Source organism: Amyelois transitella, chromosome 14 (assembly GCF_032362555.1).
Source record: "Amyelois transitella isolate CPQ chromosome 14, ilAmyTran1.1, whole genome shotgun sequence".
NCBI lineage: Eukaryota > Metazoa > Arthropoda > Insecta > Lepidoptera > Pyralidae > Amyelois > Amyelois transitella.
In genome coordinates, this window is record NC_083517.1 from 7936861 (window position 1) to 9090293 (window position 1153433).

The window sequence follows — 1153433 nt, forward strand, 5'->3', positions numbered from 1 at the left end:
GTTGATATGCCTTTTCAGTAGTGAATACTTCTTTGGCGGTGTTGTGCACTTATTGTAGTGGGTAAAAAAATTTAGAATCGTGTCAGGCGACCTGATCGAAAATTCGTATCCGTAAGCATAAAAAAAATATGTTGATGTGTATCAGTTTCTTGGCTTTTATTTAATATTCAAATGTTCACTTCTACCAGTAGATACTGTCGTAGCGCATATTGGCTTTTTTCGTAGCGCATATTGGCTTTTTTATTTTAAATTCTCTGTTAATAAAATAGTGGGTACCGATAGCACATCTTGGCAGAAGCAGTAATTCGAAAATCTTCTATCTTCATTTCAACTGGAAATGCCAACAACAGGCACCCGCTAATCTCCCAAATGGTGGAACTACACGACGTTTAAATTAAATTTATAGCTGGGAATGAATTGAAGCTGCAACGAAGAACCAAGCTCAAGCATTATCTACATAGCGATATTAATTGTACGCCAAGATATGCCATGTCACATATTTATATGTTCAGCATGTGCAAACTAATTTCATACTGCAAACATACTACGTATCATATTTTCATACTCACTTACCTGTCACATCATTCGATTATTTTTTAAATAAGGTCTTTATAATTGTAATTTTAATAGAATTTCGTGTGAATTCTATTAAAATTACAATTATAAAGTCTATATGTATCTTAATTTAAAAGCATCAAAAAATTAAAAAAAAAATGTAATTAATTTTCACAAATTATGATTAGATTATGCATGTATTCATTTGATGGTCCACTTGGGTTAAAGGTTACATGACTTACTTGACTTAAGGTCCTTTGTCCCCTAGCTGGGGCAGAGGGCATCCACAGTGCGTCGCCATCCCGCTCGGTCTTAAAGGTTACATACATACATAATAATCTCGTCTAAGTATATCCCTTGCGGGGTAGACACAGCCAACAGTTTTGAAAAGACTGATTAGCCACATTGAGCTATTTGGCTTAATGATAGAATAGAGATAAAGGTTGTTAACCATAACCACACAATGATAATGACAGTATCCGTCCGAGAATTAATTATTTTATATTTTAGTTATAGACATTTTTCTATAATCTTTCCCTTAAATTAGGGTTAAAAAACATCAAAAGAGCTCCAATAGAGTTTAAAATCGATCGTAGGGTGTAAGAATAACAGCCAGTGTAGGTGTTAGTATCGTAATAGACACGGTTCGAGTAGCAGACGAGAGCCCTTCATAGGACGCTGGCCTGGGCTCCGCACTCGACCTAATGAAATAGGAGGATGATAGTTAATACTACTTGTAGCTCAAGGCATATTCTTAGTTGCTGTTTTTTGTAGTGTTGTGAAAAGGTTTAATGAATAAATTTAATTAATAATGTCATTTTTTTCATAACGTAAAAAAATATTTAAAGAAAAATTAATATGTACCTATTGGTACATTACATCACGTCGATATCATTGTGATTATATTTAAGTACTCCTAAGGAATATCCCGGGAGTAGACAGACACAGTCCGGAAAAAGCTAAAGTTAATTGCAACTTTCAATAAAATGAGAGGTTTCTCGCCCTTTCGCATAGGATGACTTCATATTTTTTCCTTTGGAGACTTGTAGAAATTGGAAACATTCGAGAGTATGACTGAGGGTAAGATCTTACAACAAGCTGGGTTGTTAAGCACCCGCATTCCGTGAATGAAAAATATATTATCTTCAGGGCTCTCCATCGCTAGCCCATAGACTGAATATAAAATATAGGTAAAGCTATCTATCTTTATAAGCCTTTCCTATTATAAGCTTATACAATCTGCACGATAAAAAAACTGTGGTATCCGGTACCTACTAGACCAGCATAAAAGCAAAGTCCACCAAAACAGCGTGTTAGTAAGTTCTAATCTTACGTGATATGGTAAGGTTCTATCTTACCATATCACGTAAGATTAGAACCACATAAATATAATGCTTTGTTGAGAGCTGTATACCACAACATGAGATGTATATTCCCAGCGATATTTGTTATTATTTTCGCACCTGAATGTTGTGTGTTTGTTTGCTTCTTTAATTAATGCCAATGAATTATACTATATACCTATCCAGTCTAACTTTGATTTTATAGCGTGCCGTAATATGTGGCTTAAACTTGCAATAGACTAATATTTTCAATGTCCTTTTCCCTAAGCTATTGTGAAATGTAATTTATAAAAAATAATGTAGTATAAAAAAAAAATGACGTCACCAAACGTCAACTTCAGCTGCACTCAGCTGTTGATTGACAGGTGTGACAAATTATTGTCAGAATGACAGAGCAAGGTACAATAACATAGGACGATAATCTTGTTGTTGAAAAATTATACAAATTAATTTCAAATAACGACACAAGTACATATTGTTTTATTTATTGTGAATTTTAAAACAAAAATAATGTCGTGCGAAATAGAACAATTCGCTGATTGTGGTGATATTTTAAGTATCGGACGTGCGCTCTTTGTTCCTGAAAAAGAAGGTAAAATTTACGATTACCTTCAGATAACAGTATTACTCTTCTTAAAAATATTCTTATTCTTTGTTCATTGTTTTGTTTTCAGATACAAATTGGTTAACCCAATGTCCCATGTCGTTATCATCCTGCGGAAACTTACTAGCTGTCGGGTATAAAAATCGCTTATGCTTGCTAACATCACAGTGGATTAGTTCGACAGACAGCAACACATATATAATATCGTGGAGTGGCACACTTCCTGCTGAGATATCAGTTATACTAGCCTTACCTATTTGCCCAACTAAACACTCTTCACAGGTATTTTCATAATTTATCTTTTTTATATTATTTCATTTTAATAAGAAGACAGCTACTTACAAATAGACAAATAGAAATACAGTAAGCTAGCAAAAAGCCAACTATGGGTCCTCGCAAGTAAAAAAAACCGAATAGGTTATTAGTTACCTATTATATATCCTGAGTCGCCATTTACAACATCCACAAAGATATGCAGTGGTTCTAAAGTGATGGAAACTACACAGCGCACAAGACAATTTAGATTGATTTTATTTCTATAGCCATCCGCTAATCCTCACTTGTTGTTTTAAATTTTATTGCAAATGAAATTGTGTCCTATAAAGCCTTTTTTATTTTTCTATAAGTATGTGAATGAAAACTTTCACTGAAATTGATTTATTTTTCTTTTTAGAATGTACCAGATTGGTTTTGTATCATTGTTGGATTTAAAAATGGAAGTATTGGATTTTACACCAACACTGGCCACTTGTTACTACTTGAGAAGCTGGAAGACAAACCAGTCATGAAGATTACATGTCACACAGGCACATACGGAACTTTAAGTGATGATGTTATCATTCTGTTTCCTAATTCAGAGTGCATTGTCTCTGGACCCAGCTTATTTCAAACTCTCAAAAATGCAAAAGCCCAATTAGCCCGAGGTAAGAATTCATACTGTTGTTTAACCCTGAAAATATTAAATGTGTAGTATGTACTGAATTTAGAATTTAAGAAATTATGTAAAAAAGTTTTCAAAACACTAAGTGCGGTTTACTTCCACATTTTAATTTAAATTTATCAATAAATAATTGTTTATAAGACCAAGATATACAAAACTTGGGAATGATTAATCCTCTCTTGGAAAAATAGTTTAAAATGGAAGATAAAATGCACATAACATTGTTATTTGCTTTAATGGTCTACTGCCTGAATATTTCTCTTCTTTTAAAAATATTATTTAACTTACAGTTCAAGCAGGTGTTCTGGATGAATATTCAGTCGACAGTCGTAACATCAACATCAGGAGGTGGACATTTACAGCTGATCAAGATACACTGAATGATGCTGAGATGGTGGGGATAGAGCTTAAGAACACATATGACCACCTATTAGCTGCATCTACATATGGTGGATATGACACATGGTAAGATATTACTGGATGTACTAGTATGTAGTCTGACAAAAAGTTCTTGTTTAATTTTGGAAAGACAAGCAAGAAATTGAGATTTAAATAATATTATATAACTGAATATTATTGATGTAAATTTTACTGTCATAATAATTTTCAGGTATCGCTCCGTACCAGCTATAAATTATCTAATATTGGGAGCGGGGGTGAAGCCTTACGTCGGCTTCCACAACGCGCTTGAAGGCGGAACCACGCCGCCGCTTCAGGACGTGGCAAGAGCTGTGGCACACAAAATAAAATCCGCTTTGCCGTTAGTTCATTTCTTTTGTTTTTTCACTTTTTTTACTTAGTTAATAAAGTTAATTTAGTCTGAGATTTCCTAAGTAATCTATGATACTATTCTACAATGCAGAAGCAATAGTTTATAAGACGATATACTGCCATATTCTTGCAGGGCTGGCAAGGAACACGCACCGACGTTTTTAACGCGCGATAAGCTATTGCTGTCCCGTTCCACGTCATAATAAAAAGCGAAACAGCGATAGTTAATCGCGCGATAAACTACCGCTGTTAATGTAAAATACTTTTTTAAGCTAGTATGTATTTGTAGCAGTGAATTTAGTTGCTTATTCTTATCTTACTCCCCTTTATTGACAGAGGCTGGCTTGGAGGCAGTAACACAGAGACTGCCCCCACCAACACTGAACCTCTAATCCGATCAGAGAGTTTGTACATGCGTTATGGTTTATACGATAGCCAGAGACAGGGCACATCAGTCGTAGTCTCTCCAGACAGGAGGCTTGCAGCCATCACCGATAATTTTGGACGCATCGCCGTGCTTGATGTTAAGAAAGGTTATTTGATTCGCTTGTTTAAAGGATATAGAGATGCTCAATGTGGTTTTGTACAGGTAAGTCTGAACAAGTAAAAAAAAACAAATCGATTCTTGCTTGTATTATGACGTTTTTATTCCTATTCATTTCATTTCGCATATCGGAGTTTTAATAAACTAATTGCATTATTTTTTCAGCTATTTGACGTAGAAAACAATAAACCTCAAGTATGTGTAGCTATGGATATCAAAAGAGCTATATTTCTTATTATCTATAATCCCAAGAAAGGTTTAATAGATATTAGACTAATGCAGAGCGGTACTCGTGTGGGAGTTTTCACAGCAACGAAAAATGGAAAGCTACTTTACAATACCTGTGGCTTTGTTGGGACTGAAAAAAAATTTACTCATAAGAAAGTAAATTTACCCGAATTCCAATGCGTGCTCATTGATCCGGACGGCAAACTAAAGCAGTTTAATATTCCATTTTTTTACGCTTTGGAAGGTGAAAATTCTCAAAGATCTAAGGATTTACACCTGTTGCGAGAATTAAAAGAACATATTAAAAAAGGACCCGAAAACACAGAAGAATATCTCAAGGAAATTATTGAAAGGGCTACAGAACTGCAAACTTTAGAATTAAAAAAATACTGCATTGATTTGCTGCTAAGAAAGTACAATATTCCACCAAAAGTTATCATGTCTTGCTTGGATGTTTATTGGAATTCAGTTTCTGAAGATTCTGATACTGAAGCGCAAGATATCAAAAACTATTTCAATAACGTTGCGTTAATAACACTTTTCTACCGACGTATAAATAATGAAGATCATGGCGATGTTCAAGAGTTTATTGATAAAATCACTGATAAACACCATGATGAACTTGCTGCTGATTTGAGCGATGAAAAAGATGAAACCCCAGAATTTCATCTTTTGGACGATGATAATTGCGTTTTAGAGAAAATGTTAAATATGGCGCAAGAAAATTATTACAAAGAGCATCAACACGCTAAAGTTAAGTTCGCTGAACAGAATGACAGTGATTTTAAAGAACTTGTATCTTGTTTTGTTTTAGATGGTAAATCTCATTTGATCTCCTTAAAGGCTAATATTACAGATGATAAACTCAACAGTTTGGCATCAAGCATTTTCAAAAAAATATTTGCTGTGAATGATTTGAAATTGTTAACCCAATTTGTAAAAGAGAGTAACATTGATCCGAAAGATGTCGTAAAGTTAATAATTATACATATAATGAATATGCCATTGGATCAAATACAAATGGAAATGATCGAGAAACTAATTGCAGTTATTTATTATCTTTGTCGAGTATCAGAAGATGCTGTAAATGTGTCATATAATGAAATTTCTCCATGGTGGGATGAAATTCGCGATATGTTGGTAGATATGCCTTGCCCTTTGAGAACTATGATCGTTGCGATGGTATGTAAAGCAGTAGACAGATTGTTTGAAATGAATTCCTCTGAAGATGAGGCTTGGGAGTCTGTCACTAAGGAAAATGCCAAATGGGGACTATTAATCGGAAAACTTGAAGATATATCAATTCTGAGTATTGTCCTAATGTATAAAGATGATTTCAAAGGCAATGCTTTACCAAAACTGACATTTGATGAATTTAATATAAATTTAAAGTTCATTTATAACAGAGGCAAAGGATCTATTACAGAATTAATAGCGAAATGGCTTTGTAGCATGGGAGTATCGCCTGAAGCGGTGATAGCTAATGAATTGATGGAACAATTCTTGGATATCGACGAGTCTACATTAGATGATTCAGACGAATACGAATATTCTTATTTGTATTGGTTAAACAATCGAGTATATGTTGATGATAATCCGGTTATATTTAAATGGCTGTCACTACTTCGTCGGCAATTCCCGTTGAGTACTTTGGCGACTTATATAATTGCTAATATGTGTTGGGAGTATGCTAAGGCGTGGCAAAATAATATGCAGAAAACAATGGAGCTAAAGGCTATTACTTCATGTATTACTAAGATAAGAGACGTTCACATAAAGCTAGGCCTATATACAATAATATGGTCTACGTATATAAAAAACATATTCGAGGCGACTTGCAAGTTGGTGAATAAAGTAGGGAGATTGCCCAAAGATCCTCTTTGCCAACAAGATTTAGGTTTCGACAGCACCACCATGTTGAGTTTCCTCGAGTTTACAACAGATTATTTAGAGCGCTTTTTTATCCTAAGGACAGAACCTATTAACCAAGAGAAAAGTGAAATACGGTACGAAAAAATATGGCATGAAAGCATGCCATCTTTAGTGGAAGTCGCGCAAGAGACAAAACTCGTCAACGTTGACATTTTAAATTTAAACATTCAAGTATCGTGTTCTACTTACTATCATTGCCACTTCAACTTCAAATTTTCAAAGCCTCTTGACATCCTTTACGATGTAGACTACCAATACATCTTCGATGCGCTCACGGGCAACGTTGTGTTAAGAGACATAAGCCTAAAACCGTCGGATAAATTGAGGGTTCCAAGAAAGAAGTTTCTTACCAAGCTCATCCGATCAGCCATAGACACTATTACTGTGGTGGACTCAGAAGCTAGATACAAAGAATACAAAAATAGAGAATGCATGGAGTGGGCTCAAAAGATCAATCGGTTAGCTAAATTATGGTACATCGGTACTGCATTTGTCAAACGACAAGAGGTAATACTAAAATCATACACAATCTGCATGCGTATCATATATTTTTTGCCTCACGTAAGGCCTGTGGACATTGTACTTACATAAATACATTACTCTTACTTAAAATATTAGTCTAATATTTCTGTGCTCTCTGCGCTTGAATAATGCACCACCAATCCACCTACTGAATAATGCTTATTAATTAGAGATGTCTTGTCTATAAGCACACGTGTCCACATTTCACAAACCGCGGGAAACGAAATTAAGGGGTTTCTCGCTTTACTCTTATTAATCGTTTATTGTAATACTTTATTTACACAATAGACGAACGTATCTAGATCAAATTAAGGACGTCCTGGTAAAGGGTCAGGTCAAAAGTAACCGAAACCGCCGAGCTTGCATGAAGAGAGTTATGAATGTGGATGAAGCGAAGGAAGTATGCAGAGATCGTGGCAAGTGGAAAGAGGTAGTCTCTGCCTACTCCTCCGGGAAAGAGGCGTGATTTTATGTATGTATGTATTTACACAGTAAATAAAGTATTACAATATTATTAGTATTTTACCTTACATTCTCCACAGGTCATGCACCCAAAGGTTAACCAGAAGAGATTGCTTTCTCTCCATCTATGTCTCTTTTTGGGCTGTAATGTATGTTTGTTTGCAAACTCTTAATTGCAAAAAAAACCTAATACAATTTACTTACTGGAATTAAAAAATATGTGGAATGACGGAATTATAAATAGTTATATAATTTTTAATGGTCTCAATAAATCTTTTATGAATATCTTACAGGCCATTGGACTATATCACTTGGGCTACGACACATTAGCAGAAAAGGCCGTAATGAATGTAGCCGAGCCCGAAGAAGTACAGCCAGCTTTGCTCGCAATTTCTATACAACGCATGAAGCGCAGCCTGGAATGCGCTAGCAACCCTAGAGAGTGGATTGTGAACCTGACACCGAATTTGTACCGCCGCGTTAGGGACACTGTAAGTATTGTTGTTTTAAGCCAACTCTTTTATTTTTTTTAATAAAGGGGTTTCCAACGCCACCGGACTTTTAGTGGCGGGGCCGCAGTGGCTTCTCAAATCGTTTTATTAATTAAACGCCACGTATTTTTAATTAACGTATTCGTAACTAAAGCTGAGTTGGATGATTCAGTCAGACAGAAGTTATGTTGACCCGTGAACCCGCCACAACCGGCACAATGGCAGGAGGTTAATGACAGTCCGTGAGGTCAAAACAATACAAAATAGTGTGTCGAAATACTGTCGACAGATTTTCAGTGGCAACATCTTGTCATTCAATTGTCTCCTCTTATCTTGCGTTTTCCCAGTTGCACCCACCGCCACAATGCTTCAGAGCATGGGTTCCACATTCCAACACTATACTTTCCACTTTGTCCTATTTACAGCGTTTTTAGTTTTAAAATCAATGGCACGCGCCATTTGTAGTCTGTGTCTATACTACGTAGTAATTGAATACAAAATGAAAAAAATCCACTGAGGCTATATCGACACATCATTCCTAGGTACCTTATTTTTTTTTTACTTGACAGATCATGTGATTAATAATTGTTTCAGGAACTGGATACATCGATACCTGCTCATCCGTCGCTAGAAACCACAGTTTCCGTTTTAGATAGATTGCTGTATAAAATTAGTGAGAGGCCTGAAGAATGCCAAGACATACAGAATAATAAATTAACTGAACTAATTATAGAGAACTGCGAGGTTTTATATAAAAAGAAACTTAGCATATAGAAAATCAATTGATTAGGAAGGGGTAAAGTATATAACAGCGTCAAAATCGTTATACAAGGCTGTATAAAAAGAACAGACACGTTGAATGTATTTTGCCGAAAATGAACCTTGTGAACAAAACTATAAGGTGCATGTGCTGTCGGATAATTAGCGTCTTTTCGGATGAACCTTATGGTTCTCGCGATGGGTACGGCGGCGTGGTCAACTCGTCATAGAAGTGTGAATGTCTTATGGAGATGTGTATCATTGATTGCAAGAGATTACAATTAAGCTAAGCTCCCGAACATACAAGAACATCCCTTAAGCAACTTAACAAAATAAGTGATAACGCCACGTACAAACGTGGAGGAAGTGCAATAAATACAAAATTTTATAAAAAGTGCAAGTGCAAGCAATGTGGTGATTGTTGTAAAGAAATGTTTTATGCAAGTTTATTACTATTCAAGACAATTTTATTATTGGCTTTGTGCATTTTATATACATGTGCCTAATATTTAAAGTGTGCATGTTACTCTAAATTTTATTATTATCGCATTAATGTACATTCTGACAATTATTAAACTGTTACGGAGAAAATTATGGTCGTTAATAATTTTATTTCCTTCCTTTCCTCCGCCCGTACCGAAAATCCCAAACAAATTATAATCCTCTTGGCATTAACTTGCGGATCGTCCTCACTTCTAGAGAGGAAACCCGAAGATCGCCTATGCCGACGAATCATCAGATAAAATAAGTTGTTGCACGAAGTAGTGATTACCCTCTTTGCTACTCCCAAACTAAAGAGTAATGGAGAATATCGGATATAAAACGCAACAAGTAGGTACCTACTTCCAACATTAGAACAATCAGTTGTACTTGACCTGGGAGAATGATAACTTTATCTAACCCGTAATGGATAAAAGACGCGACAAAAAAAATACTTGAATATTTCTTGATTGCTGTAAAATTCTGGTTCACATACCAACCGATGAAAATTCAAAAAAGAACATCAGCTGACACCACTAGGCATGGTCATCATACTAAGAAGAAAAATACATCACTGTCATAACAAGTTTGTGCTGTCATTGTCAATCGCATTTTCTTATCGCTCGTCTCGGACGGTGGTTAAGGTGGTTCCTTAATAAAGGACGCTAAAGAAGACGATAAATTATTGAAAGATCACTTTAATTGGGTACCTTTTCATAGATAAAATAGTCATTGATACATAAGTCTCACGTATTTCATTGCTTTGTTTTGACAAAGCTTGAATATACAATAAAAAAAATATTACTTATTTGATATAAACATGATGACTATGAACATGAATATGCAACAAAGAGAGGAGAAACAACTCGAAGCGACTATCCAAGCAATTTTGACCAGGGTAAATGATTTGAAGGTTGCCATACAAGCGCTTCTAAATAAATTGGAGAATGAACATGAAACAATCAACTGGCCAACCTTCTTGGATAACTATGCCATCTTATCAGGTCATGTAAGTATGTTTTCATTATGATTGTAATAAAGTTATAGTTTAATAAAGTACTTCATTAAAAATTTATGAAATATTTCCAGACATTCATTTGCTGCCAGAAATAATGTTAAAACAGTTATATCTTCAAGATGTATCACATGCAGCGCAAAAGTTCATATGAACTTAAGGGATGCTTTAGGTCCTTTCTACGCCCTGGCATCATAAAAATAGGTCTTAATAGGACATAAAAATTTGGCATAATTTTTCCAAGTCCCTATAAGCGCACACCCTTTCGTATACCCTAACCAAGATAAGTTTTGGTAATGCATTATTGTTTGTAATCGTCCTTTAACATAATGTTAAGAGTATACCAAATTTTTATCTTTTGGTGAAAAAATTGCTATCAATTATATAATTTTTTTTATCATTTTAGCTTACTGGTCTGAGCAAGATCCTGCAGGCAGAAGTGGCAGCATCACTCAGGTCTCGCATAGTGCTACCATTGCAATTGAGTTGTGAACGTGATGAATCCCTGGTCAGGTTGACTGAGGGGAGAGTGCCTGCATGTACTCATGACCTGGTACCTGACTTGTTGCGGACTAAGCCGGAGCCTCAAGCTGAACAGCGATTGCAACAGTTCAATCATAAAGCTAGCACTTTAAGTTATGATACTGCTCAGGTAAATTACTTATTATCCAATTGATAATGAATTATCCTTAGGTATTCATTTTTAATGGAAGATGAATGAAACACACACAATGACTAAGCAATACAAGGAAAGTTTAGATGGAAAGGTAGAAGTGGAAAGGGCTAGAAAAATGTACCTTGATGAAATTAAAAACAACCTAGCAAAAGGTCAGGTACAAAGTACTTGAAACTGTCAAGTTTACATGAATAAAGGTATAGAAGTATGCAGAGATTGTGGCAAGTGCAAAAATGTATTCTCTGCATACATTTTTGCACTTGCCAATAACCCTCCAGGAATAAGGCATGATTTTATATATGTATGTATGTTTTTCTACATCAGAGTAATGTAACACTAAATCTATCATGTCTTTATTCCATTAAAAGCCAATTATCTCTTACAGAAACAAGTGGCACAATTTGCGAAAGTTGTAAGTCATGTGTGGGAAATTATTTCAAAAGGACGTGAGGAATGGGAAGGTGAATCAATGAGATCAGCTGGTAAATATATATTTTACTTTCTCATAACATGTTTCTTTTAGCCTTCTACCATAGATCATCGATGAGGATGATATTTCAAGTGTAAATTTGGTTACATAAGGTGCTTGGTAGTCTTATGGGAGTAGTTTACAGTGACAGCACATATGTTGAACAAAATTCTACTTTTAAGATGCTGCTCAGAATATGGGCACTTGTAATTTTTTAACAAAATTACAAGTGCCCATCCTGGAAGTGTTAAATTCATGGGTCTACTTATTTGCCAGGTACTAATCAGACTGATAAGACAGTATCTGTATATTTTTATTGATTGCATTTAGGGCATGCAATCAATAAAAATATGCAGATTTTCTTCTTGGGTTTAATCCTTTTTGCATCCTAACCTCTGGTGTGGAGTGCAGTTTGCGCCTTTTGACCATGATCCAGGGTTGATGCAGATGTCATTCAAAGTGGGATGATGGCTATTTAAAAATGTGATATAATGAACATGAATTATTTTTTACAGGTATGCAACCCACACATATAATATCAGATACACACGCTTTAGTGACAGCTGTTGGGACAGGGAAAGGCCTTCGTCCGGGAATGCCTCCGATGGGACCTGGAGGAGTCGGTCCAGGAGCCATGGGGCCCGCAAGAGGTCCGGCCCCCCAGATGGGACCCGTGCCACCAACCATGCCTAAAGCGCCTTCCGCTATTAAAACTAACATCAAGGCAGCCAATCAAATACACCCATATCAGAGATAGATCTAATTAAATAAATATAATAATGTTCTTAATTAATTTTATTAGTTTTTTTCAGTTGCATTAAGTGACATATTATTCAATAAAGCATTGGTCAGCAATTTACAAACTATTTTGAAGTATTTAAGAAATTTTTATAATTTCTACTAAATTATACTGACCAAAAATATTAGTCTCGAAAGAAACTTAAATACATAAAATTGTGAAACATAAATTAATACTTTATTGTAGTACAATTCAGCATCCTCATCAGTTTACTGTGTTTACCTGCAAAAAAAAATAAGAAGTTACTACATGATAGAAAAACAGGCAGTTTGGCAAAGAAATCAATCATTCATAGTCAATACTAATTATAGATAAGTTTTTTTTTATGAAAGGATGCCTTCCTAATACTCTAAACTAAACCAACGAGCTTGTATGAAGAGATTTGTGAATGTGGTTAAAGTGTAAGAATTTTGTGTAAGGGATTTTAGTAACTAGCAAGAATGTTGATGGTAGTCTCTGCCTAACACTCCAGGAAGGAGGCGTGATTTTGATTATGCTTTCCTTTCTTGGGAAGTAGTTTTCAATAACAGAATGGCTAAATAAGATATGTACAATGGGTCTAGAATTTTGAAATCGGGAACGGTAACGGTAATAAATTTCGTATTACGCGCGCGGTACTGCCGGAGTTTATATAGATTTCCAGTTCTGCTCACACGGAGCTCTGTCACTATATACCACACTCACAATGTCATCGATCTTGAGTATGGCCCGCACGGTCTCTGTGGCGAGCGCGAGCGCCGAGGCGGTCACGTGTAGCGGCTGCAGCACGTGCTCCTGCCGCATGTCGGTGACACGCCCGCGCCGCACGTTCACACCGGCGCCGCTGGCACCGGCGGCGTGCGCAGCGCGGAGCTCTGTCACAGTCTCGATCGGGTTCAAGCCTGAAAACATTGATAAAAATATTATGAGCAAAATTCACACACATTGACCTAGCCCCATCCAAAGTAAGTTAGAGACTTGTGACATGAAATACTAACTCAACAATACAGTCTTCATTCTCCTGCCGCCAGTCCTGATGCCTCCTCACCTTCACCTCTCTGAAGAGTAGCTTGGCATACACCTACGACTATGAAAGATTAGGTAACTCAACTCATCATTTCTGCTTTGTGCGCGTCTTGACTAATGTCCTGGTTTGGATATAAGGTTTACACAAGTCACTAGCCTAACCCTAAGCACTCATAATTTATAAAATGTCATGAAACTCACCGGCATTCTCGGCTAGTGTGGACGGCACGACCTCTAACGCGTCGGCGTAGGCTCTCAGGCAGTAATGATCAGCGCCGGGCGCGGCGATAGACGCTCGTGCTAACGCCGAGGCGGCGGCGGCCTCGGGCGCTCCGCCCCCGGGCAGCAGCGCCGGCCTGCGCGCCACACAGCGCACCGCGCACAGCGCGTCGTGGAGCGAACGCCCCGCCTCGGCGACCACAGCCCCGCTGGAACCTCGCACGACCACGGAGACGGTGCGACCGCCTTGGTTGCAGCCTGTCATCTGTATACACAAATACATGTCACAGTCTTTATGTCAGGTATGTAAGTAAGGGGGTAGACAAATGACTTTTTGTAAGCTGACAGAATTTGTAAATTTTTCCTTTATATGTTCCAGAGTACAGACTCAATTAGTACATATGTAATTGTGACGGTATTTGGCGTGCTAACAAATTGGCGGTGTAAGAACATTCTGCCGCACGAGCAGTAGCCCGCTGGTTTTAAGGCGCCACTGAGCGCCTGACAACAGATCATTGTAACATGATTTGAAGCGTCCGAGATAAAATACAGGTACATTATGTGCAATTTTTAATATGTGTATTATTTATTATATATATATATTTATTATATATTAATAGTATAGTGTGACACGAACATTTAAAATCAGTTTAACTGACTTAATTGAGTTACAATTCGACAAACAAGTATTCGAAATTTATAATCCTATACAACTAAAATAAGTCTTCAGAACCATTAAGAAGATTTAGCTAAAGCCTTGAAAATTTAAGCTCCATTAAAAACAATGTATAACACCAAAGATGTTATTTAGTCAGTCGCCTAACTACAAACCTTTATTTATTTCATGAAAATCACAAGTAAACTTACCTTAACATATTTGCCTCCAGATTCACTGACTTCTTCCACTAAATCAACATTAACCAAGTTTTCAGCAGTGAAGTGATCAAGAGAAGCAATGGGTCTGCAACCAAGTGTTTTGCAAACAAACTCAATATCTTCACGCTCAATGTCCTTAATGACCATGGTCTTAATTTTGTCCAAGAAGTGTACAGCCAAGTCACTGAGTGCATCTCTGTAAAAAAAAGAATAAACTTATTTTTTAATCTATCAAAATCAGCATATCACCAACATGTTTTCAGTTTTAGTCCTAACTATTCATTTACCCTACTTTAATATATGTACATACATACATACATAAAATCACGCCTCTTTCCCGGAGGGGTAGGCAGAGACTACCTCTTTCCACTTGCCACGATCTCTGCATATTTCCTTCGCTTCATCCACATTCATAACTCTCTTGATGCAAGCTCGGCGGTTTCGGCACTACTTTAATATTAAATATATACAGGACAAATAAAATAAATACATATGTGTAATACGTATTGAGTTAGCCTTGAAGTAAGTTCGAGACTTGTGTTGTATTAATTATACAAAGAGTGATAAAATTGGTTACAATAAAAAATTTAATCTTTGTATGTTGTTAATGGTACCATATCGAACTATAAAGAATGATATGGTCTGGTTCAATATTCTTAATTAGCTTTAATTAATTACATTACCTATTGGAACTAGAGGTCACTGGCGACAAGACAAGCTGGACCATAGAGTGGAGGCATTTCAATAAGACTTCTGTTTGCTTACCTCAATATAGACTTCTGTACTAAAAGCACATTACAGCCAGCCTTCTTGATTTGTTTCACAATATTCAAGATGTATTGGCGTTCCTCTTTCAAAACGCGGTCCATAGCAGCATAGTCTGAGACAATCACGTTGTGATCCATCTGCAAAAAAATATTTCTTTTTATACCCCCATAACATAATGTCAGTCATATACAAGGAACTAAATTTTTTTTATTTGTTGTCTATTTTTTGCAATTACACATTATTTGCTAAATAGCCCAAACTCCGAATATTATTGAAAATATGCCAAATATATAGAGAGAAGAGATATTACTGGTCAGTTTTTTTTTATAAGATCTTGTGATAAGTATAAAATACTATTATTAAATGTAAATAAAAACTTACATCAGTCTTTGGTGGTGAAATGCAGAACTGGATGAGGCCGACTTTAGCCTTCTCAATGCGATGTGGTCCATTGACATTGGCCGGGCGGTGTGGTATCACCAAGCCTTGGACAAGTTGCGTTTCTTCAACGGTCCCGCCGACTCGCTCGATCACTTTCACATCACGGAGATCCACACGGGAACCTACTCCTCCAGGGATAGGCTCCATAACTTAAAACAATGACAATAAAAGTTACAGTTCTATAAAATAGTTAACCTCAGATATCATTACAATATCACTAGGCCTATCGATAATATTAATAACTCAGTTTGATACAATAGCATCAAACTTACAATACTATTGCTGTTACTTAACTTTTGATTGCTATTGAAAAATTTCAGCTTTCTAGCTATCAAGGTGTACACATTGTTTTTACCCATCCCAGTTTTCTAAAAATATTATTTAACTGTCAAAAACTGTTAAAATATATATAGGTATTTTAATAAATTCCACACATAACTAGATATATTTAAAATTAGTGCTGTAAACAACTTAAAATCTAAAAAAAAACATGTTAAACTCACCTGCACGAATTGCCTGCACTGCAATTGGAGCCAGAATGGTTGAATGCTGTGAAACTACTTTTGAGTTGAGTGAAGTGGCAGCCGCCTTCAGGAGCACATCTTCATTGTTTAGGTCAACTGGTGTTGACATGCCTTCTACAACCTTCAATGAAATTACATACTTACATAGGCATTATAAAAAAATATTTTTATAAGGGTAACCTCCTTAAGAGACCATCAAAGTGATGACACAAATTTCTTATTTGCAAACACAAGTATGCTATGTAACAAATTTCTAATTTGCAAACATTAATTTAATTGCTAAACCATGCTCTTTCGGTGAACAACATCCATGGAAAAAAGATGGAGTGGTCCTTTCTTTTTTGTATTGGTGCTGGGAACCACACGACACTGATTATTATAGAAATTAGATTTGTACTGGAACTTTAGATAAAGCAAATAGAAATTATTGACCTTGAAGAAAAAAGGTTTTTCTAAACTTAAGGAAAAAGGGTTCTTTTAAACTTCTACATACATTTTCTTAGTTTGAATCATCATCATCCGTGGTTAGTTAATGTCAATTTGACTTAACCATTAACCATAACTGATACATATTAATTGAAGTCAACTTACCTGCAATGCAATTTGCAAAGCCTTATGGAAACCATCAGAAATCACAGTTGGATGGATACCCTTCTGCAAAAGCTTCTCAGAGGCATCAAGCAGAGCACCAGCTATAACTACCACTGATGTGGTGCCATCCCCGGCCTCCACATCCTGAGCTCGAGATAACTCCACAAGCTACAAAAATATGAATATAGAAATGTTGGCTGGAACAACTTTGGAAATAAATTTTTTGTTCTTAAGTGTTTTAGCAGCACATTATTTCATTACAAATAACTTGAGAAATTATGAAATTTACTGAATTGGAATGGAAGACCCTAAAATATAACTTTAGTAGTCAGTAGTATTGACAAAAAAAGCACTAAAACACTACATAACTAAAATGAGAAAAAACAATTACCATTTTAGCTGCAGGATGAATAACACTCATTTGTTTCAAGATTGTAGCACCATCATTAGTAATCGTTACTTCTCCATTTGAGGCTTGGATCTGGAAATATTAAAATGATTACCATAAAAAAATTAGGAACAAAAATTATTATACATACATATATATGCCATGTCTATACCCCTTGCGGGGTGAACAGAGCCAACAGTCTTGAAAAAACTGATAGGTTACATTCAGCTGTTTGGCTAAAAATAGAATTGAGTTTCAAATAGTAATATATTTAAATTGAGATCTTAATAAAATAAATAAAATTTGAAATAAAGAAAATTTTTATTTACCATTTTGTCCATCCCCCGGGGCCCTAAGCTTGTACGAATCGCATCAGAAACAGCTGAAATAATTAAAAATAACAATATATTACTGCCACTGCGTACACACTGAATGTCATTTAAATATTGTTTTTATGTATTAGACATATATATAAATAAAGATGACAAAACAAAGATTTATTCCTTGGAAATATCAAGTAGCCGGTGTACTTAGAAATCTCGACTTAATTTTTACCTTTAGGTTAATTTTAATTAACAATATAATTGAAACAAAGAATAATTTCCAAGTAAATAAATATTTTTTATCAAGAACATATACAAATAAGTCATTTATTGACGAAATAAATTCATTTACAAAAACAGTTGTACCTTTTGCAGCATTTATATTGCTCAAACGAATATCCGTAGGTTTACTTTTATCCTTATAAACTGATGAATTAACTTTAGCAGAATCGCCACCAGCTTTCGGAGCCATAATTTTGGTAATATTTATACCACTTTAATAAACAAATATTATGATTAAACTGGATTCAAAATCCAAAAAATTATATTTCTTTTCCTTCACTTCGAATCGAAAATCTAAATAATTAGAACTGTCACTGTCAATGTACTAATGTCAAAGCTGATTCCCGTTCGAATTTCAATGTCATTGTCACATGTTAAAGTGTTGCCCATTAAATAAACCATTATAAAATAAAACAATTGATAGTAAAAATAGTAAAAACCATGTAGAAATTGTTAAAAGTTGTATATATTTGCTTGTTTTTCGAAATTGTTCTCAAGGCTTCGGGCGCCGGGCGGCCGGCTTACTTTGATATCCGTCTCGATTTTGGACCATGTAGAAATTAATTAATGTATATTTATAATGTAATTAATGTATACCTTTTTTAGAACGATAGATAGTATGCGATCGATTGATAGTATCGTATCAATAGTAGCATTAGGTCAAATCGAGTCAATACTTTCTTGTTACTTTTATATAGATAACTATGTAGCGTTACGCATACGCTAAGTTGGACCACATTCGCCCGCGTAAAACGAAATATCACCATAATCCATGTTTCCGCGAGAATACATGACTATCACACACCACAACCTGACATTGGTACGTGTAGTAATGGGTTTCGAACCCGTTCATCGTTTGCGTGTCCCTATATACCTACAAAAATATAGTCACGTCTATTCCCTTACAGGATAGGCAGAGCCGAAAGACCTGAAATTACGGAAGGGCCATGCCATGTTCAACTGCATGCAACATATACACAGCGACTACATCTTTTCACTTGCCACGATATCTGCAAACTTCTTTCGTTTCATCAACATTCATAACTCTCTTCACGCAAATTCGTCGGTTTCGGGTACTCTTGACCTGACCTTTTGCCACGACGTCCTTAATTTTATCAAGGTACGTTCGTCTAGGCGTTCACACTCTCCACACAATCCTTGTTTTTTGCTTAGTCAACCTGCTTTCATTCTTAGGTTAATATTGAAATAAATTCCTAAGAATGTGCTAATAAGCACTCACCTGCTTAAAAAATAAAGTAAGATTGTAAAGTAAGTAGTAATTTAATCTTGATTATAAAAATACAGCAAATGCAATTAAATCAATCGAAATACATTTAAATAATAAAGCATAGGAATTCAGTGACATATTAGGCTAGGCTTGATAAAACATTAGTTCTTAAATTATAATTTTGTGATTAACTTTCTCAAGGCAAATCTTTATGTTACTACGAGCCACAGCTCATACACTCATCTTTGTTTTGCAAAGAACATGTAATAGCCGCCATATTTGCGTCATCGGCTTCTGATTTTCCATTTGTCACTTTTCCCCTAACCTTGCTCTTATCCACTGTAAATTGAATAGCATTGGCGGCAGGCTTTGTTCGTAGATAATACATTCCAGTTTTGAGACCCATTTTCCAAGCATAAAAGTGTATAGAAGTTAGTTTTCCATAATTTGGCTCAGCTACATGTATATTAAATGACTGGCTTTGATCTATGAATGCACCTCTGTCTGCCGCCATTTGAATGGTAGTTTTGACTGAAATCTCCCAAACAGTTTTGTACAAGTCTCTTATATCTTTGGGAATGGTTTCAATATTTTGAATTGATCCATTATTATGAATAATGAGATTTTTCATATCTTCATCCCATAGCTCAGCTTCTGTTAAATCACGCAATAAGTGATGATTGACAACTTGGAATTCTCCTGATAATACACGTCTTTGGTAAATATTAGATGTGAAAGGCTCAAAAGATTCATTGTTTCCAAGTATTTGTGCTGTTGAAGCAGTAGGCATAGGAGCTACTAGTAGTGAATTGCGAAGTCCATGTTTTGCAATTTTGTCTTTCAATGCCTGCCAGTCCCAGAGGTCTGTTGGAGTTTTGTTCCACATCTCATATTGTAATATCCCCTGACTGACAGGACTACCATGATATGTCTCATACACCCCATATTTTTCTGCCAATTCACAACTTGCCTCTAAAGCTCCGTAATAAATAGTTTCAAATATTTGTTGGTTCAGTTTGATAGCAGTTTCACTTTCATATGGTATGCGCATTAATACAAATGTATCTGCTAATCCTTGTACACCGATTCCAATAGGTCTGTGCCTCATATTTGATTTTTGGGCTTCAGGCACTGGATAGTAATTGACATCAATAATTTTATTTAGATTCTGGGTAACTATCTTTGTGACCTCTTTAAGTTTGGTAAAGTTGTAAGTTTTGTCATCATTCACAAACATGTTCAAAGCAATAGATGCTAAGTTACAAACTGCTGTTTCATCTGCAGATGTATACTCAACAATTTCTGTGCACAAGTTGCTACATTTAATTGTGCCTAGATTTTTCTGATTACTCTTCCTATTACAGGCATCCTTGTATAACATATATGGTGTTCCAGTTTCTACTTGTGCTTCAATAATAGCTTTCCACAGTATCTGTGCTTTGACTTGTTTCACATAACGTTTTTCCTGTTCATATTTTTCATACAAAGCCTCAAACTCTTCACCCCAGCAATCGGCTAAACCTGGAGAATCATGAGGGCACATAATACTCCAATCTTCATTTTTTTCAACACGTTTCATAAATAAATCTGGAATCCACAGTGCATAAAAGAGTTCTCTTGCACGTACTTCCTCTTTACCATGATTCTTTTTTAAATCTAGAAACTCGAATATATCAGCATGCCAGGGTTCTAAATACACTGCGAAAGCGCCCGGCCGTTTATTGCCGCCTTGGTCCACATATCTGGCAGTGTTATTGTAAACACGCAACATAGGCACTATACCATTTGAGACACCATTTGTTCCAGCAATGTAGGTGCCTTTGGCTCTAATGCAGTGCACATGAACACCAATACCACCAGCTGATTTAGAGATCAAAGCACACTGTTTCAAAGTGTCATATATCCCCTCAATGCTGTCATCTCTCATAGCAACAAGAAAACATGAAGACAACTGTGGTCTAGGGGTGGCAGCAGCAAAAAGAGTTGGACTCGCATGAGTGAAATATTTCTCAGATAATAAATTGTATGTCTGAATGGCGGCATCAACATCTTCACCATGTATTCCGATAGAAACTCTCATTAACATATGCTGCGGTCTCTCGGCAACCTAAAATAATAGGAAAATTAGTAAAAAAAAAAAAACATTGTGGTTCGAATCTCTTTAAATGCAAAATTGATAAAATGTATCAAATCTTCTTTCCTTTGGGGGCAGACAGAACCAATAGTCTCGGAAGAACTCTAAAGCCATAATCAGATGAATGGAATTGAAATTCCGAATATAGTTGGTAGTTGCTAGCCCTGTACCCTGCACCCTTTCTGTTTGTTTAGTGGAGTTTTAAAATTATTGTTTTAGATACCAATAAAAGTGATATTCTTACCTTATTATTGATTTTCAGCAAATATGATCTTTCAAGAGTTTTGAATCCAAAGTAATTATATTTGAAATCCCTATCATATACTATTGCAGAGTCCAATCTTTCCTTGTGCTTCATAACTACATTATAATGGAATTCAGAAATCATAGGGGATCTCTTCTTAGTATGCGGATTAATAATATTGTACAGATCTGTTATTACATCTGGAAATTAAAAGCACAAATAAAGGTAAGCAAATAATTTCTTTCAAAAACATTAACATACATATGAAAAGTTCTAATTTTATTATAAAGATGTAGTCTCTGCCAGATCACCACCTGGAACAGATGGCATTTTAAATGAATCAATCAAACTAAATCTGCCAGAGACTGCCAGATTAATAAAATTGTAGACTCAGAATATATACCAACTCAATGGACACCAAGCAAGCAATAACCTTAGTCCACAAGAAGGGAGATAGAGATGACATCATTAACTATCTTCCCATTAGCATAATGTCAAACATCTACAAGATTTTTTCCAACATTATGCTGAATGTTAGATGAACAGCAGCCCAAGGAACAAGCAGGTTTCAGAGCTGGTAATTGCACTGTTGACTACATACATGCAATAAGACAACTGATTGAGAAATGCCAAGAATATAGAGCAGTGGCCCTGAGAACGAATACTAAACTAAAGTGGAGATGGACAGGCCATGTGATGCATGACAAAGTACAGAAGTGGGCACAACTGATCATGGACTGGACCCCAAGATGTGGAACAGTAAGGGGAGGTTGACAGAGAAAATGGGCAGATAGTATAGACACGAGGCAGGTGCCTTGTTGGTGAAACTCAAAAGGGACCAGAAAAAGTGGAAAGATATGAAGGAGGTCTTTGGGTCTAAATGATATGCTGATGGAGACTGGTGTGTTTTAATTTAACAGTTGTACATGTGTATTTGTAAATCTGTAAATCAGCAATAAAGGCAATTGAATTTGAGTCTCTGCCTATTGCGCCAAGATCTGGGAAAAAAGCCTAATTTTGTGTATAATTATATGTTTATTATTATTTTGTTTTTCAATAGCCTTATATATTAGCTCTTCATCTTACCTGAGAAATGCTTTTTGGTTTCTTTGTGCAAGTTTGAGATAGCCAGTCTAGCTGCTAAAATAGCATAATCCGGATGATCAGTTGTCATTGTAGCTGCTGTTTCAGCAGCTAAATTATCCAGTTCTACAGTGGTCACCCCTGAGTAGATTCCACTTATCACTTTCAGAGTTATTGACACCTAAAGATACAAATAATACATATGTCAGTTTGATAACTAATGGGAATCCCCCACTCTCTTTTTATGTATTTCTGCTATTAAAAAATATAGTGATAACTCACTGGATCCACAAAGTCCATATTTAGTCCGTAGCAAAGTTTTTTGATCCTCGATGTAATTTTATCAATGTGAACTTCCTCCATTCTGCCACCTGAAACAGAATAAAACCACATCAACTAACACAATAAACCTTACTGTGCCTTAAATAGATTTCTGGGAATTCAAATGATAAGACTTTGTACTAACAATGTTAATTATTTGAATTCCAAGAAATTCTGTCAGTTTAATAACTGTTATTCCAGAATTTCATTAATGAGATTGGTATTTTATATTTTTAATTCCCTAGGCAAACCTTTTTAAAAAATTTATCAAAACTGGCACTTAGTTTGTAGATAGGTAGGAGCACTTATTACTCTATACAGCTACAGTGATGTGCTCCAAATTTATAAGATTATTTTAAAAATCAACATTAATAACATTTTAAAACACAAGTGCAGTGATATACACACGCAGCAGCTTTAAGTGTGTTGATAATAAATAATAATAAAAATATGAGAAGAAAGAAATGTTTTAATTTGTAACAAATCAACTTAAACAACTAGCTTTATTTTAATAACATAATATTAATAAAGGCTCCATAGATAGGTTCTACTATCTTGTTTCAACTATATTCCTCCAGAGACAATGCTCCGGATAACAATAATAAATTTCAGGAAATACAAGTAAGGCTATGATTTATCCTGCGTAAGTTGTAAAAATAAAGCAGCTTAACACGGCTAAGGTTAATTATAACAGCCAACACAGTAGGACTTTGGATTTCCTCAGCCGACGTTCATCTCTTAGTGTCTCTTAGAGATGAACGTCATAGGATTCCTCATTTGAGCGAGACCTCGGCCTGAAAATACTGATATACAAGTTATCAGTTAAGACGGGAAATACCATAGTACATTCTATGAGTACTTACATTAAGAAAATAATTGCAAAAAATCTACTAGACAGGTAACACGAGATCTTTGAAGTTGCAAAGCGTTAAATGATCACTCACCTCTTTTGTGAACAAATAGCTTGTTCATTTTCCCCACCATTGTTATTATAACTTGTTGTTTTCTATTCGGTAATAAAAATAACAAACAAGATATATTATCTGGGGACAGTACCGCAAATGTATAAAACTTTATTTTATTTTCAAAATTAAAATGAAACACCGAACAAGTAGATTCACCAAAAGTTGACGTTGACAATCAAAATACGCGGGAAAGGCGGCAGTTGGCGCGCGTTCGGATTTCGCAAAGACATGTATATTCAATCATATTTCAATGCGGCAATATACAAATATACAAAATACCAAGCCACAGCTTCGCTTCGTGTGTCTGTCACCCACCAACTAAGCATGAAATTCTATCCAACTATAAATAATTTAGTGGATAAGCACCAACCGACAAAGGAACCACTCAAAAGATTTATCGTCATGCTAAATGAGTGTGTTATTGTCTAAGACTATCAACTTAATTATATAATGTTATTGTAGGACAACGTATTGAGGTAGGTAATATTATTATCATCCTGGCGACATAATTATTTATAATCACGTTATTCAATCGATACTTTGATCGATTGTTACTCGTATGGATACAAACGGATGGATGGGTTATGACCAGAGATGGGTTATGACTCATAATCCATCCATCCGTATGACCAGAGAATCTCTGGAGGCTTACCACGACGTCTTATAGCAAGACCTAAATTGAACTGCACTGCTTTTTCGTACCATGACATCAATTATAACTCATAACTAGTGTCCGACCGAAGGTCTATTTTTGGCCGAAGCCGAAGCCGAAGCCGATTAATCGGCTATCGCCACAACCTTCGGCCGAAGCCGAAGCCGAAGCCGAAGGTTTATATTCTCTCAGCACTCAGTAATTAATTTTGTTCAATATTGTCTACAAGCTACAATTAATATTAAAATCATTTCAAAACCTCAATATTGAAGGTTTATATATTGACTGTCTCATATAGAAGTTGATGATATATCATAGAGGTGGTTGGTTTAGAGATAAACTAGCTGTTGCCCGCGACTTCGTCCGCGTAAATTTCGAGTTGAATTTTAATCATACAGTCAGATACAGACAGACAAAAAAATGTAAAAAAAAATTCTCTATCCGTTTCAGTCAAAATATTAAATGTACAGAAAAAATATTTTTACCGTTTTATTATACGTAGTATTTTGATTTTCAGTTTTTTTACATAAAATACTCAAACAATACAAAAAAATATATTTTTAATAATAAAAAATATCTTGTAATTGTTGGGATTCGAACTTGGACCGCCAACTTCACAGTCTCACGGGCTAACCACTGGACCATCGAAGCCGTTGCGTTGGTGTCGAAATTAAAGTAGACTACATACATATGGTCACGTCTTTATCCCTTGCGGGGTAGACAGAGCCAACAGACTTGAAAAGACTGAATGGCCACGTTCAGCTATTTGACTTAATGATAGAATTGAGATTCAAACAGTGATAGGTTGCTCGCCCATCGCCTAAAAAAGAATCCCAAGTTTGTAAGCCCATCCCTTAGTCGCCTTTCACTTATATTTATATGTTATAGGTATAATGCCGTCGTATAATGATAAATGTCTTTGAATTTTTAATTTCGTAACTTATTTGCCGGCATACTGATGCCTTGAGTTCATTCAAATGTCGATAACTTTTTTTTTTGTGAACCGATTTTGATGAAACAAACTTTAAATGTTATTCTGAGTTAAAACAAAGCAATTGGTGAAAGTTTGAAGTAAATCGGTTTAGTACTTTCGGAGATAATAGTATAAAGTGATCATACATACAGACAGACAGACAAGAAATGAAAAAAAAATATTTTTGCTTTCTATTATTCATTCTAAGTGTCCCTCTATCCATTTCAGTCGAAAATACTAAATGTACAGACAAAATATTTTTACTGTTTTATTATATGTATAGATAAAAGTTTGTGATTTACCTACTAGTAAAAATAATGATTTGATTTCTTACAAAAACACTCGTTTAAATACACGTACGGACTTGTTTTGATGCTATCAGCAATGTGATATTTTGACAGTGACTCCCCGCCGCCTCATGACTTTCGTAACAGTTCGTTCAATCTCGACGGTCGCTCGGACCTTCGGCGAAACCTTCGGCTTCGGCCGGATTTTGGGCCGAAGCCGAATGTTTCGCCGAAGGTGGATTTTTTGGCCGAAGGTGGCCGAAGCCGAAGCCGAAGCCGAAGCTTCGGTCGGACACTACTCATAACCCATCCATCCGTTTGGCAGAGATCGGAATAGGTAGATTGATTTTATGTACTTGCATCATGAATTACCATAGAAAGCGTAACATAGATAAGCCTCTTTTCCGGAATTCCATTTCAGTGCAACACATGAAATGATTGATATGACATAAAATGAAAGGATGAAATTTCAAAAATTCTTACACTTACACTAAACTACATTGTCCGCGAGTAACATAGGACTAAAATTTACGTGAACGAAGTCGGGGGAAAACTGCTACCACTAATATATTCTTCATCCCACTTGTAAAAATTCCGGAAAAAATCTTAATAATTTACAAATCCCGCAATCCCGGAGGCGTGTCCATATTTTATTCGTTTCAGTTCATCGACTCCAATTAAATCTACCTATTCCGATCTCTGGTAATGTTATGACAAATGTCACTGTCATATGTCGTTTATTGTTTTGTTTTTTACTTCTGTTTAGATTTTACTGTATTTAATATTAATCAGAATAGAAAAATAAATGTTTATTACATTAGAATATCAAAATGATAAACGGGACGTTTTGAAAAGTGGACTTTTTGGGTCGAAGGAATCAAAACCTTCATCGTATGACTCATTTCACAAAAGTAAATAATGATAAGAAGATATATAGGTACTTACTTTAAAGCTTTAGCCATTTGTATACTACAATGTGAAAGTTCTATGAACGTTGTTCTATAAATAAAAAAATATTGATCTTGAGCAAATATTGAAAATGAAGACTTCAAGTTTAGTAATTGATGGCCAAGAATATGACAATCTATCGTTTACCATTGGGTTAGGTCTTGCTGTTGCATCAAGTGTGTTTATTGGATCTAGTTTCATCATTAAGAAGCTAGCATTAAGGAAACAAATCTCTTCTGGTAACATAAGAGCTTCAGCTGGAGGATATGCATATTTGAAGCAATGGATGTGGTGGTTGGGCCTAATTACAAGTAAGTTAACTACATAATGCTTCCATCAAACTAAATCATCTATTACAGTGATATTGTATGAAGTGACTTAAGGATCAAGCTCTCTCTTTTTCCAGGCTTTAGTTTTAGTTGCATCGCCACCACTCTAGAGAAGAGCCTGGGGTATGCCTTTGACCATGGGCCCTGGATTGTGTAAGTCAGGTTTTTACATGAAGCGAGTAAAAAACCTAAAACCGTAACCTCAATAACCTTTGCAAGTACACCTCACTCATATTATATCAATCAGTTTCCTGGATGTGCACGTTTTCTCACTATGTTTTCCCTCACCATTAAGCTATTAGCCATTTCTTAAAATTTATGCTGAATATTATATCATCTGTCATAACTTCTTTGACAATTAACATATTCTGTGAAAAACCTAGGTAGGTTTATAACAACATAACTAAATTATGTTCCAAATAACATAACCATGACTTGTTTTCATTCCAGTGGGGGTTGGAGAGGGGGCAAATCTTCTAGCATATGCATTTGCACCTGCAGCCCTGGTCACACCTCTGGGGGCTCTCAGTGTCCTCGTCTCAGCTGTTTTGTCATCAAAATTTCTTGATGAGAAACTTAACTTCCTCGGAAAGGTAAAATATTTATCCATCCTATCTTTTTATAACAGACCTATTTGCTCAAGAAAAATAATATAAGTAAGTTAAGTAAGATAAAATAATAATTATCTTTTACAGATATCATGCTTTCTCTGCATTGTTGGATCTGTCATAATAGTCATTCATTCACCAAAATCAGAAGAAATCAAGACTTTCAAGGAGCTTACACAGAAGCTTACAGACTATGTGTTTGTTACATATGTTTCAATTATCATTTTTATGACAATAATAATAAAATTAATGTTTGTGCCTAGATTTGGTAATTCAAATATATTAGTTTATTTGTTTATATGTTCTGCCATAGGTAGTCTAACTGTTGCATTTTGTAAAGCTGTGGCATTAGGTGTCAAAGAATCCATTGTTGGCAATAATGTTAACAATATTTCCAATTATATGTTTTGGTTAATTCTTTTAAGTTGCATCGTTTGTATTATGATACAGATGAATTACTTGAACAAGTCCCTAGATATATTTAATACAAGTATTGTCACTCCTGTGTATTATGTTATGTTTACAGTATTAGTTATAATTGCCTCTGGTATTCTGTTTAGGGAGTGGGAGCACATGAAATTTGGGGACATTTTAGGGTGTGCATGTGGATTTCTTGTTGTTATAACTGCCATCTTCATGTTAAATGCTTTCAAAGATTTACAATTTACTTTAAGAGATCTCAATATTAATGCAAGACATTCAAGGAATAGTAATGATGAGTTTGTAGTCAGTTTGTCAAGAAGTAGAAGTAGGTAGAAGGGTTCATGACATAACAGATTCAATTGGCAGTGCCAGTATTAACCTTAATTTACATTAATTAGGTAGAGTATTTCTTTTTAGTTTAAGATTGAATTAATAAGAACAAGAAGTACATTGATAGCTTAAAGCTTAATAATGCCTATTTATATTTGTTATAAAGGTTAGTGAATTTGTATAACAAAGGATAAACCATATTTTTTAATAAAAATAATATCATTTTTGTATTCTTTATGCATTTTATTTTTTCCCCCTAGACCAAATACAGCATAAGTTCTACTTATAAAAGCATTCTGGCAGTCTCCTTACTTTTAACGGTTAATGGTAATAGCACCACAAGATAATGAAATGGCAGATCTTAATACAATGACTATTCAATATTCACTTTCATATTTAATTTAGAATCATCACTCAAATAATTCTCATCTTTGCAATAACTACAGATTTTGTATTGTATGTACCTGACTACACCAATGAAAATAAACATATTTGGTATTATCTGTAGAAATTTCAAACATGATTTCTTAAGGAATAAAACAATAACAAGAAACTGATTTGGTAAAACTAAAAGCCAAACAGCTAAATGTGGCCTATCAGTCTTTTCAAGACTGTTGTTGATCCATACATCACTGTTCAATAATGAGCTTCGCTTAATCCAAATTTAATATCAAAAGAAGCTATAACAAATTTTAGCACATTTTTAAGTTACAAATATATAGTCACGGAATGATAAATAAATGTTCTACAAATAGGACAAGTGCGCTGGTAGCCATACAGGCGTCGGCAGCACTCTGTGCACAGACACACATGCCGGCATGGCAGGGTCAAAACACACTTCTGACGGTCTTGGCAAATAACACATAGAGCATCCGCACCATTCCCACTCTCGTCAACATCATTTATGTCATAAGTCTCATCTCCTGTAGTAATCTCCTGGCCACTGGCCATGTGTGCTATGACTCTCACCTCAGGATCAGTAAAATAATTATAAACTGTGTAATAGAAATACATCAATTGTCTCACCACAGACCAATAGCATGAGATGAGTTGAGCAAGAACAGCTTCTCTGTAATGTATTGTTAACCGGACAATCAATATGGCACTTATTAGTCCTATGAATGATTCCAAAGGCACATCAGTCAGAAAATTTGTTATCTTCAATAATCTCATGTAAGCATACACTATTATGTCAATGACAAAGTCTTTCACAGCCTGAATTCCTGCTTTGAGCAATTGTGGTAAATGAATAGGAATAAATGTTATTATGAACCATAATGCTTGTCCCAGTAAAACTATACTGCTTTTTAATATGATTGTCACTTGCTTAACAATAATAATAAAACCAGTAAACAAATAATTTACGGTAGTTAATATTTCCCTGGTTCTGTATTCCACTCCATTAAAAATACAGGCTATACCATTCTGGAAATTGCCAATCTGTTCACACAAGACATGCAGAATGCTGGTAAAAAAGTTTGGAATGTCTTCAGTAAATATCGTTATATTGTCTTCATAAACAATCTGGAGAAATAACATAATATAATGCGTGAAATCATAAACAGCACTGAAAATTCCCGATATCAAAGTTACAATGACTCTTCCCACAAATGAGGCTCCGAATAAAATTTTGTGAAGTGCTAAGGCACATAAGTTCAACACTTTTACAACAAGGAAAATCATTTTTGTTTAACATTGTTTATCAGTCAAAACTGCCTTATTCAGCTAAACTTTTACTTCATTCTAAAGCTTAAATGCGTGATAGACAACTATTCCGAAATATTATGTACAATATTATTCACTAGAACCAGTAGGTACGCAGCACAAACTAAATAGAGATAGGTACAACAGCAAAGTTTAGCAGTTTGCTCAGAAAATGTAGGTGTAGTGTCACTAGTGTTGCAATCAATCGATAGGTAATTGCATGTAAGCGACACTATCGATAGTTTTGCTGCTGACTGTATTATGGGCGCTCCACACTCTGGCGAGACTTCTCACAAAAAATTAGGCGAGAAGCTTTTTGGATACACACTCTCAACTGAAATAACTACTGCGACTAGTTTATTACTATGCATAAAGTTGTTTGCAAATAATTGTGTTAGTAGACCACATAACACAAATTTACAATGTCTTTGAAGCAATCCCGCGCTCACTTCCTTGCTTTAAACGAATGAATATGAATTTGTGACAAATACTTTTAAAGAAGTTTGATCGAAAATAAATAAAATGTTAAATATGTTTTACATGGACTTTACAAATACTTAAAGACTTAGCTAATTTTAATGATTAATTCTATAATCTTTCAACACAACTGTAATCGTACAGTACCGACGCGACGCGATTAGAAGTGTTCACAGTGAACCCGTCATTTGATCAACGAGTAACGTTACATGAATTTACTGGTTAATACAAAAAAAATACGTTAAATAATCTTAACGATGCCTTTTAACATAATTTTTTTTACATGAGTATAACGATAAATGAAGTCAAAAATATCTTAAACCCGCATAACGGTGGAGTATTTTTAACCGGTAACCTTTTTGACAGAAATAAATAAGGATACCAATTTTTTAACGATTATTCAAGCCCTTCTTTTGGACACGGTTCGCAACTTAGGGGTTTTCCCCCAAAATTTTGGGGGTAGATGAGTGGGATGGTATTTTTGTTTAGGGTTATTTTTAGGGGTTTTCTGAATATATATTATTCTGCAATTCTGAATATAATAGAACTATTCAATCCAATTGAGTAATAAAAGATGGACTTATACTTTTAGTTCAGTCGATTTTTATTAAGAAGTGTATAACAATATGGACGCAGCTGGAAACTTCGAAAATATCGCAAAATTCTGATTAGCGTTTGTTACGATTTCCATTTCAAACGCAAGCGTTGAACGTGTTTTCTCTATCTATAATATAATCAAAAATAAGCTACGGAATAGATTATCGATTGGAATGTTGCAAAGTATAATGATGGTTCGTTTCAAATTAATTCGGAATGGATCATGCTCTACGTTTAATCTATCTTCAAAAATGTTGAGTTTATGTAATGTCAATCTATGATTATAAAAATGCGGACTCTTCATAAGAAATTGATATAATTAATTGCGTATTAGATAATTTATAAATAAAGAAAATTGATAAATATTACTACATATCATTTTTATAAATTTATTTGAGGCAAATATATCAATATGTTTGAGGCAATTTTTTTTTTGTGTTGGTGACACTGCTTTTGTACTCACGTATGTACGTCAGTGGCCAATCCAAAGAAAAGCGTCTGTTTTCTTTTGTAAAATCAAGTAGATTTTTGGATCGTGGTTTGAACTAGAAGTATAGTGATTGTATTTATTCTAACCCAGTAATTTTGACCTCTAAGTAGATTAGTTTAATTATTATATACTTTACAATAATCATGTCGAGTACATCGCAAAAGCACAGAAACTTTGTCGCGGAACCTATGGGCGAGAAATCCGTAACGGATCTCGCAGGTGTTGGAGAAGTTCTTGGGAAAAGATTAGAAGTGGCAGGATTTGACAAGGTTGGTGCTTATTTTCTTTCTTGAATGTATCTGAGGCGTGGTTTCTCACAAAGGGCATATTATAAAATAGCCACTGGGAACACCTGTCTCCATGTCTACCCTTTCAAACTTATTAGTCACAGGTAGCTGGAAGTTGAATTATAAATATAATCACTTCTTTCTACCTCATAGACAGAGCCAACAGTCGTGAAAATAAATTTATGGCTTAATGATAGAATTGACATTCAATTATTGACAGTTTCGCAACCCATCTTAAAGATAATCCCAAATTTCTTAACCTTTACCTTGATTGTCTTTTACAATAAGGGAATGTTGTGATTTAAAACGAGATGTAGTGACAGGTATATAAAAGAGAATGTTTAGATAGTTTGGTCATGTCGAGAGGACGGATCAAATATACCAAGGAAGTGTGAATGGCACTGTTGGAGTGGAAAGACAAATACCCTGATCAAATCAGATATATTCTAGTGAAAGGTCAGGTCAAGAGTATGTATGTTTTATCATTGCTACCAGGCCAGCATGGAAACTTGCATTGATGAATTTGTGCCTATTCCCTTAGTCACCTTTGCCAACATTCATTGGAAAGACATGGTTTGGTTCTATTCTAAAGTGCCACATGACACCTTATAGTTATGAAAAACATCAAAATTCAATTCAGCAGTTATATTGTATTTAATTAACAATTTTTTATTTCACTATGTAATGTCAATAATATAAAGGAATTAGATTATCTTATGATTGCAAAATGTCATGTTATAAAGTTTACTACATTTTTGCCCTTAGCTGTTGATATTAATTTATTATGCTAATAATATGAATTTATAATTGTGTGTTGTTGTAGGCTTACGTGGTTTTAGGCCAATTTTTGGTTTTGAAGAAAGACAAAGAGCTCTTCCAAGAATGGATGAAAGAAACATGCAGTGCTAATTCCAAACAATCCGCAGACTGTTATCAATGTTTGAAGGACTGGTGTGATGAATTTTTGTAAACACATGCATTTTTTATACATATATAATGTAAATAAGTGTAATAAGTACATAAGTCTGGATTTGGTAATTTTTATGTGCATTCTTTTCTATTCCACAATGATCCATATTCATAGAATAAATAATCCTATAATGTTAAATAAAATATGTAATAGGTAATTTTTGTGAAGTGTGAACCAAATATATTAAACAATAATAATATTATTTTCTTTACTCAGTTGTTTTATTCCTTCTCTTATGTTCACAAATTCTATGAATGAAAAGAAGCCTCTTATTAATATTTGGACTTTAAAAACACCATTGCAAGATACCCTTAATATGCATTGCAATCTAAGATTCTAAGATTGTGATTTGTGGTCATTGGTGGATTCTTTTGGCCCCTCCCCAGGTAGTGATCAACAATCTGCAGTAACTGCTCTGGTGGTCCTAACATTCAATATTATATTCTTTTTGTCGGAAAATGGCTAACATGAAGCTGTCTTGGCTGGAACATTTTAGGATCATACATCCAGTTGAATTTGCAGGGTCCTGTTTTGTGTGTTAATTTTAAGGTATTTTTCTTTCTGACTTCAAAACAATGTATACGAAAATTAATAACTTGCATCCAAATTGGCAGCAACTCCTCATTTTTCTAAATAAGACCTGGAGTACACATTTAACCAGGCAGGTTTTTACATGCAGCAACTATTCCACGTGATGTAGATAGCTTCAGTCTGACTTCCCCAATCTTTGCCTGGTTGCATATAAGTTACAAGGTTTAAGTGTAAAATATAGATATTGTTGAGCTTCCTAATGTTGGTACATAGGGAAAGGGAAAGGCTTCAGTGGTTTTACACAGCTGCAACAATAGGGTACGGGAAAAGTATATACATTTAATCATTTTAAAAATATTTGTAATATATTCATTTACATTCTATTAATTACATGTTTAAGTATGTATAATAATGAAATATTTGCTAATATAATATACATACAATAAGTGGGCACCCAGTAATAAGATAAGATGTCGTAAGAGAGTTTAAACCCTTTTATGAAGATATTGCTTTGACGAATTTGTGGATGCTCCTTATTGGACCCTAGCTAGCCTTCTTATTGGTAAATTCCACAGCTGTGACCAGTCATATCACCCATGAACTATTTTATAGATGAAAGCTTAAGCCATTACAACAACAAAAAATATGAAGAAAAATATCAATACCCCAAAAACTTTAAACATAAGTGCTCTATTGCCAGTAACATTTTGAAAATACTTCAATATCTCCCTATGCCCAGCCTCTACATTCATTTCTGCGTCATGAATGTTTGCATCTATCCGTCCGATGGCCTCATCTTGTTCCTTCACCATATGTGCTAACTGTTGGAAAATGCCACCAAGTTCAACAATAGTGCTTTCTATGTTGTGCATAGTCTCCGCTCTCTGCTGCACATATGAATCTGAATCATCACGTAGAGCAAACTGTTGTGTTTGGACAAGTGATGATTCACCAAAGTCTATGCTCACATCATCTTGCTGCAATAGAGATGGAACCTCTGATACTATTGGTGTTACTCTTGAAAATTGTTCTCTTCTACTATTTTGTTGCTTCAAGTTTTCGGATCGCACTTCCAGAACCTGCAAAAGTGATAAGTTTAATCATTTTGTTGATCTACACAGAGCCAAGGTTTACCATATTTTTTTTTATAATTCCAAGTCTGTCTGTCTGTTATGCTTTCTGCTATACTGTTGAGACTTGACTTGACTTTTGATGACATTTACATATAATAAACACCAATAATTAGCTAGTTGCATTTCTGAAAATTCCCAAAAGAATAAAGCTCACATGGAGATGCAGGCAAAAGCTTTTTAATAAAATAATAAACATGGAATAATATAAATATTTCACGACATCTATAATTTTTATTTGCATTATTGGATTTTTTTTAAAGTGCTTGTCTATGCCACACGTCCTGCAGCATGTGTTAAACTCCAGACAGCATGTACTCATTATTACAGTAATATCCCGCCAAGTTGAGCAAAAAAAAAGCTGTACCATCATTTTCTTGAAGCAATTGTGAATAAAACAAGAAGCCTGACTTTTCAGTAACCCATCTTACCTGTTTGAATTGATTGCTCATTGACGCCAAACGGGACTGCAAGGCAACAACGACACTAGATGAATGACTGTGCATACTCTTGCGGCCTCTCGGCATCTCTCCCAGTTTTGCAATCTGCTGATTCAAGGAACTTAAATCTCCTTTAATAATATATGTGAGTTCTTGGATCTCTGTAGGTCGATCATCAAATAAAGATTTTTTCTTTGCCACTGGAATAAAGAAATACTTTTTTAGACCTAAGACCACCAGTAAGATGATGGGAAGCTATTTCTTTGGGATATTTAAATACCAAAAGCGTAAATATATCATAAAATGAACTTACACAAAGCTAATTTTTCCAGCTTAGCGTATGTGCTTGTGATATTTTTACTAATTACTTTCGCCATACTCATAAATTGTGAATAAGTTTCCAATACAGCAGCTTTCCTTTCATCTCTGACAACGGGCCTTGCTAATGTCCTGCCCTGAAGACTTCGTACAGCTGTTATAAATTCATTAGTTCTGTCTCGGGCAGCCATCACCGCTTCAAACACAAACTCTTGTAGGAAATCGAATTCAAATTCTTCTTCCACGTACGATCTATCAGATAATTGATTATTATGATGGTTTTCAACTGACTTATAAGGTTTTGAATTGGAGGAACCCTTTTTATCTAATTTATCGTAATTATCGAATTCTAGCAAAGAAGTTCGATCTGTTACACTCCCACTTGTAAGGTTCCGACGACGAGGTAGCATCGCATTCTAATTAACAACGATGGTGGAAAAAAAACACTAAACAGTTGAAAGTAACAAATTTTGTGCATTAATACGTAGGTGTTAGAAATAAATAATTAAACTTTCCTTTGTACATAATTCCATGTTCTATAATTTGTTTGTCAGTCATTGCAATGACATAATGATGATGTGACACGTCGACCCACTCACTGTTGCCATTTATAATATCATTCTCTTTGGTTGCATCCCATTTACCTCCTACATATAAATAAATCGGTCTTAAAAAGCGCTGCAATAGCCAAAAACAAGCCCAAAAAAATATCTTCAGAAAAATTACGAGCAAAAAAAGCTCAATAGTAAAAGTTCATTCATATAATCACGTCTTTATCCCTTGAATTTTATGATGAAAGGCAACGTTTGGCTGTTAAGCTTAATGATAGAATTAAGATATAAAGTATTGATAGAAATAGAATAATTAAATTTAAAAAAAGAAATAGTAATTTTACGAGTTGTTCTCCGCGAACTTGTATTTGTGCAAATTATTTTAAGATTGCGAAGGTTTGAAGAACGGTCGCGTCCCGCACCGCACGTGCCTACTGGTTTTGGTCACTCAAAGGTTGTCCGAGTCGATTTGGTGCAACCGAGTCGAGGTACGAAGTCGTTTTTTTTTTTTACATTACATTCAGTTAGCGCCTTACTCCATCCAGTGATTGTTTGATTAAATGAATCGTCTAAACTGTTTTAAAAGCACAGAAAGAATGCACAGATGGCGTTAATGTAATATTATGGAGCTATGTTAGTATTCTTTCGCAGTTGGCGTTCCGGGCTCCAAGCCAGAACTACCAAACGTAATGTCGGAGTGCATTTATTGCATGATTATAAAAAATCGATTTAAATAATATAAGCTAATATTAATAATTTAATAATAAAAAATACTATTCTAAATTTACAAACTATAAACATTACTATTTAAATTTTGGCCCCTAGGAAGGGTTCTCATCACGCAGGCAGCATTCCCGCGCAGTATTGTAATAGCAATACGCTGCGCAAGAAAGCTGCCCGCGCAAGGGTCACCTGTTGCCTCTCTCAGACGTTTGTTGAGCGCCTTGTGAAGCTCCTGCGCGCCCTTGCCCCAAGGACCAAGTGTCTCGACACCAAATGGTACGAACTCGTACTGGGTGCCGAGACAACTGTATTTATTGGTCTTGAAGCGCTCCCGGGCGTCCGCCGCCGCACCAGCCTGTTAACTGGTCGCAGGGAGGTAGGACGCCGCCAGCGTATCTGCGCAAGTGGCGTCCCAGACCAGCGCGCGACCCATGCGCCAGGGTATCAATGACATCCCGTCGGGGCGTTTGTCTGAAAATAACAGTAGAAGAAATGGAATCCCAGGCCCTTTAGCTTTGTAGTTTGGAGGCAGATTTGGACTCGGTCCGGTTAACCAGGCATTTGTGGCCAAATCTAAGCACGCAATCTCGTAGTTTGTAGTCGGAGGGACCTTAAGAATATTACCTACGAGACTAGATGTGCTGTGGATAGAGGACAAAAAAGCCGGCAGAGCTACACAGGAAATTTTTCGGATTCCTAAGCCTCCATTCCTAATTGGAAGGGAGGCTTGGGTCCATGCCTCTTCGCTAAAACTTATGTTGAGTATTGTTTCAATTTTATTTTTTAAAAGTTGATCAATAGGTTGGACCAAAGTGGGGTATTTCCAAAAAGGGCAACAACGGAGCAGCTAAGCTAATTTTGGTATGAATAAACAGAATTTTAGAACGAATAACGCAGAGTGACTACTAATTTTGGTGTGGTCCGAATAGTCAGTGAATTTTGAAACTTATGTTATGGAATCGTTTGCCCGATAGACCCGCAGCTCTCCTTGTTCCCAAAGATGATAATTAGCGGCAGGAATAAATAAAATACAGAAGATTGCAAAATTCGGTCGTTACTTTCCAATGACAAAAGAGAACACATTAATCGATAATAAGTTACAAAAAATTCACGTATAAAAATCGATTTTTACTTTAAAACAATCGATTTATTTTCGAAACGAAATTGATAAACCATCGATTATTTTTTCACATTCCTAGTGATAATATCGGCTTACTTTGCTTTTCTTTGTTGTCTGTGTCAATTCCAACAAAAACACTTCTTTTCTATTAAAAATGTGGTCCTATATTATTTTTCATAACTAATTAATGAACTGTTAATATTATTGGAACAACAGTTCCCGTGTGTGCAGTGATAAATGCTGTATCGAAACATAACCTAAATAATCAATTGAAAAATGGTAAGTAAAATTGTAAAATTTATTAAAGATTATTTCGTATTCTTATTGGTGACAGCAAGATCTGAAGCTAAATAGATTTTATATAGATAAAAAGAGACCTTTAATAAAACTATATATTAGGATCAGCTTATTAGAAGATTCCCAGTTGCATCTACAGCTTTGGCTTCAAAGCTTTGTCAGTCAACAACTGCTTTTTCTGTTCTATCTGTTATTGAATAAACAGAAAGAGAAGTACAGTAGTTTTTTTCTGCTCTGGCAACTTATAATTAGTATATAGTTAAAAATAATTAAAAAAACAATTCAATTCAAAGTAGTTGTAGTGTAAGAACCATTGAAAAAAAAAATTAAAATATTTCAGGAACCACCCAATGCAGGGTCTCCGAACCTGATTACCTCAGCACCTCTTTTGCCCCCACCCATGATGGGTGGTATGCCACCATCTTTACCCCAAGGAGTGGCAATGCCTCCAGTGCCTGGGCTACCACCGAATTTGGCCACACTGCCACCACCTATGGGCTTCCCTCCAATGTTGCCACCGTTTTCAATGCCACCTCCAGGATTTCCATCATTTAAACCACCGGTAATGTAACTATAATTTTAAATTTTCTTTAGTTAAGAGGTTGCGAACACTTAAACTTGAAGAAAGCAATATAACATTATAAATAAGGACAGAAAAATAGTAAGAGAAAATTGAAATTTTAACATGGTAATAATTATAAGGGGCTTATAATTTATAATTAGACATTTAAAAGTGCTAGCTGTTAATTTATTTATTTGTGAAGGGGTTAACTCTTGTAAATGAATGTTCTGGGTGGAAACATGATACAAGTAGCTAGGCCCTCCCCGGAATACCGGTTTGGATAGCAAGGTCATCGTAAGCTAGCTTAATGACAAACTACAGGTAGGAGTACCTGAATTTTTCTACGGTACAAGACATTCCTGAAAAAAAAAGAAAATTAAATTTGATGCCTCTAGCGCAAAACTGCTGAACTGACCTCTAATGGTTTCAGGACTTGAACGCGCCAGCTCCTGATGTTGCTCCGACTGCTAACCAAAGCAGCCCCTGGTCAGAACACAAAGCTCCTGATGGACGTATTTATTATTACAACTCCGTCACTAAACAGAGCCTTTGGGAGAAACCTGATGATTTGAAGACACCAGCCGAGGTATGCTAAACCCTGCCTAACAATGAAATGACCATTAAAGGAGTAATAAAATTATTTGCATTTTTTTACGCCTACAATCATAATTATTCAAAAATCCATATGGATCCTCAAACATTTGTATGATTTATATAATCACACCTCTGTCTCAGAGAGAGGCATCTTTCTTCTTGTAATAATCCCTGTATTCATTGTCATCTTTCTTTTAAAGAGCTCTTATTTTACTTTCACAATATTTTTTTTACTACAGTTAGTCTACACTAAATAAGGCCTTGCAGGTGCATTATCCTCTTGAACCTTTTTTGTTTGATCACACACTAAGCACCCGCTGCCTCCATTTCCCTCAGTCCCCTATTTCATCATACCTGTGGCTCTAAAATTAAATTAAAATGGTCTCAGTATAGCACATAATGTGTATTAAATTTCAGAAACTGTTATCTTCATGTGTGTGGAAGGAGTACACAACAGATGCAGGACGAGTGTACTATCACAATATTGAAACAAAGGAGTCTAGTTGGGTGATACCCAAAGAGCTGCAAGAAATCAAAGATAAAATAGCAGCAGAAGAAGCTGCACAGTAAGTTTCTTTTTTATGTTATTTAATGCCATGTGATTCTCTGCAATTTAGAATAGGACCACTTCACATGTTATCCATTGATGTCGTATAAGGCGACTAAGATCTCAATTTCATCATTAAGCCATTACAGCTGAATGTATGTGGCCTTTCAGTCTTGTCAAGACTGTTGGCTCTGTCTACACTGTAGGGGTGTAGACGTGAGTAATATGTATGTATGTTATTTAATGTATATAAAAAAATTGTGTTCCTTTGTTAAGAACAGAAAGAAACATGCAGAATATATTTGAATTTAGGATATCCTTTCTTGGGAATAAAGGTAGCCTATGTTACTTACTTAAAAGTCAGGTTCATTCAATACAGCTTCATTACAAACTAAAATTAAAATCTTTTCTATGGAAAAAAAATTCATCAATTTGAATGTTTCATGCAAATAATTGATACATTCACTTGTGTAGTACTTACAAAAAAATAATTTCAGGTCTATGATCGCCGACGTCCCTCCGCCGGGGGAAGTTCCCCTTCCGGGATCCCCCGCCGTGGGGTCCGGGGGAAGTTCAGCACTGGATGAGGCGATGGCTAAAACCCTGGCGGCCATTGACCCCACTCTAGCCAATTCTATTCCTATACCTGAAGAAAGTAAGTTTAATCATTAGTCCACATCTAACCACACAATTAGTTTGATTGTTTGTGAACTCTTTATTGCACATAAAATAAATATAACAAATTACAAAAAAGAAATCCCATTGGGAAGATTTAGAAGAATATTCCCAATGGGATTTCCTCCAGTCAACCAAATAAGTATAATAATAGTACTAATTAGTATTATTAATTTTAACCAACTAAAAGAATAGGAGGTTATTTTTCATGTTAAATGTGAATTTTGACATAGTTCTGCAGTTAATTAATTATCTATTATTATTAAAACTTGCATAATTATTACTCTTAAATTTTACATTAAAATGTAAAAATAATTGATTATTCCGAATCTTTTTCTTTAATTTCTTGTGTAAAAGAAGACATTGCTTTTATGGTAAACCCTCTTATTCACAAACATTGACAAAGCTTAAGTCTTAGCTTCCCTCTCTTTCTATCTTTGAGTTTAACTGCAGAGTAAGAGAAAGAAGTAAGACAAAATTTCCCACCAATATTTGTAAATGGACCTCAGATGCCTTTGCACATATAATGTTATATATCTGTAGGTTTTATGTCTGTGTTAGGTGAAATGCGACATGTTTTTGTTTTCAGTAAAACCAGAAGAAATTACGGCCCCTCCCCAAATAGCGGGAGGTGACGACGCAGAGAAGGCGCCCGAAACGCAGTATAAAGACAAGAAAGAAGCCATTGAAGCTTTCAAGGAACTACTGAAAGACAGGGTAAGACGCACAGTTATCTGGTAAAAAAGTAATATTATAAGTATGAAATGTGTTTGTTTGTGCGGCTTTCACTTTAAAATCAACCAAACTGTAAAAAAATTTGCATAGATATATATTATATTATGTAGTATTTAGAAGGACAAGGGGCACCTTTAACGGAGGCCGAACTGCGGGCGAAAGCTAGCGGCCAAAATTCACTTTGCATAAAATTAATTGTTGTTCTAGCACTGTTTATACTGTTAATGTAAAATAGATATTGAAATTTAGAAATATACTTTTTATCCAGAATGTACCATCGAATGCGACTTGGGAGCAATGTGTCAAGATAATATCTAAAGATCCCCGCTATGCCACTTTCAAGAAACTCAATGAAAAGAAGCAGGCCTTCAATGCTTATAAAACACAGAAATTGAAAGACGAGAGAGAAGAACAAAGGTAAGAGTTGATTGAGTTTTCAATGTAAATTTTTTATTTCTATATTTTAACTACATATATATTTTTGAATTTTTAAATTGTGCATTTTCAAATCTATTACAGGCTGAAAACAAAAAAGAACCGTGAAAATTTAGAAGAATTTTTGTTGAGTTGCGACCGTGTGACGTCCATTACAAAATACTACAAATGCGAAGAAATGTTTAGCAATCTCGAGGTATGAGCATAAGCAATCTATATTTTTTTGTCTTACACTAAAATATGACATTTTATATCACTACTTCCTCTATGTGTTTTATGAATTGTTCACCCGCTCACTGTACATTACGTATTTGCGAGAAAAAGATTTAATTTAAAAAAACCGTTTTTGTTTATTATAACTAGCAGATTGTAAACATCAATCAAAGGAAATGCTAATTAACTGAGGTTTATTCTTGGTGGTGATGGGCTTGCAACTTGTCACTATTTGAATCTTAATGTCCATCACCAATCCGTACAGCTGCATGTGGCCTTTCAGTCGTTTCAAGACTGTTGGCTCTGTCAACAACAAGGGACGTAGACTTATACAAATTATAAATAAGTTGAAGTCCTTTTTGTTCTGATTTGAATTTGTAATACCTTGATCTTTCTAAGATGTCCGAATGATTTAGATATGGCGATGCGTCCCTGAATCGGATCGTAGGGATATATTCGAGGACTGCATCTTCACGATCACCAAGCGGGAGAAAGAGGAGGCTAAGGCGTTGAAAAAACGGAACATGAAAATGTTAGCGCAGGTAAGATTTGGAACATGTATTAATCTGACTTTTATAACTGCCTATTATAAACAAAAAGTATCTGTGTGTATTAAAATACCACTAGTATTATAATACACACAGATACTTTTTTTTTCAAACATTACACATTTTGACGAATCATACTCTGTCATTGTGGCAAAAGATTTGATGCTCACTAAAATTAACATACCACAGAGATAGAATCTATAGACGTAAGACTACATTTAGCTGGATAGCATCAACATGCCATTTTTTTTTAAATCAAAATTATTAGTGCAAAATAAACTATGTTTGTGTATATATATTTCATATGGATGTTTTAGGTACTAGAGAATATGAGTGAAATTACATACAGCAGTACATGGAGCGAGGCGCAGGTTTTACTATTAGAGAATTCTGCGTTCAAAAACGACGTAAGCCTGTTGGGTATGGACAAAGAGGACGCGTTAATCGGTACGTGTTTAATTATAAGCTAGCTATTTAAAACGAACGGAGGTTCTCAATTCATACATACATACATACATAAAATCACGCCTCTTTCCCGGAGGGGTAGGCAGAGACTACCTCTTTCCACTTGTTCTCAATTCGTTGTTAGTTTTTAGAACGTCATAGAAAATAGTTTTAACTAGTCTATTATTTATGATTTAATTTTTAGCATTTCACGTAGTTTTGTGCGTGAAGTGGATAAATATAAACTTTTGTTTCAGTGTTCGAACAACACATCAAGAATTTGGAAACAGAATATTTGCAGGAGCGAGAACAGATTAAAAAGAAGAATAAGCGTTTGCAACGAAAGAATAGGGACAACTTTTTGGTAAGGATAATGTTATACTGTTGCTAGAATTAATGAAGATTCAAATGAAGCAAAAGATGTATGCAGGAATTGTGGCAAATCAATAGATGTAGCCTCTGTCGGGTAAGAGACGGGGTGTATGTATGTGAAATTATAAGACATTCGAGTTATTATAATTAATTATTTATGTATATTACGCGTTATTGTAATTTAATGCTTGTTAAATTACATAGTAAAATTTTGTTGTTTGTATTTGTTAAATTTTTATGTAATTTTTGCAGGCTCTACTCGATAGTCTTCACGAAGAAGGCAAACTGACATCAATGTCCTTGTGGGTGGAATTATATCCTGTGATTTCGGCCGACACGAGGTTTTCTGCTATGCTCGGTATGACTGAGTTTGCGTTTATTCGAAAAAATAGTAATAAGTTTCTTAACCTGATATTTACTGAAATACTAAAAATATATGATTGAACTATTCCTCTATCATGATAGCTTTTTTCCGATGTCTGTCATGACTTTTAGGTTCTAAAAAGGCGTGGTGGAAATGTGTAAATAGTTGAACAATCGGCTTATTCGATATGAGCCCGATTTGGGAATTTCGTATTTTTAATTTAAACTCGGGATTTAGGACAGTGGTTGGTGTTGGTTCTAATTTCTTGAAAACAATTGCCAAATTGATAGACAGAAAATGATGAAAAATTTCTATAAAAACATTAAGATTTTGCTACTAACATTAATAATTCGTTTTGTACAGGTCAAAGCGGATCCACGCCTCTGGACTTGTTCAAGTTTTACGTTGAGAATCTGAAGGCTCGCTTCCACGACGAGAAGAAGGTCATCAAGGAGATATTGAGGGAGAAGGAGTTTGAAGTACGACCTGACACCACCTTCGAGGAGTTCGCCACCGTGGTCTGCGAGGACAGCAAGTCTGCCTCGCTGGACGCCGGCAACGTCAAGCTGACTTATAATTCTCTGCTGGAGAAGGTATATTTTTTGTCGTATATGTTAGTGGATAATACTGGTTACAGTTCTTCAAGCCGCCCTCAGGCTCATGACAAAGATTTTCGACTGCCATTTAGCGAATAACGGAGCACAGAGGAGGTCGACGGAATTCCAAGTGGGGACTGCTTCTGGGGTCGCTCAAACGCTCACTCAGATTGGGACTTAGAGCTACAGTAAAATGATTTATTTTTACTGTAGCTCTAAGTCCCAATTTCGAATGCTTTTAACATTTTGGCTAAAGGCAATCAATCTGTTTTATCGATAGGCGGAAACAAAGAATAAGGAGAAACTGAAAGAAGAATCGAAGGCTCAGAAGAAAGTGGAGAGCGCTTTCAAATGGGCGCTGAGTGACGCCAACATCGACCACCAGTTGTCGTGGAGCGAGGTGAAGGAGAAGCTGGATCTCACCGCGCCGGAGTTCGAGGCGGTGCCCAATGAGGAAGACCGCATCAGAATATACAAGGTAGGTACTATTTCTTAATTCAGAATAAATAAGATACTTCTACAAGTAGGTACTACTTTTTTAAATACAACTTGATTAGAAAGACAACAGGGCAGATATATGTATGACTATGAATTAGGAGCGACAAAGATAGAACATAAAAATTAATGAATTTGATAGTTGACTTTTTATCGCTTTGTAAGTGGCTGTATACTATGTACCTATGTACCTACCTATATATATTGTTCGATGTTTACTTTATATGGTGTAAAGATCATAGACAAACTGATGTTTTCAGGACTTCCAACACGAGCAAGAGGAGAGTTGCATGCACTACCACCATCCGAAGCCACGGAAGTCGAAGCGCTCCAAGAAGAAGAAGCGGTCACACTCCGCCTCATTGGTAAGTTTTTATTATTTTATCTTCAAATAAGTAATTTTTATATCTGAGAATTAATGTAAGTTACGAAGTAAATTTTGGCCGAATTCAAACTGCATTTACTTAAATGGTACATATTTAACGAATTTTACTTATGAAGTTGTTCTTCTCCTTAGAATGCAATAAATACCAGAAGGTATTTACATAAAAATTCCTAAATTCTTATTTTGTAATTTTTCTTCAAAATTTTATGTACTTTCTTAGTCACAATGAATAAATTTGTCACAATTCCAGTCGCGATCTCGCTCGCCGTCGCCGGTGTCCCGGTCGGCGACGCCGCAGTCGTGGTCGTCGGAGGACCGCAAGCACAAGAAGGCCAAGAAGAAACATCGCAAACACGAGCCAGCGCCGGTAATATATACGTTTTTTTTTATTGATAAAGTACATTGAAAAAGAATTTTTATTTTTTTCTAACTAAGACACTATTTGCCTGTTGTTATAATCATTTTCCACTACACTTCATATTTAATTTCTAGTTCTTTTTGCTATATAAAATTTTGAATCTAGTACTAAGCGATTCTAACCATATTTTTGTATCGGCTGCATGTAGAAGTGACATTGCTATTAATTCTTGCTTCTCTCCAATTGTTAACTTCCAGTCCTTCTATCGATTTTTGTACTCAGTGCGTTAAGGATTTTATCTTCGGAGTATACATCGAATCAAGTTATGTTTTCTCATAAATAAATAAATTTGGCAGAAATCTCCGACGCCAGAAGAAGGTGGTATAACAGACGACTCGCCCGAGCCGGTGCGCCACAAGAGTAAGAAATCTAAGAGGAGTGCGCCTAGCAGCCCCGACAATGACACTGGCGACTCACACAAACCCAAGAAGAAGAAGGACAAGAAGGAAAAGAAAGAAAAAGAAAGGTCAGTATAATAATAAATCTTAAGTTCTATAATAATCAATGTTAAGTTTTGTTATTAAGCGAGTCATTGCGGCCCAAGAGGAATTTCTTTGGACCATTTTAGAGAGAAATAAAGAATTATTTGTTCATCTACATTAACAGGTCTACAGCGTGGTCGGACGCCGAGCTGGAGTCCCGGCGCGCCGCCCTGCTGGCGCAGCTCCACGAGCACGAGGCCGACTGACGCTGCGTCACCCACGTGCGCATCTTCAACGACTACCCGCGGCTGCACTCACCGGCTAAATCTCCTCCGTCCCCTCCTCTGGATACCGCTTCGGTGAACTCCTCGCCGGTGTCGGAGGCCAAAAGTGATTCTAATAGCCAGAATAAATCGGATTAAGTGCATCAGTTCTTTCAAGTCCCGGTGAGTCGCTCTACGAGACTGAATGGTGTGACGTCACGTGCGCATGTTTAACAAGTACCCGCGTGGAGGGGTTTATTGCCAGGGATGTTTACTCGCTTGACTCTCCGCCCGTATCGGAGGGTTTAAATTATTCCATAAGCCAGAAATCGGATTAAGTGTATCAACTATTGTCAGTCCCGGCGTGTCTATCTTCAAGAATGAATGATGAATGATCTCCTGCGCATCTTCAACGGCTACCCACGTCTACTGGTTAAATGTCCACTAAAAACCACTTCCGTAAACTCATCGCCGGTATCGGAGGGCAAAAGTGATTAATTAAGTACATTTTAAAAACTCTCATCTGTGTACATGAGGCGCTTCGATACTTGTCTTTATATAGTGACATAACTATTACCAAAAGTGATTTCGCCTTACGTTAAGCACTATACTAAATTTTTGTATATGTAAGAAGATTCTAATAAAATGGTGAGAATTCCTTTGTCTTGGTTAATATATTTCGAGTCTTTCATGTCAGCTTTATAACACTGTGTATATATGAAGTATATTCGCATATATAGGCAATATCTGAAGTGTAATTTAAGATGTGTAGCATAGTATACTGTTGTACTTTTAATAACTACTAAACACTAAAGATAAATAATACTTGGATTATCTGTCTCAAAACAGTAGTTTGATTTTGTAGTTGGAGAGTGACGTGAGAAATATTATCTTGTGTAAATGAGAAAGACTTTGAATCACATCGTCCTAAGTTTGTTTATTGTCATCTTTCTATGATGACTCTGCCTCTATGTTAATTTTGTATTTAGTGATTTTAAGTGATATGTTCGTATATAAGTGCTAGATATTATATCTCTTCATAGCAACTGTTTTGGTTAGTATAGAATATGCAACTTGTTTCATAAGAAGCAAGGGTATGACCCTTGAGATAATTAATAGAACTATGAATGTTTAGATAATTTGGATAAATTCGCTTACTTAATACATATTAGTAGCAATTGACTGTAGTTTCTTATTGCATTAATTTTAAGAATCTTAATTATTACACAATATATAGCTGTAAGTAATAAAAGGACTACCATCAATGTTTTGGATTTTTTTTTACTTCATAATATTACAAATGCGAAAGTTCGTTACCTCTTCACAGCCAACTCACTGAAAAAATCTCCATTAGAGTATGGAATAGGACATGGTGTATTATACACGCGGGCGAAGTCGCGGTGAATGATAGTATAAACAGAGTCAAAATTAAGTGATATTTATAGAATAAGATATATTAAATTTATTTCTTTTTATACTCTTAGTGCAATATACAATAAGTATTTTAAAAATATATTTTGCGTAATATTTTCGTTATATATACAACAAGATAATCAGTACTAATATCTATCTAAAGAATATTCTGGCACTAGTCAAGCTAAAGTACAGAAGTTTGAATTCTTCCTCGACAGTTTTGATTTTCTTCTCCGTCAGGGCTAGGGCTTGTTGTAGCTGTACAGATCCTTTGCTCTTCTGTACTTCGACTGCTTTCCGTTCATCTCTTATGTGTTTCCAGACAGAATCGAACCAGTGAAGAGATTCAAAATCGGAGCCCTGAAATTTAATATTTGTTTAAAATTTGCTAGTCTACATAAATCGTGATTGTGGAATTCAAGCTTTTAAAAACGAACTAGATTTTTGCCTCTATATATTATGTTTAGGTATGCCAAACAGCAAAATCGGTTCTGTGTGCGTGTCTGGGGGCCACCGCCACGCAGCCCATAAGGTTCTTTTTTAGAGGAAATATGCCGGGGACCTCGTCCTAGAGGAGCATAGACTACTAAAAAAAAATATGCATTGTTTACCTGATCAAGTAGCTTCAGTATGTAAGCGACACCCATCGCAAACCCATCATCAGTGAACGCAGCGCCCACTTTGTTCTTCTTCGTCATTTTGTCTTTCGATAAGATCATGTGTTCAACAAAATTCAACGTAAGCGGCGGAACGATGACGAAAAAGTTTTTGAGGTGAACATTTTTAGGATTCCTGAACACTGGAGCAAACACGTCCACCAGCAATTTAAAATATTCCGTACCTTGAATGAAATTTGTTATCAACAGGTTAATGTTATGATCTAGGTTTTCTGCTGCATCGATAGTTTTTGGCCCGAAATTACTTTCTGTGCTAATCTCCTTAAAAGATTCGTTTATATCTAAAGTGGGCAAAAATACAGTGGCATCAGAACAGCAGTGTCTGCCTCCAGATCGGATCATTCTCACGTAACCCATTGCGTTTCCAATTTGGCTTATCAAATCTCTGAATAAATCCAAATAACTCTGACCATCATCAGCTAAGCCCAAAACTTTTATGCCCTTGTTAAATTTTTCTGCATTTTTGTACGCGTACATGTTATTGTTAGCTAGAGCGTTTTCTTTAAAGTTTCTTAAATCTTTCACTAGCCTCGATTTTATATGTTCATCGTACATGAACTGAGAAAAAGTGAAAAATTTCTTTTTCAAAAACTGGTATGTGAAATTAACTGTCGTGTTCATAATTCCGGTGCCATGAGTTCGTATGGAGTTAGCAACGTGTTGGATATTTATAGAGTTCAGGTGCTTGTTGTTGCTGCTCTTTTCAATAAATATTTGATTATTCAGATTATAAAGATATTTAGAGACAAAAATATGAATATTCCTCATTATTTCTAAAACATCTAACCCTTGTTCCAGTGTCTGTGTAGGAAGATTGTCATGTACCGTTTTTAGATTAAATTTGAATTTAGCCATTTGTCGCATTTCCCCGTATGTTTTCCAGTCTGATAAGACGACTGTTGTCAAGTTGTAGTACATTGTGGAGAGGTAGTGTTCTACTGATGGCACTACTGACATGTATACGGATAAAATGCGGAATGTGTCGGCAGCCAGCAGGACCTTCTTGGTCATATCACATGAAAACGGATCAGTGGCGTCTAACTGTAGGTGGGAATGAATGTGCAGTCTTAAATTTGTTTCGATGTTTTGACTAGTAGACTGAATAACTTTGTCGTCAATTAACTTTTGAATCATATTGACAAATTGTTTCGATTTTTGTGTTTTGTATTGCTTGTCTGTGTGATGCAAAAAGACAGCACAATCTTCTAAGACCATAAGAAAATATTTCAATTTGAGTGCATTTAACTGAGTATTGAAATTTTGTTCAAAATAAATTGGAATGATATGTTCATGCCACAACAACCATGAACAATTACAATAGCTCTCAAATGATTGGGTGAAATTAGATAGAGTTTGTATTTTTTCTAGAATAGTTGCAAGTCTGGCATAGCCGTCTTCCAGATACGTGGTATTGGGGACGAAGCTGAGTGCGATATAGGCGGCAACATTCCTCTCCATGGTGGCAGCACCCTTTAGAGCTTGTTCCGCAATCACAATGCAGGTGAGTTCATCTAGCCGTTTACTCGCAAACATTTTGTCCGTCATAACAGTTTTCTTCAAATCCTGAACACTTGCTATAGCTTGGAATACCAGATGCTGTATAGTCATATTAATTGAATTCATAATTTGCGTGTAGTTACGTGTAACTGCATTTTGTAATGATTTCAATATGTCTATGATTTCGAAAAGGGATAAAAGAATATTCTTTGATAAAGGCATGCCAAGTGATAGATGTAGGTTGATCATGGTCAGTACTGAGCAATTAATGCTTGATGCAAGATCTAAACCAGTTAACAGGGATTTGACATGTAAGCTCATTTCTGCTGCATTCAATCTGTTATGTTTTATGGAGAAAATTTCTTCCATATTTAAAATCCACTGGGTGCATGTTGATTGAAGACTGGCAATATCGCGAGCGAGAGTTGCCTTTTTGTTACTGATAAAAGTTTGTCGAGCTTTTAGCATGATTTGTGGTAGTTTGCCAAAACTGGCACAGAGTGAAGGTACATGCCTTTGCAGGAACTGCTCAGGAAACCATATAGATGTGCCAGTCAGATTGATGCTGTGAGCCTGAAAACAAATAATAGAAAATTCCTAAAATATTCTGAAATACTTATTCAAGTAACCTTTTTTATTCTTTCTGACTCAAACATTACATAGATGTAAGACTTAAATAAGTAAATAGTATTATATTGTTTTCTCACATACCTTCGTGTTCAATTCCACCAAACTCTTAAACATTTTTTTGTCACCAATTCCAAACAAGTGTGAGTTAAGCACAAATAGAGTGTTGACTTTGATACATTTGTACATATTGTCTGAAGTAGGTTTCTCAACCGTGAGTTTCTCCAAGTTGCAAATGGCTTGTTTGACATACTGGGTTAGTTCTGTTGCCAAAAATGAACAATTCTTGTCCACCAGCTTCCCTCTGAGTGTAAGCAGATTTTGTAGACATGTTTGTGCTATGTCATCATTCATAAGTTTATTTGTAATATTATCCACGGCCCCAATCATAGAAGCTAGTCTATCTTCATACATGTCCAGTTTGTCTGATGAATATGATTTCAATGCTTTCTGGTATTTCCTCCATTTCGCTGGCAGTGTTGAATTGGAAATAAGCAATTCAATAAGTATTATAACAGTGAAGATTTCACCAACATGTTTTATCAAATGGTCCATCTGGATCCCATCTGAAATAAAATTTTTACATTATCCACATTCCTTATTTAAATCTCACAATCTGTTATTAAATGCTGACAAAATTCAAATGATAATTAAATAAAAAAACATAGGTTTATTGGATATAAACTTTTAGGTATTATTTCATTATTATCACACAATTGGCCCATTTATTAATAACATGAAAATTTCTGTGGAATTAAATTATACATACTTAGATTAATGAAGCTTTCTGTGCAGAGCGCAAACATTTGATTACAGAGGTTGCGGAGTGTGTCTTCACATCGGGAGATAAAGGCACTTAACGAGCATATTTCTGCCATGTGGGAGCTAACAGAACTTTCATTATACTCATCATAAACAGCCAAAAATGGAAAGTATCTGAAACAAACGGTGGAATTAATTTTAAAGGAAAACAAAAATCTAATTGGTGGTGTTAGAAGGATAAAACAAAAGAAAGCCAGATGATTTCTTACAGGAGTAACAGGAATCAGTTAAAATAATAAGAATTACACTGTCTGATGATATGGATGAAGTGAAAGAAGTATGTTGGGATATGAAAAAGAAGTATAGTAGTATCGCCTCCGGAAAGAAAGTTAATTTTATGTATGTATGTGTAAACCTTGTAAAAGCCTCTTCTTTTAATTTAGTGATCTCTATACACAAGGAAGATAGCACACTTAATATTTTCGTCATCATCATATTATCAGATGAAACCAAATCTGTAATTGAGAGTGATTCCTTTGGGTTCATAATGGTTTTAACAGCTAAAAAGGTTTTATTCTCCTCCCACTTGGAGTCATCTGTAAGTGATAAAAGATCTTGATGTTGTTTTTTGAAGAATTGTCCATAACTTTTAAGGATTTGAGTCCCAATTTCTTTTTCTGTGTCGGTCTTCATATTTTATTATGTATTCGCGATTGTAATAACGTTGGGTAATTTTCTAAAGTTGCAACTTGCCGCAACTAAATCATAATATTGACAGTATTCCAATTCCAACTCAAACTTTGAAGAGATAGGTAATATTGAGCAAAATAAAATAGAAACTTAGATCTATTCCCGAGGAAATCCAATCATAATAAATACAAATTGGTTTGACAGTGACATATGTCTAACAGTGATGTATTTTTAAATAGGTTAAGTAATATATTTTTTTTCGGTCTTGATATAAAATGTGACGTCATGTCGCTGCGGTCTTCAATGCCTCTTCACATTATTTCGGGGGCATACATAATTTAAAGAACTTGTGTTTTCTGTGGTAATAAATGTATTACTTGACTGTGAGGCGATATAGCTCGACATGTAAGTTCTACGCACGCTCTACAATTTACTCTGAGCTCTGTACTCATTATCTTGTCTTCACAACAATTTTGTTCTACAAACTAAAGATTACCAGCATAGTTTTCTTAAATTGATTTAAAAAAATACCAACATATATATTTGGTTTCATAAGTCTTTATTTATAAAATTCTTTACAGGTGTAACAATAAATATAAAATATTTTTGTAATAATAATGGACGGTATTTATTTCAATCAGTCTAATATTTTGGGAAGAACACTATTTCACACCATACCAAAATGTACAACTTTGATCTTGAGTGGTTTTTGAGCTGGTGTATCTGAAAAAATAAATAGGTGAAGTTAAAAACAAAAACAGTCGATGCAATATTTATATACTTATAAGTAACATGCAAATTAAAGTACTGAATGCTTGCTGCTGAGAAACCGTGTAAAGACATCACAAAAAACAATATATTTAATTAATAATTTCAATATAATAATGCCACCACAGAAAGCCACAACAACACAAAACGAGCAACACAAAAAACAAATGAACGTGTAATGGAGCATGCGTGGTAAATGTGCAATGACAAACATGTACGTGCTGGCATGCGTGCGTGCGTCACACTTCGACGTAGTCGAGAGTACCGGCGGCGGGCGCGGGGGCCGGCGCGGGCGGTGCGGGGGGCGCGGCGGGCGCGGGCAGCGGCGCGAACGCCGACAGGTACGCGTGCGGCGCGCACAGCGGCAGGCTGTCTGCCAGCTCGCGCTCCGTCTCCGGACATACTCTCGGCTCCTGGTATTTAAAGTGAGATCACGGCACGGTTTGTGTAATCAGACAATGATGTCGTGTAGCGTTAAGTAAAGAGTATGTTTAGTATTATACTAAATGTCTAAAATTGATCGTCGTATTATTTAGTCGATTCGTTGTATGGCATGCGAATATAAAATATTGAGTTCATGTTACATTTCCAAACTAAAAGGAGTTAATTAATAGAGAAAGATAAATCAAAGTAAGAATAACCAAGCTGTGAGGGAGTCCTTAATTGAGGTTAGACGAAAATCTTTTGTCTTTCCTTCCGTATTATGATCATAAGTACATTTCGAATCCTTCTTTACGCCTTTTCGAGACAACAACGCCAGGAGGTTCATGAGCATAGTTATTATTGTACAGATTATTACTGAAAATTAAAAGATAAAAAAATACGGGTTGATTTGAAAAAGTATCTTACCGATACGACAGCTACGGTGACAGTATTTGAAAATTTAACTTTATTTTTCTCCACAGATTTATGGCCATTCCTCTCCATTCCATTATCCGATCTACCAAGTGCATTCAAACTTGAGTTTGAACTATCAGTTATTTGGTACCTGTATCTATTAGGAAATTCTTCTCTCAACTCTGTTTTGAACATATTCATAAAATGCCCAGAATTTAATCTATCTTCATGTACTCTAGGAATATCGACTGTTGTATTTGATGGTACTTCATTTATCACCATGAGTTTAGAGCTGCCTGGCTTATTAATATTCATGCTTTTCATGTTATTTGTTAACACAGTTTTGTACATATCATATCCGTTTGTCTCTTTCACATTGGTGTTCCAGATAGTGTTGTCTCTTTCTAGGTACTGGTGTAAATTGGGTCGGATGCTGTTGGTTGAGGTTGGTTCAGTTGGCGTGATGAGTACTGGCATGACGGTAGGGTAGGATGGGAGCGAGACCCTTGGTAGTGGCGGAGGTTCGGTTTTGGTCGTGTCTTCGTTGGTGTCCGCTTCGGATGTGGAGTACGAACGCGAGCTACATTGCGAACAGGAGTCTGAACAATCGGAATCTGAAAACGAAATGAACATATTAAATTTTTGATTTTGACAGATATGAATCTGTTATTTTGAATTGAAACATGCAAAGATGAAAAAGTTTTTTCCGACGTATTGTCTGGTCAAACAAAGACTCGTTTGTATTTTACAAACCATGAAATATGTGCTTTTTTTTACTTTTTTATTAGAGATCGGCCAACTCCGATTATGAAGATTATTAAGATGTAGGAGTAGGTCTTCATTTCCACCAAGAAATGGGTCTTAGTGGGTTCCTATTTATAACCAATAATTTTGGCGGAAAATGGAGTAAGTCTATTTGGTTTCCAGTAGAATCTTGAGCCGCGTGGTTCCCGGCACCAATAGAATAAAAGAAAAGGACCACTCCATCTCGTTCCCATAAACGTCGTAAAAAGCGACTAAGGGATAATCTTATAACCTTGGGATTCATCTTAAAGGCGACAGGCTAGCAACTTGTCACTATTTAAATCAATTCAATCATCAAGCCGACCAGCTGAACGTGGCCTATTGGTCTGTTGGCACTGTTGCCTCCGTCTACCTCGCAAGGGATATACGTGATTATGTGTATGTATGTGCCGTGTGGTTCTCGGCACCAATACAAAAAAGAATAGGACCACTCCATTTCTTTCCCATGGATGTCGTAAAAGGCGACTAAGGGATAGGCTTACATACTTGTGATTCTTTTTTTAGGCGATGGGCTAGCAACCGGTCACTATTTTAATCTCAATTCCATCATTAAGCCGAGCAGCTGAACGTGGCCATTCAGTCTTCGACACTGTTGCCTCCGTCTACCTCGCAAGGGATATACGTGATTATATGTATCTGTAATAATCATAATCATTTATTCCTCGAATATGGTTACAATGTTGGTCTTAGTATTTAGGTACAGCTTCTGTGAACACATATTCTACCTCTTAAGGCGTCGGAATAACATATATTTTAAATGAGTAGCATATAAAGCTCTGTCTAATTATGATCATGTAGTGTCACCTTGCGCGTGTAGCGCGGCGTAGCGCGCGGCGAGCGCGGCGGCCTCGCGGCGCAGCTCCGGCCGGGCGTGGCGCGCCGCCCACCAGCGCACGTCGCAGCACACGTCCCACGCTTGTAGGTCCACGGCTAGGCTCAGCACTTTCTCCGCTCCGCCGCGCCTGTGGAATATAACTTTATATATAAGGAATATAGTTTATATATATGTATATATAATTATCGTTAAGCCAAATAGCTGAACGTGGCCATTCAGTCTTTTCAAGACTGTTGGCTCTGTCTACCCCGCAAGGGATATAGACGTGACCATATGTATGTATGTATAAGGAATATAAATTTAGAAATCTAGATTGTGCGTTGTCTGGGTGGACGTAATACAGAATTAAAGGGACTCTTTGAGAGATTTTGTAGAAGGCCAAGAAGGGCACGTTGTTAGGGAAAGGTGCGAGAGCAGCGTACTCTTCTCATGATTTGTCGAGGAAAACCAGAAGTTTGGTAGAACCATTTCATAGATTCATACTCTTTTTCAACAATAACTAGATAGTCCATCCACCCTTGCGGAATAGACAGAGCCATCAGTTTCGAAAAACCTTAAAAGGCCACGTTCAGTTGTATGTACGCTTCTTCAAGTTATATCCAATTTGTCCAACGGCCCACTCTTTAGCGTACACGCGTGTTGTAAGCCACACGACCATTATTGCATGAATGTTGCTGTAGCGGCCGTTCAGCCTCCATGGTCAGACAGATACTTTGACTTGACATTTTAGATGAACAAAACTGACTGACGTCAATCAAAATTTGACTAGACGACAATAACACACGACGCCTTGAACAGCCAAATAAGTGGTTTTATTCAGACACCTTCCAGACCCTCGGGCCGTTCAGTCGCGGTCAAGTACCTGAGTAGGTGGTGCGCGAACTTCCTGGCGAGGTCGTGCACGGGCGCGGCGAACCGCGCGGCGGCGGCGGGCGGCGCGCCGCGCGGCGCCAGGAACGCGCCCAGCGCCGCCTGCGCAGCGCCTTCCTCCGCCAGCCACGCTGCCGCACATATAGAGAATATCAAGTAGTCTAATCGGGGCTTAATACCGGTGGTTTGACTACAACTGCAGAGGACTAAACTTTCACCGTAGTAATTTTGAAACCATCTCAGACCATTTTATCGAAGGCGTTTAGAATCACGAATTGTTGGACGAGGAGTGTCGTTACTGCGGTATGCCGCTCAATTAATATCTCGATAAAAAATTACTAAGTACATGCTACTACAATAAAATCAAAATTAATAAAAAGAAATATATATATTGGGAATTCACATGTAACGGAAGTGTGAATTGTGTTTCTGAAAATGTTTGCTGGTCTGAAAAGGCTTCCCATTACAAGCACTAATTATAATACATGTAATTTCACCTGGTCCGCTCCGCAACGCCTGGCAGACCAGTTTGTTGACGGCCCACAAGCATTCCGTGCCTTCTTCGTCCCAGTCCATGGCGCGCAGCAGCGACACCGCGTTAGAGCTGCGACCGGCTTGTAGCCACGCCTGAATAATAGCAATATAAAAAGTTTTCTTTTTATATATTTACTTAAACTTTTCCTTATTTGAAGTCGGTAATGGTTTTGTGGCAACATCTCTGCGCCACAAGTCACAACAGCCAATGTACATTTGTTGCCATCCTTGAAGAATCCCAAGTATAGCAATAAATGTACGTATAATAGGTGGACTTAATGCCATATGTTATTCTCTGTATGGATTAGGGTAACCTAAAACAAAATTTACGTAATTTGATCGCATACTCTCATGAAAATACAAATTTACTAATTTATGTTCCACAATTTAATTACTTAATGTTTCATAGCAAAAAGGTTTAGTATTGCAATATGTCGCCGAAGCGGTGTTCAGGCATTTTTTTTTACATGGGGTGATATTAAAAAGTTTTATACCGTCAACAATCGGCCATGTGTTATTCGCAACAGGGCCAGTGGTCCACAGTTGAACGTTGCCAGGATACAGGACCCGCCGATGGTTTTCCGAGTGGCCAGTATTTGTAGGCGGCCATCGCTGAAAAAAAAAAACTCTAAACTCAAAATTCGAATGAGAAGCCTGAAATCATTCAAAACTTAGATATTTATCTACATACATAGTATACTGAAATGCCCCCGTAGTATAGCACGTGTGACGCGCTTTTATAGCACAAAAAACTATCGCTTTCCCAGTTCCCATCAAAGCAAAAAGCAAATTGCAAAAGATTTTTTCTATTTCGCTTTGATGATTTGCCATGCTACGGAGGCGGTAGAGGAGGTGGAGAACGCAACCAGGACTAATCCTTTCTTGGCTCTTGTTAAGATCTTGAAGTTGGCAAGTCAGGTTTCAACACGAAGCGACTCCCGTCTGATCTCCGCATCCTTTACGAGCAAATCTCCTCCTTATAGGATCCTAATATCGCATTCGCTAAATATAGCTCACCGTATGTACGCGGTGAGGTCCCGCCACTTGGCGTGGTGCTGCAGCGCCGACAGCGCGCGGTCGAAGCACTGCAGCCGGCCGCTCTCCTCCGCCGCTACTATTAATTCTCCGCACCATCGCACGTCTGTGGCTATCTGTATGAACATTAACCAGGAATTATAATCCCTTTCCACGATAAGGATTTTTTTTATAATGATCGCCAAATACTAAAACTAGTATGTGAGTGTATTCGTAAAATATAATTGGATTGAAAGGGTTTTTGGTTTCGTTTAGAAAAGGTGGATAAGAAAATCAAATTTTTTGTAAGACGCAAGATAATTTGACTTTCACAGAGGTAACTAGTAACGAGAAATTAAGTGCTACATGTTTTTTCTGCAGAGGGTCATTCTCATCATGAGTATCTTTGGATTTCTCACTGGGAAGTTCAAGCATCTAATTGTAATCAAGATTACTAAAAATAAATGATGATTTTTTTTTCTTTATACTACTATAATCAAATTACAAAAAAATCTTACAAAACTAGCTCTAGTGGAGTGCGTGATCCCCGCAATGCTGTGTACTACATGCAACGTGCCGTCTATACACGCGACCAGCAACTTTTGGTCGCACGGTGATCGCCTTACTGTGCGCGCGGGCGACGGTAGTGTGGCGCGAGTGTCGCCATCTCGCAGCGCCGACAACTTTGTCACTCTATCGGTTGCGCCCGCGCAGTCGAAGCGGCTCCATTCTAAACTAACGCCAGCCTGTTGATCGAAGGGCGATTTTAATTGTTTAGCAGTTTCTTCATTCCGTATATAATATACATAGTAAAAACTACGACACAGCATTAAAATGCAGTGCGTAATAGTACATAATAGAATGACGAAAGGCCTAAAAAAAATTGATAATTTGCATTTTTTTAATATTGCGCGTCAAAAGGCATTTTCCAAGAACTCAATCGAAATTCTCGATCATTTAATTTTTGAAATTACATTCAATGATAATTTTTATTCAAGTATAGTAATTAAATAAAGTATAATAATTCAAGTAGTTTTATTTACAAAATTCAAATTTCATTTGTTTTTAATGTAATAAATATTTACATATATTATACAAAGAATTTACCTTATGACAATTTATTTGTTCAACAATATGCACCACATGGTCGTGTTTGTGTGACAGTTCAGCTAATAATGTTTCATTCTCTGTTTGATGGAATGCTCTTAGAAACATTTGTTGCCTGAAAAAATATGTATTATTTATTATTAGTAGAAAACAGTCACTCTCACTCACATCTTCGCACCACAAAGATTAGTCAAAGGTGTGTTGCAAATTTAAATATGTTTATAGCAAAAATAGTTATGTAGCAGGTGTATGCAAATATTATATGTGTTTATATAAATGTTTCAATTTACTCAAATGTCGATCTTCCCAAAATTTTCTCAGTGATTAATAAATTAATAATTTAATACCTATCAATGTCATACAGGTGTAGATTGGCATGGTCCTCTAGGACGGGGCTCCAGGGGGCTGGCTCGGCGGTGGCAGTGCTCCATATCAACACCTGCAGCCTGTTGCCACTTTGTGACCATGACAAGCGACGTTCAGTGCGTCGTGGACCTCCCCCAAGCTCTATAGTCTGAGAAAAATTATGAATCTTTTGCATTGTGTTTAAACTTCTATGAATCTGAAAGAAAGAGAAGTCTTTGTACTGCATATGTGTTACTGGCCAGTAATAAAAAGATGTTTATTTTTTATCAAGAGTCAAAGATACATTTGCGAAAATATTCAAATTTTAACATTATTATTCCTAAGTATATAAATGTATAGTATATACTAACATATACTTTTTATAATTCTTATGTTAATACTTATTTACCTCTAAGATTCTTCTTTTAGGCTATGGACTAGCAATCTGTCCTTATTTGAATCTCAATTCTACCATAAGCAAATCAGCTGAATTTTGCTGGCCTACCTATATTTTGAAGACTATTGGATCTGTCTACCCCACAAGGGATATACACGTGAATATATGTATGTATGTATTTTATATTACTACACAGTTCATTGTAAGATAATTATTATTTCTTTTGTTGTAAAAGTCAGTGTAATAATACAGTCTTAGTATCCAGTATAGTTTTAATTTTAACCACCTTCAAAACAAAGGTGGTTCTCAGTTGTCCCTGTTTTTATGTATGTATTGTTGTTAGTGTTTTTAAACATATGGATGACTCTGTTAGCAGGGTTAATATAAATTCTTTTTAACCTTTTCAGCGCCAAAGTCTGATATATCAGACGTTTAAGTTTCGTGCCCTCGCCGCCAAAGTCTGATATATCAGTCAAATAAATCTTACCAATTTAGCTGTATTTTTTCTTATCTTTATAGTACCTGACGACATATGCATAACATTTTTAGACAGTTCATACTTTAGTTAATCAAAAATAACAATTTCACGATTTATTATAATGTTATTTGAATAATAAATTATCGAAAACAAAACCATGTTTATCAGAGATTCTGACTTTTTTTTTTATTTGAACCCTCAGCGCCAATGTCTTATATATCAGACATTAGTGATGTTACATTACAATGTTACTACTTAAACCAGAAATCTGGAACTCTCAAAAGAAACGTCTAAGAAATTAAAAATATTACAGGTTTTTGTTTTGGCCATAAAACTTTTTAGTGTGTCGTAATTTTACCAAGTTTTAGCACAGAAAATGCATTTATTTTCAAATGATGTTTTGCATCGAACTCAGTAAATTGCATGGTATGTCACAACACTATAGCGACACGATCATGCATCTGTCTCGTACGCCAACGACTGATATATAAGACGCGGAAGTGACGTCAGAGGCGTTAGATGTTTCTAGAACTATTTATTTCGTGCTGTACAATGAGGGTAGGAGGTATCGATAAATTATGGAAGTACCCTGTCATGTTATTTTCTGGGTTATCATCTCTGCGTTGCTGTGTAGATTTATTATAATTGCAAATTAATATTTATTGAAATATGACCACTGCAAAGGAGTTGATTAGGATTTACCTTTAGCCATGGCAATTGTAAGTAAAACAAAATTGAGACGACGAAACGAAAAATTACACTTTCAGATGATTCAAGTTAGTCATGTAGGGTAGGTAAAATTTTTACAACATTCAATCGGTTTTTGTCTTTAAAATAAAAATAACCTGATTGAAGGATTTTTAAATAATAATAATACGATCATCAATATTAGTAAAATAATAATTGTCTCCATCATTTAATTAATTAAATCAATAAGTTAAAAGTATATCTTTCGTAAGGTATCGAAGTTTATGACCGGAAGTTGACACATCACTAACACTCGTTAAAAATTCATATTAAGCGTACGCCACTGTCTGATTTATCAGACACGTAGTGATGCAATTAATTATCATGATTACTTGTGCGTTTTTTCGCTGTATTAATACGCCACTGAGATTTCAATACATTTTAAAATGTTTCAAGGAGTAACAATAATAAAATAAAACCCATGAACTTAAAATATAACTGTTTTATAATGATTTATTTAATACAAATTAATAATATCGATACTCAATATTGTCAACACTAGTAAATCAACCACGTTTATTGCCGTGGCGTGTGGTGAACGTTTTTGACGAAAACTCTTGGCGTGGAAAGGGTTAAACTTACTTGTATATGCGGATCTCTGTCAGATATTCGACATGGAGAAAAATTAGCAGCTTTGCTGAAGGTAATTAATGTTGCAACTCTATCTGCGTGAGCAAACATAATGTGTGAACTGCTCAAAACAACTGAAAAGAACAAATAACATACATATTTAATACAGACTAATATTTTTGATAATTTTATTTGCATAACAGAGGTACGTAAAATTCTTTAATTATATGAAATTCAAAGCACCAAGTTAGTTTATTTAATAATACATAAACTGAGAGTTATTAAGTTTTGGAGTGTAATAATATCATATTGATAAATTCTGTTGAGTGGCTGACCATTTTTTTAATATAATTACACAGTAAGTAATTCACCCTTAGTTATAATTATTGCAATATCAACTTTGGCTTTGAATAAAACAACTTAGATTGCAATTGGATTTAGTCATATAACAGTATACTGAAAAACAAAATGTGATATTTCCTTTCAGGCTTACACTCAAAAAACGTTAGAGAATTTAATCACCTCCCGTTATAGTTGTTGATGCCAGTTTCCCAACACAGTATCTATCAAAAAGTATTTGGGTTACATCTAATGTGCTTGGTTTGACAGTGAGGTAGGCTATGGCTCCTGATGAAAAAACTATGGTGATGAGAGAGTCGTTCGTCCATTCTGAGGTAATTATGCTTTTATCGCGTAGTTTGGACTCTAGTTTCCGAATCTGTCGGGGCCTTGGAGCCCGCCAGTTACCACCTCTTGATTCACAGTAACTACGCTTAGCGGAGTCTTGCACAGTTTCATCAAGCCGCTTTTTGGTCTCATATCTGTAATAAATAACGATAAATTAAAGTTAAAAAGTTTTTGAGAGAATTGTTCCACTTAACTCTGAAGTTACACTTACTTGAAACTTTTGAAGTCAACATTCGACAATTGAAGTGACTCTTCGCTAGTTATAAATTTCACATCAAAGTTAAACATATTGTATTACATTACGTTATGAGTTTCTTATCAAATAAATGCATGCAATATTACTTATGACTACAATTATAAATTAGGCATTTTTCATTCACCAAAAGTAAACTTGCAAGAAAGCAAACAAAAAAATATTTATTTAAACGAAGTGACATTGAAGTGACATGACACGACATGACAGCGAGTGTTGCCGTTGCCAGAAACTTAACATGCCACATGTTGTTCTAACTTTACCAAATCAGATAAAAATGACAAACTGTAGATAGGATTGTAAGTGGGTTGTAATCGTTGAGAGTCGCATGCAAATACATTCAAATGGGCTTCAAATTCAAACTACCTGCAATATAAGTTAGTATCACGTTAGTATCGGTTGCTTTGCAAAACGTTGTAGATTCCTAATTGAATTTTCACCTACTTCAAAATAGGAGGTCGTCAATTTTGTTTTAAACCGACTTCAAGAAAGAAAAAGTAAGTATAGTTGAAAGTTTATACTCAACCTAATGTCAATCTACGTGCTTTTATATACAGTGCAGCCAATTTCGTGTTTTCTATCATTTTGGAGAAAGAAACACATGAGCAACTTTCGAAATTTCGTTTAAAACCAGTCTAAGATTAAAGATATTAAAAAACTGTTTAGGTACCTAGATATTTTTTAAAGAGTTAGCCAGTGTCACTATATTATTTAACACGGATTTTACGTTTGAAAAAAATAGGACATTGCGGTCCATAGAAAAAATGACCATGAAAGAATTTTTGTCGCAGAGGTAAAAAAATTGATCCCGCAACTTGCATTTTCGCATACCTAAGCATACGTACAGACTTTTAGCTATAATTACGCGATTTTTTGCAAGAAGGTTGGTTTACGAGCTGCGCGCCGGAGCTTCGCTCCAGTGTGCGTATATTACCTATAGTTAAACAAATTCCATCCAAGAGAGATCTTGGTCATTGGTGGACTACACTCCTCTCAAGACAAGTGAGAATGCAATTGGGACTAACACCAGGAATATAATGATAATATAAACTTAAAAAGTATTTAAGAAACGTTTTAATTATTTCAGGTTTTCGCTAAGACGTAGATGTAGCTTAAGGAAAATGACGATAAATGATGAACTAAATTATCTAATGGAGGCAAAATGGAAGCATTTTAACTGACAGGAATCTCGATAAAATGAAATAATAGCCGCCATCTGGCACAGAATTCGTACTTATTAAAATGTGCGGCGGAGAGTTGTACTACCCCACATTCAGATAAGCCCAGGAACATACTGGATGAATATCAAATACATTAATTATTAAATTCGTGAAATGATTGATAGGGACACAAGATGTAGTCTATCCTACTATTCCCATTGAGTTGTCTCATGGAATAACTTTATTTGTGAGTTAACCACTCACTCCTTAGGTATACCTCATAGTTATTATTGGTGAAATTGGCAATCTTATCTTATATTTTGGTATAATAGGTATTAACTAGGACTAACTAGAACTGGGGTATAAATAGGACAGAGGCATGATTGCATGTATTTATGCATGTTATTTGATCCATTACGTAACCATGGTTATGATAGAAACTCTTAACGTTATACTTCTTATCCATAGAAAGTAACAATGTATACAACCCTTTGTATGTAGGGTTTTTCAGTTTGATGGGTTTCATTATCATTAAATAAAATGATCTTTGCATGGCATTTACCTTGACAATCATAATTTTCTTTTATGACGAAAAATTCAAAAGTTTATTTTTCAGATATGTATGTTCAACGTACTTTACCATTGTTTATTCGGAAACTTATTTCGTTTCTTGTTCTAATTAGAATCAAAATCGGTTTACTCATTCGTCTGCTAGGTGACTACTCGCAGAAGTCGTTGGGAGTAAAACAGGCAATTCAAACTTTTATTATCTATCAGTTTCGCGAACTAAAATTATAAAAATTACATAGAAGAAATATTTATAATAAATGGCTGAATACGAACGTTGACTTTTATTTATGTACATATTTGAGTTAAACCTATGTGGTTTGTATCCTGTAAAAATAGTACTTATTATTTTTGTCATGACCGGAGAGTGTCAAAGCCACATAGGAAAACTATGAAAGTTACGGACGTCCTTAAAATTCAGTTGAGTATTTGACTGTAAGCCATCATAATACCCGGTTGATGTGTATACGTGTACTTATGTTTAAGCTTCAACCTGCTTAAACTATAGTATTTTGAGTCCCCGTGAACAATACAGTAAAGCCCACAGAATGTAAAGCCTTCCAGTGGAGAGATGGACAAGCGCGGACCATTTGTCAAGTAATTTATTTGCGGTCTCATTGCACAGTGTTTGGCAAAGTTCCCGAAATACTTACTTGTTGTTTCTATGCGGACATTAGTTTCTAATTAAAATACGATATAACAAAATGAACGTGACTTTGAATATGAGACAGTCCTGGCAAGTTTCAACTGCAATGTACCCGTTTCGTAACGATAGAGTTAGTCATATTTACAGTCATGCACGTATAAAAGAAATTTTGGTTATTGTTGAGTTGGTAAGAGTATTATTTTTGACATTGGGAAAATATCACAATAAGAGAGGAACTTATTGTCGGTTGCGTAAATGTCATCATATAAAATAGGTCAAACCGGTCGCATTCTCTTTATGGACGAGCCAGAAGTCCGCTTATGACCAATCACTGAACTGGACAAGTCTGGTAATAACATGGAGCGTGGAGCCACCTGAGTCCCGTGACCCAGGGGATCTTACATAGCTGCGCTCAAGTTTGTTGCGTTAGGTGGGCTAGCAACCTGTCAAATACTGACAGGTTGCTAGCCCATCGCTTAAAAGAAGAATCCCAACAATCCAATAAGCCTAACCCTTAGTCGCCTTTTACGACATCTATGGGAGAGAGATGGCGTGGTCCTATTTTTTTTTCTATTAGTGCCGGGAACCACACGGCGATTAAGTGACGCTTTTATCAATTATCTACTTCTTACTTACACTGCAGTCTCTGCTTCCTATATACTCCGTATATCTATGCGTATTTATAAACAGTCTCAACTGGTGACGTTGTGATCTACATAAGTCATGCAAATGGATCCCTCGCTTGTTACAGGATTACAACTCGCGTACTTATGTTTTACGTAGGGTTTTATGATTCTTAAAGTTTATGGGAGAAATTTATAATGAACAGCGTTCGCGTCCCACTCGTGATCTCTATCTCAAGTTACAATATCATTCTACAAAACACAATATTTTTAGTTATATGCTTTTTTATTTGTTTAGGTATTTACTAAAATCAAGCAACATGTTAACGGAGTTTTAATAATTCTAAAGCAGGTTATTTTCTAGGGAGTTGAACAATCCAAAAATATACAGGGTGACTTTTAATTCAACTGCATAAATTTAACTGTTAAGTGTACTCATCTAAAGGATATTTAAAAACGTTAAAAGAAAAATATCGGTTCATATTTCAGAAAGTATGAAAAAAAATAAAAGTATCAAAATCCACGATCCTAAATACGTCATATCACCCCGGCCGGCGGAAAAACGACGCGTAAGATTCAGAGGTCAACGACACAATTCATTCAGCTGAGCGATCTCGACAACTCTGCACTTTACTTGATCTTGATACTAGAAAAATAATTTATTTTTCAGACATTTATTTACATGTTTAGTTTTAATTTCTTTTTGTTGTATTGGTCTTTAATAAAGCGTGTGACGGTAGTTTTTGAGGGTTTTTTTAATGTGAAAATGATGACATTTAATTTAAATAAAAATAGGCTCAAACAGCTCAGAAGCATGGGTTTAGTCTATGTTTAAAAGGATGCAGTTGTTTTAAATGTCACCCTGTATATTTATTTGCCAGGAACTGCTCGCATTGCAAATTTTTGCCAGGACAAAAAGTATGAAGCGAGTCCCGCAGGCCGCGTAGCATAGGTAGTAACAGAGGTTGAAAATTGGAACACGCAAAGATGAGAAAGAGATGACGAAGCATTTTAATAAACTGTATAATCTTTACATTTTAAGTCTCAAATTTTGCAATAAAGTGCTAACTTAGGCGGGTTGGTGTCAAGCAGGCAGCCGGCCATAAAAACTTTTTCAAATCATGTTAACCACCGGCTCGGGAATTTTTAATGCACTAGTTTTTTGTGCTACGGTCGACTTTAAAATTCACAGGAAGAGTAAATATGCCGGTCGAGGAAGTAAACTTCGATTTTTGTATTTATAATACGGAAAGATAAAATAGCAATCACATTTTCTTCTATGAAATAAACAAAATATATAATGACCATATGTATGTAAATGAAAAAAGGCATAATGCGAAACATTCCATAATCCTCCCAATTTCACTAGAATCGTAGACTGGCTACGATCTTCGCGGATTACTGCGTAGTTGGCTACGTCGTAGAGGGGTTTTTTTCTGAGAAAGACAAGTCAGCATAGTTATCTTTTATTGACAAAGTTCTTTGCACAGTTCTACATTATACAGATTTATTTTAGGGTGTTTTATTGGCCCAGAATTATAACTATGTAATTTACCCCTAAGATTTGATTTACTTAGGTACAATAATTAAAAATGAATTAAAACTGAAACGAAATTTCGACTTTCTCTGAAAAGTTGTTTGTCTTCACATAGTAAAATGTAAGCTAGATGGGATGTTGTCAATATGTAATATGAGAAATTCAAATTTTAAATGTCGTGAACTTTTCCGGCACTTTAAAATAGGATTGAAATATAGACGTAACTATATGTATGTACATATATCCCTTGCGGGGTTGACAGAGTCCAACAGTCTTGAAAACGAATAAATGGCTACGTTCAGCTGTTTGATTTAAGGTGGAATTAACATTCAAATAGTGAGAAGTTGCTAGCCCATCGCCTACAAGAATCCCAAGTTTATTAGCCTTTCCCTTAGTCGCCTTTTACGACATCCATGAGAAAGAGATGGCGTAGTCCTATTCTGTTTTGTATTGGTGCCGGGAACCACACGGCCAGATTGATTGACGTGATTGTATGTATGAAATTCAAATTGTCACCATACAAAAGCCACTACATAGTTGTATCAACAAATCAACAAAATATCTGGTATAGAACACAAAATATCTAGTAATAATGACACGGGTTGAATAAGGAATAGAAATAGGTCTTGATATTTCCTCTTACCATGTATGACGAGATTTATAGGCAAGTATTTCCGTAAATCTTTCTATGTGGGGTCTATTTCTTCTGGTTGCGTGTGTAAATATCACTCAGTAGACTCGAATATTTTACTTACTAATTGATTATTTACGACTTGACTATTGTAATGAATGTGGTAAGTGTGCTAAATAAACATATCTACATATAACACGTCTATATCTCTTGCGGGGTAGAAATAAATTTTATTATATATTCAATATACCTATTAGATTAAAAATTCTAATTAATAAAATTGTCTTAAAAAATGATATACATAAATATATAAAATATTAGTCAAAAAGTCCGTCCGAATCGTACGGAAAGGTACCCATCACACTGGTGGCATTCCCCCGCTGTATCGCGAAGGAATTAATTAACTCAATCATATTGCTTTGTATTTTTTATATTCCCATGATGATAACGAAATAACTGATCATCGCTCTGCTCTCATGGTAAGGGAACTGCACATTCAGGCAAGTGGATGTGTATATCATTCGCCTTGCAAGACGGGAGTCGCTTCGTGTAAAATCTGATTTACCCAGTCCAGGATCATGGTTATCACCACTGGCTCCTCCCCAGGGAGGTGAGGACTCAACAGGAAATAACGATAATGACGATGAACGATAGCTGGAGAATGCAAATGCAAAGAGAAATGCAAATAAAACTGACAAACGTCTTTAAAGACGTTTCATTTACTCCATGTAAAGATATGGAGTAAATGACGTCTGTAAATAAAATGGGAAGCCCATGACGTAAAAGCGCGATTAAAGGATAGGACGGGGAAAACTATTCATCCTTGAGGGCTTCATTGATGCCCAAAATAACTATTCCACGCGGATGAAGTCGCGGGCACAGCTAGTAGATAATAAAATTAGCATGTTTTTTAGGAATTAACTTATCACTTCATAATATAAAGCAAAGTCGCTGCCCGCGCCTGGCCCTATGTTTATATGTACGCTTAGATCTTAAAAACTACACACCGGATTTTAATGCAATTTTTCGATAGTAATGCAAGCGGGAGGTTTATATGTATAAATGCTACCCGTGCAAAACGGGGGCGGGTCGCTAGTTATATATTCTCCGCGTCACACACTGCATGGGTTTTTACTACAAATTTTATCAAAATGTTTACATAGACCGTTGAACATGCGCTAAATTGCATTATTTTTTATTAGTTTTTAGAAGTGCGAGTGCAAATAAGAATTGTGTGTAAAACAATAGATATTATTGTTTTACGACGTATTGTTTCGATGCTATAAATTGTTTTCTTATAGATACTTACGTAAGATTTTGTCTATGTATTTCCTGTTTCTATGTAACGGGATCTTAAATAAATCTAGATATACATATAATACCGACGTCATAAGTGATACAATTAGTGGCAGTGCAACGCCTAAACTAAATGTGAGCAAGGTGCCTTTCTGGAGGTCCTCTGATGGTGTACAAAGAAGGGTTAAAAAATGTATTAATTTTATTCGTAGTTAAGTATTTATAGTAGTTACCCTTTACATTTTTAATGTACAATAACAAAAGATCTTAGAAAAAAATTGTAAACAAAAAATGAAACATCTGTTCTGGTTAGAATGGCGTACATTGGAGGAGGCCTACGCCCTGCGGTGGATCAATTAGGTTGTAAAAAAAGAAAAAGAAAATAGTTCCATAAGTGTAGGTACTCTAGTTTTAAATATTAACATAAAAGCAATATTTTATGAGTAAGGAATTCGATTTCAATTCGAGTCATCCGCGTGTTTACAGCAAAAAACTGTGCATAATCAGTTCAGCGATACGATTTAACACACCAGCGTTCGTAGTAAATCACTACCACGTCACTCGCAGTAACACTGGTTTCCAAATAAAATAAATCGTTGTGATAAAGAGTGTTGTTTCATTTTCACACAACTTTGTAATATAATCTCAGGGAAGGGAGAACAGGGCTAAACGAGCAGTTGTTTGCGTGACTCAGAAGGTTTTCGTTGTCTCCACAGTCCATATACAATTTATTGACAATTCCCGAGATATGGGGATTAGGGTTGCGCCGAAGGTTGTGTCTATTTCGAATACCCTTCTTATTTTGTGAAGGTATTATTGACATTCGGTTAGTAGTATTTCGTTTTTTTCAGTATATGGATGAACTAAACATTGCTAGGTTTTTAGTCTAGCTCATGTGGCCCCGCTAGACTTTTGTAAGAGTATTGGATGTGTTTTTTGACAGAGAGAGGAAAACTTAGTTGATTATAACAAACAAAAAGCTGTATTATGTATTAAAATAATAAGTAGGATTTTGCAGTACTTAATAAGTCATAAGCATAAGTCATGTAGAAGTCGTCATCAAAATCAGACCAGCCTTTCAGAAGTTACCTCATTCGCTAAGACTGAAAGGCCACGTTTAACTGTTAGCCTAGGCTTAGGATTCTATTGTACCAATAAAAAAGAAACTCTTAGTGACAATTCGACTTCACGCGAGCGGAGCCGCGGGCCGAATAAATAAACAGGAGATATATTCAAAATTCCCCAAAGTGTTTCTCGTAAGTAAATAAAATTGTAATAGCAATCTAGGGCAAGACCTAGAGGTTACGTACCGTACAGTACGTGGTTAGTACGTTGTTGAAACTTTTTACTCTATTTACCCCGTAAGGAATAAATATGGCATTATGTACGAATGTAAACTAATTGATTCCGCATTTGGACGATAGGCAAGTAACATGTTACTGTTTGAATCTCAATTCCATCATTATGCTAGGGCATAACTGTAGGCAGTTGAACGTCAAAGCCTTTCAGTCTCTGCGACACTGTTGGCTCTGTCTGCCCCGTAAGGGATTGAGACGTGATTAAGTGTGTAAATATGTAAACTAACATTAAAATACATAACATGCGCAGTTAGTTCAAGTTATCGATACGGTATGTCGCATAAGTAGGTGAATGTTTGTTGAACGATGTAGAGAATGAAAACATATTTCGAGTTTAAGAAATTTTATATTTTAGTAAAATATATGGCCATCCAATTTTATTAAAAGTACTTAAACATTTTCTCGGAAAATGTAAACCATACACCACTTAATACATTGTCGAAGAGGTTATTTTGAGCTACACAGGCCAAAGTTTGATCATAAATGATGATAGGTAATTAACATAGAGGAATCATAGTACGTAATTTGTATATTTATGAACCATAAATTTTTGCGTACTTAACATATTAAAAGAAATATATTTTGAAGTAAATTTAAAACGGTACCTATATGTGCTGATACGCTCTAGGAACCATAAGTCACGTCTATATCCCCTGCGGGGTAGACAGAGACCAACCAGAATACAACTGATTTAAATGGGGAATTATTACACTGGTCTATGTTTAGCCGTTTTGTGCCGTGGGGTTCCCGGCACCAATACAAAAAAGAATAGGACCACTCCATCTCCTTTCCATGGATGTCGTTAAAGGCGACTAAGGGATAGGCTTACAAACTTGGGATTCTTTTTTAGGCGATGGGTTAGCAACCTGTCCCTATTTGTATCTCAATTCTATTATTAAGTCAAATAGCTGAACGTGGCCATTCAGTCTTTTCAGGACTGTTGGCTCTGTCTACCCCGCAAGGGATATAGATGTGACCATATGTATGTAGTATGTATGTATGTCTATGTTTAGAATTGAGATTTATTACTGGCAAATTGTGGGTTGAATGCGTAATAAGTTTTTAGAGTTATTGGCCTCTTACGAAATCATAGCTGCGAGAGAATGAACGTCAGTGTTCATCGAAATAGACTAAATGCATTATTTCGATTGATTTGATACACTTTCAGTCGTAAGGAGTCTTACGTTGGAAGCTGTTACGTTTTACGCTAAGGAAATTTTCACAGCACGTTCGGACTGTGAAACTGAGTAGGTTTCCATAAAAAAAGCAAAAAGTGAATGATAACGAAAATGACTCTCCCATACAAATTGGATGATCAACAAATAAAAAATATATATTTGACGCTGAATTCTTCAAAACTGCCTAAAATACATAAATATTAATAGGAATTATTTTTACAAAAGCCGCATTTTTATTCTTTTGACCACCTGATCTATATCTGAGTAAATAAATCTTTTGATTAATTTAGGTATAAATATTCGACTTCAATCGAAAAGTAGATTGCATTTGCGATAAAGCAGCAATATTTAATTAAATTTTATACAAGCTTACGATAAGAAAAAGTATAAAAACATCTTACGATTGAACAGATTTTCTTGAATCTTAGCTAAGAGCAATCACCTTCTTAAAACCTTAATGAATACTCGTTTATTCATAGGGGTTGGACGAATATTTAGTACATGTTAATCAATTATATCGGGTGTTATGTAGTTTCTTAATATTAACAATCATAGTGGACCTATGTCCACTCTTAGGTACTCTGCAGGACTATAAAACATAGATATATAAATAACAACAAAATCAAAAACCCATAGTGAATTATTAGGCATTGGAGAAAAAAATATCATGGGCATAGGTTAAGCGGCTTTGACTTGAAAGACGGACAAACAAACACACTTTCACATTCATAATATATGTATGGATAGCTAATGACGATTATGCAACAAAAATAAGTAGTCTCTGTCGAAATACTAGCAAAAATTGTATAAAGAAAAGATTTAAAAATATTTAACATTATTAGTTGTTCGTATCCTTTGGTTATTTACTTATGGTAAGTCTGATACTCTAATAGAATAGCGCGTATGATGTTCGTTTAGTATATTGATTATACATTAAGTAAATAAATAAAATAAAAGTAAAGCGCTTTTTTCCATTTATCATTCTTTTTTATATAGAGTCAATAGAGTTTTATTGAATTCTGTGTTAATGTAGTTTATCATTTTTAATGAAATGTTAATAATTTTAATGTAGTTTTTTATGTAAATAAATATATTTTAACCTAAATCTTGCCCGCGGTGTTGCCCACAATGTTTCGTATGTCCTTTTCCGTTGACGTTACTTTAAGATTATAATAGCGGGGGAATATAATAAGAAATGTGACCACCATTTTGTATTATATAGTGGTTTACTTGGTTACCTTTATCTAACCCCGACTATGTAAAATTTCATGGAGATCGATTTAGTGGTTTGACGGTTAAGAGCTATAAAACAAAGAAACATATTAATAAGTTTTCCGATAGGATTGATAAAATATCGCTCGCCATACATATTTGTAAAAACCCTGTATTTTATTGGTCATTAAAAAGAAAATGTACGGCATTACTAGTTTGTTTGTATACTTAGCTTATGTAAGTAATTAAGACCACTTTCAGTAACTGAATGCACAGTGGAATAAGAAAACTTCTTTCAATATATTTTTTGCTTGCATCCGATTGTTGGAGTTAATGAATTTTTTTGTCTATAATCACTTAGAGGTCAACATTTCAGGTTGCTTTAAAGTTTTAATGACCTGTTCTCGAACTGGTTAATAAAGATTTTTTTTTATTTTGTCCTAATTGATTTTTAGTTTAACGAAAAATTCAGATTTTTCAAAGAAAAGGTTCGTAATTATCTGTAAAATAATTTTATAATTAGAAAAAATAACAAAGGAAAAAATATACCTGTAGCTTCCGCATCGCCGACACGGCTTAGTACCGGGCGTCCAATTAACTAATTCGTGAAAGGTTTATTAATATTCTAATTTCGCAGAAGTAAAAAACATTTTTCTGGGAAGCAATTAGAAGCGTTGAATATATCTAAGGGAACACTTTGTAACAATTACGCCCACGATATCCTGTTTCCTACTTTGTTCTTATCATAAACACGAAAATTTGTGAAGGTGTCTCTTTCAGTACAGTTTCATATTCCTAACTTTGAAATAAAATAACATGCGGTTTGAGCACAGGACATACAAACAAATATTCTTGTATACTTTCGAATATATATGTACATAATTCCGACGCCTTCAAAGGTAGAATATGTGTTAACAGAAACTGTAATTAAATACTTAAGACCTATATTGCAACCATATTCAAGGAATAAATGTTTATGATCTATACTAATATTATAAAGCTGAAAAGTTTTTTTGTTTGAACGCGCTAAACTAAGGAGCTACTGGTTCGAATTGAAAAATCTTTTTGCGTTGAATAGACAATTAATCGAGGAAGGCTTTAGGCTATAAAACATCACGCTGCAACTATAAGGAGCAAAAAAATTATGGAAAATGTAAAAAAAAACGGGGAAAATTATTCATCCTTGAGGGCTTCAATGATGCGCAAAAAACTATTCCACGCGGACGAAGTTGCGGGCACAGCTAGTTATGAATATTAGCAGTGATATAATAAGTTATTCGGCCAGTTTCATACGCACACATTGGCGCACCATGTCCTCATGCTTAAAGGAGTAGACAGAGTCATATGATTTCATGAAGACAATATAAGTTTAGCTAATTAAAAATGGATGAAGCGAAAGAAGTGTGCAGGGATTGTGGCAGGCAATTGAAATGTAGATTTTGTCGCTACCTACTTCTAAAGGAAAGAGTCACGATTTCATATTGTATGCAGTATGTTTTCCGCTATAAAGAAAAGAAACATAATTATGTCTCATAACTTAATCAATTTCAGAGTAATGGTCGAATAAAAAAACCCACTGACGCATACATGCTATGAATACTGAAAACATTACACTCCACTTTAGGGCCTATGTAGGAAAAAATATGTCAAATAAACTTCCTTATCTTACTAGTGTGAAAAGAAAACCTAATAAATCGTTATTCGTAATTAATTACGGTTCATTTGGTATAGCCTTAAAAAGTTAGAACAAAAAAGTTTGGTAGGTATAAGGAAACAGTTGATACGATAGACAAGTTTTTTAACTGAATCTGTAAGAGAATATTCCTTGACGCACTTCGTTCATTGTGTATACGCGCCCATTGCGGCTTTGCTCGCCTGAAAATTGTTGCTTATGTGTTTACTTAATGTATATTCTTAGCCATTAGTTAGGTTAGAAACACAAGTCTCGAACTTATTTCGAGGCTAAGTCAATCTGTGTAATTTTCACAAAAATATGGTAGTGTCTTTACAAAAAAATTGTGAATGATATTGGACATTGCGATTTTGTTTTGATGTTAAAATAAGAATGATCATCTTTACCGAGGGTACGAATTTGCGATGTTGATGCAAGTTCCTAAACTGGCTCACATTAAAACGTAATCATCTCTATACAGGCCCGTCACGTTAAAAACTCGTAGTGATGTTTATTTTTTACTCATCGCTTTTTGCCGGCCAGTATTAGGGATGCGCGTATGATAAAGGTTACCATTGACCTTTATGGTGCGTGGTCATGGCAGCACAGCAGAGGGCAAGGTGAACCAAACAGATTCAGTAGCGGGTCGGTTGCGCTGAGCAACACTCGTCCACCGTGCGCCATGATGGAGGCTGCTGCGTGAAAACTACGCGTACGGAAAATACGTAGAACTGAATGAAACTCTTGTGTAATGTTGATATAAAAAAAATAATTAAATCATTCATGTAAGGAGAAGTGCAATAAGACTAAAGATGAAAACATTTTATAGGAAACAGTGAATTGACATTGCAAAAACTTTTTGGATGTTTTTTAATGGATTTTGTGTAAGTATAAAAAAGAGTAAGCTTAAAGGTATATCTAATGTTTATGGATCATGTAGTCAGTATCAAATAAACAAGTTAAACTTGCTTCAACATAAACTTTAACTTACCTAACTGAAAAAAACAAAAAAATAATAAAATATTACAACAAATATTTAATTATTGATTAGTAGAGATGGTTACAAATATTATTTAAAATTAATTTACCGACTTTCGTTTAAACACACGTTCCAAAAATGTCAAGAATTTAACTAATAAGTCGCAGCCGCCCGCAGTTTCGCTGTACCATTAGTTTTATTCTGCAATCTATATAAATAAAGTTTCGGTCAAATCTATTCAGTAGTTTTTGCGTGAAAGAGAAACAAATATAAACATGATATTGAAGTATAATTATTAGGTATAAGGGAAAAGGAAGGATTTAAAGGAAAAAAATATCACAACCGATTTCTAAAAGCTCACATATAATCATTTAGTTAGCTGCTATTTTTATTCCTAATTTTTAATGTCTCAGATTGTTAATCATAGAGTTTAATTACAGTAAAGGTTATTTCGATAGTTGACATGTGGTAAATGTATGTATTGATTTGTTTCAACGTTCTTCGCAAAGTTTTCGCCCTTTTGGTTATATTACTATACCAAGTGTTTAATTAACGGAAAATTCCTTCAACGAAAAAAGCAACCAACACGATGTGTCGATATTGATTGACGTACCATAATCATTTTTAAATCATACTTCTTTGGTTTGTAGTCATTTTTGTATACGGATTCCCCTCATTCTTTGTTTACCATTTGGTATTCGTAAACAAATGGAATACTTAATATTTTTCCTTGAACCCTGTAACCGAATAAACTCGGGTGATGATGTGTATGGTTCGTAATTCCTAGATTTATATGAGGGAGATTTGCATAACTTTGAGAAAACAATCTCTTAATTTTTTTATCATTCGATCCAAAACACCAAAAAATTGTAGTTTGATATTTTCTAAAAAAACAACAACAATTTTTTACCACCCTTAGGTTGGACCATTTAGTTAACTGATGGTATAAATTTAAAAACCAATTTACTTGCCATTACAAAATTGAGTGTTAACTCACTTTTGAAGAATTAATTAGACCCCGTTTGGACTAACTAGGACTTTATTTCGTGTTTTCAAAATCTCAAATCCTGGTACTTTATTACCACCCGTAAGAATTTGGAGGAATCTGTTCTTAGTGTTTGTCTATCCTTCTATATCCTTTATCTATGCCAAAATTTTTGATGTCTTTGCCCAGTAGTTTGGACTGTGCCTTGTCTCTTGGGCCCTCACTTCGGAACTGAAGAGTATTATCATAGTATTATACAAGTTCATTGATTACAAACCTTGAACGGGTGTATGGGATAAAGATGCGGATTTTAGCATTGTTATAATATTGACGCATTTCTACATCGAATTCAAACCAACAGAAAATATCAGTTATCATATCAGATTCCTACACTTATGCACGAACACTTATCGATCAATCCTAATCACATAAATCAACAATACACTATATTTTAGTAAAATAACGCAATTCGACTTCACCAAAGATGACGCAATGGCGTTTCCGCCAATAACTCGCAAATCGACTTCAATGATATCGAATATCTCCCACCGAGATGCAAATTGATTTTAAAAATAATTTCTTTTTTGCGAAAAAGCAACTAATATATGTTTATTAGTAAGTACCTATATGTGCATAAGTATAGCTCATGCAGTGTTGTACAATTAGATTCTAAAAATAATTAATCATTTTTGGAAAACGCAATTTAAGCATTAAGGATTTAAATAAATCAATTAGTCTTTTGCCTTTGACACAATTTGGAAAAAGCGACCTTACATAATACAGTGAATACTTTATCGTATTGCGCATATCAACACAAAAAGGAAAGATTTATTGAATTTTTATTGCACCCGTACCAAAAGGTTTTACCCGCAGCTTCGCCCGCGTCTTTCGCAAATTTCACGTGAACTACCTTTAGTCTGAGATTACAGTATCTGATGTCTTTTTCCAGTCTCTTGATTATATATATAAGAAAAATTTTAAAAATGGTTGGAATCAATCATATAAACTCACTTTCGCATTTATAATATTATTCGGAATATTACTGAATCAGTATAAAAAAACTTGATAGAGTATATTTATCTCCGTTCGCTTTTTATATAACCCGAAAAAAAAAGGGATCTGACCAGTTAGAGTACATACATACTTTATCGTATGAAGAAAAACTATGTACTTACAGAAAATGCGATGGTCAGTTTTCATTGTTCTGGACTGTACGTGAATCTCCTTTATTTGAAGTGAGTGTACTCACTAAATCAGATTTACGTCTTAATCTTGTATATCATGTGTTATGTCTGTAGAGACCGTAGACCCGGCTTTTCATGAGATGTTATCTCTTAGGTACGTTTATTTCAGAAACGTATTTTACCCAAACATTGAAAAGCAGACATATATCTTAAACTATCGATGATTTGCCAATTTAGATAATGGAAAAGGGTTTAACCTTTACATGGAGACGGATAGGATGTAGGTACAGGTATTATAAAAGTTTTATATTAAAGATTTGCTTTTATTCATAACTTCTTCCTGGCTTTAGTCACGGTTGCATCCTCACCACTCTGGAGAGGAGCCCGAGGTATGCCTTTGATCATGGATCCTGGATTGGCTTTTATTCATAACCGTTGAAGGGTATTAGTTTGGAAATTAAAATATTTTTTTCAGAATAACTTAATTTAATTCAATTGAAGACTTCTTTAGGTAGGTACTAAGCAAAGACTAGGCAATAAGTATTAAATGTGTCGGGTTATGACTGAAGACAACATAATCTTAGGAGTTTTTGATGCAATAGTTATTGTTTGTGTTTTGGTCCTTTGATCGTCTTCTGCGACATCAAAAAGAATAACTATGAAAGTTCTATACTATTCACTCAGCTATCACTCTCATACATATCAAAACCGAAACTTTATGATTTACAGGATACATACACACATACATACATATGGTCACGTTTATATTCCCTTGCGGGGTAGATAGAGCCAACAGTCTTGAAAAGACTGATAGGCCACGCTCAGCTATTTGGCTTAATGATAGAATTGAGATTCAAATAGTGACAAGTTGCTAGCCCGTCGCCTAAAAAAGAATCCCAAGTTTGTAAGCCTATCCCTTAGTCGCCTTTTACGACATCCACGGGAAAGAGATGGAGTGGTCCTATTCTTTTTTGTATTGGTGCCGGGAACCACACGGCATGCTTTACAGGATAGAAAGAGTGAAAAGTCACAAGACCCATAGGCCACGTTAAAATAAATGGCTTCTAAAATAAGGGAATCTCATGTTTACTTAACTTTAATTTTAACAATCTGAGCTGGAAGAAAAGAAGTGGAAGAGAAGAAGCGGGAACCCACTAGTTGGCTCATGGTTCAACAAAAAAAACTTACTCATACTTCCGCATTTTATATCTAGCTACGCGAGAACTTTTTATAATACGAGAATAATGACGTAGGTATGGATATATGATTTATCCAGAACAGTCCTGATTTTACTTACCACAGTATACAGCTCTCAATAGTGCCACAATTTAGCTATTTAACTAGAAGAAGATAGATCTTCCGTTCTTTAGCTGTCGTTTTTATATTCAACCAATTCGTTGTAATCGAATACTTACATTCATCGAATTTTTTGCCCTTTAAAATTGTTTCCCAATCCCAAGGCAACAGTTTATTGCCAATAAAATGGGCAATCATTATAAAACCAGATCACTTTTTTGAAACCGCACAATGCTACTAGTATTTCCTATATTGTCGCTTTTACTTTCAAAAAGGTAATTAAAAAAATATTGTTAATTTTAAATGTAGTGTTTAATGTGTAAAATAATTTTTATTTTATTACTTATATTATATTTTCATCAGTGTGACGCCGATTGTCTTCTTCCACGCTGGTACGCGAAAAATATAAATAATAAACTAATAAATATTAACCAAGAAAAAAATAAAAGTAACGAATGTAATAGAATTGTGTCCTAGTGCACCAATATAACTGCGCACGTGACTATTTATGATTTGAAAAAACCGAGTTTATTCATGAGTAAGTTTTTCAAAAGGCCAGAGTTTTATTCAGTTGAAATTGACGTGGGCCGTTCCAAGTCGTTAATTTTGAATAAAAGCTCAAAAATGGTCACACCTCTTTCAAAAAATATTCTCGCAACTGTCTCACTTTAACCACGTACTAAGATTAAGCGTTCTGACCATAGAAACGTAAGGTTACCATAGGAATCGTAATGTAAGGTTATTTCGATCTCAATTGTTCTTACGTATTGCGGGTGTTACGCAATTATGTATCATATCTGCGATAAAGGTAGTTTTAAAAAACATAAATTGGCACGCAAAAAATCTGATAATTTGCAGTCGAAATTGTTCGGGTTTTCCAAGGACAAGTTTTGGCCACGGGACTTCCATCAGCTCTCGAACCGGCTTGCCGATTTAATAGCGAATAAGCGTGGGTTATTAACATTCCTTGGTAAATTTGCATACTTATTGATGCTGCGGCGGGTGCACCGAATCTATCGAATTGTTTCTCTGTTAGAACGACACTATTATACAAATAGATAAAATTATCTTAGACGAAGTCTCTCAAACTGCCACAGTTTAACATCCGTAACGTATGCTTCTCTTTATCTACTCGGTTTTTATGAGTCTGGTAAGACACAAAATTCAAAATTTTTATTAATTACTATAGGATACTATATATCGCTTAATAATTGTCAAAACGTATGGTTTAACAACATTGGTTGACGTCAAATAAATTACTTAAAAACTAAGTTTACTGCCGCTTCCAAGGCGTCAGTGCAGAAGAAGCGGTAACAAACTGCACTGCAGTATTTTATTCACACAACTGAACTGTGTGGCTGTAGCATCTCGTTTCTTCTCATCCTTAGAAAATTCTTGTATTGAATCTTTTGGTAAAGTTCGCCCATTTCCATTCATGAACAAGTTTTCTCTTGAAAGATAAAGGTAGATGCGAGAGCGAGTAAAGAGATATGAAAAGTTTTTTCTACATAAAACGAGCACCAGGCTGACTACCTCTTCTATATGTTTATTGTAATAAAAACTCGTCGTTCATCACAGCATAATCGCGGACTCCTACTGCCTGGTGTAGCTATATTCCTCCCTTTGAGCTTGAAACCAGCTTGAAGTCAAACCAAGAATAGTTTGACGCCTGGTCGGATCGTATATTCTTTTTCAAAGGAACTATTATTTTATATGTGTCACTTATGTTATTAACGTATCTTTCACATTGGAAGGTAATATTAGCGTAGCTCTTTGAAAACAAAGTAATGTAACTTAATTGAACAAAGGAATGTTTGCATGACACGAAATAAAGTTTGTTTCGCAACAACTCTAGAATCAGCATAATTATTAGACGCGTTGAACATAATCCCAGAATAACATTAAATTATAAAGTTTGTATCAATACTTCCATATGTATAATTGAGAAAATATTTTTTATATATACAATACGATGAATAAATGAGCAATGCAGTAAAACTTTACATATAAATCAAAGCTGAATGTATTAATGTTGTCGCTCAAGCTGTTACTGAAGGCATAAAATCGAAAACTTAAATCTTTTACTTATTTTTGTCACTGCATTGGAAACATGTAGTCTCTGCCTACCACGTATGTGTCTGCCTTTGCATTGGAAGCTTACTCATATATATAATATAAGTAACAATATCAGCTTGTTAAGAGCGAAGCTTCCTGACATAGGTTTTATAACTTGAACATGGGAAGAGTAGCATTATCAAATTAATTTACAACTTTTATTTACATTGTTCCTAATCATAGATTATAATCATCTTAATTACGGTCCCGGTCGCATCCTCTTCTCAAGGAGGAGCCCAAGGTCCGTCTAAAACCACGATCCTGGAATAGGTAGGACAGAAAACTAGGGACTAGTTGGATAGACGTCTTTGTATTAGGCGACTCCCGTCAGACCTCTGCAACCTTGCAGGGGAACTTTTCCTATTAGATCATTTTTCCACAAGTCGCCTGAATTTGAAGATTTCCCCCACGATTTCTTACGTTACCGCAAGAAGATTTAATTACATATTTTAACAAATTTTATGGTATATCTACGTCTATACAATGATAACTAGGAAATATCCGTCATTATGTTTACGAGTAGATTACAACTGGCACAAACAACAAAATAGTTAAGATTGTATTAATTTTCGGCGGTCTGACGATGCGAACCGGTTACAATACATGACCATTCAACATGAATAGCCTTGTTCAAGTTCATTTCGAAATAATTACTTGTCAGAAACATGAGGAATGTCAGTAAATATGTACAATTATTATGTATGTACATATTATCAAGTATATCTTTACGGAATGAACAGAGCCCCAAAGTGCTTTAGAGTAGAAAATAACTAGTTTCAGACAAATAGAATGAGTAGTAAGTAAGAAAATAATGAACTTATCACAGGTAATAAATTAATAAAAGTATATCACATTCGTGAATAAATTAATAAAAGTTTTATTTATTTCTAATAAAAATAAAATATATTTTCATGCGATGGGCCAGCAACCTCACTACTTGAACTCTATTCCATCTTTATGCCGTACCTACAGTTGAACGTCGCTTTTTATTCTTTGCGAAACTGTTGGCTTTGTCTGCTCCGTAAGGGATGCAGACGTTATTCTATATATGTAAATATTTGTATTCATAAACAAAAATGAAAATAGCAGCAAGTAATGCAGCGCTACCGATTATAAAAAGAAAAACATTTGTCAAAGAACATTTTAAAAGCTTTTCCACGCTTAATTTTTCCTCGACATTGATTTGTCACTTACATGCAGCCCTCATGCTTTGTTTGAACCCAATAGCCGAGAATGCAGGGAATACGCGACATAGATAGAAACCAATTGAATTATTCCACTTTGCCCCATTATGCCATTGTGGAGAGGAACGATTATTAAATTAAAATATTTTTCGTATGTAAATGTTCTTATCGGAGTAAAATATTAAGTATCGAGTCATTCGGTTTCGTGTTCGCTGTTGCGTACTTTAGCCGTAATGCTTCAGAGCCCGCGGTTCGCGTTTCGGCACTTCTTACCGCCTTCGGTACAGAATACAGAGATTACTGATATACCTATACATTTCTGTATTCTGTGGTTTTTGGCATACAAGGTTCGCATAATTATCTTTTTCTGGCGAAGCTATTGCAGGGTTTCTTTAGGTTTGATTCCCATCTTTCTGTATCTGGGGTTTCCGCAACATGTGAAATTGAGATTCTTGTATTTTTTAGACAATGGTTTAACAACCTGTCACGATCTGAATCTAAGTTCCTGCTAACCATGGCCTCAGAATCTTTTTGAAACTATTGGCTGTGTCGAAGTATAAATACATGTTATAAGTATGAATGTCCAGTCAAGTAAACTCTCTTTGTTATAATAAAAAATCTGTGGACATATTTTTCCACGTCACGGATATGAAGACTGTTGGAATTCTTCATATGGTTTCTAAGATACACCATACATTGAGGGCAGCAATAAAATACAGGTAATCCATATTTTTAAATAATACTATACAAATAATAATCTGATAATATCTAAATAGTTGACGTAGTATCTCCTAACACAGTAAGTTTTAAACTTACTTCGAAACTAACTCAATCTGTGTAATTTGTGTATTTATTTAATGGCTCTGAAAATGATTACTATTTGATAGTTTTCCAATGACCTGCATAACACTTATAAGTAATGCAATTGTGCTGGCTAAATGATTAATAGTTAATGTATCTTTTATAGAGTCGTCATGAAAACAAAGCGCAATCACTTTGTTTTACGACTCCACCTCTGTAGCCTGTTGTAGACAAGTTATGTATGTAACGTGGATATAAACACAATATAATTTACACTATAGGTGTAACTAAAAAGAATTTATCTCTCTCGTTTGAACGGAATTGGGACTAGTCACTAGTCCTTATCATTCCGGAGAGGAGCCCGGAAATCACCTGTGACCACGATCCTGCGGATGTGGCAACATTGTAGGTATATAGAAAAGAAACAATTATATGTATCTAATTATTTACTAGATTTTTTTGTAGATTCCTTTTTTTTCATGTTAGGGGCAAATGGTAGTAGTAGTAAGTAAGCAATAATTAACCGATTCCTTGGATGAATAAAGTTACTACGTTTTTGGGGTTCATACATTTATTTTAGAGGCATGGAATAAAGCAAATATGTTATATTGATAAGAATGCTGTGGTGGCCACTACTTTTTAACCGAGGCACTAACGCAAAGATCTGAGCACTTAATCAACCCGCAATAAAACCTACCTTCCTTCATTTCAAAACAAAGGGCATAAAACGAAATGGAACGTTTTTACGGTTTGGTGCCTAAAGGGGACACTATTTATTAGGCCAGTGGTTCCCAACTGGTGGGTCGCGACCTTCTACGGAGTGCAGAACTGCCGCTCCCTGCGGTCACATTCCTTGCGTATTTTTCATCCCATTAGGTAGCCTTAGAAATGTGAAATTGTAATTGAAAATGAATACTCGGAATTAAGAAATAAAATTGGCTATTATTCATAAAAAATCTGGCGTTTGAAATTGCTGAGTTATGTTCATACTTACCGACATCGAAATCGCTTCTAAGACAAATCGACGGAACGAAGCGAGCTCTCAGAGGTGAGACGGGCTTGCGGACGTATTTTATTTATGTAAGTAGAAAATAAAAGTAGCGTTTGTAATATATGCGACTTAAACTTTGTACCATTAAAGTCAAACAATATTTTCTTACACACCCAAATTTAAAAAGCCATCTGTTTGTTTGTCGCCTAATAATCGAAGAACATTCTTATTTTGAAATACCTTGCTTTCTTTGATATACTTAATATGCATAATCTCTCTTTTATTGATATTTCTCGGTATTTTTTATGTATTGCATTAATTGGAATCATTTAATACAAGATGTTAAAGATATATATAGCGATTTGTAGCCAGTTTTTAGAAAAAACGGTGAAGCAAAGCATTGGGAATTACTACTTGTTAGTTAGTATTTATGCCGTTTTTACATCTTTAACGTCATTCCATATGAAGATTTTTGATGTCGGATGTTAAAGGACGTTTAATTTCGGAACAGACTAGGTCCTTTGTTACTCTTACATCCCATGGTAAAGATTGAACACCACTGCCCAGCCTATAATACTAACGAGACGCTTCTACGCTACTCGTTACCGTTCGTCCTTATAAGTCCATCTATTACGGTTACAGGACTCTTAACCGTCTCGTAAATCTTTGTGAGGTATAGACTATGAAATTTACACTTGTTCTATTAATAGACCACCTTTCTTAATAGGTGTGTAGATTTTTTCTTTAATGCATTCTTTATCTGCGTTGTGACAACATTAACCTAAAGCCCTATTGTCATTAAACACGTTCACTGCCGAAATTGCGCTTGGCGTGTGTTGGCTAAGCATCACTTTGCTTAGACTCCTACAATTGTTTAGTCTTACAATTTATCTATTTCCAATAATCTTATTTTCAGCTATGTTGTCGTGGTAAAAAAATTAAACATTCAATAATACTACGCGTATCACGCTTTCCCCATATTTGGTAATAAGACTGGCGGTTTTTCAATTACTATTAAAATTTTATTTCACTTCGAAATATGTAAAGTCAAGCTCAACTCTCTTGGGAATCAATTATTAACAATACATCTTCACAAAATGCTTTTTGTAAATTAACTTCATGAATATTTATCTAACTTATAGTTTATTTGTTGTCTATAATTTCACCTGTGTCAGCATGACAGGACAGATTCTTTTCATTAAAATTTTATGTTTCAAACGCCCGACTATTTTGAGCTATTTTTGCGTCCTAACCACGCCGCGCGGTGATAAAAACATGTCTTTCTTCACCAATCGTAATTGGGAAACTAACACGCTAATTACTTATGTGACCTGAGACAGACATCGTAGGTGCCAAAGTACTTCATTATGTTAATTAATATGTATAGGTATATAATGTGTAAGTACATACATACAAAAGGTGAATGACACTGAAGAAGAATGTTTTTAAATTTACCATCGGAGCAGGATAAGGTTGGTTCTTTAAAATGATCTAAAAATAAATTTGTACTTTTAAACTTTGTATGATTATTAATGTACGCCAACGAGAATATCCTTTTCCTGACGTTATAGTCATCCTGTGACCACGCTTGGTGCAACTCGGTCGAAACGTCTGGAAAAACGGTATGATCGCATTAATTCCAGTTAGCATACATTAATAATCTAAAAAAAATATGTGGAAATGAGGGATTAACGGACATGATAAATATGAGTGTTAGATTAAGCGTGGATTAGCTACAAGATACAATAAATGCATTTATTAAAAAAATATATTCTGTATTTAACTATATGCAGGATTTAATCGACCGACTAAAGAATCTTCGGGTTATAGAAGATATACTGTTATTGACATCAAGTTCAATCGGAATAGTGATAAAATGCAGGAACCTGCTCATTACAGACAAACACTTCCGGGTTGCAACCAGTTTGAGGAAAGTGTACTGTGCAATGTAGCAGGAGAAGTTGTAATACTATGTTGCTGGATACTGTACTTTAAAAGAGGAATAAGATTCCGAAGAAATTATATTTTTTTTAAATAAAAGACACAGACAAAATCTTTTAAAAAAACAACTTCAGAATGTAGTGAATTTTCCATCAAAATCCACCGATATTTCAGCCTATTCAGGGCTATACTTTAGTTTGACTTACTAAATTTGCCTTTGACTACTCCACAATGGATATCTCAATGGAGTCGTGATATTATGTAAGTATGTAGATTTATTTAATTATTTAAACGTTATGCACATAAAATGTACAACAGGTGGACTTTGGAGTAAATGGGTGGTGCGATAACTGTAAAAGATATACTTAATAATATAAATATAAATATAAATAAAAGGTAAAGTATAGGTAAGTATTTAAGTATATTTTCTATTTATATATTTCTCTACAACGGGTTTAGGCTTTAATAAGAGAATAACTGGTCAAGGTTAATTAGCTGATTATTTTAATAAAATGGGAAGATTACGGGCGACCCTAGACGGGTGAAGCAATTTCCTTCAGTGCCTTCATACAGGCAATAGTATACGTGTAATATGATGTTACAAATTGGATTTATAACAATACATAGCTGCCCTTTGTATTTCATTTTAAACATACATTCATATAGTCACGTCTGCCCCACGTCTATCCCTTGCGGGGTGGACAGAGCCGACAGCCTTGATAAGACTGACGGGCAACGAAGATTTTAATAGTGACTGGTTGGTAGCGCATCGCCTACAAGAAGAATCCCACGTTTATTAGCCTTTCTCTTAGTCGCCTTTTACGACATCCAGGGGAAGATATGGGATGGTCCTTTTCTAAAATGTCAGGAACCATACGGAATTTAATTACATACGTTCACTATTTAACACAACTATTATTCTATTATTGTACGTGTTATTTATAAAATGAGTTTGTTCATATTTAGATTTAGGTATGATAGGCTAATAGAACGAGTATACATATTCAGATGGGTAAAAAAGATGCTAATTAAGTATAATATTTCAAAGATTCAGGTAACAGTAGTTCGTGGTGATAAAATCTGAAGAATAAATGAATTTAGCCATGAATCCAGGTCCCTGTTTTACCCTTGCGATCTTATGCAACCTCAACGGCGCAAGAACTTTCCGTATAAATCTCAAGGCTGGAATTAGCATCTTAAATCCCGTTTTTCAGCAGGGACGAACTTTGGATAAAACAGTGATGTCTGAACGCTGGGTAGCCATGTCTAGGGTCCGGTAACACGGGGCTAATCACACTTATTACAACAAGATTGATTAAAAAGGATAAAGTTAATTAACGGGGCGATTTATAACCGAACGCTGGCCCAATAAGCAATTTTCTCGACCCTATAAAGTATTTAAGTTCCATATATCGGCATCCAGATACTTGTTTTAAAACCAGTAATTTTACTGACAAAAACTTTAATGAAATGTACATACATACATATGATCACGTCTATATCCCATGCGGGGTAGACAGAGCCAAAAGTCTTGAAAAGACTGAATTGCCACGTTCAGCTATTTGGCTTTACAATAGAATTGAGATTCAACTAGGTTGCTAGCCCATCGCCTAAAAAAGAATCCCAAGTTTGTAAGCCTATCCCTTAGTCGCTTTTTACGACATCTATGAGAAAGATATGGAGTGGTCCCTTTCTAAAATGCCGGGAACCACACGGATCTTTAGAATAGAAATAAATGTTCTTTGTTGCTATATCATTACGTTTGAGATCACTCATAATATCTATGTACATCTCTTCATCTTCACATGAAAATTTAGGTTTGGCAACGACCTATCTTTTAGATTGGTATCCTGTGGTGAAACGAATTTCACTTGCCATAAGTACTTCGGACCTTGAGACACCAAATTATAGGTTAATATTTACTTATTGTTAGTAATTTGTTTCAATATCCCAGTCGTAATAAAATTGCTTATGTATACATATAGTTATGAAGAGAAATATATTTATAGATAAGGTATTAAATTAACATATATACTCGTAATGATGAAAGAAATTTTACTTTCGTTGTAGGTAGATATTGAGTATAAATAATGTACACAAAGAAATTATGACGTGTCTAATTTACTAAAATAAAAATATCTTGTTTGGTTTTGTGTCTGTAAGTACCTACTTAGAGCTTTGGGTTGAATAGGTCACGATATTCGCTTTGTGTGAGTTAGCAATTACCTCGTGAACAGCTAACAAAGTTAGGCACCATTCACACGAATGCGCAGCAGGCCGCAGCGTCAGCGTGTCACCGCTAGCTAGTAGTAGACTTTTGGTCGTCTCACGTGTCGACGCGAAATTGATGCTGTCTTTAGAATCCACTTAATTATAAACGCTGCCGCTGAAACGCAATTCGCAAAACATTTGCGGACAGCTGCTGCTCTGGTATAACTAAAATGCCGTTATCTGCTAAATCCTTGTTTTAAGCTATAGTCTTTTGGGAATGGTTCCATAGTTTGTAGATCCTGGGCACTTAAGAGGCTAAGGAAATGGGGAAATCCTGAGACGATGTTGACAGTTACAAGAAATGATAAATTTGCATATTATTCCATTTAATACTACATAATATAACAAAATGCGAAAGTGAGTTTATTTGGTATCTCACACATATCTTCACAATAAAACCACTCGACCGACCCCCATGAAATGTTCTACATGTAGTGTGTACAGAGAAGGACCTACGAGTATCATGCGGAGCGAAGGCGAATACTATTAGTAAATAAGAAAAGGGAAATGCATTTGACCCGCATTCATATTTTATCATTTCCCATCGAATAATTTCATGTACACGTTCATTTATATTACATCACATTTATTAAGGCAATATTTCCCGTAGCATTGGGTAATTAAAAGTTATCCCACGGGACAGAGGTGTTTTCGAAATGAAAGAAAATATTATTGCGTAATTTTGTTTATCACAGTGTGCCTTGGGGGATGCCTTCATTTTATTGTCATTGATTTTCAAGTTTTTGTTTTGTTTACTCGATAGCAGGGGCCTTGGGGATGAATGGACAATTGGAAATTTGTTTATGTGTTTATGAGTTTTTTTATATTATTTTTTGTCATATAAATACGTGGAAGGATTTTTTTCATTCAAACAAGTAACTAAAAGCGACGTCGTCGCCCAGGTACTTTTTACTCTAATAAAAAACTGCCAATCGATCGCCTGTTAGATTTGATAATAAAATGTGCGTAATCTTTATCCTTATATTTAATTCAGTAAAAAATATACCAGTTCTTTTAGGAAGCGTTTTTGGGAAGTCCAATATTATAATTAACAAGTACCAACGTTTCTTTGAAGCCCTTGCAATGTGTTGTCATAGTATGCGACAAATAAAATCAGAATTTCTGTTCTGTTGTCGCGTATATTATAAAGAGTTTATCAGACAACTTATCAGGTCAATTTGCAGCGGAGATGAAAACTAAAATTGCGTTATCTACATGATTTTCAAAAAGAAATGGGTTCCGGTAGCAAACTTTTTTATTCTTTCCGTTTTGTATACCTACTCGCCTGAAGAAAATGGAAGCTACCTACTATATTTTCTACATTTATGTTTTATAGTACATATAGCCGTTGTACCTAGTTGTTACCCATCGAACGATTTGTATGTTGAACGGTTATTTTTCGGTATTTGTAAAATACGTGTAATATTTTTAGGTTTCTATTTAAAATGCAAAAAAATGTGCAAGCGAAATTAGTTTGAAACAGTCATAAAAATTAACCTTTAATAATTGTTTCACTTTTTAGTCAACAGCTCATATTTATTTTTTAACTTAATTCCGAGTATTGTTGTTTTAAGGTGGATTGGAAACCAGGTACGAACTCATCACAACCAACCTTTCCTATTAATTATATATTATTTGTGTATAAATAGCTATGGTACAGAAAATAAAATACTTATAGAATACCGCTTATTGACGTCAATTTGTATCTAAATTTATTTATATCAAGTTTACAGTATAAAAGCGGCGCAATTAACTCCATTCCATTTCCAACACGTCAATATTATAAAAAATATGTGATATACCTACACATAATATCAATATGCCTAATTTAATAATTTTTTGACAAAATAATTCAGTCCTTTAGAACAGCATTTTGTTTGAGTAATAAGTATCACTCGGCTAGACAAGACTTTTTCCGAAAAAAATTTTAAAATTTCATTTTTTTACGTAGTAAAAAAACCTTTACTTAACCAAGTGCATTATAAACTAATTTGAATTTTCAATTAAATATCAAATTATAATAATTACCCAATAACTCAAGAGAGGCCAATTATCAGATGTGACAATCCAGATAAAGGTGGCGTAAATTAGGCGACCCGACCCCAAATAAAAGGGAACAGGGCTGGTTAAGGTAAGACAGATCAAATTTTAATATATATGTTTTATTAAAGGAATTTACATGACGTGAAATAGTTGTATCTGTGGTGTCTGAAACGAAAAATCCCGCTTAATATCGATACCTGACGTTATCCTTTTACGCGAGCGCAGCTGCGGGCTTAAATAATTGTTGTTGTTTTAAACTTTTATTTGGTCTAAAACGTCTCTTATGATGTGTACAGACAGTTTTGGAGTGGTACGATCGGATTTTATACTATTTAAATTAGTCTCTACATTATTTCCTATTTATATTAGATTATTTAAATTTCGGATGTTAATTCATAACAACAATGTATTCTCTCGTCCACATTTATATTCTAAGTTTGGATAATTGTAATGTTGACGTTGTTGAAAAAAATGCTGCAGTGCAGTTTGTTACCGCTTCTTCTGCACTGACGGTTTGGAAGCGGCAGTAAACTCTTAGTTTTAAGTAATTTATTTGACGTCAACCAATGTTGTGAAACCATAAAATATGACAATAATTAATTGATGATGAAGTGTCCCATTTTAATTTTTTAATTTTTTGAGATCTAAATCGAATATACGGGTATTATTTATTAGTTTTTATAGTTAAAACAAAATATAAAGTAAGTTAATTATTCACGGCGGTAGTGCAGCGGGTAAAAGCTGTAGCCAATAATTCGATTTCCTGCGTGTTTCATTTCTCGGTAAGCTCCGTCCCTGTGTACATACAATTTCTCCAATTTAATTCTACGGGGAAACCACGTTTCATCTGTAACAGGAGGAAACACGAACAAGGTCCATGGAACATCAAAGTACTTATCTGATAAATCATTAATTGAAATAAATAATCCTATGCAAACACACTCGACCCAATGTAAATGTGAAAGATTCAGTAGTTTTCGAATTTTTTTCATTTGGATTTTCTTGGAAGCAGTCACATAACAGAATAATAAATAAATATACGGGTATAATCATACATATTGAGTTAGTCCCTAAGTACGAGTTAGTTTTGGACTTGTGTTATGAGATACTAACTGTACGATACTACTATATATTTTATAATATACTTATACCTGAATAGACAAAATTAATGAATTATGCCAATAAGTACGGTGCATTATTGAAGTAGAAATGATGTATTCAATGATATGGAACCCTCCTCTATTATATATCCCCTTGGAACTTCGAAAGTAGTAATCATAGCAATACGATTCACAAAACAAATAGCAAACTTAGCGACGCCAATGACTTTGTTAATAAGTTGCGCCATGTTCCATAAATAGGGCAGTGTAGCGGACCGTAAAATAAAACAATCATAAATGCGTGCTTTCAGTGGAATTATAAATGTGGAATAATTGCTTTGTCGCCCGGATTTGTACAGCGAAATTTGGATATTACTTTGATGAGGAATAATTAAAACGTCATCAGTACTTTATAAATACTTGTTCAGATTGTCTACTTAATGTGTCGTACAGATTTGTTTCTCTTTTCTTGATTTTGCGTTTAACCAATCGCACCTAAACCTCCAGTTTCACATCTACTTACCTGCATTGGTCGTATAATAACATAATGATCCTTTATTGGTATTCGTGTAAAGTTATAGCAGTCTTGAGTTTAGTCCGATAAAAAAGTACGTATCTTTTGGCAAAAAAATCAAAATATTGAATTTAAAGATATAGTCCAGGAAGAGAATATCGTACGCCAATGATCACAAAGTATTTTTATCTTGGGATTAAAGGCGAAATTCTTTGGGAATGTTTTGTTTTCAATCTCAGGAAATATCAATCTTTCAGCAGATTATAGATTTTTGCTTATGAGCAATTAACCTTAGTTTAGTTTTACGTTTGTGCGTTGGCGAAGAATTCATAGTGCAAAAGTGGATCAGTAATAAATATTTTATTTAAAAAATTAGACATTTGGCCTCCTTTATAAAGATAATCTATGGATTTGCAATTATATTTTATTTATTTTATTTCGATGTTGATAAATCTACAATAACAAGTGATTGAGAATTGATAATAATAAGTGAATGTTATGTAATATGTATCAAAATATTATATAATACAAGAAAGTACAGAATTTTTAAAAGAATAATAAAATTGCTTTTCTTATATAAATCCACTCGACTTCTCGATTAATACTGTCGAATATCAAAATAGTTAAAATCTCTTTTAATCGCAATTTGAACTTTTAGATTTTATATTGTTTACATCATATCTCTTGAAAGAACTAATTCATTCGTTTAGAACTTTTTCAGTAAATTCATCGATATCATCTCATCATTAACATAGAAATGGACTTATATGTATTTTTGTGTTATCACTTTCTAGTACGTATAATTGTTGGGTAAAGAAATTTGAATAATAAATTATGCTACTCCTTCAATGTGTCTATGCCTTTCAACATACATACATACATATGGTCACGTCTATATCCCTTGCAGGGTAGACAGAGCCAACAGTCTTGAAAAGACTGAATGGCCACGTTCAGCTATTTGGCTTAATGATAGAATTGAGATTCAACTAGTGACAGGTTGCTAGCCCATCGCCTAAAAAAGAATCCCAACTTTGTCAGCCTATCCCTTAGTCGCCTTTTACGACATCCATGGGAAAGAGATGGAGTGATCTTATTCTTTTTTGTATTGGTGCCGGGAACCTTTCAAATTCTCTAAATTCATTCGAAGCATTGGGTTACAGCCTATTATCGAGGTCGTTCCACCCCTAAAAGAAAGGTCGCACGGTATGTGATATACGAGTATCTGTCGACCCTGGCTTCTACAGCTTTGAGCTCGGGTGCTGCGACTTGATCGTGTCTATAAATCTATTTTGGTAACTGAAATCTTTATTATTGAGCTGATTAGTTATTTAAACAACACAGAATATTTTTAAGTCTCCATTTTAGCTGTCCATCAGTAATAAATCATCACACAAAATTCCTTTTGAGTTGATATTACAAAAAAAAACCATCGACACTGAACACAAACATCTATTTTAATACTGATATAAATACATGATGATTAGTTTCTATATAATCAAGGAAATATTGCGTGGATTTGTTTATCACTCTGTTTAATGACTGTAGTATAGTAAGTAGTATCCGAATCTCGAGTTAATTTAGGGTCAGTAGTATGTGTTTATTAAAACAGGTTTTTCTTGTTTACAGGTAATGTGAAGTCCGGCGGCCATCATGGATAACTATTCGGAAGATATATCTTTAGAAGACATGTTGAACTCGTCGGCGGTTGCCATGCCCGAGCCGGAGTCTCTGAACCTTATAATTCCCGTCAGCTTGGCCTATATTTTAATATTCATAGCGGGTGTACTAGGGAATATTAGCACTTGCGTAGTGATTGCCCGAAATAGATCGATGCACACGGCGACCAATTTTTATTTGTTTTCGCTTGCTATATCAGATCTTATTTTGTTGATTTGTGGTCTGCCGCTAGAGATACACAGAATGTGGAACCCTCCGGATTACCCGCTAGGGGAAGGACACTGTATAGCGCTAGGGCTCGCCTCGGAGACGGCGGCCAACGCCACCGTGCTAACTATCACAGCCTTCACGGTTGAGAGATACATCGCAATTTGCCGTCCGTTCATGTCACATACGATGACAAATCTATCAAGAATAATACGGTTCATTATAGCAATTTGGATCGCCGCCGTGATCACGGCCGTGCCGCAGGCCTTGCAGTTCGGGCTTGAAATAACTTACGTGAACGACACCCAAAAGACAATTACGTGTACTGTGAAGGGTGAGGGAGTTCACCATGTTTTTATAATGTCCAGTTTATTTTTCTTTGTACTACCTATGACGATTATATCTGTGTTATATGCTTTGATAGCAGTAAAATTAAGAACGTCTTCGGTGTTAAAAGGGAAAAAGCCGTCCGTGGATAGTCAAGAACGGAATAATGCGACTGGGACTCCTAGCAGATACAGAAACGCAAGAGCGCAGAGAAGGGTCATACGAATGTTAGGTGAGTACCGTACCTAGTCATGGTAGTCATAGACATCACACGTCATTACATAAGATAACTACGTACACTTAGGCACAAATAATTCAAGGTTAGTTTCATGTTATTAAATTCTGCGATTGGAAGAGTGAAGAAAATAAAATAAGACTAAACTCATTCTTATTTGACACACCCTAATGTTCTTTTTTGCGGCAAGAAGCATTCATAAAGTACAGTGTTGTATTTCTCAAATGATCTACACGCAGTGAATAGTAATAGGTAAATTTGTGTTGATTTGTATTGATTTAACGTTAGACGTACCACTTTACCAGTCATAAACTGACTCAGATCTAATTTTATGGCATCATTAAATCACTGACCTGGTTTATGGTCTGTTTTTTCATGAGTAATTCAGCGACGACAGACTTGTACAACTTTTGTCGTATGTATAATCGGATAAACCCATACTTGGAACCATACCAGGATACTCGGGTTCGAATCTCTCTGTGGCCATGTAGCCAATGATTCTTCTATCAGTTCCTTATATTGTTTTCAAAAAATACTGACTGGTGCTTTTATAGTGAAAGAAAACATGGAAATGTGAACATTCAGTAAAATAAATGTATAACTATGTTATAGCTGCGTTCGGTTTTCCTATCAAACTAGTCACGTAGATAATCATTTGGGAAGTATACTTTATACAACATATTATTACAGTTTTGTGTCTTAATGTGCCAATGCTAAACATTACATAGATTTGTTACTTGTGATAAGGCCTTGCTTGTGAAGTTCCCCCGTCTATAATATGACGAATAGCATGAATGGGTAGCAATAAACCTAAATATTAGTAATTTATGGCGCAATATTATGTACTAGCTGTGCCTGCGACTTCGTCCGCGTGTAATAGTTATTTTGGGCATCATTGAAGCCCTCAAGGATGCTCCTTCAACGATTTTTTTCACATTTTCCATTATTTCTTCGCTCCTAATAGTTTAATAGGTGCATCTAGACGTTATATAGCCTAAAGCCTTCCTCGATTAATGGTCTATTCAATACAAAAATAATCTTTCAAATCGAACCAGTAGTTCTTGAGATTAGCACATTAAAAAAAACAAACAAACTCTTCAGTTTTATAATATTAGTATAGATAAATCTAAGTGCCTATTTAAACTAAAAAAAAATATTCTAATAGAATTATAACCAGAAATATGTACCTACAACTACAAAAGAAAAAGAAATGAAAATAAAGTTGAAACGCCTGTGCAATACTGTCTTGCCGTCGTCGGGTCTTCCCATACTCCCTTAGTGGAGTCGGAGTAGATTGGTCAGGGCTTTTGGCCCTCTTCAATGGCATCATCGCTGCCTACGACTGTAGGCAGGTCGATGGGGCGGCCGTGACGGCCTGGGTCTTCACGTCTTCATACACTGGGAGTTCCCGAGGGGAGAGGACCCGACGGCCCGGAGGGAGCGGAGTGGAGCGGCGCGATGCCGCGCAGGTGGCTGTGTGATGACGCGTCCGCCCTCTCGAATATCTAGGTTCTCCTACTTCAAGTCCCTGAGCATCGTCGAGTTCCTCACGTAGCGCGGGGCTCCGACGACTGCTCTGAGACTTTGGTTCTCTTGGGCTCTGAGTCTTCTCCTGTTGGTCTCAGAGCAGAATGCGTACCACGCCGGGGCCGCGTACGTGAGGCGGGATCTGACGTACGTTTGGTAGATCCCGAGCTTCGTCCTCAGGGCGAGGCTGGAGGAGAGAACTGCGTGACGTCTCCCCCTGGCTGCCTTGGTCATGAAGCATGCGCTCGCCTCCTGCCCCTTTTATACCCTGCCTCCGCTAGCCGCGTCGAGCGCGGCAACCGTTACGCAAAAATAATCCTTATAGCATGATTCAGTATTTACGCGCGATGGCTTGTTAGGGTATTTTATTTCATGTATAAGTTTGGTGTTCCTATATCGATTTCGATGATTCTTTTTTTATTGAATAGGTACTTATATTAATTTTTATTAATTATGAATGAGTGTGAGTGTTATTGGTATTATAAACATCAGAGTAAAGAAATATAATCAGAAATCTCCGAACTGCTAAGCTATTAGGAATTACACGTGTTATTGTGAGTCAACCATAAAAGATAGACTTATGCTGTCTTGGGATATTTTTTAATAATTTTATGAAGTATATTTCCGTTATACATGGTTTTGCTGTATCTTTAACCATTAAGGCTGCACACGCGACGGAAGCTTAAAATATCAAGTAACTTCTCCCGTTTTCCCAACATTTCCTTTCACTGCTCTTCTCCTAGTGATTGTAGCGTAATAAAAAGTATACTATAACCTGCTCAGGAGTATGAAGAATAACTGTACCAAGTTTCGTTAAAATCCGTCAAGTAGTTTTTGTTTCTATAAAGAACATACAGACAGACAGACAGACAGACAGACAAAAATTTAACTGATTGCATTTTTGGCATCAGTATCGATCACTAATCACCCCCTGATAGTTATTTTGAAAATATATTCCATGTACAGAATTGACCTCTCTACAGATTTATTATAAGTATAGATGACATTATTGGCAAGGAGTGTATAATTTCCATTTCTTACATACATACATACATAAAATCACGCCTCTTTTCCGGAGGGGTAGGCAGAGACTACATCTTTCGACTTGCCACGATCTCTGCATATTTCCATATCTTGTCGTATACTTTCCTTCTAACTAACTGTTCATAGAGCTGTAGTGACTTTGATCCAATGTTTTCTTGTTTCTACGTCCGTTTATGATGAGATTAATATTCTTACTATAGCCAGGATATTCTATATAAACCGTTCTTAACTTGATATTTGTTGCGCCTGCCTATCCCCCGGGAAATAATTATATTTGTTTTCCACCCTAAGAATGACTGGAAGGGATTGCTCTGGTTATCGCTGGAGCAATCTCTTTCATGGACGGAATTATCAGTTTGCTTTTGCACAGTTATTTCTCCTTGCGGTGATCATTGTATTTTCTGGGCGCGATAAAGTCAAAGAAATTAAGTAAAAATACATCGTTTGGGGACCATTCTCCTTATTATCTTTGGTTCTACCATCATAACATCAAACTACAAAAGACGACGGAGTTGATTTTTTTTATTTGACGTAAGAAGATTATGCTTCTCTTTCCGCGCAGATTCTAAATGTTGATTAAAAGAAGAAGACCTGCCCTTTTTTTGGGACAGGTATAGATAAGCCACTTACTATCTCTGAATGATACAACCATTACACGAAAAGCTCAACTCCAGTGTACGAAGTAGCTAATGTTTGTTTTATTTTCAGTTGCTGTCGCGCTGTCGTTCTTCATCTGCTGGGCACCTTTCCATGTCCAGAGGCTACTGGCCATGCTGGGCAAGAAACTGAATCCTACGCCTCCGAACTTCTATTTGGTCAGTATCATACAGTTTGTATTACAGTTTAGATCGGGACGGTATGGGTACGGGATTTAACGTTAGGCAGAAGAAGAAGAGTTAAGAAAAAATAGTAGGTATAGTAGAAATGCTACTTGTATTGGTAATCTGCCCAATGGTTCCTGGGGAATAATATTTATTGAAATATGCTAGTAGTTTCAGAAAGAAGTTTTATAGAAGTAAATTCAATACCACCTTGTGTCATTATGTGCACCCTATTAAAATAATTGCTGTGTGGTTAAATACCTATGATTCATGAGCAATTTGGGGACACATTCGAATTACCTTACCTATTCAATGTTGTCAGCTCACTATCAGTTACCTGTTCTTAATTAAATGCCAAACATACATTATTTAATGGGTACCTGCCTGCTTATTAAACTGTATATTTTTATATATAGAAAGTAGAATTACGGAAGGCCGAGTTTTTGTACAGGTATTTACGTACATAAATTACTGATAAAGTTATTGAAAATGCAAGGTAATATAAAAGTATTTTAACTATGCGGTATATCTACTATATTTTTTTGGAGATCTTCATAGATCAAAAATACTCGTACTTATTGAAAAAAAAACCAAGCATTTTCTTCCTTTAAAAGATCTATTCACATTACAAAATAGTTCTTGAAATGCCGTGAATGTACGGACCTGCTATTAGAGTGTAATTAATACAAAATCATTTCTTTTAAACAAAAAAATGTGTTTATGTTTCTTAATCTATAATTACTAATAAATTATGAAGTTCCTCATTTATAGAAAACTTAATTTGGAAAAATAAATGTTTATAAGTATTTTAAGATAAAACAAAAATTGATGTTATGAAAGTTAAAAAAGTGAATTTATATGTCGGTCCCACGGAAGTGATTTTAAGGAATTAACATAGGAATAAGGGAAGAGGTTGGGCGATATCTGATAAAAATGGGATTAGGAGATAGCATCTAGGCCTGTTCTAGGTTCAAGAAAAATGTGTGATTTTCTTTTACGGCGCGGCGCTACTTTCGTAGTAATTAGCACCGGCGCGACAGCCATAAACGACGTAGTTTGGGAGGTGATTATGAGGTCGGCAAGTACATGGCGGTGATAAAATCTATTGATTTGATACCCAGGATAAGCCCGTACACGATGCTAGGGATAGGTACAGGTTTTGTATTTGTAGCGGGAGCGATGATTCGGCTCGACCGCCACCAAAGGGAAGATCTTCCGCCAGGCTAGGTGTTATGCTTGGGGAACCGCAGCTCCGACGATGTTGTGTCGGAGGTTGTATACTCGTATCCGTGAAATCTCTGAAATCGCGATTTAGATTCTTCGCTGCTATTGGTAGAGCGCGTCAATTTCTTCGTGATGATTGACAGTAGTTGTTTGATTGGATATTGTGACGAGTGGCGTAGAGATGTCGCCACATATTTATACAAAACATCGCGGTTCTTTCCCGGGAAGGTAGAGACATCTTTCCACCTTGTTATCCCTGCATAGTTCTTTCTCTTTATACAAGACTTTTACCTGTCGCTCCGTCCGTGCGTTACCTACAATAGAATACATGTCAGCCCGCGAGAATTTAGCGCTACCTACAAAATAATACAGGTTTTTCGCAAATTCCACGGGAAATGTAGTATACTTTACCGGGACGAAAGTTACGCTAAGTCCTTCTCCAGACTCTTATACGCGAAATTTCAGAAAAATTGATTCGTATGATAGATAACATGTGAAGAGATTACAAACAAACAAACTTATTTTCGCATTTATAATATTAGTTCGTCAGCTTGGGCTTGACTGACTTGATGTCTAAAAAACCTGTGACAAATGTCAGGCACAAGTTTTATGTGGTAGTACATATAGTGCAAGAATTTAAAAGAAAATTATTATGTAATATAATACAATGTGCTCAAAGTATAAAAATTTTAGTGTGAGAAAATTTAATTTGAAGATTAAACTAGGTAAATGCAATGTTGCATAGTGTCGCACAATACTTAGTTGACGCGCAAAAAGCATACTTACCAGTATGAGTACCTACCGGTATTGTAAAGGTTTCGCTCCTCCCGCCTAGCCCGGAATTCCAGCAATGAAAACAAACTCCACTTATCTAAAACGATTCCGAATTGTACGCATTCATTTCCCCGTCTTCCCGCCATTTTCTCCGCCGCAATCATGCCGCAATGCAAAAGGAATAATAATCACTTTCCACTCTTATTTTAAAGTAAATCTGTAGACTAATTCACTAAATAATATCCTTATTTTGAATATAAATTACTTTAATTTTATAATAAAATAATTTCATTGCCTAAGTAAACGATTATTAATTCTGTGGTTAAGATTCACCAAAATCTTTTTTGATATTTCGGGGAACTCGGTTAAGGACAATAAAATAATATACATACATATATGTATATTATTTAATTTATGGCTCTAGTAACTTTATAAAAACTTTAAGGGATTGCTTCATTTTGTTTTTGTATTTTCTTGAGGTATAAATTTAATGTATAGTGTTAACATTAAATGTTTTTTAGGTGATAAATTTCTGTAGTCTGTTTGAGTAGAACGTTAACATGGAGGTAGAAATCTTAGAGAACATATTTGAAAGGAGTTTCAAGGAATACGCTACTGACATTATTTCTTATGAATGCAATAACAATAGAATGAGAGAGTGAGATTAACGCTTGGACAAAAAGAGTAACTATTTTTCTGATTGTTACAGGCATACGTGATCCTAACCTGGATGTCCGGGATCCTCTACTACTTGTCGACAGCTATCAACCCGTTTCTCTACAGTATTATGTCCAATAAATTTAGAAACGCCTTCAAGGTAAGACCCATACATGTGCCGTTATGTTTGTCAGGCCGAGAATCTTGCAGTAACTAGTACAGGCAACAACATAAATAAGTATGCAGAACCGAAAATATTTTTTTTTTTGGGTGAGATTATCCAATGTTAATAAACGAGCAATTATTGTGTAGATACATATGTACATATATTTTTACTCGCGTTCATCTAAAACGGCTCGTTGTAATTTGAAATTGGTAAAAAACGGAGGTAAAAATCTCTACCCACATCTACAAAAATTCGTTTTTCAAATATTTTCACCCGGAAACATATTTTTATGGTTTTGGGACGTCCACCGAGCACTGCTCGCTCACCTAGGTACTAATATACTTATAACATATGCGTATTTATGTTTTTGTCTGTACAAGATTTTTTTTGTAAACCGTTTCAAGAGCTCTGATTAAACTGCCAGATAGAATAAGTAACAAAAATAAGTAAAAACAATTTTCATTAAAGTACCTGATTTTGTTGATAAACATATCATGCGACCGATGAGATTAAATATATGTCGTGGCTGTGGTACTAGGGGCCATACTTTATATCCGGCTCGAAGGTCCATGTTGTAAATGGAGCAATAAAATAGGTCTTGGGTAAATAAATGGTCTTGGTGTGAAAGATCCGGTCTTCCCCTAAAACGTGTATTCTGCAATAAGATCGAAGGATAAATAGATTATACGTCTAATATTCTGTTTTTATTTAAAGGGAAAAATCTGATAATACTTCAAAAGATATAGTTAATATTTATTATTTTTCAATTATTTGTTTTAAGGAAACCCTATATTTGGGGGAAGAAATTTGGTTTGATCATTAAACCATATTTCTCTACGATATCAAAGAATTTATAATTTGATGTGTTGTCTATTAAACATACCTTTTTTTATAATACGAAACGTCAAACGTGATGTTGTCAATGTAGTTTTCGTAAAGATTGAATCAGTCACAATACTGTTTTTGCACCTTTCCACAATTTGTTTGACCCAATATTCCTAACAATTACCCAAGGAACCTCATCATCTTTCCAATGATTATTTGCTTTTCAACTTTAGTCGCAGTACCTATAGACCATAATTTTAAATTAACTAATGTATGGGACATTTCTTAAAAAACATGTTTTTGTTCTAATTGTTATTGTTCCTAAATTAGTTACTTAAATAATTGAATCAGAGAGTACAACTGTATTACAATTATTGGACAGAGTAGCATCGTCATCTGATGTAAATCCAGTTTGAGAAATAAGCTTATAAGTCATACAGTTTAACCATGCAAAGCCGGGTCCAGACATTACTGTCAAATAAGTTTAGGAAGTGCTCCAAAGAAACTCCCTTGCACCACATAACGTAGAATAAATTTCAGAAAGCTTTCCGAGCCTCCACACTCGCGATTTCATAATCATATTGCTTTCACTTTATTACTGGGTTTTATTTCTTTCATGGTTTTGTGAAAACTAAAGTGATATTAACTATAAATAATATATTATGTATTTACCTACATACAATGTGATTTCTTTTTTACGCAAAATGAAGATCTTTAAGTTGGGTGCCGAGTGTGGACCCAAATTCCAGACAAGTATCTCACTAGCGGCCCACGACGGCCTTATGATAGGTACATAGATAATGTAAACTTTCTAACGGTTAAAGAATTTTCATGATCGGCTTAGTATTTCTGAAGATAAGCCCTTACAAACAAACAATCAAAGTAAGTTATTTTTAACTATATAATATTAAGATAGATTATAACTTAACGTTATAAAATAATCTAAAGGGGTTTTTCGTAATACACTAAATTGTTTTTAGTCAGCGAACACAAACAAACGCTTCAGTTATGAAACAACTCGTTAGTGTAAAATTGTCAGAGGCCACAACATCGGGCTGGTGTTTACATTTCCCGGAAACTTGACAAGCTTAGTTGTTTATTTTAGCTCCTAATTTTCTTGGAGCCTAAATATTTTATGACACCACGACACCGATAGTACCTACAAGGAAATTGATTCAATTTCCATTATTGAAATTCCGGTAATTAATAACGGCTTAATTTGTTTAAAATGTATTTTATAAAGCATTAAAAACTTATGTCGTTTAGACTTCACTTTATTATAATGAACATAGAACTGATCTGCAATTTCAGCGGCAGAATTATTTGTTTAAAAGATTAGAAAGTATTTAAAAGTAGCTGTCGTCCGCCACTACATCCGCATTGAATCTTTATAAATTTTATATAATTATGTAATGTATAAGCTATAACTGCAAAGTTTCATGAAAATCGGTTCGTGGTAAAAGAATAACAAACAGACATACATACATTCTTACAAACTTTCACATTGATTTAAGTAGGTAGTAAGCTTGAACTATTTTTCAGTTTGATAAACACTAACAACTCCCATAGGTTCAGGGTAATCTACAAATCACTGAAAACTGTATCAAAATCCCCACCGTTATTTCTGAGATAAGCCGTCGCAGATGGACGCGACGAGGGACTTTAATTTATGTAAGGATTTTCATACTGTTTGAGATTCGTAAGTATTAATCATGGGATCGTTCAGCCGAGTTTTCCTGTTCGGACTTTGAGATAACATTACAAGTATATTCCCTTAGCTTTGGGCACTGTAAGTACTCAAAGGGATGTTTAACCCTTTGAGTACTTACGAACGAACTTCAATTCCGAAATAAAGCTACAAGACAGAGCAAGGTCATTATTATAATGATTAGGTAAACTACTAGCTATTAAGCTTGGTAAAGTTGTGTTAAGCCGGCTTCCAACGGGATGTTTTCGTATTTGCAAATCTACCCACACAAATAACAAAGAGAAAATAATGTATTTTTTGTAACGAGCACAACCCAAATCACGGGGATATGAACTTTAGTATGTTAGTAGTTAGTCATGTAGGTTTCTCAGGGGTATGCAGGTGCACTAAGAAAGGATTTCTTAAAATACAATATTCTTGCGAAAACGTTTTTTTTTGCGAGCGACGCCGCACTTTTTTCCTATAGTTAGTATATAATATATTTGCTGTTAAAAAATTGGGTTAATTCTGATTAGCAATCAATATTGTCATGTTTCTAAACAGAAAAATTCAGCGTTGCTGTCCCTCTTAATAAAAAGGTACTTTACTTTTAGGTTTTGTATTTGTACATCATTTTTATTTTATGATATAATGTCAAAATAAATTAAAAAGTTTCTTTTTCTTCACAAATAATAATATAAAAGTTTCCTCTTTATACATATTTAGTATGGATCGTCTGCACAATTGCCATACAAGAATAAGTCGTGGGTGGTCTATTCTGTAGAAACACGATGATGGATGGGAAAATATTACGCTTCCTGAACCTATACATAAACCAGCCACTTCATTCGCCCTGTGAAGGGCCAGCCATGACTACTTAAGAACCCTTTTACTGCTTTAAGAACACTTCATTAATTCCAATATTTTCTACCAAACTTTTGTGTTTGGTATTATTAAATTACATACATGACATGAAAATACTATTAAATAATAATTTCAATATTTAAACAAAAAATTAAGCTTGATTATTTTTATATTTAACTGTATAAAATCTGTGTTTATATTGGTTTAGTTACAATGTTATTCTAAAATTAATTTAAAAGATGAAAAAAAAGATTTAGAAGTTTGGTACCTATTTCTTTGCAGTTACATGAATAATAATGTGTGATTTTACAGTGTCAAAATTGACAGATATTAACAGAGGTTCGTTCTTTGTGATGAAAAATACTATAAAGCACCTAACTGTACAAGCTAAGCAATGCAAAAATCAACCAAAACATGGCGCATATCTATTAATTTCCGACATACACATTCTTTTTTCATCACGATCTTTCACGACCAATTAAATTATTCATGAAGTCTCGTTCGCTGTGTGGGTGAAGTGAGATCGCCTCGGCTGGCGCTAGGCCCGGCCCTAACGCCATCCAAATTTGCCCAATATTTTATGTAAATGTTCTTTCTTCTAAGTTTGGCCTCCAACTTCACTAACTGTGACACTTTTATTGGGAAAATAGTTTATTTATTGTATAAAAGATTTGTTATAAAGGGTAATCTGTTAGGATTGTAAATGGTAAACAAGTTAATTTTATTTTTAAAAACAATACAATTGAGAGTGCTATTGAACCGAAAAGATTTTTTATACTTGCACAATATGTTCCGTACCTCAATAAAAATTAGATAGATACATCGATAAAACATTTATTTCCACAGTGCTACAGACACAAAAGAAATATAACAATAACAAATCCTTAAATCAAACACAGGTTTCCTGTAGCAAGTCGAAATGGTCATAACTCAGTGATCTGAAATCTAAAATTAAACTTAAATCAAATATAGTGTTTTTGAATAACGGAATGTTATTTTATTTAAAAATTTGATTGGTTTAATATGGAATTTCCGTTCATCAGTGTTTTGTCGACTTTTCGTTCCTGGGTACGAATTTGATTGCACACAAAGTTTAATTTTACTGAATTTTTAAACAGTGGACAAAAATTCTTCGTTCTTCATAAAAATAATTCGTCTTAACGTAGGTATGTTTACATTGGAAATTTTTAGATTGATTAAAATATTATCCGTGTTCTTCTGAGAAGTAATCTTAAAATATCCAAGATTTTCCTGGTAAAATCTTCAAGCCGAAACAATACCTAATTGAAAGGTTCCCATACAAACATAACTGCGATGTGCCAAGATAAATAGCCATTCATTTAACGCGTTTTACTACGTAATATTAAATGTCTAAGTTTTGGTTTACGACAATCTCAACATATTTTTTTTATTTACGCGGGCAAAGTTACACGCGCTCTCTAGTTTATAGTATATTTTGTACTAAAGCTGTAACAAACTGTATGTATTCGGTACTGAGTAACGGGTATGCGCTCTGGTACCGAGTAACGAAACGTTACTCTCGAATGCATTTCGTTAATCGCACGATTTCGTAACTCGCATTTATTGTATAATGGGTTCATTTCACGCATGCGCACATTGCGCACGCTTATTCAAAACCGTACGTTACAATAACAAAATACAAAAGAACAATGACTGTTAATGATTGTTGCTAAGGGAACGATATTATACATACATACATACATATACCTAGTCACGTCTATATCCCTTGCGGGGCAGACAGAGCCAATAGTCCCGAAAAGACTGAATGGCCACATTCAGCTGCTCTGCTTAATGATGGAATTGAGATCCAAATAGTGACAGGTTGCAAGCCCATCGCCTAAAAAAAAGGATCGCAATTTTATAAGCCTATCCCTTAGTCGCCTTTTACGACATCTATGGGAAAGAGATGGAGTGGTCCTATTCTTTTTCGTATTGGTGCCGGGAACCACACGATATTATAATTAGGGATGAAGCTTACAAAATAGTTTTTGATTTGTTTAACGTTATGTTTTTATTTAATACGTCTAATTTTAGTTCAAGAACAAAAGATTCTGTTATTTAAAACATGGTTTTATTTAATATGTCTAAATTCAGTTTAAGAACAAATGATTCTGTTGTTTAGAATATGTCTAATTTCAGTTTAAAAATAAAAGATTTTTGTTCTCGAAATGTTTTTGTCATTAAATAAGTTTGACAGTGTTGCTTTTTCATTATAATTTAGAGATTCTGTCAATACTATTTACTCAATACTTCATTTGCAGTTCGACACCCGTATCAAACTATACAAAATACGAATCGATTCGTTTTGTTGGGTTATACTGAGGTATCAAAAGTAACGAGTAACGTAACGATACGATAGTAACGAGTACTCATTTTAAAACTAACGAATACATACGGGTTTGCTTTTTCTCGTTACTTTTACACCTCTATTTTGTACATATCTTAATTGTGTACAGGTAACATTCTCGGGGTGGTGCAACGGTCGGAGCGGGCGTCGCAACTACAGCGCGGTGCAGAGTTTCCGCGCCCAGCGCGCCGCCTGCCTCTCCGAGCAGCACCCGCGCCGGCTGCACCGCCTCAACACGGCCACCACGCAACTCGGCGATGCGCCTTCCAGAGCGCAGGTGAGGTCAGGCACAACCACTATTACTTGCGCTTGTGGCTGCGGGATTTTCACTAAAAACACCACGCTTGCCGTGTAATAAATGCTGAGCAAGTTCAGAAGTGTACCTTAACCGTTATCGGAAGTCCACCTTAATTGTTATACGAAGCGTTTACTAATCTTTATGGTGGGTACGCGTCTGTGTTACATTGGTTATGAGTTTTAAGGTTGTTTAGAATAATAATTGAGACTTATTGTTACCAAATTAACCAAAAAACGTTAACGCGTATCCATCTTTATGGTTTTGTAATAACACGTGTTTCTCGTTTACAATATTGGTACTAATGAAAAGATTGAGTTTTATAGATAAGATATATATATAGATGGGTACGAAAGTAATATTTTGTACAGAATGAGAAATGTTGTTATTCTTTTTGACTTTGCCACATCTATGTAAAGTTTTCGCGGTCACAATAACTATTGCTATCACAACAGGACTTATTGCGTTCATTTTGTTTCGTCTTTGATATTTTTGGCGATGTTTCAGCAGTCAAGGTCATGGTTACCATTCTACTATATCTTCTAGTTAAGAAATCACGGACGGAATGAATTTTTTCTAAGTTCTTTATAGGTACTTTGATTATTACTTTTTTTTGTTATTTTGATTGAATTAAATTATTTTAAGCGACATCTTATATGTTCAATGAAACTCCCGCGGAACTGGGGAAAAGTGTGAAATAATGGAGTGGAAAATTTTTATATACTTACCTTAAAATTTTAAAGTTCTATTTGAGGAAGTAACTTCTTTATGAAATTTTCTTTGAGATTGACTTTCAAAAAGGTGGTAACATTTTCTTTTTCAAAATTACAATTTTCTCGTTATCCCGACAGTGCCGTATGGTTCCCGGCACAAATAAAAAAGAATAGGACCACTCCCAACTCTTTCCTCCATAGATGTCGTAGGCTTATAAACTTGGGATTCTTCTTTTAGGCGATGAGCTAGCAAACTGTCACTATTTCAATTCTATAATTAAGAACTAACAGCTGAACGCGGCCTGTCAGTCTTTTAAGACTGCTGGCTCTGTCTACCTCACAAGGAACATAGACAGGATTGTATAAAGGAATGGATTAATTTCTCGTAGTATTATTGCAAACGAACAAACAATTGATATATTTGCTTTTGCTTTTCAAATAAAATGCTTTCTCTTTTATCGTGGAATACTTATTTATTAATATGTATTTAAGCTGAAACTATGAAAAAAAATGTTTAATCTTTCGGAATGGTCAGTTCTGATAATTTCTGTTGTGATACTACTACTAATAGCCAAATTTAAAATTAAAATCATCTAATACCGGTTAGAAAAAGAATCATTCCTAGTGCCAATATACGACTAATACTTATCAAACAAGTAGCGATATAATTTAAATACATACCTAGCTTTAATTGAAAACATCAAACATTGATTTGGAAATGAATAGTGGAAATATACTGATTTTATAACCGATGTCTGTATTTGTATCATAGTTTTTATGTAAATAAACCAAAACCGCAAAATTATACTGTTCATAATTTGATAAATGTGTCTATTTACTCTGATCCAAGGCAACCAAGGAGATTAAATTGTTAAAAAACCCCTCTTTTTTATTTTTCTGTTTATTTTCACGCTTGTTTATAAATAATGTAGGTAAAGTAGATTAACATATGAAACAATCTCTGTACTATAAAGCTGAAATTTTTAAACAATTTCTTAAATTTGTAAATTTCAAATTGGAATGATTTGAGATGTACGTCAATTCAATTGATATGGGTCTATTTAATTTGGTTTAACACTCTAGTCACTCGAATTTATTTGAAAAGGGTTCTTGGGTGGTTATAGTAACATGCAATTAGCTATTGCGTGGGGCTTCGCTCCTTTGGGCATTTCCAGAAAAAAGTAGCCTGTATTGCTAAAGATATACTTTATCAGTGTGCCAAATTGCCTCAAATTCGGTTCAGTAGTTTTTGAGTTTCTTCGTTACAAATAAACAAATCTTATCTCTTTATAAGTGTGGGTTAGTGCAGGTAAACGAACCAATCTTTATATAATTATTTAATGCCATGAATAAATATTGCGATGTTGACTCTTATCAGAAGGTAAGGTTGGCAATCCTCCTTTAGATATTACTACTTAGCTATAAGCTCTTAATTATGTAAGTTAAAGACTGATGATGATGAATTTCTTATTTTTATTAATTGATCAAATGAGACAAATAAACGCACCATCTCTTTGATTTCATCGTCTTTTTAATCAATACATTTCAACCCTTAAAATTACCACAGTCATTTAAACATGCTATGGAGTGTACTTATAATTTAAGGAATTTATGAAATAAACGTACATTTCTGCAGAACGCTTGATTTAATGAAAGATATAATTTTAAAACTATATTGTGATATATTTTTATTAAAAAGAGATTTCTAATAGCTAGCTTAGGCACTTATTACAAACAACAAAATTCGTTTTTCATATTTTGTATACACACAACTATAGCATGACCAAGCACTTATTTAATAGGTATTCATCTTTTTGGTAAAAATATACCGGTTTGATAATACAATCAAGCTACGATAATCGTAATGTACCTTGTAGGACCAGTTTTTTTTAACGTTTGGCTCAATGCCAGATACTGCATTCATTTTATTATTTTATACAAGAACTGGAATAAATTGGCATTAATTACGAAGTTTAATAAGCTATCAAACATTCCGATACCATCCGGGTACTCGTATTTTAAAGAAATCTAGATAAAACTGGCTCTCTAACTTTGAATGAATAATATTCGCTTGGAAAGTAAAATACGAGGTAGTGAAGAGTTAAGGAAAAGAAAAGAGGAAAGAGTTCTCGATTGGTAAACTTTTCTGTCTTGTTCATTTAGTTTTAGTTTCCAATTAAATTTATATCGTATGAAGTACTGGTATCAACCTATTTATTTTATAAAGTTTTTTTTTAAATCTCTAAGACTTTATTTTAATGGTCTTTAATATTTCATATAGGTAGGTTAATAACAATGTACGAAATTATATATTATTATATAATAAGCAGTGATAGGTAAAAAATATAAGTCTTAAATTATGGAAGATGTTAATTAGGTGACCCGACAGTGAGAACCTTGGCCTTCTATCAATAATAGCTCGTTGATCCGCTATTTAATATAAAGAGTAGACAAGACAAGGGCCGAATCAATTACCATTTAAGGTACGAAGGCGCAAGCGAATAAAGGCTTTGTAGTCCGAGAAGTAATTAAAGACTTTTCCTCGTGTTAAAAATAATCTACTTTTCATTTAAACTATAGTAATCTAATTAATTATTCCGATTCCTAAAAGTTTTAACTGGTTAGGAAGTAATAAATATGTTTCTTCAATAATATTTTCTTAAAACACATAACGCAATAACGCATTATTGAGAAGGAAAAAAAGCAATTGACACACAAATTGTGAACTAGGGACCTGATTTTTTTGAAGTCGGTTGATTATATAACATTAAAATAAAAATACACAATTTTAAATCACCTTTCGCTAAATTCCTCATTCTGGGAACCCAAGCCAAGCAACATTTTGATTGTATTTACATATTTACGTTTTACTCTCGTACCTTATATGTATGTACTCTGGTCTAACAAATATTACTTACAGAGTATGAGAAACGCAAAATAAAAGCCCTCCATTAATATTAGTTACAAGTAAACCTACAAGATTTTTCTTGAAAATGTGATGAAATAAATATTGATGTCTCTAAGCATTTTGTGTTACTGAGACAAGAAAATGAAAAATGTCTAAAAGTAAGACTAACGGTTTCTGTGGCGCAGCGGTAGTACGCTTGTCTGCTACACCGGGGGTCCCGGGTTCAGTTTTCATAATTGGTCTAGGTCTTGGATGTTCGTTTAATATATTTCTCGTCGAAGATTCGAATTTACTTTTGACGCTAACACAATCTGTGTAATTTGTATATATAATAAATATATATATATATATATTTTATTTAAGGAACTGACATTCTCACGTAAATCTTCCTCCTGTAGTTTATCCCGGCGTACACTTTAGACCACGATCCGGGTTTGGGTGAGTCAGGTTTTTGAACCAAGCGATCCCCATCTGCCCTTCGCAACCTTTGCAGTGAAACCTACCCATATTGGATCATGGTTAAAGATGCACTAGATGAATGTGCATATTCCTTTTGTTACATTTCTTTAGAACCACACGGCACCGCCGAAATCGAACAACCCTCTCAAAATGAAGGGTGTTAATTCAGCTGTTGTAGAAAATAATATTTCATATAAACTCGTAAAATCTGCATAATACTAGGCGTCGGGATGGGATTGTAGGCCGTAGGCTGTTTGGAGTCGGAATTTATAGCGGCGAGCGCTGCAATTTACCCGGCCTCGCGTATAACAACGAATAAGTTTTAGGTAAGATGAATATTTCATACTAATGCCCTTTTTCATTGTGGGTGTAAATCTTTTTAACTATCAGCCACATAAAATATATCATGTGACAATCTATTCTGTATTTCCATTCGCGTCCTAACTCGAGTCCTACTAACACATAGTGGTGTAACTTTTTTCGTACACCATCTAGGCAATTTTACAATAACATATATACATATAATACCGTTTATATCACTTGCGTGGTAGGCAAACCCAACAGTCTTGAAAGGACTGAAAGGCCATACATTCAGCTGTTTGGCTTCCATTATGGAATTGAGTTGTGGAATTCAAATAATGACAGGTTGCTAGCCTATCGCTTACAAGAAGAATATCAAATAAAAAAAATCACTAAGTACTCAGAATCGTTTTCTGAAATGGCAAAACTGGATATTATTAGTAAACATTTTTTTATTTTATTCTATTAAAGTTACTACAATCACATTTTTACTTAATCATAATTTATTGCCATAGTGAGTTTGGTATGTGTTTAATTTAACAAATTGACGCCGACGCGACGAGAGCTAATCAATCAGTCAAGTCGGCCGCGTTTAGCTAAAACTCTTTGTAAAAACGCTTCCAATAAGTAAACACTTTTACAACTTAGGCGCTTAGAAACATCTGCAAAAAAGAGCATGTCACGTAAGAAATAAAAAGTTTAAAATACCTTTAGTTAAACGAACGAAGATTGGCTTACACTGTGTCCCTATAGAAATTTTATTAGAAATTTTTTATATGCTTACCTAATAATAAACTGTTATTTATCAAAAAGTTCAATTAATAGTAAATAAGTCTTCTTCCTCATGGCTTTATTCCCATTTGCATCCTCAAATCTACGGAGGCAGCTTGGAGTGAGGCAGCCGGCCGGACCGGGCGTAATTTCTTTGCCATATTAAATCTACACGTTAAATTTTCAGTAACATCTTTCTTAAAAGCAGACTGGTGTTTTGAAATCAGCAACTGAAATATATAGGTACTGTCAGGGGTAGATAAAACTAACCCCCTCTCCCTATTCAACTGAACCTGCTGTATATAACTGAATACGCTGTATGACAAAGATATTGAAATATTAGAGAGCCTGGAATAATGTCTGATTGATTTACACTATATTCACTGAACATTTCTCTATACGAGATGGCTTTTATGAATGGGGATTTCGAGCTGATTCACGGGGGATAAACAGGTCGTAGCTTAAGATAATGCTCTGAATCTTTTCTTCGGAATTCCTTAAGGACATATATTTTCACGCTATTTATAATTTCAATATTTTTACTAGAAAAATGATGATCCTCGTTAGCGACGAAGAAAGAAAACAGCGGCACTGGTTTTGGTGTATTTGATTTTGTAAATGTCATGTTACGTGCCTGAAGTTCAAAGCTACTTTTCAATAGAAGTTTAAAAAAATGGGACTACTTTTAGATATGCAAATAAACCTATTAGTCATACTGTATTTGTACCCATCGCCCTGTTCAGAATTTGTTTACAGTGATATATTATGATAAATTATTGTACAATTTTTAGATGTGTTTTAGTTATCCCTGCGCAAGTTTGCATTGCATTGAGTTCGAATTTTAAAGGTCTTCTCTTATTTGAATTTTATAACAAAATTGCGATTTTTTATATACAAAGTATAACCCCGTGCTATATTGCAAGACATCGACATTGCGTTGTGCGTGGATGTGTGAATGAGTAAGTATGTTTGTTACTTTTATTTTATGTAGAGCTTTGAATGTGGTTGCTTTCTACGTATGTAATTTTAAGAAACAGAAAATATTATTATTATTTGTAATTAGAAAATTTAATTCGAGAGATTCGTATAAGTACGTAAGTACTTTAAAAATTATATCGCTACTTCATGCTTGTGTATATTTTAAATACTACAACAAAGACGGACAGGTGCATTAACTTTATCTGGTGTGAAACTTTTAAATATTAAAAGAATAATATTTTTGTTTAAAAACTTTTTGTTTTACACGAACGTAGAAAGAAATCAATAAGCGTGTATTTAAACGTTTCACTTCCCTTTATCAAATAACTTTTGTACTTTTTAATGTTTTAACGAAAACGCAATAATATTGTAATTATATTATTTAAAGGGAATGACTCTCATGGAAATAATATTGATTGCAGATCTAATCATCACTGCGCCTGTTGTTATTATCAATTATGGCTTGTAGGGTTAATTCAAAAGTCGAAGAATAAACTGTGTTTATCACCGTTATAGAGGCGAGCGAATATAAAACATATTTCTTATCAATGTGTCGGCAACATAAGAGGCAGCTGCCCTCGAAACAGAGGAAAATATAAAACAACAAATTTTGTCGAAACATCTAGATTAGGTAAACTCATTTACTAAGTCGAACACCTTGACATCTTTACTAAGTGTCCCAACTCGCATAGAAACAATCCAATTACATTGTGTTTTTGTATATTTAATCAGTTTAACAAAATTATTTTCATCCAGCAACCGGTTAGAATCAGACAGGCTTGTTTGTCGTCGGACTTACTAAATGGCTGGTCATGATATTTATTTCAGTTCTTCAACGGAGAGGAACATAACAGTGTAGAGGATCCGTCCTCCTTGTTTAACACGTGGAGTTGGAGCCAGCGCCACCGGCCCTCCTCGGAGACCGGCTCACCGGCCACCATCTCCAACAGCAGCCTGCGCGAAATTAATGAGGAAATGTCCGGAGCAGAGATGGTAGTGTTTATGCACGAAGTGAATCGGGAACTGGGGCTGACCTGAATCGCTTTTGCATAAAATTGAACTGGAGTTGAAAGCCCAGTTCAATAAGAATTCGTTTGTACTTAACTTCCAGGTTATTTTGCCGTTTTGGTGTTTATCGACCGATGTTTGATGATATCAATGTTTGATGTGTCCGACGTATATTTTGAAATGTATCATTTGAACAAAGTTTATTGCTGAAATTAGAATACTTATATGTGGAATTGGTACCACATAATTTTTTAACTACTATTTATGTGCAACACAACGTATTATTAGACGACAACTTACTCGTATTGTGACAAAATAGGAGGACCTAAAATTATTTTTACGTTTTTGTTTAATCTTGTTATTTTCATATAATTATCTTTATAATAGTTCTACAGCAAAACGTTGATGTAACTTTAGAAAATATTCCATTCTTCAAAGATATTTCAGTCAACCCTCTTGCCCAGTTCAAAACATTTTATGAGTATAGAAGTAAGGCGAAAAAATCACAAATTAACATAGTGTGCTCGTTAATCATATTGTATCACACCACATATAATCGAATAGGTATAACAGAGGAAACTGATTGATTGACTATATGACTGATATCAACGTGTCGACTCGTCTTAGCTTGACTGGGTCTTAAGGATTGAATTTAAGCATGTGGGTTCCGTGGTGTAGGGTTGCACCAAAAGAGGTTCGTTTTTCCCGAAGAAGCGGAAATTAACGAGAGTTTTCGCTTCATGAGTAGAGCCACGGGCGTACTCTAGTACAAGTAGGTATACGTGTGCCATATTGTTAGCATTAAGAACTGAATAAATATTTCAGTATATGACAAAACTATGTGTTAATACTTAACTAAGCTACATATGTGTCTGTCACTGTCACAGCAATTCCAGTTGCGCATAGGTATGTCCTTGTAGCAAACTTTACAAAGATAAACGAGTATCGGAGTATCAATCTATGTGCTAGCACGCCTTAAGGTTGACGGGAAGACATTCTTTAGCGATAAGTGCGCCTTTTTACCATTTTTGCATTTTTTGTTGCTCTGGGGGCGTATCAACGTTGAGAATAATTAGGTATATGCTAGTACATTTGTCTTTCAGTTACATTGAAGGAGAAGAAACGGAGAAGTTCCCCACACGACTTTATAATATGTTATGTAAACCACTCGTGGCAAAACCGTGCTAAATCTCTTCGGCAGACAATTTTTTTAAACCAATTTCACGAAAACATCAGAGATACACGACGAACGCAAAAAAATTTATTGTTTCTTACATCGGTGTGTTCAAAAGAAATTATTTCAATTTGAAACAGGAAAGGGCACGATATCTTCAGTAGGTAGGTACATCAATGTATTTCTTATAAAAAGCGTTTTTACACTCGATATAATACACTGAAGTTTTGAGACGGAATTAATGACTTGCGAAATAATGCCCGTGGACCGAGTCAAACAAACTTGGAGACATTAGGACGGGTGATTTAATTTCTAAAATTAGAGAGTAGCGGATTGTCAACAAATATAGAGCTGCGTTAAACCAGTTTTAATCACGCGGTCATTACTAGTTTAAATCAATTATTTGCCATTTTTATTTTAGTACAACTTCTTTTTTTGGAATTTTTGAAATTAGAGTCACATATTTTACTTTTAAATCGGCAAAAGTAACCTTATGTAAAACTATGATTTGTTGTCGTTGGTTCTGGCAACGTTATTTTTTTTTAATTTATTTCGAACCCGGTACGCCTTCATATTTCTTCATACAGACCAACAAGTTTGAAATTTCCGATGAACAACATTGTCGAGGAGAAACCAGACATATACCCTATAAACAGGCGACCTTCTTATAAAAAAATATCCTCGTTTCGTTGTAGTTGTGTAAAAATAAATAAGTGACATTGTTCGCAAGCTTATCTGAGATAGCGTCGTCCTCTAAAGTTTTCTTATCCTGTTTGTGTAGTCCGTGCTCCGTAACACGAATATGATCTGAGAAGTTTCCCAGGAGAGCTTTTAAATATAAAGTTGGGACAAAGTTACCGTTGCAATCTCTTTAGTCATGTTTTGTAAATAAATAATTTAGTTTGGGATGAGTCGGTGAACTCTAGTTATGTGGCGATTAAATTTAGTCTGCAATAAAATTAGTAAAGTTTGATTTTTTTATTAAGTATTTTTTGCAAATTTGACTTTGAATCTACTTTCAGTTCACTTGTTCTTTTGATGTAAATTGTGAAAATCTTATATACAGCTCATAAAATGAAAGTAGGCTGTGAAATTTGTTTCTTTTACTATTTATCAAAGATGCAAAAAAATTTTTGTCTGTCATTATAGCATTACTGGTTGCAATTTTCCAGCGATTGAATTCAAAGGCCGGCTAAAGACGGCAATTTCTACGTTTCACTGCCGGCCTGTCCTATATTATTTATGGCCATTTTTTTCCTGGAAAATTTTTAATTCACTTATCCTCAGTGATATTCTTATTCTTATATTTATAACGCTTTAATGGAACTATCTGAGCATATTTTAAAGTCGTTCAAGGGATTTTTACGAGGATTTGTTAAGTTTGGGAAATTATATTGACATAGCTTGACAGAAAAGCAATTTTAATGGAGCACTTGACCTATTCTTAAATATTCGACAAATTGTTGCGATTCGGTAAAAATAAAAGAGAATAAGTGTGCTTTTTTTTAAAGAATTGTATGCAATTGCCTTAAAATATTATTGTTTGGTTTATTACTAGAATTTCATTAAAAACATTTATTTCTGCATGTGATAGCAAAAAATACTCACAATTTGCTAAACTCGTATCAAAAGTCTTAATTAGAGGTAATTTTTTAAAATCTATTATAGAAAATATGAAGATGAATAATTTAGTGTGCTTAATATGTTATGAAGGTATAGTAAAACTTTATAAATGAACTTTTAGTAATTCCTTAATTGCCTAAAGAAAATATAATGTGTCATATTTTCTTTCTGCCGTAAGAATTGTACAATTGTAAGTATCTGTACGTATTTAAATTTAAAATAGTGAAGAGTTTAAGAAATGTACATTTTACCTTTGCTTAACTTTAAACCGGTATGATATCTTTGACCAGTAAAGTTTCACAGTACACTCTACCTGGCTAGTGCACGCTTCTTCAAGGAATACTTTACTACAAAAGAATTTCTCTCTTCATCTACATTTTGCTATGTATGTACATATATAAGTATGTATATTGTTGCGTAAGCCGTTGCAAAGCGAGACTGGAAAGTGTCTTTTATAGATCAAAAATGTTATTAAAAGTGTAAGTGAATTATTATATACCAATAACAGCATATTATATTATCCCAAATGCCACTTTTTTTTTCAAATAACATCTTCATGGTAATACTGTTTTTGTACTTAAAATATTGAATGAGAAGTTTATTCGCTTCTTTTTATGTTTTTCTACTTTGGGTTACTTGATGTGCTGTTACATGATAAGAGTGCTGTGATTGTGTGATAAGTATATAATAAATGTTATTATACGATGGATGGACGACTTGAATATTGCATTTTATAACTTATGAATTGTTGTTAATTTGCACAAAATATGAACTAATTACAAATTGAGAGATTGTGATTTTTTTTATTGTGACACGCGGATTCTATTATATATAATTGTAATGTTATTATTTTCGATATTTAGATGAAATATTTAATGAATGAATAATTGAAATTATGTGAAAATGATACACGACTCTAATCCCATGTTATTGCTATTCATTCAGTATTCTATTAATAAAATTGTAATGTTACTCGGTTTAAACATTTTTTCGTTTAAAAATGTAAATAACCTTGTTGACCCCGAGATACTTCTACTTCATGGTACAACAAGGTTGCGCCCATAGTTTTGCCCGCATGGCAAGTCCTTTTCCGTACTTCATATTATGTGTATGCAAAATTTTATTGAGATTGGTCCAGTAGTTTAACATTAAAAAGGTAACAAACCTACTTTCAATTTATATTACTAAGGATTGCTCCTTTTCAATTGTACCATGAGGCAGAAGTAGTGTTGGCGTGTAAATTGCCAGTTCATGATAACAGACATTAATATTTGTTTGCGTAATATATAGAGCCCTTCTGTCGCGGCAGACAGTTACGTCAGTGCTGTTTAATGACTTTACTTTAGCGTTTACTCTCAACAGTGGTCGTTTTCCTACCATTAGACACTGTCTGTAGTTGCAGTGATTTTGTTACGAAATTAAGTTTAAAAAGATGAAAAAGGACCGCCATTTTCGAATGTAGAAACATTGTGTAAGATTAATGGAGTAAATTCAGTTACAAAAGAAATTCTAATCATTAATTGTGGCTTTTTACTATTATCAAAGACATTTTATATGCTTTTATTTATAATATTTTAAAATACAGACGTGTGTAAATGAAATGTGTGTGTGTGTGTAAATGAACTTTTGATTTATTAAGTCACATTTTTGTTAAACTGTTTATAAAGGCCGTCACAAAGTGACAGTGATTTCACGTTTCGAATATAATCCGAATGTTGAATGAAAAATGTTGTGAAGAAAATACCTGTGTACTTCGATCATACATTTCTGCCTATGCATGCGTACTTAGTATGCCCAGTCGTAGATAGATAAGGGAATACATTAGCAGTAAAAGAGATTGTTTCTATATATCTCGTTCCATGTCTCATTCTAATTCTAACTACTAATAGATACGAATGTATAACTGATTTATGTATGCGGTTAAGTAAATCGGCACCCTGTTTTACTTTATTAAGCAGTAAAGTCCGCAAATACCTATTATCTTAGATTTATCATTCAAACTTCCAGATGTTGTCTATAAATGTATGTTTGCAGTGCCTAGTGGAATACAGTCCAGATCAAGTCAAGAAAGTGTAAAATAAAAGAAATATACATGTTTAAATGTGGTTTTGCAATTTCTTTTTGTTACTTTCTTTATGTACACTTACTTCATTAAAGTTTGGGATGAGCCCGCAGCTCCGCCGGTGTGAAATAAAAAATCCGTTCTTCGCAGTTTCGTGAGAAATTCTGAATAAGAAGCAAATGAAAATTTAAGTAAAAAAAATTGTACTTACCTATCTATTTAATTTTTTATCTGGTAAAAAGTACAAAATTTATTAATTATATTCAGAATTCAGAAGATATTCTTTCTTGTGGGAACAAATTTCGAAACTTATATGAGTTCCATAAGGAAAATTGATCAGTTTCATGAAATATTGATGTATCGCACAAATTGAACAATCGAGAGAAAATAAATGGCAAATAAAAAAATGAGTTTCCTCTTCTACTCCTGCGGGACAATCGTTCAAGTTATTAATTTCATTTGTAACTTTAGGCTGCGACTTTGCACGTGTGAGTGAGTCTTTTACATGTAACTTGCGTCTTTCAATATGACCTGTTAGGTTAAAATGTAAAAGTATCACTCATACGAGATTCCATGCCAGTATGAAATAGGTACTGTAACGTTATTAAATTTCCTCATACCGAGCAAAAATTTTGTGTCAAAATACTGAAGGAAAATTTTTTGAATACATATATAACATGGGGTCAGTGAGTAATAAAATTGCGAAACAGACTAACCTAAGTTACATGTTTCCATGTCCATTCCCGTCACGGATATGAAGGAAATCACATTTAATTGAAAACCGATAGTAATGTTTGTACAAAGGATGTTTGCCTGCAGAATAACCTTCGTCCCTCACTACGCAATGGATTAAGTAATCAGAATCTTTTCGCATAAGCTTCCAATTATCTTCCAGAAGTCCCTATTGATTTTCATTATACAACTCACGACCTTCACAAGGTATCTATAAAAATTTATGAAGGAGCCGGTCGCAGCGATGAAAAATAATACTGTCTAATTAGGTAAGTATGGAAGAAGTAAAATTAGAAGTTGTTTGACGCAACCGAATAAAAGTAACATCAAAAAAAGCTACGTTAGGTACGTTCCTAACTTAATTTAAAAATGTTTCAGTACATTATTCAAATATTACATATTATATGAGTATATTCTTTATTATATAAAAATAGAGAATAATTTCAAAAGTTTAAAAGTAAACTATCAAATCTTTAGAATTAAGTGATTGCTATTATTCTAATAAACTCCTTAAAAACTATTTCAAAATTAAAATTTAAACAGTCGAATCAGTTAGATATATCGATTCAATTTAAGGAATTTGCAACCCACGTATTTTCCCTGATGCGTATTTGTAATGCGGATCTTCTAGTAAGCTGATTTAATTTATTAAGAAGACGTGGATGCTTAGAATGCTGTCATGTTTGGCGATATTGTGTGGTTACACAATTCCGAGCGAGCAATAAATTTTCATTGTAAAATCCACCCGATATACGCATAAATATGTACTACCAACTCGTATAAGTACTAGAGTACTGTAATGTACGGTTCATTAACATTTTGAACGGATTTTTAAATGATCTTTTTGAGATTCTCAAAAATTTTTTCAATAGGTAAACAATAAAAAAAGTTAAAAATGCATACCCCAGGCTCTTCTCCAAAGTGATAAAGCTAAAAGAAAAAAAAGTTAAAATTAAAAACATGCTGTTCCACTCGGTACATACAAGGAATTTCAACAAAAGCCCGGGTTTAGACATCTTAAGGAAGAACAGTTAAAAAAGTAATATTATAAATGCGAAGGTTAGTGAGTTATGTCCGTAAAACCTTAAAAAGTGGTTACCACCGATTTAAAGGGAAGTTTAGTGTATTACAGCTTACATCAGAATAACGCACAGGTAGGTAAACACATGATTACATATGGGGTAAATTACATGACACTCCTTTTTTGTTGTTGAAAACCCATTTTCAGGAGGTACCAGCAAATCAACACGACGCAATCAAAGCCATCCAAGTGCAAAATTGTTTATTACATCAGAAGTACGCAGACACTTACACCTAATTATGTTGTTCTTCCTTCGTAACTTTTGCACAAAGGCTTTAATCAAAACTTTCTTTTGTTAGTGACATACTTATAAATAGTAGTACCTAAGAGGTAACCATGTGAATTTCATGGCTGATATCGTGCATGGAGAACCATGATTTCATAATGTTATTTAGTGCGCTTGTCTGTGGCACAGTAGGTCCCGGATTCGAATCCCGGCCAGAGCATGATGAGAAAGGATCTTCCTCTAATTGACTTGGGTCTTGGTAAAAAATAAAAATAAATGCAATAAAGATATACTATCCGAATACAAACCCACAATATGAAGGTGATTACGTCAATGTGATGCCCTGTACTGTAATTTTAGATATAATAAATAGTTTCTCGCTTTGTCGTTTGAAATTTGGAGTTCTGCCAACAAGCCTAAAGTCTTATGGTTGTTTAATTGTTTAGAATAATTAAAACAAACTACATGTCATTATGATAGTAAAGTACCGAAACAAAAATTCGTACGGGAAAGCTTTAACTCGTCACTTCGGCTGCTGCCTCTCCTCTCTGCAGAGGAGTGACCCCGACCTTGAACTAAGGTTAAGAGTAAGTAAGGTTAACATACGAATTGACTCTCATACAACCTCGGCAATCTTGCAGAAGAACCTAACCGATACGGTTACACACGACACGTTGATGAAATTTCCAGGTTTTCTTACGCTGTTCTCGCTCACCGTAAAGGAGTTAGCAATCAAACTAATGTACGTAAGTCAGAAGAGTATTTGGTTTGTATTAATCCGACTTGTCGGACACTGTTACCATACAAACAGTTATAACATTGAAATTTTTTGTATCAGTCATTGCCGGCTAGTAACCGGTCGCTATCTCTGAATTCAATATCAATTCTTCATATAGCCATCCCGCTCAATGTAGCCTTCAAAACATGTGACTATTTGTCTCTATCTATCCATCGGGAATGGAGGCGTGTTATGTGTGTGTGCATTTGTATTTGATGTGCACGAATAGGAGTTGAGAGTACTAAAGGGAATATGCTGTAATGACAGTGCGATAGTTTTAAATAAATAAAAGGCTATTTGCAATAGAGTTATAGCCCGGCCATTATATGGAAAAGAAAGAAAAACAAAAGGTCAGGAAGATAATTGCAATGGCGGGCCGAGCTAGTTCGGCAATAAAGCGATCTTCATTAATTTGTTTTCGGTTGTTTTCGGATACGCTTCATATAAACTATTTAAAAGGATATATGGTGCATCTCCTTTATGGATACAATAAAGGTGATCCTGAAATTACCCTTGAATTAAATTAATTTGAAAAAAAATTTGTTATATTTTAAGGCCCAAAAATATGCTTTTGTTATAGACCATAATGTAATTTATTTTCGGATTTTTCAGCTTAGAATCGGATAATTTGGTTTTTAAGGATTTTGCTTTTCAGTTGGCAGGTCATATTTCAGGTTATACATACATGTTCTTCGCCTATATCCCGGCAGCCTTGATAAGACTAAAAAGTCCACCATGCCTTATAAGTAAGACAGAGTCTTTATAATATGGATGGTTTATGATTAATTTGAGATTCAGTGAAAGGTTAGCTAGCCCATCATCGCATAAAAGAAGAATAACAAAATATGCTATCCCTCAAAAGCAAAACCGTAGGCAATCGTTTGTAGTCAGTCAGGTAATGTGGCAGACTGGATAACATGAATGTATTCATGATATAAAAGGGAATAAACACATTTCATATTGTTTACTTGCTGTGGATGGAGATTTCATATCATTGTACTTATTGATGTGCGGTTATCAATATTTTCTGCATCATGCACTGTTGAACACTGATAAGTATTGAGAAAAATCTTTTGTGGCAAAGATTTTTATTATTTCGTGACATAAAGTTGAGCGACGTACCTATAAGTATAAATAATATAGTATAAATCTATTAAAAATAACGGATAAAAATGATTTGGTGCCGCCTGGTTCCCGGCACTCCATCTCTTATGACGTCGGACGTTGTTTAAGACGACTAAGGGAATATGCACATTCATCAAGTGCAACTTTTACCATAATACAATATGGGTAAGGTTCTTTAAAGACTGCTGAGATCAGACGGAAGTCACTTCGTGTAAAAAGTCAGATTACCTAACGGGAGTTAATCCGCATCTCTAGTTCACATTTTGATCATAATCGTTAATTAATTTCGGAAGAAGAAAAACCCAAAAAACAGAACAGTTAGAAAAAGCCATTCATTATTTTCAATGAAACAATAATTTATAAAAAAAAAACAATTCACGTTTTTATTTATTAAACAATTCTTGTACATAGAAATTACAAAGTAATGAATAACACATGAAACTTACATATGTACCTGCTTATTTCTATAGAAATCACTGCCAGCAGACCTGCAACAGGAGTTTTTTTATTTAAGGGTCTATTAAGGTCTAAGGTAACTTTTTCATATAAAGTTCTGCCTAATCTCAAGTCAAATATTTTCTCAGGACAGAAACCAACAATCGTTGCTCACCTCTGTTCGTATTTCGTTACATAACATTACGGTTATTGCTTGTACCTGTTTTGGCTTGGTTTCGCAAATCGTACATTATTTTTATCTTGTTGGTTATTATAAAATGATTTAGTGTTATTTATAGACTTACCGTAACAATTTAAATTCCATAATTCGCCAGATAAAGGGGATGTAATTGTAATATTATTTTCATGTCCATATTGAGTTATTTGTTAAAGCTACGTCATTTTAGGAGAATAGGACGTAGGAGGAGAATAAAGCGCAGAGTTATTAACGACTGGTATATATACATATGTTACGTCTTTTTTCCTTAAGGTTTCGACAGAGACAATAGTCTCGAATAGACGTGAAGACTTCGTTTAGTTGAATGGAATTGCGATTCATATAGGTTCCTACCTCATGGCTTACAATGCCTAAACCTTCTCCAATATATCATCTAGCTATTTGTCGAAGATTCGCTCGCGTGAGAATTTCCAGAATCTCGAAGCCTACCCCTGAAAGTGCTTATCTCCGTGCCAAATAAATACCTATCATAAAAATCAGTCTGGAAGTTTTTGTGTTTATTTGACTCCCATGACAATTAAAATACAAATCTTTTACCTTTATAATATTACAAGATTTTCCCGCGACTTTGTTCAACTCCATATCAAATTTCATCGAAATTGGTTTAGTGGTATTGGCGTGAAAGCGTACTAGATAAAAAAAACAGTTACTTTCGCATTTATAAAATTAGTCCCTACTAATCCATCAATCAATGATTAACATTTTTCAAATCAGAAAGTTATGTCATTCGTTGCGTTGTTGCAAATTGTACAAGCTACAGTTTACCACGCAGTTTGACAATAAGGTTAAGCGCCTCACAAATCAAAGTTGTGTCATACTAACTTATGCCGTCGCACGAATACCCAGCGTGATGCGGAAACAGTGATGTTTGGCTGACAGTGATTGTGATTGCGGGATTCCAAATCACTCCCATTAGTTTTATTTAAGTAAGTACTAACTGAACCAATTCACTGAAAATTACAATACAATACAAAACTTGAAAAACTTGACTTCTCGCTGAGCAATCTCTTCCAGCCAACCTAAGGGTAGTGAAAGTTTATTTCCCGTTCCCGCAAGAATTTTCAAAAATCCTGTGTCAGCCTGCAACATAGTTACTATCTGTACCTATACCAAATTTCAGCTTTATCGGTCCAGTAGTTTGGGCTGTGTATTGATAAATCAGTCAGTCAATCAATAAATAACCTTTGCGTTTTAAATATATATAGATTACTTCCATAATGTTATATTTCTTTTATGTCCATGTCTTAGTAGGCTCTCGGGTAATTATAAATGATTTCAGCTGCAAGCCTATAAGCTAGCATTCATCCCCAAGGAATTACCGGTCTGCCAGCGTTAAGGTTAATTCATCCTCTTTAATATTCTCGAAGTTGGCGTGAATTTCCATGAATCGGAAATTTTCGAATGCTTATAAATTAATGTTTTATTGGCGAGTTTCTTACGTGGATTAACTGCAGATGAACTCATAACATATCAACTCAAAAGATGTCAATATTTGAAAAGCTAACAAAATGCAATCATAATTCGCATCAGCTTCTGTGCTTATTTGGTAACGAAGGAAAAACATAATGTGTATCAGCTGTTTCTGGTATCAATCAGATTGTAAAAATCAATCAAGGAAAAGGTTAAAATAAACTTGGTCTAAAGTCTCGTCTTTTGGGCGATTAGCTAGGAGCTACCTGTCTGGCTAGCAACATGTTACTATTAGAATCTCAATTCAATAATTAAGTCATACAGGTGCACATGGTGTCTTTACAAGATCGCTGGTTTTATCTACCCCTTAAGTGATAAAGACGTGATATATTGTGTTTTTGTCTATATAAACATACATACATACATACATACATAAAATCACGCCTCTTTCCCGGAGGGGTAGGCAGAGACTACCTCTTTCCACTTGCCACGATCTCTGCATACTTCTTTCGCTTCGTCCACATTCATAACTCTATATAAACTGTGTCTAATAATATAATACGTTTGAATATTCAAGATGATGACGACGTTTTATTTCATCTAATGATTACTTACTTAAATCATTGTTCGAATAATTTGGCCACCTTCATAAATTGTAGTCGAGAAAGCTTACTGTAAACAAACCCGTAAGTATATATTGGAACTTAGCAACAGGCGTGGGCGTGACTCGAATCAGGAAAATAATTAGGATCGTCCTATCTTTCCGTTTAATCTACAATTTTGATTACGAATGTCATCTCACAGGGTTTTAGTGGATAAAAATAGTTATTGTATCAGGATTTACTGAGCGGACGGGAATAATTTCGCCGTATAAAAACATTGCTCTATTGTGTATTTTACGGCGTATACGAGAGAGACGCATGCAAATGTAAAAGTATTCTACTAGTATATTTTTTATTAAAAGAAATCAAATGTTAAAGATTATTTAATAGGTATGTACTTGAGGTGATGATTATCAGATGCCAATGTCTGAACTCTTTAGAAATTATATGAAAACGCTGCAATGATAACTAAAGATTTTCCTTGACTGAAGTTCCCGACATAAGATCTCGATATGATGAACATATGACAGACATCACGCCGGGCTTAATCTTTTAAAAAAATATTTATTAAAAATCTGTCTAACATATAAAACACTGCTTGGCGATTTAATCGGGCGGTAGGATTAAGGTTTAATTTTTGTTATTTACTTATTATATAATTAGTAATTATGTTAAATACGTATCAGTATATGTACCGGAAGTTTAGAAAAGGACGCTTCCATCTCTTATGCCATGGATGTCGTAGAAGGCGACTAAGGAAATATACAGTTAAAGACACATTCTTCTAGTGCAAGTTTCTATGTTTGTCTGAAAGCAAAGAAAAACAAAGCTTGTGCGAGCTGGCTTGGAAATATTCAAATAGTGACCGGTGGCTAGCTTATCACCTTTAAAACTTTTAAGGCAATGAGCTAGTTATGTACATAAGTACACACATATAGCAAAGCCTATGGATACAATTCGTAAATAAATATATATTTTATTCTGTAATGCTATTTCTCATGTACAATAGTAAAATATCTTACGTAGACCAGCTGAACATACCCTTTAATAATTCACTAGTCATACCTAGAATGTGTCCTGGGACTGTAACTGATTGAGGTAGTCCTAAATATTTAACAAGAGTAGGTACACTAAGAAGCCAAGTATGTTGACAATAAGACTTCTTATAATTTTCTTTGAGTAGGTAACTATTAGTTTTAGAGTTCTATGAATTTCATGAAGTTGATATACAAAATCTTCCGTTACCGAGTACCGTTTACTTAAACGTAACGGTAACGGAAAAGTTAAAAACTTTCCGAGTGGCTGACTAAATGACGGGTAATGCACAACAAAAACTCGTGTCTAGAGACTTGAAATTTGTCATGTAGCTTCCGTACACGACCTATGGGTGCACAAAGAGAGGATTTCCCGCCACGTGGGCGGAGCTGCGGGCTTAAAGTTTATCTTATAAACCAAACATTTCCATAGTGAACAGAGTTTCGAAAAGACTGAAAAGGCCGCGTTCAGCTGTATGGCCTTGTGTATCTTATAAACCAAATTTAGGAAATTTCACAAAGTACTTTTGAGGTAAACTAGGTCTCGCTAATTACAGTCACGCCGTAGTGTGGCTCAGTGTCTATTAAGTATATACTCATAATTTTCTCCATGCAAGATCGCCGGTTGGGAGCACTTTTCGCCTGTCATAAATGACTATGACACGAGATTTTTTTTACAATGTTTATCTGAGAATTTTTCTTAACATGTTCGTATATTGAAATACACACCCAATCCAATACAGAAAGAAATTTACGATATGATTGTGTCCAAATATTGACTCACACATAAATCTCTCATGAAGAATGATATAAAACAGTCGACGCAGGCTTTATCGACAGGAACCCTGGTTAGTTATGAAAACAAAACTGATAAAACATGCTTCCCGGTCCAGTCCAGACCCTGCAAACATTGATTTATGATGTACAGTATAACTCCATTTTTACTTAAAAACGGTTACGTAAAACTTGATAAGAGCATGTCGGGTTATTTTTGTGAGGTTGAATATAACGTAAGAATAAATTATGTAATTTTTATTCATAGCAAATTATCATGATAATCCATGCATGTATCCCAAGTGCGCAAAAATTTGCCTTATAAAATTACCTATCGGAAAACTGCAGGCGAAAAGGATCACGGTAAATTTTACTGACACAATTTTCGCTCTATCCCGAAATGTCATTGAGAGGATTTCTACAAAATCAAAGCGCCCTTTTTTTGTTTCATGAATATATACGAATTACATAGATAAGAGTTCTTGTACGAGATTTTATAATTAATAGTCTTCTACTTCATATCTAAAGAATAATGTACAAATCTGTTAATGTATATACTATTGAAAAGATTCCAATAAAATTTGGTAAGTATACAAAATGTTTCTCACCTTACATAAATCACGCCTCTTTCAATTTTGTCATTGTGGAGAATAAATAAAATATTTAGTTTCACCATAGAAAATAAATTTTGCATTTGAACTTACTTATTAACTAAAATATGGACTTTATGGATCTATTCAAGATGAAACTTAATGTAAACATTTAAAAAAAAAGATAATTACATACTTTTATAGGTCAAATCAATTTTCAAGCACGTCAAGGTAGCAAAGTAGGTAGGTATTTCAAGTAAAAATTCAGATGCGAATAAATGTTATGAAAATATGAAATAAAACCGCTTTAGCGCTTTTGTCATATCTCCCAAACAAACGGCGCTGTAAATGTCGTTTTCATAAAAATGTACTTTGGAAAAACGGAGCGGCGCATTTTGTGACACCAATTAAATTTTAGCCTTTAGTTATCGCTCGCTGTTGCAATATCTCGATACGCGAATATCGCCATCGGTTGAACACGGCTGTGCTTTTTGGCATAAAGCCAAACTACCAAAACTTAGGCTTATTACCATTTTTACGGTACCGGACCGGAACTAAAAAAACGGAAATCTTGTGATTTAATTTTACCACAGCTACACTGAACTAACCTAACCTAGTTCATGTGGTTGCAACTAGGATTGTATAACACTAATATCTTAAACTATGGCTTACGTGAGAACGGATCCATGGATGCTTAAACTCATGAAGCTTCCTTTAAGTGTGAATCAAATAATACATCGATTTATTTATTTATTTAAACTTCATGCACGTAAAATGTTCAACAGGGGGACTTATGGTGGATCGATTCTTGTTAAATACTGTCCTTTTTATACTATTGCTATGAACTACAGATTACTACTACTTACTAAGATTCATGTTAAATCTACTCTATAAAGAAGTTGTATTGCAATACAGGGACTATACAGGGTACGATAACGATGTTCAACTGACAAACATTATATTCGACATGTAGGTGAACTCTTCCTATTTATTTTAACTCATTTTCTAGCTCTTTAAATAATTAAGGTATTTTTTCTATTAATAACAGTCAGTAGTCAGCTAGATGAGAGAAGTCTACGTGTAAATGGCAGATAAAGGCCTGCCCAGCGCCCATCTGTCATTGTAATGGTCACTTACATTACCTGCGTAACATTCATCCTCTTACGCACATTTATTATTTTCACGCTTGTAATAATGAAACACGTTAAAAGAAAAATCCTGTTGGAATGAGGAATAGTTAGAATAAGACTGCTTTATACATTTTATCCATAGTTTTAGTTTATGCATGTCTACCTTCAGTAGACGTAGTTTGAGATCGTTAAATATAAAAGTCTAGGTTTTATGAACATTCACAAAGCAAGAACATGAGGTTATCATACATTACAATTTTTTACTCACATTAGAAACCTAGTGAGTATGTCTATTATAATTTTTATTATTTGTGAATGATGGCACGATTTAAAAAAAAATTCTTTGATCGTATGAATAGGAGACGATCAAATGAATTCATGTGGAATTGACAAGGAATATACCATCAAAGACTGGCGGTAAAAATATTTCTGATACCTGTCCTATATTGTTGGTCACATATTTTTAAATACGCGGAATTTTGGATGTCCCAAAATGTTTCTTTTGTTTTGTCGATAGGTACTAGAATTTACCGAAGTTGAAGCATGAAGAAGACACATAAAAATTAATACTCATCAGAAAATTATTACTGGACAAGTTAAGTGAGTGAGGGATTAATAATCCTGATGTGAATTTCAAATTAACAAACCATTTAGGAGTTGCAACCAAAACATCCTTTTGCCTAAGTACATAGGATTATTTGTAAACCCTTTCTCAGAATCAAATTCGCAGCGTTTTCTAACGTGGGTGTAAAATTGATGTTACATTACAATGTTGAAGTGAACAATTTGAAAGCAGTCACGTATGTTTCTTGCAATAAAGAGTTTTATCTCTTTACCTCTCTAAGGCGTTACCCACACAGAAATTACGTTATTAATTTTGCATATAGATATAGATCTGAATAATAATATTTAACATAAATAAATCTATTCTATTTTATTCTATTCTTATTTAACTGATATTTTTGTGACGAAAAAATGAAAACAAAATAAAAGTACCAATATATTTTCTCATTATGCAAGTAGATTTCCAGAACTGTAAGAATAGTGTCAGTTTTCGCTCCAGTTTATTTTACAATAGTGTTGGGCCACCCTGTAGAGTTGGTTATCCTGGAACTGCTCGTGTTCCGAGTGCGCTGCCCTTTGAAGAAGTCCTGAAAGGATAGGAATGGAACTAATTTTACATTGATAAAAGATTATTTGCAACTTATTTAAAAACAAAATTTGATACTTGAGAATTGTTATCTGTTCTAGGTAATGCACTATCGTAGTATTTGTTAGTAGGGATTTGTTTCGAAGAGATAGTTCTCAATCTTCTGTATTATTATTTCTTAAACTGTAAGCAAAGCTCTATAAAGCTATTGTTTAAGCTTAAAGCTATCTTTTCGCTTTTAAGTCTTTAAAAAGACGTCATATGGTCTTTAAAATATTCATTCTATCTCTTATAAATAAATATCTATAGTTTTCAACTTACTTTAAAAGCTTGTCGAAATTTCCTTGACATCAAACTGTATAAAATTGGATTGATAGCGGTTGACACGTAGCCGTTGTAACACAGAAAGTTCATAATTCGCCAAAACTGAAAGAAATGAAATTTATTATTTACATAAGTATATGAATTTTCAATTTACTTTGAAAGAAAAATACGATTGTATTTGTGTGTTGCATTTGCTTTTCTTCCATTGACTGGACATATCCTTACTGGCCACATTTTTATCTATTTATTTAAAACTCTATCAAGCTGTAAAAAAGCTACACTGTTTTACAACATTAGCTACCAGTCATCCTTTAGAAATTGTCAAAATATAATAAAAGATCTCAATTTAAAATTTATAAAGTAAAAAAATATAGAGAAAAGTTGCTCCACGTGATTTCTATAGCTGCGTAATCATCACCTCAGAAATATGATTTCTTCAATTTTCTTTGCTCTACGAACTCCTTTACAACTCCTTAAATCCTCAAATTGACGGGCTGGGCTGGAGGACAATTGACCTAATTTCCCCTCTAGCGTCAGCAGCCGTATCTACTTAATCGTAGGGACTCTTATTTGATTGAATCATTAAATCCTTCTCAGTTATTAAGTAGATTAATTTATATTAAGAAATAATTAAGTAATTACTTAAAAGCAATATTATGGGTTACACCGAGTGCTTTTGTTTAATGGGATGTCGTTGGAAATACTGCTTATGAAAAGGTCTGTTTTAGACATTTTGAGAATTAAAAAACCATTACGGTGACGGTGAAGTTTTTTTACAGTTCTACCGTACAGAGCTCTTATCTGTACATAAAAAGCAACTTTATCGTTATTCTGTTGTAAGTAAAGATAATGAGAGCTTCGATGGTTTAAAAAAGCATCCAAGATAGCCAGGTTCAAATACCACTGCAGCCATGTGCATAATAACATACATATTTCAAACTTTCGCGTTGCATTATACTATTTATAAATAATACAGGTATTAAACGCGCACGTGATGTACCCTTATATAGCAGAAACACGCTAGTTTTCAGTTTCTCAGTGACCACGGAAGATTGTAACATGATTCCAAACGTCCAAGATAAAGGTACTTAAGTCACGTGCGCATTTAATACCTGTATTATTTATAAATAACACAAGGACTCTTTCGAATACTTTATGTAGGATATTAGTTTGAACGCTATTCTCTTTCGGTGAGAAAAAGACCGTTAGAAAACCACATTTTTAGGCATATTGATCATGATCCAAGTTGAGTTAGGTTTCTGGTCATTTGTTTTATTACGAGTATTTTACTTGCTGACATTTAACTTGATATCATAGGCGGTTTATTTTGTTAGGAATTTTTTTTCCGTATATGTTATACTTACATTGTAATAGTCTTCGTATTTAAACTCGGGTAGAAGGAACATGATTCGCAAAATACAGTAAGGGAACCAGCAGAAGAAGAACGATGCTGCTACAGCCGCTGAAACGTAAAAATAAAAAATATTTCATATGATTAACCATTTTATTTAAATAGTTATAGTTGATATTATAACTTTTTAATTAATATTACATTTAGTGCAAGCTGCCATGCAGGTCTGTTGAAGAACAAAAAATTGTGTGAGGTGCTTTTCTTCTTGCACAGACTGTAAGAGTCAGTCAAGGGAAAGACTTCAAATCTTGAGATAATTATTTCAATGGGCTTGCATCCGTAATCTCGCTATACCGGAATATCAATTTAATTATTATATTATATAATTTGATTATCAAACGAAATGTGGCTACCAAATCTTGTTAATAATGGCTCTTTCTCTAGCTTTACTATAACATTTTTTTTAATTCATCTACACTTTTCTTGTGTTATACAGCACGAAACGCTTAAATTGTTTTGATACAGTATGTCTCTCCGACTGCACGCAGTGAGAACGCCACTTAACCCAGATCCTACCCATACAACTATTAATTTTATTATTACTTTCACAAATTGATATCTGCGTTATAACCTCATAACTTTCAAATGTCTGAGAAGTTAAAGTCTGGTTGTAAAACAAATATTAACGGGGTAAATGAGGTACACAGATTGACCTAGCCTCAAATTAAGTTTTTTAGACGAGTTTTATGAGATACTAACTCAACGATAGTATATTTTGTTATTAAATGTTATCTCATTTAGTCGTTAGATCTAGGTGTAGCAGCACTTCTAGATGAATAGAATGTATTATATTTTGATAAACAGCCCGGGCCAATCAGAGCAAGCACTTTTGTCATTATGATCCGACCGGGTTCGAAACCAGGACAGTGGCAAAAATACAACCATTGCGCCAAACTGAAAACGAGTTAATATAATAAAATGAGACCATCAAGAAAAAACGCAATGGTATAAGGATGTGTGTAGCACAAAGTGGAAATGTCTCGGAAATAAGGTAACAATTTTACTCACCTACCATTTTGACTGCCTTGTGTCTGTTTTGGCTTCCATTAAAAGGGCTGCTCCTTAGGTTTGAAGATTTTAATTTAACAGCAATATATAAATATAGCATCAAAATAGCGGTCAAGGGCATCAAGAAGAATATTACCAATTCGAACACAACTAAAATTTTTAAAGGGTCAGGGATATTGAAGTAGCAAATAATGAACTGCTTTCGATCTGATAAATCTATAAAAAATATATCAGGGATGCAGAATGCAAAGGAGATAATCCATATAGCTGCGACTATTTTGTAAACGCGCGATTTTAATGCGAGCTTCTGACGAAGAAATGGTTTGGAAACCACTAAGTATCTCTCTACTGTAAGAGCAGAAATCGTGAGGACGCTGCAGTTGCTCAGGCAATCCCACATGATGAAATGTGTCCGGCATGCTTCCTCCCCGAGAGGGTAGAAATCTGGTATCCAAATGAAGTAAATTTCCATAGGCACAAAAAAGCACATGAGGAGGTCAGTGACCGCCAGGTTGAACAAGTAACAGTTGGTCGGGGTCCTCATAGACCGGTCGCGCACTATGACCGCACAAGTGCACACGTTTCCCACGATACTTAGCACCATACAAATCCCCAACATGACACTCAATGTTATTTTGAACTCTTCCGTTTCATCTAAGACATTTTCGTCCGAGAAAGCCATGCCGACTGGACCGAAAAATGTGTAGGAGTGGTTCGAAAAATCAGTATCTGTGTCTAGAATTGACTCCGACATCGCGCAAATGCCTGTCTTAAAAATTCAATAAGATTTTGAAATGTATTTACTCTTTGACCGAAAATTATTTTTTAAAACTCTGTGCGGGTGTGACCATCAAGAGCGGCAATGAAACTAATCTAAGTGGATTGTTCCATCCCTTGGAATTTTATATAAGGGATGTCAATATTCTATACAAAGGTTATTTGAAATGAATTTTATAAAAAAAAATGACAAAATTAGTGAACAACGTAAACATATGTTGAATCTGAGACTTTGAGAAAATATGGGAAATGAATAATTCGTAAAAAGTAAGACTTGAATTGTTAATAAACAAACAACAACAACCCGAAGAAATTCTCTGACGTTGGTTAAACCAGAGCCAAAGCAAAAATTATTTAAACTTATTTTGTCATTAAAGTCGAACAATGAGAAAATCTAATTTTAAACTTCAAAACGTTTCAATCTTACAAAAGTCCTGCAGAGTGACAGAAACACGGAAACAACCATGGTTAAGAAATATAAAATAACCTTGATTATAAAAATATTCATTAACCTTCAAGCTTTGTCGTATACTTTTCCTCGCTCAACTTTAATGAGTTAAGGTCTTAATGAAATTGTGCGTTTTTAACACCTTCTTGTTAGATTGACGTATTATTACTTACAAACTTAAAATAGCAATGTTATCAAATCATGTTTATAAATTTGAACTATTATAAGATATAAGAAATTAAATATTATGGTTTTTTAATCATTATCATAAATTAATTTATAAGTACAGTCCCTTGACTGTGTATGCCTCCTTAGGCATGAGGGGAAACTACAATAGGCAAAGTTATTTGAACATATCCTGCTTAACCAGAATCATTTATATTATATCGAAAAAGTTCGGCTAAGGAGTATAACGACTGATTCACATGCAACTACCTCAAAAACTTTTCTTTATAAAAATCTTCAAATTACGAGTAGTTTGAAATCTCCAAAAGTTAAATGTCATCAAAGAAACTTCTGCATATCATCACAACACCCTGGATATGAAAGTAATTGGCGTACCCACACAAGCGGCCAAATGACGGCAACCATACAGCGGCATGTGGACCGCCCTAATTGAAATTACTACTCGTGTAGTCCTACCGCGCAACAAGTGGGTACTATTGAAGAGAGTTCATATGTGAGGGTTTTTTAAACTATAACATACCGTCTCTGTTCAGTCGTGGGTAAAAAGTAGAAGTTAAAGTGTAAAAGGAATATATAACCACTTTTCATTTATTAAATTAGTTAGTTATAGACAGAGATATTTTATGGAAATTCTTACTTAAATATCGAAAGTTATTTACTTTTTTTAATGTCCAAAATCGGTGATGACTTTATTAAACTTAATCTGTGGGAAATAAAATAAATTTTCCACTAAATTCGACTCAGTTAAATAAGAAACATGATAGCTTACAGAAATACAGGGTAATAATAAAAATACAACTTTGTCTACTACTTTCCAACTGATTTTTAAATTAACTTGCAAGTCTTCAAGTGCAAGCTTTCATGATGATATAGTGGCCAGCTACTTCCGCTTCCTCTCAGATAAAAAGTCAATCAAGAGAAAGGCTAAACTAATCTGCCACAATAAACCTGACCTTTAAACAAGAATCGCTAAGAGAAACATTATAATCTCATCAATACTAAATACCAATCACTAAAACGAATTCTCTTGTATACTCGTTTAATTAGCCATTAACGTAGAGGATAAATAAAGGCGTGGCGATACGGCGACGTTTACTACGAGTTAATTTTTTATGTATGGGAAAGGTAGTTTGAATGACGTATCTAAAGTTATGTATGGAGTGTTGTGTTAAAGGCGACGACAAGGCAAGAGAACTGAGAAATAGTAAGAAGCCGGTAAAATCTTTGCCTAATCATTCCACGGTAAGTTTATTTGTTTGTTTTTAATATCTTTACTGCATAGAAATTTACACAGTAACAAGAAAATAGTACATAGTTATAAAAGAAACAAGTCACTTGCAATGGAGGATTTATCCCATGAAGGGATCTCTTCCAGTCAACCGAAGTATAAGTATACGATAAAACTCAAAAAGTTGCATCTAGATCTACCTAGTTGTTGTTCATCGCAAATGTAGACCTCGCGAACAGCCTGCTAGCGGCTGCGGCTAGCAACCTGTCACTATATTTATGAATATCAATTCCATCTTTAAGCTATACAGCTGGACGTAGCCTATCAATATTTTCAAGACTGTTGGTTCTGTCTACCCCGCACGGCATATAGACGTGATTATATGTATGTATGCATACAAGAAAGAGAAAATAAACCCGCATTTATGTATGAAATAGGATGATTTTACCTTTATATATGAATGAGTAGACATTTTCTCTTCCCCACACGTGCGTTTAAAAATGGTGAATAAGATTGCGCTATTCCCAGCCCTGACCCCACATTTATGTTACTATGTCTTGGCGAAAGTGTGTTGTATGAAGTTTCTTGATGCAATTTTGCTTTGCCACCTGGGAGTATAAAGTGGGAAGAAATATGAAATGTGTCAGGTACTGCGGTGCATCTCTGAGTGAACACACTTTTAAGAATGAAATAATGTTATTTGCCAAAAAATCTACTAAATCAATTAAAAAAATATTTACATATCGTAGTTTAATTACCTATTACAACTTTTTATTACAAACATATGGTCATCCCTTGCGGGGTAGACAGAGCCAACAGTCTTGCAAAGACTTAATGGCCACGTTCAGCCATTTGGCTTAATGATAGAATTGAGATTCAAATACCTTTTGATAGGTCGCTAACCCATCGCCTAAAAAAGAATCCCAAGTTTGTAAGCCTATTCCTACAACTTTTTATTGTTGTTTAAAAAGACTATTTATTTATGTATCCAAATGCAATATGGACATTTATAATAAGAGAAATCAATTTAGATGTATCTCCCGTACATTAGTTCGTAGCTTGCGAGCTACAGACTTCGTAGCTCGTAGCACAGGGTTACGGCGTAGTCGACTTTTCTCTATCGAATGGTGCAATTGCTAAGATAAATTCATCATTTTTTTTAATCGAATTTCTTTTAATGAAAAGTTATATATGAATACAGTAATTGGTACATGACCTAGGAACCACTTTAACCTGTGCGCATCTTTATGCGCATCACGCATTTTAACCGAGAACTTTACCGATTCGACCACGAGCACTCTCATTGTTGGTATAAAATAATGGATCAAATAGTTCAGACACACATATCACGTCTTTATCGTTTACGGGAAAGATTGAGCCAGAAGCCTCAAGACGGCATCAAGGTTTTAGAGATAGGTAGTGTAAAAGACGTTTTTACTTATATTGTGGATCTGTCATCCTACCTAATATTCAAAATGCGAAAGTTTGTATGTAGGTATGGATGTTTAATTACTCTTTAACGCAAATACAACCGACCCGATTACGATGAAATTTGGTATGTAGGTAGCTGAAGACCCAGAATAACATACAGGCTACTTTTTATCCCGGACTTCCCGCGGGATTGATTCCTAGTTGAAAATAGATACATTTATCGCAGATGAAGTCACAGCGGCGGGTCTAGTTATATATCTATTTTATTTTGTTCCCTAAATCATTGAAGAGACTTGCCTAAATAAGCCAAAATGCGATAACGGGGTAACAAAGCATGGTGCCATAGAAAACGGAAAATGAAATATTACGAACAACATCAACACTTTACACAATGGCGCCAAAAATGTGATGTTATGTCAACGTTCGCTCGGGTATTATTACCGAAAAGAAGTCTAAAATATAAGCTCTTCCTCTTCTTCATCATTAGAGTCATATTCATCATCCTTCTGTCGTTTGCCCGTTTACGTCGAAACGTTTAAGTCCTTATCCTGGGGATCCCCACCTATGATCATGGTTATCTTGGCCTGAGTATGTCACGTCAGAAAGCAACTCCAATGTTATCTTCGCCAACGAGTGGGTTCTTTATATATAGTTATTAAATAAAATTATCGATATCTGAGTACACCAATAACCTTTATTGATATTACATTCAATAATTGGATTGGATATAATGAAAAGTAATTCATTTTTTTTAAACTAATCTAAATTATCACGTTCTTTGAGATGTTCAATGTCTTCGTCTTGTTAAATGCATTATACTTTGAATTGTTTTACAGATTCTTAGTGTAGTTTACTTACTCAAAATGGTTAGTATCTAGACATTAACTTACAAGAAATAAATGTGTAACCTCTTAAGCTTCACCCAAAATTAAAAAAAAATGTAAAACAAATTTAATTATAACAAATAATTAAAATAAATACGCGGAGGAGAAGGAGATGACAATCTCCTGCAGAACTTATTTTTAGCAAGGACATTTCTTTAATAAATAAATAAATACAAGCCAACCAATCATAATTTCTGTGGTATATTAAAATTGGAACAGCGTTTCTAACTAAATAATATTAGTCCCAAATCACTAGGTTATTCATCTTTCGAAGGGTTAAAGATGGTGGCTTCTTCTTTTTCTTCAACCGGGACGTCTTTGTCGTCCCAGCCCCAGACGTGGTGACTGCCGTCTCCCGTCCTCTTCACACGCTTCTCGATCACATCAGGAGAGACCGTTTTCAGGTCATAAGCCCAACCTATTTTTGCCATAGCATCGATGAATAATTTGGAGAAGTTTAAAGAGTAATCTCCTAATTCGGCAGTCTTGTAATCCCACGGGAAAGTGTGGTGGTAATTGTGGAAGCCTTCTCCAAGGACCACCAAGGATACAGGCTTGGTTTCCACAGGGTTGATGTTTTTGTCGTACGGTTTGCTTCCCCAAGCGTGCGCAGCTGAGTTTACGAGCCAAGTGACGTTTAGAACATATATGTATCTGAAGATAGCGCATACGAAATACGCGTTCCATAGAGATTCACCCCAGAGTGTAGGTACTAATGTGGGCATGACGAAACATGCCAAGGGCATAAGGTATAAATAGTATCTGAAAGAAAAAATACATTATTAAGCACTCCACCAAAAGTCTCGTTATATTATATGGAATCTAAACATAAACTTCTTGTGGCAATTGAAGTGTATTCCCCAATGGACTCCCCACGATTTTTGCCTCAATGTTCGAGGAACATCCAGTAACGACAATATGTACTATCATAATGATAGGTACTAATATTCGTTGAAAAGATTTTAAGAATGAAAAGGAAAATTACTGTGTTTAAGGACTTAGTTATAAAAAAATTAATGATACATACTTCTTCTGGAAGTGGAGTACGGGATCGGCCCTCAAGTCGTTCAGGTCGATGGTGGGCCCTTTCTCCTTGATTTGTGGGTGTTTCCTGACGAGCAACCAGCCAATGTGGGAGAAGAAGAACCCCCTTGTTGCGTTGTGGGGATCGGCGTCCGTCTCCGAGTACTTATGGTGCAGGCGGTGGTCGCGAGCCCAGTCGATCACGGCATCCTGAAGTCAATCAATCATCAAAATAAATAAAACTCTTGCGAAACTGCCCTCCAGACAATGCACAGATTTTTGAGTATAAGAAGTTGAATTAAAGCAGGTTTTGTATATGCCTCTGGAGTACAGGAGAACACCAAGAGAGGAAACACCACACATTGTAACGAAAATAATAGGAATTTACAATTTATACTTATTTACGAAAGCTATATCAATTGATTTACAATTCTGTGTTTTGTAAGTAACGAATTTAGAAATGGTGCTCCATAACGCTGCATTCCTCATGCAGAGAACACTTTGTCTTTTTGAGTGGTTAATATGAGAGCTATCAAGACGCCTTTCAGATTACAAGAATCTGAACAATATTACTTTTTGTAGTTGAAATATGTAAATGTAGACCTCATTCATGACTCTGAGATCGCGTATCGCTTTGATTTATGTTACAATACAATAACGCTTTATGGCATAACGAGTAAAACGACAATATTTTTTACTTTCAGTACTGAAGAATAACCTTATCACTGAAAGCGATCACTCCAGACTACCATTTAACATTATGTAAAATTAATCGACTATACTTATTTCCGGTAAACCAAGCGTAAAATGGATTCATGAATAGGTAAAAAGTTCAAGGAGAAGTCAAGTTCAGAAACCCCAATTTAATTGCAGTAAAGATATCAAATGGAAACATTACTTTTTATAGCTCGTTTGACTTTGTAATTAATTATTATATCTGTTGTTCAAATCTCAAAAACACTTTTTGTGTACATTGACAAACAACAAGTAAAAAATCTGATCTTCGTCAGTCATCGTCGCTGTTGATACGCTGTTAATTTAATAATCGCTGTAAAAAGGGAACTTGTCTCTCTCCCTCTTTTGATAAATGCTTATTTTTCTATTATTTTATTCTAAGCTGTTAACTTGAATTCAAAATTGCGTAAACTAACCTAGAACTATAAAGATAGTTATGGGAAAGTTTGGGCAAATATTCTGAAGTTAAACCTTTGCCGCGTAAAAAGAAGTTAATGCAAATGAACTTTGTCTTTAATAAATTTAAATGTCTTCATACAGCACAGCGCCTTTGTGTTAATTTTATGAAATAGGAAAGCTTAGAGTAATAACATGTTTAATTGTGAACTAGTCTTTGCCAGAGGCCTCAGTCTCGTGGGAATTACTAAACAACATTTTGTGAAATTTTTAACGAAGTCCTGTGTTTTAACTGTTCGTCTGTGTAAAGAATGGACATGCTACCTTTTTGTATGAACTTTTAAGCCCTGTTAGGTGAAACCTGGAAAACCAGGTTCTCGTCTTCTACTTTGGTACCCTTTGATTGACAGCTTGTGCCCTAAGGGCAACTTGTATAAAAAATATTGCTTGTAAGTTATTGGGGAGTTTAACATTTGCCTAGTATTTTTTTTTGTACATATCTCTATTTCCTACTTACAGTTTTACCGTATACGAACGTATACGAGTATTAGTTCGAAATTGTACTAATGTACACAATTCAGAAAATAGTCATTGATACATGGTCACAGTAGGATTTGAACTGTATTAATTATATTTCCACACAAGCCAATGTTAGGCACTTGTTAGTGCTGGGGCGGTGCAAATAAGAAAATATTCTGACATATGGAAAAGTGTCACATCATCTTTCTTAACTTTCCCCATTTATTCGTCTGCCAGACGTCAACCCTACTCAGAAATAAGCAGAATAAATACTACAGCGCAGTTATAATAACTAACAATGAACAATACGATTTTCCACTTCCCATGTGGGAAATAAATTATATGCACATTCAACGATTCCCGATAAATTATTGTGAACCCGAGGGCAACAACTGTGTTAGTAAATAAAAAATAAATCGAACCCGTTTTGCAAAGTTTTTAGATCTAATTGATCTGGATGGTCGATGGATTTATATAACAAACATCAAACAAAAATAAATAGGTAACTTTAACAAAAGCCTTACTTAAGCCTAGGTCGAGAAAAAATCATACAAGTTTAAAAACCAAAGAGCACTATAATATAATTAATATTTAGAGTTTAAAATATTGGTGTGTAACGGGGACTAGCGTAAAGTAATATCACAGCGAGAATTTCATATGTCTGTGATAGACGTCATGTCAACACGCCAGAGTTAGACTGACATTCCCGGAAAATGGGCTATTTCAAGAATTTCAATTATTTTGATGGTAACTTTAGAAAAAAAAAATTTTACTTTATTCATCATTAAAAAAAACAAGATCTTATTCTTGTTTTTTTAGACTCAAATATATTTTTTATAACACTGAATGGCGTTTAAGCTCTCAGCTTAGAATATGTCCGACGGCATCTGCGGGTGCGGGGTTTAACCTATTGCACTACATAGTTCAATTCAATCCTGAGCAAAACATACATTCAGGGACACAGTTCAAGTGACAAGTCTGCTTTAATAAAATAGTAAAACATTTTTAACGAGTGCGTCCGGTGCATGCTCTTGATGTCAAAGAGTTTGTTAGCAGGCTTTCTATTGCCATTGGAGAAGGAAATACAATTAGCAAGGCCGGATATTAAACAAGATGCCACTAACTGGTTAGACCTGTTCAAGGGTAATTTCTTTGACCTAGGAAAGGCGGTGTCCCATAGTGCAAGGTCGGGTCGATTGGAGCATCGTTGGTCGAAAGGATAAGGTGCCCGAATAAAAAAAAACACGATGTTTTTTATTCGGGCACCTTAACCTGGTGGCACAGGATGGTACAAATTCAAATTAAACTAAGTAATGACTGTTTTCTGAATTAAAAAGATAATTTTGATTGCTAATTGAAGATCTTACGGTTATACAAAACATTATGGGACTGCCATCATATTTAGGCAACTAAAAGTGAATTCATGATCCAATATGGGTTCCCCTGCAAAATCGCTTATCAGAAATCCAGAATCATGATCCGTAAACCCACCCCAGGGATTAAAAACGCTCTCGTGATGCCAAAAACATGACGATATCGCAAGGTCGGGGTTAATACGATGACGATGATAAAAAAGTCGTGCGTGTTCGCATCATGCTCACGTTCCGCCGGCCGGCTGCGCGCTGCCGTCGTGATGGACACTATCGCTCATCACATGTTGGAGGGTACGTCATAATCAATCGTAAACAATTGAATTTATAATTGCTTGGAATATTATTGACGTGGGATAATTATTTATAGTCAAATTACGCATTTCAGCTGCTAATTCATTGCTCATTGACTTCTAAAATTATATCAATTTATTTTATTTTCCTTTGGTATGAATTGCTAAGCGTGTGTTATTTATTGAATTGTGCTAAACAAGTTCAACATTAAAACAGATAATTTCTTGGTTGGTATATGTAAACTGCGACATACATATGTATCTATTGAGGGAAATAGAAGATTTTTCTTATTCTTTGCTCTACTTGATACATTGGTGATACCGCGTCTAGCATTACGTAATAAATTAAATTTAAACTTATATTTTGTAGCAATACGGAGACTATGAGTTAGATCTTTTCCCTAAACTGTGGGGCTACTCACAAACTTTGATGAGGTGTGTGCTTTTGGCTCCGACGTTGGCAAGATTAAGATAGGCTAACAGGACTAGGATGATTAATACGAGATCTAGTGTTAATAGCAAGGTGATGAAAATCGAAAATTACACGAGCGATCGTTATTTGTAAAGTATTTATCATCACAGCATACATAACAGCTCCTATTAGGAATTATGATCTTACAACATGTAATCAAATATACATATTGTAAATTATATCTATACTAATAATACAAAGCTGAAGAGTTTGTTTGTTTGTCTGAACGCGCTAATCTCAGAAACTAGTGGTTCGAATTAAAAAAAATCTTTTTGCGTTGAATAGACCATTTTTCGAGGAAGTCTTTAGACTACCTATATAACATCACGCTGTAACTATTAGAAGCGAATAAATAAAAGATAATATGAAAAAACGGGGAAAATTATTCATCGTTGAGGGCTTCCGTTGCGTGCGCTGCGAAAACGGTTCAAGATACCAAAAATATATGTATGAAAGAATTATTCCTCTTGAAATAATCTAAAAAAATGTTCACGACAGTATAAGTCTATCTTTTAAGATTAACTCACTAGAACCGTTTTATGGTAATCAAATTTGGTCGAAATTAATGCATTATTTGGTAAGAGTTGTATCAACTAAAATAATAATCTTTATCCAAATAAATATGTTGTTAATTAAGAATGTTTAATTGTGAACAAAATTGTCTTTGACATCACTTAATTTCAATGAACATCTTAGAAGATACCTATAACAATTTAAAAATAACACCGATATAAAATTCACCCGCGCCGCATAATGTGCAAAACATGACGCTGCAAGGAAGAGAGGCGTGGCTTGCGAGGTACGAGTACCATGCCGCGCGGTTCAGATATGGTTTTCCGTTATGGTTATTCTACTTTTTTTTTTGTTTTGTGAAACCCTACTAATATTATAAATGCAAAAGTTTGTTTGTTTGTTGTCTCTTCAAGCGTTATCTACTGAAGCAATATTCTTGAAATTTTATGTATAGATATATAACTTGCTGTAGGGCGGGGCTTCATTTCCGTGAAAATTCTAGAATAAATGCCTATGTTACTTCCGAAGGTCTATTCTTTATATGCGCAAAATTTCGTGAAAATAAGTCCAGTAGCTTTTGAGTATATTCGTTACAAACATACAAAAATACAAATATTTTCTCTTTATTATTTACGTAGACTAAGAATAGTCTGAAGAATAACGGCGGGTACTTTTCATAAATGCCATAAAGACTATAACTCCTGTGGGATTTGCGACTCTACCACGCGTACGAAGTCGCGGGCAACAACTAGTTATTAGTATATTTGATTACAATATTTACTTCTATAACGGAGAACTGAGAGGCGTGCGAGGGGCGGTACTGTTTTTTTTTTCTCACCCAATGCCGCTTTGACCTTTGTACTCAATCAATATCAATTTTAATAAATAAAAGGTAGGTACTGACACTTACATAGAATTCGAAATAATGTGTTATTTGCGGAATAAAAATATTTATAGACATAGTAAGTACATAGTACAGGTACACGTGTCGTATAAACTCATGGCCTTCACCACCATCAGTCACCAAGTTAATAATATTTTGTTGAGCTTGTTCCCGTAGTCGGTTTTTACGACAACTACGGGAAGGGATAGAGGATAAGTAATAAAAAAAGGAACATAATAATAACGTATTGTTGAGCTCGTTCTCTTAGTTACCTTTTACATGTAAGAGTAGGAATAATTATTAAAATAATATTTACCTGAAAAGCTATGGTGTTGAAGACAGTAAGCAACAGGCGGAGAGGCAGCCGCGCCTTGTACGACTTGTGTGCCCACAGCCGGTGCGCGCCCGCAGTGACGCCCAGGCCGGAGCACAGGTACAGAAATACCGCTACAAACATATTAAAATAAATATATAAAAGAATAACAGATTCATTTAGCCCTAAGTTTAAGACCTGCGTTATGGGTTAACAAGGCAACATGTGTTTAATTAGCAAGCTGGCTGAATGGACTGTACCATTTATAAATTTAGTTAGTCATTTTTAATAATATAGTTTTAGTTAGTTGTTATTGATTTAAGGTTTTCAAGGTATATATCAGGAAATTATACATGTCTCAGGTTTTAACGTAAACGTTTTAGAAAACTGGCGTAGAACTGGACTAAAATGAAAAAACCTGTTATCGAATGGCAAGACTCAATTTGCGTTGCGGCGCCACCCTAGATAGAACCAACACTTAAACAAACATCATTTAAAAATAAATCTATGACAGCTCACTAGAGGTTTTATTTCGCAAATAAAGTTTTAAATGAAAACGATCTTTGAACTAGGTATCTATTTTTGAAAAACCTATTCAACAACACTGCATGCAGCTTGCGACAAAAATAAAATACAATACATGACCTAAGCGTTGTACCTAATCATACAAATTTACTACGTACGAATTTCATTAATAAATTTCTTTAATTCAAGATCGTAATTCATCAAAACACAAATGAAGCGAAATAAGTATGCAGGGATCGTGGCAAATATCAACATGTAGTCTCTGGCTTCCCCTCCGGGAAGTGTGAATCAAAACAAACAATACCTTTTTATCTTTTACAGTCTATTTTTAAAAACACATGCTATACCACATTTCGTTAGACGGATATCCTTCTAAGATAAATATATTCTTACTTTATCTGTGTAAGGACGTCACTCTAATATCACTTTACCGTGAGTTCCGTGGCACTCATGTTTACTTTCAAAATGGTTCCTTTGCTCTGCAATTTTACCTCAAAAAGCGTAATACCATACAACTTTCTTCCTTCCTTCCACAGCTTTGTGCCATATATTTCGCTAACTCAATTGTAAATATTGACACTTCTAGACATTTTATCCCGACTAATAATATAAATGCGAAAGTATGTTTGTTTTCTGTTCAAGCGTTATGTACTGAACCAATCTTCTTGAAATTCTACATGTATATAATTAAAGGTCAGGAGAAGGACTATGGTACTTATCATTCCAGTAAAAACTAAAGTTCTCGTGAAATTTGCGCTAAAAGTAAAAGCCAGTACTCTATATTTTATGAGATTCTCGACTTCGACAAATTATTGCTTCAAACCTAATATCTAAAAGATGTTGTTAATTTTTTTATAATCATAACACCGATATCAGTCTCTCTTTAGTTTTTATAAATACAGATATATACCGGACCAAGCATATGGCTTGAGACAACGCCAAATAAGCTCGACACTTGTGTTTTGGGATACTAAATATTTGAATAATTTTATAATAAACATCCAAGACCTAGGCCAAAGAGAAAAAGTTCATTGTGCATAATGATCTGAACCTGACCGGGGATCGAACCCGGACATTTATAGCCGTGGCAGAACAATGCGCCAACAAGCCATTAGTCTCTTTTTTCGGTTATTACACATGAACAAATAAAATTTTTACGTTCTACGCAACGCCGACGCCTCATTACGCATGCCATTTATATATTCTTTTTATTGTTATTAAAAGGAAATTTAAAAATAAAACCAAAATCTCCCTCTCACACGCGTTCGTTTAGACAGCTTTACATTTTAATAAGTAGGTAAGTAAGTTCCGAATGTATTTTCAATAAGGGGTGCTATCATTAAAATTTAAAATTAAAATGTAGGTAATGCCTTTTCGTATCTCCATAAAAGCGCCAATTACTAAAGTAAATTTACATGAGCCTTATTTTATTTAAATTTGGGAATTTGACGGGGTTTCGCGATTAAAAAAAATATTCATTTCACAAGTATAGAGCTGGCAAAGATGGGCAGATCATTATTCCTCGATCTACTTAGTATTTATTTGGTAGTAAAGTTAGTGCTAAATTCATTAGGAGGCTGACTACCGCTGAAGATACTTTAACTTAGGAAGCTGATCAGCTTATAAAGTTTGTAGAATTAGTGTAACTACTTGAGAACACAATACTCCAGTGGAGATTCTCGGACAGGATGGATTTTCACCCAACTGTACCAGAAAAAAAAATGGTTTTTATTACTACTTCTGACTTAAACAAAAATCACCACAGAAATCAGAATCATTTTCAGACAGATCTGGGTTTACACCCATCCACCTAAAGGGTAGCTATGTACCTACATGGGTGTACAATATTGTATAAGTATTCAACCATATTTAGCCTGCACGGGTAGATTAAATTTCGAATCCGAAAAAGACCAGGTATTTTAAAAAAATATTTTCGCCGGCTTCTCATTACCCACTTATTTTAATCATATTTCTACGTTAGTAACTTACCAAACAAATCGGTCAGCCACATAGCTTTGAAGAGGAACAAATAAGCGCCGTAAACGCCTCCGATGTGGAGCAGAGCAAATGCGATGACATTCCTCCAGACGATTTTCCACACTCTTTTCTCGGCGGAGGGAGGCACCACGTGAGTGCCACCATCTTGCGTCTTGTCGTCGGTCTCGTACAGAACCCAGGACTCGCGATCTTGACCCTGAGGCGGCATTTTGCTGTAAATAAGAGAAAAACAATATGTAGTACCTGTAAATTAATAAGCGTTAGTAAACGTTTTGGTACCTATAACTAACTAAGTAAAATTGCTTCGTATTACCTACGAATAGTATGAGATTAATGTCGGACATAGGCAAATTGTATTTTATATTTCTTTCAATGTATTAAAAGACAGCAAAATATATACTAAGAATCACGAAAACGAAAAATACTCATATCTAGGTACTGCTTACAAAAAAGCTACTGCTGGGCAGAGGTATCCAATTTTGTTCGCAGGTGATCTTAATTGATTGATTGACAGGTAGGGGTGATCTTAATTGATATTATAGACTAGGTAGATGAAATAGGTCGATGTAACATAATTTAATTATTTCTCTCGCCCAGGGCTACGTTTTTCTAATTGCTTCTTTACCGGATGCTTATCTCATTACAACAACCTGTAGATACCAAATTACAGTTGAATTCAGTAGTGTTGGTTGGCGTTGTTAAATAGGATCTCAATAATTGACGTTTTGCATAAACATAATATTATATAACTAAAAACGCTATCTTGAAATGAAAAAAAATAATAAGAAAAAAAAAACACTTTATTTACCTACCCGGACAAGACCTGAACTGATATTAGTTATCAAAGAGTCAATAAACAAATCTTACCTAGGCATTCACAACAGGAAACATAGCTCTTAATGCGGGAGACAACAAAAATAAAACCTACCACACATCTCGTTCCCTTGCGTCATGAATGCCTTACATGTAACACGTTATGGACACTCACTGACCTTTCCTTCCGTAGCCCAATGCAGTTATTTATCGCGGAGTTATCACTAAAAACAATATCACGTTTGTCCCAAGCTGATCGCCTGAACTTGCGCGTCCGCATGGGCCGTGTTCGACCGCGGAGGAGCCAAAGTGGCGTGATCTTCGAGTGATATTCTCGGCAATCAAATCGCTATCACGAGATGTAACTATCGCTCACAATGACTCCAATTCGAGGGACAATTTGATATCGCAAATCGCATATCCATGTCCATTATTATCAACGCCTTTATTTGCAACTTTATGCATGGGTTGTGTGCCTCTTATCAAACATGTAGGTTTACTATTATTTTATTGTTAGTTTTTATGACCCAGGCACTTAAATAATAATGAAGTGACATATAAACATGCCTACAAAGTTGATTAAATGTATGCTAATGAAATATTATGTTGTTTTTTTATTCAAGAGAGCGAATTTCTTGTTGTTAAAGTAAAGTTAAGTAATTTAACCATTTCACCATAACAGTGCTCATTATGTAAGTAGCCGTAACCTGTTACTTAATGATGACTGTGGTCGTGTAATGCTGATATTAGTCATTGTCAGCTTTACTAGATATATAGGTACAGCATCTAAGACCTAATGTTTCGCATTACATATTGACTAATTAGTATCCGATCATTATACATACGTACAAATAGTAAATATCTTTAGATGGGATCGATTAGGAGAGAGACCTTAAAATAAATAGTGACATTTATCCTTGACATCTCTCAGCGTTCAATAGTATTTAGCGTTCAATAACTATTCCTATGACCTACGAAAAGGTGTTTTCATATATGTATATATGAAAACAAGCCTTTACCCGCAGCTTTGCCCGCGCGAATTTGGCGTCACCTTCAAACGAATACAGTTTTTTGCAAATCCCACGAGAACTTTAGTTACTACCGGGATGAAAGGTACCTTTCATGTCCTTCTCCAGACTCTTAATTATATATACGCGAAATTTCAAGAAGGTTGGTTCATTAGATAACGTGTGAAGAGACAACAAACAAACAAACTATGTATTTATAATATTATTAGTTAGGATTAATTGAGATTAGTTGGGATATGATAGGATGGGTAAAGACAAGTCATAGTCACGCGAACAAGAAAAGAATGGGATGCGGACCAATTTGCACGGCAGAACCGTTCATAGTAAAATTTTAAAAGTAATTATCGTGAGTTTATTTTCTATACAGTTACATACATCCTATTACTCAATTTTTTATTAAGTGCTCAGAACTGACGTTACACAATATTAAATATAAAAAGATACAATATACATAAGAACTTGCGAAAGTACCTACACATCATCTCGATGTGAACACAACATATTAAATTCAGTCATTCCCATGGAAGTCGTAAAAGGCTAGTAAAGGATAGTCTAATATACTTGGGAAACTAAATCTCAATTCCATCTTTAAGCCGTACAACTGAACTTTGCCTTTCATTCTTTGTGAGTCTGTTGATTCTGTCTACCACGGGAAAATACGTGATTATATGTATATACATATGTTGTTTTTAGTTTAGGTACTTCCACTTCATGTTCAAACGTCATATGTGGCTAGAATATTGTTCAGTTATAATAATAACCAAATTATTACTTATAATTATTATTTTCATAAAAATAAATGATGGCCGTTGTATTCAAAGCATTTACGGTTGAAATTTGAACAGTTTATCAATCGCAGAATCTCTGAAAACTTTACTCATGTGCTTAAAAGGTTTTTCCTTGTTTACTAATGGCAAGTGTTACTCGTACGTACCCTTCTAATCCATTATCCCAAATATCACATTTCTTTCTACATACATAAATACAGTAGTCACGTCTATATTCTTTGTGGGATTGACAGAGTCAACAGTTTTGAAAAGACTAAAAGGCCACGTTCAGCTGTATGGATTTATGATGGAATAAATATTCAAATAGTCACGGGTTGCTAGCCCATCGCCTAGAGACGAATCTCAAGTTTATAAGCTTATCCCTGAGTCGCATTTTACGACATCCATGGAAAAGATATGGAGTTGTTCTATTCCAAAGTGCTGAAAAACACACGGTCATATTTTTATCTCTTTGGAAAATAGTGCGTAAGTACTTTGATTTGCTTTTCAAATCAAGTACAAATTTAAATTTAAAAAAATACTGTTGGGCAAATTGTTGACTATTTAAACTAATTAACAGGAAACAGTAACTACTTAAATTAATACTTATCTAACAATTTTTTACATGCAATAAATAATATATATTGAAGTTTGTAGATAGATATAATATTTTTAGCGAACGAAATTTAACTCTAAAATTAAGGTAAATTAATTAAAATACATAGAACGCGGCAAATTGATATCCCTTTTTAATCCCGATAAAATAAGTTATTGTAATCAAATTTAAAAAAATTATACTTATTAATATTTTAATATGAAAAAAAAATTGATACTACTAATACTAAATATAAAATAAAAAAAATCTTTAAAATTATGTACGAAATGCTAATAAATAAAACTTCACACTTACATAAATCGGCAAAAAATCCAATAGTCACTGTGTAGGTCCAATGAAACCTAGTACGTTAATGTTCTATCTGTACGATTTCACAAGCATTTCGAATAAAATTCGAAGGCAGACTGCAAGCGCTAATTTAAATACAACTACTTTTATACAATTAGTATTTCGTTGTAATTGTATATATATTTAAGTACCGGCCGCGTGCATGTTATTTATCTATGATAATAATAAGACTACGAAAATGACCCCTAACGACACGCGGCTAAGAGGTGTCACGAGATGAAAATGATGTCACATCACGCAGGAATAGTTACGGGTATTAAATACCTATACTTTCCAGTGAATAGTCCTATGTTAGTCCGATTTATATGACACATTCACGTATTATTGCAATGCGATTCTACCTATTTTCGCGTAAAAATCAAAGATCACGAAATATTATTTTATATTGGAAAATAGTTTCAGATACAAAACTGAAATTAAGCATGGGCTTCCTTGTATATTGTGCTAATTAATTATATCTTCCGAAAATTTCGCGGTGACAAACAAATTGAAATTTCAAATGTTTTACGCTGGTAATCACACAGACATGGAATGTAGCTGTACGAAGCGTATTACATTTTTATTTGATACTTATATGGCAGGCCATTCAGAATATTTGCTGATAAAAGTTTTTTTTTGTGTATGAGATTGGCCAGTTTAATGGATACTTACTCTAAGATTCTAAGATGTTTTTAGTATTTTATGTAATAAAACTCTTCTGACTTATTGACAGAAAACTCAAATCCCAAACCGCCGGATATAGAAATTTGAAATTTGGCGAACAGGTTTCTTATGTGGTCTACGGATTCAGATTTCCCGAAATTTCCATGGGAATTAAAGTTTTTTTCGTTTTACGCCAGCGGAGTCGCGGTGGGCGCTCTCTAGTTCTTTACAATTTATGTAAAAATATGATTGTACTTTAAGTAAAGATAGGCACATTAAATTAAAAAATTGATTATTTAGATACGATTTATACGAAAGCAGTAAAAGTTTTCGTACTATAATCACGTCCCTTTACTTAAAGAGAGCTAACAGTTTATTGTGTATACTGGCAATAATTTCAACTATCTTGTACCAAATAGATTATCACATAACAACTTTAAAACTAAGATAATTGTAGACAATTGATTTAAGCATGGTGCAAGTTACAAATAAAGTAATAATTAACGATAAAGATATCTGGCTTTCAACAAGATATACTTACAATTCCTGCAGCGGCCATCCAACGACTCCATCCTAAGTTACATACATTACTTTGATTGCTAACTGATGGTCCAACATTTTGAGAACCATCGTTAGGAGACCTGCACAGGGCAACTGGAAAACGCTAATCGCCCGAAAAGATCTGACTAACCAACCCACTCCAGGATAAGGTCAGGAGGATGATGTAATTTATAATTTAATAGATATAGACAAAATACTAAATACAGGTTGCATACTTTCATACTAATTAATCAAGCAATTAGCGTTAAGAATTTTCTGGTGTAACTACAGTGCTGGCTAAATACAAGTATACTTAATGAAATCAGATGCATGGGCTATTAGGCGTGTTGTTTAATTATTATTTTCAAATTAACTGATTAATTTTCTACTGTGAATTGCAGTGGCTACGTGCCAAACTGCACGCGCATTGGAAACTAAAGTTAACCCGCGGGTCCGCTCGCCTAAGAGGAACCAGGCCTCCTCTCCAGGGTAGACCCGACCAAGGTATATATATACGGGACAAATAATACAGATTGAGTTAGCCTCGAAGTAAGTTCGAGACTTGTGTTACGAGATACTAACTCAACGATACTATATTTTATATATAAATACTTATATAGATAAACATCCAAGACCCAGGCCAATCAGAAAAAGTTCTTCTCTCATCATGCCCTGGCCGGGATTCGAACCCGGGACCTCCGGTGTCACAGACAAGCGTACTACCGCTGCGCCACAGAGGCCGTCAAAGGTAAACGATAATCAATCAAAGAAATAAATGAAACTGGCTTCAGCAGATAACATAATTGGAGGATGATTGTTGCAAAAACGAGGTAGATGATACTTTAAACCTGCCGATAAAAATAAATAAACATAAGTGATTCGGACTTTAACTTGTGATGGGTATGTTTATCCCACATTATAATCGGTTGAATCATATTTTTTTATGTTTAGTCGGGGACAGATGGGCCTGACCTGTGTGTACCAACATACATCTTTACGGAGTCTACCCGAAAGACGTCGTCAAAAGTATAATGGATTATAGATTGTCTTATAATTATTCCATTCTCAATTATCAAAAAGGGGACCCAGCGGACCCAGATTAAAACCTAGACGGGCGCTAAAAAGGCATTCGAAAGATTCTTATTATATTTTTTAAGTAGATACGTACATATATGTTTTTTTAAATATTATCTTCTGCCAGACTTTTTTCGAGAGTTGAGAAATAAAATTAACTTTAGAGTGGTCATATGCAATGAACTTTTCTCTCTCTCTCTCTTTGGGAGGGAATGTTTTCTACAAAATAAAGAGTGTACCACATTCGTATCGTAGTTAATTTCAAGGCCGGGTAGTTTTTTCAATGCTCGAATTTATGCAAACAAGTCATTTAATCAAGTCTCTTTCCCATAAAGAGAGGCCGATATCACATTTTTCCCACTTGCCACAGTCCCATAATTTTTCCCTAACAGCCACGACACTGATTCGCTGATTTTTCCTTCAATCTTCAATGACGACCACAGTAGGTACAATCAATGTAAGTTGCACTTCTCCTATATAAAAAAGTGATATACGTACGACTATATGAGTGCGATATTTCAAAGCAGCTAAGGTTACCTACTTACAATGTTCTCAGTGATGGCAGAAACACATCCATCGACATCCCAGTTCTTACTATTACTCTACCACAGTAGATTGTTGTAAATATATTTTCCACACGTTTAAAAACGCCTTCACACAAACGAGAAAACTACTCGATACTCTGAAACGGAAAGATAGATGAAGTCAACCTGACTCAGCAATTAACAGGGCGATTTTACGCCATATTAAGTAATAGTTCGTTTATAGATCCACTAGCTGCGCCTAGGAGCTTTGCTCACGTGGGAAATTCTGGGATAAAGAGTACTTACAATGTTATTCCAGTTATATAAGCGTGCGGAACTGCGGACAAAAATTAGTAACATATTTATTGAGGAATTCAATAAAAAAGAATCTTGAATACAAATTCATTTATTCAGTAACAAATTTGATTATTTAAACATTTAACATTTTTACACGTATCTTATGTAAAATTTATTTATTTGCATAAAGTAATTTCATAATGCATGTATGATTTATTAAAATATACTTGGAGCAACTTTGTAGAAAAATATATGGTTAAAACGCTGCACATATTTTCATTCTTCTCTTATTTTATAACATACCTATATAAATTGCAAATAACGTAAATATTTCTATAAACATATTCCACTTACAAATAATTATTGCTTTATCTCTTATAGTACATATTTTATGAAACGTGCAGACTTCAATATTCCTTGCTTGATAAATCTTTCTACAATTATTAACTCTTCGAATTAATATCTTATTTTTAAACCCTATTTCACCTATATTTTATAACAAGGCAAAAACAAGTTTGGTCGCAACTATGACATGAATACAAAAGGAATGCTTTAAACGAAAAAGATATAATTATTCTTAATGTTAAATAATTTAAAAGATATGTTTTACATATAAATGAGACACCCTGTAACATTACATCAGTTCATGGATATGTAGTCTTTATTTCAATCGCTTAGTTTAAGCTAATTACGGTATATACCGCCATCTCATAATAACCATATGAGTGAGTAAAGGATGAGGATAAGACGCTTTGCGACCAATCACTTTATTACACAAGTCTGGAAGCACTTTACAAGTTAGGCGATTTTGATTCAATCCTTACTAATTAACCGCACTCTCGTAGCAAAGCAACACATACATAAAATCTTGCGTCTTTCCTGGCGGGATGGGCAGAGACTACATCTTTTCATTTACGCAATCCTTGCCTACTTCATTCCCTTCATACGCATTCATAACTCTCTTCATGCAAACTGGTTGGTTTAGAGTACTCTAGAAGTAATCTTTCGCCAGGACTTCTTATAAATTTAGATATTAACTAGAATATTTTCAACTTTTAACAACTCTGTTTGGATTAAGATTCAGTGATAGTGAAAGAAATTGTTTTGAAAAAAAAATTTAGAATTGGAAATTTAGTTATTGAGAAGAATAGAAAAAATAAGTTTTTGTAAAAGCGGTATACATAAATTTATGACAAAGTGATCAAATATTATCATGTACTCCATAATCCTAATAGATTAGACGTAGTCTTATTTCATGCTTGAATTATATAAGTTATAAGTTTAATAACTTTTCACAAACACAAAGTTACGAAAATTTTGAACTATATATTAACAGTGTGATATTGAAAGTGTGGCTCTATATACATACGGCCTCCTTCTAGCTGCCTCTTCTTGTATCGTAATCTTTGTTACTAAGACCGTGTTAATATCAGCATCGTAATCCCTGTATTATGTAACGCCAGCCGTAAGTCGCAAGCGGCAATGCTTGGGTCAGATAATAATAAGTTTTGGGATGTACAGTGTATGGTTCTACAGGTCCCAGGCCCACATACTACTTTTCACTTTAATCTTGTTATATCGTAGTCATTGCATTACTAAGACCGTTTTACTATAATTTTAATGGTAGTCTATGTGTTACTGTATCAAGTAGTATACACCTTAGCTCTTACATTTTGCTTCGTTTATATCTGATGTACCTTAATTATTCTTACTCACTTTATGGACTCGTTTAAAGATAGACATCTTTGTGTTTTTTCATTATGTCACATCAGCCTCCAAGTCGCAAGTGGCACGGTTTAATCACAAACATTGATTTCCTATTTTCTATCGTCGAAGCTAACCGAACAAACAAAGACGATCAAACCGTTCATACAACCCATCAGGTGAAACAATATCTCCTGTGTCATCTGGTCTGGCGGCCCCCGCGTCAGAGCGCGGCGAGCGCGGGCAGCAGGCGCGCGGAGCCGCCGGCGCAGTCCCACGCCGCGCCCGTGCCGTCCGCGTAGCACCCGAACAGGACTTGGCTGTCCGGGCTGTATGCGATACTGCAATATTCATTATTTCATTTAATTTTAAAGAGTCTGCCGTGTGGTTCCCGGCACCAATACAAAAAAAGAATAGGACCACTCCATTTCTTTCCCATGGACGTCGTAAAAGGCGACTAAGGGAATAGGCTAAAAAACTTGTGATTCTTTTTTTTAGGCGATGGGCTAGCAACCTGTCACTATTTGAATCTCAATCTTATCATTAAGCCAAATAGCTGAACGTGGCCATTCAGTCTTTTCAAGCCTGTTGGCTCCGCAAGGGATATAGACGTGACCATATGTATGTATGTAATTTAAAGAGTTTTAGTAGCTTTTCATCATATTAAACAAACAATGAAGTCAATCAGTTTAGAATTGTTTTTGTAGTTTTCGAAGGTGCATTAAATAATTGAAATGTCTGCTTGGTACACCAGATAACAGCATCATCATTCTTCTGGCGTGTTTTATCATTACGTTCTCTACACCTAGATAGTGAAGCCCGAGGTGTGACTATGACCGCGATCCGATAGTGGATACTGATCGGCTTGCCGAAAATCAACAAAGAGTTTAACAAAATATTTTTATTAGTATTCCTCTTCCTCCCTTTCTATCAATTTTTCTTTCTACTATTATTTTGCGAAATTCCTCATTAAATGGCCCATCATTCACTTATTTTCAATCAAGTTATCTTCACTGTTACCTCAACAAAGGAGCGGACAGTCCCCTGGGCGCGGGTATGGTGGCGAGGCGCGTGAGATCCCAGCTGGAGTACAGCACCACGGCGCCCGTCTCCAGGGCACAGGCCACGCTGTTCACGCTCACTCCCTCCGCCGCTGAGCTGTAACACACGCTGTATATCCGCTCGGGAACTTTAACACTGCCTGTGGAAAAACAAATAATGAGCTTGATAAAACAGTAAACAAAAAAATCTAGTTACAGGGCGTTTAGAAATGAAGGGAGGATACAAGTAAATCCGTTCTTCTAAATAGTTTTATGCTGCATTCCTTGCAAATCAAATTGCATAATGGAATTGGTTTCAAAGGGAGTAAATTAATATAGACCTTATTAAAAAAGCTAGCGTCGTAGTGGTAATTTATACATACGTGTCCTCATCGTCACTCAACATGGCACTGATCGTCACTTACCGTCCAATCACGAGGAGAAGTTTAAGGAGTGTTTGAGCTTACAAAACTTACCAACAAAGCTAGCGTTGACCGTATGCACTCGCAGCAGAGACTTGTACTTGTCCGCGTCGTGTTCGTACGCGTCGTCGTCGTGGCCGCTGCGGCGCGGCGGCCGGCTGCGGGGGTCGTGCGCCGTCGCCACGTCGCCCAGGGTGGCGCTGATGGTCGCGTGCGTCACGGGCAACATGTGCCGATTCGGCAACGTGCGAATGTATGTCAGCCTGCAACGAAAATTAATGTTTATTATTACTTGTATGGGAAACTCTGTCAGATATGTAAAAATTGAATTCAAAACTTTTATTCATTATTATGGGACATTTCAATATCACTTAATAATTGTATTATTTTTTAGTTTCACAACATTGGTTGACGTCAAATAAATTACTTAAAACTAAGTTTACTGCCGCTTCCAACGCGCCAGTGCAGAAGAAGCGGTAATAAGCTGCACTGCAGCATTTTCTTCTTTAACATAAAAAGTGTGAGCGTTGATTCAATTTAATGACGTTGTAACTGCTCAATAATTTTGTTAATAGAATAATATGTGGTACAGTGAGAGGAACACAACACCAATGATATAACGCACGTGTTGAGGTCCCACAGCACAATGCTCCCGTCAGAGCTGGCGGTGACGAGCAGCGCGGCCCGCGGGCAGGCGTGCAGCGCGGCCACGGGCTGCGAGTGCGCCAGCAGCGGCCGCCCGCGCAGCGCTTCACTCGCCGCGGCGCTGGTCCGCGCTAGTCTCAACGCGGTAACACGGCCCGACGCGTATCCGACGAACACCGGGTAAGGGCAGGCGGTGGCGGTGCATATTGTGGTCACGCAGGTTATCTGTATCAAAACACTCATTATTACATATTTAAAGTATTTAACAAAATAAAATTAACGTGCCGAATTGTTTCTGAAAGGCTTAAGTCTAAAATGAATTGAGTATCTTGCGCTCGTAAAGTGGCAATGCGCAGTTTTATTATTACAATAGGCTATTTGACAAAGTTCTAAAAACTATCTAAGGGTATTTATTTGTTTATAAGGAGCCCTACAAAAATACTTTTCTGCCTTTATTACAGCTATTTTATTAAAAAATCGAAAAAGAAAATGAAATATTCAAATATGCCGCCAAAACGCGACTTTTAGCAATATGGCGGCCATAGCATGCAGTGACGTAAATTTCGTGTAAATATCATACAAAGCTTGTTGGTGTTTCGAAAAGTTTTGATTTCCTCTTGTTTTATTTAACTTGTGCCACGTCATATGTGTGAAAATTATTAAAATGAGTTCCTATAAATGTTGTGCAGTGCCTCAATGCACTAATACAACAATAAAATCTCCTACGAAACTGTTTTTTTCTATGCCGATGGATTTGAATATTCGTAAGAAGTGGTTTCAGATCATGATCTCAGATCAGTGGTTACCAAGATATACTTACATTGATGTTTTCACATTCCTCAGTTCGGCAGCATAGAAATCTGGATTGTCTTTGAAGAAGACAATCCAGATTTCTTCTTCCAACCATTATTGCGTCCACTTTTGGTAGGTTTCAACTGTCAGCTTTCGCGGAATTGGTTTCCATTATTAAATACCTATGTTATCTGAGTAAACCTGAGCGATCAAACACTTATAAAATCTGGAAAAATAATAGCGAACACTAAGGAACGGTACGATCCACAGTCTGTTTATGGATAATTGACGTCATAATAGAAATAGCCAATCACGTTCGTTTTTAGTCACGTGACAGCTGCATATAAAAACCTAATTTTCTGAGACGGATTTTGTTTAAATAATGCAATATTTTTATCTCGCGTTATTACAAATCGCTCCAAAAAAATAATATTAAGACTGATGACATAAAAGAAATGTATATTTTTAATACAGTCAAATAGCCTATTGAGTCGTAATCGATCAAGTATGCTCTTATTACAAAATATATGAATAAAACACTGACCCGGTCATAGTCAGGAACATGGAACAGCATTTCCGGAGCCGCGTCGCGTCGTGTCTTCAGCCGCACCACGTCGTCCGGGTGTGCCCACGACAGCAATGCCATCGATCCGAACGACTGGCTGTTTTGATATCCGTGTGTATCTGTTGTAAATAACATTCTATTTACATTATAACAGCTCCATTGGTACTTAAGAGTACCTTATGACCTTCTTCTCACTCCACATAATACAGGGTGACATTTAAAACAACAACTTATTTTTATTTAAATTAAACATCATCATTTTCACATTTAAAAAACCCTCAAAAACTACGTCACACGCTTTATTAAAGACCAATACTACAAAAATAAATAAAAATTAAACATGTAAATAAATGTCTGAAAAATAAATTATTTTTCTAGTATCAAGATCAAGTAAAGTACAGAGTTGTTGAGATCGCTCAGCTGAATGAATTGTGTCGTTGACCTCTGAATCTTTCGCGTCGCTTTTCCGCCGGCCGGGGTGATATGACGTATTTAGGATCGTGGATTTTGATACTTTTATTTTTTTTCGTACTTTGTGAAATATGAAGCGATATTTTTCTTTTAACGTTTTTAAATATCCTTAAGATGAGTACACTTAACAGTTAAATTTATGAAGTTGAATTAAAAGTCACCCTGTATATAAGTTTAGTGGTTTTAAATTAAAAGACGGATAAGCAAACACACTTCCAAATTTTTAATCCTATGCATATCAATGGAAAAAATGAAGGGACAGCTCCTCGCATTACCTGACAACGCGAACAACGCGGAATTCGGCGGCAGCAGCGCCGCCGTCCTCGCCATCGGCAGCGCTTGCACGGCGGCGGGCGCGCGCGCGGGCGGCTGCGGCGGGCGGCGCGCGCACAGCGCCGGCGCGGGCAACGCGGGCGAGCCGCAGTAGCGCCCCCACCTCAACCCTGATACGCCGCCGCTTACCCCTGCCTGGTGATGGGAGCAGAACGTGACAGACACTTCATAGTGAATACTAAGATGGGAGGGACTGGGCGCGACGCGTCTGGCCAGTGACAGATTAGATAGGGCGTAATTAGGTTCTCCTGACAATAGCAACAAAGATATTTGCCATCTTCAGCGATTCCTATATTTCAATAAAATGGGACAAATCCAATTAAGCAGTTGTTGAAACGACGCGGCTTCTTCCCGTACTTTTGTACTCTAGTGGCGCCGTGAGCTGTTTAACCGAAATATCTGTAGTAAAAGCGCATGCGCAGACCTGTGAGAGCGGGCGCGCCAACAAGTCGGGCGCGCGGTGCGGGTGCGGCGTGCGCAGCAGCTGGCGCGGCGCCTGCCCGTACATGCGCACCATGTCCGCGGCCGCCGTGCGGTCCACCGCGTCTTCCAATGCCGTCGGGTCGAAGCCGTAGTACGTCTGTAATGAGACATTCTTATTTCACCATTATAATGTAAAACTTAACATTATATTAAACTTCACTCCTAGCTGTCTTAGTACTCAAGCTCATCAAGTGATTCATGTCGTTTCATCATTTGCGTACCGATTGCATTGTCTTCCTGACGGTTTCCTATGATAGCTGAACTGGATAAGTCAAGTTTTTAAACGTAGCAAATCGCATCTTACCACCGCAACCTTACAGGTGTAACTTAACAAGCTTGAACAATAACTTGAATACTAATAAAAAAACACTTCAACAAGGCGTTGACAATTGGCTCTCTCTGCGGCTGTAGAGATTGCAGCAAGCAGCGAGACTCACACAGGCCGGGAACACGTTGATGGCGTCAATGGCGGCCTGCCCGGTCTGCTTGTAGCCGAACACGAGGTCCACCCACTGCGGCAGGCGCTCCGTCACGTGGGCGGCCTCCAGGGCCTGGCGGTGGGCGAGCGTGAACATCCTGGCGTCCGCCGCCCACGCCGGTAGTTCTACGTTGTCTATTGCCGCGCCGCACTGACGCACACCCAGCTGCAAACCTGTAGGCGCAACAGCTTTTTCTATTAAAGTCACACAGATCTAGTGGAACAGCTTACTCAATGTAAGGAAATCTTCGCAATAAGACGAATCTTTATAGTGATACAAACTAAGTTTAGGGATTCCTGTCAACTTTTAAAAGACAATACGTCTTCTGAGCGCTTCACGAAATCACCTGACTGATTACACTCTTGATGGGTACACATATGCCAACGCCGAATTCCTCTTTCAGGATGAATCCACTAGATTTAAAAAAGTCTTCAGAATTTTCTTCAACTTACCCTCGTTGTTATAAAAAAGCTCCGGCAGATAAAAAAGCTCTGGTATGAGTTCCTTCACGTCTGTGGGCGAATCGTTAGTGATGAGCCGCCACGTAGTTATCATGGAGTGAAACGTGCGGTCTGGCATGTCAAAATTGTTGTCTAGAAAAAAAATGAAATCAAATATCGTGATAAACGACCAAGCAAAAATACGAAGTAAAACCGTGCGGGACCATGTAGGTCTATCTCATTTGTAAAACGACCAAGAATCTAAATAAATCTATTCGAACACACAATGTTATAGATGAGAATGCCATATATCCGGATACGACCTTCAAAACTCGACACTGACAAGTAATATCTACCTAATATGACGGTATCTAACATACAGTGGGTTGCCAAATTAATAGGGACAGTCACATTTTTTATCATATTTTTTCTTCAGGCGCGTTTGACTGCTATTTCAAGTGGTGTAAGTGGTCCTGGAATGTATTTTTATGTTCACAGCACCTCTACAGATCAACTTGAAAGTAAATTTCAAGTGTTATGGGATTTGTTTATTTTGTAAAAATATTTTATTATCGGGAGAGACGCGCAGTCCTTCACACGTGTAAAAGTAAAATAAGTAACTAATTATTTTAAAAAGTTATTTTGTGATTTTGTGAAATTATTATTGACTGCAAGTAAGTATTACTTTATTTTTATTAAATCTTAAGTATTTTGGGGCTGATTTTAGGACGAAATTAATTAATTTTTTATTTTTACAGCTTTCACTATGGGTCGAGGGGTAGATTTGTCTCCAAGAAAAAAATCTGAGGTTAAAACCCTTCTTTTGCACACAAGTCATTCTCAGAGGAAGATAGCAGAACTGGCTGGTGTTTCTAAGTCGGTAGTAAATAAAATAAAAATAAATCTGGATCAAGATCAGCCACTTTTGCCCAAAAGAAAAGGCAAATGCGGAAGAAAACGGATTACGACACCACGGTCCGATAGGAAAATCAGGGATATGTGTTTGCAAAACAGGAAGAAAAGTGCTGGATTGTTAACCCAGATGGTACAGGAGTCTGGAATACAAGTTTCGAAGAGAACTGTACAGCGTAGGTTGGCAGAGGAAGGCCTGACCGGACATCGCCCAGCTAAAAAACCGCGACTGACAGAGGCGATGAAGAAGAAACGACTTGCTTGGGCTCGTGAACACCGTCTGATGAGTGTTGAAGACTGGAGCAAGGTCAGTTTTAATGTCAATTGATAATTTATATTAATATTATGGTATATTATCTAAAAAGATTTTCATATAAGTTATAAATATTTTTTTTCAGGTGTGTTTCTCAGACGAATCAACATTTGAGATTCTTGCCGACAAAAGCAACTTTGTCAGGCGGCGCCCAGGCGAGAAATTTCACCCTGACTGCATTGTGGAACGCGTTAAACACCCTGTTAAAATAATGGTATGGTCTGTCATAAGTGCTAAAGGGGTTGGGCGTCTCTACATTGTCCAGGGAACCATGAGACAGGACCAATACAGGCAGGTCCTAGAAACTCGCTTGTTGCCGCAACTCCGGGAATGGTTCTCAGAGGGGGAGGAATTCATGTTCATGCATGACTCAGCACCATGCCATAAAGCAAGGAGTGTAACAAAATTTTTAGCAGACCACAATATACCAGTTTTACCTTGGCCTGGCAATTCTCCAGACATGAACCCCATCGAAAACTTATGGGAAATTACCAAGGCGGAAATTGCCAAGGAAGTGATAACCACCAAGGTAAAACTGATCGAAAAATTAATAAATGTGTGGCACCACAACCCTAAAATAAAGGAAAGTGCCAAACAGTGCATAGAAAGTATGCCGAGGCGGATCGAAGCACTCATTCAGGCTAAAGGAAATGTGACAAAATATTAGCAATATCTCATTGCCATTTTCGTAATACCTGCTAATATTTTCTAATTACCCAAAGACTGTTATTTTTTTGTTTAAACTACTTGTAAGATGTGTGTCTAATATTATTAAATATAATTATAACTCAAAACAACGTTTTTAATTAGTTATGGACCAATAAAGTGTAAAAAAACAATATTTTTCGACTGTCCCTATTAATTTGGCAACCCACTGTACCTTGGTAGTTAAGGAACAGTTCGGTGAAGGGCGGCAGCCGCACGAGGTAGTGCAGCACGCCGCCGGAGTTGGAGTACAGCGAAGCGTAGTGATGCGGCGACTGCGCCACCACCGGGCTGCAACCTTCGCGACGCGCCGCTGCCAAATCCTACGGCATTGTAGTAGTGAGATGAATGAAAAATATGAATAAGTAAAAATAAACATTCCAATTAACTTTCCTTTTAATCTTAATAAATTATCACAAGGTAATAATAATGAGAGATCATTAAAATCTGTCATTATAAATTCTCGGTCTTCTAAGGTCCCGGGTTGTTCCGAGACCTCATTTAGATTTAGAAATTTACTGCTGGATTCCTGAAACATCCAAGTAGTTGTTGACCACAAACTGTAACATCAGGTATTAACATTTATAAACAAAAGGGGTATTGGCCCCAAAACGGAACATTGGCAAGCAAAGTGGACTCACATTATAAGTTTTAATATAATGTTGCTCCCTGTTCTTGTTCTGTATCGCCATAGGTTTGGCCAGGTCCCTGAACGAAGCCGGTTCATTGAGGTCCAGGATCCTGGAGCAGTAGTCGGCGACCACAAACGGGAAGACCGGGTATTGCATCAAGTCGTTGTAGGAGCGACCACCGAGGCCGTTCAGACGCATGAGGTACTCCCAGTTGGTGATGCTTCCGTTACGCCAGGCAGACATCGCATCGGCTAAGGTGTCCGGTTCGATTCTGTGGCCAAAAATTTATAATGTTTAGTCCTCTTTATACTTAAGTTTGTACAATCTAGAATTCGATTTATGCCGTTTTCGGCCGACTAGACTCAATAAATAGACCATTCCATCTTTTCGTCAAAATATCGGGTTAAAAGGATAAAAAGGCTGTTCCCGCCGAACAGCCTTTTGGTTTTCACCTCCGACACACAGGTCCCGGTTTCGGTCACCGATTAGGTCATAATGGGAAATGTATATTCCATTCAATAATGTTTGACATAAAACCTGCCTGCTTAAATGTCATAAAAACACTAGCAGAGAACATTACTTGGCAGGGAGATGACAAAGGGCCAGCGCTCGCACGAAGGCGTCCCTCTCGCTGGTGTCGGCGAAGGCCAGCAGCTGGGCGTGGCCGGAGTTGAGGAACAGCTCCACGGCCCGCTCCTGGAGGCACCAGCGCCGCGTCACCACTCGCTCCAGCCGCTCCAACGGCCACGAGTGGGCGGGGCCGTCTTCCTCCGTCTGTGCCAACACAACTTCTCATTAGAACGGAATCTCAATCACCTTACTAAGCCAACAATGTGCCTTTAGAGATTTGTGCCTATTGGTTCTCTTTATTCCCACCCCCTCCGGGCACCCCCGGAAGATCAGCGCTGGCCGTGTAGCATATTGTTTACAGCCAGCATTATGCTGAGGGGGTACCCTTTCGGGAGCACCATACTACATGTTTATTTTTGTACATATTTTTGTTTCCTTTTTTGTCTTTTTGTTATGGTGTTCTTTGAATAAATTCTTTTTACTTTTTACTTTACTTTTTACTTACTCCTTATGTGTACGGTGTGGTAAGGACGCGTACGTGTGGGCGAGAGCAATAACTCTCCCAAAACTGGTTTTCTAATATAATGAAAAAAAAATTGGTGTCTAAACACCGACCTTGCATGAAATGAGCTATAAATGTGGATGAAGCGAAGGAATTGTGCAGAGATCGTGGCAAGTGGAAAGATGTAGTCTCTGCCTACCCCTCCGGGAAAGAGGCGTGATTTTATGTATGTATGTCTAAACACGAAGCGCTAAGGCAAGGAGCGCTTAGAATAGGGTAAGCTGGCTACCTCGGGCACGAAGTGCACGCTGCGCTCGCTGAGCAGCAGCTCGCCGGGCGCGTCGCGCTGCACGCTGACGCGCGTGACGCGCGCCATGTGCGCCACGGCCTCGCGCGGGTGCAGCCGCGGGCCGTCGCCGCGCGCCCCGCCGCTCTCGCTCAGCACGCTGTGCAGAGGCGGCGGCCGTTCGCATATCTCTGAAATATACCGAATTAGGACAGTTATAGAATATATCGAATATTGATTAAACGAGTTGAGGTGTGAACGAAATTAAATGTTATGATAACCGCATTGTGTTGCTATTTCCTTGTTTCGAAAAACAAGAAAAAACTTAACATGGCGGCTCACTGACAGCGTGGCTCGGCGTGTCGTGCGCACGTTCCAATCGAACTGCAACGGACCGGAACCGCGTTTCAATCTTATATTAATTAGTTTAGCAATTATAATTCTTCAACACAAAGTAACCCGTACGTTTTGCGGGATGCGATGACGCACCACGGCAAACCGTGAAATGAAAGGAACGACGACGCCGTGGTATCGTGATATACTTTATCACGTGAATGCTTAACGCGTTGAAATAACATTTAAAATAAATTGAAAAGAAATAAAAACCTTTGTCATAACTTGCCGTGCCATGTCGGCTGTTAGCCCCTTAGACCCCATCAAGATCATCATAAGATAAAAATCGAACGCACTCAAAACTACAATAAAAAATTTGCCCAAAAAGTGCTGACAAGACACAAAACACCACTTACCAGCCTTATATTGTTGTTCAGGTTTAAGAAACTTAGGCGGAATGCGAAGATGTGCCCGGCGAAGACGCACGCGCACTCGACCGGGACCTTCTGTTGGGTCCAGCTGCCACGATTGTGGGTAGCTGTGAGGTTCGTAGAACACCCCTGCAATATCAATACGAAGTAGTTGACAGGCAAGATCTTAGGTTCTGCTCAAATAATATAGTAAAATAGCTTGATAATAAAACCATGGGATGGGAGCAAATCCCCTTATCGTATATTTTTTACTGACTTCGGATGTATCTTAAATTCTAGAGATTTTTTCATTGACTCTTGTCGAGTACGCTAAAAGTCTTTACTCTCAGTCACCTCGCTCGTGAGTATAATCATCAACGGCGCGGTGCCAGCGTTGCGCGGCGGTACTTCGCTGCGCGTGCGCACGTCGCAAGTGCTCCATGAAGATCTTCCGCTGCGAGTTCTGCAGCTCGACCACGCGCCGCGTCACGCTCATGGCGGATTCCGTCAGCTTGGCGGCGAGGGCGTCACGAGACCAGACAGCCCTGAAACATAAATTCGTTATATTAGCCCATTACCGCCCTCTGTACCGGCTCAGGTACGGAATTAGCCATTAACTTTTAACTTGGGCGTTAACGGGTTAGAGTACTCCTGTCCTGAGACATTTGACAATTCACTTTTTATATATTTATTTAATTATTTAAATAAATACATAGCGTGTATTAACATCTATTTTGCGAGGCTAAAAATTTTCATCGATTTTAATTGACTGGTATTTTTCTTATGCAATACTCACTTGATTCTCTGTGAAGCATTTCGTTCAGTCGTTCTCCGCCACCGTTCCATATCTTGGCGTAACAACGCGGCCGCTTCGGGCAGTAAAGCGTCGCTTGGCCGTCTCTCTGGCAACCCAGCCTGGGTACCTACCGCCCAGCCGCGAGCCCAGTCCGTTATGGGTAACTCTACTAGCGGCTCGTTTGACCCTGATAGGTGGATGTGTTTCAGCATTGTCAGCAGGTATACGGCTAACTGGAAGTATAATGAAATTTATATAACAAATAAATGATTGGATTTGACACTATTATTTGAACCGTACAAAAGGTAGTTAAACATTTGTACATGATAAGCTCTGGCATTGTCGCATAATGCCGTAGAGTATTCAGTAATCGTGGCAAGTGGAAAGATGTATTCCGTGCTGACTATGGAAATAAGTCATGTTCTAAAGTACAATATTTATATATTTTTTTAATAAACAATCATATGAACGTACTCGTATAGAGTCGGTACCAGATTTCAAGCGAACCAAATTTTACGTATCTCGAGAACTTACAGATTTTGGTCAAAAATAATCTTCGCACTAACCTTGCGCACTTTCCCCGGCTCAGATACAGTCAGCGGCTGCAGCGCTTGTGGCGGCGCGCGGTATAGCGCCCGTAGCAGCGCTGGCTGAAGCGCTCTCGTACCAATACCTGGAGCAGCGACCCACCAAAACAATTCTTGTAGCGGTGTCACCCAATCAGCGCTGCTCACCCACCATTTGGGACGTTGCGCGGTAGATCCGCTAACCGCTGGTAGAAAAAATAAAATATTTAGTTGCCTCACATCAGTTCACTTTAATTCACTAGGACAAAGCTGCAACCGAAAACATTTTAGCTGCGTTATCAGACAATGGGACGATAAATAAAAATAAATAAATATATACGGGACAAATTACACAGATTGAGTTAGCCTCGATGTAAGTTCGAGACTTGTGTTACGAGATGCTAACTCAACGATACTATATTTTATAATAAATACTTATATAGATAAACATCCAAGACCCAGGCCAAACAGAAAAAGTTCTTTTCTCATTATGCTCTGGCCGGGATTCGAACCCGGGACCACCGGTTACACAAACAAGCGTACTGCCGCTGCGCCACAGAGGTCGTCAAAAATGGTGGACAGACATATATATTATGATGACTCACCCAGCAGCAGAGTGGCCAGCAGGCGGTCGGCGAGCGCGGCGTGCGCGGGGCTGGGCAGCGGCGCGGTGGGCGGGCGCGACAGCAGGAAGCTGACGGCGCGCCACAGCGTGGCCGCGTGCCGCCCGCCCAGCTCCGCGCGCTCCGCCCGCCCCGCGCCCTCCGCCCCCAGCGACACGGCCGACGATAGCACTGCGGACAAACCGATATCATCGTCCTCCGCCTCCTGGCGTTTGGCTTAGAAGCCCAGGGCCGGTATCCACCTATGACCAAATTCAGGGGGACAGCAGAATATGATCTTTTAGGGGCGAGCGCGGTTCAATTCACGATTGATCAATACATGATGATGATTACAAAATCATTAAGAACAATCTTAATCATAAAATACTCGTAGGTTAATAGTCAAACATTCGCGACATATCGTCGGTGATACTGCAATACCGCGTAAGCAACGATTGCTAATACCGCGTAACTAGTGGATGATAAACTTTACAGGAGAGCAAAAAAACTGAATATATTCTATATTATGACAGCTTTGGCTGACTGAACTTTATACGAACTGTAAATGTATGTGCCTTAGCTATTAGTAAAGTCCATTGGTAAAATAACTCCATAGATGATATAAAAAATCACTTTCGCGGTATTGAATCATCAAAAATTAACACTTATTTAGCCTTTTCATTATTTACGCGTAATTGTAAGAGGGATGAAATAAAACATTGTATATTCAATATTATTATTATATTATGTTATACAACACCTTATCAGTCTTACTTTTAAATTAAGTCTTTGCAAGTACCTACTATATTATTAATTTAAGACATGGAAGTAGATGAACAGCTACCTACCAATGCGAATATCAACATCTAACACATACAAATAAACATTAAGAAACAAAAACCGTACTTAGTACTTACAATTCTTCCAAAACAAAAACAAAATTCTAACAGAACTTACAACATAATTTATGTAATACTAGTAGTAGTAAGAAGGTAATGCGACCTAAACATTTTGATGAGCAATCCCACGTTTTGCAATTTCTTTATCTTTACTCTTTTCAGCTCGAGGCAAATTTTTCAATTCGATGTGACGCTGATAATCCTCTTCAGAAACATTAACTACTGCATAAGATCAACAATAGTCACAGGCATCTTTTTTTGGCTGAAAAAGACCTACGTTTTCCTCATTTAATATGTCAAAAAATAATTTTCTCGAAACTACTGGCTTGCATTCTGACGACGAATATTCGACGTATATATTGTATAATTGTGATAATTGTGATTGTATTATCGGTTCAACATACTGCTTTGTGGTTGATTGGGGACAATAATGTAAGGGCAACTTGGGCAATAAAGATAAGTAGCATTCAACAGAGTCTCGTTTAAAACTGTGCAAAATCAGAGTAAGGTTCGGATTTACTGAATTCACAAGTGTTCTATCACCAAGCTAGTAGCGGATAGTCTACTCTTTTATGCCTGATGTCGCCAGAAATGTCTTCAAACGAACTCTTTCATTTTTACCGTCTATTTGTAAATAATATAGTTTAGTATCTGATCGTCTAGAATAACCTTCAGTTGTCTTCCTTTTAACATGTTCCGTATCAATCATTGATCGTACATACATCTTTTTCTCAGCCCATGTCGTGCTCCAAAAACGATTAAAAATGTCTGTTCTAATGTCCTCAGCCAGATTTGAAAAAAATAAGATTTTATTTACTTCGACCACAAAATGCTAACATACACTTCGGGCCGTAGATCTTTCCGGTTTCGGTTGTTTTTAATGGTACTTATTGTCTCCTTTTTCATACCTAAGATAAGCTTTTCCTAACATTCTGTCCTTCTTATTTAGTTATCTTTTCCAGGTTTCACAGTCAGCTTTACGTTTTCTTTTTCTTGAGTCTCTTACAGCTTCTGGCTTCAAATTTCTTTCAGGAAAACTTTCAGAATCATAAGGTTCTGTAGGTTCTATGTTGGTAATATCAGATAAAGGTACGCAGTCATGATCGGTGGTAGAGTCATTGGGAGAAGGATGTACGAGATTTGTTGGGCAACATGCGGGACTGGGTGTTAGGATTATCCAGACAAAATTGTACAACAGTTTCTTCTGCTATGTTTGGGATGACAGTACATAAACAGTTGAAATCATTTTGAGTAAATTCAGTAACCATTTCTTCTACGACTACCGGTACTTGAAGTACTCGGATAGTCTGAAGTCATTTCTAAAATTGTTATTTCTTTAATATCTGAGACAGCAGTGGAAAAAGAGGGATCATCACGAGAAAAATCACCGTGGAAGTATTGGGAGTTTGGAGTAAAAGTTACAAGTGTTTGATCAATAATATCTGGGATATCAGTAAATGAACTCTGGCTGGGACAAATGGGGAAAATTGCTGTTAAAGTATCGCTATTAGCTATTTCATAACCAATATCTGTTATGTTCATCGGTGAGTCATTAATTTTTTGAGGTATGTTCATTATGGATTGTTTTTGTCAAAGTTTTTTATCTGAAATATTCTGCCTTTTCAGAAGAAGTTCCTGTCGTTGTCTTTGAAGATCTGGTAATATTGGATTCTATTTTATTTTCTTTAAACTTCAATGACTGTTCACTGCTTATCTCTTCCATAATTATTTTATTAGTTACCTGAAATATAATATAAAGAAAATTTAATTCATAATTGCATCCACTAAGCTATTCCAACAACATTAGAGTGTAAATACCGCGTAAGTGCACGAATCATTATGTAAAGAGAATGTTAAAATACTGCATAACTACAATAGAAAAGTTATTTATCTTTTTAGTATTAATTATGCTAATTTAAAATAAATAAATAATTTAACGTAGTGCCAAATGTAATAATATATAAAAATAAAACATGTACTTACCGTTTAATTGAATAAACTCTGCTTAAATCACTAATATTACGGAGACACTTACCAAACCACCAAACTCTCGTAGTAATTCTGTGTAGATTCGCGGTTTTGAAGCAAAATTCGTCAGTTCGCTATTCGCGCGGTTTTGAAAAGCTTGATTTGAACCGTTTTGATTGGATAAAGCGCTCGTGTGATCGCACAGGACGATGCCAATCGCTATCAAGAATATGTAGGCGCGAAATCTCAATTTTGATTTTTTCGTACTTCCGCGGTTTTTGCAACAGTTGGTTACGCGGTATTGCAGTATCACCGACGATATGTTAAAAGGACTCTCTAAAAATTAAGTAGGGATTCAAAAAAAGAAAAGAAAATGCAAATCTCAAGGCGCGTACAAAAGTTATATCAAATTAATACAAAAGCAACTTCACTCACCGGTAGTAAAATAATTGGCGTACTTCGTATGCGCAGTGTAAGTAGAATGCAGCTTCTGTTCCAAATGGTCCAATTGCGCGTGGAACAGCGCTATTTGTGCGTCACGCGCGGCTCGCACTACGCCATGTGCGTCCTCCGCGTCAGATTGTAACGCACATTGCTCCACGTGCGTTAACATGTGGTGCAAGTCGTTTATCACCTGTACAAAAAAGTTACTGGTCGGTACGAAATTAGTTTTTCAGTAAAAAAAAACTACGTGATTTTTCTAGCCTGAAAGGCGATTATCAGGCTAAAAGGTGATCGTTTGAATTTCATAACTGACTACATCAATAGCCAGAGCAACATCATCCTTTCATTGTTCCTAATATCTATAAGTACAAATTGGGTTATTTCTGTTCGGGTGACAATGTTATTATTAGAAACTTTTTTCCCCAAAATCAAGAGTTCTTAGCGCAATTGAAATATTCTTCTTAAGTCTCGAAGCCGCCTAACAATCTCATATTCTTACCAGCACAGCACAGCAGCGACGGTCAATAGAACAGACCAGAACAAGCAAAGAGAATGATGTGCATAATGACCGTGGCAGTGTAGTGGTGTCGCAGCACGAGCGCGGCCAGCAGGCGGTGCAGGTCCTCCTGCAGCAGCTGCTCGCCGTCGCGCGCCGGGAGGCGGCCGGACGCCCGCACGCACCGCACCAGGACTTCGGCTACTGCTATCTCGTGAAGGGCCTTCACTGGAGCCTGGGAAATAAGTTTTCAAATATTTTATACTCTTGACTAGCTTTCATGAATGTTTCTGAATAGAAATATATACAACGAAGTAAAGATTGTTCTTCCAAAATTGCACTCTTAAATCTATTCCATACTGTAGCGGGAGCGATGATTCGGCTCGACCGCCACCAAAGGGAAGATCTTCCGACAAGCTGGGGAACCGCGGCTACGACGATGTTGTGTCGGAGGTTGTATATATGCTCAAATCCGTAAAATCTTTGCTTGCGCGATTTAGGTTTTTCGCTGTTTTTGACTGATAGCGTCGCGTGATTTTATTTTTTATTTTTGTGACTTGTGGTACAATACAATCTTTACCTAATATAAAGGCTAATTCTGTGAAGGGTGAAACTATTAAGAAGTATGTAGTACTATATGAAAATGAGCGTCACCTTATCGATCACCCTTCGTATGATGAGCGTGATGTTGTGAGCGAGCGGCACGTCACTCAAGCACCGCGGCAGAAGCGCCAGCAGTGGAGCCGCTCGCGGGGTCCAATCATCATTCCGTTCGGACCAAACTTCATCCTGGTTCAATACAATACAATGAGAACATTATTAATTACTAACCGATGATTTTATGGAGACGGAAAACATCAAACAAACGTGAAACAACGAGAAAACAGATGTGTAAACATGATGCAAAATGGGTTACCCAATCTAAGATCATGGTTATATGCGCGAGAGTATGAACCCGGATCTAAAATTATTATGATGACTAAGAAAACATACAATGCAAAGAGAAATAGATTAGCTTTGATTATACATAGCATCAGATGTATCGCGGGTCGCAATTCTGCCAAAATACGAGTACATTCACTTGTTTGCAATTAGACGCCAACGTAACTACACTATATCATTCAACTAACGGTTAGTCGCCACCTTTCCATCGAACTTGCACAACGTGTACAACAAAGTATAATTTTGTAGCATAGCGTTCCTTTACTTACGTCAAGTTGATCCTCCAATGGTACGTCACATTTAGTCAATAATTCGGCGCAGGCGGTTGCGAGTTCCCACGATCCTTCATACGCTGATATCTAAAGAAAAATAACAAGCGTTAGTTATTTTTATCTTTTATATTTATTTGATCGATACACCATGGGTAAACAAGTTAACGCAGTGTACGTGTACCCGCATCAGCCAGTCTTACCTTTGAATGGGCATATAACATGTTTGTGTCAAATATTTGTGTGAACGTGGCCTATCATTCTTTTCAAGACTGTTGGCTCTGTCGCAAGGGATATAGACGTGATTATACGTATGTATGTATGTGTCTAAAAACTAATAATTCAGGATTAGGCGCCATGGGGATCTTTTAAAAAAAAATCTGTTATTTCCACAATGAATTGGAATTCACTCGCCTGATTGGCCAGGTGCATGTAGTGGTGCAGCGGCGTGGCGGCCAGCGCGCGCGCCCGCAGCGCGGAGAACGCGCGCACGGCGGCCGCGCGCACGCTCGCCGCGCGGTGGTTGCCCAGCACTATCAGCGTCTCCGCCGATACCGCGGACACGCCCCACTGGGATACACAAAACGGACACGTATGAAGCGGAATCTCTTTCGGCTAGCCAACTCACAGGTACGTTTAAGTACAGCATTACCACTTTTATATTAAGTCACATCAACTCACAGGTACGTTTAAGTACAGCATTACCACTTTAAAAGTCGCATCACATCGGTGATGTTAGACGGCGCAGATTACCGCAACCTACAGACAAATCACACAAAAAGAAAACTCAATGTAATAACGACTTTATTACAAGCACATGAAATCTGTCTGCTATCTTGCTAATAATAGTGGATAGTTCTGGTCACGGGTTTAGGGTTAAAATTTTTCGTGACATACAGAAATTCTGCGCAAGTATAACAGTTTAATTTATAATATAGGCAATATAGTATCTCATTCACACATCTTTTCCCATCACCAATTGAACCCGTCATAACAAGTAGCGTATCCAACCTGCGCGGCCGCGTGGTCGGGCAGCGCCCGCAGGCAGTCCCGCAGCAGCAGCAGCAGGCCCTCGCACGCCGTCCAGCCCGGCGACGCCCCCGCGCGCACTCGCTTCTGCCAAACGTTGTCAAGTTATTCAATAAGCTAGCGGCTCGCCACGGCTGTTATAAGCCATGAATGTTCCACGGACGAAGTGGTTCAGACGCCGGGGAGACGCACAGGTAAGAAAGCAATGGCAAAATATATGTCACACATCTGATCTTCAGTAGTTTGGTTCATAAATGATTCATAAAAGTTCCATTCGTAAAGGAAAATCATGTGAAGATAAACTTTAAGATGAACAACCAAAAATAAATAAAACTACCTGTATACCCGTTTAAAAAAAAACCAAAACTGCTAAAAATTCAATATAAAATTACGAGTATTTATCAAATCCCACCTGCTGATAAAGAGTGCCAGTGTACACGTCAACAGTTTCATGATTGACCTCGTCCACGTCCACAACAATGTAGTCAGTCAAGTCATCTTCGGCACCCGTCACTGCCTCACCGGCGGCTTTTGAACGCGGGCTTGTTTCCTTCTGCCCGTCGAGTTGTTCAGATGTTTCCTTGATGACGTCACTATCTTGCTTGTGTTCTGATAGCCTCTCTTCGCCCCCGCCTTCGTCTGAGCGTTCTGTAATCAAAAATAGCATGGACATATTTGTTTAATAAAAATCAGAGTACAGCCAGTAAATTTTAAAAAAAAGTTATATTATATACAAACCCATTGTTACATCAGAGTTTTCCGAAGTCGACGATATTTTATGTTTTCTGAAATAAATAAAAGAACAAGATTATTAAAAGACCCACATTATTCAAGCGAACACAGCCAACACAATGTTGGTGTAATTTCATCTATGTAAGCAATATTCGAAATTATCTTCTCCTCAACCTTCTCTCGTAACTACCACAACATACCTGCTCTCTTTGATCTGCATATTGATAATTCCCTTCATCTCCTTAGAATGCGAGGCGTGTTCCTTCGCAAACTCCTCCCCCTCCGCGCCCCTCCCACTTGCACCCGCAGAGCTGCCCACACTATCGGCTTCACTGCTCTCGCTAACTTTGTTTGAACGCCCGCGTGACGTGCCTCGGCGCCGACTTCGCCTTGATGGCTTGCGACCGAATTCGCTCTTTTCTAGAGGTTCAGGCGTAAGCAAAAAGTAGAAGTTGGCGCGCGAGTGCGTCACGAATGTATCGCTGGCCTGGAATAACATGTAAACATGCTAACAAGGGAAAGTATGACTTAAAAAACACTTTTAAATAAAAAATACCATTTGTAAATTTTGCCTTGTAGACTCCAGAAAAAAATAAAGTCACCGGTTCAAATCTTACTTCGGCCATTTACCATGCAATGAATGCTAACAAAAGCTTTAACGGTGAGACAAACATCGTGAGAAAACCTGCATATTCAGGCAACAAGATGTGTACCTAACCATTATCCAATATGGGTTCGGTTCCCTGCGCCAAAATTGCAGGGGGTTAGATGGAAGTTGCTTCATGTAAAAACCTGACCACCCAATCGCCCGTGCTATACTACGGGGGCTGGATCTTGGTCAAAGAAAACATCCAAGCTCCTCTCCAGAGAGGTGTGAATGAAACCGGGAAGAAGAAGGTGGTAGATGAATCTACCTGGTGCATGAGCAGCAGGAAGTCGGCGAGCGTGGTGAGGCGCTGCAGCGCGGGCGCGGGGTGCAGCAGCCCGCGGGCCGCCCGCACCAGGAACGAACTGCACGACTGCTCCATGGGCTCGCACTCTGTGCTTAGGTAGCGTTCCTGGCATCATGAGTGTGAGGAGAAGAAAAGTTATTATGAGTACTTGTTGCGTTACATGTTTTTGTGGGAACACTTTTGAGGAACAAGAAGGGACTACTGCATGAGGAAACTATTTTACTCTCTCTCTCTCTCTCAACCTCTCATGTTGCATCTTCAACCCCTGCATTTGAGAGCCTCAAGTGCAACGGTTGAGATCATTGACGCGTTTCGCCGCAGGCAAAAAGCAAGGGTTGTGATTTACGAAAGGGATTAAAGCCTTGAGAACATGAATGCTATATTAATTCAAAGGAACATCCACCTTGCAAGCCAGCAGCAAAGCACCAAGCAGATCCACTCGGTTCATCTGATAGTGGTTGAAGGCCCGTCGAGGATGTTCATCGCGTAATAATAGACAAATACAGTGTAATGTCAAAGCCCAAGCCGACCCGCTTGAGCGGACACCTGTGCCTTCCGCTTCCCATGTGATTTCCTGAATAAGAGATTACAAAAATCAAGGTTTTATTGATAAAAATTCAACTAAATATAAGTAGTGCTACCTTGGCGATGACAACAGTCTTCTACCTCTTTTTTAGGTCTGCCAAAGTAATAACAACCATGGTTTCCAAGAACCCGCCCTCGGATTGTGCGCAAACCGTCACAATGCATTGTTCAACAATGCTCTTATCATCAACACAAGAATACTGCATGCCAGATTGCAACGCTATAAAATGAGTGAGTAATATAGAACTAAAGAGGCAATGAAGATATTTTGTAGGAAGTCAAGACAGGGTTAGCACTGTTAGAGAGAAAACGCGAGAGCACCACACGCTTCCTATGATTCGGCGAGGATAATTGGTTTTTAGAGCTATGGGTGATGACCATATACGCAATTTTCCTGAATTATGAGGTTTTCATTTTGTATGTACCTGTCCCTGTGGAGACTCCAAGTGCCGCCAAGCCCTAGTCAGCAACAACAACAGCCGCGGCTCCAACAACACGGCCTCGGTTCGCTCGCAAACCGTCACTTTGCATTGTTTGTCAGTGCCGTTGATCGTCAATAGAGGAGTGCTGCACGCCGCATCTAGTATTGCCTGTAGGAAAAAGTTGAATTAAATCACAACCAAAATTATGGAAAAATGTTAATAAGCAACAGCAACACTATTCTCTGTTCGTTCAAAAAAAAAATTGATTTAGGGCGCATCAATTCGCTTCTGGCGGTTGTGGTGTATTGTTGCCTATAAACGGGCGTCGATGATATGAACTTAATCAAATAAATTTATTACCTTTAGAATGTGTTCCGTGACTTTACAGCGGCTCGCAGCGAATATTGTCAGCAACATAGCAAGCATTTCGCCGTGCTCGTCGTACATGGACGCGTACAAACGGGAGTCGATGCGAGCGCTTCGTAAAGCTATAGAGAGCGCAGTCGCTTGTTCTTCGGCTGAACCTTCTAATTCGACCACCTGTTTTAAAAAATTGCTTATATAAAAAAATGCTTCTTTTAGCGTTAGTTAGAAGAAAGTATGTTTAATTCCATTTAAAAACTGTGATTTTCCCTGGTGTTGTCGGAGCGATTGACGCAAACATATTGACGGGGTGGTTAACTGTATTAAGTCACTAATTCTGTCTTTCCTTTAAGAAAAACCTAGGACAGCGTGAATCTGTAGCGATTCGCAATGAATATCTCGCAAGATCTACAAGAGTGTGACAATCACATCGCTCAGAGCAGTCAGATTGTGTATAAGCCACTACACCGCCCCTTATAAGAAGATCATCGTTTTGTTGCGATGGAAGCTGGAAGTTCTGTCGCCCTAGAGCCACTGACCCTGGCGGTGAGGTAGAGCAGCAGCTGCGCGCCGCCCAGCAGCAGCAGCGCGGGCGCCAGGCCGGCGTGGCGCGCGGCGCTCGCGGCGCCCGCCCAGCGCGCCCGCAGCGCGCCCGCCGCGCGCCCGCCCGCCGCCGCGCCCGCCCCGCCCGCCGCCCCGCGACCGCCGAACACTGACCACACAGAAACAACAATTACTCTCCTTAATCTTCTCCCTTCAAAACTAAAATGTTACAAGATTTTGACAACAACAAATATACAAACATCTTCAACAGCAAAAATCCGTCGCTCATTCGGATATGTATGGCAACGAGAGGCGGAACGTGTGTCGACAGCCTCCTTTGAAATAGACACTTATAATACAAAACTAAAGGAATACAAATAAAGAAATAGTAGACTTTCAATAATAACAACATTTTTGTCAAATATTAAAGAAAACATTATGTTGGTACCTGTTGGCGCCGAGGTTGGGTAATAAATGTTGAATATGTGCGGAGAGCGCGCCGAAAACGTCAATAACAAATGGTCGTGTAGATCTCTTAGTGTACTTTTTGACATTTCGTAAACCTTAAAAGAAAACAGTTATGAAACAACAACATTTTATAAAGACATATTGTACCTACATGACATTTTCATGTTAAGTTTTTACCTGATCCCAGTCCATTTTTGTATCCAAAAGATTAGGCGTCAACAACAATGAGTAGTTAGGTGATTCACATTTAACCTGTAAGAAAGAAGACCTAATTGAAGGTTGTTTTAAAAAGATTTCAGTCTTTGGCTTTAAGTACTTACTTTATGTTAAATAAACATTACTTTTGGGTTTCTGAATTTTAATTCCATCACTAAATTTTCGGGCCCAAAGGGGAAATACGCACCTGTACTGCGTCCTAAGAGGGGTCGACTTAAATTAGGGTTTCAGTGAATAATTCTAGTACATTAATCTTCACTTATAACTACTCACATGGCAGGAGTGGCTGACTGGGTGCGCGGCGAGGTGCATGGCGAACGCGGCCGACATCACGCTCGAGCGGTACACGTGCGCGCGGCTCAAGTGGAACACGCCCGCTACAGACTCGCCTAAGAGCACGGTGCTCGTTGCTGACTTGCGGACTATTACACCTGTTTTTTTTTTATAAAAAACCATACTATGGTTAAATGGAGCGTAATAAAGAAAACACAAATTGTAAAATCCTGTTACTTAGTATAGTTAAGTTTGTGATATCAAATAAAATATTTTTGTTTCTTTCTCTCTTTCTTTCACTTTCACCGGCAAATTATACTTATGATTGTAAAAAACGTACCTAACATATATTTGACTGAATTTTCACTTTTTTGAACGAGAATACTTTATCGATGATCTTAATAATATACTACTGTATATGATAATATGAGTATCAAGTTTCTTACCTTGCATTGGAAGTAATATAGTCTCCCATTCGCAGCCGTTTACGTACATCGTGACCTTAAAAACAAAACTGTACATTATTAACATGATTTTCCTGACATTAGTTCCGGTTCTGTCCTCTCAGGAGAAGAGCGCAGTCTTAACGAATTTGTTTGTTTAAGATACTTCAGCGAGACTGCGTAGTACTACATTTGTGGAGAAGCCCTGAAGTGTCCATATTAAAAGCAGGTTCAGAAGTTGCAAAATCCAGCTACAAAATCACAAACCTGGACGTGCATACGTCTTGCAGTCAGTCTCTCCTGCACATTGACGGCCAGCTGCAACCAATCGCGAGCGGGCAGGGCGTGCGTCACGCGTTCCTCTGCGACAACACGCTGCCCGCCTAGCTCCGGCCTTGTCAAGCGGAATCGAATTATTCCTGAAATAGTGTAAAGTGCAGTAGTAAACAGTTTTTTGACGGCCTCTGTGGCTCAGCGGTAGTACGCTTGTCTGTGACAACAGAGGTCCCGGGTTCGAATCTCGGCCAGGGCATGATGAGAAAAGAACTTTTTCTGATTGGCCTGGGTCTTGGATGTTTATCTATATAAGTATTTATTATAAAATATAGTATCGTTGAGTTAGTATCTCGTAACACAAGTTTCGAACTTACTTCGAGGCTAAATCAATCAGTGTAATTTGTCCCGTATATATTTATTTATTTATTTATTTTATTAATACGATTACTGTCAGGTAGGTATAATAATAAAATAATTGTTGTTAAAAATGTCTTACACCATTCGTCATTTGATTTGAACCCTTTTACATGACTACCCTGCTAAATAAACTTAAATGAGAAACAAGAAAAGGACTGGTCATAGAGCAAAATTTCAGAAGAATCAATAAATAACACTAATTTTCAGGACACATACAAACATAAATCACGTTTTCCCCTGAGGGGTAGGCAGAGACTATATCTTTCTTCATGCCACGATCCCTGCGTACTTCTTTCGCTTCATCCACATAACGTTTCGTTTCAGGACACAAAATCAAATATGTTTCTTTATATTAAATTGACAAACCTGTAGCAACTTCAAGCCAAATTTCAAACATGAGCGACTCATGTCCTACCGAGATGATGTGCGCGCACACATCCGCCCTGACTGGAGACTCGCGGCGGGAACCAGGCTGTTTTGTCGTCTCCGAACAGGTAGATTCATCGTGACATTCACTTGTATCATCTGTAAAGAGAAACAAGTTTTGAAAATCGAAAAGTTCTAAGTCATTGATCGGTTGTGATTTTGAAGTAACCTTGACCGATTTTTTCCCCAGAATAGTTATGGAGGTCAGACGGGAGTCGCTTTGCATAAAAACTTGACTTACTCATACAGAATCGTGGCCAATTGACCACTGGCTAATTCTAGCACATCCTCAGAGGTGAGAACTTAACCTGGGACTCAGATCACTATTCTCACTACCACCCATGACTTTACCTATCTTTTTCATGGCTGGAGTGTGCTGCGCTCGCGTTTGCTAACTCTAACAACGCACCCTCGACACCCTACAATATCTTTTAAATATTCCTTTATTTAGTTCTCTATTCAGGGTGACTTTCAATTCAACTGCATAAATTTAACTGTTAAGTGTACTCATCTAAAGAATATTTAAAAACGTTAAAAGAAAAATATCGGTTCATATATCAGAAAGTACGAAAAAAAATAAAAGTATCAAAATCCACGATCCTAAATACATCATATCACAACGGCCGGCGGAAAAGCGACGGGTAAGGTTCAGAGTTCAACGACACAATTCATTCAGCTGAGCGATCTCGACAACTCTGTACTTTACTTGATCTTGATACTAGAAAAATAACTTATTTTTCAGACATTTATTTACATGTTTAGTTTTAATTTCTTTTTGTAGTATTGGTCTTTAATAAAGTGTGTGACGTAGTTTTTGAGGGATTTTTAAATGTGAAAATGATGACGTTTTATTTAAATAAAAATAGGCTCAAACGGCTCAGAAGCATGGGTATAGTCTATGTTTAGAAGGATGCAGTTGTTTTAAATGTCACCCTGTATAACACCCACTATTTTAAGAGACATAAAGATCAGAAGGATGATTATAAGTATAAAATGTAAATGAAGTGTGACCCCTGTGGCCGGGCCGCATGAGCTGCAGCAGCAGCGAGAAGCCGGCCAGCCACGGCGCCCAGCCCGCCTCGCCGCCCGCCGCGCCCAGCGTGGCGCGCGCCGCGTGCCGCGACCACGCTGACTGCACGCCTGGAAATGCATACGATTCAAAAAATTCTCCAGCGAAGGCTAAACTTTTATTGTATAGAAAATTCTATAGCGATAAAGTACTACTTATACGTTTCTCTTCTTTGAATTTTTAATTTCATATTATATTGTATTTATAATTATAACTTATAATTAAAACGAAACTTCTTAACAAAAGAAACTTACCCGCAGCAAGATGTGCATCTCGAAGTTTCTTGGCAAGAACATCGGCCTGTTGATTAAACATAGCGTGTTGAGCTTCTTCCGGTATAGGAGGCTCGCTATCTGTTACAAATTTAAATTTTTAAATTAGTTGCTAATTAAAATAGACGTTAAATGATAGATAGATAAAACTCTTTATCATTTTTTTCATTTGGTGCACAAATGAAAAAGAAAATCAGAAAAAACACAGGAGGTACAAAGGCGGACTTATCACTGAAGCAACCTCTTCAAGTAAACCAGTTAATAGATTAAGTTTGACTTGATTTTATGTACATCAACACGACAAAAATAGACCTACCTGAAGTATAAGGCTGCACAGGGAATGTCAAAGCATAGTCTGGCACATCACATGGAGCGGCCATTACTAGCCGCTCTAACGCGGTAAGTAGCGCACGCAGTGGAGGTTTTTCTACTCCGAACAAACGAAGTAGCGCGCTCAGTTCTCGCGCTGATATGTGACGCGATGCTAGTACGTGGATCAGCTCTAGGATGCAGGTTTGTAGCTCTGAAATTAGAACGAAAGATCAAGTCTTTTTTATTTGATTATCTATACCAGGCGCGTGGTTGTCTATTGTGAAGAACATCGTTAGTAATGGGTGGCGGCACGAAAACCTTCTTACAAAGATCTTGGATTGGGTGAATCAGGTTTTTACACGCAGCGACTCCCGTCTGATCTTCGCAACCCCCTAGTAGTGGGGGGAAGACAAGAAGCACGGCTGAGAAAACTAACTTAGTATTGCTATAATATTACCCGGCGCGTGATCGTCCCGTGTGGAGAGCAAGGCGGCGGTGGCGGGGGACAGCAGCCGCGCCAGCAGCGGGGGCGCGGCGGCGGGCGGCGGGGCCCGCGCGCACGGCGACAGGCGCGAGCAGCACGCCCGCGCCGCGCTCAGGCACGCGGCGGTCAGGCGGGCGCGCTCGGCTGGCTCTCTGTCAGGGGACACTAGCCTGCAAGAACCGCAACACACTTACTTGTACCAACGAAAAAATATCTTTGACTTTTATATACAACCTTTTTTTATTGTACAAAAAGACATAAATCTGACCTTGAATACACAAAACGTAATAAGAATCAGGTTTGAGCATATTCCTCTAGTCCATAGCTTTTCAGTATCCAGTATGGGTTAAGTTCCCTTTAAGGATGGAGGGGATCAGATGGAGGTCGTTTCGATTAAAAACCTGACCGATCATGGTCAAAAGTGCATCCTGAGCTCCTCTCCGCCAGCCCCAGGAAGAATATTTAGCATCAAAAAGCGCCGAATATATAAGCGAACTAATCGCAGTAAAAGTCAACAGAAATTGACGATGGTACATTTGAATCCGATCGTCAAATCTACATCTTACAATTCGGAGGCCTTGTACCAATCAAAAACGCTAGTACAAAAGAAATCACAACGTAAAAATGAACGAATGAAACATACTTTTCTATAAGCTGCGTCAGAACATCGAATACGACCAAGCAAAGTTCGGGATGCGCCAGCTCAGCGCCACGCTCGTACGCGCCGCACTCTACCAGCGAGGTAGTCTTCTTCTCCGGACTGTTTCCTGCCGAAGACATGGATTCCGCTAACTTGCCCATCTTGTATGATGTGAGGTCTAGTTTGCCAATCTCTACGTCCGCCTAGAAATAAATGTTCCGTAAAAGTAAAAGGAAAGGGTGTATGATGTATGACATTTCCATGAACGGCCGGATATCTATTATTCTGGCTAGTTTATTAGATTAATAATTAAGATAAATAAGAGTATTCAGTAAAATCGCAAATAAAGATTTATTTTAAATATTTAAGTTACTGAGTGGACGCAACTTAATAAAAATCTATGACGTGAATGACGTTGACGCATCTCGTAACAATAATATAAAATAAATTGTGGGATTGCATGTTTACAGTTTGAAGACGAATATTTAATTTTGTAATTGCCGGCCGTATGATTTTAGCCAGCTTTTACCATGATCAGATATGAGTAGATTTTACTGAAAAGGTTGCGGAGGTCAGACGAGAGTCGCTTCCTATTTAGAATTAGTTCTTTTAAGTAGTATTCTGGCACAAAATTATATCTTATTTCTGATTGTTCATGTTCACATGTTACCTCATAGCCGTCGTCTGGCCTGGAATGATCCCGGTCGCTGTGTTCGCTCGCGTACACGGCCGGGAGGCTCTCTTCACTCGACGAGCTGCCCGGGGAACTACCGCCGGAGGGGCACAACAGCGGCGGGACCTGACACCACGAAATAGAAACTAACTAGTTATAACAAACTAAAATTATATAAATCCATTTTTTCTGTTATATAATAAAATATTGATATTATTAAAAAATATTTTGCACATTAATATATTATATTCGTATACAATTACGCAATACATAAATAGCGTCTGCTTACCTTAATTCATATACGAGTAAGAACTAAGTCCAATTCAATAACCTGTCAAAGTTCTCATACCATGACCATGACCTATCCTAATGAATTGAAGCATAAACTGATTGATTGATTGACTCAATACGCAAGACGTCACATAATATACGCTACAATAATCCCTTCCTGTTTATGTTCTTAAATAGGAAGTGGGGAAGAAGACTTATAATTACGCTACAAAGACTGTTTATCTTGTTTGAGCAAAAGTTTAATCCCTTTAACACGTCGATCATCCGATCAATGCCTTTTTTTCGTGAAAAGTATAAATCCTAATTTTCTTCAGGGATTGTAATAGAAATAGTTCAATTAATTTGATACATACATTTAAAGTGTTCCATGAATATCCTTAACCAAAAAAAAAAAATAACAGAATTAGTTACATGTCTTTTTTTATTAAATCATAAAAAACGTCGCCTTTAAGTTCATCAAAAACATAAAAGTATTTATTATTGTGCAATAACTAACGCTGCAATTAAATATCACTTAGAAAACTCATAACTACGAACGATTTCAAAAATCACAAGTACCATTTTTTTATGAAAAAACCATAAACATGCACTCACATTCCCATTGAGTGTCTCCATAAACCATCACAGTCCAACAAAAATAAAAAAAACACTGGCGTCTCACACTAAAAAAAATGTATCACCATCTAACATCCGAATCGTAGAAACCACGAAATATCGATAAACAACTAGAAGTGATTAGTGATACGAGTATGTCACATATACTGTTATACAGTCACGTGTGGCCACTAGCCACGAGCGGAGTCACTGAATAAAATCATAGGTAATGACCGGCGACCTCCGCATGCGGCGACCCGCGGGATTATGTGGTATGTAGTCGCAGCGGCAAGCCCCCACGAAGTTATGAGATTTGATTGTTTACTACGCTTTATTTAGCGTTACACCGTCACGCTTGTTTACATACAAAGGGTGTTACAAAAAAATATCTAATCTTACGCAAATAGCATCCCACTAGGATATATTAAAATACTTTTTTTACCCTTAGAAATTTAACCGAAATACTTAACATGTTAAGACGACCTGCAGAGCAAGGGGAAAGTTGTTCGTATTGATAAAGTACATTGACATCATAGTCATCTACATTTTTTTATAATTTTTTTTACACGCTATAGACATAGAACGTGACTGACTTTATCCAGAATTTCAGACAATAGAATTTTTACAATATATAAGAAGATACCAAATGACTGATTAACTGAATATCTATACTTAAAAGAGGATTAGTGGAAAATGCCACGGGAATGGTATAATTACGTGGGCTTACTGTAGTATTAGGTACATATAAGCAAAACAGTAACTTCGGAAATATTTTAACTAAGGCATGTAATTAAATCTGTGTCATCAAGTTAGGGCGGCCGGTCGGACCGCAACGAGTCTAATGCGGTACCCAAACCGGTTTCAGTTGTTTTTTTCTATAAATTGATAACGATCCTTTCTTCCGTATTGAAATTTACGCCGTTCTACGAAAGTATGCCAAGGAATTTACGTCGTTTTTTTTGTTTTTGATATAGAAGTTATTCAAGTCCATGTAGTTCCTATTAGGTTTCGTTCATTTACAAAACAAACTTGTTAACTTCCATCCCCGTGGCAACTTCGGGAAACTGTTTCTTAGTAAGACCAGGATGGACCCTAATGCTAAAATATATAAATTATAAAAACAAAAATAAATTTCAAATCGCGAGCAATGTGTGCCGTCCACTTTTATTTCTTTACATTCTACTCTATGGGTATTATACATTTATAAATTTTGTATGATATTTATAAATTTTCTAGCAACATAAAGTTGTCTTTTAGGCCCTGACACATTAACGTAAAATGGTTTAGATAGCCAGAGCCTGGTTGAGATGAGATAACAGGAATGTAGGCGTAAAAATATTTACCCAAGAAAGGAAATATTTGCCGCACCACAGATGAACGCTGAAGAACGATAGATGAAGACCAAGGACTGGCCGCCGCAGTGTGAGTTAACCACTTATCAGATGGATGTAGGATCTAGTCAGGACCTGTTCTGATCTGATGCTGGTAGGAGATGGATGAGGAAAACCCAAGACCGAAAAGTATGGCGTGCGTTGCTAGAGATCTACATTCAGCATTGGACGAAAGCGGGCTGAAGAAGAAGAAGGAAAATCTTGGGCAGACGCTAGTCAAATGCAAGTGCGATCATGTATGGATAGATTACCCATGTTGCGGTTTTGCGTTACCTTGATTATCAACAGTGGCACAAAACAGAGAGAGTACAGATATAATGCAACTTAACAAATACGAATAAATTTTACCCCGATTTTAAGGAATCCATTTTTAAAATTTCAAACAATATTCTTATTACAGCAATTAATTAATCTCAGTGCCGGCCTTTTACGAAAAAAATATTAAATGAAAATCAAATAACAGTACCTTTTAAAAAAATCTTATTAGAAAGAAATCAAAATTTCAATAATGTTTTTAAAACATTCAGGTAACATAAGTTGTAGAATGAACTTCCGAGTTTCAGTTCCGAACTTTCCGTGTTTTTATAAGACCAAGTTACGTAAGCTAGGATCTATAATAATCTATATCGACGTACATATTCACCACTTAAAGAAATTACTCGTGTTCAGTCGTACGGAAGCTTAGTCGGGCACTCGAGTCTTATTCGTAACGGTTTTCCACATCAATGAATTACAAATATTATTAAAACGTATCGTATCACCGATGCATTGTGGTCCCGGTATTAAGTACCACCTTAGCATGAGTCAGGATGGACATAGTGTGTTTTGAGCTAGATTGCGCAGTAGCTAGACGAATGTGATTTGCACAAAGGCCGAAAGGCACCACCTTGACTCCTAAACGACGCCTGCGCCGCGGCCGAAGCGAGAGCCTTGCGAAGAGACACTCATCTGTGTTAGGTACATCGTGAAAAAAATATTTGAAAGAAATTTAAAACTCACCTTAGCATGAGTCAAGACAGGCATAGTGTGTTTTGTACTAGGGCGCGCAGTAGCTACACGAATGAGAGCTTCGCACAAAGGCCGCAGGGCGCCACCTTCGCTTCCCGACGACGCTAGTGCCGCGGGCGAAGCAAGACCCTTGCGAATTACATCACAACTCAGCTCTTTGGAGCGCCCGTGTGTCACATCTATCCAAAAAAATTTAAAGTCAACCAAGGGAAAGGCTTATTAACTTGGGATTCCTCTTAAATTTTTTTTTATTGTTCTTTGGTAATTCCTTTAAGGTCATAAATATGTCATTGTCATTATATAACATTTTAATTTTGTAAACACTTTTACGCGTCTTCAGTGAGTAAACCACAGAATGTTGCAAGTAGTCAACAACAATAAACTAAAAACAACGGTAATCCGAACAAACAGTAAACAAGTCGCATATAATGTTATTGGTTCATGATTTATCACTGCAAAAGCAAATTTATGTATTTGAAACTTTTGACACATTAATATCGAAAGTCACATTTAATACAAACGGATTATTATAGTTATTCTATGCAGGGTAAGGGTAAAACTGTAAACATTCAATAAAATTGTGATCATAATTTTTCGGAGTTTCCTTACTTTGTAACATTATTAGTTTAATGCATCTAAATTAAAAGAAGTTTTAGAAACCAACAACCAAAGGCAAATAAAACTGGGATCCTTCTTTCAGACGATTGGCTGGCAACCCGTAACTATCTGATTCTCAATTTCATTAAGCGATCCAGCAGTGAGAAGCAGTTGTCTTTTCGAGACTGGTGATGGGTATTTGTATGAAAAAACGAATTGTATAAAACCCCTATATTTATTTAAAAAAAAACGGTTACTTAAATATGCAATAAAGAAAACTAACCAGCAACAGCAAAGTGCACAGTGATCAACGCTTCAATGATCCGCACATGCACTCTCAGCTCGGTGGCGGACACGTGGTCGACCGCAGCCAACCGCAGCAGCATCCGCAACAGCGAGACACTGCGCGGCAGGGCCGCCTGCGACGCCGCGTGACACCGGAACAGCGGGCTGCAAAGACATAATTCCGCGCAAGCCCGCCACAGACGACACGCCTTCTTCAGCAACTCAACATGACCCTCGATACACCGCTCCGACACCACCGAACGATCAGAACTACCACACTTAACCCCCTCCACAAACACCACCCCGAACGCTTCGTAATCCGCACGCTCTTCACTCAACTCCTCATACTCTTCCGCCGATAACTTCAATTCGAATATTTTAAAACAATCATCAGTCGCGTTCGATAGAGATTCGAATAACATCTGCACGGATGCCAGCGAACCGACTTCGCGCGTTTGGTTCGGCTCCTTCGCGAGTTTCAATATCTCCACCGCTATGGCTATTTCCAAAATTGAACAGCATTGATTCGAAAATTCAGACAGAGATACGAGTTCCAGGACGTAACTGAGACCTCCCTTTTGGATGAACTGTTCGGCGAACGATACCGTATTGAGGAGACTCGCAAAGATATTGAGACAAGACACTGTCAAGAAGTAGGCTGATTCTTCTGTTCTTAAAATATATCTATGCTTCGCGACGATGAACGTAGGGTATATGACGCTAAAAAGTAATTCATATTTCATTTCCGTACGGCATTTCGGGGTTATCCGAAGCAGATGACTGACTGTGGCGTGCAGCACGTTATTGTGATTGTCTAGCTGCAGCAACGAGTTGTAATGTATAAGAAATGCCCACAAGTTTTTCTTTTCAATGGGTGCTATACCGTACGGACAATACTTCCGAATGAAATCTCGTTTCTCATCGGACGGTTCGCAAATAGAACACGGAAGCTGATCGGTCACTTTCGGCAGAAGTATACTTGCGCCTAGTTCTCCGTAGACCGTGTGTTCCAAGAGTTGGAGACATAACGTTGCGACTCCGTTATGAGAGAGCATAAGTCGTACAATCCTCTCCATCAGAGTGGTGGGAGAGAAACAGCAACACACTCCGGAGTTCAACATGACCTTGAGCAGCTTATTCCTTAGTGCTGGCTCCGCAGTGATTTCGTCGTCAGTTACGAGGGACGTCAGAGTTCCGTATAAGAGTGCGATGCAGCAGGCGGAGGATCCTGGCAGCGGCGCGCTGGGTTCCCCCAGGATGTCGTGGTGGTGGTGCATGCCGGCCAGCACGCGGGCGCGGCACGCCTTGTGCCTGCCGCGAGGACACGCCGCGGAGTGTATCACCTCACTGCGCACGCGCTTCATCCCACACACTAATCTTCCGATCGCTTCTATCAATTTCTTTATAAGCGTCGTACTCTCGTCGCGGTCCAACGCGGGTATCCTTATCATGAGCTCGATACACTCCTTCAGAAGTCCACCTTTGAGACATTCGCCGTACAATTTGAACTGATCAGTGAACTCCCTCAATTTATCTACAGTGCGACACTGCATTAATAAGCAATGGAAGAACGCGGTTATCGCATAAGCTATACCGAATACGAATTTGAGCAAATTTTCCGATTCAGTCTTATTTGGAATATACACGTCTACACTGCGGCTTTGGCTGTCATCTTTACGATATTTGGCACTGGATTTGGAAATGACATCCTCAAGTATCCTGAGCAGCATAGGTAGAATACCGTTATTGATCAATTTGGCACACAAGTCTGAATGTATGAGAACTTTGTCTAATGAAACTATTAGTAACTCAGTCAGTGCCATTTTAAGTTTAGCGACTTCCTCGACTTGTGGATTTTCTGTTGGAACTGACCCAAACTGCAAAGAACAAAGATTTCTTAGGGAAAAATTTATACATTGCATAGATATTTGAGATCCTTCCGATCCCGACAAACTGCTCTCCGTTTTGCACAGCTCTTGTAATAAATCTATGATGATGAGTGTGAACTCGAAGGGAGTTATTTCGGAGTTAATAATCTTTCTGTGTTCATCATTCATATAGTTATCTGGCTTTGGTTTCGACTTCTTTGGTGTGACAAATGGGTCACTGTACAAGGTCTCGCTGGGGAGTTCGCTCGGCGACCGTAAAGGGGAGTTGAAATATTGGAAATCATCATTAGGAGAACTGATCTTAATTGTGAGCGATCTGTTCAGAATTTGAAGGTCGTCATTGGATGCTGCTGAATCAGATGAATGCTCGCTGTGTTTCGCAATCTTCCTCCTTGATTTACTATCAGCAGATTCTGATTTTATGTGAACAGCTAGTCTCGACCTGTTAAAACATAAGGAAACTTTTAAAGGTACACTTTCTTTGGTCTTAAAATGACAATTTTTCGACGTATTAGTTACCTGCCAATAGTGGAGCCTCTTTCGGACGAACCAGGAGAATTTCCCTTGGAACCCGCATTTGTCGCATGTTTCTGTTTGGACCATATTCTGAAATAAAGTTTAAGGTGTTTACACAATATATTAACTTTCATAAAAAAAATACCTAGAAAAATATGATTTACTGTGAGAAAACGAATCAGTCGATGCAGTACTCGGCAATCTGCGGCGACATCTCTACGCCACTTTACGTAGGTAGGATATAGCGAAAATACCAAATCGCTCTAACATATTTTCTAAGCTGCGATTCCCCAGAAGAACACCCAACCTAGCGAATGATCTTCTCTCTAATGGTGGTTGAGCTCAAAACAAACAACTCCCTCTACAAAAGTATATTCACTTCTAAATTAAGTACTTACTTGTGCGAGAACAGAAGATGAATAGGCGTACGGGGTGTAAGGGGGCGCGCCGGGGAGTCGAACCCGGCAACCGTGGGGGTCGCTCCGCTCACCTCTCCGAACAGCCAGATCAGCACCGAGCTCAACTGACGGCAGCACGAGAGACCCTACACGAAAAGTTTGAGCTTGTATTTTTACAGGGAAGACAAACCTCCGTAGTTCTTGGTGAATGACAAATACCAAGGCCGAGACTGGATTTGTCGGGCTCAAAGTCGAGGCGAGTGAAAGCATGAAAAGTAAAAACGCTTTATCCAAAATAGATTTTTTGAAAAGCTACCATGATGACCATCGATGAGATACACGTGAACATTAAGTCTTTATCTCTTACAGGGTAGGCAAAGCGCTGTCTTGTTAATTTTACATTGTTTAGAAAATGTCAGGGCGGACATTATCGTCGTCACACGTCCAAAATCAAATATAAATCTAACAAACATCATAAGTACATGTCTTACTCGTACCATACTACTTCTACTATTACGTAGGTACAGCGTTACTGTGAAATCATATCTAGCAGATGTATCCACACTTCATATAACAGAGTTATAATTAGACGTATAGATAATTATTTTCGTAACATATTATCGCTGCATTTGACCCAGAGAACAATCAGCGTAATGGCGTCAATTTGGTACTTCTAAAATTATATTTAGAAACTGGCCTTTGCCCACAAAAGGAACACCCATACAGATTTATATAATTTTCAACAATTCATGATGTAATGGAATCAGAAACCAACTCGCTCATATATATTTTAGTGGAAACTTAAAAACAGTTGCATTAATGTAACCTGATATCCCCTCTGATATACATAATTAGGGTAGATGAATAATGGTATTCGGTGGTCGAACGCTTAAAACGCCCGAATAAATGAGCGTGATGGATCAGATTGAATCTGAATCTTTTCTGTGATTTGTACATAAGTTGGATTGATAGCCTACGCTCTCCATGAGAGCGTAAGGCTCTAAACATCGCGAGGAATCTTGCACATTCAGGCAACTGGATGTGTATCTATGATTCAATATTAGTTACCCTATAAATTTTTATGGAGGTCAGACTTAGCCAATCAAGGAAAATAGTTGAAGACTCAACCTTGCTCCTCCTGAGAATGTACCCGGAACTAACACGAGGTGGAAGACGATAAATCTTTCTAAACAACCCGGCAGTCAGTTCCTTACCTCGACTCCCAACGCCCTGAGCAGCACCAGACATCGCCAAGCCACGCCGCCCAATAGGTATCGTCGCAGGATCTCAGCCGACGACTGAGCGTTCGTTTTGCTGAACAAACTGGTGAATTGAGTCTTCTCTGACGGCTTATTGTCGCCATCTTGAAAATAAAAAGTTTTACTGTCAAATTAGATTAGATTACAAATTCACTGGGACTTGCAAAAATGGATGGCATCACCCGATCAACGATCATTGATGATAATAAGTCCTGTCGGAAAACTTGCAAGTCATTCAGCACATCTGCCCACGGCTCCTTGTCGAAACACGTCAAGTCTCAAGGTGGAGGGAGAGGCACCGGCATTAAACAGTGCTTGTTGATAGATAACATAACATGATATTGGCGGCCTGATTGCCTACCTATAGACGTAGAAGATACAGCTAAGTTACTTGAAGTGTCTGCCGACGTCTCCTTGCCAGAACAAGTCAGGTCACGAGGCTGAGGGGGAGGCACCGGCATAGAACAGTGACTGTTGATGGATGACGTCACACGGTGAATGCCGCATAGTAGTTCGCAACCTACTAGAGTCACCACACCACTGACAGGGCTGGAAAGATAATCATATATTTAAACCCTTGTATCTCTACATAGTCAAAAATAATTTCAACGGCGAACCACCACTGATAGCACTCGATGGTGTTAATTAAATATTAACAATTCGAATTGATACTGAGTTTATTAAACAAAACACAAGTCTGTTAGACATCTGAGAGGAAAGAGAACGCAAGCAACTCTAGCAAATTCAATCTAAACTTAATGTTTCAGTTATTAATAAAACTTTATTCCAACAAGTATTATAAATGCGAAAGTAAGTGTATTTGTTTGTTGTCTGTTCACGCGTTATCTAGTGAAGGAATCATCTAAAAATTTTACATGTATTTAATATTTAGTACTTTTTAAACCTATAAAAGTTATAGTTCCCGTGGGATTTGCGAAATACCTGTAATTTTTTGTTGGTAGCACTAAATTACCATGAGTGAAAAGCTCGTGTTTGATATTAAATGAACTTACCAAAATTTTATTAGTTCCTTAGGATCAGCGCCTTCATTGAGGCGTATTAAAAATTCAGCCAAGAAAAGATCCAGCCATGTCGATTTCTGTAACATAACATTAGAGTTTGTAGAATATATGCATACACTATATCATATTCCTTACGAGGTAGGCAGTTCCAACAGTCCAGAAAAGACTTGGAGGCCACATTTAGCTAGTTGGATTAGTGGTTGAATTGAGATTCAATAAGTGAGAGATTGCTAGCCGATCGCCTAAAAGAAAAAGGGTCTAGTTTAGAATCCACTTCTTTGAATGCCTACTCGAAACTGTGTGAAAAGAGAAGCACTGTATAAAAAGCACTGTTTTTCGTGTCGTATGTTCCTTCTCAAGATTTCTGAGAATCAGGGTGCCAAATAAATACCTAAATTGGGTTTATGCCTAATGAGTAAATTTTTTTCTTGTAGTGGATTTATTAAAAGACCACCAGGTGTGATAGTCAGGTTACTCAAACACGGAATTTAGGTATAATAGAGTTACCTCATAAGTGCCGGTCTCTGCTTTGAAGAAATGATCCCAGTATATCTTCAGCGTGTCCGTTTGTTCTTCAGTACTCATCTTCTTCAGTCACCCTATTAGAAATGAAAAAAATACACTGAGAGGGGCAATGAGTCATACCTTACAGGCCAACATCTATACTAATATATAAAGCTGAAGAGTTTGTTTGTTTGTTTAAAAGCGCTAATCTCAGGAATTACCGGTTAAAATTGAAAAATTCTTTTTGCGTTGAATAGACCAAAATCGACGAGATAAAGCGACGAATGGCAATCACAAGATCGGCAATGGACAGAATGAGAAAAGTATGGAGGAATCGTAGCATCACTAAGACCACAAAGACCAGACTGGTGCGCACGCTTATTTTCCCCATATTTTTGTACGCTGCTGAAACGTGGACATTGCGAGAAGTGGAAAGAAAAAAGATAGACGCCCTAGAGATGTGGTGCTGGAGGAGAATGCTTGGTGTGTCTTGGACAGAGTTCCGCACTAACGTCTCGATACTCCAAGAACTCGGTATTAAGCAGCGACTATTTCCCTTAGTACAATCTCGCATTTTGTCATTCTTTGGACACGTTACAAGGAGAGGCAACCGATCCATAGAACGGCTTGTTGTCCAGGGTAAAGTGGAAGGCTCTCGACCGCGCGGGAGGTCACCCATGCGATGGACCGACCAAATAAAGTCTGTGATTGGCGGTTCACTTAACGAGTGCAGCAGGATGACTTCCAGCAGGGAGAAATGGCGGGACATCGTAAGGCGCACATTGGCGCCCGCCTCCAACACTACATGATGACCACGACCACTCTGTCAAGAGTGACACGACTAAGAAGAAGACCAAAATAACTATTCCACGCGGACTAAGTCGCGGGCACAGCTAGTATAGTATAAACTCAAAAGTACAACTGGACCAATGACTTATAATGAAATTTGGCACAGGTAAATTGAAACTTGTAAGATCGTTTAGGCTTAATAAAGGTTTCTTTAACTTTAGCCAAATATCGATTAGATTTGAGCAAAAACTACTTGATAGAAAAATCGCCAGGCGATTCAACGTTTTGTCGATGCGCTTCCATTCAACACAATCGACTGCTTGTATTGCGATATCTTTCGGTAAATAAATACTAAATACCTATTCACAAACATTTCAAAATATTTAAAAAACATGTGCAATACGTTGAATGCATATTATATTTTACCACTAGTTGATGTACCTACCTACCTACCAATGACTTGTGTCAATCAGGTTCACCAGTTACATACTGAGGTCATGGAGGTCAAACAAAACGACTCCCGTCTGACCTCCGAAACCTTTGCACGGGAACCTAACCATTGGACAACTATTGGATCGTGGTCAATAGCGTTTAAAATAGGGTAATTACGAAGATATTGTTACACATTGATTATTCATTGAGCAGATCAGACACAGAGCACAATGCTTACTAGATGCAAACACGCAGTTACCGCGGACGAGCGCCGAGCGAACGCTCACGCTAACCCGCCCATTCAACTAGATAGATTTTGAATAGAGTTGAATGATGATGGTCATCACTAATTGTAATGTTATTAGGATTAGTAGGAACGTTAATATCTTGCCTTTACCTAGAAATTGATTCTACTCTATATCTAACACAATCCGGCTTAAAAAGCCGGCATGTGTATGCCAGCTCTTTACACAATAAACATAGTTTAACTGAGATACTGAATCTAACACACATACCTACAAACGATATAATCCATCACAGGAGAGTAGAATTTGCTGCACTTATGAAAAAAGGAGTTTATAGAAATATAAGTTTAATGATGGATGCCTATTGATCAATAATCCATAAAACTTGCAATAGTTATTCCTGTAATATTTTCGATATAATAAGTAGGTATTATACTAAGTTGCACAGGCAAAGCGTCGCTTCGCCACTCCCGGCGACCGACGACTGTCGGAAGCCTTATCTCTTCGGAGTTGTTTATTGGATAGCGAGAATAAACAGATACAAATACATTTAATAATTGGTATTATCTTATAGTGTTCGGACGATTTTTCGTATGTCTAAGTGATTAGTTGTGCTTTGGATTGATTATCCATGAGGACATTGACCTTAAAGCAGTTAACATGTGGATTCTGCATTTAAATCCACTGAAAAGACCACATATTTATATAAGAAGAATATTAATTCATTCAACTTGGGGATATTCAAGGCAAGAGTGAATAGGTTTATATTACATTATAAGAGCTTGCTTGAATCGCCTTCCTCTTTGATCTTCCTAATCACGAGGCAGATTGAGAACGAACACAATCAAATCTTGTAAAAAAAAATTATATTAGAAAATTTATGGAAACAGTATGAGCAGGAAATAATCATTGCAGTTTCAAGAAAATTTGGTGTTTTCTGTTAAAGGTACTGAAGAACCATTGGTCAGGCAGACAGAGAACAAAAATAAAATAACATTTATTACACAGTCCAGTTAAATGCAACTTTAAGCTAAGAATAGTAATGAAAATATGTTGACAGCTAGTTATTAGGTACCTAAATATAGAATAGTAAGCAGTCAAACCAATGCAAAATTGGGTTCACTTATTAATATATTTACAAATTGTGCAATGCATTTTTGAAATATATCTGTAATGTAATGACAACTATTGACAATTACCCATATCTTTACTTTTACCTAGAAGACATTATAAAAATGATTCTAAACTATTAATATTTAATTTATGGACACTTGAGCAACATAGACATCAATAATATCATCAAGACAAAAACTCGAAACAATTGTGTCACCTTAATTACTGAGGTACTACAGCCATCTTCCAGCTCAACAGACCTTGGTTAACATATAGCACCAAAGTACTTGTTAAAATGGATTGTAAGTATAAATCTAAATTTTAATAGTGTCATGCAAGTACAAAATTTCTATGTCCACGTTCTGTTTCTATTAAGAGATCAGCTCCATAGCATAATAATTTTGTATTTTCATTTAATTCAAAAATGTGTGTATAATTTCAGCCCAATCAGCTAACCTCACGCATGTAATTTCAGAAAGATGTCAGTGATTACAGACAGAAACTGGGACAGGTGAAATAAAAAGCTTGTGAAAATAAATAAAAGGTTATAAACACACAGAAAACTATTTTTTTTAAGTGTCTTGTAAATATCTGAGAGCAAATGTACATAGAAGAATCTAATAAGAATGTAAATCAAATTTTATGGAATTAATGACAAACGAATTCCAACTATATGTTTATTATTCACAAAAATAAAAATTCTAATGTGTAAAAATAGAAAACTATTTTTAAATGCAACAGACTGGCCATACTTAACTAGCGAATGGAACTTATCTACCTAACAGGCTTTAAAATTTCTCAACTGTGGTTTCAAAACTCCACCAGGTTTTCTAAATTTAATTGTCTTTATAGTCTAAGTACCACCTTTAGTCAAAGACTACCTAAAACCCCAGTATTAGATATAATATATCATCAATTAACATCAGTGGGTACCTACTTGCATAAATCCCTTAATTTTCATATGCACTTTTATTTAATATATGAAACGTGCAATGCAATTCACTTGAAGAGAATTGAAGATAGTAGAATCATAGATAACAATAAACTTTGAGTAAATGCTTTTAGGCATGTGAGGTTCTTGAGTAAAAGAAACATTTAATGGTAATAATTTCTTTTTCTAAATAAAAAATTAAGAAACGTGTCGGAGGTAATGTTTTGACTTTTGTTGTTTGTTTTCATTTTAACGTTCGACGTATGGCAATTTGTCAGAATTGTCACTGCCAAATCAATATCTGTAAATTCAAACATCTTTTTTTATAATTTGCGGCTATAGCAAGATCATAACCGGATCCGGACTACGAAAGATTAGGGGATAGTTTCCAATTTATAGAAATTAAGATTGAAGAGGATGATAGAAAGGGAGGCAATTCCAGATGGCTGAGAGAGATTTTTTTTGAGAAAGAATTTAACATGAAGATAATTTTACAGGATTTTTCTTTGAAAGACTAAGGAAGAGTTAAAAGCGCGTTGATGGAGTGGTCCTTGAAAGAGTTTTGGTGTACCAAGTAAAAACTGGTTTGAAAGGCTAAGAGAAAACTTTAGAAGACTGAAAAGAGCTAGAGTCATCCGGAGGCCTTAGAAAAAGTTTCAAAGAAATGGGCAAATTTCTAAGAACTAGGAGGACATTTCGATCTAAGAAGAGCTCCCTGAGAGATTTCAGACAACGCTGTGCCCATCGTGGCCTTTTTATATTTGGTGACCGTAAAAAGCCTATAAAAGATAAGAATGTCAATGTCATATTTCTTCAGCTGACAGCACAGTGCAGTGGCTTTTGAAGTGGCAAAAATGCAAAATACGAAGTTTTTGTTTTGTAGTTTTCTTGCGAAATTCTAACTTCTATTCTGACAAAAAATCATCAATCAAATCAATTTAATTATACTCTAAAATACTTAATTTGTGATGTATTTGTAAATATAAAAGAAGCAATCATGGCTTTGATGAGATCTAGAAATAAAATACCTAAAGGTGCCGTAGTATTGAATGAAGAAGAAGCAGTAAATTATTCCTGGAAGGTCGTTACTGAATGGGAATCACTCTGGGATACGTATGTATTATTTATACAAATAATATATTTAGCTTAAAAGGTCTTAAAAAGTTGGGTTATTTTTCAGGTTACAGACAGGTTAAGTAACCTTTATTTATTAATGAACCCTTTTCTTATTAAATTGTTTCTTCTAGTCTATACTGCGCTAGTCCTCCAGTCTATTTGTACATTATTCAAATATAGTTTTCATTCATTCATTGGTTTGAATCAGTACTTTCTTTTTTTCTACAATTTCAAAAATCATCTAGTAAATAATTATTACTTTGTTGAATACTTAATCTTATTAAATTAACAGATGGGCACTGCGTTATGGACCACCTATCCTTGGTGGAATCAATGCTATTTCCGGCATTATAATAAACAATCATTATAGGACCAAATTGAAATTGGGATCATTTGGGTTCTACTCATCTGTTATACCTGTTACTGTTATGCCTGGACTTATGACTATACTTTTTCATAGGCATGTAAGTACACAATTACATTTTATAACTCAACATTGTTATTGATGTTAAACATTACTCAATAAAAGTTATTATTGCTTCCAATGTATTGTTATGTATTAAATACCCACATCGTCGGGGATAGTGCAAATCCGCGAATCTACCATACGTAAAAGGTGCGTATCTGCAATAGATCCAGTTTTACAGGGGAAGGTTAAAACTTAATAACTTTATTAATTCAATTAATTTAAAGCTCATTTTTACACAAAAAGTAATTAGTAATGTGTTCTATCTCTTGGTAGAAAATATATTAATTTAAGTAAATAATTAAGGCCCTACGACAATTACGCGGATTTGCTTTGACCATAAACTTATAACAATGGAACTGATGGGGAAAGTACGCGGTTTTGATATGAAACAAATATCATTATTTTAACAAAAAAATTTGTCAATGTAGAAAATAAAACTATACAAAATTATTGAAAAATCTTTGCCTCTTATAAAAGTTAGATAAAATGAATAAATGTTAGATAAATCACTACATAGTATAAAACAAATATATGCTATTTTAGTCTGCTTGTCTGTATGCTTAAATCTTTAAAATTACGCAACGGATTTTGATGCGGTTTTTTGTAATAGGTAGAGTGATTCAAGAGGAAGGTTTTTATGTATAATTTTTTCCGAATTTTGCACCCGTGCGAAGCCGGGGCGGGTCGCTAGTGTAACATAAATGTAACAAATGTAGGTAATAATTAAAATCAAATTATAAAAATCAACAAAGTAACTAAACAAAAAGTAATAATATGTTACCTAGAGCTATATATAGTAATAATTTCTAACAAAAAAAGACTAACCAAATTGTTCATTTATAAGGTGTAAACAGTTATAGATTACTATTAATTAATAAGAGGCAGGTTCGAATTAGGTATTTCACTGCAGCATTTTCTTCAACAATGTCAACTTCATTATATCAATTAAACTTAGAATAGAATGTGGACGAGAGAATACATTGTTCCGATTAATATATTTATATGAGATTTTATTATTATTAAAATATATATATATTTTATGGATTGCCAATTTTAAAAAGATTTATGTACAGAGTGTACTGAATTTTGATTTAAGTTCAAATCAAACTACAATGCATTACGAGGTTCCTGTGCCAAGCTCAAGCCAGATGTTTTTATCATTAAGGTAATCATCAGTCCTATAATAAGCCTTCTCACAGAGTACTTTCTTTACATACTCTTTGAATTTTCGGTTGGGCATATCAAGAACAGACTCAGGCATCCTATTATAAAATCGTATACAGTTCTCCATAAATGATTTACTGACTTTGCTAAGCCTATGATACGGCATGACTAATTTATGTTTATTACGTAAATTTCTATCAGATGTGGCACTAACTTTTTGAAAAAAGAGAGGTATTTTTCCTAACATAATGTATAGATAAGATCAAAAATGTACTGGGACGCTACTGTAGGTATGTTTATTTTCTTAAAGAGTTGTCTTAACGAGTCTCTTGGTCCTAAAATTTCGCGATATATTAATGCGGTGGGTAAATTGCGCGAACGGCCCTTTTCTGAATTATAAAAATAGTTTGTATATCAGCCGCGCTACCCCATAAAAGTAAACCATAAGATAACAAACTATGAAAATAGCTGAAATAAACAAGCCTAGCTGTAGCTACATCTGTCAATTGTCGGATCCTCCTAACAGCATAAGCGGCAGAGCTAAGTCTGTTGGAAAGTTTAGAAATATGAGATTTAAAAGTTTAGAAATTGATAATTTAAAATATACGAAAAGAAACATAACATTTACACTTACCTGATGTTGGCAATGATAATTTTTAAGTATATACACAGTTTTATTGCAAAATTAAACAACATTTGTACCGTGTGGTTCCCGGCACCAATACAAAAAGAATAGGACCACTCCATCTCTTTCTCATGGATGTCGTAAAAGACGACTAAGGGATAGGCTTACAAACTTGGGATTCTTAGTTAGGCGATGGGCTAGCAACCTGTCACTATTTGAATCTCAATTCTATCATTAAGCCAAATAGCTGAACGTGGCCATTCAGTCTTTTCAAGCCTGTTGGCTACCCCGCAAGGTATATAGACGTGACCATATGTATGTATTAAACAACAAACTCGGTGCCGGTGTCACCAAATCACATACGCGGTGTCGACACTTGCTCGCGAAAGATACGCAGTGTTGTTATTTTTGGCGATTTCTGGCTTCCGGCTGGTCGAACTGAACTCGTTTCAAGTCGGTGGCAGCCTATCAAGATTTTGCGTGAATTGCTCGCGAAAACTTAAAATGGCTACATTTGTCATATACGCGGAATTATCCAATGCTAGTTACGCGGATTTGAACTATCCCCGACGACATAACATACCATTATTTTATTTTGGACATTTCACTGAGTAACACAATCATTAAAAAATTGTGTTAATTTCAGCTTGTTACAACAAACATGCTGATGTTGAAAACTGATACCTGTCCAATATGCTATGAAATACGGTCAGCTGCAATTCAACTGGGATTAGGAGTAGGATATCCTATGCTATTAGCTCCTACGTCAGCAATAATGGTATGTATTGGCTTAAAACTATGAGAAATATTCATAGAAATAATGAAAACTGATTTTCTGGAAGAAATCACTTACCAACCAATGTACTTTTACTATTATTTACTAGTTATTGTACATTACTTTAAGAGTGAGCCTTAAAGTAATGTACATAAGTACAATGGTTGGTAAGTGATTTCTTCCCGAAAATCAGTGGATGGAGAGAAAATAAAACTTAAAAGTAACATCTTAATAATCACCTTTATCTTGATCCTGAGAGTGGTTTGTTGATAGTGCCGATATTTTTAATTGTGCCTTTTGTCTCTTTTCAGTATGCAAATAGATTCGCAACATACAGAATACCATATTTGACTGATGGGCCAAAGAAAGTTTTTCAATTATTAAGCAAAATTACTAAACCATTGAGTGGAACCTTAGCCATTATTACTGTTGTTCAGCTGGTTGCTTCTTCTGTTGTGTCATATTTTGAGATGAAAAATAACTTCACAGTCAGAACAAAATTAATGGAAATAGAAAATAAAATTCTGGCAGAGACTGAAGAATCAATGTGATGTAAATACACATGACTGTAAATAAATATAGTTCATTTATGTATTAAAATAGTTTTAGATTAGTTTTGTTTTTTATTTAGTATTGTAGAACAAGTAAAAACAAAATATGTTTTACATAATCTATATTAATTAATATAGGTAAGAATTAATTACGATATTACAAAAAACAGACAACAAACTATGCACACAACACAACTGTTATCAGAAAGTACACATTTCTTTATGAACACACAAATACACAACTGCCAATACCTTATATGTAAATCTTCCTTGGACCATCCCATACTATTCAAAGTAAAAAAAATACATAAAGTAAATATTTGTATGATACATATTTACTGCTGATAATGCCCCCAGCGTTTTTTGCCAAGGAAAGTTACTATAAAAACGTTATTTCAGCAGTGAATGTGTTAAGGCATAATATACTATAGAGGCAAGGTGAATATTAAAAATATTACCTTTTCAGCAATTCTGCATAGTATTTTTTTAGATTTATAAATAAAACCTACTATAGTGTACTTCCATATTATCGGATCATACTGTGCAGAGGAAGCACACAAATTATCAGTATGGGATATAATCAAAATAGAACTGAAACCTGATTTCTCAAACAAAATAAATCAATTTGTTCAATGAATATGAAAACAAGTATAGAAAATATTCGTCTCTCTATTTATTTGCTATAATATATTCTATTTACTAGCCTCACTAACTATAGGGTTTTCTAGCGTGCCAGGCAATATTTGATATTATATTAATTTGAGTTGTGAAGGCATAGCAGTGCAAATCTGTGTTGAAGTTGAATTTTATAGGGGACAAAATGTATAAATTGTACATGTTGCAAAACAGCGTACAAGTATAATCCATGGAAAACTCTGTAAATGTTACCTTATTCTGGATTGGTGGATTTGGGAAGGTTTATATGCTGTTGACTGTACATACAATGTACATATTACAGTTTTTACTGCATACAAATGATTATATTATAATTTACAGATAACGAAAAACATTAAACTAAGCTTCAAATCAAGACAGCACTATCTATGCCTCCTTGTCAAGCTGTTATAGACTATCGAATCTTAAAATTTAATGTTACATAATTATCTCTAATTAAACATACAACCGATATACGAGATACCTATAGATTTTACCACGCAAAAAACCACAAATTACATAAGAGTAATAACAATTTTTAAATTCAAAAAATATAATCTTATATACTATGTACTAATAACAAATGAACCTTTATGTTGATTATTTAAAGAATTTAAAATGAACAAATTCTTACATAATATTCATTAGGTAGGTACCTACTACCTATATAAATTTCGTAAGTACGTCTATTTATTAGGGTTGTAACGGACTTTAGGTCTAACCGAAACTTGCGATCTAGGCTTGCGTTGCGACAAAAGTATACAAAAGAAATTTTGTAAACTACTTCGAATTCGAGAACGTGAGGGGCATTATTTTGTTCGGCCGTGTAAGTGATTTGGTGACTCATTTAAATAGCAACACGGAAACAAAACAAAAGAAGGATTTGTCATCAAGCTTTCACTCAATCTCCGCCTACAGTGTAGGCGGTTGGTGGTAGGCCCCACACGAAGCCGTTGCCCATCACCGCCTTCACATTCACTAACCATTACAACCCTACTATTTACGGACAGGCAAATAAGACATGCAGGGAACACTTGGTAACAAAACTGCTGCCACCTTCAGCACTGATATTCTACCTCCTGCTGTTCTAAACCTATTTCGAATTATATGATAAATCTATGAACTTCTTAGCATAAGTGTACCCAATGATGACGGCCGCCGCTGCCTTTGTAGCGATGAAGAGCGCCTTTATTCGAGTTATTGATGCCCCAAAACACTTTTATGTCACGCAATATTGAAGATGAGAATGAGGAACTTTCTACCGAAGTTAATTAAACTCAGTTTCTCTACGTTGTTATCCACACTTCCTCTAGGTTACGCAAACATCAAAGCGGCCCATACGATGACATCTTACCGTCATTATGCCTGGCTTTGTTGGCTTCCTTGAAGTTGAACTATCTTCATGTCACGATCGAAAATATTTTGACTAGACGTTCTTATAGTCACCAACTGCGCATTATTTGTTACAACATCGCCACAAAATTCACGGCAGTCTATCTATCTAATATTAACAATAACAATACTTATTACAGCTACAGAATCAAGTCTTTATCCCTTGGGTAGACAAAGCCTCGGATCGATGGACGCAAGAATTATTGCTTTGTGAGATTTCAACAGTAAGACACAATACGCAACAACAAAGGGAATTATGATGATCGCGCGTCGTTGTTGGAACATGCCATCTCCTATTTCACCCATCTGCCCCAAATTTATTCTAATCTGACATATTTTATGACTTTTCACGTGATCGCACTATGGGCCTATTATATTCATGTGTTTAACTATTGTTGTGAAATGGTTTTGATCAAGAATTAAGCGTTGTATGTTGAATGAGAACAATCATAAAAAATGGAGCAAGCGGGTACCGAAATGTACACGTATTTGCGATTATGTCATACTTTCAATCAAAGTAAGTTTGTATGAAAATAATCTGGCCAAAATAGGGCTCAATACTTATAGTAATCGAAATAGACCACCATATTATGAGCGCTTTTTAAGCATAGAGATTAATATGTATGTATGTATTTATATATATGTAAAACTATGTTTCCACTTTGCATTGAATTGAAAGTCAATTTATAGCAAAATGCAAACAAAGTTTTCAGTCAAAATTTTGATCAAAGCACTTGCGGATCTAAAGTGCTCTCAATCACTTATTATAAATAACAAGTTCCCTTTTTGTGAAATAAGTACCTACACAATCTTAAGAACTATTGCCTGATACAATTTACGATACTTCTTTTACCTTACGAATTCATAAGTTTATTCAATGTTTTGATTGCACCATTGTTGTCACGAGGGAATGTACATAGTTGGCAGTGTTCATAACCCTAAATAATTTGAATATAACACGTTTCGCACCTATGAGAGCCTGACGAATTACTTTGAGCATAATTATGACTGTCAGTTGTACTTCCGAGCGCCAAGTAAACTGAAGGGTTATCTAAACAAGTTGTACACGAAGTATGATTCTGGACACTATTCTTACACTTAACATCTAAGTTATTACTAACACAGTATGTGTGACCACTTAGCTCGTATGCATCCGAGCAGGAGTATGTTTTATATTCATATGAAAGGTCACAAATACTCGGATGGCGAACCCCGCCAGAGGATAGCTGCCGCTAGCATCGCTGGTTGATGTAATCGTTGTACGTGGCAGAGATCTCTTCACTTTGGTAGCGCGTGAGTTTGATGCTCCTGCGCAGGTCGGCCGTGATGGCCGCTTTGTAACCGCCCTTTCTGAGGAGCGAGTCAATAGTTTGGATTTGGTCCCAACCTGAAAACACATAGAAAATGATGATTTTTATTTTTCATTTTGTTTTTCTTTTCTGCTCACAATCCTCCTGCAGTACATGAGAGTTATAAATATAAATAGTCACGTTGATATCCCTTTTGGGGGAGACAGAGCCAACAGTCTTGAAAAGACTGGAAAGCTGCTATGTTCAAATATGGCATTTTGAAGTATATTTTATAATGAAGTATATATAACTTACATACATTAGTTTTAGAATATGAGAAAAAAATAATAATATACCCTCTTTCAAACCCTGTTTTCTTTCAACACACATCTGATATTCTTCCTCTCCAAGATGAGTTTTTTTGCTAAAAAATGCATCAATCACTAAAAAGGTCACTTAATTAAAGCCTTAAGTTTATTTTTGAGGATAATCTACCTTGTTCAGTGGCAACTTGAGGTAAGTAGGTTGCAGTACGCTTAGTGCCGCGTTCACTAAGAAATTCGATGCGGATGCCGTGTTTGCCCAGCTTCCAGTCCAAGTAGTGCTCTGCCTCTTCGAAATTCTGCAGAATTGACACCGAGACGGTAAGCCGCGGTACCTCCTCCCGTGTGATGGGAGTGAAACGGGAATCCTTCAATGCACTAGTAATTGCATACTCACGAAGACCTGCCAAACAGTTTTCAACTGCAAGTCGCTGCTGAGACAATTATAAAAGAAACTTTAAAGCCTAGTGATCGGCAAAAAATAAGTGATTCATTTCCAGGATTGTTATAGAAAAAAGAGAGATCTTTTTTTATTAAAACTATTTGAAGTACATATACATTGCATATATTCAGGAATCACTATTTTTTGCCAAGTACCAAACTGTATATTTACAAAGTGTGCAATCAGTTTCTTTTACCTATTATAGAAATAGAACAAATTTAGGGAAAGATAGGAATGTAATGAAAAAAGAAGTAATAGGATTTATTTTTACTGTCAACTGTTTTTAATTTTTCTTTTATCTAGTAGGTTATGGTAAGTACTATATGAACACATTACTTTATTTCAAGATAGCATAGTTCAGACTGCATTATTGCTAATCACTAATAATATCATAGATGATAATTTGTCATCTGTTAAAAGATTTACATTTTTTTTGAAGTCACCCTTTCTGTTCCAAATTGTGTAAGGGATATTAGAATTCTTGTATTTACCTGAATGCAAATGCATTGCATTGAAAGTTCCAATGCATCCTCTTAGACGATGCTCCTTCCCTATTTTCCAAGTCACAAACAAGGGGCTGAGGAAATCAATATTATTATTATTTAATATGGTACATTATCAAAACTTATTTTAGGTAAGTACCTGAGCAAAAAAGAACTAATGACTTAATGGAAGTAGTCATGACACTATATAAACAGAACTTGAAATTATGTAGGTGTCTTCGTAAGTACTATTCTCGTGCAAACAAAGAAACTGTACGAAGTTTGACAAAGCATTTCTCCTTAGGAAGGTTTCTTAGAGTAAGCACAGATATAATTACAAAAATCAATCCCACTACTTACTAGGCATCATTGGTAAAATTTGGCGTCTGTGGAGGGTCCATGCTATGCAGCTGACAATACAAAACATCGAAACAAAAGTAACACATATCAGGTATAGCTACAGACTCTTGGTAACCGTTTAAAGGTCGCTCTAAGTTATTACTATATGAGTTATTCAATTTTTGTTTTTTAGTTCCACAACAAACTGAAGACATGTTGGTTGGTTATAACTCTAAAAATTATTAAAACCAATTTATGCAATGCACAAAAGGAAATGAAACCAAACACACTTGTCCCCAAAAAGAAGAGTTTTTGTTCGACTTTTTACTGACGTTTGATTGATGTTCTGTCATTTGACATCTACTGTCACATAACTGACATTGACAGAAAGCCAGAAACAACGTTTATTTTGGTGATCACAGGGCGTGAATATTTTACGAAGAAAATATGTCATTGAATTAAAAAACTAAAGCTAAAACTACAATTTGTGAATTAAATTTTAGTTTGTAATCTTTTTTTTTTTCATTTTTATAAGTAGATTTAAAAATATATATTTAGTCTATGGTAGTACGATGGCTGTCTGTCATGTCATTTTAGTTTTGTAGAAAATAATGAAAAGAAGTTATTATTGTGTGTAATAAAATTATTTTCTTGAAACATGTACAAGAAGAATAGTTTTCCAATAGATTTAAGTGAAAAACCTGTTAGCTATAGTTAAAATTATCTACGTGTAATGATAAACCAAAAGCATAGTTAGACGATGGCGTCCGATAGTGAAATATCGTGTACGAATGATCCTAATTTTGCTGTTATTTATTCCTTTTTAAAAGTTTTTGGCAAATTGTATGGTTTAGATGTGCCGACCATAGCAAAATTTCAGGAATTTATAGAAAACACTCAAGAGGGTAAGGTTTGATAAACCGTATTGTCACGTAGTTTTGGTAAACAAACATCATAAATTAATTTCTCTTGTTTTAGTTTTGGATCCGCTAAAAGAAATACATGTGAGATTACTTCGGCGTGCATTAAAATCCGTACAAAGCAATAAATGGGAGCGAAGCCTGATAAAGTTTTGTCATCAACATGGACACCATCAAGAGGCTTGGGAAATGGAAAGGTTTTCATACAAGAAGGCCAGTGCTCAAGTGAAATTGAAAGTTCTAAAGGTAATATTTGAATCATTTGCCACAAATTTATTAGTTTTGTAACAATTTACAATGAAGACATAGATTATAGTATAATTTAATTTATATTCATAAGTTCATTGACGTCTTTCACAATTTATGATATGTTTTCAATTGAGCCTTTAGTCACGAATGGTTAAGAATAAGTTTTCATATTTCTGCAGTCTTGAAAATTAAGTTGATATTTGTTTTATAACTTACTCACTTTAAAGTATTTCATAAAGGCATTGCACACAAAAAAAAGTTGATTCTGTGACATACATTCAGGCTTATTCAATTACCCAATTAGTTTATTGACATATTTTTTTAGCTTCTTTTGGAATATCAGTTTACTTGTCATCCAAAATTCAAGTCGGCTGTGAATGCTCTATCATGCAAAGACCTTCGATTAGATCCCATCGGGAGGGATAAAAATGGTTGTGTATACTGGTACCAAGTGGATGATGATGCTAATTTGTGTCTGTATAAGGAGGACCAGGATGAAGAAACTTGGCAAATAGTGGCTAGGTATGTTAAGTATGGATAAATTTTAAAGTAAACAAATATTTTCTGCCGTATACCAAAAAAAACATACTGAAAATTTTAGGTCAGTTTTTATCCTTATTTATTAAATATATTATACTTTTTTATTCAGAAATCGTGAAGAGCTAGTGAAAGTAATAACACAGTTGAAAAATGGTGAAGAAGTTTGTCCATTAGTATCCTCTAATGCAAATGAAGACTCAAGTAGTGCCGATTTACCAGCACAGGCAGAGGTAGCAGAGGTAAACAGAGTAGTGACTACTAATAATAATAATGTCTAAAGAAACCAAAAAATATTAATAATACTTTGTAACTTTTCAGATTCCCAAACCTGAAGAAGATGAAGATGCTGAAGAGGAATTCTTAAGTCCTGAGTCTGAATCAGAACAAGAGGCCGAAACACAAAATGAAAAGGAAAAAACTCCTGTAAGAGATAAACAAGATGAATTAAAGCCAAAAGAATTAATAGAAGAAAGTAAAGAGGAATCTCAAGAAACAAAAGATGTTGAAAGTAAAGATAATGTAAAGGAGTCTGATGAAAGTTTAAATTCAGTATCAGAAAGTATTAATTCAGATAAAAGTCCTAAGCAAGAAGAGAATGTTGATGATAATAAGAATGAAGAAAATGAATCCTTAAGCAAAGCAATTGAAGAACCTGTTATGATTGTAACTGGAGAAGGTAATGGAGCAGATTGTGAAAGTCAGTTTGTAAAAAGAGCGGAAGGCAGAGATAATATGTATTTTTATGATTATAACATTAGAAATTTAGCATCATTTGAACAAGAAATTAGTGTAAGTGAAACTGTTAGTGAAGAAATAGTAGAACCTCTTATGTTTATAACTGGCGAAGGCAATGGAGCAGAATGTGATAGCACTTACATTATTGGTGACGAAATTGCAGAGGAAATAATGTATTTTTTTGGTGAAGGAAGTGGGTATGAGAATGATACAGGAAATCCAGAGGTTATTGAACAACAACATAGTGCTGAAGAAAACACAGATGCTGAAAATGGTAACGAAGAAGGTGTGAATGGTGAACATGATGTTCCTAACTTAACAAACAGTGCTAAAGTAGTTAAAAATATCAAATTAAAAAGCAATACTGTAAATAAAAGAACACTTAAAAAACCTAATAATGATAATAATGATACAGAAGTGATAAAATCAGAACCTAAAAAACCCTGTGTTCGTAATGTAGATCCTTCTGATTGTCCTAATTCAAACAAGTTGACAGAAAGTACCACTGATAGTAGAGAGAGCAGTGTTAATGATAAAAATAACACAGAAAATGACAATCAAAGAAAAAACAATGTCAAGAAAGGTAAAGTAAAGAAAAGAAGAGATTCAGGTAATAAATTAAAATTAAATGATGGGACAGAAGTTTCAAATTCTGTAACAGAAAGTGATAATTGTCACGACAGTAAAGCTAGTTCTATAGAAAAAAGGAAAAGTAGTGTTTCGTCAGTAGACCATGATGAGAATGATCATGCTGAAAGTGAAAAGGAGAAAAGCCCAGATAATGAAGTTAAAGTTGAGGATCCCTTACCTCCAAAGAAACTTCGCCTAGACACTCCCGAAAGCGATGTTACGTATTCTTATACTAATGAAACTCTGAATAGTAATAACAAAAGTGTAAATGAAATAAATTCTGATAGCAAGGTCAAAGCTAAAACCGAGGATTTGGAAAACTCAGTATCACTACGTAAGAAGATCAAAGCTAATAAAGGTAAATTCAAACGAAAAAGAATTTTAAAGGTGAAAACAGAGAATGACGCTGAAAAGGACGAAAGTGATAATAATACTAGTATCAAGGAGACAAAATTGAACAAATCACTAAAACGGACTCTACTTGATGCCACTTTGAGTGACAAGAACAAATCAGAATCTCAGAGTGAGAGCGAAGAAGATGAGCCTATAACTCGAGGGAAACGCCTAAAGTTTAAACCTAAGAAAATCATTACATCATCCAGGTAGATAACTTTTTTAAAATTAAACTTTTTTTATACTTTATTCCATGTAAATTTTATTATATCTATAATTATTTATAGGAAAAAAGTGGAAGCCAAACTGCAAGAAAAGCAGTCTAGTGACGAATCAGAGGAAGAAACACTTTATAGTATAGGTAAGAAATCTAAACAGCTACAAGAGCATTGTGTAAAGCCCCATATAAGTTAGTATATTAATTCTGTTTTTTTCTTATAGCTGGCAAAAAGTCGACAAAGAAAGTTTTAAAACGGAAACCAAAGGGTAAAGAGAAGGGCAAAGATAAAAAGAAAGAGAAAGTAGAAAAAGGCGAGAGTGGGGCGAAGTCTGAGGATTCCGACGCGGCGCCGGTGCGGCAGTCGCGTCGTATCGCGCAAATGAAGATCAAGGAAGAGGCGGAGAGAAGGCATCTGGAGGAGGTGGCGTTGCGAGAGATGAAAATGATACACAAGAAAAAGGTCAGTTGTTTTTTTGGGAAAGGTAATAAAGGTCTTAAATTTTTCTGAAGAAAGGAAAAACAATGATAATTTCCAGCACACAAAAATATATCTGGCCATTTTCAGGAACAAATCTATGGGTCAATGCTGGTCTGGTAGTCAAAAACTTAGTTCTCTACCCAAGCTGATTGTAGAAGTCAAAAGACAGCCTTTAACTTGGGCCAAACTGTCACTACAACTGAATACCAATTCCATCTTACAGCCAAACAGTTAAATGTGACATTTGCATCTAGTGTGTGCTTCCAGCAAAGTATGTGTATAAATCTAATTTTATTCTATAAATTTACAGAACAAAGACGATGAAGAAGAATGGCAGGCCAGTGGTAGCAGTTCCGAGGGAGAAAAGGGGAGAGGTGTTACACGGCGTAAGGACAAGTGGCGCGGCGGAGACTCCACTGGCCCTGACCAGGAGTCTGAGTCTGACGAGCCTCTGTTCGAGCTGCATGAGGAGCCCGACCGTGAGTTTACTTTATAACACTGGAAGACGTCTATTGGAGACGTCCTGGCGAAAGATCAGGTTAAGAGTACTCTAAACTGGTGAGCGTCCATGAAGAGACGTGGATTAAGTGATAGAAGTATTCAGAGATTGCGGTTTGTCTAAAGATGTAAGTCTCTGCCTTACTCCTCCGGGAAAGAAGAGTAATTTTATGTATGTAACTTAAACAGGTTGATCAGACGTTTAGAAATCAGTGAAAATTAAGCTCAAAGATTCCGTTACATACATACATACATACATACCTACATACATACATACATACATACCTACATACATACATACATACATACAACCCAAGCTAATAAAAGCGTAGTAAAAACACCCGGTATACTTGATTTTGTAACAAGGAAGCAAATACTCTTTGTTATGACAGTATAAAAAATTTAAATGCTTTCTCAAATTGCAAAACAAGAGCTGTGATTACTTTTTGAATGGGAGATAGACTATTTTATCTTATTATTCCATAGTAATCTATTCTATCTAATTATTCAATAGAAGACATTTCTATCTAATTATTAAATAGCAGACTATTCTATCTAATTTAATTAATGTGCATTCAAATGGTTTATTACGTAAAAATGTAGTAAATTACAAGCAGTGTACAATTTGCTACCTTCATATATTTTGTTTACCACTGTTAAGCTTAGATTGCTTTGATTGGTCTTTAAACAACTTTACTGTTCAGAAACTTATACATAACAGAATATATCAAAAAATATTTTTTTCAACCTTTTTCAGCTGTTGATACCACAAAATCCGACCACGAATTTTCTCCAGAGTCAGACTTGGAAAGTGGAGAACCAATTGAACCAGTAAAGAGAGTGAGGACACTGCAAGAAGGTATGTTAAACTTTTTAAAAATAAACAATTTGTGCTTTGCTAATTTAAGGTTTACTTACTTCATATATTTTGTATTTAATTCTATAGGAAAAGAAGATGGCGTTTGTGCGCGTTGCGGCAGCGGTGAGCAACCCGAATGGATTCTTTTATGTGATCAATGCGACGCCGGCTATCATGCCAGCTGTCTCAAGCCAATGCTGTTTCTTGTCCCTGAAGGAGATTGGTACTGCCCACCTTGCAATCATGTAAGTATACACTTCTATTACAAAAACTTAAAAAATCCAATGAAAAATTACTGCAATATTAGTGGTCGATCTGGATTACAAGTTTTTGTCAATTATTAATAAAAAAAAAGTAAGTTTCCCGGCTAAATGCATAAAAATACTGGCATAATAAAAAACAAATTATAAACAAAGAACATGGTTCGATTTTTAAACGTATGTATTTTAGCGTCATGTTCTCGTTCTTTCTCATAATATGCTTCGTTCAAATCAACGATGTAGGTTAGATAGTGTATTAATTTATTCTTTGCCAATACCAAAGTTCAAGTATTTTTTTCGAATATCGCCATTATTTCTACGAAAATAGTTTTCACTGTTGTCAATTAAGTACACGTGTCAAAATGTGAAGTGGATAATAACAGTTATTTAAACTTAATATTAACGAAGCTTATAGCACAAACAAACATCTAATAATCCAATAATGTAATTTTTTCAAGCATTGTTAAATAATTTCAAGTTATAAATTGACTGTTTCTGTTCGAAATAAGTGAAACTTGCTTGTTATTTTATGGGAACTGTATTGAAATCGTGATTTTTCAGAATATGTTAATAGCGTCTTTAGAAAAAGAACTGACTAAATACGACGAACTAGTGGTACAAGTGGAGGCGGAGAGAGTCCGGCGGAAACAGGAAGAACCAGAAAAGCAGAGCGAAGACGAAAACATAGAAAAGGAAAAGAGCGAGGAAAAATCTCAGTCAGGTGCGTTTTGTACTTTTTATACTAAGACGCATATGTGTTTTAACTTATTTATGTGTTGACTTGCAATGCATTTTATAATAAAATGTTCTATTTAACTATCTTCTTCCATTTACACTGCCTATCGCGATGTGTTTGTTCTAGGAAAATAATTATTTTTCATTGGGCGTGCATAATATTCGAAAGATTTCATGGTTATAGACGAAATGGTTGGGTTTTAAAGCTAATATCATATAATGTAACTACGTTTACGAGTTACGTTTAATTCAGATCATTACCGCTCCCGCGAGAATTCTCGGAAATCTTCTCTAAGTACCAAATTAACCTACATGCTTAATTTCAAAACTTTAGACCGAGCCGTTTGAACTGTACTTTGTTATTCTGTGGAATAGTCAGTGTTCTCTTTTTTTACATTAGATAGAAAATATATAATATTGATGAGGAAGAGGTATAATGTAGTGTTTCCCCACAGAGGGCGAGAGCAGCAGCAGCGGCTGGTCGTCGTCGTCGTCGTCGGGCGCGGTGTACCGGCTGCGCGCGCGCAAGCAGCTGCCCGTGTCCTACCGCAGCCAGGAGTACGACCGCCTCATCTCCTCCGCTATCAAGGTACGTGGCTTACGAGTACCTTATTATTGTCCATCTAGCTTCTGTAGTGGTTGAGTCCTCGGGAGTGGGGCGAATGTTACCTCATGATCATCCTTCTGGCATTAGTACCGATAACGTCTTCCCAGGGTCCGCATATGACCAAGAAATCACAAATGGGAAAGTTATGGGAATATCACGTAGCATCTCTCATCGCACCACCATCAACCACTTAAGATCAAGGTTACAAGTTCAAATGCCTGAATGTGCACTCAAGAGAATTAGTTAACAATAGAAAAAAAGAAGAATATTACTTTACATGACAAACTAAGTACGTATTTACAACATTAAGACAATTATTCCATCTCGTTTGCAGGAAGAATACGTAGAACCTACGACCAGTGCGGGCAACCAAGGGCGCGGCAAAGACATCTCAACAATCATTGAGGCGGCAGAGGAGGAGAAAATGAAGGCTGAGAGGGAAGCGGTTGAACAGGTAAATAATTAATTATTAATTGCTTAGTATTTTTATAGTTTCAATAATTATTTTATTAATTTAGTTAGTTTAGGTTAATTTTTATACTTATTATTCTTTCTAAAAATAATTGGGAGTTTTGCGTACATGTCAAAATAGCATCATGATGTGTAATCGCGTCATGTCAGAGCAATGATTATCTAGAAAACGTGGATACCTCTGAAAGACAAATTCTAATTTAAAATTTTTATTTATTATTGTGACTTATTTTAAATATCACTTAATAATTGTTATATCTTTTGGTGTCACAACTTTGAGGATGCTAAAGGAATGAGCTGTCTATACTCTCAATTTATCATTACCTAGGTTTTATTAAATCTAAATTAAAAGAAAAAAAATAAAATAAAAATGTATTAGGTTATTTATACAAAATACAGGTAAAGTACCTTTATTTTATCTCGGACGTTGCGAACCATGTATAATGCAGCGCAAAAGTTAAAAATCATTTAAATGAATCATTGTACTGTAGAACACAGAGGTAACTTCGTTTTATGATACATCAGGGTAAACCTCTCGAAGCGAAGAAGCTGCGCAAGAAGACCCGCCGCAAGCCGCGGAAGCTCAACTCGCTGGAGGTGCCTTCCGAAGACGATGACGAGACCGACGAGGACTTCAAGGAGACCGGGTGAGTTGGGACAATCACAAAACCCTTCGCGAAGTTAGCTAGTGCGCTTTTTTGGGTCGTCTTGGCGGGGGCACTCCTGTGTCTTCAGATGTATTTTATGGTATACTAGCGACCCGCCCCGGCTTCGCACGGGTGCAAAATTCGGAAAAAATTATACATAAAAACCTTCCTCTTGAATCACTCTACCTGTTACAAAAAACCGCATCAAAATCCGTTGCGTAATTTTTAAGATTTAAGCATACAGACAAACAGACTAAAATAGCGACTTTGTTTTATACTATGTAGTGATAGGTAGTACCTATTATGGAAATGCCTGGGATAATCTGTCTAAGTGAAGTAGTTGCCCAAGAAGACACGTCGCAAGTCTCGGAAGCTCAACTCATTGGTGGTGCCTTCATACCAAATACATGACGGAATTACTTACAGGATCGAATCGTCATCGGAGGACATTTCGTCATCAGCAGAGCGAGACAGTACCAGCGACTCCCAGTCCTCAGACAATCTGCCCATCAGGCGCACTGGGAGAACTGATAAGAAAGGTGACGATATTTTATTCTTTTTGGCAGTTACAATTTATTATTATTGATGTACCTATGGATTATTTTTTTTATTCTTTGTAAATCTTCAAACAATCTATACAGCTTAATCATTTTAAATTTCAATTTTAAATTGTCAAATCCTTTGTTAAATAGATCGTCCAAAACTAGCCGAGTCGTCACCAGAAGTAAAGAAGAAAAAGAAAGGCGTATTCGAAGACAGTTCCAGCGAGTCTGCCGGGGCCCAGGAGTGGTCAAAAGAAGAAGGGAAGAAATCCAAATCCAAGTATGTCATAACACTAACAACTATATACTTATATACGGGACAAATTACACAGACTGAGTTAGCCTCGAAGTAAGTTTGAAATTTTTGTTACGAGATATTAACTCAACAATCCTTACTTATATTTTTATATAATAGATAAACATCCAAGTCCCAGAACAATCAGAAAAAGTTTGTTTCTCACTGAATAGATTTTTTATTTTTAAAATAATTTTTGGTGATCCCTTGGTTACATTTTCATTATCAAATTATTGTAACTAGAAGTTATTATTTATATGATGAACTGTATTTTCAAATAGCCTTGGTTCCCCGCACTTTAGAACAGAACCACTTTAATCTTTCCCATGGATGTCGTAAAAGGCGAAGAAAAGGCCAATAATTTTAGGTAGCCCTTCTACCCATGCTACCAACCTGTGAATATTTGAATTTCAATTTCATCATTGAGCTTTACAGCTGAACGTGGCCCTTTCGTGGTCTTTACAAGACTGTTAGCCTGCGGGGTTGGTCTACCCCGCAAGGGATAGATGTTATTATATGTATGTACTCTCCAGATCAAAACCGCCACGGCCGAAGCGAGACAAATCGTCGAAGAAGTCTCGAAAGCGCAGCGGTCTGACGCAGTACGACGCGGCCGGGAACGTAGTGCGAGCGCGAGTCACGTATGGCGGCCTCAGCGACGAGGGGCCCAACGACTGGTCGCCCAAACACCGCACCAGGCAGAAGAAGATCAACTACACGGAGATGCCCAACACGGAGTCTGAGGACGTGAGTATCCGACAATAGGCATATCGAATAGGTCTGAAAACAATATATATTAGTGATGTGATATTGTGTGTGGTTCCAATGGTGGCACCAATACAAAAAAGAATAGGATCACTCCATTTCTTTCCAATGGACGTCGTAAAAGGCGACTAAGGGATAGGCTTACATACTTGTGATTCTTTTTTAGGCGATGGGCTAGCAACCTGTCACTATTTAGATCTCAATTCCATCATTAAGCCGAGGAGCTGAACGTGGCCATTCAGTCTTTTCGGGACTATTGGCTCTGTCTACCCCGTAAGGGATATAGACGTGACTATATGTATGTATGTATGTGATAGAATATACGCATTTAAATAAATTAAGTGAATTGATATTTACTCATTAAAAATATGATGGGAAAGTCACCAAAACAAAAGTTAGTCATTATGCCTATTATAAACTAGGCAGCTCTCGTTTTCAAACATGTTTTACATGTAAATTTCGTATAAGTAAATTTATCACAACAATGTATTCTCTCGTCCACATTTCGTGTTTCTCTTTCGTTCGTCCGTGCTGTGTTTTTCGTGTTAAAAAAATATATATAATTACCTATTCTTTCACATCAGGAGATGCACAAGTCGAGCGGCAAGCACATGCCGGACAGCTCGGACGAGTTCAAAGTGGACGACTCCGACCTCACGTCGGACTCGGACGGCGGCGCGCGGCGCAAGTCGGTGGACGAGGAGAAACAGAAGGCGCTCAACGATCTCATTTGCAAGACCGCCGTCGTGCCGCTGGAGAAACTACCCGAGGATATAACTAAAGCCAAGACTGAACAGTTGGAGGAGCATCTCAGTAAGTTTTGTTCTTTTTACATACATAAATCACACCTTTTTCCCGGAGCTGTAGGCAGAGACTACATCTTTCCACTTGCCACGATCTCTGCGTACTTGCTTCGTTTCATCCACATTCATAACTCTCTTCAAGCAAGCTCGGCGGTTTTGTTCGTTTTTTAAGAGAAAGTATTTTTCTCTCACCTTTGCCTGTTCGTTGTTGCCCCCTCCGGTTTGTTAATAAATTAAAGAACCTCTAGTTTAAATGTAATTTGTCGCAGATATGGATTAAACTTCTATTTTAAAAGTTTTCACAGATGTGGAAACCCAGGGCAAATTTGTTGAATATGTGTGAAAAATATGCTTAGGATTTAGTGAATATTTTTTGAAGTGTACCCCTTTTTGTTCAGGGGTACTAAAGCTCGCTTATTTTCACATTGAAGTGGTTGTATGGGGCATATTTCGTTAAACCTCTGTGCGGTGCAGTGGTAATGCGCTTGTCTGTGACACCGGATTCGAGTACCGACCCGGGCACGATGAAAAACGAATTTTTTTATTGTGCTGGGTCGTGAATGTTAATTTTTATGAGTATATATTGTAAGATATAGTATTATTGATTTAGTATGTCGTAATTCAATTTTCGAACTTACTTCGTTGTTAATTCAATCTGTGTAAATTGTCAAAATAAAATGTATCAAATTTGTAACTGGACAGAAGCGCAACAAGACGCGCTAGAAGCCAGCAGCGTGCCGTGGTCGGAGGGCAGCGTGCGCGGCGCGCGGGGCGGCGGGCGGGGCGGCGCGCGGGGCGCGGGGCGGGGCGGGGGGCGCGGCCGCGGCCGGGGGCGCCCCGCCGCCACTGACGACGCGCTCGCCAAGCTCGTCGGCGTCAAGATCAAAGGTGACCGACATAGTGAGGAAGCGAAGTAGCATTGCCAACGCCGATTGGTAATACTGTATTCTCGGCTGTCAAACAAGAATTTGTTACTGGAATGTTGTTGTTCAGAAAAAAGAAACATTAATCATGTAGTGTATATTTGTATGCAACATCTCTTTGTTGATTGCAAGGAAATATAAAAGAAAAATTAGTAATTAATGTGATACATTTTTGTATCCATCATCTTTATGTTCGTGAATGTTTGCGTGAAAGAAACAAAAATGTAACAATCCATACTTGCATAAATTTAAAGTTATATAATAGCGTGGAGTATGGAGAAGAATTTATGATGCAGGCCTCTCGCCTAGTGTTTATAAAGAAGGACCAAAGTAGTCGGAGAAGCTGCATTGACGAAACTGTATTGATGCATTTCCGCGCGCTAATAGGCTATTTTACACCATGTAAAAAAAAATATAAAAATGCACGTATCTTATAGATTTTGTAAAAAATAAAAGAAAAACATCGATCATTATTCATAAAAGTGCAATATGGATTTTATAATTCAATTTAAAAAATCCTCTTTTTTAATCTGTTCTTCAAAAGTCGAAAACGCTATCCGCCATGTTGGGTACTGACGTGACGTCATACTTTTAGTAAACAAATATCGAATCGAAAACATATTGATGATGTCAGGCTCTGTTTATTTTGAAATTTTAAAATTTCTATCACGTTTTTGGGTTTTTACTCTTTAATAATTTAATAGAATCATGGAAGACGGTTTTGTGAAAGCAGACAATATAAATCTACCGAGGATTAATACGTTGATGGTGGCGAAATTTTTTGCGTCCAATCCCGATTTCTGTTCTGCTGAGTTAAGAAATGTTAAAACAGCGATGTAAGTACATTCAGTCAGAAAAGTATCGGGAATGGATTATTTATTTATGGTTCCAAATTAAAATCTTTGTTTTTTTTGTTGTTGTTAGATTGGCACAACTGTTTTCCATTTTGGCGCGGAGTTTGAGTTGCATCTGTTGTTTACATTAAATACAGTGCTATTTTTAGTTATATCATATCTAGTGTGTATTGCTAATTTCATAATGGATAAAAACATCGAACAAAGAGTTTGTCTTAAATTTTGCATTGCCAATGGAATATCGTGTTCGGAGTCACTGAAAATGTTACAGAAGGCTTACGGTGAATCGACTTTATCAAAAACTCGTGCTTATGAGTGGTACAAAGCGTTCAAAAGCGGTCGAGATGTGATGGAAGATTTGCCTCGCTCTGGTAGGCCATCAACGTCTGCAACTGAAGTTAACATCGCAAAAGTGAAGGAAATAGTGACTGAAAATCCTCATTCAACTTTGAGAGAGATAGCCACCGAACTTTCTGTATCTCACGAGTCGATCCGTACCATTTTAACTAATAATTTGGGTATGAAACATGTTGCCGCTCGGCTAGTCCCAAAAGACCTGAATTTTTTTCAAAAACTCAATCGCATGAGAGTCGCTGAGGACATGCTAGAACGAGTCAATTCCGACCCAACATTCATGAAACGCATTGTTACTGGTGACGAGACGTGGGTTTACGAGTTTGACATGCAAACTAGTCAACAAGCTTCGGAGTGGCGCCTTCCAACTGAACCGAAACCGAAAAAACCACGTCAAAGTCGTTCAAAAGTCAAAGTCATGTTGACTGTTTTCTTTGACTATCGCGGTGTTGTGCACTCGGAATTCTTGCCGGAAGGTCAAACGATAAATAAGGAATATTATTTGAGTGTTATGCGGCGTTTAAGAGAGCAAATCCTACGAAAAAGGCCAGATTTGTGGAAAGAAAATTCTTGGATTTTGCACCATGATAATGCACCTTCGCACAAGGCCATCATTGTGAACGAATTTTTAACCAAACACTCAACAAATACCATCGAGCAACCACCATATTCACCAGATATGGCTCCAGCCGACTTTTTTCTTTTTCCTAAACTCAAATTACCACTTCGTGGCACCCGTTTTCAATCGGTAGAAGACATAAAAGAGAATTCGCGGCGAGAACTGACCTCAATTCCGGAAACAGCGTTTAAAAAATGTTTTGATGATTGGATTATTCGTTGGCGTAAGTGTATCGTTTCTAAAAGAGGATATTTTGAAGGTGATAAAATAAATTTGGATGAATAACAAACAGTTTGTGTATTATTGATCTTTTCCTGCTACTTTCTTGACAGAGTAGTATTTATTGAATTAAACATTCTCTTACAATACACAATTATAATAGGTAAATTATTACACAACCAATCCAACATAACCTATATATATTCATATCGTTTTCGAGCTAAAACATGAAATAAGTATATAATATGAAATCAACTCGCATCATAGGTTCATAACATAACCTAAAAGTACTCAAAGGTTGTTTGGTGTTATATTAACATGACTTGTGGTTACTTTACTATTTACAATGAATGCTAACTTACATCAAAGTGGTCTTCACAGAAATACAATCTTGATTTTGTAGACAATGCCTTTGGATCTCTTCTTGCTAATTTCAACCAAGTGTTTCTCATTTTAATATCACTTGGCAGTGGAATCCACAATTTTTCTGGTGTTTTTATACTTGTATTCTTGCATTCAGGAACAAGACACCAACAATATATATTGTAATTCATTATTACAAAAATCTTTTTACTTTAGTCTTACGTAGAGCCGTATTGTTTACTAAAAGTATGACGTCACGAGTCAAAACAGCATGGCGGATGGCGTTTTCGCGCGAAAATACAAAATCATAAATAATAAATCGTTTTTAGAGCACTTTTCGGCTTCAAAAAATTTTAATAAAAATTCTATAGGTATAACACAGTCTCAGGATTGATTTAAAACAGTTTTCAAAAAAGAGTGTAATAGCCTATTGATTTGCCGAACGTAAAGCAATCGAAACATTATTTTAAACGCGGACTAGTTTGCGCGATAAATGTTATCCCGGAAGGAGTTATATGCTATGAATACTATGAAATTGCATTATCTTTATAATATTTGACTTTCTGTTACAAATAACAACTTATTGTCAACAGATCTCAAGACTGACGGCACTCCACTAAAACCCAATGATGTGAGTATTTTAATTACATGACTATTTATGATTATAAAATAAATAAAAACAATTATTTTTTAATTATTAATTATTAAAAAAAAATAATTTTTATAAAGTTGAAAAATTCAAAAATATGTTCTCATATAAATCACGAAACCTGAAACTCTGTTGGCAATTTCTCGGAATTGACTTTCTAATAGAATAAAACAAATAGGTTGAACGTGCGAAGAAACGTCAGGAACGCGAAGCGAAGCAAGCGGAGAAGGAAGCGAGAAGGGCCGAGCGACTACAGAAGAAGGAAGAGAAGGAGAAACTCAAGGAGCAGAAAGCGAAAGAGCGGGAGGAGAAGAAGATGGCGCGACTGGCGTTGCAGGTTAGATTTAACTCATACCAATCTGAATAATACAAAATTAAAGAAATGTCGTATTGTACTTAAAGATATATGAATGTGTTTTTTTTTTGCGTTTTTATTGCAATGTTTCAGTTTTCAGTGCCAACAGTTGTAAAGTTGTCAAAAAATTCTGAAATTTAAAAAATGTTTTGCCATTTAGTCTTGTAATTAAACATAATACCTAATTATACTTCTTTACTAAAATTATAGGAGTGAAATTTTTGATTTTGACTGTTCTTTCTTTGTAAGGATGAATATAAATATTAAATACTGAACTGGTCATGAACATTCTTTCGCCCTTAAAGAGGTACATTATCTGCGATGTATGATGTACCAGTGTTTCAGAACGATAATTAAATATTGATTGTTGAGGAAAAGCAATAGTACCGATAGGACTGTCAATAGTATCGATATTGTAGATGATTTCCGAAGTCAAGTATCGATAGTTCGACAACGCGAGTACGACGACGGACGTCATGGCGGGCTGCCAGCATAACATACAGCTATAATACAGATGGTATGGTATACATTCTCAGGAGAGCAAGCGCATGAAGAAGGAGAAGGTGGAGTTCCCGGCGGCGGGCGCCGCGCCTGCGCACTTCCACGCGCACGAACAACAACGCTACCCGCAGCAGCCGCGGTTGCAGGTCAATTTGATATTTTATATACATTCCTTTTAAATAATCATCATCAATTATCTTGCGGGGTAGACAGAGCCTTTAGTCTTAAAAGGCTGTCTGTTAGGCTTAATGATAGAATTGAGATTCAAATAGTGACAGGTTGCTAGCCCATCGACCAAAAGAAGAATCCCATGTTTATAAACCAATACCTAAGTCGCCTTTAGGACGTCCATGGAAAAGAGATTGATTTGCCTATTCTTTTTTATATTGGTGCTGAGGGATCACACGGCATTTTAAACATTTATATACCTTATAAAATAACCTTCAGAAATAGATTCACAGATGGGAAGAAAAAAGAGAATAAACTTTTATCAAATTATTTTAAACTATCGCATTAAATTACAGTAAATATTTATAAATGCATGTATTTAACGCGCACGTAATTATTTTTATGTAGGTGCGACCGGAACTGCGCGGTGTTGCGGGCCCCGAGGAGCGTTTGCACGTACTACGAGAAGGTAAGAAATCGTTATCTTTATGAATAAATAAATTATTTATAAAATACAGGACAAATTACACAGATTCGAGTTAGCCTCGTAGTAAGTTCGAGACTTGTGTTACGAGATTCTCACACCGCTACTATATTTTACAATAAATACATATAAAAATTAACATCCAAGACCGAAGCCAATCAGAAAAGGAACCACAGATGCCGTCTATAATGTATTAAAATTATAATACGACATTGGGCGAGAAGAATTTAAGAATAAGATATAGCTTTTGGATCCCTGTAGGCTCAAGGGGATACAATTCCGCCATTGATGTATATAGTAAGCCCTCTACTTCAAAGATGGTCACCACACAAGCCACTCTCAGTTCTTGAAATTATCGAGGACCTAATATTTTTTTGATTTCAAAGTAATTAATATGTATCTTCTCAACTAAAGAAACTTTATTTCAAGTCAAGAGTGTCACTTGACAAGGACGTGTACTATGTTTGAAGATCGAATAAAATGATGCCATAGGCTTTTGTACGGTGTTGTTTATAGCGTTTTAGTAATGTCTAACTTGTTGTTATTGTTGCAAGGTACCCTGTCGGTAGCGGGATCGCCGCAACCTTTCAAACCAGTGACGGAAGAACCCAGTATTATCACGCGAATGCCGCACATGATCAACCAGCAATATCGGTATGTTATTTGTTAAGATTTTATCTTGTTCATGAATATGTGATATATCTAAGACAAATCGTGAAGTTTTTAGTAGGATGGACCTTTTAAAAGCCTTTGTGCGAGTAAAGCAAAATCGACTCAAATTAATATAACTCAAATAATTATCACCTCTTGAGTAGGAAGAGATTATGAATTTAATTCAATATTTCAGGGGGCCTATGATGTATCCACAAGGCAACTCTCCGTACGGTCCGCGCGGGCAGAACATGATGTACTCCATGCATCACCCGGGCATGAACCCCGCCGCCAGGCATCAGTACCCGCCCGGGTACTACCCGCCGCAGATGCGGGCCTTACCTCCTGCCTACCCCCCCACGTCCAGCCCCGGGCCCGGGCCACACGGGTCACACTTACCGCCCGGACATCCCTCGCAGCGGCCACTCGGGCCTGCCGGGCATCCCGGCCCACGGCCTCCACCCGGACATCAGCACGGACCACACGGACCGCCAGGACACCCGCCTGGCGGACCACACGGACAGCCGGTTCATTCACCCGGCGGACTACATGGGCCACCGGGACATCCACCTGGCGGACCACATGGACCTCCCGGCGCATCACACGGACCCCCCGGCGGGCCACATGGCCCTCCCGGCGGCCCGCACGGTCCACCCGGACATTCGTTTGGTGGCCATCCTGGTCACTCGCCGGGCGGCCCGCACGGTCCCCTCGGGCCGAATTCTCACGGGCCGCCCACCCATCCGCTCCACGGGCAACTGAGAGCCACCATGGGCGCGCACGGGCCTCACGGTCCCCACGGCCCGCTCAGGCCGCACTCGCGCGGCTCCCCGGGGCTGGTGGGCGGGCCGCCCCACCCGCCGTCCCCGCTGGCTGCCGCGCCGCGCCCCGCCGCGCCCACGCCGCCCGCCGCCGACGGAGAGCCTCCGATCAAGATAAAAGCGGAAGTGAAGACCGAGCCCGAGTATCGCACGCCGCCCTCCTCGCCGCGGCCGCCGTCGCCGCGCGAGGACCCGCCGCGGAACCACCCCAAGATCAAGCACACCGAGAACAAGGACCGGCGGCCGCGCTTCCCGCTCGGGCCGTACGCGCCGCAGTACGGGCCGTACGGGCCCTACGCGCCGCCGCAGGAGCCGCCGATGCCGCGCCCGCCGCCCGGCGCGCACCCGCTGCAGCGCATGCAGCAGCTGCACCGCCTGCTGCCCGCCGCCAGCCCGCCCGCAGACCCTCCCTATCTGAGCGCACACATCCGCTCTTCGCGCCCGCCCTACTTCGCCCCGCCCATGCGGCCGCCCCCCGACCGCTCCAGCCCGCACTACCCCCAATCGCCCTACGATCCGCAGAGATCCGCGCTCAGCAAACAGTTAGCGGCGCCGCCGACGATGCCGCTGTTATCGCGGGAGCGTCTCGAACGACTGTCTTCTCCGCCGGGGCCGGCTCCGCCGGGGCCGGCTCCGCCAACTCCGCCGGGACCGGGAATGTCATCTTCGCCGGGACCGGGAGCACCTTCCCCGCTGGGATTGGGACCACCTGCTCCACTAGGATCAAGAGTGCCTCCTCCATTAGGGTCGGAAGCGCCTTCTCCGCTGGGACCGGGAGCACCTCATCCGCTGGGATCGGGAGCGCCTCATTCGCTATTACCGGGAGCGCCTCCTGCACTAGGATCGGGAGCACCTTCCCCTCTTGGACCGGGAGGGCCTCATCCGCTGAGACCGGGAGCACCTCATCCGCTAGGACCAGGAGCGCCTCCACTAGGCTCGGGAGCACCTTCTCCGCTGGGCCCGGAAGCGCCTCCTCCACTAGGATCGGGAGCACCTTCCCCGCTGGGACCGGGAGCGCCTCATCCGCTGGGCTCAGGAGCGCCTCCTCCACAAGGATCGGGAGCACCTTCCCCGCTGGGACCGCGAGCGGCTCATCTACTGGGCCCGGGAGCGCCTTCTCTAAGATCGGGAGCACCTTCCCCGCTGGGCCCGGGAGCGCCTCCTCCACTAGGATCGGGAGCGCCTTCCCCGCTGGGCCCAGGAGCGCCTTCCCCGCTGGGCCCAGGAGCGCCTTCTCCACTAGGATCAGGAGCGCCTTCCCCGCTGAGACCGGGAGCGCCTCCGCTATTAGGATCGAGAGCGCCTTCCCCGCTTGGACCGAGAGCGTCGCACGGACCGGGAATTTCCCCTCTGACAAGACCGGGGGCACCTCCGACCTTCGGACAAGGAGCGTCTACTTCTCCGGGACCGAGGCTACCTCCTTCGATGGGACCGATATTACCTCCCCCTACGGCATCAGAGATCCCTCCATCAATAGGACCGGGTATACCGCCGTCGGGGTCGGAGATAGGTCCTGCGTTGGGACCGAGAATTCCTACTCCACCGGCGCCGAGAATTCTCCCGCCAGAAACGGAGTTACCTCTCACAATGAGACCGGGATTGCCTGCCCCGCCAGCAGCAGCCCCGGCCGCGGCCGAGCCCCCGGCGGGGCCGGCGGCGGGGCAGGCGGCGGGGCCGGAGGAGCGCGAGGAGGGCAGCGTGTTCGGCGGCCTCGTCAGCTACTTCTCGAGCCAGCGCGAGGACGACATAGACGCCTAGAGTGCGCCTAGCGTGCGTTGTAAATAATATCGTATTAGATAATTTTATTTATGCGATGACCGTACTTGTATGTATGATATTATATTATTGTAAAACTTAGAAATCTAGCGGAGATGACTACGAGTCTTTTTGGTCTCGAATAAGCGATGTATTATTATTTTGGTTTTGATTAAGTGAGATTTATTTATATACGACAGATAAGTACTTACAGTATACTCTGATACGAATTTTATTAAAAGATCGAAGTTATTTCTTTTGCAATATAAATGTTTTGTCCTACAAATCTTTGTTTCAATTTAACTAAGAAATCACAAACACATCTTTAAATAAAATTGATTTATTATTTTCGCGGTCTTCCAGCCACTTTCTTGCTGCCTGCTGCTTGCTTGTTTTTTCCGCCGAAAGACAACGGTTGTTCTGAAAAATAATAAATGATTCAAATAAATAACTTAAATATATAAAATGAAAACTACTTCTTACAGTTCTCAAATGCAATAATATTAATGACTACAACCGATATCTGTGGACCAGACATAGTCATTCCTTTTAGTCTAAAGCAAAGTCCAAGGACTTCAGAACCAAACAAGTAAAAGATATTTGAGGTCAAAATACTGAAGACTAAACTTTATCATTAATAGCTTTCTTTTAGGTAAAAATTAGTGAATGTGTCTTACCAGGCGGCGCTATTTTTAGAGGGATATCGTAGGTCTTGCATTTAGACCTCTTGGCCGCCGGCTCCAACTTCTCAGGCGTCTCGGTTGGTGTCACGGTTTCTTGCGTGGCAGCCCAGCCATCCTATCGCAATATAACACTCTTAGAGCTCTTAACATTAGCCTAATCAATCGATGAACATATGCGAAGTACAAGCGAAAAAAGTGGGTCTACTGGAAGAGATTTCTATTGAAATAAGTAGCACCTTTGTACTAGAAAGACTATTAAATGCTCCTGCATATAATTTTGTGTACATAAATAAATATGCTGGAAAATCCGTGACACCGCTCTGAAGACTGGCAAAGTAGGGTCTTATTCTATAGTAAACCAACAAGACTTAATCCTCGCCTTATTATGTAAATCCGTAAACCACGATGAGTAGTCAGGAACATCTAGGTTTATCTTAATTTTGTAATCTTTTACACCACCAGATGGTGCTCATGACTTTTTAAGCTTATGTTATTCCGATGTTTAAATAATATTTCTGTAAGTGTCATATAAATCCTTTCAGTAGTTTTTACGTGAAAGAACACACACATACTGGGACTCTAGTAAGGTCTTGAGGTAAATTGTAAGCATACCTCAGGGTCCTCAATTTCGGGCGCTATTGGCAGGAACGACAACACGTTCTCATCCTCTCCTTCCTCGTCGGAGCTGCAGAAAGCTGCCACTGGCTCGCACGTCGTCACGTCAACCTGTAATACAATATTGAGGCTTATATGGACTTTCAAATTTCATGTGTCTTTCTTTATGCACTATTATTATATATTCACTTCCCAATGAAGAATTAAAATTTCAGCTTCGTAATTTTAGTTTTGGCTATCAGCCTCATCATCAAAATTTATTATTATTATTTATTACTGCATCCAAGACTTCATAGCTGTAGAGGTACCTCGACTTCCTCATCGTCGTGGCTCTCCCCAGCCTGGTCTACGGAGCGGTCTTCATCTTCTACGTCAAACTCACTCTCTCTTTCCTCATATTCTACATTCTCGTCCAATTCCTTGAAATCTGGGGCGAAAGCTGACCAGTTCTCTACTTGGTTCTGGGCCCAGATGGACACTACACCTGTAAAACATGGGTTTATTAGTTGTTTGGAATGGCTTGATGGAAATAAGGATTCACGAAAAAAATTCATTCTAGTAGGTAAGAAAAAGGTCAGTATTGACATTTGATATAAATTATAATTCTAAACAACTTCTTTGAACTCACTTACCCAGGCACGTCATGAATTACTCATGCACGAAATTATGTGATATATGTTCACTTCAATTATTTAACAAGTTTGACATTATCCAAAGTAAAAGCACCGTAACATACCAGCACTTATACTAGCGATGATCGGCCTGATGGGATGCCAAACAACATCCAGCAACAGTTCACCCTTAGTCCCGTGCAGGATCTTCACAATGTTCCCGATGGACTTCTCCCAAATGTAGAGTGCATGCTGTCGAGCTGAGCCCGCGCAGATGTACTCCCCGTCACCAGAGAAACAACACTTCTTCCATGTTGTTCTAGAAATAGGGAGAAAATCTGCTAGCCATTCTATTTTGTGTATTTGAAAAAGTTAGATGCAAGACTTGTCTGTCAAAAGTCCTGATTCCATAAATAAACTTGGTTGGGAATTTTTATAATTTGGGCCATAAACCTAAACATTAATTCATCATCAAAACTGGGTGACCTTACGAAAGAACCTACCAAATGGAAGGAACTGTGGAAATGGTGTCTTAGCAATATTCTCTTGACGTGAATACACACACAATTTCTTGACTCAAAAAAAAAATTAAGGTCACTGGCAACATATTTAATTTTCATTTCGCATACTTACTTGTTCACAAGATCCTGTAGTTTCTGTATAGGTTCTGGTTCCCCATTGATACCGCATTTGAGAACTGTCTTTGTGTCATAAACTCTGATTACTCTGTCTGATGTATTTACTAGAAAACAACTGAAATTTATAATTGAAAAATATTAGTTATCATAAAAAAGTATGCTAATAAATGCTAAAAGTATAACAATGCTATTCCTCATGTCTACAATAGGAACTGAATCATTTTGAGTCAAGTGTAAAATATATAAGTATAAATCATCCAAAATAGCTGGTAAATATCTTCTTTATCCAGCTTAAATTGGCATTGATTGTAAAAGTTTTGTCACACTACCAGATAACATTTCATCAAGTTTTAACTAATTTGTCCCATATATATTGTTTAACCTGCACATTCAAGCAACTGGATGTGTAACCATGATTCAACATGGGTTAGGTTCATCAAATAAGAGTTACTAATTCTAAAAACTTAATTTATATAATCCAGAAACAAGGTCAAAAGAGGCACACCAGACTCGTCCAGAGAAGTGAGGATACAAGGAGGATGATCACACAAAGGGAAGACACTATCTGAGAAGTCTACTATAATAAATACTTACTCTCCTCTTCTGGCAAATTCAATACTTTTGATGCTTGTGGTGCTGGAAGTACCAACAGTTATTTTAAAACTAGCCTTTATTGTCAAAGTCTGAGAGTCCAAAATTAATATTTTGCCTTTGGCATTTCCTGTATAAACATGGTCTCCTCTGCGGTCAAATGAAGCTATTACATTTACATCACCCTGTAATAAGAAACACAATCAGTAAACTTTATCAAATTTATAGTGTTTGTATGTCACCGTAAGAAAAAAATAACATCACCATATTTTGCTTTGGGCATGATAAGAAAAATTATGATTTCAAATACTTACATCTTCATCAATTGGTAAAATTTTATGTTCTCCCTCATAGTCAACTAATAAAGCTGCGTGTCTAGTAGGACAGACTAGAAATCTTTTGTCTCGTCTTGGATCAAACTGGACCCGCAGTATAGGTGTAGGAAACCTGTATCGCTGTTCACATTCACCAGATAGAACATCCCAAATACACACATTGTGGTCTGTAGAGGCAGATAGAAGCTGGAATTAAAACAATTACCCATTCATACATAAAAAAATTTGAGAGAATAATTGATGCACAAATATATATATTATGGCAAGCAATCTGTCACTCTTTGAATCTCAATTCTACCATAAAGCCAAACAGCTGAACATGGCCTATCAGACTCTTTGGGACTGTGGGCGCTGTCTGCCCCGCAAGGTATATAGATGTGACTATATGAATGAATGAACATACATATATTTCTTTAACCATTTATTACACAGTAACTTAAATACAGTGACAAAATATAAAAAAATATATATTTTTTTTTATAATTCTTTTACTTTTTTAATTTGGTATCAGTTTGGCATCTGTGTTTTTGGGTTAAAAATACTGAAGCTTCAGTTTTATTAATTTGTAGTAAGAGTAAATTCTTAAACATAATGGACTTCAATTTGACATAAGAAAAGCAAATAGAAAAAGACACTTTACCTTTTTACAATTTCTAGACCAACTAAGACTGCAGACAGGATAAACATGAGCAGATATGGACTTAGCGATACCCCGAGTCAAGAAATCCCATATAAATACTCTGCCATCATTGCAGCCCACAGCCAGTAGCGTTCCACGTCTATTGAAGGCGCAAGTAGACGCCAAGGATATTGAGTCCAATGTTCCATCGAATTCCTTGTTTTAAAAGTATTATTATTTTAAAGTTGTACAGAAAAAAAATATATAAACAAAAAGTAAGCAATAACTACTTATATTTACCTCAGGATAGTTTTGACCGAAAGATTCTGAAAATGTAAACAAAAGTGTTTGAAATAAATGTAAACAAATTGCCATTGCATGTAGGAAACCACGAATTACTTACCAAGCAACTCTAAGTTCATTATAAATGTTCAGGATGAGAATTATAATATAAATTTATTTTACTTTCATTAAATTATTAATTTCCAATGAAATATAATTACTAATTACAAACGGCATCGAAACTTGATCGAAACCTGCAACAGTGAATTATTTTCACGGTCCGAAATATGTCAAATCAATGTCAAATGTCAAAAACTGAAGATAAAAAATTCAAATTCATTACATGAAGACAGAAGAAGTACAATATATATACATACAAACATACATATGATCACGTCTTTATCCCTTACGGGGTAGACAGAACCAACAGCCTTGAAAAGACTGATAGGCCACGTTCAGCTGTTTCGCCTTATAAATCTAACACAGTTTCTTTTGTTAATTGATTTCACAGATTTAACTTGAATTTTCTATTAGATTTCAATTTACACAGACATTAGAAATTCCATTAACAATTCTTCATTTACTCACTACATTTTATTTTTTATTGAATCCTTTGATGTTGTATCATAAAGTCCCGTTAAAGGGCGTAGTAAAATGCAACCACAGCTGTATTCTATCATTGTAAAGTTTACCAGTCATTCGCCACGAACAAACTTTATTAAACTTCTACAAATTAATTGTTTATGTAGATCCGATCAACGGTTCCAAGTTTCAACGGTTTGAAAGTTATCGCGTTACAAACAAACATACATACCAAAATGTTTTGAAATTGATGAAATTTTAAATATCAATTCTTGCACACAAGCTATATAAGCTTGCAGGAATGGATATTTTACTACTGCGATCCCAGAATGTAGTATGTATCTGTCAATAGATTTTTAAGTTCGTGGAGCAATAAAATTGGTTAATTTTAAATATGTGTGCGCGATGTCTAAGTTTGCTGCAAAAGATTAGTATTTTAGCATTTATTTGCAATTGCAATTTTGCGTATGCATGTAATATAATGCACCAGACGCTATGAAAATAAATGTCGAGCCGCATTGTCGTGTCGGATCTTAGAGTATCTTTGTATCTAATTACAAGTTAGAGCTAAAAACGAGGCTTTGATGTGTGCCACCATCCTTATTGCCTAGGCTTCGTGGCTTTTGTCCTTTGCTTTTGTCATGCTCATTTCAAAGTCAAAGTCCCTTTACGCTTTGCCCTTTACAGTTTCTATGGTCATTGATTGCGCCAAATGCTTGCTCCTCAATGTTGTCACTCAAATATCACATTGATATTTCAACTGTCCACGAAGTAACCAAATTACTAGGCACTATTTATTTAGTTTATGTCAGCTAAATGCTAACGGAGCATTTTGATTTGATAAAAACAGTACACATACTTCTAAACGTATTTAATTATTAGATAAATAAGCTTTTATAAAATATAAATATATACAGATGTTACCATGTTAGGAATTAGATATAAAAAAAGAATATAAATATTTTAATGAATTTATTTCGGAAATTCCCTTCGCGCTCTTCTGTAAAATTGCGTGAGTATACATATATTGCCTTTTATTGCCATTGAGGATTTTCTGTAAGTATATGATGTACATTACATTTGTTTTCAGTTATTTATGATACATTGATTCATAGTGCTAACATTATGGAGTCAAGCTCGTCTACAATGGCTTCAGAATCTTGGAGAGGCGTTCCGATTACAGAAATTTTGGGTGCACGGTCCCCTTGGACCACCCCAGAGTTCCCAATGGTGTCACCATCCTATAACCACTCTGTGCTTTATCATGTGCCCTGTAATGGTAGCATATCAACAGATAAACCTCCGATACCACAGAAAGGGCAAGAAAAATGGGACCATGATTTTGTGAGAATGCCTTTCTCGAATAAAAGTTTGTACCCAGTTATAGATGTAAGTACTCTTCCTATGAACGTTATTCTCTCATAAGCATACTAAAAGTCTTGACCTTCTGTCCATTTATACATTATAATAAAGGGACTGTAATGATTTATTTGGAAAGATACTTGGCTGTAGATGATGAAGTTTTAAACATGTAATACTAAAACTATAAATTGGTATATGATTTCCAGAAATATATTGGCACTAAACACACATTGATATACTTTTTCCTTGTAGCCAAATGGAGAGACCCATTTAAAGAGAAGATGGCCTTTGATTCAAGAGGCCCTTCAGAAGCCTATCCGTAACAGTCATGATTTGGGTGAAGCCATCTTGTCATACAACAGTAGAAATAGATGGACATTCCCAGCACTGCATAGACTGTTTGAAGATGTAAGTATTCATGTTGGTTAACTAAGTTTGCTTAAATTTATTAAAGTAATTTTAATGGCTTGCTGGTTTAAATATTTATTTTAACATTAAGTGGAAGAAAAAAGTATCATTGTTACTAACCTGCCAGACACCAAATTTTTGGTAATCTATTTAATCCAATTCACACTAATATTTAAAAGAAAAGAGTTTCGTATTTTTGTTTGCAAAAAAATAAACTTATAAAACTATTGAAACAATTTTTATGAGTTTGCTATAGAAACAGAAGAACTAGTATTATAATAAGTAATGTATGAATTTTTAGTATGTAGATGAGGAGGAATCACAGATGTTCTTTGATGTGATTCTGCCAGGAATAATAAAATTGGCCCTGGCATTACCAACATTGATCCAGTCACCCATACCATTGCTTAGGTAAGCTATTTATTTTATCAGTTTGTTACCAGATGAATGAACCTCAAATGTCTTTTTCTCATTATGGTTCTGGAAAATTATCTCTTCGATTTTACTTGCACTCCCAGAGAAACATGATATTTACAATTTATTAAATCCAATAATTTTGTTATTTTGTTCACTCATTCAAAAGTAACAAAAAGTTTTACAAATTATGTAAGGTTTTGAGGAATATGATATAAAAAATTTTTTGGGTGTTAATTTTCAGGCATCACAAGAATCATTCAATATCGTTATCACAGCAGCAGATTGCCAGCCTCCTGGCGAATGCATTTTTGTGCACATTCCCCAGACGAAACAGCTACAAGAAAGCTTCAAAGGAATACTATGGCTATCCAAATATAAATTTCAGTTCGTGAGTTTGTTCCTTAGTTGTAACTTATATTTATTAAAGTTTATTAGGGAAGGGAAAATAAGATAAAGACTTGTGTCAAAATATCAATTATTCTTTTTCTTGATTTTGTAAAAGGTGGTATTTATTTGCCCAGCCGTGGAGTGATAATATACTTATATATTGAGTATGAAAAATAAAACAAAATTGTATGATATTTAATATTTTTCAGGTTATATGAGGCAACACCAATAGATTCTGTCTTAGAGAAGTTGAAGTGCATTTGCCATTACTTCCGGAGAGTTTGTTCCAAAGGTGATACTCAAGATTTTATTTGATCTGATTATGTTTTTTACAGTAGTTATAACTATAAACCCACTACTATCAATGGTGCGTAACTTGCAACAAGGAATGTGGTATACAGTTTGTAAAATTTCCTTAATAAACTAATGAAAGTGGAAAATTTAATAAGTTTTTGAATTTATTGATTATATTTTGTAGACGAGTTTGTGGTTATTAATAAATTGTTCGCAGTAAAACCAAGACCTACATATTCTTAATATTACTTCGTTAATAATAAGGAAATATGCAGAGATCGTGGCAAGTGGACAGAGGTAGTCTCTGCCTACCCCTCCGGGAAAGAGGCGTGATTTTATGTATGTATGTAATAATACACTGGTGTTTGCAGTACAGTCCCTCTCGGCGTGATGACGTTCACGCGCCGCCACGTGCCGCAGGACAGGCGTCCGCGCTGGGCGGCGTCCGACCGCCAACTGGCCGCCGTGCCCATACACGTGGACAGCGCCACCGCTATTGAAGACGCTCACGGGTTAATTCAGCTCGACTTTGCTAACAAGTATGTTAACATTTGTACCTAACATTTTAAGGAGATGGAAGATATTGGTGGTGTGGAAGAAACAAGAGTGGGCTGAGGTGAAATCTTTGGTGATTTTGCTTTGAAGAAGAGGTTCCTTATACTCACACTAAACCTTATTACTGTATCAGTCTTTAAGTAACAGTTGTCAAAAGTAACTGTTTCAAATGTATTTTTTTTACATTTTGGTATCATGTATATGCTGTGTGCAGTGCAATGAAGTTGCGAGCGTTTATGAAGAGACTGAGAAATACAATGGAATTATATGTATATCGCAAATATAATTATAACTTCTGTGAATATTGCAGATATCTCGGTGGCGGCGTGTTGGGTCATGGTTGTGTACAAGAGGAGATCCGTTTCGTGATTTGTCCAGAGCTGATGATTTCCATGCTGTTCACTGAGATGCTACAGCCCGATGAAGCGTTGATAATGATTGGTGAGTATCCTTATAATTGTCTAGTTCCATATTTTCTGATGTAAATTTTAGACGATAAAGCTATACAAACATGTGAAGTAAAAATAACAAAGACAGACAAGACAGACAGAAAGGTAGAAAAGATGGACTGGGCGCTCCTATATACGACAACAAGGCCTTTTAACACAGTCGTACTAAAATGTTTGAACCTGTTAGTTCAATCACCATTCAAGTGAATATGGTAAAAACGAGTTTTCTGTTTCTCTTTAATCTGATATTCAATTGTAGGTTGCGAGCGTTATAGCAACTACTCCGGCTACGGCGACAGCTTCCAATTCTCGGGCGACCACCGAGACGAGACCCCCAGCGACTCCAGCGGCCGGCGGCGCTGCGCTGTGCTCGCTGTGGACGCCTTGCCTTTCAGGAGTCAGAGGGCGGAGTTCCAGCCGCAGATGATAACAAGAGAACTCGATAAGGTCAGCTTTATCTTATAATAGTTTTACTCTTAGTAGTAGCTTCTAATTAGCAGGAGGCTCAGAGAAGACCCCTTGCAACTCAAGACTGTAGACATTGTGACATTCAGCTGCCAGAACTGGACAAGGTCAGCTATGTCCTATTATAGTTATCAGTTAAAAAAAACTATGAGATCCCTTATAACATATGGTAAGGTTGGTGTTACAGCGCCATCTATGTAATGCGCTAATTGTAGGTTGCGAAAGAATGAAGCATCAGTTAGAAGTCAACTAGTGTGTTTACTCAGAAAAGCAGTCAAATATCTTAACAAATCTGCCACTAAAGCTCATACAGCTCTTCTCTATATTTCCTAATTCTGTACAATAATTTCAGGCGTGGGTAGGCGTTTCATTCGACACGGAACCAGATCCTACCTCGACTCAATACCCGGGTATAGCTACAGGGAACTGGGGCTGCGGCGCATTTGGCGGTACTCCTAGACTGAAAGCTCTCTTACAACTGATGGCGTGTGCGCAGGCGAGAAGACCAATGGCGTACTTCACTTTCGGGGATTTAGCCTTGAGGGATGATATAGTGGATGTGTATAATGTGTTGTCCAGGCATAATGTTACAGTCGGTAAGTTTTACACAAATAGGCAAAAGTTAGGTTAAAATTATAATTTTTATTTTATTCCTAATGTTTCTTTTTCGTCTGAAAGAAAATGCTGCATGTAGTGAAGCGGAAGTTGAGATCTGATTGTTGAGACATAATATAGTTGAGATTGTTGAAGCAGTGTGACAGCATGTCTCATGTATGCCCATCGGCCCAGCAGAGACGACTAAACAAACTGTATGCCCTGTAATACCTCTATGTCTGACATGAATAAATAATTTGTGAAAATTATAGAAAAAATAAAACATAAATGAAAGAGTTTTTATTTTTAGGCCATTTGTTATTAGCGCACGTGATGTATATCCAATATTCTATTTCACCTTCTTTTTGAGTTTAACTATTAATATCGAAATTTCGACCACTTTATACTAAATTCACAGATAAGAGAAAATCGTCATTCCAGGGATATCTTTTAAGGCGACTAAGGGCTTATAAAATTAGGATTCCTCTTGCAACCGATGGGCCAGACACCTGTCACTATTTGATTCTCAATTTCATCATTATACCATACAGCTGAACGTGGCCTTTCAGTCTTTTCGAGACTGTTGGCTCTGTCTACCCCACAAGTTGAAAAGACGTGATTATATTTATGTATGTACATCTATGTATCCGAACAAAAGTGGGCCATTGATCGTTTAACTTTCTATATTATTTCATTTTAGGAAAGCTGTTTGAATACATCGTGCAGTACACGCAGCCTTCTGAAGGAAAGCGTGTAGACTTGTACACGTATCTACCTCAATTGTTGCTAGAGTTGAATAGACCGCCCCCACAAACAAAACCAGAGTCGTGTTCCACTGAAATTATGGATACTGTAAGTTGTCAATTATACAGTAGTTATAGCTTGACTAGAAACTTAGCAGACCTGTCAACGAGGGCGCTAGTTTCGCGTTTCATAAAACAACATTGAATAGTATGTCATTTCAGTACCTAATAGTGTGGTGATTTGACAATAGTGCCCTGTTGTCAAATATGAACAGCCTTGTTTTAGAATTTTAAAAAAATACAATCCTACTGACCATTAAATATTGTTGAGTTGGAACTTTTTTTGTAATTATTGCCAGCATAATATTAAATTTACTTTTTAAGCCGAGATGGCGAGGTTTGCTATTTTTTGGTCAAGTTTTAGTTTTGTATGAACAAAGACATAGATCTAATTAGATACTGTCAGTTTATGCATCCTTTTTCAATTGAATTTAATGTCAAATATGTTAGCTTTTTGTGTAAAGTAACCAGTTTCTTGCATTGTCAGTTATTGACTTAAGCGAATGAATTTTTTTTTCTTTTGATAGTAAGTGTACACTTTACACCAATAAACATATTGAATTTGGCAAAAATATGTAATTTGATTTAATATGCTTACATTTATTTACATTATAACTATTGCTTCATTGCAGAGTTTGGAAGAACAGATGATAACGAGCTCCATAGAGAAAGATTTCTTGAACGACTCGCCCGATTTGTTTTCACAAGACGAGTTCCAACAAGTTGTAACAAAATCCGAACAAATTACAAATACCGCCCAATCAATGTCTAGTAAAGAGGCTGAGAAAACTTCTAAATCCTTGTTTGAAACTATGCAAGAATTAGACGAAGATAGTTCTAAATTGAATTTAAATAATTCCCGTAATGCAGTAAAAAGGGAATCAGTACGCGCCGAGGACGTATCTATGGATTGCACAGATTCACCCAAGCTTGTCAAAAAGAAAGCATGCAATCCGAAAATTACGGATTATTTTAACAAAAAATCTAGTTGATGAACTTTTGTGAATAAAGCTTGTTTTTATTTATTGCAATGTTTTCTTTCAAGAAATAGCTAAATTTACACTAAAAACACATTCTTACTTAAAATAAAAAAAAAGATGTAGGAAGGAATAGTACGAGGTATTTTTCAGGTTAAAAGAAACAACCACCTAATATAATTAAAATTATTTATTATCCTTCATCATATTTCTAGCATACTAAACGTAATAAGTGTATAAATAATTGAATAGTAATTTAGTTTTGAAATATTTCAGCAATTTACATATTAATAACTCGATAATAAGTTTAAACGTTCATTAACTAAATTAGACATGCAAAGTAGGCGAATTATTTATTGTATTAGTTCCATAATAATGTGTGGTCTACAAACGCAGTCCATCTTTGGCTAATTACAATCAGATTATTCTATTCAATAAATATAAATAAATAAAACTGAACAATTAACTAGCGACGTTCCAAAGTGACCGCATAACTCTCTTATTTTACAAATCTTTGGCGAACTATAACAATATACGAGAATAAACATTTCAATAGCTAGCTATCAAATGCACTGAAGTTAAACTCTGGTTGCTCATTGTACAGTGTACATGCCAAACAAATGACGCTAATCAATTTGTACCTTATCCTAGCTCATACAGTTTGCGGACATTACTTCAATTCGGATACTCGGCCGCCATTGCTGCCACGTCATCAGTACAAGTTACACGAGCTAACTATTGGGTGAAGCAAATTTCCGGTGGACCGAAAATATCTCATATTAACTTTTGCTAACTACGGACTAATTGTTTAAAGAGGATAAAATATTAACAAGTGCGCTACATCACACATGAGGTATTGGCGGACTTTAGTCCTCTGAAGTCAAATCCGTCGCTTGTGCCGTGCAAATCTATGACTCCGAACGTCGCCCTCGTATCCGATTGAGGAAATGGGGTTAGGAAGTTGAATCGCTATGATTGCCAAACTAAACTTTATTGTCATTTAAACCTATTTGAAATAAACATGGAATATGATATCTTTATAAACGAGCCAGTTTGTCAATCATAGTTGTATTAATATTAGCGTGCAGAGTTAGTCTGCAAGTTCAATATAATATCATAACTTAATCTTTATACATTGTAACTTGTGCCAAACGCATATGCTGCGTAGGACGCCTAGAAACAAAACGCAACGTGAAGAAGTCGCGATAACATACAGTAGGTCAATGGACGATCATTACAAGCGTATATCACAGACGCCGCGCGGCGTCCCTTTGCTACACTGTCGCCCTTTGTTCCGAATCATTCGATTCGCTAAACGTATCTATCCTTATTCAAAATCTGCAATTAAAAATCGATACGAATAATTCCGAATAAAGGTGCCATTTGTATAGGTTGTATTCTTAAACTATTCCAATATAAGTTATCCAGAACAATGTGTACTAGGTTGCAGTTCCTTGCTGGGTCGCGCTATTGTTTTCAAAGTGGCTTGGACGACTGGCCGGGCCGAGGTTTCTAGCCCTATCTATATGAAACTTGTTAAGAACATCGCGACTAATTGCTATTCTAACTCCAGTCCGAAGCTCTCATGTCGTAAATATCAAGATTTACTATCTGATTGAAACGAGAATAGAATTTGCAGCGTATCTACTATGAACACTACGGACTTGCATCTCTTCAGTGCTGGGACACAATATGAAAGGTTAATAAAACCATCATATTGATACAATCACATTTTTTTATCTGTTGGTAAATATTTTATGAGCTTACGATCCTATTCTCATTTCATACAGACACACGCGCCCCCAACACGCGCCCCTCCAAGTTGAGTACACCTATGTCGCCCATCGTAATATTAGCCTTACGTTATAAAATTCGGGCTGTTTATCTAAAACGGTTAATGATTATGATTTTCACTTAGCATTAACAGCGACACCCTGTCACCCGCCCGAGACTCTCGGGGCAAAAGGCTAGTAAGCTCCTAAAGATATGACGTCACATTATGTATGTACATCGAGTATGGAACTAATTTATACATCCAACCGGATGACGTCTATGGGTCACATTTGACTAAGACACTGTAAGTACTAGAAATTTCTGTTTCTACGACAGAATCATACTGTCTCCAAAGCGTCCAAAACTATTGCAAACATAATCGAGTTACGAGTTAATAAGCAGTTGTTTAGAGATCTGTACGGACGGCGCGAATTTCCAAATCTCCATTGGAGTTACACTTCTAACTTATCAGTGGTCGCAATGTTAGTACAACGGTCAACAATCGTTTGCAGAACTACTTGTTATGAGTTAATTCATATACTTTCAATAACTCGCCTTACTTTAACTTTATAACTCCTAACTTAACCAAACGGTTATACCATTCATAACTCGTTCTACAATCCTATACCAATAAATTATCTCATTAAATCTTATTCTAGGGAATAACTATGAATGAAATAAGACAATATTCTGGATAACTTATCAAAAACTGTGATACAGCAAACGTATGTACGTATAACATTGTCGGAATATCTTTAAAATATATCTATATAAGTAATGAAGGTAGTTACATAGTTGCAGACAATAATTCTGTAGGATCTTCTCTTGCGGGCGATTTTCAGAATAGAAAATCGACAAATATTCATCTAAACGAATGTTTACATTATCAATAAAGTAGTTAAGATTCATACCGAGGTGTATACATAGAGAATTAAATAGATAAAAGTGTGCTTGAAGCTAAACTATGCTAAGCGATAGAAAAAATAAATAACAGAAAGAGATATGACTAGACGTTTTGTTTCATTACTAAGACCTACGATTCAATAAAAGCACTATGCGCCTCTCTCCATATTTTTATTATATAAATAGATATAATATGATTAGTTATTCCGAATCCTAGGTTTTGTTTTTTTGATTAAAATATTGGCATTCATCTTACTGACTAGTATCGAACGGTGATACGTGGCGAGTACTCGAGTAGTTGCGCGTGCGCAGCCGCGACCACCATTCGACGATGAGACTACCTATTTGTCTAAATAACGATTCGCCTTCGACCAAAACTTTACAAACGATTCAAACGTCCTTGAGTGCGTGGAAAATGTTACGTCTACGCGAGCGCTACGACCAATTGAAAATGCGAACGATATAAATATTTTTATAAAATTTTAGAAGTTAAATAGTTCATAGAAATTCGATTTCGTAATACTAATGTTGCCGATCAGTGTTCGCCAGTGACGGCATGGAGACCTCACATTGCTCTTCAGCACAAGCAGTTTGGATATGAATTAACAACTTCCAGGATTCTATTGTAACAAACAGAGGTATTTTTAAAATTTTAAATGAGTGTCAGTTCCTGTACGGAAAAGCATTTGGAAATTGTATCTTGAAGCTGTCTGCTCGCCCTGAAGAGCTACAGCGACAGTCGTAGTCACTGATATAATACATGTAATGACAAGTGAATGAGGATACTTCAGTAATACAAAGTCGCTAATTTGAAATGGAAGTGCTCGCAGGTGCGCTTCAACAAAAACAGCAAAGCGTGAGTCAGTTACCGTCGCAGATGGACAGGATGAAGTGAGGATGAGTCGGTTACGCTACCATAGTACGAGAAGTATAAAAAGTCGCGACAGACTATTAGTGGACCCGGAAGAGAGGCGACGCGAGAGTCGCCTGCGGGCGTACGATCGAGCCGTAGTCTAATCAGAGATTCGGCAAAATCTGCCTACATGAAAAATATTTAGATACATTTAAATAATTGCAAAGCATACCCTGTATCCTAGAATCACTTTTATGGGCGATTGTTTTTTTTTTTACATTCAGAGAGGACTCATTAATATCTATTTAAACGTTCGCGATTACAAACGTTCGCGTCACCGCAATATATCTTTAGGGAATTTAATTTTAATCAGTATAAAGATATAAGTACATAATATTATTAAGGCCCGGGCGCGGTCCCACCGTCCGCCGCGCCCGGGCGTTTAATTCTACGTTACCCACGACGTGATATTATCGATAATCGATATACTAAGTATACGTGTTTCGGTTTTGGCATCGATTTATCTGTAACCTAACTAGCACGCGGCGCGGTCGCCGCCGCTCCGCTGCACTCCCCGCTCCCGCTCGACCGAGCGCGGCGCACAATGCAAAACACACTCCTGCGATGCTGACGAGGGTTATGTGGACTTTGATCTATGTAACCGGAGTGAGAAGTTTGCAATACCACGTTTTCATTGATAGAGGTGCCAATGTTCACGTGTTTCAATTCCCGTTCCATACTAACTGTCCCTGTACAGTAATGCATCATGAGGCCGGCTCTACAGTCGGTTAACGAAACGAGACCACTTCGACGAATTATCTAAACTGTAACATAACATAAACGAATAAATAAAAAATGCTTCAACACAAAAACGACTCTAAAACAATTAAAAAGCGTAACGATATTGCACAGTTGTGAGTTTAAAGGAAATACTAGACTAAACGACAACTTTTGTGTATCGTATAATGCACTCAGCCTACTCATAAATCAAACGCCTAAAACTAGAATACTTTATTAATATAATATAATTATATTTGTGTAAATATAAAATTCTATGTCTTGTGGTGAGTGTAATATTTGACTAGAGGCGGGCGGCGTGCGTCCGGCGGCCGGTCTCCGGACCGGCGCTCAGACGCGACCGCGCGGGGGAGCGGGCGCGCCCGGGCCGGCCGGGGCGGCGAGGCGACACCACGCTCTACTTGTTACCATTGCTCTGAGGTTACAAATTTAAATTGACTCAAATCGAGTCGCAATTAAGTTATATCTTATTATCTATCATTATTTCTAAGATGACCCTTGAAGTTTGTGTTATATATTTGTGCAAGGAAAGTTTAACTCGAAGGATCTATTTAGATACTCAGTTTATGTTACCTGATGAAAAGCGCAATACTGTGAACCATCCACCATGGGTCATAAGTATAGGATATTGACGGTAACTCATAAAGCGTGGTTTGGTTTTTTCAATCCGATGTCGGATGTTGAATTGTGCGATTTATCCGTGTCAGGTTATATGTTTAGAGTATGGCAAAAGCAAATAAGTAGGAGGTTGAAGCGAAGGAAGAAGAGGCCGCCCTGGCCCGCCCGGCGGGGCCCGCGTCGCCCGCCATCAACACTACTCCGGCGCACCGGGTGAATACCCGCCCGCGCGCACACTATATATCTAAGGTATCTCATTGTTATTTTATATTTATATTGGTACTTTTTGATTATGAATCTATTTTTGTCTGTATAGAAATTACACTAGTTTTGTATTCAGATCGCGTTTAAGCACTGTTGCCTCCCCGGGCGCGGTTTGCCACATTTATTGTATTTAATACCTTATCACGAATAAATAGTTTATAATATGAATAGACACACACACACGAATGCACAAAATAAATTTGGGGAAGCACGCTCTTGAGAATTGACTTCGCGTTGCAGCGAGAGCTGCGCCCGCGCCGACACGTCAGCTTTTGAAATTGAATCAGGTGAGATTTTAAGTTTTTGTAAAATATGTGATATTTCCTGAAACTTTCTAGTTTTTGTATAAAAATAGTGTTTTTTTTTTCTTTGTATAGAACAACTTCAGAAAGTATCGCAAATTTTGATTATTGAATTTTGTACTTTACTTTGTCAATTTATAGACGTTAGTTTCTTAGATATTCATATACTATTTGTACAAAACTGACAATAAGTTAAATCTTTGGGATCGCTTAACGTTATTCCAATTTGTAAGAACGACTTGACGCGGCGGCGCGGGCACAAAGAGCGCAACATATATGCAATAGAGACGAACGGCCTGTACAGTCCATTATGTTGATATTATACATTTTATATCACAGCCCATTTGGAATTTACAACACATAATAACACGTTCTTTCGAAACGAAGGCCAAGTATTCGGTCTTGTTGAAGTGCACTTTGATTTGTACACAGCGTTAAATACAAACATTTAATTTGGACAACATCCTTCACTAACATGTAGTTTGTGAGGTGCCGGGCGTACCAGGCAGAGAGGCTGCGGGCGGCGTGTGCTAGTAGCGGGTATCGTAGGTGTCGGCGGCGGAGCTTCGATTGAGGCGGGAATCCGGCCCACTCGCAACACAAACATCTACGTCATCTAGTCTGAATTCAGACAGCAAAGGCTGGATCTCGCCTCATTCAAACATTAGGATCCAAGGATTACACTAACAAGGCAGCTTGTTACGGGAGTCGGAGGCGGCTGCCGTGTGGTACACCCCAGCTTACAATACAGACACACACATAATAGAATATAACAAAATATAGGACATATTTATATTCTCAAATTTCCATAGTGATCTATACCGAGCACTTATATTAGTGTATCAGTAGCCGCGGGAGCCAACAGTGCCCGAGGCGAGGCGCCAGCGCGCGCCCGGACGCCGCCGCGCCGGCGCGAGCGCACACGGACGCTACAATTTGTTGCAATATACAATAATTAAAATACATTCTTTCTTACATTTTCAACTTACTTAATAAATTCAGTTTGGCTTAGTTCAAGCAAATAACTAGTATAATAAATTTATGTTAAAGTTTCAGTTAAACGTTAAGTACTTAGAAGTAGAAGTATGATTACGAATGACAAAATTTTTAATAACGTGTCATTTTAATAATAATAATAATTTAATCAAAGTTAATAAATTGTATATATAATAATATAATAGAGTAATTTAATGATTAATCGATAATGATAAGAATGAAGCATTCCTACGCGCTGATTTTTAAAATTACTTTAACTAATTTAGTATACTCGCCGAGTGGGCTTGCATAATTCTTTAGGTAAGTATGTATGGTAATGATATTTACTATACAATAAATGTGTAAATTCCTTAGAATGGTTGATAATGCGCGATCACGCGCGTCGCTGGCTGGTGGTAATAGGATACACCGACCACCATCTGAAAAAAAAGTGTGCGTTTTGGGAAAAAGAATGTTACTTCTCAAGAAATAAAGATTTTCTTTCAAAACACAAAACCACATTATTTAGGCAAATGCCAGACATTAAACATCATAGTTCTATTAGGCCATCTTAAAATCTGTGGGTACTAGACAACGAGCTAAAAAATTAAAACCTTTTTCTTATTCGATTGGATTTTAACTATCTCAATTTCAATTGTGTATCTAAGTCATCCAGCTGCACGTGGTCTTCGTGCCTTTTCTAGACAGTTGGCTCTGTGAACTCTGAAAAGCATAAAGTCGTCTTAACTAAAAGACGTGGTTCCCGGCACCAATACAATAAAGAACAGGACCACTCCATCTCTTTCACATGGATGTCGTAAAAGGCGACTAAGGGATAGGCTTATAAAATTGCGATCCTTTTTTTAGGCGATGGGCTAGCAACCTGTCACTATTTGGATCTCAATTCCATTATTAAGCCGAGCAGCTGAACGTGGCCATTCAGTTTTTTCGAGACTATTGGCTCCGTCTACCCCGTAAGGGATATGGACGTGACTATATGTATGTATGTATATATGTATGTATGTACGTGATACTTACGTAAGACGCGTAGTGAACGCGCAGGGACGGCGTCTATGGTTAGTAAGGCCGGTTGGCGTCCTTGGGCCGCTTCAGCTGGACCTTCAGCCGCTTCATGCCGATCTGGAAGCCGTTCATCGCCTGGATCGCGGCCTGGGCCGATGTCGGGTTGTCGAACGATACAAAGCCTGAAATTCAATTAAGTCGCATCGTATAAAACAGCTCTAGGACTGCAAACTAGTTAGTAATATTAGCTGGGAAAATGTATTTAATTTAATTCAAGTCAAACTTTATGATCAGAATTATTTGAAAGTAGATGGCAGAACTGTAGAACAATAAGGCTCTAATAACTTATCGAAACATTTGCTCTAGTTGGTGGCAACTCCAAAGAACAAAGACGTTTTTTTAAAGGGGTGATTTTGAATTCCGCATCAAAAAGTCTTGCGCTAGGTGGTAGAAGTAACACCAAAGAGGTTTAAAAACTTATCGGAACCCAGCTTTGGTAAATGAAGAATTTGTTTCAGATGACGTTACCAAATAGGAATCATTTGCAGGAGCCCATCGTTGGAAGGTAGGTGTTAGAATTTACGCTAAAAGTCTCAATAACTCTGTTTGGTAGCGTGGTCAATGAAGGCTTTACTGCTGATGACGTTTTCAAAGAGCAGAAACATCTGCATCAGCTCAGCATCACCGAACCCTTGCAGTTCATCGTAGTACTTGCACCAAAGAGGCTATATAACTTACCAAAACATTTGCTTTGGTTGGCAGCGCGCTCAACGAAGACTGCCGCTGACGACGTTTCCAAAGGGCTCATGAGTTTAAAAGCACTGAATTCTATAATAGATGATAGAACTCATACCAAGGAGGCTCAATAACTTAAAGAAATATATGTTTTGGTTAAAGGCACGGACAATGAAAACTTTACTACTGACGACGCTACCAAAGAAGAGAAACATTAGCATGAGCTCATATTAAATTAAACTCTTGAAGTAGTTAGTAGAACTTACGCCAAAGAAGCTTCACTTACCAAAACATTTGCTCTGGTTGGTAGCGCGGTCTATGAAGACTTTGCTGCTGATCACGTTGCCAAAGGGCAGAAACATCTGCATCAGTTCAGCATCACCGAACTCCTGGGGCAGGTGGTAGATGAAAAGGTTGCAGCCCTCGGGGCCGGAGATCGAGCAGCCTGGGAACATCAGAAAATCTTTAAAGAACTCACAAATCTGCCCTTTAACACCACGATTCAGTTGTTTAAACAATTTAGAACCTATTGTTTTGTTGGGATTGTGGACCTTGAATTGAAGACATTTTTTTTACTTAATTTATATTTCGTAAAGTTATATCTTCATAACATTAATGATTTTAATTTATAAAAATAAACGGAGTTGTAACTACATAATAATAATTTAAGGTTTTAAAGATGATTTTGTCCTAAAAATCTTTCACTCGAACGCAGCAAGTGAAATATACATTTCACCATGATACCACAGGGCATTGTATTTAAATAGCAAAACGTTTAAAAAAAAATTAAAAAAACCTTTATTTAAAGTTAATCTCTTCTATTCTTCCACTGCCTCGATCTAGATTTTGGTATTAAAAACTATAATTCTGTAATAACATACAACAAGAAAATAAATACAGACAAACAGTACATAGACGAACATTAAACAGGAAACATGGTGCAACAGATGGACATACACATCGAAGAGACAGACCGTAGAATGAAGCTGAGATGATATCGTTCATGGGTGTGTCACTGTACATGTAATACACATTTATACATTTACTACCTACACATGTAATGCAATGTTATTATCTACATTGCCGCTTTCCAGGTTCTACTGTATTGTAAAAAATAATTAATAATTATGGAAATATTTTCACAATCAGTTCATGAGAGTCTAATTTTTTTATATTAAGGTAGTGATACATATTTTTGATCATTATTTCAAAGTAACTGGTAACAGTTTATGGTTTTCTGAAATTTATGTTACAAAGAATAATTTAGTGTATCATTCAAATAAGATAAGGTATTAAATGTTTGTGTTTATGTTGTTTGGTATGAGAAATGATACAAAAATGAGAACTGGAAAGCGGGTGAGGTATGCACAGAAACATTTATGTTGTTTACAAATAAACCAGGTTTAAGATAGAGGGTAGAAGAGGGTTCAACGGCTCTGGAACGACGATCAGTTTTATGTTAGAGAAGCGAAAATATTATAAAAAAAATAAAGGCAATGTTTATTGTCAATATAGGTTAGGTGGGTATTGATATTATGTCGCATTTTTTAAACCGACTTCAAAAAAAGGAGAAGCACAGCCTCAGTGCGAGTCCGAAACTGCATAGAAATATTAATATATCTTTTTATTAAAATTATTGACTATACATGAAGCATCGCAAAAGATTAGCTTTCCGGTCTACATATTAACCAATCACGATTTAATATTAAAAACTTTTATGTGTTCATTCTTCGCTTCCCCCACACTCCGCTGACCTAAGAGTTTGGTCCCAGAGCCCCACTTACCTTCTCTCTGCGCTGGGGCTATAGTGGACATCGGTGGTGGTATCGGCTGCGGGAACTGCCCGTATACCGCCGGGTAGGCTGTTGAACATTAATTGGCACGTTTTCACAAGGAACACCTAGTCATTGCACACTTGCATGCAAACGTATTACATTGATATGAAGCTACACATAAGATAATAAGTAGTGTTTTAAATTAAGTAATTTTTATCTATGTAGTATTTATTATATTCATACATATATTTTAAACTAGCTGTGCCCGCGACTTCGTCCGCGTGGAATAGTTATTTTGTGCATCATTGAAGCCCTCAAGGAGGAATAATTTTCCCCGTTTTTTTTCACATTTTTCATTATTTCTTCGCTCCTAATAGTTGCAGCGTGATAATAAGTAGCCTAAAGCCTTTTTCGATAAATGGTCTATTAGACACAAAAAGAATTTTTAAACTCGAACCAGTACCTAATTCCTGAGATTGGCGCGTTCAAACAAACAAACAAATTCTTCAGCTTTATAATATTAGTATAGATTATGCAAAAAAATTGATGTACCTACGTGAGTGCGTGTTTAAGGATGCTATTCAATCACGAAAATTCTACTGGATGGATTTTGATGAAACTTACGTACACGGGAAGAATAATGCCTGGAATAGAACATAGTTTATTTTTCTTACAAAAGCAAAGTCCCGGGGGCGCAGCTGTTAAAAAATAAATAAATTCTAAAGACAAAAAAAGGAAATTATAATAATGGAAAGTTAAAGTATCTCTTTGTATACAACATTTGCTGTCTTGCCCATTGGAGACATCACAAATAAACTGTCACAGCTGGTGACCCGCGGAAAGCGACGTAGAGCTGTCCGTGTGAGAAGCAATTCGTCCTGAGGTCGACTCCGGCTGCTCCAAGCGTTTGACCTTGCAATTTGTTAATGGTCATCGCGAAACATATAGCCACTGGAAACTGAACACGCTTAAATTGAAATGGAAAGTTGTTGGGAATGAGGGGAATGCGTGGTATAAAAACAATTGCACCAGCTGCACAACCAGTAAGAATTTTAGCTTCTATAATATTGTTATGAAGCGAAAATGTATTGTGAGGGCAATGTTAAAATATTAAGGGTTTTGAAAAAATCTCTAAGTGAATCTATTTCTTTTAAGCCGTAGATAGCTCGAATTGCCCTTTTTTTTTGTAAACTATAATAATACTTTTAATTCTCATGTGGCGCCATCTCGTATCGGGTAGTCAAAAAATAAATATCTAAACCACGGGAACTAAATCAATGGTGAAACGGTAAGTACTGGCGTTACTACATTGTGTGTTATTCCTGCTAATCTTGAGCGATGCATTGTCGCCGATGCGGGGCGCGTCAAACTACCTACATAAAAAAAATCTTCTCAAAGATGTTGTGCAACGGTAAGTACTGGCGAAACTAAATCAATGAAAAAAAGAATTTCTAATAAATTGAAAATTTTGCCAACGGCTACAATCGTGTTATTTCTTAAATTCTCATGAGGCGCCATCTCGTATCGGGTGGGAAAAAAAATAAATATCTAAACCACGGGAACTTAATCAAAGAACAAAGCATAATGAATTAAATCAATAAAATGCTATTTTTTTAATCATCATTATAAATATGATAATTAATTAATTATAGCTTTTTATATCGATTCATAAATGACGAAGTTCCATACAAACTTGCACCCCCTATTTCATCCCCTTGGGATAGAATTTCAGGATAAAAAGTAGCCTATATTCTAATCCAGGTTAATAGCTATATCTGTGCCGAATTTCGTTCAAATCCGTTGGGTAGATTTTGCGTGATGCGCGTACAAACATACAGACAGACAGACGGACAGACAGACAGACAGACAGACAAAAATTCTAAAAAAAATTGTTTTGGCTTCTATTGACCCTAAAAAGGCCCCTTATAATTTTTTTTCTTAAATATCTTCAATGTACAGACAAAGTTCAGTTACAGTTTTATTATATGTATGGATAAATGACATGAGAAACTTGGTCATATTTCTCGAGGGTTATTGTAGTAATTGGAAAGTTGCATCAATTAAAGTTCATATTTAACAAAATGGATTTCGTACTGAGGGTCAACATAATAAACTATGCCTAAATGAGGTGTATTTAATTTTCTATTCAAATTCATAACAGTAACAAAACGCTGTCAAAGTAAATAATGTGTCGTCAATGTTTTGTTTGCGAGTAATATAATATAGTCATTATGTATAAATATCAATAAGGTTTAAGGTACAACAGACATCGAACATAAACTACCATGACTGTGAATAAATCAAAACCAAACAGCGTGAATAGCATTGAGCTTATTTGTACGATGTCAGATAACAATTGATTGATATTTTTTTATAAAATATTCAGGAAATAACATTGAATGTGGCCTAAACTAATAGTATTTCTATTTGAATCCGATATCGTAGCGGGACCAATATATTTGGTTTGACCACGGAAGCACATATGTCAGTGTCACTTAAAAAATCAGAAAGGAAAATTGACCTTATAATTTTTTGTAACTCTCCGTCTTTTTTTATATTAACCTTAAGTATAAATGACAGGAAAATCGATAAAAAACAATTCTATTTTTAATAGGCACAATATTAATTAGAACGTCTTGTTCTGCTCTTAATGAAAAAAGGTAATTTTTTCATTATGATGTAAGTAATTATATTTGAGAGTTTGGCTCCCAGGTAATTTCATGGGTTCATTAACCACAGAATATCAACTTTGTTACCTGACAATATTTTTTAACAAGGTATTTTCTATGAATTCTACGTCATAATCATACACTTAATTAAAAATATAGACATTATAATAAAGACATTGCGGTTTTACAATAAGTAACTACCAACTTAACAACGTAACGTGATTACGTGACTAGCAATAAGTATTTGTTGCCAAACGTTTCGTACATTTTTATTATAATAAATAAGTACAACGATATATTATTATATAGTGTCTTACACTCATATTTGGCAACAAATTACGACAATAAAATATTATACAAATACGGGTTTAGCACGAGATCTTATTTTATTTTTCTTTTATTTTTATTCAAGACCTCATGATAACCGAGCAAGCCACGAGTTCTACGTAAGCAATCCACAGATAATCAAGACAAAATGTATTTTTTTTAATATAATCTGACATCCATTTGTGATGTCTTTTTTTTAAACATAGAATGACGTAACAATCTGTGGGGGCTAAGAACTTGTAGCTATGAAGCGTGGAAAAGCGGTATTTGGAAGGTGGGTCAGAGCGTGCGCCACTCACCGACTCCGGGGAAGGGCTGCATGCCCGGGTACGCCGCGTGCTGGAGGGCTGCTGCCTCCCCGTTTGGCAGGCCCTGTGCGGTCACTGGCACCGCTGGAAGTAAAACAATATTATATTTAATATCTCCTCCTGGTGTTAGACCCAATTGTGTTCTATCTGTAAGAGAAGTCTGGGATCCGACAGTGACTATGATCCCGGATTGACCAGGTCAGGTTTTTAAACGAAGCGTGTCCCATATATTCTGCGCGACATTTCGGAGTAAGCTAGTCCTAATGGCTCTTTAGTTGCTTGAATGTGCAGGTTTCCTCACGATATATTTCTTAGCATAAGAACATCGGAAAAGAATTAAACTTATGTCCGGTAGTATATTTTTATTATTTTTGTCTAACTGGAATAGAGTACCTAATAATCAAAATGACAATTGCTTCAATATTTGAATATGGAAGTAACCTAATTTAATGCTTCCTTTTTTACATGATTACTCCATTTTATCGCTTAATATTAAAATATGGAATCTAAAGTCTCTGTTTTAGGTATTTAAATATGGAACTCTAATCTTTAAACTAAATGTTTTATTCGCTAATTTGAAAATGGAATACTCACGTCCAGTAAACGTCTGGTGGATGCCATTGGTGTAGACCGCCTCTTGCGGCGGGGGCTGCCCGTTGGCGGTTTGCGCGGCCATGTTGAAGCCGGGCATGGTGGGGGACGGCAGCGACGGCAGCGCGCCGTTCAGCGGCTGCGCACCTCCAGTGCCTATCGCCAGACCAGTGTAGTTATCTGTGAACGCGTCTATAAACGTTTTTATTTAAGAAATGTTGATATAAGACTAAGAAAAATCTTAAATTATTCACATACACATCTTAATGTAAGTAAAATTTATATATTTTATTATATTAAATTATGACATTTTTAAACATTCGTAACGATGCGCCTGATTCTCTACGGCTCTACGCGCTCGTAGCTACGGCGTAGCAGGTCTACGAAAGGCGTAGATCGGTTACGCTGTAGCTAGTTGTTAGCAACTTCTACGTATCAGAAGACATCCTTTAATCAACTTTATTTTATAAATAAATAAGATATGATATAGCTCCAAAACATTTTTTATATATAAATTTTCTATTCTCGCACAAACAGCTCAGTAAGTTAATAAAGTCCTCCGTACGAAACTCTACACGTTAAATTATTATTAGGTTTTTATTGGCCGCCGTCGGAGCAGCTGGGACGCGATAAAATGAGTGTTACGATAGAAACGCAATTTATCGTCGATACGACCGCGTTTACGAATGCAATTGTAAGCGGAGGAAGATGTATTGTGATCGAAAAAGGAAGATGTGAGAAGTCGTGTGGTTTCCTGCTGAGAAGAATCACTCTTTATGTTATGAAGTAATTATGACTATTGGTTATATATATTTTTTATATGTGTGTTTATCAATTTCGGAATACAATCCATAAGCTCTAAAATATGGCTTTTAGGTTGTAATCGAGAACATGCATAGATGATAGGGATAATTGTTATAAGAACTTGCAAGACGGATTAAACTAAAGATAATAGGTAAGAATGAAGATTTAACCAAATGCCATAAGGTATTGACGAGTGAGAAACTAGGTCCATAACTGAAGTACCTAATGTTAAGGGTTACGACCATTTCCAAAATGATTGACCTTTTCCAAACTAGCCTGGTGCATTAAATGTACTTGTACGTACATGTTACCTATTATTTCCTCATTCATTTGTTTTCTTTACTTTAAATTTAAAAAAAAGACAATAATTATTATTTTCCGTATTTTGTAATAGTCTATTCATGGACATATCGTCTATTGATATGCCCGGGAACGGGTTTTGGCGGGAGAACAACATAACATCAACTTCTCCAAAGGGCCTCTACGTGTTTGATTAATATCCCCACGCAAGCCTCTCAAAAATCCGGGGTGTTATAGACCACATTATATGTAATAACGTGGTTAAAAACCCAGAACTGTCATAATATAGAATCATTATTCGAATTTATAGTATAAATATACATTTTCACACCTATATAACCTTATTATACTATGTATCTTCATAATATATTCACTATCACACTCTGTTATCATCTGAAGAAAGAAAGAAAGAAAGAAAGAAAAATATTTTATTTGATATCACAAACTTAACTATACTAAGTAACAGATTTTACAATTTGGATATATAAATAATATTAATTTTTACATCTGGATAAGATTATTTCTTTAGATTGTAATTAAGTTATGTTTTAGTATAAGTAACTTACGATCTGTACCCTTGGAAGAGCGGAGTCTCCTAACACAGGTATTACATACTTAACAGGAGAGTTCAAACACTTTTGTTATTTACCATATTGTAAGTTAAAGAATAAATATTTTTTCATTTTTCATTTTCATTATAATAAAACACTTACCGGAGGTGGGGGGTACGACGGAGTTAGCCATGCCGTTGAGCGCGTGCGACGCCAGGGCCGTCATCGGACTGATATAGCCCTGCGCAGTGGCAGCCACCATAAGCGCGGCTTGTTGCTAGAAATAGGATATAGTTTTGGTCAAGGGCGATCGGTGATTTTTATGGCGCTACAAGTGTTACAATTTATCATCAAATCTGGTAAATAGTGGTGGATCTTTATAGAAGAATTTAGGTCAGCAGTGGTAGGTTACGACATGAAGCGACTGCTTTTGACTTCCCAGACCGTGTAATTAGATCTTAAGTAATTCCTGCTTGGACCTGATGATCCATCGTAATCTTCTCTGATACTTCGATACATATCGTAACGGCAAAATCGTTGTAGCGCCTAGATAAACCATTGCATAGTTTTTTAAGCATGAAACAAATGACTGACTGACTACCTGCTCCGTGATGACTTGTGCGTAGGTGCCGTAAGCTCCGAACTGGTTGAACACGAACGGGTTGAGCAGGCTCATGTTGCCGGCCATCTGCTGCATGCGCCGGAGTTGCCGCTCCTTCTCCGTGTCCGCGAACTTCACCACCAAGCTGGAGGACGCGCCCTGAAACAATCATTTAAGCTTATTGCATTTTAAAATGAATATAATTATAGGTGGACTTAAAGTGCCGTGTGGTTTGCGGCACCAATAGTAAAATGAATAGGACCAGTCTATCTCTTTACCATGAATGGTAAAGAGAATCTCTTTACCGTAAAAGGCGACTAAGGCTCATAAACTTAGGATTCTTCTTTTAGGCGACGGGCTAGCAACCTGTCACTATATGAATCTCAATTTTATCATTAAGCCAAAAAGCTGAACGTGGCCTGTCAGTTTTTTCAAGACTGTTGGTTCGGTCTAACCCACAAGGGATATATACGTGATTGTATGTATGTATGGGCTTAAATACATATGGTACTTTCTGTTAGTCGAATTATATTTTCGCTGAGCCACATGGACAACTGAGCGGATATACATATATCACGTCTATATCCCCTACAGTCAAAACAGAGCCGACCGCCTTCTTTCCCTTGATTGTCTTTTACAATCTTGAATCCGAAAGAGAAGCAGCTGGCTCACACTTCACTGCCTGACCAACTCTGAACAATAACAAGAAGAATATAAAACAATTAACGACAATGCTTTTTACCTAATAAACCTTTGTGAAACAGTCCAATTGTATGGCATTTGGAAAAAAATACCAATACAAAAAGAAACAACATCACACAAACACAGCATCATTTATTTACAAGAACTTTAGCAGCAGTATCTTTTATTTTGGTAAACTCTATTCTAATTGAATTTAACAAATTAAAGTATTGCAGCAATAAATTCTAAACGAGTAGTTGGTTTTCTAATTAAATTGAGTATACCTGGAAAGTAATAAGCATTTCCGAGTAAATTCTAGTTCACAAACAAATTTCACTTTGAAAGCTCCAGTCGAAATCCCATACGCGTATAGGATTCCGTTACATTGTAATAGAATTCCTAAGAGCGGAATAATTTAATACCGAGCTGTACCAGCGCCAACGATACGCTCGTAACAGGGAAAAGCCACTTAAACTCCGAAGACTGTTACAATTCACCACAAACTACATAGCAACAAAACTCGGCAATGGAACTAAACGGTGTATGCGAACGGCATTCATTATGTATTTACAGGCAAGAGGCAAAAATGACGAGGCACATAGGCCGGCCGGCGAGCAACAGGTCGCAGCCCGCAGTGCAACAAGTTATTTGGGCTCGCATCCAAAAATGCATCGGCCGAGACGCAGGCCTGCAAACGCTCTTGCGGAAAACTGGCTTCCTTCCCAATTCGAAGTAATAGTTCCGCCATTACGCTCCCACTTTCGCTAATTGAGTCGAATGTTGAACTGAGTGTTAAGTAGGCGTTAATTGCGGCCTGCTACCGCGCTTTGTATGGTTGCACCGCGCGCGTGATTATGCATATTATTTCACTCGAATTATTCCCCTGATAACGCATTTATTCATGCCACGATTGCAATGTTTGCGTCGTGAAATTGGTAAGTTTCAGTAAACACGGCGGTTTCGCCACTCGAAACATTTACATATTTCAATTTATTCCGCTTTTCGATTTGTTTGGAGATATGAAGTTCGAATGATGACAGGTGATGAATAAATTAGTTGAATGGGATTTTATGTGTACCTATGTTGTAATTGAAAGCGGTAGTCAAATGCGTAAAAGGTTCCAAAATTACTGTAAATGATAATTAAAGAAGACTCGGGTTAAGTCATAGACGGAGAGAGAAATAGAAAAGTAATGTTACTATATTAACTAAATTATGGGTATTTAGTTAAATTATGGGTTTTCTATGTTACAGTTGATGCCAACGCTACAACTTAAAATCCAGTAGTCTGAATGTGCAGGTTTTCTCACAATGTTTTTCCTTATCGTAAGAGATTCGGTTAGTCTTGAATCTAATGTGCATAAATTCGAAAACAGTCATTGGTACATGGCCGCGGTGGGATTTGAACCTATGCCTTTATACGCAACACGCATTTTAACCGGACACCTTACCGATTCGACTATCGACGCTCTACATACAAATATGCAAGACGCATCAAATATATACCTTGACAATAATCAATCATCTACTGATGATCTGATAAATAGCTAGATTCACCAACCAACAAAGTTAGACCGGTCCATTTGCAGATTAGCCGTAAAGATTGCTTCCAACATGCGCCGGGTTTACGCGCCATAACCCACCATGCTCGTCCATGACACTTAAGAGCATGTACTCCGTGCTCCGGAATGTTAATAAACTCACGTTTGCGAAAATCCAATGTACTTGTATAAAGAGTTATCGCATGAAATTTGGGTCATAATATATTTCTTTATTGGCAGTAAATTTTATATGTGCGTGAAAGAAAGTTTCTGCAAAGAATGTTTATAATCAAAGATGACAAAGAATCGTTGACTAGTTGCGTAATTTTAGATTTAGACATAAAATAACTAATAAAAATGTGTTTTGTTAACATTCGTTTGTATCTGTGTTTACTGACTGTTAAAATATTGCAAGTCTTCGCGATTGGTCAAATTAGCTATTAGTCCAATTTACGCTGTTGGTATAAAATGGCCATTATTTACTTTCGACTTAAACTTACGTCGGTCACTTTACACAAGGTTACACAATGACTTTGTCTCCGAGCAATCTACATATATGCCGCATAACCACAAAAAATTAATCGAAATTCTATGCGAAAGATAATTTTTATTTGAACATTGCCTTGTTCAAAATCTTCTTTTAAAAGCCAACCGTTGAAAACACTAATAAAAAGCTATCCGCTGATTTAACCATAATATAAAAGCGAAAATATTGCTGTTCAATTAATCGTTTCACAATAGGTAGTTTTATCGTGGGCTAAGAGTGAGCACTTGTGTCAGCTAGAGCCCGGGGCGGCTTTCCGTAAGGCTATCCGGCCGCCACGCGCACGCTATAGCCTTTGAAGATGAGAGCCTTTTGCTTTGTTTCAATAAACCTTTGGTAAATTACCACTCACATTTATATAATTACAGTAAGAAATAAAATACTTTTATAAGTAACGCAATTTTGTATAGTTTTTTTTAACGCAATATTATATAGTTGTTTTACGTATTCTATGGAGATTTAAAATAAAACTTTTGCGTTTTAGTGTTTGTTTGTGTTTTAGTGACTGAAATAGTCCTAAAATTCCCAGAACAACCGAAAATAATTGTCTTAATCTAGTAATAAAATATCACTTTCAAATAACAATAAATAAATAAATACCCTTTTCATTATGTCTCCTGTCACGGGTCTGCTGGAAGAGATTTCTTCAGAAATAAGCAGAATCTATGTTCCTATTTTTTATTTTGTTTTTTTTGTGTACATGTAATGTAATTGGTAAATAAATAATATGGAATATGTTGAGATTTTTTGATAAGATTCAAGTGAATAAACAAGCAATGTTAATTTTACGTACCTACCATTAGGAGCACGCAAACTATTCATCGGACGATGATGTGATTTATTTGATAACTGTTATTATGTAGTCAAGTGTTTACAAGTACTAATATAAATTATTGATACATAATAAAAGTGATTTCCGTACCTTGAACGAAATCCTAAAATATATAATTGTTTTGTTTGTAGTTTATTCAAGTATCACGCAAAAACTAATTACCTACTGGTTCTAAAAAGCACTATAAAATTTGGCACAACTTTAACATCTGGGCAGGCCTAGACGAGCGTATCTATATCAAATAAGAGACGTTCTTGCAAAAGGTCAGGTCAATGTATCCGAAACTGACGAGCCTGCCTTAAAGAAGTATTTAGGGATCGTGGCAAGTAAAATAAGGTTGTCTCTGCCTACCCCTCCGGGAAAGAGTCGTGATTCTATGTATGTATGTATTGCTTTGTTTACTACACAGGTCTTAAGAAAATAAACATTTTGTTTAAGATTTTCATGATGTTCAAGAGTCATATGAAATGACTTTCATTTTGTGGTTAGTTAAACACACCGTCTTTCAGTCTAGCAAACAGAATAATTAAGGAAATGTCTCACATCGTTATCTGTCAAGTATATAATGCAATATTATATGAAGGGATGTATGTGTGGGTGTATAGTTGCGTTAATATATTCGAACCCCCATTGCTCTAACGACAACCTCTTGGAATAAATCACGGAGAGTCTAGAAGAGAGTCCCGAAATTTATAAGTAAATAATCCATACTTGTATTATAAAGACGAGAGTAAGTTTGTTTTTTGTTTGCTTACAAATACTTCTGAATTGATCTCTATGAATTTTGCATATAAGCGGAGCAAGGAAAAATACGAAAGTTAAGACATTACCACATTATTAAATGAAATGAATTGAATACTTCTTTTGAAAAAACAGAGAGACCTTAAAATATCGCTCCATGTCTTCGTGGGGATTTAACAAATAATAGGTAAAGAAAGAAGATTTTGGCAAACAAAATTCACAACATAAATATTGCTCCTCTTCTGTACTCTCAATATTCTGCAACCCGAGAAGGTTTCGCGTAAGCTTGCGTTTATTACAATACTTTATTACGCAATCGCAGGGTCGCGTCGTGTCGCAGGCTCCGAGCCGGGCTGGGGGACCATTCGTTACAATGTTTCGTCCAATTAACGGGATATTATTAGTCTCTTAATTGTTGTTGCACAACTCTACTGTCGAGCAATATCTGTTAATTTACGTGTTCGTTGAACTGAGAGAACTCTTGCCTTGGGATTTACAACTGGCAACTGTAGCGGAATGGATAGGAATATAATTCATAGTAATAATTCATAATATTAGCCACAGGTTAATTATTTGAAGGCGGTAGTTGGTGAGTGTGTTAAGTTTTCGTTCGAGAAAGAGGATTATAATTATAAAAATTTGTTGTTTTTAAGTATAACTCACCTAAGCTAGATAGCTTAATTACGATAAGATTATCGTAGATTAAATATAAACAGCTGAGAAGTTACGAGAAAAGAGGTAAAGTTTGAAATGGTTATATATTAGATAATTGAAGGCTTTTTGTGCTTCCAGTATGCCGATCACATCATGTGTTCTACCCATTGTTTGTAAGTGAGATTCCTCATTTTAATGGATCCGTCAGATTTGAACGCGAATAAGCTAACTGAGCCCACACAGATCGGGATCAACTGTAACTAACGGCCCCAGGACTTCCTGCCAAACTGGCACTTAATGGCCTTACTAGGGCTGACACGAATTAGATACTTAGTACTAATTATTATAAAAGGATTAATATTTTTGTTCGTATTGTCATATACCGCTGAATCAATTTTGACAAACATTTAACTAGATATCAGAAGTTACACATGCCACTATTGTTTAGACAGTATTACGGGCGCCAAAGACCGGATAATTTGTGTCTATATCTGTACAAGTATATACAAATGAAAGGTTAATAATATTGGTTGTTTTTAAATAGTAATGGACCGATTTTGGCGGACATTGTTATACATACATCCTCTTTCGGGTTTGATAAAGAGATTTCTTTAAAATAAGCACCACCGTTGCATGCGCTACAGTTTCTCGTAGATATTCATCATTTCAACATTTTCAGTGTACATGAATTGGTAAATACGACTCAATTCCGTGTTTCTCATAACACGCCACTTCATTCATCAAACGAGTAATCAATAATTGATTGTCTATGCTGCAATCGGGAATTAATTAAACGTAAATCAATTAATCTTTCGGGCAGCCCTAGTGGCGGAAGTGGAGGGGGGTGGGGCGGAAGCGGCGGCGGGGGGAGGGCACACAGCCATGCACAATGGCGCCGGTGCTCTGATGAGTCCACTGGATGACACTGTGATGATGACATGGCTATGATTTTATTACTGTGTACGATGCAGAAATTAAGGAGCTATGAGAGAAGCTTCAAATCACATCAAAAATGTTTTATTTTCCTTACAGTCGTATGTATGTTGCAGAGATCGTGGCAAGTGGAAAGATGTAGTCTCTGCCTACCCCTACAGGAAAGAGGCGTGATTTTATGTATGTATATTGGTACAATCATATGTATATTGGTGTTTTGAAGAGATAAACAATATGTAATCTGCGGCCTGTTTGAGTAGTGGTAATGTTTTCTGCCTTTGAATCACAGTTCCCGGGTTCGATCCGTCCATGATGAAAAATGAACTTTTATGATTGGCTCTGGGTCTGACGTGTGATTTTTGCAATTGAAATTTCCAAATTTTATGAAATAAATTATATAATACAGTTTGAACTTAGTAATAAAATGGTAATTCTAAACTAAAATTAATAAAAACGTGATAAAAACGTAAAAATACAACAATATGAAAAAGAAATAAATGCCATATTTGATGTTAATAACCTATTCAAATGTAACTCATTTATAACATACAGTCACACCAAAAGTAAGGAACTTACCTAATGCTTAAGTGAATAAATAAATTAATCAGAATGTGTGAATTCTGTTCTCGGCTCAATTATAAACTACGTACTATTCCGATTTAAATTAAATACAAAGTCACCTTGTACGACATTGGTTACAGTTGTACTTGTCAATACCAAGTAACGATGCCCGTATTAAATAGACGAATATTAAATTACATATTCCCTAATTCGCATAGACAGGAACAACAATGTTCCACACTTACTATTCCAGGAACGCAAAACCCTCTTCGCTTGATAGCAGAATCACTTAGCTCAAAATGAAATAGAATTCGCAGTGGTTCGGTTCAATATGGCTGAACTAAAATGTGACACAATTGAAATTTGAAATTCAATGTCCGCGACACCCACAATACGGTGCTGCCATCTACAGTTGGCTACGTTTGACCTCTATTTTCATAATGTCACGTCTTTAGCGTTTGCTGGGTAGACAGTGTCAATAGTTTAGACAGGACTCAAGTGTAAAGTAGGGTAGGTAAGAAGTCAAATACAAAAATGATTTAAGTTTGAAACCTCGTCTGAAACTGAACTTTTTCTGGGATGTACCTTGTTCTTCTCGGTCAGTAGGTACTCCTAAAATTATGTCTGTCTATGAAATTTCACGATGAGAGGAAAATAAATAAACACTTGATATTCTTTTCCATTTATTATACAAGTAACGAATTTTTGACGAATTTAAAGCTAGTTAATTTAAAAAAAAAAACAATTTTCATGTAAAAAAATTGTACGAATTGACTTTTTAAGATAATGACTTACATGTTTGAGGGGCTAATTCAGTTGTTCAAATGAAGTAATCATTAAAAATTATAACTAATTATTAACTAACGGCTATACTCTATCAGAGAATTGTCCTGCCTTATCTGCCGCGTCTCAGTTGACTGTCAAGAGCTTCTCAAACTACCCTTTTAAACCTTATGTCACGGCAATAGGTGGTAAATTACAATGAATGTGTAGGCATTGCCTTCGACTGTACTATGACTCTATGATTTAGCGCCTTCCGACGTGGCTCTCACTTAAATGTATAGCTCCCGAAATTGTGGATTAAAGCGAGTAGACGTGAGCACATTTATTTGGGGCCGAGTTTACTTTTACTTGGATGTCGAGGCGCGGGAAGAAAATATACTTAACTTCTTTTTAGTAATCAAAAGACCTTTTTGCACTTGATTATGTTATGTTAAGTTAAATAAGTGTTTGACGATATATAAATGTAACGCTAGTGCTTTATGTGTGAGTATTTAAAATTAATATTTTGTGACATGAACAGTTTTAGTCCGGCCTTGTTTTTGTAGAAAATCTAATACGAAACCAACTCTATTCCTTATGATAAGTAATTAAAAATTACTATGCCCACCACTGGGACAAATATATAAAATAAAATAAAACTTTATTTCACGTTACCCTAAACCGTAATGATTATCAAAATGTCATTCTGAGAAGGGGTAACATCTGCGTTAAAAGTAAATCGCCTTAAAGCCGGTCATCAATTTTGCGCGTTATAAACATCCCTACTTAAAGTTATAACGCCGATTAATCATAGCACGACCGCAGAATCGGGTTTCACTTAATTGAAACACAAATAGCTAGGTGTGATCCGAGTAATGGCGAGATTTAACTAGTTCGAACTGGTTCAAACCACTTTAGATCTCAAATAAAGGGCGTGAAAATTAAAGTTAAGAGCAAGGTTCTGATCAGTATTTTAGTAAATTAAAATTTCTTATTTTGTATTAATTTTAGGTACTAACGCGAAAAGATGGTTGCACTAAGAATGTTAAATCTTGAAGGCACAAAAATATACCTAGTATTTATCTTTATTCGTGAAGATTTTTTTAAATAATTATGAATAGGAAAGAAGATAATGGTCACAGTACACTTCGGGCTCCTCCTCAGAGCCGGAACCTAACCGGAACTAGCTCCAGGAGAGTGATAATTTCCTCCTAATATCAATTGCGATTGTGTTGTAATTGAAACTGCTTACAAAATTTTCGGACCGCAAACTTGTCTACTGGACCTGCCCTACGTTAATTATCTTAAAATTAGTCTCTCCAAATTTGGCGCCACCTACGTCCCAACTTTACTCCGAAACCGTGGTCGAAACACTGGGTCACTCTTGTTTTATTATCGCTATTGGTCGGGTCTAATTCCCTCATATAAACGGTGGTGGAAGTGCCGACGGCTCGCAAGCCATTGTGCCGTAAGAGGGTTGGGTATAAAAGCGGCCTTACGTCTAACTTAATTGGAATCTTTTAAAGTTTACTCAGCCAATAAAGGAGGCCGGGGATTGCTCAACTATATCGCCTCGCAGGATTCGCCGGAATGAACTTGTTGGCAACAGATGTTCGACATGGCACGCTCTTGTTTGTGTCTTAGGGATTAAGTTTAATCGCTCATTTGCATGACGCTAACTTTGGGAATCGTAGTTTTGAGAGCAATTTTCACTTATATATCTTGGGTTACTAATCATGTTTTTGGGAATAGAAAGAAAATAATTTATTGTGACAATCACATCAGTAGAAATACACAAAAGAGTACTTAATCTAATATGTGAATGTCATAAGAGGTCCCGAACGAGATTTTTTTAAGAACATTAATTTTTTTTCTGAAACGACCTTGGTGCATTACGATGTCGCGGTTTCTTTAAGATTTCCTTGTGTTTCGCTTATGGGTGACGAATATCTATTCACCACCAATAAGCCTTTATGAAATATTAAAAAAAATCTTAATCAATAGCTATAATAATAAAAATATTCGTAAGCCCACTTTCCACTCAATATGATTCAACAAACGCCTTGAGTGTATAAATAAAATATAAGGCCTCATCGAATTCAACCCACTTATTTATTTTGGAGTTCCGTAGGTACTGTAATAACGTTCTCTTGTATTATTCATCGTCCAATTATTGTAAAAGGAGTTTTTTGTTCAGGTAAGGGCGCTTGTTTGGTCTAACAATCGGCGACCGTGTTTTCATTACTGAATATTAGATCAAACGAGACGAAGCTATTTAGCGTTCGAGTATCTAAGAGTATTGGTCGACTCGCTTTGTTTTCAATTACTTTTGTTTCAAGGTCCTCGTATCGAAAACAATGAGAAACAAAGTCACTTTTGTGTGAAATTTTCAATCGATTTGATAATTTATTGCCTTTGTGAATGTTTCAAATGAAGGTACAATTGGTACGAGTACAATTCCGATCACAAGTACAAATAAGGCGTTCTAAAAAGTACTTAGGTAGGATTAAATTTAATAGTGTTTTGTCAAATAATAGGACCAGTTTATCTCTCTCGTAAATGTCGTAAAAGGTGATTAGGCACCTTTATCTAGTGCAGCTTTTACCATGATCCAATATGGGTAAGATTCCCTTGCAAACTGTACGAAAGTCAGATGGGATCCGCTTTGTGTAAAAACCTGACACAATCCAGGATTAGGCAAAGATGTATTCTTGTTTCAAATCGCAGGTATAGGTTTCTTTTAAGTCGCGAGGGTCATCAATATCTATGTCTTCTCACTAATTTCAGTAATCGCTGCATCCCACCCAAAGTTCTCTGTCAGACCCAATGGTTGACTGGTAGATTATGTTTCAACATTAAGTCCGCTAATTGTGCTATACATTTGTATTTTGTGCAATAAAGTTTAAAAAAATAAATCGCCGACTATGTAAAATATACCATAATTCCGAGTCTATATCTCGGTTCAGTAACCCGGCACGAGTTGGATTACGAAGGCTTCTTTTTTCAGCGAACACGTAATAAGCAGAATTAATCCAGCGCTGTTACAGCCAGCTCGGGGATTATTTATAGGCTTTAATGAATCATAACAAGTAATTCTTGTTCAATTTATAGATAAAAATCGCGATAAAGAAATTTAGAAAACGTTAAAACAATTAGTTTTACATGAAGTTCAAGTAGAAAAAGAATAGAAAAGATCTAAAATTTATATTAAAATAGTTTTTTCGAACGTAGTCGTCCGCCATCATTGTCATTTGACACAATTCCCACAAAGGAATTACTTTTTTCAGAATTAAAGGTAGGTACTCTATGCCCTTTACAGTAATGTGTGTGAAATTTCATGAAGATTGGTCTGGCAGATTGCTTGACAGGAATAATTTTGGCTAGTTCTTTTTGCTTTGATCGTCTCCTACATATCTATAAAAAGAGGTAGAACAAGTATCTACTTTGCTGAACATAAATCATAACATACCATAATTGAGTTATGATGAACATCACTGGATTTCACAAACCGAATTCGTAATAATCGTTGATTCAATTATATCCGCTGCTGCAATGGTCATTTCAAAGCCGATTAGAGGCGAAATTGAAGGTGGCACGTGTAAATCACTGCAGATTTAGCGATGCATCTATAAATATGTGCAGTGAATTCCCTAAAACCATTCGTGCCTAGTATTGGATTAATATACCAATTATTCTAATATAAATGCAAAAGTCAGTTAAATCACAGAATTTTTCTCCATGAGGTTTTGCACACATATAGTTTGGAGTGTGGAATAACATAAAAAGGGTATTTTTCACGTGGGCGACGTTGCTGGTGTACTGAAGTAGGTAATAAAAGAGGCTTTGCATCAAAATTCTAAAATTATTTATCTTGTTTTAAAAGTTTGTATTAAATTAAGTTTCTTTTAGTACTGCATATCCATCTTTTTTTGAAGCCAACAACCCTTTTATAAATATAAGATAAATTTTTAACACAGACTGTCTATAAAACTGAAATACTGGCGGCAGGTGATCGAGAGATTACAGCTTTTTATGTAAATCCATCTTGGAAAATCCCTCATTTGTTAAGATTATACCGCTAAGGAGTTGTTTTTATAAACAACTAATTAAACAATTTTAGGGGAAAATAATAATTCCCGTAAAAGGTGTAAGCAGCTTTTTAAAATTTCTTTGTTGTTAAGTAATTTTACATTAAACAGAGGATACGGTAACTATGTTTATCTGCACATCATAAACTACAAGCTATAAGGGCATAAACCACAGAGTATGAATGTTGCATATTTGATTACTATAAATAAATTTACCTCCTCCACCACATTCCCACCTCTACGTTATGGACCACGGTCGTACAGCTACGAACGACAGCAAATAACATTCCGAATAATATTGTCGATGCGTATTTGTATAGAAAAGCGGTAATATAACAGGAGCGTCTATATTCGGAGCGTAAAAGTCGTCGCAAAAAAGAGATATAAGGAGCGCATTACTTCCAGTAGGCCGCAATCAGGGTAAAAGTGTAATCTCACTCGTCGATTGTACAAAAATATGGTGGATACCCGACTTGATGTATCACGCTTCGAGAACCGTCGATTTCCACTATTTGTGACTGATGGACGGTGACCGGTGTTGAAATTGTCATGTACGCGATTGGATGCCTTTGTGAAAAAAAGTCTATTTGGGATCTTATTAAAAATACGTACATACATATATAGCTATAAGTCTTGAATAAACTGAAAGAATTCAGATTTATGGCTAAGTGCATAATTTTGTGTTGACGATTATTGATGCTTTTTTTTTAATTTCAGTAAACTATACCATTGAGTAAGTATATCAGCGTTACTTACATCATCGTTATACAACTGAGCCAAACCGGCCGACTAATGTAATATAAGGTTTTACTCGTATCAAAGAACTTCAATCTGTAGTGTTATTTATTGCACCCAAACAACACGTCGACGCCTCTATTTATAGCTAATGTATTTCCCGAGCTCAGTCATTAGGAGCCCGTCACCGCTTCAGGTTCTGTGTACTTTAAGCTTTACCGTTTCTTTTCAGACGTAAGCCGGCAAATTGGATCCGTCGGACCAATCAATAACAGTCCGTGTTCCGCGGCTCGCAACACTTTTCTATATTCCAGCAGAAATTCCTCTCTGAAACCTGCGAGCGTCCGCCGTCTCCGGCAAATTGAGTTCCTCCTTCATTAGCCCCTGAAACTCTCTAGGCGGGATTTAAAAAAACTTTTTCATAAGGAGTTTAAGGCGAGTCAAGTTTTCCATCAACAAAATTAAGGTACGTGCCTAATATCAAAACTTTGGCGTAATGGATTTGGAATTTTACATTTATTACCTTGAAGTACGCCGGGGTAATCAATTTGTGTTAAGCACGACGTCGCAGGGTCGCTGTTATTGTACTTACAATGGCGGTTTATTATGAGGCTGATTTTTGAATGAGGTGTTCTGAGGGCGCTGAAGAGGGTTGGGACGTCGGGACGTGTGATCGACGGCGCAGCCCGCGTCATCGCAACTAATTTTGATCGAAGGTTTCTATAGATTTAGTATAATGTACACGTGTGGCGATGGTGAGCTATTGTGTTTATTTACAATGCATGTCAGTCAGCAGCTTGTTTTGGTCTTAAGGTCTTTTGAAATAATAGACGTAAGTATAATTATAAGCAGACATAATTATTTCTTGATAACATACTAGGATATGCTCTAGAAACAAACAAAAATAGACTAAACTCTATATTGTTAATAATAGTTTGCCGAAATTATTTAATTGAATGAACACTACATATATATCTGGTATGTTATATATATCTGATTGTATAGTTAATTTATTGTGTAAGTATCATTTAGCTAAGATCATAATTCATTTTGCACACACCCATATACATACATATAATCAAGGCTATATCCCTTGCTAGGTAGACGGAGCGAACAGTCTTGAAGAGACTGATAGGCCACGTTTAGTTTAGTTAAGTATGTAAATAAATTGGATAAAAATTATGTCAAGCATCAAGCGAACTAACTTTAAGCTGGTACTTCACAGATTGCACGTATTCGTATTTAAATCACAAAGAAACCGCACAATAAATTCAAATTAAAAACAATGTAGCCGTCGAATGCATTTAGCGGGACATTATCAAGTCTAAAGCTGGGTAAACGAGCGGCCATTATTCAGGAGCGCCGCTGAAAAACTAAAACGAATCAAACAGCATTAAACGCTTAAGTTTCGCCGTCCGCGCCGCCGCAAGAACTCACTTTTAGCTCATTAATTTTCATCTTTCGTGGTAAGTACCGACATAATTTATCCTTGAACGCTCCCATACTCAGATAAACCGCCACGCCGGGCAGCAGACAGACAGAAGTGCACAGTTTTTATTAAATGTTCTCGTCAAAGCCGGTGGAGTGTCGACGACTGATAACTGGCTGTTTATTTACAAAACACCGCTTTTTCCGCTCAAAGAGATCCAATTTTTTCCCGACAGAACCCGGGTACGCGTATTGTGCTCCTTTGGAAGGCACGGAGGCGTAAAAACCCTGTTGTTTAGAGCACTGTAAATGTTAATTCGTTTACCCTAGAGCTTTGAGTGAATCCACGCATTCAATCCATAATTCATTTACGACATAGATATTCATCATGTGCCTATTTTGAATCAGTGTGACGTTGAAACATTCGTGAATATAATCACGTCTTTTTCCGTTACTGGCTAGACAGAGCCAACAGTCCTGAAGAGACTGAAAGGCCACGCTTAATTATAGTGAAATTACGATTCAGATACTGACAGATTGCTAGCCCATCGCATAAAAGATGACGTCCCAATCTTGACGTTTAAAAAAGATAAATTAATAAAATATTAACATTTTCTACTCAAAGAACAGTTGAAGAGTCTTATAACATTTAAAAAACATTACGCACATAGTACTTCATTGAGTCCGGAGTGCCCTTAAAATAATTAGCGGGGTCTGCTGCCGCTAAAAATATCCAGAAAAGCATAAGGCCTAGGACATAACATTTTACAGGCAGTTATACACTGAAAATTTATGCGAGCTTCTTTAATATTACCTTTCCTGAATTACGTAAATGTAAAGGTCACTGCACACTCAATTATTGAATGGATTTCGCTTATGAATATTGGGATACCGATACCAAGTTCACATAGTTCAGTGCGCGTTATCAACTTAGGCTTGTATAATTTTAAATGATTACTATTGTTGTAACTTGTATCGTAATGAAATATTGATTGGTTGAAGTGAAAGATAACGTAGATTGGTTTTTACTTTCAAACATATCTTCAAAAAGATAGCTCTATTAATTAATTGTCAATGCTTTATTAATACTTTCAAAAGAATAACCCTTAAAGAGTTTCATCTAAAAACTAATTAACCAGGACGACTCATAAAAGAAACTTCCCATCTCACGGGGTAAGTTTTAAAAGAAATCCTACATTATAACACACTACATTAAACCCGAATGGGCTCTCCAGTAATGTACGTATATTTCTTGTGTAAAAACTTGACATACAAAGTTAGTACCTACTCTATGATTGTGCAGGAGCGGATTTCACCGGAGGGCTCTTTACCAGGGCCGGAGTTTGCTCTTGTTATTGTATGCAAATTACGCCGACTGTTCCTAAACGGGCAATTCGGGGATTCCAGTTTTTATGCAAACAATCCTAAGTTATTCGGGGGAGCCTTTGCATGGAGCCGCACACAGAGGCAATGGATGCACCGCCTTGTTGGTCGCTCGAAATATGCAGGGTACAGAGAATAGAATAGAATAGATTTATTTTCAAAATTGGGTACAAGGTATCACTTATTGACGTCACATCACTTAAATCTTATTATAACTACTACCGCTTCCAAAGCGCATGTGTAGAAGAAGCGGGGGAATAAACTAGACTGCAGCATTTTCATTCGACGTCAATATACAAATATAGATCTCTTAAATCTAAATCATGGACGAATGGACATTGTCTACATTAAAGAACATGAATGAATGTAGAGATAGATGTCGTAGGGATAAATTGTATAGTGATGTACCTACAATGAGATATTCAGTTACTGCGAGTATACATACACTGTATTAGTGTCAATTCGATACGATACGAAGTTCTGATATGTAAATGAGAAAATGATGCAAATTTGTGATGGTATGACAATTTTAATACAGGCAGACAAGGAAGTGATACTTAAACTTGTTTAAAAAAATACTAGAAAATCAGCGAGTTTTGTAGTTTGACAAAATCTAAAACATATCACGTTTTATAATTTACTAGCTGCGCCCTGGTGCTTCGTCCCCTGGAATTTCGAGATTCTAAAAAGTCAATCGAGTTACTTTCGCAGGGATATCATTTTGCGTGTGTATAATTTGTAAAGGGCGTTATATCTGTACGTTACTCTTATTTTGACCGTGGTTTTAGCATTTGACGGCGGAGTGCCGCTGCTCCTCGGAACTAAGTGCGCTTAGCGACAAAGGTGGGCCATTTTTAACCCCACAGCGTTTGTTGAGCTCGGATTCCTTTTTGAGGTTGTTTCCAAATTGTATATTTAAGCTGCAACTTTTATATTTTCCGTCTGGGTTTTGAATAATCTGATTTGATTTAATTTTATACTATGTAAAGCAGATATTTAACACTTGCCAATCAAAGCGAATACGAATCACCTTGTGACAATAATGAGAAATGTGTATGTAAGTTATTTTTTAAATCTTATTTCATAGTATATTTGGAGGAAATTCTAAATATGTTATTTTAAAAATATAATTAAAAAGTATGGAGTGTATTTAGAGTAAAGTAGCAAAAAAGGTGTAATTTCTCTTGTTAAAATTATTTATTTAACTACAAGATTTCGGAGCCAACGTTATTATTTTATTGTAACTTTGTAAATTGTACAAAAATCTTTAGTACAAAATAAACCAACCTTCGAAACCCCACTCGGCGTACCTCTAAAACAATAAGCCACCAACAGAGACGTTACTCTTTGTTTACTTAGTTATCAATAAGTTAAATACCAGAGGTAATACCGCCGGTCACGTACTGAACTCGCAAGTTACGTGACTATGTTTTCGTGTAACGCCTCGCCTGGCCGCTCGCCAGCACCCACCTTGATTAAATCAGAACCAACAAACAAACATAAAGCGAAAATTGTAAGGGTGTAGAAGGATAACGTATAAGGTTTAGTTCGCAAAGTGTTGGACGCCAAGCTGCACTGCACACATACTTCCTAATAGAGCGTCTCGAAATATTAAATGGATAATGTTATACTACAAAAAAGGTACCTATATATATTTGCGAGTGAAGTAAAAAAAAAATGGGACAAATAACATTTAATGCATGAAAAACTGATTTGTTGATTGATAAATTGTCTGCTTTGAAGTTCAAAGATTGAGGGAGTTAGTGAAACATAGTTGGTAATCTGCTGGGAAAGAATGTGAGTGGACAATAATAATATAAAGTACACAAATTAGTTTAAAATGCCACTGTCATCAGTTAATTGCTGACTAAACCGTCACTTTCATGGGTAATACCATTTGACTGACAAATTTTTGTGTGCAAAATATTCTTGTTAAACCTCCTTTGTATAATTTGTATATTCTATACCCTAATTATTTTTTGCAAAGATATTCCAATAGATTCACTACTTTAGGGAATTTCATTATTTACATATGCTTCATTTGACAAAGTTTATAATGTTGACCTTCCCTCCCAAATAATTGAAGAGGCTTCATGGTTTATTTAGTCTTAAGATATATGCGTTCGTATCAAACGTGATTTTCCCAATTCAGTATCATATTGAAAGGCGCGATATGGGCTCCAAAGAGGTGAGTATCGGAACTATCGCCCGGAAGAAGATGACGTACGTATGTATGTAACAAGAATAGGATATGAATCGACGTAAATGTAACTTTGTCAAAGACTTAAAGGCAATTAAAGAAATAATTACGTTCAGAGTAAAAAAAGTCTGAATCATGATTATTGGTAGAACCCCGCCCACTTTCCAAAACGCCACGGGAAAAAACGCCACATAGATAATGAATATGAATTTGATAGCAATTCATAACGCGCCTAAAGATTTCATTATAAAAGTAGATTTATTTCCATAGTCTCCGAAGACAATCTCCAAGGCGACGTTCTGCATTCGAAATCGACGCGCGACGCCCGCGCCGGTCCCGATAGATCGGTTCGTACTAACGAGTGAATAATTACACAATGATCCCTATTACAAATGCAAAAATGGGGGTTCCTGATGCATACGTAATGGCTGCCGGAAGATGGTGCAAGTCATGAGATGATAGCTATTTTGGTTTTCGAATTGAATTGACATCGTGATAAAAATTTGTTTATTTTTTTATCGCTTTACAAAGTTTGAATATTTTCTTTTTAGACTTTAAACTTAAAATTTGCTGATTAATGTTTTTGTCACAATACAAAAACAAAAATTAAGACAATTTATTTTTAATTTAACTTATTTGGCTCACAAGATCATGTTGTAACCTTCATTCATATATTATTACCAAATAATAGTTAGTGACATTGTTAGGATATCTTAGCCAACAAAAGGACTCCTTTTATAGTTCCACCACGTCTAGCTATTTTTTAAAACATACAAATCATAGGAACAAAAAAATCGCCAATTTATTATAACCTGGGCCACGAGTCTTCTTTGCGAACGGCGGCTTCGGCAAACATCCCGGCGGTAATGACTGGACAAACACCACATCTGCATACGGCCTCTGTCGGGACTCTGCGACCCGCTACGACCCACCTCGACCCACAACCCACAAGCCACCCACCCTTCCAGTTTTAGCGAATTCATTAACCACTTTACATAGACAAAAAGGATTTTTTTTAAATCCGTTCCTGTTTTATTTAAATGAAAATATATACGAAATTTAAAATTTTCTCCCGAGATAGAGGGACTATTACGAGTACTTAAATGTCTGATAGAACCGAGAATAAAAGTTAAATTTTGAAAAACCAATCGCAGTTCCAAAAAAAAAATCACGAAATCAAACTACAGCAAAATAAATGTGTTAAATATTATTTTGTATCTATAAGCACACAGAAGTTTCAAACATTGATCTTTAAATACAATCGATTAAATGTAATATCTCTGTTATATTACATTGTAAAGTCTTCCTTGTCCAAGGTCGGTTCTATTTTCACCCTTTATTGGGTCAGACTGGTGATGAAAGTGGGACGCCCAGGTTTACCTATGTTTGTGGTCTTTTATGACTCAACCCCGAAGTTTACGGCCGCCCTAATCGCCTTTTCCGACTCATAAAAATACAAGGAATGATTTACTAAATAATATAAAACATCCGAGATTCGAATATAGTTTTGCAATTGAAATATAATTTTCACCTAATTTAATTATATAATGTACTCGATTTTGCAAAATGGAGTTTCTACCTTCATCATTTGTGTAGTAATTACTTTGTTAGGCTCAGTCGCTTATAAATGAAAATTAGATTTTTAGATTATTGTAACTAATAGCAATGTCTACTGCTTAATGATAAAGTTGTGATCTGTATGTGTGTTACTCTATCAACTCTTCATATAATTGTGGCTTTTGAAAACCTAAGCTTTGTTTATAAAAAAAGTTAAAAGAACTAGAAACTACCTGTAAAAATGCTCATAATATTTTTAAATAATTGTAATTTTTATTTCCATTTTTTTTTCTGTAGACCAAATCAAACTTACAAAGTATAAGGTAAGCATCAAACCATTGAGAATTAGGTCCTTAAAAAAGAAACTCGTCTAATAATAACTTAAAAATATTACTATATCATCATAATAATCATATAAAATATTTTACTGCACGTATTACTCTATAAAGTCCCAAACCATGATCCGATAGAGAGCATAAAACAATCATAACCCAAATCCAAACTTCGGATTACAGAGCAAAGAACCGGAGCAGCATTAAAGCAACTTTAATTTGTCTGTTTGCCCGGATCAATCTCAAAAACTATTGAAGCAATCACGACGCGCCGAAAGTTTGTCGAGTGTTCCGGGACATGATCCCAGTTTCACAGCACATCGATATTGGCACAGAGCAACGAACGAGACTCTTTGGAGGCTCACTGCTCTGTGCACATCTCAGACGATTCAAAGTTGAGCCTCTCCGCTCCGCCGGCTCAGTAAATGTACCCGACTGTACTTTGACAACTTTACCAACAGCTATTAATAAGAGCGATTGAAATTATTGATACATTTATTTGTTTTCCGAATTGTTTTGCGAAGTTTTCATTGTGACTGTACTTTGTGAGATTATTATCGGCGATAAGATATTAGGGAACACATAAATATATGATAGCTCTTTTCCAGACGGGTAGGCAGAGATTATAAAGTATTTCAACTTGCCACGATCCTTGCGTCACGATCTTTTTGGGCTCCTCATACATCTCTTTTTATAGAAAATGTTTGTAAAGAATCGTCCTAATCTTAATATATATATTCGTTCATATTGGGAGAAATAAGTTTAGATGATATCAGTTTTCTATTAAAAAGGCTGAATCATTCTACGTAACGTAACGTATTCTACTGATATACAAAAAAAATATTAACGTTATCATCTCATTATAGCAACTTTAGTTGGCAGAAGTTAAATAACGCTGATCACATACGAAGCTGAAAAATGGGCAGTAAAGGAGATTGGCCCGGATATGAGAATCTCGTATCATGAAGATGATGGCCACATACTTGAATGAATTCGCTTATTTTTCCTACACAATTTTGCAGATATTTAGATGTATAGTTAAAAAAGCAGTCATATTGATGCGAAGAGTAAGTTCATTTTACTGATATTGATACAATTTTGTGTAACCATAACTTTCTCTTTGTATATCACCTAGTTTATTGACTAAAGAAAAAGCACTGAATTTCAGACCATCGTTTGTGTATATACGGGACAAAGTTATGAGATCAAATTTTTTAATTCAATACGAGTAGCTCGTATGGGATCAGAATAAGGAAATGAATATCTAATTGTTTTGTATGTATTACCTGATTTTATATCAAGTCTGCCTTGTTTGACTGTATTTAATGCTAGATAATGAATGAACAGTATACATTAATGTTGAGAATGTATTATATACGAACTAGTACTAAACAATTCCTAATGACACTCGATACGTTAATTAACTCAAAATCTTAACCGGCATGTTGCAAATGTTGAGATGTCTTCATTAAATATATTCATGCACAGACAGATGTGAAGTTTGATAACTTATTAAACTTATTTCTTACTAGCATATACGCGCGGTTTCGTTACCATGGGAATTTCTAGAAACAAAATAGTCTACGTAACTCTTGAAGGTCTTTCCTGTCTCCGTCTCTTATATCTTTAGTTCAGTAGTTATTGAGTTTATTTACAACAATAATAACATAAATAATTTATAATGCTAGTATGGTTGTAGATACTCTCTAATTTTCCCAGGGATTAAATTTGTTTTTCTTTAGTGCCTATATTTGTAAACAACAAAGTGATGACAAATAATGCATGTCTATAACAACAATTTCAACCAAATATTCAATAAAATTGTGCGGTAATGTTTCAAATCAAAGTACCCTCCGACTTAAAATTTTAGTTACCTACTTCGTTATTTTAATAGTGTGTAATTATCATAAAATTACTTACCCCATGTTGGTAATAAAATCAATAATTCTACAATGAAAGCAAATTATAAACCTACATATACCCCCTACCTTGATACCTACCTATTAAAGTTAACTATATTTGTCAATCATCTCAGCTTTGTGCTGACCATTTTCATATTTGATAATATGTTGATATTTTTGACAATTCTTATGCAAAATTATCGTTAATACTTGATTTAGTTCTTTTTTCATTCACTTTTAATAAAACAAATCAACAATACGTAACATACAATACAAAACCTGTCCATATTCCCACATTGGTTTCGTGCATTTTGTTTTCAAAATATAAGTTAGCAGCCTGATTTTTTCTTAACCATTATCAAAACCGAATTAAATTGAAAACGGCTTATTCAGACAGGCAATCGGAGACCCAACTAGAGCAGACAGCCATTGTTACCTCGGTAATCGGGTAGAAAGTATATTAACATAAAATAACAAAGCTAATTAGTGCCGACTGAACAGTGGGTTTGCATAACATTAGCCCGCGCCTTCTCCTATTAATTGAGAGGAATTCAATAGGTAGATCCAAATAAGGATTATATGGAATTGTCAATGTATAAGATAACAGAAAAAAAAACTTGTTAACGGAGGAATTATAGGTGAGAAAAGGTAATAAGCGCAAATCAAAATTAGTTTTTATTGTGCTAACTTAACAATGCTTTTTCAATCAAAAGAATTGGGATACTACCATTTTTTTTCATTTCAGGCCTTTACATTTTTGGAATATGGTATCTCTCAATTTTTTTTCGAGTTTTAAGTTGCCTTTTCCGCCAATGAACAACATATAACGGTATAAATACAAAATCAATAAACATGAAACCGTCCGATTTTAACCGAACACGCGCCAAACTCCATCACGTGTTTATTGATGTAAATTACCAACTAAACACTAAGCTCACACGAAGTTCAGCGACTCCCGGTAAACTTGTTCCCACCTACCGGGAATAGAGTGTATGTACCTACTCGGGAATAACAATATGTACCCGGGAATAGCGTCGATGTGGCCGTGATGTGCTAAATTATCATGTGTGTAGTCGACATATTGAAAACCAAATTATTCTATAACATCCGCAGATGACGCAGAGCCGTATTTAGGTCGACAAGTGAGGGAGATTTATTAATCTTAATTAAAAGCGAAATATTAAATTACTTTTTTTCAAACGTACGCAATAGTTATTAACACATGTTTGCCTTTTTAAGAGCCTCTTATAGGACAATTAGGACAAGATAACACATGATAATTTTGGAAAGCATTTAAGTCGCATTTTCTTATCTGAAAAATCTGAAAATTGTCTTCACTCTGTTCTCTCGATATAGCCCGCTACAGTTGCTACAACCAAAATTATAGTGCTTTATTTCTAAACGATTTCATTAAATGATGATTCAATTTCAATGATAAAAACACTAAACTGACAAGAACTTCAGGAGCGCCCCAGGAAACTTGTTCCCGACCTACCGGGACCAACGTCTATGTGCCCCTGATGTGCCAAATTATCATGTGTATAGTCGACGACGGCCCGCGCGGCGCCTTATTGAAAACATTTACATATCCATGTTCTATCAGATCTACGGCGATGATGCGGGGCCGTACTCAGGCCGACAAGCGAAGGACGCTTTAGATATTGAAAAAGAAAGTATTTTTAATAATCGAAAAATTAATTTTGAAGGATCGCTTTTGGATAGAACCTCAATTAAGTAATTTTTGTCTGTTAGGCCACGAATCAATAAAAACGTCGACATTTTTTTTGATGATAGTATTGATAATAGTCAAACCCATTTCCCAAACATTCTTTCCTACCTAACTTCTCAAAAGCTTCCTACCTACGTCCCTGCCGAAGACGTCTCAATATTGTCAAAGATGGCTATGAAAACCGAAAACGATTTACAGCTGCCTTAAGGTAATGACGGAATATTCTCCATCGAGTTTTATAAGACTTTCATAAGATTTCCGAACGTTTGGCAAATTGTATTACAGGGCTCTATAAGATTTTCCAGACGCTGCGATGTACGCTGCCTTCATAACTTCGCTAGAACAATAGCTTCCAGATAGGTTCTTGAAGTGTATTACCTGATTATATTTACAGTAAAAGAGCGCTGAAGATCGGGGACGGGTAGCGGAAAATGTCAATTATCTTCATATACTACTTCAAGTTTGGATCGCTGAATTTCGTGCCTTTGAAGATGTGGGATTTTTTCTTTGCTTTGGTTAATTTGTATTTTAAAAGTATTTTGAAATGTCAAAAGGATGAGATAGAATGATCCAATCCAATTCTGTTAAGTGCAGATTAAATTTGTGGGCTTGATCTTGGCGTCGTTATGTAAGATTTTTTTTTATTTGTCTTATTAGGTTTAAATAAAGGACTAAACTGAACATAAATCTGGCGAGTATATATAAAATATATATCATGTAACTGCTATGGCTCTAAGTAATCCCTAAAATATTACTGTATAATCAGAAAACGAAAAAGAATCACTTATAAATCTTTCGGGCGTATTTAATATGCGATAGTGAAATTAGTCTTAGTTTAAAAAATCCAGAATACGTACATTAGTACGTCTATATCCTTTGTGGGGCAAACAAAGCCAACAGCCTTGAACAGACCAGAAGGCCACGCACACGTAATCGAATGGAGATTCAAGTAGTGACAGGTTGCTATTCCATCGCCTACAAGAAGAATCAATGCGAAAGAGATGGAGTGGTCCTATTCTATAGTGCCGGAAACCGTACGGCAAAAATACACAATATCTGCTTAAACCATTGAAAATGGGTGTGACAATATACATAACATAAAATGATACTATAATACTTGTATCTTTATACATTCTCTCGAGACTATCCCAGCATAGCGTCTCTATTTTGCTGATCATACCCATATATTCTAATTTCTATAACATTACATAAAACATTTGATATGCAAAACATATTACGTGAAAGCAGTAAAGCGGTCGTAGCATCTCGTAACGTTTCGTAGCACTCGTAGCGTTTCGTAGCACTCGAAGAGTTTCTTAGCATCACCATATTATTTACTTTGATTAAATGAGAAAAGGGTTTGCGGTGTGTATGAGATCTTGTAAACGTGCGAAAATAACTGTAAATACCTACTTTGTTATAGTGATATATGTTTTTATAAACAGTATTGCGAAGGTGATATAGTTTTTTTTGTCGCTCAATTTACGTTTCACAGTATTTATGGTACGAGTACAAGGTACCAATTTGATAACTTTGGTGAAAAATGTCGCATAATTTTCGATTTTCACCCTCAATTCTGAAGTCCTAAAAAGCCAATACTATGATACAACCGTACAAAAGCACCATTTACAAAAGTTAAACTCAAATAAAAAAAAAGTAGAACAAAACAGATATTCCCCGCGCCAATTTTACCGCTCGTTGGGCGTACTTTAGAACAATATTATATTAAATTCCCGTAAGATGCCGACACGATATGGAAGTTGTAACTTAAGAAGACTATCAAGAGACAGTTGAGTGTAATTACGGGTAAAGTTTTGAGACGGCAGCCGTCAGCGCGCCGGTTGGTCGCGGGCGGCTGCGATTCCACGCAACTTCGCGTTTTACAACCCTTTAATCTTGTTATGTGCCAGTTCATAGGGAGGCACTTTGTGATTAGTGCCACTGATGCGTGAGAGAAGTTGTGGGTGAAAAAAAATCGGTAGACATAATTTTTATAAATTCAAATTTTGAGAAAAAATAATGGATAATTGGGAGGCTTAAAAGCGCTGCTTGATCGCGGTGTCTCTTCGTTACTCCTCGTTTTATAACCCTTTAATCTTATGTGCCAGTTTATAGGGAGACTCCCTTTGTGATTAGTGCCACTGTAGCGTGATAGTAGTTGTAAAAGAAAAAAATATTCGGGATATATTTTTTACAAACTCCCATTTTACATAGAAATAAATTACAATGTTAAGGTACAATTAGTATGTATGTATAATTTCACATTACACGAAACTTATTATATAGCTTAATGATTAGTAATAAAATGGTTTAGTTGATCGATTATCGATAGAAATATTTTTAATAGGACGTGTGGAACTTTTGTTTTGCCTTCTTTGAAGGTTCTGCAAACGTTATTGTGTAAACTGTAGTTCATATTATTTAACCTTTTCACAGCAAACATAAATATCATTAAAAGCACTTATGGCAGACACCAAACTTTAGATTAACCAATAAAAATGTGATTATGAATTTTTTTATCAAGAGGGAACATTATTAAATTAGATCGAAAAAACTTCACTTAAGCTAAAAAATAAAAATTTCTTTAGAATTTCTCTAAAACACTCTGTAAATTCTAGTTTGCTTAAAGAAAATACGTTCCTTCACATATGTTTAAGTGAGTGGAGCACAGTGGCACCTGCGCAAAGTATACGGCTTCGATTCCCATCGGGCTGCCGGAGCGAACCTATTTTTGTAAAAAATGTTTTGTGTTTGTGAGATATTGTACTCCTTATGTAATACGAGTACTACTCAGTATGGTATTGAGCGTCTAAGGAGAGATGATTTTTCAGTAGGAATAGTACAGTTTCTGGACTGCAAAATGTATTACATATAATGCTTTCTTAAATAACAACGTTCAAGAAGTTGTTTATTTTGTTAATGCACACAAAAGCACGAGATTTTGGTTCTTCACTTTCTATATAAATATTTACAAAGGTTCTAATTTTTATGGATATTCCGGAATAAAAAGTAGAAATCCATTTTGGAATTTATTTTCATAGTAGGTAATTATAAGGCAACATTTTGTCACTCGTCAATTGTGTAATGATTGAAAAAATCACATGAGACAAATATTTATACGCATTTATTAAAAAGATAAAAAGAAGAATGCACTTTCATGTCTTTTAACTGACTTCAGAAAAGGCTGTTTTTACTCTTTATTTGTAAACAGAGAAGACGCACGGCTAACCAGCAATCTCTACATTCGCCCATAAACTCACATTTCCCTCGACATGGCTCGTATTACTATATAATCCAGTGTCGCCGTCCGTCCATTCGTCATTGTTAAGGGGAGACGAATTTGCCTATATAACCGAGATTTCGTGTTGGCTTAAGAGGGAATGGCAAATACAAACATGCTCCCTTGGTTTTGTTCAAAATGAAATTTTAATCAAACAAAATGAATTAGTTAATAGTACATAATTTTAACGTTATTTCTCCTATATGTCATAGAAATCAGAATAATAAGATTACTCTAGTCGCACCAGATTTAGGTAAGACAGTGACAGGTAATGTTCAAGATGGAAAAAAGGTAAAAATAATTGTACAATTGTACCTATTCAGCAATAACATTGCCGTCAACTTAAAAGTCATTGTTCCTTCGGTCCATTTAAAGTACTATCGCAAACAATTTTGTACGAAATGATCAAGGTATGATGTACCTTGTAACCTGTGTTTAATTTCTGATTTTCTTTTTCTTTTGGTGCGATAAATAGTTTATCTATATATATATATTGGCTTCAGTCTTGACACCTCGTCATTCAAACGGCCTTAACAAACAATGAGCACCCAGCAAATTCGACGAACCGCTCCGACTATACATATACGCGTATTCCATGTATTTAATAACACTCATAAGCCCGTAATTCTCCAGTCTACGAAATCGTCTCGACACACATCACAGCATGATTACGAGGGGCAAACGCTGATTCCTAAACAAATATGGCGCCTTATCACGCCGTCTTCATTTTAAAATGGGTGGGTTCATTTTAATAAGGGTCGTTCCACACTGTTTGTGCCGCCGCGGAGAATCTCTTAATTTCGCTCGCCTCGTCCATAAGCTCTGTAAATAGTGCGCAGCGCCCTCTAACGGTGTTCATCGTCAGGGCTCGAGGCAGGAGCGACGGGCGTGTTTGCATTGAAACTAATTAATTGTATAGCTTAAGAATTAATTTTCTTTTGGTCTCATCGACAAGTGTATTATTTTTTTTTGACAACAGCATCTTGTGTTATTTAATGCCCAGAGTCTGTTTTTTATATAAAAAAAAGTACAGAAGAATTTTTTTTTACTAAGTATTTTGTTCTTGCTTGACGCTTTAAATATCACGATGAACTAATAAACTTCTCTCGGTTGGAACTCCTTCCAGTCCAGTTACCCATTAATTGTAAGCATTTTCTCCATAAGTGAGGCTTCCTTACCTCAGTAAGTTTTGAAATTCCTGTGGTTGAGGAGTTCCGGTCACCAGCTAGTTAATAATAAATTTCTAGTCAAACAGATAATGACAAGTATCTAACTAATTAATAGACAGTAATTTGTTTCTAACATTTAATTAGTTTCCAATTGTTTAATAGAGGCGAAGTTACCAAATCAACAAGAAAAACAAAGTTTGAGACTTCGATTATTAATTTGGAATTGAGCTGTAAGTTGCGGTAGACATTTTTAGAACTAAAATTTGGTGTCTTAAAGATTGGGTTATGAAGATCAAAGCAGAAACGCAAGTGCGATCTTACGACCGAGTTATATCACGATTATTGGTTAATTTTAACTGCATTGGATATATAACTGCAAGGTAAGGGAAGGTAATACATATAGATTTTTAAGTATTAAGTAGAGTGCCATGCCGTGTGGTTGCCGGCGCCAATAAAAAAAGAATAAGACTAGGTACTCTATCTCGCTTCTTCTTTTCTCGGATTCTTCTTTAAGGTGATGGACTAGTAACCTGTCACTATGTGAATGTCAAACAAAGTCCTCACGCAGACGTGATTATACGTTTATATTAAGTAGAGCGACACTTTTCACATGAATTGGCCAATGAGCTCTTGTCACAGAGATTTCTTTATAATTTTTATAATTTCTTTATAACTTAAAATCACATCATGAAATGTATGAAATGCAAGAAACGACAGACCTAATCGTATTACATAATATCATTACTTTAATATTATTACTCATCTCAAACTTCAAAACAACGCTTGCGTGCGGAAGACTCTGTGAGTGCACCTCAAGGAATTAGTTCTTTATTTATCGTTATGTCGCCATTATCTCCTCCCCAGTTCTCAACACTTGCGCCATGCATAACGACCTTTATAACTGGTTCCCGGAGGATGTGTATTTGTCATTTAATACAGGCTTATTGCCTCGTCTCGCCTTGGGACGGACGCAACCCGGCCGCGTTAGAAGGCCTGCTACCAACCTACGCTTGTTTATGTCGGATGAAAACATAAAATACCTGGGTTATACTGTATACCCCGCTTTATTGCAAGCGATGTGAATTGGACGAGTATAAAGTTGGGAATGTCATAATTTGTCGAGTCAGTTCACGGTTATTGGTAACGACTGGTTTATTTTATGAAGTCGTAAGACTGAATACATAACAAGAATATATCTGTACGGTGTGTGTTTGACAGAGTTCCGATAGGTTTTCCGAACTTCCACGTAGCATACATAATAATTTCATGTTTTAACACAGTAAGAAGAATTCAAAACTGCAATTGCCTATTTAGGAACCTATTTAGCTTGGGCAGATATATAATGCTTTGTTAACGTGATTATGAAGTTATTTTCTCAAGTTGTAAATAAAATCTAGTTCCAGTGTGTATGATGTTGTACGGCTCTGATAAATCCATCCAATGTAAGATCATATGGGCAGTTGATGGTTGCCTACCCATAAAAAATGACATTTTATCATATAGTAGGTCTTAAAAGGGCACAATCTTTCATTACACTAAACGATGTTTCACTTACATTTTTGAATAGCAAAAATTGAACGCGGTCCATGAAAATATTCTCTTAAAACATTATAAATAAATAAAACCCTACCGTCGCCGCGGGCTGGGAACAGAACACTTGAAAATTCCTAATAAGACCCGCAAAAGGCTTCACGGGCCCCAATTATCAAAAATAACAACCGGAGCTGTGCGCCTCAGCCTCTTTACCTGTCTTTGCTCTGTTTATACGTTTTACATTTCCTTTTAAGAGTTTGACTGTCGTTCTGTGAGGATGGAGCTCTGTGGGTCCTTTTTAAAAACAGAAATATACTGCTAAAAGAGGAAATTATTTATTCACACGATTTTGGATAGAAAAACAACAAAAGACAAGGACCGATCTTTAAATTGAATTGAAAATAGTTTTATATAAATTTAAAATGCTTTTGCATCAATTGCTATATATCAATTATGAATACAGTTCTTGGATTATCTCACTGTAAAATGCATTTCGTTTTACTTATTGAAACGTGCAAATGCAAAACTCTTTACAACCTGGGAGTCTTCATTTATAAAAAGTATTGTATAATAACCAATGGCTGATAACAATAAGGCGTTAGGAAAGTGCTTCAAAAAGGAAGTAATTTAGAAACAGCTAACAATAAAAAAATAGAAATTTTGCTGAAGTTAAAAATAGGTATCCCGAGGAAAAGAAAGTTAATATTCTCTGTGATATTTTTAATTAAAACTTGGAGATTATGTCATCAAACAATAGAATTACAACGTCCCTTCTGACGACTTTCGATTTATTAAGATTGGTTTTTCTTTTCGGGTTAATATAAAAATACTGTGTGTACCTTTTAAAATTAGTGCAATTGTATTGGTAATACAACCATATTTTTAAGCTTTCTACCTGTAATTTGAGGCTAGCTTTAACCATGTACAATGTACATCACTCGCAGGTTCTTTCATGTGAATATTGAAAAGATATCATACAAAATGTAAACTTCCACTTCAAATCGATTACGTTAAATTTTCAAACAAGCCTAAATCCTACAAATATGATATTATGTATGAAATATAAATAGAATTGAATACTAAATCTCAACCAATATTATAAATGCGAAAGTAGGTTTTTTGTTTGTTTTTGTGTCTTCGAGGTTATTTACTAAACAAATCTTCTTTAAATTTTGCTTTTAATTAATAAGGAGTCTGAACAAAGAAGATTAGCGCATGTAGATGGCGCTAAATTCACGCGGGAGAAGTTGCGGGTTAAAGCTTGTATTTCATAAAATCAAGCTTAATATTAAAAAAAACAAATCTTTATCGATAAAAAAATGTCGCTAACTAATTTGGAGCTATATAGTTCTGTCCTTTTTTATTTATCGAGAGGAGACAGATAAAACCGATAGATATCTCGTTGTGAATTTATTGTGTGACGCAAGGCACCTATCTTTTATGCCGGGGGTCAGCCCAAGCGTAGGGTCCGACAAAAGAAAAGATAAGAGGAATGTAGAACTCTTCCGATTCGGTGCAATTTGAATTATTTATGTTTCTGCAACCGCCATTATAGATGTAACGATGCGAGATGATAGCGAGAGGTCACAAATAAAACTTCTCGTAATGCATACTTATCGCTGATTCTGTTATCTTTTGCACTTTTGTGGAGTCCGCTAAGAATAGCACGTAAGTAACACCTTATACGCCATGAACAGTTTCTAGAAAGGCTTTTGTACAGTATAACAATAAAAATATGATAGATATGAAATTTGTGTAGGTTTGATTAAATGCTATTCCCCTTTGTTTTTAAGCATGATCGCTATGCCCCTCTAGTTTGCTATAAAGTATCGTTGGAGATCACTTATACTGTATTTACACATGTGTTTTCTTAAACTCAGTCAAATCACCTCCTTTATCAATTAAAAAACTTGTATTGTTTAATTAAATCAAGTCCGTTCCAAAAATAAACCTCTTAAAAGTTAAACAATAGGCCGTATTTATAACAATTGACGTATTAAATAGTATTAATTAATCAAACAATAGGGCGACTAAATCCGTCACAACTCAATCAATATTTTAAACAATAACACGAGAGCGGCGAGCAAAAAGGTCATTAGAGGGACAAAATCCGTAGGGCGGGGGCTGACGGGGCTTTGTGCCGGCACTGAAAGGAATCGGCACCGGGCGCTGCTGCCGAAATTCCGTGACAAAACGGACCTGACTCTCAATTGGCTAAGTAAAGTTTTCCTAACATATATTGTATTGATTGAGAGTATTCTACATACATTAGTTAGCGACATTTTTATAAACAGGTATTTGTTGTTTCAATATCTGGCTTGATTTTATGAAATTCTTCTAGCTTTTATAGCTTCGCTCGCGTGAAATTAGCGCCACCTAAACGCGCAAATTTAGCGCCGCCACCAACAAAGCAATATAGGTTTATCGTAAGAAAACACCGTAACGAAAATCTGCTCGGAGTATGAAGTAACACATTTATTTTTGAATAAAAACTTCTTAAATCACTGAGAAAAAAAACTGTAGGACCAGTTTAATAAGAGCTATTTCTTTAAAATAAAATAAAAGTGGTTTGTCAAAAAAAATTTTTACTTAGCCAATTTCGTGACAAAGCGGACCTGACTCAATTCCGTGACAACTCGGACTAGTTTACACTTGATTACGGAGTAAGCTTCACTGAATTGGAGATCATCCTATCGGAGATAAGTGAGGCACCCTTAATTTTTTGCACGACTCCCTGTAAGTGTACGTGTCTTAATTTGTTTGGGTTTGACTGTGTGTTCATTTTCCTCACCCAAAAGAACGAGTTATAGAAGTCAACCTTTTTATTACATTATATTTTGTCTTTTGTCTGAGCGAACAACTAGAAAAGTTAGCTAAGTATATAGTTTTTTTGGTTGTAATTCGTATAAACATATGTACAATTACTCCATGTAGAGAAAATCTCGTGAATTCATCCAGTTGACGGCAAAAACTGCCTGATTTTGCGGTATTTTAGAGTGGTACTTTTATTAATTGACTTAGAAAATGATTTCCTAAACCCGACTAAGAGTATTTCCAGGTAGTCAACAAAAAGCTTTCATTGCGATTATTTTCAATAGGATATCTGATTTAACGATAGTATTCAAACGAACTTGAACGACTAAGTATTCAAGCTACCACTATTACTAAGTAAACAGCGTGGCTTTGCTTTTATTTGGCGTCCTGAGAAACCGTTCCGACTTTGCATTTCTTATAAATGTCTATTCGTGCGCAGAGGAGATTTTATACCTGGAATTAAATGCGACAAGCATTTGCATGAAGAATATCGAAGGTACTCGGCCATTATCATAACAGAACGGGCCGAGTGGCTTCCTTTTAGTTTGGTCCGTGGGCCGCGATTACACTGAATTAACTTTTATTAGAATGAATAAAGAGGATTTTAGGAGAATTGAGATTAGGCTTGGTGAGCTAACCGGGATGGAGATTATATTGAGACAGTGTATTTTTTACCGATAGAGTTAAATAATTTATTAAAGAAATTTAATTTGTGGTTTGACGTCTAGTTAGAGCTTCGTCAAATTATTATTTAATTTGAAAAATGTTCAATGTTACCAAAAAATCGAACATACATTCGTATGTACATCTTGAAAATAGAAATAATGTTTGTTTGGTATACTTAGAAAAACAATGAAAAATAAAAACAAAATAACCTCTATAATATATTCTGATCCAAAATAGCATAAGTATAATTTATTAGTGAATCATTTACCGATGATTTTCCTCAATATAACGTACCATCATCTTGTTCTATACATATACTCGTAATCTTTATCAATTCCTGTACCATAAGTGGCACATAAAGTACCAGACGCGCGGATCATTTCTCCTTTCAGCCAAATAACAGTGAATGGATTTTCGCTGAACCCAGAAAATGAGTATCAGCGGATTTCCGCAACACGCCGATGTAAGCCTACGCTCCGGACCCACTAATTAAAAAGTTAAGCGTCTGCGCTGGACAGGTGATTTTAGTACTTTTGTCGACTGAATTCGGGCTAACAGCTTTTCGGAGCATGCATTTTTGAAGACAAAACCGTTCGGGTATAATGGACTTAAGTGTACTTACGAGGATTAAACTAGGAAGTTAACTGTCACAAAGGGTTTTAATAAGCTGTTGCTAACGACTGGTTATATGTAGATCCGAGCATGTGTTTCATGCGATAAGAGAAAGAAGGTTTCTAAAGATATTGTGCTTATTAATATTTGAATCGGTAAGGGTGTGCTGTAACGGACAGCTAGCTCAGTCAAGCTATACGACTCTTGGTCGAATTGGAATTCGATATTTACGCTTTTAAATGAATTAAGTAAACATTAATAATAACAAAGGCATGACAAATTAAAAGAAAAAATGTTTTCTTAGAGAGTAAAGTAAGACGAGACTAGAATGTAAAATTTATCGAAATAGCATCATGTTGCACAAGTAGAAACTATCAGTAGAAATCTCAAAAACAAAAAAGGTTTCAATACCTTACGGCATAATTAGAGACCTATACACGTGAACTCTTTAGACGAAATTGCATTATATAAAAACAAAAAGATACTAAACCGTAAGTCTCTCTTTACAAAAAGGTATCTAATTACTGCCTCTTATCTTGCTAAGAAGATTGAGTGATATTCTTTACGTGAAACGCTGCAGATTCTGCTTACACGGTCGATATAAGCCTACGTTATTGAACCACTAATTAAAAAGTTGGGCGTCTGGCCCAGACCGTCAATTCCCATACTTTTTGTTTCCGATCAGCGTGGGAGTCGATAGCACCTGGGGCTACAAGATTGACCAAAAGACACTTGCAAACCGTCGCTTGTTATGAAAAAGTTGGCATGTTTCGTAAATGCTAACTTTTGAACAAATTAAAAATGAGCCGTTGTTTTTGTTTGCTTAGATTGAATATGGTTGACGTTGGACTACGTTTAGGTTTGGGATAATTTATAAGAAATCTGTTTTTTTATATGACATTAATTTCAAATAATTTATAATGACATAATGCACTTGTTTACATAATAACCCTATTCTTTGACGATTACTATTGAAATAAACGAAATGTATCAAAATAATTATTGTCAATCGATGCAAGTAATGACAAATATTAGATTAAACCTCACACGTAAGCAACCAAACAAAAATCATACACGTAATAGGACTCTCGATTCGCAAGACGTGTTAATACATCGATCGCTTCATTTGAGCGTTCGGCAAACATTTACGAAGCTATCGACACGGGCGCGGCGATGTATCGCGATTGTTTTACTATCGCTCTTAAAATATTTGCTGGCACACACAAACACTTCGCCAGCGATGTCCCGTCACCCACTCCAATGATGGATGCGTTTAATCAGCGGTTAACAACGTTTTATTGATGAATTCCAGTGTTTTTGTGTTTTATTTTCGGCTGTAGTTGTTTTGATTTTTATGGACGATTTTATAGTTATAGATATATTTTTTTTTAAAGGCAGTACTGTCGGTTACAAATATTCTTTAGAGTTAGTGCCTATCTGACATTGTTCTTTAATATTAATCTTAATCTAATCTAAAACCTAATCTAACTTATCTGCTTCGCATTGTAGCTACTAATAAATATATGATTATAATAATATAAACCTAATAAAAAAACAACTATAATATGCTTTTTATAATTTTTTTATTCACAACATTTCAGAGTGAAAGACTTAAAAATTTAAAAATGTTTGCTGATAATAAAATTTTATGACAGGCCATTATTCTTTTATAGGGTTAAGATAAATCTGAATATGTGTAAAATCTACGTTGTAAGACTAGACGTTCCCCCTAAACCCTGTATAAATTTAAAATCGGAATGGGAATGGAACCCGGGTAAACATTGTCATAAACTTGCGATTGTCATTTGTTTGCCGTAAATTCGTACACTTCTCTAGTGAACATAGACGGAGGTTATTGCGGGATATTGATACGAGTACGTATAAAATGTTAACATGAAATAATTTATCTCATATCATCATCATATGGGTATAGCTTGATACATACATACATAAAATCATGCCTTTTCCCGAAGGCTTGGAAAGATACTACATCTTTCCACTTCTCACGATCTCTGCATCTCTCTTCTCTCTTTCGCCTCGTCCACATATATTACTGATATAAGCTCGCCGATTTAGATAAATCTTGACTTGACCTTTCGTCAGGACGTCCCCGGCTACTATTTTACACTCAATACAAACTTTTTAAAACATTTTAATCGCAACAATTATTCTTAATCAAAAAACTGTTGTTGATCTATCTAGTTTTTACCTAATTTTATTCACTAACTATTATCTCTGTTACGTCTATACCCTACCCTGCAAGGGATATATACCTGACTATATTTGTGTATGTGTGTTTATTCGCCGAATTACTTCCCTTATCACGTGAGCCAATCGTGATCACATAGTTGGGTGGTGAGTGGTGACATTACATTCTGAACATGCAAGTGGAAGCCGATGAGTTCTAACTATTCTATCATCGTACACATAGATACGCAAATAACTCAATGGTACGCCGACAACGGTCGGGCATGGTGCAAGTCTAAATTTTTGCTTATAAAAAGCCTATTGTATTTCGACTATTATGTGAATCAGATTAAGGGTTATTTTACAATGAATAAGTGATGCTCTGAATGTATCATGGGACCCTTTAATACAAATAATATTAAGAAGTAAGATAACTTCTTTTTGTAATTAGAACAATAAATTACAGGAAAAATATAGCAAAGGAAAATGATAAATGAAATTGATTGTTGACTGAATGATTATTGAATTATTGATGAAAAATTGCATAAAGGGATATGTATAGCTTTTAATAACTATAAGATATACATTTTGCATTCAAATGTTTTTGCTTTAGTAATATCAAATACTTGACATACTTTATCGTAGTGAGCAAGTTGGTCGAGTATGCAGCTACCCATTAAAGATAAGGAAGCAAAACTTTTGTACCATTGTTTCTTGAATTCAACATTCCCATCTATAAACACAAATTGGCTAATAATTAAATAAGAAATGCAGGAATATTGCTAACATTTTCGTTCAAAATAATCGTTGTATTATCCGCTTGATGCTATGGCTTGGACGCGAGATAATTTATAAGGTAGCGTGCTTACCGGCATAGTTTGACTTCCGTGCAGGCTCGTGATCGCTGCTTGCGCCTCCTGGTGTGAACTGAACTTTACGAACGCACAGCCTGGAACAAACATATCACATGTTAGATTACGTTCTTCATCGGCTCATATGTTTTGCATTAATATGAGTATTTTTTTTTATTTATACGTTCTTATGTTTTTAACTAGGTTTTACCTGTGTGTATAGTACTCTATGTCCTTCTCCGTATTCGACAAATGCAAAAAATTATGAAGATCGGTTTAGTGGTTAACAAATGAAAGACAGAAAATAATAAATTCACTTTCAAATTTAAAATATTAGTATGGATTAGGTAGTTGCCTCTATTGGTTGTTGCAGGAGTACACGGTCAGCTGCCAAAAAGTTAGTTGGGTAAACATCAATTTATCAAATTACCTACATATTAGTATTACATCATTACTTAAGTTGAGTGGGCATAAGAACACAGTCACTATTACTAGCATAAAGAATTTACTACAACGAAGATGAATTTACGTGCAGAGATATATTTAATATATCAGTTGTTTATCTCAGAAACGTGAAAGAATCATTTGTTCACCAAAGAATTAAGAAATCAAATTAGAAGCGAACGAAAATGTCGGAACGAAGTAAAATAAAAGGCGAAAATAAAAATGGGAAAGGTGAAATGAAAGTATTTTGAATTTGGAAGAAATATTCGCGGGCAAAAGCGGAATCTTAAACAAGGACGTGGGGGATTATCGCTCAATTTTTCAATAACAAGCTGTCAAGCCGCAGTGGTACGTCGGTATCAATCTTAGTTCCCGCAGGTGCGAGGGAACATGGAAATGGCCAGGGCTGCCATCTTTTTAATTCAATATTATAGTTAAAAAAATACTTGAATAAAATAGATAGAAAGGGACAGGCTTTTAAATTTGGGATTCTTCTATTAGGCGGTAGTATTTGAATCTCAATTCTCTCTTTAAGCCAAATAGCTAAACGTGGTCTTTCTGGCCAGTCTTTTCTAGACTGTTGGCTTTGTCTCCCCTGCAAGAGATAAGGACGATAATATGTAGGTATCTATTTCCAAAAATAAACGTTGTCACATATAGGTATCACACTTAAATAATCTGCGCAGAAGACCTGGTAAAGAGTTGTATTTTGCAGTAATATAGCGTAATTAGATAAATTTTTTTTGCGGATGAAGTCGCGGGCTACCTAATTTCATTTTCATAAACCGGCAACCCTGTCTGTGGAACAATGCGGTCGGCGCCTATCCGCGTCATGTCCGCTTAATGACGACTGATGGATCACGGCTGATGCGGATTATACGAGAGGCTCCCGGCGGCTACATCACTCAATTATTTTTACAATATTTTTCCAACCAGATGTTTTTCCAACTTTCAATCCGTGTCGGCTACTGAAGGATGATACGTAAAACTTCACGTTTATGTTCAATAAAGTATAACATCGTTGTAACAAATTTCTTTAAATATATATTTTTAAATTAATTGTTAGTCGTGCTTACTGATTAGAGTTGTACTCAAACTTAATTATTACATCCCGTTTAGAGATATAAGTTACTTATACTTGAGATAAGTTAAATATTCTCAAAAGATATATTAATATTGATAAGTAGATAATAAATACAACATCATTTCATTTCCCAATAGCTAAAGGCGAGAAAATTTCTCAAAAGCGTAGCACGTAAAGGTAAACAATTTGTTCACTACTCAACTCCACATTGATTATGCATAATCTGCGAGCACTCCAGAGATTAGGCAGAAGCCGGTCGGAGCTCCTTTAAAACCGGTCCGGCGGTTTTTGAGGTAATCGAATATAAACAATCAAGATTCAGCAACCCTCTCCATGATATCAGATATTTGATGCGGGCTGCGCGGATCTAATATAAATACCGAGCACACGGGTATTCTATTTGCTAAGTACACTCGTAACTTCTTATTGAATCAGCTTTGAATTCACCAAAAAAGTGCCGGCGAAGGTAGAACCGGGAGAAAACGTGGCGACTATTTTATCTTGCGCGGAGTTCTCGGCTAAAGTACGATTATGCTCGACTGGCTTTTATTCGTATTATCCTTTGTTCAACTGGATGAAAGACCATAGCTGAAACGTTTTCCAAAATGGCGATTCAAATAAATTAGGGCGCGATTTTAAGCTTCGCACCGTGTTTACACTGTTCTGTTTCTCGCGAAAATGGAGACGAGGCGTAGGCCGAAAACAATTTGTCGGTGATCGGCGGGCGGCCGTACCGGCGGCGCAGGAGGTGTAATAACGTGGATTGTGAGGCGCACAATTTAAAAGCGACAATTGGCAAAAAGGCGGACGGACCGCGGCGCCGCGGGCGGGCGACGGGCTCCTACAATGCCCGTTCGTAGCTCCGGGAAAGCCATTATGAGAACGTCAGTTGGCAAGTGAGAAAGAAGTCAAAACTTCGCCGGCAAACATGGAACTATTTACTGCTTCCACATTCGGCGACGTGTGCTGGGAACTTGGATGCAATTTGTTAACCCTTTATCACGAAGTGCAGACGCGGGTCTCGGGTAGCGGGGGGTGGGGGTGCGTCGCTGCAACTGAGCAGGTAAGTTGGCCGTCGGCCAAAGATCTGTTTTCGTGTTGTTGCCGAACAAACTCACAGATCAGTTTTTATCGCGCGAAAGGCCTTTATAGCCGACCGATAGCGGGCGCCTCCCGCCGAAATGTTTTCGCGTTGCCGCCGAACACAAATATTATTGGATGGTTTTATGTATCGGAAGCATTATACGTTAAAAACTTTGGCACTCGTCGCTGATACAGCGACACTTCAGATTTCATGTTATTGTTACTTAAAATATATGTGCCGTGTTTATATTTGTTTATTATTTAACAGTACAGTCGTTTTTGAATGTTCCGTCATTTGTTTTTGAACTCTGTTTGGCAGCGTTTAAACAAGAGCGTGTCAGTATTTGCTTTAATTACAAGAAATAACTAACATGTCTAATTGGGTTTCTCTTCACATAGCGTGCCTAAATATTCGTCTTCTAAATTGGTAAAATAATGCCATGATATACTATAGTCAAAATACTTATGTGTTGAAATATTTTCAAATATTAATTGGCTCGTTTTCCGGGTTTCGATTAACTGTCTCTAAAATAAACAAGGATAAGTGTAATCTGCGATCAGCGAACAGATGCCATTGACATAAAAAAAAAAACTAGAGTTCTGAACGTAACAAACAATTATTGCGTACAGTCAAACAGCTATAGATAGAATCCTCAAAGAATGGCAATTCAATACGAAATGAAGCGTTTGCGAGGGCGCGTTCCGGGATGTTTACTTGTCAACTTAACAGGATAATTTGTCAAAGGCCTTTTGAGGGCATTTTTTGTGTTCGTCGCGAGCCACGTTTATTATTTGACAGACGTCATCTTGAGTAAACATACGGGCACATCTCAACATCTCGAGCCTCTACATCATCGCGAGACGTTGTTGAGACGAATTTGCAAACATTTTTGCATTTGTTTTCATCTTTTGTCTTTTATTTTCCTTGAAATGTTTGGTAAATTACGCTTTTGAGATATACGATGGCGGTGAAGGATGTTATTGATTGTCGGTGGTTGAGTGGTTACGATGTCTGACTCGTAATTTTCCCGTTCTAAGGCTGAATCCGCATCTCTTTAATTTCTAGTAGTCTACTAGTATGAATACTATCAGATCCTTTTATGATGAGGCAAAACGTTATGACGGGACCTTTATACTGCCGTGGTATAACTAAAATGCCGTTATCTGACATCAGGATTTACACCTTTTTTACCAGTAAAATAAGAAAAAAAATCTCTTTCGATCTGTATGTACGACTTTTTGGTACCTTTAAGTCATATAGGCGTTCTCATTGATGAATGGCATCAGTTTAAATTTTACCGCAGTTTTTGACGTTTTACTTAAAACAAGGATTTGGCAGATAACGGCATTTTAGTTATACCAGGGCAGTATATTTCAGGCTACTGAATTTTACAAGTTTCAATTGGAGAAAAGGTGGACGAAAATACCCCAACTATGATTTAAACTGGCTTAGAGTAGGGGCGATAATTTCGATTCGAATCTCTTTAACGAATTAAAACATTTTATTTTAAATATTTAGGTTCATTAGTATCAATACCCACCTACTACTTCAATGGTGATGCGAAACATACTGACTAGACTAACACATTAAGAGATCTATATTTGAAAATTGACGTCCGATGAAAATGCTGCAGTGTAGTTTGTTCCGCCGCTTCTTATACACATGCGCTTTGGAAGAGGTAGTAGTTATAATTAGATTTAAGTTATGTGTCAATAAGTGATACCTTGTTTCCAATTTTGAAAATAAATCTATTCTATTCTGTATATCTAGTAATGATTCAAACAAGCTTAGGTAACTGTACCCCAGGGTCAAACAGTAGTCACTTCGTGTAAATACCCAAACGATACCCCGGAGGGAACTCTTCGACAAACAATTAAATCAAGGCTGTTACACTTTCAAAACGAATTTTAACTTCAATTTGAGTATTTTTTCAGACAATAGGCCCACGAAATTATTTTAACATTGAAAGTTTCGGGGCTCCAAGGGTCGGTTGCTAGGTAACGCAGTAATCAATGTCTTTTCAGTCGCGGCTCGAGTTTGGCGGGACAAGAGGATCCAATATGATTTATGTAGAAACATGTACCTGCCAATTTTGGTGTCTTAACAGCCTTGAAAATAGGAAGTTCCCAATTAAGTCAGTACAAACGGTTCTTTTCTTTTACGGGGTAGACAGAACCAGTCTGAAAAAGACTCGAAGCATATGTTGAACTGAATGGTTTAGTGATGGAATTGAAATTAGGTAAGGCGACATGTTGCTATTCCATTGTCTAAGGCTCCCAAGTATGTATGTATATACGTAAGCATTTTTCTTTGTTGTCTTTTACCATATTCAAGTAAAGGATCTCCCAATTCGATTGCATACTATTTACATTTTTGAACCTTGAGCTTAAAGTCAATAGTTAGGGATGCAATAGCAATATGGTCAGAAAGAAACGTGATGAACCTCCAACATCAAAGTCATTACACACACCAGTGACCAAAGAGATACGCGTCAAAACAAGATCACGAGAGGAAAGTGCAACAAAATTAATAAAACATACATGAAAAATGTGAAGTTACTAAACTGAGTTTTACTTCAGTGCGCTCATCTTTCATTTTAAAGTTTCCCCGGCGAGTTTGGAGCCAGTAAGATAGGATATGAATTTGTGAGCATTGTAAACACGACCCCGCTTGCCGAGTAATCACTGACTATTATTGATAGAAGCACGCTCGGGTAACACTCCCAATATGAGATGACTGAATAATGAAAAGAATAAAATTGATTTGGCCACAATATTTGTTATAAGAATGTTTATTAGAATAATTGTACATTCTTAATGGTGCTTAACTTGTATTAAATGGCGTTTAAATCTTTAAAAAAATTATAAAATTGTTTTTCTAGCTATTATTGCCTTATTGCTGACTTTAACATATCTAAAAATCATATTAATAAAACCAACTTAGTTTTACTAACTTAATGGATCAATTACATATCTTTCCTATTTCTCATTTTTAAATGAAGGAAGCAAGGTTTGTTAATTTCATTCGGTAAAATGAAATTCGAAATATATGTAAAACAAAGTACAAAATATTTGTCATCCTTGTCACTCACCTGTCTGCTGGATCTTTATATATCCCTGCTCAGGTGTTCCAATCCTAATTTAAAAAAATACCATATCGCTCATCTCAACAGCTTATCGGTTCGCAAGTTCGTGAGTTGTGAAAAATCTTATCCTACCGAGCGATCGAGACTCAACCCAAGTCCTGGCTCAGTTCATCTGGTTATTTTTCATCGGTACCTCGCGGCTGCAGGTCCCGACCCGCCAACTGATAACAACTCCAATGAAATACCCGCCCAACTTCTGTGACGCTCTTATCGCCTCAAATTTGTTCTCACTTTGAAATATCGTCCGATTTTTGACATTTGAAAACACGGTTAAAAATAATAATCGAGTGCGCTTTGTGGTAACTTTGTTGTAGGAAAATAGCTAGAAATAACGTTGTTTTTATGTTGGTTAACGTTGGAACTAGTTAGTATCATACTTTCATTCTACACTATGTTGTTTACCTTTTCACGTGGGGTTGCCGCAGTATTTAAATAAATAAGGGGTGACTTAATTATTTCTTTATAATATTATACATATTACATGTAAAAATGACGTTTAAAATTTTTTTATAAGTAGCAGATGAATTGTGTAGAGAAATAGGCACAGAATTATTAAGTCCTAAATAATCATAGTGGTAAAATCCCCATGGAAAATGTAAATATCGAACTAATATTGAGTCTAGCATTTATTCTACCTATTGTGCTTACAGTTAAGGTCAAATAAAAGTCCTGAAATAAGTTAAATTCTTCATCTTAAGTATATACCTCTGAAAGTAGGTATCTAATACAAAAGTAATTAACGAATGTGCCAACAAGCAGTAACTTAGGGAACTTATTCAATTACTCCCCAATTCATCACATTTCGCTAAGTAAATCAATCAATGTTGCCAACTTATATAAATGTTTCTATATTTGTAAATAATTGTATTGTTATTTGTAATACATACATAGATCTCGAAATAAGTTATTTTTACCAAGAAAAATACTTAAATTAATATATTTAACTATCAATAAGTTAATCTACCGATCAAGACTTATTTAAAAAACATTGATGGTCGAACCTTCATTTTCCATAAAACCATTCATGGAAAATGAAGGTTCCACCATCCCATTCCATGAGTACATATTGAGCGAAAATTAAATTAATAAAATTGCTCCTTCTCCGGTCATCTTTGAACTTTCAATTAAGTAAGTGGAGAAACATGTCTGTTCTGCCGACCGTTAAGGAGTTCTTTCGTCAAACCCCAAAAGAATTAGGTATGTAACAAAACATCGTCTGATTTTATAGTAGCCTTTATTTAATGTATCTTTTTTAACTTATTAAAATATTTTTATAGATATGCTTTAAAATATCATGTGTTGTGTTTCATAAATTTTTATGTTACTATATATGTATATAAAGCAATAGTAGTTTTCGTTCGTGCGTTAAAGAGTATAAAATGTACATACACACTTAAAAACTTTCGCATTTGTTATACTGAGTGTCTAATAAATTGCGTTGCATATTGAGACCCCATTTCAATATGCAACGCAATTTTTTCGGATCTGATTTTCGTTCCACATAATTAGAAAAAGTTAGCGCACGGCGTCCAAAATTACGACTTGTGCACTATTATTATCTTTTTAACTACTTAGTGACTATTTTGTGGGTTTTATATTTTATAAAGTTAGGCCTGTTCATGATTTACTTTGTCCTTAAATATGAAACGCCAGACCACTGTATAGTAATGGTATACATAAATTGTTTTACCTCTCAACATTTTAAACTTCATTTTCAAACAGCAGTTCAGAAACATCACACCATTGCCCCTAAACTCCCAACCTATAGCTACCGCAATGATATCCCGTTTAATATTTAACTCTCTGCCATAGAGTATCACTTACAGTAATAAGGATTTCGCGAGATTACGGCCAACCCTTCAGGGCATAATTAATGTTATACCTTGAATATTAGCTTTTCAATTAGCCATCTTTTATTATCTGAAAATGGCTCTCAAGTTACGGGTTGGAATAAGGGTTAATTCTTTCCCCGCTACACCTTGTAGGTAAGACGATAGTTAATTAAAACGGGACAGAAAGATTTATACCGTAAGGTGCGAGACTAGGGTAAGGCGGCAATTTAAATATCCGCCATTTTGTTGGGTAAGATGCAATTCTTATTCTTTATGGACTAGGTGCTAAATGTAATTTTAACCGTCTCAAAAGCGCCGAATTACAAAAGTGACCATTACGTGTTAGACAAATTACGGCATGGCCAACTTTTTGTTTGTATTATTTTTTAAACTTAATTAATCCTTCAATTATAATGGTTCGGTCTTATAAATAGCAAATATACAAAATATAAAAAAAAATGTAAATGTCTAAATTCATCAGAGAGCCAATTGGCTCTCTGCATCTTGTTATAAATTTTGTATAACAACGCAATTTGTATTTTTTTATTGTTTACAAACATGAAGAAAACTCACAAATTCAGTGGTAAGGCCTGATTTAGATGTGGGTAAAATATTGTGAGACGTGGGCGGCCGTGGCACGCCTCCCACTCCTTTTGCCATTGGTCGTAAATAAACCTTTTTTTGTTATGTACATTTAATATACTTAGTGGGATAATAATCAGTTCTAATTAATCCTGTATATTACAAGAGATAATAGGTGTTCGAAGCTCTTTTTACAGTGCATGTAAGAGCTTCAGCTGAGTTAGGTTTTCATATTAATCAAGTCACGGAGTTTAGACAGCAGTTGCTCCGTGTAATTAAGGTTTCTGACCTTCTCATATTAGATCGTGGTAACAGGATCGCGGGAAATTCTTCAGAGACAAAGCAACTAAGATATACGTTAAAAGGATGATCACATTCGATAATGCTGTTGTACCATTTAATTTTGTTTCATTATAGATTTTATCTCTGCCTGAGAAAGATATTTGTGTATAATCATTAATATATTGTAGTTAACAAACAGAACGTTTAAACTGATATTATTTGTGAAGTTTTCCACAAATACTAATTGAACGTGCGCGTTTACAAATTGGCTTGTTTCAGACAAAAGACTGTCGCAATGGTGAAGTTTGGAGGGGGCTCCGCCTTTTGTTTCACAATCAAGTTAGAAGAACGACGCAGTAAAGAACAATGGATTTAAACATTCTGCTTGCAAGCCCTAGTTGTTAACGCACGATTGACGCGAACCGAGTCGAGATGGCGCTCGATTCTCGATGCTCGATCGAACGTGTCATAATCGGTTTCAAGTTTTATGATTTTTATATGACAATTCACAGGGTATGAAGAAAATAAAAGGACTATTTATTAAATGAAACAAGAATTTCTTATTTGTTCTATGCACATTTACACACAAAAATGATGTTGTAATTTACTATAGTGTGTTCACAATCAAAATCAATGGTTTTAAACGTTAACGCACGATTAACACAAATCGTTTCGAGATGGCACTCGATTCTTGATGCTCGATTGGATGTGTTATAATCTGTTTTGTGATTTGAATATAACTTTTCACAGAGCATGAAGGAAACGGTCGCACTTTTTCTTGTGTCAAAGTAGCTAACTTTTTATTTTTTCCACCTTTAACAAAAAAAAAACAAAACACACACACCGGTACTTACAAAAACTATGTTTGGGATCGCTACTTTACATTTTCTTTGCTTTAAGTTTTTTTAAACTAATTTGTACTGTTTGTTTTCATCAAGCTATTCACGCCTTGATACAAATCTTTTCGGAAAAAAAATACCGCATGAAAATCTACTAAGCTTAGAAAAAATAACCCTTCCTAATACCTTTGATGGACGTAAATAGACATGGTTTAACTCTTGCGTTTAATAGCTGAAGAACGATGTCTGATAGAGGCGTCAGTGCAAGACAGGCGATGTGATAACGGGAGGTCACGCGAAGTCACAGTTAGGCTGTGAACAGACATCGGCATTCTGTTTTTTGGTTTATTTGTACTTACATATTATTACGTCTTTGTCCTTTGCGGGAAAGAAAGACTTAACAGTCTCGAAAAGAATGAACGGCCATGTTCAGTTGTGTATGTGCAATGATGGAATTGTTATTATAAAAGTGACAGGTAACTAGCTATTACCTATTCCCTTAGTCGTCTTTTACAATCTGCACAGGTATTGCAGCAGCAGGTACACACTAGGTACGAAATTTATTGAATCTAATCATAAATGTAAAATTATTGAATGTAATGAAAAATATTCATTAAAAGAGCAAATATCGCCTCTTTATCATTGGTTTATTTTATGTGAAGATAAAAAAAAATTCTTAACTCCGTTAAAATTCTTAACATAGTTCAAAAATATGTTCTGTTATTGGAACACATTTTATATTCTCACAATAACAACTATGTACCGATTAAAGTTAACAAGTAAAATCTGTACTAACATGTGACAATGTGCCACCGCACAATAAAACTCGATCGTTAGCCCGTGACCCACATAGCCGGCGTTAGTTTGATCACAGCTTAAAGCCGATTATGTAGAGCGTGTTAACGTTATGATTATCGTAAAATTTTAATTGTCATCGCGTCGTATGAAATGTAAGTGTGGCACTTTCGTTATTGTTACAATGTTACAGAGGCAGCTTTTGTCTGATGTGAGCTTTCAAACATGTTTTGGTTCAAATCCTGTCGCAGTAATGTACCAATAACTAGTTTGTTATATTAGTTTGATTATTAACCGATGCTTTTAAGGTGAGGAAAATATTGTTAGGAAGCTACAAAGTCGGCCAACTTGACGTGTAATCATGATCTAATACGGGTTAGGTGTGTTTTTTAGTTTCTGACCAAAGCTGGGCCACGCCTAAACACAATTTTCCACTTTACTACAACTTGAAGCAAATGAACACTTTTAAAAAGGCATCTCTATTTATAATATTAGTTTATATTTCAGGTACAATGTTTCTCATACAAAAACATTTTGAGGTTTTAACTATAAAGCCAACGTCATATTTCTTTACTGAGAAAATATAGTGTGTGTATATTTGATAAAATTTTGTGTTCTTTACTACGAAATAAAAGTTTTATGAAACTTATTACGGTGTCATATAGCTATATCAGCTTAAATAATGTTTTTAAATTAAGATAGCTGTGTTTAAAGGGGTGCAACGCTAAATAGCTAAAATGAGCTTTTATTTATAAACTAATTTTACATTCAGTATTGTGATAACGTTTTATTTTTCTAAAGTTGGGAAGAAAATATTCAAAATTATGTTACATACGAGTACGTTGTGTGAAATTCGCTTCGTCAATTTGAGTCACAATTTTGGAAATAGTTTACTAATTGTGATGTTTATTATTTTCATTTCTCTCTCATATCTTTACGTGCTTCCAATTGCACCCTCCGCTATATAATTTCGTGCTTCCGCACATTTTCACTTTACATAGGTATTCCTGGCGGTTCCATGCTCTGCTTGCTTCATTTTTGATAAGAGAAACTTCCAAACTTTATTTTCATCAGAACTCTTCGGTTTAAGAAGGAAGTATACAAAAGTATTGTGAATTCTACACATTTTTAAAAAAGCGTTCTCATGCTCAATATTTCGGTACTTAAGCTATTTTTTTTTGTTTCAATTAGTAGGTTGACTGGTAGATTCTATAGTAGTTTCTGGCAAATTCTTCTACCATTAAGTCCGCTAATTGTGTTTTGTATTTTGTACAATAGAATTTAAATAAATAAAAAAAAATTATATTTAGCCCACTAGCGTCTTTACACACTAGTGATTTTACAGGATTACTTTCCTATTTTTAAGCTAACGTTAAGTTCAACTTGAACTTGCCTCATAAAAGCTTGATTAGAAAATATCTCCTGTTCTACCACTACAATGTAAATACTTCAGTTAAACAAACACACAGTAAGGTAAGTACAAATCCTAATGTGCAGTATTCCAGGTTATTGTGAGAACTGAAAGCGCCTATATCTTTAATCGCGTCGTCATATGAAATGACTGTATGGAATCACACGTACTCGTCTAAGTGTCTTATGTTACTTTTACTTTGTTGCTGTTGTAAGGGTTGACTGAAGACGCATTTTAAACACTTAATAAGTAAATCATGAGGTCACAATAAGTGTCTTATACTTACTTGAGCGTATGGGATTCCATTAATTTCAAACAATTTGACTTCATAACTTAAATTGTTAATTATCATAAGAGTTGATTCGTGAATGTTATTGAACGCATGAAAATTTAATTAGTTTTTAAGTAATAATATATGAAGCAAAATAAGTATTCCCTGAATACTAATTAAATTTTCATTCGTGACAAGTGGAAAGATGTACTATGTATGTATTTGTACTGCTCATTTACAAAATGAGAATAAAATGAAGTGGTCATATCAAACAATTCCTTGAAGGAATCATACGTACTCCCCTTATGTTAGCGCTAACATTGTTGCTTTTTGTAAGGGCTGTCAACAGACACATTTTAAGCAAATTAAAATATTAAAACAAATAACATATTACATAATAATAATCAACATTAATAATACATTAATTTTTAATTGTTATTTTTATATATTTGACTTATATTTTTACGTCATTGTGAGTATCTCAAACATTGCTTAACCGATTTTGATGCCCTACGACCTTAAAAATTGTGATGACATCATACTTAACTTTTAAATTTGATCAAAATCAGATCAATGGTTCGAAAGTTGTCGCGTTACAAACATACATACAAAAATGTGTTATTGCTACCTACAAGTTAATCGGTGGACCACAGTCGCTTCGCTCACTTGGTCAACTAGCTTTGGGATTATTTTCTTTGTTTTTGTGAATACTTTCATATTACTAAGAAAACTTGCTAAGAAATAGGGTTTTGAGCACGTAGTTTCTTAATTTCAATTCTATCATTAAGCCAAACAGCTGAAGGAGTCTTTCAAGACTTTTGGCCCTGTCTACCCCGCAAGGATTAAAGACGTGATCATATATATATGTATGTATGTAACTACAAGGAACTCCTTAATAATAAATATGATAAAATTTTATAAAGTCACGGACGTGTTGAGTACAAAGAAATGCCTTAGAAATCATAGCTTAATATTAATGCTCAAATGTCTATTCATGGTAAACACAGCAAAAGCTTCAGTAATTAATTTGATTACTTCAAATATTTCGGCACAAATTCAAAGTAAAACGTAAAGATTTCTAGTCTTTGTGACTAATAAAGTGAAATTTAAATTCTGTTTTTGGCATTAGCGAAGAGTGTTCTTATATTTGAGTAAGAGGCGTAGATAAGAAATTATGACACTCTAGTATGAAGTACGATTATTATTAATCTTGTTCACATTTGTCTAATGATTCTTCATTCATTCGCATTCGAACGTGAGACGTGAAATAATTTAATAAAATTATTTTTTTCGCCAAATAAGTTTACACAAATATTTTTTTTTTTTTGGGATATTCCTATATAAGTTTCGTTGATTGAAAGAAAGCCCAATTGGGATAAGTCAGCCATTACATATTTTTTTACACTTCAAGAATTTAGTTTTTTTTTTGTGCAATAAAGTGTTTACAAACAAACAAACAAAATCATTAAATTATCACGTTATAAATAAAAAAAAGTCTAACCACGCCTAACACATCCCATTTGAAAAAAAAAAACAAATCCAAAAAACAGCTTGGTTGTCAACCCTAGCACTTTAGGAGCGTTTTATAACCACTTTGCAACCACGCCAGGCCCGTGGCGCCCTTTACTGAGCCGTCAAAAGATATAGCGGCTATATGGTGGCTATATAGCCGTGCGGGCTGAATACGAATACCCCGGAATGTTCCGTTTACGCGGACACCACCCACGGGGTTTTTAATATCGACAGTTTATAGCGAAATGATAGCATTGGTGATTCGCTAGTTGGGAAAGTGAGGAGGCTAATAGAACTATGAGACGTTTTTAAAACGGAAATAAGTATGAAATACTAGTAGAACTACATATGAGTCGCTTTTAAAATGAAATTTCACTAGTTGCATTTATATTGTTTAAAATAAATAAAATTTCAATTAAGCCAAACAGTGGAAACTGGCCTGTTAATTTGTTTGTTGGTCCTATCTACTCAGCAAGGGATAAAGACGTGATATACATATGTACTAAAAATATAATTTTAACTTTTCTTTTAGTTGTTTTTATTTGGTGTGACCTTGAATTTATATTTATATTTGATAGATCGTACTTTTTTGTACAATCTTGTTTAGACATTCAAATAACTGAATATTCAAGTTCAATTCTCATTTTAAGGTAGTATACATAACAAAGAAGCCAGTCCATCGCATGATCCATTCCATACAATTAATCGTTTGACTGGCCACCTTATCTCGCGAACCAGTCCATCTTAATACGCCATCGACCCCCAATACCCAGAAATGGGTCAGCCCGTCCTTATTAACGCTTATTGTGCTTGTTAGGGCTCCTTATTGATTATTGATCGGTTCTCTTTACCGTTTTTCGTGAATCCGAGACGCCCGTAGGAACTATGTATGACTTAAATACATATAATCAAGTCTGTATATATTCAAGTGTGTGTGAATCAAGTAAGAATTTACAATACTGCGAAGCTATTGAATTATTATTGAACAAATTCAACACAAAGTTTATTAAAGTAATGATACACATCCATACGTAAAACATTTGCTACCTAACTCAATATGTAATTACACCTCTATCATTATCCAAAATGACTATGCAATCTACCAGGCAAGTTAATTAAGTAGAGGCACTTTTAATTGCGAAGTCGGCTTATTAATAGCATTCAGTAGAAACATCAGTCAGATAGCACGACGCACCGTCATAGATAACACCAACGCGCGTATACTAACCAGTTAATTGCTCACGATAAATGGTAATCGGGGGCGCAAGGCATAGGCGAAGTTACCTTTGGTACGTTCGGAACTTTGTCTAAATTGACCTGTTTGCATGAAGAAAGTTAAGAATGTGGATGAAGCGAAAGAAATAAGAAATCACTTCGTGATGAGAAAAAAAGCACTTGACACAAAAAGAAAAAAAAACCATTCATTTGCACCAATCATACCACTGCTGTATACCTATAGATCTCTTACGTCATCCGCCTAGTTTGACGTTTGAGAGGTGTTGCCATAATCACCGCGCTGGCATGAGGGTGGAAAGTTTCAGTGCCAAGAAGTTTATAGGAGAGTTTGCAGTTGGGGAGCAATTATAAACTAAATAGCATTAGTCCTGGGCTTGGCTCCCGTGAGAATCGCCAGAAACCCTTTCTTAGTGGGTGCTACGTAATAACTATAATTATGTTTGTCAAATTGTATAATGATCTATTTAGTAAACTACTGCAAATCTGTAACTTGATAGATTTGTCGGATAAGATTCTTGCTATTATGCCACTATTTTCTTTATCTATATTGGGTTCGACAAACAATGGCATTGTATGACAATTGCGTCATAAAATACGAGACCATATTTACGATGAAAAAAAAGTTTTTAGTCTTCCAGTCATGACATAAAATATCAAACCCATCATGAACTATGGCTGTTCCGAAGAAAGTTTGTAAGAGATTAAAATCAAGATTAAGATCATAATATGTTTTAAGAAATTAATGTTCTTTGTTTCCTAAAAATTTGGCAAAAACTTGATAAAGTAAGCTTTTCCCTTATAACTTGTGCCATCGCCAACGTCGCCCTCACGGCACGCAATTCTACTATTTTTCAGCTTCTCTCGACTGTTATTTGCAACTAGGGGCCTTAAATTTTGATATAAAAAAGAATTAAGTCCAGTAAAAGCATCACAATTTAAGACCTCAGTTAAAATAGCCAGTGACATGAATTGTAATAACGTTGACTGGTATACATTAATGTTTTAACGTCTCTTTAGTTACTATTTACGTATACAAAGGGTGATACCACGTACAGAACATAGGTACGTAAGTTTTAAGCTACAATCTGAGCCTGTTTAACTTAGGTCATCACAAAGCTAAAACAACATAATGCTATCTATTTTTTTTATCATGGCACGACCTAAATTGTATACTGATAAATAATAGGACGTGCATTGATCACATCTTTATCTAGACGACAAAAATTCTCTTTTTGAAGTTGGTAAGAACATGGACCAAAGGGGCAGAACTAATAGTCAAAGACGTTTAGCCCAACAGTCTGTTAGGTATTCTATATTTTTTCCTAGTTAGTGTTAAACTGTTCTATTTTCAAATTACTCGTGCAAACATAACACGATAAGTTAGTGAGTATATTTACATTTGTAATATTATTACCAGTATTTAATATGAGAACACAGATTTAGCGGCAGCAATGTCTGCGGCCATTATTTTTCCGGTCGGCTACTGCCTCTCATCGCGGTGCAGCGCCACGTGACCTGCCGCGTACACTGCTGTGGAGGTATCATTGTGCATTTTTATAAAATTTATAATCAAAAGAACAGATTGTTTTTTATAGATGATTTTAAGTACTGATTATATTACTGTTAGTTTTATATGGTCTGGTCTGGTCATAGAATTGACAGAATGGAGGATGCTCCGCTTGAGTCTACGACAATGTGAAGTCGACGTTATTGAAAAAAATGGTGCAGCGCAGTTTGTTGCCGCTTCTTCTGCACCGACGTTCTGGAAGCGGCAGTAAATCTAGTTTAAAAAAATTAACGACGTCAACCAATGCTGTGAAACCTAAAGATATGACAATTATTTATTAAGTGATGTTGAAATGTCCCATAATAATGAATAGGAATATTGAATTTGAATTTGACCTCGCTCTTAAATATGAGAATATCTAGTGTTATATTTCTTTCCTTTTTTAATCTTCACAAAAGATGATCCCTGACCTCGGTACAAATGCAACTTGGAACTCGTGTGTGAGACAACCAAACAATGTATACAAAGAAAAAAATCCTAGAAGCATGCGAGATCGACAAATAATGTTCTTGCACTCGTGAGCACCGTACGCCAACATTCTAGATCCCCGTCACTAGCCTTTTCTCCGACTCTAATGATCAGCGCTCACTCACCGTTGGCGGGTGCACCAACCGTTATAAATATCGGCCAGGAACGCTCATGGAATTATTTCTATAGTACTCGTAGGTATAGGTATGAAAATAACAGAAGAATCAAGAGAAACTTCAACAAAGAAGAAACAAGGTTAAACTGTCCGAATAAAAAGCGTGATTCGTCGAATCATAGATATGTAACAAAATTGTTACAATATCTGCTGTTAGTGTAATATAAATCATTCATTCATATAATCACGTGTATATCCTTTGCGCATAGACAGCGCTAGCAGTCTTGAAAGACTGAAAGGCCACGTTCAGCTGTTAGGCTCAATGATTGAATTGAGATTCAAATAGTGACAGGTTGCTAGCCCATCACCTAAAAGAAGAATCCCAAGTTTAGTTTAGCCTATCCCTTTGTCTTCTTTTACGGCATCCATGGTAAAGAGATGGAGTGATCCAATTCTTTTTCTATTAGCGCTGAGAACCACACGGCAATATCATCCTCGATAAAAAATATATTTGTGAGGCAATAAAAAATTACCTTTGATAGTTAGAGACTGTATTTTACTGATATTTTATTTTTAATGCCGTGTGATCTAAGCAGTGTGTTTGTATAGTATTTTATCATCGAATGTGTCGAAAATTGAAGTTGCTAATTATACATACACTACATAGACTGCTTATTTCATCGTCTATAATTATATTAACTAGTAGTTCGGCGCTCCTACCACATACACAAACATTTCCCAAAGTATTATACGGCTCAGCTGGCAACCTCATAATTTCCAATTCACCAATAAATAAACAGACAGCTGCTATTGAAGCACGAAATTATAATAACCAAAAATTATACGTTTTATATTTAACGTCAAATTTAAATAGCTCTTTGTACGCCCTTTTGAAAGTATTTTCTGTATCTGTTAAAAAATATGAAAACAACAAATGATCTCTTTGATCACATATCAATTGCGAGCGATTTCAATCTTTTAAACATCATTCTCCCGCGTATTATTAAAATAAGTCAATAACAAACATACGAGTAGCAAACGAAAAAGCCTGTCTGTCAAAATATTTTTTTTCGCATAAAATATATATTTTGGAACATACACCGAGAGAAACATTTGAAGTGACGCAATAAAGGCGGCGAAACCCTCTGTTTAAATAAGCCAACATCAAAGGTAGTACAAAATATTGGTTTGCATCGGACGAAAAACACTTTCAATGAAACAATTTTCTGCTGATGACGTCACGGAGACAGGCTCCGACGGCAATGTTTTTAAAGCCGCCATTCCAGGTGATCGAGAAGTGATAGGTGCTTCATCTAATCTCGAGCGGGGTCCAATCTTGCTCTAAATCGAATCTTCATGATTGCGCCGAGCGACGATATGTAGGGAAATTTTATCGAGACGTTGTAACACGAGCTGTGATCGCAGCGAAAAATGTACATTTTAAACAATGGCGAGCAGACGGCTACATGAGAGTTCACTTTATTACTTCGTTTGCTAGACTTTAATTAATTAGTGTAAGTGCCGGTGAGTCTCGGGAGATTGGTCATTAATTAAACGGCTCTTTGGCTATCGATCTCGAAGCAAACAATACACTTTATTACTTTTATTACCCATTTCATTCGCTGTCTCAGCCGGTCCGGCGTGCGGTCGCTTTTTACTATTAATGAGAGCCACCGCTCCATAGGAAATATGTTTCCTTATTGTAGTCAGTGTGATTTATAAACCTGACGCCGATACTACTATTTATGAGGTAATGGTAGTGCTTAGAGCTACTATACTGAGTATTAATGGAGCTATAAAAAATGTGTCGTCACTAAATATTATTATGACAGATATAAATAAACATTAACAATTAGTTGTTAATGTTTTGAGTTAGTTTTGCTTTGTTAAAACTTAATGTAAAACCATGTTGCATTTTGCATAAAATAACATAAAAGAAATTAAAGAATACAAAAAAAAGAATATACAACGATTGAGGTGGCCCTTAGTAAGTAGATCTGAACTTGTGACTTAAGTTCAAAAAATATGGGATGCTAACTCGGCAATCCCACACTTCACTTGATCAGTCTGAAAAAGATAATTTTCCATGTTGATCCTGCCCGGGATTGAACCTGAGGCCTTCTGACTCAGAGGAAGGAAAGCTCTTTACCTCTAAGTTATATTATAATTAAGTTTAATGTGTTAACATAATTGTATAAAATAATAGGTAAGTCTGTATAGATATGTATTTCAAATACCAAATTTAAACAGAAATCCTTAATTTTAAAAATTAATATATATTCCAAAAGCTGAAGTTAAATCTGCCAATATTTTGTGCATGTCCACATTATTTCACATTAATAACATCTGAATTTATAACAATTTCGGTTAAACTCCCAACCAGGGTAGACGAGATATTAATTTTATTTCATTTTAATTTGCATCATTTTGATTAAATATTCATCGCGCCATTAAAGCGGCCATTAGGATTAACCGACAGTGTTCCCGACTCCTGGCAGAAATTAAAATTGTCCCAGATAACGTTATTTAAAAGGCTTTCATTGTGTGTCATTTCCGAACGACCTATACACATTTGAAACCGTCGTGTTTATACTCGTACATACATAATTTAATTACGTCTTTATTCATGTCTAATAATGACAGTTTCCGTCACTTAAAATAATAATCCCAAATTTATACATACTCGTAGTTTATTTATACTTTCCCTTTATCGTGTTAATTTCTTGACAAGTTTATATGAATATGCATTAATTTATAATAGTTGTGGTGTAAAAATCATACATACATATTTTACGTCTTTATTGGTTACGGGGGAGATAGACTAATGATTATTATCTAAGTTATGTACTTAGTATGAATACTAACCGATGCTCTTACGGTGAGGGAAAACATCGTGAGAAAATCTGTATATTCAGGCAAACGGATGTATGGAGTTCAGATGAGAGTCGCTTCGTGTAAACACCTGATTCACTTAATCCAGGATTCATGGGCATAGCCAAGGCCTACCCAAGGCACTTCAGAGTGATGTGGTTGCATCCGGGACCAAAGCCAGGAGGAAGAAAATGTTGCACTTTATTTATTTAACTAGATAAATTGTAAAGGCTTCCTCATACGAGTAAGTTAACCCTAAAGTTTGTGTTAGGGTGTCATATCCCTGCGTTTTACGGTAGTGTCGTGGATTTCATGTAACTGTCGTGGTCGTGAATACCTTTATGGCTGAAGCTAGGTCAGAGTTTTTTTTACTGCTTACCATAAATGTTAAGTGGATTAGTCGGCCGCCTAATTCTGCGTATTCGAATTTAGATTTTTCGATTTAGTTAAAATATATTTTCTTCTTTATATTGTACTAAGCATATCTGGAATTTAGTTTTCCATAAAGAGGATACATTCGGAATAAAATGCCAAAAGAATCTTAAAAGTTGTCATAAAATGTTATCTTAAAAGTTAACGAAAATTTGTTGAGATTATTTTTCTTAAACCTTAGTTGGATCACAGCATTTTGGTAGTTAGACTCAAGAAAAATAACAACAAAACACAGGTTAATACATATAAACCCACATATTGCAATACTTATTAAGTACCAAATAGAAGTGCTTTAAAACGAAACGTTTGCTCTCAATAAAAAAAGCCTTCCATTTTAAAATGATTGCTTCCGCAAAGGTAAGACCGAGGGTGCTCTAAAGAGGGATATTTTACGTTCGAAAGCAGGCGAGTTCTTAAAACGATTACTGCATAAATAGGCCCTAAGACGCGCCCATGTTTTTCTCTTACAAATTTTGAGTGCTGGTTACCATATGCGATTACATTTGGGTTTTTGTTTATTTTACATAAGAAAAATTGCCACAAAAAATTTGTTAATGTAACAAGCAAATAAAAAATATCTATCAGCGGTTACTGTAATTTTTGCCGTGTGGTTCCCGGCACCAATACGAAAAAGAATAGGACCGCTCCATATTTTTCCAATGGATGTCGTTAAAGGCGACTAAGAAGTAGGCTTATAAACTTGGGATTCTTCTTTTAGGTGATGGGCTAGCAACCTGTCTCTATTTGAAACCAATTCTATTATTAAGCGTAACAGCTGAACGTGACCTATCAGTGTTTCAAGGCTGCTTACTCTGTCTACCCTGCAAATGATAAAGATGTGATTATATTAGTGAATGAAAAATATATTTTTAATTTGGTATTCAAAAACGACATTTACGTTACTAATTATACAACTTAATTTAATGTATTATTTTCTTATTAGTATTAACTAAACACGGCTTGCGAGTCTCATGACTATCTCTGTCTACGCCGTAAGGGGGTGAAATGTGTGTCTAAGTACTGTAGATATAGCACAAACCATTTGCATTGTTACGAAAACCTTTAATTAACGTCGGACCTTTAACAAACAGACCACAGTAACAATAAGTGAAATTACAACTGTACACTCACCCGCAGACCACGACAGACGACATAGATCTCTGCGTCCTCGTTACAGCGGCTCGATTTCAATGAGTTTGCTGTACAATAAAGAGGCTTTCAGTATAGTTGGGATTCGTGCCCTAATCTCTCCGGATAATCCCGAACCAATGAGACGGGAGAGGCAAGTCCCGGTTATATTGGCGAGTGATCGATACCTGGGCTATAGCTGGAGCAGGAGTTATGTGGGTTTTGTGGTCATAATCTGCATTTGTTTGTTGTTTTTTCTAAATTTGAATATTTTAATTCTGATAGGACTTAATTGAAATATAAGTAGTAAGTAAACGGTAGAATTTTGTGACTCAAATGGTGTCGTACAAGTCACACATAAACTTAATAGTTCAAGTATGATGAAAATGAGCTGGGGTTTGCATCATTTTGTCTTATGATCTGCTTATGACTACGATTAAGTAGAACGAACTTGTCATTCTTCTTGCGTGGAAAACTAAATGTTAGGACTGATTTATAGTAAAAATTGTCAAACGTCATCAGAAAATACTTAAAATATTTTTCAAACCACTTTATTTATTCTAGAGATAAAGAAAATACCAATAGTAACATGGCTCTATTTTATTTAATTTTAGCCAGAGCTAACAAAAACGGAAACATTATGGAATAACTCGTAAAAATGCAATATTTGGCAAAACAAGATTTTTTATGTCCACTTACGAATTCGCCTACAAAATAGAGATAAAACGGAGCAATAATCTCGGCGATTAATTGCCGTTCCAAAAATACGCTGCCCCTAAAAAAAAAACGCATAAATTGCGCAAAATACCCAGCGTTGAAAACGGAGAGATTTTAATTACAGAAATATTATTAAGTCGTCGAATGAAAGCAATTTGGGACAAAAAACGCGCGGTCGCCGCGTCGCACAAAAGCTGAGATTTCCATATATAAAAAAGCATAAATAATTTTGATTGTGGTCACCGGACGTAAATAAAATAGTACATTTTGTCACCCGGGCGCTCACGCGGGTCCCTTGGACAAATAATGCGACGCAGGGGTCCGGCGGGGTGCAGGGTGCGGGGGGCGGTGGAGCGAAAAATAAATACCCACAATAGGCACACAATCTCCACCACACAAATATATGTTCTGGCCGGTAATGTTTACTTCTTGCGGACTATATAAACCTTCAAAGTCTATTTTAGCTTTGCTGTGATCGCATTTAATTAGCGTACTTTTGGTAGAGCTTAATCGTAATACCTAATCTCAATCTCAATAACGCAATATGGAGACCACCATATTGCGTTATTTAGATTAGGTCCTAAAAATTTTATGTTAATCCAATCAATTTTTTTTAATATTTCCTTTATAGTTGACATTAAGAAAAATTATAAACATCATAATATTATTTTCATGTAAGTATTCATGAACCGTGAAATACAGAATTAAATCGATTTCATGGATTCAATTGGTGTTCCAATGTAAATAAATAAGATTTTAACTATACCAACAACTAACATAGCGTGTTTTTTCAAAGCGGCAACACCCTGAGTTTAAATAAATCATGTGGTAAGTACAAAGTAAATAACAGGAAAATATAGATGGAAAAAAAGAAATTGTTCGTAAAAAAGACTTGGAAAATGGCAAATTGGAAGAAACTAAGTTAGTTTAATAGTTAAACCCGATTTACATCTCTCTCTAAATTAACGGCGTCGCGCATGTCATGCTAAAGACACAGACACAGAGAGTTATTAATGTAACCAGGACTAAGGTCAGGTGGAATGATGACTATAAAAATAATAATGAAAGAAGTTCATCGATTTTATCCAAGTTTTAATCAGTGTACAAAAATTATAAAATATATATCCAAGTTTAAGAAGAAGTAGTGTCCAATGTTGGGCGGATTTCAAGGCACGCCTACGTTCACGCCCACCGGCTCGATGTTTATAAACTAACAGATAAATTTAGACATTCTCCGTTGTTACCTTGTTCTGTTTATTTGAAGATTATTGAGCCTTAAAGCTATACTAGCTTTAGAAGATAATAGCGAACAGAAACTCATGTTTAAATTGATTAGTCAACAAGATTTTGTTTAAACTAAGTAAACTAAAATATTTCTTATTACTCATTGTAAATATTTCATCGTAACCTAACGGAGGATTAAACCGGGTCTATCAATATGACTTAGAAGTAAAGACGTAACCACTGCACCAGAGAGAATGACTACATACAACTTATTCTAAATTCTTACTTTTGTTTTCCTCTCCAATTATAACGTATTAATAAAACATCATGTTAAATTCAAAGCAGTATTAATCTTTACTCGGCCGACTAGCCGGGTTTCGGCGCCAAATTTACATACAACCAAATTCTGTTTGTTTTGTCCGTCAGTCCGTCACGCGCCCGGCCATACGAATCGTAATTAACTTTACACTTTCAGTTAAGTATACTTTGCTTAATCGGGTTAGGCCGTGCGGGCACTTTGATCAAAGAGTTTTATTGCGAAATAGCTGAATTTTAGACCAATCTGATAAGTTTGTTTGTGTTGTTCATTTATATTTAGCCATTTCAAAACATAAACATAGTCGAGGACTAAAATTTAGTTTGATATAAATTTACGGGTGGAATCATTATTTGATATTATACCTATTCAAAAATATTATTTCAGTCTATTATTCAACAGAACGTAATTTTTTTATATGCTCTTAATGGCCGTACTATAACAATACTATAATTTTTCAAACATCGAGCAATTACGCAGTTCGTCTAGATTACTCAAATTGTGTATCCAGTCATATGAAAGGCATCTATTTAAAAAGAAATACGTTCAAATTCAGAACTTCTACTATTTTATTTACGATTTGCAAAAATAGGTCAACTTTAACACCCACAAGGTGCGGTGATGCTAAAAAATTACACAGCAAGGCGTTTGCACATCACTTTATAGGGGCATAAACAGTCGTTTCCTCTTTACCTGCATATCTCCATTAGTCACGCCGTAAGTCTTGGTTAGAAAGGGCATGGCACTATAGGATAATTCATGGATGTCACTTGCCCTTTGTCCCGAAATGTCTCATTGTGCTGGGCGACTGCCACTCGGTAATCGTTGTGGATGTCTTAACTAAAGGATTACTTATGAGTTATTGTTATGCAAACCATTATCTTGTTGACCCGGTTAAAGGTTGTTTTTGGGGTCTTGGAGGTTTAGATGGTCATTTGGTATTATGAACAGACACGTTTTTATCTCACATGAGGTAAATAAAGCATTGGCTCAGGCCCTTCAGTTTTTCACAAGTTATGATTTTATTTGCTAAAGCGTTCAACAAATGAATAAATGGACAAAACATTACTGTCCATAATATGTACATATATCTTTTTTGTAATAATATGTTTTTATCTTGCCATGAATTTCAAATGATCTAGTATATTTTTTTTACCTCTCCACATGACTGAACCATCTAAACATTATCTTTTCTATTCCTGTTACTATATCTTCTTCTACAATACAAATAAATATGATGGTAATTATCTCAGTCGCATAAAAATAAATAGGTATCCGTTATCCTTATAAGGCTACATTCTAGAACTAGTTCGGCGATCGAAGCTTACTACACAGAGCTTAGTCTGCGCTTGCTGCACAGAGTCGGCAGAGTATTAGCCAGCATCGGCATTGAGTTGGCTTCTTGTTCCAAATCGGCGGAAGGTACGGAACACGAGGGATTACACGATTGTAATGAGATTTTGAATCTGTGTGTGATATGAAATCGAAGGGATGGAAGATAGAATTGATTAGGGTTCTTGACTTTATATTGTCATGTTACTTATAAGGCTATATTTGACTTAATAGTTTAAAAAGCGTTTAGTAGTTAAGTACGCAAAATGGTTATTTTTTCTGGTATGTGTAAGATATTTGCTAGAGGAGGACAAAAGACGAACATAAAAACACGAATACAAAAATAAACTGCAACGATTCCGTATTTATAGAGGCACCCTATGCATTGACAACATTAATTTCTTTTACAATACCTACCTTTCCAATCAATATTTGTTTTATAATATCCAATCAATACCAAAAGTTGGCACAAATAAAAATTAAACTACGATACATGAAGTTTGGAATCCTTTTTTTGCCCCAGGACCCGTGACCGAAACTCGATTCATTCGCAGTTAGAAACAGTGTAGCCCGCTGTAAATTTCACAGGCGGGGTCGGCGATTCGAATTGATGGCAGCCAGTTCGTTACCCAGATTTCAATAGACCGAATCCGATACTGTTTTCCGAATACAAATTAACTAGTGTTCGTAGGGATTCAATTTAATTACTGCTATTTTTATGGTCAGCTCAAGAGTGCCTTAAACTGGCGAGCTAGTACAAAAAGGGTTATGAATGAAAAAAAATAATGGAACATGATATGGAATAAAACCACACGGCACTATTAATATGTGGTGTGGTGTATAGTGGTGGTGGCCATTATTTATTATTTAATTGAAGATTTTATGATAAGCAAAAACATTGCAAGAAAAATTACATATTTATGCAAGCATGAAAATATTTTTTATTTTAGCATAGGTCTTAAGGGTGGTCGATAGTTTATTAAGCTAAAATCTATCGAGTCGGCTACTAAGTCAAATAAATATGCTTGCTTAAGCAATCCTTGATGAGTACACACAAACCAGTGAGATCAAGTCGGCCTTAAAGAAATATAGAAACTGAGGTAACAAGATTACTAAATATCAACAATCTGAAAAAGAGCTATAATTTATTTCAAACATTCCGTCGGTATCAAATTATTGTTTGATACATAAGTAAAGTGATCATACTAGTTACTTTAGTATTTAATTTATAATATAATAAGATAATAGAATCTATAATAAACTAACTTGACTAAATTGATGTATCAAACACTATATAAAATAAAACTCTCTTCTGAAAAACACCATTGACCACCTTGACGAGACCGAATATCAAACTCGGGTACTCTTATCTGAGAGGCACACACTTCACTACTGTGCCACCGAAGCTGATATTCGAAAACCTATCTGATTCGGTTGAAAAGGAACGTTAGCAGCAAAGTGTTTTGTCCCACATTGAATGGCCAGTACACAGATATAAATATATGTAGATAGATATTGCATCTCCAGCGCATTTTTTGTGACGGTAGCTTTATCATTATTTCAACGAATTCTTTTGGCAAATTTTACAGACACAGCTCAACCAACCCAAAAAGAAATTTATATACCTCAGATTTTATTTTATACCTGGCTTATGACAATCATCGTTAACAAAACAGTTCCGAAAATTTAATAATAAATTTAATAGTCGCTCTTTGGCTAAGCGAAGTATAAACATTCAATGGCGGGTTCTAGCCATATCTATGTCTGTGGGTCAATCCATTCATTCGGTCGCGCGTCCCACATAAAATTTCGACCACGTCCCCGCAATGTTTACATTTACGGTTCCCCCTCGTTTTTGGCTCAGGAACAGGTCGACCCTTGCCAGGAGACTGTGTATAAACAAAATTCCATAGGCCAATGTCTTGTAAACTTTCACTTGTTGGCTCCACGCCAGCCTCCTCTGCCAAATCGGCGGTGAGTTTAGGAGAAAACACTGAATAAAATATATTTATATGACGTCCGATAGCTTTTGGCGCGGTACGTTCGGATTCACTTTTTGTACGTTGACTTTCGGTAGTGATTATTTTTCTAGCGTTATCATAGATGTTGTTAGCAGATATGAAAAAATAATTTTTTGTAAATAATTATAGGTTTTATATACATACATACATACATAAAATCACGCCTCTTTCCCGGAGGGGTAGGCAGAGACTACCTCTTTCCACTTGCCACGATCTCTGCGTACTTCCTTCGCTTCATCCACATAGGTTTTATATTTAGGCTTATTTATAGTTTTATCTTTTAGTTTTCATAAATTAGTTTTATTTAGATTTATTAAAGTTTTATTAAGGTAACTTACATTGTGTTATTAACTGAAAAATATAAAGTGAAATAAATAACGCTAAGGCTTAACTTTATTATTTAACCTATTTCTTCTTTAAGGCGTTGGGCTAGCAACTTGTCACTTTTAGAATCTGAATTCTATCACTAGGCCAAACAACTAAATCTTAAAGCCCAATAGCTGAACGTGGCCTATTAGTCTTTACAAGACTGTTGGTCTTTATAGACGTGATTATATGTATGTATCTCTTTTAAATTTGATCTTGGAGATTAATTATGATTCCTTGGAACAGCTAGACGTTATAAAGAAAATTCCAAATCGCCGATAACACTTTGTACGAGACATGTATAATACAGATAGAAAAAGTGAAAAAGTTATTTAACATTTTGTTATTACATGATCAAAAGAATTATCCCAATATCCATTTCATCAGACTAATTGAAAATATTTGAATGTATTTACATGAGCTTGAATATGATAAAAAATTGTTTCGCGAAATAAAATATCAATTGAGATATGGTATTTCCCAGCGATCATCAAAAGCTATTGTGAATTATCAGGCATTGTATATAATGTCTGGATTTTACAATTGAAAATCAGCTTTTTGTGACTGACATAATAATGTATACAAAACTACAGATCTTCTTTTGTTAAAAATAATGTTTCAAGCATTGTAAGATAATGTACGATAAAAGTGCCTTTTTCTTGAAATTCATAACGTCTGTATCCTTTGCGGGGTTGACAGAGCCAGCAGTGTTGAAAGACTGACAGACCACGTTTAGCTGTTAGGCTTAACGATAGAATTGAGATTCGAATAGTGACAGGTTGCTAGTCCATCGCCTAAAAGAAGAATCCCAAATTTATAAGTCTATCCCTTAGTCGCCTTTTACTACATCTATGAAATTAACAAATAAGTTATTTTATAAATATTAGCCCGTTACTTTGTATTCTATTAAACAGCCATGAAGCATAACTGTCCTTTCAGGTATTTTTAAGACTCGGCTCTGTCCACCCTGTAGTGCGTAATAATAAAGGCGTTACATATGTATAGGTATATATTTATATATAGGTAAATTTGCAATTTTTTTTCGAAAGTTACAATATATGTGTCATCAACTACCTCTATTTTCTTATTATTTCATCTGAGCTATTTGTAAAAAGAGCTCCTAATCATTTGTCAGTCAATAGCGTTACTATGTTGTATGTTCGCAGTTATCAGTTTAGATCAGAAACTATTGGACTCCTCGCTCTAATCTAGCACAACCTCCCAAGTATTAAGTCCTCACGTACACAGTATATCTTTATCTAACTCCGTTTTATGGTATCCTTAAGTTGTTGAGCGACGGCACAAAATTACACTATGTTTTGGGTAGATACAAGTTTCGCTGAGAACTTTACCCATCATTGTTTCATTTACCCTACTATTCGGGTATTTGAAGAGACGGAACTATAGTGTTGTGGTCAATATTAATTTTTTATTTGACAATGCTAGAGTTTTGTAGGACTGTAGCTAAAACAATTGAAGATCTGGCGTACACCCTATTATAAAGGATATTTCACGCCTATATAATATTATACAAATATTATATAAGCATGAATTTAATTAACAAATTGGTCAAGGAGGCAGTGATCCCTTCAAAATATAAGTAAGTACGAAAAAGTAGTTGCAATACTTTATTAGTATGTTAATTATTGCGACGCGATCTTTCCTCATTGCATTTCGAAAAAATTAAGTTACTCGAGAAATATTTAAGGATAAAAAATTCTTGTTCGCGTAACTGTTAAATGAAATAAATTAAATTTATCTCTTTTTTTCCTGGAGTTTGCACCGATTGCGTCCTTCAAGCAAATATTCCGTCTATCAGGAATACCATGATCTAGGAGTAGGCGAGTCAAGTAATTGCACGAACCGACTCTCTATAAATAAATATATCCAGGCGTATTGTCCGCGTGCCCCGGTATATTTACCGTACTGCGATATTAGGTACGTGCCTTCGGGAACTCGCGACGTGTTCCTGATACGATTATTTACTCCATGCTTTATCTGGATCGCACTGTAAAGAGTTTGATGTTTGGTTTCGCTTCAAATTAGAAATATTAAAAATTATATGAAGTAAAATACAATTGATTTCATTAAGATACGACTTTAATACTGAAGTATGGAAAATTGGTAAAGGGAGACTGTATAATTGTAACTATAAATTTAATACCTAGAATTTCACCTAGTTCTAGAAACCTCATAATTACAATATCAAATTCATCGTCACTCTTCGCCTACCAAAATTGCTGATGACAGCCTCTGTTTTCGATCAAATTATACGGCACACCCGCATTCGGGCTAAAATGTCAAGCGAGACGGAATTATATTTACGAGGCGAAAAGGAATGAGACCGAATTGTGACGTGAAATTCGTTTTTCGCGGAATGTTAAGTGAGTTAAATCTCCAAATAAAAGGTAGCGAACTCAGCGCTGAGCTGCTGACTCCATAGCAATGTTGAGAGCCACCCTAAGGGCGTATCTATTAGGCGTAGGCTCGGGGAGAGAGGAATTTGGGGCGCATATCTGAATGCGTCACTTTGATATTTTCCCAAGTGGTGACGGTGTGGAATAGGATATTGACTACCATAGAAATGGTCAGTGATTTTGAATAAATATCGATGATGGTGGAAAAGTAAAACAGCAAACAAAATATCCAAAGAACACTAACCAAAGTATTTTATGAACAAGCATGGATAATGAAGGTGTGAACAGGTTTTTAATTTTTAATTTAACATTATCTGAATACTTGATATAATTTTTCCATAGCAACATATTACACCATATCTTGGCATTGTCTGACGCATTTGTTTTATTCTATCGTCACGCTCATTGAAGGCCCAGTGCACCTGCCCTACGTAGCTACGCCACTCCGCCCCCAGCCTTACAAAACACTCGTTATCTCCGCGATGATCTAAATGTAAGGGTCTTGTTACAGTCCTGATTACGGACGCCTCCGGACATTCGATTGTTTACTCTGATAACAACTCCAAGTTGTTTTAAACTAATAAATGTTTAATCTACACTCGTGCGAGACGTGTTTCAATTTGAAGGCTGGTACTGTTGATTTGTTGGGCATTATTTATGTGAAGAACTTTTGTCGTGCAAATTTGTTGGTCGTATGTTTCCAGCAAAATAATAAGGATAACTCTACCTCTGTGGGTATTATAGGGGGTTACTCAGGAATTAAACAAAGTGCATTCAATTGTTGCCAAGTTCGATTGGTAAGGCGAGCAGCCTGTTAACAAAAACAAGGCTTTTACTTTATACATAGTAAAGAAAACTAAATAACATTCTAACTTCAGCGGGCTTTTTCTTTTTACATTACGAATTTTACAGCAGAAAGCGAAATAAAGAATTAACCGAGAAAAAGACAATATGACAGTGTAATAAAATTAAAATTGATGCAGCTATTAAGGATACAAATTTAAAAATAATCTTCTTTCATAAGAGTAGTTGCTTAAAACTTTGCGAAAGAATTGTAAAGTTAATAGCACTGGTTCTAAAGTGGCTTCGCTTTTAAAATTTGTGTGAACTCATTACACAGACGATATAGTTCTTAGTAAAGAGTTCGTTGAAGTTTTCAACGATTTTATCTTTACTATTGTGGAGCCGATTAATTTCAATTTTGATTGCAACGTGAGTAGCCTTGTTTTTATACAGGTCTGAGAGCAATGCGGGCTATGACCAAATAACTAAGCTGTCCTACAACAGCAGTCAGATTTGTACTCTTAATTCACAGAACTTCGTAGAGAAAGCAGAAGAGAAAGGTTTGTTACTTGCCACTGAAACAATTCGAACGCCAATATACCTGAAACAAAAGATATCAATAAAAACCTGACTTTATGCTTAAAGTTTATATAAATTTTGTATTTCTTGGTCAACACTTTTGAGTTTCAAATAATGTGAGTATGTGTACCTTTCAAAAGATAATTAATTGAGTTATTGATCTCGAACAGCTTCGCTTCTTACCAATTCTATCTATTTTTATTTATTTATATATTTATGTACATCATGAAAGAAATATTTGTCATATTTCTAATGTATTCTTTGTATTTTTGCCAAATAAACAATTTTTCTTTCATTCTTTCTTTCAAATACAACTAGAACTTAGACGTAGGAGAAACTTAGAATAACTAGATATATTTAAAAAAGTTGCTGACTGACTGAAGCACAGCCCAATCTCAGCAGTTTGGACTAGACAAGAACCGAAATCAACATTATATAATAAGAGCCGCGAGATTACTCTAGTAATCTTGTATTAATCAAAGTTATATGAAATAATCTATGATTTTTTAACCTCCTTAAAAATGAGGAGGTTCTCAATTCGCATTTTTTCACTTGTTCACTTGTACTTAACTGAGTTTACACAGTTTTGTAAGCCGGAATATACCATGAGGCTTGGAGTCATGGTCACCAGTAACATCAAATCATGCCTCTTTCCCGGAGGGGAATGCAGAGACTAACACATTTTCACTTGCAACGATCCCTGCATACGAGTATTTCCTTCTCTTCAAGCTAGTCAGTTTGGGGTAATCTCTCGTACATACATACATACATATAATCACGTCTATATCCCTTGCGGGGTAGACAGAGCCTACAGTCTTGTAAAGACTGATAGGCCACGTTCAGCTATTTGGCTTTAAGATATGATTGAGATTCAAATAGTGACAGGTTGCTAGCCCATCGCCTTAAAGAAGAATCCCAAGTTTATAAGCCTACCCCTTAGTCGGCTTTTACGACATCCATGGGAAAGAGATGGAGTGGTCCTATTCTTTTTTGTATTGGTGCCGGGAACCACACAACAATCTCTCGTAGGATGCCCGATTTGATCAAGGTGAATTACTTTGAGTGAAATGACTGTACAGTTTCTGTCAGAATACAAACACTATATTATGGAGCAATCCTGAAGCCTGAAGTGGACCATTGGGTGGTCGTGTTTCTCCTCAGATAAGCGAGACAGTTTCGTAAGCCGGACTGTACCCTGAGGCTCGGAGACACGGTCACCATTAAGTTAGAGGCTAATTAAGCTGCTCTGGAACTTGCTTGTCTCGGTGCTAACTTTGCTGTGTGGCCTGTATTAAAAGCTGAAGCGGGAGACTATAAACCGGTGTGGGTTCCTAAGTTATAATGTATTGCTTGGGTTTCTTCTGTTTGTGCTGCTGCAACACACGTACTTATAGTCATGTCTATATTCTTTATGGGTTATATAGAGCCAGCAGTCTCAAAAAGACTGAAAGGCCTCGTTCAGGAGCTCACATAAGTAATAATATGTAATGTATCATTCTCCATATTTTCGTGTTAAATGTTTATTTTTAAGTCTTACGAATAAACATACATACATACATACATACATATGTTCACGTTTGCCTTGCGCGGTAGACAGAGCCAACAGTCTTGAAAGGACTGAATGGCCACGATCAGCTACTTGGCTTAATGATAGAATTGAGATTCAAATAGTGACAGGTTGCTAGCCCATCGCATAAAAAAGAATCCCAAGTTTGTAAGCCTATCCCTTAGTCGCCTTTTACGACATCCATGGGAAAGAGATGGAGTGGTCCTATTCCTTTTTTGTATTGGTGCCGGGAACCACACGGCACAAATGCACGAATATACGTGTGTGTGTATTCTTAGCTTAATAATAGTTTTAAATGCACCATAAATATATTGACATAACAAAGACCTTGTGAAGGAATACCTGGTGATATCCAAGGGCTACGTTAATGTAGAAAGTCACTTTCATTAGTCGTTATTCAACATCACAGTAAAAGCGTAATTAAGTTGCGAGAAATTGACCAATCAGGTAAATTTTCCAGGAAATGAAGGGCTCTGATTGGTTGGTTCGAATTTCTCCGTATCTCTAAAACCGTTAAGTATTAGCCACGTTTCGCTCATCTATTGCGTCTGTTGACTCGACTATAGTGTTTTTGCTGGCGAATTGCCCCCAGTCGTGTCGATTCCTAGAATATCTAGCGTCGCTGGCATTGCAAACTTCCGCAAATTAATCCGTTTTCCTACATAGAGGTAAACATCAGTGTAGAAATTTCGGATACACAAATAAAACTACCTACTTACCAGAGATTAGTATTAACTTTAAAAGATCTTTTTAGTTATTAATAATAGCAAACAATTGTTATTGCTGAATCAGTTTGGCATCTATTAAAATGTTTGTCTGTGTTCATAATTCTGAAGCAACCGAAATATATCATACGCCAGCACACGAGCTCAGCTCCAAAATGAGTCTCACAAACATATAAAATCAGTCAAATGAAAGACTGGAAAATATCAAAGGAGCGCCTTATTATGAGACATGTACCTCCAGCTATCTTATTTCAATTCCAACGGTCCATTGATTGCAGATGCCGGGAGTTCCGTTTGCACTCACCTAGAAAAAACGAGACGGCCATACCTAAAACAAGCTAAGACGAAAAGGGACAAGGTATATTTTTGTACGAGGAGACGAAAAATATCGAAAAAAGTTATCGCATCAAAGTCTTGGCATTCGTAGAGGTCTCATTAAAAGTGCTTTGTGAAGAATTCGCTCCAATTTATAAGGCAGTCGGCGGTAGATGGCGCGGAAGGTAAATAACGACTGTCTATTGTTTAAAAATGTACACCGCTTGTTTTTTAATACGTTTGCTGTTGATTTATTAACCACTGAATACCACGTTTTCCGGGATTAAATGGGCGATTCTTGGAGTTTTATGGTTGATAAATGGTTGAAACGTGATCTATCATGCTCATTTATTCATTAGCTGTAAAACAACATGGTTAATGTATCTATTAATCGTATGCTTTTTCGCACAAATCTAGTGGTAAGTGGTAAAGACGCAATCGGGACTTTACTGCTGGATTAGGAGGTCTATGATAAGAAAAACAAGTGGAAAAAAATCTGAAAAAGAAATCCTAAAAATTTTTAAGATTAAAAAAAAAATTGTTTACGTTTAACAAGTTTTGAGCATAAAATTCTTTTATAATATTCTTCTTTATTAAATCGTTTTGCATAATTATATTCCTATCAGTAGCAGTACAAAGGTTAGTTTTAAAAGCATTACTGTGAAAAGCCTCACGTTTTAAGTTATTTTTCCCTCGGGATTCCTCGTTCCGTGGATTCAATTAACTTCCTTTTAGTCTGGTCGGTCCGAACTTCACTAGACATGTTAACCCTTTCAATTCAATATAGTCTAAAGTACTTACACGGAAAGCTATACAAAACAACAGAATTTAAATTAAATTCACGTAAAAGTTATTAACGATAAACATTTATTATGTACTTAGTGAGGACAACGTTAAATTCTCCGTTAAGTTCAGTTAAAGTAAACATTTTTTCTAACATATTTAAAAAAGTTTTTCTTTCAAAAATAAATATTTTGTGTCGTCATTGGCGTGACGTCATATTCCGAGGATATTTTCGTAATAGCATTTTCATACGACTTCTGATTGATAAAAAAAATAAGAAAGAAACTTTAATGAGCACATAAACCACTCGGTCAAACTACTCGTACCACCCGTCAATGACGTGCCAGACTTTACCTATCATTATTTTTTATTACATCGCCACCGACCACTTTTCAAGCTACTCGTATCATCTGTCGATGAAGTACCTAACCAGTCTTTTTTTTAAACTGTCATTATTTTTTTATTACGTCGCCGAGCAAAAATGTACTTATTTCGCGCTCCGTTGATCTGAGAATGTGACATCAGCGAGTGTGAGGCGTGTGTCGGGTATATTGCGGAATTTACGAGGTGCCATACTCGATATCGAGGCCTTTTAACTTACGGTCACTGATTTTTATTCGGGTTTTTGATCGGGATATTGATGTAATTGATTGTAGATGTTTATTATATTGGAACTTTACATAGATTGAGATAAACTTACACTGTTTCCTTATTTAAAAATGCCGTCATCATTCGGATCTTCACTTATTTCGCACTACTAACCATTTGAACCGCAATTTAAATCGTACAAGAGCCTTTGAATGGGTTTTTCGCACTGCAGCAGTTCGAAAGAGTGAATGGCCCAATGTTACCTTTTAGAATTGGTCCATTGAGACTACGATGCGAAGCAAAAAGTAAGGATTTGAATGAATCAGCTTCATAAATAAGAATAAAAATGGATAATGACAAAACACATGGAGAGATGCCATGGGTAAGTCAAATACAACAACTTGGAGATTTTAAAGGCAAGAGTGAATAAGCATTATTTAATGCACCACCTTAGGCCTCATATTGCTCAGCACTAAGCAGGTCTAAAGCACTCAAATCTATTATAAAAAAGGTAATTAGATAAAGCTATCGCTGCTTCTGATATCTTCGACCGAGATAAAAGTGAAACGTTGCTCATACCCAGCTAAGTTCACAGATACACAATAAGTCTGTTTATGTAGATTAGCTGTCTCCTTAAGAATATTGGTTACCATTCATTATGTACGTAATTCAGGGAAGTACCTGGCATTGGTACATTGGACCATATAAAGAGATATATCATAGGAGGTCTATTTTCCAAGTGTTCTACTCCATGGCAGTGTGATTCAAAGCAGTATCTCTCTCATTTGTTTCGGATAGCTTAGCACTCATCTTACCTATTCAAATGAACTCTTTTAGTTTAGTAAATATTTTATTTCCACCCTTCCGAGAAAACCCGTGATCTACAATGCTCCATTTTGTTAGGTTTGTTTTGGCTAAACTCATTCAACCATTTATATGAGCCCTTTCCTATAAAGATTTATAAGGCCGTCCTTTAGGTTCGATGAGTAAGAAAATAACGACTATTATACACTCATGAATTTTAACTATTCACGTAAAATTTTATAGTTTTCTCATCAAGTGGGTGTCGGATTGATACGCGCACATCCTAGTGTTTCAAATATAAATTACCTCATAGCATTTGATGTGAGATAGGAATCAGTGACTTTAAGTGCTTTTCGAAGTAAAAGAACAAAGCAAATAATAGAATTTATAAATACATCCGAATGAAGTCTAGTAGTAATCAAACTTATTTATAATCTATGTTCGCTTTGTTTTATGATTCGTATGAATTTTCTTTACATAACCATCTGAAAATCTATTAGTGAATAGCCTGTAAAATATGGAATATTACATTTAATTAAACGACATTTCGCACCTTCCTAGCTCCTATTATCCCACCAAATTACAAAGTCGACAGTGTTAGTGGGCCCGAAGCGAAGGCTGTGTATTCTTGATTGTGTAGTATAACAAGTTGACAGTCTCCGATGTCAAAAGGCCTTAATGATGCGTTACACGGAACCACAGTGTAACGTAGGAAGTCTGTTAGCTACTAATAAACCTTGGTAATTGGTACACGCGAGTAATGACGTGATATTATTTCTGGGAATTTTCGGTATTGATATTTTGATAAAATAAGGAACGCACCCTTATAAGCCAAAGTTTTAGAAATATTACATTTTACATTTGATTTGCTGATGGTAAACTGGGAAACACACGCAAAGATGCAAGAGAGTGAGAGTGAACTGAGATTATGGTAGAGATTATTTGGGAGTTGATAATTTCAATGACGCTTAACTATATCGTGTTATATTTTCCTAAGAGCAACGCGAGCAACCAATATTTTAAATCTTATTAAAGAATTATCTACAGCTTGATTTATCAAAAACCCAATAAATTCATCAGCAACATGTTCAGTCGAAATTAAATCCACTTTCAAAACGTGGTTTTTAGCGTATTGCTGGCAATCTTGAAAGTCGATCACCTGAGTTTCGGCTATATCTAAACCTCCCCCTCGGACCCCAGGCCCCACCCCCGCACGGGGGCTTGTTGGGTCTCAAGTCGTGCATGAAAAGGTCGGGATGTTCTCTGCTCACATCTTGGAGTATAGAATACTAAGAATGGAGTTATCATTTTATATGTCAAATAAATTGAAATATTTCAAATGTTAAAATACAAAAAAAGTTCGCTCGAAATTAGGATAGTAGTTGAAATAAAAATTTAGTAGCTATAATTTAAAGAAGAAACTTTGCTCCATAAAATAATAAACTTGAAAATATTAAATTACAGAAAGTGTAGTGCAAAGTGGTCGTCTGATAATAACAAAAGAGGTTGAGGTTGGATCTGGTCACACATAAAAAAATATGATACCTAAATTATATTTCAGTAATGAGATGAAAAAAATTATAAGTTTCTGAGCCCGAGCGACCTTGGAGAAAGCTTGAGACAGACTCACATATCTTTGTTTTACGCCCGCTAGCTATAAGCATTTTCTGAACCTTCTTCCCCACACTAGATTGGCTTAATTGTAATACTATGGTAAATGTCACTTTTCTTGCGTAACTCTATAAGTTTTAACCTCCTTGGTCCATATTACGAAGGCAGACGTGCCGCGCTTGCCCGCAACTTATAAATAGATTTCGACAAGGCATTGAGTGCTTCCTTTTGACGAGATGCCCATGTCCGAAGCATCTTCCGTCCCTTTCCCGGGAATCATGAAGTTAATATATACCAGACTAGGTGTTGCCCGCGGCTTTGAACTGTGCTTAATTTGGGCGGATTTTAATGCTGATTTTTATAGCTGATTCGACGACCTTTATGTGTTAAATTATTTCACAAATTTTTGTTTGTAAAACATACATAAAACAAAATTAAAGTAAAATGTCAGTTTAAACTGTTTTATATATAATAAACTAAATCGTTCGTTCGCTTCGTTCGTTTCACTCGCCACGATTCTTGCATATTACTTTTGCTTAATCCACATTTGCCTATATTTAGGGTAATCTTGACTTGACCTTTCAATACACACTTAAATCATAAATATTGGTCGAATTTCAGTGAAATCACTTAAGTGGCTTCGGCTTTGCATTTATATTTCACTTTGATATGTCACTTCAGTTTCTCTTTTTATTTGTATAGATATATATAAAAATCCGTCAGCCATTTGTCTTTAAAGGTGGGCCTTAAGTACGGTTAAGGCTTTCCCAGATTTTTCGTTTGATCTGATTGGACTTTTATCTTTAACGGGGAAATCAGGTTTGTGTGCATCACAAAAAACGTTTTTGCCTTTCCCTGTCTCAAATTTACATATTTACGAAAGCTTAAGTAAATAAGGCAGTATATACTAGCTGTTGCTTGGCATTCTTTTCTATTGAGTATCCTATAAAGTAAATGGCGTGATGGTATGGTAAAGTTTAAGTGTATTTTTTTTTGAGTATTTGAATTCATGTTATTATGGTCTTTTTTATGAGTGTTCTCTACTTATTCTTAGTTTATTATAAGGCATAATATTATGAGGATTGTTTAATTCAAACAATAACCTTAATGAGTTTTAATGAAAAAAAAAATGTCCAAAAAAATGTCCAATGATTTATGTAAAATATGTAAAAACATAAATAGACATGATATTTATGAAAAAAAACACTGACCTTTTAGTAAAAAAACAATAAAGAGTCTTTTAACCTTTTCACTTAGAAATACACTACCACTAGACCAGTGGTTGATGATAATAAATTAAAAATGTTAACCTTTCACCTGTAATACCACATAACCCACAGATCTAAAAAAAACCATAACACTTTATCAATCCAAGAGTTCCACGCGCAAATTTATTCGCGCCAAAGTAAAATAATAAAAAAGAATGTTCGCTCACAATAAGCCACCTAATATATTATGTAGAGGTGTATGATAGTATTCGTCACATAATCGAATGCACGTTGTTCCCCTAGGGTTGCCTCTGTTGAGGCAATTTGCATGGCACCGAGGGCCCAGACCTCCTGTTCAATATTTTACGTGAATGAGGATTCGCGAAAGTAGCAATGCAGGTGTGTTTCGGAAAAATGTGGAAGAAATAGCCGAAAATGAGGACAGAGAGGCCCGTTTTTTTTGTCTGTACGTGTTTCTGTAGTTTTGTTTTTATGTTTGAGTAATGGTATTGATAGTTTTGTTTTTACTATGTTAAGCTTGAAGGTTGGAAGGCAGTCCCGTGTGGTTTCCAATATTTTTCAAAAGAACCACTAAATCTCTTCTCCATGGATGTCGTAAAAGTCGACTAAGGGATAGGCAAATAAACTTGGGATTCTTCTTGTAGGTGATGGGCTGGCAATCTGTCACTATTTGAATCTCAATTTAATTCCATCATCATTAAGTCATACAGCTGAACGTAGTTTTTCAATCTTTGTGAAACCGACTGCGGCTTTGTCTAACCCGTAAGGGATATAGGCGTAATTATATGTATGTATACTAGAAGGTTAGTGTAGTGTGATATGTGTTGTAGTTCACAATGGGGTCTAAAGTTCTTCAATATTTTTTATAATGTATGTATAAGTTAGGTAGCTTAACCTTCCTCTTTAATATTTCGTGAATGTGAATTCGCGAGTAGCAATAGAGGTGTTTCGGAGAAAATGTGATAGAAATAGCCGAAAATGTGTGCAAAGAAGCTCTTACTGTGCCTCTTTTTTTGCAAGAAATACGCTTTTCAAGTTTTATTTTGTGTTTTAGTAATGTTATTGCTATTTTTATTCTATGGCGCTAGAAGTTTAGTGTGTAATATACTTATATGTTGTGTGGATTAATAAATTAAGTCTTAAGTTCTTCAATAAAAGTAAGAATGTAATTACACAGGTCTTCTTACTTTAGGTTATAAAAAAGGGCGCCCTTAGACCTAAAGGTATGTCGTAAAAGATTCTAGACCCAGTGCTGCTGTGAGTTGTCAGTCACTCAGTAATTGAAGAGTATTATATACATAAAACTCATATTTTCATCAAATATTTACATACTTATATAGCCTTAAATATATGATGTATAACGGAAGCGTTTACCCAAGACTGCCTACGGTCAAATAAACAAAATATCTACAATATTAGATCCGGCATGAGCCATGAAAAAGGAAAATGTAGATAAGCATGTTTACAAAACACTTTATTATCCATCCTTCATTTTATCACTCAAAGTATCAAGAATGTTATTTATGGGATTGCTCATGTTTTAGCTATAAAAACTAGTTTTGATCATTCTTCGATGTACCCATTTCGACACTATTAATCTATGTACAATTGTACACATTGAGGTATTTCAAAGTGGAAATTAAAGATGTTTGTTTTCTATGCCTCAATTAACATAGATAAATAAAACCAAATATAGTAGAGAGTTTAATTACGAGTACGTGGTGCATTTAAGTACAGATAAGAACTTGGAAAAGTTCCCGAATCGGAATCCCGTCAGTTTTGGAAATATCATGAAAACAACGAAATTATGTAAAACTTTATTCAACTGGTTTGCAGAAAAAAAAAGTAAAAAGTAATTAAATTTATACTAATAAAATCTGTCATAAACCCTAAAAACTGGCAGCTAAAAAATATTATTCAATCTTCCATTATTTAAAAAAAAATATCATTTTTATCGCGTCCACTTATTCGTAAATCTGCCTCAAGTGAGTCGATCGTTGCCTGCGGCGGCCGGAGTCGGAGGATCAAATATCAATCTGCGAGCCCGGCCCCTTGCGGATGTGATCGGGGATCCACCGCGGAACTACAAACTAACGAGGGTATATAACTAATCTATCTATATTTATAAAAAGAGAATACTTACTAACTGTTTGTATTGACGAATCAATGCATAGCCCAAATCGCTGGCTCAAAAGATTTGAAATTAGCGAACAGAAATTTATGGTATTTTTGGGTGAACTGATGGGGTACCGCAGTATAAAAATAAAAATATACGACAACTCTGTCAATTAATGCGACAGGTAAATTGATGTCACGACACTAGGTTTCAAAGTTTGGGGGCCTACTTATAAAATAAACATCTACAATCTCCATATTTTATAACACGGAATACTGAACGGGAGAAAACTTATATAACCTGCTTTGCGAGCGGCCAGCGAGCGTGAAATGCCTGCTCCAAAGGTGGCGCATATGACATCATATTTAATGTGACGTCATATTTTAATATCAAAACTGTATGGCGTTATAAAATTGTAGCAGTTATTTTTTTCTAACACAGACAACAAAGACTTTTTAGGAAATTCACTAATACTATTTATTAAGATTTCAAATTGAAATTGGGAATTTCAAGTCAAAAAGGCCCACATTTTATTGATGATAATACAATGCTTATTTACTTGTAAATCCTCCTATGTCTCTAATTAAACCTATAATTACAAGTGAAAATTGTAGGTTGTATTTCTTATTGTGTTTTGAAATTTAATGAAGAAATCAAACTATTAGGTGTTGCGACAAAGATTTAAAGAGCCGTTTTTCCTCATGTTGTTTGCAACGCATGCTTGCAAGTCAGAAACACAGCGTTACACAAATAACTAATTATTAACTAGCAAAAGTGTCTAATGCACTTTTTCTAATATTCGTCTCTTAAAACATGTTACAAGAAAAAATGTATTAGTCCCATTTTTTCATCCAACAGCAACGAGATTTTTATTCTTTTACTCTGCTTTTACGTAACCATACATGTATTTCGACATAACGATCGAAATCACAAATAACAATAAACGAAGTAAATGAATTTAATTAAACAGTCTGTTTACGTTGACACCGTTGAGCCGTTGTCACACAATATTTTAATTATGCACGATGATCGCGTACAGCGTTTTTTAATTGCTCGCAATTATTTCCGAAGCTATTGAACGGTGAATTACAGGGAAACATACAATCGATGTTTTAATGAGTTCAATTATAAGACATCACATAAAATTTAATTATGTACGTACTAATAAGGTGGCTTTCAGTAGGGAAAAGAAGAAAGAGTACTCTTATTAACTTTCTTTAGATTTTCTGAGAGAGAGTCTAGTAAGTTCGTATTGACATAATTAGTCCTACATTCAATTATGCTTTTTAATGTAGACAATGTGCATTCGTCCACGATTTAGATTTAAGAGATCTATATTTGTAAATTGACGTCCGATGAAAATGCTGCAGTGTAGTTTGTTCCGCCGCTTCTTCTACACATGCGCTTTGGAAGCGGTAGTAGTTATAGTTAGATTAAAGTTATGTGACGTCAATAAGTGATGCCTTGTATCCAATTTTGAAAATAATTCTATTCTATTCTAAGATTTCTTTGGAGAAGAAAAACGCTTGTATTGAGCATAAATATCAACGTATGGAAAATACCACTTAACCAACTTCAAAAAACATATGCTACAAATTTTAAAGTAACGGTTAGACTGGCAGAGATTGCCTTATAGTTCACCTGCCGAACATTTTATGTGCATAAATTTTAAATAAATAAAGTATTTTGCAAATTCTTACGAGAATGAAAGCTTAGACCAAAGCCATCCAAATTAGTTCGAAACAGACAAAGCAACGGCCAAATGCTATACTTATATACCATAACCGATACAGTTGAGTACACTTCAACACTGAAAATAAAATCTATTCGTAGAAAAGGGAAAGTAAGATTGATCGCTCAAGTTGAGCAAAGTTAAGGAGTATATACTATGCTATCGTTGTTAAAAGTTGTAAGGGTTCTGTTATAAGCCGAGTGAGGCGAACCAAAGGTCCGTGTATGACATGGTATTTGGTTTCTGGTATAGTAATGTAAGGGTATACACACACATACCTAGCCTACCTACCTATACCTATATATCAAGATTTACCCACTGATATGAATATAGTGATAGATTTCACAACATGACAAGATTTATAATTAGATCTAGCATTAATTTATTGATAAAATTTTATTTTTAAGGTCGTCTTGTATTGTATGCATTTTTGTGGTCCATTATAGAATTATTGTATATGTAAACACATTACGCAAGAACTACAGTTTGAAATAAACGACTGATGATGAATGACTACGTGTAGCAGTAATATCCTCGTAGTCATTCTCGGTATGACAAAGTGGTATGATCAAACGGAAACAGCGAAGAATCAGTAATTTTCTTAACAAAAGTTATCCTTATAAGATTCGTGGACGATATAAATAAATACATAACATAGAAACTTGACGTAATAACATTTGTGAATAACGAATTGAAGATTGGATCATCCCAAATATAACTTTGTTGACATTGGTCAGGAAACTAATTAAATACGATAATATAAAGATGACGTCGTCTGGGGAGCGATCTTAGATAGTTGAAGGGAGAAAGTTATAATTAGTTTTTTGTTGCAACTCGCCAAATATTACACTTTGACTGTCGCTCGGCTTCGTTGAAGTTCAAACAAAAACAAGTTTGCAGTAAGGGTTGGTAAAGATCTGAAACTGACTTGTTAGTGGCGACTTTTCTGCAATATAGTCTCTGTGTACACCGTAAATAAATTCACACCCGTGAATTTGTTTATTATATTTATTTATTGATTTACATACATACATACATATGGTCACGTCTATATCCCTTGTGGGGTAGACAGAGCCAACAGCCTTGAAAAGACTGATCGGCCACGTTCAGCTATTTGGCTTAATGATAGAATTGAGATCCAAATAGTGACAGGTTGCTAACCCACCCCTAAAAAAAGAATCCCAAGTTTGTAAGCCTATCCCTTAGTCGCCTTTTCCGACATCCATGGGAAAGAGATAGAGTGGTCCTATTCTTTTTTGTTACCACACGGCACTTATTGATTTATGTACACAAAATTATATACAGGAGCATTTTATACAATAATTCTAGTATAAAGGTGCTACTGAAGGTATGCTTAGGTGTGAATTTAAGGTATGCTTTTTTAACCTAAGACTATTCATTTTTCAATATTTTTTTAAAATTAATGTACATTTTCGCATCAACCGATGCTCTTACAAAATCAAAAATATCTCGAAGAAACCTTTATACATTAGGACATCTGAATATGTAACTAAGTTTTAGCAAAAATAGTAAAAATTTAAAGCGATAGCTTGCTTGATTAAATTTAGGAAAGATGTGAGCTTAGTTTATGATTGCGACCTAAGTATGGTAAATACGTACTTACGAGAAAAGATATGAGAGCATAATAAGTGATCGTCGTTTTACCTTCATGACCTTGCTAAGCCTAGATTGAAAGTTGACTGAACATGCACTTAAATAAAGTAAATGTCATTAGAGATATTTACAAGGAAACCGTAATAAAAATGAATTATTACTTTACAAACCTACAGAGCCTAGCTGACCATTAACCCGCCCCAACATAGAACACATTAAAAAAGCCATCAAAACGACGATAATGCACAATTTTACAAACACAATTATGAGCGATAACATTCAAAGGTAACACAAAACATAATTCCGGAAAGAAACAGTCATAATATTACACCGACAAAAACAATTTACACGGAAACAAATTAAGCATTATGATATAACATGGCTGGCTCTATAATGGTATAAACATATTGTATTGGACAAAACTCCGTCAACGTTATTCTGTTGTTAATGTATTTAAAAAACATTCTTAGATATATACATATAGTCATGTCTATATCCCTTGCGGGATACACAGAGCATAAAATCTCGAAAAGACTGAAAGACCATGTTCAGCTGTATGGCTTCAATTAAATTTGAATCTCAATTCCACCATGACGATGGAATTGAGATTCAAATAGAGACAGGCTGCTTGCCCATCGTCTACCACTGGAATCCCAAGTTTTTTAGCCTATTCTTTAGTCGCCTTTTAAGACATCCATGGGGAAGATATGAAGAGAGGAAAGGAAACCACACGGTAACAAAAAAAAAAAAAAATTTCTAAGAACTCATTCCAGATTATCCAAGAATTTTCAATGTTTCCTCCCACCGCCAAGGCATGGGTTAGCATTCAAACTGTTTTACTTCACTTATAAATAATCATTGGTACATGTTGATTGGACATACTCGTAGTTGGATTTAAACAATTGAATTCTAGGAACGGTAATGCTTATTTAATAAAAATATATTACGAGAAGGAGATGAAATCATTGATAGGATGAATAAAGGCAAGTTAACTTAGCAAACAACAGAGTATCCTTAACTTTCTTGAAAAGACCGATGAATGTGGGTTAAGAAAGTGAGCATGCATGGATCGTGGTAAAAGATGTTGTCTTTTTCTGTGCCTCTGGAAAAGAGGCGTGATTATATTTAATTATTATATTTACCGTTATTAATTTGGAGCTTGTCTTATCAATTGCAATTTGTCCCTTATATCTTTATCATTTTTGTATGTTTTCATTAAAATAATAATATGTTCGCATAAAAAGTGATATAAACAGTGAAATGTACTTATATGAAACAAGGGCGGCAAAGGCGACCCGGGCAAATCAAACAACGTTTAATGACTATTGGGCCGCGCTAGTGATCACATCACAGCCGCTTTGACGTAGCTTTTTGTGCTACCTGTAGCTATAGATATATAGCATTTCAGGTCACTGGATGGATAGGCTTTGAGCCGTGCGTGTGACATAGGTGAATTGCAAAATAGGTTTTGGTAAAATAGCGGGTGTGCGCGTTGGTCAACTATACATTTATGTAAGCTGTAGACGATCGAAAATCAGTTTTAGCCGTTAAATTAATAAAATAAGATTAAAAAAATTGGATTAATGATATAGAAAAATGAAAAAAAGGTGTTACCCTAAGATATAGGGTGAAATTAGGATAACGCAAAGATAAGAAAAGAAGATTAGTGTGAGAAAGGGAAAAAGAATAGATATGCTTGTAGCACCCTAACTGATACTATAAATTTTTGTCATGTAACCTGCTGGTGAACCTATATAAATAATAACAATTTATATAAGATGTAATTAACATTACCGTACCCTAAAAACCCAACCTTAACATTTTCATTACATTTCTTAACAATTTCACTTTATTTCCTAACCATTTTGCATCGCATGACTTCATTAACATATGCTTTGACTTTAAGTGCATGAAGTTGTCGATCATAATCTGGAGTACATGCACACCCATCCCTGAGGGGCCATGCTCACGGAATCCCTATCATGGCAAAGTAACTATTCTAATTAAAATTCTATCATATTTTGTCCATTTATAAAAAAATAAAACCTGATATGACAAAGCGTGTGGGTGAGGTGAAGAAAGGGCGTTTTAGAAATAAACTTTCGTAATTATTTTTTTTTGGTATGAATTATGAAACTAATATACGAAATATACGTGAAAACAACAAATAGCTGAATTTTCTTGTATTTGCAAGAAACTATTTCGCTTAAATTGGGCACATTTGTATAGATAGTTATAATGAATTGCAAGTATTATCGAAATTTGTAAAGGAAAAAATTATCTGTTGAGAGCCTGTGCGTGTTGACTCGTGTTGATAATACGTTTTTGGAGTAAATGACGTCACAGACATTATAGTTATAACCATTCTGTAATTTACGACTGCACGTGATCTTTCGGTCATTTCAAGAGTGTTGGCTTTGTCTACTCCGCAAGGGATATAGACGTGATAATATGTATGTATGTATCCTGCAATTTCTTTATTGCGCAGGTAGAACAGGATAGTACTAAAGAAAACACAAAGAGTAAATGATTAAAAAATGATGACAAAATCATGTGTACAGTTAATAATGTTAATTATGCACCCTGTGATATCTAGATGTTTGCGTGTTATTTCCACGTTGTCAGACAAACTAATTAAAAATGTTCTAACTATCGAGGTCCAGTGTTTTGTTGTAGCAACCACTAGTATATCGCGTCTTTATTCTTACGAGTTGTACAGAGCTTATACTCACAAGACCCTCGAGAAAGGACATTAAATCTAATATCTTTTTATAGAATTCCGCCTTTGCTACGATATTGTCTCACGTCACCTTTATTATTTTGACTACTATATAAGATATCTTGCTATTTTGGAGACTAGAATCTGCGGATTCCAAAAATGAGTCATTGATGAGGGACTTTTTTAATTGGACATCATCACCAGGCAGTTAGACCAGCGACGCTCTTCACAGTCATTGCCTACATAGAGAGAAATTTATTATTTATAACACACAAAACTCATATCGAGTGTCAGCCCTCCCTATTGTGCTGCTAGCTTATTAAACATCATAGTTGTCGAAGCGTTGGATCGCTACGGCGCATCAATTACTGGTGACTGGCTTTATGTCACGTTCACCGACCGCGGTTCCAAATTCAAACGGAGTTTGTTCCAAAATCGATTTTCGGGTGTTCTTTGTGACCGATTGACGGAAATTAACAGCATTTTTTTAAATGCATAATTTATAATAATTAAATTGCATAAAAACAATTTTGTGTATGCTGTTTATATATTGAAAGTAATAAAAAGATAGAACAAAATTATTCTTTATAAAAAAAAAAACAATCTAGCTTATGACATATGACTGTTCCACGGTAATAGGAACTAAGTAATTGCACAATTTGCATATTTCGTGTTTGCAATTAAGGAATTCCAATAGGACGGTATAACTATAAAATAAAGTTTAATTTGACGTAACTGTGGTCGCGTAAGTTCAAATTACATTTTTATCGCTTAGCTCCATCGCTAATTGCTGGACAAACGGCTTTACATGAAGTGCTGCGATCGTAAACTGAAATAGTTAAAAGTTCGTAATGAACCCGAATGAATGCGCGAAGTGACATAAAGTTACTCAGTTGATTGGCTATTGTGAGACCTAGTTTATGGACGTATAGTGAAACCAGGTCTTTTTGTAAGGTTTTTTAAGTAAAAGATAACTATCTGTTTTATATTATGCACTTTTGTATGTATCACTCAGGTAATTAGGGTGATTTTTGTAAAGGCCACATATATTTTATGATTCCTATTTCAAACGTAAATGAACCCTACGCAGCATAACTTTCTCTCTTTTAGTGTTGATGGCTTTAAAGCATCGCTTAAGTCACCGCCATTTAATTTGGTAAAAATCATTTGACTTATTTTGTATTTCATAGTCAAATTATTATTCTTATAGGAAAATATAATAGAAACGGTCTCTGTGATGCAGCGGTAGTGCGCTTGACTGTGACACCGGAGGTCCCGGGTTCGAATCCCTGCCAGGACATGATGGGAAACGAACTAGGCCCTGGGTCTTTGATATTTATCTATATAAGTATTTAGGATTATAAAATATAGTATAGTTGGTATCTCGTTACACAAGTTTCGAACTTTCTACGAGACTAACTTAATCTGTTTAATTTGTCCTGTATTTATTTAATTAATTTAATAGAAGATCTATTCTACACTGCTAGATACCACACGACAATCAAACAATAACCTAACCGTAATAAAATTTAGTTCTACAATCCAACCCTACAGTCGCCAGTAACTAAACACATTACATCGTTAGTGAGTTAGACATTCCAAAACTTTTATCTGACATAATTCCTTATTACATTACCCGGCCTACATACATGGCTCAATAAATAAGCTAGGGAGAGCATTAATCCGACTTAAATGAGCTGAAGCTAAGAATTCCCCGGGTACTAATATTAATCAACGCAGGTCTCACAGAGAACTAGTTTGGCATTTAAAATATCACTAGGGAATGATACGTCTCACTTTTGAATAGTGTGATTGGATGGATTACTAGTAGGTAAGTTAAAGTCTGAGTGACATGAGTGAGTCCTTTAGCCATACATAACTATTATTAAATCCGGCATTGCCATATGGTTTACGGCACTATGCCATATGGTTAATGGAACCACTCTATATACATATCTTTTCCATGGATGTCGTAAAGGGCGACTGACGGATAGGCTTATAAACTTGCGATTCGTCTTGTAGGCGATGCGCTAGCAACCTGTCACTATTTGAGTCTCAGTTCCATCATAAAGCCATACAGCTGAACGTCAGTCAGTCTGTTTCAGTCTTTTCAAGACTGTTGACTCTGCTCAGCCCGTAAGGAATATATATACTACTATGGACTACAAAAAGAGTTCTCTTTTACGAGTATATACTCGTCCTTATAAAATATTAGCGTGGTATTTAACCAATCAAATCATCTCATATATGAAACTTCAATATTCGAATTTGTTTTAATTTTGATCAAAAAAAATAAAATATTTTCATTCACGTCGCCAATTCTTTCATACGTGAAAAGAGTGTTTGTTGAATGGGCTGCATCGAGACCGTATGAATCGAATGCGGTCCGATATTGAATATAAATACGAAATTTAAAGTTTTTCCAGGCGCTCAATGTCGGGTTACGTTGCCGGGAACAAAACGGATCAGCCGGGATCCGGGATCCGCCCGAGATCCGGAATTCGGGCGAGCGATACACAATAGTTTGCTGGATGAGAACGTGCTGTTGAGAATAAATTCGTTCGAATACTCTTTGTCTGGGTCACCGTATTACATCACTAAATATAGATAGTATTTTTTTGTTACTATTTTAAGTGCTTTGCGAGAAGCTAAATTGTCAGCAGCTGTGTCGCTTCAGTCTTTTCGAGACTGCTGGCTCTATCTACCTCGTAAGGAATAAAAACGTGAAATATGTATGTAGGTGTAAAATTTATGTTCTTAAGGAAGTAAATAGCTTCTAGAAATTCTCTTTTTACTCAAACTTTTGTGTATAAAAGTAATGGTGTAATGGAAAGGTCATTGACTTTTACTTGCCTACAAACTGATTTCGACGCCCACATACCTGAAACAGACAAAAATGAATTAAAATCTGTATTCATATGAAGAATGTTCTAGAATCTCTGTCAACGTGAAATTTATATTACAAAGAAAGATGATGATAAAAAAGCTTTATTCCTAGTTAAATATGAATTATATTTTATTACTAACACGTCAACGTGTTAAGGTAATATACATATATACTATTATTATTAATCTGAAAGTGTATTTGTTTGTTTGTCTTTCACGTCAAAACACTCAACCGATACCCATGAAATTTCGCATACAAATAACGTGAAGTATGGGAAAGCACATAAGGTACTTTTTACAAAGATGGGTCGAAAGTTTATATAAATATATACAATATTCATTCAGTATCTTCTTAAAAAAATTGTAACGGTGATTTGGTTCGAAATGGAGTGTGATCCAATATTTTTCTTTTTCCTACAAACTACTTTCAAATATTTTATTTATTTACTAATTAATGTACATAGAAAACATATAGGAAAAAAATAATAATAAAATCGGTGCTTGGCTTCATGATAGAATTGAGATTCAAATAGGGACATCCATGGGAACAAGATGGAGTTGTCCATTTTTTTTTGGTGCTGAAAACCAAACGGCACTGCCTATACATACCAAAAGTTTTCCATACAAAATATTGTAGGTAAGTTATTTCTTTGATCATTAAATTTCCGCATTTCCTTCGCGTCTCGACACTCGACGGCGCTCACTCGCGATATGAGCACCTTATTTTTCGCGCATTACACTTCGAAATTGTTCGAAATATGTTTTATCTGTCATCGGAGGAAGTTGGCTAACAATCTCTTTGAAAATTCCCGACTTCGGTGCACTTTGAGATGTAAAAAGTTGGTGATATCTAGGTAACTTGAAATTAATGCTGTGGTTTTTTGCAATTAAAAATGATGTTTTATTTATTAGGATGCTAATAGAAAAATGATACAGTAATAATAATAGTACCCTTGTCTGTGACACTGGAGGTCCCAGGTTCAAATCCTCGCCAGGGCATGATGAGGAAATGAAATGAAATGAAATGAAAATTATTTATTACCTGCAAGTACATAACACAGTATAAACATTTCTTATAGCTATTTACATTAATTAAGTACATGTATTGCAGACATTTCTTAGCAAAAATAACCTAACATTGGTTTCCTCACTAGGCAAGCCTGTATCGAGGAGACCAGAAACAACTAAGTATTAAAGAAATTATTTACACCAGAATTCTCAGTCAAATATAAGTTACATTATTCGGTGCTTTTTATAATAAAAACATTTGTTATCTTAAAGAACAACTATTTTCTCTGTTTCTTCGTACGATAATGTTGTTAACCATTTAAAAATAACTTTGCGAGCCTGAAATGCAGTTCTGGTCTTAATGTCACACAACTTAACTATATGATTATAAATATGTATTCCAATGTAATTTCCCAATCTTTTTGCAAATTTAGTGTTGACCACAGGAGTAGGAACACGAAAAACTCTACGAGTTAACAAAAAATCATAATTGCTGGATATTAAAACTGCTTTGTGCATTAGTAATGAAGTATTTAATATAAAGAGTTGACGCACGTTAAGGACCCTAGCCTCTTTGTAAAGTGTTGATGTCGGGTATCTGTAAGGCTTGAAAAGCATTGTCTTCAGGACAGCGCGTTGAGCCCTTTCTGCTCGAATAAGGAAAGTTTTAGCAGCACTTCCCCAACATGAGATACAATACACAATAATAGACTGACAGAGCGCATAGTATATTGTCTTTAAGGTGTCGATATCAGCAACATTTCTTAATTTTCGCATCACACTAACCACTTTCCTTATTCTAGCCGAAAGAGCTTCGATCTGATTTTTATATGAAAGTTTCTCATCAATGTGGACACCCAGATATTTCAGGACTTTAGTGTGAGTAAGCGTATCACACTGACATATATTTGCACTGCATGATGGGTTATGAATTTGTATTTTCACTCCTGCCGCTCTGGGTGCCGATGTAGCAGTTTTATGAAAGCACAAGTACATGGTTTTTTTGGTGTTTAAAGTCAGTAAGTTTCCTTGGAGCCACTGAGATATTAATGCCATGCCATTTTCGGCAGTAAAACGAACTTCCGACCATGTCGAACCATAAAATATAAGTGCAGTATCATCTGCATAACACAATACGTCAGAATTTGGGATGTTTATTTCAAAAATATCATTGATGTATAAGAGGAACAATGTTGGTCCAAGTATACTGCCTTGCGGCACTCCAAAATTAATGGGCATAATGCCACTAGTGTTTTGACCAATCCTAACACACTGTCTCCGATCCATCAAATAACTTTTAAACCATGCCAATGTAGTGCCACGGATACCCATTGACTCAAGTTTCCTAAGCAGAATATGAACAGAAACGGTATCGAAGGCCTTGGTCAAATCCAAAAACATCCCTATACACTTTTGATCTTTATCAAGGTGTGATGCTACAGTATTTGTCAATAATGCAACAGCATCTTCTGTATTTTTGCCTTTCCGAAACCCAAATTGCTTGTCAGATAACAAATTATGTATATCTATAAAGTTAAGTAAACGCCTATTTACTAGTTTTTCTAATAATTTTGAGAAGGTTATTAAAAGTGATATAGGTCTGTAGTTGTCCAGTAACTCCCTTGCTCCATTTTTGTAAATAGGAGATACACAAGCAACTTTCCAAGCACTTGGGAAAATGCCGCTTTGGAGGCTTAGGTTGTATATATGGACAAGGGGACACACAATTTCATTTTTGATATATTTAACCAGATAATTGCCAAAGCCATCGATACCGGGGGCCTTATAATTTTTCAAATTGATTATAATGCGATCAACTTCGTCACAATCTGTCGGACTTAAGAAAAAAGAATTTAACGGAGAATTTTTTAATTTTACATTTGCGGCAAGTTCGGCTTCAGTCTTGTTCATATTCAAAAGAATTTTGTTAGCTAATTGTAGGCCTATCGAAGAGAAATGTGCATTTATTTTATCCAGAGATTGCTGAATATTTAAACAACCCGGTTGTTTTAGTAACTCTGTGGGCTCTTTGTTTGGGTGCGTTAGACTGCATATGTCCCTAATAGTACGCCATAATCCTTTAGGATTGTTTTTATTTTCCTTTATCTTTTTATTTTCATATTCAGTTTTAACCTTTCTTAAAAGATCTACAAAGAAATTTTGATAACGTGTATATGTGATTTTCAAAATAACATTTTCCGGGTCACTTTCAGAGCGTAAATGCAGTCGGTCGCGATGTCTCATGCAACGCATGAGACCAGGCGTTATCCACGGTTTGAGATTGTACTTAGTTCTACTGATTTTTACTTCTTTTGAATGTTTCTGGAATATCTCGGTTAGACGTTTCATAAACACGTCGTTAGCAATATCAACATCAGTTACATCAGTTACACAGGACCAATCAGTTTCTTTTAGTTCTTGTCTTATCGCTTCATAGTCGCGTTTTACTTTAAGACGACTTTGTCTGGCAGGTATTTGTTTTTGTAAGTTCATGCCAATCATAGCTATATTGTGGTCCGTTATGACACACTTCCAAACGATACCCAAAGCACTTTCATAGTTGTCTATATTTTTAACGTATATGTGATCAATACATCGGCTACCCCTAGTTGGTTTCGTGATTGCTGGAAGAAAACCATGTTCTGCCATGAAAAACAAATACTCTGTACTTTTCGGTGTACTAAAAATATCTATTATGTTAACATTAATATCTCCCGCAATCAAAAATGGAACATTTTTACCGTCGATATAACTTTCGAGTGAAGTTAAGAAGTTTTCTAATTGACGGAAAGAAGGGGAGCGATAAATGGCAAGTATATCAATGACGTTTGGGATATGAATGCTCAGAGAATCACATTCTGTTATGGATGGTTCACATACCAAAGCACTCCATACATCTCTGACGTAAACTACGACACCACTATTTTTATTATGATATTTTTCCGTTCTATAATTGTTATACCCAGAGATATGAGGAATTAATGTTGCATTAGAGAGTTGACATTCAGTTAGAACCAGAATATCAAATGTCACATTTAGGCGCTGAAGCGCTACATGAAATGCATCGGAATTTTTGCCAATACCTCTAACATTGAAACACAGAAGTTTAAAATCATGATTGGGTTTAAAAGATTCCCTACAATCGACTTCGTCAGAAAAAAGTTCACATTTAATTATAATCGAATCTAATCCACTCAATATTTCTTCATCAACCAGGCCTTTTAACCATATTTTTCTTTAATCCAGTTAAAGAAAAATATGGTTAAAAGGCCTTTTTCTTAAAAGAACTTTTTCTTATTGGGCTTGGGTCTAGGATGGTTATCTATTATTATAATAGTATCATTGAATTAGTATCTCGTAACACAAGTCTCGAATTTACTTCGAGGCTAACTCAATCTGTGTAATTTCTGTTATATTTATTTATTTTATAGTTCTAATCAAGTCTAAATTAGGATCTTATGTGAAACATAAATTATCAATTACACTTAAACAATTTTATTAAGCTGTTAAATTTAGATAAAGCGAAAATAATCACGTACAATGAACAGAAATGAATTGTTGTGCAAATTTAAAAAAAAATAACAAACTTAACTCACTCCCTTAGAAGTATATGGGAACATCATAATATTTTAATTAAGGCAATTTTCAATACCAAGTTGAGTCTGTGGCGCATTTTCGTAGAGGTGCTACGAAATTTCGTAGAAGTTCTACGACACCTACGCTGCAACACAACACATAATTGACTTCTACAAACTTTGACTAAATTTAATTGTGTACTTTTTTAAGGTTATATATATACATATATATTACTTACGTTACTTTTTACGGGTGTCGAGTTGTTCCTGATACTTATATAAAAAAGAATAGAACCACTTCATCTCTTTCCCATGGATGTCGTAAAAGGCGACTAAGGGATAGGCTTGTAAGCATTTTCTTTATTGCTGCCGGAAAACACACGGGACTTATAAAAAATAAAGTATGTAATAAATATATAACTTGGGATTCTTCTTTTAGGCAATGGGCTACCAACCTGTCACTATTTGCATCTCAATTCTATGATTAAGCCTAAAGCTTTGTCTACCTCGCATGGGATATAGACGTGATTAGTTGAATGAAGTAATGTATATACGTATATTTAGTGCAACATGTCAAGCAAGCTGTTTCGGATTGCTACGAAATTCCGTAGAGGCTCTACGACAGCTACGACATAATCGTAGACGTTGTACACGATTAACCTCTTATGTAACAACCTTGTTACTTGTATAATAAATATCTAGAGGCTTAAGAGGATTAGGACTCCTCTGGGTTCTTGCATCAAGTAATAAAAGTTAATTCTTATTAAGTTATTTCAATATCAATTTATTTTCTTTGTACTAATTTTTGGTTACTTTCTAGATAGGGGTACCGTACCCTTTTTTATATACATAACATACTAAGCTGATCTTTTAAATCTTTAGAAGATTTTTAAAATCTTGAAATAGATAATTGAAGAACTTGGCGAAGATTAATCGATATTTTTTCATCTTGGCGTTACGCAGACGTGTAATTTTTCTTTTTAGTGAAATAATTTTATTTTAAATCAAAAATATACCAAGACTTTATTTTTAAACGAGATAAAATAACAATTTCTTTTTCGTGATGTTAGGAACTTAAAGAAACACAAAATAAATAAACATGAGCAGAGAAAATACCGAACGAAATCTTATAGCGGAGTTAAAAAGACTCCGAAGTATTTGTGTACAAAGATGTTGTACTCGCCTCGTGTCAGTGACTCCTTCCTGACGGTTCGTGTCATAAGCGGTAGCGTTTTTACAGTATTATTATTTGAGTACCTTGATCAAATAAAGGGCGTTCTCAGACGGACGAAATTTCAGGTCAAAAGTACCCAAAAACGCCGAGCTCGTGTGAAGAGTTACGAATATGGATTAAGTTAAAGAAGTATGTAGGGATTGTGGAAAGTGGAAAGATGTATCTACCTACCCCTTCCGGTAAAATGCGTGATTTGAATATGTATAAATAAAGAGGGATAAAGATTAATTTTAGATATTTCAGGTAATCGATACTTTATTAAAATTTAATTATAAAATATACTGAATACTGATCACACAAATATATATATAAAACAATTGAGCAATCGAGCCGAGTACTGTCTCAACTAGTAGTAGTCTGCAGATCTTATGGAATCAAACTAATGATTAAAAATACAAGTACTAAAACTATTGATGAATCTAGAATCATTTTGACTTAAATTTTCACTACTAAAAACTTTAATACGTTTTACGTTTCATCATAAAAGTCAATGATCCAAAAATGACACGCCAATTGAGAACCGCTATCAGCTTGTCACTTCACCCACAAATTTAAAGAGTGTCATTTTATTAAGTCCCAGATACGATCTCGATAGAATCGGAAGACATGTGCTGCGGACGTGTCGCGACAAGTTTCCTAATGCCCTTTTTAAAGAACAATGCCTTTACGGCTTGGTTAAAAGGCTTCGGAGGAATGTTTCTTGTTAGGTTTGACTTATTTCTTCGTTCTTTTTCGTACGCCTCTAATGTGGAATTGGATTTGCTTTGAAACTTTAGAGTTGTGTTAAACGGTATTAATATTATGTTTGTTTTTTCTTTATATTAGTGCCGTGTGGTTGGCCGCGCTAATATAAAAAAGAGTAGGATGACACCATCTCATTCGCATGAATGTCGTAAAAAGTGGCTAAGGGATAAACTTGGGATTCTTATTTTAGGTGATGGGCTAGCAACCTGTCACTATTAATCTCAATTCTATCATTAAGCCTAACAGCAGAACGTGGCCTGTCAGTCTTTCAAGACTTCTGGATCTGTCTATTCCGCAAGGGATTTAGACGTGATTATATGAATGAATTAATGATTGATTATTTTACTAGCGTTTTGTTTACTTGATGACTTTATTATTTTGATTAAATTTAACAGCGTTTAAATAAGGTTTCGCTTGTATTTTTAGATAGTTTATCTTTTACTTTCTAGTTAACACTAGAAACTGCTGAGGGTGGAACACACGTTAGTGTGTTCCACCCTCAGCAGTTCTACTTCAAAGAGCGATGCTCGCATTTCGAGAGTTTTCTGTCATTTTAACTGACCTTATGTATCTTTCGAATCCTATTTATTGGGACACCAGCCCTAATTATCAAGCCAGGTCTCCTGTTATTTGATGGCAACTCATATATAAGACTAAGGCATCCCGTCAACAAATCATCATTAGAAATGGTTTCAAGATATTAGAGAACATAACATTTCCAGAATGTGCAATTTTGAGAATATCCTGTCATGTTCGTATGACGTTTTGAGAATAGCATTTATCGCGACTGAGCATTTAAAATCTTTCTACATTTTCCAATAAAGACTTTAAATGTATTATAATAAATGTATTAATTGCACTTACGGGTGTACAATAAGTACAATAAGAATTTCAACGAGTCCTAATTTGCATCCGCCAATGTTTGATATTTCTATTCCTTCTCCGGGTGTTTACGACCTCATCCCGAACATTTCCCGGGTTCCGCACACGGCTGGCAGGAAACGCGATTGCCATAAGCCTATAAAATAGGACGCATAAATATGTTAGAAACTCCTTATTCGGCATATGTGGGGATGATAATATGAAATCGTTTTAGAATTACGTACTGCGTGCGGGTTGGAATAGAGATGCGGCGAGAAATCAATTGAATTTTTTGGAGTTTCATAAAGAACTTGGCAACTTTGTAACTAACTAGCTGTGCCCGCAACTTCGTCCGCGTGGAATAGTTATTTTGGGCATCATTGAAGAATTATTGTCCCCGTTTTTTTTCACATTTTCCATTATTTCTTTACTCCTTATAGTTGCAACGTGATGTTATATATAGGCTTATAAACTTGACATTTCTCTTGTAGGCGATGGGCTAGTATCCTGTCACTATTTAAATCTGAATTTCATCATAAAGCTGATGGTGACTTTTCACTCTTTTAAGGGACTGAAGACTGTTACTTCTGTCTACCCCGCAAGGAATATAGACATGACTGTAAGAATATATGACATTTGAAATTTTTACTTGATCACTTTCGCCTTTTCCACAGATTTTAATCTCTAAATTGTTACTTAAAATTTGTATTTCAAAATCAATGTTCACCTCGCCTAGTTGAGATTGCACGCTCGTTTGTATTCAGGGCTCGCCCGCAGTCGACGCCTCTCCAGCCCGCCTTAAATACCGGAGATTTTATTACGACCACCCACTACGTTCAGGTCGACATTCACCAGGTTGGCTTTTAAGTGATGTTAAATAGTTATTTCTTAGGCAATCCATCCAGGCGGCGAAATGTTGCCAGTGTTTTGGAAACTGTGTGGCGCTTGGGAAGCAATTTATGTATGTTTTTATTGTAATATTTTTGCGCTTAAAGAGTTTATTATGTCTTTTTATTTGCATTTTTTCATTTTCATTTTTTTTAACGGCTAATTTACGTTGGTGCTGTTTATTTTTTAAATATTTATGTATGGTACTTATAATATGCGAACTTAACGCTAAAGCATTATGACGCTGTTTATAGTTTCGTTGCCTTATCGTAAGTACGTTTGAGAATAGTAAAAAATCCCAGAACGCTAAATAGCAGACACAAAGAAATAAATTTTGAAAGTTGTCAGATATTACTATCACTTTCTAATGTGTGGCATAATCGTTTTCACCCTAACTAAAGAAAAAAAAAAAATAAGATAAGATTTCATATCCAAGAAAAAAAAGAACAATATTAACTGCGAGAAATATCTGGTTATTAAAACATAAATTGGCAATAAACATCAACGCTATATGGAGCCATCAAACGTATAACAAAGTAGGAAAGAATCCAAGTTAGCGTACGGCTCACCTCGCAAGTTCGGCGGAGGCGGCAAATAAAAAGGAACTTTTTACATCTAAACTTTTTTTCGCGTACGTTGTGATTCGTACGTGAGTTGGACTATATTTTGTTGATGACTGTACGAGTATACTTTCAGTTTTTGTTCGCGCGTGCTGCCGAGTTGGTTTTACGAGTTCGGAGAATCAGAATGGTCGAATAGATATCTTGATTGGCGGCCCTTAATCAGACTTTTATCATTTTTCTGCAACTTTATATCTTTTTCTTTTATAATGAATATATTTTTTGTCATTTATCAATAAGATTATAAGTTTGGTATTAAAGAGTTGCTGGTAGATATTATATTTAAAGAATTATTATTGTCATTATTTATATGCTAAGAGTAGGAAGTTAAAATTTAGCATGTTTCATGTGTAATGAGTTTGCTTTACATGGACAGAGTCGAGAGCATACTCTAGTGTTTATTACTGAAAACTGGTAAACAAACTTTGATAAAATATAAAACGAAAATAAATCGAATCCAAAACAATTTCGGAAGCTAGTCTGTGTGTTCTGTATTCAACGCCCGAGGACTCATCACTTCTGGCTTGGCCCAGTCCGACTCAGATTTCATGAAATTGGAATTTCATTTTGGCGTCAGAATGAATTTCATGTTACAATACATTTTCAAGCTTTGATTTGTTTTTCTTTTAGTAACGAAATATCTACTGAAGCAGTCATTATAATATCTTATTTATTACGTAACTTGTAATGATTATATGCTAGAGCCATAAAGTAATTATATGGAACCGAAATAAAATATATACTTTAAAAATGTGGCACAATTTATTTAAATAATCTACGTTATAGTCTCAATTTCATCATTATACTATAGAGTTATATCTTTCAGCATTTTCGTGACTGTTACCTCTGTATTAAAACGCGATAAAATTATTTTCATTACGAGTATTTTTCTTATAATTAAAAAAAATGAATAAAGATCGTATATGTATAATTTTAAATTATACACTTTGTTAGGAATGTATGCATCCATAATTTAAGAAATTTATGAACATATGAATATTGCCATGGAATGATTCCCGTTTGACAACATTTAAAAGTAGAACATACATGTTTTAAAAATAAAACCAGAACGAGGTTGATCCAAAGGAGGTTAGATCGGAGTAATGTGAGACGCAACCGCCAAAAACAGACCAGGAAATTGTCCCGGAGACAAAGGTCTTTGTGCACGAAATTCGTATGCTCCTACGCTGATTGGTTTCACAATGTTCCCTACAAAGGGAGTGTACTCGGTCCTTTTTGCAAAAAATATTAGTATTCCAATGCTATTATCGTATGCCGCAATGTGTGTTGCTTTGTTTTTGTAATTTTTGACAAAGAATCAAAATAACTTTTCGATCTTATTTTATGATAAAATTTTGAAGGCTTTCTAATGGTGTAGAGGTCTCGAGAATACTCGTAAGGTCTCGATTTAAATAAATATATATATTTTAATTATTATCTGGTCCCTTATTGATTAGTCAGTTAAGTTTTGCAACAAAATAAAGTATTACCGCGTTATTATTCCCTAAAACATGTTTTCATTATCTTTAACTATTTTTAGATTGCCCCTAAATATGTTCACTACCAGTTCTCAAAAATTTCAGTTTTTTTAAAGTTATATTTCATATACGAACCGTGTTTTTCGGTCACGTGTTTGCCCCAAAGACATCTTTGTCATTAAGCCACTGCGATTATCCGCAACAAATACAATTTAAAATTAACCTCGACAGATGTACATACATCGACACAGTGTAGATTAAATCCCAGTTTACTCGTCTTTGTAAACGCGACGTCTTACAATGTTTGCTGAACATACACTAGTCTCGCGCTAATGAATTTTCGATAGTTTTACGCGAGTTAAGTAAATAAAAACAAATTCTATATTTGAAATTAGAGAGGGTTCTTGATTTAAATTGTTTGAAGTTGTTGAGTGATTTTTATTATGCGTTATTGGAGGGGCGAGGTGGACGCTCCAACAATTCTACCGAAAGAGCTCTTTAATATGAGAAGAAGATAACTGGGAGAGACTTAACGCAACTGGTGAAAAGTCAAGTCAAAATTACCCTTAATCTTAAGACTTTACATGAAAAAAAGGGGAAGAGAGAACTAACAATTTTGAAAAGACTGAGAGTCCCCGTTCAGCTTGCAAAAGAAGAATTCCAAACTTTTCCTTAGTCGCCTTTCTCGACGTCCATCGAAAAGGGATAGATTGGTCCTTCTTAGGTGCTGGGAACCACACGGGCACAATTAAAACAAATATAAAATAACTAAAATAATTTTGATTCAATCAAAATGATTACTTTGCTGGTCAATCGGATTTCGGATGTTATCGGACGGGAGATGCGAGTTTGGATACAGATCGCGGTGTTGCCATTGTGTGCGAGTCACATCACTAATGGATTAGTGGTCGGCGATGGACGACTGAACTTTGTAACTGGATGGCGCGAAGTATGTAAGGTCAGCAGAAATAATAAATAATTATCCAAATTATGTATAATGAAAATAAAATATATATTAAACAATCTTAAAATCACCACTCTGTCCTGGGTAGGGTAGGCAGAGAATAAATCTTTCCACTTGCAACGATATCTGTACATCTTTAGCTTCGTCCATATTCATGACGCTCGTGATGCAAGCCCATCGGTTTAGGTTACTCTTGAGATGAAGGTTTGATATGTCGTTTCCACAAAAGTCCAAATTTTGATGATACAAAAATAGAATAGTCCATTAGACGTGTAGCTGTAGATCCAGACTGCATGAGAAACAAGGAATAAATATACTAATGGTAAGCAACATAGACATAATATCGGTTATAGGTGTTATGGACTACTGCCCTTATTATTGGATATGACTACATCATTAGCGGGAAACACTTTGCTTATTGTAGCGGGTGTGGGAAGCGAGTTCAATAGCGATTTATAGCTCCGTTTTACTATTATTTTAAAGAGCACTTTAATAAAAAGGGTAACTATTGACTGTTCAAGAGACTTTCAACGTTTTTTTTCTGAACTTGAATGGAACTTGATGCAAACTTGATACATACATACATAAAGTCACGTCTATATGCCTTGTGGGAAAGACAGAGTCGACAGTCCTGAAAAGCTTTTTGGCTTGATGATAGAATGGCCTAAAAGAAGAATTTGTGGAGCTCGAGTTGAGTTCTGGTTTTACTACTATTTAATTGTAATTATCAATAGTACTTGTCTCAAAAATGATTAAAGCAAAAATATGATGCTTGTAAAGGTTGCAAAGGCCCTGACATTTGTCTTAACCGACACAAGTTTTAAATTAAAGTCCGGCTCACGCTTGGCGGCGCGGCGAGCGAGCGGAACAGTTAATATATGCCGCCTGGTACCGTTCACTCGGCCCCGCTTTACGGCTCGGTACACTTCCATGAACCAAGGGCGGGCTCCCACGGAGCTGTGTGAAATCAACCAATCAGAGCGCACAATTCTTTCCAACCACCGATAATTTCTTCACGTCTCTGCTTCCTTGCAAATCAAATCTGAATATTATAAGACAATAGAACTATAATTTACTTGAAACTTAAGGAATTATATGTCGTCGACTTACACGCAATTTCAGCGCAGCTGTGAGTTGAGTTGCAATATGAAAACATTATGGAGTCACAACCATATGTTACGATGTCACAAAGAGCAGTACTTACTCCTTCTAAAGTCTTATTATTATTTTTCCCAATTCAGTACGCAAATACACTTTAACTCTTCTTAGAAAAAAGTATGATCGTATAGTCAATAAAATACTGCTCTTCACACTCATTTCACCGAAAGGAAAAAATCTCCAATTTGTGTACTACCAAATGGATATACCCCGGTTTTTAGTGTCATACTTAATAAGAAGTAACAGCCACCCTCACCCGCTTATAGCGACGTCTTTTAACCAAATGCCCCAAATTTTCGTTCAGGCTGACGGCAAAAATTAAAAATACGGGATCCCAACCGGTATGATGACAGAGGGGGATGATAATTATGAAAAGTAGGGTACCGCCCCACCCGCGGTCAAAGATGAGCTTGCCGGTAAAAATGTTTAATATAATATGGTGTTGCCACGTTAAACGCTATCAGAGTTGATAATCGCTGTCGAGCCTCTTTGAGTGTCTTAATGAAGTGCTTCATGGAAGAGAGGGATTATTATACTTTTATTAAAAGAGCTCTGAAGCTCGAGCGCTGACGAGGAAATTGATATTACTCAGTCTACGCGCCTGGAATATTTATTTTTACGCTAGCAACATTCGAAAGAAAAACAATTAGGGCCATTACAAAAACAAAACAAAGGGTGTAACAACAATAAAAAGCGTTCGGCGAGTCAATCTTGTACAACGGTCGCCGCGTGGAAACGATCCGGTCGACATCCGAAACATCCGTTCGGATATTTCAATACGAGTCATTAACATAAAAAGGAAACAATAACCGTTTAAAATTCGAACCGGTATTGCCCGGTTTTATTGTTGAAAAATCGCAATTTGCGAGCGGCGAACGTACGAAATTTAAATTTGAATTTCCTCTAGCGGCGGGTTCGTAATTAGGGGCTAATGAGAGCAACTGTACGTCTTTCAGCCGCGCGGCGCTCATTTTTCCAAGCGTATTTTGTTGCTTTCCCGTTTTTATTATGTGACGACCGGTTGTCATAACATCGCGGGGCGTATATGAAGAACATCATTTTATATGTGTCCTCGTTAACTTTTGAATGTAATTGCCAAGAATGTTATGAGCGGTGTTATGAATATTCGTAAAATTATACTGCGTGCGTAGTTACGAGCAAGTTGCATTGTAACGGGTGATAACTACAGCTGTTGTTAGGATTCCTGATTATTGTTACGACTATTGGAATGGCTTTGCTGACATTATTTGTTTAAAGGAATAAAATTTTCATAACTTGAACATAATGTTTATTTTCATTAAGAAAACTCATTTGTTTTCTTAATGATCAATTAATTAGGAAAACTAATGCGTTTTCTTTAGATTTGTTATAATGACGTGGATATATTCAGTTCACTGCAAAATACCTGAAGATCAAATGAATCCAATAATAGCCTATCAGTTTTATATTGTGACTAATGGATCCGTTATTTTTAGAACTGATCATTCGCCACGTTTCTAATAGGTACAAAGAAAAAAGAAACATCCCACTCAATCAATACACGGAAAACCAACAATGAAGAACCACAATAGATATATTTAGTAATCCGGTTGAAAACCTTTAAGATCCGCGCTGTAATGAATGGGACGAATCGGAAGGACCGTAGGGAGGGGGACACATTTCTCATGAGAATTTTTGAGTAATTACACCTTCACTGTCTCGGCTCTCTGTGATCGTTCACTCGTTCATCCGTTCCTTCGTTCATTCATTTGTTCCGTAGTTTTCGGGGTGGAACTTTTCACAATTAGGAAAAGGGATAACAACATTAAAACTTTTATGGGTCTGTTGTTCCTGTAATCGCGACACATTTGTACTTGTATATGAATTATATTTTAAAACTGTATTTCATTTAGAGTATTTGGCATTGTTTGAAAGGATTAATTAACACCAATTATGTAGGTAGATTATGTAAATAATGTAATATATCGACAAAAGTAATATTACGAGGTTAACAGCAAATTGGACGAAGATCAAAGCAAAGTAAAAAAAGATCCAATAAAGTATTTTGTAGGTTCTCAAAGAAAGATCTTTCTATAATTCAATTCAGTTGTAGAAGTATACAAAAATCGTTTCAAATTAAGACGTACGATGACATGCGTACTTAGGTACATAAAATCACGCCTCTTTCCCGGAGGGGTAAGCAGAGGCTATATCTTTCCACGTGCCACGATCTCTGCATACTTCTTTTGCTTTATCTAAATGAAAATATATAATTAATTGGTCATACGCCAACAGTTAAAGTCCATGATGCGTTAAAAATACCAGCAATGCAAAGTAAAAAGGTCGGCAGCGACGTATGTCATATCACAACACTTCCATACAATTTGCTCTGTGCAAACACCGCCACCGTTATTTTTAATGGCATCGCTGATTTACAAAACGCTGTCTGCCGTTAAGGGAAATGTACAATTTTATTATTTTCATATTTTTGGTTTTAAATCTACATACATACATATGGTCACGTCTATATTCTTGCGGGGTAGACAGAGCCAACAGTCTTGAAAGGATTGAATGGCCACATTTTTAAATCTACGCGAAATTAAATAATGTCATGAGTGAGCGATACAGATGAACGTGGCCTGTAAGTTTTTTTTTTACTGTTGGCTCTGTCTACCTAGTAGGAAATAGAGGCGTGATTATGGGTATGTATGTATTTTAATGAAAAATAGCATTTTTACTAATATTTGCCATAAGTTTTTTCTCAGACTGACTGACTGACCATGTATTGTCGAAAGTAATTTTTTATTCTACCTACCTACATATACCCAAGTCTACGCCTACGTGACTATTTCGAAGTATAAAAACAACGGCCTAAGTTTAACATTATCGGCTCGTGTCGACTTTAAACGACAATTTTATACAATATGATAATTAGGCGAACCGTTATGCTTAGGATATATTGCAATACACCAACTTGTGAATTATAAATCTTCGCTTAACTTTCCTTAGAGTTTGTATCTGATAACTTTGGGCAAATTACTGTTTTGTTTGCTTACGATCATTATTTTAATCAGGCGTGGTTTACATAAGAAAGGAATAAATGTCAAAGTGGAGAAGTTATTGGCTTGAAGATTGTGGAAAGTTTTAGGAAACATTAAGGTTATGTTGCCACTCGCGACAATTCTACCACATAATTGTTACCAGTACTACTGCGAAAGATATAAAATTCATAATTATACGTTTTAGCCCTAATAGAGTAGCCTAAAGTCTAGGGTTATTGAGAACAACAGAACACTTATAGGTTTTCGTGAGCTTGGTAAGAAAAAGTTGATTTCATCATCCTAGAAGGCCATTTCATTGCTTTCAATTCACAAACTACTTTTTGACTATTTTTATATAGGCTTCATTTAATTTTTTCTGTCCCTTAATATTTGTGTTGTGAAAAAGTACCCAATTATAGTCGAAATATTACTTCACAAAATATAATATAAATTGAAATGAAATCTATGATTAAAACATTCATAAATCACAAAAGTTAATGGGGTTCTCAGAAAAAATAAATGTTATGTACGTAATAGTTAAAAAAATTAACAAAACGTATGGTTACGGTAGGTACGTACGATTTTCACATCAAAAAGTTGAAAATCCATAAAAAAACACAATTACCATTGAACTTATGTGTTCACATTGCGAACAAAATCGTATTCAGGCAGGCATAGACATGAAAGTAGCGGAAGTTCCGGCGGACAGCCCTCTGTTCGGGGCGGGCGAGTGACAGCCACAGAGCATTAGTGATGTGCCTGTTGCAACTCAAAGTCAAAGGCTGCTTCGCTTGATCTGAGTTTGATCTCACGCAGACAATTCACTGTGATCATGGTTTCCTGAGGGAATAATATGTATGTAAGGTTTCACCTCCGTTTTTGACATACATTTTTAACAAAATAGGAGACACGATTTGGATTATTACTCAATGGGTTTCTCTATGCCGTGTGGTTCCCGGCACCAATACAAAAAAGAATAGGACCACTCCATCTCTTTCCCATGGATGTCGTAAAAGGCGACTAAGGGATAGGCTTATAAACTTGGGATTCTTTTTTAGGCGATGGGCTAGCAACCTGTCACTATTTGAATCTCAATTCTATCATTAAGCCAAATAGCTGAACGTAGCCATTCAGTCTATTCGAGACTATTAGCTCTGTCTACCCCGCAAGGGATATAGACGTGACCATATGTATGTATGTATGGGTTTCTCTGTTCCAAAGGGACCGGGGACGGACGAATGACAGCTAAAGAGCTAGTGATGTGCATGTTCTTATTTGTAAAGCTGAGTAACGAAGTCAAAGAGCAAACGAAGCGCAAGGCTATTTCGCTCCATCTGAGTTTGATCTCAGGCAGACAATTCAATTTGATCGTGGTTTCCTGGGCTAATAATATACATATAAGATGGAGGTGTAATTCTTTGTATCTTTATAAAACATAACCAAAATTACATAACAGATTCTAATTTCATATAAGGTTAATATGAAACATATATTCTTTCATACATAATCGGCACCATTGACGCAGTCATCGGCTTAAGACTTCAAAACAGTATAATTTTTTATACAGTATATCTATACTTGAAGTCGTAAGCCGATGACTGCTTCAATGGTGTCGATTATGTATGAAAGAGTAAATGTTTCATATTAACCTTATATGAAATTAGAATCTGTTATATATTTTTATGGTGTAGTGATGGAATTAAGATACAAAATGACAGCTCATCTCCTTAGTGAAGAGGAATCTTTTTTATGAATGTGAAGCATGATTTCTATGCTGCAATCAGCTAAGAATGCAATAAATGTACAGCAATAAGATCACTAGGTATTATTCGCTTTTTATTAAAAACAAAGGATCCCTTATTTTTAACTTTAATAAAGCAATTCCTAGCTTGTTTATAGGCAGCAGTCGACAACTTGGACATAAAAACAAATAAATACGACCAGGGCGTGATTTTTTTTGCTATTTTCCGACTGTGCTGAAAATAATGATGGTACAGAAGTTACGTTACGTAAGTTACCTAAGATATTTCTACATGTATACGTTACGGTTCAAATGAAAGGCAACTTTACGCCTCGGTATTTTGAAAATCATCAGAATAATAAGAGAGTTTAGAATTAGAGATTCGCAAAAAAAAGGAAGAAGAATTTAGTCAAAAGATATAATCTTTAAATAGTACACAGCTGAACATAAATACAACTAAAATATATATTTATTATTATTATAACTTAAAAAAAGCGCAAGATTTTTGAAAATGATTTTCGTCTGACTGTCATTTCTGGGACCATACATACATGTTTATAATCACGCCGCTTAGGAAGGGAGGCAGAGACAAAATTTTTCCACTTGCCATGATTAAGTAGAAAGAATCACTTCTGTAGCCTCATTGTTTTGAAGTCAGGGTGTCCGCTATCAGTGTTTACGTGACCTCGCTTTATTAAAATTCCTACTTTGGACCAATCTTATTCCGCTTTCGTACGATTTTTATTTATTCCCAACTCTATGGACAACTTAATTAATTTCTACGCCTGACTCCATTCAATATTGCTGAAACAAGTCTATGGTTTTGTATTTATAGTTTATGTTATCGTCTGACAATTTTTTTTATTTATCACGGTTTTAGTTACTTTTCACGCAAAATAGGTTACAATATACATACAAGCAATACAAACTGCGGGGAATTCTATTAAGTTCACACTTAAAATTGTGTAATGAAATGAAAATCAATAGCATAGCTGCTGTTCCATGGTTTGGAACAGAATTCAACAAATTCGCTCGTTAACATTGTTGAAAATGAGGTTATTGATTTCAGTCAAAATTTGGCCAATTTCTAAATGGAATGCTTTTAATATCTACATAATTCTGATAGTAATTTATATGCTGAATTTCATTGGACCAAAATTCGATATAACGCTCCCATTTAAAGTAAAATCGTACAGTCACGTCTATATCCCTTGCGGAGTAGACAGAGCCAATCTTAGCCAATCTTAGTCGACTTTAATGACATCCACGGAAAAGATATGGAAGGATGGAGAAAAGTTTCAATTATAGAGTGTACATATTATATATATATATATTATACTAGCTGTCTCAGCAAACGTTTTGCCATATAAATAATATTTGAGTAATTTCTAGTTAAAAAAAATGTTAAAGGTGGACACCCCTTATTACTTAGGGGTATGAAAAATAGATGTTGGCTGATTCTCAGACCTACTCAATATGCTCACAAAATTTCATGAGAATCGGTCAAACCGTTTCGGAGGAGTACGGGAACGATCATTGTGACACGAGAATATTAATTTTATTATATTATATTATATGTGTACAGTTACAATCTGACAATATAGGTCTAAATTTGTTATAATGTGTACGCAAAATAACTTAATTGTTCATCATGTACCTAATACCTACTATATATAGAGTAAAAGAGACAGTGTTAGCTTCGTCAGGTGGGTCGCGGAGTCAAATGTCACGCCCACGAGTTATAAGTTCTAAGTCAAAAAAATATTGCGATTTATATATGAACGCAGTTTCTCCCGCGCAGAATAAAAATCCCGTTTTTTAACGATAACCTCATAATTCCGGAGAATCTTCTATTACTTTTACACGGCAAAATATCCAAAATATAATGATAAAAATCATTACTAGAATGTAAAGCTGAAAAACAACATTATGAACGAGTGATTACTTTAATAATCTTATCGTGTGTTGGAATGTACGAGGCATTTAAGAACACTTGAATTGCATTAAAATAAAAAAAAATAATAATAAAAAGGTTGAGTTAGTCCAAAAGTAAATTCGGCTCTGCATTATGGAGTTCTAATCTTATTAGATTACGAGCGATTAAAATCTTTTTTAATTTACTTATTAATGAATTAAAAAAGATTTAAATCGCTCGTCGCTCCTCGCTTGCCCCTCATCATGACACGTCATGATTCCGCCTCGTTGTCGTCACATTGTCGTTCGGTTAATGAGCACAAATACCGTTTCGCACGCTCCTGCCTGACATTATAATGTCAGTGAGCTGTAATCAAGTAGGGCTCTGGCACTAGTTACGTTTTAGACGGCTGAGTTATTGGTTCTTCATTGTTTAATAAGCGTGATTTTGGGTAAAGTAAATTTATTTGTGTATGGAATATAAAAAAAATTACGTTTTTAGTAGTCTAGGTACTACGCACTACTTGATGATTCAGTTGATGAAATTAAGAGTGCTTTGAAATTACTTGTCTTTAATAAGATTTGGAGCATTTCAAGAAAATGACATTAAATCCCTGATGTGAAAAAGATACAATTATGATAATGTTATATTATTTGTGCATGGTTTCTGCTATTGAGAAGGCGAGACGTAATAAACTGTATACCCTGCAAGATCTTTTGTCCAAGAGGCTAACCATCTTGTACTTAATCTTAATCTTCAACAAAGCAGTTCATTATGCCACGATGTGCCACCAGAGTTGAAACAACACAATATTCTGCACCATTTAACCGCTGAGTAAACAAACTAACAATATCAATAGTCTTTAATAAACATCAATGTATCGGTATTTGCGTTCATCAATTTTAAACACACCGGCTTAGCCTCGTCACGATGACGCCGCAATCCCGTCACGATGACGCAGCGATCCCGTCGCGATCCCGCTGATGTTCCGACGGGACGGAACTAATCGCCACTCTGGCCGCCCTTTGTTGGAAGTACCGGCACAATTGCCTTGTTTTGTGCTTAAGGAAGCAGGACTTAATTTGAATTATTTCTCTTCGAGCGTTTATTGTTGATGCCTCTGTAATATCAACGTATTTAATTTAGTCCCCGTTTCACCTTGATGTTTGTATTTTGCGTTTTCGCGACCCGTAAAAGATGGTTGACTTTTAAGGAAATGTCAGTCTACATTTCAAACGTCGCTAGCTAACAAAATCACAAAGTGCTGCCACGAGAGAAGCGAAAATAAAGGAGTTGATATTACTCGTAGTAAACTTAACATATAAAAGAGGACTATCACTGACTAACTTTATAACAAATCAATGCCTCATCTAAACCGCTTGGTATAGAGATTTGAAATTTGGCAGGTTTATTTTGAAATTACGTTATATAAGGTCGTATACGGAAATATAAGGTCGTATTAAAGTGTTTCATAATTGATCAAATCTGATATTTTGGCGAAAGGTCAGGTTAAAAGTACCACTAAATACTCTATCATAAAAGATTGAAAGGGATCATGACAAGTGGAAAGACCTAGTAGCCTTTCTGAATGTCTCTGTCTACCCCTTCGGAAACCAGATGTTATTATCTATAAATGGGTTACTATGATCATATTCTTATCTAAAATCTTATCTTCCGCACTCTCCTTGGCTTGAGATCGCGTCATTACCGAGATATTGGAGTAATGACTGACGATAAATTGCTAGACGATGACACGGATCTCGAGTTCACTAGATATTACTTTGGTTATGATGTTATTAACATTATTAACATAACATTATTAATAATAACAGTGATGTTGCAACATTAACAGAAAAAAGAATTAATTTATAAAGAAAGAATAGTTAATATGATTATATGTTTTTTAATAACTGTATTGGGCCTTAAAATACAACCGTGTGGTTTCTGGCTAATAGAAAAACGAATAGGACCACTTCATCATTTTTTAATGGATGTCGTAAAATGCGACTAAGGGATAGGCTTAAACTTGGAATTCTTTTTTTAGGCGAAGGACTAGCAAACTGTCACTATTTGAATCTCAATTCTATCAGTAAGCCAAACAGCTGAATGTGGCCTATCAGTCTTTTCAAGACTATTCGCTAGACGTAACTATATATATATGTCTAAGTATGAAAGTACATAAAAGTATGATATATTTATTATAATAGAAATCTTCCAGTAAAATCTATCCCGAGAAGCGTTAGCTCCACTAATAGCTTCATTGTTCATACCGACTTTTTTCTATTACTATAAGCGGCAAATTAAGTCATCATTACGAGGCTTTGGCTATCTCCGGCGATTCACCTTAATGACGTCGCTTATGACGTAATGATTGCCGTGTATGAGAATCTTGATTGGCAATGATTGTTTGGAGTCTTTATGGCTGGAAATGTTTTCTGTCCATCTTTGAGTTAAATTGAGATAAGATTTTGGATAGTAATAAAGTGATATGTGTATGTATGTAAGTAAGATTATCACTCTCTTTCTCTTATAAGTATTGTGTGTTTCCTGGCACTTTGGAAAAGGTCAACTCATCTCTTTCCCATGGATGTCGTTAAAAGCGACTAAGGAATAAGCTAATCAACTTGGCGTTCTTATTTAAGGCGATGGGCAAACAGCCTTATATTATTAAGATCTCTATTCCATCTTCAAGATAAACAACTGAAAGAGGTCAATAAGTCTTTGACAGACTGTTGGCTCTGTCTACTCCGTAAGGGACAAAGACGTGATTATATGTATGTATGTTTCTCTTATTTGGTTAAATTTAACGCTCAGGTTAAATCAATGGTCTGCTCAAGCATCATTCCCTTGGGGTTTCTTTGTGTTGAAAATATTCTTTTTCTAATATTTGTATATTCCCATTTACGCTCTCATGTGTAATTAAAATAATTAAAATTAATTTTCCGTCCTTTGCCAATAACACACAATTGTAACTAGTTCTTCGTTTAAAGTTGAAGTAATATAAAATCAGAACAACCAGATTAAAAATGGACGTCTAGCTCGAAAAAACAGGCGTAAATATAAAAGCGAACGTCCAATACTAATAAAAACTCTATAGTACATTAAGTACGTAAAAAAAATCGCAAAATATTCCCGTCCGTCGTTCAGTATCCAGCTGAAACTTAATTAATTTCGTATTTCATATCTGCGCATCTCATATAAAGCAGAAAATTCTTTTTTCCACATTGTTGGGTATCAGCGTAGCCCTGGGGCAGTCGGTAGGGCTTCACATGCCTCCATATTTGTCGTGGAAAACGCGACGAGATAAAAAGAAATTTAGTAATCAAAAATGCTGATGTTATTTCGATACACATTTTTGTTACAAATACGTACATATTTTATGATGAGAACGATGGATTATAATTTATAAATAAAAAAAGAAAATAAAGGCGTTACTTGGTAGTTTTATTTTAAATTTGGATCAGAATAAGTTACAGTTTCATGAAACAAGTTATGAATATGATTGAAGCGAAAGTAGTATGTAGGCATTGTGGCAAGTGAAGTGTAGCTAGTCTCTGTTATTTCTCTAGGAAATAGGCATGATTTTGTGTATGTTTTTAGAGTTTCCTCCTACATCAGTATTACTATGAGAGTTGTTAGCTATACTCCGGCGTCTTATGGCAAGTAAGAAATGATGCTAACTATCTCAGGAACTAAGTTCTACGGACTACTACGGATATTATCTTGATTTTATTGAGCTAGGCCTAATAAAATCAAGATAATATCCGGATAAATAACGGATTAATGAACTAATAATAATACATACATTTAAATATGTACACAACCAAGACTCAGGGCAATCTGAAAGAGACATTTATTTGGGATCTACGCGGTAGAGCAACTCAATACGCTTAAATATACTAGATAAGCCACTCTTATAAAATTTGTTCTATTAGCAAAGAAGCGTTATAATATATGTAGATACGGCTTTAGTGTAACAGAGGCCGCGGTTTCGCGTGTGTGGCCGCGGGTTAACTGCCTGTCAGAGTGACGGGCAAAAACCGAGTGCGACGCCGTAATTACTGCTCACCACTCAATACCAGCTATTATTTGGTTATTCGATATAATTGAGATCGTGTTGTAACAAGGTATAGGATCGCCATTTAATAGTTAAAAAAAACACTGTATGCAATGCTAAGAGAGATTTTTAAGGGGAGGACATGTTGTTAAGATTGAAGAAGACTAGTTTTACGTCCGCTTCCTCGCGCCGACACTTCTTACTGGAGACAACTATGCAATCAATATGATTGTATGCTGCAGATGATGATAAATATCATAATCAAACTTTATACAATCAAGAACAACTTATTTATCATGATTACACACAACCTGATTCGAGTAGTTTGTACCCAAAGTCTTCCAACATCAATTAACAACATTCGCTACTCAAATCGATAGCACCACCCGAAATAAACAGAGTTCAAAACAAGATTTGTTAGAACAACTTCCAACTTCACATCCAAAATGCCGCAACTTATGAATGAAAATAACAATATCAGAAACGTAAAACTGAACTAACCGCCTCACGAGTGACAAATTAAACGGTGGTAAGTTTCCGCTACAAGATGTTAGTAGAGGACGCAATTCCCCGGCTGTCACGTCACGTCACGTCGACGCAACGCGCCCGTCACGCGGCTGCGGCGGCGTCACGCGTGACGGCTGTGGCCGCCCGCCGCAAATCAACCGCGGGGTAATAACGGACACGATTTTCCCTTTGAACAGGTAAATGTATGTGACGCGATGGAATTTCGGTGACGTCATTTTCATTCTGATTATGCGGTTTTGGAGAACGTTATACGGGTGATGTAAATTTTGCTAAAGGTTGTTTCTCTATTATGGTTCTTTGAGGTCCAAAATAATTACTATGAGAAATAAGTACATATATAAATTACGTTTGTTTTAAGGTAGATAGAGCCAACAGAGCCACGTTCAACTGAATAGCTTAATAATGCAACTGAGACTGAAAGCGAAAGTTGCTAGCTCGTTACCTGAAAAATAATCCCTTGATCGACTTTAACAATCTGCACGGGAAAAGAGAAAAAGCTGGTTCATATTGTTTTTTTCTCTCTACCAGACCGCCTCATGGAAACTACACCATTAAAATGATTTGGTGTAATGATTTGAGAAAAGATTGGGTTTACATGAATGCAAACTCTTTACAGGTAAATGTACTGGTATGTGCAATGGAATTTCAGGGATTTCATTTTAATTCTGATTGCGATTTTGGAGAAATATTATTGGACGATGAAAAGGTACTTATTTAATTTCTTAATTATACACTTATCGGTCATTTGAGGTCTCTTGGCTCCTGAAATAATACTATTGGAAATAATAGTTTTGAAAACAAAGTTAGACATGAATGCAAAGTTAAGTTTGAATAAGAAATAATTTATAGTTACGCATGAAGTTATACATAGAGAAAATAATAACAATAAATGTGATTCAAATATTTATTAGCTTATAATTCGTAAAACAAGGCAACCGGCATAATTTAATATCAGTTATAAAACTCGGAGGAACGCAAAATTAGTGGTAATTTTGAAGAAATCCGCAAGGGCGTGAAAAAATCGGTAATTTCCCGTATTTCCGAAAATTACTGTCAATTAGTCCGTCGTCTTAGTTTAAAATTTGCATTCATTTACACAAATCACCCGGTTTCTTCAGGCTTCGTAAATTCATTATGTCCCTGTGAAATTGTCGACTTAGTAAGTTGGCTGAAATTTGCCAAGTCGTTGTTAAGTCGACCCGAAACTTGCAACCATACATAACTAACGTAAGACTTAACTCGGTTTTGGAGATAAACGCATTTTGACATTTACATTTCGACAAATACTCCATTGAAGTTTTAATGACATTGTATTATGTAATGAAAAATATTGATGTTTTGGATATTTTTAGCTGTTGTGTTGAAGACCATTATTTAAAAATGTACTACTTCACATGATGGGCATTCCAGAATTTTAACGGGAACGGAATAGTACCAAAAATATATTTAAATTACTTATATATTACTAATTCAAAAATATTTTGTTACCGTTCAGTTAACTGACTTCACTATAAAATTGGAAATCCATAAAAAATACCAACAATTTGAACACTAGAATAAAATCTTTATATATCCACACCCTTAGTCTAAAACTTTATTTTATCTGTGAAGTGGCACCACAAATAAGTCACCTCGAAAATTATGGCCGACCCCAGGTAGATAAGGTGCTTGTAATAAATACCGAAATCACCGTTCCATTGAGACCCTCGTCTGGGCCAATGAGATTTCAATTTCACCACTCCACATATTCCGTTTTTTGACTTTGCAAGTGATTCACAAAGAATTACGAATTTACGAATATGGGTTTGAAATTGTTGAATGTTTGGTTCACCACAGAAAATTTTAGGCATTATTAAAAAAAAAAAAAATATTGCTAGGTGTCAGATTTTGTGATAGTGTTTCGATTAATACAATTTGGTGATTTAATACCATTAAATTGCATAGGTACTTATAATTTTCAATTTTATTTTATAATGTAGTTACTCCTTTCTATAAGTATGTCATAAAATGTAGGGCCCGTTTGTACCTCACAAAGGACGCAGTAACAAATGTGGGTTCTTTAGCAACATCGTTGCGTCACGCACCGCGGTCCACGGACTTCGGATCTCGGAGTCATGTGCCGTAAAGCATTTGGGAGCGGATGGAGCAATTAAAAAAAACTCATTTAGAAAGAGATTTATTTAAAATATACCTATATTTAAAATTTAAATTTTAGTTTGTTATTAATGTTGATAGAAGTTTGATTAGAAATTCAAACGGTTTATAAATAAATATAAATAAATACGGGACAAATTACACTGATTGAGTTAGCCTCGAAGTAACTTCTTTTGAGACTTGTGTTACGAGATACTAACTCAACGATTCTATATTTTATAATAAATACTTAATATAGATAAACATCTTGATAAAATATAGTTTCTTAGCTTATTTCGTAAAAACAAAAAAAATCTCATAAAACCAGGAAATGCAATGGAATTTTACAGTCATAAATTATGTAAATATTTATCCTGCCACGATACAGGAAAGTATTGAGTTTCCGAATTTCCCACTGAGATATCCTATATTTTGTTTGGGAGTGCGTACAATAGGATTATTTGCGCTCAAAGCGTGTTGGGCGAAATTTTGTTAGCAAAGCGAAAAGGTTCGCGGGTATTACGAGATTATATCGAATTTCTCTTGTTAATAACGAATCCTACGATCGGCGCCGACGATTCGGATTAGTGGACTTTGATAACAAAAATTATAAGGATGTTTTTGGAAACGTAATGCGTAAGAGTGTCAACTTTTAGAGAAATATTTCTTTTTCTATCAAACTTTTGACTAATATGTGTTAATAACACACATTTTGAGCAGAATCTGTTGTTTTGTTCATTTAGATAGGTGTACTCTGGGTTCCTTTCCAGAGCGGGGCTGGCGCTAACGCCAGAAAGATGATGACTTTAAGTCTAAAGTCTTGGTCCTTTTAATAGTCTGGTATGACTGTCGTAAGAAAGCTTTTTGGTGGCATTGATATTAAAAGTAACAGGTTCCTAGCCTATCGTCTTAAATAAGAAATGAAAAGGTAAACCTACATTACTATTTTTTTTAAATAACCTTAACTTTTTTAAGCATGTGACAAAAAGGACGAATTTCCGCCCATTCCTACTAAAGATCCGAAATGTGTTTAGCATGTTCCGCACAAAAACTCCATGGACCCATATAAAAGGGGAATTTATTAGACAAAAGACCACAGAAAATGTTTAAAATTCCTTAAGGAGTCTTGAAGGGATCCCGTTCAATAATGTATAGCAAATATCAAGCGAGGGTTTCGTACTGAAACGCTTATAGATCTCGGGGCGCCTATAGGGCGTTTCTGAAATGCCACGCGAAAGTAGCCCATTGCAAACACGAAAATGGGCAGTGTTATGTTTAATTTTAAAACTTTTTGGTACTTTTATTGTGACTATCATTGGAGATACCTCAAAACTTAGAACTAGTGAGTGTATTGCATAAGCCAGTAAAAAATTATCTTTATAACTTTTGTGTAGGAAACCTTCCGGGTTAACAGAGCGTTGTTAAAACTCGGCTAAAACTTTTAATATAATTTGAAAAAGCCAAAAAGACAGATTATTAAATCAATAGTCTATTTATATTTAGTCATTTACTGAGTTCGAAGTAAAACAACTTCAACATTTTGTTTTTTTCCCGGCTTTCAGACCAGCCTGAAAATGGCCAAGTCGCAATTACGACTACACTTTTTGTTTCAAAATAATCCAAATTTGCGCGGTAAAACCGACTCGCCTTTTACCCTTTTATAAGCTTGTTCACATAACAAAATCCTTCGAAGTAGAGATCTACATATGAATGAAAACAAGATTTCTTCTCAGAGCTTCCGGGATATTATTTTATTTGTAGTCGTTTTTTTTTCTGCTGGTATTTTATTATGTTTTATATGAAACTATAGAGCGCCGGCGGCTCCGCTCGCGTAAAACTAAAGAACCCGTTAATTTCCGTTCCCGTGGGAATTTCGGAAAATTATCTCTTATTAATCCCTTATACTTTTTAAGGAACTCCAAATTTCAACAATAGGCTGTGCGTTGTTCGTCAGTAACTCACGAAACGAAAATGTTTTATATTTGATATATTTATATAAATAAAAGTTCATCTTAAGGAGTCTAGTGAATTTTTAAGCATTATTTTATATCTTACTGTTTATAAGGTATTTTACAATACTTTAATTTAGTTTAGTTTACTTGGAAGTAATACTTTAGTCTGCTCATTGGTGAAGGACTGACTTAATGGAATAGCAAAACTCTGCTTCTTACATACATTTTTAGGAGGATAATAGTTACGACTGTGTACTACAGGGGGATAAAAACGGGGTAATTAATATTAAAATCATATTAAAATTACAAACAGAGTCTTGGTTAAAAAAACTGGGTAAGATACAGATATGATGACACTATCAAGGTCGGTTTACACCATTCGATTACGGGATCCTAAAGTAGTCGCAACATGTAAAGGTGCGGTAAGATATACAGCGATAAACGCGACCTCGTGAGTCGCGTCGCTAAGTGTGAACTAAATTGGCGATATTTTACGATCCGGTCATTACCGGCGCCGTAAACCGGGCGTACGGCATTTTACGATGGATATTCCGTGACCGGCGCCCTTATTACGGCGTCGTACGGGGCCAAACGGCTGAGTAACAAGACCTCGAGATGGGTGGCTGCGGCTGTACGTGTTTTTTTATAACTAATACTAATTTGGAGAGACAATATATGTATCATATTATCTTCTCTCACTTCTCCGAGTAAGGTCACGTTCAGCTACATGGCTTCATAAAGGTACGGAAGTTCAAATAGTGACGGGTTGCTAGCCCATCGCCAACAAGAGGAATCCCAAGTTTGTAAGCCTATCCCTCAGTCGCATTTTACGACATCCATGTGTAAGATATCGAGTGGTTCTTTTCTAAAGAAAAGACACGGCACAACGACCAATAATTTACAGTAGAAATCATCACCGTTGCGGAAATATTGACGAAGTAAATTAAAATATATTTCAACATATCATTTGAGTAAATCCCAGTGGGGGCGTAATGCTTTGTTAACATGTTCAATTAAATACGACCCTAAATACGCCTACATTTTTCCTGTCTCATGAGGCTTTTAGATGTATACAAAATGCAACAGTTGTATTTTTATGTCCGTTTTTAGTACGTTATAAAATTTAATATGAAATTTTCTGTACACCGTATGAAAATACGATTTTATTTCTTATGCGCTAATTTAGAAACATTGGTGAAAAAAGTGCACTTACATTCATATAGTCACGTCTATATCCCTTGCGGAGTGGACAGAGCCAACAGTTTTGAAAATACTGAAAGGCCACGTTTAGATGTATGGCTAAATGATGGAATTGAGATTCAAATAGTGACAGGGTCACTAGTCCATCGCCTTCAAGAAGAATCCTAAGTTTATAAGCCTTTCCCTTAATCTCCTTTTACCGCATCCATGGGAAAGATATGACCCTGTTCTAAATTGCCCCACGGAAATGCACATAAAAAGAGCAATTTTGTTTAATAACTATCTAAAAGTACTCGTATTAATAACAATTATTAAAAATTCAAGTGGTCTTGTTCGATGTTAAAGTTTTCTTGTATAAGTATTTTGCATTTTATTTATTAAAATGAAAAATAATGAATCATATTTTATTGTCTCATTTAAGTACGAGTATATATTAAAACTATAAAACCTGAGTCATTTTCAAAGACCCCATTAAAAATTAACTCCAAAGAAATCTGTGTTACTCGTAGAATATTATACAGTAATAACTAGTTTACAGATACTAAAACTTGTCGCAATATAGGATTAGTGTTGCCATACTAGTATATTTCGAAGCAACGCCACCTCGAGATTGGCGTGAGTTCTGCTGATAATGCTGAAATTGCAAATTAAACGACTTTTATTGACCGTTAGCAGATTTTGTTACCGTCGGGAGTGATTCGGCGCTTTTCAGAAAATAGCGCTTTTTATGTGCTCGTTGCGGTTTGAAATATCGCGTGGTTTAGTTATGGAGGTTGGTCATGACAGGGGCAGGTTTTTTGTTCAAGTGTGGAGGGAAGAAGTAGGGGGAGCTAATGAAGTATGCAGGGATCGTGGTACGTGGAAACGTGTTAATAGGAGTTGAGTTCTCTCTGTCTTCACCTCCAGGGAAAAGGCGTGATTATATATGTATGTATGGATTAAGTTTGTTGTTTGTAATATTTTTATGGCACAGAAATGTACACAGTTACAAGTAGTACATAGTTATAAAATAAATAAAATGCTTGCAATGGCGGACTTATCCCATATAGGGATTTCTTCCAGTCAACCGGTAAACAATAGTTTGATGGTCTTTCATATTATCCTCTACAAATTAACACATGATTTCCTATTTGTTTGTCATTTTCTGCAATACTTCCTCCACCATCATCTGGGCATGCCAGACTTTGCGACTTAGAATATATGTATGTTGACCTGAACTTTCATCAGAATTTTCTCCCATTCGATTTGATGCTGTTTCAATGAGAGTAAAAAGACTAAATGGAACAATGTAGGTATGAGATTTCTCATTAAAGGGTGATGATGAAGATCATGCAAGAATCGCTTAAAGTAACTTGACTTTAACACGCCTAAGTCGTAGTCATAGTCGGTTTTATACATATACTTAATATTTCTTAATGTAAGTTTTTTTAAGTAATATTATAATTATTACGACATGTCATTTTGCAAAAATTGTCCTGATTCCAATCCGAAAGTACTTGGTACTCACTCACTTTTTGTAAGGCGCTATTATAATATTCAGTTTCAAATATTTCGTTAGGGTGCTGCGGTGAAAGTCATTATCTCTGTAACGTGGTTTCCGTTTTCCACTTCATAAGTACAATCCTGCGATAATAAGCTAATTATCTACGTAATTAACAGGGTCATAGACTAACGACCCTTTTTTCATAATTTGTTAAGTACTTACAGTTGCGGGTTTATTAAGGTCTAATTTAAAATTACGATTTTGTTCAGCCGCCCTTTTTTAAGGTTTGAATTAGTTAATTAATAAGTTGCCGAGAGGTGTTCATAAAAGGTATTTATGTTTAAGAACTGGAGCACGTACTACCTACTAAGTAGTTTTAATGATGAAATATATTTGAGTTTATATTTTTAGGGGCCAGGAATGCAATTGATCGTGTAAACTATGTAATAATATTGCCTCATTTTTTGATAAAAAATACTTTACAGTAGAAATATAATAAATAATAACGTTTCTCTTTTATGGAAAAGCAGAACTGGAAAAATGTAGCAAGTTTTTAGTATCAAAGCATAAACTTTATGTAGAAGACAATTTCACTGTATGTACTACTAGAATACTATAAAATCAAAAGCATTAGTAAGCCAAAATAATGTTTAAACTCATAAATTCTGGGATATAGCTATTCGTTTTCATTGTCATATTATATCTCTACAGTAAAAGATACGACTTAATTTAATCTGTTAATAAAATGCCAACAATTATAATAATTCATTTCCAACATGCATTCAAATCTGAAGAGTCGCGTAAAATGTTTATCATCTACCGCAGCGCGCGGATTACTCAAATTAACATTTCGCTGTTAAGTACATCTGCACTTAATAACTTTATCGTCCAATAATGAGTTGGCGGGCGTAAAAAGCTTAATGAGTACATAAAAACAGCCGCTTAGACGGCCAACAGTCCGCTTAGCAATGTCGGCTTTACGGCTGGAACTCAATTAAAACCGACGATTCCGAGATGGGTAGGAATTGACGAAATTAAATTAAAGTTGCGTGTGGCGACGCCATGTTGTGCGATAGACGAACACGCTTGAATGACTGTTTTATGCGATGTTCACAATTGACCTATTTTTGTGTGAACCTCACTTGGCTAGAGTTAATTGATTTTTGCAGCTATTCAAATTAAATTATATGAAGAGGACATAATTAGAGTTTGTTCCTTTAATTGTACTAAAAGATTAGGTCAATGAAATAATAAATAAACAGGCAATCTCGTCATTGTATTCACTTTCTTCTTAACGTGTTACAATCGCCCCTCAGCGGTCACGCTTCAAAACTGAAAAACAGCTTTTGAAAAACAAAAAAAAATCTCCCACTTAGACTGTTCTGGTATCCTCAGCTTTAAGTCATAACGAAACAATTTTTGTATGTCAAATGACGTGTCGTGGCGTCGTCTTATATATTTGCGATTGTAATAGGAAGAATCTTATCATAGCTCTAGAGTAAGGTTAAGACGTAACCGAGACTTAATATAGAATAATGGATAGAAAACTTGTATTGATAAGTGACGTACCTTTACTCGCCCCGTCGGGACCTCGCAGTATGGAGCACTCTTCTATAGTTCCGAACGGTGTGAACAACTGCCGAACATCCTCTTCTGTCTGTTGTTTGCTCAGCATGCCAACGAACAGCTTTCGATCTGTGGCGAAATAATATCAAATTATTCCATTGTTTTCTGAACGACAATTGGGGAGGTAAAGGTTTTTACCTATGTTTTTGGCGTTTAGTTTATTCCGTAATTAAGAATTCAGTATAAGTGATTTTATAAAGATTTTCTTTGATAATTAATGGATTTTGTAGCATGATTAGTTTAAGATACATTATCAGAAGTCTAACGTTGGTTTTAAGAGATTTTTGAGTTGTTGATGCATTACAAATATCACGTCTTTTCTAATTGGGAAAGTCAGTAAACTCGGAGACTACACACAGCAAGATGGATGCTGAATAAAATGAAAAAAATGGCATTCAAGGGCACTAACAAAATGCTCTCTCATTACAAAAATGCCAATGTTTATAAGTTTATGTCATTTTTAAATTATTATATTTTAACAAGTAATTATCTTCATGGCTATTTACGTTTCAGATATAAAATTTAAATTCAAATTGTATCACGAATTCCTCCTACTATGTAAATTTTGGTTATCGTCCACTTCTTTCAAAGAAAATCTCAATAAACTTACGAAAGATTCTTGAGTTTTCTTGATCAAGATTTTTTATAAAAACATAGGTAATTAAACTTTACCATTTTTAATAACACCACCACATAAGCCCAGGTGGTGCGTGGAGCGACGGACCAGAAGACACGGAGCTCCGGAGGTTAACCCTGGAAGCGACAGGGCGCTGTGGCGCATAACGGAACACGCACGCGTACACAACGCCACTTTTTGTGGCGCCACAGTTGCTACAATGGACGCCACGTTAGTATGAGCAACGGCTTACAATTGTCGTTTACAAAATTTATTTGAGAAATTTTGTTTGTTCATAATTAATTAGTGACACATCTAGCTAGATACCTTAAGAGAAAATGTATGATTGCAGTCTATTTTAGATCATATCAGGATATGTGATGTTCTCAACGAGCTTTCATATTTATTAAATGTTATGAACATATTAACAAAAGAGTGTTAGACTCGAGTAAATAACATAATGTTACTAATAACACATTTCATTTTTATTTTAAAAGAAAGATGTTCTCATCTTTCTGTAAAAAAACAGGTCTAGCAAGATGTAATCTGTGTAGTAGGATCTCAATCATATTGTCTTAAAAGTGCAAGCCATCTTTCATAATTTTATGACAGGTAACGTAATCGCGCATACTACATCAACGTTTATTCTTTTCAAATTACAAAAAAATATAAAAAAGTATACAAAGATTACGTCAATAAAAATTCAGACAGTAACTTTTTACTTTTTAATGTTAATATTTAACAGATAGTATTGGCAGCATTTAGTAGTATGCGTAATCACATAAGCAGCGTCGTGTGCGCTCGCTCTAAGTTGCTACTGTTGTCAATGTTGGAAAGAAGATAGAGGGAAATCGATTTGATTAAAATTTAGAACGCCCATTTGAGGATAAGCTTGCCATTTTAAACGTTCCTTTCAATATCGGAACATTTATTTTTAAAGTGAAATAGCTAATAATATTAAACATAAATATTTTTTATATGCGTAGCCATCATAATATTTCATGTTTTTAGTAAATTTGAAAACAGTACGAAATTGATTTTCAAATAGTATTATTTTACCTCCATCCCAAACAAGCTTATCACCAATCTCTGGGCATGTTTACACCCAATTTGTAGAATCAACAGCGCCCTATCTGTTTGAGGGGCGCTCGAATTGGCAACCCTGCGACCCCACGACCCCACTCTCACCACTTATCACCATGAGAACATACAACCATAGCTCGCTATAACACAAATAACACACAGTTTTAGTTAATGAGACAACGAACAAAATCCAAACCCATTTCAACACATAAAAAATTAGCACATTACACTAATGTTGCAATGGTGATAACTTAGAGGGTTCAGTAGGAAACTTTTCACATAAATCAAAAGGATGATCACACATAAAGGAGCTAGGGATTCGCTAGTGGACTACTGAACCCTCGGGGGTCAAACTTTCGATTAGTTCAACTTCAAAAGACTTCTGTTCGAGCTTTGTGGTTCGCGTCACCAGATCATGTTCCAATCATCACGATGCTTACAAATTTTGGGCGTATCGGTTGGGGCTCTTTACAGAAATCAGAGTGATTTTAATAAATTAATGACAGAATAACATAAATCCACACTAAGTACCGAAATTAAGAGGAAAATAAAAATATTTTTACAGCACGACGATAACTAAGTGCAGAGTGAGTGTGTTTATGTTCGATGTCGAATCTACCTCGTGTATTTTGTGCGCCTTGGAAACTAATACATTACAAGTACAATACCTAAAATGTCGATAAATAAAATAATTGATAAAATAAACAAAAAAAAAAAACAAGTACTCAAAATTAAAAGCGAAAACATTACAGTCATACAACACAGTACAAGGATCAAGGTGAACAAAAAATATGGAGTAAGCAAGGCGCACTAGGTAGATTCAACGTGGAACTAGCTCACTTCGCGCTCTATTGACAAACAGTGACAACAGTACAGCCTAGGGCACGCACAACAAACGCTACCTGGCTCCGCCTACGCGCGTCGTCTTCCGTCGCCCCCTGTAACACAAAAATAAGCTACACACGTTTACTCCATCGCACCATTTAGTAGCTCTGTGATTGGGAGACATAGGATTTGTGAGTCTTAAATTCTGAACGTTTTTTCAATAGGAGCTGTAGAAAAAAAAAATTGAATTTCATTGACCTTTCATTAAAAAAATTTTTACCAAATATGAATTGGACTGGTGCACGAAGGGTTGCGTATGCGTATTACCTTTTTTGTACGTAATAAGCTTCAATTTTTACAACATTCCGTCCATTATTAGAAATATTGTTCTAAATATCCAAATAAGTAGGATTTTTAATGATAAGAAATTCCTAAAGATAAGAATACATCAAGATACCTTTACTCTTTGAAATGGATATTACTAAAATGTGTATCTGTATCTCAATTCTACCATTAAGCCAAACAGCTGAACGTGGCCAATCTGTCTTTTAAGACTGTTGGCTCTGACTACCCCGCATGGGATATAGACGTGAGTACATGTATGTATGTATCTGTATATTATTAAAAGTTTAAGTAAACTAAAAAAGCTGCCTAAACCAGAACTGTTGTCTTTTCCGCTAACTTTGTTTTATGAGATAATTTACAAAAGCATTTGCGATTACTTTGCACGAGTACTTTGATGCTGTGCAAGTCTGCGAACGTGGAAACTGCAAATAGTGATGTAGATTAGTTGTAAAATTTTGAGCTTATTAACGTCTGTATATTTATTTTTCAAAGCGCATTTCTAGTCACATTACATACATACATACATATGATTACGTCTATATCACTAGCGGGGTAGACAGAGCCACCAGTCTTGAAAAGACTGATAGGCCACGCTCAGCTGTTTGGCTTTGTGATAGAATTGAGATTCAAATAGTGACAGGTTGCTAGCCCATCGCCGAAAAGAGGAATCCCAAGTTTATAAGCCTATCCCTTAGTCGCCTTTTACGACATCCGTGGGAAAGAGATGGAGTGGTCCTATTCTTTTTTGTAATGGTGCCGGGAACCACACGGCACAGTGTCCAGTCACATTATCAGCTTCTTATTTGATTTGATTCTCTTGATGTTCAGTTATTTCGTTTAACGCATGTGGAAATAATAAATGTAAATGTAACAAACGATATGAAAGTGCTGTAACATAACATATAATCACGTCTGTATCTCTTGCGGGGTAGACAGAGCAAACAGTATTGAAAAGTCTGATAGCTCCAAGTACAGCTGTTTGGCTTAATGATAAAATTTTGATTGAAATAGTGACAGGTTGCTAAAAGAAAAATCCAGAGTTTATAAGCCTTTCCCTTAGTCGACTTTTACGACATCCACGGGAAAGAGATGGAGTGGTCTTATTATTTTTTTCTATTAGCTAGAAACCACACGGTTGTTTCTTAAGGCTCAATAAAGTTATTAAAAACACATATAAACATATATTACAATATAAAAATAATAAAGTTATCATGAACCTACAATCTAGTAACAGATCACAAAATGTAATTTACTAACATCATTATCATTGAATTGTCAATAGAAAATTACTATCGTACCGAAGTAGACGTATGTGATAGGTTGTTAAAAATAACCATTGGATGTGTAGTGTGTTAAAGGTCGGAGTTATTATGGTAGTCTAGGTCGTGTTTATTTGATGAGCCAGCTCTTATATAGTACATTGTAATTGGAATAACCTTTAGTTAATTTTGGTTCGAATACTTGATGCTATTTTGAGATTTTAGATAGTTGGCGCCGTGTGGTTCTAGGTACCAATAAGAAAAGGTAAAGAACCTCTCCATCTCACTTTATCACTTGTTTTGTGGAGAGAAATAAATGATTATTATTATATTATTATTATTATACATATATCTCGTTCATGGATGTCGTAAAAGGCGATTGGAAGGGATTGGCTTATAAACATCGAATATAAGATTCTTATTTTAGGCGATGGGCTAGCAAACTGTCACTATTTGAATCTCAGTTATATCATTAAGCCAAACAGTTGAATGTGGCCTATCAGTATTTTCAAGACTGATAAGGCTTTGTCTACTTTGCAAGGAAAATAGGTGTGATTTATATATTTACGATATTAAGGTGAACTTTTTAATATTGACCAATTTACTACTTATATACATAAGTAATTCGCATAATCGCGTGTATGTTTTTTTGTCCTTTTAAGTATAAATAAATAAAACATTAGAAAATTAATCTATAACTTAGTCTATGCACAATTAGACATCCTTAAGAAAATTTGAATATAGAGTAGTGATGTCCAACACACTAACGTATCTGTATTTGCGAAATTATCTATAGCTGTAACGTGTATACAATCTTTATTTAAAATCTGAATAATTCCAGTACACAAAGGGCCATCCACACGTTCGGATACGTGTCTTAAAACATTCGGATATATTAACGGCTATTAAATTCGGATTTATGCCGGTCGGCGGTATCTCTCCCGTGCGACGCCACTAATGACCATCTAAATTGAGATAATTTCGCAGCGGATAATAAGGCCGCGGCCACAGGTCACTGCATTGTAGATTAGATGTTAAATTATTAGTATTTGGGCGGTTAATATTAATAAGCGTTATGAAAGGTGTTTAGTTAGTCGTGTGGTTTTCGGCATGACGGGACTAGTCTTTTGTTTTCTTTGGTTTTTGATGGAACAACGATCTTTGGCACTAAATCGTTGATAGTCACAACGAAACGTTACATCGGGATTTAGAAATCTAAATGGAAATTCCTATTAAATTAAAACAGAATGATATCACGTGAACCTCATGAAAATAAAAAGAAAGACCTTCTGCAGTGTACTTTTTTATCTTTCGTTCAGACCATGCAAATAATTTTAGTCATTGGTCAGTGTTGACTAAAAACAGTGAGAGCTCTACGAGTATTTTGACTCATGTACAACATGAGAAACACTTTATTGAAGTTTTCATATCCCTTCTAATGTTATTTATGGCTCGAAAACTTAAGTCTCAATAAATCCGTTACATGTATTTATGAGTTTAAAGTTCGAACGTGAAGGAAATACAAAATGAGCATTTTAAAAGGAACGAGCAAAGGAATTAAATTTATCGGTCGCCATCGAAACGGAATGGGTACCGTCAATTTGAAACCCAAGCTATTGTTATGACTATGAGCTATTTGAGTTCCAGCCACTCTTCTTTGCTTGTTGACTGACTCCGGACTCCATCGCAAATAAATGTTAATGCACTCATATTTGAGTTTTGCAATCGACGTTCGGATATAGCCGTAATCGTTTAGGTAACCGTTATGATATTATTATATGGAGTTGCTAAAGAAGAGAAATTGAGGAAACGTTTGATAGCAATTTTACAGCAAACATGTTGTTAAACGTAGGTACATTAAACTGAAAGTCTTTGTGAATAAAAAAAGAATTGTAAAAATGCGCTTACACTAAACAGCTTGGATCATGTTTACCTACACATTCAGTTGTTTAAATGTACAGGTTTCTTTATAATCTTATAATAAGATTATATTCAAATACAGAATACAAAATAATATAATTATATATTAATCAGAAAAAAATAATTGATAAGATTTGCATCTGGAACGAGAAATAGTACTCATACTCACGTTCCATTCCGAAAAATATCTCCAAAATTATTACCAAACAGGTAAAAATGGAATACATAAAATATTCAGAAAACAAGGTTCGCTTGCACCTTCGTATCAGAACCGTGATCCATCATATGTACATATTGTTTGCGCGGAGGGATACCATTGGCTGTAACGCAAATTTATGAGGGTTTGCCAGATTATTGATAGGTTTCATGGTACATTAGCAGTGGATCGACCCGAATCCTGTTTTATTTTGCACATCGGATACAGCAATCGGCACTGGGATGAGTTTTATAAGCTCAGCTCGCTTGTAAATCGGGATTTGGACGGTATCATTCAATTTAAGTACGCGCGTAACAGTCCTATGCGAACTGAAATGTAGATTGTATGACAATGTAACAACTCTGTTTATAGCAAATAAATTATTGATACAAATGATGTAAAAAAGAGATCTGGATTTCGATTTTTCTGTTTGGTTTTATTGTGTTTTATACTTTATATCTTGTAAGGTTAAGTTTCTTTTTTATTGTTTTAAAACTATTGTTACTTTGATGTTATTTGAATCTTGTACGTATACTTGTGTGTACTTAACCTCAGTTTTAGCAGGTATATTATTGAGGGAATGATTTTAAACGCCTACATTTACAACTTCATCGTCACGATTAACATCATCACTGGGTTCTTTATGTGTAAAATAAACATTTTAAATCATATCCGGTTAAAAGTCCGATAATTTAATCTCATCCATATCCTCACTTCTATATCAGATGCGTAGCTCAAAGCCCAATTAGTATAACTCAAAATTCCCCCGAGTATAATACACAACTCGATGCTAAGCACAATTAAGGTCATTCCTTACAACGCGAACTCTCGTAATTGCTTGTAGGTTTAACGAAGAAATTTTCAATGTTCAGTTGATTCCATTAATTAGCGATGCCATGCCCGCTCCATCGCACCAACTTGAATAGCCAATTACACTGATAATTGGAGGTCGCACAGGTGTCTTGGGACAAAGACGAGGGACTCGGGCGCAAGTGGGAGAGTTCAGCGGATCGCCAAATGAATTTACTTGATAGAATACCGTTCTTCCTATAGCGTTTATGTCTAGTCTGGTGCGGTCTATTGTTCGACGACGTATTGTCATTGGGAACAATATTTGAGGTTAACAAATGATTCTGTAACTACACAGTTGGTAATTGAATAGGGAAGGACGAAGTGAATGTGTGGCGTGATATAGGGAAAAAGGTGGTTATAGATTCTTGTCCTATTAACGAAGTAAGAAACGTAAGTTAAAAAAGAAACTAATCTAAACAAAATGAATCAAAGTACAAGTAAATATATTTCATTGAATTTTTCCTTTCAGGTCTTTTTTGAAGTCGAGTGCAGTTTTTTTACTTAAAAATAGCGATTGACATTCTTCATAGCGGTGCTCTTAAGTTGGAACCAATGGCGGATGTCGGAAATTACAGTTTACTTCTCCAACTTGACCTCTTTTAGTTAGTCATGGTAGTTGAAATTACTAAGCTATCTACGAAAGAATTAAGAAAACTTTCCAAAAAAAAAATTGTTCCATGTATCAATTAGTTTTAATATAAAATTTAGATTCGTTAAATAAAAAGCGTACAACCTTTAGACTGAACTCGATCATTTCAAATTCTCACTACTGTTCAATACCGAACGCGTATTATTTTGTATTTCGATCTGTCCCGAGTCCCGAGTCGTTTCGTAAATCGAGATTTATTTTATTCGATGTCTCGATATCGCTCGTACATCTTTCGGTAAAAGCAATCGAACTGACGTCTCTATAACATGTCGCCAACACAGGTGACTCGGATTTGCAGTATCAACTTACAATATAATGTTGTATGTCTACTCGTACATTCTCCATTTATATGGTGTACTATTGATTTTCTGCGGGATATATTTTAGTTTTGTGTTTTTGTTAGCTGGTTGTCTTATAAAATAAGTAGTTTTTGTTGTAAATTTCATTAATTTTAGGCACATCTCACAACAAGGAATAAATGGTACTCGAATTGCAATATGAAATGTATCATCGTGAATTTGATACTAATTGGACAGTTAGCGACCCAAACAAAGAAAAAAAAAACAATGTTCTATAATATTTCAAATAGATACCGAAATACCTCAATTCCGTTAAATCCTACGCGAGCGTTCTCATGAATTTTGACGGATACCCACGCAGAATGTCGTTGAACCGTTAAATTCCGGTGTCTAATATCATTGTAAGTTGCGAGGCCCCTCCCTAGCTCGGTTATTTACCGCAACGCCCCCCACTAATCTGATAAGCGCTTGATGAGAACCGAAAATCATTTAAATTCACCGAAACTAAGAGGTGTTGTCTCATGACTACCTTTTATACCGGTGTTTTATAAATAAAGCTAAATTTTAAGACTTGTTTTTGTACAGGGTTATGTTTCCGTGGGAATTTCCCACGTGGATAAATAATATATTAAAACTTATAATAATATATTAAAATTGGTGAAGCGATTAAGACATAAAGCGGAACAAATAAGCAGACTTTCGTATTTCGAGATATAATAATATAATTATTTTTTTTTAAATACCGCTGAGAATGTACGCATGACATAGTTTCGCTTTCATTACCAAATAATACATTTTATGTTTATCATATTTTGCCAGGAAAGAGATATGAAAGTCTTTTTTTATAATTGATTTCCATAGTCAAATTCTTAACAATAAGATTTCTAGATCCTTTTCTGTAGGTGTGCAGATCTTTAGTTTTTTTCTTGTAAATACATTTATTTCATGTTTAATCGATAAAATCGCCTGTGTCAAAATACCAAATTATATCCGTTAATTTCCATTTATGATACAACTTCAACCCGTCAAATGACCAAATATGCGTTCAAACAGGGTTTAAGCTTCGAAATACATAGTTCAGAGTAGTGAAGCGTGGTTACACTTAATTGGGACGTTTGATCTACTGTGGCACGAATTATCTAAATTTATGGATATTATTGGCTTTTCCCGCGACATTACCTGCGTGCTTTTCTGCAAATACCACAGAAAACTCTTAAGCAACATGAAATAAATAAATATATAGGGGACAAATTAAACAGATTGAGTTAGCCTCGAAGTAAGTTCGAAACTTGTGTTACGAAATACTAACTCAACGATACATCTTAAAATTAATACTAACATATAAGGCCTAGGCCAATAAGAAAAAGTTCGTTTGTTATCATGCCCGGGATTCGAATCCGGGACCTCCGTGGTCACACACAAACGCACTACTAGTGCGCCACAGAGGCCGTCGAAATGTATAAATGATATGATATAATAGAAAGATTCGTACAAACATATTATAGACCTTTCCCTTGATTGACTTTTACAATATATACGGGAAAAGAAGCAGCCGGTGCACGCTATGTTTACCCAGCATGGAAGCTTTTTTGTAATAGACGACTTAAGTACTAAGTTCAAGACATTTTCTTTAATAAAAATAATATGTTTGTAATTATTACACGTTGTAATTTTTCCGGTTTTGATCATTCTTGATCTACAGATTGTCTTTTGAATCAGTTTTTTAATACTGTTGGCTCTGTCTACCATGCAAGGGATGTAGACGTCATAATATGTATGTATCATAACAAAGTGATAGAACAAAGCAAAACGATTGGCATATTTCGCCCACTCGTACACAAAACAACTAAAAGTGAATTGTTACATACGTTACATCCTACACCCTCGCGTTTTAATTGTTCGCGATAAAAACTTTTGTAGGCCATGTCCAAAATTATGAGTTGCAATTATTGTACGAACGCTGTACAGCGGGAAAACATTTTGGCAACACTTTAAGCCAATGGACATGAGCTTCGTATGGGGGAGAAGGTTTACTTTTACTCCAATTGTGTTTACTGAATTAGTGGCATTTTCGTTTAATTTATATTTCGATATATACTCCAAATGAGTCTTACATATATACCTAAAGAGCTTGCATGAATATACATGGTGAAGCAAAATAAAAATTTAGGGATCATGGCAAGTGAAATAATGCAGCCTAGCTGCTTACCACTCAGGGAAAGAGATTGTATGTACGAGTATGTAGTTTAAATTCCCAGCTCTTGGCGTTCAAACTATTATATAGCATGTGCACGCCTTGAAATGATTTGGCAAAATTTTAACGTTCAACTATCTTGCCTGTAAACTTTATATGGGCATAGTAATTTTGACGCCCAAATTGTTGGTGCCTAAATTGAAAATTAATAAAAAAAAGACACCAGAAAATATGGAGAGCTATTTTAACATTCTACTGCCTAAAAGGGCAAGCTCATAGCATACTATTAATGGTCTCCCCCAAATAGACGGGCAATAAATTAAACGGAGCGAACGAAGATAACCAAAACAAACATTGACGAATGGTCGTGTCACGGCGTCTGGCGTGACACCTTCTGTCACGTGGCCACGTTTAAACACGCCTCCGAGAAACACGCCTTCGTCTGCGGGACGGTGGAACACGCTACTGGAAATGACATTTTTTGAGATTAGGAAAGGAAAGAATAAAACTTTACAATAGTGGAATGAATGATATTCACGGATAATACGAGTATAAGTACGGTACCTAAAACCGAGAAAATTAGCTTTTTTTCTGGATTTGGGTATAAATCGTCTTTTCATAGATATAATAAAAACATCCAATGTCTCTCAGGTGTTGAATGAACCCTGAATAACAGACTAACTTTCAAACGATGTCGATTTACCTAGGATCAAAAATCAAATTGACCTTTAAAACTCATCTAACTAACTTCGGTACACTCGCACCTGTGTCTACAAAAAAATAATTCATCACACATGCCAAGACCTCATCTTTCATCACATACGACTTATCAAACGTCAGGGAAAATAATCTTTCATGGCACATCACTCTTCTAGGCTACAATGGGTTGTGCAGCGAAGGTAAGCCACGTAAATTAATCAACCGGGACAGGGGTTCCGTCCAACGGGATAAGAGGCATACTCCAAAAGTTTCCAGCACTCCTTAATGATGCCTTAATGAAAATTGCTCAGGCAGAATAGAACGATGACGGTTAATCACGGCCGGGCAAAAATTTGTTTGAAGATGTCACGCTCAGTTTGAAGTGGAGCCATTTTATTCTCTGTTGTCATCTAAAATATTTTTTTTAATAAGTATATTATATTTTTATTTTTAATAAGTCATCATTTCAGTGCATACGACTCAGTAGTCATCTTTGGGAGTCAGTTTACGAAGGAGTAACTTCTGCTTTGTATGTTTTTTTGTGTTATTAAAATAAATTTCATTTTAGTAATTCAAATTGTTACGAACCTTAGTACTAAGATACACGTAACTCATTTTGTTGTTTTTTTTTTATAGAATTAGTTTAATAATGTGTTAACCAATTACCAAATAATAACTTGTACGAATTTCTACTATAATATTCTGGCAGCGGTTAAGAACGGAGCGGGAATCAAACCGGGGACTTTTATGAAGTCACAAGACCATTACACCACAAAATCTGAAGTTGAAGTCACTGGCAAACATGATTACGTAACCAAATTCAAATCGCCAATCCAAGTAGATAATAAACCCATATATCAAGGTTTATAATCTCAACTCCCATTAAATTTAATAATGAATTTACGGGGTCCCCGTTAATGGCACAGTCGCCGGGGTGTGGGCACACAACAATAACGTTCCGGGTTCGATCCCGGCCGATTACATTGTGCCATTGATTGTTCAATAACACCGATACTATCTGTTTAGGGTTTAATTAATTTATTTGCTGATAATGAAATATGATGTTGAAATTATAGGGAGCGATGACAATGAATCTGTTGGGAGTTACGAGTATGATCTAAAGTATAGATGTCACGACGACATATTAATTTTTGATAATATTAATTTAAACATCTTTTATTCACCTCCTGGGTTCCTTCCAAGGATGCGACAGAGAAAAATAACTGAGTTGTCGATGGAAAAAGTACAGGTAAAACCGAGTTTTGGACGAAGCTAAAATTTGAATGATCTGAAAGTGGTTACTGTTCTATAGGGACTTGAAATAAAACGTTTTTTTTACGGGTTAAACGCCTACAATTTAGAGATACAGGCGAGTGTGAATAAGTATTATTTTGAGCTTGCGTGAACCCTAACTACATCTTGCTCACCGTCAGTCAGATTGAGGTCAAACGCGCTCGAATTTTCAATAAATAAAAATATAATTCCGAGCCACATCTTAAGAGTGCTACCACTCATATTCCATTATTAATGCATTTCAAATGCACGAAGTTGACGAAGGTCACCTTACATTTCAAATTACGTACTACATCATTTATTATTTGTGCTGCCTGAATAACTTATCAGTTGTATGAATTTGGAAGAACATTTTCTACTTTGAGAGCACTTGACGTTTATAACTTTTCAATTAGGTAGTTTCTCGATGTCTGTGCTGTAAAGTTTGTATTACATAATGTACACGGCTTAAGTGGGGGATTGGTGTGTACGTGGAGTGGATTAAATTTATGGCATTTGCGAATTAAGATGAAAGATGCATCGGCAAATAAGTTAAGCGTCGGTGGCCGAATAGGTAAGATTAAACTTCTGTAAGCTTAACAGACCTCCTCTGCTTTCTTAACACTCATTACTATTTTGATACATATTCGACGATTACGGATATCTCCATCATAAACAGTAACTGCGATAATGATGTAGTGTTTCAACTAATATATTATTTACCACGTCTTTATCCCTCACGGGCCACACAGAGCTTCAGATTGCACGTGTAAAAGCACCATCAAAACAGTTATATTCACACCAGTAACTGAACATCTAGAGATTGAATTATTTATCAAACGGGCTGATATTAAAATGTTTTATAGACGATAAACCGGGGAATTATTATTTCCATGTTAATAGCTCCAATAAATCGCAAGTATAACGTTAAAATGGCCGTCACAATGTTGCGAATACCGCCGCCCTTAAATTGTGAAGCCACATATTGAACGGGGACTGTTTAATAGAATTTTAATTTTATCAGGTTAGATGACTGTCATCTGTCATCATCTTCCTGGTTCCTGGTGCTAGTTCCAGATGCGTCCCGACCTCTCTATAGAGGAGCACGCACCATGTTCTGACTATGACTATGATTGTGTACCTAGTGGTCATGTTTGGTTTTTACATAGAGTGACTCCTGTCTGACCTACGCAAAGAAAAGAACTTTATGTCTATAGTGCCGAGACACACATGTAAACCAAATTATAAAAAAATCAAGACTATTTATATTTATTTATTTTGCACTGATTTATCTCAAAATAAAAACAAAATGATGAATTTCTTTATATTTTGTTTTACATTGACACAATAAATATTATGTTAAAAAGAATGCTTCCCTTTTATACAATGTAGAAACAAAATATAATTTTCAACCTTTTCCATATAAATAAATGCCATTTTATGAGAACAAATCGTCCAGCAAAATCTGAAACGAGTGGATTTTGTAATACATTTCTCGAAGCCGGCATGCAAAGCCTGCCCGGGACATATTAATCTCAAAATGAGTTCCAAGGCCCATCATATTACTTTCTTTACATACTGTACGTGCTCAAAGTATGGTTGCAATCGGGGTCCTATTATGTCGCGATGAAAGAATGTATTATTATAGTATTAGCGATATTCAATGCATGAAGAAGGCTATTGGTGAATTCATTCATGAAAATTTTCAGTCTTTTGTTAATAATAAATCCTTATGGGCTGTAATATTTCTAATCTTTTCTGGAGGTGTAGGCAAAGGCTATATCTATCTTTTCACTATCAAGAGCTCTGCAGTCTGCATTGTTTTTTCCCTTCGTGTCTTCAATGTTTATTAAATACTATTGCTATGTATAAAAATATATTTTAAACTGGTCTGTAGACAATTCGGACCACAAGTCATTCACCGCGGTATGAATTCAAGTCAAGTCTTGTGATTATAATGCTCACCTTGTAAGCTAGCCGTGATATTTGTATGCATACAATAAACAACTTAAGGTGATATATATATATATATATCTGATGCTTTCTACAGCAGCATTTTCTTAAAGTGCTAATAGCAGTTATTCGCGCAACTCACGATACTTACAGGAAAATTGTTTTTGTTAGTCTCCATCATCGCGTTCTTGCTTCGTTTCTTTTTCAAGTCCAACTTGCCGCGGGAGAAATGTGGAAACGTTTTTGATATTTTTTTTTCTCAGGTTTAGTCCATAGAAAACGGTCTTGCAGTTTCAAAGCGAGAATACGTTCCATTTTTTTAAATCGCGAGCATTTTGGAGTAGACTCCTTTATTAAATTGTTGGAAATACATTTTTAATGCTGGCAGCTCTGTGTTGCATATTTTTTGAAATATTTTAATCGTTCCGAAATATGAAAACTTTAAAATTCCTTTTAAGAATGGTGGCGTCATGATGGCGTTTGATGCAGTATATTTAAGAAGGTGAAATCAAACTTTTGATTAAATCGGGAACGTTCTGCTAAAAGATCAAGTCAAAATGACTCTTACACTATAAGCAGAAAAAGGGGCAATATATTTTTTATAATAAGCATAACTAAGCTAAATGTGGCCTCTCAGTGGCAAACTTAGTTAATTAACATAATTATTTGTGTTAAACAAATAATTTAATTTTGTGATATAACCATTGCTTGGATAGAAGTACAAGAGATTTCCTTTGGCGACCTAACAATACTTATTCGTCCATTTTTGTCCTTAACTTATTTACTAAGGAAAATCCACCGGGTCCAATCCCGGACTAAGTAAAGACAGAAAATGATCTTTATTCTAACTCAAACTGGGTACAAAATAAATAATAGTCTGGAAAGCATTCGGTGAATTTTCCATTTAATTTAGAAAAAACAAATATGAATTAGAAAAAAATATAATTTACCATTGTTAAACTTAGTCAAGTCTGAAAAAAATTAATAGTGTATTGACACTTTGTGGGATAGTTATTATTTTGTGAGTGATAGCTGTTTAACTGAATTCATTCAACTGAACACACTCAATTGGCACACGCCCTCAAGTTGATGTTATGTAGGGGCTGTATAGTTTGTTAATTTTATTTTAGTTTGTTATCATCTTTTTTTCTTTTTTATAAGAAGTTTAAGTTTTAATTTTGCTTATTCCAAAATGATATATGTATGCCATACAGCTGAACGTGCCTTTCATTCTCTTCAAGACTGTTGACCTTGTCTACCCCGCAATGGATATAGTCGTGACCATATGTATGTATGGTGGTACTAATATAAAATAATAATAATATATAGAGCGATGATTTTTAACTTCTATGTATATCGTGAGCAGTTCGAATCATTCTGTAATTAGACCTTCGAGAAAACGGTTGAACTAAGCCGCAGAAGGGTGCACACGTTATATAACCTTATGGGACTTTTTTGTAACTAAAAAGTATATTTCTTTGACAATTTTTCTGCACCGTGCGATAGCATGATATAAATGAGAAGCAACTGGCACACACTACCTTTGTCTTTTTTCATACATGAGTTGTAAATAAAGGCAGCTTAATTTTTTTTTTAAATTTGAACCTATCTAAACAAGAGTGAATAAGAACAGTTCAAATTTATTCCAATAATGAAAAAAACATGTTTACGATAACTTGGTAATTCGCACCAAGTAAATCCTAAATCAAGCCATCACACGGTATAGAAACTGTGCAATTCAAAATTAATATATCCCGTTTTTTCTTTATCACTTGGGTGTACTACGTAGAAGGCTTCCGTGACGCGGGCCATCACGAGAGAATCTCACTTATAATTTATTAAAGGGTCATAAGTGCTAAAATGCGTTCATTTATAAGTCCCGAACGTGTGTACGGAACCCAACACATAAATAATTCACCCGCCCGCCGCCCATGTCCAAGGGAATTCGATTCTATTTTTATTTTTCTGCAGATGAAAAATAATTGGCGTATCGTATCTTATTTTTTTTATTATTTATCATTCTGTTACTTTTTCATTCTATATCCGGGGGAGAATATGTGCGCGTATTTTTGGTTGTCGGCCTTCTATTATCATATAAAAAGAATACCAGACGTAGTTGCTAAAGTGTGTTGGAATGAAACAACACTGTAAGGATTGTAGTCATCGGTTGGTGTCTTAACTTTAAACCCCAAAATCGCATTCAAGGATGAGTTGGGTAATAAAACACCTCCATCGTATCTTAGACTACCTGTGCCCGCGACTTCGGCCGCGTGGAATAGTTATTTTGGGCATCATTGAAGCAGTCAAGGATGAATAATTTCCCTGATTTTTGTTCACATTTTGCATTATTTCTTCGCTCCTAATAGTTGCAGCGTGATGCTATATAGCCTAAAGCCTTCCTCGAAAAATGGTCTATTCAACACAAAAATAATTTTTTCATTCGAACCAGTAGTTCCTGAGATTAGCGCGTTCAAACAAACAAACAAACTCTTCAGCTTTACAATATTAGTAAAGATTATGGTATAACAGCGTGAATGTGCACGTTTCTCATCGACATTATGTCACCACGAGCATTGGATAAAATGAATATGAATACTAATGAAAGTTATTTAGTTATCGTTAATTTGTTTTACTTCAACAAAATCAAAAGAAACCTATGTACCTAATAATTATTCAAACAATTTACATATTCGTAAATTCGACTCGGGCACTCAATCCCAATAAAACTTTTAGACTTACGCCAAAAGCTGCCCCGGCTAAGGACGGCATTAAGAGACGTTCAAAATTGAATTACGGTACGAAACCTGCCCTCAAAGCCATTTGCGAGTGGATAACAAGAGGTTGGATCCGGGTAAAGTCGTAATTGGTGAAATAATAGATAAAAACACGCGAATTTGTACTGTCAAGAGGAATACCGAACATATTTGTGTGTATGTACGAGTATAATGAATGAGTTTGTTTAAACCAATAATTGCTACTTATATCAAATATTGATACCAAGCTGATAAGCGTTAATCTTAAATGAAATGCATGTACAAGTATTATATCATTATATATTATATAATACGGATATTTCGTGCCGTGCGATTCCCGGCACTAATAAAAAATAATTGGACCTCTTCGTCACTTTCCCATTGATGTCGTAAAAGGCAACTAAGGTATAATAGGCTTTTAAACTTGGGAGGGCTAGCAACCTGTAACCTACTAATTTAATTACTATTTCAATTCAATCATAAAGCTATACTGCTGAACGTGGCATTTCATTCTTTTCAAGACTGTTGGCTCTATCTACCCCGCAAAGGGATGTAGATGTACTTATTATATGTATGTATATATTTCCAAATAAAGGAACGGAAACAATCAAATAATATTACTTTGGGAAGATGAACTATTCTGTCATCTGTCGAAAAAAATTGGAAAACTTCCTCAGACTCCTGAATTTCGAGCTCGGACTGCGGGGACAGTAGAACAAACACTACATTGAGGGTTCAAACTTTTATAACCCAAGTTACGCTGGGTATCCGCGACCACCTCCGCCGACAGTCCTTGTCACTATCCTACGTAGGTACGTAACTTTAAAATATTTACGACGTAGAGTTGGGAAAATTCCGACATTCGGAAATTTATAGTTTGCGAGTGGCCATATTCCATGCCCATAACGATTTATGTACGAGTTATGTCATAGATTGGCTTATTATTGCGTTCTTTTGTTTATTTGCTGATGTGTTGTCTGGAAAATTGTATTTAACTGTCTGAAATGTATTTGGCAAATACTAAGCTGTGTATACAACACCGGCACAGATAGAAAAAGAATAGGACCACTTCATCTCTTTCCCGTGGATGTCTGTTGGCTCTGTCTAACCTGCAAGAGATGTAGACGTGATTATATGTATATATATAATGTTTTTTACTGACGATGCCCATCAACTATTTGAGGAATATAAAAAGTGGGCTTTAGCAGATACAGGTCTTTCACTATAAATATGTATTGTCGCCTGAAAACATGACTTGTCAATAATCGCCTCTACAGCAAAATTTCCAGACATCAAAGTTTAACCTGAAAATGAAACATAAGATTTGCATAAAACATTACAAAAAAAAAAAAAATTATCGAATCTTATACGAAAAATAGGATTTAAAATATGTTTTAACAACATTAATAATTATCACTCACTATAAATTTTATGTGCAGATTATTATTTGTTGTATCGTTAGGTTATTGCTCCCGGCATCGCTCGATTTGTCAGTGTCCCAGCAGTCCACACCGTTGGAAGATAACGGAACACGCGAATAATACTACTAGACTTCATGTCATGCTTTAACCGATTACAGATAAAATATTGGAAATGTTTTTGCTTTTTTTAACTTGTTGTTGTTGAGAGTATCTACTTCGCCACCGACTTATATTCCACTAGACTTTCTTTATGTTTAACAAAATAAGTTATTGGGTGAAGTTTAGGTAACTAATCTATAATGAGCATAATTTATGAAAAAGAAGAGAATACAATTTTTTCACTAAAAACCTTAAAAAAATATATGTATGTAATGTGGTTATTGTGAAAATTTGAACACAATTTAAAAAGTATGCGAAATTAACGAATTTGTTATTTTTGATTGAAAGCTAACGAAATAGAACATAACGTTTTTCTATCACACTTAAAAGTTAAGTAACACAACCACTTTCCATTTCTGATTGTTGAAGAAGCGGTGAAATAAAACTGAGGCTTTTAACATCACACTGATATATTGTTTTTCAACCAGCCCCAACTTGCTACATATTATTTTTTGTAACAAACACGCGCGACTTAGTAGTAGTATATGTTAAATTTACGATTCCCACCCCCGACGCTCATCGCCGTTTTCATCGCGAAAAACTATCGCTTCACATCATATTCAAAAGCGAAACAGCGGTAGTTTTTCGCGCGATAAAAACCGCGTCGCGCATCCATAATGCGGGGGCAATAAGGATAAAATTAACATAATACTGACTACATACTTAAATGCGTCCAAACATACCTCTTTAAACTCGGCAAAGTAACCACAGAGCTCAACACGCAAAAGCGCCCCATTCTAAATAATTCACCGAAATGAATCAAGAAATGGCGTGAATAAATGATGTGACGTGTTACAAACGACGTTATAATGACAACTATCTGTCGGAGTGAAGCCCCCCATTATTTTGTTCTGCATTAGCCAACTGCACACCTGTTAGACCACATTTAAGTGTAGCTACACGGGGAGGATTAAAAAGTAGAAAAAAAAGTAATTCTGCCATAAAAATGCATATACTATAAATACTAGTGCCGTGTGGTTCCCAGCACCAATACAAAAAAGAATAGGACCACTCCATTTCTTTCCCATGGACGTCGTAAAAGGCGACTAAGGGATAGGCTTACAAACTTGTGCTTCTTTTTTTTGATTGCGATGGGCTAGCAACCTGTCACTATTTGAATCTCAATTTTATCTTAAAGCCAAAAAGCTGAACATGGCCTATTAGCCTTTGCAAGACTGTTGGATCTGTCTACCTCGCAAGGGATATAGACGTGATTATATGTATGTAACACTTATGGTTATGCTCATTTAAGCTTCTCTGTGATGCCTTAGAAGTAAAACTCATATAAACATACTTGTGTTTGTATGTGTGTTTATCTGTTTTTCACATCAGAATTAGTGAACCGTGTCCAATATAAAAAAGGTATGCGCCATATCAGGTCGTAGCTAAGTGTAACATGTTCAGCTGATTATCAGTTTAGACCTTATTGATGAATCACAGGCACTATAACGCATAAGTAAGTATCAGACGGGGAGAGAGAGTGAGATAAAAGAATTACTGTGTAATAATTTTTCTTCCAAGTGTGTGTATGTTAAATAGAGTATAGATCATATTTTAACATACATAAATACATTAAGTTACATCTATACTCCTTGCGGGATAGACAGAGCCAATAGTCTTGAAACGACTGAATGGCCACGTTGAGCTGTATAGCTTAATAATGGAACTGAAGTTCAAATAGTGACAAATCCCAAATTCGTTGCCTTTCCCTAAGTCACCATTTACGACATCCATGGGAAAGATATTGAATGGTTCAATTCTTAAGTATCGGGAAACACACGTTCAATAATATCACGTTTATTTCCTATTCCCGTGGGAATTCTCTGTTAGTCAATTGATATATATTTTTTAGTCTCAGTCACACAAAAATTTCATCATTTTATTAATAATTTAAATACAAAATTGTCAGGTCTTCATTATCTAATCAAAACTTAGTTCGAAATTGTTATCAAATATTTAGTAAATTATTCAATACAAACTTTAGCGTTAGTTTCAGTGATTTTCGCTTGCCACGAGCGTTGTTCTCAGACTTCGTCAATACGCAATCCATTCATATCTCTTAATATTATAAATGTGAAAGTGTGTTTTTTGTTTGTCTTTCACGGCCTCCATGAAATTTTGCAAACAATTTTCTCCATGTTTGCAAATATGGACATAAAGTTCAATGCGTGCGAAGCCGCGGGCGAAAGCTAGTATTTATTAAAAAAATATTAATCTCTTTTTGCGTCCTTTATCCACTTATATTTTTAAAGAAAGAAAATGTCTGGAAATAGTGTGGTGTGGATCAAGAAATCATCAAGATAGGTACGGTAAAGAGTACGACCAACAAAAAGGTAAAACGAATAGTTAAAAATTAGTTCATAAATAATATAACGTTTTATTCTCTGATAGAAGATAGTTTCAGGGAGACTTGGGAGCCTTGATCAGCTCTTGACCTGCTACTGCTGATAGGATTGAGATTAAGGCAGATTGCTAATCCACTGCCTAAATAAAAAAGGCCCATATAGTTATGCCTATTACATAATTACGTCTGTGCGGCAAGAGAATCATTAAAAAATTCAAACTAAATCTTATCCAGGTCAGTAGGTCATACCATTACAAAAATACATTTTCCCAAAAAGCAAAACAATTCCCCAAAAAACGAAAATTGCTAATGAGATTAAAGAAAAATCAGGCTCAAATCTTATACTCTTAAGGGCTTCTAATATTCGAATCACTCCCTCCCAATCCGTTTGAACTACTGTCATTAAGAAGGGCCCACCCTGAATTTAAATAACTATTTAGCTGGTAATAACGGCCAAGGGACGTGCAGCAGATGTTAATAGCGTGCAGTTATTTAATAATGCCTATGTTAGGTCAGCGCGCGTTGACGCCATGTATAATTTCTTAGTAGTTTAGTGGGCTTCATTAGAACGATATTGCGTTTTGGGTCAGTTTGGCATGTCTTTTCTATCGTCACTTCTCGTATTTATTACTAGAAATTTTCGTTCCTGTGGGAATTTTTGTAAAGAATTTTTTAGATGCACTTATTGATATGAAGTCTAGGTGGCAAAATCTTAATATCTTGGACTCAGCTACATATTTGGTCTGTGCGTTGATATGTCTGTCAGTCAATTAGCCAATAATTACAAGACACCAAAGGCCATGTTTAGCTGCATGGCTTAATGATAAAATAAAGATATATAGTGGCAAATTGCTAGACTTAGGATGAATCCCGAGATTATATAAGGCTTCTACACTCTGCTTGTAAAAAGAATCAGCACATTTCTTTTCCAAAAATAAAGCAATATTAGAATATATTTTAAATAATAATTATTTAAAAAATTTATATCAAATCATTGTCGGTATTTAAGTCATGTTACATATTAAAGACTTTAATGTAGTTTTATAATTGATTGTGACTTTACGCATAAATCCGTTCAAACACCAGTTTTACGCGCGTTAAATTCAACCGGGAAAGTTTGAAGTACCTTCCGAATCATTCGTGTGGCGTTTCGTTTCACACAAACTTTACGGCGCCCATTTACTAAAGAATTGTTCGCGTGTTGCTATTTACAACGTAATTTTAATGAGTGCCAACATCAATTAGTTTATTTGTTGAGTAATTCGTTTGTTTGTGGCTGGCTTAGAGTTCACGTTGTGCTTAGAGCGTGAATTAGAACTATATGAAAATGTAGAAAATTATTTATTTGAGTTAATAGATCTCGGGTCGAATTTCAAGTCGGGATAAAAAAAGTTTTTTGGGTTTTGGATCTTTATTATCAATATAAGTTTTAAAAATAAAATATCTTATTTACTTATTTCCAGAATGGGCTTTTGACGTTCGAGCTAGTTTCACATAAAAAACAGGTATGACGAAATCTACGCCACAAGTCACAAAAATAAAATCACGCGACACTTTCAGTCAAAAAACAGCGAAAAGTCTAAATCGCGCAAGCAAAGATTTCACGGATTGGAGCATATATACAACCTCCGTCACAACATTGTCCGAGCCGCGGTTTCTCAGGCTTAATACCTAGCCTGGTGGAAGATATTCCCTTTGGTGGCAGTCGAGCCGAATCATCGCTCCAGCTATAGGTACACAGATTTTTTGAATTTATTATAAAATATAATCAAATGAAATTAATAAATTTCTACTTGTAAGAAAACTTGAAGCCAAAATATTCATTTTTTCAAGTCACTGCTCAAGTAAATATTTTAGAACTTACCGTTAACTTTTTTTTTACAAATTTCGAGACTGCGCGCTCTCACTGAAAAGACGTTCTGTACTCTATATTGCCCGTCGTATATTTAAGTAGTGTACTGGAAATTAAATTGTGCGATTGCCATCGAGTGTGAGGTTTTAGGGAAATTAGGGTTACACCTTTTTGTAATTTATATTTTCACGTGAACAGGCATGTTGTTTGTATTAAGGCGATTTCTTTGCTTTTGTTTATAGAGCGGTGAAACTTATCAACAACGACTTTACAAGTAGTTAATTTGATGTGGCAATTAGTGAAAAAAAGTCTTTATTACTTACTTGTGAATTTAGTTACATAATGCAAATCCCATTTGATGGGATTTTTTTTTAATTTAAACTCTTGTGGCCCATTCTTTTTGCCTCCTAGCTTTACGTGTCAATTTATTTTTGAATGTGTACGTTAATTGAGTGTTATATAAATATACTAATATTAAATTTTTGCGTTTATAACATTGGTTGAGATATCCTCTCCTAGTCTTCTGTTACATTTGTCAAGGAGCATACTTACATGTCAATTTTCGTCTACGCTGTCTGTCAGTCCCTTCGTAACCCAAAAGTATTATAACATTTATCGATTGATATTATAAATTTTCTATCAACTCATTCAATATTACGTTCTTCGTGAGTGTTCCAGTCACTATATATAGAGATGGGAAATTTAACTGTCTGTAGGAAGCCCCGAGCTCATCAATATACATCGCTTATAGACATCGAATCCAATCATCGACACCGCCGTCAAACGTCATCGTAGTACCTCGCTGTATTATTCAAAATATCGATACGTTCTCATCAATTAGTCACAACACTATTACATAGCGTGCCGTTTGAGTCGTGTAATTTAGTTTAAGTCTAAGTGAGAGCCAGCTATCATGTAATCATGTCTTTAGTCATGAATAGAACTGCCGTGTGGTTCTCGGCACTTAAGAATCCATTTCTTAAAAGGCAAAAGGATTAGGCATATATAATAAAATAAACTAAATAATCTAATGCAGCGTGTAATATATAGTGAAATATGTTAAATATAGTAAAATATGATATATATATATATATATATCTATAGAAGTGGACCGTAATTTTATATGGACTAAGTATAATGGTTACGGAGGTCAGACGGGAGTTGTTTCGTGTAAAAACCTTACCCAACCCAGAATCATGGTCAAAAGCGTACCCCGGGCTTCTTTCCAGAGAGGTCGTAAGAGTAATTTTTTTCTAACGAAATAGAAGAAACTTTAGGATTATCTGATTCGAATTGCGAATACCTACCTCTCTAACAGTAACAACATCTAAACTAAAATATGACAACTGACGTAGGTCATTTTGAAATTCCTACAGAAACAAACCCGCGGGCAGCAGCTAACGTAAAATAGGATAGCCTCAAATAAGAGAATATTTACACTACCTATTCGGAAAACGTCATATTGAAATGAAATATTAAATAGTTAATCCATTAGCCCGGTATCGATAAAGGAATTGGTTTGTACCGTGAGTTACTCATATTAGTGTGAATCGATACCCATTCGAGTTGAATAATCGGTACATTTGAAGTTTAATCACTCAGAACTAAGTTTTAGTTATTCCTTGTTTAAGTTTACATTTCCATTGGGACTTGGGTTGTGTTTGATGATGGTTGGGGAGGTGGAATTTTGATTCTTCCATGCTGGTCCTGACCTTCTTTTTTCTCTCTTGCTTCTTCTTCTTCTTTGTTTCTTCTCTTCCCGCGCACATTGTAAAACTCAATCAAGGAAAAGGCTCATAAGTTTGAGATTTTTCTTATTAGTATTAACATACTTACATATAATCACATCTAAGTACCTTGCGGGGTAGACAAAGCCAACAGTCTTGAAATACTGAAAGGCCACGTTTAGTTATTTGATAGTATTGAGATTCAAATAGGGACAGGTTGCTAGCAAATTGCCTAAAAGAAGAATACCAAGTTTATAAGCTTATCCCATAGTCACCTTTTACGGGTACGAGATGGAGTGGTCCTGTTCTTTCTTTCATTGGTGCCTTTTTTATTTCTTCATATTAACTTATCTTTTTAACCAATCCTGCGCAGTCTCACTACTTCTTTTATTAATTTTAAAGTATATTGCTACCTACATGTACTGAATTTCAAATGAAAATATGCTTTCAACCCTGAAAGATAATGTTTGTTAATTTAATATTGTAACGTTAAACGTAGTTGAAATTTTATTTAAACATTATACTGATTCATAAGACGGAAAGCCTATTATGACAGGGATCATAGTAGCCTCTTAAAAAGAGGGGTGAATTAAAAGGAGGCTAAAGGGCCGACGATCAAAGGGAGTCTCATAAATTATGAGTTCGCATCTCATAAAGTTAATCATCGGTGAAACAAAGACGTCACGGTCCCGAATAGGCTAAGCTGATTTAACTTTTGTATGACTTTCTAAGAAGGTTATGCTTTTCGGATTTATTATTAAAGTGCCGTGTGGTTCCCGGGACCAATAAAAAAAGAATAGGACCACTCCCTGTCTTTCCCATGGATGTCGTAAATACGACTAAGGGATAGGCTTGAGCAAGCTGTCACTTTTTGAATCTCGATTCTATTATCAAGCCAAAAAGCTAAACGTGGTCTGTCAGTCTTTTCAAGACTGTTGGCTCTGTCTACCCCGCAAGGGATAAAGACGTGACTATATGTATGTATTAAATAGTAAACCCAGAATAAAAACAGGGCTGTTAATTATTTATGCACACGTTAATGTTGCAAGGATGTAAATATGTTTTTTTTATAGAATAGTTCTTTCTTGATTTAGGCAGTACAACGTAGGTGTAGAGAAAGGAAAAGATTTGTTTGAAAATATAGTACACCTACGCATCAGTTTAATAAAACAAATACATGAAAAATGAATCATAAATGATGCTTTTAATGTACTTAAACGATCATTCAAGCAAGTTTATAATGCAAAAGGGAATGCACTTAAAATGTTTCACACATAATAAAATATTATTTAAAACAGGTATATATTCTTACTTGATACTATTAAACGTGTGTTCTCTAATTACAACATTTTGTAAATTGACACGAGTTCAAATTGAAAAAACAAATATCAAGGAACTCGATTCTCTACCTAATAAATAACGCGTAAATCCCACTACAATCTAAATGAAATCTTAGGGAAAGCCTACACCGACCATTACGAAAGCAACAAGTTGCATTAACATAATACGCTACTCCAAGTGGGTATAAAATTGTTGACGCCCGACTACTTAGCTGAATTATAGCTTGAATTTCCTTGACGACGTCAGTCAATTATCTGAGTTAACATTTTTTGGAAAGAAATATTTTTTTTTTAAGAAAAATAAAGCCTGTCCCATAATTTCAACAGTGATTTAGATAGTGTTTGTTTATTCATAAATAAATAATTTGTGTCACCGTCTATGTGACGTCAAATTTCGAGTAGACTATTGTTTTTGCGTTTTACTAAGAAAATACCTGTTAAGAAACTGACTTCACGATATGAAAACTGAAAGATTGTATCATAAACGATAATCTTTGAATACACTGAAAAAGATGAAAGGTCTCGTTCAAATTTAGTTTAACTTAAAAAAATATAGAAACTATGTAGGTTTTGTAAACTTTACTTAGCCAATTACCACAGAGCAGGGAAAATTAGGAGTGCTGTGCTCTGTGGCCGTCATTAAAACGTGGAAGTGATGAAACTGATCGATTTACCTCCTCTATTCTCGCTATCTGCTGGTTTCACTTGTATTGCTCGGTTCATCTGAAAAGGAAAGAAATATTTTTATTACAATATTTCTATAGTATAGACTTATATACTTGCGATTCCTCTTTTTGGCGATGAGCTAGCAACATGTCACTATTTGAATCTCAATTCTATCATTAAGCCAAGCTGGGCGTGGCCTGTTAGTATTTGTGAGACTGTTGGCTCTGTCTACCCTGTAAACGAAATATACGTAATCGTGAAAAAACTACTATGTATGTATGTAGTAGCTTTTTTTTTATTCAGGCAGCCTTAAGGCATTTGACGTGACTTTTCGATTGCCATTTAGTGATGACAGCCGGGAACAAAGGCTTAGCGCTTAACGTGCCAGTGATGATGATTGATGATTGCTTAACGTGCCAATGATGATGAGGTATAGATGATAATGTACTTCTTATTAATTTATCCTTAATTTGTATTTTAACTGCATTTGAATCTAAAATATGAGAACAAACACCGTGGAGAACTAAGTAATGTGAAAATTCAATGTTTCGGTATGGGAGTAGGCTGCCTACTGATTTTACGTCTCCAAGTATGATATACGCATCAATTAACTCGAAGATGAAGTCTTAATGGAAAAAAGCGGCTCCCTTCTTACTAAAGTGGAAACACGTTAAAATAAGAGAGAAACAGTTAAAGCTAGTCTTAATGTATTACGAGTACACCTTTCAGAAACTTTAACCAAACAAATATAAAGTTAAAACAATCAACGCTGAATAAAGATACCTATTGACAATTTAATCCAACTTTAGTATTTCCGTCGCGACATTTAGTCGGGAAGACGCAATGATTTTACCTTAAGTCTCACTCTAGACTAACAGCTGAAAGTTTGCTTGGCTCATGTCCAAACACGTTATTTTGCTACGTGTGCTGCAAATGGCTTAATCAGAACCGTGTGTAGTTGACCTAAAACGAGTCTGGGAGCTAAACTATTGGTGATACGAGTATATATTAGGGTTTATTTATTCGTCGAACGTAAAAATACTACTTTATTGAAAAAATCCTGAATAAGTAAGAGAAATGTTAACATACTATTCATTAGTTCTTAGTAAAATAATTTTTTATATGCAAACATCACTTCTTTATACGTTCAGCTGGATGGCTTATAATGAATTTCAACTTTGTTAACCTTTTTTTCTTTTACAATCTGCGCAGTAGATCAGAGCATACTTGGATTGTTAAATTAGAGATCATTTGAAAATTGCTAAAATAAAAACTGAAAAAAAATTAACAATTTTTTGCAACAATTCTGTTTTCTATTTCCAAATAGATTTAAAATGTACATTCCCAACCTGTGTATAAACAGGCTTTTTGTTCAAAATTCGCGTTTCAATCCGCAGTAGTCAATCTCCACTCGCAAAATGATAAGCAATGACAATACACATTTACATAAATTCTATTCCGGCCTACTGAAGTTTAATAACAGTTAATTTTGGCGTTAATGTATTCCGAAATAAACGAGTTGTTGACGGTTTGAATAATTAACTCAATGGCGAATGCAGCTTAGGGCGAGAAAACATAGACATGTATTAAGATAGATTAAATATTACAGGTATTTGCAATGTTCGATAAATTAAAAAGAATTTAGCTTGGCAAAATTAGAGAAGTAAAAAAAACATAGATTATATTTATTGAGATAAAAAACTTATCTCGCTTTTGTATGTGAAAGTGCGTATACAATCATTTTTTAATTATGATTATTACAGGTTCATTATGAGTATATCATTTTTGACGTAACTATTGTTTATGATTTAGATATATTTTAATATAAAACGGCCTCTGTGGCGCAGCGGTAGTACCCTTGTCTGTGACACTGGAGGTCCCGGGTTCGAATCCCGGCCAGGGCATGATGGGAAAAGAACTTTTTCTGATTGGCCTGGGTCTTGGATGTTTATCAATGTATGTATTTATTATAAAATATAGTATCGTTGACTAACTCAACGTCAAATCTCGTAACACAAGTCTCGAACTTACGTCGAGGCTAACTCAATCTGTGTAATTTGTCCCGTATATATTTATTTATTTAAAATTGTGGAAAAGGTTGCATATTCAGGCATGATTCAACACGGGTTTAGGTTTCCCTGAATGGTTACGGAGTATAGATTGAGTCGCTCGTGTAAAAACTTGACTCACCTTATCACTTATCCAATATAGTATCGTGATTCTAGGCAAAGCCCAAACATTAGAGTTGAGGATGCGGTTGAGACATACGCCAGGAATAATATGCTGATATGAGTCAACGTTGAGATGAAATGCGTGAAAGTTTACATACTAAAATGGAGAAACATAGGTAACATTTTAACCAGTCTATTTAAATGTTTGTCTGTGGGCAGGAATGTTGATTATTTTCTAAAGGTGCGAGTCAGGTGTTGATTCAACCATTTTATTTCGCATGGTTGCGTCACAACCAGCCAATTTTATTTTATTTTTGGCCAATTTCAATGACTCGTTTTATAAAAATGAAAGAATAATATTTTATGTTGATGTAATGTGGTATATAAATACGCTTATAATCACGTTTCTTTCTTTAAAACCTATATTTAATACTTTGTTATATACTTTACCTATACTTAATAAATTGCTGGCTTTTGCCTGGGAGTTTGCTCTCTTGAAAATACTCCAAAATTCTTTTCAAATAACATTGATTTGATTGATAAGATCTCAAATCGTATGATGGCAAAACTACTTTGCATGTTTAACTTCAAATTAAGTATTTCATATATCTTAACATACTATTATAATGAATAATCATTACTATTTACCAACAGAGCTCACACAAGTCCACCGCATCCGGATTATCGAATAATTGCAGTCGCTCATAATTTCATAGCGATTTCTAATTTGCGCTAATGTCGCTTAATGCGATTGCGCTGTCTGTACTATCATTTATCATCTTGTAGCGAGTGCTCACCGCGAGCGGTAATCCAATTGTGCCTTGGACTAATTGCTCCACGGCTGCAGTTGAACTAACTTTGCAATGGAATCGGACATATTTGTAAACCACTGGGAGTTCTGCTTTGTCTTGTTTATCATAGTGAAGGTATTCGATGTTTGAAAGTTGTATGAGAGAAAATAAATTTATTTAGTATTATTGTTTTGTTCGAATTTTTTTTCTTTTAGTACAGGCGTTTCTTTGTCATTCGGATTAATTAGCACAATGATTAAAAACTAATATTATTAACTATAACTTATGAACTAAATTCCTAAAGTACAAACCAAAAAGAATATTGTTATCGAATAGTCAAAAAAGCAATGAATGAAATCCCAGTACTATTTATTTGTCTTCCAGATCAGGCTTCTCTCTGTCATTCAGATTTACGAGTGTCAGATTGGACCGAATAGATTCAGGTGCTAAATGATTACGTAAGTACCGCCCCGCTCCGAATAAGAATGAGGTGCCCAAGTCTTTCAGACAGTCGTTTTCGTAACATTGAAAGTGTCGCAGGGGAGGAATACGTCCATTATTTATCGACTAGCGGTCCGACCTGACGTTGTTTATTTAAAAAGACTTTTTAGTAGCCATTTTGGTTGGGCATACAAAATATTTTCAATTTTTTTTCTTTCTTCTTCATACATACATATTTTTATGTCTCTCCCTTGCAGGGTAGACAGAGCCAACAGTCTTGAAGAGACTGAAAGGCCACGTTTAGCTGTATGGCATTATAATAGAATTGAGATTCAAATAGTGACAGGTTGCTAGATCAACGCCTATAAGAAGAATCCTAAGTTTCTTAGCCTATTCTTTACTCGCCTTTTATATCCATGGAAGAGATATGTCTTTTTTTGAAACGTTCTCCATTTACAAAGTTTTATTTTTGGAACAATAATGAGTGAAACTACTAAACTAATCACACTGATGAGTTTTTAGAAGAAGCTTTTCATTTGGTTCCCGGCCAAAAGTTCACATTGTTCGCTGAAGAGAAAAAAGTTGGTTTAACAATCAGTATTCTTCCAGAGGAGTGTTTTTCTCAGTCAAGAAATGAGTATAACATCGTAAAGGAATTACCGGCCATTTTAAATCCCAAACCGCAGAACGCAAGTAATGCGATCCAGAAGTCAAGATTGAAAAAAGCCCCCATGGGCTTAATTATACAATAGAAAAGACGCGCGGAGCATGGCAATACTGAGAGAGAAAGATGTTTTATTTTTTGTTGGTGTTTAAATAATGACTTGTACTTTTTGTTACACTGTGGAAATATCATTGTTTATTTACCCCTCTTTTGGTAAAGCTGTCTTTTTGGTTCAGAGGAGAGTAGAATCTCGCTAAATTTATCCATGGACTTCTTTATAGGTGAGTAAGAAATTATGAGCTAAAATAGCGCAAATAATTAACTATCAAACTATTTTAACAAAGAAAATCAATGTTATTATTATACGAAAATAATGTTTCGTAGCACTACCAGTAGCTTCGTAGCACTTTCGTAGCGAATCTCGTAGCAAGTTTGGTTTGGATGCAAATATCTACTACATTCTCACTCAATGTTGATAATTTTACGGCTTTAAAGAGTAATATATTATTATACGCTCTTGCAAATAAAACTAATGTACAATATTTTCATTATTCACATGTTACGTCAGACCCAGCTTTTTACAGACATATTTCAATACAAAATTCATATTTGTGTCATATATTTTGAAACGAAAAATACTTGTGCATTTTCATAATAAAATATTTCATTAATTGCACAGGGAAATTAACTGAAACTGAGTGGGAAAGAGACAAAAATATATGCGCGATGCATTGTGGGCGGGGCGCTGAAAATAGTCCACCTACAAACTTTAGGTATTCAGCCTACTTGGGAGTAACTGGCAGAATAGTAAAATATTTTTTTTAAAAGTATTTATTAAAAATAATTGCTAAAAATTGCCGTGTACCGTGTGGTTACAGGAATCAGTGACTATAAGAAGTTAGGAATAGTGCTTAGATCAGGTCATCTCTATTTCCAATGGGTGTCTTGAAGGCTACTAAAAGTTTAAGTGTGAAATGGAGTGAATTTTTTTAAAGCTGCTTTCAATTATCCAATATTGCTGAAAATACTTAGAATACTATTTATCTATGGGTTATTAAATAAGCAATAAGCTTCAAAGCTCGAAGGCGTAGCGAGAAAAGAATTCCCGAAATTCCCACGATGTAGTCAATTATTACACAATACATATAGCTCGTCATTATCATTATAAATTTAATCACTAAATAATTAAAAAAAAAAGAAACTTATATCACGATAACGTTTAAATTATTGCATAAAAACTAATTGAACAATCGAATGTAGTTATACTAGCAACACGCGACTAGATGTTTATCTGTGGGACGAATAATTTATCACTATTACTGGCAACACTAAAGGCTAACGAGCGCTTTTATGTTATTTTCGTGTGTTTCAGTTCGATGCGACCGTGTTCACAAAAGACTCTTAATGACTTCTCTTAAACATGCCTGAGTTGTCTTTTAATGCGGCAAAAAAGGAGTGTTATGTGTTTAGGGTTTGAAGTAAAATTAATATTAATTATTGGCAATAACAGTCTTAGTGGCGCAGCGGTAGTGCGCTTGTATGTGACACAGTAGGTCCGGGTTAGGATGCCGGCTAGGGCATGACGATAAATGGACTTTTTCTGAATAGTCCGAGTCTTGGATGTTTATCGATATATCGATCAATATCGATTAGTCCTATGCCAAAGTGTCGGGAACCACACGGCACATCCTCTTAATATACATCTAGAAGATATCACACTTAAGGCAAAAACCCACTTTTATATTATGTTCAAAATTTTTTATATAGACCTTTTTGTGTTGGTGAAATAAATTTTACAATTTTAATTTAATTAAGTATTTATTTAATTATTTAAAGAAATTGTTTAAAAAGCTTGAGATTCTTATTTTAGGTCATGGGCTAGCAACCTATCACATGTCTTTCTAAGAGTTTTTGCTCGTCTACACCGTAAGTAATAAACGTGACTATATACATATTTGTTTTAACTAGCTTTGCCCGCGACTTCGTCCGCGTGGAATAGTTATTTTGGGCATCATTGAAGCCCTCAAGGATGAATAATTTTCCCTGTTTTTTTCACATTTTCAATTATTTCGCTTCGCTTCTAATTCCTCGATAAATGGTCAATTCAACACAAAAATATTTTTTTAATTCGTACCAGTAGTTCCTGAGATAAGCGTATTCAAACAAACAAACTCTTCAGCTTTCTAATATTAGTATAGATAAACTATTATACAATTCAAACAAAAGTTCTTTGTTGTCTGTCGTTTCATTAATAATTACAGAAATTTTAATACGCATTACGCAAATCGAAGTTACATTAATGGGAAACTTAACCGCCTATTGACAACTTGGACAGGTATTGTCTCTAGTTATGAAAGAGGGTAATTCTCAAATTAAATTTATGGATTTTCTGTTATAACTTTGTGAAACTTATTAACGTTAACGGTTACTAAATTTAGTTTTAAGTTACGTCTACAGTTGTTTTGAGTTAATGTAATTTACATTTAGGATAAGCGTAGATGCACAAGTAAATTTTATAACAAAGATAGGAATAGAAGTGGAAAGGCCTAGACGAACGTATTTTGATCAAATTGAGGACGTCCTTGTGAAGGGAGGGATGAATGTGGATGAAGCGAAGGAAGTATGCAGAGATCGTGGAAAGATGTAGTCGCTGCCTACCCTTCCGGGAAAAAGGCGTGATTTTATGTATGTTTAAATAGAAATGGATACGTTATGATGATTAAGTTAATCAGACAAATTTTGCGTGGTACATAGTTATGTTGACAATTTAATGAAAAATTCCAATGGTGGTATACGAATTTTGTTAAACCGGAGGTTTGACAGATTGTAACGGTTTTCATTGTTAGAGTTGTTGTAACACGTTTCGTCGAGTTCTTCAGGCTTGGTGTATTCTTCTGCAATCTCAATACTTATTCCAGTACCACAACAAACAAAACTCGTTAATTTATCATATTCTATATAATTAAAAAAAAAACAAAATTCAAATTCAGAAAACGTGCGACGGCGCTTTAAAATAACATTTATTCATTCGAACTGAACATTTCAGACAGGGTTGTCATCTTGGATAAATCGTAAGGCCCACGACATACTGACACCGCGATGACACCGGTTGCCAGGCTACGGGCCGACAACAATACCCAAATGTATTGAGTCATTTCGGACAAATGGACATCGCCACAAAAGCCATTTACGGCGTGAAGGCGACACGCCTGGAAGATAGATAGGTTACGTTTATCTATAGTTGCATGAGCGTTTCTTGAATTTTTAATGGGATTTAGTTAGAACGGTTATGTATAAATACATACAATCATGTTTATATCCCTCGAGGGGTAGACAGAGCCAATAGTCTCGAAAAGGCTGATGTGTAATGGTAAATATATATCTATGAAGTTTATGAAGTTTCGTATCTCGATATGTTTTATAGCGTTGTTGAAATTTACTACTGAAAGAATTTTATCAAACTTCACCTGTGTCTGTTATTTGGTCTAACTTAGAAGATAGTATAGTTTTAACTTAATCATTTCTCGCTTAGATAGCGTGTAAATCTATTACAATTACTGAGCAACAGCAACGCGTTCGCCTATTTATGCATAAGAAATTACTCAGAACCATTGAAATTTATGTCAAATATCACAACAAACAAGTAAAAGCCGACTAGATTTTACCAGTTTTTGCTATCGCCGGAATTATACATGCACAACTTCAACATCGAAACTCAAAACAAAATTTCGTTCGTACTACACGAAATGAAACGTCCCCCGTTCCCCTTTTAATCGAATACAAAGCGAACCGGACAAAAGTTAAACGTACATTATTTTAACACGTAAAATTGGCAAAGTTGTGCCCGATGTGGTACGAACAAGAAAATTCCGTAACAAATTATTAGCTTTTGTTGGGAAGTAAAACCGATCATAAATTTGAAATCCGTTATCCACGCCTTGAACTCAACCAGAATTTATTAAGTAGGTAATTTAATAAAATATCTGCCCTTGGGTTAGAGAGAAATTCCGCGAAAGAATTTCGAAAGGGCCCATTTAATTTTATTAAAAGACATTGTATGATGAATATGTAATGCGGCCATTCGTTTTATTGTCCTTCAGCTAACAAAGTGGCGCGGAGGATTGTAATTTTAAAGAATTCTTGCCGTATTTCACGAGTTACTTTCTACGGTTTTGTATGATACATAAACCTTTGAAAGTAAAGGGAAAAAAAGATTTACAACAATAGTTATTACATAACGATTTCATATTTTGCTCCCTTGTGTTGCATTATGATTATGCAAGTCTATCCCAGTAGACGAATTAGGTAGGTATAACCGAAAATCAAATTCTGTTCTTAATAAATTTTAATTAGTTCACCACTAGGTCATCCAAAGGTCACATTCAAAATTTCTTACAATCTCTAAAATATTGGCAAAAAGTTAACCGAACAAAAAAAAGAGTTTACCCAACACTACGGCCTGGGAAATGGGGCATACGAGGGATATTCTTTTACAAGTTTCACCCTTACTGGCGGGGGCGAGATAAAACTTTTTATGTGGTTCTGTACACGGCCCGGTCCAGTTTGGGAATCCATAACGCATTATGTCCCAATAGAGTGTAATGGGACGATGTGGCAATAGCAGCCGCAGGGTTGGACTCATAATGTTTCTTGTTAAATGGATTGGTGAAAGGGGTTAAGTTTTTCTGCGATAAATTCGTATTCGTTTCTTTATGGCATTTAAAGTTTTTGCTGTGGTTAAGTTTTTATTTTTAGCAGGTACTTCACTTTTTAGTTTGAATACCTAAAGCAGCAGCAGAATGGGATATCTGATACAAGTAATGAGTATGTAAATCAGAAATTTCTTACTTTTTATCTGATTTTAATTCGGTAAATAGATGATTTATACTCGTATTATTCATATTATTTGTGAAATCATATAATAATCATACCAACTTTGTGTTTTAATTAATTTGGATAATAATGAAATTTATAAACCGCAGGCAATCTTAGCATCAATTATAAAGTTACAAATGAAAGATTTATTTATTTTTAAAAGAATGGCTTATATGCATTTGAAATTAGTTTCACTAATTAAAACTTCTTCCATACATTAATAACGATATATGCTTTGAAATAATATAATAATTATAAAAGGCCAAATATAATGTGCATAAAATGTGCATGGGAGAAATAAAAGAAAATTGCAAAAAATAAACATTTATTGTTGTAAAAATATTACATAATTGTTGCATTAAATTAAAGTTCAAAATGTAAATGGGATCTTAGATGAACTTCAACAAACAATTCGCAAGCACAAACATAAATAAACAATGATCAGAATGTGCTTGACACGAGAGATTTGAAGTTGTCAACAATTCAGAACAAACGGTTGAATTAATCTGAAAAGAAGAGAAGTGAAAAAATAATAACAACAACAAAACAGGAACAAACAAAACAAAAGTCACTTTCAAAACTTTTTAAAACGTTATTCAATGTTTACTTACAATAATAGGCGGTGGATATTCAACTTTCGCTGAACGCAAAATATCTACGAGATGAACCATATGGACAGATAAATTAGTCTCAGCTCTAAAGAAAACTTGAATGAGGTTCTATTGACGGGCGGGAGCGGACGCGTTCGTACGTTACTCACAGCGCGACACGGTACGTCTAGCTCGTGCGGCGGTTGGATCGCGACTGACGCTCGCGACGCGATACGCACGCGGGAGGTACGCACTCACGCAGGCTTGACAGCCAATAGCGTGCGTGCGCCGCGCGCACCCCCGCACCCCAGTCCCCGCCCCGCTCCCTCCCGTCACCTCACAATCGATGCCCTATATTGCATTAATTATTTAGGAAACACGCAATAAGATAACGCGAGGTGGCAGATAAGGGATCCGTACGTCTGTACGGTACTTTAAATAAATCATCATCGGTTCATAGTTACGTTTTTAGTTCCGCGAGGATTGTGGATGACCGCGTGTTACGTTTGAAGGGCACTATTTATTTTCATTTACTTTAGCTACACATGTCATACAGTGTTTGTATATTAATTTGTAACGGCGATATAATAAGGCTAATATTATCAAGTTTTATCTCCTGTAGGTATTTAGAAGGAATTAAAGTATTTTACATAATAATAGTTTTATGGTAACTTTTACTGACCTTTTCTCTAAACGATATTTAAGTGAAAAAGCTATAATAACCGCTATATTATAGGTCACCTTACTGTCTCGAACATCAAGATTCCACCTCCAGTCTGGGTTATTCCATCATATGTGTCCACCTTCGCACGTGAGCTGACTACCAACATAATGTTATACGAATCGCTATTTCATTGCCTCAGACGACCGAGTGCTATCTCAATAAAAATATCTATATTCCGAACATTAGCAATTTGAGAGCCTATTTTCGAAAAGTTTATATAAAATATGACGGTGGACTGCTTTTTAAATATAACCTTAGTTTCATAAAGTAAATGCTGACTGATTGACAGTTTCAACGCGCAGCTCAAACCTAAACAGAAATTACACTGGTCTACAAAATGTAACTTTTTGTATGCCTTTCAATTGAATACTTTATTTTTATATTGTTTAGAGGTTACTGAATAGGAAAACAAGAATATGTTTTTTCAATTAGCTCTTATTTTGGAAATATAGGTACCTACCTAATATACAAAATTTGGCTTTTAGTAACACTGTTAAGCACAAAACATTTTATTAAAAAAAACTATAATAATTATTTACGAGTACTATTATTTTTTTCTTTTTACTTATATAAAATTGGAAATATTACAATTAAAAAAAAATAACGTATTTAATTAAGATTTTCTCTTCTTTTTCGTTTGTCTTTTGTAATCACTGCTAGGGGTACATCTCTTTTCAAATTCCAGAGTAGTCCGCTAACATTGACGCTTTCCATCGGCCCTGGTATCTCTTCCACTGTCGAGATATCTTAATAGAATCGTTCACCATGTTCGTCACTTACAGCACCGCAGTGAGAAGGGAAAAAAATCAAGATGAGAGTGAAGAAAATGAATTTTTAGGGACATTGCAATATGTTGTTACTTTCGAAGGAGATTGTTCACAAGTTCAACATAATTTTCATTTCTCTTATTGCCCAAAAACCCATGAACGACTGCTCTAAAAGATTCCCATGCTTCTTTTTCAAAGCCCTGTAAAACTGAATCAAAGTTTTGGTCCTTTAGAATCTCTCTCATTTGAGGCCCGATAAAGATTCCTTCTTTAATTTTGGTGTCGCTAATACGTGGAAATTTACTTCGCAGGTATTTGAATGCTGGTCCATCCTTGTTGAGAGCCTTCACAAAGTTTTTTATTTGTCCCAATTTGATAAGTAAAGGTGGTAAAAGATGGCACTCATATAAAGAAAGATAAAAGTCTTGTATTAGGTACTATCAATTCAATAATGTTACTACATAACATACGCGATCACCTCTTCATCCATTACGGTGTAAACAGAGCTAACAGTTTAGTTTAATTCGTATTTTGAAAAGCTTCGATACAATTCCATAAAATCTATAATATTTTTTATATTATATTTTATAAGATATATTTTATAAATGTCCTTCATTTGGAATGATCGAATAGTAATCGGATGACGTTTTCCGTCCCCGAATAAATCGACTCCGGCCACGTCACTACTCGATATTTATTCATGAGTTGATCAGATGAAAAGGTACGCGGTCCAGTTTGAATCGAAAACTAAGTTAATTGGAATTTTGTTAATAATTTATAACGGTCTATTATATCAGCTGTATTTACATTGAAAGGTTGAACGTGTGGTTTTTCGAAGTAATAGAAGTTAACTATTTATGATAGTAATACTCGATGGGCTAGCAATTGTCTCTATTTGAGTCTCAGTTTCATCATTAAGCCTTACAGCTGAACGTGGTCATGCAATATTTTAAGACTGTGTTCTCTGTTTTTCACGCAAAGGATATAGACGTAGACTATATACATGAATGTATGTATAACACTTATCTAACTCTTCTTATCAAGGTATAGGTACTTGGATTAATGTGTGATTGGAGTGCATTAATACAAATTAAAAGAGTGCTTTTTATTTTATTTTATAACAGATTTTTATTACATTTGAAACTTTAATCAAAATCTATCCTTCAGTAGTTAGACCCGGTTACGTCCTCACGTAAGTCAGGTTTATACACGAAGCGACTCTCGTCTGACCTCCGCAAACTTTGACTTACTATTTAAACAAACTTTCTCACAAAAATTCCAATAGACATATGTATATATATAGAAACATATATATAAATTGTTGCTAGTATATGTAATATTTGATTTGATAGGCGAAAGTTTAAAAGTAAGTATTCAGATTATAACATCGATTTCTTCATCTTTCTCTAAAATAATATGTTGTTTCATTCCAACTAATATTATAAATGCGAAAGTAAGTTTGTTCGTTTGTTTGTTACTTCCTCACTGTCTACTGAATTTATCTTTAAATATCATGTACTTATATGTATTTTTAAGAGTCTGGATAAGGCCATAGGCTACCTCTTATTCTGGTAAAAGCGAGTCAACAATAAATAACATATTAAAACGCATGAACACACACTTGTCTGAACAAGGGGGCGTTTAGTTATTGATAGCGCATTATGTGTTTATAAATTTTAATAAAGGAGCCCTCATAAAACGTAGGAAGCAAAAAAATGATACGCATTATTCAGAGAGTGGAAGCTTAATACAGTAACTGGGGTCGTAAATTAACGAAGGTACAGAAATACATCGCATATATCGTTACCTAGTTGACATTGTTTCATTGTGATAAAGAATTGGACCGAAATTGTTGGGTTGTTGCACGTACCATATTAAGAAAATAACTAAGATTTTGCAAGTTGTTTATTTGTTCAGATTACAGATTAATGGACCAACTTATTTCGGCATTTTTACTTTAATATATACATATACTTAAATAAAATACGCTTTTATTTATACAAGGAGTAGTAATCACGCTTTAATTTTATCAAAAAACATTCATCTACGTTCTTCAGTCTCTTCATGCAAGCTCAAGACTGTCACAACTGTCACAACTCACCCAAATCAAGATCCATGGTCAAAGGCATACCTAGGGCTCTTCTCCAGAGTGGTGAAGATGCCACTTGGCCTAAAATCCAGGAGGAAGATTCATGACATATATTTTTTAGCTATTTTTCTACACTCTCTTTAATTTGGTTCGGGTTTTCTTAATATTGGTATAAGAAAAAGGGCGTAATTCAAAGCTCTCTAATTTGGTAGGGTCACAACTCCCCTCGCAATTTGATTGGAGTGAAGCTTTTGCATACAAGGTTTCGGCCCGCAATCAGCTGTTGTCTTTATTTCATTTCAGTTTTGAGGTTTTACGATTTTTTTTATTATCTCCACGCATCTATCTGTCCCTGCATACTAAGCTCTTCGGTAATTTAGTTGATTTCATTACTTTCTCTGTAACTGAATATTTTTATTCTTTTGTAATATAAAAATATGTCACCATACTATCTAAACTTCGCCTAATATTAATATATTGAAAAGAAAAAAAAAAAGCTTCGTATTTTTGTTCGTAACGAATAAAGTCAAATAAATTTCTGGAACGATTTAGGTATTTAGTACGGCGGTAGATGAAACCTCCTTATTCCTTCTGGTTTTAGTCCCGGTTGCATCCTTACCACTCTAGAGAGGAGCCTGGGGTACGCCTTTGACCATGGACCCTGGATTAAGTGAGTAAGGTTTTTAGACGAAGCGACTCCCGTCTGACCTCCGTAACCATTGCAGGGGAACCCATATTGGATCGATCATGGTCACACATCCAGTTGCCTGATTGTGTAGGTTTACTCACGATGTTTTCTCTCACCGTAAGAGCATCTATTAGTATTCAAACTGATGTACCTAACTTCGAAAGTAATCATTGGTACATGGCCGAGGTGGGATTTGAACCTATGCTTTTTATGCGCATCACGAATTTCATCCGGGCACCTTAACAATCAATCACACACAGATAAGCAATACCTTAAACATTTTTTTTAATATAGTAATGTTGTGTACTTAGATTTGTCGTGCAACAGCACGGATATGTAACGATGAAGTATGTAGTTTTTTTTAAACCGTTTCAAGTGATGATATTATGCAATCTTTGCCTACTGGGAGAGAGGTATGATTTTTTTGTATGTAGTATGTATCTAATATATTAGATTACAACGACAAAATTTTAAGCTTAAGGTAACCATAAGAATATGATGTTAAAAAAATTTTTTTGCTTAAGTGAGGTTGAATAATTAATTGACCTGAATTTAAAGGGAAACGTTGAGTTTTTATACCTACGTGTTTCGGATTATTTTTGATGTGCTGTTTTTGGCGATAGGAACCTTGCAATTCAAAAAATAGTGAAGAGAGAGAGAGAGATAGAGTTAATCCTTTGCTTATGATTTTCCATCTTCTTCTTAGCTTTATTCCTTTAATCTTCGAGTGTTAGAGATGTGGCATTAAGTCCACTTGTTGTACAGTTGTTAAGCGCATTATAGTTAACATAAAGAAAAAAAAAACTAAGTGACGATTTTTGAATTTGACTTTTTAATGTCAAACGTTCATTTTTCCATAACAATAATTTCAAATTTAAACAAACCACGAGAAGGTTTATGTAAGAATTTTTATTTTCTGCTTACTCGCAAAGACAGTCACATTTGAAATAACATCATATTCTTTTTCCTTATTCACGAATACACTTCATTCAAAAATCGAAACAGCTTAAATTTAATCCTCATTCAAGAACGAACACATTCAAATATCGAATCATTTTCAACGTGAACGCATCGGATCTTCTCCCCAAACGTCTCGCCTTTGATCATGTTTACCTATCTGCGGGTCATTAAAACTTTTTTTCTGGCATACAACTTTTTCTAACGCACAACTTTTAACAAGCTCCGTGATCGACGGATTTTTTCGTATAACGAGACCCTGTCACAAGTTCCGTCCGTGTGTGAATTTGACGCATATCCAGTTTTACTTTTGGCAAAACGCGTAGTTACAGTTTAGTTGGGAGCGCTCATGTTTACAAGTTTATCGGAATAATCGTCACTGGTTTATCAATGGAAACGTAGATAAAAATGGGTGCCAATAAAATTGTTGTTACTTCAACAGCGATACAATATTTCACAAAATTTATCACTAAAGATTCAGCCAGACAACAAGTTCAGTAGTAAAGAACATAACCGAAATTCAATACTGAAAAGCCTGTTTTTCTTGTCGTAACGATTTTACGTCTAAAGCGTTGGAGGGATTAGTTAATAGTTAAATTCTAAAAATTGTGAGATTATCGTTCATCATCATCATAGCTGCAATGCCTAGACTTAAACATAAGCCCATTAAGATATCTATTACTGGGCGAGAGACAAGACCTAACAAATAGTTAAACTCAAAGAAGTTTAATTAAGATTTAATGACTATAATATAAAACTGAGTAACCAAAGAGCAACTATAAAATCTAATTACAAGTTCGCTTATCGTGATAAAAACTGTGTCAACACAACTGCAGATCTCGTTTCGCTCATAATAAAATTAAAAGTGGCGGCATTTGCGCTGTCATTAGGCTTTCATTCCATAGCAATGCACGATTTGTTAAAACTACATAAATATATATTTTACGATACCATACTCACAGATAAGGTTTATGTAATGTAATTATTTATTACTGTATTTCTAAAAAGTTGCGGAGGTCAGACGGAAGTCGGGTCATGTAAAAAAAGGCTTACTTTACTATCCAGGATCGTGGCTCCGGATATCGGTCCCCGGGGTTATTCCCACAGGAGCCAGTAGGATAATGACAAATGCACAAAATTAAGGTATTGAAAATATAATTTTGACATCATGTAAAAATGCACTGGAATGCTTTACGAAGAAGTTTACAAATGAGTATATTTAATAAGAAATGTTACGTAATGTTATTTTTATTTTTCCATAAGTTAGAAAAAAATATCTTAATATACTGTTCTCAAATAGAGTACTTGCTTAAATATTTTACTATAAAACGCACTACACTTATACTCACTATCGCACGAATGAACACCATTATCGCACGTATAGCGTACACACAAGTGGAATCACGGCCTAAAATTAAACGTGGCGGCATTTTCACTGCCATTATAAATAAGCTTAATGAGATTGGATCCGCTTAAATTTTATTTCTGCTAAGCTCAGATTTTAATGGAAACTCCCATGGATTTTTGTGCTTACTCAACTTGTAATTTGAAGAGTGACTTTTGATAGGGTAGGGTTTAATTACATTTGATATTGGGATTGGATCGCGATATCTTGTTTGAATAATCTCTGCAACTTGTGGATTCTATTGTAAGGCTCTGTTGATTTAATGGGACTACAGATATAGATTATATCTTTGGCTTAGTAACATTTGTACATCTTATAAAGATAAAGAAGGGAATATATTATTCGTATGAGATTTAATATTATGTTTGCAAATAATGTTTAAGAATATTTTTTTTTGTAATTTTTCAAAATTAATTCTTAACAATGTCTTATGCGAAATGAAGATGTTTGTCATCATTAGAGATGTCAAACATCCTTTAATGTACGGAAGATAGGTATAATATACAAACAAACAAATACATCTGCAGGAAAGCACCCTTAGGATCACGTTGCTAAGGAAATTCAAATAAAGCTGTAGTCACGTTTTGGAGACTGCTCCAACGATTTTGAAACGTGAATGAAACCATAAGTGTAGGGTAGGATATTATATCATGTTTATTTCAAAATAAAACTTTTATGTTATTTTATAGATGAGATTTAAAAAATGCAAATACAATAAAATTTATTGCACTTGAAAATATAAATATATACGGGACAAATAACACTGATTGAGTTAGCCTCGAAGTAAGTTCGAGACTTGTGTTACGAGATACTAACTCAACGATACTATATTTTATAATAAATACTTATATAGATAAACATCCAAGACCCAGGCCAATCAGAAAAAGTTCTTTTCTCATCATGCCCTGGCCGGGATTCGAACCCGGGACCTCCGGTGTCACAGACAAGCGTACTACCGCTGAGCCACAGAGGCCGTCAATATGTACAGCAAGTGAACTTAATACAAAAACTAATAATGTATACGGTTGGAGAGAACAGTAAAAAGATGATATGTCACATTGATACAATATATATACGTTTAATGCTGGGTTTATTTATGTATGTATAATGCTAGGTACTGATTTTATATACAACATTATCTTTGAATTTAATAGTCGGAAATAACCCTGTGTTCTCGGATTAGAAGAACCTAGATAATATCTTCTTATTGTTCACGCTGGCATAAGCCCCAGTTATATCCCCACCTCTCTGTAGCCTCTCTGGAGCCCGGGGTGCGCCTTTGACCATTATCCAAGATCACGAGACAGTCTGACATTTTGCAACGCTAAAGTTTAAAAGCAGATTTCCGAAATATATTTTTAATATACATACGAAGCTCACTCGAGAATAACAATAGCGACGTCGCTCGAAACCCTTCACCTCTATATTCTGGCACTAAAATTTCCTTGTGACTGTATAAAATATGGCACTAAAGTACCTCGACGTTTCATTTTGTCTCAAAGTAATAATATTGCGTCTAAAATTTTCACCTACTGTCATATATGCGCTGTCTGACATCAAATTCGCGACAGTTATTTTGAAGGCTCTTGTATACTCGACTGTGCAAAAGGAAGTTAGGTTTTCAGGGTGAATTTATATATGCTTGTTTTTCTTTCCATTTTTAACAAAAGATAACAATATATTAGTTATTTCCTTCTAAGCATAATTGCCGTAAAGGTAATGCTTATTTAAATGATTTCTCATTACTAGTTTATGTATATTGCACAAATTCCTATCTTTTCTACATTCACTTCGATTGTATCCATAACGAGTATAATGCACTTAAATTTAAAAACAAGTCCCGACTATGGAGTTGATTTAGGAGTGTTAAAGTCTGGTAACAATATCGTAAATTCTCAACAATATCAATGCTCATTTAATAAAAAACTGTATAAAAAGTACTTACTTTTACAGCATTTTATTACACACCAGCACATAATATTAACCGCACTACACTTGGGCCAAGGGCTTAATTGGTTTCATTTTCGATTGGGCAGGTTTAGTCCGGCTTGACACGGCGGACTTCCGACTAACGCGAACGACTTTCAAACCGAAAATACACCCTTTTCCAAGCAAAATAAGAATCAAAATCCCTAGAATGGAGTCTAGAATTTTTTTTAACAAATTATATGAACTTGTTTACACGCTTTCAGCAACAAATCGTTCGGTAATATATTATTGTAATCGGAACTAAATGCGTGTTTTATTTCAGGGCCCATTATGAAATGATTTGACTTTGGTGAATTGGAATGTTATTTTCGTAAAGTTTTTCGAAGTGAGGTACGTATTAATAGAGCCATTAATAGGACACTAGTATGTAGAAATAGTCTATGACAGAGATTGACCACTTCATCAGGACAGAGATAGGACTGAATAAGTTCGGACTTATGAAGTATCCAAAAGGACTTACTTGCCTACATACATTAAAATTGCCTGAAAATATTTAAGCGTATGAAAAGGAGTTTCTAGTGAAATTTTCATTTTAAATTACTGGTTTTTATGATAGGCATTAATTTGGACGTAGTTTACCTATAATTTGAGATACTATTCATTTTAAAAAATGGGCTGATCTATGACTATTTATTTATTGATTTAAACTTTATTGCACAAAAACAAAAATGTACAAAGGGCGGACTTAATGCCGTTTGGCATTCTCTACCAGTCAACCAGCTGACCAAACAGAAAAAACTTTAAATTAGTGGTGCGATAAAGTGCACATGCATACTGACAAAATACATTATGACTATGACTCATTCACAACTCATCCAGCTTACCCTAGCCTTTGATGTTTATAAATTTTGGCTCAAAAGGATACCGAGCAAAAAATTACTTTGTACATAATGTGACATATACATATGTATAGTAACAAGTAGGTATGAATATATTTAATCTTGCAGCAACTATAATTCAACAGACAGCGCTGTCCATACAATTTCCCGCTATTGTTTGCTGTCAATCCGTTTACGGCAGGTCGTCACAGATTTAAAACATTCAACAATATTCACACGGCGGCCCAGACAATGGCGGGGAACGAAAATCGCATTTCCTCACGTATAAAAGCGAACTTTTCGCATTTTATTCTATTGCATGGAATGAAGTTAACTGGTACAATACAATGCACTCATCACGGCGACTTTTTGCGGTGTCCATAGAGTGGTGATGGAAAAAGCATAGACAAAAACTTTATATAAGTATGACGTAAGGGATGTAGTAAAAAAGCATAAAAACATCGTATTGTATGAGATAAAGATTCGACATTTATTATGAAGACGAGACATTCATTTACTCCTTTTCATCATTTATACTTTAAAACAGCTATACACACAATAGATGACGTTAAAATTGGTATTTTTATAAGATGGTGGCAATGCATTGACGCTTCTACATTTTACTTTGGTAAATTATGTTACGAGTATTTTCAAGTTGAAATCTATATTTTTAGAAGTAGATACCTTTTGAGTGAAATCGTAGGTTAGATTATAGGTATATTATGTGTGTGTGGTTGTGTGTGTGTATGTCTAGCTAGGTAGAATATCTTCGGCGGTATCCTATTAAAATAAGCCCAGTCCAAGGATGGCTGGGATCGTAATTTTATATTTCAACAGAAATTTCTACGAATACTAATATGATTTACTATACAAGCTTACCTTAGCGAATAAAATGACTAATTTGGGCTATGAATACCTACCCAAAAAATAAGTGAAATTGAAAATTCAGACCTGCCTTAGCGAATCTTTTTTACAACCTTGGAAATTCTGAAAACATAAATATAGACCAGGTGATTAATTAATCCTGTTAACAGGATAAAATTACCTGATCATGACTCAAATTCGGTTGCTTGAAAGTATACTTCCACTCACGATGTTTTCCTCCATCATAAGTAATAATAATTTAATACTCGTACATATGTTTTATTCTGATACATTAACTAAATAAACATAATTCATACCTTCACACATACACTACAACTTTCACATTTAAATTTTTTGATAACTATGACCACGGCATTTTTTTTACTGAATACCTACAATGAATTTTTTGTTTGTCATATCTTTATTGCATAGAAATTTACACAGTTACAAGAAATAGTGCATAGTTATAAAAGAAATCAATCAGTAGCAATGGCGGACTTATCCCATGAAGGGATCTCTTCCAGTCAACCGGCAAACAATATATCTTATACCTATATAAAATTCTCGTGTTCGTCCCCCTACTCCTCCGAAACGGCTCAACCGATTCTCATGAAATTTTGTGAGCATATGGGTAGGTCGGAGAATCGGCCAACATCTATTTTTCAAACCCCTTAGTGATAAGGGTTGTCCACCCATAACATTTTTTTAACTAGAAATTACTTAAAAATTATTTATATGGCAAAACAAGGTTTGCCGGGACAGCTAGTAAAATATACGGGACAGATTACACAGATTGAGTTAACCTCGAAGTAAGTTCGAAACTTATGTTACGAGATACTAACTCAAGAATGTGGATGAAGCAAAGGAAGTATGCAGGGATCGTGGCAAGTGGAAAGAGGTAGTCTCTGCCTACCCCTCCGGGAAAGAGGCGCGATTTTATGTATGTATGTATGTATACTAACTCAATGATACTATATTTTATAAAAATATAAATAAAAATATAAAAAATATATAGATAAACATCAAATACCCAGGCCAATCAGAGAAAGTTCTTTTCTCATCATGCTCTGGCCGGGATTCGAACCCGGGACCTCCGGTGTCACAGACAAGGGCACTACCGCTGTGGCACTGAGGCCCACAATAATGCATTAGTGGTTATTGCGGAGTAATAAAGCTTAGACAACCTCGGGTCCCTCAAACTTCCAAGATATAGCAGATTTGCTCATAACTCTAGAATCTATTCGCATAGCAAACACGGACCTGCAAGCCTAAAAGCGTAAGCGTTTGCCCGCACGTGACCGTAAGCAGAGAGTAGGGATTAGGACCGAGCCTTCAGCCTTGGTTGGTTTTAGTACTACGTATATCAACAATTTAGTCATGCTACGAAAATACAATTTGAAACTATGGAATAAGTTTCACTTCGCCGAAACGTCGTGAAAGTTATGTGCGCGTTAAATTCCGTGTTAACTATCTGTCGGATTTTAGAATTAAAAATAATATGATTTGTTTGTGTGTTAAAATATACATTATTGTAATAGAATGATAGAAAAAATAGAATAATAGTAACAATAAGGATTAAAACGAAGCGATTACTTAACGGCCTCTGTGGCGCAGCGGTAGTACGCTTGTCTGTGACACCAGAGCTCCCGGGTTCGAATCCCTGTCAGGGCATGATGAAAAAAGAACTTTTTCTGATTGGCCTGGGTCTTGGATGTTTATCTATACATATAAGTATTTATTGTTTAATAAAGTATCATTCAGTTAGTTTCTCGTAACATAAGTCTTGAACTTACTTCGAGGCTAACCCAATCTGTGTAATTTGTCCCGTATATATTTATTTATCTTACATTGGTTTTGTTTTTGTAAGACCTTCAAGACCTGGACTGATCAATAGGCACACCTGACCTGAAAAAAATTATAAGTATAATGACAAATTTCCTAACACACTATGAGGAAGACAACATAAAATTTGTGCCATAACCTCAAAATGCACAGAGTAACAACCAAAACAGATCCATCGGCGAGTTAGCATTATAATGAGCGGCTATTGGCTATCTATATTCATGGCCTTAAAACTAACGTGTAGGCACGCGTTTGTCACGCCGCGCCCAAGCAATCAATTAGAACAGGCGCGGCTGTTACGTTATATGTTTGCTGGGCTTTCCCTCATTACTTACTGCCCATGCTCCTTACCGACTTTATTTATTCGACCGCTTCTTATTGACACGGGTGTTAAAAATAGGTTTCCGTGGCGCTGCACTCGATTTAACCTCAACTTTGGCTCTTAAAGTGTGAAATATGAGAATTGAGCTTGTGTAAGCCGAAACTTTTATTTCGGTGATTGGTTTGTTTTCTTCAAAAATGTATTGGGTTTATTTTTTAGATTAACTGAAGGTGTTCAGGGCTGAATAAAAATTCTTGGCTGTTTTTTTGGAGGAAATATAATATTTTATGCCAATTTAGGATTAATGTGTTAGAAGCAAATTATATCCGTAATAAAATTTTGAAGTCGTCGCGGTTTGTAAGTCATATTCTGATGTACAAAATTATTTTAAAGCAATTGATTAATATATCCAGTTCTTCCATTAATATAGATTAAGTTTTTATTGATTAAGTTAACTTTTTTGAGTAAAAATGCATACGTTAATTAAAAACCATCAATGAAGTAATTTAAAACCAGACAACGTAAAATATCACAAAATCTCGGGCAGCGTAAAGCGTGCATTAGGTCTCTGGCAGCATTTTTAATTTTGTCGAAAATAATAGTTTCATACGAGAGAGAGCACAGTCCGTTGCAGCGGCTGCAATGAATAAATTTCCAAGATTAAGACATTAATATCATTAGGTACTCTAAAGCGGTAGGTATGAATACTCTGTCGCTGATATTAATCTATGTAACTTCCCGTTCTTATTCTTGAGTAGTCGAGAGGTTTTGACTTGATAGGCTCTTGGAAGAACTAATAAAGTTAATTGAAAAAATCTCATTTCCTTCTTATATTTAAAAGTATTTGGGTAGATTGAAAATGGCGATGCGAATTTGATGTAAAATCCGCGGTAAATTTAATTATGAAAAATTACTATAACTTATACAATTATATTTCGATATTCTTATTAGTATAAATAACTAGCTTACTTTTTGCGATTGTTTATAATTAACAGCAAATTATTTAGCCTAACAAGGAATAATACTGCTAAGCCATAACAGTTAATTTATGTAGCTAACGAATAAATTTATATTCCTTACAAAGAAAAACTGTGCTTGTTATTTGTAATTAACCGTAAACGATAACCTAGACTTTACGTTATACCTAGACAAAAATTATTCTTCAATAGGTAAGTAGGTATGTGTGTAATTTACAAAGATATAATATTGTAAGCGGTAGAATGCCAACACAGTAGATGCCAAAGCTGTTGTGTGATCATACATACATACATACAATAATCACGTCTTTATCCCTTGCGGGGTAGGCAGAACCAACAGTATTGAAAAGACTGATGACACGTTTAGCTGTTTAGCGTAATGATATAATTGATGTTCAAATAGTGACAGGTTAGCCCATCCCCTAAAAAAGAATCTCAAGTTTATAATCTTATCACTTTGTCGCCTTTTACGACATCCATGTGCAAGAGATGGAGTGGTCCTATTCTTTTTTTATTAGTTCCGGGAACCTCACGGCATTATCCGGTAATAAGAAAGTTAAAGAAGTTGAAGAAGTCATAGTATACTTATACAGACAAAAAACGAAATAGAAATGGCCGTCTTTAGCCTCCCTCTCTCGTAATTACCAAGTTAAATGCAAATCAGTTGATTATGAACTTCAAAAATATTTCCTTCTAAAAACACACAATTGCTTCCATCAAAGCGGGCAACGGAAAGTTGAAAGGCGTTTGTTTTAAAGTTAAATGATTAAGATTTTTCTAAGGCCCCGTCAAATGATGTCGAAATTCCGTGAACTTGTTTAGGATTCTAATTGCTTGAATAATTAGTACCTCACAGACGGAATTACTAATTTTTTTTTTAACTGGATGTAGGTACTCATTACTTTAAGCTTGATAAAAATATTTTAGATATATACGGGACAAATTACACTGATTGAGTTAGCCTCGAAGTAAGTTCGAGACATGTGTTACGAGATACTAACTCAACGATACTATATTTTACAATAAATACTTATATAGATAAACATCCAAGACTCAGGCCAATCAGAAAAAGTTCTTTTCTCATCATGCCCTGGCCGGGATTCGAACCCGGGACCTCCGGTGTCACAGACAAGCGTACTACCGCTGCACCACAGAGGCCGTCAAATTTATTTAGATGCTTATGAAGATCAAATGGTAAAATAAGATAAGAAGACTTCTTCGCAAAATTTGGATGGCCACCAGCGGGGCTAGCATGGCACGCGGGACGCCATTTTCATTAGAGCAGTAGTTTTATTGCGCGATAAAAATTGAAAAATTACTCTGTGGTTCCCGGTACCAATACAAATGTGTGTATGTATGTATGATATTTACGGATGATACGAGTATAAGTAAGGTACCTAAATTTACCGAGAATTTTATCTTTTTTTTTTGGATTTTGGTATAAATCGTCGTTTCATAGATATAGTGCCGTGTGGTTCCCGGCATCAATACAAAAAAGAATAGGACCACTCCATTTTTTTCCCATGGATGTCGTAAAATGTGACTAAGGGATAGGCTTACAAACTTGGGATTCTTTTTTAGGCGATGGGCTAGCAACCTGTCACTATTTGAATCTCAATTCTATCATTATGCCAAATAGCTGAACGTGGCCATTCAGTCTTTTCAAGCCTGTTGGCTCTGTCTACCCTGCAAGGGATATAGACGTGATCATATGTAAAAATTTAAAACCGAAAATTCAGGTTGCATTGTATGAGAAATGTCGTATCTTGAACAGTTAAAATGAAATGCGGTTTTCTAAGTGGTAAATGTAGACTTATGTCTGCAAGTTAAAGTTAAGTAAGTGTTCTCAGTTTTAATGGAATTTATCTTAGATTTGTCAAGGAAAAGCAAACTTTAAACTTTGAGACAATATTCTTCTCTTTGAGGCGATTAATGCCGTTTTATGGAATACCAGAGATTTGAGATAGAAATAATACATACCATACTGTATGACATCCTTATCGCTTATTGGATAGACAAAGGCAACAGTCTTGAAAAGGCCACGTTCAGCTGTAAGGCTTCATGATGGAATAAATATTCAAATAGTGACAGGTTATTAGTCTATCGTCTACGATTGTACTGATTTAAGTTTGCAATACAACGTTTAAATTTGGAACTAATAAATCGTTATAACTACGCATCACACAAAAAAGGGTGTACAAACAGAAAAAAAAATATTCTGCATTTTGAACGCCACGAATTTCATCTGACAAATGTTTGTATGTGTGTATTAGCGAGAGCTACAGTTACAAATGTATCAGATTTAGGGTTGGCACTATAAAATGCAATTCGGAATGTTATATTCATACTAAATTCATGTCCTTTCTTCTAATATTTTAAATATTACAGTTTGTAGGGATGTATGTGTGCCGTGTGGTTCGCGGTAACAATAGAAAAAAAAACATAGGACCATTCCATCTCTTTCTCATGGAAGTCGTAAAAGGCGACAAGGGGATGGGCTCATAAACTTGTAGACGATGGGCTAATAACCTGTCACTATTTGAATCTCAATTCTATCAAGTTAAGACGTAGAGAACAATTTTATTGAACCTAGTAGTTAAGACTATTATTGAACTAGGTAAAATTAATTTACCCAAGCACATTTAGAACTAACCGTTGTAAATGTTCCGTCATTTTCACAACGCGTGCGTAACCGCCGCCCGCCACAGCGAGGACCGTCATCAAGCCTAACCAGACACGACATATTTGATAAATAACATACAACATTCGAATACCTACCTTTAAAGCAAATATAGCGCGTCTTGTTATTGTTACAGTCTCATCATTATCACGTATATTTCAATTTATAACAGACTAACAAGTCAAGAGACTTGAAGGCCACGTTTAGCTGGATGACTTAAATTGGAGAAAGTGTTATAAGTTACTAGTCTATGGCCTAAATTAAACATTCCATGTTTATACGCTTGTATTTGCGAAGAGTAAAGAAGCTGTTTTACACTTTATTATTTCTTCGCACACTTCGTTACAAAATTATGGAACATACTGAGATGAGAAGATCAAGAAACAAAAAAAAATGTAGGTACAAAAAAAAAAAAACAAACCTGCAAAAAAATTACAGAAAAAGAAGAATGTATATATTGTTATTCCTTTATTTAAAAATTAAAGATTAATTTGCTTAGAATAAATTGCGGACGAATTTCATCGAAAAAAGCTAGCTGTTAAATACAAATTCATAAAATTACCACCGGTTCTCGAATCGCCACCCCTACCGCACATGCGGCTCCCGATCTCGTCCGCTGTTTGCCGAGCGCTCGTCGCGGCGTGCGAACGATACGTCCCCGATACCCCGACAATACACGTGTGTAGGTATTTACCGTTTTTTATCCAGCAAAATAATGTTGCTACGATAATCTTGGTACAGTGGGCTTGAGGCAGCTATGGAACCTCACCTTGGTGTTTGGAAGGTGGCCCCGTTTTATCATGAGCTGTGTACAACTGAAAGTTGGATAAATTACGTAACAGGAAAAAAATATTTATGATACCCATCAGCACAGAAACAGATTGTAATAAAGTGTAGATTGTAGAGAAGAATAAAAAATATAATTTTTAGTTAATTATTTACCACCGGTTCCCGAAGCTTCACCCCTACCACACGGGGCACCCGATCTCGTCCGCTGTTTGCCGAGCGCTCGTCGCGGCGTGCGAACGACACGTCCCCGATACCCCGACAATACACGTGTGTATTTACCGGTTCTTATCTAGACATACTTGCGTTGTAACGATAATCTTGGCACAACTAGAAGTTTGGGAAATAAGGTAACGGTATATGATGTTCAATGAACATGTATTTGTTACAGATTTCTACCAATTATTGGTAGCTACCGATTCTTGAAGCTCTCGATCTCCTCCGCTGTTTACCAAGTGCTCGTCGAGCGTGCGAACGACACGTCCCCGGTACCCCGACAATACACGAATGTACGAGTAATTCTCGGTTTTTATCCGTAAACACTTGTGTTGCTATGATAATACTGGTACAACTGAAAGTTTAGCAAATTACGTACCTAAAACAAGTCAATCGAGGTTTAAAATTAATGTTGTCCCGTTTTCACCCAGGAGCATTTTTATTGCTCTCATTTTCATAATAAAATTATAAAGAGAAGTGATTTGTTATTTATGTTTGTAAGGAATTAACTTAAAGACCTAGGTTTTGATGATATTTAATACAGAAATAAGCAAAACCTTCAGAAGAAATATACTACTTTTCAAAGCAAAAGTTAAACATACAAATAAATTTGGAATTTTACCTATGTAAATGTAAATAATAATCGTGGAAATATCGTACAAATTCTGCATCTGTAAACCCAGACAAGTACCCGTGAACGTTCAAAAGTAGAATAAAAATCTCTTATGGAATAGGCATGTAAAATCTTCGTCTTCATCGTCACTTACCATCAAGTGAGCTGTAAGATAATTGTCTTATCCAATATTGGATAAAAAAATAGTGGATAGAAAAGGCGCACCTCGGTCTACTCTCCACAGAGGTGAGTATGTAACAGGGAATGACAGGCAAAAACATTGAGAGAGAGGGAAGAAGTAAGGTAGGTGAAAAATCGTTTAATTTTTAAAACAGAAAATGAATCACTATTCTGCAACTTTTAGCCAAATTTAACAACGCCGTTCCTTATTCCGTACACGTACCGTAAATAGTAAGTAGTAGTTTTACGGATCATGTTGCAAACAAGGTCGGAACGCAGTCAACCGAATATAATCCGGCGTAATTACTGAAAGACTGTACTCATCTCAAGTTTGCTAATAAAGAGGATGCTTAACTTGCGAAACTGTAAGGAGGAGTACACAATATATCCTCTTCAGTTAGTAGGTAAGAATCTGAAGGATCGAATATGAGAAAAATATGTTTGCCTGAGCTTTTCCTTATATACAAAAATGTTGAGATATCGCATTATCGTCCAACTGCTTCTGAATTTTACTAAATCAAGTTTATTTAATATTAATTAAAATTGGCTGGGACTTATTGCTTAGCGATATGTCCGCCTTTGCTCAATATATTCTTTATGTTTATTTCTACTATATTTATTTTTATGGACAATAGAGATAATTTTTGTACTGTGTTGTATTGTGATTAGATTAAAGGCTAACATCGTGGTGGTTAATGATATTAAAATTTTAAAAACAATGATACCATGGAACGCATGACATCGGTTGGTTAAACGAGACATTAAAAAAATATTTTGACAGTAATTTTGAAAATGGCTCTTTCTTCGTTTTATTTTATATCTTTAAAAAGACTACATTTAACAATGACTTTACAGAAGGATTTAAAAAAAAAGGATGTCTATCTGTATATAAAAGATAATCTCAAATACGGAGGTAAGTCCAGTAAAAGGTTGTTAATTAAAATAGGTTAATATCAACTCTAGTTAAAGCGAGTTCACTTTTAAACTTTCCCAATACAGAAAATCCTTTACCAAGTTCTGGAAATAAGGCAGGTTACATACAAGGTTGAGACAGTTTTTTAAATGTCCATCATTATCACGTAATCGTTGTATGTAATGAAATCTGGTTTGGCTTATAAAGTGAAATTCTCACTGAAGCGAAGCCCCGGGTCACGCCTAGTTGTTAAATAATTCCAACAAAACTTTTATTCCCTTTGCCAAAACAAAAACTACAAATTGATGCAAAATGATTCGCGGGTAGTTTGCAGAAGTGTAACAGTGTGAATGGTTATAATTGAAAAACGTCAGACGCAGCGTGACGCCCCGCGGAGCGGTCCGGATTAGGGTCCGCTGTCGAAATAGCGCTGCTGACATCTAGCGGTGGCTTTGGGAAGAGCGGTAGCGGGTAATCTTCTTATATATAAAATTATCATGTCACAATGTTCGTTCCTGTACTCCTCCGAAACGGTTTGAGCGATTCTCATGAAATTTTGTGAGCATATCGAGTAGGTCTGAGAATCGGCCACCATCTATTTTTCATACCACTTAGTGATACGGGTTGTCCACCCTTGACATTTATTTTTAACTGGAAATTACTTAAAAATATTTAGATGGCAAAACAACGTTGGACGACAGCTACTGATTGTATGACAATAATACATCATACATCATTCATACATACATATGATCACGTCTATATCCCTTGCGAGGTAGACAGAGCCAACAGTCTTGAAAATACTAAAAGACCACGTTTAGCTTTTTGTATGTTTAATGATTGAACTGAGATTATTGCTAGCCTATCGCCTACAAGAAGAATACCTAGCTTATTAGCCTTTCTCTTAGTCGCCTTTTACGATAGCCATAAAGCTCGAGGCTCAAGCAAATATAAGCGAAGATCGCGCCACTTATTGTTAAGACCTAAATAATACTTTACATGTGAGTTAATTTACATTAATCATGCCTTATACCATTTTGCTGTTTTTGAAGTTTAAGAGAATATATTTATATATGGAATAAACCCGCTTATCTTATACGCTCCTGCTACACATACATCTATGAATAGTCGATAACCCTCATTAAAGTAAATATGGTAGCTATTTCTAAGAATATATCTTCTTTACATGTCGTTAAAAGAAATTCCTTTAGATAGGAAAAAAAAATTGTTGTAGAGCTCTAAGTCACAACTCAATACAATCAAAATATTATTGACAGTATGAAAATAAAATATGGTATATGGCTTAATAAAATATGGCTTATGTACATACATACATACGGTCACGTCTATATCCCTTGCGGGGTAGACAGAGCCAACAGTCTAGAAAAGACTGAATGGCCCGTTCAGCTATTTGGCTTAACGATAGAATTGAGATTTAACTAGTGACAGGTTGCTAGCCCATCGCCTAAAAAAGAATCCCAAGTTTGTAAGCCTATCCCTCAGTCGCCTTTTACGACATCGATGGGAAAGAGTTGGAGTGGTCCTATTCTTTTTTGTACTGGTGCCGGGAACCACACGGCACTATAAATAAAATTTGTAATTAATATATTTCCTTTCCGAAATTACACCAATCACCATAGGAAATTATTAGGCAGCTTTCGTCCTTTACTTTGCAGTCCTTTGGTACTAGATCACAAAATTATTTTTAATCATAAATGTCTAACGCATAAAGCCGGCTGGTAAATTAAAAGCTATAATAATGTTGTCATTGCCAGGTTGAGAGGATATTATCGTGTGATGCGGAAGGCCCATAATGTTAGCTTGTGATATAAATATTTTGAACAAATATAATATTTATTACGTGTGTGAGATATGCCCGAGATCTCTTTGATGGTCGTTTATTTTAGAAATTTAGATTTACTTGTCTTTTGCATTAGTTTTATAGCTAATTGTATCATTCCTTTCGCTTTTCTGGTAATCATTGAAAATCTTTAAATTAAAAGTGAAGTTAAAACTATTGTTAGTTACTTACATACCCCGCATGGTATATAATCTTGATAATACTCGCATGTATGTATATAACTTCCCGAATAATAATCTTTAATAGAAATTTCCAGAACGGCAGTGCCGTGTGGTTTCCTGCACCAATAGTAAAAATAATAGGACTACTCTTTCCTATGGATGTTGTAAAAGGCGACTAGGAGATATTCTTATAACTCAAACTCAACTCAAGATTCTTCTTTAAGGCTATGGGCTAGCAATCTGTCACTATTTGGATCTCAACTCTATCATAAAGCCAAACAGCTGAATGTGGCATATCAGTATTTTCAAGATTGTTGGCTCTGCCTACCACGCAACGGATATAGACATGATTATGTGTATGTTACATACATACACATACAACTTCAAAAACAAAGAAAACTAACGCAGTTCCTCCAGGTTCATAACTTATTCAATTTCAATAGCCCGTGTCTCGACTAGACTGCAAGCCCAACAAATACCAAAACAGTAATTGCTTGTTAAGGACGGGCCCGGGAAATAATAAAGTCTGCTCCGAGGGGCTTCCACTCCGCCGATTTTATTGCTTGCCGGTGTACACTCACCATTACAACTTGTACATTGAAAAAGATAGTGATGCCTATCATTTCATACACCTGTATTTATTGTCAACTGGCTATCTTCTATCTAGATCTTTTTCCTCCTTGCCCCGGGTGCATTCTAACCACTCGTTTTTATACGAAACGACTCCCGTCTGACCTCCGCAACCTTTGTAGAACCTAACCCGTATGCGGTCGATCATGGTTACACATCCAGTTGCCTGAATGTGCAGGTTGCTTCGCGATATTTTCCTTAACAGTAAGAGCATCGGTTAGTATTCAAACTAATGCAATTAACTTCGAATAGTCATTGGTACAATACCGAGGTGGGATTTGAACATGTGCCCTTTTTGTGCCACATGCATTTACCGATTCGACCATCGACGTTATTGTTATTGTCAACTAGCTTTGCTCCGTACTTTCGCCTGAGAGTATTTAGATTCACCTACAAAAAAATTGAGTGTAATAAAAATCATTAGAAAACTGTAGTTTTCACAAGGATGAATGATATCGTTGTCCAGAGTCTCAAATCGTGAAATTTCAAAAAGGTATAGCAGATAACGCGTAAAGAGGTAACAAACAAATTAATAAATTTTATTTTCGTATTTATAATACAAAGTTACCATCTGACTTTCGCAACCTGTACATTCAGACAGAGTTTCTCCGAGGTTCACTCGCCATAACTCCACATTGATATTACTGGGAACATGATTAGATTAGGAGAGATGGAACTTTATTTAACGGTCACTATGATAAGGGAAAAAAAATATTTTCATCGCGTCTGTAGGCTGTGATTCCTCAAGAATTAAGAAATAATAATAATACACTACGTACTCTGTTTCTTGTATTTATCATTTCTATAAATTATCTTTATAAAGACATAAATCGGAAACCAAATAAAAAAAAACATAACCAATTATTTATAACATAAAATATTCACAAACGACAGGACAGTCAGTTCCTTAACGACATAAACCATCTTATAACCCAAATTAATTTAAAGGTATCTTGTCCCGGCCAAGGCCCCGCGCAGCCTCATTAGCCCCGCCCCCGGGGACGTACCCTGTAGTTACCCTCTAGTAACTTTAAATAGCCGATTTACCCATCGTTGGACATTACGGGTAATTACCAATTATTACTTAATGAAACTCGATTTAGGTCCACCGTTTGAAATGATACTGGCCATTTTTTTTTGATACAAAAAAGATAAGGTGAGCTTGAAGATGATGCCATAAATATTATATTTTGCTGTTTACTTAAAAATTAACACTATTGTGCAGTATGCGAGTTAACATATTAATAAGTCTGAAGTATGAAGTTGAGACGAAAATGTAATTCGGTATCGCAATCAATTCTATATGAAATTAGAAATTAAATTGAATTATTTAGGAAAATAACAATTGAACATTCGTCCCTTTTAATAAATTTAAAAGCAAAGTAAAAATGGTTTGATTCCGGGGGCCTGTGGTCGATTTTTGACCAAGTTCCTGACCCGCAGCATAGCACGCGCGACGCCGTTTTCATCGCGCGAAAACTATCGTTGTCCTGTTATTCGTTATAATAAAAAGCGAAACGTGCCATGGTACGGAAGCAGGAGTAAGTTGTAGCAAAAAATAAAATCTGACGAGCGCAGTACGCAGACTAAATCTCCTATCGAATAAGATTTTGTTAGATAGCAGATTGAGTGAATTCACAGGGGCAACATTATGGATAATATGTTATAATTGATTATACACTATCGCATTAGGTTAAGTTTGTAATGGTAGATGTAAGAAAGTAAATAAATAAATTAATATAATAACAAGAGCGAAACAGAATTATTCTTACATTTAAAGTAATGAAAAAAAGGGACACACGAATGACATTAAGTTGAAATATAAACTGAAATAAAAAAATAAAAATAAAAGCATCGTAACAAACGCGAGTAAAAACATCAATTACTATGAGACTCACTACATGTTAATTTGTTGAATTGCTAGTGCCCTGTTACCTTTGAAGTTGCGTGCTCGCAACACACGAATACTTTAATATCACTTGACACCGAATAAAATTAACATATACATGCGATGTGTTTAAGTAATGATTAATTATTACTATATTGTGAACGCCAAATTTTCTAACACCTCCAATGAATATTCATTCGATAATTCCGAACCGATTTTGATACAAACATATAGTCACGTATATATCCTCTAATGGACGGAGCCAACAGTCTCGAAGAGACTGAAAGGCCGCGTTCGGCTGTATAGCTTCATGATGTAATTGAGATTCTAGTGATAGGTTGTTAGCCCATCGCCTAGAAGTGGAATTACAAGTTTATAAGCCTATCCCTTAGTCCCTTAGTAGAAAGATATAAAGTGGTTCTATTCTAAATGCCGGAAACCACACGGCACCTGTATGGATTAGTATGTTTATAAAAAATGAGTTATTTTAAAAAGTTTCTCGTGATAAAGCTGCTTTGTTTTTTCACGATTGAACTTTTATCTTGTAAAAATACTCACAAGTGGCAAAATTACGACAATTTAGCGTCAAATTCGAGTCAAGATAAAAAAAAAAAATTACTGTCATAAAGGATTTGGTTCAAAATTGATCACGATAAAAGCCTGTTCCTTTAATAATAGTCCTGGCCGAAAATTAAAAAAAGAACCACCTAATAGCCAGCACTTTCAACTAGGGCCGGCAAAAGCCCAAAAACTGGGGCGTATGAAATTGACAGGTAATCAAGTTAGCACCGTAAGAGCCTTAATGTTGAATGCCGACTTTGGCCGGTCAAAGGGCGCGCGATGGACGCACAAATCCAATTTTCCTGTTTCGACTTTTACTTTCATATTAGACTTGCTAGCGCCAATTAATTCACGCATAAAGTGCGAAAAGGGTCTCCGAAAAAAACGATTTTAATACCGTCTGTCAATCTTTGATCGTGACAAATAAGCTGGTAAAAAGGGTCTGCTGGAAGTGATTTCAAAGAAATAAGTAGCACCTTCGTACTTAAATTTGCTGTATAAATGCTCCTGTATGTTTTTGTGTCTATAAATAGTTTTTTTTGAGAAGGCCGGCAGAACATGCCGTGTGGTTCCCGGAATTTTGGCATAGAACCAATCCATATCTTCCCTTGGATGTCGTAATAGGCGAACACGAATGTGATAGGCAGGACTAAGGAAAGGCTAATAGCGTTAAAACTTAGGATTCTTCTTGTAGCGACCTGTCACTATTTGTGTGTGTTTTTATCCTAATTTTATCCTTTAGACATACAGAAGAAACGTCTTTCAGTCTTTCCAAGACTGTTGGCTCTGTCTTCACCACAACATCGGTTTGAATTCAATTTTCGTTGATAAAATCTTCATTCAGGTCAAGAGGACGCTAAACCAACGAGCTTTAATGAAAAGATAAATAAATATGAAGCAAAAAAGTATACAAGGATCGAAAGAAGAGAAAGTGAATGTAGTCTATACCTACCCCTCCAAGAAAGAGGCGTGATGATACGTAAATGTACACTACCACTATAAAAGTTCAATGACTCAGATCAAAGTTATAACATTAATTACTTTCACGCTAATTTAATATTTGTTTGGACCGGTTGGATCGTGGTTAATCGGCCTATAACATGTGTATTAATAGCCTAACCTTTTGCAAATATTTGTGTGAACCTAATGTAAAATTAAGCGGAAATGTCCGAAATATCGTAACTATGGTCATATGTTATTCACGAGTTATTGGGTTTCTAGTTAACCCGGCACTAATAAAAAAAAGAATAGGACCACTCTATCTCATTCCATGGATAAAGGCGACTAAGGGATAGGCTTATAAACATGGAATTCTTGTTTTAGGCGATGGGCTAGCAACCTGGCACTGTTTGAATCTTAATTCTATCTTAAAGATAAACAGCTGAACGTGGCCTATCAGTCTTTTCAAGACTGTTGGCTCTGTCTACCCCGCAAGGGATATAGATGGGACTATATGTTTGAATGACGTTAACCCAAATATAAATTTTTAAAAAGCTTGATTTATATGTATATATATGCAAAGGTTTGTAAAAAAATCCGCATCATAGCCGCATTAAGACCCAAAGATAAAGCATGCAAGGGCATTTCGGTGCAAAACCTTTTGATATAAAATTAAAAATTATAAATAATTAAAATTAAATTAAAAAGACGCATATATATATATATATATATATATATACCTTACCGAATAAGTAGGTACTTAATTTCATTGAAATTTGGTACCGAAATATATAAGTGTATTTCGGTACCGTACAAGTTAAGACCTGTACATAAATTAAATGTAGAGGTATTTAAACTCACGGATGCTTATAGCCAACCTTTCACAGAGCATAAGTGTGGCATCAAACGTGTCGTCTATAGAAGATTACTCAGGAAACGCATAAATTAACTTCCGCTATGAACTTCTTTGGCTCGCACTAAGATGGCTAAGCCCCGCCTTGCCTTAGGGCTCCGTTTTAATTACGTCACGTACCGCGGCTTCCACTAACTTTCAACTAAGCCCAGTACAGCGACAAAACCATAAGTCAACAAACAAAAAACAACCGTAACACCGAAGCATAAAATATATTTTAGAGGATGTGACATGACCAAATGAGACGCTAAATATGGACCACGAAAACATCAACGTTTCTTTTGACGATACGCGATCAGCCTTTAACGAGTGTTCGTAATCCGAATTTAAGTTGTTGTGTAACTATATTAATATATATATATATATGTATATATATACACACATATATTAATATAGTATATACATATATACATATATTAATATATATGTATACATTAATATATATATAAAAAAAGAAAAAAACTGATCTAGTGCAAGTCGCGCAACGTAGTATTTCGTTCAGTTAAAATCATAAGAGTTGGAGAAAGAAAGAGAATTACACAGATTGAGTTAGCCTCGAAGTAAGTTCGAGACTTGTGTTACGAAATAATGACTCAATGAGTCAACTATATTTTATCATAAATACTTATATAAATAAACATCTAAGATTCATGCCAATCGGAAAATGTTCATTTCCCATACCCTGACCGGGATTTCGAACCCGGGAACTCCGGTGTCACAAACACCGTCAAAAATCCTTGTTATTATAAAAAAAAAAACAACATTTATTGACAAGTAAATATTTTAAACATAAAGAAAAAACACATACCCCTAATATGAACTTTGGAGACAAAGACTTTATACAAAAACACAAAAGCTTTCAAGACCATCACATGTTCCCCAAAAAACTTTGTTGTCTGGCCTTTATAGCTCTTTCATAGTATGAAACACTTTTGTACTAAAAATATACTGTGTAAAAGTCTAAAAGGTGATTTAAATATATGAATTTTTAATTCTCTTACAAAGAGACTGATCAAGGTGTCACTTCAGCCTAAGAAACTTATTGGAGCAAATAATAAGCATAAGCTTAAAGTGATTATATATTGTATTGAGATTTTAGGGGCTTTAATTGCAATAAAATATGGGATAAAACGTTTATTAGCCTACCCTTTAGTTGCCTTTCATGAAATGCATGAAAGAGAGGGAGTAGTCCTTATCTAATGTCAGCAACTTGACAGTATTTGAATCTCAATTCAGTCTTTGCGACACTGTTGGCTCTGTCTACCCCGTAATGGAAAAAGACGTTATTATAATGTATGTATGTAAATTTTAGAGCCTTTATTGGCCAGTAATTTTAAACGAATCTCTGTCTACAGAGCCTAGAAATATGAACTAACATAACCTTCAAGACAGGATAACTCGACGGGGGGTTATAAGAATATATAACGTGTCATTTGTTTCCATCATACCTCCGCACAGACGCGGTGTACAGGAGATATGAAAATGTGAGAAAATCGCAACTTACTAGTATTACCTTCCATTTTGGCCCCAATTTTGATTTAATCCAATACAATTTTGTTTTTATACAATACAGTTTTGTAAATCGCTCCGATGATACTTACCTGTAACAAGAAAATGAAAATAAATTTCACATTTTTGGATAAGAACAATCCATTTCGAAAGAAAAAAAAAATACCACAACAAATTATTTATGATAATAATAAAATCTAGGATCTCCCTTATCGGTTGTCTTTGTCATTGAACAGTCTGTACGTCTATCCCTTAGTTGCCTTTACGACATCCACGGGAAAGAAATGGAGTGGCCCTATTCTTTTTCTATTTGGTGCCGGGAACTACACGGCATATGTTTTAAAATACTAATAAAACCAATTGATATACAGCGATAGGTCCAATAACCTTAACTTTATATACTCCACATATTTGCACATTAAGGAGTGTATTGCTCTCGCACTCAGCTTGCAAAGAGGGTTAATAAAAAGAAGTTCCACCCTATGTGAGAAACAACAAACTAACGAACCCAAAGATAAGAATAAAACTTTGTGTTCTTTTAAATGGATAACAGAAAAGTGAATATCAAAAACATTACGTGTCGCAATACGTATTTCTATTAGTAATTTGAATATTATACGATATTCACTTTGAGGTTTTTTTAGTTTTTTTTTTTGTTAAAAATTTTCGTTATTTCAGAATCTTGTAAAATTAACTATAAGCAAATAAATACTATCGATAGGCCAATACTATCAGTATCGGTAGTATTGGCTTATCGATAGTGTTGTAGTCTACGATATTGTTATACTAAACTGAACTATCGATTCGATCTGGATATCGATATAGATACTATCGATATCTATACTATCGATAGTACAGATAATTTTTGAGGATAATGCTACTTTTGATCTATATATGTGTATTAGGCATAAATACGTTATAAAAGTAAACGAATTACAAAATCATATTTTTTAACTCCCGATTAATGGAAATTAATTGGCAGTAAAAAAAATATTTCCTGTACTATTATCAATCTCCCTGACAAAATCCCTGACCAAGTTAATCCCCTTTTTTGCTCTCATACTATGTTGTTTTGTTGTTGTTGTTGCCTGCCAGTTGTCTATTTGTCTGCACAGCAATTTGCAGATGCACAGACCCCACTTTACAAATCAGCTTCGTAAAAACACCCAGATATCGGGGTAACGAAGATTCTCGTTAAACCCGCTCACGGGACTTTGCTTGTTTCGAAGATTTTTCATTTTATTTATGTATAAAAATCAAATTTTAAACATATGTTTCAATTATATTGAAGAACCAATTAAGGTCAAATTTTGCAAAATACTGTATTGACTTAATCCTACTACTATTATAAAGGCGAAAGTTTGTATGGATGTATGGATGTTTGTTACTCTTTCACGCAAAAACTACTGAACCGATTACCATGAAATTTGGTATGTAGGTAGCTGAAGACCCAGAATAACACATAGGCTACTTTTTATCCCAGAGTTCCCGCGGGATTGATAGGGTTTCCATGCGGACGAAGTCGCGGGCGGCCTCTAGTGTTTACATAATTCAAGTTGAGAAAGTGGATGTATTCAAAGTTTTCCATCGTAGCTTTTCGGACCACCGCTCTCTTTTTAAAATGCGCCCACTACTTTACTTTTTCTATCTCCTGGCATTTTTAGTTCCGGTTGCATCCTCACAACTCTGTGGAGGAGCTCTACGCCTTTGACCACGAATCCTGGATTGGGTGAGTCAGTTTTTTACACAATACGACTCCCATCTGACCTCCGCAACCTTTGCAGGTAAACCTAACTCATATTGGATCGATCATGGTTACACAGTTTGAACTACTAATGAAATTTGAAGAACTAACATCCTGAATGTGCAGGTTTCCTCACGATATTGACGCCTACTATATTATAACTATTCTAGAACCTTTCAGATCTCACCATAAAATTGAACCTCTTTATAAAGAATTGAGAGAAGTGGCTTCATCTTAGAAAACAACTTGAAGATTATGTAAGTGTTCATTGGAAGGAACAGCGTCACAAAATTCATTAGGAACCGTTTGTTGTTGCCACTCCGACATTTTGAATAAAATATAAGGAAAATATAGCGAGCTTTTTATCTATTAAACGCATTTGCTGTTACAAATCTCCTCTCTCTTGGAGAGCGTGCATAAATGTGGGCAAGTGTGGTATAAGTGACAAGATGAAGCGGTAGCGGTTTGGAGAACCTATGAAATTACTGCAATATCTTGATTTCAAGGCGTAGTAGTAAGTAACGATAGTAAGATAAGGGTGGTCACGGAGGTCGCTCATAACTTAGCCAATTATTTTTATAGCATGTTCACTTGGAGTTGGAATCTCAATTCCTTTATTAAGCGTCTCAGTCTTGTCGAAACTATTGGCTCTGTCTATCCCTTAAGTAATAAAGACGTTATTATATATATGTATGTATACGATACTATGATATGCGGCTATTATTCCCGTCTGAACGGACTTCAAAATAATGCGCGATCCGAGCGCATGAGTCTGAAAATTCAGCCAAAAAAACATGTAACTTGTTTGTTGTATTGGACCTAATCTTACATACCGTGTAAGTATCAATGCCATTTTTATAGTCAATGTAACTTTTAATCATTTTGAAATGCTTCAAAAATTAGTTTCTTAAACGTAATTTTTTTAAGAAAAAATATTGATCAACAATTACAAATTCAGATAACAATAACAGCTACATTATGTATTAACGAGGCCGGTTTAATTAATGCTTTATATATCTATGTTTCTGTACTCATAAGCCACAATGTAAATTACAGGTTTATTTCACACAAACTCGCTTCTCCTTTGCAAGGGCCCTATCTCTTAGAGATAGCTGGCGGTTGCATTACGGGAACTACACTGTTTTATTTTGTACTTCCTTGTTGAGAAACCTCTGCTCAGTCTTGTCACTTATGATTTTTAAGATTTATACCCACTTGTGTTGCGCAGACAAGTTTTATTTCTCTTAAAATTAATTTACTTGGCTCTAAAATATGAATTTCAACATAATATATGTGTATGCAATGTATGTGTGAGTCAGGTTTACACGGAGGGACTCCCGTCTGACCTCCGCAACCTTAGCAGGGGAACCTTACCGTATTGGATCTATCATGGTTACACATCCAGTTGCCTGAATGTGCAGGTTTCCTCATGATGTTTTCCCTCGCCGTAAAAGCATTAATTATTCAAAGGTTATTATTCAAACTTGTGTACCTACATAAATTCAAAAATAGTCATCGGTACATCGCCGGGGTGGGATTTGAACAGAGTTTTAGCGCCACACGCTTTTTAACCGGGCGATTCGACCAACGACGCTCTTATATTCAGATTGCATTATCTGATGTTATTTTCAAGGCTTTGGGTGTACGAAAGCGTATAAATAAAACTAAAATTTAAACATTGTAAATGTGAATCTGTATATCATACAAGCGACGACATGAAAAATTAAATTCACAAGTCTTACTACACACACATGTTTAAAAGAACAGTTTAAACACAGGTTTCAGCTCTCTGTAATCCTAACTGTAAGTTCAACGGTGTTTGAATGTGTCGTGTTTTGTTATACGTAATTATGTGTATGTAACAAGAGTTAGGTTTCTAGAAGAGTTATCTAGATGAGGTTCATATTTAAAAATTAAACAGTAAAAACTAAATTAAATAAAATTTACTCTGTGGTATCATGATGATTACATTTGACATCATGCGGAGAACTTTTTTTCTTATTACACCCGTCTCTTCTAGCAGAGGTTTCAAAATAAGTGATTTATATAACAAAATTTATAGTTTTGTTTCTGATAAAAAAGGATTTTTGGAATTATTTTCTATTACTGTATAGTCTATAAGATTTCTCATAATTCCGCGGTAACGGAAATTATTGTAATTTTTCGTTTTATGCGGGCTGACTTTCCACATAAATACTGCTGCAATCACAATCTTCAAAACAAAAGAATGCATCCCCATTAAATGAGAAACTGATTCTTGCATATCTTTTATTTCCAGTAAGACTTATTTCTTGTTCCGCCGTCGTCTCGGAGGCAAAAGACTCATTCTTTTGACAAACACGCGGCAATGCTCCTTGGAGGATACAATTTGCGCTAAAGGTGTGGTTTTTGGGGTTCCCCGGGCGAATGGGAAGCCACAACCCTTTGTCGTGACCTGCCTTTACGACTTCACGAGACATAATTATCTTTTTTATGGAAACTTGCAATTGACGATAAAAATTTACACACTTAAAAGTAAAAATATTATCGCACCAGCCCATAATCTCATATAAATTTTAGTTTTGTCAGAAATTTTCACTAAATATATCCTCTATCGCAAGGGGGTTCTTTACTACGCGAGTCCAACTCAGTTGCACCTTTTTGTTATGACAACTGAATCGTACAAATGTCATGTTGGATTGGATAGGTACACTAAAGTAGTATTTAAGGAATCACCGTGAATTGGATTTAATAGTAAGTACCCAATTTTTTTCTAGACAATTAAGTACATAAAAAAAAATGTATCTGTAGATAACGCGTGAAGAGCTAACAAACAAACTTACTTTCGAATTTATAATATTAGTTGCTATATATGTACATTTGTTACAGTGCATATATTTGAAATACGGAACCTGTGATTTGCAAGTTGATTCTGCCTTTCCTATTTTTTCTCCCACCAAGAACTGTGTATTTCTAATGCAAATGTACTACGTGGATCATTATGCCCTGATTTCAGAGCAGTTAGAGTATGCTGTGGGGAGTTCAAACATTTTCGTTTCTTTGTCGCCAAAGACGCCAGAATTTAAAACGAAGGTATGTAAGAGAAATGTTTTCTGATATTTACGGCCATTATGTAAACGTTTAGAAATGGAGATTTAATTTTGCTTGTGTGAATTTTATTTTACTGAAAAATTTACCAAGAAATCTCAGAGTTGTACTTCATGGTAATTAGAAGCAGACAAATCACACTTAAAAATATTATATTATATATTCATACAAAATCATATTGTCCGAGAACACCTGGGAAGTATATATATATATATATATTTATTTATTAGAGTGTATTACCATTCACTTATAACAAAGAAAGCCAAAATCAATTTCCAAAGGATTTCTTTACTACATGAATATCTAAATACATACATATGAACATTTATCACATCATTCATATGAGACATCTTTATAAATAGTTTTACAAAATGTAAAAAGTAAGTGATCCATCCTAACAAACATCAGCTATATCTACAAATTTACACAAGAACAAATGAAATGAAAGTGCTAATAAAATTGCTCATTCACATTGTACTGTCTCACTCGCAAAGCTACTTGTAATAAATCAAAATAGGCAATCGTGCCCTCCCCAAGTGCTGAATTAAACACTGCAGTCGGCGGTTTGCATTTTAATTAATTAGGAGTGGGGGGTGGTGGGGGGAGAGCGCAACAGTCACTGTTTACGCACTAAGACACCTAGAGACTTACAGGACGTAGACTATATATTGAATAGAGTTCTTGAAATCAAAAATGCATATATTTTTTTAATTTAACACGTGATAATGGTGAACCAAAGCCCTACAAAAATTTAGAGACGCGTTTTGCTGTAAAAATTTATGATCAGATTGTTTTTATATTATGTTTATTTTTATTTTAATACGTTCTAAATTTTCCAGACAAACGTAACTTTGGATGCGTAAAATGTGACTAAGGGAACTTGGGATTTTTCAAACCTCAAACCTGCAATTTGAATCTCGTTTAAGCCAAACAGCTGAACGACTACTATTGGCTATGTCTACCCCGCAAGGGATAAGACATGATGATATGTATGTATGTCTGTTTTAATATTCTCTTGTATTTCTTTTTTATGGGCAACAAAGATAATTTGTATTGTTTTCTTATTATTGTCAAATAATCGTTGTTTCTATAAACAAAAGATTTCATTTGTGTTCTCTATTCCAATTTGCGTGTAAGGTCCAGTCTGTCGCACAGAGCCTGTAGGAAATTTTATTCCATTAGCAAAATTAATATTCTGTCCCCGGTCAGGTGTTGGGTAGGCTTATTTTCTATTTTCATCGCAGGTAAATTAGTACATAGCGGTTATACACTTTCGTTGTCATTAAAATTTTAAACCTTTTAAATCTGCAAGCCTTTTATTTAATCCTAGATTGTTGCTAAATAGTTTAGAGTCAAGCTAATGAGAAAATGTTAAAACTGATGTTGGGCTTGATTCATCAATATAGTTTTTAAATTAGGCTATGAACGGCCATCTCGCCAAAAAGTGGAATTTCTTGCGCTTATTTATTTGTTTGCAAATACTTTGTCTGTGGAACGGAAGGGCCTGGGTTCGAATTCTGGCCAGGGCATGATGGAAAACGAACACTTTCTATTGGTCTTGGTTGTTAAATTTGTCCCCTACCTATAAATTTATTTACTTCTGGTAACAGATATGCGACTAATTGCTGACGTAACAACCAATAGTACAAATAAATATATTTTTTTCGAAATGACCACAGACGCAAAGGACTTAGCAAGAACTAGTACAGATCTAGGTACTGAAAGAGATTACAATTAAAGTAAGTAGCGTCTTTGTCGTACAATATTCATTGTTTTAAATTTACATTGTATAATGGGTGAAAAATAAATAAAACAATTAGTCTTGAGAATAGAAAGTAGATGGACTTAAACATACATATATACATACATATAGTTACATATACATCCCTTGAGGGGTAGTCAGAGCCAATAGTCTTGAAAAGACTGAAAGGCCATGTTCAGTTGTATGACTTGATGGAATTGAGATTCAAAAAGTGACAAGTTGCTAGCCCATTACTACATGACGAAACCCAAGTTTATAAACCTATCCCTAAGTCGCCTTTTACGACATCCATGGAAAAGATTGGTCATATAGTAAAGTGCACTGAACCACACGGCACGTTCAAGACTAAACCGATTGATTGTCAAAACATTCGTGGCAGCCTGGAGTTTTATAGGGGCGAGTGGCGAAATGAAATCATGTGAACGGTCCCAGCGGACCAGTTACAGGCCCCAGGTTGTTGCATAAGTAATAGTGCGCTGCTGTAACCTTTTAAGGGAATTCTCCTTTGCCGAAAAGCATTATGGGGATTCGCCAGGGCTCCAATGCAATTACATTAGCATCGGCAATGCTGTAGATGAACGCTGTTAGGTTAATTTGCGAGACGCCGCACTACTGTCAATTGAAAGTTAAGATGTTTAGATTTTCATGTCTTTACTGAAAATGCTGATTTGTTTGTCGATGTTTTGAGTGAATTTACAATGTTTTTACATTAAAAAGATTTGTGTTTTTTTGTATAATAATGTTAGCAAAGTAATGGCATATCTAATGAGAACTTTTGATAGTAATATGTATTTCAGTATATACTTTTATTATTTAAAATATTCTAGGTATCTTAATAAGGATATCAGCGAGATAAAAAGTACCCTAAGTATTTTTCCGTATACTATACGTTTGCAATTTTATCCATATCGGTTTAGTGCTTTAACTGATAAGAGGTAACAAAAATAAACTAACATCTTCTTTTTATTTAAAATACTCGTAAGGATTTTTTAATGAAATTTAGTACACGGATAAAATATAACTAATAAACTAAATAACTAATATGTGGCACTTTTAATCCCCAAATTCTACGAGAGCGAATCCCCAGGGTGCAGCTAGTAACTATAATAAAATTTAACTTATTCAAAACAAAACAAACAAGTTTACATCAACTACCACACATCACAGTCGGCGGGTCTGTGACATGCCATTATAAATCTCATTGAAGACACTCATCATCGATCACTGAAAGGAAATGAAGTCGTGACAACAGCCGAGGTTGGGGTCCGATTTACACCATACGACACGACGCGGATTCAACGAAATCGAATTGAACATACCATACCGAACGATGGGAATTTCAAAATCAAATTAAATACATCAGTAAAGTATATTTTGCTCTGATTTTCGAAACAGAAATATCTCTGACGTTTGTGGAAATCTGACAAAAATAATCTGTAACATTAAATGTATCAATTGAAAGTCAACCATAAAATACTGAAATTGAAAAATGTTTCTGAATATGTGAACAAAAAGTAGTACGGTAGCAGATATTTGTAGGCAATGTAAAAAATGCAAACACAAATATTGGAGCATGAAAATATAACAATAATACTGTTGTTTTATAAACCAATACCGTCTGTCCATTCAATTTAGTAATTAATATTACGTATGGTTCCATTGTAAAATACAGGAATCCAATTGCATTTCGATCCAGCCAATTTATTAAGATTATCCGTATGCGTTGGTCTTTGTTATGATGAAAATGGTTATACATACAGACAGCAGTATTGTTAATTTTGTACTTGTGCTAAGGCTTCGGTCAGATTGATGGAATGATGACAAATATGTAAAAAAATTATATTATTTTAGCTAGAATTATTTTTATATTTTTTTTTCTTTCATTCGTTTTATTTAAGTTTAATTTATAGTTTTAATTTTACTAATAATTTATTGAAAACATGATTATTTGTTGAATTAGACTGACGAAAAATAAAATCATTTTTTTAAACATGCGAGTATGTAATATTTTTAGTACACTAGGTAGAAAGCAAGACGCTTAAAATTTTATTTATTACTGAAATGTAAAATTTTGCTTTTTATTTCAATAAAAATCTCATTTGGGAGATTTATTTGCTTTTGTTACCATTTACTAGTTTTTGATTTTATTAAAATATCGAAGCACAGCTGAATGTATCAAACTAATTACACAAAAATTTCGTACCAATTTACTGTATTTTTGTGTTCTTTCGCGTTCATATTTGCAGTCATAGTTCTCACAACATTATAGCTTGCGGTCACCGCTGTCACTCACACATTTACACAAATAACACAATATACAACAATTTTGGTTATAGCCACTAGTTGTGTAATTTCACCAAGTCCATTATATTACAATAATTTAATAATATAATAAGATGTTAATTATATTACTCAATCGTTTTAATAATACTTTGTTTTTGAATTTTTTAATTTAAATATATAGGTTTATATGTATTTCATACTTATTTATTTGTTTTAGTGGGTTACCGTGAAGCGTTGGGTAACGCGCCATCAAGAAGAGGGTAGCGTAAAAAGTCTTATGCAAATAATGAGAGACGATGATATCTTGATCGACAATTATCGGGCCCAGTTCTCTCTGATTTGTTATGTTATACATATGTCATAGAATATAAATTGTTTTACTTAGTAATCATTGGTATTAAAGACCGTATTCATTTGATGGAATATTTATTCTTTTTAAATATGCATGTGTGTGTGAATTTAGTGGAACCACAGTGCACACTATTTCAATCCGCAAGAGTTTTAAAACTATGACTGCAGATATGAACGCGATCGTACATAAAAGATATTACAAACTAATTTGACTCATTTCTTTATGATTTTTTTTGAATGAAACTAAATAATTTGCCGGAATCAAGTCTAATTCTTTAAGAAGACCAAATTTTGTTTAGTATTTATACGTACATACATAAAATCGCCTTACATAAACCGCCTTTTTCAGTCAGATGGGAGCCGCTCTGTGTAACCTGACTCACCCAATTCACGGTCCATGGTCAAATGCATACCCCGGCCCCCCTCTGGATTGGTGAGGATGCAACCGGGACTAAAGCCAGGAGCAAGGAGACCATTTATTGAAATTTTTTTTTACCTTCAGCAACAAGAAAGGCACAGAAATCGCATAAGCACACGGCGGCGACGCAATTTCCTGCTATCTCAAAGATTTCCACGATTTCGTTTCCTTCACATCAAGAAACTGCGAGTTTACCCAATATAAAAGGAATTCATACAAATATGTTGACGGTAAAAGACTGGCCAAATGCAAGTATCACTGTTTAAATTTAACGTTCAGCTTGTATATATCTTCAAGTTTTAACTTATTAAGCACCAACTTAAAAAGGTGATAACTGAAAATAACATACATACAAGTCAGACACGTCTTTATCCCTTGCGGGGTAAACAGAGCCAACAGTCTTGAAAAGACGTTCAGCTTTATGCATAAATAACGGAATGGAGATTCAAATATTGACAGGTTGTTTGCCTATCGCCTACAAGAAGAATCCCAAGTTTAATAGCCTTTCTCTTAATAGATATGGAGTGGTCCTATTCCAAAGTGCTGAGAACCACACGGCACTATAACAACTGAAAATCAGCGTTTTTGTATTATTTTGTGAAAAATGTGGATATGACCCTTAGTTATGACCCTTTCGACTTGCTGCAGCACACCTGAGTTAGTTTTAAAAGATTGTCATTGTATTACCAGTTCACGTTAAAAAGGGCATATCGCTTAAATACACACCCCATTTTGTAGACTTTCATACTTGCTTATATTAATTGCCATCTCACATGAGTAAAGCTATGTAGATATCTGATTTTGTATCACTCGTAAGAATTGCAGGAAATATAAAGAATCTGTGATACTAAAATAGATTCTTAGTGCAAGCAAAACTTTATACGATTTGTCTTAGACATTTGTTAGAGGTTCAAGTAAACAAAAGAAAATAATTTGAATCCCCATCAAAAAAAAAAAAATTGGGCTTCTCATCTTTGATTAACAGTCCAACAAGCTGACTCTTGAAACGATCATTTACTGAACGGACATCAACATTATCAGATAACAGAGTCCTTTGCAAAGTATTTAACTGAAAATTATTTATTATTCAAAAAGTTTTTATTAAAAACTAACAAGCCAGAAAATCAAGAAGCACTTTCCAGCTTATATCATTGTTTGCGAGCTTTCGCGGCACTGAACAACAAACTGAATTAGGAGTTGGAACTTTCTTTTTATCCAACACAAGTTTCAAAGAAGGCTGTTAAAATTTCACTGAATAATACTTTAGTGATAAAGATATTGAATTCATATGAACGGATAAAGTAGAAATTTTGTTCAGAATTTACTTAAATCCCAATGTTATGTTAATTGTGAATAAATGAAAAAAAAAGGTTTTAAAGATTATTGTTAAGTCGTTATAAATATATGTATGTATTTCTATGACACAGTCTGTAACCGTATATTAAGTAACCTTACATAGAACTCTATGACGCAGTAGTAAAGCCGAATTTGAAAGTTTTTAAATAAAATAAAATTTAGGTACGTTTATGTGCTGTTCACTTAACAGTATTAAAATATACGTTAAATCATTGGTAAATAATTATACAATGCTTTCAGTATTAAGCCGCCTATTGTTTAAACTATATTGTACTTTGTAAAAAAAATACTTTTAAAAATGAACCTATACGACTATTGGTTTATGTATACTACTTCTATACTTCTACTTCGATACAGAGACTACATACATACGTATACATATTATCACGTCAATACCTTGCGGGGTAGACAGAACCAACAGTTTTCAAAGACAAACATGTTCAGCTGTACGGCTTTATAATGGAATTGACTAGCTTATAGTGACAGGTTGCTAGCCCATCGCCTACCAGAGGAATTCTAAAAACAAAGAACATATGTTTATTAAATACATATAATTACGTCTATATCCCTTGCGGGGTAGACAGAGCCAACAGTCTTGACAAGACTGATAGGCCACGTTCACCTTTTTGGCTTGATGATAGAATTGAGATTCAAATAGAGACAAGTTGCTGGCCCATCGCCTGAAAAAAAGAATCTCAAGTTTGTAAGCCTATCCCTTAGTCGCCTTTTACGTCATCCATGGGAAAGAGATGGAGTGGTCCTATTCTTTTTTGTATTGGTGCCGGGAACCACACGGCACATAATCACGTTGCTAAAAATATAATAACATTCTATTTTTACACACTACCCTTGAACGATTTTTGTGTGCGCATGAAATCATTAAAATGTCTCTATAACACTGCGTATGGGCCGTAACATTTCGGATACACGTTTTTGTACTCATATCTCCTGATAGTAATGGGGTTCAGTTTTATGACGATGGCAAAAAGCCAGGAAAAAAGTTCATTAGTCACTTAATAAGGAAAATTCTGGAGTTATGTTGCCTGCACGTAAGAATTATACTGATGAGATGTGTAAGGTTTTCCGTTTTGATTAGATACAGAGGTAATATTATAGGGTAACCTTTGTAGTGTGTCTGTCTATAATAACTTATCCAATATAAATTATACTTACATACATACATAACATTTCGTCTTTAACTCTTAAGTGGCAGAGCCAGTAGTTAAGATAAAACTGAAAGGCCACTTTCATCTGTATGGCTTACTGACGGAAGGTTGCTAGCCCATCGCCTAAAAAAAGAATCTCAAGTTTGTAAGCCTATCCCTTAGTCGCCTTTTACGGCATCCATAGGAAAGAGATGGAGTGGTCCTATTCTTTTTTGTATTGGTGCCGGGAACCACACAGCACGTAATCAGGTTGCTAGCCCATTGCCTAAAAGAAGAATATCAAGTTTATTAGCCCTTTCCTCTTGATTGTCTTTTTAAATCTTGAACAGCAGCACATAAGGTTTTCACTTGGCTACCAGGCCAGTGACTAACACTAGATAATTGTGTACTTAGTCGCCTTTTACATCATCCATGGGAAAGAAATAGAAAAATAATTATAACTAAGAACATCTAAGGGGACATATCTCCTACAATTCCCTTCGTAAACAAACAGGTAATCCGACAAATATAAAAGGCCGCCGGGGACGTGAGGAACCCTCAGAATAGTGCTCCTACTGAATTTACGAGTGCTACCTACAGCCTTTGTTCGGTTTAATTAAAGCTTTGTCGGTACATTTATATCAATTATGGTAATCCAAGTGAGAGTGGATTCAACTGCCGACCTTCTTCGGCGACCCGGGGCATAAGTTTGAAACTATAGGACTATATAATGTAACGGTTTCAGCAGTTTAAGCCTTTTTGTTTTGGTTTAAAGTTTATTTTTAAATATATATATATATTTTCATTTTCAAGAATTTCAGTATAGCGAAGTGAATTTAACTTTTTTATTTTGTTTCAAATTCAATTTTTTACCTTTTAAAAAGGTAAAGAATATTTATTATATACTAAATAATTCTTAAAAAGGACAAGACGAAAAAAAACTAAAAGTCAAACGTTCGATACGTCAAAACTTTTATTTTAATTATTGTATTTTTCTAACGGTGCAATTATCGTGTCTAAATCCTTTATCACTCTATCTGTTGAGTGAACGAGTAACGTAATCTCACAGGAGGAGTAATGAGTTTAATTATTGTTCAAGGATTATGTCTTACAACGTTATATAAATACCCGGAGGGCGCAAGAAATAATTAGTTTTTGAAGCCTTACGCAGTAGGCTAGCGGAGACCATGAATATTAACTTATATTCCAATGTAGATTACTATAACAATTTACCCTATCGCCATGTGGGAATATGTCATAGAGTTAATAAGGTTTCGAAAGGAAATTTGACAAAATGAAAATTTGAATTTTAGAAAAAAATTATAATGATATGGCAGTTTGAAAGATTTAATGCCTCCTAGCCAAAATGCTGGTCTGATTTCTTCTCGCGCACATTGTAAGTCTATAGTGGAAAGGCTTTATTATACTAGAGATTCATCTTGTAGGTGAGAAATAAACAACCTGTCACTATCTCGGTGGCGTTCGATGCTTTTAACTTATTGACTCTGTTAATCCAGTTAGTTAAAAATACTTGATATATATTTGTAAGAAAGTTAAACATCGGGTCGGATACTTTTAATCATTATGCTAAAAGAAGAGATCCATTTCTTTGCCACTAATTCCATCAACAAACTCGCATTACAAATTTACAGAAGTACATATAAAACACTTTTACGGCGGTAATGAAAAGCGGTAAGATTTAATGGCGCCGAGGCAGTTTCTCATCTCGCACGCAGTTATAGGCGGCTAATATTAATTTACTAGAAAAGTTTACCCGTCTATGGTTTTAATGTCGTCATATGTAACTTGGATGAAGGGAAGCAAGTGAACCAAATATAAAGACGAGTGAGAGCTGCTTCTTCTGCACTGACGCTTTGGAAGCGGCAGTAAACTTGGTAATTTATTCGACGTCAACCAATGATTGTGTAACCAAAAGATATGACGATTTGTAAGTAATGTTTAAAATGTCCTTTAAATTTTGAATAAAAATTTTGAATTTGAATTTGAAATGAGAACAATAGAATAGGATGGTCTCGGCGATCGTATGAGATGATCAAATCAAAGAGGTTTTGGTAAAAGTGAGGTTCTTAACAGACAATCTCGTGATAAATTTAATAAGTGGTAGATGAAGCGAAACAGTCATAAGACGTCGAACAAAATCAGAGGTTCTAACTTTTTTAAGTCTTTTCTTTTTCCTCCTGGTTGCATTCTCATCACTCTGGAGAGGAGCCTGGGGTATGCTTTTGAATATGCATCCGGGATTTCGGTTTTTACACGAAGCGACTCTCCGACCTCCGCAACCTTTGCACGGGAACCTAACCAGTATTGGATCGATTATGTTTTCTCTCACCTTAAGAGCATCAGTTAGTATTCAAACTAATGTATGTATTCCAAAATAGTCATTGTAATATTCCATTCCTTACCATCAAGACAAGCCAACAGTCAGACAGAGCCAACCGTCTCGAACTGAAAAGCAGGGTTAATTCGTATGGCTTACTGAAATTAGTAGAATTGCGATTCAAATAATGTCAGGTTGCTAGCCTAAAAGAAGAATCACAAGATTAATTAACCCTCATCGTTTCTAAGGTGTCTGTTGAATACCTTGTAATCTTCATAAGCTATCCAACAGATGACAGAGAAATGCAGGAATGCATTAACTACTTAGACTAAGCCTAAAACTATTTCATTCTCATTAAGTTGATAATTACGAGTTTTAACTATAATTCTGTGAATCAAGTAGTAAAGTGCCGTGTGGTTCCCGGCACCAGTACAAAAAAGAATAGGACCACTCCACCTTTTTCCGATGGATGTCGTAAAAGGCGTCTAAGGGGTAGGCTTACAAACTTGGGATTCTTTTTTTAGGCGATGGGCTAGCAACCTGTCACTATTTGAATCTCAATTCTATCATTAAGCCAAATAGCTGAACGTGGCCATTCAGTCTTTTCAAGACTGTTGGCTCTGTCTACCCCGTAATTGATATAGACGTGACCATATGTATGTATGTAATGATTAAGTAGTAGAGGTTGGAACTTGGAAAATTCCCTAATTAGAGAGACATATGTTGTGCAGAATATTGCTCACTCACTTTTAATGTATTTATTGTCCGTATTTGGCCGGCACAAACATGGCGGTCCAAAATAAACGTTTGTTTTCAGTGCGGTGACTGTGTGTAATCAAAGTCTGCCGGTTTCGAGAGAAAGTGCTGGTATATCGTGCTGTCTAGGGGTTTTTGGTTAATTAGTAGTAGTAATTGTTAATATGTTTGATCCAATCCCGAAACCGCCGAGCTTGTATGAAGAGAGTTATGAATGTGGATGAAGCGAAGGAAGTATGCAGAGATCGTGGCAAGTGGAAAGAGGTAGTCTCTGCCTACCCCTCCGGGAAAGAGGCGTGATTTTATGTATGTATGTATGTTTGATCCTAGATGCAGTCTCAGTATGCTTCGAACCTTGGGTTCCGTTTCTCATCGTCTTTTATCTTGAGATCATAAGATACTTACATACACTCATATAATGACGACTATAGCCCTTGCGGGGTAGACTGAGCTAACAGTCTTGAAATACTGATAGGCCACGTTCAGCTGTTTGGCTTAATGATAGAATTGAGATTCAAATAGTTATTGCTAGCCCGTACATTAGATACATGAGTAATTTTTCTTTTTAACAAGTCGATAGAAGGAACACAAGTTTATAAGTCTATTCTTAAGTCGCCTTATTCGACATTCATGGGAAGGAGATGGAATGGTACCATTCTTTTTTCTATTGGTGCCGGGAACCACACGGTATACGGCACACTTTCATGTTGCGCCATCTTTGTTTTTAATGTTTCAGTAAATTTTTCAAAAACAGAACAGTACAAAAAGAAAGTACTGTGACAAGATCCTCTCACTTATCCCACCATGCGAGAACTCAATAGGACTACTGTGATCGACCGAAGCTTTTAATTTTAGTGCAATTATATTAAGACTACTCGTTAATTACACACCCCTTCACAGCACTCCGGTTTAGAAGTCATAATTATAACACACCGCGTAATAAACCCTAAAATGTTTTCACCGAAAATTATTTTACGAGAGGTGTATTTAAAAAATGGGGCTTCGCCCGCCCCGAGCGACAGGAATAAAAAAGTCGTCAACGCAAAGCTCGAATGCCGGCTAATAAAGGGAGAATCAGGCTGTAGCGGCTCAAAAAGAACATTTTTATTATTATGTAGCTAATGTCCCGCCTGTATTACGGATTTTTCCGTCATGTTATTGTTTTCGCTATGTTACGAACTGTTATATTCATAATTAATATGCAACAATTGATAGCATAAGCATTTTAAATTTATATAAAACTGTTTTCCAATAGCGTGACGAGTCAGTCAGCCGCAAACCTCCCTTTAGATCGGTCCGTGTAATTTATCAATTTTCTTAATAACATCGTGTGTGTGTAGTGAATAAATAATTTTCTTTTCTAGCAGTATAATTGTGTTTTTTTAAAAAGGACCCACGGAGCGCCATCCTTACAATTTTGGTGTCAGAAGCGGTACGTGTACATGATCTTGGGAACCGTAAGTACTAAGATCATTTGGTGTTAAACCCGTCGTTAACGGACTTTCGCCTAACAACTCTTGTGCCTCCGTGAACTCTTTAATTGTGACAGTGTTAGTGGTCGACGATAAGATTTAGGCAACCGCCTAAACCCGCGCTGCTACGTCACGAGGTCGACGATAAGTCTCAGCTGTTGAGCTCGAGCCCGCATCTCACAAGATCGACGGTAAGCCTCCGCTGTTGAGCGTGAGCCCGCATCCCAACAATACTGCCCTGGTCGACTGTCAGCCTCCACTCTCGAGTGTGAGCCAGCACCGCTATTCCTACACACCCACACATCATCTTCTTGGACCTGCTGACTCATTCATCATCAGCTCACCCCGTTGGTTTCCCACGAGAAAACCAACTCACGGACAACGCAACGTGACTTCGTGGTATTCCGCAATACGACTCTTTGAGTCGCCGGACACCCGACGCTGCCGTTGACGTCATCATCGCGCTATACCCTGGGAATCAAGGGTTTTCTCCAAAATGTTCGTGATCTACTTTCTGTGAGTTATTTTCTATATTTAAAATAAAAAAATAAAAAGTTTTAAGTGATTTCTAAAAAGTAAAAAAAAAAAGTGTAAAGTGCAAGTGCAATTTTAAAATAATTTTTATTCATATTATACATTTATACAAGTTTTATACAAGTTTACAAATTCTTATAATTTTTAAATTTTTAATCTTTATACATTTTGTGTGTATTTTTGATGCTCTGTACTTAACCTTTTAATGTCGGATAGACGTAAAATAAAATCTGAGGAAGCTGAACTAACATCTGATAGCTCCTCATCTTCTGAAGAAAGTCCCGAAAAGCCCTTACCAAAACTCAAATTAAAGATGGCTGATAAAATTACACTATCCGTCCTAACTAAATTTATTAAACCTTACAATGGGGACCGCGAGTCATTGCCCGCGTTTTTAACTAATTGCGAAAACGCAATTTCTTTAGCAAGTACAGACCAACAAAAATTTATGGTTAAATATATTGTCTCGCAACTCGAAGGCAAGGCACAGCTAGCATGTTGTTTGAAGAAATTTGAAAGCTGGGCTGAAATAAAACAATTTCTTAAAGATACTTTTGGGGAGAAAAAGCACTCGACCCACTTATTAATTGACCTTCAAGGTTGTAAACAAATGCCTACCGAGGATGTGACGCAATATTCTCTACGTTTAGAAGCATGTCTTACGCGAATTCAATCTGAAATTCATTACAGCTGTGAAAATGAAAAAGAATTATTAGGCAGATTAGCTGCAATGGTATGAATTCAAATTTCTCACATATAGTGCGTTGTCGCAATCCTAAAAATCTGGCAGATGCCATAACTCATGCTATTGAAGAAGAAAAGCTCTATAAGGCCTCTAAGTTATCACAGCGTCCTTTAAAGCAATGCACTTTTTGCCATAAATCTGGTCACACGGCCAACGAATGTTTCAAAAATAAATCAAAAAATTCGAGCTCAAATCTTCATCACGTAAATTCCTCTAATAATAATAATATTTCGCGTTCCTATAATAATCAAGGTCGTTCAAATTATTCTGATAAATCTTGCGCTTATTGTAAAAAACGAGGACATTTAATTAATGAATGCCGCAAGTTAAAATATAAAAATAAACATAACTCGACCTTTGATAACAACAACGTATCAGGTGCGCATGCACCTGGTCCTAGTAAAGTGTCACACAATAATCAAACTAATGTGCATACCGTCTGCACTCAAAATACTGACACTTATGATTCAGAAAATTTAAACTAAATAGTGTTTCGGTTCCGTGTCTATCGAAACATAACTTAAATTTTAATGACACGCGAAATCGTATAACACCTAATTTTTATAAACCCCGTGTTTCTAATTTTTCTATTGCACGGATGAATAATAAAAATAATAATTTTAAAAGGTCTTTACCCACTGAGTTTTTAAATAAAGGTAGCACCTGTGGTCAATTCAAGGTTGCACAGGATTGTTTTGCGCCTACTCAGTCTCAAATTTTTAGTAAAGAACCTCGTATGCCTAGTGTTCCTAAATTTTATTCAACACAGGTTTCTAATTACTTAAATAAAAATAAATTAGATAATTTTTCAATTCCCAAAGAGGATTCTAAATGTAACCTACTATCTCGTAAAAACTCGAGTTCTTTTTCTGGGGGTTACTCTCGTGAGGTTCACACGATGAATAATATAAACTATCGAATTTCATTGCCTCACGTTATCTTAAAAACTAATCTTAATGAGAAGCCATTATGCTTCCTAGTGGACACTGGATCTTCAGTTTCTATTATTAAGTTATCTAGCTTAAAAAACCCAGTGTTACAACCAGAGATAGTCACACTAAAAGGTTTAAGTGACAATGATTCATCTTGTGAGTCTCTTGGTACTATAAACATAAACTTTGATTATAGAATTTCACCTAAAAATAAAATTGTATTTAATTTCAAGTTTCATGCAATTAGTGACTCTATTAACCTACAATATGATGGTATTATAGGTAACGATTTTATTCAACATTTTAAAATTGATATTCAGTACTCAACAAGTACTTTAAACCTACAAGGTCATGTTTTGCCTATTAATTTTAGTAAACCATCTTACATTATTCCTGCAAGGTCAGAAATGGTTATAGAATGCTCAATTTCGAATCTTTCGGATTTTAAAGGGAAAAGTGAAGCCCTAATATTAGATCAAAAAATTAATAACGGTGTATTTTTAGCTAATTGTATAGTAAAAATTAAATCTAATAATAGAGTAAACGTCTCTGTTTTGAATACCACTGAGTCAAATATTGAACTTAGTAATTTTCAAGTAAAGTTATATCCTTTTGAGCATCAATTGTCTAATCGTGATAACAAACAAAATGAGCTAATTCATCAAATTAATGACTTAAATATTAATCGCTCACAAAAAGTCTTACAGCAAATAAGATGCTCACATTTAAATCCTGAAGAAAAAAAAGCTCTACTTAATTGTATATCAAATTACACCGACATATTTCACCTTGATGGTGAACACTTAACTTTTACTAGAACAATTCAACATTCTATAAATACAGGGGATGCCCCCCCTATTCATGTAAAATCATATAGATTTCCTGAAGTCCATAAAGATGAAGTCGAGAAACAAATAAAGAAAATGCTTGATCAAAATATTATTCGTCCATCAACTTCGCCTTGGAATGCCCCGGTCTGGGTTGTCCCAAAAAAGCTAGATGCTTCTGGTAAACAGAAATGGCGAATTGTTATTGACTACCGTCGTCTTAATGACGTCACTGTCTCAGAGGTTTACCCTCTTCCTCTTATTACAGATATCCTTGATCAACTAGGTCACTCTAAGTACTTCAGTACCTTAGATTTAGTTTCCGGATTTCATCAATTATTGTTAGACCCCAAGGACACTGCCAAAACTGGCTTCAGTGTTACTACTAACGGTATATCAGGACACTTCGAATTTACACGAATGCCCTTCGGCTTAAAAAACGCCCCTTCAACTTTCCAGCGACTTATGAATACAGTCCTCTCAGGATTACAAGGTCTTCACTGCTTTATCTATTTAGATGATTGTATATGCTACTCATTCGACCTTGAATCTCATATTAAAAAACTCGATCTTATCTTCTCCAAATTTAGGGAAGCAAACCTCAAGTTACAACCCGATAAATGCGAGTTCTTACGTCGCGAAGTCGCTTACTTAGGACATGTTATAACTGATAAAGGTGTTTCGCCTAACCCTGAAAAGGTCAAAGCCATTATTCAGTTTCCCACACCTAAATGCGCTAAAGACATTAAGTCTTTCCTTGGTCTAACCGGCTACTATCGCCGTTTTATTGAGAATTTCTCACATATTACTAAGCCATTAACGTCATTATTAAAAAAGGATGTTATTTTTAATTGGAGTCAAGAACAGACTCATGCTTTTAACCTACTAAAAGAAAAACTTACATCAGCTCCCTTATTACAGTACCCTAACTTTAGTGAACCATTCCTTGTTACTACAGACTCATCAAACTACGCCGTAGGCGCATTCTTATCACAAGGCGAGATCGGAAAAGATAAGCCTATTGCCTTTGCGTCCAGAACCTTAAATAAATGCGAAGGGAATTACTCAACCACGGAAAAGGAGCTACTTGCAATTTTATTTGGTGTTAATACCTTTAGGCCTTACTTATTTGGCTATAAGTTTAAAATTATAACAGACCATCGACCATTAACGTGGCTTTTTAACGCTAAAGACCCAGGTGGTCGTTTATTGAGATGGCGTCTTAAACTGGAAGAGTACGACTACGAGATTGTGTATAAACCAGGCCGTATCAATTCTAACGCTGATGCGTTATCTCGTAACCCAGTAAACGCTATTACTCATTCGAATTTAAATAATACAACTTATGAGATATTTTTCAAGAAACAATTTACTAATTCTATTTCTAATGATACCCAAATTGAAGAGCATAATCAAAGCCTTATTTCAGCAAAACAAAGGTCAATTGCCTGTCCTACGTCATTAGATTTTGATAGTTCAATGCCACACTGCGAACAGCTGTTGTCATTTATACCTAACAGTAATGAGCTGTTATCGTCGGAACGTGAACCCGACACCGTTCAATTATTTCATGCAAATAATAAAAAACTCTATTTCCTATACACTAAGATCCATAATTTTGATGAGACTAATTATAAAACTATTTACAACTTATTATTAAAACTGAGAGACCTAATAATATCTACAAATGATTATGATAAAGAATTAGCTATATCAGATTTTTCAGAACCATTTACTAAATTAGTGTATGTAAAGATTTATAATATAATATCTTACATCTTTCATGGTACTGATATTAAAATTCATTTATATAAAAACCAAATTAAATATCCTTCACCTACTGAAATTCCTAAAATACTTAAAGAAAACCACGGGTCTACTATAGCTGGTCACCCGGGTATTACGCGTATGTTAAATAGAATTAAAGAATCATATTATTGGAAAAACATGCGTGCAGATATAGAACGTTTTGTAAGAGATTGTAAATTATGCCAATTAAATAAACCCTTAAGAGCTTCTAATAAAGCACCTATGATTATTACATCGTCCAGTACAAAGCCTTTCGAAAGATTAGCTGTCGACATAGTAGGTACACTTCCCGAAGCTGGCCTACAAAAGTTTAAATATATTTTAACCCTTCAGGACGATCTCACTAAGTTCTCAAGTGCTTATCCTATGATAACGTCAACTACTGACGAGATAGCAAGAAACCTTATACATTTCTTTTCACTATTCGGATTTCCTAAAATGATCCTTACGGATCAAGGTACTAGTTTTACATCTGAGTTATTTAAACAATTAACTGAAATTCTTAAAATTAAAAATCTTTTCTCAACTCCTTATCATCCCCAAACAAATGGCGCATTGGAGCGTAGCCACGCAACCCTTAAAGAGTATTTAAAATCATTCGTAAATGATAATCAAGATGATTGGCACTGTTATTTAGCCACTGCAATTCTATCTTACAATACGACTCCTCATTGTACTACTAATTACACCCCTTATGAATTATTATATGGTCATAAACCTATTATACCTAGTAGCCTATACGGTTCTAACAACGATACTACTTATCAAGAGTATATAAGAGCTTTGCAGTATCGAATGAGGTACTCCCGTGAGAGAGCCTTAGAATATATAAATAAAAGTAAAGAATCTTCCAAACGTTATTATGATGTATCTTCTAGGTCAAAAAATTATAAAACTGGAGATTTAGTATACGTTAAGCAACATCATAGATTACGTAAAGCACTTTCCCCAATATGGAAAGGACCTTATAAAATAATTAAAGTTAACGAAAAAAATAATGTTACTCTTTCTATTAATAGAAAACACGTAAAGTACCATATAAACGAAATTAAACCAGCATAAACAAATTGTTACAGATTATTCATGGGATCCAGCCGTTCTGAAAATATTCAACCAATTACTCACAGTTCAGGTCTTTATTTTGACCCGACATCTACGGTTTATTTTTATGATGATTTTTGGAATGTAGTTACTCATGTAGAAATACTCCCGATAGAACCTTATCTTCTTAAAATTAAGGATTCAATTACCCATGTTTCTAACTATTGTGAAAAAGCCCAAAATATTGGTATTGATATAAACTGTCAGGATGTTATTAACCCTTTACAGATTTTAGTTAACTCAAATCAACTCAAATTGGACTCTCTTTCTCATCTAGTTTCTGAAACGGATAGTAAAAACCGTCATAAGCGAGCTATTGAGTTTATTGGAGAAATTATGAAATTCTTTTTTGGAACCTTAGATGCTGACGATGCTAGAAAATACGACGAAGCTATTAACTCTTGTCAGCAGAACGAACATGAAGTTTTCTCTTTAATGAAAGATAACATTCATGTTGTCCAATCTACTATTAAGAATTTTAATATATCTATTAAGCAATTAAATGATAATGAATTTAGAATTAATAAACAACTATCTAAGTTAGAATACATTGTGCAGCAAAATACAAAGTTAACTACTAATAGTATAAACTTGTCAAAAATAAATTCACTTCTCAACATAATAGAAGGATCACTAATATCTGTCTCCGATATATTAGATACTACTCTTAATTCAATTTTATTTGCTAAAGCAAACATTTTACACCCTTACGTTTTAACCCCTACCAATTTATATAATGAACTTAATTCTAATAAGGTAATTAAGAGAAACTTAGAATTTCCTGTCTCCTTATCTCTGGAGAATATACATTATATTATAGATTTATCTAAGTTAGCTTCTTATTATTACAATAATAAGATAATATTCGTTATTCGTATACCTTTAATTAATTCAATTAAATTTAATTTGTATAAGATATTACCCCTTCCTACACCACGTGATAATTATAATTTTAAAACTTATGTTCTTATTCACCCTTCAAAGCTGTATTTAGCATTAACCGACGACAGATTGAATTACGCAATGTTTGATAACCTAAGTGAATGTAAAGATGTCAATTATAACTATATGATTTGTCCTTTGCCATCTATATTATCTACTATTAATAATCCTACTTGTGAAACTAAATTAATAACTGAAGTAACGCTATCTCTGCCTGAAATTTGTGATTTTAAAGTAATTTATGGTAATTTGAATATATGGCAGAAATTAAATGATGGAAAATATTTATATGTCCAGTCAAAAGCAAATAAATTAACTGTTAAATGTACTCATGAAATTAAAGATTATACATTACAGGGTACAGGAATGTTATCATTAAAAAATGATTGTATTGCATATTTTCAAACTTTACAGTTTCGCTCATCTCATGTATACAAAACAGAGCTGCCTAGCCAACTTTTAATTGACTTTAATATAATTGAAGATGATTGTTGTTCATATAACCTTATAAATAATACAATGCAACCATTGTCTCCGCTCTCATTAACAAATATCGATTTAGAGTCATTAAATATAGCAGCTCATAAATTGAATAATATAGAAGCCCAAATTCGCCAAGCTGAAGGTCAGTCTCACATTGTTAAATATGGACACTATTATTCCGCTCTCACTTATTTTTGTGTAACTTTAATTATACTTTATATATTATATAAGATTTATAAAAAATGGTTAAATTCCTATTGTAACAATTCAGCTTGTTGTATTCAGATATACAATCAATGTTATAATAAAAAACTTAAAAGACATGATACTAAAGTAAGTTCATCTATAGAATTAACTGATATTTCTGATAGTTCTTCCAAATCAACAGAATATGATAACAAGTCTATAAAAAGTCTCCCTGAAATAGAAATTCATAAACATAAAAGAAAGGTCGCTTTCAGAACCTCAGCTAACTTTCCTTCCAACAGGAACTTAACTAATTTTTAAATTTATTTTCATATTGATAAATTTCCATTTCAGGACATACATTTGTGTTTATATTTATCTTAAGTTTTATTCTAATTTTGATCCTTCAGATCCTTCGCTTTTACTTTTGTTTTGTATAAAGCTCAGTCTTATGGGGGGAGATGTTATATTCATAATTAATATGCAACAATTGATAGCATAAGCATTTTAAATTTATATAAAACTGTTTTCCAATAGCGTGACGAGTCAGTCAGCCGCAAACCTCCCTTTAGATCGGTCCGTGTAATTTATCAATTTTCTTAATAACATCGTGTGTGTGTAGTGAATAAATAATTTTCTTTTCTAGCAGTATAATTGTGTTTTTTTAAAAAGGACCCACGGAGCGCCATCCTTACATGTTACATGTTACATGATATGCTTTTTTTAAATCAATATAATATAAAAGAATAGATTTATTTTCAAAATTGGATACAAGGTATCATTTATTGATGTCACATCACTTAAATCTAATTATAACTACTACCGCTTCAAAAGCGCATGTGTAGAAGAAGCGACGGAACAAACTACACTTTCACCGGACGTCAATTTACAAATATAGATCTCTTAAATCTTAGTCGTGGACGAATGCACATTGTCTACATTAAAACACATGGATGAAACGTAATCAGGTTGTTGTTATAAATGGACATATTCGCCTTAGACCATGATGGAGGAGTGAGGTAGTCACATACACGACTCGCGCGATGCCGGTTTTATCGCGCGATACAAACGTCCCACTTGCCTTAAGTCTGGAAGAAGTAGAAACGTTGATGGTATACCGCAAGCAGTTGGTATGATCGGACGACATTAGAAAGGCATTGCCGATCTGAACTAAAGCCGCCGCATCTAAGTCACATAGGAAATGTATTGAAAAGACATAATCCACGATTTGGATGTATGGATGAAGATAATATGCTGAGAAAAAATTTTTATTACAGCTATAATCGTTCACAACAATTCCACTAAGATGTACATCCATATACTCACGACTATATCAGTTGCGTAGTAGGCATAGCCAACAGCCTTGAAAAGGCTGAAAGGCCACGTTTAGTTTTATGGCGTTATGTTGGAATTGAGATTCAAATAGTGTCAGATTGCTAGCCCATCGCCTACAAAAGGTATTTCAAGTTTGAAAGTCTATCTCTTAGTCGCCTTTTACTACATCCATGGGAAAGGACACGTCACTGAGACTATCGACTATCGAAAATATATTCATTATTTTTACAGAAATAACTCTGTTATAGAAAAATCTGATTCAAATTCATTCATTCAATTCATAAAGTACATCAGATCATTTGCAATTACTGCTTATAAAGTTGGACGCTGGTTACTCATTCAGCCTAAGTACATTTCCACACCAAAAACGCATCACTCAGCATCAAACTGACCATACATACATATAATCACGTCTAAATCCCATGCGGGGTAGATAGAGCCAACAGTCTTACATAACACTGATAGGCGACGTTCAGCTGTTTAGCTTAATGATAGAATTGGGAATTCAAACAAGACACCATTGAGAATAAGTGACATTAAACAAGTCCCATGTGGAATCGCCATTATTTCAACTTCTTAGTGCTAACACTGCATGCGCTTATCCCAACTTTCTGAATCGAATTTCAAACTGAAACGGAAGTCACCTGTCTCTTGTATTTCGACACTTGTGCTTTGAATCAAAACTCGTGAGCGCACGTTGCAACACAAGACCTTAACACCTGTGAATACGAACCACGATTCAAAGTTGAAACGTCTCAAGTACATTTTGTGTAGACGAAAACTTTTGACATTAGAATGTACAAGTTAAGATAGTAACAAGAGGCTGGAGTGTTAAATTGGATGAGCGAGTTGATGTTACTTTAACTTTGGTTTAGTTGAACGCTTGTTAAACGTTTTGGTGTGCGTGCAGAATTAGTCGTTTTTTTTTTATGGAAGCGGGTTCGATCTCTGGTCTGCTTTTGAAAAATCATATATTCACGTTTATATACCTTGCGGGGTAGACTGAGCCCACAGTCTTGAGAAGACTGAAAGGCCACGTTCAGCTGTATGGCTCTATGATGGAATTGAGATTCAAATAGTAACAGGTTGCTAGTACATCACCTACAAGAGAAATCTCAAGTTTATAAGCCTAAACCTTAGTCGTCTTTTACAACATCTATGGGAAAGATATGAATAAGTTCTATTCTAAAGTGCCTACCTTTTTCTAATACCCTGTGTGTTAGAATTTCATATAGCAAAACCTAAACTTATAGTTTTTTAGAGTATGTCTGGCTATGTCTATATAATTTTTATATGACATGTCGTATATTTATTTTTATTTCCCAATAAGATTAACCGTTAACAAAACTCTGTGTATACGATTAACACATAGAATTTGATCAAGCTCCATGGTAACTGGTTTATACCGAATAGGGACCACGTCATGCAATATTGTCTAGGTCCTTTCATCCACACCCATATACATACGAGTATCTATACGATGACATACTCGTAGTACGTAACACTGTCGTGTTGAGTCTGAAATTTCAGATTATGCAACGCCCTTTACTGTGAATACTAGGTTATGACAGGGTTTCACTTTACATGTTAGTACATGAATATATCTTATCCAGAACGTCGTTGGACGAATGGTATAATCCTTTTCTCTAAGTTGCCTAACCTACATTAGTTTTAATGTTAATAGATGCTCTTACTTACGGTGATGGAAAACATTGTGTTTTAACCTGTAATTCTGGCAACTTTATATAATCTGTATACATACATATAGTCACATCTATACCTTGCGGGGAAGATAGAGCCAACTGTCTTGAAAAGACTGATAGGCCGCGTTAAGCTGTTTGGCTTAATATTAGAATTGAGATTCAAATTTTGACAGGTTTCTAGCCCATCGCCTAAAAAAAGAATCGCAAGTTTATAATCCTATTCCCTAGTGGCCTTTTATAACATACATTGGAAAGAGATGGAATGGTCCTTTTCTTTTTTTCATGGGTACCGGGAACCACACGGCACGTAACTATCTATATAATCTGTATATCTATGATTAAATCTAGGGTGGAGAATTGCCTATCAGAGACATACCTTATTTAGTAGATAGCAAACCCGACTATATATAAAACAGACTAACACACACCTCTTTTAGAGTAGATAGAGCCGGCCCCAAGATTCGAACCCGAAGAAGACCAAAAGGACAGATCCAATACTACATAACTCAAACCTAGTCTATAAACATTAACTGTAATTACAGGAAATACCATACCCGGCTTCAAAATATCATCGATAAACCGAAATTCGCTCTGAAAATATGGGAGTTCTAGAACGAAGAACACACGTAGTACCGATGACCGCACCTTAATGAAGACGAACGTTGTTAGCACAAACTATGTAGTTCACAGAAGAATTCCTCTACCACCTACAAATGTCACGCTTGTATCTCTTACGTAGAAAGTAGGGGTCGGCCAGAAGTCTCAAGGCTACAGCGTACTGCTAGACACATAAAGAATAAATAAAGATTCAATAACAGGAACATCTTGCTATCCAACCGCCTAAAAGAAGAATACCGAGTTTTTTTTTATTGATTTTGATTTAATAGTCTTCCCATGATTACTGACAAGCATTTTTTTTTTCACAATTAGAAAAAGAGATTAAATTTTTATCATAGTAAAGCCTCTTGTGCTGTGCCGTGTGGTTCTAGGCACCAATATAAAACGAATAGGACCACTCCATCTCTTTCCAATGGTTGACGTAAAAGGCGACTTAGGGAAAGACTTATGAATTTGGGCTTCTCCTTTAAGTCGATTTTAGAATCTTACATTTTCTCGGACTACGATCCCTCATTTTTGCTTCTTCCATCATAATTATCCTTCTTATTTCGACCGTAACTACTATCCTTAATAGGTAAAATTAGACATTTATGTATAAATAACAAGTGATTCTCCTGCAAAAACCACATTTTGCGTTGTTAGTGAGTACGCCACCCGTAACAATTGCATCTTGCACCCTCGGCAGATGACACGGTATACAGGCTTCACTGGAAATTAGACGGGCCGTCGGGGCTCCTGCACGCATCAAATGCTGCCGGTACAAAATTAGGTATACAACACGGATATTTGAAACGTATATTGATAAGCGTGTGTGTTTTAGAAGTTCATAATTTTGTTTAAATAGTGGAACAAGATACATACATACATACATACGGTCACGTCTATATCCCTTGCGGGGTAGACAGAGCCAACAGTCTTGTAAAGACTGATAGGCCACGTTCAGCTATTTGGCTTTAAGATAGAATTGAGATTCAAATAGTGACAGGTTGCTAGCCCATCGCCTTAAAAAGAATCCCAAGTATGTAAGCCTATCCCTTTATATATATTTTTGTTTAATAGTGGAACAAGATGTAACTATTATTACTATCTTACACACAAAGGTTCTCTGCTTAACCCAATGGTAGACTGTTAGATAGTGCTATTAGCATTAATTCCGCCTGTTGTACTTCACAAATTGTAATTGTTACAATGAAAAATAAATTAATAAATAACATCGAACTTAAGAAAAATTTTAGTGAAGGTCATTTTACATTCACCCAGAAATAAAATTACACTTAGTTTAATAGTTAGGTTCCCGTAAGACGAATGGCGAGGGCATTATTTTATGTTATTACCCGACTCCAGGATCATATGATTGGCGTCACTGACGCCATCTCAAAAGCCGACACTTGCCTTTATATCGCTACATGATGCCAGAACTAATGCCGAGAGAATGAATTTTATACCTTTTATAACAAGGGTAATCATTAATTCCACGTGAGTTTATTATAACACTGCAACATTTCACAATAAAACACAAAACTGTTGAAATTACTTCACCTAACCTTTAGTCGCTTACATCCAGCAGACTTAGCCTAAAACCCTAACGTTAACTAATTTCGCACCTCGGAAATTTCGTAGCGTATTTGGAAACCGCTGTATACGATTAAGTCCAGTCTACGCCACTATTACTACAAACTGCCCGGAGCTAGCGCCAACCAGCTCGAACCGGTTCAAACCGGTTTCGTCCGGAAATGTTCTTTAGTATTCGTTAATGAAATCGGATGTCCCGCAAACACGAATTGGTGTTTATTTAAAGGATTTAATGCCATGGCTATTTTGTTATGTAGTACATTAAGTTTTTGGACATTTTCAAAATGCCTGACGTTTTGGTTTATGAATACATATATAATAAATAAAAAAAATAAATATCATATATATACCTAAATGGCCCGTGCTTAATCCGATTAAACGGATGAGCTTGCATGAAGAAAATTATGATTATTGTTGAAGAGAATAAAGTTTGTTTGTTTGTAAACTATTACACGTGAAAGAAATATAACAAATTACAACAGTCATAAGATTTAGAAGAATATGTATAATGACGGACTTATCATAAATGGGATTTCTTCCAGTCAGTCAAAATATATAGGAAAATTCATAAACAAAAAGTAATTAATTAAGTTCTTTAATAAATACATTACATAATGCACAACAGTTAGCTTTCAATTGATTAAGATACAAAATTATATTACATTTTGTTATGTCTTTGTCCAAATTAAACATATCATGTTTGGCGTTTAATTCACATTAATCTAATTACAGCACAAAATTCCTCTAACCTTACTCCATAAAGAAATTGAAAGCACGTCTCGCCTGTAAACGAGTATTACAATTTCGAAATTATTCGCATGTCAAAAGAGTATATTTAAAATGTAATAAAGGGCCATTACAGGGCAACATGATTAAAATTTTCATAATTCCCCGTGAACACTTCGCTGAGTGACGTGGAGCGCCGTGGATTAGTATTACATTGCTCAAACATATAACCCAGTACGTGTTGTGAATATTATATCGTTCCTGTTTTTTCTTCTTCATATTTAAGGCGAAATATTGAGAGCACTTTGTTTTGTTCCTCTTTTCATTTTAGGCGAAAGGTCAGGTCAAGAGTAGCTATAAACCGATGAGGTTGTATAAAAAGAGTAATTAATGTGGGTGAAGCGAAAGAATGTAAGCAAGGATCGTGGCAAGTCGAAAGATACATGATCTGTCTACTCCTAAGTATGTTATTTTAACTGCTCACTTGGAGCTTTTTCTAAACAATAGAATTAATATTAATAAAATCTCAAGAAAAAGCTATTATCAAGTAAACTGTTGTTATTTCAGAAATATTCTTTACAAAAAAAAAACACCCTACATAAAAAGACTAGTATTTTGCATCATGAGAATTCATTCGAATACCTGAGAAATCTTACTTTCTAAGACATTAATATAAAATATCACGTTTACTGTAAAATTTATTTAAATAGCGATGTGTACCAACACTGAAATATAAAAAGAAACAAATTTAAGTTAATGTGCACTGATTAAGTGCATACATACATAAAATCACGCCTGTTTCCCAGATGGGTAGGCAGAGACTATCTCTTTCCACTTTCCACGATCTCTGCATGATTCCTTCGCTTTATCCACATTCATAACTCTGCAAGTTCGGCTGTTTCGGGTAGTCTTGACCTGACCCTTTACCATTAAGTACTTGCTTATAAATACTGATATTCAATAAAATCACTTACTTTGTTATTATACCGAAGCAAGAATTCACGTCGAGTACTCCCATTTAATTGCTTGTTAGTGACGATTATACCTTATACCCATTGCTTATACCGTTTAAATTACGTTCACAAAAATGAATCATATTTATAAATACATCTTCATATTCTGAATTCAATGGGAAAATCTGTGTTTTTATTGCTGTTCGGATTTTTGAATCCATGCGTAAAATTACTGACATGCACATAAATACATATAATGACTATATCCCTAGCGGGGTAGACAGAGAAAACAGTCAACTCGAAAAGACTAAAAGGCCACGATTAGCTGTATGGCTTTATGATGCAATTGAGATCTAAATAGGGACAGTTTTTTTTACACGACAAAAATAATTCCTTTCCATCCGGGCCTATTCTAAAATGCCGTAATATAAATAGCAAAGACTTCTGATCTATTTGGCGTAGTGGTTGTTTCTTTGCATTCAAACCACAAGTCCCGGGTTCAATCCTGCACAGGACCAAATCCACTACCGCTATAGTTGCTACATAACTACTACACCACGATCACTTCTTGAAATTTACTGCTGGTGTTCCTACTTTTAAATTTCGAACGATTTTATATGAAAGCAGCATTAAGACCGAATTCAAATTAAAAGCGGGAATGGAAATGAAAACACTGAAAAGCCATTAAGCCATTGAACGTTCAAATTTGAAGAGTCGACGGCCTTTACTAGAACTTTCCTTAATACTTAAAACGACCTTCAAAATGAAGTCTTCAGGAATCATTTTAATTAGTGTTAAGTGTCATTTTAAGTCTTAATTCCCGTGAGTGTATCGTGTTGCAAAGTTTAGAGTGTATTTACGTACATACAAACATACCATCACGTTTTTATCCCTTGCGGGGTAGACAGAGCCAACGCGAGACAGCGTGCTCGTCCCATGATTCAGTGAGGATAACTGGAAGGTTGTAGAGACATGGGTGGTGGTGGGGTTGTGGTCCCCTGCGTACTTCTTTTGCGTCATTCTGATAAATTTCTTCATACTAGCTCGTCTGTTTCGGGTACGGTCGACCTGAATTTTTACCAACGTTGACAATTATGGATAGTTCTTTTCAAACACTTATATGATTGTAGTAAGTGTTGAATTTACTTATCACTCATTTAAATACTTAAATGTTAAGAAAGTAAAAGTTGAGGATCTAATGTTGGTAGTAATGTAGTAAAAATAGGTTATTACACAGTTATTTTCTAAAAATATTACTTGCCACTTTGCAGTAGGACAAAAATGGGGTAACTACATAATACGTCACTTTTGACTCCAATATAACAGCGTGACGTAAGCTAAAATCGTAGCATATGCGTGCCCATACGAAGGCGCATATTTTCTTTGTTCGAATATCATAATAGAATGACTTGTGTTATTTCCCCTGCCGAGAATGAGATGTGTAGTGGATGTGAAATCTCGTTCGGTGTAGTGCTAGTGATGTGACATGTTTTTGTCGATAAATCAATATGATTATGCCATTAATTGAATTAAAAAGGTTTATTTTGAATATAGAATGTAATACCAAATATCGAACGTAGGTATAACAATACAGATACAATTGAAATTAAACTGCGGCAAGGTGTCTTATTACTGGGTAACATAAAATCCGACAATTTGTAATAGACACTTTGCAATATTTTAAATTCAGTTCAGGTTTGTTATCTCAATTTTAGTCCTATATTATACTGCTTTATGAAAAGAAAATACAAAACACAAAAAGAACTAGACCTTTTAGACGTTACCTTTTTCAATTTTAACGTCCAAAAGCGTTTTCGCAATTCAACAAAAAAGAATCCATAAATCAACCAATTGTACCTATTAATACCATTAAAACTGAAAGGTGGCTGACCAATAAAATCCCCATATCGACCGGTGACACGAGACATAAATCGTTCGAATTTGAAATATCGAGTGAGACCGGGCTTTAATCGATATCGAGATGGCACAAATTGCCGCATTTCAAGACTAGCTCTAGTGATACATTACTGGGATAAAAATATTTCCCCGGAAACCTGTTGCTTGGTATCGGCACGAGCGAGTGGCAGGCTTAGGCCGTATTTTCAGTGGCCAAACGGGCGGCTTCTCTTGCTGTCCCACCCTCACTGATAACATTTACTTAAGAGTGAATGAGGCGGAAAATTGGTGAAAGATGCTGACGTGAGCGGCTTGTGGAACTGGCCCCTCTCATTTTTAATTTATTGCAATACTTGGCCTCGGCTTTGGGAGGCGTATCTGGAACTTACGATGCGTTCTTGTTTCCGATTGGCGACTTACCTGTAAAGAGAAATGAAATGTTACAACATTGATGATGTTGTGAAATACTTTTGTATTACTGTGATGCGTCAAGTTATTTCTAAGTTAGTGGGATAACCTAAATAACTGGCTAGTAAGAAAATAAGTACTTTGTAGTGTACCGAGAGGCGTCTCACAACATCTATGTAAAGGAGTGGACATTAAAAGTACTTAAAATCACGCGGCACAAGCATTAAATGATTAAAATTTTAAAAAATACTCCTTTTGTATAAATAGGTTAGTTATTGGGCAATTAACCGTTTTATACAAAAGGAGTTTTGGTTACCTATTTTTTACCAGATAATCTGACTGATGCGAAGTCTAAAGAAGTCAGATGTAAAAATGTAATTATTATAAATTAATATTATGAAAAAAATAATTGAAAAGATAGACTCCTAAATGTGTATAAAAAAGAATAAATAAATTGAACAAATAACCCAACAATTTCTTATGCAGCACACCACGACACGAGTTCAGTAATTCAACGCTTCCTTGCACTTCCCGCGCCTCCCGGAAATGAACCCGCTACCGCGAAATGGCAAGCTAATTTGTTGTTCATGTAAATATTGTCTCATATAAGTTAGCTCATGTTTACACAGGAAATTTTATTACACGGTTATTGAGATGTACCTTAAGAATTTGTAATAAAATAGCGTTAAAATTATAGTCTTCTTAAATATTGTTCTTAATATTATATTTGGTACAAGTATTGGCCCGAGGCACCGCCCGCATAAAACGAAAAATCTCGATAATTTCCGCTCCCCGGGGAATTTTGGAAATTCTCCCTTATTCAACTTACATGTTATTTTCAATTTCAGATCCAGCTGTTTGGGCGTTGGGTGTTGTCTGTCTGTCGGGCACTCAGCAACAGAAGAGTACTTATATAATTGAGAATGTGTAACTGTGGCCGATATAATTACGTAAAATACATCGATCGATATAAATCATGTATAGTAAACAAAAAAGTCTTAGCCGCGCATTGGAATCTTATAGGTAAAACCACTAATTTGAGTTTAAAACATACTATGATACTTGTTTAGTATCATTTTTCAGATGAACAGACTAGATCTAAGTTGAAAAAAAAAGAACGAATTATTACCTCACGTTTATTACTGTACAAACACAGCCAGGTATTAAATAACCATAAAAATCCCATCCAGCCAATAGGTAATGTTCCACGGAATAATATCCGATACCAAACGCAAATCATATTCGCAAGAGTAACACAAATAACAAAAAACCCACTGAAGCCAGACAAGAAAACCGATGCTGCATTCGCAAAACGCAAAATTTAAGCCGCAGTCTCGTGCAAAATGAGAAAATGTATAAAATTACCGATTGCCTGGTTATTCTCTATAATCGACCGCCGTCAAGCGGCAGGTGAAATTCTGGCGTGCGCCGTAATCCTATCGCGAGAGGCGTCGCGCTGCCACAAACATTAAAAAAAGGGCGAAAATGACATTTCCAATTTTCTACTATCGCCCCCGGCAAATTCATTTTATTTGTAGGCTCGGATTCGGCCGTCAGCCCGCCTCTCTAGTTGGCAATATTTCATTGCCATCAAAGGAATTTCAGGCGGAGCCGACGCGACTTTATTAACGAATAATTTGAACTTCCTTTAAAAGGAATTTCTTAAGAAAATTGTGGAATTTGCCCCGCTTTTTGATAGCCTGCATTTTTATGTTTTTCGCTACACGATGGATATAATAAATAAAATATGAGCCGAGTGCTGTGGAGATTTGTTTCAACTTTAATGGAAGGTGATGGGCGAGAAATTTTGATTGTAAATTGTTTATTGGAATTTTCGCAGGAAAAATACCTTCAAAGAATTTTAAATTTGATATTGACTAATTAACATACCACACGCTATCGCTGCTTCTTTGATCTTAGACCGTAAAATATTACTTATTAAGTACTTTTCTTTTATAATGATTGAATTAAAATATTTCTTTATACCTTTGACAGTTCGTTCACGTTTCCTAACCTACTAAGCTACACACATTTTTACTGTCACTGCTTTTCCAAACAAATTCACCTATACAGTAACCAAAATCATCATCAGAACTCAATTCATCATATTCGTCACAACAAACAGATTTACTAGCGCCCAAAATGAATGACGAAGCATGTGACAGAATAGAGTCATGTAAAATTCATGTCGATTCCGTACCCAGCCCGGGGCGCGAATTTGAGACGAAATTACACCCATCTAATCGCGTTATGGGGGGAGAAATCGGTGCAAACAAATTTCAACCGGGACGCTACATATTTAATGCTGGATTTTGGAGTTCAAATTATCACTAAGATAGGTAAAAAATATGGAACATACGTTAGAAAAATAAATGGAGTTGACAAAAAATGTAATATTCTGATTCGTTTCTATATCATTTTAGGTTTCATTTATGTGAGAATTTTTATGTATAAATTACATATTACATGGAAGGCTTTTCTCAAATCAATAATTACTATGTATTTAAAATTACATAAAGAATTGACGACAAAAATTGGCACATTTTATTTCATATTGGTATATAAGAAATATAGATGAAATTTTCAATTTATTGCATAATTATAAATTTATGAAAAGATTAGTTTGTACTTTAAACAAAACTTATAATGTTGTAAATATTATTTCGGTTCCTATCTAAACAAGTGTTAGATCTATATCGCTCTTATATGCAACTAATGTTTCAGCTCTGAGTGTGTTTAATGCTATGTTCACCCGTTGACATGAACTGGGCACTAATTGGCAATTAATTACAAGACTTGCCATTGGTTGTAATATTACATATACTAGTCACCACGTGGTAATTAACAACGATTACCAAGCTTCATTATTCCATGAAATCATCTGTAATTTTACGTTTGATAACAGTATTTACATCCGAAACAAATGTGATGCAAACATATTGAAATGTTTGATGTTTCGGATAATTAAAATTTGATTAGTTAGTAATTGTTATTGACATTGTTTAGGAAGTTGTTGTATGTTGAAAATGCAAAATTTTGATGTTAATAAATAGTTAATGCCTTTGATGCATTTAAATTTAAATTTAGTATATTCAATCCAGTTATGTGCCGTGTGGTGTCCGGCACTAATCAATTCCTCCATTAAGCCATACAGCTGAACGTGGCCTTTCATGCTTTTCAATACTGTTAACCCGCAAGGGATATAGATATGACTATATGTATATATGTTTACTATACTACTAAGGGTCAGGTCAAATGTACCCGAAACCGCCGAGCTTACATGAAGTGAGTTATGAACGTGGACGAAGCGAAGGAAGTATGCAGAGATCGTGGCAAGTGTAGAGAGGTAGTCTCTGCCTACCCCTCCGGGAAAGAGGCGTGATTTTTATGTATGTATGTATGTACTTCTAAGTCTCAAGCCATTGTGCAATACTCTACTTTCTTATCCTTTATTATTCCATGCAGTTGCTTTGCATAGTGGGCTTAAGAAGTGGGCCGTGCGGATTTGTATAATGTAAGCCTGGGTCACTTCGCAGAGGCCGAGGCGGGCTGGGTCGCATACCTAAAGGATTTTGCATTTGGGACAAGCAAATGTTGGCTCAGTTATGTGCTAAAATTTGGAATAGAAAATACAATAGAATAGATTTATTTTCAAATTTGGATACAAGATATCACTTATTGACGTCACGTCACTTAAATTTAATTATAACTACTACCGCTTCCAAAGCGCATGTGTAGAAAAAGCGGCGGAACAAACTACACTGCAGCATTTTCATCGGACGTCTACATTAAAAACCATGAATGAATGTAGAACTAATTATATCAATACGAATATTTCGTCAAATAAATAAAGATAAAGATAAAATGAAATATGTACACACTGTACAAATTATGTCAACACCATATCAAAAATGCAAAAGCATTTAAGAGGCCATTATGTCAAGCTCGGGCCACACATGTTTATCCGTACTGTAATAAGCTTTTCTACAAAGCTCATTTGGGTGTTGGTTCCCATCCAGTTGCCTGGATCTCCTGATTTTACCTCACCATTAGAGCATCAATTAGCAATCAAATTAAAAACGTTTTTTCATAAAAGCTTGATTTAAAAGTACAATCATCGTGATAGGATATGAACCTGTATGATAAGATGAATGGGACAAAATTGTTGAGTCACATACCTTACCCGCTAGACCAGCGATGATTATAAGTTGATTTTAATCAGAATCATGTAGAGAATATAAACAATACTAGATTGTCTGCCAAGTTGCATAAAGAGAATTATAAATTATGAAGCCAATATAGTATGCAAATATGGTGGCAAGTGGAAAGATGTGATCCTGCCTCCCTCTCCAGGAAAGAGGCGATTGATCTACGTATTCATGACTCTCTTCGTGCAAGCTCATTAGTTAAGGATACTCCTGATCTGAACTTTCGCCAAAATATCACGTTAATATACCAACCATCCATCTTTAGTGACATGTGGTTCCCTGCACCACTACAAAAAAGAATAGGACCACTCCATCTCTTTTCCATGGATGTCGTAAAAGGCGATGGGCTAGCAACCTGTCACTATTTGAATCTCAATTCTATCATTAAGCCAAATAGCTGAACGTGGCCATTCAGTCTTTTCAAGATTGTTGACCCTGTCTACCCCGCAAGGGATATAGACGTGACCATATATATGTATGTATGTTACCTTTAAAATACTTACTAACAATTAGGGAAGCTCGGTTCTGTCCTGTTATTACTGTACCTTGATTGATTTGCCTTGTGTGTGGATTACCAATTAGCGATTAATTAGCATGTAACTGGATTGTTAATGCAAGTTATATCTCATGGGTTTGTTTGCTGTGGCCAATGTAATAAGGTAATACGTGAATTGCTGAACGAAAGAGTTTTGTTTTCGATTGGATTTTCGATGGATTTACTCCTTGTTAATGCAGAGAGTACCTAAATTGACTCGCATGAAAATATTGATGGATGTGGATGAAGCAAAAGAAGTATGCAGCGATCGTGGCAAGTGGGAGTTCTTACCTTCCCGTCTTAGAAAGAGGCAGGTATTTAAGTGCTCATGCGTATAAGTTTGTATTGAATCTTTTTTTAGGTGACGGACTAGCAACCTGTCACTATTTAAATCTCAATTCTGTCATTAAGCCTAACAGCTGAACGTGGCCTATCAGTCTTTCTGACACTGTTTACTCTGTCTACCACGCAAGGGATATTGACGTGATTATATGTATGTATAAATAAACTCAAATCTGAGTAAATTCCAAATACGTACAGTCGCTCACAACGTATGTAGCAATTCTATGAATAAATTCATCTTTCGCTGCAGCCTTAGTGAGGCTCTGTGACTTTGTTACGTCACAAATTTGTAACGAAACTTAATATATTGTATTCAGTATGTTAGTACCATTTTATCTATCAGATTTTTTTACTTTTGAATGGAATTTCCGGTTTTATTTTTCTTATAATCGAACTTCACTTCATGGCCTCTTAAATATATTTTATAAAGGAAAACGTTTTGATAATTTACGGGAATCCTACATAATCTTTATGTCTACACCTTAGGAGATAGAACCTTGACTTATGTGTATGTAAAGTACCTAAATACATATAATCTCGTCTATTACAGTGTTAGCGGAGCCAACTGTCATGGACAGACTGAAATAGGCCATTTTCAGATATGAGACTTAAATATTCATATAAGTAGTAACAGGTTGCTAGCCTACCGCCTAAGAAAATAACCTAAACTAAGTTTTTTATTAGGCATTTCCTTTATAGTCAACTTAGAGCGATAGATAAATATTTTTTTATTTGTAGCTATAAAAAACCAATACATTAATAACAGAAAACAAAATACACATTTTTTTCTATGTAAGTATGTTTCTAACGCTATAACGTTCGAGCTGTGAGTCTGATTGATGAAATTTGAAATGCATGTATAATCTGTCAATGGAATTTTTAAGTTTGTTATTCATCAATATCGGTTAAGTCATTATTGATATATTCACAAATTTGTAAAAAAATATAAACTCGTGAGGTCAAAGTTGACAGTGAAAAACAAGACAAATAATCTTGTTAAGAATCAGTATAATCAATATTGTACAGTTGAATGATTCAGACAGGTATCGGTTGAAAGCCTCTGGAGCGGAACATTGGCTAATTGCAATGTCTAAATGCAGATCTAATTTGTGGTGTCGTGCAAGACTGGCTGCTACGAGTAGTATGGCTGCGTCTAGCTGACGAATTTCGGCCTTCAAACACAAACATGCACGTATACCTCACTAGTTCTTTATACTGCGATACGTGATTCCCGGCAATTTTGAATTGGATAACTCTATATCTTTACCAAGGATAACATAAATGGCGACTGAGGGTAAAGGTTAATGAACTTGGTATTCTTCTAGGCGATGGGCTAGAAAATGTTATTTAAATCTCAACTCCGATATTAAGCTATATAGTTGAACGTGGCCTTATAGTCTTTTGAAAACTGTTAGCTCTGACTACCTCGCAAGGGATAGGTATTAAGTCGCAATTATATGTTTGTTAGAAATAAATATGAGACACATATCACGTCTTTATCTCAGTCCTACTAATAGTGACAAGACTGGAAGTCTGTGTTTATCTGCAAACTCCATGTAACAACGATTTAAACAATGTAACAGTTACACTTAAAAAAAAAAGAGTATAGAGACAATTCAATATAGTGCACGTTGCATAAAGATGATAAAAATTAAATTAAATTATACGCAAAATACTTGAGGTAAAGCTTCATTTATTCACGAGAAAACCAGGTGTGTTTTTTACCAAAAGATTCTAAAATCCTACTTAATAATGAAATATGTTTATTAAATTTAATGAAATACACAAACACACGTCCTGAACCAAAAATTTACCTTTTGTCAAATTTTGAATAACATTTCGTGATCTCGCCATACAAAAGTTTAACAACAAACAATAGAATTATTTATAAAATGGTATTAGTCCCCTCACACCCATACGCGTCTATTGTGACACATTTCCACGATAAACCCATAACAATAAGACAGCCTGCACATTTCCCACGGTTTTTATAAGACCCGAAACATGGAACAGATACGAACAAAAAATATTTTTTCGTTCCAATACCGGAAATTCGTCCACAGGTCATTTTGTGTAGCTGACATACATATTTCTCTCACTTATCATAAAGTATTCATTGGGCTGATGGTTTCAAAGCTTGAGGTATGGTAAGGTACATACATACATTTGGTCACGTCTATATCCCTTGCGGGGTAGACAGAGCCAACAGTTTTGAAAAGACTGAATGGCCACGTTCAGCTATTTGGCTTAATGATAGAATTGAGATTCAAATAGTGAAAGGTTGCTAGCCCATCGCCTCAAGAAGAATCCCAAGTTTGTAAGCCTAACCCTTGGTCGCCTTTTACAACATCCATGGGATGAGATGGAGTGGTCCTGTTCTTTTTTCATTGGTGCCGGGAACCACACGGCACGGTGGTATGGTAGCATGATAAAATATGGAATTTTAGAATTTTTTACGGTCCGCAGACTGAATCTGATAATTTAGAATTTTAACTAACCTACATACTTTACCGTCTTTGTATAGATGTTGTTGCCTTTATAGGTAAAACTTTATTGATTGGCAGTGCCGCTACGGTTTCTTATCTCGGGTATTTTTTGGTCCTATGAGAATTTTACTTTTTTAAATAAAAAACTACTAATAAAAACATTCCCTTTTTCAAGGAAGTAATTAAAAGACTGTATTTTGATGTAATTCTTAAGTGAACTATGTATTTGTGTAAGTTTATGTATATTTTATTTATAAATGTTTATTATCATTTAATACGAAATAATTGATTATTAAAACGCATCCTCGATGCTTTTTATGTTTTACCTTTTTATTTGTTTGACTGGAAAAATCCCAATTGGGATAAGTCCACTAGTATTGCACTAATTCATTAAAATCCGATGATTATTTTGCGATTGCAAAAACAAAGAGCTTACAAACAATAAATATAATTTCATTTACTTTATATTACACCCACCAACATCCAAAATTACGAGCAAGATGCAAGAAGGAAACAGAACGAACCAGCGAGCCGCGGCGAAATCGCAAAGTTTTTTAATACTCACACAAACAATGTTAGAATAATACTATTCTCATTTCCATCTGTGAATATGCTTCGAGAGCGGAGTTACTAACATGTTTTTAAAGTAAACAAAGTGTTCCCTGCTCTTAGCGCTGAAATACAAACGAATTGTCGTTCTAGACTTTTCGGGTACGTTGTTATGTGTTCGTGAAGAGTTTGTTGAAATTATTTAGTACTGTGGAATATCGAACTTTATTTAGAAGCAACTACAGACTAACAATGATAAAAACAAATATTTAGACCAAACTGAAGTCGGAAATGTTAATTAACTAGTACTGATACTTAAAGCAATTATTTTTTTTTCTGGTTTTCTAGAAATTGCAATATGATCTAATCATAATAAAAACACTGGAAAAACGATATCAAACTCAAACTTTCTCGATATCACTCTGCAACGGGCTACACATTGTAAATAATAAATAACCGTGACAAAAAGACGGTTTCGGGATCGTAAGAGACTAAACAAAACGCTAATGTGGGGTGTATTATCATGAATAATAAAAAAAGCACAGTACGCTATCATAAAGTGATGTTATAGAAGTAATGGGGGGGAAAGTCTCCCAGGAGCATGGCGGCCTAACGCTAATACCTTAAAATTACGACTGGAAGAGCCATTGAATGCATGCATTTTTAACCTGTTTATTTATCTACGAATTAGATTGTGTGCATGATTTCGAGTCCTGTGATTATTAGCTCTGGTGTAACTTAAAAATAGAGATATACACCATTATTTATTTATTTATTTAAAACTTTATTGTACAATAAAAAAATTGTACTAAAGGTGGACATAATGCAGTTTGGAATTCTCTACCAGTCAACCAGCTGACCAAACAGAAAAATGTTAAGTTGCTGGTGCGATAAAGTGCACATGCATACTGCAAAATACATACATTAAAAAAAATGCATAAATACAAGATGCATAAAATACATCATAAAATATGTGACCTAAGTTTTAGAATAAGCAACTTGAGGCAAATATATACTTTTTTTTATGTTAAGTATGTACATATATTAATCATGCGATAACATTCGAACCATTGTTCAGATTTCGTTAAAATTTTTAAATATATGTATATGACGATCAGTAATGGTATTTTTTAGTTTGTGGAACAAAAATCGGTTAAGTGAATGTAAAAATATTCCCAATTTCGTTAAAACTGAAAGTGTTCGAGGTCTATGTTTAGGGCAAACAACTTGTGATTGGGTATATTTTACGAGTAGAAAGTGTGGTATAGTGGTTATATAGAAATAGAAGCTTTAACAAATATCAAGCTTTCTAGACAAACCAAGACCTTTACACACGGTTTACCATTGATTCAGTGGATCGTGGTTTTCGGCACTTTAGAAACCAGTCCATATTTTTCCTATGAATGTCGAAAAATGCGACAAAGGGATAGGCTTATCAATTGGGATTCCTCTTGTAGGCGATGGGCTAGCAACATGTCACTATTTGAATCTCAATTCCATCACGAAGCCATGCAGCTGGCGTGGCCTTTCAGTGTTTTTGAGACTGCTAGCTCTGTCTACCCCGCAAGGGATATAGACGTGTACGTATGTATGTATATCAGTGCACCGTAGATGTTGCAGGATATCGATCCCTAAAATCTAGTATAATTTATTTTTAATACAGACAGTATTTGTCACATCCAGTTTCTCTGATTCCGAAACGTGCTGTATCCGTTTCTTGGGAGCGGCAAATTCAATCCGTTGGCCGCATTCCCAAATCACCTGAACACTTTCTGCCTGTATTAAATTCGGGCCAAATCTAATTCTGCTGTATTTCCATGTTTCAAAAGTTACGGAGAAACGCTCTTAATACAGAAAGTATATTCGAATAAACACAAAATTGGGTCACACAAATTACACAGGTAAAACCCTTTTAAGAAATGTTATTTTGTTATTGGATCGTTAAGCCCATTGATTTCCTCTTATTTAGATCAGAACCGTATGGGGAACGTAATTTGTATTTACATAAAAATTACAATTTGCTCGCAATTTATTCGAATTAACCAATATGCTGTAAATCAAAATTCTTGTACCAAAGGTGATTGACATATTAATGCTTGTACCACTGAATGGTTTTCAATAAAGAGTTTTACCTATTATGGGGTTTTAATGGGTCTTAAAGAGAAGTCCCTGGTAAAAATTTATAATAAAATTAATACGTATACAAATGCTTTCTCTCTTCCTTACTCCTCTCCCATCTCCGCATTATCTTATAGTTACGAAATCAAACTATTCTGTTCAAGGGCTCAGATATTACTCTTACAAGAAATTTTAAGGCTGTATTAGGATTTAGTCACTTTGATTTTTAGAATACTGTGCTTGATATTTACGCTTCACTTATTTTTATGGAGAGCTCTATGAAATTTCAACCATTTGTTACAAGTTCAAACTCTCATTGAACATGTCATTACGATTATGTCAAAAATGTTATAACAATTTTCGTGGAAACAATTTTATGTTTTTCATCGTTGTAAATAACAGCATCTTTTTTTGAATAAAATAAATATTTAATACTATGAAGTGAACGAACTCTTTCGTGCTGATGCAATAAAAAAGAAATGGATTATTATCGTGTTCGTAAGGTAACACACACACCAAGCGTTAATTTTAAAAATCTCACACGCATATTCCAAACTCAGTTTCGACGGAATCACATGACTCATAATATTTTTACATTCGCCAATATTTTCAAAGAGCGTGATCATAAAATAGAATGAACTATAATCGCAACTCAACAATAACGTGAGGCTATAAGTTGGACGCGACGCGACGCAGGAACACCCGACTAGCGCGCCATTTGTAAACTATTTGTATGCGGGGAGGAGTGCAAAGCTCACTTTTCTTACTTCGCCCTGACGACCGACGGTGCTATCTCGACGGCGATTCCATCTATCCTACTATTCTTCTACCACCAATATAGAAAAATATAGTTAGATGGGAAGTTTTTAAGAAATTCCTGCGACCTTTTTAAGAATTTAGATATAGTAATTGTGTTAGTTCTATTAAACTGAGAACGTTTTGGTCAAGTCAAAACACAATAAGTATATAAGAATAAACACAAAAAGTAGAAAACCGATTTTGATGAAATTTGGTACACAGATGGAAGAGAACTTTAGAAATGAGATAGGCCATTTTATATGAATTCCCTATGCGCTAAATCTATTTTTTTATATTTATAGTAAAGATCACCAGCAAAGTCCAGTTGACAATCACTCATTTTGATAAATGTGATCGCGCCACTGTTATTACGTCTCAAAAGTATAACTCGTTTGACTACACACCAAGAGGCATATCCGTTTCCAATTCAAGCTTTACCAGATATAATTTCATCACAATCTTCAAGGAGTTTCTATCTTAATTTAAAGCATTTCCAAATAAATTGCTGTTATAAGTAGCAATACTCTCCAATAAAATAAGTGATCTGTATCTGCAGTCTGAATCTGATTTTGATAGTAATTTAGCCTACGAATGATTCAATTTCAAAATATGAAAAAAATTACCTGTTACACATTAAATGTTTTAGTATCGAGAGATTTGGTGAAGCTACCTCTCATATTTAAACAACTCATCAATATGAAAGTCCATTCCGTCGTAGACTAAAAGTTAGAGAGTTAATTTCTGCACAAACGGTTATTTGTACCAATATTTCCTTCAAATTCCTTCGCAGTGTCTCCGTCTTGCGCCGCCGGGAAAGCGAGTGTGTTGTCTACATTAGTATTTATGTGTCGTTCGATATCGTGCATGCCATCGGAATTAAATTCGTTCAAGATGCTGAATGTTGATTGAAAGTGTTTGTACGTGTTCCAATGATAATATTTTACTGTTGAAAACTTAAATATACTATAGGATTCTAAAGTTCTTTTGTATTATTTGATTGGATTGGTTGCAGAATTTAAAAAATGTTGAGGGCCACTGCTTCACTTTTTTTTCCAGTATTGGATTAGGCATTTGACTTCCAACATATGAAGACGAAGATGTTACGAGCCTATCCAAAAGAATCGAAATTATTCTTCTTTCGAATCTTTGCGCACAGTACTTGTCTGGCAATATAGACGCAAGCAGTTCTTACCTTAACTACTCGAACCAAAAAGGTACTATTCGGTACTTTCCGATCTGAACTGGAACCAAAAAGGTACCTTAAGTTCTTTCCGATCTGATTGTAAAAATATAATCTTATACATTTGGGAGATTCTAAATGAGATGGGCTAGAAACCTGATTCCTGAATCTGAATTTCATCAGTTCTATCCAGTCTTTGAAAAATAAACTAAAGTGTACAGTGAGTCAAAATATCGTTAGCGTAGGTACTTAAAGACGTTTTTACTTCTTTGATTTTATCACTTATTCAGCAGTTTTGTAAAAGCGTTAATCCTAAAAGTAGACCAGCCTAAACAATGTTACCAATAGGATATGATGTACCATTTACGAGGGTCTTAAGTGCACTATTGTCGTTTTCGTCTCCAGCGTCCTGTGGTTTATTGCTGGTCCATAAAAATGCATCGAACACAGCTACGGTTTCGGTAGATACCGCTTTATGACAACATAGCTCATGTTTTGCGTAAGCGACAACGATAAATTTTAAAAATGCATTCAAACTGGTCTACCGTCTTGGAGTGGTCTTTGAAAATGTCCAACTCATTAAAATATATTGGTACTTCAAGATGTTGATTTGAGTAAAAATCTTATTGACTTTTCCCCGTGGCATTATTTGTGAGGAGTTGTGAAAACCTGTTTTACGAGGTGTAATCAATATTCGATGGGATGTTCATCCTAATTGGTAGATAAACTGAAAACATTTTTGACTTTTCGAACAAGCCTGGTCCAAAAGTTGATGGATAAAATAATATTTAATGTATTTTATATTTCATACTTCTAGAATATTATATCTCGGTAAATATCATCATAAAAGGAAAGGGATTTGCTATATAAAAAGTTATTTGTTCTATGGTTATTCTGGGCCAGGTAGAAGGCAAGAGAACACGCGGCCGATCACCAACTCGCTGGACTGACCTGATCAAAAAAGCTACTGAGTCTATGATAAGAGTGTTCGACAAAGAAGAAGTATTTGTTTCTGTCTTTAAATACATATATTGACAGTGTTTCGATACGTATGTAAAATGTGTAAACGTATAACGCCGAAACTTTATTTCTTTCCATACAAAAATAACTCCTGTAATATTTTTACCACAGTAACCAATCAAAATATCAACTGGATGAACATAACAGTTAATTCGTACAATTTATGTCCCACTACTATACCTGTGTGCTTCATAACGAATATATATGTTTGCAAACAGTGCACAGACGCATCACCCTCTTAGTTTGATTACCAAGAGACCACATGTGTCTCAGAGGACGGTCTAAACATTACTATACCTATGAACTATAAACTCTCCTCAACATAGCATGTTCTCCTTCTAGATTTACATCATAAAAGAGTCTCTAAGATATGTTTTTAGTATAGCTTCATGCGATTTAATCGAGAAAATCTTATACTATTAACTTCTGAATCTCCTGCTTACCATCACCCTAATTGAGGGCAAGCGTAATCAAAGCATACTCGTAATGTCATCATTTACAATATCAATCCTGGCGTTTTTCACATTCGATAAAATCTTTGGGAGAATCCTGGAGAAGCTGTTGCAATGAACAGTCAGGACCATGTATGATTTTTCCCTCCATATCTTAAGAAAGCTTAAATAGTAATCGTAGCTAGTGGAATGTAGTTGCATATCTCCTTCCGAAAAGAGGCGTAGTTTATCTAAATATCAACAATTTTCCACTCAAATAAACAAACTTAATTTAGGACCATGTATAAATTTTCCCTCCATATCTTAAGAAAGCTTAAACAGTAATCGTAGCTAGTGGAATGTAGTTGCATATCTCCTTCCGAAAAGAGGCGTAGTTTATCTAAATATCAACAATTTTCCACTCAAATAAACAAACTTAATTCGACCAGGTTTATACAAGGTCTGGAATTCGCCGAGCGCTGTTATTGAAATCAATCGAACCGGCGACTCTATGAATTGAGAGTAAATTAATAATCGTATTACTTTTTCAGGGGAATGCAAATATTGAATGATTGCGGTGAGTGGACGACGCCGATACTGTGTTATCATGATATACAGTTGTAATACTAGACGTGGCTTTACAAACGAATGATTGAATTCTAAAAAAATTTACAAACTAGTTTTTAACATAACGTCTTTACTTCTTAAAGGGCACAGAGAGAAAACAGTTAATGAAAATCTAAAGCCGTGTTTAGCTGAATGGTTTACTGATATAATTGAAGTTCTAGCCCATCGCCTTATAAAGAAGCTCAATTTTTATGCAATTCTTCTGTCTCGTCTTGTGTAAAAACTTTATTTGAATATCTTTCTGTCTTCTTTATTTCTCTCTATCTAAATATTCCCAGTAACATTATCTGCCGCATTGATTTGCCGTTCAAATTAGTCCAGGCTTTGAACTTTGGCATAGCCTAAAAATAAAAGGAAATTTGATAATCGAATTTAAACGGTTTTAAAAGTTTCAGTAACCTTGGAAAGACTTAAATTAAGATACCAACAATATATTCAAGGAATGTTGAAGGAATATATGTCTGTATAATTATTGTCATTAAAAAACAGTTTAGGCGATTACGTGTGTTGGGGCGGCCATGCAAAAAGGAACCTGGAGGCGGCGGCAGTGTAAGTTGACGAGTGCACAGAAAATGAAACTGTTTGATTAATATCACGTATTCTACGCAATACTTGTAGTATCAAAGTCAGATGAAAAAAACATGAAGATCCGATAAAAATATTCTTTTAAAATGTTGTTTTACAAACTAATTTAGAAGGTCAAACTGAATACCTAGTATGTTCATACATGGTCTAAACCTAATTATATGATTCTGTTGCACTGTAGCAGACACTTTCCTTAAGGGGCAACCATAGATACATCTTTCTTCTTACAAAAAAGTATGCAGGCAAAAGGTAAATACGTTCATGTATCATGTACATGTATTTAACTAGTTGTAACATCAGGAACGGTCTAACATTTCATTTATTTTTTGCTTTTTGGCAAAAAAAATTAAAATAATGTTAGCCAAAAACGCCAAAAGAAGGTACTTCGCGTATGTCTAAGGTATTTTCAACATCAAATATAACAGCTATGCTATTTTTATTTTATGGCGAGCGTGAATAGCACTGAATTATTGCAAAGCGGACGCTTTAATGAATTTTTAATCAAATTACGCGCCCCGTGAGAAATTTTACGGATAAATCTCTCAGCCGGTCCGACGCTTCCAGAATTAGTGTGTTTGGAGTTATGATAATACAAGAATGGTAATATAATGACGTACAATAAACACAGTTATTTACTTTGAATGATTTTTTTTTAAGAATTCATTAAAGTCAAAATATGTTCCAAATTCAATATGTGTAAGCTTCTGATAAGGATTTTTCTTTTAGGCGACGGGCATAACGAAGCATCTTGTCACTATTTGAATTTAGTCTTTCAGTATTTTCTATGCGTATTTATTATAGTGGGCTTCATGAAAAGCCAATGCCAAACTCAAGTATTCAGGCCCATTTTAAAGTTATATTTTCAAATCTTATATATATTAAAAGTAAATTATTAACAGTGATAACTGTTTTCTCACCTAACCTAGTTATAATTTATTCTTAAATTGATTCTTGAATTTATTTTTAAGCTTATAAAACCCGGACAATAGTTCATAATAAAATATTGAAGCCACAACAATTCCTCGCCTGCATATTCAGTCTCCAAAGATATATATCCGCTTAACTGCTGACTGGAAGTGGACACGACACTCAAAGACGCGGGCACATTATTTATAATATAATATGCATGAGCATTGCACGAGAGAACCGCCATGCTGAGAGCGCCCTCTTCAAAATATAAAGCAAATAACGACGGCTGCAAACAGAACTACGGCTCAAAAGACAGAGGCGTAGGTAATTATATTTGTACGATTTGATTTATAATTGAGTTTTAAATGCTCATTATATTGGATAACGTGAGTATGAAAACAAATGGGTAAGAATTATTTTGTACTTCTTCATGAATTCTATTAAAACGAGATAAACAGATAAATTTAAAAATTGATTAAATCTGCGTAAAGGGTTCTGTACAAACAAATTTTGACCAGTTTCAGAATTTCTTCTAGGCTAGGTTATAAGTTCGTCTGTTTTACTTGAAATTTCAAATTAGCAGGAACTTACTTCGCTGTAGCTTAAATGGGGTTAAAATTTAGTTTTTTTTATTTATCGGTAAATAAAGAAAAAACAAAGTTATAAAACAAAGACACATTTTATTCTACCATTTTGAATTATCTACCATTACGACGTTAAAAAGATCTTTGTCTTCCCTTCAAAGTCTCAGTGTAAACGCAGCCTAACCCAAGCACATGTATCACAAAAACGGTGTTGGCGCGCGGCTTTGAGCAAACCTTGTCAGATTGAAATGTTTGTGCAAACACTAAAGGCGTAATGAGACTATACCTCTAAAGAAATTGTTAGCGTATTCCATTTGCATTGCTTTGCTTGAAACTCGTTTTCGATAAGACGATGAACTTTTTAAATATTGTTTGTTTGAATAGTATGTCATAATAAATGCAATGAAAAAAAAAAAAATTTATTCATGTAATGAGTGTGACATTTTTCTTCTTAATCTATGATGTACGATGTCGTTAGATAGGACTTTTAATGGCCTTTTAGTTAAAATATGTAAATTTAATAAAATCTTTTGCTTATTTACATAAATGGCAAGAAAAATAATGATATATAAAAAAAATTAACTCGAGTTTTTATCATTTTCAAAATGCGAGAGATTTATCATTTTCAAAATGCGACAACTTTTGAAATAAAACTCAAATCTGGTTAATCCAATCGCAAAATTCCTTCTTAACCTCAATAATTAATTCCAAAAGTTCATCGGCCAAGTAAGTAAGGTATCGAAAAAAGGCTCCATCGTGTTTTTATAGCCCATAAGCTGGTCTATTATTCTCGTCACTTTAGTGAGAGCTTACAGAAAAATTCTCATAGCCGGCATAATATTTTTAGCCGTAACACTAAAGCAAAAATAATCATAAAAGTAAATGTACCTACAAAATAATGAAATGGAAGGCCGTTAGCTACATATACCGTGTTTTAGTTTTGATATAAAGTAAAGAATGTGTAGAAAAGGATTTCGGTAGGTTGAGTGAATAAGTTATTTAGAGAGTTATATGAACTGTTCTGTCAGTTAAAAATAACCATCTTCGCCAAACAGTGGGCTCGAATAGTCTCCATTTGAATGAATTAATGAAATAGTTACATACAACATATTTAATATTTTCAAGTAAGCTTGTCGGTTTTAGGGTAGTCTTGACCAACCCAAAAACCCTTGATTAGACTAAGGTATCTTCCGACATTTCTATAAATTATTTCATAATTACAGTCATGATTAATTTTGGTTCTGTTTACCCCGCAAGGGATAAAAACGGAATAGGAATATATACATAAATATGTATGTACGTGTGTATTATAATGACTGAAGATAATAAATAGTATTTAAATTTAATTTTAAGTGGCGATAAACCATTATAGAATGTTTTCAACCTTGTCTTCCGACCTTTAGAAATTTCGTTTTATACTTTTTGAAAGCAAGAGAGATAATACCTCTGTTCTCTTGTTAAATTCCAGGTTTGTTCTGGACGAGTAATCAAACTCTGCTCAAACACTGGACATGCGACATTATGGGTGCACTTTAGAACTAAATTATTATGAGCTCACTAGTATTTCTCACAAACGAAACTATTTCAATATGGTTGAGTTTATTTAATTTTTGAAATATGAAATTTCATGGTGGTAAATATCCTTTACTAATATTATAAATGCGAAAGACTGTTTGTCTGTCTGTTGTTCGCTGAATTGATTCGAATGAAATTTGGTATTGGTAAAGTTTAAAACCCACGTTCATAAGATATTTTTTTTCTAAAAACATATCCTAAAATACTGAAACGGGGGTGAAAATTTGTATGAAAATCAATAATTCTACCCGAGCGAAGCCGGGCCGGGTCGCTAGTACTGACTTAATTATCGGGATTTTTCTGTTTACACGGGCGGAGCCGGTGGCGCCCTCTAGCTATTATAAAAAATAAAATTTCATCATAAACTTTACAAATTTGTTTCACAGACAATTAGTTTCACCCAAATCCTTTGCATCGAGATACCGATTGTTTTTGCCTTTATCAAGTCCATCGATTTACAGTTAATCTCAATTCGTGTCCAAAGAAACGATTAAGCTATTTGGACTGCGGAAAATAAACGTCTAAGCAAAGATCATTACTTTTGGCTTCAGGGATATTTAGTCGAACAATAGTCTGTTAGTAATTAGTTGCGAGTTTCTATTTTCGATCGGCTGCCAAAAATACTTACTTAATTTTTTATCCTAATAAGCTAGCAAAATTATTAACATCATCTGTAGCCATAATAACAAAAAAAAAAACATTCAAAATTAGCAAGACTAAAAGATATATCATAGGTACTATTGAGCTTCTTTTTATGACATTGTTTCATAATATATGTATAACAACACCTCTTTAAGGGGGCAATAAAGGGGAACAGTGTTTTTTTATTGAGATTTTCGGTTAACTATTACGTTGATTTCGTTTCACGGTGGACGAAGTTTTATGCAAAAACTAGTAAATAAATAGAAACCTTTTTTTTAAGTCACTAAATACTTTGTAGTCTCCATCTGACTGCACCAGAATCATTTGGTCGCACAAAATCGCAGACAATTTAACTTGACAGAAGTGAGTTCGTGTACACATATATCGATAACCCTCGGTTAATTGAACCGGGTGGTAAATTATACGAAGTTCGACGGAAACATTAACGCTGGTAGACATTTTGCGCCAGTCCCATCCCATGTTGAAGAGTCAATATTAATTGAGGACCTGTCAATTATCAATGTTTAGTGATGCTTAAAATCGTAAGATAAGGGTCGTTTTACAAGTAAGCGATTATTGTTGGAGTTTATCACTCTTGTATGATCGGTGAGGTTTGAGAAGTTAAATATTTGGCTGACGTTTGGAATGCTAGTGAAATAATCGGAGAATTTTATCCATTCTCTTTTTTTTTGTTTGTAAACTAAGAATTTTAAACAGAAATTTTAGAAATTACCAAGAAAACTGTAAAACGGGATTATGATTATATAAAAGAAAGAAGAAAATGAGCAAAAATTCTGAAAATTTGAAATTATTCAATCTATTTCAATATATTTATCCGACGTTTCGTATAAAGGCGAGCGTGGCCTCTCAGTCTATTCAAATCCCTTCTACTCTGTCTACACCGCAAGGGATATAGACGTGACTGTATGAATGTATATACATTAAACATATTTATCCGCGTAAACACGAATGTGCTCTATGCCTTACAAAGTATTGCTTTATTAATCTGAGCTAAGTTAGTGTTTGTACTAAATTGAACTGACGTGAAATACAAATATGAGTTTGATGATCTTACGTTAGTTATCATTAGTTTTAGCGAGGGTAAGCAGGGATTAGGTACCTAAGTAAATATTTCAAAATGTCTTACTATTCCTAAATTAACACAAAAGTGTAATGTTAGCTCGAATTGTGAGCTTTTGGTGTTTAACAAAATAATTAATACGTTTATAGAATAGAATAGAATAGAATAGAATATTTATTTGCTTTTGACTAGGGTTTACAAAAGGTATAAAACAAAACATATTTCCTCCTGGTCAGCCATGAATTATAGCATGCAAATATTATAAAATTATACACAAGTCACTTAAGTCAATTAATTAATTCTTAATAAAATGATGAAAATAGAATGTCAATTTGTTACAATAAATTAAAATTAAAAAAATAAATAAATTACTTCATATTTGTCAATATTTGATTTCAAGAAAATAAAATAATTATAAATAAATTTAATTTTTATCTAAAATTGAGAAATTCATGGACTGTATAAAAAGAATTTTCAATAAGCCAGCAAAACAATTTCTTTTTGAATAAATTATAATTCAAACACTTTATGTCTTCCGGTATTTTATTAAATATGGATATGCACATAAAGTAACAGTTCCTTTTAAATCTTTCGCTTTTCGGTATTACATCTAACACTAGTCTATGTACATTTCTTGTGCTTCTTGGGTATACCTCTTCAGCCTTTTTGAACAATTTGTAATTAAGTTTTACAAATTTGCCAATTTCAAATACGTACAGACAAGGAAGTGGAAGAATGTTTAATAATTTAAAGAGAGGCTTACATGATACGTCTGGTGCGACTCCATAAATGGCTCGGATGCATTTTTTTTGCACAATAAATGCTTGTTGAAACTTCATACTATTTCCCCATATTACAAGACCATAGCGCAGGACGGACTCCACATAGGCATGGTAAGCTATGACAGCTGCATCTGTGGTCGCAGTTCTGGCAAGTTTGTATAATGCAAAAGAGAATCTGCTGATTTTATTGCAAACATTTTCAACCTGTTTTTTCCAATCTAAATTTTCGTCAATACTTATACCTAGAAATTGTCCATTTTTTACCCTATTCAATTTTTTTCCGTCGTGTTTTATATTTAGATCAGTCAAATTATTAAAATTTATATAATATGTCTTGTCAATATTGATTACTAAATTATTATTTATAAGCCAGTCAATTATCACATTTAAAGTCTTATCGATTTCTGCTCGATGAATATTTAAATTATTATTGGTATTAGTAACCGAGTTATTATTTGGATTATTAGGGGTTGTGACAATTACTGAAATATCATCAGCAAACAATATACTTTTATGCGCGGTGATATTTGGCAAGTCATTTATATAAACCAAAAACAGTAATGGCCCAAGAACACTTCCTTGTGGAACACCGAATGTGTTTTCTTTATAGGAAGATCTATATTTTTTGCAAAATTTGTTATTTTCTAATGTTATTATTTCTACACTTTGCTTCCTATTATTGAGGTATGATTTTATCCATTTAAATGCATTGCCTCTAATACCGTAACGCTCTAATTTTTCCAGAAGTAATGGATGCGAGACTAGGTCAAATGCTTTCGACATATCAAAGAAGAGTACGGTTGTACACTTTTTATTATTCATACTTCTCAAGATGGAATTTACTATGTCAAATGCAGCCAGTGTAGTCGATTTCGTTTTTTGAAATCCATACTGACTGGCATTCAATATATTGTACTTATTAAAAAAGGAAGTTAGCTTTTCGTGTAAAACTTTTTCATAAATTTTTGAAAAAATTGATATAAATGTAATGGGCCGGTAATTATTAAAGTCACTTTTGTTGCCTTTTTTATGTAACGGTTTTATTATGGATAATTTTAGCTTTTCGGGGAAAGTGCCAGTTTTCAATGACAGATTTATGAGGTATGCTAATACTCCACAGATTTCTTCTTTGCATGCTTTAATCACTTTTGTACATATGTCATCATACCCCTCCGAGCTTGTGTCATTTAGTGATGTAATTATCTTTTTAATGTCATAGTCATCTATAGGAGATAAATAAATAGAATTGTATATAGAATTGGGTAGGTGCTTATTATTTTTATTATTATTGATTGTATTACTAGGTAAATTAATAAAATGTTCATTAAATTTATTGGCGATTAATTCAGGGTTATCTATAATTTGTTTATTACATTCCATTTTATTTGTCAAGTGAGCGTAGTTTATGGAAGTTTGTATCTCATTTTTAATAACTTTCCAAGTGGCTCGACATACATTATTTTTTTTACTTTTCATTATATATTTTGTATTTAATATTCTTTTTGCTTTGAAAATACATTTTTTTAATAATTTTGTGTATTGTTTATACATTATTTTGTCTTTTTTTTTCTTATTTTTATAGTACATAAGTCTTAAATATCTAGCTTTTTTGCAACTACTTTTGATACCTGGTGATATCCAATTTTGTTTCAATTTAGAGCTTATTTTCATTTTAATTACAGGAAAACATAGTTTGTATAGTAAGCAAAACCATTCGTAAAATTTGTTGAATGCATTGTTAGCATCAGTTTCATTGTAAATTTCTTGGTATGAAATGCTTGTAAAATAGTCTTTGAACTTTTTTATATTTTCATCCGAATAACATCTTTTAAAAACAAAGGTAAATTTTGGAGTAATGTTTTTTGATTTAACATCGAATTCTATTAATTGTGCTGTGTTGTGATCAGATAAACAAAGAGGTAAGATTGACCCTGATGCATTTTGAATATTGCTTATCATGTGGTCTAAGCATGCTTTATCCCTAGTAGGTACATTTATAAGATGTTCTAGGTTATAATTTTTTAATAAGTTCCCATATTGTGTAGAAATATTATTATCTTTAAGAATATTTATATTTATATCTCCTGTGATAATAATTTTTTGTTTCCCAAACTTACGTAGATATGTATGCAGTACTATCTCAAGTTTCTCAAAAAAACAGTCAAAGTGCCGTTTCTTTGTAGCCGTTGATGATCTGTATACACAAACAACTATCAGACCATGTTTTGGGATAGATATAGCACATAATTCAAAATGAAAATCTAATCCCATTTGACCCAAGTCAATTTTTGAATAGGCTATACCTTTTTTCACCATTATGCAAGTCCCTCCCCTATTACTACGTCTTGTATAATAGGCTGCCAACTCATATTGAGATAGGATAATATTTTTTTCATCCCCACATTTTACAAAGATTTCCGAGAAACAAAGAACCTCTGGTTGAGTATCAAGCTCTGTTAAAGTTATTTCAATGATGTCTGTTTTTGATAATAATCCTTGTATATTTTGGTGTAATATCGAAAATTTGCTTGTTAATTTAGGGGCGAAAACATTTCGTTTCTTGCATTGTTTGTGAACTTAATGATGGATCAGACGATTCAGATTTAGATTTGTTTACTACTGGAAAATAATATAAAATTGAGTTTTTATTTTTTTTTTCCGAGTCCACTTTTTTAATAACTGTGTTATTAAAATTACGTATAGTCCAATTTCTCATTTTTAGATAGTTCTGAGTAAAGTCTTTTTCATATCTAATTGCATCAATTTCAATATTCAACTTAAAACTTATTAACCTATTTAATGGAATATGAGATTTAAAATTATAAAATGTCAAAAGATGATATAAATCTATAAAAGTACAATTATTGTAGTTTTTCATTATAAGTTGTAATTTATAATTAAGTTTACCAACATTTAAATTATTATTGAATTGTATACTTAGTACAAATATTTTACAGTCTTTAAATTTGTATAAAATATTAGATAAGTTCGCTAAAACATTATATGGATTTTTGTCGTGAGAACCAAGAGACAAAACTAATATATCATCTTTTGTTACAGAATCTCTTAACTCGTTACAACTATTTAAAATATGTACACTCGACGCGAATGGCTTGACTACACCTCGAACCTTATAATTGTCATTCCATTTTCCTAGGCGCGATTTTATTATTTCTTCAGTAAGACCCTTTACTTGTTCATCGCCTACTACATATATTTTTGAAGTAGACATTTCGTTTGTTGGCTCTTCGTTTTCATTATTCCTGATAGATGTTGCGTTAGTATTATTTGTTTGTTTTTCCTTTGGTGTTGATTCTCTTTTTGTAGAAAAATTATTTGATATTGTTTCGTCTAAAAATTCTAGTTCTGTGCATTTCATATTCTTTGTATTTCTACGTAATGTAATATTTTTTTTTGAACTCGAACTACATATATTTGTGAGAATTTTAGTTTTTGCTTCATGCTTTGCAAGTTTATGTTTTAATTCGGTATTTTCCAATGAAAGATTTTCTATTTCATTTTCTGATATTTGTAGTTTTTCTTCTAGAATTTTATATTTCCTCTCTAATTCTTCTAGTTTTTCCTCTAAATTAATATTTAAATTAGGACAGCTATTATTCATTCTGTTATCATTTATAGGTGATGTCAAAATATTTTCAAATGGTTCGTCGTCAGATAATGATTGAAATGAATTTTGTGTCTCAATATTTATGCTTAAATTATGTGTAGGAGTTGTACTTTGTGATGATGTCAAACATAGATTACATTTCCAATTATTTTTATGTTGCTTAGTCATTAGGTAAAACCTTTTTAAAGATATACTCATACAGTCCAAATGATACCGAAAATTGCAGATATAGCATGTCAAATAATCTTTGTTTATTATTGATTTCAAACATTTCTTGCATCTAAGTTCCGTCTTACGGTTCTCAGAGGCTGTTTTTGCCGTACCTTTATTCATAATGTAAGAAAGTTCGAACTAGGCTGTATACAATCTTTTCTTGGTTTAAGTTTTTGTTATGTCAATGTCTATTTTAATAGATCAATATGTCAATGTCTCAAATTACAATAGTGTCAAAATTAATTAAATTAATTAACTGACGTGCCTGACTGACAATATTTGACAGCTGATTTTGTTTAGATGTCATTCGTTTCGATTTGTGATGTAGGTACGCCTTTTAATATTCTCTAATTGGTTAATATATTCTTAAAATAATAAAAGTAAATTCAAAAAACTTCGGTTATTCTTCCTCAACAAATTTCTTGATCAAATTAAAGTGAAAGTGCAGTGATTATATGTTTTAAATATAAGAGCATACCTTGCTGCTGGTTTTGAAGTTTAGAATTCAGTGTATGTTCACGTTATAAACTTTCTAATTAGCCATGTAAACTTAAAAATAACCGAGAGCAAAATTATTAGGTTTATGTTGTTTGACACTTGGTTTGACACTTATGTATTACAAGGACAAAAAAATATATTTTTTTAAAACGGCTTGTTATTCATTTATTGGGATCCACACTTTTTTCAGACCTATTGACAGTAAAGTGGATCGACATCAAATTATGATCGTAACACTTAATTCTGTTCATCTTTTAAGAGTACCATATTTGTCGTAAGTAAGTAAGTAATCATATGCAAATAAATGCTAGGCCACGGAGGCAATTGAAGACAAAAGTTATCAAGACCTTTGAAACGCTCGATACTAAAAGCTCACATACAAGTACAAAACAACATTCCATGCCTTTCTAATATTATTGACAACATATTTATTTCAGAGGAATACAGTTCCCCACCTCCCACTCGCTTTGATGTTCACAGCAAATTCTGTTTCGAATGCGGCTCCATACGATGCTATTTTGTATAATTAAGTACACAGACTGGCAATGAACTATGTCGCTCATAATTGAATTTGGAATGTGATTAATATGGAAATAATTACTCGTATATGCGCGAGATTAGTTTATTTTGAGTTTGTCTTTCGAACGTGGTGACGATGTGCGCGGAAGCAATCATTATCGTTTGCCTTTTGTAATGATTATTACTGAAATTTTCAAGAACTATATTGTTAGGTGTTGCGACCGTTCAGCCTCCATAGACTTTCCTCCTCCTCCAGACGTATAATGCTGACTGACAGATTAGGGAAAAAAGGAATATCGATTTGATGGGAAGACGACGACTAGACAAGATACGCCTTGAACGAAGATCTGAAAATCTGGTGTTAATTGTGACTGACCCACCAGACCCTCAGCCTGTTCATTAGGTTCTAAAACAAAACATTGTATTAAACTTACAAAGAGTTGACCTACCCAACCTGAAAATTAAGTAATAAATAAATATAAATATTATACGGGACAAATTACACAGATTGAGTTAGCCTCGAAGTTCGAACTTATGTTACGAGATACCAACTCAACGATACTATATTTTATAATTAATAATTATATAGATAAACATCCAAGACCCAGACAAATCAGAGAAAGTTCGTTTCTTATCATGCCTTGACCGAGATTCGAACCCGGGACCTCCGATGTCACAGAAAAGCGTATTACCGCTGCGCCACAGAGGCCGTTAAATAATGTGCGTAAACAAAATTGTTTTAGATTTTTTTGTTCTGCTTTGTCTGTCTACACTGGCTGACTCTTTAATGAAAGTTGAAAAACCACCAACGACATTTCTGATTATTGACTTAATTACATACGAGTATATGTTAGAGAAATTAATTAAGTGGATAAAGATTCCACCGCTCCGATGGAGCCATAACACCGGTACACCACTCATCCTGTGACCACGATCATTGCAACTCTGTCTAAAAGTCAGGAAAAAAAGGTATGATCGCGTTAATTCCAATTTGTATACATTGATAGACATGCAACGCGAAAGTTTAATAATAAGTTATCATTTTTGTTCTCAGTTAAATCCAAAGTTTCAAACTTCGAATTTTCGATATATATTAAAAAATAAAATGCACCAATTCCGTTTTCCTTAAAAACCTGCATATCAGTAAACACCAATATCGCATATTCCTTTGAGTGTGAAGTTCGGCAAATGTTTGCGTTTGGATTGGAACGGAAAATCCTCGTGTTCGATGCGGGGGCACGCGCTGCGTGTCGACGATTGCGACCGCCTGTTTTATGAACCATACGCTTTTACAGCCTTTTTGTGTTTTTGAATTTAGAACGTCTTTAGTTTTCATTGGGTCTCTTCCTTCATTTGCTTAAAATGTATTTTGTTAGGGATATTCTTTTTCAAATTTAGAACAATATTTAGAAGCATTCTATTGACAAAGTATTTTAACAACATTTTTGTGTTGTTGAATTTGGAAGGAACAATTTTTTGGTTTGTTTTTTTTTTTATTTTCAGGCTGCCTATTTAAACAATTTAACGGCAGCATTTTTGTGTTTTTGAATTAAGAATATTTTTAACCTTTTTTTTCGTTAGACTCATTTAAATTAATGCACATTGACTAAGAGACAAAGAAGAAAACAAATATAAACCGTTTTTCTGAAATTAGTGTAAGTGGCCAGTCCATAGTAAAATTTGTATTTTTTATTCATTAAACTTAATACCAGGTTTTCAATTTTACATTATTATCATCTAAAGTTTCTAACACATTATATCCAATGAAAATGTAAAAAAAAAAAATCAAAAAGAAACCTTTTTCGTTTGTAAGTTCAACTGTCCATTTGCTATGCATTCTTATTGCAAACGGAATATTCTTGTGTTCGATGCGAGGGCGCGCTTCGTGTCAATATGAACCGTTTACTTTTACAACCTTTTCGATTTCGAATATAGAACTTACTTTTCACTTTTAAGGGTAAAAAAAGGAACGAAATCGTTCTCATGGTTTAAGTGATATTGGGATGATTTAGCGCACTAAAGATTATCTATAATAATTTGATTGAAAATATAATTGAACAAAACCTTTAGTACGCCTGTTCAACTTGCGCTTGACCGATTTCGTTTTGGTAAAACTTGTTTAGAATTATGAATGATTTTTTATAAATATATCTTGTTTTGTAATAGTTTCAGGTATTACAAAACGAAGATATTTGTAGTGGTGTAAAATTGTTGTTTTTTTTTATGAGTCACTCAAATGCATTAGACGTCTTCATTCTTTTAGGGGTAGACATAGCCTACGGTCACAGATTATATGGTTATATGGTGGCAAAGAGATTCAGACATTGTGATGGATTGCTATCACATTGCCAATTTTTTTTTTATAGAAACTTAAATTGGTTTTATTGTGAGGTACTCATAGGCTACAGAAACGATATTCATGCTATCATACTTTAAGCAGATTTTATTTATAAACACAACTTTTGTGCGTAGATGTATCAACATATTGCAATATTACTGCTGAGAATGTTCAATACTTCTTATTCTTCTTATAGTCTCCACTTCGTCTTTAGTTCGAGTCGTCGGCCCCATTGACCCCGCTTGCATCCAGTCACTTTCCATCTCATGTTACAAGATGTAGCGATAAATATCAATTTAAAAAAAAAAAACATTTGTGGGATAAGATTAAATAAAAAACCGCATATTTCCTAGAAGGGCAGGGAGAGACTACTTTTTTCCAATGATTCCAATAACCACATACATAACCATGTACCTTAAACCGATGAGTTGCCATGAAGAGGTTTCTTCATGGAAACTTGTCGGTTTAAGGTAAACAAAGAACGGAAGCTGCGCGTGCCGCCATTAGTATTCATAAAAAATACCTGATGGCTTATGGGCACATATAATAGTTATTGTTTTTAATAAATCCTGTCAAACGCAGATATCTATTAAAGAACATTCAGCTGTTTTTCTGTCTGACCATCTGGATTATTGGCTTTAAGTTGTGAGCTCATTGACTTTTTCCACTATCAGTTAACAAATTTATTTTGGTAATCTATAACGTTGTTCCTCTTTAATCTGTTAAATTGAATACTTCTAGAGCCCAACAGACTTGCAGCTGGACAGGACATTTGCGTGCTTTATGAGATTTTCTTGATAGTTTTGAGCTCAATGTGAAATAACATATGCTACACAGTAAGTATTGATCGCACAGGTCATCTTACGTGCTAAGCAAGACGATACGGAAAAAAGCCAGCGATCAAACATCTAAGAACTTGACCTTCGCATGGGCGTCCACGATTTGATCAAGTTTTTTAAAAACCATGATAAAGTTGTGTTTTTAAAAACCTAAAAATTTTATGAGACTTATGCTTGATGTGGACGGTACTTTTATGTTCAGGTAATAAATCTAGTTTATGTAATGTTACAGGGATATGTTTTTCCAAGTTCGTCGTTCGTTCGTCAAAGAATGAAACTACGAGTATTATATAAGACAAAACATATAAAATAACTGACACAAAAAGATATTCTCTTTCAACTTATTCGTGTGCTCAAATGTAACGCGCTGTGTTCAAATCTGCAGATACCGACCCCCGACCTACAGAATACAACTAAGGACCTTAATCTCCGAACTTGCTTCGTCTGCTTAATTGAATACTTGCAGCGAACTGTCCGCTTTGTTACGCTACTATTTTAAGTGGATTAGCAAACATTGTCAAACTCCTAATAGGAATATCCTTGTGTTATTTTGTCGCATAATCTCGGGAAAACATGTTTACGCCGTCGCCCCCACAAAAACAAATAGGCTAACCATAAAACGTACGAATCGGCGTAAACTTCAATTAGAGCTATAAAAAGTGGTCAATTACCCGCGTTTTACTCAAGTATTACCAACGTTTATGGTTTAGAGTATGTTCTTTTGAAAAATGTAATGCCTCTGTGTCAAAGCACCATAAAGATAACGTCTCCTCTCTATATTGAAATTATGATGCCGCACTCGGTCCTTGGTAAAAACAAGGCCTAAAGTTAATCAAACGCGCAACGCTATATGCAACAAAATTACTATTACAATTTCCAAACAATTTTATGTTTCTCTTCTTAGTTAATGATTAATACATACCTGCGTGCAATAACCGAATATCGAAACGGAAAGAAACGTCTCTTGGGCTACAAACTTATCAATATTTCAGTAATTTTTTTATCAATAAGCCATACATTTGAACGTGGCTTTTCAGACTTTTCACGACTGATGGCACTGACTGCTCCGCGAGGTTTATAGACGTGATTTTATGAATATATATATGTAAAAGGTTTCCTGAACATTTCCTGCGACGCATAAAAACTTATCATACTTATTAACATCAATTCTCTTGTACCTACGAAGTCGTAAGCACCAACTAGTGAAACGATAATATAATGATAACAATGGTAGCAACGTCTGATCTCAAAATGTTCACCACTCGCACAAAGTCTCATGCACTAACTAGAGAAATAAAAATAGAATAATAACAATGGTAGCAAAGTAACATCTCAAAGTATTCATTAGTACGCAGTCGCATACACCAGCTAGTAAAACAATAAAACAAATGTCTGATCTCAAAATATTCACTCCTAAGAAGTCATATACACTAGCTAGTGAAACAATAAAATAATAGGAACAATGGTAGCAATGCCTGATCTCACAATATATTTAGTCGTACGAAGTCACATACACCAGGTAGTGAAACAATAATATAATAGTGAAAATGGTAGCAATATCATAGGAACAATGGTAATGGTATCTCACAATATATTACTCGTACGAAGTCGCATGCACCAGCTAGTGAAGCAATAGTATAATAATAACAATGGTAGCAGTGTCCGATCCGGCTGTGGGCTGTCGCCCGCGGCCGCAGCCTATTTCCAATTTGCGCCTATCAATCAAGTGCAATCTCGTTGAGTGGATTAAGCGAAAATGAAATTTGCATGGACCCCTGGCAGCAAATTAAAAACGCACAGAGTTCACACGTGATTACGCGTCATCATTCACTCATGTACTTACTAGCTGTTGCCCGCGCCGTCAAAGTTCACTGACAATCTTTCAGCCCCTCTTTTGACCCTTTTGCTTCCTCTTTCTCAATCAGTAGTATGCCTATGTTCTTCCTAAGGGTCAACTCTTTCTCCGTACTAAATTGAATCAAAATCGGTTTAGTGATTTGGCCGTGACAGCGTAACAGGCAGACAGAAAGACAGAGTTCCATTCATAATGTTTATTTTGGTTTCTGCAATTTCCCTCGTTATCAATGTTTATTTTTTGCAATAAAGATTTTAAGTGTGAATGGAAAGGACTAGACGAACGCACCTTATTTAAATCGACAACGCATTAGCGAAAGGTCAGGTCACGTACCCTAAACCTACCTACCCTACGAGCTTGCTTGAAGAGAGTTATTAATTAATGTGGCAAGTAGGAAGATGTGGTCTGTGTCTTTTCCCCCAAAAATGAGACTTGATTTTATATACCAAGTTATGTATTTATCTGATCTGATGGGATGATCTGGTTGTTATCTCAATTCTGAGACTTATAGACTAGAAGTAAGCACTAATAGTGACAAGTGGAAAGATATAGTCCCTGCTGGTTGCTCCGCGTGAAAATAAACGTGATTCTATTATAGGTTCTGTACGTAAGAACGTAAACATGAATTATTTTGTTGACGATAATTAGAGAAATCTCTCCGAGGATTACACCAAGAGGAAACAGACGATCTAACATAAAACCAATTTGTTGCCAAATTATGATCTCTTTAGTTCATTTTGCACCTGAGCAGACATCAAAACTTGTAATCAGACGTAATTACGCTGTAATTACAGGGGATTTGCCAATTTCGCCGTGTTTATTTGAAATATATACTCTGTTTGATGAAATTGGTTGTAATTATAAACTTGGAGAATAAACAATCTTATAATTTAGAAATGACGACGGTGAAAATCGGATAAAAAGATTTGAATTTGCTTTATTAAAATATAAAAATTATTTAAAATATGAACATCAGAACGATGACATTAATCTGAACATCATGATTCTGTTCAATATCGTATATAAACAGCGCCATCTTTTAAACGTTTTGTTTCGAAGCGCAAATCTTTACCATCAATTGTGATTGCAGACTTCTTTGTGCTCAGTATAAAGGGTGCAGCCTCTAAAGTCCATTCTGAACGCTCCTCACTCCGTATTGTTAGCAGACTTTTAATTTGAAGTATTTATTTAAGGTTTTGAACGCTCGCTAAGAGTGATAATACCTGTTTAGCTAAGATTATTGGATAAAACTGTTCTAGTCTTACATATTATATAGTAACATATTATTGCCCACTTACCTGGTTTTCGCAGGATTGAATTGAAAATAGAAGTGTTTCACAATATTTGAGATTTAAATCTCTTCTATTGTTACTTACCTGAAACAAGAAAAATGCGATAGTAAATAATTTAAAAATTAAGTCAATTGATCTAAAAAATACGATGACAGAGCTCGTGTCAGATTAAAAACGAATGACCTATCTAAATAAAGACAAGAATTAGATTTTGACAAAAAGAATACGTACCGACTAAAACTGTATCTGTAATCTATCTGTAAAAAGTAGCCTTTAGTTTCGAGGTCAGTAATAAGTTTTCTTACATCATAAGTAATGTCATCTAACGAAACTCAACTATCGAACTAAATATAGAAACGTAGTAGTAGTTTTGTAGAAATAAAGCATTTAGATTTTGTTGCTAACATTTTATTACTGTCTAATCCCATACTACATCTCACGGACGATTTCCTCAATATAAACGGAATTTATCGAAGAATCTAAGCTCGTAAGAAATTCAAATACTTACTCGGCGATGGCGTCCGTATTTGTTGAACTATAAATACTCACAAGAATTCTATTCGATGTTAGTAAATAAAATTTTGTTGAGGTCCTTCGCATAAAATTTTATATTTCAATTTGTTTAATGAGCTATGCAGTCGTTTTGCTACGGTCAATAAATCCAGTCTCTTGTGTTACAAACAGGTGAAATAATAAAACGGAAAAGAGGAAGATTATGTGAATTGAATAATGTTAGGAATATATACTGTTAAATGCTATATAGTCTGAACAATAACTGTAAGGTATTATGGGTGTGTAGTATATATCGATAGTTTTAAACTTTATTATTATTAATTTACCTACACACATGATAGATCATTGCCAGGACAGGTTTTTTTGCATCATAATTATAAAAGTAACTCTTAGGATAGTGACTGTTCGTACCAAGATCTAATCACGATAAAATCACGTTCCTCGTAGTGTTAAAAAATGGACAGAGTTCTGGGAAAAAGATACGTGTTTTTGGCATATCCCGACCTCTGCTTTGAAGAAGAATTTGCGATTGAAATAGGGAAGACCGAAAGTGAGATTACGAGAAGACATTAGCAGAAAAGAAGTGACTTAAGATAGATAAAAACCCTATATTGCACATAAATTACTACTAATCCTAAACTTATGCTAAGGTAAAAGTAACTCAAGGCTAGGTAAGATTAAAAATTTGAGTATTAATTAGATGAAACTAAAATACTGTGCCAACTCCGTGTATGTATGGAAAAGTTACCGAAGAAGAACACTGTTATACTTTCTGGCAACGCTACAAAAGCGGTGTGACTGAACTTCGGCGAAGTAATAATTTGTCCTTTTAAAAGTGTAATCATAATATATCAAGTAAAAATTTACATCGAGAACTAAAGTAACTAGATCCGACTCCATCACAAACTCGCCTTTAGATTACGTGTACCAGACCAATTGTAAAACCTTCTAAGAAAACTGTTTAGCTGCAGCTGCGGATATTGTCCCGCTGTCTTTTATGTGCACAGTCACAAACATTTAACACTGACTCTAGACAATCGAGGAGATAGTACCTAGACACCGGGGGACTCCTTAAATGAGATTCTAAATGGACTGAGATAGCAGTTGGAAAAATAAGTCGTAATAATTTTAAGCTCAACAAGGAACATTTTGATTTTGTCGAGAGCAGAAGAAACTCATAATCCGAACGCTTTGGTTGGGAGTAAGAATTTATTGTCTCTTCAGATGATTCTTGTATTTTCATTCTTTTATTTTGGAAATATTTCATGATATTAAGAGTATTATGTCAAATATTTAAGTATTATGACGTAAACATGATAAAAAAGTGATGCGTGCGTGACGTGAGTGTTTAAAATAATCAAATAGAAGAAGCTTTCTTTACAACCCTATTAAATTCTTTTGTACCTCCGGCTGCTCACCCATTGACTGAATGAAGACGAAATTCTGTCATCGTCTTTATTCTCAGATAATATTAGCTAGCACGAACCGTACAAGTCTAATCTAATATCTGTCTGTGAAATCCAACTTGCCAGATTACCTGGATGGTCAGAAACAGAACGTAAACCAACTGCGAGCATTATCTAAACTAATTATGGACTGTTGACAAATTCAATTTGGATACGCGTCAAAATGTGGAGGTGCAGTAATCGGTTTTCGCGTTCGCTTTAATGGAAATTTTCTTATTAGCATGAACAAGTTTCGGCGGCAGTTAAAAATTTTGAAGTTTCGAGCGATGTTGAAGCGGCTTGTTATTGTTTTTAGATTCGTTAAAGGTTTCAAGTTTATTGGACATGATTCCGCTTTTCTTTAAAAAATGTGAGATAAAATATATATTAGACTCACATATATAGAATTAATAAGTGATGATTAGTCTATACTAATATTATTATTGACATGACATAACGACACCTAGTACACAAAATCACGTAATTTTTAAGCACCTTGCTTATTTCTTTAACGTCTATCATTAATATTTTGACAGGATGTTTTCGGAAAATTTCATTAATATTGCAAAAGGATAATGCTGAAAATATTATATGATCTATATATTTTGCACATCTTGGTTTCAGAATTTCTAACACCACTTCTCAGGTTTTTTCTTTAATTTACAACTAAATATATTTTAATGGCAATCTTTTTGGTATTTTGTTGAGAGCTGATTCAACTTGTATTAAAGCCCTTTCATTTTATAAATACCCACTTTAAGAAACTGGATGTAATCGAAATGTCAGGATCCGCTGACCTATTCTGAGATAATAAAAAAGTTGAAAGATACTACGGCCGTCCTATCGGAAAATAGAAGTGGATCTTTAGTTCTTCGACGTAACAATGTCGTGTACCGTCGGCAACAAAAGTTCTTATGTACGTGCAATGCTCTTATACACATCAACAAGGTTTGAAGTAATTTTGTATAAAATTTTTCGATACTTATTTCATTAATTGCAACTAAAATTTGGCAAATATTGCCAAGTTGTTATGCTTATTTTAAGGAAATACTTCATATACTAGATAATATTTCGGGAATTAAATAAAAGTGAGTTAGTCTAAGAGAATAAAGTCTGCTCTTGCTTCATTGAGCGTTGAATAATAAATATAATCTTTTCGTTTACTATTGTAATTGCATGGTGAAAAATAAAAGTCATCTATTCGTAGTTTAAACTTAATTAGTATTATAAGAATCCAAAGTTCATATTTAATCCGAGGTAAGAAAAGAAAATGTAAGTCAACTACAAAATAAAAAAAATGTAATGAAAAATGTTTTACGTGGTAACACCTTTTGACTTGTAATCTTAAAATGACGCAAATGTGATCCAACTTTAATTGCATCTGTGACATGACAAGTTTCTCCGATACCAATTCTATCGGTGACTGTACACTGAAGGGTCCACGCTCGGAAATCCAAACTAGGTTCCCGCGAGAATTCGTCGAGTTTCGGCGGAGTTCGACAAATGTAACGAGGGATTATGTATTTTATACGGACTCTCACCGATGTCTCTGCGTAATTGTGGATTACTGTGGCTCATGTTTTCATTTGCCCCGCATTCGGGGAACTTTTACAGCTGTTTTATTGGCGGATAAGCAGATAAATGGTTTTGTATTGCATCAGTGAAAGAATGGGGTTCCAATCGATTCGAGATTTTGTATTTTGATAGAAATGGACAAAATTGTTTGTTTGTTTTGTACAAACAAACTCTTTATTGCACATTAAAATTTATATAACAAATTACAAAACAGTTATGGGATTTAGAATTTTTTCATTGTTTTGACGTTGTCTGTTATAAACAAAAATGTAATTTTAATAATGTCTGTCTCTAGAAAAAAATAAAGTTTCATGACATAAGTTACCCACAAAGCGTGAAAACTGTAGATGATTTTTTAACTCAACAAACTATATTAACTATTTAAATATGTCATTTACAAGAAACTTATCTAAGCAAGTAAATGGGATTAATTTCTAAGTAAATTAATTATATGTCGTATAAAAATTTAACATAGTTTTATACCATCAACGGCTTATTAACAACTCTCCTTCAGAATAATTAATTGAAATTGTTATTTGAATTTAATTATACTAATACCAGATCCTGATACTCCATACTAGCTATCGGAATTTTATCGATACCAATTAACTCCCACAGTTAATTAATGGTACTATTAATAACTTGGTGTAAACACGTGGAATTTCACTAATTTAACATATTTGTAGTAATTTTTAGACTTTATCAAGATAATGTTTCGGCAATTTCTGTATTTTCTGTTTTCGTATAACCAAGATGGCGATGGTTGAATTAAGATAAATATGTATTGATTGAGTTAGTAGAAATCCATAGTCATTTCCTTTATTCTGGAAAGAAATGAGATGTAGGTTTTCAATTATACAATTCATATACCACAACTTCCCTTGATTGTTTTTCCAATTCGCAGTCAATAAATAAGTCAAGTCAGTTGTTTTCCCAATAGTCTTTCCAATTCAAAGTTAATAAGTCTTTCTTTATATGCATTTTACATTTGCAGAAAATGAAGTAGACACGCAATATTTTTTTCCGCAGCACGTACTGTAACGGTGATCATTGGTATTTTCTATAAATCATATATTCTTTATTTTAAATGAATAAATATTACACAAAATATCTGAGGAATTTATATATTTGGACAGGACATTCCTAGTTCATCTTTCACTAAAATCATACGTTCCCATTTTCAAATCTATGACATGATATACATATATATTATTTCTAAATCCTTCCCCTCTTTGTCTCTAAACTAATCTGTAACATTTTAAGTATATATTTCATCTTTTACCACAGACGTACACTTAAATAATTCTCTTTTAGAGTGCAGTAAGTTGGTTTACAAGCTCAACTCTAAGTAACCAGGACACGTTTGAAGGCTGTTTAATTATTTGTGTGTTGATTTTGTAGAATTACATTTTGTGGTTACATTTACTTAGGTTTTATATATGTGGACTCGACACGAAATTGGCAAAGGTACCAAAGGTTAAGTAAGAAGAACGTTTTTAATTTGTGTCTTCTTGTCAAAATAAAAATTTTATTTAAGAAGTATAGTTAATTTACCGAGTTCAAATTAAAAAAAAAGTAAAACTAAAAAAAACACAAATTTTACGCGGCTGAAGTCGCGGGCATAATTTATCAAAGAAGTCTCTAGGGTTGATGTTTTAGTGCCGTGCTAGCACCGCTGGTGTAGATAATTCAAGTTACCAAAGAAGAGCTTGAAATTACTAAGAAATGTATAAGTATAGTATATAGATAGTATTATGCAGTGCAGTGCTTACGATAGTAAGTATGCAGTGATCCTAGCAAGTGGAAAGATGTAGTCTACCCACTTCTGTATGAAAGATGTGTGTGATAATATTATGTATGCTTCGAATACAATCCCAAATTTCTAAACAATCGAGCGTCCATGAATATTATTGGATTAAGTCTTCAGCTGGAGCGGAAAACTTGATACGTGTCGACGTGTTATTAGCGAAATGGATTAATGTTACCCTTTGTTCGGGGTTGAAGGGAGATGGTAAGTCAGATGAAAGAAGGGTCGTCACATTTTTGGAATATCAAGTAAGTATCACATAAAAATATGGCTAATAACACATATCAGTAAAATAAGTACTTTAAGTCCCAAGCAGCAGCTACTTTAATGTTTACATACCTTCTTAATTCTTCTCAAATTGAAGACCCTACTCTTGGCGGCGGAGTTAAGTAGAGCTTCCTCCATTCATCTCTTTTTTTGTTAATTTAATATGTTGTTACGTCTTTATAGTAAAAGATAGACCAAGAATAAAATATTTGGATCAAATAAAGCAGTTTTAAATTTTGATATACATATAAATACGAAATTTAAATACTAAACTGTTAAAATTTGAAGAACAGTTATATATATAGATCAATTTTAATTCCGGATAAATTACTATAATCAAGATGAATACAGCTTTTCATTTCTATTTATTATTTTTATTACAAAGAATAATAGTTTGAACAACATTTTACAGTAAGTGTTATTACAATATATTATGAGACAACTAATTCGTAATTTTATAAAACTTACACAGTAAAAGCGTCTACTAACAAACTAAATAGTAAAACTAATATCATCATCGATTAGTTCCTGTTTTAATTAATATTGTGCCGGACAAAAAGGGGCCATACGGAAGATTGATCAAAGTATATTGTGGAATGGGACTTTTTGAATGTAGTCCGTATTATATGACGTTCTTTGCTTATGGGACACGATCAGTCAAAGGCCCTTTGATATGTACGTCTATACAGTCCGTGTTAATTACATATGACTACCGCATAGTGAAGAGAAATGGAATTCGGTATTCGGTATTTCCGTCTGAATGAAACTCTGGTTGGTGAGTGGTTATTAGTTTTGTAAAACAAGTTATTTTTGCTATGTTTTTATCGAATACTATGTCTATTTTTGGTAGTGTCTGTTTTGACAGTGTTGTAGTATAATATACCTATCTGTCTCTTATGAGATAGATAACAATTTCGAAAAGATTGATAGGCTAGGCCTAACTAACTAGACAGCATGAACTAATTACATCATTAGGCTATATATTTAGTTAAGTCCACCGAGTAACAGAAGAATGCCAAATTTTTTAAAACTTGAATTGAGATTTGAATACTTACCGATGTTCTTACGGTGACTAAAGTCAGTATAAAGAATACAAAGTTTCTTAAAGCATTTCCCTTGACCGACATCTTTCAAATCTACGTGACGAAATGTATTCTTTGATAAACTTGATATGAAAACTTTATCGAAATGTTCAAATTTAAAAAACTAGATCGTCACTACTACTACTTGTGTATCATTCAAAATCACTGAGGAATTATTATATTACACATATGTTTCTCCCTTACGGGGAAGACACAGCCAACAGTCTCGGAAAACAATTTAATGAAATAGAGCTAGAGAATTTTGCTTGCTAATTTCAAAAAGCACTTGCACCTTAAAACCTTCTTTTGACAGCCACAAAATCTTGTATCTGAAACCCAACAATTTGCCTCCAACGAAGACCAACTTCCCACAAAGTGGGGTTCGCCGGAAATGAGCCGGCGTATTGTCAAGTGACGTAGAACTCGGCTATCAGTAGCAAAGGCTTGTTATTTGCCGTTTTTCACAAACACCGCCTTGCGAACAAGAGTAGGTGAGCCTTAGGCGTGAGACACACTGACGGATCGAATCGGAATCGATAAAAATGAAATTTGAACGAAAAATGTATTTTGTATACATTGATAAGTTAATATAATGACATTTGTTGCTGTAAAAGGGTAGAAAGAGCAAACAACTTACCACTTTTAATGAACCACCCAAGCTTCTTCGGGTCTTGTGTCGGGAATTGTTTAGATTTCTATTGACTTTCATGGGCTCGCAAAACGTAAGGTACTTATAATATAGAATAACAAAATATAAATAGTTTAATTACCTGGCCTTTGTACAATGACATCAAATGATTTATAAAAATTTTTGTTTTTTATTTGCGTAAGTACCTTTTAAATACCATTTATCGTTATGGTTATGTATTTATTATACTCGAATCAAAATGCATTTATTTCTCGTGATATTTTTTTAATTTAAATTTTCTGTAAAATTATCGGTACCTACTTACACAAAAAACAATTTATGTGTATACTGCGCCTTATCAACCAACTTGGGACTTTGAAGGCCTCTGAGTAAATAAAGGGAGACAGAAATAGGGAGGCAGTCACGGGCACAGCTTCAAGCTTTCAAAAACTATTTAAAGAGGCTTTGTAGGCAATCGGTAGGGATACGTGTTCTAATAAATGTGACGACGTCATTTTTATATATCTATTTTTTTTATAATAAGACTGAATATCTCAGTCAGGGAGCCTAAATTATTCACCTCTGATGGGACATCATGGAGTTGGGAATTCCGTTTTTTCTTTGAATAAGTATTATTTGTAAGCCAAAACAAAACAATATTTAGAGGATGAAAGATTCGGGTGACCATTCGGCCTATGGATACTATGGATACGCGAGGCATAACACGTATAGTCAACCTTTGGTAAGTAAACCGAACTAAAATATCACAAAAGATATTTTCGATGGTCAAAAATGTTCGATCGGCTCTTTTATTGTAAGGTTGGTTGTGACATGAGTTAGTGGGAGACAGTAATACAACACACGCAAATTCTAATCATTTTAAGTGTAGTTACAGACTTTTTATAAAAAAGTAAAAAAATACACGAACATCAGTCTATTTGTTTTGGCGCTGCAATACCACACTTTCTGCACCCCTTTTTTTCAGATAGGGGTAAATTAACTAAACCAGTCGATACGTAAGGAGTTCCTTTTGATAAAGAACTAAAAGTATGTTCCACCGGAAGTTGATCGCCATATTGAAAATAATAACTCTGCGCGAGTGCGACCGGTACTTCCTGTTTGTAGCCAGCTACGGAAATTCAATTACTCGCCGATAAAAGTACCGGCTTTGGCTGCAAAATAATGATAGTACACATCGGTAGATACTTATTAAGCATTTTTAAAGGTTCCCTTTTTACAGCAGTTTTTCGCCTTTTTTTATTTTTTTTTTGATTAATTAACAAACGCTCTTAGATTCACTACCGTGTAAATAGCAGTCCTTGTTTTATTTTGATAAATTTTGTGATGAGTTTTATATAAAACAGCACATTTTCCTTAATAGCCTAACCGGTAAATAAATATAGCTATATATATTTATTCGCTATATATATATTCTGTGCGAAACAGGCCGTTTATAGGGGTTTACGGATATTACTTCAGTTTTATGTTTAATTTATTTTAAACTGATTATAAAATAAGTGTGAAAATTTTCTAACGTAACTATTAGTTTTAAATTGTAAGTGTTAAACGGGTGGTTTATATGTGTAAGCTTTTTATTTTTTCATGGGTACTTCACAGCGGCGGACAGACGGGAAAGGACTTGAGCAAGGAGCATTTTTGGTCACTATGGTTGTTATATACATAAATATATCACCATAAACCCTCACGAGGTAGACAGATCCAACATCTTCGAGGAGAATTCGAGGCGTAATCAGAATTATGATTATTTCAGCTTGCTAGTGCTTATTCTTACTATTTTCTCTTTTTTCATATCACAGCATTTCCCTTATCCTGTCACATTATATGTTGCCTTCGTAACTCGAAGCTTATTCCGGTAACATACCTACAACGGTATACATAAAATGGAGTGAAATCTTATTCACCGTTTACCTGAATCCAAAGCAATACAATTTAATAGCACAATACGAAACGGTAAATAGGAAAATATTGCTCATCTTATTAATACTTGAAACGTTATATTGAGCGAGTTGGCAATGTTGGCACAATAAACTGCGGTATGAAAACTTTCATAACCCGCTATCTGTGATGTCGCGTAAAAGCATTTCAATAAATATTATTCACTAACATCTGCCCGCGATTTTGCTTCTTTGATAATTTATAATAAATACATACATACATATGATCACGTCCATATCCCTTGCGGGTTACACAGAGCCATCAGTCTTACAAAGACTGATGACCCACGTTCAGCTATTTGGCTTTAAGATAGAATTGAGATTCAAATAGTGACAGGTTGCTAGCCCATCGCCTAAAACAAGAATCCCAAATTTATAAGCCTACCCCTTAGTCACCTTTTACGACATCCATGGGAGAGAGATGGAGTGATCCTATTCTTTTTTCTATAGGTGCCGGTAATGATACGGTAATAAATGGGTGACTAAAAACGTTTGCGCACGGATTATCTTACTTTCGCATTTATAAATACGACTTAAAAGTATGTATATGTATACATACATACATACATAAACTCACGCCTCTTTCCCGGAGGGGTAGGCAGAGACTACCTCTTTCCACTTGCCACGATCCCTGCATACTTCCTTTGCTTCCTCCACATTCATAACTCTCTTCATGCAAGCTCGGCGGTTTCGGGCACTTTTGACCTGACCCTTCACCAGGACGTCCTTAATTTGATCAAGATATGTTCGTCTAGGTCTTCCCACCCCGACCTTTCCCTCCACACTCTCCTTGTATATCTGCTTAGTCAACCTGTTTTCATTCATCCTCTCCACATGACCGAACCATCTCAACATACCCTTTTCTATTCCTGTAACTACATCTTCTTTCACATCACAACATTCCCTTATCACGCTGTTCCTTATCCGGTCACTCAATTTCACACCCAACATACTCCTTAACGCTCTCATTTCCACTGCATTTATTCTGCTTTCGTGCTTCTTTTGCCATACCCAACTTTCACTCCCATACATTAATGTCGGGACCAACACGCCCCTGTGCACAGCCAGTCGAGCCTTTTTGGATAGTTTCTGACTGCTCATAAAGGCATGCAAAGCTCCATTCACCATGTTCCCCGCGTTCACTCTCCTTTCAATATCACTATCGCACTTGCCATCTGATGTAAACTTTGATCCTAGATATACAAACTCTTTCACTTGCTCAACTTTTTCTCCTCCAATCAAAATATTACATGCTGTCATTTCTTTCTCCATTTCAAAAACCAGTGTTTTAGTTTTACTTACGTTCACTTTCATTCCTTTCTCTTTTAAAGCTTCATGCATACAGTTTACCATCTCCTGTAACTCCTCCGCTGATGACGCCAGTATAACCTGATCGTCGGCATAGAGCAGACATTTGACGAGTAATTCATTCATCCTTAATCCACTTTCAGACTCTTTCAAATCTGTCAAACAACTATCCATAAATAGGTTGAACAGCCACGGTGACGCAACACATCCCTGCCTAACACCTTTCTCAATCTTAAACCACTCAGTGTGCGCTCCGTTTATCCTGACACAAGCACTCGAATCCTCATATAAGGATTTCAGTGCTCGTATCAAGAGACTGCTCACCCCATGCATAGAGAGTGCTGACCACAATTCATTCCTCTCAACTCTGTCATAGGCCTTTTCCAAATCCACGAAAGTGCAATAGACTTTTTGACTCTTGGCCAAAAACTTTTCGGCTATGCACCGCAAAGAAAAGACCTGATCAGTACATCCCATTCCCTTTCGAAATCCCGCTTGAGCATCCCATATTTTGTCATCAGTTTCATTCCTGACTCTATTAATCAATACCTTAGCATACAATTTGCCGACGACGCTAAGCAGGCTTATACCACGATAATTTTTGCAGTCCAGTTGTGACCCTTTTCCTTTGTAAAGTGGCACAATAACAGCCTTACACCAATCTTTTGGTACTCGGCCGCTTCTCCAACACAAATTGAAAAGGCAGTACAACTGTCTAGCTACGACGCCTTTTCCTGCTTTAAGCATCTCGACCGACACTCTATCATACCCGGCAGCCTTACCCGCTTTCATACTCTTAAGTGCTTCCACAATTTCAAACATTTCAATTTCGCCTTCCATCTCATTCTCTTTTTCTTCGCTATAGCAGAACTCTTTCTTATTTTCTTCCTTTTTTTTCAAATAAACTCTCAAAATAGTCCTTCCATATCTTTAGCACACATTCTTCTCCTTTCACAACGCTACCATCCTGGCATCTGATCCTAGTCAGCTCTCTGGTTATAGTTTTTCCTCGGGCTGACCTTACGGATTTCCAGAATACTTTCAGATTTGACTGAAAGTCTTCTGATAGCCTTTTATCAAAATCCTCTTTATACTCTTCTTTCTTTCTAATCACAGCTTTCTTAACCAAATCTTTCATTTTTTTATATTCCTTACGTGCTTCATTCACATCCTCATCTATAACCTCTTGCATTCTTAAGTTAGCTTTTGCTGCTAACAAATCCAGCCATGCTTTCTTCTTTAATCGCACAAGTTCTTGCACATCTTTACTCATCCACGCATTTTTGTGATTTTTCCCTTTCCTTCTTCTACTTACACCACACACTTCAACAGCTACTTTCACAATTCTTTCTTTAAATTCCTTCCATCCATCTTCAATATTGCTCCTCTCATCTAAATCTTCAATTTCATCCTTCAGTCTATTAATATACTTCTTACCTACATCCATATCTTGCAAATTTTCTACTTTCACTCTTTCCAAAGCGCTGGTTTGCTCCCTTACCCTGTGCCGCCAGCGATTGAAGATACCCCTTATCCGGGATATCACCAGTAAATGGTCCGAGTCAATGCCAGCACCGCGATATGCACGGGTATCCAGCACTTTGTTCTTCAATCTTTCATCTACAATCACAAAGTCTATCATACTTTTTAAAATACCTTCCACTCTTGTATAGGTGTGGATCTCTTTATGTTGAAACATTGAGTTCGACACAAAAAGATCCCACTCTAGACAAATTTCTAATACACTTCTTCCATTATCATTCACCTTTTCGTCACCAAACGCACCAAGCACCTTTTCATATCCATCACGCTTTACACCCACCCATCCATTAAAATCACCTAACATAATAATCTTCTCATTTGGCTTGGTAACTTTCAATACTTCTCTTACACTATTCCAGAACTCCTCGTTTTCGCTTTTTGCTGATGTTGTACCCCTCGAACCCACATCCCACGGTGCATAAACACCTAAAACGAAGATCCGAGTGATTCCAACTTTCAGCCTAATCCATAGAAGACGAGGGCTGACACAGTCATACTCATTCACACACTCAGCCATTCGTGCAGAAAGGATTAGACCGACCCCTTGACAGCCTCGGCTGGTACTGGAAATTCCAGACCAATACGCCGTGTAAGGGCCGTGCTGCGTCGCGTCGCATCCTTTCCGCTTCGTTTCATTCACGCACAACACATCCAACCGTCTTTCACCCATCATCTGACATACTTCCTCAATTTTATCCTTCATTCCTCCTCTTACATTCATCGTCGCAAAGCGGCTTTCAGCAGACCGCATACCGCTCCCGCCGGGAACGAGACGTGATGGGGTGCGGACACCATCGCCGCCATTTAGGTGCTCTTTCAAAAAATTTGCATCCATGCGATTCCCACGAGACGCAAGGGAATAATTTTGTCCGCCCCAGCAGAGCCCCGCATGCCAGGGTAAGGCTAGCCATTACCTGGGGGTCGCCCAACCCCATGGCGGAAGTGGCACGCTCGAGACTAGGCTCGCCCCTAGCCATGCATCCATCGGCGCGGCAGACCTTAGATTGGCATATATGGCCTAAAAGTTAATCCCAAGTATATAAGCCTATCCCTTAGTCGCCTTTTACGACATCCATGGGAAAGAGATGGAGTGGTCCTATTCTTTTTTCTATTGGAGCCGGGAACCACACGGCATTGTATATATACGTGTATTTATTTATACGCGAAGGTAAGTTTGTTTATGTTTGATCTGTTCACAGTAAACCATTAAACCGATCTCCATTTAATTATACTTTAATATGTGAAAACGTAACACAGGTAAAAAAACGAACATTTTATTTGGGCTTCTCTTCTGTAGAATTTACACAAAACTTTTCCATGGCGGACCTGCCCTTAGTAAAGAAATTCAAATCGTAGCTCGTTTTTTGATTTTGGTTGTGATGTTTGCTACAAATGAACATTTATTATAAGTTAATCACAGTCAACAAAGTGACTCGACGAAATTAACTATTGTTTACTTCTCAAATTCCTTAAAATGTCCATGTAGACGCGTTTCATATTCAAAGTTATCTAAAAATTAAATTTGAAACATTAAAATTCTATCCTGCTTAGATTTTTCAAAACAATTGTATCCAATTTACGGTCGATATATTTCACTGAGCTCGGCCGTCACAAGCACGATGCATAGTAAGAGGCACTCGACTGTCGAGCCTCCGCCAAATTGGGCATACTGTGAAGGTGCCACTCCTGCTACGACTGCTTCGCTACTCTATGTCACGGCCATTTGTTTTGTCGCACGTTATATTGCAATTTCATAGCTGAAATCGTACATTTTAAGCATCTTTTGGAAAAATTTATGTCTTTTGTGTAATTTGCACTAGATAAAAGAGAATTTTCTTACTATTTATTATTATATCACAAATTGGGCACACTGTGAAGGTGCCACTCCTGCTACGACTGCTTCGCTACTCTTTGTCACGGCCATTTGTTTTGTCGCACGTTATATTGTGATTTTACGGCAAACCTTTTCATTTATTAAAAAAGAAGAATAATTTACAAAATCTATTAATATAATTAGCTTTGATTACTTTATTCTTATACAACCGGCAAAAGGTTGGGTCTCGAGTTCTCTGAACCAACAAATTAATATAAAAGGATTTATGAATGTGGATGAAAGCGGTAAGTAAAAATAATTTTATCAATTTGTTTCGTCATAGTTGCGTTGCAATTTGACAGCTGAAATCTTAAAATCTTGATCTAATTACAGTTGAAATGTTTTATCTGCTAACTCAGCTAACAGCGGGTTCAACATGGACATACAACCCGGAAAAATATATTATGGTACTTACAGGGTTCAGCGTTAGTCAGTGCTACTAATTAAAGAACAATTAAAAACGAGACATTCCGCGCCTCCAAAAACAGCCATTAAAATGACTACAGCAGTTAAACAATATGAACAAAACGTTTTAAAACTCGGAAGTGCATCACGTATTTGCACTTTTAAATGTGCAAACTGAGTTAGGAATGCATTCAGCACACTCTCCTATGTTCGCCGCAGTTAAACGCAATTATCCGTAATACGGCGAATGATGTCTGTCTTCGCCGCCCTTGTGCATTGTAAAATGACGTATATTGTATTAGCAGTAAGAGTTATAATTGCGTCCGGTGGTTGGTAGCAGGGTTATAACTTTGGCAGTCCATGTCACGATGCTCTGAGGGTTGTGAACAAGCCAATTAGGTACTGTTGCGACCTTGTATCTGTTATATGCCGTTTTGTATGTAACTTTATGTCCTTTCTTATACTTCCCGATAGAATTTTCTATTTCAGATATTTTATGTAACTGTAAGAGACATTGTTTTGCGTCAACAGAAAATATACTATGAGTTTGAAAAACTTCGTGTTACCTGTATAATAATATTATAATAATCATGTTGCTTTGATTTAATCGAAGAAAATAATACTTATAATAGCTACCGATTACCACAGTTTTTAGTCGAGAGACATGACTAAAAAAATTGGTTTCTATATTAGTTTTATTAACTTAGTCATATATAATATAACATAGTACGTATCCCTACTATGTAATATATAACTAAGTAAATGTTTGAATCCTTCGTCTACTATGTAATATATCGATATGATACATAGTAGATAAAGGAATTCCAAATTGTACATCTTATATATTTTTTTAGTTTTTTCTATTGTTACCTGATATTTCTCTTGCTTATATTTAAATATTAACTACTAGCACTTTTTGGATGTAAAAATTACATTAAAATAATAATAATAAACATTTTGAATAGGATATCATATTTTTAAGTATCATATCAATGATCCAAGTAAATATAACTTCATTTCAGTAGCTTGCACATAATGCGAAAAATAGTATTAAATCCAAAAGTGATCTTCACAAAATTAATTTATTCCGGTTATTCGTTACATTGGATATTGGCAAGTTTGATTGAACGCACAAATTACATTACGGGATTGGTCGGTTGTGGCCGAAGTAATTAAATATTGACGAAAATGTATTACGAAAAGGTTTATCATCATTTTGATATACTGACTACGTGGAATTTCAATTTGCAGTCATCATTTCACGCTAAATTGAAATTTCATGAGTTCGCAACTTTATTAACATTTAATGGACGGCTTTTTTTAAAATTCACTATCGTACCGTTCCGTGTGGTTCCCGGCGTTCTTGAATTGGATCACTCTGGATCTTTCCTATGGATGTCATAGAAGGTGTTCGAGGGAAAGGCTAATAAACTTGGGATTCTTCTTGTAGGCAATGGGCTGGCAAATTGTCACTATTTGAATCCCAATTCCATCTTTTCTCATCTCTCTCTCTCTTCAGTCTTTTCAAGACTATCGGCTCTCTGTACCTCGCAAGGAATAAGGTCGTGATTATATGTATGTTTGTATGTACTATCAGTTACTAACAGATTATTGTGTGCAAATTTACAGGAAATGTGACTTTCGAGTCTTGGGAGTATCGGCTTTGTCTACCCCGTTAGGGATAAAGACGTGACTTTGTATAAACGCCACAGTATTCACCAATTGATAAACACAAATGGATATTTTGTAAAAGGCAAAGGTGAATGACACATCTATAAATGCGCAGTGAAAATATTTGAATTGATTTCCATGAAATTACCTACAAAGATAGCTGTAGCGATATTAATTATACGCTGATGAAAGATTCTTGGAAATTCTTACGGCAGAACATTCAGTTTGTATTTGCAAAATACAAATAAATACCAAATTAATTGTTTATTTCCTTTATATTTCAGAACTCTACACTACAAAGTGATAAAATAAAAAATCCTTGTAAAAAAACGTTGAACTGTAATTTATCACTTTTGAGGTGCTTCATATATTTTTTAAGAAAATAATTATATTTGTACGTATCAGTACATGGAAAGGCTACAATGTAGGTACGAAATAAATTAAAAACTTACACTATTACGATAACTAAAATAATAATCAAATAAAGTACCGTTTGTTTGTTTGTTTGTAATATCTTTATTGCATAGAAATTTACACAGTAAAAATAAATCGGATGTGCATCATGCATCCAATACGGGTCAGATTTACCTGCAAAGGTTGCGGAGGACAGATAGGAGTCTCTTGGTGTAAAAACCTGACTCACCCATAAATACTATATTTCCTGTTAGTACATATAAACATACATATAATCACGTCTTTCTTCCTTACGGGGTAGACAGAGCCAGCAGTTTCACAAAGACTGACAGGCCACCTTTAGCTACACGGATTAAAGATGAAATTGAGATTCAAAGTGACAAGTTGTTAGCCCGTCGCCTAAAAGAAGAATCCCAAGATAATAACTGTTTCCCTTAGTCGCCTTTCACGACATCCATGGGAAAAAGACGTGGCGGTCCTATCCTAAAATGCACGGTAATTGTGTTATTTGCGAAAAACCTGTATTCTCTTGTCCTCTTCTTCATCCATACACTCTTTACAGAGTTACCGTAGTCTTTTGTAGGTGGAGCTAAATAAGCGCGGGCGAAGCTGCGGGTAAACGCTAATAACATAAAACACATGTCTAAAGGCGAGTTCGCTCGCAGAAATAGCTTCATTCTTTCCGAATTTCAACTTCAGTTCGTAACAGGCAAGGGTTATTTATCTTTCCGTCGTATAATAGAATTTAATTAAGTTAGGCGCGACATGCTTTTCGCGCGCGGAATTCCGTGAACTCTCTTCAACTCGATACAACATATGTATGTACATATTTACCTTTGTATGTCAGTACTTCTATATGGAGTTTCCGTTAGGGCGAAATGAGTTGCTTTCCGTGTGTGAAATATTTCCAGTTTTGAGTTAGTTGAACTTCTTAAAGACCGATAAAGCTTTATATACGCTATATGGCTTTATATAAACCACAGATGGCGTTATTTGATAGAAAATTTCTCGGTGTGATTTTATGCTGAAGACATGCATACATCTAATCACGTCTTTATCCCTTACAGGGTAGACAACAAAAAGATTGAAAGGCCAATCGGCTGACTGATGCTGATGACTCCTTACAAAATATGTAAATCATCACTTTAAGATAGACCATTTCTAGAAGATTATGTGAAAAAAATAAGAAAAGTGTTTTTGAAGCCGTGTGTCGTGTGGTTTCTGGCATTTTAGAATAGGACCACTCTATATCTAGATAGGCTTATCAACATGGGATACTTTTTTTGGGCGACGGGCTAGCAACCCCTCACTAATTGAATCTCAATTCCATCATTGCACTCGGCCTTTCAGTCTTTTTAACACTATTGGCTCAGTCTACCCCGCAAACGATATAAATGTGATTATATGAACGTATGTTTATAAAAAGGTTATTACATATTAAAAAGGAATTAAGTAAAAAAAAAATAACTTCCATAGCCAAGAGAAACGATGTGAATAATATAAGGTAGCCTTATCACCAACACAATCTCTTCAACTGCTCATTGTACAGTAAGAAATTAAATTTAAGTTAATGTTAATTTATACCAAACCTAACTAATATTATAAAGCTGAAGAGTTTGTTTGTTTGGTTCGAATTAACTGTTGGTTCGAATTGAAATATTCTTTTTGTGTTGAATAGACCATTTATTGAGGGGAAAACGGGTAAAATTATTCACCCTTAAGGGCTTCAGTGATGCCATGATGAAAAAACTATTCCACGCGGACGGAGTCGCGGGCACAGCTAGTCTTACATACATAAAAACGCCTCTTTCCCAGAGGGGCAGACAGAGACTACATCTTTGTACTTGCGACGATCCTTACATACTTCTTTTCTTCATCCACATTCATAACTTCATGCAAGCTCGGGTACTCTTGACCTGACCTATCGCTAACACGTTCCAGATATATCTTGATTGTTATTTATTTATTTATTTAAAACTTTATTGCACAAAACAAAAATGTACAAAAGGCGGACTTCATGCCGTTTGGCATTCTCTACCAGTCAACCAGCTGACCAAACAGAAGTTATCTAGTAGGTACAGGAAATATTAAAGGTGATTATAAGTAGGTACCTAAATAATATAACAATATCATAAACTTAGCCATATTTACCTATCATTACAGCGTTACTATTGATTATTCGTGATATTAACCTTACCATATAAACACACATGTCAAAGGCATACAAAACCACAAGTTATACAACAAATCAGCCATGTTTGATCTTACGATTAAATTGAATCGTAACCAATTAGAGTTATGTCATATGATATATAGTACGTACCTCATGGATTTGACTATGTGTAGGATAAACAGAGCTGGTAATTTAGATGCCGTGTGGTTCCCGTCACCAATACAAAAAAGAATAGGACCACTCCATGTCTTTCCCATGGATGTCGTAAAAGGCGACTAAGGGATAGACTTACAAACTTGGGATTCTTTTTTAGACGATGGGCTAGCAACCTGTCACTATTCGAATCTCAATTCTATCATTAAGCCAAATAGCTGAATCCATTTAGTCTTTTCAACACTGTTGGCTCTGTCTACCCCGCAAAGGATATAGACGTCATTATATGTATGTAATTTAGATTGTTGAGGTAAAGGGGTGAAAAGTCAGGTCAATAGTATACAAACAAAATAAATAAACAAACATTGTTCATAGTAAATAGAAAAATTGCCTATCCCACTGGATACACATACATTCATACACATATGTTTCATCATTAAGTCATACACATCGCATTTACTTATCCACTATTAAGCTATACATACATCTAATAAATGTTTCCTTCCTTTTGACCCTTGACCCAATCCAGGATCCAATGCCACAGGCCAAGGTATGCCTCCGGCCTAGGATTCTTCTGGATTCAGTTCTACATTCAGTTGTCTATAAATTTGCAGATTTCCTCACGATGGTTTATCTCATCACAAGCGCATTCAAACTAATGTACATAGCTTTGAATATAGTCATTGTGACTGAGGTGAGATTCGAACCTGCGCTTTTAACCGGGTATCACGCATTTTACCAATTAGACCACTGACGCCCTCCGGAAGCAATATATAATATTGTGATTCATTAAAAAGAATTGGCACTATTGTATTTGCGTGTATAGGAACCCCAGAAAAATGGCCATGGTTATTAAAATAATCTATCATATCCCCTCAAGACAAGATTATCCATTTAGTATTTTTTAAAGATCCTTTTTAATCGCGCTCCTGATCAAATTTCCTCCGCAAAGTTTCAGCCGGAACCGGAAATTATTACGGTTGGCATCCGTGTTTGCTTGGGATACTTTACACTGCGAGTTGGAGCGGATGTTCCCTCGGGACCTTCGCAAATACGTCTATTCACGTTCTGTCTTAATTCCGCATAAAATTAGCTTCATATGCTCCAAATCAAATATTTATTTGGTCTGGTACAAAATATTGTTTTTTTTTTTCTGGTGTATTATATATGATATATAATATATGTATGTATGTATGTATGTACATACATATATTATCAGTACATCTACATCATGTCTTGTGTGGTAGACAGGGGCAACCAAAAAAGGGAAGTAAAAAGGACTCATTAGGTTGTATGACTTCATGATGGAATTGGTGACAGTTTCCTAGCCTATCGCTAATAAGACGAATCCCAAGTCTATCCCTTTTTCGTCTTTTACGACATTCGTGGGAAGGATATGGAGTAATTCTATCCTAAAGTACTGGAAACCACCAAACGCAGCATCATTTCGTTTGGCTTTAGTTGCTTTTCTTGAGAGAACACAAAGTGCTTATTTCTTTACAAAATTCAGAGATGTATGTAGATAGAGTGGTCCTATTCTTTAGTACTAAAAACTGCACCACAAAAATGGTTACAAAATGCTTTTTCTATTTAAAAAAGAAGTTCTTGCAGATTATAAACATATGTCATGGAGACTCGCAGTGGACTCGCATAATAATTGGTCAGTTTTAATACAAAATACTTCGCACTAACTTCAAAAAGCAGTTATTGAAAATTAAATTTGACTTCTTAGTTACTTTATGAACAACAAGCAACCGTCTTAATTTCTAGTTATACATATTTATTGATTCCCAATAAAAATGATTAACGTGATCAAGACAGACATATACATCGAACTTCAGAAGTTATAGGAGCAGACACAAATTATACTACTTCAGATGTTTTACTAATAAAGCTGCTTTTTGTTGCCACCTGTCCCAATCATCAGGATACAATGTTAAAGAAGTAAATAAAATGCCGATTAAGGTACTCATTGAAACTTACTGTGAACTATATCTAAGAAATAATCGAGAATAGGCCGAACTGAAGGCGTATACGAAGTCAATTCTTACGATTTGAGCCTATAGTGACTCTCGTCACGTGCCGACTTAACGCACGACCCATAAACGATTATTGCCATAGTGAAAACGGCCAGTTGCCAAACCAAAACCTTAGGACCTACCTGGAGGCAGTAATAGATATGGATATAGGTTGACTAGATGTGTCTTAGTTCTTTTGAGATGTTTCGAATAGAGATTTAAATTTAATATTCTTAATTAACGTAATCACGTTGTGAACTTGTTTTAAATGTATGGTATTTGTCACGTTATTCTTATTATGCAAAGGTGTTGATTATAGAATGATGAAAGCAAATGTGATGAAGCTAGTGGGATAAAGTTAATGAAGCTTATGACAAAATATGTTAAGCTCTGGCGGGATTTCGACAGAGAAAGGGATGTACGGATCAGGTCTATACTTTGCGATGCATAGCTGAAAATTGTTTGGCTAAGGGCCAGAAAGATTGCTCAATTTGCTAATAAGTGGATCTTGAAGAGGCCTAGCAAGGTCTACAGCATAGAGTGAGCAGTACCTTGATGCTAGCAATGAAATCCTTAGGTATAAATGACAGTTCGAGTGCTTGTGTCAAAATAAACGTTGAGTTCTTTTGTTTTTTGCAATTAAACTATGAGTATAGAAGCTATGCAATTGGTTTTCAAATAAAAATACACACATCCAGGCAAGTATGAATGAGAAATGCAAATAAGAATATAACTTGGGGACTTTCAAGGCAACAGGCACTATTTTAGCTTGCGTGCACCACCTAAGGCCTCATCTTGCTTACCACCAGGCATATCAAAGGTCAAATTTATGATAAAAATAGAATGCCACATCTAGATTTGTGAATGGACAAAGATGCATGCCAATATGAGGCAAAAGTAATCGACACGTACTGACGCGGGCATTTCCATGTAAATATCCTGTGGGCATGCAAAATAACAAATTTTACTTCACACACTTTGCTTCTATATGAACAGTTTTTCGCAATATGTTTAGTACACGTATAGAAATATACATAGATACCGTTCCCTTTGATTTTAGGATTGGAATAACTTACTAAGTTGTAACAATCTAAAAACAAATTAAGGAAAAATTCTATTCTAAGTGTCGTTGACGTTATTAAAAAAAATGCTACAGTGCGGTTTGTTGCCGCTTCTTCTTCACTGACGCAGATAATTTTATTTCGTGAATCCAAAAGTTATGGAAACTATTTAGTGATGTTGAAATGTCCCGTAATTAAGAATAAATTTTTTTTTAATTTATGATTGAAAATATGTACATACACTGATATTTTTCTCTATTATCGGAATGTAACAATTTACAAAATCGAAATTCCATTATGTACAACCGTACGAATTTAAAAACCTTTAATTTATTTTGAAACCAATATTCCAGAGTACCATTCAGAACTTCCGATAGCATATTTCGATTCGCAACAAACAAAAACAAGCCAATGGCGGCAGACTAATAATTACTTTGTAGCAATGAACGTTTGGAACAAAATTCGGGTTATTACATCGAAATAACATACTAGAGGAACGAAATTGTGAGTCCCGGTAGTGGTTCATTTTTTATTTAATAAAATACAAGATTTTCGCTTGTAATATTAAATAATTTTATATGGAACGTTTATAATTTATGTTTCTGTTTTAGATAAAATTATTTATTTCAAATGAGGGCAGCACTGCCCCGTCAATAAATGTGAAATGATCAAAAATCATTCCAATATTTCTTAGATCAACTTAACTTTTTGTTAAAATTATAAAGTATTTTGAAATGTTTCGAATAAGTAAGTGAATACGGGATTTTAAGAATTTATTTGTTGTGTCACTGTAAATAGGGTTGTGACTCGAAAAGCGGCAAAATATGTTTATGACGGCCCCAATTCTATACTTAATAGTTAAATTTTATTTAGTTTGTTACTGTTACATTAAAGCGGCAGCCCTGGCCGAACTAGCGGAGTTTTATCAGCTGTGAATTTTCACTCATAAATATTCGATTGGGCCAACCCTAGGGCGCCCTCTTTGTTATATTGAGATTCATAATTTGACCTCAACTAAGTTGCTACTGAATTTGTGACAGACTAATTCAGCGGAATACTAAGATCCGTTGGAAATATGAAACGTACGTGGTTAACTTTACTAAGTTTTATAAAACAGGAAATGTAATGCCAAATACATTCTGAACGATTTCTCATTGGCATTCAAAGCAACAAATACTAATTATAATTTATTCATCATCCTCTTAATTTGATGATGATTGATGATTGTGGTTATAGCAAAAGAAGTATGAAGGGATCGTGGTAAGTGGATGAACGTAGTCTCTGCCTAATCCTCCGGGAGAGTGGCGTTACGTTTGGATGTATCTTGGTCAAAGGCGGACAAAGGGTTTCTTTAAAGAGGTCGGAAATTGGCAAATTAAGTTTTGACAAAAATATACCTAATATATCGCAGAGGGGTAGGCAAAGACTACATCTTTCCACTTGCCACAATCTTGAAAAAGTATGCAGGAATCGAAGCATAACTCTCTTACAAATTAGTCGGTTTTGAATACAATAGACTATCTGACCGTTTGCCAGAACGTTTCGGATTTGATCAAGGCACATCCGTCTAGGACTTCCTACTCTAAAGATTCTTTACGAAATATCTAATACTGGTATCAAAACTAATGTGAGTCATGTTGTATACAAATCGTTTATGATTGTATCTCTGTAACAAGTTAATTGCGCTGTCTGTTTGCCGAAGTAACGCAATTGCCCTTTGACGTCCGCCATCCAATCGGAAGCTAATTATTACCATATTCGGAGTCATGAATTGCATCTAATTACAATTTTGATCTTAAATTAGCCTGTTTTACTATTTGAGCTACTTTCGTGCTCTGGTAGTAAAGACAAAATATAAATGGTTTTATTCTTTAGTACTGGTCCTAGCCTTATTATTGCATAGGCTAGCAACCTGTCACTATTTGAATTTCAATTCCATTATTAAGCCATATAACTGAACGAACGTGGCCAGTTTTTTCAAAACTGTTGGATCTGTCTACTCCGCGAGGTATATAGACGTGATAGTATTTTATGTACGAAATAAGCTTTTTTGCTTGCAAATTGTAAAAGTCATTCTTTTAGGCGATGGAGTACCAAACTTGTATAATCTTGAAAAGAATAAAGGGCTGCGTTCAGCTATATGGCTTTATCATAGAATTGAGATTCAAATAGTGACAAGTTGCTAGCCCATCCTTCTCCTTTTTTGCAAGTTGGTTAAAAAAAGGTTCTTGATAAATCTCTATTGAAAAACAAGATTTGCAGGGAACTTTTATTATGAACCAAGGCGAAACTTCTGAGTAAAAACTGCAACGGCTTCGGTGATCCGCCCGTAGAAGTCCTTTGAGCACAAGTTTTATTTCAAAGTCATCTTTCAATACTTCCAAGTTCGGAAGTGGCAAATGAAAAATATTTTTCCACGAAACCAACTTCTTGGTCTAGCGGTGTAGAATTTACTGTTATATTAAGAAGAATTTACTACGATCAAGATATTGTGGGCTAAAATTTCATCGTGAAATGGTCAAATATCGTCATTTTTTTTTAAGAAAGGCGTTGAAAATCTTGAGATTCTATTTTCAAAATCATCATTCTCTAGTTGTCATCACTACATAGTATAAAACAAAGTCGCTATTTTAGTCTGTTTGTCTGTATGCTTAAATCTTTAAAATTACGCAACGGATTTTGATGCGATTTTTTGTAACAGGTAGAGTGATTCAAGAGGAAGGTTTTTTTGTATAATAACATTTATAATTTTGCACCCGTGCGAAGCCGGGGCGGGTCGCTAGTTAGATAATGTTTTACTCACTGGCAGGGTCCTGCTTTGGACACCCCTATAGCATGGCACGCCGTTATTATCGCCCAAAAACTATATCTGTTCCACTTTTTGTTATGACACGAAACGGGACAGCGGTAGTTTTTCGCGCGATAAAAACGGCGTCGCGCATGCCAGGCTGCGGGGACTGGAATTTATAAACGAAACAACCTCGTAGGGCTATAACGTAGGTAACGTACAAAGTTAAAAAATTGTCTCGACTTTTTAAATGGCAATTATTGTTCTTTTAGAAGTGTAGAGGAACATTAACACATGACCTCTCAAAATGCTGGTTGAAATAAAAAAAAATAAAGCATATTCCACATATGAAGTCATAGGCATTTTTTTTATTAAAACTTTTTATTGAGTTTTGTAAACATACAATCAAATTTTTTTACACAACACCAGACAACGTTTCAGATTACAAATCAATCAATAGAAAACACTGGCAGTCACGATGATAATAGAAGTTAAAAAAAAAATACAACAACAACGAAAGCTTTCGCCAATAGTTACTATCCGCTGCATAATCGAGTTGAACAAAACCTTTCAATGACTTGTTAGTGTGCAATAACTCCATTTTCCTGGTTAATGGAAGCTGGTTGAGGCGCGTTGTTCCGCCCGAAGCCAGATGAAAGGGTCTCGAGTTACTTAGTGCTCGTAACGTCTAGTTACAGCAGTTTAGTGTTAAGTTATCGCCTACGATGGTGTCTTGAGTGTCCGATGTGGAGATGCACTTCAAAATATGGGACCTATTACCAAATAAACCGTGAATCAAATAAAAAAGAACGTCGTTTTAAATTTATGATTAAAAAAATTAACTAATAAAAACAGAGACATTGAAAGATGAAGAATGAAAGACGAAAGAATGGCCTTTTTCCCTGAGGCAAGGTTATACTAAATGTTTCATTCTCAACGAAGGGTTCCTTTCGAGGGATTGTGAGTGAAAAATCTATCTATTCATTAACATTCATAACTCTATTCATGAAAACTTATCGGGTATTCTTCACCTGGCCATTCATTAGAACGACTCTGATTTAAGGACGATCGCCCTGGCCATATCCTTCATTCAAACATTCTATATTTGACTACCTGTGCCCCTCGACTTCGTCCGCATGGAATAGTTATTTTGGGCATCCTTGAAGCCCTCAAAGATGAATGATTTTCCCCATTTTTTCCCATTTTCTATTATTTCTTCGCTGCTAAAAGTTGCAGCGTGATGTGATATAGCCGAAAGCCTTCCTCGATAAATGGTCTATTCAACATAAAAATAATTTTTCAATTTGAGCCACAAACTCTTCAGCTTTATAAAATTAGTATAGATTATTTACAAAAAAAAAAAAACTGCACATAATTCAGCAATAGCTTATTTAAATCATCAAAACGCATAAGAATACAGGACAATGGCACAGGGACTAATGCTGAGAAACGAATCGACTGCGGGACGGGTTCATTGTAGCTCCAACATAAATAAGCATTTGCTTGAAGCCTTATCGTGTGGTTCAATTGACAAGAGGTAGCGTTGAGCAGTGGTCGAACGGTTGAGGTTCCGAAATTCTACTGCAACTATGTACCAATATAAATTATTATTATATAATTATATTATTATAATAAAATAAATACCAATGACTAGTGTGACGTCGTGCAGTCACCCCTGCGTCCCTCTTTACAGCCTGGGAGCCCCACAGAAACGTGCGCACGCTTTTTGACTACTACAGCGCTTACCAAGTTAAGTAGTTCGCTTTCCTCTGGCGGCTACTTGCTAGATCCCGTGTCTATAGTATCACGCGCTCTTAAACATTGTTAAACTAGTCCGGTAATAAAGGTAATAAACATGGGATTCCCCTTTAAGGCGATGGGCTAGCAACCTGTCACTATTTGTATCTCAATTCTATTATTAACTCAAACAGCCTAACGTGGCCAATCAGACTGTTCGCTCTGTCTACCCCACAAGGGATATAGACATAATGATATATATCAAACCAACGTCGGCGCCCTGGCGTACAATGCAAGTCATTATAATCGCTTCAGCTCATACCTTGAGCGACACACAGGACATCGGGGGGGCGTCCCGAGAATTAAGATCGCAGCGTCAGTGATATATTGAAACGGGTGAACGCATAATAAATCATAAGCAATTATTTTAAACAACGCGTTTGTTTTAGTTAATGACTATTGTCTGTTCCCGCGAGTTGAATTGTTGCGTGTGGATTATGTCTCATTACCGGGCCGCGGCACTTCAAATTATTGTTTTGAGTAAGCTAGTTGTGTTATAAAGGCATCTTAATAGGCTTAAACTACCTGCGCACAATTTATATACCTCAATGAAGTAATTTACTTTGTCTATGAGCCTATCCAAGTGGTTCATAATTCCATCGACATAGACATCAGAATATTGTTTTATATTATACAGATTTCAAAGGTCGCTGCATGTATTTAAACTCGTATGAAAAAGATGGGATTCTTAATTTGTACGCATATTTTAAGAAGTTAGGAAATCATGATCTTATATGTAAAACTCTCGTGTAACAATGTTCGTTTCCGTACTCCTCCGAAACGGCTTGACCGATTCTCATGAAATTTTGTGAGCATATTGAGTAGGTCTGAGAATCGACCTACATTTTTATACACCTTAATGATAAGGGTTGTCCACCATAACATAATTTTTTAACTAAAAATTACTTAAAAATGATTTATATGGCACAACAACGTTTGCCGGGACAGCTAGTAAAACCATAAAACACAAATTAAAATAACGTTTCACATTAACACAAAAGGTAATACATTAGACTGTAAGCGTACGTAACAGATACATATTTCATGAAGATTGAATAACCTGGGACACCCGCGTCTATACTGACACATATTAAAGTGGACTCCAGGTTTAAGTGTATTACCATTTTATTTCATGAGCTAAGTGGAATTTGAGTGTTATATTTTTAAATTTGTACTATTTTGTACCTATGTTTTCATGTTTAGTTATCGATTTTAATGTTAAGTAGCTGTGAATTGGCATGCATTTTCTCTGGGGAGTGACGGTGACCGTTGAGAGAGTATTTACAGGAATTTCGCGGAAACGGAAGTTAACGAGATTTTAAGATTTACGCGGGTGTAGCCAAGGGCGTATTCTAGTTTCTCATACAATTGTTCTTATTATTAGGGAGCAATATCCCTATTGATGTCATCATTTATTGGGATCATATTATTGGAGTGGTCTTTGAAAATAATATCCTGGTAACGTTCAGTTCTAAAATAGTAATAAGTCTGCCCTCCTCTTCTGTAAGTTTAAAATCAAAATTTGGGTACCAACGCGAAATTCAATAAAACTTCAAATGAAAAACAAAATTGATTAATTACTTAATTAATGAGAGATATTTCAAATAGATGAATAATAAATACATTTGAGTGAAAATTAACTGGTTTGTTATCCTTTTAAGGTTACTCTATACTTGTTTTACAAAATTTCCCATTTTGTTGAGTTAGCAAAAACGTGCCTCCAATAAAGCCTTCATACAGTTTCTTGAATTATTATTGGCTATACGCAACCAATTTCGTTTGTTTCATACGTTGCCATAAAAAGTAAGTTATTGTGCAGGTATACGAGTATGTATAGCGAAATACTGTAGGCTGTGCGTCTTTGTGTTGACAGTGGAAATGTTTTACTGGGCTATATACAGTAGACAACAAAAACTTATGTATATTGGACCCATAGAAGTCAGGATGATAAAATACTATATTCCGTTTCGTATGATAGGAACAAAAGAATTTCAATGAAATGGTAAGTACTGATGAATGTGAAGTAAGCGGTGACTGTTATTGTAATTAACATCTCAATTTTGAGATTAATTTGACAGGATTACAACTGTTCTATTTTAAGTATAATTTAATATTGTGAAGTTGACGTTATTGAAGAAAATGCTGCAGTGCAGTTTGTTACCGCTTCTTCTGCACTGACGCCTTGGAAGCGGCAGTAAACTTAGTTTTTAAGTAATTTATTTGACGTCAACCAATGTTGTTAAACCATACGACAATTATTAAGCGATATATAGTATCCTATAATCTATACATATAATAAATCTGTAGAAGGGTCAATTCTGTACATTGAAAATATTGAAAAACTAAATAGCAGGGGGTGTTACTGGATCGATACCAAACACAAATATGTGATTAAAAAAATTTTTGTCTGTCTGTCTGTATGTTCAGGCATCACGTGAAAACTAACGGTTCGATTTTGATGAAACTTGGTATAATTATACCTTATTATCCTGGGCATAAAATAGGATACTTTTTATCCTGGAAAAATACGAAGAAAAAAAAATCTTAATTTTTTAGTTTATCCATAGACGTTGTTCTGTAGAACCGCGAACACACGTTACGTTACCCGCAGTAGATTCAGCGTCGTAACGTATAGCGCCGAAAGTCGGATTTAGCTTGAACCGTTTGCGGCACACGCGGGCCGCTACTAATTTCTATGAAAAAATACTTTAGTCCGGTCAATCTAGACATTCTAAGCTACATTAATTCCAATCAAGCTAAAAATTTGTATAATTGTTTAAAACACAATCAAAAGCATTATTTCAAAATTCCCCATGATTCCGGTTTAAGGAAAAAAAATTACCCAAGGTCAAAGGTAAAAAATGGGTGTTTCGCAATTTTCTTCAAAACGGTAAGTTTTTCAAATCGGAAAATTACCTCAGACATAAATTGTAGATCATAAAGTTATCTATAAAAATAGTATCAATATTTTTTTGTTCAATAATGCTACCGTTTCTGAGATATAACGATGCAAAAAGTTGCAAGCGTCATAATATGCACACGTTTCCACGCCACCTCTGAGGTAGTGTACTATTAGCGCGTTTTTTTTAACATTTTTATTATTAAACTTGAAAAAGTCTGAAATAGGTTAGAATAAACACGTGTTTTCACTACGCAGTGGCACCCAAGACTAACTTTCGCATTTATTATTTAAAAAAATTAGAATAACCCTAAGTGCAGAAAATCATCTTAGGACAATAATAGAGATTACAATTAAATCAAATTAAAACTAAAACTACTTATAAAAAGAAAGAAAAAAAGATGACTACAAACTAAAATTTAATTTATAAATTGTACAGTCCCTGCATAGCATCAACATGCGGGAGTGTGCCCAGAAGGCTGACAGCATTGCCAATTTGAATGGCAATGCTGATTCTCTGAGCGAGATAATTTCCAGCCCTCCGGTCAAGAGATACCTCAATCAGCTTTTTCGATAATTGTCAGAAAAGCTGATGGGCAGATAGGCCCCCCGGTCCCAGAGTTTCTACCCCAAAAGGTTCAAAAGTATAGGTATTACCGATACCTACATATTTGCGCCTATTGAGGTTTTTTGCCTCATTTGAAGTAGAACCGGCCTAAGATTTAGTAACCTGAAGATGAGACGGCGCAAGTGTGTCGACACAAGTAGCATCCCACACCAAAGGCCGCCCCAATCTCCAGGGTACCAAAGTCAGACCATCCGGTCTCTTGGCATCATCCCGAGCCAGACCGTTTGGTTCTAGAACGGCTGGAACATGGATGGTGGCAAGAGCACGGAGGATTATATTATTTAGGGCGGCATGGCGCCCTAAACGGACGGCACTCCTAGGGCATGAGAGGCCGTGGTGTCCATAGCCGTCAACAGTATCCCCGCAAGGACTACTATTATTAAAGACTAACGGTATTTCATGTGTTGAGCATTCTGAGATAAAGCAGGTATACGACCCTAGCCACGTACACAATTAAACAGAGAGACAGATGTTGTCTCAAGGTTTCACTACAGTATAAATGAAGGGACTGGGTTTCATTATACTCATGTATATTTTATATTTTGAATTCAAGTTAAAATTACCGACAGAACAATATTTTAACTTAAATTACTGCTACACTGCGTATACATGCATACGTGTGCATATTATGACGCTTGCAACTTTTTGCATCGTTATATCTCAGAAACGGTAGCTTTATTGAAAAAAAATATTGATTCCTTTTTATAGATAACTTTATGATCTACAATCTAGGTCTGAGGTAATTTTTCGATAAAACTTACCATTTTGAAGAAAATCGCGAAACACCCATTTTTTTCCTTTGACCTTGGGTACTTTTTTTTCCTTAAACCGGAATCATGGGGAATTTTGAAGTAATGATTTTGGTTGTGTTTTAACAATTATAATCATTTTCAGCTTGATGGGATTTAATGTAGCTTCATTCTTATTTTTTGGTCTAAATTGGCCGGACTACTAAGATGTCATTATCAGAGTTACTCAAAATGGAGAAATAAACCATCCACTCGATGACCGACATCCGCGCGGACGGAGTCGCGGGGGGAAGCTAGTAATGAATAAAAATTTTGAATTTGAATTTGAATTTGTTAAAGTAAGACTGTTGGCTCTGTCTATTCCACAAGGGATATTAACGTGGCCATAAGTATGTATATATGTATTACAACTACTAATAATGCAATCGACGACTTTTCGTGGTTTTTTTTAGGACTAAGGCAAATTTGAATAGTAATTGAATATGTATGTACCTTATTTTAAGCCCCCATCGGAAAAAGAGGGATGTAATAAGTTTCACGTGTCTGTCTGTGGCATCATAAACAGACACGTGGAACTTATTACATTCACAAACGAACGAAGCAATTTCAATTTTGTTTTTTTTTTTTATTAAAGGTTTATCGGCGAGTATTCTTAGATATATTTGATCAAAATCGGGTGATCCGTTCAAAGTGGTGAAGGAAGACCGAATGTCGGCGAATATACATTAGTGAAAACGGACTAATAGAGAATTTTGATGATTTAATCTAGAGTCATCTTAGCTTAACCCCCGATCCAAAAGAGCGATGATGAGATGAGATTTTTTTGTAATGTTATATTTAATTTTATGCTTTCAATCGTATCAAATATAGAAATAAAAAGCCATATCGTGCGTCGGCCGTTACGTTTTTTGCAACATAAAAACTATTCGTAACTGTTGTTAGTTAAACAAATAAACATACAACGGTTTATTTTCTATTTACAGTAAACATACCAATGGGAGAGTGTGCTGTGTCATTTTGCCCGTGTGTCTGACGCTGGTCGCGGGATTAGAGCCAGTTTGTTCTTAAACTTATCTTATATCCGTCACTAATGTTAGTTTCAGCAAAATGGTGTTAAGCCTGAGGGGCTTGGTTGTGGTTATTTAAGCTCTTATTCTTAACCGACTTCGTGATAAGGATTTTGTTTTGAAAGTCAAAAATAATAATAATAATGTGCTTTTTATATATCATGATTATTAATGAATGAGTTATGAATGTGGATGAAGCGAAGGAAGTATGCAGAGATCGTGGCAAGTGGAAAGAGGTAGTCTCTGCCTACCCCTCCGGGTAAGAGGCGTGATTTTATGTATGTATGTATGATTATTAATAAGACTTTTATTTTTTCTAAATTATTTTGAAATCCTGTCGTAAACAAATATATAACTGAAATAAAGCATAAAATAACTTACCCAAGGGAGTATAGATTTGAAGTGAAACAACTAAAAATTCAATTAAAAACATCTAAGAATTAAAGCTTCTGTTATAGTGTTTGTGTCATTCTGTCTGATTTTCATTCATTCATTCATATAATCACGTATTTATACCTTGCGGGGTAGACAGAGCCAACAGTCTTGAAATACTAAGAGGCCACGATTAGCTGTTAGGCTTAGTAATAGAATTGTTATTCAAATAATGACAGCTTGCTATATTATTTCTATATATTATTATTTCTTTATATTCTTCTTATATCGTCTATAAGAAGAATACCACGTTTATTATTGCTATTGTCATATTTAGCATATCCCTTAGTCGCCTTTAACGATATCCACGTGAAAGAGATGAAGTGTTCCTATTCTTTTTTATATTGGTGCCGAGAACCACACGGCACTGACGTATATGATATGTTGACAATTGGTACTGTGAACTTGCTCCTCACGAAATATTGTCATATAGTTGAATTAATAGTGATTTAATAAAGTTCTACTTACTCAGTTATCGCCCGTGTTATAATTTCCTAACAGATAGTTCATTTACTATAAAAAAAACTACTTCAAATAAGTAGAAAAAGATTTTGGGTGAAATAGATAAAAACATAAACTTTCACTTTTATAATTAACTTGGAAGTTAAACTCGACTTACTCCGCTCATAAACAGGACAGATAAATATATTCAAAAGCCTATTAAAAACCTATTAAACTGCAGTCAAGCCACAAACGGGGGAGGCGACGAACATAAGTTCCAAGTCGACCGAATTCGACGTTTCCCGCTCGGCAAACTTGTAGTGTCCAAGTTAGATTTCCGATATCAGATGGATGTTGGACTATTGTGTCTTTGGTACATGAGTAATTGAAACTCATCGCATACACCGTCACGACCATGTAGTGGTTTAGATTTATTTATTGTTGGAATCTAAATAGCAATGACGTTTGTTTTTCTCAAATACATCATCATACTGACGTGAACTTTTGATCGAGATACATACAAACAAATATCGTCTATAAGTATCCCTTGCAGGGTAGATAGGGCCAACAGTCCCGAAAAGTCTAATAGGCCGCGTTCAGCAGCTTGGCTTAATGATAAAATTGAGATTCAAATAGTAGCAGGTAGTCAGCCCATAGCCTAAAAGAATAATCCCAAGTTTATAAGCCTATCCAACGAAGACGAGATGGATTGGTGCTATTCTTTTTTGATTCGTACCGGGAACCACAGTGTATCGGTGATATGATCGAGATGTAAGAGTTAAAACACGATTTATTATCTTATGATTATTAAATTATTCTTTTATTTTGTCAGACAACTATGTGGTGTCAAAGATACTGATTTTAGTACCTCTGGTGTGAAACAGCTGACTTACTCGTGACTTATGCCTGAACGCGACCTATACCTTTATTAAGTATATTTATTTCTACACAAAAGTAAACCTATTGAAATTGCCACAACTGATCAAAATGCAAGCCACGAGACTTATTCGGTGTCAAAGTTGAAATTAATTCAAAACAGGAACGAGATCTCCCGGAGTGGTTTTAATAAAGGCGTTTGTTCCTTCTGTCAGGGCGCCCTTATTACACTGCCTTATGAACAAATTCCTTAGAGTTCAAAGCAAGTCGCTATAACTATTTCCTTAGTTATTTCATAGAGCTTGTTACAGTTGCAATCGTTTATTTGTTAGGCATCTGCCTTATGCGGCCGCGAACGGAATATTTTGAAACTACGTACACGCATGATTTCACTTTAAACTCTTAAAATACTTCCTTAACTTGTCTCATTCTTACTGGCTTTTTGTTATATGGAAAATTTAGAGAAAGAAGAATGAGTACAAAAATACATCCTTTTCTCACACAGTCAATCAAGGGAAATGCATATAAACAAGGAATTATTTTAAGCAATTATCTAGCTACCTGTCACTTAAAATCCAAATTCCATTATTGTGCCTTTAGCTCAACGTAGCCTTTCAATTACAAGACAACATCGTAGCCTTTCAAATACAAGACTCTTGACTTTACCTACTCTGTAAAAGCTAGAGACGTTACATATATTTGTAAGAAATGCACCAAAACTACTGCGGCGTAATTTTTGTAATGCTCTGCTAAAGAATATATGTACGAGTATAAAAACCAGTCAAAGCAAAACAAAATTACAAGATCAAACAAGTGAAGCCAGTAACTCTGAAGCGGCGACTCCAGTTGACAGAACTTTTCCTGTTAAAATAACATTAATAACCATAGTTGTGCAAATAAATCATAACTTTAGATTAGCCGGCGATGTTGGAGAAACCCCTCGGATGGCGGACGTCGTGTGCAAATTACCTCAAAACATTCAAGCAACAAATCATTCGGGATTTTTCCAAAATAAAACCACCAATTGTTAGGGCCGTAAATAAAAATTGTTGCGAACACCTCAGCAGTTTTAATATTTTAATCCTCGCCGGTTGAGAGCATAAATTTTGTTTGATCGCTCGGTTGGGCGCCGATTCTCTGCAACAATTGAATTTTACTCGTGACAACGAAATTTGGCACAATGTTTTTGCGGTTTTATCGCGACCATTGTATAGCTGTCTAAGCATTTCAGCCTTAATCTGGACAGGCGTTTGAACTTACATTGGATCAAATAATGCCTATTCACTCTAATTTTGAAAACTTACTATCATGGAATAAAGACGTGAGAGGTAAGCTGCTTTGTAGTTTTTTTTTGTTTTTCTCATCAATCAGCAAGTCTTCATTCCTTACAGAGCCAATAATTACAATACTCGGCTGCATTTAGTTGGGGGACTCTTTAATAAAATTCTGATACTAATATTTTGCTAGCCCTTCGGCAAGAAGGTTCATCCCTAATTGGATTTTTAGCCATTTATTTATATTTTAACCAAACCTAATATTAGACCATCGAGGCATATTCAAATGAGGTTGTTCATAGTAACCTCAAAGAATTAACTGGAATGCTCATTAAGCTATCAAATGTGATTATTGCTATCAGTTTCAGAATTGTCCATTCGAATCGGCTGAATGCGGATTATTCATTCGGGGGAATGCTTCGTCGATGGTTATAAATCATCTACGTTTTGTCAACTTACTGGCTACGTAACCTATGAATAATTGAGCGGCCATTTTTCAATCCACAGACAATTTACCTTTGGTTTCTTTTTTCTATTTCAAAGATGAGATTTCAGTTTGACAAAATCTGTTCGTTGTATAACTAGTAAAAGATTTTGACAATTTCTCTTCTTTGCATTCCATCTCAGTTGAATCTTCAATTTGAACCCAAGTTGCTCCCTAGGACCTCGGTATAACTTTAATCCAGGAGTGGACAAGTCGGAATATCATACTGATTGCCATCTTATCTCGTCGAAATCCTGTCAACAACGTCTTTGTCGCTTTTGGGGAAGACATAGCCAACACTCTCAAAAAGACTGGAAGGCCACGTTCAACTATATGGCTTTTTGATGAAATTGTATGATCTTGTTTACAAGGGAAACAGACAATTAATACAGGCTGTCTAAGAAAGCTTATCGTTGATAATTATTCAATAAAAAATAAAAATAAATCTAAGGATTTTTATAAGAAATTCTATTAATTTCCGATTTCTCTACATAATTCTTAGACCTTATTTGGTTTATTGATATGAATGTGTTTTAAGAGAAAATTACATGTCAAATACCTACTTAATGTTTAATTTCAATTAACCTATCCTGTTAAGTTCAAAGTGACTAAAGTGTATAACAATGGCAAGACGAGCATACACCGTGTGAAGTCAGAGTGCAGATGTGTAAAATATCTAACCAATAGATGTGAGTGTTCCTAATAATTTAGGGGTCGATACACAAACATTGATTACAATGTGTCTGATCTTCGCTCTTTTTCTTACTCTAACTTAAAAGATAAGAGAGAGACGGATGTTAAGAGATATGCGTTGCAATGTTCTGGATCATTTATATTTTGACGAAGCATGTTGCGATTGCTTTTAGAGTTAAATATCATCATAATATAAGTGTAATAATGACATATTTATTATCAGGAGAGCCTAGCGGGCATAGACCATGGTTATTGTGCTATGAAATATTTAGGTCTTCCAAGTTATTTGGAACTATAAATACTTTTAAACTTTCGCGTTGCATCAATATTAACGTATGCAAGCGGGAATTAACGTGAAAATGTAGTTTTTTCTGTGTACGGTGTCTGAAACTATACGACATAAGTGTAGTCCCGGTTGCATCCTCACCACTTCTGGAGAGGAGCCGGGGTATGCCTTTGACCATGGATCCTATATTAGGCGAGTCAGGTTTTACACGAAGCGACTCCCATTTAACCTCCGCAACCTTTGCAGGTAAATCTAACCAGAGTAGGATCGATCATGGTTACACATCCAGTTGCCTGAAGTGCATGTTTCCTCACGATTTTTTCCCTCACCGTAAGAGCATTGGTAGTAGTACTAACTAATGTACACAACTTTGAAAATAGTCATTGGGACATGGCCTAGCCAAACTATGAGTTTTTGCGCATCACTCATTTTACCGAGCGCCTTACCCATTCGACCACGGACGCTCTTAGTTAAGAGTGTAGTATCTGTGTATGACTTTAATTTACAACAGCACCGTGTATTTGCTCGGCGGCAGACATGCAAACATTTAAAGTGAGATAGAAAACGAGTGTTTACAAACCCGCGGCAAACAGACCTAACAATGTAATTAATTTAATGTTTTTTCTGTGAAATAAAAAAGCCTTTTCTAAGTGGAAAAGAGTAAGTCGCATTGTAAATTATTAGACTTACGACCGTTTTATTTATATATCCGTATGAAAGTGAATGTCCGGCCTGTTTATTTTTATTTTTAATTATTAAAAAAAAACAGCTATGCGTAAGTAGCATGTGCCACCTGCTTCTTTTGCTGCTTCTTTCCGTGCAATTTAAACGTAAAAGTAAATCAAGGGAAAGAGAAAATAAAATTATTTTCCTTTATAAGGCGATGGGCTAGCAACCTGTCACTATTTGAATCTCTATTCTGTTTTTGCCATACAGCCGAACCGGGTCTTTTCGAGATTGTCGGCTTTGTCTACTCCGTAAGGGATACAGATGTGATTTTATGTATGTATTTCAAAGAGTACGTTTATTAAATTTCTGTAAAAGTCTCGCTAACCTCTCAATTTTTTAATTTAACATCTGTTTTTTATTCTGTTTAAGTTTATTGTTTTCTAATTAGTAATAAGCTTTTTATGTCTATGCGAGTGAGACTTGCGAAGGATTCCTTCCATTATCGAATTTATCTGTCATAATATCTATTAATCTCACTCGATTTATTTACCTAATACATACGACAGACCAGTTAAACTAAAAGCAAACGTGTTACTAAAGACTAAGTTGTACTATATTTTGTAAACTATTTCACGCGCACGAATTCGCAAGCAACAGCTAGTATGAAGTTCGAAAATATTTCTTGTATGAAACGAACCAATTGGGAACATAAGTGGGTATACTTATAAAGGAATCAATGAAATCCTTCGGCCGGAAGTGTGTTCTATAGAGCAAATACAGACTATTTCCGGTGGCCAATATTACGTTTTTTCCCCCTAGAGTTTGTACAAGTATATATAATTTTTGAAAAAAGTCTGAAATGGGAAGGTGGCTTATTTTGAAAGCATGTTACTTACATGCTTTTTTTGAAACTAAAACTAACAGTAATGGATGGTGAGCTAAATCATATAATATGAAGCTGAACATTAAATACATATATTTGGGATATAAAAGTATTGACGAGTATCTCTCTGACATTTTATAAATTGGTATTTTTATTTTTTGTAATTGAAATTGACATAAATTATTAAAATGAATTTTATAACTGAATTGGAATAGAATGTGCACGTATTCGACTTATTATCTATCACTTTAAATTTAAATCTATTTTTTTATTTATTTTGTATTTCAGTAATGCATGCCGAAAGATAAAATGTAGTAACTATTTATACATGTAAAAAATTCCTGTGTTACCAACATGACATAATCATATTGAATTATGTCATCTAATTAAATATGTAAACGTATATAATTTGGCAATCATTCGATTTGCCTTTGAAATTATCAACGTCATATGCACGGCAAAGCCACCGCACTGAATAGTGACGTTACCGCTAGTTTCGACGTACTGAACCGCACTAGTGCATTTGTAACCTCACATATTAATTGGTTATGTTTGACATCCACATCACGTCTTTATATCTTACGGGGAGACAGAGGAAAAAGATGCAAGACTCGAAGGTTAAATTTAGCTTGGCTTATTGAAATTGAGACTAAAATAGGGTCAGTTTGCTAATGCATACATCCAAAAGAAGAATCAGAACTTCATGAGTGTTTCTCAATCTGCGAAGGAAGAACGCTTACTCGCACTGTTTTTTTTTTGCTATCAGACTCTGAGCTAAATTTGACGGCAGGAATTTGAATTTGATCCAAATTGGATCAGATGAGAGTCACGATTCTAATCCATGAGGACTTTTCAATTTTGACCGGAATTGATTTCCTAAGTCAATAAATATTAATCGTTCTACCTATAACGATAGTTTAAGCATCAGAAAGAACTTCTATAAGAAGTTCTTTATTCCAGACAATCACACAATCTGTCTGCGAATAAACTTTAATCTGAAATACAAACTCTAATACAATTCAGACAAACAGTCACAATCTGCGTTTTGCACCCAAATCAAATCCAAAACAAGGAACGCTAAGAAAGCACTTCTAATTTTAATTAAACGCCCGTCCGTTCTGTACAATTTCGAGTTCTATTCGCTTTTACGTTTCAGCCTTCATTTGTTGCTGGGAATTTAAATATTTTACACTTGAACAGAGCCTTTTCGATCGTTACCTTAGGCGTTTTAATGGGCCGGTGCCACCTCTTAGCCATTACTTGCCTTCAATTAGATGATATCAGACATTTATAGTTCTTTATGCATTGAAGGAGTCAGATTATGCTTTCCAGTGTCAGATAATGCCATTTAATGGCAGTCCGATCATTATACCAGTTTCACGGTGTAATGAAATGTTCAGGTTTACGATAGCCGTAAAAAGCTCGCTTTAATGAGCAATCAGTTTTTTTAAGGTTGTTAATAATGATATGGCGGTTTTGTACGTTTATAGGGTTTTGGATATCAAAACATCATTAAATGTGATAACGAACATATTTAATTACATGGCTGGAGCATTTTATATTTTAAAATAGGACGACGAAGAAACGTAAAAAACTCGCAGTTTTGATATTAGATATTATTCTGAAAACGTGTAAATTTTGCGTTTGGTTACTTTTAAAATGTTAATTTAAAAATTCCGCGTGTTTTCTAGCACTTATAGGACCACTCCAGTCATAGAAAACGACTAAGGAAAAGGCTAACTTGGGATTCCTCTTATAGGCGATGGGCTAGTAACCTGTCACTATTTGAATCTCAATTCGATCTTAAGCCACACATCACCAAACACCTGAACGAGGTCTTTCAGCATTTTCAAGACTGTTAGCTCTGTCTATTCCGCAAGGGGTTTAGACGTGATTATATGTATATCTGTATGTTTAAGATGTTTTTTGAAAAAACAACTCTCGCCATAAAAATCGATTTAAGTAAATCAACTTACATAAACTAGAATCTACCATTATTTTTAGGCACCATGGTCTATGTTAATCATTAATATATGGTCACAATATGGTGTCAGTGGCAGGCAGGCAGCACACAAACGCATTACGGTATGCATAGCTCGCATCCTATTTATGATTAGGCTCTGATTGCTCGCCGCATACCAATGAGTTCACTCCGTATTTACTCACTATCCATCATCCCCCACTCATCGGAAGTCGCAACGAACAAAATTACCAAGAGTTTACCCCGATACTCCCCGAATTCCTTGGAGTTTATTAAGTGACTCGCAATTTTCATAAATGCACTAATATTTTACAGCCTTTGAGCGTTTCAGCCGTAAAGACCGCGGCGAGTGTCAGGACACTTCGAGGGCGTTTAGTGTTTTATATGCCAAAGGGATTTATGTTATTACCGTCCATATTTCTGCGGACTGAAGCCGCTGAGAGGTCACGAAATCTTGCTCGAAGGTCGTCCCTTTCGCTCGTATTGCGGCGTCCTTTGCTCGCTCATCTGGTTGCTTTAAAGCGATGAATATTATGCTGGCGATATTCGAAGCACGTACGAGGGAGCGCAGCGTGCGCCGCTCATGAACTCTGATCCCTAACCAGAGAAGATATAACGTTAACAATGAAAAAATTTCGCCCGCGGGCGAAGGTGGAAGAGTTGTGATGACAAGTTCTCAGAAACTTCGTAATCAAACGTAACAAATTTATGTCATGTGCGTGCGTACAAGTTCTCGTTACGCTTTTCGCGCAGAAATTATTTATTAAGTGAACGCGATGTTTAATAAAAGTTGTTTTTGATGCTTGAGGGTTAATTGACGGTCGGGTATCAAGGTTTTCAGGTTCGGAATATTATTTTGGCGTAATTTAATTACGTGAAAGCACGTGGGCCGGGGATGGCCCATCGGCGATCCGAGCAGCGCAAATGAGTGTATTTATTACGGTCTCTTGTTACTTCGTAGGTATAAAATTAACGAACATCATTTTGATACAAAAATAGATATCAACATTTTTATTTTTTATTGTGGTAATAAATTGGCTTTAATTTTGAGCCTTATTATTTAAAGTATTACTTTTTTAATGATGGCAAGAACCTAATTAATTGTAAAAAAAATTATTTTGATTTTATACAATTTGTTCTGGTGTCAATACTAAAATTCTTATGTACATCTCTTCTTTTATTTATCATGTTTTTTTTTTACTTTATCGCACAAACACTTACACGGCGTGAGAATCTCGAAATCGCCAAACACCGAGGAAACTCATGCAAAACAAAGTTCCGATGCAGGAGTCTTTAGAATGCCATTCTGCTTAGTTTTCGTATTTCTTAATACAACCTAATGCTTGGACACAAGTTCAAGGCGAGAGCGAATGGTTTCTCTTTAAATATATTATAAACTTGGTTAATTTTTACCAAGTTTATAATATCGCTGAGATCTTTTTTTGTTTCTACGAAGGCCTAATATTTCTCTTTCATGAAGAGAATTTTCCTATTTAGACACTGACTTAAAATAACTGTGTACTATAATGAAAATAAAAGTTAAATTGCTTAAAATACATGACTGAATGATGTAATTATAACCGATGATATAAAAAAATATTTAATTAAAAAAAAACCTAAAAATACTTACCTGCTACTCTCCTAAAATTCGAAAATTAAGTTGAATGACAATATTAGAATACCTAACTAATAAACAGCATGCACGTAATTACCAAACATATACCACATTGAAAGATTCACGAGGAATTATGTTTCAATTAAAAGAACATACATACATACATATAGTCACGTCTACATCCCTTGCGGGGTTGACAGAGTAAACAGCCGAAAAGACTGATAAGCCAAGTTCAGCTATTCGATTTAATGATAGAATTGAGATTCAAATAGTGACAGGTTGCTAGCCCATCGCCTAAAAAAAAGAATCCCAAGTTTATAAGCCTATCCCTTAGTCGCCTTTTACGACATCCATGGGAAAGAGATGGAGTGGTCCTATTTTTATTAAAAGAAATAAGAAATAAACCCGCTGTCGCTCATACATTGCGGCGTCGCACAAGAGCTGAACGGGGATGAAAGAAACTGCACTTTTAGCGAATACGCGGAGTCAATTTGCGAGCGAAGTTCTGCGTCGATTTGGCACTACGGCAGACTTCTTTACTGGCTAAACATAGTAGTTAGTGTTTGTTTGCAAAGTCGCCAAGTATTTTTTCCTTAACTCCATTTTATATGGGATAACGAACGGATTCAAACAATGTAGGTACAAAATTTGCAATATTGTCAACTATTTCTTTGAATGTTTACTGTCTAGTCCCTAGCTGTACGTATACTGGATCTCGAGTCACTATGGTGGTTTTTATTTTCATTCTTAACATACATATATATCTATGTATATATATATATGTATAATCATGCCCATATCTCTTGTGTGGTAAACAGAACCAATTGTCTTAAACAGACTCTAAGGCTACGTTCAGCTTACATACATACATACACTATCACGCCTCTTTCCCGGAGGGGTAGGCAGAGACTATATCTATCTACGTTCAGCTTCATGGCTCAATAATGGAATCATAATTGACAGGGTGCCAGCCCTTCGGTTACAAGAAAGATCCCAAGTCCATTAGCCGTTCCCTAATCGCCTTTATCGGAAAATATATGGTTTTGTTCTATAGTGCTGGAAACTACATGACATAGCATTATGCCAAAATGATGAAAAAAAATACATTACCAAAAAAAAAAGATAACGTTGGGAATTCTAAGACTTCAAATGACAAAGAAGTCCAACAAAAAACCATACCAACCTCTCAACAGGTAATGTGTGCGTAAAAATAAGCAACAAATGACACGCATATAAATATTCTTGACATTGCCAACCCATCACGCCATCTGTCTTCGTTACCAATACACGGGGGCCGGTGTATTTTTCCCTGCTTATGGGGAAAATCAATTTGCCTCCCTACACGAACTTCTTGGAAGTTTTGAAAGGTGAACGCGAATGAGGTGTTTAGCTGAGATATGAGTACTTAAAAGTTAGTTTAGTTAAAAATTGTTCGTGTATTTTCTATCTCTTTCGTAATCGTCATCCTTCTTGTTTGCATATCTCTTGGAAGGTCCCTAGGTCTGCTTTCAAAATTTAATTTTTCTTTGGTTAATTTGACTTTGATCTTAAAGTCTTAGAGATAACTAATTTCACGGAGCGACTTTCGCCTCATCTTCGTAACACACACACACAGACCTAACTCAAAAATAAACTCTTAATCCAGCGACAAATTTGACTATAGAGGTTAGTTATAATGACATTAAATTCAATTGTGCTCCATAAATTTAATTTAACGAAGTATTGAAAAAGTTGCAAAGCCTAGTAGTTGATAAGTTAATAGATTTTACATTAGAGTTATAAAATGAGCATCCAGCTGAACGTAACCTTCGAGCGTTTACGACACTTTTGGAAGAGATAAAGATTTGATGTGCGTGTGTATAAAATTGTTGAAAAATACAGATTAAAGGGTGCCTAAATATAGTCAAAGACTTGGTAAACTCCTCAAAGCGTCATATCCAGAGCGAAGCGCATGAGACACGTACAACGTAATACGCCTATGAATATTAATGGCGACTTTATTTGCTTATGTATTAGCTCCTTCGATAATAACTCCTCTGTATATGATGAACTAGCTCATGCCTGAACATTCGTTTCCGTGGGAATTATGAAGTGGGTGATGATCTTTATAAATAAAGATTATAATTTTGGTTTGTAACAAAAACAAACTCAAACATGATTTTGATGACAATCGGAACTGATATAAATTACAGTTTAAGCAGTAATTTTCAGTGATCGCAGCTTAAGTAAATCATATTAATGACATTTGACACGAAAGCATAGGAGTATTTACTGTAATAATGTATACAACCTCTATGAACTAAACTATCAATCTTCTTTTTATTAACAAAATTATTGTGTAGTATGATAGGCTATCTACACAAAAATTGCAAGTTTATAAAAACTAAGATACACAGGTGATATATATTTTTAGCGAAAGTAAAAAAGTTAGTGATAAAACAAAACAAAAACTCCATACAGCTGACGAGATTAGTTCGACAGGGAGATAAGATACCAAGCAACTGTACGTGTAAGTTTATCTATTTCGAAAACTTTGCGAAAAATATTATAAAGTATTTTGGAGGGTTTACGAGACCCATAGCGACATTGATGTGGTTTGAACTAGATGCGCCTTGTAGAGTGTTTGTATTTATGCTTTAAGCATTCACCAGACAGAAAGTTCCAGATTTGATTTAAATAGGATTCCATCCATAAGAAACCGTAAGGCAAGATAATTATGTATCATTTGCTACGTATATAATATATAGCCAGGCCATAAATTAAAAAAAAAACTTTTGAATTTAGATGTATCGATCACTTTTTACAGCAATATTTTTTTATTTTGAAATTTCGCCTTTCGTCATTTCTAGTTAAATCACCATATTTATCTCAATGCCAGACCTTAGTACGAGCATATTGATTCAGTATCTTTGAAAACACCTGTGTCAGCAAAGTTTGATAAACCAGATTTTAGCATAATGGGTTCCCAACAAGACTAAGTAACTTGAGTTTTAGAGTAAAAAGTCATGTTTTTTTAAAGATAAATTCTTGCAACAATCTTGTTGTAATGATATATCTTTATGTGGTTTTGTCACCCTGGACAGAAAATTGACATTTAATTTGGTTTGCAGCAGGTAATAATTGATGCGATACTTTTTCATTGTACTAAAGTTAAAAAATGTCATAATGTAATTTAATTGTAAGGTTAAGATACTAAAAAGATTTTGAAATAAAATCCATATTGTAGTGGATTTAATTGTATGTTAACTATAATCATAATTATAATGTGAATATTGTTTAAGACGATCGAATATGTATCGAAAAACACAGCACAAATAGAACTTGTTGAATAAAACGTACATATTTCCATTTTAATCTTTTTGATGGTATCCATGTTCAGAGTGAGTCAATATTCGATTTTTAAACAGATGACAAAATAACAATCGTCAAACAATACCTATAGGTTAATTGCAACCTCATTTATATCGGGGTATCACGCAACAGTACACTTCTGAACGAGTCAAACAACCAATGAAAACAGCTGGAATTCCGAAAAACAAACTTGAAATTCAAACATAGAACAGCAAATTACAGCTATCCGCGCTAAATCGGAGGTCCGGAACGGTATTTGTTTGGATGCAATCTCTTCCAGTCTCGTATATGATTAAAACAGTGCATAGGACACGCATCCGCTGGGAAATCACCGGGCAAACGCACTGCATAATTAGCCCTTGCAAAGGAATTCTGATACGAGCGCATTTCCATGAGTCCAATATTTATGTTTATAGGATTAAGCTTGCTCACGGCTTTGTCATCTATATCCTTATTTGATAGCAATTTTATATTTATACAAACTTTATTATAAATTACATTGTTTTCATCATTTCAGAAATCTGTCGTAGCGGGAAAAATCAAATGTGTGGAAGTACTGTACGGGTAAGTTAATTATTACTAGCTTTTGGTCAGTTTTTGGTTTTCGTGAAAATTTTCAACATTTTCCTTATGGAGGATTTTTCTGTCTCTGTGTTGTTTTTATCATCAATTCTTTCCACAAGTTTTTCTATTAATTGATATGGATGATTATCAAAAAGTGATTTAAAAAATAATTTCAAGTTTTTGTTTTGCTTTCGAAGAAACTTGTATTAATAAATTGCTGTTCTTCTTAACGATGCATGAATTTAAAAAACGACGTCATGCATCTCCACTCAAATGCTCCAGAAATCATTTCATAATAACCGAAATAGTTCCACCAATTTGCTTAGCGACCGCCGCCAGTAACGTTCGTTTCGCATGCCCCTAACAGATTCCACGCAAAGTCTATGCAAAGGGAACTAAAATAAAACCGAGACAACTTTACATATTCCTCATGCGAGCAGTCTTCAATTATATCGCAGATGCAAATACGGCCACCAGTTTCTACAATTTGAAATTAATTTTGCATTTTAAGAGCGGTTTTACTGTGAAATAGAATGTGGAAATAGGAGGAGCACGCTCCATAGAACACCAGGAAAGGAAAGTAGTGTGAGTAATCCGATTTGGGAATTATGGTCGGTGGACTTGTTTGTTTCAGTGCTTATATTGTTTATTGCGTACTGTATTTTCAAAGCACAATTTGGGAGGTGATGGGGAATGGGTAATTACGATCATATTCGCGTAAAACATATGAACGAAACAAAACGGTGTTAGTAATAAAAAGCTTGGCACTTGCTACAGTAGGTTTTTAATTTTCAATGTTGTATTAGAAGATTCGTACTCGTATGATACTAAAACTGACAGCGAAATTTTAACTTTTTTTTTTCAGTGGTGTAGTTTGAGTCTTATGTTTGTATGTTGTATGTTTAAAGGTTCATTGAACATCAATTTTTTCTTGATAAAGTTTAGATTTTATATTATGTAACCTATTCATGTTTACAAGAAAAAATAAGATTGCTCAATGCATTGCCTCAGTGCATTGCTACTTTAAGTATAAGGTAAGTGTTAAAGACACATTTTTATGAGTGATTACGATTACGAACTAGGATTCTAACCAGCTAATGTATCATACATTAGAATCGTAGTTAATTTTCTGTGATAATATATTGAGTTAAACAGAAAATAAAGAAAAAAAAAAGAAAATAAAAAAGCGAATATGAAAGTAGACTGGAATAACAAAATTATATCATTTCGCCGATGAAAAGTAACTTGGAGAAAAAAAAATACACAAATAGTAGAATTTTATGACACTGGCGATTCCAAAAATGGATGTACCGACACACCCACTTCTTCCAATGAAAGGGCTCCCAATTTAGCGAGTGTCAGTGAAGATGATTAAAAACCATCCCTTATCACAATAACAATGCCATTAGCGGCAGACATTTAGCTGAAGACATTTATATTACGAGATAAAGCAATACTTATTTCAGTCACATTAACTTTTTATCGTTGAGGCAGATGCCAAAAATATATCCTACATAAAGCATAGTATATTAATATGCTGATTACAATGAAACATTCTGTAAAAATTGCAAAACTGAACATGATGGCTTATTTTACTAAATTTGATGTTATTTCAACTTTACTTGTATTGAAACAGGCAGAAATTGTGCTAAAATTTGTTTTGTAGATTCTTCGCTTACTGGTTTTTATTTTTAAACATGCAGAAAAAAGTGGAGTCTTTCTAAAAAACAAAACTTTGACAATCCGTTCCAATTATTGTACTAATAAAGAAAGTGAAATTTTTGCATTTCCAAATGAGTCAGAGATTGACAGACAAGCAAACTCGAAACTTCTGGGCAAAAGAAGACAATGAAATTCGGCATTTACGTTCCTTAGAGGGCGTAGAAGTGTACTGAGGATGGATTTCCTGAAATTTCTACGGGAAGAAGAACTAACTGGGTTTTTCTTTTTACGCTGGCATTAGAAGTTGGAACATTAATCGTAACGATATCGTGTCGTCCCTATAAAGGCGCTCCTTTCAAACTAACTTCGTGATTAATGATAGTAGACAATTTTTCCATTCATCATACTTAATTTTATAGAGGTGTCGTATGTGGCCAATTCCAGGTGTGTCTGCTGAACACGTCGTGTTAATTTGCTTTTGCTTAATAAGTGCATTGATAGAAATCGTTCTAATTTGTTCTTAATTACTTCCAACACGACATATCGAAATTTTAAGGCTGTTACAAATTATGTTTAACAAAATTGAAGGTTTACTTGTGTCATGTGTTATTGTTAATTACCTATACAATATTACGCTTGAAACCTTATCCGAAGAAATTAGAAATTTTTGATCAACTGACAAAAAGAAGTAAATTTCTAAAAAAAATGCTCTTATTCCGCTTCACTTAGAACAAAAGGAGCGAATCTTATAAATGTCTGGTAAACTAGTAACGTGTATGAAAGTAATGGAACTCTATTTAATACTAAATCATTAAGTCTACTACATTACTGCTAGTCTAGTCTCATTCAAAGACGATTTTGTAGTTCGACAAATGCATCCGAAATTCCGTTTGGAAATTCAGAGTCCAACAATCGCCATTTAATACCAGATTCTCCGGTTTAAGGTGCAAGAAGCTAACCTAGGCCTGATTTATTCCTGACATATGCAGTCGCAAGCAGATTTGCTCGTCTCTGTTCAGCTTTGATGCAGTTTAATGAAGATCTAGTGTTCAGCCGTCTTGCACTGTCTTGACCCATATGGATTTGGCGTTAAATTTGCATGAATGTTTTCTGAGACCTGCTGGGTGTTTGAAGCAAGTTACTACTGTTGTTTTTCAATTAAAATAATAATGCATTGGTTGACGCTGCTATCTATATTCCTTGCGGAGTAGACATAGTCAATAGTCTCGAAAAGGCTTGGCTTCGTGATGGAATTGAGATTCAAAGTAATAGTAGTAGCTTGCTATCTCATCGGGTACAAGAGGAAACTCATGTTTCTAAGCCTATCCCTTGGTCGACTTTTATGATATCTATAGAAAAGATATGATTGTTATTGTATTAAGCAAATAATTTATTATGCTCCATATTTTTAAACTATGTTTTCCCCTAGCACATCTCTTTTTCCAACTTGACGCACACTATTTTAATCCGTTCTTTTCAAAAACACGGTCGAATTAAGAATCTAATACTTTTTTTTGAAATCGGTTAATAAGATCCAAAATATGATGAACTCAATAAAATACAAGCTAAATAGCGCATAATTGCACCACTTCACAAAATTATACTAATCCATTGGTTAAGAAAGCTGTGATTAGAAAGAAAGAAGAGTATAAAGAGGATTTTGATAAAAGGCTATCAGAATACTTTCAGTCAAATCTGAAAGTATTCTGGAAATCCGTAAGGTCAGCCCGAGGAAATACTATAACCAGAGAGCTGACTAGGATCAGATGCCAGGATGGTAGCGTTGTGAAAGGAGAAGAATGTGTATTAAAGATATGGAAGGACTATTTTGAAAGTTTATTTGAAAAAAAGGAAGGAAATAAGAAAGATTTCTGCTATAGCGAAGAAAAAGAGAATGAGATGGAAGGCGAAATTGAAATGTTCGAAATTGTGGAAGCACTTAAGAGTATGAAAGCGGGAAAGGCTGCTGGGTGTGATAGAGTGTCGGTCGAGATGCTTAAAGCAGGAAAAGGCGTAGTAGCTAGTCAGTTGTACTGCCTTTTCAATTTGTGTTGGAGAAGCGGCCGAGTACCAAAAGATTGGTGTAAGGCTGTTATCGTGCCACTTTACAAAGGAAAAGGGTCACAGCTGGACTGCAAAAATTATCGTGGTATAAGCCTGCTTAGCGTCGTCGGCAAATTGTATGCTAAGGTATTGATTAATAGAGTCAGGAATGAAACTGATGACAAAATATGGGATGCTCAAGCGGGATTTCGAAAGGGAATGGGATGTACTGATCACGTCTTTTCCTTGCGGTGCATAGCCGAAAAGTTTTTGGCCAAGAGTCAAAAAGTCTATTGCACATTCGTAGATCTGGAAAAGGCCTATGACAGAGTTGAGAGGAATGAATTGTGGTCAGCACTTTCTATGCATGGGGTGAGCAGTCTCTTAATACGAGCACTGAAATCCTTATATGAGGATTCGAGTGCTTGTGTCAGGATAAACGGAGCGCACACTGAGTGGTTTAAGATTGAGAAAGGCGTTAGGCAAGGATGTGTTGCGTCACCGTGGCTGTTCAACCTATTTATGGATAGCTGTTTGACAGATTTGCAAGAGTCTAAAAGTGGATTAAGGATGAATGAGTTACTCGTCAAATGTCTGCTCTATGCCGACGATCAGGTTATACTGGCGTCATCAGCGGAGGAGTTACAGGAGATGGTAAACTGTATGCATGAAGCTTTAAAAGAGAAAGGAATGAAAGTGAACGTAAGTAAAACTAAAACACTGGTTTTTGAAATGGAGAAAGAAATGACAGCATGTAATATTTTGATTGGAGGAGAAAAAGTGGAGCAAGTGAAAGAGTTTGTATATCTAGGATCAAAGTTTACATCAGATGACAAGTATGATAGTGATATTGAAAGGAGAGTGAACGCGGGGAACATGGTGAATGGAGCTTTGCATGCCTTTATGAGCAGTCAGAAACTATCCAAAAAGGCTCGACTGGCTGTGCACAGGGGCGTGTTGGTCCCGACATTAATGTATGGGAGTGAAAGTTGGGTATGGCAAAAGAAGCATGAAAGCAGAATAAATGCAGTGGAAATGAGAGCGTTAAGGAGTATGATGGGTGTGAAATTGAGTGACAGGATAAGGAACAGCGTGATAAGGGAATGTTGTGATGTGAAAGAAGATGTAGTTACAGGAATAGAAAAGGGTATGTTAAGATGGTTCGGTCATGTGGAGAGGATGAATGAAAGCAGGTTGACTAAGCAGATATACAAGGAGAGTGTGGAGGGAAAGGTCGGAGTGGGAAGACCTAGACGAACGTATCTTGATCAAATTAAGGACGTCCTGGTAAAGGGTCAGGTCAAAAGTACCCGAAACCGCCGAGCTTGTATGAAGAGAGTTATGAATGTGGACGAAGCGAAAGAAGTATGCAGAGATCGTGGCAAGTGGAAAGAGGTAGTCTCTGCCTACCCCTCCGGGAAAGAGGCGTGATTTTATGTATGTATGTATGTATACTAATCCAGAACACACATGCTCCAACCGAGACATTGCCAAGCATTTGCAAGAAAGACTCAGTAATAAAGACGCGGTGTACTCAAACCTCCTTTTGTTTACAGCGTTCCTGTGTTTTAGAGCTCATTAAATTAAAGGATGAGATTTACACTCGCTAAAGAGCTACGGAATTCGTCAGTGGAGTTTTTGTATTCCCGTTGTCAGCTTGCCCTTGTTTTTTCTTTGTTGTCTCTTGGTAAACGACTTGTAGACTGTGTGTTTTATGTATAGGAGAGAATACACTAGCGGATACGTTTTCGTGAAACGAAAAATATAATTTTATCTAGTTGACGTTACAAATTTTGGATATTCCAAAATTATAGCATAGTACTCCTTATTTTTACTTTAAAAAAAAAATTTAATTAAAAAATTTCATCTTTCTGAGCACAGTTATTCTTTGAATATTGTCTATTGGTAAGAGTAAGGTAAGAGTTTTATACCTTTAGGTAGTGTATGCATTGATTTAAAAAAAATATATATGTGCTTCATTTCTAGTCGAATAGTTCAGAAATGTAAATGAGTTTAAAAATTCGATTCATAGAACCTATATACAACATACAAACATTCTATATGTACAAAGTGAGTACGTGAATATAGTGTAATTTATTAAAGCAAATTTAAGGCTTTTTTACGTACGTAATTACGTGGAATAACCACCAATTACCCAATCAAACATGATTTCGTAGCTGCAACTTACCTGCAACAAAAACAAATACAATTAAGTTAAATTCTATGAAGAAAACAAAAATTGATTAAATTATTTTACCTTAATAATCATGCAGAAATTATACCCATCACGCGATAAAACTTCAATAAAATTTAATTTTAATCAACAAATCTATAACTTAAGTATTAGTTTACATTTCATCCGGTCAAAAAATGTTTTAGTTCCTGTAACTAACTCCATTCGAGTAAAACCATACTTAAAAGTAGATGCATTAATGCTTTACGCGTTTAACCACAACCAATGTCAGTTTTGAATTCTACGGTAACAATTTCAACGGACGAGGCTTAAAACCCCCTTATTATTTATGTAGTGTCACTCGTAATGCTCTTAGCACCTACAGTGTGATAATAGTGGCGAATCTGCGGTTTAGGAGATTATTTGGCTACCACGGGGTGTTGAAGAATTTGTTTAGGTTGATATATATTTAATACCTAGCTTTCTTGAAATATCAAGTACAGGGGTTAACTTAAAAACATAAGAAGTATAGCTCCAATTTTGAACCGAAGTGTCCAAAATTTTGTGTGAAATGAATGATTGAAAAAATTTGAAGTAAATATCTTGATGAACTTACTTTACAAGTAGGTTAAATAAGGTTTTAGGATGAAAAAAATTGGAAAACGAAATAGTGACAAATGATTGCTTTTGAAGAGGAATTAATGAAAATAATGTTAAAAGTAGATTTGATTTAAAATACGTATTGGTAAATTCTTAATTATAATATGAAAATAAATACATGGAACTATGTTATCATGTCTGTGTTGAGAAACCTCCCCGTGAGGGATACAATTGAGACAAAATGAAATAAACATTACAATTTCACAGCAAATTAAACATGCAGTACTAACATTCTAGATCAAATTATTGCAAGAACAGTTCTTTATTACAAATTCAAATCCACCTTTTTCTGTCTGGAGCCACATTATTATGCCGTCGACATCCATAATGATATTTTCTGCGGCGACTTAAGATTTTCTTATGCATCTTAAAAATATGCAACTTGAGCTTTCGACGCTCGAGGTTCATAGTTTCACCCTCGCTATGAAAAGGAGGGGTGTTGTTTTTGCTAACAATATAATAGCAGAAATGTCAAAGATTAATATCAAGTCTGACAAAAATCTTAATCAAATTTAATAAATAATCAAATTTCTTTACTATTGAATTCTTTTTCATATGGATAATAATCCAAAGATTGAATTCCACTGGTATGCACAGAGTCTCTTTTGTAATAAGTATAAATGATCTAAGGTGTGAAAATCATTTAATAACCGGCCGTATGCCATCAAAAATCTTCATCGATCTCATCGGAAAACCTTTTTGAATTTCATCAGCGTCAAAAGGGACTACGCCATACATCTTTCAGGGTGTGAAGCCGGCAAGCTCTGCTACCCTGTCGTTATTCAATTTACATGCAAATCGAGGCGGGAAACCGTGCCAATAGTACACTGATGTATCGAGTCAGAACGTGTCGTCGATAGGCTGTGGTGCGAGTTACAAGTTCTATCGATTTGATGAATTTCATCAATTTTGGGTTGAAATATTTTAGGTATTTGAATGTTATTATGGATGTCCTTAAATAAAACTAAGGGATATGCTCATAAGCTGGGGATTATTCTTGTAGGATTCGATGGACAAGCAACCTGTCACTATTTGAATCTCAATTCAATCATAAAGCCATACAGCTGCACGGTTTTATGTAGGTATGTATGTTTGTTTGTTATATATGTTTAAGTTATTTAATGTGTACGAAATCAAATCGACTTGAATAACACTAAGTATTCCTTCATTACCTATGAAATAGTGTATGGTTTTATAATTGTTTAACTTCTCGAAAACATGAAAAATTAAAAAAAAATATATTTGTCGTAATAAATTTATTTGTTTACCATGTTGTAAAAAATCACCTCATGGGATAATTAAACATTGTTTTTATTATTGAGACCAATAATATGATAATAATGTTTGTGAATTACTCCAAAACTTACTTTTGGTTATCAATAATTCACCTAATACTACTAGACTACACGTATAATTGCCTAGGTACTCGGTGAGGGTAACAGGTACGTGTTCTCGTTAACTATTTTTAATAAAGTATTGTAATTGTAGAATTCAAAAAGTAATAATTATCGTGTCTCATTATTACTTTGAAATAAAAAACTGATATTAAAAATACATTATATATTCACGAATGGTCATTCCATTTATGACTTGGACCATAATGTCACGCGTGCAAAATATGACTCTATGGTAGGTGTTGCGGATATTTGATAGGTCACATCAGACAGGTCAGCGAAACCGCTGGGGATTTTTAATAATGTCTAAATGTAGCCGTGGATTTATTGCTACGATCCTTGCGACGTGTATATACATATGTATGACAGAGGGTATTTTTAACATATGGGTGTTATAGACACATCAGGGTTTTTTTATTGATAAACTGCTTTGAAGATGAAAGATTTCGCTGACATTGTAAAAATAATAAAGTGCAAAGAATCGCCGAAACATGAATTTATTTTTTAATAGTGAACAGTAGATACAGCTTTCGATGGCATAATACGGAGGATAGTGTCACTTGATTGTCACTAAAATTCTCCCTGCCTGGTTAAGTTATCTCCAGAACATTGTGAACGAGTAGGTTACAATCTTCTTCTTGTAGAGTAGTTCTTCTCTTTCTTGTAGGTTTTAGTACCAGTTGCGTCCTCACCACTCTGGAGAGGAGCCTGGGGTATGCCTTTGACCATGGATCCTGGATTAGGTGAGTCAGGTTTTTACACAAAGCGACTTCCATCTGAACTCCGCAACTTTTGCAGGGTTACCTAGCCCGTATTGGATCGATCATGGTTACACCTCCAGTTGCCCGATTATGCAGGTTTCCTCACGATGTTATCCCTCAACATAAGGGCATCGGTTAGCATTCAAACTAATGTACATAACTTCAAAATTAGTAATTGGTACATTGCTGATGTTGGATTCGAACCTGTGCCTTTTTGTGCCACACGCATTTTTAACCGAGCACCTTACCGCTTCGACCGACACTCTCTCATTGCAAACCACTATTATAGTAATTTCGAGAGTCTTGGTTTAATTGCAGCTGTGTTTTTGTAGAGCAGCTCATGTTTTGATGACAAATGGTCATGATATTATAGATCTATTTGTATGGAGCGTCTGTGGTTTAAGGGCAATTTATGTTGGTCACCTATGCCTTGGACGCTGTGGCATTGAGACGGAAATAACGTGGTATGCATCCGTTGATTACCGTTTAATTTCTATTACTAAGCCTATTTGAATAAGTTGTAAATAGTTAAGTATAAAATTGATTCACAGTCATTTCATCATGTTTTTTAAAATGTTGATTAACAACGTCTTTTAGTAAGCTTGTATAGCTATACATAAAAATAATAACAGGATATTATGTACATAACATACATAGTTTTGAATAAATTTTTATTTATTCACTCTTATATATGTAACAGATTATTTTGGATGAATTTTCGACGAGCCAGGAGGAAGAAGAATCCAATTTACAAAATTAAACATAATTTTATTGACGTACTTCATAACGTTGAAACCTTTGAAAGAATCAATTGAACAAATAAGGCTTTTGATAAAAATCAATCAACTTCAATGGAATATGTCAAGGCTGTTAATAGACACAAACCTACGTAAATAATTACATTTATAATATCTTCAGGAAAAAAATTACGAAAACATTAAATTTTTTTATATCAAAAACTCTGATTAAACTCATTTTGATGAAGTTTGGTACAGAGGTTAACTTGACCTTCAGGATTGATATCAGTTTAACTAATCAGTAATTTTACGGAAGAAAATTACTGGTTCAACTCTAGTTCATAATGAGCCAGTTATTAATAGTTTTTATATTTGGTGTATTATTTTTCACTGTGTGGCTCCCGGCACCAATAAAAATAGGACCAATCCATCTCGTTCCCATGGATGTCGTAAAAGGTGAGCTAACCTAACCTATCCCTTATAGGCTTATGAACTTATGATTCCTCTGTTACGAAATATGATCAACTTGTGATCACTATTTGAATCTATCTGAATTCTATCATTGAGCCAAACAGCCGAACGTGGCAACTCTGTCTACCCCGCAAGGCATAAAGACGTGATTATATAATATACATGTATGTATTGCTTTACCAGCAACAATTTTATTCTTTTGTTTACATAAAGATACTATTTATGCTATCGGAGCATAACCTGTCAACTGAATGAATACGTTATTCAGTCCACATCACGGCTTTTACAAAACATATCATGTGAGTAAATATCCCTTTGTTATAATCAAACACCTTCGTCATAAGTTGATTAATTTTCTTCTCTACAAAGGAAATATATTATCCTAAGACCCATACAAATGTAACTGGACACCGTTTGTGATGTGCACAGGATATTTTCTATAGAAAATATCAGCCAGGTCAAAGATAAGGTTTCTTTTCGCGTGAAGCGCGGATTCTAGCAAAAGATTTTGCTAATGGTGTGTGAACTGATTTAATCCAGCTTTATGTCTGGCTAGAACTGCTTCTATTTCTCGTCTTTATGGGTTTTTACTAAATGGATATAGTTATGAGACTTATCGTTATCGTCTAATGTAGCTTGTTAGTAAACTGTCATTTTGACATTTATTTCATAACGAGTAAGTTCTTTCCATATGGCATGCAGTTTAAGCACAAAATATAGATTATGAATTGGAATAGTGCATCGCTGACCCCTGAAATGTCTTAAAAGGCGACTAAGGCAATATACCAAACCATAGAGCAGGTGGGCTATGTTTTCTTGATAGAATTTTTATCAAAATTAGACAGGAGTCGCTCATTAACTCGCGCATGTATAATACAAAGACTTCGAACATAGGTTAAATCTAAAAATAACGCCTATATGCTGAGAGTGCATGAACAAATAAGCCAGTAATGTCAATTCTGACGGAACAAATTTGATAAAACGCCGCAATACTTGCGACACGACGAGCCTAATCTACCTCAAACTTCCTATTAACTAGTTGGAAAGAATTTCCACTGTCGAGTCGCCCGCATTCTTAATTTAAAAATGGCCGGTTCAATTTAGAGGGCGCCCTAATTAATTGATCTTGAAGATTCGCGGGAATTGCGAACAACTCCCTTCTCCCTTCACCCCACCAGTGTATCTTTGGCTTTAATTTAGAATTGTTAGCGCAAAGGGAATGCAATTTACGTAAAATAATTGTTTGATTTCGGATACTCTGACGCTTACCCTTGCTAGGTTTAATTTGGTTTATGAAAAAGGTCATGCGATGTGTTCTGGTAAACGACACGGGTTGTGGTTTCAGAGTAATGAGATCAGCCTGGGTGACTTCGGGAGTGGGTTCTAGAATAGGACATTTTACTAGCTCAATTGTAAAGTTATGTTTATACATGAGGTTCGCTAATTTCGTAGGTCAAGTGTTTAGGTAAGACAATCGGGTTAGGTCTAAAACCAACTGGTCTTAAACCCAACTAGGTGTTATTACTATTTTTAGGTAAATGATTTCAATTTTTTTTATTTAATTTAACCACAAGTTTTTACCACATTTTGAAGATACTCTTAGCCAGAGGAAAAATAGAACTCTTTTCCTTTTCTTTTGTGACAAGACATGTGATGAAATTTTTTAAGATATACCAATAAAATTTACTGCAATATATTAGATCAATGATTTCATTTCGACGAAATGTGTTCGGTGCATAGAAAATATAGAATTCCTAATTTATTTGGGCATCACCATCCATTCATAAGTTTAACAAAAATTAATACCATAAAAAATATGTAATTTATCGCGATGTTTACGGCGAACTTCTAGTGTCAACTTAAAACACACAAATAACAAGTTTGATACACCACAGTCTCTGGGAGTTAAGAGTAATTTGCATACATTATCATCTCAGGTGAGCGCGCAACTCGCCTCAAACTACACGCTCACTGAAACTTTACATCGTTCCTTCATTTGTACAAATAATCTGCTAATTACTGTAAGTGTAATTATAGTTGCGTGGTTTTTTGCTGATAGATATATTCTTCTCACCTGTCTGCAGCGGAGCCTTTGTGAACATGATCTAAGTTTGGATGAGTCAGGTTTAGGTGAATCCAGCCATTTAACCTTCACAACCTTTGCAGGGGAATGTGACCCCCACTGGACCATGGTAACACATTAAGTTGTCCGATTGTGCAGGTTTCCTCAAAATCCTTAATATCACATTAGCAGTGTAAAATGATCTTAATATTTCGCGTTGCAATATACTTATCACTACATAGTTTAAAACAAACTCGCTATTTTAGTCTGTTTGTCTGTATGCTTAAATCTTTAAAATTACGCAACGGATTTTGATGCGGTTTTTTGTAACAGGTAGAGTGATTCAAGAGGAAGGTTTTTATGTATAATAACATTTATAATTTTGCACCCGTGCGAAGCCGGGGCGGGTCGCTAGTTATTTATAAATAATACAGGTATTAAACGCGGACGTTACGTACTTTTATTATACGTCGAAGGCCGAAATAAAATAAAGGGACGTTACTTTACGTGCGTGATAAATACCTGTATTAATTTGTAAATACGAGTAATATCAGCTGTTTTATTTTGTGCCTTTCTTTTCCTAACTTGATCTTATTTGAAAAGCCGAATTCATAGGCACGGATAAAATTTTAGCAACATCTGCGAATGAATGGAAAGATTATAATCTGAAAAGGCTACCATTACAAAACATTTGGTTCCAGTTGACGGCGACGTGACAAATGAAAGAAAAATAATAAAACAATAATTTTATCAAAACGGCTTATCTAAAGTGACTCTTGGGCTAAGTGACTTCTTGACGTTCTGTAGAAAGAGGCTTTAATGTCGGCATTAATATTTTTTTGACCGACATTCAGCATGGGGAAAATGTAAGATGTTATTCAGCGATGATTTGCCGTATGTTTTCCGTTCGTGAAAAATAATATACTACGTAATAATAAATCTACAATGAATTTAAGTTTATTCTTTACAAAACATTGATGGAAATTTCAAAAGCAGATTTGAATTCGCATTAGAATATTAAAAACTATGAATTAGGATTCTTAATAAAAAAAAGTATGTGTATTATGTTTTACAGCCAAAAATATAAGTGTGAAACTTAGGTAAATGTATCTTAGCTCAATGGTTGGCTCCGGATATGAATGCTGTTAAAAATCAACAGACGATGTAAAGAGATCATCCGTTTTTACTAAAAAAATATATATAATACATATGTACATATTTTACACACATGCAGTGCCGTGTGGTTCCCGGCACCAATAAGCCTAACAGCTAAACGTTAGCTCTCTATACCTCGCAAGGGAGATATACGTGATCATATGTATGTATGTATACATAACACATGCACGACTTTTCTTGGAAGAGTAGGCAGAGGCTAAGATATTAATGACAACATGACAATCAGCACTTTTTTATTCACGTTATTGATAAAATCTTAATAATTCGTGCGAAGCCGGGTCTGTCGTTTGTTTTTTAATAAATAATTACGCTCGTTAGAGCAAATCAAATTTTGTGGACATTGTGTGTTGATTGTTTTGTGATTGTTGGTTATTTGTAGATTTAAGGCAAACTAAACATTTTGAATCATAATGAGTTTTGTAAAGGTAAATTTTTATGGGATTTGTGTTATGAAAAGAATTACGTAATGGTACATTTATTTGGCAAGAAATATACATAAAGTCAGAACAGCCTCAAAAAGTCTAAAAGACAACGGTTAGGTTAGGTTATGCTACGCTATATGGCTTAAAGATGAAACTGAGATTAAAAAAGTCCTTCATTTATTAGCCTTTCCTTCGCTACCATACTAGCACGGAAGCTTGCACTAGAAATTTTACTCCTATTCCTTTAGTCATCTTTCACGAAACACAACACTACAAAGTCCGATACAAAAGAGCCCCTCAAACAGAAAAATGTCGGTGACCGTACATTTGAACTTAGAATTTCAGATTGTAACAGTGAAATTTTTCTGACAAAAATTCTTGTAACTTTATTATCCAAGGAAGATGGTACAATGCACAATGCTATGCTATATAGTTACACTACGTAGGTACAGTGGAGTGAAGCGATGCACTACATTCAGGCAGTCTGGAGAGCCGTCTCCTTGACCGGTCTGCTCTAACTTAATAATAAAACCTCTACGGTCCCGTGATGTCTACTTTTAGGGTTCCCTAAAATATTTTATTTAATTATTCACAGACTTCATGAGGTGAAGGTTAAAAATAGGTTGAGGAGAAGGGAGTCGCTTTAATAAATAAAAATAAATATATACGGAACAGATTAAACAGATTGAGTTAGCCTCGAAGTAAGTTCGAGACTTGTAATGAGTGTTTATAACCCAACGATACTATAAATATTTATATAGGTAAACAGACAAAACCCAGGCCAATCAAAGAAAGTGGCAGGGACCTGACTATCATAAGCCTGGATCATGGTCATATGAACACCTCTCTCAAGAAAGGTGACGATGCAACGGAAACTGCTTCCAACACCCAGTTTAATTATTATCGCCCAATCAAATCTTTGTCCCTTGCAAAAATGTACAATTTTACATACATAGGTTTCATTATTACAAAAGTTTTTATTGCGTACCATACACCCATTAGCGAAATTCCGTGTCCGAAATAAAACAGATTAAAAGTATTAAAACGTACTGAACCCTTCGTTTCGTGGTAGCGGCATATTTTTAGGATTCCGTAGGTACTCAAAGGGTAATGTCCTGAATCTTATTAATAAGGTTTTGCTGTCCGTCTGTCTGTCACCGGGTTCTAGTATACCAGATATAGTTTATATAGTATACATATTACAAGTATACTATATTTATAATTTTTCAAAGATGGTATATTTCTGTGGCCAGTACAACAACACGTACTAAAAACTAGGATTATTCATATTTATATATGTATATTCATATTAAACCCGTATATCATATTTATTTTTTATAAATTAAAATTAAAAAAGACTACATTATTTTTTTCCTTATTTTTACTCCATAAACGAATACGTAAATGAGTGGTACTGCAGAACTCTAGGTGCACGATTCCGACTCGCACTTGACCAGTTTTTTTCGCTACTTTTCGAACGGGAAATGTTCTTTCCTTCCTTATTTGTCTAAAACTGACGTGGACTCGGGAGAGGGTATTGGAGTTACTTTATTTGGTTTAGTTTTCTATTTCGTTCTGTGTACATCGTGTAAATGAAAAAGGGTCGGCGGAGTGCATTTGTCATACGGTTTTGGGTCGGGTAATTTATCGCCAAGTGGGGCCCAAAAGCGGTCGCCTGGAGGTGCTTACGATGATTTTCCGGAGATATCTCAATTCATTTATTTAATCAACTCGTTTCTTAGAGTTTTGGTATACTTTTAAGATCCTACGTCTATAATATATGCAAAAGTATTTAAGGATATGTGGATGTATGTTTGTTAATCGTCTACGCAAAATCTGATGGATTTTGATTAAATTTAATATAACCTGGTCACTAAATACTTGTAGTTTCAAAAATACACTAAAGTAACAACATGTTGACAAGACATTGAACTAAAGATATCTAAAACTGAATAAATGTCAACGTTTCAATTCCTACCTACACTTGATACAGTCGGCTACAAGACAAAAAACAATAATCTGGTTTTCGTTTTCGAGATTTCAGTCTTCACGAACTACTTTCTAGGTTATGAAATAGGTGATGAATATTTGTTTTATGATTGTGAAATCCAGCAAGAAAAATAGTAATTGTAGATGGTTCAAGGAAGATAAACTTCTAATCGGGTTATTTGCAATCAAATTGTCATTCACCGTGAATTTAGACCTCGAGAACCATTTTTTTACGAAATTATAAATATCTCAAAAACTATCTCTCTACATACATACATACATACATAAAATCACGCCTCTTTCCCGGAGGGGTAGGCAGAGACTACCTCTTTCCACTTGCCACGATCTCTGCATACTTCTTTCGCTTCGTCCACATTCATAACTCTCTTCATACAAGCTCGGCGGTTTCGGGTACTTTTGACCTGACCCTTTACCAGGACGTCCTTAATTTGATCAAGATACGTTCGTCTAGGTTTACTATCTCTCTAATATTGATATATTTTAAATTTCATCAAAATCAAACAAACGGTTCGAAAGTTATCGGTGAACAAACATCATTCTTGCAAGCGCTTACCAATCGGAACTGGAGAGAAGATAAAGTAAATAATTATGACTAATTATAGTGATAAATACTGATCTAAATTGGACCAGATTAGAAACGCCTATCTAGGGATAAGTTTGGGAAGAAATTGGTATCTGTGCTGCTACTATATCTAAATTTTAATTCCATCCTAAGTCATTTAGCTATAAGTAATAATAAGTATGTATGGGACAAATCACACAGAATAAGCGCTAATGCGTTTTAATGTGCTTTGGAAGTGTTAGTAGATACAATTAGAATTAAGTAATAAGTGATACTTTGTATCCAATTTTAAAAATAAATCTAAACTATTAAAAAGAATTGGCATCCGAGTTTTGCGATGATTGGCTCTATAAACCCTTGTAACTTACAGTGTAAATATATGTGGGAATGAAAGTAAAACAGTGCGGAATTATATCGTAAATATTCTTATTTTATTGGACTTCTTAAAAACACATCTTATAACGTCTTACATCGTACCACAGACTCACTATTCTATCTCTTAATGTTACCAACGTAAAAAAAAGTAAGAGGTCAGCTAACAAAAAGGAATTAAATAAAAACAAAAAACAAAACTTCTATCACATATATAGGTAAAGAAGTGATACGTATACGTGTGAGAGCATAAATTCTTATAACACGATCCAAAATAAATTTTATTTCGAAAATACGCGGTTGACAGTACAAATCCCGGCTTTGCTACATCTGTCGCAAATGCACATTTAATCTCGGGACCACTCGAAAACCTACCAAAATGCTTTATTGCCTTCGTGAAGAAGTTTTCAAGCCGCTGCTAAAGATAAAACTTTACAGGCATAATGAATCTTAATCGCCCCGCCAATTTCCAAAATTGTTCGAGACTTCTGTTTAAAATAAAACTTGAATTTATCTCGTTTGTTAGAATTAATTTCGCCTTTTGTTGTTTTCTAATCGGTTACCTGTCGACGTTTTAATTTCTCAACTTTTTTCAGTTGCTTCGAATGTTGAAGAAGAATTCAATATAATTTGTTAATGGCAAATAAGAGACTTCTTTGTGAAAATACTTTTTCTAGAAGTTTTGATATAAGAAAGTGGTAAAAACTTTTTACCTTAAATTATTACTTGTTGTGGGCTTATGAACGTTTAGATAACATGGTAGACAGGTAAGTGCCTGTAATTTAATATACTTTGAAACCTAAAACCCTGCTAGCAGTAGATGACATATTACGAACAGATTAACAAAACTCCTAATATGTAAACTGTACGTATATATTAGCTTACACTACATACAGGAATTTATTCTTGTTTGAAATATTTTTCTGAGGATTTTTAATATCTTTAAATACTACCCGTGCGAAGATGGGGTTGCAAGTATAGAAATACATGTAAGTGCACAAAAACATTATCCCTTTTATTCACATACTTTATACCCCCGTCATGATACTTGCGAAAGCTTCAAACATTTTAAAGCTCATTTAGCTTAACGTTTTTAATTAGCGTATCTCGGATTCCCGAGGGATGGACTTTGTCATAGCAGGACAAGGGTGCAGATTGTTGCAATCAAAGTAATGAGCCAGAGTTGACGCCAAATCCCTCTTACGATCCCAGTCGACCGCCCGGGGCCGGAAAGGGTTATTCTATAACTGGACATGAGGAACTTGACCTGATTTTTATTTATTGATTTCAAAATCGGAAATTAACCTGAGAATTTTTGATTTGCTGATTCTAATGGAGAGAAAGTTTAAGGGGAAAAGAGCAAGGCGAAGATTGCAATGTTTTCACGATAAAAAAATGAGCCAGAATTGACACCTATTCCTCTTACGATCCCAGTCGACTTACTTGAATTGAGAAATTTTTACTAAATAATTTAAATGTCAAGAGTGAAAAGAAAGTTTGAAGGAAAGAGACATGATGATGATTGAGTAGTTTGACTATATAAAAACTTGCAAGAATGATAATTAATTATGAGCATTGATAGAAAATCAGAAATCAAGGAAATTCTACATAAATTCACCAACCTGAGCTTGCTCTTAAACAAAAAGATTAGAATTCACAGAAATAAGAAGTCAAAATAATGTTGTAATAATACCTATACTGACTTACAAGGTCCGGTCCAGTTCGTGAATAACCCTCCAAAACTTCGGCTTACGAGCTTCAGAGGGTCGATATTTCGTTTGCTACTAACGATTTGTTCATTTGTATGGATTAATTCACTAATTAATGCTTGAGGCTGTATCGGTACTAAGATTAGTGCGTATATTGGTTTTGCTGTACTGAGCTTTATATAGACGAAGTAATACCCTTAAATTAATCATTATAAATTAATAATATTCGATTGTTGTCCACTCGTCTAGGTTACTGTAATAGTTGGCGCTTATCGCAATACAAACCTACCATAAACATCTTTAGTTTCAGTCTTTTTAAGACTACTGGCTTGTTTGTTCCATATTTAAGACGATATGTTTCATAAAACGTCCTTAGCTGGATATCAGTAATGTAAGCTCTGCACATTGCAAAAAATTAGACAATTGGTATTACGAAGATTCTGTTTAAACTGTCACAGGAGACAGACAAATATTACAACACATAAAACATAGCAGTTATTCAAGTACAAGTCAGCGTAAAAGCGGCTTGGTCCGTGCAATGCGAAATGGCAAAAGTTGGCCTGTTTATATCCACTTTGTAGCCGTGAAGGCACGCAAATGGTAGGTGTGAAAACGCTGACTTATTGCTTTACCTTTCATTACGTTTATAAGAGTTTTAAGTGAAATGCCGTGTGGTTGTTTCGCAAGGGTTTGAATGACCACACTCTAATCCTGACCGTAGATGGCTAAGAATGACTTAAAAACAAACAACTCTCCTAATGTTAAATAAAACATCATAAGGAACCAAGCATAGATGTACAGATAGCAAGCATGTCGTAAGAGGCCACTAAGGGATAGGCTTATAAACTTGGGATTCTTATTTTAGGCGATAGGCTAGCAACTCACTATTTGAATCTCAATTTCTCAATCATAAAGCCAAACAGCTGAACGTGGCCTATCAATCTTTTTAAGACTGTTGGCTCTGTCTACCCCGCAAGGGATATAGACGTGACTATATGATGAATGAGGAACCAAGCATTCAGGCAACTGGGAATGTAATCATGATTCAATTCGTTCCCACTGCAAATGTTGCGGTAGTCAGTTGCTTGGTGTAAAATGACTTGCCCAATACAGGAACACAGTCTCTTTTCCAAAGACGTGAGAATGTAAAAGGGATGAAGGCATGAATTATAATAAATAAATTGGAGTTTTAAGCAAAAGTTCTTTGTTAATGTGAGAGTTTCAACGTTTTCAAATTACAGTTGAAAATTCCTTACGCTCTTTTTACATCTATTACTTCGTTTGCTTATTCTTTTTGATCTGAAATCTTTTTTACATGATATTATCCTCTGACTTTGAAATGAGAGTAAAATATTAAAGTACATCATAATTTAAGTATTAAAAGTAATCGTAACTTTTTGTTTTTGCTGACTGACCTTTTTTTTTAACTTTAGTGCATATTTTCAGATATAAAAGTACTCTTGTTGTGCTAGAAATTCAATATTTTAGATGTGCTAAATTTCAAAGCAAAGCTGGTTAATTATGCAATAGGTTTTTCTTAAACGTCAGTTTTATTTTCATTATAAGAGAATGAACTAAAGGCAGATGGCTGTGGAATTAAGACTTGTCTAACTTTTAATCCGTAATGTCCCTTCCTAGGAAATGAAGTTTGAAGTCTGAACACACTTGTGTCTAATACGAGTACGGGGTTTAAACTGGGAAAATCAAATCCTTTGGTTTAAAAGGCATCAATGGACGAATTTGATATAATTTAATGGAGGATCTCTTATTATCATTACTCTTTCATCATTGTATTCTCAACTTTGTGGAAAAGAATCCAGGGCTAGGTCAAGATTTTACACGAAGTAATTACCGTTTGGCATTCGCAACCTTTGCAGGAAATTTTAACCCAGTTCTAATTATTGATATTAGCAGATCTAATTTAATTAGCATTAAAATTAGAATCTGCTAATTATTTTATGCATTCAAGTTAAAAAAAAAAAAAAAAGAAGATATAGAACCTTGAGACCTTTTTTATTCCGAAAAGTATTTATATTCCTATACGGGAAAGAGAAAGGGTATTCCTATTTTAAAATTTAGGGATCCGGGAACCACACGACTCATGTACCTAATAGCAAAGAGCGATAGATATTGATAGTAAAAACTTTAAACTTGTACTTCCAGATCCCTATAAATTCTATACGCCTTGGATACCTTCCACGAAAGGCCATTAAAAGTGCTGTAAACAACTTTAAATTAGTTTCCTTTGTTCTTCTATTTAAAATTAAAACAAAAATTACCCATCTACGTTAGTAATTTCACGTTTTTATTTATAAAAGGGTAGACAGAGTCAAGAGCGAGCCAGAGCAAAGATATCTCAGTTCATTGTTTTCTAAAAACTAGTGTGATTGTATGGTTCATTTCGTAGAACCTGGAATTACATTAAGAAGGAAATTATAACTTACTGCCCTTATCTGCAATATGCATCAATTGCCCTGTCCGATTCGCAAAGGTCATGTTAAAAACCATATCATATGACTAAAAAATAAAAAGTAATAACCGTTGTTAAAAAATATCAAATAAAAGTTAAAGCGGTAAGTTACATTGCAACACTTACACGTGTCGATATTTATTTGTCGGTCGGCTAATAAACCGCTGCCGAGACGGTGTTGCCACTTTCATTGAATTATCTAAATAATGGGGAAATTAAAATAAATTTTAAAGTTGTTTTCAGTATTTGACTGAATAAGACGTGGATTTTTGGTATAAAACTCTTCTATTACTGAGTTTATAACACACAGATCAAGCAGATTTATAATTTGGTTTGTAGGTTCCTAAAGTTGTAAAAGGGTGAACTAATACAGAGTTTCCCGAAATGTTTGCAGGAAACGGCAATTAATGGCATATTTTGTATTATAATGGGACTGCGAACATCATAACATTTTTGTCGCAAAAGCTTTAAGAAAGTACGTATAATATGTTATATTATACATTATTTAATATCACTTACTTTAATTCTGTCTTAACCCAATGGTAAAATGATAATGCTATTCTTATAAGCATTATGTCTGCCTATTGTGCTTTACTAATTGTAATTGTTACAATAAAGAATAAAAAAATGTATAACAAAAGTAGTTAAAAGCGTAAAACAAATCGATTTCAGAAGATTTGACTTAAATTTCCTCCGACCAATGTGGGGTGAGTCAATACTGATTCTATTGTACCTACTTTATTACAGGCCCATTCAGGTTTTAATTAATTGTCAGAAACTGAAGACCGTTTGATTGAAACACTTTGAGAGTTTATGTATTGTTTGGGCAGGTTTCTCGAGCGAACCTTGTCTCTATTGAGATTACAAGTCTCTTCGAAGTATTTTCCATTAATCCAAATTTACTTTGTAGCTGATTTAGAGTATTTTTTGATTTTCACTTTCTCGAATGAGAGACACGGATTTCGGATTTTGCGACTTAAATATTAATGAGAAAGTGGTTGACAATATTTTTTATTAAATAATAAAGCCAATTTTTGTTTGATGAAAAAATAAAAGGTATTAAAATGCTGACATGGAAAAAGATACGTCAAAAATACTTAGATGAATTATGTGAATGCTACAAACAAAATTATTAGAAGTTCAAAGTTTCGATAAGGCTTTATTTCACTATCTACATATATGTAAACTTTAATATTTTTGCATGAAAAGGTGTTAAGCAATATAGACTATTTCGGAACTATGGTATTTTAATATCAAGACATGTTAGTGATAATGTCATTTTAACATGTATGTATTCTGATAGACGCACAAATAGAGAATGTGGAGAAAGCAGAATAAGTAAGTAATATTATTTTGTGTATCTACAATTACGCCTCTTTTCCGGAGAGGTAGGCAGAGACTACATCTTTTCATCTCCCACTATCCTCGCACACATCTCATTAACATATGGAAAGTTGTTTTCATTAGTAGATAAAACCACACGGTTACACTGTAGATATAAATAAAATTAAAAAAAGATTTTTGTTTAAAATAGGAATTCACGGCTATTTAATAATTATTCGGGACCAGAATTATTAAATTAAGAAAACTGTGAGCTCTGTCTAGTCCTTAAGGGATACATAAATACATTACGCCTCTTTCCCGGAAGGGGAGGCAGAGACCACATCTTTCCACTTGCCACGATCCCAACATACTTTTTTCGCTTTATTCACATAATATCCTTAAGAGATAAAGAATTATTATATGTATGTACTAGAGGCCACCCGCGATTTCGTCCGCATGGAAATCCGATCAATCCCGCGGGAACTCTGTGATAAAAAGTAGCCTATGTGTTATTCTGGGTCTTCAGGTACCCACATACCAAACATCGTAATCGGTTCAGTAGTTTTTGCGTAAAGAGTAACAAACAACCATACTGATATCCTGACATACTCAAAAACTTTCGCATTTATAATATTAGTAGGATATATTTGGGGCCAAAATAAACCCACTACTAATATAACATCAAAAACATATCGCTGGTTCCTTTGACCGATTTTAGTATAGTCTTCAATGGCTCCCGAAGTAGGTCATATCCAAGGGGAGCTCCGACAGGATGAGTGACGTTGAGATGTACCCGTTTTTTGGGGAACATAAAAAAATATACACCTTCGAATGTTGTTAGATAATGAGTAATGTTTTATTAATGTGATGATATTTTGTACACCGTACGTAACTCTATTATTTTTCTATAACTGTGTTATTGGCGCATACGTTCCGCCTTTTGTCCGAAGGGTTAGACAGAAGGCATCTTAAACTTTCTTTCAATCCCTACATGCTTTATTTGTTTCTTCCAATCATTCATTTCATGCAAGCTCAGAGTACTCTTGACCTGACCTAGCTTTATTCTATATATCCATGTACACTAACCATAATATTAAATTGTAATAATTAGGGCTACTTTTTCTTTTAATTTTTATGAGCTTTTATATAACACGATTTATAACCCGATTTTCTTGACAATGTGAATTAATCTTTAGAAATAGAGATACTATAGTAACTTCAATTGTCTGAATTCAGCAAAATCTATTAATTAGTTTTGATTGTGCGATTTGGTACTTGGTTAACATTACTTAGGAAATTCAATGATTTCTAACAAATAATATTAATTTAAAATAGTACACCGCTTACTAAGGTACCAAATAAGTTACCATCCAAGTTATTTCTGATAAATGAACCTCTAAATTAACTTTATCACCTCGCTAACTATCAGGTGCCTGAACGCGAGTAATTTCGCGAAATTTATGTATGTCTGAGCGCTGTATAAACTATGGTTTAGGGTAATCCTTCATCAAGTGAATGAGCAATTTGCAATGTACACAAAATGTAATTTAGTTTGTACTGCGCAGATGTCTTAGAGACACTAATTGTGATACTCCATCCATCATAAGATTCTCTCAAGCTCATCATCTTTCTTGGCATATTGATGCCCTTACCACACTCAGAGGAAAAGATAGAATAGGCCTAATAACTAAACTAATACATATTTGACAAATTACACATATTAACCCTTAACCACTGACGTGTATTTACTTGCACTAAGGCTGACGTACGTCTCAGGGACGTACTCTTTTTTAAAATAGCTCTAAGTCAGTAATTACTTACGATAACATGGTTATTTATTTATATATCGTTACCCCAGTTTATATTTTACTAGGAAATAACAGAACTGTTTTTTTATTTTGCATTTATTTATACTTTTCATAACAAAACGAAAACTTAGAAAAAATTAACTGAAACAAAGAACCTTCTTTCTTTTGGCGCAAAAACTTAACTTATCAGTCTAAAATGATCACAGAACTGATAATATCTTTGCACCTAAATTATATTCTATGAAATAAAAACAAAATAATGGCACTTTATAAAGAATTAAATTTCTATCTATCTCTGACAATACGTCTCACAGACGTAGCGAAGTGTATATTTACCTATTAGAGGTGCACCGCACATCTGCTCACGCCCCCTGCGTGTGCGTCACTGGAAGGTAGGAAGGTACAGGAAAGGAAAAGTTCATGTGGGTACACTGTAAAAAGTTATTGTTATTCTTGTCATGCGCCTACGTCTCACAGACGTACGTCAGTGGTTAAGGGTTAAGCAAGTATAGATGGAATTTCGAGACTTGTGTCACGAGATACTATCTCAACGATACTACTATTATAAAGTGTGCTGTGACGTCATAAAAAGCGCGGCAAGATGGCGAATTAGTAGGGTTTCCAAAAAAGGTAATTTAACTTTAAAATGAATTAAGACAAAAACAATAATAACTGGAATTGTTCCCAAGGATAGCCGTCTCAGAAATATGCTGACTGTAAAACAGGTCATGTGATAAGCTCCTTTTTGATTAACACGGGTGCAAGTTGTTAGATAAATGAGAGACAAGACATTAATTAAAGGCATTGTAACTATTTTTCTTAAATATTTTAGAACAAATTACTAAATTCAGGAAGAGTGATGATTTAAATTGTCTGATTTTTTAATACAATTTCATTATGACCGAGTTCGTGTGAAGAACAAAAAAATCGCTATCGCTTATGAATTGTAACCACAGACCGCGCCACGTGGCAAACTAATATCAACCAAAAAAATACATTAGGGTTTTATATTTTAATTTTAAAACAATTCTAAAACGATGTTGATGATGATAACGCCGTAAAAGCATGCCTTGGTGATGATGATCTGATGATTGTAAGTACCTGATAACGCTGAACTTCATAAATCGCAAGACGCGTAAACTCTGAGGAACACGAGAGTTCATACAATTAACACTTGTTTACTAAACATTTATATTGACACGTTTCCAATGTAGGTCTATGGAGGCTGGTAGTTGACTGAAGTTGGTGGAATCAACAGGCGGTTTCGAAGGCGGGGTCCGCGGCGCGGCTGCGCGGTACTATCGCCGTTGTCATGGTAACGCCGTTCAGAATGTTTGTGATTACCGTTCGGTGAAGTTGTGATTGAGGAATGTCCAATTATGCTGGATGTACTTACATACGTACATATAATCACGATCAAAATCCCTTGCGGGTAGACAGAGCCCGCAGTCTTGAAAAGACTGATAGGCCACGTTCAGCTGTTTGGCTTAATGATGTAATTAAGAATTTTCAAATATCATCTAAAAGAAAAATACCAAGTTTATAAACCTATCCCTTAGTCGCCTTTTACGATTAGATTTTTCTACAGTGTTTTTTGGAAATTGGAAAGAATTTACTACGTTTAAAAACCTGGCTTACTTATTAACATACATACATATAATCACGTCTTTATTCCTTGCGGAGAAGACAGAGCCATAAGTCTCCGAAAGACTACTAAGAAGGCCACGTTCGGCTGTTTGACTTAATGATAGATATGAGAATCAAATAGTGACAACTTTTACGACATCCATAAGAAAGTGATAGAGTGGTTCTATACTTTTTTTTTCTTTTGGTGCCGGGAACCACACGGCACTTACTTCTTAGAATAGTGAGGACGTAACCAGAAGTAAAAGATAATACTTATTTCATTTTAGTTAAAACTACTGGTCAAGTACGTAAGTATAATTGCTGTTAAAAGTTTATTAAAATGAGTAACTTCGAGATTGAGTTAAATTTATAGAGTTATAAATCTAATTTGACCTTTTATAGGTACAAACTAAATCTGATATCGCGGCTGTTTTAGATACCTATTATGCTCTAAAAACTAATTCAACCGAATATTACTACGCATAGACTGTAACAGCACTCTGTCCTAAATAAATTTGGATAAAGTTAAAACAATATCAGCAAAGAGGTGGTTCATAGTTGTAAAATTAAACAACTCTTGTCACTTTTAAATTGAACATGGTAAAGTTCTATATTCGATTTTTAAAAAAAATATGTGAGGTTTTGACACAGCATTGGATCTATTGATATTTAATCAAATTTACTTATACTACTCTGTCAAGAAAGTAGCAGGAAAAGATCAATAATACACAAACTGTTTGTTAATTATCCAAATTTATTTTATCACCTTCAAAATATGCTCCTTTAGAAACGATACACTTACGCCAACGAATAATCCAATCATCAAAACATTTTTTAAACGCTGTTTCCGGAATTGAGTTCTCGCCGCGAATTCTCTTTTATTTCTTCTACCGATTGAAAACGGGTGCCACGAAGTGGTAATTTGAGTTTAGGAAAAAGAAAAAAGTCGGCTGGAGCCATATCTGGTGAATATGGTGGTTGCTCGATGGTATTTGTTGAGTGTTTGGTTAAAAATTCGTTCACAATGATGGCCTTGTGCGAAGGTGCATTATCATGGTGCAAAATCCAAGAATTTTCTTTCCACAAATCTGGCCTTTTTCGTCGGATTTGCTCTCTTAAACGCCGCATAACACTCAAATAATATTCCTTATTTACCGTTTGACCTTCCGGCAAGAATTCCGAGTGCACAACACCGCGATAGTCAAAGAAAACAGTCAACATGACTTTGACTTTTGAACGACTTTGGCGTGGTTTTTTCGGTTTCGGTTCAGTTGGAAGGCGCCACTCCGAAGCTTGTTAACTAGTTTGCATGTCAAACTCGTAAACCCACGTCTCGACACCAGTAACAATGCGTTTCATGAATGTTGGGTCGGAATTGACTCGTTCTAGCATGTCCTCAGCGACTCTCATGCGATTGAGTTTTTGAAAAAAATTCAGGTCTTTTGGGACTAGCCGAGCGGCAACATGTTTCATACCCAAATTATTTGTTAAAATGGTACGGATCGACTCGTGAGATACAGAAAGTTCGGTGGCTATCTCTCTCAAAGTTGAATGAGGATTTCACTATTTCCTTCACTTTTGCGATGTTAACTTCAGTTGCAGACGTTGATGGCCTACCAGAGCGAGGCAAATCTTCCATCACATCTCGACCGCTTTTGAACGCTTTGCACTAATACCTACCACTCATAAGCACGAGTTTTTGATAAAGTCGATTCACCGTAAGCCTTCTGTAACATTTTCAGTGACTCCGAACACGATATTCCATTGGCAATGCAAAATTTAAGACAAACTCTTTGTTCGATGTTTTTATCCATTATGAAATTAGCAATACACACTAGATATGATATAACTAAAAATAGCACTGTATTTAATGTAAACAACAGATGCAACTCAAACTCCGCGCCAAAATGGAAAACAGTTGTGCCAATCTAACAACAACGAAAAAAACAAAAATTTGAATTTGGAACCATAAATAAATAATCCATTCCCGATACTTTTCTGACTGAATGTACTAAACAGTAATTTTAGACGACAAAAAATACTTAGAAATTTATCTATTTACAAGGAGTAAATAGTTCATTTTTATACTGATGTGATTAGAAAGAGACAAAAGAGAACAAAAAACTTGATGCAAAACCGTCATATAAATTATATAGATAAATGCTTTGTGGAAGGTACTGAAATAGCCACGCATCTCTGTGAGTGCAGACTGCAGTGCTCTGTGGAAATAGCCGCCTCAGTGTGAAACAAAACTTTATGGGCTGAAGCTCTTACCGTCGAGTGTTAGTCGATATGCTGTAAACTACCTTGGACCTAATAAGGGCCGTTACACACTATATCGATTCGATGCCGACGCCATAATAATTTTATGTATATAGCGAAGACGCGACGCGACGTTGCAACAGCCAACCGGCGCAGCAGATTTTTTTCAAGAAAGATAAATATAGAGTAAGTTTAGGTCGCATAGAGAGAGACATTAGTATTTGTTAGCGAATCGAGAGTGCAGCATAACGATTTGCTGCGTGGCACTGTAGAAATTGTGTTTGTTAAGTGCCTACATAGATTATTTATAATAATTCACGTCGTACTTCCTCTTGGTTTCAACTGACTTTAAGTCGTTATGCCGTTTGCTAAAAGGGCTAAGGCCCTAAAAACGCCGCACATTACTGTAACTCGACGCTTACGCCACAATTTTCTAAATTATAATGTACTCAGAATTTTCTTAAAATTTATTTTTAACCAAAAAAAAATTGTACATACGAAATAAAATGGATAACATTCCTATGTTTAAAATTTATTTATTGCTCATGAAAATACATGAAAAAAAAATTCACAGCCTTATAATTTATTTCTAAAGAATAGCTTAATACGAAGTAAGTACTATCAAGAAATTTTAATAGTATTACCAAAGCTCTCAACCGCTTTAATCTACCGATCATTCAAATCCCAACTTGGGCAATAACGATCATGAAACTTTACCATTTTAGCGGGATTCATTTAAACCTCATATAAAACTGGCTGAAGAATCCTGGCGAAACCATTACCGGTAAAATGATAGTTGTTTCAGCAGGGTTAAGGTGAGATTGTGGCCCATCGGGTGAAGTTTCTCATGGCCGATAAATTACCCAGTCACTTTTACAACTCGGAACATACGACTAAAGTTTGAGGGGTCCCTGTCGAGTCGTAAACCTGGAGCGGTTATCCCTGTATTTGTTGGTTTAATAGTTCGTTTTTTAAATGAAGAAACCTGATTTGTTTTCTATTGAAATAATGGCGGACATGTTACGAGACAACATACATATACATATAATGTAGTCGCGTCTTTATCCCTTGCGAGGTAGATAAAGTCAACAGTCTCGAAAATACTGATAGGCCACGTTTAGCTTTGTAGCTTTACGATGGTCACGAGACCAAGTGAGCGAAAAAGTACTTATATTCATGAAAACTGTCTGCGGAAAAAGACAGACAGCTCAAACCACTCAGCTAATGAGGGTTTAGATAAATAAAAAAGTTCTTGGTCTTAGAATACCTGGTGACGAATGCTAGCAATTTATTTTAATTCGACGCATTATAAGTAATTTTCACTTAAGATAATATTTAATTATTTCTGAAAGGTACTTATACCTTTATCCTTCTTATTTTTCTTCTGATCGGAATATGAAAATCTACTTCTGCACATGTTTCTTCCAAGCCTTTCTAATTTACCCTAGATGTTTAGTTCGGCAGTTCTAGTTCAGATCAGCTCTGTCCTCTTTTTAATTTCATCTGAGCTTTTCCTGCTCCGAGGTGCTGATTGGCCCACGCTTCTTCTTCCTTACCGTGTGGTTCCCGGCACCAATACAAAAAAGAATAGGCCCACTCCATCTCTTTCCCATGGATGTCGTAAAGGGCGACTAAGGGATAGGCTTACAAACTTAGGATTCTTTTTTGGGCGATGGGCTAGCAACCTGTCACTATTTGAATCTCAATTCTATCATTGAGCCAAATAGCTGAACGTGGCCATTCAGACTTTTCAAGACTGTTGGCTCTGTCTATACCGCAGGGGATGTAGACGTGACCATATGTATGTATGTATTCTTATTCCTTTCAGGAGTCACCAAAATTTTGTGGCTTCTTTTCTCGTCATCTTTGCAGCAGATGTATCCAGCTCATATCAATATATACAATTAATTCAGTATTTTGAAAATTGTAAGAGTCATCATCAAGATTTCATTTTAGTGTAGGAACAGCATTACCTTCCGTTCATGCGACTTTATGACCAGAGCATAATCACATTATCTTACTAGATCACTCAGATAATACTACCCAGTAGACCAAAGTGGAATAATCTGATTAATTCTAGATACCTCATACTCTACTAAACTTGACTGAAAACTTAAAAAAAAAAAATTGTATAGATGAACAAATTTTATAGTCGCTCCATCGACGGATTTATTAATTGAAATTGAAGTGCTGAAAGGCCTGATATCGACAAATGATTATAATCTTTTGGGCCATCGGTTTCCAGTGTTATGGCGAAACTACCAATATCGTAATGGATTGGTATTTTAATCCCTTCACTATTCCGAGTTTTTTTAATTATATAAACCAGTTTCAATTATACGCTACTTAGATTATACGCTACTACGCTTTACTCTGTTTTATGTTATTATAAAGAACTTGAGAGAGATAACAAATTACGAAAATTATTATTATTTAAAGTTAGTTTAAAAAATTTAAAGTCTCTTTCGCTTCCAACCTTTTAATCATTATATCATTATGCCAAACTCTTCTTTTTGATTCTTTATTCAGTTATATTAACATACTTAAAGTTGTTCCTATAGAAAATTCTTAAACCACTGACCAGATTCCCACTGAAAATAGTAAAACACTGCTCAAACGAGCGTTTCATTATATTAGTTGATTCGATGGTAAAGACAAGTCGGACTTTCACTTTTGATCAAATATTTCATCAAAGGTTGCGCACTAAACCTACTAAGTAACTTACAACAGTAAATCACTAATTCAGATACGGTTTTTAAAGCAACAATTTAGTCTTCCAGTTACAGAAACTTGCTTCAAAAGGCGAGCTGTTTGCTTTGCAGCCAATTTATCAACTAGTTGCAACATCAACAGTGTAGATAACTAACAAGTAAACAGACTAACCAAAATATAACCGTTGGTCAAACTGAGTTCTAAAGAATTTGTAACTTTAAGATTTATACGGTTAATACCGCAGCGTCGAGGTAAAAGCATTGAGATATAAAGTAACATCTCTTTTTAAATAACATAAATCTGAAAGTAGGTGTGTACAACTGATACTGAAACCATTAACATCATGTTCTTTTAAAATTGGCACGTATACAGAATGTGTGGTTCTCGGGACTTTAGAACAGGATCACTCTATCTCTTTTCCATGGATATCTCTATCTCTTCTTGTAGGCGACGGGCTAGCAACTTGTCATTATTTAAATATCAATTCCACATTAAAGCCATACAGCTGAACGTGGTCTTTCAGTCTTTGCAAAACTACTGCCTCTGTTTTCCCCGAAACGGATAAAGACGTGATTTTATGTGTTTACGAGTATGTATAACAATCACTTTCCTGTAAACCGCAACAAAATCGATCCAGCGGAACAGGAGATAATCGCGGAGTAACTGAGAGCCACTTTTTTTTTGAGGCGGTCAAAAAGTAGTATGTTAACATTATCAAGAAGTTGTTAGTGAAGAGCCTATTTAATCCACGAGAAAGAAATAACGTGATAACAATTCTACACTAGTTCTCCATTCATTCATGTTTTTTAATGTAGACTAGACAACGTGCATTCGTCCATGATTAAGATTTAAGAGATCTTTATTTGTAAATAGACGTCCGAAGAAAGTGCTGCAGTGTAGTTTGTTCCGCCGTTTCTTATACACATGCGCTTTGGAAGCGGTAGTAGTTATAATAAGATTTAAGTGATGTGACGTCAATTGTAATTGTGTAAAATAGTATCCAATTTTGAAAATAAATTTATTCCATTCTATTCTAAACACCACACGCAGTCACCTAAAGATATATTGTAAGAAATAGCCGAAGACATTATACAACATTTACCATACTACAACATGACATAATATAATATAAATGTACTAAAAACCAAAAAATAATAAAATAGATACAGTCGTGGGAATTATAAACATATGCATAGACTAGACTAAAATAAAACCGTGGGGCACGTCAATTGTCTACAATCGTTGATTAAAATGTTTGTTTTGTAATGTTACACTATAATTAGGCAGTTGTTCAACCGACAACGATGGACGTGTGATAAGTAGGGCTAGAATGTGGAAACAAGTTAGCAAGCTCGATTAAGCGAGTTTTAGGGTTTCATAATGTTGAGCGAGTAGTACTTTTATCATAAGTTTTGTCGATGAAAGACAAACTACGAGCAGTGAAACAATTCCTCGCTAGCCAGCAAAATAGTAAGTAATTTGCGCACCGTCTGCGGGCCAACTGCCTAACGACGAATTAAACGATTCTTCTATCGCACATTAAGTCTATAATTTGTAGACAATTGACGTGCCCCACGGTTTTATTTTAGTCTAGTCTATGCATATGTTTATAATTCCCACGACTGTATCTATTTTATTATTTTTTGGTTTTTAGTACATTTATATTAAACATTGCAATGTATGTTTAACATAAAACCGTTTAACTTAAAAAGTTTTTTTACCTATTTTTATTTTCTAGTTTTTAGTTTTTATTTCGCATTCTGTTTAATTCATTTAGTGCTTCATTATTGCAAGGTTTCTTGCCCGTTAGTTTATTGCAGTCCAACTCCTCTATACGTAGTCCCTGCAAAGATCTTACTCTACTAAGTTACAGATTCAATTTCTAAATTTAAATCTTATTATTATACGCCATTTAGTGGCTGCGCCCATCCATACTAATATTATAAAGAGGAAAGACTTGTTTTTTGTTTTTGTAACGAATAAACTCAAAAACTACTGGACCGATTTGAATGAAATTTGGCACAGGGATAGACTTAACCTTCAGGAGTAACATAGGCTACATTTTGTCCCACTGCTTAGATTTTAATTTTGAATAGTAAATTGTATTCTACTTGTTGAGACCTTTCATTTGATACCCATGTTGATGGGATTGATAAAACCTAAGTTATCCGCCATTTTGTAGAGGCCGCCATCTTGGATTTCAATTTTTTATAGTATATTGTATTCTGCTTGTTGAGCCCTTTCATTTGATACCCATATTGATGGGATTAATGAAACCTAAATTATCCGCCATTTTGTAACGGCGGCCATCTTGAATTTATAATGATAATGAATAAACATAATTATATTGTCACCAAAATCCAAAGTGTATACAAAATTTCAGATTAATCGGTTGACAGGAAGAGGGTGAAATTTGAATTACTAAATTTGACCCAAGAATAAAAAAACAAACGGGGTGAGCTAAATAAAACCGTTTAACAAATGAACCAGGCTTCGCTCGTATGCAGTTTGCGACATAATGTCCGAATTTGCGATGCACCACAATCTATCATGTTGCATGTCGGTAGATCCTCGCCTGTCATTTGTAACTGGATCTAGTTGTAATATAACTATGATATATGGGTATGAAAGGCAGACTGTCCGCTTATTAGATGAGGAATGTGTATTGCTCATAAAAATCTAAATTATATATAAGACTTGTGACCCGCCCCGGCTTCGCACGGGTGCAAAATTATAAATGTTATTATACATAAAAACCTTCCTCTTGAATCACTCTACCTGTTACAAAAAACCGCATCAAAATCCGTTGCGTAATTTTAAAGATTTAAGCATACAGACAAACAGACTAAAATAGCGACTTTGTTTTATACTATGTAGTGAAAAACCACGGAAATGCTTTGTAAAGGGGCGTACAGATTATGGTACAATGTTGTATAACTTTATTGTGTTTGAGGGTCAATAGTCAAATTGGTAAGGTGCCCGGTTAAAATGAGTGGTGCGCAGAAAGGCACAGGTTCGAATTCCACCTCGGCCATGTACCAATGACAATTTTCGAAGTTATGTACATTAGTTTGAATCCTAACTAATACTCTTACGGTGAGGGAAAACATCGTGAGGAAACCATTCAGGTACCTGGATATGTAACCATGAAAGATCCAATACGGCTTAGGTTTACCTGCAAAGGTTGCGGAAGTTAGATGGGAGACGGTTAGTGTAAGAACATAATATATTAAATCACTACATAGTATAAAACAAAGGCGCTATTTTAGTCTGTTTGTCTTTATGCTTAAATCTTTAAAATTACGCAACGGATTTTGATGCGGTTTTTTGTAACAGGTAGAGTGATTCAAGAAGAAGGTTTTTATATAATAACATTTATAATTTTGCACCCGTGCGAAGCCGGGGCGGGTCGCTAGTACATAAGTTACAAATTATAATGAACTGAACATTCAAATAACACTAAGGAAACACTAGCAAGTATATATTATCATATTAAAATTATTTAAAACCAGCGTAGTGAATTCATGAACAAGTCATTTATTACAAGCTTATTAGCGGAGTCCTGTGGGAGCCGGCACGTTGTCTAGGGAACCTGTGTAAAGTTACTGGATGTGTCCATAAATTGAAGTTATTAAAAAAACGGCTTTGCAAGAGAACGTTTTTCTAAAAGACAGATTTTTCAATTAAGTAACTCCAGTTAATTGTAACGAAGTCTTGGAAATTAATTATGGAAAATGTGGTTCGAAGTTTAAATGAAAAAAAGAAGAAGATTTTATTATTTTAATTTTACTTCTTAAACACAATCCATCAAACGTTCACATAAAGATAAAGACAAACGGCAGAAAAGCCAGCAGACCAGCATAATTTCTACTGAAACACAATACATATAATCATGTCCAATTCCTTTGCTGGGCAGACAGAGCCAACAATCTTGAAAACACCACATTCAACTGTACGGCGTACTGATAGAATTGTGATTCAAATAGTGACAGGTAGCTAGCCCATCGCCCAAAATAAGAATCCCAAGTTTACAAGCCCATCCCTTAGTCGCCTATTACGACATCCATAGGAAATAGATGTAGTGGTTCTATTCTTTTTTTCTATTGGTGCCGGGAACCACATGACACTGAAACACAATTAATTGGTAAAAGATTTTTTTTACGTGTAGAGTCATTTCCAGTGGATGAATGTGGTTTTAAATCACGCTCTCGTGATTGTGAGCAGTTTGCATACAGTTATAATTGGCGGAGATAGATTCCGGGAAGAAACAAATGAAAGTTTGAATTCCGGGAAGATCTCCAATTAGTTCTCCCTCGCACGATGAATGGATACGTCGACCTGCTACTGCACTTACAGCGTACAGCACTTATGCTGTAACTCATGCCCTTTAGTACACACATACATACATAAAATCACGCCTCTTTCCTGAAGGGGTAGGCAGAGACTACATATTTCCACTTGCCACGATGCCACTTGCCATCTGCATACTTCCTTTGCCCTTTAGTAACCTCTTCTTTATACATACATACAAGCATTAAGTCACGTTTATATCTCTTTATGGTTAGATAGATTTAACAGTCTTGAATAAATTGAAAGGCCACGTTCATCTGTATGTTTTAATTGTGTTGAATGTAGATCAAGTAGTGACAGACCTTTCTGTCTTTTCCAGACTGTTGACGCTGTCTATCCCGCAAGGGATATAGACGTGACTATATGTATGTATATATATTCTTGCAGCGTCTCGTAGAACATCAATACTTAGCGACCGAGATCCATAGTGTATCGCGTTTTATTTTTAACGGTCGTTGGAGCTAGAATCTGGTTTATGGTCGGAGCGTGCGACCGGACTAAGTACTTAGACGCTCGTAAATTTAGTCATACGACTTATGTACTGTACATGTATATAGTTATATCTATCTACAGTTTTATGTTTGGCTATACTGCATGCTATAAAGTGACTAAACTTTTTATTTATCATTTATATGTTTCATGAACTTGCTGCTATAGCGTGTGAGTGAAGTGAGTAATCTTGCAGTGAAAGAAAAAAGAAAGATTGTGAGAAAACAGTACTAAGTTAAAGTGTAACCATGATCAAAGCTGAATAAAATTTCCAATTAAAGAGGCATAAGTAGGCAGTTATGTACAATACACTATAATTAACAATATTTTCATTTATTTGTATAATTTTCCGTCAATAAGATACCGCAATACCAACTGAGACGGTTCACCATTAAATGTGTGACATTAACTTTTAACCCCGAAAAACGCCAATCGTCAAAACCTACTACTACTGCCATTGCCAAAAAGAAAATGGCGTCAACAATATTTCTCTCTCATCAACATTTTCACATATGACATCGTTAAAACTCCAATAACCTATACGCGGAATCCGGTGAGCCATTGCACAAAAACGAATTTCAAATTGTGCCGCAACCGTGCGCCGTGAATGAAAAAGGAATGTAAAAGGAGAAATTTCTGTATCGTCCAAAGCCGACAGTTCCGTTCCATGCACTTTTTTTCGGGTGCGCCCTGCGATGTTAGCTACATTTAAAGTTGGATATTTGATTTATACTTTCGTCAAAAGGAATGAGTTGAATGGGGAACGGAACGTATTTGGTATTTAAGTGACTGTCCGTTTGTTGGGAAACGTATGCGATGCGTGTTGATCAAAAAGAGATGAATAAGTGTCGCTGGATGTAAAAGTTCTTTAACTCTTCGGTACGCCGTCAGGGATCGGGGATTGTGTTCGTCTGTTTAACTGATCCAGTTGGACATTGAGGTTCTTTTTAAGCTTAATAAAACTAACATATCGTAGGGCTATTAAGAAAATAGACTAAGACTAGGGCGTGAAGTACAAATTAGTTAGATGCAGATACATTTTTATTATATATAAATATGGAAAGACTCAAATCTCTATCCATTGGTAACATGACGACAATCGATTAAATCCATTTTTTTTTTTGTGAATAACACGATGTCATATGTCACTGATATGGCTTATTGATTTCGGGACTTTCAATGTAGGACTGTAGATGTAGCGATCCATCGATGCATTATTGTCGATATCGCCATGCGGTTCCCGGCACCAATAGAAAAAGAATAGGACCACTCCATCTCTTAACTCCACGTAACCAAACCATAAATTGTATGTGTCTGATTATTCTCTTACAGACGAAGTGTCATTACATAATACACAGGTTAGACTTCCTACGGCAGATATGACAAAGCTGTTTTTCTACAAATATTTGATACTATTTCTACAATTTTTTAATATTTTGGTCGCCAGCATTATGAACAGTGCTGAAATCCAAAGGGTAGGTTTTAGGCGGTCAGTCACACGTAAATATTTCACTAAATTCCCAACATGTCTACAAAAAGCGGATATTTAATATTGGATATCATAAATGCAAAGGCATATTGATGAGAGAGATAGCAAGAGTTTCATAGCTCTGTTGATGATGTGACGGTAAAACATAAAAATAATATATCACAAAAGACTCTTTCGCGGTGCACGGTGGGGGCAATATAAAAATTTTCATAATGCTAGTGGCAGCTGATGCAATATTATATTTTAAATATCGAACGTAGCCAGCCGACTTTCAATTTCGCCGCAAAATTTCATATACGTAGTGACGTTCACTAATCGACAAAATAAAATTATCGATAAAAATTTCAAATTGCGTTTTCAAATAATAAATTACACTAGATTTAATGCTAACTCGTTTACACAAACAATAGAAAATGTACAGATTTCAAATTTATATTTATTTAGAAATATTTTTCTAGTTATCTAGAAAATTAGATTTCAACTACGCAATCTAGAAAACGAAATTTATGAATCAAATCAAAAGGATAAAATAATTGGCCAACACTATGCCAACTGAAACTCTTCGGTCATACTAGAGAGGAGAGATACGCGGGGATTCTCATCTACATACATACATACATAAAATCACGCCTCTTTCCCGGAGGGGTAGGCAGAGACTACCTCTTTCCACTTGCCACGATCTCTGCATACTTCTTAATTCTCTGGATTCTCATCTATGGGCGCTAATATAACTTTATTTGTTTAATATTGAGATGCCATTTAAGTCATTAAACCAAAATTACTCACGTGCATACATAAAATCACATCCCCAGAGTGGTGGTACCCAGAGACTACAACTTTGCACTAATTATTACGTATATACATATAATATAATAAGTAATAAAATAATAATATTACTATTTATTAATACTATTATATACATTCTTTATAAGATTTTAATACTTTTTATGAACAGGTTTGATAAAAATTTATATTCTACCGAAAAATTTTTCTTATATAATACTTTCGCGGAATCTGCGCAATAATTTCCATCAACCGCCGTTTCCGTGAATCCATAGAGTTTCCCCCCGAAACCTACGAAACTTATAAAAGAACATTTTTTACGTGTTGTACATAAAAAGAAGTCGCCTACGACCGAATTTTGACGAGTTATTCAGGATACCCGCGTTATATTAAAATGTAATAAAACTCTTCGATGCTAATATAATTTTCCAATGTCTAACCGGGCGTAAAGATGTGGCTACATTGGTAATTGTTTTTTGATATAATTATGCTGTTGAGGTCTGGTTCATAAAACAAGTTAGTTAGTTACCTTTCACGAACCTAGCTGTAAATATTATAATATAGAGATTAAATTTATACTACAAAAATGTACATTTAATTTATGAACTCGTAATATAAAATAACAGGGCAATAAACAGAAGTCGATGTAGGTAATAAAAGGCTTTCTTCCTGGATGGGATTATTCTTTTAGGCATTGGGCTTGCATAGCCTGTCACTAGGTATAAGAATCTCCAATATATTATAAACCGCTAAACGTAGTCTCCTCAATACTATTGGCTCTATCTACCCTGCGAGGGCAAAGGCAATATGTATGTAACTGTGAGTGAGGGTACTGAGTTCTGCCAGGTAGCATCACATAAAAAATATCTGGGGCCCAACAATTATAGTGCCATTGTGTCCGCAGCCTAACCCCGCCCGAAGCCGTAGCGCTACCGTTGATCAATCGATACCGCCCGGTTGCTTAGCAACGATCAAGTTGCAAAATAAACAATCAGCAGCAAGCCCAGCCGAAAGCAAATTTACTTTCTTATTTTATTACTTGTGTAAACATTTTAGATCGTTATTATTGGATTATTTATCCTGTGTATCATGTTTTTTTGAAGACTGTTTGGTTTGGTGTACTACGACATGGTTGTACTGCCGCCGTGTACGCCCGATTTGTGCGGGAAGGATTTCAGGCATTCTTTGAAGAAATCTAGCCCGAATTATCCATATGGGAACAAGACTCGGAAACCGCGGATTGTTCCCGCGTTTACAATCCAAGGTGAGTGTTTGTGTCCTATTTCTAATAAAGTGACAGAAAGTTTAGTGACAGGAATAGAAAAGGGAATGCTAAGATAGTTTTACTATGTCGAGAGGATGAGTGAAATTTAAGGTAGTGTGAATGGGAACTTTGAAGTGTGAACGCTAACACTAATTTGATAAAAATCTAGGACTTTGTGTAAAAGATCAGGTTTTTCAATGTAGTGACGAATACTTCTATACACCATTTTCTACTCCTTTCTTTTATTGATCTGGAGAAAAAGAAATGGAATGTTTGGACTGTGTTTTCTGCCAAATATGATGCGTTGATGAAAGAGTTAAGGCTTATGTAGGTACTTAGAGGTTTAAATCCCTACACGACCGCTTACCAATCTTAGTTCTGTGTCACAAGTCCTTTTGCAGTCTTTGATCAAAACACCTCAAAATTGTTATTTTTTTTTAAGCTATGCAACGAAACACCAAGGTGTTGCCTCCTCCGAGAAGTGGGGTGTTCAACCCTTTGCCAGTTAAACCGACCATGTTCAGGAAATGTTATCAACGTGGGGAGTTCCCTATATCCATTGAATTCACTAGCGCTGGGAAGAAACTGGCTTGGAGGGTAATTCCTTTTCTATTTAGCCGTAATCTTCTCCATTTTATTTATAAATACACTAGCTTTTACCCGCAGCTGCGCCCGAGCGAATTCAGCGCCACTTACAAAAAAATACAGTTTTTCGCAAATACCACGGGAACTGTCGTTTTTGACGGGATGAAAAGTTTTTATTTTCTTATGTCCTTCACCAGACTCAAAAATTTATTAGTACCATCGCGATACTCTGATTTGATAATATACAAATTCGGTTAAGAGCGATTACTTGTTCGACTCGTATGTTCTTATAACTCTCGCTAACTAACCTACAGGTTTATCTGGCTCCGACTGTACTAGAATCACATAAACATAGGTGCATATAAAGGCAGTTATACATCGCCACAATGACCTCGAAGCACTTACTTGTTGCATTGTTTTCCCCTGAGTTATGGGCGAATGCAGCCCGGGAAATCTCATTGATGCTTGTATTTTATTAGCATTGCGTTTCATGACGAATACTTAAATAACATTTTATGCGAATAATTTTTTCGTATTGAGAACGTTGTGCTTTTTTTCGAAGTCGGTTAACTATTGATTACTTTTACCTTACTAGTACGAATTTATTTCATTCCGAAATTTCCTACATTTTCCTTGTAATATAGTTAACTATTATCATTTGTTTCTAGGAAGTAGGTATGGCAAGATAATTTTTACGCGAATATACCTAAGCACAATACAATATTTTAACAATATAGTACACCCTTTTCTTCCCATCTTCAGGTCCCTATAGAAAAATTGGATTTTCATCATTATTTACCAATGTTTTTTGACGGGCTGGCCGAGGGAGCGTATCCGTTCAATTTCATCGTGGAGCAAGGCATACATGACCTGGTCACCAAGGGTGGCTACAAAATACTCCCGGTTGTTCCGCAACTTATCATTCCGATCAAAAGTAAGTTTGACTTTCATTAGTATGTCTTTTCCTTATGATTGAAGGTCGTGACCACCATAAACTTCTTTTTTCACGAAGCCGGTTGTGGTAAAACGTCGCAGGTAAGAGCGATGAGAGATAATTTAGAAATTATAATAAATCTGTAGAGTGGTCAATTCTGTACATGGAATATATTTTCAAAATAACTATCAGGGGGTGATTAGTGATCGATAGTGATGCCAAAAATCCAATCAGTAAAATTTTTGTCTGTCTGTCTGTCTGTCTGTCTGTCTGTCTGTCTGTCTGTCTGTATGTTCTTTATAGAAACAAAAACTACTTGACGGATTTTAACGAAACTTGGTACAGTTATTCTTCATACTCCTGAGCAGGTTATAGTATACTTTTCATTACGCTACAATCACTAGGAGAAGAGCAGTAAAAGGAAATGTTGGGAAAACGAGAGAAGTTACTTGATTTTTTAAGCTTCCGTCGCGTGTGCAGCCTTAATGGTTAAAGATACAGCGAAACCATGTATAACGGAAATATTCTACATAAAATTATTAAAAAAATATTCCAAGACAGCATAAGTCTATCTTTTATGGTTGACTCAGAATAACACGTGTAATTCCTAATAGCTTAGCAGTTCGGAGATTTCTGATTATATTTCTTTACTCTGATGTTTATAATACCAATAACACTCACACTCATTCATAATTCTTAAAAATTAATATAAGTACCTATTCAGTAAAAAAAGAATCATCGAAATCGGTATAGAAACACCAAACTTATACATGAAATAAAATACCCTAACAAGCCATCGCGCGTAAATACTGAATCATGCTATAAGGATTATTTTTGCGTAACGGTTGCCGCGCTCGACGCGGCTAGCGGAGGCAGGGTATAAAAGGGGCAGGAGGCGAGCGCAAGCTTCATGACCAAGGCAGCCAGGGGGAGACTTCACGCAGTTCTCTCTTCCAGCCTCCCCCTGAGGACGAAGCTCGGGATCTACCAAACGTACGTTAGATCCCGCCTCACGTTCGCGGCCCCGGCGTGGTACGCATTCTGCTCTGAGACCAACAAGAGAAGACTCAGAGCCCAAGGAAACCAAAGTCTCAGAGCAGTCGTCGGAGCCCCGCGCTACGTGAGGAACTCGACGATGCTCAGGGACTTGAAGTGGGAGAACCTAGATATTCGAGAGGGCGGACGCGTCATCACACAGCCACCTGCGCGGCATCGCGCCGCTGCACTCCGCTCCCTCCGGGCCGTCGGGTGAAACCCTCTACTCGCTGCCTTGCGGCTGACGTCGTCGACCAGTGACGACGCCGCCGCTGATGGGAACTCCCAGTGTATGAAGACGTGACGACCCAGGCCGTCACGGCCGTCCCATCGACCTGCCTACAGTCGTAGGCAGCGATGATGCCATTGAAGAGGGCCAAAAGCCCTGACCAATCTACTCCGACTCCACTAAGGGAGTATGGGAAGACCCGACGACGCGACGGCAAGACAGTATTGCACAGGCGTTTCAACTTTATTTTCATTTCTTTTTCTTTTGTAAGTTGTAGGTACATATTTCTGGTTATAATTCTATTAGAATATATTTTTTAGTTTAAATAGGCACTTAGATTTATCTATAATAATATTATAAAACTGAAGAGTTTGTTTGTTTTTTTTTAATGTGCTAATCTCAAGAACTACTGGGTCGATTTGAAAGATTATTTTTGTATTGAATAGAACATTTATCGAGGACGGCTTTAGGCTTCCTCGATAAATGGTCGTTACATTATATAACGTCTAGATGCAACTATTAAACTATTAGGAGCGAAGAAATAATGGAAAATGTGAAAAAAATCGTGGAAGGAGCATCCTTGACGGCTTCAAAGATGCACAAAATAACTATTCCACGCGGACGAAGTCGCAGGCACAGCTAGTTTAGAAATAAAAAGAATAACCACGACCTTAACCTAGGACTAGTTGTACTATTCTTAAGAGGGTGTGGGTTCAGTTATATGCACGAGATACAGCAAGTAGCCCCGGGCGGTGAAGAAGAGTGCAGAAGAGACCGCAGTGGCACGAATTCACACTCTCCAGACATCGTGGTCTTCATAATCCTTCTGGGGATTGTTACTCATGATAGTCCTGATCATGCAAGTCTATATTCTTGGTGCTTTAAGCTTAGAACTAAAATTTAGACAGAGACACGATAAAAGAAGATTAACAAGTTACTGGCTCTGAAAAGATAGTGAGCTGTCTGACATATATACGAGACTAGAGGCCGCCCGCGGCTTCGTCCGCGTGGAATCAATACCGCGGGAACTCCGGGATAAAAAGTAGCCTTTATGTTATTGTAGGTCTTCAGCTACATACATACCAAATTTCATTGTAATCAGTTCAATAGATTTTGCGTAAAAGAGTAACATCCGTACTGACATCCTGACATACTCACGAACTATTATTATTTAACGCATTTATAATATTAGTAGGATAATACAGATGTTGTATTTGTTTGTATTTTTCCAACAACACGGCGCCGACGTGATCACTATTCACGCCAGTGGATAAAAACTCCACCGCGCGTCATTCGGTGCGGATGCACTGAATAATATTCGTGCCTAACACCGCTGTAATCTGGTTAGGGAGTGCGTCAATCGTGCGCCACCATGTGTGTGAGTGACAAAGCCTGTTATAAAATGTCCGGCCGTATTCACTGCACGTCAGCACTCCTCCAATTTAATTACGAGTGTAATTCAGACAGAGGACGACGGCTGGAAAATTGATTTAGTTTTATTTCACTTGAATATACCTAGGAAGAAGTTAGTTGCATGTTTCATTAAGCATTAGGATTTGAATTAAAAAATATTGATTCAAACGCCAGTGCCGGCAATCGTGTTTAATTGATAAACTCTTTTACTTGTCTTAAACAATTTGAAGAAAATAAATAAAATCTCTCATTTTACAATATAAAAATATGTATTATCAAAACAGTAAGGTTTCTATAAGAGAACTTTTTTCCGGTTTTCGATCTTGTGAGAACTCCCAAGAACTCTACTGTGAATAAGTGTTTAATTATCTGTTCAATTGTTGTAGATTTAGTAATTCTTGAACCAGAATTGCCGAATTAAAATTGCTGGTTATTTTTTTTTCTCAGATGCCCTCGCGACTAAACGCCCGTCGGTGCTCTGTCATGCCCTGAAATGCATACAGATGTTGGTGTCTGGATGTGACAAGGTCGGCGAGGCTCTTGTGCCCTACTACAGGCAGATATTACCAACACTCAACCTTTTCAAAGATAAGAACCGTATGTATTTCAATCACGTTTCATTCCTTGTTGTAAATTTGGGATTTAAAGCTTATTAGTTTTGATTTAGCAGCTACTTACCAATAGCGTACGTCATATTAGTGTTTTTTTTTGTTTATGTAATTTCTGTGCCAAATAGAAAAATTACATATGACAAAAAAAGTAAATAAAACATACTGACATACTGAATTTTTTTACATATATTCACAAAAAATTACACATACAATTATATGTATACATGTACTATATGTCGAAGCAAATTGTATATCATTAACTAAAGTAGTCTGTATATTTTAGGCAAAAGAAAAAATTAACATATGTATGTAATATAAAATTATAGCCACGGGATACTAACGAACTATTGAGATGAATTTCACGTGGACTCAAATCATAAGAAATTACCTATTTTCCTGTAGGTACTTTTAGCGTTCTGTAATCAGCTTAAAGCCCCTATAGCTGTTTTTCTTACCATTTGTTTATCTTGTTTATTAGTTTTTGTATCCATTCAAAGCTTAACATTAAGGCCATTGACATTAAAAACCAAAAAATTTACTTGAATTTCCAAATCAAGTACTTCTATAGTGGTCGGTGTTTTTTATACATTTATTTATTCACTTCGCTGTGATTTATCATTCACAGTATTTCGTTTCATGAGCATTTAAGCAAAATCGACTCATTTACGACAATTTGTGTTCCTTCATACTTTAAAACATGTTTCAAAACCAGTGACTTGTCATTTTCTTGAAAAGCGACGCGGTGCCAAAACCCAAAACCGCGTAGAATTTCTGCCGGCGTCAAATCGCGGTGCTGCGTGACGTCTGACGCGCCTGAAATTTGCCGCGCGACACATAGTCTAACAAAATAGCGAGAAGACAGAATTAATAATAATAATATAATAAATAATCGTTTATTTTTCTCTCAACTTATTAATAGTAAGTATACATAGTTCAGCTTATGGCAATATCATCTATTAATCATTTTTCTATTCGTTTTTATTTGGTGTATCTCTATAGACAGAGACTACATTAATTATTTTTTAATTTTGCCACAATCCTTCGTTTTTCTTTGGCTTCAACTACATTCGTTCGTCCGTCGTAGGATGTCCCCGATGCGAAATTATCTTTTTGGAATATGAGTTATTTCAATTTCCACATCTCTTTCTTCCTAGCCTTAGCCCCGATCACAGCTGTATCTCTTACATAGCAGCCCGGATTGCACCTTTGACCATCATACTGCGTAGTGTCAGTTTTTTACATGAAGGGAAACTCCTTTCTAGCCTTTAGGTTATGGTTACACATCCAGTTGTCTAAATGCGCAGGTATCAACTTCTACACGCTCGTCACTTTGTGTCAGGACCGTGTCACGTGTAATTAATCTGCTCGGCAGGCTGACAAGTTTATTACGATGAAAACAATATCTCGTCCGCCACTTGTCAATTATTTCGCCGCGGTGAGAATGATTGATTGATTGATGAATGGCCAATCATGCGTAAATTATAATTTTGGTTGTTATTTCGTCCCAATGCTGTTTTCCTTGTCGAATATTTTGTTACTTTGTTTTTATGTGCAAAATTAGTTGATTACATATTTATAGCCGTCTTAAAATTACGCTTACTTATGTTTATTATTTGAAATACAATTTACTTTCTGTTACCACTTTATTGTGTTTTACTTGCAGGTTTGAACATTGCCAATTCATTTTAAGCTTTTATAATGATACTGTTTATCAATAGCTATTTCAGTTAAGACTTTCTAACAGAATTGATCTGTTTTTAATTCATAATTCATAGTTTTTAATACATCTGCTAAATAACTAATTCATTGGATAGCTAAAATGAAATTTGAGTGTATTTTTTTTCTGATTATGGAAAATTTGAACTGTTTATCCGAAATATATGATAACTTGTTTCAATATGTTATCTTATTTTTCTAAACAGGTAATATAGGATCGGGTATAGATCACACGACAACCAGAGGTGAGAATGTAGCTGACCTCATAGAGGACACACTCCAAATTCTTGAACGTCACGGCGGGCCGGACGCTTTCATCAACATAAAGTATATGGTACCTACATATGAATCTTGTGTGCTGAACTAAAATGTTGTAATGCATAATTGGGTGTTTGCAAAATTTTCGTCGAAGTTAGATACGTTACAGTATTATATTATCTTAATTTTGTAGTCAAACGCACTAAGCTCAGGTCAGTGCAGGAAGTAAAGAACAGGCGTTGTGAGAGAAGTAATGTTCTGTCTTTTTGTTTAGATATCTGATCAGAAATATCACTGAAAGTAATTAATTAACATTGTGTTAATATAATAACTGTATTAGTCTTAATCTAAGCATTTTCAGGTCAGCTTTCAAATCAGATCCTTTTTAAAGATACATTACACATACGTCTTTTTATACGTAAAATTAGATCTTAAACAAAATTTACTCGTTTAAAGAAACGTCGTTTTTCTTTTGTATTTTGTATGTTTTGTTGCTTGTGGTATTTCTTTTAATAATTCCCGAAAGTACATATAAAATATCAGGCACAAAATAATACTAAATATGTTCAAACTACAATAGCAAAATTAAAAATAGTTTGTTCTTAATTCAAATGAACACACATTAGAGCATCTACGATAAAGTCGATTGCACCAACGCGTGGCTTAAAGACAAAGTGGCGCAAAGCCGCGAATAAATTTAAATGCCTTCGCGTATTCCAATCGTGTTTTTAATCGATTCCATTTAGTTGAATGTATACTGGTTGTTCGATTTATCAAGCGATTTGTCTGCGTTTAACTCAAAATAGTGTTTTTTTTTAATAATTTTATTTATTAACGTTTTTGTTTAGATCAAATCTTAAAATTTTTTGTATCAAAATATGAAATTGTCAATATTTTATCAGTGCATGTAAGACTTTGATTGATCTGGTTAGACTAGATGATGATGCAGTATAAAACATTACCTTATCGTTCAACATATCGTGCAATTTATCTATGTAAAAGTCCTAATCACCAAAATTTTAGTAATAATTCTATTTATAATCAATGTAAAATTGTACAATACTCTCTTGTATCAAATGTATTTAGCACGATATTATTTTAGGTTATTGTAGAAATGTTCATCATGTACTTTGTGATAATTACGGTAGGTTATTATATTTCAATGTTATCTATTACTTTTTGTTGTTGATTATCATTAATATTAAATTTTGATATTTTATTTCCGTGTTATTTGAAACTCCTATGTAATTCGCGTGAGTTTTAATTGTATGATCTCAGTGCTTCGGAATAAATTTGGTGTGACTATTTTTCTTTTTTATTTAACAATATATTCCTTTGGTATTTATCAATGCATGTATCCTGATGCTTGGTCTTGTCTGAAGAAACTTTTGTTAAAATGTCACCTTACTTGCTGTAAGTAGGTCTAGTACCTGGGTGACCGACCGATGTTCGGTGGACATCAGAAAATCCATAACAAGTAGTGAAAACTTAAAATACAAGAAAAAATACATCCAAAAAACGCAAGTACGAATAGATACAAATATTGCTCATTTATTAGTATAGGATTAGGTATTAATGAGAATTTGTGTATTACGTATAATAATCTCTACATTCCTGTTTGTTGCCATAAATAAAATAAAAATTCAACGTTCCCGAAGAAAAAAATAAATCGAAAACTAGTGAATGGCCTTGTTTAGCTAGATGGCAGCTGAGATTGAGATAGTGAGAGGTTGCTTGATCATCGCCATAGAAGTAACCTAAATGTATTTGCCTATACAAGGTAAATATAAATAGCTTTTGCGCGGGGCTTCGCTCACGTGAGATTAAAAAAGCCAATGTTAATAAGTGGACATTTAATATTAAAAATTAAATAGGAAATTTATTTTCATAGAAATAAATATTCATATTACAAGGTCTATATCTGTGCCTAATTAAGTGTGAATCAGTCCAGCTGTTTTTTTAAGTTGATTCTTTAAAACATACAGAAATACAAATATTGTGTCTCTATTTTTAGTATGTGATAGATATCTGTTAAATAATTTTTTTACAGCAATTCTTACGTGACGCTCCAAATTAAAGTAAGTTAAGCTACGACCAGAAACTAGTTATTATCGTCACCAATATTCATATTGCAATCTTGTAAGCTGTTATACAAGAGTGACGCAATATGGCGGCAGTGCATCCAATCTTCATCTTAAATGTCAATTATGCAAGTGCCTCAGAGGCCAAAATGCAAATAGGGATATAGCATATGATCGTCATAGTCATGTCAACAAGGCTTTTGAGATGGTATACGATGTTGTGAGTTAAGTGAGCATGATTGGGTTAAACATTTTATAGCATACTAGAGGCCGCCCGCGACTTCGTCCGCGTGGAATCAATCCCGCGGGAACTTCGGGACAAAAGTAGCCTAAATATTATTCTGGGTCTTCAGCTTTCATCGTAATTGGTTCAGTAGTTTTTGCGTGGAAGAGTAACAAACATCCATTCTGACATCCTGAAATACTCACAAACTTTCGCATTTATAATATTAATAGGATGTTATTCATAGTCATGTTAAAATAGGCTCCGGACTTTTGAGACTCTATTCGATGTTGAGTTAAGTGAGAGATTGAGTAAAACAAATAATAATTTACGAGTAGCATATTATCTTTATAGTCGTGACAACAGGGTTTTAGGCTTTTGAGATGGTATTCGATGTTGTGAGTTAACAGAGCATGATTGGGTTAAAAAAATTATAGCATATTGATCTTCATGGTTATGTTAATATAGGCTTTGGGCTTTTAAGACGGTATTCGATGTTGTGAGTTAAGTGAGCATGATTGGGTTAACATTTTTATAGCATATGTTATTCATAGTCATGTCAACATATGTCATTAGCTTTTGGGACGGTGTTCGATGATTTAAGTGAGCTTGATTGGGTTAAATTTTTAATAACTTTTTATTTTTTTAATTTCATAAACACAATATTCATATGGAACATAACATTATTCCGCAAATCTGTTTACACAGTTTGACTGTGGTCAGTCTCATTATAACAATAACATACAATATTAAAACTGTGATAAATTATATTAACTTGTATTTCGACAAGTTTTTATAAATAAATAAACTCTATATTTTATATGGGTACAATATAATTTCTCATTGACATATATTTTTTTAAATTGAGCAATATTTTTTACTGTACTCTTCAATAGTAAAAATTACCTCAGTAAAAGTGGAAAATATTTATTCAACGAACACCAAACAAAAAAAAACGAAAAAAAATAAAGTACTATAATAAAATGGCGTCCCCGAATGGGCCTCAGAATAATACTGGCTGTAAACACACAAACACTTGCTCGCCTTCTACAGCACACGCAACTTTTCCCTCACTATAGTGACACACATTGAAAAGAGATTTTCAAATTTTAAGCAATACCTACTAAAACACTCTCATGTCACATCTATCTTAAACATAAAAAAATCCCTTTCAAATCCCATGAAACAACTTGCAACAAATAATCTTACGAGTTCCAAGCACCGAACTCACCTAAAACAAGTGCTTTATAAATATTAATACAAATTGAGCTAACGGCTTAGGGGTACATTTATCAGCTCCTTGCAGACTCCGTGTGGATTCGAGGAGACACCTTTTTAGTCGCCAAGCATTTATAACACCAGATATATAGCTGGAAAATATGACCAAGCATTAAATCTGGAATTAGAGTTGGTTTTACTTATATTAAGCTTTCTATTTTATGTTAAGACAAAATTATATGTTATATTTTAAAATTTGCCGTGTGGGTACCCGGCACCAATACAAAAAAGAATAGGACCACTCCATCTCTTTCCCATGGATGTCGTAAAAGGCGACTAAGAGATAGGCTTACAAACTTTGGGTTCTTTTTTAGGCGATTGGCTAGCAACCTGTCACTATTTTAATCTCATTCTATCACTAAGCCAAATAGCTGAACGTAGCCATGCAGTCTTTTCAAGACTGTTGGCTCTGTCTACCCCGCAAGGGATATAGACGTGACCATATGTATATTTAAATTCTACCTTCTAACCAAAAAATATACCTACTCAATGACAATTTATTGGATTTAAATATGAATACACCAAAAATAACTACTTACATACAATAGGGATTAACATTATAAATTAAATAACATTATAAGTTATTGTGGTATTGTGTTAAAGCCTTAACTTTTTTAACTTATTTTTGTAACTATTTAAATTTTTCGTACAACCTTCACGAGTCTTCTTTTCTCTGTAGTCAATTAAGCGTTCAGGTAAAAAGGTGACTGATATTTTTATAATTTTTTTAGAATGATAATTACCCTTTTGTATATCCGTTAAGGATTATCACAAACATTCGACCAGTTAAAGTCTTATTATATTATATCATATAGAAATTTATTCAGAATATACAATATTTATCCTTAAAATTTTATATCATAAATTACAGTTGTCGCTTCAAAATTCTGTAATTCCAAGGCAAAATGACTTCAGACTCGAATAATTTGTCTTGGGAGCAATCAAGTCTGTAATTTTCGTGAGTTCTCCAAAACTATTTCAGTCCTGTCCAGTGCGAAGTTTCGTTATTGTTGAAATGAGTTTTTTGTTGTATTGTATTTTTGTTATATTTCATAAGTAGATAGTTTTATCTTTCGCTAGATGTTTTTGGTGGCGTTGCTGATTTTTGATAGGCTCCCGACTTAATTATAGCAATTCTGTCTCTTTTTAAGATTATTGGAGATCTGTATGGTAAAAATTTTCATACATCATAATTTTATTTTCATTTTGTATAATAAATAAAATTTCGATGGAATTTTGGTAACGTCATGAAAAAATCTCCAACCAAAGCAATAGTTTTGAAATAGAAGGGACACTACATTGTATAAATATTACAATGCAGGCGATTTGTATACCAAAATACACTTAGAAACTAGTGTATTTATGCAAGTTTGGTAAAAAATAATAGTAGTACAGTGAGTAGTGAAGTGTTGAGCATTTCAGGTGTAGGTATATTTATTATGTCTTCATTACAAAAAATAACTTGATTTTAGCTTTTAAATTTCTCAAGCAAAATTAGGATAATTATCGCTTTCTTGAACTCAAACTAAAACATCCTCTTTATCACGAAACAAATAAAAATACTCCTTCAATCTTTGTCGAGTAAAATGAAACTCAATTTTAACTGAAGCCATCTACTAATATCTTCCAAGTTCTTTTTTGCGTTTCAATCCTGGACTCCTTTAATGAGGGCACAATGATGAAAAATATGGCGTTACCTCCCCCTTGATATTAATCGCAGCGATTTTTCTGCTAACATTTATTGCACAGGGCTCTTAGTGCTTTTCGTTGTCCAGGGAATGAGCTTTTAGGTTCATCCTTGGTAGTGATACGTCAGGAGATAACAGTATCATGTCTGCAGCGTCACGTCAGGCTGAGATTATTAGCAGGGTAAATTTTGGGGTCAGTGGTCATGAAGATTATAACGTACAGAAGATTATTTGACGTTATACACACACACTCACACACACACACATAAATCACACCTCTTTCCCGGAGGAGCAGGCAGAGCCACATTTTTCCACTTGCCACGATCTCTGTAAATTATTTTTTTTTTTTTTTGGAACACAGAAATGCGTTCCAGAAATAAGTTTTCATATAATTCTGAATAAATAACTTTAGATGTTAATATGTTACACATTGATACTATATACATAATTAAATTAATATTATTAATGCAAAAGTTTGTCTGTTATACTTTCACGGCTATACCGCGAGACCAATATTGGTGAATTTAAATAACGTGGTCAAAAATTTAAAGCGAATGAGACTGCGGGAAAATGCTAGTCCTTAGAATGATAGATCGAGTTCGCGAAGAAACCTATGTCTGCGTCATTTTCATTATGACGATGTAACGATAAATAAGATTATAATACTACTTACAATATTTCTAGAGACTTGTGTGTTACACAAAGAAGAACAAAATATTTATCCTTGGGAACCCTAAAATGGAATCCAGGCTTAACAAGCAACAATAAAGGTTAGTGCAACTAAAATAAATTGTGCCTGAGAGCATCCCGCTTGTAGGTATCTGCCACTTAGGCTGGCTGCCTATTACATAGTCTAGTAGTTTACCGGCGTAGATTCAAAACTAATGTGACAGCAAGAATTGCTTTCTTATTTTTTGATTTATTTTTGCGTTTCAAAATATTTATTGAATTTGAAAACTACAAAAGTTTTAAGTAATACAAAATTCAATCATTCAGTCAATATAAAAAATTAACATAAATTGACATGTAAATACCTCTTAATTGATATCCACACGCAAAGCAAGAATATGGAATAGAAATGTAGAAAAAGAACGTTAACATAAAAACGATTCATGAAATTAATATATAGGTATTTGTAAAGGACATAATTTCTCCCTAAGATATTTAGGTAGACGTTTTAGAAGCAGACAATGATTAAAAAGGTGTAATAACTATTATATTAATTAAATAAAAGTTTAATAATAATTACATTTTATAATCTCTAAAACCTTTTCTATCATAAAATTTCTAAATGTGAGCGACTATGTTCACATAGTTAAGGTGAGTAAAATATTTATTGTTTTAATTTAAAATAATACAAGCATTATCAAACTTGTTCGGTGTAACTGGCGGCCTGTTTTAGACAATTTTACAGCATCGCCTAGACAAATTTTGCCGGAGATAAGAAAGAAACAGTGTCGTGTGCCGGCTTCCCATTAATGCGGATTACGAGACCGATGGGGGCGATGCCCTGTTCTGGAACATTCTTCACTCTCATTTTACCTTAATAAAGGGGGTATCAAACATGCAGAGAATAAACACGTTTAAAATTGTGTCAAGCTAAAATACGATTAAAGGCAAAAACCATTGGAATTTGAAAAAAAATTTGTAAATTGATTTAATTTTGATATATATTTGAATGTGAAATATGATCATGCCTGTTTTTAGAGAAAAAATTAGATATATCATTCCATTTGCCACCATCCTTACCTTCTTCTTACGCTTCATCCGAATTCCTCATCTAATGTCGTAAAATGAAGGTTCTCTAAATTGGATGTACGCAATTTGACTCTTGAATAAATATAACGAAATAAATTTTTGAATAATGTAAAAAGTGATTGCACCTCCTTATAATAGTGTGCCTCAGCTCAATAGTTCGTCAACATCCTTCTCAGAGTGAATTGGTTTATTTTGTCCACTTCTACATGTGTTTTTGATATACAGTTATGAATATCCATTTATTATTACAATAACAGAGCGAAAGTCTATCTAAAAATAAATACTCCTATATCTATGTAATAACAAAATACAGTCTCCACAATTACAATCCCCATCAACATACCTCCATCGCTGGCTATAATCAACGCGATTATGAGTACAATGTCCGCTTCAAACACGCCATGCCCCACGGTTGTAGCAAACAATACGACAATTAATATCGCACCGGCGACCCGGACTTGCAACTGACAGCAAATCAATAGCATTGATGCGCCACGGACATTACTTTGATTAAGCCGAGATCGACAGGCTGAAATGGTCACTATTGGTCGCGCAGGTGAAATTCAATTTCATTTTAACAACGATACAAAATAAATTGTTGAAATGAAATACGGTTTTAAATTTTGGTGATGGTTTGTGTGAGTGTATACTAGTATATTTTTTTAATTATATTAATAAGAGGCTAGAGAAATTAAGCAAAGGATAAAGGAGATTGGATTAATTTTTTTCACCATTTCAATCGCTACCCGAGAGCTACACCTTAGTAAGGGTCTATTCACACCAGAGGCAATATTCAAGACAAATTTTAATAAAGAAAGATACATCTCGTACTAAGCTTTTCTTCCGAGTAGCACAGTGTGCGAAAAAGAAGCAGCTTGCACGCTCTTTTTCCTCTAGGCCAGTATGGCAGTAAATAAAATGTAATTTATGTTTTTCCTGGCATAAGACCCTGAAAGTGAGAAAGTCTCTGTGAAAAGGAGCCCAGGGTGCACATTTTACCACCATCCTGTATAAGTTAAAATTTTTACACGAAGCGAATCGATTCTGATCTCCGTAACCTATACATACAGGGAAACCTAACTTTAATCATAATTAATGATGCGCTTGATGAATGGGCATCCGTAGTTGGGTAAAAATACACCAAAATTGTTAAAATATTTATTTGCATTACCTACTTCATGACATCTAAAAGACGGATTTTGTGCGGTGCATTGTAAATAAGTATACCTACCAATTATAGATGTAAGCAAAGTAGATGTTACCAATCAATATTTTCCAAGTTATAACGATGGAATGCGTTGATCCGTGCCAATTGTTGGAGGATTCCAGACTTGTTAGCGTAGCTATTGACGTGTTAGAACTTCTTCGCATTTAAATTTTATTTCTCACTATTCATTGCCTTGGGCTTGGCTCGCGTATATTTCTAGAAAACATTTCTGTTATTGCAAAATCGATTGAGAAGAAATTTCTGAGAAATAAATCGGTTAAATGTTTTGTAATTTATTCATTAATAGAATTAAGCAGTCATTCCTTTGATACATTTTATTATTCCGGGAGGCACATGCAGAAGCTATTTAGTTTCTTACTTCTCACTTCCGTATACATCCCTCTCATTCATTTCAGTCAAATGTAGCCATACCACAACGTAGTTGTTTTAGGAATCAATTTTATAATCTCTAATCTGATAGGTAAGTTTGGGCGCAGAAAAATGACATAACTACAAGACATATATGTGACCTGACATAAATGTTAGGAATAATAAAAAGTCTTATTCAAAAGGTTAAAAAGAACACCAAATTAATGGGTGCAGAGACTTTTTTAGTTCCGAAAATATTACCTACTAAATACCCATACTAAATACCCTGTGATATTTATATATTTTTTAATGCGTTAGTAGTTCTTATAGCATAGACCTCACACCGTAGCCGATACAAGTATCCATTTGATAGCTATTTTTCCGTGGCGAGGATAGTTAAGGCTTTCCTTTGAGAATTACTTGTTTATTGGGGCGGAATACTAGTTGCGACATCTGCTGGTTCTCATACAAACAGAGTGGGAGGCTGAGACCACTCATCGGTGTAAATAAACATATATTATTGTAGCATCTTAATTAGATTTCAATGAGGTGTATAACTAAACACATGTAAATATATAATATATCTATAGTTCAAACTAATAAATTTCAATACTTTGCGACTTAAGTTCAAGATCACCATTTTTAAGTCAACATTCCACATAGACCCATTCCGCTAAATGTCTTGATCGAGTCTTATGACGGGCTCTATCTACCCCATATGAGCGTGTGTGATACCTACGTGTGACCAAACCAAGCCAATTCATACAGTTTTATTCAGTGGCAATTCCCTCTGACGTGGTACATATGTCCCATTTGTCAAAGAGGCCTGTTCCGCCTCATGTTTTCATACTGGCAAATCAATATTGCATGCCCAAGGTCATTGCAACACCCACTGACCTGAATCCAGGTAGCCAATCAGAGGTGGCGACTGTCAATTGGTTGATATATATAACCAATGGTGGCCCTAGGCGTGGCGTGGCAGAGAGCCAAACTGGTGCATCTTAGCACTTGTTGATTTTAACGTGGGCGTATTACTGGTTGGTTAGGCGTTTCTTTTAAATCAATTTTAATAGGCCTTTTTGTGTTTTTGAGGCTGTTGGTTGTATATACTGGGTTAGGGATAAAGATGTAATGTGGTTTTTGTGTGTGTATGAATTGAAGTTTCGCCTAACTAGTGAGAGTCCTCATGTCTGCTTTGGTGGGAATTTTGGTATTCAAAACCACAAGATACACATTTTACTATTATGAAACTCCATAATAATTAATCCAACTGTACAAAATGTTTTTGTATCACGGAAATACTGTAATTAGTCCACAAAAGATTGTTGATGTAATATCAAAGAGCTTATAAGTACTTAATATAAATTTCTCAATAGTAAATATCATAAACTTTTCAAGAAACCCCAGTAGGTACAACTCTACCGAAGTTAATAGAAAATTTTAAATTACGGGTAATTCAATATACAAAAGCTCTATTGAAATGCGAAGATTGCAGAAAGCCTTCGCCAATTTAATTTAAAACGTAATACGAGACGTAACGCCCCACAAAGTCAACAGAGATGATAGATGTTTTTTAACCCCTGACGTAAAAAAGGGTGCTACAAATTAAGCTCGAGTACCTATCCCGTTTTAGCTATATAGTACATTTTAGTCTGTGAGAGGGAATGATAAGGGAAAATATCGCGAGGAAACCTGTACTTTCAGGAAACTGGATGTGTTACCTTAATACGTAAAACCATGACCCAGTATGGGCTAGTTCTTCCTATAAGAGCTTGAAGTCTAGACAAGAGTCGCTTCTAGTAAAATCTGACTTACTCATTCCATGATTATAATCACGGGCGGACCTCGGGCTCCTCACTAGTGTGGTGAGTATGCAATGAGTGAGAAAATAGATGGAGTCGCCTTATACTTTCCTCTCTAAAAAATATGGTTGATTTTTTTTTTGTTTAAGTTAAAAATAATTGCAACTTTCAAAAGGTCACCTTAGAAAAATTGCTTAATACGATAAGGCTGCCTTTTCAGTTTATTAATTTTATATAATTGTTTTTTGATAAAGTCATTATGTAACTAAATGGAATTCCATTAATGTTTGTAACCGGAATTTAATGACTATTGAACGACCAAAAATACCAATACAATTTATCAAGCACTCCACATAACATTTCAATTGAGTTTAGCAGTTCAATAAAATCATATTACGTTTGGTTGCGTTTTGAAGTACCTACCTACATCCATAGAAATAGATTTACCGAATAAATTTGGTCGACAGTTTAAAGTTAAAATTCAATTTTTATGGATCATTTCAGGCTATTTGAAAATGTTGTTTTTTTTTTTTGTTTTATAGTTTTAAGAACTTCCAGGAAAATAGAATCAGGGGCTTAAAACTAAATTCCCGATTTTCGCGTAGGTACCCGTGGTAATTTCCAAGAAAATTAATATCCTTTTCTAAGTTCCTAACTATATTGTTACCATCAACATAAACATAATGGTTTAACTGTGAAGAGGTAGGTACCTTATAAAAAGAACTTACTTTTTCATTTATAAATTAAGTAGCACCTACTACTTACTTAGTTTTAATTAGGATACAATAATGTTCAATTGTAAACTTTAATAATTTATCATTATAATATGCCGTGTGGTTCCCGGCACCAATACAAAAAAGAATAGGACCACACCATCTCTTTCCCATGGATGTCGTAAAAGGCGACTAAGGGATAGGCTTACAAACTTGGGATTCTTTTTTAGGCGACAGGCTAGCAACCTGTCACTATTTGAATCTCAATTCTATCATTAAGCCAAATAGCTGAACGTGGCCTTTCAGTCTTTTCAAGACTGTTGGCTCTGTCTACCCCGTCAGGGATATAGACGTGATGATATGTATGTATGTATAATAATATAATTTTATAAACCATTATATGATTTATCTCCTTTTGGTACAGTTTCATTTACCTACCTGACTTAAAATTTTATATTGCTTTAAAGTAGTTGTACGGAAAATTTTGCATGTATACGGTATGTAAAAGTAATACAAATTAAAAGAAATTCAACCACACACACTTTCAGTGCGACAAATATTGCCATGTAATTTCACACATTCATTAAACATTCTAATCCCCAGTTACATAAACAAATGTCTATACGAGTATTACACCATAGACATATATGTTTGTAGATACTACGTTGATGACACGGTATTGTGGTGGCTCTAATCATATCTACGGCTCATTAATAGCACACAATCTAACTGTAATGAATGGCATGTAAGGATAAGGAAGATAAGCTTACATCAAACAGGAAATTTAAAACAACATACGCGTATTAATTAATTTGTTTATGAATATATACCTGACAAATTATATAGTTTGAGCCCTTAAAGTAATTTATAGATTTGTGTAATGAGATACAAGTTTTAATCTAATATTATAAATGTAATATAATTTGCGCTAAATCTATATTTTCTTGTCGGTGGCGCTAAATTCTCGCGGGTGAAGCTGCGAGTATCGCATCATCGTGAATAAAGTCCCTTTATCGTGAAAAATTTACCAAGCCAATTCAAAATTACATTTTTGAATTGGCTTGGTAAATTTTTCTTCTTGGTAAATTAATCTAGATCTAATTGATAGTGAATTAAATTAGTAAAAGTAATTTCAACATTGTTTTTCAAGTTTAGTGCAAATGTACCAATGACTACTTTCGTAGTTATATACATTTGAAGTATGAATACTAACCGATGCTCTTACGGTAAGGGAAAATATCGTGAGGAAACCTGCAGATTCAGGCAACTAGATGTGTAACCATGTTCTATCCAATACTAGTAAGATTTACCTGTAAAGGTTGCAGAGGTCAGATGGGAGTCGCTTCGTGTAAAAACCTGACTCACCCAATCCAGGATCCATGGTCAAAGGCATACCCCGGTCTCCTCTCCAGAGCGGTGAGGATGCAACTGGGACTTAAGCCAGGAGTGATGAGGAAGAAGATGTGCTACTGAAAACAATCAGTACGTTTCGCTTACTTACGAATATAGTTTTACATCGCCCGAAGATGTCAGGATACTTACCTGAAACAAAAATTCATGTAATGTTAAAACAAATGATGAAGTAAAAGTAGGCAGAGATCGTGGCAAGTGGAAAGATGTAGTCTTTGCCTACCCCTCCGGGAAAAAGGCGTGATTTTATGTATGTATATTAAAACAAAAACACAAGTAATGTTGAAAATTGTCATAAGATCGAAGATGCTTTAGCGGAACGGTAATAAACTAGATTATTGACTGCGTAGTACGCTCGACGCCATTTTTATCGCGCGAAAAACTATCGCTGTCCCGTTTCACGTCATAATAATTAAGCGAAACGGCAATAGTTTTTCGCGCGATGAAAACGGCGTCCCTCGTGCCATGCTGCGTGGCCTGGATTAACTTTTTGTCGAGTAGAAAGGACATCATTAATCAATACTTACCTATATTAAAAACATTAAGATTTGAATTTGGGTTTATGACAAATAGGTACAAAGAAATACTATTAATTATTAAAGCAATTATATTTCATAATAATCGTCATAATCGATTCCTTGTTTTTATCTGGAGAGAACATCTGTATCTACAGTAACAGCTAAAAAAAAACCAGTTTACAATAAATAATGCTACTTGTGATAGCGTCTTAGTTATAGGACTGTGTATAATCGCCTTACCTTGTCTGTCCATACGAATAGTACGTAATATGAGTAAACATGTCAATATTCGGAAAAGTGTAAAACAATAAAAGTGTAAAGATAAAGCTGAATGTTTGTTATTGTTAGTTACTGGCTATAATAATATGTTATTTTATGTATTCCGACAGATTTTTGAAGGTTTATATACGAGGTTTGACGGCCTCTGTGGCGCATATGTTGTACGCTTGTCTGTGAAACCGGCAATCCCGGGTTCGAATCCCGGCCCGGCCGGGCATGATAAGAAAAGATATTTTTCTGATTGCAATCAGAATATATAAGTATATAAATATTTAGTATAAAATATAGTATCATTGAGTTAGTATTTCGTGACACAAGTGTCGAACTTACTTCGAGGCTAACTCAATCTGAGTATTTTCTCCCGTTTACATTTATAAATTAAAAAAAACAACAGGTACGTGAATGCGCTGCGCTATGTCTCCACGCGAGGGCTTTTTCCCCTATCGGCCATCAGCCCTTCGAGAAACGCCTGCCCATTGCCACATAGCTTCATATCTGTAATTTCCATGTTTTAACCCGGGCTCGTCTATGAGCACTTACATCGGCCGAATAAATATAGTCTACTGGAATTATAGTTCGGCCCGTTGAACAAACAACGTAAATTGGTGCGCGACGGCGCGTTGTAAAGGTGAAACCAATTCGAGGTTGTTATTCTGGTTATCGTTTTTTTTCGTATTGCGATGGAGAGATTAAGTACTGTGCTGCAGTGTAGTTTGTTCCACCTATTCTTGTACACATGCGCTTTGGAAGCGGTAGTAGTTGTAATTAGATTTAAGTGATGTGACGTCAATAAGTGCTACCTTCTCTCTATCCAATTTTAAAAATAAATCTATTCTATTCTATTCTACACGTACAGCAAGTTAATTTACACACACATATACTATATATATAGCCTCATTTATATTCCTTGCGGGGTAGACGGAGCCAACAGTCTCGAAAAAACTGTAAGGTCACGTTCAGCTGTATGGCTTTACGATAGAATTACGATTGAATTGGAATTCAAATAGTGACAGGTTGCTAGCCCATCGCCTATAAGAAGTATGCTAAGTTTATAAGCCTATCCCTTAGTCGCCTTATACGGCATCTATGGGAAAGTGCCGGAATCCACACGGCAAGCAATAACTAGTAAAAATTTCAGAAGTTAGTGGATATGAATACACATAGTAACTAATGTTATGATCTCTTACAGGATAGACAGAATCGCAAAATTCAAAGGTATCGTGAAGCTAGCAGAAGGCCCTAAGTACATATTACCTATTCCGAGATAAAACCATAGTGACAGGTTATTAACGTATCCCACATAACAAAAATCTAAATTAATTCACATGATAATTTCCCTTTATAAATTAATTCATATTACAGTTTTTCAAAAACTCAAATCAAAAGTGTCGTAATACGTAGGCATAGCCCTTCATTATCCCAAACGGGGTAGACAGAGCCAACAGTCTCGAAAAACTGAAAAGCCACATTCAGTTCGATTTATTCAACCAGTTCAGCTATTTTAATGATGGAATTGTATAGAAAGTAGGTCACTTAATATTAGACCTCCCCTTTTGAAACTTTGAATAACAAACCAAGTGCTTAACTAAATTCATTTTTGGCGGGCGAAGGAGGTTATAAAGTGTCATCTTGACGTAACAAATGATGCTTCAACTAAGGTGTCGTATGCCCAGGGCGATCAGAAAGGTGAAACCCAGTCCGTACAATTACAGTTAAGACAAGAACTGACTTTCTTTGTTATAAATTCAGTAATTTTTTTTTAATTATTTGATTCACTATTTGATTCTTTATTCTATCATTGCGCCTATCAGCTGAACGTGGCCTATCAATCTTTCAAGACTGCTGGCCTGTCTACCCCGCAAGGAATTAAGACGTAATTAAATGAATAAATAAATGAAAAAACATTTGCCTTTCGTTACTCATATAAACATCCACCATAACAATTTTTCGTCAATATATTTCAATTAAAGACATCGATCAGTTAAAGTTTTATAATACGAGTATATGACATAATATGGGGGCTGGTATTACATTCGTTCATATATACATTCATATTATCACGTCTATATTCCTTACGGGGTAGACAGTCTAACGGTCTTGAAAATAGCCATAAGTACGTAGTGCTGTCAATAGAATTGAGATTCAAATAGTGACAGGTTGCTAGCCCATCGCCTACAAGAAGAATCCCAAGTTTATTACCCTATCCCTTAGTCGCTCTTTTACGACATCCATGAAATGGAGTGGTCCTATTATTTAGAGCCGGAAACCACACGGCATATTGCATTAATTTCGAAAAGTATTCAAACAAAATCGCGCGAGTTTACATTGCGACTGTCAACGAAAAACAAAAATACATTTTTTTTTTGCCAATAAATAAACAACAAAATGCAAAATCCGAACTCGCCAACACGGATGGCGTTTTCTCAAATATCTCATTAACTTGAATACAGCGTCCGCAGTAAGTTAGATTGGGGCCCAGGTTTGATTACTACCAGGGCCAGATAGGCAATTTCCTGCTCTTTGTCCCCGCTTCCTGCCGTGTGGTATTACGAATAGATTTTAACATTTCACAGCCATTTCTGTTTTTGAAGTTTTCCGTTTGTTTTCTAGTTTGTCACGGATGCGAATCTGCGTTGACTTTCAGAAAGGAGTTTAATTTAAACTTGCAGTGAGGTGCTCTTTTTGCGTGCCGTGTGGTTCCCGACAGTTCAGAATAGGACTTCATTTCTTTCCTTTAGTTTAGAGAATGAGGGAATTGGCACATTCATCTAAAGTTTTTGCCATTATTCAATAGGTGTCGGTTAGGTCTTTAAATAATAAATAAATATATATATAGGACAAATTACACAGATTGAGTTAGCCTGGAAGTAAGTTCGAAACTCGTAACACATTACGAGATAGTTACTCAACGATACCTACTATATTTTATAATAAATACTTATAAAAATAAACATCCAAGACCCAGACCAATCAAATAAAGTACGTTCCCTATCATGCCTTGACCGGGATTCGAACCCAGGATCTTTAGTGTCACAGAGAAGCGTATTACCAATGCGCCACAGAGGCCGTCTGTGTGACGTCAGTTTGATAATACCTGAAACCGACAAGCTTACATGGAGAGAGTTATGAACATGGATTAAGTGAAAGAAGTAGAAAGAAGAAAAGAAGCGTAATTATATGTATCCCAAATAATATTAATAATGCGAAAGGAAGTTTGTTTGTATGTTTGTTACCTTTTCACGACTTATCTACTGAATTAATCATCTTGAAATATCATGTATGTGTAATTAAGAGCCTGGAGAAGAATAAAGGTTGTAACAAATAAACTTTGTAGGTACCTAGTGCTTAATTCATCGCTTCTTGTAGTGGTAGCGTTGAATTCGTTGCTATTTGTAGCGCTAAATTCACGCGGACTAAGCTTCGGATAAAAGCTGGTTTACCAACTAAGCAATTTATATCTACGTACCCAATAACAATTTTTCATCAGACATGCATTTCATAACGCAGACTCATAACAAATTTTGGCATGCTTTGTATAAAAATACCGGATAGTTCTATCAAATATTACTGGTTTAATGGTAAAGAATGCTTTTGTGCCGGGAAGCCTGGTATGACATATTGGTTTGCCTGATACTTTGTTATAGGTAGGTGGGTAAATTTGTATTGGTATTACCATGATGTTATTGGAATTTTGTCGAAATTATATTAATAAAAAAAGAATAAAGTGAGTTGTTATTGCGTATTATGTACAGTCGTCGGCAAAGAAACGTGACCTCCTAATCATTAAACTAAAAGCATTTGACTTTTCTTTGACGTCGACTGTACTTACAAAGCGTGTCATGGATTACCGTTGCTCCAACGGTGATGAGTTAGGTTGAACACAAAGTCACGTCTCTTTCCCGGACGGATAGGGAGAGACTACATCTTTTCACTTGCCACGATCCCTGCATTAATACTTCTTTTGTTTCAAGCACATTCCTAAAACATGCGTCTATTATAGATTCTTCTAAATATTTAACCAATTCTATACATACTTTTTTTGGCGATTTTATTACTTAGATTAGAATAATGTGGACAAGATTCCTAGGTAAGCTAAATTGCAGAGAGGCGTGATAAAAATTGAGTCAAAAGATTAGTTTCCCAAAAAAAGGAAGTTTTATATTTGGTTTTACATAAACTTGATCAGGTCATTTTTTTATGGAAATAAAAAATATATTAACTCATGACAGTATGACTGGAATGTGTCATATTATCAGCTATTTTTGAAATTACAGCTAGAGTATTTGTTTATTTTTGTAACAGAACTAAGTACCTATCGCTCGAACGAGACTTTTTAACAGCGAGTGATCAATGTCTATTGATAGCAAATCTCTAATTACTTAACCCAATTTAACTTATTTCACGCTAAACTCGAACGTGTCTCGAAAACGGAACTGAATCGAGTAGGTACCAAGTGTCCAAACCCGACCCTGCGGTTTCGAATATTCAAATTCTCCGCCATATCCGATAATACGCTCTCATGTAAAATGCATACAATATCATTCTTTACTTGGTACGCGAATGCTTTCCGGGCGTAATTCATGTAAAACTGGCATTATTTGAATTTTATGCGTCCAAATTTTTCGTGTATTTCAAATTTAATACTCTAAGGTTTATTAGTTAGTTTTCTTTGTACTTTTGCTAAGTCGGTTTTCGTAGGAATTTAGGAAAATCGTTTGTTAACTTACGTTTATGTTAATTATGAGTCAGCTGTTGGTCAGTTACTCTGTCAGTAAACATTAAAAAACGAACAGATAATTCACATTTAGCTGTACGGCTTTTAAGATTGAATTGAGATTTAAATAGAGACAGGTTGCTAGCCAATCGTATCTACAAGAGGAATTCCATAGTCGACTTTACCACATCCATGAGAAAGATATGGAGTGGTTTTATTATAAAGTGACGACACCCACACGGCACAATGTTTTGTAATGTTACAAAATCCACTATTTGTACGCCACTTTGGCAAAATACAGAGCACCTTAATTGTATTGACATCTTTGTATTTACCTGTATTTACAAATAAATTATTATGATTTGATTTGATTTGATTTGACATTCGGCAACAGTACAAAATAATGCTATCTAAAACAATAAAATTGTAATTTCGTAATGATACCTGACCACACAAGCCTTCCACATTTAATTTATTAAGTGCTTCAATAACTTCAACTTTACAAATGCTATATTCATTTTGGAAAATGTAGGAAAGTTTCAAGTACAAAGAAGGGTTTGTGGTTCCATTTAAATTTTATTAACGGGCCTAAACTATGCGAGATTAGGTAAATGGGATCCTTAATGGAGGCTCGCGGATTCTCTAGTATGAGGGCTTCTGAGCATATAGATAGATACGGTACTGCTGAAGTTAGAAACTTTATTTTGTTTTAAGTGACTATCTAGTTTGGTAATATGCATTTTCTTATTTTAAACGCATTTTGACTTGAAGGTTTTTTCAATTTGAATCTTTTTTGTATGTACGGCAATAAAGAGTTTAAGAAAAAAACAACGAATTAAATCCATATTCGAATTCAAACTTTTATTCACTATTATGGGACACTTAATATTAATAAGTAAAAATTAAATTTAAAAAAGTGTCGCTACTATAGATATGTTAAAGCTATCGATACAACGATAGTTTTGTAGTGTACGATGTTATTGTACCAAACTGAGCTATCGATAGGGTAGTTGATTTTCATGGTCAATTATCGATAGTTTTACTATCGATAGTTCGGCAACGCTAGTCTAAAAACGACATCACTAACAAGATCGATCTGTGCAACGGAATCAATTCCACCGAACTGAAAGAGGAATATTTCTATCAAAACCCATTGAACTAGCAGTTCAATAGGCAATCACAAATTACAACATAGTTGCTTATTTACAGCTATTCAATTTATTCGTTACTGGTTACTGCCTTGACTTCTTACGACGAAAAAGTTCACTGACAATCTGAAAACAAAAAATTTGACATCCAGGTATATATTTGAGGGGTGGGGGAACTTTTACATACCGAATTTAAGTTAGACATCACACATATATACATATGGTCACGTCTATATCCTTTGCGGGGTAGACAGAGCCAACAGTGTTGAAAAGACTAAATGGATTCAGCTATTTGGCTTAATGATAGAATTGAGATTCGAATAGTGACAGGTTGCTAGCCCATCGCCTATAAAAGAATCCCAAGTTTGTAAGCATATCCCTTAGTCGCCTTTTACGATATCCATGGGAAATAGATGGAGTGGTCCTATTCTTTTTTGTATTGGTGCCGGGAACCACACGGCAAAGTTAGACTATGCTTAATATTGAAATCGTAGCAATAGTTTTCGCGTGATGCGAGTACAAACATACAGACGGAAATTCTAAAAATGACATTTCTGGCTATTTTTGATCTTAAAAATCTATTTTTTCCAATATCAAATTTACGTACAAACATCGGACAGTTACTATTTTATTATATGTATAGAAAATCTCTTATAATATGCATATATATAGATATGTATAGATACGGCCGCGATTCATAAAGAGCGGGGGATGGTTACCATAGCTACAGGGGGGGGGGCAAAGCGTTGCTACGAACGTTTCCTTGGTATCGGCCGTAGCCAAAGTCTGCGTAATTAATTTTCGGTTGTGTACTTGTAGCTAATGTATTTAATATTTTGCTTACCTGCTTTTTAGAGAGTTACAAATGGCAACTTTTGTTTTGCTCTGTGCTAATTAGACGGCCTCTGTGGCGCAGCGGTAATACGCTTGTCTGTGACATCGGAGGTCCCGGGTTCGAATCCTGGCCAGGGCATGATCAGAAAAGAACTTTTTCTGATTGGCCTGGGTCTTGGATGTTTATCTATATTAAGTATTCATTATAAAATATAGTATCGTTGAGTTAGTATCTCGTAACACAAGTCTCAAAGAACTTACTTCGAGGCTAACTCAATCAGTGTAATTTGTCCCGTATATATTTATGTATTTATGTAATTTTAGATGTTGTTCTCGTTCATGTTTATAAGTCAAGTGTATACCGCAAAGTACAGTGGTTGAAAATTATACCTATCACCTACGAATTGTGGAATGAATCTGGTAGGTACACTTTTGATATAGGCCACTATACACAAGTAGGTTGCAGTGACCAAACATACATACATACATATAAACACATATATATATATTCTTTGCGGGGTAGACAGAGCCAACAGTCTTGAAAAGACTGGAAGAGTTGATATTCAAATAGTGATAGGTTGCTAGCCCATCGACTAATGGAATAATCCCAAATTTATTATGACTATCCCTTAGTCGCCTTTTACGACTTCCATGGGAAAGAGATGGAGTGGTCTTATTCTTTTTTCTATTGGTGCTGGGGACCACACGGTATAAAGGCTGAAATGACCAAATTAATGCTAGCTAATGTAGATTATTTAGATTTATATCAATAATAGTTGACCTTTTTTATGGAAACTATATTAATATTATGAACGTTCGCGAATAAATATTCTGCTCAGCGCCATCTGTGCAAATTTAAGAGAATTTCTTCCTGGGCTTGCGTTTGGGCGGGCGGAACCCGAACATCGTGAAATTCAGAACCGAAGCAGATGTCGCTACTTGCAATGCTTACGTCAAGCTTAAGCAAGCTGGCAGTTTTGCAGAGATGGCGTTAAAAACATTACCTGTGAGAATTTTAAATTCGGAATATAAAAATACTGTTTAGTCAAACATTATATGAACGCTATTGAATACCTTAATTTTAAAGGTATATAATTAAAAAAGGTCATTTTAATGAAAGGATGGTTCAATAATATTCTGAAATAAGCTCAAATATAATATTTTGATCTATCAAAAGATATTTATGAAACGTGTTACATACTGAAAAACAAAATTGACTTGCTTTCTCCTCTTTCATAACGTTAAACAGAAAGAGATCTGCTAACAAATTTAATTTTTATTTCCCCTTAAGACTACCAGGCCTTACTTAATAGCATTTTGTTAGCAAAAATATATATACCTATGTATATCCCAGATTTCGTATATAAAAATATGACGCTGAAGGACGCGTGTCGTTTTCGAAGGTAAATATAAGTACCTACCTATATTCACACCTACAATATGGGTAAGTTTCCCCTGCAAAGCGGAGGTCAGATGGAATTACTCGTAGTTTTAGGTGTAAAAACATGATTCACCCAATTTAGGATGATTAAAGTCATACCACGGGCGGGGTGGTTGCATCTGGTTGCATCCTCACCACTCTGGAGGGGACTCCAGAGTGGTGAGGATGCAACCGGGACTAAAGCCAGAAGGAAACAGATATTTGTGCCACGTCTATTTGTGTTAAAGGGTAGAGACGTAATAATGGCAATACATTTCTTTTGAATTGTCAAAAATTTACCGTTCTTTTTATAATAAATAAAACCATTCACAAATCAGAGTTCCAGAAAATTGCACAGAAAATCACTCGTCCTAACAGCATGCCACGTCTATCCCCTGGGGCCTTGTCCAATGTAATTTGCCCGCGTGCGGTGTCAGCGGTGTCCGACACTATCAGCGACACCTACCGCGTTCCCGACGGCGATTTCACGTGCAATCTACGGTAGGTTCCGCTTTGACGGCTTTGATAACACCCAGGTGAAAAAACACAATCACATTTATATGTGAGATGGTGCCGTGTGGTTTCCAGAACTATAAAGAACACTATGTGTTTCCTATAGTTGTGGTTAAAAGCAACTAAAGTAATGGGCACATTCATCTAGTGTTATTACCATGAATCAATGGATTAGGTTCCTTACAAAGGTGGCGAATGTCAGTAAAATCCTGACTTACCTGATCGAGGGGCATTTCAGCCTCCTCTCCAGAGAACTAAGGATGCACACGGATTAACGCCAAAAATAAAAGAGACACATTGTTGAGATACATTTTAAAGGACTCAAAACGATGTAGTCTTCAAAGTTGTAATTCAGTAGTAGGTAGGTCGACAAAGCCGGCAGGATCGAAAACAAAATACTAAACTAACACATGTTGCAACAAACTAATTCACATTTAGAATACACAAAACTTGTACTAGCGTCCTGGATTGGGGTAATATCAAATTGACAGGGGTGGTATCAAAGAGGACAAAGTGGAACATACCAGAAGCTTCGGGTGCCCGAAGCTCGTCTAGTGTTTATTTTGTAGTGTCGCGATTGGTCGAGCCGTATGTAAATTTGTATTTACATTGGATACTGTTGTTTTTTTTTATTTCCAATTTCACTTGTGTTTGTAATCGATGTAGAACCGTGGAATGTCATTGGCATTCGTTGGCTGTTTTAAATTTTTAGACCAAAGGTTTTAGGGATCCGTATCGAAAATCATTTGATTGTTAGTTTGAATAATCTATGCCAATGAAGTTAGAGCATTCTGACTAATGTTTTGTTTTCATTTACATACATACATGTCGTCACGTCTATTTCCCTTAAAACGTAGATGGAGCCAATAGTCTTGGAGAGACTGAAAGGCTACGTTCAGCTGTACGGCTTTATGGTGGAAGTAAGATTAAGATGATTTCATTTGCTACTAGAGAAATGATATATCACTGCGTGTTTTCAAATATTCAAGTTCTTACATGGCGATCCTACCAGAACTTAAGTAGGTTAATATATTGCTGAGAAAGTAGAGGAAGATGTTACACATGTTTTGTTAATTATAACAAACGCAATACAACATTATTCCCCTTTCTCGCTTCAACTCTTAATTGCGCTCACAATTCCGTGTCTCTTTACAAAACCAACGAAATTTAACTCGAGTGCAGCAAAAAACTAATCACGCCACATTTCCAGGGCCTCCACAACCTCATTCAGACGCGGATTTATACCCGGTATGTGGGGAATTTCGGTCGAACCGGACGCCGGAAAAACCTCGCCGATAAAGTAGCTTGTTTTGCATAAGTTTCGGGTTTTTATTTCTTTACGGCCGCCTGTCATGGAACATTAGTGTTTGCATCGATTTTCTGAAGCTATCTAGTTTGTTTGCGGTTACTTGTTTTAGCTAGGATTACTGTCTTAAGTTTTTTTTTTGATAGAGAGCTTTGGTGGTTGGTGATTGAAATGCGTGGTGCTCATGGGAGTGCACTTTCAAATCTTAGCTCATCTCGGCCATGCACCAATGACTGAGTTATTACAGATGAGTTATTACTGAGTTAAACAGAGATGTTTTTAATTTTTATTTATTTATTTTTCAAACTTCATTGCACAAAATACAAATGTATAGCGCAATTGGCGGACTCAATGCTGGAAGCATTATCTACCAGTCAACCAATCCATAAATTAATCATTTTTACCGTAAGCACAGTGAGAAAACCAATAAATTCAGGATCACAAGGCAGTGACTTGGTGTGAAAATCTGATTTACCTAATCCAGAATCAAAGTTAATGGCGCACATAGTGGTCCTTTCCAGAGGAAATCCTATACCGGAAGAAGATGTTTTTTGACTTGAATAACATAATTACGTCACTAAGAGTAAGTTTGTGGATGAAGCGAAGGAAGTATGCAGAGATCGTGGCAAGTGGAAAGAGGTAGTCTCTGCCTACCCCTCCGGGAAAGAGGCGTGATTTTATGTATGTTATTCATGAATTTATGTATGTAAGAGTAAGCCTATCCAGATAACGCGGCATTCAAGACTTACGACTAATAAATCTATCTGAAAAAAATCCCTAAAGGTTAATAATTATATATACACACGTATATTTCTATGTATAGCTGTATAATTAAAGGTCGTGCTCACAGCCGGTGATTAACACCTGGCATTTAGTTCCAATTACGACACGCCTATGTTTGTACGAAGTTCACTGCTAATGTGTTTACCTTATGAGCGATCCGGGTGAATTAGCACTAGAATATTTATTAATTTAAATCAACTAGGTACATACCAAATAGGTTAAAAGCGTATTGATTAAGCCCGCTTGTTTCCCGGCACCAATACGATAAAGAATAGACTCACTCCATCTCTTTCCCATGGATGTCGTAAAGGGCAACTAAGGGATAGGCTTATAAACTTGAGAATATTTTTTAAGCAACCTGTCACTAGTTAAATCTTAATTCAATTATTAAGCCAAACTGATGAACGTGGCCGATCAGTCTTTTTATGACGGTTGGCACTGTCTATTGTTAGCTAAAAGAGGAATCACAAGTTTTAAAAATCCCAAGTGTATCCTATACCTTTTTATGTGCATGTGCATATAAAGCATGCGTGTGTTAACGCGTCTTTTTCAAATGTCATTTCTTTCGTAAACTAGAAATGACATAAATAGAAATCGCTACGTAAAATACACTAATAAGTCACTTCAATTCTAAGTGTTATGTAATAGAACTGTATTAGAATTATAGCTAAACTGTGCCAGCGACGATGGCTCGATGATTGAATAAAGGAAATTGCACCGTCAGGAGCCACCTTCTCAACAAAGGCCAACAAAGGGGCATGGGAACGCGGGCAAATGTTTGCCTCACATACACTCTGGCATTTTCTGGCTTTTAGCATTTCGTTACTAGTGGTTCTCGATTATCGATCTAAGAAAATACGGTAGAGTTGGGCACCTCCTTCTTTTGAAGTCGGTTAAAAATAGAGTCACTTACAAATATAGATGTAGTCACGTCTATATCCCTTGCGAGAAGAGAGCCAAAGCAGGTCGTCATTCAGAAATGTCGTAAAGACTTAAGGAAAGTCTAATAAAACTATAACTAAACTTTTGACTTTTCTTGAAGTCGATGGGCTAGCAACCTGTCTCTATTTGAATCTCAATACCAGCACTTAGCCACAGCTGAACGTGACATTTCAGTATTTTCGAGACTATTGGACTCTGTCTTCCTCGCAAGGGATGTAGCCGTGATTATATTTCAGGGGTAGATAGAGACTATAATCTTTCTACCTGCTACGGTCCATGCATATTTCTTTTGGTCCATTTATTTTGATCATATGTTTAATGCCAGCTAATCCGTATAGGGTACTCTTGAACTGAATTCTCATTAGAGCATCCTCGATTTGTTGAAAGTACGTCTCTCTAAACCATCATCTTCCAACAAACACTTGTCTTGTATATTCACTTAGTTAATCTGCTTTCATTTATCGTCAACCTGACCAGAAAATATAAATACGTTCGCGTAAGAAATTGACAGTGAATTCCATTAGTAGCACCTCCAAGGTTAGGTAGAAATTGGTTCACTAGTTTTAAGAGTACCTTCTACTAGGCTATCAAAGGTTGTTTGCTGAGAATTTCGGGTACAATGCCGCCATATTGCGTGCAAACCCGACCCAGAATCTTCAATGGAAATTTTGATTATACAATATCAATTCAAGAGGCTACGTTAATAGCAATGATAGCTAAATATACTGGGGTTGTATTCACAACGCGGAGTATATTGTGTTCTACCAAAAACTGGCCTAGTTTGCTTTGGGCCATGTGGAATAAATGATTTCGTAGGGCCCATTAAAATATTTTATGAATTACACAAAGATCACAATTCTAATGCCGAGTGCCGTGTGGTTCCCGGCACCAATAGAAAAAAAAATAACCACTCCATTTCTTTCCCATGGATTATCGTAAAAGGCGATTAAGGGACAGGCTTATTAGCTTGAGATTCTTCTTTTAAGCGATGGGCTAGCAACCTGTCACTATTTAAATCTTAATTCTACCAATAAGCCAAAAGGCTGAACGCAGCGTATCTACCTTTAGAAGGTTGTTGACTCTGTCAACCCGAAGGGATACAGACGTAACTAAATGTATGTATACATATTCTTGTTCATGTAATGAAAAACATAAGTACGTATTCCTCTGTTCTCTTCTTTGAATTTCAGTTTAGTACAACCCGGTGTTAAAGCGGAATCATAATAGTAATAAAATTAAGGGCGCCTTATTAAGATGTATGATGATCGTTATATCTTTGCTGAAATTTATTAAACTTTTAATTACCTTACAGTTTTATTTAAAAATTGAAAAACATACAATTTCAAGATAACGGAAAAATAACCTGAGTACCAAAATCTCTCATCTCATGTCATAGCACATGCAAGCTACAACTTATTCACGAGTGCTAAACAGCTGCAAAAATAACACTTCTTTACGCTTCCTGATATTCTAGTAATAACTCGTATCCGCCTGGGATATCAAGCTCAATAAAATACATTTCAAATTTGGAATTTTCAAACGCAGAATAGAACACGTTACTCAAACGCTGTCGCACAATCAGAATAAAAATATGGCAATCCGCATCTCATTGTCTCGCACAATTTGCGAGTCTGCCGGCATTATAGCCGATTGGAGCATTCGCAGCTCGCCTCCGGAGTTATTGTGCCTCTTAAATTCGAGCGATTTCAGTCGCTTAAGTGTCAGAAATTGTCGACGGTTTCTTATTGGTTCACTTTTAAGGCATTAACGATAAGATATAAGAAGAAGATAAAGTAACAGAAATAGAAAATGGATAAGTTGGTTTGGTCTTGTGGAGAGGATGAATGAAAGAAGTTGACTAAGCAAATTTACAAGGAGAGTGAGGATGGAAAGGTTGAAGTGGGAATGCCTGGATGAACGTACCTTGAGGTCGTCTTGGCAAAAGGTCAGGTCAAGAGTGCCCGAAAGCGCCGAGCTTGCACAATGAGAGTTATGAATTTGGATGAAGTGAAAGAAGTATATAGAAATCGATAAGAAATATTACCATAGAATTATATGTTATGTTGTTGATTTGAACAAATTTGTACGCTTCACAGCAATTATCTTCTTTGACCTTTTTTAACCGACTTCAATAAAGGAGGAGGTTCTCAATTCGACCGTATTTTTTTATTCTCCTACTTAGCACAGACAATTTACACATATACCTAACTTTCATTATTCGTTTGATATAGACTCTAATAGATCTTTGTTTAATATATGACTCATAAAAGATGGTCAAAAGCGCAAATACCAATAAATATATGTAAAACGGGAGTATTTAAATGGAAATATTTACACAGTTCGGAAAATAGCCGTCGAATTCTGTACTTGACGTGAAACATGCTTTGCTATTATTTGGCCATATTGATCGATACAGATAAAAGTGTAAATAACGCAGATTATATAAGTAATGTAGTAGCCTTTTCCTGAGGAGATGCTTACAAGATACACCTAAATGATAGGATGTCATGATAGCACGTAGAAAATTTTACTGACGCAATGAAGTCACGACCTTATTTGTATTACATAGAGGTGAATGTTCTTCTTATTAATATCTATCATTAAAAGTGCCGTGTGGTTTCCGGCACCAATAGTTAATGAGTAGAACCACAAAATTTCTTTCTCATGGCTATCGTAATATGAGACTTAGGGATAGGCTTAAAAACATGGGATTCTTCTTAAAGGCGTTGTGCTAGTCACCTGTCACTGTTTGAACCTCAATTCTGTTATCAAGCCAAACAGCTGAACGTGGTCTATCAGTCTTTTCAAGACCATTAGCTCTGACTACCCCGCAAGGAATACAGACGTGATTATATGTATGTTTTCATAGAAGACATTTCATAATGTCGTTCATTAAGCCATAAAATGGTCGTAAAATGTTTAGTGTGCCGTTTACAGTTGGAACATTGTTAGTTAACCAAGTCATAACTTATGTCTTGGTTATGAACTTTGTAAGGCCTTGTTCACAATTGAAGATGGTTGTTTTAATAAAATACAAATGAGATTCATTCATTTCGAAAGGGGATCCATTATCAAAAATTTTCTAGAAAAAAAATTAATTCAAGTAAAATACATTTAGAATTCGGCATTCAGGCGATGGGCTTGCTACCTATCACTATATAAATCTGACTTCGATCGCTAAGCCATTGAGCTGAACGTGCCATGTCTGGTCTTGTCTACCCTGTAAGGGAAAAAGACGTTGATGTGTTTGTGTTGACCAGATCATTTGAAAACCAATCGGTAGAACCCTTATGATGACATTTCTTCGAATTTCAGTATTACCATTTGCCCATATTTATAATATTTCGAACAAAAAATTGAACTAGAACTCTGTGAAGGGAATAGATTATTACGGAAATACTAACTGAATCCTCTTAAATTTTGCGGGTTGAGTGAAAATGAACACCACAACGTTTAATAACATTTTAATAAGACACATGCCGTTACATTTTAATTTGAGACGAGAATGGGAGCGAGGTGGTTTGAAGCGGGCAAATTACTGCGATCAATTTCATGACGGCTCCCGAGGGATTCCCGGGCGTACGCTGCAATCTTCAACTTGTCGTTGTCACGGAGAAAATGGACGATGACGAATTTATTTTTAAGCTTAATTTTTAAACTGATAATAATTGTGAATTAGTAAAGTGGATATGCTTATAAACTTGGAATTCTTCTTTTAGGCGATGGGCTAGCAACCTGTCACTATTTGGATCTCGATTCTTTTATTAAGCCGAACAGCTGAACATGACCTATCAGTCTTTTCAAGACGGTTGGCACTATTAATCCCGCAAGGAATAAAGGCGTGATTATGTATGTATGTATGTAAAAAAGTCAAAAGTAGATGCAACACAGATCTAAAGAAAGATTTGTACACACCTTACATTAACTAATACTTTCCTTAGACCTGCGTTGTATCTACTTTTGAGATATAACCGAGATAACAATTGAGATGGATCAATTTGTTGAAGATCCTGAGGGATTCGCAACAGTGGAATGCAATCTTCAACTTGTCATTGTCAGAAGTGGGATGGACAATGTGGTTGGTGAGAACGGTCGTGCGTTAGCTTTGATGGCGGATACAACGCAGTGATATATGATACCTGACATTCCGATAAAAGGGGTTTTTCGATTTGTTGTGGATTTATTTTGAAACCGTATTGTTTTGTCTTAGCGAAGAAAATATTGCAGAGTTTTTTGTGAGTGTATTGACTTGCACTTAATACAAAAATATAATCATGAATGCGTATAATTTAATCTGGCGCATGTAGTTTGAAACGCTATAAAATATATTCAGTAAAATTCAACTCAGTCAAATTTATATTAAGAGTATTGTGAAGTTTTGGCGTTGGTTAGCCCATTAGAAGTCACTGTATTCATTTAATTAACGCTATTACATCATCAGACTAATTGATAGACCACGCACAAGCGAATCGCTAATTAAGAAAGGAAACTAGGTGATCGATTTAGTTGGTAAAATTTCACAATTCACTATTATAAAAAAACACAAGTATTTTGAGTTTAGGTGGATAACGGAAAATAGCTACAATTCCGAGACACTAGCTCACAAGCACTCTCGCAGCATGCAACAATAACGTCCACGTACAGTTCGCGCGCTGCATGAAAATTTGTTGGAATTCTAATAAATTCGTAAATCGACGCGGCTCGTTCCGTATTCAGTCCCACGGTGGGATTTCTGAACACAATAAGATCATGTTACAAAGGACGACGCTTTGCATATCTACAGAGATCGCTCGCAACGATGTTTGTTGTCGTGGACGTTTTGCGCCCGCCGGTGCAGTTTTTTCCCTCTGTTTCTTCGCTGTGTGGTCCTACTGCTGGCGGGTGGTCATGAGAGATTCGATGTTACTGTCCACTGCACTGTAGTAACATCATTTCGGCTTATTAGTGTTAAATTGGTAACAAATAGTATATATTATAGTGTTTTTGCCATTGTACCTAGCTGTAGCTACTATCCCTTAACATAATATGTTTCTTTGAATTACCTGGTTGACTGGAAGAAATCCCTCACAGGGATAAGTCCGCCCTTGTGAATCGTGATTTTTAATGTATTTTTATGTACTACTTAAAATTTGTTATGTACAATAAAGTATTTACAAACAAACAAATATTCACTATCCACTTGTAAGACTGTCAGCGATGTTCCTTGACTTCGACAAACAGGTGGCAGGGCACGCGCGACGACGTTTTTATCGCGCGAAAAATTATCGCTGTTTCCCTTTTTATTATGACGACAAATGGGACAGCAATAGGTATTCGTGAAAAAGGCGTGTCTTGCGTGTCATGTTACGGGGGAGTAAGTAGTTCGTTGGCGGATTAGCGGATTAATTTAGTTATATTTAGAAACATTTACTGTTAGGTATTTGATGTAAGACACAGTCCAATAAGTAACTTAATCCACAAATTAACTAGGTACTTATTCACTCTGTTCTTGCTCTGCACTCACGGTAATTGTTCTTATAATAAGTCTTTGTAAAAATTCAAATAAAATGATGATTTAAACCATACTCGTATCAACGTAATAAATCAATTGCACTATTAGCTTTGTACCACTTTTAGCTTCATCTTTTATTGATAAATTAAATATATGGTCTTTTATTGATACCATGAAGATATGGTCTTCAAGTAATCAATAAAATATGGAGATGTCTATAATATAATCACGTCTAATCCCTTGCGAGGTAGACAGAGCCCGCACTCTTGAAAAGACTGATAGGCCACGTTCAGGTGTGTTTGGTATAATGATGGAATTGAGATTCAAATAGTGACAGGTTGCTACTTCATCGCTTAAAAGAAGAATGCCACGTTTATAAGCCTATTCCTTGGTCACCTTTTACGATATCCATGGGAACGATATACATTGATCCTATTCATTTTTTTTGTTGGTGCCGGGAACCACTCTGCATATGCAACATGTTTCAATTGTACCTAAATAGGTATTTTTTCAACTAAAGCAAGTTCTACATATTTCAGTAAGTTTAAAAAGTCTAGCATAATTTCGCTGTTACCAAGACCCTATAAAAATGTACCAAGTAAACGCCCTCAGTACGACACTACGCCGAAGTTGTTCCATAAAAGCTCTTTTGCCTCTCCACCTTTCCTTTGGCATTTTGTAGAACGTATATTTTTTTTCCTTTTTTGGGAGTTTTCGCTTGTTATTTATGAAATATTGTCGCCTTGTTTTGCGGGAATCTCGTTGGAAGTTTCAGATTCTATGAATAATTAATTTTGATAAGTATGAGCAGACTTATTCCATGACACTCGGCATACTCTTAACTCATTATACAACGTTGTAAATCAGTCATTATTTTAATGCGTAAATAAATTAATCAATGAAGTACACATTATCAGAAAATATCAATTAGATTAGATTCGCACCTCTGTGGTTATATGGTGTCATTATTGTATGGCTTATTTATTATTAAAAGTTTTAAAACTTCGTTCGACTTGTTTCAAGCTAGATTAACTTAATTCCAAGTACTTTTTTTGGGCTGGTGAATGAAATATTTTTCTTATTAGCTGACAATGAACATACATGGAAAATTTCAAAAAAAGTATTATGAAAACAAAAATCCTTTTTTAACAGTTAGTCAAAGGTGACTTAGGGGTTGGCTAATAAACTTGGGATTCTTCTTTTAGGCGTTGGGCTAGCAACATGTCACTATTTGAATCTCAATTCTATCATTAAGTCAAACAGCTGAACGTGGCCTATCTTTTCAAGACTGTTGGCTCTGTCTGCCCCAAAAGGGATATAGACGTTAAATACATGATATGTAACAGTTACCTACGCTTATACTACTCAGCTTAAAAGTTTCGGTCTTTAAAAATTTACAGTCCCTGTATCGGCAATAGTTGTATAATACATGGAGAGTGGAAAAGTCTTCGCTAATCCGCCCTAAGCTTCGTGATAGCGTCGCGTCGGTCCAACGCCTTTGTTGACAGTATTGAGAGAAGGGCCTGCGGTGAACAGGGCTTAGTCTGTGCAGCTAAATCCATGAGATATTGTTCATTCAGGCTCTACTTATTTATGTTCTTAACGTCTGCTGATGTTATTGTATGCATTACGTCGGATGTATTGGTAGTGTGAAGTGTTTTTAGATTAAACTTGGTTGGATTTATCGAAAATAATTGTGGAAAATTACAGTGACACCACTTAATATGATATCAATAAATAGGCTGAGAGGTACCCATTGTACTGTAATAATAGGCGTATTTTCAAAGTGTCTAACTGAAACTTACTTTTTTTTGGTCGGTTTAAAAGTGTTGAAGGAAGTTATTGAGAATATGGTTATTGGCCAAATTAAATAAAGGAGTTAACGTAGATTTTTTAATGTTCTTCCAAGTTCATATAAATTTTTTAATGTTATATGAACTTGGAAGGCTATATTATGTCCGTCTCCTAGCACAGTGTACAAATGAATGAACGAGACAAGATGGCGGTTGAATTGCATTATGAATTAGTCAATTTAATGATTGATTTTCGTAATCTTAATTATATAATTCAACAGAAGAATAAGAATGTATATAGTATGTGCATAAGGTGGTTAGTGTCTTGATTATTGGAAATTATTATACATAACAAAAGAAAAACGGAGATAAATAGAGATTACTTTCATACCTACAGTCATAACAAAGTAGACAAAACCTAACGTTTTAAAATTACCAAGTTCCAAGGTTAAATTCTTCAGTTGCTTTTAAACATAATTATAACCTGTACCTACGTAAGGAAAATAAAAACCTTGAGTTTTCTTTATAAGCGTTTGCTTCAAATACCTACGTATAGTTCTATACTAAGCCACCATTGTATGAGAAACGTCCGTAAAATTGACGCGTCTTCCCTCCCTCATTCAGCACGTCTCGCCGGAGCGCCGTTGAATTGAAAATTTTTAAAGACTCCGCGATTTTGAGACGGTCTGATTTTGAACGCAATATGAGAGATAAAAATGGGCTTGGATTTTGCTATTTAATAAAATCGTATGTATTTTTTTGTGTAGAGGAGAAAATGAAAGTGTCACTTTAGGTATCTTTATGATTCTAAGCTTCATATGTACATTTTTTCACATATTAAAAACAAATCCTAGTTGGCATCATGGGTGAAGTTAAAGTTTAAAATTACGAAAAAGAAAAGAAGCTAGCGTAAAAAAATATCTGTAAAAAAGAAGACTAGCATTATTTTTTATCAATTAATTATTAGCTTAATGAACTTTGATCTTAGCCTGTTCCACGTGAAACAAATTGAAACAAATTGAAACAAATTGAAACAAAAACATATCAATATAAAAATTCCTTTCTTCCTTTTTCAAATTCTTTAAACCCATATAATCTAGATGTCTGTGGCAACCGAACAAAAGGAGTTCCAAAATCAAAAGATAATGTCGCATTGGTTCTTACTCGCCGTGTTCGTTGGCCTATCAAACACTCGTTTGCACAAAGTATAGACTCGAAGTATATATGTAGCCCCGAACATCGCCTCCAACGGTGTTCGGAACACTTTTTCCCTATTTTCGTACGAATAAAAAAGATTCAAAGAGAGACTCTATGACTTTTGTTACACCGTATCGCCAATGCACGTCTGGAGGCAAATTTTCTAAAACCTTTTGTTAGTGAGTTCTTTGTAAGTGTTGTATGTTGAATTTTTAATAGGCGTACTTAGGTAAAGGCCGCATAACTTGTATGCACGTACATAGTTCGTATTTTCAGAAAGGTTTTAGTTTTAATATCCTCATGAAAAATAAGGCACGCCTTTCATAATCATAATGTGAATTATTTAGGCGTAGTATACCTACATGGTGTCTTGAAATGCTATGTGTTTTAGTTAAGTTTTATTAAAAAATCAAATTATCGAAAAGAAAGGCTTTTTACTATAGATTTGAGTCAGCAAGATGAAGCTTAATGTAGTGCACGCAATCTCAAATAGTGCCCATTCACTCTTGCCTTGAAAACCCACAAGTAATATGCGGAAACGGAAAACCAAATCACAGCGGTTCACATGATAAAAGATTTGGCGAATCACAGGTGCGAAGGGTAGTCTATAAATATAAAAGTATTTTAGATAGGGAAATATGACTAGTTATCGAATTCTTCTAATATTTTTGATCCAGAGATACGAACATTACCACTAGCATACAAAGAATGATAACAACACAAAGATAGAGAAACAACGTCTGATACTGACCCAGAAAACATCCTTAGAATTTTATCGTCAGCAAATTTGCCGTAGCCGTAGCATCATAGGGTTATTTACGCCTCTAAGCTACTAGGCACATTGGCCATACTACTGGCATAAGCATCAAGCCAGTATATTTTATCAGGATATGATTTGGGTAACATAACCCCGTAGAAATTGTCGAAAATATTTTTGACGATAAAATTGTAAGTGATATCTAATATATTTAAACGAGCAATTCTTGTATATATATAATCAGGATCTCGGAAACGGCTCCAACGATTTTCATGAAAGTTACAGATTAGGGGCTTTTCGGCTCAAGGAATCGATTTATCAAGGTCCTAGGTTCGAGAAAAGCTCGGTTCCCAAGATATATAAACATTTTAAAAACCGCGTTTTAAGAAACTATATCAGCGCCATCTCTGTTAGACCGAGCAAAGCTCGGTCAACCGGGTACTATTCTTTATTTACTCTAATAAAACAGAAACGCATTATTTGAACATTACACAAATTTTATTTTGATTGAATTCTGAAAACTTAGTGTCTACTAAAACAGAATAAAAATATTATCCAAAAATTTTAATAATTCTTCGGTATCCAAGTTGTTACTTCTATGTAATTGAATTGTCCCCTCTCCACTCACAAATTACACATGAAAAGCAGTGGTTCTATTTTTTTTATTTTCCGGATATGAATCGGACAAATGACAAAGTATATAACAGTGTAATAAATAATTATGACAACCTCTTCGTTTTTTTTTTCATAATAAGTACTTTTTCAATTATGAGATTTTTACATACAAATACAGCCTTAAAACCAGATGTGCTGGCAACGCTGGCCGTTCGCTCATAAGAGGATATATCCAGTTACTGGCCTAGTGTATACCTCTGACTTCTGACATTGTGAGGACGAGTAGGAGTGACCTTGTGATGGTTCCAGACGCAATGCAGATTGTAAGGTAGTATAGAATATAAAGGGTATAGACAAACAGCTGTGAGGCAACGTAGGAATGTGTATCTTCATTAGATGTATGCAATATAATGAAAATCTTTCTACATTTATATTGCAAGTAAAGTCTGATTGTTTAATTTTTTTTAAATTAATCTTTTGGATTATTTCGATGAAATTATGTTACTTACGCAGGAGTAAAGCCTCGTCTTAAAGTAAGTTAAATTATATGTACATGTATAAATTTTTTTCTGTGTGTACCATGTTTTGAAATAGATGAGACGTCATAAAGTGAACGACCTACATTACTTTCGTGAATCAAATCTTGTCGGAATCTAACTTAGTTGTTAAATATTATTTGAAAGCATTTGTACTGATGAAAATGTATAGAAATTGATATTTTATGTCAGGTAAAAGGGACAGGCCGAAAAGATCATGGTTGGACGTTGCAAAAGATAATAAGCGAGTCAATAGACTGAAATCCGAGGAAAGTAGAGAGAGAAAAGCCAGAATGCGGACCTTCGGGCCCAAAACACTTCTCTGGAGGGTGCGCGCAGAGATGGAAAATGAGAGAGAGAGCAAGAGATTGATATTTTATGTCAGAGATTTAAAATTGGAAGAAAATTGAAATTAAATTGGCAATTTTTGGTTTAATTTACGTTATGAGCCATTTAAAGTAGGTACTTGACAAATATTGTGATAAAGGGCCGGCCAGTTTGAAAGCTATATAATTAACATCCAATACAATATTTATAAGATTGATCTATTAATCAAACTAAAACTGGCTACATCACATAGAACAAGCCCAATAAATAAAAAAAATATTTTAAGTCTTAAATTATTACCTGTGCTTGAATTTAATATTATTGAGTTGATGTTCCTCTTACAATTAAAACTGATACTAGAGTTTTAAATCTAACATTATCACTACAAACTTTTGTAAATTTCCATACCGAAAAGTCGATAAAGCGTCAAATTACACAAGCATCAAACCGAGGCATTATATATAAAGATAGCATATGGACAAGCTGCTTGAGCTAATAATTTTCAACGAGAATTAATCCTTAGATCCTGATGAGATCATTAACCATCGACCAGGGATTATCCCGACAAATTGTCGTACCAGGTAATTGATTAAAAGCTGGAGCTTAGGTGCTCAATTTGCACCGCTGAATATTTATTGAAATTAATGTTTAAGAGATCAGATAGTAGGTTTTGCAGTAGAACTGGTATGATATTTGGAAAGCATCAGATTTTTTACTTACCATATAGTATGGTATAGATTATATGGTATATAGTGACGTGCGGTTCCCGACACCAGTTAGTTCTGTCTAAACCCGCAAGGGATATAGACGTGATTATATGTATGTATATATTACTTTTACCAAGTTGAAAGAGAAAAGTCGAAAGGCGGACCTGGGCCCCGAAACACTTCTGTAAAAGGTTATTGGAATATTCATTAATTTTATTCATAAAAGCATAAATCGACTCCATGTTTGTCTTTAATTTTGTCGTTCAATTGGACTGTTTCACAGATTTACAGAATAAATCAGACACACACATTTAATCACGTCTTTGTCCTTTATGGAATAAAAAGAGCCAAGTATCACGAATAGAAGAGTACTCGTAAAATACACAAGAACAAAAAAATAATAGTTTTATAAGAATTTCTGGAAACTTTACGGATGTGAAAACCGGGAAAATGCCTATTTAGTTTAGACTAGTTCTGAAGCTTTGCTATCGTAAAGTTTTCAGAAAGATAATTAGCTTTTTTCATTTACCGAGGTCTCGGACGGTAAAATTGGTCTTGTTGTTTTTATGTTTATTAGTACGAGTATGTATGCATTTGACGGCCTCTGTGGCGCAGCGGTAGTGCGCTTGTCTGTGACACCGGAGGTTCGAATCCCGGCCAAGGCATGATGAGAAACGAACTTTTTCTAAATGGCCTGGGTGTTGGATGTTTATCTATATAAGAAATTATTATTAAATATATTGTCGTTGGGTTAGTATCTCGTATATAAATATTTTTTTTATTTATAAAAAAAAAAGTCAACAACACATAAGCCAATTCCGTCTATAATAATGAAGCAATAGTATTTATCGATGAAGTCTTTATTTCAAAGGGCAATAGTAAAAGAGTTATCAGCCATTTCATAATAAATGTAGACCGCCAGTCACGAACAGTTACACGAAAACCTCTTTGTTACATACATACATACATATAATCACGTCTATATCCCCTGCATGTTAGACAGAGCCAACAGTCTTGAAAAGACTGGTAGGTTACGTTCAGTTGTGAAATATAAAAAAAAGAAAATATTATAAAAAGAATAAAGAATAGGACCACTCCATCTCTTTTCCATGAATGTCGTAAAGGGCAACTAAGGGAATGGCGAATATAGGTACTAGGGATTCTTCATGTAGGCGATGAGCTAGCAACCTGTCACCATTTGAATCTCAATTGTATCATTAAGCCAAACAGCTGTACGTGGCCTTTGACTCTATCTACCCCGCAAAGGTAATGTGAATAATTTTAGTAGGTACTAACTACTTAAAAAATCATAGCCTAGTTAATAAAAAGTAAACTCAGTAATGATGCCTAAACTTGCCAGTTAATAACTAAAAAAATAATGAACTTTTTCGAAATATTTTTTCATTTTGCATCGCTTAATATAAAGCTTATGTTCCTTCATTTAATCTGCTTGCAAAAATACTTCATTACTCCGAAACAAAATGTTTTTCCTCGAAAAAGGTAACCTACCATCCCTAGTATAATCCACTCGCACTTACAGATTTACTACGGGCCTAAATCAACCCACGGGATGGCACAATTTAAGCGCCCTAATCAAATAAGTGTAAAGGGAAATTTTAAATTCCCAGACGAAATTTACATAATCACCCTTTGCAACGGCTCAATCTGAGTGGGATACATTTTATTATTGTACTCGCCTTATGAAAGGTCGGGAAATTACCGTGAATTATGTATTTTTTTACTGCGGACATTTAGTACTTTTCTTTACTTTGCAGAGCTGGGTGTTTATAATGTACTGGCTTTAGTCAGTGTCTTCGCAATGGATGCATAAATAATAAATTTGAATTAAAAAGAAAATTATATGAAATTTTCAGACTGCAACGAATTTATGGCCGTGGTAATGTAACCACATTATGTGTTAACGAATTGATTTGTAATTCCAATTATTGTTCTGAATGCCGATGTATTCAGTCAGAAAAATCGTTTTCCACCAACGTTGTAAAGTTATTTTAAAAATTGTTACTTGTTCGATTTGATATCATATGCACGATTCTTCATAGTTTTTTTTCTAGTTTACATACACACATAAAATCACGTCTTTATCCCTTGCGGGGTAGACAGAACTAACAGTCCCGAAAAGACTCGTACAGATGTTTGGTTTTTTAATAGAATTGAGATTTAAATAGTGACAGGTTTGCTAAGACATCGTCTAAAAGAAGAATCCCAAGTTCATAGCCCTTAGTCGATTATTACGAGTATAACTTTACCTCGGAAAAAACATTATGCATTACATTTTTATTTATTTCGGCCCATAACCGTTATACCGACTTTGCACTTTGTTCACCTCGCAGGAGGCTCACAACTTCTCTATGATACGAGACAACATTTTAAAAAATATACCTGCCAAAGTAACTAGAGGTGATACTTAGTTCCGCGCATTGTATGTAAATAAGTAATGAAGTTGAAAACCTGTGGAGCAAATTTGCCTAAGTGGCCAACGGAATTATTTAAACAGCGAACTGATGGGAAGTTTGCTGGGGTTGGGAAAAGTTTCACCACTCCCTGTTAAGCTAATATAAACTTAACGAAAAATCTTTTAATTACCTTCCTTGTTTTGAGAAGGTTACTTATTTATGCAAGGAGACGGCAAATATTAATTGAAAAATTAAAAAAACATGACGGCTTGTGTATATTTCCATGTTTCATTTTCACCATGGTATGTAGAAATTGGCTGACTAACATATAAAGAGTGTCTTTATATAGTTGCTTTAGAATACGGCCACTCCATCTTTTTTTCATTGATGTATTAAAAGGCGACTAAGGTATAGGTTTATGAATTTGGGATTCTTCTTTTAGGCGATAGGCTAGCAATCTGTCACTATTTCAATCTCAATTCCATCTATAAGTCATACAGCTGTACGTTGCCTTTCAGTCTTTATAAGACTTGGCTCTTTCCACACAGGAATCAAGACGTGATTATATGTATTTATGAAGTTGTTGGGCCAAGGGATAAAAAAAATTGTAGTTCCTTATATAAGTGCTGGTCTAGGGGTGCAAAAAGAGACGATTTCACTTCGGATCTGCGAGCGTATCGTATTTAGAATATTTTAATGAAAATACAGTTTATAGCCAAAGACATGAAACTTATTGCCGAATTTCTCTCCCATTGCTGATTACTGAATAATGTTTAAATTAAATAAAGGTTAATTATAATTGTAAGTACACCAAGAACCTACAGATCCCGTAAAGTAATCTTTCTTCACCAGTAAAAAAACAGTAGACAGTCTAAAAACAATTCTTCACAAAAACAAAAAAAACAAACTTTCGCCTTGCATAATATGACATTTCCACCGGCTACATCCTCATCTCACTGGAGAGGAGCCCGGGGTGCGCCTAAATATGCTATTACATAAATATAAAGGTAAATATAAAATGTTGAAGGTCTATAATTACAATACAATTAGAAAATATAAATTGCAAAGCTGTTTAGTCACGTTTTGATTTAGTCTACAGCCAAATACTTTAGTCTCCATCTAACTAAATATAATTTTGTTAAATTGAATCTATGAAATGTACTTGTAGAACATCTTCTGTATGATGGTTCTTATTGTGGATTTCATCATGGCAAGATCACTACTGATGCGATACAAAATGTATTACTAACCTAACTTTGTCGACGAAAGTGAAGTACAGTCGCCTTCAGAAATTCACCTACATGGTATTGGTTTGCGTGAACTGGGGAGCATTTTCCCCGAAAGGTGACTGTACATTGGGCCACATAGAAAAATATAGGTACTATATGCGCATATAATACCTAGTAATATTTTACAATGCGCATTGTAAAATATATAAAGTGGTATATTTAATTTATTATATACATATATTTTTCTATATAGCTTGGCCTACTATACACGCGAGCTTCATTGTTTTCACAGAAATTTGAATAATAATTATTAATATCTTTATCTTTTTTCAATTACATTGTTACATCAGCAGAAAACTTAAATACTTTCCCTGTTACTTATTCTTCAAATTCCTGACTAAGATGTCGTGCCACAGTGCAGTTACTTACCTGAAACAAAAAAGAGGTATTTAGCTACTTCTGTTAGACTTCTAAGTGTTAAACATAGTCCAAGCTCTTGAAATAATATTAATGGACTTACTAAAGTAAAATTTTAAAACGATTTAAATAAGGAGCTTTACAAGCAAATGCCTCCATACTATATTTATTTAAAAAATATATATATGAATTTGGATGAAGCATTAGAATATTGCAGACATCGTGACATTTAAAGATATAGTCTCTGCCTATCCTCAGGCAAAAAGTTGTGATGTATGCATTTATGTCTAACAAAAACATTGACATATCTGTTTTAGGAGCTAGCGAAAATGTATCGACTGCTTTACTTTCCGTGCAAATGATTACTCACGGTTTTTTTACTGGACCTTTTAATAGCTCTCTATCTAATCCTGGTGTATTCCCATTGCACCCTCTGCCATTAAGCTTCGGGACCTGGGTTCCGCTTTCCTACTTCTCTTTAACCACTTCTTCCAGTCTACCGTGTCTTTTGTTCTCAGACTTCCCTTTTTATATCCTAACTTAGATGTTAAAGTTTTAATTCAAACGAATTTTCTCAACTATGGAATAGATCAAAAAAGTTTGCGATAAATTAAAAAATATTCTAAATTTTTTAAAACAATCCAACTATGAATGTAAACACCCCTTTACACCGCAAACATTGAAAAACAAATGCAATTTACGAGGGAACTAAATTGGCGGGTTGGTATTATAGGTTAGAGAACAATTACCCGTAATTGAAAACAGGCTGTGCCATGTGACGGCAAGGCGACTATGTGGCCGATCGGAAAATGTAATTAAGAAAAACAAAGCGGATGTTGGACTTTTATTAGTTTTAGGTTCGTTATGTTTTGAATTATTTTATAGTTTTAACTAAACTGACACAAAACTATAAACCAGTTATATTTTTCATGATAATGACCATGAAATGCGCATTCAGGCAACTGAATGTATAGTCCATTTAGACAGCAAGATTGAAACAGATAAGAATTTTCTAAATTGGCAAAAAATACTAATACAGCATATCTTTAAGGGTAAGCAGATTTTATATTTTATTTATATTTAAATTTGCCACGATTCTTGCATACTTCTATTACTTTATAAACAATGATTGATGTTGGAAAGGATACTCTATATGTATACCAAATACGTTCAAAAATAAAATTAGCCATAATTATCGTAGTATAAAAGTTGGGGTATACGAGAAAGTAGCAATTTAACGCATCTTACTAGTTGGTATGACTTAACTGACCACTTAGATACAAAAGAGACGGAAGCAGGCGTCCCCGCAAACTTTCCGCGAACAAGCGAAGAGTTTAATTGTTTTCCTCTACCGCTGAGAAAACGCAGCTAAAACGCAGCTATGCAGATTGATACAGAGATAAAGTTTCGTATAGTTTTCACTGGTTTGAAAACAGATGGCGCTATGAGTTAATCGAATTGCGCGTGGGTGTTAAATCAATATCATTGCATTGTCTTACAAACACCTTGCTAGTGATTTGTTTATTTTATAACTTTGTACTATTTTCTTGTTACTGTGTAAATTTCTATGCAATAAAGATATTACAAACAAACAAACAAACAAACACCACGTAGGTATCACGCGGCTTTGTCTCTTACAGATTAGGGTAAGAAAAACAGTCGTAAAACGAAGAAGCGTAGAGTTAATGCTTGGCCGGGCCAAATGATAACAATGAGTAAAAGATATTGTATAGTTATAGGTATGACTAATTGATCAGAGACAAATATGAGCAATGAAGTAGGTAAATCATACATCATAAATATAGTGACCGCGGGCTATGAAGCACAATAGCTGGGAAACAAGCAGATGAGAAAGAAGATATATTTATAGGTAGAATGACGTAAAATAAACGCATATTTGATAAATTCCGAATTTCTTATTTGTTCTCATCCTCTTGGCATTAGTCTCGTTGCCAACTCCACTATTCGTTACAAGGAAATTAATTTGTATGCAAAATATTGTGAGTATATTTGGTAGTACTTCTGTCTTGTCGATGTTTTGTTCACTAAAACGGTAGAAGGTGGAACGCAACGCAGAGTGCTCCACTTTCCAGGCCTTTTGTTTGAAGGGCTCTAATTTTTAATTGAATGTTGTACAGAAGTTGTTCGGCGCCATTGTTAGCCCTATAATTGGTGAAATAAAAGTTCATAACAGAACATTAATTTGGAAATATATTAGGTACTTGCTTTTGCATTTACTTTTCTGGAAATCTAGAACTACAAAGATATTCATTTTCAGCAATTTATTAATTAGCATAAATCTTGCCGCTTGCATATTTAAGTACTTTTTCTGTGATAAAAGTGCTTTAAGTCTTTTCAATAGTCTTATGTTAAACTTTAAGAAAATTGGCCACATGATATATTAGTTATGTAACCCGTGAAGAGATAAACAAAATTAGTAACACATTTATAATTTGAAAGGTATAATAATCTAAATTTGATGTTATTAAGTGATATAGGGTCCACACATATATCACACTCACAAACTAATTTTGTCCCAAACTATAAATCCAAAAGATGCAAGTATAGAATTTTTCAAATACCTACAACCTTTAAGCATGCTTTCTGTAGGGGTTTCTTCTCGTTTATTGGCCCTATAATTTACAACAAAATAAATAAAAAACTCTCCTTGCAGGACTTAAATAAGTACATAATATTGCCGAACTGGTTCCTGAAATTAAGTTATTGCGATACAGAAGACATTTTAATCTAGCTCAATATAAATATATTAAATCTAAATTTAATACACATCCTCTCACACACACTCAATCACACACATTCTACACAAAGAGAGGTTCACTTCTCACTTCTTATTACTTAAATTATCATGTCCATTTTACATGATTTTAACTCGTAAGATTTTATGTAGCACATACTTAATTTGGTTTTTGTATTAGAAGAAGGAGCTCTGAGGTCTGAAATACAGGTTTTACCTAGTTCAGACGCAGTCGCAGATTACTGTACTTTAATGTTAAGTATTCACTGTTTTTCTGGTTGGTTAATAAATTATTATTAGATATTATATTATATATAGGTCTCACGGTAGCTGCACTAAATGAATAGTTCCCTTAGTGGACTATTACAACCTCCACTTAGTTATTTAGTTCACTATTCAACACGACTCAACCTCTGGACCTAATCAAAGCCAACGTCTATAATTCACGAGCATTTCGTATAACTTTTCCTATCCGAGACTTTATCTTTTTATCGAAAGCAAAACCCGAGACTCGACGCTCAAGATAGACGAAAGTAATAAATTTCCACGAACACTTTCTTGAAATTACGTCGCGAAGTGACTTCTAGAGGTCAACGCCCTGTCGACGCCCTTAAGAGAATATATTTGACGCGGTTGGCCCATTTTCTGCGAGTTTTATTTGGAGACTCCACTCGACTTTGCGTGTATAGTAAGTATTTTGGATGAACCTTGACCTTAGGTAGTAAATATGTCGGTTAATAGTTGAAATGAAAAACATTTTTGATTATATGCGATTAGGGTCATTGCCGTGTGGTGTCTAGGTATTTTTGAATATAATTTCTTCCCAACAGATCGTAAAAAGTGACTATAGGAATAAGCAAATTAATTTTGTGCAAGCTTCCATGCTGGAGGATTCGTGACTTATAGAAGTGCTGCAATTATATCCTCCTGGGATAGAAAGTGCTCAATGGGAAGAGTACAGGCAACTGAAGGAAGAGAAGAACTTGATTTTGCCAGAAATTAGCTCCCGTGTTAATCTTCTAACAAATGCTTTGACTTCCTATATCATAACTTAAACCCTTTTTTTGAAGTGGTACATATCTAATAATATTCATTCTGTAAATCACTTTTTTCTTTTTAAATGCGACAGAAAAGATCAGGTCAGCCGCACAAGAAGCTGAGCTTGCATGAAGAGAGTTATGAATAAGGATGAAGCGAAAAAAGTATGCGAGAATCGTCGCTAGTGGAAAGATTAAGTCTCTTAGTCCCTACCTGCCCCTCCGGGAAAGAGGCGAGATTTATTTATGTAATGCGACAAATACAACCGATATTCGCGTGAATAACAATGGTGATCTTAATATTGACATTGGTTTATCTCTTCAAATATTTACTTATCAACCATATCACGTTCATTTAAATAAATATTCGTCCCTACAATTTGTCGGGATTGAGAATCAAAATACTCCAGTTATTGACACTGAGCACAAACTAGCAAATAAACCTACGCACGCACATAATTCAATTTTGTGGAGGCTCGCTGTATTAAATTAATAAAGTTTTACAATAAATCACTGTTATACCAACACAAGGGCCTTTACTATGCAAATAAGTTAGTATACTAAATCCCGAAACTGCCGAGCTTGCATGAAGAGAGTTATGAATGTGGATGAAGCAAAGGAAGTATGCAGAGATCGTGGCAAGTGGAATGAGGTAGTCTCTGCCTACCCCTCCGGGAAAGAGGCGTGATTTTATTTATGTATGTACTAAATCTGCGGACAGGTCCTTGTATTGTTACACAATTTTAAATAATGAAATCTTAAACTATAGTAACAGGAATAGATAAGGGGTATATAAAGATGGTTAGGTCATATGGAATTGCAGCTGAAGCGGAAGAAGTTTGCAGAGATCGTAGCATGTGGAAAAATGTAGTCTCTGCCTATTCCTCTTAAATATAATATGTAGACATCGAGCTTTGCATTAATATATCAGTCAATTAGTTAGTCATTGTCTTCGTTTATGTAAAATTAGAAATGAATGTATCATTCATGATAATTTGTAATTTCCAGGTGATTGTTTCAATTCTGTACATTCATAGCAGCTACTCTGGCATTCTTGTCACTTCTACTATTATTTAAGTACATATTCTTGTACAAGTTGTACTAACTTAAAATAGAGTTACACTTTCGCATGTCACGTTTGTAGTCAGAGTGTAGACAGAGCCAATAGTTACAAGATTCAAGACTACGATCAGCTAGATGGTTGAACAATGTAATTAAGATTGTAATTAAGATTCAGAGATAGTTACAAGCCTAATAGCATGAGAATCTCAAATTTTATCGAGTTTCACATTCGGTTCCGGAAGAGAAGCATCTGAGATAGTTAAAAGCTCTATATAAAATCTCATTGACATATCTATTAAACTATATATCTACATTTATTGAACACAAAACGCCCCAATGTTCCGCCAACAAATGAAATTTTCGATCGAGATGGATGACTGTACATTACTCTCTTTGTACGGTGTGACAACAATGCCGCTTTTGAAAGGCGAGTATTGTATTATGAACATTTCGGGCACTTACCTGTTAAGTACTTCAATTATGTATAATATGATTTCAGTTTTATTAAACAGATCTCTTAATTCGTATTTTTTTAATTTTTTCCTGAAGCAAATGAGCATATTTTTAAGAATTTTTGATTTTAGTCTAGAGATATAAATTGCTCAAGGTGCGTTATTTGTAACATTATGTCCTTTCTCATCGTCATCTGACTGTTTCCCTGGTTTAATATTTAGCAGTGTTCGTTCAATTTCAGAATTCACTACCTAAGATATAACGATATTTTTTTATTCAAGTTAAAATTTACAAAATTACAAACACACTAAATTTGACTATTAATTATTATTTAAATTTGACAAACTAAATTACATATCATATTTAAAATTTTAAGGAACAAATATACCTATATCTTAGTTTGCTGGTCTTCTCCAATGGCTTTAAATCTGGATGACAGCTCTGTTCCGAACGCGGTTGCGCATTTAGGGAGGTACCTTATTCTTATTTTAATATCGATATTGAACTAACCACACAGACATTCGCTAACTTTTTTTAGTATTAGTCACTAAAAGAAAAACTTACTTTCTGACGCTCACGAAGTTGCAAGAGATATTATTATCAATCATAAATATCGATATTGACTTTATCGTTTAACGGATAAGTACATACGAGTATTATAATCCTACTAATATTATAAATGCGAATTTTGTGAGTATGTCACTATGGATGTTTGTTACTCTTTCACACAAAAACTACTGAACCGATTACGATGAAATTTGGTATGTAGGTAGCTGAAGACCCAGAATAACACATAGGCTACTTTTTATCACAGAGTTCCCGCGGGATTGATAGGGTTTCCATGCGGACGAAGTCGCGGGCGGCCTCTAGTATTAAATAAACTTATTTTTTTTTTATTTTTTCCTGAAGCAAATGAGCATATTCTTAAGAATTTTTGATTTTAGTCTAGAGATCTAAATTGCTTGAGGTGCGTAATTTGTAACATTATGTCCTTTCACATCCTCATCTAACTATTTCCCTGGTTTAATCTTTAGCAGTGTTGGTTCAGTTTCAGCATTCACTACCTAAGGTATTTCGATCTTATTTATTCAAGTTAAAATTTATTGACAAATTAAATTGATCGAAATTTGGTATATACCTATATACCAAATTTCGATACCTAGCTACCTAGCTGAAGACCCACAATAATATATAGGCTACTTTTTATCCCGTATTAACCGCGGGATTGATAGGATTTCCATGCGGACGAAGTCGCGGGCGGCCTCTAGTATGTAATAAACTCATAAGCCTTACAGATTAAATAGACCTATCTTACTTTTTTTTTCAAAAATTAAACATTTTATTTCGAGAAGCGTGTGTCGGCGTGATGAAATTTGCATTCATTAGTAGAGTGGCCCGACGTCCGTGAACATAATGTCAACTGGTTTTTCTTTCAAAGCCCTCATAATATTAATGTGCCGGCCTTTTTGTTAAACGGATTTTTACTTTAGTACGACAGAGCGACAGTCTGTGCTGTTAGTTAATTAATATTATAAGTTGATATTATAATTATTGTTATTCAAAGTTCGTAAATACATATGTGGCAGATATTAAAATTATAAACGTGTTAGTATACTAACGGCATTTAGCTGACAATCTAATACTATGTATTAATCTACCATCACTGAAAAATAACTCACCAAGTACTCCCGCGAATATTATTTTTTCACTTCGAAATCTGTGTTATTATTTATGTGTGTTTGTTTGTTCGTCTTTCATGCCAGAACTACTGAATCGATCTCTATGAAATTTGTCCAATTAAAAAAATAGATTGCGAAGTACGGAAAAGGACAAAAGGTAATTTTTAGCGAAAGTTATTCCTCGATAAGCTATTTAATTGACACAAATTTGAATACCATAAGGCGTCTCTGACTTTTCAGGGAAATTTCTGACAGACACAATGTATCCATTGCGATCAAAAGGTTATGTCATTAGATTTAAAGTATTATTATTCTCTCATACCATGTGGCCAACGACAGATAAATAAGTTTAGCAATAAGATATACATATGCGCTACATATAGGGTAAGAAAACTGGATGCACTTGCCTCTCCATAATCAAGTTTCCAAGTTCGTCCAAGATGTCGCCTCGCCCGACAATATTCAGACTGTGTCCCTTCAGAATATCTCAAAATGGCGGACCGGATTAACATATAATTCACTAAGGTTCTCAGTTGACTTTTAAAGTTTTAGAATTGATTGTGTTCGAGGTAATAGGATGCTGTTAGAATTGTAGAAAGAATGAACCAGGACAATTTTTTTTTTAATTTTATATTTGATTTGCTCATGATCATAAGGGAAGAACGATTAGGAATTTAAACAATATTATAAAGGTATTTGTAATTTTGATTCCCAGACAACAATTTCAAAGATATTAAGGTGACTATCATGTTAAAAAAACATAATATGATAAATAGTTTAAGCAGAATCTGCTTATGTTGTTTTTGGCATTTTGGTTATTGCAGTTAAGCTCATGTTTATATTTTCTATTTTTTAATGTAAAATAAATAAATATCCTGTTGAATGTAGCCTTCAAATCTTCGACATTTTTCACTCTGATTATCCTGTAAAGGGTTACTAGTAACGTCAAACAAAATGGAATATAGGGTCACACCTAAACTATAAAAAAATAAAAAGACTTAAGAAAAATCGTGAAAAGGTAATAAAAAGTGAAAGTCACGAAATCAGTTTACGAAATCCAATTGCAAAATAGAGCAACAGTTCATTTCGTTTGAAACTCTGGGGCATTCGCAATATTATTAGCTGAAGTACGTTAATTATTCGGTAAACGGTTAGAGGTTGTTAGTGTATCATCATGGAGTTTGATTGTAAGTTATTATGTTTCTAATATTAATTGGAAACACGTGATATGTTCTGTATAGACTGTAATATATAAGCTGATAGATATGCGGATCACAATTCCAACATGAAGCCATACAGCTGAACGTGGCCTTTCAGTTCTTTCGAGACGGTTGGCTCTGTTTACCCCGCATGGGATATAGATGTGATAATATGTATGTATATAAGCTGAATATAAGTGCTAAGTTATTTTGTAGATTTTTGGAGAAAATGTGTTATTATTTTGTAGATTGAATTATGTTCCTGTTGTAGCGAAGAGAAAAAACATTTAAAGCTACTTACAAGGAAAGGTCTCGAGATCATCATCATGATCGGGATATGACTTAGGCTATTAATTACTTGTCACTTTAATCTGAGTCTCATCTGAACTTCTTCATTATATATCCAACTACCGTTTCGTTTCTATTGGCCTCGCCATATATTTTAGGTGAAGACAGATCTAATAATCAAAAAACTCGACGAGCCTATTTGAACCAATATTATAAAGTCTAACCTCTCTTTTATTACACCCCAATTTTAAGCATCGTTTCATCATCATCATCGGCTAGTAACATAGCTGTACGTGTCCTATCAGTCCTTACAAAACATTTGGCTCTGTCTACCCCAAATATGTATGTATACTACTTACATGGAAAAGTCTTGGGATCATCATTTGAGTTGGACTATGAAGCTGTAACTTTAATCTGAGTCTTATCTGATTTTTTTCATTTAGATATCTAACTACCTTTTCGTAGACAGATCTTATAATTAAATAGTGGAACCTAGTGGAACCAATATAATAAAGTCTACCTCTCTTTTATTACACCCCAATTTTAAGCATCGTTTCAAAGTCGAGACGCAGTCCATTGTGACCGCGCCGAATAGAACACCCGGCGTTGAAAGTCTCTCGTACATATTCAGAGTTTAATCCGAATCAGCTTTCGTCTTGCGAGGCTTCAGCGACTGTCGCAGCGCTGAGTCTTCGACACACTGTTTTGTGGAACGTATAACATTTTATACTAGGCGCTAAAGGTCGCCAAAATGGCTAAATTTTGATCGATTCAATATATTCGTTACAAAATATAGAAAATACAAAATATTTGTATCCATACTGCGGATAAATAAACTCAAAACTACTCGTTCATTTATGTAAGATAATTAACACAAATATTAATTTATACCTTTGGAAAAAAGACATGGCTACTTTTCTTCCTGGAAACTCAAAACAGATCGAAGATCTGGGAAAAAATCAAAATTTCCTAACGGATCGAAGATCAAGGAAAGCGCAAGTTACTAGCTTATTCCTCATAATTCAAAAGGTCACTGGTTTCCTCACTATGTAGTCTTCAACGGTAAAGCATCGGTTAACAATCAAACTAATGTAAGATTACATTAATTAAGTTAAATTTGGTTCTAGACGCATATGGATTTCAAACTTATGAGTGCATCACGCTTTTTAGCCGAGCTCCTCCCAGAGGAGAAGTAACTGTGATTAATTTTAGGCAGAAGAAGATTCTACGCTAAAGATTAAATTCCGTTACTCTTAGCAACATACATACATACATACATACATAAAATCACGCCTCTTTCCCGGAGGGGTAGGACTTAGCAACATCAAATTCAAATTAAATTTTTTTATTCATTATTATAGGATACTACATATCGCTTAGTAATAAAACTTTTGGTTTCACAACATTGGTTGACGTCAAATAAACTAAGTTTACTGCCGCTTCCAAGGCGTCAGTGCAGAAGAAGCGGGGAAAAACTGCGCTAAGTTCCATCCTCAATCATAGAGGATGAAAAACTAATATTGAGATAAAACATGATATAATTCCTCACATGTACCGCCTACAAGCATACACAGCCGGTCGCTAATGAGTTTCGGCTGTATACTCGCGAGTTCTCTAATTAATTAACTTGCTCATCGCTTGTTTCTATGCATTCTACGAACTAACTAACTAACTAGTCTGATTGCAACTTAGTTTAGTTAAGCTTCTTAATGAGAATTTATCAATAATAATCACGACTTTGTTGAATTAATAATACTAACTTGGTCTGGTTCGGCGTAGTTGCATAGTCCTTTAACATATCAAAACTTAATCTCAATTAATTATATATGCGAAAGTAAGTTTATTTGTTAGTTTGTTGTCTCTTTACGCGTTATCTGCTAAAACAATATTCTTGAAATTTTGCGTATATATAATTAAGTCTGGAGAAGTATTATTCCTGTAAAAATAATGGTTCCCTTGGGATTTGCGAAAAACATTTATTATTTTGTAGGTGGCGCTAAATTCGCGCGAGCGAAGCTTTAAAGTTAGTATTGATTATAGATACGCATTCTGCCCATATTTTTCTATCGTCAAACTATATAAATAGAATTAACGAAAACAATACATTAATTTGTACTCAATAGCAAAGATCGGATAAAATTAACCGTTCTGTTCGACTAGTGGAAATTAATGTATCAATTACTCTTTTTTTAATTTTTTACATTACAGAAAGCATAGTGCGAAAACTTACACATTCAGGTAACTGAATGTAATATCGTTATACATGATCCAATATGGTTTAGATTCCAACGAAGGGTTGCAGAGGTCAGGCGGATTCGTGTAAAAGCATGACCTAATCGAGGATCGTGGTCAAAAGCAGACCCTGGGCACTAATCAAGAGAGCTAAGAACACAACTAGAACTAACGCCAGGATGAACAATATAAACCGAAAAAATGACATATTCAAAGAAAAAAAAATTGTGTTTGTCTGCGGAACCAAACAATTCGATATTTGGCCCCGGTCTATAAATTCTGGCAAATCTATCCGAAAACAATTCAGTTATCAAAAGCGAGAAACTTCACCATATGTCAGGGAAAATAAATAATGTATTGAATTTTTGAACATGCATCCGGTTAGCGTAGGTTCCCTGTCCAATTCAGTTTTCGCTGAAGTGTTTTATTATTTCGAGTATCGAAACTTTGGTTTTTGTTGGACTTGCGATGTGGTTTTTTGATTAATTGCTTTCTGTTTGATAAGTTTGAGGAGAAACAGTATATGCTATTTTTTCTTTGTATTATGTCCTAGCTTTTAATCGCAGCTTCGCCTGCGTGAATTTAATGCTACCTACGAAAAACGACGAATTTAGCTTCACCTGCTGCCCTAAACGAGGAATTTAGCGCCCCATACAAAAGAATAAAGGTTTTCCGCAAATGACACGGGAACTACTATTTTATAGGGATGAAATTTACCATATATGTCCTTCTCCTGACATTTTATTATATATAGGCAAAATTTCAAGAATATTGGTTCTGGAGATAACGCGTGAAGATTCAACAAACAAATTAACTTACTTTTGTATTTATAATATTTGGTTGGGATTTATATAAGGTACTTAATGAGCAAAGTGTAACTGTGGTTCATTCACGGTATAAAATAATTTTTCACTCAATAATAAGAGTTATAAAGTCTGTTCTTTCTTATTGTAAAATTTTATTAAAAGCAGTTATAAATATCAACTTGTGTCTGCATCAGGACCATTCTGGAAATATTTTAAAATTTAAATATAATTAAATATGTTTTTTCATTTCTATAAAGGCTACTTGATATTGTTCACATTATCCAGATTATATCTATGATAGGTCAGCTGGTGCCTTATTCTGCCTTACTTACGGTCAAAAATCTCAATCTATATATTTAAGCAAAACTGTTGTATGAAACACCAAAAGATCATGATAACTAAGTTCACACTCCTATAATTTAATAACGCTTTTACCGTAGCGTTAGCATCCACCCTTCATCAAGTTTTGAATTCTGAAGTATTTAAAATTAATGGAAACGTTTAAGCTATAATTTGAAGATTCACATTAATCCACAGAGAGTAATTAAATGGGGCTTTCAATGTTTCAAATGCAATTATATTCAGTGGATACATGAATAGATTTCGTATTGTTTGATCATGGTCGTAAAGGTGCACCCTGAGATCCTGCTCTTTAGAAATGCGAAGATGAAACCGGGACTAATGCCAGAAAGAAGAAGATTTTTTTCATGTCAAGTGTATGTGTCAGATCAACAGGTTTTTTTTAGATAGTGATAGATTTTAACTGTTTTGAACTTCTATTTGACCTCTTCTCATCGTCATGCCGTTGCCTATTATGGAATAGGCAACGGCAAGCTCCTACCGCTCCTACCAAGTTAGTTGTGATCGGAGGCAAACAATTACCTTAGCGCTAGAAAAATACTATTAACTACTACTTACTCTATCGCAATCCCTCAAGGTATTACATTATATCCACCTTATACCAAAAAAATCAACCTATTTAATTAAACCAACCCTCATTTTTACTGGTATTCAGACCAAGTGACCCATTTCCCTCCGACTTGAAGGAAACCCGAACTGGCAGTCAACACAGAAAGCACCAATTACATGGCATTTAGCTCACAATTCTATTACGTCGTTACGTATTCACACAGTCATGCAGTCGCGGAAGAGGGGGAACATCAAACGGGGTATTTCGATCAGTAATGCGTATTTTTTTGGTTCATTTACCTTACGCTGAATTTGGCGGGGTCCAAAGAGTGGGTGACAAGCGGTTTCTTGAGAAAATTTGCAGCTGTAATATGACTTATATTACAGCTGCAATAATGGATCTTCAATATCTTAGTCGTATGAAGTCCTTAAGTTTTGTGATTACCAACAGTTTATTTGAGCAAAAAAAAGTTTTGAGCTTTATTTAACTACTAGCTGTGCCCGCGACTCCGTCCGCGTGGAATAGTTATTTTGGGCATCATTGCAGCCCTCAAGGGTGAATAATTTTCGCCGTGTTTTTTTCACATTTTCCATTATTTCTTCGCTTCTTACAGTTGCAGCATGATGTTATATAGCCTAAAGCCTTCCTCGATAATTGTTCTATTCAACACAAAAAGATTATTTCAATTCGAACCAGCACTTCCTGAGATTAGCGCGTTCAAACAAACAAACTCTTCAGCTTTATAATATTAGTATAGATTTTGACTACAGTTTTGTCGATCAGTCTATGTATTATAATTATTTATAGCTTTTTATATCAATTTAAAAATGACGAAGTTCCATACAAACTTGCACCCCCTTTTTCATCCCCTTGGAATAGAATTTCAGGATAAAAAGTAGCCTATATTCTAATCCAGGTTACTAACTATATCTGTGCCGAATTTCGTTCAGATCCGTTCGGTAGATTTTGCGTGATGCGCGTACAAACATACAGACAGACAGACAAAAATTCTAAAAAAAATTGTTTTGGCTTCTATTGACCCTAAAAAGACTCCTTATATTTTTTTTCATAAATATCTTCAATGTACAGCCAAAGTTCAGTTACAGTTTTATTATATGTTTGGATTTGGATTGTCAAATGTCCAGCGACTGAGTTTTAAGTTTACTAACATTAACATATAACTGCACATATGGATGTTAGGTTTTTAAAACACAAAACAGCATCGTATGCAACACGCCTTAAGTCGAGCCTAAATTACAATTACGTTTTAAAATAATACACAAACAGAAAAAAGCATAAACTATTTGTTTGTTTGTTATATCTTTATTGCAAAGAAATATACACAGTTACAAGATATATGCAGTACAAAGTTATAAAATAAATAAATCACTTGCAATGGAGGACTTATACCACTGACTAACTGATGAGCAAACGATACAGCTTCTCTTTATTTAGATGCATCACGTAAATATCAAGAATTCAGGCTTAATTATTCGCTAAGCCTATAACTTGAACCAACCCGTTAATGTTCGGTTTATGTAAATATTACGAGAGTTTAACTATTCAGTTATTCACTTAGCGTCAGACTCGCTGTCTTTTTGTATCGCAAGTCGAAATATTTACGTAGTGAGTTTAAACTGTTTTTTGTCGTGTCGTCCAACTTTCCTAAGTCGATTTAAAATGTACTTAAACGATTAATTTAATTCGCGCCTCGAGATTCTTGTAATAATTGAATTAAAGAAAATGTGTGCACTTTTTGGCGCTCTTTTTTCCAGATTGTTTTAACTTCACTGAAGATTTACATATTATTTTGTTTGACAAAATAAGCATCTTCAACTGAATGTAATAAGTGCGATATTTTGATTAAGACTTCGTAAATATTATTAATGTTTATTACCATTATTTCGTATGGTCAAATAAAAAGTTGATCAAGAGTTTCATAAAATTTAATTCAATACGCATACGCTAGTTTCCTATTGTAAATTACATAGAAAAATATATAGATTAATGCGGCTTTTTCTCCCAAAATTTAAAACGAACGAACAACAATTTTCGAACAAGTGAAAAAGCATATTCTTCTATTAATAATAACTGCAACTGACGGATTACAAAAAGCAAAGAAAATCGTCGCTAAGATGGAGTTCATTTTTCTAACCAAAGGTACCTTAAACTGAATTTCCTTACTTACGTTACGCTCTCAAAAGTGAACGTTTTTATTTCTAGAAACATCCAAACCTCGGCGAGAGGCTTTTAAACAAAGGCAGTTGGAACAAGAAGGCGGTGCCGGATACCGAACACGCGCTAAGTACATAGCTGACTACAGACAGACCGAATTAAGATACACTAAAGCTAAGGCTTGGGCTTAATCCGCTTAATTTTATTCAACTTTTTAATTCTTTTCAATATTGGATACAAAGTAGGTATCACATATGAACGAATGAATGAATTGAACAAAGCCCTGCCAGAGGAGAGTGTGAATTTGTTAAACACCAAGACGAATGCAAGGCATTCAGAGAGTTATAAATGAAGCGAAAGAAGTATGTCAAAATCGTGGCAAGTGGGGAGATGTAGTCGTGATTATATGTATAATATGTATGTATGTTAAATTGAATAATTAATAAATGAGGGCAGTCATTTATTTTTAGATAAAAAGATTTTTTTCTAAAAATAAATGATTGTCCTCTGCCCGCTATCAAACAGACCGCAGCCTTTCAGTAAATAGTCGGAGCACGTCTCGCGTTTCACGTATAGTGTGTCCACCTTGGTAGACTTGCTTTCTTACTCGGATTAACGAATTAAGATCTACGTTACTTTCTTTGTGTTAAATTTTAGTGCTAAGTTTGTATTTTTAATGTGCAAGAACGTTTCAAAAGCAATTTTTAGTTTGAATTATAACAGAGTTAATATAAGTGAACTGGATCATCTTATTTTACAACTTAGATAAAATAATTAATTTCAAAAAGTTATTGTTATAAACTTATGGATGAATGAAAGTAATTTGATTAAGCTTAAGTACAAAAAGAGTGTGAATGAGAACGAATCCAAACTACATACATCCTGTCAAGAGGTAAATCGAGTCAAAATTACCCCTTTTTAGCTTTTTTTGGCATGAGCTTACATTCATAGAAAAATGTCTATTAATGTTATCATGTCGTATCGATTCCTATTAAGTCAACCGATATTTTGTAATAATTGGAAAACATGAAAAAAAAGACTCGTTAACTTCAAATTTTTCTTTTCGCAGGTTTACGAGTAGTTGCATCCATCCATCACTGTATCTGAATTTCAATTCCGTTATTTGGTATTACTATTAGTTCTGTGGAATAACCCTGTATGTAAGATGTACACTTCACTTAAGTTATTTTAAGTTAGTTGAAACTGTACTATATAAAAGTTACAGTACTATATATACTATTGTACCTATATAAGAGGTCAAGAGTACCCAAAACCGCCGAGCGTGCATGAAGAGAATTACGAATGTGGATGAAGCGAAGGAAGTAAGCAGAGATCGTGGCAATTAGAAAGATGTAGAATCTGCCTTCCCTTCCGGGGAAAAAGTCGTGATTTTATGTATGTATGTTAAAGTTTTTATTACAAAACCAGACACAATTGTTATGAAAATCTTCAATAATTAGCGTCTTTGCGTTTATAAAGTTCTTTCTCGGTGCAGTGGGTCGTATCGTTAAAAGAAACTACCACTAAGCGGCAATACAGGCCCATTCAGGATTATGAGAGCGAGTTACTTAGCTTAACGCGCGGTTTAGGGTTACGTTCATATGCAAGATAAGATTTTTGTTACGATTTCAAAATGATTATAGGTTAATCTTTAATAACTTAGGCTATCGCGCTAAGATTTTTTTCTTGTTGATTGAAAAACTCTTACACTTTTATTCAAATTAATATATTATAAATGCGAAAATAAGTTTATTTGTTTGCTGTCTCTTTGCGTCACACGTTCGTTTCTCGACCAGGATTTGAACCAAGGAGCGTTGGTGTCACAGACAAGAGCACAACCGCTACGCCACAGAGGCCATCAAAATTATTATATGTTTATAATATTGTGCCGTTATGTCAAACTAGTTTTATCAAATATCGTAGACATGTTTTGAAAACGCTGCTGTGTGGTTCCCGACACCAATCTAAATAATCACTCCATCTCTTTCCCATGGATGTCGTAAAAGGCGACTAAGAGAAAGGCTAATAAACTTGGGATTCTTCTTTTGGGCGATAGGCTAGCAACCTGTCGCTATTTGAATCTAAATTCTATCAATAAACTAAGCAGCAGAACGAGGCCTGTCAGTCCTTTCGGGACTGTTGTCTCTGTCTTCCCCGCAAGGGATGTGGACGTCACTATATGTAATGTATGTATGTTTTCAAAACAATATCCGTAATTTCTTAAAAATCTCAAACCAAACTTCTGGGCCTCCCATAAATATCTAATTCCGAAGTATTGTAAACTAAATGTCCATATATAACGCCATGAAACAAAGAAGTGCTATAAATAACAACGAAAATTATGACGCTTATCAAAATTTATTCCATACTGAACAAAGCCTGAGGGAAATTATGATAATTTATGTCCATTTTATATAACACTGATACTTATATACTTAAAGAGCATTTTTTATATAATAATACTTTTAAAAAAATCACAAGAAATCAGCTATTATTATAACTTTATCAACTGCGATGTAATGAACGTGGCATATTTTTTAACGAATATATAGTTAATTTATACACATACTTTAATTTATACACATATTGGCACTAACCCGCCGCTTCGCCCGCTAGTTTAAGATTAACGTCATCTACCAAAAAGTGACGAAAATTGCACCACCTACAAAAGAAAACATAAGAATCGTAAAATACAACTAAGGGATAGGCTAATAAACTTGAGATTCATCTTGTAGGCGTTGGGCTTGCAACCTGTCACTATTTGAATCTCAATTGAAGACTGGTGGCTCTGTCTACCCTGCAAGGAATATAGACGAGACCATATGTATGTATGTATTTACATCTATTTATCAGAGGGGTAGGCAGAAACAACATCTTTTACTGGCCACAATCCCTGCATACCTGCTGTTTTGCTTAATCCAAATTCACGAATCTTTAAATGCAAACTCCAATTTCATAATTATTATAATTTTGAAACGCGTTATTTAATTAAAACGTGTACAACGGTACGTTATAACGTTAAATTGTTATGAGTTAACTGGAGTGTTGCCGGTAGTCACATAAACGATTATAGCCTTTTAAATGACAGTACTACGAATAATTATAAAGGTGAAGTAGCATGTTTATTTTACGTTTAATTTATTAATGAACATCATTTAATACACACATTACTCATATAAATTAAAATGCTTTCGCATTATTATATCAGTATGATACTAAAGGTTTTGAGAGCGTCGATGGTCGAATCGGTAAGATGCCCGGTTAGAACGCACGTTATACGTAAAGACACCGGTTTGAATCCCACCTCAGCCTTGTATCAATGACTATTATTTTTTTTTTGTTTTAGACAAATTACACAGAATGAGTTAGTCTCGAAGTAAGTTCGAAACTTGTGTTACGAGATACTAACTCAACGATACTATATTTATAATAAATACTTAGATAAAGATCCAAGACCCAGGACAATCAGAGAAAGTTCGCTTCTCATCATGCCCTGACCGGGATTCGAACCCGGGACCTCCGATGTCACAGACAAGCGCACTACCGCTGCGCCACAGCGGCCGTCCGATTAATTTACGAAGCTATGTACGATGCTCTTTCGGTGAGGGAAAACATCGTGAGGAAACCTGCACATTCAGGCAACTGAATGTGTAACCATGATCCAATACTGGTCCGGATCCAATTCAATAGGCGACGAGCTAACAACCTCAGTCCTATCATTAAGCCAAACACCTGAACGTGGCCTATCAGTATTTCCAAGGCGTTGGCTCTGTCTACCCTGCGATAGATGTAGATGTGATTACATGTATATACGCTTTCAGATAAACTAGGTACGCTCTAAAAATTAATCTATTACCTTAGCAGGTTTATACGCTATCATACATTTTGTATATACTCTATCAGATAAACTAAGTACGCTTTAAGAATTAATCTATTACCTTAGCAGGTTTCCCAACAAAACAAGAACAAATGGAATAATTAGTTTTGGCACTAAAGCCGACATGTCGCGACGTGTTCACAACGCGCTGAACAATAGCACGTAACTGTTACGAGCCGGATGGGTGACCGGTTTCTGCTTCCGCCAGCTCGGAATAGCCACAGGAGCGCTTTCACAAAAGTAGGGAGCTTTTTAGCCGACTTTAAAAGTGATTTGTTTTACTTGTTTGTACTTGGGATTCTTTTAGGCGACGTGCTAGCAACCTGTCTATATTTGAATCTCAATTCTATCATTAAGCCAAACAGCTGAACGTGGCCTATCAGTCTCTCCAAGGCGTTGGCTCTGTCTACCCCGCGATAGATGTAGATGTGATTATATGTATATACGCTATCAGATAAACTAGGTACGCTTTAAAAATTAATCTTTTACCTTAGCAGGTTTATACGCTATCATATATTTTGTATATACTCTATGAGATGAACTAGGTACGCTCATAAATTAATCTATTACCTTAGCAGGTTTCCCAACAAAACAAGAACAAATGGAATAATTAGTTTTGGCACTAAAGCCGACATGTCACGACGTGTTCACAACGCGCTGAACAATAGCACGTAACTGTTACGAGCCGGATGGGTGACCGGTTTCTGCTTCCGCCAGCTCGGAATAGCCACAGGAGCGCTTTCACAAAAGTAGGGAGCTTTTAGCCGACTTTAAAAGTGGATAGTTTAACTTGTTTGTACTTGGGATTCTTTTAGGCGACGTGCTAGCAACCTGTCTATATTTGAATCTCAATTCTATCATTAAGCCAAACAGCTGAACGTGGCCTATCAGTCTTTTCAAGACTGTGGGATCTGTCTCCCCAGCAAGGGATACACATGGGGGTGAAGGGTGATATGACGTATTTAGGATCGTGGATTTTGATACATTTAATTTTTTATCGTACTTTCTGAAATATGAAGCGATATTTTTCTTTTAACGTTTTTAGTTGAATTAAAAGTCACCCTGTATACGTGATTATATGTATTTTGATTTCAGTAATTAAGTGATGATAACTTGTATTCCTTGCTTACATATCAATTAAGATTTGAGCTTGGTTCACAAAAGTAGGAAGATTTATAGCCTATTTTAAAAGTGGACAGTTTTAATTTCAGTAGGTAATTATGTGAGAACTTGTATTTCTTGCTATAAAGATTTTAAGTTTTGATAGCTTAATAATGGGATGGAGTTTCAAAACTAGCATTTATATAATAACCTCAACTCAGTTCCATGACTTATACAATAGAGCGGTTATAAAACAAAAACAATACTAATTCTATCCCTTATTTCTTTTCAGATAAACATGTAAATTCTACATACAAATTTCTACATACAAACATATGGTTACATGGCTTTGTCTACCCCGCAAGGGATATAGATATATCCCGTGCGGGGTAGACAGAGCCAACCGTCTGGAAAAGACTGAATGGCCACGTTGAGCTATTTGGCTGAATGATAGAATTGAGATTCAAATAGTGACAGGTTGCTAGCCTATCGCCTAAAAAAGAATCCCAAGTTTGTGAGCCTATCCCTTAGTCGCCTTTTACGACATCCATGGGAAAGAAATGGAGTGGTTCTATTCTTTTTTGTATTGGTGCCGGGAACCACACGGCACCCAAATTTCTAATACACAATTTAAGGCTGCACACAGACAGTAATACTATTCCTAGGACTATTATACTGCGGATGTGCACAGAATCGGGGGGCTAATAAGAAACTATTGTCTCGCAGCCGTCGCTTAGTTTAACGTCTCGTATTCGTCAGTGTCCCGACGTCTACCACAATCTGCCTCAAGGAGACGGCGATAAATCCGGCAACGGTCAGGGGTGCAATTCTGGTATTCGGTGTTCGGAATTTGAATATAATTTTGTGTGAAATCAAAGAGTTTTGTTTTTTTTTTTTGTTTTTAGATAGGTTTTGGCTAGATAGAAAGTAAGAATATATGCTCCTACCGCGCGGGAAAACATCGTGAGAAAACCTGCATATAAAGGCAACTGGATAAGTAACCATGTATCCAATACGGGTTAGGTTTACCTGCATAGGTTGTGGAGGTCAGATGGGAATCTTTCGTGTAAAAACCTGACCCAATCCAGGATCCATGGTCAATGGCTTACTCCGGACTCCTCTCCAGAGCGGTGAGGATGCAACCAGGACTAAAGCTAAGATGAAGAATAAGAAGAAGAAGACAGCAAGACTAGTATTCTTAATATTAGTGTAGATTGATATATGAAAGATGATTTTAAAATGTTACGTAACTGTTTCTGAAAAAAAATCGCAGCAATATACATTATAAATCAAAATTACGAACATACAAAAATTTGCACGCCAACAAAGCCACGGGATGTCTTAATAGCAATAACATTAAAACAACCTTTAGTTATCTAATAATTTTGATATAAAAATAAGTAAAGAATTTATGTACCAAATGTGTTAAGCAGCACTTTTTATGTAAAAACTCCGATCGAGTATACAAAATACGGAATCAGTCAGATTTAGGATCGAGTAGGCTTCGTTATTATTAAATATCTCTCATATTTATTTTATCAAAATACTGAATAAGTATAATAGAAACCGACTGAAAATCATTCGATTTATTTTATCTTTAGTCGAGCATTTTAAAAATAGAGCCCCTTGAGCAGGCGGAGGAAAATTTTACGAACTAGGTACAAGTTTAAGGGTCAACCTACAGTTTGGAAAGAGTCGTATAATTTATGATTCTTTTTATATTGAGCAACTAAGCCCAGACGATAGAGCCGACTTTTAAAAGTACATAAAATCGAACCTTAATATTTCTATGTTTATTTTGTGATGTTGTTTCTCTAAGTGCGTACTTACATAATTTACAGAAATAGTACAAAATGATTATACATTTTGGATCAACGTTTTCTGTCTTCATTACACGAGTGCAATAAGAATTTAATGTGCACGTACGCATACATAAAACCGCGCCCATTTCCTAGGGGAGTAGGCAGAGAGTACATATTTCTATTTTCCACGATCCCTGCATTCTTCTTTCGCTTTATTCATTCAAATGTAATTCCATATAATCTCTTAACTAAGCAAATAAATACGATCACGTCTTTTTCCCTTACAGGGTAGACAAGGCCAAGCCTTAAAAAGGACTAAACGGTCACGCTTTACTGAGCCCTCTTAAACAAATAAATAGTATCCTATATAATTTTATTAGAAACTCAACATTTCACGAGCATCCGAGCCATACCCATCTTCATATCCGCAGTCTCGTACGACATCTATTATGCAATATTATAACAGTCGCATCAAGGATTCAGTATAACAGCATCCAATGCACATCTGTGACGTCACCAGACTGTGCTTGTGCATGTGCAGAGTCGACAACTGCCTATTGCGACATGACAAACGACTTATACGTACTAAGAAGAGACATAGACGTGGCTAGACCGCGCGAATTGAGCTACCCTGGAGCCTGAAGAATAGTAGCGGAGAATGCCAGGCAGAGAGAGAGGCGAATATGTTCTTTGTTTGCAAAATCGATCATTCGAGACTGATGACCATAATGGACCACTTACCACAATAGAAATGTTGTCAGTCTTGATGTTAGACACAGTTGCGTCCTCATATTTCTATAAAGGAGCCTGAGGTATGTCAATGTCCACGATCCTAAATGAGTCAAGTTGATACACGAAACACAAACTCATCTCATCTTTGCATCCTTCCCGTTGTAAACTTTACCCATCTACAGTATTCTACATTAAGCCCACAAATAAAAATTTACTGTTCTGCTATAAGATGTAACAGTAAAAAAATCTCGACACGCGTCGTTGTAATCTTGGTAGACTTGCCGGTATCTAGTAAGTTCTATGTCTGTGGCGCAAAGCTTTAAGTGCATACAAAATACGTGGATGTCTGGGAAGCCATAGTGGCCTCGGCGTGATTAATGTTCCTCCTTGAATCATCTTTTGTGTAAGGTGTACAACACAGATTTGTGGTCATACATACATACATACATAAAATCACGCCTCTTTCCCGAAGGGGTAGGCAGAGACTACCTCTTTCCACTTGCCACGTTCTCTGCATACTTCCTTCGCTTCATCCATATAACTAATCATCATAACTACATCCATTTCTTCTTCTTTCATTTGTGGTTATTTCAGTAAATATTTGACTTTGTAGTTCTAATAAATCACCAATCATAAATTTTCGGAGGATAATCATACATCATAATTTTCATTCATTATGATGTATGAATATCCTCGACGTTGACATCAGTGTTTTGAGCCCTGGTTGATTCTTCTCACTGCATGTTCTGTATTGGGTAATTCAGGTTTTTACATGAAACAACTCCCGTCTGAACTCCACAAACTTTGCAGGTGAATCTAACCCATAATGGATATTTTTCAAAATCAAAAGAAACAACGTGATCAAACTTCATTTTCATTTTACTAATAATATTAAAACTGTAAAAAATTATGTTCATATATAATTTAATATTTTTTACAAATGTTTGTACTTCTTTGCACAATTTTTTTTTAATAAGTTTTGATACAACTTAAAAGTAAGTAGCCAACAGATTACACGTGAGCGAAGCTGCGCGCAGAAGCTACTTTGGAATGAACAGTATTTTTGTGCCCACAGCTTATCAACATTTTTCAGTAACATAGATCTATAAATAATTTACTAAGAAGAACTTGAATATTTAAAACCAAATATGGCAACAATTAACTCAATGAAAAATTAATTAATTTTTAAATAAATCCGCTTTATCATGATAAAAAAATGCACAATATTAATTTTACTTAAATTTTTATTTTTATTTTCATATATGAAATCAATTTTTCAGTCCAGTAAACTTGTCCCGAATTCAGCTGGTAACATAACTCAATCTCATTACGTGTATGCAAATCCAATCAATATAATTAATGGATCATCAATAATACTTCATCAGGATGTCAATCAGGCCGTGTATAATTTCAATCATTCGCATGACCGTTACGGTAATTACCTGCAGTCATGTAAATTAATATAGATACATACACACATACATCATCTGCCTGATGACATTAGTCCCAGCTGCGTCCTCACTTCACATCTGTGGAGAGAAGCTTGGAGTGCACCTATGGTCACGATTCAGCTCCGCAAGACACGCGCGATACCGTCTATATCGCGCGAAAAACTATCGCAGTCTCGCTTTTTATTATGACATGAAACGGGACAGCGATATAGTTTTTTGCGCTAAAAAAACAAGGTCGCGCATGCTGGATAGGGTATTCGTCATCTGACCTCCAAAGTTTTGCGAGGGAACTTAACCCATATTGGATAACATGAGCCCATATGGGTTAGGTTGGGGCTTTACACATCCAATTGCCTGGATATGTGAGTTTCCCCATCATACTTCACAGTAAAGGCACACAAACAAATGTTTATCAGTTACAAGATATGTACCCAAAGTAATAATAATACGAGTAGTCACAAATTTCACTGCGTTAAGCTTGATTTGAGATTCATAGTCATCCGTTGTAAGTACATCGCTTAAAACAGGAATCCCTAGTTTATAAGCTTCTCTTTCCATGATCGAAATAAGAATCAGCTGACGCACACTATATATTTCTTCAATCGAGGATAAAAGCGGGTACAAAATGAATGTTCCTGCCTTTTTCGCCTTTTTATCCACGAAAAAGAGATGACGAGAAAGACAAAGTTATACCCTTAAAAACTTGAGATTCTCTTTTTAGGCGATGGGCTAGCAACCTGTCACTATTTGAATTTCAATTTTATCATTAAGGCAAATAGCTGAACGTGGTCTATCAGTCTTTTCAAGACTGTTAGCTCGACCATGACGTGACCATACGTATATATGTAGAGAGGTAGAAGAGATGGAATGGTCTCATTTTAAAGTACAGGGAACCAGCCAAAACACAGTTATCATTCATATACAATTATTATTATCAAAGGTTGGATTGTATTATTTCAATCATACTGTAATTGCGTTCGCTCGCTTACATCAAGCACAGCAGAGCCGCCTCAGACTAGTTTATGTATGCAAATGGCTACCTTCCTTGAATATAGATTGATGTTGTTTCAAGTATCGCGCTCTTAGATTATACGGGTATAGCTCGACTTAAAATTACAAATAGCTGCAACGCTCTTTCATCTAAGAAGATTGAAAAGCTATTGTAATACTTATTATCTGATGTTCGGATAAATGGAAATTTTCAAATGACATTTTTTTTTTATTTCTCCATTAATATTATGCAATATTTGATATACAAATTATAAACTAAATCAAAGCGTGCTATTTACTGCACCCTCAATCATTAACCTCGGTCTCTGATTAATTTTAACGACTTGATTTTATAGTGAATTCCCGATCGTTCATCTCAGGGTAAATGTCTGTTGTATTTCCCACGTGTTTTATATAAGGTATATAACACGTACTTACTACTTATGTACTTCCTCTGAGATCGACGGCAAACATAAATCATTATAAGATTGTAAAAAATGTAAAATCTAGTCGATCATTCATTCAACCCGGTCCGTCCCATTTCAGCTCATCAAACAGGGCCGGACTCGAAAACAAAAACGCGCGTCCTCAGAGCATTGGCTGATGAGAAGGGGCTAATGCAAAATCGATGGCCAACGTGATAGGAACCGGTGACAAGCGTTGACGAATGCTACAATCGGACTACGTAGACTTTTGAATGTGTAGAGTGGACTGAAAGTCGGATATATTCTAATGTTTTATCAAAGTGACGGAAGATGTTTATGCAGTTTATCAATGCAAAAATAAGAGCAGTGAGAGCTGTAAAGAAATATTATGAACTATATATCAAGTAGTTGTGAAATTATACTTAATTATATACCTTATTATGTCAGAAAAAAATGCGCCTTCAAAACTCCAGATATGGAACCATCTTAGGTTCTAACTACCCTACTTGAAAATATGATTTGGAAATCTGTATTCTCTTCAATAGGTGATAAGTAACCTTATAATATAATGCCCATTAAAGAATATTCTTGCGCAAAACATCCAAAGGACCAGCAGTCGGACATATTTTTCAAACGCGTACAAATCATAATAATTATATATATTTTTTTTTACAAAATAAACCTTCAATTTATGTAAAATTTAAATTACCTCAGCTAAATATGATGTTATCCAGTACATAATTTGTGTAAATAATTCTAAACTGTCATTAAAACAGACACTCCAATTGGGACAACATTATTCTAGGCACGACACCAGCTACGTCGAAAGTAGGGCAAATATCAATTATTATGGACCATAGTTGGAAACTTCGGTAATGTTTTATTCAGAACTGTGGAAATGAACACAAGTGCCATTGAGATTATTTAAAATGCTCTTGAGATTTCGTCCAATTTTGATTTGCAATTGTTATTCATTGAAGTTAAGATACGTTTAATTGCAAGTTTTGACCAGACCAAAACTTTCATCAGGCATATGTCTTATCGCTCGACGACGTTTAAAGAAAGAGAAAGAATATGATAAATTCACCTTATTTGATAAAATTATTCTACGATGGTTTATGTATTCGAGTCTTACGACGTACATAATGCCAGTATTCTTCAAGTTTCCGATCTAAGTATTTAAAAGTATACTCAAATAAAAGTCTCATTTTATCAGAATGAAGTAAACAGAGTTAATGTTCACATGCCTTGAAGGCTATTATATAGCTGGAGAACTTGACGAAGCGCAGAGACTTGACTTAAATTATTTATACATTTCTCTTTTATTTGATTGACTCTTAACACTTATCACTATTAGTAACATGGCGATTATTTCATTCTTTAATTACATACATTCATATGGTTACGTCTTTATCCCTTCCGGGGTAGACAGAGTAAAGACAGGGGTAAAAAACTCTTGAAATAAGACTGAAAGGCCACTTGCAGCTGTATGGCAAAATTATGGAATTGAGATTCAAAATAATGTCACGTTGCTAGCTGCAAGTAGAATCTCAAATTTCTTAACATTTCCCTTAATCACCTTTTACGACAACCATGGGTAAGATGTGAAGGCGTCCTATTCTAAAGTGCCGAAATCCACACGGCACTTTATTCATCAGTTTATAGTCTTACATGGAATCACACGGGTGTCTACATTGCACATCATAATCAGTGGGAAATCAATAGTGCGGGTGACAAATAACCCGACGCCATGTCCGTGGCAGATGCCTTAACGAATACAACACCAGGCTTACGAACTAGATGCATTGGATTCAATATGTCTAGTTCGTAAATAAGTCTGTGCATGTAACTCGTATAAACATAAATTTAACGCTGACAACAGCACTTAATAGGCACTCACTTTTCAGGGCTTAAAAACTTTTTCCTGACAATTTGAAATTCATATAAAACAGTATTTAGAAAAATATGTACAATGGCGGACTTATCCCAATTGGAATTTTTTTCCAGTCAACCAAAATGTAAAGAAAATTCCATAATCAAAAAGGCAGCGCGCATAAAAAAGCATTGAGGATACGTTAATTAGGTTAATAGGATGCGTTCTTGTTCAAATCTATGTCCGTGAGATCCGATAGGAAATCATAGTTTAACTATATATATATTTAACCCTTTATAGACTCGGGGTTCACGGCAAATGCTTTTTTATTTTTTATTTAAATCACTACAGTCATGAGATAACCATGCATTATTACTCGTATCCCCTTACATATCATACTTTGCAAATCTGAATATTAGTCAGATATCAATATTGCGGGTGATATCCCGACGCTACGTCCGTAGCAGATGCCGACGAATTAAACACTAGGATTACGGACTATATGCAATGGATTCAATGTGTCTGCGCGGGTGATATATGAACATAAATAGAGTAGTATATAAATTTGAATGTTTATAATTTTTATTTATACTTATTTATTTATTTTATTAATTAATGTTTATAAAAATTTAAACTAATTGGCATTATAAACGCACGGTCTAGAGTTTGAAAGGCATGTAGTTTCCATGACGTGATATAGGGACGTTGTTTAGATGTTATTAATCCCATCCCCATTAATTATGAGAATTTCTATGCGCAGAATTAAGCGGCAGATAGATTGAAAAACTAGAAACAGATAGCCGATTAAAAGTCGCCATAAATACAGTAATATTGAATGAATTGAATTACTGTGAAAGTGGTAAAAGTTGAATTTTTATTTTGGAAAATGTTACATGTCCCAATGTTATTAATATGGATTTTTCACCTGCGCTAGTGCTGAAATATTTTTATTAGTGACCAACCAAAATTTGATTGATATTTGTTTAAAATACTGTATCTTTATTTTCTATTTTTGTGTATATTCCAATTAATTTGTTACCAAGTTCACTGTTCTTTATATTTTAATTATTAAACCTTTATCTAGATTTGTGTGGTGCTTGGTTTTTTTCACTTCTTTTTCCCTTACGAGTCAGCCAGAGCCAAGACCTTGTTCAGCTGTAGGTATGACTAATGAAATTGAGATTCTGATAGTGACAGGTTGCTAGCCCATCGTCTAAAAGAGGAATCCTACGTTTGTAATCAATTCCCTTGATTGGCTCTTATGTCTGTCCAAAGGCATACCTACTCTATATATTCTCTTTGCAAAACCAGCATGTATTTCTTTTTATTTAAACATTTCAAAGTCCAGTATAAAAAATGTAAGTCATATGTAGGTTGTAATCTGCTAAGTGTGTCAGATTCTGAGCGGCCGTCACAGCTTGCTGTCGCGTCATTTATCACACAGTACACTACAATATACAAACCGTATACACGAATCAACAAATTAGTTTTCCATGTTTTCAATGGTAACATGTTACTTACTACTATGTTGTTCACAGTGTAGCAAATTTAATTTTGAAGATTTAGAGCTGTTATCCTGAAGAATTCACACTAACACATATAACTTGCTACTATGTTGTTCCGTGTGGTTTCCGAGGTCTGATAAAAAAAAATAGGACCACTCCATGTCCTTCCCACGGATGTCGTTAAAGGCGACTTTAAAATAACTTTACTCGAACATATCAAAATACCTTTATTTTTCTGTTAGTAAATAAATTTATTTTTTATATTTTACTTTTTAGCATACTGACTGAACTCGATTTTTTTGTAAATTTATTTATTGTCTGTAGTTCGTATTTATTGTTAGTATACATATTTATTGAAACGTTATTTATTTTGGTGTAATCAGGGAATGTAGACAGAGCAGTCCAGTATTTCTACAGACACCACATTTCATTACATAAACACTACAGGTTTCATATATTTCTTATAGGCTTTGGCGGTTTTTCACTGAATCACAAAACAGAAAAGGATTGCCCGCTCCCACTCTAGACTAATATGAATATTGAGGTCTGTATTTGCAACTTGAGGCGGCCACAATGAAAGGGTATTTGCATGCTCAGCACGCCGAAACTCCAGCGGTGGGGCTAAGAAACCCGCGTTATGAAATAAATAATAAAATAGGTACATTAAAATTATGAAATAAATGTGACAAAAAATTTATCGATTTGAAATCTTTTCATTCGAATTTAATGCCACAGGTTACATGTTGGGACCATAGATACCTATCTAAATAATTAAGTCACACATTATTAAATTTAGGAATACGGGAATAAGTGTGGTTCCCGGCACCAATACAAAAAAGAATAGGATCACTCCATCTCTTTCCCATGGATGTCGTAAAAGGCGACTAAGGGATAGGCTTACAAACTTGGGATTCTTTTTTAGGCGATGGGTCAGTAACCTGTCACTATTTGAATCTCAATTCTATCATAAAGCCAAACAGCTGAACGTGGCCTGTCAGTCTCTTCAGGACTGTTGGCCCTGTCTACCCCGCAAGGGATATGGACGTGACTATATGTATGTGTGGGAATACGGTAGTGCCTCAAAAATATTTTTATGTACCTATTAAAAGCACACTCCTCCATAAAAAAGAATCGAGCCTTGTAAACTATATGTATCAAAAAAGCTACCTACATAGACAAATAAAAAACACACTTTATTACACGATAAGAGTAACACATACTATAACAACACAAAACAGACAGATATAGTACAAAGAATTATCGGTAATACAATCTCTTCTAGTCAACCTTTGGGTACATATCATAACTATTAATGAATATTTTTCTTCACACATTTCGTCGCCTCGTCCGCTCTCCGAACCCCGCCCGTTTCCTGGCCCCAGCCCCACCTGGAATGACGTGGCTCGACAAAGTTTCCTAACAAGACAATAAACCAGGCGTAGCCAGGCCTAACAGGAAGCGTTCGTTAGCCCACGCGAGAAACGGCTATTGTGACTTCAAAACGTTCGAACTTTGTGACACTTTTGGCTATGAAAATAAAGAGAAACATGCGAAAACGGTTATTGGAGAAGAGTTTTGCAACTTTTTTTGAGAAATTCGTATTCAGTCTCTTATACCTTAGTAGCGTCTACATACATACATATAGTCACGTCCATATCATTTGCGGGGTAGACAGGGCCAACAGTCCTGAAGACTGACAGGCCACGTTCAGCTATTTGGCTTTATGATAGAATTGTGAGTCAAATAGTGACAGGTTGCTAGCCCATCGCCTAAAAGAAGAATCCCAAGTTTAAAAGCCTATCCCTAAGTCGCCTCTTACGATATCCATGGGAGTAGCGTCTATATAACAAAATTTTAGATAGACCTGGTCAAAAAATGTCCTTGCGATCGTGGCATGCGTCGGCGATATTATCGCGCGAAAGGCTATCGCTGTTTCGCTTTTTATTATGACGTGAAACGGGACAGCGATAGTTATTCGAGCGGTAAAAAAGGCACCACGCATGCCATGTTACGGGGGATGAGACCTAGTTAAAACCGCATAGGATGAAATGGAAGATTGATTTGAAAGAGATAGCGAACAACAAATAGCAAGGCCGCCCGCGACTTCGCCCGCATGGAAACCCTATCAATTCCGCGGGAACTCCGGGATAAAAAGTAGCCTATATGTTATTCTGGGTCTTCAGCTACATCGTAATCGGTCAGTTCAGTTTTTGCGTGAAAGAGTAATAAACATCCATATTGACATCCTGACATACTCACAAACTTTCGCATTTATAATATTAGTATGATATGACTCTCACGAGATTACAGGGTTGAGATTCAAGAATCTTAAGAGTGTGTCTTCCGCGTCTAGTCGAGACTTTTGGTCGTGATATAATGTCTATCGCTTTCAGCAGATGAACTTATGACGCTAAGGTTGACTGGAAGAGATTGCTTTAGCTTTAGTAAGTCTGCCTTTGTACCTTATTATCTGTTTTTCTTTTTCTTATGGTGCAGTAAAGAGTCTATCGTTCTATCAGATGCAACCGTAAATACGCCATAATTATTATATGAAAGATATCCACATAGTACACATAGAATAAATGCAACCACAGTTAATGGCTTTAATATTTTATCCGCTTTTTGGAAAGCTTACCTTTGCGGGTTGTTTATGAGGGCAGGTTTTTAACTGTCATATTGTATTGTTTTTAGGTTGTTTATCATGTCGAGTGTACCCCGTGAACTGTAATGTTTTGTCTACCTGCAACGCTACTGTTGTGTTAATTTGGTGAAAAGGTTTTTTCTGTTTCCGAAGTAATCATGATAACGTATCATGATGGTTTTTTTATTATGAAGTGGACGGGACAAAAGATTCGGCACAGCGTGGTTGAATTCGTACATATAGTCACGCCTATATCCCGTGCGGGGTAGACAGAGCCAACAGTTTCGAAAAGACCGAAAGGCCACGTTCAGCTGAATGACTTATTGATGAAATTGAGATTCAAATAGTTGCAAACACATTGTCTACAACAAGGATCGCAAGTTTATTAGCCATTACGTTAGTCGTCTTTTACGACATCCAAGGGAAGATATTTAGGGGTCCTATTCTAGAGTGCCGGCAACCACACGGTACTCATATACTGACTTACATACCTCATTGGAACATGGAGTATAAAACTAATAAATAATTATATACGGGAATAATTACACTGATTGAGTTAGTCTCGTAGTAAGTTCGAAACTTCTATTACGAGATACTAACTCAACGATACCATATTTATAATAAATACTTATATAGATAAACGAATACAAGCAAAGCCGCAGAAAAGGCTAGTAAAAAGAATCCTGTACAATCGTATACGTATGTACGGGTACCTACATTATTAAACAGCAAGAATGGACGTAGTACATACGAGGAACGCCGAGGAAAATCACTGATGGCTGTTTTATCGCTACGAATTTTCAACTCTAACACAAAGGGATAGGGGCGGGGGAATTTTTAGTTTATAGGATGTAAACTTGAATTTTCGTTGGGAACATCGTGAGAAAACTGCTCGTCTTCACAGCTGCTCACGTGGCGCTGTTCTGTTTTAAAAGTACTTGGTATTTTTCAGACTAACACTATGTCTTCACCTCGACGGAGAATTATTCGTTTCGTGGTGCGGGAATGAAATTATTTTGGTGCTATATTGAAGAAGATTGAAAACAATATTTGTTTTTGGAATTTTTGTGTTTACATCTTATAAGTTATTTCCATTATTTGTATCACTTAGGTTTAAGTTTGCGTAGTTTATATACCTATTATATTTTTCATTTACCTAGTCAAAAATAAATTCAATATCACAATTGTTTTATAATCTTGATATTAATTACCCAGAATTAAAAAAAAACAATATTTTTAAATTTATAGTTGAACTTAATTCGATTTCCACTATCCCTAAACCAGTTGAGTTAGAAAACCTATTAGAAAAGCTTTTTATTCTATTGTAATTCAAACGTACTAATTAACAACAAAAAAAAATTAAAAGAGTAAGTTACTTAATCAAAATTACCTCGTATTTAAATCGATTCACAGCTATAAAACGATTTGAAATCGAATCAAAATTTAAATTATTCAAGTCGATACCGCTTCTACATGAGTAGTCAAAATCGCTCATAGTTCACGCGTCATTAACTCGGAAACTTTGTTCTGGGCTGGCTGCATTCGATATATTGTATTATAACCTATACTTGGCTGTATTATACCAGCTACCTTTATATACTAGCTGTTTCACCGTGTCTTCGTCCGCCGTAAAACGCTATATGTATGACTCTGTATAGTTTAATGACCTTCTCAATAAAAAATGTATTTTTCCTATAGGGATCGAAGGAGATTTTATACCCCAGTTTTTAAGTTGTTATAATTAAAAAAAGACGTCTGTGATTTCAATCGATGCAATAGTTTTCTCGTGATGCAGGATCAAACACACAGACAGACAGAAATTATAAAAATTACATTCTTCATTGCTTCTGTTGATCTTGAACCTAATCCCCCATTTCGATTTTTTTAAGAGTTCAGACAGTAAGTTACCTTTATATTATATGTATGGATATGGATATCCGTTATCCATTCCTCTATCGGTTTCTTGTGCTACTTATTGGTATAGTAATAGAGGTAAGAACAAAGTTTTGGGTAGGGTTCAGAATGTAAATGCATATTTTATAGGTAAACTTAAAGTTTCAAAGTGTACGTACGAGTAGATAATGCGATTTGCAAATACATTGATACACTACTCTCATAACGAAGATTCTTGTCTGAGTAACATACATATACACATTCATATTATGGTTACGTCTATATCCCTTTAAAATAAAATTTGCGGGATTTTTTTATTTGCTTTTATGCCTTGTTAAAGTTATGTTATTCCCATTCTTGTCTCAATGTCCCTAAGTGACCTCACGAATGCACTAGTCTTTCTGAACCAGGCATAACCTGTTTGTTTGCGGTCTTATGGGATATCACTCCTAAGACAAAGAGTTCTATCTGTCTCCTTTTAACATTTGAAAATACACATCTCCCGTCTCGTTCCTACGTCACGACATAGACGCAAAATTGGATGTATTAAGATTTATAGAGAGTGCCTCACGTCGACGTCGCATTTGTCAGGAAAATATGTTATTATTATGTTGGACATTTTTCACTATATGTTTGAACGTGAGTAAGTATATAATTTTCATATCTTCATATAAGTAATAACGAAAATGTCACCCTCAGTAATATAAAGTTAAATCACTTTATTTAACTATTTACAATTAAGACTCAATCATAGTCATATTTATGTAGGTACTTACATTATGTACATAAAATTTCGCCTCTTTCTCGGAGGGGTAGGAAGAGACTTTATTTTTATATCGTATTTGTCTTTTTAAGGCTGTAAGCTTTGTCTACCATGTAAGGGATACAGAAAGGATTGTTCGTCTTTTCGTACATTTTACATACGCATCGTTCCACAAAGTGTTATGACTCAAATTGTCTCCATTATTGCAAATGCTGGCCTTATCGGTCTGTGCAGGCCCTATCTTAGAGAAGATGTAGGCTATAACGTAGTGGATTGGAATATCTGTGCGATAACAATGTCTATAGTTACAATTTCGGAGAATTAAAAACATGAATTTACACTATTTGACCGGGATTTACTGTAGGCATATTTTTTTTTTATAATATTAAGTACATTTCCAAATTTTAAATGCTTCCGTTTAAAAGTTTATTAAATTAGTGATTTATTTTGTTGCACATAATGGAGATTTTTAAATTTATTAAAAAAAAGTGTTTCTCATAAATGAAAATGAAAAATCCAACAAATCACAACGGTTTTTTTTTGTAAATACAACAAATATTACATCTCCTTACTGGGGCGGTAGGCAGAGACTACCTATATCAACTAGCTACAATCTCTGAATACGTCTTTTGCTTCAACCACCCTCATCTTGCCATGCAATGCAATGCTCGTCGATTATCTAGTAATTAAAAACTATCTGTCGCCCGCGACTTCGTCCGCTGTAAAATTAGTACTGCAGTTTAAAGGCGTGGCAGAAATTTTTTGTATATAAGTTTTTAACATAGTTTTCGCGCGATACGAATGCTGATTAAAATACTTAAAATCACATGTTTTTTTTTTCGTTTTCTTCCGATGTTCGTATAAATATCTCCCATATAGATTCATTGCCAATACCTTGCAAGTGGAGACTTAAATTCAATTCAAAATCTTTATTGCATATTATGAAGAACATCAGTTGAATTACAGTTAATGCTTAAATATCGATCGGCCGGCAACAATTTATTTATTTATTTAAAAATTGTACAAATGACGGACTTAATGCCGTTTGGCATTCTCTACCTGTCTACCAGCTGACCAAACAGAAAAACTTTAATTTGGTGGGGCGATAAAGTGCGCATACATATTGTAAAATTCATACATTATAAAGAAGATACATAAATACATACAATATACTTAAAAATACATACAAAATACATAAAATACATTATAAATATAAATACATAAAATATTAACTTCGGATAAAATAAATTTATATATTTTTTAAGTGGAATCTATCTTTGCCTCTATCGATACGTTGCATAACGGGGAGATTAATCAATTATAATAGGTAATCGAATAGAACCGACTTGATAGAAATGGCGGTCTATTCATTACCAACTATCGTCCACAACTAAATCCTGGGATATCGACGATTCTCGTTCCTACTCGAATAGGCCGGAAATCGATCGCTTTCGAAGCTCCGCGCTCGAATTGTACGAGAGACTTTGGAAAAGTTTAGTAGGGAATAATGTAGTAATCTAGGATAATTGTGTTCATTGAAAATTGAATTAATTGTATGAGAGGACGTTCTAGTAAAAAATCAAGTCAAGAGTACCTGAGCCTGCATGAAGGGAGTTATGAATGTGGATGACGCGGAAGGAGTATGCATGTGGAAAGATTGATATTTAAACAATGTATCCTACTACTATTATAAAGGCGAAAGTTTGTATGGATGTATGGATGTTTGTTACTCTTTCACGCAAAAACTACTGAACCGATTACCATGAAATTTGGTATGTAGGTAACTGAAGACCCAGAATAACACATATGCTACTTTTTATCCCAGAGTTCCCGCGGGATTGATAGGGTTTCCATGCGGACGAAGTCGCGGGCGGCCTCTAGTGTAAAAATAAATGAAAACCCTATTTGCTGCCGTAAAAGAAATTTTCTAGCGTCATGATAACTCTGAACTGATAGCTTACATGAAGCAGAGTATTGAATGAAAAACTACGTAACATAGACACGGTCGTCAAACTAAGTATATTAAAAAAATTAATTTTAGAAATAAAAAAAAAAAATTTTTGGCATAAATTTTCATATAATGAGTAAAACGATTAAACATTTCAGTCAACCAAAATAAAAACAATAATCTGATACAATCATATAAATTTAAATAGTCTGCTGTATTTTTCACTTGGCTCTCAACTTTAAGCCCTAAATTAATAATGACATTTGAAAGTAATAGTTATTAAATTAGGTTTTATTTAACACCAAAAATGCATTATCCTGTAACATCTTTACTTCATTTTTGTTTCTAATCATTCCTTTGTTTTGTTATTGATAAACGGACTAAGCGTTGTTCGTTGTTTTACTTGTGCATACATACTATAATCACGTTTTTGACAGAACCAATTGTCTCGAGTAGATTTTAGACTAGGGTAGACTTACTATCTGTATACATACATACATATCGTTACGTCTATATCCCTTGCGGGGTATACAGAGCGAACAGTCTCGAAAATACCTATAGGCTACGTTCAGCTGTTTGGCTTAATGATCGAATTGTACTCTGTAAGAATAATGCTAAATACTTATACGCATTAATTACTAGTACCTGTAGTCTTCTAAATTTATAAGTTTTCTCAGGTTTTCGTAAGGAATTAATCACGAATTTAGTGTTTTTTTTTTATTTCCTCTTAAGGACCCCTAAAATTGAACTCGCAATGTTAGCAACCCGCCAGCCGACGAACGACCCTCGTGGACGAAATGAATCTATTAGCGGGTTATTTCCGTCCAACCGAACAGGAGTGTACTCACTCACAATGGGAACGGCCCGGCGATTGAGGAAATTGCAATGCTTGGGAAATCCAAATGGATTTTTTTTTGCTTGTGAAATCATTTTTTGGGAAGCGATCAATGTTAGTGATTTTGTGTGTATTGAGTCTTGTACGTCGATGGTCAATCTGTTTTAGTGCCAAACACAGGCAAAGGTACCTACAGGTTGAAATTCTACATTGGTTTGCTAATCAATGCTCTAACGGCGAACTAGAAAAAAGAAACATGTGGGAATCCGGACATTCGTTGCAGAAGTCACACGGCTTCGTGTAAATCAGAGCATTTATGAAATCTTTTTTTTTCCTGATAAGTCTCTGTCTTGGATATTTATCCATAGATAAGTTTTTATAATAAAGTATAGTATAATTAAGTCAAGAGCGGCCACATAATCTGAAGTGCTAAGGAGGAGTTGAATCATAGACTGAGTTTCCAGGACAGTGGCCATCAGTTATAGTAAAATTATTTTGCAAAATTATTATTTATTTTTGTAAAACATACATACATAATGGACATATGCTCATCGTAGACACAAAAAAAAACCTACGTATAGCAACTTTATAGAAGATGGTAATAACACTTTTTTTATTTGGCACGTCTGCTCTAAGGAGATTGTATCCTTTTCTATTTGGCTCTCTGTACTTCAACTGTCAAAGTCACTTTTCTCGAACATTAACATTATACCCACGTGGTGGTTGCCACAGTTAATAAATAAATACGGTTGACATTTTGAAACACGTCAGTCAGCCCCTCGTGATCGCGAGGCGCGAGTGTGTGAATAAATAAAATTGTTTTAGGCGCCTGAGCGTTTTTTGTGCCGTTATGAGCCCTAAGAATTTAGCTTCATGGAAAATGCTCTTATTTTTATTAAATTCTTAATAAATTTAATGGCAAGGTCTTAAGTTATTGTTGGTTCTGTTTTATATTAGAAATAAACGTTAAGGTTGACTCTTTTTATTTGTGCTGGACACGCGTGAATATTACCATGATTCAGTATGAGTTAGGGTGCCCTGAAAAGGTTGCGGAGGTCAGACAGGAGAGTCACTTTATGTAAAAAGCTAAATCACCCTATGGATAATAGACGTAACTCAGACTCACTCCCACTGTAAAGAAGAATTCACACAGGTGAATCCCCATTGTTAAGAACTCCTTTAGAGTGTTACGAACTTCTTTCAAAAAGATCAAACATATTGTAATTTAAAATTAGAAAAAAAAGAGGAAAAAATAAATGACAGTATTTTGAGCGTGCATCATTTTTTCTTTGCCAGTGCAAATATTTTTTTTATTTTCAGCATTTTTCCTATACTCGTCACATACGGGGATTGACGCCATGTGGTACCAGAAAGAGAATTACAAAAAAAAAAATACCAAGCAATTCATCCTGTCGAAATTACCGTATAAATCCTCCAATCGATGAAATGTTTCAATAAATTAAAAATAAATAATTGCAATCTCCATACCGTGCAGCCGATGCATTAATGACGATGCACTTACGAACTTACCTGAAACAAAACGGCGCAGATTAAAAACTCACTCAATCACAGTGTAATGGCGTACCGGTTATTTTTAAATCGCGTTGTTATTATAAAATGCATTACACATTTATATACAAGCTTTCGTGTAAACTGTATGCCCTTTTCTTTCTTTTACTTTATTTAAAATAACATGTAGGTATTATATGTATGTATATTCTAAGAGAACCACTCCATATCATTAAAGACGTGACGCATGTCATGCATGTGTAAAAATGGCAAATCAGAATTACCACAACAAATAGAAGAATATAAATTTCAAATGCATTCCATCCAAATTTTCGTTCAAGTTTCAAAATTACCTACATTTTAATTCAAATAGCCTTTCACTGGCTCCATTAAAAACTGCTTTACACTACTGTTGATGACGCCGGTACATTAGCAACAAAATGGCGTTTCAAATGATGAATGTGACAGTCTGCCACTGACGGGGACAAAAACCGTACCATAACCCCAATTACAGAGTGAGTTTTAATGGCATTCTGTATTGATAAATGGCGTTCAGTTAAAAGTTCGCTTTTAATTCGCACACGAAAGTTATTTTAGTTAAAATGTAATAAAAAAATTATAATAGCATAATTTTTTTTTCTAAGAATAAATATAAAAAAAAATTTTTAGTAAAGTAATGAAAGTATTGATAAAAATATGAAAACAAAGTCTTCTACATTTTGCTGTTTAGAGCAATTAACCTTCTACCTCCTGGCTTTAGTCCCGGGTGCATTCTTTTCTCTCTGGAGAGAGGCCCGGGGTATGCCTTTGACTATGGATCCTAGATTGGGCGAGTCAGGTTTTTACACGAAGCGACTCCCATCTGACCTCCGCAACCTTTGCAGGTAAATCTAACCCGTATTGGATCCATGGTTAAACATCTATTTGCCTGAATGTTCAGGTTACCCACGATGTTTTCTCTCATCCTAAGGACAGCGGTTAGTATTCGAAATAATGTACATAACTTTTTAAAATACATGGCCGAAGTGGGATTTGAACCTGTGCCTTTCTGCGCATCACGCATTTTAACCGGGAACCTTACCGATGCCATCACCGACGCTCAGGTCTATTAATATTGTAAGTATAAAAATATAGCACCCACGTGCGCATTTTATTTTCTGATATAAACTTACCTTGATAAGGCTCTCGTGTTAAAGCCACACAAAGTATTAATATTTATAACACGGACGGACTTTTTAAAAAGAAACTGAAACACCACAGGTAATAATGTCATTACTGGCACATTATTTCAAATAAATAAAAAAAGAGAAGGTATTCAAACAGCACACAAAATTATGTTGTAGAAATATTTCGTATTCATATGCGCAAATTGACCAATTTGTTTTTGGATTCCGTTTGCAATTCGCTGAAGTCAAATTAGTCTGAAATTATTCAGTACCGAGTTGTTATTTAGACCAAAAAACGGTTATTACAGTTTAGTTGTTTCAAATGCCATATAAGTCTGCCTATTTCGTTTTATTGGTAATCATTGTCATTCTCAGTCGCAGATTGTTATTTTTGCACGTCAAGTGTATTTTATATAAAAAAAGGTTTCTTTCTAAGTATCTTACCATCTCAACAAAGATATATTTTCTTTTTTTTATTAAGGCCTCCACACTGTCTACAAATAAAAAAAAAACATTATGACATGATTTCATAACTTTACTTACGAAACATAACGATAATGTTATACAACCTTTTTTACAAGAATACTACTACCGCCTACAAAACGCTAAATCCTAAACCTGAGTGATATTATAACATCGTTATCTACGAAACCAATCTTCTTGAAATTTCATGAAGAGTTTGAAGAAGGATGTAGGGTACCTTTCAGAAAATCTGTATCATTTTGTAGGTGGCGCCAAATCAGCGCAGGCGCAAGTAAAAGCTAGTACGAAAATACTCGTTAAACAATCTTAAATGCAAAACATTGAATGAATAGACCGAAAAAGCCAAATGTGTTTAAATGAAGGATTGCATGCTAGCGATGATTGAGCCGAATTATGTTTTGAGGAATGCAATTGCATTAGCAATGCACCACCAGCGATGAAAAACGATCCGTGTTATTCATTTGTTAGGAAATAGTGTAAATGGAAGAGTACAATAAATTTATTTAAGTTTAGTTCTGCTTTTAAAGCACATGATTTTTTTTTTGTTGAAATGTGATAAAAAATAATAATTTCTAAAACATAATTTTTTTTCTAAAAATAAATATTTTTTCGATTACTTACATATTATTTAAAATGTTTACTTTCCACTTTCTTGTTAGTGGCAGAAATTTCTTAAGAAAACACAAACATATCCTATCGCAAGTATCTGCTGGAAGAGATATCTTAAGATATAAGTAGAAGGTATGGACTACGAGCATTGTTTCTTGTAATTTGACAAAAAAAAAATTAAATTCTTAAGAGTAAAACTTTTTAAGTAATACATTTCCCAAAAAATGTAAAATTCAAAAATAAATCCATCCAAAACCAAAGAATGTAGTAAAGTTTACGATTAATGATGACGTCTTAGTAAAGCACTTTATAACAAAGGAATTATGTATCACCTTAATTATTTTTAATATTACAACATGAAAAATTATACACTAGTAAGTAATTAATAATCTATTAACTTTTACAATGTATGCATGATCAATATATTTTAAGTGGGCAAAAATGTAATCTTAGACACGTTCTAGTCGTTCTTTATATGAAATTAATTAACATAAATGAAAAATTTTTATATTTAAAAAAAGAACACGTTTCCATAGAAACAATATCTTCGGCCACATTAGCGGCTCGCTACCGAATAATGTTCAGTTTCAGTCCAAAATTTTCGGATTTCGTGTAATTGTGATTTAGTGGATCTGATACGCGATAAAGTTATCGGCGTGCCTTTGAAAGCCTACTGGATATCGCTGCAAATTCGCACTAACGTTGTGGTAATGTGCTTTAACCTGAATTCAAAATGTTTTGTGCTTAGTTAGCTTATTTGATATTTAGATAGCCTACATAATTGGTTACTGTTATACAGATATTTATCAGCTGTTTATATGTGTAATGTGCGTATGGATTATGCTCGTAAATTTGAGTATGTTTACGATTACAAAATAAAATTACCTGAATATCACTGACCGATATGATGGTGTCTTGGTTTAGCTTACTAGTAGCTTTACATATGACTAAATCCCCACGGTGCCTAAATATTGTTCGGAATACTAAAATGTTCCAATTTCTACGGACTGGTGTTCACTCTGAGGCTTTGGCAAATCCCATAGAAACATTTAGTTCAAATACGGATTATTCTTTATTTCGATCTCAAACTTTCAAATGAAAACCTCGCTCTAACGTTGTTGAAATATTCAGACTGCTGTGGTCAGCGGTAATCAGATTACACGAAGTACTTATAGAAGAAATAAAGCAAACTTATATGACCACAAAAATTCCATCGATCCATCGTGTGAAGACCAGGCAGAACACTAGACAATTCTGTCACCAGGGTGCCCACCATCGACGTCACAACCCATTACAGCAAGTGAGTGATAAATGAAAACATTGATTTAAATACTTCATCCGTTGCTCAGCCTGAATCGTGTCGGCGTAAAGTCCCTCCAATTTTAACATTTTATTTCATGTAACGGGCAAAAGCTCGCAATTACAGCAATAAATTAAGCGGCATTAATTTGTATCAAATTGGTGACGCAATTGCACGTCCTTCTTTTATTCCAAATATAGCTTACATATTTTATTTTAAATGCGTCATTTTCTCTTTTGTACACATACATAACTTATATCATGTCCATATACCCTACGGGACAGTCAAAACCCGTAGTCTCAAAAAGACTGAACGACCATGTCCAATTATGTTGAGCAATAAACTTGAAAATAAAATAACTACTCCCTGAAAAATGTTATCACAATTGAAAAATCAATTTAAAAACTTATTAATATGATGTAGTATAAGGATGCATGGATATGCATATATTTTAAGCATTAGCTCGCACCGCTCGCTCCACTCGCTCGTCAAAGCGTAGCTCGCTAGTGTCATTATTTAATTTATGTTACAATGGGAGCGATATTTCGTTTCATATGGCACAAGAAAGTATTGGAAACAATGAAATACGAAATGAAACGGTAAACCGATGAATTAATGCAACACTTGTTAGAGAGTGCGTATTTGTAAAATAAAGATTAAAATTATTTCAGAATCTTCTAATAAATTATTTATAATATTAAATAAAATAATGAATAAAAAGGAGAGATTTTATTGTTATCTTTTTTGTGAAAGATCTGGTTTTTAATAAAGTTAATAAGTTTAAACTGAAGAAACTGTTTTAAAAAGTTGTTTCTAATTCTGAGCAAACAATTTTCGGAGTTACAACGCTTTATAATAAGTTGTTCACTCAAATATTTTCGATCGTGTCCCGTTTTAAATTTGTAATTCATTGCTTGTTAAAAAGGTTCTTATTTTCTTATGCAAAACTATTTCAAGTATTTGCCCAAGATACACACAGAAATCCGACCTAGTAAACATTCTTAATTTTGTCAATTATTAGCGAATATTCTCAAATTTTTACGGATTGAAACATAAATAAACCTCGCCCGAGCCGGTAATGCCACGTCATAACACCTGGCCTGGTGGAAGATCTTCCCTTTGCACCGGCCGAGTCCGAATCATCGCCGATGCAAAATCAATAGTTGGTTACCCTCCAGACTTATAAGGGATAGGCTTACAAACTTGGGATTCTTCTTTAGGCGATGGGCTAGCAACCTGTCACTATTTGAATCTCAATTCTATCATTAAGCCAAATAGCTGAACGTGGCCATTCAGTCTTTTCAAGACTGTAGGCTCTGTCGGGATATAAACGTGACCATATGTATGTATGTATGTATGTATGCAGTTATATATTATTGGGAAAAAGATGTTGTGGTTACCCTTTCATGACTTCTAATGAATATGGTGGTAACTATCAACTAAGTATTATTATATAATACTAGATACTAGAGACCACCCGCGATTTCGTCCGCGTGGAATCAATCCCGCGGGAACTCCAGGATAAAAGTAGCCTATATGTTATTCTGGGTCTTCAGCGAACTACATACCAAATTTCATCGTAATCGGTTCAGTAGTTTTTGCGAAAAAGAGTAACAAACATCCATACTGACATCCTGACATACAAATTTTCACATTTATAATATCAGTAGGATTAGTAGTATATAGCCCATTATCGACTTGTGTGATTATGAGCTGCCGAGCTGCTGAACAAAAATACTCGTTCTTCATAAATTGTTCGATATTTTTACTGTCTGTATGTCAGGCGGGAGAGGCAAGCGGCCTATTTCTAACACTAAATTATTCATGGCATTCAAGGTCCCTTTAAGAACTAGCCTGTTCTCAATTCCCAACTTTTTATAAAGACTATCACTATTTTAAAAATAAGTACAGATTTAGTTTAGTTCTTATTTTATTTCTTTATTTATTCATTGACTTTTATTATCATGTTGTAATGCCTGTGGCTTCGTTCTGGTAATATATTTTTTAACCTTCTTCATAGCTTCTTCATCATTACTACATTCACATCTAAATCCCTTGCGGGGTATACAGAGCCATTGTATATGTATGGCTATGTAAATAGCATTCCAGGTTGGCTGGAAGAGATCTCACTTACTGTTTTATATTTGTCATGTACTCCTTTTGTGAATAATAAAGCATTAACTTACTTACCTTAGTAGTGACTAGGTTGCTAGCCCGTCGCTTACAAGATGGATCCCAATTTAGCCTTTTCTTAGTTACCATTTACTAATGAATGATTAATTTGAGCATTTCGGGTAAGTTCAGTGGTTTGGTGAGTAGATATCGTCATTTTGTTTAAATCAGTCGTCTTTTGTAAAAAACATTTAACTTTTTTTCGGAAATACTTTCTCGTTTACATTTGAAAAAGAAAATTCTTAGTTGAAGATAAATTAAATGAGCCCTATTTTATTGGTCTTTGCCAATCTTACTTTTAAATGTTCCTGTTACATAATTAATACCACATTTTATTCTTAGATAAATTCAGTTCTACAAAAATGCGATTAAAACCCAGAACTTCACGGCGCTTTGGAAACTCGAACGCGGTAGAACTTTTTTATTCAATTTGAGGCGCTACAGAATTACTACGGTGCCCATAAATAAACCTTTACTGTTTTTAAGTATTATTTGTTTATGTTAAATATGCTTCAGTGTTTATAATGTACTAGAGGCGGCCCGCGACTTCGTCCGCATGGAAAGTCTATCAATCCCGCGGGAACTTCGGGATAAAAAGTTATATATATTATTCTGGCTCTTCAGCTATCTACATACCAAATTTCATGGTAATCGGTTCAGTAGTTTTTGCGTGAAAGAGTAACAAAACTCCATTCTGACATACTCACAAACTTTCGCATTTATAATATTAGTAGGATTTACCTTTTTCGTGATTATGCTTATAGTTCTTGGAAAGTTAAATTTTGTCTCTTGCTTGTATTTTTTAATTAACATACGTAGATATGGTCACATCCATATCCCTTGTGGGGTAGACAGAGCCAACAGTCTTGAAAAGACTGAAAGGTTACTTTCAGCTATTTGTCTTAATGATAGAATTGAGATTCAAATAGTGACAGGTTGCTAGCCCATCGCCTAAAAGTAGAATCCCAAGTTTACAAGCCTATTCTTTATCCTATCCTATCCTTTGGAACGAAATGGAGTGGTGCTATTTTTTTTATTGGTGGCGAAAACCACAAGAGAATAATTAATTGAATAAAAATATTTAAATTGGGAGTATCCACAGTACCCACACATCAAGCTCTAAATTAAAAACGTAAGCTTATTTCTCACTACTCTTTATTAGACAAGCTATTAATGCTGCCATAAGAGATTGCTACAGTACACGAAATCTTAATCGCATGATTTGATTATTAGTATGTAGTTTAATTAATATTGTGAAGTTGACGTTGTTGAAGAAAATGCTGCAGTGCAGTTTGTTACCGCTTCTTCTGCACTGACGCCTTGGAAGCGGCAGTAAACTTAGTTTTAAGTAATTTATTTGACGTCAACCAATGTTGTTAAACCATACGTTTTGACAATTATTAAGCGATATATAGTATCCTATAGTAATGAATTAAAATTTTGAATTTGAATTTGTATCACACTACACAGCACGACGGGCCAGCAACCGAATTCCTCACCAGAGTTTAAAACGTAAAATATTTTTAATATTGGCATGACAATAACTTATGTAATAACTTAAGGCAGAAGGTCCTTTATGTAGAGACTAAATAGATTAACCCACTTGGTACGAGTATATAATGAATCTCACAACTTTCTACGATAGAAAGACTGGCCTGCGAGACTTGGTTTTTTTACAGGATGTTTTTGATGGCATCTATTAAAATTCACACGCATCAGCTTAATGAGCTGCTAGTGTGTTTAAAGTATATAATTATATAATAATCTCAATTCCATCTTAAAGCCAAACAGCTGAACGTGGCCTATTAGTCTTTACAAGACTGTTGGCTCTGTCTACCCCGCAAAGGATATAGACGTGATCATATGTATGTATGCATAAAATATTTTTAATATTAGCATGATAATAACTTATAATATAGTAGAGACTAAATAGATTAACCGATTTGGTATCACATGGATCTCAGAACTTTTTACTGTAGAAAGACTGAGCTGCGAGACTTGGGTTTTTTTACAGGATGTTTTTGATGGGATCTATACTTACCGCTGTAAACATCACACTAACTGTCCAAAACCTGGTACAAAGACTGACCATTAGTTAGCACACTGTTCAGTCATCGGCCATCACCCAGAATCCGCCCTAATGGACTGAGCCACTTCGAAGTTTTAACGATCTTTTGGCTAATGTTGCTTTACAAAATGTCCGCCGCGAATGTTTCTCGTGTACTCTAAACTTGAACCGAAACCATTAAACGGGCTGCAACATGCCTTGTTTATGTACGTTCGCCGTGTGGTTCCGAGCACCAATAGAAATAAGAATAGGACCACTCTATCTCTTTTCCATGGATGTCGTAAAAAGCGACTGAGGGATAGGTTTCTTTTAAGCGACACGCTTGAAACCTGTCACTATTTGAATCTCAATTCTGTCAGTAAGCCAAACAGCTGAACGGGGACTTTCAGTCTTTTCAAGACTGTAAGGTCTGTCTACCCCGCAAGGGATAATAAATGTATGTACAAAATATACAGAGCCTGGTCCCGAAAAGAATCGAATGCTTCGTTCAGCTCAAAGAGATAGATAAACTTTTTATTGCACCAAAAGAAAAACAGAAAAAAAACACAGGCTATGTAAGTACAAAGGCCTTATTATAGAATTGAGATTCAGTTACCCATTTACCTTAAAGAAAAATCTTTATTTTCATTTATATAGGCCCTATTCTTTTATTTATTAATGCCGGGAACAACACGAAACCATATAACAAATTTTAATTCGTAATTTTTTTTCACAAGATTCAATAACCGATAGTACATTGAAATACTCCGTCCAATGACACTTGATCGTTTAAAAATGGCTGTTACAGCGGTTCTTAATCGTTTCATCTCAAGAACGGTCGGAGAATTTTTAATGATACTTACTTGCTATGCAAATGGATGGATGCCGCACTCCAAACTTCGCTGAAAACGTGGGCCCGGTAATATACATTGATAAAGTTATAAACATAGTATGAAGTAATTTACATAGGCCTGAATTTGTTAATAATTATATGATTATGAGTTGACTAAGTTTGAGTTAATTTATGCGATGCTTCCTGATATATTCTCAGATTTACTCACCTATTTAGCTTAATTATTTTTTAATCCATATAACCAATTTTCGATACTACGATATTAATGATTGCATTTATTTTTATCGCTTTGTAAAGCACAACTTTTTTACCTATCACTACGTAGTGACTACGTTGTGAGTGTTGTTTGTCGAATCGGTAAGATGCCCGGTTAAAAACACGTGTTGCGCATAAGAGCACCGGTTCGAATTCCACCGCGGCCATGTACCAATGACTATTTTCGAGTTACGTACATTAGTTTGAATACTAACCGATGTTTTAACGGTGAGAATATAATCGAGAGGAAACCTGTACATTTAGGCAACTGGATGTGTAACCATGATTAGTATTAGTAATTAATTGATCTTTAATCATATTATAAAGGAAATATTGTACGTCCATATGGGCAGGACACAGTGATACCTATAATTTTATTGTTGACCTATTTTTTTGTTTTTACCTGTGTTTCACAATAAAAATGTTTGATTTGATTTGATTTGATTCGATCCAATACGGGTTAGGTTCTGCTGCAAAAGTTGCGGAGGTCAGATGGGAGTCGTTTAGGGTAAAGACCTGAATCACCCAATCCAGGATCCATGCTCAAAGACTTAAACCGGAATCCTCTCCAGAGTGGTGAGGATGCAATCGGAACTAAAACCACATCATAATTAATCATTTCATAATACAGCGTATTCAAATATATAGAAATTAAATTCTATTTATTCATTATTATCCGATCCTACTCACTCTTTTATCTGCCAAACATCCATACATTTCCCAAACACACATTCCCAAACAAATATTCCTCATTCCCTAGAAAACAGCACGCCGCTTATTGCTTTCGAAAACCAGTTAGAAGCAGTAAAAACCAGTTTTCTATTTATCTCAATACCGCTAGTGCAAGTGTAGTACAAGTCTGGTCTCTAGGGTGCAATTTGGCGGCAGCGACCACCAGATGGCGTAAGCTAGCCAGGAATTCCAGACATGTCTCGTTTTTTCGCTGTAAACTTATAGGTATCACACAAAATTGTGTGGAAGCCGTGCGTGAATGGAGATTGGCAAATCGACTAGAATTTTTGATGCAGGCTGTTGATTGTATACTAAAATATATTCGAATATATATAAATATCTTTTGAATGAAACCCGAAACCGCCGAGCTTGCATGAAGAGAGTTATGAATGTGGATGAAGCGAAGGAAATATGCAGAGATCGTGGCAAGTGGAAAGAGGTAGTCTCTGCCTACCCCTCCGGGAAAGAGGCGTGATTTTATGTATGTATCTTTTGAATGAACATTTAGAGAAAAATTATTTTAGCTGATTATCTACCAGGCATTCCCTTGAGGATTTTTATACAGAACTCTTTTGCTATCTCTACTTAAACACTTTCTAATATTTCCTTTACGATTACAACCCAAAAAAACACCCATTTTTCTAAGAAATTTTCTAATAAAATGGCTCCTTAATATTTGGTCATTTAACTGGTTAAGTTTCTCATTTCGGTAACACTTTTATTTAATCCATCTTTTTATGTTGATTTACTACCTAACTTAAAAAAATATCTTATTATATATAAAATTCTCGGGTCACAATGTTCGTTCCCGTACTCCTCCGAAACGGCTTGACCGATTCTCATGAAATTTTGTGAGCATATTGAGTAGAACTGGGAATCGAATCTAGCCATCATCTATTTGTCATACCTTTTAGTGATAAGGGTTGTTCACCCTAAACATTTTTATTTAAACCAGAAATTAATCAAACAAATATTCATATAGCAAAACAACGTTGGCTGAGATAGCTAGTATTGAATATTTATCTTATTATCATATATTACCTCAGCTATATATAATATTATATAGAATCGGTGAATGCTCAATAAAACGTATTGGAAAGTGGGTGGGACAATTCTAGTTCCGTTCCAAAGCAATCGGTAGTGCAAAGTTAGGGCACGCCTCGCGAGTCCAATTTACTGGCGTCGTTTGTATGCGGCGGCTTATGCAACTAGTGTGTAACATTTGTCCTGGCAAAAGGTCAGGTCAAGAGTACCCGAAACCGCCAGGCTCGTATGATAAGAGTTATGAATATGGATGAAGCGATAGAATTATGCAGAGATCGTGGCAAGTGGAAAGATATAGTCTCTGCCTACCCCCTTCGTGATAGTGACATATTTTATATATGTATGTATGATCCAAGCAAGTCGTAAGAAATGTGAAGCTTGAATGACATATAAAGATGTAGATCTTTACACTTGCAACGATCTCCACATATTTATTTCGCTTCATCTAAATTCATAATTCTCAGTTTCGGGTACTCTTGAATGGACTTTTCGCTATGATGTTTTTAATTTTATCAAGGTACGAGTACATTCATCAAGGCTGGTCTTCCTTTCCATGCTTTCCTCATTTCCAGGATCCTTACAGATATCTCCCATTTCCTCTACACTCATTTCTTTCTTTGTAAATGCTTAACTCTATAATTTAAAGCTCTAGTGTACTAAGCACTAATGATCTTTTTAAAGAGATCAGTATCCACTATGGATTCGGTTCTTTACAAAGGTTGCAAAAGTCAGACGGGAGTTGCTTCATGTTAAAACCTGACTTACTCAATCCTACTACTATTATAAAGGCGAAAGTTTGTATGTATGTATGGATGTTTGTTACTCTTTCACGCAAAAACTACTGAACCGATTACCATGAAATTTGGTATGTAGGTAGCTGAAGACCCAGAATAACACATAGGCTACTTTTTATCCCAGAGTTCCCGCGGGATTGATAGGGTTTCCATGCGGACGAAGTCGCGGGCGGCCTCTAGTAATAAATAAATATATACATATATATGGGACAAATTAAACTTATAGAGTTATCCTCAAAGTAAGTTCGAGACTTGTGTTACGAGACACTAACTCAACGATACCATATTTTATAATAAATCCTACTACTATTATAAAGGCGAAAGTTTGTATGGATGTATGGATGTTTGTTACTCTTTCACGCAAAAACTACTGAACCGATTACCATGAAATTTGGTATGTAGGTAGCTGAAGACCCAGAATAACACATAGGCTACTTTTTATCCCAGAGTTCCCGCGGGATTGATAGGGTTTCCATGCGGACGAAGTCGCGGGCGGCCTCTAGTACTTATATAGATAAACATCCAAGACCCAGGACAATCAGAAAAAAATCTTTTCTCATCATGCCCTGGCCGGTATTCGAACCCGAGACCTCCAGTGTCCCAGACAAGCGTACTACCGCTGCGCCACAGAGGCCGCAAAATCTATGATTAAGGTCGAAAGTACTGGTCTCCTCTCCAGAGAGGTTAGGATGTAACCGTATCCCTTCAGCCACGTTAGTAACTTAACATACATAGCCAGTTACTAATGCGAACTTATGAAAGTTATTTGGTAACCAGTTCTGAAAGGAGATTGACGCTAGGAGAAATAAGAACGTAATGTTATTCGAATTTTACAGAACAAAATAGAAATTGGCACTAATAAAACTTAACACTAATTAATTTTTTACCTTCCATATTCGTATAATTTAATAGGTACATATTCGTGTACTTTTAAAGTCCAAAAATCTCAAAACATAGACGACCACTGTGCTTTTTGTACGTACAAAACAAAGATTTCTTGGTCACGAAATAGATCCAGTCGCCTAGTCCAATTTAGCTTGCGGTCGCCTCTATCAATCGCTTTATACATTGAAATTCACACCAAGCCCACTGGAATAATCCAATAGTTTAACTGACTATAAAAAAGTTACATTGTTGATAGGGCTGGAGGCAGAATTGAAGAGTCTTCGGTTAAATACTTTAGTTAATTCAAAAAATTTTATACACAATAGTATGTTTGTTTTCAACATTTTGATTATTATTTAGAAGAGAGAAGGGCTAACTTCAATAATAATGCTTATGAAGTTCTTAAAAAGTTCATTAACTTACAATTAAAAACTAAAAACGTTTACTACTCCAATCAAGTTTAAATACCTGTCCAAAAGACAAGGTTTGGGACGTTAGTGATGTCACCACAGTATAAGCAAACCCATTTTCTTTTTACTACGATCTATAAATTTATGGCATTAAGTCAATAGTGTTTTTTTGGGTGTAACAAAATATTATTTGTCTATTGGAAATTTGAGTGCGTTTAATTTTAATATGCGTGATGGTAAGAGATATGCTCACAAACTTGGGATTCTTTTTTTAGGCGACAGGCTAGCAACCGGTCACTACTCGCATATGAATATCAATCCTATCATTAAGCCAAACAGCTGAACGTGGCCTATCAGTCTTTACAAGACTGTTGGCTCTGTCTACCCTGCAAAGGCTGCAAGCTGTAATTATATATATGTATGTGTGATGATAATCAAGATGGGGTAGTGGTGCATGAAAATTAAATATTAATTTGAAAATCCCTTAATTGTCGGGGAGTAGGGTAGTGGCAGGACTAGATTTTACAGAACATCAGATAATAGATAACTTAAACAGGACGTGACGTCAAATTAAGGACGTCCTGGTAAAGGGTCAGGTCAAAAGTACCCGAAACCGCCGAGCTTGTATGAAGAGAGTTATGAATGTGGATGAAGCGAAGGAAATATGCAGAGATCGTGGCAAGTGGAAAGAGGTAGTCTCTGCCTACCCCTCCGGGAAAGAGGCGTGATTTTATGTATGTATGTAAACAGAACGTGGCTTCAATAAATCGCGGCCATCCTTGTTGAATGCAGAGTGGCAAAAGTCCAACTTGTTGAACTGAAGTTTAACTACTGTTAGGTTTAGACTAATTAGGATTTTATACTTATCAGCCATGTTGGCATGAGACCGAAAAATTATTAAATCAGCTTAATTTTGCACAGCTTGATAATTAAGCAAATCGTAAAATCGACCACGAATGATCTAAAATGGCGACCTTTCCATCTTGAATGTTTGTTTACCTGTAAATGTGTCTGATATAAAATAAAGTATCGTTCAGGCATGTTCATTTCTTTGAGTGCTAATCGATGCTCTAACTGTGCAGGAAAACATCGTAAGGAAACTTGTACATTCAAGAACTGGATGTGTTATTTTGATTCACTGTGAGTTACCCATATTTCTTTTCTGCAAAGGTATGTTTGTTGCTTCGTGTAAAACATGACTTTAATACATATGGTCACGTCTATATCCCTTGCGGAGTAGACAGAGCCAACAGTTTTGAAAAACTAATGGCCACGTTCAGCTATTTGGCTAAATGATAGAATTGAGATTCAAATAGTGACAGGTTGCTAATCCATCGCCTAAAAAAAGAATCCCAAGTTTGTGAGCCTATTCCCTTAGACGCCTTTTACATCCATGGGAAAGAGATGGAGTGGTCCTATTCTTTTTTGTATTGGTGCCGGGAACCACACGGCGGATGACTTTAATAAACAAGGATTATGGTTAAGGGGAAACCCTGGGTGCCTCTACTCACTCATCAGACAACATCAGACAACTTATATAGCCAAATGTATCTTCGTAAAGCCATATTTCTATGGTAAAGGCTCTTTCTGTTCAGTCTATTTTTATGTCTGATGTTGAGTTCGAGACGCCAATAAAAATGGAATGTAAATGTCATAAAATTGCAATAAAATATTGAGATATTTTTATTGCTGTCTAACGTCGAAATATTGATCTACCATTTCCATACTGACATTTTTTACGCGGAATTTGTCAGAAACGTTACTAATGGATTATGTTTAATACTTTTGATGTGTTTGAAATTAAGAAAAGATACCCTCTTTGAGTAGGTTTATAAGAAAAAGGAACTTGCAAGTATTAATGAATGTGTCGTCAAGTTATTCTTATCAATACCATCAGTCACCATAGTTTTCATCTTATTTAACAGTTCTACAAATTCAATGTATCACGTGTCTTTACGTCTTTCCTCATGGGGTAGACAGAAGCTAACAGTTCCAAAAACAAAAGGCCGCATTCAGCTGTATTGCTGATTAATGGAATTGAGATTAAAATAGTAACAGGTTGCTATCCCGTCGCCTAAAAAAAGAGTCCCAAGTTTATTAGTAGTTTTGCATTTGCTTTAATATAAAGCTCCAATTTCAGTTTTAAGAGATTTTACTGTTATTAGTTCTAAAGTATATTGTTTGTTTGTTTTTTGTAATATCTTTATTTCAAAGAAACAAATCACTTGCAATCGCGGACTTATCCCATGAAGGGATCTTTTCCAGTCAACCGGCAAACAATAAAGGTACCTACAAGATAATTAAGAAAAACGCGGCATGTCACGGTGTTTTTAGCAACAATAAATATAGTATATTATTCATAAAATAAAACTTTAAACGGAAAAGCAAAGCCGACCGCCTACAAAATTTTGTTATTGTTGTTGTAACATACTTATCATACGAGAACCGGAATCACCAGCCTCGCCAACGGAGAATCAATTTGCAAATTATATTACACAGCGTATATGTGCCAAAATTTGAATATACATTTAAACAAGGAGAAAAGTGCTTGTTTCTTTATGAAAATCAGTTTACTCACACAATATAAGAAAGATTATTAGTGGAATGAAATATTGCTGCTATTAGTGCTGTGTGGTTCCCGGCACAAATATTAAAAAATAATAGGACCACTCCATCTCGTTCCCATGGATATCGTAAAAGGCGACTAAGGGATAGGCTTATAAACTTGGGGTTCTTCTTTTAGGCGATGGGCTAGCAACCTGTCACTATTTGAATCTCAATTCTATCATCGAGCCAAAAAGCTGAACGTGGCCTGTCAGTCTTTTCAAGACTGTTGGCTCTGTCTAGCCCGCAAGGGATATAGACGTGACTATATGTATGTATGTTTGAAACATCGAGATCCCCTGCATATTTGGGCAACTGGATGTGTGAACTTGGATTCAACATGGACTAAGTTCTTCTACAGAGATCTGTACTATTTCTTGTAATTGTGTATTGTGTAATACATTATATTCACTCTTTGAATTAATAGTATGGAATACTATTTCAAGTGACTAAGTAAAAAAAAATATATTGTTTATCATCATATGTAAAAAATAAACACGAAATAATATTGATTTAATTAAGCTGTCTCCGAAGTCAGTTTAAAAATTTAACTCAATATTCTGTCTCAAACTTGGCTATAAAACAAACAAGAGAACAAACTTCACTGTTTGTTCGAAACAGCCATTATTCTTCGGTACAAAACTTGGGCGCAAAAAATATTGAATATTATTTTTACTTCCACCTCGGAATGATCCCCTATAATTTGTACGGAACAAAAATTTTTCCAATAGAATTTTTATCACATTATGCGAAAAAAATAGGATTTAGAAGTGGTAGTTACTGGTGAATGTGACGTCATAACCCATGGTTGTGACGTCATATAACTTTTTATATTTTACTATAGGCCGCCCGCGACTTCGCCGCATGGAAAACCCTATCAATCCCGCGAGAACTCTGGGAGTAGCCTATATGTTAATCTGGGTCGTCAGCTATCGACCAGTCTAGTAGTTTTTGCGTGAAAGAGTAACAAACATCCATACTGACATACTCATAAACTTTCGCATTTAAGTATAACATTAATAGTATTAAAAGGATATCATTAAAATTTTAGACAGCTTTATAACTGTGGAGAATAACAATAATGTAGTTTCAAGTACATTGTAGCATTTCTATTGACTTGAATAACAATTCTTTCCAATTTTATTAAGTACATTAATTTTTGCACCAAGTCCTTTTCATTCGCGTTTTGTAATTTTTATTAGTACCTGAATACCTCCTTTCTGGCTTCGCACAACCTCTGTGACCTTAAGAAAGCAGAGACCTAAACTAACTAGAATAACAGTTAAATATCCAGTTATCAGAATCGTGTGGTTCCCGGCACCAATACAAAATAGAATAGGACCACTTCATCTCTTTCCCATGGATGTCGTAAAAGGCGACTAAGGGATAGGCTTACAAACTTGGGATTCTTTTTTAGGCGATGGGCTAGCAACCTGTCACTATTTGAATCTCAATTCTATCATTAAGCCAAATAGCTGAATGTGGCCATTCAGTCCCTTCAAGACTGTTGGCTCTGTCTACCCCGCAAGGGATATAGACGTGAACATATGTATGTATGCAGAATATACACAATATTTTCCAGCAATGATCTCTTCTTCCTCTTGACTTCAGTCCCAGTTGCATCCTCACCACTCTGGAGAGGGGCCTAGGGTATGCCTTTGACCTTAGGTTCTAGATTGGGTAAGTCAGGTTTTTTCACAATCTGGAGAATAAGAGAAGCTCCAATAACATTAGTTCTTTAAATCTTACAAAAACGAAAGATATCAGGCGATATTAATAATCCCATCGCCAAAACGAAGTATTCATAGTTCATTTACCCTTGATTGACTTCAATTTTACAATCTGAAGAATAAGCGAAGCTCCAATAATAGTAGTTCTTTAAATCTCACAAAAACAAATGATATCAGACAATATCAATAAATCCCTTCGCCAAAACGAAGTATTCATAGTTCATTTACCCTTGATTGACTTCAATTTTACAATCTGGAGAATAAGAAAAGCTCCAATAATAGTTGTTCTTTAAATCTCACAAAAACAAATGATATCAATAATTCCCTTCGCCAAAACGAAGTAGTCATAGTTCATTTACCCTTGATTGACTTCAATTTTACAATCTGGAGAATAAGAGAAGCTCCAATAATAGTAGTTCTTTAAATCTTACAAAAACGAAAGGCAATATCAATAATCAATCGTGGCTTTCTTGGCTCATGTTCAAGTCTATTACGCGTGCATATAAGCTGCATTCAAATGTATTGCCTATCCTTTTGTGCGGTCTGGGTTGCATCTGGAAATTTCGCTATCGCAATATATGTCTTTATCTATTGTGTTCTGTTTTTGTTACAATTTGTTTGGTATGTTTTGTTGAAACATAAATAAATGTCTTTGATCCTTATAGAGGAAACAGAGCGTTTCGACAGAATACTCGAAGATTTAATTTTCTTGGAAGTCTCAAGATATATACATAATATCACGTCTATAACCCTTGCGGGGTAGACAGAGCGAACAGTCTTGAAAAAAATGATAGGCCACGTTCAGCTGTTTGGCTTGGTGATACAGTCGCCTTTTACTACATCCATGGGAATGAGATGGAGTGGTCCTATTCTTTTTTTTTGGGTGCTGGGAACCACACGGCACACAAAGTCTCAAGATATAGTGTCAAATGGTATTGAGATTCAAATATCGGTTGCTTTCCCATCGCGTCAATAATGAATTTGAAGGTTTTCTCTTGATTGACTTTCACAAATAGCGTAGTGGGCATGGAAGGCGCTCTTGATAGATAGGGGTTGTTGAAATTTAGTATCTTCGATTATCGACATTATCAGTGTGTGACGGATTGCTTTCATCAATGTAGTTCTAACATGTGTTTTTTTTTTTGATGATGTTTCTGGTTTTGAACAGCGACTTCCTCTGACCATCGCAACCCAAAGCCTGTGACAGTATCTTTGTGACTAGTTAATTTGAAATTATCTTAAAACATATAAATATTAATTCCGTAATGACTTAACTTTAATCTCAATTGCGATATAAACTTGCCTCATATAAGCCAAGCGAAAGAATAGGACCACTCTATCTGTTTTCCATTGATGTCGTAAAAGGCGACTAAGGGACAGGCTTATAAACTTGCGATTCTTTTGTAGGCGGCAACCTGCCACTATTTGAATCTCAATTCTATCACCAAACCAAACAGCTGTACGTGGCCTATCCGTCTTTCAACGCTGCTGGCTCTGTCTTTCCCGCAAGAGATGTAGACGTGAATATATGTATTTATGTATGTATAAGCCAAGCGATATTGCAAAAGCTAGTCTATGTTACCGTCCATCAATACGACATGAAGTTAATAATTCAGAATGACTGTCAAACATAAAACGAAATCGCTTTATCGTCATGATTTGCGAAACTTTCCACATAATATTACAAAGCCAACAAAATCGCAATTTTGTTTATTTACCCGCCCTGAATAAACTCCATTAATTAAGTCGACAAAAGCGGTACTCCTTCATTTTGAGAACATCGTTCTTAGAATTTTTTAACGAAAATCTGAACGTTCTTCTATTGGCTCTTTGGAGGGTGTTTTTCGAATATCGTATAGTCACTTCTCGCCTTCAGGGGATTATAGTAAAAGTTTTATCATGTCCGTTTGTGTAGCCTCCTTTTTATCCGGCTTCTGTTAAGCTCAGATGACCTAACTATAAAGTTGTATCGGATTCGAATAAACATATACATAACATAACATAACATATAGTCACGGCTGCATTCTTTTATAATTTATAAAAATATGAATAAAATTAAAGAAATACATAGTGGGAATTATATTTTTTGCCACATAGATACCTTATTACTTTTAAATGCGAGAATGTTATTATGAAAAAAAAAATATGAAAAGTGCCGTGTGGTTCCCGGCACTATTACAAAAAAGAATAGGACCACTCCATCTCTTTCCCATGGATGTCGTAAAAGGCGACTAAGGGATAGGCTTATAAACTTAGGATTCCTCTTTTAGGCGATGGGCTAGCAACCCGTCACTATTTGAATCTCGGTTCTATCATTAAGCCAAATAGCTGAACGTGGCCATTCAGTCTTTTCAAGACTGTTGGCTCTGTCTACCCCGCAAGGGATATAGACGTAATCATATGTATATGTATATGAAAAAATTATTATCATAACTGTGCCATTACCTCTGCCAATCATAAGGCTTTATAAATTTAATGTAACATAACATAACATATAATCACGTCTTTATACCCTGCGGGGCAGACAGAGCCAACAGTCATCAAAAGCCTGAACGTGGCCTATTCAGCTAAATTAAATGCGAATCTGATAAACGTCTAATGTAGTTTTTATTTGTTGTAGGTAACTATATTATGTCAAAGAAAAAAAAAGTTCTTTTAAACTATTACTCATTTATTTTATTGTAAAATTTAATATTTAATCACTATCCACAAGAATCAGACTATTTATTTTGCTTAAATTACAGTATCACATCCATATAAAATCCTAGTCCGCATATTCTTGATAACCTATGCTCAATACTTCTTTATGTATGTTTTCGCTATGTTTATGTCGTGGTTTTGTGGTGGTTGTAACTTTGTGTTTGTGACACGGTGGCTTGACGGTTGATGTTTTGTGAATATTTTTATCAATATCCCAACATTTAAGTATCAGTTTCGTGGTCCAGAAAGCGGAAAATGCAAGAGCGCCCAGAACGAAAATACTGTAATGACAAAAATTATTTAATCATGGTATGAAATAATATATGTGCCGTGTGGTTCCCGGCACCAATAGAAAAATGAATAGGACCACTCCATCTCTTTTCCATGGATATCGTAAAAGACGACTATAAGATGGGCTTATAAACTTGGGATTCTTCTTTTAGTCTTATAAATAATGTTGGCTCTGTCTACCCCGCAATATAGAATATGTATGAAATAATATACATTAGGTGGAATTACTTAATTCTTTGATTCACTTAAATTTCATTCCACTAAATACAAATGTATAGCACAATCGGTGGACTTAATACTAGAAACATTATCTACCAGTCAACCATTGGGTATAATATTCCGTCTCAATTACACACAGCACATTATATACCTTATCAAGATTAAATTATCTTTTAGGGAGATTCAGCATTTTTTAAACAGATGGTTTATATCTTATGTATTTAGTGCTGTCATACTTTTATTCGCCTCCTACGTCAACCACAAGAGGAAATGAAACGGTTTCTACTATACCGGAAACCACACGTTTTATTGATAACTACGTCCTTAATTTTACATTTTATTTCAAATGAACTTATTGAAAATCTTAAATCAATATCTCTTAAATCACATAACGCATACATATAATCACGTTTTTAATTTTTACGGGATAGACAGAGCCAAAACTTTCAAATACTGAAAGCACACGTTCAGTTACAGCTATATACATACATGGTTCAATGATAGAATTAAGATTCAAATACTGACAGGTTGCTAGTCTATCGCCTAAAAGAAGAATCCCAAGTTGATTGACTTTTACAATCTAGGATCTGCAATCTAGAAGCAGAAAATCTAGGATTGAAAGACTAAATGTATAAATAAAATTTCGACTTACGCTCCGACGCCAGCGGCCATGCTCAATGAAAACAAAACTCACAATGATTTATTGTTTGTATCTAAATTGTCATACAAACAACTACATCACTATTGTTTCAATTAATAACACAATCAGTAATAATCAATATTCTTAGTATGCTGACATACATACATATGGTCACGTCTATATCCCTTGCGGGGTAGACAGAGCCAACAGTCTTGAAAAGACTGATAGGCCACTCTCAGCTTTTTGGTTTAGTGATCAAATTGAGATTCAAATAGTGACAGGTTGCTAGCCCATCAGCTAAAAAAGAATCCCAAGTTTGAAAGCCTGCCCCTAAGTCGCCTTTTACGACAACCATGGGAAAGAGATGGAGTGGTCCTATTATTTTTTTCATTGGTGCCGGAAACCACACGGCACTAAAATATCTATATTTAAATTAATAGATGGACGGTTTGTTTAAAATCGTAGGTTTGTAAGTTTTAAATACAATGATCGTTTGTTAAGAGTGAAGTTTGGAGTAAATTTTTTACTCCTGAATACCGAATCCGATAGAAATATAGTATATGTTTAAGATATAAATCTCCCTATAACACACCTGACTTAAACCCATAGCTCACCAATTCTCAAGATGAAGATCTCAACTGATTTAGTAAAGAAAGTAATCAAATGGCTGCGCTGACGTCGCTTTGTTCGGCAATTTACTTTTAGCCCGCCAATCGTACGCACGATCCTTTAATCTCATCCTTAGCAAAGAGTCTTTATTTATAGTTTTAGTAATTGTAAGTGTTACAGGCGTTAAAACATTCGTCGTAATTCTTGATAATAATATTGTAGTGAATAAAGATTCATTTTGTGCCAATGTTGGAGTAGTGTCTACTCTTTCTGTAGTTATTTCTGCTTCATTAAAATCTAGTGGATAGCTTCTAGTTTCATTATTCATTGCGGCTTCATGTAATAATGCATATTTCGTTGTCCAATAAGTGCCGAATGCCGCTACAAAACCGAGTAAGATTCTGGAAATATGGAAAGTATTATTTTTTTAAGAATATCGTAACAGTGGTCCGTTTTACTTACGATGCAATAGACGGTTGTTATAAATTTTACACATCTGCCTATCTTTCTGTGTGGTTTATCTAAGAGATGAATGATTATCAGCACTAATTCAACAGCAAATTTTATAAAAAGCCCAATCGTTAGTCACCACATCGTATATAAGAGGCCTGCATTTTGTAATTTTTTTCTCGTAACCACGCAACAGATTTAGACGCAGTTACCACAATAAATTTAAATATTATAAATTATTTTCACCAAACGAAACACATATTGGTTTCACCAAACAAAACACTCTTCAAAGCATATTGATTAAATCTTGGAGTAACTAGTGCTTAATAAAAGCTACTTACAACGCGAACATAGATGAATATAAAATGTAGTATTGTTGAAACGTTGTGACACACACCTTATCCTTTACAAATTGCATGACTGGCTTTAGCTCATGAACTGTTGACATTTTGTAAAGCCGCTTCCACACCTTTTATTTTAAGGCTGACAAATTTGAATACGAAATCAACTTGAATCACTGGGTCAATTTTGATACATACATACATACATACATATAACCACGTCTATATCCCTTGCGGGGTAAGAGCCAATAGTCTTGAAAAGACTGACAGACCACCTTCAGCTGTTTGGCTAATTTATAGAATTTATTCTCACATTATTAATTATATCAGAATAACCATTTTGCTGAAATGAAAGTATCGACATGTCAAAATTAAAAATATTTATGAAAAAGCAAAAACACTGAAATGCATTTCATGCGACATATTTCTTATATATTTTTATGGAATGAGCAAGCAACCTTATCTGTCAATATCGAAATCTTAATAAATTCGCCTTCAAATCATTAATTTTTGGCTTTGTCTACCGCGTAAGATATAAACACTTGATACAAATCATAACGGTCATTCAAAATTTACCTACTTAATGAAATCACCCTATATCGAGACTTAGTTTTCCGTGGAAAATATACGACAAACAAAGTCATTGAAGTAAAATTCTGTTCCAGAGAAATACCAAACAATGAAACAAAACAAACATCAAGTCTTAATCATTATTCATACATACATACATATAATCACGTTTATATTCCTTGCGGGGTAGACAGAACCCACAGCCTTGATATTCTTCTTCAAATTGTGACAGGTTGCTAGTCCATCGCCTAAAAGAAGAATCCCAAGTATCCAACTAATTTTTCCTATCAGCTACAAAAAATGATATCTCAAAATAGATGATATGGCTTTGTTGATATCTCCAATTTGTCATCGCACAATATCAAACTCTGTTGGCTTTTGATTACTGTTTAATAAAAACGTCATATAGGCTTATTACAAACAGATATTGATAGGAGGCTAGTTACTTAGTTTGAAGATACTTCGGCCAATCATTTCGTTCAAACATTAAACGTCAACGCCTGTCAATCTGTTAATTCATTAACACTGGCAACGCATAATTTTATAAGTCACGCAATGCTGAGTTAATGTCCCAATCCATTGCTATGTGATTATATAATTGTCCAAGTTTTTGGTTTTCTGCAGAAGTTTCGCGAAGCTCAAGTCAAAGTAAAAGTTGCATTTTTGTTCAAAGTCAAATTTCCAAAAGATTTAATTCTTTGTTGCAAATTATAATGCAGGAAGAAATGGAGCGATCGAACCATATAATGTGAAAAAGTTTGCTATAGTCTTGACAGTATTGCATCATTTCTATTTAACACTTTTAATCTTATCATTTTTACATACATAATAAGATGATAAGTGTCACATATATATCTCTTACAGGTTTTTAGATAGTGCCAACAGTCTTGAAAAGACTGAATGGTCTCGTTCAGCTGTATGGCTAAATTATGAAATTAAGATTCAAAAAGTGATTGGTTGCTAGCCGACCTACAAGCTGAATCCCAAGTTTAGTTTAGCCCTTAATCATCTTTTACGACATCCATGGGAAAGAATTGGAGTGGGAGACTCTTCAAAACCACGCGGCCGCGTTTATTATACAACAGCGATTAATGCTGTTTGAGGTATAATAGAATAGTTAGCGGACCCCGGGCCCGAAGCTTAATACCACAGTGCAACAGAAAACATACCAAGATGAAAGAAAGAGAGAGAAAGAGAGAGATAGGAAAGTTACTCCGCAATAGCTTTTTTTTGGGTGAGCCCACTAAGTGTCAATGTATATTATTAAACAGCGGCAATATTGTTTGTAGCAGCGGAATTGCACCTTTAGCTAAAACTTTCGGCACACCTTACATTTGAGTTACCCAATTATGTTTTATTAGTTTTAGCTTGGCTAAAATAATCATGGAAAAATATCACATTCAAATATTAACAGTGAACGCTGCATCACATACAGACAAATATTAAGAAAAATCAACGAAATTAGAAAAATCATCTTTTTGCAACTGTATTACAAGTTTGTAGAATCTACATACATATAAGCACGCCTATATCCCTTGCGGGGAAGACAGGGTCAATAGTCCCGAAAAGACTGAAAAGACACGTTTAGCTGTATGGCTTAATGATGGAATTGAGAGAAGGATCCCAAGTTTATTAGCTTTTCCTTAGTTGCCTTTTAATGGAAATATATGGATTCGTTAAATTTCAAAGTTCCAAGAACCACACGCCATTTACAGTTTCTCGAATCCACTAGCCTCCTATCAATATCTGTTTGTAATAAGCTGACATGACGTTTTTATTAAACAATAATCAATAGCCAACAGAATTGGATGTTGTGCGATGACAAATTGGAGCTATCAACAAAGCCATGTCATCTATTATGAGCTATCATTCTTTGTAGCCAACAGGAAAACTAGTTACGATCAAATATATTGTTGGTGTTTGATATTGTATTGGTTTATTAGTTTTTACCCGCGACTGCGTCGGCGTCGATTATGTTGTTCACGAATGTCTGATCTTTGAAAACGACGAATGTTTGATGCGTCAGAATGAATGACAGAGTGCTGCCCGGCACTAATAAAGAAAGAAAAGGACCACTCCGACTCATTCCCATGAAAGTCGTAAAAGACGACTAAGGGATTAAGGATTCTTCTTTTAGGCGATGGGCTAGCAACCTGTCACTATTTGAATCTCAATTCAATCATTGAGCCGAACAGCTGAACTTCACCTATCAGTTTGTCCAAGAATTTGTCTACCCCGCAAGGGATATAGACATGATTATATGTATACCCATTTGTAAATAAATAGTCACCTACATCTTTGGTACTGTAAGCTCTATACCAAAATCCCCATTTAGATCTGAGCAGTAGTTATAACAAATCCCCTTTTTTAAGTGCGTTAATACAGGCTGCTTTTCTAAATTCAAAATAACTTTTTCCGCGTAAGGATATCGATTTTTAAATATAATGTTATCAATCATTTTATACCTACTTCGTATTTGAACATATTTTTTTTTAATTTAATTTTTGAATATTTTTACAATAATTTCTATGTCTACAATGATTGCTCTACTTGATCTTAATTAAAAAAAAACATCAATAAAAATTTACATTGATTACTAATGTATATCTAGTCAAATTATCAAATTTTGTGTCGCGATGTGACGTGGGTCGTCCCAAATATGCGAAAACGGTTAGCAAGCCGTTATTTGACCTACAATGGCCGGGGTGGAAAAGGATAACAGCTGGAAGTGCTGGAACATTATAATAATAAAAGCGTAGTAAAAACCAACGGTTACATAAAAACAATTACGTCTTTACCCTCTATGGGGAAGACAGAACTACAGTCTCGAAAAGCATGCAAAACATTTTAAGTTTCATGGAAGCAGGTCAATGTGGAACAGGATATCAGCTGGAAGTGCTGGAACATTATAAAAAGGCAACGGTATATTATTTCCCGGTTTTATTGCGAAGTATCAAAAATTGAGCAAAAAGGCGGTAGTTAGGAATGATTTAGAGGAGAAAGTACTGTTGGTGTAAGTTCCCTTTCACATCATAGCGTTTTATCAGTAGAATCATTCTCTGGATTCCGTAAAGACACAAGTTTGATTTACATTTCATGTAAAATATAAACTACAAATACAAATTTGCATTTTTTATTGTCATAATAATTTTATTGCAATAATTAAATTTTGCATTAATAACATCCAAAAAAAAAAATAGATCCTGAAAATATCAGAAGAATATCTCAAGAAGGATGACAAAATCATTTCTTTACAGACTCAAATTGATGAAATTCAAAGCGGAAAAATAAAACATGCGAATTTCTAATAAAAAAGGGGACCCTTTGATGTCTAAAGTGTGTACTCTAACTTAAATGAAGGTTAAAAAAAATTAAAAAAAGAAATCTTGTTAATGCTATCTCTGATACGCTTAGACTTATAAATAAATAAATATATGCGGGACATATTACACAGATTAAGTTAGCCTCGAAGTAAGTTCAAGACTTGTGTTGCGGGATACTAACTCAACGATACTACATTTTATAATAAATACTTATATACATAAACATTCAAGACCCAGGACAATCAGAAAAAGTTCTTTTCTCATCATGCCCTGGCCGTTATTTGAACCCGGGACCTCCGTTGTCACAGACAAGCGTACTACCGCTGCGCCACAGAGACCGTCTAACTTATGTTTAGTAAACACGTGAATAGATTATCATATTATCTAAAGCGAAATATTAATATCGTAGATATTACGTACTATCGAGGCATCCAACATTCTTTGCCTGCCGCCTCGAAGTTATGCGCTCTTGAATTTGTCGCCGCGTGCCGCAATGTGAACGCACAAACATGCGAATATTTTTATATAGGCATGAGAAATTTAATAAAGTAAGATAATGGTTCAGGCGGTTTATTAAAACATGTAAGCTTTTCAATGCGTCTGCTTCTGTCTTAGCAGATAAAATCATAGGGTGTGCCTGTTTCTGAAATTTCGTATGGAGGAAAATATGATAGGTGCCTTCTTATTAGTATGTAAGGATATGTTATTGTTTATCTGTTTACACGTTGTTTGTTTGTTAATAATTTATTATACAGATAACAAAGGTTATGTGACAAAAACAATAACGAACAAAGGCGGTTTTTCCCCTATGAAATATTTTTTATAGTCAACTACGTATCTAAAAATATTATATCTTTAAACTAAGTAAATATTTTTATGACTATTTTTTAGAGATTAATGACATGTAGGGCATAATATGTTGTAGGTAGTTTTAAAGCTTAATAATGTTTTAGTTATATATAAATATTTTTATTCATCAAGGGTATTAACCGGTTTAAAGCATACCGTAATAAAGCCTGTTTTTCGAAGGGGTAGTCAATCTTTATCACTCAACTCTTCAGTTTAATTTTAGTTATTTTCACATAATTTTTTAACCATAACATCCGCAATTTCTTACAAATTCCAATTTCCATGTAATTACATATTAAATTTATGTAACGTGAATAACTTCAGAAACAATGATTACTTTCTTTGAACGTGTAATGAGAGTGACGCTAACACGACTTTGGTGGTTCCAACATCTGTTAAAAGGAGGTAGGAGCGTTCACCAAAATTGGATTTAAAGTCAAAGGGGCCGTCTCTTAGAGGGGCAATGTACTGTGATCTTGGATATGTAAACTTATTATGGTCCAAGTTAAACGTTAAAGCGTATTGAGGGATCACTTTCAGAGAAAAATAAGTCGAAATAGAAGTTACTTAAGTTGCAATTAATGTGACATTTTAGGGAATATTAATGTATCATGAAGAGAACATTAGTGCAGATTGTAAAAGATGTGAAAGGCTAATTGACCAAGCGAGAAAAGCGAGCGAGGTTTACCTTATAACTTGATTAACGTGGGGCATGACTATGATGAAAAAAAAATACATTTTATTTGCAACAAAACCTTCACAATTCACGGTGTAAGTAAACACAACATTCTGAAAACAGATCGTTTATCATAAAACAGCAGCGGACGGGAATAATGGGAGAATCGCAACCGTTGACAGAAAACAAAGGTGTAGCAAATTCTCAGATACAGTTGATTAATGGTGAGTAGCCATAGAGTTTGTACAGCTTTATTTGTCTGTAGCGCGCGCGATCAATTGAGATATGTCTGTTTATTTCGTGTTAATGTTTATTTATTTCTTCCTACTGGCTTAAGTCCCAGTAGCACCGTCACGACTCTGGAGAGGAGCCCGGTGTATGCCTTTGACCATGGATCCTGGATTGGAAGAGTCAGGTTTTTACACGAAGAGAGTTCCGTCTGACCTCCGTAATATTTGCAGGTAAATCTTACGAGTATTGGATCGATCATTGTTACATATCCATTGCTTGAATGTGCATGTTTCCTCACAACTTTTTCCCTCACCGTAAAACAAAGGTTAGTATAGTAGTTTTGAGAATGTATATTTATTTATATAAACTTTATTGTACAGACAATGTCGATACAATGAGCGGACTTAATGTTAAACGCATTATTAAACAGTCAACCTTTGGGTTGGTTACAGATGCGCTTGTTATGCTTACAAAAATTTGAAAACCAGCTGAACACAGTTATAGATCATCCAACAAAGGGAAACGTCTAATGAGCAATTTGCCTAGCTAGCTAATCGCCTATTTAGCAAAACATTTAACAATCAAGAGGTCTATATAATAAAACGTTAATTTCTCCAAAATGCCTGGACATTTAACAAAACTGAATATAATAGTCCTATCTACCAACTAATGTATTTATGTTTATTACTTAATCATGCAAAAAATACTGAACATATGTAAGTGATATGGAAAAAATCGGCAAGAGTACAAAGTTTGTACGACTTTTAGAAAACCGCTACAAACTGCTCTCAAGTCACACGCTACGAGACTACAATTCTAATATTTACTTATTTAAACAAAACACAACCAATTTGCCAATACTGCACAGAAAATAATACACAATTGTTTTGTTTTAATCAGAACAAACACGAGCAAAGGCATGTAGGATGAGTACGGGTTGAAACAACTTAATTAATATAAAACAACCGGGTACGTGCGCCGGGTTCAGCTCAGATACAGATTGTTTGCATTCGGTGTGGGGAAAAGCAAAAAGTGGCTGGCTTTCCACAAAACTTTAGTCATCTCTTACAGATTTTATTCGTACATTCGTATAGTCATTCGTATAATCAGGTCTATATCCCTTGCGGGGTAAACAGAGCTAGCAGTCTTGAAAGACTGAAAGGCCACGTTCAGCTGTTAGGCTTAAAGACAGAATCGAGATTTAAATAGTGACAGGTTGCTAGCCCATCGCCTATTAAAAGAATCCCAAGTTTATAAGCCTATCCCTTAGTCACTTAGTCATATAGTGCCGTGTGGTTTCCAGCACTTCAGAGTATATATATATATATGTATATATATATATATATAGTAGAGTAGTAAAATAGTAGTCAGTTATATATATATATATATATATATATATATATATATATATATATATATATATATATATATATATATATAGTAGAGTAGTAAAATAGACTACATATCTTTCCCAGGGATGTCTTTAAGGACGACTATGAGATACGCTTGCAAACTTAGGATTTCCCTTGTGTTATAGACGAGACTATATGTATGAAAAATTGGAAAGAAGGTTTTTCTAAGAAAGAGTTATACGAGTATTGTTAATAAAACGCCAGGGCTAGTAAAAAAATAAACAAATCATTTTCTAACCAAATCGAGAACTTGAGCGATATATAATAGTTTCCAGTTAATTTCCATTCAAATTGCATAATAAGCATTAGGATCTCTATAGCCATAGCCATGCTTCTATTTTAATCGCGAGCCATTTGGACTACCTCGTAAATAATCCATTTGGCAGAATCGAACCCACACTCGTTGTTAGTATAAAATCTAAATATAGCGCGTTCTGTTCGGCTGGATAATGTTGAGATATGGCGTACGCGCGGGAAGGGTTGGGATTCATTTTAATTCATATTCAAAATTCAAAATATTTATTCATTATTATAGGATACTATCATATGGCTTAATAATTCATTCGTAATTCATATATGCATTTGAAATTAATTCATTTATTGTTGTTAATAAATAAATTGATTCATTTATGACGTAGCTATTTCCCTTGCGGGGTCGATAGAGCCAACAATCTTTAAAAGACTGAAAGACCGCGTTTAGCATATATGGCTTAATGATGGAATCGAGATTCAAATAATGACAGGCTGTTAGCCCATCACCCGCAAAAAGAATCCTAAGTTTGTAAGCCTATCCCTTAGTCGTCTTTTACGACATCCATGGAAAAGATATGGAGTGGTCCTAACCTTAATTGATGGAAACCACATGACACTGCCCGGGAACCACACGACACTTTCAAATTAATTAAATCACATGTATCACCTACGGGATGGACAAAACCAATACTCACATGTAGCTGGTAGATTGAGATTCAGGAGAGAGTAACAAATACCTAACCCATCGCCTAAAAAACTTGGAATTTTGTATCATCAGCATGTCTGCGGGAGCGTACCTTGATCAAATAAAGATACGTTACGTGTGCATTTAATACCTGTATTATTTACAAATATATATATGCAACACGCAAGTTACATACATACATATAATCATCTATATCCCTTCCGGGGTAGTCAGAGCCAACAGTCTTGGAAAGACTGAAAGGCCACGTTCAGCTGTTTGGCTCAATGATAGAATTGAGACTCAAATAGTGACAGGTTGCTAGCCCATCGCCATAAAATAAGTTAACTCATTATTTTCTTTCAAACGCACATTATTTTGAATGCCCATGTCAAAGTAACCACCCATCCAAAATAGCTATTATTACGCGACCATTTCATGATTCCCTTGCATAATAATGCTTGTCCAATTAATATAATTCGGATGTTATCTTTTTCGAAATCACATTATCACCTCATAATATGATTCGCCCAAATTAAATTAATTGAACAAACGCGATTATTTGGTTTTAATTCGGAAGAATTCATTATCTGCTCGTAATTAATACACAGTATTAAAGAAACGTTCAAAATTATATTTTGGAATTAATGCTGTGATTCAGGCTTGAATTGGAAATTCATATATTTTATTTCGTTTCTATTACGTAAAAAGTTAAATAAAAATGGAGATAATTTAATAAATGGACTTTCACGTCAGATACTTATTCAGTAGAATCATGAATAAAGATAAGACTGTCATTTTGAAAATTCTAAACGTGAAATGTATACCTCTGACCATGTACATGACAATTCACAAATTAATTTCTTAAAGTTGTGTAAAACTTTAGCAACACGCGAAATTAAAAAAAAAAGTATCGGCATATAAATCGGTTATGTAGTTTTCGAGGTATTTGCAATTTTGTTCAAAAATATAAAGCGTTTGCGAGGTCAAAGCTCGCGGGGAACAAGTGTCAATAAGAGTAGGTATAAGTTAGATTACAACCACTCATTTTGTTCAAAACTGAATGAAGCCATTAATTTCCGACAACCTGTTTTTAATTACAAACATCGTTGATCCCAAACAACCCCAAAGTATAATTAGGGTTGCTTAGAGCCAAAATAAACACATTTTTGCCTTATAGTGATTATGACATCGTCGTAAACGTTCAAATATTTGGTGCATTAAGGATTCCGGGTTACAATTTACTTAATATAAGTACTACTACTAGTAGCTACTTTTTGTCGTATGAATAAACGGTTATTTTATTATTATTACTTAGAAAATTACTTTCTTTCTCTGCTCTAAAAGGTTGCCTGTTTTGTGACATGGTATTAATAATTTGTACAGTATGTACAAATCTTATTAAACTATATTCTTATTTAAATCATTACTTTTATACTTATTCACTATTTTTTTTTTTTGTAGACAATATAATGTGCGTTCGTCCACGATTTAGATTTAAGAGATTTAATCTATGCTGGTACGATTAAAATGCTGCTGTGTAGTTTGTTGTACATGCGCTTTGGAAGCGGCAGTAGATATATGTAATTACATTTAGATTATGTGACGTTAATAAGTGATACTTTGTATCTAATTTTGAAAATAAATCTGATCTATTCTATTCCTGGAAGACATTTTACATTTGATAAACTGTTTTGTTATTTTATTTGCAGTAAAGAGATAAAAAACTTAAAGTCTCTTCATCTCCAGAAGTGATAGACGTATAGTATAGGAACTGAGGTAGTGATTCATAAATATTTTACGAGGTTAACCCGCAGTGTTAACCCCAAAATAACGGTACTAACGCAATGGCTGAAAGTGTCTAAAAATATAAATCATAGTTGAGATACGTTACCCATAATGTGGCACGACTTTCAAATTTAAATGGATCTCAATCATAGTTTTATAGATAGGTACATATATTCACGTCTTAATCCCTTGCAGGGTAGACAGTGCCAACAGTCTTGAAACGTCTTGCCACGTTCAGCTGTTTGATTTAATGATAGAATTCAAATAGTGACAGGTTGCTAGCCTATCGCCTAAAAGAAGAATTACAAGTTTAGGTTTAGGTACATAAACATACTTGAATAGTTATGTATTTATGTATTTTGTTTGTAATGTAAGTATTTTGCAGTATACATGTGCACTTTATCACACCACCAATTTAAACTTTTTCTGTTTGGTCAGCTGGTAGACTGGTAGAGAATGCCGAAAGGCATTGAGTCCGCCGCTTGTACATTATTTTTAGTGCAATATAGTTTTAAATAAAAAATTAATAAATGATAGTCATAGAAATATTATATCTAGGTATGTACAGTCATGAAAATCGTTTGAACATTAAAAGATGTAATTCTTTCATGCCCTACTTATCTTTCTCATGCATACGTGTACGACTTTACTTTGAAATTTCACCATTTTCATGAGATATATCAGCCTTGTAATCAATACATTAAATAAATTCCCAATCTTCCTTCACCCTCTAACAAATCAAACTAGATCCATTTTCCATACGGTTGCATCATTCGCAATTTTTTTAACGTGCCATTTTTTTGCGTCCTGTTCATACCTACAACGGCTAAAAAGTAGACCCGCTGAAAATCGCGAAATCCTTTCAAAGTATAGTGGAGTTAACAACGTAAAAACTATCAATAGGCCGAGCACCAAACCCGGAAAGCAGACGGAACCCCCCACCTCGCCGCCGCGCCCGTAAACTTTCGCGTTTGTTTTTGTAAACTAAATTCCTGTTATTCCTCACTCTGCGAGGCCGTGTTTTTGTAGGGTATTGTGAAAATTAACAAATATATTGGCCTCTATGGCGTTGTGGTAATAGCTAACCTTTTTTTAGTCGCAAAGTCTGGGGTTTGACTTTTAGTCACTAATTCTTGGGATTGACTTCGATCAAGGGTTTTATGATAATCTGACTTTTTCTTAACAGTTCAGATCTGGGATGTACATTGGTAATATGGTCTTTCATTCATCAGGCATTTGACTTAGCAGCAAGTCCATTGGTCGTACATGATCTTGATTCAGTAATAGGATAGTCTAACTTCAATATTAAGCGACCCTTAGTCAGTTTTCAAACTTAGTTGTTGTAAAAGGTAAAATGCTCATTACTGGTAACATTTACATTATATAGTACATTTGCCCGAGTTTTGCTCCCGTGGAAATTCAGTCCAGAAAAAAAAACATCTAATATTTGTGTTTTGATTATTAGCAGTATTTTTTAAAAGACTTTATCAAAATTAGCGGTTTAGCCATGAACAGACAGATAGACACAGAATTTATAATACTACAATTGATTAGACATGAATTGATTTCAGAACAAGTGCGCCATAATGTAGTTCAGCCGTGCGCGTGCGCATATCTTAAGCAAAGGTTGAACCATAACGTAAATAAAGATGCGGCACGTGCCAGCCTGGTTACGACTTACATTTTATTTTTAGATTTGTACTTTAGTACTGCAGAGCAAAAGGGCTGAACTGGAGCATTGTGCATTCTAAAAAAATGTTTTAAGAAGCTTTAATTAGTAGAATAGAATAGATTTATTTTCAAAGTTACAAGGTATCACTTATTGACGTCACTAAACCTTAATCTAATTATATCTACTACCGCTTCAAACGCGGATGTGTAGAAGAAGCGGCGGAATAAACTACACTGCAGCATTTTCACCGGACGTCAATTATCAAATATAGATCTCTTAATTATAAATTTTATATGCTTCCATTTATATCACTGTTACAAAGGGATTTGATCTGCAACTAGGTACGAGCCAAACCTATTTAACCTATGAACTTACATGACCTAAGTTCCATGCAACAATTTCTAAACAAAGATCGACCATTGTTTACTCTGAGTCATTGTTTCCATACCTTACCTCAGCTCGGCTCTAATTGTTATTGAGAGCCGCATCACTAAAGGGCTAATTGTTCTTCTAATTGGAGGTCTGAATGACCTTTTGTGCTGTGTGTATGGTGCTTAAATAATGTGCGTTGATACAGTGAAAGTTTGACCGTCCGTGGTCAAATAGTTAACGTGCTCAAATAAAGCCTGGTACACAGGTTCAAATCGTACCGCAGTCACATGACCATGGTACATACTAGTGACTCTTTTTCTAAAGTATTTACTAGTTTGAGAGGTAACCGAAGCAGCGTGTAAAACCTCGAGGTAACTGGATATGTAACCATGATTCAATATGGGTAAGACTTTCTTGAAAAAGTTGTGGAGGTCAGGCGTTTAGGCAGCCTTAATTTTCTCCATATAATTTTCTTATAATTACTAAAGATTCGTGAGAGGTAAAAGTTGTTCTTTAAATTGTAATAAAAATTTTAATTTTTTGATGTATGCATAGTTTAGAAAGTATAATGATGAGTCTTGATTAAGTCGTGGATAACATTTATACTATAGAAGTATATAGCCCATGGCCTCATTCCCCAACCATGATAAATATTCAACACAAAAACTCCCAAACTTATTTTGTCAACTAAAACTTGGCGGCCCCTTTATTCAAATTAATAGGAATTCAAGTTTTCTTAATTTAAGTTTGAAACTTTCCGCCCATAGACATTAAATCTGTAACAGATATGGCGAATACTGGTAAAAAATTGTTTTTATTGAGAATAAAAGTTTCAGTTAAAAACACATGTTTAATGAGATGCGGGATTAACAGTTATATACACATTGGAAAATGTTATATACAGCAGCTAAAAGTTATTATTAAGTATTGTTTACTTTTTTCTGGAAAATGGCATAAATCTATAATGTACCATTTCTTGTTACTGTGTAAATATCTGTGCAAAAATATTGCAAGCAAACAAACAAACAAAGTTTTGCAGGTATAAAGCTTTTTTGCAATTACTCTTCCTCTGATGCTTTTTTAAATTTCGAAAAAAAAAAACTAATCCATCTAATAGTTTCATAAGTCTATGGTGCCAAATTGCTTCGGTACAGGAGTGGAGCGAGGAAACTGAGTTTTGTGTGAGTGACATGGGTTGGGTATACCCTCGCCATACAGACCAACAGCAGAAATATATTTTGTGGTTACCTTTTTTCAGACACATAATAAAAAGTGACAAGGACATGATAGTGGAGTAAATGCCACTTTGATTCTTACATACGTCATATAATCCTTAATATCCCTTGCGAGGTAGACAGAGCCAACCGTCCTGAAAAGACTGAAAGGCTACGTTAAGGTGCATGGCTTAATGATAGAATTAAGATTCAAATAGTGGGTATACTACTATACTATAGGTTGCTAGTGATCCTTTTATTTTATTTTAATTTTCATTTGTTTTGGCACAAACAGTCAACAAAACGAATATGTTAACAATATATGAAGAACTCATACTACTATAGACGCAACATTTGAAGTTCATATTAGTTGTCTTTAGGAAATACAAAAGATTTGTTTAGGTATTTTCTTAGTTTTTTTTAAATAAACTTATGAACAGATAAATTCTTAAGGTATAATTAATATTTTTACCCATATTTTCCCACGGGAATCCCATCGCATATGCTTGTTTCTTGCATAACTTCAGCCAACGATTACAAGTTTAAGAGCCCTTCCCTTGATTGCCTTATACATTTTTCCCGGGAAAAGAAGCAGCTTTTACACTGACAATATCGTCTTTATCTTAGAGTGACTGAACTCTGAATGATCTGCAGTGCACAATGTTTGAGACGAACAAATGTTGATGAAAAATTTTGCATAGAAGATAAACTTTTTAATAAAGTTATTTAAATACTTGACGTTTTCTTATTAATTTTTCATATTATGCCTAGAGTTTATTTATTTTTGGTTTTAAACCAAAAGTTTAAAAACCATAATATTGGTCGTCAAAGTTAACCAAGTAAACTAAAAACAAAACTGCTAAAATAAATCTGCCGGTTTGTCTTATTTTATCCTAGTGCTTATTATGCTCGGCTTTCGCAGTGAAGTTTAAGATTCGATTTCCGATCAAGTTAAGGTGGAAAAATAAATATTTGTTGAGTACAATTTTTTTTAATATCATATTGGTTCAAAATTCGAAAAATAATCTGGATGCTTGGAATAATATATTTTAAAAAAAAAGAGTACGACTCAACTAATAAAATACTAAATAATACCATAAAAGAATTTAAAAAAAAACCATGTTTGTCAAAAAAACAATGTTAATAAAAATAGCAAAACCTAGATCAAAAAATACGCACCAATTCATCATAGTAATTCGCTAATTGCGAGTAGACCAGCGAATCGTAATCCATGGCCAGCTTTATTCGGGAACCACTGAATGCACAAAACACACACTGAGACACAGATTTTTCAATTCAAAACCAGATTTTGAATTTAGAATCAGTTTTTCGAATTTAGAATCGAATAGAATCACTTCACTACACGGCCGTCGATTGAAGACGCATTGGTCGGGTAACTGACGTGTAGTTATGCTGTAAAGCTAAAATAAGACCAAATTTTAAACACAAATGTTTGGGAACGCCGCGTATGTTTATAGAGATGATGTTACCGCGAGGCCAGTTCCACGCTGTCTAGATTTGTGTAACTATTTGAAGATACAGTTAAATTACTTTTTTAATTTTCTTGTGATTTTTTTTTTTACTTTATGTTACATTTAGACTCTCTTTTTTAATTAAATGATTTATAAAACATGATTTAATGCGAAAATAAGAATTTTCCATTATAAAAGTTAACGTGATATGTTTCAATAAGAAAGTTTACTTATACTCATCCTAAAATATTATTTCACAATAGTTTCAAACATATACATTTTTATACAAGCCAAAGAGTTATCACAGATACAGGTTTTTGTTTCTATTGAATTACAGAAATAAAATAAAAATGTGTCGTGTGGTTCCCGGCACCAATTATTGGCGAAGATAAATATACTATGGTATAGTATAATATGCCGCATGGTTCCTGGCTCCAATATACAATGAATAGGACTACCTATCTCTTTCCCATGGAAGTCGTAAAGGCGACTAAGGCTTACAAACTTGGGATTCTTCTTTTAGGCGATGCGCTAGCAACCTGTCACTATTTGAATCTCAATTCTATCATTAAGCCAAACAGCTTAATGTGGCCTACGAGTTTTTCAAGACTGTTGGCTCTGTCTACCCCGCAAGGGATATAGACGTGATTCTAGGTATGTATGTAATAAAACATAAATATTTCCCAGAAACAGCTCTATATATATATTGCATCTACGTCGAGAGGAAGCAAGTTATAGTGTATGTGCGAGCTATGAGTAACTGAACGTTTATGTTAGTTTGCGCTATGATTTCTCAAGAAATATTCAATATGGGGCAGTTTCTTCTGTGAGTGACAGGATTATAATTAAACATCACAAGAAACATAATTACAAGCAGGTTGTAAAACAGCTAAAGTAAATAAATACATATTAGCACGTCTATCCGTTGCGGGGATGACAAAGCCTGAAAGGCCACGTTCAGCTGTATGGCTTTGTGATGGAATATTAATTTGAATAAAAATGTTTTCAATAAAGAAATTGGCTTCTAAAATAAAATTCCTTTATACTTTACACGTTATATTTTATACTTATATAATAAAAGCATGAACAGTTTCGCAGATTTGCGTCATAAAGCGTATCGGTATATCGATATCGACCTCTTTCGAATAATACTCGTGTATTATATTGGATTACCGATTTAGAATCGATACAGGAATACAGGCCATCACTGAACGATTTATTATTTATCGTTTGTAGCTTATCTCCAGAATGAATTATACCTTATTTATTTAATGCGTTTGTATTGTAGTTGTTAGAAGGAAAGTAAGGAAGATTGGCATAGAAACATAACTTTGTCGTAGGAATTGAGATTCAAATTGTGACAGGTTGCCAGCTCATCGCCTACAAGAGGAATCTCAAGTTTATAAACCCTATCCCTAAGTCACCTTTAACGAAATCCATGGAAAATATAAGGAGAGGTTCTATCCTAAAGTCCCGGAAACCACACGGCAGACTTATGCAGTTTCAGAATAATTTTAGTCCCGAAATGCTTGCACTCGATGAATGTGCTTATTCCCAAAGCCACCTTTTACCACATTCATGATTAAGTTGTGAATACATTTAATCACTTCTTTATTCCTTACGAGGTAGACAGAGTCACTCACAAAAATACTGAAAGGCCACGTTGAGCGATATGGCTTTATAATGGATCTGAGATTCAAATGACAGAGATAGTGATACATACATATGGTCACGTCTATATCCCTTGGGGGGTAGACAGAGCCAACAGTCTTCAAAAGACTGAATGACCACGTTCAGCTGTTTGGCTTAATGATAGAACTGAGATTCAAATAGTGACAGGTTGCTAGCTCATCGCCTAAAAAAGAATCCCAAGATTGTAAGCCTAGGAAAGTGATGGAGTGGTCCTATTCTTTTTTGTATTGGTGCCGGGAACCACACAAAGATAGTGGTCTATTCTAGAATTCGAGGAACGACACTACAAAACGTTTTCAACGCACAATAATACAACATGTGCATGCATGACCTGTTGCAGACTGGCCCTTTTCCAGGGCCAAGTGAAATGTAGTCAAATAAACGACATATGTAGTTTTATTATCATTTACATTTTTCAATTCCGTAATACTGGTGCCAAGAGTGCGTGGTTTACGTCCATGATTTCGGGGGGGATTTGAACAAAAGACGTGTTAGGGAATTCTTGTACAAAATTAACTTTATTTGTCGCGTGTACAATTCCGTGTTCGCTAGATTTACGATCACATTTCACTTGGTTGGTTAGGATAAGCTTTCACTTAGAATTACTTTTGTTTGGATATTCTTGTTGTTTTGATAAGTTTAAGTAATTTACAGTCTTTCTACCTTAATTGTTTGCCATTAAGCCACTTAATGGAACGTTTTATGACTATTGGCACTGTCTATTCTGCAAGGTATAAATATTTGATAACTGTGTGTTTTTGTGTAAGACATTATACATCAATTTATTACCAAGAAAATATGTGTAGACTGTGAGTATTAAACATAACATATTATGACGTCTATGCCCCTTGCGGGGTAGACAGAGCCAACAGTCATCAAAAACTGAAAGACCACCCTCAGCCATTTGGCTTAATTATAGAATTAGATAAGTTTAATTATATTATAATCGAATTTAAAGACTTCGGAATGACAGCCTTGTGTTTTAACCATTGAGGTTATTACAAGAATCAAAACGCTGTTTCAATTCAGATTCGTGAATGGCCAGTTACCGTTACGAGTATGCTTCTTAAAAAACTGAAAGTTCCATTTTCAAATTCTATTTCCAAATCATTCAACATATTACTGTACTTACTGTATACCACGGAAACTCATAAAAATTGAACCCCGAGCCCATCATCAGCACACCAAACACGTACGGAATTGTTATGATTTTTCAAAGATCACGTGCAAATAACATATGTATGCGCGTTATTGTTCCCGAAACCCTTGGAGGTTTGAACGCTCCCGAATTTCCCTATGAAAATATTATACAGGAGTAGCGGCGTTTTGCGGTATTGAAGCGAAATTGCTTTATTTCATACCGCTGATCCGCGCGCCGTTTCGAAAATGAAAATGTGATAGCTTCTATAAATACAAGTTATTCGAGCAACTCACAATAGGGATTATTCATATTTGTAGATATTTATTGAATAAGAAGTGAATCTATATAATAAATGATTCTCATACAAGATTTAAGAATATGTAAAATTAAAGTACCATCTGTTATTATATACATATAGCCACGTTAACATCCCTTGCGGAGTAGATCTAACAGATTTACAAAGGCTGGAAGGTCAGAATCAGTCACGATCAGCTGTTATTTGTTATTATACTATTGCTGTGACTTGATTTATTTCCCCACACATATATTAACTCTACAATTAAAGCACCTTCCTACTGTAAAATTAATAAGAATTAGCATAAAAACTACTCACTTAGTATCTATATAAGATGAAATAAGGTACCGTGAAGAAGAAGAATGTAATTAATGATACAAGATTGTGGTTCTTTTAAAGTAATGATATTTATAAAGGAAAATTTGTTAAGTGAATCGAAAATCTTTAAAATTATGTCTACATCAAAATCATGACAATAAACCTAAAATAATAAAATCTTTAACCAAAAAAGGTGGTCTGAATAAATCATTGCACGCAAATTTATCTCAATGATTTACTACGCACTTTCGTATGGGGAATACACGAGAAAGGATATAAATACGACATAATGCGAAAAAACGTAGTCGATGTGTTAAGGTTATTATTTATGTATGTCGTTATGAGCGAAATTCCTTACGCCTGAATTATTTAATCTGCTTTTCCATTAAGGTTTTGTGGAAATGACACAATTTATATTCAGCCCCGTACGTAGGGAAAGCAAGTATGACTTTATGGCAAGATTAGGGTAGGATCAAAAATTAAAATACTTTACGTATCTCGTTTGGGTGCACAGTGTGAGAGTATTTTGTGGTATTATTGTTTTGACTTTTTTTGGTAAAACAGCTGAACGTGACCTTTCAGTATTTTCATGATTGTCGATTCGATCTACCCCGCAAGGGATATAGACATGATTATATGTGTGTGTGTGTGTGTGTGTATCTTTTTTTGGTATGTGAGATGAGCGGCAATATTTATTTTTGCAAATACTTCTGTAGATTTTCTGAGGCAGATACCAGGGCTCTCATCGTTCGTGGCGTCTCATCCACAAAAGTTTTCCAAAAACTTATGTGAAAAGAGAACCGCCTCCAATCGATGTCTTTCCTTTTTAGAAGTCGTTTAAATTTTTAAAACTTTTTCCTCAGTGTAACGAAAACTTTCCTGAAAACCGCATCCAAATCGGTTTAGCGAAACGCGAAATAATCGCGGACTAAGTGAAACAGAGAACCACCTTTACGGTTTGAAGGCGGTTAAAAAGAATGAACAGAGAAAAGTTAAGAAATATTACTATTTTCAAAGAGGGTTACATTTTTAACTAAGTACCTATAATATTGTGTATATGTGCCGTGTGGTTCCCGGCACCAGTACAAAAAAGAATAGGACCACTCCATCTCTTTCCCATGGATGTCGTAAAAGGCGACTAAGGTATAGGCTCACAAACTTGGGATTCTTTTTTTAGGCGATGGGCTAGCAAACTGTCACTATTTGAATCTCAATTCTATCATTAAGCCAAATAGCTGAGCGTGGCCTATCAGTCTTTTCAAGACTGTTGGCTCTGTCTACCCCACAAGGGATATAGACGTGACCATATGTATGTATGTATGTACCTTCAATATTAATGAAACTCCACTAACATTAAATATTGCTTAGGCCCATATGTTCGGTGAATTACTGAGCGCGTGCGCGTTGGTGTCATTATCATTAAATACCTTTTAGAGCGAGGTTGAGTCTAAATACATAGCGATACCTATACTTACAGCTTCCACAAACATGTATTACCTTCCTTTCCCGAAGGGGTAGGCAGAGTCTACGTATTGGCTTAGCTTTTCTTTGGTGGCGGTCGAGCCGAACCATCGCTCCCGCTACAGATCCATTATCTTTACATGTATTAACGTATATTTTTACGATCGCACCTAAAAATAATGTCACCTATTTTGTGTCATTGTTTTTTTATAGTAATTTATATATATAAAAAAAAAATTGTTATAATATTTAGGTAAAATATCAGTAGTGCTTATTTTGTTAAATAATTATGTTATTTTATTTTTTTAGTCATCAACGTCAAATACGAGTACATGCATAAAAATAAACTAAGAGACGCCATTTTTAACTAGTACTCACCTTATTTTGTTAAAGAATTATATTATTTTCTTTTTTTGGGCATCAACGTCAAATACATACATAAAAATAAACTAAGAGACGCCATTTTGAACTTGTACTCACCTTATTTTGTTAAAGAATTATATTATTTTCTTTTTAAGGCATCAACGTCAAATACATGCATAAAAATAAACTAAGAGACACCATTTTGAACTAGCACTCACCCCTGGCAGTGTCCGTTTTTCATGCAACGCCGATTGAGCGCTCGAAGCGCTTTCCGGGCTGAAGTAGGTCAGGAAAGCACACCCTGAAATGGAGAAATATGTGTTGAGAAACTTATTTTAATAAGAAAATCTTAGTATAAAAAAGCTCATTAACAATCATATTATAATAGGGTGTGACTCAGATTTTATAATCAAGGGTAAAGCCTTTCACACTTTTTGAGAGTGTCGACTCAGTCTGCCCCGCAAGGGAAAAAGACGTGCTCAAAGTATTCATATATTTATACATACATACATATGATCACGTCTATATCCCTTGTGGGGTAGACAGAGCTAACAGTCTTGAAAAGACTGATAGGCCACGCTCAGCTATTTGGCTTAATGATAGAATTGAGATTCAAATAGTGACTACTGAACCGATTACAATGAAATTTGGTATGTAGGAAGCTGAAGACCCAGAATAACAACTTTTTATCCCGGCGTTCCCGCGGGATTGATAGGGTTTCCATGCGGACGAAGTCTACTACTGCTACTAAATACTTTTTTCCTAAAATCTTGAATTTTTCACTATTTGAATGAACATAAAACGCTCTTCCCATGCAAATTAACAGGAATATTCCATATCTAATTTTAATCTAGAGTTTAGCTGTGAAAATGTGACGTACAGATATACTTAATTTTTAAAAATGATCACTGATGAATGAAATGAATTTGAGATAACTTTTATTTGTGGCAAACTTTTGTAGTCTTTACCAGTCAATAATTTGTATAACATGTAAGCTTTACGTTACAGTCCTACCAATGAATAAATCGATACATATTTTTATCGAGATAGGATTACACTCGTTTCATTCGGAGCGGCTGTGGTAATCGAATGAAAATGAGCCGGGCCGGGTCGCCCCTGCAGCGTGATGATACTCGGATTAAAGCCGGTCTAACCGTAAATATCAATACTTATAATTACGAATACACACACACACATACAATCGTGTCTACGCCCATTTCGAAGTGGAAAGAATCAACAGTATTGAAAAGACTGACAGGCTATGTTCAGCTGTTTGGCTTGACGATAGAATTTGAGATTCAAATAGTGGGAGATTGCTAGACTATCGCCTAAAAGATGAACTCCAATTTTATTATAAGCTTATTCCTAAGTCGCCTTTTACGATATCCATGGGAAAAAGATGGATTGGTTCTTTTTTTTTCTATTGGTGCCGGGAATCACACACAGATAACACCGAATAAAAAAAAATTCTGTACTGTAACAAATTTCAGTAAAAAAAAATCACTCAATAACAGTTATAAGATTAGAAATTGAACAAAAAACTGTGTTTAATTATTTTTTTTTACTGTTTGTTTATTTGTTTTACAAATTTATAGAAGTACATAGTATGACAAAAAAAAATGCAAAACGGCGGTCTACTAAATTGGATATCCTTATTATTTTGAAGATACGGTTCGTTTGTTTCATATCTTTTTTTACATATTTTTTAAAACAAATTTGATGATTAAACTTGCTTTGAACATAAGTGTACAATTGATTTTGGTAACTACAAACATCAAGTTCATTACCAAGATTGACTCTGCTATGAAATACTCTGTGCTCTAAATTGCATCGTATACTCATCAGTTGATGCAAATTGTTGTCGGTAGCACGAAGTCGCTTAATTAAGAGGACAAAGATTATTTACTATTGTATGAGTTGGTTGTGCCGTGTGGTTCCCGGCACCAATACAAAAAAGAGTAGGACCACTCCATCTTTTTCCCATGGATGTCGTAAAAGGCGACTAAGGGATAGGCTTACAAACTTGGGATTCTTTTTTAGGCGATGGGTTAGCAACTTGTCACTATTTGAATCTCAATTCTATCACAAAGCCAAATAGCTGAACGTGTTCATTCAGTCTTTTCAAGACTATTGGCTCTGTCTACCCCGCAAGGGATATAGACGTGACCATATGTATGTATATATGACTTGGACGGATGTGAGTGTCAGTGGTCGAATTGGTAAGGTGCCCGGATAAAATACATGATGCGCAGAAGGCGCAGGTTCAGATCCCACCTCGGCCTTGTACCAATGACTCTTTTTAAAAAGATAACGCTTTTTAAAATGGGACAATCAAAAATTTTTGTTACCTATTTGCTTTTTATATAAGTATGAAAAATGCAGGTAGTTTTGAAGTGTCAGTTCATCCCCACCGTCCAGCTGAAAGTGGAATAAATCGGCCGTCGCTTCCTGTCCGCCATCTTGGATTGCGCTAACGGGTTCATTTCCTGAGCCTATACATTTCCGGTCTATTCGATGCTGCCAAGTCATAATTTTTAAGCTTTCAGAGTAAATAACCCTGGATTTTTGTTAGTTTGTTTTAAGTTGCGTTGTTAAAGTTAATGGATTGCAAAAATGATGAGAAATTATTACATTATTCTGTGATAAATGATGAGATATTCATTCATACACTTACAAATTCAAATATACTTAGATAAAATTAGGTTTAAAGATGGAAATTCAAGTTTTCTGTTTGGTCAGCTGATAGACTGCTGAAAATGTGATAAGGCATTGAGTCCCCCTTTTGTGCATTTTAATGTGTTACAATAAAGTATTAAATAAATAAATTAAAGTATGATAAACCAGGGATTTCTTGTCGGTGGAGTCTTCCATCAGTCTTCACACAATTAAAAAAATCATTGTAAAAAACACACGTCACACCTGCTTTGAGACCCGAGGAACTAAGTTTATGCGTACACTACACTAATCAGACTTTTTTGAAAATCCGTCTTTCCATCTAAACAATAACTGAATAACTTTTAATTATAACTATAACCAGTTATATATCAGTTGATGATAATATAATCCTATGTACCTCATTAGCTCTAAGCCAATCAAAATCCAGTATCCGCGACAACATAACCAAACCAGTGATTGTCCCGTTTCTAATAACCATAATGGTACGCGAATAAGCACAATAGCATGCGAATTAGTCGGCCGGTAGTGTACTAATTTACGTGGGGCGGGAAAGAAATATAGATAGGAGAGAAGGGTAGTCTATATACTAATATTATAAATTAGAAAGTAAGTTAGTTTGTTACCTCTTCACGCGTTATCTTCTGATCAATGAATCTTCTTGAAATTTTGTATATTTTTAATTAAAAATCTGGAGAAGAACAAAAGGGTAGTTTTCATCCCGATAAAAACGTGTGTAAGTTTAACGTGTCTGTCTGTCTGTGGCCTAGTAAGCACTTGAATGGATGAACCGTTTCTAATAAGAATTTTTTTTTGTTCGAAAGGCTAAAAAGCCAGGTTTACTCTTAGCTATGGAAATTGGTCCAAAATGTCAGATCTTTGATGTTTTGACATGATCACCAGTTTGGATAGCCCCACAACTGGATTAGGGTGCCCGATTGCCCTTGCTCTGCAAAAATTGCAAGAGTCAAACAGAATTCGCTTCGTGTAAAAACCCGACTTACCAGATGATGGATGATGATGACGTTCATAAAGTGAACTCCTTCACAAATGATTTCTCTTTTTACTACGACTATATTTTTTTTTTACGGAATGATCAATTCTGTGTCCTTGTCATTTTGCGATGGGGCGGTCGAATTTGCATCGGCGCCGGCATCGGCCACCGGCCACTGCGCTAATTAGCAGCTACCCGCTTTTATTTCCGACTCACCGTTATCTGAAGCGCGCGGATCTCCCGCCATAACGCGCACGCTACCTACCGCTTTATAATTACCTACTTTTGTATACCAATTGTAGGTATATTTACTAATACCAAAAACCAATAAAATAGAGAATAGGACCACTCCATCTCTTTCCCATAGATGTCGTAAAAGGCGACTGAGGGACCTTCTTTTAGGCGATGGGCTAGCAACCTCTCACTATTGGAATCTCAATTCCATCGTAAAGCCAAACAGCTGAACGTGGCCTATCATTCTTTTCAATACTGTTGGCTCTGTCTACCCCGCAAGGGATATAGACGTGATTATATGATTATATGTATGTATGTATATTTACTATAATATTAGCAATTAATATTGTGACTGTGTTCTGAATAACCTCTTATTTCCGACTCGCCGTTATCTGAAGCGCGCGGATCTCCCGCCATAACGCGCACGCTACCTACCGCTTTATAATTACCTACTTTTGTATACCAATTGTAGGTATATTTACTATTATATTAGCGGTTAATAATGTGACCGTGTTCTGAATAACCTCTTATTTCCGACTCACCGTTATCTGAAGCCCGCGGATCTGCCGTCATAACGCACACGTTACCGTTACCGCTTTATAATTACCTACTTTTGTATATCATCTACTAACGACCTGTCCCGACTTTTCACGGGTAACATATATAGACGTAAACCTTTCTGCGCATCACGCATTTTAACCGAACCTCTTACCAATTCGACCACAGTTTTCACACACACATTGTTAATAACAAATTCATTGACATAATTCTCAGGAGAGTAAAACCAAAAGGCACAGCTAATGTACATGTTGGTTCACCTCAGTAGATATATGTACGTGTCTATATATGTAGAAACAAGTAGAATGTGTACACAATTACATTAATTAATGTTGACATGGCCCAAGATCGTGTTTAAATTGCTTTTGATTTTCCATACATGTAATAATAGTTACTGCTATATATAGTATAATAGAGATGGTACACCACATATATGTAGGAAAATACTTCTTCTTCTTAAATTTAATAGACAACTCTTGTCGGTGGAGTAATGTGGAGCGTTCTCCATTTATCTCTTTTCAATGTTATTTTTTTATTTGTTAGCACGGCACGTTTACTTTGTGCTTTATTAGATCATAATATTTTACAAGAATAAAAGTTGTATAATATAAATGGACCATATGACTTTGAGGCAACCGACTCTTAAATACAACTTGAAGTAGACGAGACACTGATCAACTCATAATTAAAAGTAAAATACCACTACAGAACTACAAAATCGCTTGAAACTTTATAATAAGCAGATAAAGACGATCATGAATCCAAGAAATTATTTCCACTGGAAAATAATAAAAGTTTAAATTTTAATGAGAATATTCCAACTTATGAATTCCAAATCGTTAATGAGAAAAAATTTGCGAAGCCCGAGCAAAGTCAGTCCCAGAAAGTTTCCTTCCTCTGGACGGGTGAAAAGATGCACTGTTGCAGTTTCCATGAAATTAAGGCATAATTCCATTATTAGGTACTGATTTGAAACTCTACAAATAGTATTTGTCGACTAATTTTCGTGAAACGCCATTAACTTACGCACACTTTTCTTTCAGTTTTCCTGAATTTATCATAGCAAGAAAGCGTTTCGTATCTCAATAAACTAGAATATGTTTGTATCATACCGCGATTTCACTCGCGTGTTAATGTGTAGCATCGATATTCTTCTGATGTAAGCTTTACTGTTAAGATTCGCCCGTTTTTAAAGAATCTTCTTAATAATATAATTAGTAGTTTAATCTATTTGTTTTTGGTCAGCGCACTATAAGAGTTCACCTGTATTGTTAATTCAAAAATCAAATGCAGCTAAAGCATTTATTAAAATAGCATCTATAAACGCCATTATAAAATCGTACCCTAACTTTCAGCGAAAATCTTACCTTTTGCAAGCAAAAAATCACTTTAAGAGTTTCCATTTTAGAATACACATTCGGATAAATTAGACAATGATTGAGGTCATTATGGACGTGGAGTCTGAAGTTCGTTTTCCAAGTTTACATTAGTTCCAGATGAATGTCATAGAATATCTATTAAGTGCTCTCAATCTTCTGTCCACAACTCCACACTCTCCAAGTCCAGTATTCACTTCCGACATACATAAAATTAATCCTCAGTCCCAGAGCTATAGACAGAGACTGCGTCTTTTCACTTATCTCAATCCCTGCATACTTCACGCTTCACCCATTATAACTCTCTTCATGCAAGTTAACTTTTGAACTTTTGGCCAGGATATGCCTGATTTGATTAAGGCACTTTCGTCTGGCCTTCTAACTCCAACCTTCCCATTTACACTCTTTTTGATTAAATATTCTTTGTTCTGGCGTTAATCCAGGTAACGTCCTAAGCGGGAGGCTCTAGAGCTTTTCAGTATCATCCTGGATTGAGTAAATCAGGTTTTTACACGAAGCGAGTCTCGTCTTACCTCCACAACCTTTGCAGGGGAACCTAACCTATTGGATCTTGGTAAAGCCTGCACGAGATGAATGCCCCTATTCCCTTTGTCGCCTCTAACGAGATCCATGGGAAATAGATGAAATGGTACTATTTAATTCATATGCCGGGAACTATACACTCATAGTTCATGTGAGCACAAAATAATCTCGTATCGTATTCAATTTGAATACAAACCAGTAGCCCTATTGTTCTGTCCGTAATACGCGTATTGTCTAAAATTGTGCAGTAATGATGACTGTTTTATAGTTATATCATTATATGTATTTTAAATGCTTCAATGTTATATTATAAAGGACGTCCTGGTAAAGGGTCAGGTCAAAAGTACCCGAAACCGCCGAGCTTGTATGAAGAGAATTATGAATGTGGATGAAGCGAAGGAAGTATGCAGAGATCGTGGCAAGTGGAAAGAGGTAGTCTCTGCCTAAGTGCCTACCCCTCCGGGAAAGAGGCGTGATTTTATGTATATATGTATGTTCTATTATGTCGGTCAAATATATCTTTCGGAATATATAAAGAACCTTAAGGACATATCAGCATAGACCAATCAGCTGGGTTGAAATTTACAATTTGAAGATTGCAGTTTTGAAATTTGGTATGTAGGTTTCTTGCGTGGTCTAGTGGTGTACTAAAATAGAATAGAATAGGTTTATTTTCAAAATTGAATTGAAGTGATACCTTGCACTTATTGACGTCACATCACTTAAATCTAATTATAAGTACGAGTACCTACTACCGCTTCCAAAGCGCATCTGTTTCTACACATGCGCTTTGGAAGCGGTAGTAGTTATAATATATAGTTATAATAAGATATACTGCGGAACAAACTTCACTCCAGTACTAAGTATCTATTATATACTAACTACTATAAGAAAAATCCCGAAATTACCGTGGAAGGTAAACCTGTAGGATTTAGGCGGACAAAGTCGCAGGAGAACTCTAGTACATAAATATAAATTGACTAATTTCTGAATTATATTGCATTTTTCAGTAGATAAATATTCAGTAAATATTACCCAACAAAATAATAAGCAATTCTGTAACAACACTCATGTTTAATTCGAAAAACTATTTCCGAATAAAAATTAGATAGGTATATTTTTTTTATTGCAAATTTTTAATATCATTTTGCATTTCATCCATATTTTAATTACCGTGCTAACTCACTGGCGATACCCGAGCCGTCTGAGACAGAGTATCAGAGCGCGGCTAAATTGCATTATCACGTCACACTAATTACAAAGAAGAATTACTTTTAATCAAAAAATGTTTAGCACTTGCGTTGCCTGCTTTAATTATTAAAAAAAATATTTTTACTAGCTTTTGTCCATATCATCTCTTCCTGTTTCAACCTTGGATAATTAACAATTTTCATACAAAATTTCTATAAATCCCGTCCAAAGGTTTAGCCATGAAAGTGTTGCAGACAAACAGACTTTGTATTTATTTAATAAAAAAGTATATTTCAGAAGATCATTTAATTCAAATTGGACAAAAGATAAACCGACATGAAAAATAAAGCATGTAAATATGTATATATATCCATCAATTTATTTTACGAATTAATTGATCATTTATCATCATATGATCATCATCATACTTAATAAAAATAATCCATTGAAATGTGGTGTAAAAAGATTTAAGAGCCGAAAAAACATGCTATAACTTGATCAAAACGAGGTCGCACTAAATAAGTTTTCTATTTCATTTTCTAAATAAAAAGCGGTTATTTATCACCATTCACCCAAATCAGATTTCGTGTTGAATGTTATGCCAAAACCAATCCCACAACCAACAACTGTACACATTGAAATGTCCGACTTAATCGGGCTTTTTAATCTGTAAACTAAAGCGGCGACAAGAAAAATATGTTTCTTTGCAAAATAAAAGAGTTTCTGGTCACTAAAGTATAATAAGGATGATCGGTGGTCGTATTTTAAAATGTTTATTACAACTGCAAAGGCCGGCTACTTGCAATTCTCCTTGCTAAGGTTTTCCGTGAATACTTTTTTTTCAGCAATTTGCACTGGCCAGTCAGTCCCTGGGCGGTGTTTTAAGAATTTAAAGTTCTTTTTTTAATTGCGTGATAATACGGTTAAATGTTTTATTGTATGTTACCAAGTTTTTCTTTTTAATGCCACTGAATTACGTGCTGGCCGATTTGGTTTCTTTGTTTTTAGGTATCAGTGCCTTCTTGAAAATATTCTAATTTCTGATTTATATACATAGTTATTTTGATTCGATTATTACAAGTGTAATTAATTTTAGATATTTACCTAAATAAAAAAAACGGTCCAGTGATTTTAATGATTGATTATATTTTAAATATAGAACTAATTTTTGACATTCGTTTCAAAAATGGAACCAGTTGCCCAATTCACGAAATTATTTCGAAAATAGAATCTAAATTATTGAAACATTCAGTTCTTTTTATTCGAACACGAGTGTTCTAATCCCGCCGCTACCCGTACAGTTGGCAGCACTTACAATGCATTTAATTCGGGCTGCCACATTGAAATGCCTTTCGCTTTGGTATCCTCGTAATCTGGTGGTCGCGAGATTACTATTCTTTGCGCCCGAAAATGTTGTATTTTAACCAACTATTTTGGATGAGATTTTCGTTTGTGCGTTGGGAGATTTTTGAAAAAGGAACGTTTTAGTATTCTGCAGCGAGAACTATTCTTATATGATGGATACTTGAATCACTAATAAGTGGGTAAACTCAGATCTCCGACACACGCTATTTTTTTTTTGCTACCAGCACAAAAGCTGTTTGATGTTGACTCTTAGGATGTTCAAACATGCCTCTTGCCATAAAGCATTAACAACCTTAACCTAAGCCCTGCGATAATCCAACTCATAAAGATGTACTTAAGAGTACAATTAACGTTTAATATGATCCGGCGTGGCTAATCCCGTACTATATTATACTATTTAACGGGATCCCCGACACGGTTATGAGTCCCGGATGTAATCCCCCCATAATTGTTGTCCGAGAAACGCCTTAAAGTTGCTAATTACTGGAATAAATTCAGAGAAGCCGGGTTTTAAGAGGGAATGCAAGTGAAGGTACGTTTGGTTGCATTTAAATATTGTTAGAAGAAAGATGAATATACATTTTTATTAATACATATCTTTTTCTGTTTTGCGCTTTGTTTTGATCAGCTTTATGCTTTTAAGTGAAAATTATAAAAAGACAGATATACAAAAAATAAGCAAAATGTGAGAAAAATTATGTCACATTTTTCAAAAATGTCTAATAGATATTATCGATGATCATGTAATAGTAATAGCCAAAATCCAATCCTCCATCCTACATTCAGGCTATGAGGTAATTCAATAACAGTAATACGGTTTAATTTTGAGTGATGTTTACTCAACGCATAGAAAGAGAGCCAATATCTTCACCACTCGGTTAGCCCAGCTGATATAACCACAGACTTTAAATAATAGCACTTGGTACTACCTCTTAAGTGATTCAAAAGTTATGATTTTCGTAATTTGCTTAACAAGTAATCCGCAAGATATTGTCGGTAAAATTAAACAGTATTTTAATTCAAGGTATAATATTCTCCCTGAATTATTCAGTTTTGGTTTTAATATTAAATTTACGGCGCCTCAAAGTTTCATTCGGAGATGTTTCTCTGAATTGTGAATTCAAACAATATCTTTAAATATGCTTTCAATTTGTCATGTGGATTTACTTTTCTTGTTCCTTGCTTCGGTGACTGAAACTTAAGTTTTGTAGGTCTTCAAGCAGATTATGCACAGAGTCCCTTCATTCTAACTAATTGTATTATACACAAAATCCAATTTTCATTCATTCCTTCATTTTCTTCACTCAGTCCTCCTTTACTTCACCTTGTCAGTTCAGTTGGCTTTCTCCTGATTCCAGACCGTTTAACTATCAACATGTATTTAATTACCCAAGCCTTAACTTGTTACACTTTTTAAAACATCTAAACTTATTTTATAAATGCAAAAATCTCAAATAAAAGGCACTACGGATTTAGGCAAAACTTTTTTCAATATTTTCACTATTGTTAATTGTCCGAGGTAAAACAAAGCCATTTTTTAAATTAATAATTTCAAATTAAATTATTTCAAAGTAGCTTTCGCGCATGGCTCCGCCCGATTGAAAAATACCCATGTTATGTTAGACAAAGTACTTTAACTTTTCCATGTGGTCAATGATTATACTAGTGAACACAAACATTTTTTATCTGACATTACAGTCTAAAATATATATCCTGGTTCAATTTGAAGGACAAAAGAAATGATGATGTTATAGTTTAGTAGTATTTCTATACTGTACAGGCCGAATAAAATGAAAAAAGAACTGCGTAATTATTAAAACAACAGGTTCATTTTTTAAGCTTTAAATTGCTTTCTTAGGAAGCGTCTGCCATTTTGTTTCTACTGTGGCTTAAAATTACTCAAGTCCTTAAAATAATAAGGTAAAATATAAATAAACCTTCTTCGATGATAGCGCCAAAAAATGACCGTTCATAAATTTTCTCGAAAAAAAAAGTAAATAGCTGCGTAGAAATTGCGAATTTTAAATTTTGGAATCATTAATCACGACGGGACGGGGGCCGAAGCCGACAAAGCTGGCGGCGTAGACAACACATAACAAACGGGCCGGTTTAAGTGTATCGAGGTCTCTTTTCCACTCGTAGAGAAGAAGCAAGACACCACGATCATATTTCAACGTCGATTCAGCTTAGACGACACCATCCATATTTCCTAAACAAAAACTTATGATATTGCGGAGGACTTGAAAAAATTGCTCAACAATGCTGGTTGGAAATAAGGTGCTTGTGTTTAGAAAAATGATTACTTCGCTGTCACTTATCATCGGGAGAAAACATGAATTACTGAAGTCGACAATATCTTATTATAAACTAGCTGTGCCCGCGACTTCGTCCGCATGAAATTTTGGGCATGAAGTTTTGGGCATCATTGAAGCCTTCAAGGATGAATAATGATCCCAGTTTTTTTCACATATTCCATTATTTCTATGCTCCTTATAGTTGCAGCGTGATGTTATATAGCCTTCCTCGTTAAATGGTCTATTCAACGCAAAAAGAATTTTTCAATTCGAATCAGTAGTTCCTGATATAAGCGCGTTTAAACAAACAAACAAACTCTTCAGCTTTATAATATTAGTATAGATTAAAGAAAATAAAATAAGTACCTCATTTTAATATGGGTCATCAAAATTTCCATAAATAAAAATTTACTGTGACTAAAAAGAGAAAACATGTTTAATGTACAAATTAGAACTGGATGTACTATTCAAATTATGCATCTAAATAAATAATTTGTGTCACGTCAAAAACAATCTCAAAATCCAATAATCACGTTTCTCCGCTAACCATAAACAAGAAAACCATAAAACATCCCGCGCGTCGGCTACACAAAGGGCCGAGAAACGTTTCATTAATAATTTTAAAAGGAAACCGAATGACATTACAATCATATTATAGGATCCGCCATTGGGAAGATACTCATTGCTTTCGGTCGTGTAATAATTTGGGATGTTGAAAAACAAAATTCCTTCCATTTTCCATGAAGTTGGCAATCTTTTTATGAGAGTTTCAGGTTTGAAGACTTTCTAGAGTTAGTCTCGGCTTCATCCGTTCTTTTCTGATGAAGACTCCGGGTTATGCCTATGATCGCGATCCAAGTTGCGTGAATGTGCAGGTTTCCTGTCGATGTTTTGTCTTAACTTAAGATAAGAAAGAATAACTCCATCTTTTTATGTCGTAAGAGGTGACTAAGTAATAAACTTGGGTTTCTTCTTATATGCGATGAACTAGCAATTTGTCACTTTTTGAATCTCAATTCTATCATTAAGCCTAACAGCTGAACGTGGCCTGTCAGTCTTTCAAGACTAATAGCTCTGTCTACCCCGCAAGAGATAAAGACGTGATTATATGAATGTATTAATGTATGCCACGAACTCTGAAGAATTTGTGGTCAGCTGCTGCACATCTTATATCAACCAACCTTTCAACCAATCTAAGGTTTCTAAGGATGCTTGATATTTCACATTCATTATCATAATTATCTTAAAAAAAAATCCAATTGAAAACGAACCAATCAAAATCTACCACACTCACACCAAACGGAAATAAATCATGGTGCCATTATGAGCCCGCTTAAAAAGCAGTCGACAATTTTAATTATGCAAAATCAGCGGGCACTATTGAGGTCAAACGGAGCGAAAAGCTGGCAGATTTAAAAACGAAACAATGGCGCAGGAAATGAAGACCGCCGTATATGTCCGGGCTAATAGTTTTGTAAAGGCTCGAATCGCTGGCCGCAAAACGCAGCGGTTGGTGGGATTGCTCGTGTAAAAAAAATTTGCAGCAAGCAATTATGGTGTGTTAAATTAAATTTCGTTTTACGCCATATTTTTTTGAGACTGGATGAAATAGCGAGTTCGTGTACTTTAACATACCGTGTGGTTCCCGGCACCAATAGGAAAAAGAGAAGGTCCATCTCTTTCTCATGGATGTCGTAAAAGGCTATATAGGTTTATAAACTTGGGATTCTTCTTTTAGGCGACAGGCTAGCAACCTGTCACTATTTGAATTTTAATAATATCATTCAACTTAACAGCTGAACGTGGTCTATCAGTCTTTTCTACTGTTGGCTCTGTCTACCCCGCAAGAGATATAGACGTGATTATACGTATGTATGTATGTTCTTTAACAAAGTTTTAACAAACTCTGTATAGCGAAGAATAATAACAGGGTATGTCAGCCGCTTCTGTGCCCACGCAGATTGAAAAAAGACCATCAAGGGAATGGCTTCTAAGTTAGGAATTCTCTTTTAGGAGATGAACTAAGTTACTCGTTACTACTTCTAAATCAAAATCAATCTTTTAGCCATACCTACATCTAAACGTGACCCTTTGAGTATTGCGACTATTGGCTCTGTCTATCTAGTAAGGAATATAGACGTGATAAATGTTGTTTTGATTTTATGTAGATATCAAAAATTAAACGGAAAATATTTATCTTCAATTTATGAAAATTGCGCTGGATCTTTGGAAAATATCGCCTTTAGAATATTCATGGAGAAATTCTTCCTTTGTCCGTAGATTGCTTGATCGAGGATTATTTGAATCGGCTTCCGATAAAACGGACGATTAAATTTTAAAAGCTAACGGATTTGATGCCAATTAAACATGTGTTTAATTGCCCTTTGCATTTTTAAACCAAACTTTAAAGGGAGGTTACTTTTACTGCAAAAAAATAGTAATATTTACGAACTTATTTCGACCATTTTTTTATTTATAAATGTTGATGTATTTAAGCTTTACGACTCCACATTTTTTTTTATCTTAAATCAACATTCCCATAATTCTCTTAAGGCTATAGGCTAGCAATATGTCACTGTGTGAATCTCAATTCCATCATTAGGTAAGCTATACAGCTGAACGTGGCCTATCAGTATTTTCAAGACTGTTGGCTCTGTCTACCCCGCAAAGGGATATAGACGTGATTATATGTATGTACCATCCCCATGACATTAGTCCCATTGTTGTAAATAGGTACGTAAGTAAGGTTTTCACAAGTGTCTCTTGTTTGCCTTCCACAATCTTTGAAAGGGAACCTAACCCATATACGTTAAAGTTAAAGTTTCACTAAATAAAAATATACCTTTTACCTAAATATGTATTGATCCTTTTCTAAAGTTCGGTGAACCACACGGCATCATATTTATTAAATTGCCTCACACGAGACTCTCTTTGTCGCGTAAAAATATACAAACACCCATAATTATCGTCTTCGTCGTTCAAGAAATGTGATGAATGGAGGACTCTTGAGGAGGTGAGCTCTTAAATTAAAAAAAAAAAAAAAAAAACAATCACAAAAAGACTAAAAGGCCGCGTTTAGCATGGTGTGTGTAACAAGCCTTAATAATAATAAATATTACGAGTACGCCATCTTCCGCTCGACTGAACATGAACGCGGCTTTATCGTACTACCTATTCAACGTTTATTACTAGGTATCGCTGACCTTACTATCGCAATGAGCGATACAACCTCCATTATATTAGGTACTTCCCGATAAAGATTAGGACATAAAACTTTGCAGATACGGCATGTCCCTTTTTACAGCAGGTTTTATGACGTACTTCATTTGGTCGTGTAATTTAGGACTTGCTGTAACTTATACGAATATTCATTTTAGATATACAAGATACACAGTCACGTCTATATCCCGGGGTTGACAGAGCCTTAAAAAGACCAAGAAGCCACATTCAAGACCGAGACCGAGAGACCAATATCAACCAATCTTTCAACCAATCTAAGATTTTTGAGGATTCATACATACATATGATCACGTCTTGCAGGGTAGACTGAGCCAACAGTCTTGAAAAGACTGAATGGCCACGTTCTGCTATATGGCTTTTTAATGGAATTGAGATTCAAATAGTGACAGGTTGCTAGCCCATCGCCTACAAGAGGAATCCCATGTTTATTAACTTATCCCTTACTCTTTTAAGATAAACTATTTGGGATTAATCTAGCATTACCTGATCGGTTGGCTGGTAACGGTTCAAGTGTTAAGTCAACATTGACCTAGTATAATGATGATTAATTTCAAGGTACATTTTAAATAGAAGTAATAATGATATTATCTGTATATGTAATATATATCAGTAGTTCCATCATGGAACTAATATTGTACTCAACAAAATATATACAAGACAAATATATATGCAGGACAAATTACACATATTGAGTTAGCCTCGAAGTAAGTTCAACACTTGTGTTACGAGATACTTACTCAACGATACTATATTTTATAATAAATACATATATAGATAAACATCCTAGACCCAGGCCCAATAAAAGGAAATATACAAGGCTTTAACTACGTTTTTCTTCTTGGTTTGTACTAAGTTATATCATGCTTTCTCAGCGGAATAGGTAGAGTCTCCGTCTTACCATTTGCCTTGCTTTCTGCATAAGTATTTAGTTTTCTTCATTCGAATTCATTAATATTTTCATGCAAGCTCGTTGTTTTTTTTTTAATTAGCCTTTAAATTAAAACATCAATTGATTTAAACTAAATACCCACTGTAGATATTACAAAACACATGCTCTTCGAAATAAGACTCAGAAATATATTTTTACTTGGAAGGGATCGTGGCAAGTGGGAAGATGTAGTATCTGCCTACCCCTCCGGGAAAGAGTCGTGCTTTATGTATGTAGGTATATAAAAAGTGTATAAATGAACTTATCTACGTTAAAAATAAAGGTCCTTAATGAATTTCTAAATTATGCTTTAATTAAAAATAATTGTCTGCCCATTATTCTTTCAGGGTTCATTACAAAGAAAAATGTTAAGAAACGGCCATGATAAATTGATATTTATGCCACACTGGCGTACTGTTTGGTTACTAAAGCCAAATTAATACATTAAATTTTTGATAAATATTGTGCTCAGTAGGTTAATTCAGTATTTCATTACGTTTTTAATTAAAAACGCAGTCTCTGTCTCGTTCAGCTGTTTGGCTTAATGATAGAATTGAGATTCAAATAGTGACAGGTTGCTAGCCCACCGCTCAAAAGAAGACTCACAAGTTTATCAGCCTATTCCTTAGCCGCCTTTTACGGCATCCGTGGGAAAGAGACGGAGCAGTCCTATTCTTCTTTTATTGGTGCCGAGAACCATGCGACACGGCATTAATGATAGAATTGAGATTCAAATAGTGACAGGTTGCTAGCCCATCGCCTAAAATAAGGATCCCAAGTTTATAAGCTCTTTTTATAAAGATATTTATATTATTTATATTCTCTTAGTCGCTTCTTACGACATCCATGGGAAATGAGATGGAGTGGCCCTATTCTTTTGTATATTGGTGCAGGGAACCACACTGCACCACATCTTCATTGTATTTTTAAGTAAATTACATGGATAAATAAAAACAAATCCAGCTTACATGTTATAAAAATATATAATGATCACTAGAGATGTAAATATATAAAGTGTGAAATATAAAATTTCAGTTGAATTCAAAAAATCTTAAACATTTCCAAACTTCCACAGTCTGTCATCTCTTGCTTGCATCCATCGTCTCCTAGTAACCACAAAATATCTAGGGTATAGATAAACAGTTTACATAAAACACTTTACAGAGATTAAAAGAAATAGTTCAGCATTTGATTGAAGCAAAAAATTGAGCTTATACTAACTAATATTGTGAATGCGAGAGTAAGTTTATTTGTTGTTTGTTGTCTCTTCACGCGTTATATATTTAACTAACTTTCTTGAAATTTTACGTATATAAAATAATTTAAGAGTCTAGAGGAAGACATAGGGTGCTTTTCATCTCTGTAAAAAGTAACGTTCCCGTGGGATTTGCGAAAAGCCTGTTTTCTTTTGTAAGTGGCGCAAAATTCGCGCGGGCGAAGCTACGGGTAAAAGCTAGTATGAATTATTTTCATCAAATGTATCCTTGTATAATAATTGCAGCTAACTTTCAAGTAAGTTAAAACTAAACGAGCAGACGAAATTTGCGGTAATTTAAAATGCAGAAAACCTAACTTAATTCTATTTTCAGCGGCTAGTCAGCAGAGATTACATCCGTCCATACATACATACATATAGTCACGTCTATATCCCTTGTGGGGTAGATAGAGCCAACAGTCTTGAAAAGACTGATAGGCCACGTTAAGTTTCCTTCCACTTGCCACGATTCCTACGTACTTCGATCGCTTCATCCACATCCATAATTTTAGAGGACTCATGCATCAAAGCGACCTATCTGTACAACTCTTTATTTTACCGAGCAACGCTCAACATTATTCAAGATGAATATTTCGCCCAGCGACCACAAGTACTCTTAAACTCAAAATGAAATGCAAATTAGAAAAGCGAAGTAAATCCAAAGGAGAGGGCGACATTACGGCCGGTGTATATTACAAAAAATATATACAAACAAATAGGACAGGCCTCTCAGTATTTTGTTCATTACAAAGGATTTATAGCCCACCGAATGAAATTTCGAGAGGCCTCTGTTTTTCTTGAGAAATTTTTATATATAAAAAGGGCAACTCTATTTAAAATAATGGGATGGTTTGTAATTTATTTGCCGTGTCTTTACAAGTATAGAACATAATATTAATGTTCTATAGTAATTATCTAGGTTTTATGTCATTGCTGGTGAAATCCTTAGGTAGGTAATGTGTGAACGCCTGTTATGTTGATTTGAAAAGGTTAACAAGTTTCATAGAGCGACTTTTACTTAACCCTCGAAACCCGAGGTAGACTAAACTAAATCCTACCGATGGCTTCATGAAACAAAAGGTTAGCATATCACGGTTTACCAAAGAAAATGGGATCACTTTTTCCTTTAAATAATCAAGAGAAACAAGCTCCCTATATATTAATGAGATCGGAAACAGTATGCACTAATAACGCTTCACAGAACAGATAAGAGAATTATGCTTGGAGTATTACAATATCACTTACAAAGCATAAAGTGAGTAATGGCTCAGAAAGAACGCAGCTGCTCTTTGTTTGAGGACAACATAATTTTTTCATAATAACAAGAGATTGCGTGACAGAACTTTCAATTTCATAAAAAAATAGGAGTTCATTTTGTCGAGGTTCACAGATGAAAAGTCCTGTCAATTAATGCCCTATGACGCAAAATTATGCCGTAAAATCGTTCATAAACCAGTCCACTGTGACGTGTAATAATCAACTGAAAACATAAACCGCTTTCTGTCACATCCAATGAAAAGCTGAGCAGGTCGTATGTAACTTTATAAATCCTAACATGATTGCAAAGCTCGTCCCTCCAAGTTCTCGGGAGGGGACGAAAGTTCCACGCACTGGATGAACGAAGCTTTATGTAAATAAGCCGAAAGCTTCATGATTAACTCCGAATGGATCTTATCAAGCGCCCTTGTTTCAGAGGAGCGCCGGATTTGTTTTTTGGCACTTATTTTTTTATGTAAGTTTCTTAACGACATGACAAAGGATGGTAACTACTTCAATTTTAAAAATATTTCATTGTTAAACAAAATAAATATTTTAATTTCAAAATACCTATCAAGAATTTTAAAAAAAATATATTAAGTTCAATGTAAAGTAATGAATATAAATATAAATGAATATAACTCTTACGGTATATACCCTTGCGGGGTAGACAGAGCCATCAGTCACCAAAAGACTGAAAGGCCACGTTCTGCCATTTGGATTAATGATAGAATTTTTTTATTTTCTATTCTTTTCTATTAGGGCCGGGCACACGGTACGGAAAATAAATTCTTACTAAATATATCTTAATAAACTCCTCGAGCATTTTTATACGGGCGCCAATTCTGATACAGACTGATATAGATGTGATTATATGAATGTATGTATGTACATTTATTTATATTTGACGCTTGCTACATTTACAAAATCCCAGACGCCATAGGTGCTTATTAGCAATACATAATAGCGTGAAAACCCTGTCGCCTCGATTCTCTGAAGTGAACAAATAAAAATAATTGTGATTCAGTGTTACCTCGCATTACCCCTTACAGGTCGGTCGCCGCCGCATGCAATTACGAATGCATGCTTAGAAATAACTTACTAATAGTGTTGCCGAACTATCGATAGTTGGACTTTGAACATCATTAACAATAACAATTGTATCGATACTATTTAAATATTTTCGATAATGAAGCTTCAATATAATGATATCAACGATAATTTAAGCCTGTCGATAGTCATCTTGCCCACGATACTATTGCTTTCACTATCGATAGACAGAAACTATCGATAGTATTGTAGGGCGTCACTAGTATTTACGGTAACTGGACTAGCTATACTAGGTGACGTCATCCTCCCTTTACCACCCGGGGACCTTTGTAAGCGCCCGCGCTCTCCCTGGACCCTATCCTTTAGTCTACTTCAACGCTCACTAAGTTAAGTAGCTCGCTATCCTCTGGCGGCTACTTGCTAGATCTCGTGTCTTTAACTAAACCCACGCCCTCTTAAAAATAGTTAAACCTGCGACGTTTTATCTAAACGTGACAATGGCGCCCAACGTGGGGCACCACTGAGACAACTATCGATACTCCTATTGATACTATTGCTTTTGCTAAACTATCGATAATGGTCATCAACAACACTACTCACTGACCTTTTAATATGTGCTTTATTAATTTATTGTAGCAATAAAATGTATAACAGAAGCACTTGTGACACGCCTCCAGTTTGTAAGGGATGCAAAAAATAAATTTTACTTCTTATTCTACATAAATACATAGAATCACGACTTTATCCCTTAAGAAATAAATAGAACCAACACTCTCTGGAAGGCCAAGTTCCGCTGTATGAACTAAGGTCTAAAATATAGATAGAATAAAAGAAGTGCAGTGTGGTTCCCGGCACTAATAAAAGAAAAATAGGACCACTCCATCGCGTTCCCATGGATGTCGTAAAAGGCGACTAAGGGATAGGCTTATAAATTTGGGATTCTTCTTTTAGGCGATAGGCTAGCAACCTGTCACTATTTGGATCTCAATTCCATCATGAAGCCAAACAGCTGAGCGTGGCCTATCAGTCTTTTCAAGACTGTTGGCTCTGTCTACCCCGCAAGGTATGTGGACGTGATTATATGTATGTATGTATGTACTATGAATGGATGAAGCGAAGGAAGTATGCAGAGATCGTGGCTAGTGGAAAGAGGTAGTCTCTGCCTACCCCTCCGGGAAAGAGGCGTGATTTTATGTATGTATGTATATATGTACATATGCACGCCCCGGGTCATCGCCATTGGTCCACTTCAGCTCTCACCAAGTAGCTCGCTATACTTTGGCAGCTACTTGCTGGATCTCGTGTCTATAGCTAAACCCACGCCCTCTTAAAAATGATTAAACTAGTCCTACTAAAGGTGTTAGTTTTTCTATGGATTTTTAAATTATATTCCATCTTTCTTACCTGCGACGTTTTACCGAAACGTCACATATATCAGTCACTTCGTACGTAAATATGGAAGTGAAAGCTTTAAGAAATAGGGGAAGACCGAAAAAGAGATGGATGGATGGCGTAAAGGATAGTATGAGGAGAAAGGGAGTAAGATGGCAAGTGAAGTAATTGGAAAAAAACTAACATACTGTGCCGACCCCACGTAGTAAGTGGGAAAAGGTAACGACAAAGAAGAAGATTAGTCACTTCGTACAACTATAAATAAGAATCTAATAATAGATAAGTTATTTAACCTTTTAAGGTTATATAATTCAGTGGAATTGATACAAGGAATTTAAAAAAATAAATGTTGTTCTAGACATATTGATTGCTTAAAGTCAACTAACCGATATTAACATGGTCAGATTAATTTTATAAGCAGTGAGGTCGTTAACCATTGCATGCACGCTTCGTTTGATTTATAACCGTTTCTTAGAAACTTTTTCATGTAATTGAAAAATTGTATTGTAAAATTTAAAATATACAACGTGATGTGAATGTGAAGTCTGTATTGAATTGTTGTTATTTTGTCTTGTTACCAATCTATCGATACTAATATTATTAACGCGAAAGTAAATCAATTTGTTTGTTTTCTCCTCACGCGTCTACTTAATCAGTCCGCTTTGCGTGGTTCTGGACTAGGACATAGAGTACTTTTTGTCCTGGCAAAAACTACAGTTCCCATGGCATGGCAAAAACCTGTATTCTTTTGTACGTAGCGCGTAATTAGTTGCTTTTTGTAGATGGTACAAAACTTGCGCGGACTGCTACGGTGAAACGCTTGTTATTATATCACAAACACAAAACACACATCGAACAGAAATTTAGCATGTATGTAATTGTGATGTGCTTATGTGGTTTAGGGGTAAACTAAGAGAGCATTTTCCAATATTCCCGCGGGAACTAAGAAACAAGAGGGATTTTCATTGTACATAGAAGGAGCCGCAGGCTTCCTCTGGTTTTTTTTTTTTTACTGTGTTTAATAATATCAGTGTGATTCGTGTAAATTGTCATCTATTCTTTTTTTATTATTATTTAGATTTAAATAGGATTTTAAACGTAAATATTCAGTTATTTTAAACGACACAAAGGCAAAGTTCATGCAGTTTTTTTAATAAGCTTGTTAGGATACTTTCGTCATTAAAAATATACTCGTGACAGACGTGCAAACTCTCAAACTTAGGAGGAGAAGGAGATAAGAGTGGCTTCGTAATAATAATATCTATTAGTATGTTTTGCATTATTTTTGTAACATCGATGAATCCCTTAAATTCATTAGATTAATTGATGGTAATCAAGTTGCATAATTGCGTGCACTGAGGATAGATAAATTGCGAAATTAATTGGATTCTCTTTGACTGCTAACATTTATACACGTGCGATTTAAACATAAATGTACCTATACTGTACTATTAGAAGCACAATATTTTTTTAGTACTCGCGTTTTAGAAAACGGCCCAAACAATTTATTGACTTTGAAATGTAGATGCACACGGGAATAAAACATCGAACTAGCTTGGGTTCCACGTCCAGCAAAAAAAGAATTTTTCCTAAATTTTCACCCAATCTCCTTTTCGGGATAAAATGGTTCAAAGTTCAAAGCAATCGGTTTTCACATCGAAGTACAGCAACCGATGGTTTTATTTATTACATTCTGTTTTTTATGGATTTTGACGTCTACCGAGCATCGCTCGGTCACCCAGGTACTCAATATAAAATCGGACGTATATTTTCAATGGCGATTACAGCCTCATGCAATGCGCAAGCCAGATGAAAATTCTGAAAAGGGCTTAGAGACCGTATGAGATATCTAATGAAATTCTGATGCTATCATTCTTCAAGGAGCTTATACATAGAGCTGAATACGTTTTATATTAAACCTAAGCTTGGAGTGTGTCGGGATAATCCTAGTGCATTAGTAATTCGTCGTAGGGTAACAGAATTCTAAATTACACTCATGATCAAGAACATTAAACTGTGGATAAAACCAAAAAAATACAAAACATTTTCACACAATAATGTGCATTAAAAAATCCATTAGGATTACACATTTGATGGATTAAAGGATGCCATGTTTATCTGGATGACTTACAGGTAGATTAGCTAGATAAGTCGATCTCTGAGGCGCAGCGGTAGTAAGTATGCTTGTCTGTGTCATAGTAGGCCCCGGGTTTGAATCCCGGCCAGGGCATGATGAGAAACGAACTTTTTCTGATTGGTCTGGATAATTGATGTTCATCTATATGAGTATTTATTATAAAATATAGGAGGTACCGTTGAGTAAAAATGTCGTAACACAAGCTTTGTAATTTGTCCCGAAATTATTTATATTTATAGACATACTCGTAGAATGTTACAAATCTAGCTCGAAGTCTAAAAGAAAGATCTCTCGCTATCAATCATTTACATTAATGGAGTTAATGAAAACCAACGCTGGAACTCAGTTTGTTCTTCATTACCAACCAGCTCAGCATCATAAACGAAATACTCATAATATCAAAACATATTCCGCGAGTTCTAGTACTAAATTCAAAGCAAAACACTCCATATTGTATGCAATGAAGTAATTTACCGATGTCTGCGGGCGGCCGCTACAAATGCACCGGACATTCGCCGTCGCCAGCACATGTTTGGACAGCCTTACATAATGGACAGCTGTGCTGTGCAATGAGGTTGCTGAGCAATTCATATCTTGTCTTGTAAAAATAAAAAGACTAAGTAGGTACTTACCTACATTTGATGTTCTTTTCCTTAACTATCTTTTAAAGGGTTGTTCTTTTTTCATTTTTAAATTGGTGGACGTTTGTATTTTTCCTACGAAATCACATTTTTAATTTCATGAGTATGCTTAATTATGTTTATAAATAAACATACTATTTCTAGTTTTCTTATCTCAACAATTATGGAAAATTATTTCCGTTGTCTATCCTCACTTTATCAATCTGGTATGATTCTTGAATTTACAGCACTATTTAAGTGATACCACTTACTTAGTTTCACAACACAACAGGTATTTACAAAGTATTTTATTAAATTTATAAATTAAATTAAATCAGCCTGTATTGCTGTCCGTCACTCCAATCTGCTGTAATGTATTCGCAGCGAAACACTCGCTGCCAATATATTGCGGCCGACGATTTGAATTTAATATTTGTCTGATACAGCATATTTAGTATTTTCTCGATTATATTAGGGTTATTTGGGTGCAGTACTTGGTATTCGCTTAAGACATAGTGACGACTTTTATATCGTGTAAATAATTATGATGATCTGCTTGTCTTTAATATTATCAACCCGCATTGACAACAATCGATTTAGACAATTTTGTAAGATAAATGTTTTTATTATCAGTATTAATGAAGTATATTGAAGCCACCTCTATCCCTGTTCGTCAGTCTTATCTGTTGTAATGTATATGCAGCGAAACACTCGCTGGCAATATATTGCGGCCGGCGATGTGAATTTAATATCTGTCCGATACAGCCACTTCATGTACGCACAAGCTTTAGCTGTGTTCTCTTTCATTGCTTTTATGTTATCAACTTTTAAAGTTGAATTTTACTGTAATTCCATGTAGAATTTAATGCATTTTCTGTCTTATTTTGAGTTTACCCGATAATATTGTCAGATATTGACTTTCAAGCTTGGTATTCACTTTGTTTTAAATATGTAAGATTTTCTAGTTATATTTGTCGACACTTTGCATAACGTGTAACATTTTTTGATCATTTTTCTTGTATCAAATCGACCCTCATAGATCCTAAGGGGTTTAAGACAATGTTAATTAAACTTTCTAGCTTAATGATACCAGTCTATATCGCTGTCCGTCACTCCAATCTGCTGTAATGTATTCGCAGCGAAACACTCGCCGGCAATATATTGCGGCTGGCGATGTGAATTTAATATCTGTCCGATACAGCCACTTCGTATACGCACGAGTATTGCTGTTTGATTGCGTTTGTATTGTGTTATCACCATTTTGAGTATATTTTGTTTCGATTGTGTGAAGTTATTTACTTTCCTCTCTGTCCTATTTGAGTTTTGTAAGCTGTTGATTTAAAAATACGAAGTTTGCTAAAGTGATTCAGTGTTACTTTTAAGCTATCTTAAGATTTTGTAAAGTGCTTTACAGTCGGCTGCCTGCCTGTCAAGAAATAGAAACCAAATTAAAAATATATTGTAGTAATCCTTATAATAATCCTTAACAAATGTTTGAATTCAGGAAAGAGTCATAACGGCCAGTTGGTATATACTCATTGTAGGATTCGTATCTGTGCCCATTGGAAAGAGTAGTATGCAATTTGCATAGCCTAACTGTCCCACCACCGACTTTATGTTCTTAAACAAAGTGCCGTGTGGTTCCTGGCACCATTAAAAAAAGAATAGGACCACTCCATCTCTTTCCCACGGATGTTGTAAAAGGCGACTAAGGGATAGGCTTATAAACTTGGGATTCCTCTTTTAGGCGATGGGCTAGCAACCTGTCACTATTTGAATCTCAATTCTATCACTAAGCCAAACAGCTGAGCGTGGCCTATCAGTCTTTTCAAGACTGGTGGCTCTGTCTTCCCCGCTAGGGATATAGACAAGATCGTATGTATGTATGTAACAAAGTACCTATGTCAAAAGAAAAAAAACAACAGTAGCTGTACATATTGTATGACATTGTGGGCAGTGGATGCGAATTTAATATCTGTCAGGCGCAATGTCGGGAGGCCGCGCGGTACGCACAACTGGTTTGCCCCGATTCTGTATCACTGATTCTGTAATCCGTGAATGTTCGTGTATTAATTTGTCTTTCGAATTGCTAGAACTAGTTTCAACACATAACTTCCTGGGAAAATGAAGGCTTCTTATTTTGAAAATCTTTTAGGAATCTGTCACTATCTCTGAGGTCTCAATTCTACTCGTATCTGTACCTCTTAATCTTGTGAATTTTGACTAAATTTACTTCGTAGGAGATAAATTGTAATATAATGATAGGCGGCGATGGATAATAACCTGCACATTCAGGTAACTGGATATGTCACAATGACCCAATATACCTAAGTGCTGCATTTTTTTGCAGAGGCACCTACCCTGCAAAAAATGCGAAGATCGGAGACGGAAAAATAGCTTTTACTATTAGGGAAGGACTAAAAAACTTCGGATTCGTTTTTAAAGGAGATGGGCTAGCAACCTGACACTATTTGAATTTTAATCTGGAAGAGCTTGCATATCGCCGCCTGTTGTAAACCTCAACATAATCTTAAAATTAATTCATTGTTATAATTTTATGAGCAATAAAGGGTATTATTCTATCTATCTATATAAAAACTCTTGGCTCTGTCTACCACGTAAGAGATAAAGACTTAATTAAATATACATCAGTACAATTGGTTTTATTATAACAAAATAAAAAGTACAATAAATCTTTATTCTCTATTGAACTAATTTGGAACATTTCATAAAAGCTTCCTTTAAAACAAAAGGCCTTTGTGGTCGACGCTTAAAAGATACTTAAAAGTTTTGACATTTCTGACCTTAAACTTCATAAGTCTTCGATATTAAAGGCATCACTTTGAGAGTGAAAAGATATTATAATTGACTTTTATTTTCACCTGACTGCGAAAAAGGTATTTTTACGTAGAAATCTGAGGTCTTGAAAATCACGTTTTTAAAGTATAATAAAACTAATATATTATATAAGTAATATATATTTTTTTATTAAAAATTTATATTTTTAATAAAAAAATATAAATTTTTAATAAATATATAATATATAATATTTATTAAAAAAATATATATTAGTCTGACCTCATACAAGAGAGATTTGTAGGAGGAACTAATTCAGTTTAGATCATAATTGCTTTGTTTTTTTCTCGCGGTATTCACGAGAAAAAGATTTAAAATAACATAGAGTGCCTTTTATAAACCACACGGCAAAAGAGGTCAAGAGTACCCTAAACTTAAGCAAATAAACAATGTATGGTAATGTGAAAGAAGATTTATTTATAATTATCCTTTATTGAGGGTTACAAAACAGTTTTAAACGACATACATTTGCTTTAACCAGTGAAATGAGCTCAATGTAGTGTGAAAAATATGAATGAAAGAATAACATAGGGAAGGATATCGAGTGCTCCTATTCTCAAGTGCCAGGAACCACACGGCATGAATGAAAATTAGACACAACATAAGATAAAATCACGCCTTTTTCCCTAATGGGTAGGCAGAGACAACATCTTTTTTTCCATTAGAAGTGGACTCAAATGTATCAATTCTACCATTAGGCCAAATAGCTGAACGTGGCCATTCAGTCTTTTCAAGACTGTTGGCTCTGTCTACCCCGCAAGGGATATAGACATGACCATATGTATGTATCAAATGTATAATTGGATATAAAGGATCAAACATGGCATCCGTAACAGGAATAAATTGCGCAGTCGGTTCTCTAGTGTTATGAGACATCTCATTTCGCGTGTTTGCCACCATTGTTACGTCACTGACTGCTGTAGCTAGGAAAAAAAGGTTACACATCATGTTTTATGGAATCTCAGCCCGTAATAACTTGAGTATTTCGGCCGACACATCTCACTCTATGAGTTCATTCACTACGGCATCTGAATAATTTACCTGATTGCAACGTGATAATTTTGTTCCAATAGCATTACTTGTTATTACTTTTTTATATTACAAAAAACAGCGAATTCACATATTTTTTTGTTAATATAAAGTATGTAATTACAATGTTTGTACATACTTTTACATATGTACCGACCTCTTACCCTAAGAGGTAGGCAGAGACTACATCTATTCTCTCACTTCGATCCTTATATGCAGCGTTCATCACGGCTCCGATCAAGGTACGAGGCGTTCGTGTATTATATTTTATAGAATCTCAGCTCGTAAACACTTGAGTTTTTCGGCTGGCAATGTCTGCCTCATAAGCTCATTTACTACAGTAACTTAATGAATTACTACTCTTTTTTAGTAGAAATTGTGGACAAATTATTCGCCTCACTTAGAAAGTATAACCAATAGCTAAAAGTCTTGAAGGCCACGTAATGGAATTGAGATTTCATGAGATATTAACGAGGCTTACCGATCACCTAAAAGAAAAATCTCAAGTTCATTAACCTTTCCTTTGGTTGACTCTTACAATGTCCACGGAAAGAGAAGCAGCTGCCACACACTATGTTTTTTCTTCGCCACTATATATATAATAACTATAACTCTTCTGTCACTGAAGGACGGACATCGCAGAGCCGAAACTACGAAGTACATATATAGAGTTAAAATTTGGTTTAAAGATTCCTTAGAGAGTAAACGGAAGCACTGAGAGAATTTCCCGAAATTTCCACGAGAACAGGAATTAACGGGATAGCTTAATTTACGTTGGCAGAGTCGCGGGCGCCCTCTAGTAATAATTAGAATATACTTCCAAGAAAGGTCACCTTTGTATTGACAAGAACAATACATCATCACTCAATCAACTTGCTACTGACACGAGTTAATTAAAAATCAGCAATGGTTTGTTTCATTGAACACATAAATACCCAGCCATGCTGGTTAAAGTCAAACGTTATTTGCCGGATGTCACTCTCGTTGGTGTGTGGTGCAAATTATAAGAGTAAAGGGGTTATGGAATTGTTAAAAAGCCTTAGCATTAAGAAAACAAATTGAAAAAAAATATTTTAAGATATATTGTGTATACATTCTATAAACATATTATTATGTCTACAGAAAAAATTAGCATCTTTATTCATAATTATATACCAAAAAAATTTATTGTATATAAGCTGTGGTATGAAGGTATGCTGTGTTTTATGTGAAAAATGAAATTATATTAAGTCAAGAGTATTCGAAACCGATCCGACAAACTTGATGAAAAGAGTTATAAATGTACATGAAGTGGCAAGTGGAAAAATTTAGACTCTGCCTACCCCTCCAGGAAAGAGGCGTGACTTTACACATACTTTAAATAGTTGTAATTATGAAATTTAATTAATACATATACGAAATCTCCATTCTAGTAAAACGTTTGATTACGAATCAGCTTTATTTCAAAACGTTCGAGTTTAAAAATAATTAAAATAAACAATTTAATTCCGCTAGGCTTTTATGGTTTAAACCACTTACATCGCCCTAAGTAATTCTCCCCTCCCTGTGTGGGGTGATTACCCCTTTATTACTCCCCCGTTGAGTCCTAATGCATGACACTATTACAGTAGATGTGAACTAATGTTTCCAATGTCTTTTTATAAAGGAATTATTGTAATTTTACGTGGGAGTGCTGAGGTGAGGCTCGTAACATTATTTAATTCCTTCCAATGTAGGTTGGTACTGGTCCCTTGTCGTTTCTATAACGAAAACAAAAATATTGTGTTTTTTGCGTTACCTTTATGAAAAATATAAATAAATATATATGCGGGACAAATTACACAGATTGAGTTAGCCTCGAAGTAAGTTCGAGACTTGTGTTACGAGATACTAACTCAACGATACTATTTTTTATAATAAATACTTATGTATAAAGATAAACATCCAAGACCCAGGATAATCAGAAAAAGTTCTTTTCTCATCATGCCCTGACCGGGATTCGAACCCGGGACCTCAAGTGTCGCAGACAAGTACTACCGCTGCGCCACAGAGGCCGTTAAAATATATATATATAAATTATTATATACTATATATATATATAAATTATTATAACTACCGGGTTATGAAGATACACGAAGTTACAAAATTGCGAAAATACTCGAAAACAACGTCAAGCTGGGTTTGAGATTAAAGTAGTAGGTAAAATAATTTGGTTTTCATAAAATTAGTATATCTAAATAAAAATTCAACTTTATCTCATAAAAATAAATTTACAAATATTTAGGGATGTTTCAGATTTTTGAGCAAAAGATATGACTCTCATAAAGAACGATTTCGGTAACTCAATATAAATCTTCATGTTAACCATTTAGAAGTGACCTACGTATTAACGGTAAAATACAAATGTGTTGTTTGAAATTCAAAAGGCGTTGCCAAATTTCGATAGCAATTAGCGTGACCAAATCGAATTTATTAACCACAAAGGGAATACTGAGGGACCAATCGCATTTTAATTTACCAAATTGCAACATAATCATTTTGTTCCAATAGCATTATATTTTTACGCTTATTATATAACGAAAAAAAACAGCCGAAAAATAAAACGAACTCTCATGTTATACGATGTTCTTTCACATTCTTTTACATGCAAACCGACCTCTTACCCCGAGGGGTAGGCAGAGACTACATCTGTCCACTATATGCTGCGTCTATGACCTCCCCGATTTGATCAAGGTACGGCCGTTCATTATATTATATTTATATTTGCGATATCGTTCGTGTCACTATTATATTTAATTAATCAACTCGATATCATTTATTCTCTCTACACGACCAAACTTTCTTAGCATTTCATTTTCTATTCCTGATTCTAAGTATATCTTTCTTCACATCACAGCGTTACCTAATCAAGTTATCGCGCTGTTTTTTATCTTGTCACGCTATTTTTAGGTGTAACATTACTTAACATAAATAACAATATATTTGTAGAATAATCAAAAAATTACATAGAATAAGACTTTTTGTTGACAGGTGAGTACGGTTGATTAATTACCTACTAAGTATTGTGTTACATAAGTAGAAGTTAATTAATATATTCAGCACTCTAGTTTTGTAATTTTGTGTTTTTAATAAATAAATTCTATATGTCATTTCCTACAATATCTTTAGGTCAACGTTAGCAAAATTAAAATCACTTAATTGTAAAACAATAGATTAAACTTCAATTTTCCCAGTCTCACGTTGTGTAAAAATATACACGAGAAGGTTAGAATCATAAATCTGCTCACGTGTGTTCTGTTATTACGTTCTCAAACCAAAAAAAAATCAACACGTTAGCAATATCCGTATTGTATCGATTCGGAGCTAAAGCAAATATATCGTCTAAAAGAAATACCCACAACGTGTAACTAAGCTATTCGGCTGCACAGACCGGGTGGAGAGCAAACAGCAAATTCAAGTCACACTGTTTAAATTTGAAACAAGCGTACAATATGGACGGTCCAATCCACTTATCATCATCCAAAATTATTTGCTGAACTGAGAGTGGATTGCGGGGAAATAGTACAAGACTGTTTTACTATATCTTATTGAAAATTCTATATCGAATTGTGTTTAACATTTGGCGTTTGCTTTTCCATGATATCGTAAAAAGGAAAGAACTAAGGCGACCAAGGGATAGCCTTTTAACATACATAAAATCGCGCCTCTTTCCTGGAGGGGTAGATAGAGACAACATCTTTTTACTTGCCACGATCTCTGCATACTTCCTTCGCTTTATCCACATTCATAACTCTCTTCATGCAAGCTCTTGACCTGACCTTATACATGTGACGATATATTATAGCCTTATAAACTAGGGATTTTTCTTTAAGGCGATGGGCTAGCAACTTATCTCACTATTTGAATCTCAATTATATCATTAAGCCAAACAGCTGAACGGGGACTATCAGTCATTTCAAAACTGTTGGCTTTGTCTACCCAGCAAGGGATATAGACGTGATTATCGGAATGAAACAGGCTGGAATAGACACCTGTTTGTTCATTTGATCAATGCAAAAGTAAAAAGTTTCCAAGTAAACTTATTTAGTTACTGTTTACTTCATCAGAAAGGAGGTGATAACTCGTACATATTAAAGTGAACCTACGATGTAAAAAGATTTAAGAAAGTTTGATACTAAACTACCTTGAGAATAGATGAAAAAAATTGTCGCTTTTAGCTCATCTTTATTCTTCAAAGTAACTCAATATACTACAGTTATGAGCACTAAACTGCAAATAGGTTCTAAACACGTAAGCCCAAGAGACATTTCAATGTAAGTTCCCACATAAAAACTCAAGAAGTTTCAAGTACTTTTAGTTTTTTTTTTTATAACAATTTAAGAGTCAGATGGATATGTTTAAGAAACAATAGATACTGGCAACAAACATAAACCCAAGTGGTTGGGGTGGTGCCAGATCCGAATGTTTTTAACTTTTCCTATTTAGGACTTTGTGTTCAAATTGTATCAAATGGATGAGTTAAAGTTTCGGGCACTATTACTCGTGTAATCTTTTGGAAAGTTTCACTTGTTTGTGTTCGATTGTGCCAAATTTTTCGCATTAACCAGGGGCTTATACACAATTGTCATCACCACGATTCTGGCGTTCGTCCCGATTGAGTTCTTTCTTTACGGATCAAATTAATTATACCGCCATAATTCTTAAGAAGCTATCAATGCTGTATTTTTATGTAGAAACATATATTTTTATATTCAAAAGTATATTTTTAAATGCGAAGTGAGTTTGTTTAGGTGTTTACTGTCACTTTATGCGTTATCTACTGAATATCTCAAAATTTTGCGAGTGTACAATTAAGCCATTCTCTATTATTAAGCAATGTAACGTGGCTTATCAATGTTTTCAAGACTATTGGCTCTGTCAACCCCACAAATGATACAGACGTGAATATATGAATGTATGTATATAATTCAGAATGGAGAATGACATAGAGTTACATTTCATACCGGTAAAACTATATTTTCTATGGAAATTACGAAAAACCTGTATATTTTGTGGGTGGCATTAATACGTGCGAATCTGCGGGTAAAAGCTAGTTATTATTATAAATGTGAACGTGTGTTTTCTTACCCTCCTTTCTTCTTGTTGAGTACCGAGAAGAGCATAGGGTACCTAATTTTCACGCAGGCTAAGCCGCGGGCAAAATATAAAAATAATTAAAATTCTAAATAATCATAACCAAGGTGCAGTCAACCTCATTCATATTTCTGCGGTTCGAGGTTATATTCACACCAATAAGTCCGGGTTATTTCGTATTAATACTCCCTCATCGCGCAGACCAAGGGCACTTATCTCAAGGGTGGGTGCTCGGTATGAAGAGGCCAGCAATTAGTGCGCTTGATCACATTAGTTGTACGATTTAATTACTGAGATACGTAGATTTGGAGTGTTCTCGTTTTAATGGATAAGATGGTTTTAATGTAAAATCTCGGTTTTATTTTCAATTCAATTTGGTTTCTTGATATTATGAACTCATCATAATGGTGAATTGAACGAAGAAAACAATTAAGAACTATTCTTTAATTATGACCACCATCTTGGTAAATCAAGTTTTTACAGAACAAGGTTTGCAAGAAAAGACGTCCTTAATTTGATCAAAATACGTTCGTCTAGGTCTTCCCACTCCGACCTTTCCCTCCGCACTCTCCTTGTATATCTGCTTAGTCAACCTGTTTTCACTCATCACTTTTAGCCAAAGTAATTTATATAATAAATTATTGCTACATTACCACAGTAGTTTCTTGAACCTATTTTTTTTCTAATCATGTACATTTATAGCGTTCGTCTATCGATGCTCTGATTATAAAAATAAAATACTATATCTTGCTTGGCTATAGGCGGCCTCTGTGGCGCAGCGGTAGTGCGCTTGTCTGTGACACCGGGGGTCCCGGGTTCGAATCCCGGTCAGGCATGATGAGAAACAAACTTTCTCCGATTGGCCTGGGTCTTGGATGTTTATGTATATAAGTATTTATTATGAAATATAGTATCGTTGAGTTAGTATCTCGTAACACAAGTCTCGAACTTACTACGAGGCAACTCAATCTGTGTAATTTGTCCCGTATATATTTACATTTAATTTATATTTAGTCAAATTATTAAAATCATTTTGTTTAACGTTATAAAGGGTGTTTACAAACCATTGCAATGCATACTAATATCACCCAGGCTTGCGTCGCTAAAGTTTAACAGCCTATTAAAATGTTGGCAGGTCTAGTTTACTAGCATAACACGCTGTCTAGACACGATACAGTTGTAAAACACTGTTTCACCGATATTGTGGAACGTATCGGATTTTAGTGATAATTTAATTTATTTGAAATTTATTCATACTTATTTTTGGAAGTGTCGAAATTAAAATTTGTTGTCTTGTTTAATTAATTTAATTAAATTTGTGATATTCTAAGATAATTTAGATAAGAGAAAGCGGAAAATACATCTGCCTCTTTCTGTCTTTCATATGAAACGAATATTACACTTTCAGTCGTTGACTTCAAAACTTAAGTGGTGGTTTGTTAATGTTTATTCCTAAATAGTCACATAACAATAAATAGAAAGAAAAAAAGAACCAGATGCTGTTTTTAAAATAAAAATGTTAGTGGCCAGTGTGTTTTTATCGAAAGAAAAAGAAATTGCCTCTTCAGTTTTATTTTTTTCACTATTAAATTCTTTCATAAAGGTCATGAATTTACCAAGTTACACACTCGAAAACAAGCCACTAGGTTCAAGTTTTCACAGATATATTCTAGCTTTCGTAGCCAACTCGATAATTAAAGTGCAATGTGCCAGGTCGCCTTACAAAAGGCGCAACTGCTTTGTTAATTACAAAGGCTTTCCCAAACTAAGGCCTGTAATTTAGTTTTTATTCAGAGAAAAACTAAAATAAATTTACCTGATAGTAGAAGTTGTTGGGTTTATTTATCTTACCTTTTTTTTTACAAATATACAAGGTAGTGTAAATGAAGGAACCTATGAAAAAGGGAGGCAGACGAACGTAATTTAGTCAAATCGGGGACGTTGTGATGAAAGGTCAGGTGTAGATTAAACGAGCTTGTATGAAAATATTGAAGCACGTTACGAGTATATATGTCTGTGAAAAAGCAATGATTTTTATGTAAGCAAATTCCAAAGGAACAAGTTTTCGATACTCTAAATGCGGGTGAGCGTAATATAACACAAATAAACTATGACACTTTCACATTAATATTATTAATGATTTTAAACTTTCGCGTTGCATTATACAATTTATGAAATATACTCGTTCATGTATTAAACGTGCATGTAATGTACCTTTAATTCTTGATGATTTTAAACGTCCGAGATAAAATAGCTAAAAGTTAGCCTATTGCCTAAAAGAAGTACATCCCTCAGTCGCCTTTTACGACATCCATGGGAACGAGATGGAGTGATCCTATTCTTTTTTTTATTGGCGCCGGTAACCACACAGCAAAAATAAAAATTAATAATTATAGATGTAGTGGTTGTACTGGCATAGAATAGTTGAGGTAATTCTTCAAACGCAATTATGTAATGTGAGTTACAACACCTTTATTCAAATGAAGTGCGTGATGCAGTAAGGCGGTATAATTGTTCCACCGGTAGGTTGGTAATGGGCCACTTTTGCGAAGGCATTTACATATGAAAACGGCCAAGTGCGTGTTGGGTCACGCGCAATCAAGGCATTCTTTGTTCTCATCATTAACAGAGAAGGCTGTTTTTAAAACTCCTACTGATCTACATATAAATACTCAATTGTTCATTGTACATCAAGATACTGCAAGTAATAATTAGTTACATAAATTTTTGTAAGTAAACTATCAAGTAAAATATTTTTCGATGCCTTTTTAAGTGTCAACTATTTATATAATCAAAGGCCAGGATTTCTTTTAAAGTTTTTAATGTTTTCTTTTATAATTCAATATTAGGAGGAGGAATTAGAAAGACTGTAATGAAGTCATACTTATTCCTAGGCCAAGCCTTTATGGCACATACAACAATCAGTTCGCTATTTCCCCCCAAAGCCATATTTATTTTCCAGTAGAGACCCATCCGTGGTTTCTATATTTATGGGCTGTCGTCGATTGGATATATGGAGATTCGAGTGTGGCCTGACGTATCGTTATGGATACGCAACAAGAGACGGGAACGGCGGAAATTTCCTCTGGGAATTACCACTTCTTAGAATAAATAGATGTTCAAGGACTTAGAGAGAACGAACTCGTACATTAAATTAGACTTTTTATTATTATCGGCTCCGATTTGATAAAGATTCGTATAGGCACTGCCCTTTCTTAGAAAACACAAAAAAGGCCTACTCCCCTTTCCCTAATAGTTTTGTTAATTATCCAAAGAAGAAACTAGGAAGTTCTGGACTCGACAGTCACAAAGAAAAGATCTTCCACCAGGATCAGTATTATGCTTGAGGAAACCGTGACTCTGATTATGTGAAGTCGAAGATATCAGACTTCATATCCATATCTTTATTCATCAAGTGTTTATAGTTCAATCTGTAAAAACATAGGTTGCGTGATTCAGCTGTTTTCTATTTTGTGGCATATTAAGACGTCGCTGGCTTAAGTTCGAAACTAACTATATAATTTGTCTTCACAAGATAAGCTTTATGGATGACGTAAGTGGATGAGATCTGAGTCAATTGTGTGGGAGTTTCTGATGTCACTGTCACTAAAAACATTTATTGATTTTTATTTATTTCGTATTGGTAATGTAGAGGTAATTGGAGGTATAGAAGATGTTGTGAATTTTTTTACTATAACTATAAGAGTGACATAATTATTAAAGTATAATAGAATTGAGATAAAGAAATGGTAACGCTAGCCCATCATCTTAAGGAAGAATCCCAAGTTTATAAGCCTATCCCTTAGTCGCCTTTCACGAAATCCATGGGAAAGAGAAGGAGTGGTCCTAACTATACTCAAGCCACAAAGCTGAACGTGACCTTTCAGCTTTTCAAGACTGTAAGCTCTGTCTACCCCGCAAGGTATATAGTCGTGGCTATGTGTACGAGTATGTTTGTGGGTAAAAGTATTCTGAAAATTGTATCATCTTTTTTGTTTTCTGATCAAAAAAGAGATTTATATAAAATTGACACTTCATATTTCTTTTGTAATAGACAAAAAAATTAACATTGAGGGAATGCAAAAAGTATCAGAGTATAAGCAAAACAGTTTTAATTATAAAGAACATTATTTTTTCTGACAAGCAATTTTTTTTAGTTGCTAGTATTTTTATACAAATATTATGCATTATGAAAAGGCTGCGTGTTAGCGTGCTGATGCGATTTACGCGTCCGCTATGCACTTGAATGCACGCATGCATATTTAGAAAATGTAAAATCATTGCATTCTTGTAACGTTATTAAGTAACTTGGAATTGTAGTTCAAAACAGAAAAAGGGAAATAAAATGTATGTTTCTCGTCAAACGTTATTTCTCTTACTTCTCTTCTTACGTATATATTATGACATCTATACCTATTGCGGGGTAGACAGAGCCAAGAGTCTTGAAAAGGCTGGTAAGCCACGTTCAGCTGTTTGACTTAATGATAGAATTGAGATTCAAATAGTAACAGGTTGCTAGCCTACCGTCTAAAGGAAGAATCCCTAGTTTATAAGTCTATCCCTTAGTCGCCTTTTACGACATCATGGGTAAAGGGTGGAGTGGCGGAGTTCCTATTTTTTCTATAGATGCCAGGAACTACACAGCAACAATAAAAAAAAACACACCAGCCAATGATTCCAACTAATTTGAAATAACTACCTAGAAAACATTAATCTCTATCTACCGAGAAACTTTCTGAACTGCGGCCCGTGGGATTAAGAAAAATTTCAATTATACTCCCCTCCGCAAGTCGGGAAGGCACAGTTAGGATTTTATTCCCATCTGAATTAAAACTCAAATGGAATACCATTTTATGATTCTTTTTGATCTGCAGATATTCCGAGTTACCCTCAAGTATGATGATTAAATTCGTTCAGACGAAAATTTATTAATGTTTGTTGGATATAGATTGCGAAATATGTCGTTCTCGTAATCACTGGGATGAAGGCTGGTATATATATCATGCTTTTTCTCGGTTGAGTAGATAGAGACACATCATCATACAATTACCATGACCACCTACATACCTTTTTGCATCAAACATATGAATACATCAACCTTTTGATGCAAGCTCATCGATTTAAGAAAGTCCGTGTTTCACTGAGACGTTCTGCGTTTCACTATTGCATCCCTGATTAAATCAAAGTAGGTATTACGTGCTTTTTTGCGTTAGAGTTAGCTTTTTTCCGTTTTCACGGCAAAACCGCTAAACTGATTTACATGAAATGTTGCTTACATATAGATTGAAGTACTCTAAGCGCTTATAAAAAGTAACTAAGTGATTTATCAAAACTATTGATCAGAAAACTGACAAAGGAACCTGAATTTCTTATACCACTTGTTTTAATTCCACTTCCAAAAAGGATTCTCAATTCGTCACAATTATCTAGATAGGTATGAGAAAATCTTTGGACTTAATTTATCAGTACTTATTACATTTATTCAGGTATAAGTAAAAGTAGAATACATTCAAATAATATCTATATTTTTCGATTTCTTTGAAGAGCTGGCTCAAATATTTTGAAATATAGAGCGCATCTTTAACCAGTGGTTACCTATCGATTTATCTTTTTATAGGTCACTGTAGTTCAAGTTTAGTCAACCGTTAAACCAGTAGCTAATATATATAGGCTAAAGTTAATTATGAAATGGATGCTAAATTGAAATTGAAGAATAAGCGGGCATCACGTATTATGCTATGTCTTATGTGATTCTTTTTGGCCAAGTTTTCATGGTTTAAATCGTGAAATTGAAATTACGAGACGATTGATTTTTTGTTAATCAAAACAAAATAAAATCGGGGAATATTTTCTTAGCAGCTCGAAAATCTACCGAACCTATTTTGTTCCTCCGCGAACATATTCACAGAATCATACTAACATACTCGTACATTTAAAATTTCATCAGAATCAGATCAGCGGTTCGTAAGAATATTGCGTTACAAACATATATGTATATCTAGTTCCTTTATTGTTTGCCGGTTGACTGGAAGAGATCCCTTAATGGGATGAGTCCGCCATTGCACATGATTTGTTTCTTTTATAACTTTGTACTATTTTCTTATTACTGTGTAAATTTCTATGCAATAAAGATATTACAAACAAACAAACAATATATCTATACAAAAAATGTATTTTCGCCCAATTTCGGTAGACTTCACTCGGTATCATAGTACCTTTCTGCATGTCAAATTAATCCTATTCGGTATAGTTGTTTAGACTGTGTGTTGGTAGATCAGTCAGTTAGTCATCCATGCGTTTTATATTTGATGGTTTCTGTGGTACAGGTCCCGGGTTCGAATCCTGGCATGATGAGAAACGAACTTTTCCTAATAAGCCTGGGTCTTGAATGTTTATCTTAATAAGTGTTCACTATAAAATATAGTATCATTGAGTTAATATCTCGTAACACAAGTTTCGAAATAACATCAAGACTAATACATACATTCATAAAATCACGCCTCTTTCCCGGAGGGGTGGACACAGACTACATCTTTCCACTTGCCACGATCACTGCATACTTCTGTTATTTTAAACCTCTTCGGGAAAGAGGCGTAATTTTATGGATGTATGTTATTAAAAAAAATGGTATATTCTAAAAAATCTTTTAGAAAAATGCGAACAAGCAAGTGTTATTAAAAAAATAAAGAAATAATGGTACATTTTTTTAAAAATCTTTTTGAAAAATGCGAACAAGCAAGTGATTACATAATCCAGCGTTTCTTTGTGAACCCATTTCTTTTTTGCCAGTGAAAATATTCGAAAGACATTCGTTTTTCTCATTTCCAATCGGTGCGGTTTCCGTCGTATAATAGGCTATTACGTTTTTAATTTGCTCTTCAAACTATGTTTGTCTTTATAGTAATAATAAACGTTCTCGAGAATTGTTGGAGGTTTGAGAGAAATAAAATAATATTAGATTTATTAGTTAGACTGTGTCATGGTATAACATACACGTACATACATACATTCATATGGTCACGTCTATATACCTTGCGGTGCAGACAGAGCCAACAGGCTATAAAAGGCTGAATGGCCACGTTCAGCTGTTTGGCTTAATGATAGAATTGAGATTCAAATAGAGATAGGTTGCTAGCCCATCGCCTAAAAAAGAATCAATACACACGTGTATACAAATAATCACATCTATATCCCACGCGGGGTAGACAGAGCCAACGGTGATATAAATATATAAAAAGATAAAGACGTGATTGTATGTATGTCCTTTCACGGAAGTCAAACAGTAATCAAGTTAAATATGTATTTTTAAGCTACAATAAAGTGCCAATACATTAATCCCATTTGATATTCACTGCGGCTCACGCTGACCACAATAACTTGACCACAAAATCACTCTGTTGTCATCGCCATATTTAATATTGATGACCCAAATGGGCTTGTCAGTGTGTTCGCAATTAGTCAAACTTTAATTGCTTTGGGATTTTGGGGGCACAAAATAATAATATTAAAAATATTTTTACCAACAAGGAAGAATTTATTGAAAAGAACTAGTAATTCTTTCTCGGGTGTTTCATAGTTTTAAGGGATCCCTTCCAGTATTGATTATATTTGGAGAATATTTGTCGAGTAAGAAGCGGTGTAGACAGAACCAACAGTCTTAAAAAGAACTGAAAAGGCACATTCAGCTGTATGGCTAAACGATCGTACTGAGATTCAAATAGTGACAGGTTGCTAGCCCGTCGTCTACAAGAAGAATCCCAAGTTTATTAGCCTTTCCCTTAGTCTCATTTTACGACATCCATGGAAAAGATATGCAGTGCTCCTATTCTTAAGGGCCGAAAAACACGCGGCACACATTATTTATATAAATAAATGAACATAAACAAACAAAACTTTCTATTATTTTTTAAAATTAAATAAAATAATGTACGAGTATAGTTATACCATATTTTACGCCATAAAATTCATTTATCGATTCAAAATTTATATAGGATACAACACATCGATTTAAAAATGAAACTTTAGTGCTAGTATCAATTTTACGATCCAAAACATCGTAACAATTTTTCACAATTCAATAACACACGGTGTTAAGCAAAATTGGGCTATTTTCTTTCAAAAACAACTATCGGTTGGAAATTCGAAATTTTTCAGCGCCAGTTTAGGCGTTTTTGTGATAAATTGAATGGCCATGATTGATGATGTAACACCGGACGTAATAAAATGAGCTACAGAGGGCACTGATTGACAACGTATGTATTTTTAGAAGCTTTTTGTATGGTTTCATCCCCCACTTTTATCATAGCCTGTCTGCATTGCGGACTCTGGGGTATAAAAGTTTGAGAGTCCGTGGGGTCCGTAAGCTTTTTGAGCTTAAATTGAGCGTAAGCTTTGATTATACTTTAGTCGTAATAAAAAAAGACAAAGTATAAAACATTATAATGCTGTATACACATAACTTGATATTTGAAAGCATGTTACTTTTATTACAGTTTCAATTAATTAGTAGATTTTTTTTGTAATCAAATTAGTGAAAACTTAGACATATTGTGGGAGAGGGAATAAAACACTTGTTAACGTTTAGGAATACATTTTTGATGTTCGAGTTGATTTTGACATTTTTGATTGAGCTATCATGACTCGCACGACACCGTTTTTATCGCGCGATAAAATAGTCATCGCGCGCTTTCATGGTACGCGACTGTAGTTATAGGTATTAATAATATATCTTATGGCCCTTGCAAAAAGGCATACCTAATTCGTAGACTGAAATGGACGGATACGACGCCGCGTAAATGTAAAAATAAATATATTCCCAAAAAATATATGCAACAGATTTTCACAGCTGCTTTAAGTAAAAACTCTAACTTTCCTGTTCAAAAGTCTACAAAATTCGCATACATTTCCATATGAAAAACCTCGTTCAACTAAAAAGTCGTATTCAATCCACACTTATAACGTAGGAGCCGCAACATAAAATCACGTTAAAAAAAACGTCTCCCGCATCGTTAAGGAAATGAGTTAGGTACACACACACATACACACACACACTACATACATCTGTATTATACGGACACATAAAGTTGGTCGCATCGCGCGCATACGGGCTTTCAATTCTGGGCTTTTTTAATTATATGGATAAACCCAGCGTCTTTTTAATCTTTTAAGAGGATAGCTGTTTTTATTTTCGAGATCAGGGGAGTGTGAATGCTGCGGTTTACCGCAACGATTTTAATGTGGGCTCTTTTGATTCAAAATTCTTTGAAAAACTTGATTCTTTAATTCGTACTTCTAAACTGTGTTTTTGTAGGAAAAAATTCAACAATACAATGTTTATATATTTTACCGAGTACATAATTTGGCTCATCTTTTTTTTATTAAAAACTATTAATAATTAACATCAATTAACACAATAATCCATTAACAAAATTATCCAAATTTTCAATGGTCCTGTAACTTATCTCATTTTATTTTACATTTATTACCATAATCTCAAAGTAAAATTTTAGTGGACATTTTGTATATTGTCCGATCCATGATAAATGTTTTTGCTCAACAAGACTTATTTGTTGATAATATTAGTGAAGGGTTGGACTTAGGCGCAGGGTTAGTTGGATACAATATTTGAAACTTGTCTTATGCTTATATTGGGTTCCCATAAAAGATATAAATTTAAGTTTTCATAACATAATTATGTGGTCTAAGAGAGCAATTTCCGAAATTCCCGTGGGAACGGCAATTAGCTGCATTTACATTATACATGGGCCAAACCGCAAGCGTCCTTTATTATCACATCTTTATCACTTACGGGGTAGGAAGAGCCAGCAGTCTTAAAAAGCCCGAAAGGCCATATTCAGCTATATTGTTTAATGATGGAGTTGAGATTGACATTCAAATAGTGACAGGATGATAGCCCATCGCGTGAAAGAAGAATCCCAAGATTATTAGCTTTTTCATTGATTGACTATTTTAAGTAATAGAAACAGCTGACACACGTGATATTTTATTTGGAGATTCAAATAGTGACAGGATGATAGCCCATCGCGTGAAAGAAGAATCCCAAGTTTATAAGCCTTTACAGCCTTTCCATTGATCACTACCACACCAGCATGGCAGTTTGCACACACCCTTGTACAAAGCTCAGTTCACAATCGTTCGACAAACCCCTTGAGAATTCGCCCAAGCGGAGCCGACCTTGCGCGACGCGGCTCGAACACTTACGTGTAAATCAATAGAGGCCAATTTCTGAATAGTTTAGTATTTTCTTGTGTTTTTTTTTAGGTTAGCGCCGTGTGTTCCCGGCTCCAATACAAAAAAGAATAGGACCATTCCATCTTTTTCCCATGGATATCGTAAAAGGCGACTAAGGGATAGGCTTACAAACTTGGGATTATTTTTTAGGCGATGGGCTAGCAACCTGTCAATATTTGAATCTCTATTCTATCATTAAGCCAAATAGCTGCACGTGGCCATTCAGTCTTTTCAAAACTGTTGGCTCTGTCTACCCCGCAAGGGATATAGACGTGACCATATCTGTATGTTTGTTTGTCGTATGTATGTTTTGTAGGTTCACGCTGATCATTTCCACCATCTTCTTGCTTTAGTGATTATTCCGCCTTTGTACCAACTCTGTATGTTTTGTGCTGTTTTTTTATGTTTAACTCGTATGGTGCAATAAAGAGTTTCATCTATCTATCATTTTTAGACTAAATTGTCATAGAACTATAGTTATGCTTACATTTCAAAAGTGTACATTATATTTCGATGAAATGTAGTCATTGAAAAAATAAATATATTTATTTTTAAATATATTTTTGTACATCAAGTAAAGCAATATGATTAGAACTTAGACAAGGGCACTATTTATATCTAGAGAAATTTCTTCCAACAACATATTTATGTAAAAAATTTGGGTAGTATGTAGTTATGGTTAGGTAGGTAGTTAGATCATAAATTATACCTCTACAGTTAAGGAGTGTTATATTATTTTAATTTCAATATTTAAAGAAGTCAAAAAATGGCCTACGTTAAAAAATGAGACAATGTTAAAAGTTTTATGCTCCACGAAGAATCTAATCACAAAAATCTCAAAACGTTATAAATGTTCATTGACTGTATTATAGTTTATGTATAATTAAGTATATGAGAAACACAGTGTTTTAAATGATTTCAATAAATGTCAACAATTGAACCTTTAAAGCCGTAAAACTTCTACGTCTATATAGACGCAAGGGATATCCCTTGCGGGGTAGGCAGAGCCAACATTCTTAAAAAGCCAGATAGGCCCCGTTCAGCTATAGGCTTTGTGATAGAACTGAGATTCAAATAGTCACTATTAGGTTGTTAGCCGATCGCCTACACTAGGAACCCAAATTTATAAGCCTATCCCTTAGTCGTCTTATACGACATCCGTGGTAAAGATGGATTAGTTCTATTCTTTTTTTCACTGGTGCCGGGAACCACACGGCACATAACACAATAAACTTCTGTTGTTTTACAACAATATCAACGATGCGAGAGTTGTTTATTAAAAATAAATAAAAATACAGTATTCCTTCACATATCCAATAACCATCCTTATCACTGTAAATCTATTGTTATCAACTAAAGCACATTCAATAATACATCTGACGATAGTAATAGCTAGATAATGATAATATTACCTGATACAGGGGATTTGTATAAGCTCAGTATTGGCTCAGACATTAGTGGGCCGGCCGGTTCTGCAAAGCAAATTGTACCGTGTATAACCATTACCTTCACTTTGTTTAATGCACTTTACCCGACTACGATTTTTCGGTGTCACAGAGCACTGCACGTCTTGTTCCTTTTATATTCTCGCTGTTGCTTTGAAAAATAATTTATAAAAGAAACTACCTATTTTTTTTTTGGAATGTTTGTAATATAATAATTAATGTAAACAAATTTTACAATTAAATTTATGAACCATTGCCAATTGCGTAATTATATTTATTTGTTCAAAACAAATGAATTTATAATTCAATCGTTATTTATTACTCACTTAAAAAAATACCTACGTTTGAGCATTTCTTTTAAAAAGAGTTTAAAATTTCTCAGGGTAATAATATTTTTTTAACGAATATTCTTTTTATATTTTCGATAGTCGGGTAACATAACATGATTTACTAACTAGATATATAGCCACGAAAAAGAAACATTTTTGGAAAAATTAGTTTCATAATAATAATATCGTACACACGTTTTCCTGAAACTACTTATTAGTTTTTATTTATTTAATTTACTTAAATTACAATTATATAATATTAATATATATAAAAAATAATTATTTAGATATCTACTAGCAGTGATATAGGACTCAAGTTATTATTACATTATACTTCGAATAATTGAAACGATATTTAATTTAGTTTACCATTTTTATCTTTAAGTAATTAGTTTTTTATTTATTTTCAGTACGAATACATTATTTAAATTGTTTGTATTTTTACAAACTGAAATGTCAATAAAATGTGACATAAATATAAATATTTATGGTTGTAACAATGTAACGTAATACCAGTAACCGTATTGTATGTGCACATCATTAGCTGGGTATGTAATTTAGTATTGCATACATACATACTGCATACATAAAATATTAAATTATTTAACAACATTGGTTGTGGACTGATATCTTCTTACGAGTATTTTACTAACGGGCAAATACTGCAACTTTCCACGATCTCTGCGTACCTCCTTTGCTTCATTCTCTTCATACAAGTTCATCAGTTTAGGGTAATCTAACTGACCTGACTTTTATCCACGACATCTCCGATTTGATCAAGACAAAACGTACCTTGATCAATTCGGAGATGGTATGATATGGTATAAGCTTTCCTTCCTAATTTCATTTGTATAACATTTTTGATAGTAAATGACTACTGAATTCACTTTTAAATAACAGATGAATATTTAAAGAGCAGGAACAAAATTTTGCACAAACACATCCGATGATATAGAAATCGTCGTGAATTTTTGATAAGCTATCAACTAAATCTGCAGCCATCCAAAACTTTAATAATTTTTAAAAATACCAATTTTTATTTTTACATTAACGTTTTTATTCCTTGTAAGATTATACAAAGCTAATTATCAAAAGAGCCCAAGTTACAAGCGACTTGCTGTATTGATGACACAGTCGCGTCCAACTGAAAATCTCACTCTCTACGTACAGTGGCCTCAGAAGTAAACTAGGCGATTAAGGAAGACACCAATTAAGGAGAGCTTAATTGGTGTAGCCGAGGTTGCCCAGGTATCTCCCGAGTTGTGTGTACATCATGCCTCTTTCGCCAAAAGGTAGGCAGATATACCACTTTCTACTTGCCATGATCTCTGCATACTTCTTTCGCCTATCAATCAAAGGTCAATCGTCTTAGATATCTCCTTCCAAAGTTTCCATTTCCACTGGCTTTGTATATTCACATTTTCAACATAATTTGAATTGATCTTTAAATAACAATACCTTTTACAATTACAACAACCTTTCAATACAATCCTTCACACCCAATACATCTCGCCTGACAACCACGAATCTGAGAGTAAAGGAACGTAATATTCTACGTATTTAAATTCACTTGAATTTAATTTATGACAAATAAATACACCGCAGTATTTGAACCCGGGACGTTGTGATTAAAATTAAGAATCACAGCATAACACGAACTCGCGACTGATTTGGAAGACCTATTTTTTTTTTCTAAATTACCTACATTTTTTTTCACACACTTTCACATTACCATCTTTAAGTTCAGATTCTGTTCCAATCACTACACTTATAATTGCATATTGCGATAAGACCGCCTTTTGTTCATCACCTTAGCATAAGTTATTTTCGTTCAGCCTACCAAAGAAATATTCATTTTGATTGTGTTCGAAATTACTTAACAGTGGATTGAACTCATGACCTTTCACTCAAGGGCACACACAATCACAAAAACGACACAAAGGCTGATAGGCTCACTTATTTTCTACATTCGCATCACAATATTATATTTCACATTCTGTTTTATTCATTACACATCACAATGTTTAATTTTACATTCTATCTTATCCATTAAACAGATAGATAGATAGACTTAACAAAATCTCCTCCTTGTAAAAACTCTAAACATGTATTAAATATCTAATTTAATTAATTAATCACAATTCCATGTTTTATCAAATCGACTTAGACCTTAAATTTGTATCTGACTTTGATTGACTGTTAATAAATCAATCATATTAAAATTAACAAACGAAAATTAACTTCAATTCAACAATTTATCAAGATTTAACAATCGACTTTGAAGATTTGTGACTTAAAGCATCACTAATATGCCACAGATTATAACAAACTCATTTATTCATTAATTTTCATTCGGTCTCAATAACTTCGCCACACATAGCCTTAACGGTTCGACGATTATTTGTCAATCACCATAACAAAAATTCCAGTGAAAATTTCAAACGTGTATTAAATATCACAAGACTGGCCACGGCATCCTGCCAGTATTATATCTCACAGTTTTTGGCCAACTCCCCAACACTTATTCTTGTAACTGACTCCGCTAATAGTTGGAAACACATCTGTGCTGATGCCAAATAAGTTGCGAGTTATTGTTTTAAACGTCCAAAGTGATTTAAATAACTTTATCTTAATTGAAATCTTTAGTTTCCGGTACGGTGCCGCGATCATTTCGTATTATTTTTCTACATTTGTTTCGTGATATCTTTGTTTTGAAATCATCTCGGTTGCGTAGTGGTTATTTAGAACGATTGTCTGAGATGGGGTAGGTACCTATCGCGTTTGAGTCTATGATAATTTGTAGATATTTCTTGAATTTCCCCCAATCGTAATTACTAATTTCATATACAAACATACATGTTTAAGGTTTATTATATAGCCTCTAAGTCGTTACGTTAATTTAAGAATATTTTTCTTTTTAATTTTTGTTTGTAAGAAGATAACCAGTTTTAGTAAAGTAACCTTGTAGTAGTTTTCCATTTAATTCAAAGGGTATCAAGTAGCTTAGGAATAACGCAATCGCTCTAAATATCTAGCTCATTATGAAAGTCTAGTATTATTATGGGTTTGTTTTATTTTTATTTCATAGACGGTATGAGTCACGAGCCGTCAAACGGAACGGAATTAGTTGAAGTGAGTCATTATTACAAAAAAATGATTCTTTTTCGTGGCTTTCCTTCATCACACTCACCTCCACAGATGAGAGACATTGAGCCGAATATAATGTTAAAATTTATAAACAATTAACGTATTCTCTAAGTCTTTTAATCTAACTAGCTTTCCTATTACTAAACGATCGAAGCTTGGCTACTTTATCCTATTTGGAGCGAAGGCAAAATATTAAACTTTTGTACTGGCGATTAGATATAGTTTAGCACTACATCTACTCAATATCACTTTAATTAAAAATGGCACTAAAAAGACACGATTTACAATCGATTTTGTAACACGTGAACCGCCGCTCAAAGTCGCACAGAACACAAAACGGAATACATCAAAAATTGGAAAATAAATACACCAAAATTGTTAAATTAATCGCGCGTTTATGTCGCAGCGGCGTGTCATAGTCGCATGTTTTGTTTACGCGAGCTGAGTCGCGGTGGCCGGCGCAGGTCGTGGTGTCGCCGAGCCGGTTAGGCTGTATACTGGTGAGATTGGAGACTGTGACGTCACGAGTGGAGTCGCGCGACGTGTGCGCATGCGCGTCGCGACGTCGTCCCGACGGATCCGAGGATAGCACACGTGGTTGTCACAACTTGCTGCTGATTGGACTTCGTCTTGCCGGTGGTAATATTATGAGGATAAAAATAAGATAATTAAAAAAAAGTAATTATCACTGGTTGCTGATTAATTTGATTAAGTCATCTTCAAGCATTAAGAAAGTCTCGATCTCTTCTCTGTGTTTTTCTATGAATCTTTTTGCTTGAAAAACAATCCTTGAAATCTTCAATGTCAGGTAGGTATGACGTTTCTTTAAAAATAATATAGTGATACCCACGTTTTTAACTAAGTTCAAAACGTACGGGATTAAAACCAAAATAATTTAGATAACCGGCACCAATTCTAGGAAGAAAATTACCTTGCACAACTGAATTACCTTCATTCGCAGTTGGACAAGAAGGAGAGTCTCCATAGTTTACTGCTTAATACAAGATTTAAAAAAAAACGCATATCATATGCAGCCCTTACGGGGTAGACAGAATTAATAGTTTCGAAAACTCGAAGCCCACTTTCGTGTACATCATTATTTTTTCATTCAGATTGAGATAGTGGCAAGTTGCACCTTTAGCCTAAAAGGATCCCAGCCTACGTAGCTAAGCACGCGCGATGCCATTTATATCGCGCGGAAAACGATCGCCGTTTCGCTTCTTACTATGACGTGAAACAGGACAGCGATAGTTTTGGCGCTTTCAAAACCATGTCGCGCGTACGATGGTACAGAGGCGGATGTATAAATAAAACATTTTTACATTCTATGCGGGTCTTAAAAATCTGAGTTAGCTTAAAAAATATATTCCGATTTTCATTTCTCTCTCTCAAGTAACACTTATTGGCAAGCTCTCTAATACGAGAGACCCTAATTTGACCTTCACCAACGGAATAATAAAGAGACGCCGAAATGGACGCTTTTTGCTAGCTGCAAATTAAGTAGGGTACGGTAAAGTCGGTTTAATAAAATAACTATCTTAAAATTGATGTACAAATATAATTTATATCTTTATCACTGTTATATACATATAATTACGTCTATATCCCTTGCGGGGTAGACAGAATTGAAATTCAAATAATGACAGTGTGCTAGCCCATCGCCTAAAAGAAGAATCCCAAATTTAGAAGCCTATCCCGTAGTCGTCTTTTACTACATCCATGGGAAAGAGATGTAGTGGTGCTATTCATTTTTCTATTGCTGCCGGGAACTACACGGCACTGCCGGATACTAAATGCATACAGACAGAAATAATTAAAGGCTAATAAATCTCTGTCTGTATGTATACGCTAATCTTGGAAATATGTGGTCGGATTTTTGTGTCCGTTTGAAATGTTGGAAAGAGTTTTCCCTGAGGAAGGTTAATATCTATAAATGTCCGTGCAAAGCCGGGGCCGGTCTTACAATAACTACTTCCATAGCCAGAACCATGAATCGATTCCGCATAAATGTGAACAATCAGACATTATACATCTACTTATCATATATTTATTGCTTACGAGGTAGACAGAGCTAATAGTCACGAGATTGGAATAAATTATTTACGAAATAAAAATCGGGAGATAATGAATTAATCATTAAGACGCTGTCTAATTAACTTTTCTTATTCGTAGAGAGAAAGACGCAGCTGGTACACACTATGTGTTAACTTATTCGCCATTAGACTAACGTGGAAACAGTTAGACACAAAATGTGTAAATTAGTTAACAATGTACACAATACTAATAATAAATCCAGTAAAAACAGTAATATTCTTTGACATTGTACTTGGAGCCGGTAAAAAGGTCAAGCAATAAAGTAAATAATAATAATCTTTAATTGAAAGAAATTAAAAATAATATTTATTTTATTGCCAACCTCACCGGCCGTAAAAATAATTACGGGGTCGACTGTACCCTATGTCCTAATTCAGTACGTGCACCTCTTACCGCCACAACCCTTTCCGAATTTTATTTACATAATAAATTAAGTCCTACAGTATATTTATTATGTGGACCTGCCTCCGTAACTCCGAATAGATTTAAATGTTAAATTAACCGATTCCCTTTTCATATAATGGGTCTCATAAATTTTGAAGGCATAATTTGATGACTGCATAATGATTTTATACATAACGATAGCTTAGGACCTATGGGTAATTAAACTTGGAATTCTTCTCTAAGGCGATGGGCTAGTGACCTGTCACAATTTGAATCTCACGCTGCAGTCTTTATATGAGATGATTCTGTCTATCCCGTAAAAATAAAGACGAGATTATATTTTAAAGGACCTAAAAGTTAAAAATTTTTGCTAAACTAGTATTTCAATTTATCAAATTACAAAACAATACATTTATTTATGATTAAGTCGTCTTCGTTCGCTAAAAATAAATTAGTTCATTGTTATTTACATACATACATAAAATCACGCCTCTTTCTTGGAGGGGTAGGCAGAGACTACATACTTCCTTCGCTTCATCGACATTCATAACTCTCGCAAGCTCGGCGGTTTCGGGTACTTTTGACCTCACCCTTTACCAGGACGTCCTTATCATTTTTATTTCACTTAGACTATCTTTAGTATAATTCTAGAATACAGAACCTCATTGCCATACATACATATAGTCACGTCAAAAACCCTTGCGGGGTAGACACATCCAACAGTCTTAAAGAGCTAACTTTTGTCAGAGTTAGCTCTTTAATTTAAGGCGAAGGCGTGATATACTAGTCAGTCAGAATTCAATATATTCAGAGGATATATAGATAAGGAAGATAATTGCACGGCCAGTAGATTAGGCTTTCCATAAGTCGATAAGTCAAAATTCAAAATTTTTATTCATTATTATAGGATACTATATATCGCTTAATAATTGTCGTATGGTTTAACAACATTGGTTGACGTCAAATAAATTACTTAAAAACTAAGTTTACTGCCGCTTCCAAGGCGTCAGTGCAGAAGAAGCGGTAACAAACTGCACTGCAGCATTTTCTTCAACAACGTCAACTTCACAACATTAAATTATACTTAGAATAGAATGTGGACGAAAGAAGTCAATCAGATACGCCAGTAAAAAAAAAATTACATGCATTTATTTGTACAGCGAAGCTTGTCACAAAACAGCGACTAAAGTCAGTTAGTCAGTTAATGTAAGTACTCAAGTCTCCGAAACTCCGAAGCAGTGACATATAATTTGCTTTCAGTCTAGTGAAACGGCAAAGTTACTAAAACTAATTTCATGGGTTTTCGTCTTGCTACGAGTACTTCGAGTTGAATCATGCAAAGTACAGGAATCCATAATTACGATATGGTATTTATATCCATACTAGCGATCCGCCCCGGCTTTGCACGGGTAACATTTCATTGAAAAACCGTCTTTTTAACATTTTAAACAGGAACAAAATCCGTCCATAACTTTTCGAGATTAGCGCATACATGCAGACAGAGAACATAGGAGGGCTTCATTATTTAATAATATATGTACTATGTAATATATAGTGATGATTATAGTAACTCATTTTATAAATGTGTGCCGTGAGGTTCCCGGCACCAATACAAAAATATTTAGGACCACTCGATCTCTTTCCCATGGTTATCCTAAAAGGCGACTAAGGGATAGACTTACAAACTTGGGGTTCTTTTTTTAGGCGATGGGCTAGCAACCGGTCACAATTTGAATTTCAATTTTATCAATAAGAATTCTCTAGATTCTCTACAGAGAAAAGTAGCTTATCTAAAATCGTTCAGTGCTCTGTGCTATACACTCCTTAAATCTTTATCTCCTAAATTCACAAATATAATAATATCTAAACAGAAATTGTGTACATTTCTATGTGAGAAGTGAACTGTCTCGCGAAAACAGTTAATAAAATGTCTACAGCTGCTACGACGCTACGGTGCTACGGCGTAGCACATTGCTACGGAGTTGAATGAACGCACAAACTGTGATATATCAAAAATAAAAATTTCGAGTTGGAAAATGTTATTATCAACAAACATACATACATGTAGTCACGTCTGTATCCCTTGCGGGGTAGACAGAGCCAAAAGTCTTGGAAAGACTGATACAGAAAGACCGTTCAGCTTTTTAGCTTGATGATAGAATTTAAGTTTAAGTTAGAAGTATTTGTTCGATCATTTAGGGTACAACGATATTCGTCTTTATTGTTGATTTAATATAAATGCAATAAAAAAAAGAAACTGAATCAATACATAATAAAGTTATAAGACTATCAAACTGCAATTAAATTTAAGTATTTTATTTTAAAACATCGACTGATACAATACCTTTATAATGTCAAAAGCAGTCATAATACTAGTATTACCCCTTGCATACTACACTCTTCAGTGATCACATGACGTGGGACGTACCACCCACGCAATCATATCTTCATAGCTATGACGTCACAATTCCATCATTAAGCCATTCAACTAAAGGGGCCTTTCAATATTTTCTAGACTGTCGGCTCTGTCTAACCCGCAAGGGATATTCACGTGATTATATTTATGTATGAAATTCCATCATAAAGCCATACCGCTGAACGTGGCCTTTTAGAATAGAAGAGAATAGATTTATTTTCAAAATTGGGTACAAGGTATCACTTATTGACGTCACATCACTTAAAATTAATTTCTTCTCACTTTAGTCGTATCAAGACTTTAGGCTGTGTCTTCCCCGCAAGGGTATAGATAGAATTATATGTGATGAAGACAACTAGTACTGATTTATAATTTTTGACGAAATAAAACACTGGACTCGATAAATAGATGTGTATTCGGTAAAACGTTCAAAAAAAGGCGGGAAGATTTTTCTTCTTTTTTTTTTACAATGGAAATTGCGCACAGATAACGTATTGGCGCAAACAATATGTTTGTTATGTTATATAATAATTATTACCATCTTTTCAGCTATATAAAAGTCCACTGCTGGACTAATACCTCTTCAGAAATGGGGGGGGTTTACCCATTGTCCCTACGCATGGCAGGCAGGTTGGTGACCGCAGTGTCTATTAATTCTGGACTATAATATCACAGGAGAAGCTGCTGCCCACCTCCCGCTTAATCCCTTAATCGCCTCTTACGATACCCACGGGAAGATATGGGGTGGTGCTATTTTACTCCAGCCACACGGTCCAGATTAATAAGTCAACCACAAATAAGGCAAAATAAGGCTCCAAAGTTCATCTCTCAACATCTAGGAAGGGTCTTCTGTAAGCAATATCTATTGAAATAAGTAGCACCTTTGTACTTGATTTGCTGTATTAAATGCTACTGTATATAATTTTGTGGTCATAAATAAATGAATAAAGCTAAATAAGGCTTGCAACCTGTCACTATTTGAATCTCAATTCCATCATTAAGCCAAATAGCTGAACGTGGCCATTCTCTCTAGACTTTCAGTCTTTGCTAGACTGTTGGCTCTGTCTACGCCGCAAGGGATATAGACGTTATTATATGTATGTATGTATACCTTATCATTTAACAAGAAAACTGGCACATTAAGTATGCACTTTACACAAGCCATGTTTAAGTCTATCTAAATGAGTGTTGTTACATTATAGTTAACATACCATGCACGATTCACAAAGTGAATTATTTATTCATGGTACGAGCCGCTTCGGACCCTTGCGTCAATAATAAATAGACAAAACCACGTGCAATGCTTATCACCTGTGCTTTACTGGTCCATTTTTACTTTATTTTATTTTTCTTAAAGAATATTCTTCTTTTCAGAACCTTATATCTAGGTAACATGCTGGTTTGGAAGCGAAGAAAAACATGGTGTGAGCTAGCTGCGTATCTTTCCGTGCAGATAGTAAAAGACGATAAAGGGAAAGGCCAGTAAAAAGTATAGTCGTCATTCTTCTTTTAAGCGATGCAATATTATATATAGATTAAGCTGAACGTGGTCATCCAGTCTTTTCGAGATTATTGGCTCTGGCTACCCGAAAATGCATAGACATACGTATTTACATATGGTCCCGTCTATATCCCTTGCGGGTTAGACAGAGCCAACAGTCTTGAAAAGACGGATAGGCCACGTTCAGCTGTTTGGCTTAATGATAGAATTGAGATTCAAATAGTGACAGGTTGCTAGCCCATCGCCTAAAAGAAGAGTCCCGAGTTTATAAGCCTATCCCTTAGTCGCCTTTTACGACATCCATGGGAAAGAGTTGGAGTGATCCTATTCTTTTTGTATAGGTGCCGGGAACCACACGGCACTAAATGCATAGAGACGTAATAGATATATGATGATCCTCTTTTTATTAATCGTTTTTACATAAAATGCCTTGTCGTAAGTCGGCTTGTTGTACAATTTCATTTACGTTCATAAAGATTAAATATATAAAAAAATGCATACATTTATACCGTACGGGAAATAAAGCCAAGAATCCAGTAAACAGTGAAGAGGCGACATTGAGTACACCAAAAACAATCTTATCAAAAAGTACTTCAATCCCATACGTAATCACGTATCGAATTAACTTTGACGTTTACTAAATCTGTGTAATTCGTCCAATCATATCATAAAATCGGTCTTACATAAACCTCATATCATTTCATATGAAGCGTGCTTTTTAAAGTGTTGTTTCAGTGGTGTTCTGCCACTTGCCTCGGAACAGTGGCGTTATTATGACCCCATTGTGTCGATAAGTGCCAAAGCTAGCGTGCCGCGCCCCTTGGGGCTAATGGGGCCTAACCTTTATGGCTAAAATTCTTCATTTTGTTCATAAATTTTTCAAGGAATCTTGAATGAGTTTTAGATAGCAATATATTTTTTTTTATAATTGTGTTTAGGTGTCTCTTATTTTTTTAACATCATCTCATTATAATCAGTCTTTTCAAAATTGTTGGCTCTGTCTATCTCGCAAGGTATATAGACGTGATTACATGTATGTATGTATCTCATTTTCCATGTTCCATGATGAAACTAGTGTGTTAATGAACCCCAATTATATAATAATAATTAAGTTGACGTTGTTGAAGAAAATGCTGCGGTGCAGTTCGTTACCGCTTCTTCTGCGCTTGCCTTGGAAGCGGCAGTAAACTTAAACTTAACTTTTAGGTTTAAGTAATTTATTTGACGTCAACCCATGTTGTGAAACCAAAAGATTAGACTATTATTAAGCGATATGAAGTATCTTTTTAATTTTTGAATGTACTGAAGTTTTGATAATGTCTTTTAATTTTCAGAACTTTCACAGTTGAAATTAGGTAGTAAAATAGTTTGATCTTTACATTTTAATTTAAGATATTGATTAAAGTTTAAGCGTTCGATTTTTTTACTTAGTTCTTTCATAAATAACTGAAACAGAAATAAAATTATTCTACGCTTATTACATGTAATTCTATTTTAATATGGAAATGGGAATAAAACAAAAACAACTTTTTAGAAATATACATTGTAGCAGCTTTATAACTAGCAACTCAGAAATATGTGCCACATAACTAAGTATATTTTTATTTCTTTCAAAACTTCTAAGGCAACTCTACTGGAAGCCTTAGGAATATGTTTGGATGTCAGCCAGAATGTCTAGAAAAATAATAACTGGTAAACCTGGCTTACAAAACTTGGCCTCTCCTACTTTTTACACTTTCACTAATCACGTTGTTTATCCGTTACGGGATAGACAAAGCCAACACAACAGTCTTGAAAACATTAATAGGCCACGTTCAGCTGTATGGATTAATGATGCAATTGAAATTCAAATAGTGACAGGTTGCTAACCCATCGCCTACGGGAAGAAACGTGTACGTCCCAAATTTATAGCCATTCCCTTAGTCCCCTTTACGACATTCAAATTTTTTTTAAATATTTTTTATTATTTTTTTTTTTTAATATTTTTTATAAATTTAAAAATAAATTATAACTTATATATTATTAATTTCATTTTCACACACACACAGCTTTACAAACTTTCACATTTATAAAAGGTATAAGAAGAATTAATGATGGAAACTCAATACCATCGTCAGATATAACATCTTTCTACTTGCCATGATGCCCGCTCATTTATTTCGCTTCATTTACATTTATAATTTCCTTTGTCCTCTTCTGGGTGTATTATATTATACTAGTACATAATATATATAATATACTATAATGGTATATATAGGTATATACTATATTGTATATGTGTGTGTTTTATACTAGGTATAATACGCAGGTCGAGAGTGTATTGTTGATACTTTCACACCCTATACCAGATACAAGTACCTGTGATACCAGTTACTCGGTAAGCGTGTACGCCTATCTGAGCAATCGTTTTCAGTCAGCCAAGCAGAAAACGTGAGTTTTTTTAAACTTTATTTCGCTTTAACTGGGCCACACATTTTATTCTTTGAACCGGTCTATTCGGTTGGTAAAATTTTTATATGTTTACAAGTTTAGACTTTACAAGCTTGTAAATTAAGTAAGTTTCGAATTCTTTGGAATTTTGCATAATTATGTCTAAGGTATAATTTGATTATTTTCAAAAACCAAATATTTTTGATGGATGGAACCACAAGAACAATTAATATTATAAATGCGAAAGTAAGTTTGATTATTTGTAACCTCTACGCGTTATCTACTGAACTAATCTTCTTTAAATTTTGCGTATTTAGAGTCTGGAGAAGGATACAGGGTCCTTTTTATCCCCGTAAATATTATAATTCCTTTGGGAATAGCGAAAATCTTTATTTTTTTGAAGGTAGCGCTAAATTGGCGCGAGCGAAGCTGCGAGTAAAAGCTGGTTTGTCAATACGAAGATATATAGATAAACACTTTATAGCACAATAACAACACAAAAGAGAGAGACAGATGTTACAAAGGTATACGTAAGTAAATATAAGTACCATATAAAAGATTCATTTCTTCAAATAATACATACATACATACATCACGCCTCTTTCCCGGGGGGGTAGGCAGAGACCACTTCTTTCCACTTGCCACGATCTCTGCACACTTCCTTCGCTACATCATACAGAAAAAAAATAACACGACTCACCAGAATAAATAGCAGAGAATGCCTCGTGGCATAAAGTCCACCTGTTATACATTTTTCGTGTTTAAAGTTCAAATAAAAATAAATAGAACTTATCTCAAAATATACGTACTTGCACCCACTTACACTTAATATTACAAAGTCATAATAAAAATAAGGAGCCCGGGTGTAAGGGAAAGCCATTCAACAAAAGCAACCTGAGATAAGACACTGGGGTGCGGAAGATAAACTTGTAAATTTTACTGGAAATTAATTTCGTCCCTAAAATTTACAACCCTTTGTTATTTTTATACGACGCTCGTAAAAATTAATTATTGAGAATATGTTGAGTGCTGGACCGTAGATTGTAGGGTGTTAGAATATTATGATGCAAAGAGGAATTTATGGACTTTTCTCCATACAAGCGTATCCGTACAATTTTATGAACAATTTTGTTTTTCACATCATTTTAACATTACTTTTTTATATTTCCTTCATTTATCTTGCGGTGACGTAAAACTTATTTCAATATATGTACAATTAGTAGAAAAAATTTAAAATTTTTTGTCCAACATCAAAATTTTAATTTACAACTATAACAACTAACATTGTGAATTTGTCTTTCATAAGTACATTAATACAGTTTAATTTCTTGCTTTCAGTGGTCTTATCCCAAAACGCCATGAACCACACTGCACGCGACAGAACGTTATCCAAACATAAAACTACAAAACATAAATATTTGTCCAACATGAACAACTTAGAGTGCACTTACACAGAATAGCAGAGCGCGCGCAGGCCACGGCAACCATAAAATGCAAAACATGAAGAAAAAAAAACAAGATGGCGCGACAAATTTTTCACAGCCGTCAAAACAGTCGCGTGTTTGAAAATAAACCGTGGTAATGCTGTGTTTCGCTGAACTTCGCTTTACACAGGTAATGTAGTCTTTAGAACTCACTAACGTTGAATAAATTGCACTACAACAAAGATGGCTGGAGTTAAAAACTACAACATTTGCCGTGGTAAAAATATGAGTTTAAATTTTAGTTCGTTTATTACAGGCCACGGGTAGTAGGTATGGTAGGAAATGTTTACGCTGTGGTCATATTGTGGTACTGGACCCTCAGCCAGGTTTAAATCCTGATGTTGCAATCTCAGAATAAGGAATTACCTACGCGGGAAGGTAAAAAAATCGAACGGACTGATACATATTTCAAGAAGATACAAAATGGATAAGGTTCTTCTATTTTCAGAACAGCGAAGTTACAACATGAGTCGTTTCTAATAATTATTTGACTTTTCCACTCCTAATAGTCATAAGTGAACTCCGGAGTCTCTCTTCTCCGTAAAAAGAATCGAGTTGGTACGAAAATACCAACTATAACCACACAAAGCATAGACGCACACATGCGAAAAAGATTTGGGGCTATTCGGCCTTCCGATGGTTGGTAAGAAATAAATTTTATGTGTCTCCGACAAACGGAGTGGAAGTTATGGCGTTTGACGGTCCCAACGTTGTGATGGAACCACATTTTTTTACTAAAGCCACCAAAGCAATTGTTCGGAAATATAGTCATCAGTGTAATGTAATGTGAAGCTGGAAACTTAGAAGGTAGCTAAACGCATTATTACAAATATATTAACTTCTGTCGGTTGGACTTTCAATTTAATTGAAATAAAGCAATTTCATTTCAAAGTTAACTAAAACAACAATATTTATTTTAAAACAAGTTAATTTAATGTTGAAAAATAATCGTGCCGTGTGGTCCCCTGCAGTGCCGTGCGGTCCCCGGCAGTGCCGTGTGGTCCCCGGCACCAGTACAAAAAGAATAGGACCACTCCATTTCTTTCCCATGGATGTCGTAAAAGGCGACTAAGGAATAGGCTTATAAACTTGAGATTCTTTTTTAGGCGATGGGCTAGCAACCTGTCACTATTTGAATCTCAATTTTATCATTAAGCCAAATAGCTGAACGTGGCCATTCAGTCTTTTCAAGACTGTTGGCTCTGTTTACCCCGCAAGGGATATAGACGTGACCATATGTATGTATGAAAAATAATCACAATTATAATTATTTTGACAGATTCAGTGATAACAACGGATTTAGTTTATTAGAAGTATTTAGGTTTTCTTTCAGATTGTACTGCTTTCACCCGTGACTTTAACCGACTGCACGCTACAATATATATTGTGTTTTTATTTCATTACGTAATCCTCGTATGACGTGACTACATTTCTGATTCATGCGGTCAACCCTTGAAAACTTGGGCGTCAAGTCTGTAAGCCAATAGTGCAAAGGTATTCCAGTAAAATAATTTTTACATTCGGCAGAACATGAACACTAATGTTGCACTATCGTATTTCGATACGGTGCGAGTATCGAAATATTATCGGTATAGTCGGGGTCAAAAGTGCATAGATAGGCTTTTTTATAAGAATGCGAAGGACAAAATCACGGAGCTATCGGAATAATTGGATATACAGGGCAAATAAAGGTAAAAAAATTAACGTCATATTTTCATAGTTTAGAATAACTTTTTGTGAACAGTACATAATATATATTGTCTATATTTTTTTGCTTAGTACTAAGCAAGCTTCATCTGAAACTATATAGTTTATTAGTAATGAGATAATTTTAAAAGATGTAAAAAAATTAAATGTTATTACAAATTATAAATAAGACCAATCTAAGGACTTTTGATCTTGTATGTACTTACATTTATTTTGCAAACCTTACGTCTTCAGATTCGTGAGTGCTATTCAAATATCATAATTATTTACAACAGTTTCTGTACAAATTGTGTTGTGGAAATTTGAATGAGTGTATTAAATTGTTTTCCGGTGTTGAAACATGCAAGTTTTTCGTGTTCAGTTTTGTGTTTATTTGCCGGGAGTAACGTGTGACTATGTGTGTCGTGTGAACAAGTGTGTAAACATGTTTGAAATTGTATTTTCATTTAGATAATACTTACATGGGGTTTTTTATAATAAGTACGTTAAATTTGCAGATTTATATAAGACGTAGGCTTGTTGAAAAATAGTTCATTTTCAACTCTACGTGATTGCATCAAACTCTTTATTTTATAATTAAGAAAATCAGGCAATCAGGCTAAAATTATGCCTTCTTGTGTTTAATTTACAATCTTATATTTTTATTAATTAAACTAAATTTTTATTAGCAAGATAGCAAAGGAGACATATTGAAAGTGATAGTTTTACCTGTAAAAAGAAAAATATTGTAAACCATATACTTATAGTCGTCTACACTAACCTTTATGCATGCCAGTATGCTTATCCTTCAGAACGGTGAGCTCATATATCTTGCCGAACTCTTCAAACATCGGCCGCAGATCCTCTTCTTCCAGATGCCGTGGGATCTGCCCAATGAACAGCTTCACCGCATCCTTGCCCGCCCCAGGGGGGGCTCCGGTCCTCTCCGACGGAGTCAAGGGGGGGCTCCGCTTGTCAGAACTCCCGTGGACCGGAGTACTTGGCGTGGTCCCAGCCATACTCCCCACGGAATGCGAACGCGATCCCATCACTGGGCTCTGCATGTTATACCCAAACAGCATTCCAGTGTTCATATTAAAGTTCGTGCCGACTAGCATTATCACAGAATCAGACTTTCGTACTACTGAACACAAAATAAAATCACAGTGGATTTGTACTATACTTTCTCTTATACTATAAATTCGGTTTAAGTTTAAAGCTCTATAGGATGTTTACTTTCGTTTTCGAGGGAGGGCCGGGTGGGGGGAGGGGCGGTGCGTGCCGCGCGCTTGTGTGCGTACCTCTCAGTGTAATGCGTAATATTATCGATCGCTATAGTATCATTTGTAGACTGTTTTTCTCAGTGACGCGGATTGAGTTAATGTTTTTGCACGTGTCGCGTTCTTGAGGTCCCTCTACCAGCGCTTTCGAAAGTTGTTACACTATGTTTATATACAATATTACGTTTATATAAATTTAGTAAAGTATTTTGGCACAATTAAGTCAATTTCGGATATATTGAGTTGAGCGAATTATCAAAATTTATGATAAAAGTTTATTAATGCAGTTATACCTTTGGCAATGTTTTGTTACCGACACAAATGCATTCGAAACGGCTGTTGTCAAACACGTGCACGCGCGATTGTTTACAAACAAACCGACCGCTTTCAATATTTATATTTTAAAATCCAACGAACATCCAAACACACACTTAAATTCAATAATTAGTCGCAAACATCAAACCACTGAAATCCGAACTACACTTAAATTACACTATATTATTATTTTTTAATTTGCCACAAAATTTTGTATAGTTACACAATGACAAGACGACGACAAACTATGACTTGACGCACAAACGAAAAGCACAATACGACACGAAATAAATAGGCAACAGATTTGTCGTGTTGCCTTGTATATGCCTACATGACCACTAACCTAAAATTTCTGAGTTACCCTCGCGCCGAGCGCTATGGGGGAGTTACGGTCTTGATACATCTTTCCTCTTTACTCTCCCTCCATAGATATTTAGATACGCAAGTAAGTTCGCTTTTGTGTGAATCGGTTGATTATTTGTTTGTCTTTGTTACGTGTCTTTTGTCAAACCGGTTATGTGAGGCTTGCTATAAATCTGTGTAGCAATTTACAAGGCGCCCGTCTTATTTAAGCTTCGGGGTATTGCTTTAGGATTTTCAAGAACGTTGTGTATTTGTCAGCGTGTATTTATTAACAACCTTTGACTTTATTTTCTGTGTTTGTCATCTTGTTGATGAGATTCAAACATTGCCGACTTGTTTATCCAGTATGATAACGGTGAAGAGTTTTGAAAATATCGGCGAAAAAGATAGCAAAATTAACATGAACGAACAGTTATAAAAATTACAATACTTTAAATTTTCAAAAAAAAAATAACACAAAATTTGCAGACAAGTACGATGTTACTTATTGTTTTTTTTTTATTCATGTATTACTTAAATTTTCAGAAACAAATAAAATTGCATTCATACAAAATTCATAATTAAAAAATATCTAAATTTTAATGTTCATAAGTGGGAACAATTTTGAAAAAGGAAAAGTGAATAGAGTATGTAATAACAATTAAAAAAAACGTATCACACGTTATCGAATAAGAAAAAAAAAACAATACGTCCGCAAATTATTAATAAACAATGTTTAACCCACATCAGGCGTAACCGAAAAAAAGTTTTAGCTCTGAATTATTCACCGACCGAAGCGCTTAGGATCTCTCGTAAAACGAAACGCGAAATTCGGTAAAAGGTCTTCAATGTTTGGTCGGACTATAACTCAAGCACCAAAAATAGCAGGGGATATCCCCCTCCTGCGCCCTTGTACCCGCCAGCATCACTTTGGCTGATTTTCGCAACCTTAATGCCTGTTTATAAAAAAAAATATTGCAAACATTTCCGTCGAATTCTGAATTTTTAATTGATGCTATAATGGAACGGCATAAATTTTGGTGTGGTACAAATTGCCTTTAGAGGAATATCTTGATTCAGTGGCGTAGCGAGTTCGTAGAACTTCGTAGCTTGCTACGAATGAGCACGAATTTCCAGTCAGGTATTTTGTTGATTGATACTTTTTACTATTCTAGGATTACCTTATTCTGAATTTGTTAGTGAGTAATAAAACTTGAGCCCATGCAGAGTTATACGTTCAGTTTTTTTTTACATTTAACCACTTGCAAAAAAAAAGTGCATTCATCAAAGTTTCTTATTCCTGCAAAACATTAGCTTGCACATGTTTTATATAACTTCGCTAAATATATGTTTAAGAATAATTCAATAAATAAGAAAATGACTTCGCGTACTTAATAACACTAAATTCATTTTAATGACAATTTTATATAATTTTACTCATCGACACAATCAATAGTAACCAACAAATATCACACGAATCATTAATAATGTTATAGCTCTCTTTCAATCATACATAAATGATCTTAATTTCAAGGATATATTTTACCCAAATATATACTATGTAAGTATAAATAATAGGAAAATTACACCAAAATTTGAAATAAAGTAAAATAAATATATCAGATGCAGTCTTAAATTTATGCCGTCAAAATTTATGGGACTTACTTATATGAATTTCATATTACGCATGAGAGAGTTTAGATCATCCCGTGACGTCATTATGATTTCACCAGGCATTTAAGTTATAGGCCCCAGGACGACTGGGGCGAGACGTGGCATATTAAAGATGACTCATCTTTGGTTTACGCAAAATTCTTTACATACCTACCAACCAAAGTACCCGAAACCGCCGAGCTTGCATGAAGAGAGTTATGAATGTGGATGAAGCGAAGGAAGTATGCAGAGATCGTGGCAAGTGGAAAGAGGTAGTCTCTGCCTACCCCTCCGGGAAAGAGGAGTGATTTTATGTATGTATGTACCTACCAACTTTATTACATATCTGTGGACCTTGTCCCTTGAGCTAGTTGGAGCGTCGTCTGATAATTGCTTTTAAATGCCTTTTTCAACTTGACTTATAATCACGTATTTATCCCTTACGGGTAGACAGAGCTTATAGTCTCGCAAAGACTGAAAAGGTCAGCTGTATTGCTTAATGGTGAAATTGAGATTCAAATAGTGACAGGTTAATAGCTCATTGCCTTAAAGAAGAATTTTATTAGTCGATGCTTTTGTCGCCTTTTACGACTTACATGGGAAATAAACGAGTTTATGAATCAATTTTGTTAAAATACAATTTTTATACACAATATGAAATTACAGAAAATATACGAAACAACGTATGGCATCAACCCTTTGTGCTTACGAAGTGCTTAAAAGCGTCTTTGTAAATGCTTACAAACCCCATGATAACCTGTTTTGTTCCGAAACACTGAACACTACTCAAACATTTGGGACTACAGTTGTGGCCATTCCGAAATTTCTGTGCACTGACGTTATTTGTAGCATACATTTGCAAGAAAATGATCAGAGTATAACAATGTGTACCTAGTATGAAGACTCATATTAAGTTTAGTTGAATTTTTTGTCTTCATGTTTGTAATTAACATAAAGACAAATAATAATACTAAAGTCAATTTATATTAACAAAATAATTTCCCAATGATATAAAGGGTTAGCATTAAAAAACAGGTACAGCATAAATTCATTGGAAATAATATTTCAACACCATAAAAAACTGCCTCATAATTTAGCTATCAACAAAACCCACTGCCTAGTTAGCTACACGCTAAAACAAAATAGATTCCGGCGACACGTAAGTAATTACACTACACTACACATGTTGTACTCCAAATTCCGAATAATTGTGACATTTAGTAGTATTTTTTTCCACCCCCTTCGTGTTTTGGGAACATAAAACGGGAGTACTGACGCCGGTATAATTATTGCTTATACCACAATGTTGATTATAACTGAGCTGTCGCGATGCAAGATAGTGAGTCATTGGTGTAGGTGAAATGATTATTGTTTAAAAATATTGTTTTATTTTAGTGTTTTTTTTTTCATATATTCATGAAAGATAACAGTAACTATTTGTTTTTTTTTTTCTAAAATTTTACGTTGTTAATTAAAGTATTTTATTTTTAATCTATCATCCAAATCAATGGATTTGAACTCTACATCTATTTTTAGGATGTTACAGCTTTCAACACTTTTTGAATTTTTAATGTAAGTATTCTTACTACTACTACTACTCTTTAAGAATATATAAGTATACTATACTCCTTAAGTAAAGCTTTTGCCATAATTTTTATTTTTAAACATACATATTATCTGTGAACAAAGAAAAAATTAAAAAAATATGCTTTTAATAATTTTTTTTACTATATACATACATATAGTCACGTCTATATCCCCTGCGGGGTAGATAGAGCGAACAGTCTTGAAAAGTCTGATGGGTCATGTTTAGCTGTTTGTCTTAATGATAGAATCGTCCCAAGTTTATCTTTCGGTCGCTTTCTACAACATCTATGAGAAAGAGATGGAATGGAGAGGTCCTAAACTTTTTCTATTGGCGCCGAGACCAGACGACATTAGATAAATAAAAAATGCTTTAATCAAAAAATATAACATAGTAACACTGTATATAGCATATACTTGACCCTAAAAGAATGCAAAAGAAGGGCGCGTAAGCAAAAATATAATGATGGGCCTGCGGAACAACAACCCTTGGAAAAAACTTCAAGCACTTATTTTTTTTTGCCGAAATTTTCCAAAGAAACCCTGATGCACCATTGACAAAGCAAGTTATGAATGTGTATTATTTACTAGCGACCCGCCCCGGCTTCGCACGGGTTCTTTGCTGATGGTATATACCTACCTACATTATAAACTTACCTTATGTACATTTGTATAAAAAATATACATATATAAACCTTCTTGATCTATCTACTTAAAATACACGCAACAAAATACGTTGGGTAGTTAAAAGATTTAAGCATACATAGATACAAACAGCATGAAACGATTTTGTTTTATACTATGTTATGACTTGGTTTTGCTGTCAGCATCCTTTGTATTCTATGAGTACAAAATAATGTAATAAAAAAACGATCTGGAAATCGCACCAGTGATATTAATGTGAAGAAATTACGATAATACAAAATTAACGCTGTAACTCTAAACCTGTTTTTAAATAAGTCATACAAATAAGTAATTGCGAAATTAAAAAAAATACTTTTAACCCTAAAACTTTTAAATCATAAATTCACAATATGGCGGATAGCCACGACTTTGCTAACTATTGTCGCAAAATCGTTGCAATTCCGCGACAATAGTTGACCTGTCATTTTTAATAGGTCAATTAACTATGAGCCGCACCCTCCTTCAATCTGCCGAAAACCGGTTCTAACTGGCTCGCGCTGGATCTTCCGCGTGGACAACCCCTGGGCTTCATTTTGAAGGTCGTTGAACTTAGGGTACTTTTTGGGGTGACGAGTCTTTTGAGAGTAAGATGCGATCGATAGTTTTTTTTTTTTTTTGCTGTAGTCTGTTACATACATACTAGTATTATTATGAAGGTGGAATGAGATTGAGTTAGTTTATATAATATATATATAGTTTATATATATAATAAAAATTAAACAAAAGCAAGCAAAACTTGTTTGTTTGTAATATCTTACACAATTTAAACTTGTACTTTGTCTGTCTCTTTTATATTACTAAAATTCCATCTATTAAATCTTGGTTTAACTAATATGTGTAACAACTACGTAATAAGTAAGTAAATGCTTTATTGTTCATTAAAGGAGTACATTACAAATATTTAACAGTAGTACAGTACAAAGGCGGGCTTATCCCTTAGTGGAATCTATTCCAGCCAACCTGATGTATGTAATACACTGTTGTAAATTAAACTTTACTTAATACCAGAATTTAACACAAATTTCAAAATCAGTCAGTTATATTTATAAAACAGTTTGTCTAACAAACAATCCCACAAATATAGAACTTTTCCTGAACCTACGGAAATATAAATCCGTATCGCTATCAATCATAACATTAAAAGCTCGGTATGTTTACAAACATACAAGTATGTATGTGTAGGTACACGTGGTACTATGTCGTATATACATGATCGAATCGTCCCTCTTGTATTTAAAAGCAAAGAGAACAGGATGGATATGTGTGAAGCAGAACAGTAAATGCATGGAGATGATTTATTTTATATATTTTATAATATTTTGGATTAGAGATTTATAATAATTTATCTGCAAGGAAATATAAATTTGAATAGTATTTTTTTTTTCTTTTTTGCATTAATTCGTGTAAATTTTTCAAGATTTTTATCCTATAATTTTATTGAGAATGTCTCTTTTATTTTATCCTTTTGCTTTGTCAATGTTAAAATATTTGAATAAAGATTAACTGTTCGTAAGAATTACATGACTTAGAAACACAGGCGTGCTTGTTCTTGGTAGTTTTCATCTCCGTAGGATTTCATTTATCGTCACCTCCATTTACACAATTGAATTAGATAAATTAAAATTAATAAATTAGATAAATTGACTGTACAAATAATTTTTCTTTTAATCAAATAAATTAAAAATGAAAGTTGTAATTTTTTTATAAATCTATTAATTAATTTTACAAAATAACATCAAACACTATATAGACAAAAAAAACCTTAAAAAAAATAAAACTAATTTGCTAATCCACTCATTCTGTGTTCCCTCCCGAAACTCAGCGGTAAGAGAAGGGCTCGGACTCGCGGGGAGATTATTGATTTCCATTATACAAGACCGTCGTCACAGGGACGCTTGTGATCTTGACGCTGGCCCACTTGTCAGACTGTGTACCTTTCTATTTAGCTATCATTCTATATCCTACTAGCTGTTAACAGTACCGTGTGGTTCCCGGCACCAGTAAAACAAAAAGAAAAGGTTACGTTTCATTCCCATGGATGTCGTAAAAGGTGACTAAAGGATAGGCTTTTAAACTTGGATTCTTCTTTTAGGCGATGTGCTAGTAACCTGTCGCTATTTAAATCAAACGTGTACGTCCCAAACTTATAGCCATTTCTTTAGTCGCCTTCAAAATTTTATAAAATGCTTTTTAAAATACTACTTAATTTATTTTTAAAATTATAAGTTGTTATGTTATTTCAATATCTAAGCTATATTAATTTCATAAAAATCCATTTCGTGGTATTTGCATGAAAGAGTAACTTTGTGTATGTTACTCTTTCATGCAAAGACCACATATTTCGCATTTATAATAGGTAAAAGATGGATCATTAAGTCAGTGGTGAAACGCTTTATAATAGAAAAGCAATAAACATATTCAATTCCAATTCTGGTACTCTTGACCTGACCTTTCGCCAGAACTTACCTAATTTTATCAAGGTACGTTCATATAGTTCTTCCCACATCACAGTTCCAATTCTCACTCCCTTAATAAACTCTCTCAGTAGGTACACACATGTCTTAATATCCGGCGTAAAATATGATATTCCATTAACTTGGAATGTCATAGAATTCATAATGACAATCGGGCCCCTTCTTAGATGATATCATCGGAATTGAATGCCATCTCATTTATTTGGCGTATTTCATTCAATTCCATTCACTCCACCACCTCACTCTTATTCAGTGGCGCTGAATGTGTTGACCTTATTAATAATTTTATACTGGCTGTGGTACGGGGTTTCGTTTGTGTGAGAAACTTTTAGCGAAAGAAGTATGCAGAGATCATGGTAAGTTGAAATATCTAGTCTTTGTATATCCCTCCGGGAAAGAGGCATAATTTTATGTTTATATAACTTATATTTCATATGTATATTAAAAAAATATTACATATAAAAATTAATTTAATATAACATACACACAAACATACATATGGTCACGTCTATCCCTTGCGGGGTAGACAGAGCCATAGTCTTGAAAAGACTGAATGGCCGTTCAGCTATTTGGCTTAATGATAGAATTGAGATTATAGATTAATATAATATATTTATAAATAAAAATATTCAATTTTCGTATTAGTAATTCTTGTCTTCGTTCTTTTTATACCTTCTGTTAGCTGTTTGTCTAACCGTTAGGGGTAAATACATGATTATATGTATGTATATAGGACTTATCTACTAGTTTTCCCATTCGCTTCGTTTTATTGAGACCAAGATAAGAAGTTTTGCTCGCAACCCTTCTATCAGCGGTTTATAACGTCAATGGCTCCCAGTAGGGTAACATTACAGTGCGTTATACAAACTTTCAGACAACCTTCTGTTTACGTATCTATTATACATATATACATACATACATAAAGTCACGCCTCTTTCCCGGAGGGGTAGGCAGAGACTACCTCTTTCCACTTGCCACGATCTCTATATACATATATATATAGTTCATTAACCTTAAGTTGTAAACTCTATTCATTAAAAGTAGCTTTTTAAATCTCATTCCAGCTAAAGTTAGATTCCTGATTTCTGAGTATATTGTCTTTTGTCTCTATCTAGTAAGGAAAGACGTGATTGTATATGAAAATATGACAAACCAAGAAGGAAAATGTGTACATTCAAACTAGAATAGAACCTACACAAGCCTATCCCAATGTTAAAAAAGCGAAAGTAAGATATTTTGTTTATTACCTTTTCACGCTATATGTAATTTGTGAAACAATCTTCTTGAAATTCCACATATATGTATGAGAGTCTAGATAAAGTTTTTGATCCCGGTATAAACTATAATTACCGCGGGATTAGCAAAAAATCTGTAATTTTCTCTAAGTAGCGCTAAATTCACGCTGGTAAAACCTAGCAATATATATATTCCAGCATAAAATTCAGAAATTGCCCCAGGAACGGGCGGGCAGTCTCAATTCATTGATGGGACGCTCTGATAAACTTTTTATATAATAAGGGTCAGGGAAGTTATTGGCTTCATATCGAGTTTGACGTCAGCCTCTAAGTATAGATAACATTCGAGTGTTGTGAAGGGCTATTGCATTTTTTGCTGAACGTAAATATGTTTGCTTTTATATTAAAGTATAATATATATTGTATATAGTGTTGAATGTAATTGGAATTTGCCCGGATCAGAACTTTTCTTTGACGAACGGTAATATACTCGTATACGTCCAATTCTGCAAAAATAATCATAAAGATTAGTCAAGTTGATTTTGCGGAACATTTGTACGTTACCCTGTAGTATAAACACACTTTCATCCCTTTCGGGGTAGACAGAGCCGACAGTCTTAAAAAAGCTGAAGGGCTTCGCTCATTTAAATAAGCCAAAAGTGTAATTGAGATTCAATTAGTGACATTTCCATGTAGTCTTAGAAAATGTAGTTTCATGAAGTGAGGACATTAGTGCCATGTGGTTTGCGGCACTCTAGAATAGGACCTCTCTATTTCTTTCCCATGAATATCGTTAAAGCGACTAAAGGATAAACTAATAAACTTGTAAATCTTCTTCTCAATTTCATCATTAAGTAATACAGCTGAACGTGGCCTTTCGGTCTTCTCAAGCCTGTGTTTGTGTCTACCCCGTTAGGAATAAAAATGTGATCGTATGTATGTATAAGACTTCTAGTGAAGGGAGTACGTTACGCCATCTACTAGTGATCTTAATCCAAAAGGCGCAGTTAAGACAAAATTTTAATATTAAATCTCGTGACCATATGCAAATGCTTACAAACTTCTTTTTTAGGCGATGGGCTAGCAGCCTGTCACTATTTGAATCTCAGTTCTATCATTAAGCCAAATAGCTGAATGTGGCCATTCAGTCTTTTCAAGACTGTTGGCTCTGTCTACCCCGCAAAGGATATAGACGTGACCATATGTATGTATGTATGTACCATATGCATATAACGATATTAGACCGCGGTGATGATGCGAAATATGGCGATAGAAATCTTGAACAATCTGTGCGGAGGGCCGGCAAATCTGTGCTATCGGGGAGCGAGATCGGGAAAAGATGCCCAGTCACCGCCGTCATATAAACATTTCTGCGCCCGCACCGTGATTGATAAGGTTGTTAAAACAATTAGATATGCTATGCATTAGTTTTACTCCAAGGGTGTGAATTATACACTGTAGTAGTAGACTGACCCAGCAGTCTTAAAAAGACTGATAGGCCACGTTCAGCTATTTTGCTTTAAGATAGAATTGACATTCAAATAGTGATAGGTTGCAAGCCCATCGCCTAAAAGAAGAATCCCAAGTTTATAAGCCTATCCCTTCGCCTTTTACGACATCCATGGGAAAGAGATGGATTGGTCCTATTATTTTTGAGATTGGTGCTGGAAACCACACGGGACTTCGAACGAGAATTATAGAATTTAAAACACTCATTTAGAAGCAGATCACAATTGATTAATGTGACACCATCGTGACTATCTTTGCTTTTTTTGGAACTGCACAAAAAATGTTAATCTACGACAAGTTACTCCGTAATTTCAAGTTCATTATATAATATATTTTTTACAAAAAAATCCATCTACAAAAGCGACGAATTTAGCGCCGCCTTCAAAAGAATACAAATCCTACGGGACCTATATTTTTACCGGAATGATACGAGTATATATACATATTCTATGTGTCCGTCTCCAGACTCTTAATTGTATTTAGGTGATATTTCAAATAAAAATTCTATTCAGTAGATAGCCCGCGAGCGGAACAAACAAATAAACTTACTTTCTCAATCATAATTTTACGAGGATTATGTTCCAAAATTAACATATATAGTGTCGTGTGGTTCCTGGCACCAAAACAAAAAAGAATAGGACCACTCCATCTCTTTCCCATGGCTATCGTAAAAGGCGACTAAAGGATAGGATTACAAACTTGGGATTCTTTTTAAGGCGATGGGCTAGCAACCTGTCACAATTTGAATCTCAATTCTATCATTAAGCCAAATAGCTGAACGTAGCCATTCAGTCTTTTCAAGACTGGTGGCTCTGTCTACCCCGCAAGGGATATAGACGTGACCATATGTATGTATGTATGTATAAGACTTCTAGTGAAGGGAGTACGTTACGCCATCTACTAGTGATCTTAATCCAAAAGGCGCAGTTAAGACAAAATTTTAATATTAAATCTCGTGACCATATGCAAATGCTTACAAACTTCTTTTTTAGGCGATGGGCTAGCAGCCTGTCACTATTTGAATCTCAGTTCTATCATTAAGCCAAATAGCTGAATGTGGCCATTCAGTCTTTTCAAGACTGTTGGCTCTGTCTACCCCGCAAAGGATATAGACGTGACCATATGTATGTATGTATGTACCATATGCATATAACGATATTAGACCGCGGTGATGATGCGAAATATGGCGATAGAAATCTTGAACAATCTGTGCGGAGGGCCGGCAAATCTGTGCTATCGGGGAGCGAGATCGGGAAAAGATGCCCAGTCACCGCCGTCATATAAACATTTCTGCGCCCGCACCGTGATTGATAAGGTTGTTAAAACAATTAGATATGCTATGCATTAGTTTTACTCCAAGGGTGTGAATTATACACTGTAGTAGTAGACTGACCCAGCAGTCTTAAAAAGACTGATAGGCCACGTTCAGCTATTTTGCTTTAAGATAGAATTGACATTCAAATAGTGATAGGTTGCAAGCCCATCGCCTAAAAGAAGAATCCCAAGTTTATAAGCCTATCCCTTCGCCTTTTACGACATCCATGGGAAAGAGATGGATTGGTCCTATTATTTTTGAGATTGGTGCTGGAAACCACACGGGACTTCGAACGAGAATTATAGAATTTAAAACACTCATTTAGAAGCAGATCACAATTGATTAATGTGACACCATCGTGACTATCTTTGCTTTTTTTGGAACTGCACAAAAAATGTTAATCTACGACAAGTTACTCCGTAATTTCAAGTTCATTATATAATATATTTTTTACAAAAAAATCCATCTACAAAAGCGACGAATTTAGCGCCGCCTTCAAAAGAATACAAATCCTACGGGACCTATATTTTTACCGGAATGATACGAGTATATATACATATTCTATGTGTCCGTCTCCAGACTCTTAATTGTATTTAGGTGATATTTCAAATAAAAATTCTATTCAGTAGATAGCCCGCGAGCGGAACAAACAAATAAACTTACTTTCTCAATCATAATTTTACGAGGATTATGTTCCAAAATTAACATATATAGTGTCGTGTGGTTCCTGGCACCAAAACAAAAAAGAATAGGACCACTCCATCTCTTTCCCATGGCTATCGTAAAAGGCGACTAAAGGATAGGATTACAAACTTGGGATTCTTTTTAAGGCGATGGGCTAGCAACCTGTCACAATTTGAATCTCAATTCTATCATTAAGCCAAATAGCTGAACGTAGCCATTCAGTCTTTTCAAGACTGGTGGCTCTGTCTACCCCGCAAGGGATATAGACGTGACCATATGTATGTATGTATGTTATAATTTTACGAGGATTATGTTCCCAAATTAACAATTGAAATGAAACTTTAACTACACCATGGAGTTTCGCTGCCTCTCATTTCACTTGGCAACATTGGAATTTCGGCAAATCATCGCGGGCACATAAACACTTTTGTGGGAATTCGCCGGGATCAAACGGCTGGTAATAAAGATGGATTAATGGCGGCCCTGGGTACGAACCCTAGTTGTGCTTAGTACACAACGCAAAATAAACAGATTAAAAACAAAAAAAAATAATGTAAATTATTACAAAATAAATCTTAAATATTTTTTTACATGGAAAGTTAAACATAAGTTAGTAATGTCACGTCTCTTTTCTGCAGGAACACGCAGAGATTTTACTTCTTCAATTGACATGATACCTGCATTCTTCATTCGCTTCACCCACATTCATCAATCTATTCCTGCAAGCTTTGTCGAGTACCTTTTAACTGAATCATGCACAAAGTCCCTAAGATATAGTATAAATGAGGCTGCTAACAATGAAACTCAATCTTTTTATCCTTTGTAAAATTCAATACGATGTAGCAGACTATTTTTGCCAATGAATATCGTAATTTATTTGGCTTAAAGAACATAGAATAAAAACAATTCTTACTTGCCGAAACGAAATAAAAAGAAACATTTTGTCGGCAAAGTTATTAATCTTCGTTTGTAAATTCTCTCTAACCGGTCTAAAGGCTCCTACATATTTTTTTTGCTATCAGTTCAATACTTACCCACGCTCTTGTAATCTATACGAGACTCTTGATTTATTCTGTTACAGCTAAAGTATACTCTTTACTTGACAGCATCAAGATTTATTGCCCCATTTTTTCGGTCGAAAGGTAAAACCTCGTCTATGTTGTGTTTATCTGAAGCAACCATCTTGAAAGCGAAACGTCCAAGGAAATTAGAATGAATATTATTTCCATTTTGTATATTTGGAGTGGCGTTTCGTCTTCTTTTAGGGTTCCATGCTCAAAGTATAAGATTCCTAACTGAAAACCCATTCCTATGGTGTCCGTCTGTCGCCGGGGACTAAAGCAAGGAGGAAGAAGAAGAAGAAGCATTTTTCTTCTTCCTCCTGGCTTTAGTCCCGGTTGCATCCACACCTCTCTGGAGAGGAGCCCGTATGCCTTTGACCGTCCGCCACCAGACTGTATTTCACGAATCGTTAAAGATGGACAGATGAAATTTACACAGATAATATAGTGGCCGTCGTGGTAAAGGGTCAGGTCAAAAGTACCCGAGACCACTGAGCTTGCATGAAGAGAGTTATGAATGTGGATGAAGCGAAGGAAGTGTGCACAGATCTTGGCAAGTGAAAAGAGGTAGTCTCTGCCTACCCCTCCGGAAAAGAGGCGTGATTTTATTTATGTATAATATATTATTATTGTTGGTTTAAACTAGAGAGGTTACTTAAAGTAAAAATTTACATTTTAAACTGTCTTAAGCTTGTCTGGCTTTGAAGCAGATTGATAAGTTTTACTAAAATTATAATGCTGTGGACCTCTGCTAAACCTCTCCATGTTATTAAATATAATATCATCAATAAACATACTCGTACATAATAAACACGCACGCAACTTTTCCAAAGCAGTACGCAGAGGCATTACCGTACCACGATCCCTGCCTTCTTCTTCAGTTTCATTCACATTCATCAAACTACTCAATTTATACTTACTGTACCAGCATTTCTGACCCTTGGCACCACCAGCTTGCATCCAGAAGCTTTTCAATTTTATTTGAAAGAAACCCATATGCTGATTTTTATGTACGTATCCCGGAAAACGAAGAAGATTTAAAGTTCATGATACACAGTCCAGTACTTTAATGATCATGGTATTTCAGAAAACCTTATTGGTGTTTATCAAAAATATGTTAATCATTTTATCGAAAAAGAAGAATTTCTGAATATAATTGTTATTAAAACAATATGAACAGAATTTATACAGACGGATATTAAAAAATGTACAACATAAACTGCTGTTCAAAAACGTCTATTCCGCTAAACCAACTTTTTCACGTGTGGTGACGTGAAAAATATCAACAGATTCCTAAGTTTTTTGTCATTAAAAATATAAATCTAAAAACGATTTTGTATTTTTTCTTCCTATACTTAATTAATAATTTCCAGATTTATATTCTAATCTACCAAATCTTTCAATTTCACATTAAAACATTTACATATGGAAAGCATTATTTATAAACTTACATACATACATAAAATCACGCTTCTTTCCCGGAGGGGTAGGCAGAGACTACATCTTTCCACTTGCCACGATCTCTGCATACTTCCTTCGCTTCATCCACATTCATAACTCTTTTCATGCAAGTAAACTTAAAATACATGAAACATAAAATTAATTAATTATGTTATAACATTACTACATTACTTTAAACTTCATGTTTTAATACTTATATTTATTACCTATACGTCATCGCAGCTACAAATAAAGCTTACAAAAAAACCGCTAAATTATTCACCAAGGCCAATAACAGTGTGTATCATATGAAACTCAATAGCAGAGTGGGTGTGACCATTTTACTCTCCCATTTCCCGCTCACAATTCTCGCGGACCTACAGCGTAGGGGAAGCGCCCAGATGTCGCCCGTACAAATTATTTACTACCCTCCTTTTGTCAGCCTTTCATATTTGTTATTGCACGCGGTACCTGAGGCGGTGGAGACCTCACATACCCTTTCGCCCATTAAGAAGAACATTTTGAATTCTCCGTGAATATTTTTGTTGTATCTTAAGTTTTAGTTTTAGACGATTGCATTAATATTATGGTGAATGCTCATAGTAATGACGTATGTTTGTATTAAATTGCTAGAGATTCTAGCTTCTTCCAAAGCATTCATTTTTTACTATACAAACAACAATATTTTTGGATTCATTCATCAAGACTTATTTTTCCATGCTGATTTAGTGACCAATGAAATAAATAACAGGTTGTTATTGATTCGATCAAGGTTTTTTTTCTCCATGTCTTACTCACCTTTTTTCAGCCTTTCATATTAGTTGCGTGCGGTACCTGAGATGGTAGAGAGCTGACATTCTTTTTTGCCCATTAAGAAGAACATTTAGAATTCTCAGTTAATATTTTTATACTATCTAAGTTTTAGTTAAGGGCGGTTTGGTAGTAAAGACAAATGTGCGATGGTCAACTTTCTGATTTAATCGTAGTGAATATTTGGGTATTCGAAGGCAAAAAAGTAACTGACAATTAAATTTCGATTTTCGTAAATCAATTTTTACAATTTTATGGCCTTATTTTCCATGCTCATCTACAGGATACGAAAAAAAAAGCTAAGTGTTTGCCAACTGTTTCTCTTTCCTTGCAGATATTAAAAGAACGAAACCTTACTTCTAGAACTTTCTTTTTGCCAGCCAGTTTGTTCCCTTAATCCATACAATGTATGTATTGACCGCGTTGTAGTTCTAGCAATTTGCGCTAGATAGCGTCGTTATAAAAACTTAACCAATTGCATGGCATTTCTTAATTTTTTTAGCATTTTTGGTCAATTTCAATAAACAAGTAGAAACGTGAATATACAAATTAATATTTAAATAATAAACACGATGATGGTACTGAACCTATCATGCAAGAGGTCGACTCGCACTTAGCCGATTTTTTTATTACTTCTGAACGTGGAACCTAAATAGTTAAAAATACATCATGGGAGAGAACTAAAACCTTGCTTCCACCTGAAAAAGCTGACCATTATCATCAACTGCACATTGATAACTGAAAACCTATGTTACAAGGCAAATAAAACACGCAACAGAATTAAATATGGCGGATAAATTCCACCAATAACAGGCGGAATTCCGAACGGATACATACGGATGTCATAAAAAAGTCGCGGGCACATGTCGCGCGATAAACTGCTGCGACCGGGTGCATAGATTCTGTTCCTAATTTTATCATATTTTCGTGTGTTTTTCAAAATTTTTATTGAAGCGCGAATAATATTTGTAAATGCTAATTATTAATTTTACAACATACAAAAATATTACATCTAAATCCCTTGTAGCGGAGTAGAAAGAGTAGACAACAGTCTTGACAGGTGACGTTTACCTGATGGATTTTATGATGGAATTGAAATTAAAATAGGTGAGAGGTACTAGCTCATCGTCTTAAAAGAAGACAGCATTAAAAGCTGTGTATTTATTTGTACATACATACATATAGTCACGTCTATATCCCTTACGGGGTAGACAGAGCCAACAGTCCCGAAAAGACTGAATGGCCATGTTCAGCTACTCGGCTTAATGATGGTATTGAGATCCAAATAGTGACAGATTGCTAGCCCATCGCCCAAAAAAAAGGATTGCAATTTTATAGGCCTATCCCTTAGTCGCCTTTTACGACATCCATGGGAAAGAGATGGAGTGGTCCTATTCCTTTTTTGTATTGGTGCCGGAAACCACACGGCACTTTATTAATATTTATTGAAGACACAATGCCACATTTACGAAACTAAATCATATAATTTAATGCAACCTACAAAAATCTTATTATCTATGGATCTAATCGTGATATGGATGCATAATAACGATCTGCCCACATATGTGTTTTCCATTAATCCCTCTGTTCCTGAGAACAAAGTAAACAAACATGCTGGAGGGCTTACCGTGCTCCGTCTCTGTCTATCGCCTCAAGAGTGAACGGGACAAAACACTCTTATAACGATGCACAGCGCCCCGTTCGTTATAAATCTGATGCAGGCTGCACAACAGAGTTATCTTAGTAATTGATAATAATATACATACATATAGTTACGTCTATATACCTTCCGGGGTAGATAGAGTTAAAAGTCTTGAAAATACTAAAAGGCCACGTTCAGCTGTTTGACTTAATGATAGAATTGTAATCAAAATGGTGAGGTTCCCCTACTAAGGTTGGGGAGGTCAAAAGATAGTTGCCTTGTGTAAAAACCTAACTTATTTAAGATAGACTTGTCCAGGATAGTGATCATCCGGTACTTATGCCGGAATCACTGCATATCTTTCCCATGGATGTTGTAAAAGGCTACTAAGGGCTTATAAACTTGATTCCTTTTAAAGCGATAGCCTGCCTGCAACCTCTCATTATATAAATCTGAAGCGTTGAAAAATCAGAAGAGCTGAACGTGGCCTTTTAGTCGATTCAAGACTGTTGGCTCTGTCTACCCTGCAAGGGATATAAACGTGACTATTTGTGTATATGTATGTGATCATTGCGGGGCTCCCTTTAGACAAGTGAGGGGGCTAACGGGCAAAATTGTGATTAATCCTACTACTATTATAAAGGCGAAAGTTTGTATGGATGTATGGATGTTTGTTACTCTTTCACGCAAAAACTACTGAACCGATTACCATGAAATTTGGTATGTAGGTAGCTGAAGACCCAGAATAACACATAGGCTACTTTTTATCCCAGAGTTCCCGCGGGATTGATAGGGTTTCCATGCGGACGAAGTCGCGGGCGGCCTCTATCCTACTTCCTACTACTATTATAAAGGCGAAAGTTTGTATGGATGTGTGGATGTTTGTTACTCTTTCACGCAAAAACTACTGAACCGATTACCATGAAATTTGGTATGTAGGTAGCTGAAGACCCAGAATAACACATAGGCTACTTTTTATCCCAGAGTTCCCGCGGGATTGATAGGGTTTCCATGCGGACGAAGTCGCGGGCGGCCTCTAGTAAGTTATAACTTTACGTTACATGTACTTTATTGAATAAAACCATCATGACTTTTCTTCGGTATATAATTAAAAAAAATTAAAATGTATAAGAAAAGATAAATGTAATTGAGCATTTCTTTTAATAAAAAAAAAACACAATGTCACGTGTAATATAAAATTTAAAAAATGAACTAAAAATACGAAATATTTGGTAGATAATTTCGCATTAGTAATAAAATACTACTCTATTAGCGGTCAACATTTACCTAAATGCCCTTGGGACGAGTGCGTTTTACTGTCGATTTTCCGTCAAGAATAAGGCCGGTTCATATCTGCAATTTTTACGATGGTATTAAAATTAATGGTTAGTACATGGTATAAGTTTAAGTCGGTCAAGGGAAAGTCTTATAATATGTCGTATCTAAGAAAAATGCACATTCATTTGTTCAAACTCCCATCCATCCCCCGATGTATGGCACGAGTGACGCTTTTTTATCGCGCGAAAAACTGTTGCTATCTCATTTCACGTCAAAGTCAAAGTGAAAAAGCGATAGTTTTTTGTGCGATAAAAATGGCGTCGCTCGTGCTATGCTACGGGGCCTGATGTTTTAGCGAAAAACCCAGTGGATGCTAGCTGAATATTTTCACGCGTAGTAGAAATTAAACACGTGTAAAGCTGAACTGAACATATTACACTTGGGTTCTTTGGTTGAACAAAAACTCTACGTTAAATTTTAACTGTACTCTGATTAAAATATATTGAACTGAAGATTTAACAGAATGATAATTAACTTCGTTGGTAAATTGATATAGCTTATTCGCTCGTGGTAATCATTATTTTAAATAGCGTATTTTCTTTTATTTTTTTACAACTGGCCAGTAACAACCTATTTGCCACACAAAAGAGAAAAGAGGTTAAAGGTTTTTCGTCATGGCATCTTTCGGAGGCAAACAAATTAGAAAAGATTTTTAAGATTATTTTTATTTTATACTTAAATAAATACCTAATTTTTTTCTTAAAATTTATTGAACAACGAGATTATTCGATTTACGCGAGCAAATCTGCAGGCATACTCTAGTTTCACATAAAATTACTTTTTTTACTCATAATTTGGAAAAATCCAAAAATATTTCATTAATTGTGTTCTCACCCTTGGATTTACTGCCTGTTACTCTGACCGGAGTAAAAAAGTAATTTCGGTATCATGCCTTTATTACGGACCCTTCAGATGAATAGAGTTATAGCTCTTCTCATTCTTTTTGATAGTATTTTGCGTAGGTCTGTTTTTATTTTAGTACTAGAGAACGCTCGCGGCTTCACCCGCGTAAAACAATAATCACCATAATTTTCGATGCTATGGAAATTTCGCGATCCTATGGAAGTGCCGTGTGGTTCCCGGCAGTGCCGTGTGGTTCCCGGCAGTGCCGTGTGGTTCCCGGCACTATTACAAAAAAGAATAGGACCACTCCATCTCTTTCCCATGGATGTCGTAAAAGGCGACTAAGGGATAGGCTTATTAACTTAGGATTCCTCTTTTAGGCGATGGGCTAGCAACCTGTCACTATTTGAATCTCGGTTCTATCATTAAGCCAAATAGCTGAACGTGGCCATTCAGTCTTTTCAAGACTGTTGGCTCTGTCTACCCCGCAAGGGATATAGACGTGATCATATGTATGTATGTATGTATGTAAATTTCGCCAAATTCTCTCCTAGTACACCTCTAGGTTCCTTATGTGGTTTTGGGGTGCATTAAAGGAAAGATTTTTAGTTATACGCGGGTTCTATTATAAATTTAACAGACAGTGGTTCCCGGCATTTTAGAAAAGATGCCCTCCATATTGATGTCGTAAAAGCTGATTAAGGAAAGGGCTAACACATTTTATATAACGTGACTATATTAATGTATAATATATGTAAATAACTTTTGGTACAGAGATAATTTTCTAAATTTAAATTTCTATTTTAATATAATCATGGCGCTTATTGTTAGGGATGTTGAAAACATTTACTTCTGAATCTAAAGCTTCAAAACTAAAGACATAATTATCGTCAAGATCCCGTTAATTCCTTTGTCAACATCTTGTCAGAAATATTCAACAAAGATGTTTCACGTGTCAACGTTAAATATGTTTATTTAATAATATTAAATATCAAAAACTTTCTTCCTACATATGGTCACGTCTATATCCCTTGTGGGGTAGACAGGGCCAACAGTCTTGAAAAGACTGATAGGCCACGCTCAGCTATTTGGCTTAATGATAGAATTGAGATTCAAATAGTGACTGGTTGCTAGCACATCGCCTAAAAAAAATAATCCCAAGTTTGTAAGCCCTTAGTCGCCTTTTACGACACCCATGGGAAAGAGATGGAGTGGCACTATTCTTTTTTGTATTGGTGCCGGGAACCACACGGCACAACTTTCTTCCTCCTGACTTAGTTACCGGTTGCATCCTCACCACTATGGGGAGGAGCCCGGGGTATGCCTTTGACCATGGACCCTGAATTGGGTGAGTCAGGTTTTAACACGAAGGTACTCTCTCCTCTCGAATTGGATACGAGTGGAATTGGTCTGAGGTGGGATTCGAACCTGTGCCTTTCTGGGCATCACGCTTTTAAAGCGAGCATCTTAGCGATTTGCCTATCTTTTTGACCAAGCTTAATACTAATATCAAATACAAATTCGTTCGTTTCGAAGCACCCGATATCATTACAAGTTAACCTGGGCTCATTCATCATACAGGGAGTGGAACTAATTCGGCCCGAGCTATAAATTTCGTAGTCTGCGTAACAAGCGCAGCTGAATCATACACCGGTAATGTGGGTTAAGCATTCACTTCATTTGACGGCTGATTGTCGAGCACTTTGATTATTAAATGTGAGTATTTGATGTTTACAAATAAATAAAGAGTTTATTATTTGATGTTTACAAACAAGATTGTTACATTTCCTACAGAAATGAACGTTCATTTCTGTAGGAAATGTAACAATCTTATGAAGCTACAAAAAATATTACGCGCATACATACGTATAATCACGTCCATATCACTTGCAGGATAGACAGAGACAATAGTCTTGAAAAGACTGATGGGCCACGTTTAGCTGTTTGGCTGTGATTCAAATAGTGACAAGTTGCTAGCCCATCGTCTACAAGAAGAATCCTACATTAATATGCATATCCCTTCGTCGCCTTGTACGACATCCGTGGGAAAGGAATGGAGTGGTCCTATTCTCTATTTTTGGTTGGTTCCGGGAACCACACGGTAGAGGCAATTAACTGCAATATAACTCTATGGAACACATTCAAATTTCCCATAGGAGTATGCAAAGACAATTTTTTTCATATATTCTCGACAGTTATAGCCCCCGTAACGTGTCATGCTACGGAAGCAGGTCTTCTATTCCAGGACCAGCCTTACTAAATATAAAGGAGTACTAGAATCCTTACTGTTTTCTGTGCCCGGCTCTATACGACTCTCATTTACTTTCGCCTTAAAACGCGACTCGTACCGTACATATTAATACTCGCTCTCAAAAATATTGAAGCTAAAACAATACACCGTGAAACGCAAGTGCACGTTCTAAAATTTCATTACGTTTTGAAATGCGATGTTTGGTAATGTATATTTTGTATATGGAACAGAATACCCCGGCGTATCGCAATTGTACTGGCGCATTGAAATGCACGAAGCGCAGATATACTAACGACCACATCAAATTCTACCAATAAACTGTATCTAAATCGAATTGACCTGTCACTAATCTCTATGTCTGTATAATAAAGGTCGAAAATCGCGCAGTAGGAAGACTTCGCGATTTGGTCCGGTAACATTGACAATGGTGGGTAGAGTAACGCCAAAATGTTTTGAACAAATATTCATTGGATGCAAATCCAGCCGGCGGAATTAGAAACTGTATGTGTTTGTATTTATCTGGCAATATTTTTAAACTCGCAGGGTAATACGGGTTATGATTTTTATGTACTTTTTACTTATATTTTCCTGTGTATCAACCAGTTAGCTCTTCTATCAATTGTGATAACTTAGATGGCCTCTGTGGCGCAGCGGTAGTATCTACGCTTGTCTGCGACACCGGAGATCCAGGGTCCAAATCCCGGCCAGGGCATAATGAGAAAAGAACTTTTTCTGATTGGCTTGGGTCTTAGATGTATATCTATGTAGGTAAGTATTTATTATAAAATATAGTATCATTGAGTTAGTATCTCGTAACACAAGTCTCGAACTTACTTCGAGGCTAACTCAATCTGTATAATTGTCCTGTATATATTTATTATTTATTTATAACATGATCATGGTTGCTTTTTATTTTATTTTTCAGATCTCGTGAAAACTAAAACTTTAGCCATTTTTAAGCTACATTATCGATTTATTGATAGGAAAAAGAAAATTGCTAAATATTTCCTCTACGGCTCTGATAGTCCCTCATGCTTTTACAGAGAGGGAAATCATCGCTGGGAAGCCTGCATATGCTGGGTTAAGTTGCGGAGCTTCGTATCAAAACCTGACTTCCCAAATCCAGTATCATGGTCATACGCGGTGCCCTGACTAATCTCAGAAGACCTGAGTATGCAATCTGGAAGGACAGGAGGATTTTGAAAGTAATAGTCTATTTCAGATGTGATGAGTAAGCAAGGATAATGACTACTTGCTGAATAAGAATTTTGCATCAAATTTCATGCAATACTGCTGAAGATAAGCTCAATTCCCAATGGCCATGAATTGGGATAAAAATTAATTTTGTCTTGTCAAAATCAATACTAATATAACGATAAAAAAGGAAACGTTTCTGTTTGTTTTAAATGAAAGTGAAAACCTCCAGTTTGATTGAATAAACGCCAGTGGTGTGTCTAAGATATAAGTCCGCCCTTGTACGTACATCGTTATTTTTAATGTACTTTTATGTACTACTTATAATTTGTTATGCACAATAAAAAATTTACAAACAAACAAACAAGAACAGTACATCTGATTAAGACATTGCACTCCGTTTCATGCAGTATCCGTTATATTGCTTGATATTGGCCACTCTGCTAATTCAGCTAACCGTCGGCGGAGATTTATTGCGGGCCAAATTAGCTCACTTAGGGATGATGAATGGACCAGGTGGAGGTGTGGGACAACGGCTCTTGTAGCGTTTTAACTGGTTAATCATACATAATATTACATACATACATACATAACATAAAATCACGCCTCTTTCCCGGAGGGGTAGGCAGAGACTATCTCTTTCCACTTGCCACGATCTCTGCATACTTCCTTCGCTTCATCCACATTCATAACTCTCTTCATGCAAGCTCTGCGGTTTCGGGTACTTTTGACCTGACCCTTTACCTTTACATACATATTCTCACGTCTATATCCCTTGCGGGGTAGACAAAGCCAACAAACAGTCTTAAAAATACTGTTCAGTTAAAAATACAGTTAAGGCCAACTTCAGCTGTTTGGCTTAATGATAGATTGAGATTCAAATAGGTTGCTGGCCCATCGCATCGCATCATTAAAAAAAAGAATCACAAGTTTATAAGCCTACCCCTTAGTCACCTTTTACGACATCGACATATTATTATTACCATTATATACATTGACGGCCTCTGTGGCGAAATGGTAATACGGTTGTCAGTGACACCGGAGGTCCTGGGTTCGAATACCGGTCAGGGCATGATGTGAAACGAACTTTCTCTGATTGACCTGGGTCTTGGATGTTTAACTATATAAGTATTTATTATAAAATATAGTTTCATTGAGTTAAGCTGACTCAATCTGTGTAATTTGTCCCATAAACATATATTTATTTATAATTTTTATATTTACAACGAAAGCCAGCAATCAATATAAACATTTACTTTTTGTTTATTCTCAAAATCTTTTTAATTAAAAGAATCATCAATTTCTGTTTTTTTTTTTTAGAAAAAAGTAAATAAATCAGGTTCGCGCTTGGCTGGTTTATAATTGCTGTTTCAAAGCGCTACGCTACTGAAATCAACACTTTCCTTAAACACGCAGCGCCCTCTAATAAATTTTAATTCCATGCTGTTATCACGACAGTATGCAAATGATGGCATAAAAATGTTAATTGCACTTAAGCTTTGACCTCGATCAGTGAGCTTTTTTGTATTATATAAGTTAAAAGGTCGGTGGTTGAGTAGTTAAGCTGACAGACTTAGAAAGCTTTTTCGTTTATAGGTGCATAGGTTGGAGTCATGACGATGTGCGAAGTGATGTATTCAGTGTAGTACTCCTTACTTTAGAACGCTAAGTTTTTAATATTTTTTTGGTAAATGTAAGTAATGTGAGCGACTTAGGAAAATTATGTGAGAAATTTCTTTAAATACCCTCCTTATGTCACAGTTGGATAATAGAACGAATATGTTCGAAACGAGAAAAATATGTTGTACTATAGTTTTAAATGTACAAATATTTTGTTACGAAAAATACTGTTACCCAAATATTTGAGTTAATAAAAAGAAAAGGATTTACTTCGAGCACCGAAATTCAAATGTAAACACAAATAAAAATATATGTAAAAATCCGGTAGGTATTTGTGAAACAAATGTGTGAGCAGATGAAGAAAAAATTGGGATATATCGCCCATGTGAAGATACTGACATAAAATAGACAAAGATTGATGGTATTCCCCGACAAGACCATAACTCTTAATTATGATACGCTTGCTTCGTCTCGTGACTTCTTTCCTGTTTTATTTTCTTTCTTTATATTAAATTCTCATCAAAAATCATTACAACGAGCTTGGATAAAAAGCTTCATGAAAAAATTGGTATGCAGGCATCGTGTCCTAAGTATCAAGATGAAAGATGTCGTTTCTGCCTATCCCTCTGAGAAAGATGTGTCACGCATTTATAATATAAAAAGGTATTACAATTGCATACCAAACTATGATACCCGAATTCCAAAAGTGTCGACCTTATATGAAGAATTATAATTGTGGATGATTACATTACGTGATTATCTTAGAGGTATGTATGTGATTATCTTCCCGCTTTTTACTACGCTTTTATTAGCTTGGGTTGTATGTATGTATGTATGTATGTATGTAACGGAATCTTTGAGCTTAATTTTCACTGATTTCTAAACGTCTGATCAACTTGAAACTTTGCACACGTATCAAGGACCGATGACAATGCAATATTTTGATAAGAGTTTCTCATTATCCTTATTAAAACTGCCAGGATTAATAAATTCATTTTTAGATCCTTCGTATGAGAGTAAGAGAGACAGAGATAGCACCAGTGCCAGTAATCTCCATACAAGAAACCAAGAAGTTCTGACGTATAAGGAGTCCAAAAAGAGATGTAATATATTTCCATATAATGTTACTATTAACCTGAGGCTTTTTTATTTCATCGCATCGCTCCATTTAGAATTACCATTAGAAACAATAGTAGAATTAGTAGAATATTTTAAAACAATAAAAAATATATAAGTAATAAAACAAAAGTAATAAATGAAAATTGAACAACTAAATTTACAACAATACAAGAATAAAGTTACTACCTACAGAACTTTGCGATATTTAATACGTATTTAACATATTAATGCGATTCTTGAATTAACATTATGTAACTTTTGCATATTTATAATAGCAACACTGTAATACTCGCTTGGAAAATGAGTGACAGTTTGTTTATTTATGTAAAATAAGTTTTGCAGTAAGTTTTGAATTCGATTCTAACACCTGTAAACTTTCTTTCTGTTTTTTTACCGGTGCCTGTGTATTTACCTATTTGCACTTTGTTTTGTGCTGATAACTTGTCGTTATTTGGAGTTTGGAATCTTCCGTTGAGTCGAGCTTTGTTCTTCCGGATATTCGTGTGATTTTATCATCTGAGATTGGACTCTGACTGTGTTCACTGTGTTGTGCAGATATTTTGAGATAGGACTCCTGTAAAAAGTACCTGATTATTTGAGATAGGAGTCCCAAGTTTGTGTTTGTTTTTGTGAAAGACAGATTTTACTACAAAAGTGTCACGATGTCTTCAGATAAACATTGTTGCGTTCCTGGTTGTAAAGGCAGTGGAGGTATGTTTGAAATATTTTTGTTCCTGTATCAATCTGCCTCTTAATCTTGTGGTTTGATTCCTGGCAAGGCCACAATCGAAAATTGTTATGTTTGCTGGATAGTCAAAAATATTATTAACAGTGATTTATCACTATAAAATTCTTTTCAACTGGGTTTAACAATCATCATACATACATGCAAACATATAATCACGTCTATATCCCTTGCGGGGTAGACAGAGCCAACAGTCTTGTAAAGACTGATAGGCCACCTTCAGCTATTGGGCTTTAAGATAGAATTGAGATTCAAATAGTGACAGGTTGCTAGCCCGTCGCCTAAAAAAGAATCATGATGATGAGAATATTATGAGATTTAATCCAATCAGGCCACATATAACTTTAAGAAAGTTAGTTGTGAAAACCTCCGGCGATGGGCGCATGGTTGCGAAAGTCATTTCTAGTAAGATAGTTATACAGCGTAGTAGAAGTAGTAGGAAGTTAACACTTCTACCAAAAAATAATTGTATAAAAAAACTAAAAAACTAGGCGTTTTATTGCTAATCAAACTAAAAAATAGAAAATAAATAATAGTTTAAAAAAAACTAAAAAACTACGCTTTATTGCTAATCAAACTAAAAAATAGAAAATAAAATTTAAAGACAAAGGAATTATAAAACAGTAGTAGCAAGTCGAACAATCAGTTATAGTCAATTACCTCCGATTAAAATTATAACAAAATTAAATTTATAAACAAAACAATTTAAATCAGAGTAAAAAGCGTGGGGTGCATTTTACTTCATTTTCATAACTCTCTTGTCATAAATATATGCTAATAGAATGATTTTAATATTTACTACATCAGGCACCCCACGCTTTTTACTCAGATTTCAATTGTTTTGTTTATAAATTTAATTTTGTTATAATTTTAATCGGAGGTAATTGACTATAACTGATTGTTCGACTTGCTACTACTGTTTTATAATTCCTTTGTCTTTAAATTTTATTTTCTATTTTTTAGTTTGATTAGCAATAAAGCGTAGTTTTTTAGTTTTTTTTAAACTATTATTTATTTGTTTAAATTTTATAGACAAATATAAATTAAATCCTTTAATTTTTTTTTCTTCAAACTGCTGGCTATTTAATTGAACGCTTAAGTGCATAAATAAACAATCCGCGTTAAATATAGCATGCGAACAAAAATACAAAGTACCGCCGCCACAACTGTACCGCCATTAATCACAGCGTCTAATTCCAAAAAAGTTGCAAACCAATTACACAATTAATTCCCCTGGCGCGCAATCGGCAATAACCAGGGTAACAAAAACACGAACAACGTTTTTTTACGAGGTAACATAATTGAATGCGTCGTGTTTACGAGACTCGCGCCCATCGTTTGCAGGAACGTGCAAAAATCTGAAACTGTATGACAGAGCTTGCAAATTGCCGTCCCCTGCCAACGGAGAGTTAGGAAGGCCTGTAGTTGTGTTACGCCGGGCCAAAAAATGCAATACCTTTTGCTATGTAGTTCCTGCTACGTATAAGTTTTCTGTCACTCAGACATTGAAAACCTTTTATACATAAGTCAGGTCCCATGTCACTATTTGAATCTCAATTCCATTATAAAGCCAGACTAACGTGGCCTTTCAGTCTTTTCAAGATCGTTCTGCCTATCTTGCCAGGGATATAGACGTGACTACATGTATGTAGGTTTCTCTGCAAAGGTTGTGGAATTTTGACGGGAATCGCTTCGTGTAAAAACCTCATTCACCCAACCAGACTATTTTATACTAGATTCTTCTTACCAGCAACGCCTGGAGGAAAAGAGGTACTATAAGAAAAGAAGCTACATCACTTGTAATCAGATTCATCTTGTCCGCAATGCAGGCCGTATCAGGCTACAATTAGCCATGGTAATAAAGGGGCGCCTTGAACACACCCCCGGCTTCCACACGCCACCACGGATTTACGAGCCCTAATAAAATTTAATTATTGGTGATGGACGATAGAGATATCTGGGGTACAGCTTTATAGTTTAGGTTTTGATGGCTCAGTTTATACGGAACGGAATGTTACGAACGGATTTCGTAAATCTTTTTTTTAAGTTGTTCTTGTATGGTAATATACGAGTAGCTTGACCTTGCTCGTCTCTACGTTTTTCTGTGTAGCTGTCACAGGATTAACCTGGTATTTTTCAATTGGCATCCATCCCCAGATTTGTTTGCCAGATAGTTTGCAGTATAGGTAGGTATCCGCTACGAGAAAATTAAAACTTTATGTTAAATAAAGATTCGTAAATTCCGTGTTCGTTTTTTAAAAAATATTTGTAAAACAGAATTCTGGTTTGTGTATGTATTGTTTCTGAATAGGTATAAAAAAATAAAAGTGGCCAGTAACATTATGGTAAATTGAAATAAAAAAAAAAACTTTTTCACGATTATAGGTATATTTGTTTGTATGCACTCGAAAAAAAATGTTGCCAGTATTATTAATATTATTTTCCTATGTATTGTTCGTTTTATATATAATAGTAATTAATGTTTTATTTCTTATCTTCTTTCTCCAGACTATAGTCCTGGCTACATCCTCACCACTCTGGGGAGGAGAGCGTTTTGACCATAGATCCTGGATTGAGTGAGTCAGGTTTTTACAGCGAAGCGACTTCATCTCATTAAGAAAGAATGCACTATACAAAGACTTTGTTATCACACAGAACACTGAAACTTACCTGACGCAAGCGGACTGGCGTGACGTTCCGTGCTCTGTGTTATATCGTAATGACACACCTTCAACAAAAACTATCCGATCTTTAAAAAAATATTCACGTCCAAAATGGATTTTTCGTATCCAGTTATAGGCTTTTGCTAATCTCTCAACTTTTAACGGGAGACAATAAAACGCTTTGCAACGTTTTCCTCGCAACTTCACAGTTTTTATTGCGATGTGCACTTTTTTATCCATTTTTATTACCCTGCAGACTTAACTTGTGGTCAGGGAAATGAACACAGACAATGATGTTTTTCTATTTAAACTAAATTTTGACCACGACTTTGTTCACGTGAATTTCCAGGTTACGTTGGAATTTCGGAAATCGCTTTCGGAAACGCCTCAATGGGAAATCTTTATTGTGATCATGAAATCTTTGTTTTCAGCATACTGGTAAATCGTCAAAGTATACTAATAAATTTGTCAAACTCGAATAAATTTCAAGTAAAAATATCTTATTACAATGCAGAATCTGTCATACAAAGAACAGACCAAGGACCAAAATTATAAATTTCTATAGACATACCACGAGAAAACCTAGTCATATTAAAAAAAATAAACTTGAAAACTCACATTTGAAATTCCACATCGTAAGCATGTGGACTTTTACGAGACATAAAATGTGCTCCGTTAATTTAGTTTTTGCGGTTTAAAACATAATATAAGACTCATTTCGTTACAATGTTCATTTTAAATTTATTCTAGCATTTGTTTTTCAGTTTGTCTTAGCATTTGGAAGATCAAAAATTTATAAAAAAGCAGTTTAGCTAAGTCTAGGTTTTAGTTTCATTCTGACATTCCAACGTGGCATTACATACTCTTTCTTTGCAAGGCTAGCATTAAAGGAAAGTTTACAATATTAATCACGTTAGTCACTTCATACTGTTTTCACTACGTCTTGCAAAGATCAAAAGCTCACGTTCCGCTGTATGTCTTAATGATGAAATTGAGATTCAAAGATTGAGTTGAAGATTTTCTCAAAGCCTAAACTTCTCTATGTTTATTCAGTCTCTCGTAACTCTGAAATAAAAAGCCACAGTTACAATTTCCTGTAACGTTTCCGCTCCTCCGGATTATGGGGTCAGTGCGGATCGCGAGGCGGATTTAAGTAGCTTACAGTGTGATGTTCTTTTTGTAAGAATACAAGAGGCTGGGATTGACTCTTTAAATTACGTACATAGAGGTGGGGAACTGTGAGGTGTTGATTGTGATTGCGGTCTGAGAGGTACAATCCTTCTAATATCATAAATGCGAAAGGAACTCTGTCTGTCTGTAACGCTTTCACGCCTAAACGTCTGAACCAATATTTGTTGAAATTTGGTACCTACATTGACGAATATTTTTAATGCGATAAAAGAAGGAGAAGGGGTAAAAAGAGGGGATGCAATATTGTTAGCGAACTTTTACAGTGAACGAAGTCACGGTGTAACGGTCCAAGATATTTGCACACGTTATTTCATTCTCAAATATTTTATCACAAATATATTTTAATATTTAAATCAATTTTATAATATCCTAATAATATATTTAATTCAAATAGCTGAACGTGGCCGTTCAGTCCTTTCGGGACTGTTGGCTCTGTCAGGTCGCAGGGGCTGTGGACGTGACCATGTGTATGTATGAATATTTAATTCCGTCGTGCAAGGACAAAGGGGTTTCTTGACAAAAACGTGTGAGACGCTAATTGGTTAATAAGTTGGTGGCGTCTTAGTAGGGTCACGCCCATATTTTAACAAAAGCAAATTGGAAGTTTGCTAAAGGATCGGTCATTCGGTTTGGATCAGTCGATTCGGAGTAGGGAATCAGGCTGGATCAGTCGGTAAAAGAGTCGCTCTCAATCGGGAAGAGTCGATGGAGCCTATGAGTATCGGTTAGGGGTCGGGGATGCTGCATCCGTGGGGTTCAGTCGCGAATGGTTGGGACGGACGGAATCTGGCCAGATAACGGGGTAGACAAGCCTAAAACGCGATAGGCTTGCGCACGCGCATGCATAATAATTACGCGCAGGAATCGGTTTCGATATTAATTTAAATTAATATAATTTTATTCGATAAGTGATGAGTGAAGTGGTTCCTGGGAGGTGGTTGCTGGAAACGGGTGAAAGAATTCCATTATTTTTATTTGTTATTTATTTGAATTCGAATAATGAAATTGATATAAATATGTATTGAATTCCTTGCTTGAGTTGAAAGTTGATCCAAAGTCAATAATATATTATCTACTGTGAAATTTGAATATTTCTGGCTTGCTTGGTCTTGGGTGAAATGTTCATTGAAAAATTAATATTAATTAATCATTTTTTTTAAGAGGATTTCCGGATTTTGAGAGCTATGATCTGATCTGATCAGTGAAACTGGTCGTCCGTAATTCTTCGAGGCAAAGCAGTGGAGTTGGACATAGATTTAGATTATACGCAATCAAGTCTAGAAAGTCTTTTATCTGAATTATTCTCATATGAGATCATCTCAGGGGAAACACCCTTACAACTTTTAGTGAATGAAATATTTTCACTTATTTTATACAACCTATGGTTTTATATGAGAAACAATCAGACACTTACCTACTTTTGTGATCATTTTGCCAAGATTAACCAAGTGAGGAAATACATTTATAACGTATGTATGCTTTGGATATAACTATCAACTACTTATATTTACCACATAATCTTTAATCATTTATATGCAGGGTCTATTGAAGGCCGATTCTATAAATTACCTTCGTTTATTCGAATCCAAAATAAGTAATGAAAACTTATTGCAATAAGGTTTTTATCATCAAATATTCGCCTGTCTAGGAATTACACCTATTCTTACTATTTATTATTATACCTAAAATGATTGACTACCCCTTTGAAGACTGACTGTATTGTGTATTCTCCTTCGGAGAAATGATATTACCTTTCCTGATGACATACCAAATATTAAATTAGTTAAAAATATTAATTCAGCTCATTGCAATGTCAAGCTAATGCTGCATTGTAGAATAAGGTAATATCGCTTGGAGACATTTGGTCTCTCCTCTCGTCCCTTGACAGGACTTTGACTTACTTCGACAGTATTGACATACAGACTAACAAGGTCTCCTTGAATTTTATTGACTTGAGAAAATATGAATGAGCTAGGGGGGAGGATTACCCCGTCTGGTGACGCGATCCACCGGTAGCGACGGGGAGGGGTCGCTGCCTATACCCGAAAGCTCAAATGCTGGAAACATGTCAATCTGTATTTCAGATTAATTTATATAAATGCTGCCTATACCTGAAAGCTCAAACGCTGATGTATGGTCATTCAGTACTTCAATATTTATCTAATATATATCTATACCCAAAAGCTCAAATGCTCATACAAATATCATGCCATTCTGTAATTCCATACTTAATAAAATACGTATATTACCTATAACTAGAAACTCGAGTGTAGGAGTCAAATACCTATGTGCTATTCAATCTGGATAAAAATAATGGAGAACTTGAATATTTAATTTACTCTCTATTAACCTACATTATAAGTTCCTATTTATAATTCTAGTAATCAGACAGAGTTTGGTCATATAGGTTCACTAGGGTTGTTCTAGGATATGTAGACTTCGTAGAGTCTGAGGTTATATCGGTTATACAACCAGGGAAATACCACTACGATCACGTGCTATTGGCCATATTAAGAAATCACATTAGGAAATAAGAAATACGGAAAGTTTAATTATAATGGGTCCTTAGGTTTTGCGTTATATTATTTATTACGTTGGTGTCGTAGAAAGAGCGTATTGCATTATAATAGTATTTTAATTATTTATTTGTTAGGGCGTTGCAATTTGATTTCGTTTGTAAATAATTAGAATGAATAAATATTAATTATAAATAAATAATTAAAAATAAATAGTAAATATAATTGTAAATAAAAATTTAATAATATTAGGAGGGAGGGGGGGTCGTTACAATTTGGTGCCGTGACCAGGATATATAAAAAACGTAGTGTCAAGGATATAAAAAATAGGTTATTTAATTAGAAATTTAGTTTTATTAAAAGTGTAACGTTTATACAGTTTTTTCTCAGATTTGTTTCCTAGGTTGATAATTTAGATATTGGTTTTAAAACGCTTAAAACTTCAATATTATTTCTTTAGTTATTTTAAATTTTAGCTTGATTTCTTATTTGGCCAATTAAAGTGGCCGAGTACATTTAATATGTAAATCGGTCACAATTTGTTGCCGCGATGTGTGATGCGAAGTCTACATAAAATATTTCATTTATCTTATAATTTAAATACTATTTCTTGATCGTTATATAAAAAAAATCAAACTTGTAGCTTTTAATAATTAATGCTTATGTTTTCGGGAGCGAAGTTTTGGGCAAGATCGTAGTCCATTTATTTCTCAGGAGTATGATTCTATGAATCGTTAATATTTAAGCAAGCTTGCAATTTGAAGCCATGCCTACAACGGGAACAAAGAAATAGTTCATGTGGGCCTTATCACATGGGAATGTTTATAAAAAACAATAGGTCTGTTCATGGGCCGGTTCTTAGATTTCAGCGGGATACAAAAACAGAGTCAAGTTGTACCTCGACATCTTTATGGTCAACTCTCAGCGTGTGAAATAAACAAAAAAGGGGCTGACTAAGTACCAGAGCTCACCTTTCATGTTGACGTGTAGAAGTATAATAGTTTGACTAATTTATGACTACAAGTGTTCATTAGAAAAACATGACGATAAGAAAGAATTGACGATCGATATGGGGTCGAAACAAAAAACTAAATTACGTAGCCCAAATCAATGTTGTAAGTGGAGTGCTTATTTATGACGTTGCACATGTTTTCTTCCGAAGTTAGGGTGACCAAATAATAAAAAGAGAAAAAAAATATGTCCTAGATTTAGGAATCATTATTGAGAACATTTATGTTTATTACGTAGGTAATAATGATAGCAGAATAATAATTAGTTTTACTTTTGATTTGGAAAATTTACCAAATAGTTAATATTAAAAAAAAAAATGTTTTTTACGACTGTAGAATTTGGGGTCGCGGGGTTTATATTAATCAAATTAGTTACAAAAAAAAAAATATTTAGAAAATTAAATTTAGTTTAGTTTTACTTTCAGAGTTTAACAGTCAGATAGCTTGGGCACCCTATTATTTATTATTAAGTTACTTGCATACGTCTCCGTTACGTCTGTCTCTTTGCGGGGTGGACGGAGTCAGCAATCTTGGGCGAATTTAGAAGTTTCGTTTGGACGAAAAGCTAATAGTTTACCTGATCATTATATTTTTTATTATTAAAAAGATTTTTGTTAATATAATTAAAAGGGTGGAGGTAGGTTATCTACTCACCTTGGTACTTATGGGGTTACTAGCGCGGGGTCGAAAGATTTGGATACAGAAGTATATTTGTGATATACGGTTATTCGAAATTTGTCGTTGCGGGGTGGACAGAGTCAGCATTCAGTTATGCTACTACGGGTTAAAAAATACTTTTCTAGTAGAGAATTTATTTAATTGTAATTATAGATGGATGATTTTGTGTAAGTAGATTTTGTGTAAGAGGGGTTATGGTGAAGCTCATTATGTCCTTCGAATCCTTGTATTTATAATACTATACTGGTGTGGGGTCGGGATTTTTACAGTCCTGTTAGTCATGCTGGAATGATGGTGTGGGGTCGGACTTTAAAGTGTTTCGTTCATCCTGGTGTTGAGATGATGACGTGGGATCGGACATTATATGAACGATATTTGAGATTATAGATAAAGGTTATACGATTAATTTATTTTCTACATCCTGGTGTTGTAGTAGTAACAGAGTTTGCTAACCTACTTTAATAAAGAAACATTGAGATTGGATGTATTTACGTAATAGTAGTTATTAATCTAGTAAAGTTATCAGGCGTCGATGGTTTTTAAATGTGATAAAGATACAGTGTTTTATTTTAATCACTAAATATTAGGAAATTGTTTAATTTGTAAAAGAATAAATTTAATCATATTGATTAGCGATTCAAATTAATATGTATGTAATGTGACAAAATTGTTCTCTTGTTTAGGTTTATCAATTGTATGACTAAATAATTAGGAAGTGAAAAGGAGTACGGTATGAAAATGGTAGGGCAAAGCTAGAAATTAAAATAAATCTCTGTAAATTATTACAGATATATAAGTAACTCAAACTCGGTCGGTTACATAGGACGGCATGATTGAGAGAGAGAGATTTCTAAAGATGAGAGAGAGACTTCCACAGATGAGAGAGAGTTGTAAATAGATCTAGGGAATGGTGAATATTTAAGATTCAGTACTTGATCATAAGAGTTTATCATACCAAGACGAGTGTTAATATTATCGAGTAGAGAGAGACGCAGTAGAAAGCAAATGACAGTGTTGAGAGAGATTGGTAGATACAATATAGGTATTTTTACATGAGTATTTAATTTAAGAATGTTAGTTGTATACTTAATAATACCTAAGAAATGCTAATGCCAAATTCAGCTTTATTATCATATATATATAAGTATTAGTCGGCTGATATTTTAATATCGAGTTCAGCCGTTTTCAAGTATGTTTCAATTTCGCCCTGCAGTCATTCTTATACCTATTGGGAAAAAAATACTCGTGGAGTGTAATTCTAGCTGCCTCGTGAAGGAGGAAGACGTGATTTATATTTGGACGTATGTATATGTGTTTTGCTTTTCACAAATTTTAAGGTTAAAATGTGTAACTTACTTAATTTTATTATGAATAATTATATTAGTATCTACTAGTGGTTAAATAGGACAAAGTGATTATGGAATGTGAAACGAATGGGGTCGTAAAAGGGTGTACTTTTATTTAACTATGTGTGTAAGTGCGACTTAAACTTAATTTGATGAACTGGTGATGATACGAATATGTAGGTTTTGAGGGAAAAATCAGTAACATCAATCATAGTCATATCATAGTCTAAAATTGGTTAAAATCATATAAGGAGTTTGAATTTAGCAGAACATTGGAATCGATTTGGCAAGTTGCGTCAAGATATTCGTAGTTAAAGTAACTGTCATTACAATTAGAATAAGCGATTAGGTAATTTAGTGTTGTCTTCTACATCCATACGAGCACGATAATTGAAGTATTAGGATAGAAGTTATCTGACTGATTATTACAAGGGAAGAATAATAAATAAGTAATCTTTGTGTAGGTTTATCATTTGAAAATATAGGTCATTAATAAAGTCTGAAATATAGATTATTAAAAAATAATAATCTACCGATCGATGACATGATGGATTCATATTCATGCTAATAATAATAATATACCTATATCTATGGAATCGATGGGGTATCTAATTAAGATCAACAGTTTATATCTAAAAATTTACATTAAAAACAAAAATATATATATATATGGAACACAAATTAAAATTGTATCATATCAATATTTCAAAAAAGGAAAAAAGAACAGTAAGAGGAATGATAATCTTTTGAGATTGAAATAATTTAAGTTTGTATAATGTTTGAAATAATTGAAGTAAAACAAAGTGTTGACAGATTTACTGGTTTGGTGGAGGGGTAATTAATTGAAACATTTTATAGTGGATTTTATGTTGTAAATTTGTGTATAATAATGTTTTATCGTAATCAGGTTACGGTTGTGACATATTCTCAAGTGGCGAATGGTGACTGATTTGAGATGGTGTTAAAAAAAAAAAAAAAGTATGAGAGGGCTTGGTTTATGTCACATTGCTGAGCTTGATTACACCCATATTATTTACTCAAAGCAAAGAAGTACACTACACAATGAATTTGGTACAGTGGGAATTTGGAGTTAGGCTTACATAAAAATATATGCTTCAAGATAGAGGTATATATTACATCCCGGTGTTACAACAACTGTACGAAATTCCTCACTGCACAAAAAGCTAAGACGATAACTAGTACACTGCACATTCTCCAAGGAAGTGTTGGGGTTGTTCTAAAGTTTTGAGAAAACTTTTAGTACATTTTTAGTACATGGGCACCTTTGTCTCACCGTTATAAAGATTTGACCTTGATTCGTGGGAATGTTACGTAATCAATTCAGAAATAATCGGAAGATTGGATTAATCTGAGTGGATAACCATTACTATTAGAGTTGGCAGTCTCACACCCTGTTTCCTATCAAGATCATTGTCAAAATCTGGTTGATCGAGAATGGTCGTTCATTGCAAAAGTAAGAAGCTCAAAGCTTGCTTTGGTAATTTCTGATATTCCCTTGGTTGAAATACACCTCACACTGCTTTTTTCACCCACACTAGGGCATACATATTTCCTTGTGTTTGAGGAAATAATATTTTGTTGAATATTCTTCGGTAAAAAAAAAGAAGAATATATGTTATAATGACCTTATGTTCAAAACATTTGAGAATTGTGAGTGGTGAAAATTCTACTCCGGTTTCAAGGACGTTGCCTTTCCACCTTTGTATAATTTTGGGGTCGATTGTAACGGTCCAAGATATTTGCACACGTTATTTCATTCTCAAATATTTTATCACAAATATATTTTAATATTTAAATCAATTTTATAATATCCTAATAATATATTTAATTCAAATAGCTGAACGTGGCCGTTCAGTCCTTTCGGGACTGTTGGCTCTGTCAGGTCGCAGGGGCTGTGGACGTGACCATGTGTATGTATGAATATTTAATTCCGTCGTGCAAGGACAAAGGGGTTTCTTGACAAAAACGTGTGAGACGCTAATTGGTTAATAAGTTGGTGGCGTCTTAGTAGGGTCACGCCCATATTTTAACAAAAGCAAATTGGAAGTTTGCTAAAGGATCGGTCATTCGGTTTGGATCAGTCGATTCGGAGTAGGGAATCAGGCTGGATCAGTCGGTAAAAGAGTCGCTCTCAATCGGGAAGAGTCGATGGAGCCTATGAGTATCGGTTAGGGGTCGGGGATGCTGCATCCGTGGGGTTCAGTCGCGAATGGTTGGGACGGACGGAATCTGGCCAGATAACGGGGTAGACAAGCCTAAAACGCGATAGGCTTGCGCACGCGCATGCATAATAATTACGCGCAGGAATCGGTTTCGATATTAATTTAAATTAATATAATTTTATTCGATAAGTGATGAGTGAAGTGGTTCCTGGGAGGTGGTTGCTGGAAACGGGTGAAAGAATTCCATTATTTTTATTTGTTATTTATTTGAATTCGAATAATGAAATTGATATAAATATGTATTGAATTCCTTGCTTGAGTTGAAAGTTGATCCAAAGTCAATAATATATTATCTACTGTGAAATTTGAATATTTCTGGCTTGCTTGGTCTTGGGTGAAATGTTCATTGAAAAATTAATATTAATTAATCATTTTTTTTAAGAGGATTTCCGGATTTTGAGAGCTATGATCTGATCTGATCAGTGAAACTGGTCGTCCGTAATTCTTCGAGGCAAAGCAGTGGAGTTGGACATAGATTTAGATTATACGCAATCAAGTCTAGAAAGTCTTTTATCTGAATTATTCTCATATGAGATCATCTCAGGGGAAACACCCTTACAACTTTTAGTGAATGAAATATTTTCACTTATTTTATACAACCTATGGTTTTATATGAGAAACAATCAGACACTTACCTACTTTTGTGATCATTTTGCCAAGATTAACCAAGTGAGGAAATACATTTATAACGTATGTATGCTTTGGATATAACTATCAACTACTTATATTTACCACATAATCTTTAATCATTTATATGCAGGGTCTATTGAAGGCCGATTCTATAAATTACCTTCGTTTATTCGAATCCAAAATAAGTAATGAAAACTTATTGCAATAAGGTTTTTATCATCAAATATTCGCCTGTCTAGGAATTACACCTATTCTTACTATTTATTATTATACCTAAAATGATTGACTACCCCTTTGAAGACTGACTGTATTGTGTATTCTCCTTCGGAGAAATGATATTACCTTTCCTGATGACATACCAAATATTAAATTAGTTAAAAATATTAATTCAGCTCATTGCAATGTCAAGCTAATGCTGCATTGTAGAATAAGGTAATATCGCTTGGAGACATTTGGTCTCTCCTCTCGTCCCTTGACAGGACTTTGACTTACTTCGACAGTATTGACATACAGACTAACAAGGTCTCCTTGAATTTTATTGACTTGAGAAAATATGAATGAGCTAGGGGGGAGGATTACCCCGTCTGGTGACGCGATCCACCGGTAGCGACGGGGAGGGGTCGCTGCCTATACCCGAAAGCTCAAATGCTGGAAACATGTCAATCTGTATTTCAGATTAATTTATATAAATGCTGCCTATACCTGAAAGCTCAAACGCTGATGTATGGTCATTCAGTACTTCAATATTTATCTAATATATATCTATACCCAAAAGCTCAAATGCTCATACAAATATCATGCCATTCTGTAATTCCATACTTAATAAAATACGTATATTACCTATAACTAGAAACTCGAGTGTAGGAGTCAAATACCTATGTGCTATTCAATCTGGATAAAAATAATGGAGAACTTGAATATTTAATTTACTCTCTATTAACCTACATTATAAGTTCCTATTTATAATTCTAGTAATCAGACAGAGTTTGGTCATATAGGTTCACTAGGGTTGTTCTAGGATATGTAGACTTCGTAGAGTCTGAGATTATATCGGTTATACAACCAGGGAAATACCACTACGATCACGTGCTATTGGCCATATTAAGAAATCACATTAGGAAATAAGAAATACGGAAAGTTTAATTATAATGGGTCCTTAGGTTTTGCGTTATATTATTTATTACGTTGGTGTCGTAGAAAGAGCGTATTGCATTATAATAGTATTTTAATTATTTATTTGTTAGGGCGTTGCAATTTGATTTCGTTTGTAAATAATTAGAATGAATAAATATTAATTATAAATAAATAATTAAAAATAAATAGTAAATATAATTGTAAATAAAAATTTAATAATATTAGGAGGGAGGGGGGGTCGTTACAACGGCAAACGGCTAGTTTACTTATACATTTCAGTGGAAGATGAATTTGATATGAACAAATCTAAGGTATGTACAAAAATAGCTGAACAATGCCGTGCCTACAAGACTGGGGGTACCAACCACCGCGTAATCAAAGTCCTTGATCTCTGATAGCTTGCGTAACACTGTGCGAAAGTAACTCTGTCTGTCTGTAACGCTTTCACGCCTAAACGTCTGAATCAATATTTGATGAAATTTGGTAAATTGACAGAGTTGACACTGAGGGAAACAATACAAAAAGAACCATTTATATATTTATGAATGTACATACATACATACATACATATAATCACGTCTATATCCCTTGCGGGGTAGGCAGTGTCAACAGTCTTGAAAAGACTGATAGGCCACGTTCAGCTGTTTGGCTTTATGATGGAATTGAGATTCAAATAGTGACAGGTTGCTAGCCCATCGCCTAAAAGAAGAATCCTATGTTTATAAGCCTATCCCTTAGTCGCCTTTTACGACATCCATGGGAACGAGATGGAGTGGGAACCACACGGCACATTTATTAATGTACGAGTATGTACAAAAATAGCTGAACAATGCCGTGCCTCCAAGACTGGGGGTACCAACCACCGCGTAATCAAAGTCCGTGTTACGTCCTTGATCTCTGATAGCTTGCGTAACACTGTGCTTGCATGCATCGAGCGTTGCATGCACGTTCTAATAGGCCGGGTATTGCTTCTGCCGAGACACACTGTTCTTACGTTTGAACCACATTTATTTTATTACATCAAAATTAAATGATTAATCATTGACATACACATATATACATATAGTAACGTCTTTATCTCTTACGGGGTAGACAGGGCCAGCAATCTTGAAAAGACTGAGAGGCCAAGTTTAGCTGTTTGGCTTAATGATAGAAAAGAGGCTCGAATTGTGACAGGTTGCTAGCTCATCTCTTAAAAAAAGAATCCCGTTTATAAGCCTATCCCTAAATTTACTTTTACGACATCCAGGGAAAAGTTATGGCGTGGTCCTATTCTTTTTTTTTGGTGCCGGGAACCACACGGCACTTAATCATTGATAAAGTGGCAATTCTCTAAACCTCCGTATTTAACTCTTAATCTTTGACAGCTTGCATAACTGTACTTGCATGTAGCTAATGTTGCATGCACGTTCTTATACGTATTGCTTCTGCCGAGACACACTGCCTTTAGATTTGTACTACGTTTAAGGAAACAAAATAACATAAATATGAAATCATAAGCTAGAAAGTTTCCTACCTTGACCTATATACTTTTTACAATAATACATACCTACATAAAACCACAACTCTTTCCCGGAAAGGCAGGCAGAGATTATATCTTTCCACTTACTTCTTACGCTTGATCTATATTCAATTCTCTCTTGAGCAAGCTCGTCGGTCGCCTGACCTTTCTCCGAAAGTTTCCTTAATCAAAGTAAATATTTTAGGTAGCTAAAATATTTCCAATTAATTAATTTTAATTTCATTCTTAATAGCCTTGTGTAGCGAGAGTTTATCGACAGCTATGATGAGCCTTCCTGCCGCTGGCGGTGTTCAATCGACTTATAATCAAACATTGATACTATCTACTATGTAAATTTCTCCACGAAAATTACTAGATAATGCTACCACACTGTTTTCAATTTCGAAGTCCATTATAGGGGCACATGCATCGGTATTAGGCTGCTTCTGAATTTATTACTAAAGACCGCTCTTGGCTCCGCCCGTAAGATTCGAATCGGTAAGGAACCGGGTTAAACAGTTTTATTGACATAATAATATCATCATTTTATTAAGATTTAATTAATATTACTTATGTGTAATTTATAATAATTTGCATGCTATAATTAATGGCTGATCAGAAGGAAATATATTTTATTATACACCTTTTTCTAAACCTTAATCATAAGCAAATAAATATTCTATTCTATTCTAAAAAATATGTGAAGCGCAAAAAGGCACAAGTTCAAATCTCACCTCGGCCATTTCAATCACTTTTTTCGAAGTTATGTACATTAGTTTGAATACTAACCAATGTTCTTACGGTAGGGGAAATCATCCTGAGGAAACCTGCACATTTAGGCAACTGGATGTGTAACCATGATCGATCCAATACGGTTTAGGTTCCCCGCAAAGGTAAACCTACCCTATGTAAAAACATTGCAGTCTTATCACTAAAAGCGATCTCTTCCAGGTAACCTTTCAATTAGATAGTTTTCAGCCTGAACACTGACTGCCTGCCTGTCAACTCCTTATGGTAATTAGATCATAATTGCGCGAGATTTGATCACAATATCTTTCCTGGCTTACCACGTTCCCTTCATAAATCTCTAATCCGTCCTAATTCATCACTACATTTATACAAGTTCTTTTAATTTAATCATGGTCAAGTGATAAAGTTGTCCCATTAGAAGGTGCAGAGACACAGACACAGTATATACTACTAGTTAGGCATAAATCTAGACCGGTCTATTGAGCACTTAACCCTGTCACCAAGTTGTTGGCGTACGTGGTGAGAGCATGGCTCCCTTGGGAGTTAGTGCATTTGCATTTAAAGATTCATTTGAATGGCTACTGTTTGAACCGCCATCAAAAAAGGTGGTTCTCGGTTAGATCTGTAGGTATTTATATCTCGCGTTTCGCTGAACCGATTTTGATGCGGTTTTCAGCATTGTGTTTGTTACGCTTAGGATGTTTTAGAAATTTAACCAACTTCAAAAAAAGGAGGTTATCGATTTGGTGACGGTTCAATACAAAAGTTATAACGTTAAACATACACATGATAGTGTTGACATTGTCACGTTAATTAAAACACTACTTTTTCATATTTGTCATAATTATAACTAAACCGATTTGTATGGAAACTTGGTATAAATTGTCTATGTTTCTACCAAGTATCGCATGAAAATGAAAAAAAAATTGAAAATTTTACGGTCACAGGAATAGGTAAATGCGGAGCTGCGGATTCAAAGCTCAGTAAACTAAAACTGATAATGCAAACTTAGCAAAAATTAAGGAAAATATACCTATTCGAATTTATGTTATGTCCGATTATGACTGATTTCCTACAGGACACTATTGTTCCGACTTCTTTAGGTTCATTCTCTATTCCATCATTAAGCCATACAGCTGAACGTGGCCTTTCAGTCTTTTCAAGACTGTTAGCTCTGTCTACCCCGCAAGGTATATAGACGTAATTATATGTAGGTATGTATGTATTATTTCAGGTTTAAAGACGTTTCGCACATTTCACCTTTTGTATGACTGTGAAATAATTCCTAAGTCGTGTAGTATTAATTCCTGAATTTGAATGTGACATTACCAGTTATATTATAAGGTAATTTCACCACGATTTGCCATCTGAGAATACCAACTGTTGGTATTCTCAGAAGCGATTACAGTTCTATATATTTAAGGTGCGAATTCATAGCTGTAGTCACTGTACCCGTGTTTTTATTATATTTAAACATTACATACCTAAGTACACTTATAACTAGAAAATTTATAAACTTGCGATTTTTTTATAAGGCGATATCCCTTGCGGGGTAGACAGAGCAACAGTCTTGTAAATTTTTATAGGCCACGTTAAACTGTTTGGCTTAATGATAGAATTGAGATTCAAATAGTGACAGGTTGCTAGCAAATCGCCTAAAAGAAGGTATTTTATTAACATTTTACATCAATGTCCATCATGGTCATGGCCTTAGCTTTATCTGGACCTAACCATACTTTAAGAATTGAATAGTTCATTTTACCGAAAGTGTTAGCTAATTATCTTCCGTGACACTATATATACTGGTAGACTAGTAAAGAATATCTAACGGCATTATATTCGCCCTTAGTACATTTTTTTTGTACAATAAAGTTTAGTACTGTGTGGTTCACGACACCAATAGAAAAAAGAATAGAACCACTCCATCTCTTTCCCATGGATGTCGTAAAAGGCGACTAAGCTTATAAACTTGCGATTCTTCTTTTAGGCGATGGGCTGGCAACCTGTCAGTATTTAAATCTCAATTCTATCTAAAAGCCAAACAGCTGAACGTAGCCTATCAGTCAATACAAGACTGTTGGCTCTGTCTACCCCGCAAGGGATATAGACGTGATTATATGTGTGTATGTATAAAGTTTAAAATAAATAAATAAATAATGCGTAGTAACGGAATTGCAGCTTTAGTTACATCTGCATCAGTCTGAGTAACACAACTATTCTACGCGCGTACATCAACGCTGCGCTTTACTATTCAGCGTTCCACAGATACATACACTATACATGTCTATAGATTAGCTATAAATTAATGTTTGTTTGTTTGTAAACTTATAAGTGCACGTAAAATTAAATTTTACAAATGACAAAACAATCATTGGATTTAAAAGAATATGGTTTGGTTTTAAAGGCAGCATAATTATAATAATATGATCGAAAGTAGAATCGCATTTATATATACAGGGTGACATTTAAAACAACTGCATCCTTTTAAACATAGACTATACCCATGCTTCTGAGCTGTTTGAATTTGAATTAAAAGTCACCCTGTATATCTATACTAATATTATAAAGCTGAAGAGTTTGTGTGTTTGTTTATTTGAACGCGAGTTTATTTGTGTTTTGTTTATCTCAGGAACTAATAGTTCTATTTGAAAAATTATTTTTGCGTTGAAGAGACCATTTATCGAGGAAGGCTTTAGGGTATATAATACGCTGCAACTATGTATAAGAAGCAAAGAAATAATGGAAAATATGAAAAGAACGGGGAAAATTATTCATCCCTGAGGGGTTCAATGATGCCCAAAATAACTATTCCACGCGGACGAAGTCGCGGGCATAGCTAGTAGTATATATACGAGATTCTTGGGATTCTTCTTGTAGGCGATATGCTTGCAACCTGTCTCTATTTGAATCTCAATTCCATCATTTAGCCTACCCCGCAAGGGATATAGACGTGGCTTTACGGATGTATATAGGTATATCTTTATAGTATGCAAGATATCCTAAACTTTATTAATTTGGTTCGTGGCTTTTATGACTAAATATTTTTACCCAATGTGATGCCTTAACGATATCTAACTTCCTGAAATATATCTACGGTATACGGTATCTCTATTTTCAAGCCATAATCAATTTATTAAGTAAATTTGACACATGACTTGCGTATTTTTTGGCGCGGTTAAACTGATATGTTGCTTGTCAGAAGAGCTTCATAACTAATAGGTTTTTATAGTGATCCTTATGACAGAGGAACCCTATACAACTTTGCGTAGGTAATTACTCATTTCATAAGTTCAATCCTATTATTATTATTATGTTTCTCTTCTTGGATTTCACGGGTCTATACACCCCGGATTTTTGAGAGGCTTGCGTGGGGATATAAATCCAACACGTAGAGGCCCTTTGGAGAAGTTGATGTTATGTTGTTCTCCCGCCAAAACCCGTTCCCGGGCATATCAATAGACGATATGTCCATGAACAGGTCTCAGCAGGAGGTGGAGCTATTACAAATTAAGGAAAAGGATGATGGGTTATGGAGTTGACGTTTGGATGGACCTAAACTGGGCTATTGCTGGAGAGGTTCGGACACCTGCCATAATCATGAATACGTGACTATTATGTGGCAGGTGGTGACTCGCCACTCACTAAATGGGCCCCTCAAATCAGTCACCATGATTGGCAACAAAGGGGCAACATCGGCGTGGGTGGCTAAGGATGTCGAGAGGTGAGACTGCGGGGCGTAAAATCGTGGTGATCCAGTCAGGCACCCCCGGCGTTATGACATTTTACACTTCCATCCTTCGAGCGTATAGCTCTCGCGACTCCACTCTGACCGGCCGGTTAAGGCAAGCCAGAGGTAGGGGTCCTGTCCCTCATCGGTTTCCACTCCGACCTTGGCGAAGGAAGATCGGAGGCGAGGAACAGGGGCCTCCCCTGGGAGCACTCAGGTCCGTGGGGTCGCTGCTCCCCAACAGCTCGCCACAAGCTGCCCTGCGGAGACTGATTGCACTGGGAAGGTGACCCAGGGGGCGATGGGGTCGTCACGTCCCGACGCCTTTATTATTATTATTATTATTTATTTATTGTGACAAAAACGGTTTACATCTATTACAATTATCACACTTTACAATTTGAAACACAGGTATATCATATTAAGAGACACATAACATATATACATTAACAGATTAGAAATGGCATTGTCGTATTTTATAAAGTACATACATATCGGATAAATTACAATACACATGCGAGGTAGGTATGCGATGCTGTAATGCTAAAAAACATTCAAATAATATTGCTATAACAAAATAAATTAACATGTTTCTTTTAAATGTCATGTAAGTAAGTAAATGCTTTATTGTTCACTAAAGGAGTACATTACAAATAAAAACAGTACAGCACAAAGGCGGGTTTATCCCTAAGTGGGATCTCTTCCAGCCAATCAGCCAACCTGACAATAAGAGGATCAATTGAGGCAAGAGTGAACAACAGTTCTTTTACGAGTATTTAACTTAAGACACAATACGTACAATACAAATGTATAAATAAAGTAAATATATAAACATGTACGTATTTTAAATCTATTCTAATATTCTAAGCGAAGGAAATATTCAGAGATCGTGGCAAGTGGAAAGAGGTAGTCTCTGCCTACCCCTCCGGGAAAGAGGCGTGATTTTATGTATGTATGTATTCTAAATTAATTTTAAAGTGAAGTAAGTAATTAAAGTTTAAATTCCTAATCGCAAATCTGTACAATTCTTAGACATATTTCAAAAATCAGTGTTAAGTCGTGCCAAGCAATGAGGCTGCTAGATAATTGAGTTTTGATACCCCGGGCTCCTCTCAGCGATACTTGGAACGAAATCTCGTTAATTATAGGCGGGGAGCCAGGTGTAGTAAGTGTCATTACTATGCCACTTACCCTGAAACGGCGAAGCGGAACATGCGCTTGGCAGTCTTGAAATATTTCGTCTTTGTTTTAATACGACTATCGAAAATTTTCCTTTAAGCTTTAACGCTCGTAACTAAATGTTTTATAGCTATGTTTTTTTTCTATTTGATATGACCTGTCACAATTTGAATCTCAATTCTATCATTAAGCAAAATAGCTGAACGTGGCCTATCAGTCTTTTCGAGACTGTTGGCTCTCTCTACCCCGCAAGGGATATAGACGTGACTATATGTATGTATGTATGATTTTTTTTATTTATATTGATTGTATCATGGGGTTCGTGTGATATTTCCCAAAAAATATTGTTTGGTACACTAAACTAAGAGTAATAACTGGATAGCCCGTGTAAATAGGGCCTATCCTGCGGGGAGCGTAACCGAAAAGAAAAGTATGAGAAAAAGGAAACGGAAAATTATGATATTATTCAAGGCTAGACGACCGTAAACTAGGCAGTTTAAAAGTACTCACCAACATCCACCGTGCAGAAGAAATCCTCGCAGTGAGGCTGACCAGGGCTCTGGGAGGCTTCTAGGTTTCTGCCGGCCGGCTATCGTAAAGTCCTTGAATAATACTGATTACACCAAATGTCTGTATGTTCACTTCACAAATCGAAGTAGTATAATGACTAACGACTAAATAAAACTCATAAATTAACAGTTCCAGTCGAAGATCAATTAAAAGAACGTAGAAGAGAAAAATTCGGAAGATTCCGACATAAGAGATTTTTACACACAATGTTTTTTAAAAAGAAAAACAACACACTGTCGCTCATGTGGCCAGTCAGGCGCTAACCAAAGAGGCCTTCCGCATTAGGTTTTAGAAGGAGGTACCTCGCCACTACCTAGATGGTGCTAGCCTTGAATGAAAAACCTAAAGATATGGGTAAATAAAAATAAAAATGAAAAGATGGGACATATCGGTCCGACCATTCTCCCCGGCTTGGAAGTTCAAAGAACTTTCAAAGAAAATTAAGTTCGATTATAGGTATTAATTATTGAAATATATGTTAAGAGAGAACGTGGCTAAACCAAGAGACAATTAAACCATTAACGTAATTTAAAATGAAAGTATAATGCAAATGTATTTGAAGTGATTTATTGAGTTGGTAAAGGATATAATTTAACAACCGGTCTTTTATATATACCGTATTTTGTTTTAACTAAGGCAACTCTGACAATTCCATCATTGCCCGGATATACTTTTGTGATTAAACCTATAGGCCAAGTTAATGGAGCGGTTGCATCTTCGCCCATAAGAACTACCGTACCTACAGAGACAGGGTGACCAGGAGTTGCCCATTTTTGTCTTATTTGCAGTGTGTGTAAGTACTCCAAATGCCACTTTTTCCAGAAAGATTGTATCATGCTATCTAGTAAGAATTTACGATGGACAATACTAGTCTTTTCATTAGACAGATCTGGGGCAGGCAGATATTGCAATGGAGTTGACATTAAGAAATGAGCTGGAGCAACCACCTCAGGATATGGATCAGATGACACAACGTTCAGTGGTCTAGAATTCATAATACACTCAATCTGAACTAATACTGTCTGCAATTCCTCATAAGTGAGTAACTGAGTACCTATCACTCTATATAAATGAGTTTTTAAACTTTTTATGTTACTTTCCCATATTCCTCCATGATGTGGACTTTTCGGTGCTAGCATTTTCCACTCAATACGACGGGTGGAAAGCTCTGCCTTTAATGCATTTTGGAAATTAGAATCTAATAAAAAAGTGTATAAATCGTCCAATTGAGCTTTAGCTCCAATAAAGTTAGTGCCATTGTCTGAGTATAAACAGGACACTGGACCGCGACGGGAAATAAAACGCTTGAAAGCGGATAAAAATGATTCAGACGTCAAATCAGAGACTAGTTCGATATGAACTGCTTTCACAACAAGACAAACGAAAAGACATATATAAGCCTTCTGCGAATGTTGACCTCTACGACGAGTCAGAGTGATGCGGATAGGACCGGCATAGTCCACTCCGGTATGCACGAAAGCTTTCGCTTCAGCGATGCGAAAAGGGGGCAAATCTGCCATTTTAGGAGTTGGATGAATGGGATTCGACCTGAAACAGGTATTACATTCTCTAAGTCTAGATCTTACGACAGTTCTAGCATCTAATATCCAGAACTTTTGTCGTAGAATAGAAATAAGTAAACCAGGACCAGTATGACAATTGGTCTGATGGTAATGAGTGATAATAAGATCAACCACATGATCCTTTTTAGGCAAAAGCGCAGGATGCTTCACCTCAAAAGGCAAATCAGAATTCGTGAGTCTTCCTCCAATTCGAAGGACATCGTCCTCGTCAAGAAAAACTGATAAGTTTTGTAATTTTTTACAAGGAAGTTTATTAGATTTGATTAACTTTATGTCCTCTTGAAAATGAACACTTTGAACGGCACGTAATAAAAATGTTTCAGAAACTAAATATGCCTTAATATTTATAACTGGGATTTTCTTTATAAAACGCAATACATAAATCGTAGTACGCAAAAGTTTCTCCCAGGAAGAAAAACGTTTAGTCAACTCGTACAGTACGGGTGACTCAATTTGATAAGTTTTATTAGTAAAAACATTAACTTTGAGTTCAGGTAAAGAATCCATATTCATTAAAGAAAACGGTTTTATTGGCCATGTAGTTGGTGGGTTGATTAACCATGGAGGGCCATTCCACCACAGGCTATTAGAAAGCAGTTGCGAAGGTAACATACCACGTGACACACAGTCACTAGGATTCTCACTCCCACTGATATGATAGAAATGATGTGCTGGCAAATTCTCTTGGCACTGAGCGATACGATTACTGACAAAAACCGACCACCTGTGCGGTGAGGAATGTATCCAAGAAAGAGCAATAGTCGAATCTGAGAAAGCATAAATACCGTTGAGATGTATTCGAAGACTATAAGCATCGCGTACAATTTTTACCAGTTTAGACATCAAAACAGCAGCACATAATTCTAAACGAGCCAATGTAGTGACTTTGACAGGGGAGACCTTGGATTTCGCACATAGCAATCTAACCGTAATTAATTGATTTTGATCAGTGCAATGCAAATATATAACGCATCCATAACCATTCATACTTGCATCGCAGAAAGCCACAAGATTGACTTCACATACATCGGAAGCTCCAACATGACGTGGAATCTTCACGCCTCTCAATAAGGGAAGTTCCTGGGTGAGAAAGGCAAAACGACGGATTATACTCTCAGGAGGAGTTTCATCCCAATCTACTTTGCAGAGCCATAACTCTTTAATCAGTAATTTAGCATATAGTATGACTGGGGAAATTACACCCAGGACATCAAATAAGCGAGCTACAATAGAGAGGATGTTCCTCTTGGTACATTTATCATGTACATCGCAAATAGTAACAAACAATTTGTCATCAGTAGGCTCCCAGGCGAGACCTAACACCTTGGAAACATTACCCCCTTTGGAAATATCCACCGTGCTTCGATGAGACTCGGGTAACTGTGACAACACCTCAGAAGAGTTGCTAGTCCACTTGACAAGATCGAGAGATCCCGCCTTAAACAGGGAAACCAATTGCTTGGACAAAGAAACTGCAATTTTAGCATTAGGCACTGAATAAACTAAATCGTCCATATAAAGCCTACTTTTAGCGACAGTGGCTGCTTCAGGATACTCATGAGACATATCCTCAGCCAACTGCTTAACAGTTCTCATAGCGAGATAAGGGCTTGACTTCAGTCCAAAAGGTAAACGACTAAAATGAAAAGTACGAATAGGTTCGTTCTCATTGAATCGAAACAAAATACGCAAATATTTCCGATCATAGCTATTGGAAACAATCGAAAATCAATAAGTAGTAAAAATAAGTCCGCCTGCAAATTAGGGCCAACGTAAAGGATATCATTCAGAGAAAGACCAGTATGCGTTTTAACGGTTGGATCTAAAACGATACGAGGCATAGGCTTGTCTGCCCGAATAACTGCGTGGTGAGGAATGTAATAGCCCTCAACATTTAAAGAAGATTGGGGAACTTCAGATAAATAATCATTATTGATGTAATCATGAATTACAGAATTGTAATTTTCCCTCAACCCGGGAGTATGTTTAAATTTTCGCTCTAAAGCCATAAATCGACGAAGAGCAATAGCCCTTGAGTTACCTAATTCTGAAGGCGTGCGACAGAACGGCAGAGAAACGGAATAGCGACCACACTCGTCACGTGACACTGAAGATGTGAATAAATTCTCACATTCTGTTTCTTCCGGACTTAAATATTTCATCTGCGGTATCTCCTCTAACTCCCAGAATTTCTGAAGGACATCGTTTAGAGTGAACCCAGTGAACGGAGGAACAGAGGATGTTTTGGGTACATCACCCATCAAAACATAACCAAAGGTTGTCAATACAGCGGGTGGTGCGCTAGTGCCTGATTCAACTCTGTCACCTAGGTAAATATAGGGGAATAGCTGAGCGCCAAGGATTAAGTGTATATCCCCGGGAATGTTCCAGGTAAGGTCAGCCAAACAAATATTTTCTAAATGAGTAAAATCAGATTTATCAATAAAACAGGATGGCAATTCATCCGTAAGACAGTCAACCACTAATGCACTAATTCGGTATGACTGTTTGCTGTCTACACGAGACTCTATATTTAAAACAACATGCCCATGAATAGGACGTGTTGACATACCAATTCCCTTAACAAAAGAATTACTTAATGGAATTATTGGTAAGTTTAATAATTTGCAAGTGTCGATTGTTATAAGGTTATTCATTGAAGCATTATCAATCAAGCAACGAATCAACATCTTACTCGCATCCCTACCCTTGGCGTAGACCTGTGCCGTAGCTAGCAAAATAGCGCTCGAATGCACTTTAGCATTAAAAGACATCGAGGCGGCATCGGTAAACAAAGATGACGTCACAGGGGCGGGTTGATACGGCGGGTTCTGCGCGCCACTGGCGGAGTTCATACTCAGGTTCGAAACATTCTCTACGACCTGACAAGCGAGCCGCTGACTAGTGCACGCGCACTCGACTCGAGATGAAGAATCAGTTTTACCGACTTGCGAAGTTTGGAAATGAGTTTTGCTTTTAATAGCATTTTGCTCAGAATTATGTACTCTATCGAAATGCAACAAAGTATGGTGTCGCTTGTTACATAATCCGCAAACAGCTGACGAATTACAATTGGAAACAGTGTGGTTTAATCCACAACAGTTAACACAACCGTTCTTAGATTTAATAAAATCATATCTACTTTTAGGTGAATCTAAATTGCGGAAAGATGAACAGTGATACAACGCATGCTTATTGCCATGACAACAAGGGCATTTCTCAAGTGACACGGAATCAACAGTGTTATCACTATGAGCTAACAACGTGTACGTATTCTTCTTACGCGAGTTATTAGAAGACTGTGAAAGAGGTTTATTGACGTTCGAATTTTTAGAGCTTAAATTATTTGAACGTTGTAATATTTTAACTTGATCACGAATAAATGTTATTAAGTCGTCAGAGGACGGTATTTCTTTCTCACGTACCGATAACTCGAAAGCTTGTACAGATTGAGTGTCTAAATTACGTAATGCACAATTAAGGAAAATAAAATCAGACAATTCCGAAATCCCTAACTGTTTTAATGCTAAAATAGAAGCAGAGTATTTCTCAATGAATATCTCTAAGCTCTGTGCAGTATAAGAAGTATTTTTTAAATCAAAAATATTAGACAAATAATGTGCACCTAGCGTGCGTTTGTCTTGGTGTCGTTTATAAATATAAATAAATATATAAATATATACGGGACAAATTACACAGATTGAGTTAGCCTCGAAGTAAGTTCGAAACTTGTGTTACGAGATACTAACTCAACGATACCATATTTTATAATATAATACTTATATAGATAAACATCCAAGACCCAGGACAATCAGAAAAAGTTCTTTTCTCATCATGCCCTGGCCGGGATTCGAACCCGGGACCTCCAGTGTCACAGACAAGCATACTACCGCTGAGCCACAGAGGCCGTTTAACTAAGCTATCCCATATTATTCTATAAGTTTCGCCAGTAGGTACAATTCCGGCCGTGATCTTGAGGGCGTTGTGCGTTAATTTACCTATTAAATATTGCACCCGCTGAGAATCTGACAATTGAGTATTATTATGTATGTTAGATTTGAATGACTCATAAAAAATAGGCCAGTTCTCAGTACGTCCATCGAAACTAGGGATCTCAACGGCAGGAAGTTTAATATGAGTTTTTTGATTACATTTTGATACCGTGGGCTCCTTGACATTGACCTCGTCATTCACGTTATTACGAACACGTTTGATACGACAGTACAGATCGTCAAAGACGGCCAACTCTTGATAATTAGGAACAAATTTAGGGTTTTCTTCCAGCATTAGCAAGTTGAGTCTATCGATAATTTTTTCAAAATCACTACGCATATCGTCAATTGTCTCTGACGTGGCCATGAAACTTTCACAGGATTTTAACGAGTAACTAGTAACCTTCTTTGAAAGTTCAAATATATCACTAATACGGGAAAAAAGCATTTGTTTTTTAGAATTCAAAAGGGAAATTTCGGGATTAATCTCCATTTCGTCGGATGAAGCCATTATATAGAAATAAATGAAGTCTTGCGGTATTTCACAAAACCAATAAATAATAATTATTGATTATTTCGGTATGAAATAATACCAGAAAACCGAAAATAACGTAAAAGGGAAATGCTAAAAATTATGCAATTATGACAAATTTTATAATATGGCGACAGGTGAAATCCCTTTGTCGAATTTCCGTACCAATAATTACGTACGAATACTCAACTAGGTATTTCCTACCTAATACGCATAAATTATCCTAATGAGAATAATATTAAGTAAAGATGGAATAGTATTAAAATGAGAAAATGCTAATAATTATGCACTTTCTTTGGAAAACAAAATGGCGGTCGCCCTAAGGAATTTATGTGCCAATTATAGTTACGCACTATATTTCAAAAGATTGACCTAAACCAGTTCGTATCCGTACTCGAATGGACCAAAATAAAGTAATGGATAGCCCGTGTAAATAGGGCCTATCCTGCGGGGAGCGTAACCGAAAAGAAAAGTATGAGAAAAAGGAAACGGAAAATTATGATATTATTCAAGGCTAGACGACCGTAAACTAGGCAGTTTAAAAGTACTCACCAACATCCACCGTGCAGAAGAAATCCTCGCAGTGAGGCTGACCAGGGCTCTGGGAGGCTTCTAGGTTTCTGCCGGCCGGCTATCGTAAAGTCCTTGAATAATACTGATTACACCAAATGTCTGTATGTTCACTTCACAAATTGAAGTAGTATAATGACTAACGACTAAATAAAACTCATAAATTAACAGTTCCAGTCGAAGATCAATTAAAAGAACGTAGAAGAGAAAAATTCGGAAGATTCCGACATAAGAGATTTTTACACACAATGTTTTTTAAAAAGAAAAACAACACACTGTCGCTCATGTGGCCAGTCAGGCGCTAACCAAAGAGGCCTTCCGCATTAGGTTTTAGAAGGAGGTACCTCGCCACTACCTAGATGGTGCTAGCCTTGAATGAAAAACCTAAAGATATGGGTAAATAAAAATAAAAATGAAAAGATGGGACATATCGGTCCGACCAATAACATCACTAAGCCATCCAGGTAAACCAAGCCCTTCAATTCTAATAAAAGCTGATCTTCCCAAAGCAGCGAAATCTTATACAACTTCAAATATATAAAAAATTCATTAAGTCATATCAAGAATACCAACCAATACTTGAAACAGAACTATAAAAGCATCAAATTCTGAAATTTTCAAAACTTGTTTGATAACATTGAGTTATTCTGAGTTGAAATCCGAATCGCCGAACTGAATTCGGGGATGCAATCCCACCGTAGGCAGTAGCACGGCGGATTCCAGCCGCGTCCGAACAAATCGGATAACGCGTCACGAAACTTACAGACTCAATTTCAAACGGAACACGATTACTTGGCGTCGGAACAAGAGCTGCATTCAGAGTACCTGGTACCTAGAGGAGGCGGCATAATAGCTTCATTTGTCGCTCAAAACTTTGGAGTAATGGAACGAATTGTATGTAAAGGAAGCAGTATTGAATTGATTTTGACGGCCTCTGTGGCGCAGCGGTAGTGCGCTTGTCTGTGACACCGGAGGTCCCGGGTTCGAATCCCGGTCAGGGCATGATGAGAAACGAACTTTCTCTGATTTGCCTGGGTCTTGGATGTTTATCTATATAAGTATCTATTATAAAATATAGCATCGTTGAGTTAGTATCTCGTAACACAAGTCTCAAACTTACTTCGAGGCTAACTCAATTTGTGTAATATGTCCTGTATATATTTATATATTTATATTAATGAGCGCGACCATGGGTGCCTTTAACTGTTTTACTATGATGATCATGAAAGCGATATAACGATACTTCTTTTTCCTCCTGGCTTTATTTTTCCTTTCTGGGAAGTGGTTCACCTTTACGACTATGCTCCTCAATTAGGTGAGTCATGTATTTTTCGTTGGATTTGAACCTGCGCCTCCACACGCATTATTTGCAAATTTTAGCCGAAAAGCTATTTAATAAGTACCTATATAGGTAACTTACTGTAGAAAATTATTACAGTTTTTTTTTTAATTTCATAGAAAATTTTCAACTGGCATTAACTTAAACTACCATTCGATTTTACTTTAAAAAGAACTTCATTCTCATTACCTTTTCCATCACGTATAAGTTTGAATTCGGTTTTAAAATCAACGGGTAAGCGATATGAAGTTTAAAATCGTCACGGTTATGCGTGCGAGAAACGAAACTCTTGTTGAAAGTCAGCCGCGTCTGGGGCCAATATACCACTTACAAATGATCGAATCGAGAGTGCTTTTCGATAATAGAATAAAGGTATGTAATCATGCCCTTACATACATATAATTACGCCTCTTCCTCGGAATGGTAGGCATAAACTACATCTTCCCACTTGTTATACATACTTTTTTCGCTTCATCCCACATTCATAACCCCCTTTCTTGCGCTTACATAATTAATATGTTCTAGGCAAAAACTACATCTTTTAACTTATCATGATCACTGCACACTTCACTCTACAGCGCAAAAGACTTATCTTAATTCAAATTATCGGGAATTCAATCTCTTGTGTGAATGTTAAGTGCTTAAAACAAATGTAACAACTGTATTATGACTCATTCAATGCATAATAAATCATTCATTCTTCCAGTCAAAGTTTGGATGAAAGGAAACCAATCAAAGTCAAAATCATTTGGTAAATTAATTTCCTTTAAAAAAAATTATCTTCAAATGTTTTCATATCATTGTGTTAAGAAACATACATATTTCTTTAAAAAGTTTTACCTTTGTAAATATTTTATTTTGAAATATACCTCACTGCAAAAATATACAGAGCTTTACAAAGAAACCGAGGGAATTAACTAACTTACAAAGAAAACAAATTCAACTTGTTTGTTGAGTTTGAAACGGAACATCACAAGTCCATTCTGATTAACATACCTACATTATCCATCCTGGTATTTAAATCACTGTTTATAATATCAGACCTAATGACTTATTTATTGAGTCTCTTATCATTGTTGCTAAGATTGTTAATACACAAAGTACCATAATTTAACTGTTATTTATTTATTTTATTTTTTTATATACGGGACAGATTACACAGATTGAGTTATTATTGTGTATAAACCATGTGATTTAAGGTACTTTCCAATACCTATTTCTCCTAAATGAAAGATTCATGTAGACGTTGTAAGATAAGACATACACACATACATATAGTCACGTCTATATCTCTTGCGCCAACATTCTTGAAAATACTGAAAGGCCACGTTCAGCTCTATCGCTTTATGATAGAATTGAGATTCAAATAGGTTACGAACCCGTTGCCTACAAGAAAAATCAAAAGTTTATTAGCCTATCCCTTAGTCGCTTTTTACGACGTCCATGGGAAAGATATGGGAGTGGTCCCATTCTACATAAAGTGTCGGGAACCACACGGCACACGGTAAGAGTAGACTTAAGGATTTTTCACCTAATGCTTTCAACGCGGGGGACGCAACGTTCAGACTGATATTATCCAATTCGTCTGACTCCTATTTTTAATGGAAACAATTCACACATTACAATATTAAATGTATTGTGAGTTCTATATAATTTCGTCTCATTTGCTTTTTGTGTGTGAATCTTACTAATATTATAAATGCGAAAGTTTGTGAGTATGTATGTCAGTTTGGATGTTTGTTACTCTTTCACGCAAAAACTACTGAACCGATTACGATGAAATTTGGTATGTAGGTAGCTGAAAACCCAGAATAACATAAAGGCATTTTATCCCGGAGTTCTCGCAAGATTGATTCTACTCGGACGAAGTCGCGGGTGGCCTCTAGTTATAAACATATATATACGAGTATATAGATTGTTTCAGTGAATAGATCGCGGAGATCTTAAATAACAAGTATTGATACTCACTCCATTATTATAATGTAGATTTAATAAAACAAATACCTACTCAGGTTTAGTCTGAAATCTAGACCTGTTTTGGTAAACATTTGGAATGGCTACCCCCTCCACCTAAGCTCGGTGAAGTACTAACGTTACGTGCTGTGAAAATTCCCGCTTCCAAACGATATGCGGATAGTGTTTGCTTACACCCGCCGCGAAAATTGTCAGAATAGCTTATTTACGTTGAGACACCTGCTCAGTACGCCTGTGATGCTATACATACATACATATACATACATACATATACATACATACATATGGTCACGTCTATATCCCTTGCGGGGTAGACAGAGTAGGATGGTCCTTAAATACCAAAAAAAAAAATTTTTTTTAATTTATGGTGAGGCACCCTCGCATAGTGATATGTAAAGTTAGAAAGTTACTTGGTATTTTTTTCATAATTTAATATTAATATTTAAGGGTCGCGACGGGACTTTTAAAGTTGGAAAGAAACAATAAATACATGTATTTTTCTAAATGGTCACATTTATTCCTAGCAATGAAAATTGACACGTTAAGTTATTAAAATAATCCAGCTCAAACATAAAACATACAAAACAATCAAAATTTTACTTAATCAGTGTTGATTTCTTAGAATCCGGATATTTTTTCTAAATATTGCTTTTGATCTTCATTGGCGGTGATCAACTTGTTATATTCCTCCATCAACGCAACACCACGATCAGCAATATCATTCACAACCCTTATGGACCGCACAATGTCTCTTCCAGCTTTGTACTCATCATCTTCTGGCCAGTCATTCACATCTTTTTTTAAGAATTGAGATGATATCTAGTATTTCAAAGAAACGAAGTGAATTACTGGACACGAAGTCTTCGATATTTTTTCTTGCAATGTCTTTCGTATCCAAACTAATTCTTTTCGGAGAGAAATCGAGACCTTCTTTTTCTAACGCCTGTACCATTTTTCGTTTGGTATCTGATGCAATTTCGTCATCGAAAAATGCAAATGATACGAGCTCTTTCTGCCAAGTACCACAGATGTCCCATAATTTTTTTTAGAGCTACTTTGAATAGATCTGGACTTATATATTCGAATGTTGTCAGGTCCTTTAATAGCTGCAAGTCATTTTTGGAAGCTGACAAAGCAACAGAAGCTTGATACCAGTACTTCACGTAAATCATGACTAAAAAGATGCAAACATCTTTAATTCCCTTTTCTTCTTTTTTTGGTAATTTTGAACTGGTGTCTAAATAAGAATATTTTCAAGCAATGTACAGCTTTTGCCATCCAGCATGCCCTGTGCAGTCCAGCTGGCATTCTAAATGATGCTTGTTTCTCAGGAAGTCCTCCTAGGTACATAATGGTGAGGTTGAGTAGTTCTATATAATCATCTCGAGGTTGATAGTCGTTGAGTTGATTCTGAGCGAAGGAAATCATAATTTTGAATCTCTTTCTGTACAGATTCCAGCGAATGAGGATCAGATGCGACTGTTTTGTAGTCGGTCTGGTCTATTTTGCTCCAGTGATTCCTGAATGATGTCTGAATCCACTTGATGGACCTAGAGCTGTACTCACGACGGCTTCTAGCATAATCTCCAGTATATGATGGCGACATGCAAGCCAAAGCAAATCTTTCTCCATTTTTTGCTCCAATAGTATGCATGCCCCATTTCTCAATCCCGAATTGACTGCAGTCGTATCGAAGCACATGCATTTAACTCTATCGTTCAGTCCCCAATCTAGTATAGTAGCATACACAGCTGATGCACATGCTTCTCCTGTTCCACGGTCCAGTTTCGAGACCGATAGTAGTTGTTCGATTCCTTGTCCTGACACCAAAATAGGAAGACGATCCACAGTTTCGTGCCCGGTAATGTCTTCTATTAGCTTTCCATCCCAGTGAATAGTTAAAGGCAAGTGAGTAGTGAATTCGCGTTTCAACGTCTCTGCCATCTCTTTACGATGCTTTATCCGATGACGACGAATGGACGATCTATTCACAGAAAATTCCATGGGGTCCGACCCAGCACTTTTCAGCGTAGATTTGATTACAATTGCAGCTTTCCTGTTGCTTAATTTAGCGGCGTCCAGACTTGATAACGTTCGTAAACAAAACCGACTTGCGCTCACACTTAAGGCTGATAGCGAACAAGTTGCGGGGCATGTTCTTGTTAATGTATGGCAAGAGGGGGGGTGAGGAGAGCAAAATGACAACTGGTGCTCGCCTATGAGCCATTAAAACAGATAGATCATAACTTTTTATAAATTTCGTCAGGAATTTCATTCATAAGCCTTTCTCTTGTTTTGAGTTTTTTTTTTTAATTTTCTAATGTTTGGCGCGACCCCTAAATATAAATTAAAAAAAAAAATAAAAAAACTGAGTTCATTTTATAGCATAAAGAACGCAATGACAAGGTGCCCCGATGTTATTTTTCACTTTGTAAAATAAGGACCACCCTAAGACAGAGCCAACAGTCTTGAAAAGACTGAATGGCCACGTTCAGCTATTTGGCTTAATGATAGTATTGAGATTCAAATAGTAACAGGTTGCTAACCCATCGCCAAAAAAAGAATCCCAAGTTTGTAAGCCTATCCCTTAGTCGCCTTTTACGACATCCATGGGAAAGAGATGGAGTGGTCCTATCCTTTTTTTATTGGTGCCGGGAACCACACGGCACATACATACATACATATGTTCACGTCTATATCCCTTACGGGGTAGACAGAGCCAACAGTCTTGAAAAGACTGAATGGACACGTTCAGCTTTTTTTGTTGATGTAATACAATTTTATTATGATGATATTTTTGACTTATTCTTCTAATTTCAAGAAGCTACGTGGCCTTTACTTTCCAACCGTAAGGTATTTATAATATTTTTTGTCCAATCGGGTCCCAAAACTACATATATAGAAAACTGTGCCGGATGTATGAATGCAGCAACATTTCCTATTCTAAGTCCCTGGGCGTTCAACTGTTCGATACAAAAGAGTTTCGGGCGGCTGTGTTGGAAAAAAAATGCGAAAAACAGGGAAATTGTGAAGATCCGCCGATTCCTGTAAACCCGTTTTGTACGAAGTATGGTGAAATTCGCCCTTAGAAAAAAAAAATAGTATATAATATCTAGTAAATTACCCAAATAGAGAGAAATGTACTGTACATTCATACATATAGTCACGTCTATATTCCATTCGGAGTAGACAGAGCCATGGATGTCGGAAAAGGCGACTAAGGGAAAGGCAAACTTGGGATCTTGCAGGCGAAAGACTTCTCTGTTTTTAAGTCTCAATTCCATTATTTACGTGTAGCCATACAGCTGAACATGGCCTTTCAGTCTTCTCAAGACTGTTGACTCTGTACCCCGCAAGGGATAAAGACGTGATTATATGTATGTAGGTATCGTGACATGTGAAAACATGTCTACCTCTACGGAAAAGAGGCTTTATCAACTAAACCAGGCGTAAACAACAATTAAAATCTGAACAATGAACTGCGTTAAGATTCAATGTCTTAATAGTTAGTTGGCAAGCTCTGTTATATGCGAGAATGCGAATTTCTGCGGAATCTGCGGTAGTAATCTGCAACATACTGTCCCCTAATTGCGACCCTAATTGCAAGCCACCCCCTTCTTTATTTTACTCCTTGGGCAGTGTAGCCAACACCATAGTTTTAACTGTAGATCTACAGTTTTTGTGATTTCAATCTTAAATTTTTTTATATGGAAAGAACTCTTTAAACAACGAGAATTTAGGGAAATCAAAAATTGGGGACGTTCTTGCCAAAGGTCGTGGTAAGTAGACAAATAAAGTCTCTGCCTACCAATGTATGCAATGTTGTTTATGAGACTTAAAGGTCATTTCGTCAAGAAAGTCACTAAAATGGATTCCATCATCTCGACGCTCTTGCGCTTTGGAAACGGCAGTATATTTATATTTAAATTATTTTTGCGTAATAAAGCGGTACCCTGTATCCTATTTTATTTGAAAACAAGTTTATTTCTATTTTCTACATTGACGTTGGCAATACTGTCCTTGGGATATGTGGCCGATGGCGCATTTGGGATTACAAGGGTTGCGTTTCACTTCATTTCGAGATTTGGGACAGTTCTGTGACATTACAAAGTTGTATCTTGTTTTGTGTGTGGGTAAAAGTTTAGGAGTAAATAGCCACTAGGTAAATGAAAATTTAATTTAGCGTAAGTATTTTATGTCATCTCTTGGAGAAGAATTTATATTTGATTAGATTAGATTAGATAGTCACGTCGTTTTTGTATTTCCCGGCCATTAAGAATAGGACTACTTCATCTCTTTCTCATGGATGTCGTAAAGAATGACCTGAATGAATAGGAATTCAATTATATTCAGCAATATCTATTTGATAACAGTTTAGATAGATAGATAGATAGATAGATAAAAGCTTTATTCACCATCACAATATATTATACGTTATAGTTTACGAAATAAAATAACTTTACATTATAGTTTACAAAATAAAATAACTTTACATTCGAGCTTAAATTATTTTTGAAAGGTGGATATTAAACGCATTGATATTTTAACTTGAAATATACTGAAATATACTATAATTAATTGAATGTTAATCTTATTAACATTCAATTAATTATACTTCTTCCCCGTAGGGGTAGACAGATACTACATATTTCCTTTTGCAACGATTTCTGTATACTTCTATCCCCTCGTCAACATTGATCAATCACTCCTCCACGCCCTTTTCACCAGAATATCCAAAGTCTTGGCCTTTCCTTTCCAAACTGACTTTCTTGTCCAAGAAAAATATTATAATGTATATTATTTATGAACTAACTTATGAATACAGAAAACATCGAGAATGATAATCTTACGAAATAAATTTACATAGGTTCTGTTTATTTTAAAAGAAATAAATAAATACTATGTAACACATTTTATTGTGAAAATACAAAATAATTAATTTACGTTCTATAATAAACTTGATATTCATCTTTCATTTTGGGATGATGGGTTAGCAACTTTTCGCTATATTTCAATAACATTTCTGTCCATCCCTTACGGGATGATAACATAATTTTCATCTATATATGTATATGTACCAGTAAAATAGATGATATTGAAATTTAAGTCACGTGATATAGGACCCTAGAGGCCGGATTAGTGCAAATTCAACTGTGGATGCGTCGGCTTTCGCTACAATCCCGCCAAATCGTTTGATCCGCCTGGCGTTTGGACAAACGTACAGTTTCCCAATTCAACATTCATGCAAACTATTATTATATATGTGTGTGTATACTTAGTCCTAAATGACTGTTTGTCCACAGTTTGCATAGGAATAATACTCATGCATTTGAGAAACAGATTGAAATGTAATTTAAACTTCAATTAACGCAGGACATAGTCTCTTAAACTACGTTACGTACATATATGTGTCATTAAATCTTGAAGGCCTAGACGAACGTATCTTGATCAAATTCAGGACGTCCTGGTAAAGGGTCAGGTCAAGAGTACCCGAAACCGCCGAGTTTGCATGAAGAGAGTTATGACTGTGGATGAAGCGAAGGAAGTATGCAGATATCGTGGCAAGTAGAAAGTTGTAGTCTTTGCTTATCCCTTCGGGGAAGAGGCGTAATTTTATGTATGTTTGTATATAAACCTTGAAGACAGAGCCTATAGGCAACAGTAAAACGTCTGTTTAGCAAAATGTCCCCTGGTCCACGTTTAGCTGGACGGCATAGTGATTAAATTTTAAAATGTAAAGTATAATTGCATTTCTAGCCTTAGATTTCACATCCACTACGATTTTTCTTTCAAAACTAAAATCAGGGGCAAACTCTCGATAGAATACATACTCGTTATTGCATCCTACCTTGAATCGAGTCGCGTTATCCCTTTTTTCGCACCGTCCACAACCATTCAAGGGTATTAAACATTTAACCCTCTCTGCAATTGGCTAAGTTAACCTTTATCTGAAGAACATCTTTTAATTTTTTTTAAAGCTCCATTGGAACCAGACTTATGTATATTAAGTACTTTTAAAATTTTTCATTCATAAATAAATAGTTTCACTTAATTATATAGTTCTTTTATTGTTTGCCAGTTCACTGGAAGAGATCTCTTCATAGGATAAGTCCGCCATTGCAAGTGATTTGTTTCTTTTATAACTATGTTCTTGTTACTGTTTAAATTTATATGCAATAAAGATATTACAAACAAATAAATAGTGTCACCGTAATAGTGACATCATATTTCTGGCAAAATCTTTCAAGAAAAAATAGTTGATGATTTTTTAACGATGATAAAACATAAAAAACAATGACTGTGAAGATGTCAAGCTATGGAAACTAAGAGTTTTTTTATGAATAAAAATCTTCATTAGTCACTAAAAAATAAAAAGTCCTGTTTAAACACGGTATTACTTTCAAAGAAATATTGAAAATACGTAGTTTAGGAAAACTTTACTTAGCCAATCGAAAGGTTTCGTGCAGATCGATGCTTCTGTCATATAAATACGTTTATATACTCCACATTACCTTTACATAAAGCCTTTTATGTCAAATGGAGCTTTTGAAGGCGAGCGCTGAAAACTTCACGTATTTTTTTAAAGTAAGTTTATTTCAATAGTTGCTTTGCATATTTTTGCATACAAATAGCGTTATCTGTTTTAAGAGTTTATTGATCTTTTAAACAGTATAATGGCTTTTTTAGTATTAATTAATAAATAAATGTAAATAAATATATTATAGGACTAATTACACTGATTGAGTTAGCTTCGAAGAAAGATCGAGACATGTGTTACGAGATACGATTCTATATTTTATAATAAATACTTATATAGATAAACATCCAATTCCCAGGCCAATCAGTAAAAGTTCTTTTCTCATCATGTCCCGGCCGGGATTCGAACCCAGGACCTTCGATGCCACAGACAAGCGTACTACCGCTGTGCCACATTAAATGAATTATTAATTGTGTACATTAACTTTGCAATTCTTTATTTTTTCTTAGAATCATCTAATTACAAATAATCATATTTTTTTTTTCTTTTTATTACTTTTTGTGAGGCTTATTTAACTTTGTGTTCTACTTTTGTTATATGATTTAATATGTAAAGAATATCGGAAAGTTTCTTTCCTTTCCACATTTACAATGTTTTTATACTTATGATTTCACCCACAGAATTATTTTAATTGTGACTTTTTTATAATTAGTAACTGTAACAAGTCAATCAACATTTTTCACTTAGGTACATTAGTACAAAAGGGTATTTATTAAAATACCCTTTTCGTATCGGGCAGAATGTGTACTTGTGCAAAATTAGTAATAATATTGAATTTTGTTTGCTTTCATAAACCATATTTTAATTCAAAACACCGAACCTCAAAACGGGTTGCATACAATCATTTGAACAAACAGCTGAAATGTAGTGATAAATACTAAGCTAACAAGCGGGTTATTCCCGTTTGTCCCCAAAAAACTCTATCTAGGTGAAAAATAATTATACCTATTTAAAACTGCCAGTGTTCAATGATTTATAATTATATTAGCATTTTATAATTTTTGTATCCAATTCATAACACGAAGATAGATTTACTTTTTATTATTTTGGAAAGGAATCACTTTCATTAAAAGCGAAACCAAAACCCGCTTAATTTCTCTGCTTTATCCAAAGGTTGACTGTAGCATTTAGTTCGCATATGGGTGATTCCATAAAAGTTGGGTAAATTTCTAATTTTTTTTTCCATCAGTGTTATTTTATACTAATTTAATAACTTTTTAGTAAATATGGTTTTTTTAATAGTTTAAATTTTGTATCCAGACAGGCCGGTCACTTTACTTAGTATTTATAGAGAAAATTGAGTTTTTTTGATATCGGTTTTCTAGGGACTGACTGGCTGTGCTAGGGACTGATGCCCTTCATTGTTAGTATAAATAAAATTACATTTTCATCGTACATAATCAATATTTATTTAGTAATTCTTGCTATTATATTACTAATTGACACATTTATAGCAAAATCTAATCAAATTAAAGACAAAACTAACTTTAGATAAGTATCTTGGATACTACTCTCTTACCAACAAGAATAACAGAACTAGTAATACTTTTCATTACTTACTTGAGATCACACAACTAAACATATTTTGTACTTTTACATAATATATAATTATAAAACATAACATTATGTAATATAACAATGAACAAAAATAGTTTCTTCTTAATTATAATTGTACTTTAAGAACACAAATTTGCAGTCTTATAATTTTATCATAAAATACGTAGTCTTACTTCTCAAATACATTAACTGGCTTGTTAAATCTATAGATTGTTGTGTTTCTTTTATTCACTAATTTAGGAACTGGCAGTTTTTCTATCACATCTTCATAAGGTACGTCAGCGATATCATTGTCATTAAGTTTAAATTCAGTCCCATGGTCGTTGCTAACTTTTAGAAATGCAACTGTCAACTCACCATCCACTTCATCATATTTCGAGCAAATCGCAGCATACCGGTATTCTTTTTTTCGCATAGTTAACTTGATCAAAACATAATCTCCACTGCCATAGTTTGTCTTCGATATTTCTTGCCAATCACGACTCGTGCTTGCTAATGGCACATCATCTTCGGAATCTGAGTACACCGTAGACACTTGCAGTCGATTAATGTTTGTCTGGTATTCTAAAGTTCCTAATTTAAAATGTTCACAGCCGTCATCATCACAGAAACAACTTAGTGCTTTCATAAATATTCTATTCGGCATATAAACATTGCCTCGGACTTGGTGTACCAAAAGCGTACCTTTAAAAGCTTTCTGCTTATCCTCATTCTCCTTGATCATTTTATTCACTCTATCTATATTGACATCTTCAATAATAGAAACCTTTATTCCCGGACATTTTTCGCGGAGTGCCACAACAAAGTCATGTAAGTTGGTTATGTCACCATGTTGTGCTATGTGTTTGTCTGCACTACGCTTACACGTCGCTCCAACTCCGTCTGGGGCTCCTTTTCCGTGGCCTGCTTCGTGAAAATTCCACGAATAGCTTATAGCAAGCGGATAAAAATCTTGGATCCTACACCCCAAAATATAAAACATGGTTTTGTTCCTGTATTGGGTTACAGGCCCATCACTCAAGAAATGCAGATTTTCTACAGTCGACGGTAATGTTGCGAGCACTGGTTCTAAATGTGCCCAAATAGCTCCAGTACCATGAGCTAAATTTAATGAAACAGTGCAATGCGAAGTTGTCATATCTTTCGAGTAGACTACCACAGTATGTAGCGAAATTTGCGTACGGGATCCGCCAAAATGGTACGATTGAATTTCCTGGTTGCATTTAGTCGTGTAATTTTCCGAGAAATCCATGTGGATTATGGCATCTTTTTCTGTAAGTGACTCTTTGAGAGATTTAACAGTATTGTATTGGTGCACAATGTTCATTTCATGTTGGAATAGTTTAGGTAGATCAGTCTCTTCAAGTTGTCCAATTAAATCATAAGGTTTCAGTTTTTGAGTCTCTTTTTTATACTTCATTACATATCTCTCCTTTTTAGTTGTTATGTCCTTGATTAATTCTTTACTGTTCCTCCATTGCTTGACTAAAATTTCATCGCTGTTGTCGAATTCGTTATAGGGTAAATTTTTCATTGAACATCTGTCACAAGTTCTCGATAAACATTTTTCAGAGTACCGATCACAGCAAACCGTCTGAAGAGCACTTTGATGAGTTGCAAAATTTAAGATGTTTGCGTATTTTAATGCAACCAGTTTCAGGTCAACGTTTTCATGTGTGACGCAAGCACATGTGTCACGATCGGTAAGTTTAGGCTCGACGACCCAAAATGGACGTAGCTGGCAGAACAAGGAGTACCCAATCGTCATTGAATTAGTAGACAGGAATTTCTGGTGTAGATTCTTCAAGGAATCCAACAAAAATCGTTTTTGTTTTTTAATACCATTGCGAGTTATGCACTCTTTCTTCCCTGCTGCACATCGGCTATTGCTATCATCTTCGTAAAACTGACGAATTATCGCTATCATTTTGTTCTTGCTGTTTTTCTTAGTCGACTTTGTGCGATTAAATCCCATATTCTTGTAAGTCACAGCTTTGCCTCCCAACCTCCATATTTTATACTTCTTTACTATAGAACCAGACAAAGCCATTTTTAATCTGTTTTTCTCCTTGTATGTTTTTGTTTCCTGTTTTTTTTCTAGGATTTGCGTCTGAATTACTTCACCAAATAGTGCTTTTTTGACCAATTCTGCCTTTTGATTAGGATCATTCGCCAGTTCGTTAATTTTGCTTCTGGGTGTAAGTGCTTTCTTTGATTTTTTAATATGGCATTTCAATCGTTTGTATTTCTGTCTTTGGCTAGCAATTTTTTTTTTTAACTCAGCAATAACTTGGTTCTTCTTCCGTAGTTGCTTATTTCTTATCTTCCGTTGTAAAATACTTCTTCTTTTAGCTTCAGCTTGTCTTCTATCAGCAATACATGGAACATTTATATCATCTACTTGTTGTTCGAGATTTCTTTGTTGTGGTACCTGAAGACCATTTTCTCCATCAGATGTTGGTGGCGTATTTTCGTCAATATATTTATCAGCATGTTTAACAACTTTCTTATTTTGTCTGTAAGCTGCTGAGTAAGTGATCCAGTTTTTTTTCACTTTTCTATGTTCACGAGGAGTCATATCCTTAACGCATTTTCTCTGTCCTTTTTCCTTTTTTCTGAGGTATTTTAATCTTTCTTTCTCTTTATACTCCGCTAATGAAACTGGATCATTTTTTATTTTTTCTAAACGTTTTTTTGCTTGTTCTGACTTTTTTTTTGCTTTTTCTTCTTTAGACAGCGGTATTTTCTTTTTAGGTGGCATATTCTAAAACAAATAACACTATATCAAATTGACGAATCTATTTTAACGAGTAGGAACGTCAGTCCCTGGCCTTTGCATCAGTCCCTAGTCACATTTACGGCAAGGGCCTGATGGCCTAGGGACTGACGAATCACAACAAAATCATACTTAGTTTACTCTTAAAATGATATTCCTAAAATGTTAGATAACTATAATATCAGAACAAACAAAGCACATATACACACAAACAAAAGATAATAATAACGATAGAACTTTTCGAATTATAACTCACCTAGGAACTGACAGATTGACTGGCACAGCACGTGTTTGCTCAGCGGGGAAGCCGACAGCACTGACGCCAAGATGGCCGACGCGGGCCGGCCCAAGCGTGTGGCTAACTTCGCGTGGTGACTTTTGAACGCATCGGTTTTAAAATGCTCGTTTCACTCAATTGCCGCGTATTTTTAAATTTACTAAGTGGCTAGGGCCTGACTATAATTACCGATGACACTACTTAGCTTCACAAAAATCATGAAAAATAATTTACATTGCACATTAAATTTTTCCGTTTATAAGATGGAGTAATTTTTAATGTGTTTTAAGTTAAATAAAGTTAAATTATCGCCTAGTATATTCAAAACAGACACACGAAAACATTATTTTGGAGATGTGACATGGCTAGGGACTGATGTTAAGGAGAGAAAACGTAATTTTCTTGACAACAAAGAAATGTGATCAAGGTAAAAATGAGTGACATGATTAAAAATCGTTTATTTCATATACCAGACATTTTAAATATAGGGTGCACAATATACATTTATAAAAAAAATCACAGGAACACAAAGTTACCCAACTTTTATGGAACCACTCATATGTATCATCATTGTTCGTACAATAAAGTTAATTTTAACGTCATTTAGACGTCTGTTTATGCCTGTCAAAAGCAATATATAATAACTTGTATTATTACTATCTTTATTTCAGTATCAATAGAAATTGACTATACGAATGTATTATGTTTAATAAAACGTTTCGTAACGGGAACTAACCGTATGTGCAAATAGGAACGATACTAACAGGCGTGTTTCATAACGGGATTTGAATTCGCGATGCTGCGTCTAAAATGACATGTTCACGGCTCAAATTTCGTTCTGTAGACTAGTCTGTTAAAAATAGGTTCAAAGATTTGGTAGACAAGTTTTAATTATATTTAGTTTTAGTTCATTTGAATTGGTTTGTAATACTTTAATTTTAATAAATAAGACATACATTATTGTAAAAAAATGTTCAAAGATACATTAAGAAAATTGACGAATGAAACTGTAATAGGTAAAATAATTAATTATTATAATATAACCTGTTACAGTTGTAGCCCGAAAAGCCGCTTCAAATAGGTCTGAGTGTAGGTTTATAAATGATGTCAACAAAAACCCACATAATGATCTACAGGCGTACAGCTTAGGGAGCAGAGAATTTTCTTCTTAAGAGCATACAAATATTTATGTACACTTTTATGTATTTTGTACTGCAGCTATAAAGTTACATACATGTAATTACGACTAGTGATTCCGACGAGGTAGACAGAGCCAACAGTCTTGACAATACTGATATGCCACGATCAGCTGGTTAACTAGATGATAGAATTGAGATTTGATAGGCGACTAAGGCATATGCTTATAAACTTGGGATTATTTTAGGCGACAGGCTAGCAACCTGTCACTATTTGAATCTCAATTCTATGACAAACCCAAACAAATAAACGTGGCCTATCAGTCTTTTTAAGACTGTTGGCTCTGTCTACCCCGCAAGGGATATAGACGTGATTATATGTATGTATGTCATTATAATTTTCTGTTTTTATTTTTCTAATGGTACAAGAAAGAGTCTGTCTATAATCTTCACAACAATAAGTATAAGAACAATTCGATACATTAAATCAACATTTACTAGTAAAGAAACTATCTGAGAACAAAACTCATAAATTTTTGCTACCAATAGCTCGGGCGATAGTTTGTGTTGGGAGTGTCAATTGTTTTGTTCTGTTTTGTTCCTTTACTCGGCGTTCGCGATTATTGCCAGCGAGCGGCGTGAAAGTTGCATTCTATAAGGGTTACCACGTATCACTTACTGGCTTTTTCCCAGCTCTACAGTCCCGCGGGAAATTCCAAAAATTCAATAATGTTTCTAGACTTAGCCGACGCGTTAAGCGGCGGTTATGGTGCTCAAAAAATAAGTATGCACGGGTTTAAATACTAGCGCGGGCATGAAAAAGTTAGTTAATTTCTAACTTAGGTAGGTTAACATTGTGGCGTCATCTCTACGCCACTAGTCACAAAAGCAAAATCACGCGAAGCTATCAGTAAAAAGGCGAAAACTCTTAATAGCGCAAGCAATGATTTCACGGCTTGGAGCAATATACATATAAACTCCGACACAACATCGTCGGAGCCGCAGTTCCCCAGGCATAACACCTAGCCTGGAAGAAGATCTTCCCTTTGGTGACGTTCGAGCCCGAAGCATCGCTCCCGCTACAAAACCATACATCTGTACACATAATTGGAAACTTAAAAACATGGGATTATTTTTGATAATAGGCTAGACCATCGAGACATATTGCTCGCTTGAAAAAGGCTATTTAACTTGCAGATCTATGACTGACTGACTTAAACAATCTGAGAAGCAGACACTCAATAAATTTCTTCGCTAATAGACTAGCATGGAACTTAAAAATTTGCCAATTTTTACATACATAAAAATTGCGCATCTTTTTTTTTGCGATTTGTATCATAATATTATTATGCCGTGTGATTTCCGGTACCAATAGGAAAAAGAATAGGATTACTCCATCTCTTTCCCATGGATGTCGTAAAAGCCGACTAAGGAATAGGTTTATATTCTTGGGATTCCTCTTTTAGGCGATGGACTAACAACCTGTCTCTATTAGCAGCTGAACCTGGCCTTTTAGGTTTTTGATGACTGTTGGCTATGGCTACGTTATGTTATCAAATTATTTTTTGTTTCAGCCCTACCAGGTTGCCGAAGCCTTTGTTTGTGCATTATGACACCTCATATTTTTTCAAAGTTATGACTTAGGTGCAATTAATGATAGCATCCCTCTTGGACCAATATAATTGCTAAATGCCTCATTCTTTTGTCGCAAAGTTTTAATGGTTTGTTACAACGGCGGGATAAAAATAATCTGTGTAATTTAAACTTGAAGAAAGGATGTGAATTTTTATAGCCCCATGACTTGTTTAATTGGTCATCATTCTCCTGGTGTTTCCTGGTGGCATAATCCCTAGGGGGGAACCCAAGACTGCCTATGACCATGAACCATGAGTTGGTAAATCAGGTTAAGACTCCTTCTTCCTTCTAGCTTGAGACCCGATTGCATAGTCATCACTGTGGAGTATGCCTTTGACGATGGATCCTGGATTGTGTGAGTCACGTTTTTACACGAAGCGACTCCCATCTTATCTCCGTAATCTTTGCAGGTAAACCAAACCCATATTGGATCGATCATGGTAACACATCCATTGGCCTGAATGTGGAGGTTTTCTCGCGATGGCAACTTCATACTTTTTTGAAGTCGGTTAAAAAAGCGTTGTATGCCATTTAGTTCTCGGTACCAATAGAAAAAAGAATAAGATCACCCCATTTCTTTCCCGACATCCATGGGAATCCAATCCATCAATCCATGTAAAAGGCGACTAAGTAAAGGCTTATAAACTTGGGATTCTTTTTTTAAGCGATGGGCTAGCAACCTTTCACTATTTGAATCTCAATCCTATCTTAAAGCCATATAGCTGAAAGTGGCCTATCAGTGTTTTCAAGACTGTTGGCTCTGCCCACCCCGCAATGGATATAGACGTGATTATATGCATGTATGTAAAAAAGCGTAACGTTATCCTTTTGCGGTTATGTATGTACCAATGACTCTTCTCTGAATAATGCACAGTATTAAGTAATTAATTTGTACGGGGAGAGAAATCATCATGAGGAAGCATTACACTATAGAGTATCTAAATCAATAACCATAATCCTTCATGATGATTTCCCTCACCGTAAAGTCATGATTCCATTCCCCTGCTAAGGTTAAGAAACAAAACATGACTCGCTTCTTAAAAAACTAAACTAGGTGAAGAATGACCGACTGTATATTGAAACAAAACACTTGATAACAAGCAAGTGATACATTTAAATTTAACAACTGAATACTGATCAATAGAATCAGTAACAGCTATCAGTGGAAGCACTTACATCGTAATCATCGAATATGTAAACCAAATCAATTACTCCGAGCCTAATAGTGTATCAAGACTCACTGATCGATTGTTGCAACAAGGAGCTTAGAAATTGTAGATATGTTTTGTAAACAAACATACATATGGTCACGTCTATATCCCTTGTGGGGTAGACAGAGCCAACAGTCGTGAAAATACTGATAGGCCACTGATTTGTAAACTGTGACTGTTTTGTTAACTAATTCGACAATTCATTTTCACAAATTTATTAAAAATATAGAACTGGTTATTTGTATAATATATTTTTGCAAATACGTTCTTATATTGGACTAAACAGTGTGGACTGCACACTTTAAATAATTCCTCTTTCCAAGGGAATTTTCATCCAATCTTTCCGACCAAGGGAATAAGCACTTTCATCTAGTGAAAAATAGGTGTTCTAACTGCTTCTCTTTCCGCTCAAATTCTTAAATGTAAACTTGGGATTCTAATTTAATATCTATACAAGCAGCCTTAAGTTTAATAAATAAAGTGTTAAGAAATTTTAGAAATTCTTACAAAATCGACACAATACATCCATAGTTTCTGAGATCTGAACAGCACCTTAATCCGGAGAGTGGCTGGAGGATTACTACGGACGACGCACCACAACACTACCTCGGCAGAAGATTGATTTATCTGCAGGATGCTTAGATCTCGGAGATCTTAATCATGGGGTCACCGGAATAAACACACACATACATAAGCACGTTTATATCCCTTGCGGGGTAGACAGAGCCAGTAATAACATGACATATTCAGGTGGTTCCCGGAACCAATATTAAAAAAGAATAGGATCACTTCATATCTTTCCCATGGATTTCGTAAAAGGCGAATAAGGGTTAGGCTTATGTACCTGAGATTCCTCTTTTAGGCGATAGTCTAGCATGCTGTTACTATTGGAATCTCAATTCTGTCATTAAGCATTACAGCTGAATGTGGACTTTCAGTCTTTTCCAAACTGTTGGCTTTGTCTATCCCGCAAGGGAAATAGACGTGACTATATATGTATGAATAAGGGTTTATAAACAAATAAATAATGTCTCATCAAATTCACACGACAAATATTTTTACTTCATAACAAAGAAAACGATTGATTTTTTTAATAAGGCTGGTGTTAAACCTTATAAAAAAAATAAAATCACAGCGAAAGCAGTAAAATTCGACCCGAAAATCAATTGAAACATTCATTTTGAATAAGAGTCGTCATGAACGACGTACGTCTATAAAATTAACAATTCTTATCACTGGCACACTCGTAAAACCTGTCTCGTATGCCGCCATCTTGAGTTTTAGAATCCTACTCAGGACAGCGACTTGGATGTGTAAATTTTTTAGCCGGTCACAAAGTAAGCGAGAATTTATTGGGAACAGACAGATGTACATAAATAATGATATTTAGTTTTATTATGGTGTTTTGTTCTTTAAGGGATCACGTCATTGATGTTGTCCATATTAAGTTGACTTTTTATTGAATCAAAAAGCAGTGCCGTGTGGTTCCCGGCACTATACAATACAATATAATACAAAAAATAATAGGACCACTCCATATCTTTCCCATGGATGTCGTAAAAGACGACTAAGGGATAGGCTAACAAACTTGGGGTTCTTTTTTAGGCGATGGGCGAGCAACCTATCACTATTTGAATCTCAATTCTATCAATAAGCCAAATGGCTGAATGTGGCCATTCAGTCTTTTCAAGACTGATGGCTCTGTCTACCCCGCAAGGGATATTAATGTGACCACATATATATATGTATGTAAAAACAGTGTCTCGTATGCCCCCATCTTGAGTTTTAGAATTAATTAGAATTAACTAAAGGCAGCGACTTGGTTCGTACTTTTTTTTGCTGGTCACAAATTAAGCGTGAATTTATTGGAATAAGACAGATGTATTGAATGATATTTATTTTATGTTTAGTTTTTTAGATATAGGTAGCAAGAAATTTGTAGAACCAAATTCTATAAGACCTGTCTCGTTTTGAATTTTAGAATCCTACTCGGAACTATTTTAAATTTTAGTTGGTTACAAACTAAGCGAGAATTTATGGAAACAGACAGACGTACTGAATAAAATGTATGTTTATTTATTTAAAGAATCCCCTCTTCGTTTTTGATAAGTTGTCCTGCTGACCAGCTCTTTATTGAATCACAAATCAAATATCGAGATATTTCCGGAACAAAATTCCTTATTTTATTACCATTGTGTTAATATTACTAAAGATAAGGTCAACATGATCACAGCTGAATTCAGTAGAGATCAGACAGGATCCATTTCGTACAATTAATCCATTTACACACTCCTAGATTAGTAATGGACATGAGAGGCACTCGGAACAAACAGTATGAAGTAGATGACTGTAATCATCACGTAAAAATGTGGATGAAGCGAAGGAAGTATGCGGAGATCGTGGCAAGTGGAAAGAGGTAGTCTCTGCCTATCCCTCCGGGAGAGAGGCGTGATTTTACGTATGTATGTATGTATCACGTAAAAAGTAATGTGATGGGTAAAAATTCTATCACTTTACTATCACGTGACAAAAAAACCCTGTTGATAGTCGCGGAGGTGAAATAAAAAGCGGCATCAGGGCTCGCCGCGGCACATAAAAACTGCATTTTTACGGCGGCGGCTGTAAACCGGCTCGTCCCGGTAAGTGCGGTGGCTTTCCACTTTAATGATCGTCATTCACCGACTGGACCAATCATTGTCGGGCTTATTCACCCTATTGGGCTTAGTTGCTTTTCAGTTTTGTGTTTCGGGGGAATTTGGATTTTGGTGCCGTGTGGTTCCCGGCACCAATGAAAAAAATAATAGGACCACTCCATCTCTTTCCCATGGATGTCGTAAAAGGCGACTAAGGGATAGGGTTACAAACTTAGGATTCTTTTTTAGGCGATGGGCTAGCAACCTGTCACTAGTTGAACCTCAATTCTATCGTTAAGCCAAATAGCTGAACGTGGCCATTCAGTCTTGTCAAGACTGGGTCTGTCTACCCCGCAAGGAAAATAGACGTGACCATATGTTGGGCTTAGTTGCTTTTCAGTTTTGTGTTTCGGGGGAATTAGGGAAATGTGTTTTGAAGAGAGTTATGAATGTGGATGAAGCGAAGGAAGTATGCAGAGATCGTGGCAAGTGGAAAGTGGTAGTCTCTGCCTACCCCTCCGGGAAAGAGGCGTGATTTTATGTATGTATATATGTATGTGTTTTCATAATTCTGTTAAATGATGCCTTTACTTCATTCTTCGTCTATGTGCTTTTAAATGTTGAGACTTGCAATTGAAAAACAAGGGACAATTATTTTCTTTATTTTTGCGGTGACATTAGGTTTACATTATGTTTGCATTCATTACTTTACATATTTTACCTTAATCTTTTAACTAATAATTGCATCTCGTTTCTAAAGTTTAGCATATCTGCGTTCTCCCTGGGTAGCCTCTGGAGTCTAAAGTTAAACATTAAACAAGGACTGAACATCAGAAAAGATTTGCTTTCTCTTTTGACGTTCAGCTTTTGCGTAGATATTCTAACGCATAATAACTGTAGCTACGTTACGCCACAGTCACGATACATATGATCACGTCTTTATCCCTTACGGGGTAGACAGAGCCAGCGGTCTTGAAAAGACTGATAGGCCGCGTTCAGCTGTTTGGCTTAATGATAGAATTGAGATTCAAATAGTGACGGGTTACTAGCCCATCGCCTAAAAGAAGAATTCCATGTTTATAATCCTATCCCTTAGTCGCCTTTTACGAGTGAGTGGAGGAGAGAGGAGTGGTCCTATTCTTTTTTTTAATTGGTGCCGGGAACCACACGGCACAAAACTAAATCTATAGTAGATTAAGAATATTTCAACATACATACATACATACATATGATCACGTCTATATCCCTTGCGGGGTAGACAGAGCCAACAGTCTTGAAAAGACTGAATGGCCACGTTCAGCTATTTGGCTTAATGATAGAACCGAGATTCAAATAGTGACAGGTTGCTAGCCCATCGCCTAAAAGAAGAATTCCAATTTTATAAGCCTATCCCTTAGTCGCCTTTTACGACTTCCATGGGAACGAGATGGAGTGGTCGTATTCTTTTTTTTATTGGTGCCGGGAACCACACGGCACAAAACTAAATCTATAGTAGATTAAGAATATTTCAACCTTTCCAATATAAAATTTACCAATTTACCAACACCGTTGTTATTTCAGACCCCGTTTTTATGAAAATAAGAACACCATCTAATCAGTCAAAGGTTACAAAGTAAAAAAGGGGTCTGTAAAGCAAAAACGGGTAAACCGCCAAAGTTCAGAAAAACCTTACCGGCAGTTCATTCGCCTAATGAGAGGGTCGAGTTAAGACGAAACACGAAGGAGTAAATAAAAATATAAGGTACTAACTAGCAATTGCCCACGGCGTCGCGTCGCTTGCGCACATTATAGTTTACAGTAAAAGCATAAATTTATATGTATATGTCTACCCCACTAGATCTGACCATATGTATGTATATACATATGGTCAGATCTAGTGGGGTAGACAGAGCCAACAGTTTTGAAAAAACTGATCGGCCATATAGATTTATATAAGTATGTTATTATATTTGTGTATATATGTATGTAGGATTATATAGGATAAGGATTGGTACGTTCTTCTGTTCTTTTCAAGTAACTCTTCTTTTAGTTATTCAATGGTTGACTGGAAGATATTCCTTAACGGGATAAGACCATCTTAATATATTTTGTTTTACAAATTTATTGTATTTTTTGTGTTCTTCGTATGTACAATAAAGATACTACAAACAAGTTTGTTCCAGAATTAAAATGTACTCCATGTCACTCTCATCTCAGTACTCTGCTTAATCTCCTGGAAGAGATTTCTAAATAAGGTCGCTTATGAAGCTTTACTTATTTCATGTGTGCAATAAAGGGAATTTCATTCATTTATTCATTCATTGTTCTCCAAGATCTGTGGCGGACTGAACAAAGGGTTTTTAAAAGTGGTTCATGCTCAAAAAACTTTGTTAGCTGCTAGCTTAAAAATATTTTAATTTTTTTACTACTTTTTCTTAGTTTCGCAATACTTTTTGAATATCTCACGTACCAAAGTTTCAAACAGAATAAAATTGTAACAAGTTTTATAGTCAGTCTAAGAATAGACAGCTGTACTTTTGTATATATTAATAATCAGCCCTTTACAGTGAAGGTGGCTTTTGTCATTTTCTTTTAACATAAATATTCCTCGCTTCAAGGCTCCTTTTACCATCTTCACAATTAGTTTTTCGGCACAAACGTAACTTCTGAGACCAACAAAGGCACATTAAATAACTTGAAAGACACTTAATGTTTATATTATCTTTCGTACCTGAATTGTCTATACTTCATCTGATTATATATTCCATGTTTATTTATTATTGATTTATACATTCCAGTGGTAGTGTTCCTACTATTGAACTTGATCTGAATAATCTAATCCAAGGTTATTACAGACGAAACCGGGGTTTCTATTCAGAAATGTGAGAATGCCACAGGAACTAAGGTAAGGGGGTGAACAAAATAAGCTGGGCTATGTAGATTTACAGTACTATTGTACATTTTCTGTATTTTTTTTGTTATTTATTATTTGTATATATTTTCAATTAGAATACTTACTCGTCTTGGCAGCCAAATAAATGAACGAACGAAAATAAGGATAAAATAAATAAAATTGTTTCTGTCTCCCTCGACAAGGTGTGTGATCTTATCTCAAGAAAGTACCCACGGTGCCTACCGTGAGAGGTGCGATGCAGAAAAATTTTGTGCATAAATATTTCCTTACTATTAATTATAAAGTGACTTGGGTTCAATGAAGCTGATGACGTACTGAAAGATGAGAGAGATTCAATCTCTGTCTAGTAACAATAAAACATTAAATTTCACCGATTCAGAAAATTTGCATTGAAAAAAGCAAGCGGGGTGCCGTCTATAAATTTGACTGGGTTCAATCCGTTCCCCTCAATAATAGTTCCGGAGGCATCGGCGGATTCACTAACTTTGCGCCGGGCCGCGGCAAATCCGCACGTCGTGAATTTGGTAAACTTGGATGTGGTATGGTTTGATTTAGTATTTGATAAATATAAGAAAAAAAACATAAAAAACTGTTTTTTTTTTTCTACAGTCTTATTGAAACAGTTATGTGTACTAAATCATAGTTAGATGCATTAATGAAGCAAAATTTTATTTTTTTTAGTCGTTAATTGTGTCAGACTGACGTCTGAATTAAGCAAGCTTGTATCTACATAGTGAAAACTATTTCAAACATGATTGAAGGTAAAATTAAAAAGAAATAAAAAATCAGAAAGCTAAATGTTACGTTACGTTATGTTACTTAAAAATACGTACTGTTTTTTTATATATTTAAATACAATACAATTTAGATTTTAATAACCACACTATGTAGCAGTACGTAATAAAAAGAAGAATTTTCGGAAAAAATATTTGGTGTCAATATTCAATCGTACATCGTTGTAGCATCGACGGTAGAGACAAATCTGCCGGGAGCCTCGTCGGAGCGACTTTAATTACTTTTTATTGGTTCCTGCAGTATTTGTGTACGGCCAGTACGTATTAGCAAATATTCTAATGATGAAACTTCTTAATAATTACACGTTTTTTTTTTAATTTCGATTCCGTTTTTGCTATTACTTTTATTGGTTTCTGAAGTATTTGTGTTGATGAAACTTCTTATTGATACACGTTTCTGAATTTCGAATGTGTATTTTTTATTTGATTATTATTTTGATTATGATAGATTTTCGAAGTACCTACCAATACTAATCATCAAATGGCTAATTAACTTAGTAAGTATTCTTCTTTTAAGCGATGTGCTAAAACCTGTCATTAGCTTAACGTCACTCTGCTCTGTACTCCCCGTAAGGAATAAAGACTAGATTATATCTATATCGAGGGAGTGAGAGGTCGTGGCATATGGAAAGATCTATTTTAGGTCTAGATAATTGTAGTTTCAGGTTACCTACGCGAAAAGCAAACCCACGCTAGCTAAGCCCAACAGCACAACAACAGCAGAAACAACTACCTAGCTGTTTCTTCTGTTATTAGTCGTTGTTTACGAAATAGAAATGAACGACTTATATACTCAAGCCTAGCCTAAAATTGTACGAGTATATATTCTTTCCATTCTGATATAAGGTGGTGGTACAAAAACCGAGTACAAACTGCAAATAACTCGTAACATATGAGAGAACTCGTTCTGCAGTTACAATTTAAGTACAAATTAAATTTAAAATAACACGATATTTCAACAAATGAAGTCCTGGACTGCGTACAGCGCTGTGGAGGTACAATGTTGTACATCCAGCTTTAATTTATCTACAGACTCACAATGACAACATAATTTATAGAGTACTGGCATCGACGTTAAATTTCTATAAAGTGTTACTTATTATAAGTATTTTGCCAATGTTAAAGCTGCAGAGTTCTGTGAATTAATTTTTTAATTTTAATCTTTGTGGTATCAGTGTGTACTTTTTAAGAGCAAATTATTTATTCAAATTTTTTAAATCAAATCTTAAACATAAAGGGTATGCAGTGATAATGGCAAGTGGATAATAAAGACTAGTTTGTCACGGGGAAAAGACCGCGATTAATTGTATTGCGCAATTTAACTTGTACATACATACCTGTAGTCACGTCTACATCCCTTTCGGGCTAGACAGAGCCAAGAGTCTTGAAAAGACTGAGAGGCCACGTTCAGCTGTAAGGCTGTATTATGGAATTGAGACTCAAATAATAACAGGTTGCAAGCCATCGCTTACAACAGAAATTCCAAATTTATAAGCCTTAGTACCCTTTTACGACATCCATGGAAAAGAGATAGAGTGCTCCTATACTTTTTTCTATTGGTACCGGGAACCACACGTCACTTTAACATGCGTAGTCTATTTATATATACGGTCTAAGAGTTTATCCTTAATTTAATTTACAGTGCGCCGTCTTTCGCTAATGATGTGCTGTTACAATGTTGCACATAATTGCATACTTGTTTAGATGCGTTCTCCGCTTCAGTCGCATTTGAAACTGCAGATGTTATAATTATAAATTGTCTTTCTTTGTCATGCATGTATGTTGAGTGCGTGTGTGTGTGTGTTTACAAAAAAAAAATTCAAATTGGTTAACAAGAAAAGATGCATTAAATTAAACAAAAAATACAAATAATCACGTCTTTCTACCTTACGGGGAAGAGCTAGTCAACAGTCTTGTGAAAACTAAAAGGCCACGTTCAGCTGTAAGGCTACTCGAAAATGATGGAATTGAGGTTCGAATGGTGACAAATTGCCAGCCCCTTGTCCACAAGAAGAATGCCAAGTTTATTAGCCTTTCTATTAGTCGTCCTTAAAGACATCCATGGGAAAGTGGTCCTATTCTAAAGTTCCAGGAGCCATATAGCCCGTCTTATTATGTATACCTATATATATAAATATATCAGGGTAATAGCATATATCAGGTTTTTATATAAACATGGCTCTGACACGGAAAAAGGCTACGTTCCGCCGAATACTATCATAGAATTAAGGTTCAGATAGCGACAGATTCTAGTACTGAATGATGAAGCTTATACAAGTTAAAAAAAAGCTAATTTTCAAAAATAAAAAGATATTAATAAAAAGGACTTGGTCTTTTATAAAATAAAATAGATTACGCGTTTAAAATAAAGGTAAAAAAAAAGGTTTATATAAATACCACAACGGAACTAACTTAAGATGATTAAAGTAGCTTCCATTTTTTTCACTTGGAGAATAAACAAAATCCGCTTCGCGTCCAATCTGCCTTTGTCCTGGCTACTAAGATGGCGGTCGCAAAGAATACTGTAATAATTACTACCCTCTGTGAGTACGCTTTGTAATATACTAGTATTTCTGTGATTTCAGTGTTGTTTTAACGGAGGATGTTATTGTTGTGGATTTAATACTAGTTACGTCCATGATTAAATTACTTCATTCAAAGGCATCCTCATCCACCTAAAAAAGAATAAAGATTTTTCGCAAATCCCTCGGGAACTATAGTTTTAGCAGGACGAAAGGTACCAAATGTAATTTTAAGTAGATAACGCGTGAAGAAGTAACAAACAAACAAACTTACATTTATAAAACATTTATAAAATTACATTTATAAAATTAGCTGAGCTTGCATGAAGAGGGTTATGAATGTGGATGAAGCAAAGGAAATATGCAGAGATCGTGGCAAGTGGAAAGAGGTAGTCTCTGCCTACCCCTCCGGGAAAGAGGCGTGATTTTATGTATGTATGTATGTAAATTAGCTGAGATTGGAATGTAAAAATTACTCCTTATTTTAAATCGTTTAAGTTGAAGTCGCAGGCATCACTTACTAATAAAAAGTATTTAACTAACAGTACATTAAAATCAAATCTTAAATAATGACAAAAGAGTATACCTACCATTTGAATCAGTGCGCTTCGAAGGTCGTCGATATCATTAGAATGGCTTCAGAAAATTCATACGTTTCATATTGAGATAAAATTCTCAATCCATGCATATGCCTTAATAACCACTCAAGACCCTACTTACGACGCTCGATGGATTGAATGAGACGGAATCCTCTCGGATATGTGAAAGGTTACACACAGCTTTAGAAAATGGTTATAAAAAAACTACATACATATGGTCACGTCCATATCTCTTGTGGGGTAGACAGAACCAACAGTTTTGAAAATACTGAAAGGCCACGTTCAGCTATTTGGCTTAATGATAGAATTGGGATTCAAATAGTGACAGGTTGCCAACCGATCGCCTAAAAAAGAATCCCAAGTTTGTAAGCCTATCCCTTAGTCGCCTTTTACGACATCCATGGGAAAGAGATGGAATGGTCTTATTCTTTTTGTATTGGTGCCGGGAACCACACGGCACTGTATAGTCACGTCTATATCCCTTGCGGGGTATACAGAGCCAACAGTCTTGAAAAGACTGATGGCCACGTTCAGCTGTTTGGGTTTATGATGGAATTGAGATTCAAATAGTGACAGGTTGCTATCCCATCGCCTAAAAGAAGAATCCCAAGTTTATAAGCCTATGAATGAACGAAATGGAGTGGTCCTATTCGTTTTTTATTGGTGCCGGGAACCACACGGCACGTTCTTCCTAGTTTTATTTCTGATTATATCCCTTACCAATCTGGAGAGAAGCCTGGGGTTCGCCTTTTGACCATAATCCTGGACTAAGTGAGACAGGTATTAAAACGAAGCAAATCCCATCCAACCTTTGCAGTGGAACCCAACCGTATTGGATAATGGTTACGGATTCAATTGCCTGAATGTGTAGGGTTCCTCTTGATGTTTTCTCTCACTGTCAGAGCATCGGTTGGCATTCGAACATAACTCGGAAAACAGTCATTGATTCATGGCCGAGGCAGGATTTGAACCTTTCGGTCTATTATGCATGAATAACGCATTTAAGGTACCTTAACCCTTTGACTATATTTTTTTACGACGCGCTTTTAAACATAACTCTTGAGTTATGCACTTATTATTTTCTAAGTTCAAACTTGAATTTTAATTAATAAACATACATACATATGGTCACGTCTATATCCCTTGGGGAGTAGACAGAGCCAACAGTCTTGAAAAGACTGAATAGCCACGTTCAGCTATGGCTTAATGATAGAATTGAGATTCAAATAGTTTGCTAGCCCATCGCCTAAAAATAATCCCAAGTTTGTAAGCCGATCCCTTAATCGCCTTTTACTTAAAACAATACCTTTAAATAAAAACAATAAATATCGACAATCTTTCCAACTTTGTGTCAGCAACAGCATCCGTTGAACTGGGCGCCGCGAGTGGCTGATCCGACTTCTCTTTTTAATTAATACCTTCTCGAACTGAACCCGAAAGAATGCTTCAAGTCATTAAAACTTTTAATAGCATTTGACTTCACGACGCCAGAATGGAAACAAATTTTAGCCACGTCACAAGTTTTAGTTTCTGACTTATGTTAAGTGACTTGAGGTTTTTGTTTTGATATGTTTATTATTAGCCATTAGTATCGTTGTTTTTTTTTAATTGTGACATTGTAAGACGTACAAGGCAAATCATTTGTCATTTGTTCAATGAATAGCATTGTAAAATACCTATACAAAATCACAGTAGGTCAAGAATTTGTCATATATTTACGTGGATTTAAAGTGACACTTATAATGTGTTTGGTGATCAAACTCTTAAAACAACTACTGAGATGTTATTAATATAACGAAATTAAAAATGAAAGAGAGAAAAAAATCGGTGGTCGAACGTTTAAGGTGTCTAGCGAAAAAGTAAAATGTGAGCGGGCACAGCTTAAAATCTTACCTTGGCCATATACAATGGCTTTTCTTTGAGTTTTATATGATTATTTGAGTGATAACCGATGCTCTTACGGTGAGGGACAACATCGTGAGGAAACTTGCACATTTAGGCAATTGAATGTGTATCCATGATCGATCCTATAGGGGTTAGGGCCCCTCACAAAGATTGCGGAGGTCAGATGGGAGTCGGTTCATGTAAAAACCCTGAGTCGACTCCAGGATCCATGGCCAAAGGCATGCCCTTAGGGCTCTTCTCCTTAGTGGTGAGAATGCAACCGGGACTAAAGCTAGGAAGAAGCTGATGAAACTTAATATGCATGTAACAAAATCACTTCAGTCGTCAACAACTGCTGCCAATTTTTTCCTGGCCTGGAAATGTGGACTTAAGAGGTAACGTTTCTTGTGACACCTAACCCAGTGTATAACATGGTAAGTATATTATCTGATGTGAAAAATAACTTCATTACACAGCCTACAAACAAATTCGAATCTCTGTTCAGCTGTTTTGCGTTTATTAATATAGATTATGCTTACGAACTCTAACCAATTCCAATTCACATACCTATGTATGTACAAAAGTCGAACAATACAAACACGCTGCCTTTTTAATTACATAAAATGTCATATGAACAAAGCAAATCCCTATTCTATATTATAAGTGGGGCGCGCACCCGTTTATGTTGCCAGTTTAAATCGAAAACCAATTACGGAAAAACTGAACATAAATATAACGAAGCTTTGTCCGGGCGTGTGTGGAATACGCACACATAAACATGACTGCGTACACAGATACAATACAGGCCGACTGGAAGCGACTGCCCGGATATATCAGGATGGGCTGTGCCGTGTGGATACCGGCACCAATACAAAAACTAATAGCGCCACTCCATCTGCAAAATGTCGTAAAAGGCAACTGAGGGATAGGCTTATAAACTAGCGATTCTTCTTTTAGGTGATGGGCTAGCAACCTGTCACTATTTGAATTTCAATGCTATTATTATGGTCTTTTCAAGACAGCTGGCTCTGTCCCCCGCGGGGGTTGTGGACGATTTTATATCTATGTATGTATGGTAATGGGCTAAACTCAGACTCAGGGGTATATTCGTGATTGATTTATATGGCAAATGTCTTTCCTTCTCCCTTTTTCTATATTTTCTTCTCATTCTAACTTTGAAAACTATAATTTTTAAACATTGAAATATGGTCATAAAACCTGGTGACAGTTTTTGAAAAAAAAATTACAACCCCTCTTTTATAGGCATATTTAGTCAATTACTGACATATCCAGGGAATCATACATCGTCGTCTGGACGTTTAATTAACACGAGTGACAGCGGCCGCGAGACAGTAGGCGCGTACTGCGAATATACACGTGTATCTGCGGCTTATAAGCGCCGCTTGATTTAAACTGGCCGGGTATTAACCAACGTTACGTGGCTGGATTATAGTGTTGTTTGCTGTTAAAAAATAAAAACATCATCTTCTTGGTCCCAGTAACAACCTCACATCTGTGAAGACGAGTCCAAATGACCGCCTTAGATAACGATCTTAGAGTTACAATTTTATTAACGCTACTTTCGTCTGACTTTTGCCACCTTGTAAAGGCAATATTATACGTATGCAGGTTCCTTCACGATGTTTTACTTCGCCAACTTATGTATGTTAGTTACAACAGTAACAAGGACTTCACTGACATTGACCTCTTCTCGCAATCGCTGCAGACTCTAAAAAGGAAATTATTCCTAGCACTTTCAACAGGATCGTAAAACAATTAAGTAAATGCTCCTTTAATTTTTATTTGTAAACTATTTATGTGTTACGTTAATCAGTTACTTATACATCTATTTTGTCAATTGTTGTCAACACACTAGCATAATTTATATGTTTTTTGTTAAATTTTTCGGCGCTTTTTGTCTATTTAATATTTAATTCTTCATGTTAAAATGTTGTAATGACTGTTTGTGCCAAAAAAGAAATAAAAACAAAACAGTAAGATTTGAACACTTTCTTGGGATTCTATAGCCAAAATACCTTTGTTTTTACTACGCTTTTATTAGCTTGGGTTGTATGTATGTATGTATGTAGGTAACGGAATCTTTGAGCTTAATTTTCACTGATTTCTAAACGTCTGATCAACTTGAAACTTTGCACACGTATCAAGGACCGATGACAATGCAATATTTTGATAAGAGTTTCTCATTATCCTTATTAAAACTGCCAGGATTAATAAATTCATTTTTAGATCCTTCGTATGAGAGTAAGAGAGACAGAGATAGCACCAGTGCCAGTAATCTCCATACAAGAAACCAAGAAGTTCTGACGTATAAGGAGTCCAAAAAGAGATGTAATATATTTCCATATAATGTTACTATTAACCTGAGGCTTTTTTATTTCATCGCATCGCTCCATTTAGAATTACCATTAGAAACAATAGTAGAATTAGTAGAATATTTTAAAAGAATAAAAAATATATAAGTAATAAAACAAAAGTAATAAATGAAAATTGAACAAGTAAATTTACAACAATACAAGAATAAAGTTACTACCTACAGAACTTTGCGATATTTAATACGTATTTAACATATTAATGCAATTCTTGAATTAACATTAGGTATCTTTTGCCTATTTATAATAGCAACACTGTAATACTCGTTTAAGACATGAGTGACAGTTTTTTTATGTCAAATAAGTTTTGCAGTAAGTTTTGTTTTGAATTCGATTAGAAAACCTGTAAACTTTCTTTCTGTTTTTTTTATACCGGTGCCTGTGTATTTACCTATTTGCACTTTGTTTTGTGCTGATAACTTGTCGTTATTTGTAGTTTGGAATCTTCCGTTGAGTCGAGCTTTGTTCTTCCGGATATTCGTGTGATTTTATCATCTGAGATTGGACTCTGACTGTATTCACTGTGTTGTGCAGATATTTTTTAGATAGGACTCCTGTAAAAAGTACCTGATTATTTGAGATAGGAGTCCCAAGTTTGTGTTTGTTTTTGTGAAAGACAGTTTTACAACGAAAGTGCCACGATGTCTTCAGATAAACATTGTTGCGTTCCTGGTTGTAAAGGCAGTGGAGGTATGTTTGAAATATTTTTGTTCCTGTATCAATCTGCCTCTTAATCTTGTGGTTTGATTCCTGGCAAGGCCACAATCGAAAATTATTATGTTTGCTGGATAGTCAAAAATATTATTAACAGTGATTTATCACTATAAAATTCTTTTCAACTGGGTTTAACAATCATCATACATACATATAATCACGTCTATATCCCTTGCGGGGTAGACAGAGCCAACAGTCTTGTAAAGACTGATAGGCCACGTTCAGCTATTTGGCTTTAAGATAGAATTGAGATTCAAATAGTGACAGGTTGCAAGCCCATCGCCTAAAAATGAATCATCATTATCAGAATATTATGAGATTTAATCCAATCAGGCCACATATAACTTTAAGAAAGTTAGTTGTGAAAACCTCCGGCGATGGGCGCATGGTTGCAAAAGTCTTTTCTAGTATCCATATATACATATATTCCAAAAAATAATTGTATAAAAAAACTAAAAAACTATGCGTTTTATTGCTAATCGAACTAAAAAATAGAAAATAAATAATAGTTTAAAAAAAACTAAAAAACTACGCTTTTATTGCTAATCAAACTAAAAAATAGAAAATAAAAATTAATGACAAAGGAATTATAAAACAGTAGTAGCAAGTCGAACAATCAGTTATAGTCAATCACCTCCGATTAAAATTATAACAAAATTAAATTTATAAACAAAACAATTTAAATTAAATTTATAAACAAAACAATTTAAATCGAGTAAACCAAAATACCTTTGTTTTTTTTTACTGCATAATCCCTTGGTTGATTTAGTTATTTAGCCAAAACTCTATCTCTAACCAGAAACAAATATTAAAATACATTTATTAGCAAATTTTGAGCCAGCAAAGCTATTCTTCCATAGATATCTAAAAAACCTTCACTTCCCACATCTAGATGCAAATTTATTTTTCCTGTTTCATATTCAGCAAAAGTGGCCAGAAAAGGCCAAAGAATATAACGAGAGAATTAGAATTTTACATTGTAATGGTTGTTACCGCGACGAGGGGAAAAGGGGAGAGACGAGAGCCCTTCACTAGTTTGAACTAATTATTCGACGGAGCTCGCGCCAATTCCACTGATTATACACGGTGAATAAATATTATACGGATTTCTTTTTAATCGTGAGGCTTTAGAATAGGAATACTGAAGCCTATTCCATGAATGTCCTAAAGGGCGACTAATGGAATAAGCAGAGGTGAGACTAGAGCCCTTCACTAGTTAGAACTAATTATCCGACGGAGACAATTCCACGGTGAATGAATATTAAGCAGATTTCTTTGCTTTTCTTGTGGCTTTAGAATACACCTATCTCGTGACTGAATTAAACGGCGTCTAACTAAAGGAATAAGATGATTCTGATACATCAAGCTTCGATGCTGATGAAAACGAGCTTGTTCTCTGCCGCCACCGATTATAAAAATCAACTCGTGATTTTTCTTCAAGGCAATGAGCTATCGCTATTTGAATTTCAATTTCATCATTAAGTCATATAGCTAAATTAACCTAAATAATTGTGTTCTAGGCTCTTATTGTACGTATGTAAAGTGAAAGTAGGTACTATATAATAAAATTTTGAAAACGAATGAAATTTATAAGTCAGAATTTTTTAATATTTAATAAAAAATTGATAATTAAAACTTTATCAAATAGAATTTGTTACAAAATGTATCACAGCTATTAACGTAAACAAAATAATAAATTAACAAGTGAACATTTTTAATACAAATTAAAACACAGAATCGTATATATCGACAGTAAATCGGGTTACCGATGAGTAATATACCAAGCTCGATAGCTGCCAGATTACGCTCTATAAATTATTATGAAGCAATCAGTGTATGGCAAAAGTTTCTGAGACCTTTTAAATGTACGACACGATTACTGTACGACTTTGATTTTTAATAAACCAAATGTGACGAGAACCTTGTCTGATCACGCGAGAATCATGTTGGGAAACTTGTATAAAGGTTACATTTTTTTGCCAGGGAATAAAGAAAATATAACATAGAATTTTATTTTAGACGAACGTGTGTTTTAATCTTACACAAGTAACAATTGTGACTTTAGTGAACAACATTAAACCGCAGTAATCAACTGAAAATGGGTTGCATTTCGAGTTGACAACGACCTAAATACATATAATCACATCTTGTGGGGTAGACATAGCCAACAGTCTTGAACGACTGATTCAGATTACGTTCAGCTGTTTGGCTTAGTAATATTACGATTTCTTCAGCCCCTTTCTTGGCCTTCACACTAAAACCAAAAAGACTATTGAAAAGTCGTGTATACTAAAAGTTCTTGGGCCCAGTGAGTGCTCGCCCGTAGATTTATTGGTAATATAATTTTGATTGATCGATGTGATTTTACAAGGTGCAGGGTTGTGGTTTAAAATGATGGGCCGGTCTTAACGGTAATCAATCTTTTAATATTTCTGAGTACACGCTATCGGTTTGCTTGTATTGAATACCTGAGTTTAGTTTCCATAGTGTCTGTTACATTTTCTCGTAATCTTTATAGAACTTATAGGTTCATCGTCGTATAAGTGTTGTCAATTGATTTTGAAAAATCATCGATTCGATAGGCCCATTCACGTCGCAAGTTATTCTGAAATTCCAACCCAAAAACTATTTATACAAAAAGCCAGTATAGATCGCTCGCACATATGCAGTATTCAGAATTCGCAACGATTTTAATTGGCACACAGCTCGGCTCACTGTTATTTCATTCAATTACAACTCATCCCACGGGCTAACAGCTTTTCATACAATGCCAACCTGCATTTTTAGGGTTGCATTGCCAAAATTGCTGGAACAATTTAGTTACCTGGCTGTTAAGCCGTGAAACATTGAGTTGTGATGTAATTTAGTGTTTGGGTATCTGCGTATATTGCATTTTTCTTTATAAATGCATAAGGCACACTCTTCTTCCTGGCTACAGTCCCGGTTGCATCCTCAGTACTCTGGAGAGGACCAGGGTTAACCCTCAACCAACCTGGATTTTGTGAGTCAGACAGACAGAATCTAGTTCCATGTGACCACGATACTGAAATGGGCAGGTCACATTTTTACATGAAGCGACTCCCGCCTGACCTCCGCAACCTTTTTGCAGGCGAACCTCACTCGTATTGGATCATACAGTTACACATCCAGTTGTGAATGTACAGGTTTCCTCGCGATGTTTTCCCTCACCGTAAGAGCATCGGTTAGTATTCAAACAAATGTACATAGCTTCGAAAATAGTCATAAGTACATGGCCGCGATGTGATTTTTACCGGCGCCTTTAAGCGACAACACGCGTTTTAACCTTAACAATTCGACCATCGACTCTCATTCAAATGATTCAATGATGCAGAAGGCACACATTCAATTTGAATCCTTATACCAATGACTAACAAAGATCATATTATTAAGATCATACATATATACGAAGGAAGTATGCAGAGATCGTGGCAAGTGGAAAGAGGTAGTCTCTGCCTACCCCTCGAAGAAAGAGGCGTGATTTTATGTATGTATCATATTATTTCTCAATAGTCACGAACCAGCAGTCTTGATCACGATTTGGTTTCTAAGTTCATAGTAGTTTGAGTTTAACCGTTAATAAAAACATTGTTACTTAAACTTGCACATTCGTTCAACTGGATGTGTTACCATAGTCATGATGCCATAAAGTCACCTGCAGGTTGCCAAGATCAGACGGGATTACTTCATGTAAAAACTGACCTGCCCATTCCAATATCGTGGTCACATGGAACTAGATTCTGTTAGAGTAGGTTAATATTAAAATGTTAACAGGCTCGCCATAGAACCAACTTCTCTTTACCTCAGGATGACAGGTGGATTAATAGTTTCACCGAAAATTATAAGACTTAGCTGCATTGTAGCACTTCCTTATAACTGACTGCCACAAGTTCCAGGGTTGTCAGTCTTATCCATTCTATATAAACTCCGTACTCACTGTCCGTGTGTATACACACTCGACGACTGTGTGTCTGTCAAACAACAAATTTATAGGTAATATTACAAACATTTAATGGGCTAACACAACTGGGTTTATTATGTAGTATTCTTTGTTAATCAGCGATCATTGCTAATAGTTTAATTTTTGTGTAATTTTTTTAAATCTTACTGCTTAATCTACTCAAGTGATTTATCTACCAATTTTCAACTTGAAAGTACACATAGACTCCAAATAAAATTGCTTCACACAGAGACGGGCATGAAAACACTAAAACAGTTCCGTTCTTGCCATTTGACTTCGGAACCCTGAAAATCGGTTCAGCATCATCGTTTGCCGCTTTGTAGGCGCAGTCGATTGCCTATGTTGTCATTGAACAGATAGGGAGAAAAAAAATGTATTCAACTATGAATATGCAGAAGTTCTATTTGTCGTGGACTCGCCGGTCTTGAATTATTAATGTTTAGCAAACGGACGGCGAGATTGGAAGAACGGCGGTATTATTTTAGACACAAAGTTTTTGCAGTAGAGAATAGAGCCATTCTATCTCTTTCCCGTGGTTGTCGTAAAAGACGACTGACGGATAGGCTTGTTAATCTCAATTCTATTATTAAGTTAAACAGCTGAACGAGGCCTATCAGTCTTTTCAAGACTGTTGGCTTTGTCGCCTCGCTAGGTATATAGATGTGATTATATGGATATGTAGGTATGTATGTAGTTTTTACAGAATAAATGATAAGATTTGCTATTACTTTAAGTGTAAATTACGTCGCAAAAATTAAAAAAAAAAGGCAAATAGAGCAGCTTTGAGTAATGTATATATGTATCATTGAATAATTTGGTAATGAGAGATAAGCAAATCTTGTTAATCAAATTCTAAAACCATCTTTAAAGCTATAATTAATAAAAATATTTATATATATCTATAATTTTGCATTTACGCTGCCTAACTTTGATCAAGTGCTAAATCTCCTCACAGAATTTCTGTAATAAGTAGAAATTTTAATTACGCTGGAAAATTGAAGTTATGTAAACGCCGAGTCAGCAACTTGCGGACTCGGGACGTAAAATACAGAGAATATAGAAGAGTAACCCTTCATGGGGTAAGTTACCATTCAAAAGTAGAATAAATGTGTATCTCCCGGATAGGCTTGTAACATCTTCGTCTTCATCGTCAGGTGAGATGGAAGAAAAATGCCTAATCCAATATTGAATAAAAAAGGTGGGTGAAAATATAGAAAATAAAAAAATAAAGAAAGAAAAAATTAATAATAAAAATATAATAAAATATTTGGGAAGATATGATTGAAACTAAAAAGTGAAAAAAGGTCAGATTTGGATTAAAGCTAGACTCTAAAATATAATAACAAAATACAGAAATTTGCTAAATTTATTTACCTTTTGTTTTTTAGAAAGAAAATCTAAATAAGTAATATATATTTGCCGACAAAAATGCTGGCACATATATACTCAATAATGAAAAGGCTTATTTAGGCTGAATATAATAATAATAAGATAGGCCCAAAAAGTGAAATATGATTCATCAACACACACATATATATATACACATATATATATATATATATATGTGTATATATATATGGTTACACATATATATATATATATATATATATATATATATATATATATATATATATATATATATATATGTGTATATATATATGTGTGTGTTGATGAATCATATTTCACTTTTTGGGCCTATCTTATTATTATTATATTCAGCCTAAATAAGCCTTTTCATTATTGAGTACAAAATAAAATAGCCGTTCTTTTTCGGATCTTTTGCTTTGTCCTTTTACCTACATATATACATATAATTACATCTACATCTCTTGTGGGGTACACAAAGCCAACAATCTTGAAAACACTGAAAGGCTACGTTCAGCTGTATGGCCCAATGATGGAATAATAAAGAGACTCAAATAGTTACAGTTTACTAGCCCATCGCCTAGAAGAAGAACCAAGTTTATTAGCCTGTCGCTCAGTAGCCTCTAACGACATTCATAGGAAAGAGTAGAAGTGGTCCTATTCTATTAAAGTGCTGGGAACCACAAGACACCTTTGTCCTTTTATTAATAAGTAAGTACGTTAAACCTTTGTTCTTTTTAACTATTAATAAGTAACTACATTTTTTGCCATAAAAATAACTATATAACGTTGAGACTGTGATGAATTAACTGTCCAACACTAGATACACGTATTTTTCTTGAGACAGACAACCCTACATATAGCCAATAGGGCGTTGTTGCTCGTCTCGTCTAGTCGCTTGAGCCCTGAGCACAAAATAAAGACAATACAGAAGATTCTCTTGTAATGACTTCAGTATTACTATTCGAATAATAGAAAATGTATTCTTAAAATTTGTAAATTACTTAAACGATATCGACGAATAAATAATTTATTGCTTTAACATTATGCTTCACAATTTTTTTCATATCTGCTGCAACTAATTTAGACCCATAAGTTATCTAAGTATGCCAGCATTTTTGTCGGCAAATATATATTACTTATTTAGATTTTCTTTCTAAAAAACAAAAGGTAAATAAATTTAGCAAATTTCTGTATTTTGTTATTATATTTTAGAGTCTAGCTTTAATCCAAATCTGACCTTTTTTCACTTTTTAGTTTCAATCATATCTTCCCAAATATTTTATTATATTTTTATTATTAATTTTTTCTTTCTTTATTTTTTTATTTTCTATATTTTCACCCACCTTTTTTATTCAATATTGGATTAGGCATTTTTCTTCCATCTCACCTGACGATGAAGACGAAGATGTTACAAGCCTATCCGGGAGATACACATTTATTCTACTTTTGAATGGTAACTTACCCCATGAAGGGTTACTCTTCTATATTCTCTGTATTTTACGTCCCGAGTCCGCAAGTTGCTGACTCGGCGTTTACATAACTTCAATTTTCCAGCGTAATTAAAATTTCTACTTATTACAGAAATTCTGTGAGGAGATTTAGCACTTGATCAAAGTTAGGCAGCGTAAATGCAAAATTATAGATATATATAAATATTTTTATTAATTATAGCTTTAAAGATGGTTTTAGAATTTGATTAACAAGATTTGCTTATCTCTCATTACCAAATTATTCAATGATACATATATACATTACTCAAAGCTGCTCTATTTGCCTTTTTTTTTTAATTTTTGCGACGTAATTTACACTTAAAGTAATAGCAAATCTTATCATTTATTCTGTAAAAACTACATACATACCTACATATACATATAATCACGTCTATATACCTAGCGAGGCGACAAAGCCAACAGTCTTGTAAAGACTGATAGGCCACGTTTAGCTGTTTAACTTAATAATAGAATTGAGATTTACAAGCCTATCCGTCAGTCGTCTTTTACGACAACCACGGAAAAGAGATAGAATGGCTCTATTCTCTTCTGCAAAAACTTTTTACATACATACATATGTTCACGTCTATATCCCTTGCGGGGTAGACAGAGCCAACAGTCTTGAAAGGACTGAATGGCCACGTTCAGCTATTTTGCTTAATGATAGAATTGAGATTCAAATAGTGACAGGTTGCTAGCCCATCGCCTAAAAAAGAATCCCAAATTTTTAAGCCTATCCCTTAGTCGCCTTTTACGACATCCATGGGAAAGAGATGGAGTGGTCCTATTCTTTTTTGTATTGGTGCCTGAAACCACACGGCACTTTCTGTCTAAAATAATACCGCCGTTCTTCCAATCTCGCCGTCCGTTTGCTAAACATTAATAATTCAAGACCGGCGAGTCCACGACAAATAGAACTTCTGCATATTCATAGTTGAATACATTTTTTTTCTCCCTATCTGTTCAATGACAACATAGGCAATCGACTGCGCCTACAAAGCGGCAAACGATGATGCTGAACCGATTTTCAGGGTTCCGAAGTCAAATGGCAAGAACGGAACTGTTTTAGTGTTTTCATGCCCGTCTCTGTGTGAAGCAATTTTATTTGGAGTCTATGTGTAGGTACTTTCAAGTTGAAATTGACAGATAAAGCACTTGAGTAGATTAAGCAGTAAGATTTAAAAAAAAAATACACAAAAATTAAACTTTTAGCAATGATCGCTGATTAACAAAGAAAACATACATACATACATACATAAAATCACGCCTCTTTCCCGGAGGGGTAGGCAGAGACTACCTCTTTCCACTTGCCACGATCTCTGCATACTTCTTTCGCTTCGTCCACATTCATAACTCTCTTCATACAAGCTCGGCGGTTTCGGGTACTTTTGACCTGACCCTTTACCAGGACGTCCTTAATTTGATCAAGATACGTTCGTCTAGGTCTTCCCACTCCGACCTTTCCCTCCACACTCTCCTTGTATATCTGCTTAGTCAACCTGCTTTCATTCATCCTCTCCACATGACCGAACCATCTTAACATACCCTTTTCTATTCCTGTAACTACATCTTCTTTCACATCACAACATTCCCTTATCACGCTGTTCCTTATCCTGTCACTCAATTTCACACCCATCATACTCCTTAACGCTCTCATTTCCACTGCATTTATTCTGCTTTCATGCTTCTTTTGCCATACCCAACTTTCACTCCCATACATTAATGTCGGGACCAACACGCCCCTGTGCACAGCCAGTCGAGCCTTTTTGGATAGTTTCTGACTGCTCATAAAGGCATGCAAAGCTCCATTCACCATGTTCCCCGCGTTCAAGGTTCTTTCGTTTAACAAAGAAAACTACATAATAAACCCAGTTGTATTAGCCCATTAAATGTTTGTAATATTATCTACTAGCGACCCGCTCCGGCTTCGCACGGGTGCAAAATTATAAATGTTATTATACATAAAAACCTTCCTCTTGAATCACTCTACCTGTTACAAAAACCGCATCAAAATCCGTTGCGTAATTTTAAAGATTTAAGCATACAGACAAACAGACTAAAATAGCAACTTTGTTTTATACTATGTAGTGATTTTGATATAGAACATAGTTTTCGTCTTTGTTTTAAATAAAATATTTTTTTTTTCAATTGAGTGCAGCACTGCGCCATTGAAAAATGTCAAATGGCTCTGAATTGTTATTTGAACAGTTTGGAACCCTTCATGCACAAGTCCAACTTACACTTAGCCAGTTTTTTACCTTTTAGTTACAAAATGGGCCTTGCAATTGGATTTATTGTTTGAGCATACACTATGGCGGCCTTTGTGAAATCGATTGGTAAGCCGTTGAAAGGATAATCTAACTAGTTGGTGATTGATTGAAGCAGCTCACAAAACTTATTAGATTGGAGGTTCTTCCATTACAAACCTAATCGATACACTAGCAACCCCAGAACTCACTTTTTGCCAAGCCGTGTTGTGCAAATGTGGAACTTTCTATCAGAGACAGTGATAAGTCCATCAAGTGTTAACACTTTTCGCATCAGCTTTAAGCTGCTAGGACTTTAATATATATATATTTTTAATGTGGTAGACATTCTACCATTGTTGATAACGTGGATAAACTTGGTTTTTTAATAGTATGTATTTAACCAATTTTGACTTTACCAAATGATAATTATAACGGTTTATCAGACCGAACCATTATAAGCTGTCAAATCTCTGGATTATGAAAATTTGTGATATATTGTGGAATTTTAAATTAACTTAATATCTTACTTACACTATGGTGCAATTCACACTTAATAAACTAAATCTTCTTCTATCTATCTATCTTCTATACTTATAATAAATCTGTAGAGAGGTCAATTCTGTACATGGAATATTTTTTCAAAATAACTATCAGGGGGTGATTAGTGATCGATACTGATGCCAAAAATGCAATCAGTAAAATTTTTGTCTGTCTGTCTGTCTGTCTGTATGTTCTTTATAGAAACAAAAACTACTTGACAGATTTTAATGAAACTTGGTACAGTTATACTTCATACTCCTGAGCAGGTTATAGTATACTTTTCATTACGCTACAATCAATAGGAGCAGAGCAGTGAAAGGAAATGTTGGGAAAACGGGAGAAGTTACTTGATTTTTTAAGCTTCCGTCGCGTGTGCAGCCTTAGTGGTTAAAGATACAGCAAAACCATGTACAACGGAAATATTCTACATAACATTATAAAAAAAATATCCCAAGACAGCATAAGTCTATCTTTTATGGTTGACTCACAATAACACGTGTAATTCCTAATAGCTTAGCAGTTCGGAGATTTCTGATTATATTTCTTTACTCTGATGTTTATAATACCAATAACACTCACACTCATTCGTAATTCTTATAAATTAATATTACTTTTCAATAAAAAAAGAATCATCGAAATCGGTATAGAAACACCAAACTTACACGTGAAATGAAATACCCTAACAAGCCATCGCGCGTAACTACTGAATCATGGTATAAGGATTATTTTTGCGTAACGGTTGCCGCCCTCGACGCGGCTAGCGGCGGCAGGGTATAAAAGGGGCAGGAGGCGAGCGCAAGCTTCATGACCAAGGCAGCCAGGGGGAGACTTCACGCAGTTCTCTCCTCCAGCCTCGCCCTGAGGACGAAGCTCGGGATCTACCAAACGTACGTCAGATCCCGCCTCACGTACACGGCCCCGGCGTGGTACGCATTCTGCTCTGAGACTAACAGGAGAAGACTCAGAGCCCAAGAGAACCAAAGTCTCAGAGCAGTCGTCGGAGCCCCGCGCTACGTGAGGAACTCGACGATTCTCAGGGACCTGAAGTGGGAGAACCTAGATATTCGAGAGGGCGGACGCGTCATCACACAGCCACCTACGCGGCATCGCGCCGCTCCACGCCTGCCCTCCGGGTCGTCGGGTGAAACCCTCCCCTCGCTGCCTTGCGGCTGACGTCGTCGACCAGTGACGACGCCGCCGCCGATGGGAACTCCCAGTGTATGAAGACGTGAAGACCCAGGCCGTCACGGCCGCCCCATCGACCTGCCTACAGTCTTAGGCAGCGATGATGCCATTAAAGAGGGCCAAAAGCCCTGACCAATCTACTCCGACTCCCTAAGGGAGTATGGGAAGACCCGACGACGGCAAGATAGTATTGCACAGGCGTTTCAACTTTATTTTCATTTCTTTTTCTTTTGTAAGTTGTAGGTACATATTTCTGGTTATAATTCTATTAGAATATTTTTTTTAGTTTTAATAGGCACTTAGATTTATCTATACTAATATTATAAAACTGAAGAGTTTGTTTGAATGTGCTAATCTTAAGAACTACTGGTTCGATTTGAAAGATTATTTTTGTGTTGAATAGACCATTTATCGAGGAAGGCTTTAGGCTATATAACGTTTAGCTGCAACTATTAGGAGCGAAGAAATAAAGGAAAATGTGAAAAAAATCGGGGAAGGAGCATCCTTGAGGGCTTCAATGATGCCCAAAATAACTATTCCACGCGGACGAAGTCGCAGGCACAGCTAGTTAATAATATAGTTATAATTCTTAATTATTGTTTGTTTGTAAACTCTTTATTGCACATAAAAAAAATATAACAAAAATAAAACAGTCATTGGATATAGAAGAATATGTACAATGGCGGACTTATCCCAATCTGAATTTTTTCCAGTCAACCAAAATTATTATTGGTAATAAAACAAATGCCATATTGTGTCTATTTAATAAATTATCAATATACTTCTGCAGCTAATTACAAGACTTGAGCCAACTTTTTCCTGTCTCCCTTTGATTGGCTATCGGAATATGAATTGGAGATTTAATTATGGCGTTTCATTTCAATAGGCAACTTTTTGAATTTTTCGTCAGTTATTTCTTTTCTATCCTTTTGATCAATTCATTTACTTGTTTGTTTAATCAAGCCATTGGAAACAGTTATTTATTAGCCGTGTGGTAAGCGGCAGTAGAAAGTAGGACCTTCCTATTATGTTATTTATTATAACAGTTATTGGATTATTATTTAGTTTTCTGCCTGTTATAAGCAAGATGAACCTTATTGAAAGATGAAGTCTAAGTATTATTAATGGAAACGCTTAGGAGGAACCCACATGCTCAAGCAATACCTGAATAGGATCTTGTCTTGAAATTTCCAAGTTAAGTAACGTTTTGAAAAACGAGTGTTTAAATTACATAAGCAGAAAACTAAATAATAATCCAATAACTGTTTTGTAATTTGTTATATTTATTTTTATGTGCAATAAGGAGTTTACAAACAAACAAACAAACTAAACGTTAGAAATCAGACCGCGAACCCAAAATAACAACTAAGGGTATTTGTTACTGAAAAGCAAAAATAAGATAAATATAATTTACACCGAATCATAAAACTCGGCAAACATCGATAGTCCGTGAAGTTATTTATTCCTCTCTTCCTGTTAGGCTCTAGTGCCAGGTAGTCTCATAAAATAGCCTTTTGGGATCATTCTAGGCGGAAAGTTGGGCAAAGTTTGATAGAAAGTTAGCTTCGGCCGTACTGTTGCTTACACAAAACTCGTATTTTACCTGAGAAAATCGTGGCTGAATTATTATTTGTTATTCGCCGCGGTTGTACGGGAAGAACATATTTCATTATAGGTAGGATTATTTTGACTAGATGCTGTGAGCTGGTCAGTTGAGTTAGATTACAAACTTAATTTTCTACGGAAAGTTCATAACACGGTGATATGTTATCATCATATATATATAATTCTCGTGTCACAATGTTCGTTCCCGTACTCCTCCGAAACGGCTTGACCGATTCTCATGAAATTTTGTGAGCATATCGAGTAGGTGTGATTATCGGCCAACATCTATTTTTCATACCCACAAAATGCAAAACAACGTGCCGAAACAGCTAGTTTAAATATAATGTTCCAAAATGTTTTTGCTGTATTTATTATTAGAATGAAGCAACGTCATAATTTTTCTAGGAAAGTATAATATGGTAATTTTGATTGGAGATTCAATCATAATCAATAATAAAAAAATGACAATTCTTATCAATTTCAAATATTTTATAATGTCTAGCAAAACACCTAGCTTTCGAAAAGACAATCAAAAATATCCAATGATTATTATTGAAAAAAAACAACGTATTAAAATTCATTTTTCATCTTAACCAACCCGAAATTCAAACCCATCATCTCATTACTGAAAGGAAATCACGCTGCCACAGAAGCCTACACATCTAAAATATCAAGTAATAACCAGTTTCAAATAACAGTTTAGTCACTCGCAAATACAGTTCTAAATGGTAAATAGGTCTGAATAATGTAGCGTTGAATGCATAGTGTAAATAAATAGCTTTGAATAATCCAGTTTGAAGTTGTTCCCGCCATAACTCGGCGCTTGTTGTGTGCCATCGAAAATAATTTAATGCTGTTAATTCTGACCGTGGAACGTTCCAAAAACCACAGTTAGTACCATTTGCTAGTTTAAACAGTAAATAGGGACTTGGGTTTAAGTCTCAGTCTCGGATATCATGGAAATTTTGTGATTGTTTTGTTTGAAATTTTTAAATGGTATATAGGAGGCTCAAAAATTATGCTTCTTAAAGAAAGCCTGAGTTTAGACGAAAATAGCTTAAAATGCATTTGGAAATTTACGATGGTGAGGAAGTAAACTTGCTTCAGTTTACTTATCTAGCATCAAAACAACTAACAAAGGTACACACAGTATTGGGGATCGTGAAGTACAAGGTAGTGAAACAAGCAAGTACCAAAAGCACAGTAAGAGCGATACAATTATTTAACAACATCTTCTTTTACTTCCATTAAAAAACATATTTATGGTGAAATTAAGAAACCTCTTTCTTATTTTGAAGTCGTGTGATAACGAGTAACAATGGTAGCAGCAATTGGCATCGTGAAGCACAAGTAAGTGACATAAGTAAGTGTCAAAAGCACAGTGAGAGAGAAACACTTATATTATTAAAACCTAATTTTACTACACATACATATAATCACGTCTATATCCCTTGTGAGGCAGACAGAGCCAACAGTTTTGAAAAGACTGTTTGGCTTTGCCACGTTTGGCTGCTTGGCTTAAAGATAGAATTGAGATTCAAATACATAGTTACAGGTTGCTAGCCCATCGCCTAAAAGAAGAATCCCAAGTATATAAGACTATTCCTTAGGAAACCGCTTTCTTATTTTGAGGTCGTATAATAACGAGTAACAATGGTAGCAGCAACGGGCATCGTGTAGCACAAGTTAGTGAAACAAGCAAGTGCCAAACTTGGAGTCAGCAAGTTGTGATGTATCCAACCGGAGCCGAGCCTCACTGAGCGGGTCATGATAATTGCTGCATTGTTTTTCATAAATTTACAATTTATATAGTCTCGTCAAGAATATTCTGTGCGTTAAAGACTAATCACCCAAGCCAAATAAAAAAAATCAACCAAAGTCTCATCTTTGCCTGTTCCCAATTCCAACTTTGCTACTATGAAGTCCCAGGGCTCTTTCGTTAATAAAATATTAAACAAAAATGAAGTGAAGAGGCAGGAACTAACCTAGAGGAATCGGGAAAGTCCTTGCTAAAGGTCACGTCAAGTGTATTTTAAGCCAACAAGCTTGAATGAAGGGTGATGAATTTGACGAAAGCGTTTTCTCTCTCTACTTACATTCTACGTTATGATTCTACACAACATATTTTGATTGAAACCATCATAGACGAAGAAAAAAAGGCAGTCTGAGTTTTTCTATACGACAAAATGAAGCACCAATAGTAGTAGCCTGTAGTACTGTAACTAATATACAAACGTCACGCACACACTCTCATCCATAGTGTGATAGTCGGCCGGCATCACGTCATAGATTATCTCACGAATGCAAGTTTTCTGCCACTCACACATGCGTACAACGCCGCCATTACGACGCTTTACTTTTTTAAGGCCTCACTATGTTCTACGTCTATGGAAACAACGACAAAAAAAAAACCGAAATCTTTCCCATCTAAATCCCCAAAAACCGCTGATATTGTTTACCATTCTGAATAACCGAAAATCATTTCTATAAAAGCTCTTAGTTAAACCGGAATCGAATTCCATTTGTAGTAACTTGTGTTAGGGCATTCGTTAGATTAAGCCTCGACCGGCTCGCAGCGATAGGAGTCCCGGAGGACTCCGGGAAACGGTGCTCTTAGCGACGCGACACAAGTCACAGCAGGCTGGCGGTTGCAAGTAGCTCCCTCTGGTGGCGAAATTATATCGCAGTAATTGTACTAGTTCTTCTTCTTCTTCGTCGTTACCTTTTCCCACTTTCTACGTGGGGTCGGCACAGTATGTTAGTTTTTTCCAATTATTTCTGTCATTATTAAGTAATTGTACTAGTTACGGGACACTAAATATACATACATTAAATCACGCCTCTTTCCCGGAGCGGTAGGCAGACACAACGTCTTTCCACTTGCCACGATCACTGCACACTTCTTTCGCTTCACACTTACTTAAATAAATAAAATAATAAAATTATACGTTATAAGGTTAAGAAATATAAACCCAATAGAACCCAGATCCCCCTGTGTGACAGTTCGATAATTTTTGCTGAAACAATCACTTAAGTATTTTAAGTTAGAGACATAAGTTTCTTCTATGAGGTATTGCCACCTTTTCCAGTCACCAAAATGCAATTCTCGCAATTAAATGAATCTTAGTAGGGATGTTTAAAAAAAATATATAATCTCTGTAGCTTGTAACTTAGACCACACAACTAGACGAAATTGGACGCGAAATGATTGAATGCAGTTGTGCCAGTAAGAGCGAGTAGTTTAAAATATCTGGTTCCTTTTGTTTAAGAAAGTACATTGTTATTACTTTTCCGAGCTACTTTTATTGCACTTTAGTTAAAACCAACAGTTTTGAAGTATCAAAAAATCTTGTTGCCAGAGCTCGCTTTTACAATTTGTATTACATTTGCGAACAAAATGGCTTTCTTTGATCATGCCACGCATTTGATAAAAACCATGATTTTTATTTTAAGTAGATTTTTATACGAATAATTTTGTAAACAAGTTAGTTCATATCAGTTTTCTCTGATTTTTTTAAAATTAAAGATCATTTGATTGATCATAAAATAAATGACAAAAATTAAAAAAGAAACATTATTTATAATCAAATTATTAAAACATAATTTAATAATTATAGTACAATTTTTACTATTTAAATGAAGTTTTTACGGGTAGCAACTTTCACCCCCATCTGACCTTCGCAATACCAAATATGGGAATCTAACCCAGCCTGGATCATTGTTAATGATCTACAAAGTTACGGCTGAATATAAAAGATTCCGCAAGATTTTTTCACGGCTAAATTTATGTATATAGGTAAACACAATGAAAGAAAATGACCCACAGAATTTGAACCTGGGCACATTCGAATGGGCAAGTTGGTAATGTGCCGGATACATTTACTACTCGAAGACTAATCTTCTTAACATCTACATTCATACATATACTCACGTCTTCATGATTTACATGGTAGACAGAGCCAACGGTCTCGAAAACCCTGAAAAGCGACGTTTAGTCGGCTTGATGATGAAATTGAGATTCAAATAGTGACAGTTCGCTTGCTCTTCCCGCCTTTTACGACGTCCAATAGAAAAGATATCGAGTACATAGTCCTATTCTGAATTGCCAGGAACTTTACGTCCTAACATCTACAAGTAATTTCTCCGCAAAAGTAACTCACAAAGAAATAACAAAGAAGCAATTAGGAAATCTTTTGAGCGCTGAACAAAATTCCTTTCATGAAAATTTCACTCGAAATCTGAGTAAACCTAGTCTGTCCCGCTGGAAGTTGGCAGTCACTTTCGTAACGACTTCAAACCGACTTCAAGTTGTGATTACAGAGGCACTGTTCAAGTCCTTAAAATGAAGGCCGTCGGAACTTTACTCGTAGTGCTTAGAAGTCTGAACGATTTATCTAAATTTATACGTTAATCTAATGGGAGATTTCAAAAAACGATTGTCCTTTTTCGTCGGTAAGTAAAGTTTTTAATGGATTGTAACGGTTCAAAATTAAGTTTGCTTTTTAGACATAATAGTATTGTACAATTTTGTTTATTTACGCATATTTTATTTCTTTCTAGACCTTTGGTTGGCTGACTGATAGCCATCTTACAAAAATGACATAGATTAAATACATAGGAGTGTAAAAACAAACAGTAAAACAGCCGAAATTTTCTCGGAAACAAAAAAAATATGTTTACCTTGGGAGTAAACTCGCATAAGATGAAACGCACAATAAATTAACTCCCAAATTGTCCATCAAGTACTGAATATGAGTTCTAAGGAGCAAAATGAGTCATCTAAATTCTGCAAAGAGGGCCGAGGTGTCAACCTACGTACCTCTAATTTTAGAGCTCTTCTAAATTACAAAGGTCTCCTCATAAATTGTTCCAATATTCCACGACGAGAACGGCATGTTAAGCTAAATAGGCCGCTTGTGACACCGTTACATAATTTTGCTAATAAATTTATATATTTTAATTCAAAATAAGAGGACTTGTTATTTTTTTGGGCGATAGGCAAGCAACTATCTGAATCTCAATTCCATCAATAAGATATATAGTTGAATCCGATATTTCAGTCTTCTTGGGATTTTTGGCTCTGTAGGTAGGTATGTATGTATTTATTTTACTTATGTGTAAATTAAACTAAATTATAATTATGGAGTTAAAATTTAAAAGGTTTCAAATATAAGATATAAGCATCGTCAATCTTTTAATGTTGTTCTGACATCTACATTAAGGCGTAGGGATGTAAAAAGAAATAGCTCTAGCAACGTTTCTAACGATTGAGTCCAACAATTAGGTTAACAATCATGACGAATTTTTTTTTAATCACAATTAATTATTCTAAAAAAAACATAAACAATAATATTCGCAACGGTGTGACTAACTCCGCTTTAGTCACGTAACTCCGAAGATGCGTCAGCGTAGATCGATGCCGAATTCCGAAGCGTGCGTATTTTTCATTAGCGATGGATTTCAGTGAGAGAGAATTAGATATATGGAGTTAAGGTAGAAATGGGGCCGGAATGTGCGCAGTACACATATCGTATATTTCTTTTATGGCCCTAGAGGTATTCGTTCAGGGCAAATGCTTATTAAAGTTGGTAGCTTTTACATGAGATTGTATACGCAAATTTCTGTTTTCTCCAATTCTCGTAGGGATCCTAAGAGGTTTGATATAGATAAATTTCTATGAATTTTCATGAAGATGTAGGTACTTAGATGCTCAATTTCATATTTCAATAACGATTTGACGGTCTCTGGCTCTCTGGTCTGACCGGAGGTCCCAGGTTTGAATCCCGGCCAGGGCATGTTGGATGTTTATTTATATATGTATTTATTATAAAATATAGTATCGTTGAGTTAGCATCCCGTAACACAAGTCTCGAACTTACTTCGAGGCTAACTCAATCTGTGTAATTTGTCCCGTATATGTTTATTATTTATTTATGATTATTATTTAATAAAGAGTATTTTCAGCTGTGCGTTGTGAGTCTGTCACTCACCGAGTAAAACATATGAAACAAAGATACCTTCTAGAAACTAGTTCTAAAAATCTTGTTCGTAAAATAATAATATTTACAAATATTTTTTAACAAATCATATCGAAACTAGTCGTAGCTCTCGAATACGACCTACGTATTAAATAAGGATCAGTGACAACATAATGCTCCAGCCACGTCAACGTACATCGTTCGTTGTGCCGACCGCGATCACTATAGATAATTCCGTGCATTGTCCGTCCGTGTAGAATTATTGTGTCGTGTTGTATGCGGTGACGATTTGGCACAGTACATGGCGTGAATTGCGTCGTTCTATTAAACAATCTACTTGAACATAGTATTGTATTTATTTAATGAATGAATGATGCATTGAATGAGTCATAATACAGTTGTTACATTTGTTTTAAGCACTTAAACTTAATTGTACAAAATACAAATGGCAGACTTAATGCTAGATGCATTATATACGAGTCAAACATTTTATATTTTGCGGTATCTTCGTGCTCACTACAAGTTCTTACGAATGTATCTAGACTGGTGTCCGTTCTACTTATTAACGTTTTTAATTCGTGATCTTATGGATTAAACTTCTGAACGTGCCGTGTGTTTCCCGGTACCAATAAAAAAAAAGAATAAGACCACTCCATCTCGTTCCTATGGATGTCGTAAAAGGCGACTAAGGTATAGGCTTATAAACTTGGAATTCTTCTTTTAGGCGATGGGCTAGCAACCCGTCACTATTTGAATCTCAATTCTATCATAAAGCCAAACAGCTGAACGTGGCTTATCAGTCTTTTCAAGACTGTTGGCTCTGTCTACCCCGTAAGGGATAAAAACGTGATCATATGTATGTATGTATGGATTGAACTCGCCAGCAGCTTCGCTCGCGCACATTGAAGTTTATCGCGAATCCCGTGGAAACAGTTTGTTTGTTGGTTTGTTTATAATATCTTTATTACACAGAAATTGACACGGTTACAAGAAATAATACATAGTTATAATAGAAATAAATCACTTGCAATGGCGGACTTATCCCATGAAGGGTTTCCAGTCTACCGGCAAACAAAAAAGGAACAGTATTTTATTCCGGGACAAAAAGTGCCCATAATGATACCCAGGATGCCAAAGTATAATTACGTTAAAAATAATTTTGTAAAAAAATATAATCATGATAACACCTTACGTAGCATACGACGTAGCAGAACTATGATAGACTATTCCACGCATACGAAGTCGCGGGCAAAACTTAGTAGGTACTTAAATATACAGACAGACAACTAGACCTTATGATGGGCCTACCAACATAAATGTAGTTGTTGCCTACACAAATGTGCATTCGTCCACGATTTAGATTTAAGAGATCTATATTTGTAAATTGACGTCCTATGAAAATGCTGCAGTGTAGTTTGTTCCGCCGCTTCTTCTACACATGCGCTTTGGAAGCGGTAGTAGTTATAATTAGGTTTAAGTTATGTGACGTGTCAATAAGTGATACGTTGTATCCAATTTTGAAAATAAATTTGTTCTATTCTATTCTACGCCTCAAAAAAACCGCCATGATGTTTAGGAAAATTTATATCCAATCCCAAAAACGGATATCTTTTCGAATAAACATAAAAACTATTTCTGTGGCAGGTACGTACGTAACAAAAAAGACCGCGGCAACGTTTTAATTAAAAGTAATCCACGTCGCGAACAAACTTCACTGCATATCGATTTTTTTTCGAGCACCTGCTATTGTTTTGAGAACAATCCACCAGAGTGCCTAGCGGTAGGGATTTTCAAAATAAAATTCTGAAGGTGGACTAATAATTTTTCGTTTATTGTCGAGTTTGGATGTCTCGTTTACTATTGTTCTACAATTGTTTTGACATCCATACATATAAGAGAGAGCCAACAGTCCTGAAAACACTGTTAAGCCACGTTCAGCTGTTTGGCTTAATGATAGAATTGAGATTCAAATAGTGACAGGTTGCTATCCCATCGCCTAAAGGAAGAGTCTAAGGTTCATAAGCCTAATACTAAGTCACTTTTAACGACATCCATGAGAACGAGATAGAGTGATCCTATTCTTTATTGTATTGGTGCCGGGAACCACACGGCACACGTTTTGACATACATACATATAATCACGTCCATATCCCTTGCGGGGTAGACAGAGCCAACAGTCCCGAAAAGACTGTTAGGCCACGTTCAGCTGTTTGGCTTAATGATAGAATTGAGATTCAAATAGTGACAGGTTACTATCCCATCGCCTAAAGGAAGAGTCTCAAGTTCATAAGCCTAATACTTAGTCGCTTTTTACGACATCCATAGGAACGATATAGAGTGATCCTATTCTTTTTTTATTGGTGTCAGGAACCACACGGCACTTTATTGTTTTGATAAGTAGAAAAATATGACGTGACGACTTAAGAATAACACATTCGTAGCGCAAAAGGTAGTGTTTTTGTCTCCAAACTGGGAGTCTTATCTTTAATTCCCGGTCAGGTCATGATTGAAGGGAAATTTTGCTGATAAGCCTGTGTCTTGGAGGTCAAAATCAGATTTATTATATATACTATTAGGTATATCGTTGACTTAGTATCTATTTAAGAAAGTCTTGAAAGTACTTTTAGTCAAACTCAATCTGTGTAATTTTACCCTTTCATATTCAAACGTGTATACATACATATTTTTTTTATATATATACGGGACAAATTATGGTCTTGAAAAGTCTGATAGACTGATTTTATATTACTTTAATTTATTTAATATCCCATAACCAAACCTCAAACCTGATCCGTGTGGTTTTTGGCGTATACATTTACTTATTTACACTCATTTCATTTTCCCGCCGATTCAACATTGAACCGCAAAATACTTTATTTAAACGAATCCCACTTCCGTATTATTGCCAATGCATTGAATAATGAAAGGCTTTTGATTTGAAAGTAATCTTCAGCGATCCGCAATGAATAATTCAACCACAATTACACCATAGATGGGAGGTTTCTAAAGATTAAAGATTTCTTTTGGTTGTTTTGGTGAATTTCGTTTTCTTATACATAAAACTAGCTGACACGACAAACGTTGTTTTAGGGCAAAAGCCCTACTCGTTTATAAATAATTTTTAAATAATTTCTAGTTAAAAAAATGTTAAGGGACAACCCTTATCACTAAGGGGTATGAAAATAGATGTTGGCCAATTCTCAGACCTACTCAATATGCTCACAAAATTTCATGAGAATCGGTCAAGTCGTTTCTATACATAAAATGCGTCGGTGGTCGAAAGGTTATGGTGCCTGAATAAGAGAGCGCGGCGCACAGGGTGCATGGATTCAATGTCAATAGCGGTCATATATCAATCACTATTTTGGAACGTACATAAGTTAAATACTAACTGATGCTCTCACGGTCATTGAAAACGTCGCGATGAACCTGCGCAAGTAAATGTGAAACCATGATCATTGGATTGCATCAGGATACCATATGATAATACGATAGGCTTTAACAATCTCTTTGTCATTTTCCACAGAATTACTGAAGATTTATATTTTTCATTCAAAAAACACAAAATATCATCTATTAATAACGTAAATTTGTCATCTGACCCTCCTAATTCCTTTATTTGACATAAAGATGGGTTCAAAAATCTTGTAGGTTACCCCGAGGTCGGGCTGGGTGACTGGACGCATAAAACAAAGTCAATGCCACTCAACATACGGACAAAGGATTCGAATGAAGCCGGGAAAAAACCTTGGGAGTGATCGGTGTGATAATGTTAGGAGCGGAAACGGAATAGAAGAGTTTTTCAAACAATTTCTTAATATAAATACAATGTTTTTTTTTTATAACTTGCCAGGGTGTTTTAATTGTAAAAAAAATCAATGGCAATGTGTTAATTAAGAAATTTAAATCATAGTTTACTATAATAAAAACTTTTCCAATTCAGTCAGAATTTCTAGAAATTAGAAAGTCTAGGCATAATGTGACTTAATTACACTGAGTTATAGGTACACGTATATAGCGAATAAAGGAGACTTTTACATTTTGAAAATGTAACATGTATTTTTCTATGTACAGTTAACTTGTCCACCCTTGGTGAGTTTGGTTTGTCTGAACACCGGTTCATGTTTCCTTGCAGGCGACTGTACCTTAACTTGTTAAGTAAGTACTTATAATTTTGTCCTATGCAAAGTTATCGCGTAAATACGTACGGTAGGCTCAGAAGATAGCTTTGCCACCTCGCTTTGATTTACTTACGGACGTGTCCCTGGTATATCGTGTATCGTGTGATATTTATACCGAAACGTACATACATACATATCATCACGTCTATATCTCATGCGGGGTAGACAGAGCCAACAGTCTTGATAAGACTGAAAGGCCACGTTCAGCTGTTTGGCTTAATGATAGAATTGAGATTCAAATAGTGAAAAAGGTTGCTAGCCCATCGCCTAAAAGAGGAATCCCAAGTTTATAAGACAATCCCTTAGTCGCCTTTTACGACATCCGTGGGAAAGAGGTGGAGTAGTGATATTCTTTTTTCTATTCGTGCCGGAAACCACACCGAAAATATATATATGTATATTTTCCCGCAACTCATATTAGAGTATCATGCAAATAAAAATATGAATATCCGCTCGCAACATTGGTCGGATTTTATGCCAGCCCCGACTGTTTTATCGTAGTTCCGATACAAACTTTCTGGAAACTTGTAAGACGATCGACTTGCTCCGAGGCTCATGCCTCATTTGGCAAAGAACGAGTTTCTGACTCTATTTAAATTGTTCGAGCACATAGCGATGCTTATTTCGTTCTACACTTATTGTTGAGTTCGATAGGACGTGGCTTTTGCGAAGTGAGAGTGTGGTGCGTTGATAAAAAACTTGATAGATATCGTATTGGAAAAGAATATATTTAAGCTAATGAGAAATATAAATAGATTACACTTAAGGTTATAGATCTTTATACATCGTTGTTAACTCTTTATACTTATAATGAACAATATTTTTGTTGGCTCTGTCTCCCCTGCAAGGGATGTAGACGTGACTATATGTATGTATGTATGAATAAGTCAAAAATTATTAATTTCTACCAAAATATTTATTGAAATGAAATAAGATATAAAAAATAGTACTAAGAAGAAAAACTAGTTATCTTCATCCTAATACTTCCGAGCAAATACAGAAAAATTTAAATTTACTTAATTACTGAGAAAAAAGAAAAGAATAAACGAGTATCAAATTAATTAATAACCCTCCTTTTCGCTTCACCGTAGTCGGGCAAAAATTGCAATATAATGAAATGAAACAGTTCAAACGATCTTAGTTTTATTATTTGAACACCGTGTAAAGCTAACACGAGAAACTAAAACATGCAACAGCATATCTCTCCGATTCGCTCCAATAAAAATTGTTTAGACACCTCTATAAAATACGGTAAATTAATAACGCAACATTGAATAGTTTCGACGTGGCAACAAGCTCGCAATCTGTATTGGCATCAAGTCTAATAGAGCCGAAGATAGGGCACGGTGCAAAATTGAATACGTCCCAGGCCAATCTCACGATAGATGCAGCGCGTGGCGCAGAATATGAGAGATAGCGGTTTGAACACAAATCACGTCTTTCTTTCATCACCAAAGATCGGAATAGGTAGATTGAATTGGGATCAATGAACTGAAACGTATATATTAATATGGACATGCCTCCGGGATTGCGGGATTTGTAATTTAATAAGATTGTTTCCGGAATTTTTACAAGTGGGATGAAGTATACATTAGTGGTAGCTGTTCCCCCGACTTCGTTCACGTAAATTGTAGTCCTATGTTACCCGCGGACAATGGTGTTTACTGTAATTGTAAGTACTGAAATGGAATCCCGGAAAAGAGGCTTATCCATGTTATGATTTCTATGGTAATTCATGATACAAGTACATAAAATCAATCTACCTATTCCGATCTCTGTTCATCACACCACTGACATAATCTATTTCTTTTACCTCGCTCCGTGAACTGAGCTAAAAGTAAAAAGCATGTAAAAATATGATAGCGAGTTCACAATAAAGTCATCAAGTTTTTTTTCTCCGGGCGTATTACTCTAATTGCATTATGATGTGTTTTGATACTTTTCTGTAGTTTTTGTCTTTTTCTTCTTTTTTTTAGTACTTTTTTGTACTTTTCTTTTCTGTATTTCGTTAACTACCTATTCAATGATAACATAAATAAAATAAAGATCATATTACATATTATATATATCATAACACAAACATCTCTACGTGAGTTTTAATGGGCAACAATGTTGAGCGTGGCCATATACGTACATAACCTTTTTTATAACTAACTTTTTTTTTAAATAAACGCCTGAAACTTATAGTTTGCACCAAACACCTGAATGTAAACTGTAGTAGAACGGACGGACTGATAATACGCGCCACTTCTACATCCCTGGAATTGATTTGCGACGGTCCTATCCTGGCAATCTTCTTCACGGGGAGATACAATTGGGAAGCTGAAACTGTTTTCAAATAACAGACATTTGGGAAAAAGAGCATAGGTAGAATCATTTGTATTGAATATGGTAACACCTTGCAAATATTTTGATAGACTAATAGTACTGTGCCGTGTGGTATCCAGCACTTTGGAATAGGACCACTCCCTCTCATACACATGGATGTCGTAATAGACGACTAAGAGATAGGCTTATAAACCCGGGATACTACTAACTTGGGCTAGCAACCTGGAACTTTTAGAATCTATTCCATCACTTAGCTGAATTGGACTGAGACTGAAATCAACTGATTGTTCCTTTCAGTCTAGGCGAGACTTGTTAACTCCATCTACCCTATAACAGAAAAAGACGTGATTATATATAAATACTAATCTACTAAGCTGAAGATACCTAGATACAAAATTATATACGTCTCAAGCCGACTGAAAAGCAGGGACTGGAAACATGTTTTCTGTACAGGAGGTAATAATTTTACTTCATTAAATGTACTCGTATGTATATGACGGAATGATAACAATCTCATGTTTCATCAAGAACACCTATTATTATATAACTCCTCTCTTTTTTATCAAATTAATTAATTTATTGACTTCAGAAAAAACCAAAGCTTGGCACATTGTAATGCTTCAGTAATTTTAAAATCCTTTTTTTTTATGAAACCGTTTTACAATAAATATTTTTAAGTCTATCTTTAAACTCGACCAAAAAATGTATTTGAATGCACCACGATAGGCTTTGTTTACTTTATACGGGTAGTAAAGTGATTAAAACGCATAATTTTTACAGTACGACAATTCCAGATTTTCACTTAAAAATGTTGAAGAGTACATACATACATACATACATTAAATCACGCCTCTTTCCCGGAGGGGTAGGCAGAGACTACCTCATTCCACTTGCCACGATCTCTGCATACTTCCTTCGCTTCATCCACAAGAAGAGTTAAAGAGTTGAAAAGTTGAAGAGTTAAACAAGAATAATCATTAATCAATGATCAATGACTATGATCTGAGAAGTGGGAAGGTTACCTAAAAATAATAATGTAATTAGTGTCTAATCCCTGATGAGGTAGACAGAGCCTATAGTCGCACAAAGACTGAAAAGCCACGTTCAGCTGTATGGCTTTATGATATAATTGAGATTTCAATAATGACAGGTTGCAAGCCGTTCGCCTAAATGAAGAATGCCAAATTTGTTAGCCTATCCCTAGGTCACCTTTTACGACATCTTTGGGAAAGAGATCTATATTCATCTACATTCATCTGCCGTGTGGTTCCTGCCACCAATAGAAAAAAGAATATAAATCAATTCTACCATTAAGCCAAACAGTTGAACATGGCCTATCAGTCTCTTCAAGACTGTTGGCCCTATGTACCCCACAAAGGATACAGACGTGATTATATGTATGTACATTCATAAATTTATATTTGACCTGACCTTTCACTAGCCAGAGTGTCCCCAATTTGGTAAATTTAATGATCAAAATATATAATTTTAAACTGAAGCTTTAAATCTTGACAACAGAAATGGAGTCTGATTGAATTTGAACGGATGATTAGAATATGTTTCTGCACATAAAGTGATCATAGAAGTTGTTCCGCAAGTTAGCCAACTGCATGTGACTGTTGTACGGATAGTGATGTTCCATTATCGATAGTCTCGTTTATCGATATTTATTTTCGGACGTTACTTGTTGATAATCTAAATATTTCAATTGACCAATAATTTAAATTGTCATATTTTTTTGCGAAAACAACACGAAAATGAAGTGGCGACGTGATCACTCTTTAAAAATGTCAACATGTAAAAATGAATGAAAACAATTCACGGCTTTTATTTTTAATTTTACACTTACTATTGTTAAAGTATTCTTGATCTGTTTAATTGTCTGAAAATTAAATAATTTAGAATCAAGTCTAATTCTATCATTAAGGCTGAATGAAGCCTTTTAGTCTTTTGATGACTCTGGCTCTGTCTACCCCGTGGGGGATGTAGACGTGGTTATATGTTATGTTATGGAAACAAATTATCTGTGGGACTCAACTTCATCATGAAGGCATCCTGAATTTGGCCTTTATATCTTGTGACTTTTGACCAGTAAAAAGAATTGATGTATATTGTGCACTTGTGCAGGATATTAATGTGTGTAGCTGTAGCTTCTTTAGTGGAAAAAAATACTCTTAGCTCACAAACCAAAACAAATCCAGTTATTCAATTTATCGATAACAACCCATCGAGTTGATTGTACATCACTATGCACGATAAACTTGTGGCGGGGTTCTGCGACAGTCGGCTGAGGTGTCACAGGAATTCCAACTTCCCAAGTTCGCATTCCCAGGCTGGGAAAAAGTTGGCCGGGACCAAACGGCGAGTTTCGCTGGACGAGTGAATTTTGTTACATGCAAATAAGGGATTTCAGTTTTGGCACTTTGGATATACTTTTTATGCAACTGTTGAGAAAATTATTATCGTTTTCGGGATCCAGGTTATTATTACTATTAATTTCTTGGCTAAAATCAGATTCTACTGCTTGTAACGAGTTTTTTGTTTTGCATAAAGCTGATCAACTGACTGCTTTTAACTAATTATTATTTACAAGGTATTTCTTTTTTTCGGATTTGATAAAGATTATCCAGGGTTACGAAGTCATGTTTTTGCGCACGTATCATAGATTTGACGTTCTTCGTCGTTCGCAAGATTGATTATTTTAAAAACTAAAGTCACTTGTACGTTTCTTAGTCTTCCTCAAACTTATCTCCATTTCATTTTTGCCTTTGCCTTGAAATTCACAAATGTGATTACGGATCGATCTCATTAAAAAAATACCATTAACTCACACCCACGAAAATAAGGCCGTTAACAAACCAAACGATTCAAACAATTAACAGTGACGTCACAATCATGACGTCACCGTCGCCGGTGCGTCGCAGCACGCACCTCCGACCATAAAGATTCCTGGCGCCTCTATGCCAATACCATTTACGTCAACCATCTTAATTGAGCCCTCTCTTCTTAGAACGAGCCTCTTTAATGCCTACTTTCAAAGCCAGCTAAGGAGGGGAGGTAGGCCGTCTTGAAATGGTTGTGTAAAAATGTTTATGCCCTCGGCTCTCCCTTGACGACACTTCAATACAATGACACTTTTAGTTGAGCACGATGCGTTGGGTCTATACGGTATAACGTCTAACAAACCGAGCAATAAATTGAAGGTAATATTGGCTATCTCATGCAAATATGTATGTATATACATACGTTTCGGAATTAGCCCTTGAAAAGGGATAAAGTGTTGCTTAATTATAAAGATTGTGTATTTTGGTAGGCAATAAAAAGAACATTTTCTACAAATTGGTTTATTTGTAACATTATTGCAAATACTGTTGTATTTGGCAAGGTGTCAAAGACGCAAACTTTCACTTCATAAATTAAAAAAATATAAGACTCTATGACAAATTTGCTAAACAGTTTTAATTTTTTTTTTTTACTTTATATCTATTTCCATACTTTTTGCAGGTTATTGAATATTTATTTTAAATCTGCATTGCGTACAATACTTGAAGAATGATAAATGCTTGCCAAAAACAATAAAATCTATGAGGTCACATTAAATTTAATATTTTTAAGAGTCACAGTCAGAAACTAGGACTTAATTTAACTTTACGAATTGTTTGCCCATAAAGAATTGACATAAATATTAAGAATATAAAGAATTTCCCATTGCCACAATCTCCAAAACTTCTTTCGCATCATTCACATTTATCACTCTGTTCATAATATTTAATAAAATATGCAAATTAAATAAATTTTATGTTATATATTGCCGTGTGGTTCTTGGTCCATTCGAATAGGACCACTCCATCTATTTCCCGACGATAGCGTAAAAGGCGACTAAGAAAAACATGCTGGTTTGACAGCGAAATTATAAAAACTTCTTTTTTAAGGCGATGGGATAGCAACCTGTCACTTTATAAAACTCAATTCTATCATTAAGCCATAATGCTAAAGGTTGTCTCCACTCTTGAAAAAGCAGTTGGGTCTGTACCCCGTAGAGGCTAAAGAAGTGTTTATATGTACATACATACATACATATAATCTAGTCCATATCCCTTGAGGGGTAGACAGAGCCAACAGTCTTAAAAAGACTGATAGGCCACGTTCAGCTGTTTGGCTTAATGATAGAATTGAGATTCAAATAGTGCTGTCACTATTTGAATCTAGTAAATAAGTTGCTAGCCTATCGCCTAAAAGAAGAATCCCAAGTACATAAACCTATCCCTTAGTCGCCTTTTACGACATCCATAGGAAAGAGATGGAGTGGTCCTATTATTTTTCTAATAGTGCCGAGAATCACGCGGCACGGCATGTTTTGTAAGTATGTAATGTAAGTATGTAATGTAAGTATGTAATGTAAGTATGTAATGTAGGTATGTATAATCTTATACATAAAATTCTCGTGTCACAATGTTTGTCTCCGTACTCCTCCGAAACGGCTTGACCGATGCCCATGAAATTTTATGAGCATATTGTGTAGGTCTGAGAATCGGCCTACATACACCTTAGTTACTTAAAAACAATTTATATGGCAAAACAACGTTTGCCGGGACAGCTAGTTATATATAAAAAGAACATGAGCGCAGGAGGCCAGTAATGACTATATATTACAGCTTGGCTCACAGGTTGAAGCCAGGCTGAGTCTAGCAACTTTTCCTATAAATTGAGAGATAGTAGATTCAGTGTACTGCTAACTCTGAGAGGCTTTCGGCCAGAACTCAACGTTTCGTGGATTTCTTCAACTTTTATCTTGTTTTGGAAGATGAATTATTACTGTCAAAAGTACTCTACCGTCCTATCCGTGTGGTTCCCGGCACCAATAGAAAAAAAATAGGACCACTCCATCTCTTTCCCATGGATGTCGTAAAAGGCGACTAAGGGATAGGCTTACAAACTTGGGATTCTTTTTTTAGGCGATGGGCTAGCAACCTGTCACTATTTGAATCTCAATTCTATCATTAAGCCATATAGCTGAACGTGGCCATTCAGTCTTTTCAAGACTGTTGGTTCTGTCTACCACGCAAGGGATATAGACGTGACCATATGTATGTATGTATGTAAAAGTACTCTAAACCCACGAGCTTGCAAAAGACTAATGAATGTGAATCTCTCTCTCTATCTCTCTCATATCTGCGTGTTCCCTGTTGCACCCTCCACAGAAGTGTCTCATGGCCCGAGGTTTGCCTTCCGGCTTTTTTGTCTCGATTTAGTCCAGTTATCAGCGTCCTAGACGAACGTATCTTGATCAAATTAAGGACGTCCTGGTACAGGGTCAGGTCAAAAGTACCCGAAACCGCCGAGCTTGCATGAAGAGAGTTATGAATGTGGATGAAGCGAAGGAAATATGCAGAGATTGTGGCAAGTGGAAAGAGGTAGTCTCTGCCTACCCCTCCGGGAAAGATGCGTGATTTTATGTATGTATGTATGTATCAGCGTCCTCGGTTTTCAGTCAATTAGCTCGCATATCATCTTGTGCAAAGTCCAGTCAGGATCTCATCCTGCTCCTTCTACCTGAACCCGGCGAAGGCTGCATGGCAAGGGATCTGTTCACCAAGTAGTCTGCAGGTGACCGTATCAGCATTGAATGTGGATCATTCGTTCATCCATATATTCACGTCTGTATCCCTTGCGAGGTAGACAGAGCCAGCAGTCTTTAAAGACTGATAGGCCACGTTCTGATGTTAGGTTTAATGATAGAATTGAGATTGAAATAGTTGCAGGTTGCCAGGTTTCATTGTACGATTAGTTTGTATGACAAAGTTAATACATACTAGTTGGTCATACAATTATTATAAATTAATGGATTTTTTCGCTCTACGCAAGCGGAGCTGCGGGCTTACTCTAGTGTTGTATAAAAATTGTTATAATTTTCAGGAAATTTCCCCAATACCGTCAGCTTGCGCCGATTACGTCACCGATGCGTTAATGACGCACAATTAGCGACGCTACGACGGCTACGGCGTAGATCCTGCGTAGCACGTGCTACAAGCTACGAAATTAAACCGACAATACTACGTTATTATACTCTGTTGTACAACAGTTATGATATGTCAATATCAATATTATTCAAACTTTAGAATGTTAATGTAGTTACAAAAAAGCAGCGGGCCTAAAGCCCCAAAGTATAATGACGAAGGGTGCGACTGGGAACATGCACTGATGAAAGAAAGATACATACATACATGCAATATAATCACGTCTCTATCCCTTGCGGGGTAGACAGAGCCAACAGTCTCGAAAAGACTGATAGGCTACGTTCAGCTATTTGGCTTTAAGATAGAATTGAGAGATGAAAGAAAGATGAGACAAAAATGCATCCGCAACATGCAAGTGTAATTCAATATTTGTAAATAAGTATTTATAATATTTGTTTGTTTATTACACAGAAATTTACACAGTTACAAGAAATAGTACAAAGAAAAGAAATAAATCACTCGCAATGTCGGACTCATCCCATGAAGAGATCTCTTCCAGTCAACCGGCAAACAATAAAGGAACTAGATAATTAAGTAAATGTGATTAGCAATAATATAATAAAAAACTAACATTAATACTATTTTCATTTACTTTTGTCTCATATTAAAAAAATTACTTCACTATATCTATATTCATTTAAAATAACATTCCCTTACCACGCTCTTCCTTATGATGCCACTCAATTTAACAAGTCTAAATAATTGTAGGCCAAAAGTTAAACACCTTATTCTCTCTTACGCTCCATATCAAATATTAAGTCAAAGATAAACTAAATCCGAGGAAATAATTTAAGTGGACACCAAGCAAATAAAATCTCAAAATATAATAAAGAATATCTGGACATAGCAGTAATAAAACCAACATTTGATCGAGCCAAACACTCCCATTTCCGACCTGCACTCAATAAAGCAAGTAGTAACCTCTGGCGATTTATCTCAAAGTGTAATATAAAATTTCATAGAGAATAATTCCGAGCCGTGTGAATAATTCTTGAGCAATGTGTAAAATATATGAGGGTACAGATAGGTAACTTTATGGTTGCGAACATACGTAAACTCATTCTTCATTTAAAAGATTCAGTTCATTAATTTGTTCGTTGACATGCGTCATTTACCTACTGAACTTGTTCTTGAAATTTTACGTATATTATAATTAAGAGTGCGGAGAGGGACAAATAGTACTCTTCATCCCGGTAAAAACTATAGTTCCCGTGGGATTTGGGTTAAAGATGTATTCTTTGTAGGTATCGCAAAATTCGCGCAGGTGGCGTGAGGAAAACTCGCATAAACCCTACAGATAGTCGGATAGACAGTCTGGAATAGACTTAAAGTCCATATTCATGTATGGCTCAATTATATGGATTTGAGATTCAAAAGAAGAATCCCAAGTTTAAAAGCCTTGCCTTTGATTCGATTAACATTTTTATCCACACTAATAATAAAGAGGAAAGATTTGTATGTTTGTGTGGAATAAACTCAAAAACTACTGGTCCGATTTTGATAAAATTTGGCACAGATATAGAATAGACCTTCAAAAAAGGCATAAATTTGTTTTGAAATAAATTAGTTTTCAGGTAGATTATTCAACATTCATAAAGTAATCCGGGAAAAAAAGCGCTACCGAAAATCTTTCCGTGCGTGCGCTGGATCTACTGTTGATTATACAGACATACAATGTATTACAAAAATAAAGGTTTTTTGCAGATCTATAAAAAAGTCCGCGACACGATTTATCTAACTTCTATAATTTAGTAACTACAAGGTATTTTATGCGTAAAAAATAATGTTAATTCAATGGTGCGTTTTGAGAATTATTATTACACAAGCATATTAATCCTTATAATTGAAAGTTGTTTTATCATCAAGATAATTTTACGGAGATAAACTTTGTCCTTTACAGCTCAGTGATTGGATATATAGATTCTGAAATATCGTGAAATTAAAAACACGCACTCCAAATTATTTTAAGTACCTACGTCACGCGAACGCGCTTGCCGCATACTTACGCGGTGTCTCGATCGCCTGAGAGAAATGTTTACTCTTTGTTTATTTCAAAATATAAAACACAAAAATATGTCCAACCGTGCGAAGCCGGGGCGGGCCGCTAGTTTTAAATATTTTGCTTTCGTTGCAGCCAAGCGACACGTCTACACATTATCAACATCTACACCTTCATTATTTTGCAATGGAGGTGATACCGCGAGTGGTACGCCGAGATAGCATTTAGGCCGATTTCTTGGCAAGCCGCCTGGCAACTACCGGGCATTCGGGTTTGGCCCGTTCTCGGATACTTTCGATACTAAATTCCAATGGCAATTCCCTTGAATTTTGTTAACTCGCGTGTTTGTTATGTTACTAGTTATTTGATGCTCGGATTTATGTGTTTTATTTCAGTAAAAATACTTGTAAATGACGAACTTGAGGGATTTTTTCTACCAGTCAAACGATCAAATTATACTCTACTAGCTACGCCCTGCCACGGTTTTGCTACTGTAGGTATTTTGGGGTTAAAAGTACCTTACATGTTATACTAGGTTATTTTCAACCTGTGTACTTGATTTCATTTAAGTCCTTCTAGTAGATATAAAATAAGATGAAATCAACATGGTCATAAGTTAAATTCGGGCTATGACATGTAAAAAGCAGCGCATGTAATTTACGTGTAAGCTCCCCTTCATACCGTGGAGTTAGCCGAAGTTTAGGCACAAAAAGCTGCCATACAAGCCACAAAACATCCCAATCTAGTTTGCTAGTTTGGCATTGTTATACTGTTTCTATTACAGCGATAGGAAATCAAGAATTACTTCTAAAGCCTCTTAAGTTTAGAAATTATCTTCTTTGTTAATATGTATAGCACTGTAACTGTCTTTCTTAGAATAAAGTCTACCATTTTTGGGCCATATATAGTCACATCATAAAGTCAACGGTCTCGAAGAAGATAAATAGAGTAGAGTAGAGAGCGGAGTGAAGTGGAGTGGAGAATTATCAAAATCCATCACCTACAAGAGGCTAGCAACCTGTCACTATTTTAATCTCAATTCCATCATTGAGCTGAACATTGCCTTTTTTAGTCTTTTCAAGTGAAGGAAGTATGCAGAGATCGTGGCAAGTGGAAAGATGTAGTCTCTGCCTACCCCTCCAGGAAAGAAGCGTGATTTATGTATGTATGTAATAAGACGACAAAAAATATGAGAAACTATGTACCGGTAATCCATACCATAGGTACAAAACCAAATAAAACATAATATATGTTTATTCCATCCCACTGGAATACCCGAACAAAAATTTAACGTGGAATTTATGAGACCCCACTCGCAAAAGGTGATAACTAAAATCTCAAACTTGTACTCGTGTCACGTACAAACTATTTCACGTTTTCGCCATTTCAACAATGGGCCACTGATCGAATCACATATCACTTGAGACGTTCGGACTGATACCATCTGCTTCTGTTTGTTTAGACAATAATCTATACTAATACTAATATTATAAATGCAAAAGTTTGCGAGTACGTCAGTATGGATGTTTGTTACACTTTCACGCAAAAACTACTGAATCGATTGCGATGAAATTTGGTATATAGGTAGCTGAAGACCCAGAATAACATATAGGCTACTTTTTATCCCGGAGTTCCCGCGGGATTGATTCCACGCGTACGAAATCGCAGCCTCTAGTTTAAAATAAAGGTAAGTGTTACTAAATTTTAAAATGAAATCAAGGGCATGCAGAGAAACTTAGCGGATTTCAGTTACGCGGTTTCTTTTATGAAATGATGCGAGAAGTTATAATTAATAAGATTTCAATAAAGTGCCGTGTTGTCCCCGGCACCAACAAAAAAAAAGAATAGGACCACTCCGTCTCATTCCTATGGATGTCATGAAAGGCGAATAAGGGATAGGCTTATAAACTTGGGATTCTTCTTTAAGGCGATGGGTAAGCAACCTGTCACTATCAGTCTTTTCAAGACTGTTGCCTCTGTCTACCCTGCAAGGGATATAGACGTGATTATATGAATGTATGTATTTTAATAAACATTTATAAACGTTAATAAAATAAAAAACGTGATCATGGTACGTAACCCATCGTGCGCGAATCCGACTCGCACTTGGCCATTTTGTTGTAGTGTCTTTTTAATCCGTGCCGTGTGGTTCCTGGCACCAATAGAAAAAATAATAGGACCACTCTATCTCTCTCCCATGGATGTCGTAAAAGGCGACTAAAGGGTAGGCTCATAAACTTGGGATTCTCTTTTAGGCGATGGGCTAGCAACCTGTCACTATTTGAATCTCAATTCTATCTTAAAGCCAAATAGCTGAACGTGGCCTATCAGTCTTTTCAAGACCGTGGGCTCTGTCTACCCCGCGAGGGATATAGACGTGATTATATGTACGTATATATATCTTTTTAATCCGATTTCCATGTATCGATCTACTAACTGTGTCAAGTATAATTTTCTCAACAATAATAACAATTAATATGAGTGACAATAACAACTTTCAACCAAGTCCCGCCGCAAGACCGCGCTAGACTTTCAGCAGATCAAATTATCCAAGTCCTGAAGACATGTAGGGTAATTAATTAAAACTGGGAAGCGCTCGGGAAGATCTTGAGATTGTTCCCGGCCGAACTATCGGCTTACTCGACTTCCACCGACCTGGAATGTACGGGATATTAACCCCTGACATAGCAGCGTAAGTCATGAGATGACAGCGGTTAAGATAAAATAAAAACGTTTGTTGAGATAAAATAAAAATGTTTATTTTTAATTATGTAGAAATGTACTGTTTATTATATAGCATCTTCATTGCTTTTTATGTGCGCTGCCTTTTAAATTTTGGATTTTCCTTTATATTTTGGTTGACTGGAAGAAATCCCATCGGGGATAAGTCCGCCATTGTGCATATTCTTCTTAATCCAATAACTGTTTTGTAATTTGTTATATTTATTTTTATGTGCAATAAAGAGTTTACAAACAAACAAACAAACGTTTTATAAATACTTAGTTTCTTATAAATGCAGATATATACTTAAATATAGTCGTTTTTATCTCTTACGTCACGTTCATCTGCATAGCCTAATGATGGAATTAAGATTCAAATAGTTAGTTACAGGTTGCCACAAGAAGAATCCCAAGTGAGTGCCTTTCCCTTAGTCACCTTTTACAACATCCGTGGGAACTATTTGGAGTGGTCTTATTGTAAAGTACTGGGAACAACACGGCATTTTAGTACACTTAGAAAATGTTGGTACACCAATAAGACTTAGTATATTCGCTTCCGCACGTCATTTGGACCAAAGGATAAATAATTCTATAACTCACGGTGCATCACCTCCCCACTCTATTAAGGCTAATAAATTATCCAGAAATTATCGGTTTTCATTACTCAACATTCAAATTGAATTTCTATGAAGCCAATAGTTTAGAACTGTACTTACATTTAATTTATATCTTGAATAAGATTTAATTTAAATTCATCTACATTTCCATGCCTTATATGATACATACATACATACATATAGTCACGCCTATGTTCCTTGTGGGGTAGACAGAGCCAGCAGTCTTGAAAGACTGATAGGCCACGTTCAGCTATTTGGCTTTATGATAGAATTGAGATTCAAATAGCGACAGGCTAGCCCGTCGCCTAAAAAAAGAATCCCACCTTTGTAAGCCTATCCCTTAGGCGCCTTTTACGACATCCATGGGAAAGAGATGGAGTAGTCCAATGCTTTTTTTGTATTGGTGCCGGAAACCATACGGCACTACACTTACATTATAAATGCGAGAATTCTCTCGAACAATCTTCACGAAATGTGGTACACACTTAGGAGTACTGAAATGAAAACTTCATTTCATTCCGAATAAATATAGATACTGTTCTCGAGTGATTAAATGATCCTTTAAATGAATCCTTTTAATGAAAAAACCAAAAGTAAGTGTACTTATCCATAAATAAGAATCTAGTTACAAAAACTTTGAAAAAAAAAACCAACACAAACTAATTGAAAACTAAAACATTTCCAAAGGAAAAACAAATTCAATTTATAAGCTTAAAAACTAACTCTCAATTACCTCAACCTCAACTGTTTAGCGTGCAAACATTTGGACTTAAACATTTACGGAGCTATCGAAAAACTCGGAATAATAAACAAAACGGGGAAAGGCGAAGGTAAATGAAAATTATCCGCTGAAAGTAGGTACTTTAGACGGGGAAATTTGGGGAATTACAATCGTTGACCTAATGGAATCGATGCCGTTTGAAGGCGTTTTGTAATTGTTATTGAAATTGAAGTGTCTTTCTATTGAAATTTAAGATGACATACATACATATGGTCACGTTTATATCCCTTGTGGGGTAGACAGAGCCAGCAGTCAACAACGTTCAGCTATTTGGCTTAATGATAGAATTGAGATTCAAATAGCGACAGGTTGCTAGCCCATCGCCTAAAAAAGAATCCCAAGTTTGTAAGCCTATCCCTTAGTCACCTTTTACGACAACGAATAGGACCACCCCATCTTTTTTCAATGGATGTCGTAAAGGGCGGCTTAGGGAAAGGCTTATATACTTGGGATTCTTCTTTTAAGCGATGGGCTTACAACCTGTCACTATTTGATTCTCAATTCTATCATTTAGCCTAACAGCTGAACGTGGCCTGTCAGTCTTTCCAGATTGCTGGCTCTGTCTACCAAGGGATATAGACGTGATTATATGTATGAATGAAAGAGCAGTCTTATCTTAAAATGCTTTTCATAATTTTTTCGATCATAGTGAAAACTATAATATTCAACTTATTATTAAGGCCTCTTTTAATCACTGTTATTACAATTTTTTATTATTGCTTTTTAATTAAACGAATGTTCGTGCAGAATGTCACATCTAGTAACCATAGAGTTACAAACATGTCGTTTAATACCCTAAGTATGGCTTTCAACATAAATTACTACAATTATAGACTATTAAATTCAATGAACTTCGGCCTTAATGAAACATTTGAGCACGACAATGCAGTTATTGTTATTATGGGGATTGTGCAAACAAAATATGAATCTAAGGCCTATTTCACACGGAGTCTTTATGAGTGCCGTGTGGTTCCCGGCAGTGCCGTGTGGTTCCCGGCAGTGCCGTGTGGTTCCCGGCAGTGCCGTGTGGTTCCCGGCACCAATACAAAAAAGAATAGGATCACTCCATCTCTTTTCTCATGGATGTCGTAAAAGGCGACTAAGCGATAGGCTTACAAACTTGGGATTCCTTTTTAGGCTATGGGCAAGCAACCTGTAACTATTTGAATCTCAATTCTATCATTAAGTGGCCATTCAGTCTTTTCAAGACTGTTGGCTCTGTCTTACCCGCAAGGGATATAGACGTGACCATATGTATGCATGTATGTTCTTCTGAAAATAATTAAAAGAGTACTGACTGACTAATTGATTGACGAAAGCAAAACCCATATCGCTGCGTTTGATAAGTTAGAAAAAATTGGCATGTAAATTCTTTAACTCAGACAGTAACTAAGGTCAATCATTGGTTGTTGGTGAATCAATTGTACTGGTAATCGGTGTGCACTAAGGAAGGATTTCTCAAATTCCCGCGGGAACGGGGTTTAACGACATTTTCCATTTTAAGCGGGCATGACGGGCTTTTTTTAAGTTTATGTAAATTAAAAAAAAACTAATTGATTGACTGACTGACTAACATATCAACACTTTAATCTGGACAAAAGTAATAAAGGTACTTAAACAAAATTTAAGTTAATACCGCTTTCAACACGCAACTGAAGAAGCGGCGGTGTAAACTTCACTACAGCATTTTTATCAACGACGACAATTCCTAGAAGACGAATATTCATGTGTTGTGTCACTATCCTATTGCATCGTGGATCAGAAAATGGAGATATATAATTCCACAATAAAAAAAAATTACAATCTGAAAGCGTTCCTGTTACATTAATAATGTATGATGCGACCGATCAAAATTTGTATTTTATAAATATCAGAGCTACTTAGGGTGCAATTCCAATATACCGAATTGAACAAGGTTGTGTGTGTTTTAAACTTTATATATACAAAATGAAACGTCTTTTTTTTTCCAAACGTGTTTCATTAATTTTGTACTAATACTGCATTGTATTGTGCTGTATGGTTCCCGGCACCAATAAAAAACCTAAATATAGTAACCTTACCTCAATATCTTCCTTTTTAAAATATGGTAGGCATATCAAATAGGTATTCCTCGATTAATACAAAAAAAATATTTCATAATACTTAAAAAAAATTGTATTCGAAATAACGAAATGCATTTACACATTATAAGCCACATTGTCCGCGCGGCAGGAATTCACCGCCAATTTTTCTTCGACGAGCGTTTTTCTCATCTTATTTTCTCATCGTATCATGCGCAACAATGAAACTGCGACCTTATTCATACCACGATACCTTTCAGACCGCTTACGGCCGCTCCATCAGTTTTGAACGCTGAGACACGTCATTTGCATTTTATTAAAATCACAATTTTATTTTTGAATGATAGCTCATCTTTCTGCGAGAGAATTTTTAAATCATGCAAGGTTTCTTATGGAGATAAAGAGTACTCTAAACCGCCGAGCTTGCATGAAGAGAGTTATGAATGTGAATGAAGCGAAGGAAGTATGCAGAGATCGTGGCAAGTAGAAAGATGTAGTATCTACCTATCCCTCCGGGAAAGAGGCGTGATTTTATGTATGTATGTATAAAACCATAGGACTGCGTCACTTCTAGGATCTTTTAAAGTCTATATAAGGTTTGAATATAACTACACCAAGAGGACTAATGGCAAAAGTATAAGATAATGACTTACACCGAATCTAACCCGGTTCAGTAGATACTTGTGCACTTTATAGTGCCACCAATCACAGTGTTATGATTTTGGTTTGAACTTAATAGATGACTGATACAGAATACATATAATGATATAGAATAGTTCATATTTTTTGTACTGAATTTTGAGCAGTAAATTTTTAACAAGACTGTACTACTATGCCAAACAGAGCGTAAAAAAAATTTAAAGCGACTATTTAGTAACCTAGCATATAAACTACATACACAAAATCTCATGACTATATCACTTACGGGGCAGACAAAGCCAAAAGTTTTGAAAAAATATACGTCGTTTAGCTGTTAGGCTTAATGACAGAATTGAGATTCAAATAGTATCAGTTTGCTTGCCCATCGCCTAAAAGAAGAATCTCAAGTTTATAAGCCTTCCCTTATTCACCTTTTACGACATTCATAGGAGAGAGATGGAGTGGTGGTCCTTTTTAATTTGTGCCGAAGACTACATAGCACAGTATATAAACTACCTCCCAAATTGTCCAAGAAATAGTCGCATATCTTTCCTTTCTTGTGTATTCGTCTGAGATGTAGCTAATGTGACGACGAGATGGGAGTTCCTGGCACAGATTCACAATTTGTTTTGGCGAAGGCTGTAGCCAAAGACTTTTTGACTTACTAATGGACTAGATGCATGCTTTCACATTAAAATTTCGATCATAACTTGGAGTTTTATGCGAAATTTCACCTCTAAAGCTTTATATGTACTTCAAGTTACAGTAAAATTTATCTAAGATTTTCTCTAGCCATTGCGTATTCCAATTGCATCTTCGGCAGTTGACTCAGAAGCTAGGGGTCCATGTAAGACTCAAGGCATTCACTACTATTACTTTAATAGCCTCTTACAATTTCTACAGGGAGATAGAGACATCATATTCTGTGTGTATTTTATTATGTTTAAACATTTATTTATCTTGCTCTGCGCCAACGCCAATCTCCTGTTTGGTTTCCCTCCACCCAAAGGTTGACTGGAAGAGATTGCTTTAGCGATAAATATCCGCCTTTGTACCATCTATAACTTTATGCTGTTTTGTATGTTTTACTCTTACGGTGCAATAAAGAGTTTTATCTATCTATCTATCATATTTGGGCGTCGGTGGTCGAATCAGTAAGATGGTCGGTTAAAATGCGTGATGCGCGGAAAGGCACAGGTTCAAATCCGCTCGACGGCCATGTTACAATGACTCTTTCCAAAGTTATGTATATTAGTTGGTTCTAATCGATGCTCTTACGGTGAGGGAAAATATCGTGAGAAAACTTGCATTGAAAACAATTCACCCTTTCAGTCTTATAAAACATTTTATAAAAATTTCGATTGTAAAATCTCAGTTTGATCTAAAGGTAAGACTGGTAAAGAATGTCATATGGCATAAAGTCCACATATTGCACACAAGCTGTGCCCGCGACTTCGTCCGCGTGGAATAGTTATTGTGAGCATCATTGAAGCCCTCAAGGATGAATAATTTTCCTCATTTTTTCACATTTTCCATTATTTCTTTGCTCCATATAGTTGCAGTGTGATATTATATAGCCTAAAGCCTTCCTCAATAAATGGTCTATTCGATGCAAAAATAATTTTTCAATTCGGACCAGTAGTTCCTGAGATTAGCGCGTTCCAACAAACAAACTCTTCAGCTTTATAATATTAGTATAGATTAAGCACAATAAAATTAAATATATATATATAATCCGTACCAAAACACTCAAAAGGCCACATTCCTATCAACGTCAATAATGTCTCCCTGAAGACCTAAAGCGTCAAGTCTTATTGTGCCTCGTTATCAGATCGACTCAGACATCCGATAGGCCGATATGGGTTATTCAGGAACTATTTTGTCTGTATTGTCGCAAGACACGCAAGATTGCGACATGTAAGGTCTATTCTACACTTCAAGGCCATCCTCCGGACGTTTTTCATCCGATAGTCTAAATTTCGGTTTATGTCTTCAATACTGGCCAGCGGAGCTAGCATGGCACTCGAGATGCTGTTTTTATAGCGCGATAAACTATCGCTGTTTCGCTTTTTATAGATAGATAGATAGATAGATAAAAGCTTTATTCACCATCACAATACATTAGTTGGACACATACATAATTAACAGTAATAAACAATGTGAATGTGCAATGTGCATGAATGTACCACAAACAATGATGGACAGTGAAAAGGTCCTGACTCAGCATAATGTCGCAGGTGTAGGCACCGCGACGCTGATGATTCTGCCAGAACCTTAGATGAGCTCAGCGAAGCCACACGAAGAGGAGATAAATGTACCTACTAGTTATAGGGCGAGTGTCCAGTAAAGTTTGTTAATGGCTCAGCAAAAAAGAAATAAATAAGTGCGAATGTAATAAATATTTTCATTTACTGTTGCTTATTACTTAAGTGTTAAAAAAGCGCACGCACGTCACTTTAACAATCAAATGGTTCAATAATTAATGACTGTAGCCACACTAGAAAAACATGCGAGTAATGTTTGTGTATATATTTGTATATTTAACTTTGTGATTGGGTCAAACGTTTGCCATTCCAATTGCATTTGACAGAATAAATTCCTTAAATTTAAGTTTAAATGAAAAGAGTGATTTTAAATTTCGAATAGGAGGGGGGATATTATTCCATATTTTAGTGGCATTATACCTAAAACTACAACAGAACGCAGCTGTTCTGTGTCGAGGCACGACGAGAGGAGGGACACATGTTCTCAACCCCTCCGATCCTCTCGGATATCTCAATTTTATTTTGTCATACAAATACATAGGCGACTTCTTGTTGATCACACCAAACATAAGGGTTGCCATGTACAGTTTCTGTCGATCTCGCATTTTTAAGAGATTTGAGGAGTAAATGAACGGACTAACACTTGTGCGAGGTGGAATTTTAAAGCAATATCGTGCACAGGCATTTTGTACCCGCTGTATAAGTTTCTGCGATTTAGCTAAGAGACAAGGTCCGTATACAGTAATGCAATAATTAAGCTTAGATAAAACCAGTGCCTCACACAGAGAGATACGTAAATCTACGCATATGTAATCTCTAATACGGTATAAGACTTTCAGTCTATAAAAACAACTCTTCACCACCCCCGCCACATAATCCTCAAACCTAAGTCTGCCGTCCATCAGTACTCCCAAATTTCTAGCCTCTTCTACCATATCAACACTGGTGTCCCTGATTTTAACGCATAATCTTCTCGATTTAGTTTTAGCTATTTGACTTTTAGATCCAAAAATCATAAATTTTGTTTTGGTTGGATTTAGAACTAAGCAATTCCTTTCAGACCAAGCAGCGATTCTGTCAAGATCCGCATTAAGATCGGCAATGGCACTATCAAAGTCTTTGTCTCCAAAAGATACGTAAATCTGCAAATCGTCAGCATACAATTGGTATTTGCAAATTTTAATAACGTCAATTATATCCGCAGTATATATAATAAACAACAGCGGCCCCAAAATAGAGCCCTGTGGTACACCTCTGCTAACAGGACTATTCTTCGATTTAAGTACCTCACCATTGGAGGCTCGTATTTGGATCCGCTGCGACCGGCCACTGAGGTAAGAGTTGAACCATTTTATTGTTGATGGATGGAACCCATAGTAAGACATCTTCGAAAGAAGAAGGGGAATATTTATGCAATCAAAGGCACGCGAGTAGTCCAACAGAACGAGAAGAGAGGCCTCGCCCCTATCCTGACTGTAAAGAATATTATCAACAACATCAATCAATGCTGTCGCTGTGCTGCGACCCTTTCTGAAACCCGATTGTTTGTCTGGAAGAAGGCCACAAGCCTCACAATATTTGTATAACTGTAGGTATACTATTTTTTCCATTATCTTAGATACATATGGAAGGAGGCTGACAGGACGTAAGTCCTTAAAGTCCTGGGGACTGTCTACTTTTGGTATTGGACACACAATGGCTATTTTCCATTTATCAGGAAATGTACAGGATGTGATAGACTAATTAATAATTTGAGTGATTATTGACAATGTATACGGCATTGTTAAAAGTATCATGTCCCTACTGAGACCATCACTACCCTGCGCGTTCGACTTAATACTTAATATGATATTGGCAACAACTTCCTCAGTCACCGGTTCTAGGCGAAACTCACAGGAAAACTTACGATGACATTCAAAGTAAGACAAATCTGATATAGAAATAGAATTTAGCCCAGGGACATTCAAAAAGTGAGCATTGATTTTTTCGGGTTCCAAAAGATGTTGAGGAAGATCGCAAGCATTATTTGAATCAGGCAGAACTGAATTTTTAATATTTTTCCAAAGCAATTTGGGATTCTTAATATTATTATTAATATATTGATCAAAATAAGCTTTACGCTCAGTGAAAAGACACACGTGTACCATTTTCTTTAAATCTTTATAATGCCTATGATCCTCCTCCAGTCCTGAAATTTTGTATCTCCTGTGAGCCTCATCGCGCAGTTTCATTTGGTAACGAATATTACTTGTAATCCACGGAGTGTTTTTAGGTCGTACAACAGATGAGGTGATCGGCGCATGACGATCAAACAATGCCATTACTCGATTGGTGAAAACAGAGATTAAGTCATTAACGTCATCCAAATCATTTATTTCATATAGGTTCAAATCTAAAATATCACTGTCAAAACCACTCAAACATATTTTTTTTAATTTCCTGCTACTGACTTTCTTCAGAGGCAATCTAGGTCTTCTTATGTTTAAATGAGCTGTAATAAAAGCATGAGCTCCAAGCTGGGGTATATGATCAACATTTAAGTCGCAAACTACACTATTCGAACAGATCAGATCAATAATTGTCTCACTATGGGAAGTAAAATGGGTGGGTTGGTTAACGAAGTTTTTTTTTTTTTTTTTTTTTTTTTTTTTTTTTATTTTTTTATATGGAATGAGTTTATTTATTTTATTTATTTATTTATTGGAACAACAAACAGCTACATTATATACAGATAAATAAGAATTTAAACATAAGAAGTGTTACTAATAATGTAGCCCACAACGTTATTCACAGAGTTACACTAGAAATCGGGGCTACTAACTACATTAAGACATTTTAAACTAAATAGGAAGTTACTTTAAAAACTTACTAATTAAATAACGAAATTTTGGCCTTAAAATAAATTAAATTATAGCTTTTTAAGAATTAGATTCTTAAATTTAGCAACATTACATGCAAGAATATCGATGTCCACAAATTCAACATTGTATGTTTCCATCATACGGCGAAGAGGGGCTCTCCGTCCACTGTTCGTGCGACACAAACTTGTTGCAAACAGGGGACGGGAACGAGTACGAGTCTCCCTCATCACAGCACTCCTGGGCACAGTGTAGTACAATCCATTCACAATATCAGTGCAGTCAAAAAGGTTGTTAACAATTCTGTGTAGAGCAGATACTTCAAGGTACTTACGTCTATTACTGAGTGAGAGTATATTATATTTTTTAAGTAGTATAGGATAAGGTAAGTACCGTTTGAAACACCTATAATGCATAGCCTTTAGGAATTTTTTCTGTACTCTTTCGATAGCATCATTATACTCGTTGTAATATGGGTTCCAAATGGGCACAGCATACTCAAGTTGAGAGCGAATGAGAGTTTTATACAGGTAGAGATATGTGGAGGTCCTTTTAAATTCAATGGAAGAGCGAAGAACGAAGCCATACATTTTAAAAGCATTATTAACAATGTTCTGTATGTGAGTGTCCAAGCAAAGTTTTGAGTCCAAATTAATACCCAAGTCTCTTACGGCTGACACTTTAGTTAGGTTAGTGTTATTTAATTTATAATGAAAGTTTATTACATTTTTATTTTTAGTAAAAGTTATCGTGCTACATTTACTAACGCTCAGCTGTAATTTGCTGTCATGACAATAGGCCGAGAGTCTATCAAGATCCTGTTGTAAAAGGATGCAGTCATCTATACTGCTAATTGCCTTGTAAACTTTGAGATCGTCAGCATAGAGCAGAAACTTAGAGTGGTGAAAACATTGTGCTATGTCATTTATAAAAATTATAAATAGCAAAGGACCCAATATAGATCCCTGAGGGACTCCTGAAGTGATAATGACACTTCTGGATTGATATCCATTGATAACCACTCTTTGAGATCTATTAGAGATGTATGACTCGAACCAGCGCAGCAGATTTCCGCGGATTCCATTGAAGGCTAATCTGTTTAGGAGCAGTTCATGGTCGACTTTGTCGAAAGCTTTCTTAAAATCCGTGTAACCCACGTCAACCTGTACACCGCGATCCATATGTTTAAATAAAAAGTTGGCAAAAACAATCAAATTTGATGCAGTGGATCTTTTTTTGACGAAACCGTGCTGTTCTTGGATTATGGCTTTATGTAGAATGGGATAGATTATGTTGTGAACTAGTCGTTCAAATAATTTCGCCAGCGTACATAATATAGAGATGGGTCTGTAATTTTCGCAGTCGTGTTTGGGACCACTTTTATGGATAGGAGTTATGTTAGCGTGTTTCCATATTTCAGGAAACACGCCTTCATCCAAACATTTATTATAAATTATACAAAGCGGTCGGCATATATATTTGGCGGTATTTTTGAACAAAATGGGAGGAAGACCATCAGGACCAGGACCCTTTGAAATATCAAGTAACTGCAGTTCTTTCATGATATCAGATTCACCTAGCCGAATATTAGTTATAAGAGTATCATCATTGCTCAGGTTATTGAGAGCCAGCCGTTGATTAGGTCTGAGTGAAGAGGGTTCAAAGACAGATTGAAAAAAATCTGAGAACATATTGCATACAGTTTCAGGGTCATTTGTTTTTACATCCTTATAATGCATCTTGGGAGGTATATTAGATTTAGATTTACGATAAGCTATATATGTCCAAAAGTATTTCACATTAGTCGTAATATTGTCCTCAACTGAGTTGATATATTTTAAATAACACTCATCACACAATAATTTGAACTCTTTTCTGTATTGAGAGAATACTTCATAGTCAATTTGATTTTTGTATTTTTTCCACTTCACCCAGGCCTTTTCTTTCTTTTTGCAAAGTCTGATCAACTTGGGAGTAAACCATATGGGATAAGAAGTGCACCTGGTATTTGATAAAGGGGTATACTCTTTTATTAGTTTATCCAGAGTGTTCATAAAAACTTCGAGGGCCATTTCTGAGGGAAGATCGTCCAATAAAGCATTCCAGTCCGTTTTTTTAATAGCAGAGTTGATTAGGTTATAATCTGCCTTATGAAAATTGTATTTGGTATTAGGACGTTTTTTCATAGTATCCTCTACATGACTGACGGAAAAATAGGCTATAAATGGAGGGTGGTGAGATTGGCTAGATAGTAGAGGGCTGACAGTGTGCAGTGACGATGGAATATTAGACAAAAATAAGTCTAGAATCCTGCCAAGTCCATTCAGGAAACCGTTGTATTGTAAGACTTCGAGAACTGACATTAGATTAACAAGTAAGGAACACCTGGTAGATGCGCCCTCAGGATTAAAAGTAACGGGGGCTCCATTAATAGAAATAGGCAAAGAAGCAGACATCCATTTGATTTCGGGCATGTTGTAGTCTCCAACTATAAAATAGCTGTCGACGTCCGATGACGTAAGAATATTCTCTAATTTGTCAAAGTGGAGCTCATACATATCCGCTGGCGTCTGAGGCGGAATATATGCTGCACTAATCATATGTTTATTTTTGTTGTTTAAACTAGGTATTTCCACTATGATATGTTCTATCCTACTTAGTTGGGAAGGGTCTAGGTCAGATGAATATGCTAAGGTGGGTCTAAGGCTCCGAAGTACAGCCACCAACACTCCACCACCGTCCTGCTTGCCTGTAGCAACACGATCTCGGTCCAATCGGAATACCGCATAACGTGGGTCTATGAATTCGGTACTGTCAATATCGGGTGTTAACCAAGTTTCAGACAGTATTATGATATCGTAAGCGTTTAATAAAATATTCATATATAAAGTATAAAGCTTAGTTCGAAAACCTCCACAGTTTTGATAATAGATAGACAAATTCTTTTTGTTAACTGAGTTATCCATAGTCAAACCGTAAAACAATATCTACATATATAATTAAAAGTATTAAGTACGTATGCTGTGCCGTCAGGTTAAATTTATAGTCTATGTCCATAGAAATATTGCTTATGATTGATGTACAGTTATAAAAGTGTAAAGATAACATACGGGAGGCGCCCAAGTTTGTGCCATGTAGGCGATAAAATGAGGTGATATAAAAGTAAGGCGAATTACACATCGATACTGTTGCACTATAAAAATAGTTGGAATGGAAAAATCTGTAATAAAAACCGACTAAGGAAACTACACAAAAATTAAATGCAACTGCGTGACGTGTCAACAGGCTGTTGCAAAAAAAGTTGTTTAAAAATAAGAAAAATGCAAAATAAAATAAAGCTAGGTGGAATGAGAAAAAAGTAACATCAACTGGGTGTAGATTAGACGTTTTTTGTTGATAAAATCCGAGTGAGGTCGACTTCTCCTCGGACCGCGAGGGCTGGGCTATCGTCTCGCTCCCGCATAAGTATTGTGGCGTTTTTAATCCACACATACTTGAAGTGATGCTCCCTGGCGGCCTCACGGCATTTACGAAATAACTGCTTCCTTTGCAAAGTGAGGTGCTCGTTGATAAATATTGTAGAAGGAGTTCCGGGTATACCAACTTTGTCTGTACTCAACGACTTAATCCTGCGGAAGTTACTCAGAAAATTATCTCGCTGTAAACGTGTTAAAAATTTCACGATAATATTCTTAGGCTGCCTGCCTCCCTGCTGGGCGTGTGGGACACGGTGGACGGACACAATATCGCGTTGAGTGACCTGTGATTTAATAGCGTCGCCTATGGCGTTGACGATGCCCATCAAGTCCTCGTTGCGACGCTCTGGTATGTTGCATATTTCGATGTTGCACTGCCTGGCTTGTTGTTCCAAGGCGTCGATCTTATGCTCGAACTGTGAAACCACTTGGCAGGTCTGCTCGTCAGCAGTTTTTGATAGTTCATCGACCCGCCTTGCAAGGCTGCTATGCTCTTCAGATTGTACTTGGACTGAATATTTCAAGGATTTCAACTCGGTATCCATGGTGTTGACAGTAGTTTTAAGTGAGATATAGTCCTGTCTGAGAGTCATAATTTCGGTTTTAATTTCACCAAGACTAGTATGTAACTCGACTCTAATGGCTGACATGTTGGCATTGATATCAGTACGCCACTGGTTAATTGTTTCCAATAGTTGACTGAATTTGTCACTCGTAGGAGACTTTTCATGGTCAAATAATTCAGAGGAGACGTCCATGAGTGTATTGTCAGACGACGGGATTTGGTGTTGTCTCACTGGGGTATTTAGATATGACCCTTTTCTTCTCGTTACATTTGAGCACTCAGGACAGCTCCATCTGTCGCGACAATCATTAGAAAGAGACAGAAAATGATCTTTTTTTTATGTTCAGACAATCACTATGAAACTTTCCTTTACATATGCAACATGCCAGATGATTGTCATTATGGTCTATTATTCTGCAGCAGCCTTTACAGTCCATTCTGAATAGTAAGAAATAACAGGAAGCAACAAAACAATATATATATTTATATATAATTGTATTTTCAATTAGATAAGAACTTAGTATTGTTTACAATTACGAAACAATAAAGTAGTGACATCTACTGGTGAGAGACCCGTGGAGCCACCCAGCGAAAGCGCATCGGATTATTGGGAAGCTGTGCGAGTGCAAGAATCAAATTGTAGGATGCTTAAAGCACAAAGCTGGTGGTGCCATCTAGTTCGTGCGAATGGCCTTTCTAAGAAAGTCGATATGACTTGCAAAAACAGATAAGGATAATTCGCTATTATGCGCAAATAATCTGTTCACATAAGCTTCGTAAGCGTGAAAATTAATCACTATTGATGTTTGTTCACAAAGTCAGCCCGACGGGAGCCACCCAACAGTACACCAGTATCAGTCACTCACAGGTTAGGTTATTTGCATTTCACTTATTACATCAGTTTTCCGTTTCTATGATCACTTACACACACTGTCCACCAGGTTTCAGGTATAGCTATATGGGTAAACTTAGTACTGTCACAAAAGCGTCGGCAAAACAATTTTAAAGTTTATTTTTCGTACGAGCGTAACACTGTAGATGTTTGGTATTTAGCGCTAGGTATTTAGAGCAAACGAACGGAATTTACCTTAAGAGATATCCACATCTGATCAATATGTGAGGCCGATGTGGGGTGTGGACAGGTGCGTGCCTCTAGCCCCTTCCTTATGTAAAATCCTACTCCTCCACCACGACTACGTTGGTGATTTGGCGGCCTAGGTATATGTCGGAGTCTGTAACCTGGAACCGTTGGGGCACGCGTATCCCCCTCATCAGAAAGCCAGGTTTCATTTATTGCCAGAATATCTGGAGAAACGCGAGCCACTGCCATTAAAAACTCATCATGTCTCGACCCTAGCGACCCTTTGTTAAAGAGACTAATTTTCATGTTTTTTGATTTAATCATTTTTGTTTGCATATTTATTTAGTATAAGACGCGTGAATTATGAGTGAGATAATTAAAAATAACGTATAAGTGATATCACTTTTAAAAGTCAATATCTTAAAAGAGACAAACATTTTCTCATATGTGTGTGGGGTTCTATAAATATGAATCTCAGTTTCAAAACAAAACAGTTGATTGTCAAAGTTATTTACAAAAAAATATAATGTGTGTAAGAGATGTAACTCAATGAAATATATATGTATATAAAAGCCACTTTGAGGTAAAGCATTTTTTGTATAAATAAACCGAAAAACGTGCCCCATCAGTGCCCCTTCAGTGCGCCGCAAAACACATACACATTGCACATTCAAAACCAATGTACTTTTGAGTCTAAAGCAATTCCTTCTCATCTTAACATAAACAATATAGAAGCTATTAGCTTTACACATACACATTTCTAATTCATATAACTGAGCACTGTATACAATCTTTTGTGCAATAACTACTAAATGGGGAATGCAAAAGAGTTTAATTTTACGTTTAAACAGTAGCCACCTGGTCAACCAAATACCAAGTCCATCGTACATATAAAAATCGCAAGCACTTATAGTATATAATATACGAGTAAAAAAGGACCGAGCACTAGGCTTCCCATATGAAGAAACTGAGTAGGAAATATAAAAATAACCTTCGCATAGTTTAAACAGTGTATGTAAGGATAGCCAAGTTATACAAACCTTATATATAATAAATATATCAAAAGCAATAAAATATATGTTTCTATGTTTCAACAAGGCGTATAAATGTTTACAAGTAGTCACCATCATTCTCGTGAAAAATACATTTGAAAAATACAAATTGTTAATTTTATACATCCGCCGTACATTTAATGTAAACAAAGCACTAATTAAAGTATATGAGAAATACACGAAAGAAAAATATAGTATAGATGTATAGTTGCATAATAGCACCTTAAAAGCGAGAAACAGATAAAAAAACAGATAAAAAAAGTACCGGTGATTATATCTACATCCCCACAGTACATGTATATGTGAGCAAGCACTTGACACAATACTAAATAGCATAATAACTATAACAGGGAAAACCAGATCTATCCCTTGCAATATAAACCGGTAAATTCATAACAATCGCTGGCTTGAATTATCGTTGGCATCAGAGACAGCTGAGGCAAGGCCGAAAACTCTTTCTATATCACTGAGGCTGATTATTTTATATACAGATGAAGAAGCCGTGCGCCTAGCAAACACCTTTCCTCCCTTTGTCCAAACAAATTTCCAACTATCGGGCTTAGCACCACGGGATGCCTGAAGTGTTTTGGCAAATATGATTCTGTTGAGTTTGGTCAGTCTCTCATTAATATAGAACCTTCTTGGTGTATGATGAGGAAGGCCGAGATCACTCGTACTTGCATTTCTACGCACGCGAGACTGCCGCAGCAGTTCATCACGGAGAGCGCGACGGGTAAATCGCACCACCACGGGCCGCGGCCGCACGTCACCCCCCACGCTATCTCCCGCATACGACTGCTTCTTATCCTGAGGCTGTCCGCGCGACCCCACTCTTGCTGCTACTACGATATCCTTTTCAGTGATATCAATTCCCAATTTAGAGGCAACAGTTACTACAATATGCACACAAGATTCTCCCTGAAACTCGGGTATACATGTTAACTCGACGTCGTTCAATAAAAATTCACGCTCACGTTCATTTAACTCGTTCCGCAATTTTGTAATAGTATCATTTACTTCGGGTATGGTTCCCAACTTATTCCCAATCTTGCCTAGTTGAGAAACTAGGCTTACATTCTCCTGTTCAAGATTTTTTACCTTCTTGGCGATCTCATCGATGCTACCATTCAAGTGATTAATTTGGTCAGACAAAAAATCAGTAGTTGCAGTGAATTCAGATTTCACCATCTCGATTGATTTGTGAAGTTCCATTTTGACAAGACTCAAAATCTCAGCTTTGTTTTGTTCTAACTTTGCCAATATCTGAGTGTTATAGCCGTTAAGTTTGCTGTCCAGCAGTGCCGCCAGTTGGTCCAGAGAGAAAGACGTTGATGATGATGGCAATTTGTTCATTGTAGGATCAGATTGTAACATAGATGTGCTCAGCGAGGTTATGCTCTCATCCAGGGCAGACCCATCACATGACATGTTAGTCTCGTGGAGTAATCGTACAGGTGTTTCGTCTCCTTTATGTCGCCGTGAAGTAACATTATTACAGGACGGGCACTGCCATGAGACGGAAAACTCTTCTTTGTTTAGACGATAAAAGTTGCTACTCATATTTAAACAAGCATAATGATAGAACCGCTTGCATATTGTACATATAAGTTGCCTGTCTTTTGCTACAGGTTGTAGACATGCTGTGCAATCCATAATAACAAATTGATATTGTTTATATCCAAAAAAACACCTATATCCAATCCAAAGTTAATTTTGTTTACCACCGACAATATGCAGTTAACCAATTTATATGTGAACGTATGCTTTGTTGCGTCTCGCTCACACTCATAAAGTTGCGGCTTTAATCGCTCCAGCGAATGCGCAATGTGCCGGCGCAATGGATCTAAGTACAGTGGTCGATATAATGTAATGATGGTGGGTTAGTAGAAATCAATCCTTCGCTTTAAACTGTTTTCGTCACTGAACACGAATATTAGTATATACACAGTAACTACTTGCACCAGTAAACAGGTCTTTTATTAAGCTCTATTTCGTATACACTTTGCACCGAATACTTTTAAGTTTATAATGATTATCTTAATTTATTTACACAGCGTAGTACAAACGCGTCACCTCGAATCGCTTCGCCGCGTACACAATATTTTTAATAATTTTATTATAATATAAAACGGGACGGAAGCGTTAACAAAAATCTCTACCTATGCCAATTGCAAAAGTCAAACAATGGAAAGGCTAATAAACTGGGTATTTATCTTTAAGGCAATGAGCTAGCAAGCTGTTAATCCTGTCATTATATGTATCTCAATTCCGTCAAACTGAACATGGTCTGGTCGTACTTATATTATAAAGCTGAAGAGTTTGTTTGTTTGTTTGAACGCGCTAATCTCAGAAACTACTGGTTCGAATTGAAAAATTCTTTTTGTGTTGAATAGACCATTTATCGAGGAAGAATTAAGGCTATATTACATCACGCTGCAACTATTAGGAGCGAAGAAATAATGTGAAAAAAGGGGACAATTATTCACCCTTGAGGGCTTCAATGATGCCCAAAATAACAATTCCACGCGGACAGAGTCGCGTATAGGATAAAGATGTAAAAAATGTGTGTGTACGTGCATTTACTATATATTAAAGCTCATTGCCGGCACGGGCACATATGATCAAATACATAGAAAAAGTAAAGAAAAATAATACAGCTACCATTTTACCACTACCCTATAATGTGGGAATAGACCTTTGACCTCCAAAGTAATAAGTAGACCTTCTAAATCAGATGGAAAGGCTGAAAATGCTAGGAGCTATTTTTGGGTAAATCGTTCTCTTTAGAAATAGAATTAGGAAAGGTTAGCTCTGCCATTTATTTTCTTACTTTTTGGTCGGCCTCTGTGGCGCAACGGTAGTGCGCTTGTCTGTGTCACCGGAGGTCCCGGGTTCGAATCCCGGCCAGGGCATGATGAGAAACGAACTTTCTCTGATTGGCCTGGGTCTTGGATGTTCGATGCTAACTCAATCTGTGTAATTTGTCCAAAAAAAAAATGTGTCCTTTGACACTTGGAATCATTCGCTCTGTCTTTCCTTACGGGAAGGAAGAACTTATAAGTTAAGCACACTTAGTTTTCTATATCAGTCACTTTAATCTTTCGTTCACAATCTATATACTAATAACATTTGATTAAAAAAAACTTAAGATTAATTCTTATGAAATTGACTCCTATGAAATTCCACGCGAACGTATGCAAAATAAAAATATATATAGTATTATATAAACCGCCAAAAAAGATAGCAAGCTTTGCAAATTACTATCGCGAAGTCAGATAGGTGATCGTTATATAACATATGACTTCATCATACAACCTCAAATTCATAGCGTTTGAGAATATCACCTCGGAGGATGACATCAATGCAGTAAATATTGCAACTGACACACCTGCTCCCGAACTAAGTAAATATGCCAATATTTGGATACTAAACGTTTTAGTGCCGTGTGGTTCCCGGCACCAATACAGTGCCGTGTGGTTCCTGGCACCAATACAAAAAAGAATAGGACCTCCCATCTTTTTCCCATGGATGTCGTAAAAGGCGACTAAGGGATAGGTTTACAAACTTGAGATTCTTTTTTTAGGCGATGGGCTAGCAACCTGTCACTATTTGAAGCTCAATTCTATCATAAAGCCAAATAGCTGAACGTGGCCATTCAGTCTTTTCAAGACTGTTGGCTCTGTCTAGCCCACAAGGGATATAGACGTGACCATATGTATGTATGTATGTAACGTTTTAGTGACGGTCGTTTAGGATATGCACAAAAATTTTCCTGTGTGCACTTAGAGAGAATTTCGCGAATTTCCCTCGGGAAAAGAAATTAACGGGATTTTTTATACTCTAGTTAAAAATAAAATTCGCCTACGTTACACGGTTTCACTCGACAACTAGGTACCAATGTGCATCCGACGATATCTTTCCACAATTTATATCTGTTCTCGAAGGCACGAACATTTTTGGCAGTTCCCACTCGCAAGCTCGCCGCGCCCGTGACAGGGAGAATCGATGCAAAGCATGCACGTTTTATGGTAGTACCTCACGAATGTACCATAAGACCGAAGAGAACGGAATGTTTTATATTTTCTTCACATTTTCAAAGTAGGAGCGGAGATGTTGACGGTATAAATGTTTAGGTTTCTTGATGGTAAAGTTACCGAATAAAGCCGTCGCGCTTGTCACGATATGGGGGCAGCTGGATGCAGCAAATACATACATAATAGTCACGTCTATATCCCTTGCGGGGTAGACAGAGCCAACCGTCTCGAATAAACCGAATGGCCACGTTCAGCTATTTGGCTTAATGATAGAATTGGGATTCTAATAGTGAGAGGTTGCTAGACCATCGCCCAAAAAAGAATCTCAATTTTATAAGCCTATCCCTTAGTCGCCTTTTACGACATCCATGGAAAAGAGATGGAGTGGTCCTATTCTTTTTTGTATTGGTGCCGGGAACCACACGGCAGCAAATAGTGATAAGAAGCTTGCCTATTGCCAACAAAAGGAATCCCAAGCGTTAGCCTAACCCGTAATCGCCTTTTACTACATCCATGGGAAAGATATGAAGTGGTTCTATGCTAAAGTGCAGGTAACCACACGGCATAAGGCTTTTTCAAAACATACTTCAATCATGGAAGTTTCGCCTCTAATTTGCATGCTGCATAATGACATCGGCCAAGCGTTTGACGCATGTGTGCAGTTGCGACCAGTTGTGACCAATTTGGTCGGCCTGTGTTTGAGCTACCAAGTAATTGTCGGTACAAAGGGCTCACCGGACTGTGGTCAGGTTAATTTTGCGGGGATTTTGAGCTTTATTTACAATTGTAAGATACTAGATTGCTATGCAAGAAAATTTGTTTAAGACGTACGTACACATACAAACAATCACTCTATCTATGTCCCTTGCACATTAGACAGAAAAAATACATACATATAGTCACGTCTATATCCCTTACAGGGTAGACAGAGCCAATAGTCCCGAAAGGACTGAATGGCCACATTCAGCTGCTCGGCTTAATGATGGAATTGAGATCCAAATAGTGACAGGTTGCTATCTCATCGCGTAAAAAAAGAATCTCAAGTATGTAAGCCTATCCCTTAGTCGACTTTTACGACTTCTATGGGAAAGAAATGGAGTGGTTCTATTATTTTTTGTATTGGTGCCAGGAACCACACGGCACAATATTGTATGAAAAACATATTTCAATCAAAAAAAGGGTGATATATATAAAAACCTATTTTTTTTACTTTCCAGCTATGGGATGGGACCTAGATAAATCGATTGTTTACGCGCGTTTGCACCTATATTTCAAATTTGAATGCGCCACAGAGGCCGCCAAACTATTTTGCGCTTGTCTGTGACACCGGAGGCCTGGGTTTGAATCCCGGCCAAGGCATGATGAGAAACGAACTGAATGTCCTGGGTCTCGAACTCATTTCGAGGCTAATTCAATCTGTCAAAAAATAATCAAATATTCTGTCGTCCAAAGCCGAAATTGCTAGTTAATTAACTAAAATCACACTAAACAGACAAAATCTAGGTTGCATGTTGACAACCCGTCGCCGGCCGTACAAATAGCGCTCGGTAAATATCCCCTTTAATTACGGTACAATATGCCTACGCGCTGTTTTGTTTAGCCTCTGATACGTACATAGTATGACTTCCGCGTGAATCAATTAGGTATTTAAAATAATACTTATACATACAAAAAAGTACACTTCATTCCCAGAAAGGTAGGCAGAGACTACATCTTTTCGTTCACCACGATCCCATGTCCAATTGTTTGAACCCAGTAGTTTGAGTTGTACGTTGTCTATCAGTTACTCAGGAATTAAGTTTTATATATATAGATTGAAGATAAGTTATAAATTATTTATCAAATATAACAAGAATAATCACTAGACAATCACTTAAGCAACTTCTCTTTCGTGGGAATTTCTAAGTTGCACGAAATTATAATGAAGACATATTATGTGTCAAATTAAATTAAATAATCACGTCAAATTTCATCTCAATATCAAAAACGATCAACTAACCATACACCACATCATTCCCGGAGGGGTTGGCAGAGGCTACATATTTCCACTTGCTACGATCAATGCATACTCATATCATACATAAGCTCATCGGTTTCGGGTACTCTTGACCTGACCTTTGCCAGAATATCGCCAATTTGATCAAGGTAAGTTCGTCTAGATCTTGCCATTCATTTCTCACACTCTCTTGTATATTAGCTAAGTCAACCTACTTTAATTTATCCTTTCCTCAAGACCAACATGAGGAGAGGATGAATGAAAGTTGGTTGACTCTGCCTTCTAAGCATTCCCTTTTCTATAAATGTCATTATATCTTCTTTTACATCACAATACCGATTGTAATCAAACAAATAATTATACAAACCTTTAATTTTAAAAATAAAATTAGATTTAAGTTATAATATCAACTACGAGTAATAATAATAGTAGAAAAACAAAGAACTGGCAACTCATGTCAAAAGTAATTGGCTCTCGTATTTTTTTTCTGTGCATTACTTTTACAAAAGGCAAAGCACTGCATGCTGTGCATGAGATGTGTGTATGTGTGGAAATATTTCTGTCACAAACAAAATGAAAGTGCATTGTGTGTGCTGTAGTGATGGGAAAGACTATCGATAAAAGTTGAGTTACGCGAAAAGATTTTAAATTGAAAATAAAAGTAACTATATAAATATGATCATATAAATAATACATACATATAGTCACATCTATATCCCTTGCGAAGTCGACATAGCGAACAGTCTCGAAAATGGATAAGCCGAAAAGATTGATAAATATGATCACGTTAGGTGAAATAAGAATGCATTGTTTTAAATTAAACCGTTTTCACGTTGCGTTTTCTTAATTATTTTCCGATGACGTTAAAATAGCATTTATTTAAAAAAGAAATGCAATGTGCTCCATTTCTGAACCGTAGTGCATAGTAACAGCATATGTAAATTGTATAAAATTAAGATAAGCATTACATACATTCCAAAATTATCTTATCGATACCAAAACTATCGACTGAACCCCAACACTTTTGCGCTGTGTTCCGGTCGAATGGGATGCACGGAACAAGCGACCCTTTTTACCTTTATATGTAAAAATGGGACTTTGTGAAACGCAGCGACGGGCTAATTCATTCATAGATTTATTTTGCATCTGCAGCCTTGTTACCAACCGGTAAAAAAAAAATTAAAAAAGAAGATATAAAAATTTAAGAAAAACCCAGGTATTGACAAAACTATCAGAATATTTTTTTAATTAGACTTTGACTTAATATAATTCTATATCTCAAAGATTAACTAATTAATACAATCAACAAACTAAAAAAACGATAATATTTTGATGTTTGTAGCACGTGCTACGTAGGATCTACGCCGTAGCACTTGCTACGTAGCATAAATACATAATCACGTCTATATCGCTTACTGCGTAGACAGAGCCAACATTCTTGAAAATACTGATAGGCCACATTCAGCTGTTGGGCTTAATGATAGAATTGAGATTCAACGTAGCAACGATTAATTTAGATTAAATAATCATTCAATTCATTCATTCATTGTATGTGTACTCTATAAATTCCTATTACGTTCAATGCAACACAATTTCCCGAGCTATAAAGACTCGCAATAATTTGCGGCGTCCTTGACATTGTCTTTACATAAAAACGTATATTTTATTTGCGAAACAGATAAGTTCGATAGTTCCACGTTCCCTTGAATTAGCGTCTGGCGGCGTGGATATTACACGCCTTTCTAGGTGGCGTTACACATACATATATACATACATATGGTCACGTCTATATCCCTTGCGGGGTAGACAGAGCCAACAGTCTTGAAAAGACTGAATGGCCACGTTCAGCTGTTTGGCTTAATGAAATTGAGAGTTGAGAACTGAGAGTGGCGTTACACATACATATACTAGCTGCACTCCGGGGCTATGCTCCTGTGGGTATTCGGGACAAAAAAATATCCTATTTGTCATTCCAGGATATATTTTACCCGTGTACAAAATTTCATAAAAATCCGCAAAGCAGTGTTTGAAGAAGTTACAAACATACGTACATATAAATTCACACAAAAGTTTCGCATTTTAGCAAGATCACGCCTTACAAGATACACATATCCAACAGTCTCAAAACGAAATCCATACATAAAATAAAATTATAACCGACTGAAATACAAAAACACAAATACAAAGAAGCCAAAAAATTTATTTTGAGAATATTTGTCTATTTATCAGTTTCTTCATACTCGCATCACATGAAAACTGTTGTCCCAATTTGGATGCGGCTTGGTCCAGTTTAATAAAAATAAAAAATATGACAATAGGGGTCACTTCCTTTGTACTGAGATTGTCAGTGAACTTCTACAGTGAACAAAGTCGCGGTAAATAGCTAGTTCTAAAATATAACAAAGTTAACCTTTTCACTAGTCTACCAATTACAATGTCAGCGACCCCAACTTTTGTGACATCTAAGCACGCTCGCGTTTCGTGGTAATGCGCTAAGTTACCTTTATGTTCTAACTTGGCAGATTTGTTAATAAAGATCGAAAACTGGGCTCATTTAGAAAAGATAACGTTTTCTAATCTTGTCCAAGGTGCTCAGTATTCGACGCTTGTTCCTCGGGAGTTCGTAGAAACTGCATATTTCTAGAACTTTCACGATAAAACGAGAGTTTGCATTCTCTCTCTTATCAAGCGGGCGGTATCTTGCGCATTTATAGGTCAGAGTTACTTCATTAGTTTCGTGAAAATATATGTATATAGGTAAACTCTTTACTGCACCATAAGAGTAAAACATACAAAACAGCACAAAAAAAGACACATTAGCTGGAAGAGATTGCATTAGCGATAAGTCTGCCGTTATACCATTTCTAAAAAGGCGGATTTATCGCGAATGCAATCTCTTCCAGTCATCTTTTGACTGTGTCAATTTGTATCCCTTCTTCTTTGTTTTTTGAAGTCGGTTAAATTTCTAAATGCTTCTCCTAAACAAACACTTTCTTGAAAACCGCATCAAAATCGTTTTAATATCACGCAAAATAATCACGGACAAACATACATACATACAGGTCAAACTGAAAACCACCTTTTTTGAAGGCGTGTTTGTTATCTTCTCGATTTAAATTTAACCAACTTCAAAAATTGAGGATATCGATTGGAGGTGGTTTTCTTAGTAGAATAGTTATGTGTTATTTTCTTTATAATATACCATTGTTTTAATCAAGATCGTGTCTTTTATTTCAACGGCTAACATATCGCCTGTGTCATCAATAAAAATCTTAAATTACACGCATCGTCGCCAATTCGAATTGAACAACTTTTCTCAACTGCTGAACCAGCAAAGGTAATTTTATACGATGACTTTACACAAACCACTTGAGAAAGACAATTATAATACCCATCTTCTAACCATAAGTGACTATTACTGAGTCTGCGAGGTGCCGAGTCACGCTTCGTCGATAAATTACAATAAAAATTACCCGCAAAACGGGGAAAAATAGCAGGTGGAGACGTGTAATGAGGAAACTTTGTCGGGTGGGATCACCAATTTAGATATTCAAATTGGAATTTACCTGTAATATGTATACCTTAGTAAAAATCGAAGACAAAGGAAAATAATTAATAGCCGATTCAAAAGGATATATATGATTTTTTTCTCTATGGTTGAACCTCCGTTTCATAAAACGTGCGCATAATATGATATACTCACTTTCCTAGATACATGCATCCATATAGTCACGTCTATATCCCATGCGGGGTAGACAGAGCCAGCAGTATTGAAAAGACTGAAAGGCCACGTTCAACTGTATAGCTTTATGATGGAATTGAGACTCAATAGATTGCTAGCCAATCGCCTACAAGAGTAAGCCAACCAAGCTTACAAGCCCTTAGTCGCTACGAAAAAGAAAAGAGGAAAGAAAAAAAAGGAAAGATACGGAGTGGTCCTACTCTTAAGTGTCGGAAATCACATACATATAATGTAATATAATGTATATATGTCATATAATCCCTTGCGAATCCCAAGTTTATAAGCCTGTCCCTCAGTCGCCTTTTACGACACCCATGGGAACGAGATGAGTGGTGGTACAATATTAGGAATATCTGGTAACAATATTAGAAGTGTTCTTGCTTAAAAAATGCTCTTGCACTGAGAGAAAATACTCACAAACCTGAAATGTGATACAAAGTCAAGGTCTTCATGAGCTAGCTGTTTTAATGATAAAATTGAGATTCAGATATAATATCAGTTAAATTGAATATTCAGGTCTCCTCTCGATTTACTAGTTTTCTCTCAAATCTCTTAGATTAATAACTGCAATTGGATATGAACACTGTACCACTTGCAAACGATTCTGATGACTTAGGCACTCGACCGCTGACAAACTACAGAGCTATTAATAATTCCGGTACTACGGATGAAGCCAATGAAAATATGATTTCAAAACACGTTTAAAAAGTTAAAAACAAGCCGTTTACTTAACCAGCTATTAGCGAAATGTTCAAAGTCTACATTTTTACACGGCACTGTCGGCGACACAAGTTTTGTTAGTTTTTATTTCTTTTTAGGGTTCCATGCTTAAAGAGTAAAAACGGGACCCTATCACTGAGGCGTATCGTATGGTTACTGGCACTTAAGAATAGGACAACTCGTTTCTTTTCAATAGATGTCTTAAATGGCGACCAAGGGGATAAAAAGCTTCTTATTGTAGACGATGGACTCGAAACCTGCCATTGTTTGAATCTCAATTCCGTATTGTCAAGACCTTTGGCTCTGTCTACTCAGCAAGGGATATAAACGTGTATATATGTGTGTGTGAGTTATATGTATGTATTTTTGAGACTTTACAGTCCGTCTGCCTTGTTAGACAACATTATAAACTCTCTCTTTCTCAACACTGAACTTTAAAAATAAATAATTGAATTAAAATTAATTGAATATCAATTGCTTTTTTTTTACTCGATATTGAATCATCACCCAATATATTGAAATCTCGTTGACGGTACGGAACCCGTCTTGCGCGAGTCCGACTATCACTTGGCCAGTTTTTTTTTTACTTGCCTAACTACGGAAAGACTTGGCATGTATTTCGTGGAGTTAACTTGAGCCGAGTGGCTTCACTGAGTTAAATTCAAATTTTATGCCCAACAAAATTTTAACCTAAAAACTTTACGACTTTATCATAACATGTCGTGGTTTTGTTGAAGCCGCAACGCATATTTTGGTTTATAAATGTGTAAGGGTTGGACATTGACTTCTTTTTGCTGGATTGAATTTGTACCTTGTTATTAGTTAATTTCTATTTTTACGAGAGTTAATCCTCTCTAAGTGCAACCTTTAAATACATTATGAAATGGGTCTAAGGATATATAACATACCATATTTTAAATCTCTTGACCATGGCTCTAGACTCAGTCTGTGGGGGAACTATTTCTTTTATAGAATCTCTTTCATCAAACTGTTAAGGTCTCCTAAAGGACAAGATATACCAGTAAGATGTACCTACTATTAATTCTCTGATGTTCTAACTGACTTATTTATGCATAGTCCAAACCACTGGGTCTAGAAATTTGAAATTGACATGTAAGTTCCGTTATCTAGGGGTTCACTTTTTCCTAGTGTTATCAGAAAAGATTTCACAAAATTCCTGTTGGAACTGATATCGACGGAATTTTGCATTCGATTGACGTTTGCATTCATGTACGCCTACAGCTCGCCCCCCAAAATATATCTTGTATTAGTAAAATAATAAAAAATATAGTAAAATAATAAAAATAAATGATTAACTCGAGTTTAATTGATGTCAACGACACCAGATCTGGCCATATCGTCACCACATCAGCGACCATGCAACGGCGCCGGTGGCCGTGTCGTGCCGTGAAAAATTATAATGTTACCAACCACTTTTTTCTAGACGCACGATTAAAATATTAATTTTTACGTAAACAAAAAATAAGTACAAGAATTACTGTATTAAATGCTCCTGTATATATAATTTTGTGTACATAAATAAATTAATTAATTAATTAAAATAATTTTGGTTATAAGAAACGCGACAATAACCTCACCTTGACGGAATATTTATTTTATTTATATAATACACTCATATTACGTTAAACACACAGCACGTTTTTTATCCTTTTCTGGTACACCAGAGCACTCTCATAGAAACTCATAGATAACATTAAATACCAAACGAGGTAGAAATTTTCCCCAATTTTCACTGAATAAAAAATGTTACTTCTCCATGGTTAGAATTACAATGGCGTCTAAATTAAGCAATTTTCATATTACGATCCCCTAAAGCATGTTGATAACAAAAACGTAAACATAGACATAATCAATTCAAAAAACCCAAAAAAGAAACACATTTCACAGACTTAAGTACAATTATAGAACTGCCCGTTTACACAAACAGACAATCCCACATAAACGCGAGGATAATATATGATTGTGGCAATGAAAAAAAGATACGTAAGTGGGTAAAGAAATGTAAATTTCGCTAACATTATACTGTTCCGGGACATGATATAAAGGCGGAAGCAGTTCGGCAAACCGTCGGCCTTTTTTTGTCGCGAATGTTGGCAATACTGTATTTTTAGGATACTCTTTTTTTGAAATAATATTACATAATCATTTATTTCAATTATTCGAGGTAGCTGCCCGTGTGGAAACCCTATCAACCCCGTGGGAACTCCGGGATAAAAAGTAGCCTATATGTTATTCTGGGTCTTCAGCTACGTACATACAAAATTTCATCGTAATCGATTCAGTAGTTTTTGCGTGAAAGAATAACAAACATCCATACTGACATACAAACTTTCGCATTTATAATATTAGTAGGATATCAAGTCTCCAACTTACTTTGTCTAGCTCAATCTGTGTTATTTGTGCCATTTAAAAAAAAATATGGATAAGGTTCCCTTGCAAAGGTTCCGCAGGTCAAACGGGAGACGTTTCGTGTAATTTAAGACCTTAATCAAAGATACACCCGGAGTTACTTCTTCCTCCCGTCTTGAAAGGACTAAAAGGTCACGTTAATCTAATGGCATATGACTCCCATTTCACCAAAACAGAAAACATAGAGGGGCTAAGTTTCTCTGCAGTCCGCTGTACATACATACATACATAAAATACTGTATACCACTGTACACTGTTTAGGTATAGCTTCAAAAAATAAGACAAATTTTTCTACAAGCAAGGCGCTTTTAAATTTAATAGGGTTCATATTTCAGGGGCCGTTGTTAGCTTTAACGAACGGAACATTATTAATTTCTTGAGCTTATAAATTAGAGGTCAAAAAATTGTGTGCTTCTATTCTATGTTTATAATGGCTTTAGACTATATTCGAAGTTATGTACATTAGTTTGGATACTAACCGATGCTCTTACGGTGAGACGGGAGTCGCTTCGTGTAAAAACCTGACACCCAATCCAGAGTACATGCTCAAATTCTTATCCCGGACTCCTCTCCAGAGTGGTAAGGATGCAACCGGGACTAAAGCCAGGAGGATCAATAAACTACCTATTACCCGTAGCTTCGCCCGCGTGGAATGAGCGCCACCTCCAGCCAGAATTTTAATATATACATGCACATAATCACGTCTACATCCCTTGCGGTACAGACAAGGCAAACTGTCTAAAGAGACTGAAATGGCACGTTCAGCTGTGTGGTTTTTTGTGTCTGTTTGAAATGTTGAAAATAGGAGTTTCAGGGATTGCAAGGAATATAGACGTGATAAGTATGTATGTATGTACAAAAACCCACAAATTTCCGAGAAAAGCTCATACATACAAACAGACAAAATAGGGAACTTTATTTTATAATATGTAGTGATTTAAATAACTACTTGACATCTGCCTCAATTAGTTTCAATTCACATTAAAAATCGTCATAAATCAAATTCACATTTCGCCGAAACCACCGCGACTTCCTTTTGGCAACTTCTCAACGCACACACGAAAACGGGCCAAGTTTTCTTCATTACAATTTTAAAAACATACATACATACATACATAATCACTTATAACATCACTAATCACTAAGCTAATAAACTTGGGATTCTTCTTATTGGCGATTAGCTAGCAACGTGTTACTATTTTAACCTCAGTTCCATCTGTTCATTACTGATTATGTTCATGCCGTGTGGTTACCGGCACAATTGAAAAAAAACTAGGACCACTCCATCTCGCTCTCATGGATGTCATAAAAAGCGACTGAGGAGTAGGCTAACAAACTTGGGATTATTTTAGGCGATAGGCTAGCAACCTGTCACAATTTGAATCTCGATTCTAGCCAAACTACTAAACGTGACTTACTTATTTATACATATACTAGCTGTTGCCCGCGACTTCATCCGCGTAAATTTCAAGTTGAATCTTGATCATACAGTCAGATACAGTTCCGCTGTTTGGCTTAATGATAGAATTGAGATTCAAATTGTGATAGGTTGCTCGCCCATCGCCTAAAAAAGAATCCCAAGAAAGGCGACTAAGGGATAGGCTTACAAAGCCTATCCCTTAGTCGCCTTTCACTTATATTTATATGCTATAGGTATAATGCTGTCGTATAATGATAAATGACTTTGAATTTTAAATTTCGTAACTTATTTGCAGGCAAACTCATGCCTTGAGTTCATTCAAATGTCGATAACTTTTTTTTAGTGAACCGATTTTGATGAAACAAACTTTAAATGTTCTTCTGAGTTAAAACAAAGCAATTGGTGAAAGTTTGAAGTAAATCAGTTCAGTACTTTCGGAGATAATCGTGATCATACATACAGACAGACAGACAGACAGACAGACAAGAAATTCAAAAAAAATATTTTTGCTTTCTGTTATTCATTCTAAGTGTCCCTCAATCCATTTCAGTCAAAAATACTAAATGTACAGACAAAATATTTTTACTATTTTATTATATGTATATATGTATGTATGTTATTCCATCTATAAGTCACACAGCTGAACGTAGCCTATCAGTGTTTATGAGACAGAGCGGTTGAAGGAGAGAATTTATTACTATTTACATTCACATAATCACGTCTTTATCCTTCACAGTGTAAACTCTTTCTCTCCCACTCTTTCTCTCTTTTTTACCTTACTATAATTGATTTTTACAATCTGAACTGAATCTGAAGATAAACAGCTTCGATGTGCAACCAGCATGGAAGTCTTTAAAAACATATTTCGCTATAATTCCGTTATTCACATTCAGAAGGCGGTCGGTATCTTTTAAAAGGCCATAAAAATGCAAACACCGCCGGCCATGTTATAAATATTTTTAATGACTATATTTAATTAAAGTTCGCCTGCGAGATTCTGTTGCATGATAGTAATGGGTGTAGAGGTAAAACCTATAGATAGATGGTCGGATTTAAGATCGATTTTCACAAAGCATGCTGTGTGTTTTATTATTTTAATTTTTTTTTTATTTCTGAATCATTTTTCTACGATATCAGCCAGCTGAAGAATAATTTTATCGATATTTTTTTATGAAATAAGTTTTGTTTTATTAAGATTATCTTAATATTGTGACAAATTGTATTACAGTTACTTTAAGTATAAAATATTTCGTAATATAATTAATTGATTACTCAAAATAAAAATATTTTGAATTTTAATTTGTGGCTTTTTGTGCCTTACAAAAAGTTTTTGATTCAAATTCCAAGCTGTTTTCATTTACACAGAAATTTTCTTCTGACACACTTTCTATAGATAAAAGGTGCTATGACTATTCTATGACAAAGGGTAATAAGAATAAATTTCTAAGAAAAATAATCCTTTCTCGAGGAAAATGCGTAAATTGCGGCCTTCTTATTAATGGGAACAGCTTGATTCACTGAAGAAAGCCTTTACAGTTTATAATTACAGATACTTAATGTTTATTGGGTGTGAAAATTGAGGAAAAAAAGAAAAATACCATTATTTTTTGTTGTTGTTCAACCTGATTGTAATTTGTCCCGTATATATATATATATTGACTGGAAGAAACCCCCTCATATAGATAAGACCGCCATTGTGCGTATTTTTTGTTATACTATGTACTAATAAAAATTATTATATATAATGAAGTATTTAAAAACAAACAGTCAAAATTGCGTAATTTTTTTTGCCACTACGTTACGTGAAGAGATCCCTTAATGGGCCCGCCTTTGCATATTTAGTCTTACAAATTCACTGTATTTTTATGTTCTTTTGTATGTACAATAAATATATTACAAACAAACAAACAAGATTTAGGATTTTACACTTTTTCGGTAACTTCATATATCCGTATAATATTTCTGCTTACTATATCAAAACTCAATGAAATACATATAATTTTGGTTATTATTATCAAGTCACTATTTGAATCTCAACTCTATAACAGTCTTGAAAAGACTGATAGGCCACGTTCAGCTGTATGGCTTTAATGATGGAATTGAGATTCAAATAGTGACAGGTTGCTAGCCCATCGCCTACAAGAAGAATCCCAAGTTTAATAGCCTTTCCCCTAGTCACTTTTTACGAAATCCTTGGCGAAAATATAGGGTGTGGCCCTATTCTTAAGTATCAGGAACTACACGACACTGAAATTACGGCATTGAAATCACACGACAATGTTCCAAAATCTCAATTCTGTAGCTTAGTTTAGGCGGAACGTACAGTAACGACAGTTTACAAGTGTCGTTAAGTGGCGCGCCTACCTGTGTGCCAAGGCTTCCGAAACTACACGACAGTACAGTAAAAAAAATATATCACCCCTACCACCGGTTTCTATTTCGATGAAACTCGAAAATGTATAAAAATAAATACAGGACAAATTACACAGATTGAGTTAGCCTCGAAGAAAGTTCGTAACTTGAGTTACGAGATACTAACTCAACTATACTATATTTTATAATAAATACTTATATAGATAAACATTCAAGACCCAGGCCAATCTGAGAAAGTTCGTTTCTTATCATGCCCTGGCCGGGATTTGAACCCGTTACCTCCGGTATCACAGAGAAGCGCACTACCGCTGCGCTACTGCGGCCGTTAAGGTGTACTGTAGAAATTACTGTACGTTTAACAATCATAAATCACATATATTTTACAGTGTCAACCGAGCTAATAGTCTCGAAAAAACTGAAAGACCTCATACAGCCAGCATAAGTAGGTTGAATTTGAGATTGTGACAGGTTGCCAGTCCATCCCCTAATAGAAGCATCCCAAGTTCCTTTTCCCTTGTTTGTCATTTGAAATCTGCATGGAAAGCGGAATGGCCGGCGCACATTGCTTTTTCTTCTTCTCCTTCTTGGAAGCAATATTGGAAGGGGACAACCTAGAAGAATATGAATTAAAGAAATCGAGGACATTGACATGACAGGAGGAAAACGAGCTTGCATATGGCGCAAAAATGATGAATGAAGATGAAGCAATTAGAAATATGTTAGTCTCTCTTCCTCCGAGAAAGATCCGTTTTCATATGTAGCAATATTTTTATACTGAAATATAAGGTCATTTCTAAATGAACACAAGAAACCAATCAACTTCAAAAAACAAAAACGGATCACAGAAATCTATGCATATTTTAATAACTACTTCATTGTTGTACGAAAATAATTACTTAAAACTCGGATGTGATATTTTTTTATAATAGATTTGAGTGCGCTTGACCTCAATCTACCTGGTGGTAAGCAAGATGAGGCCTAAGGTGGCACGCAAGCTCGAGTCTTCAAATATTTCGAGTTCTAACAAGAGTTCATAGTAGGGTCGCTTTTCTTAGAACCTCGCTAGGGACAGTTTAAGGAGCGATGCCAAGACGTGAATTGCACACCTTTCAGGCAGAAATTACTTTTGGCTACTGGTCAAAACTTTTGAACGGCGTTTCCTTTTAACGTCCCTGGTTATGGAAGCCAGTGGGATTATTGATGCAATGCGGGGACCAAATAAATAAAGGATTTTATTTGAACTTGGAACATTTTAGTGGTAATTGATTTTAAATGGGCGATTTTGAGAAAGAACTGGCACTGTTTTATTCATAAAAATGTACATAGTAATTTCTCTACGTAGGTTTAAACGATTTTATTTGAACTTGGAACGTGTTTGGTGGTACACGATTTCAAATTGAAGGATTTGATTTGTGAAATTATTTATTCACTAGGGATAATTCTTTACGTACGTTAGCATGGATCATAAATAACATTAGACCGCCATTTTGAAATAAAAAAAGCATATTCAAAATGGCGGCAAATGACATTAAATGTTACTGATACGTGTCAGCTACACGTAAAAACTTTACTGACTAAGATAATAACTCTGTTATTGCCTATAAAATCGGTCGAGCCGACGTGTTTCTGATTTGACTATGTTTGCATATACCTACATATAGCAATGATATTTATTTATTTAAACTTCATTGCACAAAATACAAATGTATAGCACAATTGGCGGACTTAATGCTGGAAGCATTATCTACCAGTCAACCATTGGGTCTGACAGAGAACTTTATATGGGGTATGTGGATAACGTATACACAACTTCCTACTTAACTTTTTCATAAGATTTGTAAACACGATTCAGAAGTGGGTTAAGCCAAGTTTTCAATCGAACCGACTCGAGTATCTAACTAAAACCGTACGAGGGAATCTAACTCAGAAAGTACAGGATTATCAAGATATTTTTCTCTCACTATGTGAGTTAAGCTTACACACATATCCCTTACGGGGTACACCGCCTTTATCCCTTACAGGGTAGACAGAGCCAACAGTCGAAAAGACCGAATAGCTTCTTCATCATGGCTTACCACTCTACACTCACAATTTTCTCTAAAACGTCAATTGAACAAAAATTTTCAGTTTCCGGGCTCCTGAAACTTGAGATCTCGCAAATGTGTATAAAATACAGGTAAGGCTGTAACTCAAAAGCACATACGTATTTTATGGGACGGCATACGACACGGATACGACTTCATAAAACCCGTACTACCTTTCAATGTATGTTAATGTACTTTGCGATTTTTTATGACATATTCAGAGGGCTATATGGCATTTGTTGTTTTTGGTTAGTGTTGTGTGTTTATTGGGTCAAAATATGCTACATACATACATATGGTCACGTCTATATCCCATGCGGGGTAGACAGAGCCAACAGTCTTGAAAAGACTGAATGGCCACGTTTAGCTATTTGGCTCAATGATAGAATTGAGATTCAAATAGTGACAGGTTACTAGCCCATCGCCTAATAAAATAATCCCAAGTTTGTAAGCCTATCTCTTAGTCGCCTTTTACGACATCCATGGGAAAGAGATGGAGTGGTCCTATTCTTTTATGTATTGGTGCCGGGAACCACACGGCACTAAAATATGCTATTAAACTTAATTTATTTAGTTACCAATCACTACATAGTAAGTCTAATGCAAAGACGCTTCCCGCATCTGTACCTATGTCCGAAGGTATTTAAGCTTAGATCTTTACAATCAAGTCAGTTTTATTATTAGATAGAGAGATTTAGGAGGAAGGTTTATATGTTTAAATGGTACCCGAGTGAAGCCGGGGAATGTCGGTAGTACAAGTATTAAATTACTTGAAATTTATAACAATATTCCGTATGGTTATCGGTACTTTGAAATCTGACCACTTCATCTCTATCCCATGGATGTCGTAAACCGGCTTAACATGGCGCAGAGAGTGTGGACAGTCTAAGGGTTAAGAATATTTGAATATACAAGAAACGCTTTTAGTACGGTGATGGAAAAGATCGTGAGGAAACCTGTACATTCAAATCACTGGATGTGTAACCATGGATCCAATACGGGTTAGGTTTACCTGCAAAGGTTGCGGAGATCAGATGGGAGACGCTTTGTGTAAAAGCCTGATCTAATCTAGGATCCTCTCCAGAGAGGAAGAAAGACAAGAAACGCTTCTAGGCAATATCGTCTAGGCGACTACCTATTTTTTCATGGCTTTTTTAATTGGGAAATATATCAGTGTATAAGTAAAAAATATTAATTTCTCAAATGACATGTAACGTTAGAATAAAAATGTACAATTAAATCTAAAGAAACTCGAATTGTAATATTGTCACAAGTAACGTTGTAATAAGCCGGCATAGTCCAATGAAAGTGTCCGCTCTCACTTGCCAAATATCAAACACGGAGAAACATGGCGGCGAATATTCTATGAGCTCGTAAATCTTCTTAGCTTTATCCCGTAATGGGCCTGAAATGAAAAACAATCTTTCATCAGCCTCTGTGGTAGCCATAGTGCCTAATTCTACGTCTCTTTGTCTTGGATTCAAAATATGGTTTTCGACAATTTTCGACAGCTGTTAACTGTGCCGTGATATTCCCGGCAACAAAACAAAAAAGAATATGACCACTCCATCTTTTTCCCATGGATGTCGTAAAAAGCGACTAAGGGATAGTCTTACAAACTTGGGATTCTTTTATAGCCTATAGGCTGTCACTATTTGAATCTCAATTCTATCATTAAGCCAAATAGCTGAACGTAGAAGATCAGTCTTTTTAAGACTGTTGGCTGTGTCTACCCCACAAGGGATATAGACGTGACCATAAGTATGTATGTATGTATGTTAACACTAATGGCTAGTTAAGACAATGCGAGCAACATCAATATGTCCAGTAACTCAATCCGCCTTAGCTGTTTTGACAATGTCAGGACAGGCCAGTCTCTATGTGATGTCGACATATATATGATCATATGTATGATCTTAACAACTATCATCATGACAGAGGCGGGCGGAAACAAAAAACGGGCGATATAATTAAGGCGATTAACGAACCGGCAATAACGAATATATATATATATATATATATATATATATATATATATATATATATATATATATATATATATATATATATATATATGTATGTATATAGCTAGTTGGAGACAACTTACATATAGTCTAGGTATATCCCTTACGAGATAGAAAGAACCAATAGTCCTAAAAGACTCAAATGCCATATTCAGCTGTATCGCATTGAGATTCAAATGCGTTTCAATTCTTTTTTTAAAGCGCCAAAAACCACACGGCACTAGCACCAGCTAGATACAAAAAGGTAGTAAATACACAAACGTTTACACCTACCGCTTTGATACACTGACATGATACCAATCGACGAACGCTTGATCCTCGTCAATTGTCTTTGAAAAACTTCAGAGTGATAACAGAAGAACAATATTCCCAAAATATCCAAAATTGTCATAGTTACTATTATTATCAAGCTCAAAAAGTCGTCTGACTGGAAAGAAAAAGTACTATTTCAATAGAATAACTACACATTTGAATGAACACAGAGTCTTGAGACACGTCCGGTGAAAATACTGCAGTGTAGTCTGTTCCGCCGCTTCATCTTCATATGCGCTTTGGAAGCGGTTGTAGTTATAATTAGATCGAAGTGATGTGACGTCACTAAGTGATACCTTGTATCCAATTTTGAAAATAAATCTATTCTATTCTATACAGGCTCTGCTTTGTTCAATCACCAGTCACTCACAGTCTTACTTATTTGTAATATGGTATCCACGACGTTGTAAAAGATACTATCTTTATATTGTGGTAAACGATAAAGATATTTTTGATTTGAATTACCCTAAGGCAACTTGAATAAACTAACAATATATATATGTACATATATATTATGACTGCTTTCTGATTTTACGAACTGTTTTACTATTTTCAAAGTTATGTACATCTATTTGAATACTAAACGATGATCTAGCCGAGGTCTGATGTAAGCCGCTTCGTGTAAAAACCTGACTCGCCCAATCCAGGATCCATGGTCAAGGGCATACCACAGGCTCCTCTCCAGAGTGGTGAGGATGCGACCGGGACTCAAGCCAGTAGGAAGAAGAAAAATTGAAAAAAAGATAAGAGAATGCTATATTTTCAGGGTTCATTTACAAAACGTCTTCATCGTGAATCGGTTAAACAGAACCTTTGGTTCTCCAACACAAAAAGATGGTGGTGTGATAGTTTTACTGCAAAAGTGAACTTACTTTGCTACGAATTTGATAAAGTACCATCCTCAACACAGCTATAACGTAAAAAACAGCTTTGCCAGTAAACAATAATATCTGAAAGAAAAAACATTTAGTATCTCATTATCATTTATTTATCAGTATCGTACAGCAAGTGTAGTCCGGTGACTGGTAAAAATATAAAAGAATAGAATCAGTCCATCTCTTTCCCATAGATGTCGTAAAAGGCGACTAAGGAATAGGCTTATAAACCTGGGAATCATAATAAAAACCATAGCCTTATGTATCCAAGTCTTGGAAAACTAAAAAGTCATGTTCAGTTGTTTGGCTTAAAGAAGAGAGAAAGAGTTGGGATCCAAATAGTGACAGGTTGCTAACCCATCGCCTTACAGAAGAATCTCAAGTATATAAGCCATTCGTCGTCTTTTAGCAAAAATATGAAAATATAAGTGGCTATATATTGTGGTCATAGAAAAAAGATAACAGAGTTAGTTGATGTTGCCAATCCTTTGCCTTCAAACTAGAATTACAGAAAAAAAAGAGATTTGAATGCGAATCAAAACATAGATTATACAAAACCGGTACTTACTTGGAATCTGTACAACTCTTGATAAGTTTCGAAGGCATCAAATACTTTCCTTAAATACAAATCTAAAGGACAGTCCACGAAATCTGTATAACTAACAAAAACTTTATTAAGAACAAAACTTTCACCCCTTGAAGGTTCTTCTTTTATGTCAAAATCAGTACGTTTATATTTCAAATGGTGGGATATCATGAAGTATACCAAACGCATGCGCAACGCGAAATAGAACATAATACTTGAACAATGATTTATTTCAATATGAACTGTTGATAAAGAAATAATAATTGCTAATCCACCTAAACAGAGCAATATATTTTGCGTTACAAAAACGCACATCAACAAAGCACATAGACAAACTAAATATACAGATAATACGATTAAATTACAATAATAGGTTATGGTATTTGTAGCTTGTACATAATTGGTCTTTAAAAAACGATCCAGCTGATATAATTTCACGTAAAATTTTGCGTTTTCCCGGTTAAAAAAGAATCTTAAATGAATTGTGTCGATTGTATAAAAAAGTACACTGTTCGTCATAAAACCTTTATAGAGTATTTCGTCGAATTCTTTCACTTCAAATCTTTGATCGTATTGGTTAATTAAATAATATCCGAAGATAACGTATGTTATGACGAAAATTGTATATAGTTTTTGAAGTGCTGTCGGCGCAGTGACAAATCGATCTTTGGCGACCACACGACATGATCCCAATACGAATTGAAATCTTTGAAAATTCTCAAAATTTTTCAAAAAGTCTTCGTCCAATATGTCTTTTGAGAGATACTCAATACTAACATGGCGTTCTTTTTCCATAGCAAGGAGTTCAAGATGTTCTCTTTTTTAATTTTTTGCTTAACAAATGAAGCAAACACATGAGAATTATTAATTTCATGAAATTAACATACGTTGGGTAATTTCTATTCTAAATTCGAAGTTGTACTATCGTCATTTCAAATTGAATATATAACATAAATGTAATTACTTAATGTATCGATAAAACAATCATCACATATTAAAAGCACTTTCATAATTAGAAAAACCGAAGAACAAAACAAATGGGCGTACTCTAAATAAACCATAGACCTTAATAAATAATTGACTTAATTATGTCAGTTGTAATTGCTAAGGGTTTTCAAATAGGAACAAAAACCCTCCACAACATATAAACAGAGAAAATGGGGGGATTTTATTCCTTAATATGAAGTGATATAAATGGCATTGACGGATATTACGAATCATATGTTTTTCTACTATTTTTATTTCAGAGAAAAAATAGGAGTTGTGTGGTTTCCGGCATTTCAGAATCGGACCACTCCAACTTTTCCGCTGATGTAACAATATAGAAAAGTACTGAACGAGTGGTTCAGTATTTGATTCTCGTTCATGTGAGGAGTACGAATGTCAACAATATCGAGGAAGAAGACAAATTATGGTATTGGCTGTCCATCGATTTAAAGTTATACGATCAAGCAATGAACTTCGGGTTCCTTTCTAAAGAGGTAAAGATGTTAACGGAACTTCAGAAGGAAGAAGATGCGATCAGACAGTCCTTGTTTTAGGAGGCAGAATTGGCTATTAACACTCTTTCAGTAAGCACTCATATGACTATTTACCGTTTCCGATCGCTGAAGCAAGGCGGCACCATTGAGCAATTTGTAACCTTTACCGATGGACGGGAATCATCTGCTTGTACATCAAATGTTCTACGGGAATTCCACGACAAACATTCGCTTAGCATCCAGGAGTAAGAAAATGATTTCATTCGATTCCTACGATCGCAAAACCTCAGTAAAAAGCTAGTTCAAATGCATTGTTCACGTCACAGTAGACACGTTCACAGTAGACAAATCGACAGACATCCCAATTGATGTTAGCGGGTCTTACAGGGATCCGGGAGGGTCATTACGTCGGACGATAAATAGTTGGTTGCACGCAAAACCGGATCCTGGAACCGTACGGCCGGGATTAATAGCGTGTCCGGCAACGTAATGTGCCATCGGAGATTGATACGGTAACATTTGAACGGTTAAATGAATTCGATGGTCTTTTGGTTTCCAGTGCGAGAATGAGTCTTTCTGTTTGTATGCTGGAGAAAGAAGCCTTTTGAAAAAGATGTTTTTAGGGGACAGAACTAGTAGCTGACCATAAAATCGGAATAATAGAAAAAATATATATGATTTCTTAAATGGACGTATTGATTGTTCTATTTATAAATACTTATTTTTTCTCAGACATTTTGAATCATGGATTTGTCTTCACCGAGCGACTGACTTTTGGTGCGCGTTTAATACCTTAGTAGTCTTTATAAATAATATAATGCAACGAGAAAGTTTAAAATCATTTAAGGCGTTTTATTACGAGTAAGTATATAGACCTTTTGATAGTTAGACGTTTTGTTACAAGGACGATTAACCAAGCAGATTGCTCAATAGACGTTTCGCTTTGTTTGATGTTTTGCTTTTCAGACTTTCTGTTCGGGATGGGACTGTATTATTCTGATTTCAATGTTGCTATAAGCTGACTTTGGTTTTTTTGGTGGTATAATTTAGGTCTTTATAGTACATAAGAGCGTGAATCCTCGAGTATATCCAAGAACGTAATAAAAAGTATCCATGAACTATGAATAGAACCCTATTTTTTTAGGGGACCAAAAATGTTATTGGTTTTACTTTTTCTGTGATTCCCAGTCGTGTGGTCAAGATGCTAATTAGTCAGAGTTTTGAATGCAACTCATTGACTCATACAAATTTGACTATTATAATCAATTTCCATAAACGTGACCAGTCCCACTTCCAACAGAGTAAAATCATCAGAGGTTCTTAAGACGATCGTACCTTTGCTAAAAAAAGAATGCAAACTCGATTCTTCAAATAAGCATAAATTTTTCCTCTTACTGAGGGCTTACTACATTTATTCTCAAATTAACGAAACGATGTTGCGGAACAAGAAATCATTTTCAAAATTACCCATTACCGAGATACGACCACTGAAGACAAAGCATTCAATCGTAAAATGCAATTTTTCTCCGAGGCGGCCACCTGCCAAGCCACAATGGTGGCTGGATGGCGGGCCTACGGATATTGACAGTTTCTTGGCAAGCACCAATTTAATTACAAGCCAGTTTTTACAGAACCCCGCGGAATGTGATCTGCGGCCAAAACTTTGGAAACATACGAGCATGTTTAATGCTCGCACCCGTTCATTATGATATACTATGTGATTTTTTGAGACTCAATTTTGCTGTATGTTTTTTATACTTATGTTTATATTTTGATATTTAACAAAATCTCTCTCTTTCCTCTCTCTCTCTCTCAACTGTTAAAAGGCCAAATCACATGATTTAACTAAAATGTAGAATTTGTGAAGTTAGAATATTTAAAGGGCGCATAGATTACGAATCTTACCCTTACATTAGTTTCGACTACTTTTTTATACATAGGTATTTTTAATTAAATTTTAGTGTTAAGCTTGTAGTCTTTAGAGCATGGCCTTATACGATATCTGATAACTTCATCATAGGGTACGTAGACTCATATTGACAACATTTTAACATAAAACAGATTTTGGAGGGAACATAGGGTCATCTTAAATATCCACTTTGCCAAATAGACGCTCTGAAAGCAACGATGACGACGCGCGATTTCTAACCAAATTTCCAATCGTATGTCGTCACAAATTTCTGGCACGTCCGAATCGCAGCCGTGGATGTTTTTATTCACTGCAATGTATAATGGCATTGTCTCTATTTGCGAAACTTTGCAACTGTTGCTAACCGTCCATCTGAGTTTATAGTCGTTCCACCTCATTCCCATCAATTTTGTAAAAGACGACTCAGGAAATAGGCACATTTATGTTTGGTAAGCTTTTATGCTGGTCTGATAGCAAGGAAAAAAATTGTGCTTGCCACTGCTTCTCTTCTTCTTCTTCCTCTTTCCGTACAGAGTGCAAAAGCCAATTAAGGGAAAGGCTAATAAACGTAGGATTTTCCTTATAGAGGTCCGATCTCAATATAAAAAAAATACCGTAGGAACTTTCGCAATAAGAGCTATTTTCTCTCTATTCCAATTTTATCAAAATTGTATAGAGTGAAAACTGCTCCTTCTCAAATTTAATTAAAGATAGCAAAAATGTTTTCATTGGCTTCTAATTATTGCGTTGAAATCTTGAAACCAAAAAATATATGTTTCTAGATTTAAACAAAAACATACGAGTGTTGTATGAAAATAAGGTTTCAAAAGTAATGTTTAACTATTAAACATTAACCAACGATGTGCAACGAACAATTATATATTTTTTTAAGACTAACACAATATTAGGTAGTATTTTATCCAATATTTTTTTTTTTACATAGATTTAAATATTTAAGATATGTTGTACTACACAGGCACAATCGGGTCGCACGTGTTTATCTCGCGGCTTTGTCCGAAGTTGAGGCGTTAGCGTTGATACCACGTTTATGACGTTCTCAGCGGTTGAAATTTTGTATTCGTACAGTTTGAGACTCACTGTCTCGTAGAATAAGACTGAATATTATCTTATTTACATGAAATTCGAAACAATAGATAAATTTGCTACGAGACATCTTTACAACTATGCAGAAAACTACGACGCAAGATGACGACATAAATGCCGCGTGGTTCCTGACACTTTAGAATAGGACCACTCCATGCCTTTCTCATGGATGTCGTATAAGGCGACTACGGGAAAAGCCAATAATTTAAGGATTTTCTCATAGGCGATGGTCTAGCAACCTGTCAGTATTTAAATACAGCTAAACGTGGCATTTTAGTCTGTTCAAGGCTGATGGCTCTGTCTTCCCCGCAAAGTATAAAATCATGATTATATATATTTATGTATGTATGTATGTGCGCCCGAGCTGTGTGTACGGCGCTCCTCAGCCGGCGCATAGGGCCAGACTTTGTGATATATCGCTTCAACAATGTTGTAGGTTTATCTCTCAAATATAACGCATTAACGGTACACTTACGAGTAACTGAGGAACATATGTTAAGACATTGTTGATGCTTTTATATTACACGTCGGGATTATAGTCTTATTTGATTGCAAAGTGCAATAGACTATAAATTTTGTCTATTGTTTCTCTAAGCTACATTTTTTTAAAAAAACGTGACTTTGTCGAACCGGGTACGTGTTGATGAAAGGTAATGTCAACGTAGCAAGTTGAAAGCATGTCTCTGACCAAGAAAGAGGCGTAATTTTATGCTATACAGGGTGTCCGGTAAATCGCTTTGCATAGTAAAAGGCACTCAGTATCTGATTCTTACAAAAAAAAGGGTGTCAAAATTTTATATTTTTTGCTAATTGATTAGAAAAACTGGTTTAATAGAAATTCCAATATATGAGAAGATACTTACTTTTTATCAGTCATATATGTATAAAGGCTTAATACAAACAACAATTGTTTTTAATTTGACGGCCTCTGTGGCGCAGCGGTAGTGCGCTTGTCTGTGACACTGGGGGTCCCGGGTTCGAATCCCGGCCAGGGCATGATGAGAAACGAACTTTCTCCGATTGGTCTGGGTCTTGGATATTTATCTATATAAGTATTTATTATAAAATATAGTATCGTTGAGTTAGTATCTCGTAACACAAGTCTCGAACTTACTTCGAGGCTAACTCAATCAGTGTAATTTGTCCCGTATATATTTATTTATTTATTTTATTTATAAACATACATACATAAAATCACGCCTCTTTTCCGGAGGAGTAGGCAAAGACTACCTCTTTCCACTTGCCACGATCTCTGCACACTTCCTTCGCTTCATCCACATAACTCTCTTCATGCAAGCTCGGCGGTTTCGGGTACTCTTAACCTGACCCTTTGCCAGGACGTCCTTAATTTGATCAAAAATACTATATACTTTATACTAAAATAATGTTTAATTAAATACAAATGAAAAATAAATTGCAAAAGCGAAACAATATCTTTTAAATTACCAACTTAACAAAAGGGGAGTTTCATTTGCACCCCCGCTGTTTCCAATTTCATTAGAGCTAAACAAAACACACGCGCTCATTTTCAGACAAATTAATGAAGCAACGACTAGTTTTAATATCTAGTTATGCTGGCTTTATCCCTGTTAAAACAGACATACCTACGAGTTGTTCGCCGCGAAGACTCTTTAACTTTTTTACAGATTTGTGATAATTTCAAAAACGAATTAACCTATTTTTATTTCCTACGTATTTGAAAATTCTAATGACAGTTTCAACAAACATTTTTAATTTCATCAAAATCAAAGCGACTATTCGAAAGTTATCGCGTTACAAATATACATACATTAAATTGATTAGTTGTACACAATAGTTGATTAGTAGACCTCACTTGCTTCGCTCGCTGGGTCAACTAATAAACTAATATAAACAACTAAACTTTAGGTACACAAATCTCAGGGAAACAGTATTTATTTCATAATTTAACTTATGTCCTTATTGATACATATACATCCTACTACTATTATAAAGGCGAAAGTTTGTATGGATGTATGGATGTTTGTTACTCTTTCACGCAAAAACTACTGAACCGATTACCATGAAATTTGGTATGTAGGTAGTTGAAGACCCAGAATAACACATAGGCTACTTTTTATCCCAGAGTTCCCACGGGATTGATAGGGTTTCCATGCGGACGAAGTTGCGGGCGGCCTCTAGTACATTTATAAAAGTACGCCTCTTTCTAAAGGGATAGGCAGAGACGACATCCGTCTACTTGCCACGATCTTTGAATACTTCTTTTGTCTCATGCACATCCATAACTCTCTTCATGGAAACTCGTCCAGTTAGGTCTACTCTTGACCTGACTTTTCGCCAGGACGATCTCAATTTGTATGTACTTTGTTTCAACGTGAAATGAAAAATGCACAGACATTGACACATATATAACAAACCTACAGTTTCATCATTAGGGAAAATAAAATCTAGACGTAAAAGTTTAAAGTTCTATTTTTCGAAGTTTGTATTACTTATTATTATTCAAGGGACTGATATAGGCACATTAATATGCGTTAAGATAAATTCTATGCGATAATACTATACTTACGTTCCCTACCTATTTAAGGTCTATCGCACTAGTCCCAAAGAGTTGTCTTATGGTTCATTAAAAATACGATGCATTCGAAAGACGTTCAAAAAGGGTACATTTAACGAGATGTCGCATGCCCTTAGGTATACATTTCAGCGTTTCCATACTTTGAAAGCTCGCAAATTTACAAGTAAATTGAAATATTACGGTCGAGACAGCCGTATGCATAACATTGTCTCGACTAGGTGGGGTAACTTAGTGTGCCTTGTAATGCAAAGATTTCCATAGAGAGGAACATTAAATGAAGTAAACATAACATAGGTATTATATATACCTATTTTGGTATTATATTACCTTTTAAGAAGAATTTACCATAAAAATTAAAATAATTGAATACCACTTAATCAATACATTTAATTGATGAAACACTATACTTAAAAACCTAAAGTACTGTACCAACTTCCACGTTTTTTTCTCATGTAAATTATTAGCATTGATTAAATTAAGTCCGTTTCCTCGTCTCTGATTGTTGATCTCTTATCATTTAATCTTGTCGTACCTGCAACAATTTTTTATTTATCATTTTCATAACATTAGGAGCATGGGAAATTGATTCAAAAGTACACCTATATAGGCCTCCCACGCGCGATTCTGCCTCGCAGTTATATTTTTTGTTTTAGATTAGATTTCTAGGTTTATTGTATTCGACTAGGATTAACGTCTTCTCATAAATCTATATTCATAGAAGAGGACACAAACTGACTGATTGACTGACTGACACGTCAAAACATAACTGAACCATTAAGTTTGCCATAACATAAAACATATAATTACGTCTTAGTCTCCTACGTGGTAAACGTGGCCTTACTTTACCTATACAAACTATCTTCAAATATTGTCATATTCAAATCCATAGTAATTTTTCTCAACTCAAAATCGAAATCAGAAAAATGCTTACCAACAATATCGAAATTCGGGAACGGCTTACACAATTCCTTCGCTAATACCCTGGACATTTGTTCCTGGCTCGTTTCCATTTATCCCGGATCTGCATAAAAATGCATTTCAGTGCATTCTGTACTGCCGCCGACCGTGTCGCGTTTTGTAAAACAGACACGCGACTTCTAAGGAAATCTAGATAAGTATTTGTCTATGTGTGTTTTAGGTTTTATATTTATTTACGAGTAAGTACCATTAAATCTATGTCTTTCAGTGTTTGCGAGATTGTTGGCTATGTGTACCCCGTCAGGGATAAAGACGTGATTTTGTGTATGCATGTTAATCTATATTTCATGACAACTAGTTGCTGCTATTAAAATTTTATATGTTAGTGTTCCTTCTGGCTTATGAAAGCACAGTTTTAACTTTTTTTTTAGTAATTAGAAATATAAGTGAGAGAAGAAGTACCTAAATATATTTTTCTTCAAAAAAGCATTTCAGCGACCTCGCATAACGAGCAGCAATTATCAAATAAGGTAGGTACCTATAATAGCAGAAATTTGATATGTTACTCGGCGACCCATCTGAAAACTGGCGAGCGCTTGCCACGTAAGATCTTTAATATTACAACAGCGGGTTACCTCAACAAGGCGCTCCGCCGTCGAGACACGGCCAACGACGCTCATCCATCATGCTGGCATGAAGATGACATTAAAATAGGGTTGCCAACTAGTGCATTGTAAGAACTACGAAAATTATGAAAAGGCTTCATGATGGAATTGGAATTCAAATAGTGACAGGTTGCTAGCCCATCGCACTACCACTAGGAGGAATCCCAAGTTTATAAGTCTAAACTTTAGTCGCATTTTACGACCTCCATGGGAAAAATATGGAGTGGTTCTATTGTAAAGTGCTGGATACCACATAGCACAAATAGAAAAATAAGCTCTAATTCAGAGATGAAGTAGGAAGAGAAAAAATATATCGATACTCGGTGTCGAGAAAATTAAACTGCCTAGCTCCCTCTATGTTGTCTTATCTTCAAACAAAATTTCAGTTTTCTTCGACCAATCGTTTTAGCTATTAGTAATGGATCTTTCGGCCAGGTATTTGTTTGCTTGTTCATACTTCATTGTACCTACGTAACAGAGTTTTTCTTTTATACAAGAGACAACCCTACCGTATATCTGTGGCGGGGCGCGCTATCGATTGTCTGTGTAACTCTTTTGTCCGCTGTCGCTCCCTAATGGACTTCCAGGCGTCCTGATTGATATCCCACGAGAATGCTTTGTGTTTAAAATAATTAATTATTTCTGTCTTCAACTTCATTAATTTATTTTTGATGTTTTATAGTAGCTTCCATGCTGGAAACTCTCTTCCTGTAAACATTATAAAAGTAAATCATGCTAACAATCTTGGGATTCTTTTCATATGCGATGATGGCTAGCAATGTGTAACTATTTGAATCTCAATTCCATCATTAAGCCATTCAACTCAACGGGGCCTTTCATATACTACCTATTGGCCTTGTCTAATCGTAAGAGTAATAAAGTCTTGATTGAGAAGATTATATGTATTTTAGTAATTTTTTAGATTCAAGGTCACGGAAGTCAGACAACCGCTACGTGTAATTTCCTGCCTTATATACCCATCCAATCCTGGCACATGATCACAGTCGGACCCTTGGCTTTCTCCAAGAAAGAATCAGGAGGAATAAACGCCAAGACCTAGGTATATGAGGATTAGTAGATAATCAGTGGTCGAACGGTAAAGGTAGCTGAATAGAAAAGCATGATGCGTATGTACATACATACATATAGTCACGTCTATATCCCTTACGAGACTGGATGGCCACGTTCAGCTGTTCGGGTTAATGATGGAACTGAGATCCAAATAGTGACAGGTTGCTAGCCCATCGCCTAAAAAAAAGAATCGCAATTTTATAAGCCTATCCCTTAGTTGCCTTTTACGACATCCATCGGAAAGAGATAGAATGGTCTATTCTTTTTTGTATTGGTGCCGGGAACCACACGGCGTATGTACCTACATTACTTTAATTGTTAACCTAATGCTCTTATGGAGTAAAATTAAAAGGAAACGTGAACGTTCACGAAAATGAAAGTGTTACCATGATCTAATGTGGGTTTAGGTTCCCCTATAAAGTTTGCGGCGGTCGACAGGACCTGAGTCGCCTCACGTAAAAACCTGACTCAATCCTGTGGGAACATCTGAAACGTCACACGGTTAATCACATCAAGAATATGATGCGCTCAGCCAATGGCAGCGAATAGTCTGTGGCGACATGTCAAACGTCACACGCCACCAGCCATTCACAGCGCGTATGCCAAATCGCGATATCAAAGATTTCACGGATTAGAGCATAATATTGTCGACTCCAACGCAACATTGTTGGAGCCGCAGTTCCCCAGGTAGAACACCTAGCCTGGCCAAAAGATTTTCCTTTTGGTGGTGGTCAAACTCGTATCATTACTCTCGCTACACGTAGATTGTGGTCATGGGTAGACTCCCAAGCTCCTCTTACCAGGTGAAGTGAGGATGCAACCGGGTCTAGACAAGGAAGATGATGGTGAATTGTGTGATGTACATAAATTCAAAATTAAGTAATCTTATATATAAAATTCTCGTGTCACAATGTTCGTTCCCGCACTCCTCCGAAACGGCTTGACCAATTCTCACGAAATTTTGTGAGCATATTGAGTAGTTCTGAGAATCGGCCAACATCTATTTTTCATACCCCCTTAGTGTAAAACAACCCTTATCACTAAGGGGTATGAAAAATAGACCCTTAACATATTTTTTTTACTAGAAATTACTTAAAAATTATTTATATGGCAAAACAACGTTTGACGGGATGTTATGTAAATTGTTCCACAGAATTCGGACGCGTCCCAATCCTAGGTAGGTACTTTACCAAAGAGTTTTTAATACAACTCGATTTCGTCCTAGAATCAATCGCTCGCTCGATTAGTGAAGTGTCCATTATTAGTAACTACGTACGTAACTATTTTCTCTCATCAATTTCTAAGAACTGGCCTCTCGCTCTTAACAAGTTAGTTGGCAAGCCGGTCAAGCCTCGAGTGGTGAAACTTGTTGTGCTTCACATCGCCATATTCTTGGCAGCCGAGATTTAATTACAAGGCTTTTGAAACTAATGTATCAGTTTTCTGTTCAACACATGGCAGCGATGCTGTGATGTAAAAAATTTACACTCAATTAGAAAATCAAGCTTACCCTTTGCTGTTAATTGGAAGTGTTCCGTGTGGTTCCCGGGTGCCGTGTGGTTCCCGGCACCAATACAAAAAAAGAATAGGACCACTCTATCTCTTTCCCATGGATGTCGTAATAGGCGACTAAGGGATGGGCTTACAATCTTTGGATTCTTTTTTAGGCGATGGGCTAGCAACCTGTCACTAGTTGAATCTCAATTCTATCGTTAAGCCAAATAGCTGAACGTGGCCATTCAGTCTTTTCAAGACTGTTGGCTCTGTCTACCCCGCAAGGGATATAGACGTGACCATATGTATGTATGTTAATTGGAAAAATATCTTTTTTAACTGTAAAAACAGTTTTTCCAGATTTGGACAGATTACTTAGCACACATTCATGGCACACCAAGAACTTATTCTTCTTTTTTCTGACATTAATGCTGGTTACATCCCCACCTCTCTTGAGAGACCAGGGATCCATCTTTTAACCATGATTGTGAATTAGGTAGATTTTTACACGAAGCGACCTTCTGACCTCCGCAACCCTATGGATGGATGGATGGTAAAAGCTGATTCTTATGATATCCACTGGAAAGAGATGGGCTGATCCTACTCAAAAGTGTCGGGAACCACACGGCACCAGAGACGGAGAACGGACCACAATGTAGTGCATCATTAAAAAACGTATTTGCCTATGATTGTCTTCACATAGATCCGGCTAGTTCCCACTAGTTCAATTGGTCAGTTCAATCGTTGAACTAGTGAGACTTTTTTTCTCAGTAGTTCAACTTAGTACAATCCTCCCGAAAAGTTGAACTACTGAGACAAAAAAGTTGTACTCACCACTTTTTATATGACAAAATAAGAAAGTTACGTAGAAATGTATTGAATGAAAAATATATATATATTTTTATATTTTTAATAGAAACTGAATACACAACAGGTTAAAAGAGGACAAAAGGTTTTCGGTAAACTTTTACGGCGAACGAAGTCGCGGGCAAAAGCTAGCATGTATATATATTATGTACATGAGGTACCACGATTAATTTTTTTTGCACCAATGTAAGTGTAACATGACGATGTACTTACATTGGTGCAAAGAAAATTAATTTATTGACGACGGTCAATGTTTATTGAACAATAAAGAATTTACTCACTTAAGTACTTGTCACCTACGCCTACAATTTAATGATTTAAAACACATAAAATGTCAGATTCATAACCATAAACTCCTACAGCATTTGTACAAGTCTAGAAGCAAAACAAAGGGAGTTATCGCCGGCAGGCATATACTCGTAGACCTGGATATTGTCCCGCAAAACGTACGTATAGACAATGTAAAGTGTGGGGATTTGGCCACGGGCCACACGCGGGGACAATGAGCCGATTTAGGGACGCGCCGTGACGGGAAACATTAAGATGGCTTTGCGTCACTCAATGGGAGTTTCCTGCTATGAAGAATGAGTGGCTATCAGTGAGCCATGCGAGAGGTATTGTGTGTGTGCGAATGTATATAGGTTTAATCGAAATGTCTGTGCATGAATATAATTAACCTTAGCCTTTTTATGTTTGTAAGTTTGAACTAAAGGTATTTGGTAGGAATTTATAATAATTATCTACTAGCTGTCCCGGCAAACGTTGTTTTGCAATATAAATAATACTTAAGTAATTTCTAGTTAAAAAAAATTTGTTAAGTATGGACAACCCTTATCACTAAGGGTCGAAAAATAGATATTGACCGATTCTCTGACTTAGGTACTCAATATGGTCACAAAATTTCATGAGAATCAGTCAAGCCGTTTGGGAGAAGTAGGTACGGAAACGATCATTGTGACACGAGAATTTTACCTATATTTATAATATAAGATCCCACAAAAAAATTTCATGTTAAATGTTGCCAATACGAGACCATATAGCTCGCACTGTCAAAAAGTTATCAGATCTCGTGTAGAGCCAAATTTCTAACCCCACATGCTCAGCCCTAAATCGATAAGCCCTAATTTTACACTCAAGTTACGGGGAAATACTACAGCCATAGCTCGTACTGCGTAGTTCGTAGCGCGTAGCAGAGTTTTGCCACTATAATCTCGTAGGCGTGCAAACCGTGGACGTAACTGGCGAGTTGGCCGCACGGAAAGAGTTCAAAAGATTGAATAGATTTTTAAGCTCAAGCCCATATGACGAATAGCAAAAAGTCCGTGCGATCGAGGGAGGTTATGTTTTCGTTACCAAATCGTAAAAAATCGTACAAAGGTTGCGGAGGTCAAACTAAATGTTCGTATAAAAACCTGACTGACTGAAAATCGAGGATCATGATTACAGGCGCACTCCAGGCTTCTCTGTAAGAGATAAAGACGCCAGGAAAGATGATACACACATACATACATAAAATTACGCCTCTTTCCTGGAGGGGTAGGTAGGCAGAGTCCACGATCCTTGCATACTTCTTAAATAATATTTTTATCACATTCATAACTCTTTTCATGCAAGCTCGTCGATTTCGGGTACATTTGACCTGACCTTTTGTCAGAACGTTCCTGATTTTTTATCAAGATGATTATTCTTTCTAATTAAAACCCATTTATTTGCTGTGTAAATAAGTTTTATTTCGTAGTTCACTCTAATGCATAATGATATACTACCATTTCCAGACAAGAATAATTGTTGGAATTTCTAATAATGTAAATAATAATAACAAAACAAAAAAAAACTACAAAAATAAATAATTATAGAGGAATGTGTGTTTTTATACCTTATTTATTATATGTATGGATTATGTGCACTGGTATCCAAGAGTCAAAATATATTTGCATAAAATAAGTCTTACTTAACATACAATAATCCATAATAATTCAAGACTTTCAGCCCTAGGAATTGACAAAGCGACATACCTATTTTGCTTTTGCTTCAAACTCTTGTACTCTTGACCTGACCTTTGCCCAGGACGTCCCTGATTTGATCAAGATAGGTCATCTAAGACTTTCCTTTATTATTCATTCAATCTGTACACTAACCATTTCCTTCAATACACCTTGTATAGGTTAAATAATGACCTATGGAGCTAAAGTACTATATAATATAAATGTTTATTCCTAGATGCAATTTTTTACCTAGACATGTGCAATTGTGCACCTGTATCGAAAAGGCCGCTGTTAGGATTCCTAAAATTATAGTGGCAACATTGCTATGTGCTATTTCATGTACTGTCTATGAATGTTTGTCTGTTGCGGCGATTTAAGGTTGACGCTCCCGCGTCTTTTCGTTCTTTATGCCTTGTATAGGTACAAGGCTTGAGTGTAACTATTTTATAAGACAATAAAAAAACAACTTTAACATCACACCTACAGTACGCTATCCAAGAAGACACTTTGTTTTTTTTTCTTTAAAATAAAAGTCATGTAAGAATTAGCAAGAACTAATCAATGCATACGGTAAACGAAACGCATGCAAAAACTAAGTCTTCACAAGTTTTATCTTGTTCAAAATGGTGATTTAACGAACTTGCTAAAACTATACATGCGGCGGCGTAAAATCTTTAAAAAATAAATAAATATATGCAGGACAGATTACACAGATTAAGTTAGCCTCTAAGTAAGTTCGGGACTTTTATAAGGAGATACTAACTCAACGATACTAAGTATAAATGTAATATTAACACTCGCTTAACGAAAAACATATAATTTAAAATCCACTTGTTAGTAAGTAAAATATACTGTATTCATAATTTTGATTGTATCCTTAACTGTTTTGTATTTGTTAAAATCAGGTCCTCATATTTTATAATAAATATATATATATATATATTATATAAAGATCAGAGACCCAGCCCAATCGGAGAAAGTTCATTTCTCATCATGGCCTGACCGGAATTCGAAACCGGGACCTCCGGTATCACAAGCGCACTACCGCTGCGCCACAGAGGCCGCCATAAATATAAAGTTATCACGCTAATCGTTTCACAAAATAGCCAAAACTTGATTCTTCTCGTTGGTAGTAAAATGTAGCACAGCGGCTATAGCGTTCAACATATGTTTTCTGCCAGCGTAATCCGTAGACATTAGATACGCCATCACTACGTTCTTCAGGTATTCCAGATTAGCGCCTTCACGGGATTGAATTCTTCTCAATCTGTCAATTTCTTCTTTCAGAGTGCGAATCACTTCTTTGAACCGCTCTTTCTCGATGGTAGATTCGCGCTGGCAGTCTCTGTGAAAAAAAAATTCGTTAAAATATTCCGAGACTTGAGTTACGAGATACTTACTCAACGATGCTGTATTTTATAATATATATATTTATATAGATAAATATCCAAGACCCAGGCCTATTAGAGAAAGTACGCTTTTCATCATGCCTTGGCAGGGATTCGAACCCGGGACCTCCTGTGTCAGATTTTATAATAAATACTTACTTATATGGATAAACATCCAAGACCCAGGTAAATCAGAGAAAGTACGGTTCTCATTATGCCTTGACCGGGATTCGAACCCGGGGCCTCCTATGCAGATTTTATAATAAATAGCTATAAAGATAAACATCCAAGACCCAGACCAATCAAAGAAGGTTCGTTTCTCATTATGCCCTAGCCGGAATTCGAACCCGGAATCCACTGTGAAACAGTCAAGAAACCGTCATGACCGAAATGGCTGTTGTATACGAATGACTACCAAAAAAGGGGTTCCGTTTTTGTGATTTAGCTTGGGATAAGGTACCCATAGGCATAGAATGGCGTTGGGATTTGTTCAGAACATGACCACTCTTTCCCAGGGATCATATAAAAGGCGACTAAGGGAATAGGCACATTCATCTAGTGCGGCCTTGACCATGACTCAATATGGGTTAGATTCTCCTGCAAAGGTTGCGGTCAGACGGCAGTCCCTTCATATAAAAACCTGACTCACCCAATCCGGTATCACAGTCGTAGGGACACTCTGAAAAGGTGATGTAACCGGTGAAAATAGGAGAAAGAAAGACTTCTTAAAAGCAAAAACGCAGTTTGGATCTACACAGACGAAATCGCGCTAATTTAAATATACAATAAAATATTATTTTGCATCTATTGAAGATGTACTATTTGAATCTCAATTCTATCTTTAAGTCAAATAGCTGAACGTGGCCATTCAGTCTTTTCGGGACTGTTGGCTCTGTCTACCCCGCAAGGGATATAGTCGTGACCATATGTATGTATGTATGTATGAAGATGTTTTCAAGAAATACGTATACATACAAACACATACATAATTATGATCACGTCTATATCCCTAGCGTGGTAGACAGAGCCACCAGTCTTGAAAAGACTGATAGGCCACGCTCAACTGTTTGGTTTAGTGATAGAATTGAGATTCAAATAGTGACAGGTTGCTAGCCCATCGCCTAAAAGGAGAATCCCAAGTTTATAAGCCTATCGCTTAGTTGCCTTTTACCACATCCGTGGGAAAGAGATGGAGTGGTCCTATTCTTTTTTTCCAATGGTGCCGGGAACCACAAGGCACTTTTCAAGAAATTAAGCAAATTATTACCTGAACTGCCCTTCAAGTAAATGCTTCTCCTTCCTCAACTGAGATATATCTAAATCCTTTCTGGCCAACTCGTGCGCATAGTGTAACATATGCGGTGGAGCCGTCACATCCTATAAAAAAATTGAAAATTATATTATTTAACACCGTGTGTGGGGTTAGTTACGGTCTGTCTGATTCCGGACTTCCTTCTCAAGACTTTTTACGCCGTAAGGCACAAAAAAAGTACAAAACAGACTCTAATAAACCAAGAGATTTAAAAAAGCACATAAGGCAGCCTAACAGCTTATTTCCAGGTTTTTACCTTAAAGGCTCAAACTTACATTAAACATCCTCTCTTTCCAATGACCGATCATTTCTTGTTCGTATATAATTATCATACATACATACATGTCACGTCTATATCCCTTGCGGGGTAGACAGAGCCAACAGTCTTGAAAAGACTGAATGGCCACGTTCAGCTATTTGGCTTAATGATAGAATTGAGATTCAAATAGTGACAGGTTGCTAGCCAATCGCCTTAAAAAAGAATCCCAAGTTTGTAAGCCTATCCCTTAGTCGCCTTTACGACATCCATGGGAAAGAGATGGAGTGGTCCTATTCTTTTTGTATTGGTGCCGGGAACCACACGGCACAATTATCAGTCTCTTCTAATGAAGCCGTATAGCGATCACGTTGAATTTGAACTACCTTATCGATACTTTCACGTCCCAAAGTCCTTATAAAAGTAAAAAAGGCAGCCTAATTAAGCCTTTAAGGCACATCGCATACTCTAACTCAGTGCTAAGTCAGCCTTTTGTAATATTCTCATACTTACATTCAACACCCCCTCTTTCCAATGTCCATCTTCGACGCTCACTTTTCTTGACCTGTCGTTTCTCGCTCGTATATAATTGTCAGTCTCTTCCAGTACAGCCGTGTAACGATCACGTTGAATTTGAACTACCTTATCGATGCATCTTATAAAAGTAAAAAAGGCAGCCTAATAAAGCCTTTAAGGCACATCGCATACACTAACTTAGTGCTAAGTCAGCCTTTAGTAATATTCTCATACTTACATTCAACACCACCTCTTTCCAATGTCCGTCTTCGACGCTCACTTTTATTGACCTGTCGTTTCTCGCTCGTATATAATTATCAGTCTCTTCTAATAAAGCCGTATAGCGATCACGTTGAATTTTAACTACCTTATCGATACATCTTACAAAAGTACAAAAGGCGGCCTAATTAAGCCTTTAAGGCACATCGCATACTCTAACTTAGTGCTAAGTCAGCCTTTTGTAATATTCTCATACTTACATTCAACACCCCCTCTTTCCAATGTCCGTCTTCGACGCTCACTTTTCTAGACCTGTCGTTTCTCGCTCGTATATAATTGTCAGTCTCTTCCAGTAAAGCCGTGTAACGATCACGTTAAATTTGAACTACCTTATCGATACGTCTTATAAAAGTACAAAAGGCGGCCTAATTTAGTCTTTAAGGCACATCGCATACTCTAACTTAGTGCTAAGTCAGCCTTTAGTAATATTCTCATACTTACATTCAACACCCCCTCTTTCCAATGTCCGTCTTCGACGCTCACTTTTCTAGACCTGTCGTTTCTCGCTCGTATATAATTGTCAGTCTCTTCCAGTAAAGCCGTATAACGATCACGTTGAGTCTGGACTTGCTTCTCGAGACTTTGCACGCGAGTCTTTAGATCTGATACTACTTCTTTGTGATAGTCTTGTTCGTTTCTCATCTTCTAGAATCAGAATATTGATAACTCTTAATGACTATTTTACAAACTTGGGATTCTTCTTATTCTTAGTCGATGGGCCAGCAACCTGTCACTATTTGAATCTCATTTCTATCATTAAGCCAAATAGCTGAACGTGGCCATTCAGTCTTTTCAAGACTGTTGGCTCTGTCTACCCCGCAAGAGATATGGACGTGACCATATGTATGTATGTATGTAAAATTTTATACAGACAAAAAAAAACATACATAAAAACAACATCCTTCCACAATACCTGTAGGCTTATAAACTTGGAATTCTTCTTTTTGTCGATGTGCCAGCAACCAGCTTCTATTTAAATCTCAATTCCACCTTAAGCCGAACAACTGAATGTGGGCTTTCTGTCTTTTCAAGACTATTGTCTACCCCGCAAGGGATATTGACGTGATTATATGTATGTACCTATGTTATTATACGTTCCTAGGTCACGGTCACATTTTTTTTTCAGATAAGTATAAAACTCCACAAAGACTTACCTCTTCATACAGCTTCAAAGTATCCGCTTTATCCTGCTTCTCTTCGTCCAATAACATTTTATACGTATCAATCTTTTCCTTCAATACAGCTATCTCAGTCTTTTGATCCTCAAACTCACTATTATCAACCACATCACACTTTTCATTCTGCGCTTTATACATTTCAAATTCAGATTTGACTTTCTCCAAATCTTCTTTGCATTTCGTATGTACATTTTCGTAGCCTTCTATAGTGAAAACTGTTGTTATATCTATGGGTTTGCCAATCTTGTCGTTTTCAACTATCAATTCTTTCTTCAGAAGGTGTATTTTGTCTATTAACGTTTGCAGGTACTCGCTATCCGCCAGCTTCTCTGTGTCCGTTTCGCTTACTTTTGATTCTGCGACTGAAATTGTAAAGAAATATGTAAGTTTCAAAATGCACTTGTCAGATGTTGTGATGCGAATATACGTACATACAGTCACGTCTATATTACTAGCGGGGTATACAGAGCCAACAGTCTTGACAAGATTGAAATGCCATGTACAGCTGTATTTTTATTTTATTTTCTTCGGAGAATATACAGTTATCATCAACAAAGAGTTACTTATTAACAACTAAACAAGAATCACATATTCTCGCATGTAAAAATCTAAATAAATAGTCTGATAAAAAAAATGACGTATCTTGATCAAATTAAGGACGTCCTGGTAAAGGGTCAGGTCAAAAGTACCCGAAACTGTCCAACTTGCATGAAGAGTTATGAATGTGGATGAAGCGAAGGAAGTATGCAGAGTCGTGGCAGTGGCGTGGAAAGAGGTAGTCTCTGCCTACCCCTTCGGGAAAGAGGCGTGATTTTATGTATAAATAATAAATAAAATAAATAAATAAATATATACGGGACAAATTACACAGATTGAGTTAGCCTCGAAGTAAGTTCGAGACTTGTGTTACGATATACTAACTCAACGATACTATATTTTATAATAAATACTTATATAGATAAACATCCAAGACCCAGGCCAATCAGAGAAAGTTCGTTTCTCATCATGCCCTGGCCGGGATTCGAACCCGGGACCTCCGGTGTCACAGATAAGCGCACTACCGCTGCGCCACTGAGGCCGCCGTCATGTATGTATGTTTGAAAAAAATGCGACTTTATACCTATGCGGCACGACCAAATATTTAACTTTATCGTACCTACCTAGCAATAATAAAGTTAATTATATGAGCCGTGTGGTCCCCGGCACCAATCCAAAAAATTATAGGACTACTCCATCTCTTTTCCATGGATGTCGTAAAAGGCGACTAAGGGATAGGCTTACAAACTTGGGATTCTTTTCTAGGCGATGGGCTAGCAACCCGTCACTATTTGAATCTCATTTCTATCATTAAGCCAAATAGCTTAATGTGGCCATTCAGTCTTTTCAAGACTGTTGACTCTGTCTACCCCGCAAGGGATATAGACGTGACCATATGTGTGTACATATTATGTATAAAACTTGCCATAGTCAGATCCACCGGCCGCCATTTTGTCAATAATCCTGCCATTTAGCGAATCCCTCAATTGTTGTATGAGTTGTTGATCATGTCTCCGTCTCAGGTCATATTGTCCAACGGTCTCTGACAGTTCAGCTAACTTGCCTTCTAACAAAGCCACCCGTTCTTCTTGGCGAGCGCAGATTTTACGAGCCGATTCCTCGGCGCGTTTCGCTTTTATTTGTTCCTGTAATATACAAAAATAAACATGACATTACATATAATCACGTTTACATCCTCTGCGAGGTAGACAGAGCCAACATTCATCAAAAGAATGAAAGGCCACGTTCAGCTGTTTGGCTTCATTATAGAATTGAGATTCAAATACTGACAGATTGCTAGCCCATCGCCTAAAAAAGAATCCCAAGGTTGTAAGCCTATCCCTTAGTCACCTTTTACGACATCCATGGGAAAGAGATGGAGTGGTCCTATTCTTTTTTGTATTGGAGATGGAGTGATCCTATTCTTTTTTCTATTGTTACTGGGAACCACACAACACATATACCAAACAATATATGTTAAAAAGTCACCCGTATGCATAATTTTATCGAAATCTACGATGTTTGGAAATTTAACTGAAGTATTTTATATGTGCCTTATGTCTTGCCTATGGATGCCGTAAAAGGCCGCTGAGGGAAAGGCTGCAGGCAATGGGAAGCTCATTGAATCTCAATTCCATCATTAAGCCATGCAGCTGAACTTGGCCTCAGTTTTCGTTCTTTGCAATACTATTGGCTCAGTCTAAATAGCATACCTATATAAAGCCTACCTCTCTAATAGCAATAGAGTGAGACTGCTCCAACAAGGCCAATTTTTGTTGTAACCTGACGAGTTGCGCAGGAGTCTCTATTGTTCTCGCTTCGGCGCGCTGCAAACGCCTTTGTGCCGCTTCTAGAGAACTACTTAAGTCTCTCACGCGTTTTTCAAGCTCCGCTTGCGAGGCTGAAAGATGTGTAATATATACATACATACATATGGTCACGTCTATATCCCTTGCGGGGTAGACAGAGCCAACAGACTTGAAAAGACTGAATGGCCACGTTCAGCTATTTGGCTTAATGATAGAATTGAGATTCAAATAGCACAATTGCTAACCCAACGCTTAAAAAAGAATCCCAAGTTTGTAAGCCTATCCCTTAGTCGCCTTTTACGACATCCATGGGAAAGAGACGGAGTGGTCCTATTCTTTTATGTATTGGTGCCGGAAACCACACGGCACAAAAAATGTGTAATATATATTTAAAAGTGTCTGTGTTCGAATGTGTACCGTATCCGAATGGTTAACAAAAGGTGAGTTATGTCGGTCTGATCTCCCAATTATAATACTAACAACTATTCATTATAATACTAACGGCCTCTGTGGCGCAGCGGTAGTACGCTTGTCTGTGAAAACGGTGGTCCCGGGTTCGAATCCCGACCAGGGCATGTTGAGAAACGAACTCTCTGATTGGCCTACGTCTTGGATGTTTATCTATATAAGTATTTATTATAAAATATAGTATCGTTGTATTAGTATCTCGTAACACAAGTCTCGAACTTTCAGGCTAACTCAATCTGTGTAATTTGTCTCGTATATATTTATTTATTTATAATTATTATCCCAACTGATCCACTCAGAAATATTTTCTATTCAGTTCTGATCATCCGTCCCCCACTGAACGGGGAATCAGAATGGAATAAAAAATAATTAAAATAAAATGAATCCACTAGGCTATCAGATTTTGGGGTTCAGATCGGAATTACACCAAATAGGTTATAGTTCTTATATCATTACAGTCGTGAGTTACATTAAGGCCTGACAGTTAAAAATTGCTAAGACCTCAGCATAATCGGAAAAATTGAACCTAGAACCCTTAGGTGTCCTAAGATTCACGAACACAACATCTATGCCACAGGCAGACAAATAATAATCTGATCAAGTTCCAAAACGAATGAATGTTGCCATGAAGAAATCTTATCAAAGTACACAAAAATTATAAAATAGATATTTCAAACTATGAAGAACAGTGCTGTGTGGTTCCCGGCAACAATACAAAAAAGAATAGGACCACTCCATCTCCTTCCCATGGATGTCGTAAAAGGCGATTAAGGGATAGGCTTATAAACTTGGTATTCTTTTTTAGGCGATGGGCTAGCAACCTGTCACTATTTGAATCTCAATTCTATCATTAAGCCAAATAGCTGAACATGGCCATTCAGTCTATTCGAGACTGTTGGCTCTGTCTACCCCGCAAGGGATATAGACGTGACCATATGTATGTATTAAGAACGTTTACCTTGTGATTCAGAATCATTGACCATTCTGTCCTCCAATTTCTCCTTCGTTTTCCTTTCTGTGTTTAGTTTAATGTGTAATTCCCTGTAAAGTAAAATTGATAGGTGAAGCATATCAAAAGATTATGTCAAAGATCCTACCAACAATCTCACATAAGAATAAAAGGGTCTATAATAAAAGGTCACGTTCTAAAGAGGCTAATAACTTCAGTCTATGAAAGCCAATATTTTGCACATTTTAGGTATATGTACTTGGTACAGTAGTATACTTTTATATCTATACTAATATTATAAAGCTGAAGAGTTTGTTTGTTTGTTTCTTTTTACGCGCTAATCTCAGGAACTACTGGTTCGAATTAAAAATTCTTGTTGTGTTTAATATACCATTTATCGAGGAAAGTGAAAAAAACGGGGAAAATAATTATTCCTTGAGGGCCCTTCAATGATGCCCAAAATAACTATTCCACACGGACGAAGTCGCGGGCACAGCTAGTTTTTTTTATATAATAATAAGAGTGCGTTTGACCTCAATCTACCTGGTGGTAAGCAAGGTGAGGCCAAAGGTGACGCACGCAAGCTCAAATAGCGCTTATTCACTCTTGCCTTGAAAACCCCCAAGTTGTATGTATCGAGGAAGAAAGATGCGGGGAGGGAATTCCAAATCGCAGCCGTTTGCATACATACAAAAAATCACGCCTCTTTCCCGGAGAGGTAGGTAGAGACTACATCTTTCCACTTGCCACGATCTCTGCATACTTCCTTCGCTTCATCCACATACATAACTCTCTTCATGCAAGCTCGGCGGTTTCGGGTGCACGATAAAAGATTTCGCGAAGAGTGGAAATATCGACCATGTACAGTTGGAATTTCTGCCCACGCTGCGTCGTCCAATGCTTGGAATGGTGTGGGAGGAATTAAATTATGCAATTTCAGTGCACACTTTCCCAAGTGAAGCCTGTAGAAGACTATGTACTATATTTAATTTATTTATTATTTACATATATATATAGTGCCGTGTGGTTCCCGGTACGAATAGGAAAAAGAATATGACCACTCCATCTGTTTCCCACGAAATGTCGTAAAAGGCGACTAAGGGATAGGCTTATAAACTTGAGATTCTTTTTTTAGTTGATGGGCTAGCAACCTGTCACTATTTGAATCTCAATTCTATGTTAAAGCCAAATAGCTGTACATGGCCTATCAGTCTTTTCAAGACTCTTGGGTCTGTCTACCCCGTAAGGGATGTGGTTATATGAATGTTTGTATATGCTCTTACTTCAGCATGGCCATGTGATCTGCCCTCTCCTTCTCTCTCTCCTGTATTTCATATGCCAGTTTAGCTTTCCAACTGTTGATTTCTGTCAAATGCTGTTGAACTAATGCTTTGGTCTCTTCCCTCATGGAAGTCAGCATATTTTCATACTGGAATTTAGACACATCACTATTAGAATGAAGTTATAACCTTAATCTAATAATTGATAGTTTCTGTGGTGCAACATAGTGACCTTGTGTGTGATAGTAGGTCCCAGGTTCAAATATCAGCCAGGGCATCATGAGAATAAACTATTTCTGTTATGTTTAAATCTATATAAGTATTTATTATAAAATATAGTTAACACAAAATACAAAGTAACTCTGGAACTTACTTTTATCTCATTTTTTCATCAATTTATCTCATATATATTTATTCATTTAATTTTAAGTGATATATATATTTAAGCATTTTTTCCACAAATTATTATATAATGCACCTTCTTCATAATAAAAATCAAATTGTTATCATTTCTTGTAAATGAAATAACATGGATCTGTGGACTACATCTTTCCCTTTGCCACTTTCCCTGCCTAACTCTTTCACTTCATCCACATTCATAACACTCTTCATGCATGCTCAATGCCTATTAAAATTATCTAACTACTAACCTTGTCCCTGGTAACTTTTTTGTCTGCCTGAAATGCTTCCTCCATTCGCGCCTTTTCTGCAGTTAATGTGGAAAGGGACACTGTAAGAGCCGCAACTGAATCATCTGCAATACAATGTTTACATCATACATAAAATCATGTCTATATCCCTTGCGGTGTAGACAGTGCCAACAGTCTTGAAAAATCTGATAGGACACATTCAACTGTTTGGCTTTATGATAGAATTGACTTTCAAATAGTGAAAGGTTGTTAGCCCGTCAACTAAGAGAGGAATCACAAGTTTGGAAGCCTATTCCTTAGTCGCCTTTTACGACATCATTGGAAAAGGAATAGACTTGCCCTTTTACTTTTCCTATTGGTGTCGGGAACCAAATGGCACTGCCGGGAACCACACAGCACATAACATTTGTTACTAATAATGTTAGTAATATTGTAAATATGACATAACCCCTCTACTTTTGCAGCACGCGACGGGTTATGTCATCATACATCAGGTACATCAGGGTCCATAATTGTGTACACAAAACACCATACAGTAATTACACAAGAAGCAATAAAATTGATTGATTACTAACCTCCTCCACCTTCACTTGGAGTATCTGTCTTGTTCAAAGCTTTCAAACTGATTTCCAAGGCCTCCTTTTCCTTAGAAAGTCCTTTATATGCGGCAACAACATCTGAAAATGGAGATTTAATTTTGATTTAAACCAGGTGCCAAACTTTCACCATTACTTATTTAAGAAGAATTTCACACAATTTCGAAACGAAAATATTCTTCGCAGCAAATAACAAATTTGTCATTATACATTGAGTAGGTAACGTCCTAAAATCGAAAACATATGGTTGTTTGTAAATTAATATGAATTGTTTCGAAACACTTACCACGGAGCCTAGCTTCGTATCTTTTGATTTGGTCAGCTTGTTTAGTTATTGTTGATATCAACTCTGGTTTTGATAAAGAATCCATCTTTATTTTCTATTTCTGTAAAGCAATAATAGAAAGACAATTTTGTAAAAGTTTTCATTGTACATTTTTTGCGACTTCCTAAGTTGAAAGGCCAATTTAATGTGTTTAATTACCTGGATGCAGTTGCTGTTACAGACAATACAATGGTTTTTTTTTATAATTATTGGCGATTTTATTAATTATTTAGATGTTAATTGGATTTTATTAGAGTTCACAAATGGTTCACAAGTCTATCGACAACACAAATTCCACCTGACAATTGTTGTCATACTGACATTGTTTTGTTTTGACTTGGACTTGACAGTTGCTCAAAATATTTCCACCTTTTTAAGACTTCGTTCCTACATGCAAACAATAACTGGGCATCATCATAGCTTTTTTGGAGAGTCTATGCGATCGAATTCTCAGATTTTTCCCACAGGAAGCTTACCATGGCGTTATAGCTACTTAAATACTTTTTCATAGTTATATACCTATACTTATTGAAGATTTTCCCTTTAAAACTGGGAGTATATTAATTATACAGCTGCAGCGATACAAATGTCGGCTGCCTAAAACCAATCTGTGATGCTAAAGTTCACAGCATATTTAGTTAGAATTACTTTTAGGTACTAGTACATAGTGCATTTTCCTGTATTCGCTTTCTACTACACCCACAGAAAAAGGCAACTGTGATGCTTTTCTCTTCTACCGGAAACCATTACAGCTGCTAGATAGTTACTGTGTTATACTATACTATGGTCAATTGCTTATCCCGGTCTCCTCTTCAGAGAGGTGAGTATGCAACCGAGACTTAAAGCTAGCTAGGAGGAAGAAGACTATATATATGGCACGTAGGTTCTTTTGGAAGGGAAACAAAGCTACTGGACCGATTATGATGAAATTGAAAGAAAGCTTGATCGACCCACGGAAGCGAAGCCGCGGTAAAAACTAGCTAACTGTATAAAAATAAGTACTTCTCATAGGTAGGCAGTTTACAGTTTTCGAACAAATTTATAGTAGGTTAGGTACCTACTATAAATTATACCTAAGTAAGTATTTCGTTTACCCGGTTTGCTCAAAAAAATCATTAAATGAATTAACAGCATCATCCCATTTAAATAGATAAATACTTCGACCGCACCTAAATATTTATTCCATTTCATTGAGAAACAAAACGAGATCAATTTTATGTAGCATCTATCTCGTGGGCCCCCTTTGAAATAAATATAAAAACGGAGAACGTGGCTAACAACACAATGCATGGGTGCAATGAACTCGAGATGAAGGGTGGCGGGGTGACACGCTTTCGTCCACCCCTCGCTAACCACGTGGGTGAATAGATTTTGGATAGCCAAATTGGAACAAAGGAATACAATGGCGATTTTTTTGAGTTTCATATTTTTATAACAATCTCAACTTGAGCAGAGACCTCCGTGGCAGGTGTTACCTTAGTGATTACATCCTCTTTGGGTTGAACTACATTTTATTAAGTATGTCCCAAGCCATATTTTTTTTAAAGGAAATTTTCTTATTCTAATTTTTTATCATCATTCCAGCCAGACGCATGAAGACCACTGTAAGGACTTAATCAATTTTTTACCCCAATTGGAAGCGGTCTGCATCCAGCGTCTTCGCGCAACCTAAAAATTAACTAAGTATTTAGGTAGATACGTGAAGTATTACTGACTTGTATTATTCACGTCAGATTACTGAAGAGAAGACCAATGAAAACTTAATATAGTTACTTATGATCAAGTCCATGCAGTCCATGGTTTGGGTGGTAACATAGCACGACAAACTGATTGCAGAGTTAGAACTACGATGGAACCTTTTGCTCAGATTCAAGTATAAGGTGTTGAGATTTCAACCAAGACTCGTGCTGAAGTGAGTCTGATATGAATGAGCCTTTGAATACTCCGACAATAGTTTGGCCTACGCCACCATAAGTTTACGTCTTCTGGTGACTGGACAACAGAACTTATCGTCCACAAATTAGTCTTCGTTTCCTAGGGACGCTTCAGCTTAATTTTCGAAGGCGTTGCCACCTCAAAATGTTTGTGTTTGATGTTATTTCTGGGTAGCTATTAGGTACTTTCAATTTTATAATAAGGACTCTTCTATTAGAAAAATCTTACCGGTTTTTTTAAATATTTCAACGGACCTTCCAAAACTATCTTCGCTAGAAACGGTAATACTTGTGATATAAATAAAAGAATATTTAAATATATTATTGCTAATGTCAATATTTAATGTCTATATCAATATTTCCTACATCAGATTACATTCGTTGACATTAAAATTAAATGTAAGTAAGCCAAACATTTATTTTCACGATCGGCAATTTGTACTCTGTCTTAAATTACCTCTATCTACGTCCTAGGCCAAACTTACATTACCCAAACCTGCCCAATGTAAAATAAAACAAAAAACGAAACTAAACCAAAGTTAAATGGATAAATAAGTATACACTAAACAAAAGAAAAAGTTAGTAAATTAAACTGAAACTATTCTAACGCAAAAATGGTTTCTCGACACAAAATAACGATAATGTGACGAAAAGGCGAGTCATAATTTAGGTGTAACATGAAAAGGCCGTGAAAAAATTCACAATATTGCGATTATTGGGCAGACAAAGACTACCTTCGTTTATCTAAAAACAGTTGAAATTTGCGCGAAGAGAATAATTATGTAATCCTTAATCCAAATTCTTATAAAAGGTCTCACCAAAACTATGAGTCGCAATTTCGTCCGAAAATGTAAACGAAACAAAATGGGACAGGTGTGTAAATGACATCAAACGTACACTTCGGTGGAGATACATTAGCTAAACTTCGTTCCAATGAAAATATCTGTCAAACCTCCACTTTATATAGCCTTCCCAAAACCAAATGTAGGTATGACAAGGATGACCATTTAAAATATCCAAATGACAGATAATTGCTTGAAATGAAATACATGTATTCATTTTATAAATGGACGACACAACATCAAACTTATCTGGAAGTGCCAAATCTTTCGTACGCGACTTTAGATACTTTTGCTAATGAGATTACAAACTCGGCAAAAACTTTACATCATAAATTCAATTGTTCATGCAAAAAAGTAGGTACCTAGTTTCTTAACTACCTACTTTACACCTACATTTTAACCAAAAGGGTTGCAGGGGCTATTTAGCTTAGTTATGTTGAGCATGTCAGTCATTGTTATAATTATACTAACTACTTCTAATTTATTGGATCCAAGCTTAATATTGTAGATACCTAATTCATCAAATAGTCCTTAATTCAATGGAATAAGGTATAAAATCAAATAGTTCACAATTAAATATATAGCAACTAGAAAGTTAAAAGGAGTAATATTACTATTACTGATCATGGCTATACAACAACAATCTAAGCTTAATAATAAAAAGAATGTGAAAAACATAATCATTCACTTATCCCTGCTAAGTTGAAGATCATATTTACGGGAAATTAACTATAACACGTCCAAAAGATCAAGCACATTCCATTCAATAAAGTATTTATTCAGAGCTAACATTTTTGACTAGTTTCGTTACACACCATTTAATATTGTTGTTTTGTGTGCTTTATGGTATAATCCTAGGTACTTAGTTAACCAAACACCACACAAACATAATTTAAACTGAAAACTATGCTATGTTTAAATTAGAGAACACAGTTTTAAATACTTAACATATAGGTACTTAAGAGATTAAGCTTGCGCAAAATATATGTGACTAGTTCCGCATAGTTAAGTACTTTCAAATAAATAATTAATCTTAAATTCAAACATTTATCCTTAAATATAAAATGAATTAAACAAGTACTTATTCAAAATGCATCATACAAGCCCATCTGTATTCAGAATTTCTGAAATCTGTAAGTTTTGTTAATGATATGCTTTAAAGATTATCTATGAATATTTCAACTATTTATGTAGTAATACAGGACTATGTACTATATAATAATAAATAGGACGATACAAATCATTTAAATAGGTGTATGCATTACTGGATAAGGAATTACTCAACTAATTTCAAACTTACACTAGGTGTTCAATATATTAATTATAACATCAAATGAAATCTATAAGTTATATCTATTATGATTATAATAAATTATGTTTACATTAAATTGAAAAATTACTTAAATATAATAATAAATAGCGACGATTATACAAATTAATTAGAGAGACAATATCATTATGTGAAAGTCAAATATTAATTTATATGTATGAGTGAAAGTAACTTTGGAAAAATTGGAAGTGATTATACAATTTGTAGGCATTTTTTTTGAAAATGCAACTGTTTCACATATTTCAGAACTGGCTCCACTTATAAGATAGTTTTTTTCTTGACTTTCACTATGTACATTTACTGCACTCACAATTACAAAATTTTGTCAAAATGTTGATCAATAGCAAAAAGTCATTTAAATATGTCATGGTCCATTAACTTCATAATTTAGATTGAGATTATTTTCATGTAGTCAATTAACCAATTGTTAAGATTATTACGAATATTCTAAGGAAATTACTAATTACGTCCTATAAGTAAATATAATCGATTTTAAATATGATTTTGTGCAGAAGTCGAGCTCCAAATTGGATATTTTGAATATTGATATAAAATGTTACATATAAACCTTATACTGCAGAACATATTATATGAAGTAAAGCTATGGAAGTATTCTATAACCTTTGTTTAAAATAACAAAGAGCATGTATTTAATCAGTCATATTACTTTGACATCTTTGGTAGACTATAATTACCTACATTTCATGAATACATAAATGCAATTTTTATTGCATATTCTGTGTGATAGTCTCAATTGCACTGGTTTTAATTAAATTAATATATTTTTTAACATACTTTTACTTATAGTAAAAAGATTTTTTATTGCACTGACAAGTCATTATTGCCTGATTGTGAGTAAGTCTTTCAATATAGTTATCATTTTGCTTATAATTAATCATACCATTTCCTTCACTTGCATATTCAAAGCAGAATTTGTGTAGACCAGTAAATAAATAAAAACAAAATATATAAACACACAGAAATACAAGTAGATTCTACTTATATTAAGCTCCATGAAATTATATTGTATTTTGATTATTCGTCTTGTAATTAGACTACTGAACTTCACATATTTTCAGAAAATCAGCTGAATAAACTAGTTACTTAATTAAGATTGCTTAGGTATGTATTTAAACAGTTCTATTCTGTTAAACTTTTAATATCAGGTAAGTGTGTCATTATTAGTAAGACACTTTTAGTGGGACAATTACGAAATTTCTAAAATTTTTATGAGAAAAAGAAATTGCAAATTAATTGTGATGATAAACTACTATAGTTTACCTTATTGTGTTCAATAAGTTTCATACATAAAACTTGAATATTTCTCCATGCAACTTTGGTTTTAATATGATACATCTGAAAGTTCACTCTCAAATGATTCCTTCATCTTTTCAACATCATTCTCATTAGACTCTCAGTTAGGTAATAGAAAAAAATTATAAATTTACTGGTCTTGAAAATTAAACTTATATTTCTAATATTGTAGTGTAAATGTGATGCCATTCTATTGTTTGTACTTCGTCTGCATGTGCCATGATTACCATCCCACACAGTGATCCAATTTTCACAGATTTTAAACCATGACAATGGCAATGATCAACATTTTTCTATTAACTATTAAATTTATTGACTAGAATTTTAATAGTTTAAGATTTACTCTTGTTTGTTTTGAAACTGACCTGAAGAACTTGGCCATTGAGCGAGTAACCGTTTAGTGATTGGATGGCAACCACGGCATCATCATAATTAGTCATAGTGACAAACCCATAGCCTTTGCACTTATTGGTCGTGGGATCTCTTATAATTTTAACACTTTGGACGGCACCAAACGGGCCAAAAAGCTGCCACAGCACACTCTCCTCGGTATCAGCTCCAATGTTGTATACAAAGATACACCAGCCGGAACCACCCAACGCATTACCTTGGATCAGGGGATCGGCTAATGGAGAAAACCTTTGAAGACCTTTGTTGATGGCCAAAAGAGCCTTGCCTGCAGGTCCTACGAAGCGTCGGGCAGCTGTTGGAGCCAAATATGCAGCTAATGGAGCTAAAGCCTTGTTTTGGTTGCTGGGGTTGTTTGCACATTTAACTGTTATTGGCCCAGTGCCTCCAGGTGGTATGGTGCCATTCAACTCACGGATTGCTGCTTCTGCTTCACATCGCTGGTCATAACGAATGAAAGCCACTCCTCTTGATGGACCCTGGATAGAAGACTCTTCTGCTCCCACCTGCAGCAGATGCCCAACATTCACATTTTCATGGAGAATTCGCGAGCTGATGATGCTCCCATATGGACTGAAAAGCTTCTCTAACTCCTGCTGTGTCATGTGCTTTGGTAGACCAGACACGTAAAGGTTGGCGCCCTTGATGGCATCCGAACTAGGGCGGGCATATGAAACTTTGATAATTTTATTTTGCAATCTTAAACCATTCAGTGTATTCACAGCCTTTTCAGCATCCTCTGCTTTATGGTAATTGACAAATGCATATCCGAGGCTCTGCCCATTCAAAATGTGGTCGGGGAAGACTGTCACTTTGTCTCTTATTAGCTTGCAACTTTCTACTTCGCCGACGCTCGAAAATAATGACCGGATCTCTTCCTGGGTCATTGTTTGTGGTAAATAGTTAACAATAAGATTGGTCTTTGACTCGTTATTGCACGGCTGCAACTTACTACCATTTTGCGTGGGTTGATTCGCGTTTACGGTGTCAAGTGCATTGGCCATCATTTTCACTTCTGTGTTTATACCGAAAAAGGTAAAATGGCACTATATGTGATGATCAAAGTATCAAAAGCGAAATACTCCAATCAGACCATGAGTTTCACTTTAACTACGACAAAACCACTCCGCGTTGCTTGAAAGCATATGCAAGGTAAGAAAATCAATAAGATGCCAGTTCACACTTCAGCTGTACTTATCCTGTTTTCGGTGTTACGGCACCGAATCCGTTGAATCAAACTATAATCAAGAACACAAATAAACCTTAGTTTATTAGATCTTACAGAGAATATTAAAGCAAAGTGAAAAGGAAATCAACCAAAAATCTATACGACTCGCGACCTATTCTCGTAAATTCATTTCTTTCACTTCACTTTCTTTTTAAAATGTTACCAGTATATTTTAGGTTATCACCCAGAATTTTCGAAATAATGGAGAGTCAATCAGAAGGTTCGTTCGGATCATACATTAAATTAAACACCACGTCAAAAACTATAAGTTATTAATGGTAGGTATAATTTTAATTTATTTTCATTGTTATAGACAACCTTAATAAATAAAATAAATTAATTAATATAAATATATACGGGACAAATTACACTGATTGAGTTAGCCTCGAAGTAAGTTCGAGACTTGTGTTACGAGATACTAACTCAACGATACTATATTTTATAATAAATACTTTTATAGATAAACATCCAAGACCCAGGTCAATCCGAAAAAGTTCTTTTCTCATCATGCCCTGGCCGGGATTCGAACCCGGGACCTCCGATGTCACAGACAAGCGTACTACCGCTGCGCCACAGAGGCCGTCGAATTAATGATTTGTATAATGGCATTTCTTTACAACTCAATAGGATTTAATATGATTTATATTAAAAAACTTAAAGACTAGAACACACCTAATATTTAAAAACGAAATTAATAAGTGAAAAAGCAACTTAATTACAAGGTTCTTATTTATGGACATTTTTTATTTTTATATAATGCATAATTTTGCGGACTTTTTTTATTTATATTCAAAGTAATATCATTGTTGGTATCTAAAAATAACTTTAATTTTTATTAACTAAAGTGTTTTTAAGCGTGCTGTAAAAAATACCAGCTGCTTACACTCACAAGGATCATACTAAGTCAGTTCAGAACGATATACGATAAAAATAAATGGTAATGCGAATTCATTAAATTAATTGAATATGATGAAACGAAATCTTATTTTGTGGGAAGTTTTTCTATGTAAGCAACATTTGTGCAGAATTGCCAACTGCAACTTACGAGAGGAGAGGAGTACGATCATTGGCCTCATTCAGTGCAGCCAACCTAGCGCTCATGGGCTATTTACGAATGTAGCTAGTTTAGTTTGTAAATATAAAAAATAATTATCATTTATCTATTTGAATAATAAATCCTTTTTTAATAATAATAATAATGTAATGAACGAAATATTGTTACTTTGTTACTTTCCAATAAAAAAAGTTTCAATTTGTGTTGAATGGCAACACAAAAATCTTTTTTTTTTTAGGACAACACTGACACGGCTCTCCTAAGCTTTTTACTCGACTGTCAAAAATAAAGAGTGTATTGTGTGTGTGTCAGTGTTTCGTTTACAATATTCATGGTTTTTCTGTGGTGTTTTCATTAATTTGTTATTGTATAACCTTCTCTCTTTCTATTCCTGTGGTCCCGAAGCCTAAGAGAGCGCGAATAAACATGTGACATATCGAAGTTCGTGAATTGAATAGCTCCTCTGTAAATAAGTTTTTAAGACTTTGAAGGTATTTGGCTGTATATTGGCTTATTCGGTTTAACTGGTAGGTAACACTAGAAACGTTGTTTATTGAAGCTACCCAACAAACATTTAGGCGACGATTGTAAATACTTGGAAAAATCAATGTAGGACTGGTGGAAATACGCAGAAATTGATCAGAGAATATTATCGCATTTTGAACTCCTCTATTCCTATTGAAAATACGTCTTCCGTTCCTATGGAAAGCAGTGAAGCGCGAGTTTCCTGTGAGCTTGAAGGTTCCGCACATGCTTTTCAAAATGATGATTGTGCTATTACTACAAGTGATAATGAAGATTCCTATGGAAAGCAGTGAAGCGCAAGATCGCATCGCGCATCGACTATATAAATCAAAAGATAAATACTGACTCACGAAGGATAATGATATTGTAGAAATTAAAGAAATTCAGTCATTGTCACCATTTAATATTATTCATATTCATGGCTTTAAAATGAAGAACAAGCTCGATATTTTTGTGCTTCCCATGAAGTCATCGTATCTAAATATGTATTTAGTTGAAGACAGTGCTGCTCTAGTTGATCGTGTTCAGCACTTCCGAAATGCTGCTGGTCTGCGCTGGAACTTGCCTCATTTTCAATATTGTTATTTTCTACTCTCTGTTCATCTCCTTGTACATACTTTTGGGTTTTCATTTTTTTTGCGTTTTTTGTTAGTTTTATACGCTTTCGTCTTATCTGTAAACAAACACGATATTTAATAGTCTTATAGTCAGGTTTATAAACCTAATATTGTATTTAAATCATAATATAATATTAATTGTTAAAACAATATAATAATTTATATCTAGCTACTTCTTTGTATTCTACTCGTCCAAAACAGTTAACAGGTGAATAATAACATCAATACATGGTTTAAAGTTTTGAGCACTACGGATCCCTAAATTCGTTTGCTCGCCATGTTGAGATAATGAAATATTAGATTATGGTTATAAAAACAAATATTTACTAGGTTTCCATGAAGTATTTTGCTTTAGTGTGTATTTATATTACTAGTACAGTATTATAAGATCAATAAGGCAATATTTTAGAACTTTTTTACAAGAAAAATGTGTCACTCCATATTAGACAAAACATTTGTTTTCAGTAAATAGACAACATACATCGGGCGCTCGAATTATTTGCCAATAAATATATAACATATTCACAGTGTACTTACCTTCGCAGCAAAAATACGCTTCCTTTCGCACCATAAAACAATTTCACTTTTTCTTGTTTAATATAAACATCATTAGGATTATTTTAGCCATTGAAAATAGTATTATATATTATTAGATCGCTAAATTAGAAACAATATTTTCCGGGTATCAAAACCTCGTGCGAGAAAGAACTTTATCCCCTTTGTGGATCTTGAATAGCGTTCAGACCGTTACAAAACACCTATTTACTTCCATTTTAGCGCTTGAAAATATAATTAACGCCTTTGTATCTCTACTGTACCGCTTAAGGAGTCAGTTGACGCCTACCTGTTGCCCGCTTAGCACCCATAGAGGTAATATAAAACCATTTTTGCCATTTTACCGCTAACAGAGTTAATTTTCGCTTATTTACCACTCTTGTATCGCTAAGAGATCCTGTTACCGCTATTTTAACTTTCTTATAGCATTGATTGTACCTCTTAGCCAATTACCATAACTCTTGTATACCGTCATTATACAACCTTAAGTTATATAAAAATTGTGCCTAATTCGGGGGTAAAGTAGGGTTAGAGCGCGCTCTAACACTAATTTGAAACACCCATAAACCACTTTAGAATCTAGTTAGCGCTTTTATAGACTTATTATAGATCTTACTTTAGCGCCTAATTGTTACTTGGGTGGGAACACTTAAAAATAACATGTTACCGATAAATATAATATGAGTGTCCTTGCTTGACCAATACAAAGCGGCTAAGTTTTTTTTATTTTTTTTTTGAGATGCTAAATTGTTTGTATGGCAATGAATTATTTATGAAATGGGTATACTGTATTATTGTATGATAGTGTAGCGTTGATGGGTCTCTGCTATTTGATACAGATAAAAGCGGCTAAGTTTCTACTCTGATTATGAACCGCCTTCGAAAGAGGATGAGGATCTCAATTCGATTAATTTTTTATTTTATCTTAATCGTATTGGCTAGCAAAATTTTACCTCAGCCATATTGGACCGTGTAAAACCTGGAGTAGATGAATGTGTTATCCCTTAGTCGCCTAATGAATAAATAAATAGGGAGAAGAAAAGACATTTACATTTTCCTGTCGTGGGCCTACTGGAAGAAATTTCTCTAGAAATAAGTTGTAGTCTTTAGGTTAAGTTCTATTTTTACTTTTTCCTTGATGTACGCACATATATATACATATAAATAGGGAAATATATATATATATATAAATAAATAATTAAATAAACAAGACAAGACGTGCCTTATCGAAGTTCATGAAGTCTCACAAGTCGCTAGTAAACATACATACATATACAATTACGTCTTTATCCCTAACGGGGCAGACAGAGCCAACATGTTTGCAAATATTAAAAGGCCACGTTCAGTTATTGGCTTAATGATGGAATTGAGATTTAAATAGTGACAGTTTGTAAACCCATCGACTAAAAGAGGAATCCTAAGTTCATTAGCCTCTCGCTTAGTCGTCTTTTACGACATCCATTGGAAAGAGATGGACCGATCCTATTCTAAGTTTCTGGAACCACACGACATACCCCTAGTAAACACAGCAAAAGTGTAGTTAAATAGATAACTTGCATCACCGTTGCACTCGGATCGTTGCACTGTTATTAAACACATATCGCAATGCTCCTTAGTGCAACTGGTGCATGCGTACGCGCATATCTATGTTACAATCACGACCTCAAGTTTTAAATTTTTCCTGCAATTTATATGGCCTTGTGGTTTTCCGTCACTTTAGAATAGAACTACTCCATATATTCCCACGGATGTCGTAAAAGGCAAGTAAGGGGCCGGCTTATAAACTTGGGATTCCTCTTGTAGGCGATGGGCTAGCAACCTGTCACTATTTGAATCTCAATTTCATAACGAAGACAATAAATTTGGGTGTGGGCCGTTCAGCTGGGATCTTTTAGTCTTTATAAAACTTTTGTTGGCTATTCTTCTATCTACCCCGCAAGGGATATAGACGTGTCTGTTTGTATGTAAGTAATATGTATCTGTGGACTTACTGTCAGAAGCGGTCGTCAATGGGAGGGAGTATGATTTCAATAAGACTGGAATATTGTCTTTATACTTTTCTGTGGTTGCAACCCCTACAACCCATATTTAGATGCGCGAATGGCGAAGCAGAGTCTCTAGAATGAATAGAAAGAATTAAAAACTATATGGGCAAGCGTAGAACAGAGCAGACTAAGGGTCACCCATCTTTTCGTAGGCTAGCCTCACATTGAAACCTACACTTACCAGTTCAAACCTACACTTATTGCCGTGTGGTTCCCGGCACCAGTACAAAAAAGAATAGGACCACTCCACCTCTTTCCCATGGATGTCGTAAAAGGCGACTAAGGAATAGGCTTATAAACTTGAGATTCTTTTTCAGGCGATGGCGCTAACAACCTGTCACTATTTGAATCTCAATTCTAGCATTGAGCCAAATAGCTGAGCGTGGCCGTTCAGTCTTTTCAAGACTGTTAGCTCCATCTACCCGCAAGGGATATAGACGTGACCATATGTATGTATGTACTTACTAGTTCAAAAATCGTTCTATTTGAAGGTGATCACTGCATCTTATGACTTGCACCGTGCCCTCTGACTGGTCGGAGCCCTAGGTCGCTCGGTGCACGTGCACTCGGTTACGAAACGTTCAGCTGTTTTGACGTCACGGCGTCATCCGTGTTATGTACAAACATTCATCCTGCCTGACTCACTGCATATGTGTCATTGTATATGATCGATTCAATAGCATATCATACTGATAGGTGGAAACATACAAACATGTAGCCGTTTTAGGCGCTACATGTCTTTCTTCAGAGAGTTATGAATGTGGATGAAGCGAAGGAAGTATGCAGAGATCGTGGCAAGAGGAAAGAGGTAGTCTCTGCCTACCCCTCCGGGAAAGAGGCGTGATTTTATGTATGTATGTCTTTCTTCATCCTGGCTTCCCGGTTACGTCGAAAAAAAGAACGAACGAGCAATAGTGTACCGAGAAAGCAGCCATATTTAAATTTATTTTATTATTTTATTTTTCACGTTGGTGCCGGAAGACCAACGTTGTGGTATATAATACCACGACGAATGCTGAAGCCATTTTGGTACAAAAGTTGTTATAGATTAAGGTTTCTGTTCTTGATATATTATTTTGTAGGTACCAAGTAAACATTTTTTTCTATCTTTCTTTACATCCTTACTACTTTGTAGAGGATACCGAGGTACGCCTTTGACCATGGAGTCCAGATTGAACTGAACTCCGCAAACCTTTGCAGAGGAATCTAACCTGACCCATGGGCAGGATTCCTCACGATGATTTCCCCTTCTAAAACTGACTTTCTCATATTTTGATGATCCCATTTGCACCTTCCGGCGCTAAGCTTCAATAACTACACAGTTTCACGTATTTATCCCTTACGGGGTAGACAGAGCCAACAGTCTCAGAAAGATATAAAGGACACGTTCAGGTGGTTGCCTTAGTAACGATTCTATGGTCAATGAACAGGTAACATGCAAACAGACAAATTTATAGTTTTCTATACTAGTTCATACATTCATACATACCTATTATACATATTATCATGTATTTAGCTCTTACGGAGTAGACAAAGCCAACAGTGTATCAAAGTCACTGTGTTGATGCAGCTGAAAATTATACTTACTATAATTATAATCACGAGGTGATTTCTACATTCAGTAGATATCGTGTGGGGGGTTGTCCATGAAATCGTCAGTCACCGCGCGCAATGTCAATGACCTGACTTTCTAATTACGACTAGCCTCTAAATGTACCTATCTAACTTGTGGTTTATGTGCAATGGCTGTGAACGATCGATCTGGATGCAAAAAAGGTCTAAAATGATTGAAAATACATATAATCACGTCTATATCCATTGCGGGGTAGACAGAGCCAACAGTCATGAAAAGACCGATGTGCGACGTTCAGCAGTTTGGCTTTACGATAGAATTGAGATTCAAAAAAGTGACAGTCACAAAGACAAGTCAGAAAGTGACCTAAAATAAGGATATAACATAACTATAACAAATATTATCAAATGGTTAAAAATGAATAATCTACATGTAAATATAGATAAAACTAAATACCTTAGGTTTTATAATAGAAATAAAAAATGTGATAATTTAACAGTACTCTCCTCAGATGGACCTATACATGCAGCTAATGAAATAAAATTCTTAGGTATAACAATTGATAAATCAGTGTTCATGGAAACAACATATTAAAAATGTTTGCTCAAAACTAAATCGTTTTGCCTATGCTCTATGGCGACTAGCTAAGCAAACTGACCGAAAAACTGCCTTGACAGCATACCACGGATATATCAATTCAATTCTGAGGTATGGCATCGTTATCTGGGGAAATTCGATTGATCTTTATAGAGCTTTTATTTCGCAGAAGCAATGCATTCGCGGAATTTGTAATGCGGCCCCATTAACATCTTGTCGACCACTATTTAAGAGACTTAATATTATAACGGTCCCTTCTATATATATTTATGAATGTTGCGTCTTCGTGAAGATAAATCCTCATTTATTTAAACAGAAAGATGCCTTCAAAACGAAATCAATTAGGCATCCTAGAATGCTCATGTTGCCCGCTAGTCAAACCAAATACTTTTATAAAAATAGTTATTGTAGTTGTATTAGATTTTTCAACAAACTACCATATAATCTGAAAATACTGGACTTAAAACCATTTAAAACTCAACTACTGAACCTATTGAGAGATAAGTGTTTTTATTCAATCCAGGACTTTTTGACGAGTAAATTGACATAATTATTGACTGTAAATTATAATAATCACTGACTGAAATGAATATATCGTAACTGTCTAATTTATGTAATAATTTATTGTATTGATTAATTTATTTGATAATGTTAATAATGTAAATTCATAAGACTATATTTTGCATGCCAACCGCGGCTGAATGTTAAGTGCTTTAAACAAATGTAACAACTGTATTATGACTCATTCAATGCATAATAAATCATTCATCATTCAAATCATTCATTCATTCATTCATTCAAGGAAATCCATGGAAACGGGATGGAGTGGTCTTCTTTTTTTTATTGGTGTCGTGTGGCTTCTGGCACCAATAAAAAAAAACAATTAGACAGATATGAATGAAGTTTAAGTTAATTCGTACGTACCTACGGGTTAATAAGTACACGCGAGTTAAGAGATACTTGGATCACCTTCCATATACCGATCAAGGCCAGGTGGTACAGCTATGTCGTGAGCAATCGTTCTATAGTGTGGAATACGGAAGAGTTGTTTTCACGCAAGCGGAGTCGCGGGCGAAAGGTAGTTTGTTTGTGATTTAGGTCACGTGATAAGCGATATTAGACGTGATTATATAATGTATATTATGTACATAGAGTTGGGGTTTCTCTATGTGCATAATATACATTATGTACCTAATCACGTCTAATATTGCTTATCGCGGGGTAGACAGAGCCAACGATCTTGACCTAATCATGGAATAGATATTCAAATAGGTGACAGGTTGCTAGCCCATCGCCTGCAAGAAGCATTCCAAGTAAATTAGTCTTTCCCTTAGTCGCCATGGGAAAGGTATGGAGTGACCAAAAGTATAAAGTGTCTAAAACCGCACGGCTTTCTCTATGTAGGAGTTGGTATTTAGATTGAGTTTTTTTTAAACAAATTTTTCGACAAAGAAGTTGACACGAGTCACTTCGATTCCACATAAAATTTATAACACCCTTCTTGAAAAGAGTCGCTGAAACTGAAAGGTAAAATGTGTCAGTGACAGAGACAAAGAGAACGGTGGCGAGTGCACTCAGTGCATTCGGTGCACGCGTACTTGAAACTTTCAACTGGAATAGGGCTGTCCTAGAATAGTAAATTGTGTACTCATATTTCATTCACAAATGTTGGATTACGCTTGTAGGAGTAGCTGCTGTTTTTAACCGCCTTCAAAGTAGTTGAAAGACTAACTGAGAACCGTTTGACCTGTATGTTTGTATGACTGTAAGTTTGTTTGCGTGTTTGTATGTACGTATGTATGTTTATACGAGATCTTGTCACGTTTCGCTGAACCGGTTTTGATGCTGCTTTCAGGGAAGTGTTAATTTCACTTAGGAGGTTTTAGAAATTTAACCGACTTCAAAATAGAAGGATATCGATTTAATGCCATTACTATTATATTAAATAGGTGATGGTTCTCTCCCAAAAAGAAGCAAAATAGAAATCTTACTTACATGCTCATGGAAGCTGGTCAGTCATTCTTATAGTCGATTGGCTAGTAAATTGTCACTTTTTAAACTACAATTTCATCATTATGCCATTTAGTTGTACGTGGATTTTCAGTCTTTCGGGACTGTAGGCTCTGCCAACCCCACAAGGGATATAGAGGTAATTATTTGTTCCTAGTTAAGACATACAATGACAGATACATATCTCAGATATTGAATTAGATATTGGGTTATTTTGCTATGAAGTTTATAGGATCCTTTTAAAGGATAACTATCAGTTCTTATGTAACATTATTTATAGAAATAACTGAGTGTTATTAAAATAATTGAACCACTGACACTGCAGGTAATTAAAAGTAATAGGGACAATAGCTGTGTGCGTTTTGTCATAAAATATATAGGTATCAGATGTATAGACGTATTGTATTGAGATAATATTTTATTTAATAGTACTACAATATTTATTGACCAATTAATATATCTAATATTTTGGAAAAAGCAAAATTAAAACTCTAACTAAAACTTCTTATAAAAAAAGATGATTTCAAATTATTTTTTTTACAAATTTTACAGTCCCTGCATAGCATCAACTTTAACTTAATAGTTAAATCAATTAGAGTTTTAATTATAAATAACCTACATATGAAAAATTTACGGGCGACACTCAGAAGTGTAATGAAAACTTGAATAAATAATAAAAAACAACATAGAACAAATACTTATATCCTTTTTTTTCATCCTCGTAAATAATTTTATTTCGTGGTTTTTAAAATCTATATCATATTGAATCAATCGAAATTATAATTTGAGATTTTATTAACAAATAAAGAGCTTTCGTTTTTCAAATAAACACGACGAGTGTCGCATCTGTACACAAATAAAATCTTTAATTTGTTTTCAGTGCATGCGCACTCAAGCAGACACGAACCTTTGTACTTCTGACAGTGACCATTGACCACACCATGATTAATTTACTTGGTGCAGTCCCTTTGTTCGTGATGATTAACAAAGTGCGTTTTTTTTTTATTTAGGATAAAGATTTTTTTTTTAAATTTGATTATGATTTCAATCTACCTCATCATTGATTATTCCCCGTTGCTACTGGGAATATGCATAGATGAGAAATAAGGTGTCAAACAATTCTGTCATCATATAAAAGAGAACAGAGCATCGGTGGTCGAAAGGTTAAGGTGAACGCCTAAAATACGCAAGTAATGCGTATGGGGACTCAAATTCAAATTCTACCTCGGCCATGTACCAATAACTCTTCTCTGAGTTATGCACATTAGTTTGAGTGCTAACCTAAGTTCTTACGATTCGGGAAAACATCGTGGGGAAACCTGCACATTCAGGCAACTCAAAGTGTAACCATGACCCAAATATGAGTGAGGTCCACCTGCAAAGATGCGGAGGTCAGATGGTAGTTGCTTCGTGTAAAAACCTTTGTATATAATCACGTGCAATGTGGTTCCCGGCACCAATACAAAAAAGAATAGGAACACTCCATCTCTTTACCATGGATGTCGTAAAAGGCGACTAAGGGATAGGCTTACAAACTTGGGATTATTTTTTAGGCGATGGGCTAGCAACCTGTCACTATTTGAATCTCAATTAAGCCAAATAGCTGAACGTGGCCATTCAGTCTTTTCAAGACCGTCAAGACTGTCTGCCCCGCAAGGGATATAGACGTGGCCATATGTATGTATATGTATAATCACGTGATCAACAGACGCCAAAAATTTAATTGTTAGACTTTGTGACTTCTGTCTGTACTCGCATCACGCAAAAACTATTGCTCAAATTTGGTATCTATGTAAGAAATTCTCCCCTTACCCTTCCAAGGGGGCGGTACAGGGGGTTAGTTTTTTATGTATTGAGACTAAATTCGAACGAAGTCGCGAGCAACCGCTAGTACCTACTTACTAATCACGCTGTCCTCTTATACACGTAATAATACATCATCAGTTAAAGTTGATTGCTATCTTACTAAGCACCCAACAATTTGAGTAATTACAATCATGACGTGGAAAAAAATCTAGTCATCTCAACATTTCCATTGTATGAGATATTATATCGTTATGTCCTGGCAGTGATGATATAATACTGTAATAAGAATAATGATACACTTACGTTATATTCAGCTAGCTTTTGCCCGCGATTTCGTTCGCGTGTCCATTATTAGTTAGCGTCGAATTTCATACACAAATTCATCCCCTCTTTCAACCCCTTTTAACCTTTTTTGGATAAAAAGTGAGAGAAAAGAGATAGAAGAAAATTCTGCCGTACAGATGGATTAGGAGGCAGTTACCCGCTGGTTTTCAGTCACTCGGTGACCAAGAATCATTGTAACATGATTCGGACCATCCGAGATAAAATAAAGGTACGTTACGTGCGCGTTTATTACATATAATCACGTCTAAATTCTTGCGGGGTAAACAGAACCAACAGTCAGTGAAAAGCCTGATAGGCCACGTTCAGCTGTTTGGCTTAATGATAAAATTGAGATTCAAATAGTTGTCACTGTTTTTGTGGTTGCTAGCCAATCGCTTTAACAAGTATCCCAAGTTTAAAAGCCTATTCTTTAATCGCTTTTAACGAAATCAATAGGAAAAAGATGGAGTGGTACTATTCTTTTTCCTATTCGTGCCGGAAACCACACGGCACTTGTAATAGTATTTATAAATAGGATAAAGTGAAAGCTTCACTTCGTTTGGTTGCGATTTGTTTTTATAGGTAAAGGTATGTTAAACATATGTGCCGTGTGGTTCCCGGCACCAATAGAAAAAAGAATAGGACCACTCCAATTCTTTCCCATGGATGTCGTAAAAGGCGACTAAGGGATAGGCTTATAAACTTGATATTCTTCTTTTAGGCGACGGGCTAGTAACCTGTCACTTTATATGAATCTCAATTCTATCAGTAAGCCAAACAGCTGAACGTGGCCTATCAGTATTTTCAAGACTGTTTGCTCTGTCTACCCCGCAAGGGATATAGACGTGATTATATGTACGTATGTATGTTTAACATCAATGCCAATGTCCAGATGGTCCAAGTACCAATTAGTGTGATTGGTGCTAAGTGATGATAGAATGATACAATCGAACTGCGTCATTAGAGCGTCGATAGGCGAATTGGTAAGGCACCCGGTTAAAAAACGTGTGGCGCTAAAGGACACAGGTTCGAATCCCACCCGGCCATATAACAAATGACTATTTTAGAAATTACGTACATTAGTTTGATAACTAACCGATGCTCTTACCGTGAGGGAAAACATCGTGAGGAAACCTGCACATTCAGCCTGGATGTGTAACTATGATTGATAAAATATCCAGTACGCTATGCGACAGGTTGCTAACCTATGGCTTTAAACACAAATCCGAAGTTTATAAGGCTATCTACCTTAATCGTCTTTTACAACATCCATGGGAAAGAGATGGATAGTAAATAAATGTTAAAGAAAAATGATAAAGAAATAAAGAAAACAACAGTCACAAATTTAGAATACAGTTATATTTCTATAAGGTCCCCAATGAAATATCAGGCATTTTGCAAAAAAAAATCTGATTAAGAAACCTACGCAACTACGGGAAGCCTAAACTTTGTTTGACCCGACCCGACACGCACTTTACCATTTTTTTCTATCTACGGCTCGAAAGATATTCGGCACTTAACATAGACATTTGATAGCCATCACTCAAGACAATATGTTTCCATGAGTTTCAATTGACAACTGATGCAGAATCATTGAGGCAATTTGTTCGGGTCAAATAAATCATAGGAACGATGTTGAGTGATTATTTAAAGGGACCGCTGGTGAACCTAATTAATAAGTGTCCCCTACTATTATTTATTAGGCCTAAAAGTTTCGAAATAATTCATAGTTCTGGAGAAAATCAGTTCTGTCTGTCCTTCTGGAAAGAATCAATAGACACTGTGGTCACCAACCCACCTGCCCAGCAGCGTGGTGACTATGGGTAAAATCCCCCCATTTCTGGGGAGTCTTAGTCCAGCAGTAAACTTCTGTAGGCTATAAGATCATACATACATACATACATATGGTCACGTCTATATCCCATGCGGAGTAGACAGAGCCAACAGTCTTGAAGACTAAATGGCTACGCTCAGCTATTTGGCTTAATGATAGTATTGAGATTCAAATAGTGACAGGTTGCTAGCCCATCGCCTAAAAGAAGAATCCCAAGTTTATAAGCCCATCCCTTATAACCGACCTATAAGGTCATACTTGTGTAAACTTCTATTTATGGGGGAAACATTAGTGTTTTGTTTTGCAATGTTTTTACACAAAAATACTGAATACATTTTTATGATATTTGGCACAGATACAGACAAAACTTTTAGGAATAAGTGTAAATAAAATTCAGGTTAAAAGAAGGCAATTTATTTTCACGGGAATTAAAATATTACGATTTCTGCTGCACGGCCCGGGACTGCAGGCAGAAGTAACACTTTTGCCGGGAGCAAAACTTAGCCACTTTGCGGGCGGTCCTTTAGTTAGTTCTAATAGAGATATACATATTTAGTATCGGCTGTGCATCCGTGCGAAGCCGGGGCGGGTCGCTAGTATTCAATAATCATTTAAACTTTCACCGATCCCGAAGGTTTCTTTATTAAACTCCCGAGCGCCCCAATAAATGACGAAAGAATTCCCGAAAATTTCCGTTGTAATCAGGCAAACAGCCAACCGTTCTAACATTGCCAATTTTTTTTGCTCAGCACGTGAAATTACTCATTATAATACTTGTCGGTAGCATCGGTGGTAGAATGGTTAAAGAAGTCGACTACAAAAGCGAGATGCAAAGGTTCTAATTCGCAGCCTAAGTACTCTCTTTTCTGAGTTATGTTTACATTTAGGTATTATCCTTGTGAAGTCGTGCCTTTTCGGTCTCCTTGGTGCCCCTCTTCACAGCCCGGGAGCTCTATCTCAAAAGGGCGCGCGCGCGCACATTTTTGGACTATCAGCGTTCACCAGGTAAAGGAGCTCGCTATCCTCTAGCGGCTACTTGCTGGATCTCGTGTCTATCCACGACTTGTTTCACTAGTAAAAGTAGTTCAAATAAATATTTTCTTTATTCTATGACTTTTTTTTATTATCTCTCTTTCTCTTACCTGCGACTACTGAAACGCCACCAACTACCTATTTGTTTTTAATTAATACTATCACCTGCTTGAAACTTGCCATTTCAGACAACTGGATGTATTACCATAGTCCAAAATTGATCAGATTTTCCTGAAAATATTGCAGTGGTTAGACGGGAGTCTTGACGGAGATTGAAGGGGTTAGATGAGAGACTAACGCTAGGAAGATGTTACATACATACATATAATCACTTCTCACGTCTCTTCAAGGGATAACCCTTATGGGATAGACAAAGCCAACAATCCCAAAAAGACTGATAGGCCACGCTCAGCTATTTGGTTTAGTGACAGAATTGAGATTCATATAGTGTCAGGGTGCTAGCCCATCGCCTAATAGAAGAATCCCAAGTTTATAAGCCTATCCCTTAGTCGCCTGTTACGACATCCGTGGGAAAGAGATGGAGTGGTCCTAATCTTTTTTCTAATGGTACCGGGAACCACACGTCACTTAAAGAATATCAAGTTTAGAAGCTATTATCTTTTATTATCTATACCAGGAGATAATCAGAAGACTGATGATTACGCATAAAAATTACACACGTACTTACGGTTTGCTAAATGCAGTGTCTATTGTCTTCAATGATTTCAACAATGAATGTTTTCCTAAAGCTAATACTAACATGAAAAATTAAACAGTAAGTGATGTTCCAATTTGATCTTTATATGATGGGAGTTAAAGCAGAAAATTGTTTTATTCTATTCGTATCTCGCACGTTTACGTACAGTTTCCTCACCCAGATAGTACCTACCTACTTATAAACAAATGAGATAAAAATATATGCAAGAGAGTGTGTGTAAAACATCCTATTTATATGTGACTCATTTTGTTTTCATACGGTGAAAAATCGAATTTCAACATAACATTCCAAAAGTAGGTATATAGAATCGAAGATTTTATCTTTAGATTTGAATAATAGAGAGTACCCGAAATCGCCGAGCTTGCATGAAGAGAGTTATGAATGTGGATGAAGCAAAGGAAGTATGCAGAGATCGTGGCAAGTGGAAAGATGTAGCCTCTACCTACCCTCTTCGGGAAAAAGGCGTGATTTTATGTATGTATCTAAATGTATTTGAATATTTTTTTTTCATTTTATAATTTAGAATACGTACCGACAAAGTTTACTTTTCCTTTTTTTATCTCGCAGCATCGTGAAGATGGAACTTTAAAAAAAAATATACAAGGAGATATATCTATATTATTTTATAGTCATTATTGAAAGAAATTGTTCAATTTTAACTCATTTTTTCGTGGTTTATTCTAATGGAAATCAAATCTACCATTTAACCACGGTTTTGGAGAAAGAACTGCAAAGCGCAAATCGAGTATATTTTGTTTTATTTGAAAGAAAATAGGTATAATAATATGGTTCTTCTTCCTCCTGGCCTAAGTCCCGGTTGCATCCTCACCTCTCCTGGAAAGGAGCCCGGGGTGTGCCTTTTACCATGGATCATGGATTGAGTGAGTCAGGTTTTTACACGCATTTAAGAAATACGAAAGTTTCTTAATTTTTTACTCTTTCACGCAAAAACTAAAGAACTAAATTTTCATGAAAATTTGCAGTTTATATAGTTAAGACATTGGAATAAAATAAAAATTAAATAATTGAAATTTTTAAAGATTAAAGGCGGACGAAGTCGCAGGCAACAGCTAGTACTATAAATACTTTAAAATAAATAAATAATCTTCCATGTACTTTACACACCCTTACGTACACAAATATTGACCGTGACTTATTTATCATTGAAGTAGTAATTATGCCCCAAATGTAAAGTTACAAAAAATAGGTTATCATTATCGGTTGGTGTCGTTTGCACGAAACGCAAAAAACAGATGGAGCTAAAACTGATATATTTTTAACACAGAGTGGGACTGCCTGGCCTGGTTCTGGGCTTGGCTTTCTTTGTTCTGTGGTTCGATAAGGGGACTAATTCTTTATAGATATAAGTATATAACAAGCTTTTGCGATTATCCCTTAGTCGCCTCTTACGTCATCCATGGGATAGAGATGGAGTGGTCCTATTCTTTTTTTGTACACGATACACAACTAAAAGACACCCATAATATTTTGTAGGGAGTCAAGAAAGGGTGCGCTGTTAGAGAGCTAACGCGAGAGCAGCGCTTTCTTCCCATGATTCGGCGAAGATAACCGGAAGGTTGGTAGTACCATAGGTGGTAGTGGGATAGTGTTGGCTCTGTTTACCCCGCAAAGGATCAGACGTGTCTATATGTATGTATGTAGGTTGAATTAGTATCTCGTAACACAAGTCTCGATCCCATGTCACTATTTGAACCTCAATGCCACATAGTTGAACGTGGAACGTCATTGGGACTATTGGCTCTGTCTACCCCGTGATGGATAAATACTTGAATTTATACATGAATATAACAGGAAGCAGTTGATAAACGATTCCACCAACATTAATGTTTATCGCTACAATGAATGTCATCATTGAATCGTTTTATCTTTTTCAATTACAACTAGGTCGGTGAGCAAATAAATGATCCAGGTCATTCAGTGTATTTAAATATTGATTGAATTAATTTATATACATACATTATAATCACGTCTATATCCCTTGCGGGGTAGACAGAGCCAACAGTCTCGAAAAGACCCGCGAGGGTATAAATATATAGTCGTAATTCTATATAGAGCAGTTTTAGATTCCTAGGTCACAGTCTTATTTTTCAGATTAAGTATTTAAAATTCCACAAAGATTTACCGCTTCATGCGTTATGTAGTTTCTTTCTGATTTTAAGTCGTAAATTCTGCGTAATTTAAATACCTATTGATTGATTTTCTTACGGTGGTGGTGAGAATAATCAAGAAAGACGAATGTACAACAAGCTAAGGCTTAACCTAGGTCAAACTAGGTCAGATTAATTCGTAGGTACAATTCCTAGAAACAGCGAGATCGCTGAACTAACAGTTACAGTTAGATAAGAAAATTACGTTTATAATTCTTGGAAAACATAAGAGACTTTTGCCTGTTTTCGAAGCCTTAGTTATACTTAAGTGTCACCTTAGCTGCATTTAGGGTGTCTAAAAACATAGCATAAAATATAATCACGTATTGCTAGGTGATACTTAAGCAGTGGTGAATATTAATTTTTAAAATTCAAAAAAAAAAAAAAACCTAAATTGGTGCCGGGGACCATACGGCAATAGAAAAAGGAATAGGACCACTCCGTCTCATTTCTATGGATGTCGTAAACGGCAACTAAGGGATAGGCTTATAAACTTGGGTTCTTCTTTTAGGCCCTGGACTAGCAACCTGTCACTATTTGAATCTCATTTCTATTATTAAGCCACACAGCTATTAGTATTTTCAAGACTGTTGGCTCTATCTACCCCGCAAGAGATTTAGACGTGATTATATGTATGTATGTACTTTTACAATCTTGCTACCAGACCAGCAAGAAATAAATTCAACAATAAATCTATCCTAGACTTTGTTCTAGCCTATAATGTTAGGATGCCTTTAAACAGGAACCTACTCAAATCACCTAGCTAAAGTTAAAGTCTATATTATCTAACTCTTAAACATCTATATTTTAAACAGAATTATGTAAGTAATTAATACACATAGATACATACTTATGGTCACGTCTATATCCCTTGCGGGGTAGACAGAGCCAACAAAAAGTCCTGACAAGACTGAATGGCCACGTTCAGCTATTTGGCTTAATGATAGAATTCAGATTCAAATAGAGACATGTTGCCAACCCATCGCCTAAAAAAGAATCCCAAGTTTGTAAGCCTATCCCTCAGTCGCCTTTTACGACATCCATGGGAACGAGATGGAGTGGTCCTATTCTTTTTGTATTGATGCCGGGAACCATACGGCATATAACTACGGAAAAAAAATTTTTGGCCAAATGTAGGCACTTGACATTAGCTTTCTGGCGATATTCCCAAAAGCTCTTCTGACTTACATAATCCGTTTCAACTATAACTACTGATGCATTTTTATGAAGGAACATTGCCTTAAATATAGACGAATGTCTATGTTAGGTAACTGAACGCTTCATTCTTGGCTGTGGAAGTCGTAAAAGGTGAATGAGGGGAATTATATGCACATACATCTCGTGCAAGCTTCCATGCTGGTAGCGACGGTTGTTTGATGATAGAATTGAGATTCAAATAGTGACAGGATGTACATTTGTACGCATATCCCTTTGTCGCCTTTAACGACATCAATGGGAAAGAGAGGGACTGGTCATATTACCTTTTATTGGTGCCGGGAACCGCACGGCACATCAATTTTCTGATTCAGTCGCGCCCATAAAATAATTTTCTGATTGAATTAACGAGGTCATTTCGGTACTTATAAAAGGCGCAGGGTAATTGACAGTTCGACGTCTGAAACCGGGTCAAAGTACTCATCAGGTAGCAACTCAACAAATAAACAAGACGAAAATTAGGGACAGTTTAACCAATCGTACTTTCATATGTTTAAGTACTAAGTAGTTTAGTAAGAATCCTACTACTACCTATCCTACTACTATTATAAAGGCGAAAGTTTGTATGGATGTATGGATGTTTGTTACTCTTTCACGCAAAAACTACTGAACCGATTACCATGAAATTTGGTATGTAGGTAGCTGAAGACCCAGAATAACACATAGGCTACTTTTTATCCCAGAGTTCCCGCGGGATTGTTAGGGTTTCCATGCGGACGAAGTCGCGGGCGGCCTCTAGTACTTTCATATGTTTAAGTACTAGTTTTAGTAAGAATCCTATTATACTAATATTATAAATGCGAAAGTTTGTGAGCATGTCAGGTTGTCAGTATGGATGTTTGTTACTCTTTCACGCAAAAACTACTGTACCGATTACGATGAAATTTGGTATGTAGGTAGCTGAAGACCCAGAATAACACATAGGCTACTTTTTATCCCAGAGTTCCCGCGGGATTGATAGGGTTTCCATGCGGACGAAGTCGCGGGCGGCCTCTAGTACTTTCATATGTTTAAGTACTAGTTTTAGTAAGAATCCTACTACCTATAATATTATAAATGCGAAAGTTTGTGAGCATGTCAGGTTGTCAGTATGGATGTTTGTTACTCTTTCACGCAAAAACTACTGAACCGATTACCATGAAATTTGGTATGTAGGTAGCTGAAGACCCAGAATATCATATAGGCTATCCCGGAGTTCCCCCGGGATTGATAGGGTTTCCATGCGGACGAAGTCGCGTGCGGCCTCTAGAATCTAATAATTATTAATATGAAGACACCTTTATACTGTAGCAGAAGTAATGATTCGGTTCGACCGCCACCAAAGGGATGATCTTCCGCCAGGCTAGGTGTTATGCCTGGGAATCGCGGCTCCGACGATATTGAGTCAGAGGTTGATTTGACGTCAACCAATGTTGTGAAACTAAACGTTTTGCCAATTATTAAGCGATTTGTAATTTCCTATTATAATTAATAAAAATTTTGAATTTGTCGAATTCATGCTCCAATCTGTGAAATTTTGTAATCGCGATTTAGATTCATCGCTGCTATTAGCTGAGCGCGTCATTTTCTTCGCTATGATTGACAGCAGTCGCTGTTAGAATCTCAATTCTATCACTAAACCATACCTACATCTGAACGCGGCCTTACAGTCTTTGTGAGACTGTTAGCTCTGTTCTTCCCCGTAATCCCGTAAGGATTGAAGACGTGTTTATATGTACGTACTTTTTGAACTGTAAATTTAACTACAAGTTTTAAACCAGATAAAAGCTTTTCATTTCTAGATAAGACAAAAAATTATGACTCTACTTAACTATTTAATTGGATATACGCTGGTTGAAATGTTTGGAGAATCTAATAAGAAAATATAATATTATGTATTTAAACAATAATGTTTATAGCTTGTAATTTAGAATAGTTTTATTATTATAAAATAATTAATATTAGTTTAAATAATTTAATTAGGTATATTTATTAATAATACTTGAAATTTATTAACATGTTCAGTTTTAATTTCTTTTTGTAGTACCTATTGGTCTTTGTAACAACAATTAAATCATTATATTTTATAAAGGTCCAAAGTATTATGGAAATACCCATATATAATATAATCATATTATGTTTTTATTATATGTTTGAAGGTTATACTCTTGAAAGTTTATAAACGCAGTACTTATGTATATCTGCTCTGTTCAAGTTATTACACTATTACATAAATCGATTGTCTTGTCACTTATAAGTTAGTTAACTTATGTTGTCAATTTTAAAAACAAAAGTGAATCACATGTAGGTACCTAAAACTGGCAATAGATTGGAGCTAAGAATTTACAAGAACAATATTGGACTTTTTATTTTATTTCTTGCAACCTCTATTTTTTGGAAGAACCAACTACAACTAGATACTTTTATCTCTTTCTTTCTTCTCAACATTTAGTGCCCACTTAAGGTTCAACGAATAGAATTATAATATAATGTTGGCTCCACTCATAAAAGTTGAAATAACAAAACAACAACAAAAAACATTTTAGATGAATATAGATAGATAGACACTTTATTGCACCATAAGTAAAAGAAAAATATGCAAAATGTATTGTGCAAATATTTAAACCATTGATATTTGTTTTACATTTTAATTTATAAGCAATTATAAATTAAATGTGCCGTGTGGTTCCCGGCACCAATACTAAAAAGAATAGGACCGCTCCACCTCTTTCCCATGGATGTCGTAAAAGGCGACTAAGGGATAGGCTTATAAACTTGAGATTCTTCTTTTAGGCGACAGGCTAGCAACCTGTCACTATTTGAATCTCAATTCTATCATTAAGCCAAATAGCTGAAAGTGGCCATTCAGTCTTTTCAAGACTGTTGGCTCTGTCTACCCCGCAAGGGATATAGACGTGACGATATGTATGTATGTATGTATGTATGTATAAATTTTTATAGTAGCCGAAATAGTAATTTTAAAAATGCTAATTTTTACTTATTACTTAATTTCAATATATTAATTGTATTGATAAAGGCTTGTCTGTCTCACAAAATATTTCTCATAGGTATATATTACAGATAGGTAATTAGTAAAAATATTCTACATAAAGTTAAGTGGTAAAGTACCTAGTAGATAGGAACCTTTACCGTACCTAAGAAAGTATTATTTTCATTATAACCTTTAATAAATGCCACTGATAGTGGTAACCTTGCGAGTTGCTGGTGAATGGAGTCTACGTCTGCTTGTTATAATTTATTTTTGTCCCAACTGTCTCCGAAAATGCATTCAAAAGTATTCTAAAATAGGACAGTACAGTTTCGACACGAACTGGCCATATCCGCAGTGCGCGCCGCGTTCTACGAAAAAGAAGGCACATTGAGCCAGAGAGGGACGCAAACAATGACCGAAATCGATGTTTGAACGCGCCCCGTCTCGCTCTACGCGAGTACACGTGCACTCCAAATGCACCGACCGTCATGTCGGTGCGTAACGTACCCGGTGTACTTGGTCGATATAATATAAACTATTTTTGTACGAAAACTATCGTAGTTACACTTATCAGAATTCATTTGAAATAGCTGATTTAAAGAAAAATAAAGGGAATTACGAACGAATCGGAAAAAACCTTATTATTTTTCATATATTTAACTCCAATTGGAATATAATAAGCATAATAGAGACGAGATAACATCAAAACAAGATTACTTATAGTAAAGTACAACAAGGGTCAATGATCAACGGAGGCATAAAGCGACGGTGTAGTTACATCATGAGCGGTTAGGACCGAGAATCGATTGGCAATGTGTCGGGTTAACAAACACTAAACAGCTGTGGTGGCTCGGCCGGTTCGGGCGGCGTCGCCTTTGTTCGTGCCAGGGACACACAGTCACACAGTGTCGGCATAGGAACCTCTCTGGCTAGAGTTTGTTGTCGTGTGAATCAGTATTCAGTAGCACATGAACGGCTGGAGAACGACGTCGCGCATTTCGCTCTGAACACCAATTTATCTTAACACCCCAAACGTTCTAGCGTGGAATATACCATTTCTATTTAAGTTTGGTGACACCGTGGTGGTTTGTGAATGAAAACAGTTGAATTGTGTGGATTTCCTGCGCTAATGTTGATCTCAGGTAAATTAATCGAGTGCCTATTATTTTGGTTAAACACTGAAATTCTTTCAAAGAAAAACAACGTGATATTTTCAAGAAATGTAATTCGTAAGGCTACAGTTATTTGCTTTGACACAGAAAACTGTTACCTATTACTGAACACTAGTTATTTTTTGTAAGCAACATGGTAGTATGACTATCAATAGATAGATCTATGAAATCATAAATTATGGAAACATACTTAAGTTGTTACATAAAAAAAGGAATCAATTAATTACAAACGAACGTGACGGCGATGGCAGTAGGAAAATAATGGCTATTATCTGTTCACACGATTGTGTTAATTGATATCAAATGAAAAATGAATTTGCCATAGTTCACCTAAATGGAAATGTCATATTTATAAACACAGAAGACTCTATAACTGTTATTTTTTCAGATGAACTGTTGTTAACTTAAACAAATATTCGTAGCATAACCTAAAAAGTCAGTGATTCATTTCTTTGTGTGAAGGCAACTGAAAAACTTTTACTTTAAGTCATTGGAAAACATCTAACAAGCCCTATAAAGAACATTGTTAACTTAGGTGAAATGGATTCCTTATGAAAAGTAAAATCTGAACAGAATATTTAACAATAAATTTGTATAATGAAGCCTTCATAATGACTTTACAATTCATGACGATTATTATCGATAAAAGTTGCGATATACAATGATTTTGTGCATTATTATAATTTTTATCCGCAGCTTCGTCCGCGTGACTTAGCAACATCTGTAAAGCGATGAAATTAGCAACATTTCAAAAGAATACCGGGTTTTCCCAAATCCCACGGGAACTATGGCTTTTACCGAAATGATAGGTACTCTATGTCCTTCTAAAAACTCTTAATAATACTTGATATTTAAAGAAGATTAATTATTAAGTAGATAACCCATGGAGAGGTAACAAACAAGCAAACTTATTTTCGTATTTGAAAACTGAAAAATTAAGATTTTTTTTCTTCGTATTTTTCCAGGATAAAAAGTATCCTATTTTATGCCCAGGATAATAAGGTATAATTATACCAAGTTTCATCAAAATCGAACCGTTAGTTTTCACGTGATGCCTGAACATACAGACAGACAGACAAAAATTTTTTTAATCACATATTTGTGTTTGGTATCGATCCAGTAACACCCCCTGCTATTTATTTTTTAAATATTTTCAATGTACAGAATTGACCCTTCTACAGATTTATTATATGTATAGAATAGATAACTATTAACAGGATGACACTATCTGTCTTATGCTTCTGCTGAAAACAGAAACCCACCCTTTATTGGGTAACTCAGGATGTACCTAATTAATGGAAATGCACGAGTTTATGACAGAACGCTTACTGACGTAATAGGCGTCTTGTAAATATTTTTGATAATGGAAACACCCACTACATTACTGAAAAGAAACGTTACAATCTCTTTATTGCCTTTCATTATACAAATATTAAGAGAGTGCCGTGTAGTTCCCGGCACCAATAAAAGAAGAAAAGGACCGCTCTATCTTGTTCCCATGGATGTCGTAAAAGGCGACTGAGGGATAGGCTTATAAACTTGGGATTCGTCTTTTAGGCGATGGGTTAGCAACCTGTCCAACCAACAATAGCTGAACGTGGCCTATCAGTCTTTTCAAGACTGTTGGCTCTGTCTACCTCACTATGGATTTAGACCTGATTATATGTATGTATGTTATATCAAGAGATGAAGTAATTGGGTTGCTAAACAAAAAACAATTACCATAACCAGTTTAAATTTAAGACATTTATTATTTAAAGAGACCTACCTATGAGTAGAATTTTCTTTTTTGTCGTCATTGTCTTTGCCCACTTTCACAGGTTAGATTGGCACAATATGTATGTATGTCAGTTTAATCCAATGAGTTATATCACTTGCCATCTCACTAGTAATATTTATAAAAAAAATTCTACAATGAGCAGTCGGCACCATTACTTTTCTTCGCCCCAAAAGTGAAAAAAATAAAAAAAAAATTTGAATATTTAAATCAGAACAATAATTGCGCGATGACGACCATATTGAAATGATAACTCCATTGAGTTCATTAAAAAACCAAAACCATTGTTTTTTAATGAATTAAGACCGTATTAGAAAATAGAGCCACAAATGGATACTTCAGAAGATGATGAATATAAATACCTCATCAATCCACGTTTATATTAATTAAATTGGGTGTATTTGATTGCCTACTTGATGAATGATGAATAAACAGGCAATGATGGAGCACGCACATTTAAATATAACTCATTCACCCTCATTTTCAAAACATCCAGGTACCTATACACAAATAACAAAAAATATTTTATCTTTCAATAATTTTACCGACAGTGTTCATTGACGACATGAATGCATTAGATCCAGTGATAGAATGCTATCAAGGTGGGAAATAATATTTTTGGTACATACATATATAGTCACGTATAAGAGATATCCTTGCCGGGGTAGACAGGGCTAATAGTCTTGAAAAGACTGATAGGCCACATTCAGCTGTATGGCTTTATGATGGGATTGATTTATATGGCTTTATGAATTTATTAAATAATTTTAATAAGAAATTATAACTTCAATAGTTTAATTTCCACGTCAACATCTGCTAGGAAAATAATACTCGCCATTTAAATACAACAATGCACTTTGCATTGTAACAAAGACAATTGACTGTAACAATTGGAAAATAATTGCTACACAAGTCGCTATCATAGTCGATAAAAACGACTAGAGATTAAATTAATTATACTAAATTACACTTAAAATTTACACCAAAATGTCATAAAACTAAGAAAAATTAGGAGATAAGAGAGAATAAATGAGCAGTAAAATATGAACGATAAGAGGAAAGAACCCAAATACGAGGCAATGTGCAGATTTTTTGTGATACTAAACTAACGATTCAAGGGTGTACAAAAATCTGAAAAATAAAAGTAAATGTGTTTATGATGACACAAGAAAGGCGGATGATTAATGATGGAATCGCTTCATAAAATACCTTTTTTACAAGATCACGCGAGCGCTGTTTATGCTGATAATCTGTCCAATATAAATTCTTAGAAGCCATAATAATAAAATCTATTTATAGTATTTTTTTCCTTAAACAAAAAAAAATATTTGAGATCCATCTTTAATGATTAACATAATGCAGTATGTACTATATATAGTTTTTCAAATATTGGTGTTATTTTTTTTTATAATCGATGGCAAAGAGATGAAATGAAACCAAAAACAAAAACCAAAAATTTAACTACTTTACTACTATGTAGGTACTTACTATTTTCTTGTTACTGTGTAAATTTATATGCAATAAAGATATAACAAACAAACAAAAACTTGTGACGAAATTGAAATTTGAAACGCAATAACAAACGATTCAGACATGCTGAACTTTTTTCTTAACGTGAAACTGATGATTGTATAAATGACACTTAATCAAAATGAGACAATCATCAAAAGCAAAATTTGGAAAAAAAAATTACTAGTAGGAACTGAAATTTCAGTCTGTATTTATGTATGCCGTGCGCCAAATTCTTTTAAACTCGCCAAGTTAGAATGCTACGCTACCTAATGGCGTTACAATAAACACAAAAAACATTGTTAATTGGAAATCCGCACATTAAGGCAAGCAACGGAATGTGCAACCATGATCTTATATGGTTAGGTGGCTTTGTGAAAAAACATAACGAACTCCAGGATTGCAGATATAGGCAGTCCTGGCTCCCCAGGAAGAAAACACAACGGGGCTAATGTCAAGATGATGATGATGAAATATTAAAGGTATTTTTGACGTGACAACGTCTTATAATTCGATCGAGCCGGCTGCACGTACAAAAAAACATGACTCATGCGGCGTTACTTCGCTCTGAGGCGTTCCATGTAAGGCTCGAAGTGCAAGCGAGAGCGCGGAACGAGCGACAAAGAGGCACAATCGGCCTTCGCGTTCGGCAGCGTATACCTCCTTCTCTATATACATACAAATCTATTAAACAAATGAAATTAAAATTTTCTTTTGAAAAATGCTACAATCCGTCAGTATTTTTCTAAGACGTTGTCACGTTCAACTATCGTCAGTTAACCGACTTTACAGACAACCGATTTTTATTTGATGACAGCCTTGAAGAAAACATTTCCATTAACGGAATCAGCATCATTGATATTGATATACAGCTCTCGAAATGCGCCTTCTTAAATTTTATTGATATCACGTGTTTAAGTCTATTTTGTGTGTCAACGAGCAATTGCCATGAAGAAGTGGCGTTAGAATAAGAGTTATAAATTTTTTATCTCATTTAAAACGCTTTTATCTAGAACTACTCGACAAGTTCAAACTCAACATATAGCATCATTTATTTTTGAAACTGACGTAAACATTAAAAAACCAGTGACGTCGTGCCGTTTTTACTGTGCCCCTCTTCACACCCTGGGTGCCCTATAAGGGTGCCCGCGTGCCCCGGGGTCTTCTACACCTTTGTACTGCTACAGCGTTCTCCAAGTTAAGTAGCTCGCTATCTTCTGGCAGCTACTTGCTGGATCTCGTGTTTATAGCCACGACTTTTAATTCTATCAATTTTGAAATCATCTCTCGTCTCTTTTACCTGCGATGTTTTATCTTAAACGCCACAACCAGAAAAAATATAACAAAGTGGAAAAGACACTTTAAAAAAAAACATCACTTGATGAGCATTGTCTTCACTTTTCGTGGTCCCAGGATTTTGTCCCATTGATAGCACCATAAGGGAGAACTGTTTCTCGTAGTCCAATTACTTTGTTTAATAACATATTAAATAATCATCCTGTGTATATCCTTACTGAATTTAAATTTCTTAATGAAACCAAGATCTGAAAGTCTTCGCTGTTTTAAGCAAGAGCCTCTTAGCAACCACATGGTCTAGATTCATATAGTATACTGACAACTTCAGTAATAAAATACAAGATTCTTCAGGTTCATCTGAGCTTATCTATTATTCTATAGCGATCTGACCCGCATCAAAGTTTTTTATTTGTTTGTTTCATTTGTAGTATCTTTATTGCACAGAAATTTACACAGTTACAATAAATAGTATCTACATAGTTATAAAAGAAATAAATCACTTGAAATGGCGGATAATATGTATAATTTTGAATAGAGCATTCTGTAATTTTGTCATAATTAATGATGTCATCATGACTGAAGCACGATCTGGGTTATTATTCATTGGAGAGTCAATCGAAAATGAAACAGTTCCCAATAATTTGAACACGAGATATTGATCAACTATTACTTCACTAGATAACGGTTTAATCCTTAGACATAAACATACCTTGAGTTTACCCTTTACGAGGACCTCGTAAACCGTAATGGTTGAAAACCAAGAGTCAAGTGATTTAATTAAGGAAGGGAGTTAAGTGATGATTTTAGCTACATATAGCTGAATTTGAAATTCAGCGATCTAAAATAATCCTTAGCTTATTATAAGCCTTTCCTATGACTTTTACAATATTCACGAGAATAGAAGCAACTGCCATACTGCATAAGGTAGACCCTGGACCCCGAAATACTTCTGTGGAGGGTGCAATCGGGAACACGCAGAGATGAGAGAGAGAACCAACTGTCACACACTGTGTAAACTCGCTACCAGGTCGGCTGAAAAAAAAATACTGTCTACTTTATCATTATCGATTATTGTCACTTCATAAGAACTAACTGCCGAGTGGAGTGGATCTTTTTCCCATGGATGTCGTTAAAGACGAACCAGGGATAGGCTTACTTGGGTTACTTCTTTTAGGGGGTAACAACCAATCAATATTTGAATCTGAATTTCATCATTAATCCATATCAATGTGGCCTATCAGTCTGCGAGACTGTTGGCTCTGTCCACCCTGTAAGGTATAAAAACACGTCCTATGTATGGATGTGGACTATCCATCCAGGTTCTTAGCAACAGTTGATTTTGTTTTATATCAGACTTAAATCAATAAGGTATATTATTCTCTAGCCGGTGACATTTTTCCACAAATAGCAACAAGGGCTTATTGATTTCCTTGGCAAGGTCAAGAATTGGCTCTCGTAATGTAATGTAAATTGTAAGCGAACCTAAAGAATGACAGAAGAAGATCAAATTGATATTTTATTTGCAGACAGATATACAATATTAAAAGCCTTTTGTCACGTTATGTTTATAAAGGTAATATTGCCAAATTGAATCGATAAACAAACAAGTAACCCAACCCAAGAATCGAACATTGATATGACATAAAGGAAATCATTATAAATATCGATCTTGAACTGTGATATAATCGTAAAACAAGTCTTTCACATTTTATTTAGCTTTGTCCTCTGGCAGACTACTATGTTTTTGTATATAAATCTCTGCAACAAAAACTTTTCGCTCCAACCGGTTTTTTTATGAATAATGGCGAGATCAATCACTTCAACATTCGCTTGCTAAGTTCTAGAGATGAGCGATTTAAGGCCGGCAACCGACCGTTAAACTTTGCTTTAAAACTTTTCACGTCATATATTATTTAGTTTTTTGGTTGCTTTTGCCTGCACCTTTGATGCCACCATCTGAGAATGGAATTAGAATAGAATACATACATACATATGATAACGTCTATATCCCTTACGGGGAAGACAGAGCCAACAGTCTTGAAAAGACTGATGGGCCACGTTCAGCTATTTGGCTCAATGATAGAATTGAGATTCAAATAGTGACAGGTTGCTAGCCCATCGCCTAAAAGGAGAATCCCAAGTTTATTAGCCTATTCCTTAGTCGCCTTTTACGACATCCATGGGAACGAGATGGAGTGGTCCTATTCTTAGTTTTATTGGTGCCGGGACCCCACGGCACTTAGAATAGAAACGCGTTTTAATATGAAATAGAAGAGATACTAAAATGCCTGCAAATTTTAAGGGTCTTATTTTCTCTACTCTGTAGTCACTACGATCCTTATATATACCCTCCGAGAATGGGTGTGATTAAGATTTGGATTGTGTAAGTCAGATTTTTATATGAAGCGACTCTCATCTTGACCATATCAAATCATAGTTACACTTTCAGTTTCCTGAATGTTCAGCGCAGATTCACTAATGATGTTTTCCCTTACCGTAAAACGATCAAACTAGTCTATAAACCGCCGATTGTAGGATTTGACCCAGCGCATCACGCTTTTTTCCCCGGGTACCTTAACCGTTCGACCGCCGACGCCCTCTCATCCATATACGTGTCTTTATCCCTTATTAGATTAACTTCTATGATTAGATAAGGATACCACATTTATCCTCTGACCTTTAGTGACTTATAAAATGTATCCTTTGTCCTTTGTTTAGGTCAATGGTTATTCACTCTGACTATGTTATGACTTCGAGTCTTGTTGATAATAAAATATTGTTAGGGTTGAAATTATATATTCGAGAGGATAATTCAAAGCATGTTGACTTAGCAAATACACAAGGATGTGTGAAAGAAACGTTGGAAGGTAAATACTTTGAATAACATAGTAATCAAATCAGGGTTTTCATGGCCAAGATCAGGTTAAGAGTACTCTAAACAGAAACCTTGCATGAAGAAAGTGGATGAAGCAAAAGTAGCATGTACAGTGGAAATGGCAAACAAAGAAACCTGTCTATCACTCTGCGAAAGAGGCGATTTTATGTATGTACGATTTTATACTACACCCTTCAATTGATCTAGTTTCTGTCTGCGTAATCAAATGTTGCAAGTTACATTTGACCTATTTTCAGTCAGAAATGAAATTTTGCTTAGTTTGGATTAGATGACAATGAATTGTGATTAGGTGGTTTAGATACATGATTTAATTTACTTTTAATTTTGCCAACTTTGGTAAATGCTAATGTTCTTGCCAGATCCCGCGATCCTAAATCAGGAATAATGTATTGGAAAATGGTCACAAATTTATCCATTACAGGGTACACACACATACCTAATATACTGAATACTAATAGACAGAATACTCGAATAATACTTTCAGCTTAATGAAGTAAAATAAAATACATAAAGACAAAATGGTCATGTAGTTCTCTCTCATCGTGTTCTTATCTCATCGCATGTTCCCAGTTCCACCCTCCGCCACAATGCTTCTGGGCCTGGGGTTCGGTTACGTCTAAATCCCTTGCGGGGTAGACAGAGCCACCAGTCTTGAAAAGACTGAATGGCCACGTTCAGCTATTTGGCTTAATGATACAATTGAGATTCAAATAGTGATAGGTTGCTAGCCCATCGCCTAAAAAAGTCTATATTGCAAAAGTTATTCGCCATTTTAGATATATAAAAATGTTGTTTGTTGCTTACGAGATTTGTTTACGATGTCCCGAATACCCTTTATTCGATCGACCGCTTTGCCATTCATGAAAATATATGTTTTCACTTTCATAGATATCTTAAAATATTCATGCCAACCTAATCTCCATACAAACAATACAACGGTACATGGTAATTATTCAAATTTATTTAAAACAGGCTAAGTTAGTTCGGCTGTTGACATGTATAATTAAATTTGATAAGTAGGTAATTTATGTAAATAAGCACCAGAATTAGTACCTATTAATGATTGTGATTGTAGTAATGATCTATTGGTTTTCTTTTTCTTAACCATGTACCCTTTTCTGAAACTATCCCATCACCACACATGGCTATATCAATCTTCAGGATACCGTCGCCAAATCATCCTGATCATCAATCATCATCCGAATCATCCAGATGGATAGTTTTTTCTTGTGTTTGTTGGCTCTAACATCATAGCCTTTCTTGATTCCCGTCAAAATCTTCTTAGTTCTGTATTACTCACCCATTTTTCTGGAAAATACGATACAAGTTATGATAAAGCAGTAGTGGTCAGGACAGGTGCGCAGTACTGTTTCTCTAAACTTTTCTTGAGTAAATTGATGAATGGGAGACCTTTACATAGACCCAATTGTAAGTCAGTAGCATCAATTGAACATGATGATGTACTTATTGATATTTATGATGTTAAAAAAATATTGCAATCAATTTAGTTGTTTATATCACTTTGTTTAATAAGTTTGAATAACGAAACCGACATCATGCCAAAGAATTAATTCAATTTAGTTAAAATTTGAACCTAGTTTAGTAAAAGGGTTAGGTTGCTACCCAGAGTACTGACCTATATTGTCCAACCAGGTTAATCAACTCTAGCCAGCAACGCAGTCACGATATTTCGATGAAATGCAAGTGACCCAATTTATAGTTTATTACTTTCATATAACCATGATCCAATATGGTTAGGTTAACCTGCAAAGATTCTGGAAATAAAGGCGGGAGTTTGTTTAAACCAGACTTACCCAAATCCATGATCGTAGTCAACGCCCACCATGGAATCCTCTGGAGTTCTCCATGTGAGGTGATGTGAGGATGCAACCAGAACTAATACCTTCTTAGTATTAAGGCACGAACTATAAAGAAAGTGATCGTATGTATGTAAGTAAGAACATTATATACATACATACTGTAGCGATGATTCGGCTCGACCGCCACCAAAGGGAAGATCTTCCGCCAGGCTAGGTGTTATGCCTGAGGAACCGCGGCTCCGACGATGTTGTATCGGAGGTTGTATATATAGCTTCAATCCGTGAAATCTTTGCTTGCGCGATTTAGGTTTTTCGCTGCTTATGACTGATAGCGTCGCGTAATTCTATTTTTTATACTTATTTGTAACTTGTGGCGTATAGATTTCGCCACACATACGATCATTTTCTTTCTAGTCCGTGCCTTCTATCTTTCCACTTGCCATCCCTGAATTCTTATTTGCGTCATCCACATTCTCAGTCTTGTTTGCTGTAATAAAAATACTTATTGTTTTAGCGATAAGTCCGCCTTTTACAATTTTGCTATTTTTATTGTCATGCGTGATTGAATTTACTTTATACTTTGATACATCATTTTAGTTATACTTTTTAGAATCTACCCTAATCATTGTAGGAATATCTGTAATGAAAAAGAACTTACTAACAAAAGAATCACGCGATAAGTTACATTTGTTTTTCGCTCCTATGTTAATTATATGAGCTACGATTTTTATTATTTTAGTGCTCTGAGATGTGGATATGTGATTTCTTCAGAAGTGTTTCAGAAGTGCCGTGTGGTTTCCGGCACCATTAGATCAAAAGAAAGAATAGGACCACTCCATCTCTTTCCCATGAATGTCGTAAAAGGCGATTAAGGGATAGGCTTTTAAACTTGGTATTCTTCTTTTAGGCGACAGACTAGCAAGCTGTCACTATTTGAATCTCAATTCTATAATTAAGCCAAACAGCTAAACGTGGCGTATCAGTCTTTTTAAGACTGTTGGCAATGTCTACCCCGCAAGGGATATGGACGTGATTATATGTATGTAGAATTTCTTCCTGTATCCTGTATAATCACTGTTTTTCTATTTTAAATGGCTTAAACTTAAGTATTTGTCATTAATATATATGTATTTGCGTATTTTGATGCAGGATTCTTTGTAATTATTCTATTTCTATAATTTCTTCTTCACACAGTTTTCCATCATCCAACACGAGTTGCCATCAAACCAGTGAATTTCAGTATTTGCTAAAATACTGTAATTTTGGAATGGAACAAAAAGTGGTGACTATTTTATTGTATTCACCCATGCCCTAATAAAATAGTGGGTTAGTATGACAGAACTGAAGGGACGCTAAATAGAATAAGCAAAGAGTCAATAAAGGGTTCGTTGGTTGATCAAACAAAAGCGAGACCAACCTCACCCTCCTTTATTCGGCTTTTATAATCAGAAGATTGGAAAAACCATGGTTTGGTGGACGAGACCCAGTAACTCTTGTGATTTTAAGATATATTTTTTTTTAATTCTCATTTTATTGCGAACAATGAACTTACATACAGCATCTGAATTTTGTGAGAGATAGGGTATTAGTACCCACTTACTTCTTTATATGTCGTACATACATAAACCACGCTTCTTTCTGGGATAGGTAGGCAGAGCCAAATCTCTTCGCTTGCCCTGATCCCTGCATACTTCTTTCGCTTCCACATTCATCACTCCCTTCATCTGATTCAATTTTATCAAGGTACGTCGTTTTAACTTTCCCTTATAAATTTATTATTATTATTACAATATTTCCCAAAACATACATACATACATTCGTACATACATATAGTCACGTCTATATCCCTTGCGGGGTAGACAGAGCCAACAATCTAGAAAAGGCTGATATTATAGGTTACATTCGGTTCAGCGGCTCAACGTTAAAATTGAGATTCAAATAGTGACAGATTGCTAGCCCATCGCCTTAAAAAAAATAATCCCAAGTTTATAAGCCCATGCCTTAGTCGCCTTTTACGACATATACATAGGTAAGAGATAAAGTGGTCCTATTCTTTTTTGTATTAGTGCCGGGAACCACAAGGCACACCAAAATAACAAAAATTAATCGGTAATTTAAGACTGTTTCTAGCCACAAAATTTTATTCGCGTGTTGGAAGAGTATCGATCGTCTGTTGTTCTTTTGTACCATACCTACGCCACTTAGCCCATAACATTAAGTCTCTGCCCTATCGCGGTAAACATAGTTACATAACGAAGCTGAAATAACTTTCAGTGTAAGTAGGTATCTGAATGCACTATGTTATTTAATTCGTGAAGTTGACATAATTACTTACTGATCCCTCTTTTGCAATGTCTAACTATGTCTTTAAGTAAGTGTAAATTTTATAATTTATGTAGGTGTTAGTAGTATAATTATATACCATTGCAGGTATTGTTCTAACACCTTATAAGAAAGCAAAAAGCCATCATTATTGGAAACAGTTTTAAAATTCCATATTTTTATAACTGTTCTTCACTTGGAAAATTACTTAAGTAGCCATTAGTATTATCTACAGTCGGTGGTCTAAGAGATTCAGTCGATTTTTCTCAGTAGAATAGAATTGAATAGATTTATTTTCAAAATTGGATACAAGGTATCACTTATTGACGTCACATCACTTAAATGTAATTATAATCAAATGAGCTCTTGCTCATTTGATTAAATCATATTAATATATATTGCAAAATACTCTTGTATTGTGCAATAAATATTAATCGAAGATATTATAAAGATCAACTCAACCCTCAAATTATGTATTTTATATTGTACTTGATACTTCTAAAATAATGTCATTGTCTTTCTAAAATAATGTTATTAAAACCTTGCTAAATCAATATAAAGTATGATATATCAAAGGCCCTACTTTTATAGAAGATCTTTGAGATTCAGAAAAAAATTACAACAATACCTAATGAAATTAATCTACTCATGAACTGCTAACTAGTTATCACATCACATCATCGACAAGAAATTCCATCGTATAACAAAAACTAAGATAATATTAATCTGTGCAGACATGGTTGTTTATAGAGCTGTACATTTTCTCCCACATACTGTTATGACACAGAGATATGAATATTATTATTCAGATTTTTGTTATTATGAGATCATTTTGTTCCAAATTTTATTTGCCCAATAAGGCTTAAAAAGCTTGACAAAAAGGTTCACATTTGGCTCGAATCCTATCGTCGCCATGTACCAATTGTTGTTATGAGTAAGGTACATTCGTTTTTGTGCCAACTGATACTTTGATGGTGAAGAAAAACATCGTGAGGAAACCTGCACATTCATGCAACAGAATGTTCATAATTCAATATAGGTTAAGTTCCCCAGCATACGTTGCGCAGATCAGATGGGCGTCGTTTTATGTAAAAACCATCGGTTAGAAATTATTCAGTCTAGTAGTAGTTACAAGCTATGAAAATCACTTCTTTATTAGTCGTTTTTTTCTTTACAATGTTATACGGTACACGCTTTTACCTTATTTATACGGTAGTTAACCCAGAATCAGATGTGATAAATACAATCTTAATTTTCAGTATAAAAGACAAGTTAATCCTTTTGTTCCGTTATGTTATCGCTAGATTAGTATTAGTTACACTACGTCACTATTGTTAGTAAAAATGTTAACGCCAGAACATACTCATCTTAATCATCAGCAGCGAAAAATATTTCCTCTCCAATACTGTGGAGAAAACAAAAGGCATTCATTGCATTGACGCAATATATTTATCACATTTATCAAATCAACGAGCAGATGTTTTCATTGTAGATAATTATAGCTTTAAAATTAGATAACGCTATTTCATCATAGTGAACAAATATTTTCGCTAAGAATAATAAATGAAAAATACCCAAAAAAAATCCCCGGACATCATCAGGCAGTCGGATTTCATCCACATTCACCTTATTCATTTCTTCTGTTACGTGACCTTTCACGAGATTTTATCGTTACGTTTGTTTTTGCATGAAGCATAAAAGTTTATTAGTATCATACAATGATATCTTACAGTGTTTGACTATGCAGACTACGCCGGCCTCAGGTAGAGCGGTAAGTCGAATCTTGGCTGTATGTTGAGATGACATGCGTCCCAGTAGTATTTAAACCGAAGACACTGCTAGACCAGACGAAGTGGAAAAAGGAATAGCAGAGAGTGGACCCCTGAGTGGCTCAGTTGCACATGCAAAGATGAGAGTATATCAACATTTATTTCTCCTAGTAATACTTGTATTCCATCATTTGGACGAAGAAAGGAATGAATGAATGGATTGTGGAGCATTTTGCAACAGCAGGCCCTTTTTAGCCTTTAAATTGCTATCTTAGGTAGCTACCATTTTGTTAGTTCTGTCACTTAAAATTACTCAGCTCCTTAAAATATGAAGGTTAAATATAAATTAACCTTCTTCGATGATAGCTCCAATAAATGACTGGTCCGCCTGACGCCAAATCGTTTAGGCTTTCAGATTTCTAAACGATTTTGCATCAGGCGGACCAGCCTATTATAAAATCGTAATATATATGTTCGTTCATTCTAACATTTTAACAATTCCCCTATTCCTGGTTGCGTTCTCCATGGAAAAACCTTGGTCCTACTTAAAATTAAAATCCGGCTCGGATGCAGTATTTTCTTTGACGTCAAGCTATTACAAAATTTACTGTTTACACACGGCTTAATCGCAAGATTGACACTACACTTGCGATTCACTTTTTTTTCTTTTATACTTGTGTAATATAAATATATTAACATACAACAAATAAAAAGGCTTTATAATCAGCTTGTGTGCACCATCTTAGTTCTCATCTTTCTTCTGGCAGATTGAGGTCACGCATAAGTACTCAAATTTCCCATACAAATGTTTAAGTGATGAGGAAGTATTTAATAGAAACTTTATTGTTTAACTCTTCCAATGTCGTGCCTGGATCGTGATGACAATTTAACTGTATACTTTGTATAATATAGCTTTATGGAGGCTTGAGGTCTGTGTCATATTCACGCGCATATGTATTCTGGTCTTCCTTCTGTACCTACTAACGTTATTATTGTGATTCCATTCTTGTCTGGTTGTATGTTACGCTACATTTTGTAATTAAGTAGAATAAGAATAGATACATATACATAGAATCACGTCTATATCCCTTGCGGGGTACATAGAGCCAACAGTCTTGAAACTGATAGGCCACGTTCAGTCGTTCAGCCGTTTGGCTTAATGACAGAATTGAGATTTAAATAGCGACAGGTTGCTAACTCATCGCCTAAAAGAAGAATCCCAAGTTTATAAGCCCATCGCTTAGTCATGAAGAATTTTTTTGAGGAAGTATAAGAATCAGGATTCTAAAAACGCATTGTCAAAGATTTCGTAGTGCAGAGTTCTTTTTTTATCTGCATAGGCCGGTCGAAAGCGTGTAGGCATCCTGTCTTTGATAAGGAATACTTATCAGAATTCTAAATGTACACCTGTAGACTATAAACAGGCACAGACATTGTTACTTACTGCGATTGTCACATTATAATCTGTCATCACGAGGATTTGTCGTAATTAGTGATAATCACATTGTATTCGTGATAAGGAATTGTTTTAGTGTGATTTTTAATTGACATTTTTTTTAGGCATTGGAGTATATATATTAAAAATATTTACGCATGATCTCGTCTAGTCTAAATTTGGGAGTCTTATGATTATTTTAAATTTCCTAGTGCATTTTCAGAAATCTAATAATAGCCCATATTTGTAGAGTTAATGTCAGTATGCCGCTGACAATGTTATGAAATGGTTTAAATATATGTATATAATAGGACCACACTATACTTCCTATGGATGTCGTAAAAGGCAACAAAAGAAATAGCTAATAAACTTATCTTATTGTAAGCGATGGGGAAGCAACCTGTCACTTTTTGAATCTCAATTCCATCTTTACTAGTATATCACTACATAGTAAACAAAGTCGCTATTTTAGTCTGTTTGTCTGTATGCTTAAATCTTTAAAATTACGCAACGGATTTTGATGCGGTTTTTTGTAACAGGTAGAGTGATTCAAGAGGAAGGTTTTTACGTAGAATAACATCTATTAAATAATGGAGAAATACTGTTATTTTCAGGGTTTCTAATGTGGTGTCGTAAATTCTTACATTTCTTGCCGCTTATATTGCGTACGCAGGCTTAACCTTACAGGATTTATAAAAATAATGTACTAAGTATTGTACACCTTGAAAAGGTCTACAGAAAAGTCCGCGATGGTATATGTCTATCGCTTATCGAATTTTCCGAATTTTGCACCCGTGCGAAGCCGGGGCGGGTCGCTAGTATGTCATAAAGCTGTACGTGGCCTGTTAGTCTTTACAAGACTGTTGAAACCGTCTACCCCGCAAGGGATATAGACGTAACTGTATGTATTAATTCTATGATCATCAAGGCTTAATCTTACTTTCTTTAGCTAAAAGAATTGGAGCGGCTATATTCTGCTTCCAATACACGTTTGTCAATTTTTGTTGTCATTGTTAATACCGAAGTAAACTTATCGAGATTGTATCAAACCCTTACAGTTATCAGGACTTGACAACACATTAATTACTTTATCTGCCAGTAGACGTTTCGAAGAAGTTTTTTCCTTCTTATTACAAGCAGACGTTTTCGCTACAGTTGGGCAATTCTTACTTTTACTGTAGTAATGAAACGCTAGAGATTTGAAAAACTTGTGGTTCGTCAAGAATAAAGACTTCGCGAACACTTATATTTCTTATAAAATTGTGAATATTTAAAAAAACGACTAAACCTATTTTGTTGCACAACGAACTTAAAAATTTTAGTGACAGATACTATGTACCTTTGACACATTCTCCTTAGTTTAAGTACTTTTTCTACTTTTTCCCTGATATATATATAAATAAAAATAAATAAATAAAATAGAGTAATGTACATCAAAAACCAATAGAATTCTTTCATGGTAACGTAACCCACTTGCAAAATTAGGCTGGAGTACAATGAGGCACGGGCTCTCTTAAAAAAATGTATGTGTGATTATTTCTATTAAACATTCCATTAATCGGCTTAATTATGTTACGCGATAAAATGTTCACGACACCAACCAACTCACAATATTCGTTTTCACATCAATCGAGTGTAGTGTGTTGTCGCGTTTGGTCGTTTCTTGATGCTAGCAAACATCAACGGCATTTGGTTGCAGGTGAGGTGATATTTCATATTATTCAATCTTTACTAATATTATAAAGTTGAAGAGTTTGTTTGTTTGTTAGAACGCGCTAATCTCAGGAACTATTGGTTCGAATTGAAAAATTCTTTTTGTGTTGAATAGACCATTTATCGAGGAAGGCTTAAGGATATATAATATCACGCTGCAACTATTAGGAGCGAAGAAATAATGGAAAATGTGAAAAAAAAACGGGGTAAATTATTCAACCTTGATGCCTAAAATAACTATTCCACGCGGACGAAATCGCGGGCACAGCTAGTTAGAAATAAAGAACGTCGGTGGTCTAATCGATGAGGTGTCCGGTTAAAATGAGTGTGGCGCAAAAAGGCACACGTTCGAATCCCACCCTGGCCATATACCAATAACTGTTTTAGAGGTTATGTACACTATTTTTAATACTAACCGATGCTTTTACGGTGAGGGAAAACATCATGAGGAAACCTGCACGTTCAGCAAACTGGATGTGTAAGCATGATCGATCCAATACGGGTCAGGGTCCCCTGCAAAGGTTGCGGAGGTCAGACGGGAGTTGCTTCGTGTAAAAACCTGACCCACCCAATCCAGGATCCATGGTCAAAGGCATACCCCGGGCTCTTCTCCAGAGTGGTGAAGATTCAAGTTATAAACCCACAAATGCTGGAAGCTTTTTTGTCAAACAATTTAAGGTTCCGCCTAACTGTATTGGGTATAGACGTGACAATATCTATGGCCAAGTAACGACCGACAATACAGATTAGCGTGCCTTCTAAAGGAATAACTGATACGGATCTTTATTATCAATTCATCAACTTGGCAATGTCTTTTACGACTTGGAAATCTTTATACTTACACACATAGTCACTTCTATATCCCTTGCGGGGTAGACAGAGCCAATAATTTCGAAAAGACTGAAATGCCCCGCTTAGTTGTATGGCTCCATGATATAATTGAGATTCAAATAGTATGACAGGTTGCTAATGCATCGCCTAAAAGAGGAATCCTAAGTTGATAAGCATATCCCTTAGTTACCATTAACAACATCCATGAAAAATCATGGAATGGTTCTTTTTAAAGTAGAATGGTTCTTTTCTAAATCTTTTTGCCGTATGGTTTCCGGCAATCTATATATTTTTATGGAATAAACGCGAAAGATAGAGTTAAATCATATAATAAGAAAGCAAGTTTAGCTTTATATCACAGATGGAATAAAGATATTTGATTCTCAGTTACACATAGTAATAATATGTAGCCCATAACCTATTCTTAATTTTTTTAACTCTTATGGGAGCAAAGTTGCGATAAACGGCTAGTTATCTAAATGCTGCCGTTAGCGTCATCCTATAATATCCGATTAAATGCAGATGGCACGAAAGGCGCTGAAAATTGATGCGGCCCTTGTACCACTCACACTGAATCGGTTTATAGCACTTAAATATCAGAATATTTCGTTTCGCATAAGAATTGGAGAAGAAGGCCAAGGTAAAACCTAGTTTTTTTCTAACAAAGAAACATTATAACTTAAGATTTAAGAACGTTATTTGCTACACAAATTATAAATTCCCCTAATAACTTTTGAAGATTCCGTAGCTTCTCAATTCTATCATAAAACCTATCAGCTGGCCTTTCAGTCTTTTAAGACAATCGACTCTGCCTACCCCGCAAGAGATATAGACGTAATTATATGAATGAATGAGGATTCCGTAGCCATAAAATTTACTCTCATATAGTGTCGTCATGTTTGTCTGTCTATTCGTATGGCACATCCATTTCGTGGAACTATATAAAGAACCAATTAGTAAATTAGTCCTTCGATTCAAATAAAAAATACCGCTACACGGTTATAAAATAAGATAAATCTATGAAACAGAACGTGACTTTCTAATTATTGGAGATTGCGGATTCTGTCTGCCTCGTAATGGTTAAAGACGTGATGTGTATGAATTTATGTTACTAAGACACCAATTTAATTATCAATTAATATTGTTATCTGAAAAAATCTGTTTTAGTTTTCTTTTTGTTGGTTTCAAAGCGAGATTATTACTTACCAATTTCGATAACGGCTGTTAGAGATAGGAAAATCTGCAATTGGCTTTACTAAAGAATATTAATACCTTTAAATATGTATAACTAGAGGCCGCCCGCGACTTCGTCCGCATGGAAACCCTATCAATCCCGCGGGAACTCTGGGATAAAAAGTAGCCTATGTGTTATTCTGGGTCTTCAGCTACCTACATACCAAATTTCATGGTAATCGGTTCAGTAGTTTTTGCGTGAAAGAGTAACAAACATCCATACAAACTTTCGCCTTTATAATAGTAGTAGGATAATACAATACAAAGAGTTAAGTTAATAAATATTTAGGTGATTGGCTATAAAGCAATCTTTCATTATTTGGATCTCAATTCCTCTATTAGGCTACACAGCTGAACGTGGCCTCTCAGTCTTTCCGAGAGTATTGGCTCTGTCTATCTCGCAATTCCGTGGGAAATGGGAAATAATCAATTATTTTATTTAAACACAGGCGAAGTACGTTCAATGTATATACATAAATATAATCACGCCTCTCTCTTGGAGGGGTAGGCAGAGACCACATCTTTCCGCTAGCCACGTTCCTTGCATACTTCTTTCGCTTCATCCACATTCATAACTTCGTTCATGCCGGCTCGTCAATTTCGGTTGACCTGACTCTTGACCTGACCTATTGACGTCTCCGATTTGATCAAGGTACGTTATAGTTGCGATCATAAATATTAATAAACATTTATTAATCATTATTAAATCGTAAAGTAGTTAAAATAAATAATAACGTATTTAGACTAGAACAAGGGGTTGTCTGACCGATATTTCTTATCAAAGTTTAATTAAGTACATGCAGATTTTATTACGAAACAGATGATTCCTTTGTTAAATGCGATTTCCAAGTACTTTTGTAAGGCAAAAGAGCAATTACCCCACATTGTAAATAATGTACCTAGTTAAAATTATTATATTGTAAGTATTTTGTTACGTAACGAAATAAATTTTTTGGGATTCTTCTTTTTTTAGGCGATGGGCTAGCAACCTATCACTATGTGAATCTCAATTCTATCATTAAGCCAAACAAGCTGAATGTGACCCATCAGTTTTCAAGACTGTTGACTCTGTCTTCCCTGCAAGGGATATAGACGTGGTTATATGTAATTTTTTTTTATACAAAATATAACAGAATAATATTGGTACCTACTTATAGCCAGTAACACAATAGGATCTCTTTACTGCATATGTCGTAAGAGGCGATAAAAGATCTGCACCAATCATTGGGTCATCAAAGGTCGAAGTGGCTAGGCAGACTAGCAACTAGACTCTTTGATGTGCCATCAAAGAGTCTAGTTGCTAAATCTTTCAGTCTTCTTATAATACGAAAATTTCCTGTATACGTGATGATGTTCTTATATTTAAGTGGAGATATTAGCTTTACATACATATGTCACGTCTTTTATTCCTTACGAGGTAGACAGAGCTAATAGTCTCAAAAATATTCGAACAAAATGTTATAGAGAGCAAATAAATGTTTTTTATATGCCCGACTTTTTAATGACACTACCTTGGCTCTAAATCTTGATATGACATTAATAAGTCACATTATTATCAGATGTACGGAGGAAGTGACACGTGTTTTGAATTTATTATTGTTATTTGGTATGTAGATATCATTTGTAATTTTATCACATGCAAATGTGCCTTCACAAAGAGTCATCTTCGTTTCGTTACTGACTCAAATATACCTAAGTTCAAATTGTACCGAACTTAATGTATTGTAGGCCGCCCGCGACTTCGTCCGCGAGTAATCAATCTCGCGGCAACTCCGGGATAAAAATAGTAGCCTATATATTATTTTGGGTCTTCAGCTACCTACATACCAAATTTCATCGTAATCGGTTCAGTAGTTTTTACGTGAAAGAGTAACAAATATCCATACTGACATCCTGACATACTCACAAACTTTCGCATTTATAATAATAGTAGGATTAATATGATTGTATGTATTCTCTCATTTCTATTCTAAGATTGGATAATTGTGAAGTTGACGTTGTTGAGGAAAATGCTGCAGGGTAGTTGTTACCGCTTCTTCTCCACTGACGCTTTGGAAGCGGCTGTAAGTTATTAGTAATTTATTTGACGTCAACCAATGTTGTGAAGCCAAAAGAAATGACAATTATTGAGGGATGTTGAAGTTTCGCATAATAATGATTAAAAATATTTAATTTTGAAATGCTAACCAATGTTCTAAGGGTCACGAAATTAGAATATTTTAAGGGATTATGAGGTCAAAAGGGAGATAACGATCGAAACTAACAGCAGGAGCATTTAGGTACGATAAACACAATTCGGATATGTTTATTAATGGATAATAATTCCAATTTAATTAATTAAATTTGAATTTTTTAAATTTAATTAATTAAAATTTGTTTAGTGCGGTAATTCTTCTTTGAGGTGATGGGCTAGCAACCTGTCACTATTAGAGTCTCAAATCCGTCATTAAGCCAAGCAGCTGAACGCGGCCATTTAGTCTTTTTAAGAGTGTTGGCTCAGTCTACCCCGCAAAGGATAAAGATGTGATTATATGTATGTACATGTATGTATGTTAGTACGGTAAACCGTATAAATACTGAGAAAAACGCAGGCCTCTATCGCGGAAAGACCGCATTGCTCCAAAGGTTAATATACCGTTCATTGTCATAGTCTTATCAGTGGTCTTTCAGTCTTTTCCAGACTGTTGATTTTGTCTACCCGTAAGGGATAAAGATGTGATTATATGTATGTATACCGCAAGAACTGTTATTTATTCATATAATGGATGCAAACCGTTATATTGAATTTCATAAGATTTGATCTACAAGTGAACCATATTAAAATGTAATTCTCATACATTTATAGGCCGTTCGTTTGACGTCAATGGGCATATATAAAACGTTTTTGTTACCGTTATTTTGGGGATCACGCAAGTAACTGTTTTCCATGGACTTCGTTATGCGATAAATTAAAGTAGGTACGCACTTGATATCGTGATAAAGTATGGACGAATACTTCTTTAAGTAGTCGGTTTTTTTTGTGAATTTGATCCATACCTGGATATTAGTAACCTACACATGGAATCACATAAATGTAAATAATATGAGGATTTATCTCTGCATATAATACAGAAAAAAACATGAGACATCACTACCCAGTTTGAAGCAGTTGTTTCCCGCGTCTGTCCCTCTGTATGTATGTACGCTTAGATCTTTAAAATTACACGATGTATAGATGCAATTTTTTTTTAATAGATAGGGTGATCATAAAGGTTTAAATTTAAAAATGCAGGTAGCGTTACATAATACTAAATATAATTTAACATAATGAAATGATAATTATATCGGGATGCGAACATAAACAAATTAAAAATTTTTGCTTCCCTTGTAAAAATAAATTTATAATGTGTTTATGTTCTTTTGTTTTTTTTTTTTCATTAAAATTAATGTGTATACTATTACACAATCACGTATAAATTCCCTTACGGGGTCACAACTAAGGCAATACAATACAAATTTTCTTTATTGCCCATCAAAACACCTTAAGTTGAATGGTTTAATGATGGAATTGTGATTCTGAAATAGTGGCAGGTTTCTAATGAATCGCCTAAAATCGTTTCAAAATTTTTATTAATTACTATAGGATACTATATGTCGCTTAATAATTGTCAAAACGTATATGGTTTAACAACATTGGTTGACGTCAAATAAATTACTTAAAAACTAAGTTTACTGCCGCTTGTAAGGCGTCAGTGCAGAAGAAGCGGTAACAAACTGCACTGCAGCATTTTCTTCAACAACGTCAACTTCACAATATTAATTAAACTTAGAATAGAATAGTTTCTCGTACTAGAGAACAACATAAATGTTTTTCTTAGACACATCTTTGCGTGTTCATCATCCTTCAAGCCTCGAAGCTCAGGGTCCACTTTATGGGTCACATGAGGATAAGATGTGTAATGACGTGGAGAAATTTTTACGGTCTGGTGTTTTCCTTGCACAAATATCCGCCCGGGATAATGAAAAAGTTACTACCTACTTGTACAAGGTTTTTGTCACAAAAAAGAGAGTGCGTAGGTATATATACATAACATAGTAGCACGTCAGTAAGATAGTGATAAAAAAAAATACATAGTGTGTAGTTTGTATCTAGTAATGGATACAATACGCTGTCTCACACACACAAGTCGGTATTATAAATGTCAAGTTGACAGTTGCGTGCGAGCGCCAATCGCAGACAGACGTGTAGTGGTACTTGGTGTGGTAGTGGCCAATGACTGTACGTAGTATAAATATCACGTATTTTACACATAGTCTCATTATAAAACATTGATTTAGAACTGGCGTTAACCCAGACTAAGGTTCATACTGTAACGTAATGTATTGTAATGTGAGCTAGCTAGTTCTCTTCTAAAGCATATTGTTAAAATTTAGGTTTATAAATAAATAAATGATTAAGTAAGGAACAATTTTTTTATGGGCAATATAGATAATTTTAAATTGTATTTTATAATACAAACTTATATAAATATCCAAGACCCAAGCCAATCAGAAAAAGTTCGTTTTTTGTTCGTGCCCTGGCCGCAATTCGAATTATGAACGTGGAAACATTGTATCTATCATTATCATTTATCTTGTTTATTAATAAATTAAGCTTTCTTCATCTTCTACCTAGTCTTCAGAGTCTTTTTTTGGTTCTCTCTACTCCGTAAGAGATAAAAACGTGTAACATAAAAAAAGTTGCTACGAACCGTCTCAACATACAAACGTAAAACCATATTGTTACCTTAGACTTGATCAAAAATTTACATGCCTACATAACACTCCTTGTATTGTATAGGAGGTTAAAATCAATTATAGAAAAGAGCACAGATCAAGTGAACATTTCGTGTCATCACCAATAAAAACAATACGATTCTATCCTTCAACTCGTTGACACGATAATTTAGCTCAATAGACGTTAGCGTTCAATACGTCTAATGGTAGAGGGGTTAGGGTTTCTGATTCTTAAACTTTCGGTTCAGGGTTCAATTAATATCCAATTAATATGTGAAAGTTTTTGAAAAAACACATTGTGTAGTCGCTTGTTAATTTATCAAAGGTACAGCATATTCAGTATACTTACATAGTCGTGACAGGTCCACCAGAGGTTTGCCTTATTAAGCTTCAGCTTCATATCTGTTTTGCGCTTAGAGAAAGACTGTCAACGTTGGACTAAAAGTCCAAGAAAAGTAATTATAACCCTACTCAGAACCTTAGTTCCACCAAAACGTGCTATTGTTGACTCTGTCTATCGCATATGGATTTGTAAAAATCATATAAGTTTAACTTTTTGGATAGGTCGGTGTGTTCCAGTGTCAACAAAAATTATAGCTAACACGCTCTCTTTATAAGCTAGAAGCTTCAATGGAGAGGCACTTCAAATCTTCAGATATTGATTCAGTTAATTTTACACAGATTTAAACTTTATCCTACGTAACATACGTTTCAAATTGAGCGAATACAATGAACCTGAGTAACGTAACGGTGCAGTGTGAACTATTAAATTAGCAGGTAGTAGCCAGAATTGACACAGTTCAATTAGGTTTGAGTGGAATTTAGGCCTTTTTAATTATCTCACCTACTTTGCTTTGTTGGCTTTTTAGTAGGTGTGTAAATTGCCTGTTAGGTTACATATTCAGGCAGTGCCGTGGTTCCCAGCAATATAATAGAATAGGACCACTACATCTCCCACCGTAGAATGTCGTCAAAGACGGGGAATGAGCTCATTCGTCTAGTGCATCTTCTACAATGATCCAATATAAGTCAGGTTCCTCTGCAAAGGTCAAACGGAGGACGCTTCGTGTAAAAACCTGATTTATACAATCCAAGATCAATGTCAAAAAGCGCATCCCACCCTGCTTTGTACCCTCCTGAGAGGTCAGGAAGTAATTCTGAGACTTATGCACGATGAAGAAGAAGGGTGATCAGGGGGACAGCAAATGGACCCTAAGTGCCCAAAATATTATTAACAGTGGAGGGAGCTGAAGTCATCGAATATTTATCAAAGACGAAGGCTAAGAAGTAGAAGGAGATGGATAAAGAAGTCCTTCTACGATAAATGCTGAAGGGGTGGCCATTTTGGTACAAAAGTTGTTATAGATTAAGGTTTCTGTTCTTGATATATTATTATTGTACCAAATAAACATTTTTTTCTTTTTATCTACTTTCTTTCTTTAAATCAATATAAAATGAATCTACTTACTTTACCAGTTGTAAAAATCAATACTCGCCAGATGGCGTACGTACGTACGTACGACGTGGTATTTTCAGCTACTAGGAATTACATGATGCGTGGATGGTGTTCAGAGTGGGCGCTTTCCATAAGGTTCAAGGGCACGTTACGTCACAACGGGGTGCAAGCTTGAAGTTCCATGACAATTTAAGTACTAACGAGTTAATAATAACACTGATTGCGGAACGATACTACCACTCTTTAGTCTGTTTTAGATGATACAAGTATAACATCGGTTACCGCTTTAGAAATCATTTTCGGAGGGTGTGTCTTGATGCTAATGTTCTTTGTGTTTGAGAAATCAATAATCAATCACATGTCGCGAGATAATATTGATCAAATTAAAATTTTAAAAAAATTGCTATACTTACACCCAGTACTTCACGAATTTTTTACCTATACCTAGGTACTTAGCACTTATGACTTATGTATTTACTTAATCAGATATTGAGTAAAAAAAAAGGGTCACTCCTTTTTCCCATGGATGTCGTAAAAGGCGACTAAGGCTTATAAACTTGGGAATTGTTCTTTTAGTTAAATGTTTATAAAACAGAAGATTTTGTTGTGGCTTTAGTCCATTCTTTGAATCCTTACAAAATCAATTCAAAATTCTAAGCTCATGAAACATTGGGAAGAACGATGAGTAATTATGGAATGAGAAAACTAAAAAGCTAATATCACAATGACATAACTTGAAACTGTTTCTTTTTAGGGTAAATTTATCAACGATGACCATGTGGCGATGACCCTTGGAGCCAACATGGATTCTAAGGACACCCAGATCCACCTGCCGCTTCAGGGTCGAGGCAGCCGGGGGGAGCTGAATGAGAAGGTCATGTTTTCCCAGATAAAGTCTCCACCGATCTCGGAGCAACTTAACAATGGACAGCTTACAGGGTGAGTGTGTAAGTAGGGTAGTTTTGAAGTTCAGAAGATTTATACAAAAACGTTGAAAGGCAATATGTCTTATCATCTTTCTCTTTCTAGCTTGAAAGAGGAGTTACTAGATCGGTAGAATAAAAGAGAAGATTACATATATCGCCTTACAGTTTCAACGTTCGTGAATAATAAGCAAATTTAGTAATTAGGTCGTTGGGACGTAAAATTTTTCTCATTAATGTCGTAAAAGGCGTTTTTAAGGAAATCGTAAATTTATCTAGTGATTTTAACAAGATCCAATAGGGGTTAGAATTCACTTCAAAGGTTGCGGCGTGGAGGTCGGACAGAAGTCACGTATCGTGCAAAAATCTGAATAACATCCAAGATTTTGGTCGAAAGACGCACAAGGTGTAAATGTTACTGAGACTTACTTCAGGAGGTACAATAATTTGAGTAAAAAATCCGATAAAGACAACGAAAAATCTCAATTCTTTAAATAAGGCATACCGCTGAATGTCGCCAGCCATCCAGTTTTTTCGAGAGTAAGGGAAAAAGACAAGAAAGATGTTATGTATGTAGCTATGAAAACTCTATGTATAGATCGCGTACGAACTAATGGAATTGGTGTAGTTTTACAAATATAGCTATGTTGCGTGTCACTATCCATGTTCATAGCAATTATCATCAATTAGGTGATGTTGCGTAAAAAACGATGCCCTTAAATGATATCTATAAATAGTATTTTAATAAGCATAATGTACAACATAAACCCATGGAAGATTTTTACGATGACAGATGTGATTAGGTTAACTGTTAAAAAGGACAAAGCCTACATACATACATACTTTAATTACAGGGCAAACATAGTCAGCAGTCTTGAAAATAGTATGGCTTCATGATGGAGTTGAGATTCGAATAGCGACAGGTTGCTACCCCATCGCCCAAGATAATTATCTGGTTTATTCGGATTTTGTTATTTTATTAAACAAAGATACACACAATCTATATCTCACACGGAAAAGACAAAGTCAACAGTCTAGAAAAGACCACGTTCTGTCGTTTCGAGACTCGAAAAATAATAAAATAATATTCTCGTAAGATGTAATTGGGATGAAAGTTATATTTAAGTCTGTTATGACTATTGTTTTGCCATATAATTATGACATTAATATTGCGGAAGACGTCCAAGTAGTAACTGTTAAATTAATACCTTTGAAAGTATGGAATAAAAAGCCAATTAAAAGTCTCCAGGTAGTTTAATATGGTATTACTAATAATATGGTATGTAATTTAAGTATAAAGGAAATTGAAATACTTATAAGAACCTAAAATGTATCTATCATTCACAAATTTAAAATCAAGCATTATCTCAAATTAATCTTATCTAATACATGGGAATTAAAATGTTATTTGATCTTTGGGCATTTATTTTTACATATATCCAATGTGATTTTGTTTTTAAATCTTAGTACTACTTTCTTTTGAGACGTCGCTCCCATAGGAATATCCTGGACTTAAGTTACTATGCCTTCATTAAAATGTCTCCTGTAAGTATCTCGTGGTGCGAAATATTGTATCGACATCAGTCTCCTAGTTTTGAGTTTATTCGTCCCACAAGAATACAAAACTTAGATAGCTCTTAATTATATAAGTAGGTATCATATGCATGTATTGATACTCGTATGTAAGGTGTGGATAAGCCGTGTGAAGCCAGGATGAAATACTAGTTATAATATTAAAACGTACATCTCGAAATGTATGTCGAGATTTGGCGCGTTTCCAATATGTTGTAGTTCGCTAGACTATATTGTTATAGGCAATATGTGCGGTAACGTAATATTTTATATGTGTACTAGATTCTACATAGGTATCCAAAGAGCTTAAATGCTGCCCCACGTTGGGTGCCACTATGACGTTTAAGTACAACGTCGCAGATAAGAGAGATAATTAAAAGGTCCATAGAATAACTACCTTTATTAGGACTAGTTTTACAATATTTAAGAGGGCGTAGGCTTTGCTATAGACACGAGACCCAGCAAGTAACCGTCAGAGGACATCGGGCTACTTGGTGAGCATTGAAGTAGTCCAAAGGCGAAGACTGGGACAAGCGACAGTACCATATTGTTCATGGAACTGATTTAAAGTTATATAAGATCAATCATAGAGCCATATAGCTCAATGTGGCCTTTCAGTCTTCAAGACTGTTGGCTCTATCTACCCGCGAGGGATATAGACATGACTATATGAATGTATGTGTGTACATAGATCAACTAACTTTTTAGGACCAATCTCTCCATTTGCCACGATCGCAGTTTACTTATTTCGCTTCACCCACTTTTATCATTCTCTTCATGCAAACTCGTCAGTTTAAGATTCACGTTTCGAACTTTCACTAGAAAAAAATATTATAACTACGTAAAAAGTAGCAAAATCGTTATGTATGTATTTCCTAGTTCCGTAGGTACGTATCTTTTGCCGACCATAAATTGCGTGATTTAGTATTGATTAGGTAATCGTTCAGCCAATAACCTATGACGTGCAATAACTAGATTGCAAGTCAAAGATTATGATGATAAAAAGACTGAATTTTATCTATACTTTTTATTTAAAATGCTTCAAAATAATTATCACTTGGTTGGCTATGATTATGGGCTGCAAATTCAGCATAGGTTACACATACATTTAGAATCACGTGTGTAACCCGTGCGGGGTAGACAGAGCCAACAGTCTCGCAAAGACTAAAATGTCACGTAGCTGTATGATGGAATAGAGATTCTAATTATGACAGGCAATGCAATTGGAAAGATATGGAGTGGTCCTAATCTAGAGTGCTGGGAACTACACGGCAAATTCAGCATGTTCATACCATATTTGAGTGCCAATGATTTTCTTTTGTATTTTCTTTCCTAATTCCATGTTTATGAACAATATTTTTCGTGGCTTTTGTTTGCCATGTAAGGCTCTCACTGGGAATATTAGAGTAAATAGCTGTCTCTTCGCTAAATTTTTCTAATATAACAACTTTCCACAACATAATGGATTTGTCCTCGGCGATAATGGCTCACTTAGTGAAATTTTTCACACTCATCATTCCCTAAACACTACCTTATTTAAACCTAATTACTAAGACCAATACTGGCCACAATTTCACAATACTTCGTTTCATAAAAAAAAAATATTTTCTTTTTCAGTGGATCACAAATAAACCTATGCAACGGCGGCGCTGGCGCTGCTGCTATAACCGGCCTGACTCCGAAGATCCCAAACGGCTATGGCGACCAAAAGAAGCCGATGGCGTCTCTTACACACCTTCCGAAGCGGCCTCCAGTCGACATAGAGTTCTCTGACCTGTCTTACTCGGTCAGTGAAGGCAGAAAGAGGGGTTATAAGGCGTTGCTCAAATGTATCAATGGAACTTTTCGGTCAAGTGAACTGACTGCAATTATGGGTCCTTCAGGAGCCGGGAAGAGTACCCTGATGAACATTTTAGCGGGATATAAGTGAGTATTTTATTGTATTAGTTCTACATTCATTCATGTTTTTTAATGTAGACAACGTGCATTCGTCCACGATTTAGATTTAAGAGATCTATATTTGCAAATTCACGTCCGATGAAAATACTGCAGTGTAGTTTGTTCCGCCGCTTCTTCTACACATGCGCTTTGGAAGCGGTAGTAGTTATAGTTAGATTTACTAGTTATATGTGACGTCAATAAGTGATACATTGTATCCAATTTTGAAAATAAATCTATTCTATTTCTCTTTGTAGTGCTATTTGTTTCGGTACTTTAGAATAGGATCATTCTTTCTCTTTATTGTGGGTCTCGTAAGCGTCAACATCCACTTTCATCTGGTCTTACAATCATGTTCCAAGCTGGTTTTTCTCTGCTAGTACATTTGTTGGTCCTCCTCTATAGTTGAGGATTTGTGTGTAACTCCTGGGTTACAGTGATTAGAAGGATTCCTGGCTACTACAACACAAAAACGCGTGGAGAATAATCTTCAAAATGTAAGATAACCTTGCTGATTTGAATGTTTATAGAAACAAAGTTTATAAACAATCATTACAAACAATATCGCATAAATTGACGTCACAGTATTTACTATTAGCCAATACGATATAGAGAGTAGGTACACTCAGAAGATAGTCTTATAATAGACTTAGATAATACCAAGTTAATGACGCAGTTGCTTAGTCAATTTCTAACTGATGATGCTGTGACCCGACCTGAAGCGGTTGCAATGTTGCAACTTCTAACAGCTACTATCCAGTCTCTCCTATCTTTCGTTGGCCTTACGATACTTAACTTCTGGATTAAAATTTTCAAGTGGTTTTAATAGCCGCATCATAATATTCTGAATTGACAAGACTAAAGAGTATCTAAGTATAGGTATTGTCCTTGCTAAGAATATATTTCGGATCTTTAGAGTTTCTAATTGGCTTGATTGCCAATGACCCTAAGGTGGTCGTTATTTGTGTTTTTGGTACAAATTCTTATTACGGTTAGTTAAATCAAAATTTCTTTCATAAAATTTCGCTCACTTCCTTCTAAGTCGGTCAAGTTTTGCAATTCGTTACCTTATCCACAACTTGGTAAAAATATTTCACCTAATTTATACAACGTTTTATTCAAAGCACTGGATCTGAACCTCTGTTCACCGCGTCTTGATTAGTTCGGAACTGTTTATTTATCTGATAAAAAATAGGTCAAAGAATCTGAAACATTTGAATCTTTGCCAATTTGTTTAAAAATATATCGGAAAAGCGTAAATCACAGGTATGTTGTTCTAAAACGTGCATTTTTAACATTTCAGGACATCAAACGTTAGTGGATCTATACTCATAAATGGAAAGGAAAGAAACTTACGAAGATTTAGAAAGCTCTCCTGTTACATAATGCAAGACGACTGCCTCCTACCACATCTCACTGTCAAAGAAGCAATGCACGTCTCGGCTAACCTTAAACTAGGGAAAGACATGACAGTAGCCGCCAAGAAGATTGTCGTCAAGGAAATTCTAGAAATGTTAGGGCTATCCGACGCGAGCGACACGCGGACAATAAATCTATCTGGTGGTCAGAAGAAACGCCTGTCAATAGCTTTAGAATTAGTTAACAATCCACCTGTGATGTTTTTCGATGAGCCAACTTCAGGATTGGATAGCTCATCGTGTTTTCAATGTATATCTTTGTTGAAATCGTTAGCAAGAGGAGGGAGGACAATAATATGTACAATTCACCAGCCGTCCGCTAGACTCTTCGAGATGTTTGATTTTCTGTACACACTGGCAGAAGGACAATGTATATACCAGGGGAAGGTTACTGGATTAGTTCCGTTTTTATCGTCAATGGGCCTGACTTGTCCGAGCTATCACAACCCTGCAGATTATGGTGAGTTGTCTTTTTTCTTGATACAATAAGGTTTCTTCATTTTTTATTACTTTCAACATTTTACTTAAAAATATTTTTTCTTTACGATATTAAGTAAACGAAATTCATTTGCCAATTTATATTTATACCATTACACGTTTTGGAAAGTAAATCATTCAGTGTCAACGTCTTTACTTCACTCCGTGGGAAGAATTTCGTGAAAGGTCAAGCCAATTAGCTCGAAAAAGAAATATACAATATTTGGTATTGTTACTGCGCAAAATATATCGTGTCAAAGTTCAATCTCATTATCTCAACATATTCGCTTTGTTTGTATGAAACACATGACTATGTTATGATTATGACACATAATATTTTGATCGCAACCTATGTAAGCGTCGAAAACACACGTCTTTCAGCACAGCGCAAACATTAGGATTTATTTTATTAATATCTAACCCTTTATTCAGTAGACCGAGCTCTACACTTAAAAATAACAAAACACAATCTTTCAGGTCAACCAACAACTAAACAAATGGTTTTAACATCAATATAAGAAATTCTTATTTGCAGTTTATTTACTGATGATTTTGTTACACGAACGAACACGAACATCAATGTGATATGTCTAAATCAAAATCAAATTTAATATATAATAATAATAATATTTGAAATTCTTTCTGCTCTACGGATTATTCTAAAAATGCTCTCCTCACGCCATGACCCAACAATGTTGCGTTAAATTGCCTTTTGCTCGTATCTAATCCGTTACGGAGCATGCATTACAAATATTGAATTTTGTTGAGACCTAAGCGTTAAAAGGGTAATAGCCAAATCATGACGTGTGGCCACCTGCATGATTAAGCTTCTTAGTTGATAACACTGATATCGTACATACATACATATAATCACGCTAATATCCCTTGCGGGGTAGACAGAAAGAGGCAAATAGTGACCAGTTGCTAGCCCATCGGCTACAAGAGGAATCCAAAGTTTATAAGCCTATCCCTTAGCCTATTGAGAGAAATTCCCAAGAACGAGATGGATTGGTCCTATTCTTTTTAATACTGGTGCCGGGAACTACACGGCACATATCATACAACCGTTTCGAATACCATTGAAAATACTTACTTTGTGTGAAACTTTAACGAACATTCTTGTGATGACTAACTGCCTTTATTAGAAGCGTTTTGCTGATATTCATTCATGCCCGATTGTTTAAGACGCATCAAGACAAAGTGGTGATGACAAAACACATTGTTTTGATAATTTCAAGACTTTAATACCTGAGTCATTACCCTCTTGGTGTAATCTCGGTAGCCTTCTTTCAGATTTGTTCTGTAACAAAACTTGTGTCTTTAACCACGATCATCATAATTGTATCATCATAATTGTGGTGTTTGTCCCGTTGGCATTTCTATAAACTCCTGCATCTGCACGATTTAAGAGACAAAGAGCTACCACCACCTATGAGTTTGCTAACCTTCGGGTTATACGAACCTAATCATGCGAGAGGTGTTCTGCTCTCCCATATCTTTCTCTAACATACGTAAGCTTTTCCTATTAAACATATAATTTCAAGACATTGTTCCTTACGAAGTAGCGAGAGCCAATAGTCTGAGTCAGACCCGCAAGGCCATTTTTTTCTTTTTGACACTCTTCATAATCTCATTGGTAATTCGTAAATACCGTTCCAATTTCAGTAATGGAAGTGGTGACTGGTGAATACGGAGATTGGGTGCACAAGCTGGTGATGGCGGTGAACAAAGGCAACTGCGGCCGTGGCCAGTCTTCGACATCATCATCTACGTCATCAGTGCCGCAGAACCTGAACTACAACAATCAGACTAGGAAGAATAATACTGAGAAAGCGGATCTGGACATCGTTATAGGTTGGTAGCTTTAATTTGTCATCTTCGTCTCATTGGTAAGAAGTCCAGATAAATTTTAACACATCTATATCTATTACAGGGTACAAATAGTTAAACGTCACAAAGATTTCCCCAACGTTACAATTCTTATTTTGACAGGCATAATTTCCTACTGCTTCCGCTGAGGTGGGCAGACCGCAGACCTTTCTTTACAAATCGTTTAACAGAAAATGGCTAGCTTTTGGTCTATAAAGAATAACTTTCTTATACTGCGAAAGATACTGGTTTTATTTGCATTGCAGCTTATACAAACTGGAACAATCACATCAACTTTAGTGGGAAATGTTTGTCTAAACCCATCTCACCTTAAAACTTCAACAAAACTAGTAATATAAATCTGCTTCCAGATAAACCTACATGCACTGTGATAGACATGTCCGAACCTCCATTAAACACGGAAAAGCAGCTCGCATTGCCAAACGCGACGAACTTAGCTCCAGTTACTTGCACGACCTCTTTACTAGACTCCAGTGAAAGTTTCACTAAGAAACCAATCAAGGCAGGCTTCCCAACGTCTGGATGGAAGCAATTCTGGATCCTTCTAAAGCGGACCTTCAGAAGTATACTTCGAGATCAAACTCTGACGCATTTAAGGCTGTTTTCACACACAGTCGTGGGCTTGCTCATTGGATTCCTGTATTACGATATAGGAACGGATGCTGCGAAGGTGATGAGCAATGCTGGATGTATTTTCTTCACTGTGATGTTCACCATGTTTACGGCTATGATGCCGACTATTCTTACATGTAAGTATTTTGTACCATCTTTGGTTTTATTAAGTACACGTATTCGTAATAGAAAACATTAGCCATCATAGTTTATAAATTTTGATTCAATTTTCCTTATATTTATAACACTATAATTATTAATCTTTTATCAATTCCAGTCCCTACTGAGATGAGCGTATTCGTGAGAGAGCATTTGAATTACTGGTACTCATTGAAGTCCTTCTACTTCGCAAAGACCATGGCAGATCTACCGTTCCAGGTGAATAACTCCTTCATTGTCCTAATTTTTGCTAAAATAACTTAAAATAAAGACAGGCCATCGACTTACTACATATGATTTTGCTCGCACATTTATCCACAAAAGCACACAATGTACCTAGTAAAGCAATTTACTAGTCTACTACTATCTAGAAAACAGCTGGGCCAAAACGAACGACGAGTCTGCTTAAATAAAGGTGTAACTAACAAAATAATCCTTTCCTTCCAGATCGTTTTCAGTGGAGTCTACGTCATAATAGTATACTTCATGACTGGGCAACCAATGCAGACGGATCGGGTTCTGATGTTTGTCACCATCAACATACTCACTGCGTTAGTGGCACAGTCTTTAGGTCTTCTCATCGGAGCCGCAATGAAAATCGAAACAGGCGTGTATCTCGGCCCCGTCACTACCATTCCAGTTGTCCTGTTCTCGGGGTTCTTCGTCAACTTCAACGCTATACCTAATTACTTACAATGGCTCACGTACTTAAGTTACGTACGATACGGATTCGAAGGTGCCATGCTAGCGGTGTACGGCTTCGATAGAGAAAAACTCCACTGCTCAGAAGTGTACTGCCATTTCAGAAAACCAGAGAATTTCCTGAAAGAGATGACGATGGATAATGCAAATTTCTGGATCGACGCGGGCGCTTTATGCGCGTTGTTCGTTTTTATTAGAGTAATCTCATATTTAGTACTAAGATTCAAGTTGAAGATGATGCAGTAGATGTTTAGGCACAAATTTGTGATGCTTGTAAGGATGTTGGCAATGAATTTTCCACTCATTGTCAATGACATATACCCAGTGGTTGAACAAATTTATCGACTAGTGTTGGCTAGGTATATTAGATTAGGCGTGAAAGTTAGATTTTTTAATGATCGTAATATGGTAGAGCCCCATGGGCTACATATGGCAGTCGATGGGATGCATAAAATGCATGGGATATGGTTTATTGGAGGTGATATAATCGATATCGATAATGTCATTGCGTCTCAGTCTGCATTCGTCTGGAATCACGGTAGTGTTGTTGACAATGAACGAATTTTTCCAATTATAATGGATTCTGATAGTTACAATAGGTTATCCGATCGGGAATGTAAGGATTTAGAAGTAGACTCTGCGGTTTATGTAATAGCTTTCCACGAAATACTAGAGATTAGAGCATTATACGTGTTTGTCTATTTAGTTTTGGTTATGAAATGATAGATGTTTATTGAATGTTTAAAATCTGCAATAAGTATCCTGCTGATCAAACCTTATCTTACATCACAGTTGTTGTTGAAAATGTCGTACTTAGACCGTTATACTTGAATGATATAACACTAAATTGTAATTAGATCTAGTAGGTACATATTATTGACAAAAAATTAGGTGTTGATGGCGAATATAATAATGCATCACAAATTATACATCAACATTAAATATGCCAATCGGTATTTCATAATTATCAAGTTCTTTTACCATCACAATTCACCTGATCTAATCTTAGGCTTCTTCTGTCAATGCTCATACGATTATGAATGCAAAAATTTCTCACATTCCCGATAGGAATTTATGATAGTTTTCGAAATATTTAGCTTTCTAGGACGCAGGATAAATTTAGATTGTTTATACGTAATATTAGGCATAGTTAAGGTTTTATAGGAGATTGGGCCCATGACTTTATATAAGTTCCTTATAATATTGATATTATTACTTAATTTCGTTTATATAATGAGTCACGTAGGCGGTTTCCACTCAATACTTGGACATTACCTTATAGGACTTAAATAGATCATTAAATACCTTTCATTATGCTAAAGATTTGGTAAATCTCTATTTATCCTAATTACCAGTATTTATTAATAATAAACGACTGTGATTTTTATATAACAACTTGTTTTATTCAAGCCTTTTCTATTCAAAAGAAATATTAAAGCAATCTCAACTATACCTAATAAGAGTTTTATAATCAAAGGTTCATTACATACAAACAGAAAATCACGCCTCATTCCCGGAGGGGTAGGTAGAGGCCACTTACATGTTTCCACTTGCTACGATCCAGGCATACTTCTTTCGTTTCATTCGCATTCACATACAGTCTCGGGTACTCTTGACCTGACCTTTTGCCAGAACGTCTGAACAAAGGTGCATATTATTACCTCTCGAAACATTTATGTACTTATTATCCAAGAGTAGTAAGAAGGAAAAAGTAATCCGGAAGAAATTATGAGATTTCTTTACAATAGCGACAAACAACTTACTTACCTACTACTTACTATCACTTTTATACTAGCGCACAAGGATAGAAAGTCAATACCTTCACTACATAGTATAAAACAAAGTCGCTATTTTAGTCTGTTTGTCTGTATGCTTAAATCTTTAAAATTACGCAACGGATTTTGATGCGGTTTTTTGTAACAGGTAGAGTGATTCAAGAGGAAGGTTTTTATGTATAATAACATTTATAATTTTGCACCCGTGCGAAGCCGGGGCGGGTCGCTAGTTATAAATAAATTAAACTTAATATTATAATGAAAACGTGTTGAGGACTTTACGTGGTTGGCTTTAGCATCGTAATGGAACGATTTTGATGCAGTTTGCATTAATTCAAAGTAAGCACTGGTGTTCTTCAACTAAAGTTCCTACTTAGCTAGTTTCGTGGAAATCTGTGCGAATACAAAAATTAATGAAAGGCATAAGGGGAATATTATAGTACCTACGAATGCAAATTAGCTTAAGTGGATTAATAAATAGTAATTATAAACGTATAAATATCATTCGTTTGGGATGCTTTGTTATATGTAGGACCTACAAACAGACAGTACAAACAATGTAGAAAGTATAAATTTATGTATTAAAAAACCATCTATGTCCATAACAACATAAAAATATTAATTATATCAAGATTAAAAATAGATTACGTTCATCGCGATTATTCAGATTGTGCGTAGGTACGCGAAATCGGCTTAACTAATTTGTATGCGATAAACGATTATTTTTAATCGAATGCTGTACTCGGTATCACGTGGACGTGTGTTACAATGTTAACATACTGGCTGGTTACGGTTTAAAAAACGAACGAATTTCAATGGGAGTAGTACAGGTAATAAAAACAAAATATTAATTAGCAAATATACAAGGAGTGTGAATGGGAACCGTGGTGTAGGAAGGCCTAGACGAACGTATCTTGTTCAAATTGGAGACGTTCTGGCAACAGGTCAACAGTAGCCGAAACTATGTGTTCTAATAGAATTACCAGGGATCATGGCAAGTTGAAAGATATAGTTTCTGCCTACCCCTCCGGCGTGATTAATTATTTTGCAGTCAGGGAAATATGACAAGTTATTCATAAAACTATAGAGTCGTAAAATTTCTTTACCATTGCCTGTTTAGCAGATTTACAGTTGCGGTGTACCTACTTATTTTTAAAGAAATTTCTTCCAGTAGACTTGATAGAAAAATAAGTACCTACTTTACATTAATTTCTATTTTGCTACATAGGTATATATCTAATATCAATCTTTAAGAGGTGTTACACAGTATGAAAGAAGGATTCTCTTATTTTATAATCTAACTAGATACAGCCTTTGCATCACATACATACATAAATATAATGTTATGTTTTTAAATCTGTGATCCCCTTCTTAACACTCAATTCACATATTATGTCTGTTTGTCCCATTCTGTTTACATTCCTAATACTTTTTATGTAATATTCACCTCTTATTTTATAAATTACTTGTTAACGCTCGCGACTCCACCCGCGTAAAACTAAATCGCCATTAATTCCCGTTCTCGTGGGAGTTTTGGGAAAACCTCTATTAGTGCTGACTCCTCACAAAACCAACGCCCTGTAGTTTCGGCTGCACGTTGTCTGTCAGTCACTCAGTAACGGAAGATTTTTTTATATATATAGATAAGGTCAAAAACCTTGACCTAAAGCGTTTTTTTTTCATTTCTGTTATTGTATCCTATTATTGTATTCCTTTGACGCATACCTATATTTTGTTAAAAACGTCATTCATATTGTTTGTTATATCGATTTGTATTTATAATCAGATTTTATGCTTTTTAACCAATATCTAGTGTCAAGTTTACAAGCCTGTCCCTTAGTCGCTTTTTACGACACCCATGGGAAACACATGGAGTGGATCTATTCAAAAGTGCAAATAAAAAGCTACTACGAGTAGGTACTTACGAAACAGTTCTCTGTCATTTTATCAATCAATAGTTTTATGACGTACATTGACACCTGCATGCAGCCACCTGTTTCTCTAAGCTTAGTTGATAACAGTGATAATGCGCTATCACTAAGCTCTGCGAAATTATATGAGAGGGGAAAGTAAAGTACCTATGTACATAGTAGGTACTGGAATCATTTATTTGTACTTTGTAATACCTGGAAATGAAATGTGCAGTAAACTTTTTCACAGACTGATATGAACATAACTTACTAAAATATATTAAGTTTATAACAGTCATGTTTCGTTCCCTATGGGGTAGACAGAGCCTAGTATATATACTACTGTATATAGCCTCATAACCTCCTTGCGTTTGTTCCGACATTTTCTTCTAATAGGTATCAATATATAAAAAAAACCATAAGCTCTGATTAATAGCCAAAGCAACCTGATTTTAAAATTTCACGTTGCATTATACTATTTATAAATAATACAGGTATTTAAACGCGCGTTTATAAAATTTACCTTAATTTTATCTCGGACGTTTCGAATCATGATACAATGATCTGTGGTCATCGAGATACTAAATAAAGGTACGTTACGTGTGCGTTTAATACCTGTTTTATTTATAAATAATAGAAAAAGTAATTCATTGTCACATAGTTTATGTTGTTTTGTCTTCGCAAGGCTATAAATAAATTTACAAATGTATATTTAGGTAACTTTCATTTTAATACTCACTAAAGAAATTGACTATAGCCAGCTGTATCTGATACCTAAAGACAACATTTCCTCATTCCGAAAGACACTTCCCTGAATAAGGCTATCCGCGTTTAGAAGCCATAGAAGTATTAGCAACGCGCATGTTATCTCTATTCACTGATAAATGGAATCAGTTATAGTGCGAGCAAACTATTGTGTGTTTTTTAAACATGTTTTTATTTTTAAAACACAGCGCACATCTTACGCGGACGTATAACTGTGAACAATATAGAACAATTTGATTTGCGGACGAAAACGATGACATTATCACAGTCTAAGACATCCGTTCATAACGATTACTCGTACGATGCGTTGGAAAATGGGAAAACCAAAAGGTGAGTACAATTAATGTCTTTTTTAACTGGAAAATTTGTGTTATTAAAGCCTAGATTATGCCCGCAGCGTCGGCTGTATAAAGCGAAAATCTTAGGAATTTTGAGAAAAACTTTACAAGTAACAAACATGACAACTTTCAGTTTCCTATGCACATAAGTATCGGCTGTAGGTACGTTGTATGTGAGTCAGTTACTCAGTAAAGCAATACTTTTGTATATTTCATGGTAAGTGAACTAATTCCAGTGAATCTGATGCAATCCTCATTGCAAGAGCTATGAACAGTAAAACGACCTTTAATCTACAATACTGATATTTAAATAAAATCTTTTTATTAACTTGCGTACCGTATGAGTCCCGGCACCAATACAAAAACGAACCACTCCATGTGTTTTTCCCATGGCTGTCGTAAAAGGCGACTAAGGGATATGCTAATAAGTTTGAGATAATACTTTTAGGCGATTTGCTAACAACCTTAACTATTAGACCCTCAACTCTATCATTTAGCCAAACAGCTGAACGTTGTCTATCAGCCCTTTCAAGACTGTCGGCTCTGTCTTCCCCGCACAAAGATACACCTGCTCTTTATATATGTATGTATCTATTAACTTGCTCGATACCCACAAGAAAACCGAGATTTTGCTCTGCAGGAAATCTGCAGCTAGTTGTTAATTATTTTTAAACTTCATTTTCAGTTTCAACAAATCCACAGTGGCAGCAAACAATTCGGAGTATGGTGATTTCAAAAAGACCTTTACCCATCTCCCCAAAAGACTACCAGTCGACATAGAGTTCTCCGATTTGTCATACTCGGTCTATGGTGGTCGGAAGAAAGGGTATAAGGACCTCCTCAAATCTATTAATGGCTCTTTCCGATCTGGCGAATTGACAGCTATCATGGGTCCTTCGGGAGCGGGCAAAAGTACACTGATGAACATTGTAGCAGGATATAAGTAAGTAAAAGATATACATATAATCATGTCTTTATTCCTTACGAGGTAGACAAAGCAAACAGACAAAGTTCAGCTGTATAGCGATGCGATAAAGAAATAATTATGAAATTGATATTAAAATAGTGGCATGTTGCTAGTCCGTCGCCTTCAAGAAGAAGAATACTTATTAGATGGTTAGTAGCTTTTTCGAAAGAGAAGCTTAGATAAGTAAAATATATCAATAACTAAAGTCTTATAAATCTAGATTACAATTAGAGATTAACATTTATAAAGATAATTTACTCCATAGGCAAGAGTTAATTCTCTAATGAAAGAAGAAGCAGATCATGTTTTATTAAATTTCGAAAGTTTATATCAAGCTTAATAAATATAAATCACATGTTTCAGGACTTCCGATGTCAGCGGATCCATACTTATAAACGGAAGCGAAAGAAACCAAAGGACTTTCAGAAAACTATCATGTTACATAATGCAAGACGATTGCTTATTGCCACAGCTGACAGTACAAGAGGCTATGGACGTGTCAGCCAGTTTAAAGTTGGGCAAAAACGTCTCAAACTCAGCCAAAGATACCGTTATTCAGGAAATTCTCGATTTGTTGAACCTTGCCGACAACAGAAATACAAGAACGATAAATCTTTCTGGGGGTCAGAGGAAAAGACTATCAATAGCTTTGGAATTAGTTAATAATCCACCTGTGATGTTCTTTGACGAACCTACTTCTGGTTTAGATAGTTCATCATGTTATCAGTGCATATCGTTATTGAAATTGTTGGCTAAAGGTGGTAGAACTGTTATATGCACAATACATCAACCGTCGGCTAGACTGTTTGAGATGTTTGATTACTTGTACACGTTAGCTGAGGGGCAGTGTATATATCAAGGGAAGGTTAATGAATTAGTGCCATTTTTGTCGTCTGTAGGTCTCGATTGTCCTAGTAGCCACAATCCAGCCAATTACAGTAAGTGAAACGGTTCCATTATATTTTGTAAATCAAATAGAACTTTGTAGTATCAATTTTAATCTGCATCCAATATCATACCTCATTTTTCCCATTACTGGTAAAATTTTGGATTACAGCTTAACCCAGCCCCTTTTAAAATGTCGCCCTATTTAGCTATGGGATTACAATTTTGTTTGGCATTTGTATAATATATACCTAACATCTGTGGTGGATTACATTACAGGCTATATCTGTGCGTCATGATTTTTGCTTAAATTTTTATAAAAAGATAGTTGTTTTATTTTAGCGTTATGTAGTTCACCAAATATCTGTCTTTTTTACAGTAATAGAAGTAGCCTCTGGTGAATACGGCAATGTGTGGGCACAAAGGTTAGCGACTGTTACCGAACAGAAATCTGGACGTGATAAAACCGAAAAGCATTTGAGACCAGTGACTCACACGAGATCTTTAGAAAAGTTTTCGAAGAAACCTATTGTGTACCCAACATCAGGCTTAGAACAATTCTGGATATTACTGAAGAGAACTCTCAAGAGCACACTTCGTGATCAAACTTTGACACATTTGAGGCTATCTTCCCACGCTGTTATTGGATTACTTCTGGGAGTGATATGTTTTGACATAGGATCTGATGCAGCGAAGTTAATAAGCAACATGGGTTGTATATTCATTGTAGTGGTCTTCACTATGTTAAGCGCTTTGATGCCAACCATTCTTATATGTGAGTATTTAGTAACTACATTATCTTGAAGGTACAACAGGTTTGCACTACCAATCAACCATAAGATAATAGATGTAAAATTAAGTGCATTGTATACATTCAGACGCTAAATGGTCGAGTATAATGAGGAAACTAAACTAGATTATTATTTTCAGTTCCAACCGAGATGAAAGTGTTTTGGAAAGAGCATTTGAATTACTGGTATTCGTTAAAATCATTCTTTTTAGCGAAGACAATGGCAGATTTGCCATTTCAGGTAAATACCACCACCTACGATGAAACTTTTTTCGTCAAATGTTTATACCGTAACATGCAACTAATCCATCATTATTTGCAGATTGTTTTCACGATAAGCTTTGTCACAACCGTGTACTACATGACCGGACAGCCCATGGAAACCAACCGTTTATTTATGTTCCTCACGATCAACATTCTCACAGCAGTAGTAGCTCAATCAATAGGTCTTCTTATAGGAGCAGCATTGGACGTCGAAACGGCGTCATACATAGGACCAATCACAACATTACCTGTAGTTCTATTCGCTGGCTTTTTTATTAATATAAAAGACATTCCTAAACCATTGAAGTGGATACCATATGGTAGTTATGTAAAGTATGGGTTTGAAGGAGCAATGCTAGCTATTTATGGCTTTGATAGAGAGAAACTAGAAAGTGCACAGTGTGACGTAACGGATTGCATAGTGACCAGTCCAAAAATGCTTTTGGAAAAAATGTCGATGGATGATGCATGGTTTTGGCTAGATGCAGCTGTGTTAGTTGCACTATTTGTTGTCATAAGAATAATAGCATATTTCGTTTTGAGATGCAAATTGAAGCTCATGCAATAATATTCCATACTTGCAAATTAATGATAGCTGATACAGTTGTAAATAGAGAGAGAAAGAAGAATTTTACGATTTGTAAATACAAAATACCAAAGAAATGTTTTGTTTTATTTTAATTGCCTTAAGGTATTGATATATAAGGTTTGACGTCAACCAATGTTGTTAAACCATACGTTTTGACAATTATTAAGCGATATGAAGTGTCCTATAGTAATGAATAAAAATTTTGAATTTTTTTTTGTATATAATATGTGCTGAAATATGATAAGCCTATTTATTACCTATTTTGGGGAGTTTGATTGATTAAACGATTTATTAGAAAGACCAAAATCATTCAGTCATTCATTGAAATATAATCTTTTGGACTTTCAAATAGTCAGGTACATGGCACATGCTAAAGGCATAGTACAAGTGGCAAATTCTTTATTGACTACTGCCAATCCCCTTGGCAAACACAATTATAATCATGTATACAGGATCACAATTAATCATTTTCACATGATTAGATAAAAGCTAACATAATAAACAAGTTTCATAAGTACTACGATTTTTGGTCATTTGTATATTATTACTTACTTTTTCTATGTGGTTGGTCACCATTGCTTTTTTTTAAATGGCAATGAAAATTTTAAAGTACATTTTTGAATTTTATTATATAGAACAAATGTATTTGTAATCTTAGCTTTCTAGCTGTTCAATATTCAATCCATCCTAAAATTTATATTTTATTTTGGATCTGGTGTCAATTTGGTAGACAGTACCTGTTGTAGTTGTGAAAAATTCTTACATTTTTTAATTAACTTAAGCACAGTTCTAAGTTGAGTCAACGCTACGCTCCGCCTTCTAATTTTTTGATTAAGTATCTTTAACTTCCTTAACATAGTTATGGAGCTAGCCCCTTTTGTTTGTGTTGATCTATCACGAAATGTCGTTTCCTCCGTTCTGTTCCATTGTGAATACATAGTCATACTATTTGATCCAAATCCATTTTTAGACACTTTTATGACGGGAGATTCATAACCACTTTCACCTACTAAATTTATTACAGCGCTATCATGAAATACCCTTTTTCTTGAGTTTGTATTTGTTTGAGTACACATCATTTTGTCCTGTTCTTTCGGTGATACTGCCATTACATTATTGTTTCCTATTGCAGGGTTTGAAAATGATTTCATAATTACAGCATCAGCAACATTGTGTATATTTTTAACTATTTTCTTTTGTGAGCCTGCGGGTGAATTTCTTAAATTTGTGGTATTTGTTCCATTTTTATCACATATAATTTGTGAAGAGCCACTCATTCCAGGCAAAGTATCCGTTTCAGTAGTAATAATATTTTTAATACTGTTTACATCGAAAATGGGTCCCACAACCATTATTTTCTTTGGTTGTGTGGTGGCATTTGGCACTTCAATAAGCAATGATTTATTAATTATGTTCTTTGATTCATCTTCTTCATTTTCATTATCAGATGATATTTCATTTACTTCATCGTCCATTTTCTCCTTAGATTTGGATCATCAGGCAATCTGAAAAACAATTAAAAATATTTTCTGATAATAATCACTATAATGTATTCTTCTTCATTTTGGATTAGAGTACTGGTTGCATCCTCCCCATTCTGGAGAGCTTGTGGTGTGCCTTTGACCATGGACCCTGCATTGGGTGAGTCAGATACTGGAGTATACTAGAATACAAGATTGATTATGGTTACAAAACTTGTTGCTTGAACATGCAGGTTCCTCACAATGTTTTCCGTTTTCTCTCACCGTAATGTAAAAGTATCGGTTAGTATCCAAATTTTCAATCAAATGTACATTTCTTTGAAATTAGTCATGGTACATAGCCCAGGTGAATTTGAACTTGAGCCTTAAGCACATCATGTATTTTAACCAACAACTTGTATAACTGATGCTCATACTAATGGTAATCTATACCACATACTAACAATAATATGAAAAGACTTGTATATCTATCAATGTAATGCCTTCACTAATAGTGTCATGAATATAAAAAATAGTGCAACACGGCCTTATTTTGACTATGAGAGCTCGAGAGCTAAATAAGTGCACACCCTTTCTGACACTCTGACCACTCCAGACAATAACTAAATAAAGTTGTTCCTAGTTGCACAGTCTCCTACAATGTTTTAGGATTTTCAGAGCAACAAAATACACTACATACCTTAGAAGATTTGATGAGGTTACTTTATTAGTTTTAACACAAAGTAACTATCACTTTGACCTCTGTAACTCATAGGTAAGACCTGAATTAAGACGAAAATTTGCACTATAATTATTAAACAACTAATTTTTTCAGAAAATGTATTACTTACGAGAAGAAAGTAGTTCCGCTACAGAGTGAATAATCACTTTTACAACGGGAATGGGAATATCATTGTGAAATCGGTTTTTTTATTTATTTAATTACTTAAATCGATATGAATTATTAGAGCTGAGATAATTTTTCTTAAATGTAAACAAGTAAGTTTGTTTGTTGACCAGTTATTTTCACGCCAGTGCTGCCAACTGCTTATGACAAGATTTAACAACATATTTTTTAATGTGTTGTTCCATCCTGTGCATTGCAGGAAAAATAAAAACATGAAGTCACGTCTATATCTCTTGCGGGGTAGGCAGAGCCAACAGTCAATCTCTCAATTAAAATTCAAATAGAGAGAAGATGCTAACCCATCGCCTAAAAGAAGAATGTCAAGTAAACTTATCCCTTAATCACCTTATAAGACAACCACGGGCTTACAAACTTTTGGCGCTCACGAGGTTTAAAAGGCGCTAGATTTTGCATCGCAAGCGCTAAGTTGGCAGCACTGGTCTCTGGTCTTGACAAGTGTTTCACTTGTTACCAATAATAATTTTCCCAATATTTTTGTCCCCAAAAATTTCTGAACATTTCTGTTAGCTATTTCAATAAGACACGATATTATTAAGTCTTAGGTTCCAGATACCTGCATTTCGAAGGCTTAATCCCACATAATCTTGCATGTTTTTGAAACAAAAAATAGCTCTTCTCCTTTCCCCGTCGTCATACCTATCAAACAAAAGAGATGTTGCAGTAATAGAGCACGCTAAAATATTCCTTATTTTTGGGATAAATTCGTAGGTTGGAAGGTGAAGTAAAGTCACAGTGACGTTGACATTTATATTTTTTCTCTCTCATCAAGCATGGATCCAAAAAAAAACATACATACATACATACATATTGTCACGTCTATATCCCTTGCGAGGTAGACAGAGCCAACAGTCTTGAAAAGACTGAATGGCCACGTTCAGCTATTTGGCTTTATGATAGAATTGAGATTCAAATAGTGACAGGTTGCTAGCCCATCGCCTAAAAAAAAGAATCCCAATTTTGTAAGCCTATCCCTTAGTCGCCTTTTACGACATCCATGGGAAAGAGATGGAGTGGTCCTATTCTTTTTTCATTGGTGCCGGGAACCACACGGCATATACTATATTCTTATACTGTAGTCTTAATACCCACTTAAAATATCGGCAAAAAACTAATTTAAAAAAAAATTAGATACTGCAGTAAAATTGCCCACTCCAGCGTCCCATTTACCCCATTTGATTCAGGTGTTGATTGACCAAAAAAAACTAAGTAGGTATTAATACTTCGCGTTCATATTATTGAATGTACGAAAACGAAAATGTAAGGGTCAAGGAGCATATTTCAGCTGTGCAAAACCGACAGAGCAACAAATCGGCTATCGCTGAACATCTTTCAAAGTCAGGCGCCAACCACTGGATTAAAGTTTTATTTGTGACAAATCAATTTAAAACTAACGAGTTATTAATTTAAAAAATGGCTTTTAAAACTCAAATGAAAGATGTTTTGATTAACCCTTAATTTGATAAAGTCCGGTGTGACGGACACTTATTTAAAATAATTCCTGCCAAGTTTTTATTTCATTTTCATTGATTTCTAATCGATTAAATGTTTATTTATACCATAAACAAATAGTAAAAAAAAGTAATGATTGTGGGAACATTGCATTATGTCAGTTGGGACGCAAAATATCTGCGAAAAGGCGGCCACCTGTTTTGCTCAAGGTATTTATAATTATTTTTCTTATTTTTTGTGGAAAAACGAATTGAATTATAGATTTATTTATTAGATAATAAACATTTCAATCATTATTTACAAAAACATACGCACTTTATAACATTTTTATGGTGTTTATTTGTAACTAAAATGTTTTGTCCGTCACAGCGGACATTGCTAATTGTATAGAAAAGTACCACTTTATTACTATGTCCGCTGCGGCGGACAACGCCAAAATGTGTGTGCTTCTGCTTGTTGGGTTAAGGTTCTGAGTTTGCTTTTTTTTCTTTGCTAACAGCCTAATTGCGCATGTAAAATTATTGCTTTAGTGCCGAATGAACATGCACCTTCCGATGCTAGCGAAATATCAGATTCGGAAACTGAATTGCATGACGCACGTACTAATTCTTCCACCCCTGTCTTCTCTTGCACCATCTATTGCATCTTCCCTTGCTTACGTAACAATAGATACATCCGACGACGAAGAACTCCGAAGATGCTGATATTATACCAGATTCTATCGTGCACGAAATTGGCGAGTCCATTTATGAAAATGTTCCATCCCTATCTGCTATTCCTTCATTGTCTGCAACGCCTATAATACCAATAGCTTCTTCATTACAACCCCAAAAAACAAATTCTAGGAAACCACCCACAGTCAGAGCCAAAGGACCAAAACAAACCAATAAATTTCAGCTGACTTGCAATTGGAGAGTAGCTCAATTCTGTCACCAAGCGACAATAGAAAAGGGTGAGGAGGATGATTACATAGACCTGCCAGAAGATGCTTACCTTTGAGTTTTTTTCACCTTTCTTTCACCTTTTTTTTTCTCAAGATCACCATGGACCACCACACCATGGAAGAAGGACGCTGCAGGTTCTGCCAAAAGAAAACTGTCATGTATTGCATAAAATGCAATACACGACAGTTTTCATTTTCGTGACAGGAAAAGCCCCCAGAAATTGTTTTTTAAATTTTCGTACAAAATAAACTGTACTTCGGTATCAATTACTTTGTTCTAAAATGTTCATTTCTGTATTTTTCTTTAGTAAAAAAACAAAAATAACTATGGTTTTTATTTTCCGTATTTTGGCAATGTCCGCCTCAGAGAACATATAAATCTGACCATTTATTTCACAGTAATTGGCAAGGTCCGCTGTGACGGACACCTGTTTTCCCAGCAGTGGGCTATTGTAGAATTTTTTTTTCATTTTTTCAGAACTTTATAACATACTCCTGAAACCACAAAATTGAAATTTTCATATATTTTGAATATTTTTATCGGTGCCAAATTAAGGGTTAAAAAGCAACAATAAAAAGGTATGCGAATAAATAAGCAATTTTTCGTAATCTTCGAGTACCTATGTAATAATTCGATGGCTCCTACGTATACTATCGTAATCCACAAAATAGCTATTTTCGTTTTATTAGTATTTCCGAAATATTTTATTATAAACTATCTAATTCACAAACAAAAAAAAAATCTATCATTTAAAATTAAAAAGTTTTCACACGAATATAATAGTATGTTGCCGTTTCCTGCATAGTATACCGTCGTAATGTCTTATACGATTTGCTACGGGGAAGGCAGGAGCGGAGTTGGCAATCGTAACGATTACTTGCGGTTTGGTACGCTGCAAAGAAGCGCGATATTTTGCTTACAGCGCGTCTGCAGATTTCACACATAATACAATAACTAAGTTGATGTATGTTAAGAATGCGTAATAAGTATAGGATGGATTATTCAAAACAACACGCTAGAGGTCGAAAATTATGCGATATTGCATTAAAAACGACATCAATTTCTATCACCTAAGATTTGGCGTTGCTCAATAATAATGTAGAAGAAACTGGATGAGTACTGAGTAAGTATACTGACAAGAAATTTGTAATATTCAAGTATTTGCTTATTTTTTTCCAATAGTTAAAACTTAAACTATAGTAAATATAACACACGATTGTTTACGTTATTCATTTGCATTGAACAAGTATCGTAAGTATCATTTACTATTATTTACAATGTCATCAAAACTTTTTTTTTATCGTATGCAATACATACGATTTTTTACGTGGTTAATATTGAAATATTTATTATAGCATTTACACTTACTACAATTTACATTGTTTAATTATATTTTTTTATTGATAGTAATGTTTAGTTAAGATTGTTTACGTCTTAGATGCAAAATAAATATGTATCTTATGTATCATTTTATTTAAAAAAACGGCCATTAATAAATCTTACGGAATTAATCACTTGCTATTTCAAATTTTTTTATACTCATCATTATCAGAAGAAGCAGATTTATATGAAATTGACACACTTTCTAAAATGAATATGATGCCGGTATTTTGATGCAATTGTTACAACTAATATTTTAAACCTACTATTGACATATGTAAATATCACAATAGTAGATTTTATCAGTTATTATATTTTCAGGAAACATTTTAAGCAACTTACCTGAAACTATAATTGATCACTTGCAGCATTCCCCTGTTCATAGAGTACTTAACGATTTTTTCACCAAAGTCTTCAAACACACAGTACCCGTCTTGCCCTGAATGTACAACTAACAATGTAGAATAAATAGGCATGATTTTTGCCCGTATTTTATTGGTGCTCAAACTATTCGACATCCTTAGCAAACACGCCGTTAACATATTTTAGTGATGTTACACCTACTCCCGAAATAAAAAAGGTAACTAAACAGACAAGGACCATTAGAAACAGTACATTTATTAGAAGACAGTATAAGAATAAATGGATATATGCAAAAAGAAAAATAAAAAAAATCTTGGTAAGGTGTACGTGACTCGTGAAGGTATACAAAATCCGAAAAAAGAAATAAAATCACCGTGTAAAAGTCGATTAAAATGTTTCAAAAATATATCAACTGACCAAAGAAAAGCCAGTTTTGCTTTGGCTTTCTGGAAATTTGGTAATCATCATAAATGATGGATTTATGTATATAAGTAATCTAGTAAACCAAAATCTTAAGCGAAGAGTTTATATTGATACCCAATCCCACCGAAAATACATACAATATATGGTATATAAGTATTGATTGGGGTAATCAAAATCAAAATCAAAAATCAAAAAATCTTTATTTTCTCTACAATCTATAAATACATTAACAATATGTTGCAATGGATTGGGGTAATCAATACTTATATACCAGGTACTTATATTCCCGAGTCAGATAGTACAGATGAAATTACATTATAGTTTGCAAAACAGTTCTTATCTACGCTGATGAACAGTGAACAATTTGTTTACACAATAATACAGAAGACAGACTCTTCTACAGGTACTGTTGCTACTGATAACCGAGGCAAGCATTAAAATTATCCATGTAAATATCTGCTGATGCCAGGAAAAGCGTATGTGACCATATCAAATGCTTCCAACCTGTAGAATCCCATTATACTCGAAAAGATAATTTTAAATTGTATTTAGATAGTGACATAAACTTATGCTCTTTGCGCGGTCTTAAGTTGGTTGTCCGATTTCATATTTAAAGAAGTAATGGCAGGGGCAGTCGAATCTAGGTTTTGGTTAGCTAGCGCTACAGGGTAAACCGGAATAGAATAGATTATGCAGCTTACATGTTAACAACGTGTAATGATTGTTTTTTTTATTTGTATTTTTTTGGAAAAATATATATATAACAAGAAGGAGACCGTGTTTATGCATTGATTAAAGGAACTGCCAATAATACCTAAATATATCTATACTCCTTTGGAATGGTTTGCATAAGTGCGATGGGCTAAGCAAGATGGAAAACCTTATAATGTTGTTGAGATGGATCATACCAAGTTATTGAATAATAAATCAACTTTGAGCTTAAAAAATTGGTCTGAAAATATTAACAGTGAAGTAGTGCAATGGATAAACATAAAAGAAATAAATGTTTTTTCTTCTGAGCCTAATAAACTTCTCTATAAATATAATTTAGATGAATCCCAATACATGACTAAATACAAGACGACGACTCCAAGATAGTACCCATATTCCTCCACTTTATGATTATGTGCTCCCCATATCTTTGGCTAAAAATGACCTAATAAGTCTTTGCAATAGTTCAATTATTCCAGCAGTTCAACATAACTTTAACTAAGGGATAGGCTTATATACTTGGGATTCCTATTTTAGGTGATGGGCTAGCAACCTGTCTCTATATGAATCTCAATTCTATCATTAAGCCATCGCCTTTAAGCCGTGTGGTTCCCGGCACCAATAAAAAAAAGAATAGGACTACTCCATCTATTTCCTATGGATGTCGTAAAAGGCGACTAAGGGATAGGCTTACAAACTTGAGATTCTTTTTTTTTAGGCGATGGGCTAGCAACCTGTCACTATTTGAATCTCAATCCTATCATTAAGCTAAATAGCTAAACGTGGCCATTCAGTCTTTTCAAGACTGTTGGTTTTGTCTGCCCCGCAAGGGATATAGACGTGACCATATGTATGTATGTAAGCCAAGCGGTTGACCGTGGCTTCTTTTGATAACTGTTGGCTCTGTCTTCCCCGCAAGAGTATATTCCCGCATAGACGTGATTATATATCGTATAATAATATATTATCTCTATATTGTGCATATTGTTTGCATTAAAAACACACAAATCATAAAGAAATATTATTTTACTTTATCAAGATAATTAATTTTAGTTGTTATTTTTTTAATTCTGGAGAAAATGTTTATTTTATGTGCAATTATTATGTTCTAAAAGTATGAAAATAAAATAATCTCTGATTCTTTGATTATGATGAAAAATTCCAAAAATATTAATTGGTGTAATAATTTATTATGCACAAAATTAAAACCTTACACTCAACTGCCTATTATTATAATGAAATTTATGTTTTAAATAAGTTTTAAATATAATATCCCAACATACGTGCATAAACAAAAATCTTATATTCCCGTAAAAAGCAGTAAGTAACTCATACCTCATTTTTTGTTGACAAATATACAAAGTAAATACTCGTAAAGGAAAGATACGATTTTTTGATCGACAAATTATACGAAGTAAATAATTGTATAGATAAGTTACGATTTTAAAAAAAAATTCGTTTCAACGTAAAGTATCCTAACAACAATATCTCAGAAACTATAACATATTTATAAATGAATGTTATTATATTCATATACACTATACTTCAAGTAATTGTAGAAAAAAAATCATGTGTCTAGCTTAAAATTTACAGGAACTACACACTCTAACACGTTCAATCGCTTCTCCTGTAAAGTTACATTTTAAGACATACGATAGTATACTTGGGAGCCATCGAATTACATGAAAAGAGAAGGTAATGTAATGAATGCGGAAGAAGCAAGAGAGTTTTGAGGGGATCATAGTAAGTGGAAATCCATATTCTATGGGGAATAGGCGTGGTATTTGTGTATGTTTTCAGACTACCTTAACGCCTAACGAATGATCATAAATCATATTAATAAATAATGTACGTGACAGATTCCATAGATTGAGTTAGCCCGGAAGTAAGTTAGATACTTGTGTTAGGTACGAGATACTAATCAGACTACTATATGTACTATATATTTTATAATAAATACTTATTTAGATAAATATCGAGAGTTCGTTTCTCATCATGCATTCGGCATTCGAACCCGGGGCCTCCAATGCACGAATATTAATCAAAGTCTTTGCATTTCGGCCAAATGCATACCTAATCGTTAAGTGCCTCAAATGGGATTCCGGAAACGTTTTGACAGCTATAAATCGAAGTCGGGCGGCGATATCGTTCCCGCACCTATCTCCTTTTAGATAAATGTGCTGAATATCGACGGGAAGGGGTTGACACCTGAATCAAATGGGGTAAATGGGACGCTGGAGTGGGCAATTTTACTGCTGTAATTTTTTTTTAAATTAGTTTTTTGTCGATATTTTATGTGATTATTAACTTTAGCCCGCGGCTTCACTCGCGGTCATTATTAGTATATCGAGTAACCCAAAATAATGGTGTAAATGGGACGCGTAACTGGGTTATTAAGACTACAGTATTTAATATATATATAGATATATATATTTCTTATTTTATTATATATGATTATGACTAGTTGTTCGCAGTAAAACTTTAGATTTCACAAAATTATGAGTATCTCAATAACTACTTCATTCCACGAACTTAATTTTTTTATTTCCAAGTCCTACTTAGGTACGAGTACATTTTAAATTTCATCAAAATCAGACCAACGGTTTGAAAGTTAGCGCGTTACAAACATACATACATTAGGTACAATCGGCTTCATGCGTCGCGTTCATCAAATTGTTTCTTCACACCAAGAATTAAAAAAAAACACTCGCAACATGCAAGCCTCCATCTATTTCCAAATCGTGTATTCGTGTTATTAGAAAAGAGACAAAGAGGAATCGAAATATGCGTCTCTTTTTAATTTGTCTAAGTTGAAAAAGACGGAAAGAATAAAGATCATTTAAGTTGTTTAGCTATAAAAAAGTACACATGGCTCATAAGATACCCGGCCACCTCCTATACACCAAACAAGACGAGGTGGTATAGCTATCTCCTGAGCCCACCGTACTTCCTTGATCCACACTCTATAAATCCGGAATCTTGACAACTTTCACAGTTGTTATCCACTGAATGGTCTCGCCTGAACTAAGTCTATCGCTTACGGTCGAAGTTTAGATAATGGTAACAATAAAACCAATAATGTAGACATCGAGTAAGTATACTGGTTTTAGAAGAGCTATTAGACGCGCAAAACAGAGTATAAAGTAAAGGTGAATCTATCCTATCATATTATCTACGTGTTTGTGGCGACATCTCTACGTCACAAGTTACATACATATATGTACATACATATGGTCACGTCTATAACCCTTGCGGGGCAGACAGAGCAAACAGTCTTGAAAAGACTGAACGGCCACGTTCAGCTATTTGGCTTAATGATAGAATTGGGATTCAAATAGTGAAAATAGTCACTCGATAATTAAAATAAGGTATGACAAAAAAGAAAGTAAGTAGGTAGAGTTATATGCACACAATTTCTGCACTATATGTATTTTGTGCCTCGTTTGACAAGAGCAATGGCCAATAAATGCGATTAGCGGAGTACTTAAAGAATATCTACCGATGCCTCAGATAACTCAATTATAATAAAAGCGCAAATAGAAAAGAAATCGCTTTGAAATGGAGCCAATATCTCTTTGCTCACTTTAGAAACTTTCTAGGCGTGTATTTTTCTCTTTATCTTAGTTGTGTCCCATGGTCTCGTCCAATATAATAATGACAGTGGTATGTTCGCTAAAACTGATCAATGTGTCAGAAGTTTTAAGAGTGTATACATACCCTCTTCTATCTATTGCTTAAAGAGTTACGTTAAAATTCTTAAAAAATTATCGTGTGGTTTCCCTTTTTCGTAGCTCGTCTTTGATAACCAAATACGTATATATATTTTTCTTCTTGTTTGACAACCAGTTGCAAAAGTGGAATTTACATGTCGTTTTTGTAACCATGTTTCGGACAGGTACGAACATGGTTTTTGTTTTGTTTTGTCTGTTCGTAACTGGTTATTTATACAGAAATATTTTATTGACTTTCTAGCAGGTAACGCTATGTAGGTAATACCTACGCCTACAAAGGAATCTGAATACAGAATTTAACTATGCAGTCGTTATATGAATAAGACTTTGTTTCTACTTAGGTACTTGTTACAATTCAGAATTTAATGGTGACCACTAAACATACTTTGTTGGTGATACCTAAGCAAAAAAAAAAATTCTATATCTGATAATATTTGTTCCATTCTATAGAAAACATCTCGGTTTTCCACGCTTATTCCATTTTCAAGATAGAGTTTTCAATGCTAATCCCTTCTAAGCTAATAATATATGTCAAATGTTGATACCTATTACTTATTTGCGTTTTTTCTTATACTCAGAAGATTTACTTTGAAAGGATAATTCACACATTTCAAAGCAAATCTTATGTAAAGACGACTATTTTCGGAATTTTCAGAGATAAATAATAAAAAAAAACACGAAAATACACCATTAAGGTAAATTCTCGTGAACCTTGAACAAACAGCAGCTTAAGGCTTATTTAGAGCTGTGGGACGCCAACAGACACAAAATAGCGAAAGTAGAGAAGAGAAACTTGGGGACGTCCTGGCGAAAGGTCGGGTCAAGAGTACCCGAAACCGAATAGCTTATGAATAGAGTTATTCGGTTTCGGGTCAGGTCAGGTCAGGTTTCGGTTTCAGAATAGATTGTGGTCAGTTCAAGAGCTCTCGAAAACGCAAGCAAGAGAATTTTAAATGTGAAATTGTGAACGAAGCAAAAGAAGTATGAAGGGATCGTGGCAAGGAGAATGATGTAGTCTCTGCATATCCCACTCTCTCTGGCAAAATAAATAAAGGTATTACAATATACATACATATAATCACGTCTTTATCCCTTGCAGGGTGGACAGATCCGTAAGTCTTGGATGGCTTAATGATGGGATTGAGATTCAGGTTGCTAGTCCATCGCTAATAACGAAGTTTATTAGTCTTTCCTTTGATAGCCTTTAACAATTTTCACGGAAAGAGAAAAAATATAACATATATTTGCACTTGTAAAAAGCTTAGTTATTACAAGTGCAAATATATGATAATTAATAAATATATACGAAACAAATTCGAAACTTGTGTTACGAGAAATATCTCGTAACAGAAAAACCAACAAAACCACAAAGAAATTTAAAAAGAAAATAAGGATGTTGATTCTGTACTTTCCTTATTTTGAATCCCCGGGATCGGGATCAAAAGCTTAATGTGTCCTCCAAAGAATGTAGAGGATCTCGACTAATGCCACTAACAGACAATTTTTTTACATGACCGACTAAACGAAAAAACAGTGTTATGTCTTCGGAGCTAACGTTAGTGCTAGCATTAACATTAATAACCGCTTTCTATAGTGCCGTGTGGTTTAAAATGGGACCACCCCATCCCTTCCCATGGATGTAATACACGGCGACTAAGGAATACGCTTACATTTACTAGCTAATGTCACTATTTGAATCTCAATTCTGTATTGAGCTAAACAGCTGAGGGTGACCTATCAATTGAAAACGAGATTTGACATCTTAAGCGGACAAAACTTGGTGGAAAATTTAAGTCAATATTAAAAAGTACTCTCTAACAAAAAAAACTCAACATAGCTTGCAAATATTTAGGTATTTCCTAAAGCACTCGTAAAGTAAAAGTTTTATGATGACCAGTTGTAACAACGAAACAATAGCATTTTGAACCCTATTTTATGCAGGCGTAAAGTCTTTATTTCGAAAACTTGTTATTTATACCTTTTTCTAGTCAAAACCTTGTTGTTTTATAGTGAAGTTGTACGAGGAAGTCAGTCAGAATGGTAACATTTTAGTTTCAAAATCTTTTTCTCTTTATTAGATTTATATCTTGTAGAGCCGTGTGGTTTCCGGCACCAATACAAAAACGAATAGGACCACTCCATCTCTTTCCCATGGATCTTGTAAAAAGCGACTAAGGGATGGGCTTAGAAACTTGGGATTCTTTTTTAGGCGATGGGCTAGCATCCATACATAAAATCACGCCTCTTTCCCGAAGGGGTAGGCAGAGACTACCTCTTTTCACTTTCAGGGCTAGCAACCTGTCACTATTTGAATCTCAATTCTATCATTAAGCCAAATAGCCGAACGTGGCCATTCAGTCTTTTCAAGACTGTTAGCTCTGTCTTCCCCGCAAGGGATATAGGTCGTGACCATATGTATTATATAGATTTGTGTCTTCAGATTTATTGACTTATGTCTTTCCTGTTGTTGTCCAAATAGAATCTTTACGGGAAGAAAAGCAGGTGGCATACACTATACTAGCATGAAAGCTTTTACTAGATACATACGACATACATACGTTCACATAATGTTTATTACTTTACTAGAGGCCACCCGCGACTTCGTCCGCGTAGAATTAATCCCGCGGGAACTATATGCCTATATGTTATTCTGGGTCTTCAGCTACCTACATACCAAATTTCATCGTAATTGTTTCAGTAGTTTTTGCGTGAAAGAGTACCAAATATCCATACTGACATCCTGACATACAAACTTTCGCATTTATAATATTAGTAGGATAACCTCTTATTTCTGCCACGTTTTACTAAAACGTCACACACTCCTATAAAATAGAAGTAATTTTATTGTCGAATCAGCAATTACGATTTAAATTTACTGAAGTTTAATAAATGTGTAGGAGTTTTAAAGACAACATAAATGGGACTTTCTTGTTTAATAACAAAGCCAATAGCTGTTTCAGCCGTTTAATAATTACCTACAGTACAAGTCTCATAAAATAAGGATATAAGCGCAGGTTAAACTGTTTGTGAAGTTATAACAATAAATCCTGGAACAAATATTAGGGTGTGCCATTCAAAACAATGTACTTAGAATAATGATGCGATCATAGAAAACATGAGATAATATTATTAAGATTTTTATGGATGTGACTAGAGCCCAATAAAAGTGTTGGTCTCATTTTGTAACTTATATAATAGTAACGGCGTCAGCGCAATATAAAATTTAATTTTTGTGTCAGTTTATTTTAATGGGAGATAATTTTTTGTAATAACTATCTATTAGTAGTAGGCAACTGTTGTAGCAACAAATTAAAACAAACAATAAAAAATTGAGCTACCGTGGTCAAACTATAAGCAATCAGAGAGTGTAAATATTTAATATATATATTAATTTTTTAATTATTCGTTTATTAATTTATTTATTTATTAATAATTCAAACAACACAAATATATATTAACATTAATCTTACTGTTAACCTTATCGTACCTTACGCAAAGTACTGTTTTCTTTACATTTATTAAACAGAAGTGGCTTTTTCATTACCTCATGGAGTGTGTGTGTGTGGAGTGAATCATCTTTTAATATGTACTATTATTTAAATTCAAAATCGCCAAAAATTTTAAACACAATGTTTTCAATTAAAATTTTTGTTACCAGTCTTTCTCATCTCTGCGTGTTCCCGGTTTCACCCTCCACAGATGTGTTTCGGACCCGGGGTCCGCCTTCCGAATTTTCTCCTTCCGAAAATTTTCGGCGTCCTCGAATTTCAATCCATTGGCTCGCATATCATCTATTAAATCGCAGTTACCAGTAACTATGATAAAAAATGATATAAAGAATTTGTAGCCTATTTAACAAAGACTCTAGTCTCGTATTTCAACGCTTGGCGCATCACTAGCCGATAGCCGTTTCAGTTTCTTTTATCCACCGTTCCCAAAACTTTGTTAGTATCCGAGTCCGAGGGTACTCTGCAAATTGAATTTAGATATGATTATGTTGGCTCAACTATGAAAGTCTTTACTTTATTGAGTGGAATCGAAAACGTGGTTCGCAAAGAGGATAAAGGGAAATAATAAAAATGAAACAAAACAAATATTGTGATAGATGATAAATTCATAATGTTATAAGAATTAAATATTCATTGACATAATTTGTACAGTGTGTACATATCTTATTTTATCCAAGTTTATTTGACAAAATATTAGTATCGAAATCATTAGTTTTTTATTCATTCATATTTTTGAATGTAGACAATGTGCATTCGTCCACGATTTAGATTTAAAAGAGCTATATTTGTAAATTGACATACATACATACATACATATGGTCTCGTCTATATTCCTTGCGGGGTAGACAGAGCCAACAGTCTTGAAAAGACTGAATGGCCACGTTCAGCTATTTGGCTTAACGATAGAATTGAGATTCATATAGTGACAGATCGCTAGCTTATCGCCTAAAAAAGAATCCCAAGTTTGTAAGCTTATCCGTTAGTCGCCATTTATGACATCCACGGGAAAGAGATTGAGTGATCCTATTATTTTTGGTATTTGTGCCGGGAACCACACGGCACAATGAAATTTTCATTTCAATTATTACGAAAATGTTGCGAGCAGAAACCTGCGCCGGCATCCAATAATAAAAGCCAATTTGCACGTTGGTATTCGTATATGATATAAATTAAGTGCACAAGATGAATATCGAAAATTATTCAAAAGAGTCAAAGTTAATTTCGTTTATTGACCCCGATACGCTTTCGAATTGCATATAATATTGTTTTTTATTCAAAGATTGGATTTTATATAAAGAAGACTATGTATGTGGATGAAGCGAAGGAAGTATGCAGAGATCGTGGCAAGTGGAAAGAGGTAGTCTCTGCCTACCCCTCCGGGAAAGAGGCGTGATTTTATGTATGTATGTATGTAAGACTATGAAGGTAGCATTTCTTTTCAATTAATGTTATGATGCTTTATTAGATGACATACAAATACATATATATAATCACGTCTTTACCCCTAATGGAGTAGACAGAGCAAAAAATATTTTCAAGACCTAAAGTCCTTGTTCTCAATTCCAACATAAAGCCATACTGAACGTGGCCTTTTGAAGACTGTTGGCTCTGTCTACCCCGCAAGGGATACACGCATGACTATATGTATGTTCTAAAAGTCATATAGAGCTGTGTCTTCTTCTTCTTCTTTCGTCCCTGGTCCCATTATGTGGAGTCGGGTCTCCTCACTTTTCTGCGCCAAGACATTCGGTCTTGGTCATATAGATAATTTATTTATATAAAACTTTATTGCACAAAAAATGTACAAAGGGCGGACTTAATACCGTTTGGCATTCTCTACCAGTCTACCAGTCTGACCACATAGAAAATTGAGATTTAAATAATGCGGTAGTGAGATGTGAGTGAGATTGTAATAGTGACAGGTTGCTAGCCAATAGCTAAAAAGAAGAAACCCTAGTTTATAAGTCTTTCTCATGATTGTCTTTCTCATAATTGTCTTTCTCATGATTGTCTTTCTCCTGATTGTCTTTCTCATGATTGTCTTTCTCCTGATTGTCTTTCTCATGATTGTCTTTCTCATGACTGTCTTTCTCATGATTGTCTTTCTCATGATTGTCTTTCTCATGATTGTTTTTCTCATGATTGTTTTTCTCATGATTGTCTTTCTCATGATTGTCTTTCTCATGATTGTCTTTCTCTTGATTGTCTTTCTCATGATTGTCTTTCTAAATACGCCCGAGAAAAGCATCAGTTGGCACTAACTATGTGATTTCTTCGCTATAAAACTAGCATGGAAGCTAACACTAGATTAATGTAGGTATCCTGTAGCTGTCTTCAACGACACCCATGCGAAAGTGATGGATGGTATATTACGGCCCTATTCAAAAGTGTCAGGAACCGCACGGCGAGAACATCGTAAAAATAAAATCACGTTAAACATCGCAATCAGTTATTCTAAATTGACATGTTTTATCAACGTCCCACATCGAAAATCTGATTTGAACGGGAGGCTGGGAAACTTCATTATTGAGTCAAAACAAATTCAATTCCCGGCAATTTAACCAGAATATTGAAATTACGACAAATTGAATCTTTAAAGGTCGAGAGTTTACGCGTTAAGATGTGTAGACATACAAACGTTACTATTTATATAGATAAAAATATACCTCTTTTCTGAGGGGAAGGCAGGGGCTACGGTTTTTCCACTTGCTACGATCCTTGCATCCTTTTTTTGCTTCAACCATAATCATCAATCTTTTCGTAGAAGTTCGTCGGTTTATAAGGGTACAGTTTAGGGAAAGAGTCGTGTGTCCTCTGGCACTTTAGAATAGTACCACTTCATATATTTACCATGGATGTCGTGAAAAATGGCTAAGGGATAGGCCCATAAACTTGGGATTCCTTTGGTAGGCGCTGGGCTAGCAACCTGTCCCTATTTGAATTTCAATTCCATCATGAAACCGAACAGCTGAACGTGGGCTTTCAGTTTGGCTGACACTGGTTCTGCCTACCCCGCAAGGGATATAGACGTGACTGGTATGAATGGATGATGAATGAAGTACAGTGAACATTTCGAGATTGCATTATTGAAAAAAATTCATTTCATAGATCATGGTGTCTCTACCACATCTGCCAAATACAAGTGTACCACTTTCACCGCAAACGAATTAAATTTTAAACACTTAACACACCTCTTTTCGATCGTGGGTAAAAAACTATCACAGATAAATGCCATCAAAACTTTGTACACAATAATCTAGGATCCATTTCAGTAGAAAATTGACAATATATACAATTTCAACGCCGCATAAACTACTTACCTGTTATCTCCACATGTTCGAGACGGCACGCCGGATATCACAAATTAACGATGTTACGGATGTGGCACCTCATATTTTTTTCTATTGGAACATAAATTAAATTATATGTAGGTAGCGAAGGATATGAGAATGCCTCTTTTATAAGAAACAAACATACGTATTCTCAGTATTTATCTTTAATGGGGTAGACAACAGTTTCGAAAATACTGAAAGGCAACGTTTAGCTGTATGGCTTAATGACGAATTTGAGACTGAAATAGTGACAGGTTGCTAGTGCATCGTCTAAAAGAATGATCCTTAAACCTTCTTAAAAGAAGAATATTTAGACCATGAGAATAAATTAATGTTATGAACGGTATGTGAAATGTATTCATCTTATATAGCAACGTTTCACTATCTATAACTTCTTTAATCTCAATTCCATTACAAAGCGGGTCTCATAAGACTATTGGGTATGTCTACCCCGTAAAGGATGAAGGCTTTATATTTGTATATAAAAAGAATAAATCCAGATATTTGTACAGGCAAATACGACAGCGTAAGTACTTACCATAGTAATTTCCATGAGCACGAGGCTTGAAATAAAAATTGTAATGTTTCAATTCAGGTATTCATAAATAATTATTCAGATTAACGTTGTACACTTCTGTTAATAAATTAATTTACACCGATGTGCTTGCGGATAAGGAAATTGCACCGTTTCTAAACTTAGATTCATATCGGAATCTCGATTCTGTCTGTTGGTATATAGCTTCAAATACATCAATGTTTGTACTAGGGGGTGAATCGCCCACCTGGGAACCCCCTAGGGGGTTTCGGTAGGAATTGTATCGTTATGGACGATAACGATATCTGTACCTAAACGTGGCAAGCGTCAGGTTTACGATAAGTGTATGTTGAGGTAAGGAGGTATTAACGGAATCAGCAACATGCTAAGGAATTACTCAAGGAGTGAGTTTCACTGGATCAAACCGTCCATAGGTTAATTGTTTGGTAAAGAAAGTCGTTCAAACAAACTCACATCGTCCTACCGTGTTGCAGCTCATAATTTTATTATTTTTTGCCAAACAAATTTTTAGTGAACCGATTAATTTTAGGACCGTGACAAGGTGAACGATGTTCGGACCATTATTTGGCAAATAATTTATTTGTACAACACACTAAAATCGGACTATTCATAAAGGTCCTTGCTTGATTCAAACGAGTAGCGGTGTACCTTACATTCGGAGTTGTGTAATTCGAAAAACAATTAGGAGCGCAATAAAAACTTTTATTAATTTGCTCCACAATAACTCTAGTAAATGCAATTTTTATCCACTCTTTGTAAAAAAGGTGTACGGAACAAATCATAAAGATTAGGACCAGCTCAAGTTATTTCGAAACTTGTTTTACGACATTGATAATCAGATTGCTTGGTTTTAATAAAATTTTGTATGAATAAAGCTAAATCAGGGTCAAACAATTCCCATGGTAATTTCCTAATCTAACTTTTTTCCTGGAAATTACTTAGCAACAGGAAAAACGGAAAAATCTCGAGTGGAATTACGTACTAGGCTAGTACTACGAGTGTACATTTGAAAACGAAATCCCACGTAAAACTTGTTAAGTTTATCTGTCCAGAGACTATGTGCAATATCGAGATATTGGATTCAGTTCGCGACGAGATTTGAAACTGCAATTTCGGCAAAAATCAGGTTCATTTGTGAAACGGAGCGAAAGTGCTTGAATTTTCCTATATGTGTGAATATTTTAAATATGTAAAATGTGTTTAAAATGTGAAAACTAGCTAGTTTTTAAGATTACTTGCACATGTAATTAATATATGGAGAATATATTGTCACCAACTTACTTGAGTACTTGATATTTTCATTTTTATTAAAATATAAATTTTGTATGGAACTAATTTATCACGTTTTGGTGGAAATTTGGCAAATCTACATACACACATACATATAGTCACGTTGATATCTTTTGCAGGAAAGAAAACAGTCTTGAATTTGGCTAATCTTTTCATTATCATTAGATTAACATTACAAATTTCAGCTTTCAGCCACTAAGTACTTGTTTGAACGCTACAGACCTATGGAGCTCTATCGTTATCGTGAGGAACAAAAACGTGATATATATATACATGTCTCCTATCTCGGGTCTGCTGGAAGAGATTTCTTTTGAAATAAGCAGAACCTTTGTAATTTTGTTTCTTGTGTTTATCAGTCTCGATGTTTTCTGTGTACATAAATTAGTAAATAAATAAAATACAATGTTTTTGAATTGATTTTAAATAGTTTCCCGTAATTTCAATTGAATGTATGTAGATACGTCACGGTATTACAATACAATACAATACAAATTATATTTAATACATACAAACATATGGTCACGACTATATCCCTTGCGGGGTAGACAGAGCCAACAGTCTTGAAAAGACAGAATGGCCACGTTCAGCTATTATCTTTAATGCTTATATCAAAATTACATAAGTAGTAGAGCCATACAATATACACATTACCATAATATTTTTATGTACATAATATATATACCATAATATACATATATATATCTGTTGAACGATCAATACATATTCTTGCTTTGTGTCTTCATCATCCTTTGAACCCAAAATGGCTTCTTGCCAGGCAGACATCTGTGAAATTGCTTAATCACTTCACAGCACGAAGGTATGCTAGTACATTCGTTAACACAGAAGATTATGCGTTAAAGAGTAACAAACGTACATACATCAGCACATTAATACAAAGTTTCGCATTTATTATTATGAAGTAGTGTATTAAATAGGAAACTATAAAATAAATGCCGTTTTAGATGTTGGTTTTGACAAGACAATCAGAATTAAGTAGGTACACATACGTATACAATCACGTCTATATCCCTTGCGGGGAAGACAGAGCCAACAGTGTCTAAAAGACTGAAATGCCACGTTCAGCAGTATGGCTTAATGATGGAATTGACGTTCAAATTGTGACAGACTACAGGAAGAATTCCAAGTTTATAAGCCTTTGCCTTAGTCGCCTTATATGATATCCGTGGGAAAGATATGCAGTGGTATTTTTATAAAGTGCTAGGAATCACACGGTTTGTGTGTCCATTTAAAATTGCTTATCATAAGCATAGCATAGCATATCATAATAAATGTAAATATATTTGCTGCCAATCTAAGGTCTGCCGCGCCGATGGATGCATGGCTAGGGGCGAGCCTAGTCTCGAGCGTGCCACTTCCGCCATGGGGTTGGGCGACCCCCAGGTAATGGCTAGCCTTACCCTGGCATGCGGGGCTCTGCTGGGGCGGACAAAATTTTTCCCTAGCGTCTCGTGGGAATCGCATGGATGCAAATTTTTTGAAAGAGCACCTAGATGGCGGCGATGGTGTCCGCACCCCATCACGTCTCGTTCCCGGCGGGAGCGGTATGCGGTCTGCTGAAAGCCGCTTTGCGACGATGAATGTAAGAGGAGGAATGAAGGATAAGATTGAGGAAGTATGCCAGATGATGGATGAAAGACGTTTGGATGTGTTGTGCGTGAATGAAACGAAGCGGAAAGGATGCGACGCGACGCAGCACGGCCCTTACACGGCGTATTGGTCTGGAATTTCCAGTACCAGCCGAGGCTGTCAAGGGGTCGGTCTAATTCTTTCTGCACGAATGGCTGAGTGCGTGAATGAGTATGAGTGTGTCAGCCCTCGTCTTCTATGGATTAGGCTGAAAGTTGGAATCACTCGGATCTTCGTTCTAGGTGTTTATGCACCTTGGGATGTGGGTTCGAGGGGTACAACATCAGCAAAAAGCGAAAACGAGGAGTTCTGGAATAGTGTAAGAGAAGTATTGAAAGTTACCAAGCCAAATGAGAAGATTATTATGTTAGGTGATTTTAATGGATGGGTGGGTGTAAAGCGTGATGGATATGAAAAGGTGCTTGGTGCGTTTGGTGACGAAAAGGTGAATGATAATGGAAGAAGTGTATTAGAAATTTGTCTAGAGTGGGATCTTTTTGTGTCGAACTCAATGTTTCAACATAAAGAGATCCACACCTACACAAGAGTGGAAGGTATTTTAAAAAGTATGATAGACTTTGTGATTGTAGATGAAAGATTGAAGAACAAAGTGCTGGATACCCGTGCATATCGCGGTGCTGGCATTGACTCGGACCATTTACTGGTGATATCCCGGATAAGGGGTATCTTCAATCGCTGGCGGCACAGGGTAAGGGAGCAAACCAGCGCTTTGGAAAGAGTAAAAGTAGAAAATTTGCAAGATATGGATGTAGGTAAGAAGTATATTAATAGACTGAAGGATGAATTTGAAGATTTAGAGGAAATGAGCGATATTGAAGATGGATGGAAGGAATTTAAAGAAAGAATTGTGAAAGTAGCTGTTGAAGTGTGTGGTGTAAGTAGAAGAAGGAAAGGAAAAAATCACAAAAATGCGTGGATGAGTAAAGATGTGCAAGAACTTGTGCGATTAAAGAAGAAAGCATGGCTGGATTTGTTAGCAGCAAAAGCTAACTTAAGAATGCAAGAGGTTATAGATGAAGATGTGAATGAAGCACGTAAGGAATATAAGAAAATGAAAGATTTGGTTAAGAAAGCTGTGATTAGAAAGAAAGAAGAGTATAAAGAGGATTTTGATAAAAGGCTATCAGAAGACTTTCAGTCAAATCTGAAAGTATTCTGGAAATCCGTAAGGTCAGCCCGAGGAAATACTATAACCAGAGAGCTGACTAGGATCAGATGCCAGGATGGTAGCGTTGTGAAAGGAGAAGAATGTGTACTAAAGATATGGAAGGACTATTTTGAAAGTTTATTTGAAAAAAAGGAAGGAAATAAGAAAGATTTCTGCTATAGCGAAGAAAAAGAGAATGAGATGGAAGGCGAAATTGAAATGTTCGAAATTGTGGAAGCACTTAAGAGTATGAAAGCGGGAAAGGCTGCTGGGTGTGATAGAGTGTCGGTCGAGATGCTTAAAGCAGGAAAAGGCGTAGTAGCTAGTCAGTTGTACTGCCTTTTCAATTTGTGTTGGAGAAGCGGCCGAGTACCAAAAGATTGGTGTAAGGCTGTTATCGTGCCACTTTACAAAGGAAAAGGGTCACAGCTGGACTGCAAAAATTATCGTGGTATAAGCCTGCTTAGCGTCGTCGGCAAATTGTATGCTAAGGTATTGATTAATAGAGTCAGGAATGAAACTGATGACAAAATATGGGATGCTCAAGCGGGATTTCGAAAGGGAATGGGATGTACTGATCAGGTCTTTTCCTTGCGGTGCATAGCCGAAAAGTTTTTGGCCAAGAGTCAAAAAGTCTATTGCACATTCGTAGATCTGGAAAAGGCCTATGACAGAGTTGAGAGGAATGAATTGTGGTCAGCACTTTCTATGCATGGGGTGAGCAGTCTCTTAATACGAGCACTGAAATCCTTATATGAGGATTCGAGTGCTTGTGTCAGGATAAACGGAGCGCACACTGAGTGGTTTAAGATTGAGAAAGGCGTTAGGCAAGGATGTGTTGCGTCACCGTGGCTGTTCAACCTATTTATGGATAGCTGTTTGACAGATTTGAAAGAGTCTAAAAGTGGATTAAGGATGAATGAGTTACTCGTCAAATGTCTGCTCTATGCCGACGATCAGGTTATACTGGCGTCATCAGCGGAGGAGTTACAGGAGATGGTAAACTGTATGCATGAAGCTTTAAAAGAGAAAGGAATGAAAGTGAACGTAAGTAAAACTAAAACACTGGTTTTTGAAATGGAGAAAGAAATGACAGCATGTAATATTTTGATTGGAGGAGAAAAAGTGGAGCAAGTGAAAGAGTTTGTATATCTAGGATCAAAGTTTACATCAGATGGCAAGTATGATAGTGATATTGAAAGGAGAGTGAACGCGGGGAACATGGTGAATGGAGCTTTGCATGCCTTTATGAGCAGTCAGAAACTATCCAAAAAGGCTCGACTGGCTGTGCACAGGGGCGTGTTGGTCCCGACATTAATGTATGGGAGTGAAAGTTGGGTATGGCAAAAGAAGCATGAAAGCAGAATAAATGCAGTGGAAATGAGAGCGTTAAGGAGTATGATGGGTGTGAAATTGAGTGACAGGATAAGGAACAGCGTGATAAGGGAATGTTGTGATGTGAAAGAAGATGTAGTTACAGGAATAGAAAAGGGTATGTTAAGATGGTTCGGTCATGTGGAGAGGATGAATGAAAGCAGGTTGACTAAGCAGATATACAAGGAGAGTGTGGAGGGAAAGGTCGGAGTGGGAAGACCTAGACGAACGTATCTTGATCAAATTAAGGACGTCCTGGTAAAGGGTCAGGTCAAAAGTACCCGAAACCGCCGAGCTTGTATGAAGAGAGTTATGAATGTGGACGAAGCGAAAGAAGTATGCAGAGATCGTGGCAAGTGGAAAGAGGTAGTCTCTGCCTACCCCTCCGGGAAAGAGGCGTGATTTTATGTATGTATGTATGTAAATATATTTTATATACCAAATATACTTAAAATGTAATTGATAGTTTAGTAATTAAATTATTTTGTTATATATTGAGAAACGATACATGTACCCGCAGAATGGCGCGCGCGACGCTGTTTTTATCGCGCAAAACCTACGGCTGTCCCGTTTCACGACATAACAAAAAGTGAAACAGCGATAGTGTTTAGCGCGTGCCTTGCTGAGACGGTACCTGAAAACAGATGATTGCATTTTTGTATAGTCGTATATAATAAAGCATTTCACAGCTTTTCCAACGAGTACAGTGATGAAATTTTTATTCATAGGTCAATTTATGTGCAAAAGCAATTGTGTTGATGAAATGAATGGTAATATTGGTACAATATAGCCGTCATTAATTTTATTTGCCGTTAAATTTTCATCGTTTTCGCGATTAAATATGTATGGATGTTGAAATAATGTTGTAAACATCGTACAAAAGTGACTGTTTTTGTGAGTTACCAACCACGTTTTTAATGTTGATACATTAATGAAAATATTGAGTTATCTTTATAAGTTACTAGAGGCCGCCCGCGACTTCGTTCGAATGGAAACACTATCAATCCCGCGGGAAATCCGGGATAAAAAGTAGCCTATATGATATTCTGGGTCTTCAGCTACCTACATACCAAATTGCATCGTAATCGGTTCAGTAGTTTTTGCGTAAAAGTGCGACAAACATCCATAATGCCATTCTGACATTGTATGTCAGAATGTCATTATGGATGTTTGTTGTTAACTATCGCATTTATAATATTAGTAGGATATATAATGCTACTTGTAATAATGCTTGAAACGGTGCGATGTATTGTTTGTGTTTAATTCACACATCTTTATTGTATTTATTTATGTAATTTTATTTAAAAACTCGTAAATATATTTATCTGCGTCTGTCATAGGAAGTATATAGGAATTTTTGTAAGTATTTTTAGAAAACCGGCACATTTAATACTTACTTCCACTTCATTACTAACAAACAAACTTCATCTTTATAATATTAGTATAGATTTACTCGTAATACCAGGATTTACATAGAATTTTTTTCATAATCTTATTCATGCTGCCAATTCGCCAGGCCTTATTATCGATAATTAGTGCAGACGCGACCACTTTACGCAAATTACTGTCAATAATAATTAACTAAAAAAGGTCGTCCTTTTAATGTGATTTTTTGGCAAATTTTTTTATTAACTCAACCTTCATCGCACCGCCAACTTAAAGTTTTTCTGTTTGGTCAGCTGGTTGACTGGAAGAGAATGGCAAACGGCATTAAGTTCGCCTTTTGTATATTTTTTTGTGCAATAAAGTTTTAAATCTATACTAATATTAAAAAGCTGTAGAGTTTGTTTGTTTCTTTGTTCGCACTAATCTCAGGAACTACTGGTTCGATTTGAAAAATTCAAAGCTATATAACATACCGCTGCAACTATTAGGAGCGAAGAATTAATGGAAAATTTGAAAAAAACGGGGGAAATTATTCATGTTTGAGGGCTTTAATGATGCCCAAATTAACTATTCCACGTAGAGGAAGTTGCGGGCACAGCTAGTAAATAAAAAAACCTTTTATGACATCCATGGGAAAGACATGAAGTGGCCTTATTCTAATCTACCGGGAATCTGTGAGAAAAATTTGAAGCTATTAAATATATTTTGCCTACGAGTTCGTTTGCGCAAATCATTTGTTTGTGCTCCAGATATTTGAATAACAAGTACATTACGAATACATCTCACAATTGGAATAATTTCAACACCTCTTATTCATACAGGGTAATAAATAAAACAATTCGAATACAATCACAGAATTCGGAATAATAAGACATTATTTAGATTCGTTATTTTCTTATGTAGATTCTTACAGTATTTACATTTACACAATCTATATAATTCTGTAAGTACCTATGTATTGCAAAAAGTTAAAATATATACGAGTAAATGACTGACTAATTGATTGACTGACATACAAACACAAATCTCCTGCTCTGTAGCATGGCCCGCACGACCCCACGACCCCCTGTTTCGCTTTTTATTATGACGAGAAATATAGCGATAGTTTCTAGTACGTTGCTTCGGAGCTGGTCTGGAAGCGATAAAAAACATAATGCATGCGCAATGTGCATTGTGCATTGTTAAGTTCAGCCAAAGGAATGGTTAATAAACTAACAAACATACATACATAAAGTCTCTGCCTACCCCTCCGGGAAAGAGCCCGGAGGAGTAGGCAGAGACTACCTCTTACCACTTGCCACGATCTCTGCATACTTCCTTCGCTTCATCCACATTCATAACTCTCTTCATGCAAGCTCGGCGGTTTCGGGTACTTTTGACCGTTAATAAACTTGGTCCATACATACATATATATAGTCACGTCTATATCCATCTCAAATGATCCATCTAAATTAATTTATTTGACGTCAACCAATGTTGTGAAACCAAAAAAAAATAACTATAATATGAAGTGTACCATAATAATTGAAAAAAAAAATTGAATTTCGAAATTTGATTTTTTAATTTGAATTCCATTACTAAGCCATACAGCTAAACGTCTTAAGAAAGTTCTTCCAGTAAGGGATCAAGCGATCATTATAATGCCCTTAATATATGTATATCTATCTCAAAGGGATAGACAGTCACTTCATCCTGACAAATTCATACTGACAAAATGGAGGATTAAATAAGGTGTCGTGTGTATCAAAAATCCCTCGTCTGTGACCTTTTGACCCGACCCCAAAGGTCAGGTACGTGCTTGCCGACCTGTTTGTTAGCATTAAAACGATATAACGACGTCACGGATTTAGGTTCTTCAGAAATACAACAGTAAATTTATTTTACATTTTTGTTTACATTGAAGCGGTTTGGAATTAAACTTACACACATATAATCACGTCTTTATCCCTTACGGGGCAGACGGAGCCGAAAATCTCGCGAAGACTCAAAGACCCCGATCAGCTGTCCTTCTTTTTCAGCCGTATTTGGCTGAAACTTTTCAAGAATATGTATATCTTGTACCTAAATGAGAATAATAAATAGGCTACAATATATAAGCGAATACACGACCGAAGCCGCAGATATATGCTAGTAATTTATACTTGTTTATTTCAAATAAGCACCAATCTATACTAATATTATAAAGCTGAAGAGTTTGTTTGTTTGTTTGAACGCGCTAATCTCAATAACTTCTGGTTCGAATTGAAAAATTATTTTTGTGTTGAATACACCATTTATCGAGGAAGGCTTTAGGCTATATAACATCACGCTACAACTATTAGGAGCGAAGAAATAATGGAAAATGTAAAAATAACGGGGAAAATTATTCATCCTTGACGGCTTCAATGATACTCGAAATACCTACTCCATGCGGACCAAATCGCAGGCAACAGCTACTAAAATATACCTATTTTTCGTTCACTTATATAGAATTGAACCCTAACAATAAAAAAGCAGGTGAATCTGCGAGCGTGTGTTTCACATGCCGAATAGATACGGAGGGAATTCTAAATAAAACGCCGTACCGTGCAATTCTCCCGATGTCCGGCGCCCTGGGGCAACTGGAGGTATTGAATAAACTTACCTATCCTTTCGATATTACGAAATACGCAGTTTTTATTATTCACTCCATTTCTGACGGGCACGTTTCCTTCCGATTCAAAGACATATTTTTTTCGTTATGAGTCGATAGATAACAAACAACATGTATCTATGTATCTTATCTTCAAATTCAAATTCGATATCAAAAATTTTGTTTATTTATATACATCAAGGAAAATAAAAATAAAACTTAAAATAAAGAGAAATTCAGTACAAGGACACTACTTTATACATTACTACTCGTAGCTGTCCCGGCAAACGTTGTTTTGCCATATAAATGACATGTGAGTAATTTTTAGTTAAAAAAAATGTAAAGGGTGGACAACCCTTATCACTAAAGAGTGTGAAAAATAGATAATGACCGTTTCTCAGACCTACTTAATATGCTCACAATTTTCATGAGAATCGGTCAAGCCGTTTAAGAGAACTACGGGAACGAACATTGTGACTTGAGAATTTTATATATAAGATTATCGGATACTTCATATCGCTTAATAATTGTCATATTATTATCTTTTTATTTCACAACATTGGTTGACGTCAAATAAATTATTTAAAACTAAGTTTACTGCAGCTTCCAAAGCGTCAGTGCAGAAGAAGCGGTAACAACAGTTTGTCGTCACGGCAGTATTTCTGTAAGATTTCATTTTTTTGTGCAATAAAGAGTTCACAAATACACAAAAAAACATTCAAAGATTGCATCAAAGTCTATACGTTTACAATTTTTCTCAAAATTTTTGGGTAGAAACATTTTGAAGATGTGGTCTGGTCACTTTGACATTTTTTTTTATTTAAATTTACGTTAAATAGGTACAAAACGTAAATTTTAATCAATTATCTGCTGTATTAAATGTTTGAAGTCTGATTGAAAACAAAACAGTGAGTTTATATCGCGTTATTGACGGCTGTAATGGCGGTGGACATTTGTTTCATTTAGTCATGATCTCTCGTGTGCATTGAAGAGCACGTTTGCGGTTAGTTTTGGCTGTTTTGCTACATATATTACAAATTCACACAAGGGTTATAGACGTGACCATATGTATGTACGCATGTTGGTATTCTTCTTTCAAATGATGATGACCTGTCACTATTTGAATCGCAATTCCATTAATACGGCCGTTGGCTTTTAGTATTTTCACGACTGCTACCCCATGAAGAATAAACAATATTTTTAATCCCACACAGTTTAATGAAATGGTCGCGTGCACATTTAAATTTCGTAAATTAACGTGAATGTCGAGCTTCAGAATCCTATCTTACAAGATCCAACATTATTAGTTCGGATTTAATTACAAGTGAACTCAATAACAGCGTGTCGAAAGTGGACACGACTAGGGGGAACTAACTTAGATACTATCTGCGAAGTTCAGTGGGTGTCATAAGTTCGAGTTGTACAAGGTTTGAACTTCCTTCAACTGTCCGATTGCAAGTTCCGATTTTGTTAGTTTCGCCCTTTATTATTGGAGATGTTTCTTGCGGATTTTCTTATATTTTTGAAATAAATTACTTAACGATAATGTACTACTCTGATTTTTTTGAATTGGATAAGATTTAACAGTTTTACATGTTACTCATAATAAATCATTTGTATATACAGGGTGCCTGGTAAATCGAGTAACATAATTGAAAGAGGGCACTCAGTATTTGATTCTCATCCTACTAATATTATAAATGCGAAAGTTTGTGAGTATGTCAGTATGGATGTTTGTTACTCTTTCACGCAAAAACTCCTGGACCAATTACGATTAAATTTGGCATGAAGATAGCTGATGACCCAAAATAACAAATATGCTACTTTTTATCACGGAGTTACCGCGGGATTGATAGGGTTTCCATACGGACGAAGTTGCGGGCGGCCTCTAGTTACAAATAATTCGAAAAAAATAGGGGTTAAAATTTTACCTACCTATTTATCTAACAAAAACAAGAAGTGTGGACGCGGTCAGCACGAATTCAAACCGCCATGCCGGCTGCCGTCTTGCTGCAAGCATATCCAAACATTCTGAGACTTTGTGGACTATTTTAATTTATCTTTTAAACTAAGTGAGTATTTTGTTACTTTATTAAATTACAAAGTTCATCGTGTTTATGATTTACTATGTCTTTAAATAGATTTGCCAGGCACCCTGTTTATATACCCTTTTAGAGGAACCAAATATGGCTGAATGACGAAATCAAGATTCTGTGCTGGTGACAGCTTGCTAGCTAGCCTGTCGCCTTAAGAAGAACCTCAAATTTATAAGCATTCTTCGCTGGTTTAAAAATAAATACATGACCTACCTGTTCGTATATCTTTATGGAGAAATTTCCACTTTGAAACAAATAGACAGACAATATATTTTGTCTTAACCCTCGCTTAACATAACAAAAGAATAGAATGTATGCCAAAAAAATATTTGTCCGGCAAATAAGATGGCGACAAGATTCCGATACATTTTCCAAACGACATTATTCTTCGAATTTACGTAGCGCTGAGAAAGAAAGGCCATTTTATTTTCATTTTAGGTCAAAGTCGAATAATAGTGCTCTAAGGGTCGTAGACGTAGTAGTCTAGATAATGGTTAAGGTCCAGTCACGTAGCGAGAACTATTAAGGCCTTCCTTATATAAAGGCGATACTCCACTGCGCACGTATACACTCGCTATATTGATGTTACTTAAATGTATCGCGAAATGGACTGTACCTACGTTATAGAAAATAGTAGTTAACTTGACGAGTAAAATTCAACGAAGTGTTTCTTAATATCTGAGTGGTGTGTCTAATCCTTTAATGCAATAAATGTACCTATATCGCAAAAGTGAATTGATAAACTTTATATTAGCATTGAGTTTGGCCTTTTGTCGACATTCATTAATTCGTGCAATGAACTTAACAAAAATAGGAGAGAGAAGAGCGTCGGTGGTCGAATCGATAAGGTGCCTGGTTAAAATGCGTGATGCGCAGAAAGGCACAGGTTCAAATCCCACCTCGGCCATCTACCAATGACTATTTCCGAAGTTATATGTATTATTTTGAGTCCAATTGCCTGCACATTCAGGCAACTGGATGTGTAACCATTGATTTATACGCGTTAGATTCAGTTGCTAAGGTTGCGGATGGTAGTGGCTCCGTGTAAAACCTGACTATGCTCTATGGTCAAATGCATACATACCCCAAGCTCCTCTCCAGAGTGATGAGGATGCAACCGGGACTACAGCCTGGAGGAAGTGTAAAACTTAAGGAACACTAAATCCGACTGACAAAATATAACTGTTTTTGAAAGTTATATATTTCTGCATTCGACACCTATATACTCGAATGTAACGTGTATGTTTTTGATATTCTCAATAACTTTTGCAATAACCTGACTTGCCCACTCCTTGATCATGGTTAGAGATCAATCCAGGTTTTCTATAAATCCATTAAATTTTTATCCAAAAAAATTTCAAACAAAAATAAAATAAAATCAGTGAGCGTTTTTAATGATAGCACTATTTTAATCGATTTGCATACATATCCTACGTCTTTATGGATGGGAGACTTAAGGTTTTCCACGACTATGCAATAAAATAAACGATAAATGTTCAGTTATATGAGGTCCGAGAATATTTGTGGACGATTCTGATCGTTTTGAACACTCGTCACTAAAAGTAGGGTGTTGTAAGCAGTGACTGAAGGATTTTACCCTAACGAATAATTCATCTGAAGTAGTAGAACTAAAAGGCGGGTTGGTGCCTAAAAATTGATCGAATTATATTGTTTGATCATGTTAATCTGATTTTTAAGGGTACTTACCTAATGGGGTGTATGTAAAATGAAGGGTCATTAAGGGCCCATTTCAAATTATACCATAGCATTCATAGTTGTGTGATAAGAACGTATACAGGTATCAGTCAATAGTGCAGAAGTCGAGTGGTTAAAGTATACTTATTGGATTGTGCACAGGTTCGAATCCTACTGTATACCAATGGCTTTTTATAGTTTGCATGGAAAACATCGTGTAAACCTGCACATTCCGGCAGCTGGATGTGTAACCAAATTCAACATTTTCAGTTCAATTTCAGTTCATTTCAACAGTTTCAACATGCATACATATAATCACGTCTCTTACGGGATAGACAGAGCCGACAGTATCAAAGGCCACGTTTAGCTTTATGTATAAATTTCCCATACGAGAGATTTAGTGAACAGAAACGTATATAATATTATCACGTAATAAATCTCAAAGCAATATTTCGTCAGTGTAGCGATTGGAAGTGCAAATGCCAGCATTTCTCGATACCGCCTCCAAGCTTAATTGACCCAGTTTGGTAGTTTGGCAGATTTCTGCCGCTCAAACGAAATCGTATGAATTCATATCGAATATATCCTAAACCTCAAACAAAAATTCGTATTTTTTTTTTGTACGTTACCCATATACGTGTAATAGTTTAGATATCGTGTTCTTCTTTGTGTTGTGTGTTAAATTTCATCATAATAAGACCAGTGGTTCTGAAGTCATCGCGTTACGTTTGTAATTAATATAAATTAAATACACACTATATATCCCTTGCGGGGTAGACAGAGCCAACAGTCTTGAAAAGACTGAATAGCTACGTTCAGCTATTTAGCTTGATGATAGAATTGAGACTCAAATAGTGACAGGTTGCTAACCTATCGCCTAAAAAGAATCCTAAGTTTGTAAGCATATCCCTTAGTCGCCTTTTACCACATCCATGGGAAAGAGATGGAGTGGTCCTATTCTTTTTTGTATTGGTGCCGGGGACCACACGGCACAATATAAGTTAACTTAAACTTTTGCGTTGCATTATACTATTTATAAATAAAACAGGTAGGTATGATCACCGAGCGACTCACTATTAAGATGACCCGATGAGTCCGAGATAAAGGCACGTCACGTGTGCGTTTAATACCTTATTATAAAATAATATTATTATTAATAGTAGCATAAGTCATATATTATACATTTTAATTAATATGTCTCACTTTGCCAAAAACAAACTAACGGACTATCCAGATTAAACTTTTCCTGCGATTCAAAGTTTTAACTAATATTAATTATGACTGAAGCAGGACTATGAACTTTCCAATTAAATTAATTAATGGCTTCCTATTTTAATCAAGAAATTGGTTTAGTAATTAGGGATGGCTAATCAAATGTCTTTTAATATTCTTATTTTATACTAAACAGTGTATATTTCTTCTCCATCCAATAATTCTCTTCAAGAAATCATTGTTATGAGGCCATTTTTCCACAGAATATACATATATAGACTAGCAATAAAAAGTAAAGCAATAAAACAGGTTGAATAAGCAGATATACAAGGAGAGTGTGGAGGGAAAGGTTGGAGTGGGAAGACCTAGACGAACGTATCTTGATCAAATTAAGGACGTCCTGGTAAAGGGTCAGGTCAAAAGTACCCGAAACCGCCGAGCCTGCATGAAGAGAGTTATGAATGTGGATGAAGCGAAGGAAATATGCAGAGATCGTGGCAAGTGGAAAGAGGTAGTCTCTGCCTACCCCTCCGGGAAAGAGGCGTGATTTTATGTATGTATGTATGTATGTAATAAAAAGTAATTCATTCATTCATTTTTATCATACATATAATATTCACGACATTCGCATTTAACAAGACTTCATTTTAAAACTACCCGTAAATGTGGATAACGGATTGATTCCTTCTTCTTTTTCGTGGCATTGTTCGTTCGTCGTAGCGTTGGCGTCGATGTTCCTTGATTAATAAATATTAAGAACATACATACATACATATAATCACGCATATACCTTGCGGGGTTGACAGAGCTAACAGTCTTAAAAAAACTGATAGGTCACGTTCAGCCGTTTGGCTTAATTGAGATTCAAATAGTGGCAGGTTGCTAGCCTGTCGCCTAAAAGAAGAATCCTAAGTTTATAAGCCTATCCCTTAGTCACCTTTTATGACATCCATGAGAAAGAAATGGAGTAGTCCTATTCTTTTTTCTAATTGTGCCGGGAACCACACGGCATAAAGAACATATTTTCAGAATTTTATTTATTTATTTTCAACAGTTGGTAACACTGAAACTTCACTACATATCCTGACGCTTTACAACAATTACAACCACAAAAATTGCGATGCGATTTTTTTTACAAAGGATTTTTGTCTGTATGTATCTGTCGCGGCGTGTCGCGTGTCGCAACGTTATCGTTTCACAATTTTACGGCTTCTGATACGTTTTGTTTGATCACTGCCATCTGGCTGGCGAAACAAAGGCTTTTTATACTTTTTAAGCAAGTCGCATAGTAGGCAAATAACTTTTGTATATAGACAATGATGAAATTAGTACGATACGGGCAGCGGACACGATGAAATGGGCTCGACCGCCACAAAGAGAAGATCTTCCGCTAGGATAGATTCCTAAGGAATCACGGCTCCGTCAATGTTGAATCTCTGTTCGTCGCTTCCTTCGCTATGATTGGCTGATGGCATGTGACGTAAAAGGACGTCGCTAAATCACCACAGTCACACTTTCCTTTTTTAGGTAGCGTGAGATGTTTTATCATTTTAACGCCGATTGGGAGATAAAGCTACCATTGCTTCTAACCTGCGTCTGACGGGACAAGGCAGATTTTTATACAATTATTATAATAAGTAATATTGAACTCTACTTTTACTATGTGAAAAGCAAATGAAATGTGACATGTTGGTTTGTGTCGTGTAGTTTCCGGCATTATTATTTTATAGAATAGGGCCGCTCCATAACTTTCCCAAGGATGTCGTAAAAGGCGACTAAGACATATGATAATGAACTTGGGATTCTTTTTGTAGGCGTTGGGCTAGCAACCTGTCTTTATTTAATTCTCGATTCCTTTATTGAGCCATACAGCTGAATGTGGCCTATCAGTCTTCTCAAGACTGTAGGCTCTGTCTACCCCGCAAGAGAGACGAGATTATATGTATGTATGGTTTTCTCGAAAAAAAGAAAACAAGAGGCTTTCGCGACACATCCGTGGAAACATAAAGAAAATGAGATTATTTGCTGCTAGCTGCACATTCAGACAACCAGCTCAAGGTAGCCGTCTAGCCTCTACAAGACTATTGTATACTCTGTCTAATCCCATACGAGATATAAACGTGATTTATGTATATAAGTCGATCTCATACTAACAAAGTTAAAGTAAATATATAAATTCCTTTCAAATTATCTAAATATAAACAGCATACCTCTATTCAGTGAAGTCGGTTAGCAAGAATGTACAACTCAAATGGTTTCCCCCATCAAAACTTTTAAAATATGAGTCGGTTTTAGTTTAACAAACCGCTCACTTAAGGCGAAACTATAAGTTCTGTCAAGTAAGCCCCAAGCTGGAATTTAAACCCGACATGATTTACGATCCATTTTTTTTATTTCCCCGCGCTCCATTGTAACAATAGAAATAAGAACAATTTAAAATGATAGAAATGGTTAAATTTTATTTGAAACTAATGGAATGACATGTCGTATGCTTGCGATGAACGCAGTTTTCTGAACAGTTGTAAAACTGTCAACGAGAACTGTTTTAAATTTAGAGTGACATACATATAATCACGTCTATATTCCTTGTGGGGTAGACAGAGCTAACAGTTTTGAAAAGACCAATAGGCCACGTTCAGCTGTTTGGCTTAATAAAAGAATTAAGATTTAAATAGTGACAGGTTGCTAGCCCATCGCCTTAAGAAGAATGCCAAGTTATAAGTCTATCCCTTTGAGAGTTAGATGACAGTTAAGATGCTATATATATACATATACAGTCACGTCTTTATCCCTAATGGGGTAATCAGAGCCAATAGACTTGAAAAGACTGAACGGCTACGTTCAGCTGTATTTTTTATTAATGGAATTGAGATTCATATACATACAGTAGTATTAGGTGCCGCTTCTATTGTCTTCTATTATTCCGAATTCTGTGATTGTAACAATACCTACATAGCATCAATTTTAAAAATACCCTATTCAAGGGAAACATTTTTCATTGAGATTAAAACTTTTACTTTTACGAGTATAATGATAAAGGCGGACTGTTTGTTCTCACTCATCGGTTAAGAAAATACTTTAAACTTTTATAATTACTAAAGTTCTCAGATATGTCCCCAGGGATGCCCGCAAAAGGAGGATTTAATTTTACCTTTTCGTTGCTCGGAATTCAAATTTCACGTTGATTTTCAAAAGAGGCGTGTTATAAGTATACTTTTTGTGAACTTGAACAGTTTTATGAGGTAGGTAATACTCATCTTTGCGGACTTGTCGTCCATTAGGTGGAGCCGTGACGAATATAATATTAATCTAATTAGGAACTTTTTTAAAAGGAAAATCCATACCTAGGTCTTGATAGGAGTAAACAAATATGTCGAGTGCTGAGCATAGAAAAATCTAGAGAAATCTACAATCTGCGGATGGCACCAAAATTCAATTATAATAATAATTAATTAGCATAAAATAAGGTAAGGCATAGAGCTGATCGTGGCCTTTTTGTCTTTTCGAGACTGTTAGCTCTGTCTATCCCGCAAGGGACAAAGACTATATGTACCTATGTATGTAAATACCGTATATAAGATGGAAATAGGGAACTTTATTTGACATACACATACGAAAAAGAACGATCTGAATGACAAGAATATTTAATTTTTCTTAATTTTATTTATACAAATTTACTTTGTATTACTTACTAATTGTTTACTATGTATATTTCGATAGAAAAGTATAAATGTATCTTTAAACTTCTTACACTCAACAAAACTGAGTTAACTCTACTATGTTATAATCTATACTAAACATACAACAATTGTAAGCAATTGCGAGAGACGTAAACTTTGGTACAACTGTAAATTAATTGAAAAGTACTCGTTTAAATTGAATAGATGTTTTATCGGGCCACTCGCTGTTGCAAACTTTGTTAGCTACATTGTTCCTAAATTGTATCCCTTAAGCCCCTGAAGGGTTAACGTTAGGGTACGAATATACAAAGACTCCTCATAGGAGGTTATATCTATGTTTGGCACAGCGGTTGTGTTTGTGCCTCTGTCTGATCCGACCTCGTCCTGAGGGTGTAATTACCACCGGAATTTTTTTTTTTCTTATAGAATTGGGTTTACCCATGCATTCAATTCCATTTATTCATACAGTTAAACGTGGCCTTTCAGCCTTTTCCAGACTTTTGGTTGGTATTAAGGTACCCTGTAAGTAATTATATAAATATAAGTAAATAAAAAAATCAGGACAAATTACACAGATTGAATTACCCTCGAAGTAAGTTCGAGACTTGTGTTATGAGATACTAACTCGACGATAAATCAAAAAAAACTTCGTTTCTCATCATGCCCCGGCCGGGATTAGAACCCGGGGCCTACTGTGACACAGACAAGCGCTTTAAATTTTATGAGGAACAGCCCCATTGTTTTCGGCTTCTAATACCTATGCGCACTTTATGGCACCACCCAATAATTTCTCCGTCTAATCTTTTGGTAGAATATCCTAGTTTTAACAATCATTTTTACTACGCTTTTATATTAGCTTGGGTTGTATGTATGTATGTATGTATGTAACGGAATCTTTGAGCTTAATTTTCACTGATTTCTAAACGTCTGATCAACTTGGAACTTTGCACACGTATCAAGGACCGATGACAATGCAATATTTTGATAAGAGTTTCTCATTATCCTTATTAAAACTGCCAGGATTAATAAATTCATTTTTAGATCCTTCGTATGAGAGTAAGAGAGACAGAGATAGCACCAGTGCCAGTAATCTCCATACAAGAAACCAAGAAGTTCTGACGTATAATGAGTCAAAAAGAGATGTAATATATTTCCATATAATGTTACTATTAACCTGAGGCTTCTTTGTTTCATCGCATTGCTCCATTTAGAATTACCATTAGAAACCATAGTAGAATTAGTAGAATATTTTAAAACAATAAAAAATATATAAGTAATAAAACAAAAGTAATAAATGAAAATTGAACAACTAAATTTACAAAAATACAAGAATAAAGTTACTACCTACAGAACTTTGCGATATTTAATACGTATTTAACATATTAATGCAATTCTTGAATTAACATTAGGTATCTTTTGCCTATTTATAATAGCAACACTGTAATACTCGGTTGGAAAATGAGTGACAGTTTTTTATGTCAAATAAGTTTTGCAGTAAGTTTTGATTGAATTCGATTCGAACACCTGTAAACTTTCTTTCTGTTGTTTTTTACCGGTGCCTGTGTATTTACCTATTTGCACTTTGTTTTGTGCTGATAACTTGTCGTTATTTGGAGTTTGGAATCTTCCGTTGAGTCGAGCTTTGTTCTTCCGGATATTCGTGTGATTTTATCATCTGAGATTGGACTCTGACTGTGTTTACTGTGTTGTGCAGATATTTTGAGATAGGACTCCTGTAAAAAGTACCTTATTATTTGAGATAGGAGTCCCAAGTTTGTGTTTGTTTTTGTGAAAGACAGATTTTACAACAAAAGTGCCACGATGTCTTCAGATAAACTTTGTTGCGTTCCTGGTTGTAAAGGCAGTGGAGGTATGTTTGAAATATTTTTGTTCCTGTATCAATCTGCCTCTTAATCTTGTGGTTTGATTCCTGGCAAGGCCACAATCGAAAATTATTATGTTTGCTGGATAGTCAAAAATATTATTAACAGTGATTTATCACTATAAAATTCTTTTCAACTGGGTTTAACAATCATCATACATACATATAATCACGTCTATATCCCTTGCGGGGTAGACAGAGCCAACAGTCTTGTAAAGACTGATAGGCCACGTTCAGCTATTTGGCTTTAAGATAGAATTGAGATTCAAATAGTGACAGGTTGCAAGCCCATCGCCTTAAAAAGAATCATGATGATGAGAATATTATGAGATTTAATCCAATCAGGCCACATATAACTTTAAGAAAGTTAGTTGTGAAAACCTCCGGCGATGGGCGCATGGTTGCAAAAGTCTTTTCTAGTAAGATAGTTATACCAGAAGTGTTAACTTCCAAAAAATAATTGTATAAAAAAACTAAAAAACTACCCGTTTTATTGCAAATCGAACTAAAAAATAGAAAATAAATAATAGTTTAAAAAAAACTAAAAAACTACGCTTTTATTGCTAATCAAACTAAAAAATAGAAAATAAAAATTAATGACAAAGGAATTCAGTAGTAGCAAGTCGAACAATCAGTTATAGTCAGTTGTAGTAGTAATTACCTCGGATTAAAATTATAACAAAATTAAATTTATAAACAAAACAATTTAAATCAGAGTAAAAAGCGTGGGGTGCATTTTACTTCATTTTCATAACTCTCTTGTCATAAATATATGCTAATAGAATGATTTTAATATTTACTACATCAGGCACCCCACGCTTTTTACTCTGATTTAAATTGTTTTGTTTATAAATTTAATTTTGTTATAATTTTAATCCGAGGTAATTACTACTACAACTGACTATAACTGATTGTTCGACTTGCTACTACTGAATTCCTTTGTCATTAATTTTTATTTTCTATTTTTTAGTTTGATTAGCAATAAAAGCGTAGTTTTTTAGTTTTTTTTATTATACTTAATTTGCGAAATAAAGTTTTGAATAAATAAAACATTTTCGTTTAAAACAAGCACATCAGTTATGTATTTGGAAACGTTCAAACGCATCTTACATAACTAGAAACTATATCAAAGTAAACAGAGTGATGCAATGCTCAAGGCGAGACAATAGCTTAGTAATAGATATGTAGGCAGTGTTGCCAACCCCTTGTCGAGTAAAATTGTAAATTGACTTAAAAAATTAGAAAACTGATAAGAAAATATATATAACGTCTTTATCCCTTACAGAGTAGACGGAGCCGGCATTCTCGAAGACTAAAGACTTCAACTTCAGATAGTAATCTTCGCCTTAAAAAATCTAAGATAAAAAAAGTCTTTCCTCTGATTAATGTTTTCAAAAGTGTCATTTGAAAAATGTATCAAGTTTTTAAGACGAGTTAGTACGCTTTTAGTGACAACATATATATTATCACATCTATGTCTCTGTCTCTCTATGACTCTGTCTACCCTGCAAGGGTATATACCCGATATACCCTTGCAGGGTAGACAGACTCAACAGTCATCAAAAGACTGAAAGGCCTAGCTCAGCCGCTGGGCTTAATTCAAATAGTGACAGGTTGCTAGCACATCGCCTAAAAGAGGAATCCCAAGTATATAAGCATATCCATTAGCCGCCTTTTACGACACTATAAGAAAGAGATGGAGTGGTCCTATCAGTGTTGCCAACGACGTATCAAGCTCCCCACTAAAATCGACCTCTAAAACCACTAGAAATCCACTAAAAAAAATCGCACCATAAAAAAAACACTAAATTTTCCACTAACTTTATTTCTGTTGTGTCGAAATTAGCACCTGATGTCGCTGTTGGCGGATTAAGCGGCAAATATTAGATATTCAAATTAATCAGAATAAACAAATTGTTATAAGTTTAGTTACAATTAAATAAAAATAAATGTTTAAAACAATTCGTTACGATCATAAATTATAGTAAGTGGTTGACAATAAAAAGTAACAAAGCCCATTTGTTGTCGAATTCTCAGAGACATAAAGTTTGAAATGAAATGTTATGGTTTCTGGCCTGGATGCCGGTTCTTTTGGGCGTTTTACTCATTACTAAATTGATGGTTGGCAAATTATTGATTGATGAGTCTAGAAATTGAACTCCAACAACGATACGAGTGGGTTTTATAGGCGTTATTCCAATAATATAAAAAAATACAAAATTCTTAATTTCCACTAGATAAATCCACTAGCCACTAAAACTCATATTTGTCCGCTAAAAGGCAAGTCAAAACCACCAGATTTTGTGGAAATTCCACTAAGTTGGCAACACTGGGTCCTATTATTCTCTGTTGTTAGAAAACCACACGGCATTATACAAAATGTTAAAAAATAAATAAGTGACAATATATAAGAAATAGGTAAGTGTGTTTGGAACAAAATTGTAGATTTCTTGTTATATACAGTTGGCAACACTGAACTCGTATGTATCAAACGCCATAGGCAGCCATTTATAGAATCAAAGCTAGTCTAGGCTAGTCAAGCCTGTAGGAACCCTAATGGCAATTAATACTTGATCACTTTCAGCTTTAAGTGATGATCGTTACGTGCACAAACACTCAATACAATTACAGTATTGGTCTACCAACAAACACTTACATTCCTAGAGGGACGGGCAGAGACTACATCTTTTTATTTAGTATTCCTGCATATCTACTATAATATTAGCTTATTTTTCAAATCCTTAGATTTATGGTAAGTACTTCTGGGTATGGTTTAAAATTAGGTCATTCTGCGTTTTGGTGTGGTTTCCATATCTTTCCCATGGGTGTCGTAAAAGGCGACTAAGGGATATGCTTGTAAACTTGATATTCCTACTTTAGTATTTATATGTATGTATGTATGATTTGCGTGTGTCGGAATCTCGACTGACTCCTGGATTGAGCTGTCACTTGTCACACAACGTGAAACATTTACTCAGCGCTGATTATTTAAATCAAGTCGATTTTGTATTCCTACTGAATAAAGCGTACTATGCAAAGGACGGGGAGCGGTCTAAATTAAAAGCGGAGGCGACTGAATGTATTTTTTTTTTCTTCTCTATTTTTATTTATTATTATTTCTTAATTTTTTTATTAGTGTGTCAAATACAATTATTTAATTTATTGGTCCTTATAGTTGGTTCCGCCGCTTCTTGTACACTTGGAAGCGGTAGAAGATTTGATTGTGTGTTCACGTCATTAGTGATTTATATAATATACCGTGTATACTATTTCGAAAACAAATCTATTTCTATTTCCTCGCGTTTGTCCCTGTTACGTTCTTTCTGGAGATGAGCCTGGGCTGAATCTTTGACCACAATCTTGAGCAGGTCAGGAAAATAAACAGAAAGACTTCCGAAAATAAAGATTCTATTCCTTCTCATTCAAAACAATAGAGGTACAAGGAAGAAGAGAAGAAAATCATACTCTAATTGTTGCAAAAGATTTGCTTTAAAAAATTACGGTATGCTGCTATTTAGAGGTTAATTTTGGGTATTTCAAATACATTATGTTCTATCATTTAAGCGACTTGTCCCAACCAGTAGTACTGTATGTTTAATATTAAATATATATTTATACTAACTAGTATGTTTAATATTAGATATATATTTCTAAGCCCTACACCTCATTTCACAGTTAAACGTGGCCTTTCAGTCTTTTCGAGACATAAGCTCTGTCTACACGAACGATAAGGGATTCATCCCTTACGGATCACGTAAAAACTTGTATAGGTATATATTTTTTTATTTCCGTTTATTTTTTTTATTTCAGAACGAATAACAAACGCTTATCGCTTATAAATTAAAACTCATTCCCCGTGCACAAAGCTACAGTGATTTGTGTGGTTTGCGCGAGACGAACGGAATAGAAAATAAGATCATTCCATCTTGCGATACCCCGCTTTTTACGTCGGGTCTCTACGCTTTGTTTAGCCTGTGTGAATTGAGGACATACATTTTATGCAAAAAGGGCCAAGTCTTAGGAAAGAAGTCTGGCAATCTTCTTATACTTAGCACAATGAAATTGTGTTGAGTGTTTCTTTATTTATAAGGATTAAAAGGACTATTATGCTCAAAATTTTAATAATTTAGTATAATGATAATAAATAAATGATTACATTTGTATATAACCTATATATTAGTTTGCCGAGGTGGGATTCGAATCTGTACCTTTCTGCGCATCACGCATTATAACCTTACCAATGCAGCCACCGATGCTCTGACTCCAAATACATACGCATGATAGCGAAAACATCTAAAAATCTTGATATGCAATAAAAAGAAGAAAACATGAGAATAAAACGCGAACAAACAACAGACGTTACTACACAGATCAAAAAGATCGGCAACAAAATTGTATGGTTCGTCGACGACGCTCGTTATTGGAGACTATCCTCTACTTCACGCATAGATTTATGATGTATTTAGACATGACAGAATTAATAAATAAACTACAGTTTTTCTTCTAGTGTGGACAAAGTAAATATTTTTGAAGCCCACATTAAAACTGTCCGTTTTTTGATAGAGACACCTTGCTAGCCTAAAAAAAGAATCTGGAGCGTAAAAGAAAGAAAAGAATAAATATGTAATTTTAAAATCCCTTTCCTTTGATTGGCCTTTATTATCTGTGCTAGGAGTAAAGCAGCTGGCATACAGTTTATTTATTCTTCGAATCCGTATAGATCCACTCACCTTATGAATCACAGCCCAATAATATATTTTAATTAATTAATTGAATTTTATTAATTATTAATAAGTCTAATAAAGACGGTAGACAGGACAGATTCCTTTTCTGAAGTATCGAAATAAAATGCTTACATACAAACATAAAATCACGCCTTTTTCCCGAAGGCAGACACTACATCTTTCCACGATCTCTGCATACTTCTTTCGCTTCATCCACATTAATTAAATAATGTACCTACCTTAAAAAATAACCATGTCTAATGAATTCTTAAATCTACCTTGCAATCGTCATTTGTCAAGTGCAGAATCAGTGGGGAGATTGCTTGCTCGTACAATCGGAAGCGGGGTTAAACCATCAATCGATTTTATATTACAAACTAGGTCTTACCCGGGGTACGCTCCCGTGGGAATACCCGAATTTCCTTTCTTAACGAAAGTCCACGTCATTATAAGAATTTGTTGGTATCCCAGGTGACAAAGAAAAATCGACTGAGCGTTAATAAAAATTATACATAAAATTATACTTTCGGTCACCTTTTCACGTTTAATTTCAGTTGAGCTTAGATTAGTCAATTAGTCAGTCAGTGACCTGTTTCACATATTCAAATAATTTGTAAATAAAAGGGGAACCCACATTCGATTTTAAATTATAAGGAGAGCGATAGTACCTATATTACAACGACGTTAATTAATAACAAACTTCGCTAATTACACTTTGTAAGACGCCATCTGGCGACAAAAGGGAGTTAATTGAACATTTTTGCGAGAACATAAAGGGACTAAAATTTTACATATTTCGTGGAATAATAAAGTCAAAAGGCGGAAGGGAGAGTTGCGAGGGCAGTTAAGTTTACTTAGATAGATAGATATAACTCTTTATTGCACCATAAGAGTAAAATATACAAAACAGCACAAAACAGACAGAGATGGTACAAAGGCGGACTTATCGCTAATGCAATCTCTTCCAGTCAACCTTTGGGTGGAAGGAAACCAAACAGGAGATTGGGTTAGAGTGTAAAATAAATGTACAAATCAATTTTACCAGGTTCCCATTCTTCTTCTTCATTCAGACCTTTCATATTTGCGTCCTCATCTCCGGAAATGAGCCCAGTGTGAGCGCCTTTGATCGTGATCCTGGAACATTTTTGACATTTAAGATTGTGCCGTGTGGTTCTCGGCACCAATTCAAAAAAATAATAGGTCCACTCCATCTCGTTTCCATGGATGTTGTTAAAGGCGTCTAAGGGAAAGGCTTATTAATTCGCGTATCTTTTTTAGACGATGGGTTAGCGACCTGTCACTATTTGCATCTCAATTCTATCATTAAGACAAACGGCTGAACGTGGCCGATCAGTCTTTTCAAGACTGTTGGCAAGGGAAATAGACATGATTATATAAGTATGTCTGTCTTAGATTGCCATATTTTTTTATTAACACTACAACTTTCTTTTTTACTAGTTATTCTTTTTGTTTACGAAAATCGCATGAAATAAAAATAATTTGCCACGAACATTTGAACCCCACGATCGTGACTATAAATAAGTTATCATAACAACCGATAAACTCCCTTTCCTATGAAATAAACAGTTTTATTGCACTGTATTGGGTTTTATGGCTGTCTCGATGATATAGCATTGGTATGCTCTCTTTCCCATGGATATCGTAAAAGGCGAATAAGGGATAGCTTATTAAACATGGATTGTGTTAAGAAAATACGTGACATATGCGTGCAGTGCGTGAGTGTGTAACAATGAGATTTAGAAAATACTTTTAAGTTCAAAGTTTTCATATAATAATTACCTCGCGTAGGTAATTATTAAAAGACGAAATTAGAAAATTTTCGCCATCATAAATGTTGCCGTTGTCCTGAATATTTTAATCTTATCTTTCAACTTTTAATTGATGTCTTTTGTTCGAAATTTTTTGCGTAGGAATAATTGAAGCAGAAGGAATTAGGGGCAGGAGTTGAACAGCCAAGCTAATTTTGCTGTTACAAGTGGCAAGACCCATTTCGTTTGATGACAGGGTGAATTTAATCCAATGCCCTACATTGAATTATAGTATCTGTACTTATTATATAATGGATACATACATACTCGTATAATCACGTCTTTTTCAGTGACCGTAGACAGAGAGAGACAAATGTCTTGAAAAGACTGATAGGCCACATTCATCTAATAGGCTTAATGATAGAATAGAGATTCAAATAGTGACAGGTTGCTAGCCCATCGCCTAAAAGTAAAATCCTTAGTTTATAAGCCTATCCTTTATAAGAAATCCATGGGAAAGTGATGGAGTGGTCTATTCTTTTTTTATTGATGCCGGGAACCACACGGTACGGCATGATATAATGAATACAAAATTACTTAGATATTATGGCATTCAAAGAACCCTCTGCATATATAAATCGGAATAATATCCTACATTTCAATCGTCTGATGCTTTTCATGATGCTCGACTTGATTTGATGTATTTTATGTTTTCTGTAACAAGTCTTCGAACTAAACTGGAGCAATTTTCTACAACTTTTCTACGTGTCGCGTCATTACACACATTCTGAAAATTAATTTTAATATTACATTAAAACGAATTATAATATATGATCAGTAACTAAGTTATCCTGATTGGGATAAGTCCGCCATTGTACATATTCTTCTAAATCCAATGACTGTTTTCTATTTTTTGTTACCTTTTTTTTTATGTGCAACTAGCTTTCCGCCCGCGGCTTCGCCCACGTGTAATTCGGTTATATATAGCGTTTTTTAATGATCTCGACAGGGCTTTTTCTTCCACAGGCTGAAATCTTGTTACAACTGGAATTAAATATAGCCTGTGTTACTCAGGGATGATGTAGCTTTCTAATGGTGAATGTTTGAAATCGATTCAGCGAGATTTATGGACCGATTTACGTGATTCTTTTTTTGTTCGGTAGAGTATACTTTCAAGTTGGTCCCGTTGTTACCTAGTCAGGATCTGATGATGGTATTCCAGGGAAATCAAGGGCAAACCTCAAATTTATAGGCAATTACGTTTTTGACAATTTCATAGATCTGTTTAAGTATTTGCGTCTGATAGTCGTCATCCCATGTGAATGAGCTGATGATGGAAGGTACAACTCCTCAACGGTTAGGAGTTGAAAGAAAATTCTTACGAAGTTATACGTACATGTGAGGCTATTAGGTTGACCTGATAATAAAAAGTAAATCTCATTAACGTTAAGAATTTAGGTGAAAATGGATGCGGACAAATTTCGTAGCTGTTTGTATGGGTAGTGTTAACACAAAATAGAGATTTAAAGGCGTGATGTTATTAATGTTATGCATGTATGTACATAATTATGTATGTTATTATGTATGTTAAAGAGACGACTGAAAGTTGTCATACAAAGTCTTTTTTTTTAAGGATGGGAAATCATCAAATGACCTCTCCCGCTCTGGGTGGAACGGAAGGGAGTGCCAGACTTTTACTGACTAAAACCCACCTCGTTCCTTCAGTTGCCCTTTGCGTTCCGGGGCCACGGTATCTCGTTAGAACTTTCCCGCAGCCCCGGCTCAGTTTATCCCGTTTCCCCCCCTTGGGGGTTGACATTTCAAAAATCCCTTCTTAGTGCTCACTTATGTTACTAAAGGAACCTCTGTTCAAAATCTCAGACTCCTATACCGAGCGGTTTCGGCTGTGCGTTAATAAATCAGTCACCCAATCGCACCCCCTAAATCACGATTGGAGGGTAGTTTGAAAAAACTTATAATGTCAAACATATTTACTTGCCTATGTACGTGTTCATGCCAAGTTTCAAGTTTATAAACCCAAGGAATAAGATTTTTCATAGAAACGTTTTTACCCCTTTTCCCCCCCTTGGGGGTTGAATTTCCAAAAATCCTTTCTTAGTGCTCCCCTACATATCCCAAGGAACCTACATTCCAAATTTCAGCTGTCTACGACCAGTAGTTTCGACTGTGCGTTGTCTGTCAGTCAGTCACTCAGTAACGGAAGAGTTTTATATATATAGATAAAGAGTTTACAAACAAACTAAGTAAGTACCAAGTAACTACTGTTTCGTGGTACTTATATTTTAAACAAGCGATCGGGCATTAGTTAGGTAGGATTCCTGTTAATTCCCACAGGAGCGAAGCCAGCCAAAAAGCTTTCGAAAAAAAAGAAAGCACAAAATCGCTACATCCAAACTCCGAATGGATTCGGAGCACAGAGCAAAGCAAATTAGGGTCCTCTGCGGTACAGTGTGATATGAATCGGTTAGAAAGTTGTGTAGTCAGGGAGCTCGGTGTCCTATGTCAAACCCGCCCTTGCGGTCGGCCCTGTGGCGGCCCGAGGTACGGCCACGACCGGACAACACTGAAGTCTCCATGAGACCTTCATAGGAATAATTTGTCACTTTTTAAAATGTAAAGCGAAATAAAAATGAAATTGTGCTAAAGAGTCTTAAAATATAATGAAAAAATTTCGTTTTCTCCACATTCTTAAACATAGTTTATTTATTTATATAAATAAATCACGCCTAAAACCCCTGCGGGGTAGACAGAGCCAGTAGCCTTGAAATATTTTTAGGAGACGTTCATCCGATATGCTTAATGATAGAATTAAGATTCAAATATCACAGGTTGCTAGCTCATCGCTTAAAAGAAGAATCCCATATTTATAAGCCTATCCCTTTGTCGCTTTTACGATATCATGAATGAGATGGAGTGGTCCTATTTTTTGTTTCATTGGTGCCGAGAACCCCACGGATAGATTATTTTATACAAAATAAGTAGGTATATTTTTTGTATCAAATAATCTATTTATGAGGAAGTCCTAACTTATTAATACTACCTACCTAATCCCAAATAGATTAGGATTAGATAAGGATTCTAATGAAACCTAAATCAACCTGAAAGAGCTAGGTAGGTACTACCTCTCGCCCGGACAAACTAGTAATACTTAAATATCTTCCATTTGCTCAACCTATTTTAAAACGTGATCAATTTCATTTAGAGGTATTTCAACTTCTGAAATAGAGTAAATCCCTTACCTATTAGCTTACAAAGGCAGGCCAGTCCAGGCGTCCCACAAACCTAAATTGGTGGACGTACGACATTTCCACGACCTTCGGACAGTAAGCTACGAAAAGCTCGCCACATTACTTTTTATTTGGAGAGTTTAGTTTGGGAGGCAGCTGTGAAAATTGTGTACATACATACATAACGCTTCTATACTGGACGGATAGGAAGAGATTACAGTATTCCATTTGTCACCTATTTTGTTCCGTGATCTTTTTATTTGTTAATATCAAAGTCATTAATCTTAAGAAATCTGAAACTTTGAAAATATTTTAGTTTTTAAGTTTGTATCATGTCCTAAGCTGCCTTGAAGAAATATCTATTTTTTATTTAATTTTTAATTCTAATTTTGTAAAATCCCATGAATATCTGTGTGAGTATTATTCATACCCATAATTAATTTATATTTTCACACTTTATTTCGATGAAATTTGATAATGGTCTCGAAAGACTATACCTTTCTAAATTTAATTGTACCCTTTATATTCCGAATGACTTCGGAGGTCAACCCTAATAATATAGCAATATTGTGTGTTATTGGAACATAGGATGAAAATGAAATACCCGGTTAAAATTGCAAATATAACTTAAAAACTCCACTAATATTTAGGACAGATATTATGAACAGTTTAATAATATTAAAGTCCTAACAGATACGCTGACAGATCCTATTATCGTGACAATTTGCGCAGTTGGATCCCGAACTAAACTACGTCGTTCGCCTACTTCAAGTTAAGCCTACCTAAAGGTGACAGTCCGTTACTTTATAAAATATATAACTAGGTACAATTTATATAATAGAACTCAAAGAATTTGAACAGTATTTGATGCTGGATTTTCTATAAGATTCTATTATATTTTTATAATAGTAATTATCTTTGATAATCAAACATGCATATTTAGTTGTTAAAAAGGAAAGTAATTTTTACTACTTTTGTTTGTAAGCTCTTAAACTGCTGAACCTATTTCAAGAGATATTTATTTTCTTAAAAGCTCTTTTATCAGAAAGGAATCTAATGAGACCAATTAACTATGTAGAATCGCGATAACAGTTACCATTTAATTTTAATAATTTCTTTAGCTGACTTCTCTTATTTTTTAAGATATTTTATAATAGGGATCCGTGGTCCATTCACCGCTTTGTCTGCACTGACGCTTTAGAAGCGGCAGTAAACTTAGTGTAATTTATTTGAAGTCAACCAATGTTGTGAAACCAAAAGATATGACAATTACTACAACGACACTTACGCTAGGAAGATGAGGATAATTAAAACATACATACATACATATGGTCACGTCTATATACCTTGCGGGGTAGACAGAGCCAACAGTCTTGAAAAGATTGAATGGCCACGTCCTCAGCTATTTGGCTTAACGGAAGAATTGAGATTCAAATAGTGACAGGTTGCTAGCCCGTCGTCGCCTAAAATAGAATCCCAAGTTTGTAAGCCTATCTCTTAGTCGCCTTTTACGACATCCATAAGAAAGAGTGGTCCTATTCTTTTTGGTGCCGGGAACCACATGGCACGTATAATTAAAAAAAAGTCATTATATGCGTTCACTTAAAACACTTACCTTTGTGCTCAACCTCTGTTGTGCTAGATACCATCACAAAATTAATATATCTCTTAGTACTAGCGACGATGTAATTATTTCTGTTGACGTATTAAAACCCGGAAGGCTTTAGCTTTTGTAATTTGCCTGAATAGAATTCAAGTTGAATATGAAACGACGAATAAAATTGCATTGTGTTTTCGTGCAGTGTAATTTAGGTTTACTAAAACTAGTCTTTAGTCTCTTTCGTGAGTCTTTAGTTAATTCTAACCCCTTTTACAGCAATGAAGGTCATCGTACATTTACACATACAAGCAACTGAATGTGTGTGCTGTGTGGTTCCCGGCACCAATAAAAAAAGAATAGGACCACTCCATCTCTTTTCCATGGATGTCGTAAAAGGCGACTAAGGGATAGGCTTATAAACTTAGCTAGCAACCTGTCACTATTTGAATCTTAATTCTATCTTAAAGACAAACAGCTGAACGTGGCCCCATCAGTCTTTTGACGACTGTTGGCTCTGTCTACCCCGCAAGGGATATAGGCGTAATTATATGTATGTATGTATGTAAGCAACTAAATGACGAGACAAGTCTAATAAGGTTAGAAAAAGAATCGGTCAACAATCAAACTGATGTGTAACTCAGATTTGTGTCATTAGTAAATGATTGCGTAGGATTTGAACCTGTGACTCCCAGACTGTTTGTCAGAGATGTAACTACGCAGTCGTAAGCGGATCACGGGCTCCCATCCCAAAAAATCTCTTTTCTAAGTTAACGTCAAAGGAGAACCTTGGCGTGTAGTTTAATAAGTCAAATATTACAAAAAAAAAATTCTAAATTCAAAATGTTAGTTTCTTAAAAGATTCAACAAAACAACTATTTCATATAAAATTTGAATTCAGAATGTCCACGATTTCAAACATTAAGCTTAAGCACAGTCAGTTTGCTAAAGTTTGCAAACTTATGTGAGACTTCCCTATAGAGACACGACTCAATAACTTTCAGAATATCTTGCATAATAATAATTTGGAATGACTGAAACACTTAGAAACGAGTTACATTGAAACAACAAACTACAGTTCCGGGTAATGGAGCCAAAAATGTTATGTTTTTACGTTCCATTCTTAATGTTAGTGATTCCTGTTTCCAACTCTATGTTGAAAAGTTTTGGAAATTTTCAATTTGAAAAATTGAGTGAACTGAATACCGTTTATTCTTAATCAAAATTTCTGGCGTTATGCTTATACATTGACGTGTTCATCAATGTATCATCATAACAAATGATTGTATTACCAAGTGACTGACTGACAGAACCGTCACGTCTATTGGGATAATGGGATATTGGGATAATAAATGTTGCATTGCAACTTGCTTTTGAGTCCCAACATGGTCATGGGTTCAATTGTCCAGTCCTTTCATGATGAAAAATGGTATTTTCCATATTATCTCGTCGTTGTATGAACACGTACAGGTTATTTGCTATGCAATGTACTCAGTATCATTTCACAATAACATATCACCTGAAGTTTGAATAACGAGTATCCCATAACACGTCCCGAATTCACTTTGGGACCGGCAAATGCAAAGGTTCTTCGTCCGTATCATTTTAATTACAGTATTTATTTGAAAAATTAAGATAAACTCAACGTTTTTCGGGGACTCCCAACAGAAACAGGAAAAACGGGAATTCTAGTTAAACGAGACAGATTAGTCATTTTCTAATAACTAAAAAACACCAACCAAATCATGCACTTTCCTGGAGGGGTAGTCAGAGACTTATATCTTTCCACTTGCCACGATAAGATATAGAAGGAGAGTGTGGAGGGAAAGGTCGGAGTGGGAAGACTTAGACGAACGTATCTTGATCAAATTAAGGACGTCCTGGTAAAGGGTCAGGTCAAAAGTACCCGAAACCGCCGAGCTTGTATGAAGAGAGTTATGAATGTGGATGAAGCGAAGGAAGTATGCAGAGATCCTGGCAAGTGGAAAGAGGTAGTCTCTGCCTACCCCTCCGGGAAAGAGGCGTGATTTTATGTATGTATGTATGTATGCCACGATAACTCTCTTCATACAAGCTCGTCGGTTTCTTGTACTCTGGACCTGATCTTTTGCCAGGACGTCCCCGATAGATCTATGTAAGGCGTACGTTCGTCTAGGCCTTCCCACGCCACGGTTCCCACAATTATTAATAACCGCTATAACGTCAGTACTATTAATAATTCCTATCACTGTAAATAGTCTATGTCTGCCCATTACTTCGCGACCGTCTGCAAAATATTTACGCTTTTCCTTCACTTCAGAAATTTCCTTTGAAATTTTGTTAGAATATTTTCACAGAACTTCCTTCATATTGCAAGTTCTTAAGAGTTTCAATTGAAATTATTCCGTTTTATGAGAAGGGTAAATAATAATGTATTTCCTCATCTGCGATATATAACTTAAAGAAATATGACATGACAAAATTTTAAGTATACAGACAATTGTATCAGCTTTCAGTCGCTGAAAAAAGTTAGTTTTAAGTAATTTATTTGACGTCAACCAATGTTGTGAAACTAAAAGTTATGACAATTATTATATGATGTGAGGTGTCCCATAATACCTAATAAATAAATAATTTTAAAACTAAATTTGAATTTCTGAATTTGAATTATCGTAAAGTTAGGATCTCATCACTTCGAGGCTAACTCAATCTGTGTAATTTTTCCTGTATATATTTCGTTTTACCATCGCCTCACGCCTTTTGAAATATTGGCAAGAGGGTTTTCTAAGGACGGTCTATATCTATAAATGCTACCGGAGTGAAACCGGCGCGGGTTAATATTCAAATCTTAAGCACCGGTCCATCAACTACCCTATGCAGACTTAATGACAAAAGTTAGTGGCGGTGTTTGCTTCAGGCAAGTTAGAGCAATTCAGCTAGGTAGGTGTGCATTAATTTACTACTAACTACTGCCGAAATTATATCTACTATATAAAAGCTTCCTTGATAAATGGTCTGTTAAACACAAAAAGAATATTTCAATTCGAACCAGTAGTTCCTGAGATTGGCGCGTTCAAACAAACAAACTCTTCAGCTTTATAATATTAGTACAGCTATTGATTCAGCCCAAACTCTATAGTTTCAAACATCTTGTTATGTCTTATTATTATGCTTGTGTATTCTAAAATATTATATCGTGTGGTTCTCAGCATTTTAGAATTAGTCCACTCTATATCATTCCCACGGATGTCGTAAAATGTGACTAAAGAAATGGCTAATAAACTTGGGATTCTTCTAATAGGCGATGGGCTAGCGAACTATCAGTATTTGCATCTTAATTCTATCATTAAGCTATACTTAAGTCATTCAGTCTTTCAGTCTTTCCAAGACTGAAGGCTTTTTCCACCCCGCATGGGATATAGACGAGATTATATGTAAGTATAGTATGTATTTTATTTGTTGGTTTATATTTTGTAAGCTCCGGCTTAATTATGGTATTGAGATTCAAATAGTGACAGGTCGCAAGCCCATCGCCTAAAAGAGCAATCCCGAGTTTATAAGCCTATCCCTTAGTCGCATTTTACCGATGCGTGTAAGCGACTACACTTACAAGGTGGCTTCAATCGCTTTCAGACCGAGTAATAAGGCTTACAATCTTAATTGGATGAGATTTACCGACGTAGGTAACGCAAGCCCGTTCGTAATGGACGTGAGGCGGCCATAATCTAATCTAAATCGTCTTCAGAGCGTTAACGTTAAATCTACGGGTAAGTAACGTGATGTCACGCAATTTTCATTGATCCACTGCGTAGATATCGTTCGTAAGGATTTTCTGTATCTGTTCTGTGTTAAATAGCTTTAAGTTTTTATTCTGTTGTTAAAACGTCTTTTGCAAATGAGAACCTCTCTTTTTTTTGAAGTCGGTTAAAAAGTAAAACCGCCTCCAATCGGTATGCTCCGTTTTTGAAGTCGATTAAATTTCTAAAACCTTCTCTTAACCTAAGCAACAAAATCTTTTCTGACAACGCGAGATAATCGTGGACTTACTATATTTACATCTTACTTACAATTAGATCAAATTGAGAACCACCTTTTTTTGAAGGCGGTTAAAAAGCAGCCGATTTAAGAATCGGAAAAAAATGTTCATAATTTACATACTAATTATAAATGTGAAAGTATGTTTGTGTGTTTGTTTGTCAATCTTTCAAGTCAACGCTACTGAACGAGAATTACTGTATTAAATCCTCCTGTATATAATTATGTGTACATATTATAAATAAGTAAATAAAAAAAGAGGTTCTTGAAATTTTGCAAACATACTATAGTGTGTAGTATAGATGTGTGTGGAATATATCGTAGGTACTTTGCGCGCGGGCGGAGACGCAAAGGAAAGCTAGTCTAATATAACTCGTCTTCAGAGCGTTAACGTTAAATCTGCGATACTCGTAGTAACGTGATGTCACGCAATTTTCAGTGATCTCTGCGAAGATGGCGCCCATAAGAATTTTCCGTATCTGTAAAGGTTTAACTAGCTTTTTCTTTGGGGTTCGATTCTACGAAGAAAAAAATGCATTAATCCTATAAATAATATAATTGCGAAAGTTTATAAGGATGTTTGTGTGTGTGTGTTAGTCCGTCACGCATAAACTACATAATATATAAACATTTATAGGTTAATGGGTAAAATGTAACTTGGAATAACTCATACATATCCATTGCGGGGCAGACAGAGCCAACGCTCTTCAAAAGACTGATAGCCCACGTTCAGCTGTTTGGCTTAGTGATAGAATTGAGATTCAAATAGTGACAGGTTGCAAGCCCGTCGCCTAAAAGAAGAATCTCAAGTATAACAGAGGAATAACACATACAGGGCATTTTTATCCCGATATTCCCACAGGAACAAAGAAGCGGGGCGCAGCCACTATTACTAAAGTAAGATTATTACCGTTTGTAAAGACGTACGTATCCGACTCAATAAATTGTTACCTGCTGACATTAACTCATGCCGTTCACAAAACAACGAAAAATCTCGTTAATTCTCATAAATGTCAGACTTACTTTAGCCCATCAGTAATCCGGTATTATCGCGAGTCTAATTACCCTGATATTAATTGGTAGAGAATTTAACGTGGTGTGAATGAGTATTCATTAAAGAGCCGTATGGAAAGATATGGAGAAGGATATACCGAGCAATGGACGAATATATATTCGAAGAAGAAGGAAAAAAATATAATTTGCATAAGAAGTGATTTTCAAAGCAATTCTGTATATATAACTTATTACGCACGCGACTTCTCCTTCGTTAAAATTAAAATCCCGATAATTTACGATCCTGCGGGAATTAGGAAAAAACTTTCCTTACTAGGAAGTCACAAGGAGTCAACATGCTAAATTTAAAATCTCTAGAACCAGAGGTTCGGGCTGTGAGTTGATATCTCATTGAGTAGTCATTTTACATACATATAATCACGTCTATATTCCTTACAGGGTAGAGAGAGCCAATATTTTTTTTTTATTTGGTGGTTATTACCACACGGCAGTGGTAGTCGCTTCAATAAGATATATAACATCCTAAATAACGATAATGCTTCAAATCATAGTTCTCAACTTACTTTATAATTACATCGAGGCCTTCAAAGCAGACTGCAGTTAATGTGCCGTCCACTGTACATAACTATAAACACGAGTTCCAATGAACATAACCGTTTGTGACGTCCCGTAAAACCACGCAATTTGGGAGCGCAGCGACAAATCATAGAATGTGACAGATGGGTCTCTGTTTGGGAAACTACTAACGTATGGAGGCCATAAACATGGAACGATAAATCGCCCTCTGAGGTACTAGTAATACATACATATGGTCACGTCTATATCTCTTGTGGGGTAGACAGAGCCAACAGTCTTGAAAAGACTGAATGGCCACGTTCAACTATTTGGTTTAATGGTAGAATTGAGATTCAAATAGTGACAGGTTGCTAGCCCATCGCCTAGAAAATAATCCCAAGTTCGTAAGCCTATTCCTTAGTCGTTTTTACGACATCCATGGGAAAGAGATGGAGTGGTCCTATTCTTTTTTGTATTGGTGCCGGGACCCACACGGCACTAGTACTAGTAATAGTGTAAATAATATGGTATTCCGATTTTCGATGGCCTTGTGGTTCCCGACACTTAGATTGTATACTCCATTACATTCCCATGGTTATCGTTAAAGATATCTAAGAGTTAATTAACTTGGAATTCTTCTTTTAGGCGATGGGCTAGTATAACCTGTCAATATTTGAATCACAATTCTATCGTTAAGCCTAACAGCTCAATGCCTATCAGTCTTTTCAGGAATATAGATGTTATAATATACAAACATACGGTTCACCAAAACATAGGCCACATTCAGCTGTTTGACTTAATGATAGAATTGAGATTCAAAGAGTGACAGATTGCTAGCCCATCGCCTACAAGAGGAATCCCAATTTATAAGCCTGGCCTTTAGTCGCCTTTTACGACATTCATGGAAAATGGAGGGGTTCTATATTATATTTGACGGCCTCTGTGGCGCAGCGGTAGTACGCTTGTCTGTGACACCGGGGGTCCCGGGTTCTAATCCCGGTCAGGGCATGATAAGAAAATAACTTTTTCTGATTGGCCTGGGTCTTGGATGTTTATTATCTATATAAGTATTTATTATAAAGTATAGTATTGTTGAGTTAGTATCTCGTAACACAAGTCTCGAACTTACTTCGAGGCTAACTAAATATGTGTAATTTGTCCTATATATATTATATTCCAAAATGGCGAAAACCACACTGCACCCATTTCTGTACGCTAAATATTTTGTAACCCGACTCACCTCCCTAAAATGTAGCATTGAATGAGTTGCCACCTTTATATTAACCTCGTTTGTAGTAACGACCCTGAATTTATTAAAGCCAACAATCTCTCCTATTTTCTTTTGCTCTTTTTCTTTGTTATCTTGTAATTTCATAAACGCTCTTTGTAATTACACAGTTATTTGTTATGTGGGAAATGTAGGAGAGATGCGAAAACTATTTGAGTGCAATGAATTGTTTCAAGTTGATTGTGTTTGTAACTTTATTACAATTCTGTTTGGTATTTGTACTGATTGCATGTTCTCCGGGTCTTTAGAATAGAATCACTCCATATCCTTTTCATGGATGTCGTAAAAGGCGACTTAAGGTATAGGGTTATAAACTTGGGATAGCTTTTGTAGGCGATGAATAGAATAGGTTTTGTTTCAAAGTTGGATACAAGATATCACTTATTGTCGTCCATCACTTAAATCTAATTATAACTACTACCGCGTCCAAAGCGCATTTGTAGAAGAAGCTTCGCTAGCTAGAACATGAGCTAGCAACCTGTCACTATTTGAATCTCAATTCCATCGTGAACCCATACAGCTGAACGCGGCCTTTAATTTTTTTCGAGACTGTTGGCTTGGTCTACCCCGCAAGGGATAAGGACGTGACTATTATGGCATGGTGCCGTTTCGGTCTCCCCGGCGCCCCTCTTCACAGCCCTTTTTCTTTACCTTTGGACCATCATCCAAATAAAGTTTGTCTTTATTCTACCAATTTCTTTATTATCTCTCATTTCACTTACCTGCGACTTTTTATGAAAACACCACACTTTAAATATGTATGTAACAATTGTTTTACTCGATCAAACGCGTCGAGCAAGTAATCACGAATTTGTATGGAATTGCATTAGTGCCATCGCGTTACCACTAGATGGCGCTGACCAAATCACATACAAATTCGTGTTCTCTGGTAAGAGCACGCGACCGCCGAAAAATGTAAACGCTTGAAGAAACCTTCATATTCAGGTAACTATGTAACCATGGGGTAAGGTTACCCTGCAAAGGTTGTGGAGGTTAGACGGTAGTCGCTTTGTGAAAAAAGCTTATTTACCTAATCCAAAATCATGATTATAGGTGTCATTAATCTGTCTCATCTCTAGATACTGGGTCTAACTTCGCGGTGTTATGAATGCTTCTAAGCATTTACGATGATACAATGTATTTGCATGAAATCTGTACCTTACATTTATTTTATTTACTATTTACTAATTTATGTACACAGAAAACATCGAGAATGATAAGCACAAGAAACAAAATCACATAGGTTCTGCTTAATTCAAAAGAAATCTCTTCCAGCAGATTAATGCGGATTTAATGAAGGATTACACCGCCTCGATATTAAAATTAAACGCACTTGAAATATTTCCCTAACAAATTAATTAATGATCGTCATGTGAGTTGAGGAAACCATACTACCTTTCCCCCTTCGCGTATCAGGTGATTTCAACGATGACTAAGCAAGCATATCGATCAAATCGGATGCGTGGGTAATCGAACGATAATAAAGGAATATTTTCGCATACGTACGACGAGGATTTTATCTTGAGAAAAATAAGTTCTAAGTTTATATTTTTGTGTGGGCAACACTGATGTCAAATATTTCAAGGCCGCATAAAGCCATCTTAATAGTCGATGAGCAAGCAAACTGTCACTATTTGAATCTTAATCCCATTAATAAACCATGCGGCTTGAAATAAAGACTTGATTATCTTCCATATATCTTGATTTGACTATATCTACTAGCGATCCGATCCCGCTTCGTACGGATACCCTCTTTCCAATATTTCAAACAGGAATCCGTGCAAAACTTTCCGAGATTAGTGCATACATACATATAGAGGTGACAAAGTGGTGGACTTTAATATGTAGTGAAGCATAATTTGGGTCTTCTTAACACACACTCAGATGTACTCGCTTAGTTTAAGGTTTAACGCTATCCAATTCCAAAGCAAATGAATGAAGCCACAGTGGAGATGCATTTAGAATGAATGAATGCAGTTTCATTTCCGTCTTACTCAGGTAGATGAATGTCTGACGAGACAAAGACAAGGTGATTCGCTTGAGAATACCAGAAGACATTAATGACATAGGGCAGTGGTCTTCAACTTTTTTGATGGCGAAATCATGAGGACAACTTTGAAAATATTTCCACTCGCTACTATCTTTGCAAACGGCATATTAACTCAAAAATATGTAAAATAGTGTTTTTTTTGTTCGAAACGAAACGAACAAACTCAACAAAAATATATTTATAAAAAAACTTTTTCAGACTTTGACCTAAGTGTTTGGGAAAATAACCGCTGTTCATATTTACCAGATTGAGAATCGTAGCTTTGAAATTTGTGTGATGTTAGTAGCACTTACTTATACCATTGAATTGAGTTTGTTTTTGTTAAATTCAAATCAGTGCGTCTAAACTAATTGGCTTTTTAAAATCAGTAGAAATATTAAATTACTTTTTGGTTGAGAGTTAATGATTTTTTGGTTGACACTTTACCTATTTCTAATACGCGAAAAATGCCTTGTCTGCAATTAAGGGCTTAAAAAATATGATGTAAGCCATGTCAGAGTTTAAGTCAGTTAAGATTCCTAACACTTGTAAAACATGATATTTTGTCAATTTCTTCCGTCTGGCTGTTACATCTTCACCTGTCTAAAGAGGAGCCCGGGGTCTGCCTTTGTGACCATGACTCCCGACGACATGATCGGCCGAGCCGAGACCGCCGTGGAAGCGGCCGCCGCGTCAGGAATATGATCGAGGGCAGTTCACACTCCTGGCAAAGAAGCGGTAGGCGATGGCACCGTGTGGTTTTATTGGGTTCAAGCCCCACATAACCCGTCCGGCTTCCCGTAGCCGGCCGGGTAGACGAAGGTCTTACCACACGTAAAAAAAAAGGTTTTACACGATGCGACATCGCAACATCTCGTAACCTTTGCAGAGGAACGTACGACGACGAAGAGGTGACTCTTACAGTGGTCGATTGACGTAAGGTCCTATGTCCCCTAGCTGGGGCAGAGGGCATCCACAGTGCGTCGCCATCCCGCTCGGTCTTGAGCTTCGCGTTTTACTTCGCTCCAAGTCTTCCGACAGTGGTCGATTAGTTTGGGCGAAGTACCAGCAGACTTTTGAGGAAGATGTTCTTATTAAAGAGCGTTTCGTTCTGTTCTTTAAAGTAATTCTATGTCCGTTTTGAAGAGCTTTTTGTTCTGTTCCCTGAAAGGGACGCTAGCTTCAAGGTAGTTAAGTGCTTTGGTGTTTGTAGCTTGGTGACAAATACCAATATATTAGGTATAACTTAAATTTAATTTAATGAAATATCTAAATGACGTGAAAAGTGCTTGCGAAGGCCTATCTTCTGAATAAAATATTGATTTCCATTTTTTGATCCATATTTTGAAATCATTGGAAAAAACTTTTGGAATCTCTGGAATTTGGAATTACTTACTAACCACGTACCTAAAAGCTCCTTTATAATTTGAAAAAAAAAAATGAAAATTGTTTTAATATAAGTAGATAAATTACCAAAGCCACATAATCTTCTATAATGGTTACTAATGTATTTCAGAATGAGGTAACGGCTTATAAACCTTTTACCTTCATGGATAAACTAATTTTATCAGGGGTTGCCCTCCCGTGGGGATTTTGTCAAATCCGATAACGGATCGCTACGTAATTTAAACTATTCACATGCCAAGTTTTGGTGGAATTTGTTCATTCGTTTTAGCTGAGTTATATGATAAGTCAATCACTGATAAATTTTATAGTTTTGTGCCGTGTGGTTCCCTGCATTTCGAAATAGGACCACTGTATTTCTTTTACACTGATGTCTTTAAAATTAAAATAAAATAAAAATTCTAAATTCTTCTTTTAAGCGATGGTCTAGCAACCTGCCCTATACAGAACACTAAGCTATTCAGTTGAATATGGACACATCAGTCTTTTTCTAACTTGAAAAGTAAGAAAAAATTAGAAACATAAATACTTAGATAAAGCTAAAACTCTCTATTGCACCATAAGAGTAAAACATACAAAACAGCACAAAACGGACAGAGATGGTACAAAGGCGGACTTATCGTAATACAATCTCTTCCAGTCAGCCATTGGGTGGAAGGAAACCAAACAGGAGATAGGCATTGGCGTAGAGCAACTCATACTATATATCATCACGTATAAATATCGCTTGCGGGGTAGACAAAGTCGACAGTCTTGAAAAGACAGAAAGGTCACGTTGAGCTGTAAGAAAAATGTAATCATTATTTAAGTAGGTATGGATTTTTTTATGGAATAATTTTTTTCTGTTTTCAATCACACGTAATAAGAAGTGGCCACGTGTAAAATGGAGACGGTATTATTTTTTATGTAAAATGAAAGGAAACAAAAGAAAATAGGGAAATTTCCAGAATCTAAAGCCAACTTTTTAAAGAAAATCCATAAGGAGTTCGTGGAAATGAACAATAAAAATTCCTGGCAATAAAATGTGCGTGTCAACTTCTACGCGATCAAGTTAAGGTTCTTAAGGTACTTGAACCGTATAATTCTAAAAATATTCGTGCACAAATAAGAATGAGGCTTTAAGTTGTGACTTTTAAGGCAGCAAGGTTGTTGAGAGACAATCATAAGGTTCAAAGGATAAAGAAAATGTTTATTGATTTAATGAAAGTTATCATAAACATAAAGAATCATCTTTATAACAAATGGACGGCACTTATTCTGTTTTTGCCGTGTGGTTCCCGGCACCAATAGAAAAAAGAATAGGACCACTCCATCTCTATTCCTTGGATGTCGTAAAAGGCGACTAAAGGATAGGCTTATAAACATGGGATACTTCTTTTGAGCGACGGCCTAGCACACTGTCACTATTTGAATTTTAATTCTACATATCATTAGGCCAAACGGATGAGGACGTGACATGTGTGTATGTTTAGAAGAAAAATGACGAGATTCCGACAATCACTTAAGAGTGACTTCCGCTCAAACTTCGTGACAATAACAGTGGAATACTACCAGATTGGATCATGTTTACACATTCGGTCGCCTGAATGTGTAGATTTTCCCACGATATTTTCGTTTTTCCATTACACTAGCGGTAAAAGCACACAAATAATACTTACTTGAGATATTTTTCTTGCCGTTTACGAATGTAAAAACGAGCGAGCTTAGTTTGTTCGGGCGGTCTCTGACTACCCCGCAAGGGATATAGACGTGATAATATGTATGTATTAAAAGGCGCACTTTGTGGATTTAAGGTTTTCGTAAATATATAGGATTTTAATTTAAATAATCTTTGTTAACACTCTCAATAAAGCCATCATCACACCTAGACAGAAAATGTCTCAAAAATAATCGCGCTAAGTGAATGACGCACATTATTTTTAAAAATAACATGACATTTTTATCCAATCAGTTCACGAGTGGCCGATTTAAGCTCATTTTTACACGTCAAGTCTAAATTATCTTTTTGTTTCTCGGTATTTGAAGCTTTGGTGTCATGTCATAGTTCCGGAAACAAATACACAATTTAACCCTTAATTTGATAAAGTCCGGTGAGACGGACACTTATTTAAAATAAATCCTGCCAAGTTTTTATTTCGTTTTCATTGATTTCTAATCGATTAAATGTTTATTTATACCATAATCAAATAGTAAAAAAAAAGTAATGATTGTGGGAACATTGCATTATATCAGTTGGGACGCAAAATGTCTGCGAAAAGGCGGCCACCTGTTTTGCTCAAGGTATTTATAATTATTTTTTTTATTTTTTGTGGAAAAACGAATTGAATTATAGATTTATTTATTAGATAATAAACATTTCAATAATTATTTCCAAAAACATACGCACTTTATTACATTTTTATGGTGTTTATTTGTAACTAAAATGTTTTGTCCTTCACAGCGGACATTGCTAATTGTATAGAAAAGTACCACTGTATTACTCTGTCCGCTGCGGCGGACAACGCCAAAATGTGTGTGCTTCTGCTTGTTAGGTTAAGGTTCTGAGTTTGCTTTTTTTTCTTTTCCAACAGCCTAATCGCGCAAGTAAAATTATTGCTTTAGTGCCGAATGAACATGCACCTTCCGATGCTAGCGAAATATCAGATTCGGAAACTGAATTGCATGACGCACGTACTAATTCTTCCACCCCCCTGTCATCTCTTGCACCATCTAAGGTAAAAGCTCCTAATACGGCGGTAGTCAAAATCGCTTCCAATTACGGTGGTATTTATATTTCTTAGTTTTATTCCTGTTCTATTCAGTGTAAGTACATCATAACGCAAATGTGTTATTCTAAATTTATTACGTCGCGACTTAACTGACATTTGCAACTACAACACATTGGCAACACAACAAAATCAATCAGTCTGTGTCACGGCATCGACGGGACAGGTGTTTTCATACAAACGCGGAACAACAAAATTAAGTACACTAATATTTACAAAGGCAATTTTTCGTATTAATAAGCCGTTCAAGTTTGTTTATGAATTACTTATAGCATTTCCCTACATTTAAATTTTTAAATTAAATAGCTTGTTTCACGTATGTAACTCAGTTTTTATCCAAAAAATAAGAAATAAAATACCGCCGTAATAGGATACGAATTTTATAGACTAATCCTAACTCGGTGGTATAACTCCGTAATAGGAAAAATACTGATAAAATTAAATTGTTTATAACTTTCAAATTATTAAGTTTTTGAATCAGTTACAAGTTCAATTGAAATAATTATTAATCTCATAAATTAATAACCATATTCTGAGGTATGTGTTCTCAATTAGAAATCTAGTTAAATAATAAAACTGTTGAGTACAAAATGTTAGTTTCTTAGGAGGGGTAAAAATTGAGAGGTGTGTTTTAATTTATCACAAATAATATCCTGTGTATAACTGTTACTTCAGTTTTACACATCTTAGCCACAAAATAGTTGTCGTTTGATTAAAAATTTACACTCTTTTGTTAATCGGAATTTTGATGGGTCAGAATTAGGATTATTAAAAACACGAGTAGTTTTCCTAATACGGTGGTAGTTATTTCCAGGTAACTCTGTATTAGGTAATATGGTTTCCTATTATGGCTTTATTAATTAAACAGAAAATCACAAGATTTTAGGGTTTCGTAAATAAATAAAAAAATCGTCTTTTTTCTGATTCTTATTTTTTATAAATGTTTTTTTTTTTTTTTGTAAAATCAAAAACATTGAAAAAATTAAATATTTAAATATCAATTAATGCAATCTACGTAAGTGTTCTTTTCATTTTTTCATAGCTCAATTCAGGCAGCAGTGGCAGCGGGCAGCATTGACGCAAGTTTTAAAAGAGTTTTAAACTTTATTTTCATTATTTTATAGACCAGTAATCGCTCTAAAAAATAAAACTGTTGGTGACTGATGCGGCGTCGGTTGCTGACGACAGCCAGCAGTTTTGAAGCGAAGCTAGTCTAGTAGCGAACGTTTAAAATTCTTCCGAAGCTGTAAATGCTCTTCGGGCTGCTGTCGACCACTGTAACTGCAGCCTGAATTGACCCTAAGCTTTACTTAGGTATCTTATATTAAGTTCACTTACCATTACTAAAGTGATTATTTTTAATATGTAAAACTTTTAGTTACAGTTTACTATCCTCTGCGGAGTGTTAGTTTTTGAAAGACTGATGTTATAAATATTTCATTATTGTTACTTTTTGTTCCTCTACGAAGTGTTGATTTTTGAAAGATTTTAGATGATTGTTATTGTTCGTCATTATTTCTTAGCCAAAGTAACTAATTGTAATAAAAAATAAAACTTAATTCCTAAATGAACCTGCATTTTTAATATTGTTAAATCCGTGAAAGCTGTACACACGCGTGTAGAAAACACTAAATAATAATATATACATATATATACTTTAAATAAATAATATACTTTAAATTCAAAGTCGTCTTTAATTTCATTAAAGTGAAATAATGTAATTAAATAGTCAATGAACGAAAAACTTACAATAAAGGTACTTACACATTTCTATTATTGTTATACATATTATTTGTACGGAACCTAAATTAATGTACTTTCTGACCCTCCGTATTAGGAGCCGTCTACCGCAGTAATAGGCTCTGACCAAAATCATACCTCCGTATTAGGGAAAATCGACCTGCCTTTTTAAATATTTTTTTTAAATAAGAAATCGCATGAAAGGATACTTAGACTCAACAGCAATACAAAATTTAAATTCCATTTTAGATAATAATTTTGTTTGGAACCTTTAAAAATACTTACTTATGCTTATTTTTGCTTCTTACTTTCAAATGTTGCGAAATACCTCCGTAATAGGTGCTTTTACCTTATTGCATCTTCCCTTGCTTACGTAACAATAGATACATCCGACGACGAAGAACTCCGAAGATGCTGATATACCAGATTCTATCGTGCACGAAATTGGCGAGTCCATTTATGAAAATGTTCCATCCCTATCCGCTATTCCTTCATTGCCTGCAACGCCTATAACACCAATAGCTTCTTCATTACCACCCCAAAAAACAAGTTCTAGGAAACCACCCACAGTCAAAGCCAAAAGACCAAAACAAACCAAAAAATTTCAGCTGACTTGCAATTGGAGAATAGCTCAATTCTGTCACCAAGCGACAATAGAAAAGGGTGAGGAGGATGATTACATAGACCTGCCAGAAGATGCTTCACCTTTGAGTTTCTTTCACCTTTTTTTTCTCAAGATATTTTTATGGACCACCACACCATGGAAGAAGGACGCTGCAGGTTCTGCCAAAAGAAAACTGTCATGTATTGCATAAAATGCAATACTCGACAGTTTTCATTTTCGTGACAGGAAAAGCCCCCAGAATTGTTTTTTAAATTTTCGTACATAATAAACTGTACCTCGGTATCAATTACTTAGTTCTAAAATGTTCATTTCTGTATTTTTCTTTAGTAAAAAAACAAAAATAACTATGGTTTTTATTTTCCGTAGTTTGGCAATGTCCGCCTCAGAGAACATATAAATCTGACCATTTATTTCACAGTAATAGGCAAGGTCCGCTGTGACGGACACCAGTTTTCCCAGCAGTGGGCTATTGTAGATTTTTTTTTTCATTTTTCCAGAACTTTATAACATACTCCTGAAACCACAAAATTGAAATAGTCATATATTATGAATATTTTTATCGGTGCCAAATTAAGGGTTAATAGATAAGTAAGATTCCTAAATAAGATAGTCGCTAGTTGCTTTTTAATTTTTATGTTCCTCCTGGCTTTAGTCCCGGTTGCATCCTTACCGCTCTGGAGAGGAGTCTGGGGTATGTCTTTGACCATGGATCCTTGGATTTAATGCTAATAACATTATCTTACAGTCCACCATTAGTTAGTATAAGTTTAAAAAAATTATGTTATTAGGCACACATTAATGTTGTTGATTACAGTTTAGAGCTAAGCTTTTAACTCCTTATTATATATTTATTTATTTATTAAAAAAGGTTAAACCGTTATTACGACACCAAAGAGATTAGATAGAGATTATATATTAGAGAGCCCGCGATTTCGTTCGCGTGGAATAGTTATTTTGGGCATCATTGAAGCCCTCAAGGAACAATAATTTTTCCCGTTTTATTTTTCACATATTCCACTATTTCTTCGCTCCTTATAGTTGCAGCGGGATGTTATATATAAAGCTTACCTCGATAAATGGTCTATTCAACGCAAAAAGAATTTTTCAATTCGAACCAGAAGTTCCTGAGATTACCGCGTTCAAACAAACTAACAAACAAACACTTCAGCTTTATAATATTAGTATAGATTCGTGTTTTCGTATGGCTGCATTGTCCCTGCAGTTTAGCCCGGGGTCCAGCACATCACACACCACCACCTATGGCTGCGATGCTGTTTTTATCGCGCGAAAAACTATCGCTGTTTCGCTTTATGTTAGGACGTGAAACGAGACAGCGACAGTTTTTCGGGAGATAAAAACGGCGTCGCGCATGCTATACTTCTGGGGTTGGAGTGCAAAAGATAATAATATATGTATATTCTCAGTACAATATGACTGTATATTAGCGGACAAATGGTCCCCATTTAAACGAATGGCACGTTCACATACAGGATGGTTTAGGCGCGATTGGCCTCATTCGCGTTTGGTCGAATTATCTTTTTCGCGTTTCGTCCAATTCGAGATTAATCAAATTGAATTTATTTGCGATTGATTGAGTGAATTGATATATATTAAGATGTCTGGGTATTCGTTAGGTTTTTTTGTAACCGTAATTTGAGCGAGCAAACAAGTGTGTCTAGTTTTAGGATATGTTTGCTTTAATATTTAATGTCATAATGAATAAATTACATGAATTATACGAGAATGAAGGAGAAGGTTGGAGCGAGTAGGATGACACAAACGTACATTGATCAAATTAGGGACGTCCTGGCTGGTGGACTGGTCAAAGGTAGCCGTAAACGACGAGCAGAGATTATGGTAAGTGGAAAGATAACTGCCTTATCTCTGGGAGAGAGACGTGATTTTACATACATACATATAATCAGGGAAAAATGTATAAGATTTTCTCAGATTCTGATAAATAAATCTGATAATAAAGGAACAATTCAGAATTGGAAGATTGAACGCGTATTGGGCCAAATGCGAATTCGACCAATCGCGATTTGTACCAATTGCGCTAAAACATACCAAAGTACGTAAGTATTTCATACGAAAAGTAGACATAAAGTGAATTCCACGGTAGGGTCAAAACGCCATTATTTTGTGTCCCACATAAATTTTCCTGTAGCACGCTGCGGAATCATAATTTTGACCTCTATTAACCTGTTTTGATGATTCCCCGTCTTTTGTGTGGAATACGTGAGCTGTTAAGGCCATTTATCCCTTTTCTTTTTAACACTGAATGTAAAAGAGGGGTGTTAGAATTTTATCGTGTGTGTTATGTGAAAAACTGTGGTTATTATTTGGGTCTCGTTTTAATTTTTACCAAAACTATATGAAGAAGAGAGTATTCTTTATGATAGACAAACTTATGGCCCATGCTGTGTTCCTTTGAGAATTTCCATGACTTTACCTATATGTCAATAACATTTTTGAAATATTTGATGTCGACTATACCTATACATGTCATGTTAGTATTACAAAATGAATGACCTTAAGCATATTTATAACAGTTGCAGTATCTTTAAAACTGATGTATTATTTTAGTGAAAATTAAATAGTTATTCATTCAAATTTAGTGAATTGACCAATGTTGTTCTTATATTAAAACGAGCAACACAAGCCGCTTGAAAATCAAGGAAATCTCGGTTGAATAGGTAAACGAAATGTGTTTTTACAGTTCATATGTACCCAGCTTAGCCTTTACAAATCCTTGGCTGGCATTGACATAGGTTTACTTAGACCCTGCGAGCGACGTGATTGTCATTACACCTAAGCGAGCTTTTTATAATTACGTAATTTGTAGATTGCTCTACTCCTGCCACAATTTTTGTTTTTTTTTTGTCTTATACTGTCTATGTAATTTATTTATTACCTTTATTTTCCCCCATTCAGGGCGGTAAGGCAAAAAAGTTCGCCTCGTATAAAAACCTGACTTATGCAATTCAGAGTCGTGGTCATTGGCCCGCTTCAGACTTATCTGCTGGGAAGTCCTCACTTCACACACAACTGGACTCTAGGAGCTGAATAATAAATCCCTAAGTTATATAGTATCAGGAAATAGATGCAAGAAAGGAATTCCAAATTTTCAGTGCACACAGTTCTCCACGACGTTTTCGCCCACGAAGTAGGTACTGTAATGTGGGGCATCGGGATATTCTATAAAATGCAAAGGTTAAATTATCTTCTTTTCTTCATTTTGAATTTGATTTATTTAAAGTTTACAAAGAATATCTGAAAAACAAATCTCTCATTAAAAACTAAGCCACCGCTCCCGTGATTCAAACTGTCAATCAATTTTCTTCTTTCAAAATCAATTCTTTACACATACATACATACATATGGTCACGTCTATGTCCCTTGCGGGGTAGACAAAGCCAACAGTCTTGAAAAGACTGAATGACCACGTTCAGCTATTTGGCTTAATGATAGAATTGAGATTCAAATAGTGACAGGTTGCTAGCCCATCGCCTAAAAAAGAATCCCAAGTTTGTAAGCCTATCCCTAAGTCGCCTTTTACGACATCCACGGGAAAGAAATGGAGTGGTCCTGTTCTTTTTTGTATTGGTGCCGGGAACCACACATCCATTCTTTATTTGAATAATAACAAAGAGAATTCACCTACTTGTCACAGTACCGTGTAAACTTGCGTTATCTACCTAAATCTATGTCTGTGGTCTTCACAAATCCTTGGCAGGCGCCGCCGTTGCGCGGGATTACACCCTTTTGTTCGCATGTTGATGAAAGGACCTACTCTAACACATGAAAGGTTGTAAAGATGGTGCACAAAAAGCCTTCCTAGACTATCTGATGCGGATAGAATATTCAACTAACTCCAATGTATGGAATACAACCGGCTGTCGTACCGATATTCATAAAACAGTATCTAGAGTAGGGTTATCGTGTTAAATAGGGGCTGTAAGGCATTTTCGATTTTCAAAAGAGATTAAAGAAAGGATACATACATATAATCCCTTAAGGGGTAGACACAGCCAACAGTGTTGAAAATACTGATAGGCCACATTCAGTTTGGCTCAATAATGATAAAAATTGAGATTCAATTAATGATAGGTTGCTAGCCCATCGCCTAAATGAAGAATCCCAATTTTATAAACCTATCCTGAGAAAAGGATGAAAACAAAAATTCTTATGTATAAATTGTAATTAACGTAAAAAAGGGAATGATTGGCAGAATAAGTATCTATTGTTAGCGGCGGCCACGCTTACCTTTTAAAGAATTAAGTCATTGTTTCCATAATTTTCCCAATAGAATAGATTAATTTTCAAAACATCATTCACATCATTTAAAACTCGTCAGCGCCCCTTAAGCTTACTAACCCTTAAGCTATTTGGCCCAATGATAGAATTGAGATCCAAATAGTGACAGATCGCCAGCCCATCGCCTAAAAAAGAATCCCAAGTTTGTAAACCTATCCCTTAGTCGCCTTTAACGACATCCATGGAAAAGAGATGGAGTGGTCCTATTCTTTTTCTAATGATGCCGGGAAGCACACGGCACAATTATTCATTAGTCTAAAACAATATAAATAAACTACTCGTAGATGGTGTGCCAAAAAGGCCATCTTGAATTTAGCAATCTCTAACTTTAACGAAATTGAGTTTCATTTATGTATGTCTACTTGCTTTCAGTCAGTTATAAATAGTTTTTTTTATTCTCTTACTGATTCAAATTTTTAAAAATACTTTTATCACCTTCTTGATTATCAGACAAAAAACATCATATCGTCTTATTATTTTTCAATTAACAATTTTCATTTCCCGACTCGCGCTTGGCTGATGTTTCATTAAATTACATGAGGAAAAGCAATATAATCCGCGGCGCGTTCGCACGGATTTTCCGAACCGTGAAATATAAAACGCACTTACGATACTTATAGCTAAGTTGGGAAATAAAAATCGTTACGGGTTCATGATTGAGTTATAATTTCCCTTATATAAACAGTTACGTATGTAATAACTTATAAAATTGTTTTATTGGTGCCGTTTGTGTTAAAAAAAGAATAGGACTACTCCTTCTAGATCCCATAGATGTCGTAAAAGGCGACTAAGGAATGGAATTATAATCTTGGTTCTTCTTTTAGGCGATAGGTTAGTATCCTGTCACTATATGAATCTCAATTCTATCATAAAGCAAAAAAGCTGAATATGACCAATCAGTCTTTTCAAGACTGTTAGCTCTGTCTACCCCGTAAGGGACATAGACGTGACTATGACGTTTTCAAAAATAATGAAGTCAAGCGTTTTTTCTTTTCAGTATCAATAAATCTCAATTATTCCAATTTTACCAAAACCTACTTATCCCTATTATTATAAAAGAATTTTGGAAAAGTTAAGCCAAATGAAGCTTTAAGCTATACATAAATGTAATCACGTCTATATCCCTTACGGGGTAGTGTGTAATTTGTCCCGTATATTTTTATTATTTCAAGAGAGTTGAGGCTATATTTTTTTCTTTACTGTCACTCTAACAAAAATTATAGAAGAGTTAACAAAGTACAATCAATATCAAAACTGGTAATATTGTTACAACGACATTATAAAGTAGGTCACAACGCAATAATATACCTATAAATAATACAACATACAATATAAGACTTATTAATGCATGAATTACCGAACTAACTCAATTGTATGATTAATTATTTATATCTGATGGCGTGAGTTTGACAGCCCGCCAATATTATGTCAACTGTTGTTTAAATTAATTAACCACACCGATATAGACTTCGCTCCCGTGGGAAGAAAATAGAAAATAGTCGATGAAATTGTAACGCTGCAGTGTAGTTTGTTTGTGCTGTATAGAATTCAACTTAAACAAATGCAAAAATGTGTGAAGTTGAATTGATGTATTTGTTTGTTACTCTTTTACGGAAAAACTATTAAGTGAATTTTTGTTAAACTTAGCCAACATAAAGCTTAAACATTTGAATAAGGTAATAATTAATCATTTATACAATTGAAGATGGGCGAAGGCGCGGGCAACGCTAGTTTGATCTAAGTCTGAAAATATCTGAAAATTACCTTAAAGTATTTCTTGTTTCGGGTACCTAGTAGTTTCTCGATCTATACTAATATTATAAAGCTGAAGTGTTTGTTTGTTGTTTGTTTAAACGCGCTTATCTCAGGAACTACCGGTTCTATTTGAGAAATTCTTTTTTTATTAAATAGACCATTTATCGAGGAAGGTTTTAGGCTATATAACATCACGCTGCAACTATAAGAAGCAAAAAAATAATGGAAAATGTGAAAAAGAAACGGGGAAAATTATTCATCCTTGAGAGCTTCAATGATGCCCAAAATAACCATTCCACGCGGACGAAGTCGCGAGCACAGCTTGTATACAATTTTTTTTTTATATCTGAGTGACGGACCATGTCAAGCCATGATTATGAAAAAAGTGCAAAAAATATTGCACCGTGTTTAAATCTCCCAAGAGCCCCGAATATTCGCCACATATGTAATGTACTTTTCCTTTGTTCACACATTTTTGAGATGGTTTTCCACATTGTAGGAACATGTTCTGCTTTTATTTTGTACGGAATAAAACATATTCTTTTTACTTGAAAGCGCGACTGAGTGTTTTATTATTGTATGTTTGTTATTTATGGGGGGATTTAGGGCCGATCCGCATATAACAGTGCTGGCACGTGTCGATTAGTAACTTGTCCGTCAGTGTCAGTGAAGAAATAATATTAAATATGTGCCGTGTGGTTCCCGGCACGAATAGAAAAAAGAATAGAACCACTCCATCTCTTTCCCATGGATGTCGTAAAAGGCGACTAAGGGGTAGGCTTATAAACTTGGGATTCTTCTTTTAGGCGATGGGCTAGCAACCTGTCACTTTTTGAATCTCAATTCCATCTTAAAGCCAAACAGCTGAACGTGGCCTAGTAGTCTTTACAAGACTGTTGGCTCTGTCTACCCCGCAAGGGAAGACGTAATTATATGTATAATGTATATGTATGTTTATGTATATGTATGTAGGACAAATTACACTAATTTCGTTAACCTCGTAGTAAGTTCAAGGGACTTGTGTTACGAGATATTAACTCAACGATACTATATTTTATAATAAATACTTAAATAGATAAACATCCAATATCAAGGCCAATCAGAAAAAGTTCTTTTCTCATCATGCCCTGGCCGGGATTCGAACCCGGGACCTCCGGTGTCACAGACAAGCGTACTACCGCTGCGCCACAGAGGCCGTCAAATTGTGTCATATTGTAACAGGAGCAATGATTCGGCTCGACCGCCACCAAAGGGATGATCTTCCGCCAGGCTAGGTGTCATGCCTGGGGAACCGCGCGACAGACGATGTTGAGTCGGAGGTTGTATTTATGCTCCAATCCGTAAAATCTTTGCCTGCGCGATTTAGACTTTTCGCTGTTTTTGACGGATGCATCGCGTGATTTGTTGTGGTGACTTGTTGCGGAAAGATGTCGCCACAATATTGTTGCATATATTTTCACTGACTGTGCCGTGTCGTTCCCGGCACAAAAAAAAAAAGAAAAACGAATAGGACCACTCGTTGAACGCTAAAAATTGTGTGAATTCCTAATTATGCCAAATACGCAGACAATTGCACCCAATTTTAATACTCTATATTTTTCGTTGAGAGTTTTAAAAGGAATTCGCATTAAAATTACAACGGAACCAAGTTGAAATACTTAATGTATAATGTTTTAAATTTATAGTTCATTGTTCCGTGGTGTCTGCAAGCGGGGATTTTGCCGCGATAATAACTTCACCTTGTCAAGGAAAACGTCTATTTACAACGCTGTAATTAAAACTATAAAACAGAGGAATTTTCTAACTCATATTGTAATATTGTATATTTTGTAACATTATTAAGATAATTTGGATACAAAATTATGCATTGCACATCGTTAAATTTATGTGCAAATGAAATAACAAATATAAATACATACATATAATCACCTCTATATCCCTTGCGAAAGTAGAAAGACATGAATGACATTTCTGAAAATACAAAAATTCCACGTTAACTTTAGTTTAAGATTGAATTGAGATTCAAATAGTGGCAGGTTACTAGCCCATAGATTACAAGATGAATCCCAAGTTCATAAGCATTTCCCTTACTCGTCTTCTACGATATTCATGCGAAAGATATGGAGTGGCCCTGTTCTGAAGTTCCAGGAACCAGACGGCACAAATATATATACAACTCTCACGTTTACGGGTCAAACAGAGTCAATGGTCATAAAACACAAAGGCCACGTTTGGCTAATTGGCTCAGTGATGAAAGTGAGATTAAGCATCTAAAAGAATAGAAAAAAAAGAGTTCTGTGAAATCGTACAAAAAAATGAAGTGGCGATTTTAGTCAAAGCACAGCACAACCATAAACTAACCTGTAATTATTAGTTACATATCATAATTAATAGGTTTGTGGTTATTTCAAATCTAGTCGTAAACAATTCGGCAATAGAAATTGCCAGCAATTATGTTATCTTCCGAATGTATCAGCGGGGACGATCTATTATTTAACGCTGCTAATGTTTCTCAAATTGATTCTCGATTGTTTTGGCAACACTGTTATGATTATATAATCAAACGTATTTATTTATGTCATTAAAATTGTGTCAGAAATATATCATCACTAGATTATTGTCATAATATAGTGAGGTGTTAGGAATAAATAAGAGAAAACATAATGGTTACAGTGTCAGTGGTCGATTTTAAGTGTAAGTGTAGTTCCCGGCACTAATATAAAAAGAATAGAACCACTCCATCTCGTTCCCATGGATGTCATAAAAGGCGACTAAGGGATAGGCTTATAAACTTTGGATTCTTGGGCAATGGGCTAGCAACCTGTCACTATTTAAATCTCGATTCTATATTAAGCCAAACAGTTGAAGGTGGCCTATCAGTCTCTTCAGGACTCTGTTGGCTCTGTCTACCCCGCAAAACGTGATAATATTTATGTACTTTTTCAATCTACAAGATGAGAAATAATCTCATTAAAATACTCGTACATTTTAAATGACCGATCTATTACCTGATCTTATGTTATAGTAATGGCTAACGTTACTATGTTGGTCAATAAAGACACAAATTACTTTTTAATACCCATTTTAAGAGCGGTTTACCTCGTAAAAGCAGACTGTGTGAAATATCCATTAAGGGCAATCGAATTGTTATTACTTTAATCAGCTTTTAAGCCAAAAAAAGAAATTGCACAAATTGTGTTTACTTTTATTTCATTATGTAGGTAGTTGACGGCCTCTGTGGTGCAGCGGTAGTATGCTTGTCTGTGATACAGTTGGTCCCGGGTTCGAATCCTGGCCAGGGCATGATGAGAAACAAACGTTTTCTGATTAGCCTGGGTCTTGGATGTTTATCTATATATGTACTTATTATAAAATATAGTATTGTTAAGTTAATAGCTCGTAACACAAGTCTCGAACTTACTTCGAGGCTAACTCATTCTGTGTAACTTGTCCCGTAGGTATATATTTATTTAAAGTATATGTATCTTTCACCTTACATTTTAACGGTTGCAGGAATAGTAATAGTACTTAAGTTTAATTACTTAAGAAAGTTCGACACTTCTGTTGAGATGAGAAACTAGCTCTACAATTATACTATCTTTTTATTTGTTCGTAACCTCTTTATTGCACATGTAAAGAAATATATATAATTTTATCTTGGCATGTCGACAATTCCTTCAACGATAACCTAATTTTCCCATAATAATTCTGCCATTTAAAAGCCCAATCTGTGACCACCATCAGGGCATCCCAAGTGATGCTGTTGGGGCTTAGAAGTCTGGGCAACAGATTCTCCTTATTCTGGGGAGATTCTTAATATTGAACTTGGCTCTCATATTACATTAATGTTTTTGTTAGGAGCTCCTTTCACATCACAACATTCTCTTACCACACTCTTCCTTATCCTGTCCCTCAATTTAACCGTTTATACTTCTTTACATATATATATACAGGCATAAAATTACACCTCTTTCCCGGAGGGGTAGGCAGAGACTACCTCTTTCCACTTGCCACGATCTCTACATACTTCCTTCGCTCCATCCACATTCATAAATCTCTTCATGCAAGCTCGGCGGTTTCGGGTACTCTTGACCTGACCCTTTACCAGGACGTGCTTAATTTGATCAAGATACGTTCGTCTAGGTCTTCCCACTCCGACCTTTCCCTCCACACTCTCCTTGTATATCTGCTTAGTTAACCTGATTTCATTCATCCTCTGCACATGACCAAACCAAATACTTCTTTACGGTTTATCTAACTCACTTTCAACACACAAACTACAAAAATTGCATTTCCACAACGCAACCATTCCAAAAATAAAGTATAATGATGCCAAAACAAGAAAGTAGTAATGCAACACTCGCTCGGAACAAAAAGCTGGGTGTTTTAATTGCGTCCGTCTATTCCTATCGATATAAATACTTATGTTGTACCATAACAGAAAAGTAGTTCGTCGCGACTCGCTAGGGGAGACTTTGGAGGGTAGGTCGCCTGCGCGGCGCCGTCCCCGCCCCCCGCACACCCTTCTTGCAGTCAGTCATAACGAGCCGTTGGTGGGGATGTGACGCTTTCCGCGTTTTTCCTTCATAACCGTATATACTATTGAAATATAGTGTTGTGCTTCATGTGAAGTGAAAGTGAGGGTATACGTTGCATGGAATTTTTAAGTCGAAGTGGATTTTCCTATGGTGTTAAATCACGTAAGTCACACTGTGTCATTGCTTTTTTTCCTCTCCAGGGAATTTCTTCGGTGCGGGACGAGTGAAATGTTGATTTTGTAATGTTTATCACGAATTTTGTTTTATCTTGTGTTATTTGGAGTTTATTTTAAGTCGATTTCTACTATTTGTAGGAAGGTAAGTTTTGAGTGAATCTATGTTACAATATTTTGATTTAAACCCATAAAAATCCTAAAAATTATAACAAAAAGGTCTCTTTTATATGAATCAGGAACTTCATTAAGTAGATATATATTCTTTTTAAAGATGGTATACACCTATTATACTTATATAGTAATATACCTACTTATCAAGGAACTACATAAGTAGTCAATTTATTATTACTTTGCAGGAGAAACCAACTTTTTCTGGAGTTTATTTACATGGAAATTACAAAAAACTTAATGCTAAAGCTATTCTTAGTAATAACTTTTATAAAAAAAAGAGAACGTCGTGCGATTTCCTCTTTTTTTAAAGTTGGTAATATTTCTAAAACGCAAAATAATCACGTTCAAACATACAAAGATACATACAGGTCAAAGTGAGAAGAGCCTTTTTTTTGAAGGAGGGTAAAAATACATTTCACGCATTTGAATCGGGATATGGAATGCGTCTTTCCTTCTACCTATTTTTTTTTTATTCAGGAGATAAATTTAATTCTACATACATATAGTCACGTCTATATCTCTTGCGGGGTAGACAGAGCCAACAGCCTTGATAAACTGAAAGGCCACGTACAGCTGTTTGGCTTAATGATAGAATTGAGATTTAAATAGTGACAGGTTGCTAGCCCATCGCCTAAATGAAGAATTCAAAGAACATACATACATATCATCCTTATATATATATATATATATATATAATCTTTATCCATTACGGCGTAGGCAGAGCCGACAGTCCGAAAAGACTGAACGGCCACGCTCTATGGTTTAGTGATGGAATCCAAAATTCAAATAGGCCCATCGCCTAAAAGAAGAATCCCAAGTTTATGAGCCTTGTAAAAAAATAGTACTTTATTATTACCGAAATAAACTACATACATATAGTCACGCCTATATCCCTTGCGGGGTAGACAGAGCCAACAAGAGTAGTATGGAAACGACTGAAAAGCCACGTTCATGTAAAAATGTTGCCAAGACGAATCTACGTAGCCTACCCCGTAAAAAAGTTATATCTCAAGACCGCTCGCGACTTGCGTTTTGGTATTCTAACATGATGCAAAGAACATACATACATACAATATATTATCACGTCTACATCCCTTGCGGGGTAGACAGAGCCTTCAATCTTGAAAAGACTGAAAAGCCGCGTTCAGCTGTATGGCTTTATGATGGAATTGAGACCTTTGCCAGACCACAAGAATCCCAAGTTTATTGCGTTTCCCTTAGTCGTCTTTTACTAAATCTATGGGAAAGATAAGTGATGGTCTTCGTACTAATCTTTCTTCCAGTTCTGAAGTGCGGGCAACCACACGGCATGAAATGTAGAAAAGTATATATATAATATGGAAGGTTTAGTGCGTCTGGTCGTTATTATACTGGCCTTTAATGTAATCTGTCTTGTCCTAAGAGGTCACAGAGTTCAAGCCAAGGCCAAGCTATTATGTTAATAATCGCCTATAATTCAGATTGTTCTTTCATACAAACATACATACATACCGTGTGGTTCCCGGCACCATTACAAAAAAGAATAGGACCACTCCATCTCTTTCCCACGGATGTCGTAAAAGGCGACTAAGGGATAGGCATATAAACTTGGGATTCCTCTTTTAGGCGATGGACTAGCAACCTGTCACTGTTTGAATCTCAATTCTATCACTAAGCCAAACAGCTGAGCGTGGCCTATCAGTCTTTTCAAGACTGGTGGCTCTGTCTACCCCGCTAGGGATATAGACGTGATCATGTGTTTATGTATGTATGTATACATACATACATGTGTAAAATCACGCCTCTTTTCCGGAGGGGTAGGCAGAGACTACCTCTTTCCACTATATATTCTTGAATGTTGGTTTTATTATTAATAGCCGTAACTGTTCCAGTATTTAACGACTTTAAATACGTCATCAACGTATCATACATACATATAATCACGTCTATATTCCTTGCGGGGTAGACAGAGCCAGCAGTCTTAAAAATACTGATAGGCCACGTTCAGCTGTTTGGCTTAATGATGGAATTGATATTCAAATAGTGACAGGAAAAAAGAAACCCAAGTTTATAAGCCTATACCTCAGTCGCCTTTTACGACATCCATGGGACAGAGGTGGAGTGGTCCTATTCTTTTTATTATTGGTGTCAGGAACCACACGGCACATGATTAAGATGAACAGTTTCCATATTTGTTTTCAATGTGAAACTACAAAATTCTGAACTGCTGTCCTTTTTATAATTTCATACATTTGGGATCGGAACGGACCAGGGCTGGAATTAAATTCACTTGCATAATGTATGCGGCGGCGGCTGAATATGATGAAAGTTTAAACAGTCGCGTGTCCTAAGGGAGCATGTAACCTACTTTTTAGAACACACAGTAAGTTAATCCAAATACAACTTAAATAATACTAAATAAGAGATCCCTTCATGGGATAAGTCCGCCATTGCAAGTGATTTGTTTCTTTTATAACGATGTACTTACTTATATATATTTTCTTGTTACTGTGTAAATTTGTATGCAATAAAGATATTACAAACAAACAAATAATACTTAATAGTTAAACTATACTATACTCGCGGCTCCGCACGTTTGAATAGAGTCGTTACGTGTACGTTAAAAAAATATTAAAATACTTTAATTCCGTGCTTTATTTCCCTAGAATTTTAAAAAACAACGTCCCAGACTGTCCTCGGGAACGGAAATTTACCGGTTATTTACATATTACAGACGAAACTTATCTGTGTGTATGCCTATAAACATAAATAGGTTTACATATAGTATGTACACTTGCCGTGTGGTTCCCGGCACTATTACAAAAAAGAATAGGACCACTCCATCTCTTTCCCATGGATGTCGTAAAAGGCGACTAAGGAATAGGCTTATAAACTTAGGATTCCTCTTTTAGGCGATGGGCTAGCAACCTGTCACTATTTGAATCTCGGTTCTATCATTAAGCCAAATAGCTGAACGTGGCCATTCAGTCTTTTCAAGACTGTTGGCTCTGTCTACCCCGCAAGGGATATAGACGTGATCATATGTATGTATGTATGTATGTACACTTATGTTGATGACATAATAACCGCATTCAGTGCCATTGTCGGACATTGTATTAACTAGATAGTGATTTGTGGGGTTTCAGGTACAATACAATTACATATACAGTCTTTATTCCATACGGGGTTGACAGAGTAACTCAACAATAAGACATATTAATGAAATAATCTAAAGAAGAATTTAAACCTTATTTTTAATTGAATTAATAAATTCAATATAGGTACTTAATGGATCTTTTAAATGCATGTTTATTACTTTGATTTTATTATATACTAGCTGTTGCCCGCGACTTCGTCCGCGCAAATTTCGAGTTGAATCTTGATCATACAGTCAGATACAGACATACAGACAAAAAATGTAAAAACAAAATTCTCTATCCGTTTCCATCAAAATATTAAATGTACAGACAAAATATTTTTATCGTTTTATTATATGTAGTATTTTGATTTTCAGTTTTTCAAATAAAATACTCAAACAACACAAAAAAAATATTTTTAATAAAAAATATTGCGTAAATAATATGCGTTCACGGGCTCTTGGACTATCCAAGAGCCCGTGAACGCCAGACATACCTTATTTTGTAAAAGCTGAAAGTTTTTGTAAATATGCCTCTAGTACAGGTAGGAACGATCCCCACCTATGATACTCAGGCAGTGGTTGCTTTGGCAGCTAGCAGGTAATAAAGGTATACTTTTTTCAACCTGAAATTCATTAATTTGTAAAGCTCAATTTTTTGATATTTTATCCGTAATAATACACAAACTCGCGTTACTCATTGCCAGACACCTACTATGGTTACAACCCCTTGCCAGACACCCCTAAACTATAATATTTTGTAACTCTACTTACGTCATTTTGTAAAATCTGAATTTTATACATAGTTTTTGGGGAATTATTCAAAAAAAGTTTCTGTAGTAGCCAGACATTTTTGAAGGTTCTATTATCCTGCCAGACGCATTGGAGTGAGCAAAAGATGCAAGAGTGCGGAGTATATGTAGTAACTGGAACGAGTGGGACAGAGTGTTCGGTTTCGGTGGGACAGACAGACAGACAGACAAGAAATTAAAAAAATATATATTTTTGCTTTCTGTTATTCATTCTAAGTGTCCCTCTATCCATTTCAGTCAAAAATACTAAATGTACAAACAAAATATTTTTACTATTTTATTATATGTATAGATATGGATACAAGGTATTATTGACGTCACTTTAGCATAGTGACGTCAATAATACCTTGTATCCAATTAAAAAAAAAATCTATTCTATTCTACTATATATTTGGCCTTTTTAATTATTCAAGACACTACCTACTTTAACTTTAAATTTTTTTTAAAATAAAAAACAGTTGCTTTTCTCACTGCATGATAAATGTTTTTAAAACTGTCAGATAAAACATGTTCACGTCTAACAACTAATTAAAGTGCTGTGTTATCTTGTTACCGAATAACAATCCGCCTGAAGCATACCTTAATTGATAGACAGATGGCAAGTGCTTACCCGGCAAGAGGGAGCTCTTAAATTTAATAGGCTTGGATAAGTTTTATAACTAACTAGCGCTCAGTCTTCTCAATGCGGATCGACGGGATTGGATCTTTGAGAAATTCATAAACATACATATAATCACGTCTATATTCCTTGCGGGGTAGGCAGGGCCAACAGTCTTGTAAATACTGATAGGCCACGTTCAACTGTTTGGCTTAATGATGAATTGAGACTGAAATAGTGACAGGTTGCTAGCCCATCGCGTAAAAGAAGAATCTCAAGTTTATAAGCCTATCCCTTAGTCGCCTTTTACAACAGCCATGGGAATGAGACGGAGTGGTCTTATTTTTTTTTATTGGTGCCGGGAATCAGAAACTACTAGTACATTTGGATACAAACTGATTGGTTTATTGACCATTCACCTCGGTAGGTATATAGGTACAATCACGTCCTTATCGCTTACGGGGTACACCGCGCATGGGTAGAAAGAGCCTACAGTGAAAAAACTGAAAGGCCACGTTCAGTCTTATTGCTGAACAATGGAACTAAGATTTCAACAGTGACAGGGTGAGATGGCCCATCGCCTTAAAGAAGAATCGAATCGAGGCATCGCAATTATAAAATAATATTTTTCCATATTATTTTTATGCGGGCAGGTTTATATCGGCCAGTATGATGAATATAACAATAATAAAAATGTCGTATTATATTTCGAGTAATTAATAATAAAATGAAATTAAAAGAAAATAAATAAAAATTATAATTTTGTATTTAATTAATGAAATGGTATGTATCAATAAACGATAATTTAAATGAAAATTTTCTATGATTTAAAAACACGTCCAGTGTATAGTAGCATTTATCGGTCAAAAGTGTTTTACGTTTTTAATAAATAAAGTTTTCATTTTCTTCTTTTCTTATGCAGTCATTATAGATGTCAATCATCTTGTGTGACATCTACTTTCCTATAATATGTCTTTCGTGATTTAAAAAAAGACTTTTGATACTGAAATTTGCATAACAAATTAAACACTAGCAGCCGAGCCGCGGCAAAAAGATAGTTTTCCATAAATACGAAATATCATTTGAATGAAAACATATTTCACGCTTATATTACGTGACGCGGTGCGTAAAACATTATTTGGAGAGGAAATTCATGAATATGAATTTTTAGCGTGCTGTGTCACCGTAGGATTGTTTTGGCGGTATTTAAGTAACCGACTTCGAAAACGAATGAGGTTTATTCCACAGCAATCATAATATGTGCCGTGTGGTTCCCGGCAAACAATAAAAAAAAGAATAGGACCACTTCAACTCGTTCCCATGGATGTCGTAAAAGGCGACTTAGGGCAATAAACTTGGGATTTCTTCTTTTAGGCGATGGGCTAGCAATCTGTCACTATTTGAATCTCAATTCCATCATAAAGCCAAACAGCTGAACGTGACCTATCAGTCTTTTCAAGACTGTTGGCTATGTCTACCCCGCAAGGGATATAGACGTGATTATTTTTATGTATATATGTATGCAATCATAATAATTATAGCTTAAGTATCGGTTGCATCTACAGTACTCTGTAGAGGACTCCGAGGTGTACCTAAAAATCAACGACAAAGCGACTAGAATAGAATAGATTTATTTTCATAATTGGATACAAGGTATCACTTATTGACGTCACATCACTTAAATCTAATTATAACTACTATCGCTTCTAAAGCGCTTGTGTAGAAGAAGCGGCGGAACCAAGTACACTGCAGCATTTTCACCGGACGTCAATTTACAAATATATATTTATATCTAAATCGTGACGGAATGCACATTGTCTACATTAAAAAACATGAACGAATGTAAGTCTAATTATTTCAATATGAAAATTTCGTCAAATAAATGATGATAAAATAAGATATGACTCTCGGCTGCCCTCCGCGTTCTTTGTAAGGGAAGCTTAACCCTTTTGTATTATGGATTCTATGTACAGTTGCCTAGATGTGTAGGTATCACACAGGTTTTTATGGTTTCCTTCCCAGATGGCAAAAATGGAATCCTAACAAAACACAGCCATTTTCTTACAGCTTAAAACCAGCTAACCTTTTTCTGAAAACGGGAAATTCCCGCGAGAACGGGCAAAACGATAATATTAGATACCTACGAGGCGAGTTGCGGACAAAAGCCATTAAACAATAAATAGAAAACAAATCAGAATTTTACCGAAGAAATAATCCGAGTTATTTATCAGAACATACCGTACCTAAAATTTGGAATTTCCAGACGCTCCAAGGTCGGGGTATGAAAGGGGTAGGGACATTCCAACCCTTAAGGAAATAGGGTGAAAACAAAACGAGGCCCTGTCTTAGATATGGCGTAGATAGATACTTCTTATGTTGTTTCCAAAGGTTTGTTTTTGATGTCAGGCAGGCAACCGTACGTAAAAATGTTTGCCACTTCTGTCCACAGTTAGTTAATATCAGGTAGTAACTTAATCGTGGTAGAAACAGACGTTTATATATAGTGATGTTCGAATTTTGCATACATATGGTAACGTCTATATCCCTTGCGGGGTAGACAGAGCCTACAGACAGTCTTGAAAAGACTGAATGGCCACGTTCAGCTATTCTGTTCATAATTCTGAAATTCGAATTTTGATCCAAATGATACTTATGTTTGTCTGATTTGAATCTTGCTCCTCCTGGCTTTATTCCCGGTTGCATTCTCATCACTCTGGTGAGGATCCCGGAGTATGCCTTTAACTATGGATCCTGGATTGGGTGAGTCAACTAATTTTTACATAAAGCGACTTGCTCTGATCTGGCATCCGCAACCTTTGCAAGATAAACCTAGCTGGTATTAAATCGATCATGGTTACACATCCAGTTGCCTGAATGTGCAGGTTACCTCACGATTCTCTCACCGGAGGCAGGCAGGCAACCAAACGTAAAAAGCACAGCTATCGCTGTCTCTTTCTCTCATCTTCGCGTGCTCCCAGTTGCACCCTCCCCCACAATGGGCCAAGGGTCCGCTTTCCGACAATTATCTTGCCATTTTGTCCAGTTCGAAATCTTTCACTGCTCGTAGATCAGTAATTAACACACATAGTGAATTAAGTGCCGTGTGGTTCCCGGCACCAATAGAAAAAAGAATAAGACCACTCCAACTCTTTCCCGTGGATGTCGTTAAAAGCGACTAAAGTATAGGCTTATAAACTTGGTATTCTTCTTTTAGCATCGCCTAAAGCTAGCAATCTGTCACTATATATGAATTTCAATTCTATCATTAAGCCAAACAGCTGAACGTGGCCTGTCAATTTTTTCAAAACTGTTGGGTTTGTCTCTCCGCAAGGGATATAGATGGGATTATAACGACGGCAAAGTCAATAAAGGGGAATGCTTCTCAACTTGGGATAGACGATGGGCCGGTAATAGCTATCACCCTTTCAAGCTCACCATTATGTCATCCGGCTAGCCTTTCAGTCTTTTTAAGACTTATAACTATGTATATCCGCCCCGTAAGTTATAAAGACGTAATAATTGTATGTCTAGTATATTTTCACATTGCAGTGCACTTACCAGTGCATTACTATTGCACCGGTACAAAGACGGGGTCGCAAATATGTGTAACAACAGAAATTGTTCACTAATCCGTGATTACACAGAGATACACCTCTTTTTATTCCGTCGGTAAAAATTTTAAGGCAAAGATATATAACATAATTATATATACACGGTGTCTTCAATCACTTTGCTATTTATAGAATGTAATGAATGAGACTATTTAAGTTCGGTCCATTAATAAAATTGATATACTTAATGATGTCCAGCAAATTTTATGAAGAAAAACGTTTTGAAATAAGCTTTTAGTCCGCACTTCGGCCGTCTGAGAATTTCTAATGTACTGTCAGCTACACTAAAACGGTGTTTACGGTACGTTTATCGTATACTTATCTCTATGGCCCAATGTACACACAAAACAAACCGGTTGCCGTGTAGTTTCCGGCACCAATACAAAAAAAGAATAGGACTTTTTCCCATGGATGTCGTAAAATTCGACTAAGGAATAGGCTAATAAAATTGGGATTCTTCTTTAAGGCAATTTGCTAGCAACCTGCCACAATATGAATCTTAATTCTATCATTAAGTCAAACAGCTGAACGTGGTCTATCACTTTTTCAAAGCTGTTGGCTCTGTTTACCCCGCATAGGACATAGACGTGACTATATATATGTATGTATAACATACATCGCGTCTTTATCCTTAACATGTCATGTTACCTGGACGGATTTAAAATGGAAGTGAGATTTTATAGGATAAATTGAATTAATATGAGTTTGGAGAAAGCAAGAGAGGTCTGTAAGGATCGTAGCAAGCAGAAATCCATAGTCTCTGCCTACCTCAATGGGAGCCAGGCGTGATGGTATGTATGTATGTATGAGATTTATAGGTATTGGCAGTTAATTAGTCAATGCCTAAAAATAACCTAAATACCCTTTCCTTGAGAGATGCAGCTTCTTGTAGAAAAGCATTATGTTGCCTGCCACTTCGTATACCTTAAGCCCCTTTAAATATTAATCTTTAAATCAAGTTCTTTTATAAAATTTCGTTATTTTAAAAATGCCGATGTACGTCAAACGGAAAGTGTAATATCGTTCTATTTTTATCCTCTTTGAACGCATGTCAATAATGACAGCCTAAAATATCAGACACGTGAAAAATTCTGACCACATTCACGCCTTATATACATATACACACACATTCACGTCTGTAGCCGGGATAGGCAAAGCAAAAGTCTATTTTAAGGCCACAATTAGGTTGGCTCAATAATGGAATTTATATTCAGAGTTTTTGAAAGGGTGCTAGCTCATTACATTATAGTTTTATCGGGGACTTTTTTGTGAAAGGTCAGGTGAGATCGAGCAAGCAAGGAAATTGATGAATATGACTCAAGCAAAAGTAGTATGCAGAGATCGCGGTAGCAGGCATGATGTACCTAAGTACCTATATATGTATAACTAGAGGCCGCCCGCGACTTCGTCCGCATGGAAACCCTATCAATCCCGCGGGAACTCTGGGATAAAAAGTAGCCTATGTATTATTCTGGGTCTTCAGCTACCTACATACCAAATTTCATGGTAATCGGTTCAGTAGTTTTTGCGTGAAAGAGTAACAAACATCCATAGATCCATACAAACTTTCGCCTTTATAATAGTAGTAGGATATCACAAAGGGTGAACTGCACCACAGCCTTCTCAGCCGTGGTTATAGTTAACGTCCAATTTAACTTTAACGGTGACAATGGCTGTGACCATACTTACCATACTATACAATTTCCTCGACTACTTGTACCGTTTATTTTATTTATTTATTTTATTTGGAAGATACATCCGTTCACAAAAAAATGCACTATGTTTATGAAACAAATGGTCAATTGTGGCTCGGCACTGATACAAAACTCTCTTATATAAAACAAAAAAAACTATTAATCTGTAAACACAAAAAAAAATATTTATAAAGAATTAAATAGCTGACGAACCTTATCTCACTTGCTATATTAAACTAGCTTTTGACCAAAGCTCCGCCCGCGCGAATTGGAACTGAACTGGACTGGAAAGAAGTCGCGGGCGTTCTCCAGTTAGCTCTGATATTTTACGTCACACAATATGACCTTTAGTTCTACATTCATTCATGTTTTTCAATGTAGACAATGTGCATTCGTCCACGATTTAGATTTAAGATATCTATACATGTAAATTGACGTCCGATGAAAATGCTGCAGTGTTGCTTGTTCCGCCGCTTCTTCTACACATGCGCTTTGGAAGCGGTAGTAGTTATAATTATATTTAAGTGATGTGACGTCAATAAGTGATACCTAGTATTCAATTTTGAAAATAAAACTATTCTATTCTAAGTACTCGTACAAGTAATTAAACGTTTCAATCAAAATTGTTACATTTTGGGGAGTCATTAAAATGAACTCGTATACAGATGAATAATTTTAACAACACTTTGTGGTTAATTACGTAATTTGTGTAGCGATTTGTATGGTATAAATGAAAGGTTATGTTTGCACCAAGTATGTAGTTACCTACTTAATTAATTTCCCCCAATTTAAAAACAAATTGACCTGCTTACGAGACTACCTACATGTCGAAAAGAAAATTTTGCCAAATAATTATTATCTTTTCTCTGCCCTACGCGTTCTAACCTCGCCAAGACTCGAGTGAGGAACCTACATAGGTATATATATACACATACATATAATCACGTCTATATCCCTTGCGGGGTAGACAGAGCCTAACAGTCCTGTAGAGACTGATAGGCCACGTTCAGCTATTTAGCTTTAAGATAGAATTCAGATTCAAAAAGTGACAGGTTGCAAGCCCATCGCCCAAAAGAAGAATCCTAAGTTTATAAGCCTACCCCTTAGTCGCCTTTTACGAAATCCATGGGAAAGAGATGGAGTGGTCCTATTCTTTTTTCTATAGGTGCCGGGAACCAGACGGCACAAGTCGAGTTAGGAACCTCAAACAAAAACCCGCTTGTCGTCATGCAGAAAGCACAGCTGTCTGAACCTCTATATATAGGCATCACGGTTAGCCTTAAACTTTGTGAATAGTATATATATATATATATATATATATATATATATCTATCCCTTGCGGGGTAGACAGAGCCAACAGTCTTGAAAAGACTGAATGGCCACGTTCAGCTATTTGGCTTAATGATAGAACCGAGATTCAAATAGTGACAGGTTGCTAGCCCATCGCCTAAAAGAGGAATCCTAAGTTTATAAGCCTATCCCTTAGTCGCCTTTTACGACATCCATGGGAAAGAGATGGAGTGGTCCTATTCTTTTTTGTAATAGTGCCGGGAACCACACGGCACTGATGATGGATTAGAAATCAGTGATGGATTATATCTCGATTAATATGATATATATATATAGTGACATTTAAAACAACTGCATCCTTTTAAACATAACGTTTTTAAATGTCCTTTAGAGTAGTACACTTAGCAGTTAAATTTATGAAGTTGAATTAAAAGTAACCCTGTATATATATTATATATATATATATATATAATATATATATATAAATAATATATATATATAAATAATATATATATATAAATATATATATATATATATATATGCCGTGTGGTTCCCGGCACCAACAGAGAAAAGAATAGGACCACTCCATCTCCTTCATATGGATGTAGAAAAAGGCAACTAAGGGCTAGGCTTATAAACTTGGTATTCTTCTTTAAGGCGATGGGCTAGCAACCTGTCATTATTTTCTTCTTAATTCTATCTTAAAGCCAAACAGCTGAACGTGGAATATCAGTCTTTTCAAGACTGTTAGCTCTGTCTACCCCGCAAGGAATATAAAAGTGATTATATGTATGTATGCTAATATGAAAAAATGAACGAATCACTTAGTTATGAATGGTTCTAAAATAAACATCGATTTGCCATCACAAAGGAGATGGCCCATTTGAAGTATGGACGACTGCCCTGGAATGTATACACAAAACAACTATACTTATATAATCTTGAATCACTGTATATTCATATTTTGTATGAAAAAAGTTTCAGGAACTTGTCAAATGTCTACAATCTTAAAAATAAACTTCCTTATCTACTGGCTCAATTAATCATCAAACTTCTTATAAAATGCTTTTGCTATAAGTTTTTATCCAGGAGTTTTTACTGTCGCATACACATTACACATCACTTAACTAGTCTGGCGCGAACATGAATCAACGTACCATTGCAGTTTGTATTTATTTGTGGTATATAAGTGGTACTAGTTGTTGCCCCGTGGCTTTGCCCGCGTGGTTATTCTTTATATTAAAGAAAAATATATTTATTTGGAATGTACGTGAGAATTCTATCAACACAAACAACAGCATGTATTCAATACACTCTGAACTGAATATAGTAGATTTTTTTTCTAAATATTTATGCAGAACTAAATGTATAACTAGTTGCAACAGATATGACACAGAAAAAGAAAACAAAAAAATTAATAATATTTTCAGGAGAAAAAAATACTCAAATAAAAAACAAAACTCAAAGAAAAAACGTGTTTCAAAGTGCGATTCATTTATTTGGACTGCAATAAACACATTTAACAATATTTTTCTAATTAAAAAATAAAGAATGTGCCAGCTGTGTGCTTCTCATCCTGCGCAGATCGTAAAAGCTGGTCTAGAGAATGAGTCACCGTGGATTTATGCGATGCGATAAGCAATCCATCACTATTTCGAATTCTTGATTTAACAATACGCCCCACCAACTTGATAAATGTGACCTTTGTGTTTTATGGCAACAGGTCAATCCCCCAAACACGTGAGACTATGATGTATGCTAATCCTTAAAAAACCTTACTTGTCTTTAGCCCTTAGGCTATACAGAATCTAAGGCCATATTTAGCAAGACCATGAGGCGTATAGTTAAAAACAGGAAATCAAAATAGTGATGGATTGCTAGCAGCATCGTCTATCATGATACACCCATTTGATTTAGGTTTAAGGGGCTCCCCTATGTGAAACTAGTGCCACCGCCGACTAAAAATCATTACTCAAAACAAAATAAACAAACAATTATAAATATCAGATTAAAAGCTCAACGAAACAACGAACGGAAGAATGAACGAGTGGCGTCTGAGCGATGTTCAATTCAATCAAATGTAACTTCGCGTCGGTCTGACCAGTGTTGCCAGATTATAAAATCGATTTTCAATAAATATATATTTTTATCGATTTAAGTAACACAATCAATTCCAAATGTACAGCAAACAAATTATTTTTAAAGTGAAATATATAGATTGTTATTAAATATACCTAAACATATTGAAGTGGTCCCAAAATAACGCTTCTTACTTAGCGTATATACTGTACATGTTCATAAATATCGATTAAATCGAAATCAGTAATCGTACGGGAAGTTAATAAAAACTTTTGAATGGCAACACTTACTAGTTGTTGTCAAGGAAGCCATGAAAGGAAGTGAAATAAGATTAAGAATCTTTTATTATAGAAAATCATTTTGACAAGTTCTAAGAAAAAAAATAATACGTGATAATTAATAAATTAATATTTCAGTATTATAGGAAAATACCATTTATGTATACGTTCCTAGGGCAGTTTTGGGCCATCTCCTTTATTTGTATCAAAGGGCTATTCAGTACATATTCAAATTGCAGACAGTTTTATGCTTTATTATTTCCAAATATCGAGCACAATAGCTTTATAACTATTTGCAAAACAAAGTTTCGGGTACCGTCGGCCGGTTTGTTTATAACTTTAATTGAATTTGCCAATTGTGAAAACGGAGCCCGACATTTAGGGTTGTATAGGAAACTGAAATGTTTCATCATATTTATTTACTTAGTCCGTCCGCGATTGTTGCAACAATTCGTTTGTTAAGGCCTACAAACTTGGGATTCTTTTTTAGGCGATGGGCTAGCAACCTGTCACTATTTAAATATCAATCCTATCATTAAGCCAAATACCTGAACGTAGCCATTCAGTATTTTCAAGACTGTTGGCTCTGTCTACTCCGCAAGGGATAAAGACGTGACCATATGTATGTATGTATGTAGGTACGTATGTATCCGTTTGTTTCTAAATATAGGTTTTCATTTTAAAAACATTAAAATCCAAATTATTATCATAACTAAGTACGTACATACATATAGTCACGTATTTATTCTTTACGAGCTAGACAGAGCTCATAATTTGGAGAAAAGATTGGAAGGCCACGTATGACCCGATCTAGAAACCTAGCAACGTTATAACACGTTAAAATATTATATCATCATCATAAATATTTGACACGAAAATAGGTATAATGCGAAAATGTTTTATCTAAAAAAAATTCTCCAATTTTATGATATTAATAGAAGATGAGCTCGCGTCCAAATTCGGATATTATATCTTTTTAATCCCTTTTATGAGGGTGGCTCTTTCGTGGAATCATCCCCTAATCCTTTTCAGCTTATTCATAATAATGAACAGGTGACTACGATAAAAAGAGACTATTGTAAATTCAGTATGCAATTAAAGTTACTTCTGTTTATGTTAAAGCGAAAAATTTAATCTATGTATATAATATGTCATTCACTCACTCATTCACTCACTTACACATTCATTCACTTACTAACGACGAAATCTCAAAAACTACCCAGGACATTGAAGATAAAATTTGAATTAGCCGAACACCCTAATCACTCGTCCATCAACACTCATAAATGCAAAATTTTATCCTCCTTTTTCATTCAACATTCGGATGAAAGCTCGTGACAATTAGTACAACAATAAAATCCTTTGAAAACGATAAGCCCATAGAAAAATAATCCGCCTCCATTTCAATGCGAGCTGTACAGTCAGCAATATATCATTGTGACTCCATTCTAACATTTATAGCTTTGCAAAAGCTGCTAAATATAAATAGTTTGTTACGTTGATTTCTGTACCTAACTTTATTTTGGCCGACTGAAAATCAATGCAAGGTCAATGAACTCCTGCAGTCTGGACGTGCTTCTTTCTAAAAAAACAGTTAAGTGCGAATTGGACTCACAGACCTTAGGATCCGTATATATTTTTTGTAATTTGTAATCAAAGATTTATATTTCTTTGTAAAATCGTCACAATTTTATGCGCATGTATACGTACAATAAGATTATACTTATTGGAATATATAAGTAGAACATATAAATCAAAAACGTTATCATATGAATTTTAAAAATCACATTAATGTAAAACTAAACCCGAGTAATTTGATATAAATTTTAATATCATACCTAGCTGCCTACCTGAAAAATATCTTGTGACAACAAAATAATTTACACTATTTTGATGTTTAAACAAAAAATAATAATAGATTTATTTTAAGTCCAGTTAAAATTTATGAAATGACCACAACAACTAATTTATTAAAAAAAAACTATTAATTAATCTCCTCTTTTCTTCTTTTTCACCTCTGTTACTCTTTGTTGAGAACCTTTTTACTACGCTTTTATTAGCTTGGGTTGTATGTATGTATGTATGTATGTATGTATGTATGTAACGGAATCTTTGAGCTTAATTTTCACTGATTTCTAAACGTCTGATCAACTTGGAACTTTGCACACGTATCAAGGACCGATGACAATGCAATATTTTGATAAGAGTTTCTCATTATCCTTATTAAAACTGCCAGGATTAATAAATTCATTTTTAGATCCTTCGTATGAGAGTAAGAGAGACAGAGATAGCACCAGTGCCAGTAATCTCCATATAAGAAACCAAGAAGTTCTGACGTATAATGAGTCAAAAAGAGATGTAATATATTTCCATATAATGTTACTATTAACCTGAGGCTTCTTTATTTCATCGCATTGCTCCATTTAGAATTACCATTAGAAACCATAGTAGAATTAGTAGAATATTTTAAAACAATAAAAAATTTTTAAGTAATAAAACAAAAGTAATAAATGAAAATTGAACAACTAAATTTACAAAAATACAAGAATAAAGTTACTACCTACAGAACTTTGCGATATTTAATACGTATTTAACATATTAATGCAATTCTTGAATTAACATTAGGTATCTTTTGCCTATTTATAATAGCAACACTGTAATACTCGTTTGGAAAATGAGTGACAGTTTTTTATGTCAAATAAGTTTTGCAGTAAGTTTTGATTGAATTCGATTCGAACACCTGTAAACTTTCTTTCTGTTGTTTTTTACCGGTGCCTGTGTATTTACCTATTTGCACTTTGTTTTGTGCTGATAACTTGTCGTTATTTGGAGTTTGGAATCTTCCGTTGAGTCGAGCTTTGTTCTTCCGGATATTCGTGTGATTTTATCATCTGAGATTGGACTCTGACTGTGTTTACTGTGTTGTGCAGATATTTTGAGATAGGACTCCTGTAAAAAGTACCTTATTATTTGAGATAGGAGTCCCAAGTTTGTGTTTGTTTTTGTGAAAGACAGATTTTACAACAAAAGTGCCACAATGTCTTCAGATAAACTTTGTTGCGTTCATGGTTGTAAAGGCAGTGGAGGTATGTTTGAAATATTTTTGTTCCTGTATCAATCTGCCTCTTAATCTTGTGGTTTGATTCCTGGCAAGGCCACAATCGAAAATTATTACGTTTGCTGGATAGTCAAAAATATTATTAACAGTGATTTATCACTATAAAATTCTTTTCAACTGGGTTTAACAATCATCATACATACATATAATCACGTCTATATCCCTTGCGGGGTAGACAGAGCCAACAGTCTTGTAAAGACTGATAGGCCACGTTCAGCTATTTGGCTTTAAGATAGAATTGAGATTCAAATAGTGACAGGTTGCAAGCCCATCGCCTTAAAAAGAATCATGATGATGAGAATATTATGAGATTTAATCCAATCAGGCCACATATAACTTTAAGAAAGTTAGTTGTGAAAACCTCCGGCGATGGGCGCATGGTTGCGAAAGTCTTTTCTAGTAAGATAGTTATACCAGAAGTGTTAACTTCCAAAAAATAATTGTATAAAAAAAACTAAAAACCTACCCATTTTATTGCAAATCGAACTAAAAAATAGAAAATAAATAATAGTTTAAAAAAAACTAAAAAACTACGCTTTTATTGCTAATCAAACTAAAAAATAGAAAATAAAAATTAATGACAAAGGAATTCAGTAGTAGCAAGTTGAACAATCAGTTATAGTCAGTTGTAGTAGTAATTACCTCGGATTAAAATTATAACAAAATTAAATTTATAAACAAAACAATTTAAATCAGAGTAAAAAGCGTGGGGTGCATTTTACTTCATTTTCATAACTCTCTTGTCATAAATATATGCTAATAGAATGATTTTAATATTTACTACATCAGGCACCCCACGCTTTTTACTCTGATTTAAATTGTTTTGTTTATAAATTTAATTTTGTTATAATTTTAATCCGAGGTAATTACTACTACAACTGACTATAACTGATTGTTCAACTTGCTACTACTGAATTCCTTTGTCATTAATTTTTATTTTCTATTTTTTAGTTTGATTAGCAATAAAAGCGTAGTTTTTTAGTTTTTTTTAAACTATTATTTATTTTTTCTTACATAAAAGCGATACAAAAATAAAACGTCTACAAAGTTAAGTTGATGTTTCGTTAAGCGCCGCTTCCTAACGTTAAGCATAGCTGCGTAATCTCTCAGATCCTTTATGCCGGTAACGCCAACATCAGCTCTCTCTTCGAACAACAATATCAGCTTTCGCAGGGATAACGTATTTACTAAGATATTTATTTACACACACATTCTCTCAACCTTTCCTAAACGAATCTATGTAGGTTGATATAGAATTTCTGAGAATGTTTTTATTATTTAAAAAGAGCGAAACTTTTATGAAACGTTAACAAAATGTATTATATACTGTTAGGATATGCTATATCTCATGAACTGAGATAGTAAGACAGTTGAAATTTCACAGACAATGTATGGATGGTGAATTATAATAAATGCAGACTTCTTTTAAATAAAAAAAAAAGTAAATAAATATTAAATTAAATAACAAAAAAATATTTCTTTGCCGTTCTTTTTTTAAAATTAAGTTACGGGACCCATTGTTTGACCCCAGTTTTTATTATCTATGCAAAGAAAAGACTGTGAGAATGTTCTCGTAGTAAAATTAAAGATATATTAGAAGTGAAGTTCAATAAAACCAAAGGATGTAAATTGAATTAAAGTTATCCAAGCTGCGCTGCACTTATTGGTAAAATAATTGAATCTATTGAAAGAAGTTCATTGGAATATTACTGATGTCATCATATTGGACCGAGTGTTGATATGACCGGGTTTGAAAGAATTTATTCTACTAGATTTTTTTAATCCAGTATTATTAATGAGTTAGTTGCTGACCGTCTTAACCCACTAAAAATATTGACATTATAAGTTTATGTAGGTTTTATATATAATGTCAAATTAGGGATTCCCGAGGTATGCTTTATAAATAAATAAATATATACGGGACAAATTACACAGATTGAGTTAGCCTCGAAGTATATTCGAGACTTGTGTTACGAGATACTAACTCAACGATACTTTATTTAATAATATTTTAATAATATTTAGATACGAGTAGATAAACATCCAAGACCCAGGCCAATCAGAAAAAGTTCTTTTCTCATCATGCCCTGGCCGGGATTCGAACCCGGGACTTCCAGTGTCACAGAGAAGCATACTACCGCTGCGCCACAGAGGCCGCCTATCTGAAACTGATAGAACCACAGACAAACAATAGTGATCAATAATTAGATCATGGACTGATAAGATTAATTACACTAATTAACCTACTTTGTTACGTTAGTGGAACATAAATGCGAACCGATTTATACATACATACATACATATGGTCACGTATCCCTTGCGGGGTAGACAGAGCCAACAGTATTGAAAAGACTGAATGGCCACGTTCAGCTATTTGGCTTAATGATAGAATTGAGATGGTGATGTGATGGTGACAGGTTGCTAGCTCATCGCGTAAAAAAGAATCCCAAGTTTGTAATCCTATCCCTTAGTCGCCTTTCACGACATCCATGGGAAAGAGAATGGGAAAGAGATGGAGTGGTCCAATTTTTTTTTAATTGGTGCCGGGAACTACTCGGCTATTTGTAGTAACCGATTTGTAGTAGAGAAAATTATGATGCGGGGCGTAGCTATCTTTGTACGCGGTACAAATCGCAGTGTGACGTAGAAAGGAACGTGTATACATAATGAATGTCTGTAGAATGATTGATGGTGGAGGATGAAAAGATTTGGCGCAGTCTCCAATGTACCGATTTTATGATCCGGGCGTAGCCGGGTGAATTTGTTTTTTACGGCCCGACACCAAATTACGGACGGGGCTGGTGAATCGTGACATTTCTTGGTTACCTTGTCGTTTTTTTTTTCATCTTTGGAAATTATCGCTTTATTTTTGTTGTAGGAGTATTAATTTTAATTTGTTGTCCGTTTTAGTTACAATGAGACAAACTTGATAGTTTACCCGCTAAACGAAAAAATATCTAAATTGGTTCAGGCTTCACACATTAAAAATTTCGAAACGAATTTAGAACTTACTTATTTTTCTGAAAATAGTTTCCATTGTAGGAAAAAGTGTATTCAAAAATGGAAACCAATGAAAAAATGATTATCAAAGAAGGCATTTCCTTTATTGTTTGCCGGTTGACTGCAAGAGATCCTTTCATGGGATAAGTCCGCCATTGCAAGTGATTTGTTTCTTTTATAACTATGTACTTACTATTTTCTTGTTACTGTGTAAATTTCTATGCAATAAAGATATTACAAACAAACAAACATTTTATTTTAACTAACGACCCGCCCTGGCGTCGCACTGGTACCCTTTATAAACCTTCCTCAGAAGAACCTCTTTCTAACCTTTCAATCAGAAGCCAAAATCCGTCCACAAGACTCCGAGATTAGCACATACATACAGTCGGAGAAAATAGGGGGACTTGGAAAAAAGAAATAGAACAATAAATAGTATCCCTCTCATGTTCCCGGTTGCACCCTCCACAGAGGTGTCTCGGTGCCCGGGGTCCACCTTTCGACTTTTCTCTCTCCAAATGGTCCGGTTGTCAGCGTCTTCGGATTTCAGTCCACTGGCTTTGCGACGTCCAGCCATGATCGGCCTGCCTCTTCTACCTGGACCTGCCCCTTCAGTTTAACTGGCTTTTTGGAGCCACAGACGACGACCACCACCCCGCGCCAGTATACCCAGGCCGCTATTGAATAGAATAGAATCTATACTAATATTATAAAGCTGACGAGTTTGTTTGTTTGTTTGAACGCGCTTATCTCAGGAACTTCTTGTTCGAATTGAAAAATTCTTTTTGCGTCGAATAGACCATTTATCGAGGAAGGCTTTAGGCTACTCGTATATAACATCACGCCGCAACTATAAGGAGCAAGGAAATAATGGAAAATGTGAAAAAATGGGGAAAATTATTCATCCTTGAGGGCTTCAATGATGCCCAAAATAACTATTCCACGCGTGCGAAGTCGCGGGCACAGCTAGTAACAAATAAAACATTTTATAAAAAACCATATTTCACAATATATAAATACTAAACGCGAATTATTTCGACCTTCTGAAAACTGACGAATTGCTTTTGTTTTCAACGTAATTTTCACCTATTCAGAGTTATTTAGTTGGCATTAATAATAATTGTTGTTTACCCGAATCAATAGTTGTCAAAGTTTTCATTTATAATAACAATATAATTGAAAACTTTGACAACTGTAATATTATTTTCATTTCACATTTCGTATTTTGAAAGCTTATTTCACACAGATAGCTCGCAGTTAATCCATCACGTTCACGTCACATTCTCACTAAAAGCTGCATTGCAGATAAAATCCTTTTATCATTTCATTGGACTTAAAGGATAAATACATCGCGATTTTGTGATAAATCTCATACAAACGTACATACATATAATCAGGTCTATATCTCTTGCGGGGTAGACAGAGCCAACAGTCTTAAAAAGACTGATTGGCCACGGTCAGTTTAATGATAGAATTGAGATTCAAAAAGTGACAGATCGTTAGACTATCGCCTTAAAATAGAATACCAAATTTATTAGCCTATCCCTTAGTCGCCTTTTACGACATCCACGGGAAAGTGATGGAGTGGCTCTATTCTTTTCTCTATGTATTAGTTCCGGTAACCACACGTCAATGCCTAAAAAAATTGCGAAGAGAATGTATATATATATATATATATACGGGACAAATTACACAGATTGAGTTAGCCTCGAAGTAAGTTCGAAACTTGTGTTACGAGATACTAACTCAACGATACTATATTTTATAATATAATACTTATATAGATAAACATCCAAGACCCAGGACAATCAGAAAAAGTTCTTTTCTCATCATGCCCTGGCCGGGATTCGAACCCGGGACCTCCAGTGTCACAGACAAGCATACTACCGCTGAGCCACAGAGGCCACTACTTTGTTTGTAATATCTTTATTTCATAGTAATTTACACAGTAACAAGAAAATAGTAAGTACATAGTTATAAAAGAAACAAATCACTTGTAATGACGGACTTATCCCATGAAGGGATCTCATGTTTTATCGTGACTAAACATATTCTTTACAATTCTCTTAATGAACACAAAAAAAAAAACAGAATTTCCACCAACATTTTTTGATTGATACGAGTCTTAGACGTTCAACGTTCGCTTTGAATTGTCTGACAGAAATTGCCGTGCCATTATTCAGCGGCCCATTCAAGCTGTATTGATAGAATTGCAGCTTTGTGTCGTGTGAACACCAGTAATCCTGGATATGCGGACGATTTCCAACGTTCTATCTATTGTTTCATATCAATGGAATGAATTTGAACATTTTATGCTAGCTGTTTATGTTGACAAACTGTCTTTCAAAAAAAAAATACATGCATTCTTAGTAACTACGTCTTTATCGTAGACAGAGCCAACAGTCTTGAAAAGCCACGTTTAACTGTATTGCTTTGTGATGGAATTGAGATTCAAATAGTGACAGGTAAGCCTATCGCTAACAAGAAGAATCCCAAGTTTATTATCCTTTCCCTTAGTCGCCTTTTATAATGCGAAAGTAAAATTGAAGTCATTATGTTGCCGATCTCAAATGACTATCATCTCGATATACCATCGCATATAAATTAACATTCATACAACGTTAATTAAATGTATGGCATTTCATTATCTTTATATGAACGTCAGTAATCTCGGATATTCGGTGACGTGGGAACGGATATCCGATTTCTGCGAAATGCGTTTATTGCTTTATTGCTTTATTGAATTACCTGGTGTTTCACACATATTCACATTGCTATTGACAACTATATTCTCAATGGGGAATACATTTCTCAATAATTTTTTACGACAAATGACTTTCTTCTCAATATCTTTCAAGTGCGACATTGGTCAAGGCTAATTACAAATTAAAGCTTTTATGGTATTTTTTTCAATATTTCAAAGCAGTAGGTATTACTGAGAAATTGTTGTAAATTTTACCTTAAATAATTTCTTTTTTCTTTACAAAAAATAAAATAGTGACCCTCATCTACAGCTAAAATATAAACCTTTTTCCACAAAATGCGTTGCAAAAAATCCCGCAGGATAATGGGACGTGGCTAATTTTCCGGCCCTTTATTAGGGTTGAACAGGAATCAATGTAAAGGTTTCAATAGAATCATTGTCATGACTCGGTTGACCCACATAGGCTCTTTTCGCGAAATAGTCCCTTTCCATTGTTACCTTTCATGACCAAAATACTGGTCCATACTTTGTCCAAATTTTTTTATTGCAATTCAAACAAGTGATGCAGGCACGAAATTTCATATTTTTAAGAAAATATTGATTATTTTTATCTTTATAGGGATTGGCTTATAAACTTGGGATTCATATTTTAGGCGATGGGCTAGCAACCTGTCCCTATTTGCATATCAATTCTATCATTAAGCCAAACAGCTGAACGTGGCCTATCTGTCTTTTCAAGACTGTTGGCTCTGTCTACCCCATAAGGGATAAAGACGTGATTATATGTATGTATGTAATATCTCTGGATCTTGGGCTTGTTTGGGCTATGCGTTGATATCAGTCAGTCTTCTCTTTTATTAAGATTAAGACAGAATAGTTGCTATTACTTATAATTATATTGCAACGAAAATCTATGCGGTGAAAAAAAAACAACAACATAAAAATACCACAAAAATCAACTAAGTTATTCAGGTGAAATGTAAAACCTATCCATTTTTGCCAAATATTTCTTATTTATTTCATCTGAGCGAAAATGCGTTGAAGGGAATTTTATATAAGACGTCTGAACATGCATAATAAATGTATGATAGGCAGATGATGCTCCAAATATATATTTCTATATTTTATCCATTTCCGTCGATTATACATATCTTTTAGATACAACAGTGTACCAAATTCGTATACATACAGGGTGTCTGGTAAATTATGTTCCATGTTTAAGGATATAGTAAATCATTAGCACGCTTAACTTTATAATGTAAAAAATACATTCACTATTTAAAAAGAAAAAAAAACAAAAAGTCTCAAAATGCTTTTACACCGTGCGCTCGGAACGCGTATCCTGCGCGACGTATTTATTTGTAAGAGCGTCGTCGCCCGCGTGGTAATTTTTTTCTAATTATTTAGAACGTGAATCAGATACTGATAACCGAACTTTTAATATGCAAAGAGATTTACTAGACATCCTGCATATTTAGGTATATTTGTAACTCTATGTCGTAAAATTTAAAGAACGGCTTTCAATAAAACTATATTACGGTATGTAATGAGATTTTTTCGTTTCTCAAAAGCAGACCCGTAAAGCGGGCGTAATCTAGTGATAAATAGTTGAGAACCATGGTTCATTCTGTTAAGAAAACGATCAATATAATATCCTGAAATTTTTGGTTCGATTATGGTAAGAAAGGTTTTAGTGGTAGAATAAAAGGATAACTGTAGAGTTATTTCTTAAACAAGACCGTTATAATGATATGTTGTTACTCGTATATCTGTTACCAAAATCTTGAAATGAGTATTCAATGCACGATTGGTCACCACCATCTGGTAATCATAATATACACCATGTCAAAATATGCAAAGTTTCAATAAGAAACTGTAGACAAATCTATAATATTTGATGCATTAAAAGAAATAAATAAACTCGTGACAAGTCCTAAAAACTTGAGAAATAAAACTTTATTACGGTTCCAATTGCACGGTTGGTGTTTTAACCCCCCGGTGAATTCTCAGGACAGATAAAAAACGGCCCCTTTTCAATAAACATTTTTCTTGACACAAGTTGAGGGGTCCAACAATAGCAATTTGCAAACTGGGCCTCGAAGGACCAACACACGTGACTTAGAACTTTAGAAGGGTATAACATTTTTTTTTAATTCAAACTAGCTTTTTTGAACTTTCAAGTGTATTGCAACTTGGTACATATTGCAATGAGGTTTTCATATTATATGAAATGAAAGATCCCAACTAACTAACTAAGGTTGACTGATAGAGAATGCTTTTAGTATTAAGTCCACCTATTGATCCTATGAGGATCAATATAGTTTTAAATAAATAAATAAATAATATAAGTATAAATAACTGCGAAAGTAAGTTTATTTTTTTAAGACGGCGCAGCGGTAGTGCGCTTGTCTGTGTCACTGGAGGTCTTTGGTTTTGAATTCCGGCCAAGGCATGATGAGAAACGAACTTTTTCTGACTGGCCCGAATCTTGGATGTTTATATATATCAGTATTTATTCTAAAATATAGTATCGGTTAGCTAGTATCTCGTAACACAAGTTTCGAACTTACTTCGAGGCTAACTCAATCTGTGTAATTTGTCCCGTATATATTTATTAATTAATTTATTTGTTGCCTCTTCACGCATTATCTACTGAACCAATCTTCTTGAAATTAAAAACGTATGTATTGTTTTTAAATTTAAATTTAATAAAAATTTAATAAATTAATATAATACAATTACAAATGTAATGTAAATTTTAATGCAAATTATAAAATGTAACATTTAAAGTAATAACAATCAAATAATTCTAAAACAATCCTAATTAACAAGCAGGTAAACAACGTGTTCCAAACAATTATATTTACAACGCAAATGTTTGTATTACAAATGTTTTAATTACGTTACTCAAGTTGAAAACTAACGCGAGTGCGGTCTGTGTTGGCTTTGATAAATTTGTATTTTATACACAGAACTAAAACTACATTCCACGTGGCAGAATTGGAATTTGGTCATATTCAGGAACTTAGACTTATTTATTGTTGAACATTTAAAAACAATTAAATATTTTTAATATGTGTACAAGTGAAAAATAACAAACGCTTACAAACTTGGGATTCTACTTTATGCGGTGAAAGAAAGAAAGAAAGAAAATCGTTTATTTGGTACATTAACAAAATATAAATTGGAATTAGTGAATTGTTAAATTACATGCATGCACCAAAAATGGCCCTAGCTCAGCATGTGTCATGGCAGAGCCATGACGCTGGTTTTCTGCGAGTACCATACCAAAAAAAAAACAAAATAAAAACTAAACATTAAAACTTATAACTAAGAGTTACACTAAATTATATCATTAACAAGAAAAAGGGGACAAGTGCGAGTTGAACTCGCGTAAAGAGGGTTCCGTACGATGTTACAATATTTGCAAATATTTTTTCTAGGAAAACAACGTTCTTAACAATATTTACATACATACAATATAGTCACGTCTATATCCCCTGCGGGCAAACAGTCTTAAAAAGACTGAAAGGCCACGCTCAGCTGTATGGCCTGATGGAATTGACATTCAAATAGTGACAGGTTACTAGCCCATCGCCTGTCTTCTACAACATCCACGGCAAAGAGAAGGAGTGGTCCTATTCTTCTTTTTTGTTGGTGTCGGGAACCACACGGCAATATTACTGTATACGGCACAATATTTTGTTAATATTTTTTGTACAATAAAAGAGAACGATTACAAATAACGGATATTTCAACGCGGGCAAAAAGAAACGAAAAAAAGCAGATGACTGGATGGACGGCACAGATCAAAAAAAAAGTAATAACGGAGGAAAATCTAAGAAAGCCTTACAAAGAAAGATAATACAACTAACTGGCTGTTTCCGGCGGGTTCGTCTGCACGATAAAGGAAACCAACTCACTACCGACTGAGTCAATCCCGACGGGTTTTTGTAACAGTAGCGCCATCTATACGAGAGGATTATCCCGAATGGCACTAAATTGTTTTCTTTGTAGAAATAATTTTCCATTGTAAACGTCGTTGATACAATGAAACCATACATAAGCTTTCACAAAGAAATTTATATATGTGGAATTGTAGGTGAAGTCTAAGGGATTTAGGAGTATATAAGCATCGTGACAAGACATAGATAGGACTAAGTCTATCTTTTTTACGAAATAGATGTGGTTTTATGTATTTAACCGTCCAACTATCTCCATGCCATCATCAGCGCCGTGTGGTTTCCGGCACTTTAGAATAGAACCACTCCATATCTTTCAATGTATTCTCTCGTCCACATTCTTTTCTAAGTTTGGATAATTGTGAAGTTGACGTTGTTGAAGAAAATGCTGCAGTGCAGTTTGTTACCGCTTCTTATACGCTGACGCCTTGGAAGCGGCAGTAAAATTAGTTTTAAGTAATTTATTTGACGTAAACCAATGTTGTGAAAACGTTTTGACAATTATTAAGCGATATGAAGTATCTTATTATAATGAATAAAAATTTTGAATTTGAATTTCCTATGGACGTCGTAAAGGACGACTAAGGGATAGGCTAGCAACTGTTGCCAGCAACCTGTCACTATTTGAATATCATTTCCATCATACAGCCTTACAGCTGAACGTGGCCTTTCAGTCTTTTCAAGACCGTTACCTCTATTTATCCTGCAAGGGATGGATGTAGGATGTAGACGTGGGCATATGTAAATATATAACTATCTCCATTATTTCAACTAGATTTTGTCGAAGCCCAGTATTTTTTGCATGACCATAAGCGTTTTATATTATGGTTTAGGTGGTATATTTTATTAATACCAAACAAATAAAAGATGTACATAATTTAAAATTAAAATGAGTTCCCGAGAAACTAATGCCAAATATTTATAATTCACACGTCGTTATTGCTATTAATAACTTTAATGCGCTCACGAATATTATTTTGGGAAATCGCGTTGTCTCCGTTAATGAGGTGTAGGGGGACCCAAATCAAGTCAGCCGCTTAACCAAATTGTCGACATTTCAAATTAATACACTCAATTTTATGGACTGGCCGAAAACTGTCGACGAGACAGCGGGTTGAAAAGCAAGTATTCTGAGAATTCGCTTGATAATATTTATACTCCAACGAGCAGGGCTTACGAATCGCATTGCTTGTGACATTTGCCGTGATGTAATCGATTTGTAAACTCGATAAGATTATTTATTCGCATTTATAACAAGTATTAGTAGGATATTAGTAAATATCCTACTAATACTTACACTACTACTTATACTGTACATATGTGTTCAGTTTTATAAAAATGTATCTATGTACTTCATTGTATGTTGCAGCAAATAAATAATTTTTCATTTTTTCCATTTTCAATATTATAAATGCGAAAGTTTGTAAGTATGTCAGGATGTCAATATGGATATTTGTTACTCTTTCACGCAAAAACTTCTGAACCGATTACGATGAAATTTGGTATGTAGGTAGGGTGGTAGTATTGGCTTTTAGTGTTCTTTTTTTTATTTTTTGTTAAGTTAACTACAGACAAAAAAGTTTCTATTGACAATGGTATTGTGCGGCGATACGATATTGATTTCTTATAGTTTATTTAATTCAAATGTGAATTAGTAGTAGTGTTTTGTTAGCTCAGTGTGAAGTTAATCGGTCCAACATAGCTGCCGCCGTAAAATTTTAAATTACATAATTTAGTCACCACTTTCTAAGTTTTTTTTCCAAGTTGTCGTGTCAAATTAAAACACTCATGTTATGAATAACTACATACATACATAAAATCACGCCTCTTTCCCGGAGGGGTGAACAGAGACTACCTCTTTCCAGTTGCCACGATCTCTGCATACTTCCTTCGCTTCATTCACATTCATAACTCTCTTCTTTCCACATGAGACTACTTACTGCAAAATTAAATTGTCTTAAATAGTACGTACTGCAATGGAATCATCTGAGAAGATACATACACAAGATAACCCCCAGGGTGCGGATTTAAGGAGGGGAACGAGGGCACGTGACCTCTTTTATATCCGCCATTGCCCAGAGGCCTCAGGATTATTCTTTTCATTTTATTTTTAATCATGGCTTCTCAAATTTGAAGGCTTGGCGCAGTTTTTACGCTCGACCTTCGATTGTTCAAGTTTGTTACTTGGTCAAAAGTTGGGTGAAAAAAAAAACACGTACATCGTAAGACACGATGAAAAAGAAAGAAAGAAAAAAAATATTATGACAAATCATATTCCTAAGAATACACAACAAAATACATAACCTATGAATGCCATATTAGGTCCTGGTTCAGTGATACGATGAACACAGTACTGATTTTCATCTAGAACCCTGTCAACACCTTAAGTTTAAGGATCTTTTAATCTATATTGGGCCTAATTAGTACGTCATATGGCTCACTCCAGGAATACCAAAATGTCGCATAGACTAGAATTTGCAAATTGTCTCAACAGCCAGGACTTTCCATATCTTGTTGTTCTACAGCCGTACGTCATCCAATGATTTATGTTAGCTAGCAACCCACGCCATACTCCTCGGTCTAAAGCTTGCCTCATCCACTACCTCAGAAATCATAGCGAAATGATATAAAGTGCGAAAACTATAGCTGTCCCGTTTCACGTCATAATGAAAAGCGAAACAGCGACAGTTTTTTGCGCGTTATGATTGCTGGAAGGCGTCGCGCGCGCGTGCCTTATTACGAAGGCGGATCGTCCGTCCAACGTTTACCCACACCACGGCAGCTAGTTCTCATTGTCCACTACAGAACTACTTCACATTTTATATCTTGTCTACCTTTACGTCTTCCAGGTTAATTCCACTGTGATGCTTCAGAGCCCAGGGTCCGCCTTCCGACTTTTCTCCCTACACTTTATCCGGTTTTAGCATCCGCAGAATTAAGGCCACTGGACTAAATAATAATATTTAGTTCAGACCTTCCATATAATATTATTTAATTGCCTTATGACTGTCAAAGCCCATAGTTTGAGAGTTAAATTACAAGCAATTTACTTTCATACATTAATCAGGATTGGAGCTGCCACAAATAACTGTGCGACCAAAGTTGCAACCTGACTCAATTACATTAAATATAGAGAATGTCAGTAGACTAATTATATTTAGCCTAGAATTAATAACAATTCTAGTTTTACTTATTTTTGTTTTATATAAGTAATGAGACTTTGCCAATCCTTCATTAAGCCATACAGGTGAACGTGGCCTTACAGCCTGCTTAAGACTGTTGGCTCTGTCTACCCCGCAAGAGATAAAGACGTGATTATAAGCGTGTATGTATGTGGACATTGACCAAGAGTTGACAAAATCCTAGTTGCAAACAGTGTAAAACCTAATGAATTTAACATACACTGGCATTCAAATCAAGCATTTATAATTGACAAGAACGTATTTTCATACAATACGTAGATATGGTCACGTCTATATCCCTTGTGAGGTAGACAGAGACGTATTTTCATTCCTCACCTTATGAGAGAATCCATGAAAACTTTCACTTCGCAAGTCAGCTCATTTAAGCACATTTATAGCGCCATCAACCGAATCGAGTTAAAAACTTGGACACAAGTATCAAATTAATTACGTCATTACACACAACGTTTCACACATTAATGCGAATAAACTCCGTTCCGTTAATTCCATATTTTACAACGTACACGGTAAACATCTTACTGTGCTCTTAAATTAATTACAACAAGCCCAAAGGAGTTATATACGCATCTAAACAAACATGAACAAGGCTGATTTAGTGCGCTTTAACAGTTGGCATATATGAAATTTACGGCGGCAAGTTGCCCGCCTGCTGTCTTAAATCAAATTCGGTTGGTATTTAATAATCGTCGGCGATGGAGATGTGTGAGTGAGGAATGGTATTTGATGCGAGCGACAAGCGGTCTCAAAGTTGAGAGCCAAAGGAGTGTTCTAAAGTTGAAAGCGTTATCATAGTTGTATGTTAGGCAGAAGGTGCAATAGTTTCAAGAGACATCACATCTTCCTTTGCCTCAACGTAAGATGTGATAGTATGAAATTGCGTATTAAATTTAATCCATACGTACTTATTGTACGCATTGATTAAATGAGTAGGATATCTCCTTATGTCCGAATATATAATGGTAATTGTAAAATTATTGGGTTATAATAAGGGACTTATAAACTTGAGATACTTCTTGTAGGCGATGGGCTAGCAACCTGTCACTATTTAATCTCTATTCCATTAAAAATCCATAGAGCTGTACATAGCCTTATTAAGACTGTTGGCTCAGTCTACCCCGCAAGCGATATAGTCGTGATAATGTGTATTTATGAATAAAGTAATTGGAGGGAACTTAATTAAACATAATATAAATTACGCGCTATCTCCGAAACTAACGTATTCTGCTGAATTTTGGTTCAGCTAGAGTCCCTGGGCAAGATAGAGTGTTTAATTTATCTTTTGAACTGAAACACGTTTTTAAAAACCACTATATCACTACTACTATAATAACTGTGTAAATAGTTTCTAAACTAAAGTAGATCAGCTTGTAAAACATTTTCTCTTGACATTAGGAAAAAACAAAGATAACGCTTGTGAAGTCGCCGGTAACAGCGATAAATTAATAAAAAGTAAGTCGTCTCACGTTGTTTTAATACTCAAATCCACTAAGCAGTAGGGTATATACTTCCCCTAGGGTTCGCTTAGCCCGAATGTGGCAGGTGACAGACGAGGCTCCAGTTTTGGGGTGGCGCCCTCTCCTTTTTCCTTTCCCTATTGTTATTATTGATTTTAAATTTTTTTGCGAATGGCGCCAACTGTAGTCGGAAATGTAATCATTGCATTGATTTTTATACTCACAAAATCTTAGAAATTAAGAACGAAAAAGTGGATCTATCATAACGTGAAAGTGAGAATTGCATTATTTATCTGAATCGGGAATAATTGTATAATTACAAATTTAAATGATAGGAAATGGCTAATAATCTTGGGACTCTTCTTTAAGGCGATGGGTTAGCATTCTGTCACTATAACTACCCCGTAAGTGATAAAGACGTTATTCTATGTATATATTTATATTATTATACGTATATTATACGTACACTATTTAGAAAAAAATATTAATTAAAACACCTTAAAATCGATGGATCACTTTCTTACTACTAATTGAGGTTGTATTTAAGATCCAGTGTCTAAAAACTTTGCTTGCGCGATTTAGCGCGCTCGTTGTTAATGGCTGATGGCAAAGAGATGTCGCCACATTAAACGATAAACGAATGAGACTGTCATAACGTAATATACTTTAAAATGAATTGTAATTAAATGGTTTTCAATTAAAATTTAGCGTTTAGTGTATTATTAATATCTAATTTAAGTTCTTGTATGATTTGATGTAATTAAAATATGTTTGTGCAATTTCACTTTATACCCATTGTATTATATACATAAAGTCTATATTATATTTGTAAGAAGTGTTTCGGTTTTTATATTTTAAGCGTTTGAATGCCGTGTACACCTTCCAGTGATCAAAATGCGCGTGGTTTTAAAAAAAATTTATGAAATTTTACTTATTTTTATTTACTTATTGGCCGTGTGGTTCCCGGCACCATTACAAAAGAATAGGACCACTCCATCTCTTTCCCACGGATGTCGTAAGAGCCGACTAAGGGATAGACTTGGGATTCCTCTTTAATGTAAATCCCTGCCAATCTAAGGTCTGCCGCGCCGATGGATGCATGGCTAGGGGCGGGCCTAGTCTCGAGCGTGCCACTTCCGCCATGGGGTTGGGCGACCCCCAGGTAATGGCTAGCCTTACCCTGGCATGCGGGGCTCTGCTGGGGCGGACAAAATTTTTCCCTAGCGTCTCGTGGGAATCGCATTATGAACCTTAAAAAGCATATAAATGGCGGCGATGGTGTCCGCACCCCATCACGTCTCGTTCCCGGCGGGAGCGGTATGCGGTCTGCTGAAAGCCGCTTTGCGACGATGAATGTAAGAGGAGGAATGAAGGATAAGATTGAGGAAGTATGCCAGATGATGGATGAAAGACGTTTGGATGTGTTGTGCGTGAATGAAACGAAGCGGAAAGGATGCGACGCGACGCAGCACGGCCCTTACACGGCGTATTGGTCTGGAATTTCCAGTACCAGCCGAGGCTGTCAAGGGGTTGGTCTAATTCTTTCTGCACGAATGGCTGAGTGCGTGAATGAGTATGAGTGTGTCAGCCCTCGTCTTCTATGGATTAGGCTGAAAGTTGGAATCACTCGGATCTTCGTTCTAGGTGTTTATGCACCTTGGGATGTTGGTTCGAGGGGTACAACATCAGCAAAAAGCGAAAACGAGGAGTTCTGGAATAGTGTAAGAGAAGTATTGAAAGTTACCAAGCCAAATGAGAAGATTATTATGTTAGGTGATTTTAATGGATGGGTGGGTGTAAAGCGTGATGGATATGAAAAGGTGCTTGGTGCGTTTGGTGACGAAAAGGTGAATGATAATGGAAGAAGTGTATTAGAAATTTGTCTAGAGTGGGATCTTTTTGTGTCGAACTCAATGTTTCAACATAAAGAGATCCACACCTACACAAGAGTGGAAGGTATTTTAAAAAGTATGATAGACTTTGTGATTGTAGATGAAAGATTGAAGAACAAAGTGCTGGATACCCGTGCATATCGCGGTGCTGGCATTGACTCGGACCATTTACTGGTGATATCCCGGATAAGGGGTATCTTCAATCGCTGGCGGCACAGGGTAAGGGAGCAAACCAGCGCTTTGGAAAGAGTAAAAGTAGAAAATTTGCAAGATATGGATGTAGGTAAGAAGTATATTAATAGACTGAAGGATGAATTTGAAGATTTAGAGGAAATGAGCGATATTGAAGATGGATGGAAGGAATTTAAAGAAAGAATTGTGAAAGTAGCTGTTGAAGTGTGTGGTGTAAGTAGAAGAAGGAAAGGAAAAAATCACAAAAATGCGTGGATGAGTAAAGATGTGCAAGAACTTGTGCGATTAAAGAAGAAAGCATGGCTGGATTTGTTAGCAGCAAAAGCTAACTTAAGAATGCAAGAGGTTATAGATGAAGATGTGAATGAAGCACGTAAGGAATATAAGAAAATGAAAGATTTGGTTAAGAAAGCTGTGATTAGAAAGAAAGAAGAGTATAAAGAGGATTTTGATAAAAGGCTATCAGAAGACTTTCAGTCAAATCTGAAAGTATTCTGGAAATCCGTAAGGTCAGCCCGAGGAAATACTATAACCAGAGAGCTGACTAGGATCAGATGCCAGGATGGTAGCGTTGTGAAAGGAGAAGAATGTGTACTAAAGATATGGAAGGACTATTTTGAAAGTTTATTTGAAAAAAAGGAAGGAAATAAGAAAGATTTCTGCTATAGCGAAGAAAAAGAGAATGAGATGGAAGGCGAAATTGAAATGTTCGAAATTGTGGAAGCACTTAAGAGTATGAAAGCGGGAAAGGCTGCTGGGTGTGATAGAGTGTCGGTCGAGATGCTTAAAGCAGGAAAAGGCGTAGTAGCTAGTCAGTTGTACTGCCTTTTCAATTTGTGTTGGAGAAGCGGCCGAGTACCAAAAGATTGGTGTAAGGCTGTTATCGTGCCACTTTACAAAGGAAAAGGGTCACAGCTGGACTGCAAAAATTATCGTGGTATAAGCCTGCTTAGCGTCGTCGGCAAATTGTATGCTAAGGTATTGATTAATAGAGTCAGGAATGAAACTGATGACAAAATATGGGATGCTCAAGCGGGATTTCGAAAGGGAATGGGATGTACTGATCAGGTCTTTTCCTTGCGGTGCATAGCCGAAAAGTTTTTGGCCAAGAGTCAAAAAGTCTATTGCACATTCGTAGATCTGGAAAAGGCCTATGACAGAGTTGAGAGGAATGAATTGTGGTCAGCACTTTCTATGCATGGGGTGAGCAGTCTCTTAATACGAGCACTGAAATCCTTATATGAGGATTCGAGTGCTTGTGTCAGGATAAACGGAGCGCACACTGAGTGGTTTAAGATTGAGAAAGGCGTTAGGCAAGGATGTGTTGCGTCACCGTGGCTGTTCAACCTATTTATGGATAGCTGTTTGACAGATTTGAAAGAGTCTAAAAGTGGATTAAGGATGAATGAGTTACTCGTCAAATGTCTGCTCTATGCGGACGATCAGGTTATACTGGCGTCATCAGCGGAGGAGTTACAGGAGATGGTAAACTGTATGCATGAAGCTTTAAAAGAGAAAGGAATGAAAGTGAACGTAAGTAAAACTAAAACACTGGTTTTTGAAATGGAGAAAGAAATGACAGCATGTAATATTTTGATTGGAGGAGAAAAAGTGGAGCAAGTGAAAGAGTTTGTATATCTAGGATCAAAGTTTACATCAGATGGCAAGTATGATAGTGATATTGAAAGGAGAGTGAACGCGGGGAACATGGTGAATGGAGCTTTGCATGCCTTTATGAGCAGTCAGAAACTATCCAAAAAGGCTCGACTGGCTGTGCACAGGGGCGTGTTGGTCCCGACATTAATGTATGGGAGTGAAAGTTGGGTATGGCAAAAGAAGCATGAAAGCAGAATAAATGCAGTGGAAATGAGAGCGTTAAGGAGTATGATGGGTGTGAAATTGAGTGACAGGATAAGGAACAGCGTGATAAGGGAATGTTGTGATGTGAAAGAAGATGTAGTTACAGGAATAGAAAAGGGTATGTTAAGATGGTTCGGTCATGTGGAGAGGATGAATGAAAGCAGGTTGACTAAGCAGATATACAAGGAGAGTGTGGAGGGAAAGGTCGGAGTGGGAAGACCTAGACGAACGTATCTTGATCAAATTAAGGACGTCCTGGTAAAGGGTCAGGTCAAAAGTACCCGAAACCGCCGAGCTTGTATGAAGAGAGTTATGAATGTGGACGAAGCGAAAGAAGTATGCAGAGATCGTGGCAAGTGGAAAGAGGTAGTCTCTGCCTACCCCTCCGGGAAAGAGGCGTGATTTTATGTATGTATGTATGTATTTATATTATATATTACAAACTACATTTTGTTGAAGTTTCTTGTCAAAACTCTTATTCTTAAGCGTAATCTTCACTTCCACTTTGAATGAATAAAAAAATTAATATATACGTGACAAATTACACAGATTGAGTTAGCCTCGAAGTTTGAAACTTGTATAACGAGATAATAACCCAACGTAACTATATTTAATAATAAATACTTATATAGATAAACATCCAAAACCCAGGTCAATCAGAGAAAGTTCGTTTCTCATCATGCCCTGGCCTGACTTTGAATCGCTAACTCTCATTAATTGGACAGTTTCAGAATATCGATTCTTGGCTAACAATCTTGTTACTGCCAAAGAGATTATGGTTAAACCATAGCGATGTAAACTAATCATAGTTTGATCGGATTGATGACTTATCGTTTACTTAATCTCTATGCAGTCATGACTCTGTGAAATTCTTAATTAATATACATACTTATTTTTCATAAATGCGTATTTCCGATTGTATTTTGATCCAAATATAATCAGAATAACACGCAACCCGCAAAGGCTTAGCCTTTTTGGCGTAGCAACATTCTTGTCTCCGAAGCAGTTAATCTTAATTTCCCTCTTCGGTCAGGAAATTGTTTAAAAATATCGAATTTTCAGATTCTATGACGGTGAATACCTAAGCACCCGGGAACGTATCAGCTTAACTTAATTCCATTCCCACGGGAATGAAAGAAAATCCTCTCTCACTACTCACACCGCATAAGAAAACTATATGTCTAATTTCAAATCTCTAGACGAAAACTATCGCTGTCCCGTTTCATGTTAATATAAATAAGCGAAACAGCTATAGTTTTCACGCGTTCAAAACATCACACAACGGATTTGGACCATGCGTTTATATATCAGTCTTTTTATTTCGTAAAGAATAACACAGTTTTATTTAATTTAGTTCCACATCATGTGTTAAATGTTATTATGGTTACACACGAGGCTGAACTACGAATAATAAATAGGCTAAAGTATTATTTATTTGCAGGGCTGTAGGCGTCAAGTCGCCTACAGTGTATTTATAGCAAATTACTGTTATCAAAGTTAATACGGCAATTTCAAATTTTCGATTTCAAAGGACGTTGTCACGAGTTAACTAATAAACTTCTCAGTTCCTGAGGGATGAAAAGGAGGTTGAAAGTAGATTTATTTTCAACTAGATTTTGTCGGGATAGCGGGTTCTGATTCCCACTGCGGCCATTAATGACTCTTTTCCGAATTAGATAAGTGGGCGTATGGGGCTTAATTACCTAAATATCAGGAAAATATACGAGTACGTACGAGTATACGGGACAAATTACACAGATTGAGTTAGCCTCGAAGTAAATTCGAAACTTGTGTTACGAGATACTAACTCCACGATACTATATTTTATAATAAATAGATAAACATCCAAGACCCAGACCAATCAGAGAAAGTTCGTTTCTCATCATCCCTGTTTTGAGGCTTTCTTCCTAGAAAGGAGTTACCAGCACCAATACTAGTACTATTTTGAACATGGACGTATACTATAAGTATGAAAAAACATTTCTTTTTTACAATACTATTTTAGCTTGTTGTAGTTGTCTGTAGCGAAAAAAAAACACAGTGTATGTCAGCTGCATCTCTTTCCGTGCAGATTGTAAAACTCAAGAATTAAGAGAAAAAGCTATTAAACTTGATATTTCTAAAACTTCTTCTAGGCATCTTCGTGGCCTTTCAGTCTTATCGAGACTTGTCAGGATCTACCCCGTAAGGGATTAAAACTTGATTAGACGTTAATGTGTAATATAAAGATTATTTGATGCCCATGACATCGCTAATTCGCTTGCGTGGCTAAACGATTTTTGATAAAAGTCAAATTATAAAAGAAGTAAAAGTTTTGCTGCACCATCATAGTGCTGCATTCCATATTTTAAATTTGTATACCTCATCAGAACATACTCGTTATGCTAAACAACTTTTACGTCATCATTATCTCGGTGAAAATATATCCAAAGCTATGAAGCGCTTAATAATATCTTAGTTCAATGAAGACTTAACTTTACTAACGGTGCATACACACACCTAACATTGTACGGGTATTATCTCTTAAACCAATCTCAAATGGCTTGGGAGTCTGGTTGCAGGATCGATATTTGTCTCACGTTTTAGTAGAACGTTCTGGAATATCTTAAAGAGGTTATTACTTGACTATCAGATCTCTTTTGTTAACCCCCAGTGTAAAAGGTTGATTCTCATTTTGCAATTTAACTTTCGAATTTTGTTTATATGTATGTACATACAATATACATGTTTTTATACTTGATTCTAGTGAGATAAGGCAGACCTTAGGATTTCAACTTAAATTTGTACGAAACGATATGAGGTAAAAGAAAAATAAATTATTTATTATACACTTTTGCAATTTGTATTAATTTGGATAGACAAGGAACGTATCTTCGTGAGGAAACCTGCATATAACCTTCGTTTCTGACATTTATATGTATAACCAATATACGAGTAGGTTATGTTCTACCTTAGTGGGTGCGGAGGTCAGGCGGCAGCGACTTTGTGCAAAATGTAAGTTAATTTATCGAGGTCACAGAAGAAGAAATTGCCAAGACGCTGCAAATACAGTAAAGGCTGAGTTGATAACTTATTTTCCAAACACGATTTTCCAAAAAAAATAAATATATTTTTCCTTATTATTTTAAAGCAGTTAAAACTTTCAGACAGACATATGTATGTTTATAGACGATAAATATAATACTGTTTTTTGTAATCCAATGATGTTAATAACAATATTAGTATGAGTTAACGCATTTTTAATAATAAAAAAAGAAATAAGTTCCGTTTTAAATACAAAAGGAGCGCTGCTGTTATTAATTTTTTTGTTTGTATAACCGTAAAATCGCTACTGCTCTCTGAAACCAATTATTATTTTGTTTCGTAAATGCTTTTAAATACTTCAACATCAATATTGTAAAAATACTATTCAATTAATATATTTTATGAAATCTATAAAAAAATTAAGTAATCTCGTTTCATTTGTTGCGGTTCCACGCTTTAATTAAAGTTTTTTTTTAATGTGTTACATGAATAAATTCTTTTGACACGAAAATGACTTGATGGTGGTGAAGTGATTTGATAACCCTCCGGCTTATCGGACACACACACTCACTATACCTTCCATCATGAACTGGTGTATAAATTCTATAAAATATATATGACTTTTTTTAAGGCGGTGTCTAAACCTTAATCTCAATTCAAAAATTAAGCCCAAAACGTGGATTTCATGTTCTCTTCGAGTGTATTGGCTCTGTCTATCTCTTAAATGATAAAGGCGTAACGTTACATGTATTTTTCATTTATGTGTAATTTTTGGTACCTTTTACAAATAGTAAATTTTGTTTCTTGTTTAATTTATTCTCTTCTTTAAAACTGTTTACTTCTTCACACCACATTCAGAACTTATTGTATTCATATTAAATTTTTTTTTTGCAATGCTAATGAATATACAAAATACAGGCAGACAAAGTCGCGTTTAAAGTCTAGTCTAGCGTTTCGTTTGTTCCCAACAGCTACCAACATCTGGTACACCGTAATGAACTGGCTCAGTAAATATCTCGGAAACTTAAAGCTTACTTTAACTTATTTCAAACTTGGCAGTTTTCAACTTCTGAATTTTCTCGCTTTTCAAATTACTGAAAGTGATTAATTGAGAGTTACCGATCGATATGAACGGTTAGAGCGGATTTGTACTGATTTGAAAATAAATGGACGTCTTTTTAGAAGAGGGTGTATAAAGTTAGAAAAAATATTGGAGTGTTTTGTGTTAAATTTATTATTAAATTTGATTATCATATGAGTTCATGCACCGGTCATTGCAAAAACGATCAAAAAAGTCAATTCCTACCCCCGTAGGCGCGCACAGAAACTATCGCTATTGAGTGGCAAGTAGAAAGATGTACCCTCTGCCTACCCCTCCGGGAAAAAGGCGTGATTTTATGTATGTATGTTGATTAATCAAGAAAGGTCAAATTTATGTAAATTAAAAAAGAAAGGTTTTATTGTAATTAAAATCTGTTTTACTTAGAGTTCAATGTACCTATCTAACAAATTATTTTTTGATATAAAACTCTCGATATTAATCAGTCTTATCATGATTGAGTTGGCACGGATTTAATTAAGTCTGTTGTCTTAAACACGAAGGAAGTAATTTTACTTCGGCCCAGGTTTATCTGTCTTTATTTATACAAGAAAAAGGTGATTGATTTATCAACAAATTGCGGGGTAGTGCCAATAGTCATAAAAAGGCTGATAGGCCACGTTCAGCTGTTTGGCTTAATGATAGAATTGAGATTCAAATAGTAACAGGTTGCTAGCCTATCGCCTAAAAGAAGAATCCCAAGTTTATAAACCTATCCCTTTTATGACACCCATGGAAAAGAGATGGAGTGATCCTATTCTTTTTTCTCATAGTACTGGGAACCACACGGCACTGATTATTTGCTGAAATTTGATCAAAAAAGATTTAAAATTATTATAAAAGTATGTAACAGTAACAAAGTATTACTTATCTTTTTGTGTTTAAAATTATTTCAATCTATTTTATAAGTGCCTATCAAGCAAATAAACTTAAACACCTTTTACGACATCCATGGGAAAGATATGGAGTGGTTCTATTCTGAAGTGCCAGAAACCACACGGCACCTATATATCTTCTTTGTATTGGAAAGAAAACGTATTGATCCGACGTTTTTGATCGGACCCCTCATATAATATTTATTGGTACATTCTGCCCGCGGCTACTCTCCCGTAGGAATAAAGGGAAACCCGGCATTATTCTTTATATTTATCGGATATAGGTATCACAATTGAATTTTCGAGTTCTATAACATAAAATCTCCGAAACATAGCGAACCTTACAGGTTAGGCTAAATAATTCGGCTCGGTTTGGCCTGTCAGAAAAAAAAGCAGAGTAGAGTAAAAGTATATACATATAATCACGTCTATATCCCTTGCGGGGTAGCCAGAGCCCACAGTCCTGAATAGACTGAAAGGCCAATGGCTTAATGATGTAAAAAAATTATTTATTTTTGTTTAGACAATGTAATGTCCCAACTAATTCGAACTAATATCGTAAATGCGAAAGTTAATTTATTTGTTTGTTTGTTACCTCTTCACTGGTTACCTACGGAACTTATATTCTTGAAATATCACTTATACATAATTTAAAGTCAGTCAGTCAGTGTGGAGAAGGACATAGGAGCTTACATCTAGGTGGCTAAATTCATCACTTTTTTTAGGTAGCATTTAATTTGTTGCTTTTTGAGGTGGCGTTAATTTCGTCGCTAATTGTGGATGGCGCTAAATTCACGCGAGCGGGTAGAAGCTAGTTAAGAATAATTAAAAACCTACTGTATATGCCTGGGATGCGATTGAATGACAAAAACATTGCGTACATACATAAAATCGCGCCTTATCTAAAACGCCTTTTTCCCGGAGTGGTAGGCAGAGACTACATCTTTCCACTTGCCACCATCTCTGTATACTTCCTTCGCTTCAAAAACACTTATCATTCTTAATAAAGAAATGGGACTCCGTTTACAGGACAGAGGGTATGACCACCGCTCCGGATGGTACCTGGTTCAAAGGATACCCATAGCCATCTTAAGAGGAAACGAAGCTAGTTTGATATCTATGCCATGCTATGATATGTGGGTATCTTTGAGCCGGGTACGATTAGGGGTGGAATTTTTGACTGATTTTATAAGGAAATAAAAATGGATAAGTATATTGTGCTCGCGTATATAGGATTTTAAGTATTTTTGGTGAAGTCTTTAATTAGCATATTTAGAATAATGTATAAAAATTAAATTTAAAATAAAAAAAGATATGTATATAATCATGTACCATTATAATGTTTCGAAAACGAGAAACGTTGGCATCCGTAAAGTTTTGACATATGCTGTTCACAGTTTCAATACATACTTTAAAGCAAAGCCGCTTCCCGCGTGTTCCTCTATATGTATGTACCGCTTATATCTTTAAAACTATACGACGGAATTAAAAGTAGTTTTTTAATAGATAGAGCAATTCGAGAGGAAGGTTTATATGTATAAATACTAACCGTGCGAAGCTGGGGCGAGTCGCTAGTGGAATATAAAATTAAAAAGTTCACAGTATGTTATTATCGTCATCTTGTCCCACCGAAGTCTTAGGTTCGATACCGGGTCAGGTCAAAATAGAAAATAACCATTTTCAGATTGACATGTGCCTTTATATCTATAGTCATAACTGCAAAGCCAAAATCACATTGATTTAAGCCTCAACTTGTAAAAACCTAAAATCTCTCTTTTTTTTTTTGAAGTCGGTTGAGAATATATGAAAATTATATACCTACTCAGTTACTGAAAAGGAAACGCGTGTTAATAACATATGGGAACATTATACCTCGTGCAGTAATTTACTCGTTCATTATTCAGCATTTTACGGTTGTGCTATTTTCGCTTGCTGTAGACTAGAGAATATATTTGTTGAGCTACAAACTAAGTGAACTAACAAGTTACGCAAGGTAGGTTATCTTTCAATCATCATCATCTCTTTTCATTCATCTCTTTTTCCATGAATGTCAAGGCGACTAAGGGAATAGGCGCACATTCATCTAGAGCTAACTTCATATTAAACTGTTTTCTTTTAATTCACGTTAACCAATATTGTGAAACCAAAAGATATGACAATTATTAAATGATATAAATTGTCCCATAATGATAAAAAGAGGTTTTGAATTTGAATTCATATACTTTAACTATGTAACTTTACTGCCACCGATTTACGTTAAAAGATTTATAACGCTAAAAAAAGTTATATCCCTTTTATAAACGTATGTTAGAATTTTTTTCAACGCACAAATTCTCCCTCTATCACTGAATTATACTTCTCTACTTCCGAAAGTTAGATCCATAATGTATCCTGTTGCATTATTTATGTGTATCGACCCCAGTTCTTATTCCATTTGGACTGTTTGCTGAGACCTTATTATCTCGAGGGGCGGTGTAAATAAGTCCTTAGGTGGCGACGCAGATTAAAAAACGAATTGATATCTATACTGACATTGAGTAGCCATATATTTTTACATACATACATACATAAAATCACGCCTCTTTCCCGGAGGGGTGAGCAGAGACTACCTCTTTCCACTTGCCACGATCTCTGCATACTTCCTTCGCTTCATCCACATTCATAACTCTCTTCATGTAAGCTCGGCGGTTATATTTATACTGGCAAATCATAATAAGGTCAGTTCGACTTTGCTATAGTGCCGGATACCTCGTCATGCTACTGGAGAGGAGCCCTGGATCCCTTATTCATCTTCCTCGCAAGCTTTTAGTCCCGGTTGCATCCTCACCACTCCGGAGAGGAGCTCGGAGTATGCCTTTGCCATTGACCCTGGATTGGATGAGTCAGTTTTTTAAACGAAGCAACTCCCATCTAACCTTCGCAAACTTTGCAGGTAAACGTAACTCGTATTGAATGGATCACGGTTACACATTCAATTTCCTGAATGTGCAGGTTTCTTCACGATGTTTTCCCTCACCGTGAGAGCATCGGTTAGTATTCAAACGAATGTACATAACTTTGGAAAATAGGCTTTGGTGCATGGCCGAGGAGTCGAACCTGTGCCTTTCTGCGCATCACGCTTTTTAAGCGGACACCTTACCAATTCGACCACCGACGCTCTGGGTCACTTATTACCATAATGTAATTCATATAATGATTTGTGTAAGTCCATTTTTAAACGAAACGGCTCCCGTCTTATCTATGCAACCTTTGCAGGGGATCTTGACTGTTACTGTGTGTTTACGTATATTTTCATATGAACCATGTTCAGAGCACCGGTTCGTAATGAAACTAATTTTGTATAACTCCAAAACTGTGGTTGCCTGAAAAAATGTATAATGCGATAAAACCGCCGTTTGTACATTACTTTACCATAAACTTAGAATAAATGTATTGTTATAATTTTATGTGCCATGAAGGAGATTATATCTGTCTATAACTCTAGAAAGTGCGATAGATTTGAAGTTGATACCACCGTTCTGCAGATCGCCACACAAACCCCTCACAAATCCTAGGAAAAATTATTTTAATGATACTATTATTCAGCAGATTAATGTAATACGTTAAATTCAAATCCGGCTTAAGCCAACAAAACCTCGCTCGATTTTTAATTATAACAAAACTTGTAAAATCAACACTTGAACAAACAAAAACAATGAATGCTATTTACCCTCGTCACTGTCCAGAGCCAACATTTAATTTGTATCTGTTAAATTCACAGTGTCATGATTCTCGTTGTTCGCTGAAGAGTTCTACTTTTGTTGTTTATCTTATTTTTCCAACTGACACGAAGATACAAGAGTTCTTAACTAGGAGGCCGTATTGTTTTTACGACTTAATTTGAAATGAAATATTTTTCTTTTCCCAAAATTGCACGCATCAAAATTCATCTAATCTTTCATCTTGAAATACAATAAAAAAACATATATTATGATGATTGAATTTAAATAAGATAAGAAACATCGATATTATTAGTTTCAAGCAGAATGGAATAGGACGATACTTTCTCTTTGTGTCTCTTCAAAATTTCCAAGGCAAGTCAAACAGTTATGAATATTTTGCCGAATCTTCTCAAATATTTTTTGAAACTATGTGCATAGTTTCAACTTTATCTTATCTGTAGTAATCTCAAGTTTGGAGCTTGAGTCTGAGAATGCATAAAGAATAATAATATGCATCGCTGAAACGATCTAGATTTGCATTTTGATAGACAAATTTGCACCAGAATCAATTTCAAAGCGATGGTCAGACAGTATTATGAAGGACAATGAAAACTATCATTGATTTTACAAGTTTTGGTATTATAAAAATTCTTACCCCTTTTTTAAATTTAGTATATTTCTTTTCCTTCCGTTCTGATGTTTTTAAATATGTTAAATATCCTACGAAGACTAGGTACTAACCATCTGATGAGCCAAATCAACAATAATATTTTTTCAAATTCAAATTCAAACTTTTATTTGCATAATATGAGTACAACAATTTTCTTAAATATTGTCATTAATATTTTCTATCTTTTGTTCCAGATGATGTTGGCGGATTTATTTGAAGGAAGGGTGACCTGAAAAACATGAAGTTTGGAAGAAACTTGGATTTCAGGCTTATCGCCATCTGCACTACGTGTTTATTGCTTCCAGTACTAGCCTGCCCCTCTGGGTGTGCGTGTAAGTGGAGAGATGGCAAACAGCTTGTGGAATGTCTGAACAGAGGATTCAAAGCAATCCCCGACTCATTAGACCCGCAAACACAAATACTAGAATTTGCTGGTAATGATCTTCAAGTTCTACAGAAGGAAATATTTCGAAAACTAAACATACTTGATCTACAAAAAATTTATCTTCAAAATTGCAAATTGCACAAAATCGACAACAATGCTTTCAAAGGTCTATCTAATTTAGTCGAATTAGATTTGTCAAATAATTATCTCACTGTAATTCCGTGCACCAACTTCGAATATTTCCACAATCTAATGAAGCTGATAATGAATAACAATCTTGTAACGACCATAAAATCACATTGTTTTGAGCCATTGTCTTTCTTAACTAATCTGGAGTTAAGTGACTGTAAAATTGAAGTAATCGAACAGGAAGCATTTTCGGGCCTAACACATTTACAATGGCTAAGATTAAGTGGAAATAAATTATCCAATATTCAGGGAGAGAACTCCTTTCCTAGTACATTAAAAGGGATCGAGTTACAAAATAATACTTGGAACTGCGACTGTCATTTGCGAGATTTACATACTTGGTTACGCAATTTTGATCAAATTCATGATGTTGAACCGATTTGCTCGAGTCCAGAACGACTGAGGAAGCGCACAATTTCAAGTATATATGAACGAGATTTAGCCTGCGTACCGAAAGTAACTCCTGTGTCTATGCACATAGAAATGAATATTGGTAGTAACGTAACACTTGAGTGTTCGGTCAAGGCCATACCAGAGGCAAAAATATCCTGGTTATATCAAGGACAAGTGATACCCAACTACACTAATACGGTGCTCGATTCACGAGATATATATTTTATTGAGAACGGCTTAACCGATAAAAAGAGCGAACTGTATATATTTAACGTAGGAATTGATGATAATGGAACTTATTCTTGTGTAGCAGAAAATTCAGCAGGGAAGGTTTGGGCCAATTACTCACTTAAAGTCATTGTAAAAGAGGAACCAGTAGTTATTGTAGTTTCGTTTCCTCAGAGACATTTGGTTGTTATAGTAACAATTGTGTTTTTAGTAATTGTGTTACTGATTGCTATAATAGCTGTAGTTTTGCTAAAATCCAAACCTGATACAGCTCGGAGTCGAAAAAAGAAAGAGAGTGGTAAAGAAGTTGCTCTTTGTAATCAAATTCTGCCACCAAGTCGCAACAACGGAACTTTACCAAAAAATAATGGGAGTCTCATTGAGACACAATCACATCACTCACACTATACCGTACATAATAACCGTGAGTATGAAATCAATGATATGTATCAATGTAATAACATGAAAAACTTTGTCGACCGCAATCCTGATCTAATTAACGATGCAGAAATTTGTGGTACGCAACCTGATAACAGTGCATCGTTATCTCTATACAAAACTCATATTCCAAACGCAGATGGATTTCAACAAGAAACAACGTTTATTGCCGCACCAATGCCTCGACAAGTTACTTGGCAAGACCAACAACAAAACATGAATCACCCGAATTTTCCTCAAAATACTATCAATAATATATACCAGCACTCAGCCGACGTTCATTTAAATCCTGGCTATTTCTTGGATAACGATGGTTATCCACATGATTATGGTTTACCAAAACATCAATTTCGACCATCAATTATATCAAACTATTCAGCTGTTGGACCTTTTCAAACTTTGCCTTATAATAAAGCAAAAGTTCAGAACGTAGTGACAAAGTTTGCCAATGATAATGAGTTTAACACTACCTCCCCCCTTCGTCCAAATTTTGAAGTATTCAGATCAACAAATGTGCGTCGTACATTAGATGGATACCCTGTTCCCCGAAACCGCCAGATTACTTTCGTTGGTAATGGCTCAGTGTTTTATAATGAAGAATTTGTTCCGTCCCCGCCAGAAGGTTACAAAATGGAGCCATACTCTGCTCCCATAGAACCGACTTCGTCATGCGAGAAACCAAAGGGTACAGTTTCAATGATGGTTTCAAAAGGCGCAACCCAAGCTCCTGGAAAGAATTACCAAATTGAAACTCGGTGTGTAGATACACAAACAAACGCTTGTACAGATAACTTTCACGTTGTAGACTGTTCTGAAAATGTTCTCAAAACAATGCCTCAGATTTTAAATGCAAAATGTGCATCGGATATATGTTCAGAAAGTCCTGATGAGGGTTATGTGGATGCGAACGATATCTGACGACGACGGCAAGTACCCTGCGTTAAACGCGAAATAAGTGATAAAGCGACTGAATAATTAGTATCTTAAATAAGATTTAGGAAAATATTAGATGGAGCATATTTTGCATTCACTGCTTTTAAATCATACATAACAGTATTATCAAAGAATTGTTAATAGTTAATATTGCAAGGTTAATTTCTAAACTTTTACAGGGATGAAAATTTGTAAAATATGCTTCATCTTCTAGATAGATTTGATGAATGGTGTGATGTAAAAATCAAATATCATTAACCAATAATTTTCTAGTCATCTCATACTCATGATTTTTATGACCAATTGTGATAGTTATTAAGCTTTTTTTTTTGTATTATCTGTTTTCTTAATTGCTTAAAAAAGATTGATTTCGACATAACGAATTCAGAAGAACAGTCTAAAGAAAGAAAAAGTCTGTTGAAATAATGTGGAATTCACAAAAAAAAAAAGATTACTTAGGGTAATATCCCTAAATATTTTTCTATCTATAGCAAAACTAACTAAAATAACCATCTAAAATCGAGCACCAAAACTTCGTTCAGACAATCCACTTTGTATTTCAAATACCAAATTTTAGGTACCAACGACTAAAATAATACATAAGACACAGCTTAGGGTCGTATATAGCAAATCTGTCTTCAATCATAATAACATTGTAACGATCCCTTCGGGATTATGATCCTTGTTCGAAGGCTTATTTAACTAAAGGGATATGCTACGCAGAATGGGAAGCCTTTTTAAATCCCTTTATATCTTCAAAAATCTCGGAATGAATAGTAGGTATACGTTATCCGATGCCATGATCCGATGATGAAAAACTTAAATTCGCACGATTTTCAAGTTGAAAGGAAAATTACAAGCTAATGCAAAATTAAGGCCATACCCTCCAAAATAAATACTACCTGCATTTATCTTTCCACGTAAATAATAGTTAATAGATCCATAGTTGCCTCCTACGACATCCGCGGTAACAGACGAAGTATCCACCTATCTTGCTCTTTTGATTACCCCAAGTTTTCCTTTTGTGTTTCATATGTAAATGTGTCCACGTACCTTGTAGTAAGCAATCTTTGAAACTGACCTTCTATGTATTTGATTTTGTTAAAATATTATATGTATTAACGTATTGTGACATTAGTTAAGCTATTCAAATACTTTTTACGATATTTTTTTATGAAGTTCTTTATATTTCTGTTTTTCATTTCAACAAAAATGTTGTATAAAATTCATAACTTGAAATTTCATGGCAATAAAAAAAGTTTACATAAAAAAATTATCGTCTCGCAATACATTTTTAGTACACTATGTTGCAATAAAATATATAAAAAAAAAAACTTTTTTTTAAGTTCTATTTTAATCATGAATTCATACGATGAAATTGTGAATAGCCTGTATATATTAGATTAAGGTCTTTTCCAAATGGAACTAAGTAGTAAGTAATATTAGTTCCTTACATACGAAATTGGCGTTTGGTATAGGAGGAACCAAAAGTCTTATTTTTTTTAAATAAGGTTAACGAAACACAAATTCATGTGTAAATAGCTGTATAAATTTGAATTTGGAATTCCTCACCAAAAAAAAAAGAAATTTGTGATTACAGTGGCCAGTATAACAAAACGCCAATTCCATATGTAAGAACTTAATATAAATCGATATCAGGGTACTTCCCTTATATTGTTAAGTGTTTTATCAAATATATTCTTGTTCTTCTCAAGTAATTTGAGATACTGTAACTTAAAAGTATACAAGAATACATTTTAAAAAACGCTAAAATAGGGAATTAACGCGTAATGATTATTAAAATTTTGTATTTTGAAGCTCTTAATTGAGTTTAATTTAAAACACTGTTTACTATAAATTGGGATGTGTAACATCTCTCATTTTGACACTTTCACGAAGTTAATTACCATTGTAATTTA

General features: G+C 35.4%; 29 protein-coding genes across 37 annotated transcripts; 13 read left to right on the top strand and 16 right to left on the bottom strand.

Moving 5' to 3' along the window:
* The first annotated feature begins 2277 nt into the window (after window positions 1-2277).
* LOC106132438 (rab3 GTPase-activating protein non-catalytic subunit) lies at window positions 2278-9732 on the top strand. The gene is made up of 9 exons (XM_013331856.2): window positions 2278-2490; window positions 2573-2784; window positions 3176-3425; window positions 3733-3907; window positions 4053-4202; window positions 4550-4802; window positions 4923-7424; window positions 8195-8392; window positions 8987-9732. Exons 1-9 carry the CDS (start codon window positions 2409-2411, stop codon window positions 9164-9166), a joined length of 4002 nt encoding a protein of 1333 aa, XP_013187310.1. The 5' UTR covers window positions 2278-2408; the 3' UTR covers window positions 9167-9732.
* A 522-nt stretch (window positions 9733-10254) lies between these two features.
* Window positions 10255-12584, top strand: LOC106132424 (mediator of RNA polymerase II transcription subunit 8). Its single transcript, XM_013331834.2, has 4 exons — window positions 10255-10640; window positions 11053-11298; window positions 11708-11804; window positions 12307-12584. The coding sequence occupies exons 1-4, from the start codon at window positions 10452-10454 to the stop codon at window positions 12546-12548; spliced, it is 774 nt and encodes a 257-aa protein (XP_013187288.1). The 5' UTR covers window positions 10255-10451; the 3' UTR covers window positions 12549-12584.
* On the bottom strand, window positions 12569-18322 carry LOC106132423 (T-complex protein 1 subunit delta). The gene is made up of 11 exons (XM_013331833.2): window positions 18092-18322; window positions 17732-17784; window positions 17406-17495; window positions 17015-17182; window positions 16403-16544; window positions 15840-16048; window positions 15456-15595; window positions 14682-14886; window positions 13797-14079; window positions 13275-13471; window positions 12569-12812 (listed from the first exon to the last, which is right to left on the bottom strand). Exons 1-11 carry the CDS (start codon window positions 18195-18197, stop codon window positions 12795-12797), a joined length of 1611 nt encoding a protein of 536 aa, XP_013187287.1. The 5' UTR covers window positions 18198-18322; the 3' UTR covers window positions 12569-12794.
* A 947-nt stretch (window positions 18323-19269) lies between these two features.
* On the bottom strand, window positions 19270-24160 carry LOC106132441 (ribonucleoside-diphosphate reductase large subunit). The gene is made up of 5 exons (XM_060947809.1): window positions 23962-24160; window positions 22979-23067; window positions 22700-22877; window positions 21614-21813; window positions 19270-21342 (listed from the first exon to the last, which is right to left on the bottom strand). Exons 1-5 carry the CDS (start codon window positions 23999-24001, stop codon window positions 19453-19455), a joined length of 2397 nt encoding a protein of 798 aa, XP_060803792.1. The 5' UTR covers window positions 24002-24160; the 3' UTR covers window positions 19270-19452.
* A 2467-nt stretch (window positions 24161-26627) lies between these two features.
* On the top strand, window positions 26628-28765 carry LOC106132466 (magnesium transporter NIPA2). The gene is made up of 3 exons (XM_013331893.2): window positions 26628-27153; window positions 27622-27764; window positions 27867-28765. Exons 1-3 carry the CDS (start codon window positions 26934-26936, stop codon window positions 28533-28535), a joined length of 1032 nt encoding a protein of 343 aa, XP_013187347.1. The 5' UTR covers window positions 26628-26933; the 3' UTR covers window positions 28536-28765.
* A 13-nt stretch (window positions 28766-28778) lies between these two features.
* Window positions 28779-30416, bottom strand: LOC132902510 (uncharacterized). Its single transcript, XM_060947869.1, has one exon. The coding sequence runs from the start codon at window positions 30213-30215 to the stop codon at window positions 29241-29243; it is 975 nt and encodes a 324-aa protein (XP_060803852.1). The 5' UTR covers window positions 30216-30416; the 3' UTR covers window positions 28779-29240.
* A 1337-nt stretch (window positions 30417-31753) lies between these two features.
* Window positions 31754-33268, top strand: LOC106132464 (barrier-to-autointegration factor). The gene is made up of 2 exons (XM_013331891.2): window positions 31754-32069; window positions 32911-33268. The coding sequence occupies exons 1-2, from the start codon at window positions 31944-31946 to the stop codon at window positions 33055-33057; spliced, it is 273 nt and encodes a 90-aa protein (XP_013187345.1). The 5' UTR covers window positions 31754-31943; the 3' UTR covers window positions 33058-33268.
* LOC106132463 (syntaxin-5) lies at window positions 33255-36067 on the bottom strand. The gene is made up of 3 exons (XM_013331890.2): window positions 35472-36067; window positions 35150-35358; window positions 33255-34667 (listed from the first exon to the last, which is right to left on the bottom strand). The coding sequence occupies exons 1-3, from the start codon at window positions 35884-35886 to the stop codon at window positions 34209-34211; spliced, it is 1083 nt and encodes a 360-aa protein (XP_013187344.1). The 5' UTR covers window positions 35887-36067; the 3' UTR covers window positions 33255-34208.
* A 1865-nt stretch (window positions 36068-37932) lies between these two features.
* Window positions 37933-47502, top strand: LOC106132399 (pre-mRNA-processing factor 40 homolog A). The gene is made up of 18 exons (XM_013331799.2): window positions 37933-38149; window positions 38508-38729; window positions 39160-39315; window positions 39741-39889; window positions 40368-40525; window positions 41135-41262; window positions 41549-41697; window positions 41800-41911; window positions 42345-42470; window positions 42794-42923; window positions 43178-43284; window positions 43545-43650; window positions 44020-44249; window positions 44533-44730; window positions 45008-45112; window positions 45383-45499; window positions 45847-46016; window positions 46157-47502. The coding sequence occupies exons 1-18, from the start codon at window positions 38147-38149 to the stop codon at window positions 46236-46238; spliced, it is 2448 nt and encodes an 815-aa protein (XP_013187253.1). The 5' UTR covers window positions 37933-38146; the 3' UTR covers window positions 46239-47502.
* Window positions 47503-47735: 233 nt separating this feature from the next.
* Window positions 47736-52091, bottom strand: LOC106132398 (WASH complex subunit 4). The gene is made up of 5 exons (XM_013331798.2): window positions 51627-52091; window positions 51219-51385; window positions 50534-51015; window positions 48260-50395; window positions 47736-48008 (listed from the first exon to the last, which is right to left on the bottom strand). Exons 1-5 carry the CDS (start codon window positions 51902-51904, stop codon window positions 47802-47804), a joined length of 3270 nt encoding a protein of 1089 aa, XP_013187252.1. The 5' UTR covers window positions 51905-52091; the 3' UTR covers window positions 47736-47801.
* A 365-nt stretch (window positions 52092-52456) lies between these two features.
* On the bottom strand, window positions 52457-62318 carry LOC106132447 (WD repeat-containing and planar cell polarity effector protein fritz). Of its 4 annotated transcripts, none has more exons than XM_060947838.1 (14): window positions 62106-62318; window positions 61730-62028; window positions 61220-61341; window positions 59018-59184; window positions 58671-58785; window positions 58082-58309; window positions 57567-57700; window positions 57044-57161; window positions 56513-56642; window positions 56008-56146; window positions 55115-55272; window positions 53519-54120; window positions 52935-53082; window positions 52457-52624 (listed from the first exon to the last, which is right to left on the bottom strand). In XM_060947838.1, exons 1-14 carry the CDS (start codon window positions 62180-62182, stop codon window positions 52569-52571), a joined length of 2493 nt encoding a protein of 830 aa, XP_060803821.1. In that variant the 5' UTR covers window positions 62183-62318; the 3' UTR covers window positions 52457-52568. The 4 variants fall into 4 exon arrangements, with proteins under 4 accessions (XP_060803821.1, XP_013187325.1, XP_013187324.1 ...); XM_013331871.2 differs by having other exon boundaries at window positions 52483-52624; window positions 52888-53082; XM_013331870.2 differs by having other exon boundaries at window positions 52485-52624; window positions 52882-53082.
* A 12466-nt stretch (window positions 62319-74784) lies between these two features.
* Window positions 74785-113494, top strand: LOC106132313 (pyrokinin-1 receptor-like). Its single transcript, XM_013331679.2, has 6 exons — window positions 74785-74911; window positions 93058-93874; window positions 97157-97263; window positions 99977-100084; window positions 105944-106111; window positions 113087-113494. The coding sequence occupies exons 2-6, from the start codon at window positions 93082-93084 to the stop codon at window positions 113294-113296; spliced, it is 1386 nt and encodes a 461-aa protein (XP_013187133.2). The 5' UTR covers window positions 74785-74911; window positions 93058-93081; the 3' UTR covers window positions 113297-113494.
* A 15841-nt stretch (window positions 113495-129335) lies between these two features.
* LOC106132265 (pyrokinin-1 receptor-like) lies at window positions 129336-132927 on the bottom strand. Its single transcript, XM_060947767.1, has 4 exons — window positions 132174-132927; window positions 131119-131216; window positions 129752-129856; window positions 129336-129431 (listed from the first exon to the last, which is right to left on the bottom strand). Exons 1-4 carry the CDS (start codon window positions 132925-132927, stop codon window positions 129345-129347), a joined length of 1044 nt encoding a protein of 347 aa, XP_060803750.1. The 3' UTR covers window positions 129336-129344.
* Window positions 132928-137179: 4252 nt separating this feature from the next.
* Window positions 137180-149839, bottom strand: LOC106132348 (acyl-CoA Delta-9 desaturase). Of its 2 annotated transcripts, none has more exons than XM_013331717.2 (5): window positions 149686-149839; window positions 146159-146379; window positions 143648-143778; window positions 138155-138360; window positions 137180-137889 (listed from the first exon to the last, which is right to left on the bottom strand). In XM_013331717.2, the coding sequence occupies exons 2-5, from the start codon at window positions 146373-146375 to the stop codon at window positions 137385-137387; spliced, it is 1059 nt and encodes a 352-aa protein (XP_013187171.1). In that variant the 5' UTR covers window positions 146376-146379; window positions 149686-149839; the 3' UTR covers window positions 137180-137384. The 2 variants fall into 2 exon arrangements, with proteins under 2 accessions (XP_013187171.1, XP_013187169.1); XM_013331715.2 differs by lacking the exon at window positions 149686-149839 and adding an exon at window positions 147160-147308.
* Window positions 149840-152955: 3116 nt separating this feature from the next.
* Window positions 152956-195935, bottom strand: LOC106132264 (lysosomal-trafficking regulator). Its single transcript, XM_060947768.1, has 53 exons — window positions 195702-195935; window positions 192189-192280; window positions 191673-191758; window positions 191021-191208; window positions 190615-190763; window positions 189401-189546; window positions 189006-189092; window positions 186596-188928; window positions 185707-185894; window positions 182429-182557; window positions 181762-181961; window positions 181092-181288; window positions 180639-180845; window positions 180305-180403; window positions 179993-180121; window positions 178922-179080; window positions 178130-178281; window positions 177866-177920; window positions 177420-177577; window positions 177108-177182; window positions 176911-177025; window positions 176459-176631; window positions 175917-176096; window positions 175560-175724; window positions 174953-175123; window positions 174511-174654; window positions 173797-174083; window positions 173603-173649; window positions 173277-173512; window positions 172847-172951; window positions 172250-172405; window positions 171836-171925; window positions 171279-171413; window positions 170698-170859; window positions 170120-170318; window positions 166821-167009; window positions 166216-166421; window positions 165650-165882; window positions 165208-165398; window positions 164860-165003; window positions 164114-164301; window positions 163333-163526; window positions 162762-163023; window positions 162296-162443; window positions 160203-160343; window positions 159709-159923; window positions 159213-159368; window positions 158731-158923; window positions 157964-158103; window positions 156608-156852; window positions 156037-156245; window positions 155541-155721; window positions 152956-154861 (listed from the first exon to the last, which is right to left on the bottom strand). The coding sequence occupies exons 2-53, from the start codon at window positions 192264-192266 to the stop codon at window positions 154744-154746; spliced, it is 10533 nt and encodes a 3510-aa protein (XP_060803751.1). The 5' UTR covers window positions 192267-192280; window positions 195702-195935; the 3' UTR covers window positions 152956-154743.
* Window positions 195936-196216: 281 nt separating this feature from the next.
* LOC106132349 (uncharacterized) lies at window positions 196217-200457 on the top strand. Its single transcript, XM_060947779.1, has 4 exons — window positions 196217-196808; window positions 197104-197275; window positions 199716-199847; window positions 200156-200457. Exons 1-4 carry the CDS (start codon window positions 196693-196695, stop codon window positions 200393-200395), a joined length of 660 nt encoding a protein of 219 aa, XP_060803762.1. The 5' UTR covers window positions 196217-196692; the 3' UTR covers window positions 200396-200457.
* A 45-nt stretch (window positions 200458-200502) lies between these two features.
* LOC106132428 (uncharacterized protein CG5902) lies at window positions 200503-205638 on the bottom strand. The gene is made up of 4 exons (XM_013331840.2): window positions 205338-205638; window positions 204987-205072; window positions 204226-204456; window positions 200503-203828 (listed from the first exon to the last, which is right to left on the bottom strand). Exons 1-4 carry the CDS (start codon window positions 205529-205531, stop codon window positions 203674-203676), a joined length of 666 nt encoding a protein of 221 aa, XP_013187294.1. The 5' UTR covers window positions 205532-205638; the 3' UTR covers window positions 200503-203673.
* Window positions 205639-205889: 251 nt separating this feature from the next.
* Window positions 205890-224742, top strand: LOC106132262 (remodeling and spacing factor 1). The gene is made up of 25 exons (XM_060947652.1): window positions 205890-206221; window positions 206295-206482; window positions 206811-207007; window positions 207135-207264; window positions 207344-208992; window positions 209071-209144; window positions 209225-209463; window positions 209792-209960; window positions 210737-210838; window positions 210926-211083; window positions 211660-211819; window positions 212289-212422; window positions 212775-212894; window positions 213437-213558; window positions 213985-214097; window positions 214251-214380; window positions 214929-215142; window positions 215745-215973; window positions 216666-216851; window positions 219889-219926; window positions 220123-220281; window positions 220836-220946; window positions 221377-221437; window positions 222007-222106; window positions 222300-224742. The coding sequence occupies exons 1-25, from the start codon at window positions 206077-206079 to the stop codon at window positions 224680-224682; spliced, it is 7311 nt and encodes a 2436-aa protein (XP_060803635.1). The 5' UTR covers window positions 205890-206076; the 3' UTR covers window positions 224683-224742.
* Window positions 224743-224959: 217 nt separating this feature from the next.
* On the bottom strand, window positions 224960-229320 carry LOC106132389 (retinoblastoma-binding protein 5 homolog). Its single transcript, XM_013331785.2, has 11 exons — window positions 229175-229320; window positions 229072-229097; window positions 228793-228987; window positions 228132-228338; window positions 227821-228002; window positions 227222-227341; window positions 226714-226907; window positions 226286-226461; window positions 225975-226088; window positions 225357-225477; window positions 224960-225099 (listed from the first exon to the last, which is right to left on the bottom strand). The coding sequence occupies exons 1-11, from the start codon at window positions 229191-229193 to the stop codon at window positions 225023-225025; spliced, it is 1431 nt and encodes a 476-aa protein (XP_013187239.1). The 5' UTR covers window positions 229194-229320; the 3' UTR covers window positions 224960-225022.
* Window positions 229321-230372: 1052 nt separating this feature from the next.
* On the top strand, window positions 230373-236394 carry LOC106132297 (poly(ADP-ribose) glycohydrolase). Of its 2 annotated transcripts, none has more exons than XM_013331662.2 (12): window positions 230373-230647; window positions 230726-231024; window positions 231250-231405; window positions 231707-231816; window positions 232064-232210; window positions 232419-232501; window positions 232880-233042; window positions 233369-233499; window positions 233767-233954; window positions 234325-234568; window positions 235267-235418; window positions 236002-236394. In XM_013331662.2, exons 1-12 carry the CDS (start codon window positions 230602-230604, stop codon window positions 236359-236361), a joined length of 2079 nt encoding a protein of 692 aa, XP_013187116.2. In that variant the 5' UTR covers window positions 230373-230601; the 3' UTR covers window positions 236362-236394. The 2 variants fall into 2 exon arrangements, with proteins under 2 accessions (XP_013187116.2, XP_060803922.1); XM_060947939.1 differs by having other exon boundaries at window positions 230751-231024.
* A 155-nt stretch (window positions 236395-236549) lies between these two features.
* On the bottom strand, window positions 236550-704429 carry LOC106132378 (CUGBP Elav-like family member 4). The gene is made up of 12 exons (XM_060947645.1): window positions 704223-704429; window positions 396389-396437; window positions 369900-370025; window positions 288248-288327; window positions 252517-252675; window positions 252078-252192; window positions 250264-250440; window positions 249661-249753; window positions 246375-246452; window positions 244877-245053; window positions 243871-244037; window positions 236550-243272 (listed from the first exon to the last, which is right to left on the bottom strand). The coding sequence occupies exons 1-11, from the start codon at window positions 704274-704276 to the stop codon at window positions 243910-243912; spliced, it is 1236 nt and encodes a 411-aa protein (XP_060803628.1). The 5' UTR covers window positions 704277-704429; the 3' UTR covers window positions 236550-243272; window positions 243871-243909.
* On the top strand, window positions 582316-589460 carry LOC106132380 (parkin coregulated gene protein homolog). The gene is made up of 5 exons (XM_060947876.1): window positions 582316-582477; window positions 582920-583074; window positions 583825-583996; window positions 587121-587270; window positions 589207-589460. Exons 1-5 carry the CDS (start codon window positions 582342-582344, stop codon window positions 589365-589367), a joined length of 774 nt encoding a protein of 257 aa, XP_060803859.1. The 5' UTR covers window positions 582316-582341; the 3' UTR covers window positions 589368-589460.
* Window positions 704430-835012: 130583 nt separating the features above from the next.
* LOC132902511 (uncharacterized) lies at window positions 835013-838947 on the bottom strand. Its single transcript, XM_060947875.1, has 2 exons — window positions 838450-838947; window positions 835013-838181 (listed from the first exon to the last, which is right to left on the bottom strand). Exon 2 carries the CDS (start codon window positions 838176-838178, stop codon window positions 835587-835589), a length of 2592 nt encoding a protein of 863 aa, XP_060803858.1. The 5' UTR covers window positions 838179-838181; window positions 838450-838947; the 3' UTR covers window positions 835013-835586.
* Window positions 838948-927954: 89007 nt separating this feature from the next.
* LOC132902500 (uncharacterized) lies at window positions 927955-931305 on the bottom strand. The gene is made up of 5 exons (XM_060947769.1): window positions 930876-931305; window positions 930493-930575; window positions 929946-929999; window positions 929011-929164; window positions 927955-928118 (listed from the first exon to the last, which is right to left on the bottom strand). The coding sequence occupies exons 1-5, from the start codon at window positions 931303-931305 to the stop codon at window positions 927955-927957; spliced, it is 885 nt and encodes a 294-aa protein (XP_060803752.1).
* A 13737-nt stretch (window positions 931306-945042) lies between these two features.
* Window positions 945043-956408, bottom strand: LOC106132436 (GRIP and coiled-coil domain-containing protein 1). 2 transcript variants are annotated; one of them, XM_060947644.1, is made up of 12 exons: window positions 956263-956408; window positions 956065-956164; window positions 955758-955859; window positions 955183-955286; window positions 954536-954681; window positions 953262-953344; window positions 951755-951927; window positions 950953-951172; window positions 949467-949852; window positions 948754-948957; window positions 947217-947326; window positions 945043-945906 (listed from the first exon to the last, which is right to left on the bottom strand). In XM_060947644.1, the coding sequence occupies exons 2-12, from the start codon at window positions 956147-956149 to the stop codon at window positions 945657-945659; spliced, it is 1863 nt and encodes a 620-aa protein (XP_060803627.1). In that variant the 5' UTR covers window positions 956150-956164; window positions 956263-956408; the 3' UTR covers window positions 945043-945656. The 2 variants fall into 2 exon arrangements, with proteins under 2 accessions (XP_060803627.1, XP_060803626.1); XM_060947643.1 differs by lacking the exons at window positions 945043-945906; window positions 947217-947326 and having other exon boundaries at window positions 948518-948954.
* A 1961-nt stretch (window positions 956409-958369) lies between these two features.
* On the bottom strand, window positions 958370-963290 carry LOC106132431 (ELAV-like protein 1). The gene has a single exon (XM_013331843.2). The coding sequence runs from the start codon at window positions 962936-962938 to the stop codon at window positions 961856-961858; it is 1083 nt and encodes a 360-aa protein (XP_013187297.2). The 5' UTR covers window positions 962939-963290; the 3' UTR covers window positions 958370-961855.
* Window positions 963291-985108: 21818 nt separating this feature from the next.
* On the top strand, window positions 985109-1021264 carry LOC106132402 (ATP-binding cassette sub-family G member 1). Of its 2 annotated transcripts, none has more exons than XM_013331805.2 (8): window positions 985109-985345; window positions 1010942-1011126; window positions 1014300-1014608; window positions 1015924-1016498; window positions 1018181-1018369; window positions 1018756-1019154; window positions 1019295-1019395; window positions 1019624-1021264. In XM_013331805.2, the coding sequence occupies exons 2-8, from the start codon at window positions 1010972-1010974 to the stop codon at window positions 1020122-1020124; spliced, it is 2229 nt and encodes a 742-aa protein (XP_013187259.2). In that variant the 5' UTR covers window positions 985109-985345; window positions 1010942-1010971; the 3' UTR covers window positions 1020125-1021264. The 2 variants fall into 2 exon arrangements, with proteins under 2 accessions (XP_013187259.2, XP_060803995.1); XM_060948012.1 differs by lacking the exon at window positions 985109-985345 and adding an exon at window positions 1001800-1001898.
* Window positions 1021265-1022350: 1086 nt separating this feature from the next.
* On the top strand, window positions 1022351-1028247 carry LOC106132457 (ATP-binding cassette sub-family G member 4). Of its 2 annotated transcripts, XM_013331885.2 has the most exons (7): window positions 1022351-1022483; window positions 1024517-1024658; window positions 1025352-1025609; window positions 1025997-1026571; window positions 1026898-1027293; window positions 1027449-1027549; window positions 1027631-1028247. In XM_013331885.2, exons 2-7 carry the CDS (start codon window positions 1024582-1024584, stop codon window positions 1028138-1028140), a joined length of 1917 nt encoding a protein of 638 aa, XP_013187339.2. In that variant the 5' UTR covers window positions 1022351-1022483; window positions 1024517-1024581; the 3' UTR covers window positions 1028141-1028247. The 2 variants fall into 2 exon arrangements, with proteins under 2 accessions (XP_013187339.2, XP_060803996.1); XM_060948013.1 differs by lacking the exon at window positions 1024517-1024658 and having other exon boundaries at window positions 1022378-1022483.
* A 120939-nt stretch (window positions 1028248-1149186) lies between these two features.
* Window positions 1149187-1151810, top strand: LOC106132346 (leucine-rich repeat-containing protein 24). The gene has a single exon (XM_013331714.2). The coding sequence runs from the start codon at window positions 1149187-1149189 to the stop codon at window positions 1151497-1151499; it is 2313 nt and encodes a 770-aa protein (XP_013187168.1). The 3' UTR covers window positions 1151500-1151810.
* Window positions 1151811-1153433: the final 1623 nt, after the last annotated feature.

What these genes read in the sequence shown, in the direction of transcription:
- LOC132902511 (XM_060947875.1), bottom strand. Translation starts at nt 838,178, where the DNA reads ATGCCACCTAAAAAGAAAATACCGCTGTCTAAAGAAGAAAAAGCAAAA.
- LOC106132380 (XM_060947876.1), top strand. Translation starts at nt 582,342, where the DNA reads ATGGTTGTACTGCCGCCGTGTACGCCCGATTTGTGCGGGAAGGATTTC. An exon ending in TCCCGCGTTTACAATCCAAG is followed by an intron (nt 582,478 to 582,919) that starts GTGAGTGTTTGT and finishes TTTTTTTTTAAG; the next exon opens with CTATGCAACGAAACACCAAG. An exon ending in CCTTTTCAAAGATAAGAACC is followed by an intron (nt 587,271 to 589,206) that starts GTATGTATTTCA and finishes TTTTCTAAACAG; the next exon opens with GTAATATAGGATCGGGTATA.
- LOC106132346 (XM_013331714.2), top strand. Translation starts at nt 1,149,187, where the DNA reads ATGAAGTTTGGAAGAAACTTGGATTTCAGGCTTATCGCCATCTGCACT.
- LOC106132466 (XM_013331893.2), top strand. Translation starts at nt 26,934, where the DNA reads ATGAAGACTTCAAGTTTAGTAATTGATGGCCAAGAATATGACAATCTA. An exon ending in GTGGTTGGGCCTAATTACAA is followed by an intron (nt 27,154 to 27,621) that starts GTAAGTTAACTA and finishes TTTTCATTCCAG; the next exon opens with TGGGGGTTGGAGAGGGGGCA. An exon ending in AACTTAACTTCCTCGGAAAG is followed by an intron (nt 27,765 to 27,866) that starts GTAAAATATTTA and finishes TATCTTTTACAG; the next exon opens with ATATCATGCTTTCTCTGCAT.
- LOC106132378 (XM_060947645.1), bottom strand. Translation starts at nt 704,276, where the DNA reads ATGGATTACGATTCGCTGGTCTACTCGCAATTAGCGAATTACTATGAT. An exon ending in TCCCGACGGGGCGAGTAAAG is followed by an intron (nt 288,328 to 369,899) that starts GTACGTCACTTA and finishes TGTTTGTTCCAG; the next exon opens with GCTGTGCGTTCGTAAAGTTC. An exon ending in ACGGAAGTCAAACTATGCCG is followed by an intron (nt 252,676 to 288,247) that starts GTAAGCACGCTA and finishes TGATTGTTTCAG; the next exon opens with GGCGCGTCCTCCAGCTTGGT.
- LOC106132402 (XM_060948012.1), top strand. Translation starts at nt 1,001,866, where the DNA reads ATGCTAGCAAACATCAACGGCATTTGGTTGCAG. An exon ending in AACAATGGACAGCTTACAGG is followed by an intron (nt 1,011,127 to 1,014,299) that starts GTGAGTGTGTAA and finishes TTTCTTTTTCAG; the next exon opens with TGGATCACAAATAAACCTAT. An exon ending in GATGCCGACTATTCTTACAT is followed by an intron (nt 1,019,155 to 1,019,294) that starts GTAAGTATTTTG and finishes TATCAATTCCAG; the next exon opens with TCCCTACTGAGATGAGCGTA.
- LOC106132389 (XM_013331785.2), bottom strand. An exon ending in TTTTACCAATTGATGAAGAT is followed by an intron (nt 228,003 to 228,131) that starts GTAAGTATTTGA and finishes TTCTTATTACAG; the next exon opens with GGTGATGTAAATGTAATAGC. An exon ending in CTACAGGATCTTGTGAACAA is followed by an intron (nt 226,908 to 227,221) that starts GTAAGTATGCGA and finishes CCCTATTTCTAG; the next exon opens with AACAACATGGAAGAAGTGTT.
- LOC106132423 (XM_013331833.2), bottom strand. Translation starts at nt 18,197, where the DNA reads ATGGCTCCGAAAGCTGGTGGCGATTCTGCTAAAGTTAATTCATCAGTT. An exon ending in CCCGGGGGATGGACAAAATG is followed by an intron (nt 17,496 to 17,731) that starts GTAAATAAAAAT and finishes TAATATTTCCAG; the next exon opens with ATCCAAGCCTCAAATGGAGA. An exon ending in GTACAGAAGTCTATATTGAG is followed by an intron (nt 14,887 to 15,455) that starts GTAAGCAAACAG and finishes TTTTTTTTACAG; the next exon opens with AGATGCACTCAGTGACTTGG.
- LOC106132399 (XM_013331799.2), top strand. An exon ending in GAGGTTTTCTGCTATGCTCG is followed by an intron (nt 43,651 to 44,019) that starts GTATGACTGAGT and finishes CGTTTTGTACAG; the next exon opens with GTCAAAGCGGATCCACGCCT. An exon ending in GAAAAGAAAGAAAAAGAAAG is followed by an intron (nt 46,017 to 46,156) that starts GTCAGTATAATA and finishes CTACATTAACAG; the next exon opens with GTCTACAGCGTGGTCGGACG.
- LOC106132463 (XM_013331890.2), bottom strand. Translation starts at nt 35,886, where the DNA reads ATGCTACCTCGTCGTCGGAACCTTACAAGTGGGAGTGTAACAGATCGA. An exon ending in GCTGGAAAAATTAGCTTTGT is followed by an intron (nt 35,359 to 35,471) that starts GTAAGTTCATTT and finishes TCTTTATTCCAG; the next exon opens with TGGCAAAGAAAAAATCTTTA. An exon ending in TGAGCAATCAATTCAAACAG is followed by an intron (nt 34,668 to 35,149) that starts GTAAGATGGGTT and finishes TCACTTTTGCAG; the next exon opens with GTTCTGGAAGTGCGATCCGA.
- LOC106132264 (XM_060947768.1), bottom strand. Translation starts at nt 192,266, where the DNA reads ATGAGTACTGAAGAACAAACGGACACGCTGAAGATATACTGGGATCAT. An exon ending in CGCCAATTATTTTACTACCG is followed by an intron (nt 167,010 to 170,119) that starts GTGAGTGAAGTT and finishes GTTTGTCCGCAG; the next exon opens with TGCTATCGTCGGCCGTGTCG. An exon ending in GTGCTGTGGGACCTCAACAC is followed by an intron (nt 156,246 to 156,607) that starts GTGCGTTATATC and finishes TTTTCGTTGCAG; the next exon opens with GCTGACATACATTCGCACGT.
- LOC106132428 (XM_013331840.2), bottom strand. Translation starts at nt 205,531, where the DNA reads ATGTCTTCAGTTTGTTGTGGAACTAAAAAACAAAAATTGAATAACTCA. An exon ending in AATTTTACCAATGATGCCTA is followed by an intron (nt 205,073 to 205,337) that starts GTAAGTAGTGGG and finishes TGATTTCCTCAG; the next exon opens with CCCCTTGTTTGTGACTTGGA. An exon ending in TCAAGTTGCCACTGAACAAG is followed by an intron (nt 203,829 to 204,225) that starts GTAGATTATCCT and finishes ATGTGTTTTCAG; the next exon opens with GTTGGGACCAAATCCAAACT.
- LOC106132457 (XM_013331885.2), top strand. Translation starts at nt 1,024,582, where the DNA reads ATGACATTATCACAGTCTAAGACATCCGTTCATAACGATTACTCGTAC. An exon ending in GAAAATGGGAAAACCAAAAG is followed by an intron (nt 1,024,659 to 1,025,351) that starts GTGAGTACAATT and finishes CTTCATTTTCAG; the next exon opens with TTTCAACAAATCCACAGTGG. An exon ending in TGGCAGATTTGCCATTTCAG is followed by an intron (nt 1,027,550 to 1,027,630) that starts GTAAATACCACC and finishes CATTATTTGCAG; the next exon opens with ATTGTTTTCACGATAAGCTT.
- LOC132902500 (XM_060947769.1), bottom strand. Translation starts at nt 931,305, where the DNA reads ATGGAAAAAGAACGCCATGTTAGTATTGAGTATCTCTCAAAAGACATA. An exon ending in AAGAGTTGTACAGATTCCAA is followed by an intron (nt 930,000 to 930,492) that starts GTAAGTACCGGT and finishes TTTTTCTTTCAG; the next exon opens with ATATTATTGTTTACTGGCAA. An exon ending in TTATAGCTGTGTTGAGGATG is followed by an intron (nt 929,165 to 929,945) that starts GTACTTTATCAA and finishes TTTTCTTTCCAG; the next exon opens with TCAGACGACTTTTTGAGCTT.
- LOC106132297 (XM_013331662.2), top strand. Translation starts at nt 230,602, where the DNA reads ATGAATTTATTTCGGAAATTCCCTTCGCGCTCTTCTGTAAAATTGC. An exon ending in TGCATAGACTGTTTGAAGAT is followed by an intron (nt 231,406 to 231,706) that starts GTAAGTATTCAT and finishes ATGAATTTTTAG; the next exon opens with TATGTAGATGAGGAGGAATC. An exon ending in TGAAGCGTTGATAATGATTG is followed by an intron (nt 233,500 to 233,766) that starts GTGAGTATCCTT and finishes ATTCAATTGTAG; the next exon opens with GTTGCGAGCGTTATAGCAAC.
- LOC132902510 (XM_060947869.1), bottom strand. Translation starts at nt 30,215, where the DNA reads ATGATTTTCCTTGTTGTAAAAGTGTTGAACTTATGTGCCTTAGCACTT.
- LOC106132348 (XM_013331715.2), bottom strand. Translation starts at nt 147,260, where the DNA reads ATGCGGACGCGCAAGTTCAGGCGATCAGCTTGGGACAAACGTGATATT. An exon ending in ATTGGGCTACGGAAGGAAAG is followed by an intron (nt 146,380 to 147,159) that starts GTCAGTGAGTGT and finishes TCTTATTTACAG; the next exon opens with CAAAATGCCGCCTCAGGGTC. An exon ending in GTGGCTGACCGATTTGTTTG is followed by an intron (nt 143,779 to 146,158) that starts GTAAGTTACTAA and finishes ATATGTTTGTAG; the next exon opens with CGGTATTTCTGTACCTGTGC.
- LOC106132441 (XM_060947809.1), bottom strand. Translation starts at nt 24,001, where the DNA reads ATGGTGGGGAAAATGAACAAGCTATTTGTTCACAAAAGAG. An exon ending in GCTATTTGTTCACAAAAGAG is followed by an intron (nt 23,068 to 23,961) that starts GTGAGTGATCAT and finishes ATTCTGTTTCAG; the next exon opens with GTGGCAGAATGGAGGAAGTT. An exon ending in AACCAAAAAGCATTTCTCAG is followed by an intron (nt 21,814 to 22,699) that starts GTAAGATGAAGA and finishes TTTAATTTCCAG; the next exon opens with ATGTAATAACAGATCTGTAC.
- LOC106132262 (XM_060947652.1), top strand. Translation starts at nt 206,077, where the DNA reads ATGGCGTCCGATAGTGAAATATCGTGTACGAATGATCCTAATTTTGCT. An exon ending in TGAAATTGAAAGTTCTAAAG is followed by an intron (nt 206,483 to 206,810) that starts GTAATATTTGAA and finishes ATATTTTTTTAG; the next exon opens with CTTCTTTTGGAATATCAGTT. An exon ending in TCATCTCCTCCGCTATCAAG is followed by an intron (nt 212,423 to 212,774) that starts GTACGTGGCTTA and finishes TCTCGTTTGCAG; the next exon opens with GAAGAATACGTAGAACCTAC.
- LOC106132313 (XM_013331679.2), top strand. Translation starts at nt 93,082, where the DNA reads ATGGATAACTATTCGGAAGATATATCTTTAGAAGACATGTTGAACTCG. An exon ending in AAGGGTCATACGAATGTTAG is followed by an intron (nt 93,875 to 97,156) that starts GTGAGTACCGTA and finishes TTTTATTTTCAG; the next exon opens with TTGCTGTCGCGCTGTCGTTC. An exon ending in CGCCTCCGAACTTCTATTTG is followed by an intron (nt 97,264 to 99,976) that starts GTCAGTATCATA and finishes TGATTGTTACAG; the next exon opens with GCATACGTGATCCTAACCTG.
- LOC106132447 (XM_060947838.1), bottom strand. Translation starts at nt 62,182, where the DNA reads ATGTTTAACTTTGATGTGAAATTTATAACTAGCGAAGAGTCACTTCAA. An exon ending in ACTCCACTAGAGCTAGTTTT is followed by an intron (nt 57,701 to 58,081) that starts GTAAGATTTTTT and finishes ATGTTCATACAG; the next exon opens with ATAGCCACAGACGTGCGATG. An exon ending in GACCTCACCGCGTACATACG is followed by an intron (nt 57,162 to 57,566) that starts GTGAGCTATATT and finishes TTTTTTTTTCAG; the next exon opens with CGATGGCCGCCTACAAATAC.
- LOC106132265 (XM_060947767.1), bottom strand. Translation starts at nt 132,927, where the DNA reads ATGTCGGAGTCAATTCTAGACACAGATACTGATTTTTCGAACCACTCC. An exon ending in AATACGAAGACTATTACAAT is followed by an intron (nt 129,857 to 131,118) that starts GTAAGTATAACA and finishes CATTTCTTTCAG; the next exon opens with TTTTGGCGAATTATGAACTT. An exon ending in AATTTCGACAAGCTTTTAAA is followed by an intron (nt 129,432 to 129,751) that starts GTAAGTTGAAAA and finishes CTATCCTTTCAG; the next exon opens with GACTTCTTCAAAGGGCAGCG.
- LOC106132431 (XM_013331843.2), bottom strand. Translation starts at nt 962,938, where the DNA reads ATGATGGCCAATGCACTTGACACCGTAAACGCGAATCAACCCACGCAA.
- LOC106132398 (XM_013331798.2), bottom strand. Translation starts at nt 51,904, where the DNA reads ATGAAGACCGACACAGAAAAAGAAATTGGGACTCAAATCCTTAAAAGT. An exon ending in AAAGAAGAGGCTTTTACAAG is followed by an intron (nt 51,386 to 51,626) that starts GTTTACACATAC and finishes CGTTTGTTTCAG; the next exon opens with ATACTTTCCATTTTTGGCTG. An exon ending in AGAAAGCTTCATTAATCTAA is followed by an intron (nt 51,016 to 51,218) that starts GTATGTATAATT and finishes ATTTTATTTCAG; the next exon opens with ATGGGATCCAGATGGACCAT.
- LOC106132464 (XM_013331891.2), top strand. Translation starts at nt 31,944, where the DNA reads ATGTCGAGTACATCGCAAAAGCACAGAAACTTTGTCGCGGAACCTATG. An exon ending in AAGTGGCAGGATTTGACAAG is followed by an intron (nt 32,070 to 32,910) that starts GTTGGTGCTTAT and finishes GTGTTGTTGTAG; the next exon opens with GCTTACGTGGTTTTAGGCCA.
- LOC106132424 (XM_013331834.2), top strand. Translation starts at nt 10,452, where the DNA reads ATGATGACTATGAACATGAATATGCAACAAAGAGAGGAGAAACAACTC. An exon ending in ATGCCATCTTATCAGGTCAT is followed by an intron (nt 10,641 to 11,052) that starts GTAAGTATGTTT and finishes TTATCATTTTAG; the next exon opens with CTTACTGGTCTGAGCAAGAT. An exon ending in TGAATCAATGAGATCAGCTG is followed by an intron (nt 11,805 to 12,306) that starts GTAAATATATAT and finishes TATTTTTTACAG; the next exon opens with GTATGCAACCCACACATATA.
- LOC106132436 (XM_060947644.1), bottom strand. Translation starts at nt 956,149, where the DNA reads ATGGATTCTTTATCAAAACCAGAGTTGATATCAACAATAACTAAACAA. An exon ending in TCCAAGTGAAGGTGGAGGAG is followed by an intron (nt 955,287 to 955,757) that starts GTTAGTAATCAA and finishes ATTGTATTGCAG; the next exon opens with ATGATTCAGTTGCGGCTCTT. An exon ending in CTTTGAAGCTGTATGAAGAG is followed by an intron (nt 948,958 to 949,466) that starts GTAAGTCTTTGT and finishes TTCTGATTCTAG; the next exon opens with AAGATGAGAAACGAACAAGA.
- LOC106132349 (XM_060947779.1), top strand. Translation starts at nt 196,693, where the DNA reads ATGGCTTTGATGAGATCTAGAAATAAAATACCTAAAGGTGCCGTAGTA. An exon ending in TGGGAATCACTCTGGGATAC is followed by an intron (nt 196,809 to 197,103) that starts GTATGTATTATT and finishes TTAAATTAACAG; the next exon opens with ATGGGCACTGCGTTATGGAC. An exon ending in CTCCTACGTCAGCAATAATG is followed by an intron (nt 199,848 to 200,155) that starts GTATGTATTGGC and finishes GTCTCTTTTCAG; the next exon opens with TATGCAAATAGATTCGCAAC.
- LOC106132438 (XM_013331856.2), top strand. Translation starts at nt 2,409, where the DNA reads ATGTCGTGCGAAATAGAACAATTCGCTGATTGTGGTGATATTTTAAGT. An exon ending in TATGGTGGATATGACACATG is followed by an intron (nt 3,908 to 4,052) that starts GTAAGATATTAC and finishes AATAATTTTCAG; the next exon opens with GTATCGCTCCGTACCAGCTA. An exon ending in CATTTGTCAAACGACAAGAG is followed by an intron (nt 7,425 to 8,194) that starts GTAATACTAAAA and finishes AATATCTTACAG; the next exon opens with GCCATTGGACTATATCACTT.